This window comes from Eretmochelys imbricata, chromosome 3 (genome assembly GCF_965152235.1).
Source record: "Eretmochelys imbricata isolate rEreImb1 chromosome 3, rEreImb1.hap1, whole genome shotgun sequence".
In the NCBI taxonomy this organism is placed as follows: Eukaryota; Metazoa; Chordata; order Testudines; family Cheloniidae; genus Eretmochelys; species Eretmochelys imbricata.
The window spans coordinates 76,493,880-77,647,312 of record NC_135574.1 but is presented as its reverse complement, the minus strand read 5'-3'; the positions used below and the strand labels follow the sequence as shown (position 1 = coordinate 77,647,312).

The 1,153,433-nt window shown below is 40.7% G+C and overlaps 3 protein-coding genes across 6 annotated transcripts in view; 2 read left to right on the top strand and 1 right to left on the bottom strand.

Annotated features, from left to right (window-relative positions):
* GRIK2 (glutamate ionotropic receptor kainate type subunit 2) overlaps window positions 1-277,974 on the bottom strand; it is a 601,587-nt gene extending 323,613 nt beyond the window's left edge. Inside the window, exons 1-6 of the mRNA XM_077811691.1 lie at window positions 277,860-277,974; window positions 90,961-91,128; window positions 85,128-85,385; window positions 65,706-65,887; window positions 63,402-63,455; window positions 59,350-59,523 (exon numbers count right to left, since the gene is read on the bottom strand). Coding sequence (XP_077667817.1) covers window positions 59,350-59,523; window positions 63,402-63,455; window positions 65,706-65,887; window positions 85,128-85,385; window positions 90,961-91,128; window positions 277,860-277,974 — 951 coding nt within the window. The remainder of the gene's footprint in view (window positions 1-59,349; window positions 59,524-63,401; window positions 63,456-65,705; window positions 65,888-85,127; window positions 85,386-90,960; window positions 91,129-277,859) is intronic.
* Window positions 277,975-533,381: 255,407 nt separating this feature from the next.
* Window positions 533,382-1,057,574, top strand: ASCC3 (activating signal cointegrator 1 complex subunit 3). 4 transcript variants are annotated; one of them, XM_077812867.1, is made up of 42 exons: window positions 533,382-533,408; window positions 556,134-556,284; window positions 562,166-562,316; window positions 568,230-568,810; window positions 614,088-614,208; window positions 619,648-619,855; window positions 620,491-620,632; window positions 621,271-621,396; window positions 675,463-675,663; window positions 676,123-676,263; window positions 737,887-738,051; window positions 776,532-776,708; window positions 785,227-785,298; window positions 833,478-833,612; window positions 894,571-894,762; window positions 895,065-895,289; window positions 909,475-909,594; window positions 913,865-914,029; window positions 914,837-914,923; window positions 915,762-915,938; window positions 919,359-919,584; window positions 927,136-927,290; window positions 929,648-929,746; window positions 931,724-931,892; window positions 938,021-938,241; window positions 941,222-941,307; window positions 943,069-943,235; window positions 943,359-943,504; window positions 943,614-943,734; window positions 949,807-949,949; window positions 962,793-962,930; window positions 963,023-963,143; window positions 970,542-970,674; window positions 973,447-973,572; window positions 986,431-986,542; window positions 986,967-987,101; window positions 1,029,225-1,029,449; window positions 1,048,898-1,049,049; window positions 1,050,124-1,050,274; window positions 1,054,306-1,054,515; window positions 1,056,341-1,056,516; window positions 1,056,612-1,057,574. In XM_077812867.1, the coding sequence occupies exons 2-42, from the start codon at window positions 556,195-556,197 to the stop codon at window positions 1,056,757-1,056,759; spliced, it is 6,636 nt and encodes a 2,211-aa protein (XP_077668993.1). In that variant the 5' UTR covers window positions 533,382-533,408; window positions 556,134-556,194; the 3' UTR covers window positions 1,056,760-1,057,574. The 4 variants fall into 4 exon arrangements, with proteins under 4 accessions (XP_077668993.1, XP_077668992.1, XP_077668994.1 ...); XM_077812866.1 differs by having other exon boundaries at window positions 568,227-568,810; XM_077812868.1 differs by lacking the exons at window positions 894,571-894,762; window positions 895,065-895,289 and having other exon boundaries at window positions 568,227-568,810.
* Window positions 1,057,575-1,095,171: 37,597 nt separating this feature from the next.
* On the top strand, window positions 1,095,172-1,152,727 carry SIM1 (SIM bHLH transcription factor 1). The gene is made up of 11 exons (XM_077811690.1): window positions 1,095,172-1,095,346; window positions 1,107,080-1,107,162; window positions 1,108,329-1,108,418; window positions 1,108,698-1,108,806; window positions 1,108,940-1,109,025; window positions 1,110,259-1,110,458; window positions 1,110,568-1,110,674; window positions 1,111,785-1,111,932; window positions 1,136,444-1,136,609; window positions 1,144,414-1,144,819; window positions 1,151,997-1,152,727. The coding sequence occupies exons 1-11, from the start codon at window positions 1,095,172-1,095,174 to the stop codon at window positions 1,152,725-1,152,727; spliced, it is 2,301 nt and encodes a 766-aa protein (XP_077667816.1).
* Window positions 1,152,728-1,153,433: the final 706 nt, after the last annotated feature.

Genomic DNA, 1,153,433 nt, shown 5'->3' with positions numbered 1-1,153,433 from the left:
TATCTCTGAAAGGTATCTGGCTATTGTGCACTTAATTTTTTAACTACATCTCTAGACTTAACTTCAGTCAACTACGAACACACAGCGAAAACACACAGTGGAGTTTATTCTTTGTCCCAGCCATACAAAAAGACAAGAGGAAACAGATGTGGTTTAATTAGGCCACAACTTTAACAACTTCTGGGAATACCTGGCACTATATTATACAGTGCAGGTCATCATTCTTTCCTTAATAGTTTCTACCTATTTGGGAGGCCCCCTCTCTTCCAAACCTGGTCCTGCTGCCCTCCCCTCATGTGAAGGTTAAGGAGGCCTGGAAGAAGTGGGGTTGCCTCCCTCACTGTTCCAGACATTAGTATCTCCCACCCACCTCCTTCCCCAGCTTCCTTATGGGACACCTTCCCTTAAATTAACTTCCAATTCCAGTTTATCAGGGACCAGTCCCTTTATGGAATAAGTACCTTTACTGACCTCCTGCCACAAGAAGGTGACAAAGTGTTATTTTTCTCAGCAAAAACAAATTATATTAGTGCTAAAGACCAGCTGCAACAAATTTGAAGTCATCTGTAACTATGCACACTGGAAGAAATGCAGGTTTAATAACTGCACTCAGAAGAATTCTATTAGTGGGTTTACAAACAACAATGGGTCTGGGTGAAACAAGAAGTGACCATAATCTTAAAAATAACTTACTTCTTTTAGATACTTACATGAACCTTCGAATGTCTCCATATCATTAGCTTAGAAACAGTTTTGTTATTTATAGTAATATATAAGCTTCAAGTTCACCCTGTGCTCCTTTTTTTAATTTGTTTCTCTCCCTTTAAATACAGCTCACTGTTTAAGTTCACTTTTCAGTAGAAGCATATTTATATCATAAAGCCAAATGATATCACAATTACCAAAACAGAAATAGGATTTGAAGACTGAATAAATTTCCAACCCTTTCAGTCCTCCACCAGAATTCAAGAGTGGATAGGAGACCAAGTCCTTCATGGTAGCTAAACCTACCTGGAAGATCAATAAGAAGCCCTATTCAACAGGCTTAGATCTTTTTGCTTATCAAGTCTCTTGCATTGTCACTATGAGCGGTGCTCACCCACTGGGGGCTCTAAGCAGCAATTTTAAACCCCTCTCCCCTCCGACACACACCCCATAATAAAAAGTGAATATGGGGGTCCCTTGAAATGCTCAGTGTTAGGATATAGATATTCAGGCCTGTCTGTAAAGGCCTGAACTTTAAGAATTTAGGTGTATTCTTATCACTTGGCTAGTTAGAGGTATAAAAGAAAGAATCAAAATCACTGTCTGCCAGTGTAAGGTCCTTCTCTTACTGTGACAGTCTGAGGCCCTGTGCTTAGGCTCAGGCCTTTGGCTAAGCAGCAGAGGCAGCCATAAGCTAGGAAGCGAACAGTCACATCCTCACATTCCACACTAGTCACATTGAAATAAGGTGCTATTGGGCTGTCAGGCACTATCAGGACAGGATTGTATTCCTGTCACCCCCAGAGAAAGGGAAGTGCCTAGAAAATGTAAAAGGAAACTTAGTTTGATAGCATCCTGTCTGGCAAGAACTCACTTATCAATAGCTGGGATGTGAAATCCTCACTTCTGTATTGTCTTGTCATTATAGTTCCCACTTTGCTATTGTTTGTCTGTATAATCTCTGTCTGGTTCTGTGATTGTTTCTGTCTGCTGTATAATTAATTTTGCTGGGTGTAATCTAATTATTGTGGTGGATATAATTGGTTAGCTAATCATGTTACAATATGTTAGGATTGGTTAGTTAAATTTCAGTAGAATGATTGGTGAAGGTATAGCTAAGAATATTACGATATAAATTAGGGGCAAACAGGAAGTAAGTTGGGATTCGAAAATAAGGAAAAAGGAACTTGTATTTAAGCTTGCTGAAAGTTCACCCCAATAAACATCGAATTGTTTGCACCTTCGGACTTCGGGTATCGTTGCTCTCTGTTCATGCGAGAAGGACCAGGGAAGTGGGAGAGTGAAGGAATAAGCTCTCTAACACTCAGTGCCTTAAGCAATTGCTTAGTCTGCTTATGCCTAGTGCTGCCTCTGACTGTGATGAGATTTTTCTTTCTACTCTCTTAAGTACTCTATAGCAAGGTTTGAAAACATGATTCTTGGACCTACATTTCTGCTAGTCCCTTTCTGTAGAAGCTCCATATCTGGAACTTCAAATCAACTTTTGAAGGGAAAAATTATACAACAGATTGCTGTGTTTTGTTTTGTTATCTATGTTTGGTTTGATATGGTTTTATATTGCTACTTTTTCAAGCAACTCAGAAGTTTGAAATGTTAGTAATCATCCCTAGTACAGTAGACAAAATGCATATGAGGTCTTAAAAGGAGCATAATATATAGAAAATATCATAGATATCATCACCATGTACAGAATGTTACAGCAGCATTTGTGACCACCGTGAAAACCCCGCTCTGTTCAGGTGGTTTCTGGCTATACTCGTTGGTGGCTACAGTCTGGACATTATTTTGGAAGCTGAATGCAGATAAGCATGGGAAAAACTGTGCCCTTCACATGCACCGAAAAGAACCTCACTTTTAAGGCTGTGGCACATTTATCCTATAAGCCAGAAGGTTCTGATGGTCCATTTCCAGCACCTAAAGGGACCTATTAGATCCCTATTAGATCTTAGAAGAGCTCCAAGGAAAAATATTGAGATTGTCATGCCAACAAACCACTCCATCTGGTATGATATTAAAATGATCTACTTTCATCTGCCAGTAAGGAAAGGATTTTTAAATGCTGGATTCATTCTCATATATCACTGTATTATCCAGATGACCCATGGCTGATGAAATAGAAAGGAAGATGGCAAGGCTGCCAGTGCCTTAAGTCTCATTTCAAATCAGATTGGCTGCAGCATAAATAAATGTTTTGACCTTGACCTTATACGATGGCTCTGCAAGACCGTAAAGCAAGGCTGTTGTGCCTCCATCACAGCATCTGTTAAGCTGCAGCTGTGACACAGTTCCATGTGATAAACAACTTGATTAAACTGTTACCTGCATCTAGTGAGAAAGTTGAATGTTTCTCACCATAAGTAAGTTTAACACTACTCTGCATATAAGATTTCTCTAACATGAACTGAGATTCGTCCAAGGAAGTGAAATGAGTTATTTTGGGGAGCAGAGGGAAAAGAGTTGCAGACAAAGTTAAGCTCTTTTGGGCTTGGTTTTGGTCCTGTGGTGTCTATTGGAGCTTTGGAGGAGCCAGGGGGTTGTACAGGCTATTACTGGTGAGTTAGAAACATGTTCCCCAGGCTGGTGAAAGCCAATGTTTCTCTAGGAGCAGAATGCCAGCTTCTGTTAAAAACGCAGCTTAGACCATTACTAAAAATCTGGACATTTTTAAATTTTCCATTTTGGAGGGAGATCATCAAAAAGGTTGCGGCAAAACACCAGCAATTCTTGGATTCTTCAGGTCATCAGACCCAGTCAGTTTGGTTTTAAACCTGGATATAATATGGAAATTGCACCATTGGTATTGGGGATTGATATTTTCCTGGTGATAAGTGAAGAACAGGTATCCATTTTGATTCCTCTAGAGACTTTCTTTGATACTTCTAGCCCATAATGTGTCTGTGGACTCCAGAATAGATCAAAAGGGGACTTTCCCAAGTAACTCTGCTCCTTCAGTGTTGAGAGGCGTCAAACATACAGCTAAGGGTATCATAAAATCCCTCCTTACCTGTAAAGGGTTAAGAAGCTCAGGTAACCTGGTTGGCACCTGACCAAAAAGACCAATAAGGAGAGAAGATACTTTCAAATCTGTGGGGGAAGGTTTTTGCTTTGTTCTCTTCGTTGGTTCTCTCCGGGTCAGCAAGGAATCAGGACAGGGAAAATAGGTCTCCCGAAGCCCTACTTGAACTAAGCATCTAGATTACAAAAATTGTAAATAAAGCAAGGAAATGCCTTCATTTATCTTTTGTTTTAGCTTGTGAATTTTCCCTGTGCTAGAGGGAGGTTTATCCCTGATTTTTTTTTTGTAACTTAAGTTTTGTCTAGAGGGAAATCCTCTGTGTTTTGAATCTGACTGTCCTGTAAAATTACCTTCCATCCTGATTTTACAGAGGTGCTTCTTTTACTTTTTTTTCTTTATTAATAAAGTTCTGGTTTTTAAGAATCTGATTGGGTTTTTAGTGTCCGACAAACCCAAGGGCCTCGTTTGTGCTCACCTTGTTTATTTTTCAAGCCTCCCCAGGAAAGGGGGTGTAGACTTGGGGGGATATTTTGTGGGAATAGGAACTCCAAGTGGTCCTTTCCCTGATACTTTGTCTAAATCACTTGGTGGTGGTGGCAGCATACCTCAGTCTAAGGACAAATAGAGATTTGTGTCTTGGGGAAGTTTTTAACCTAAGCTGGTAGAAATAAGCTTAGGGGGTCTTTTATGTGGGTCCCCACATCCGTACCCTAGAGTTCAGAGTGGGGAGGGAACCCTGACATCTCAAAGGACAATTATTCCCCTGATCCAGGACTGTCAAAGGGTTTCAAAGGTTTCAATCCTATTGTCCCACTTCAAAGACTATACGGGGCTCTGGGGGAATTTGGTTAGTTAAAAAGTATAGGTTACAGAGTTTTCAGCATGCTGATAACATTCAACTCTGCATTATATTTCTATCTCTACTGATCCTGAAGGTGAATTGGAGGGATTTATCCAGTGTCTTATAGAGACTGGAATATGGACAAACTGCCAGAGACTATGCCAAGAAGTTTTAAGGATGAGGAAGAAATGACCAGAGGAAATGGTATAAGCTATATCACCACCTTTCTAACAGGATGAGTGCATCCCTTCTTTAGCAGATTGGTAACCTCGGCTCCTGCTATTCCAAGCTGTGTAGTAAACTTCATCATAGGTCTTCCATTCAAGTTTATATTATTGTAGTGCAGCCACCTGGGGCTAAAACTTCAAACCACTTGGGACCAGTAGCTTAGACAGAATGCAAAGGCCCATTTGTTCAGCCATATTTCTGCCTAATTACATCTGTGCTCTGTGATTTGCTCCAGGCTATTGACTGATTCTAGGTGAGACTTATAATGTTGACTTTGACCTCTGAAGCCCCAAACAGTTTGGGATCCAGGCTGAGAGACTGCCTCTTTTCCTCATATTTTCCTGTGACAGTTGAGGTACACAATCATAGAATAGAATCACAGAATATACAGGTTGGAAGAGACTTCAGGAGGTCATCTAATCCAACCCCCGGCTCAAAGCAGGACCAATCCCCAACTAAATCATCCCAGCCAGGGCTTTGTCAAGCCTGACCTTAAAAACCTCTAAAGAAGGAGATTCCACCACCTCCCTAGGTAACCCATTCCAGTGCTTCACCACCCTCCTAGTGAAAAAGTTTTTCGTAATATCCAACTGAAACCTCCCCCACTGCAACTTGAGACCACTATTCATTGTTCCGTCATCTGGTACCACTGAGAACAGTCTCGATACATCCTCTTTGGAACCTCCTTTCAGATAGTTGAAAGCAGCTATCAAATCCCCCCTCATTCTTCTCTTCTGCATACTAAATAATCCCAGTCCCCTTAGCCTCTCCTCATAAAGCATGTGTTCCAGTCCCCTAATCATTTTCGTTGCCCTCCACTGGATGTTTTCCAATCTTTTCACATCCTTCTTGTAGTGTGGGGGCCCAAAACTGGACACAGTACTCCAGATAAGGCCTCACCAATGCCAAGGAGAGGGGAACGATCACGTCCCTTGATCTGCTGGCAAGGCTCCTACTTATACATCCCAAAATGCCATTGGCCTTCTTGGCAACAAGGGCACACTGTTGACTCATATCCAGCTTCTCATCCACTGTAACCCCTAGGTCCTTTTCTGCAGAACTGCTGCCTAGCCACTTGGTCCCTAGTCTGTAGCAGTGCATGGTATTCTTGTGTCCTAAATGCAGGACTCTGCACTTGTCCTTGTTGAACCTCATCAGATTTCTTTTGGCCCAATCCTCTAATCTGTCTAGGTCCCTCTGTATCCTATCCCTACCCTACCCTAGAGGCATATCTACCTCTCCTCCCAGTTTAGTGTCATCTGCAAATTTGCTGAGGGTGCAATCCACACCATCCTCCAGATCATTAATGAAGATATTGAACAAAACCAGCCCCAGGACTGACCCTTGGGGCACTCCGCTTGATACTGGCTGCCAACTAGACATGGAGCCATTGATCACTACCTGTTGAGCCCAATGATCTATCCAGCTTTCTATCCACCTCATAGTCCATTCATCCAGTCCATACTTTTTTAACTTGCTGGAGAGAATACTGTGGGAGACCATATTAAAAGCTTTGCTAAAGTCCAGGAATAACATGTCCAGTGCTTTCCCCTCATCCACAGAGTCAGTTATCTTGTCACAGAAGGCAATTAGGTTAGTCAGGCATGACTTGCCCTTGGTGAATCCATGTTGACTGTTCCTGATCAACTGCCTCTCCTCAAAGTGCTTCAAAATTGATTCCCTGAGGACACACTCCATGATTTTTCCAGGGACTGAGGTGAGGCTGACTGGCCTGTAGTTCCCTGGATCCTTCTTCCCTTTTTAAAAAATGGGCACTACATTAGCCTTTTTCTAGTCATCCAGGACCTCCCCCGATCACCATGAGTTTTCAAAGATAATGGCCAATGGCTCTGCAATCACATCTGCCAACTCCTTTAGCACCCTCAGATGCAGTGCATCTGGCCCCATGGACTTGTGCTCATCCAGCTATTCTAAATAGCCCTGAACCACTTCTTTCTCCACTGAGGGCTGGTCATCTCCTCCCCATACTGTGCTGCCCAGTGCAGTAGTTTGGGTGCTGACCTTTTTCGTGAAGACAAAGGGGAAAAAAAGCATTGAGCACATTAGCTTTTTCCACATCCTCTGTCACTAGGTTGCCCCTCCCATTCAGTAAGGGGCCCACACTTTCCTTGAGGTAATCTGACGTGGTCGAGATATCAGTAAATCCAGTGGTAAAACATTCTTATTAAGAGCTCTTTGGTTCTGCAACTTACTTCTCACTTAGGTTTGATGATCTTCAGGCTTCTCCTGAGAGGAACTGCCTGATAGAGTGGCTCGAGATACTTATTAAGGGAACATTTAAGGGGAAGAGGGAAATTGAGTTTGAGGTTGATATTTTAGATTATGAAGATATAGGAATCCTGTGTGTTTTCTTGTATGGTCTATGGCCTGGTTGTGTATCCTATGTTAATATTTTACTGAAGTATTTTTTTCAATATTCCTAGTACTTAGAATAGTTGTGATAATTGTGGTGAAAAAATAAATGCTAAGAACAACACATACAATACACACACAAGAACTCTGTGTATGCAATGTGTGTATATTTTGTCACACATATGCATATCTACAAACATACACACTATAGATACAGATATATATGTAGACACAAGCCAACTTAAAAGAACATTTAAGCACTCAAAAAGTAAAAAATGAGAAAATTAAGGTTACCTATGCAACCTTAATTAAACCCCCTTGTGCTTATGCATTATGATAGGCCACCTCCCTGCCAAGTTTCAAGTCTCTGCTCCAAGGCAATGGGCACCAGAGCTTCTCAAAGAAAATGCTACCAGAATCTTTTTTTATTTTTTTTATTTTTTGTTGTTTTTTTTTAAACAGGGGTAAAGTTATTTATTTTTCCCCGAGCCTCATTCTCAGAAATGGCTAACTTTTTGGCTAAAATTTTCCAAAGTAAATAAATCATTTTTTTAAAAAAACCTATTCTGAAGCAAATACCCAGAATGGAAAATTTCAGCCCAAACAGTTACGTTCAACAAAACGAGCAATTGAAAATGGGGTCATATAAGGGAAAGTGTTCGGCAACCTTAATATAGACAGCACGACAAAGCCCCATCTATAATGCTAAGGATAAATTACTTCTAAACACGGATAAAATATTTAGGAACGTATTTATCCTTATCCGTTCAAGAAAACCAAATTAACTAAAGGAAAACCACAGTATAGTCAAATTAAAGTCACAAAGGTTCATATTTAACATTCTTGATGGTATTGTCTTCCCGAGACTGGCAATTTGCAAAGAATCATGAACTGGACAGAATTTAATCATGTTAATAATATATCAGGTTATTGCCTTAATAATTTATTTCCTGTGCAGATTTTCAGTGAATGATATACACTCATGAAAAGAAAGATTTCTCTCGGTGTAAACCCACTCTACTAGCTTCTGCCTTGGATAAAGAAATCTTTTTAGAAATCACAGTGTGCAGGAAATGACACAATTGTTTAGGAAAACTTTTCCTGAACAGCCATAAAATGCTTCAAGTGAGCAGCTAGCATACAAGTGAGCTTTGTGAAACAGCTGTTTTCTAATTTTAGCAGAACTATCTATTTTCTCTCACATTTTAACTGAATGACTGAGTGTAAGCAAGCGTGACTCATCACTGCAGCGCCTCCTGCTGGTGTCTTGGGAATTCGCTCTACTTCCAGCCATAGAGCACCCTCTGCAGGCCAGTGTCCCACTTACACCAGGCCCCTGTGTCCCTCCCAGACCTGGTGCCCCTTGTATGCCAGGGTGCTGCCCCCTGGCAGTAACCCTCACTTGCAGGGTCTCCCCACCCAGGGGAACCCCCACCTCCTATCCCCACCTAGCCTCAGTCTTTGGCTACTGCCCAGTTACTATCTAGCCCCCCATTCACTGGGGCTGACTGCAGCATATAAGCCACTCATCTCAGGCAAGGGGGGTTTGGACCTGCTGCTTGTTCCTACCTGCGGGCTGCCCCCTGCAACTCCAGTACCTAACCGGCCTTTGACTAGGCCACAGTCTGGGGGGTTTCTGGGCCGGAGCTCCCCAACTCTACTCTCGGCACTTGGTTAGGCTCCCCAGCAATCAGGCCCTTCTCTCTCTCTCTCTACAGGCAAAGGAGTCTGTTTGGACTCCTGGCTCAAGCCTCTTATAGGGGCCAGCTGGGCCTGATTGGGGTGTGGCCCCAGCTGTTGCTGCCTTGCCCAATCAGCCCAGGCTTCTTGTCCCCAGCCACAGCCCTCTCCGGGACCGTTTTAAGTCCCCCAGGGCAGGAGCGAGTGTCTACCCCGCTACACAGAGGTTCTGAGGAGTTCAAATCTGGAAGCAGAGATTGACCTCTTTTCAGCTTCATAGGTCTTGCTGTCCTTTACCTAAAAAAGAAAATCTTATCTATTGAAAAACTTTTAATTAAAAACCCTTCCCATGCTAAATATCCTCTCAGCAGGGAGAAAGTCTTCACAAGAGACCTCCAGGGTTCTCAAAGGTACAATATTTGCAACATTCAGAGAGGTATGTGGATGAGATTCTTGTCCTTGCAGGTAAAAAAGCCTAAGCAGCATTAAAAAAGACTCTAAAAGCCCCAGGGCCCAGGGAAAATTTCCCCAGCACAGGAACTGAGAAACATGGCTACCGGCTGTCTTGCAAATATTTCATTTCAAGCCCTGGCATAGGGGCATATTGTTGGTGGAAGGGGTGTGTCAGGGACAGGGATGCAACATGGAGCCCTGAGGCTCTTCTGGGCAGTGCACAAACTAGTGGAACATAGGGGACACAACATAGACAGTCCCCCAGAACCATCTAAGTGATTCTAGGGTCTTCAGAGCAATTCACTATCGGGGGACACAAAGAAGTCAAATCCAACATAATCCTCAATTCCCCCTCAGCTGAGAATTCTGTTCTGCATCTGTACGAGGCATAGCACACAAGATCTCACACATAATTTATTGCATGTCATTCTTTAAAACAGACTTCAAAAACATCCCCCATTTTACTTTCTCTTATTAGTATTTGGTGTGAGACTTTGTTTTCCTGGGCCAACTGTGTGTTCTGCCAAATAGGATGATGTGTAATTTGCAAGTTTACGTGAATAAACATTTAGATAAATTAGCATGATTCAAAGGTGTTTAATCCCAACAGACTGGCTTGATGCTTTAAATAAATATTATACATATATCACTTGTTCCCTCTTCTGTCATTTTAAGTCCATTTTTAATTGAGCCAAGGTGAAAATGAAAAGCCTTTGTCTTCATAGGCTTCTTCCCTTATGAATATACTGATTATTTTAATTAATTATATAGAATTTAAATAAATAAATAAATTTATAAAATTTATAAAATAAATTTAAAAAGCTGCATTACCATCCACAGTCTATCAAGAGTGCTATTACATGATAGTAATCAAAATGGAAAACCTGGTGCCAGCTTATATTTAGGTCTCATCATTATGAGTTCATTGAGAGCTCTGCTCAAGACATGGATCTATTTTCTTAAGTAATTCAAAGTGGATGTGATTTCCACCCATGTACATTCTGCTATCAGTTGTGCTAATAACTGCAGCTATTTCACCTCTTTTGTGGCTAAAAAAGTAAAAACAGTGCACCATATTAAAAGTAATTGAAAATGAATCCACCCAGAAACCACAGTGATGAATCCAGTAGACAACCTAGGCACAGGGAATGAATGCACAGCCTGTAGCAGATATAATTGTATTAGAAGGACAGAGGAGAAAGAGTACCAATGCTTCATTTGGTGGTAAATAGTTTATACTGGTTAGCAAGGGGGTGAGTTTGAAGCCTTTCCTGAGATTATGCACATGCACCCAAGTTACACATGAGAATGTTTGCCTTTGGCTCTGGTTGCTAAAAAAACAGTTATCAATCTTTATCATGGTCTTCAGGGGGCTGTTCTTGGTAAGCAATCAATACTGCATTTGCCACAATAGCTCACTTAATGATTTTCATCCTAAATATCCTGTCTGTGGGGGGAAAGTTTTCATGATTTTAATTAATTTTGAAATCATCGATTTTTTGTCTTTTCCTTTCCTAAGGTTATACCTGCAGACACAAATGCACTCCAACACAGAAGCACCATTCTAGCCTATAGGCTGTGCGAATGTATGACAGGTCCTTCTAGAAATTCATGCATATTGTTGTGTATACCTGCATGACATGCAGCTCTATTTTTAAATCCTCAACCATCAACTGTTGCAAACAAGCCTCTGGCTCCAAAAATGTAAATAGGTACAGCAGTAAGGTGAAAACCATGTTTGCTGAGCAATTTTCAATTAAAGAGTACTTAAATCAATAGGCACTTCGAAATCACAGCAACAGGTGTGATATAACTACCCAGAGAGACAGACAGAATACAGAAAGGAGATAACTGTTATATAGCTGTGAACATTATTATAACTAGGGCTGTCAATTAATTACAGTTAACTCACACAATTAACTCAAAAAAATTGAGTTAAGCAATTGAACACTGTTACAGAATACCAATTGAAATTTATTAAATATTTTTGGATGTTTTTTCTACATTTTCAAATATATTGATTTCTATTCCAACACAATACAGAATACAAAGTACACAGTGCTCACTTTATATTATTTTTAATTACAAATATTTGCACTGTAAAATAATAAACAAAAGAAATAGTATTTTTCCATTTTTTCATACAAGTACTATAGTGCAATCTCTTTATTGTGAAAGTGTTACTTACAAATGTAGATGTTTCTGTTACATAACTGAATCAAAAACAAAACAGTGTAAAACTGGTCTTACTTTCAGGTGACGTATATAAGAAGCAGGCAGTAGTATCTCCTGTAAATGTAAACAAACTTGTTTGTCTTAGTGATTGGCTGAACAAGAAGTAGGACTGAGTAGACTCTCAAGTTTTAGAATCATAGAATATCAGGATTGGAAGGGACCTCAGGAGGTCATCTAGTCCAACCCCCCCTGCTCAAAGCAGGACCAATCCCCAATTTTTGCCCCAGATCCCTAAATGACCCCCTCAAGGATTGAACTCACAACCCTGGGTTTAGCAGGCCAATGCTCAAACCACTGAGCTATCCCTCCCCCTGTTAAAATTCTAATGTGGTAACCCTCAGTGACGTTCAGAGTCTACTCAGTCCTACTTCTTGTTCAGCCAATCACTAAGACAAACGAGTTTACAGGAGATACTACTGCCTGCTTCCTATATACAATGTCACCTGAAAGTAAGAACAGGCATTCTCATGGCATTATTGTAGCCAGAGTTGCAAGGTATATAAGTGCCAGATATGCAAAACATTCATATGCCCCTTCATGCTTCAGCCACCATTCCAGAGGACATGTGTCCATGCTGATGATGCTCATTAAAACAAAAATGCTTTAATTAAATTTAAATTAAATTTGTGACTGAACTACTTGGGGGAGAATTGTATGTATCCTGCTCTGTTTCACTTGCATTCTGCTACATATTTCACGTTATAGCAGTCTCAGATGATGACCCAGCACATGTTCGTTTTAAGAATACTTTCACAACAGATCTGAAAAAACACAAAGATGGTACCAATGTGAGATTTCTAAAAATAGCTACAGCACTCAACCCAAGATTTAAGAATCTGACATGCCGTCCAAAATCTGAGAGGGAAGAGGTGTGGAGCATGCTTTCAGAAATCTTAAAAGAGCAACACTCAGATGCAGAAACTACAGAACCCAAACCACCAAAAAAGAAAATCAACCTTCTGTTGGTGGCATTTGACTCAGATGATTAAAATGAACATTTGTTAGTCCACTCTGCTTTGCTTCTTTATCATGCAGAACCCATCATCTGCATGGACACATGCCGTCTGGAATGGTGGTTGAAGCATGAAGGGACATATGAATCTTTAGCCCTTCTGGTACGTAAATATCTTGAGACACTTGCTATAACAGTGCCATGCAAATATCTGTTCTCAATTTCAGGTGACATTGTAAACAAGAAACAGGCAGCATTATCTCCTGCAAATTGTAACCAAACTTGTTTGTCTGAGCGATTGGCTGAAATAGGACTGAGTGGACTTGTAGGCTCTAAAGTTATACATTGTTTTATTTTTGAATGCACTTATTTTTTGTACATAATTCTAGATTGGTAAGTTCAACTTTCACGATAAAATGATTGCACTACAGTACTTGTATTAAGTGAATTAAAAATACTATTTCTTTTGTTTTTACAGTGTAATATTTGTAATAAAAATAAATAAAGTGAGCACTGTACGCTTTGTATTTTGTATTCTGTGTTGTAATTGAAATCAATACATTTGAAAATGTAGAAAACATCAAAATAAATGGTATTCTATTATTGTTTAACAGCACAATTACTCACAATTATTTTTTTAATTACTTGACAGCCCTAATGATAACATATTACATTTTAAAAAAATAAAAAAACTTGGATTGGTGGACATCATATATGCCCAGTATAGAAAAGGGTGGGTATATACAGAAAATACTATAGAAAAATGCATCAGCAACTACAGTGCAATTTTGCAATTATGCCATAACAACTATGCTATAATAAAAACTGGAGAGAAAGAAACAGAACACAGAGTAAAAGAAACAAGTCACTACTCAATAAGGAAGCTGTAAGTTTACTAATTCTAGCCAAACACATGCCAGAAAAGTTAGTTAAAAACATTTACCCTAGATACACTATCTGAATGATGTATTTTGTATAAAAGAAAACCTGCTTCCAGTGTAGTGCAGACCTTGTTCACTCCTGGTTTTTTTACAACCTGTGGAGAGGCTGCTCTGGTCTCTCAAGCAAGAGCATTGGGGAAGCCTCAGAGTGAGGGGTTGTAGTTCATTGTCAGTGTAACAGACCCCAGCCCTCCCCTTGTAGACAATTTGCATTCCTGTCCAAAAAAGGGACAAAATGTGAGGGTCAGTCAAGAAGAATACTTCCAGCCACAAGGCAGGCTACAAATGCTGCTTTTGCTGTGTTGAAAGTTGCCCCTTTTAGGGATATTTATGCATTGAGATTGTGGCCCTTAGAATTTCAAATGGCGCACTGTATATTATATTTGTTAGACAAAATTTCAGATGATTACTAGAATGATCTGTTTAAAAACTCAAGTAAGAAGTCTGAATAATTACTAAATTGTATCATAATTTCATTTTTATCGAGTGCATTAACTGGAGAAAAAAACATTATCTCTTAATCCAACTGGGTTATCTCCCAAATATAATACAAATAAAAATTAGTGAAGGACAAAATAGTATAATTACACTAGAGAGGAAATGCTTAAAAACTGTGTGGGTTGCACAGGTCTTCAGATCTAGACACACTGATGTAGGCGGCATACTGTCTGTAATTAAAAGCAAAAGCAAATTGTATGTGTTTTTTCACCTTCCCAAGAACCGGAATAAATGTGAAATTGCTTAACTCTGTACACTCAGTGTAAGAAATACTGAACCAGCACATTGCCAGGCTCCCTTTTACCAGTGGAAGGAGATCAGTGAGGAGCAGGAGCACAAGGCACATGCTCCATTCAATCCCCACACTATTTGGGAGGCATAGAGCTGGCTAATAACACCCAAGAAGTGGGCTGGTACAGCCCACCAGAAGCAGGGGCACGCCGCTGGGAGATGCACTGATTCAGCACCTCATCAGAGCAGCCTCTAATGGAGGGGATGCTCTGGATTCGTCGACAGAGTTTTTAACCACCTCCCATTAGTAGATTCTCTGGCTTTACACAGTGACAGTACTGCTGCTTGCCTTCTCAAGGGCGAATACCCTTTCTTTCCACCCCAGAGAAGGTACAAATTGCAACCCCGGTACTTATGTGGTGAATCTAGCCGTTAGTTTAACTAACCAGGCAAACAAAGTCTACACTTCCCCAGTAAAACTCTTAACAAGAGTAGCTGATTAAATTTTATAAAAAATGAGCACTTTAAATCATTTTACGTTGTTATAACTTGTAAAAACAATTGACTTGCAGTACTGGTAGGTTACCACAGTTGGATTCTCATCAGTTAAAATGCATCTATTCAAGTAAGTATATATTAAAATGCTGAGAAAGCCACCATTGCAGCTACAATAAATACACTGAGCAGTATATAATACTAGCAAAACAACAGAAACAACCAAGAACAGTATCTTGTTTCTGAAAATAAAAGTGGGGGTGGGGCCAGCAATCAGCTCTGGTGTATTTCAGAGAAAAGGTACAGTACCTTTAACAGTTAGTCCTCAAGGAACAAAACACCACTAGCAAGGCCAAAACAGAAAAGCTCTCTCAGCCACCAAGCAAGATTGTAAAGTACTCTTCCACATGCTAAAATTCCTCTGGGAACTGTTATCCTTGTCAAACAAATCCAACTCAGTAAAATTGACAGTTGTGCACTGTTCTTTTTCTTAAAGGATTAACATTAGGCATAAATATGAAATGAAAGTACTTTTAAAGAGGAAAGTCAAACTGAGAGAATATATAATCACCACTGCTAAAGGTCTGGGTAATTTGCTCTAAAATATGCAGACGCTGCTATTCTTCTTGCTTAAAAACAACATAAGGGTTTTTTTGAGAGGGCATGTTTCGTTCAAACTGTTTTTTGATATAAAAAATGGATCTCTTAAAGAAAATTGAACCACCAAAGTGCCTTCAGAGATTGGTTCTCATGCGGGATATCTCCAAAAGATTTCATGCTTCTTTCCCAGATGTGTTCTTCTGAAAATGTCAGAATTCTGTCATTTGGGGACAGGCACACACACACACACCTTGGAGGTGGCAGCCCCTGAATAATATTTCCCAAATGTATCAATTTACCCACATTAACACAAGTCTCTGGTGGCATTTAGCTTTGTAGAGCTGGAGAGCCATTTCATCACAGAATGGACTACCAAATAGACACTAAGGGCTTGTCTTGAAAGTTAACTTGGATTAAAGTAGGGTTTAAATTTAAAACACAGTGGCTATTCTTGAATAACTCCATGTGTGGACACCTATTCCAGAATAATCCACTTTGTGGATTAAGATAAACACAAACAAAATACTCCTATTCCAGAATACGAGTGTCCACAGTCCATGTGTAGACAAAGCCTTAGCAAGATGTCAACTAAAGCTGCTTGGAAAACTTCAAACATTCCAAAATAACAACAACAACAAAAGAATAGAAAACATTTTTCTGTGGATTTTTTTCCATGACACTGTTCTCATTTTCAACCTCTTCAACAGTTCAGTGGAATATTTTGGAAATGTAGAACCTGATGAAAAGTGTGTGTGTGTGCATGAGTGTGTGTGTGTGTGAGAGAGAGATTACAAAAATAAATCAAATTTCCTATCATGCTGCAATAATACACCATCGCATATTAATGCCACAATGTGAATAAACCTTTATGACATTGATTCTGATCTAGGAAAGCACTTAAACATCTGCTTAACTGTAAACATGAGACCAATCCCACTGAAGTCTACTTTGCTTCTTTTAAAAGTGAGGCAGCATAGTCTAATACAAAGCTAAATGAACTTGGGTAAATCACATCAAATCTCTGTGCCTCAGTTTCCTCATCTGTAAAATTAGGCTAAATATACTTACCTTCCTTTGTAAAATGCATTGAGAGCTATGGATGGAAAACAGGGTTTTTATTACTATTAATATCATTTTGCGATTCTTTGGGATTCCATTAGACAACCTCAGCACTCCTCCCCAACCTCTTCTTTACAACAAGTAAGAACTTGGCTGTTTCTCCTTCATCTTACCTCCTCCCCACCCCCGTGCTCCTAACTGTTTGGCTAGAGAGGAAATTATTCTATTTGCTTTGTACTCTCTGTGCTCCTCCCATGCATCCACACGGAATCCTGTGGCAAGGATCTCCTTCTGCCACTATTCTGACCAAGTCTGTCCCACTTTCTTTCCCTGTTGTGGTCCCTACAGTTCAATTTTCTTTTAACCTCACTTTCAAAGCATTCCATCACTTGCTTTGAAATACTACAGTGATGACTGCAGTATATGAACCTATGTAGAACAGAACCGACATTTTGTTCCTGTTTTCTGATACATCCTTTTGTTAAAGTTCCTCCACTCAGGTAGGATCTCTCTTTTAAATAATGATATATAGGCAGTATACAGTGGATCAGGAGGAGGAGTGCGATAGAAGGACCCAAGCCTGGAGAACTGTCTTTTGGAGAAAAGACTCAAGGAGACTCGCTCTATTTAGCTTAACAAAGAAAGGGTTAAAGGGTGAGTTGATCACAGTTTATAAGCACCTCCATGGGGAACAAATATTTGATAATGGGCTCTTCAGTCTAGCAGGCAAAGATATAACACAGTCCAATGACTGGATGATGAAGCTAGACAAATTCAGACTGGTAATAAGGCATACATTTTTAAACAGTCAGGGTAATTAACCATTGGAACAATTTACAAAGTTGAAGCAGATTCTTCATCGCTGGCAAATTTTAAATCAAAATTGTAAGTTTTTCTAAAAGCTATACTCAAGAGATTATTTTGGGGAAGTGTGTGGTGAAGTAATAGAGGAGGTCAGACTAGATGATCACAGTGGACTCTTCTGGCCTTAGAATCTATAAAATCTGTGAAGAAAGCTAAGTGGATGATTAAAAGCCCTCTCACACACAATAGAGCAGTGGCACTTGTGGCACAACTAATAGTAGAATGGAACTTTCTACCCCAGTAGTAAAGATTGTCTGTGCAGAACACAGCTTTCTTGGGGGCTGGCCTGAGACTGTGGAATGAACTTCCACAGAACAAATGACCATTGCAAAGCTCACCAATGTCTGCTCCAAGTACAAGGTGCAGTTCTTTGACTTTGCCTCCTCTGACACACACATAACAGCGTGTACTCTGAAATAAATAAATAAATAAATAAATACAAACAACAGCCTACCATAACAAAACATTATTCATTTCCTGAGGGAAAGAATGAACCACACAACAGATGTTGTCCCAGACTCTTAAGAAGACAGGCAAGGCCGCAGGAATGTGGCTTAACTAGGCTGCATCTTTATTAAGTAACATCTGGGATCTACCCTGTAATAATTCATCCAGTGCAAACATCCTTTGTAATCTGCACCAGTATGTGGAGGGCTGACATCAGCACTCTACCTCATTCAGCTAGTCCCCCCATGACCCTTTCCACATATAAGGGTTAAGGGTTGCAAAAGAGAGGATTGTCTCCTCCTCCCTGTACCAGACATTAGGACTCTCATTCCCATTCCCCACCTTCTTTAGGACAATGAGGAGAATGGATAATTGAATTATAACATAAATGTCTATTGTTCTGCGGCTGAAAGAGTGTGCTCAACAAGGGTTCTTAATACATTCAATTGCTGGCTATCAGAGGGTTGTCAATCTGACAATGATGAGAAATGGTGACCAGCATGAACCCACAGAAAGACCCTCCCAAGACCCAGTCCTACTCTAAGCCTAAGGGTCAGGAGTGGGGTAGGTTTCTTCCCAGTACAGAATGGTGCCCTCGGCAGCAGGAGGAACTCCCTTGTTTGTGCACAGACAATACATTTATGCTGCACCCTTCTGTCCAACCAATCTCCGACAGACCCCCTCCTCAAGCCCATGAGGAGGGCATGCAATCCTTAACAGGGCCAATAGTTTTCTGTCCCCAGCTGTCCCAAAGCCTTCCCACCTGTGAGGCTGCAGGGACACATTAGTCACATCACTTAATGCACTACCGGAAGGCACTGATATACTATTTTGGCAGTATAGGAGCCTATATAAACAATAGTTTAGTTAAGTGGAGAAAAATTCAGAACGAGATAAACCAGATAAATATGCAACAAATGTGCGGAACATAACAGAATACACTATTGTGGTTAATATTTGGATTGCCAGGTTTTCAGATGAAGGTCACAAATCTAGAGGCACTGTGAAAAAATTAACTCAGCCATTTGAGCTCTTCCAACACAGATCACTTAGAAGAGATTTTACAAACTCTGAGTACAAAGAAAAAAATCACTTTTCTAATTAAATGCATAATCATGGATGCAGATCCATGTTACCAATGCTAAATGGCTTCTACTTTAATGAGCCATTTGAAATGAAATGGTTGCCTGCAATTAGACATCTGCAGTCCAAGAAAAGCAAGCCAGCTATGCAGCTTGGCTGCCAGAATTACAGTTGCATTCCTCAGCAGCACAATGAGGAGAATGGATAATTGTAATTATACATATACATCTTTTAGCGTTCTATGGCTGAAAGAGTGTGCACAACAAGGGCTCTTAATACATTTAATTGCTGACTGCTAATAAAGGGTTGTCAAAAAGATCTGATTTTAAATGTATTCCAATTCCATTAGCAACATCAGAAACTAAGGTCACTATCTACACCTGAGGGACTGGTCTCTGAGGGTGGATAGGAGCAGTTTCTTACTCTGCAAATATCTACACAGGCTTGGAGTTGAGACAGTTGCATGCTGATATGAAAGCAAAACAAAATGCAAGTACTACCAAACGTTTGGACTGATGACACCAAGGGAAATTTTATTTATTATAGGTGGATCAACGCATAACTATTTATGTACTTTGTCAAATCTGAGTTGGATTTCAAGCTTCTTCCAGTGAAGTCTGAACAAAGTATCTAACACTGTATAGCTCATCTGCCCCTGCATATTTCCCTATACATTTGTGTAGTTGAGAGATATTTTTCTCAAAAGTGTTTATTCTACCCAAAATCAGTATGAAGACTGGAGCCTGAGGCAGGTAATCATCCAGAGAGTTCTTCCATCCCATGTTATGCCAGCTCAGTCAATAAGGTGAGGTACTTGTTAGTGACCCTCCAGATTTTATCTTTCAAATGATGAAGCCATTGCAGTCCACTCAGTGAATGTCTTCCAAATACACCATATTTTGAGCTCTCTAGCAATGAACTAGACATTGTTTCTTGATAGCTATGTAGCTAGACCACCCTGGAAATATTTTTCCTGTAAAGTCCAATTGAGTGTGTAAAATAATTGGTTAAAGGTTTTGCCAAAATAGAGAAGTTTGCTATGAATTCCTGAGCCTGTTGTATCAAACCCTTTAGAGGCTTAAGAATCTCTAGTCCAAGGTGGCAACATCTTATTTAATAGATTTGGACTTTCTACACTTTGGTGAGACCCATGACATATTCCAGATATTTCGCTACCTCTTGAAACCAAGCTCATTTCTTTGAATGCACCAGCCAACCAACTTGTTGGATCCTCTTGAATATTTTCTTGAAGATGTTCCAAGCCAGTTCTGTTGTAGATGACATAGTTATCTGAGAAATCCTCATACACCTTAAATACTACATGCTTATCAGCCATGAAACGTAGCCAGTGCACTATGTGACCCAAAAGGCATGACTGCTTAGTGGCTGAGAACCTGTGTGGTGCCTACAGGAGGTGCACCCTGGGGGAAGGTAGGCAAAGGTGGCTTTGAGCCACCTTTTGCCTCTCTGGATTCTAGATTGTTCCTGGTGTAAATTAGAGCAGCCAAAGACTGCTGTATTTTATGATAGCCTCCCAGGGGCTTTTGCGTGGCATCCTCCATAGCCCAGAATATCTATTGTACCATGTGTTATAGGACCAGCAAACTCACCCCCAATCAGGGTACAAAAACAAACCTAAATGTTTTATACACTGCCTACTGTTCTGACTAATATTGTCTCATTGTTTCCTTGCACTCCCCTGTCCGTCTGTACCTACCTTTTGTTTTTTGTGTTATATGTAAATCGTAAGCAATTTAATGCAGGCACCATTTTTTGTTCTGTTTGTCCTGTTCCTAGCACAATCAAGTCCTGGACCATGAAGAGGGCTCCTAAGCAATATGGCAATATTAATAATAAATAAATAATTATAAGTGTTCAATCAAAGCTAACCCAGACAGTCTTATTTCCTTCTTTGTCAGGATTACTGACTCCAGAAGTGATAGATCTTGATTTTAGGAATACTTTTGACGCTGTCCCACCTGACTTTCTCACAAGCAAACTAGGGAAATGTAGTCTAGATGAAATTACTATAAGGGTGGGTGCATAACTGGTTGAAAAAACACAAAGATTTTGCTGTCAAACTGGGAGGACATTTCTAATAGGGTCCTGCAAAGCTCTGTTATGGGTCCCGTACTTTTCAGTATTTTCATTAATGAATTGGATAATGAAGTGAAGAGTATGTTTATAACATTTATGGAAGACACCAGGCTGAGAGGGGTTGCAAGCACTTTGGAGGACAGGATTAGAATTCAAAACAGGATTTGAATTGGTCAGAACAACCCTGAAAAAACTAGAGAATTAGTCTTAAATCAGCAAGATGAAATTCAGTAAAGACAAGTGCAGAGCACTACAATTTGGAAGGAAAAATCCAGTGCTCACCTACAAAATGGGGAACAACTGGATAGGCAGTAGTACTGCTGAAAAGGATCTGGGAGTTATAGTGGATCACAGATTGAATATGAGTCAACGTGATGCAGTTGCAAAAAAGGCTAATATCATTCTGGGGTATAGTAACAGAAGTGTCGTAGGTAAGACACAGGAGGTAATTGTTCCATGCTACTCATCACTGCTGAGGCCTCAGTTGTAGTACTGTGTCCAATTCTTGACACTTTAGGAAAGATGTGGATAAATTGGAAATAGTCCAGAGGAGAGTAACAAAAATGAAAAAAAAAAAAGGTTTAGAAAACCTGACATATGAGAAAAGGTTAAAAGCTGGGCATGTTCAGTCTTGAGAAAAGAAAATTGGGGGGGGACCTGATGAGTCTTTAGATTCAAATATGTTAAAGGCTGTTACAAAAAGCATGGTGAGCAATTGTTCACTGAAGGAGGAAAAGAAATAATGGACTTAATCTGCAGCAAAGGAGATTTAGGTTAGATATTATGAAAAAAAAACCTCACTATAAAGATAGCTAAGTACTGGAATAGACGGAATCCAATCATCAGAGGTGTCTAAGGACACGTTAGACAAACACCTGTCAGGGATCATCTCGATATACTTGATGCTACCTCAGTGAGGGAGACTGGACTTTACCGCCCTACATTCCTATGATTCTGTGAGGTCTTACCAATGTCTTGGTCAATGGCTTTAATGTTCCCTTATCTGTACAGGAAATATCTCTCCTGATACATTCAATGATCACATTTTCCTTTTTCAGATTGCATTACATTGGTGGCTCATAGTCATCCTGTGATTGACTAAGACACAAAGGTCTTTCTCCTCCTCTGTTGTTTCATGTTTATGAGATCAGCTCACATCTCATAGCAGAAATTCTGGTTAGTGGTTCCCTAAGTGTATGACCTTGCACTTTATGCTAAATTGCATGTTGTGTTCCATTTCTATTACTCCAGCCATAAAAGTCATCCTCTTCTGTCTCTGTAATATTCTGATCCTCCTCTGTATGGAGGTTGCCTCCCAACTTTGTGTTATCAAAAAATTTTCTTTAGCACAGTTTTTTGTGCCAAGGTCATTAGTTAAAATATTAAATAAGATCAACCTGAAGACTGATCCTTGAGGAACTCCACTAGTAACCTCCCTCCAGCCCAATAGTTCTCCTTTCAGCATAACATATTCTCCATTTCCCTTTAGCCAGTTCCTTTTCCATCTTACAATTCTTGTACTAAACTCTATTGTCTTCAGTTCAACTAATAATTTCCCAGGGGTTTCTGGATCAAATGCTTTACTGAAGTCCAGATGTGATAGATCTACACATTTCCCTTGGCTAAATACTCGGTTATCTTATCAAAGAAAAGTATCAGGCTAGTCTGGCTACTTTTGGTAAACACACATGGTGCATTTCATCCCATTTTCTGTTTTTCATTTACCTCCATATCCTTAATTATTTTTTCCTCCAAAATTTGTTCGAGAATCGTACATACTATTGAGGGCAGTTTAACGAGTATGTAGTTGCCTCTTCTTCTTTCTTAAACAGCAGTACTGTATTTGCTATTTTCCAGTTATACCACTGCTGATTTGATAGAATTATTAAAAATCTTTGCTATCGGACTTGCAATTTTATGTGCCAGTTTCTTCAGTATTCTGGAATGGAAATTATCTGGTCCCCCAACTTGAGCACATTAAACTCTTTGAGTTTTGCTTCCATTTTGAATGTAGTCATTTCCATTTCTATTCATTCATTCCCATTAGCTCACCTACCTTTGCCCACGTTATCATTCTTATTGAAAACTGAAGCAAAGTGTTTATTTAGATTTTGAACCACACACAGATTATCCTGAATCTCTCTACCCCATCTTGCTGCATAGCAACCACTTTTCTTTTCGTTTTATTTATATGGCTAAAGAACTTTTTTACTATTTGTTTTAATTTTCTTTGCAAAGCCTAACAGCTTGATTTTCAGCAATTTTCACTTCACCCATGTACTTTCTGACCTCCAAGACATGGCTTTCTTTGCTGATCAATCCCTTCTTCCACTCCTCTTAGGCTCCACACTTACTTCTAATATCCTTACTGAGGTTCATACAGTTAGGCCTGGGCCCCTTCCCTCTATGTCCCCCCCCCCCCTTGCTTGGGATGTAAATTCCAGACAGTTTTTGCATCTTTGACATAATCAAAATTCAAGCCTCCTCCACATTTAATTCCCTGAATGGTTCAGTCCAGATTACCTCAATAACTAGCTCCCAGGGGTGAAAGTGAGCCGGTAGGGGCCGGTACTGCATACCGGTAAGAACCCGCACTGGCCCATACCCAGCCCACATTAAAGCGTTGCCGCGGCCATGGCAGCACTTTAACTTCACTGCCCCTTCCCCCTGTCGGCGGCCCTGCCAGTAGGGTCCGTCCCAACCGGGCCGCCGACAGAGGAGGCAAAAGGGTCAGGGACATTAAAGCGCTGCCATGGCAAAGGACCCTGCAGCGCTTTAACGTTCCTGCCCCTTTTGGCGCCCCCAGCCGCCAACGGGAGGGGGTAGGGGGCAAAGGGAGCAGCTGCCCTGGGGCTGGCGATTTAAAAGGGCCTGGGGCTCCAGACGCCACTGCCGCTATGGCAGCAGTGGCGTCTGGAGCTCCAGGCCTTTTAAATCAACACGGGAGCCTTGGGAGGCACGGGCCAGCCAGACTGCAAGGGCTGGCTGGGGGACGCTGACCCCCCGAATCCCGCCCCTTCCACCAGAGGCCATGCCCCTTCTGGGAGCTGGAGCCGCCCCATACCAGTAAGTGGCCTCAGCTACTTTCACCCCTGCTAGCTCCCTTAATTTCTCAGCATCTGTCCTTCTGAAATAAAAAACCTTAGTTACTGACTTGTTTTTTGATTATCCTTCCATATAATTTAAATTGAAGCAATTCATGATCACTCTATCCAAGGTTATTTTCTGTGACTACCTCCTCTGTAATGTTCTCACTACAAAACCAAGTCTAAAATAGCATCATCTGTCAGATATCACATCCAGGAATAACTGTTACCCAACAGTGTTATAAAGCAACTCAAACCCTATGATGTAACTCAGATATAGGTGATCTATTCTTTTCAAGGCCTAATATGAATTAAGCCTAGATACTCCATGGTAAAGGTGAAGCCAAATAAAAACAAATGCTTTTTATGGGACCTAAATTGCAAAACTATACTTTTTTTGCTGATCTGTAGTGAATTTTTAACAATATCAAGCTGATAGTATTAGAAGCCTTTTGGGTGGGAATTTTATTATGTTCTATATTTATTTATTGTTTTAAATTTTAATATACAGACAAAATATGTAGCTCTGTAGACCAGAAGCCAAATATAGGACATAAAACACTGAAAATACTGAGTACTTGCATAATTATATAGTCTCTTTATGTGTATTGTTCAAACATCCTACCACTGCTTCAGCATTTTTGGCAATATGTTACTTTAATATGTGTACTAATTTCTATCAGTTAAAATTTCCATCTTCATTTGAAGGTGTTTCAGTCATCAGTGGAACTGCCTTTAATCCAGTTGCTTTCTAAATAAGCAGTTATGAATGTTTATGCTCTATGCTGTCACACTTGATTCTCTGTTTGTTTGCCCATATGAACTGCATGTTATTATCAAAGCACTACTCTGACCAATTCATGAGGACATTATGCAGTTAGTTCTCTTTAAGCATAAAAGATAAAGCACCAGTTATATTAGCTACATCCTTTTCATTGGCTTCCATTAGCTGCTGGGAAATCACTGGCATATTGCTATGAAGCAACAGACAGTATCTTTCACAGAGTTTTTCTTAGTTTCCTATTAAAAGTGTAATGCAGCCAAGCAGACCTACATTTAATGAGGATTGGATATCTTCTTTGGACATTATTTTCATAAGAGATTATTCGACCAACAAGGTTTACTTATTGAATCTGTCCACGAAGAAGAAAAGCAATGCAGTTAGTAAAACGCTACTCTTTTGATGGCTAAAAGTGAAATAGTTGCTTTCATGCAATAAGTCTAAAATGAATAGCTAGAATAATATTACCTGGCCAGTTTATATCTTTAACCAGCTTCATTAGTCCATATATGCATGATCTTAATGAGGGCAGAATTTGGCCCTTACCTGTCAGTGCGCACAGAGTCAAATTTTGATCTCTGTAACAGTGGTGTAAAACCAGAGTAACTGTACTGAATTCAGCCATAATATTTCCTAGGTTTACATTTATATGAGAACACAATTTGTACATTGTCTACACAGTATTTAGCATATTTGACAATGGTGAAATATATATATTTTAGGGCTATCAAACAATTTAAAAAATTAATCACGAAATTAAAACAAATAATAGTGATTAATTGCAGTTTTATAACACTGTTAATAATAGAATATCATTTAAATTTAAATATTTTGGATGTTTTCTACATTTTCAAATATATTGATTTCAATTACAACACAGAATACAAAGTGTACAGTGCTTACTTTACATAATTTCTATTTCAAATATTTGCACTGTAAAAAACAAACAAAAGAAACAGTATATTTCAATTCACCTAATACAAGTACTATAGTGCAATCTCTTTATCATGAAAGTGCAATTTACAAATATAGAATTTTTTTTTACATAACGGGACTCAAAAATAAAACAATGTAAAATTTTAGAGCCTACAAGTCCATTCAGTCCTACTTCTTGTTCAGCCAATTGCTCAGAAAAAACAAGTTTGTTTACATTTGCAGGAGATAGTGCTGCCCGCTTCTTGTTTACAACGTCACCTGAAAGTGAGAACAGGCGTTTGCATGGCACTGTTGTAGCCGGCGTCGCAAGATATTTATGTGCCAGATGCACTAAAAATTCACATGTCCCTTCATGCTTCAACCACCATTCCAGATTACCTAAATCCATGCTAATGATGGGTTCTGCTTGATAACTATCTAAAGCAGTGAGGACTGATGCATGCTCATTTTCATCATTTGAGTCAGATGCCACCAGCAGAAGGCTGATTTCCTTTTTTGGCGGTTTCCGCATCTAAGTGTTGCTCTTTTAAGACTTCTGACAGCATGTTCCACACCTTGTCCCTCTCAGATTTTGGAAGACACTTCAGATTCTTAAACCTTGAGTTGAGTGCTATAGCTATCTTTAGAAATCTCACATTGGTGCCTTCTCTGTGTTTTGTCAAATCTGCAGTGAAAGTGTTGTTAAATTGAACAACATATGCTTAATCATCATCCGAGACTGCCATAACACAAAATATATGGCAGAATGCGGGTAAAACCACAGACCAGGAGACATACAATTCTCTCCAAGGAATTCAGTCACAAATTTAATTAACACAATATTTTTTGATGGGTTGTCATCAGGATGGAAGCACATCTGCTGGAATGGTGGCCAAAGCATGAAGGAGCATATGCATGTTTAGCATATCTGGCATGTAAATACCTTGCAACACCAACTACAACAGTGCCATGTGAACTCCTGTTCTCACTTTGAGATGACAGCATTATCTTCCATAAATGTAAAAAAAATTGTTTGTCTTAGCAATTGGCTGAACAAGAAGTAGGACTGAGTAGACATACAGACTGTAAAGTTTTACATTGATTGGTTTTTGAGAGCAGGTATGTAACAAAAAAAATCTACATTTGTAAATTGGATTTTCATGAAAAAAAAAAGATTGTACTGCAATACCTGTATGAGGAACTGAAATATACTTTTCTCTTGTTTCCTTTTACAGTGCAAATATTTGTAATAAACATAATAATATAAAGTAAGCACAATACACTATGTGTTCTGTGTTGTAATTGAAATCAATATATTTGAAAATGTAGAAAAACATCCAAAAAATTTGTAATACATTTCAATTGGTATTCTATTATTAACAGTGCAATTAAAACTGTGATTAATCGTGATTAACTTTTTTAATCAAGTTAATTTGTTTTGAGTTAATCACTTCAGTTAACTGTGATTGACAGCCCTAATGTACTTCTGTATTATATAGCCATTTGTCAATACATGGGCAAAGCTTAGACTCACATGAGCCTAATATCCTTAGCTCTAGGGTCAACATTTAGGTTTTGCAAACACAAACAGTAAATTTTTAAACAAAAGGTAACCAAATATTAACCTCACTCATTCAAAGGTGGGGGTTTTTTCCTATTAAAATAGTCCTCCGTGTTTGGATTTAGATGTTACCCTACAGAGTTTGCAATCTGAACACTGCAGTATCATCCTAAAGGCATTTTTACAGATAGCTGGGTGACTGAGTTCCTGTTGAAATGATCACTTCAATGCTGCTAGTTAAAAGTTGAAAATGAATTGCAAGTTCTTAAAAGGAACACAAATCACCACAGTAACAGTCTCCTATTGTGGTGAGACCAGATGATTCATCAACCCCTTTTCCCCCCACAATAAAATGCTGTTTTGATCATCTTTAATTTAGGGTTGTGACAAAAAGATTCTAAGAAAGAACAAGGAGTTCTGAAAACTTAATGTTAACTTCAGTGTGATATGTGCCAAAAAGAGCACACAATTAGAAGAAAATAGTAGAACTGGAAGGTGATAAGAGCATCTAGGATTATGATCCACTGGTTCCTCCCGCTGGACATGTGCCTATGAAGTCAACCGGAGCCTGGGCTGCAAACTCCACCTGACAACATAGTCTGTGCTCTACAAGATAGTTATTGGGCCCATATGCAAAGCTGATTCCAGCAGTAACTCAGACAAGTGTCAAGTGAGGCACTTTTTCAGTGTTAACAACTCTCATGATTTTATCATGAGTCTTCTGTATTTGGCATTTTTTCTTGAAGCCCCAGCTCCTGGAATCATGTTATTTCATGAGACTCTCAGCTTCCTTTTTTTCCCCCTACAATAAATTTTCTGGCTCTCATGGTTGTGGAGAAAAGCTTGAAAACATGAACTTCTGAGGCTCAAAAACCAGAAGACTCCCCAAGTTTATTTTTAAAAATTCAAAAACCCCTCACGATTTTTAAGCCACTACGTATTTATTTATTTCCTTATTTAGTAAGAAATTGACTCATGATTTTTGTGCATTCAGGACTGCCATTCACCTAACTAAGTCTGTGATATCCTTCCTCTGTTCTTTCCCAAATCTGACTCCTCCCATCTCTATTAGCTTATGTAACTCAGAGATGCAATAAGTTATTTATTTAGGAGACAGACCACTTCTGCAGGAGCAGAATTTGACAGGTACATACCCTCTTTCTTCCAATACATGTCTCCTTTAATCTCTGTGTATTCAGAGCTGCTTAACACCTTTGATGTCTATACACAAATGCAAGAAGTATGGGGAATAAATAGGAAGAAGTCGAAGTCTTAGTACATAAACTAAATTATGACTTAACTGGCTTCACAGAGAGTTGGTGGGACAACTCTCATGATTGGAATATCTGTACAGAGATGAGATGAGAGGAGATGAGAGGTAGACCATGAGAGGAGATGAGAGGAGATGAGAGGTAGACCAGTTGAAAGTCTCTGGATAAAGATATAAAGGGGAAAATAGGGGAGATGTCATAGTAAGGGTCTACTAGACACCACCATATCAGGACAAGGAGGAGAATGAGGCAAATAAGAGAAATGTCCAAAACTCAGACTGTGGTAGTAATGGGGGACTTATCTACCCAGATACCTGTTAGAAAAGTAATATGGGAAAACATAAAATTCCCAGTAAGTTCTTGTAATGTATTGGGGACAACTTTTTTTGTTTTAGAAGGTGAAGGAAATAGCCAGGGGGACAGACAATTTAGACTAGATTCTGACCAACAGAGAGGAACTGGTAGTGAATCTGAATAATAGAATCATAGAAATTAGGACTGGAAGGGACCACGAGAGGTCATCTAGTCCAGTCCCCTGCACTCATGGCAGGATACTAAGTATAATTTGGATCAGCCTCAGAGGTTAAGGAGAACAATTTTTCTCCCTCCTCTTTATAACAACCTGTTGTGTACTTGAAGATTCTTATCATGTCCCCCTTCGGTCTTTTCTTCAGACTAAACAAACCCATTTTTTTTCAAATCTTTCCTCATAGGTCATGTTTTCTAGACGTTTAAACATTTGTGTTGCTCTTCTCTGGACTTTCTCCAATTTGCCAACATTTTCCCTGAAGGGTGGTGCCCAGAACTGGACATAATACTCAGTTGAGGCCTTATCAGTGCTCAGTAGAATGGAATATTTTTTTCTTGTGTCTTGTTTACAACTCTCCTGCTAATTCGTTCCAGAACGGTGGTTGCTTTTTTTGCAATATTGTTGATCCACATTTAGTTTGTGATCCACTGTAACCCCCAAATCCTTTTCTGCAGTATTCCTTCCTAGGCAATCATTTTCCCTTTTGTATTTTATACCATTCTTTCCTAAGAGTAGTACTTTGCATTTGGCCTAATTGAATTTCATCCTGTTTAATTCAGAGCATTTCTATAGTTTGTCAAGATCATTCTGAATTTTAATCCAGTCCCCCAAAGCACTTTCAACCCCTCCCAGCTTGGTATCATCCACCCACTTTATAAATGTGCTCTCACTGCACTATCCAAATCATTTATGAAGATATTGGATATTGAATTGGAGATATTGAACTAGATGAGTCCAGCGGAGGGCAACGAAAATGATTGGCACATGACTTATGAGGAGAGGCTGAGGGAACTGTGCTTGTTTAGTCTGCAGAAGAGAAGAGTGAGGTGGGATTTGACAGCAGCCTTCAACTATCTGAAGTGGGGTTCCAAAGAGGATGGAGCTCGACTGTTCTCAGTGGTGGCAGATGACAGAACAAGAAGCAATGGTCTCAAGTTGCAGTGGGGGAGGTCTAGGTTGGATATTAGGAAACACTATTTCACATGGAGGGTGGTGAAGCACTGGAATGGGTTACCTAGGGAGGTGGTGGAATTGCCATCCTTAGAGGTTTTTAAGGCCCGGCTTGACAAAGCCCTGGCTGGGATGATTGAGCTGGTGTTGATCCTGCTTTGAGCAGGGGGTTGGACTAGATGACTTCCTGAGGTCTCTTCCAACCCTAATCTTCTATGATTCTATGATTATAATAGAATTGGACCCATGACAAATGCCCTTCCAGCTCAATTGTGAGCCATTAATAACTACTCTCTGAGTATGGTTTTCCACCAATTGTGCACTCACCTTACTGGAGATTCATCTAGGCAATATTTTTCTATTTTATGTAAGAAAAGGTCATTTCAGACAGTATCAAAAACCTTACTAAAGCAGAGATATATGACATCTACTGTTTTTCCCCTATCCACAAAGCTTGTTACCCTGTCAAAGAAAGATATTAGGGTAGTTTGACATGATTCGTTCTTGACAAATCCATGTTGACTGTTACTTATTGCCTTATTTTCTTTTAGGTGCTTACAAATTGATTATTTCCTCCATTATCTTTCTGGGTGCCAAAGTTAAGATGACTGGTCTATAATTCCCTGGATTGGCCTTATTCTCCTTTTTATATATAGGTACTATATTGTCCTTTCCCAATCCTCAGGTGTCTCTCCAGTCCTGCACAAGTTCTCAAAGACAATCACCAATGGCTCAGAGATCTCTTCAACCAGTTCCTTAAATATTCTAGGATGTATTTCATCAGGCCCTGCTGACTTTAAGATATCTAAATTGTCTAAGTAATTCTTAACTTGTTCTTTTCCTATTTTAGCCTCAGATCCAACCCCATTGTAATGGCTGTCCTCTCTGTTAGTCATCCAATCACTGCTAATTTCCTTTTTGGTGAAAACTAACATAAAAAAGAAATTTAACACTTCATTCATTGCCTGTTATTGTCTTTCCAGATTTAGTAATGGGCCTACCCTGACCTTCATTTTCCTCTTGATTCCCATGTATTTGTTAAATGATTCTTGTTATCCTTTATATCTCCAGCTTATTTAATCTCTTTTTGTGCCTTGGCCTTCCTAATTTTGTCCCCACCCTCTTGTGTTGTTGTTATATATTTATCCTTTGTAATTTGACCGAGTGTCCACTTCTTGTATGACTCTTTTTTGAGTTTCAGGTCATTGAAAATCTCTTGGTTAAACTAGGGTGGCTTCTTACCATACCTCCTATCTTTTCTATGCATTGGTACAGTTTGTCTTGTGCCCTTAATAATGTCTCTTTAAAAAACTGCGAACTGTCCTGAACTTGTTCATCCCTTTTGGGACTTGAATAATGGAGTGGAGAGTATGCGTATAAAATTTGTGGATGACACAAAGCTGGGAGGAGATGCAAGTACTATGGAGGACAGGATTAGAATTCAAAAAAACCTCAACCAATTAGAGAATTGAACTGAAACCATCAAGATGAAATTCAATAAAGACAAGTTCAAAGTACCACAGTTAGGAACAAAAAATACAATGCACACCTACAAAATGGGGAATAACGGGCCAAGCAGTATTACTGCTGAAAAAGATCTGATGGTTATAGTGGATCACAAACTGAATATGAGTCAAAAAAGTGATGCAGCTGTGAAAAAGGCAAATAGTATTTTGGGGTGTATTAACAGAAGTGTCATAAGTAAGACAGAGGAGGTAATTGTCCCATGCTACTCATCACTGGTGAGGCATCAGCTGTAGTACTATGTCCAATTCTGGGCACCACACTTTAGGAAAGATGTGGCTAAATTGGAGAGTCCAGAGAACAGCAACAAAAAAAGGTTTAGAAAACTTGACCCGTGAAGAAAGGTTAAAAAACAGGGCATATTTAGTTTTGAGAAAAGAAGATTGAGTGGGGACCCGATACGTCTTCAAATATGTTAAAGGCTGTTACAAAGAGTATGGTGGTTTTCCATGTCCATTGGAGGTAGGATGAGAAATAATGAGCTTAACGTGCAACAAGGGAGATTTAGGTTAGCTGCAAGGGAAAACTTTTTACCTATAAGGGTAGTTAAGTTCTCACTCGGAAACTTATTCCAGGTTGTGGAATCGCCAGTGTTGGAGGTTTTTAAGAATAGGTTAGACAAACACGTGTCAGGTCTAGGTTTACTTGGTACTGCCTCAACGCAAGGGGCTCAATTTGATGACCTCTCAAGGTTCCATCGAGGCCTATATTTCTATGAAGCCATGTGAGCTGGTCTTGAAGTCAATGGAGCTATATCAGGTTATGCCACAGGAACATGGCCCACAGTCTTTTCAGAGCTAAAATTACTTGTAAGTCTTACTTCAGAGTTTTTCCAGTATTTTAACTATAGCAAATGTCTACATTCTTGTGTTAGCATTGCCTCTCTTTATGTTCTTTTCTTCAATTTTACATTCTTTGATCATGCACTATAAGGGGTTTCCTAGTTTATACAAAATAAGTAATTTGATTGATGCCACACTGGTATTATGAATACAGAAGTTTTGTCTTTTAAGGTCAGGCTTGACAAAGTCCTGGCTGGGATGATTTAGCTGGGGATTGGTCCTGCTTTGAGCAGGGGGTTGGACTACATGACCTCCTGAGGTTCCTTCCAACCCTGAAATTCTATGATTCTATGATGCTATGTCTTATTGGTCCATTAAGTTACACTTGTACATATTTGTTTAACAGATAAAACAAAATGAAAGAAAAAGTTTCCAATTAACCTGTGTGGTGTTTGTGGGTGTTTTTTTTTTTTGTTTGTTTGTTTGTTTGTTTTGTATAAGAAGCTGGACTTTTCATGAGCATTACATTCATTCAAAATTAAAACAAAATGACAAGTAGTAGTTTGTCTTGCCAGGCACAATGTAGATTGTACAAGCTCTCTCACACAACTCTACAGGTACACCTCAATTCCTTTTGGAAACATCCTTGCTATCCCTGCGCCTCTGTTGATCCAAAACTGGCAGTTGTGTCATAATGTTTTCTTTTTAAAAAAGGAGTACTTGTGTTACCTTAGAGACTAACCAATTTATTTGAGCATAAGCTTTCGTGAGCTACAGCTCACTTCATAGGATGCATACTGTAACTGTAGCTCACGAAAGCTTATGCTCAAATAAATTGGTTAGTCTCTAAGGTAACACAAGTACTCCTTTTCTTTTTGTGAATACAGATTAACACGGCTGTTACTCTGAAACCTGTCAATGTTTTTTAAAGTAACTTTGCTGCCAGAATATTTGGAACTCTTTTAAAACAAAAATCTCAAAGAGACTATTTTTGGCATTCTGTTGAGGGTGCAGAATAATGGACTCACTAGCAAAAGAATTTTTAATTGTGTCCTGGACAATAAAGGGGTGGAGGATGTTCTGTTGATTTGTTTCACAAAAGAAGAGGAAGGAGAAATGACAATTTTAGAGTACATATTTTTCACCATATAAGAATAATCAGTGTCTTTTTTCTACATGTCCAATCTCCTTATCAATTCCCCCTCCCCTGTCTTAGAGCAATAGCAATATCCAGAAAATAAACTTTCTCTCTGTTCTAGTCATTAAAATAACATTCATTTTAATATATGATTAGAGACTTCTGTTTTTGTCCTTGATAAACGACTGCCTGCATTAGCCATGTCTGTTTTATTAAGTGGAGTGTACTATACTTCCCCTTCATAACAGAAGAAAGGAAAATGATTATATGTCAATGATCGGAGGAAAGTGTGTGTCACCCACCCCAAGTACTACTGTAAAATGGAAACAATTCTTTCACAGATGAAACAGAATTAAGCTCTGTTATGCAATCACACTCACAGTGCAAGTATCCACAACAACAGGCACATCCATCTGTGTTACTTAGGTGCCAACTGATGCCAACTTGCAATGGCATAATTACCTAAGACAAAGAATACAGTAACATGCTATGTTACTTTTGTGAATCTAAACAGCTGAAAGTAGAGTAGTTCAGAATATGTAAAGTTTGCTGTAGGGTAAAGAAAGTTCAACTCCTGCAGAAATCAAAGTGTGAGATAGATGGATAAATAATTTTCAATCACACACTATTTAGCACTTTTGGTACTGGAGGACACATTTCTCTGTCCAAACTTCCCCTAAGGATTATGTCAACTTAACATGGTTTTAAAACAAAATTTATCTTCGAGTGCAATAAACTTATTTATAGATGACTTGTGTGATGTATAAATTTCAGGGCAGGGAGGGATCCTTTGGGCTGTAGAGATGTGTTCATTTTATTTTTTAATTAAACAAAGTCATTTTCCCCTCAAATAACTTATTAAAAATATCCCTTATGACACTTGTAGATATTCTTTAATACTCAAATAAGTATCTCTAGATAAAATATCTCAAGGGGGAGAAAAAATCCTGATGAAATTAGGAAGTGTTTTAACGTTTCAAAAATTATCATCCTTTCTCAGACTTCTAAGAGATGAAACTGTATTTTTGATTTACTAAATGTTGAATTCTTGTGTGAATTTTTGGTCAGCAGGATGAAAAGAGGCATCACTGATGCATTAGAAGCAACTGGCAGTACCTGTTGATTCTGGTGAAAACCTAGGATCATCCCTGGTGATGTATTTTTCAGATGGAATATTTACTGTGACAGACATACCAATGCTGCCAAGTCTATGAGAGCACTGTAAATCATGCCTACAGCAGAATTCTGTCACTCCCAGCTGCCAATCCATGAGCAAAAAGCATAAAGGTAACTCTCAGATGTGTTTCTTTTTTTATGTTTTCTGTGGCCTCATAAGAAACAACTGTCTTTTGTAGTAATCCCTTCATGTTTACAGGTGATCCGAATCTAAAGAAAAGTCAAGGCAATTATTACCAGCATGAATCCTTAATCTCAAAACCCTGCCAGGAATCAAATTTAGCTCTTCAAGGGGGATAGCACATTTGTAACATCAGTGAAACAGTTTTTAGGTTCACTCCATTTGCTTTCATGTATAAGGTCAGGTTAGTGCTGTGTATTATTATTATTATAACACTGTTAAAGGAATGCCAGCTAGCTAAAGCTTTCAGAAGTGACAAAATGGGAGATTGCTGAGTAGGCGGAAGAGGGAAGACCCTAGCTTCATGACTGTCCCCCTGCTAGATAATCCATAAAATAGCATTAGTGTAGCAGGTCACCTATCATCCCATCAGAAGAAGAATACTTCAAATACATTGGATCAAAAGGCAAACAAATTTTCTTGCTGAATGTTCATGTAAATTATGATAATGTAGATAAATGCTGCTAAGCCACCTTGAAAACATATCTCTTGGTGTCTTCTCTACACCATGGATCCATACTACTAGTATTCTCTGAATCAACTTTATTTTATAATTATTTGAATATTTTTTAAATCTGTCACAATCTAAATACTATATATATAATATGCCTTCCCATCACTCACCCAAAATGTTCACCATCAGAATCACTCCCAATTAAAAAATCACCAATTTTCAAAATGAATCACTGTGGCCATGTGTTCAGCAAAAATGCAACAAATTTAAAACTCTCTCTGGAGATTTGCCTACTGTACAATCTCCTTTGTGAAGGAGGGCCTGGACAGTATACTGCCCAAAGCTATTCCCACTGAATACCCACTGAACAAATGGTGTCAGAGAGCAGAGTAGACATCGCTCAGCAATATGTTACAAGCCTTCAAATGTTAGTAGTCAATAAAGATTGACAAAGTACTAATGCTATCCTTAAATACTGAACTAATGGTGGTGGAGGTGGAGAAAAAAAGGAAAGAAAATAAAAGATATTAACAAAACCTATGACCCCTAAAAGGCCCAAGAGGTACAAACCAGGCCTGGGATTGGCATGGGCATCGCCATCCCAAAGAGAGTTTTCAGAGAGCATGGGAAGCTTGCAAGCAGCACTTTCCTTATTATACCATGTGCTCTCCTCTTCAGCTGGCCAGCTGTACTTGCCAATGCAAACGGGAGTAGTTGGATCCATGACCCAGTCTGTTCCTTTCCCTCTTTAGAGTGGCTTTCACTCCTGGGGACAGTAGAAGGGAGCACTCCTTTCATTTCCCCAAGTGCATTTCTCCAAATGCAGTTGTGCCATGGGAGCAATAAGGTAGAATACACCTTCCATCCTAGCAAGGACCAAGGCCTGGTCTACGCTACAGGGGTAAATCGACCTCAGTTACGCAACTCCAGCTACATCAATAACGAAGCTGGAGTCGACGTAGCTTAGTTTGACTTGCCGCAGTGTCTACACCACACTGGGTCAATGGGAGAAACTCTCCCATCGACTTACCTTACGCTTCTCATTCAGGTGGAATATCGGAGTCAACGGGAGAGTGATCTGCAGTTGCTTTAGTGGGTCTAGTGAAGACACACTAAATTGACCCCCTGGTGCAATGATCACCACAGCGTCGATCCCGGGTAAGTGTAGACATACCCCAAGTACTATCGAGCCCTTACTGTTCAACAGTTTGCACTAGGTACACCCCAGCTATATTGTTTCTTTCTGTTTTACTGTATAATGTGCCATTTTATTTATCCATATAAATAGACAAGTTATTAGTAGAAAGATGCATTTCTTATCCTGAGGAATGCAGACTACTTTAATTCTCATGTTATTCACATAGTGTCACTCAATTTACTTTATCTTCTTCCAGTGGTTGAAACAAATCATCTGGCTCTTCCACCATTTTGAAAGGAGAAATGTAATTAAATAAATTATGCTTTGAAACCCTACAGTATGAAGATTACCTTGATTTTTATATTGAAGCATGGGATATGGAGGTTTAGAACCATGTGGGCTTCCTAAAGTGAGTGATGATGACCCACCTAGGCCCCATTTTGGGGTACAATTATTGGTTGCACAGTCTATGCAGTGATAGTAGCTATATCTTCACTCACCCACTGCAAACAACTTTTATTGAGAGGAAGAGAGGAGAGGCAAGATTTCAAAGGGAGAGGTGGTGATTCCCACTGTGAATGGGGGCAAAAATCCACAGGACCTTTTCTACAGTAGTTTAATCTTGAGGATTACTGTCTAGTCTGATGCCTGAACAAAGGAGAGAGAAACAAAATGTCTAGAACAAAGAAAGCTTTACCAGAATTTCTTGAAATTGTTCATCAGTAGATGCTGTATTTTAACAGCAATATTTTTCATTAGGCGTCAACCATAAAGCCAATAGATTGTGTCTGCTAAAAGCTTAATAATTAATGGCACACAGAATTTATAGAGGCTAAAGAAAATTATCCAGGAAATATTAAGCATTTTCAGACACAAATGGATAGCAGAAGGTATTCGAATTTATGTTAGAGACACTGGTGACATTTATGGAGGGCAAAATTGAATGAAACAAGCTAATGTATTATGCAGCATCTACTCAGAAAATACTCTAGTGAAAACCTTACTGAAATCAGTAACTAAACCTGAGTTGCAAAAGCATAAAATTGTAATGTATGAAACCTTAAAAAAAGAGTCTTCCCAAGCCATATCAAAACAGCTTGAGCTTGATTGTGAAATGAAAATAAAGAGTATTGCCATCGCAGTGGAGGCGATGACTCTAGGAGGAAAGTCAATGGACTATTAAATGGGAAATCATCTGTTTTCAGATTTTACTTCACCACCATTACATTCCTCCAGTGAGCCGTTATCTGGTAGAAGGGGTCTTAATCTTCTCATTTTCTGGCAGAAAATTTCCGTGCGTTTAGCACAGCTATTCATATCATAATGTGCAATCACCCCCTCATAAGAAATTCCAACTAAAATGTGTGCTTTCCCAGCATGGTGCTTCCATTAGTGTATCTAACTGCCCACTGAACTCAAAAGGCTTAATGTTATTCCATTACAGCCTGTTGAAGGCCTCATTATTTAATCTTGGCCTACTTGATGGCTCCTAGTTACTGAGAAAGATTTTTTTTCTCTAATCTTCCCATGGGGTATTATCCCACTGGTGTAAGCCATAAACACAAATAGGTAAATATATATTCTTAATGGTTACAGAGGCCTCCAGGTCTTCTATATTGTTTGATGAGCACTGAAGTATATTTTTTTTAACAAATCCTAGGTTCCCACTGCTGTATAGTTCATTGGGAGAAGACATGTTGAAAGCATAACATCACAACAAATTGGCCTGTGGAGACTTCGTTTGCAAGTTTCAGCCATACAGCTGCTAGCTAATCGGGGAAAGCTGGGAAACCACATACACATTCTAAGAACTTTACACAATTAGGATCTTATCAAAAGAAATGTCTTGCAACTTTATCTCCTTTTCTGATGAACAAAATTGCCTTAAGGGAATTGGAGACAAGCACTTTTCCTCTCTCTTTCTTGGTCTCTCCACCACACAATCATTAAGGTGACTTGATTTTCAAAGTGGAAAAGTGAGGACAACTGGGGAGGGAGGTTAGCACAGGGGGATGGTTTTGGTGGCATTTCTCGGAAATGTGTATAAGAAGGTTTTGGCAGCAAAGAAAATTATTTATTAAATGTGGGAAGTGCGGATGTTCACTCTGAGGCATCCTGGGGAGGGGGAGAAGGCACAGTCATAACATGCTGCTGGCCTTGATGGGGATGGATACCTTCTCTTCTACACTGGCTCAGCTGTCCAACAGCACCTTCAGGTGGCTGCAGTCTGCTGGGATTTACAACTGGGATAAAAATTGTTTCAGAAAAAACTGACAGGGACACGGGGCAAGGCTGGGATGTTCCTGGTTTTCAGGGACATTTGATCTAATCTGAAATCCAAAGTTCTAATTTCCATTATTTATTTATTGTTTCTATTTGGATTTCATTCAAACACACATTTGTTATATTTTAAGTTAATGTCCCCCAGCCCACACCGTTTCCTGCAGCCCCCATTGGCCTGCAGCGGCAAACCGCAACCGGTGGGAGCTGCGATTGGCCAAACCTGTGGACGTGACAGGTAAACAAACCAGCTCGGCCCGCCAGGGGCTTTCCCTGAACAAGCAGCGTCCCAAGCTTGGGAAACACGGGCATAGAGTTTATATAGAGTGTTGCGATTCATCTACATGAAACAGAGGGCTAGCCATGTTAGTCTGGATCTGTAAAAGTGGCAAAGAGTCCTACATAAAAGGTATTGTTGAAAAGGATGTTACTAAAAGTTAAATTAAAAATAGTCTTAGTCACTCCAGCTGTGATTTCTCCATAGAATCATAAAAGTGTAGGACTGGAATGGGCCTCAACAGGTCATCTAGTCCAATCCCCTGCACTGAAGGCACGACTAAATAATAACTCAACCATTCCTGACAGGTTTTTTGCCTAACCTGTTCTTAAAAACTTCTAACCATGGAGATTCCACAAGCTCCCTAAGCAATTTGTTCCAGGCAATTAACTACCCTGACAGTTAGCAAGTTTTTCCTAATGTCCAACCTAAACCTCCCATGCTGCAAGTTAAGCTCATTGCTTCTTGTCCTATCCTCAGAGGTTAACAAGAACAACTTTTCACCCTACTCCTTGTAATAACCTTTTATGTACTTGAAAACTGTTATCAGTCCCCGCTCAGTTTTCTCTTCTCTGGAATAAACAAACCCTACCCTCTACCTCCCCCATCTTCCCTCATAGGTCATGTTTTCTAAACCTTTAATAATTTTTGTTGCTCTTTGTTTCTCTGTTTTTCTTTTTTTCTAAACCTTTAATCATTTTTGTTGTTCTCCAAATTGTCCACATCTTTCCTGAAATGTGGCACCCATGTCAAGTGGTAATGGGTCATAATTTTTTCAGTTGTTAAAGTCATTAAAATAGGGATAACATAAGCCTGAACATCAGAGTTTAAATACTTAGAAACTCCATGGACTTCATAGTGTGCAAAAAACTAAGTCCTGTGAGATGTCGGTCAAGATACCTATTTATGCATTTGATAAAACTTCTGACTAATGAGATTTTTGAAGAGAAAATTATTTGGAATGTTCAGTTCAGCAGAATGGGAATTTGTTAATTTATTGCATCATTGCACCTCCATCTACACAGTTAAAGCTCTTAAATCCAAACTGATGGCAAGATTCAACAATACATTCCAGTACCTCACAGCTATTTCAGGGATGCAAAGTAGCCATAAACATGGTTAACTCAGCCAGAGGGACTTTTATTAAAAGTTCCATGTGTGATTTTTTTTATAACTACATGCGTTCAGGACCTCAGCTTTACATTTTATCTAAAAGACAGCACTTCCAGCAGGAAAATTCTTTCTAGCAGCATCCTGTGGCATTGGATAAGCCACATTTATGGATACCTTTTATTTCCAGAACAGTGCAAAGCGCTTGGAGTGTACTAGTGAATCTAGCCCTGAGGTTTTTTACATTGGCTCTCACAACAGAGGCAAAACTTTAATAGACTGAATATAAGGTATGTACTACCTTATCTAAAATATTGAATGGGGTACTTTTTAATTTAGGCAAGATTTTATTTTTATTTAGTTGTGGACACTTCATCACATAAAGAGACATGTGTTTCAGTGTCAAAGAATTGGGGATTCTCTCAGTGAAAAAAAGAAATAGAGAGCAACTTCACCTAACTATAGTGAAGATCTCAGTTTTGTCTCAGTTTCCTGATAACTAAATGCACCTAAAATTAATTGCAAATGAAGCAACAATTTGGGGAGGGAGAAATGAACAGTTTGCTTCATTTAAAAATATTATAACTTGCAACCACACACACTAATTTACACCAAGCTGGTTATAATTCATGTGAAAAAATCCCTGTCACAAACACCTTACAGTCAAATATCATGAAAGTAAATGTTAATAGTTTTCATAACTTTCATGGGAAAATAATATAAACAGGTTCATTGCATATTGCAGTGTTCAGTACATAGTCCAATCTTCATAAATCTATTTGTAATATGTGCTACTTTTTTAGTATGAATGCCTTTCACTGGATACAAACCAGGAAATGAGGCACTATATTTTGTGGTTTCAGAGAAAGGGAAATATTACACAGTTTAATTTTCCCAGCAGCATGGAAAAGTGGCATGCACTCCAGCAAGTTAGCAAAATAGGAGCTGCAAGAAGGTTACTTCTGACTGATGAAAATACCATAAATCTTTCCAAGCAATAACCTAATCTTTAAAAAAAAAAAAATGACTTCACTAAATCTCTATAAGAACTGGTTGACCGGTTGTTACTGATTTGTGTGCCCAGAGGAGTTCTTAAGTACAAGTATTTCTGTCTAATAACCATGATGTTTGGAGTTCAGATTACTTGAGAAGATTCCCTCCTGATACCTCCCATTGCTCTGCTGACTGACTTCCTCTCTTGATCTTACATGTAAATCAATACAGGTCTCTGACATTCAAATTCTAACCAGCAGCATTAAAGAAACTTCATATAGATGATTTATGACACTTTGATTCACAAGATTGGTATTCAGAGCCACTTCTGGCCAAAACAAAATGACAGTGTACATGAAATTGCATCCCTAGAACAAGAAAGGCAAATGTTAATGCATATAAAAACTTAAAATTTTACTCTGAGGCCAAAATTCTGCCTTCAGATTTACAGTCCCCAACACCCAGAATCCTCCCCGAGACCTGGTTTCCCACATATCTACCATCTTCTTTTTCAAGGGTCTCCCTGAAACACGCTTCTTTCAAAGTGCCAACAACTTTCATGCAAAAGTAAATAAATACATAAAACTCTAACTAAAAAAAAGTCAATCAAAAATCATGGAACTATCAAGATGTATTAAACTTCTCCTTCCAGTCATTCTGACTGGTTGTTTCCCATTTCTCTCCCTTTATTTGTATATTGCCTGTTCTGTAAATTCTTTGGGGCAAGAACCTTGAGTTCTAGTCTGATCTCACTTGCACGAGTGTAAATTGGGAGTAGATTCACTTAAATGGACTGTCACTCAGGTGTAAAATCAGTGTAACCCAACCAATTTCATTGAAACTACTCCTGATTTCTATTGGTGTAAGAGATATCAAATTCAGGCCTCTGGTCTTCATACTTATCCATGAAGTTCCTAACACACTGCTGGCCTATATCAATAGATAATATAAATATTAAGAGACTCATATTTCAGTCAGAATCCCACATCCATGTCAAGGAACAGAAAGATTTTCTTCACTTAAAAGTTTGCTTTTCATACCTTTGTGTATGTTAATAACTGAAATTTGTTGAGAGGAACAAACTGCAACTAAACTAAACTGTGCTGTGTATTCCCTCTGTGTTTTCAAGGCTCCATACACAAATAGGTTCCAGCACAAATGTCATAGGTGCTGGAACTAAGGGTGCTGGGGGTGCTGCCACACCCCATGGCCTGAAGTGGTTGCCATCATATACAGGGTATACAGTTTGGTTCAACGGCTCTCAGCACCCCCAGTATACAAATTGTTCCGGATTGCTCTATATGCTGCCGTTTGAATACTAGCCCTACAGAAGATACTCTTTGAGCAACACAACATTGCTTGAGTCCCTATTAATTATCGTCATTCATTTAGAGCTATAGAGAACTTCAAAATCTTCACATTTAATCTGTCTTAACTATTTAAGGAGTTTTCCTGACATTGTTCATCTATGTATATCTCATAAATCATCTAATGATAAAAATGTTTAGCCCACCAAGGATATAATAGTTCACTTTTATCTTTGCTAAAAGTTTGGATTTGTAAAAAATTTTAAAAAAACCAAAACCCTAAAAGACAGCTCAAGAAAAACAAATATAAATCAAAGTTAAACACTAGACAGTAAAGATGTATGCAATTTTGTTAATCTTAAGTCTAAATGATCTTCCTTTTCTCTATTGAGGATAAATCCAACAAATGGGGTTATCACATACCACAATGTCTCCACAGGATCAACTCACAACAGGAGATACTATACTTGGTATTATGTGTTAACAGAAGAAAGGTTTTAACTCTAAAGAAAAAGTTGTGTTGCTGTTTTTCTTCTGGGTACAAAAAAAAAAGAGACATTCCATCAACTCTGTGCTTTTACTAACACCTGTCACGGTAATGCTTGGGTGTTGTATACAAAGAAAATTAAGATTGTAATGATTCTGTTCAAGAAAAGCAAAACCTCTCTAATCCTTCCTAGGTGCTTCCACAGATCCTGCAATCAGATCTATGAGAGCTGATCCCTGTGCCCATGAGAGAACCGCACTGACTTTAATTCAAGATCCATCAGCATGGAGTCCATTAAAGGGTCAATGTCTTAAATGCATGCCAGTGTATTCTTACACATTTGAAAAAACATAATATGTCAATGTTTACATTTCCATATAAAATACGCATAGCAGAAAAGAAAGTAATTTATCCTCTGTCAACAGTAGCCACTCTTCTCCTCAGAATGTTCTTTTAAAAAAGGAAGAATCTAAGCATGAATGATTCTCAGGCACTGACTAGGGCAAAGTCATTCACAGGTCAGCATATAACTGCTGAAGATCAGAGAGGAATGTTCCATTCAGCTGTGCTGCTCGGAAGCACATTTTATTAAAGGCAAAACCAATCAGAATACCATTGAGTAGTCCGGTCTGAGTTTATGGACTTTTTTTTCTCTATATTGACTATGAATCCATTGATTTTCTCTTTTGATAGTCACTGGCACTTGCTCTCTTGACAGGTAGATACTCTACTTGCTTGAATTTTAGGCATATTCTAACAGTTTATCAATGGACATTATGCTTTGAGACTGATAAATTTACAAGAGAGTATGCTGGTGAGTTGCTTTCCTCTTCCACAATTTAGCAGTTTATCTTCATTATCTTCAATCCTCAATCCCAGTGAGCAACAAGTGTCTACAACTATTAAAGTATCCTGCAAAGAATTCAGCATGCTCCATCAAGAGAAAGTTCACAAATAAGTTATGTGGAAAACTCCTTCAAGATTACCCCAGCAAATGCCTGAAACACATGGATCAGCAGTCTTTATTGTAACAGCCAGAATCTGCTGGTTTCAATTCTAATTCCACAGTAGGCTAGAACAAATGGAACTTTCTGAACCACTACCGGCAGAGGAAGATCTGTTCATATGAATGCATAAGTTGGTGAAGTATGGATCACACTCTGCGTGATGCACCTTTGAGACAAGTAATGCTTATTTTTTCAAGAGCAGAAACCTTTCAGCATTGAGATAATAAAAGGTGTTTCTTTAAAAGTAATCTTCGAGTCAGAAACACTTTAATTAAGCACTTATTTTCTCTTGGGTTCTGATTACATTGGTGCTTATCCTTGACCAGAATTCTAGCAACATACCTACAATAGTCTAATGCTAACGGTTACTATTTACTATTGATTTTAAGGTGTAATTTGATACTTAATAGTATAACAAATGAACACTGAACACTTATTTCTTTCTATTTAGCTGTTATAACAAAACACTTTGAAGATAACACAACAGTTACAGCATAACAGTTGTGGAAAATCAATGTGTCAAATAAGCTTTTATGTTTGTTTTTACAAATGGTATTGACAGCAATTATATGCCCAGAAGAGTACCAGGTGCACCCCAGCATTTTGTGAACTGTGTCCTTTAGTACTAAGAAACTGAAAAAGATATGAAGTGATTCTATAGCATCTCACACTGATAGTTTAAAAACATGTTGCAATGTTGTGAGTTTATCTGAAATGTAATATGTGGGCGCATGAATGTGCAAAGATGTTTTAATAAACTTTTTTAAACTTATAATAAACAGGTACTTTACCTATCTATCTATCTGTCTATCTATATTTTTTATAGATTCCAAGACCAGAAAGGACAATTGTGATCAACTAATCTCACCTGTATAACACAGGCCATAGAACTTCCCCAAAATAATTCCTGGGACACATCTTTTAGAAAAAAGCATCCAATCTTGATTTAAAAATAAATCTCACTGATGGAGAATCCACCATGGCACTTGGTAAATTGTTTGAATGGTTAATTATTCTCAAAAATATGCCTTTCATATGGGGTATCTAAGTAGCCCTGTTGGCTTCAGTAGGATTACTTATATATTTACTATCCATCAAATGCACTGAGTATCTTGCCGAACAGGGACCTTAACCAACAGCTAAATAAAGTAAAACCAACAGTACAGACGTGGTCAAACATAATGAAAAGTTGCTCAGAGATTACTGAAAAGGACTAGATGAAAGTTAATATATACACATTAACAGAACAGCCTATTTCCAAGATATTACATGGCCTCTGATTAAAGTGAACGGGGTAAAGATGTATCGCTGAAAAGTATCTGAAAAATGACATCCCCAGCCTTTATTGGGTTATTGTGGTTGTGTGGACTCCATGGGAAAGATAAAATGCAAGATGGTGAAATTTTTCTCCAATAGACTGGATAAGGGTTGAGTCTCTGGCCTGCATGAGATGGGTGTGTTGATAATCCTTTAGTACGCTGAGTGTGGCTTCGGAGAGTGTTAATTAGAAGCCCATAAAGAAAATAGAGATGAGTATAAAGTTATATATAAGGTTATAAGTATATATAAGTATAAGGTTAAATACAGATGAGTGTAAGTGTGTGTTGCTGTCCTGCAGATGGAGGGATCCAGGTGCAGGAACTTTAGGTGATTTTTTAATATGTTGTGTGTGGGGTGCTGTTGTTTGCCTGCAACCACCCTGTTCCCATTAGCATTGTTTTCAAGGGCAATATGTTCTCAGCCCAGTTCTGTCTTGGAATATAAATTATTAGCTGTACTTCCTACTTCAAACAGACATCAATCAATCAAGTTGCATTTCTACAGTTATAACTTCAGGATGGGGACTGATCCTGCAAACCTTACTCAGACAAAAGTCAAAGTGATTGGAGATTTTGCCTGAATAAGGACTGCATGACTGAATTCGCATTTCGTAGTATAAACACAATAATTTACTTTGACATTTCACAGAACAGAAAGAACACAGGGGCATAGACACAGTGCATGTGGATGTTTTAAAACTTGCCCAAAAATGTCCACCCGGGATAACAACCCCCTGAGTAATCATAGGCAAAATATTTTTACCAAGAGATGATTTACACATTTTTTCCCTCTAATGTAGTATAAACAGAATGTGGGACAATGAACAGTATTTGAACATTATTTAATTCCCTTGGAGTAAACAAACCCATTTTTCAATTCTGTGGCTTACCATTCTTGAGTTAGGTGGTCACCCAGCAAAAGGAAGAATACCCCATATTTAACATACACAAGGGGAAATCTTGGCCCCACTGAAGTCTGTGGGAATTTTGTCATTGACTTTGAGAAGACCAGGATTTCATCTACAATGTCACTCCACTACATAGTAAAATGGGTAGATAACAGCTCTCACTTATAACCAATTGCAAGCCTCCTATTTCTACGTAACACACTCCTAGATACACAGTTTGGTCTGATTTTCATGACATTCTTTTGTTAATGCATTTTTAAAGATGTTCTGTTCCATTCAGATCCTTGAACCATCCTGAAAGTACATTGCTAAGGGTAATCTTGTGTTCAGTGATCACTTTTCTAGAAAGTGAAAGATAATGCCATTGAGGGGCAACATACTTTTTGTGAAAATTATGTGAATTACTACAAACAGCAATAGCACTTATACATTTAAATTATCTCAAATTGTGCTATCTGGCTATCAGCTCAATCTGCATTAGTTCAATTGCTTAATGAGGTCAGCCAAAAAACAGCATTCTGATCAACAAATCCATGGACAAGAACTGCACCTTCGATTTATGTCAAGGTTCCTTCCCCACTCTGAACTCTAGGGTACAGATGTGGGGACCTGCATGAAAGACCCCCTAAGCTTATTCTTACCAGCTTAGGTTAAAAACTTCCTCAAGGTACAAACTTTGCCTTGTCCTTGAACCCTATGCTGCCACCACCAAGCGTGTTAAACAAAGAACAGGGAAAGAGCCCACTTGGAAATGTCTTCCCCCAAAATATCCCCCCAAGCCCTACACCCCTTTCCTGGGGACGGCTTGATAAAAATTCTCACCAATTTGCATAGGTGAACACAGACCCAAACCCTTGGATCTTAAGAACAATGAAAAATCAATCAGGTTCTTAAAAGAAGAATTTTAATTAAAGAAAAGGTAAAACAATTCCCTCTGTAAAATCAGGATGGTAAATACCTTACAGGGTAATCAGATTCAAAATATAGAGAATCCCTCTAGGCAAACCTTAAGCTACAAAAAGACACAAAAACAGGAATATACATTCCATTCAGCACAGCCTATTTTACAAGCCATTAAACAAAAGGAAATCTAATGCATTTCTAGCTAGATTGCTTACTAACTTTTTACAGGAGTTCTGAAGAGCGTTCCTGGCAAAAGCATCACACAGACAGACAGACCCTTTGTGCTCCCCCCCTCCAGCTTTGAAAGTATCTTGTCTCTCATTGGTCATTTTGGTCAGGTGCCAGCGAGGTTATCTTAGCTTCTTAACCCTTTACAGGTGAAAGGGTTTTGCCGCTGGCCAGGAGGGATTTTATAGCACTGTATACAGAAAGTATATATATTTATATATTCCCTCTATATTTTATGACAATTTACATGAGTGGAGGAATATCCCTATTAATGCAGGACAGCTGGCATCCCACCTTTTGATCAGAAATAAAAACTCATTATTTTCATGAACTTGTTATATGATATAATGGGACTTAATGATATTTGAAGAGGAAAAGTAGTTTGGGTCATTACCCAAACAACTTACCATGTATTTCAGAATACTTCAGTTGGAACAACCCCCTGTTGGACCAATAGATTATAACCTGCAGGTTTAAGTTCTTCTCCATACCTTGGGCTCAAATACAATATTGACTCCAGGATGCAATTCTAGAGCTGAGGGACTGTTAGAAAGTGACAACTTTCAAAGGTAGCTTATTAAATAGTTCCCTCCAGCCTGTCTCTGGTGGTTGCCAGCTGGAAGTTAAAGATCCTGGGGCATTATTTGAAAAAAGTAGGGAGCAACAGTATGTTCCAGCTAATGTTCCCTGACTCAGGGAAACCACTTTTAGTTTAATGCTGCATGTGAGCTTTTTGCAGACTTCATAATTTCTGCTGTTTGCCTACTCATTGCTACACTAACATTTTGTATTCATTATTTTGTAAAGCTCTCTTGGACGAACTTCAAGAATGAAAACAGCTATATAATAACAATTTTATCGTATTATATTTTGAAATCCTTACAAGGGTTTCATATTATATATAAAATGAAGAACTTCTACATAACTGATCATTGTACAAAAGATGCAACCATTTATTTTTTGGTATATTACAGTGGTTTAGTGGGCAGGGTTGTGAAGTTCTGACACATATCTTGGCTCCTAAACAATAAGAATGAGATATATGATTCTTGCATCCAGTCTATTAAATTATACATTTCATTCTCAAAACAAATGAGTTACTCTTTCTAAAAATGTATTACAATATGAATGTCATAAGGCAGCCTCACCTGGGGTGCCCTCCAGCATCAAGCTGCTGCATGGCAAGTCTGCCTGCCTCTGTCTCCCCTTCAGCAGTTCCCAGAAATAGTCCAACTCTTGGAGTATAAATAGCCCTTGTGGGGTTAATGTATACAAAACAAATCCCCTTGCATATAAACCATAACCAACCAAGCCCCCAAAGTGCATCAACGTACAGCCCTGGAATTTTACACTATGCTCAGACTCTCTGCAGCTCCACCACACTCACCTCCCAGCTATTGCTCCAGCATCTCTCATCACACCTCTGCTAGCTTCCTGACAATTCCTTCCTTTTCTCCTGGGGAAGACCTACAGTGCTCTCTGTTCTCTGCAGGTTCCACCCAGGCAGCTCTCTGCTGCGCCTTTGATCTCTATCCTGTACTCAGACAGCGATGTCACCTGCCAAAATTCTCATTCCCAGACAGCTCTCACTTTCCCTTTTCCTGATTGACCCCATCTGCACTGTCAGGCAGCTCTGACTCACCAGGTCTCTCCCCACTCCAGGGCCCAAGTGCCTTCTTTTAAGTCCCCAGCTGGGACCTGGCAATCAGCTGACCAGTCACGGGTGAACTGGCCTCATCCCTCTTAACATCACCCTGTTAAAATGATTCCTTGTGTAGTCTCCCAACCTGTGAAGTTAACTGTGCCTAAGGGAGATTTCTAGTCAGCCTGTAATGCAGCAATAAGAAATTGTTTACTTCTCCCTTTGAAGTACAAATTTCAAACTGTATAATTTACTAAATACATCTCATAAGTAGAGCAAGAAACTTCCGGTCAGCCAAACAGATAATGATAAGGCTGCCTACATCATTAACTTCCCTCCTCAAAGCCCATCAGGAGCTACTGGTTTGGGGCCTGCTCCAAAGTTCACTGAAGTCAGTGGCTTTTTCCCCCCATTAACTTCAATGGCTTTTGGATTTAAACTATAACTCCCAGTTAAAAAAGATAATTAAATGCATGTTTAATTTTAAGCTCATGGGTAGTGCTATTGACTTCAATGGGACATCTTATATACATAAAACTAGAAAATGCAATATTTTGCTGAAATAGGGCCACAGAGAACAATAGAAACACTTCCTCCCTTATAGGGAACCTGAGAGCAGGTACCTTTCTGATTCTTCAGGCAAGTCTCACAGCCCTACAGTGGTCACCAGAGAAAAGCCATTCTTAAGCAAAAGTTACCTACCAATAGTATCTGAGATATAAGTTATTTCTTTACGGTATTAGAGTAAAGGTAAGAAACTGTAGTTTCACAGATATCATTTCAACCAAATATATATACACATCTATTCAATAATGCATATAAAGTGTAGAGCTCAGTAAAAGGCAGAGTGTCTGTAGATTCCGTCAACTCCATTCATCGAACCACTAACTCTCATTATAGCACTAATTCAGTTTGCTTAAAAACAACAGGTTTGCAGCAAAGTAGAGGTTTATTTCTTCCTCCATCACCTATAAAGATGGTGTATTCAATTTTTTCTCTGTAGCCATCAGAGCTAGAAACTTACTTGAAAAAAATAATAAAAGCTGACATTCTCCCACAGTCAAGATTTTTAGGAGCTGGACTTTTATGAAAAACACCAATTCTTGTAATATTCAGGATAAAGTTCTCAATGTGTGAAGAAAAATGACCAGGTACTCATAAGGAAGCAGGATGATGGGATTAAGTAAGGGGTTACCATTAAAGTAATTTGAGAGACAAAGAGGGAGATCCGAATGCAACTACAACAAAAAATATCCTAAGAAGGGGAGTAAAAAAATCTTCTTTTATCTGATTTTAGCTCCTGCTACCAAAAGAAAAGATTTCAGAAAAGTTAAGTAGAATTTAATACTAGAAACAATTCTTCTTTATGTAGGCAATTTTTAAATATGAAAACACACATTTTCTGTGATTAGAAGGCTACATAGATTTAGCAAGACAAGTGGAAGAAGAATTAGGCCTGGTCTATACTAGAAAATTAGGGCAGTTTAACTTCATTGGTCAGGCATGTGAAAAATCCACAACCTGAGTGAAGTAGTTAAACCGACCTAAGTCCCTGAGTAGACAGCAGTAGGTCACTTTGGAAGTGAATTACAATAACCCAAATTAAGGCCACTTTAATTCTGAATGAGACGGTTTCCACAGCGGTTCATGTGGTTTAACTACTCCTCTTCAAATACACACCTTTAGTTAATTTGAATGAACTTTCCTGGATGTCCCCATGTAGACAAGCCCTGAAACTACATTTACTGTTACTCCTAAAATAATGTGTTGGCCAAGAATTCAACAAAAATAATTTCCAAGTATTCATACTTGTAAGCCAAAGTATAAATGCCTATGCCAAATTTTAACTGATGACCACTATCTTCCTGGTTCTCGACTAGGGCTTCTAGGAGCTAGAGTTGCAGAAGCAATAACAAAAATATATAATTATAATAATGGTAATAATAATAATAATAACAATAAATCATGAAGCTCTTCATCAGTCCTTATTCATACAGTCAATGGGACTCTATTTGAATCCACTATGATGCCTGAGTAAGTCTTAAATAAACTGAGTTCTCCCTGAGTAAGTCTTGAATAAACACTTACGGAGGACTTCAGGATTTGAACTATAGTAAGTATTTTAATTATTCCTTTTTAGATAATATATATTATCATACGAAGATCAAAGTCTCATTCAGAAAACAGACATTCTAAGTATCTTTTTCTCTAGTTTAATATCCTTCTCAATCAAAAAATGAATTTCTAAATAATGTGTACTCTCTGCCAGCTCTCGATAGATCCTTACACAGTATTGTACAAGACTGATGGTTCCCTGATACAAATAGTAAGAGAGTTGTGTAACTGTGTGTATTAACAAACTGAATACAAACCTAATTTTAAACACATATACACACATTATAACCAACAGAGAAATCCACACAAAAATATTATGACCTGGAATTAGGTAGCACTGGACTTATTAAAATTTAATTCTCCCCTAGATTGGTCTCACTATGAGAACAAATAGCCCAAACATTGGGGTTAATACAGAATCTCCCCAGTCCATGGAGAGACCATACAGCAGCTTCAGGTAAGGAAAGAATCTCTACCTGTTTATAGACAACAACAGTAAGAATGCTTTAGGCCAGAAAAAATCCCACACCCGTTACCACAGCAAAATGTAGAAATATACCTTGCATTATTAGTGCACTAATGTGGGGATCAGAATCCCAGAAATGCAGATGCTATCATTGTTAGTAATTTGTATTACCATAGCACCTGGGATCCCTACTCATGGACCAGGACCCCACTGTGCTAGGCAATGGGAGAAAGATGTGTAGGGAAGAGAAATGGCAAAGGGATTGAGTGCTGCAATAAAGGCAGGGAGAAAGCAATGTACAACTCATCAACCCAAGCTTGGAAAATCTCCTGTCTTTCACACTTTTAACATTAAGTGATACAGCTGCCACTGCCTGAATTGCTTGCAATGTTTTAAGATCCAATGTTCCACAATGCAAACAAGGGAAAGAAAACAGCAAGGTTTCATCAAGGAGATTCTCTTATTTACTCTTCTCTTGGAAGTGGGGTCTTTGTTTTCCTTGTCCATCCCAACAGAAGAAACCAAGCTTTCCATTCCCTTTACCCACAGACCCCAGAGTATCCATGTGATGACTACTGCAGCTCAAACCTACCAGCTCTCATTGGCCCCAGGACAGCAAGAGCTGTTTTACCAGTGCTTCCCAGACCCTGGTTTTCCCAGTCTCAATAAGGTCCTGTCCTGATCGGCAGAAAGGGCATGTTTTCCAGTTGTGTTAGCTCAGTGAAAGGGACTGTGGCATATGCAGTCTTGCCTAGTGGTCACAACTGGACTGGTGTCCACATGTCAAGGACAGCAACGAGGCAGTAGTCAGTGGCAAAAATTGGAGTAATCACTAGAGCCAGGATTAATAAACAAGAGTCAGGGCCAGAGTCGGGCCGGGGTCAGAGACTGGAGACCAGAAAGCAAGGTGTGGTCTTGAGTCACAGAAAGCCAATTGCATGGCTACTTAGACAACTTTCTGGGCTAAACCTCCAGGATTAAATAGTGAGCACGGGCCAATCAGCGGGCCGCTGAGTGCCGTCACTCTGAAAACCTATGGTGGTACTTCCTGTAGCACCTAAACTCCACAGAGCTCCTTGGATAAGGCTTTGCATATCCTTCCAGTAGTGATGTGGGAACATCACCTGGTCCCAGGATCTGTAGACTGGGGTTCTAATCCCACAGATATTTACGCTCAGTTGAGATAGTTTAATACTAAACTAAGTGGAGGGCATGCATTGTATTTTTTTTTTACTTCTGGAGAATGTATAATGGTATTAAAATCCTTAGATAGTTTACTACAAGATTGTCTCTAGTATGAGATCTTCAGTATTAGAATAACTGTCACAAACTAGAATTAAGATGCATTGGCAGAATTGGGGCGGGGGGGGGAGGAGTAGTTGCCTAGCACCTGTCTATGCTATGTGAACAGGACCCCAGCTTTATTAGGTAAGAGATGTCGCCAGTTAAGTTGTCTGAATCATTTATTTTCTAACCAATGACACAAAATATGACATCTGATGGCCTTACAAGTTTTTAATAAATTATTTAACTAAGTTCAGAAACTTGACACTTACCTGTATGAGGTGTTCTCCTTTGCAATGATATATGGTTAAAGTGCACATATTCGATAAGAGAATATTGTTTAAGCTATCAAGAAATGTTACTTTGCTGAAATAAATAATTATTCATTGGGGAGTGGAAAGGCAGAAGCAAATTTGTACAACAAAAGCACATGAAGGATCAGTAAAAGAAAAACTGATTTGGGAGACATATAGCTCCAAAAGTTTTGTTTATATATTCCTCCAGACCTTCAGGTGTTTTTATTAAAACCTCTTTGGTCTGAAAACCAAGTATGAGCAGGACTTCTTGCAAGATTTATTGTACTTTCTGGTTTCACCTGGGAGAGAAATGTTGCCAGAACAAATTTTCTCATTGGATTTGTTTCCTTCATTATTTTTATGCACTGATCGCTCTAGCCTCTGGGCATATGTCTGATTAAATGCAGAAAAGCATTCAAAGGTCCACAACAGACAGCACAAAAGTCCCTTCCTTCAACACCATCACACAACCATAAATAAATCATTGATAATCTACAATCAGACAAAGGATTGACCAAAGAGATGTATATTGGCCCATGCTCTGAAGTTCAGTGAACTCAGGCCCTGCCAGAGGAAGCAAGTTCCACAGCCAAGGGCCCACCACAGAAATACTATGGCTCTACTCTCCACCCTCAACATCCAAATGTGCACTAGGGTGTGTTAGCAAAGGAAATGATCTTAGCTATCATGAAAGTGCATAAACAGACGATGGACCTTTGGGAGCTAGATCTTGAACTGTGATATGCTCTGCAGATTAGCACCTTACCTATCATACATAAAAAGCAACAACAGCATCAGCGAACAGCAAATGGAGGACAGCAGCCATCTGCTACACAGGTTGTTATGAATCACTCGCCAGTGGTGAAACTTCACACAGTTATACTGAGACACGCTTGTCTCTTACAAAATGCGTCACAAACTTTTTAATAACCACACAAATGAGACAGGATTTCAGATAGGGTAAAAAATTTAACAGTGTCTAAATTATTGAAAGGCATTGGTACTTAGACTCTAAAGTGTCACTTTTGAAAAATGTGACTTGGGCTCCTAAGTCACTTAGACACTTTTGAAAATCATTCCCTATGTTTCAAAAATCCATACAGTAAACCAAATGGAACTAATTTTTTATCTACGTTGAGGATGAAAGGTTGGATCCACTCTTTCTAGATTTGATCTGTGGCTCCAGAGAAACTAATATTTCATACCTGGTGTTAAAGCCCCAAGCCATCCCCTCCAATTGAGCATAAAAGCTCTGTTACTACTTTGGTTACTCGATCTTCCATTTGCTTCACTCTGCAGAAAATGCTTCTGCAAAACATCTGGTGTACCAATCCTTCTCATTTCTTCTCAATGCTGAGAAACTCCTGTTCCCACCTCCAGTCTCTGCCCAGGGTTGTAGTGCTAATATGGGGTGGGGGTTGGGGGTGTTCTCCATGGAAAGGAGTGCTCTCAGCTCCTAAGTGTTAATAATGACTATATACAGTGGTTTAGATTTTCTACCTACTGTACAAACATTAGCTAATCTATCTTCTCAGACTTTCTATGAGGTAGGTAAATAAGTATTTATATTTCTATTTTAAAGATTGGTCACAGAGTGGTTACGTGACTTGTCCATGGTCTCATAGCAAATCAGCATCAGAATCCAGGCTACAACCACATTTCTTGAATTCCTGTCTCCTCCTCACCCAATCCACTACACCACTTGTTCCCCAGGCAAGTTACATCTCTTTCTCTGTGTCTCAGTTTTCCCATAACAACCCTAACTTACATGCAACACATTTGTTTCATTATCTGACACCAAGAACTCAAGCAAGATGGAACATCTAGCCACCCCCTAGGTTGTGCAACATAGTATATTCAGTATGAGGTTTTTGGTAACTGTGCACACACAATGTAACTTCTTATTGTGTGTTATCACAATATGGACTTCCCCCCCACACACACACACACTTTCTCCCTACCCTTTATTACAAAATTATTTTACTGTTTTTATTCTCAGAATAAGACAGCCAACAATTGTAGTTTAGTCTAAATTACTTCAGAGTGTTTCATAATGTGCTTCTAAAGATAACATGAATATTTTTGTGAAAAAGTATAGTACATACTAATTTGAGACTGCATGACAGCTCCATGCCTGATATTAAATTTTTGCTGAGAATTGGGTGAGGCTCCCCTTTTTCTTTTTTTTTTCTTTTTTTTTAGTATTATAAAGTGTGGAGACTAGCGAAGTGTGAATTAGCAAGGTTGTACTGCATGGGTGGGTGATTTCTGTTCAGAGTTTCTGAAATAGCGAGGCTACATTCAGATAACGGAAACTGATGTATCATAATCAATGAGAGATGCACAAGAGTCACAAACTCTTTCCTGCTGAAAGGGAAGCAGATTCGATTTGTTGTGGGCCCTCTGGTTAGATTGGATCGCAAATGCTGTTCCTCCACATAAAGGACCCTAATCTACAAGCATCTGAAGAGACCGGGGGAGAATAGGGTCACATTCTGTGGAAAGAGGCAAGACTTCCCCCTGCCTGAATGATTTGAAGGAAACTACACACGGGGACACTGATTTTCCCTCCTTTCAGGCCCCTCCCCATGACTATTTACACTGAAAGGGCAATCTACAGTTCAGATGGTTAAATCCAGGGCAACCACTTCAACCACTGATGACAAACAGAGAATAAATTCAACCGACCTAAACTAGAATTCTTAAGGATTAAAACCAATCATCTGACAAAAGGGTTTGAAATTATACCCTTTCACCAGTGCCATCCACCTCCAGAACAATTCATTACAGTGTGGATGAATGGCTGACTCTGGTGATCGCTTCTAGGGCCAATTAAAGGGGTTAACTGAGCCATGAGAGTTCATAAATGAATCCAGTTCCTTTCCCTCTATTTCTTTCTATAGCTTGAAGATAAAGTAAGGGTGTAATGTGTAAGCTCTGCGGGTTTATATAGTGACAAATGACTATATTACTACTAGCAATATTAGGTCTTTGTCCCAGATACTACAGGCTTTGCTGAGCTTCCTATTTCTCTATAACATCATGAAAAAGAAAGAACATGAGATGTGTAAGCACTGTGGTCCCATGTACTGACAAATGGGAATGGTGCCATTGCCAGTAATAATTCTTTGTCTAGTAACCAGAAGCCCATTATTTCTTTGGTCGCTGTCAAAGGGGACAAAAAGTATAGTCAGAACAGGTGAGAAGAGATTTTAAATCTTAAATTCTCCTTTATGCCTATTTCTAAAGCCACTTTAAGTTTCATTTACAAATATAAGTGGACAAACAATATACTTTTATAGACACCATCATACATGATAATACTTAGAAGTTGCAATACATTCAAAATACATAATAAATGAAATCTAATTAAAAACTTTTTTGAAATCACTGTTTCCAATTAATAAATGTGGTACACTAATGACAAACAAAGTGTAAGTACATGGAAGGATGTAATTTTCCTGTCTCTCTAGCTATCCCAGCTATGTTGATATTTAATACATCATAGCGCTGCTTAAGAGGGACCAGGTTGATATACTTGAAAAATGTTTAACTGTTTACATTATCCATTGATTGTGGTTTAATATTCAGTGTCTGTAAAATCCTTAATATATATTAATAATCTCCACAGGCATTAAAAAAAAGAGTTAAAAAAACTACCTAATTTTTTGTGGCTCATTTAGCACAGTATATATATATATATATATATATATATATAGTTTAAATAACCAGATATGAATATTCAACAAATGATACAAAATTTGATATTTTTCAAATTAAATATTAATGCAGTATCTGATAAAAGCAGAAGAGGTGAAGCTCTGTCAGCACAGTTATATTAAAAGCTCTATTTTTTTTCAAAAATTGTGTATAATATTAGACTGAAGGCATAAAGTAAGGACTCCTGATTTCCAATCAATGTGACAATTGTGGGGTTTTCAACTTTTTTTCCCCAACAAATTGAAACATTAAAACTATTATAATACAATAAATAATAAAAATCAATAGTTGTAGGAGTGAAAGACAACAGGGTTGGTGTGTTTTTTTTAAACAGGAAAACATCTGTTTGGTTATCTGCCATTTAAAATAAGGCCTTTTTTAAAAATTTAAGTATAATTATAATTAGTTATATCATCCTCTTTCACAGCAAAACTTGGGGAGCAGGAACCAGATGAACAAAAACTCTGAGATTCCCCCTGTAATTTCCTGCAATATCTTCTATTTATGGTTCACCCCTACAGGGGAAGAAGCAGAAGATCTGAGGTGAATTGACTTTAGCGGAACCAGGATTTCACTTCTGCTTTCTACTCTGTGTTGATCCACTTTCAGGCTCAGTGCCGAACACTGGAACTATGATACAAGGACCTCCTCTACCATTGTCTGTCCCTGGAACCTCTAATAAAGGGGATTAGACTATGCAAAGGGTTGGAGAGGGAGGGACACAGAAGAAGTAACACAGCCTCGGGATGTATTATCTTATTGATGAAGTTCCTACTAGATGTCCTGGAAAAGAACAATACATGCTCCTGCCCTTGACCTGCCTCACAACATGTGGAACCTCAGAGCTCAGGAGTTTCTTCTGAAATATCTCTGTCAGAAGGAGATGGTGCCAGGAGGTGGCTGACACCATCTTTTGCCTTTTGACCTAGATGTGACAGTTACTCAATACTGTTATTGGGTAAAAGCCACAGTATGTTAAATTTCAGAGTACCAGCCGTGTTAGTCTGTATTCTCAAAAAGAAAAGGAGTACTTGTGGCACCTTAGAGACTTACAAATTTATTTGAGCATAAGCTTTTGTGAACTACAGCGCACTTCATCGGATGCATCCGATGAAGTGAGCTGTAGCTCACAAAAGCTTATGCTCAAATAAATTTGTTAGTCTCTAAGATGCCACAAGTACTCCTTTTCAGTATGTTAAATGTTTCCCATAGGATTAGTGAAGAGACATCTCTCATAAAAGCTCTATACTTTGGATGGGTACCTTATAACTATAAAGCCTGAGCTGACCTCACTCACACCAATGTAAGCCTGGTGCAAGTAAATGTATGCTAATAGAGTAACACCGGTCTAAAACTGGGGTAAGATAAGAATCAGTTCTATAGTTTCCATAGACTTCTAGCAAAACTTCTGAATGAGTAATTACAGTGCATGGAGTTTAAATACACTTCTTAGTATAAAAACTTTTATGATGTAATTAGCTTTAATGGAGACTTTAAATATTACATATTTTTTAAAAACATCTCTAAATACCACTATTGTTAATTTTTAGAGTACCATCAGTGTGTGTGACTCTGGATAAGAACACAATATATGGGTAATATTTTTATACACATGAGGAAAAATCACATAGGCCCAACTGAAGTTAATGGCAAAACTCCCAAGGACTTCAATGGGTGCCAAGATATCATTCATAATATTTCTTTTTCACAAAATAAATGATGTTATCCTACATGCCAGATCAATTGATACCTACTATTAAAGCACAAATGATTATATTCTAAAACATTACCACGCACATGCAAATATACAAGGCTATTTAGAACAAGGAATCAAACTTGCTCCTTAACGTTCCCCATTGGGCAATCCCACACGTTATGCATTCTGTGAGCTCTGCATAAATATGAGTGTGTAACTCTTCAGTATGCATCGGGTGCTGCTCATACATTTGAAAACATGAGTGTTAATTTCAGCCTCACTTTGCCCATCTCTAAAATGGGTATAATAATAATTATAACACAAGGAGAGTGTGAAGAATAAATAATGTTTATAAAATACATGGACATCACTGGAGGAAGGTGCTTACTGTGCACAGGATTAACATCTCCTAGGAATGTTGTTATTGGATTTATCCAATGATTTCCAATAATCAGAGATCTACAGGACAAGAGATTTCTAAAATAGGCTGAAAAACCTTCTCATTTAGTGATATGTTGACTTGACTTGAGAAAACAAAGTATTTTTTTATTATAAAGGAGAAGTTTTTTATGTTAAATTACATAATCACATTTTAAAGAAGTCCATTGTAACACCAGACAAATATTTCTCTGTGTTACGACCAAATGGCTCTGGAATTAGCATAATCCAGAATATCTCCCTTTTTAAATGAAAGTAAGTAAAGAACATAGTTCAAAAGATACAAAAAGAAGCAAAAATGACAGTTACTTTAAAATATTAGGTTGCAAGTAAATATAAATATGGTATTTTGTTTGAGATAAAATTAGTATGGCTGTCCAGTACTAAGTCACATTTTTAGTCTATCAATTGTGAATGCAACTAATGACTAATCTGTAAGCAATAATTAAAATGAGATTTGGTCCTGTGACTTTAGAACAACTGAGTGACTGGATTGCAGGTTACAATTCTAAGGGTTTTGTAATTAGACAGGCATGCACAAACTAATCTATAAATTGGTATTCATACCGTCATAAATCCATCCAGCAAACCTGAATCAGGTTTAGGAGGTGCTTGCAATCGTTCCATGGACCACTTTTCAATGATGGAGGCCACCTGGCTGTTCTCTGTGTTTAAGATTCTGAATCCAGTCATGTTAACGCCACTATACCGGTAAGGTTCCACATCAAGAGCAAAAAGGTCCTGAAAGAGATGTTTGCAACATAAATGCTTTTTATATGTCATTTCTTAATGCAGGCATTTAACCACCTCCGTGGAGATAAGCACTGTAATGTGCCATGACCAACAGTATTGTGCATGCTACTAAGTGCCGTATGTTCCATGTACAGGTCTGGTTGGGGTCTATTCCATCTTATACACACATAACTCCAACTGATGCTAGTGGGAGTTCCCTGTACGTAAAGAGGAAAGAACATATCCCACAGTCATAAACAAAGCACATTAGGAAAAAAATTAAGCCCAGTGGCTGAAATTGCTAGTTACAAATACTCCATAAAATGTAATCAGACTTTAATATTATTTGCTAATTTAACAATCCTTTTTTCTGTAGTTCAGATACTGAATTTAAATGATAAAATAAAATGACAGATTCCCTGCACTTTCCTCAGACTATTTCTCTCTGTTAAGCAGAATACACTCTTCCTGTTTTTATCTTGGTCTATTATCTCTATTATTTTTACCTTATTATTATTTTTACCTTAATGAGCTACAGAACACCTTGTAGAGAATTAGTCTCCATTATCTCAAAAACAGAATAAATGTTAAAAGCTCATTATTAAATTTAGACATTTTCAGTTGGATGTTGTAGAAAAATGCATATCCCGAGTAACAAAATATTCTGGTTTTTATACATCTTTCATACTGATCTATCACTGAATACAATATTTTCCTGTTCTTCGGAACACATAAATGTCTTTAATCAATCTGATCTATTAATTTCTCTATTGTATTACAACATTTTAATTAAGATCTTTTCTAAAAAAGAAAATAGGCATATGTGTAGGGGAGAAAATAAGGTTAGAAAAAAAGAAAAATAAGTAGAAATTTTGGATGGAACAAGTGATTTCAAGAACAAGGTCCCGATCCTTCACTGTGATTCTTCAGTGCAGACCCCAGTACCTCTGGGGAGTCCAGAGATCTTCACTAGAGAATTCTGATGCAGAATTGGAACTTAAATATGAAGTTGGTGAAAAATATAACTTTTATGACTCAGTAAGCAGAGCTTCAACCAGCAGAAAGTGCTTCAGTACTACATAGCAGGCTGCACCAAGACTGTTCTTTTTTCTGATTTCCTTAGTAATATGTCTAGTGAAGGTGATAGAGACCCTTATTTAGCAGTCCTGCACCGAATTATATTTTGATAAACACTGCATCCTCCATACAATTCAACCTACAGTGCTTGTCCTTCATCTCCTTTTTTTAAATTGCCCATTTAATATATTCTAGTTTTCTGTGAAATTGTAATGTTAGGGCTGATATTTATCAGAATGCATTTATTTACCCATTGAAGAGAAAGCAGAGCAATAACAGGGATAGCAGTATATGATGAATTGCTCGTTGTTAACATTAGAACTCAAACCTAATCTCAAAGATAGTTATCCTTCTGGATTCTAATTAGGGCTTATGGTATTATTTTTCATATACAATGTATAGGATATGTACAAGTATCAGGGGGTAGACGTCTTAGTCTGTATCCACAAAAACAACAAGGAGTTTAGTGGCACCTTAAAGACTAACAGATTTATTTGGGCATCAGCTTTTGTGGGTAAAAAAACACTTCTTCAGATGCAGAAGTGGTGTTTTACCCACGAAAGCTAATGCCCAAATAAATCTGTTAGTCTTTAACGTGTCACCGGACTCCTTAGGATACATGCAGTGCTTAATTTGTGCCAAGGCTTAACTTGGCTGAGCCCCGTCATCTATCGGTTTGGCAGTTCATAGCCCCAGCACCGTTGGGCTTGCTGCATGAGTTATGACTGTAAAAAACTTGCTTCAGCTTCAGCACCTAATTGCTTGAGCCCTGACACCTCTTTCATCACAAATTAAGCACTGGCTATGTCGGAATTCAGTGTGTGCCTTCAGTTTGACATCTATTTACAAATTTCCATACTTGCGTCCTTATTCTAAAGATATTGTACATTTTAGCAGAATAGCTAAAAGTAATAAGAACTATGTTGCAGTAATGCTGTACTCTTACAGAATTTCTTTCCCTTCAAATTTCAGATGCTTTCAAACATCTGCACAAAAAAACCCCAACCTCATAACTAATTATTTAATCCAAACACATTCATGTGTACACAAAAGTATAACAAATATACACAACAACTCGGTGTATTAATGAGCTAGTGCATTAGGCCCCTGAATCAGTCACTGGAGAATACAGTTCTGAAGACTGCTTTAAATGCTGTGATTGGAAAATTTATTTGACAGGCTTTCACTGTGCCAGGTAAGAAGCAATTAATAAATCAAAGCAGCTGAAACTCTGTTGCAAGTTACAGAGCTCTACTGCAGCATCAAAATCTATCACCTGCTGGCGTATGCCAAATTATCCTTTTCTGTCACTGATTCAGGCTGGTCCTTCAGGCACCTAAAGAAACTAGTGTTCCAAGAAGCAAATGGAAATATTTAATTACAGCAAAATCCTGATTTTAAAATTTAGTAAAAAGTCCATTCTAGAATATAAAGCAAAGAAACAAATGCAATGAGATAGAAAGCTCAAGTCACTCAAACCAGCAATTCTCACCAATGAGCCAAATTAAAATACAATATACAAAATTAAAACTGAGACGTCTGGAATCATTTGGTCAGTCTGAGAGCTTTGACAAGGTGAATTATAAACTGTGTGCAATTCCAGCATCTCTGAGTTCCACAAAGGCCCAAAGAAAAGTTATGGTTATGTAAAATCTTCTCTGCTTTTACTAACCTAATGAGGTTCATCTTTAAGAGTTATTTCATTAAAGGCCAGTACTCAGGCTGTTCCAGTGCTGCTCTTTTCCATGTTTTGCAATCTCTATACTATGATTCAGTGATGACTGTTCATTGAGTCCACATAAAGGTCTCATTTCAGCAAGGTACTTGAGCACGTCTCATTTTAAACACATTACATAGACCCACTGAAGTGGGACCATCTGCATGCTTAAAATGACACACACGCTCAAGAACCTTGCTGAACTGAGGACTGAATGTGCCCATTTGATCCATAATAGGAGTAAGATAAAATAATGTATATAATTTGAATTTTACTAATGTTTTCCCATTTCTCAGGGTGGAATTTTAAAAACTTCTAAATTCTTCCCTGATAGCCTTCTCATATATAGCTTGGAAGTAATGCAAGAACACATTACTTGAGAGTAGAGTTGAGTGAATTGTGAAAAAGATTGTCACATGAATATTTGTTTAAATTTGAAAACATATTTAGATTCAGCTTTTCCAGTTCTTGAGGTTAGCACCAAATTTTCAGCATGAATGCTCCAATATTCATCAAAGTTGATTTTTATGGTGCATATGTAATTCCAGAGCTCTCCATTCTTCCCAAGTTGGTATTTACATAAAGGAAAAGAAACAATACCACATGACTTATGTAATTAATCACCACACAGGAAATTTTAAATTGTGGTTTGAAATTATTCACAATGAATTATTTAGTACTCATCGGTGGACGAAGAATTGTTTGCCAAAGAAATTAATAACTAACTTGGAATAATGAATATATCTGAGAATTTTACAACTTGTTCATTGAAAAAACAGTAAGGAGAAAAATGACAAGACTCATAGAATAATTATTAATTGTGGATTTATTATGCTCTCAGCTCTACTCAAAAGTGTAAATCTCTAATGCTACAAAATAATTTTCTCAGGTCTATTAGTTACCAGTGTACAGTGTTGAACATTAATTAAAATATCCTCATGAGTTTTCATTGGACATAACAAAACTTGATGGAGAAAACATCCATACCTGAGAGACCATTCCTGAGAGACCTCTTTCACACTGTCAAGTAATATAATTAAGATGGCTAAGGCCTTTGTTCAATGTTATTGGCATGTTTTTATAAGCTACTTACCAATGTGGTAAAGATATAATGATAGTATTCTGTCATCATTCCCATAGCTAAAGCCTAAAAAAATAAACGAAAGATTAATATTTTGAGGTCACATAACATACTTTTTAGTTGCACCTTTACAGCAAATTAAAAAGCAAAAGTGGAACACTATTTGGAACAGACTATAAGGTAGGAATTATACTAAAATTAGGTCAAGCAAATCATTTCTTAATAGTTAGAACAGATTACTGACTATTAAAGGAATTTATGAACCAGATCTTCTGATAAAAAGATTATTATTATAATGTTTAGAGCTGTAATTATGAAAGAGGCTTAGAGTTTTACATATTAATGGGAGCATTAACTTGCCACACAAAATCTGAACTAAGAATATTTTACTTCATTGTATTTATAATGTCTCCACTAACTAATAACCTAATGAAAAACACAATTCTACTTTGATTAACAATATGACTCAATTAAAAACTAGTGTTAGCAAAATAAGTGGGATGTTGATTGATAGACAGACAGACAAATAGATCAACAGATCAAGCTTTGGGCACTTTTACCATATTTCTTTAGCATTAACGGAGCATATCAAATATCGGTACCATTATTCAAAAAGTATAGAAAACTAGCAAGTATGTCTTCCTGCCTTCCTAAAAGCACAACACAGAATAATTTCAGCTCAGTTGTGTATTTTCAATTTCGTATATATTTTTGTTGGCAAAATAAGGGCAAGTATTCTTAAATACAGTTTTAAAGAAGTGGGTTGGGGATCTCTCCTCATTCTAATTCATTATTCTTCTACCTTAAAGGGCAGTTCCAATCCGAAAAGTACTCTGCAGAACAGCCTCCTTTGTGTATTAAGATTTATATCTAATCATTTTAGTAACTAAAACTTTTAGTTACTTTTTTTTAGCACTGAAAAGATAACATAGCTATGGGAGAAGAATTTGGATTCTGTTTCTTTTTGTGCACCAACAGCACTCTTTTATCAATTACATCTGTTCGAACCTACTGATGGCAAGAGGAAGAGTCACTGTGAACACAATTCGGAAACAATTAATTTTTCAGATATATACGTGAGATCCTAGTTTGTCCTCCAGAAGCTTTGCTGCTTGTGACACTGCATGAGAAGGCAAGTCGCAACAAGACTGTAGTTATGGGGGGGAAAAGTTAGGAGTCTACAAGTTTGAATGTTCAGACTCAAGCATTACTTCATTTTCTTGCTAAGTGGTGAAACCTCACCACTGGGTACAGCTAAGGAGTGCCTGTATGCATTGGGAATCCTCATTCACCAAAACTATAGAGCAGCAATGGAGCTACTCAGAGACCACTACTGCACCCTCACGCTGAATGTGCTGCATCACCTTAGACAGGGAAGGAGAATAACTATTACCCACCCCTACCACTTCCCTGTCCCTGTCCCTAAAGAAGTTGGAGGATCCCAGTGGAGTATAACCGTGTAGCATACAGCTGGTGCAGAAAGTTTGGGCAAGCTCTTGTGAATTCTGCCATATGCTCCTTGCATTCCCACAGGCACACAATGGAAATGCAGCAGTTTAACCATGTTTAGGGTCCTCCACAATCATGGCAGGAGGGCAGAGAGAATTTGGCCCCTAAGAAAATACCCAAGGGGAACTGACAGTATGAGTAATTTTCTCAGTGGAACATATTAGTGTGCTCATCTGGTAAGGAAAAGAGAGATTTAATTTACAAACATACTCAAGTGGTTTGTCAATCAACGCAAGGTTGAGTTTTCTATTATTGAAATACACTATTGGAATTCTATTCATTTGATTATGGAATATACTAAAATAAGAAGTCTAAATTAAAATTGTTCATTGTGCAGAATAACACTAAACAAACATTCTAAATTTGCTTTCTGTTCAGAGTGCCAGTCTATGAGTGGTTTCAGAGTAACAGCCATGTTAGTCTGTATTCGCAAAAAGAAAAGGAGTACTTGTGGCACCTTAGAGACTAACCAATTTATTTGAGCATAAGCTTTCGTGAGCTACAGCTCACTTCATCGGATGCATACCCAACAGGACATTCATCATTATAAGATAATATAAAAGATTTTTCCAAGTAACATTTGCCTCCAGAGACTTGTAAATAAAGCTCTTGCTCCATCCCAACCAAATAAAAGAAAAGTGGCTATCATTATAATCTCATATAACATTAGCTCAGGAGGACTTGGTTGATTTTCCAGTAGAAAGAGCTCAGTAAAATTCACACACAATTTTAAAATCAGTTGAGACTAGGTGTTCCTGTTATTTGTTAGGAAATATACTAGGCCATCTGAAGTGATGTAATGATTACCTGTTTTAAAATGCCTGCTGCCATTTCATGACTGCAGTCAAAGATCACATGGAACTCCTTGCCTCTTTTCATCTCCTTTAGTAAAGGCTTAGCATCCTTTGTGTCAGCTGGTAACTGACGGATTTTTAGTCTCAGGTTGTACCGTGATGGAGCTTTAATGAGCTCTTGTAATCGAATAAGGCCTTAAAGAAAATATGAAAGAGACAGGAAAGGAAAATTATTGAAACAAAAATGAAATGACCTGGCAAGAGAAAATAGCTTATTACAAAATATTTGCAATTTCCTGATTCTTTCCCCTTCTTATGAGTACGCTACAGTGTGTATAAATTTGTGCTTAAAGAAATGTCTGGGATCCCATTGCTTTCTTGACACAATTCTTTTTTCTTCATTAATATTAATAGACAGTAAGCAGCCTGAGTTGGGATTACGTCCAGGAATGCAGACAAATCTTCCTTTTTGCATTTTCTTGAAGCTATGATATTCTTCTCTAAATAATATATATATAATTATTATAATTCAATTAAAGCAATAGCCCAGACTAATAGTTTGTAATCAGACTACTCATTCTCATGACTAATCTATCAGGTTTATATACACAGCTGAAGTTCATTACAGTACCATGGAACATTTTCACATAATCCACACCAGGCTACTAAGAGCGTTAATTTATCTTTCTTAATTATACAATTAACAAGCAGCTTCAAAAGCACAGCAAAAAGGGGTACAGAATAAACAGTAGGCTCATGTCACTTAATTCCTCTTTAACATACTACAAAACATTTTGAATTACTTATTCCTCCCCCTCCCCCCCCCCCACCCAAGGAGTTACATATATGGAAATTTCTCAGAAATCTTTTAGTTCAAATCAATGTGACAGTGCAGAGTTGGTTTACAGATCATTGGTCTGTGACCAATACTAAACCTCATGTTGTTTAACTGTATTGAAAATGACAGCGTAAAAGCTGCTCTTCCCTAAAGTAACAGTTCATTTCAGTGTTAGCAAGAACGATGTATTCTTATGGGTAAACTTTCTCCCTGGCATGTGAAGAATTGGGTGTGCATAACTCACTGGCAGTAATGGCTGTTATATGCCATCAGTACTTCATATGTGATGCTTGGGACCAATTTTCCACCTACCTACCAAAGTCAATGAAAGTTCTGTCTTTGACTTCAGCTGGAGTAGGATCAGGCCCTAAAAGATATCTCCAATGTCTGAAATTACCTACTTCCTTTCAAGATAGAGATATTAATGAGGAAGGTTCATGAAATGATGTTAGCTGTCATGCATTATCATCATGTGTAACTTTACACAGAGCAAAAAGCTGAAAATTCACCTTAAAATTCTATTTAGATATTATGCAATAGCAGAAGCTATCTTACATTCATTTGACCTATGGAAAACTTTACAAAATGTTGTCCCTCACCTATAGTTAGTGTGTTTTTACTTTTGTGACACTATGTAATTTATAAAATAAATGTAATTGTTCAAAACACTTTATAACATGTAAGGAGTGACAAAAAATGAATAGAATATGTTAGTATCTCAAAAAGCCTATTCCAAACTAAAGAGGCACGAACACTGACAATACAGAACAGTCTCCTGAATAAGCACGGTCAGTTGTGTTTATAAAGCTCAACTGAATTATGTAGGCCACAAAACATGTTCCACTGTACTAAACGGTTCACTTTGGTAGTCCACTGGGCCATAAGCTACAATAAATATTTGTTCATTCCTGTTTAGACTCATAACATAAATCCATGCTGGCACTAATTCAACAGTTTTCAGCTTGTAAGGCTCCCTGGGGAATGACTTTGAAGAGCAAAAATCTTTCACTAGCAGGAGCGGCTGTCCCTTGCTTAGGATTTCAAGGATTCATCACTTTGTGGAAAATGAACAGTACAGAGAATTGAAGCTAAGTCTGAGGGAGTAGCTCTCATTACAGTTACCCTACAGCTCCTACAACAAAGAAATGCTTCACAAAAGAATGATAATACAGTACTTAGTATCCATTTACCCATTGTTTTTATTTGTACATAACAGCCCAGAGTTGCAAGCTGCTGAGCAACATCAGCTCTCACTAAGATTTTACTGAGAATTCAGGTTGTTCAACGTTTCTCAGGTTTAGGTCAAACTTAGAAAGAACACATGCTTGTGCTCATGCACAGTGAAGGCTGACACTCATTCCTGACACATTGTATCCAGGACTCTCACTGGTGTGATTTCCACACAGGCTGCAGTAGAGCCTTTTTAATTTAACCTCTTTTGGATCCCAACTTTGAGGCTACAGTAAGGCTTGAATATATATGTGCGGCAATATTTAGATTAAACAGAGCAGCGGGTGGAGGGATGCCGATAGAGCTGTAAGGACGAGCTTGCAAATGGAAATCTTTCCAGGTAGCATAATTTTCATTTCCCTAAGGGATGCAGTGCATGAAAGGAACCCTCAGAACAAAGTATATCATTTACACGGTGCAAAAGCCCAGACATTTTTCAAAACTTCCACCCCACCCCGCACCCCAGTGATCATCTGTATACAACTTGGTTGATGGCGAAGGGGATGGATTGTTTGGAGAATACTGTCTTCTGATCATTTCAGTTTTCTAATATTTTTTGTTTTCTTTTCTGGCTAAACACTTGCGTTGTGGCCCATGATTTGGGTACCAACTTCTGATTAACGTTAAAGTCCTGAAAAAGCTCATATAGAAGTTACCTCTCCCTTATGTTCTTTTACAAATGCTGTGGTTTTCTGTGCCTTCTGCTATCAATGCTTGGAGTCTGTTTTTTCAAGACCAGTGATAGCACTTGCCGCCTTTAAGGCTTTCATCTTTATAATTCCCTCCCTCTATCTATGGTCCAACAGACACCTCGTCTGGAGAACTTAAGAGCACATTTTTTTGTATAGACAAACTTCTGAGTGTACATCCCTCTGGAAATCCAAGGCATGGATGAGGAACGTGCCTCTGGTTTACCATCCATTAGGATGATGCAGCATTTACTATTGTATGCTACGATCCACTTCTTCCTCATCCTCACTCTCCTCCTTTGGACTGACTTATGCCTGCAGGAAAGGGTCAGTTCCTGCCATTGCATCCAATGGATATACTTAGGGATGGCTCCTTTCCATCCACCACCTCATACACATGTAAAAGGGACAGGCCTAAAAGGGTCTTTAGTAAAAAAATAAACTATAGGCATTCAAGACTAGGAAGAAAGTTATTTTTGTAAAGTTGCACTAGCTCAGAAGATCCCAAACCCAACACCTTTCAGTTTATTTATAGTCTTTATTACAGCGGCAAAGAGTCCTGTGGCACCTTTTAGACTAACAGACATATTGGAGCCAGGGCCGGCTCCAGGCACCAGCTTTCCAAGCAGGTGCTTGGGGCGGCATTGAGAATGGGGCTGCAGTCCGTGTCCCGAGGCAGTCATTCGGCGGCAGCTCCACCGCTTTTCCCACTGTGGCGGCTTTTGGGCAGCAGCTCCGCCAATCTTCCGGGCGTGGGGGCAATTCGGTGGCAGCCCTGGTTCTGTTGCGGTGCCAGCAATTTGGTGGCAACTGCTTGGGGCGGCAAAATTAGTCGAGCCACCCCTGATTGGAGCATAGGCTTTCATGGGTGAATACCCACCATGTCGGACGCACGGTATTCACCCACGAAAGCTTATGCTCCAATACTGTCTGTTCGTCTATAAGGTGCCACAGGACTCTCTGCCGCTTTTACAGATCCCGACTAACACAGCTACCCCTCTGATACTTGTCTTTATTACAGTATCTCTTACAAATAAATGAAATAGGCAGGCAGGTAGGTGGTGCAATGACACACCTTTGCCTTTGAGGCCTGCAATGGAAGGGGAGGGAACACTATAAAACTGAGAATTCTGTCCAATCTGAAGCATTTTCAGGACTGAGTGCCCTGCATTTCAAAGCAAGTTGCATGCAACAATTTTCAGGAAATAAATTTCCCAGTGTGGGGCCTTCAATTAGGGGAGGAATAAAAGAAGGAAATTGGAGGACAGCAACAAAACAATTGATTATTTTATCATTTTGAATTATATCTTTGTGCTGACTAATTCCAAATTTCAGCCTTGAGCATTTTAATAGAACTGACTTACAATATAACCACATAGAATACAGCCCTGCAGATGAAATTTTGACCACTTATTTTATTGGTACTACAGGACCCTACTATGATGAGAGGAAAACAACTTGGGTAGACAAGCTCTTAAATAGCTTTACAGCAGTGTGGAAGTGAAATAATTGTTGTATTGTGCGGGGAGGGGATATATTTTCTAAAATGACTTGTATCATGGACACCTTTTCTGCCCCTTTGAACTCTTGATTTGCATTTATTTATTTATTTATTTTGGCAGCCACTGTCATGAGCCTTATGTCTGAATGACTGAGAATATAGGCATGAGTCTCCTTTTTCAGAAGCTATAGTTCAGTTTTATGGAGAATCCTGAAGGTGCAGTTTTTGAACACTTTAGCTGACATCCTCCTCCAAAGAGATCAATCCCATCACCTCCTCAACATGCTCAACTTCAACCAACTCCAACAAGCAAGAGTCTCAAGTTTGTTCTGAAAGCCAAGCTCAGCTTTACAAGCCATTGTTATACCAGCTGGCCAGCTTATCAAGCTATTTATCATTCCCATTAATGCTGTCTTTGTGGTGTATAAGAAGATATCAAACCAATATACTTTGCAATGGGCTGTACACAAACACTTTTTCTTGTATAATAGAAAGTTACACATTCTTTATTTAGATGAAAGCCAATCTTGGCTTGTTCTGAGCAGCAGGACACTCACAATGGGCTAAATATAAATATATTACCTTATTTTGCTGTTTGAGAAATTCCTTTATTTTCAATTTTTTGCAACATTTTCTGTCAGAAAATAGGATACGGGGATAGATGGACCTTTGGTCCCTCCCAATATGGCCGTTCTTATATTTTTAAGTTCACAAATCTTGACTATTGGAACAGATTATCTGTGGGCTCTCAGAGTTGGCTCTATTTTCCCCACATCCTCTATTTACAAAAGACCTGTCTTTAATAAAATAATAATAATAATCAATCTTTTGAGAATCTGCACCTGCTGGTAGTATTGCACAGAAAGCGAGGCAACCTCAGTGCCATTCAGAGCCTTCTGGAAATAAAGTCAAAGTAAATGATATTTAAACCCACTTTAATACCCCTCTGTACCGCTTAAGTGGTGTCAAGTGGCCTTAGTGTAAATAAACATCTGGTCCCTGAGATTTTTATTTTAAAAAGACAGAAACCTTGAGGTTAAAGGAATGTGATCTCCGAGTGCAACGCTGAGGCCAAAAGGGCTAACACAATCCTTGGATGCACAAACAGAGGAATCTTGGGTAAGACTACAGAGGTTATTTTTCCTCTTATTTGGCACTGGTGGAACCAGTGGTGGAATACTGTGTCCACAATTCAAGGATGTTGATAAATTGGAGAGAGTTCAGAGAAGAATCTTGAGAATGATTAAGGATTAGAAAATATGTGTTTGTAGTAGACTGAAAGAGACCAATCATTGTGCTTAACAAAGACAATATTAATTGTGACTCAATTACAGCCTATATACACCTACATGGGGAACAATATTTAATAACTGGCTCTTCAACTATTTGGGGGGAGGGATAGCTCAGGGGTTTGAGCATTGGCCTGCTAAACCCAGGATTGTGAGTTCAATCCTTGAGGGGGCCATTTAGGGATCTGGGGCAAAAATTGGGGATTGGTCCTGCTTTCAACAGGGGGTTGGACTAGATGACCTCCTGAGGTCCCTTCCAACCCTGATATTCTATGATTCTATGAATTTAGCAGAGAAAGGTATAACATGATCTAATGGTTGGAAGCTGAAGCTAGACAAATTAAATCTGGAAATAAGGCATACTACATGTTACCAGTTAGAGCAGGGATCAGCAACCTTTGGCACGCGGCCTGTCAGGGAAATCTGCTGGCGGGCCGGGCCGGTTTGTTTACCTGCGGCATCCCAAGGTTCGTCCAATCGCAGCTCCCACTGGATGGGGTTTGCCATTCCAGACCAATGGGGGCTGCGGGAAGTGGCGCAGGCCGAGAGATGTGCTGGCTGCCACTTCCCGCAGCCCCCATTGGCCTGTAACAGCAAACCACGGCCAGTGGGAGCTGCGATCGGCCGAACCTGTGGATGCTGCAGGTAAACAAACTGTCCCGGTTTCCCTGAAGGGCCGCAGGACAAAGGTTGCCGATCCCTGCTCTAAAGTTAGAGTAATTAACCATTGGAACAATTTACCCAGGGTCATGGTGAATTTTCCATCAGTGACAATTTTTAAATCAATTTGGGATGTTTTTCTAAAAGATTTGCACTCGGAAATATTTGGCGGAAGTTCTATGGACTGTATAATACAGGAGGTCAGACTAGATGATCATAATGGTCCTTTATGGTCTTGGGATCCATTCATTTCCTTCTGAAAAATGGCACTGGCTGTATTTAAATTATTTAGGCTAAATCATGCTTTGGCATAAAAACCCAGTTAGGGTTCCTCATGAAGTTTCTTCTAACTTAAACCAATCAGAAGGAAGGGTCTGACCCCTTGAGATAGAAGATGGGGGACACAGCTTCAACCCCAAGAATCTGGAGATTCCTACAGATTCACTAAGATGTTGAGGGGAGTTGATGGAGGCCAGAGTCATCTGTGTGGTGGCACTGTGCCTCCAGGCTACCTATAACTGCTCCATTGGCTCCCTATCTGCTCTGCAACCCACTGCCCCTAGAACTTCCCTCAGATGGGAGTTCCGCACCATGGAGTGACTTCTATTCAGGAGTTAATACACCTTTAGAGGATATTAACTCATGAGTGAATACCTTGCATTACTATGCATGCATCCTCCAGCTCCCCCAACTCCAGACCTCCCCATTTATGGATCCATACACTGGTATTGCAGCAATGAGTACAATGCCTAGGAGACAGCTGATTCTAATATTCCCTCAGAGAAGAGAGATATGCCAAATCGAATCCTTCGGCACAAGGCATGATCGACCCCTTTAATTTTTTTAACAATATATTCTTCCCAAGTATCCTGCTAACAAATGTTTCTGTCTCACTATTTTTTTCTAACAGCAACGCCAAGCCACCATATTTTAGAGTGAAAACAAAAGCCTTATTACTTTCAACCATTTTTCAAGTACTTCTCTCTGTTGGATACAAGCCATGCCAGTACCAGTGAGCACTTTTCAGGTTTTTGTTAGCCTCTTAAAGCACACTTTCTCTTTCTGGCATTTCCTTTTGGAACCCTGTTCTTTTAGAACCCTGTTATAGTTCTTAACCTTCACAACACCTTCTGGCAAGGAGTTTCACACAGCTCTTCAGCACTGAAAGAGCCCACACGCAACACAGTCCCCCGAGAGGGTATTAATCCACTGTGCAGGGCTATAGCAATTCTGACTTTTCTACATTTTCTATGCCCCCACATAAAGCAACTACACTGGTCTAGCTTTAAAGGGCCTCTGTGATCATGGAGCAGGGGCAAGTTTGGTCTTGAAGCATGAGCCATATTGTAAAGACCCCAGAGCAGGGGTAACCAACCTGTGGCTGTGGAGCTACATGTGGCTCTTCAGAAGTTAATATGCAGCTCCTTGTCTAGGCGACAACTCCGGGGCTGGGCTATAGGTGCCAACTTTCCAATGTGCTGAAGGGTGCTCACTGCTCAACCCCGGCTCTGCCCCAGGCCCTGCCCCCACTCTACCCCTTCCCCCAAGGCCCCTTCCCCTGAGCCTGCCATGTCCTTGTTCCTCCTCCGTCTCCCCCACACAGCCTCCTGCATGCCATGAAACAGCTGATCACAGTGGACAGGAGACATGGAGAGGGAAGTGGAGGTGCTAATCGGCGGGGCTGCCAGAGGGTGGGAGGTGCTGTGGGTTGGAGGGGAAGCTGATGCAGGGCTGCTGATGTATTACTGTGGCTCTCTGGCAATGTACACTGGTAAATTCTGGCTCCTTCTCAGGCTCAGGTTGGCCACCCCTGCCCCAGAGGAACCACAATTATTAAAACTGTCCAGTTTTAAAATATGTAGGGGGTGAAAAGGCAACCAAAAATTAACTCAACAATCTTCTTACCAATAATGTTAAACAATAAATCCTGTGTAGTAAGATGAGAAACAAGAAGATGATAACAATATATACAATATGTAATGTTTTTTCCAGACAGGGTCTCTGTCAGTTTATGTATCACTTAGCTGAATATATTTGAATATATTATTGTATCACGGTCTTTGAAGGTATTTTTTTTTAAGTTTGGTTGTTGCCAACTTAAATATGTTATGAAAACTTCTGCCTAAACTGCTGAATACAGAAGAGGACAATGACAACTAAAGTTACTCTGAATTTCAATGAGAAAGTCTCAGGAACAGAATTTAATTGAGGGAACTATGCTCTACAAAATGGCTGACAAATATGAGAGGGAGAGATTAATGAAAGCAGGAGGGAAAAGCATGATCTGCTATGGTACAGGGAGGAAGTCAACGTTTTCTGCATCTCAGCTTTCAGAATTATGCTCAAAGGTTGGAACAAATAAAGCAAACCTTTACCATAAGAGGAACAGAGGCAGCAGTACTGTACCAGTCAAAAAAGGATGCTTACAGGAAATAAATACCTACTAGAAATTCCAGTAGACCTAGTTGGACATGTGATATTGTTGAACATTTTCAACTGGAATTTCCACTAGAGTAATAGGAATACTGGCTAACCACATTTATTTTGGGAGACCAAAACAGTGAAATTTGTGTTGCAAAAGTTGACAGAAGAAGAGAAGAATGATTCTAAAAATGAAGCTAAAAAGATTAAGATGGGAACATTTTATCTGAGGCTGTGCAGTAAAGAACAGTGATTCACACAGTACTAGACATTTTCAGCATCTTTAACGCTCTCTCTAAAACTAGAGGACAAACTCGTGATACTGAAATGTATGTGAAAAATACAAGTAGTATAGTTAATTGTAAATTATTTATATTTATGATGCACTCAGGATGTTATAGCTAGTAGTTTTCCCTTTTCTCCTCCTTTTTTTTTTTTGTCTTTTGTCTTTGTTTATCTATTTTGAATCAGTAACAAAATTTCAATTTGGCACTTATAGCATTCTGTATACTAGAAAGTAAGCTTGTTCGAAGAACCAATTCTAAGTAGTCAATGTTCTACAAGACTTAAAAATTCTTAAGTGTGTGTGTTTTCCTCTGAGTGGCACAGTACAATTTAAACTGTCATCTGGAGTAAGTTCATTTAACGATCCAATATTTTCTGGAAATATTGGCCCCCATCCTGTTCTCATTGAAGTCAAAGGCAAAACTCCATCAAGCCCATTATATTTTTAAAAATAACGTTTTTTTAAAAAATACTTGTATTCTGGTCTTTTTCTGAAAAGCAAATTTAAGTCATGATCAAAAAGTTGACTCTGATTGAAATCAGAGAAGTTCTTTGACCCATGTATGGTATGGGCCTAAGTTGGTTTAATTTTTTTCTGCTCTTTTCAAATGCCCCATTACTTTTGAGTTCTAAAGAAATAATCACAAAGAAGCTTTATAGCATGACTGACCACAAAAGAAAAATTAAACATAACCAAAAGTCTCTCTCATACTATAGGGACTCAATTCTTAATCTGAAAAGGTAAATAATTCTTAATATTGAGACTATATAACCATCAAAAGTAAAATTATGACTACACAAGATACTCTCTCTCTGGTTGGTATTTTTTTTTTTTTTTTTTGTATTTTCATTCTGACATCAGGAAAAATACTTTCAAGTTTTACTGGGCAACTCGTTCAATAACCTTCTTGGAAACGTAATATATCAAACTATGTAATCAACTATATCCAAATACAGTAATTAGGTTTAACACATGATTACTAATTGTATTTGCACTTGGAATTATTGCACACAGCACTTGAAATACTAAGTATTTAGAAGGTACTGCATAATATATAATCAGCCTGAATCTACATTTTCTGACCCTCTAAAAATAGTTCAAAATTATTATTTAATAATAATGAATATTACAGTTCATTCAAAAGCCATATTTATCTAGAACGGGGGGAAACGCCCATGTCCTCAGATGATAATGTCAAAAATATTATGCCTTTAGTGCTAAACTCCCCTATCTTATTATAAGTCATACAAGGCAACACAACTCTTTAAGTAGTCTGCACAACATTACTAATTTAGACATGATCCCTCAGTGAAATTCCCTGTTGCAGATTCTGCGTGTCCTTGTTGTGGAACTTGCAGTGAGGATTCCACAGGAGGAATGAGTGGGAAATAGGTCATGAGAGCCAAGCTGTGGAAAGAGCCAGAGTGCCGATCAGTGGAGTAGAGAATTTGATTCTAAATTAGGAGGGCTGAACGAAGCCTCACAAAAGATTTATGTTGATACCTTAAACAACAAACTTTTGACAAACTTCTATTTCCCAGGGCAGGGATCTTCACATTTCCCCCCTCATTCTCAAGTTAATTTCTTTATTTTAAAATAGTAAATTAAAACAAGACTTTTCACAGTCACAGCCTCATCTCACATACACCAGGTAAGGCTCTGATTCAAGAAACCACTCAAGCAGCTGCTTATGAGAGAGGAAGATGGTCCAGTGGCCAGGCCAGTAACCTAGGACTTAGCTCAATTCCCTGTTCCACCACAGACTTCCTCTTTGACCTCAGGCGAGTCACTTAGCCTCTTCTTGCGTAAAATAGGGACCTCCCTGGTGGTGGTGTGAGGATAAATACACTCAAGATTGTGAAGTGCTTTAAGATATACTGATAGAAAAGCACTAAAAAAGAGTTATGTATTATTAATATTAACTCCACATGTGACCATGTGCTTTCCCAAGTACTAAACTGGGCACTAAGTCAGGAGCAACTCCAGTGAAGTCAAAGGAATAATATCAATTTAAAACAGGTATAAGTGAGATCAGAATCAGGCCCACTAGACTCCGGCGAAGTATTCTGTAATTGTTTCACTTGTCAAAAATTTGATCCTTAATTCTGTATTTATTTATTGTTTCACACTTTTTCTTTGTTATAACTACAATAACCTACCCTGACCTCAGTCTCTTCTAAATAATGAGCACAGGATAGATAGATTAGATATTTTGCTGATTTTATATTGAGGGAAACATAAATTCTGAGTTGTCTCTCTTGACGCCACATGGCTTCTTTGTCCCCCTTCTCTCTCTGAATTACTTATTCTTTGCAGTCTTAAGCCCCACTTCCTGTCTCCAAGCACTGTTTACAAGACATATTTAAAGAGACAACATAGAGCGACGTAGAGTTAACCTCAGTTTCACTTCCAACAATTACTGAAACACATTCACTCTTTTTATCTTTTAGTGATGACTGTTTCCTTCCCCCAATTTTTCCCAGATTACTAAATTACCCCCCAAAAAAGTTAGAACAGCTGCAAATGCAAGGGAAGTACCTTTAATTTATTACAATTATATGCACAAGACAGTGTTATCTTTGGATGCGAGATCATATGAGATATATAATACTACCCAGCACAGGTCCCAAGAAACAAACCCAAACTTTGTTTAAAAATTAGCAAACATCAAATTCACTCTTGTTAAAAATACCAGCAAAATGACACTTCTTTTCTCCTTTTTTCCCACCTCTAAAATGAGCCCCAGTGTATAAAATATTGAAGACCCCCTAACAACAGGTTCGTTTCTGAAGACAATTCCATTCCAACTTTCACGTCGGTTCATCCAAGACCACAACAAAGGCTAATTAAGAAAAAAACTCAGCTCCTGTTTTTATCAAATTGATTTGCGTAAGCCATTTGCACTATGTAATTGAATAGTATTAGCAACTAATGGCTTATGCAAATCAGGAATCAAGCTAGTGTTTTATATGATATCCACAAAGGGTTAAGCTTGTCAGCCTGCTTCACAGCTTTTTGTACCCCTGAATTTCTCTCTAGGACTGATTTGATGTGTTTTCTCCTTCTTAGAGAAGGTTATCTCACGTAGTTGAATTTTTGAGAACTAGGAAGAAAGCTCTGGGACACTTTATTCTCTGTGGAGATATTAGAACTCAGGGGAAAGCCAGCTGGTGTGCATGTCTGCCATTTTTTCCCTTCTTTCTTAAAGCCATCTGACTGCAACAAATCCATAAGCCTGAAGGGGACTTAATTAAAACCAAATGGATAATTTACACATTTCTAACTAATGAGAGGATCAGAAATTACCAAAAATACACTGGATCATATCCTGCCAACAATTCTTATGCAAAGCTCTCATTGAATCAAATATGAAAGATGGTATGACACAGTTAAGGTTTTTAAACCTGTATCAGGACAGCTAGAGAGTTCTAGCACCAGTTTTCATCAATTTAACAGATGGGCTACATCAAGGAGCCACAAGAAAACTGTACTGAGGAACTACAGAGGAAAGCAGGTGCCCAGGTGCCACCTAGCAGCCAAGCAATCAGATACAGAAACATACAGCAATCCCTAAACTTGTTCTTCCCTGAGTATTTTCTCTCCCTCCCATTCCCATGGCTTGATCCATACAATTCTGCCTAAGCAGAAGGCCTTAATATAAAATTAAAAGAATTGAAATCACTCATATAATCTTCATCCATCTCATTTCTTCCTCCATAACATTTGAAAGTTTTGACCCTTTCTCTGTATCCTACAGCAAAATTCCCATCCATTCCATGATCTCCCATCCATTCCAAGATCTTGCATCCTCATTACTGCAATGTCATTCTCTCGGGTACTCACCTCATCTCTCTCCAACTGATTCAAAACATGGCTGCTATAATTTTCTTCTTGTCCCATTAATCTGACTACATCGTCCCCTCCTTTGAATCTTTTCACTGGCTCCCTTTCTCCATTACCTATAACTTAGCCTTTTAGCCTTTCTGTTCAAGCCTGCAAATCTTCTCTCCTGCCTCTTTATCTAACCTTGCCCCTTGTCATGTAGACCCTGCCATCCCCACCACTGACACCCCCTTGGTCTCTTTCTTCCACAAGCCTCTTCATGCCTTTTTCCATGCCACCCCAATGCATGGAATACCCTCCCTTCTATAATCTGCCCAGCTACAACCTTCTATTAATTAAGAGCTCATGCCTGTGAGATGCAGAGCACTCTAGCCCAGACCCAGCAGTGCACTTTAAAGGGGCTTAAGTGAATGCTTAATTGTTTTCTAATATCAGAGCCAGAGCGCTCAGCATTTTGCAAGATAAAGCCCTTAGGTTTTATCTGAAAATTCATCTCTTCATAATAATGAAGTGAGCCAAAAATAATTCACTATCTTCAATCTTTATCTTCCCTATTTTTGTACATTCAACCTCCACCTCAACCGTACCACTATGGTGTGTACATATCTGAAATGAAAATCCAAGTATTTCTGTAGCCTCATATTCCTTTCCCATCCCAACATACTGCTTATCCTCCTCACTTGTTACATACCACACTGGCTGGGAGTAAGAGGGGGAGGGGTCTATCTGGACCAGCATGGGTCCTAACTGGCATGGGGAGGAGTGTCAGTGCCCCCTGACAGCACCCTCTCTTCATACTTCAACAGGTTTGCATGTGGACAGAGCTTGAGGGACCTTAATTCCCACCCTCATAATCTAATTGGCCCATTTGTGGGCCAGGGTAATTTTTTTTTGGTTCCATAACACCCCCTTCAAATGCACGGGGAGGAAAAGGCAATTTGCTACTCCTGGAAATTAGCCATCATTCATGCGCCTCCTTTTTTTGCCTCCGTGCCCATGTCCCCTCTTTCCCTTCCCCCATCCTTCTCTTGGATTGTTTCTTTGTTGTTTTTCTTATTGCTCGATTTCCCCTTTTTCCTCAGAGATTTGCCCAATGATCCTTTAAGAAAGTTCTTTACAACTCTGCAAATTGGTAGCTACAGGTGTCTGGATTTTGCCTTCCACAGAGAACCTATAGGTAGTGCTAGTGACAGGATACTGTAGTACTGATATTTGTGTGGCAGCTGTCTAACGCAGGTTAACTGAGGCAGTGGTGAGGCAGAGTTGCAACGGCAGACATGGGCAGTGGCTGGACTTGTTTCAATGTTTGATGCAGAAAAAGGCCCACCTGGATTAAGCCCACACCCATCACATGAGCAAAGGGCAGGGGCGATCTGATCCCTGGTAGGGGAGTAGGGCTAGCCTCACCTTAGGAATTGTTCTGCCTTTATGGCCATTTGTTTTGGGCAGTGGGTAGTCTGCGTCAGGAAGATCCGCCGAGCAATTCCTTCTCTAGTTCTATGTCACACCTAACAAAAACTGCAACTTTTCCTTCATCCAAACCTCTGTAAAAGGACAGTCTAGTAGTCAGTGCACTAACCTGGATCTCCGAAAACTGGGGTTCAAGTCCCTAGTCTGCCACAGATTTCCTGTGTGACTCTGGGCCAGTCACTTAGCTTCTGTGGAGTCAGGCCTTTAAAATGGAGATAACTATGTAACCTACCTAACAGGGCGTCATGAGAAGAAATACATTAAAAAGTTTGAGGCACTCAGACATTATGTTAATGGGTACCATAGCAGTGTTTTAGGTAGGTGGATATTTGCAGCAGTACCAAAGCCGAGCTCCTTTTTATTTATTTATTTATTATTGTTGTTATTGTTGTGTTTCAGCGAAGCACCTAACACATTTTGGGGCACTACAAAATAAAAAACTACAATGAAGAAGAAAGAAGATGCTAATACAAATTAATCTCACACTTCAAACCCTTAGGATTTTCCCACTGTTGGTTTTACCTTTATTTTTATAGGGTTGACATTGGAGTTGTGTGTGCTTTTACATCTATTTTTGTGATAGTGGAGTTTTGGGAGCTCATATGTACTTTTGGAACATCGAGCCATCATGATGAAATTTCCTATATTGAATGCAACGTCATAAGGCAGTAAATGCCGAAGAGAATGTAGATGATGAAATTTCTGGAATGCTTTTGGGGGAGTGGGTTGGCCCTTTTCATCTAGCAGGGGAATACATTTTTCAGAGCTGCCTCATAATTGCATTACATTTGAGGCCATGAAAATTAAGATATTGAGATAAAATAGTAATCTAAATTTCCCCAGAGTACAAATACAGCCTTCCAGAACCTTGCAACCCCTCGCTTCTCCCCCTTCTCCCTAACCCTCCCGCCCCCGGAGACCTGGCTTTATTTGGAGACTTATCCTTTGAAAACTCTTAAAATCTTTTACATACATTCCTCCCCAACTGCCCCCACCTTTTTTTCTTAATAAGACTCCTCATTTCCAGCAGTTTCCATGTAAATACAGAAGTAATAGAACTACATAAACGTAAACAGATCAAAAAATAATAATGAACCTTCAATTTTAGCAAGAAAAATATGATGCCGCATACCTGCGACAGCATGACAGGTTTCAGAGTAACAGCCGTGTTAGTCTGTATTCGCAAAAAGAAAAGGAGTACTTGTGGCACCTTAGAGACTAGCCAATTTATTTGAGCATGAGCTTTCGTGAGCTACAGCTCACTTCATCAGATGCATACCGTGGAAACTGCAGCAGACTTTATATATACACAGAGAATATGAAACAATACCTCCTCCCACCCCACTGTCCTGCTGGTAATAGCTTATCTAAAGTAATCATCAGGTTAGGCCATTTCCAGCACAAATCCAGGTTTTCTCACCCTCCACCCCCCCACACAAATTCACTCTCCTGCTGGTGATAGCCCATCCAAAGTGACAACTCTTTACACAATGTGCATGATAATCAAGTTAGGCCATTTCCTGCACAAATCCAGGTTCTCTCACTCCCTCACCCCCCTCCAAAAACCCACCCCCATACACACACAGACTCACTCTCCTGCTGGTAATAGCTCATCCAAACTGACCACTCTCCAAGTTTAAATCCAAGTTAAACCAGATTTATGCCATCATGTGCCAGCAATGCCCCTCTGCCATGTACATTGGTCAAACTGGACAGTCTACGTAAAAGAATAAATGGACACAAATCAGATGTCAAGAATTATAACATTCATAAACCAGTTGGAGAACACTTCAATCTCTCTGGTCACGCAATCACAGACATGAAGGTCGCTATCTTAAAACAAAAAAACTTCAAATCCAGACTCCAGCGAGAAACTGCTGAATTGGAATTCATTTGCAAATTGGATACTATTAATTTAGGCTTAATAGAGACTGGGAGTGGCTAAGTCATTATGCAAGGTAGCCTATTTCCTCTTGTTTTTTCCTACCCCCCCCCCCCAGATGTTCTGGTTTAACTTGGATTTAAACTTGGAGAGTGGTCAGTTTGGATGAGCTATTACCAGCAGGAGAGTGCGTCTGTGTGTGTATGGGGGTGGGTTTTTGGAGGGGGGTGAGGGAGTGAGAGAACCTGGATTTGTGCAGGAAATGGCCTAACTTGATTACCATGCACATTGTGTAAAGAGTTGTCACTTTGGATGGGCTATCACCAGCAGGAGAGTGAATTTGTGTGGGGGGGTGGAGGGTGAGAAAACCTGGATTTGTGCTGGAAATGGCCTAACCTGATGATTACTTTAGATAAGCTATTACCAGCAGGACAGTGGGGTGGGAGGAGGTATTGTTTCATATTCTCTGTGTATATATAAAGTCTGCTGCAGTTTCCACGGTATGCATCTGATGAAGTGAGCTGTAGCTCACGAAAGCTCATGCTCAAATAAATTGGTTAGTCTCTAAGGTGCCACAAGTACTCCTTTTCTTTTTGCGACAGCATATTATTGCTATTCCCATGAAAAGTGTCCATTTGGGAAATGTCCATTCAGAAGGAGAAAATCCATTAGTAGAGAACTTTATCATGAAAGTGAGGAGGCATGACTGGCTATCAATCCTAAATAGCTCTTAGAAAGAGGTGAAGGGGAAGGAGTAAATACAGAGAAACAGAGGAAGGGAAATAAGAGTGCACATTGATCCCCACATTTTGGGTGTCTCCTGCCTATGTTAGGAGATTGAGAGGTGCCTACAAGAACGCAAATTCTAATTTTGTTTTTATTTCCTTCATTCATTTGAATGGATTTGAAACTAATCAAAATCTTCATGGTCAAGGGGTCATTATGATACTGAATCTTCCAGTGTCAGTTTAAACTGTCACTGGATGTTTCAGCCCCAGCCTCCACCATTCAATGTTTACATTAGAAGTACCCATGAATTGAACGGAGCCCTTCTTAATCAAGATTAATTACCTTCTTTAACAAATGGTTTTTAAACCTGTTTACAGCTTAGCTTTAAGTTTTAAAGTCTGTTTTTAAGAGAGTTTCTTTTAGCAAAAAGTTGCTCCCATAAGCACTTCAAAAGCAGAAGATGCTGTGGACTTCCCAGCAGCATGCCCTTGGATTTGAAGTCTTTGAAGTAGGGAGATGCTTCCAACAAAGATATTCTGGCAGTTTTTTAAACCGTAGCCTCAAAATTTACTTACAGCCAAGATCATGAAAAGATTAAAAGTTTACTTTTTACAAGTACTGGTTTCTTTTGGGCATGAGCAGCTTTGCAAGGCAGAGGTACTGGGACTGAAAGTTCTCAGCTGACATTGTGAAGGTTTATGGGATCTTTAGAAATTGATTCAAAAATCATTTTAATACACATACTGATTTCTCATTCATAGTTATTTTAAAAGGAGACTAACCACATAGTAAAACACATTTAAATGAACTCAAATTAACATTTCATATAGCTATTTAAAATAGCCATTTTGTATGCAAAATGCTGTATGTATACTGCACAGCAGATGCAAGACACCCAATCTTCATCCTCATTTCTCTTATATGTCCAAGCTGTGTGAATATCTCTCAACTATACGATCACCATATAAAATTCTTTACAAGAGTATTAGAACCGGCCAAGATATTTTCAATGACATTTTTTCTAGTGGAAAATGCCGATTCATGGAAACCAAAACATTTTTTGGGAGTCAGTTTTGACAATTTTTTTTTCTCAAAAATATTTTGAAAAAAGTCTTGAAATTGTCAAAATGTCTCAACAATTCAGAAAACCTGAGACAAAATTGATTACCCAGCCATGAAGCTAGCATACCCCACTTGAGAACCGGTTTCCTTCCATCACCACCAACAGCTATCTCCTCCTCTCAACAAGCCTTGGGAAGGGTAGTGAACCCCACTTACTAGATGAAACCTAAAATAAGGAGGTGGTTCCCATGGTTTGTTTTGAGGATAATGGTTCCTGTCAGAGCAGCCTGGAGGATGTGGAGGGCTATAACATGGCAAGCTATGGGGAATTCCCCATTGGCAGTTTGAGGTTCAATGTTATCAAATCTGAATCAGCAAATCTGAATTTTAGCTATGAAAATGAGCCTTCAAGTTTCATTTGCTTTCACATCCTAGGAGCCAGGCTGCAGGGTTTCTTTTGCAAATCTTAGACTGCAGGCTTTACACAGCCCTATCCACGACTGAAACCAAAATAGTCATCATGGTGTGTTTCCTACCTAGCTGAAACCAGTGAGCAGGGCTGGGCTGGGCTTCAGCAGGCACTCACTAGTATCATGTAGCAGCACCTCTTTCAAGCTGCCTTCCTATTCTTCAGAACCTAAGCTTGTATTTTTTTTAAAAAAACAGCCTCTAGATATTATGGTTGCAGAGACAGATTTGAAAACATGGACCAAGTGTAACTGATGCAGTGATGTCAGCAGAATCTGAAACAATAACTCAAAGAGATATGAACTGCCTTATTTATCTCAGTGGGGCTAACTCAGATGGTCTATGATAACAATGTCAACATTTAAAAGATTAACTATTTCACTACTCAAAGCATATAAAAAAGGAGAGGGAGGATTATATTAAGGAGATCAACACAAACTACTATGAGTTTGTTCAGTTTGGCACCACCAGGTTCTTTAGATGCTTATCTGAACAATATAGGATTTGAGCTTGGGAGAGTTCTTGCTCATTTCACAGCCCCTTAATCAAGAAGGAGTCAATCCAAGACACCACGCAGAGCCCTGAGGGACATCTGAGATCTCCCAAAGATCAGCCAAACTCAAGAAATACAATAGGGCATCTGACTCTACACCGTCCACCCGCCCCCTTCGGGCAATCTGACCCCTGCAAGAAAGTCTGTTTTATGAATTTTTCAGCCCAATTTCTTAATCAAAGATGTTTGTGATAGGTTTGGATAAATATCCAGATCTTTAGATGCTTATCTGAACAAGATAAGATTTACCTATTACTTTTAGATTGATATATGAATAAAAAGGTGTATGTATACGTGTGCATATGAACTATGCACATGCAATAATATAGTTGTGCATATAAAACATACACATGCAGCATAAATGTATGCAAAACTGTTTACGTGTTACACACCATTTTAGACAGAATTACCTATGCTTCACTTAAAACTACATTTAAAAGGAAAAAATACAATAATTAGCAAGCAAAGCACACACATGAATAGTTCTGCACATAGTCCCATGGGTTAGCCTTACCAGTGCTGTCATCATAAACAACAGTGACGGTTTTCCACTTGAAAAACTGCACAAGGTCAAGGATGGCACGACTGAGAGAAGAGAAATCTGGGTAGAGGCTGACATAGAATGAGTCCTTGTTGTCTGAAACTTGATGTTTCCAGCGGGTCTGTATATGTGGAACACCCAGGGCATTGCAGATGGATTGCACGGCGTTAGCTGAAGAGCTATGGGAAGGTCCAAAGATGGCTGCCACCCCAAGGGACAGCTGATCACAGGCTGAAGAGGAGACAGAAGTCTGTCAATTCTGAGAGGAGAGAATGTGCCAGAAAGTATTGTACTATTCCCATTAACTAAATGGCACTTTGTGAAATATATTTTTCCCCTTCCTATTCAAGTTTAACACTTTCATTTGTACTGAGACTTTTCCTTTAAATAATGACCAAGTTGAACTACATCTTTAACTTTTCACTGTGATTTGATGAAGAACAATACTTAGCATGCATACAACACAACTACATTTAGTCAAAACTCCCACTAATGTCAATGGAAGTTGCCAAGGCTCAGCTCTGGCACGCCTTTAGAAAATGTAGGGGGAAGGGAGAAATCAAATGCTAATGCACCTTACAGCAGACGTAGGACCATAGAGGGCTGTATTTTTAAACCCAAGTTTTAGAAATGAATTTCCTCCCCAACCTACCCAGACTACTTCCCCAGAGAACCCAATTACTCAGTGGATTTCAACCTATTAAGATAATGTAACATTAAGCAGATACTGACTTATGTTGAAGTGGACTTTTGGGTGTATTGTTTTGAGAGGTATACATTAACTAGTAGAATGCAGGGAGTCAATATTTCTCTTTAAGGAGATTAATTGTTGGTATTCATTAAAGAATTAAATCAATGTACATTGTTACACACATCCTGACAGAATATTTGGAAATATTCCCATTTTGGCCATATCTCTCTGAAATGGAACAGGTTTGTTCTTTTAAAATAGTATTGGGCTGTTAAGTTATACGGTCAGAAAAAGATCTCTGCCAGGATGAAGGCATTTACATGAGATGTGAATGATTAATATTGTTACAAAGTCAATACTGCTGACTGCCGATAAAGCAAGCAGTAGAAATAAATATATCATCACTCTTTTCACTAATTTAAAATTAATCATTCTCATGTGTTTACATGATGGAGAGTCTACCAAGGTCCTGATTGTGTACTGCGAACTGGGCAAGAACACCCCTGAAGAGCACCAGTGACTTCAATGAGCTTTTATATAGGCACCGGGTCCAACCCACATGGCTGTGAATGCAGGACTAGGGCCTAAGTGACTACATTTTGCTTCAAAACATAATTCAGCATTGCACTCCAATTTCTACTAGTATTGCCCTTCCTAAGTGTAGTCCACAAGCTTTATGCAAATGCAAGTAGATGGGATCTAACACAACAGTGATAGCTACCAGATGGCTTTTCAATGGGCTTTTTATTTTCTGCTTCTGAGATTTTGAGAGTGTGATCATTTTGCACGTGATTTAGTACAGCACTTTTCTATAAGAAGCACACCATTTTTTCTAATGTATTGAGGGAGACTGGGATTGCATTTGCATAATTCTTTATTCAAACATCTTGGGAATATTATGATCTTCCCTGGGGTTATTCTTCTATATGGTACCTTTAAAAACTCATTAATCTCTCATCTGCAATCGACTCCAAGAGGCTATGTGATTAAGAGGTAAACAGACTGTATTTTTGATGCGATGTCTGCTTGCTCACTAATGGGCATAATCATGAACCATGTAAATAGTCAAATGCATAAACCCAGTTGTTAAAAACCTGCTTTGCAGCCATCGTGCTAAGTACACCATTTTATGCTAACCTTTAGCCTTTGATTCCTGACTAAAAAACCTTTCAGCACAAAAGTGGTTGTCAAATGTGTGAAAGTACTTTGGATTCATGAAGCCATGAACTATCAGAGCTGAAAGATTTTACAGAGTTTAATACAGTCTAGTTAACTGCAAATAAAGAGGTACTCTCTCATTTTGATGTACAAAAGGGACATATAAATATACCTCTATGGGTCTGTGAATTGCAGCATAAGAACAACAGGATAGACGGTGTCTTTGGGCATAGCCCATGTAAAGAACACAAATTACTATGCTGCTCTAGGAAAATAATTAAGACTCAGAAAATTACGTTTTCTTTCCTGTTCCCTCCTTGTTTCCTGGGAGGGATAAGGTGGCAGAGTATTTCACTACAGACCCTTGCCCATAGCAAGTTATTTCCCAGGCCCCAACCCACCTGCTAGTTCAATAGGACTGGCTGGTGAATGGGCACCCACTCCATGCCACCCACCTGTTTTCTGAGGGTGGGGAGGGAGCAGCAATGCCCCTGATCCTGCTCTAATCTAGTATCTGGAGTGGTAGTCCAGGGAGACTCTGTCAGAGATCATCTTGCTCCCCCTGCTCAGCCATGTAAGGCTGGGCCACACTCTGGCCCATAACATATTTTAAATGAGGTGTTAAGTAAAATGTAAATTTTGCATACTACCCTACTCTGTACATGTGTATAGTATCAAAATGCACTTGGTACAATTTATTTTAGGGCTGTCAATTAATTGCAGTTAACTCATGCAATAACTCAAAAAAATTGATCGCAATTTAAAAATATAATCACAATTCATCGACATTGTAATCGCACTGTTAATAGAATACCAATTGAAATGTATTAAATATTTTGGATGTTTTTTCTACATTTTCATATAGATTGTATTCTGTGTTGTAAGTGAAATAAAAGTGTATATTATTTTATTACAAATATTTGCACTGTAAAAATGATAAAAGAAATAGTATTATTCAATTCACCTCATACAAGTACTGTAGTGCAATCTCTTTGTCATGAAAGCGTAACTTACAAATGTACATTTTTTTTTGGTTATATAACTTCACTCAAAAACAAAACAATGTAGAACTTCAGAGCCTACAAGTCCACTCAGTCCTACTTCTTGTTCAGCCAATTGCTCAGACAAGCAAGTTTGTTTAAACTTACAGGAGATAATGCTGCCCGCTTCTTATTTACAACGACACCAGATTGTGAGAACAGGGATTTGCATGGCACTTTTGTAGCCAGCATTGCAAGGTATTTATGTGCCAGATATGCTAAACATTTGTATGCCCCTTCATGCTTCGGCCACCATTCCAGAGGACACGCTTCCATGCTGATGACGCTCGTGAAAAAAATAATGTGCTAATTAAATTTGTGACTGAACTCCTTGGGGGAGAATTATATGTCCCCTGCTCTGTTTTACCCGCATTCTACCATATATTTTGTGTTATAGCAGTCTCGAATGATGACCCACACATAGTTGTTCATTTCAAGAACACTTTCACTGCAGATTTGACAAAATGCAAAGAAGCTATCAACGTGAGATTTCTAAAGATAGCTACAGTACTCGACCCAAGATTTAAGAATCTGAAGTGCCTTCTAAAATCTGAGAGGGATGAGGTGTGGAGCATGCTTTCAAAAGTCTTAAAAGAGCAACACTCTGATGTGGAAACTACAGAACCCGAACCACCAAAAAAGAAAATTCGTCTTCATTTGGTGGCATCTGACTCAGATAATGAAAATGAACATGCATTAATCCACATTGCTTTGGATTGTTATCAAACAAAACCCGTCATCAGGATGGACACATGTCCCCTGGAATGGTGGTTGAAGTACAAAGGGACATATGAATGTTTTGCACATCTGGCACGTAAATATCTTGCAACGCCGGCTACAACAGTGCCATGTGAACGCCTGTTCTCACTTTCTGGTGACATTGTAAATAAGAAGTGGGCAGCATTATCTCCTGTAAATGTAAACAAACTTGCTTGTCTGAGCGATTGGCTGAACAAGAAATAGGACTGAGTGGACTTGCAGGCTCTAAAATTTCACATTGTTTTATTTTTGAATGCAGGTTTTTCTGTACATAATTCTACATTTGTAATTTCAACTTTTATGATAAAGAGATTGCACTGTAGTACTTATATTAGGTGATTTTAAAGTACAATTTATAGTGCAAATACTTGTAATCAAAAATTAATATAAAATGAGCACTGTACACTTCATATTCTGTGTTGTAATTGAAATAAATATATTAGAAAATGTAGAAAACATCCCAAAATATTTAAATGGTATTCTATTATTGTTTAACAGTGTGATTAATCGTGTGATTAATTTTTTTAATCACTTGACAGCCCTAATTTCCTCACATCACCCAATGAATTAAACTAGAAACCTCTGATAAAATCTGATTAGCTGACCACTGCGCTTGTGATCTTTCTACCATTCTGATTGTGCTGCTAACAATCAAAAACCTATGTAGTTTCCTCTCTGATGTAGGAAAAAATGCATTTGCATAGAATGTGAGCTAACACAAGCTTGAATCAAACACCTGTGTGTTTTAGAAATAGAAGAACACAAAGACAGATCTCAGAACACAGCAGGACTTCTCTGTTTTACATTACTATGTATGATACCATACTACAGTGTTACAGTATATCTGAGGGATCACAATGAAAAGATACAGAAAGTATAGCAGCAAGGTCTGAAACTACACAGGATTAACAATCATGGGAATCAGTTTTAATTAAAAAATAATCCATTTACTTTTAAGCAAATTTTGGAGGCCCTGATACAGCAGTCCATCCCTATTTGTCAAAATTCTTAAGCACAGGCTTATAACCATTGACTTTAAGGAGCCTTAAGCATGAATTGAATTGGCGCCTGAGTGCACAGGAAGAAGTTATCAGTTACAAATGACGTACTGTCACAAAATTCAGAACTTTAGATTCTGAACAGCCTAAATCAAAGGGTTTGGTTCAGACCTGTCTCTAATTTTAACAGATACTGGAAGCAGCAGCTGGAATCTCAGTGCAGTATGTGTTTACCGCATTGTGATTCATCTAGGTTATAGACCACAACTGGGAAAATGCCTCGCAGCCCAGGTGAACAGACATGTGTTAGCAGGGCTCATGCTAGCATGCTAAAAATAGCAGTGTGGACACTGTGGCATCAACAGAGACTTGAGCTAATGCCCAAGTGAGTTTGAGCTCAGGTGGCTAGTCTGAGTATCCACCAACACTGCAACATCCATGCTGCTGTTGAGCCTTCTAGCATGAGTCTGTCTACTCGGGCTGGGAGGCTCACTTCCAGTTGCAGTGTAGACAGGCCTGTAGCGGCCTCAAATGAACTTTGATTTGTGGTGTCAATTGAAGCAGTTTGTAACACTATTTACAAAACACGCACTTTAGGTGCGCAGGGAAAGCTTAGGTCTGAAACATCATGTTCTGCTAAATAGGTGCACCAGCTACTGGGAGATAGGGCAGAGTTGAGGGCACTCAGTCCCTTGCAGGATCGGGTCCAAAAAGGCTATTCAGTTTCCAAGGTTGCTAGTCTCTGAGGGTATGTCTACCACTGCTATTAGACACCCATGACAACTCAGGCTACAGTTCGAGCCCAGAAGTCAACACTTCAATTAAACAGCCCCACAGCCTGAGTCAGCCGGCACAGGCTAGCCGCGGGTTTTTAATTGCAGTGTAGACATACCCTAAAACCACCCTCATCTCAAAATTGATTCTAAATATATAAGGAAATAATAATCTTTTGATGTGGAAGCAATGCTCACATGTGATTTTTTTTTCAAACTGTTACCTTTAAAGGACCATGTTTAAAACTTTTCTTTGATGTCAGTGGTGCATGCCTTAACCTTGTACAGTATCATTTCTGAATAGTTTACTGACAGGCATTTGTTCAGGTAGGTGAGCCAAGTGAGTTTTAGCTGCTGACATAAAAGTTTAAATATGCAAAACATCACCTTTCTTGGATGCTTCAAAACTGTCATAGAGATTTATCTTTTGGGTATCATATGTTAATGTGGTGTTTGGCAGGAGAGTTCTGTTTCTGTTGATTGTGTTCACAGCAAATCTGAAGGCCAATTCCTCTGCTCCCATTGGGCCGGATTCCACACATTCAAAAATACCCCCTGGTAATGAGAGAAAGAGAGAGAGAACATCCAGTCATCAAAACAACACCCAGCCAATGTTTCAAGATATGAGTTGAGTATTAGAAACTGGAATTAATAGAAATTTCTTGGTATTTGCCCCAATGGGCCTGATCCTAAGCTCACTGAAACCAAAGGAAAGCTGCTTATGACCTCAGTGGGCTTTGGAGCACACTCTAATTGCACAATATTATCACATATTTCTCCAAAGATCACATTCACAACAATTTAAATTGTCAACTTTTCTTAATTTTTCTGCAATCCCTGTATTTATGCGATTGAGACCATGTGAGTATGAGTCTGTGGGGGGGGGGGATATGAATATTCCCACTGGTGACAATTCTGAAGGGATTCCCTATCATTCCTGCAACCTCCACAAATCAGCTGCTGCACAGAAATAAATATAAAGCTCCTGGAGGCCCATTTTCCACTGCACCCTAGGCCCTTTACACAGCTCTGATAGAATAAAGGGCCACAGAGAGGGGCAGAAGCTACCCTAAGAATACTGCCAGTGTAAGAGGGTTCCCCGGGAGAGGGGCAGCTGCTGGAATGGTTCTATGCCACTCTACTTGTGGCCTTAGGCATAAGGAAAGGGAGGGAGGAGGCATGATCAAAGAGCACTATGGTTTAGGTAACGCCATCTAATGACAGCCTGCAAGGGGACACTGCAGACAGAATGTAAGTTACAGCAGCCCCAAGCTGCCTCTTATTTATGCTGTGGGCTAGTGAGAACAAGAATATGGAGGCTGTAAAGGCAACTTAAATGCACCTTTGTTCCTATGCCAGCAACAATCAGGACCATTCTGTCCCTTCCTTCCTTCCTTCCTAAAAGGCACCCCAGTGAGGTTACATATCCACTTTGCACAATTTCAAAACACTTATAACAGGATGTAGTCTATTCCCACTTCCAGATACACACACCAGATAGTCTTAGTATGAGATGACTCTGAGGATCTGAAATCCAACACCTTGAAAAAAAATCCCTTGTGCTCATAACTGAAAGGTTTTTTAAAAGGGGAAGTTTCCAGGGCAGCTACTTGCTATCTGCTAAGGACAGCCAAGGGCCACTCTGCCTGGGATCATTAACTACAAGTCAGGTTTTATTTCAGTGCAGCAGACATTTTGAATTCCCCCTTTTGTAATAGCTTGTGCCTGTTCATTTCTAAACTGACATTGCTACCTGGCTCTATATTATCTAAGAATTTCCCAATTCAACACTTCACTGCTTTTCAGTGGGAAGCCCTTGACAGAACGCAGATGTAGAGGGGCTGAGTCAGACGGAACACTGCTAACTACAACAAACTTATAAACAAGACTGTTGAAGAGCAGAGTAGACAGGCCTGCCCTATAGGAAAAAAGTGGCTCGTTAGCTAGCACCTCACCACTTTCCTCTATCATATATTATAAATACTAAAAGCCTTTTAGTTTTACAACCATCCTACCACTTTCAGCCTGTTTCTCGCCACAGGTTGGAGAATAGGCATTAATTTTTCCTCCTGCAGGTGAGTCTGTAAAATCCTGACCAGATTCCTGGGGATAGATGCTCAAATAATATTAACTTAAAAATAGAAGCACTGCATATTGAGGAGAGAAATGGCAAATGGCTACTTAAATGTTAGCTATTTAAAACTCAAAGGGAGGCATAGGTGGGAGAAGTAGATGTTCCAATTATAGCTAGATATGTACAGAAATGATCAAAACTGACACAGCAATAAAGGCAGCTATATGAGATAAACAATACTACATGAAATAAACAATAATAATGAGATAAACAATACTACAGTAACTACAAACGGGAATAACTTGGATAATATCGAGGTAAAAGTAATTGTAATACAAAATGATTAGGGAACATGAAAAATGATCACCTGAATAATAATACAACTTAAAGATTGGAGACAACCGAATATCGTGGGGAGTAAGGAAGTTATATTTCGCAGAATGTGGCTTGATAGACAGCCCTCTATATTTATGCTGTTTAGAGGCTTACAGCATCTACACATTAAAAGTCAGACTGTGATGTGTAGGAGGATTCTATTTTGATTTCAGGAGACTATGAAAAATACCTTTGCAACAGAAAGCATAAGATTACTCAGTACAATTGTTAAATATTGTTACCAACTGTCAAGAAAGTGAAAGGAGGTTGCTTAAATAAGATCAGGATAAAAATAGAATATATAGACTTTGTTAAGATAACTGAAAAATTGTTACTCAAATATACAGATAGCAGGTAAACTGTAGCATTATTTAATGGAAGATTGTATCCAAAGTGACAGTGCATTCAATATCAACAACAGACAAAGCTAATATAATATCTGGTGGCATTTATTTTTTCTGATTTTTACATTGGAAGATTTTTTTAAAAAAATCTATTTTGATCTTAGGCTTGTTATCGTGTTTTCTCACTCATTCTTATTTATTGCTGTGTTCTCCTTCTGCTGTCTATGTAATATGCAATCTCTTAGTGATACAGCATAAAACTCACCCCAGGAGTGGGGGAGTTAAGATGGATTTTGGCAACATCTATGCACTCCGAATTCAGGGCTGCTGCCAATGCTGGTGAGTGCCCCCTACAGCAAAACTTAGTACTGCCAAAGTTATGGCAGCTCCTCCCCTACCTGCTCTGGGAGGCAGCACCACTACACATAGCTGCAAACAGTGCCATGTAACTGCTCAGTATTATTGTTGTTATGACTACACTTTGTGGCCCTACCCCTCCAACCCCCACATGTTATCTTGCCCAGTCCCTGACATGTCCCCTATCCAGGGGCTTGTAGAGGAGGCTTTGCAGGGCAAAATAAGGCATCTTGCATAAATTGTGCACCAGAGGAAATTCTCTCCTGGGCATCTCCACTTCCAGGGTTCTAATGTCTCTACAGCAGTTTTAATGGGCTCTACCCATTAAACCATTGGCAGCAGGAGGATGCTATGTATTCACAGTTAAACCTGACAGTCATGAGAAGAAGTTGCTTGTTAATAAAACTAGCACTTTGAACTTCTGTAATACCTTCCATCAGAGGATCTCAACGCATATTTAAACACTGATAAATTACGCCCCACAACACACCTCTGAGGAAAGCTTTTTTATTGCAAAAACATGTTTCTTTCTTATTTAACTTTTCTCCTCATGCTACAACATAATTTTGACTATGAACATAATGTTACTTAAACCAAAAGTGAAAACACAAAAGATAATACATAGTAGCATAAACTGAAGGGACTTTAAAAATCAGAAGCTCTGATTCCCAGTCAAACAAGACTCCCTTGGTGTTTTCTGGGACTGCTGATTCCATATTTTTCTGTTAATAAACAAGAAAAGCATGTTCTGTGACCTTAGAGTATTACTTAGCAGCAGTGAACTTTCCCAAAGGAGGCACTCAACATCAGATCTTTAAAGCCATTTTTAGGAAAGCTATGATGATCATGTAGTTAGTGTTCACTGCAAAATGCTGCAAATCAAGGGGAAAAATAAATGTGTTCACCACAGATATGGTGCAAAACCATATAAACATCCGAATAAAATATCAGTCCATGCTTTTTCAGACGACACGTGTTCAACCCAACCTGTTGCTGAATGGTTTTACAGAGCTTATGAAAATGCAATACACCTTCCACCAGGTGCACAGAAATCAAGGAACTGTTTCTGATAAACTTCCAACTGTGGGATAACAATACAGAGTGTTTAGGATAAGGTTGACTGTACACTTGTTGTACCTTTGAGATCTGGAACATTTTGCGTAACAGGTTTTTTTGTTTGTTTGTTTGTATTTTTAAACAACAACTTGTTATCAGGAAGTTAGCTGCAGCTGGAGCTGGAGCTGGGCTGGAAATTGAACTCAGGAATGAAATAGTGCTAGATTAAAGTTCCAATCCTTAAATGAGCTCCATGTGAACACTGTGGTCTGCCCATGCACAGCTCATTGCAGCACTGGGGTCCTCATTTGTAAATAAGTGCTTGAGACATGTGGGGTCGGATCCACAAAGGGACTTAGGCACAGCAACCTTACAAAGCAGACACCACCACCACCTGCTAGATTTTGAAGGGGATCCAGTCGGCTAGGTGCTCTCTGGGTATGGATGGTTGCCAACTTTCTAATCGCACAAAACCAAACACTGTTTCCCTACCCCCCCGACCCCGCCCCTTCTCCAATGTCACACTCCCCCTCACTCCATCCTCCCTCCCTCCGTTGCTTGCTCTCCCCGACCCTCACTCACTTTCACCAGGCTGGGACAGAGGTTTGGGGTGCAGGAGGGGGTGTGGGCTCCGGGGTGGTGCTGGGATGAGGGGTTTGGGAGGAGGTGTGGGGTGCAGACTCCAAGAGGGGGCCCAGGTTTGGGACAGGGGATTGGGGTGAGAGAGGGAGTGAGGGGTGGTGCAGGCCCTGGGAGGGAGTTAGGGTGCAGGAGAGGGTTCCAACCTGGGACAGGCGGTTGGGGAGTGGGAGGGGGATCAGGGCGCGGGCTCCAGCCAGGCTGTGCTTTCCTCAGGCAGCTCCCGGTCAATGGTTCAATGGGGCTAAGGCAGGCTCCCTGCCTGCCCTGCCTCCGCATGGCTCCCAGAAGCAGCGACATGTCCGGCTCCTAGGCGGAGGAGTCAGGGGAGCTCTGGGTACTGCCTGCTCCTGCAGGTGCCCACCCCCACAGCTCCCATTGGCCACAGTTTCCGACCACTCAGACCTGCGAAACCGACACATGGGGCAGGGGCAGAATGTGGAGCTTCCCTGGCAGCCCCTGCGCCTATGGGCCACAGAGACATGTTGCCACCTCCAGGAGCCACATGGAGGCAGGACAAGCAGGGAACCTGTCTTAGCCCCACTGCGCCTCTGACTGGACTGTTAGTGGCCCGATCAGCAGTGCTGACCAGAGTCAACAGGATCCCTTTTCGACCAGGCATTCCAGTTGCAAACCAGGTGCCTGGCAACCCTATGAGTATGCCTACCACACTGGGGCCCCACATGCAAAATAGATGGAGAGCGTGACTATATTTCCCTGTTCATGCATCACACTGGGGATTAGATGGGTGCTAGGTGTTTGAGGAAGGCAGCAGTGCATGCCCAGAGCCAGAAACTTAGGTGCTGAGGGGACTTTTACTGCAACAATGTAGGTGCTAAGTGAGTTTAGGCACTTAACAGGGTTAGGCAGAAGCCAAGGGGAGTTTCATAGATCATAGTGGTGCCTAAGTCTAGGACATAGGCACATATGTCTGGGGTTTAGGTACCAAACTATCTTTGTGGATCTGGGCTTTAGTTGTTGTTCTTCTTGTTGTTATTCTGATCCAATGAATAAATACAAAATAACAAACTTATTAAAGTTAATTTTGAAAAGAGTGGCTCTACTGACTGAATCCTGAGAGATATAACACCAATCATACTACATTACCTGTAAAATGGAAAACAAAAAACAAAATAAGGTTTGACCCCAGTTTTCAGGTGCTCTCGATTATTATAAAGGATATTGGCTTCCAAGGGCTATTACAGCACATTGAGCTATGTTATTCCCTCCCAAGCAGACATTTCTTCTCTACTACTGTTGTGCCTTGTATTCAGGATAGCTTTACTAATAATCAAAGTGACAGCATGCACGTGCTCTTAGATAAGCAGAGGGAAAAGGCATAAATCTTGCCATTGCTATGTGGACAAGCAGCCAAACTACAATACTATAGTATATACTCACTTTATTTCCAAATCTTTCTGAATTGGAAAGTCAAAATATCAAAAAAATTCACAGAATGAAATGTTCCGTATAATTTTGGTTTTGAAACGTCAAAACTAAAAATGTTGCCACTTTCTATCAAAATGAAATGTTCCAAAATGAAATAAATTTCACATTTAAAGTGTCAATTCAGAACAAAAAATGTGTTAATTATTCCAATAGAAAAATTGAATGTGTTAATTATTCTAATAGAAAAATGGAATCTTTGCTGTACAAGAATTAATCTACTTCTGTTTCTCATTTTTCCACTCAGTATCCTGTGTCTGGGTTACCATAATCATCTCAACATTTAATTGTGAAGCTACTGTCAAGGTTCCTTCCCCACTCTGAACTCTGGGATACAGATGTGGGAACCTGCATGAAAACCCCCTAAGCTTATTTTTACCAGCTTATGTTAAAACTTCCCCAAGGTACAAACTATTTTCTTTTTTCCCTTGGACTTTATTGCTGCCACCACCAAGCTTTTAACAGATATATAACCGGGAAAGAGCCCGCTTGGAAACGTCTTTCCCCCCAAAAATCCTCCCCAAGCCCTACACCCCCTTTCCTGGGGAAGGCTTGATAAAAATCCTCACCAATTTCCATACGTGAACACAGACCAAACCCTTGGATCTTAAGAACAACGAAAAGGCAATCAGGCTCTTAAAAGAAGAATTTTAATAGAAGAAAAAGTAAAAGAATCACCCCTGTAAAATCAGGATGGTAAATACCTTACAGGGTAATCAGATTCAAAACACAGAGAATCCCTCTAGGCAAAACCTTACAAAAAGACACAAAAACAGGAATATACATTCCATTCAGCACAGCTTATTTTCTCAGCCATTTAAAGAAAACAGAATCTAACGCATACCTAGCTAGATTACTTACTAAGTTCTAAGACTCCATTGTTGCTCTGTTTCCAGCAAAAGCATCACACAGACAGAGAGAACCTTTGTTTCGCCCTTTCCCCCCCCCCAGCTTTTTAAGTATCTTGTCTCCTCATTGGTCATTTTGGTCAGGTGCCAGCGAGGTTATCCTAGCTTCTTAACCCTTTACAGGTGAAAGGGTTTTTCCTCTGGCCAGGAGGGTTTTTAAAGGAGTTTACCCTTCACTTTTATTTATGACAGCTACAAACATAAAATTATGATTCTGAAAGAAGAATAAAGCTCTCAGAATAGAACTCTTAAACAGGGATCTTCTTTTATGTATAGTAAATAACTTAGATCAGTGGTGGGCAACCTGCACCCCGCAGCCCATCAGGGTAATCCGCTGGCGGGCCAGGAGATAGTTTATTTACATTGACTGTCCACACGCATGGCCCCCCACAGCTCCCAGTAGATGCGGTTCACCGTTCCTAGCCAATGGGAGCTGTGGGAAGTGGCGCAGGCCTTAGGGACGTGCTGGCCACTGCTTCCCGCAGCTCCCATCGGCCGGGAATGGCAAACTGCGGCCCCTGGGAGCTGCAGGAGGCCATGCCTGCAAACAGTCAATGTAAACAAACTGTCTTGCGGCCTGCCAGCGGATTACGCTGACGGGCCACAGGTTGCCCACCACTAACTTAGATGAAGGGGGAAACAGTGAAGTTGAAAGTAATAAACAAGTTATATGCCATACACAAGCAGAAATGTCTCTAAAGAGAGTATCTTTTATAAGTTTTGCAAGAGACACCAGGGGGTCTTCAACCACTTTACTGCCATGAAGCAAGCCCAATAAATACTGTTGCTCTCCTGATTTTAATAACTCACTATTTAAAATCACAGCACAAGATCATCCAGGTGATTCCCAGATCAATGGGATAAAGGTTCAACAGTGAATTATTGATTAACAGACAGTGCAGTGGACAACAGTGCATTATTAATATTCCCAAGGAGAGCGTTTTCTTTCTGCTACAACTTCTTTACATTCCTGCAGCTTAAAGGGACCATAATTCCCCCACTGCAGGAAGAGAGACAGACAGCTGCCAAGGCCTCTTTTGCAAGCTACTGTGTGGGAGCTGGAGGTGGCAGGACCACAGCAGATGCCCTTATGCTACAGTGATGCTGCATGGTGCAGCTGCCCATATGCAGTTTGGCTTAGAATGCCTTAACGTGGGCTATCATAACCCTCAGGCAGACCAGACTCATTCCATTTCAGCCCCAACACAAGTCCAGAACTGGGAGGCTGCAAAGATGGATTAAAGCTGTGCACAAAATCACTCTCTTAATATCCATCTCCCTGTTTAACTGTATGAAATAAATCACTTCTCAGGTAAACCACAGAAGGTATTGCATTAAAGAAAAATGTTCCAACCTTACTGTTGATCTGGATGATCTTGAAGACTGGAGTGAAAGAAATTGGATGAAATTCAATAGTACAAACTGCAAGGTCATGTATTTGAATCTAATCATAAGAGTTACTGCTACAAGCTGGGGGTTCATCATTTGGAAGTGACAAAAGAGAGAGAAAGTTGGGTGTGTGGGTCGATCACAGGAAGACTATGAGCCACGAATGTGATGCAAATGTAATCCTAAGATGCATCAGGCGAGGTATTTCAAGGAACAGAGGTAGATCAGCATTAATAGCATTGTACAAAGCAACACCTCATCTGGAATACTATGTACAGTTCTGGTCGCCCATGTTCAAGAAAAATGAATTCAAACTGGAACAAGAACAGAGAGGAGCTACTAGGATAAGCAGGGAAATGGAGGACCTATCCTTTGAAAGGAGCCTGGAAGAGCCTGGTTTGTTTAATCTAGCAAAAAGAAGGCTAAGAGTGGATATGGTTGCTTTCTATAAATACATACAGAGGTAAACCCCCTGGGAGGGGGAAGAGCTATTTATGCTAAATGGCAATGTTGTGCTATGAACAATACAGACTGGAAATTAGAAGGTTTCTAACATCAGACAGATGATTCTCTGGAACAACCTCCCAGTTGGTTTTAAGAGAGAGCTGGACAAATTTATGAGTGCAGTTGTAGGACAGTGTTCCTTCTGATGGTAGGGGGCAAAGCTCAGGAAGCTCTGGCTTATGTTCCTGAAAGCTCATGCTTCAGGGCTTCATCTAGCCACCTGCAGGCGGTAGGAAGGGAATCCCCCCAATGTAGTCTGTTTTTTTGGATATTGGGTGGGGGTGGTTTTTTTGGGTCTCCTTCCTCTGAAGCATCAGAGATGTTCATGGCTGGAGATGGGTCAGTGAAGAGAGTGGGCCAGTCCTTTGAGGTGACACTGAGCATTCTCTGGTGCGCGACCAGCTGGTTCTTGCTCACATGATCAGAGCCTAACTGATCACTATATGTGGGACCAGGAAGGGATTTTCCCCCCATGTCAGATTGTGTGGGGAGGGATTTTGCCTTCCTCTGCAGTGTTCAGTTGCCAGGATTAACTGGGTATATTTCACTTAATCATTTCCATGCCACTGTAGGTGCACTTGAGTCCCTCCTATTCTCTGCCTGAGGCACATAATAGTCACATAATAGTGGGCTGTAATATTTTGGCCCACTATAATTATAATATATAATTGAAAATATTCACAAACTGAAAATCTAGGGGGAAATTGTGCCGCATCAGTTGAAATATTTTGTTTCACTTATTTTGAAATATTATTTTGACTGACTTTTATTACAATAATTAGCTTAAATTTAGAAATAAAAGTTATTTCAAACTTGACTATTAGAATTATTTGTTTTGAAAATGTCAAAATGAAACATTTTGACAATTTTTGAAACTTTTCTGTGAAAAAGGTTTTGAGTTGAATTTTTTTTCAAAACCAACCCTTTCTCATCCAGTCTCGGTTTTGATGAATCAGTATTTTCTGACAAAAAAAGGATCTGTTGGAAAATTCCCGGTCATCTCTAAATCAATGTGTAAGAGAATTATAATGATAACCCTTATGAATCCAAAAGTAAGTTCTTCATATAAACCATCCAAAAATTGAGTGGAGAAATAAGTAAAATCTTTGCACAGCATGTGGGTGACTTAGTTTAGCATAAGTCATGCAACAGAATATGATATAATTTACTTCAGAATGTAATAGCCAGTATCTCATCATTGGAGAAGTTGGTGGGGAGTCAGGATCCCTGGGTTCTAGACCCAGTGCTACCACAGACAAGGGCAAGTCTAGGGCAAGTCACAACTTATCTGTATCACAAGGATATCTGTTTAACAGATATGGAAAACTTCTCACAGCACTGAACAGACTGAATATTCTGTAATACATCCTAAGCTACCTCAGGTGGCAGATGGGGAAAGCCCATACATGGTATGAGCTGCTCTGAATATGTTGAATAAGGAGCCATGGACCCATGGTTGAGACTCAGGTTGACAACCTGTCCATGTAAATAATAATAATAAAAAAAACAGTTATGGAAGCAACCCAGATAAAAAAATGTCTCTCAATTCGCCATCTTGAAGGAGATCGCTTTTGGGATCATTGAGTTAAAAAAAAAAAAAAGACAGTGGAGACAATTATTCAAGAAAGAAGGTTGAAGTGGTTTGGGCATGTTGAACAGATGTCAAAAAACATATTCGTAGACAAGCACTTCACTGGATACCACTTGGTGGAAGACAGAAAAGAGGAGGACAACAAATAACATAAGAAAAACATTGAGAAAGACATCACTGTCATGGAAACAGACTACAATGGAGCAAGAACCATGGCACTAGACAGATGGAGACAGAAACTATGGGTTGCCTCATGTGTCACAAGGCACAATAGAATCTAATCTAATCTAATCAAGGCTGTAATTTTATAGATTCCTAGATTCCATGGCCAGCAGGACGCATTGTGATAGTCTAGCCCAGTGGTTCTCAAACTTTTCTACTGGTGACCCCTTTCACATAGCAAGCCTCTGAGTGTGCCCCCCCCCCAATAAATTAAAAACTCTTTTTTATATATTTAACAACATTATAAATGCTGGAGGCAAAGCGGGGCCAGGGATGGAGGCTGAAAGCTCATGACCCCCGATGTATTAACCTCACACCCCCCTGAGGGGTCCCGACCCCCAGTTTGAAAACCCCATTCTAGCCTGACCACTTGTATAACACAAGCCACAGAACCAAAACAATTCTTAGAGCGTATCTTTTAGAAAAACATCCAATTTTGATTTAAAAATTGTCAGTGATGACGAATACACCTTGATTCTTGGTAAATTGTTCCAGTGGTTAATTACTTTCACTGTTAAAAACTTATGACCTATTTTATGACCTAAAGGGATCCTAGCTATGGTTTGAAGGCCATGAAGAAAAGAATGTGAACTTGTAACAACACTAGTTTGAAAAATACCATATATGCAAAATACCATGCTGATTTTAACTTTACTTGTGTATATCGTTTATTACAGTCAAGATGCCAATGGTACATGACCACAGATGGCTTATGGAATAAGAACATCTAAACATATGCATCTATATTGTGTAAAATACGTTATTCACAAGCTTCCTTCCCACATTAAATATACTTATAATTATCTCTGCCACACTAAGCAATTTATTAAGCGGCATGTTTGATTATAGTAATTAAATTGCCATCTTTCCTGAATGCCAGCATTCTTCATGACCATTGTATACAAAGGCAAACAAAAGCACTAAATGAAGATTCTTAAAAGCCCAGTTCCACAAGATTTAGCTAAATTTGCTTTTCTTCTTCTTAGCTGTTAAAATGTTACAACAAAGCATATTCCATGGCACCTCTGGTTCCACCTGGAAAACATGCAGCTGAATGAACAGTGAAACTCTGAGAGGAAAATAATCTCAACCTCTGGAAAAAAAACAACACTATTACTATTTGAGGAATATTTTAAGTAAATTTAATTAGTGTGAAGGTACGAGACAAAGCCCTAGAGACTAAGGCAATATCCAATATAAAACCGATACAGTGCACAAGTTTCCCATATTCTTTCCTGCTAATATGCCTTAAAATTAATAAGTTCTGGATGGTTTTATTCAGCTTAGCAAGATCATCATGAGAATGTACTAAAACATGAACAAAAATCTACTTCCCCAGTTTTCCCATCATGATTACTATTAAAAACTAAATTATATTTTATTAGCTTAGCAAAAATAATTGTTCTTTCAGGAAAATGGGTGAATATAATTTTGAAAGGCTAGTTTGAGCTCAGGTCCAGGATTCAAGATCACAGAAAATGAAGAAGCTGTGTACATAGACAATGAAGAAAGAGGAGCTGAAGTGGAATACCCTCTGCTAATAATTTGTTTTAGAAATAAATGGAATTCAGAAATATTATTAATGATTAGCTCACAAAGTAATAATAGTTATAGTTAGCTTGAATTTAGCCTTTACAATAAAATTTCATAATTGTAAAGTCATGTGCTAAAGGAATCAGAGAGGAAAGCTGAAGAAATGGGGCCAGATTCTCATTTACATGAAGGTCCTTTTTCATTGCTTTGACAAGGTATAGATGACTTAGTGGAAATGAGAATCAGGCCATTAAAATAGAAATCAATCTGTAGCTAAGAAACTTGGTAAATCTATATAGCAGATGGCTTGATTTAAAGTAACCCCACCTTTAAATTAGATGACCTGATAGAGCCTACTCCTGCTCCGACGTAAGTCAATGGAAAGTCAATAAATTATTACATGTAACTTTTTATGCTATACTACAGAGATGTAATGAAAATTATTTTGTAAGTGAATAATTTGTAGCAATAAAAAAATCCATCCAGAAACAATAATCTATATTAAAATAACCTCAAATTACTATAATGCATACCATGGAAAGTTTATTCCATTCTTAAGATGAACTTCTTACTATGGTAAGCACCTTCAGTAACACTATGGCTCAGCTTTGGGAGTGAAATTCACTTCAGTGCAGAGAATCAGTGGTAGTCCATCTGCACCCATTTCCATACACAGGAAATCCATTATCCTGTAACTATCCATATCCCGTAACTCAATATGTATGTTGGTCCTCTGTATCTGCACCATGCCCTGCTGAAGACATTGGCCTCCATTACTGTGCGGGAGTCTGTCCCCATGGATCTAGTTGCAAGATCTCACCCAAGAATAGCATGGTTAAGCAACTACCACCAACTTCTAAAAAGCAGTTCTTATACCTCCAATGACATCTCTCTAACTATCTAATTTGCACAAGTTGTTAAAAGCTACTTTAAGCTTGCCTGCTGCATCCTTGCATTCCAAGGAAGGCCGTTCCTGGGATTACTTTGAAGATATACTGCAAGCTACTGCACCAACGAAATATCACAGGTTCTTACTCATGCAGTATGCAAATGCCTCTATGATGAGAATCACAGTTTAAGTGACAGCAACACTTACACAGGGTAACAACTGTGCTTTTCACAAGCTTCCTGGTAACTAAACACTGAAGTATCCTGAAACAATTGTGTTTTCTCAAGAGTTTATATTTTAAAGAAAACAAAAGAAAATAAGAATACCAGAGTATTGTTTACATCTCAAAAGAAGTGCCAAATGAAAAAAGATCCACAGGGCTAGGAGTGTTGTTCTGTGGTTGGGAGAAAAGCAACTATATTTCTGCTTAAAATATCTTTTTTTCTTTTATTAAAATAATCCTTCTAAATAAAAAGAACAATTTAAAATTATATTACCATGAGCCATAATTCTTTGGATTAATAAAATAGTTTTTTACAACCCTGGTGTGCAGGAAGTTGCTATAATTGTTTCTTTATTTCGAGGATTCATCCCTCTGATGTCTGGCAGTGATTTGTTTCTTTCCATAGTCAGACCAGATGGAGAATGGAACATTGTTTGTACACAGCAAAAAAGTGACAACTCAAGGGAAGAACAAAAAATAGGTTTTGGTTTTTTTTAAACAAAGATGGTATTCCAAAGGAAGGTTGAATAGCAAAAGATATTTGGGTACACATTTTGACAGTCACTTAAAATTGGCAATTGCATAAAGAGGTTGATGACCTTTATCCACGTTTCTTGTCTAAAGATGTTTTTCTGTCCAGTTTACTTTGAGCAATAGTCATCAAAGGGCATTTCCTACTAGCATTCCCAAGTAGAGTGCCATTCAGTTTCCTCCACTCCTATTATACTAAAGGTCCAAGCAAAATAATGTATTTAATGCACATCTGAAAATTTAACAAATGTAAATTACAGAAATTGCACTTGATAAAACCATATATATTAAAGAAATATTTTGATTGTGTAACATTTAAACTCTATGGGCCATTAAGAACAACTCTTTGATTTAGCTTAATTTCTAAACTGCAGCATTTCTCTGTAAGGTCAGAAAGTAGTCTTGCGTACCAAATGGTATAATGGAGTTAACCAGCTGAATATATAAAATGTGTCTGCACGCTAGTGTTTGGATGCTTTGTATTTCACCACAGATTTTACAGCTGAGCTGAGCACTCCTCATTTGCTAACACTATATAAAGAAATTGTCTGATATTTAACAATGTGCATATCTTTAAGGAGTGGTTTCCCTTGGTGAATATGGCATAAAATAGGATATTCTTAATTATTTATATCACAGTAGCACTTAGAGGCCTCAAATGAGGCCAGATCCTTGTTGTGCAAGACACTGTATTAACACATATAAGAGACAGCTCCTGGCCTGAAGAGCTTACTATCTGAACACACCACGGTTGGGGATGTGAAACAGAGGCACACAGAGGTGAAGTGACTTAGCAGAAAAGCCTAGATGAGAACCCAGGACACCTGATTCCCAGTCCAGTTCCCTACAAATTAGATGACACTGCCTCTCAACATTAGCTTTATAAAGTTAAAGGCAAAGGAAACAGCCTCCACAATTTATTCAGTTTAAGCCCAAAAGCTTTTAATCTCTTTGCTACTGATGACACTGCACATGCTTGGGGAATGTCCATACCATAAATTTTCACTTGCCATAATCCAATGTCAGTGCCCAAGGAGGCCTAAATTGTGCAGCAGGTTAGAAATGGCATATAGCACCTCTCTCTCCTACGTCATTTTTTTCAATTTCAAACCCATCCAGATCAGTAATGAGCAAGAGGTATCATATAATTGCTGATCAGTGGCCTATATTTGGCTTATGCCATAAAAAAACACTTGGCATGCACAGCAAAGGAGTCTAAGGTTAAATTGGTCATCTAGGTAGAGAGTGAGGAATATCAGTCAGACAATACAGGAAAGACTTGCACTGCCATGGACCACACTGTACCAGTTGTTTGGGTTAGATAACTTCAGTGTCAGGGCTGTCATTATGGTCCGTCTCATGAACACAAAAGAGATGCATTATATATGATACATATATAATGTTGTCATAAATATAAAGGGAAGGGTAAACCCCTTTGAAATCCCTCCTGGCCAGGGGAAAGCTCCTCTCACCTGTAAAGGGTTAAGAAGCTAAAGGTAACCTCGCTGGCACCTGACCAAAATGACCAATGAGGAGACAAGATACTTTCAAAAGCTGGGAGGAGGGAGAGAAACAAAGGGTCTGTGTCTGTCTGTATGCTGGGTCTTGGCCGGGGATAGACCAGGAATGGAGTCTTAGAACTTTTAGTAAGTAATCTAGCTAGGTATGCGTTAGATTATGATTTCTTTAAATGGCTGAGAAAAGAATTGTGCTGAATAGAATAACTATTTCTGTCTGTGTATCTTTTTTGTAACTTAAGGTTTTGCCTAGAGGGGTTCTCTATGTTTTTGAATCTAATTACCCTGTAAGATATCTACCATCCTGATTTTACAGGGGGGATTTCTTTATTTCTATTTACTTCTATTTTTTATTAAAAGTCTTCTTGTAAAAAACTGAATGCTTTTTCATTGTTCTCAGATCCAAGGGTTTGGGTCTGTGGTCACCTATGCAAATTGGTGAGGCTTTTTATCCAACATTTCCCAGGAAAGGGGGGGGTGCCAGTGTTGGGAGGATTGTTCATTGTTCTTAAGATCCAAGGGTCTGGGTCTGTAGTCACCTAGGCAAATTGGTGAGGCTTTTTACCAAACCTTGTCCAGGAAGTGGGGTGCAAGGTTTTGGGAAGTATTTTGGGGGGAAGCACACGTCCAAACAGCTCTTCCCCAGTAACCAGTATTAGTTTGGTGGTGGTAGCGGCCAGTCCAAGGACAACGGGGGGAATATTTTGTACCTTGGGGAAGTTTTGACCTAAGCTGGTAAAGATAAGCTTAGGAGGTTTTTCATGCAGGTCCCCACATCTGTACCCTAGAGTTCAGAGTGGGGGGGGAACCTTGACAAATGTATACGCAGTTTATATCCCAAGAAACCCACAGAAAGTGTACAGAATTATTAAATACCACTAGTTATTCTCTGGCACTAGTGAGTAAAGATATATGAGTGTGGGGAAAAGCTTGTTATTACTCTGGATAAAAAAGAATTCACACAAAAGAGAGAATTTTCTTCTATTTCACCAGCAGAAATGTTAGCAGCAGCTGCTGTTACCAAAGTGAGCAGATTTATAATTAAAAGAAGATTGAAAAAGACATCTATTCAGATTTCTTGCACTCACCCATTACTTAAGTTGCACCACTAACACAGCAGGTTACATTACAAAATGTAATATAATGTGACTTATGCAGCTGAGTGTGACATATGCAAACATGACATGTAAGCCCAAGAAATTTAAAAAAAGACATGTTTCTCTGAAGAAATGCATGAAATGTACTTTACTAAACACCACAAATAATAAGGAAGATAATTATACAATTCAAAGGCTTTTTTGGAAGCTGTTGCTAGATATTTTCTCTAAATATCAAAGGACTAAACAACAGAAGAGTGCTGTCTAGCTTGTCTCTTTCACCAACAGAAGTTGGTCCAATAAAAGATATCACCTTACCCAGCTTGGCTTGCTAATATCCTGGGCTACAACAACACTTCAAACAGAATATCTTTTGAATATTTTCTATTTTAGAGCTATACAATTATTACTCTAACATTAACATTCATAACATTTCATTAATGTGTGTAAAAAAGTGAGTGGTTCTGAATCTGAACTGGAAATGCATTGGAAAATTCATGTTGTAAATAGAGTCTAGTGAGAATTTACATTAATGTAAATAAGCAACAGTATTTAACAAGGCACATGAGGTGCTGTTTTAGTTATAGCAGAATATCAGACATGGTGTTTTGCTTTCTCGGTGACAAAACCAATTGGGTTCAATTCACAGAATATAGAAATAGTATTTAAAGGGGGAAAGTGTTGTACTTAAGCAGGGGAAAGTTGGAAAGTGTAAAATATTTAAGAGTCATGACCCTAAGATTTTACACTTTTGTTCTTATTTGCAGCATTTTCCCTGCTGAATGATTTTCTTGTCAGGATCTGAATTGGATGTGCAAACTGTACCCTTGACGTTTCCATTTTTCTTCTCACCTGCATCGAAGGCCAATGGGGCATGTTGAGAGCTGAGCACCCCCAGAATTCAGGATTGATCAGACCCAGAGTTTTGGTTCAGGCTCATCATTAATTAAAGTGATTTTCTTGCATTGAATCTAAAACCTAATATGTTAGCAGCTAATATGATAATTACACTCTAATAAGATGTTCACTAATATGATAATTAGGTTCTAATTACTCTGCCTCTCAGGGAAAAAGTTAAAATCTCTTTTTGGCAGGAGACTATAGCTATGTACCTCACCTAGTCCTCTGAGAGACGTACTTCTGTGAGTCCCACACAAAATATAAGTGGGGTAAATATTAGCAGGCTGAGATATGTCACAATTCAGGGCAACTGCAGCTGTATTTCCCCCTTGTGGTGCACCAAGGGCTCCCAATATATCCTCCCAGCTCCTCATCCATCACTTATCTTGAGTGAAGAACCACATCTCTCACCCTCCTGACTGAGGTTTTTCCTGTCTGCACAGTTCCCTGCTACTCTGTGATATCCCCAACAAGCCAGATTGCCTAAACAGGCCAGTGTCTGCACTTAGCCTTCCTCTTCTAAGGCTATGAACAATGTAATTGTCTGCAATTATGAGTTACCAGACAGATCTTTTAAGCAAGCACTTAAAGTGAAAGCATTACAGAGAAAACATAATAAAAGCAATAAAAGAAATTTCACACACTAATAAGATTACTGAAGACCACCCTCCACCTCCAGACATGGGCTTTGGTAGGAGTCAGCCTTTTGAATCCCACAAACGAGTATTCCTGTGGTTACAAGTTCATAACATCCTTCGTTCAGAACCAGAACACCACAAATAGTTCAGTCTTTCCTTTCATTCAGCTTGGGCCTTTGATCTTCAGATTCTGGGAACAGGTGATCATCAGCCAATTGTCCTCTCTACAGGGTGTAACTTCAAAGGGTTGGGTTTTTTCATGACTGAGGGGATGAATTTGTATTCACCTTTCCCTAGATATTTCCCAGGAATTCCACTTCATATGTATTATGCCAAAAGATCATTCTTGTCTGCCACTTTGTTCAGTATAGTCCTTTGATCATCCAGAACCAATAGATAACATTTGCATGTAATACAATGGTCGCCAAAATTGCTTAATATTAATTCAATAAGATTTTCAAGGATATTGCAGGAAATTGCCTTATCTGTCACGAAACAGATAACTTGTTTTTCCCTCATTTAAGAAAACTTCCTCTGAAATATATCTGTGATTCTCACCTTTCAGCATCTGTCTCTGGTGCAGGGACTGCCTTGTTGCCTGTTGTCTTCTACAATGTCAGCATAATACTGGGTTTATAGTTAAAGGGACAATGTCAACTTAAATATCACAATTCTGTCTGCAAATTTTTGAACTACTTTGGTTACTGTTTAGACGAAAAATTAAAATAACTAATAGAAGTTAGATAATAAAAACACTTCTTATTTTTCAGAATGCTTACTTCAGGCATTAGATATTCAATTTCACCATTTCCCAATATTATAGTCTGTTTTCCCCTGTCTTTGAGTGACTCTTACACATTGCAAAAAGGGAAATAAAACAACAAAAACTGGACTCATGAATAAGTGTAGAATATGGAACCACTTTTAGTTAATTTTATTGACCAGATTACAAAGAAGAAAATTAATTGGTTTGTAATGTCATGATGGCAACACTTTCAATATGGTAGTTAACATATTTATTTTACATATTTTTCTGCATTTTGACAAGTTTCAATGGCCAATCTGTTTAGTGAGTTTTGACTATTTTGGCCTTTCTTAGGACTTGAGTGGTATTTGAAAAGTAGGACATGGATTGAGATTTTGTATATCCTGATCAGTTTAATTCAAAGCATTTATAATAATCACTTTTCATTGTGGGAGATGGCTTGAAACCATCCGTCTATTTTTTTTTAATATTCTGACTTTTTACTTCAATAGGATCATTCCCAATGCATAAAGCTAAGTATGTGTAGAAGTTTTTACAGGATCAGGGCCTATATTCTTGCCATCTATTCTTATAATATGGAGTTTATTTGGGTACAAAAGGTCAAAGAGAACTGCATCAAATATGAACAACAAGCAATGTTACGTTATGGTCATTTTTATTTATACTGCACTAGTGCCAGTCAAGGGTCAAGGCAAACAGACAGTAATACAGTCTCTCAACCAGACAGCTCACAATTTAGGAATGTGACAAGGTGCACAGGTGGAAGAAACATCCCATGCATAGAAAGCACTTAACTGTGCAATTAGCCAGTGAGGCTTTACATCACAGAGGGCCTGTGCAAAGGGTGAATTTCGCCCTTAGTGAAATAAAAGTGTAATCCACAGCAAGCAACATCCTGTAATGCAAACTGTATCTAATGCATAATTAATCTGTTGCAAGAAAATATCTTCAAAATTGCTACCCAAATCTTCTCCATTTCATGTTCATAGCAGTTTGATAGATTTGTTTTACAGAAAAAGTAGTTTATCTACAGTATTTAAAATATTTCAAGCCTAGCTGAGAGATAGAAGTCCCAATAAATATTGCCTTAGTGACAAAGTATAGAACTGAAATATGTCATTAAAATTTATCAGCAACGGAAAGATCAGAGACAAAAATGCATTGCTGGGATATCAAAAAGACAGCCACATTGTCAGATTGTAGTGCCAAGGCATAACTCAGAGAATGTATTGCTACTTGTGTTATTGACCTTCATTTTCTCCTCTAGTTTAAATGTTTAGGTTAACAAAATTTCTGTTGTATTACAGAATTAAGTGCCTGTTTCTCAGTTTTCATATGAATAAGAGATGAGCCAATATAGCATCTGAATTAACTAAAACCTCAAATTTGAAGGCTTTCAAATATTTTGCCTAGGAAGGGAATCAAATTGAAACACTTTGATCTGAATTTGGCTCTAGGTTTTGGTTCTGAGTGGTATTCAAAACAAGAAGTAGCTTATTTTTCTATTCTGGTTTAAATGCATTATATAAACAGCTGATTTCATGAGGTTTTCACCATTCAAGATGGCCCTCTTAACATCAAAACTTGATGTGTCAGCGCCCTCCAACCCAAACATTAGCTCAAACTTAATGCAAAAGTTGGTTATCGACTTTTGTTGTTGGTAAAGATGCCAACTATTAGACTTGGGCAACATAAAATGCTATCTCCCTAAAAATGCATCTTAGCTTCCATGAATGCCCCACTGTCTTCTCTACAAGCACTGTGAACTGAGGATCAGGTTCACTGCTTATAAACATTAGTTTTACAAACCAGCTGTGGTTCATCAGACTAGTACTTTCAACTGGCATACCAAAGTTGGTTCCCTAAATGAAATGTGAGCTGAGAAGGAGGACTTTTCTGGAGAGACCTACTGTGGTGGTCATGGCCATGATGGAATTACTGTGAAGGGGCCTGGTTATGTAGCAAGTCAGGGGACATTCAGATGGAAAACTAAATTAGGTGACAGCCCACCATTTGTGCTAGTGAGATGCCTCAACACCAGCAGTCAATGACTGAGGCAAGGATAACTGAGACTTAATCATTCATTAACCTCAAAATATCGATGCCATGGCTGGTGTGGAAATGGCAAAAAGGGAGGGAACAAACATTTTTAGCATGGTAAATATATCTAGTGAAGGCCTGAGATGTAAGGATGCAAAATTGTACTTTGCAAGCAGTGCAACTTTTTTGGTGTGACTCTTTTTGATGTATACCTGTAGAATTATATATCAGAGAGAGCAAAAAGTGCAAACTAGCTGAATGCAAGAAAAAATGGATGCTTCAAATAAATTATTCAATGAAAAAATGGCAATTTAATTAAATAAGGATTCTGACAAGAATATTCAATCAGCTGTAATGAGAGAGATAGGGGAACATGTCTGTATTTACGCGCTTTTCTGAAGTGGTACCTAAATGACTGTGGTGTTCTTTGCAAAGAAGAAAGGATCTCTCATCTTCAACCACCATTTTTAAGATGCATAAATGAAATTAAAAAGAGAAACCAAAACCTACTGAGTGGAGCTGCAACCTCCAGCTACCGGGCTGTGGGAAGGTATCAGTGTGCCTGCATCCCAAAATGGATGACAACCTTTTGACTGCATAAGGGACCAACAATATCAATTGTTTAAAAGTAGTCATCTTCTAAAATAACTGGGACAGAATTGTACTCAATGGGCCAGATCCTCAGCTGGTGTAAATCAGTACAGTGCCATCAACCACAACTCCAGCTATATCAATTTATACCAACTGACAATCTGGTCCTTACACTGAGGGATACTTTGAAATGATCTCTTAAGACATGAAGTTACCGACCTAGAGATGTCACTGTATATTTTCTAGACTGTGTATCAGTATATGTATGTGTGAACACACATACCTATAGCAAATAAGAAAAAACACAAGCAAACAGTTAAACAGAATTTAAAGACACTGTTGCAGTAAAAGTTGTTTGTCACAGGGAATACAATATATATTTGTAACTCATTTCATAGTTACAGTCCACTAGGTTTATTTTTATTATTCTTTTCTTTAGCAGTAGGATTTTTTATGATTTTTTCTTTTCTTACAGAGAAGTAAACACCTTCTTTTATATTACAGTCTATGCTGTTTTTATTTGTATGGAACAGGTACATTTATTCAACCATAAAATGTTTCGCTTCTATTAAAAAAATGTTCAAAGAAACATCAAAACAGCATATAAATGTGTTTTATCCTCATACAGGTTTTTCCTTAAAACTGGTCACCTAATGATGACAACAAATGAAAAGAAATGGCATGAACTGGCCTTGCAGTAAAGGAAGAAATATTTTGTAAAATACACTCTCACAAATTATGGTTTTTCCAGCGCTACTTAGCAGCAATGCTTGCTTCAGAACTGACACGGGTGAAAGCAATCACTCCAGTGCAAGGGCAACCGGATTATTTTGTGGTATTTACAGTTATCTATATAATTTAAATTAGATTTAAACAAAGCCTTCTTAAATGACTAGCCAATAACCATTAGTGACTACTCTTAAAAGAGAATCAGGTTTTCTGACGTTTTGTATCGATTTATTTAACCACTACCCCAAGTTTCTGCATAATGTGATTCGAAACAGGAATGAGTCAGAGCTGTGGAAAGGCCTACTCAGAATGAACAGTGACAAGTTAGTTGAAATGCTGCTCATGTCATGGAAACAATGAAGTGTGACATTTCATATGTTAAGTCTGGCAGCAAGTTTGCTGGAAAATAACATAAGACTCTCTCATTTGTTTTATTTTACTGGAGGGTGGTGATATGGGGGGAGAGTTTTTTTTTTTTTTAATGGCTATTGACTTTTCTTACCTTTCTAGAAGATGCTTCTCATTTATGTGGTTACTTTCCTAATATTTTTTGGATGCCTTAGCTATTCTTTTAGTGTCTTTTACTACACAGATATTTACAGGTATCCACATTACACACATCACAGAAATGTAGCATTCTTCTTAAACAGACATCTGATGCACTAGTGTGGATGCAATTAAAGAGAATATATATTTCCCTTTTGTCGTAATTAAGGCCCAACATCTGCAAGTAGTTCTGCACAGGCTAAACCTCACTATATCATCTTACCTCATAGTAAAAAAATAGAACACCTTTTTGAATTGCTTCCACCATACAGAAGAGTGTGTATATATATATATATATATATATAAAGATAATACACACAAATTATTGCTGACAATCAGGCATTTAAACTTTGAAGAACTATACCTGTCTAATGAAGAAGTTAAATGCTAATATGAAGTGAGCAGATCTTTTAAGCCAACACCTTTTGTTCATGCCAGTTTGTCAAAGTGATGTCCATAGATAGGTTACCTTACACATCATCTTTCTAGGAAAAATGGGAAAGACATTCCTTAGAGGATTTTAAGCTTTTTTTCACCTACATTTCCCAAATCTGGTGTAGCAGTCTTTTAGCATTGCCCTCACTTTCATATCAGAGTAGAGAGTCCTTTTTTTGATTGAAAAACTAGAATGACACAAAATTAACATACAACACATTAAAAGGATTAAAAACTAGATGATAGATCTCAAATGTAAGTTTAAACAGGGGAATCATCATTGAGCGGGTGTGTTTCTAATGTGTGCCCATACTACGTAACATTTTTACCAGTGAGTTGGGGGAATACATAAAATCATCACTGAAACAAAGATTAGGGAAATGGTAAATAATGAAGAGGACAGGTGACTGATACAGAATGATACAGACTGCATCACTTAATAAGCTGAGTACATGCAACGTGCTTTAGTATGACTAAATGTATGGTCATATATCCAGGAACAAACATTATGTCCATACATACAGAATGGTAGACTATCCTGGGAAACAGAATAATATCCTTGTTCCAATCCTCTTTTGGGGGAGGCTAATCAATGTTCCCTCTGATTTTTTACATTCATGTGTGGAATGAATTTTGTTATGTGCACTAATATGGAGGTGATGTGTGGCAGGGTGGGGCTGAGGGGTTTGGAGCGCGATGGGGGCTCAGGGTTGGGGCAGAGGGTTGGTATGAAGGGAGGTGAGGGCTCTGGCTGGGGGCACGGTCTCTGGGGTGGGGCCGGTGATGAAGGATTTGGGGTGTGGGAGGGGGCTCAGGACCAGAGGGCTGGGGTGTGGGCGGTGAAGGCTCTGGCTGAGGAGGGCTCTAGGGTGGGGTAGGGGATGAGAGGTTTAGGGTGCAGGCTGCACCAAGCCTGTAGTGGGCAGAGCACCTTTCCCCGGCTGCAGCAACTCCGGGGCTGGGGCCAAGGGGACAGGTGCCTCTCCTGGCTGAGGCAGCTCCGGGGCCGGGGCTGAGGGAGAGACGCCTGTCCCAGTCTGAGCAACCCTTGATAGTCTGCTGCGCAGCTGCACATCATAGAGGGAACTTAGAGGGTAACACTTTTTTGTCCCTTTTCAAGGAACACGATGGGAGTTTTGAAGATTAGATGTTTTTACAACATGATGAAGTATCTTCATGACCTTAATTCTCTACTCTGTTCAAGCTGCATTTGGACAGAATGGGACTCGCAGGGAGGCAGTAGTGGCTCCCTGACCCTGAGCAGCCTGGCCTCAGCACAGAAGTAAACAGCTGACTGGTGCTAGGGAAGGACTGGGTGTAGTGACCTCTCCACTTCCCACACTTGAATGTCCCCTCCCTCCCTTTACCCTAGATCAGTAGTTCCCAAACTTGTTCCGCTGCTTGTGCAGGGAAAGTCCCTGGCGGGCCGGGCCGGTTTGTTTACCTGCCGTGTCCACAGGTTCAGCCGATCACGGCTCCCAGTGGCTGCGGTTCGCTGCTCTAGGCCAATGGGAGCTGCTGGAAGTGGCGCGGGCCAAGGGACGTACTGGCCTCCGCTTCCAGCAGGTCCCATTGGCCTGGAGCAGTGAACCGCGGCCACTGGGAGCTGCAATCGACCAAACCTGCGGACGCGGCAGGTAAACAAACCAGCCCGGCCCGCCAGGGGCTTCCCCTGCACAAGTGGCAGAACAAGTTTGGGAACCACTGCCCTAGAGAGACTTGATGGAGATTAACTATTACAAGAGCTACATAATGGCCTTAACAGACCCCAGAATCTAGCCCACACACCTGATGTATCCTTAACTAGTTAAAACTATATATCTTTTAAACACACAAAATCTATGTTAAAAGAATTAAGGCTACAAAGTGAAGAACTCAGAAATTAGGTACTGTGTGAATAAACATTGCCTGTGCAACCTTAATTCAGCAGCCTTTAATTACATGATCACATAATATTGTTTTCCACAGGACCCCTCTCTCAGTCAGTGTACAGGATGGATGGTAGTTGTTAGAGAAATGAGCAGGCTGACTCAGAGGCAGATTGAGTAGACAGGCTTCTTTATTGCGGGGCTTGTTCCCCTCGACCCAACTGTCGAGTAAGCACTGGATTGGTTACATCACACTCTTTTTATTTAAGTTAGTATGTAAACACCTACATCTGCTACAACACCCCAAAAACCCTTATTAAGTAATAGAAACACCCATACTATGATTATACCCACCCCTATTGACTGATTACAGGATTACGCATATTATACACACATTTTTACCTTGAAAATACATTTCTTTGCAGTGACTGTTGCAACAAGTTCCCTTAATCAGCAGTTCTCAGAGGAGGGAGGAAGGGGCCATGAGCAGTTCTCAGGGGAGGGAGGGGGAGATAACACTTCTTTACGCAAAGGTATCCATTAGACATCCATTCCTTATGCAGCTGCAACATTTATTTATCTCCAACAAGCTGAAAGGGAAGGTGAGGGATGACACTTATCTATCAAGCGATGACTGTGACTGCTTGTGATTCTACTCCCTAATACCATACCAGCACACCAGCGATCTCCCAGGTCTCTACTTAACCCTTACATATCCCAACACTAGTCCCTTAATGAACAGCTATTCAATATTCTGTTTTCTCCTGTTGTTCAGTTTGTGGCTCTGGGCCTTATTTACTGCACACTTTTCAAACCCTGCTCTGAAGGCAGAATTGTTGCTTTCCGCATAGGCTTTTCTATGATGCTTACAACTGTAGCATCTGAGTTCTTCACTAACGTTAATTTGTTTTCAGAATCCCCTTTTGAGATGGGGATATATAGTTTTCCTCATTTTATAGATGGGGAACTGAGGCACAGAGAAGTCGAACAGTTTCCACTAATTTGGGGTGTCCAATTTGAGACACCTAGGACGTGATTTTTCAGAGTATGTGCCATTTTATACATTCAAAGCACAGTTCCCACTGACTTCAATTGCAGCTATGAGTGCTCCGCACTTCTACAAATCAGACTAGGGAGGGAGATGGTTGTCTATAGGGCGCCTGCTTCCTTTGTTGCAGAGGTTGGAAGGAATGTAATGAATGAGGCAGGGGACTGTAGGAAGAGAAAGAACAATCTCATAGTTAACACAGATTAATGCTGCCCTCAAGACCTGGATTCTATCCCTGCCTCTGCCACAGAGCTCCTATGTGATGCTGGGCAAGTCACTTAAACCAAACATTTCAGAGGTGGTCACTAATTGTATGTTCCTCTAATTGTATTTTCTGCGTGCCCAACTTGAGACCCTGGAGTCTTTTTGAGATTGTAGCATTTTTTGCTCAAAGACAAACCACTTTATACTCGGGATTTGGGACTGATGACGATGACAACAAGTGCCACAGCCTGAGCTTGGTGTAGACCACTGGAGTGGAGAAAGATTGCTCTTTCCATAGCAACTTGATTGTTTTGTGGCAGACAGTTTGCTGTGATGCTGCCAATGACAATCTTGTAATAAATGAGTTCTTTGGCAAGAGAAGTCTTGTACCCAGTGCTTTTCAATGGTAGCACGTTCCATGGGGCAACACAGAACATACCATGAAGGTGAGATTTGGACTCCCAGGAAGCTGGGGTCATCAGGGCTGTGCTTTCTTTAAGTGGGGTTTGAGTCACACCCATCCTACGCATGCAAAACACACCCCTCCAGCCAGAGTTGGTTACAGCAGGGGCTTTAAACCTGGAGCTATTGTTGCAGTCTGTCATGACTGGTTGCCCCTTCATTCCACTCTGCCTCCTTAGGACTGGGGACACATACAGAGGTTCTATTTTGTTGGATACTCCACCCCTTTCCCAGAAGCTGTTTTGCCAGATGCTGTTGGTTCCTGAGGGTATGGATGACCTTTACAAAGATCTAGTTTTTCTGCTGCCCTATGCAGTCCACACACCTAAAGTTGTCACCTATCCACCTTCAGCACCATTGGGAACTTGACCATTGTCCACAGGGTCCACTGTTGGCCTTACCTCATTATCCTGAGCAGGAGCCTTTATCATCTATTAGTGACTAGGACCAGTCAGACCCAAGGCTCACCTAGGCAGGGATGACTGTACCCTCAAGTAGAGCTTTGTACACCACTACTTACTCACTGCCAACATCCTTTAGTAAAATATAATGTGGGGTGGACCTTCCCCTATGTCATAATTTTGCTAAACCAAATAAAATATGGCTGTTTTGATAGGTGAAGTGGACACAAATAGAATATTATATTTGAGCTGCAAGTACTAAGTGAACTACAGAAATTGAGATTAACTGAATAGAACAATAATGAAAGTTAGTAATAGCATGCTGATCAGGTAGAGAAACATACAGTTGATCGATGATGATGGTGATAAGATTCCTATTAGAATTTCCATCTACAAAGTGATCAATCAGTACAGTCATCTATTTCAAAGTTATCACAATTTTTTCTTTGCACAAAAAGACTATCAACTGTATCCCTCTTTAGCTTCACCCTGCATTTCTTGCCGGTGGAGTTTTTTAGGGTTGGAACAGACAAAAAGGAAGTATGTAATGCTGGAATGCAGGTATATTTGCTAATGGGTGATTTAGGCACATAACAGCACTTTGCAAGTGCATAGTTGGAATAGATGCTGTTTGAGGATCCAAACCTGGAAAGAGATGTACTGGTACAGACCAGATCTTTGCAAAGTGTCATTGATTAGAATGGGACTTCATACGAGCATAAGTGTTTGTACCCATGCATCTATTTGCATGATCAGTGCCCTAAAAAAGAGTATCTCCACTGCTGCCAAATCTGCATCTGTCCCTCCTGTACTGTTGCCAGGTCTGCATCTGTTCCGCTCTGTAATTCTTGTTATGTAAATCATGTCAATGAATACTTTTCCAGTAGTGCTTTTATTTTTTCTTTGCTTTTAACATAATCTGGCATTAGTTATAGATTGTTAGAAAGGCAATGAACCACGTAATTAAAAGTTCAATTATGTTTTGTTAAAACCTAAGAAACTTACAAGCAACCAATTATTTTCTTGGAATTTATTTAGCATCTGTTTATAGTATATATTCTGTAACCAAGGGTATACAGAGTTCTTTTGAATAAAAGAACGGGGTGCTAACTGTGGGATTTCATGCAGCACCTATAATCAGAAATGCATGTGAATGTTAAATTTGTGAATAATATACATTAACTTTAACACAAATGCACTGTAAAATATTTTACCACAGTCTAATATTAGCACAAAGAGAATTTATACCACATAATTTATTCTATTGCGCATGAATTGTCCATCTGTAGCTTTTAATTTTCTCAAATATAATTTTTATTGAAAATTTCCCAGATTTCTTTGAATAATTCTTGCTCTATAGACTATTTACAAAATGTTCACTGTACTCAGTGTTTGACATTCAAGCTGTATCAGATAGTTTAGTTCAGACAAATAAATACAAATTTGGGCACTACAATTTATGGTTTGGTTTCTATTTCCTGAATAGATGAGATCACCTACAATAAAAAAGAATATTTACACCAGAAATCTCATAAGTCCACTATTCATTTTCCTGAATATTACATTCAATTTAGCTGTTTCCTCAAACATTCTAACAAGTAAATTCATTCACTAGAATATTTTCACAGAAAGTTAACACAGTCCAAGCAAGTTTTTATTCCAGTTAATATTCAAAGTGCTAATGATGCAAACACTTATGCACACGATTAATTTTATTAGCAGGAGTAGAAGTCAGTGGGACTATTCAGGGTAGTAAAGTTAAGGAAGTGCATAATAATTTGCAGCATTTGCACCATCCATAGTAAAGTTGAAGTATTTGTAAGATAAAAATAGCAGAGGAGATTGTGTCATTTCCTATTACCACCCCAGTACACCTCCTACAAAGACCATCAATAAACACAGTCCCAGCACTGAGAGATGAGGCAAGCATGTAGGGCCTGCGGGAGATCCTTTAAGAACCATGCATCTTCACACTCAACTGTGGGCAAAAGGCACAATACAGCCCCATACATCTAACGCTAGACTCAGACCTTAGGTGCTTCACATCTGGGCTGGCAGTTGTGCTATCACAAATCCAGAGGGAGTGGGGAAGGGGGAGAATAAAACAACTGTCCTTCAAGAACTGAAAATGTCAAGCTTAAATTCAGTGTCTTTTTCAAAGCAGGCAAAATTTTGTAAGTGTGATGCATCAGTGGTCATATAGTGCTCACTGGGTATGATCTATGGGAGGTATCTAAAGGGAAGGATGGATTTTCCTCATTAAAATTTGCCAAGACTAGGGAGACTGTGTGCTTGTTTGCAACACACTGCTCCAAGGTGCTTCTTTCACTCATGTCAAACTTTAGTTAATATCATCTAAAATTGTGATATTTAATCCATTTGAAAATGGAATGTCTGTGTACAGCATATAGCCACCTCAACTGGGCTACAGCTGAGTGATTTCAGATACTAAACTCTGGTGTTTTGTATTTCAGATGAGACATGAACAGATGTTTCCCTAATAAATATTTTGAATTGAGACAAAGAAAACATTTGGTGATGTTTCTATTGATAAGTTGCTGTTATTAAGAACAGTGAGATTAAGGAACAAAAAAAATGTATTATTACATCGTATCTGAGCTTTTTTCTCCCTCAGTTTTTTCTACCAGTTTCATGAAACTCCAGCCCCTCCCTCTTTTAGTAGCGTACTTATCTCTCTTTTCCTCATTCACTGATATTGCTTGGTTCGGTGGCGTGGTAATATCTTTCAATATCCTTATTAGCCTATTTGAAAAATTGTTTTGTTTAAACTTTTTATTTGCTCCTGAAGTTTACATGATATTCTCACATTCATGCTAGTAGTGAACAGTTTCTCTGGATACAATATGTCAACTATATTACAGTTTTGAAATCTTAAATGACTGTAGATTACCATAAAACAATCTGTAAGCACCAAGAAGCCAACAGAAGCAGAATATATTTATAAAGAAAAAAAATCATGTCAAAGTTTCCCACTTTTCCTTTAAATATTATTGCAAGTGTGGTAGATGAGAGGAATTCAGGTATACTGAGGGCCCAATTCTGTTCACACTTAGCTAAATCCAGGCTTCTCACCAAAACCAAGTAGCCAAATGCACTAGGTTTTCCACAGACATAGTGTGGAAGAAAGACTCCCACTAAGCCAGGGCACTGCAATGGAACCGTGGCCACTGTTGCAGCCTGGAGGATTCAGTCGCCCCCATCATGCCTACGCACTCTCTCATTGGATGGTTGATACCCCCTGGATGTGCACAGCTGATGGATCCAATCCCACCATTGCATCTCCCCCAGCCTGCCCCTCAACTGCCTCACTTAGGCTCCTTCACATGGATTCCTACCTCCCCATGTAGAGGAGCCATACTATTTATTCTATTCTATGCAGGTTGTTCTACCTTGCCCATCATTTGGAATCTACTGCATCTGGCAACCTCTGTAACCACTGAACTACTGGCATGATTTTCCCCATTGATATCAACGGTGAGCTAGGCCAATAACAAAGCAGAACAAGTGAACGCTCATCATGTATGCATCTGTTAGGAAAATATTTGACAGTGTCTCAAATCTGTGCTTGAAAATTTAATTCAAATTGGCTTGGATCTGAGTACTCTCACTGGATGAAGGACCATCAACAATGGATAATAAAATGCCAATGTGGAGAACTGTCCAGAGGAATACCAGGAGAACTGTTAGGATCAACTGTATTATTTGGAAAAAAAAGTGTAAAAGTGCATTAATTACATTCACAGATAGTCTCAATTAGAAGATGCTGCCAACAGTAGAGAAAATGGGGAAATAATAGGAGTCAACAAGAAAAAATGCAGGATAATAATGCATCTTGGAAAAAATATCCCCAAGCAAAGATATTTGATTTAGGGAGTTGAAGGGGAGGCAGGGAAAGCAATAATGCTGAAAGACCTACAGGGGATAGGGGAGAGCACATCAGAGATGAGCTTGCAATGTGATATGACAGAAGAGGCACCACATCACAGGCCATGGAAGTTACATTCTCTGTGTGGCAGTGGGAAGACTCCACCTGGAATATTGTGTGCTGCCCTCCTGGACACGTAAAGATAGAAAATGAAGAAATCCTGACAAATTGGAGAGGTTTCAGAGAAAAGTATCTAAAATGATTATGTCCTTGGAAGGAGGGACTGATAAAAGGTAAAAATATCTGTGTATCACATGCAGCAGACATAGGGTGGGATTTTCAAAAGCACTCAGTGTTGGCTCTGCTCCCATTGCAGCTAATGACAGTTTTATCATTGACTTTAATGGAAGCAAAGCTAGGCTAATTCTGAGAGCTTTTGAAAAATCCACTCATAATAACCATCTACAAGTATCTGATGGCTGCAATCGCCAAGGGATAGGTCATGCCACTTAGGCACAGGCCAAAGCAAGCAGTGTGCAGAGCCACATTGTGTCAGGGCCAGTGTGTGGGGGGCCTGATCTAAGGGTTATCATCAGGCACAGACCATGGGGCTAGGAGCCAATTAACAGGGATGCCAGGAGATCAGAACCAAGAGACAAACCAGAGGACAGGGATCAAGAGTCTGTTACCAGAAAGTCAGGCTGAGTCAGGATACCAAAAAGAGCAATTTAGGGTGATGGAACCAAGAGGCAGTTACCAAGCAACAGGCCAAGACATGATACCAGGAGGTCAGGATCAGAAGGCAGGAACAAGTAAACAACTGACCAGCAATCCATGGCAGGGTAAGGCCCAGACGTACAACAACTTCCTGTTTCAGTCTCTGGCTTAAATAGGAACTGGAACCCTTTCAGGAGCCTCAGAGCTATCCCAATCAGAGTATGGGGAGGGACTTGTGCCTCAGTTGTGCTTCATGAACCCCAGTCCCAGCTGTTGTCTGTGAGCTGCAGGGTGGAGGATTGGAGTATGACGACTCCCAGGACTGCCACGGATCCAGGGCCTGACACACTGCCACAGGGGACAATACCTCCTTGAGTCCCCATCACATAGGCTTAGCACACCCTCTACCACACCGCTTTACAGTCCCGAGCCATGTCAAGCCACCATGGTTCAGCCATTTATACAGAGGTATTGTATCAGTTCTATAGCTTTGAGAAAGGTAGATTTTCCATTCCCACTTAATAATTGACAGATTTCAGAGTAGCAGCCATGTTAGCCTGTATTCACAAAAAGAAAAGGAGTACTCATGGCACCTTAGAGACTAACAAATTTATTTGAGTCTCTAAGGTGCCACAAGTATTCCTTTTTTTTTTTTTTTTTTTTACTTAATAATTGAACATTCTGAAACTGTAAACAAATAGATCCTTATTCGCAGGAGCAGTTCTATTGAACAACGGTTTGTACTATCAGGCTCTCAATTATCAGAGGGTCCCAATCATGAAGGTGATCTTTGTGAAGTGGGTACATATATAGTAAAATCTCAGTTAATGTAGATTTCCTGAACGGGCATCAAGTGGCAGTGAATTTGGGTGATTACTGACCTGGGTCAGACTCACCCAAGTGTCATACAAGTTAAAAGCTTTGCATCCCATTACTCAGGGGTCTCTTTCTCAGTTTTTTCCATACTTTCTGTAAAGCAAATTAAAACCATCCAGCAGGGTAGCTGAACAACCTATGCTCTGCAAGTTCAGGGCTCAACCCTGTGAGGTGTTTAGCAACTCCTGCAAGGTGTTTTGTACCTTCTTGCTCTCGCTGACACAGGAAGCGCTGAGCAGCTCAAAGCATGGCCATTAGTGAGCCTATCCAAAGACAGCACTTGGGGGGAAAACCTACTAGAGAAACCCTGTTCAATAGCTAGCAAGCAGATAAATGTTTTAAGAGAAATTAAATGCTATTAGTGGGAAAACACAACAATTAGGTACGGGGTCAGAGATTCTCGGGACTCTTATTTGGCTCTTATTGTATGCAAGTGCACTTGACATTCAACCCTGTGAATATCATTCAGTGGATAATTCCTTATTAAATGACCAAAGATTCTCATTTTCCTCATCTAATATTACTGTATTATATGGTGAAAGCTTGCACACTACGCTTACCATAAGGCAATTTCATGTTCCAGTGCATTTATCATTGTTTTGCAAAATACTTTCACAGTTTATTTTCAGGTATTTCTCTGCATAATATCCAATAAAAATAAACCATATAACGTGAAGATTTTTATCATATCCAAAAAACTTTCAGTCTGACTGACTTAGTTTGTATCAAGGAAATATTCGGTAAGAAAGAACGAATGTAAAGTCTCCATGAGAGAGTTTCTCTCCTCTGTACGCACAGCAGCAATTCTGAAAATTAAATGGCTGCTGTCTCTGCACACAGCCACTGTTATTCGAAATGGGAAGGTGCAGCACAGAAAAAAAATAGTCAGTTCTACACCACAAAAAGCTCTCTCTCAAGCTGTCCATTAGTTCTTTCAGTTTCTGGACACCAGCTGACATGTATTATCAGTTGTTACAGTGTGTTTTTAAGATTTGTTTACATAACATTTGTGTCTGGGTACATGATATAGCGAGCAAAAATAGACTATGCAAGGCCAGCTCTTTGTGCAAGATGGTACACCTGATAGCTCATTGCTTTGGCCCATTGCCACATTATTAATAAAGCATCTCCAGAGTATTCCCTATTGATTATACATTAACAGCAATGCCTTATTAAAAACAGAATTCTAAGGTCCGTGTCTGGCTAGGTTTTTAATCAGTGATGCTTGATGCATTTAGAGAAATAAGCTTACAACAGAGTGCTCAGAATGCAACATTATTTATTTCCTCATTGTAATAGCAGTCTGACATTCTAGACTCAGACAGCTGGTATAATTATAGGCACCAAAGCATCCCTGAGGATATTTGAACTGCAGTGATTGGATGCTAAACTGAAATGCACAATAGTATAAAAAAACCTGCTCAATGACATTAGTTTTGGTTCAAAATATTATTGCTGTTGGGCCCTCAATAGCCAGTCTATGAACAACAGAACTAATTAAACAGACCAAAAAAAAAAGACCTAAATTAAACAAACTAAATAGTACCATGATTTTTTTTTTCCTTTTTGCACTTGAGGAGTCCAACACATCACTGTTATTATGTTGAGCAAGACAAAACAGTCTAATGCACAAACAATTACTGAAATAAGTAGGTGCAGTAGAAGCTTAATACTGGACAATGGATTTCTCCTCTGAAGACTAGTAGTCATGGGTGAATACAATTTTCAAGTCATAGGGGAAAATACACAGCTGCCAGAGATCCTATTTAAATACATTTCAATCCAAATGATGCATACAAAGATTTAAGCGCTCCATTCTCAAAGTAGTAGTGAAAGGACAAAGCATGTGGGGATTTTAAAAGTATGCGGGAATTTGGTTTGGTTTGATTTGATTTGATTTTTACTGGCAACTGAGCACCCCGGAAATTCTGATGTCACTTAGTGTATGGTGAATATGTTTCTTCAGATGCATACCATAAAGTACTAGCTTCCATAAAATACAAGATGGCACAGACTTCTCTTTACACTGCTTTATAGTAAAAAGAGTGCGGGAGAGGGGGACAGTGGCGAGGGAAAGGCTGTCATGTTAATACTGATATATAAGGAAGACTCTCCTGGAATTTTACAAGAGATTTGCAAAGAAAGAACCTTGTTCTGAACAAAAACAAAGTCAGATCCTAAAGATAATTTTTTTAAAAAAATCACTTTGAAAGGAGCAAAGTCATTAGATGACATATCTCCAGCAGAAGTATATAGAATATACGTTCACCCACAGTACCAAGTATTCACTCCCCAGGGATTAGATACCGACTGAGGAACATCTAGCATATTGCTTGAGGAATATATTTGAACATCTCTTTTGTTAAAGCCCAAATTATTTCCCTGTATAAACTCAGTGTAATTTCACATACAGCAGAGAACAAAATAGTAATGAATATTTTCTCCTTCTACCACGGTTGCTGCGAGAGGCCCTGTTACATTAATTAAGAAATGAGCATCATACTCCCAAAGTAATAGAAATTTTAAAAGAGCAAAAGGAATGGCTTTGCTCCATGAATTACTCAGTCAGAAAGCTCTGCCAATTTAATCCAGAAGGAAATCTAAATGTAACATGATGTAATGTGAAAATGGATGCCGAATCAATTAAAATAGTATTCTTCGTATTTATTGAGGCAAATATGTTCATACTAAATCTGAAAATATTTGGGTATTAGGAAGGACACAGAGTTCTACTTCTATTCCTTCTATTTCTATATTTTCAGAGTTTAGACCTCAAATTTGATCCACTCTTTCCAGTGAAGAAAGTCTATAGGATAACAGATGTGTGAAACAGCCACTGTTACATAAAAGTGCTGGATGTGGCTGCAGAAACCAAAAGGTCAGACTCCACTTTGGGGAGCAGGCTGCAGGCAAACCAGAGAACAGATTGGTTTACAGCAGGCTCTCATTGCTGTGTTATAGAATGCCAATACATGCCAATTTTGTTGTTAAATACAAACGCTCCACGGCAAAAGAGGCCCACCATGCAATACGTTGGTGATAGCTGGGATGCTCCTAAAATATCCAAAGATCAACATTATCCAAAGATCAACACACTTTTAGAGAAAATGTGTGAACCTCTGAAGGCAGACCACCAGTTTCTCCAACCTCCCACAATACCTGCTTCCACCAGGAAACTCCTACCACTCGATCCCAGAAGTGTCACTGGTTTGGTATCAGACAGAGAGACAACAGAGTTACAACCCAGTCATTTCCAAAATACAACTCTTTTCAGCCTGTTCAGAGATCACACTGTATGTTCCACAACCTTACCCCTTGCACTTCATGGTGTCAACCATTATCAGGCCTCTTAAAGGCACAGCCTATAATACCATCATATCGACAAGGCTCTTGTTATTCCCTTTCCTTCTGACCTTCTTTCTATTTAAACAAGAAGAAATTACTTTATTGCCACTGCTTCTAGTTCCAGCATCTGATGTGGTCCCATTAGCCTAGGGACATACGTATCCCACAACCTTAGGGCCAGCTCTGGCTACGAAATCTCAGTATACTGAGGTTTAATTATATTTAGACTCAATATTAGAGCTGAGAAGTATTTTCCACAACTTGTTTTCAATTTTTTTTTTTTACAGAAATTTTGTGTCAAAATGCAAGGGGAAAAAAGATTTTCTGGGGTCCTCACTTTCTCTCTTTTTGGGTGTGGGGGGGAATCTTTGTTCCACTTGAAAAAAGGGAGAGGGAAACAAACAAAAAACAACCAAGTTTTTCACATTTCAAATTGAAACAGAAGTTTGTTGGGAGTTTTTTGTGAACAGTAAAATATGTTTAAAAAATAATAATCAAATGACAAGGAAATAGTCCACAAAAATGTCCACATGGTTCAAGAAGCCATTTTGCATTTAGCTGACAAACAAACAAAACTTTCCAAAGAACAAATTTGGATCAGCAGCACTCAATATATAAAAATTATAGGTTTTCTTTTACCCCTCGACTAGTCACAGAACACGAAGTGGATCAGTCACACTTATGCATCCTGGAGTGGTTGAGCACCATCACAGGTATACAAATTTGTGTTTGGACTTCATCTTGACTTCACTGTTAGGTAACATAGCCCTAATGCCATCGCCTGCCCTGAACCAATAACTCTACAAAAGGCCTGTGAGATGCACTTTTTTTTTTTACACAAGTAACAGACAAGTGTTCTCCAGATTCCCTTCAATCCTCTACCTACAACCAGAGTTGGCAACTCAGGGATCTTGTTACTCCCCAAAAGTCAGGGCAGGGGGATCACTGTGTGGTAGGTGACTTCTATTTCTCCTTCTCATGAAGTGGAAATACTTCAGATCAAATACTACAGATCTGGGAGGTAAGGAACTTCCTTCCTCTTCCACACATGGGGAGCTGGGCTTTGGGGATCTGCTCCACCTTGTTATCAAGAGCCTGGAGATGCGGGAGGAAGAGCCATCAAGTGGCACTTCCTCCCCTTCTCCAGCATGAAGGTACCAACAGGAGGAGGAGAAGTGAGTTCATAGTACTAAGAACATCAACGTTTTACTGCCCCTTTACCATTTTATTTTCCTTTCTCTATAACACAAGAACTAGTTTTTCATATATTCCAGCTTTGCAAAATGTTGTACAAGAGTTCTGTTTTAAAATATTTGCACTGTCAGTCAGAAATATTTAAACACAGTGCAGCTTAGTTAAATGTGTTGCTTTTGCCAAAAGGTCTCTATAAACATTCTATATGTTCAAAATTTCACACAGTTATGGTGAAAATCCCTATCTTATCAATAACTAACCAGCCCTGCCCTAACTACCTCGAACTTCATCCTCCATGCCAGCCTTTCCGGTACTGGTGTAGACGCCCCCTCGCTGAGTAAAAAAGGATGAACACACACACACATTTGTTCTGCCCTGCTCTCTCTCCTGTGAGGGGCAGCACAAGGTAAGTGACACAGAGAGCTTTGTTTGGGTCCTTATGGAGCAGTGCTTTTGAACTCTGAATTCATATTTGCCTGTATATACCCCTACAGAGAAAGATGTTCAAGGAAAGAAATTGCCTCTTGTACAAGTTCTCTGTAGAAACAATCCCCTGGTTATGTCAACCCGTCTTGCAAACTTGTTCATTATTGATCTGGAAGTATTTATATAGGTCACTTTCCTATGCAATTTATCTTGTGGCCTCAGACTCCAGGTAAGGTTTATTGAGAAGGAAAGGCATTAAATATAAGACTTGAAGCTTAATTTCTAAGGCGAGAGTTGTGGGATGGGCTTCCAGGCCATTGTTTTGCCACTTAGGTAACTGGCAATGATCTTTGCTGTTAGCAACTAAGTTCCAATACATATAATTTTAAGAAATATGGCTGTGAAGAAAATTAATATGATGAAATGCAATAAAAATAATTAATAGCCAAATTCATTTTCCTTATTTATTTGTATTGTGCCAGACCTAAGTAGGGGCAGTGCAGAGCTTCCACTCACCCCAGGAGAAGCTCACTGAAAGACTGTTTTAGTGAGCTCCTCAGTGCAATGAGGTCAGGAGTTTTGAGATGGCAGGGTACCCCTGATTGGCCCACTCTTTAGGGTGAGAGGGCATGCCTATGTCTATACCTCTTGACCCCCCCGCTCTGGGGTAAATTGTTTCCAGAGTGATTGCCACACAAACCAGTATTTGCGCTTCCCTGAGATCTATGAGACTGCGACTGACCTATAGCAGAGACACACATTCTAAGTTCCTGCAGATATGTACGGTTTTTGTTTGCTTTGTTTTTTGCCTGCTCACCGATGTCAGGTAAGGTGGGTCTAAATATGCATGTCTGGTGTGGAAAAGATTGGCTCACACAAAGAAGCTGGACCCAGTGCTGAATGACAGCTGCCCCTACATCACAGGATGTCTAAAACAAACAAACCTGAACAGACTTTATGGGCTTGCTGGAATCACTCTACCAGATATTGGTACAGCCATCACAAATCGAAAGTTTACGACAGGTCAAAGATACCCGACATCCTCTATTTGGCCACACCACAGCAGTTAGCCTCCTTCAATTGCAGAAAAAAACTTTCTAGCTGCAACAGAACCACTTAAAAAATCCCTGGCAGTTACACAACTAGAAATGTGGCACGCCGAGCTCAAAATATGCAATGAGTATGTCAAATGCACAATGACATTTCCAAACACCTTCCTGAGGGTACAGAGAAAGACTGGTCAACATGGAGATGTTTAAATCCTCTCCAAACAAGAGTTGGCAGATCAAAAGTCAGTATGTGGGAGTGAGGTTATTCCGAAGACCCAGATGCATGTGACTGCTGTAAAACACAAATCATGGAACATCTGTTGGTCTGCCTGCTCCTGGGAGGAACCATGCACCATGGAAGATCCTGCCAGGGATATAGACCAGGCCATATCATGTGCTCAACACTGGCAAAATATAGGATTGGGGTGGAAGGACACAAGAAGAAGAAGAAGGTGGTGGTAGATCCTATTAACTACAGTCTAGGAATACAAGAGGGATGAGATGTCCCTCTGAAGCAGAAAGAAGCAGGGAGAGGATGTCTTAAGGAAAACCCATGAATATCCAAGGACTGAAGAAAACTTAGACTGAGGTTTGAGTTGCTTCGATTCGACTGACATTAACATTCAGAAATCAGGCTACTTGCACCTGCCACATACAAGCAAAGGCCAGTCAGAATCTGGACTAAACTAAGTGGGAGGGAAATTAAAACAGGGAAAGATACATACAAGTTGAAATTTAATGTTTCCTAAACCACTGAAGAGGTGTAAACTTGTTCTTTAAAATAAAGTAATAAATAAATAATAATAATAATAATATTCCTTTAGTTCACCATTCATCCCTAAAAGGGATCCTTAAGTGCTTTACAAACCATATAGGTTTACAGGAGGCAACTCACCCATCAATTGTGCTAGAACATTGTTTCACTATTGACTCTGGGCTTGTCTACTCTTGAAATGCTACCGCAGCACTACTGTAGCACTTCTGGGTAGACACTACCTATGTTGATGGGATGGGTTCTCCAATCAGTGTAGTAATCCACCTCCCTGAGAAGTGGTAGATGGGTCGATGGAAGAATTCTGCTGTCAACCTAGCATTGTCCACATGGTGACTTAGGCCAGCTTAAATATGTCGCTTGGGGTATGGATTCTTCAACTAATATTTCACCTAAAATTCACCTAGTATTTCAACCTAATTTTCTAGTGTAGACCAGAAATAAGAGTGCCAGAAAAGCACTTAGCTGTGTGCTTAATTTCACACAAAGTGCCACCAAAGTAATTCAAGCACATGTTTAAATGAAATGCTTTGCTGCATAGGGATAAGATTACTCACTTCTTAAAATTCAACATGTAGTTAAGTGTTTTACTGAAATAGGGCCTGAATTTCCTGAGGTAAACTGTGAATACCTTGGATGACTTCTATGAAACTACTTGTATTTCAGCCCACAGCATTATGAGCTTACTTCTCTTTCTAGTTCTCAGTAACAATAGTATTTTCAGAAAAGAAATATAATTAGTAATAAACAAAATCACTTACCAAATGGGTAGTTTGCAAGCAAATAAAGATGTTCTAGTTTTCTACTTCATTAATGTGTGTGAGTGTAGTGAGTGTAGAACCCCCCCACACCCAGACCCATAAGCCCCCACACCCAGACCCATAAGCTCCCAAGGTATTTGTGTAATAGCTACTCTTGGGGGGATTCTGCGTGACTAGGTGCCTGCAGAAAATGCCCCTCTGCCTCTGCAGAATTCCTGTGCTTCCCTGCAGAAAATGTCAGGGAAGCAAAAGGAAGCCACACAAGGAGGGAAACGACCATGGGCACAGTTTTTTGTGGGGGGATTTTCCCCCTCCAAACAGAGGTGAGATATGGGGGGCACACAGGGTTATGTGCCACAGCCCCCTCCCTCATTTCTACAAGCACAGAACTGCCCAGCAGCAGGAGGCTGAGTCTGGGCTCCCCCGACTCTGCAGCTCAATGCTACCTCCTCGGTCCTAGTGCCAGTTGTAGTCCCCTTCTGTGTGCTGGGAGTCTTCCTATTTTCTGTGCAACAGGGAGTGCCAGTGGCGGGGCCAGGCAATGGGGGGTGGGGGAAATGAGGGAAGAGGGAGTGGTGGGGGAGGAAGAGGCAATGGGGGGAACGTGGGAGTGAGGGGAGGGGGATGGAAAAGAAAAGGGGATAGGGGAATCGAGGGGGGAAGCGGGAGCCTGGCATGCAGTGTGTCCTCGGCAGCAGCTGGGGCTCCCCCATTAAGCTGGACCATTGAACCCTCACCATAAGTCCTACCCCCTACACCCAGACCCCTTTGATGACCCCCCCACACCCAGACCCCCACACCACAGATCCCCAACCAGCTGCACCTGGACCACATCCCATCAAGCTCCACTGTCCCAGCACCCGAGCCCCCACACTGCATCTTCCACACCAAGATCCCCCCACCGAGCCCCATCTCCCCACACCCTAACCCCCACCCTCCCGCTGACCTCTAACCACCTTCACCTGGATCCCTTGCAGAGTCCTATTGCCCCCGCACCCGGAACCCCTCCAATGAGCCCCTGTGCATCCAGATCTCTCACTGAGCTGCCCAGATTGCCCCACCCGGAAACCTCTCACACCACACCTGGATCCCCCCACACTAAGCCCCTCCACACTTGGATACTGCTGGTCTGGGCCTGCCCACCCACTACTGGCGCACCATGTGCAGGGGAGAAGGACTCCAGGATGTTTTTGGGGCAGGCCCAGCCCTTGCACTGTGTCAGGGTCAGATACAGCCTCACTGCCGAGTCCCTGTACTGGGGAGGACGGTCTTCAGGGTGATCTCCCACCTCAATGCAGCCAGTGGTCTGTGCTCCCCACTGCCATGCTGGAGCCATATTTATTTATTGACAAATAAAATTTGCAGGATTTTGAAAAAAATTAAAATATTGTGTGCATAATTTTTTATTTTTTGGCCCAGAATTTTTAATTTTTGCCACAGAATTCCCTCAGGAATCCACAGAATCCATTCTGCTGAACAGTAATAAGAAATCAGTCACCAAAAGCATTTCAACAAGCTATTGCCCTTTTATATCTGGAAAGCATATGGATAATTGTGTGTATGTCATCTCACTCTTTAGATATTTATACAACAATACATGAAGAAAGCACTAGAGAAGCTAACTTCATAACTTTAATATAATTTAAATATATACATAGATTTATACTTTTTTTTAAGTGTATGATCTAATTCCATTACTGTTTAACTATAATTGTAGAATCTAGATTTAAACTTCAGAGAGCTCTCTTTATTATTATTTTTTACCGTTGAACATCGCCAGGGTAGTGATAATGATCTTATCCAAATAATTGCATGGAATCAAAGTCAGTTAATTGTTCCTTAAATGTCTTTCTATTGCTCAAATACTGTATCCATACACTGCTAAATTCATGAAAAGTGAGTCCGTCGTTGCAAGGTCTTTTCTTAGGGATGCGTGAATTGCTTTTCAGATTTTGATAAGTAGTTCCTGATACTGAGTTCTCGGTGAAAATGGACCAATTTATAGTTTTGCATTGAGACCATTCAAAATTCAACTTCTCATCATTTCAATATGAAACCAATAAAAACACATAGATTTTAAAGGTATTTAGGTGCTTACAGATGCAGATAGATAACAAGTGGAATTTTCAAAAGCACATGGGTGCCTAGCCCCCATTGATTTCATTGTATGATAGAATCATAGAATTGTAGGACTGAAAGGGACCTTGAGAGGTCACCTAGTCCAGGCCCCTGCACCCGTGACAGGACTAAGTATTATGTAGACCATCCCTGACAGGTGTTTGTCTAACCTGCTCCTAAAAATCTTCAGTGATGGAGACTTCACTACTTTCCAGGGCAATTTATTCCAGTGCTCAACCACCCTGTCAGGAAGTTTTTCCTAATATCCAACCTAAACCACCCCTTCTGCAATTTAAGCCCATTGCTTCTTGTCCTAGCCTCAGACGTTAAGGAGAACAAGTTTTCTGCCTCCTCTTTGTAACAACCATTTATGTACTTGAAGACTGTTATGTCCCATCCCCCACCCCCCTCAGTCTTCTCTTCTCCAGCCTAAACAAACCCAATTTTTTCAATCTTCCCTCATGAGTCATGTTTTCTAGACCTTTAATCATTTTTGTTGCTCTTACTGGACTGTCTCCAGTTTGTCCACATCTTTCCTGAAACATGGCACCCAGAACTGGACACAGTACTCCAGTTGAGGCCTAATCAGCATGAAGTAAAGTGGACGAATTACTTCTCATGACTTGATTACAATACTCCTGCTAATACATCCCAGAATTAAACAAGTAATCTAAATGAGTACTTGTGGCACTTTAGAGACTAACCAATTTATTTGAGCATAAGCTTTCGTGAGCTACAGCTCGCTTCATCGGATGCATGCTGTAGCTCACGAAAGTTATGCTCAAATAAATTGGTTAGTCTCTAAGGTGCCACAAGTACTCCTTTTCTTTTTGCAAATACAGACTAACACGGCTGTTACTCTGAAACAAGTAATCTAGGCACCAATAATTCTCAATTGCTGCTTTTTGGGACTGTAGTGGCTCAATCAACAACCAAGTGAGATCTGATGGGAAACCAGTTTTACTTGTGTGGCTGTCTTGCTTGTCTTTCACTAGCCTGAACCATGACTGCCTTGAGCATGCTAAAACTGGGCCCCACACAATTCTGAAAATAGGCTGTGGACAGCTATCTATAAGGCCATGTCCACAACCTTACTGATCTGCATGTGCTGCTAATTAATGAATACGTAAGCTCTGCTCTCACCCAGACATTCCCCTTAAATATTCCATGCATATCCAGCTCCAGCTAGCTCCCCCAGTGCATGCTTCTGGGTTTTTGCACATGAGCAAGGTTTTGAAAATTTAGCTTGTGTCTCTGTTTAACACTCTGAAAAATGCGGGTAAATAATACTCCCTGATCTATCATATGGGAGTGCTGTGCTGGTTAGTATATGGTTGTGAAAAACACCGTAGATATACAGGACTATATAAATGCCAGGTTTTATTCACTATTAACATTCATTCAGTGATTTCAGTAACTAAGTAAGATTGACTGAGAATGATCATAAAATTTGCTGCAGTCTTATACTCTCATAGTAACAGCTATGTTACTGTAAGTCGTCATTGTACGTGCCTTTGAAACAGAAATTAATGATGTACTGTATTATACAGGAGGTCACACTAGATCAGGGATCGGCAACCTTTGGCATACGGCCCATCAGGGAAATCCGCTGGTGGGTCAGGATGGTTTGTTTACTGCACCATCTGCAGGTTCTGCCAATCACAGCTTCCACTGGCTGTGGTTCACCGTTCCAGGCCAATGGGGCCTGTGGGAAGTGGCAGCCAGCATATCTCTCAGCCTGCACTGCTTCCCACAGCCCCCGTTGGACTGGAATGGCAAATCACGGTCAGTGGGAGCTGCGATCGGCCGAACCTGTGGACACTGCAGGGAAACAAAACATCCAGGCCTGCCAGTGGATTTCCCTGCCGGGCCCATGTGCCAAAGGTTGCCAGTCCCTGACTGGATGGTCTAATGGTCCCTTTGGGCCTTACACTCTATGAATATAGAGATTTATTTTAATTTATTTTTAACTTAGATAGCCAAATGGTAAAAGAAAGGATGACAAACTTTCCATAACTTACTCCTTCTGAGTTACTCTTTTATTAATACCAAGAATGAGTAACATTGTTTCATAAACTGATAAAGAGAAAGCAGCAGCCCGTGTCCATGGCAAAAAAGGACATAGAGAAGACAACACCACCACAGAAGCGTCTCTCTGACTACTCTAGTAGTAATGACAATAGAGTTAGAAAGAGAAACATGTGGGGATAATGCTATGACTTCATCAGTGCTGTGCTCCTCTGATACAGTCCAGGAGAGTAAGCAGTGTGACTAATCCACTCTAGATAGTTCACAAACCACTGTGGATTTTATCTGTAAAGCTGATTTTTCACAGCTGTTATTTTTTAAAAATTATACAGACGGCATTGGGAACTCTGAATACATTTCTTCTCAGTTATACCTACCCGTGTTGTTGCTGCAAGGTTCTGTTGCTAGGCAAACACAGAATAGAAACCACTGTTCCGGAAAACAGAGTCTTATGTTACTTTACTACAATGGCACTAGCGTGTGTCACTTCACTTTAAAGAGTGTAGAATAGATTTATCCATTACTTAAGGTCAGTGTTTCCCAAACTTAGAACGCCGCTTGTTCAGGGAAAGCCCCTGGCAGGTTGGGCTGGTTTGTTTACCTGGTGCGTCTGCAGGTTCGGACGATCACGGCTCCCAGTGGCTGTGGTTCACCACTGCAGGCCAATGGGGGCTGCAGGAAGCAGTGGCCGATACGTCCCTCAGCCCGCACCACTTCCCGCAGCCCCCATTGGTCTGCAGCGGCGAGCTGCAGCCAATGGGAGCCGCGATTGGCTGATCCTGCGGACGCATCAGGTAAACAAACCAGCCCAACCCGCCAGGGGCTTTCCCTGGACAAGCGGCGACCCAAGTTTGGGAAACACTGCATAAGGTCAACCAACTTTTTTTTTTCCTCTTCAGTGTGGAGACAGAAGTACCTTCAGGATTAGAACAGTTGGTTATTACACCAGCTGTAATGTTTCAGATTAAAAACACATATTCAGCATAGACACACTATGATGACTTACAGATTTCCAAACATCTAAAAACACATGCAGAGGGGGCAAAGGCCAGTTACTCCTTGGAGAGAAGTCTAAAAAAAGGGCAAGGATACAACCTTCTGCCTTTTAGCTAAAGATGAGCCCATGCCACAATGTTCTGCTCCAAACTACTCCAAAGTTAGAGGCTATTCAGATCTATTGTTTTGGTTCGGGTCCAACACCACATTTAGCCATGCACAATTAACATTTCAAAAATCTTGAATATTTCATTGCATTGGAGAGCCACTAGCACTGAAAAAACTAAATGTAATGTGAGAGAGCAAAGAGCGGTACAGAGTGTTCTTCATATGTAGTTGTTCATCTGAGATTAATGGGTGTTACTGGTCTAAGAGCTTCATGGATAGAAAGCTGATTGTTAAAAATAAAATATAAATATTTTATGTTTTGCAGTGCTGAGACAAAAAAATGTGCTTGTGTTTTAAGTAAAACTAGCTACGTTAACGTGTTTTACCAACAAAAAATATGGTTGCTTATTCTGTGTAACATCTTGTGAAAATCTCCTTGTATCCTTGGCAACTAGTAATCATCTATGTGTAGAACAGATAAGTGGCTGCTAATGCAACATCTACATCACTTTTGCACATATTATCTAAAAGTGACGGGGGCAGGTTATTTATAATATTTTACATTTACTCACAAAGCTGTTAAAAAACAAAAGAAAAGGGGCTATTAGGAACAAATAAATAGTATGCTTGCTAGATGTACACTATAAACACTGATCATGCCTTTTTATTCTGCAAGTTAGAGTCCTTCTTAAAAATAAACCACTGACGAATAATTTACATGCTGCATAAAATGTGAATTTTATATATATAGAATAGAATATTCTTGGAGTGTGCGTATATATATATATATACACACACACACACACACACCAAGAATATTGTATTCCCTGTAAAATTTGACATGTACAACTATTTAAAGTGAATTTACCCTTTGTGAATATTTACAATGTTAAGGTGGTCAGTTTTCATAATGGCCCCACATTTATTAATACTGTTTAAAATATATGGACAATATCCTGCCATCTATCCACAAGCAAAATTCCTCTGGACTTCAGTAGTAAGGCTGCTCATAGTAAAATGGTGGGATATGATTTGACATAACAGTACAATACATTTCACCACATAGTTGACAATGGAAAACCATCCAAACACCTGAGAAAAATTACAAGGGTGTTTTGAGTAAATCAGTAACTATGATCCCATAAGTAGTACTTGCCTTCCATGGGCATTGCCACTTTTTTTCCAACTGCTCTCTGAAGTAAAATTTCCATGCAAGCCCACTGTAGTCAATGATAATGAATAAAGATAATGTGATTGCACTGGTGTGACTGAGGGCAACATTCGGACCAGCTATTTGGGGAATGACTTCACAGGTTCACCTGATATTTGTGGGATTTCATGAATATTTTGTTTTCCAGCCACCTGGTATCCAATCAGAACAAAATGTCAGTGAATCATTAAATATTTTGGACGAAATTCCATCCTTGGTGGGATCATTGCCAACACAAAGACTTCAAAAGGTTCTTCAGAGCAAAATGTGGCTCTTTGAAATGAAGGTCTTATGGTTAAGGCCCTAGATCACCTGAGTTCGATTTGAGGCGTGGTCACAAATTTTCCATGTGAACATGGACAAGTCACTGAATCTCTCTTTGCCTCAGGTCCAAATTTTCTATTTTTATATTGTATCTTTTCTTCCACCCTTCATCTGTCTTCTCTATTTAGACTCTAAATCTCCAGGGAAGGGACAATCTCTCACTATATGTTTTTACCTTGCCTAGCACAATGGAGATACAATCTTTGTTAAGGCTTCAAGGCAGTAGCATAGAAAAAACAACAATAGTAACTTCTGCAGATGTAGGGAATGTCTACACTAAAAACACTACAGTGGCACAGCTGCAGCTGCACTGCTGTAGCATTTCAGTGTAGGCACTCAGTATAGCAACAGGAGGGGTTCCCCCATCACTGTAGTTAACCCGCCTCCCCAAGAAGTGGTAGCTAGGCCGACCAAATAATTCTTCCACTGACCTAGCACTGTCTATACCAGGGCTTAGTTGGCTTAGCTCTGTCTCTCAGGGTATGGATTTTTCATAGTTATGCTTGTGTAAATTTGTAGTGTAGACCACCCTTAGCATAAACAGGGTGTTAATCTGATATAGGTGGATATAAAGAAAAAAGCCATAACTAGGATTTTACCATCAGAAAGGTTAAACCATCAGGAAATGCAACAATACACACTGTCACCTGCACAACATGTAACTCAGTGGCAGACAAGTGAGAATGCCAGGAATATGTAAAATAATCCTATTTGTATGACAGCTCATTGACCCAAGGAAGTTATCCAGGAATTGATGCATGCATAAGCCGCAGTCTAGCCCAGTAATTATTTGTTGCAAAAGCTAAAGAGAGATAAGTGGATTAGTCACGAGCCCTCCACTTTATGCCCCTATCCCACCCCTATTCCCAGTGACAATGTAGAACCATGGGCTGAAAAAAAGAGTAAACTATTTCCCCACTAGGCACAGGCAGAAAGCATCTTCATGGGCAGCTTAGGCAGGAGCACATACAAGGAAACGTAGAATACAGGTGCACACATTTTCCTGCAAAAACACCACCGCAAACAATCTCTGATATGTCAAAATAGTGCTACTGCTACACTATTTATACTGACTAAGAGGCTGACTTGTCTTAGGTGGGACTGCTACATACTGGCATGCACATTTTCCCTGCATAGTCACCCACAGTTGATTTTGCAACAGACAGACCCTTTCTTAGCTTGGTCATGATCTCTTTTGGCTTTTGCATGCCATCCTGCGTGTTCATGGCATTTGAAAAAAATAATCACTACTGAAAGGGCTAATGGTATTAGTATTTTTGCCTTGGGTGGGACCAAAGATGCCCTCTTGATTCACTGCTGGATCAAGCTTTTTGTATTCACAGATTTTTTTTATTATTGTCTTGGGTAGATCTGGAACTACCCAAAAGAATGGACTATTTTTTTTCAGTTATCTTTGTATTTTTGATAAGAAATATCACCAATAGCTTCCATCCGGCTCCAAGATTATTGTTTCTCTTTTCACTCATTGCCGTAAGAAACGATGCAGCTAATTCACATTTCAGTTACCAGCATTCCAACTATTATTCAAAAGTAATCAGAGGAAAATATAGCCTTTGCTTATTTTGATAACTATTCATTTTGCTGTACTTCTGATTTTATAGAAACTGTAACTAACATCTCTACAGGAAAATTATACTGTTATGTTTGTGAGAAAAGGATAGATAAAATGCTATTAAAGCATGACAAATTACATCCTGCCCCCCGCACCTCCCTCCCACACATACAAACACCTCAAAATGGTGTTTCCCTGCCACCTAATTAGGAAAAGCAACCTTCTGAATCTTTTCAAAATAAAATTTAAATACCGGCCAACTGACTGATTCAACAAATAGAACATTTGGCTATCAGATATATGGCACATATCTGGACTCAAATATAAAAGCATTTACTTTTGATTAAGGATCCATCCTCTGCAGCTATAATCTAAACAAAGTTAACCCACCTGACTGAGAAACTGAATAATGACTCTTCCTTGGAAAAACTCAAACATAGATGGCTGCTCCAATCCTGAATTTTTAAGCTACATACCTGGTTGGTTTGTTTGATGATTTGTGTAGGTAGTGCCCTGCATGTGGTTGAGAGGATCTCATCAATCATACATAATCACATCCTGCCATCCTTAGGCACGCTAAATAATACTTTACTCAGTGAGTAGCCACAATTAAATCACCAGGACTTCTCCTAGAGGAAAGTACAATTTAAAATGAATAAGGGTGGTAGCATGTAGCCCATAATACATTATTCAAGAACTTGGTGTCTGGCAAAACACAACAATTCATGAGCAAAAAACAAAAACAGCAAGGAAACTGCCAGAGAACCTCATCCCATAAAGCAACCAATTCACGACTGTCTTTATCAGGACATTACAGTAGACAGGCCATAGCAGGACTGCAGTCCAGATGAGATCATTTTCCCTCTATAGACAGTATATGAGAAGAAATGGTACAAATTCCAAATAAATATATGACTTTTAAATGAACTGATGTAAGTAGGGTCTTCAAATGTCTTGCAATAAGCTACTGGTACTCAACTGCCAGATTAATTAAAAGCTGTCCGGAATTTTGGCGCTTCTGGTCCCCCAAACAAAGCCATCTTGTGATGCTGCTGGCTGACTCTTACTTCAGAAAAATACTCACATGTGGACAAGAATGAAATTATGCCTTCATTTTCAGGTAGTGCAACCAGGCAGTTACATTCCTTTATTTGACAAGTTCTGTATTGCTAGCACACTGATATAATCTCAGTTTAAACCTAGTATTTCATGAACGCTGCTCATTTCAAGGCCGGATTTACAGATACCAACAGTAAACATGTTATGCTTTTATTTTTTCCCTCCCTTTTGACGCACAGTTTTTTGGATACATTTTGTTAAATTAATGCAATTCCTACTTTATTGTGCTGCAACAGTACCTATTTTCTTTCAGCAAAATCTACATCAATTTTTTTTCTTGCAGAAAGCATGGGGTATTATGCTTCCAGAGTGAAACCATTTCAGCTTCAGTCATGAGCAATATGTTAATGATGTAGCACAGAGCCCAGCAAAATAATGTCAACATAATCTGCAATCTGCACAGAAAAATGAAATGTCAGCCAATTCCACCAAATGGCAAATGGTTTTACTGTTCAAGGAGATGGCATATAAATCTATTACTTCAGGCAATGCAACACAACAATGGGAAATCAAAGGCTTTGGAAAAAAAATCACTAAAACTACAACTTTTACATTTCCTCAAAGACAACTAGTAGAATTTGGCGGTTGGTGGTATTTTTTCCAGTGGTATGCTTGATTGAACAAACAGGTATAAAGAGAAAAGAATCAATATCATTTTAATGTCCAAACAAAAATTACCCTAAGGAAAGCATTTGTTTATTCTTTGCAGAAGTGCAGCCCTTAAATGGCAGTATATGTGAAGTAAGACCTGTAAATATTTTGTTAAGGTACTATACAAATGGCATGTGCCACTAAGATCTGTGGACCAAATCTTTAAAAGCCTCAGATAGTCATGCAAACTGGCTAAAGTTGGATCAGGGCCAGTTCACTCAGCGAGGGAGGTGAAGAGAGTATGCAGCCATGTTGTGGTTGGTAGTAGCAAAGAGCAGCTTAGGGCAGGCGGAGGTTTTATGTATATGAGCAGTCTATCCCTTGCTATGTTGTACCTTCCTATGAAGACCCTGACTTCTTGTGCCTCCTTTTGGGGATGCACCTGTTAGATTATAACCTTTGGAGTAGGGACTGTCATCAATTGTCTATGTCAGGCACACTGTTGGCACTAAAGAATAAATAATAGTATACTTTTAGTAGGAGATTAGTAGGCAGTGTAGAAACTTTCTAAAATAACCCATATTCAACTCCTGAGGAGGAAGTGGGGAAAAAAAATTGTTCCCCAATGTCAGGTTGAGAAGTTGGGTCACTGAGGGTCTCTCTCCTGATTCCTTGGGGTGGGCAAAGGGAGAAGATGATGAATCTTTAGCCAACTGACCCACCTTCTTTCCCAAAAGAGAGAAGCCAACTACCAGGGGAATGCAGCCTCTTAAAAGTTTTCTGTGGAGGAATGTCAATCAGTTAGAGAAAACATTTCCCCATCATTCCTCACCAAAATCAAGGTGGCCCAGGATAATTTCAATCTCTACCTCAGTCATCATTATCCAGTGCCAACTGCCACATATGGCTAATCTGGAGTTGGGTTCCACCCATGGTTAAAAAGTAGGTTTAAAATAAGAAAAAAGGGAGCTTATTAACCCAGCCAAGGGGAGGGGGAGTTGTGAGGGAGCCCTGCTCCTGAAGTCAGGGAAAGGAGTGGGAGCTCTCCCTTTGCTTTAAGTACTCAGGGTTCTAAGTGGCTACAGTGCTTTTGAAAATTTTACCCAATAACATATAAATGTACAAAATGAATGTGCATATGCATTGAATTATTTTTCCCCGTTTCCTAAGCTACCGAACCATGAAGTGCCAAATTGCATTCTCCTTATGTAGACAAAACAGGGTAAAGACATGGAGGATGGTGCTGTGTTCAACAGGAAATATAAGTCTTAGGCATTATCTTCATTGCTAAAAAAAGAAGTGTTTTTTACCTCAGGATAACAAATGCATGTGAGCGTCTCAAGGTAAAAAAACCCACAAAAAACACACACACTGTGGTTTTACTGCAAGGCAAACTAAGCAAGGTCAGCTGTATTCCCCCACCTGTGTTGACTCTGCCTAATTTCTCTCTCTAGAAACCAGAGTGTTCTCTTCACTGTGTTTTTACCTTGGGATAGCTTATGCATATTAACCACCCTGAGGTGAGAAACATTTTTTTTTTTTTTTTACCAATGAAGACCAGGTTTAAGCCAGCAAACTCTACTTCAGCATTGTTCTTGAACGCTAGAGACTGGTGTTCGAAACAAGAAAACAAAGTAGATTGAAATAAACATATGCTAAACAGAAAAAAATCCCTACCTTAGAGTTCAACTGACTCCGAACCATGGTGTGAAACATGACCTTCCCTAAAGCATTTGCACACCTCTGGCTAGAGTCTCAGCTGCTGTAAATTGACTTCAATACAACAACATTGATTTACGCCAACTGAGAACTGGCTCCTTGCGTCTTCTAAGCAGCCACTATTACAGATCTTCCACTGAACATCTGTGCAAAAAGGAAGGGAAAGCTGAGCTGGAATTAAGTTCCCATTTACCAGACAGTGCATAGAGCCCAATGCATTGTCACAGGGCCAAATATAAGTAACAGATAGCCAAGCCTTTGCTTGGAAAAAGAGGGTTTCTACTGCATTCAGTATGCACTATTTCTATGAACACCAAAGATCAAGTGAAAAAACAGATCTGGGAAACTAAAAGTGCTGTGGAAGGTTAGAGAAAATGGACAGCATCAATTGGCTGGTGAGATGGTAATGATTAATAATCAATTTTAAAGTGTTCAGTGGCTCTATTTTATGTAAATATATTTCCCAATAACATTACCCACAGTTTAAAAGTCATTCCGGAAATAGCAGCAGATGTTAAGCTGTAAGCCTGCATCATTCAACAAAGATTAGATATTTAATAACATAGATATGCTTGGAAAAATCCTGCCCTTATGATACTAAGCTGTCCAGAAAGGGGAGTAGCACCCAAGTGTGAGGTCTACCAGCTATTCTGCCAGAGTTGCACAGGATGGTTCAAGGAGACCAGGGAGTAATACAAACAAATGGGACTCCCAGAAACTGCTGTAAAAGGCAGTAGCATGCACACTTCTGCACCAGCACTTGGTGCCACTGGCAGATTATATATGTGTAAAGGAAGGCTGATCATGACTTCAAGTAGGCTCCCCACCCACCACTCAAAGGTTGGAGTTCTGCCCAATTACTATAGGGTTCTGCTGGGCAGACAGAAGCCCCCGGCAGCCTCTCCCCCTCTAGTGCCTCTGTGCAGGATATTGTGTTTCTCAGTTAAGATCTCTTGGCACTACTGTAATACAAGTTAGTAATCCTAAACAACTGTGATAAGAAATATGTTCAACTGGATAGAAAAATATATTTCAAGATCATAAGAAATCATGTTGCATAGAATTACTATGGTTTTGAATGTGGCCTATTGGCACAGAATTTAAACTTCCTTATGACTCTCAGTTGAAATATTATGTTCCATGTTGGCAATCCAATGAATATAGAAAATATGCACACGTTTACTGATTCAGATATATACATTAAAAGTAGGTACAGGTCAGATGAGGATGCACAGCTAATAGGTGGACAAATTAGAAACCATAGATGCTAGATAAGAAAACAGAGGAGCTAGAGAAACAGATGTCAACTTTTATGGCTTTGACATGGATTTATACCATAGGAATCCAACAATATTTTTAATGAACAGAGGTCCTAGTGAGAAGGCAGTATGCAATGCGTAAAACTGTGTGAAATATTCAAGTTCAGGTTTCATTACATACTTGATACTAGTGGTCAGGTTTGCCAAAGAGTTCTCTGGTGTTCAAGAACCTGGGATTAATTCCAGCAAACCTGGGACAATGCATAACTTCTAGTAGAAACTGTTTGGAACTTGGCGAGTTCATCCCCAAACCAGATAAATTTGGCCACTTCAGCAAACTTATCCTTTGACTTTGGAGATCTGTTCAAGCCTTGAAACTCAAGGAATAATTAAATGGGTTTGAACCCACGTGATCTACAACTGCAAATAAGAATGGAATAAATCTTTATGAATGGAAACAGCACAGTTCTATCAGTTACACTTTTTAAGATAGATATATTTAATGTAAACCAAATAACGTGTGTAATGTTTATAGGTTGGCAGGAATCTACTATTTTAACAATATTCTTTGAATAACAGAGAAACATTCTGTGCATGAGCAGTACCCTGTTATTACACATAATCACATGGCACACCAGCGCCGAAAGCATTAAATGGATAGAGGCAGCAAAGTAAGTGCTGCAAAGCACTGGGTCAAAGTGAGCCAATTACATTAACACCACATTGATGGAGAAATAGTATTGTATTTGTGTAATTTATGCACACACACAGTATGGATTTTAGCCAGGTTTGTGGACTCATGATTCATGGAGAACTCTATTAAATCTTGCCTGTATAGATCAGAAGTAAAGTTAACATGGATCAGGGATTTGTTTGTTAAAACTATTGTCAGGACTAACTCCTATCAGGGTTGAAACATGGTTTAAAGCTGTGCAGTGTGGAATGCATATCATCTTTCTTGCTTTTAAACAGTGATGATTTAAAAGTGGTAACAGAAGGCTTCAGACAGAATGGTGGGTACCTGGTATTTAAGCCTCAGGTGTAGAGGAAGATAAAAGATTCTGATGTCTGCAGTGAAATAGGCAAATTTGTTTTCATTTATATACTCGTCCAAGCCCACTGAATTCCACAGAGTTGTCCTGATGAAAGGAACTAATCCGGCACCTATTGAAATCAATGGTAAAACTCCCATTGCCTTCAAAGGACGCAAGATCAGGCACTAAGTGAAGGCAAGATTTGGTCGCAAGTTTTCGTCCTATCCATAGCTATCTTGATGATTCTAGTATATTAACTCCATTTCTTTCTTCCTCTGTGTTTGCTTGCCAAGATTTTAGAAGAGTTAGAAGTTATTTTAAAATAATTAATCAGATTCTGTGTTTGAACCACTGTTTGGACATCATTTATTTTGTTAAATTATCCTGTCAGAGTGTTTAGTAATTGTCAGATATATTGCAAACAATGAAAGACAAATATATCTATCAACAAATCCCCATAAAGCAATTAGAAAAGCAAATTAATGAATGATAAGCCTAAGAGAATAAAACAATTGGTTTACAATTATTTTTATTTGTATCGTTTCTCAAAATGTCTCCCCACACCAAGCAAAGGTAAATTTATGATTGCAATAATCTGGAGGCATGTTTTGGTATGTCTGAAGCAGTGGGGATGGATTCATTAGAAGGAATTGTTCCTGTATTTTTTTTTTTTAGTTTAATGTATTATAAAATGCAAGTGATTCAAGAGATTTAACTCTTTTGTAGCTGGTGAAAAAATAAATAATTCATCTTATCAGAAGTGCCATTGTGTTCTTTTGTAATCAACAAGAGAGAACTTCCTTACAGGTGCATGATCATAATTATCCAGACTCTGTCTTTTTTATTAATTATTACTATTTAATTAAGTTATTTTATGTGTTATATTGTTTCTTCTTTTTAAGATAGTATTTCATTATTAAATGAAACAGTCAGAGCCTAATTTTTAAAGGGGCCTTAACCTTGTCTCCCTTTAGAGAGGGGGAAAACAATGTGAGCAAATAATCAGATTTAGCCATTTAACTAATTGATTTCAGGGACAATTTGGAAATTAGATGTCTAAATCCTGTCTCTGTCAGAAATTTTACATATAATTACATAAGACTGGTTAACTATCTTTTTGCCTGTGTATAAGAAATATTTTTCATTGCTCCTAAAATGGCATAAATGTTATTTTAAATTAGTATTTAAAATGTGGCAAGAAGGAATAAATAAGAAGGTATTATAGATGGTGGCTGCAATTTTCAAAGAAACCTATGAAATCCCATTAAATTTCAATTGAGTTGAGTTAGACTCCTTTGAAAATCCCAAACCAGGGCTGATATTTTGGTTAATTTAGCTGAGTTTCGTTTTCTACTAAATAGAAATGGATGACCCACTGTGTTAGAGACTCCAGAGATTCCTGAAACCAATAGTAATATTGACACAAACGGTGATGGTGGCCTAAATTTTCAAAATTAACTAGTGAAATTTGGGTGCCTCCATTTGTGTACCAAGCTTAACTCTTCAGAATGTACTGAGTACTTTCCTTCTGGAAATCAGGACTTTTTCCATGACTCTCAAATTAAACAGCCAAAAACTGAGACACCCAAAATCTCTAATTACTTTTGAAAAGTTAAGCCATCATAAAGCTGAACTGTTCTTTCTTTTTTTCCCTGTGACATCACACACAATTTTTTTAAAACAGATTTCATGGATATAACAAAATATTTTCTTGAATCCTTTTCTACGGTTTATCTATGAGAATTTGCATATGAAACACTTGTGGAACTGATCCTTCAGTTTTCAGTTCTTCAGTGGTGTTTTTATATAAGGAAGGACTGCAGAAATCAGGCCTAAAAAATGTAAGTCAATATAATTGAAAAAGATAGTATCCAGGTATAATCAGAGCCATTCCACAAAATCACTACACATTGCTGCTTCCACTATGTTGTTCCATTGATAAGTTGCATGTGGCACTTGAGAGTTGTAATTAGGCAGACAATTAATTATAAAGCTTTATTGTGAAAGTGATAAATGTGTTGAAGAATCAGATGGTGGAAGCATGAACACAAATTAAAATTTGTCTCTGGCTCTGTGAGATTCACTGTAGAATCATTAATATTATGGAAAGGTAGCTGTAATTTTGTTGTTTTCTTTAAAATGAACTAATTTTTCTGTTCTTCCTATTTGAATCATATGAAACTATCTACAACCCATCACACTAGAACCTCTCAATTCAGTTGTCAGGGAGTCAATCATTTCAACTCCTCAAAGCTGAAATTTAGTGTACACTCAGCTTTTGGACTAGTTTCACATGCTGGGGAGATTTTCAAATATACAAATGACAATTAGGCAATCTAGACTGCCAAGTTTAAGACAAGGATTAAATCATAATTAATAATGCCTAGTACATTTCATCAGTAGATCTCAAAGCACTTCACAAAAAATGAAATTAGACAAAGAAAGGTTAAAGAAACTGAGGCACAGAGGGGAGAAGTGACTTGCCCAAGGTCTTCTGAGTCTGATTCTCTCTCTTTCTGTCTTCCTCCCTCACCTCCAAAAGTGTAACCCGAAAGCCAAAGCCCATGTGCCCTTTATTTGAAGGGACACTCAAAATCTGGTGAAAGAGACCTCCAAGGCTTATTTCAGAGCCGTGAAGATGTCTGTCAAGATACTATTGTTGTTAATGTTAAGTGTTCTGTATTAGGGAAAAAAACATAAATGCACAGGTGATTATTATTTGTTCAAACTATGCTGTAAATTTCATTTACAATCATTCAGGACAGATTATTAATTATTGTAATCTAATTATTGTAAATAATTATTTGACCCCAATATTTAAAGTATATTGACATTTTCCTTAATTTCAGTGGGCTTTAGATCTGTCCCCACATAATAGATGGGCTCAATCCTTCCAGGTAAATGCAATGGAACTGCTCACATGCTTCAAGTTAAGAACATGCTTATGTGATTCCTGGATTGGGGCTAGAGTGCTCAGCAACTTGCAGGCTTGACCTCAATAAACTAGTTCTGTATTACTGCAAATATAAAAGAAGAGGTTACTCATCTTGTGTAGTAACTGGGGTTCTTCAAGATGAGTGTTGCTATGGGTGCTCCACTTCAGGTCCTTGATCAGAGCTTTTCCATTAGTGGTGTCTGTTCACCCAGTGCATGTGCTCTATACAACCTCATGCCATTCACTGAGGATGTATAGAGCCACACAGACAAACCACCCTCAGTTCCTTTTCTATCTGAATGTCCAACAAAGAACAGTCTGAAGCAGAGGAGAAACATGGCTGGTAGTGGAGCACCCATAGGGACACACATCTCAAAGAACTACAGTTACTGTAGAATAAGAATAAGAAGTTACTCACCAAGCAGTGTCCCTATGGGTGCTCCAATTAGGTGGCTCCTGAGCAGTTTCCCCAGAGCTTCAGAGTCAAGTCCAAGATTAAAGACAGTACAGCAGATCCAAGTGCCACATCAGAGCTGATGGCATGGACCAAGGCAGAAAAAAGTATGCACTGAGGCCCATGTAGCAGCTCTGCATATTTCAGATACTGGAATATTTTTGAGTAAAGCTGTGGAAGTTGCCCATAATCTGGTAGGGTTTGCTCTTATCATTTGGTGTGGTAAAGCAGCAGCTGTATCATCATAGCAAGCAATAACACATCCAGCGATCCACCTCAGAACTCTCTATGAAGAAATTGTGGATCCCAGGGACCTTTCTGCAATGCAGACAAACTGTCTAGGTGATTTCCAAAATTGCTTGGGTCTATCCAGATAAAAGGCTAATGCCTGTCTCACATCTAGTGCATGAAATCACTCTAAGGTTTATGTGGTTTAGGGGAAAATACCAGTAAATGAATAGACTGCCTCAGATGGAAATCCAACAGTGCCTTAGTTAAGAATTGTGGGTGTGGCCATAAGGAAATCTTGTCCTTGAAAAATACCGTAAATATCATCAAGGCCCCAATCTCCCCAACCATGCAGGCTGACATGATAGCTACTAGGTACCTTCATAGATAAGTGAAGCAAGGAGCAGGTTGCAGTAGGTTCAAACAGACAATCCCATGAGCTCTATAAGTCCCAGGTTGAGATCCCAAGTCAGAATAGGATCCTTAACCCAGGGTTATAGGTTCCCCAAACCCTTAATAAGCGTAGAGGACACAGGAAGAGCAAATATAGAAAACCCCGCTAGTGGGAATGAAATGCTGACATCACTTTTAATGGACCTAATTGATAACCCTGTTTTTTTTTTTAAGTTCAGAAGGTAATCCAAGATGGCTGAGAGCAGAAAATAGTCAAGCACAATGCAGTGAAAATGACACCAGTGGTTTAACCTTTTCCATTTCTGAAGATAAGTAATTTGAGTTGACTTCCTCCTCGTGTTTAGTAATACCCATTGTCCTCTATTCAGCAGGTTGATTCTAATCCCGTGAATCATCTCGAAGCCATTCTTGGAGGCAGAGGAGTCATCTTGGAGCCATGCTTGGGGTCTAGGTTTGGGTGAAACACATGACCTGCATCATGGGAGAGGAGATGTGGGATGATCAGAAGCTTGAATGCCGGTTGGACACATAGGCGAAACAGACAAGGATATCTGCCAGGCACGGGGTTCTAGGTGGTCAGACTTGGTGTTTGGAGCAGTGGTGGAAGCCAGACGTAGAGTCAGGACCAGGCCAAGGAAAGAGTTGAAACTGGGGTCTGTGGATGGCTGTGGGTCAGAACTGGGGTCAGAGTCCATGGACAAGCCAAATCAGGATCACAGTTGGAATCAGGAAGCAGGCTGAAGGTCAAAACCGAGTTGTAGTCACTCCAAAGGTCTGGGGGTCAGGAGGCAGGTGCACGTCTGGCGCAGGTCATGAACAGGGCTGAAGCAGGCTCAGGGAAGGGTACAGACAATGTTGAAGCAAGCTGGAACTAGGCTGACACTGGCTAGAACGAGTCTCAGGCAAGCCTGGGGTCAGGACCAGGAACCAGATTAAGAGCAGGCTAGAAGCCTAGGGAGTCTGTAACACTGTAAGGTGGCAACAGGGTTCCTAGCCTAGTAGTGCTGTTGCACAGACTGACTTGCAGCTCTAGCAGGGCCAGTGAAATACCTGTGCCTGGGGGTCATCTGATCCAGGCCCGTTCAAGGCTGCTGCAGCGTGCCTCAGGGCTAAGTCACTGCAGGCTCTGATGGAGGTACCCCGAGTGAGCAGCCCTAGTCTGGCTGCAGGTTTGCCTCATATAACCAAGCTTGACTCATCCAGGTCAGTACTATAAGGATAACCTGGGTCTTGTCCTGTCTGATCTTGTTCATCACTCTTAGAATTAGTGGTGTGGGAGAGAATGAATGGAATAGGTCCTTCATCATAAGAACAGCCATACTGGGTCAGACCAAAGGTCCACCATCCAGCCCAGTATCCTGTCTACTGACAGTGGCCAATGCCAGGTGCCCCAGAGGGAGTGAACCTAACAGGTAATGATCTAGTGATCTCTCTCCTGCCATCCATCTCCACTTCTGACAAACAGAGGCTACGGACACCATTCCTTACCCATCCTGGCTAATAGCCATTAATGGACTTAACCTCCATGAATTTATCCAGTTCTCTTTTAAACCATGTTATAGTCCTAGCCTTCACAACCTCCTCAGGCAAGGAGTTCCACAGGTTGACTGTGCTCTGAATGAAGAAAAACTTCCTTTTATTTCTTTTAAACTTGCTACCCATTAATTTCATTTGATGGCCCCTAGTTCTTATATTATGGGAACAAGTAAATAACTTTTCCTTATTCACTTTCTCCCACATCACTCATGATTTTATATACCTCTATCATATCCCCCCTTAGTTTCCTCTTTTTCCAAGCTGAAAAGTCCTAGCCTCTTTAATTTCTCTTCATATGGGACCTGTTCCAAACCCCTAATCATTTTAATTGCCCTTCTGTGAACCTTTTCTAATGCCAGTATATCTTTTTTGAGATGAGGGGACCACATCGGTACGCAGTATTCAAGATCTGGGCATACCTTAGATTTATATAAGGGCAATAAAATATTCTCAGTCTTATTCTCTATCCCTTTTTTAATGATTCCTAACATCCTGTTTCCTTTTTTGACTGCCGCTGCACACTGCGTGGATGTCTTCAGAGAACTATCCACAATGACTCCAAGATCTTTCTCCTGATTAGTTGTAGCTAAATTAGCTCCCATCATATTGTATGTACAGTTGGGGTTATTTTTTCCAATGTGCATTACTTTACATTTATTCACATTAAATTTCATTTCCCAATTTGTTGCCAATCACTTAGTTTGGCGAGATCTTTTTGAAGTTCTTCACAGTCTGCTTTGGTTTCTAACTATCTTGAGCAGTTTAGTATCATCTGCAAACTTTGCCACCTCACTGTTTACCCCTTTCTCCAGATCATTTATGAATATGTTTAATAGGATTGGTCCTAGGACTAACCCTTGGGGAACACCACTAGTTACGCCTCTCCATTCTGAAAATTTACCATTTATTCTACCCTTTGTTCCCTGTCTTTTAACCAGTTCTCAATCCATGAAAGGATCTTCCCTCTTATCCCATGACAACTTAATTTGCATAAGAGCCTTTGTTGAGGGACCTTGTCAAAGGCTTTCTGGAAATCTAAGTACACTATGTCCACTGGATCCCCTTTGTCCACGTTTGTTTACCCCCCTTCAAAGAACTCCAATAGACTAGTAAGACATGATCTCCCTTTACAGAAACCATGTTGACTTTTGAGCAACAATTTATGTTCTTCTATGTGTCTGAAAATTTTATTCATTACTATTGTTTCAATTCATTTGCCCGGTACTGATGTTAGACTTACTGGTCTGTAATTGCCAGGATCACCTTTAGAGCCCTTCTTAAATATTGGTATGACATTAGCTATCTTCCAGTCATTGGGTACAGTAGCTGATTTAAAGGACATAGTTGACCATAGTTAATAGTTCCGCAATTTCACATTTGAGTTCTTTCAGAACTCTTGGGTGAATGCCATCTGGTCCTGGTGACTTGTTACTGTTAAGTTTCTCAATTAATTCCAAAACCTCCTCTACTGATACTTCAATCTGTGACAATTCCTCAGATTTGTCACCTACAAAAGACAGCTCAGGTTTGGAAATCTCCCTAACATCCTCAGCCATGAAGACTGAAGCAAAGAATTCATTTAGTTTCTCTGTGATGACTTTATCGTCTTTAAGTACTCCTTTTGTATCTCGATTGTCTAGGGGCCCCACTGGTTATTTAGCAGGCTTCCTGCTTCTTATGTACTTAAAAAACATTGTTATTACCTTTTGCGTTTTTGGCTAGCTGTTCTTCAACCTCCTTGTTGGCTTTTCTTATTACATTTTTACATTTAATTTGGCAGTGTTTATGCTCCTTTCTATTTATCTCACTGGATTTGACTTCCACCTTTTAAAAATATGCCTTTTTATCTCTCACTGCTTCTTTTACATGGTTGTTAAGCCATGGTGGCTCTTTTTTAGTTCTTTTACTGTGTTTTTTAATTTGGTGTATACATTTAAGTTGAGCCTCTATTATGGTGTCTTTGAAAAGTGTCTATGCAGCTTGCAGGGATTTCACTCTAGCTTTTAATTTCTGTTTAACTAACCTCCTCATTTTTGCTTAGTTCCCCTTTCTGAAATTAAATGCCACAGTGTTGGGCTGGTGTGGTGGTCTTCCCACCACAGGAATGTTAAATGTTATTATATTATTTCTATTAACTGTCACTATTTCTAAGCAGTCCTGTGACAGTTACCTCTTGGACAAGATCCTCTGCTCCACTCAGGACTAGATTGAGAGTTGCCTCTCCCCTTGTGGGTTCCTGTACCAGCCAGTCCAAGAAGCAGTCATTTAAAGTATCGAGAAATTTTGTGTCTGCATTTTGTCCTGAGGTGACATGTACCCAGTTAATATGGGGATAATTGAAATCCCCCACTATTATTGAGTTTTTTATTTTGTCAGCCTCTCTAATCTCCCTTAGCATTTCATCATCACTATCACTGCCCTGGTCAGGTGGTTGATAATAGATCCCTACTGTTATATTCTTATTACAGCATGGAATTACTATCCATAGAGATTCTATGGAACATGTGGATTCATTTAAGATTTTTATTTCATTTGATTCTACATTTTTCTTTCACATATAGTGCCACTCCCCCCCGCATAACCTGTTCTGTTCTTCCAATATATTTTGTACGCCGGAATGATAGTGTCCTATTGATTGTCCTCACTCCACCAGGTTTCTGTGATGCCTATTATATGAATATTCTCCTATAACATGAGGCACTCTAGTTCACCCATCTTATTATTTACACTTTAGCATTTGTGTACAAGCACTTAAACTTATCACTGTTTATTTGTCTGCCCTTTTCTGATGTGTCAGAATCTTTATGTGAATGTTTCTCCAGGAAAGGAGAAATGTTTATTCTGGAGAGTGGTGACCTTGGCTTCCTTTTGAGCTAAACAATGGGCACATCTTCTTCCTGGATGTGGTGAACAGGTCCACCTCGGGAAGTCCCCACCTTTGGAATATCCTGGGGAGAATTTGAGCATTGAACCCCCATTCATAGTCCTGCAAGAGGCGCCTGCTCAGCTATGATATTCTTGACTCCAGGATGAGAAAGGGCTGAAATGTGAATCTGATCGGTTATGCACCAGTTCCACAACTTCACAGCTTTGCCACACAGTGGGACGAGGAGGGAGAGGCTAAAAGGAAGTACTCAGTATTAAAAATTATTCTGGCCACCAAGGGTGAAACATTGTTTTTTCTGTGTGGGGGATGTATCACTATATGGAAATAGGCATCCTGTATGGGAAGAGCCAAAAAACAATTTCCTGCTTCTGGAAAAGGGATTAGCTGCCAGTCACCATCCTGAACTTTTGAGACTTTACAAATTTTTTCAGTCATCTTACATCTAAGATCCATCTCCACTCTGCATCTTTCGGTATGAGAAAATCCTTTGAGTTAAATCCTTCCCCCTGTGAGGAGATGGGACTGGTTCAATCACTCTTAAATGAAGGAGAGAGTGTAACCTCTTGTAACCAGTATAGTCTTGTGAGAGGGACAGGGAAGGGAGGTGGGAGGGAGGACTGTAAAGTAGATGAAGTAGTCTGATGTTATAACCTCCATGACCCACTTGTCTGTGCTATACACCATGAGGCCTGTTGGAAATGGGAAAGGTGGTCTCCAAAAATGGGAAGGTGGGGGAGAAGTTGCAGCTTGCAAACTAGAAGTGAGGGAGAAGCTGAACCCTTGACCAAACCATCAGAATTGTTGTTTCAATGATAACTGAGTTCTTGCTGAAGGAGGGTCAGAAGCACTTTTCCTCTGGAATTTTTGTCTCTTTCTAGTGGGTTTGGTGGTGCTGAGAAATCCAGAGAACTGGGTCAGATATGATCTCTGGACAGTTTGAGACCTGCTAAATCTCCTCTTGTTCATAAAGGCGTATGAACCTAGAGACCACAACGTGGCCCTGGAGTCCTTCAGAGTGTGCAGGAACTCATCCCTGGGAAGAGCTTCTGACCATCAATCAGGAGATTGAGCTGGGGCCACAATGCCCTGCGCATAACAACCAAGATCCTGGTCTCCAAATTACCATTGCTTCCCACTACTACAGGATTCTCTGCACTCTTGTGCTGTCCTCCACCTCATGCCTTGGAGGACATTGAGGAGGATGAAGGAGACATTCAGTTATTCTCCCCCCCACCCCCCCATCCACCAACCCACCCCAAGCTCTCATTTTATTTTCACTTACAGACAAGGCAGTCATGCCTCCACCACCACCAATTTTTGCCAGTTCCAGGACCTTGTGAAGAGTGTGGCTGACACCCTCCAGATACCTCATGAGGAGGTTAAAGACTCAGAACACAAGCTCCTGGACATTCCGCAGTTGGCAACACTCACCAGGGTTGCACTAGCCATTAATTAAGTGCTCCTGGATCCAGCAATGACTGTGGCAAACTCCTGCCACCATCACACCAACTTTGTGAATGGGCAAATAAAAAAAAAAAAATCTCCCTCCCTCCCTCCCTGCCCAAGGACTCAGCTTTGTTGTTTTCCCACCACCCACCTAATTTCCTCGTGATGGATGCCATAACTGAAAGGGGTAGACAGAATTACTCAAAGTTGACTCCTTATGATAAAGGCCAAAATAGATTAGAACTTTTTTGGCTGAAAGGCATACTCATCTGTGACCCTCCAACTTCAGATCACAAACTATCAGTCAAAGATGGCCATGCAGGACTTCACAAATTACAACAAGTTTGCAACCTCTATTGAGCATCTTTCACATAAGCATAGAGATCACTTCCAGACCATCAGTAAGGAGCGTCGGTTATTAGCCAGAATCTCCTTAGATGTCATGGACGCTACCACTAGATCCATCTCCACAGCAGTACAGAGAGTCATTCGGTACCCACAGGCAGGGAGGATTCTGACTCATTTAACACTGATAAGTCCCTGAATTCTGGTGGTACCAAGTGGGTTGATACTGAAGTACAAGTTGAGACAGACAGTACTTTTGATCTGGCTGAAGGCCTCTGCCATTTTGATTTTGCTGAATGTGAAGGCACCATTGATAAATCTGATGTAGATGGTGCAGTTCTCAAGGAATGTATATCCTAGGCCTCCCTGTCCTTCACAAACAGTACTGGGGGCTTGCTGGAACCACGCTTCTCCAAAGTGCTCCAGGATCTCGTGGCTTCAATGGTATCAAAGGGAGAGTCCTTCATCTCCATGGTACCAAGCTGAGAGGTTGAGGCCTCCAAAACCATAGATTTACTGGGAGATTGGGCCCTTTTGATAGCGGTTCCTTGTGATGGGATACAAAGTGCCTCTTTTTCAGAGTCTTCCCTGTGTCCTCTAAAGTCTTCCCCTTTGTAGTGGAAACCTTAGCCCAGGTCAAAGGGGTGCTGGATCTGCCCAGAGATACGTGTATGTGGGAGGGGAGGGATATGGGATTTTTCCAAGCAACAGATACACTTAGATGTGGCTGTCACTGACTGAGATAGCCTCCCAACAAGGGAGGCAGTGTTTGAAACCTGGTAAGCCAGGCATGCCTGCCAGGTCAAATAAGCCTCACAGAAAGAAAGGTGGAGGGGAGGGAAAGGGGAAAAAACCCTAAATATTATCTAACTAATTCTATACCACCACCACCAAATACTAACTAAACTAACTACAGAACAACTGTGAAATGGTGAGGCATGCACGAGCCAGACATGCTAGAGCTCCCTCTAAGGCCCAGGCAAGAGAGAAGGAAATGGTTTGCCCACACAGCCCTAATTCCCTCAGTGAGCGGCACAATGTTGTGTAGAGCACGTGCACTGGCTTAACGGACACTGCTAATGGAAAATCTCCAATCAAGGGCTCGAGAGTCACATGTGCACCTGAGGTGGAGCACCCCTAGGGACACTACTCCAAGAAGAATTATTGTTTTCTTTCACTGCCTATAGTAGCCTTTTCTTGATCAATCCTTTTATTTTCTAAATTAATACAGCTAAGCTGACCCCACTGTTTTGAAAACAAAGGAGTCTCTCCATTAAAATTAGCATCCATGGGACTATGAGTAAAGATCCAAAAGTCTGTTACACAGTGAAAATGAAACTGAATTTCACTCTGGTGCAAAGGGTCAGCACAAAGCCCTCCAAAGCATTTAAGCCTCACATAAGAATTGAGTGTGCTAAATGCAAACAGGAAGGATATGCAGGGGTGCCTTCCTACATTCTATATAACGTAAGGAGTGTCCTTACTGGCCCATGGCTTACAATGCCAACCTTAGGGGCAGACAATCAGGACGGACCACCCTAGGCACCACATCTTTTTTAAAATCTTTTTGCTTGCACATTTTGGGGGATAGGGGTGGGGAATGTTTTCCGCACTGGGTGACAAAACACCTTGGGTCAGTCCTGGAGGCATATAAAGCCACAAAGGCATGGGACAGGGAAAGAATCATGGGCTCTATGTGTAAGTCGAGCCAGCAAACCAATATCCAATACAACTAGCGCAGAGGGCCGCAGGTGTTATTCGAGCCTAAAGATAGGAATAGAAGCAGCAACTGGGGAGCTGTGCAGCAGTCCCACTCTTCAGACTTAGTTTGGAGAGTGAGATGGCACAGCTCCAAATCCTCTACTCTCCAGTTATATAGATCTAAATTACACAGCCTCTGTGCAAGCCCAATGGATTTTGCCTTGAAAGAAAAGGTCTAAAATAAGAGTAGATCAAAGACTTAAGGACAGCTCCTTAAAAACATGTACATGATAGAAAAGTAAACCATAGCAATTATTATATATTGCCACAACCACTAGAAACAATACCAAAAAAAAAAAAAATCATGAAATAAATATAGCCAAAAGCTCCTTTCATACTTACACCTTCTAAAAAAGCCAGAGAAAACTATACAAAGGTTTGCTTTTCCAGTGTACGCATGTGACAATTATTTACACAGGAGCAATTTTGTCTGACTTATTAAGAAAGCACATTGACAGAAAGAAAACCTGGCAAAGATGATGAAAAACCTCAGAAGAACAAGAGAGTAGAATATCATTTAACAAAATAAAATGTTAATTAAAATTGGAGAAAATCTTTAGCTCTGATGCCCCACAAGTGCATATCAAGTTCAATGATGATATAATTAGATTTTTTTTGTTAAAAATACTCTAGATGACTACAATAACACTTAGCATCATATTTAACAATGAACACAAGATCAGAGATAATCACTTAAATACATGCAAAATGTAAACAGATCTCACATGCTAATTGCAAATGACTCCATTAGATATCAGAATTTAAGGAAAGGGACTGTCTTTTCCTATCTGTTTATACAGCACCTAGCACAATTGAGCCTTAGTCCTGCTTGGGGCCTTAGGCCCTACTACAGTACTAATAATAATTGCATTATTTATTTTATGTTTACATCAGTGCCATCTATAAAGCTCAGACTGGCATAATTTAGTGGGTATGACAAGGGGGGTAATACAATCTGTTTCCATTTATATTTCTTTCACCCAAAGAATATGTCTCAAAACAAAGTCTTTGTTGTAGTTTAGCTGCACTTCCCCCCCCCCCCCCCCAGGATTAAAGCAGAAATATCCATGCTTTCTCTAAGAATGCTAGTGGATAGCATATTTTCCTTATTCCTTTCATTCCAGATTATGAGTAAACTGTCCCTACATAGAGTATGCTGTACAAACTGAAAAATGTTCCTTCCTATATTCATCATCACACTGACTTGTTTTAGTATTAGGTAAAATCATGAGATTTTGGTAACAGTCAGGTCACTATACGGTAAAATAAAACAACAAATCAATAAATAAATGCCATGCTCTAATATATCATTTTTGAATGCTATGCTATGCTATACAGTTGCAGCTGGCTTCTGTTTAAACAAAAGGCACAATGGCAAACAGTGTGATTGGACTTTTGCTCAAGCACCAAGAAACTAACAGGAAAAGAAGAATGATTGCAAGACAGCATAGGCTGCTTTCTCAACAGCTTTTCTCCTATCTGCAGCAAATCAGCTTTTCACAGTAATGCTGTGTGATAGCTAAATTGTGCATTATTGCTGTCAGGACTGCATACGAAAGGAATGGATGACAAATTGCAGGCTTTTTTACTCGGGGTTGGGGGAATGGTGGTAACTTTTGCATCCAGTCAAAATGTATGGGCTTAAAATTAACATACCAGCAAGAATTTCCATAGACAAAGCCTGTGTTATATTCTGAGTGGCACCCAAAGCTCCAAGTTGCATAGGCAATGTCAAGCACAGACATAATAGAATTCTGAGCACCTCAGGGAATGTATGTTGTCAAGTGACTTTCACAATGAAATAAGACATCCTATTCCACCAATCCCCAGTCAATGAAAGGATAGAATTTCTAATCAATGTTTATGTTTTGATTATTTGTGCATTGCTTTGAGCTATTTCTAAGCTGCTGTTATGGCAACCCTGAGATACGCTGTCCTTGGACTTGGAGAAAGAGATCCCTAATGCATTAGATTCACATTCACATAAACCTGTTTTCTCAACCTTAAATCACATTGCAAACCAACCGGCAAAATTTAGGTCCATGCAGGTTCACTGGTATGCCAGAAGTCAGAGAGGTAACCACACTAGAAAATATCACTGAGTTTTATTTAGGAGATAGTGAGGAGAAAAAAATGTACAAATATTCACATGTTTACAAAGCAAATGTTGAGGAAAGTAAGAAGAGCTTGAAGAAGCATCATGTGAAGGAGGAAGAGGAAGCATGAAGAAGAATAATAAGGGGCTGTAGAGAAGGAAAGCGAAAGTGCAGAGGAGCAGGCAATAGGACTGCAAAAGGAAGGGTAAAATGATCCAGAGATGCAGGTCATGAAGGTAGAATATGATCTGATGCCTGGGATCATTCTGAATCAAGCTATACCAAGCGGTATGTCATTAGCGAGCTGTCATTGGAGAAGCACGTAGGAATCGTGGCTATATGGGAAGTACTCAAAAAATTACATGGAGTTGTTGGAACAGTAGGATGGTCTTGGGTGGCTGGGGCTGAGTTTAAATGGTGCAGAATGTGGCTCCACTGATTGAGTCAGGGACTGCAGTAAGGAACATTATGCAAAATTATAATTCATGAGAGTTAATGAGGCTAAATAATAATGCAGTCGGATTCCACTAACAGAACTAAGAATGACAACGTGCCTACCAGGGCCACTGCCTGCCAGAGTCAGCCAGCTAGAGAGGCTATGATGAAATGTTTTCAAGGGATTTTCTGATTTTTTCCATCTGGATCAGATAGCTCAGCAAGAAAATAATCCATCTCTCACCCTGAGTAAAATAGCTTCTGACGACTTCTTTACTACATAAAGTTTGTTCAGCATATCAGAGGTATGGGGAACTGGGTATTATATACAACAGTGATAAGCATCCTAGATGTTAAAAATAACTTTAAAATTGCATAAAAAGTAGAGCAGGGTAGAAACAGGATTTTTTGTTTCATGGAGAATACCATGAGTTTGAATTTTTTTTCTATTCCAAAACAGAACCAAAGCAAAAAAGTTAGAAATTTCCTGTAGAACAACTCCTCCCCTCAAAAAAAAATCATTATGAGTCAACTGAAACATTTTGTTTCTATTTCAACTTTTTATTTTAATTTTATATCATACAAAATTTTAAAAATTGTAATAGTCATTTTGACATAGCACACCAAAATGTTATGTCCTGAAAAGGTTGAAATAGAATGTTCCATTCTGACTTTATCAAAATGCATTTTTAAAATTTTTCTCTTTAAATGAACTATTGTTGAAACTAACAGATTTAAACAAAATGTTTCTCTTTTGACGATTCGGCATTTTCCAACAGAAATGCATTCCATCAGAAAATTCTCAATCAATTCTAAAAAGTGAGAAACTGCAAGACTTACCTCATGTGGCCTTTCCGGGGAACAGGGTTTGAACTCAAAATGTGTCACTGAACCACGAACTCAGAATGTTCATTGCTAGCAGCTGGAGCAAACGTTCATTGTTCAGTTTTGACAAAGAGTTTGCAAATTCAAGTGCTGATTTATGAACATGGAGTCAAGGCTGATTTTGAGTAAATTCAATGTTTTGAGTTTAAAGTTTCTGACACCTTTAGATAAAACATTTTTTGGAACAAAGGACTGTATCATTACCAGAAAGAGCATTCATGAATCTATCATCTAATATCATGCACAGAAGTCTTTCACTATTTTCCTCACTGTTACAAAATGACAGTTTCACTCCTTTGTTTCTGCAGTGCAACTCCATGAAAATTTTTAAAAAAAGATAGATCTTCATTATAGCATACTGACATACAGGAACTATTTGCTAGGTCAATATATTGCTGGGTCAATATATGGCTTTCAAATAAATATGTAATTTAAGGCAGCAATGAATGAACATCAAAAGAATCAGTAGTTCTGACTCCTGAGGTTTCCCTTAGTCTCTCCCATTTCTTTGCCTCTTATTCTCTCGTTCTGACCCCCCGTTTTATTCCCTTATCTACCCAAATTCCTCAACAACCTCCAAACAGATGTATTCAAACTATTTTTTCTACGCACTCCCCAAAAAGACCTAGCTCTCCCTTACAGAATCCTAGTACTCCCAACACCCAGATGGTCCCACGTCACTCTCTTTGATGACCACCACATCCCGTTCCTAGGTGATAATATGTCAAGGGAGTCTGAGACTTGGCACTTCCTCTCTTGGGTTTTCTTTGATGATACTATTAAAATCCTCCACCATCTGGGGCTTTCCACAGTCAGAGGAACCCCAGAACTCAAATGACTTGAAGACACCAGCCAGCAAGACTAACTCCTGCTAAGACTTCCCCAGTGGTATGTCTGTCTAGGTACTTATATGATTTCAATCAATGCCAAGAGAAACCAGCACCTACTGTGTGGATTCAACCAAAAACCAAAACTCAGTCCAAGTTCACGCAAAATCTTCACGATCCTCTTGGTGAACTTGTGCCAAGGTTCAGGAACTAGGGGAGTCTTGACTAACTAGCAATTTCATTGCAAACATTTTGCAACACTCACACATGAATGCTGTACATATAAGTCAATGATTTAACATAAAATATGCAGCAGAATCATTAAAAATGCCTCATGGATCAACCATTGCGATAGATACTATTCAAATTGCTACAAATATCACTCATTCTAGGTAAAGTGGGGAAATGGTGATACCTTAGATACCACCATGTAAATGTTGACAAATGCTGATGTTTTAGTAGAAATCACTTTATCTTTTCCCCATGTTATAAACTAGGTAGAAACAGTCTATTTTCAATTAACTTATTTTGGTGAACTTTGGCATTAATGAAAATTAGTTATACTCTTCCTCTTTCGTATGGCTAGTGTAGAGCAGCAACTACAGTTTCACTAGAAGTTGATCAAGCCAAATGGCTACATCAGGAGCAGCAGAATTTATTGCAGTAATGCCTCCTTCATATTTATAAATTGGGCAGTAGGTAGTCATATGTTTGATGCCTGTCATGGGGAACATCACTCACATGCCGGGGAGTCCTTGATTTTCCATTTCTGCAGTAGATGTTCGCATCTACCATGGTTGGTTCGGATTCAGATCAGAGTTGACACAGATGACCGTGGAGGGTCAAACCCCTTCTGCCTGGGATCTGGCACAAAGTGACTTTTTTTAAGTCTTGTTTAGCCTAATCTGCTTTCCAAGCCTCCTTCTGATCATAGCCTGACTGCATGAGGCTACATGAATGTTCCCAGAAAGGCCTGCAAGTGTTGTCAAGGTCTTAGTGGATAGGAAGTTATACTCTGAAGTACAGAACAGGCACAGTAGGGCAACTGAATGTCACATGCTATTTAGATCACACACTTGAGCTGACATTGAGAAACAACAGGAGGAAAAATGTGAACATAGGAGATTGAGTGAGTTTGAGTAAAGAAAACAAAACCAAAAATCAATAAAATAAATGAGTACAAAGGAGAAACCATTACAAATGAAGAGATGAGTCAATTAAGAACTTGATCATTTTCCAGCTGAACTCAGTGGCAAAATTCCTATTTACTTCAATGGAACAGGCTCAGTTAAATGGAATGGGGAAAGGGAAGAATAAAACCTCTGATGTTATACCATTAAAGAAATTTCACGTTTAGAGAACTTAGCGTTCTCATGAACTGACTACTTGACATCTGTGTGCTATGGATAAACACCAAAAAAAGTAATGGAGAGTCCTTTAGTATAGGCAGTACAAGTGCTTAGACAGATAGCTTAATGGATATAGTCGCACTGCTCACATGCCTAGCATTGTAAAACGAGAGTTTATTTTTTGAATTTTCTCACCTCCCCTTGCACAGATGCCAGAGAAGATAGAAGTTTAAAATCAATAAAGTCTTACTATATGTTGCCCTAGGCATGATGCATATTGTCATGGGTAGCCTCTTACTAATTTTAGTTGTAGTTGGTTGGTTTTCACTTCAGCTTGAAATGTTCGGTTTCTTTGTGAAAAACGCATTCAGGAAACCCGGTACTTTTGCCAGTACCTTTGTTTCCAGTACTCTGATCAGCTAGACACTCATAACCAGCTGGCTATGGACAAAGAAAAAAATGATGTAATAATACTACCAGCAGTGGTTCTTCTACTAGAAAACACACACAAATAAATAATGGAAAAAATAAAAATCAGAGTGAAATAAATGCATTCTAGCCTTTTGACCACAGTAACTTAGCCACCTGAGTAATTGAGCAACCCACAAATATTCATTCTTGCAAACTCCCCCTGGCAGGGTATGGAAGCATTATTATCCCCATTTTACAGAAAGTGAGAGACAGAGAAGTAAAGGTCTCACAGGAAGTCTTTAGCAGAGCCACGAACAAAACCTAAGTCACCATTCTGTGCTTCAACCACTAGTTCTCCCCAGTTCTATACATTATTCTGCATTATGAAACAGAACAAATATTCAATGAGATGTCCATATGTGGACAATTGCTCTGGTTCCTCAGACCATCTAATTCCTATGCACGCACCAGTAGGGAGCTCCACAGGAGCAGCAAGGAGAGCAACTGCAGCCTGGCATTCACTTAATAGCCTGGCAGCCACAGCAAAAGTCTGAGGGACACTTCACAGCTGCCCTTACTCAACAAAGAGATGTGGAACTAAAGTGAATTTTACAGCCCCAACTAAGGTTTGACCTAGACCTGCTACTGATAACACTACATTCAGATAGCACCTGTCACATTTCATCCCAAAGGATTCCAAAGCACTTTCAATAAAGTAAAACTGGAAACTGGTAGACCAAAAGGCATGTTCCAGAAAAAAGAAAACCTAAAAATCAACCTTTGCCACTAAGTAGACTTATTTTGCTTTGTTTTAGAAACTGTTGGACAAGGGCTACAGAAACTGGGCTCAGAGGAAGAATCTAAAATTAAAAACCAACCATGAAAGCGTGCCTTCCAATGTACAAAAGGGCAAGTAACCATAAAGATCCTGAAAAGTGTTTCTCATGGAAGTGAGTAGGAGTAGCAAGTATTCATCAGGATTTGGCCCAGATGTTGGTGTTTTCTGAAGAGCAGAATGTCTTCAGTTGGGAAAACAGCCTACATGAAATATTGAGGGGCTACACAGAACACTACCTCATGGTTACAGAATTGCTTGTTATGTGGAGATAAACTTTCAGCAGAAATACAAATTAAATCTAGAGCAAACATTTCTCCCTGATTAGATCAATACAGTGAATGGTGATGTCTACTTAGGAGTTTCTTTCTCATTAAAGCTAACCAATCTGAAAGAAAATGACATTTTCTTTCTTGCTTATTTAATAGTATTTCATTTCTAGCAGTCATATCTAGAGTTGGAGTTTTACAACTTTGCAGGCGAAAGCAACGCATCTGAGAGGAATGTGGTTTTGAATGAATGTAAATATTATGTTTAAGTTCTTGCACAGTGTATTCCACTATCATTGGAAAGATATGCAGCTGAACTGACAAAGCATGAAAGACTTGAATCATCATCATCAAGTAGTTTATTCTTAATGGATTTGGCATGTAATTCTATGCAAGGAAACCATGTGTGGTCTGCTGATATTGATCTAATTAATTTCTAATCAGGAGTTAGGCCAATTGTTTGACACAAGTTACGGCCAAAGCCAATTGTTTGTAGGCAAATACTTATTCATCCGCATGTCGACATTTTTTTGTCCCCTCCGGTAGATAAACAGAATGGCAGATCTGTCATGATTTGTGAATGGATGGATGAATAAATGAATGAATACATATTCTTTTTCAGCATTTGCACAGTACAATAAGTTTTAAAAGATTGTATCTACTGTTTGTGCTTGGGTAGAACTACATAATTTTTTTAAATTGCACCTGCCATCCACACAATACTTCTTTTGGCTTTGCATTCGACATGCCAAGGGTAGCAGGACTACCCTCCAAAAGCTCCCTGGTGGAAATATGGAGTAATCAAAATTTGTGTTTCTTATCACTTTTACTAAACTAAGTCTTCTATACCCACAGGGGGTGAGGGGAAGGCATCTCTTCTCATCACTTTAGAAATTATTGTTCTAAAGCTTTTCCATTGTTGCCATAACAGTTAGTTAATCAACCATGTGAGCTGTTCTTTTTACCCCCTCTCTCCTTATTGACTTATTTTGTTAACATTTTGTAAAGGAACATGCAAGCAAGAAAATTAAATGTAATAAAAACTCAAAACATTGAGAGCGTATAAAGATATAACGTTCACAAAGGCATGAATTCCTGAGCAATTTCCATCTTTTTAACTAATGAAAGCACTTTATTCCTTTATAAGACACAGAAGTGACATTAAATGTAACAGTACATTAACAGTGACGGTTTTCTCTCCAAATACAATTAAATAAACACTTGCAGTAGCACTTTTTAACTTTACTGCCAATATATTTGTCTTTACAACAAGACACACTCTGATAAACACTTTATCTTTCAATACTAAGATTGCAAAACTGTTAGGTTTCAGGACTTGCTTAGCATAAAAGTGAGTGTAATAGCTTTCATAGTACTCTTTTCAACAGAGTCTTTTTTTTTTTTTTTAAAAAAAAAGGTTAACTTTTTTATTGGAATACCCAGACAATAAAATGCACATAATTAGATCTGGGACAACAGATACCATTGAGACTATATTTAATTATGGAAGTAGTTAATAAGAAACATAAAATACATACACCTTCAGGGCACTACACCAAAATGCCAGTTGCACAGTATTAATAGTGGCGGGCTACCCACTGTGTAAATATAAACTGCTTAGGGAACAAGTAAGCTCTATGCATAAATAGTACATAACTCCTTTACCAAAAAAAAATCACATAACAGCTAGGAATTCAGTTCAGTAACAGCCTGATTTTGAGAAATTCTTAGTTCTCAGTTCAAGAAAACATTTAATTCAGGACATCACTTAAGAACATATTTAAATTTTCATCACATGCTTGAGATTATAAGTGCTGTCCTGAACATGGACAGACTTAAACATGTGGTTAAGTGGTTTCCTGAATGTAGGCCTTGATAAGGTGATCAGACCTTCTCAGATACCAGAAGAATTAGAAAATGCTGTTGTACTTGTAGCTGTTTATCATTGTGATGATTCTGGAACAAAATGTCTGTGACTGGTTGTTCCATTCCACTACTGTGAAATGACCAAAGAGACCAAAATTAAATTTGGAACATTTTAAATCTCTTTCTTAAAAAACAAAAGTGTTGAACATTTGGCAGAGTTCATTACAATTGCTCTCTCTCTCTCTCTTTAACTGAAATAATGTTTAGTCTCCCAACCATATTGCTGGGTAATGCCTACCTGATTAAATACTTTCAAAATGCATGGATATACTTGGCAGAAACAGGGTACACTTGGCAGGTTCTATTTGCAGATTAATGACACTGAGCACTCAGTGTAACTTCTACACTTACAGAAAGCAAAGAACTCCACCAAATCTGCATATCTGCATTTGTCACAGATTATATCTAAATTTTTCATCTATTTATTTTCAATATCTAGAAAAAATATAATATCCTTATTAAGAATAAGTTTTGGGTTAGCAATTAATTCTCACTTATGAACTCGCAATATAATGTATCTTCAGGGGTTTCTGATTTAGCTATAAAAATGGTTGGGTTGTTTTTAAGTTATCAAAGTGTAGAAATTGAAGTTTACTAGTTGGGAGATTTCTTCTTCTTTAACCTTCACAAAGGATTTTTATTCACAAAGGATTTTCATTTTTCTCTTCAACTTAGCGCTTATAAAAATCTAGGGTTGATAGCCCTGGACAGCAGTGGGAGTTGAGAATGGAGAGTCAGTCAGATAGGTTTATGTTATTAATATGTAAATTATTAATCATGCATGGCAAAGATTGTTTAAGACTAATTGTAAGGAGGACCTTCATTATTGTTCTCTTAGAAAGGGAGCATTGTTAAGGGCTATATGCTGAAATAGCTGCTTTTAGAACAATTTGTCAAGTAGGATTAAGTTTATACTTGCATATTCCATATGTGTGTGTGTGTGTGTGTGTGTGTGTGTGTGTATATATATATATATATATATATATATATTAAATGAAAAGAAATTTGTACTAAAACAACAAAGTGCATCTAGAAGCCAACAAAAAGTATAATGAAGAATACTACTATTGCTTTGTATGGATTGGTGGGTCAAGGACTTGTAGCTTAACTGTCTTCTCCCTTATCCTGGATTTTTAAAACCTTTGTATGAATTTCCTAGATGATTCCGGTTTTAAGCCTTACACTTCATATTACCTTAATATGGGTTGGTTAAGGTAAGACAGGGAAAACACAATCAACTTCAGTTTACAACATGTCATATATATTCCACACTGGCTGAAATTGCCTAACCTTTCATGTCCTTTATATCTGGCTTACAAAAAAAAAAAAAAAAAAGCTGAACCCAGGGGGCAACCAAGTGTAAATAAATTCAGGGCAAGGAGATAAGAGAAGAATATTCAGCCAAGGCCAGTTATAAGGCCCCTTTATTTCTGCTTAAGACATACTACAAATCCTGAATTAAAACTTTCCGGACAAACTTTCATTCTGGCTTCTTTTTAAAAATCACATATGTTTGGTGTCTGCCTAAATTTGGTACAATAGACAGGTTACCAAAAGTTAAATGTTGTAATATTTATGATCCTTGGTGTGAAATAATTGCTCCCTTCCTGCAGTCTGAAATGGAAATTTACAAAACTATTATACTGCACATATGATCACAAAAGCTATCCTGATGCACACCAACAATAAAACTTCTAACATTTACAGCATGGTACATACATCAGCAACTGGTGTTTTTAACTGCCTGTGAGCATGTGTCAAGTCAAATAGCTTTGTTCTGTAATGAACAGCCAGTTTAATGCCAGTAATCATTTCATTCACGGTACTGGAAACAGTTCTCATTCCTTTCTTGAATTAGTAGAGAAACGCCAAATATTCATAGATAGGATTTGAGATATATTTATGTGTAACAGTGATATCCAGAGGACAGGTAATTTAAACACAGGTGGTCTTCCCCTATGGATTTCCAAAAGAACACACATTTTGTCCATTTAAAGGGTGTTGCCAGAATTAAGTAGATATGGAAGTAGTGGCCCTCAAAAGCATCTCACTGCTTCACCAGTTTGCTGCTTATAGTTAGCTGGCTAACTACGTATCTGACCTCTGGCCAACACTTTAAAGAAATCCATTATCTTATCTTATAGTTATAAACAATGGCAGGACTGGCCCATGGATCTGTTGATACATCTCAGAACTAACAAGTAGAATATTCATTGCCTTACTCTATTGCTTCCCAGATCAACAACCTCCGAGAGTGGTTTGAATGCCACTTACTCAGCCTCTATGGGCAAAAAGTGTCCTGTATAATTTGGAAGTGGCCTCTTCTAGTGATTAAATGAGAGGGGATGATTACATACAAAAAGTCCCCATGAACTGAAAGAATTGTAGATGTGGCAGGGAATCCAAAGGTAGGACACTTCAGGGCTCCAGTAAGGAACTTCTAGGAAAACAAAATAGGAAATGTGAAATTATTCGAATTTGAACAAAGATGTTCTTTGCATTTCCAATATACCATATTTTGTTGGAGATGCAAGTGTTGCTTTATTAAGGAAGGATTTAGGGCTTGAGCCTGAAAACTAGTATTTAAGGGGTAGTCCTTACCCCTGGGAGTAGCATAACTAAAGTTATTTCTTCTCAGAATAAGGTAGATAAGATAGTATGTGGAATGAAAACAGAACAATGAAAAGAATGTGAAGAAAAGGGAACATTAAAAGGCTGCTTTACCATTCACTGTAGATATACATTCAGCTTTACAGTGATCTCAAAGTCACAAAGGCAAAGGAAAAAAAGGTGGAATAGCAGCTAGCAGCAGCCTCCACTCCAGACTGCTGGGAGCTGCTGCTCTCCCCCACAAAGGCATGTTATTAGGACAGATATGCATGTTTAATATATCAGCCCACAGAGATTCCGAGAAAGGGGCATGATTTAATTAAAAGTGGATGGTTTTATTCCCATTCACCAGCTGTTTGCATATCCCTGTCTGAAACAGCAGCACATCAGGAATCATGTTTCTAGACTGCAGTATATGCCTTGAATTTGCTGGAGTAAAATACGCACATAAAACTCCTTAGCGGAGCAGTCAGTACGGAGCTGTCTCCTTACATGAGATTTCACATAGCTTTCAAACACCCAAATGCAAAATCTAGCATGTGGATTTATGTCTTGGAAATTTGGGGTTTACAAAAAACTAGTGTAGTCATTACTTTCCATTCATATGTAGATTTTATATCTCTGATGGATATGATATGGCTGATTATTTTTTTTATTTAATGAGTAATCCACATGTGATCCAGTGTGAATAACTAACATTTTTATTTTATTTGAATGGTTCAGAACTGCGTGAGAGAATGCAACATAATGAAAATTGTTCATACAGAACCGTAAGTGGTGATTGCAGAACTATATGACGCAGTATTTTTGTCAGTGAAGTGAAAAACAGTCTTATTTAACTAAAGCACCTGATAGCCAAGGTGGCATGTCACAAACAAAATCCATTTTTGACATGTATCACTTTCACTTCACTGAGAATCATGCTACCTGTCACAAAGTGCTGCAACCCTAAAGCAGGAAGAAAGTTAAAGTACATTCTGCTGAGATATGTAAGTATTTCAAGGCTATATGTAAACTGTGATTTACAACAGTCACAAACAGAATATGAGAAATGGAGACAAAAACTAAAATTCTCTATGCTGTATTTTTGGTTTATACATATGTCAGAAAAGCTTTTTTAGACCTAAGTTTCATATGGACACTATTTCTCAAAATTTCTATAGTTTAGTCCAGGGATTGGCAACCTTTGGCACGTGGCCTCCCAGGGTAAGCCCCCTGGCGGGCTGGGCCAGACCAGTTTGTTTACCTGCCACGTCCACAGGTTCGGTTGATCACAGCTCCCACTGGCCATCGTTCACCACTCCAAGCCAATGGGGGCTGCGGGAAGTGGCGAAGGCCGAGGGATGTGCTAGCCGTTGCTTCCCACAGCCCACATTGGCCTGAAATGGCGAACCACGGCCAGTGGAAGCTGCGATCGGCCGAACCTGCAGATGCGACAGGTAAACAAACCGGCTGGCCCACACGGAGGCTTACCCTGGCAGGCTGCGTGACAAAGGAGGCCGATACCTGGTGTAGTCTGTTGTGTAGATGGTGCTGCCCTTGTAGCATGCAGATATCCAAAGATCAAGGAATTAAACTCTTAGAATTTGTTCAAAAATACAGATGTATCTTTGAATAGTAAATTCTTTAAACAGCACTTTTTAAATATTCACAATTTGGCTTTTTTTTTAAAAAAAACAGAAGATTTAAAATATATTCTCCAGAAACCAAAGGTGCATTTTAATGAACAAATTTTTTAAATCCTTTTTTCCAAAAAACATATCAGGAAGTTCTGACAGGCTAAAGAACCTGGATTTGCAAGCGAGCTCACACAGGAGATCTCAGAATAAGAATTTATGCATGCTCTCTCTTTACCCTCTTCCACACATCATAAAAGGCATGAATCAAGCTGAGCAGTGCTTACACTAGTCCTCCTACACGTAAAGCTTTTTTGCCCTGCAAAGAGTTTATTGTTTTGATTTGTATAATAGGAGCTCATAGAGACTTCCATCAAGAGAGGGGATCGATTACGTTAAGACAACACATGGTCCCAAACAGCTTTCAATCTAGACAAGTGGTAGGAGAATATAAGTATTTTAGTTCAGGAAATGAAACACAAAGTGATTTGCCTAAGGTCACAACAGGAAGCCTGTAGCAAAACCAGGAATGTAACCCAGATCTCAGCAATCCCAATCCAGTTTTGTAATTACAAGGACATTCTCCTACTCCACTTTAGATCAGACTGGCACTGAGAAGGCCTACTACCACCACTCACTGAGATACAAGACAGGCATATGGGGCATGGGAGACATGATTTTTTAGGTGTCAGTGGGCAGAGTTTGTTACCCACTGCAAACAAGAAAGGCTTCCTCCAAGTACTCAATATCCCAGCCATTTCAGGCTGCATCTGACTGGGAGCTTCCTTTGTTCCACCATCTTGGCCACACCATACTTTGACTAGGGCTGCTTCTGAGGGCCCCACTACCCAACTATTTCTCACTGCCAGGAAGGAGTTTCCTCTGGCCTCCAGATCTCCTATGTGCTGCAACCTGCACCTAACTGGAGGCTGCTGAAGGCTGTTGCTTTCTTTCCGCATCCCTGCACACTGTCTCCCACAGGTAGACCATCCCTCTCCTTCTGCCCCCTTTGTTCTCCATCCTGCCAAGTCCTCCAACTTCTTGAGCCCTTTCAGCCTTTCCTAGCTTACAGGACTTATATTCATCATTTTTATAAACTAAAAAACAGATAATTTTAATTATAAGCAGAGGGAAAAGGGGTGAAATATTACAGAGGACAAAGATGCATCCAAGTGGGTCTGAATGAGTTCTCAGGTGTGCTTGAACCAGCTCTGAAACACATTATTCTTATGAATATCTGCTACAAAATCCATCACTTAAGTAAATATCTGAGGTTTCATAAAGAATATACATGGTAAACAGGGAAATATGCAATAAGAAGACTACTTCCACTGAATTCAAGGGCTTTGGATCAGGCTTCAAAATGCCCAAAATATCATAACACAACTTAGTCATTATAGTATATTTGATCACTGAATGCAATATATAAGGATCATGAGTGCAGTACTTCATTGCAGACATGCCAAACCCATGGAAAAATGCAGAAATTGGGCTTGTTTTTGGCTTAATTGGCTTTGAGTTGCTTGTTAGCTAGTTTTTGACTTGTAGCTTGTTTGGCTTCTAGCTTCTATTTTTTTACTGGCTCCCGGCAAGCAGGGGCAAGGGCGGGAGACAGTCAGGGGTGTACAGCGGGCCTACCACAGTCCCAGACTGCATGCCAGGGGGATCTAGTCACATAGAATGTTGGGTTTCTTAGGGATTGACTTGTTTTGGCCTTGTTTTGAAATGGGATTAGTTTGATCTTTGGTTTATTGTAAAAGTTGGGGTGCTTAAATACCGAGTGAATTTTGGCAAGTGTTCTTGATTGCCTTTTTGCTGTTGTAGAATTCCAGAATTGGTCGGTGAAAGGAATATAGAGAAATGTGCTATTTTTATTTTTGTTAGGTATTTGATACTGTGTCTTGCATAATTTTACTTGAAAAATATATTTAAATAGACTGGGATAGTAACTGTCATGTGAAGGGAAAAGTACTTGAATGATGGCAACTCAAGTTGGGGAGAAATTTGTAGGTTGTCACAGAGGATTGGTATTAGATTCATAGGTATTTAGGTCAGAAGGGACCATTATGATCGTCTAGTCTGACCTCCTGCACAACGCAGGCCACAGAATTTCACCCACCACTCCTGCAAAAAACCTCACATGTATATCTGTGCTATTGAAGTCCTCAAATCGAGGTTTAAAGACTTAAAGGAGCAGAGAATCCTCCAGCAAGTGACCTGTGCCCCATGCTACAGAGGAAGGCGAAAAACCTCCAGGGCCTCTTCCAATCTGCCCTGGAGGAAAATTCCTTCCTGACCCCAAATATGGCAATCAGCTAAACCCTGAGCATATGGGCAAGATTCATCAGCCAGATACTACAGAAAATTCTTTCCTGGGTAACTCAGATCCCACCCCATCTAATATCCCATCACAGGCCATTGGGCCTATTTACCATGAATATTTAATTACCAAAATCATGTTATCCCATCATACCATCTCCTCCATAAACTTATCGAGTTTAATCTTAAAGCCAGATATATCTTTTGCCCCCACTGCTTCCCTTGGAAGGCTATTCCAAAACTTCACTCCTCTGATGGTTAGAAACCTTTGTCTAATTTCTAGTCTAAATTTCCTGGTGGACAGTTTATATCCATTTGTTCTTGTGTCCACATTGGTACGGAGCATAAATAATTCCTCTCCCTCTCCGGTATTTATCCCTCTGATATATTTATAAAGAGTAATATATCTCCCCTCAACCTTATTTTAGTTAGGCTAAACAATCCAAGCTCCTTGAGTCTCCTTTCATAAGACAAGTTTTCCATTCCTCGGATCATCCTAGTAGCCCTTCTCTGTACCTGTTCCAGTTTGAATTCATCCTTTTTAAACATGGGAGACCAGAACTGCACACAGTATTCCAGGTGAGGTCTCACCAGTGCCTTGTATAACGGTACTAAAACCTCCTTATCCCTACTGGAAATACCTCTCCTGATGCATCCCAAGACCGCATTAGCTTTTTTCACGGCCATATCACATTGGCCGCTCATAGTCATCCTATGATCAACCAATACTCCAAGGTCCTTTTCCTCCTCCGTTACTTCTAATTGATGCGTCCCTAGCTTATAACTAAAATTCTTGTTATTAATCCCTAAATGCATGACCTTACACTTCTCACTATTAAATTTCATCCTATTACTATTACTCCAGTTTACAAGGTCATCCAGATCCTCCTGCAGGATATCCCTGTCCTTCTCTAAAGTGGCAATAAATCCCAGCTTTGTATCACCCGCAAACTTTATTAGCACACTCCCACTTTTTTTGCCAAAGTCAGTAATAAAAAGATTAAATAAGATTGGTCCCAAAACCGATCCTTGAGGAACTCCACTGGTAACCTCCCTCCAGCCTGACAGTTCACCTTTCAGTAGAACCCGTTGTAGTCTCCCCTTTAACCAATTCCTTATCCACCTTTCAGTTTTCCTATTGATCCGCATCTTATCCAATTTAACTAATAATTCCCCATGTGGCACGGTATCAAATGACTTACTAAAATCTAGGTAAATTAGATCCACTGCGTTTCCTTTGTCTAAAAAATCTGTTACTTTCTCAAAGAAGGAAATCAGGTTGGTTTGGCACAATCTACTTTTTGTAAAACCATGTTGTATTTTGTCCCATTTACCATTGACTTCAATGTCCTTAACTACTTTCTCCTTCAAAATTTTTAACAAGACCTTGCATACTACAGATGTCAGACTAACAGGCCTATAATTACCCGGATCACTTTTTTTCCCTTTCTTAAAAATAGGAACTATGTTAGCAATTCTCCAATCATACGGTACAACCCCTGAGTTTACAGATTCATTAAAAATTCTTGCTAATGGGCTTGCAATTTCATGTGCCAATTTCTTTAATATTCTTGGATGAAGATTATCTGGGCCCCCCGATTTAGTCCCATTAAGCTGTTTGAGTTTTGCTTCTACCTCAAATATGGTAATGTCTACCTCCATATTCTCATTCCCATTTATCATGCTACCATTATCCCTAAGATCCTCTTTAGTCTTATTAAAGACTGAGGCAAAGTATTTGTTTAGATATTGGGCCATGCCTAGAGTATCCTTGACCACCACTCCATCCTCAGTGTTTAGCGGTCCCACTTCTTCTTTGTTTTCTTCTTATTTATATGACTATAGAACCTTTTACTATTGGTCTTAATTCCCTTTGCAAGGTCCAACTCTACTTGACTTTTAGCCTGTCTCACTTTATCCCTACATGTTCTGACCTCAATAAGGTAGCTTTCCTTGCTGATCCCTCCCATCTTCCACTCCCTGTATGCTTTCTGCTTTTTCTTAATCACCTCTCTGAGATGCTTGCTCATCCAGCTTGGTCTACAACTCCTGCCTATGAATTTTTTCCCCTTTCTTGGGATGCAGGCTTCTGATAGCTTCTGCAGCTTTGATTTAAAATAATCCCAGGCTTCCTCTACCTTTAGATCTATAAATTCTTCAGTCCAATCCACTTCCCTAACTAATTGCCTTAATTTTTGAAAGTCAGCCATTTTGAAATCAAAAACTCTAGCTGCAGATTTATTTTTGTTAATCCTTCCGTTCAGTTTGAACTGAATTAGCTCATGATCACGTGAGCCAAGACTAACCCCTACAACCATTTCTTCTATGAGGTCCTCACTACTCACCAAAACCAAATCTAAAATGACATCCCCTCTAGTCGGTTCAGCAACTACTTGCTGAAGGAATCCATCAGTTATCGCATCTAGGAAAATCTGAGCCCTATTATTATTACTAGCACTCGTCCTCATTTTATTTAATATCATGAAAAAGGAAGTAAATAGCATGTTAGCAAAACTCAAGAGATGATACTAAAGCCAGATTCCATCATCCTTCTTCACAATGATAGGCACCTTTATACTGGGAGTAGCACCATTGATGGGGCAGAGACTGGCCTTAAATTGGGAGGAATTGCAAATGCTGGTCAAAGCAAAGAGCTACTACAAAGGGATTTAGAGAGACTAAAGATGGAGATAGAAAATAAAATGAGATTCAGGTTGGAAAACTGCAGGCTAATACGTCTGGGGAAAAACCAGTCTCAGACACACATACTCAAAGAAGGGAGAAATCTAGAAAACTGTGATACTAAGATCTATGGATAACAGCAAACAGCAAATTAGGTGTGAGTTTTCAATTCACTATTGCAGCTAAAATGACCAATACAATTTGCATTGCACACTGTTAAATTTCATATATTTTACAGGAAATAGTTGTGCGGGCGGAAAGCAACAAAAATGCCCACTGTGGCTGGAGGAAGTTATTTATGGGTGGAAATTAAGGGTTAAATTGTGGCATTATGGTAAATCCCTGTGTTAGGAATAATGTGCAGCCTGCAAGTGGGAGTATTGGGAGGCATTATCTCTTAGGGAAGTATTGCAAAATAGCTTCCCAAGAGGAGTGATAGAGCTCACATCACATGGAGCAGCTAAATCTTGAATGGATAAAATAATATGAAATGTACAGTAGGAAAATCCTGCATAGACAGGGAGATAGACTGGATGATCATCTTTCACTTGTACGATTCAGTTCCATTGACTCCCATTAACAGAAGTTTGGCCAGAGTAACAAGGTCCACAATAAGGATGTCTAATTGAGTAAAGGTTTCGGAGTGGTAGCTCTGTTAATCTGTATCAGCAAAAAAAACTCAAAACAAACGAGGAGTACTTGTGGTACCTTAGAGATTAACAAATTTATTTGGGCATAAGCCTTTGTGGGCTAAAAGCCACTTCATCGGATGCATGCAGTGGAAAATACAGTAAAAAGTTTTTTTTTCCTCCTGCTGATAATAGCCCACCTTAATTAATTGGTCTCATTACAGTTGGTATGGCAACACCCATTTTTTTCATGGTCTCTGTGTATATATATCTTCCTACTGTATATTCCACTACATGCATCTGATGAAGTGGGTTTTAGCCCATGAAAACTTGTGCCCAAATAAATTTGTTAGTCTCTAAAGTGCCACAAGTACTCCTCGTTTTTTTTAATTGAGTAAAGATTGCTGGATTTTGCCTGTAGTAACCTATCTTCTGGGTCAGATATAGATTCTCATGGTAACATTTTTTTTAAATGGCCAATAAATGCATATCCAATATTTTGTCATGGCTTGCTGCGGTAGTTTCTTCTTCTTTCTTGTTTTAGTAACGCCTACTGGCTGAATTCTAGCATGTTAGATGAAGAATTCAACTATAATCTTCAGCAGGCCTAGGAGGCATGAGCCAGGCCTTAATGGAGTATTAGTAGGGCCCTATCAAAATCATGGTACATTTTGGTCATAGGATTTTAAAAATCGTAAATTTCATAATTTCAGATTTAAATATCTGAAATTTCATAGTGTTGTAATTGTAGGGGTCCTGACCCAAAAAGGAGTTGGGGGGGTTGCAAAGTTATTGTGGAGGGGGGTTTGTGGAACTGCTACCCCTACTTCTGCGCTGCTGCTGGCAGCAGCACTGCCTTCAGAGCTAAGCAGCTGGAGAGTGGTGGCTACTGGCCAGGAGCCCAGTCCTGAAGGCAAAGCCACCACCAGCAGCATTGTAGAAGTAATGATAGCATGGTATGGTATTGCCACCCTTACTTCTGCGCTGCTGCCTTCAGAACTGAGCCCTTGGTCAGCAGCCACCACTGTCCAGCTTGACAGCTCTAAAGGCAGCAGGCACAGAAATAACAATGGTGTGGTATGGTAATGATAGCATGGTATGGTATTGCCACCCTTTCTTCTGCACTGCTGCTGGCAGGGTACTGCCTTCAGAGCTGGGTACCCGGCCAACAGCCGCCACTCTCTGGCCGCTCAGCTCTGAAGTCAACACAGAAGTAAGGGTAGCAATACTATGACCCCCCTAAAATAACCTTGTAACCCCTCTGCAACTCCTTTTGGGTCAGGACCCCCAATTTGAGAAACCTTGGCTTCCCCCGTGAAATCTCTATTGTATAGGGTAAAAGCACACAAAAGACCAGATTTCATGGTCTATGATGTGTTTTTCATGGCTGTGAATTTGGTAGGGCCCTAAGTATTAGCTCTAACTGAAAGATCAAAACACTATGATCTAATGAGACCACACTGAAGTGGCATAAAAAGTACTTATAATACATTTAAATGAATTATTACTATTTCTGTAAGGTACAAACACAGCTATATATTTTCTACTGACAGTGCAGACAGACATTTGACTTCTACCTGGAAAAAATAAATAAATAAATAAGGACTGTCTAGGTCTTTTGAAATTCATTCATAATTCATCAGTCATTTTACAGCCAAGACAGACCATTTTATTTCTTACATAAGACAAAAGTGAAATTAAAAATACACAAAAGTCCATAATTAATTCATTTTTTCTAGGGCTTTCAAGCAAGTAAAAAATTAATCACAATTAAATGCACAATTTAAAAAATTAATCATGATTAATCACATGATTAATCATGTTAAACAATAGAATACCATTTATTTAAATATTTAGGATATTTTCTACATTTTCAAATATATTGACTTTAATTACAACACAAAATACAAAGTGTAATGTGCTCACTTTATATTTATTTTTTATTACAAACATTTGCAATGTAAAAAACAAAAGAAATACTATTTTTCAATTCACCTAATACAAGTACTGTAGTGCAATATCTTTATCATGAAAGTTGAAGTTACAAATGTAGAATTATGTACAAAAAATAACTGCATTCAAAAATAAAACTATGTAAAACTTTAGAGCCTACAAGTCCACGCAGCCCTGCTTCTTGTTCAGCCAATCTCTCAGACAAACAAGTCTGGTTACAATTTGCAGGAGATAATGCTGCCCGCTTCTTGTTTACAATGTCACCTGAAAGTGAGAACAGGTGTTCACATGGCACTGTTGTAGCTGGTGTCGCAAGATATTTAGGTTTCAGACATGCTGAAGATTCAGGTCCCTTCATGCTTCAACCACCATTCCAGAGGACAGGTGTCCATGCTGATGACAGATTCTGCTCGATAACAATCCAAAGCAGAGTGAACCGACACATGTTCATTTTCATCATCTGAGTCAGATGCCACTAGCAGAAGGTTGATTTTCTTTTTTGGTGGTTCCGTAATTTCCGCATCGGAGTGCTGCTCTTTTAAGACTTCTGGAAGCCTGCTCCATCCCTCACCCCTCTCAGATTTTGGATGGCACTTCAGATGCTTAAACCTTGGGTCCAGTGCTGTAGCTATCTTTAGAAATCTCACATTGGTACCTTCTTTGCATTTGGTCAAATCTGCTGTGAAAGCGTTCTTAAATCAAACATGTACTGGGTCATCATCCAAGACAGCTATAAAATGAAATGCAGATAAAACAGAACAGGAGACTTACAATTCTCCCCCAAAGAGTTCAGTCATAAATTTAATTAATACTATTTTTTAAACGAGGATCATCAGCATGGAAGCATGTTCTCTGGAATAGTGGCAGAAGCAGGAAGGGGCATACGAATCTTTGGCATATCTGGCACATATATACCTTGCAATGCCAGCTACAAAAGTACCATGTGAACGCCTGTTCTCACTTTCCGGTGACATTGTAAATGAGAAGATGGCTGCATTATCTCCTGTAAAATGTAAACAAACTTGTTTCTCTTAATGATTGGTTGAACAAGAAGTAGGACTGAGTGGACTTGTAGACTCTAAAGTTTTATATTGTTTTGTTTTTGAGCGCAGTTATGTAATAAAAAATCTACATTTGTAAGTTACTCTTTCACAATAAAGAGATTGCAGTACAGTACTGGTATCAGATGAACTGAAAAATACTATTTCTTTTGTTTATCATTTTTATAGTGCAAATATTTGTAATAAAAATATAAAGTTAGTACTGTACACGTCATATTCTGTGTTGTAATAGAAATCAATATATTTGAAAATGCAGAAAAACATCCAAAAATATTTAATACATTTTACTTGGTAGTCTATTGTTTAACAGTGTGATTAATCGTGATTAATATTTTAATCACAATTAATTTTTAGTTAATCGCATGAGTTAACTGCAATTAATCGACAGCCCTATTTTTTTCCTAAACAGTCCAATTTCAGTTTTGCTGAAGTCTAATTTGCTTCAACATTCATTGAAAGTTGTAAATAGACTTGCAGTTTCTATATAGTGGTATCTTTGAAAATTTACCCACTTGTCCCCTTCTGCCATTAGAGTTTTCCTTTTATGGCAAGACAAATTGGTCCACTGAACAGATAGCACTACAAAAACAAAATAATAAAAAAGTGTCATCATTTGAGTCCAGTAAGGAACAAATGTCTTAACTGATGGTACAAACTGAACATTGAGTCACTTCTTTGAAAAATTAGGGCCTATTTCTGCTCCCACTGAGGCTGTTGGCAAAACTCCCATTGATTTCAATGGGATCAGGACTGAGCCTTTACCTAATAAATCACTTTCAGCTATTCTGGCACTCAGATACTATGGTGAAAAAGACTTGTATAAGTTCCCATGTAGATAGACAATGTTTTCCTTTGGAAAGACAAAATAGTATCAATTTTTGGCAAAACATTCTTCAAGGTCTTGGTTATGTCACCTGTGTAACAGTATCCTCTGGACTCCATAGATACTGCTCCCTGTAATCAGATGGGAAATGATCATTTATAAACCTGTCATGTGCCTGGGTCCAATAAATAAAGTTTAGTCTCTTACCTGCACTTCATGCCTTCATTACACCAACTCACCTATTCCTGCAATCACTTAAGCATATGAGAATTACTCACATGAATATTCGCATTGTCTTTAATTATGTAAATTAAGAGAAACACCATTGAAACCAATGGAGTCATATCAGTTTAAGAGAGATCATGCACGACTGTTAAAATGTGAGATCGCTGATAAAATATGGTTTTATTTTCCCTAGTGTAATATATTGATGTTTTTGAATTGAACTTCTAAAGGTCAGAAACATAAATAAGGCTCCTGGGATTGAAGATGTTTTCAGTGATAAAAATGAATTGGAAAAATAAATGATGAGCCAGCCAAACACCCTTATAGAAACATCTGAATTTAGGACCAGCTATCTTCTCTTGCTTTGGTCTGGCAGGTACAGAGAAGGATGCGGAGGAAGCATGACCAGCCCCTGGGGAAAGAGCCATCCAAATTTTTATAAATTGGCAACTTCTTACTGACACATGGAATGGCTTTGATGCCTTCACAAGGGAGCAGCATCCCCCCAGAGGGAAGGCCACTGCAGTGTTGGTCTTTGTAGGACAAGCTGATGGGACGTAATGAGGAATCCCAGAGGATCCCTCCTTGAAATAAAAGAAAAGTAAATGGATTTTTTATAAATGAAGGAAAAAGGGAATACATGAAGTCTCATAGAAACTAATATGCTGCTAAATTCATGACTGTATAAGCCATTAGTGAACTGTGCACTGTACTTATAAATGAGCAAGTGCACTGTAATTCTTTGTCTTTCTTACTGAAACTAAACAGGTTGCAAAGAGCCATGTCCTTTTTATTAGCAAAACAAGTACAGCAAAACCGGCTTTAAACAACAACCCAAGGGACTGGCAAATGTCAGTTGGCTAGCAGAGATGATATTTAACTGAAAATCAAACAAAGCTGTACTAAAAACCTTAGGGATTCTTTCAAATGGATTATTACAATAAGGGCTTGTCTACTACAGGTAGTCTTTAGTGGTGGTTTGATTGCAATATGGTATTTGTGTACTTTACATTTATGGTAATATGCAGGCAGCTTTGTAATAGTAATTGCAAATATTCATTGCCCTTTCTCCTCTCCCACCTTTTAAGAACAGAACTCTCCTAAGCATTAAGAGGCACTTTAGACAATGTATCAAGGGAAGGATAAAATCACTGCTTCATAACATTTCTTTTATTGTAATCTGAAAATTCAGGTTTTATTTGGTGATCTACAAATACACCACACTTAACTGCCACTATTTGATTTCTCTAATGTTTTGCCTATCACCAATTATTATTCTTATTAGTATAACGTTATTTAGCATTTAATAAACAGCACAGCACATTTACCCACAGAATATTTTTACTGGATAAATATTAACTAATTAACCGCTCAAACACCCTCTGAGATAAGTACCAGTACCCCAACTTTAGAGAAGAACAATGTATGGCAGAAAAGAATAGTGAATTGTCCAGGGTCACTGAAAGCATCCTTGTCAGACCCAGAATCAGAAATGATGTGGCCCTAGCTCTCTGTCCTGTGCTTAGACCATTAGACCATGCCACTCACTAATGAAAACCTCTAAAAAGTCATTTAAAATTCAAAGCATATGATGTATTATAATAGCTGTCTGTAGCTGTTTCTGAAGGAGATTTGGAGGGACAGTTGTACGGAGGGAAAAAAAGACAATGGTAGAAAACCAAAGCAATAAATTATCCTCAATGTTATCATACATATATACATACATATATATCATTCATGTATATAATGTCTTTCAGTGTGAATGATGCTAAAGCCTTTCACAAACAAAGCGTACACCACAAGGCAAAGGGCTAAGAAAAGTAAAAACATGCAGGGTCACTGCATGTGTGGGAAAAGTGTTTACATAGGATATTCCCTCTCTTTATAACTGCCTTTAACCCCTTTGCAAGAAGTCCTTCCTTGAATCTGGCTATTGTGACAGGGTCAGGCGAGATGGCTACAGAAGAGTGATAGAAGGCAGATATATTAGCCCCAGGTTAAGCAGGTCCCTTTTCCATGGGTAAGTTAACAGGGGCAGTTCCAGAACAATCAGGAACTTTCTGGAACCAATTAAGACAGACTAATTAAGACACCTGGAGCCAATTAAGAAGCTTCTAGACTCAATTAAGACAGGCAGGCTAATCAGGGCACCTGGATTAAAAAGGACCTCACTTCAGTCAGTGGGGGGTGTTCAAGGAGCTGAGACTGAGAGGGCGTGCTGCTGCAGGACTGAGGAGTACAAATGCTATATGGCATCAGGAGGAAGGTCCTGTGGTAAGGATAAAGGTAGTGGGAGGAGGCCATCAGCAAGTAGCCCAGGGAGTTGTAGCTGTCACACAGCTGTTACAAGAAACAGTAGACAGCTGTGATCCACAGGACCCTGGGATGGAACCTGGAGTAGAGGGCAGGCCCGGGTTACCCCTCCCCCATATTGGATATAAGAGGAGTTGACTGGACTGTGGGTCTCACCAGAGGGGAAGGCCCCGGCCTGTCCCCTGACCCACTCGGTGGATCAGCAGAGACAGCGGGGTGTGTTCTCCTTCCTTTTCCCCATGCTGGCCAGTTATGAGGTTAGCTGAGTGAATGGCACATTTGAGCCACTAGCAAAAATGACCAAACTGAGGGCTGCCACGAATCTCTAAGGCAAGCAAATCCACGAATGAGCGCAGGACCCACCATGGCAGAGGAGGAACTTTCTCACACCATGGTTCTGTGCAAGATTTCCTTAGTATTATTCTATTCTTTTTAGACCCTAACAATCTTGAAGGAGTTGGTGAGGAGGGATTGGGGATCGAGATTGTGGCCCTGGGTCCACACAGTCATACCTGCATGAAGTTTTACTGACTTGGTTTTCCTTCCAATTGTTCTCTATACTTATCTGTATAGATTTCTATGCACGTATAAATCATTTTTTCTACTTTTAAAATACTCTGGGGATGAATCTGGTAGCTCTAATAAATCGCTGAATCACTCCATGCCATTTCAAAACATGAAGTGAAGAATACTGTTTTCACATTAAGTCTAAAGCTTACTGCAAAGAGTTACAAAGGGATCTCACCAGACTGGGTGACTGGGCAACAAAATGGCAGATGAAATACAATATCCATAAATACTAAGTAATGCACATTGGAAAACATAATCCCAACTATGCATTGGGGCAGCGTGACCCCAGCATTCCAGGGCTGGGGTCACGCTGCCTGATGCTCCAGCACTAGGGGTGCTCAGGCAGGCTGAGGTGGGGGGACAGTGTCCGCAGTGGGGGGTTCGGGGCAGTGCTGGGGGCTAACCTCCCCAAATGGGAAGATCACAAGTCGCCCATGCCTGCAGGACCCCACTCAATATGCTTTTCCAGCTCAATTGTGAGCCAATGATAACTATTCTCTGAGTATGATTCACAGGAGACAGTATCAAATGCTTTACTAAAGTCAAGGAATATGACACCTACTGCTTCTCCCCATACACAAGTTTTGTTACCCCGTCCAAGAAGGATATTAGGTTGGTTTGATATGATTTGTTCTTGACAAATCCATGTTGAGTGTTAATTAAATTATTTTTGCCTAGGTGCTTACAAATTGATTGTTTGATTATTTGCTCCATTATCTTTCCAAGTACCAAAGTTAAGATGAGTGGTCTATAATTTCCTGGGTTGTCCTTATTCCACTTTTTTATAGATAGGTACTATTTTTACCCTTTTCCCAGTCCTCAGGTATCTCCCCCATCCTCCAAGAGTTCTCATAGAATCCCACAGATAATCGCTAATGGCTCTGAAATCTCTTCAGCCAGTTCCTTAAGTATTGTAGGGTGTATTTCATCAGGACCTGCCAACTTGAAGACATGTAACTTGTCCAAGTAATTCTTAACTTGTTCTTTTCCCATATTAGCCTCAGATCCTACCCCATTTATACTGATGTGCTCTATATGAGTTATCAGATCACTGTAAACATTTTTGGTGAAAAATGAAACAAAAAAGGGCATTTAACACTTCAGCCATTGCTTCATTTTCTGTTGTTTTCTTTCCCTCTTTCTTTAGTAATGGGCTTACCCCATCCCCGGTCTTCCTCTCACTTCCCATGTATTTGTAAAATGCTTTCTTGTTACCCTTTATAGCCCTAGCTAGTTGAATCTCCTTTTGTGCTTTGGCCTTTCTAATTTTGTCCCTACCTGCTTCTATTATTTATATATTCATCCTCTGTAATCTGATCTAGTTTCCACTTGTATAAATCTTTTTTGTTTCAGGTCACTGAAGATCTCTTGCTAAACCAGTGTGGCCGCTTGCCCATACTTTCTATCTTTCCTATGCATTGGGAGAGTTTGCTCTTGTATTCCCAATAATGTCTCTTTAAAAAACTGCAAACTCTTCTAAACAGTTTTTTCTCTTAGACTTGCTTCCCATGCGATCTTACCTACCAATTCTCTGAGTTTTACTAAAGTCCTGCCTTCTTGAAGTCTTTATTTAGCTGTTTTCCCTCCTATCATTCCTTATAATCATGAACTCTGTCATTTCACAATCACTTTCATCCCAGCTGCCTTCCACCTTCAGATGGCCAGCTAGTTCCTCCCTGTTTGTCAGATCAACTCAATAATAGCCTCTCCCCTAGTCACTTCCTTTACCTTCTGTAATAAAAAGTTGTCTCCAATGCATTCCAAGAACTTGTGGGATAATCTGTACCCTGCTGTATTATTTTCCCAACAGATGTCTGGGTAGTAGAAGTTCCCCATCACCACCCAGTCTTGTGTTTTGGATGATTTTGTTAGTTGTTTAAAAAAAAAAACCACACACCTCATCCACCTCTTCTTCCTGGTTAGGTGGTCTATAGTACAGGCCTACCATGACATCACCTTGTTCTTTTAACCCTTTTATCCTTACCCAGAGTCTTTCAACAGCTCTGCCTCCCACTTCTTTCTCAGCCTCAGTGCAAGTATATATCTCTTTGATACACAAGGCCACCAGACTTCTTCCCTTTTTTCTCAGCGTGTTCTTCCAGAAAAAACTGTACCTTTCTATACGAATATTCCAGTCATGGATTATCCCACCAAGTTTCTGTGATGCCACCATTATCGTATTTGTGATTATTCATTAGTATTTCTAGTTCTTCCTGTTTATTTCTTGTATGAGTGTATAGACATCTGAGTTGTTTATTAGATTTCCCTTCTATATTCCCTCTTGTCTTTCCTTTGACCATGCTGCGATTTCCCATGTTCCCCTCAGATTCCAATCCTTCACCCAGGTCTTAAAGTTTTGGACTTACCAGTGGCTTTTGTCTCCTGTCCGCATCAAACATAGTTTAAAGCCTCCCTCACTAAGTGATGTGGCTATGTGAGAATCATCAGAGCACGATGGGTAGAAGCTGTAGGGAGACCATTGGTGGTAAGGAGAAGAGGGATCCATGTGGGATATGTGCTAGAGTAGACAGCAGACGTTACTTTGCACAGGGCCTCATACCCAATATAGTACAGTATATCCTATTATTTTTCTTGTAAATCTGCAACATTAGCTGCTGGAGCCATAGAGGTGTTGCAGAATTCCACCAGGAACACACAGTACCATAGAAATTTAAAGGTACATATTAGACTATCCAAAATATTTAATACTGGAATAGGAATTATGAAGAATTCTTGTTTTCTCATTTTCTAAAGCCTGCTTCTCCTAAACTGCTTTTCATAAGGTCAAGCACACCATCAAGGCAATTGTTCCAAGATACAATTAAATTGTGTCTAGAAATCTGTTGATGGTTGCCATGGTGTTTAGTTTATGCAGAGACATTATCCTTCCTTGATAACTCACAATAGGTCTTTTCCCTAGATATCACACAAATTTGACATACATTTATAACTCAGTATTGTAATATTCAAACAGGCTACCACCCTATTCAGTATCTAAACTATTTTTGGTAAACAAATGATTATTAAGAGGCATGCAATTGTGTCAAATATGCAAGTTTCCTTAATACAAATACCAGCCCTAAAAGACTAGCAATATATTGAAAGGTTTGTTCTTTTAAAGAGCGGTGGAAGAATTTTTTTGTAAGTTTTATCATGAGCAAAAAAGGTGTAATTCTTCAAGGTATTTTAAGTCAATAGGTGCCACACGAGAGCAATACGAGAAGAGCAGAGCAAAATTTTTCAGCAAAACTCTTTCCTGGCAAAAAAAAATTAAGATTCAGCACACCAAAACATGTCATAAATTCATGTTAGTTTTGCCAAATTCTTCATGTTGGGCCCCACCTTTCTCTCCCCCCTCCCCCAAAAATCAAAACATTTTGTTTTGTCATTTTCAAAATGAAACATTTTGATTTTCAGGTTTTGTTTCAAAATTTCTTTCAAGTAACTTTTAAATTTTTTAAATTAAATGTAAAAACCAATCAAACTCTAAGTAATATTTTTGTTCCAGGTCAAATTAAACATTTTGTTTGACCCGAAATTTTTTTTTTCAATTTTTATGGGTTGCCAAAAAAATATTCAAAATTAATTTTCGGTTCAACCCCAAACAATTTTTTTCCTGGGAAGGCCAATGAACCAACTAATCCATTATTTAACCAGCTATACTCCTGGGTCTGCCATAACAATTGCCATAGATTTGTGGGAAAGGGACAACGATGGGTAAAGGATTTGCTACCACAGAGCCATTGTGTCTATCCTTCTACCTCCTTTGGGTACTTTCCACCAGCGAGTTTGTACAGTGCCTAGCACAACATGGTTCTGTTCCTGGTTGTGTCCTGTACTAATGTAATATAAGGAACTAATGTAATAAAAATACCATGGGATAGATTCGTCTTGATAATCAGATGGCGTTAGTGGTGCATTAATCAAAACTCAGATATTTAGAGCTTGCTAAATTCTACTTAGCACCTTCTCAACTCCTTGGATTTTCAGGTGTTCAATCACACTGATGGCGACATTTATTGAGTATTGTGCTGCTCCACTTTTTTTTTTTTTTTTTTTTTTTTTTTTTTTAATACCAGTGCTTTTATATTTGGTTTCTTGATTACACAGCTCTCCAATAATACGATCAGTAAGGTATTTCCCATTTTGTACTGGATTGTAGAACAGCACACTTCAGTGACATCCTTAGCAACAAATACACTTTACTGAGTAAGTAGGGCACATTACAAACTACTTTTCCAAGTATGAACAAATTTAGCTTCAGTAGGTAACTCTGAAAAGCTCTGGATGACAATATTTACTCTATAGCTCAGCTTCTAATATGTGATGCCCCAGTGTGTCGTTGTCATCCTTTTACTTTTGTTTTTTATTATTCCATGTAATCCTGGCCGTTAGACCAGGCTCCCTTCCAAATAGCTTATATATTGGCTATTCATTTTAATGCCTTTGTGATTACTGGACCTGCTACTTTGCTTTGAATCTTTGTTGCTATGACAATAAAATACTCAATGAACAGTAAGAATATATGTGTTTCTAAGACTTGGCACAAAGAAAAATCCTGTATTTAAAAAGTATATGCTGTCTTTGTAATATAATGCTTTCTACAGTAAGTAATCCAGCACAGTAAAAAGTGCATTAAAATTGAAGAGCGAATACACCCAATTCCATCTTTGGTAAAGTGTGTGAACCAAATTCATCCATTGACACTATCCCTTCACAACCAGCAATGAATTTGGTTTGTCCCATGGCATCAATACATTTTGTATAGTCATGGTCTTATGTATTTCTCTCTGAACACTACATGCTTCCATCAGAAACACAAATCCAGCCTATAATCCTGACATCTATACTATACTAAATGACTACGAGGAATCTGTACGACAGAATACTTCATTAAAGAGCATCTCTTGACAACATGTAATTCCAAACCACCCTAGAGTTTCTGAACAGAGAAAAGTAACAATCTACGAAGCATTCTATTTTACTCAGGCACAAATTGTTCAGTCTTTCACTATTGGTCCTCCACCACACCTCCAGTGCTGCTGTCTCCCATTAACGTCAATGGAATGGCAGGGGACATACCTACTAGTACACAAAACAGGAAAGCAAGTGTTCGTGGATCATTCAGGAACAATTGAGTGGTTAAACTAATGAAATTTTATTTAATTCTTGGTTATGTTTGCAATTTTTGTACACAAATTTATAAATTATAGAGCTGAAAAATAGCTGTATTTTTTCCCAATAAGAGGACAAAGGATTTCTCAACACAAAAGACCATTTTGACAATAAAATCAAAGAATTACGCCTGGATACAAGTTCACTATTTCCACTGAAGTAAAATAGGAATTACAGGAGCGTACCAAAGGACAGAGTTTGGCAGAGTTTGACAGAGGTCCACAGTGCATTATTTTAGACCCAGCTACTTTCATAGTCGCTTTATCTTTCATTGTTCTCTCACCCATAATATGGTTTCTCTCTCTTAAAGACAGCTTTGGAGGTGCAAGCCTCTGCTCTAAGTCTGAATTTATTACTGCATTTAATGCTGAGACTTGACCTGTTATGTACAAAAATAGACCATATTCTTCCCCATGTTACAACACTTTGAATACTGAATTAATTTTCTGACAGCTTACAAGTTACTCTGTTGACTAGCTTATGAATTAAATTTTAAATTTAAAATAGATCCTTCAACAAAATTTAGCACATTGTGCCAGGCATATTATTTGCCTGACACAGCAATCATTGTGAAAGAGGACATCTTAACTGACGTCAGCCTCTGGCCATGGTCCTACAGAGAATGGGAAATGGTGGCTATTTTGCAGAAGGAAAGTCTTCATAGATCTCTCTGAAGGAGAAAGTTTTTGTTGCCAGTCTCTATTCACAAATAACTTTCAGTTATAGCATGACAGCATAAAATGATCATTAATACTAATTATTTCTTGTCATAAACTATTTATTGTATCAGATTTACACAAAAGGGAGAGATGGAAGGAAGGAGAAGCTAGGGTTGAGTGTGTGCATGTGTAAGAGAGGGAGGGATGTGAAAGGCCAGAAAGTGGGGGCAGGAAGAAGGGCAAATCTGGGGGGAATGCGGAAGGGAGGGCAAAACCAGGTACGTGTGCAGTAAATTGGTGAATGAGGGAGGGGGCATTTGAGTTGTGTGTGTGCGCAGGGTAATGTGCAGGATAGCAGGGAAACTAGGGTATATCCTATGCTTCTTTGTCCTGTTCTGGCAGTGTAAAGAAACTGTAAACCAAGCTTAACTAACTACTGTGATCTGGCTGCTTTGTGCTGCTCTAGCATGGTATAAAGCAGCCAGAACATACTGGGGAATCTAACCGTACAAATTAAAATGAAGACTTTTTTAAAATGAATGTTTCTATTTCATATTTTCAGATCATTAGAAATATCAAATACTAACATTAATTTTGAGCTTACTGTTTAGTTTTCATGTATGAAGTTTTTAACAATTAACAAACAAACAAAACAACAATGAAAGAAATTCCCAGACTATATTGAGAAGTTAAGGTGGATAGTATAAATGAGATAAACAACTTTGTTAGAGAGCTTATTCCTTCACTCTCCCACTTCCCTGGTCCTTCTCACATGAACAGAGAGCAACAATACCCGAAGTCCGAAGGTGCAAACAATTCGATGTTTATTGGGGTGAACTTCCAGCAAGCTTAAATACAAGTTCCTTTTCCTTATTTCCGAATCCCAACTTACTTCCTGTTTGCCCCTAATTTATATAGTAATATTCTTAGCTATATCTTAACCAATCATTCTACTAAAATTTAACTAACCAATCCTAACATATTGTAACATGATTATGTAACCAATTATATCCCACCACCTTAATTAGTTTACACCCAGCAAAATTAATTATACAACAAACAGGAACAATCACAGAACCAGACAGAGATTATACAGACAAACAATAGCAAAGTGGGAACTATAATGGCAAGACAATACAGAAGTGAGGATTTCACATCCCAGTATTGATAAGTGAGTTCTTGCCAGACAGGATGCTATCAAACTAAGTTTTCTTTTACATTTTCTAGGCACTTCCCTTTCTCTAGAGCTGATAGGCACTATCAGGACAGGACTGTATTCCTAACAGCCCAATAGCACCTTCTTTCCATGTGACTACTTTGGAATGTGAGGATGTGACCGGTCACTTTCCAGTTTATGGCTGCCTCTGTCGCTTAGCCAAAGGCCTTAGCCTAAGAACAGGGCCCCAGACTGTCACAATAAGAGAAGGACCTTACATTGGCAGACAGTGATTTTGATTCTTTCTTTTATACCTCTAACTAGCCAAGTGATAAGAATACACCTAAATTCTTAAAGTACAGGCCTTTACAGACAGGCCTGAATATCTATATCCTAACAAACTTTACTATATTATTGTTTTAATTACCCCAAAATTACACATAACAAACTCAGGAAATTCAAAGTTAAGGATAAACTTAAAAGAAAATCCAAATATATTAAGATACAGAAATGCACAGTTAGGGCACCGACACAACCTTAATTCTGCTATTTTACTCTAAAGTACTCCCAACTTTAATTCCATTTTAATGTACTATTTGTCTGGGAATAATATTTGCCTCAGCAATTTTTGCTTATTGTATGTTACTATCCTTTAAATTACAATAGTTTGTTTTTGTCTTAAATTCCCCATTTACTCGAAATTTCCCAAGTTATCACTTGGTCCTTCTGATTTCTAAGGGTCTTCCCAAAGTGAACAATTAGTCCTTGCACTACATTAATATTATAGTATTTCACTTCGGTCACTTCCAAATCTTCTGCTCTCTGAAGTGACTAAAAGCTCATTCTTCAGCCTTTCAGTTATTGTGCGTATTTCTAAAACCTATAGTTGAAATTCTGGTTCCCCTATATTGGGGAGGCATACCGCTGTGCAAAAATATCCTTTATGAAAAGGTTACCAAAATGGAACACTGTTCTTGATGGTATTCTATCTATGACTTGAAGAGTGCAGTTTTACTTATTTTTGCTTTGTATTCTATGCTTTTGGAATATTTCAGTATCCTGATTCAGCTCTTTTACTGAAACCACATGCTGGGCTGGTGGGTTGGGTTACAAACTCTTTCTACAATAACCCCTAAATATCTTTTCTGGGGAGTAATACTCTGCTCAACTCTTGCATGGTTTCTCATTATATTGGTTTTAGTGCCTTCCTCCCTACACTTATATGGCCTAACTAGAGTTGTGCTGCTTCCAGCTGAATTGAATTTGGTCCATTCACTTACACTGATCTACGTTTAAAATGTACTTTCATTTCTGGACCAAGACTCCTAAGAAGACAAAATTTCTTCATTATTTCATATCCATGGAATTTATATTAACAGATTTTGAGATTTTATATTTGATAGTCTTACCAAAAACATATATACCTACCTCTCACACTCCAGTAAAATTCCCAAACCAGACCTTGGTTGCTAACATTCACATAACCCTATGTGATGGAGCAAAGGGATCCTATTCAGCTTCTGGTTGGGAGGCAATGCTAAAAGTGCTGGGCGGGACGGGTAGGGCAGGGGGTGGAAGGTAACAAGGAGTTGCACAGAACCAAAAAAAAAAATTAAAAGCAAGCTTTGGGTTGCTGAGGGGGATACTTTAAGCATTGTTTAACAAAAGTTCCCGTTCCCAGATTATGATAGATCCTTAACTTTTTTCAGACCACTTAAGCACTGTTGGAAAGGAGCTAAAACGGTTATCCAAACAAAAATGTTGGTAAGAGGGAGGAGTGGGTCTGCAGCAGCTCTGCACAGGAATTCTGATAATCCGCATTGGTAGCAGGTTTCCTCTGTGGCTGTGAAACCAGCAGCCATGAAGGGAAAGAGGTTGAAACTACAGGAAGATTTGGGTACAGTCTCAGCCTGCATGACAGCTGAAGCAAGCCTTTTATTCTGTTACTTCAGGGACTATGGATGAAACAAGCCCTCTGTCTTTTATGTCTGAGCCTTGAAATGGCATCTCTGTTTTGCAATAACTTCAGTTCCAATCACCCACACTTCAAACACCTATGAATCTAACCAGACATGCAGAGTCCATTGATAGACCTACCTCTGCTCCAAACAGCCTGTCACACCACTTTAAAGCTAGAAAAAATAACATTTATAACAGACCCTTAGTTTCCTGGTTTGATGATCCAGTTTTCTCTTTAGCAAGCTCTTTTATCTCCATACCATGACTCCACACTTTGATCAAAAGTTTTTAATGCAAAATCCCATTAAAACCTAAGCAAAAACACCCACAGCATTTCTGTCACCTGTTATGGCATCAGGTATTCAGTGAGCCACTAGTCCACATTAATTTGACTGTTGAAAGAACAGTCTACTGAACTTGCTGTAAGGACAAAATTGACATCACAAATGGAAAATCAGAGCTTTGTCTTGCACATTTAAAATACATGCTGGGTAGAATATAGTCTGCATAAACATTGTGAACTAAAACCTCACCTGTTTTTTATCAGCATAGCTCCATTGACTTCAATGTAGCTGTGCTAATTTACACTAGGTGAAGGATTTGACCCTATGTTTAGTTGTGAAGAGTACTGTTTGCTTATTACATGTAAAATAACTAGCTTATCAACAGCACACATGTGAAAGATGAGCCGCCTTTGAATCCAAGATCTCTGGCAAAATTGTACTGTGATTGTTAGACTGTTATAAACAATCATTTCTTACTTTTCTAAAACAAATCACCACATCTAAAAACTTAAACACACATACCCTGAATGCTAAAATGAGTTCAACTAATCGTGTTCAAATTTAATTCCATAGATTTGTTATTACCATATACTGGTAATGAACACAAACTTTTTCTTTCATTCCATGGAGAAGAAAACTTCTAGCACAAGAAATGAATTAAAGCAGAACTTAGCTTTTGGTGTTTATCCTAAAAGGGAATGTCTTGTATCCACTTATTGTCCTTTGAAAATGTAATGAATTGTACATTACTCATAAATCTTTTCTCAAAGCTGGTGTTTATTTTACTCTTAGGTCTATTTAAATACAGAGAAATAGCCTTAAAGAAATAGCCTTAAATGGTCTCACAATACCCATACCTATCCCCTTGGTCAGGTCAGTAAACCCAAGAAAGTCTGTTTTGATGCCTCAAGCTGCCACCACCACAAAAAAACCTAAGACAATAAAAATGCTCCATTCTTTCATTTTTCCTTCATGAAATCTGTCTGATTAGTGCCTCAACATTGCCAGATCAGCTATGTTCCATATTAGCAGAAGAAAACTGAAAAAAACGTTTAACACACGTCTCACTATTATTAATGAAACTGAATGAAAAATCCCAGAGTAGTAAGTATTCTGTGTAATCCAATTAGCAATATGCTGCAATGGACTGATATTTTGAAACATAATACCAAAACCTCCCCCTTAAGAGCATCCCTACAGACTTGTTTTCTGAAATGCACAATTAATTGATTAGCATGTTCTAAAGTAGAGCAAATCCAGACCAAACTAATCAGTCTTAAGGGAATACTGTACTTAACTCTGGATTCAGGTTACATTCAATTACAAAAATATACTAAAATAAAACAAGTACATTAGCCCTTTTGGACGTAAATAACTATAGATATTTATAAAGATTTTAACATCTGCTATTAAATATTGTGGTGAATAATGTATTCAATGTCAAACTAGCATGATATGGACTTGGCAGTAAAGTCCATATTCCTAAAATTAACTGTCATTTTGGTGCTCTTCCTCTTTCTGATTCCAACCACTATATCCAAGGAATATCTGAAACAAATTAAGGCTATGTTAGCTTCAACCAAAAAGTTATAAAACTCTTCTATTAAAACAAAGGTTACAAGCCAACACTGGTAATTTCCCTGGTGTAAAACATTACAAAATACTGTAGGTGGACCTCAAATCCACATCACAGGTAATTGAAAGTGATTTATTTTTACGTCAACACAGCATTTTTCACAGGTTAGCTGGGCTTCGTTGGGCCTTTATCATCTTATTACACTTCTAGAGTCTATTTTTCATTCATACTAAGGCCTCTTTTCACCACTCTGGCAGTGTGTAAAGGGACCTTAAAGTGGGTAAAAATTTCACCCATTTTAAGGTCCCTTTATGCAGCCATAGAAGTGTAAAGGGACTTTAATATCAATAACAATCAGATCCTGAGAGTCTTGGCTGGGATGCTGAAATGAAAAGATTAGGAACTATAGCTCACCTTTGATTTCTAGATACCAAACTCTGTAGCCCTTACTCAAGTACAGTTCCCATTTGGGGCAAAAAGCTATTTGATAATATGCACATATATTCAGTATGATCCTACCTTTGATCTTATTTGTTTCTAGTGATTATTTAATTGTCCTTTTTAATATTGAGAAATCAATTTTATTAAACTAATTACAATACATCATCATCACTAATTGTTTGTATCACATAGGGACCGCGTTGTCTTCCAGAAAAGCACTTTAGCACATACTTCAGTGCAATGTTCCCTCTAATTTTTGACAGGCCGTGTGCACAAAAAATTTCTTCTGTACAAATTGTTGTGCTTCTGTGCAAATTGTTGTGCGTGCGGTGTTTCGCCGTGTGCGCAGGGTTTAGGATCTGTGTGTGCAGGCACAACTTAGAGGGAACTGTGCTTCAGTGGTCTTCTAAACCAAGGCCATATCTAAAGAGCGAGAGAGTGCGAGCGAGAGCGAGAATGTCCTTGCCCTAAATAAGTTAGGGTCTGAATAGTTTTTTCTTTAAATCTTCTTCAGACGTTCTATGGTTGTTTGTGTTGTCTTGTTTTTTCCGGTGTTTGTGGGGCAGATCCTTGCTTACTTCCCACATCACTTGCAGAAAAATGCAGAGAACTCACCACATATGGGACTTATCATTTTCTTTAGTATCCATCACCATAGTATCTAACCTCACATAGTTTTTGTGATGCATACTATGGTATTAACATGTAACAATTAAACCCTTAAGGAAGAGTTATGTGTTGGTATATTTGTAATGGAAATACCTCCTTAATAGCTGACTCCACTCCTTAATGAGATTCAGATCTGAATGTTTAAAAGAAGCATATAGATTTAAATCTTACCTGCAGGTTTCAAAGATCCTTCCTCAAGTCATAGCACCAATAGCTTACAACTTGTATTATATTTTCCCTAAAGGTGTATTGATGGTAAAAATATTTGCAAAAAGAAAAGGAGTACTTGTGGCACCTTAGAGACTAACCAATTTATTTGAGCATAAGCTTTTGTGAGCTACAGCTCACTTCATCGGATGCATACTGTAGCTCACAAAAGCTTATGCTCAAATAAATTGGTTAGTCTCTAAGGTGCCACAAGTACTCCTTTTCTTTTTTGCAAATACAGACTAACATGGCTGTTGCTCTGAAACCGGTAAAAATATTATCACTGTATGCACAGACTTCAGTAAACCACTCTATGCTTTGGGAGAACAGATAATGATGTGAACTTCAAGAGCAAAGAGATTTCATCCCATCTTCTTGCTAAAGAAAAAGGTTTCTAATTAAAAAGATAATTAAAGATGCGCTCCCTTTACATTTAATGGCTATAATATCCAGATTTCTAGCACTATAAATATTGCTTGCAACTAAGAGGCTCAAAATCCATCTGTTTAAACAGGTACTGTTTTCTAGTTTCCTGTCAGAAATTCACTAGCATGGCTCATACAGGTATGTCAAAATCCAAGGTTCATGTCATAAACAATGTAGTAAAATTACATTAATATACTATTGAACATTTTCTCAGGAAATAAAAGTCTACACTGATGGACAGTGATTTGCACAAGATAGTGTATTCCATGCAACATTAAATGCAATCCCAGGGGCTTTGCTTGAACAGGGCTGGCTGAAACATCTGAGCCTTCTGCACTCATTCCAGATACTGGGTGGGGAAGGGTCAGGAAGTGGAGAGGAACATACCATAGGTGTAAACCTCAGGAGAAGCTCTTGCCTCTTAATATTCTACTGACCGTTTAATATGACTGAAGGGACTTGAATGATTGTTTCAGAGGACCTTTGAAGAAAAAAAAATGCACAAAGATATGGAAGGATATTGTCAAAAGAAATTTTAAAAGGCTAGAAAACAAGAAGAATCTGGAACCAGGCTACAGCATAATTGTAATTGGAAGCATGCAAGTACAGTGATAATAATTTTCTGTCCTCTGATCTTGCTCATGCATTTTCTCTGTTGTATACTGTTGCCCATTTATTTATTTTATTCTTCAACAACAGTTTATTCTTTTGAAGAAAACTGAATACAGCAGGTTTTATTTTTAACTCAGAGGCTATGTCTGAGCAATATATTTGATTTTCTGAAGCCTGCAGTAAACAGACGTAGCACTATCTGATTGTGTTGATTTATACTCTTGAAAGTGACTCTGTACTTTTTATTCAGTAGTCCCTCTTCTGTATTCAGAGTCATCTGCTCACTTGAGCAACAAAACTTTTCTTACTTCTGTTAGCCCTTGTAGTGGGGTGGTCACCCGCTCCTGCCCGTCAGGACTTAAAGCCAGCCCTTGGGGAGGGCTGTGGGCTAGAAGCTGGGCTGACTGGGGAAGTAGCTGCAGCTGGGCCATGGCCCTTATAAACGCTGGGAGCCAGAAGCTTAGGCAGAGTCTTTCCACACCCTGTCCCAAACAACCAGAGTAAGGCAGGGCTGGGGAAAGGCCTCAGGAGCTGGGAAGCCCTAGGCCAGCAACTCCTGAGGCCCATATAGGTATTGGGGTTGCAGATGGGCAGCCTGAGGGTGGGTAAAGGCAGCTAATCCAAACCCCTTGTTGCCTGTCATGATTGGCTTTTACACTGCAGTCCGCCCTAGGGCACGGGGGCTAGATGGTGACTGGCAGTAGCCACGATTGAGGTGATGTGGGGATAGTGGGTGAGGGTTCCCCGGAGTGGGGAGACCCAGGGAGTGGGGGTACTGCCAGGAGGCAGCACCCAAGCCAAGGGCATCGAGTCCAGGAGGGACACGGGGGCCACTGGTAAGGCAGATCACTGGCCTGCAGAGGGTGCTCTGGGCTGGAAATCAAGCTACTTCCCAAGAACGACCAGTAGGAGGTGCCGCAGGGGTGAGTCAAAACCTTTACAACCCTATAGATGCAAGAGAGTTAAGAGTGAGCTGGACTCTACTCCTTCTTGGGTATCATCAACTAAATTGCTTATTCTGTTCCCATCAGTTACATTTGTATAAATCAACTGCTGACATTAGGACTGGATAGGTGTCATTGAGGACAATGGAGATGGAACTCAAAGTATAAATGTAGCCTGCAGTAGCTTTTCCACTTGTGATAATACAAGAGTAAAACACAGCTTCTCAACTGCCAGCCGAGCCTGAGAGCTAATAAAAACTTTTTTAATTTATAAACTAAGTATATTTGACATGGAACTCATTACAGTACAATAAACACAGAACCACACCATTTTGAAAGAGTCACTTTTCATAGCAGAACCACATTATGCTCTGTTCAAATTTTACGTCTCTCGAGACAGAAATCCTTAGCTTGACTAGTACTGACTGGAAGCAGAGCCTAAACTGTGTGTGCTGTCTGTTACAGGAATGCTGCTAGAGCAGGATTTCACTGTAATGCAGGCTTTGTTACTCCTGTGAGCAGCAGCTCAGTGCACCCCAGGTTAGTGCTTGTTGATGACTGTAGTGTACATGCTGGCCAGATGTGGGATTAGCTTATCATGCTTTCCTAGGGTCACGGTGCTCAGGCCTCTCTGTTAGCCAACCTTCCCTTCCAACTCTTTCTTGAGAGCTATGCCTACTCAAGGGGTCCTTTTCCTATGCCTAAGCCCTTTTCACACTTATATCCTACCCATTGTGCACCAGCTCAGGACAGGAAAATATTTAGCCTTTAGCATATACTGTAGGTTTATAAACCTGAACTCTTTTGCAGCTCCACAAACAAGAATTTGAATAATGTAACTGTGACATTGTGAGTCACCAGATGGTGCTATTGCAGATAGTCTCGTTAGTTCTGTTCAACTACATATGAAAGTAACTAGCTTGAGAGAAATCCTGATGGTTAGCAATGATGCACTTCTTTTCAAAGTACATTCTTCCTGAATCATTCTAAGAATGACTCTTAGGTGCATGAAATCAAACAAAAAACATTATATGGTGCCAAAACATGAAACCATTTTAGCATTAAAGAGTTATAGGAGGGACTGCCCACTTTTGGAGAAAGCCTGGACCCTGCCACTGACTCCAGTGATACTACAGTTAATCACTTTGCTGGATCAGGGACTGGGCACAATACCTTTAAAACTTTGGCTTCCCTGGGCTACTGCCTCTGGAGAAGAGAGGCAAAGACACGCTCCGTGAGTGACTCAACTGGCATCCTGTTCACAAAAGCCTGTTTCCCCCTAAACTCCCAGCACTGCTACCAACGGTGCAACTCAGGGATTGTGATAATGTATATGTTTATGTAATGGTGGCTCCAGCTTTTTAACCATCGTGTCTTCTAGACCTGCTCACTTCATTATTTGCTGAATTAATTTGTTATGACATAACTGTGTTTTTAATTTTAGTTTTTTAAACTTGTATTCCAGGGCAAAGTTTTGCAGTAGTAGTCACAAAACCAATGAGCTATTAAATGTCTATTTTGGTTGAGCCATTTGTGTACAGTTGAGAAGGTTTACACAAATATTTTAGGTGTAATTACTATGCCTTTTTCTATTTAGTGTCTTGTGATGGGGGTCATATACCCCATATTAGCGATGAGGAAAGGAATTAAAATGACTCTGTGCACACAAAAGGATTTAAACCAGAATTAAATTATAGCAGTTATAAAAGCATGCCCCTTAGAAGGAGAGAGAGGTTCTTCTGGAGAAGGCTGAAGGGGAGAGATTCTCTGGAGATCAAGGAGGAAGAGACCCTGTCTAGAACAGCTAGCTAGGATTGTAACTATTACAATGCAAGCCTTGGAAAGAGGCTATATGATTAGTGCCTGAGCAGGCCACAGAGACTGGCTAAAGCCCACTGGCTCAGGCACTGATGACCGCTTTAAATAAAGTGGGGCTGGAGTAAAGCTCTTTGTTAGAGGCTTCCTTACTTTGGGCTCATATCAAAACAGCCAGCTTTTTCCTCTTAAAGGAAAAGTACCAATCAGGTAAATGGTCAGGTAATTTGGAACTTCCACTGAATGTAAATCTGTAGTAAATGAAGTTAGAATTACAACTTCTGCAGGACTTTGGCCATCAAACTGGACAAAAAACAAGAAAACCCAGCTACTGACATTTGAGATAAAGAGCACCTGATAAGTCACAAACACCCATTCTGACAAATCAAATCAAACATCAAGACAAAGAGTTAAACAAATTCAAGGTCTTCAACCCATCCAGCAGGTATGGTAATTCTTTTAGGAAAACTGAAAGGGGTTAGTCCTGATAGAGACAAGGAAGTAAGACATTGGGTATGTCTACAGTGTAAATGAAGGTATGATTGTAGCATGGGGAGGCACAGCCGTACTAGCTTTAATGTAGCTATCACAAGCAACAACAATAGTGAAGAAGTGGTGACAGGGCTTGTATTCAAGTTAGCCACCCGCTAGGGATCCTCGCTGAAGTTCATGCGGCCATGTCTCCATACTACTGTACCCATGCTAACTAGATTAAAGCTAGAGTGGATTTCCTTATCTAGGCTACAATCACACCTTCATTTGCAATGCAGACACATCCTTTGTTGAAATATAAATTTAGTGAGATATTACGAGAGCCTAAAAGAGCTGCAATTGCAGGAATGGTGATGCCATTTTAAATATTCCCCTTGATCATAAGATTAGAAGATGGCCAAAAAGTTGAATCCATGTTAGGACACTGGATATCAGTAAACATGGATTTAGAGTTTTGCAGCTATCGGGGTGAAATGAATCTACCTCAACTTTTGGATTCACAAGTATCTGTATCAGTATTACATGAAATTCTTGTTTCTTCTGCTACCAAATCATCAGCACAACAGAGTCTGTATTTTTATTTATTTTGTACTTTGTGACAATAGGAAGCAATTAATGGTATAGCTACTCACCCTACTGAGTGTCTTGAATGCCTTCACCTACCCACACTTCGATTGTCCCATTCTATCTACAGCTGATACATGACATCATCTCCCTGTACTGCTTAAGTCTGATGAATACATGATAAGTTTTATTAAAACTTAGAATTCCATAACTAATAACTGCAGAACAAATGCTTAAATATGATTTTATCATGACCAGAATGTCTGTAGACGAATAAAGAAGTTTTTAAAAAGATATCCAACCATAAGATTCAGGTCTTATTTTGAAAGGCTACGCAACCTTGAATATAATTTTGAAAAAGCAGATGTTACTAAGTGTGTGTGTGTGTGTGTGTGAGAGAGAGCGTGCATGCACGGTCTTCAATTCCTCAGCTGCAACTGCATCTTTTAATCTCCTTCATTAGCGCGCAAACATTCTGGTCATGAATAGGTCATACTCAATCATTCATTCTGCAGTTATTAATTATGTATTGCATATAGTACATGCACTCTGAATAAATAAGCATAAGTGTTCTTTATAACCCACAGGACATGTGTACATTTCTTTGTACTATATTCTGGGGGTGGGGTGGGGGGGAAGGGGAGATCACGATATACCATATCATACTTTGCCACTTGAGAGATACAATTGCCTCTGTCTTCACTAACAAGGTCAGCTCCCAGACTACTGCGCTGGGCATCACAAAATGGGGAAGAGATGGCCAGCCCTCTGTGGAGATAGAGTGGTTAGGGACTATTTAGAAAAGCTGGACGTGCACAAGTCCATGGGGCCGGACGAGTTGCATCCGAGAGTGCTGAAGGAATTGGCGGCTGTGATTGCAGAGCCATTGGCCATTATCTTTGAAAACTCGTGGCGAACTGGGGAAGTCCCGGATGACTGGAAAAAGGCTAATGTAGTGCCAATCTTTAAAAAAGGGAAGAAGGAGGATCCTGGGAACTACAGGCCAGTCAGCCTCACCTCAGTCCCTGGAAAAATCATGGAGCAGGTCCTCAAAGAATCAATCCTGAAGCACTTGCATGAGAGGAAAGTGATCAGGAACAGCCAGCATGGATTCACCAAGGGAAGGTCATGCCTGACTAATCTAATCACCTTTTATGATGAGATTACTGGTTCTGTGGATGAAGGGAAAGCAGTGGATGTATTGTTTCTTGACTTTAGCAAAGCTTTTGACACGGTCTCCCACAGTATTCTTGTCAGCAAGTTAAGGAAGTATGGGCTGGATGAATGCACTATAAGGTGGGTAGAAAGCTGGCTAGATTGTCGGGCTCAACGGGTAGTGATCAATGGCTCCATGTCTAGTTGGCAGCCGGTATCAAGTGGAGTGCCCCAAGGGTCGGTCCTGGGGCCGGTTTTGTTCAATATCTTCATAAATGATCTGGAGGATGGTGTGGATTGCACTCTCAGCAAATTTGCGGATGATACTAAACTGGGAGGAGTGGTAGATACGCTGGAGGGGAGGGATAGGATACAGAGGGACCTAGAGAAATTGGAGGATTGGGCCAAAAGAAATCTGATGAGGTTCAATAAGGATAAGTGCAGGGTCCTGCACTTAGGATGGAAGAATCCAATGCACCGCTACAGACTAGGGACCGAATGGCTAGGCAGCAGTTCTGCGGAAAAGGACCTAGGGGTGACAGTGGACGAGAAGCTGGATAGGAGTCAGCAGTGTGCCCTTGTTGCCAAGAAGGCCAATGGCATTTTGGGATGTATAAGTAGGGGCATAGCGAGCAGATCGAGGGACGTGATCGTTCCCCTCTATTTGACATTGGTGAGGCCTCATCTGGAGTACTGTGTCCAGTTTTGGGCGCCACACTACAAGAAGGATGTGGATAAATTGGAGAGAGTCCAGCGAAGGGCAACAAAAATGATTAGGGGTCTAGAACACATGACTTATGAGGAGAGGCTGAGGGAGCTGGGATTGTTTAGCCTGCAGAAGAGAAGAATGAGGGGGGATTTGATAGCTGCTTTCAACTACCTGAAAGGGGGTTCCAAAGAGGATGGCTCTAGACTGTTCTCAATGGTAGCAGATGACAGAACGAGGAGTAATGGTCTCAAGTTGCAGTGGGGGAGGTTTAGATTGGATATTAGGAAAAACTTTTTCACTAAGAGGGTGGTGAAACACTGGAATGCGTTACCTAGGGAGGTGGTAGAATCTCCTTCCTTAGAGGTTTTTAAGGTCAGGCTTGACAAAGCCCTGGCTGGGATGATTTAACTGGGAATTGGTCCTGCTTCGAGCAGGGGGTTGGACTAGATGACCTTCTGGGGTCCCTTCCAACCCTGATATTCTATGATTCTAATTAAACTGTTATGAGAAAGATTGCAAATTTTAAACAATATTTTTGTTCAAACATTTCAGATCATATTTGTATAGATTAGTTTAAAATAATGGACCAAATCAAACCTGGTATAAGTGCAGCGCCAGTGAACTAAGATATTGAGTTGGCCATTAATTTTGCAAAAATTTTAGGAAGTACTCCTGAATGCTTGTGTATATGGGCATACTATATATAAGCAGATGTTACTAACTGTAACTAAAGGAAGGAAAGAGCACACTGTATTCCTTGCAAACTCATGAAGGCAGTATAAACAAACTGCTGCTTAAATATAGCTATAATTACAGAACAGCAAATCTGTTATGTAATTGAATTCCTGTGATCTGATAGGTGCTGAAATCAATTAGGGGCTTGCCTATTTGAAAGTTCTTTCTGAAAGTGCCTGAGAATGAAAGACACTCTCTTCCTACTGTTGCTTATTTAAAATTGGCATTTCTATGTGGCAGACATGACCTTATCCTTGCAGTTTAGCTAAAATGATTTTTATTAAGCCTAAACAAGTGTGAACAGTACTAATTTCCTGCAGCAACAGAATCTGAATGAGTGTATATAAGTCCTGCCTCATCATATGAAACAGTGTAAATTGTGCCAAGATACTAGACTTCTGGACACAATAGACAGCTTCTAAGGATTTTATCTGAATTTGCATTTAATCATTAGTCACAAAGCTAGAGGACCCATTCATTTTAAGAAATCCTTCTAAGGGTTGCTGAGGGTCATTTGTGGTTAGATCTGGTTCTGAACACTAAACAGGTTATCAAAAAAGAGACAGAGGAAAGCATACATGGGTTCTGGTGACTTGCTGATATACGATGTCCAGTGTGGTGCAAACAGCTGGTTTTCACCAGGAAACAAATCTGTTCTCACTGCTATAATGAATGATTAGACACAATTACTCCTTGGACCAACCACTCCTCCTCAGCTAGTTTGGCAGTACTGTCATTCTGCTCTGACAATATAAAAGCACACACGCGTTCTCCACACAAAGTTACTAGAAGTGATAGCGTACATGCTGACAGGCATCACTACAGTCTTGCATCTTCCGGACATTCGCTGCAAGGGTGAAAGCATCATATGCTCTCCATCAGAGAAATGACTCACTGTAGGGCTCCTGACTCAATCTAATTGATCCTCCAACCAACTACTTCAAAGAAAGAATGGAATTTGGGGACAACTGCTTATGTTTTGAAAATCCTCCCTGCTCTGAAGCAGGTAAATGATTCTTCCCTGTTGAGACATTTATAGAACCTATTCCAAGTCTTACAATATTTATGTGAAGGAAACTTAAATGAATCATGATTACTATAGGTTAGATGCATGGCATTTTTCAATGACCCTAAAAGTAATGAAGTGACGACTGTAATATGAGCCCTTTTCCTGAAAAGAAGAGTGATGAGTTTTATTACTGATACCAAGTGTAATTAAATGTGGTACAAAGATATTTGTTGGAAAGATAATGCTGAAGATTAATTATGCATAATGTTTTCAATTCCTTGGCTTTCAGAACAGCTTAAATCCTCAGCAGGAAGGAGAAGATGGTGCTCAATCTCCTCAAGTCAGAAGCACCTGGGTCACAAACAAAACAAAAAACAAAACATCTCTATGCTAAAAGAAGCCAGATGCTCCTTGGCTCTTCTTATCTCAATTCAGTATGCTGCCTGAGCTGCTTCCATCCATTTAGCAATCTGGTGAGTAGCTAAAGTAAAAAAATGTACTGATGTCAATTGTGCCGTAAATTCTGTCTGGTTGTGACCTCTTGTATGTGACTGTGGCATGTATTTTTTGATGAGGAAGTCAAGGACACTGAAAGAAGTTGTGGATTGAGCATGGGGCTAAAAGTCACCATCAGAATGAGAAAACATCAGTGTGGATGGAATGAAAGTTTCTTCAGGGAAGAGAAAGAAAGAGGCAGTGGTAGAAGGGAAGTGAGAGAAGAGCGGCTGGCCACATTACCCGAGAGACCACTTCACCTTGAGTAGTCATTATTATTATTTTGACTTCCCAAGACATCTACATTACACTGGAACAGTGGAACTCTCAACCTCAGGAGTGAAAGTCCCATTTGCCAGAGACAGAGATCTCTTGTTGACTGACCCACACATCTGAAACTCAGTCCTGGAAGACATCAGCAAGACCATGTGCATCAGCATTTTCAGAGCAAAACTATAAAACCTATATCTTCAGTCACATCAGATTAAAAACAGAGAAACTAAACACCCTCGGTAAACAGTGTCCAATCCGTGCTGACTGGAGGGGGAGGACGAGAGAGAGAAAAAGGTGTGTTTATGTGTACACTTTATAATTTTGGGAGGCATTCAGTTACTACGTGGGGGGGAAGAGGCCACATAAGAACCTAGCTTGATAGACGAATGAAAGAAGGAGAGAGAGAGAGAGAGAGGTGGGCAAGTGGACCAGAGAAGGAAGCCAAGTATGTCTTGATGAATGAGTTTGAGCTCTCCTGTAGGGTTTGAGTTTGAGTCCTCATGTAGTTTGCCAAGGTAACCAAAGGGAAGCACTTTAATACGGGTACATTACTGTAATCAATCAAGGTAACTCTTTTTGAGCAGCAGGGTGAGTACAGCAGCAATCTCTTCCTATAGCTTAGACATGCATAGATGTGCATTTCCTTTAATTAGTGTTATTATCAGAGTAAACATATTATAACAATATGGACAGCTAGCAGCACATATGGGGTTGTACAAACATATTCTCAGCTTATTCTAAAAGGATATCAAAGGACACACTTCATAAACAGTACGCAGCCATATCTGGGTCAGAGGATGGTAGCTAAGCTGTGTACTTCACTTGGGGAAAGGGAATATACTCACTGGCAGTAAGTCAAACCCCACTTGTAAAAAATAGCAATGGGATGCTTAGTGTTCCAAGAATAACTCTTGGCTGTCTTGCTCTCTCACCATTGGGAAGAGAGAAGGGGTAGAAAGTCTCCACAGGTTTTCTTTGCAGCAATTTGTCCCTCAACTAACTGCACAGATCTTAGGAGAGAGGCATGTGAAGTCTCCCGCTGTATGTGCTGGCTCTATGTCCCTTGTTCCCACTCCCCCCACCTCCATAGCACTGCAGCTCTCATGGAACCACATTGCTCAGGCTTCTTCAGACACCAAATGCCTTGAGGACCACCACCATGCAGATTAGCCAACAGAAAGTTAATACAGCTGGGGCTGTTTTAACTTTCAGTGGGAGCTGTATTAACTTCCAGTGGGGAACTCCACCGGGGTCAGAGAGTGGGAAGGAAGAATGGTATGCATCTTCTTTGGTCACAGACTCAGGCCAACAACTCTCCATCCACTCTCCACTTGCTCTTTACCATGCTTCTCCTGATCATGCCTAATAGGCTACCAACAAAACCAGTAGCTTTTTTTAAAAAAAAAAAAAAAGAAAACAGAACAAGCTCCACTAATCCAATGGAAAATTCAGTCTTCTAGTTTAAGACCCAAAGAATTCCTAAAACATAATGAGCGAGATCCTAAACTGATATAAATCAGCATAGCTCTGTTGACATCAGTGGAGTTTCATTGATTTATACCAGATGAGAATCTAGCCCAATAATCTAATTCCAAGCCATATCTAATATAATTACACACACAAAAACTATATAAAAAGAATGTTAAGGTTGTAAAGTCAAGCATTCAAAAGTTATGAAATGCCAGAATTACGGTTGTCTGTGCAACCCTCAGCATATCTATAGACCAGTTGTTAATAGTTAAGTGTCCACTGTCCTTAGCCTGGGAAGGACACACATTCAGGCTTGGAGGACATGGGGATACACATATAGGGGAGTATTCATGATACAGCAGCTTTCATAAGAGCAACTCCATAATATTAACTAGAATTCATAAGTTGTAAAGTCAGATTCCCTCAAAATCACCACTCAGAATTGAATCCAGTTCTCCAGAATGGCATTCAGCTGACTTAACCGTGAGACCATCTCTTCTCCTGAGCCTGCAATCCCTTTCCTCATTCACTACACTCCTTCAAACTTCAGCAACAAATGAGGCAGAGTCCTACAGGCAACAGCCTCTTTTACTACATGTCCCTTATTCATGCCCAGAACAGGTCTGTGCACTGAATGAGGCAACCGCCCTGTGAAATTAAAAACTATTATAATACATATAGTCTGATCAGCATGAAAAGTTATGAGAGGCTCAAGCATGCTCAACAAAGATGGACTCTTCAGAGATTTTAGCTACTGAAATTGAAGTCTCTACTGAGTATGTGAGATCTGTGATTTTTCAAAGGCTTATGAGTTGGCCAAATTTGTGTGGATTTTCATAAGGACAGCAAAAGATACATGACCAACACAAAGGCAACCCCCTGTCACATTTCAAGTTGCTGGTCCAAAGCATGTGAGGCGCTAAAGCGCTTAAAAGTAAAGGTCACCAGAATTTTTCAACATTGGCAAAACAATCTATTTTTCCCCTACTCTCATTTGTGGAAACGGCTGAACAATTTTAGCTAAACTTTTCCAGCCTGACACAGACACCCAGCATGTAAACTTTCAGCCCAAACAACTAAAGTTTGGCAAAGTTATTAGTTAACTGAAAACAGGGTCTTATAATAGGACATGTTGTACAACCTTAATAATAGGCAGCAACACCAGCCTGCCTATTATACAATTTCCCTTTTATCTGTATGCCAACCTTGCCCAAGGCCAAGTAGTGTGTGTCAGGGGAGAAGTGCATGATAAAGTGAATGAGAAGAGTGCACAATGAGCAAGAAAATACTCCAAATGGTACTTTTAAGCACTTTTTAACAAAAGTAAATGAATAAATAAAAGAAACAGAAGCAATCAGAGCGAGAGGAGAGTATAAGAAGAACTGACCTTGAAACAGGACTTCTAATTGCTATTTAAGTAAAGGGGGGAAGAGTAAAGTGAGAGACAGAGGAAAATAGTACTGAGCAATAAACAATTCATTTAAAAAAAACCTCTGCAGCAAAAACATGAATATTTTATATTTAACTGCTGGAGTTTTGTACAGCCCAAAAAGAACTCTTAAAGCCTTTTCATCCCTACACTGACTTTACTTAAGTGCTACTTATGCTCCAATTCCAAGCAAATTCAGGATTCCTTTAAAAAAAAAAAAAAAAAAAACTAAAATGTGACTTACTCACTGAAGGGAGTCCCCCAAGCTTGCCTAGGTATGGAGGTTACAATATTCTAGTCCTTTAAAAATGGCACTGCATCTCCTGAGTATAATACTGCTATCCTAAACATGAGTCAGCTTTGAGGTGCTTTGTTATCAGTCATCAGGAGTAGCCAAGGAAGGCTGATAAAGGTTTCTTTCAGGCGGACTTTTTTTTAGAATGCCACAAAGAAAACTTGCTATTATAGATCAAGGCCAGGGTCACTCCTTTTGGTTATCTGGAAAGGACAAATGGCCCATATAATAAGGCACTCTGCAATCTGTAGTATAGGAGGTAACATTGATTTATCAAGATATCAGGCTAGATGTTCAATCTGGTGACAACCCAGTGTCTTGAACATAAATAGTAACGACAATGCTGGTATAAGCAACGGGACTACACATTGCCTTAAGAATCTTTAAAGAGAAGTGTGATTATTGGCATTTCAATTTTTAAATAAGAAATATAGTGCCCGTTTACAGATTGTTCTCATAGAATAGTACTTTTTAAACAGATCTTGGAGTGTTAATCCTCAAAAAGGAGCTGGTTTGCAAGAACAAAAACTACTTGTTCACTCTGCTGGAAAATTTGCCTTCCTTTTTTCTTCAAAGTGGATATTTTAAGTGTTATGACTATTTACCATAGAATTCTATAAGCCAGTCTCATATTAGCTGTTCGTACGGGACATTGTCTGTGCTAAATTTTCATTATTATTAACTGCTATTGATATAGAAGATTACAAAAGAGGAAGATTAAACAAAATTACATTATAACTTCATCAAGATTTTCACACCAGTAACGGAACTAATTCTTCTGTTTTACAAAAGCAGAGTTGGGCTAACAGTTTGGTGCTCACTCAAAAGATATAGAGCCCAATGCTTCAACACAGGTCTAGAGAAGTAAAATAATCTATCACACAGCTGGAGGGGCAGAAAGGGTTGTGGGAAAGAAAGCCTTTGCTGCATGCTTCCTATGGTTTACATGTAGCTTGTATGATATTTGATTTGTATACTCCACCTTTAAATATACAGAAATCCCTGGAGCTACAGAGACGGCTGCCATTTTGTGTTCAGATGGAGCCTGCTACAGAAAAAAGAACAAAAGTGAAGTGTGTCTCTCTTTTGCTCTTTTTCTCATAACCTATAAAATAATGGTCATCCTAATAGAAAGGTAAATGTTTGTTCTCTGTATATGAAAAAAAACAAATAAACCAAATACCCCTGGATCTAGCAAAGTAGCCCCTCTGTACTTGTACCTTGTTGTCAAGGTTCGGTGAGAATTATTAGATGGAACTGGGGTGCAGCCGCTCTTCATTTGAAAGAGCATTCATACATCCTCAATGCCTGCTAGCTGCTGAGAAGGAACAGTAAGGAAAAAGGGGAATGCGTCATGAAGACTGAGTGACAGCTCAGTAATGTCTTTGATTTCCCTGAAACTAAAATATGCAAACCCTCTTACATTTTTAAAAAGTGGCCATTAGACAGAGGAAATGCCAGCTTAGGAAGTCTGTCTGTCCTATCTCTTTCCTTGGCATAACTTTTACCTGGTTCCATCAAACTGAAGACTGCTGAAAGTAAACAAAAGTGATGTGTAACTACTCTAAAATTTACAGAGATGGATGTTAAAATAAAAATAAGGCAAGCCAACATTGCACCCAAGCAATTTTTGTTCATTTTTGTTTTGTTTTTTAAGAGTATGAAGACTAAACAATTGATTTTCTTTATAGCTGAAGGACTAGAATATAAGATCTTAATTTAACTTTTGGAAAATAAAGCAAAATGGAAGATTTGGTAGCTATTACACCAGGTTTTTGTTTTCAATTTGGTGACTGATCACCAAACTTCCTTTCCTGAAGTCAAAGAACTAAGTGCTTTTCTTTAGAGCAGAGCTGATAAATATTGTATCTAACATATCCAAGGGCACAAAAGGTTCTGTGAACATATCACTAGAACAAAGTGTATACCTGCAACTAATAATAGAATAATAGAGTTTGAGCTGCTTATTTGAGTGCTGCAAGGGCACTGAAAACAATCCAGAAAACCAATCCAAGTTACTTCATGTGTAGGTGACAAGTTATGGCTGAAGTATTACAAAATTAGTCATGGGTATGCTTTAAACGTTTCACTTTTTCTTCTCCTATAGCTCTTGAGAGCGGGGGGTGGACTGACATTTTCTGAAATGCATGGGTGCAGCAACTGCATTATGCTAAAACTGGACTCAGAACTTGAGCAATACTTTGAACCAAATTGTCTGCCACTGTAAATGGACAATGTTCTACTGAAGTCAATGGAGTTGCACCCATTTATATCAGCAGATAATTTGGCCCCTAAAATGTGTATGACTTTTTATTTAGCAATAGAGTAACAGTCAATTAATACACAGTTCTGTACAAAATTAAAAGCAGAAAAACACTTTCCCAAAACGGTCTTCTTCCTCACAAAAAAATGTCAGTTATAAAAAGAAAGAAAGCTCGATCAAGGGGGACGGGGATTTGGCGGATTTTTCAGATCCAAAATGCTGATCGCAAAAAGAACAAGAAAACTAAAGTAGTGATCGGTTTAGTGAAGAAACAGGTTTGTCGTCAATTGCACAACCTGAAGCCTGCAGTCAGGCCATGTCTACGCTTACAGCTGTGACACTCTAAGAGTGCTCTTGTAGCTGTATTATGCTGACAAGAGAGCTCTCCCAAAGACATAATAAAACTAGTTCAACCAGCGGTGATGGCTATGTTGGCGGGAAAGTGTCTCTCACCGACATAGCACTGTGCACATGAGCGCTTATGCCGGCAAAACTTATGTCGCTCAGGAGTGTGAAAAAAAACACATCCCGAGTGACAAAAGTTTTCCCAATATAAGTGCTAGTGTAGACATGGCCTAAATTATACAATCCCCACTTCGAAAGCAGGATTTCCAGGCTTTTGTTTCAATTAAATAAAACTGTACTTTTACATGTCAGATAATATCTCCTTTCTGCTCTCAGCTTTGTAACAGGGAGTCATCCAAATATTGTTCATACACAGAAATGAGATTCAACAGACTGCAAAAATGTGTTCTTTGTAGAAGAAAATCCATTTCTCAGTACACATGGAAACTGCCTGGAATAGGCTGAATAAATGTGCCCAAATAGGACCATTAATAGATGTATTCACAACCTCAGGTGTCAGGCTATTCAGCCTACTCAAAGAACACCATTAAGCTGAAAAACTGGAAAACAATATGGATGGTAACTATCCAACTCCCTAAAGTACAACATTTCTACAGATGAATCACATATTATTTAAAATTAGCAATCATGGAACTTTGAAAAGGAACAGTAGAACAAATTGTATAATGCTTTAAAAATGACCACGATGAAGGGCTGCCAATCAGCTAATTGTATTTACATACTGCGACTCTTAAAAAGAAACCCAAAATAGAAATCTCTCTTCATTCACACATTTTTTCTTCCCTCAACAACTTCATGAATTTTGAATGGATCTGTATGTACCTTTCTATGGTTCTCTCTACAAACAGTCCTTGGCTTTCTATCCTCTAAATACATATATTCAACTTAGGGAAGATAAGATACGTCTCCTAGGATTGTACATTGAATATTAAAGTGAACACAAATAGCTTTGAATGAGTTGAAAAATGACAACAAAAACCTATCCTTGCTATTTTTGTTTTAAAGCAATGGTTTCTCTTCACAGGCAAAAACATTTCAAACAGGAATGTGACACAAGAAGAAGACACCTTTGAGAGGACAAATTCTCAACAGTATTAAAATCTCCAAAGGAAAAAATTCTCAACATGAAGAGTTTTAGAAAAAAAAGTAACCACTTTTATCGTCGAGCTTAACCTGCTGCAAGTGATCAGAGATAATTCATAAATATACATAGTCTCCTCCTTAGCAAGGGATCTCTCCAGGATAAACTTTCCTGATGTTGAGACGATCTCCAAGGAAATCCAGTTCCACATAGATGTTCTCAAGTAGTAAAAAACACATGCAAAATCTGGCAGAAGATAACCCAAAACACTAATGAAGTTTCAGAGGTGCTGAGCCTGTTTAAAATACCACAACGTAAATGGAAGAGGGTTATTTCTTCTGAAACATGAATTCTCAGAGGTTATTAAGACAAGGCAGAAGGAACAACTAAATTTTAGAATAAATTGTAAAAGGATGCCACTGAACTCCTGCTGGGTATCCCAAGGGGAAAAAAATTCCAATGAAGCAGGTCCTTGCTGCTCATCCGCTCAAAATTGGTATCCTCTGCCAAATAATGAGCCAATTAGCAATTGCGGTGCTGCTGCTTTTAATTGTCAACATATTATTGGGCCATTTCTGACATCCTTGTTTCCACAGAGTCATGCCTTCCTCTGGAAGTTGTCTCATAAAAGAGGTATTAGAATCTATCCCTGATGAATTTTCAAAAAGATCCCAAAGGTGTGAAATCAGAGAAACTAGAACTGTACAACTAATGAAAATAAATTAGTGACAGAAGAACAGCCACCTTTTAACACTGTCTATTAGTAGTCTATCATGTAGACTAAAGTTCTTCATAAAACAGGGGTTCTCAAATAAGTGAGGACCATGTTTTAAGAGAAAGATTGTTTCCTGGTTTACTTCCCATCTTATCGGCAATTGCATGGCCCAGCAGCTCTCCCAAGTATTTTGATCTTTTTGAATGAAAAATTAATCACACTGTTGACTTTTGCTTTCATTTCTTATCCTCCTCCTGGTCTGCTCTGTTTTTCTCAGCTGGAAACCAGGAAAAGAACCAGTGTCATGTTACCAATTAGCTCTGAATGGGCTACCAGCAAGTGTCCACAGCCCACAATTTAGGAACCTCTGCTCTAGAGGTTCTTCAAACATAATTTAGAAAACACATTAAACACGTAATGTCTTTCTGTATTGTCCAGCTTTTGTTTCAGAGAGTAATTTTAAGGAAAACAAGAAGCATTGTATTCTCTTCGCTCCAAACCTTCCCCATTCCCCAAATCATAAAATCAAATCACAAGTGTTTATTCAGCTAGTTAGGTAATGAAATCTGGAGAAGTTCGAAAAGGAGAATCTTCAATATATAGGGCCAAATGGGAAGAAATGCCCTCTTGCTGCACAATTCTGGTATGAAAGGGAGAGCAGGAATGGATTGTGTAAGCCCAAGGAATGGGTGTATATGTAACACATCTACTCAACTAGGTACTCTCCATTATTGCACCTCTAGTGGTGGCTGGGCCACAAGTGGGTTGATAAACCTGCTACAGGCTTGACTAACTCTGTACTAAGGAGGCCAGCTTGAACCACAGATGTCTGCAGTGACTCTTTGGAGGTAGGTGGAAAATAGGCTGGATACGTGCTGGCAAATCCACTACTATGTGCAGTCTCTGGTCTTTTCCCCATGTAGGTGGAGGGGGAGGCAAAAGGGCAGAGACTGCTCAAGCCAAGAGGCTGCAATAATGGCTACAGCGCAACTCTGCTGCCACTCCACTGCATGGGGACAGGGAGAAAGGAACCCACTGGAAGAACTCCCCAGTGCCCATCTGTCATCACCTCTTGGTGTGGTCTTTCTGGGGTCTCAGCTTTCCTAATTGGCCCTCTTCAGTTTTTTTTTTGCAATCGGAGCAGCTCATGGATCCCCACTTTAAATGGAAGCTAAACAGCCCTTCAATTCCAGGGCTTGCAGTCTTTTTCTGTCTCCTGGTTGCTTTCTCAGAGGCAACCTGGTGTGGGACTGTAGCCCCTTTGCTATCTCAGGCCCTTCTGTCTTCATCTCTGTTTCCTCCCTTCTACAGAAGGTCTTTTTTTGCTATTGGTCACAGCTGTGGGTGCCTGTCTCCGTGACTGGCTGTTCTGGCAGCTGCACGGGAGCCTGTTCAAGATGCTTCCCTGTAAACAGGAGAGGCTCTCCTTTCCCTTCTGTCTATCGTCAGTAAAGGGTTTGTAAACCCCATTGCACCATCCTGGTTGTTTGTGATGGACAGAAGATTTGGACTAATATGCATAGCACAGAGCCCACGGAGTTCTCTCTGCTGCAAAATGCTTACGTTACCACCACCATTTTGTAACATTTTAAATTGACTGGTTCAAAAACTAGATTTGTTTTTATGCTGCGGACATTAGCATAACATGCGGATCAAGGAAGTACAAACAAACATCTTAATTATTGATTTAACTGCATGTGCTAGTCTACTCTTTACATGTGAATTTTTGAGATGGAAGAAGAGAGCACTACCCCAGTGGACAAGTTTAGAGTCAAACTTCACAGCCAGTTATTTTGGTCTCCTGCCAGCACTTCTTCTAAAGGCTTGACAAGGAGAGTTACTCTGGAACGTGCACATTCAGCACAATGAGAGACAAGAGACTAGGGACATGCATAGATCCTGACATTTAGATTCACATGTGTGGGTGTGACACTGGAATTTATTCTATCCATTACTTGCATTTGGAAATTAAGGAATGAGGAGCACTATTCAAAAGAATACTTATGAATAAGAAGTTAATTAATATTAAATTCATCCTAGAATATGCAAAGCCCAATTTCTATTAGCTGCATCAAGGGCAAGTGCAGGTTTTAACCAGCAAGTTTATTCAGTCAGTGATTGTAGGCAGGGGAAACGCTAGCATAGACATGCATAAGGAGTTCACTTCAGTGCATTCAGCGCTTCAAAGGGGATCTCTTCTCCTCTCTCCTAACGTGCGTGGGTCAGTCATCTTTTCTGTTATTTTTCCTTCCCATTTCTCAACCTCTATTTGGAAACAATGGCCATGCAGGGAATAGAAGTAGGTTATCCAGATTTGCAGGTCTTCCAAGCCCAGAGAGGTCTTTTGATACACATCCCCTACCCTCTTTTCCCCTCACTGTTCTGCTTCTCTTATATCCTAACAATGGAAAAAGTGACAACTCGAAATAAGATCAGGTCTTTTTTAACCCCTTACCCTCAGCTGTCCATTATCACCCTGTCCTAGTCTTGGCCACTACTAGCGATCAGGGGCTTTCGCCATCATATACACACAATTTATTTCTGCAGTTGTAGCAGTAACAATACGTTTTACCCAAACAATGATCTTTTGGTTGTAAACAGGTCTGAACAGCAAGATGTCCATGCAATTTGGTAGTCATTATTCATATTTATGTGCATCCTGACAGACCTGTGAAGAAGTGGTAAATTTACTATATTTGTACCATGTCGACAGCTAGTGAGCCAGAAATTTGTCTCAGGCTTCATCCGGAAACTTCAAATGAATTTAGACAGGTTCAGAGTTCACACTCACACTGTCTTCATAAGGAAGGTGTTGATTTCAGAAGTGCATGTGTGGGCACTTGAGCCACATCAGACATGTGAAAAATAAACAGATATATCTCCTAGTAACGTTCATATTACCGACATTAAACAGACTTTTTAATCAGGGATTGATTCGCCATACAAAGTACACCCTCTTTGCGCTAATGGAACTGATGACGTGAGCTGCACAACAATGGAGCAGGCCCTTTCTAAGTAATGATAACAAAATATATCGGATTGAACCATCTGTTGCTTTAAGATGTGAACAAATCTGGCTCACTTGAAAAGAATTATACATTGTAATCTGATTCCCATGTTCACTAAATCTAGTGTTTAACCTTGTATGTATGGTATTTATGTATTATTTAGCTCTTTTTATTGTATTTATAAAATTACCACTACAATCCAAAACCTCCCTTTCAGTATGTTTTTGCTGACAGACATTAATATAGTTCTAAGATTTTTTGGTCTTTTATTCATATCAAAGATTGAAAGTGTTCCTGAATTTACATACTTAGCCTACTGAATAAAGACCCCCACAGATTATTTTGCATGATTCATTACAAGATGTCACCAGTTTTTCATGCAGAAAGAAAGGCTAAAAATTGTCATTTTGTAAAACAAAATGCTCTTAAGAGAATAAACTAAAATTCCTGCAACTGGTTTGACATGTAAAGGTAATGAAAGACTCAACAATGATTTTAGAGAGAACGTTATCAGGAAATATTGATTCTCCTGTCATTAGTGACACATAAGATTTCTACTGGATATTTTAAACATAAGTATACTATCAGAGTATAAAGTTTGTGAGGCTTGCTGTCCCTATTCTCTTGCTTGAAGGTGTTTTATGGTTCCCTATTTGATACAGAACTTAAGCATTCCAGTCATTAACTTTTCATATAATAATGACTAACAGGTGCACTCACAGAAAAGCATATGCTTCTATAACACAGGATAAAATAAGCAAAGCCAGTATCTTAAGCTGCTTGCTCAGTTGGTTTCCATTTCTCTGTTTGACAGTGGGCTCTTCCATCTAGCAGAGAAAGGTATAACAAGATCCAATGGCTGGAAGTTGAAGCTAGACAAATTCAGACTGGAAATAAGGATAAATTTTGAACAGTGCGGGTAATAAACCATTGAAACAACTTACCAAGGTGGATTCTCCATTACTGAACATTTTAAAGTCAATATTAGATGTTTTTCTAAAAGATAATGCTTTAGTTAAAAGAGGAATTATTTCAGGGGAGTTCTATGGCCTGTGTTATACATGAGTTCAGACCAGATGATCACAATCATCTGGCCTTAGAATCTATGAATCTCTTTAATGTTTTAAGGTGGTTGAATCAACAATGCTACTCAAAATATTCTTCTCCATGTTTTGAGGACACTGCTCGTAAAAAAAAAAAAAGATAGGCACTGATGCACATCTTTTGTTCCATAGCTGAAGTCAATAGCAGTTTGAGTGTTCAAGAAATAAAGCACTGGGCCCTAAATTATGCCAAGTTACTTATGTTCAAGGGCCTAACTCCAAACTGGGATTCTGCAGGGCAGAACATGCAAAATAAGGCTCTGATCCTGCAACCATTACAGCTATTACTAGCTCCACTCAATTCAATGAGTGTACTTATGAATATATGTGTTTACAGGATCAGGGTCTAAGGCTGGTATAGATCAAAGGTATAAGGGGCAGATAATCTGAAAACCACATGGATACAAGCAGCCAAAGAGTACTACACCACTGCTTACATAGGTCAGTTTAGGGGCTGCAGTGAACAGCTTTTCATGTGCAAGGTGCTGAGCATCACCTCAGAGTAAGAGGTCGGTCGGCACCTAACTGGATCAGGCCCTCAGTTAGTAGCTTTGAGTCTACAGTAGGATATTGATACTCTTAGCCTCTCCATCACATTACTGTAGCTCAATCACTTAATATGTCTGGGATTTACACCTGTCTTATTTAATACTATAATGGTGAAATATCTTAATGCACTTACATCAATATTTTAATCCATAGATCTCAAGGTATTTTACAAATGAAAGCAAGTATCTTTATAGCTATTTGACAGATAGGATCACTGGGCTAGAGACCTTAAATGCTTCTGAACTTCAGAATCCCAACTTGGATTTATCCCATTGAAAACAAATTACACTCATGGGGTTCATTTAGGGCAGGGGTCTCAAACTTCAATGACCACGAGGGCCACATGAGGACTAGTACATTGGCAGAGGGCCGGACCACTGACCACCACCCCCTGCTGCCCCAGCCCCACTCCACCCCTTCTGTGAGGCTCCGCCCCTGCCCCACCTCTTCCCACCCCTTCCCTGCCCCCATTCCAACCCCTTCCCTGAAATCCCCACCCCAACTCTGCCCCCTCCCTGCCCCCAGGGGATGCAGGGTGTGGCAGGGGGCTCAGGGCATGGGGTTGGGGTGCAGGAAGGGTGCATGAGGGGGCTCAGGGTGCAGCAGGCAGCTCAGGGCAGGGGGTTCAGCTGCAGGAGGGGTTTGGGAGTTGGTCCAGCCCAGCATGCACAGGGGGCAGGGCAGACTGCCCTGCCCGCCCCTGGTGAGCGCCAGGCCAGAGCCGCTCTAGGTAAATGTGGGGGTGCCATGGGGAGCTGGAAGGCCACAGAAAATAACCCTGCAGGCCTTGTGTTTGAGAACTCAAATATAATGTTCCTGTTGGTATATCCTTAGCTTGTCCTCCTTTTAATTAGCCATACCCCCATTTTTTACAGTGAGCACTCTTCTGATTCATGGTTGTAAGTAGAGTTACACTTCTTTTGACAACTACAGAATTCCAAATTGATGAAACCAGTTGTTCCAAATTGGTGTTTTACTTATAATCAAATTCTCACTAATTCACATCGATGTGCTGGCACGTCCACCCATTTTCTGACTAATTTGCATTCATGTATAGTAATTTATGCCACCATTTTTATTGCCACAAAACTGAGCACAGTAATCTTCATTGAATCAGACTCTGATTGTAGATTTCAATCCTAATGCCAAAATCTGGATCAGGATTTTTTGGAACAGTGCAAAATTCAAGTACCTCACACTGCAGGGTGAGGGGGAAAGGAGAAGACAGTTCCCAAAAGATATTTAAGTCCTGTCCAGGCTTCCCATCCAGCCTGCAATATAACTTGAAAGTAAAGCCTGATAAGGAAGGCAGCCAGCTTAGCAGGTATACTAGAGTATTTTGGAACAACTGCACAATGATAGCAATCAATAGAAAAGTAACAGGAGGCCTCAAGAGGAAAAAATAGTATATAAAAGGTATTTTAAGTACCAGGAATCAGATAAAATAAAAAACTGAATAAATTTATTGTAATGTCAGGGGAAAAAGGAAAAAGCAAGTCAGTGATCTATACCCTTTAGGTTTAAACCATAGAAGTCAAACATTTCAAAAACTGTCAGTTAAGATTTATTGTCATAACTAATAGAACTGACAATCAATGTCCTGGTAACAGAATGAATATTCCTAGGGAGGTACAGAGTATAATTACTATTACAAAGGCTAGTACCATAATTTTATCCCATAACTCTTGTACAGTGTGTATTAAGATCTGTCTAAGGGCTACATTATGTATTGCTCTGAACTCCATGTGACCCATTGAATGCGCATATTTAAGGAGTTTAGTTTGCAGCTCACAGGCATTAGAAAGAACATTTTTGAAATAAATTATGCATTATTTTTAAATCTGCCAAGTGAGGTTGGTGATGGTATCCAATGCCATATTATATAAATCTGAGCATACAATAATGCTGCATAACATTATAATTTATTGCAATTTAAATTGGGTAGGAAAATACATACATATTAGAAATTCAGTTTCATTTCAGTAAGCGTTCAGTCTACATTGTGCACGAGAAACACAAGCTTACACGTGAATCTGTTTTCTCCACACCTGAATTAGTTTGGGCCTGATCTTGCTGTCATTAACTGCGAAGGTAAACTTGCTTTGACTTCAGTGTAGAAGAATAGTGACCTCAATTACTTATGGTCTGATTCTGTTCCTATGGAGGTCAATGACAAAATTCTCCCTTATTTCAATTGAAGAACTGGTCCCTTTACTAGTTAAGTATATCTTCCGGTTTTTTAGAACCCATATATTTGATTTCATTGTGGCTATGTAAGTGCCGAGACCAGCGCTTTCAACTAGTTTATGTGAAGGAGTTCAAACCTATAACACAACCACATTTTAGTGATTACAACATCAATCATACAGATTGGGTTTAGCAGTGCACTAAAACATTAATACAGGCAATTTAAAAGTTGTGAGGATTTAGGCCTCTACGATGATCCTGATGAAAGTATGACAGACTAGACACCTATGTGACCTGAGGCTACAAAGATCAGCATTTCACATAGAAAGCAGCAGTGAAAAGAACTTCAGCACAAAAAAAGAACCTGAATGTGTCTTAATAACAGTGACTAAAATTCTGCCCTCCATCACATCACTGCAATACCACTGAGTGTAAAGGGGGTTACATTGAATGTAATTGATGGCTGAATATGGCACCATGAATTTTCATCTAGTGTCAAGTTGCATAGTGAATGTTCTGTGAAATGGGAGTAAGTCACTCTGAATCCACAAAAAATCCTTTTTAAAAAATAATTTGCTGTATTGTTATGATGTTCTATTGGATGATTTAGAAGACCACAATGTAAATTAATATGCTTTAGAAGGGACATTTGGGAATAAACTGTTCCTCCTGGAAAATTAAAGGGATTAAAACCTAGCCTAAAAGATCGAATAAGATATTACATGAAACAGAGTATTACTAGAGAGATGAGCCAAAGACACTGTTTTGATCTGAATGTGAACTATGTTTAGGTTAGGGTTCAGGATTCAGACTCGAAATCAAATCCTGCAAGTTGTTGTCATGAAATTTCAGCCCCAACTATTTGTTTGTATTGTGGTATAGCACTCAAAGGCCTTGGAAGGCACAAATCTTGTGAGAGCAGTTAATCACATGAGATTCCCATTATCTTAAAATTAAATCTTGCAATTTTTGAATGATCGTGTGAGATTTTCGCATCACCCAAACCAGAACTGGAGCATAGGTACTTTTCAGTTATGGATCTGATGTGGAAACAAAGTTGTAGTTGTATGTCTGAATGAAACAATTCTCATCTAAATCTGAGGACATTTGGATTCATTCAGGTAGGTTGGGACAGTAGACTAAGAAGTACAAAAGGGAGGATAGAACTTGCAAGCTGTATTGTAGAGAAAATATTAATAGCTCATAGTTGGCAAGCAACACAGAAAAGATGGAATTTGACCTGTGTTTCAAAAAAGAATGAGGAATTGTTGAAATGAACAGAATAGGATACAGACTGTCCTATATAGCACAACAGAATTAGGACACTGAGAACAAACAAAGCAGAGGAAGCACAAAGGACCATAGAAAGAGATGCAAGTACAGAAGGTATAGCTACAATAAACCTTGAGTATGAGGATTTTACATAAATGAAGAGCACAGTGAGTGATAAACAATCAACTGAGCAATCAGCTTCTCAGATCTCTGTTATAGTCAATTTAAATATGCATGTTTTCTAACAAGAAAACAACAGAAGAGAAACTATTAACTTAAAAAGTGCAGCTACTTAATTTACAATATTTATAGAATTCACTCAGCTGTCTAAATAGACCCTATAAACATCCCAAAAGCCATTATGCATACCTACTGCTACATCCTAGTTTCAAGTCTTATATGTATAGTAGCTAGGCCAGGATGACTGAACCTTGTAACAGATTTCACTTGATTACTGAATAATTTAAGGGAAAGTATTTTAGCTGTCTTAATGAATCAAGAAAGACCCCTCTTGAAGTGTCTAGTACAATGCAAGAGAAATTCTTTATCCCAACAGCTCACTACCACTAAGTTAAAATATAAACAGGGTTCTTTTTTAGCCACATCAAAATTTGTCTGCAGGAGGATTTGCTTGTTTGTTTTTAAAGATACAAGCACTATAGATGAACAGAATGAATGAATGATGAATCACTTCTATTTTTCAAATTATTATCCTATACAGACCCAAATGTGTAGAGCTGTGTAAGAGTGACCGACCCACCAGGCATGTACCCAGTTGGCAGACAGGTGATCACCTGCAGACGCAGGGCAGCTGAGAATATTCAATAAGCAGTTGTGGACCAACAAGCAACATCTTTCAGCTGGGTGTGGTGAGATAGGTGGTAGCACGGTTACCTCTGTTAAAAGCCATGGAGGCCCTATGACAAGGATGCAGGGTGAATAAAGACCACCTAAAACAAGTTGTGCTGGGGCAGACGGGGTTTGGAAGCCTTGGCAGGTAGTTCATCTAGGAGAAGGAAAACTCTGACTTCAAACCAAATGTGTCAGGCGTGGACAGCTAACCTGTATAGTTTGTTCAGAAGATATGCTCATGTGAACTTATGTCCACGTCAAAGCTAGGGTGTTCCCCATCATGATGTACAACAGCCCTGCCTAACTGTGGTAACTGGGAAATGGCTGTTAACATTAAGCAAAGTTAAACATGGGAGAAAACTACCGAAAAGAATCTTAAAAAGAATCTTACATTTGGAAGGGTCAGTATGGATTCATGCCATATTTGTGCTATGAATCTTCATGGCAAAGTTCAAAGAAAAGAGAAGGTAACTGGATATGATCTTGGTGGACCTGGAGAAGGCATAGGATCATATAAGCAAGAAAACTAGTTTGGTGGAATTTGCAATGGACAGGTATGTCCATCTTATCCAGGATCTGGATGATGGAGTGACTACTCAGAACTAAAAGGGGCTAGAGAAGACAATTTCCAGTAAATACTGGCCCACATCAGGGGTCAGGGTTGAGCTTCCTTTTGTGGGCATTGGTCATGAATGTGATACATGAGAATATACGAAGGGAGCAGCCTTGATATAGTCTGTTTGCTGATGACTTGGTGATGTATGCAGAGGATTGTGAGACCCTGCAAGCAAACTTTGAACAGTAGCAACATAGTTTGAGCAATCTGGGCTTAGAGTGAATGTCGGTAACACACAGGCAATGATAACTGAGGGAGGAAAACTCACCATAAAGGATATGTGATTGTGCCATTCACCTCCTGAGCAACTCCTATCATCTTGGTTTTGTGCAGCAATCTTTTCTTCCCTGCTCTTGGTGCCCCCTGTATGTTGCCAACCTCATTAGGTGGATCTTTAGTCACTCAGCTCACTGGCCAGGTCACACTGTCCAAAAAATTTACCTCTTCCAGGGTAGCTAGCAGTTCAAACTGTCTGCCCTCACCATGGTCTTCATCCCCGTCTCTGGACCATTTGAATCCAGCCATTCACTCAGGCATACAAAAGAGCCTTGTCCCCATCTCAGATCTTTGACCACTTTGCCAGCGACCAGTGAGGGAACCTGGGCCGATCCCAGGGACCCTATAAAGAGCGGCCATATATTGCTCCCTTCAACTAGCTGTTGCTGCATTCCCTGGGCCTCTTACTGCCTGGTCCCTTTACTTTCACCTGTTACCTCAGGGTTACAGTTCTCAGGTCCTCTCGCTCCCAGGGCCAGTAAATGTAGCCCATCAAGCTTCTCTGGCCAGAGTAGAGCACCCTTCCTTGCCCCTCTGGTCCCACCCAGGAACATTTATCTGAGATTGCTGGGCTGTGATTGGCTGCCTTCATGAGGCCTCTCTAGACAGGCCGGTGGACCCCACTCCAGTACTCCTTCCTGGGGTAGGACATAGTAGGGCTACAGGGCTTCCAGCAGGAAGCCACAAAGAGCTAGGTACAACCTATCACAGGATATCACAAGCAAAGAGTTTTGAAGATTGAAAGAAGAGATGTGAAAGGTAACAAGAAGAGTTTCTACAGGTATGTTAGCAACAAGAAAAAGGTCAGGGAAAGTGTGGGATGCTTCATGAATGCAGGAGGCAACCCACTGACAGGTGATGTGGAAAAACCTGAAGTACTCAATTTTTGCCTCAGTTTTCACAGACAAGGTCAGCTTCCACACTGCTGTCCTGGGGGCAACACAACATGGGGAGGAGGTGAGCAGCCCTCAGTGGTGAAAGAACAGGTTAAGGACTATTTAGAAAAGCTGGATGTGCACAAGTCAATGAGTCCAGATCTAATGCATCCGAGGGTGCAGAGGGAATTGGCTGATGTGATTGCAGAGCCATTGGCCATTATCTTTGAAAACGCTTGGCGATCGGGGGAGGTCCCGGACAATTGGAAAAAGGCAAATACAGTGTCCATTTTTAAAAAAGGGAAGAAGGAAAACCCAGGGAACTACAGACCGGTCAGCCTCACTTCAGTCCCTAGAAAAATCATGAAGCAAGTCCTCAAGGAAACCATTTTGAAGCACTTGGAGGAGAGGAAGGTAATTAGGAACAGTCAACATGGATTCATCAAGGGCAAGTCATGCCTAACCAACCTGATTGCCTTCTATGATGAGATAAGTTTTGGGATTGGTGAGTATCCGAGTGCGTGTTTGCTGGGTGAGTATCCGAGTGCGTGTTTGCTGGGTGGGCAGTGTGAGAGCCTGAGCGAGTGCCTGATTGGCTGGTAGCCTGCAGGGGGCGGGCACTGGGGCTGTCTGTTTCAGGGAAGCCTGGCTGTTTAAAAATAGCCAGAGCTTCACGAACCAGCTGAGCAGCGGGGAACAGCAGAAGTTTGCCTGGGAGTTCGCCTGAAGTGAGCCCAGTGAGGCTTACATCTTGCCAACTTCTCTGAGGAAGCTCATAGTAGGAAAGTGATATGGAAGGGGGGGGGGGGTTCAGCTGTTGTGACCTGCACTGGATGTGCCATGTTTGTCTTTCTTCCACAGGACAGAAGCGACTTTGTCTGTACAAAGTACAAGCTGGTCTCCATATTGGAAGAGACGATTGAAGGTCTGGAGCAACAGATAATGACCCTGCGTTGCATACGAGAAACGGAGGATTTTCTGGACAAAAGTCAGGATATGCTTCTACGGGCACAAAGCTCTAAAGATTTAGAGCAGGTTTCACAGCGTAGCCAAGAGGCCAGTGAAGAAGCTTGGCAACATGTGACCTCCAGAAGAAGAAGGGGGAATGTCCGGGTTCCAGCAACGCAGACACAGGTAACTAACCGCTTTCATGTTCTCTCCACAGGTACCATTGCGGAGAGTGGATCAGATGATATGTCTGGGGGGAGAAAGCAGAAGGAGACTCTGCTGGTTGGAAGGCATGAGATGCACTGTCCTGACATGGGGGGTTCCACGACCACCACTCCCAAGAGAAGGAGGCGGGTGGTGGTGGTCGGGGACTCTCTCCTCAGGGGGACTGAGTCATCTATCTACCGCCCTGACCTAGGGAAAACCGAGAAGTCTGCTGCTTGCCGGGGGCTAAGATTCGCGATGTGATGGAGAGACTGCCGAGACTCATCAAGCCCTCGGACCGCTACCCCTTCCTGCTTCTCCACGTGGGCACCAATGATACTGACAAGAATCATAGAATATCATGGTTGGAAGGGACCTCAGGAGGTCATCTAGTCCAACCCCCATAAGGTCAAGAATGACCTTGAGCAGATCACTGCGGACTACGTGGCTCTGGGAAGAAGGATAAAGGAGTTTGAGGTGCAAGTGGCGTTCTCGTCCATCCTCCCCGTGGAAGGAAAAGGTCTGGGTAGGGACCGTCGAATCGTGGAAGTCAACGAATGGCTACGCAGGTGGTGTTGGAGAGAAGGCTTTGGATTCTTTGACTATGGGATGGTGTTCCATGAAGGAGGAGTGCTGGGCAGAGATGGGCTCCACCTTACGAAGAGGGAAGAGCATCTTTACGAGCAGGCTGGCTAACCTAGTGAGGAGGGCTTTAAACTAGGTTCACCGGGGGAGGAAGACCAAAGCCCTGAGGTAAGTGGGAAAGTGGGATACCGGGAGGAAGCACAGGCAGGAATGTCTGTGAGGGGAGGGCTCCTGCCTCATACTGAGAATGAGGGGTGATCAGCGGGTTAACTCAAGTGCTTATATACGAATGCACAAAGCCTTGGAAACAAGCAGGGAGAACTGGAGGTCCTGGTGATGTCAAGGAATTATGACGTGATTGGAATAACAGAGACTTGGTGGGATAACTCACATGACTGGAGTACTGTCATGGATGGGTATAAACTGTTCACGAAGGACAGGCAGGGCAGAAAAGGTGGGGGAGTAGCACTGTATGTAAGGGAGCAGTATGACTGCTCAGAGCTCCGGTACAAAACTGCAGAAAAACCTGAGAGTCTCTGGATTAAGTTTAGAAGTGTGAGCAACAAGAGTGATGTAGTGGTGGGAGTCTGCTATAGACCACCGGACCAGGGGGATGAGGTGGATGAGGCTTTCTTCCGGCAGCTCGCAGAAGCTACTAGATCGCACGCCCTGGTTCTCATGGGTGACTTTAATTTTCCTGATATCTGCTGGGAGAGCAATACAGCGGTGCATAGACAATCCAGGAAGTTTTTGGAAAGCATAGGGGACAATTTCCCGGTGCAAGTGCTAGAGGAGCCAACTGGGGGGGAGCTTTTCTTGACCTGCTGCTCACAAACCGGGAAGAATTAGTGGGGGAAGCAAAAGTGGATGGGAATCTGGGCAGCAGTGACCATGAGTTGGTTGAGTTCAGGATCCTGACACAGGGAAGGAAGGTAAGCAGCAGGATACGGACCCTGGACTTCAGGAAAGCAGACTTCGACTCCCTCAGGGAACGGATGGGTAAGATCCCCTGGGGGACTAACATGAAGGGGAAAAGACAGCCAGCTCTCCTGGACTCATTTCAAGGAATCCCTGTTGAGGTTACAGGGACAAACCATCCCGATGTGTCAAAGAATAGTAAATATGGCAGGCAAGCAGCTTGGCTTAACAGTGAAATCCTAGCAGATCTTAAACATAAAAAAGAAGCTTACAAGAAGTGGAAGGTTGGACATATGACCAGGGAAGAGTATAAAAATATTGCTCGGGCATGTAGGAATGAAATCAGGAGGGCCAAATCGCACCTGGAGCTGCAGCTAGCAAGAGATGTCAAGAGTAACAGGAAGGGTTTCTTCAGGTATGTTGGCAACAAGAAGAAAGCCAAGGAAAGTGTGGGCCCCTTAATGAATGATGGAGGCAACCTAGTGACAGAGGATGTGGAAAAAGCTAATGTACTCAATGCTTATTTTGCCTCTGTCTTCACGAACAAGGTCAGCTCCCAGACTGCTGCGCTGGGCATCATAACATGGGGAATAGATGGCCAGCCCTCTGTGGAGAAAGAGGTGGTTAGGGACTATTTAGAAAAGCTGGACGTGCACAAGTCCATGGGGCCGGACGAGTTGCATCCGAGAGTGCTAAAGGAATTGGCGGCTGCGATTGCAGAGCCATTGGCATTATCTTTGAAAACTTGTGGCGAACGGGGGAAGTCCCGGATGACTGGAAAAAGGCTAATGTAGTGCCAATCTTTAAAAAAGGGAAGAAGGAGGATCCTGGGAACTACAGGCCAGTCAGCCTCACCTCAATCCCTGGAAAAATCATGGAGCAAGTCCTCAAAGAATCAATCCTGAAGCACTTTCATGAGAGGAAAGTGATCAGGAACAGTCAGCATGGATTCACCAAGGGAAGGTCATGCCTGACTAATCTAATCGCCTTCTATGATGAGACTACTGGTTCTGTGGATGAAGGGAAAGCAGTGGATGTATTGTTTCTTGACTTTAGCAAAGCTTTTGACATGGTCTCCCACAGTATTCTTGTCAGCAAGTTAAAGAAGTATGGGCTGGATGAATGCACTATAAGGTGGGTAGAAAATTGGCTAGATTGTCGGGCTCAACGGGTAGTGATCAATGGCTCCATGTCTAGTTGGCACTCCACTTGACACCGGCTGCCCCAGGGGTCAGTCCTGGGGCCGGTTTTGTTCAATATCTTCATAAATGATCTGGAGGATGGTGTGGATTGCACTCAGCAAATTTGCGGATGATACTAAACTGGGAGGAGTGGTAGATAGGCGGGAGGGCAGGGATAGGATACAGAGGGACCTAGACAAATTGGAGGTTTGGGCCAAAAGAAATCTGGTGAGGTTCAATCAAGATAAGTGCAGGCTCCTGCACTTAGGACGGAAGAACCCAATGCACAGCTACAGACTAGGGACCAAATGGCTCGGCAGCAGTTCTGCGGAAAAGGACCTAGGGGTGGCAGTGGATGAGAAGCTGGATATGAGTCAGCCGTGTGCCCTTGTTGCCAATAAGGCCAACGGCATTTTGGGATGTATAAGTAGGGGCATAGCGAGCAGATCGAGGGACGTGATCGTCCCCCTCTATTCGACATTGGTGAGGCCTCATCTGGAGTACTGTGTCCAGTTTTGGGCCCCACACTACAAGAAGGATGTGGATAAATTGGAGAGAGTCCAGCGAAGGGCAACAAAAATGATTAGGGGTCTGGAACACATGACTTATGAGGAGAGGCAGAGGGAACTGGGATTGTTTAGTCTGCAGAAGAGAAGAATGAGGGGGGATTTGATAGCTGCTTTCAACTACCTGAGAGGTGGTTCCAGAGAGGATGGTTCTAGACTATTCTCAGTGGTAGAAGAGGACAGGACAAGGAGTAATGGTCTCAAGTTGCAGTGGGGGAGGTTTAGGTTGGATATTAGGAAAAACTTTTTCACTAGGAGGGTGGTGAAACACTGGAATGCATTACCTAGGGAGGTGGTAGAATCTCCTTCCTTAGAAGTTTTTAAGGTCAGGCTTGGCAAAGTCCTGGCTGGGATGATTTAATTGGGGATTGGTCCTTCTTTGAGCATGGGGTTGAACTAGATGACCTCCTGAGGTCCCTTCCAACCCTGATATTCTATGATTCTTTTCTCCTTTGTCTACTCAGACCAATGAGTTATTAGGATAGCACAAGGAGCAGCTTAGATTTGGCAGGTTTTCCCTCTAGCTTGGAAAGCCTCAGGCAAGCATGGGCAGTCCCAGTTTGCTCAACTCTGCTGCAGTTCATTATGCATTTAACCAGGTTATATCATTGAAAACATTTTCCTCTCTGATCCAGTTCCTAAAATCTGTGTTTCTTACAGCAAGATGTCTACTTATGTTTGGGACATGCACTTCATTATTGGCCTATCTAGTTTACTTCAGCTTCTGGCAGGTTTACAGGCATGACTAAAATATATTCTTAAAGCCTTTCATAAATAAAAAATTAAGTTCGGCTGTACTAAAAAAAGCAAGTCTTTTCCTAGCTTTTCCTCTTGTACAGACTTCAATTATTTATTCTCTTTTTTGCTGGTTCAGTAACAATTATTTTTAAACATATATGTAATTTACATAAAATTTAAAATGGATGATGCTTCCAAAACTACATTACTAAGGATCAGTTGCTGTTATTAGAAAAAGGATCAGTGTAAAGTATCTGGTTTGATGTGAGTTGTTTAGACATCTAACAGTAAACTTTTACGTCACAACTCAAGGGATGGAGGCTTTCAGTAAAATTATCAGCATGTGATTCTAAAAGGAGTGAGTAGGTTTAACAAAGGTTATCTTCAAAAAGAAAAGGAGTACTTGTGGCACCTTAGAGACTAACAAATTTGAGCATAAGCTTTCATGAGCTACAGCTTACTTCATCGGATGCATGTTACTTGTATTCTGAAGCAATAAGCTGAAGTGTTAGTGGTACTTAAGTAAAATATCTGTGTGATGAAAGAACCTCATTTCCATGAGTGTTTTGAAGGTGACAAGTGAATTAGAACTTCATTTAAAATTACTTTCACCCACACACTGCAACCTTAATGAATATAAAACAGGAAAATATATTACAATACAAAGACTTTCTCTTCCTTCATACACACTCAATTTACACGTTTGAGATTTCTCTTTTATGGTGCTTTACTACCCAAACTTGATTAAGTTCTAAATTGCAAAAATACAGCATGTTCACATATGTAAAAAGTGTAACTGGTGAACAATAACCATTCCCAGTTCCTCAGACTTCATGTGTGGTCCCCCAATTTCTGAGTCAAAAACAATTGGACAGAAATAAGCAATACTGTTCCAAAGAGATAGTAATGTCTATAGCTGTTCCAAGGGGTAGAGAGAACCTTAGAATTTTTTTTCATTTTCGCAACCTGCAATTACTGGCATTCAAATTCTCCTGCTAAGGGCAGGAATGTGGATTATAGTATTCTGCACCTTCATCCTCTGCCCTATTATTTATTTTTCATAAACTAAGTGGTTCCAATAGGTCTGAGTCATTGTTTACCCAGATGAAACCTAACTGGTATCAGAATCAACAATGACTTTGCCAACCAAAGCTATCTTTTCAAGTATTCTCAGTTGAGATGGTATTCTTCTACAGCATCATATTATATCATTGCAGTTGGTGATATAAGTAATTATGGTAATATAAAAAGCAAAACATTGCATCTGAACATAGTAACATTTCACAGTCAACTATCTAACAATCCTACTCATCTATTCAGGAAATCAGAGGAGATGATCACAAGGCCCTTCGGGCCTTGCAATCTATGAATTCTATTAGGCAAGGGAAAGGTAATTTTTTGTAATCAGTGCCTCTCAGTGTATTTCCTGCACTTTTATTAAAGGTGATTATATAGAATTAAGCCCAGATCCTGAAAACACTTCTGCTCTTGCTTAATTCTCTGCAAGAGAGTGGTCCCATTGAATTAAAAGGGACTACTCAAACATGACCAGGGCCCTATTCACTCATTACCTTTATTTGCTGTTTTGTAATAGCTGTGATTGGGCCCTATCCTACTCTCACTATTCAGGAAAATGGAAGTTTTGCTTGAGTAAAGAGTGGAGGACTGAATCCTTTAAGCTGTGAAATGTATATTTCTCTTATCTCAACAGATGTCCACTATATATGCCAACAGGAAATTTCATTGCAGGTGATATACATGAGGCACTTAAATCAGTCACCTTTCTTACCTTACTACATGTGACAGAATATACCTGTGTCCACTACTGTAATAATCTTTGTACACAGTATACCTTCTGAGGTATCATTTGAAAACTCATAATTTGCTCGTCATTATTATCCTGGTACTATATGTGTGGCACATTCTGTAAAGTTATAAGATTCCACTGTATGGTGTTACTAATACAAGTTACAAGCTGGAGAGTGGTCAAACCAGATCCTCAGTAACAAAGGGGAAGCTGATGACTCAGCCAGATATAAACTAGGCCAATGGGCCATTACCTGCTAAGTGGCCATTCTTTGGCAAGAAAAAAATCTTAACAAAGAAACAGCATGAGTTGCCTGTTGCACAGAGTCTGCCTGTCACCATGCTCTCAGCTGGAAATGCTTCTCAAAGGGGGTTAGAAGACTATAAAAGGGAAAGGGAGACCCCCAGAGATCTCCTCCTCCTCCTCTTTCTCTGTTCATCAATTCACTGCACCAGAAGAAGCAAAGGAAGCAGCCATTAACTAGAAGAAGGGGTTCTGGCCTAAGAAGTTTGGTCAGTATGACTGTTGAGAGCAAGTGGTGAGAAAAAACTGCTTTGAATTGAGTTTGTTAAATTAGACATTAGTTGTGTTTTATCTTTATTTTTCTTGTAACCATTTCTGACTTATGCCTCATTACTTGTCTTCACTTAAAATTTATTTCTTTGTAGTTAACAAAGATGTTTTATTGTTTTATCTAACTCTTTGTGTTTAAATTGAAGTGATTGGGAAACCCCATTTGGGATAACAAAACGTGTGCATATTATTTCCATTGATGAAATACCAGACCTATATACATTTGTATTGTCCAGCAGAGGGCTGGGCAGTACAGGACGTACATTTCTGAGGAGAAAATCTGGGAGTGTTTTGGGCTCACCCTGCAGTATAACTCAGGCTGTTAAGAGCCAAGGTGCAGCACACACAGAGACATAGCTGGGAGTGACTTACATGCTGGGGCTCTTTGTGGGCAGTCCAGACTGGAGGTTACAGCAACAAACCATTAAAGGGCACCCCAGTTTAGAGGGTAGGGGTGACACAGCTATTCATTAGTGTGGATTGTACCCTTGGTATGTCACACTATAGCAGATGTGAAGCAGATTATTTCAGTACGACATTATTTTAATATGTTCTTGTTCCTATATTAAGAAATTCAATACATTATTTTCCTTCACATAGATTTACTGTTGTCCAGTGGATGATAAAAACTGAACTGAAGAATCTGGATACATTTATAGATCAAAGCCTTTTCCAACAAATAAAGGAGGCCCAACAGGCAATTCTAAGGACTATTATTTGGAGGAATCTGGGCAATAGTTGTCTATAATGCTTGTCACATTTCAGATGAAAAAAGGAAATACTGACTATCATTTCACAATGTCTCATCCCCTCTCCATCAACGCAGGATTTTTCTCAACACAAACTATCTTAATGTTCAACAAGATGAAAGTTAATCACTGACACAAATTAAATTACAAATTAAAAAAAAGAAAAAAAATGAAGTAGGAATCTACAGAGAATGCCATAAAGAATTCAACTTTCTCTATCCTTGATACTTGCAATAACCATTGTGTCTTCCTGTCCTTAAGACAGGAGATACTATCTTACCACACACACAGTTGTTGAGCTCTTTAAGGTATGTACTGAATATAACTTTCTTCAACAGAGTCATGGAACACTGTATAATTTGGATGTCATCTTTCTTGCCCTGAGATTTCAACAAGACAAATGTATTTCTTGTTGGAGAGTCCATTATTAGTTCCTATAGATGATTTCTTTGGAGGAAATTAAGCCATGAACAGTGAAAATTGAAGATTCACTACAGGCGGATAATACCTGCTGTTCATAGACTGCATGCAAATTCAGACAGTAGGAGGTTGCCTTATCTCTCAATATGATATTATCACAAAACATTATATGTTCATCCAGTAGTAGGGACAGAATGTCAAATCAAAAGTTAAGGAGTACTTGTGGCACCTTAGAGACTAACCAGTTTATTTGAGCATAAGCTTTCATTTCCACTGAATGCATCCGATGAAGTGAGCTGTAGCTCACGAAAGCTTATGCTCAAATAAACTGGTTAGTCTCTAAGGTGCCACAAGTACTCCTTTTCTTTTTGCGAATACAGACTAACACGGCTGTTACTCTGAAACCTGTCAAAAAAATCAAAAGTTCATTCTGTTTATTTGCAACACTACCCACAAGTGTTAAAGTTACGTATTGTTATGTGTAATATGTCACACACACAAAAAAAAAAAAAATCTAGTATCAACATGGTATACAACAGACTCAGTATGGAGTTTATTCGCCCATCAATAAGGTGTATAACTGCCTTTGACACTAATGGGAATTGCGCATGTATATCGAAAGAAGAATAGACCAACTTAAGTAAGTAGCAGCACCTGTTCTTTATACAGCTAAGAGTTCTCTGGTGCCAAAGCATCATCAAAGCCTAAACTTATGCTCATGATCTGAGCCGAATAGATACAGGGGTTTTTTTGGTTGTTAAAAAAAAAAAAAAAAAAACCACCTTTGCTATCATCCATATTTTGAAGTATCTTACATGTTAATGTGATACCATAAGTATTTCTACAGTACAATAGTTTGATAGTTTGACGTCCAACTGAAACCAAGTTCATGTAAACCAATACATACAAAATAAATTGAACTGTTAGTATAATAAAATTATTTTCAAGTTCAAAACCTGACATTCCCTGATATTGTAAAGATCATAGATTGACAGATCTCTCTGCAAATGTTTTGGTCTACCATTTTGAAGTACTAATGACATGGCACAAAATCAAAGCAACTGATTCAACATATACACACACTCACCAGACAGGTGATTTAACATTTGCATGCTAAATCAGGTGTATATCTTTATGCTGCTGAACTGGAAAGTATTTCCATATTATTTTCAAAGTGCCAGGTCAGGGTTGAGGAACATTCAGTGAACAGAAACTTGTATGTCGACTGCCTCCGGTAGGCCTGATACATGGAATAACTGAGGCCTTCAGTCTTCAGGGCTGTCACTAAGGTAACTTTCCCTAAGAGTACATTCAATTCACAAAAAAAAAATACCAATAAAAAATAAAGTGTAATTGGATTCCTTTTTAGTTAATTCTTATTTTTATTTTTAACTATTTAGGTGCCATATAAATGTGTATATTATTAATCCATAACAAACAAAATCCAAGTTTAACCTAGCCACAGGCTTTTTGACAAGTCCATATATTACTAAATACAGAAGCTTTACTTCAGGCAGTATACACTCAGCAAGAGATTTGAAATCCTGGGATTCACAACACCCTGTATCCAAACCAGAGTAAGCTCAAAGTGGAAAATATGTCCTACCTGTGAAGGTGTAAAAACATCTCCCACCAAGTTCCCTCCCAGAACTTGTTTTAATGCTGGAAATGTTGATAGATACACTCTAGTACATTCCCAATTATATTTTCTTGGGATTGTACATTATCTGCACTGAGTTTTATTAAATAGGAAAATGGAATCATACCCAGAATATATATACAAAAGTTGGAACAGTGACTTCGAAAAGGTCAAAATAATTCCCCCGCCCCCTGCAAGGTCATTGGCAAATGTATTTAACTCTTAATAATGAAACAATAAATGACTTTTACCACATCAAAAACCATAGAAATGTATGCCTTGTACTTTACTTCTTCCATGGAATGAATCATCAGGAGTCAAAATGAGATACCCCTAAAACCTTTGAATAGTCCCATTGGATTTCATTACTTGTGAAATAAGAAAACAATAAATATAAGTAGACTATCACAATATGGCCTAGAGTTTTAGCCAAGTAGTCCAGTAATGGGAAAAATTCAAAAGGGAAAGATTTTGCATTACATCTTTCTTTCAGGTGAGCAGAAAATGCAACAGCCTTCCTCACAATCAAGCAACACTTTCACTGTTCATCCCCATCCATAATTTAGAAGCACAGAGGAGTATGAAAATGTAGAGTAATCACACAAAAGTTAATTGGACATTAAATGTTTAGTTGGGAACAAAGATGTAATGAAGGCTTGGATGAAATAAGAGGGTCTTATTTTATCCACTTAACCATGGAGTGTACAATATCTTTTATAGTGATCATCATTCATCTAAAGTAATAGTGAAACATCTGCTACTAACATGCACTTTGTTTTTAGCTTACTTCTGCTACTGTTTGATGGATAGCACACCTTCCCACATTAATGCTTTTGTGATAAATAGGGAGGAGGAAGACATTTATTTTATAGCTGTGTAAAAATATCACATATATATTAATTGGGCAATTGCCAAATTAGCTAGAAGGTCTGTGTCTACATTTCATATTCCAAACCCAAGAAATGTTTAGCACATATACTAGAAAGTGGCAATTAAACCGCAGGGCTGTCTTTTCTCACTTTAGCAGCGATATATCAAGCTAGCCTAAATCAGCAAGACTGATGTGATTTTGTGTGCCTTTAAAGAGGCCTGATTTTCAGAAGGCAAAAACTCAGCACTTTCTCGTAAACAGTCCCCCTTTAAGGTGTCCCAAGTTGGAGACTCATAATCACTAGTCACCTTAAAAATGTAGGTCACACATTTATCTCTTTATACCCACATAAAACTAGCCAAGGACATGAGAAATGAGCAAAACAAAAAGTCAAACCTAATGGTAAAGTCATGTCTAATACTTCATTTCTCCCCTCTGAGCCTGAAATTATATATTTACTTACAGATAGCACATCAAATATAGGAAAACAGTGCTCTACAATTAATGGATAATAAATCTTGACTTTCTGTAACTAATGACAGCTGAATCCTCAAAACTTCTTAAGTTCTCTTTGGTTTGGATCCTTCACTAAATTCCCTAAATCTTTAAAGTCAGCAAAATTGGGATATAAATCTCGGCCTCTCTCAAGGTATTCAGATCAAAACACAAACATACCAAAGTACACAGTAAGAAATGGCACTTATAACTGCACACTGCACCATGCCAGGGCACTGGCTGAAAAACGAGTAACAAAGAGCATCAGCTACTCAATCACTAGCCTCACTTCTACCCTATGATTTCTTGGAAGTGTCCCCTTGTGGCTAGATGTGAGCATAGCAGGCATCCCCTGCTGACAGCCACTCTGGACCCACGATGGTCTGCTCGTGACTCAGCCCCTCAGCTAGGTCATGTTTTTATGTCCATCCCTTTCGAGAGATATAAAATTGACTGGCAAAGGATAGGCCTAAAGTCATGTGAAGGGCTCCAAGCCTCTCCTGAGCCAAGGTCTCAGGGTCTTGACCCTTCTGGCTGCAGGATCTTCTCTTACCTAGATTCTCTATGTCAGTGGTAGGCTTTCCATCTTCTGTCTCACCTAGGCATTGGTAGGAGAATCTGGACTCACACTCTCCACCAGTTTCCAATCCAAAATGCCCTGTGGTAGTCAGAGAAGGTCTAAAGCCAAAGCTGCAGTACCACTGCTTCCCTGAATTGCTTACCAGACTCCTTCTACCAAAGGAGAGTAAAAAGGCATTAAACTAAAATAAATCAAAGATAAATCTCAGACGACCTTTTCTCCTCAGCAGATCTGGTCGAGTCCTACTTACCAGAGGTCCAACCATCTGGACCTCACACAATGCTCCCTCCAGTGAGCTAAGAATTCACCTCTATTGACTGGCTCCTCCTGCGTGCTTTGAGGGTGCAGCGGGAAGGGAGCTGCCTGGACACAAAGTAGCTCTTTAACCCCTTCCTTTCCAGTCCAGGGTTTGTACACCCCATCACTGTCTCTCATTTAAGTGCTGAGTAGTCCTGACCCCGCTTTGTTCATAAGATTTGAGAAGAACACAGTACTTTGGAGCAATACAATGCAAATAGAAACTAAAACATCATGCAAACTATCTTCTCCGTGCTTTAGGTAGGTTTTATAGTACTTTTGGGTATCAGAGTAGCCATCTTGTTCACTGACAACAAAAATATGAGTGGTGGTGGGAAGGATTGGATTTGTTTTTTAGTCAGAATTGTTCTTCATGTTTATGAAAAACAGTGTGTCTTTGTCTCCCACTAGCGATTGGTCCACCAAAAAGGATAAGATTACTTCAGTGGCCAGCTAGAGGAATTATTATTTTAGTGCCAGTGGTATAGCTCATCCTTGAATGTCCTGAATACAAATCCTATTGATAACCCAAGCTGAGTAGTTATTACAGAAAGTGGTACCTGAACAGGTATTTGAGAGGCTGGCAGAGGTTCAGGATGACCATCCTCCAAGAGAGTTTAGTGTATAAACCACAGGCAAAGTGTGCATCACTTCCTCTTATAAAGGCTGCTCCACTGAGGATAACTGACTTCTACTACTAACAGATAATACAATTACTCCTTTGATTTAAGTGGTAGATATTTGTGTTGTGGCATCTGGCTTCAAATCATGCTGATAACTCAGGTCAGGGGCCATTAAACAGAAAAGTCAAATTGCCTCTTACCTCATTTGCATATAAAAACCTTTGACAAACTAACACCACAAAAAGGTCTCAAAATTTAGAAATGGCTAAAGAAGGAAAAGCTACTCACAAAAGACCAGTCTGCATTTAAATCTTATTACTTCTACATTTTATCACTCTCAAGTTTGCACAAAGAAAGTGAGATTTTCCCTTTGCTGTAAGATCAGCATTTGGTATTTTCAAGTCTTGTTTCCAATGACATTTTCATTTAAAAATTGTATTTATGTTTTTTAAACAAACAACCGGATAGGCATAATTTTCCTTTAACATTGATGTAACTCCATTGATTTCAATAAAGTCATTCCTGATTCACATCTGTGTAAATGAAAAAATCCAACCATATTATAAGCAGAAACACTATAATATACAACTTCTAATTTTGGTTAGTTCAGAAGATCACTTCTCAGATCCCTTCCAAAAGAAAAAACAAACATCTCTTCTCTCTGAACAACTTGTCATGGATGTTGGGTAGGTGGTTAAGGTGGGCAGGAAATTAGGGTGGAGAAATGCTAATATTACTAAGCAGCCCAAAATTTCCAGTACAAACATTTCAGTGGTAAAGCTTTAGAAATAAATCACTCAAAATAAAATATCAAGAAAGTAATGTTGCAAAATATATTTAAATATTTAATCCCACCTACATATAAAATGTTTATTATTTCACAGTCACTCTGACGACTGATCTAAGATCCTTGAAAAAAGATGCTAATTCTTAACTGGTACTGAGAAATTTAAAAACTATCATGCAATCAGTTTAATATTTGTTTCAGAAGATTAATTGCAGAGGACATGTTCAAGTCCTCTAAGAAACTAAAATTGGAATCTGAACTTGATAATTTTTTTTTCTAGTATTTGCAGATCAGGAATTTCATTTCTGTTTCAAAAAGATCACATAGACCTTTATGTCATTCTGGATTATTGTCAGCCTTAAATGTGTACATTGCAAACAGTATAGCTATTCATTTGTATAGAACATTATAGAATAACCTTGTGGAGAGCAGTAGAAACTTCATGGATACTGGGAGGAAGCTTTTATTGTTAAAGAAATGCATATAATCTGGTCTGGACTGGGCATCAGAAGGATGCTGGAAATTTTATTTCTTTTATAATTACAGGATGTGCAACACAGAACCTTATTGTCCGTAGGTTCCATTTTATATGTTAGTACATATCTAGAATGAAGTGCAAGGTTTCCCAAAACAGCTTTCAAAATGGCAAAAGCAAAGGGAACGTGATACTTTTATCTAAGCATACAATACAGTGCATCTGAGGAGCTGATGTATATTTTACTATTTATTTAGTGTGTGCATAGTCATCTAGCCAAGCGATGGCATCTTGAGTGGCGTGAACCTAGTCAGCGGGCATTCATCGACAATGTGCGTCATTGTCTGTGTTGCACCACAGCTGCACAAAGGGCTGTCACGAAGGCCTCAGCGATACTGGTTGGCTGCACAGAGACCTTTCCCAGACCAGAACCTGTTCAACAGGGACCATTGGCGATGGGGCAGGTCAAAACCAGGCAAGCAAATTGTGGGGTTGGTAACAAGGGGCTGGTTGGGGATTATAACAGATATCCATTCCTCTCGCCAGAGTGTTTTCAACCTAACATCCTGGTGTGGCAGATTTTACTCATCCCTATAATCTAAAATTGGAATTTCTGTCTCCAAACATGGCATGAAATTGATTAGTATATTGTCAATGTTTAGTGTAACAAATCCCTTAAATAATAGTGTCAGAGATTTTATGCTAAGTGGAAATCTTTAAGATTTTCTGAACCCAAATATGAGCAACAACATAATTTTTCCTTAACTCCCTCATACATTTAGATGCTGACCTGAGGAAGAGCTCTGTGTAAGCTTGTGTCTCTCACCAATAGAAGTTGTCCCAATAAAAGATATTACTTCTCCCACCTTCTTGCTCATGTGTTTATAAGTAAGTTTTACACTAGACGTGATTATACTTGTTGCTTCCCGTTTTGGTTCCTCGACTTCTTTTCTTTGGATTTTGTGTTGTGCATAATTTTATAAGGTGTTTTTATGTAGGTCAGATTCAGCTCAGTTGCTGAAAGTCCCCCATGGAAACCAGACATTCCTCGCACCAGTCACCCAAAGAATGGGCAATCTGGGCTAGGCCAGCTCAGTGCATCTCTGATTCTGTACATCTCAGATGGAGTCTCTCCCGTAGACTTATGAAATATGCTTCCCCTAATGGAACCCCCAGTATAGTGGGGTGGCAGCACCACTGACTACTCTCCTCTGGGAATGAATTACATCTCCAATGCAGCTGGCCCATAGTAAAAGAAAGAATTCAACTTGCGCATTCCCACCCTCACTGGCGTGAATCTTGCCCACTATACTAGTAATTTTAGCTACAGGCATTTCATCAAAATTCTGCTGTTGAATATTGAAAGAAACAGAAAGAATTAACATTTGCAATGACAGTCTAATATGTGGGTTTTGTCAAGGATTTCATCATTTTTAAAGACAGCATGATTCTGATTAATCTCTTTTTTACTTTGTGTGCCTATTGTACGGGGTGAAAAGTAGAGGAAAATGTGACTGCAGCTGCAAACATTCATCTTCAAGAAACAAGCTAATGAGACGAAAAGGAGACAAACAAATCATACCACACATACCTAACCCAACAGGAATTTCTTAAAAAAAAAAAAAAAAAAAAAAAGCAGTAAAAACAGTGACTGTGCCATACTTGTGAACCGACACCAGTCATATTCAATTGCTGCCAACATTCTGGCATTCCTTACAGGAACACCACAAGTATAACTCTTCATGCCTGACAGTGACTCAACCATTGCTCAGCAATGCAACAAGAACAGAACCTTGAACTTGGCAATCAGATGAAATTTCAGAGACAGCCTGCATGGAACACAAACCTGCATGAACAGGTCAAAACATCTAACAGAAATACAGATATGACACTAACAGCATGCATGTAATGTTCAATCAACTAACACATCCTGGATCTAATAAATGTAATGTTTTATTTCCTCTCGGTGACCTGTTAAGTTTCAATTTTTAGCACCAACCTATGAGATATGTTCCATGGGAGGCTAGAGAAGTATTTTACAAATACTACAATCCAACTTTAAATACTAAACATTTTATACCTCCTCCACTAACTTCAATCTGCATGTTAATTTTGTAAAGTAGCTTGAAGAAATTGCCAAAACACTGCCTTTAAATAAAGAAATTAAGGAAGAACATGCTTATTTACATTCGATTTATGCTGTAACTTTTTTTTTTTACTTGTTCTTTCAGTTTAAAAGAAAAACCATGCCCTGGATTTTATTTGTTCAGCTTCCAAACACATTCTGTGAAGAATGTCTAGGTACCTAACATAACGGATGTATTCCCAAAGTAGAACCCCTCATTTCCCACCATTACCCTCATGCATCAAAAGTGGCACAGATACAAAATATACGCTTATAAAGTATTTTTAATGCAAGATGAGGAATGTATCTTCTAGGAGGCTAGAAAGCTATTCCAGAGCTATTCAGGAATGAGGAAGGCTTGAAGCAGGTATTTAAGAATTTAGAAGTACCATTTCCATTTAAAAGCAAACTTTCCCTTTAAAGACATAGATACAGCCTAAGTTCTCAGGTGGCTTAAATTTCTGTTGCAAAGCATCTGCCCATAACTTGGTTCTGAGGCTCAGCATGGGGAATCCTGCCAATTGGCTCAGCCTGCATCCTGAAATCATGTGAATTTTGATGTTTTTGAGGAGGAGTCATAATCACAGAGTTTGAGATGCAAGCTGAACACTCGGGGACTGATTATCAGAACCCAAGAAGCCCAAGGGCATATGCAAACATGCGAGTGCAGCTACAAGTTTTATTTGAGCATGCAGTTATTGTGAGTAGACGTAAATCAGGAATTTTCATATACAAATGGTCAGTTACGTACAAATTTGACCATCTGTGCCCATTCATATCTTGCATATCTGATGTTCTGAAAGTCAGGTCCATAGGGACACATCCTGATGTTGACATCAGGGGGGTAGGGATGTTCTGATTAAGTAAGGATGGCAGGATTAAACACTAACAGAAGGGGCGGGGGGGGGGAGTTGAGTTTATAAAGGTAGCTTTCTGATCTGTGCTGGGAGCAAGGATCTCCCAAAATAGATCAGAGACTTGCAGCCAGGGAACTTCCACTGACATCACTGGAAGTGATGCATTCACCTGTCAAGGCAGAAATGGGAGCCTTGCTGGGAGCTGTGTTGGCTGCTAAAAACATTATTTGTCTTATTTCAAAATCAATATAGCTGCATAAATGTTTTAATTGTAAAGAAAAGTAGTTTAAGTCCATTTCTTTTTCATGGATCTGCGGCAAAACTCACTTTCTCTGACCCGCTCTGACTGGCAGGTACAGAGGGCTCTGTGAACTGCAATAGACCCACCACGGCTGTGCGCCACAAAGGGAGACAGAATGTGGATGCGCAGGGGGATGTGTTCCATGGAGCCCTGCTCTGGAGGGCTCAACAAGCGCTGTAGGCATAGTGGAGGGAAAAGGGATTACCAGTGACACACACCACTGCATGGATTTACAGACCTAACAGATTCCTCACACATTAGGGATGCTTTAGTCTATTAAAGTAGTAGTGGCTGCAGAGCTAGCTGCTCATCTGATCCACTCCAAACCATGAGAGTGAGGGAGCGTGGATTTTTTTTTTTCACATTAGTCCTCCTTAGATCTTCAGTATTTATTTGGGCTTAGCATAGCAAGAAAAAGAAGGCAGAATTTAGCATAAAAGAAATAACCCCTACTCTAGGTCCCAGTGCAACCAGCCATTCAGTGCTGAGACAGTAATAGTGCACACTACTTCAACCAGGCTTGATAGCATAAAACACCTAATATGTAGTCGCAGAAAAAGGAAATAAGTGATTTGTCTCCAAAGAGTAGTTAAAGGGAAACATAATATGAATAGCTCAAAGTTTCCATTAAAAGATGCATGGGCCAATTCTGCCCTCATTTCCAGGGGTGCTATTGCCATGTCTTCAATGAGATGGCATCAGCATAAATGAAGACAGAAATTTGACTGACTGAACATATGCATTCATTTCTGACTATAGAAAAGATTAATACTTTTCCTTATTTACTGGTAAATTGTAATTTTTTAATCCGGTGTTACAATTTACTTAGACATAGTGTGGAAAAGATCCACCCTCCCCACTTTGGTGGCTTGGAATGGGTCAAAAAAAATTGCGGTTAGCTCATCCGCAGCCAGTACTACTTTTAATGGAGACCCTCTGTACTGTGAACGTGTAGGGTATGTATGAGGTGAGTGCTTCCAGTCAGCAGTATGTGTCACTGGTAATCTGCTTTCCCTCCACCACAGAATGCACACAAATATTCGTTTAATTGATAATGAAACAAACCATGTTGATTTTAGAACTCTATAACAAAAATTACCTTAGCTCTCAGTCTATGTTCTTTGGTTCTACCTCGTTTCATTATATAATCATTTCAAAGAGGTAATTATAACTAAGTCATTTCCAGGCCTGTTTTCCTAAAAGATATTCATCAATGGTGTAAAGTATTCTTCATTTCTTTTCTCAATGTAGTAACAATGTTTAGAATATTGATTCAGAATATGTGCTTATGTTCCAAAGCTTTTATGCATTAAATTCAATATTTGACTTAATGATTCTAACTAAAACTCATTGGATCATATTATCTCATTTACAGCCATGCAGTACCATTGACAGGGACTTTCTCTATTAGCGTAAATGAAGACAGAATTTGGCCCACTGACCTTAGAAGACAGAGTCTTTTTTAAAAGGGAAACATTGATGTCTAGTTCTAAATGCTGAATACATTAAGGTTAGTGTACTATTTATAAGATTTCAAATCTTATGCTAGACTTCCTTGTGCATTATAAGTAGTGAAATGGTGTCCAACAACTATCAGAATTGGGATATTTTTAAAGATATGCATACTATCAATGTGGTAAGATCAAGAATGTATAAAGTAATTAATGTCATAGGTTAGGAATTACAAGGGACACACACCTTTTATAATAAACACTTCCGATCACTTTTTATTGCAATTAACAGCCACTTTGATTTTATAAAATAAAATCAGGAATTTTATTGTATACAATCAAAACAGCAAAATAAGTTTATCAGATATATGTTTGCAATAATGTATCTCATTTTAACATGCTGTAGACTTCCTATTCTAAACTCTAATTTGCACAGGTGCATTCTTAGCATTCAAATTAAATTTTACTCTCTCAGGATGCATTTATTTTAGTCCAGTATTTGCCATATCTGTAGGACATAGGGCTTGATCCAAAGCTCACTGAAGTCAATATGAGTTTTCCATTGACTTCAGTGAGCATTAGATCAGGATCATAATATGTAGTTATGTATGCCTCTGAATCTATAGATAGACTGATATTTAGATACAAAATAATGGAAATTTATATATAAAATCTAAAATGAAAGGATATTAAGATTCTAGAATAAACAAAAAGTCAAAGATATTTGCATATTATGTTCCTTTTTACACCAGTACAAATCCAGACTAATAACTTCAGTGGAACACTGCATATATAAACCAGTGTAATTGTCAATAGAATGTGTCCCATAGTTATTTCTCCTGTTAACTAGTAACATGCACAATATATTTTGTCCATTACACAGGCATAACAATTACGTATTGCCTCCCCTCAGGGCATGTAATAAATTTTTTTAAGGCAGAGTTTGTATTTTTAAAATAATACAGATCAACTCCAGCCATAGAATTTGGACCCAAGTACCTGGTATTTGGATTACAGTTTGACCCACTATGAACATTTGGCTTGAGGTCCAGAATTCAAACCCCTCCAAATTTGGGTCCATCTTTAATTAATCTGATTTGATTACACAAAGATGGATTATCCCGCAATAGAGGAAAGGAGGGTGAGCTGTAACTCAGTCACACTACCATACATTTTATCATCTTTTGAATCCATATAAACTTTGGTTACCAGTGTTAAGAGGCCTTCTCTTGTTCTTTTGTTTTGTTGTTTAATTCACAGTACATAAATTGGTGTTATTTTATACTGTAACATGATATGATGTCTCAGAAATTTAAGTAAAACCTTGTTCTCCCAAGTGAATACTCACTCTAAGTCAAATTCTGGAGCCTTTATTTAGTTTTTACTATGGTCATAGATTCATAAATTCAGAGGCCATTGTGATCATCTAGTCTGATCTCCTGTATAATACCAGCCATAGAACTTCCCCAAAATAATTCCTAGAATGTATATTTTAGAAAAACATCCAATCTTGATTTTAAAATTGCCCATGATGTAGAATCCATCATGTTAAATTGTTCCAGTGGTTAATTACTCTCACTATTAAAAATGTATATCTTATTTCCAGGCTGAATTTGTCTAGCTTCAACTTCCAGCTATTAGATAGTGTTATACCTTTCTCTTCTAGATTGAAGAGCCTATTATCAAGTATTCATTCCCTATGTAGATACTTACAGACTATAATCAAGTCACCCATTGACTTTATCTTCTTTAATCTAAATACCTTGAGCTCTGGAGTCTGCCACTATAAGGCCAGTTTTCTTATCCTTTAATCACCATTGTTATGGCTCTTCTCTGATCTCTCTCCAATTTAACACCATCTTTCTTAAATTGTACACACTAAAAGTGGACAAAGTATTCCAGCAGCAGTCACACCAGTGACAAATACCAAAGTAAAATAACCTCTGTACTCCTACTTGAGATTTTCCTGTTTAAGCATCCAAGGATCACATTAGCCCTTTTGGCTACGGTGGTGCACTAGAAACTCACATTCTGTTGATTATGCACCCCAGCCCCCAATTTTTTTCAGAATCACTCCTTCCTAGGATAGAGTCCCTCATCCTGTAAGTACAGCCTACATTCGTTGTTCCTAGATTCACATATAGGCATATGAAAACACATTATTTGCTTGAACCCAGCTTACCAAGCGATCCAGATCACTCTGTCACTGACCTCTTCTCTTAATTATTTACCACTCCCCCCCAGTTTTTGGGCCATCTGGAAACTTTATCAGTAATGATTTTTTGTTTTCTTCCAGGTCATTGATAAAAATGGTAAACAACATATGACCAAGAAGTGATCCGTGCAGAAACTCATTAGAAACATACTCACTCAATGACGATTCCGCATTTACGATTACATTTTGCAACTCATCTGTGAGTCATCTTGTAATCCATTTAAAATGTGCCATGTTAATTTTATATTGTTCTAGATTTTTAATCAAAATGCTGTGTGGTACCAAGTCAAATGCCTTACAGAAGTCCAAATATATTACATCAACACTATTACCTTTATCAACCAAACTTGTAATCTCATCTATTTTTCATAAACCCATACTAATTGTCATTAATGATATTAACCTCCTTTAATTCTTTATTAATTGAGTCCCATATCAGTCATTCCATTATCTTGCCCACGATTGATGTCAGACTAACAGGCCTATAATTATCTGGGTCATCCCGTTTACCCTTACTAATATTGGCACAACATTATCTGTCTTCCAGTCTTCTGGAACTTCCCTGGTGTATCAATTATTAAAAATCAACATTAATGATCCAATAAGCACCTCAGTCAGTTCTTTTTAACTCTTGGATGCTGACTTTAAAATGTCTAACTTTTAGTAGCTGCTGTTTAACATCCTCCTGAGATACTACTGGAATTGAAATAGTATTATAGTCAGCATGTGATATTGCTACACCATCTGCTTTCTCCCCGTCCTCTCCCCAATACAGAATACAAATATTTATTGAACACTTCTGCCTTTTCTGCATTATTATCAACAATTCTGCCATTTCTATCTAGTAATGGACCAATACTATTCTTAGGATTCTTTTTGTTCTGAATATATTTTAAAAACTCTTTAGTATTGTCCTTAACTCCACTGGTCATAGATTTCTCCTTATGTCCCCTTGCTTCCCTTACAATTTTCTACATTTCATAGTTTTTTTATTTATATTCATTACTAATTCTACTCTTATCTAAGCAAATTCCTATTGCTTTCAATAGGAGATTATCTATACAACGACTGGGTAAAAACTGAGGCTCTGATCTTAGCAATAGTTACATATACACTGGTTAATCTTCTGCCAAGTCAAATTGACTTTAATTGTAGCATTTACCCATTGGGGAACAGTTACTCATATACATGAGAGGGGCTGGAATAAGAATCTAACTTTCTACAGGTCCATCATAGCCATTTTGTAGGCAATACATATCCTTTTATTACTGACAAATAACATAGTGGCCTTAAACATTTTGTTTTAGAGATAAATGTTTTAAGGCATATGCTTCAGGGCTTCCTCACAAGAGTCTTGAAATGCCTGTGTTTTTTGGTTTCCATTATAGTAAGTGACCCATCTCCAAATCCCCTAAATATTTAGCTATGGCTACTTGAGAAATTTGTAAATATATTGATTTTTTGCTAAACATATTGCTGAATATGAAATTCAAAGCTCTATGCAACAATTGTAATGCATAAAACAGATGTATTTCCCCTTTATCCATAATTATATCTATTCAAAACATAAAAATATGCCTTTTCCCTGCACCATTTTCAATCAAAATGTTTAACTGTACCAATGTAAATAATGTGTTGTGGCAAGTTGCTGGTATGATTATGATAGGTCCCATGCTTCCTCTTCTTGGGGGGATGGTGTTCAGGGCACAGTTTCCTGCCCCTGAACTAGGGTATCTACTATCCCACTAGTAACCCAGAAAAGGGTAGTGGAGAGGAAGGGACCCGGGCCCACCCTCTACTCTGGGTCCCAGCCCAGGGGCCCTAGGGATAGTGGTAAACCACTTGAACTAGTGCTTCCTTCCCCTGGGCTACTTCCCTCTCCTGTTCTTCAGCTTGTGGGGCTTCCTGCCACCCCCATCCCCTACTCTCTCTGCACAAGCCAGTTATCTTTTTACCTAGGGTCTTGGTCTTCTAGCCAGCCACAGCACTTCTCCAAACTCTCCTCTACTTCAACTCCTCTAAACCACCCCTCCCCCTCCAAACAACTCTGCTCTGACTCCTTCCCCTGGAAGATTGAAGCAGGTGTTTTTTTATCAGGTGACTAGCTTCAGGTGCTCTAATTGGCTTCAGGTGCTTTTAATCAATCTTTAGAAACCTTTCTTCCCTCTACAGAGAATAAGGCTTCTCCTCATCCTGGGACTTACATATCTCTCCTATATCACTCTCCTGCTGCCTTCTGGCCATGCTGTATCACAGTGTTTATAGCAGGCCACTGTGTAGCAAATTTCAAATGAATTAGACATTTGAAATGTATCATTGCTAATAAGACAATGAAACCATTTGCTATTAGACAAAGTTAATAGTGACTATCAATTTAGGCTATATGCCTGACAGTTCAAATATATTTTCTGGCCACATAACAGGTTTGCAAGTCATAAATGGTTTCACATTTCTCTAAACCATACTAAGAGCATCACATGAATATTTTAAGCAGCTTAGCTTTGATTTAAATATATTTGCTCAGGATATGCTGGCAGAAACCCAAAATGCAGTGTAATACCCTCAAAGCTGGCAATCCCTGACTCAATTTAAGAAAGCAGATAATATGGACTGGCAGCATTAAAGCAAATAAAGTCAATTAACTTATTTTTTTTTCTTAATTTGTTTTCTCTAGCTTGAAATTGCAAAGGCTGGATAAAGCTGGGGGATTAATGAAGAAAGAAATTAATGGAAAGGGAATAAAAACAAGAACAACAATAAAAAGGAATAAGGAATTCTAACAGCTATTATTTATTACTCAGCTGTTACTAACGAGTTGCATAGTAATACTCATCTATTTAAGGTCACCCCAAGACAGAAAGGAAACAACTCTCATGGAAACTTGTAGATATGTCAGTACCATATTCTAAGAAGCAATATGCTAAACTGAAAATCTTCACTTTCTCTTTAAAAAAAAAAAAAAGAAATACAGTAAACATGTAATGATTCAGAGTAAGTGTTATATTTACTGTAAATACCCAGTCTGCCAAATTATTTCTTCCCCAGCTTCCCCTCATACAAAGCAGTTTAATCCAATTCATTGTTAAATCAATTATGCAGGCTGCTGTATTTTATGTACATTGAGATGTTGGCACTTAGGTGTTCCAAGATGGGATAACAGTGAAACAGCCAAAATGGGTTGCAGAATACTAACACACTTTGCAATGAAAACAAGTGGTTTGCATTATTCAGTTATTGCTGGAAGGTATTTCAATTTTTGATGCCTAGAATTCACTCAGCATAAGAGTTGAAAAAACAAGTACCTTTTATGTTACACTCACCACACTTCCACTGGAGATGTTCATGAAAAAGTACTATTGAGTGGATTTTTTTATTCTATTGGGATCCGGGAAGTGGGTGGGCGAAGTCCACTGCTAAAGGATCCCTCCTCCACCCCAGCCTAAGAGAGGGATCCACAGGACCTGGAAGCCAAATGAGTATGGGGGCCAACTAATGAAATAACAGGGACAGGAGTGTGGTTAGAGGGTCAAATGAAGGGAACCAGACGGGGTAGTAACTTAACAATGTTTATTGATCTCATGTTTTGAAAGTAACCTTTTATTTTTAAATAACAGTAAGTATTACTGAATTCGATAACCTTTAATTTTTCTACCAGAGCATGTTATACTTCACTGTCAGTTACACACTGGGTTTTTTTTTTCATTCTGAAGTATTTTAACATAAGGAGAACCATATATTTTGCTTCAACATCTATATGCTTTGATTTGATGTATATGCTTCAAAATAACATTTATTTTTAGCATAAATATTCATTTTGTAGGAAACAAAAGTCTACACATTATCTATTTTAGTTAACAGGGATTAATTTATATCTTTTTTTTTATAAAATAAATTGTTTCAAACTTGTAATGAAAATTGTAAACTCTTTTCCCTTTCTGAAAGTGGTGAAATACTTTTAATCCATTATTATAGAATTCAAATTTAAAGCAAAATTGTCAAAAACTACAAAGACATTTTGTTAACTGAAGCCATCTCTCATGTGCTGTAGGCCAGGGATCGGCAACCTTTGGCATGCGGCCCATCAGGGAAATCTGCTAGCGGGCCGAGACAGTTTGTTTACTAGTAACATCCACAGGTTCAGCCAATCGCAGCTCCCACTGGCTGTGGTTCGCTGTTCTAGGCCAATGCGGGCTGCGGGAAGCGGCGGCCAGCACATCCCTCAACCCACGTCGCTTCCAGTAGCCCCCCATTGGCCTGGACCAGCAAACCGCAGCCAGTGAGAGCTGCGATCAGCCAAACCTGCAGACACTGCAGATAAACGAACCATCCTGGCCCGCCAGCAGATTTCCCTGACGGGCTGCATGCCAAAGGTTGCCGATCCCTGCTCTAGGCTCTCAGACACTATAGTGATAAGAGCCATATAAGTACTTACATAGCTTGCTAGCTGTCTGGATTTAAGCAGGGATATATAAGTCTTGCATCACAGTTTGATTTACAAGTGGAGTAAGTTCAGGTGACCAGCATAATATTGCAGTGCCGAGAATCTGTTTAAGCCTCAGTATCTGTATTCCTTTTTGCGTTGTGTGGCTGAGCATCGGGAATGTAGTGCTTGCAGTTCTCACAATGGCATGCTTTGCAACAGGAACACTTTCTGTCCATTTAATAGTGTGAGATGATGTACCCTAAGGAAGGCTCATGTCTGGTCTCATGATTGTGGGAATGAACCAGGGGATGCTTATGTTAGAGGATCCGAATATTCTCCTGTTAGGCAACACAACTTCTTGAGAGAGGTTTGGAATAAGAAGCATCAGGTTTATGGTTATCATCCCAGCTGCCACAATTCCAGGACAGCAAACATAGAATAGTTCCATCATATCAAGTCTATCCAGATATTAAAGAGAGACTCCAAAATTAAGGCTAATCCTCAGGGGAAACAGCTACCATTGGGGCTGGAAAAGCACAGAATTAGATAGTTATAGTCACTAAAAGCCAATGAAAATATTAATTACAGTGTATTTAAATGCTGTCAGACCTATGCATTTAGGATTAGATTGTCTCTCTGTGCAACAAAAAGCTAAGTAAGGGAGAGGGTACTGCAACTCCCACTGACTTCCTTTGTAAGGGCGTAAGTTTGACAACCAGCAGAATGCCTAACATCTTTATGCCACTACCAGTAACTGGAATGTCAGTTAATTTGCTCATTGCTAAAAGCAGTTAAGCTAGCCAGTAGGCTGTTGCAGGAACTTTAGCATAATTAAGCAAAAGCCAGAGAGGATGGTGGGGGGGTCACAGAGCAATTGTGAGAAGTGAACATGACCCTGCGTCTTTCCTGATAAGCTCGCTTTTGAAATTTCCAGGATATGTCTTTGAAAAACAGAACGTCTGGCTATATCTTTAGGATTGTTGTTATGGGGAAATGCAGCTGCAAGACTAATGGCTCAGAATTGCTTGCCTAACATTTTTTTTAAGTGACATGAGGTTTTTTGTAACACCTGCTTCTTGCTCAATGGTTGGTTTTCTTTGCTCAGCTATGTAACACTTGTAAGGATAAAAGGGAAAAGGGGTGCTGGGTCAAGTGAACTCTGCTGTGAACCCATCTTAAGGTCCCCACCAGCAGCCGGAAGGCTCACCACTGAAAATATGTCATTGGCCACTCGAGACCACTCCAGACCTTTGGGGTAACTATTGATTGGGGGAGATCAATAACTACTGCATTTGTATCTGCTCAAGATGAAATAAAGTAGAAGCTTTAAGTAAAAGCACTCCTGTGGGGGTGCTGGAGACTAATAAAGTAGAGGCTTTAAGTGAAAGCACTTTTGTTTGTGTCGCCCATCTATCAGACGGACATGCTGTGTCTCCATTGATTTATTTCCTGACACTGCTTCGCAAAGAGTAAAGTTACCAAAAGCTTTGGGTTCAGAAAACCTCAGGTAACAACTTGGGCACTGCAGAGACTTAGCAGCCTTGAAAATCAGGCCAAAGGCACACAATTCAGCAAAACACTTAATCACCTACTTAAGTCCTATTACTTCCTGTGACATCTTGCTCAGGTCACTCAGCACTGTGAGACATTGTGTGACCACTCTGCCTCAGCAAGAGCGAACATTGCTGCTGCTCAGCTCTGTGTCATCTCCCTGTCTTACCAGCGTGTTGCCTGGCCAGCAAACTCTTCAGGACTCTGCCTTCAAGGTAACAATGAGTGAATCCCAATTCCCAAGTTCCCCAGAGTCATCTCTCTTTCACTGGACATTCACAGAAATTATTACATTTGCTGCCTCCAAAGAGACAGAGCACACACCAACCTATGTTAACTGAAGACTCACATTTCATTTTAATATAACAGCACTGAGATGTTTTTGTAACAAAACAAGAATAAGTTTATCAGCAAAGAACAGACATTTAAGTGATTTTGAATAAGTAAAAGAGAAATGAAAGGTTACAAATAAAAAAACCCCACACTTTCTAGTGACTAAAACTTAAGTTCAGCAAGTTATAATCTTTGTCTAAGCAGGTTTCTCACCTACAGTCAGTGCCCAGAGATCTCAACCCCCTTTTCTGAAGGATCCACCTTTCTCAAATTTCAAGAGCTCTGACCTTCTGTGTCCCTCAGGTGATAGATGACAAAATGGCTTTTTGCTTCCACTTATATTTCCCAAAACTCACTGTTTTGTTCCCAGAATCAGGATGGCTACCTGCTATTCTTTGCTTCCTGATGACTTCCTATCCCCCGAGGATAAATAAATGCTTAATTTACATTGGAAATTACCTTCTTTCCTATCTGAGAGAAAACCTGCATCCCCCTTTGGTCACAGACTTTAAAAGCATAATATCACTGCGTATCCATAATTCCCAATGATATTAATCACCAATGTGTAACCAGCTTTCATAAAAGACATTACTCGATACATTTTATAATACATTAATACTGTATACAATCAGTTGATTCAACTGTATACAATTTATTATTTGGGGTTCAGACCCCCTGTTCTCCCCTAGGCATATCTGGACCCTGATTCTCACACCTCTTGTCTCCTGTAACACAATTCTCTCTCTTGTTGGGTGAGATTCAAACCTTATGCACCCCATTGACTTCACTTGAGCTGTACAAAGGATTGATTTGGCCCACTGTGTCTAGTGACTTTAAAGTGAGAGGAATAAGTCTAATTTATGCTCCAGTTTTCATAAAACAGTCATGTTGAGGGAGAACAGAATAAATATAACTGACTCAGAAGGGCTAATTATGCCTATGGGCAAAATTCATTTCTATGGTAAAAGGGAGTAACTATAATTAAATTAATAGAAATAAACACATATACATCAGATCTGAATTTGTCCAGTTCTGATTTTATCCTGGCACCTTTAGGCTGATGTGCATTTCTCTCCCTGTGTACATATAATGCAGCTCATCATACAGACAAGCATTCCAGTGGCAGAATTCTGCACTTGTATTTTTAGGATTAGATATTTAGTGTGCTAATGTAGATAATCTTAGATATTAGTGTGCTAATGTAGATAATCTCAGCTACTTTAACATATTGATTTGCCAAAAGATTATTCATGACACAAACATAGGCTGATTGCTTATTCCTGTTTAAAACTAATTTTTGTTAAATTCCCTTAAAATATTTAGAACTAATATTTACAGATCAAAAAGAATCACAAGAATAAATACTGGAAGGGATTTCAAATTACCCAGTTAAGTAAATCCATGACATCCAAGTAATGCATGTCATTACTTTTCCTGACTCCATAATACAAGGTGAAGAATTAATCCCTAAGCACTTCGGTACATTACTTAAAAGATATAATTGTTGCACAATTAAATCAAAATTCTACTGGCATTGACTCTCGGAGAAGATGTGTGCTGTGTGTTGACCTTTCTGTTTACTGCTACTTACTCAGTTATAAAATCCCCTGAGAGAAGACTGCCTGCCTTTGAGGTAATTCCAGCAAAAATATACTCAGAAGTGTGATAGAAACCTGGTCTACTGCCATTCAAAGATATAATATAATATCATATAAAAAAAGAAAGCATCACAGTAATAGCTTTGTTTCTGGTATGTTGGTGGAATGAGGGGTGCCAGTAAGTCAAAAATTCCAGTTAACTAAGAGAGAGGGAGTTTGGGTGCGGGAGGGGGCTCAGGGCTGTGGGTTGGGGCATGGAAGGGAGTGTGGGGCGTGGGCTCTGGGAGGGAGTTTGGGTGCAGGAGGGGATTCGAGGTGCCGGATCCGAGTGGTGCTCACCGTGGGCAGCTCCCTGAAAGCGGCAACATGTTCCTGCTGCTCCTACATGGAGGAGCGGCAACAGGGCTTTGTGCACTGCCTCCTCCTGCAGGCACCGCCCCCGCAGTTCCCATTGGCTCTAGTTCCCAGCCAATGGGAGCTGTGGAGCCAATGCTCAGGGTGGGGTGGGGGCAGCGCATGGAGCCTCCATGGCCAGTCTTCCATCTAGGAGCAGCAGTGACATATCGCTACTTCCGGAGAGCCACGCGCTGCCAGGTACGTAGCCTACCGGCCCCGGGCCAACTGGATTTTTAATGGATATCAGAAATGCTGGTTTCTAGAGCTTTCTGGTTGGTAAAGTGCCAGATAACACAGCTTTTACTCTATTTGTAACAGTCACTCCAATAACTTTTTCAGACTACTCTAAGACAACAGCAAGTTGGTCTAAATTGTGGCTGTGCCTGGGCAGGAATACTAGAGGCCAGGAAGATGCCTCAAAGAGCCTCCAAGCACATGCTCACAGGAGGGAGACACACAATAGACTCAGTGTTCCCTTCAGGGCTTAGGATATTTGGCCAGCCAATGGTCATGGAGAAGTATGGCCATCGAGGCAGGAGCCACTGCCCCATCCTACCCACCATGTTCCAACTGGAATAGAGCATCATGGGCTGAGGCAGCATTCATTGCTCCTCTTAAAAGCAGAAGTAGTAGAAGACAGGAATGAGGCTGCCTGTGACATTCTACCTGGATTTGTTCTGCTAAGGCAGATTCTGCCAGGTGCCAGCACTCAGTCATAATGATGATAATTCTGATCTCAGCATAAACCAATGAAAATCAGGTAGCTCATTTTAAATCAGTGGCGTAACACTGGTGTAAAGCCACTGAGTTTACTCAGAATCAGGCCCCATCTCTGTACTTTCCTTGGCACACATGGCTGCAAAAGAGAGAAATTAACACATTGCATTTAGTTTCTCTAGACCAAAACAGACAGATATATCAATATTACCAACTTTACTACAATGCAGTAGTTAACACCTAGCTCTTATATAGCACTTGTTATCCATAGAGCCCAAAGCACTTTACGAAGAGGTCAGTATCACCATTTTACAGACATGAAATGGAGGCACAGTGACACAAGTGACTTACCCAGGGTCACGCAGCAAAGCAACAGCAGAGCCAGGAATAGAATGCAGGTTTTCTAGGTCCTGATGCATTGCGCTATACAGAGCCCTCAGTATCACTTTATTGTTTAGGCTCCAAAGCCTCAATCTTGCAAGGTGCTGAGCACCCTCAATTCCTATTGACTTCAAAAGGAAATGAAGGTGCTCAGTACTCCATAGGGTTGAGCCCCAGTTGGTCCAGGTACTTAAGCCTGTGCCTAACCAAGCATGTGCATAGTCCTATTGAAGTCTATATGAGCACTGGAATGGAGTGTGGAGACCTGGGCGCTATTCCTGGTTTTGCCATTGGCCTTCTGGATAACCTTGGCTAAGTCACTTCACCTCCCTATGCCACAGTTTCCCTATCTGTACAATGGAGATAATGATCTCTTTTGTTAAAGTGCTTTGAGATCTACTGGTGAAATATGCTATATAACATTAATACCTATTTTTATATAGTGCTTTTCATCAGTGAGAGTTAGATATTATTATTAATGTGACTATTCATGCTCAGAGTTAGGCATGTGATTAATTACTCTGCAGAATCAAAGTCGGTGCATTACACACAAAATGCTCATGCTACATGCTCTTATCTGATTTATGGAAAATATATATTTATTTCAGCCATGAAGTTTGGAGGGGAAAAAATCTTTAAAGTCAAAATATAACAGCACTGCTTCCCTCCTGAAATGGTAAAGTATTATTTTAACTTTCCATCCTGGTTAAAGGTTAGAAGATTTATACAAGGCACCCAGTTATTACAAGGTAAATAGAATAGAATTAACTTATAAGGTGAAAAGAATAAAAACACAAATTCAATGTGTCAGCTTCTGAAACAAATGACTATTGTTGAATAATGAAAATAAGGAATGGCAGCCATTTCCTTTAAAATGGATGTACGAAGGCAGTAAACATGTTTTCATAATGGATACAGTGAAGCAGCAATTGCACGTGTGATTCAGAAATAAAATTTCAAGATCTCAAAAGATGCCTTGATCATTTGAGCAGGAAGTAGGCAAATGTTCCTTGAATTTGCAAAGCAAATGTAGACTTCACTTGTTATCCAGATGGCTTGATTGTGTGGTAAAAGGCTAAAATGTATTGTGATTCATCAATAATAAATTATAAATACTTTCCATTTTGCTACATTCAGAGAATCTCAGTAAAATGGCTATCCCTCTTTTCTTTAATGTAATCTTTCATTGTGTTATAAATTGTTAATTGGGAAGAGGAAGCAAAGCAAAGGGGGAGAAATACTTCATGACCTTCTTCAAAAGAAAAAATAGTTGAACCTTAAGACCTAGAAGCAATATGCCAGTTTATGAGTAGCTATAGTTTCCTCTTCAAATATTAATATAACTGCATGCAAAAGATAACCCATATTGTCCTATTATGAAGTACAAAGAAATCTGTTTAAACTATTCAAATAAAAAAAGAACAATTCTGCTAAGAACTATTGCCTTCTTACTATGCTTTTAGCTAATCATATTATTTTGAAATTCTGAGCAACAAATGATTAGACTAGATATATATATTCCCATCATGTTATGCAATCTTAATAGCAGGATAGGTTATTTAAAATAGTCACTCTAATCACTGGGCTGATAGACATCTCTCTATTCTCTGACTCTTATGCAGTTAATGGCACACCTTTAACTGATACATAATATCACAAAATATAACTGTTTTTATTACAATTTTACACAATTAGCCTTAGGTCAGGAAGTTTCTTTCCTTCTTGATTTTTACTTTTAAAAATTGTGACAAACATGTTTAAATAAACAATCAAATCTACCTAGCCCTTAGTGTCGAACTCAGACCCTTAGATACTTAGAGATGTAGAAAAGTAATGGTGGAACATGATAATCACAAATTCAGGGTCCCCCAAATTAAGGTTGCTAGCTGGATTTCTACAGTCTGATTAAATACCATTTAACTCTGGTGTGCTTCATGGTTTGATTAAAACACAGAATTACCAGGGAAGAAGTAGGAATGGAATAATTTATTACATTCTTGCAGGTACTGAAGAAAAAGAGACTGGATTTTATTGAAAAGTGGCTTGATGTTACAGAAACCCACCCAAAGCCAATTCCTGGGAACCGCATCCAACAATGAAAGTATTATGGCTTTATAATGGCTGCAAGATGAAGAGAAGATTTTGGACACATCTAAAATAAAAAGAGACAATAAACATCAAGGATAAAAAGATACTGATCTTTCCAGATGCAAATCTTAAGACGCAAAATATAATAGAGGAATCAGTCGAACCTACAAAGTGATCTTGTATCAGCACTATACCCACCAAAGGTGTGAGTGCTTCATGAGAATAAAACATTCTTTGATTTGCTCTCTTGGCGAGATCTAGCAGGGTGTATCTACACAAAAATTAGAATACTGTTCCAGCATTAATTTGGGTTTGGGTATATATAAAAGAGCTACCAATCTTCCCCTCCCGCACTACAAATGATTGACAGACAACAATAGATGATAGTGGAGCACACTGCTAAGATTTTCTCTTTTCTAAATAAACTTCTTGCTCTCTTAGCTCATTACATGTGATATCATTAGACTGTCAAGGGTTAAAATGTGACAATAATCTTCAGCAAAGTGCATTCCTGAACATAAAAAATGACTAATAATTTCTGAAAATTAAACATTGTTTGTTACCTTATGGGTCAGCGCCAAGGCAGGCCTCAGACTGGTTACTAAAATAATCCAAAGCAGTGACTTCTGGTTCTGATGCAGAAATCTTTCCAGTAGTGATCCAACAATGGACTGTGTTGTAAAGGTGCACAAACTTCCTGTTGTAGCCCTTCCTTTACATACTTTTTGCATTTCTTGTACCATTTCTCAACACGTTTTTGATATCCTCAACAAGAGAAATGCTCATATCATTTGTAGATTCCTAGGGGTCAATATTCTTATGATTGTGATGCAGATAAAGAACTTGCTTAAATATGTTGGCCCTCTAAACCTGATATTTTAGAATCGCATTAGCTTCAATTTCTCTATCAACCATTTTACCAATTCTTGTTACATTTCTAGAGGCTTCCATCATGTCAGGTAGGTTTTAATTGTGGTTCCATGATCCAAGAAGTTCCATCTCCAAGAAATTTCAATCTGACAATAGCTAATGCCACAGGATATTTTTACTACACTTCTTGAAATTCACCTGTAATTAATCTTTGTAGAGTTGCATCATTCCGTTCACAAGCAGCTATACAGTCGTCATAAAGTTAATTGTACTTTTCCAGTTTATTAGGTCTGGAGAGAAATATTTCCAGAATTGGCACATGAAGAATTTTGGTATTCTGATAAAAATTATTTATCTTTCTTGCTAATGCAGTGTTTACAATCAGTGACTAAACACACTGTGCGTAATAAGGCACCGGCATCCCCATGAATTCCCCTGTGAAGATGCTAAATGATGAAATCATACTGTTTTACTTTGTGCAACCAGCGAGCCAATTGTCCTTCAGGGCTTTGGGGTTTCAATAGCTGCTGTAGAGCTGTGTGATCATTTTGAGTAATAAACTTTCTCCGATAGAGGTAATGATGAAAGTGATCTATTGATCTTACAATGGCCAGTAGTTCTTTTCTTGTGACACAATAATGTTTCTCAGCAGCAGAGAGAGTTTAATTATAATATAAAACTACTCTCTCTAGCTTCTGTGCTCCTAAAATAGTACTCTTCCCATTCCTAAATCACTAGCATTAGTGTCCAGAAGGAAAGCTGTCTTTTTAGGATGGGTAAGCTAAGATTAGTCCTATTAGTAGTGTCACTTCCAGCTGCTGGAAGCCCTTTTCACATTCTTCAATATAGTTAAATAGATGCCTCTTTTCAGGAAACTGGTGGAAGAAATAGACACTATTTGTGAAATTATGGAACAATTTGTAATGTTAGAAATATTTTGCCCCAATCCATGCAAATCCTTTAGACTGGTAAATGCACCATCGTGGGCTTTAATCTCAGATGATTTATCAAGTGAAATTGATCAGGCCTATTAAGTATTTTAATTGGAAACCTCCATCAAAACACCCAGATTTATTAGGCAACACTCTCCCTTTTGCAAAAACATTGAAATAATGTGCTAGCAAGACATTATGGGTTCACCATGTCCCTAGGGGCTCGCGGATGACATTTAAAACAGAGCTGTTATGTTGACCACTGTGGTCACTGAAGATCTCATGTCAATCTTTTCAAAATTAGGCAGATTAACTCTGGTATCTTGTCCCTGTTCCAGATCTAAGTATCTGGTGCAAGGGAATTTCTTCCTATCCTATTCTTAGCTTGTTATTTTCTACATCTTCCATTGTATAATCAAGATCCCACAGTGGGGTGGGAGGAGGTATTGTTTCATATTCTCTGTGTATATATAAAGTCTGCTGCAGTTTCCACAGTATGCATCTGATGAAGTGAGCTATAGCTCACGAAAGCTCATGCTCAAATAAATTGGTTAGTCTCTAAGGTGCCACAAGTACTCCATTTCTTTTTGCGAATACAGACTAACACGGCTGTTACTCTGAAACAAGATCCCAAGTGCATTCACCTGTGATGTTGGCAACCAAAACCTCTGAGTGCTTTCTGCCATGCCAGCATTTATTTTTGCTTATAGTGGAGCCTATTCACCATTCATTTGTTTCTTGCATTATCTAATAGCATGCACTGCCTCTGGCATTTGACTTTTAAATTCTCTTTTTATATAGCATCTTTCATCCCAAAGGATCCCCAAATACATCACAGACTATACACAAGGATAACATTACATCTACTTCGCCTGCTTTCATAAGTCCCTAGTAAAAGCATAGTAGTTTCCTGACCCATTGGCACCGGGTATCATAGGCTGGAGGAGGCTGAGCCTCCCCAAACAGCCCCACCCATGCTCCAGCCCCAGGCGTGCCTGTGAGTTCCTGCTCTTTCTGGCCCAGGCTGGGGTTGGACATCCTGCCACCAGGACCTGGGGAGGCCAGTGCTGGTGCCCGCCTGGCACGCCGCTCAGGGATGCTACAGCATCGCCGCCCACCCCGCACTCTGGGGCTGGGGAATGCTGCAGTGGCGCCACTCACCTGGTTGGGGTTGAGGGCACTGTGGCCGCGCCAGCCGCCCTGTGTTGGGAATGGGGTAGGGGAGGGAGGCTGTGGATGGGGGCTCTGGCCTGAGGCAGAGGGGCCAGTGGCTGCAGTGGGGCTCTGCTACTCTGGGCTCCTGCAGGGGAGGGGGCAGAAGGCGAGAAAGAATGGGGCCTCAGCGGGGAGGAGAAGGGCCTTGAATGGGAGGGGAGGGGCCTGCGGCAGAAGGGGAGGGGGCTAGACTCCCTCAACTGCCAGTTCACTCGCTGCCCATGCCCTGACCCATGTTTCTGCATTCACTGGTATTTTCTTCTACATACTTTGCTGAATAAAGGTGATGTTTGAACCTGTGCCCAGAACAGTCTCACACAGCATAACTTCTATTTTATAATCCTTTTGATATTTCACCCCTCATATTGTATTTACCATTTCTTATTATGCAAGCTGGGGCTACGTCTAAAGTTGAAACTGTTCAGAACAAGTGTCTCAAAACTGGCTTACTTGATTTCAGCACTTAGGGACAGATCCATGAAGTGATTTAGATCAGTGCTTCTCAAGCTATCTGATGAGGGGGACCGGATTTTTTTTTTCCAATGTTCGCGCAGACCAGCAGCCAATGGCTCGCGGACCAGCACCGGTCCACAGACCACCACTTTGAGTAGCACTGATTTAGATGCCTAAAACACAGGTTTAGGTGCCTATATCCCAGTTTTAGGCACTACTGTGATCCACAAAAACCCTACTCTGCTGCCACCTAACCTGTAGGCACCTAAATTCATTAGGCACCTACATTTTCTGTGTAAAAGTTAAGTTCCCAAGTGACTATGTTTCTGCCTCTGAGCACGTGCACCTCACTCTAGGTGCACAGACAACTAAGCCCCAGTGCAAACCAGAGGAAGATAGGTGGAGAAGCACCTATCTGGACTGTGGGGCCCAATCGGGACGCATGCACAGAGGCCACCTAACTCTATATGAAGTGACCAGAGAATGAAGGGCCTTCTCCTATTTAGGCCAGTGGGTAGATACCCACTTGGGATGTGAGGGACCCCAGTTTAATTCACCTCTCTACCTAATAAGGTGAAAGGATATCCCAGTTCTTGCGTGTGTGTATATATAGACTATAGAGTGAGTCTCACGCTTTCTCTGGCCTGAGTATTTAATTAAGAGGAATGTCTTCAACAAAAGAGACCCACATTGGAATATCCCATAGTCCAGTGGCTAAAGCACACCTGAGCTGTAGGAGAACCCCTGTTCAAATTCCTTCTCATCAAGCAAAAGGGGGAATTGTTCTGGGGTCTATTACTTGCCATGTGAGTAGCCTAACCACGAGGCTAGCATGTTGGCTTACCTAGAACCCATTCTTAGACATCTGACTCTCTCCATTCATTGCACCTAACCCAGGATTTGTGGATCCCACTGATTCTCCAGGCACCTAAAATTGCAAAATGTAAGTCCCTTTGTGGGTCCATGCCTTAGGACCCTAAGTCCTATTTTGTCTATGCGCAAGATCCAGATTTTAAAAGGCATTTCTTCTGCTCAGCATTGCAATGCCTAAGTCTCATTTTCAAAAGTGGCTTAAACACTTAGGAGACTACTGGCCTGATTTGCAAATGTATTTGGGCACCTAACTCCTATTGATTTCAGTAGTAATGCAGTGCCCAGCAGCTTTTGAAAATCCCACTCGATGCTTAAGTGCCTAAATTGCTTTTGAAAATGAGATGTAGGTACTTTCGACAATTTTACCCTCTAGCTCACTCATATCTACCTGTAGTCACTATAGTGCTAGCAAGAATAAGGAGCAGTAAAACCTTCTTTTTATTACTAAAGTGATCAGATACTATTCTGAATACAAACAAGAAACAGCTCAATGGATTAAGGTGGTACCACTTGTGCCATTTTTAGAGTAGAATCACACTTTAAAAGAAATGGAAGCTTGGTTACTGTGAGTTTTCTGCCTTAATCCAATTTTAGTCATCTTTCCCTGGCTGTGAAATACTCTCTGATTTCAGATACTCTTCTTACCTGTTGTGGTAGTGACACCAAATTAACTTTCAAATATCTCAAAAGGTGACAGGCATTTAATTTTCAAGGAATGCAGATTTTTTGGAGGTGAAGGGAGGAGTTCAACTAACTCTTGCAGGAACATCATAATGTGCCTTAAATGTAACTGTCATTAATGATGGCTGCTTATTTATTCCACTTTGAATTTTCTGTCCATCTTATATCATGGAATATTTTCTCTTTTGGAGGGTTTGTTGGACAGGCATTTTTTAATTTCAAAGTTTATGCCAGAGCTACTAAATGATAAAGGTTTATTTACTTTTCTCTTCAGTTTCTAGTTCACAGCAAGTATGTATATGATATTGATATTGAGATAAGACATCTTAGAGCTCTTCTGAGACATCTGGAAATGCATGTAGTAATCTGTCACTGTCTTCAGACAGTTCTGGTAGAGAATCCACATGTTCACTAGCACAATACAGGAACTGCACTTCTAGTGAATTTCCTTTGATGCTCAACTCCAACAGAATTAGTTAATGCAGTGACTAGGCTTAACAGCTTTTTCTATTTTTCTAACAAATTACTTAGGAAAAAAAGTTCAGCTTCCTTTAGACTGGCACCAAGACTGTTATTGAAGGGTTTAATTTGGCTTCTTTCAAAAGCTTCTCAGGATGGATTTTTCTTCAAAACTGAATGGTCTCTAATGCATCGCCTAAACAACTAAATTGTGTAGGCACATTCCTCAGTTCTTATGCTTGAAAACTATTGCACTGATTCTGCAAATGCTTAAAACGTGTGATTACCTAAATTGAATGGTCACAGTGGTCCCGTATGGCCTTGAACCTATGAATCATGTCTATAAAGTTACTTGAGAGTAAGAAGTTGTAGAGTTTTGGCCTAACCCAGTAAGGATATAATGAGACTCCTCTACTTTGTCAGGACCTACCTTCATTTCTCAGTAAAGAATTGTGGGCTTGATTCTCCAGTGAACAAAGTGCAGTGGAGGGAGAAGCGGAGTTCTGGGAGTCAGTTGCAATTCCCTGATTCTGAGCTGCCCAGTGCCAGGACAAGTTAAAGTGGCAGAGGCTTTATGCCTATGGAAGGCGTAGGCCTCAACAGTGATATCTGTCTGCTTTGGATTCCCCTTGTGCCACACATGTAAAGTCAAATTGGCAGACTTGAGAATTTGATCTTGTATATTGTAGCTCAGTCTCAAATCTGTCTCCTAGCTCTTCCCCAACACTGTTGATCCTCAAGATTTGAACGATTTTTTTTTTAAGTGGGCTTTGGCCCTTGATTCATCTCTCCTCTAATCCTGGTGTGTTTTTGACAAGCTCCATCTCCCAAACATTTCTTAATAGTTTTTATGTGTGTTTGTGTGCTTCTTATTAACAGGACAACTATAATTAGCTTTTCTTTCTGTCAACATTTGATTTAGAACTGTTCTCCTTTCTTTGTAATTTGCATTTATTCCCTCACTTGATTTCTGCTGACTTTCATATGACCCTGAATGGTTCTTTATTTCCACCAAGTCTGTGAAAATACTGATGAAGTCCTCACCATGCTGTAGCAGAACAGTTTCTGCTACCTTCACACCATTTTTGTTATCCCATTTTCACACCAGTTGTCATGAAACAGATATATAGCCCATGAGTCCTTTCATGAAGACTAAAAGGTTTAGCCTTGGGCAGTTCTTCCTTTTCTTCCAACTTATATTTTAAAGACTACTCAGACAAAGGGGAGTTCTTTTTTTCCTGCATAAAGGTTGCAGGATCACGCACAAATATGTTCCTACGCATGCACATAGGTATGAGCATATATGACTATTGCCAACTAGTGCCTATCCTCAGGTAATAGAGATGCTATATCAGGGGTGGGTAAACTTTTTGGCCCGAGGGCCACATCTAGGTATGGAGGGGGTGAAGGCTCCCTCTGGGGGTGTGGGCTCTGGAGTGGAGCCAGAAATGAGGAGTTCAGGGTGCTGGAGTGGGGGTGCAGGCTCCGGCTGGGTGATGCGGGCTCTGGGGTGCAGGAGGGTGCTTTGGGCTGGGACTGAGGGGTTCAGAGGGCAGGACAGGGATCAGGGCTGGGGCAGGGGGTTGGGGCGCAGGCTCCAGGGGGTCCTTACCTCAAGCAGCTCCTGGAATTAGCGGCATGTCCCCCCTCTGGCTCCTACACAAAAGGCATGAGCAGGCAGCTCTGCAAGCTGTCCTGTCTGCAGGCGCTGCCCCTGCACTCCCATTGGCTGTGGTTGCCAGACATGCTGCTGCTTCCAGGAGCTGCACGGAGCCACAAGCTCCCGACCCTGCTTCTCAGCTGGAGCACCGGAACGGGGCAAGACCCAGACCCTGCTACCCGGCAGGGGCTCAAGCACTGGATTAAAACATCTGAAGGGCCAGATGCCGCCCCCGGGCTGTAGTTTACCCATCCCTGTGCTATGTTGCTCTGTCGTGGTTGCCTGCAGGCAACATTTAAAATAAAAAGCCCAACTAAAGCAAACACAAACAGTTAACGGAGTGTCTCCTTTATCTCAAGTGGTAGATACCTGTAGTTTTTGAAATAAATAGATCCAGCATTCTATTCATGTTTATAAGTGTACATTTTGTTGTTTAGGTCTATGGTATTTTTACACCAGGCTGAGTAGATGGTCAGAACTGGCAATATCTATGATTCAGATGGTCAACGTAGCTTTTAATTCTTTGTTGTTATAGCTGGTTCTTGCTGGCTATAGTAAAGCAATGAAGCGTATACAGAATAAAGGAGACACAGTGAAGTGATCTACAGTACTTAGCATGAAAACACAGTATATTTTTACCTTAACCTCCAATAAAAACATTTAACTAACAGTAAGGGTCTGCCTGAAGGTCACAAAAACCTAGACATTCATAACTAAGCATCAGATCTCCAGCATCTAGACACAAGAGGTCACAACTGGATGATGCTGGAGATGATATCCTGTTGTGACTAGATAATGTTGGTTTGATCCTTAAATGAGATTTTCCTTGCTTTGGTAGGTTTAAGACAGACCTTTTAATGTCTTTTTAATGCAGTTCTGATGAATTATTTTTTATTATTATCCATAGCACAGACCTGATACTAAATTTGAATGGGCAGACTGAAGTTTACTGCCATGAATGATAGACATTGCCAGGATCTGAAAACAAACTTTATTAAGAGTAATATTTTACATTTTTGTAGTGCTTTTTAACCTCAAGGATCCCAAAGTAATATATAAACTATATGTATATCATTGAATATCATTGAAATCCAGCCACATGCATCTCCCAGAGTTCCCCAGCACACAGGGGTAGCACGTACAGTGCTGCATCCCTTTGTGAGGTGCAGTATACTCTTCTGTACACCAGTCCTGGCTCCTTCCATTCAGGAAATGCAATAATGCCTGTCCCTTACATGGACAAGGGTTAGAAAGACTGTATATGGCCCTAATTATCAGTACTATGTACAATTATGTTCAAACTTTCAAAAGGCAGTTATGAAAAAATCTGACCAGTCGGAAAGATTCCTCCTAACTCCCAAAGGTTGTCCTAGGCTGAATAGCACAATCATTTATATCAACTCCAAAGCTCTCCATGTTTTATTTTTTAAAAGAACAACTCCGGATAGAAATAGAAATATTAAACCAATTTTAAACCCCTGGTCTCAATGATATCTTGTGCCAATGAGTTCCACACTCTAATGTGCATTGTGTATTAAAAGCATTTCCTTTTTATCTGTTTTAAATTTGCCAGTCTTCAGTTTCACTGAATGTTCCCCATTTACCTTCTCTATACCATTCACTATTGTGTACTTTTATCATGTCTCCTCTTATTAATTTTCGTTCTGAGATAAAGCGTTCCCTATCTTTATAATCTCTCTTCATAAAAGATTTTTTTTATTATCACTAATCATTGTCAACCTTTTTATAAGTGATCATCATCATTAAGCTCTAAAAGCTGATCTATATTCTGTTATACCAGCAATGCTCTCAGATCATCATCAAATTGATTCCAGAATTTTTTGAAAACTTTGACCAGAGTGGGGTGACAAGTGGCCATTTTCAGGCACATTTAAGGATCTCAGGGGAAAATCAGGCACCAAAAAGCGTCTCAAATTATGTACCATATAACTGAGGTGTCCAAAATCAGGTCACTTTTTTAAATAGTTACTATTTTTTATTTGTACCAAAGAGAAGTTCCCCACATAATCTATCAGCCAAATTCTAATCTCAGTTACACCAGTGTAAATCAAGCATAATTTTATTGAAGTAGCTGGAATTACTTTGTTTACGTGGTGATATAAACGAAGAACAGAATTTGGCTGTACATGTCAGCTTAATTCAACTTGTAATATACAGTAATTTTTCAGGTGCCAATTTCAGGAGATGTGATACAAAGTATTTGAAGTTTAGTTTGATTTGTTTGAGTGACAGTGACAAGGTGACAGTAACTGACTAGCTTTTGTATTAAACAGGAATGCTTACATTTTTATGTACTTCTTGACAGAAAGACAAATAAAAGGTGTTTATGGGTCTTCCTTGGCATGCCACCAAAAGTGATATGTGTGGAGGGGAAGGGTTTTTTTCAGGCATCACAGAGAAAGGGGGACTTTTGTGAAGATACTAGGTTATGAAAACTCTAAACAACGTAGAACAGATAAAAATGAGAGAAGTAATAATGCTACAAATTAGCTTCCCTAAGGTGCTGAGTCCTGATATTGGTCCTCGTTAAGTGCTGTAACGTGCAGCAAAAAGAATGAATTATTTATATAACACTTAACTTATTCTATGAATTTCTTAAAGACTCCAGGAGAAGAATATGATTATCTTTCTATTGCTGAGATGAGCAGAATGTATCTGATAGCCAGTTGAATATGTGTGTTGCCGTTAAGAAATGCAAAGCCTAAATGTAACAGATATAAAAATGTTAATTACTTTTAAAGAACAAATAATCTTGCTGATTTTAGGTAAATAGATGCTTATATTCTAAAAAAAAAACGTATTTCTTAACATTCTCACATATAGTTTTTGCTTTTCTCCTTGAGTTACAGACAATGTGGAATTCTGGAGCTGTAAAATTTTATGTAGAGATTTCCTGCCCTGTAGAATAAAGGTCATTGAACAACACAGAGTTCTTGCTTAAAAGACACTCTCTTGCTCCAGACAATGTGGAATCTTAAGGCTCCATGACTATATTAGTCACTTTTATTTTACATACTACAGGAAGCGTCTGATTGCATATGAGTTATTGTCAGTAAAACCAGTGGCATTTACTACTACTGAGAGACCAATTCTAAAGCAGCAGGCATAACCTTTCTAGTTAATGTAATAAAGATTCGATCACTAAGAACCAAACCATTACCAACCATTCTCTGAAGCTTTCCCACCCAATATTTTAAGGTCTCGCTGCATGACTTTAATGTTCTTTTTTATGGTATATTAGTTAACAATACCAATGGCTGGAAATTAAAGCCAGACAAATTCAAATTAGAAATCAGGTACTTTTTTTTTAAAAAAAAAAAAGGGAGGAGGATTAACCAATGGGATAAACTACGAAGGGAAGTGATGGATTCCCCATCCCCCAAAATCTTTAGATCCAGACTGGATGCCTTTTTGGAAGAGATGCTTTAGTCAAACAGAAGCTATTGGGCTCAATAGGGGTAACTGTATGAAATTTTATGGCTTGTGTTATACAGGTCACGCTAGATGATCTAATGGTCCCTCTGGCCTTAAAAAAAAAAATCTATAAAACTATTAATAAATTGTCATTTATTACAACAGAAATACTTAATTTTTTTTGGCTAAGTATCTGTTTTGGTTAATGCTCACTGAATGCCATTTACTTTTGTTTCACAAACTTTAGTGCACAAATGAACTACATACTGCTTAGACAGCTTTACAGAAAACATGAAACCAGAATCCAATCTTTTTCATTTTTGTTTCTTCATATATAAATAGGACCCACATTCAGATCTCATGACATTACAAACAAAAAGCCACATCCCTTTAGCCTCACAAACATATAAAATTAAATTCTACCAGTATAAGGTCTCACACTACTTTAAAATTCCATCTGATCCAAAGGGAAACCCCTGATCTGTGCTGGTGTGAGACCAGAATCAGGTCCGTAGTCATCTTCTTTGGCTGTATGGACTAACAAAGATAACTGGCAGAGTTAATTAGCAAATTTTGATCTCAGCTACACTGGCATAAATCCCATGACGCCTAAGGGTTCCCAAATCTGCACAAATATTTTGTTAAATCAGTAAGACAGAGATAAGATGAGAAAGAGACTAATTAAAAGGGATCAAAATTCATGTCCATACCTCCTACAATCTTCAGTGAAATAGTCCCTGTTGTAATACTGTTTCCTGAAAGGAAAGAATGTACCTTAAAGATAGCTGGCAAAGGAAAATGACCAGAGGAAATTGCCAGACTGATGACAGAGGAAATTGACCACATTTGGGGGTATTATTATTTGAAGTGGGAGCTGGGGGAAAGCCCACACATGCCAAAGAACAATCAGGTTGGACAAAGACATCTTTCTGCTTGGGTCGTTGAGAATAGCAAAGTTTCAATCTCTGTATCCAGTAAAAGGTAGGGCAGAAAATACAGTTGAACTGGAGGGACAGACGGATATCACACAGACCTTAATTCTGGAACAGGAATAGGGTATCACAATATGGAATTCAATTAAAAAAATGCCAAAAATAAAAAGTACAATTAAACTAGGATACAGCAAACTTTTTTTTCCAGGAGCTATAGACTTTTTGCACAAGGCCCAGTCTAACTCTTTTTTCACTCAGGCAAAACACTCAGTGAAATTAATGTGAGTTATGCTTTTGCAAAAAAAAAAAGCACAAATCACAAACCAAACTGTTGTTTAATTAGATCAGTAATAATAAGTTTGTATAATTCTTTCAAGATAAAAAGTGCTACATATTATTACATTACAGATGTTGGAAATTCTGAACACAGACACAGAGTTGCAAAGGGAAGCACACAGAAGTACACGCATACTGTTAAACATGTCTAATTATGTATATAAGTAACTGATGAGTAGTTACAAATGAAGTGCTTCTGTGCACACATGACCATTTATATGCCTAACTGGTCATGGAGCAGAGGGAGGCGCACACATATTATGTACATGCAAGCCAGATATTTGTGTTCTAAACTTTGGCCATGCAACTGTATAAATTTGGTTGTACATGCCTACCTTTAAAATTTGGATGTGTGTGCGCTTGCACGCACGTGCATATACTATACATGTATTAAAAAGATATAAATGTACAGGAACAAATTCAGTAAACACAGCTGCTGAGTGGATGCTAAGTCCATGGAAGTCTGTGGACCAAATTCAGCAGTAATGTAGTCAGTGTTATAAATCACGTATCAGGAATAAATTGGTCATAAAACAGTTATAGTGGGGGTAGTGGCAAAGAAGCATAAACTTACACTGACTTAGCATTTAGTGACTGTGTAAAACATGCACAAAGGAGGCAGAAGGAGTATGCAGCAAGATAAACAACTGACAGGAGAATATAAACTAGAGCAACATACTCCCTGCTCCAAACACATACAGAGTCCGATCCTCAGCTGGTGTAAACAAGCATAGCTCCATTGACTTCAAGGGAACTACATCAATCAGTTTACACTTATGCCTACACACTATCCCTAACATTTCTAGGCAAAGTTGAGACCTGGAGTGAACAGATGCAATTTTCATCGACTTTGGTCTCACGGTATAATGTGGTTTCTCACAATCATGAAGTGCCATAGCAGTGAATTTACACTCATTTTAAAACTCTCTTATAATTTGCAGGTCTGATTCCAATTTCATTTACTCTGATGAAAATCAGGAGTAACCACACAAAACTAAATGCAGTTACACTTTTGTAAAAACAGTGAAAGTAAAATCAAAATCAGAGCCTACCTGTAATTTACACTGCAAATTAAGTTACTGCTAAATTTGGTACATAAAATGTAATTGTGAATAATGGCTAAATTAAAAGGTGCATGCAACTGATAGTTACACCTATGGCTATGGCATGAAAAATAAGACACACTAAAGCGACCCCAGCAGCACTGTGCTATCTCACACAGCTAAAGAAAATATATTTCTATAATAATCTAGACAAGGTGCTTGTTGCTGATGGATGATGCAAAGTTAATTATGAATATAAATCAGTACTGTATCCCCCACCAATTAAAATAACCAGTTTTTTAGTTATTCCAATCTGAATAGTTCAGGTAGAAGTTAGAATTATCTTAACAATACGGTTGATTACTTGCAAAAAAAAAAAAAAAAAAAAAAAAAAAAAAAAGATGAAGGCCTTAATAAATATGAACACAGTGGGCTGTGGACCTCACACATTTCTTGTTAAAATAATGTGGATACTTGATTATTTTTATTATGTTATGTTCTATAGCCATACCATAATTGTGTTACTTTAAACTAGCGGTATAAATATAGACATATATCAGTTATAAACTATAGCAGAACCATAAAAGCCCAAATGGATGGCAACTTCAATTATAAGTATATCCTTAATAAATTTACTTGATTTTTTCCCTATTAGAGTGTATATACACATGAATGAATATTTTAACAACAGTATTTTGAATTCACCAGCAGTCAGTTTATTATAAATACAGCTTTAAAGAAAGCATTGTTTTTGTATAAACACAGGATAATATTTTCTTTGAAAATCAAGATTACATGCTGTCCAAACATCATTTTCTCAGTATGAACTTAATCATTGACTTCAGTTGGAGCTTTGCCATAGAGTTAGGCCCCAGTTCATCAAGGCACTTAAATATATGCTTAAGACTATTCTTATTCAGCACTTATGTATGTGTTTAGCTTTAACCACATACATACATCCCATTGAAATCAGTGAAATTTAATTATGCATTTAAAGTTAGGCATATACTTAAGTGCTTTGCTGATTAGAGACAGCTTGCTGAATTGGGGCCTTAACCAAAACAGGACTGCATAGTCGTACTGACTTCAGGGGGACTCTCTTTCTCTGGGCTTCAGAATCAGGTCCTCACCCAGTAATCTCAATTAGTCCAGTAAATGGCAGGTTCTAATTTGCATGTCACTTCAAACATGTTATGTTGAAAGTAATAAACATTTATTACATCACTGGGGAGTAGGGAAGAACAAGTTTATAAATCCAGGGCCTGATCCTGCAATCACTTACTACCAGGTGTAGTGCTTACTGCCATTAGTAGTCCTATTGGTATTTTTGCTACTTAAAGGTCTCAGCTCCAATTTTTTCAAGCCTTTAATTTAAAGACAAGGCTGTTGAATGTTTAAAAAAAATCTTTCTTTAAAATATTTCCCCGCCCTTAGGGAGCTTGAGGTAAGTAGGTGTAACAAAAACAAATAGCTTTAAATAGTCTGATAAAAAAAAAAAAAAAAAAAGAGTCACATTCTCTCATTCTGATTTCACTTTCTCCATATATCTGAGGTCGTAAACTGATTAGTTTTCCAGTCATCCATGGAGTTTCCCCATCAAAGTTAGGAAGTCCAAGACCTTGCAAAAAAGAAGTAACAAATATTTTTATTTTTTTGTAAACAAAGGATAGGGAAAAAAGACAATCCCATTTTTCTTTCCTTTGCAGTTCATCTGTAAAATTATTTTGTGACCATGTAAGACATACTGCTGCTTACTGCTATAATCTGTGTAAAAGTATAAATCAGTCATCTGATCTTTATTCATATACGTTGAAGTCAGTTGCATTATTTGTGTAATAAATGATTGCAGAATGGGCCTAATAAATTGTTTCCATAACAGCAAAAAGGTGGGGGAGGGGGAACATGTCATATTTAATATTTATATTATATAATAAATGACAAACATATATTTGGAAAATGTGTTATGCCCCCGATGTAAAGTGCATGTGTCCCTAAGTTGTTTTAGTAACCATAATAAGTAATAAAATCTTCCTTTAAGCAGGGGTTTTCATCCCAAAAAAATTAAAAACAAGTATGTAGGATTTGCTTCACCTACCTTTTAAATGCAATCACCTCTGTGGTGAAATGTAACAAGTTTAACAGAGTTCGGGAATGAACACGAAGAATATCAAATGTAGCAAACTGGAGGCGAATTGTCATGGGCAGAATGTGGATAACCAAACTAGACAGCTGCTGCTTATAAAAATTTGCAATGTTGTTGACCCAATAAATGAAATGAGCTTCTGTTGTGTGGATGCTGACATGGTGTTTTCTACAAAGATCACAGTATAGTTACATGCTGAACTACCCCTCAACTTACTACAGACATCCAGTTATGGGTCTGACATTATGCAGTGGGAAATGCAGCTACTGTGTATTCATTTAAACAAAACTAACCGGGAAGAAAAAGCTCTGCACCTTTTGAAGAATCTGGAAATTTCTCTCCTAAGCCTATGAGATTCTCTTAGAACGGTCAGAATGGATTCCCAAAAATTACTATAGAAGAGTGAAGGCTCACCCAAGAAGAATTCTTAGGTAATACTTGGATGCAAAACTACCTTGCTATTTACTTGCAGATTTTGATCCAAGTGTGACTTTTGGATGAGATGTAAAAAGTGCCTTTTGGCAACTTTAAGATCCATGAAACACATTGCATGGCAGGCCTGATGTCTTTGTCACGTTCAAATACGTGTATTCCAATTCCGGACTAAATAAAATCTCCCCATTAATTCAAGTGAATAAGATAGTCTTCATTTACTGCCCTGAACTGCTTTAGCATTATTGTATGCTGTTAAAATATCAACTCAGTCAACGCAGGCTGCACTCCAGTGACATACAAAGTGATCACTACATACAATGTAATTTTTAAATACGATTGCAAAATGCTTTGAATCTTTTGAAATTAAAATTTGTTTTACAAACATAACACTATTATTAACATTATTATTACTATACATCATATCACAAAGGATCTAAAACAACAAAATAGTCAAAAAAATAATAAAGTACAAAATAATGGGAATTTGCAAGCACTTTAACATCACGCTGACCTCCGATTCCTCAAGTTTCAGTTCAAATGTGACCTAATGTTATGTTGTGCATTGTTTAATCTAGTCTTCTAACATGCATTACAGCACATGTATAATAAGAATATTCAGCCAACATTAATTTGCCTTGCAGATTGGAGAGTATGAAAATAAGGTACTTACTAACTGAACATATATTAATAGTTTCAGTAGAAGATATTAAGGGAAGGAAAGATTAAAACTATGAAAAACAAGGTATGTAAATCTAAATATGAGACATAAGATTTGCAGTTGTTTGCATTGACTGCAAAACATGTTAGTTTCTGATGGGAGTGGGTTTTCTCCTTGTTAAAAGGAAAATCCTTAGTATTCACGTTTAGAAAAGACAAGTAAATCTTTCTCTGGTTTATCATCTCCAGTAACAGAAATCATTTCACTCTTCAAGCACATTTACATTGAAAGCATTACTTGAACTTTCCATGACTTCCAAAGATCAGTAACAGTCAATAAAAAAGTAAGTTATACTTCTGATCACTTGATTCATAGCACAGTTGTGTGCAAATTCTTGTACAAGTGTGCTTGGTTCTAAATAGTGGGGTAAAGGGATCCAGGAATATTTCAAAAGCTCAACATCGAAGACAGCTTACTTCACCTGCATTCAATCTTGATAATGTAATAATGAGTCCTTTAAAAGGATAATTTTAATTCCCCTATCTACAGCAATAAAGACTGTGTACAGCTAATCTTGTTTGCCCTTTCAATTAAACTTGTTCAGGACATTCTATTTAGTCAGCACCCTGAATGGGTCATTAAAATTCTTGTTCTGTAAGAGTTGTGTGCAGTGCACTGTTGTTTTTAAATTCCATTAAATCCAAATGGTCTTTATCGCCCTGTGACCACTGTGACTTCAGCCAGCCAGTTTAATTACCTTACAAAATTGTCAGCAGAAGCAGCAAAGACAAACAGGAAGGGCTGTGACGTTATCAAATTGAAATCTTCCTCTGTGCTGTTTAATCTGGACCAGTCAATAACAATGCTTCTCACCTCCTTCCTTTCTTCCTGGGGCTCTTAACCTTACTCTTCCTCCAAAGATTGCTGCTGCTGCTGTTGTGTTTCAGACAGATTTTGAATACCTCGCTCTGAGGACTTTAATACACATTGAAAGCTCCTTGCCCTTGGCAAGTAAAATTTTCACTAGCTCCCAATAAGCAAAGAAATACAGCAGTCCTGAATCTTTAAGGGCTGCTGAACCCGACAGCTCTTTTCCAGATTTCACCGTTTCCCTGATCTGAAGGCGGATATCCCCTCTCTTCTCCCTCCCCCTCGCCCCCCACATGTGCACACGCATAGATTAAGTACGTGTAGAAAGATGGGTAAATAGACTAGATCCTTCCACTTAAACTCAGTCTGACTTTACCTTCCCAGTTTGGGGATTGCAATGGCAATGTACAGTCATGTCGGTGGAAAAGGAACCAAATGGAAAGAAACTCCACACTTGAGATGCCTAACACAGAGTACAAAGTAATAAAACACTATTGCCCAAGAGGTATAAATGTATGTCTGGGGAGCCTGCAAACTATATGATCTCAGTGTCCAGAAAGCCAGCTTTCCCTGTATGCTACGTAGAGTCTTTGCTAGTTTTAATGATGGTCTGGCAAAATGGTCAGTAATACATAACTGGCCATCCGTGATGGCATTAGGAGTGCATTCCAGCTGCTGGCCATGTAGTGTCTTACTTATTCAGGCACATGGTAAAAGTTTCTATGAAAAGACTCATTTGGCTCAGTGGGAATGAACACAACAGAGCAACAACAGCGATGAAGCCCAAATGCCAAATCTTCATTGAAGAAGCCCCTGCTGTGCAGTCATTCCTGTCACTGGGAGCCATTAGAAAAGAGACCAAAAATAAGGTGAGTTTTCTTTTTTATTTTTAAGACAATAAAACCACTTTCAGTTGTTTTCTGAACATATTTTCTCCAATTTGATGAAGGGCAAACAGGCATATGTAATACTTGAAGGGGCTGATAAGGGAACGGATCAATATTTCCTACGCTTTCTTTGAGATGGTCTCAGTTTAGTTGCTTTTCAGAGTTCAACCTGAAGTTCTTGCAGTTCTGACAGTTCCACCGCATTCCCCTAGAGAGTTGGAGCTTCCTTTGCTATTGCACCCTCAGGGGAAAGAATCTGTGCAAGTAAGTTTAGAAGAGTAACTAACTCACAATATTCAGCTACATCCCCCCATAGGCTTGAAATCTTTTTTTATTGGAGACATCCACAACATCTGAGCAACAAAAGGTCACTTTCTATAGGGAGTTGTAGTCCTGATTCTCAGCCTTCCTTTCTTTTGTGTATGTTGAAGTGGCATTTTGTGATTTCATTTCCTTGTAGGATTGTTTTTACAGTGACATTGAAAATAAAGAGAAGAGAGGGAGTGACATACGGTCAAGGGACCACTCACAGTTCAGAGCTTTGTGTCTTCAATATACATTCACGGACAACACTTGTAATTAGAGGAAACGTAAATTAATCCCTAGTGACCAAATTCTGTTCTCCTGATTCCAGCCAGTTGTCACGCTGATGATGTCCATGCACTACCAGGACAAAGAGAAAACGGGATCTGTCTGGCCTCAGATTCCTGCTGTTAAATATAGCAAGGGCCTAGCATGAATTAGAAATCCTGAAAGGTGCAATTTAAATAAGATGAGGCATTTTAAAATGCTCAAAACATCTAAAATAGGTTACTTGAAGTAGCCAAATGTTTTTAAATGCTCTATTGTCCCATACCACACTGGAGAGTGATGAATTGTCACTGTTGTTATAAACTGTATGTAGTTGTCATGATTAACCTCTTAGTACTAACAGTACTTACTGGGCGCTGCTTTTACACCAGGATTCCTGCTACCTCCCAGTGCCTTTGTCCAGTTTTGTTTTGTTAGAACCAGAGGACTCCAGTTCTTAAACACTGCTTGCTTCTGATCAGCTTGTGGTGCTCTGAAGAGGAGACTGGGGAGGTGATTATGCACTAGGAAAATATCGTGGACATTTAAAAAAAAAAAATCCAAGAGTCAGTAGTAGGTGCATCTAAACTCAGCATTAGCCAAAGTTGCTTTTCCTGAAATGCTTTGGTCTGGAGCTCTCACTAACACAGTAACCCCACCTTTGCGTGTCATTAGGCTGCTGTGGGCAAACAAAAATATAGTGATGGAAAGACCATCATGAGTGGCGGTGAAGGTGGACTGATTTATGGAGTGGCTTAATGATGTCTACAGAGATGTATTTGTTTCAGGTTATAGGGCCTGCTTTTCTTATAAGTCAACAGTAAATTTAAAAACCACGGACCGACTTACCTATGCATTTCTGCTTTTGTATAACTCCAAGAGCAAAAGTATGGATTTCTGCCAGAGTTTGACTTAACACAGCGGAGACAACAGTGATGCAAATGATAAGACACCATCCTGACCTTTCTTTTTATTCTAAATTTAGACCCTCGTGTTATAATCACAATACTATTTTCAGTGCCTTGCCTTAATTCTCTTTCAAATTCATGACTATCATGGGTGCATGCCTCGTGCCTATTGTTTTCTGGGCTTGTGTATAGGAAAGTATTCAGGAACTGCAACGAGAGATTTGGCTGTATGCCATTTATAAGGGATCGCTTTATTGCGGTGCCAAAATATTAGCTGGTCCTGCTCCAGCAACAGGAGTCAGAAATCCACGCAGGCATTTTTCCTGCAACTGGACTGGATGGGTGAAGGGTAGGTTGACTTAAGGCTACTAGAGAGTTAGTTATCAGCCATTCCTGGGTTCGATCCAAAGCGCGTGGATAAAAGTAAGTCTGCCTATGACAAATAACCCGTGCATTCGGCTTTCCTGTGCTGTTGCTGAAAAGTAGCTTGAAGAGAGAGAGAGAGGCTGTAGGACACGCCGGCTAGTCCCAACAGTGGCACAGCCGTGGGAAGGACAACGTGGGAAGGACAACCCCTATCGTGGGTTCATTTGCACAGGAAGAATGAGGGGGCTGGAGCTTTGGCAAGCTACGAGATCTCCCCTGTTGCCATAGCGCTGCTAGCGAGGAAGGAAACGCGGGGGCTGGCAGGCTGCCTTTTAAAGGGAATCTTCTGCGCTCCCGCCTAGACCCATGGAAAACTCCGATGGGCAACAAGAGACAACCCATCAGTTCAGTAGCAAGGGCATTTCGGAGTGGCATGTAGCACGGTGGGAACGGGGGCCGGGGAGAGGGGGGCGCGATAGGATTACCACTTACAATAATTCAAGATTTTCATTACACAGTTGTTATTTCCAGCTTCCCCCAGCCAAATGATCTGACCCTCCTGGGAACGCACAGCCCTTCTCTTACACATTGGGCATAAGGGCAGTTTTACTCCTGGACGAAATTAAAAGCTAAACTCGATCACAACGACAGACCTGCAACAGGCCACGCTGACAAGCAAAAAGAAGCCCTTTCCCTCACTCCCAGGACTCCACATGAGAAAAAAAATAACTTTGCCGCCCCGCCCCCAACCCGCAGAGACCGAGAGAAAAGGTGACTTTTTGAGCACAGAAAGGCACCAAATGCTTCCAAAGTGACTTTCTAGTTTGTTGCAGCAAACCAATGTGAACACCAGCCACCGGAGTCTAACCCCAAAACCGAGATGTATGTCCGGGAGACAGATTGGGAAAGGAAGTTAGTCTAGAAAAAACACACTATATGCTGCCAAGAGGCAGCCCTTTGGAAAAGGCACCCTATAAAACCCCGCTGTGACCTTAAGATTGTTATTTTTCTAACATAAAAACACAGGTTGATCAATGATATTCTAATAAGTGTTCCAGCCTCACAATTCAACAAGGATGCGGCTACTGACGAGGACAGCTTCAATTACCCCTCAAATCAGCGTTTGCGATGGTGGGGATGGAAGGGTGCTTGTTTTCATAGCTACCTCTGCAAGAAATTCAAACGCACAGATACCAACGCTCAGCAACAATTGTGAACCTGTTTCGGGTACAGACGGATAACTGGGCAGCGCCAGGCGACATTCAGCCCTTGCATGATTGCACTGCAATGCCAACGGAGCCGATTCAATGCAAAATAAACCCCGCGATGATATATGGACCTGTTTAGCCGTGTCCAAAGAAACAAGCATTCCTGAAGATGGTTGCTAAGAGCAACGTGCCTTAAGCACCACCTTTAGACCAGATGAAGGCAAAAGAAAGTACACTAGGAATTCAGCACACGAGATCAATAGCAACCAGTCGCCTTCTTAATCATTACCAGCCTTCCATTCAACACGAAAATGATTTTTTTTTAAAAAAACTGCAAGACATTCTACCCTTCCCAAGCAAACGAGAGCTATTTATGGCTCCTGCAGTTGCTACAGTGTAAAAATGAAGCTACAGAAAAGAAAAAGCAGTATTTTCTTTTGCATACATAACAAGCTGGCACACAGGATGGGCTTGTTTGGCACGGCAACTTTTCCAACGTGTGTACAATCTGAGAGAGTAAGTCACACACAAACACTAAGCTAGTACCACTTAGGCTGGCGATTGCTGAATGGTTCAGTGCTCTTCGCAATTCTCACCACCTTAACTCTTACTTAGCAGAACTTTTCATGCCCAGGTCTGCCCCAATGGCAAGAAACAACATGAGCTTCGAGCTGTTGTTGAACATTCCTCTTGCTTCTGCTCCCCTGAAGCAACCCTATATGTGGGAGGCTTTCTATCAGAAATGTCACTCCCGGTTTCTAATACTAGTTTCCACGAGACGCTGAGTATTTCTTTGATCTGGGACACCGCTACGCTTGCTTTCACTGATCTGCCTGTGACATCTCCCAGTCTCTTTGTCTTACAGGGGAAATAATGACCAAGTCATTTTCCCTGATGAGAGGAGCTTTTCTGAAATGTGTCATAGCCCTGCATCAATGCCTCTTTGGTATCCCACTAATTGTTGATAAAGAATCTGTTCTACTACAGCGGAACCCCCACTAAAGTAAACTAAAAGAACAACAGAACTGAAGGTCTCTTCCAGTGTCACATTAATACTGAATCTGCCCTGACGCTCCAACTCAGAGAGGGCCATGGAAAAGCTGGAGGTCGAAACTCACCAACTAGTTGTCAGATTGTTAACTAATCAACAGCTATTTTAGCCGCGTTTCCTACTGCTATGGAAACAAAAAAGGCACAGCACGAGGAAACCACACAAGCTCTGATCACCCCGCAGAGCTTCCGGGAAGCACGTTTGACAGTCATTTTTTTTCCCTATGATTATTTATTACTATAATCGGCGACACAAAAACCAAACATTAATTTAGCCATGCGGACACAAAATAAAGAGGGTCTTCGGTAACTGACTCCAAAAGCATCCCCCGGAGCCTCGTATCTCTCCCTGCTCCCCACCTATTGACATAATCATGCATATAACTATTCAGCTTGAAATACACAATGTAAAGTGCAGGGGAAATCTTACCAAATCTTAACACATGTGTAGTTCCTTGCGAATATCCAATCCACAAAAAGCAAAGAAGGAGTCTAATGGTGCATCTGAAGACTGGATTAGTTAGAATCGGGGAAATAATCTTCATGGTGTTTCTATGCACACACGCGCTGCCTTACTTCCCCCTTCTAAGCGTCAGGTTCCCCGGTAGGGTAAGAATGAGGATACGTAGACTGTTAGCCCTCAGACACGATCACGGCATGGTCACAGAGAGAGGAGAGAGTCTACGCTTCCCAAACCCATTAGCAATCCCTGCATGTTCTTCATTCACTGCGCCAAGGAGCAACCTTCAACTGCAAGGAATGGTGGGACATCCATGTTAGTCAAGGGAGAATCCTCGCGAAATCCAAACACACACAATGTCCAGCCGGGTAAACCTGGGAAGCAAGAAAGGAGGGAAATCAATAAGTAATCCAGCTCGAGAAATCGCTGAGCTATCGCCACATAACGAGAGTCAGCGAGCTCCAGGCGTTTTAGTAGCGAAGCTTTTGCTGTGCTCCCATTCTACTGCACTGCTGCACAGCTTCTGACGTGAAGCCAAGATTAAGTGAGAAAATTTGAGATAGCTCTTCGCTTCTTACGGCTGCCTGCCAGACAGCCTTCCCAATTTCTGCCATGCAACCGACCTGATCGCCTCGCGTTGTTGAAAAATCAGCTCCGTTTTACTGACGTGCGTACAATTATTATTTTTGTTTATTTTCAACAATAGCTATTTTCCTGCAAAGGGGCAGCTATGGTGTACGTGCGCGCGCGGTTCTATAAAAATCAGTTCATGAATTTTAACAGCTGACTAGCTGGGTGGAAATCACTTAGCCTCAGAGTTCTGCAAGAGGAGGTATTACAAGGGGTGACCGTATGTCATGAAGGGTATCCGGCTAAGGCTTAGGCTAAAAAGGTCCCAATAGTTTAATTCACTTTCTAATACTTATGCACATTTAATGCTATTAATGTAAACGCCATGACTTGTATGCTGACTGTCTTTTGGCAACTTGTAGGGGACTCTGATCATTGAACATCCAAGCTTTAGCAAAGTACAGAACAATTTTGCAGTGTTAAAAAAATAAATAAATCTAATTCTGAATTGAAAGTCCTACATATTCATTTCGCTCAGTTTGCTTAAAACGACAATGCTATTTGAAAGAGAGGATGTGTGGATTTACAGGTTTCATATGCTACAGTCCAAAATGCCTATCTTTGGTACTAAACTCTCTTTCACTGTGATTTTATTAAGGTTCTACTGTTTATACTTGCATAGCGAGACCTATGGTTAAAATGGGAGTGTAGTCTAAATACACATAATATTCCACTATCCTCAGTAAGTATAACAGTGCTTGCTAGTTTGCTTCTGGGACATTTAATTTGCATCTTAAAACAGCTCTGGACTTTTTTTTTTCTTATTGTATTCCATATAAAGGTGCACTCATTTTCAGCAACATTCAGATTTTCCTTGGAAAAACAATTAAGATACTTTGAATTGTGTATTCGCTCCTATGTGCATTCATTAAAAACACATTGGTCGAGAATGGACAGAGATTTAAAAAAAAAAATCTGAAAGTGAAGCTTTCACTGAAGCTATTTTAGGTTTTTATTATAGATATTAAGAGACCATTCCTAGTATCCCATAAGGAAAATGAAGGCAGATTAAACTGTAGTCTGCCTGGGCTCTGCCCTCTCTTTAGTGCTGAAGAAAATCTCAATGAGAGAGATTTTTATCACAGATGAAGACAGCATAGATTTGGCTTTACAGAACGTCAGACTGAAGAAACACATTCTTGAACCTATCAGAAGTGTAACAACACAGACGTGAGTTATGGTTAATTCTTAATAATTCTATGCATACTTTAGACATGCAGAATAAGTGATACTAAAATGAAATTACCTATGTTCTAGAAGCCATGTGTCCCTAAAAGTGTTAACAATTCACAATAACTTTCTACCCTTTCTACCCTGATTTTATCTGCCCATATCTTCTTCATATATTGTAAAAATGCTGATAAAATATTCTGCGAGGGGATTATTAAACATTACTGATTTCTTGTCTTTAAAATGGAGGCATAACTGCAGTGTCAAACATAAGTATCATGAATGGCTAGTTCTGCAGTCTAGCAGGGAATTCAGTCAAATGATTTGACTATTGGAGTACTCTAAAAAGAACACCTAGTGCTAAAAGCAAGGATATCTAGCGACTCCTTCAGTTCCCATTTAGAATAACTCTCAGGAAAATGTAGAGTTTGAGGTATTCTTTCATTTATTTGCTGTTTCATTTACTCTGATCTATCTGTTCATATCTTATCTTGGTCCAAGGAGGAATAAAACCGACCTGGGTGGTATGTATAAAACTGACCTGAGCATTCTTAATTTTGCTACAGTGATGAATTAGCGGAGGTTAGGTATCTTCAAATGCTCATTGTGTTGCGAATTATCAGAATGTAGCACTATTTATAGAATGAACTTTAAAAAAGCATGGGAAATTATAAGATTCATTGTCTTCTTTTGTAAATGCAGCGCATTAATCAAGAAATGAAAACAAACAATTTTAACCATCTGTTATCCAAACTTATTTTCTAAACTACCTGGACAAATAGGCAGCTACCTGATATAAAAAAATCCTAACAAAATTCCCAACTTGCCAAGGATCTTATACAATCACTGAAACTTCAAAACCATCCATTATAAATGGCTTTTAAAATTAGATGTTCAGTATTCTACATTCCAAAACCTGTGCACACGCATGACACTCAAACTAACTTTTCACGCTCAATAACCGTCCAACACTAACCTGACAGCACTCACCACCATGGACAGTGACTGGACCTGTCCTGCTGAAATACGGTGTCGATAGGAGGACTGCATTCCCTTTTCAGCACCACGGAGAGCACCACTCCTTAAGCCTTATTGCTGTTGAGCTATATTACCTAAGCCGTGTGTGATTTTAGGTGTCAAAATACATTTCCCCCCTCCAATAGTTTCCCAATACAGAAAGGGAATTAATGTATTTTATCTACACTTTTAAAGATACACTCTATTCTTTACTATGTTGGCTGGACTGTGTTTTTATTGGTATTTCACAGGGTTGCCTTGAATATCTCCTATGTCCTACCATACATTTCTCTAGTATCTTATGAAAATATCTTTCTCAAGGAAGATTGTGGTTAACTCAGAATTCTTACATGGCGTCCTTACTTTCTGGTAAGGAATGTCTTGCAAGCCACCGAATATTTAAAACTCAGTAAAAAAAAAAAAAACACACATTTGCCTACATTTGGTGGCTAAAACCCATTTATAAAATATATAATTAGCTAAAGCCTCAAACTCCACCACCTCCAGATTCCCATCTGTTAAGAGGATTTCAGTTTCATTTCTCCATTATTAAACACCTTTTAAAAAAACTCTCTCTCTTCTAAACTATTTTTAGTATGGAAACTGAAAAGCCCCATAGCACCCCTCATTGCATTTTCGTTCCCAGTACTGTACACATCTAAAGGATTAACACGGCTAATTATACAGTATTTTACTGAGGGAGCTGGTCTTTTCAATGCTTGTCAACCCCGCTATTCAATCCTTTTCTGATATAGGGCTAGCTGAAGCTGGTGTCCACTGGGATCCTATCCTCCACATACCAATAATCCGCCACAATAGGGTTGAAATATTCAGTTTCTTGTTATAAGTCTTGTTTTGTTCTTCAACTTCACCATACGGAGCCTGGTAGCTACATGTTTTTAGTATCCAGGGCCAGCGCACAGGGAAGCAGATATGAAAATACATGTTTCAGCTACAAAAAAAAAAAAAACTTAAGTAGACATTGCATAAGTTAATTAAAAACTATGCTGGGTATTAAAAGCCTACTAATTGTGTGTGTGTGTGTGTGCCCTGTGTATACAATGATCTTATGTAAATAATGTTTCCTTAGGAAAAGGGGGATTCGTTTAAATTGTGTATTTAAAGAATTACCTTAAGCGATTACATTTAAATGATTAACCTTTTACCTGATTACCAAGGTCTTTCTTCTTCAGAGTATATATTTATGTCCTTTTCTTATACTAAAAGTTAATCTAGTTCCATTTAGCTGCCACCTGCTGGGATATACATTTTTACCACAACAATTTAAGACAATTCTTTCCATTATCAGCTACATAACTAAGAACTGACTACAGAGCTTGTATATCATGGGCCTTACGTCGCTTAACTTCCTGATCGCTTCCCTCACAAGGATAACAGAGAGAAATGTAGAATCGGCATGTGACATATGGTCCCTGACACTTTGTTCCTTGGACATTTTTCGGTGAATCGTTGCTAACGCCTCAGACTTGTCGGCCACCAGAGTCGTCCTGCTGTTGCAATCTGGTGAGAGGAAAGCAGTAGCCTCCTGCAACACCTGACCAACCCCACCAGATCGGTACACAGAAGTATTGCAGATTTGCTGACAAATCAGTAACCCGGTCCACCCCTTTAAACGTTTGCCAAAGTACTAAAATTAATGTTGATGTTATCAGTTAAAGAAAACACAACGCGGCCCACTTGCACTCCACTCCCACAAGCTATAAAAACGGTAGGTCCCCCTTGTCTGTTATTAGCTTAGTCCAGATTTAAAACCAAGTTTCTGCTGCGCCGATGATTAATGACATTTTAAGATGGTAATTAATTTTTTAGCTGCTGGAGAGACGTGCATCCTAATTAACGAACTGAGGATGTAATAGATTTACTTGTTCAGGCACTTTTGGACTTCACAGCAATGCACTCTTAGCATATTTTAAGCAGCAAAAGCAAACATGCATGGCTTTCCCCATACATCAGCTTCCCCCCCCACACACACACACACACCAGTATCTGGAAAAGGTGGGGGAAAGATTTTTTTTTTATTCCACCAACAAGTTTTTAAGAAAAAATGAAGGGAGCGTTTTCATTTGAACGCATTCCTTCATTTTCACTGCACACGCTGTATTAGCAGTCACGACTACATGGAACAGAAAGGAAGGTTTCCCCTTGAATACAGAGAGCCACAGACACTAGCCAGGTTAACAATGGGTGGCTTCTCAAAGAATGTGGAATTTCATCTTTGATCAATAACGACAGGACTGGCTATCATAGAGTAGACGGCTGGTTGTATAAGGTAGTAAATGACTGGACGGAGGAAGGGAGCAGAGAAAGGGGGGGGGGGAGACATCAGATGAAGTACAGACTATTGTCCACCAAGTTAGAGCACGTCTCATCCTTTCTCCTCACATGGCTAGTCTTCTAAGGAAGGCGACTTGATGCATTTTTAAGACAAAATCGTGACCCCGGAGAAGGAAGTAAGCAGGGTCCCAAGGGGAGATTACACCCCTCAAGCTTTTGAAGCTAACTCGGATTCTGCCCTGGCACATCGTGGCGATATAGCGCCGGAGAGCCAAAGCAACAGATATCTCCGGGATACTTTGGGGGAAGCTGGTGTTGCTTTTGTTGCTCTAACCTGGGGGACTGGGTTTGCCAGCTGGATGACTGATATCTAGACAGTCCCTAGGAATCTGGTAGGCAGCGGTGCCCAGCTCAGACAGCTGCAAGCCGGACTGAATTTGTTCAAAGAAACCCCGACAATGCCACTTACAACAAACCACGCCCGGGGCAATCACCAGCCCGGCAGCTCCCGGGTGCCAGCTTGCCCGCCCGCCCCCTTCTTGCCCCCTTCCAAAGAGGGCAGGACAAATAACCACGCACGGCTCTCAAAGAGGCAGCGAGCCCCTCGAGCGGCCGGGGTCCTGCCCCGGAGGGCAGTTCTTACCTTGCGCGGCGAACAGGTGCTCGGCGGGGCTGGCCGCGTGCGCGGGGCAGGCAGAGCCCGGGACGGATGCTGCCCTCAAAGTAGCGCAGCAGTTGGCGGGGCTGTGGGGGCGAGGTGCGGCCGGCGCGCGGAGCGCGAGTGAAAGCAGCAGCGGCGGCGGCAGCTGCAGCCCGGCAAAGAGACACGCCTCCTGCCCGGAGCTCTGCACAGCGCCCTTTAAAGGCACAGAGCTCCTTTTCCCGCTCCACCACCGCCGGGCCCCCAAAGCGCCCCACACACCGCTCACACCCCCAGCCCAGCCTGCCTCAAGCACAAGCCAGGCGGGTGGCTGCTTGTGACCCTGCTCTTTCGGCCCAGTCCCTCCCCCGCAGGCGTGGGCAAGCTCTGCTGCAGACACCTCCTGGCACAGAGCTCGGCTCTCGCAGCTGGGGCCAAAGGCGGCCGCGAGCCGGACGCCACATTTTGGCTTGGGGGCACCGCAGAACCATAAAGCCGACCCCGAGGGAGTCTATGACACACGTCGGGTTTGGAACCTCCCGCTGCCAATTGTATAGCAACGCTGAGTATTATTTTTTTTAAAGGGAGGGAGAAGGAGGGCAGAATCAGGGGTTGAAGAGCTAAGGAACTCAAGCTGTCCTTATGTGCAAAATACCATCAAGGAAGCTGAGTTCCCTATAGCCTGCTGTGGGAACAGGGTCTGCATTTATTCTTCAAGAGCAGCTGTCTTGGGGTTTAGGAAGGTATTAACATGTACAAATCTAGTTCCCTTTGGCTACATCCCCCTATTGCTTCCCCATGAGGGATTCCTCTTGCCCTCCCTGCTTGAATACACAGTTCTAAAAGTGGGAAGGAGCTGAGTTCTGGCACTCTCCCCCCCCCCTCCTCCCGCCCCCACTAGGCAGGAGTGGAGTCCCAGCACTGTGAGAATGTAAGGGGTGGAGGCGAATTGCTGGGGTGGGGGGGACGGACAAAGATGCAGAGGTTAGAAGAGTGAACTGAGATGTTAAAGACCATAGTACTGGAAAGGAAGAAAGAAAAAGAACAGCTAATGGGAAGGTCTGATCAAACATCTACCATCTCCCTCTCTGACTTGCTCCCTAACGCGACCTGATCCGCAACATTACTGGAACTCGCTTCTGATAGGTCTAAGGCTCAGAAATTAACTGTAGAAGCAGAGGAGCCTGTCCCACTTGCCCAGCCAGCAAGCCCGAGCCCTGCCCTGCTTTAAAGCAGCGCTGCAGGAATTCCATGCATTCTGCTCTCCCCTGTTCAGGTCTCTATGCAGCATGACAGGAGTTTCCCATTCTCCCTCTGTTTTCTGCCTCCCACTTGAGACCTACGTGGAAGCATGACAGGAATTCTCCTGCTTTCCTAACTGTAGCTTCCCCCTGCGTTCTTGATTTCCAGCTCAGCTATGCCTGGAAGCTTTAGAGGAATTCCCGGCTCTCCTATCTTCCCCTGGGTTCTGCTTCCTACCTGGGGTACGACCTGCAGTATTACAGATGTTGCCCCTCATGAAGTGCTGTTTACACTCCTCCCCCCCCCCCCCAAAAAAGAGCTGCTTAAAAATTACAGAAACAATCTCCAGCTGCAATCAATGAGCTGGTTTCCAGGGGGCGGTGGGGCGGAGGGACCTCAAAGAGTTAGTTTTTTTGGGAGCTGAAAAGCTCCTGTAATTAAGTAAACAGCAGACTTCTTGTGCAGAGTAAATAAATAGTCAATGATTCCATTGTGCAGCAAAAAGCCGGCAGTACAGACGCGCGACTGACTCTCTGCGATTGGGCTCGGGTTGCTGTGACTTGCAGCTTAATCGGCCCCATAGTACACAGCTTAATTACTTCCGTGGCCGACAGAAAATTCATTAGCCGCTTAATTTGCCCGAGGCTGTAATGGCGATCGCTTGTGCACAGACCAAATACACTCGCATAGGGAAACACTCGTATTAACCATACGAGGTTAAAAGTGGTTGGGGATGGGGGTTGAACAGAAGCGGGGAGATCAGGTTTGGCAGAGCTCCCTTGTGGGGTGGGTTAGCGGAGAAGCTGAACCCATTGGCACCCTGAGGTTAAAGAGAAAGGAATCCTGGGGACATTGACTAAGTCTATTAAAAGATCTCCACGACAATGCAAACTGCAGCAGAAGTGCCTGAGGGTCAAATCAACTTCAAATCAACTGGGGGAGGGGATGTCATGTTAAATCAACTGAAAAATTAATATTTTGATCTCAAATGACTTGATGGTTCAACCTACTTTGGTTTATTATTTATGATTAATTATAATTATGATCCAGACTCTTATCTCAAAATATTGGCATATATAGATGAGACTCTGGTATATGTTTTTAGGAGGAGAAAAGGGGAGAGGGATAAAACTAGTGTGGCATTTCAGTCCTTAAAAGGACATAGCTATTCCAAGTTGACAATGGGTGGCATACGGGTCAGTTTCACCTCTATTGTTTCTTTGGGGAGAAAGCGGTTACTTCACATCTCCCTTTATTGCGCAGGATGAATTAATATGCCCAAGAGATCTATCTCCCGCTCTTTTCACAGCCCAGCAATACCTTTCCCTAAATCTGTCCCCCCATGAGACATGAAATATCAGATTCCCAAAAGCCTAGGTAATATTTTTAGCATTTATCATCCAGAGAACTTAAAGTACTTTACAAAGATTTCATTATCAGCATTTTCCAAATGGAGAAAGTTAAGTGACCTGCACAAAGTCACACATCAAGTCAGCGGCAGACTGGGCAGAGAACCGGGGTCTCCTTAGTTTCAAGTCTTCGCATACTCCTAAGTGGCATACCTTTCCATCTAGTTAAAACTCCAGCAGTTGTATTAGGAAAACAATGGGCACTGACAATATGGAAAGACTCGGAAGGGTCATCAGGAAACTGTAGCTCAAAGTTATCAAAGAAACCTAGGTAATGGCATAAATCAGAGCATATAGAATCATGGGCAACAATTCATTAAGCAGAGCTCATTGAAACTTTTCAGAATTTGACTTCAGAATTTCAAATTCTGACACCGGACCCCCGTCCTCCCAAAAAAACAGGATGACTTTTTCAAACACTAAAATCTGATTTTTTTACTTGCTACAAAGTAGTCAAAATTGAGTTTTTGAAGTTTTGACTAAAATTACAGATTTAAACAAAATGGATGATTATTTGGTAAATATTTTCATAAAAATGTTTTCTATTGTTTGTTCAGTTCTGCTGTTAAGAACTTTGAATGGAATTACATGGACTCCCACATAGCTATGTCCTATTGCATTAATGATAAAATAGTACTGCTCTCCTCACGTAGAAAAGTACTCTTTGGTCACTCAATTACTGACCTAAAAGTGGCAATTCTTCAACAAAAAAACTTCAAAAATAGACTCTAATGAGAGACTGCTGAATTGGAATTAATTTGCAAACTGGACACAATTAACTTAGGCTTGAATAAAGACTGGGAGTGGATGGGTCACTACACAAAGTAAAACTATTTCCCCATGTTTATTCCCGCTGTTTCTCAGAGGTTCTTGTCAACTGCTGGAAATGGCCCACCTTGATTATCACTACAAAAGACCCCTTCCGCTCCTGCACCCCGCCCGCTCTCCTGCTGGTAATAGCTCACCTTACCTGATCACTCTCCTTACAGTGTGTATGGTAACACCCATTGTTTCATGTTCTCTGAGTATATAAATCTCCCCACTGTATTTTCCACTGAAAATCCGATGAAGTGAGCTGTAGCTCACGAAAGCTTATGCTCAAATAAATTTGTTAGTCTCTAAGGTGCCACAAGTCCTCCTTTTCTTTTTGTGGACACAGACTAACACGGCTGCTACTCTAAAACCTATAGAAAAGTACAGTAGTTACTCATCATACAGGACACAATGTATTGTATACCTTTTTATCTGCGATATACATTTTTAAAATATTACAATTCCCACCGACTTCATTTAGAGTTTGAAGGGTGCATTGGAAGCCAATGTGAAGAGTCTTGCTTGGTTGAATATTCAACACACTAATATCATTTTTCTTCTTTCTCCTTTAATGCCAATGTAAACCTTGAAAGGTTCATGATCCCTCAAATCGGTTTTCTTGGAAGTTTGTGGGCAGAGTTTAACCTGGTCAGGGGAAAAGTCACAAGAGACTGACAAGAACAACCATTTTGGTGGAGTTCTGACTGTTCTCAGAGGGCTGACGGGGTGGTGAGGATTATAGATCCAGTGTAATGATTGCTGCATCAAATGCAGGGATTACATTCAGGACTTCTGGATGTAACAGTATAGGCCTCTACTTGAGCTAACGGACCAAGTCCATTAGCTCAGGACCAGTAGCAGACTCAAATCTCCATACTTGGTCTAGCTACTAGAGAGAACAAAGAGACACGCTGTGTTAGTGTCGCTACACACTCCATCTCAACACAGAAATTCCTCCCAAGCTTCAGAGACCTGCAATTGTTCGAGTCACTGTATGAGCCACCACTTGTAATACATGAAATGGCACTCCTGGTCAGGTGGTATACAAGGACTAATCTCTGGGCCTTGGTACAAAATGTGTCTATACAGCTTCAGCTAACAAAGCAGGTCATTTAGCTTAGATTCAGTAGCAGTCTCATAAGTGTCCATACATGAGCTAGCCACTAGAAGGGGACAATAAGCCACATTGTGTTAGCATGGGTTACACCAGGAGGGTAGTAATGCAGAATTTAATTTGTCATTGATTTTGTTTATGTCCATGTGTTACAGGGTACTGTTAATTTAAAAAAAAAAATCTGCCTGACCATCTGATATCTTGCTTCATTTATTGCTATAAATTAATTGTGAGAGATGGCATCAAAAGAGTTTTAGTAAAGCAGTAATATATTTACCATGTCCACAAGAGATTCATATGTTTGGGTCATGATATGATTTAGCTACTGGCTGTCTGGGAACATGCTTCTCATCCTTTGTACTGTCAAGGCAGATAAGTTCATCAGATAAGCTTACACTAAAGTTCCTATGTCTGAATGTCTGGGGCAGGACCTTTCCAGCAGAGGGCCCGTAACTCTAGAAAAAAAGAAACGCTTATTTACCATAACTGTGGTTCTTCTAGATGTGATGCAGATATGTATTCCAAATAGGTGTGGGCACACCCCGCATGCCAAAGTTGGAGACTCTTGCCTAGCAGTACCCACAGAGGGGCGGCACTCACTCCTCATTCCTGTAGCCCCTCCCCTGGCTATAGAAGGCAGTGTCGCCCCGTTCTCTTCAGTTCCTTCGCACTGAATGGCCAGGGGAAGACTCCAATGCAGAGGGGACAAAGGATGGGCTGTGGAATACACATCTGCATCACATTTAGAAGAACCACAGTTACAATAAGTAACCATTTCTTCTTCTTCAAGTAGATGCAGATGTGTATTCCAAGTAGGTGACTCACAAGCAGTACCCCCACCAGAAGCAGAGCTCAGAGTCTACATGAATAAGGATTGCAGGACCAATCTTTCGAGATTAGCATCTGCTCTGAAAGAAGCAGCAATTGCATAATGGCCCATAAATGTATGTATAAACAACCATGTGGCCAGCATACAAATGTCCAATATGGGAATATTGAGGAAGTCTACTGACATTGCCTGTGCTTTCATCAAATGAGACCGTATCTGCTGAGGAGGCATAACTGACACTATCTCATATGTAGTCTTGATACAAGATGTTATCCATCTAGAGATGGTCTGTGCAGAGACTGCTTGTCCCTTCATGGGGTCCACATATGATATGAACAGGTGAGGTGAAGCATAAAATCATTTACCCCTGTTCAGATAAAAGGCTAGACAGTATCTAACAGATGGAGGTGTTGCTCCTCTGGGGAAGAATGTGGCTTGGGGGAAAATAGAGGCTAATACATCGCCTGGTTCAGAGCCTACTTTGGAAACGAACTTCAGGTGTGTCCAGAATGCAATTTTATGAGACAGGAAGGGCAGCAGACAGGAAGCAAGGTGTTGAATGGAGGCCCCATAACAGCTGCTAAAACCGTGTTCAGTTTCCACAGAAGGATCAGCTCTCAGACCAGAGAATGCAGGCAGAGAAGTCCTTTCAGAGATTTCAGCAGCATGGCACTGGAAAAAAACAGTTTCCCTTGGATACAGGGATGAAATGTCAATATTGCTGCCAAGTGCACTTCCAGCAAACTAAGCACCAAGCTCAGTTCCTGAAGTTGTAGCAGGTACTTCAAGGTGTCCTGGATGGAAGTCCAGGGGCCAGCCCCAGGGGCCAAGGACCGCACCAAAAACCTCTTCCACTTTGCCAAGAAGGTTTCCTGCTCTTGAATAGGACCTGTTGGACAGCCTCCAAGCAACGCTCTTCCTCCTTATTTAGCCATGGAGCAGCCACCCCACAAGGTGTGTGCTTTCAACCCAAAGCTCTTGGTAACTCTTGGTGCAAGGTGGTGTCAGAAAATAAATTAGGGGAGACCGATAGATGGCTGGCACAACCAGGACAACACAAGAGTGCTTTCACTTAAAGCTAAACTTTACTTAGTCTCAAGCACTTACACACGTCCACAACAGGTTAGTAAACCACCCCCAATCCTCGATAATTACCGAAGCTGAGTGTGGCTCTCGAGTGGCACAGTGGCAGCCCGTTTGCCGCTGGGGACTGCAAGATGTATCCAAAGGGAGAGTCCAGAAGAGTCCAAGTACCTCAAACTTTCCCCCCTTATTTATACATTAGTAATAGAATGACATGTCCCTTCAAGAAAACTTGTTAAGCAAGCAGTTCCAATGGTCAAGCAAGAGGCTTCCTTCTGATTATTGATTAACCAGGTGTGGGTTTTTTCCCAGAGTTTGCAGTCTTGAGACCCTGTCAGACACATTCCTGAGGGCACATCCTGCTTTTCTAAGATGCATGTATCAGCAACTTCAACACAATTCTTGTCACGAAGGATGTGGGGTCAAGCTCCCATTTCTGTGGCACCCAAAACCCCTTCCCCCCTGCCTTGGTGACACTGAGGCTGCTACATGGTCACTTTATGGCCTGCTGACTTGGCTGCTTTTAGCAATAAGCCATAGTGGTTTCAAGCACTTTACTGGTTTGGTTTGGTTGTACAGGTACAGGGAGCTGATCACCAGATGCAGGGTGTGGTTGCAGTCCTGTGTGAGGAGGCTGAGAAGGAGAAGTGGCATGGAAGGCTGAACCAACAGAACAAGGAGGTCCCAGAAACAGCACTGTCTCGGCCATGCTGGGGTGATCAGGATGATCCTGGCTCAATCCACCTTGAGTTTGGTGATGATCTGGGGAACGACTGGGATTGGAGGGAAGGCATACAGACAAATCAACTGCCAGCTGCAGTGGAAGGGGACAATGAGGAAGAAGAACAACTGGAAAAGTGCTCTGGACCAACAAATCAAAATGGACACTTAGCAGGTGCCAAAGGCGGGCAAACAGATGGTCTGGGCCTCGAGCTCAAATGCTTCCTCTTGTGAGACCTGTCCCTCTTCCAGGGGAAGTGTTATTGTATCAAGGGAAAGGGTTGCACAAAAGGATGCTGTGGCCTGTACAGCTGTTGTTGCTGCACCCCGTAGTGGTACATCCACGTGGGCAGAGTATATGTCCACCAAGACCTTAAGTTAGCCCTCAAATCCTTAAAGGAATGCAAGGTTTTATCAGTCTTGTCTGAAAATAACATTCAGCCATCAAAAGGCAAGTCCTCAATCACTTGCTGGACAACCAGCACGATCCCTGAGTTTTGGATCCAGGAAGCCCCCTTCATAGTAATTGTCAAGGCCACCACACTGGCCAAGGTGTCCTCAACATCAAAGGCATATAGCAAAGTCGTCTTGGCCACCAAGCAGCCCTTGGTGACAAATACCTGAAACTCATCTTGATAGGCCTAGGGCAACTGCTCCTCAAATTTGGCCATAGCCAACCAATTGAGAAAGTCCTATTTGGACAGCAAAGTTTGCTGGGTCACAATCCTCATCTGTAGTGATTAAGAGGTGTATATTTTTCTGCCCAAAAGGTCCAAATGTTTAGATTCTCTTTTGCTGGGGGTGGACTTGAACCTGATCTGCTGGGTTCTGTCATTCACTTCTGTGACCACCAGTGGGTTCAGGACCAGATGGGAATAGAACCCCTTGTATACCTATACAAGCACAAAATAGTGCTTCCCCAAGTGTTTGGCCACTGGCATTACTGAGGCCAGCATACTCCAAAAAGCTCTTGCAGGTTCAAGGTTCATTAATTGGGAGGGCCATTCTCCCTGGGACAGAGATCTGGAAAACGTTCACAAGTTTATGGGTATTCTCCTGGAGAAACTCTGCTTGAAAACTGAGGGATGTGTCCACCCAACATAAAGGATCCTGGTACACATTGAAGTCCTCTGGGATGGAAAGGAAGGATGACTCAGACAGCACTGCATCATCCGGGGACTAGGACAAGGCTGTTGGCTAAGGCTGTTAGCTGAAACATAGATGGGTCCTGTTCCTGCAGTAGCATCTCCAGACAAGGAAACTCCCGCAACTTCATAGGAAGGAGAACCGTGAGTGCCAGGGCTTGCAGCCAATCCACAGCTGCCAGTGCTCCATGAGCAGATGATCTTGCCTTTGACTTGGATGATGAGTAAGGGAGCGAGGAGTTTCCCATTGAGCCCAAGGGGGCCACTGGTATGAGTAAGGCATTAGTGGCAAGAAGGTGCCAGGCCAGGGGCCTCTGTCTCGGCCTCAGGGAACGTGCTTACCTTGGTAGCAATAGTGGTTTGCCAGTGGTCTTTGGACCTCCTCTGGAGAAGTGGAGCAGGAGAAGAAGGATCCCAACTCTGAAAAAGAGGAGGCCGTGACCTCGGAGACATGCGGGGGGAGAGGGCAACCCTAGATGGGGCCAGCAGACGATCCAACTCCCCTGTGGCCCAGAACAAGGTTGGAATCAGCATTCCACATGTAGTCAGAGCCACTGGTGCTCAATATGTTGGTGCCACAGGCAGGATCAGTCCCGGTGCAGAAAGTGGCACCAGAGCACCTGAATGCCTTTACATTGAGGGTGGTGACAACTGCCATGAAAGCATCTGCAGCATCAATTGTGCCAATGCAAAGGAAGGCCCTGGTACCAAAGATCCCCTGTACTCGCTCCAGTGCTGTGTCCATGTCAACTACCAGGAAGGGTGCTTCCTGTTGTGGTGTGGAAGGGCCTGAAATTTTGGTGGTGTGCTCCAACTGGGGGCCACTGCAGATGCCAGCCATGCAAAGTCTTGGATCAGCGGTCAAGATGTAACCAAAAGGCAGATTAGGTCCACTGCAGCCTGATATACTGATGTCACAGACCTCATCAGTACCGGCATTGCTCCAGTTGATACTAGACTCAACAGATGCCCAAACTGGAGTCAACGGTATGGGATTTCTGCCCTCTCTACCCTTTACCAAGGGAGAGTCAGAGGTACCCTCACCATCCCACATGCCCAAACCAGTCCCATGCCAGTCAGCATTCTTCTTAGGGGAGGCAGAACAGCCACCCGGGGACCTGGAGCACTCACAATTTGGCTTGTGAGACCTCTTCTTTGGTGCCAACAATGGAGACTGGCTCCTGTGCCTCTCTGAAGAGGCCCCTGCTCCAGAATGAGAGGCAGCAGCACTTTCTGAGCCTGAGCACGATCTGTGGCTTGGGGAAGGCCTTGGTAACAGGTCAGGCCACGGTACCAGGTCAGGCCACGTGGCCTATTCAAGCAGGTGCTGCTTGAGGCAACGGTCCCCTGCCACCTGAGTCCTCTTCTTGAACAATCTACAAATCAAACAGTGCTTTTAAGATGGGCTTCATCAAGATAGAGTAAGCATCACATGTGGGGGGCACTGTTGGGAATTGCTACTCCACACAAAGGGCAATGCTGGAACCCCAGTGAAGGCATCACCAGAGAGCACTATATAACTTTTTTTAAAACTAACACTAGCTAAGTAAACTAGTTATTATCTATGTTATATTAGCTAGGCTAAGAGAATGAATGCGAGGTTGTGAAACAACCATCACACAGAGCTCCTGCTCCAGTCGATGGGTGATGACAAGAAACTGAGGGGGGGTCAGGGCAGGATCTTGTTTAGACCCACACTTAAGTACCCTATAATCTATTTTTCAAGGAGCCTACATTTTAGTTATTGAATCATGACTATGTTTAATACCCTGGCTCCAATGAGGCTCCCTTCCCAGAAATTATTCTTTTTGAAAGACAGTGAAGAAAATCAGATACTTGGGAACATGGCTCTCTACAGATTTAAAGGATGTGTATTAACATAACTTGGCAACTGGCAAAGGTTAAGGAAGGCAACAACTTCCTGTCATCGTCTGTAATGCCCCAATCCTACAACCAGTCCTTTATGGATGGCCACATAAAGGCCCACTGAAGTGAATGGAGCAGTGAATCAGTGCCAAGATCAGGGCCTAAATTTATACCTGGCCCCAGAGACAACCATGATGGGCATATGTTTAAATTTTTTTTAAAAAATGAAATAAATAAGTCTTAAAAACACAACACTTGCAATCAATAATATAATGACTAGTGGGAACAGAGATTCTGGACATCAGACAAAAAACAGGAAAACTGCCCTTTTACAGGACACTTGACAAAATTTAACAATACGTAGTAAAACATAAAACTGCAACTGGTGAGAAAATTATTTATCAAGTCTAAGGTTTTTCTTGGAATTTAATTTAATAAATTGGCAGTATGTAGATTAAAAATTATCTCCAAAGTAAGATGATGACAAACAGAGGAGGAAATCTGGATCCAAAATATTAGAATGCATTTTTAATAATGAACTGTCCCAAATACAGAATTTTGGCTTTAATTTGCCATTGGCATAGTGTTCCAAAAAATTCAAACTATAATAATAATTAATGTACAATTGTAACAGGTTTCTTGGATCACTGCTCAACTTTTGCCCATCTCACTCAGAATACCAGTACTAAAAGATTAATAAAGCATCAGTGAACTGCATCAATTGTTTATATAGTTGATCAGATTAAATTAGTTGTATATTTAACATAATCTCTCCAGATTTTGGGACTGTAGGTTTGTTGACCACATTTACAATGTGTAAAGTGTTTTTTTTAAGTAGATGGAAGTAATTTATGCTCTGAGAATTTATAGACATTATTTTCAGGGGGAAAAGACACTAGAGAGACAATTTATGTTATATATTGTTCCAGGTGTCTAAACTTGAAGTAATAATATGAGCATGATTGATAGTTGATATGTTTGTGTTTAATGTAGTGGTAAGAATGGCAGTCTATGCCCACATTGTGACATCTTCAATATCCAGCCTTCTCAAGTAAGCCATTTGTTATATTTTCAGATCAATTACCATTCATCCCTCCTCTCTCCCTTGGACTTAGAAATCACCAAGGTGCAGTTGTCAGGATCCAGATATATGGCATCACACATTATATAGTAGTTACAGTGTTCAAAGTCAAGCACTAGATATTAGCTACTCACAAAGCACAACTGTCAAGAACAGGACCTTTCAACTGACTTTTAGTTCTCAAAGTCAAAAGGTGAAATTCACCCTGTGCAGAGAGCTGGCACAAGTTCTATGTACCATTTAAGTCTCATTAAAGATTTTTAATCTAGACTGAAGTGAAATTCAAGTGGTGCACAGACCCTGTGTTGAATCTTTGCACAGGAATGAATTCCACCCAAGTGAGCATAAATTTCTAATCTACTTTGATAATTATTTTACTTAGGCTATATAAAGTAAAATTGGTTCATTTCAGTAGGGCAAGGAAATTGCAGAACTAATTGAACTTAAGCAGTTTATCAGTTATGTAAAGTTATTCCTAGTATGAGAAAATATTTACAAATCATGTTCCTCCTCAAAATGTTTTTTATTTATACAGAAAATCATATAACCTGACATTGCATTTTAAAAAAATAATTACTCTTTTTCTTCGTAAGTGATGCACAAGTAATACGGAAAAATAAAACATTTTAGTTAGGTCATGCAAGCTTCTATTTATCCAATATGTTTTCACATTTTCTTAAGCATTTTTAAGTGCTCCTTGTCTTCCTTCATCTCTCTAATGTCTCACTTATTTGCTGGTTGAAGGCACAGAGAATTCTATTTTATTTGGATTTTTTGGTGCTCCAATAGAAAAGAAAACCCCAAATGTCTGAGCTTCAGGGGAAATATCTACACCACTGAAGTTAGACAACTATATGCTTAAAGTTAAGCGTGTATTTACATGCATTTCAGCTTAAGGCAATGTACGGACATTTTTATATGAAGAGTATTTCAATGCTCTAACAGAGGCTGGATGTGTGGACCACATTTCAAAGACAATGGTTGTCTGCTTATGTACCAGTTTTGGCAAGGCTTGAAAATGACCTAGTTATCTTGATTATTTATGTCCTCATATTGTGAAAGGTTTCATTTTTCAGGATAACTTTCTAAAGCAGAAGCATGGGCGAAGGGCCAAGGAAGACATCTTTTAATGGGTCAGTAGTAATGTAAATACTGCTGAACTTGAAGTTTTATCTTTGACAAAAACTGTTCCATTGTTTTAAACACACACACACACTTAATACTGAGTGGCTTTTGGGCAGCTTGCCGGAAGGAGTTCCCTTCTCCAGCCTGTTTCCTTCTCTAACATCTGCCCACCCCTCTGCTTCCCAGCTCTTTTACCCTCCCTGCTGCTGTGAGACTGCCAATCAGCATTGACTGGCAGTACTTACATTTACCCGTTAGTTGCTGGGTGAGCATGGGATATATACACTCCATGACAGACCTCCCAGCCTTTGGACAGAAGTGGGAACATTCTCTGCAGAAGCAGTGATCCCCCTTTTCTGTATAAGAAATCTGCATTTTTGGGGGGGCTGGGACAGTGTTCTACTGAGAAGGAGTACAGTTGTAGACTGATGTACCACTTCATTGTCCATGCATTTGTTCAGCCATTTTAGTGGAGCACAGTCGGTCACCAACAATAATGTGGTTGCCTAGTAGATAATAGCTTAGTGTCCTGGTAGAGCAGTTCACCACAAGGCACTCCTTTTCAATTATTACATATGTTTTCTGAAGGGGGAGTCATTTACAGCTTAAGTATAATACCACATGTTCTTCACTGTCATGTTCTTGGGATTGTACTGTGTCTATGGTGACTTCACAGGCATCTGTCTGGAGTGTGAAGGGCCTCTCAAAGTGAGGGGTTCATAGTACTGGTTGGCCACACAGATACTCTTTAATCCTTTGGAAGGCGTCCTGGCTTTTGGAAGTCCATTTAACTTTCCAGGGTGCCACCAGCATTACGAACATAGCCTCAAATTTTCTGTAATAGTAGACTAGACCCAAAAAGGACCAGACTTATTTTTTGGTGTCAGGGGTCAGACTGTCCCTCAAAGCTTGTACTTTGTCAACTAGGGGTTTGATTATTCAGCCCCTGTCATAAATATAAAGGGAAGCCCTCCTGGCCAGAGGAAAAACCCTTTCACCTGTAAAGGGTTAAGAAGCTAGGATAACCTCGCTGGCACCTGACCAAAATGACCAATGAGGAGACAAGATACATTCAAAGCTGGAGGGGGGAGAAACAAAGGTTCTCTCTGTCTGTCCGTGTGCTGTTTTTGCCAGGACCGGAGCAGGAATGCAGGACAGAACCCCTGTAAAGGGCTAATAAACAATCTAGTTAGATATTTGTTAGATTCTGTTTTGTTTAAATGGCTGATAAAATGAGTTGTGCTGAATGGAATGTATATTCCTGTTTTTGTGTCTTTTTGTAACTTAAGGTTTTGCCTAGAGGGATTCTCTATGTTTTGAATCTGATTACCCTGTAAGGTATTTACCATCCTGATTTTACAGAGGGGATTCTTTTACTTTTTCCTTCAATTAAAATTCTTCTTTTAAGAACCTGATTGCTTTTCCCTTGTTCTTAAGATCCAAGGGTTTGGGTCTGTGTTCACCTATGCAAATTGGTGAGGATTTTTATCAAGCCTTCTCCAGGAAAGGGGGTGTAGGGTTTGGGGAGGATTTTGGGGGGAAAGACATTTCCAAGTGGGCTCTTTCCCTGTTATATATTTGTTAGCCGCTTGGTGGTGGCAGCAATAAAGTCCAGGGGCAAAAGGTAAAATAGTTTGTACCTTGGAGAAGTTTTAACCTAAGCTAGTAAAAATAAGCTGAGGGGGTTTTTCATGCAGGTTCCCACATCTGTACCCTAGAGTTCAGAGTGGGGAAGGAACCTTGACAGCCCCGCAGCAGGTCCCCTCGGTATCATGTCTCCTTTCTCTCTGATCGCAAACTTGGCAGGGCTTGCTGTTAACCCAGCAGCCTTTAAGGAATGTAGAACAACAATCACCTTCTGTACATGCATCTCCCAGTCCTGACTGAAAATCACCATGACATCTAAATAAGCAGCCACAGGATCTTTCCCATTAGGTATTGAAAGGTGGCCATTGCACCCTGTAAACCGAAGAGCATGGCTCCGAACTCAAAGAGTCCCCACAGTGCAGAGAAAGCGACCTTTTCCCAAGATGCTCTTGTTAGGGGGGCATCTGCCAGTACCCATTGGTCAGATCTAAGGTTGTTATATACTGCACTTGTCCCAGACACTCAAGGAGGTCATCTACTCAAAGCACTGGGTAGGCATCAAACCTTGAGATTTCGTTGACCTTGCACAAAACCTATGCAAAACCTGACTGAGCTATCGGACTTGGGAACCAGGACTATTGGACTACGCCTTGCACTTTGAGACTCTAGAATGACCACTAGCTTCCACATCTTCTAACTCCTTTTTGACTATCGCTTTCATCTTCTTCAATATGGGCCATATGGCCTCTCTCACCACCTTCCCTGGCTCAGTTTTGATGTGGTGGAATATCAGTTTGATGTGGTGGCAATTTGGCCTGGCACTTCCAAGAGGACATCCTTGAACTTATGGATCAGGAAGTTGGCCCATCTCTTTTGCCTGGCGGGTCGAGTGTTCCCTCAGTTGTACTTTTGAATCAACAACTCACAATCCTATCTGTGATCCTAAGTCTGGTTCATAGGGGTATGGTGCTATTAGGAGTCCTTCTTTCGCTGTCCAAGGTTTTAACATGTTGACATAATAGTTCTGTTTTTCCTTTTTTCTGGTCTGACTGATGGACTTCATAATTCACTGGACTGACCCAGTGGATAATCTTGTATGGGCCCTGCCATTTGACCCTGTAGTGGGTAATAATATTAAAATGCAGTCGCCCGGTCCAAACTCTTTTAGTCTGGTCCCCTTATTGTAGTTCCGCTCCTGGGCTGCTTGGAACCTTTGTAGGTTTTGTTTTGTGAACTCTCACAGAGACTCCAGGCAGTCCCCTAGCTGTAGAACACACTGCACCATGCTGGGCATTGTATTGGCTTGCTCTTCCCAGCCCTCCTCAATTGGGTTGAGTATTCCCCTTGGTTGCCATTCATACAGGAGTTTGAAACTTGAGAAGCCTGCCAAGGTTTGTGTGGCTTCTCATATTGCGAATAGAATCAGGGAAGGAGTGCCTCCCAGTGCCAGAGGTCAGTCTTCATGAATCATTTCAGCAATCTCTTCAGGGAACCAAGCTGTCTGTCTGTGGATGATATAAGGAGGTATGCAAGTTCTTGATTTGTAGTAAACTCCACAACTCCTTCATCAGCCTGGAGGTGAATTTTGCACTGTGGTCCATCAGGATCTCCTCGTGTAGTGCTACCCTTGCAAATATTTTTAACAATTCCGGTGCTATCACTGGGGCCATAGTGGTTTGTAGGGGAACCACTCCAGGGTAGTGGATTGCATAGTCAATGACAACCAGTATGTACAGGTAGCTGGCAGAGCTCTTATCTGTGGATCCTATAAGGGCTACTCCTATCTGCTCAAATATAACTTCCACTAGTGGAATGGGAACCAATGGGGCTTTTTGAACTCCTTTTGGGGCTACCCACTGGCAATCAGGGTAGGAAGCACAATAATCTTTCACTTCTTTGTGAATTCCTGGCCAAAAGAAGAAGGGTATCAGACAGCCAAGGGTTTTCTTCCAACCCAGGTGGCCTGCCATCGGTACCTCATGGCCTAGCTTGAGTATTTGCTGTCTGAATATGTGGGGTACAAGGAGATGTGTATATTGTTCCCCCCTCAAGGGTACCTCGCACCTGGCGATAGAGCAGGTCTCCTCATAGCTCAAAATGAGCCTCACCACTTCCTCATCTCTGAGAGATGTGCCTTCTTCATAAACGCTCCAGAAAAAATCCTCCATTTGCTGTTCAACCCGCAAGTTGGATGATCCCAACAGTGTCCCCACATCTACTGGGTCTTGTTCAGGGTTCAAATCACTAGGTGTGCCCATTCCAGTGGAGTTCTCTGATTCACCTAGGCAACAACTTCAGTTTCATTTATGTAAATCCCACCCCTCATGTCCAGTGGCACATGTCTTGTATGGTCCAATGTGCCTTTGTCTGGGATAGAAAGTGGTCTTCATCCTTGAAGGGAATGTTCAGCTTCTTTAGTCATCTGTGTTCAGCTCCTCAACATGGTTTGTAGCAGTGTCTGAAAGTGGGGCCAGTCTCATCCCAACAGAACTGGGTATGCCAGTTTAAGTGGTAGACCTACCATGGGATGGCTTGTTTGTCCACCTGCCATTAGACATACTAATACAGGGGTAATCCCTTATGTCCTTCTGGAGGCATGTCAGTGACACTGTGCCTTCTGAATAGACCTCAGCCGCCCCAGCAGGTCTTCTCTCACTAGGGTCTGCTCATAAGCTGAATCTACCAAGCTTGTGCCTCTAGGTTGTTGATGTGCACCTATAATGGTTAATTTCAGGCTGCCTGGTGTTTGGTCAAGGCCAGGGAAGGCCTAGCTGGCTCCATAATTACACTCCATGGTTGGGCATTCTTGGCCCCATTTAAAACAGATCACCCTCCCTAGTGAACCTTCAAATGGTGGGATACTCAGGGCTTCAGCATGGCATGGCCCCCAAGTTCTGGCCTTCAGAGAATGGGGTGGGGAGTAAGCTAAGACCAGCCTTCAGCATTAGGACTTATCTGTCAGAGGTGAGGCTGGTCTCCATCCTGTGGCCTCGAAACAGCCATTCTCCCTTTGGTTAGCCCTCATTGACTTAGAAGAAGCAAGCTTTGTCCTCCCAGGCTGGGTTGGTGGAGCATCAGCCTCAAAATAGTTTTCGACTAACCTCACTGCTTCTTCCAGAGCCTCTGTTTGGTGTCTCTATACCCATTCACACAAAGGAGCAGGGAGAGGCCAGAGGAACTGCTCAAAGACATTCTACCTGCTCATCCTGGCCTCAGGCCTCATTCACTTCCAGCCAACATCCTTGAGACTCTGAGCCAGAGCTTGAGGCCAAATAGTTGCCCTTTGAAACAGCGATGCTAAATCTCTTCACTTAATTGCAGCTGATCAGATATCACCACCTTCACCATTGGATAGTCAAAGGCAGCCTCTGGGCCCTGTTAGCAGCTTGTGGTTCTCCGGCCAAAAGAGGTGCTAAGCAGATGGTCCATGTCTTGGGGTCCCAGCAGGCATAGGTGGCAAGACATTTGAAGGTCTCCAGAAAAGCTGCTGGGTTATCATCTGGTCCCGTCATGGACAACACAGGGCTTCTGGGCCAACTTGTCTGGTCCACCCTAGCTCCAGGTGGGGATATAGGGTGTGGAGTCATCTAGGTGGGTGACCAAATCAGTATGTCTAGCTGCTGTTGCTGGGTGGCTGTTATGTCCAACATCTGCTGGCTGAATTGTTGAACCATGGCCTAGGCTTCCTGCTGTTGCCACTTGCAGCTTGTTTTGCCATTGCCGTGTCTGTAACAACTGTAGTGTCAAAGTCTCATCTGTGGTTGCTGCTCCTGTGCCACTGCTTGCTAGTCTAAGGCATCAGCCTGCTTTTGAGCTAGCAACTGGAGTCCTTCCTGCATCTTAAACCTCGCATATCTGTGCTATGGTTCTGTGGGAGCAAGGGCACAGCAAGATTCCCACTTCTGGTACCACATGTGACCTTCACTAACAAGGTCAGCTCCCAGACTGCTGCGCTGGGCATCACAACATGGGGAGTAGATGGCCAGCCCTCTGTGGAGAAAGAGGTGGTTAGGGACTATTTAGAAAAGCTGGACGTGCACAAGTCCATGGGGCCGGACGAGTTGCATCCGAGAGTGCTAAAGGAATTGGCGGCTGCGATTGCAGAGCCATTGGCCATTATCTTTGAAAACTTGTGGCGAACAGGGGAAGTCCCAGATGACTGGAAAAAGGCTAATGTAGTGCCAATCTTTAAAAAAGGGAAGAAGGAGGATCCTGGGAACTACAGGCCAGTCAGCCTCACCTCAGTCCCTGGAAAAATCATGGAGCAGGTCCTCAAAGAATCAATCCTGAAGCACTTACATGAGAGGAAAGTGATCAGGAACAGTCAGCATGGATTCACCAAGGGAAGGTCATGCCTGACTAATCTAATCGCCTTCTATAATGAGATTACTGGTTCTGTGGATGAAGGGAAAGCAGTGGATGTATTGTTTCTTGACTTTAGCAAAGCTTTTGACACGGTCTCCCACAGTATTCTTGTCAGCAAGTTAAAGAAGTATGGGCTGGATGAATGCACTATAAGGTGGGTAGAAAGTTGGCTAGATTGTCGGGCTCAGCGGGTAGTGATCAATGGCTCCATGTCTAGTTGGCAGCTGGTGTCAAGTGGAGTGCCCCAGGAGTCGGTCCTGGGGCCGGTTTTGTTCAATATCTTCACAAATGATCTGGAGGATGGTGTGGATTGCACTCTCAGCAAATTTGTGGAAGATACTAACCTGGGAGGAGTGGTAGATACGCTGGAGGGCAGGGATAGGATACAGAGGGACCTAGACAAATTGGAGGATTGGGCCAAAAGAAATCTGATGAGGTTCAACAAGGATAAGTGCAGGGTCCTGCACTTAGGACGGAAGAACCCAATGCACAGCTACAGACTAGGGACCGAATGGCTAGGCAGCAGTTCTGCGGAAAAGGACCTAGGGGTGACAGTGGATGAGAAGGTGGATATGAGTCAGCAGTGTGCCCTTGTTGCCAAGAAGGCCAATGGCATTTTGGGATGTATAAATAGGGGCATAGCGAGCAGATCGAGGGACGTGATCGTTCCCCTCTATTCGACATTGGTGAGGCCTCATCTGGAGTACTGTGTCCAGTTTTGGGCCCCACACTACAAGAAGGATGTGGATAAATTGGAAAGAGTCCAGCGAAGGGCAACAAAAATGATTAGGGGTCTGGAACACATGACTTATGAGCAGAGGCAGAGGGAACTGGGATTGTTTAGTCTGCAGAAGAGAAGAATGAGGGGGGATTTGATAACTGCTTTCAACTACCTGAAAGGGAGTTCCAAAGAGGATGGTTCTAGACTATTCTCAGTGGTAGAACAGGACAGGACAAGGAGTAATGGTCTCAAGTTGCAGTAGGGGAGGTTTAGGTTGGATATTAGGAAAAACTTTTTCACTAGGAGTGTGGTGAAACACTGGAATGCGTTACCTAGGGAGGTGGTAGAATCTCCTTCCTTAGAAGTTTTTAAGGTCAGGCTTGACAAAGCCCTGCCTGGGATGATTTAATTGGGGATTGGTCCTGCTTTGAGCAGGGGGTTGGACTAGATGACCTCCTGAGGTCCCTTCCAACCCTGATATTCTATGATTCTATGGTGTGTTGGTGCAACAGTGCCCCTTCTGGACATATAGAGTGTTGCACCTGAGTTCACTCAACCTGGCAGGTCTGTCAGTCAGTTCCTGGAACCCAGGGGGTCTATAAAAACCCCTCTGTTCTTAAGTCTCTCAGGGGTTGGTAGCGCAACCCAGGCCTGTCCACTCTAATGGCTTCCAGCTCACAGCCCTTAAGCTAGCCAGGCAAAATCAGGATTCAATGACTCCGGCTATGCTCTGAACTCCTTCCTACCTCCCCTGGTTTCTGTAGGGTCTTCAGCCTCTTGATCCGGTCATCCCTTCTTAGGTGCTGTCTCTGAGTGGTTTTTCAGCAGCTTGCTGACAGGAGTTCCCTTCTCCAGCCTGTTCACTTCTCTAGCAGCTGCCCCACCTGTCTGGTTCCTAGCTCTTTTATCCTCCCAGCTGCTGTGAAGCTGCCAATCAGCAATGGCCATCCGGACTTGCATTAACCCCTTGGTTAGTGGGCCATCGTGGGGTATATACACTTCATGACAAGCATTCTATAAGTACAAACTGTTATATTGTTAATTACTATTAATTATTTCTGGTGTCCCACAGGCCACATCACATACATACTCCTTGCTACAAAGTTATTCACCTATCATCTGGGGTGAAGATAAGCAAAGGACATTAGTCAGCCCTTTGCACAATCTTAATTTTCCCAAAGTATTTTACATATCCCTTTCCTTTGTATTTGCTCTGCAGTAAACAGAGAGCAATTCTGCAGGCTTCACATATGTCATAAATATAAAGGGAAGGGTAAACACCTTTAAAATCCCTCCTGGCCATTGGAAAAACCCTTTCACCTGTAAAGGGTTAAGAAGCTAGGATAACCTCGCTGGCACCTGACCAAAATGACCAATGAGGAGACAAGATACTTTCAAAGCTGGAGGGGGGAGAAACAAAGGCTCTCTCTGTCTGTGTGTGATGCTTTTGCCAGGAACAGAACAGGAATGGAGTCTTAGAATTTAGTAAGTAATCTAGCTAGATATGCGTTAGATTCTGTTTGTTTAAATGGCTGAGAAAATAAGCTGTGCTGAATGGAATGTATATTCCTGTTTTTTGTTTTTTGTTTTGTCTTTTTGTAACTTAAGGTTTTGCCTAGAGGGAGTCTCTGTGTTTTGAATCTGATTACCCTGTAAGGTATTTACCATCCTGATTTTACAGAGGGGATTGTTTTTACTTTTTCTTCTATTAAAATTCTTCTTTTAAGAACCTGATTGTTTTTTTCATTGTTCTTGAGATCCAAGGGTTTGGGTCTGTGTTCACCTATGCAAATTGGTTAGGATTTTTATCAAGCCTTCCCCAGTAAAGGGGGTGTAGGGTTTGGGGAGGATTTGGGGGGGAAAGACGTTTCCAAGCGGGCTCTTTCCCGGTTATATATCTGTTAGACGCTTGGTGGTGGCAGCGATAAAGTACAAGGGCAAAAGGTAAAATAGTTTGTACCTTGGGGAAGTTTTAACCTAAGCTAGTAAAAATAAGCTTAGGGGGTTTTCATGCAGGTCCCCACATCTGTACCCTAGAATTCAGAGTGGGGAAGGAACCTTGACAACATATATGTTAAAACAGAAATTAACTAGCAACATGAAATGTATACTTGGAAAAAAACAGTGTAACTTAAAAAAGGTTAACTGAATGTTTCTTTGCTTTTCAAGCACCACTGTTTGCATCAAACTGGGTTTTATAGTTTTGGTTTGGTTTGGTTTGGTTAGGGCTGGGCGGGGGTTGAGGGGGAGACTGATAGGGCTTACTCTTAAATAGAAAAAGAATTTAACAAGATGACCCTGGAATGCCTATGTCCTGATTCACCATTGCACTACACGGTACGTATAGTAATTTATACCAATACAAAGTGCGAGGATAAAATGCTGTTGTGATTTACTAGCATTTTGTACCCACTTTGCACAGCTCTAAATAACTACGCGAAGTGCAAGACAAAGGAGAACCAACCCCCTGGAATCTGAGGACAACCCTCAGAAACAAAGTAATTCTTTATGAGAAACAACTTCCAATCTAGACACATGCTGAAAAGCATGACAGCTTCCCAGATTTACCAGAAGCAACAGAGCATGGCCTCTCTCACATCCATTCTTTCTTCCAATATCCACTTGCTTTGTCTTAGTACCAAATGGCTGCATCTTGTGCTCAGGACTCAACATTCTCTTAAGTCCTTTGATAAGAGCACGCAATTCAGACATATGTAGAAACAAACCTGACAGCATGTATTTATAATAGGGATAGGGGAGGAGCCAGCATATATCCAGACTACTACTTAAAAGTTGGACACTTTCATTTCTGTCCATTCTTTCTTCCTGATCAAGCACACATCCAAGTAGGAAGAAGAGGAAATTATGATGTTCCACTCTTCAGATCTCTTATAATTAAATCTTTTGATTGATTGATTTGATTTATTCTTATGATTAAGATCAAAATGGAAAAGAAAGAGGAAAGAGGATGTACTGAGATGTTATTTGAGAGAGAATCAAGCCAATGCAGAAACAAAGTGGCATGAAAAAATGGCTTATATCTGCAATAATTTCTCAGTGATCACCATACATAAGCATGGCAATCAGTTAAAAAGTAGCAGGGGATCTTTTGAATGTTTATCCTAACTTTTTAGTCGCTTATTTATTTTCATTTGGAAATCTGCAAATTTCCATAAATAATCACAAACTTTCATGTAACTCCCTGCATTTTACAATAGATAACACTTTGAGTCAGATGGTTAGAGAAGGTTCAGGTTTTTAAGAATTCGGTTGTCCCCCAGGTCTTGCATATATAACAATGGAGATAATAGCTTCATGTAGATTTGCCTATGGCAGGGGAAAGCCAGAGGAGCCATTGCCTTATACTGTCTTAAAATGGCTGATCCATAATAAACAGAAAACTGGAACAGGTGGGGAATATATCACCTATATGGTACGGATATGAAACCGTGAGAAGCATCTGCTGAGGTTAATCACATCAAGTTTTTTTCAGTAGAAAAACCTGGTATGCAAAAATGAGATCAATTGCTACTCCCGCACCCTTCTATACAGCCCTTGCAAAGCAGGTAAACTGCAGTGAATATTTGCAAAGACAAAGTATTTATAATCTTTTACTTCAGGCAACTATCAGTTGAAATTTTCCAATTGTGTGTGTCTACAAATATGGAAGCCTCTTATTACATGTAAGTCGCTGGAAGTTTCAAAAGTATCTGATTGACCTGGGAGCATAAGTCCCATGGATCCAACCTATGATCATAAAATCATAGAAATGTAGATCTGGAAGAGATCTCAAGAAGTCATCAGGTCCAGCCACCTACACTGAGGCAGGATCAAGTAACCAAGACCATCCCTAACAGGTGTTTATCCAACCTATTCTTTAAAAAAGTCAATGACAGGAATTCCACAATCTCCCTTGGAAACCTGTTTCAGAGCTTAACCACCATTATAGTTAGAAAGTTTTTCTTAATATTCAACCTAAATCTCCCTTGCTTCAGATTAAGTCCAATACTTCTTGTTCTACCTTTAGTGGATATGGAGCACAACTGATCACTGTCCTTTTTATGACAGCCCTTAACCTATTTGAAGACTTTTATCAGGTCCCCCTCAGTAATCTTTTCTCAAGTCTAAATATGCCCAGGTGTTTAACATAATCTCGTAGGTCATTGTCATTTTTGTTTCTCTCCCCTGGACTCTCTCTAATTTGTCCACATCTTTCCTAAAGTCTGGTGCCCACAATTGGAAACACTACTCCAGGTGAGGCATTATCAGTGCCAAGTAGAGCAGGGCAATTATCGTCCAGGTCTTGTATACAACACTCCTGTTAATATACCCCAGAATGATATTACCCTTTTTGGAAATGCATCATATTGTGGACTCGTATTCAATTTGTGATCCATTATAACCCCCAGATTCTTTTCAGTCGTACTACCACCTAGCCAGTGAGAACCCATTTTGTAGTTGGGCATTTGATTTTTCCTTCCTCAGTGAAGTACTTTACACTTATCTTTATTGAATTTCACCTTGGTGAATTCAGACTAATTCTCCAATTTCCAAGGTCATTTTGAATTCTAATCTTGACTTCCAAAGTGTTAGGAACTTCTTCTATCTATATTGGTGCACATTTTATAAGTATACTCTCCACTCCATTATCCAAGTAGTTTAATGAAAATATTGAATAGTACCTGACCCAGGACTGACTCCTGTGGGTCCCCACTAGATATGCCCTCTCAGTTTGACAGCTGCCATAAGTGCAACAGAGAGTTTGACAGAAGACCATTGATCACTACTCTTTGAATGCAGTCTTTCAATAGTTGTTCACCCACCTTATAGTAATTTCATTAAGACTGCATTTCCCTACTTTTCTTATGAGATTATCATGTGGAACTGCATCAAAAGCCTTACTAAAATCAGGATCTATCAGGTCTACTGCTTCTCCCTATCCACTAAATCAGCACCCCTTCAAAGACAGAAATTTGGTTGGTTTGGCAATATTTGTTCTTAACAAATTCATGTTGATTATTCCTTATCACACCATTATCCTATAAAAGTGGTATGTGACTATTTAAATGAACAAATAAGGATATGTGACAAAGTGTGATATGGCTAAGAAAGTGTGAAAAATTCAGTGTGTGTATCTATGTCATTTCATCTGCTGCTATGCAAAGTTGCTTCTTGATCTCACTTTCACCTCCTAGATTTTGTATGCTTCTTGAAGGATGAATACTTTTGTAACTTCATGTGTTCAGTTATTTTTAGAGCTGTTTGGAACCTTTTTGGCTAAATTAAATTTTGCTGAAGTGTACTTTTTCATGTTTTGCAGAGATGTGTTGGTTTCGACTGAGTTTTGGTCAGGAAGATGTTTTGGGTCCAGTATTCTCTGGAACATTTCTGAACAGAGAGAATATAAGATACCTGAATCAAAAAGCTCAGCTTTTCAATCTTGAAGTGGACATTTTGACACATTCCATTTTGTGAAAACATCCGAAAGGTTTTGATTTTTATTCCAATGCAGAATGAAAACAATTTTCAAAACATCAAAAGTTTCCACATAAAAAGATTGTCATCCTCTGGGCAGCTCTTCGTATTTCTCAGATACTCTTTTATTGGCCACCAAGATTCTACATTCAAGTTATTTCTTTATCTGTGAAAATTTACTCATTGTAAATGCTCTCTTAGGCTGCTTTCTGTTAGCATGTTTAGCATAACAGGTTGAGGTAATTTTCTACTTTTAAAGTTCTGATAAATGAAGGTGGGGTAGCTCCCTTTTATAGACACTCAGCCAGCCAGTTAGCTGTAAAATCCCTCTTGGTGTCTGTTCTCTTCTTGCTTTACCTGTAAAGGATTAGCAAGCCCACAGGTAAAAGAAAATGAGTGGGCACCTGACCAAAAGAGCTAATGGGAAGGCTAGAACTTTTTAAAATGGGGGAAAAAAAACTTCCCCTTTGTCTGTTGTTCTCCAGAGAAGGAGACAAGGAGAAGCAATGCTATAAGTAGGAATGCTGTGTAAGGCTTGAACCAGGTATGAAAATTCATCTTCCATACCTAGAAGAAATTATTGGACAGGGAATTTTTAAACAGATGCGATCAGGTTAATTTCTTTATTTTGGCTTGTGGAACTCCTCTGTGGTAACCCCAGATGCTTTTGTTTGTTTGTAACTTTTAAGCTGAACCCCAAGAAAGCTATTCTTGGTACTTGATTTTTGGAATTGCTCTTTTAAAAATCTAGCAAAAGCCTAAGTTCCAGATGTATTTTCTTCCTTTTTGTTTCTAATAAAATTTGCCTTTCTTAAGAATTTAAGGATTGGATTTTTTGGTGTCCTAAGAGGTTTGTGAATGTTGTTTGATTATCTGGTAGCAACAGCTAATTTCCTTTGTTTCCTTTCTCAGCTTTTTCCCAGAGGGGGATGAAAGTGCTTAAGGGTACCCCACAGGGAGGAATTCCCGAGTGCTCCTTCTTGGATTGAAAGGGTTTTTTGCACATTTGGGTGGTGGCAGCATTTACCAAGCCAAGGTCAGAGAAAAGCTATAACCTTGGGAGTGTAATACAAGCCTGGAGTGGCAAGTATTAGTTTTTAAAATCCTTGCGGGCCTCCACCTTCTGCACTCGAAGTGCCAGAGTGGGGATTCAGCCTTGACAAAAGTGAAGTCAGGGATTTAACTACATAGGCCACATTTGTCAAATTTGGGTGCCTAAAGTTAGATTCCTGAATTCACACTTAGATACCTAAATAAAAGTGGTCTGATTTTCAGTGGTGATGAGCATTTAGAACTCTCAATGACTGCAGTAGGATTAGGAATCCCCAGCACTTCTGAAAATCAGGGCATCTATCTAATCTAATCTATCTATCTAAGGATCTTATATAGCCCCCATTATAGTAGTATCTGAGAACCTCACAATCTTTAATGTATTTACTCTCTCAAAATTCCAGTGAGATAGGAAACTATTATTATTATTATTCCTATTTCCAGATGGGGAACTGAAGCACAGAGAGACTAAGTGACTTGCCTATGGTCACATTGGAAATCAGTGAAAGAGCAGGGAACTGAAACGGGTTTCCTGAATCCCAGGCTTCCACAGAAACCACTAGACTGTCCTTCCTCATATTTGGATGATAAATACAGATTTGTGAACTTATTCGTGTATCTGAAGAACAAGAAAGTTGCTATATTTTTGTCATGATTCTGGTTCATGTAAAACATGAAATATATTTGGAAACTGCAATTACCTAAACATACCAGAAAGTTACATAATGTCAGTTGTTTACACACAATTCAAAACTCTGTGTCATGTTATGGGTGTGATCATTACCCGGATGGGTGGAAGAATAAAGGTCATAACTTCTTCATCTTTCATCCTGCAGGAGGAATTGATGGTTGGGAGAGAAAGAGAAAATCATAATTTTAATAATATAATTGAGGCCTGAGACTCATCAATTGTAAACCAACATAGCTGCCTTGATTTCAGTGATTAGACTCTTGGAATATAATGAAGCTTTATATTGTAATGTCATCTGAGTGTTCTTGAAAATATAATCCTTTACTAAACTTGTTATTTTAAGGAGATTCAGCTGCTTGTATCAATTAATGCTCTTATTTATTCACTCCAGCCATAGCTGAAGTGGAAAACATAAAATATCCTTATTGTTACAACCGTTTGAAAGAGACATCTATCCCCAACTTCTTTTCTGGAGAAGTCCTGGCACTCAATATATTCTCAGAACATTTTGTAAGTTTTTTGGAGAAATGTATACCAGAAAGTTGAACTAAGAATAAGGTCCCATATTGATGATTTTGATATGAACATGATACTCAATATTTTATATAACATGGATATTGGTAATCCATCTCCTCTACCATAAATGGTCTTGGGACTTAAAATATCTGTACTGCACAGCTGAAAAAATTGCCACATCATCAGTGAAAGCAATCCATCTCCCTCCGGTTTTCTCATAAAAATGTTGTTGATCTGCTGAGATGAATATATTGATCAGCTTGATCTGTAGCTCTATCGAATTATGATTGTTAAATGGACAGAACATTTTAAATAAAGTGGTAAAGATATTATCATTTGCTTTAACACCAAGACTAAAATTTTGCACTTCAGCAAAATCTTTCCAAAAAAGTGGTGGTGGTTGGGTGATGAGGGATTTTTTTTAGTTGACATTCAGATGGCTTCAGACAGCTGTAGGCAGCCCATAAAGCAGAAAATGGCATTTTCCCTAATTCTATCATCAAAAGAAAAATGTCTGAACATATTCTCATTACTCTCTCTGCCTCCAATCTAAATTGCTCCAGATGTCAGATAAACATGACTAGAAAAGAAGGAGCAATGGGCTATGAGCATTTTGAAGCCTCTTGTGGTATACAGGTCTTGCGGCTGAGGCTGCACAAGGGCTGAGAGGCAGAACTGGAAGTCTCTCCTCCAGATGTTCTGGATTATGGTCCCTGATTCCACAGCACTTAGACTCACCCACACAAATCCTCCAAGGTAGGGAAGCCTCTTTCTATCTCACCGTTCTGCTCCTTAGTTAGAGATGAGTTATTCAAAATGGCTGTGAAACTGAAACCAATTTTAGCTCAAAGAAGCAAATCTCTGGCTTTGACTGCATCTGCACTTTCAGAGGCCTGTCCCGTACAGACACTGCACATGTAGCTACACAGCACAGTGAAAGGCTCTGACAGTGGGGATGCAGCAGGGAACATGGGCAATTTAGAAAAATTAATCCAAATTAACTAAAGGTGTGAATTGAAAGTGAATTAAACAAAACCAAATTAAGGGCACTTTAATTCTGAATAAGTGTGTCTACACAGGAATTTAATGCAGTTTAACTGATACACTTTAAATTCAAACCTTTAGTTAATTTGGATTAATTTTTCTGAATTCCCTGTGTAGACAAGGCCTAAGAGAAGACTATAATCATCATGAAAATGTGTAGTTTTTGGACAGGTAATCTTGGTGGGGGGGGGGACATTATATATTACACACTAAAAACTATGTTAAAAGAACATTTTTAAAGTTACAAAGTCAAGCTCTCAAAAGTTAGGAAATGCAACACATCTTTGATGCTTATGAATTATGATAGTCTTTAATTACATGATCACAGTTTTTTCCCTTCCAGGATGCCTCCCTCATTCAGAGCACAGGATGGACCTGCTTTAGGGACGAATTACGGCTGTGTAGTAAAAGAGGCTGTGGTCTGTAGGACTGTACCTCATTTGCTGCTGAAGTTGGAAGCATGAGTGAAAGTGTGTCACAAATGAGGCAGGGGTTTGCCAGGAGAGAAGGGATGGTCTCATTGTTGAATGCGACCCTGGAGAACTGGATTCTACCCCTGCCCCAGAGTTCTTGTGTGATGCTGGGCAAGTCATTTAAACCAGACTTTTCACAGATGGCTTCTCTGTCCTCCTCATTTTCTGGGTGCCCAACTTGATACCCTGGGGCAGGGCCGACTTTATGATTTATGGGGCCCACCACCCTATGCAGTATTATTAAACTGGTGCCCCGATAGCATCCCGAGCTTGCATGTTTATTTTAGATAAGGGTGGTCTTTTGAAGGATTTATTTAAAAAAACTATATGTCTGAAGATCCAAGCATTTAAGGCTAAAGATGAATATTCAGCTCGTGTACCTAAAAATCTATGCAAGGATTCTTTAGAGATGTGATTTTATAATCTTCAGCAACATACCAATGACATATTTTTAAAGCAAATTTTAAACTAAGGTCCTGTAGACTAACATGTTCTGAGTAAATATTACAGTAATGCCCAACTGTTTTTGTCATTAAATTCAGAAACTGACAGTATATAGCTGGGGGTTGGCAAATGCCTGTTTAATGGCTTCATTACCACTTGAATGGCTCCTTAACAGTTTCAGTGTTGAGCTAATAGGTCTGGCAGGCTACTTTCACTTTTAAGTACTAGGTCTCCTCCAGAGGAAGACTCACCAGTCTCTAAGGATGAATATTCAGCTCCTGTACCTAAAAATCTATGCAAGGATTCTTTAGAGATGTGATTTTATAATCTTCAGCAACATACCAATGACATATTTTTAAAGCAAATTTTAAACTAAGGTCCTGTAGACTAACATGTTCTGAGTAAATATTACAGTAATGCCCAACTGTTTTTGTCATTAAATTCAGAAACTGACAGTATATAGCTGGGGGTTGGCAAATGACTGTTAAATGGCTTCATTACCACTTGAATGGCTCCTTAACAGTTTCAGTGTTGAGCTAATAGGTCTGGCAGGCTACTTTCACTTTTAAGTACTAGGTCTCCTCCAGAGGAAGACTCACCAGTCTCTAAGGTGCCACAAGTACTCCTTTTCTTTTTGCGAATACAGACTAACACGGCTGCTACTCTGAAACCAGGCTGCAGCAGCCAGCCATAGTGGGAGCCTGCAGGAAGGGTCAGAACAGGGATAGGCGCTAGACCAGAGTGCCCTACTCACTAGGAGTCTTTAAATGATGGAATGGAAGAAGTTTTCTCTCTGGTTTTGTGGTTGGTCATTGCATGGTATACACAGCCTATATAGCAAGAAAACCTACTGTTCTGAGATCCTTGCAATGCCTTCACCTACGTAAGTAAATCAAGGCATCCTGCACTAGGAACCTCTTTGCTTGTATTATTTATAGTCTTTATTTTAAAAGTACAGTGTAATATCTTGTTACAGGGTTATGTCAAATTGTACATTAAAACAGAATGTTGGTGATGTCAGTTTTTATATGAACGTTGCAGTATAGTTAATTCTGTACCACATTTAATCTGTTTATATTCCATGTTTCCATTATCAACATGTCTGCTTGGCGTGTTTTTGTTGTACTGTATTTGTTTTCAGTGTAGTTAAATTGCTAATGACATTTTATTGCCTTGAAATTTATCAGGGTACCAGTGCTGTGACAGCTTTTGAGATAAATTCTGCAAGACTCAATTTATTCAAAAATATCACTAAAAAGTGGTTTATAATTAGAGAAGTGCTTTAAAAATCATAATAATGTAAAAACCCCTGTAAATTAAAAGTATCCTCATGCCTTTACTTGCAATAATTTTGCAATTTGAGGTACCATCACAAAGTATAGTAACTCCAAAACAAAAAAATCTTAAGCGCCCAGTGCTGCCGTCCTATATTAATACAATTGAATGGAAAACAAAATGACCCAAATAAGACTGCTGAAAGTTTTAGAAAATTGATGCTTTGTGTCCATTTAAACCTCTGCCTTATAATAGTGAACTATTGAAAATGTAGTACTGTGATACTCATAATGTGCATTCTTTCTGCAATGGCAGCTATTATGACTACCTATAATCCATGTGATGGGGTAGTAATTAGAACAATACAAAAAAAATAATGGATGTGCTCCAATGCTAGGTCAGAATAAGATATAGATGAATTAGTTTGACCACCAGGCAGTTTGGATCATTACTAGTTATTTGACTTTTACCAGATGAGTTGTTTGCAGACTGCAACATCAGATATGGCAAGTCACTGTATCTTCACACTGAAGTGCTCTACACATTTTCAGAAAATAACACTCAAGAAAATAATCACAACATTTTATAACTTAAGCACAGTGTGTTCTATTTTCAGCTTATGTAGACCTGCCTCTGGGAGGGCTTGCAGGATTAGGTTTTATATTAGCAAACCCATCAGTCATGTTAACTATAGCTTCTATGGGGTATTTAGTTTTTAAAGGGTTGCTTGTAAAATCTTCCACGAGTTCCTGTGCTTTTCATAGGGAAAATCAAGATAAAATGTATTGCAGAGCAGCAGGCTTATGTATAATAAATTGGTGTTTCAGTACTGTTTCTATGGGAGATGTGTCCACATCACAAGAGCACAGTGGGAGAGTTGTGCCTTAGACACCTTTTAGTCGATCTTTAGTGCACCCCTCAGGTGACGGGCCTGGCTTCCTGAACCATGCTCAAATAAACTGGTTAGTCTCTAAGGTGCCACAAGTACTCCTTTTCTTTTTGCGAATACAGACTAACACGGCTGTTACTCTGAAACAAGTCTTAGACTGTTTCTCTGGGCTTCAGCCTCCTGGTTCCCAACCATGGTAACCCAAGAGGCCCACTGGTGTATGGCTCCTGTAAGCTCTTTACCTCTGGAAGCCTGTGACAGTGGCTGACTAGTGACTCAAAAACAGTTTCTTCAAAACAAAGCATTATTTATTCTTTGACCCAAAGGTACATAGCATGCAGAGCAAAGGGCTAACACAACAAAGTCCCATAGACATGTTTCTCCTTACATAGCTCTAAATCTTTCCTTGAAAGCATCTGTAAATTCCTCAGGGGGCAGGGGAATTGGGTTGTCAGACAGAGGTTGACACTCAGATTGACTGAAACACAGAGCCAGAGAGAGCATGCCATGAGCAAGGAAGGCTGCCTACGATGGTGGTTAGCTGGACTGAGAGGAATTTACAAATGCTTTCAAGGAAAGATTAAGATGTAGGTAAGGGGAAATATGTGTACAAGACTCCTATCATGGTGCCTTATCTTTGTCACTGTTTAGTTTCCTGTTGGTTTCTCCCTTATAGCCTCCTTTGATTTAACTCTGTATTCAGGTAGCATAATGTCACATAGGTAACCTGAGTAAAAATACTACACAGCTCTCTCCTGCTCCACATACAATGCATTTGTTAGCAGTCTCCACAGAGAGGCCAAATATTGCTGAGGCAATGGTGCTGGCCTATCTTTTACCCCCAGAAGCAGTTCCTCCACATCAGGAGTAAGGCACACTGAAAGAGCGGTTTGAGGAGTCTTGGACTGCACCTGCCTCCGTTCTACTCTTATGTGCATAAATAGCAGAGAAGGCTCCAAACCAAAATACCAGGTTGAGGTTACATAGGCTTTATTCTTGTCTCATTTATACTAGTGTAATCAGGAGTAACTCCAAGGCAACCAGTGAAGTTTTACACTGATGTAAATTCAATGTGAGAGGAGAACAGGCCTCATCTCTCTGTAATTTACTAAATCCCTTAGATTTATTTTAATAGAGCTTCTCCAAAGCTCAAAGCGCTTGAAAAACAACAAATTATATAACGCTAAAATCAATAGCATAGTACACAAATTTACCCATCTTTTCCCAAACCATCCCCATTTTTCCAATAAAGCATCCATGAAATCCAATCATCATAAAATAACCGCCCCAAACCCAATACCACACCTCAACAGAAAACGTCTGAGAAAATAGACTAGCTTTCTAGCATGTCCCAAATGTCACCAAATCCAGGGTCTGTCAGACCAAGGAAAGAAAGTGAGTTGCAGAAGTAAGGACACCAGAGAGAGGATACATTGCCATCATCCCCCTCTTTCTTAAACTTCTGGAGTGAGTTTGAGCACCTCCACTGAAGATAATTGCACGATACCACATAGGCAGTGAAATGTGGTAGGTCCCAAGCCACTTAGGCTTTTTAAAAGGTCAAAACCAACACCTTAAATTCTTCCAGAAACTAATGGAATCAGGGGTAAGCTATGGCACACTTGTGAAACATGCTCATTGTGTGACTTTTCACAAACAGGCAGCCACATTTTGTATGAGCTTAAATTTTCTAAAACTCCCCAATGGTTTGCCTTCACTGCCAGTTAACTCAGGCTATAATTCAAGTGTTGCCCCTAATTCAAGTCTCGTCCACACATAAAAACCCTTAACTTAAGGTGCTTTTAACTAGAGTTGGTTGGCCCTTTGGGAAACAGGCTACCCTCAAGTTAGTGCAACTCATCAGCTGGTCCCATGATCACTCTGTGCAGTTCCAGTGTTATTTTGCAGTGTGGCCGTTGTCACTTGAGCTAGACTAACTCTTCAAACAGGGCTACATTAATTCAAACTAAGAACTTTTTAGTTCATGCCCACAGCATCCGCACATGGAAGTTACAGTGCAGCACTTTGCTATAAACTGATATTCACATACCCTGGATTCCAAACTGTGGAGAAGTGCAGACAAGCCCATAGTCTATGTAGTGTAGACAAAACCATAGCCTAAAGTATTGCTTTGTGTAGTCTGATCTCAAGAGGTATATCTACACTGCATGGTTGATGCAGGAGCTTACATGGATTTTAGCCTTAACCCCTCTATTGTCCACACAAAAACCACCTGTCACCCAGCTTTGCAGATTGGCTTAGCTTTGTAGGTGTATGGGTTACAGCCTACATTCCACTTTAACTTGCAATGGAACCCACCACTTTGTAGTGAGGATGCAGGCTAAATCATTCAAGTGCTAATAGTCCTCCAAGACCATCCCACAATTCCCACCAAAATACAGACAAGTTCTCCCACATTTGATAGGGAAAGAATCCTAGATGGCTGAGCACAAAAAAAAACATGAGATATGCCTCCAGACACACATTGGCAAGTGCAGAAAAAGTAGGACACAATAGCACGGATAGGGTTTTGAAGTGGGAGTACCTGGTAATCGCTGTAACTTTCCTTAATTCCAGAGGTAGCTGGTCTCTCCATTATACACCCTCATTTCTTGTTTCAGTCTATGAACCTCAGAAGCCACATCCATCTAGTTCCTTTCTAAGTTAAAAACTCCCGTACATATGATGTAAATAAACTCATCGTATCTTGTATTCAGATGATGGTATTTTCTTATTTTATTAGTGTTAAAATCATGGGACCAGATTCTTAGATGGTGCAACTACACTAATCAAACTGCTGGAACTATACTGAACTAACATCAGCTAAAGGACTGACGGATGGCCTTCAAAGTGATCCTTATTTTCTTTAGTTATGTTTTTATCTGAGCTTAATGCAATTTCCTTTTTGCTGTAGTATTATCATGATCTGTGATCCCATTTTTGTCCAAACATATCAGATGACACCTTATATTTCTGTAATAATCCAGAAGGAGCATCAAAAACAGATTTCAAGATGATATCTTTCAGTCCTAACAGTATTATGTTAAATATAGTATGGTACAATGTCACACATAGAAATCAGCATACATGCTGAATATTTTAATTCTAGTAATATATGTATTAATCAATTACCAAAACAACCAAAAAAAAAAACCTCCCCCCAAGCCCCCCCCCATATTTAAAACGTCTGACTTAAACCCACAAAAGGAAGAACATCCAGCATTCAGAGCATTCCAATATTAGCTCATCACACTATGAACTGGAATTGAAGAACAAATGGTACCATATGGGAAAGTATAGACTGTTCTGAGACTTCTGCAATACAATGGGTTTTGTTAAGTTTACAACAGCAAACTTAACCAAAAATGTACTTTCAGTCATCAGTTCACAAAATCAAATAATAGAGATGGAAGGGACCAAACATCATCATCTAGAGTAGACCATCTCTCTGTAAATGCAGAATTGGTCTCTATTGTACTTTTTTTTATAAATGCACATCTGATACGTTATGGAAAGAATAGCTGCAATAACTCATTGCATTTAAATAGCTCTAAAATCTTTGGCTGGAATTTTACTACCTAATTTCCATTAGCTGCAAAACCTGGCTTGAAACCATTAATATATAAAAGATACTATGCAAAGAACTGTGCTGGAACCACTCTGCTGAGCAGTAGAAAATGTCAAGGACCTGCAGGTTGGTTTCCCATTCGAGGAGAAATCAGTGACATAGACGGTAGTATATTCTTAGTGCAAATTTTTCATTTTACATTGTATTTGCTAGTTTTTGAACTGAGGTGGTCACAAATAACATGCAGGTAATCCTCTCTTTCAGGGGTCTCAGCCAAAATATCAATGCCCAGTACCCAAGGAGAAACTGCCTCAAGAATTGACTCTAGTTCGAGAGATTAAGCAGAAAGCAAACTCCCTTGCTGCTTGCCACAGCACGCCCCAAAATAAATTATATTACACAGTGAACAAGACGACAAGCATTTCTTTGAAGAATGAACAATGCTGACATGCTAACAAAAAGAACTTGTAAGACTATATGTCACAGCTCTATCTGGTGATAACTGCAAAACAGTATCAATGGGAAAGGTACTGAAGATAATATGGAAGAGTAATTTGGAGTAAAAGTAATGGAGATCATCAAAATTAACTGGTTCAGATTAAGAATTTAGGAACTAGTTCTGGCCTCAACGCTCCTTCAGACGCACAGCAGATTAAGAGTCAATGTAAAGAGCTACACACTGAAAGACATTTGCAATGCACAATAACTTTTATCGGTCTGACAAAAACTATGAATAATGCTGCATATTATTGAATGCCATCTACTGGAGCATTATCTACTAATTAACTAAAAATATATAGACAGAACACTCTTATTACATAGTTTCTATGTAATAATATGATAGGAAGAAAGAATCCAGATAGGCAAATTGAGGTCCATTTTCGGTAATAAGTCTCTGGAATTCAATGCAGGGCAAACAGAGCATTTTGCAACAATCAATAACAGAGGTTCTGTTGATGTATGTAAGAGAACTCTTTCCCAATAACCTGAATTATCATCAACCATAAGAAGATATACTTGATTTCTCACTATGTATAAATTCTTGCCCACCCTTCTTCCACAGATGATCAGATATTTTGTGCCTCATGAGTTGATTTGTTAGGAATTCATTGCAAGTACTGCAGTGCCTTATAAAATCTTTGACCTCTCTGTTCATGTTTGGCCAGCATTGGACACTTCTGGCCTTGCATAGTCATGTTTCAGTACCAATGACTCTAGCCTATGCAGGCTAGCATGTCTTTGGGTAACATGAACCCATTGTCTTTATAAAGACCACCATTTTGTACTGTCAGTTGTTTCTCTTTATGTCCAGTACTCCTGAATACTAAGTGGCACCTTTTCCTTCCTCTCTGGCCATCCAGTCATAACAACTGTTTTGAGTGCTAGCAGCACAATGTCTGTTTGGGTAGGTCTCTGTATCTGCAAAAGCCACCTATGTGTCACAAAATGGAATTCTGCTTGGTTGATGTGTTCAACATCTTGATGAAGCTTCTTCCCCTTTGGCATATGTTGAGGATTTCATAATCCAGGACCTCAGCAGTCATTTTTATTTATTTGGGCACTACTGCTCTGGACAAAATATCTGCAATAAACGTCAGAGACTCTTTTGTACAATACATCCAAGCAATATTTTTGATTTTTGATTACGATTATTTGGAAATGTTTTGGAGCTGATAAAGACTTTTTGAAGATGGATTCCAGAAGTTTGTGGTCTGTGTCCACATGGATATGTTCCTATCCCAGGAGACGCTGTTCAAACTTGTTGCATGCAAAATCAATGACTAAATATTCTTCCTCTGTTTGAGCATAATTTTGCACTGTTGTACTGTTCTAGAGGCAAAATTCTACAGGCTGATTATGCCGCAATAAAGCTACTCCTAATCCAAATATACTGACATTACATTGAATTATCACAGATCCCTTTCCACTGCAAGGGAATAGAGGTAAGGGGACAAGAGCTACAAGTACTAAGTGCCTGATCCAAATCCCCTTGTAGTCAACAGAAATAGTCTTTTGACTTCAATGGGCTTTGGAGCAGGCACCAGGTGAGGCTGCAATACAAGGCATATCTGCTGGGAGGCTGACCTGGGGGAGGATTCTTTCCCTGAAACCCTTTGAGTAGCACTTTGTGCATGGCCCATATTCTTGGCAGTGTGATGGTTCCAGGATTTACTCCCAAAGGAATTGTCAACATTCATTTAGTTAGTGCTTATGAGGTTTCTGTGCGCTTGGTACATTTCTAAACTGAAAACAACACAGAATAAAATTAATCTATAACAAAAAAAAGTTCAGTTGACAGATTTCATGCTGATAAGATTCAAACAGCTGATTAAACTTCTCAGACGCAGGATTTATGTTGAGTGACACAATCATTTCATACAGAAATGGAATGTACATTCAGTGCAATTTTCCTAACATGACCCAGGAGTGATTCTACCCAAGCTGAGAAGGGAGGCAGTTGGTTTAAGAACAACAGCATGAGTAGGCCAGTATTGGTTTGCTGCTCAGCGTCCTCTGCTAATAAATGTACAAAAGATCCACAGTAGAAAACCTGACTGTCTGGGCCCCCATATACAATGTTCAAGTTATGGTTTTAAAAGAAGGTAGCAGGAGAATTGAATGAAATTTTTTCAGCTAAATTTATTTGTCAAAAAATGCATTTTTTGGTCAGACAAAACTATTTGCAAACTCAGATTGAATTCAGCTAGTCGGTTCAGCTGAATAAAAATGGAGGAAAATAGATTTCTGAAATGCTGCAACTTTTTCAGTTCAATATTTTCAAAATGAAACATACTGACTTTTGGTTGTGAAATGATATTTCATTTTGAAATTTAAGTGATGCTTAAAAAAACTCACCAAAAAAAAGACCATCCCTCCAATCTGAAAATAGTTCATTCTGGGTCAAATGTAACATTTTATTTAACCTATTTCATTTCCTTAAAGAAAAATGACTTTTCATTTTGCCAAGAAAAAAAGAATAGTTGTTTTTTTGGGTCAACCCAAATTTCAATTATTCACCCAGCTCTTAGTTGAACACATCAACCAAGCAGAATTCTTTTGTGTGACACACAGGCAGCTTTTGCAGATACAGAGACCTTCTCAAAGAGACACTGTGCTTATAGCACTCAAAATAGATATGTCTGGATGGCCAGAGAGGAAGGAAAATGTGCCACTCAGTATTAAGAAGGAGTGATAATTATGTCAATCAAATGGTCAAAGAATTAAAATAAAAGAAAGAAGAGGAAGTTATTTATCCTGTGGACTAACTAAGATATGAACAGCTTTTAAGAATCATGCTGAGTTTATCAAACCAAAGAAAATAAGAGTGTGGTAGAGCCGTATATACAGTGGCAGGGTATTAATTCAGATCTTATAATTAAATTCAAAGAACAGCAGATCAAAGAACTGTGTAAACAAATCTGGTAGAGTTCTTCTCCTTCTACTAGGTTTGTCTGGATTAGTTATTGGCAAACCTCAAAGGATTGGAAGTTCAGCTCCAATGTGCCACCTGAATTTGTCCAAACACTTTGAGAACCCATAGTAAAAACAACGTGATATAGAGGTAATGGTAAGTGATTGCTCTTTATTTCCCAGCCCCACTCAAAGCGGACAGGCCTGAGTTACAAAAGGATTTCTCTCACGTAGAAGGAGCTACTGATTCAAATGACTACTGTTTCAGGAAACCTGTCCTTCCATCTCTTATAGTCTTCAGAGGGACCCAACTTCCTCCCTCTGTTGACCTCATCAACATAGGTTTCATTTCCACCTTCCTAACTATCACTATCTCTCCTCTACTTTTCACAAGCTGAGACAAGTAAAAGTCAGCTTCAGTTCTATGATCCATATAGCATCTCTCTGTTCCAGTATCATGAGTCTGTAGAGAGATCAGCTCTCCTATTGCTGTAAGTAGGAATTTCATGCAAATATATAGTGGGATATTGCTGTCAGTATCTAGAATGTGGAGCTTAGAACAAAGTTTTGTTCTAGGAATTCACATTTTGGGCCATATCCTCAGTGGTGTCAATCAGTTTAATTTAAATCAGTTCAATGGTACTATGCCAGTTTACACTAGCTTATGGTCTGGCCTGTCATTTTCAGGACAGCATGCACCTAATGTACATTTGCCAGTAGTTATCACATTTATAACAGTAGTTATTTTAGCATACAAAAGAGGGAGCAATCCTGTAGCACTGTGTACTAACTTCTGGCAAATACTGACTTCTCCATGGCGACCTCAGCAAATAGCAGCAGGGTTTAAATCCCTGACTAGAATAAAACATTCTGAACTTTGAGAAATAATTACATTCCTAGCCAGAAAAAAAAAAGCAAAGCAGGTTTGTTTAATCCAGTGATAAATCTATGGTTGAAAAAAATGGAAAGTTTCAAAGTGTGGCTAACACAGTATGTGGGCAGCCAAATGTGTGATGCTTAAGGCCAATTACAAATATATTCAGTACACTGTCTGTTTGGACTGACAAAAAATTAGATGAAGTAGAAAATGAACTGTTGGAACTGGGTATTTCATTTCTCAAAATTAACACTCTTGGAGGCATATGCATATCTCACTTTCACACTGATGGAATGCACCAGTAGCTTCCAGCAGCAAATGACAGAGTACATATCAAACAAAGGAACTGTATACTTCAGCTATTTCTTTAAAAGAAGAACCCTTTATAAATATTACACTATTGTAAATTTAATTGTTATTGAGACAGCACCAGATGTAGATTTATCCTAGAGGATTTTATGTGTTTTGCAGCAGCATGTCTCATAAAAACTGCAGTAAATATGCTAATTTTTAATGTCTTTATAGTTTAGTTTCATATTTTATCAATGTATAAAACAAAGATTAAATATATATGGTTATTATATTCTTGGATATTGTTTTCCAAAGTGATATAATAAGGAGAATATCCAAATTAATATTTCAGTAAGGGGTGCGCAATTATTTATCATTTGTTATTTAGAATGCCCAAGTCTTTGGCCACTAGATGCTATTATCAAGGGACATTAGTGGAATTGATCTGATATGAGGTTTTCACCTTCACTTTAATCTTTTGGCACCAGTTGTTCTGGCTAATCTGTGAATAGCTTTGCATGAAGGCATTTAGCATTCGTGCTTAGTGCTGGGAAATCCTGAATCAATGTCAGAGGGTTAAGAAGTGACAGAATATTTAACAGAGGTGGAAGGGTGATGTACAGAAGTATTCTGTTTATCTTTCTAATTATTGGCCATCTGAGGAGGCAAATGCAACTTTGACCTTTCCAGTGAACCAAAATACAAAGTATTACCTGGATGTAATTAACACCCACCATGCAATTTCACAAACAGGTGGCAGGAAATGTCATGCACAGTGTGTTTGTAAACCTTACCTACCAAGGCCAGACTTCACCTTTGTAATGCACAAACTTTGTGACAAAGTTCCTAATATGCATAGATATTTACCCATTACGCTAAAAAAGTAAACCTATACAACCATAATATTTGCTTGTCCCTTTATTTGCCTTGATCATTGAATAGAAATCACTTGTTGGATGAGCTCTTCAGTAATAAAATCAAAAGTCGAAGACATTCACATTGCTATTTTACAGAAGTAACAGTCATGAAGCCAAATTCAGGAATCATTATATATGGCAGCATAAATTATTCCTCTCAGTTTTGTTTCACCCCCGCTGGCAAAGGGACATGCATCTCCACACACCAGCAAAGGCTGCTGTGCCCCGCCCTCCTCAGGTGGTTCATAGCCAAGTTGGGAGGAAATTACTTGCACTGCCTTCTTCTCTGGTGATTCAGTCAGCTGAGGGCAGCTTTTAACTGCAGTCAGAACTGCCTGAAATATTGGGGCTGAATTGACCAGTGCAGGGCAGCCTTAACTTGCTGCCAAGGCTTCACACAGCCTTGCCTACAGAGGCTGTCCCAAGTGGGCACTAATCAACACATACCCCAGCCAGCCTAGCTATCTCCCATTCAAAAAACCATCACCCACTTTGGGGCACAGCTGATTAGTTGTAGGCCTTCCCCCACCTCTTTAGAGAAACACAGGTTGTGGGTTCCTTGTATCACCACAAACCCATCCAGGTGAACTTTCTGCTGTCAGGAGCATTAGGCCCTGGGATAACAACTGAACCCTGTCCTGCAGGATAGGCTTAATCCCACCACATATCTAAGGATCACGTACAATTCAGTACTGTGGATAAACCAAGATATGGATAGTCTAGCAAAGCAAAGAGTGTAACCCAGTTGCTGAAATGGGGAAGAAGGGTGTTCACAGGCAAGATTTTGATCAATGGGCATTCTGACCTGCACGTCAGTGTTTTCAGGGCTGGACCAATTTCCGGGATGTATTTTTCTGAGTACTCACATTTGTGTTTGTGATTACAATACACCTGGTTTAGAGGCATAACCCTTCAGCCAGGGGTCATTAGCAGTACTAAGGGCCAGGTTCAAAAAATGCAATTTATTTTAAATGCTAAATTTATTAATTTAAAATAAATAAAATGGTTGGCTCAAGTCCCCATCTAAAACCTTATCTCGTCTCAGGTTTTAGGATCTTTAAATTTTAACTTCCTATCACCTTTAGTGGTAGTTATCTTCCCATTTCACGGGCACCCTTGGAGTCTCATTAACTTGAGAGAACAATCAGATGTTATTTAGAGTACACAAGTAAGCCCATCAACAAACTACTTGGCCAACTGGTTAGTGCCTAACTCCCTTAAAACAGCAGCTCCTGATTAAAACCTACCTAGGTCTCACCTTTCAGTCCAGTCCAAACCCTCCTCTGAAGGGTGGGAAAAGGGGGTTCAACATACCAATAACTTGTGTTTATCTAAAGCATAATTTGTGTTTGGCTAAAGCATAAAGGCATCCAGTCTTGATTTGAAGACATCAACAGATGAAGAATCCACCACTTCCCTTGGTAGTTTGTTCCAATGGATAATCATCCTCATTGGCTTTGTTAAAAATTTGTGTCTAACTTCTAATTTGAATTTGTCTGGCTTCAGCTTCCAGCCACTGGTTCTTGTTTATGCCTTCCTCCACTAGATTAAAGAGCTCTTTAGAACCCAGTATTTTCCCTCCATCAAAGTTTGGTGGGCATCTGCCAAAGTGTAATTCCCTGAGAAATCTGTTGTGGGGGTCATAGACCGAGGAGGGAGTGTGCACATAACTCTAACCCTGACTTTCTGATCTCTACTATCCAGCTGTTATTGCTTTGTTGAGACCAGCCATCAGAAGTCTCAACCTAACATGTATGTGTTAGAAATTCATTTCTCAGCTGTTTGCAAAACTGCTGGACAGAGGCTACTGGATGTGCTGTGACTGCCTGACTCTGCTGCACCAGCCAACCACTGCCTCAAGGTGACAACAAGGCTAAAAAATCCATATTTTGAAGACCATTTCTGCACATTTTACCTCTTTGAGGTTTATCACTCTTGGACACTCTGTGTCTGATGGAGTGGATATGGGCATACAGGAGCTTTGCAGCATTTGGCGTATAATCTCTACCTGATTTATGGCAACAGGAGCAACCGGGTGGCAAACACTGTGTCAGTTTATAGAAGCACTGAATCATTGTTATTTAGACCCTCCCCCTGACATGAAACCTTTGTTTAAGCCACATCCTTTCACCTCCCTCCCTCCTATTTCTGCATTCCACCCTCACTCACCATCCTCATCTAACTCCAGTTACACCTGCTTACACTGGCTCAGAATTCCATGTGGACAGATTTTTTCCCCTTAACCCCAAATACTTCACTTTACCCCTGACACAATATTTCAATAAGAAATACATTCAAGATTGTGACCCACTTTGATACTATAGTAATGGGAGTCATGTATATACAAGGCCTGATCTACATACAAATTTTGTACTGGCAAAAAAAATCACACCCTCAACTTAAGTAGTTATATTGATGCAACTCATAGTATGGATAAATTATAAAAGTACCTTATAGCAGTATAGCTTACTCCCCTTGCCATATGGGAATAAGCTACTCTGGTATAAGCACTTTTACACCCGTATAACTGCATCCACACTGAGAGGGGTGTACTGCTTAAACTATACCAATAGACTTAAAGTAGTTCAACTTTTGTTAGGTAAATAGTTAAAAGACGCTTAACACAAAATTGTGCCCTCTTCTGTGCTGAACCCTGTGTGTCAGTGGAGGTTCCCAATAACAGCATGCTCAATGTGGAGTGGAGAAGATTGCTGCAGCACAAAAGGTGCATATGATGGAAGAAGCTAGGACAGACTCACTATAAATCTGAGCTCATTTTAGCCCTCCAATACCCAACCACAACTGCCTTTGATTGCATTCAATCCCCATGAACCAAAGTTAGAGAGAAAGAGTGTATGTACAAAACACACACACACACAAACCTTGATTCATGGGGATTTAATGCTATGACTATGAAGTTTGGTTGCCAGACAGTAAAAGCTTCTATGTAGGAAGCATCTGTTAACATTTGCTACAAATAAAGCATTTTAAATTCAGGTACATCTACCAATCATGGAACTCCACTTGGAAAAAATAAAAAAAAAACATGGAACCCTACAATGAGATTATTTTTAATCAGTCTCCTTTCAGAGTACAAACACATTTTAAAGGGACAGACATTGTGAGGTAGAATCTTAAAGAAAAAACTAAAAAAATATCTGAAAGAGAGACATATGAAAAGGGATTTGGGGATTTATATTTTTTAACTGACAGCTGATCACTAACTAAAAAAGTTTTAGTGACTCCAGTGTAAGGAGCCTTTTCTTCCCCACCCTCTTCTTGTTGCCATGACATACCCATTACATTAGGATTTAAATGACACTTAAAATTGGTTTATTTTAACAATTCATTAGTTTATTGTGGTAATCGAAGGAATTAATTTTAACTGTTAATTGCTCCCCGGAGATTCCCATCTTAATTTAAATCTGGACCCATGATTAAGTTCTTATTAAGAATAAATATTCATTTAATGTATGTATATGTATGGGAAATAGTTTGAGGAAGAACAGGAGAAAGTTAAGAAAGTTAGGAAAAACCCTTCAACCTCATTTTTAAATTGTTTGGACTTTAAAGAAGCAACTGGTGGCGTTAAGGTGCTAGGCAGTGTTCCCTCTAAGATGCATGCCTGTGAGGCCACACAACAATCCGTCAAGTGCCGCACACTTGATTATTACAGTCGTGCATATCCTCAGCGATGGTGACTTGTGTTCAGGTGCCCCTCCTCCCGATGCTCTGCTGCTGCACTGCTCCTGACCTCTGCCTTGGAGCCCCTGGCCAGCTGGTCCTGGGAGCCTCCTGCTTGCTGTGCAGAGCGGGGAAGACGGGGGGCGCTGATGTCAGGGTGTCCCCCTCTCTCCACGTACCTATGTATCTCTCTCTGCAGAGTGGTGGGGGGGCGGGGAAGAGGGGACAGAGCTCGGGAGTGAGATGGAGCTGCTGGTGGCTGCTGCTATGTCTGAACAAGCTTTCAGACTGGTGAGCGCTGCTCTGCTTAAAGTAACAATGCGCATTCTCTCATACACTTCCCCAGCACAAACACACTCTCTCTCTCTCTCTCTCTCTCACTCTCACACACACACACACACACACACTCTGTCTCTTTCACATTCACTTCCCAACACATACTTCTATTATTGTTGTTCTTGTTACTTCTTGGTACTTCCTGCTATGCACATATATTTTCTGTAATTTTATTCTTTCAACATGCTGTTATTGGAGTTTTTTAACTGGTCTATACATTTCATAATTTTATTTCTCTCTTATGCTTAAATTTATTTTTTGAGTAGTGAGTTCTAAAATGCCTAACCTGTCCTGGCTGGAGTAATTATCCCTATGGCAACTTTTTAAAAATATATATCAGGGATCAGCAACCTTTGGCACATGGCCCTCCAGGATAAGCTCCCTGGTGGGCCAGGCTGGTTTGTTTACCTGCCACATCTGCAAGTTCGGCCGATCGCAGCTCCCACTGGCCGCAGTTCGCCGCTCCAGGCCAATGGGGGCGGTGGGAAGCGGCGGCCAGCACATCCCTCGGCCCACACCGCTTCCCGCAGCCGCCATTGGCCTGGAGCAGTGAACCGTGGCCAGTGGGAGCTGCAATCGGCCGAAACTGCGGACGCGGCAGGTAAACAAACCGGCCCGGCCTGCCAGGGACCTTACCCTGGCGGGCGGTGGCCCAAAGGTTGCTGATCCCTGATATATATTATATCTATGTTTTTTGTTTCTGCTGGTGGTGCACATCCACAAATTACCTCAATATTGGTATACATAACAAAATTCATTCCGCACATGAATCAGAAGGAAAGTAAAATCAATACAAAATGTTTTTTAATCTCATGATTTTTATGTAAATACCATGATTCTTGGGGGCCCAACTACATATGAAGCACACTCGGGTGACCTCTCATTCTCCCTACTGCATACCCAAATACATAGAGCCATGGGGTTAGATTGTCAGAAGGTGTATATCAATGTGGTTCATTGAAGCCAATAAGCAAAACTGATTTACACCAGCTAAGGACAAACCCAGTATCCGAGGACATAAAGAATTATACAGATTACAACTCAGGTGTGTGCTCTCCCATACCATGCACAGCCAAGAATAGCACATGCTTATGCATATGATAGTCAAGCTAACAAATGAGGAAGAGGAGGTAAAAATGGGATATAAAATATTTTAAAGTAAAACTTTAAAACATTTTTATGGCATACAACTAGATTTAATTGCTTTGATTCAACTATTTGCTTCTTTAATTATTACCAGTTACGTATTTATACTCATCACGAGAGTGAAGTGAGCTTTCTTGTGCTATTGACTTAGAAATCAAACCACCTACCTATTACATAATCCTTCTCATCAGCAGATCTCAAAGCGCTTTATGAAGGAGATCATTATCTCCATTTTATAGACGGGGAAACTGTAGTACTAATATTGTACAGCCTCTCAGTATTGTAATATCATTTTATTATTAAATATGTATTCAATATCATTTGACTACTCTGAATATATTGATATCTACAGAAATATGGGCCCAGATTTTCAAAAGAGCTCAGCACTCCAAATGCACTCATCAGGCTGAGCTCTTCCACAAACCTCACCACCTACTTTTGTGCCTAACTGTGAACTGTGCTCTTTTGCAAATCAGGCCATGGAGAACAGATAATAAAGACAATATTTCATATGGACCAGAGAGAACCATCCAGCTTGATGTAATGGTTAGCTTAGCTTTAGAAAACATGCTGTAATTTCTCTTAGTTGCCTATTACCAAGCTTTTTCTCCGAAAATATGTTTTGTTCCTACAAGCGGGAGTATTTCCAACACTAAATTCTCATGCTGATTCTTTTTTAGCTCCCAAAAATCTCCACAATGTTTCAAGTATGAAACTGGCAGGTAAGCCACAACAAGACACCACAAACTGAGAAAAGAACAAACAAATATTTGCGTACAGCATTGTCATTTACCAAATGTTTTAGACCCAGTTACAATGGACTGAATCATCCATTCCTGCAAAACACACACATACAAAACACAGCAAGAAATCTGGCCCTATGCCCCTTTCCAATCCATAGATAATGGCTGTTTATGGGATAAGGAGTTCCTATATAATACTTCATTGTGCACATATCTATAAGATTATTGTTCTTATTTTCATTTTCTTTTTAAAATCACAAAACCATTGATGTAATTGTGTTTCTATTAAATGAAACCTCTGAAAAATAATCTTGTTATCAAATTCACTTTTGGGACACACTCTGCTTCAAGCCAAAGGAACAAAACACCAAGGAGAAGTGTATATTTTAACATGGAGTAATAATTGAATCCCCATGGACTAAAGAATATCACTTAGCAGCCTGCACAATATGAGAGGCTAAAAGCTTTTCATTAGACTCTTACTCAACAGTGGTGAAAATATAATTTAAAAGACCACAGCTAAATCTAAATGGTTAGTTTTAACTTCTAACACAATGAAGTTACAATTAGACTAAATTAGTTTAACTGTTCATTAGCCTTCAATAGAAATGTGGCTGCAAAATGACTCCAGGTTACTGTATTTTCAGCCAGATCTTTAATTAGTGATTGGCAAGATGTTTATCTAGTTCAAAATACAGGCATATACAACAGTTTACATGACCACAGTGTATAAACTTTTGTATAATCTCAATTGGTTCTGCTAGGAAATTAAGTTTTCATGTGATCAGAATACCCAAGCTGTATTAATAGAATTAGCTCTCTTCTATCTTGATCTTCAAAGTTTAACACAACAGTATTGCCACGTTTTTATTTAGATAGATTAGTAATAGCTAACATGTAGTAGAGCTGTATGGACCACCCACTCTCATGAATGTTAGCTATTACAATATTAAGCAAACAACACTGTAATTGTGTGTTTCCACGCATCAAGAGAAATTATGTACTAGTCTAAATTTTCTGTTAGACTAAGACAAACTTCAATAATAAAAGGACAAAAATAAAGTCCCTATGAGAGATGAGTGTGTGGGCCACCACATTACGAGGCTACACTCATAATGAACAAAATCCACCTGCTGTTTTTGCAAGCAGAAAGGGTTCTCCAGAATGTAAAGGTGCAGTATACAGAAAAAAAAAACCACATCACAGTCCCATGACTGTACCTATCACAGAGTCAGATACTTTGGCCTCATTGAATTCAATGGCAAAACTCCCATTAACTTCAAGGGATCCAAGATTTCACTCTGGGTATGCACAAAAGCCTAGTGAGTTCTTCAGTGCTGCTTCCTCCACTGGTTCCACCTACTTAACAGATTTCCTCAAAAATGTGGAAGAGGAGTCTGATCCAGCAAACAGCTGCAGTTCAGACGTAGGTGCAGAACTCAAACTATGAGAAACCACTGGAGGCCTTACCCTGCATTCTTTCAACACCAAAGATCCCCAGTGGGGGCCTGCTCCTGTGACCATTGAATTCAATGGTGTTTGAGGCATGCAAGGAATGCAGCTTTGGGCCACTGATGTTTCTAACTAGTAAGGAAATAAAAGAAAGCAAAAGTAGAAATAAAATCAGAAGCCAAATAGTGCCAAGATATTTTGGAAAAGTTCAGAAGTAAACCTAACCCATCAGGATTGGTTCTTTATGTTGGTGATTATTCAGAGCCAAATCCTGAGGGTTTTACTCAGGCTAAACTCACATTGGGCATCTTACCCGAGTAAGAATTACAGGATTTGGTCCATAGGTAGGTGTTGACTTTTAGCTTCTCTTTGCATATGCAGCCTCTCTCTTCATTTTGAATTGCTTAAGCCCCATCTTTTATTTCAATAGTATGAAGTTAATAAAGCAATAAGCATTTCAGAAATTATGATACACTTTAAAAATACACAAATGGATTTAAGTAATGCATCCTGGGGATAGTGAGTCATACCAAACTACACCGTGATTTACACTAAAATGCTGGCTTGTAGAAAAGAACATATATTGTGTTTTAAAATATGACAAGTTGATTTCTCTTTCACTCATTCTGAAAGTGTTTTTAAGTGCTGGATAGGAGCAATCTCTCACAGAAGAGCCCACAGAGTAATACTGAATGTATCAAAGAAGAAATCAGAATCCAACAGCATTTATTAGCTTCCCTTCCAGCATAGTGAATTAGAACCACCTACCTTGAAGTGTCCATGCAGTCCACAACCATCTCCAATACAACTCTATACCACTGTGCAAACTGCAGGCTTGAGGCCTGATCCAAGGCCTGTTGAGGTCAATGAGAGTTTTCCCACTGACTTTAAAGGGCTCTGTTTCAGGCATTTGATGCACGGTCAGTAGAGAAATTCAGTGACGTATAGCAAATGACGACTGCCAAAATGTATTAAATTATCAGAAAGCTTTAGGTTAAGCAGAAATATGCCCATGGCTCCTGTAATACCAGCTTATTATGGTAGCCTCCAAGGCTATGCTGTAGCAGAAACTGTTCCTTAAATAAAGTATACTTTATTCTTGTTTGATGGTAACCTTAATCTCAGTTATTACCACCACCATATCTGAGCGACTGCCACAGCATTTATTTCTTTGTGCACTAGTTCAGATTCAAAGCTTAACTCACTGCTGCCAAACTTGCCCCCCATTTATGTTCATTCTGTGCAAATATTCAAACAATTGGATTTCACTTGCATAAATACTTACAGGGCATGATGCAGTTGCCATTGAAGTCAGTTGGAATCTTTTACTTGACTTTATAGGAGTTGGATCAGTCCCATAGAGAGCTAATGCAAAGCTTGCTCACTCAAATATTTGCACCAAAAGCGATTTGTGATATGTGGTATAGGACAACGCTTAACACAGCAAGATTCCCCAAAGCGCCAATGAGAGCTATGCTGCAGAGGAAATTAAACAGATGAGGATCTAATACCTTTAGCTGTAGGACTGTGTATGCACATGCAACATTTTTGTGCCCCTGACTTTCATGAAGACAGAAAATTACTAACAGCACATTCAATCCACTTGGCATGTTATTCTATATAGGGTGTTTGAGATACTGTTTAACAAAGCTGGAGGACATTGTTCCCAATACACTCCACCCCAAGACAGAGTCTGAGAAGGATCTGATTGGATACTTCACAACTAAGATTCAACATAAATTAAGTTAAACTGAATTTTAACTTTGCATCCAAGCAATAAATCTTACACCGGTCTAGTTTTCCTAGGAATAATGCCTCAGACAATGCCTGACTAAACCAGCAAGGAAAAAATGTTCTAAAATTCACTAACACTGATTATCAGATACATCTCCCTAAGCAGCTGCCTCTCCCCAAGAAATTCAAAGCTCCAGTATTTTCATCAAGGCCTTCTCCTGATTGTAAGTTACTCTCATCCAATCAAGGTGTGATAGACAAATTTGCCTCTGGAAGATTAATCCTGGGAAAGCCACCATTGAAAGGTTAGCCCAGTAGAATGCACAACCTATAACAATTGCCTTCCCAGTTGTCTTATATGAAGCCCCATACAACAGCTAGAGAAGAAATCACTGCGGGAGGTGAACTGTTCACTTTAGAACTAGAATCACACTTCAATTTAGAACGAGTTTTTTCTATTCTGCGTCCATTGAAGTTACTGTCAAAATGTGGGCATCTTTACCTTAGGAGAGTACAAACTGGGCCTTCTCTTGATCCAGGAGTCCAGAATAAGTCACCAAACATTGCTGAAAGACGCCATCTTGGAATCACCTGTGGGCCTAGGAATGTTGCTGGTTTATAGACTCCTACAGCCCACAAGGTGGCAGAAATGCAGTATTGCAGCTTCCTATGCAGTTGAGTGGGGAAAACGCAAAACATTGACTCATGTCTGTTATTATTTTTCTATCTTTGAATTGCTGGTATTAACTCATGTTGGATAGTGGAGATTAGCTTAATTTGGCTAAAACCAACAATCACATGCACACAAATATGAAAAAACAGGTACTATTAGGGAAGTGAGGCATGGGAAATTGAATGGAAAAGGTAGAGAGGGTAGGCTGGCAAAAACCAAAAGGAGGTGGAGATCTAGTAAGAACTACTATCCATCGGCTATGTAAAGGCATTTGGGCCAGAACTCTCAACCAAACTTGGTCCCTGGAACCTGAACTGATGTGCAGTAGTAAAACTATATCATTTTTCAGATATAAAGGAGTCTCTGTCCTCTTTTCCCTTGCTGCACAAGTGATTCCAAAATCCACAGCTCTGACTTCTTGTGTGATCAATCACAACTAACCAGCACAACTCAAATTGAACATTAATACTAGATATTCAGAGTGAACTGATCACAATGCACAGTAAAAAAAATATTTTAAAGAAAATTTGAATCCACTGGGAGATGAGATTGCGCAGTACCCATCAGAAGATACTCAATACTATGCAGGAGCTAGCTCATACAATCCAACTAAACCTGAAGTTGAATAGATAGAGGTCAACAAAACACACACACACACAGAGGAAAATCTGAAAAGGGAGAGAGAATTTAAGTTAAGGGATGGAAGATGATATTACCTCATTGGACACCTGATGACTGGTCGCTCACTCCTCCCAGCCACAAAATGAATTCTGTGTTCATGCGGATCTTCTCAAGATGAAGAACAGGGTATTACTGAGGGAGAAAAAAAGAACAAAAACCAAAACAAACAGGCTAGAATGAAGCCTCTGGCCCCTACTTAGTTTCTGCTTTTGCATGATATGCACCCTTGTCTTACACCTAGATCAGAATTATAGGGCTTGTCTACACTTACTGTGGGATCAACAAGCGGCGATCGATGCATCAGTGGTCAATTTAGCAGGTCTAGTGAAGACCTTCTAAATCAACAGCAGATCACTCTCCCATCGACTCCTGTACTCCACCGGATCAAGAAGAGTAGGGGGAGTCAACAGCAGAGCATGTCCCGTCAATATCGCATAGTGTGGACCCCAAGGTAAGTAGGTCTAAGCTACATTGATTTGAGATACGCTAGTCAGGTAACTCAAATTGTGTAGCTTAGATCGAATTTCCCCTGTAGTGTAGACAACATCACAGAAAGTGAAAAGATCTGATACCCTGATACAGTGAGCTGCGAACTGCAGAAATAATTGTTGTGAAAGTTGTTGTCTTGTAAATCAGAGGATTATGGAGCTTCATTCATAGGTAACCCAATGTATCTTTCATTTACAACAGATGCATAGGCTAGACAGTCAAATATTTAACATTTTGAGGTCCTGATCTTTTCAAATCTCCTTAGTCCCACTGTTTCTTGAGATATTTTTAATGATTCTGGCAATCGATGAAGAAAAAGAATGTTCTTCCAGAAAATACTTCCTGTTACAAGCAAGAGGCCCAAAGGAAATGAAGTACCTTCCATTTGAAATTAAAATAAAATAATAAAAAATAATAAATAAATAATAATAATACAGTGTTGTGAAATTCCTAGTTTAGGTGAAACTTTTCCAGAAATTATCAAATGTGCTACTCCTGTTATTTACTTCAATATGAATGGTTTAAAAAAATAAAGACGGAAGCAGGAAAAGCAGCAGAAACTCTGACTTAAAATAAATTTTAAGAGTATCAAAATGTATATCTATTCTATTGTTGAAGCCTCCTGTGATGCTGACAGAGCAAGTGCCAGCTCATGCCAAGGCCACTGGGCTTCATTCAACACTTCCAAATGCATGGCTGGAAACCCATCTGGCTGTTAATCTGTTAATATTGTTAAAATAGATGTCATAGTTATAAGAATGTGTTTAGTATTTAGACTTTATGGAATGCTTGTAGGATGCTGCATGTAATAATCTCACTTTTAATCTTTGCAGTCCATGTTATAAGGTAAAGTTTAAGTGTTTTTTCTGTAACTATAAAAATGTTTGCTAACACTTTAAACCCCCACAGTCAGGGAAGAAGCATTACCAAGTGTGAAATACTAGTTTACCACAATAAATGTTATCTCCTCCTAAACAAATGAAGGCCTAGAGACACCAGACAAGCCACTGTGGAACATCAGTAGACAAAAGACTTTGCCCTGGTCTATACTACGCATTTAGGTCGAATTTAGCAGCATTACATCCATTTAACCCTGCACCTGTCCACACGACGAAGCCATTTTTGTCTACTTAAAGGGCTCTTAAAATCAGTTTCTGTACTCCTCCCCTACAAGGGGATTAGCACTGAAATCGACATTGCCAAGTCAAATTTGGGGTAGTATGGACACAATTTGATGGTATTGGCCTCTGGAAGCTATCTCAGAGTGTTCCATTGTGACGCTCTGGAGAGCACTTTCAGCTCAGATGCACTAGCCAGGTACACAGGTAAAGCATCGGGAACTTTTGAATTTCATTTCCTGTTTGGCCAGCATGGCGAGCTCATCAGCAGAGATGACCATGCAGAGCTCATCAGTTCAGGTGACCATGCAGTACCAGAATTGCAAAAGAGCTCCAGCATGGTCCGAATGGGAGGTACTGGATCTGAACGCTGTATGGGGAGACAAATCCGTGCTATCAGAACTCTGTACTAAAAGATGAAATGCCAATATATTTGAAAAAATCTCCAAGGGCATGATGGACAGAGGCTATAACAGTGACCCGCAGCAGTGCCACGTGAAAATTAAGGAGCTCAGGCAAGCCTACCAAAAAACCAAAGAGGCAAACGGCCACTCTGGGTCAGAGCCTCAGACATGCCACTTCTATGATGAGCTGCATACAGTTCTAGGGGGTACCCCTACCACTACCCCACCCTGTCCATGGACACCTGCAAGGGGGGAGTCTCACGCAACAGGAATAAGGATTTTGGGGACGAGGAAGATGAGGAGGAGGAGGATAGCGCACAACAGGCAAGCGGAGAAACCGTTCTCCCCGACAGCCAGGAACTGTTTATCACCCTGGAGCCAATACCCTCCTAACCCTCCCAAGGCAGGCTCCCGGACCATGCAGCTGAAGAAGGCACCTCTGGTGAGTGTACCTTTGTAAATATAATACATGGTTTAAAAGCAAGCGTGTTTAATGATTAATTTGCCCTGAAGACTTGGGATGCATTCACGGCCAGTACAGCTACTGGAAAAGTCTGTTAATGTATCTGGGGAGGAGCAGAAATCCTAAAGGGACATTATGAAGGGGACATTCAGAGGTGGCTGTTCCTGCTGGGCTGTTTGCCTGTGGCTGAAAAGAAATCATCCCCGCTTTTAGCCATGCAGTGGCAGGGAGAGGGGGCCTGTTCACGCTGAGCTGTTCGTGTTTGGCTGGCAGGGATCTTCCCTGATACTAGTCACACAGTGAGGAGAGGTGAAGCGATCATCCCAGAGAATGGGGATTAGTTGAGGGGGGTGTTAGTTGGTTTTGTGCTGTACGTTAACCCAAAAAACCGCAGCCCCTTCTTTTAAATGGCCAACCCAACGGATGCTTGGTATGGGAAAGGAGGGCACTCCTGTTTGAAACCATTCCCACATGTTATGAAGGTTGAAGAAGCTGAAAGAATGTGGCTTACCATGGCTGCCTGCAAGCCGAATTCTGTTGCCTGGCCCTGCGAGTGTGATCTCTCACACCAAACCAGAAGGCCCTCAATATAAGAGGCAAAATGCGACCTTGTACCGAAAGCACATGTGCTATGTTAACAGCTTGGTTCACCGTGAAAGAGTCTACCCATTGTTCTCGAAAATGTGTCTTTTTAAATACTACTTTCCCTTTTTTCCTCCCACAGCTGCATCCCAGAGGCTAGCGCAGATAAGAAGGCGAAAATAACACACTTGTGATGAAATGCCCTCTGAGTTCATGCAGTCGTCCCGCACTGAAAGAGCTCAGCAGAATGCGTGGCAAACAATGGCAGAGTCTAGGAAAGCAGAAAATGAACGTGAGGCCAGGAGGGACAAGCAAGATGAGAGGTTGCAGGAGCAAGAGGAGAGGTGGCAGCAGTGTGATGAAATGAGGCAGGATGCAATGCTGAGGCTACTGGAGGATCAAAATGATATGCTCCGGCGTCTGGTGGAGCTGCAGAAAAGGCAGCAGGAGCACAGACCACTGCTGCAGCCCCTCTGTAACCGCCCCCCCTCCTCCCCAAGTTCCATAGCCTCCTCACCCAGAGGCCGGGAGTGGGGAGAGGCTCCAGGCACCCAACCACTCCACCCCAGAGGACTGCCCAAGCAACAGAAGGCTGGCATTCAATAAGTTTTGAAGTGCAGTGGGGCCTTGTCCTTCCCTCTTCCCCTCATCCACCACCCCACCTGGTGCTTCCATCCTCCCCCACCCCTCCTGGGCTACCTTGGCAGTTATCCCTCTATTTGTGTGATGAATTAATAAAGAATGCATGATTTTGAAACAACAATGACTTTATTGCCTGTCCAAGCAGTGATCGAAGGGGGGAGGGTGGTTGGCTTACACGGAAGTAGAGTGAACCAAGGGGGCAGGTTTTCATCAAGGAGAAACAAACAGAACTGTCACACCATAGCCTGGCCAGTCATGAAACTGGTTTTCAAAGCTTCTTTGATGCACAGCCCACCCTGCTGTGCTCTTCTAACTGCCATGGTGTCTGGCTGCGTGTAATCAGCAGCCAGGCCATTTGCCTTAACCTCCCACCCCACCATAAACGTCTCCCCCTTACTCTCACAGATATTGTGGAGCACACAGCAAGCAGCAATAACAATGGGAATATTGCAAAAAGAAAAGGAGTACTAGTGGCACCTTAGAGACTAACCAATTTATTTGAGCGGTTTCGCTGAGGTCTAACTGAGTCAGTAAACTGCGCCAGAGCGCTTTTAAACATCCAAATGCACATTCTACCACCATTCTGCACTTGCTCAGCCTATACTTGAACAGCTCCTGACTACTGTCCAGGGTGCCTGTGTATGGCTTCATGAGCCATGGCATTAAGGGGTAGGCTGAGTCCCCAAGGATAACTATAGGCATTTCAACATTCCCAATGGTTATTTTCTGGTCTGGGAAGTAAGTCCCTTCCTGCAGCTGTTCAAACAGACCAGAGTTCCTGAAGATGCGAGCGTCATGTATCTTTCCCAGCCATCCCACGTTGATGTCAGTGAAACGTCCCTTGTGATCCACCAGTGCTTGCAGCACCATTGAAAAGTACCCCTTGCAGTTTACGTACTGGCTGCCAAGGTGGTCCGGTCCCAAGATAGGGATATGTGTTCCGTCTATCACCCCACCACATTTAGGGAATCCCATTACAGCAAAGCCATCCACTATGACCTGCACATTTCCCAGAGTCACTACCCTTGACAGCAGCAGCTCAGTGATTGCACTGGATACTTGGATTACAGCAGCCCCCACACTAGATTTGCCCACTCCAAATTGATTCCCAACTGACCGGTAGCTGTCTGGCATTGCAAGCTTCCAGAGGGCTTTCGCCACTCACTTGTGAACTGTGAGGGCTGCTCTCATCTTGGTATTCTTGCGCTTCAGGGCAGGGAAAAGCAAGTCACAACGTTCCATGAAAGTGCCCTTACACATGCAAAAGTTTTGCAGCCACTGGGAATCATCCTAGACCTGCAACACTACATGGTCCCACCAGTCTGTGCTTGTTTCCTGGGCCCAGAATCGGTGTTCCACAGCATGAGCCTGCCCCATTGCCACCAGAATGTCCAAATTGCCGGGGCTCGTACTTTGAGAGAAGACTGTGTCCATGTCCTCATCACTCTCGTCACCGCACTGCCATTGCCTCCTCGCCTGCTTTTGCAGGTTCTGGTTCTGCACATACTGCAGGATAAAGCACAAGGTATTTACAATGCTCATAACTTACATGGTGATCTGAGCAGGCTCCATGCTTGCTGTGGTATGGCGCCTGCAGGAGAGCAGATTTGCAGATGAAGCAGTGGCTGACGACAGATGCCACGAGAATAGATATTTATAGAGAACAACGAGAGGACCTGCGAGGTGGATTCATGAGAGCAGGAAAGCAAAGTTGCAGCGGAAGCAGTGGAGGACGCCAGTTAGCACCACACACATTTCCCAAGGAAGAACACACATACCCGGGAGCCCAAGACAGACAATATGGAGAAATTCGCTATTGAGACAATAGCAGCAGAGTAGAGTTGCAGCGGAAGCAGTGGATGACAATGGTTAGCAGTCTTACTGCACCGTCTGCTGAAAGCAGTATGGCGTCCGCACAGAAAAAAGGGGCAAAACGATTGTTTGCCATTGCTTTCACGGAGGGAGGGGCGACTGACAAGATGTACCCAAAACCACCCGTGACAATGTTTTTGCCCCATCAGGCATTGGGAGCTTAACCCAGAATTCCAATGGGCAGCGGAGACTGTGGGAACTGTGGGTTAGCTACCCACAGTGCACCGCTCTATAAGTCAATGCTAGCCATCGTAGTGAGGATGCACTCGGCTGACTTAATGCGCTTAGTGTGGACATACGCAATCGACTGTATAAAATCGATTTCTAAAAATTGACTTCTATAATATCGACCTAATTTGATAGTGTAGACATACTGATTGCTTCCCCCACACTCGTGAAGAGGGTACCTGCACAAAGTCCTTATCCCATCACAGCTTGAATGCTGGGAGATAGGTGTTAGGATATAAATATTCAGGCCTGTCTGTAAAGGCCTATACTCTAAGAATTTAGGTGTATTCTTATCACTTGGCTAGTTATAGAGGTACAAAAGAAAGAATCAAAATCACTGTCTGCCGGTGTAAGGGCCTTCTCTTACTGTGACAGTTTGTGGCCCTGTGCTTAGGCTAAGGCCTTTGGCTAAGCAGCAGAGGCAGCCATAAGCTGGGAAGCAAACGGTCACATCCTCACATTCCAAACTAGTCACACTGAAATAAGGTGCTATTCGGCTGTTAGGAATACAATCCTGGTCCTGATAGTTCCTATCACCTCCAGAGAAAGGGAAGTGCCTAGAAAATGTAAAAGAAAACTTAGTTTGATAGCATCCTGTCTGGCAAGAACTCACTTATCAATAGCTGGGATGTGAAATCCTCACTTCTGTATTGTTTTGTCATTATAGTTCCCACTTTGCTGTTGTTTGTCTGTATAATCTCTGTCTGGTTCTGTGATTGTTTCTGTCTGCTGTATAATTAATTTTGCTGGGTGTAAACTAATTAAGGTGGTGGGATATAATTGGGTACATAATCATGTTACAATATGTTAGGATTGGTTAGTTAAATTTCAGGAACATGATTGGTTAAGGTATAGCAAAGCAGAATTCAAGTTTTACTATATAGTCTGCAGTCAATCAGGAAGTAGGGGAGTGGGGGTGGGCATGTGGGTGAGGGAAATGGGAACAGGGAATGGGGGGGTGTGGAAATTGGAATCATGTTTTGCTAAAAGGGGAAATGGGAACAGGGAATGGGGCTGGGGAAATTGGAATCATGTTTGGCTAAGGGCAGGAATGGGAACAGGGACACAGGTATAAGGCTCTGTGGTGTCAGAGCTGGGAAGGAGGATACTAAGGAAGGAAACTGGAATCATGCTTGCTGGAAGTTCACCCCAATAAACATCGAATTGTTTGCACCTTTTGACTTCGGGTATTGTTGCTCTCTGTTCATGTGAGAAGGACCAGGGAAGTAAGTGGGTGAAGGAATAAGCCCCCTAACAATAGGAATAAAAATGCCCGTTAAGGAGAAATTGTTATCCCTATGTTGCTTGAGGATTTCTAAGCATAAGGAAAGGGTCTCCCCTGCTGTTGAGCTTGGGTTAGCCCTGAATGACATATAGAACTTGCATATTATAGCAGCTACTATCATCTTTAGGAACCTAAGACGGTATCTATTTTTTGTGTGTATATTTACCTGCTTTAACCTTATGAATAACTCTTATTGCTTTTTCTTAGTTAATAAATCTTTAGTTAGTACTGTAGGTTTTGTTACAGGCATTGTGCTTATTTTGAGATGTGAGGTACACTTGACTGGGGGTAAGTGACTGGTCCTTTGGGGCTCAGAGTAACCTGAATATTGTTGTGATGTTTGGTGTAAGGGACCATCTGTCGCAAAGATAGGTTTGCCTGAGTAGCAAGATAGACCAGAGTTCCCAAAGGGACTGTCTGTGACTCCCTGTTAAGCCTATTATAATGCTTTAGGAGGTCACACTTGTTACTTGATTGGTAAAATCTAATTATAGAACATACAAGAAGTCTGGGGTTTGTGCCCTGTTCCTTGACAATCTACCCTGAGGTTGGCACTCACACCTGTGAGCCACTCAAGACAACTTCACACTCCCCATGAGAAAAAATAAAATAAAGAGGAAAAGCTCAGTCAGTTGGATTCTCCTCTAACACTATCTTTATTCCACTATATGGGTATTGACTTCAGTGAGATTACTACTAATTCACAGCGATGTAATTGAGAGTTGGGAGCAGACTCAAGGCAAGGCTATATAAAAAGTAAGGCAGAGCCGGGGGCTGGTGGTTATGAAAGATAATGCCTAGAAACAGGTACTGGTCTCTGTTTTACATAAAGCAACCTTTAAGTTGCCATAACTACAAATTGAGCTTCCCCAAGAGAAAAGGGCCAATGGCATGCTGACTGCTGATAATCCTTGTCTGCCAAAATGGTCCTTGGGGTCTGATGTACACCAGAGAAAGTTAGAGCAACCTTGAGACTGCTCTAAATTATACTAGGGGACATTTGGCCCTGGTAGCCCTAGGAATCAGGAGATCACAAAGCTGATGTACAGCTGAATAAAACTGGGCCAGGCCCCAGGACAGAGACCATTGTCTTCATTCAGAATATCACTGTGATATGAGTTACATCAACTTTATTTAAAATAATCAGTAAATTGTCTGGAAAGCAAACAGACAACAAAAGTTATTTAGATTACCATGGATAAACAAAGAAGGAAACAACCTAATTAGAGCAAGATATAATGCATTTAAAGTACTATTTTTCCATAGTTTTTATAAGTGAAAAACCCAGAATACTGCTACATGATACCTTTTAGTCATTACTTTGAAGCAATAAAATACAGCATGATTTAAAATATTTTCTGTGTTGTTAACTATAGTTTTACCACAGCCATAAAAATTAAAAGTTAATTGTTTGTATAAATGTAGCACAATTTGCATTTTTCTGAAATGAAATTGCCAGCTACTCACAGCACAGGAACACTGTGAAACTACTGAATGATAACTATACACTGATTTCTTAGTCACACAATCCCCTACACTAACGAGCTCAGGGATCTGATTCGTACAATGACTGCATGATTATTAACCAATAACCAAAGAGAATGCAAAGGTATCTAATCAGAAAATTTGTGGGGGCTATTCTTAACCAATAACCCACTATCATTGTACAAATCCTCCTTCTTGATTGGCTACTGCCCTCAGCACTCCCCATCTACCTGACCACAATAAAAATGGTCACCTCAGCTCTGCCACCCCTACTCCATCGCAGCAGCTGACCCTATGAAATGCACTTTAATTATAAAAAATGATAATTACTTTCTTATGGGGAGGGAGAGGAGCAGAAAGCCTTGTTCTAGAAACAAGGAAGAGTAGGGATTGAAATATTGAGAAGGATGGAAGGTGGGGAAAGAGGGTCAGAAGTTGAAGCATTCGTGTTTGCAGTAGGCATTTGCATGGGTCACTGTAAAAATAGTAGTCAGTCAGAACAGAGGGAATGATAGCAGACAATCAACACTCAGGGAGATGGGGACAGAAATTAAGAATTTAAATATTATAATTATGACAATTTGAAGAGGCTCTGTTAAGTGTAGCTCAGTTTATAGCCCAAGAACTTGTCTAGCTTAATGTAGCTTGTAAACTGGAAATAATCATAAGATACTTATATATTGATATGATTTACCAAGAGGGTATTATCTGAAATGATGGCACATAAGAAACCACTGTTCTCCTTAGTTTCAGTAGTGTGAGAGTAAGAAACTATGTAATTAAAATAAAATTGTAGTTTTTAATCAGTGAAACACAATGATATTGGAAAGTGTACTACAGTTAAAGGGAAGAGATAGAATGAGGAGGGGAGTAAAAGGAGAATCGTAAAAGGCAGTGGAGAAAGTAGCTTTTCCTTTATTGCACTGTGGATTTTCTCCTACGGCATCCCAATGAAAAGCAAGTGGTATATGGCCTGATAGCATGTTGGAATCCTTAAGCAACACGTGACATCTGGCATCTATGTGTTTGATTTTGTATTTGCCAGCTAGCCAGCAGACACATTTTTCTGAAGTGGATTCACAAACTAATTCTTCATCACAAGCTTGTTGCTTTATCTGCTTGGTTCATCATCGCACTTCTACTGTGAGTCATAAACAGATACTATACCCTGCCTTGCAGCTACATATAAGGTTGCTTTTGTTGAAGTTAGCTGACTACTCATCGCTGTGTTTCTCCAAATATAATTCCCTACAGTTTATTTAAGTTTTGCTCATTGAATGATTTATTGAGCAGAGGAGGGCTTTTTGGACTTTTGCACAATAAAGGTTCAAACCTATAGTCAGAGAGATCTTACTCAAGTCCCTATTTTATAACAAATCTCTAAACACTCATAGGATTGCTTAACTTTTACTAAATTCTTGCATACCACAAATATAGGAGGAAAAGGTGGTGATGCTGGTAGTTCAGGTTGCATAAGACTTCGCAACCTGGGGTGAGCCCACTGAGGCTTACACCCTAACGACTTCTCTGAGTAATTACTGCATCTCCTGAGGAAGCTCGTAGTAGGAAGGTAATATGGATGGGGAGTGTTCAGCTGTTGTGACCTGCACTGGATGTGCCATGTTTGTCTTTCTTCCACAGGACAGAAGCGACTCTGTGTCTCCATATTGGAAGAGAAGGTTCAAGGTCTGGAGCAACAGGTATCGTCCCTGTGTTGCATAAGAGAAACTGAAGATTTCCTGGACAGACATCAGGATATGCTTCTACGGGCAAAAGGTTCTGAAGACTCAGAGCAGGCTGCGCAGCGGGGACAGGAGGACGGTGAAGAAATTTGGCAACATGTGACCTCCAGAAGAAGAAGGGGGAACGTCCATGAACCAGCAACGCAGATACAGGTAAGTAACCATTTTCATGTTCTCTCCACAGGTACCATTGCGGGGAGTGGCCCAGATGATATGTCTGGGGGAAGGGAGCAGAAGGAGACTCCACCAGTTGAAAGGCATGAGATGCACTGTCCTAAGGTTGGGGGTTCCACGACCACCACTCCCAAGAGAAGGAGGCGGGTGGTGGTGGTCGGGGACTCTCTCCTCAGGGGGACTGAGTCATCTATCTGCTGTCCTGACCGGGAAAACAGAGAAGTCTGCTGCTTGCCAGGGGCTAAGATTCACGATGTGATGGAGAGTCTGCCGAGACTCATCAAGCCCTCGGACCACTACCCCTTCCTGCTTTTCCATGTGGGCACCAATGATACTGCCAAGAATGACCTGGAGTGGATCACTGCAGACTACGTGGCTCTGGGAAGGAGGATAAAGGAGTATGAGGTGCAAGTGGTGTTCCCGTGAAAGGAAAAGGCCGGGGTAGGGATCGTCGAATTGTGGAAGTCAATGAATGGCTACGCAGATGTTGTCGGAGAGAAGGCTTTGGATTCTTTGACCATGGGATGGTGTTCCAAGAAGGAGGAGTGCTAGGCAGAGACGGGCTCCACTTAACGAAGAGAGGGAAGAGCATCTTCGCGAGCAGGCTGGCTAACCTAGTGAGGAGGGCTTTAAACTAGGTTCACCGGGGGAAGGAGACCAAAGACCTGAGGTAAGTGGGAAAGCGGGATACCGGGAGGAAGCACAGGCAGGAATGTCTGTGAGGGGAGGGCTCCTACCTCATACTGAGAATAAGGGGCGATCAGCAGGTTATCTCAAGTGCTTATATACGAATGCACAAAGCCTTGGAAATAAGCAGGGAGAACTGGAGGTCCTGGTGATGTCAAGGAATTATGACGTGATTGGAATAACAGAGACTTGGTGGGATAACTCACATGACTGGAGTACTGTCATGGATGGGTATAAACTGTTCAGGAAGGACAGGCAGGGCAGAAAAGGTGGGGGAGTTGCACTGTATGTAAGGGAGCAGTATGAGTGCTCAGAGCTCAAGTATGAAACTGCAGAAAAACCTGAGAGTCTCTGAATTAAGTTTAGAAGCGTGAGCAACAAGGGTGATGTCGTAGTGGGAGTCTGCTATAGACCACCGGACCAGGGGGATAAGGTGGACGAGGCTTTCTTCCGGCAAGTTGCAGAAGCTACTAGATCACACGCCCTGGTTCTCATGGGCGACTTCAATCATCCTGATATCTGCTGGGAGAGCAATACAGCGGTGCACAGACAATCCAGGACGTTTTTGGAAACTGTAGGGGTCAATTTCCTGGTGCAAGTGCTGGAGGAACCAACTAGGGGCAGAGCTCTTCTTGACCTGCTGCTCACAAACTGGGAAGAATTAGTAGGGGAAGCAAAAGTGGATGGGAACCTGGGAGGCAGTGACCATGAGATGGTGAAGTTCAGGATCCTGACACAAGGAAGAAAGGAAAACAGCAGAATATGGACCCTGGACTTCAGAAAAGCAGACTTTGACTCCCTCAGGGAACTGATGGGCAAGATCCCCGGCAGAATAACATGAGGGGGAAAGGAGTCCAGGAGAGCTGGCTGTATTTTAAAGAATCCTTATTGAGGTTACAGGGACAAACCATCCCGATGTGTAGAAAGAATAGTAAATATGGCAGGCGACCAGCTTGGCTTAACAGTGAAATCCTTGCTGATCTTAAACACAAAAAAGAAGCTTACACGAAGTGGAAGATTGGACAAATGACCAGGGATGAGTATATAAATATTGCTCGGGCATGTAGGAATGAAATCAGGAAGGCTAAATCACACCTGGAGTTGCAGCTAGCAAGTGATGTTAAGAGTAACAAGAAGGGTTTCGTCAGGTATGTTGGCAACAAGAAGAAAGCCAAGGAAAGTGTGGGCACCTTACTGAATGAGGGAGGCAACCTAGTGACAGAGGATGTGGAAAAAGCTAATGTACTCAATGCTTTTCTTGCCTCTGTCTTCACGAACAAGGTCAGCTCCCAGACTACTGCACTGGGCAGCACAGCATGGGGAGGAGGTGGCCAGCCCTCTGTGAAGGAAGAAGTGGTTCAGGACTATTTAGAAAAACTGGATGTGCACAAGTCCATGGGGCCGGATGCGTTGCATCCGAGAGTGCTAAAGGAATTGGCGGATGTGATTGCAGAGCCATTGGCCATTGTCTTTGAAAACTCATGGCGATAAGGGGAAGTCCCGGACGACTGGAAAAAGGCTAATGTAGTGCCAATCTTTAAAACAGGGAAGAAGGAGGATCCTGGGAACTACAGGCTGATCAGCCTCACCTCAGTCCCTGGAAAAATCATGGAGCATGTCCTCAAGGAATCAATTCTGAAGCACTTAGAGGAGAGGAAAGTGATCAGGAACAGTCAGCATGGATTCACCAAGGGCAAGTCATGCCTGACTAATCTAATTGCCTTCTATGATGAGATAACTGGCTCTGTGGATGAAGGGAAAGCAGTGGACGTGTTATTCCTCGACTTTAGCAAAGCTTTTGACATGGTCTCCCACAGTATTCTTGTCAGCAAGTTAAAGAAGTATGGGCTGGATGGATGCACTACAAGGTGGGTAGAAAGTTGGCTAGATTGTCGGGCTCAACGGGTAGTGATCAATGGCTCCATGTCTAGTTGGCAGCTGGTATCTAGCAGAGTGCCCCAAGGGTTGGTCCTGGGGCCAGTTTTGTTCAATAGCTTCATTAATGATCTGGAGGATGGTGTGGATTGCACCCTCAGCAAGCTTGCAGATGACACTAAACTGGGAGGAGAGGTAGATATGCTGGAGGGTAGGGGATAGGATACAAATTGGAGGATTGGGCCAAAAGAAATCTGATGAGGTTCAACAAGGACAAGTGCAGAGTCCTGTACTTAGGATGGAAGAATCCAATGCACCGCTACAGACTAGGGACCGAATGGCTAGGCAGCAGTTCTGCAGAGAAGGACCTGGGGTGACAGTGGACGAGAAGTTGGATAGGAGTCAACAGTGTGCCCTTGTTGCCAAGAAGGCCAATGGCATTTTGGGATGTATAAGTAGGGGCATTGCCAGCAGATCGAGGGACGTGCTCTTTCCCCTCTATTCGACACTGGTGAGGCCTCATCTGGAGTACTGTGTCCAGTTTTGGGCCCCACACTACAAGAAGGATGTGGATAAATTGGAGAGAGTCCAGCGAAGGGCAACAAAAATGATTAGGGGTCTGGAACACATGACTTATTAGGAGAGGCTGAGGGAACTGGGATTGTTTAGTCTACGGAAGAGAAGAATGAGGGGGGATTTGATAGCTGCTTTTAACTACCTGAAAGGTGGATCCAAAGAGGATGGATCCAGACTATTCTCAGTGATAGCAGATGACAGGACAAGGAGTAATGGTCTCAAATTGCAGTGGGGGAGATTTAGGTTGGATATTAGGTAAAACTTTTTCACTAGGAGGGTGGTGAAGAACTGGAATGCGTTACCTAGGGAAGTGGTGGAATCCCCTTCCTTGGAAGTTTTTAAGGTGAGGATTGACAAAGCCCTGGCTGGGATGATGTAGTTGGGATTGGTCCTGCTCTGGGCAGGGGTTTGGACTAGATGGCCTCCAGAGGTCCCTTCCAACTCTGTTATTCTATGATTCTATGATTCTATGATTCTATGATTCGCATTATAAGACCCTGCCAGAGTTCAATTGTTTGATGGCTTTCATGACCTCTTCAACTGAAGGAGGAATGTCAAGATCCCTCTTTGATGGGTTCCTTGGGTAATTGATCAAGTACACACTAATGGACTGTAGATGGTCTATTAAGTAGACTACTGATGTGTTCAGCCCATCTCTGGATGGTTCCCTCCTTGTATTTGATGAAAGTTATGCCATCTGTTGCTTATAAACTTAGCCAAACTCTAACTGTTTGGGCTGAAATTTTCCCTGGTGAGTGTCTGCTTTAGGATCATTATTATTATAAGTTTCAGCATAAGCAGTTCAGCCATTTTCAAAGCAAGAGTAGGGGAAAATATTGTACTGCCATGTTAAAAAATGTCTTACCACAATCCATTCTGTGCACTGAATGTAGCAGGGGAGTTGTGGAAAAAATAGTATGTGATCATGAAAATAAAGACTGTATCATAATGCATCTATATGTACAAAGGGAACAAATTAAGGCTGCACAGGCAATCTTAATATTGGCATTTCTTAACTTTTGAGTGCTTGAATGTACACGTTTAATGTTCTTTTAACATAGTCCTTTTATATTTTGTTTGCAATGTATTTATAAATCTAAAATTGAAGACCTTAAGTCTGCAGATTCAGTCCCATTAGCATATGGGTGATTTTTTAAAAATGTATGCATATGTTCTGTGAATCTTATTCAGTTTACTCATCTGATAGTGTAGGTGTTAATGTGTTGGCTTCTCCAGTAGAGCCAAGTTAAGTAACTAAGTGTATATCTATACTGCAAATAGATACCTACAGCTGGCCTATGCCAGCTGACTCTGGCTCACAGGGCTTGGACTAAGGGGCTGTTTAATTGCTGTATAGATGTTCAGGCTTTGGCTGGAGCCCGGGCTCTAAGACCCTACAAGATAATAAGGTGATAAGTAACAGCATGGATTTGTCAACAACAAATCCTGTCAAACCAACCTAATAGCTTTCTTTGACAGGGTAAGAAGCCCTGTGAATAGGGGGGGAGTGATAGATTTAATTTATCTCGACTTTAGTAAAGCTTTTGATACTGTCTCACATGACCTTCTCATAAACAAACTAGGGAAATACTACGTAGATGGAGTTACTATAATGTAGGTGCAAAACTGGTTGGAAAACCATTCCCAGAGAGTAGTTATCAGTGGTTCACAGTCAAGCTGGAAGGACATATCAAGTGGGGTCCCACAGGGATCAGTTCTGGGTCTGGTTCCATTCAATATCTTCATTAATGATTTAGATAATGTCAGAGAGAGTACACTTATAAAGTTTACGGATAATGGACAAACTGGAGAAATGGTCTGAAGAAAATATGATCACATTCAATGAAGACAAGTGCAAAGTACTCCAGTTAAGAAGGAACAATCAGTTGCACACATACAAAATGGGAAATGACTGCCTAGAAAGGAGTACTGCAGAAAAGGATCTGGGGGCCATAATGGATCACAAGTTAAATTTGAGTCAACAGTGTAATGATGTTGCAAAAAAAGCAAACATCATTCTGGGATGTATTAGCAGGAGTGTTGTAACCAAGACACGAGAAGTAATTCTTCTTCTCTACTCCACACTGATGAGACTTCAATTAGAGTATTGTGTCCAGTTCCTGGCACCACATTTTAGGAAAGATGTTGACATATTGGAGAAAGTCCAGAGAAGAGCAACAAAAATGATTAAAGGTCTAGAAACCATGACCTATGAGGGAAGATTGAAAAATATGGGTTTGTTTAGTCTGGAGAAGACTGAGAGGGGACATGATAACAGTTTCAAATACATAAAAGGTTGTTCAAAGGAGGAGGGAGAAAAATTGTTCTCCTTAACCTCTGAGGTTAGGACAAGAAGCAATGGGCTTAAATTACAGCTAGGGAGGTTTAGGTTGGACATTAGGAAAAACTTTCTAATTGTCAGGATGATTAAGCATTGGAATAAATTGCCTAGGAATGTTGTGGAATCTCAATTTTTTGAAATTTTTAAGAGCAGGTTAGACAAACACCTGTCAAGGACGGTTTAGATAATACTTAGTCCTGCCATGAGTGTAAGCGACTGGACTAGATGACTTCTCAAGGTCCCTTCCAGTCCTACAATTCTATGATTCTATGATTCTATAAGGTCAGGGGGTCCCAGAGCTTGGGATGCAGCCTGAGGCTGAAAGTCTACACAGCAATTAAAGAGCCTCGTGAGTCCGAGTCATCTGGCATGGGCTAGCCAGGGGTGTCTAATCACAGTGTAAACATAGGCTAATACAATGTCCACAAAGGAATAAAAGGAGTGCCTTCTGAAGCTAGAGGCTGCTTTAAGATCTTTAGAGAGCCTCCCCTGTAGCTGATTCAGATGAATGAGAATAATTAACATGAATCTCCAGTGTCAGAGCAGGAGGCAAGTGGATGGTTAAACAGTTAAAAACTCTGACTTTATGTTACCAAGATTCCCTGTTTGGTTGAATTTGTTTCTATCTTTTTCCCTTGCATTGGGGCACTCTAAAATAGTATAAAGAATCTTACTCACAAAATCAGAACAAGCCAGTGAGCACCATGTTAGCTCTGTCATTACTTCAGTGACTCTATGAATAGTAAGTAAGCTTCAGCCAATCAAATAAAATGCAAAGGGTCAATACCAATCAAGTAAACATAATATACGACCTAATCTACTTCTACTGGATTCGATGGCAAAATTTACATTGACTTCAGTGAGTACGTGACGGGGCAAATAGTGAGCAGTCTGTAATAAATCTCTTCAATCACGTCATGGCAAACTACTTTGAATCTATAAGTATGAACTCAGATATTATCCAGTTACATATCCAAAGGAAATAGTAAGTAAGTCAGAGCCAATAAATAAAAATGTGAGAAATTAACACTTATGTTACAGTTATTACACTGGATGATAAGCGTGTGCATCTCGGACACAGAGTTAAGAAAGAAGGGAGGCAAATGGGAGAATACCAAGTATGACAACAAAATTGGGATGAGGATCTGAGGATCTGAGCCATGAGGAGAGTGTGAAGAGCTACATTTAAAGCATATAGTCATCTAGATAAAAGAAGTGAATTCGAGGAGATGATCTGTATATTAATAATTTCAAAGTAACGGTATATATGAGAAAGGAAAATACGCTTCCTTAGAAAACTGGAAAAGGAGAAATGGCCTGAAGCTAAGTAAAGAAGAATTTAAAGCTAAATAGTCGAGACATTCTTTGCCTGAGAGACAGAATAAACCATACATCACAGATGTTAGTCACATTATTTAATGCCTTACTAGAATGCACCTCAGTGATGAGGGTAGTAACTGAATCTATGCAGAATAGGATAGAATATTAAGATCAAAAAGGTTATAAAACAGAGTCCCAAGGGAGATGGTGGAAACACTATCACTACAGGGATTCAAGAACAGCTTAAAGATAATGCAGGCTATGGTCCTGCAAAATGCTGGGGATTAAAATTGGTGACCCAAGTGGTCTCTTCTGACCCCATTTTCCATTACATGAGTTATTTTTATCCATATGTACTGTGTGGTAAGCAGAGACAGAGAAAATGTTTATATGTCCCTTGACATTTGAGCATATCTAGTCCTCCACACAAAGGTAGCACCGTTGGCCACTTAGTTTTTCTGACTTGATTAGTAACCAAAGATATCATTTGTTTGTTACTACTATACTGCAATGAGTCATAAAAAGTTGCAATCAAATATATAATATCATTCCTCATGCTAAAGGGAATAGTTCAAGAATTATCCAAGAGAGAAAAGCAATTTGTTATGCTCAGGACTGGACAAAATCTTGAAGTTTATGTTCAGTTTTCAGAATGGAGAGAGGTAAATAGTGGTATCCTCCAGTGTACTGGGACCAGTACTATTCAACATATTCACAAATGATCTGGAAAAAGGGGTAAACAGTGAGGTGGCAAAATTTGCAGATGATACAAAACTACTCAAGATAGTTAAGTCACAGGCAGACTGCGAAAAGTTACAAAGGGATCTCACAAAACTGGGTGACGGGGCAACAAAATGGCAGATGAAATTCAGTGTTCAAGGCAAAGTAATGCACACTGGAAAACATAATCCCAATGATACATATAAAATGACGAGATCTAAATTAACTGTTACCACTCAAGAGAGAGATCTTGGAGTCATTGTGGATAATTCTCTGAAAACATCAACTCAATGTGCAGCAGCAGTCAAAAAAAAAATGAAAGGAAAGTTAGGAATCATTAAGAAAGGGATATATAATAAGACAGAAGATGTCATATTGCCTCTATATAAATCCATGGTACACTCACATCTTGAATACTGCATGCCCCATCTCAAAAAAAAAAAGATATATTGGAATTGGGAAAGGTTCAGAAAAGGGCAACAAAAATTATTAGGGATATGAAACAGCTTCCATATGAGGAGTGATTAATCAGACTGGCACTTTTCATCTTGGAAAAGAGATGATTAAGGTGGGATATGATAGAGGTCTATAAAATCATGACTGGTGTGGAGAAAGTAAAAAAGGAAGTGTTATTTACCCCTTCTCATAACACAAGAACTAGGGGTCTCCAAATGAAATTAATAGGCAGTAGGTTTAAAACAAACAAAAGGAAGTATTTCTTCACACAATGTGCAGTCAACCTGTGGAACTCTTTGCCAGACTATGTTGTGAAAACCAAGACTATAACAGAGTTCAAAAAAGAACTAGATAAATTCCTGGAGGAGACCTTTTGTCTGATCCAGCATGGCCATTCTTATGTTCACTTCAAGATAAATGTAAGAAACAATTCAGCTCCTTTATGGAATGAGATAACTGCAAGAGTGGGAACCACTGGCCAAAACACAGACTACATCCAACACCAGTCAAAAACCCAAGCTACGAGAGTGGAGGGGTTTCCCTGTGATCTAAATGCAAATACAGAAGTTCTGGATATTGTTTTCATGAAGTTAGGTGTGTAGGTGAAGAAGAATTAGCTGAAAACACCACAGAAGCTGGCAGAAAAGCAGCAGAAAGGAGAGAGCCAGACCAATCACTGGGATCATGGCCCTAGAGAGAGACCTTTTGGGGTCAGTGCTGACTGAAAGAGGCTTGGAACTGTGAGTAAAGAAACTGTCTCCTGCTGTTTTACTCCTATTGTGTTCAGAGAAAAAGCACTTTATGTACATTCATTGTAAATAAAGAGGATTGCATCAAAGAAATACCTGTCTCCATCATCAATTTCTCTTAACAGAAAAAGCCTGCAAGACCCAGAATACTGGCTAACCCTTTGAGTCAAAAGGGATAACAAAATTTTAGGCACTGTTAGGACTCTTTAATTCTGAACTGCACAGGGAGGGGTAGTGGAATGGCACCATTCACATAAGGGCCTGTGGAGACATTATATCTTTCCATAGATTCACAGATTTTAAGGCCAGGAAGAATCTCTGTGACCATCTAGTCAGACCTCCTGAGCATAGAATTTCATCAAATGATTCTTGCATCAAATCCATGACTTCTGTTGGGGCTACAGCATCTCTTTTGAATCCCTTGATGATTACCTGTTCTGTTCATTCTCTTTGAGGCACCTGGCATTGGCCAGAGTCGGAAGACAGGATACTGAGCTAGATGGACCTATGGTCTAACCCAGTATGGCCGTTCTTATGTTCTTAGGATGTCCAATCTTGATTTTAAGTTCCATCAAGAGATAGAGAATCCACTACATCCTTAGGTAGTTTGTTCCAATACTTAATTACTCTCACTATAAAGAAAAATATGTCTTATTTCTAATTCTAATTTGTCTAACTTCAGTTTCCAGCCACTGGATCTTATTATGTCTTTGTCTGCTAGATTAATAGAATTTTTCCCCCATTTAGGAATATATAGCTCATAATCAATTCACCCATTGCACTCTTAAGTGCTTCGCGGCCAACCCATAGCTGCCTTCTGGGTGAGTGCAATGGGGAGAATGGGGAAGGTGGGCATAACTGCATCCTCTCCCCATTCTAGCACACTCATGTCGTGCAGACATAAATTAGCTCTTGCTAGGTAATTTTTTTAAGGGAGAGATAATCCTAGCCCAATGAAGTTAATACTGGGGTTAAATTAAGAGTGGTGCACCTCTTCGCCCCCCCACCTCCCAACACACACACACTTCTGCTCAAAGCAGAGAATGAGTTTAACTCCTTCAGAGCTCCCTTCCTCCCAGGCTACTGATTTTGAAGTGGGAGCTGCCCAAGAAGCTGGTGTGTGGCTGAAGAGTTTGTGGGGCTCCCACCTTTCTTGCCAGTGGATGAAGCAGCAACAGCATCTAACAGGGAGAAAGGAGGTGGCCCAGCTAAGAGATCCTGTCCTTAAAAGGAGGATCTGTCCCATGCATTGGGTGTCACTTCCCTCCCTGAGGAGAGGGGATTAAGGAGAACAGCAGATGACTAACCATTCCCTCCAATGCGGAAAGGGAAGGATATGTTGGATCATATTAAAGAAGTTGTGTATTACAATCACAAATGAGTTTGATTCCCCATCGTTTAAATTCCAGGGTATTACTAATTAAGAGGTCTCTTGGTTTTTGGTACTGTTTCTCTCCCTCTATGTGTGAAACTTGCAAGCTGCTAATTGTGTTACTACATTCTAAGACAGAGTCTGTTCTCAAAGCAATTCTTTGTAACAACAACTACTCACACAGAGAGAGGCTCAAAGCAATAATCTGTAACAACAGAAACAACACCCAGAGACTCTCCGCCCTTTTGTTGTATTCATCTCTCTTTGTTAACAATTGTGATTAAAATAGAGATAGAGGATGTATGTGGATGGATGCTTGGTGTGGATAATAACTGAACAATCAGGGAGGTGCCAGCCTAAGAATCCAGTGTCCATCGGCTGAAGAAGCGTCAAGTGGAAATAACCAGAGGACCCCCGGAGGGAAGACTGGAATCCACCCAACAGCCTCAAGGATGGGAGAACCAAAGAACAAGATAACATCTAGCAGCATGGAGCCGTCAGGAATGTGCCATCTGCTGATTGATTCAGCAACAGCATGATGAAGCAATTCCCATAGACTGGCATAGGAAGGAATTCCTGTAAAAATGGACTCTAGAAAGTGAGAACTTTGGGGTCTGATTCTGCAAACCAACTTCCAGAAGCATCAGATGAGCATCTGACAATGCCCCACTCCCTCCTCATGTCCAGGCCACCTGGCCAGTGGCTTGGCATGAGCAACTCTAAGGCTGGTAACTATGATAACAACCTTGCAGAAACCTGTGTGTGTGTGTGTGTGTGTGTGTGTATGAATGAATGTGTGAATAAATATGAAATTGAATGGAACGTTATAGCTACAACTAACTGCTTACTATGATTCTTTCTGTATTCACAATAAATATGGCATTTTGCCTTTCCCCCTTTAATAATATCCTGCTGGTTTTTATTTTATTGGTATAACTGACATACTCCACTGTAGCTCCTCTTCACCTCAGGGGAAACAGATAATACATCATACACAGATCCTGCACACAATTTCTCTCTTAAAATTCCTTTAAAACTTATAAAAAGCTGGAAATTGCACCAGGTATTTTAGAATCTTTCAAGGAAGAAGTCCCTGGTCTCCCTATATAGATCTAGATAGATATCAAAAGAAATTCTCTATCCTAAAATCAGAGGGGTAGCTATGTTAGTCTGGATCTGTAAAAGAGGCAAAGAGTCCTGTGGTACCTTATAGACTAGCAGACGTATCAGAGCATAAGCTTTCGTGGGTGAATACTCACTTCGTCGGATTTCTTCTATCCTAAAAGAAATTCTCTATCCTAGTCAAAATTATGGTTGCACATAGTAGGGCTGGGCCCTTGCTCAGAACTGCACACTGCAAGTCCACACTGTAAGTATATAGACACTTTTGCTTGGTTGACTATAAGTCTGCTTGGGGACATGAACTCCTTTTGGCCACATAGCTTTTTCTGTAGTCCCTCAGTCTCTTCCCCTTGCTGTAGCCCAGCACAAGAGGAAGATGCAATTACACATCATCACCACTTAACACTGAGAGCTGTCCAAAATAAGCAATATCTAGCTCTTTAACCACTGAGTCAGTGGCACCTGAGTTATTGATTAATGAGAGCAGGATCAAGGCCAAACACTTTACAGAAGTAGATATCTCAGCCCTAGAGCATTTTTATGTCAAGTACAAGCATGCTAAATTTACAAGACCAGCTATTGCTTTTACTGACAGAAGTGGATAAATGATTTATTTTTTATTCTAAACAGAATAGATGAACTGAAGAAATGCTTACAAAAAAGACTTTGGAAAGTCCCCAAACAGTCATAAAATAAATATTCAAATAATAATCTCCCCAACAATGTTTTCTCTTATAAAGTTAGAATCTTGGTTCAACAGCCCAGCTAAACCATAGAAACCATCTTGCCACCATCCTCCCAAGATAGCATGATGATGCCAGCTCCCCATGTTTCTGCTTCTGAGCATGAGAACTGCTGTCTCAAGCAGGCATCCAGATACCTCTCGTGTATTCTACAAGGAGCCTGGGCTTTGTGGAGTCCAGTGATTTTCAAGTCACTTGAAAGCTGCAATAGTCAGCATCATAACACCTAAATCCCTTTATGGATCTGGGGCTTAAAATTCAATGAAGAAAATGATAGAATCATAGAACTGGAAGGGACCTCAGGAGGTCATCTAGTCCAGTCCCCAGCACTCATGGCAGGACTAATTATCTAGACCAGTGGTTCCCAAACTTGTTCCATCGCTTGTGCAGGGAAAGCCCTTGGCGGGGCAGGCTGATTTGTTTACCGGCCACATCTGCAGGTTTGGCCAATTGCGGCTCCCATTGACCTGGAGCAGCGAACCCCGGCCACTAGGAGCCGCGATAGGCCAAACCTCCAGATGCTCCAGGTAAACAAACTGGCCTGGCCCGCCAGGGGCTTTCCCTGCACAAGTGGCAGAACAAGTTTGGGAACCACTTATCTAGACCATTCCTGACAGGTGTTTGTCTAACCTTCTCTTAAAAATCTCCAATGATGGAGATTCCACAGCCTCCCTAGGCAATTTATTCCAGTGCTTAACCACCCTGACAGTTAGGAAGTTTTTCCTAATGTCCAACCTAAACCTCCCTTGCTGCAATTTAAGCCCATTGCTTCTTGTCCTATCCTCAGAGGTTAAGAAGAACAATTTTTCTTCCTCCTTCTTGTAACAACCTTTTACATACTTGAAAACTGTTATCATGTCCCCTCTCAGTCTTCTCTTTTCCAGACTAGACAAACCCATTTTTTCATAGGTCATCTTTTCTAGACCTTTAATCATTTTTGATGCTTTTTCTGGACTGTCTCCAGTTTGTCCACATCCTTCCTGAAATGTGGCGCCCAGAACTGGACACAATACTCCAGTTGAGGCCTAATCAGAGAGGAGTAGAGCAGAAAAATTACTTCTCATGTCTTGTTTACAACACTCCTGCTAATACATCCCACAAGGATGTTCGCTTTCTTTGCAACAGCGTTACACTGTTGACTCCTATTTAGCTTGTGGTCTACTATGACCCCCAGATTCCTTTACGTAGTACTCCTTCCTAGGCAGTCATTTCCCATTTTTTATGTGTGCAACGGATTGTTCCTTCCTAAGAGGAGTACTTTGCATTTGTCCTTATTGAATTTCATCCTATTTCTTCAGATCATTTCTCCAGTTTGTCCAGATCATTTTGAATTTTAATCCTGTCCTCCAAAGCACTTGCAACCCCTCCTAGCTTGGTATCATCTGCAAACTTTATAAGTGTACTCTGTATGCCATTATCTAAATCATTGATGAAGATATTGAACAGAACCAGTCCCAGAACTCATTCCTGCAGGACCCCACTCATTATGCCCTTCCAGCCTCACTGTGAACCACTGATAACTACTCTCTGGGAACTGTTTTCCAGCAAGTTTTTCACCCACCTTATAGTCGCGCCATCTGGGTTGCATTTCCCTAGTTTGTTTATGAGAAGGTCATGCAAGACAGTATCAAAAGCTTTACTAAAGTCAAGATATACCCGTCTACTGCTCCCCCCCCATCCATAAGCCTTGTTACCCTATCAAAGAAAGCTATCAAGTTGGTTTGACACAATTTGTTTTTGACAAATTTATGCTGTTACTTATCACCTTATTATCTTCTAGATGTTTGCAAATTGATTTCTTAATTGTTTGCTCCATTATCTTTCCAGGTACAGAAGTTAAGCTGCCTGGTCTGTTAATTTCCTGGGTTGTCCTTATTTCCCTTTTTATAGAATGAGATGGTTCTATGAGTAATGGTGGCTTATACCCACCTACGTTGAAACTCTACCAAACAGACTTCAGTAAAAAACCAACAAAGTCATTATGTTAGCCAGATGAAAACCCAGTTCCACCCATGAATTTAACAATATTGTGGCTAATGCCAAATTACCCAGAAACTAACTTGTTAAAAACACTAAAAGGTTTATATTCCACAAGTAAGGTGAAAGTGTGGGAAAACTTGGAAAGAGCTTTTCATCAACTCACTTGTATGATTGTGCCCCCATGAAATTGCATCAGTAGAAATTTTTTACTGAAAAAACCCACCTAATGTAGTCATAGCCTAAGGCCCCAATCTTGCAAAGACTAAAGAAGTGCTTGACTTTGTACACATGAATCATCACATGCATAAAGTTAAACATGTGCCCAAGTCTTTGAATGCACCTCTTAGGCATCTCTTGCCTTAGGCATCTCTTGTATGTTTTGAGCTGAGTCCTAGACTCACTTTGGGATAAGGGGAGATGGTTGCTGTGAGAAGCCCATTTAAATTTATTTACTGGACTCTGGCTACAGCAGACCTTTTGCCTTCATGTATCTCAAGTCGAAAGCTTCTGTTTTGCCTCACCTCTGTTTAAATGACATCCCCTATGCAGTTATACAAATTAGATTTAAATGACAACAATTTATCCTATGGTAATTTGAATAATAAAATATATATGCCATAGGACAATTATGCAAACACTAATCATTTATGGTCATGACGTGATTGAATATTATTAAAGATGTTTTTATATTATTCATGCACTCAGTTAGATGATTACTCAAAACATTTAAAAAAACCAATCTTATAAGCACCAGTTGGTGTTAAATTAAAGGTAGCACAATAGGATGGGAGATTGTAAGACTCTATGTATCTGTTGGCTTATCCAAGGTGCTTAAATCCTGCATTAAGATTCAGGGTAATTACTGAAGAAGCATGCTGAAAGGTGGATCGCTCCAAACAAAAAATAAAGGGATTGGAATTTCTCCAATTAGTCAAAAAAACTCCTGCGAAGAAGACCTAGGAACAACCAGGTTTAGGGAGAAAGCTTAGACTGAGGTTCATGATGTGTTATTGCTTTTGAGTCGCTGAGAAAGCAAAACCTCAGGAAGAGGATGAGTTTGGATATGAACTCAAGGTCTGTGTGCTATGTTAAAGAAAGGGAGACAGCCTGTTCACAGATGGCAAAAAAATATATTCAAGCAATAGAAAAATGTTTTAGACCTAACACTGAAAGAAGATTCAACTTCAAACCCATGAGAGTAATATTCACACAATAAAAGATAATTATAGGTTTGGAAAATAAACTAAATGAACTAAAATACAGACCATACTTCAATCTTTTTGAATGATCATTATTCTTACCTATTTGCATAGACCAATATTTTTTGTTTAGGACCAAAAACTGGGGAAAAGAGGAAGAAAATGAGGTGCACAGGGGCCTCCACCCCAGAAAGGACTAAAGAAGAAATTCTCTGCATTTTAAAACATTGTTTTAGTTGTAGTCTATCATTAATTTCTTGGTTTGATTTCTGTCTTATAGAGAAGGAATATAATACTGAAATATTAACTGTTGATATTTTATCCAAAAATATAAAACAAAAATAAATATTTTACAAAATGAAAGAGGTAACAAAAAGTAGCAGATAAAGGAAATTTTATATTAACACTACTTACAATTCAAACAGTGCTTTTCATCTTCAAAGAGCTCCATTGACATTAACTAATTATTGAAGCTTTTGTTAAAGGCTTTTGATGAAGCACCTTACATTTGCTTATTAAGGAAGCTTGATAAATGCTCAGTGAAAAGCAAAGACTGTTCATGGATCATAGACTGCCTATGAGACAGGACACCAAGATTAGGAATAATGGTCAATTTGCATTGTGGGAAGAGGTTAATAGTGGGATCTGCTAGAGGATGTATAATTAGACCAGCATTGTTCAATACCATCCTGTCTAGAGGAAATCAGTGCATTTTGAGGGATAGGCAAGAAGAAATCCAATACATTATTTTGTAAGAATTCCCAACGTTTTGGGTTATTGGATCACAAGAAGATTTTATTGCTCATGTATGAAGAGGTTAAATAGCAGATGAATGTATCTCCAACAAGACTGCCTTCTAAATACCCATCTTGTGTAAAGAAAAAAGGAGCATTCGTCTCGTGAGATTGAACTAAGAGGGACAGTGCAGATGCCTGCTCCAAGAGTCTGAGTGAACTAAATTGAGAACAGAGAAGTAATATACCTCATGTGGCAGATTCTCATGTTAACTGAGTTTACATTAACAAGGTTTTTAATTGTGTGAAGTATTTCTTTGCTCTGTACAATTGTTTGACTTTGTGAATTATTGTAATATCTGAAGGGAAACATATAGGCTAATGGTCACAAAGCCTGCCTTGCACAGATTAGGAGAGGATGCAATAAAATCCCAGCCATCTCATCTGAAATATTCTCTTGGGTTACTTCTGTGAAGATTATAGATTAGGGAGAAATTTGAAGGCTGTTTATATGACAAATACATTTATTTGGTGGACTGGAGGATACTGAAGTGACAATGAGGTTATTCATGACCTGTGATGAGTCCAAGGAACTCTAGAAATAACGTAACAAGGCAAGAAAAGCAAGCAACACAATGATAGACAAAAGTCAATTTAATGTATGAGCAAAAACAAGGAATCCTTGTGGCACCTTAGAGACTAAAAAATTTATCTGGGCATAAGCTTTCATGGGCTAGAACCCACTTCATTATACTTGTACAAAGAGACATATCCTGAATGTAAATGTAACAAAAGATGTAGGAGTCATTACTATACAACTGTTAAATATGCACTGGGGTCAAAATTTAAACAAAACATTATGGAGACAGAGCATAATATAAATATATTGGTGCCTTTATACAAATCAATTGCATACTCTTCTCTTGAATATCATGTTTTGTTTTTATTACCTTATGTCAAAAGGGAACACAGCAAACATTAAAGATCAAGAGAAATGGAACAAAAATGATTGGCGAGATGAGGGATTACCATTCAGAATATGGTAAAAAAAATAATGAAGGCTTTCAATCTGTATGATTCAAGGCATAATTTCTTCACTGCCTCCACTGAAAGAAATTTCACAGAGGGACAGTTGTGCTCTGCCAATTTTTACTTTCCTCTGAAGCATCTGAATGGTATATACTATGTCAGAAACAGGCTATCAGATGGGATGGACTCCCTTGTTCCACTTTTTGTGCTACAGTATTAATATTGCCAGAACTTACTTCTGGGTTCAACCTTGCCCTTTTCTATGAAAAGAAATGAAGTGTTTGGTACTTAGGACTGGTTGGCCATTGGATTGAAAATAGGATGCTGAGTTTTTCTTGTCTTTGTCATTGGTTCAAATCCAGACCAGCTAACCAATGGCCTATGGGAATTGTATCCTGTGCCTGACTCCAAACCATGCTATCCATTTTTTCTTCAATACTGCTTTCCATATTTAATAGATTAAATATATAATGCAGATTAAAACTGATCTGAACAATAGATAGAAAAATTAATATGAGAAGGGACACTTGGGGCTTGATCTCTCTATTTCCTTTGATTGTGCTGACACTTATAAACTAATGAGTTATTTCTATTCTTCCTCCCTCCACTGAAGACCTTCCATAAATTCCTGTTCATAATATACTTACCATAAAATGATAACTGAGAGAGAAAAGCAACATTAAAAAAAGGTGACTAAAGCCTTCACCTCTATTAGTTTTTGTTTGTTTAATTTTCAGGGAGTGGAAATGAGGGGTAATCAGAAGGCAGTAAAGTTTTCTGAGATGTGAAGACATGGGTTAGAGGAGTTGAAGAAGCAGGTCCAGCTATGGGCAACGGAAAAGAGGCTGCCTTGACCTGGAGCTTCAGGGAAGAACTGAAGCCTCATCAGGAATCAGGCGATGAGGCCACCATCAGGAAGAAATAGGAGAGGCAGATCAATAGAGGAGGAGAAGATTTAGGTCAGGCAGATGATGAGCAGGAGAGAAGATCCAAGGTGGGAGGGTGATACAGAGAGAGGAGAAGAGCTTGACGAATGAGAGAGATTGTGAAATCCAATTGCTGCAGTATGAGAAAGCTGTAACCCTTTCCTTACAGAGCAGAAGTGACATTTCAGGTTTACAGAGCTAATAACTTTGTTTCTGACACACTGTGAAAATCTCTAGCTACAATATTGGTTGTCATATTTAAGTATAATAGCTGTTCACAGAAGTAGGACCAGGTTCACAAGCCTGCTACAGCTGCTCTGCACCATTCCAGAAACACAAAGCAGCCATATATGGTTCAACTCTCCTAGTAAGTGGAGTTTACACATTCTGTGCGTCACTGGAGAAGTGGAAAGCACCTGGATCACACTGGTAAATCTGGTTCTTAGGTTCTCCAACAGTTGTGCTACCTAGCACACTCTAGGCCTGATTTTTCTCTCACCTAAATTGCTGTAAATCAGGAGCAACTCAATTAAAGTCAATGTAGGTAGTCTCATGTAAAACTAATGCAATCAAAAATAATCAAGCCCAAAACCCATCAAAATCACATTTTAATCACTCTCTAGGGAGTAGTAAAATAATATGTATTATAATGGTCTAAGGACTATATATTAGTTTATGGAGATAATAGATTGTTTAAGTTTGGTTATCATATCTGAAGTTAGCTACTATCTATTTTCTCCCCTTTTCTAAGTTTCTGAGTTGTCAAACAGAAATGTCTATTGCTGAGCTTCATTCTTTATTCAGTCGGGTGTTTGGTGAGGAAGGGTTGTTTCTGTCATCTCTGGGCCAGACACTCTGAACAGACTTTTCTAAATAGCCAGACTTAGCCTCCCAGTGCTATCGGCATGTGTGTGACATGTAAACTGCTTCCTTTTGTCTTGGCAATGAGTACACACCACACAAAGTTTGAGAGCTGAGAGGGTGTTTGTCTACTTTTCATCAAGCAGTTTCAATATACAGAGATCCATTATGCAGCATGATGGAGACTGGACTGTGGGGAACTAGAGAAGTAATTTATCTGACTTTTGTAAGACCACATAAATAATGGTTCATTAAATCCTCAGCATGGGCTTAGTGTAGAAGGTCAGAGACACCACCCATACATCCTTCCCCTACTGGGATTTAAATACCATTTTAGCGTGTATTTTTATAAGACAAAAGTTTCTGGGTGGTCGCATAGTAAAGACAAGGATAAATGGCAAATTCTGCGTGCACACACACCAAGGGGCAACATACTAAAGAGAAACAGACTTCTGGTGACTGTTGCTGTGAATTCTGACAGCACAATATTACGGTGCTCGTCTTAAGACTACAAGAATATTTAAATATCTTGTGGAAAAGGGTGGAGCAAGGTGGGTTTGTGGGTGAAAAGCTTTTGCTTCCTTAGCCTTCAGCTCCTAAAAACACCTTTTTGGAAATTGCAATTTTTGATCAATACTGCAACTAACAATGTCTAAAAATAAAAAATCCATCAATGCAAAACTTCTCTAGAAATCAGCAGCCTGGAGGGAAGGGACTATTTTTCATAATTGACGCAGAGGCCTACATACCCCAGCACTCCTCAGACAGTGTCTGGTGATAACGTCCAATATTTGCTAGCAGAATTTAGTATTGGCAGAAAGTCATTATAACCTATTCAGGTGGCCAAAAACTCCCAAAGACGACTCTTAGACTTATTTCCTCAAATGTATTCAGGCACCTAACAGCCATTCAAATCAATTAGGCACCTAAATACCTTGGAGTATCTAAGCCCACATGTCACTACTCTAGAAAATTCCATGGACACATCAAAGCAGACATTAGCACAAGCTGCAAGTGATCTTAAGGAGCAAAGAGGACAAATAATTCAACTCAATGTACTATATCAAAGCATTTGCTTTAGCACTATGTTAGATCAGGGCTCTGGTGAGGGACTTCAGCTTTACGCATGGCTTATGAGATTTGTATCATTCTGTTTCTCTGAGAGCTACTCACTAGAAACTTTGAAAAATGCACGTTTACTGTGTATCATTTGAAGAGAACACAGTCGAAATAATAATTTTTCAGCACACAAAACAAATGCTTATTACAGTATTGCTGCACAACTTGGAAAAGTAAAATTAAAAAGTATTAAAGATTTTCATTTCAAGTTCTGCTTATTATGTCAAAAGCTACTTTACTCACAATAGCCTCTTTTTGAGTTAAATTTATTTTCATTCAGTATTTTTAGTTATGGAAAATCTATTTTACAATATAGTGTTATTATGGTGCAATTTAATAAAATGCTAATGTGATTAAACCAATTACATATATAGTTTGTAATTTTAGAGGACAAAATAATTATGATTATTGTTCTTGGTAATTACAAATGTTAATTATATTTGAAGTTACCATAAAAACTTGAAGCTCATAAATCAACAACAAATAACTATGCAATTCTTCTGCTAGCATGCCAACAAAGTAGTTTCCTTATAGTAGCAGCCAATTTCAAAGCTGTTATTAAGTTCAGTATAGACAATATACTATATTTTACAAAGACATAAATGAGATTACATAGCACTCTTTATAAACCAGAAAAAAATAACTTGCTCAGGTTTGATTTATAAGTCAATTTTACTGTACAATTTCCCGGTTTTCTATGCTTTATATATGCAAAGGAACTAAAGCTTAGTAAATAGTCTCTAACATTGGTAATGTGAACTGAATATAGCATACAGGCAAAAGAAAATATTTTTATTCATTTTATTATAGAATATCACAGGATAAAAATATTTGAATTATGCAGATGATGGTAGAACATCAATTTTTCAGATATCTCACATATATATGATATCTTATTGAACATTTGCTTATGAATGGTGACTGTTGTTCTCAGAGTATTACATCTGCAGTATGTATACTTCAAGAGTTGTCTTGGTAGGAATAACATGTCCTCAAGATGTAGATAATAATAAGATGTCCTCATGTTTGTTGGTAAAATACCAGCTGAAACAGAAAATGTAAATGTTCTTGAAAAAAAATGCATACACAACAGCACGAGAGAAGATTAAGTATTTAACAGATGGCTAGCTCTGTAGAGATGTTTTAACAGATGGTTGGCATGAAGGTCTGAAAAAATAAAGGGCATTAGCTAGAGTTTGGTAGTTAGATTCTTACTGAGCAAGAGTTTTCTATGTTCCCGTGAAACCAGTAGATTGCATGGCTGCTGTACTGTTAGAATTTGAAAGTATGTCATTTGAATGACATAATTCTGGCACTGTGAATCCCAGTGAAAGAGTAAAAATTATCGGCAAAAAGAACAGGAGTACTTGTGGCACCTTACAGACTAGCAAATTTATTTGAGCATAAGCTTTCGTGGGCTACAGCCCACTTCATCAGATGCATCAGATGTAACCCATGAAAGCTTATGCTCAAATAAATTTGTTAGTCTCTAAGGTGCCACAAGTACTCCTGTTCTTTTTGTGGATACAGGCTAACACGGCTGCTACTCTGAAACCAGTAAAAATGATGGTATCCTTTCTGTCTTCTGCTTTTGTGGCCAAAATGGAACCCATATCTGCATCTGCTTGCTGAGGGTGCCACCTCAAGAATATGTTCCTTTCTTCCTCAAGTCTCATAGAAGCTCTCTGTGGGCAAGAAGGAAACAAAATGCTGGAAGCCAAACACAATCCACCCAAACAGACAAATTCCACACTCTTCTGCGATATGTTCCTGGGGCACCATGACTGGGGTTGTTCATAGCAACTATGCTGTCCAAAGCCACATATGGATAGACTTCAGCATGAAAGCCCCTTGCCTCCATAAGATCCTCTATGATCTGAAGGTTTGAGTGGGCCAAATCTTCTGCCACTGCCACAACCCCATCCAAAACACAGAAATGGGAAGAATTAGAGGGAAGCACTGAACAGTTAAAACACAATGAGTTTGTATTCTTCTATTCCTTCTGCAGAGCCTCAGGGAGGTTATTGCTGTGTACAACATAGAGCCCAATCCTTCACTCTTTACTTTGGCAAAATTCCCTCTGAAGTTGATGGAAGTTTTGTCTAAATAAAGTTGGCATATTGTGCCCTTAACAACTGTCGGGTGACATAAGTAGAGTGGTGAGACTATTTCAGCATGGATAAATTTGATGACCAATGTAACAGAAATGGAAAATTTATCCAAAATGTAAAAACACCTATCAGTTAGCACTGAATCCTGCTATGTTGAAGGCAACAAGGGTTTTGCCATTGACTTCAATCAGAGAAGGACCAAGCCTTATTTACAGCTGCAGTTAAGAAGTTCAGTTACTAAACACTTGATCCACATAATTTTGATTACTTGCTGGTCTTGTTAACCAGTTATCCAAGGATATAGTAACAGTAACTTCAGGTAGTAGGTATTTCCAATCTGACCTTGCTCTCTCTAAGAAAAATCTGCATACTGACTTTGCTTCCCGGGGTTTTGAAAGTTATTGCTTTTTCATTTGTGTCTGAGACACAGGAAGTTTTCAGTAATCACTGCTTCATTCTTAAGGAAAATAGAAGCTTTACAGTTGTGGGAGGTTTAAGTAATTTTGACAGACAACTTAACCAAAGGAAAGGTAAAGAAACACTGTGTGGCAGGTGAAAGATTGATGAAGGTGATTAAGGAAAGCTTTTGTATACCTAATGTAATGGGCAAGATAACAAGGGCTCATTTCATTATATGATTTGAGTATGGAGATCCAGGTGGATCCACATGGACAATCCAATTCCAAATGATATTTCTTCATGAATGCTAATGTGTTCTCTCCAATGATTTATTGTTTACAATAGAGTCAGACAGTGAGGATGACATAATTGATGAGATCTTTGATTTTTTTTTAGCCTACAATAAATTACCATTCAAATGGCAGAATGTGGTGACCTAGTAACACATCTTATACTTACACAATGAAATGTAATTATGGACCGTGATAATTAATGAGAGATAGGATCTTGCTATATGAAATATACCAGAAATAGAATTACTGAGTGTTTGCACATACAATAAAATATTTGGTTTTGTTTGTAACATGATTTAAAATTACAGTAATGTATGGAATGTGAAATAAAAAATTATCCTATAATACATGTATTGTTTTTTAAATACATATGAAGAAGGAAGGGCACATTTTCACAACATATAACTTGAAAATGTTGCTTTCTGTTACTCAGGAAAGGACATCCTTTGCATACTTTTTAGTTAGCCATATGTCAAACTATGACAATCAATTTAAAAAACAGTAAAACAACAGACATGCAGTATATGGACAGCACAGAGTGAAAGTATAATGGCACTACAGTGGTTTTACAAATACTAAAGAAGCAGAGATTTGAAAAAGACCTGCAACCATGAGTCTTACACTCCCAGATATTGGTACTGTGGGTATGCAGGCTACAGAGAGAGAGAGAGAGATTACCCACAAAAGACTCAAACAAGAAATCAGAGAATGCTACAATAATATTGCATGTAAGAGATGAGGTTTAAGATGAAGCTCAAAACTACAAGCATGTGAAGAAAGATAAATACAATATTTTCCAAAGAAACTTCTGAGGAGGGTGTTACTCGTCAAATTTTAAAAGTTTAAATCAAGATATTACCATTATTTCAGAACCATTATAATCCAAAATACATAGGACTAGATTCTGCTACCCTTACTCCCATTGATTCCAAGGCCAGAAGGAGAATTGTAATCATTTAGTCTGTATAATACAAGACATAGAACTTCATGAGTACTCCCACTGAAATGAACGCACTCTATGCCCATGCTTATGATTATGCATGTGAGTCGTTCCTTTGACTTCGATGGTTGAACATGTGCATAAGCATTTCCAGAATCATAGTCTAAAACAGTAGTTTCTATGAGTAAGGGTACCAGGATGTGACCCATAGTGATATTTTTTAATACGTTAAATAGTCAAAGGGCTTGTGATCTTTGAGCACATTTTTACAATCAAAATTTAATAGTACCAATGTTAATTATAAAGCACTCCTTGCTGAGGTGCTGAGTACTCTGCTACCAAATAAAAACATTTTAGACAATGATCTCTAAGTGCTTTAGAAATAAGGAATGACGGAAGCCTAAAAAAACCCATGTAAGGAACAGAGGCCACTATCAAAGACTCCGCAAGTTACATACTCAGGTCCTTTTTTACTCACACCCTTCTAGTAAGGGGTATGCACAACGTGCAGAGTACAGAGAAAAAGATATCTTCTGTTTTAGATTCACTACCTTTCCAAGCAAATACACAAAATGGTGTCATGAAAGTTGCAAGCAATGAGTTCTTCAACTCTCCTGAGCTTCTGGCACCATCAATGGATGAATAGCAAGGCATTAATCCCTTCCTCTCCCGCTTCTCTCTCCTGCTAGCTATGGCGCAGAGGCTCCACCTGATGACCCAGCACATGCATTGTGTGTCACTGTTGGTTCCCTCACATGAATCTTTCCAAAGTAGCCCTAATACTTCAGCTTTGTAGTCAATGTGTTTTCTTGGGGTGGGAGGTTGGCATACATGATTTTAGATTTAGAGCCATGGAGAATTTTGACTCTTCAGTGGAAATTCAAATACCAATATATTTTTTTTTGGCCTAAAACTGAAATATTTTTATTTGAAAGTGATGTTGCAGTGCCTCATGGCAGTTGTAATTTAAGTGCCTCGCATTTTCCTCCACAGGCCTGGCTCCCTGGTTGGACTATGTATCCCATGCTGCAGTATAATCTCCCTTTTGGAGAGAAGTGGTGCATCATGGGAGTCCCGGCTATGGTACATCATGGAAAATATAGTTCATTTGTCATTTTGTCAATTAACCCAACTTTCTGTTGGTAAGCAGTTTTGGACAGCCCTATTTTATATCTGAGTGTAAATAGTTAACTAATAAGGTACCAGAAAATGTCACTCAAGAATAGATAGCATGATTCCTGGACTTTGTAGGACCCATGAAACTTGTTGTACACTGCAAATGGTTTCCTTTGTGTAGCCCTTTACATTAAGTTCTTTACCATTTTGTAATTTTGTAACTGGAACTTAAGTAGCCCTTGAAAACTACACGTCCAAAATGGAAAAAACAGTGTTTTCCCAACACATTTCATTGTGTCTATTTCCCTGTCTTAGGAGAAGCTGGATTTGGGGTAGGCAATGGGTCTTAGTGTTTCATAAACAATCTTACTGTTACTTCATTCCACTGAAAATAAAAACAAAACAATATTAATAATATATAATACTTCAACATTTTAAAGCACCTTGAATCTAAGAACCTTAGAGTGCTTTACAAATATTTACTACAAAGAGGGGGCTGAGGTAACAACTTGCCACTGTGATGACAGAGATTGTAAGTGAAGCACACTGAAGCAGGGATTTGTGTTCTTACTTCTTTAGCTAAAGGAAAGATTGCTCAAACAAAACTTTCCCTCTCTTTCTACCTAGGTTTCAAGACCATTAGAGATACTTTGTAATAATATTGAAGCTGAAAAAAATCTCACACACACACACAAAATCAAAGGAATCAATTAAAAAGAATAGAATCATAGAAATGTATGTCTTGAAGGAACCTTGAGAGGTCATCTAGTCCATGCTCCCCCACTCCCAAAGTAGGAGTTGTGACCAACTATGCATTGACTATACCTGACAGCTGTTTATCTAACCAGTTCTTAAAAACCTCCAGTGACAATGACTCCACAACCTCCCTTGGAAGCCTGTTCCATTACTGATCTATCCTTAGTTACAAAGTTATTCCTAATATCTAACCTAAATCTCTTTTGCTTCAGATTAAGCCCATTACTTCTTGTCCTACCTTCATTGGACATGGAGAACAACTGATCACCAATCTCTTTATAATGGTCCATAACATATTCAAAGATTGTTCTCAGATTCCAGTCTCAGTCTTCTTTTCTCAAGGCTAAACATGTGCAGGTTTTTAACCTTTCTTCATAGGTCTGGTTTTCTAAACTTTTACTCTGTTTTTCTATTCTGGGCACTCTCCAAATTTGTCCACATATTTTTTTTAAAGTGCAGCATCCAAAACAGGACACCGTACTCTAGTTGTAAACCTTATCAGTGCTGAGCAGAGCAGAACAATTACCTCCTGTGTCTTACATACAACACTTCTGTTAATACACCCCAGAATTATATTAGCCTTGTTTTCAACAGCATCATATAGTTGGTGCATATTCAATTTGTGATTCACTATAACCCCTAGATCAGTGATTCCCAAACTACAAGCACCGCTTGTTCAGGGAAAGCCCCTGGCAGGCCAGGCCAACTTGTTTACCTGCTGTGTCCGCAGGTTCGTCCGATTGCGGCTCCCACTGGCCACGGTTCACTGTTCTTGGCCAATGGGAGCCGCGAGAAGCAGCACAGGCCAAAGGACGTGCTGGCCGCCCTTTCCGCAGCCCCCATTGGCCTGGAGTGGTGAACCACGGCCAGTGGGATCTGCGATTGGATGAACCTGCGGATGCAGCAGATAAACAAACCAGCCCAGCCCGCCAGGGGCTTTCCCTGAACAAGCAATGCCCCTAGTTTGGGAACCACTGCCCTAGACCCTTTTCTGCAGTCTTAGGACCTAGCCAGTTAGTCCCATTTTGTATTTGTGCATTTCATTTTTTCCTTCTTACATAGAGTATTCTACATTTGTCTTTATTGAATTTCATCTTGCCATTTTCAGACTAATTCTCTAATTTATCAAGGTCATGTTAAATTCTAATCCTGTTCTCCAGAGTGTTTGCAACTCCTCCCAGCTTGGTGTCATCTGCAAATTTTATGAGCATACTGTCCATTCCATAATCCAAGTCATTAATTAAAATATTGAATAGTACTGGACTCAGGACAGACCCCTGTGCGACCCCACTAGATACAAACTCCTAGTCTGACAGTGAACAATTAACTACTCCTGAGTATGGTTTTTCAACCAGTTGAAGCCTATGACCTTCAAAATTAAATTGATCATGCTCAGAAAGGTTGTGGATACACTAGAGAATTTTTAAAAAATTAAAACATTTCCACCCGTTTGAACCAGTTTGAGACACAAGGCACTAGTGGCTTCTAGTAGTTTTATTAGTGATATATGGTCAAACTGGGTCTGGTCACAGGAACCTTGTTTAGCCTAGGGCTCCTACCAGTACTGTTAAGCATGGAGGGTTTTTTTGTTTTGTTTTTTAAAGGATCGGGGTAAAATTTCCTGGTATAGGCTAGACTAAAGAGCAAATGGCCAGTCATAAAATACAGATACATCAATAACAAACAGTAACAGGCACTATTATGATATAGATTTCCCAGTAGAGTCTATAATACCTGTAAGATATAATGCCTGTTGAAACCCGTTGCTCTGTTCATCCTAAATTCAAAAATATTATTAGTCATGAATGAAAAAGTTTACAAGCTTCCCCATTTTGGTCTCTAATTGTCTGATTCAATAAGAATCTGCAAAATCCTCACAAAAAGGGATGGAAGGCCCTAGCTTCTGCTCCCTTTGATTAATTACTATGTGTATATATAACTTCATACTGTATAGTAGGTGATCTTTCTCCTCAGCATGACTACCTACACTTTAGGTAGATTAGGTTTTTAACTGGAGAAAATGGGTTCAAGGCAGTTGGATTCTCTTTGTAAAACTCTCCAGGTCCATTTTCCTGGTCACTGCTGTGCCTCCATAATAAGCCTTATTATGGTCTTGGTTCCCCCCACCCCACATGTGCAGGGTCTCGATATGCAACCCTGAACCGCCTGTGAAGACTGGATCCTCATGTGGATGTGGCTGTCCAGAGGGCAAGGGGCAGGACCTAAGGAGCAGGGCTCAGGAGAGGTGGCAGGCAAATGGGAAGGAAAAATGCCTGGGGGCAGGCCTACAGTGATGAGGTCAGAATTAGAAGTCAGAGGCTGAATTCATCTCCGTATGGTGTAGGGTCCATAACAGATGGATGTGAGTAGAGAGCAGATGGTGCCCTGCTCCTTACACCTAAGCACTGCCAGAGTTGAGGGCTGCCCCAATATGCACCCCAGTTGCCATGGCTCCTATGTGCCTTACCACAAGCAGGTAATGGAAAGACTGTGGCCACATGACTGACACATCCCCTGCCAGACCCCCGGCATGACCCCTGATCGAGCAACTCTGCATCAAGGGAGTCTCATATCACCTCTTTGTGACCACATTGCACAGCCATCCAAGGCACAAAGTGGCCATAGCACAGGCATGAATTCCTTCCTCCCCAGCCTGTAGTCCTGACTTTCAGACTCTGCTCTAAACCATTAGAAAGCACTCCCTCCCTTAATACAACATGACATAGAAACAACTGAAGATGAGGGGGAGTTGTTTTCTGTCCTGCTGCATATGATACTCAATACAATCTATTTTATTCTCTTATCACTACATATGAAGCTCCACGGAGACCCCATTGGCTGTTCTTTACAGTGCTTTACCCATAATTCTGCCAGAGTGCATCTTACTTTGTGTGAAATTGATTATGAAATTTTAGACCATCAATTATTTAAAAATGAAGGAAGAGTAAGTAAAAATATTACTAGCAGGCATAAAGAAACAGTCAACGTTGTAATTAAAAGAGGATACAATTTATTTCCACCAATACAAGCCTCAAAATATACAAATGCAATACAAATTTAGATTGTGACATTTCATAAAATTTACTCGGACAAGATTCCTGTCCAGAGACGTGATATTTTCTAGACACAAGAAAGTAGCCTGTCCCAAACAAAAGGGAAAATGATGAAATAGAAGATGAATGTATCATATTTTTAATTTGAATGTTATGGGCTACATCCACAAAGAGAATTTAGACTTAGCATTGCAGCACCTAATGTGCCCTGCCGCCTACTGGAATCCATGGCCCTGAGTCAGGCATACATGCTCCCTAGGCAATGTATGAAGAAAATTAAGCACCTAAAAGTTAGGCACCACAAAAAGCCAGCAAGCTGATCGGGGCCAACAGCCCCCTCTCAGGCTATGTCTACACTATCCCCCAGTTGCTGCCCATGTTTGGCAGCATGTGGGGTATATGTTTCTACATGCCACCATGAAAAAGAAAGCTGTGTCCACACTGCAGTGCTTTGCTACACTTCATTGAAAGGCATACTCTGAGCAGATAGGGTCCCCAAGCGAAGTAGGCAGGGGAGCACCTAGTCTGAGAATCCCACTGGGGCTTAGGTGGCTAGGGGCTCAGTGATGTCAGGACTTAAGAAGTTTTGTGAATGCCCGCCCCTAGAAATTTAGGCAGCTACAAGGTTAGGTGGTAGATGAGCGGGGAGTTTGAGGATCTAAATTTTGGATGAAGGTGCTTAAAGAGTGGCAGTTAAGACTAGATCCACAAAGGAATTTGGGCACTTATCTTCCTCCATGAAGCAAAGAAAAGGTTGACTTTAAGACTGGAGATTTTATTTTCTAAGTGGTGTTGGATTCTCCTGTCACATTGCCAGATGAGTGTTCAGCTAGTATTGACTTAAGTTCTGGGTTTATTTGTTTTTATGGCTTCTCACATGGAGCAAGTCCAATCCTGAATTTTCAAATGCGGTTGTATGTCTTGCAAGTGTAATTGTTGTTGAGGGGAGGGTTTGAGGCATTAGCCTTATTAAGGGCTCTTTTCTCCTGCTAAGAATGCCACTCCTCATGGGACAGAGCTCTCCATCTGGAACTGTCCAGTGCAACAAGTTCCCAGGTTTTAATGTCTATTTTGCATGCTTTGAGGTTGTCCTTCAAGGTGTCTTTGTATTGGAGGATGGGCTGACCCTCAGAGCAGGTTCCTGTGCTCAGCTGGCTGTAGAAAAATGCTTGTGGTATACAAGAAACCTCCACCTGCACAATGTGTCCGACTCACCCAACTTGAGCCCTGATGAGCATACTCTCAATGCTTTGTCTCTTCTCATGGCCTTCAGTGATAGGGATCTTGTTCTTCCCCTTGATGTTGCAGATAGATCTTAGGCAGCGAAGGTGGAAGCTCTCCAGCTATTTAATGTGGCATTGTTAGAGCATCCATGTCCCACAGCCATAGATGAGTGAGGTGAGTACAACAGTGTAGCAGATTTTTATCTTGGTTCTGATGCAGACTCCATGCTCCCTCCACTGAGTGAGCCTGGCAAATGGGGTCTGTGATGGGGTCAAGACTCACCACTGCTGGCACCTCCTGCTGGTTGCTCCAGGAATTAGCTCTGTCCAGTCATGGAGCACCTTTTGCACATGGTGTCTTGCCCTTCGTCTGCTCTGTTGGTTTGGGGACCCACGTTGCTCCCCACTGGATGGCATCCTCTTCAGGACACTGCTCTCTGGCAATGCCCACTGCTCCGGTCTCACCTCCTTCCAGGGGTTTGGTGTTATCAGCAGTCTTCACTCTACACCTGCCCTAGTGGCCAACTGCAGCCTCAAAGTCTAGCCCCTTTGTCGGAGGGGCCAGCCAAAGCCTGTGTCAGGCCACACTCCTCCTTAGCCAGGTGTAGTACAAGGGGGAAGTGGCGGACACAGGCCCACCTGCTACTCTGGGTCCTGAACCAGGGACCATCTAGCAGCAGCCTCTCTGCCCTCCTTCTCACCCCTCATCTGTCCATCCTCCCTGGGTCACTTCCCCTCTGACCCTGTGCACCCTCTAGACCCTTATGATCAGGGTCCGCAGTCTGACAGGTATCAGGCTGGAGCTCTCCTCTGCTCCTCCAAGCCTGCCCAGCACTGTGCTGTCCGAGATGCTGGTCTCCTTAGCTCAGGAGACAGACCTTCCCCACTGAAGGCCTGGGAGAGACTGCCAGCTTCTCTCCTGGACAGCCTTTATATAGGGCCTAGCCTGGTCTTGATTGGCTGCCCTCTGCTCGGCACTGATTGGCTCCCCCACAGGCCCTCTCTGGCTGCCTTTCTGCGCAGCTACTCTGACCTGTTGTAGCCCAATCTTGCCTAGGGGTGGGGCACTGCCCCGCCACAGGATCCCATCTTGAGTAAGTGTGAGGAACCCCTAAACCTCTCTACCAGAGTCACGGCAAAGTCTGCATCGGCAGACAATGCAGAGAGGAGAGCGATGAAGTATAGGTCTTATGATAGCACATAAGGGCAACCCTCATTATGTATGCAGACATTGGCAAATCACTACACAAATGGGCAGATGAAATGATTTAGCTCAAGTTGGCAGATCATCTAGGAGAAGGACAACTCTGAATACAAATCCTGCACCCAGGTCAGCTGCTCTAGAATCTATTGCACCAACTTGGAAACAGCTGCTTCCGCGAGAGAGTGGGAAAGGCTCTGAACAAACCTCTCTCTAACTAAAATCCATTCATAATGCAGGTTGTTCAGCTAATTCATTGAATTTATATAACCAATCAACTGACCAAAGCCCTATGGTGATGGGGAAGTGGCGATGGGGACGGGCAGAGAATGCTGCTGGCAGTCCTTAGTAACAACTCTGCATACACGCAGCTTCAGAGTGATGGTCGTTCTCCATATGTCAGGGCAGATTTGGAGTTCATATCCTCCAGCTTTTTTAGGCGCAGCACTGCCCTCCCAATCCAGGAAAAGGGGATTGAAAAAGAACACAGCTTGACTTGTACATACCAGTTGGGCTACCACTCCTGGCTGGTCATCAACTCAGCGGCCAAAGTAAAACAAAGATTCACAGACTGTCAGTTAGGTCATGGAACATCAGCATTCTTGACAATAACCAAAGACCAGAACAAAGGGCAGCCCCTACTGCCAAAACATTGAAGAAGTATAATATAAACATTGCTGCTCTCAGTGAAACCAGACTGGCTGATAAGTCCCACTATGAGCAGCTAGGAACAGCCTACACCTATTACTGGATTGGCAAGGCTAAGGATGAGTCAAGACAGTTCACCACATGATCTGACATTGCCTGCAAGCTTTACTTGCTCCCCAAGAGAGTCAGTGACAGACTTATAGTGCTCCACATAAACTTGTCCAGAGACCAGTGTGCCACCATTATCAGCACTTGCACACCAACAATGATTTATTCAGATGAGATCAAGCAGGCTCTTTATGAAGATAGCAGCAGGGTTATCACAGGGATGCCACACCAGGACAAAGTCATTGTCCTTGGAGATTTTAATGCTCATGTAGGAGCTAACTCTGACACGTGGAAGAGGGTACTAAGCTATCACAGCATTGGAAGGTCAAACTCAAATGGCCAGCTGCTTGTCTCCAAGTGTGCTGAGTTCAATCTCACTATTACTAACAAAGTCTTCCAAGCCAGTAAATATATAAAATATTTTCTAAGTACAGTCCTGAAAAATACTAAAGTGAAGAAGATAATTGTTGAAATGTAATATTGAATTTATTGTGCCTATATGTAAAAAGAATGTCTGGTAGAATACATTTCCGGTGCTTGTCCACTGAACCATTCAATCTAGCTCCAAAAACTGTGTTAAACTACATGTTTGAACAATCATTTAAGTTACACAGCCTACAGATCTGAAATATTAAGGCACAAATTATCTGTGGAAATTTGCCCTATCTTATGTTCTTATCAAAGAGTGGACAGTTAATATGGTCAAGCAAGCTTCATTTAGTTATTTCAGAAAAAGAATCAAAGAACAATTTTGGTGATAGGGCACAAACTTTAAAGCAATAGTAGGAGGAGTTTTTTGTTACAAATTACAAAGCAAGCTAGTATCCAGCACATAAAATAAAATAAATAATTTATTAAAGCAGATTCCACTAGTGAGAAGACTTGTTCCAATGGCACTTCAGGACCAAGCTGCTTAGGTGGCACTTCAAAGAGCAGCTGCTGACACAGTGCTTTGGAACTAGCAATAATTTAAAGAGAGTAATGCAACAGGGGCATGGTTTATGATTTCAGAATCCCTTGCCAAAATCAAAATAACAAGCTAGTTTTGAACTATGCTATTATGTCATCTATATATTTGGGAGAAAAAAACATTTCAGATAAGGACATCATCATCCAATATATGTAGTACACATCCACTCACATGTAAAAATCAGAAACATGCACAAAATAGAAGGTGAACGTTTGTTACACTGATTAGTGATCCATATCATTTTCAAAAAGGTAAGAAATTATGTGAGGCAGAAGAGATGCTTAAAAGAGACTGATATAAAAGTGTCAGGGATTTTCCTAATATACCTAAAGATATAAATGTAGACGGCTACCATTTGAATTATTATTCAACTCTGACTAGCAAAATCATGATGAATTACAATGGACCAACTAAAATACTTTTCATACTTTATATGAACCTCTGAATTTATGTGCTATGCATGTGGCTCTCCTCTGTAGTCTCCTCTGTAGCCTGTAAGCTAGCAGGGTTATCACTGTTATAAAAATTCAGAACACTTTAATTACTCTAAAGATTTACAATTAAAGTTCAAGGTTATGAATCTGCTTTGACGTTCCTAGCTGCGAGTTCTGTCTAAATGGCTGCATTATGCTAAAAGGAAAAATTCTACTTCCAGCATTATCAATTTATTTTCTGAAATTTTGGTTAATTTGGATTTCGTCTAGCTACAATTCAACAAATTCTTTGCATAATTAGTAATCTGCCCAGTAGAATTTCTGGAATTACACACTTATACCTCTGCCATAACCATTGTACAGGATAGACGCAATCCTCCTCCCATTGAAACTTTGCCATGAAAGTCAACTGAAACAGGAGTACGTCCTGTTAAAATATATATCCTAAAGCAACAATATGTATACAATGGCAAAATTGAAAATGTTATTGACCAAAAAACCTGAACATCACTTAAAGGCTAAAGCAAGCATGACTAATTCGTGCTCTAAGTAGCAACAAGTGAACCAGCCTGATATAATAAGAACCTATAAACATAACCAGAGGAGTTTCTGAAACCTGAAGTTCAGTCCAGTTTATTCTGGAATGGAAGTGGATATACCGAAAGACTGCTCTTCAGGTATTTCTGGCTTGGGCCATATCAAAACCTTTGAAGATTGAAAAGTCTTGTGAGAACACCTGATCTCGAGAGATTTAAAGGCTAAATTTCCTGATCAAACTGGCTTACATGCTTTTACTTCTCATCCTATGAATTTTCTATACAGAGTGATAAGGGAATTTTTTTTTTAATTCTTTAAACATAATTTCACTGATAAAAAAATAGGATATTTAATAGGATATTAAACTTGCTAGTAAGATAATTAGCCCCTTTTTACATCTTCAGTGTATATTCTCTAATCAGTACTCTGTAATTCACTTTAAAATACAAAGCCAGTTTCTGCTGGCCTTACTTACTAATTGCCACAAATTTTAGTCATATGATGTACTGTCCTCAGAGAAATCTTCAGTCCTGTGGAGGGTTAGCCACTTGGTCCCAATGGCAATATTCACATGAGTAAGTCCAGCAGAATTTGACACAGAATACAAATATTTTCTGTCCACCAAACAAACCAATCAGCTGTAGAATGACGGAAATCTTTAATCTAAAGCATAGTTATTTTAAATTAAGAAGTGAGTAGGATATGACAGTCTGGAAAATCTGTCCATATACAGCTTAGTAATTCTAAATGATTTTATGAATCTGTGTATAACTAACCCTCAGTGTGCACTGAATAAGCCGTTTGCTGACAAGGACCAAGTTACATCTCACACATTCCATCAAAAAAGTCATTAACACAGAATGATTTTTCCTGGTAGAAAAATGAATATGTTAAATAGATTGGCCAAGATGAAGGAAACTAGTTATTCTAGGTCAGGGGTTACCAAACTTTGTTCGTGGCTTGTTCAGGGTAAGCCCCTGGCGGGCCACGAGATGCTTTGTTTACCCGAGAGTCCCCAGGTATGACCACTTGCAGCTCCCAGTGTCCACAGTTTGCCGATCCCAGCCAATGGGAGCTGTGAGAAGCAGCGTGGGCTGGGCCACTCCCTTCCTTCCATCACAGCCATCAGATTCAAGAGGTAGCAGATTCAAGGACTTCTTCTGTTGAGTCATTCTGAAGTCATGTGCTTGAAACCTGTATAGAGAAAGAGAAATTTTTCATGTTCATGTTAGCAGATACAAGTTATCTTCAGCCATGAAGTGAGAAGGGCTGGAGACTCTCTGAGGCAGAGGGAAGTAGGAAGTTGGACATAGGGGTCCTACAACAAAAACTCTATGAATAGCTAAGACTGAGGGAAAATGTTTTGTTATTATTTGAATTACACCGAAGCCAAACCCCAGGAATGGGCTACATTTGGAGCACGATCAGGTTGCCTATCCTTTGTGTGGGTGGGAGTACCCTGCTTACACCCACTTTTTGCTGATATGGAGAGAGTGATATGGTGGATTTATACTTTAAAAAAATAAATCAGTTAACACACACACTCAACAATCATTGCCCAAAAAGAACCTTGAAAATCCATTGAAGCCTGAGTAAACAGAAAGGCCTTCAAGCATGCCCTAACATTTAACAAATCCTGTTAGGCCAACAGGGGAATTAAGTTCTAGCAATGAGAGCCCGTCATCAAGAATGCCTTTACTTCTGTACCCAAACATATACATTTGGGAACCATTAGCTTTGAGCACCACAGATCATTTCAGGTGTCAGTTTAGAACACTAGGCTGTCATGGATGCCTCATCACCTCTCCAGCCCCACCAATCATCTCTTGGGAGGATAGCCAGACTCAAAAGGTGCTGCTGCAAGTGTGAGAACACCCTCACTGTACAGGGGACAACTAGGAATGTAGGGTCTGCCAGCCCCTCACCCATTTGACCAAGCAGAAGTCTAAGAGCACCCTCAGGAGAGATGAGTGCTCACCCAACATGGCCTCTAGGTTCCCCCAATGCAAAACAAATGGAAATTACTCAATCTCTGTCAGGGTTTGGATCCATATCAACAAAAATGAGTGGTCAATAGTACCAAAGGAATTTGACAGACCTAAAAAACCAGCCTGGATAACCTGGAGCCAAATTCATCCTTAATGTATCTCATTTGACTGTAGTGGTTTTGCATCAGTAATAGAGTTGGCCCTTGTCTTGTCTTTTTCCTTTCCAGGAGAAATCATCAACCAATGAAACGTGTGTTGTGGCTGTATCATATACAGCTCTCTGTACTCCATCCAAGTCTAAAACTATTGCTTATTTTTATAGATGTACATAGCACTACATCTTGAGTGAGATGTGTCTAACATAAAAGAGCTCCTGAATGAAAAGCCTACATTAACTCAACTTCTCCAGGTTGTTGGAATCAGAGTATACTTTCCATTCTTAACCAACACAAAGACATGTTGTATACATGCACTTAAGAAAACAAGCATCTTCCAAGAGGGTTTTACACAAAACCTCTTCACATGGATGAGAGAAGAAAAATACATACATATTCTCCTTCCAAGGCTGAGACTGAGATGAATTTATTTTTTACACTAAAGCTGTATCGAACTGCCAGCAACACAACAGTAATTCTTTCTAAATCTCATTCCATTCCAGACTCAGATTCAACACAAAGGGATTGCAGTTTGTACAGCAGTAGCAGGTGAGATATTCACAGAAACATAAGTTTGTCACAATACACAGTAAAAGGGCATGCTGACTTAAGATGCTTTGTCACTCAGAATTTTCCAGGCTGTGGCATGAGAGATGCTAAGGCAACCAAATGGATGATTCAGGCTTAGTTGATCTTGCAGAAAGTGTAGTTCTCAGATGAAAGTAAACAGTGAAGTAATACAGTACAACTATTAAGCTGCTGTACACAGCCCTTTATGAAGATTCTACTGGTCTACTGGATGCGTCACATGTGGTGTTGACCTATACTAATTCTCCAGACTGGTGTTGGACTCTCTAATGGCTGATTCAATCTTTACTGTAGAATGTCAGCTACCCCATCTGCTATATTTCTTCAGTTTCACGTACCCTCTTTTGGTATATAAACAAATTAGTTTTTATAACCACAAAACGGCATATTCTGAGATTCTGACATTAATACTGTCCCAGGCATGTTGATTCTGCTTCCAGGTACAATATATGTGTCAAATGCTTTTTGGTCTTTGTTATAATTTTGTTTTGCATTAGTGCTATACAAGATAATACATTAGCTTTTTGCTCTCAACAATCACAAAGTGATTTAAAAATACTAAATAAATCCAAATCAAAACTCTAAGATAGAGCAAAGTTTGCATGTTTCTTAAACCAGAATAACCACATTAGAAAAGCTTTGTTAGCAAACAAACAGGTATTTGAAAGCCAGGAAATTTGGAGTTAAGATTCCATAAAGCTGTGATTCTATAAGCGGTAAAATATTTGAGACTTAGAACTGAGGCTGGGGAGAGCAGCTTTCTCAGCTCTTTTCTAGGTGGCATGTTTCCCAAAGTCATCTCTCAGGTTCTGTCTTCCTGAGGGTTTGAAAGGAGTAGAAGCAAGATGAAATGTCTCAGACCCTTTCTACATTGGGGTTTGACAACCAGCTATTTGGTGTAATCTGTTTTAAAATACACTAGTGCAGCATGTGTACACTGGGGTGAACTCTGATCCTCTTGAAATCAGTGGTTCCATTGACTTCACTGGAGGCATGATTTCACCCTAGGGCTTTGCACTAATGCAGCCAAATTGGTGGATCAGAGGCTACAGTGCTAGTATAGACAAGGCTTTAGTTACTGCTGTGATTCTAACAATTTTCCCTGGTGTATCTAAACGAAAGTGCAGAGAAGGTGAAGGTTTCTCCAGCTGTCTCCTTGGTGCACGACTGGACGGGGGAGGAGCATTAGTCACAGACTAGAGTGAAGTTTCTGGTCTGAAGGCTGAAGACAAAGGGTTGTAACTCAAATTAACAAGATTGTAACTAATGCAATTGTAAATGCTAGTGTAGTGAATCCATAAACGTGAGTGCTAGGACACAAATATTTGTTCCTGGCCATGGTGAAGAACCACAAATATGGCATATCTAGAGCCTTATGGTGAGCCATAACCAAGAACAAACATTTGTGTTGTGGAACAAATATTTGCAGAGCATCTACATTAACACTTACAATTATGTTAATTGATTCAAGTTAATTTTTTTAATCAATTAACTTGAGTTACAAAACAACTGAAAATTCTCGACGAGACAGGACCCACGATTCTCATCAAAAGAAGCAAGAATTCAGGTTAGTAGGTCTGGTTACCAATGACTGGGACAAAAACAGTGGTCGGAGCTATTTTGCTGACACTCTTGGAAGGAATACAATCCTGGTATTCAGTTTACATTGTGTACAGCACCTTTGCAAAAAAAAAAGGTTTTTTTTTCTTTTTCTTTTTTCAAATGAAGATTTAGTCCTCAGACCTTTGAAAGCATTTATAAACTCTGTTGGGACCTGATGGAGCAGCTGAGCATAGAAAAAACAATAGTAAGTACAAAATTTTGCACCAAAATTTAGCAAACATAGTTCTCTGCACTAGATCTTATTTGAGACTAATATGGGAATAAACCAATTTGAAGTTTCTAGCCTAAACAGTTTCTTATTTTTCCCCCTTTGAAAATTGACAAACACCTCATTTTTCAAAGTCTGATATTTCAAAAAAGCATTATTCAATTACACTGAAACTTTGCTTGAAAAGTCTCTTATCACAGGAAATATTCCATATAAATTTTAGTGAGAATGGATTTTTTGCTTTTAAGGAAATCAAAATCATGTTTTTAATGGAAAATAGCTGAAACAATGGAATCACCACTGATTCTATAAATAAGTTTCACAATATACTTGTAAAGTAATTTAGCATTATTAAACCCAGGCTATGTCTACACTACAGCCAGGATCAACCCTAGGAGATCGATCGACCGGTGGTCGATTTAGCAAGTCTAGTGAAGACCCGACAAATCAACAGCAGATCGTTCTCCAGTTGACCCCTGTACTCTACCCCCAATCAGAACAGTAAGGTAAGTCAACTGGAGATTTTCTCCAATCGACCCTTCCCCCCCCATGGTGTAGGCCCCGTGGTAACTCGACCTAAGGTACATTGACTCCAGCTACCTTATTCACGTAGCTGGAGTTGTGTAGCGTAGGTTGACTTACCGCAGTAGTGTAGACATGGTCCCATTTTACAGATGGATAAATGCAGACACACAAGGAATAGATCTTTAGCTGGTGTAAATGGTATGACTTCATCTGACTCATTTCAATAGAACTATACTGATTTACACCAGCTGAGTATCTGGCCCTAAGGGCCAGTTTTAAGGTAGCTATACACCTAAATATACATATAGATACCTCATGAGACTTGAAACCAATCAAATTTAGAGACACAAGTGTTTGCTCTGTAACTATAAAAATGTCTACACAACCACCTGTGAATATTCTATCCCCCGAGGAACATAGTTACAGTGCACAGCACTATTTCTGCAGGAGAGCTTCTCCTGCCAACATAGCTCATGCCACTCACAGGGGTTGTTGTTTTTATGCTGACGGGAGAGCTCTCTCCTGTCGCCATAGAGTGTCTTCACCAGACACACTGCAGTGGCACAGTTGTATCAGTACAGCTGCACCATTGAAGCACTGTATGTGTAGACATGGCCTATGACTGTAACCCCCTACCGTCAGGGGAGAAGCATTACCAAGTGTGAAATACTAGTTTGCCACAAGAGATGTTATCTTGTCACCCACAAAAGAAGGCCCATAGACACCAGCAAGCCATTGTGGAACATCTGTGGAGAAAAGACTTTGTTGATTTCCCCATGCCCCTGCACATGCCTTTGTCCCATCAAAGCTTGAATGCTGGGGAAAAGGAATAAAAGTGCCTGTTTAGGAGAAATTGTTATCCCTATGCTGTTTGAACTCTGAGGGGAGATTTCTAAGTATAATCAAGGAGTCCACAGCTGCTTAGCTTGGATAAGCCTTAAAGGACATTTAAAGCTTGATAACAGCCACTGTCATCTTTAGGAACCTAAAACTGTATCTCATGTGTATGTGTATGTTTATTTGCTGTAACCTTGAGAAATGACTCATTTCTTTTTCCTACTTAATAATCCTTTAGTTAGTTTATTATAGGATTGGCTACTAGCATTGTCTTTGGTGTGAGATCTAAAGTGCAATTGACCTCCGGTAAGTGATTGGTCCTTTGGGACTGGAAGTAACTTGAAAATTGATGTGATTGTTGGTGTAAGGGACCATCTATCACAAAGGCAAGCTTCCCTGGATGGCAAAATATCCCAGAGTGCCCAAGGGGACTGTCTGTGACTCCATGTTAAGACTGGTATAGTGCTTAAGGAGTTTACACACGATACTTGGTTGGTGAAATCCAGTGATGAGCTGCCAAAATCTTAACAACCGGTTCCCTCCTCACCCCACAAGGGGGTTGTGGCCCACCCCGCCCCCCGGGGATTCCTGCACCATCCAACCCGCTGCATTCCTTGATGCAGCCCCCCCCCGGACCTGTGCCCCATCCACCCCCCTCCCCGTCCCTTGACTTCCCCCAGAACTGGGCAGAAGTGTCTCATGGGCCACCGTAGTGGGTGCCCACCCCGCCCCTAAGAGCCAGAGGGACCTGCCAGGGGGCGAGGTGGGGAGTCCCAGCAGTGCTTACCTGGGGCAGCTCCCAAGAAGCATCCGGCAGGTCCCTCTGGCTCCTAGGGATGGGGGAGAGTAGCTGGGGGGGAGCAGGGGGAGCAGCCACTCCCCCCATTGATCACATCAAAGGTAGCGCCTTAGACACCTACTCCGTGGGTGCTCCGGGGCTGGAGCACACACAGGGAAAATTTGGTGGGTGCAGAGCACCCACCGGCAGCTCCCCACCCCGCGCCCGGCCCCAGCTCATCTCACCTCCGTTCCGCCTCCTCCGCTGAACGCACCACCCTGCTCTGCTTCTCAACTCCTCCGTCCCTCCCCCCCCGGCTTCCCGCGAATCAGCTGTTCACGTGGGAATCCTGGGAGCCTGAGAAGCAGGTGGCAGCTTCTCGCTCAGGCCCAGGGAGGCGGAGGCCAGCTGGGGCGGGGAGCAGTTCCCCTGCGCCCCCCTGTTAGGATATAGATATTCAGGCCTGTCTGTAAAGGCCTATACTCTAATTTAGGTGTATTCTTATCACTGAGCTAGTTATAGAGGTATAAAAGAGAGAATCAAAATCACTGTCTGACTGTATAAGGCCTTTTCTCACTGTGACAGTCTGAGGCCCTGTTCTTAGGCTAAGGCCTCCGGCTAAGCAGCAGAGGCAGCCATAAGCTGGGAAGTGAATGGTCACCTGCTGTGGCACAGGCAGCCCCCGTCACGCCCCCCCGCCCCAGCTCACCTCCGCTCCTCCTCCGCCTCCCTGGGCCTGAGCGCGAAGCCGCCGCTTGCTTCTCAGCCCTCCCAGGCTTCCCGCGCGAACAGCTGATTCGCAGGAAGTGGGGGGGGGGAGTGGGGTGGAGAAGCAGAGCGGGGCGGCGCGTTCAGGGGAGGAGGCAGAGGCAGAGCAGAGGTGAGCTGGGGCCGGGTGCGAGCAGGGCGGGGAGCTGCCAGTGGGTGCTCTGCACCCATCAAATTTTCCCCTTGGGTGCTCCAGCCCCAGAGCACCAACAGAGTCAGTGCCTAAGGCACCACTTTTGGCCAGTTGTTAAATTTAGAAGCCCTTTTAGAACCAGTTGTCCCTCATGGGTTCTAAAAGGGCTTCTAAATTTAAGAACCGGTTCTAGCGAACCTGTGCAAACCAGCTCCAACTCACCACTGGTAAAATCTAAGTATAGAACACACAACCAATTTGGGGGTTGTGCCCTGGTTTGTGGTAGTCTACCCTAAGGTTAGTACCCATGTTCATGAGTCACTCCAGACAGCATGACACTAGTTTTCCTTCAGTAAGAGTGTTATGGCCAGATATGATGGGTCTGTCTGGGTTCCCTCATTTGTGTATTTTGGGAAGCATGTAGAAGGTCCCTGGGGTGGGTTTGTGAGGGACAAAGTTGTTGAGTTTCCCTTGGGGTTGTTTGGAGAAGGATTTGATGATATCCTTAAATTCCTGGGTGAACTGTGGTGTGGGATCATCTTTGAGCTCTTTATAGTAGGTTGTGTTGGAGAATTGTTGGTTGGCCTCACTAATGTTGTTATCGTAGTTGAGGACTACAATGGTTCCCCCTTTGTCTGCTGGTTTGATCACTACCTGGTGGTTGGATTTCAGGGACTGTACAGCTGTCTTCTCAGCAGTGGAGGGATTGTGGTGGATGTGATGTTTGTTAAGGATTTCACAAACAAGACATGAGTGGGCCACTACAAAAATAAAAACTTAAAGCATGAAAAAATACCAATTCATTGCATTGGAGTGAATATTGTCATTTGAAGAGAAGCAAAGTTCTATTGCGTTGTAAATATGGTTAAACACTGCCAGCTCAAGCAAATCACTTGTTAATGGGGCTATTGTCCATTTTGTAAAGTAATGTGGGCAGTTACCACGTGCATCATCAAAGCTATTTACTAACCATTCATCAGCATTAACTGTCATTGTGGTTTTAGAAGCTATATATATAGATATATATAGATATATATATAAATGAAAGGCAGGAATTTCAAGCTCTGATCAGTTCACTTCAGATACTTATTGACTACACAGTTGCAACCACTGTATTGTTGCTTTGGAACTCAATTGAAATAATGGCCTGAAAGATGAACAGGACTATAATGATCCTACCACAGAAATTGAAGATCTTTAAAAGATCTTTGAATAATTATGCCACAAAGAAATATTATGTAGCTGCTACTTGAAACATCTGTACAATTGCGAAGGCCAAGGCCAAAATTCTACTTGAGTCTCAGTAAGGATGCTGTTATGAGAGTGTGTCAGGAGGGAGGAAGGAAGAGAAGAGGTTGAATAGAAGTATGAGGGGAAAAAGAAGCCCTTCTGCTTGTATTTCATTGTGAAACAGAAAAAGGAGAATGTTCAGTATTAGTGAACAAGCTAAAATATTTGCTAAGATGTGCCTTGAAATTTACCTTTGTAAAAATTAAGCTTGAATTGTGAGTAGCAGTACTTGCTGGCCATGCTGAACAGGAATTCCTAGCAAGGACCTTTATTTTGGCTCCCTGTGGGGAGAGACCCCATAGTTTCCATCTGTGGGCTCAGATAATTTGGCAGTTTTCCACATATAGCTGCTTCATGGACCTCTGAAAGATACAGTGAGATCTAATATACACTCCTCACTCTGAAAAGAATTTATTGTGATTTACTAACCAAATACCACCCTACATTATGCACTTAGTTTTGGTCAGTACAAATAATACAGAATTATAAGTGTAATCAGGAGCATTTCCAGTAAGCAGCCATAAGTATTTAATAAGGTTTTAACAGTAAGAAAGACAATCATAATAGCTCCTCATGGTGAAAAGTAGTAAATAGTGACATATTTCATGTAGAGGTGGTCAACAAAGAAAAAAGCATTTTGACAAAAATATCAACAATTTTGAAATAGCTTTAATTCCATAGGTTTTTGAGAAGGCACACTATTCTTTTTCTCCTCATTTATCTTACTTTTCACCATTTTCCCCCCATTTTGTCTGGGAAAAAATGAGAAAGAAAAAAACAAAGGGGTAAAAGGAAAAACTGAAAATTTTGAGTTTCATCAAAAGTGCAAAATATCTTAAAAATTAAGATTTCTGATTTTTTTTCTATTTTCAAAAAGACGCCATTTCTGACCAAAATAATGTCATTAACATTTTTCAATCAGCTTTAGTCTCATCACTTATAAAAATGCTACATTCATAGTTGGAAACATTGTTACCATGACCCCCATGTACTCTCTGGCAAGATAGACATAAATTCACAGCAAGGTCCCAGGATTCTGCATTGCTCTAGCAGAAATTCTGCCTCAGTTGCAAATAGATTTTCAAAACTGAGGTTTCTTTTAATTAAACATGAAAACAGAAACTACAGTCAATAAAGTAGCTCCTGTGTTATTTATTTTAATATTAAATTCAATTTATTGTCAGCTGTGGCACATTCTCAGTTTTCAATATGCCACAGATTTTTGTACTGACGATATCTAAATTGATACCAAGTTTCAGAGTTAGCACAGTACTGAGATGAATGGGTAAGTTCATACCTCCTAGAGCGATTGAAGCTGTCTGCAGATTTGTGCAAATATCATTGTCAGTTGTCAACGTTCTCAAGGTTATCTTTGCAAACATAAGGACTAGAAACATTTTATTTTAAATAAAAGGTTAAATTATGGAGCACGATTTTACAGAAAGAGGTGAATTCTACTGTTGCAGAATCCTGATTATTGCTTACTAGAGTGTTACTATAGTGTTTAGGAACATGACTAAACAATAGTGTGTATTATATGAAGAATGCTAATCAACGGGACCTCTGTTATTTATTAATGTCTAAAAGAAGGAAGTGGATAGGAAGATGCCAAAATTTGCAGGTGACAAACTTATTTTAGTGAACATATGAAGAAAGTTTGAGAAAATCCTGATGACTTTCAACACCATGAGGATTGAGCAGCAAGAGGACAAATTACATTTAACTTTGGTAATGGATAAATGTTTATACGGATGGGCTGTAAAGATAAGCAAAAATGGAGATGATGTGGGATTTGGTTTTGCAAAGCTGCGTTGACCCATGTAGACTGACGTTTCAAATAATTAGTTCTTGGTTTATCCCTTGTAGTCAAAAAATTTTGCAAAAAATTGTTAGTGAGATTTTGTTTTTCAAAACCAAGCATAATGGCAGCCCCAATCAAGATTATAGTTTCCAGGTACTACTACAATGCAAATACATAAAATTATTATTTATCTCCATAATACAGTTCTCATGAGTCTGTAAACAGACAACCTTAAACACTGGGATATTATCTATGATCTAACCAGATAGTTTATAAACTATTTTACCATATTTGATAATGCCCTTTTATTTCATTTGAAAATCTCAATAGGTACCCATCTGCATTTTTAAGCACCTGAATACCTTTAAAAGTCTGGTCCTGTGTCTCTGAAAGTCAAAATAATTTAGGCTCCTAAATCACTTAGGTCCAGGTTGTCAAAGGTATTTAGCTGCCTAAATATGCAGGTAAGGACCTACTAGGATTTTCAAGTATGGTTAAGCAGGTTAGGTGCCTGCACAAAGCTCCTATCTCCATCTTTAAGTTCCTGAATACCTTTGAAAATTTGGCCTTTAGGTGCTTTTGAAAATGTCAACTTGGACAGCTCAGTTAAAACCTCAGGGTAGTGTACAAAAGCATTCTGAAAATCAACACTATATTCATAAGGCAGTAGAAGCAATTGAAAATTCTAAAAACATTATGCTAGTGTTATTCTTACTTTACTGCCACATTGTATCTGAAGTGTGTAAATAGCAAACCAGAACTCCCACAATCAAATGGACTCAATTATCAATGGCACAGCCTTATGTGGAATATTATATACATTTCATTACCCTATGGACAACTTTTTGATTATTATCCACTTCCTTGCACCTACCTCTGAAGCATCTTTCATTGGACACTGTCAGAGATGGAACATTGGACTAGATAAGTTGCTGGTGTGATCCCAAATGATAATTTCTATGTTCTTCAGTATTATAAATTTTGTATAATATAAATATTCTTATTACGCCTGTACTAGGAACTTGCTTCATGTCTCTTCCTAACCTTCTATTTCTCTTATTATTACAAATACATTTAATTTATATTTTTAAACTAATAAATATTTAGCAAGAGCTATACATTTGAGAGACCTATACTGACCAAATATGCTTTAACAGCCCCAGAGAAGCCACTGCTGTTTATCAAGTCACTATATGAACTTAAAGTTTCTAAGTAGGTCATGACACAAGAGACTGTGCTGGGTAAAGAGAGCTGTTATGATTTAATCAGATCTTGACTCCTCTGGAGTTGTTATAACCTATGAGAAGAATCTGAGGTTTTTTTCTAACACATATGTAACACATTTTTAAAAAAAACCCTGAAATTGCAGTTGTTACCCATGAAGGTAATCGTGTATTCACTTGGTAATTTGGAGGAATCAGTATGTGAAGTAAATATAACAAGGCATAGTTTTCAAAAATAAAGTCATATAAAATATTCTTTTTTGAATATTATTCTAGCTCAAATATTGTTGTATGCAATGTTGTTAAAGCAGAGATGGTCTCAGAATATTAGAGAGACAAGGGGGGTGAGGTAATATATTTTATGGGACCAACTTCTGTTGGTGAGAGAGACAAGTTTTTGAAAAAGCTCACCAACAGAAGTTGGTTCCAAAAATTATATTACCTCACCCATCTTGTCTCTCTAGCTCAAATAGACAGTCAGGTACATATAAATAATGCTAGTGGTTTGGTGGAAACTTGTAGGAAGTAAGGAAATTTGGAGCTAAGACAGCAAGAGTCAAGGGTGATACTTAATGCACCTCATTCTCCCCAGATACTGAATCATGCACTCATCTCAGGCAATAAGGCAAGAAAGCCTGATCTTGCATTTCTTACTTAGGCAAAACTCCCATTGACTGTAGGATTGTGGAAGCAAGCCTAGAGAATTGGCCTGCATTTTTAGCCTTGCCTGTGTTTCTTTGTTTTGTGACTTGCATTAGGACAGATCCTTTCTGTTTCCTGACTGCAATTTTTTCAGATTGCTGTACAGCTACTGTTTTCTGACAATCACTATGCCTAGAAGATTCTGTACACAGCTGGGATTAGATGAAGGTATTCTTTAAAACTAACTCTTAATAATAGTTTGGTTCCTTAAAGTGATGGAAGGAAAATCTAATGAACAAATCTGTATGCTGGACTGTATGACAGGTAGAGATAAAGCAAAGCTTTTGGTTATCAAAAAGTGAAGTAAAAAGCCGTAGTGCTTAAGAGAAATGAGCTGAAATTTGCTGTCTGTAGGCGCTACACAAATGCTAAGGTATGGATAACAGGTTCCATTTTCACTTTCTGCTTGCAAAAGATTGATGACAAGTGCTACATGAAAGAAAGAAAAATTGCACCAATCCTAGATATGTGCACAGTGTATCTGGATGGCTCCCTGAAAAAAGGTTTAACTTATTCTCCTGATACCTAACGATGCATTATGACTCTACCAGGTGATCAAAGAGCACAACTCCAATCAGCATTACAAAGGGTAAAAGATATTGAGGACCCAGTGTGACATGGACATCAGAAACAAACACAAGACGGTCAGAAACGACCACGGAATTCAACCTTATATGTTTGGATGTAGGGTGAAAAACTGAAATCACTTCCATTCTACAGCATTTCCAAATTAGAAGGTGACCATATTTTCCATGTACTTTTACGAGTGTAATTGTAATATAATCCATGCAAGTATTCAGCTTTATGAATTCCATATATTTAAAAATCCTAATAAGGCACAGATCCCACCTCCATGTGAGCTCCCGGTGTGGCAGTATGAAGGACTCTGACAGGGGACGGGCCACAGGACCCACCACTCCCTAGAGGAGGGACACTAAGAATGCAGAATAGCTGATCTCAGGCGTTGGAAGGAGGAGTCATACTCCTTAGACACAAATACATGCCCTCCCCTGCCATTGATCCCTAGTGTCCAGCCCAGCTACTTTTATACAACTTAAATAATATAGTTTTCCTATCCCCATACAATTGCTAGTAACTTTAGCTTCAGGAAAATATTCTAATCCCACAATCTTTCCCAACTCCCTTTTGGATTGACTTGACTTTCACATCCAAAGGATTAAAGGTATCACTGGGCCACTTATGAGACCCTTGCACTGTAGAGGAAAAATAAGGAAAGAGCAAAGCTGTTAAACCTAAACTTTACAGTTGGCTGCCCTGTTCTGTAATGGGGCGAACTAAACTCCAGGATCTGAAAGCCCTGGATTTTGGATCCAGATTTTATATATATATTTGCATATATAATTACAGATTTTAATTATTAAACTTCTGGGTGCAACCCTCTGTTCCAGAGAACTATTACTTTACCTGCTTTGCACTCTTGATACTAGAAAGTATTTGAAAATGGCTGAGGCTCAATTTTTGGTCTGATTAATAATTTTAACCCCAAGAAGCCATTTTCTATAGAATCATTTTTTCTTCACTGGAACTACTCTAAAAATATTTTGATGGCATGCATCACCAATGGCTCATCTTATCTCAGTTAAATGTTCTTCTCATTTTAGAGGAACGTAAGAGTATTTTCTCCTGTATAGCTGGTTTACATATATAGCTCATCACAACCTGGCCCAGTGCCCGTCTCTGAACAGACATCAGTGTTCTGTGCTTTGATACATTCACCAAATCCCATGTTCCTCTAAGCCCCCTGAGTCTGGTCACTCTTCCTAACTTTGGATCTCTCCCAAGGTGTCGACATTATGTCTGACGCCATCCTCTGTCAGTGGAATCCTGTAGTCCAGCCACCAGTGCCATATCTGCTCCCACCTCCCAACCCCGAGTTACTTGGACATGTTCTCCCCCAAAGTCCATTTGGCTGAAGGAGATCTGGTTTCCTAGTTACTGCTTTCAGGGACAATGTGGCAGTAAAACAAGGAAAACACAGGCCTAGCAAAGAAATGTCTTAACCACAAACAATTTTACTCTTAAACAAACAGTAGAGTTACAGGTCTATGGAAAACAAAAAATTCCTGTATTCAGCGCAATCTCCTTCAGTGTGTCCTCACCATCCCTGGGAGTCCTGGGTTTGGTTCAAGACGTCAGACCAGGCAGCTCTTCCTGCCTGCTTGACCTGGTCTTCTGCAAATGGTGTTGGACTAGCCTCCTGCTTAGAGAAGCAGCCACCTTTTAAGCCCATCTGTGTCCCTTTTCTGCCTATGTGCTGTTGCTGAGGAACTGCAGACCCTTTCCGCAGCCAGCCTTCTGTACAGAAAGACATTCAAAACCTAGAGCTCTGCTGGTGGAACATTGAATCACTCTTCCATACTGGAACAATGTTGATGGCCCTTAACTGCTTTGTCACAGCACCTCAGACATGTCTGTGCACAAGGTGTCAAGCCACTCCTATAAAAATGGATGCTCTATCCACAATGAAGGTTACAATTATAAATGGCATTCACAAGACAAAATGGAATTCATAATTTGACACAGACATATGCTCCAAACTATCACTGCCCTTTTCCGATCATTTTACCCAAAGTATCATCCGGCCATGGCATTTAAAGAGAGTATCCAATCCCTAAAGCCTCATCGAAATATGGGTTGAACATTTTTCTTGAATATTTGCCATAACTTTGTCATAGGATTCAAAGGTTAGATTTTCAGAGCAATATTTTCACTACATCAGGGTCTTGTGTCATAAATACAAAGGGAAGTGTAACCACCTTTAAATCCCTCCTGGCCAGAGGCAAAACCCTTTCACCTGTAAAGGGTTAAGAAGCTAAGATAACCTCACTGGCACCTGACCAAAATGACCAATTAGGAGACAAGATACTTCCAGAGCTGGAGTGGGGGGAACAAAGAGTCTGTCTGTCTGTGTGATGCTTTTGCCGGGAACAGATCAGGAATGCATCTCAGAACTCCTATAAAAAGTTAGTAAGTAATCTAGCTAGAAATGTGTTAGATTTCCTTTTGTTTAATGGCTGATAAAATAGGCTGTGCTGGATGGAATGTATATTCCTGTTTGTGTGTCTTTTTGTAACTTAAGGTTTTGCCTAGAGGGATTCTCTATGTTTTGAATCTGATTACCCTGTAAGGTATTTACCATCCTGATTTTACAGAGGTGATTCTTTCACCTTTTCTTTAATTAAAATTCTTCTTTTAAGAACCGGATTGCTTTTTCTTTGTTCTTAAGATCCAAGGGTTTAGGTCTCTGTTCACCTATGCAAAATGGTGAGGATTTTTATCAAGCCTTCCCCAGGAAAGTGGGTGTAAGGCTTGGGGGGATTTTTGGGGGAAAGACATTTCCAAGTGGGCTCTTTCCCGGTTATATTTGTTCGACGCTTGGTGGTGGCAGCAATAAAATCCAGGGACAAAAGGTAAAATAGCGAACTATTTTACCTTGGGGAAGTTTTAACCTAAGCTGGTAAAAATAAGCGTAGGGGGGTTTTCATGCAGGTCCCCTCATCTGTACCCTAGAGTTCAGACTGGGGAAGGAACCTTGACATGGTGGCAGAGCGGTGAGATTAACTTGAAATCATTTTGAGATCAATTTGAGATTTTTTGAACCAGAAGCACAGATTTTAAAAAAGGAATTTTTTTTCCTTTGGGCTGCTGGAAAGCAGGTTTTAAACTGAAAGCAGTTAGAGTTTTTTTGTCTCTGCTTGAGGGCCAGAGCAGAGACAAAAGGGAATTGTCTTTTGTGAGCTTGAGTTTTCTCTAAAGTTCATCTGTGCGTGGCTACAGACCATTTCTCTAAATGCAGGGTAGTTAACCTCCTGCAAGGAAATTCACAAGTCTTCACAGACCTGAAGAGGTATTTTTTAGCTAAGAGCAACTAGAGGCTTTTTCTGTCTATTTGCCTGGAGACAAAGGTGTTAGTTTTTGTTTTTGTTTTTTACGGATTTTTCTGTAGGCTGACAATCACTATCAGAGAACATAGGTATCCAGTTACAGCACAACCTATTTTTTTTTGACATTCCAAGCTTTTTTGTTTCTTTGTTTGTTTTCTTTTGTTTTGTTGTTTTCTTTCTAACTCTCGGGCTAGTTAAAAACAGAGAGGCTAATATGACAGAAACCAAGGCACAACACAAATTGGAGTTAACCAGACTGGAGGCAGCGAAAGAGTCAGAAAAAGCCCAAGAGGCTGCCCACAGAAGAGCTATGGAGGCAAGGGAAAAAGAAATGAAGGCAAAGGAAAAAGAGTAGAAGCATGCACTGGAGATGGAGAAAGCAAAGGCTCAGCAGAATATACTGGATAACCCTAACAATCCTTCCCCAACAATCCACAAATGGGAGCAACTATGTCCACAGTATGATGAATCCAGTGATATTGCTGAATATTTTCTCACCTTTGAGAGACTGTGCACACTCCATAAAATTCCTGAAGCTCACAAGATGACCACATTGGTCGCAAAATTGACTGGAAGAGCTCTGGACATATTCAATATTATGCCTATTGATGAGGCTTCTGACTGTAATAAATTCAGGGATTTGGTTTTAAAGCAATTTCAAGTTGCACCTGAAATTTACAGAGTAAAATTTAGAGCCCTTAAGAGAAAACTTGGACTAAGTAATGTGGCTTATGTAAACCAGATGAAGGATCTGTTAGATAAATGGGTCAAAGGAACGGGTGTAACTAGCTTTGAGGGAATGTGTGATTTGATGGCTCAGGAGCAATTCCTGAATATGTCCAAGGAGGAAATAAAACAGTGTTTATGGGATAAGAAAATGGACTCAGCAGAAAGTGTTGATTCTTATGCTGATCAATTCGAGCGGTCACAGACCTCCAAAGAGGTGGGGCAAACTGGAACAAAACGGGTGGAGGGAGGAGAGAGAAACAACCCTGGTTGCAGTTGGAGCGGATATCAGAAGGGACACCCTCAGACCACACCCTACTCTGAGGGCAGCCCAAGGCCCCAACTACACACCAAGGAACACTCCAGACACCTTATCGTCCCGCCACACCATTCTCCAGCAACCCACCTCGCCCCAGTGACCCGTCAGATGGACGATGCTTTAAATGTAAAGAGCTGGGGCATATAAAGGCCAACTGCCCCAGAAACCCCAACAGATTACAGTTCATTGCACCAGAATCACACCAGAGGTCCTCAGGCCCAGATACCTCCCAGATACCATCAGAGTAGAGGGAAACTGTGAGTGTGGGCGGGAAGAAGGTCACCGCATGGAGGGACACTAGAGGACAAGTGTCAGCTATCCATGCTTCCTTAGTGGACCCCAATTTAATCGACCCGGAGATCCAAGTGATGATTCAACCCTTCAAATCAAACTCTTTTGACTTGCCTACAGCCAAGTTGCCTGTCCAGTACAAGGGCTGGTCAGGAACCTGGACCTTTGCAGTCTGTGATGATTATCCTATCCCCATGCTGTTGGGGGAAGATTTGGTCAATCATGTGAAGCTAGCCAAGAGGGTGAGAATGGTCACCTGCAACCAGGCTAAGCAAGCTGTCACACCTTGCTCTGTTCCGGAAACTTCTACCAGGCCCGGTCAGAGGTGATGGAATCGGACCCCATGCCAATGTCTGCAACAGCAGTAGTGGATCCAGTCTGAGAGACCCAGACAGAGCCAGTCCCAGAACCGGAACCAGCGGAACAACCAACACCAGCACCATTGCCAGCACTGAATCCAGTACTTGCAACCCCAACACCAGAGGGCCCCACCGAACCTGCATCAGCAGCAACAGATAACCCTACACAAGAGGCTCAGCCGGAGCCTGAACCCCAACATAGTGCACCAGCAGAGAGCGGTTCACAGTCAATGGAAACAGCCCCATCACCTGCATCGCTTCCAGAGGGACCAAGCCTAGGTCCACAATCCAATGAGGAACTGATGTCTCCAGCATCAAGGGAACAGTTCCAGACCAAACAGAAAGCAGATGAAAGCCTCCAGAGAGCTTTGGCGGCAGCACGGAGCAACCCACCACCTCTCAGCTCTTCTAATCAATCCAGGTTTGTTGTAGAAAGAGGACTTTTATACAAGAAAACTCTTTCTGGGGGACACCAGGAAGACTGGCATCCTCAGAGACAGTTGGTAGTTTCAACTAACTACCAGGTAAAGCTATTAAACTTAGCCCACGATCATCCTAGTGGCCATGCTGAGGTGAACAGAACTAAAGACCATTTGGAATAGTCATTCCACTGGGAGGGAATGGGCAAGGATGTTTCTATCTATGTCTGGTCTTGTGAGGTTTGCCAAAGAGTGGGAAAACCCCAAGACCAGATCAAAGCCCCTCTACAGCCACTTCCCATCATTGTGGTTCTATTTCAGCGAGTAGCTGTGGATATTCTGGGTCCTTTTCCGAAAAAGACACCCAGAGGAAAGCAATACATACTGACTTGCATGGATTTTGCCACCCGATGGCCAGAAGCAGTAGCTCTAAGCAACAGCAGAGCTAAAAGTGTGTGTCAGGCACTAACGGACATTTTTCCAGGGTAGGTTGCCCTCCAACATCCTCACAGATGCAGGACCTAATTTCCTGGCAGGAACTATGGAAAGCCTTTGGGAAGCTCATGGGGTGAATCACTTGGTTGCCACCCCTTACCATCATCAAACAAATGGCCTGGAGGAGAAGTTTAATGGAATTTTGGGGGCCATGCTATGTAAATGCGTAAATGAGCACTCCAATGATTGGGACCTAGTGTTGCAGCAGTTGCTCTTTGCCTACAGAGCTGTACCACATCCCAGTTTAGGGTTTTCACCATTTGATCTTGTATATGGCCGCGAGGTTAAGGGGCCATTACAGTTGGTGAAGCAGCAGTGGGAAGGGTTTACACCTTCTCCAGGAACTAACATTCTGGACTTTGTAACCAACCTACAGAACACCCTCCAAACCTCTTTAGCCCTTGCTAAAGAAAACCTACAGGGTGCTCAAAAAGCGCAAAAAGCCTTTTTGATAAACATGCAAAAACCAATCCCATGAATACATGAATCTCTTTTCAGATGACTTTCCTCTCATTCTTTTCAGATGACTTTTCCCATGAATCTCTTTTCAGATGACTTTCCTTTCCAGAAGAAGGTATAGCCACCTCCATCTTCTCTCAGTTGGCCTTCATCTGCCTGATGGATCTCATTTAGGGCAGCAATATCAATGTCATATCTTGCAAGTTCTCTAGCTATTACTGCACTTCTTCTTTCAGGACAGATTAATGAAGTCTGCCACTTGGAATGTTCACATTTTGCTTCATATGTTCTGACCATGGGTAAAGTGATCCTGCTGGGCATGGCCATCCATCCATCTTCTCTTGTTGAAGACCTCCTTCTGGAATCCCTATGTGGTTTCAGACCATCTCGAGGCACCACTGGCATGATTTTTCTTGCATAACAGATCCAAGAGAAGTATTGAAAAGAACACCAGTCATTGTTTATGGCATATATTGACCTAACTGAGGCCTTTGGTTCTATCAATTCTGAAGCAGTATGAAATGTTCTGTCTAGGTTTGGTTGTCCATTGAAGTTCGTTCGCTTTCTCAGGCTACTTCATGATGGGATGGCCACAACTGTCCTCTGTAATGGGTTGAAGATGGACCTGTTCACCATCCGTACCGGTGTTAAGCAGGGCTGTGTTACTGCCCAACCCTTTTTGCCATCTATCTTGCTGTGATCCTGATTATTATTCGTGACAGCCTCTCTTTTGGAATTGAGATTAAGTATCATGTGGATGGCTAGCTCTTCAACCTACGGTGTCTTCATTCTAAAACTAAGGTCACCAGGACTGCTATTACCAACCTTGAGTATGCTGATGACTGTGACACCCTCATGCACACCGAGGCTGACTTGCAATCCACCCTAGATCTTTTCTCAGTTGCCTATCATAGCCTGGAATTTTCCCTCAACATTGGGAAAACTGCCCTGGGCTGCTTGGGGAAGGATTTGTGCTTCCTAAGGCATTCTGTACACAGCTCAGCTATCTGGACATGCTTTGCCTAGAAGAGCTGGTGAGATTCCTGATCTGTTGTATAAACAACATAGACTTGATACATGATTATCCTCTGCTTGGGTGGTGGGGGGTTGACTCTAATACCCAGGCATAGGAAGACAAAGATCAGAACTTTTGAGGTACCATACCCACCCCACAAATAAGGCAAAGTACCCACAGTGGAAGAGACACACACACACAAAGATTATTTTTATGTGTTTTGTTGCATCCTCATGTATACAGAAGATAAAATGATCCCAAACACAAAACTATGCCTGCCATTAGAAATATGCCATGCATACATAGATTGCAAGGCTAAAAGGGACCATTGATATCCAACTTCAATTTAAAAATAGCCAGTGATGGACAATCCACCACAAACTTTGGTAAATTGTTGCAATAGTTAATTACCCTCACTGCTAAACATTTACATTTTATTTCCAGTCTGAATTTATCTAGTTTCAGCTTCCAGCTATTGCACTGTTATACCTTTCTCTGCTAGATTAAATAGCCCATTATTAAATATTTGTTCCCCAAATATAGACTGTAATCAAGTCACCCTTTAACTTTCCCTTTGTAAAGCTAAATAGATAGGCTCAAGGAGTTCAATCACCATAAGTCATGTTTTCTTGTCCTCATGGCTCTTCTCTGACCCCTCTCCAATTATCAATAATCTTCCTCAATTGTCAACACCAAAACTGGACACCTATTCCAGCAGCAGTCACACCAGCGGCAAATACCAAGGGACCCTCACCCTCACCTCAGTCCCTGGAAAAATCATGGAGCAGGTCCTCAAGGAATCAATTCTGAAGCACTTAGAGGAGAGGAAAGTGATCAGGAACAGTCAGCATGGATTCACCAAGGGCAAGTCATGCCTGACTAATCTAATTGCCTTCTATGATGAGATAACTGGCTCTGTGGATGAAGGGAAAGCAGTGGACGTGTTGTTCCTTGACTTTAGCAAAGCTTTTGACATGGTCTCCCACAGTATTCTTGCCAGCAAGTTAAAGAAGTATGGGCTGGATGAATGGACTATAAGTTGGATAGAAAGCTGGCTAGATTGTCGGGCTCAATGGGTAGTGATCAATGGCTCCATGTCTAGTTGGCAGCTGGTATCAAGTGGAGTGCCCCAAGGGTCAGTCCTGGGGCCGGTTTTGTTCAATATCTTCATAAATGATCTGGAGGATGGTGTGGATTGCACCCTCAGCAAGTTTGCAGATGACACTAAACTGGGAGGAGAGGTAGATATGCTGGAGGGTAGGGATAGGATACAGAGGGACCTAGACAAATTGGAGGATTGGGCCAAAAGAAATCTGATGAAGTTCAACAAGGACAAGTGCATAGTCCTGCACTTAGGACGGAAGAATCCAATGCACCGCTACAGACTAGGGACCGAATGGCTCGGCAGCAGTTCTGCAGAAAAGGACCTAGGGGTTACAGTGGATGAGAATCTGGATAGGAGTCAACAGTGTGCCCTTGTTGCCAAGAAGGCCAATGGCATTTTGGGATGTATAAGTAGGGGCGTTGCCAGCAAATTGAGGGACGTGATCATTCCCCTCTGTTCGACACTGGTGAGGCCTCATCTGGAGTACTGTGTCCAGTTTTGGGCCCCACACTACAAGAAGGATGTGGAAAAATTGGAAAGAGTCCAGCGGACGGCAACAAAAATGATTAGGGGACTGGAACACATGACTTATGAGGAGAGGCTGAGGGAACTGGAGATGTTTAGTCTGCGGAAGAGAAGAATGAGGGGGGATTTGATAGCTGCTTTCAACTACCTGAAAGGGGGTTCCAAAGAGGATGGCTCTAGACTGTTCTCAGTGGTAACAGATGACAGAACAAGGAGTAATGGTCTCAAGTTGCAGTGGGGGAGATTTAGGTTGGATATTAGGAAAAACTTTTTCACTAGGAGGCCGGTGAAACACTGGAATGCGTTACCTAGGGAGGTGGTGGAATGTCCTTCCTTAGAAGTTTTTAAGGTCAGGCTTGACAAAGCCCTGGCTGGGATGATTTAGTTGGGGATCGGTCCTGCTTTGAGCAGGGGGTTGGACTAGATGACCTCCTGAAGTCCCTTCCAACCCAATATTCTATGATTCTATGAAAGCAATTGCTCCATTCTTACTTGAGATTTCCCTCTTTATGCATCCAAGGCTTGCATTAGCCCTTTTAGTTACAGCCTAACACTGAAAACTAAGGTTCAGCTGTTTATCCTCTGTGACCCCATATCTTATTCAGAAACAATACTTCTAGAATCTTGCATCTTATAAATATGTCTTATGGGAACTGCATTTGCATAAGTGTCTTCAATAATTATTTAAGAAAGGGGGTAAGAAGAGAGGAGGCCCAGGGGGCAGGAAATGAATTCTCCATGATTGACTGGGACAGACTCATAGAATGTATTGATCATCTTGTCTAAGGCATGTGTGGAAATAAGGGGATAACATGTTGCATAAAGCAGAACTGGGGTTTGCATAAAGCAGAACTGGGGCCCTTTGCACTCTGCATCTTCTGCAAAAGTGTGAGAAGATAAAGAAGAATTAGCCAACATTTTAATTATAAATGTTTCCCAAAAAAGAGCACCTATTAAATTGATTTTTGTATGTGATTTTTGCATAAAAAAGGCTGTACTAAAAAGAACCAAGTTTTAATGCCTGGTAATTCCAGAACTTCCTATCAAGTTTGGTCAAACATAGATAACAAATAACAGATTTACTTTGCAAATTTGGCTTAAGTCACTACCACAACTCTCAGTACAGGGTCTGCTTAGGCAACACACACCAGACTGTAATAACCTGCTCCAAAGAATGATAAAAATGTGAGTGGGGGTTGGGGGGGGGAGAAATCAGTGAAATTCTGACATTTTAAAACATTTCTTTTAGTGAAAAGAAATTCTCAAACTAGAAACTTTCAGAAATATATTTATGTGATCAGAAGTAACTAAAACAGGAAACTCTAGATATTAATTTAACATGAGAAAAATATTCAAAACTATTTCATAAGGAACTTTGCAGGACAACACCTGGAGAAGTACAGATTATGGATTGCAAAAATGGATTCTGCACGTGATTGTCACGCTTATCTAGCCTTTTGGAGCTATTTGACGATGTTACTGCTAAGAGATAAAGGGAATTTAGTGGACATAATATATGCAGATTTACAAAAGTATTTGACAAGGTTGCACACTAGGGATTAATGGTTAAGGTAAAGAGCCATGGAATAAGGGGTAAAATAGGATACTGGATAAAAAACTAGTTTGAAACTAAAGTTTAAAGTAGAGCTATAGATGGAAACTTTTTTAAGTTGGAAAGGGGTCTGCGATGAGTCAGTTTTAGGACTGTGTGCGTAAATTTAGAACTACACAATTTTCATGTGATTTACAGTACCCTAACTGCCAAGGTTCTAGAGGATACTAAAGGCAGAAACAAAACAAATAATAAGAAAAAATTCACTAAGCTTTGAAAGAGTTGGACCAGAGTAGCAGATAAGCAAATGAAGTTCAATTGCGAAAAAAGCTCAATAATTTAAAAAGGAATCAGAAAGCAACATGAGAATATTCTAAATCATGCAGCACACTCATTGGGAAAAGTTAACAAGGCAAAAGTAATTGAAAATATAAATAGATGCGGGTGGGGGGAGAAAAGCAAACAAGATAATGCTACCACCATCGTAGATTTTATTACCAGTGGAATAGAATACAACATTACAGTGCTTATGTTGTTGCTGTATAAGGTACTTGCCAGTGTCCTTCTGGAGTTCTGTACATTGTCATTATAGTAGAAGAAGGATATCAGTACCTTGTAGGAGTTCATGCTTAAGACAACAACAATTACAGCAGGTCAGGAAAAATATGCAGGAAGGGAATTGGTTTTGTTCTTAGTGAAGAAATAAGGACTTTGAGGCTAATACTTGTTTTCAAAATTCAAGAAAGGATTGACAGAGATGGGGAGGTGAGAAGTACATTTTTACACCACCAAAGAGGTTAATAAACTAGGACCTTTGAGCTTCCAGGATCCCTCACAATTATGTCAGGGAGCCAAGCAGTATATTTGGCTTTGAACATATTAAACTTATGTAGGAGGTGCCCTAAAAGAAATAGAAATATGTCTAGGGCATGACCTATAAAAATATAAAAAATAGCTGCTTAAGGTTTTTTTGTGCTTGTTATTTCACTCATTGGAGCCAATTACAAATGAAGAGAGAACTAAAACCACAAGAAATGAATATGTTTTGCAGATGCATAGGCTATTCTGACTGAAAAGAGCAAAACAAAATCATTGGTTTAAAAACAAAAAAAAGCATTACACAGCTAACCATCATATTGTCTTTATTGTTTAGCAGGCCAAAATATTATGAGTTCTTGTAAGTATGTTAAGTTGGAAGCTTGAATCCTATGTTGTCCAGATCATGAAACATAAGGGTAACGTTGGATGGTGCCAATTATGCAAATAACCGCAAGCTGTAGAAAGAGGTAGACAAGCAGTCTATAAAAACTGTATACTTGTAAACCACTCCAGACCAGTATGAGCTGACGGGCCTGGACCCTAGATTGGTGACTACCAACTTTCTGCATCCTGCAGTTCTATTTTTAGTTAGAGCAATCTGATTTAATAAACCCAATAGAGCTCAGGTAGCTGACGTCTCATTGATTATTAATAATCCTACCTGAACCCATTATTACAGAACAATCTAAAAACTAGGAACCTGAAAGCACATAGGAAAAAGTAGACAGAACAAGTTGATGTTAAAAGGTACTACATGTAAAAAATTAGTCCCAGGGGAAAGTCATTGAAGAAAAAAAAAGCGAGACTTTAAGAAACGCCTAGTTTCTGGAGAAGAAAGGGATTGAAGGGGTATAATGATAGAGGAGAATGGTGATACTAAGGCCTTATGTACACTGGGGATTTTTGCCACTATATGTGTCACCTGGGGTTCTTTCAACCCAAAGCTCTTTGAGTCTCCTTTCATAAGACAGGTTTTCCATTCCTCGGATCATCCTAGTAGCCCTTCTCTGTACCTGTTCCAGTTTGAATTCATCCTTCTTAAACATGGGAGACCAGAACTGCACAAAATATTCCAGATGAGGTCTCACCAGTGCCTTGTGTAATGGTACTAACACCTCCTTATCTCTACTGGAAATACCTCGCCTGATTGATCCCAAGACCGTGTTGCAGGCAAAACGGAGGAATTACCCCCATTCTTTCCTGTGTTTTTGTTCTATAGGCAGGCTAGGTTTCAATGGCTCCTATCTTTTAAGGGTTTAGGGGAAATTATCCCACTGTTCAGTTATTAAATTCATGAGGTGATGTACCTCAGTTTTTCTTCTTATATAGCAGACCAAGTTTGCAATATTCTTTAAGTGTTAAAGAAGCTGTGCTAAGCTTTAAGTGTATTCACAGGTAATAACTGAGAAGTATCATTACCATATGACCTTTTAGGTTTTTTCAAAAATCATACACACTATCCATTGTTACAGGGGTATTTATTAACATTAAATTTATCCTAATGTTTAATATTAACATCAAATCTATTGAAAACTTCAGATTTCAGCACTGCATACACACACAAAAAGAATATTTTTCCTACTTAGGGTTAACCTGTCCCTCTCTTATTTTTAGATTTGACTTCTTTTCCCACCATGCTCTATCAGTAAGGTAATTTGAATTTTCACAGATGCTTTCTGGCTTGCTTTTGGATCCAAAGCCATCAGCAGGTCAGAGACCCTTTCTGAAAAGGGGACACAATCAACTTCCACCTGAGTTTTGATTTCTTTTCATTTTCAACTTCTGCTTCCAAAACACACAGTGATCTGAAAAACAAAATACAACCTATTCTAGCTCCCTTTAGAGCCCTAATAGGATTTTAGTTAAGTAGCATGTTTTGTTTGCATTTCTTTTACTCCTTCTACAATATACACTGCACATGTCCTGGGAAAAATGCACATTCCTTTCATAGTTTAACTTCTATAACACTATATTAGCCATATCAATTTTTACATAAGGTGTAACAGTTTTTTTTGTGCTCACACAGAGTTTTCATGTACCTTTATCAAAGTGACAGTTTGATTACTCAGAGCCACCTTAAGGCTCAGTGTTTCTAACGTTGCTTCTTTTTTTTGTGCACCTCACCCCTGCTGTTGCTCCAGAGGGGCAGTGTCTTCTTTTTAACTTCTTATACTACAACTCTTATCTGCTATTTTGTTACCAAAAAAAAAAAGGATCCAGAATTTCTCCCCATTCTCCTGGGTTTGACTGCCCTGCTGCAGCCAGGACTTTGGTCTTTAAAAGAAATATTGAACTGTATAAAGCATTGAGGCATCTTAAGGGTTAAATGCTAAATACCAAAGCCAAACAACACTAGTCACCTTTGTCTGGCAAACAAGTGTTTCTCAGTTTTGCAACTTTGAATGAAAGATTCAGATGGCTTTTTAGTGGTGTTATTTAAAACCAAACCAAACCAAAAAAACAATTTATCTTAAACCCACAAAACAGAGTTTCATGAGCCAGGAGCACCGGCCTTGGTCCCAAACACTCCACACACTTACACAGTATATCTATACACACACACACACACAGATACAAGCATGCTCTTCTGCTTCACATCCCTTACACTGCTTTAATTTTTACACAGCTGTACATAGATTACATTGGTATATATCTGGGGTCAGGTAAATTCCAGTAGAAACCCCTTTATGTTCTTTTGGCAAATTTGACTAAATTGTTCAGTCAAATGATTCAAAGCAGATTGTCTTTTTGCCTGGCTTATTTACAAACATTCCTTTGGAAAAGGGCCCATTTTTCCTTCAGAATGGCTGCAAAGAAACCAAGAATTCTTTTTCTATAACTCTTTTTCTGTTAACATTTGTACAAGGTTCAACTGCTTAATTCCCTCCAGCCTCTGCAGAGTTAATTTCTCACTCTCTTTATCTGTTGCCTGCCTGCTTGTTTGGGCCTGATCCTGCTTTCCTCCCTGAACCGCCCCTTCCCTTGGGCACAGGCTTTGTCCCACTAACCATTTAGCAAGGAGGGTGGGTTCCTCAACTAGCCCCCACCCCTCCTGGTCCCTTTTCTTTGTTCCCTTTCTCTCTTGTTGCTCTGGGGTGGCCATTCTGCCAGATAGGTAGCGACCCTTTCTGACAGAAGGCACAGGTACTTTGCTATTGTTTACGGTGTTAGACTCTATCAGTTCAGTCCAAAAGCCCTTAGGCTGCCTGCATTCTCTCCACCAAATTCGTTAGCCGCACAAAATTCTCTGTTACTCACACATTCAAGGGCACCCACCTTTTCCCCAGTTCCTAGGGCTCCAGGCAAAAAGCACCTAACCTTACCCTTCCATGGGCTCTGGGCTCTACTCCTCCATGGGCTAAGGGCAAGTACCCTTTCCCTATGGACTCTGAGCAAACTCCCTTTCCCTGTGGACTCAGGGCTTAATCTTTTGTGGGTTTATGGGGTCTTTTAAAAGTGAAAGAGCCTTACACAGTAATATACTATATAAACTCTATTTCTTAACAATCCCTGTCATAAATATAAAGAGAAAGGTAAACCCCTTTAAAATCCCTCCTGGCCAGAGGAAAAATCCTCTCACCTGTAAAGGGTTAAGAATCTAAAGGTAACCTTGCTGGCACCTGACCAAAATGACCAATGAGGAGACAAGATACTTTCAAAAGCTGGGAGGAGGGAGAGAAACAAAGGGTCTGTCTTTATGCTGCCTTTGCCGGGGATAGACCAGGAATGGAGTCTTAGAACTTTTAGTAAGTAATCTAGCTAGGTATGTGTTAGATCATGATTTCTTTAAATGGATGAGAAAAGAATTGTGCTGAATAGAATGACTATTCCTGTCTGTGTGTCTTTTTTGTAACTTAAGGTTTTGCCTAGAGGGATTCTCTATGTTTTGAATCTAATTACCCTGTAAGGTATCTACCATCCTGATTTTACAGAGGGGATTTCTTTACTTCTATTAAAAGTCTTCTTGTAAGAAAATTGAATGCTTTTTCATTGTTCTCAGATCCAAGGGTTTAGGTCTGTGGTCACCTATGCAAATTGGTGAGGATTTTTACCAAACCTTTCCCAGGAAGTGGGGTGCAAGGGTTGGGAGGATTTTGGGGGGAAAGACGTGTCCAAACTACGTTTCCCAATAAACCCAGTTAGAGTTTGGTGGTGGCAGTGGAGATCCAGGGACAAAGGATAAAATTTATTTGTACCTTGGGGAAGTTTTAACCTAAGCTGGTGAAAGTAAGCTTAGGAGGTTTTCATGCAGGTCGCCACATCTGTACCCTAGAGTTCAGAGTGGGGGAGGAACCTTGACAATCCCAAAACAGAATTCACACACATACAGTGCTCACCACTCCCAATAAGACAGATGGACTTTTCCTGATGGCCAGTCAGAATCAGGTCCATCTGGGGGACTCCAGTTTCTGCATGGTGTCATTGGCAGAGGGTTAAGGTCTGGCAGCTCTGATCTTTGGGGCTGTGTCCTGGAGTTGGTTCCCTGTCTCTGGACATAATTTCTCCACTTGAGTAGGCAATCAGCCTGAGTTCTGAGTCCCAGAAATGGAATGTATCTATAAATGAACTCATGAACTGTGACACAGGAACTTATAGGGAGCAACCCCACCCCGCCATCTTTTACCTCCTATTGCAATGGACAAACTACAAACTGTTTGTACCATCTGTCTCCTTCCTCTCTACCAATCCTCGCTGGGGCCTCCAAATTCTGTTACCCAGAGTTCTTTCAACCCAAAACTCTTGGTAACTTTTACTCTGTGCGATGTGGTGTCAGGAAATAAATCAGGGGAAACACGGCAGTCTGACCGATAGACGGCTGGCACAGACAGGACAACACAAGAGTGCTTTCACTTAAAGCTAAACTTTACTTGGTCTCAAGCACTTATACACATATCTGCAACAGGTTAGCAAAACACCCCTTGATAATTACCAAAGCTGAGTGTGGCTCTCGAGTGGCACAGCGGCAGCCCGTCTGCTAGTGGGGAACACAAGATGCATCCAGAGGGAGAGTCCAGTCCTGAAGAGTCCCACCACCTCAAACTTTTCCCCCTTATTTATACATTAGTAATAGAATGACATGTCCCTTAAAGAAAACTTGTTAAGCAAGCAGTTCCCCTGGGCAAGTAAGAGGCTCCTTCTGATTATCGATTAACCAGGTGTGGGATTTTCCAGAGTTTGCAGCCTTGAGGCCCCAATAGACATTCCTGAGGGCACATCCTCCTCTTCTAAGATGCATGTATCAGCAACTTCAACACAATTCTTATCAGGAAGGACACAGGGTCAAGCTACCCTCTCTGTGGCACCCAAAAAACCTGCTCCCCTCCTGCCTTGGTTAAACTGAAACCGCTGAATGGCCAATTTACAGCTGACTTGTCTGCTTTTAGCAATAAGCCATAGTGGTTTCAGGCACTCTACTGGTTTGCCAAAGTCTCCCCGTACATATGCATAGTGTGCATGCAGTGTACCAGAGTAAACTATGACTTACGGGTGAAGCTTCCTCCAAAGTGTCTGAAAACCCAATTGTAGACAAGATAAACACACACACACCACAAGCTGGATCAGTTGGCTTGTAGCTGTTCTTAAATTTCTTGTGTTCCACTGCTTCTGCTTCTTTTTTTCCCTTCTGCATTTGCCAACCATTTCCCTGTTTCAGCTACAAGCTGTGTAAAGAAGCATTGATTGAGTTCTTTGATTCCAGGAGGCACAAGTTCCTGGCACAAATAACTTTACTTGTAATGGGACATGCTGATGCCAAAGTGCTAACTACTGCAGAAAACCTGAAATAATTTTGCAAAAGTTAGGTTATAAATGGAAGGGAATGCTGGCAAATCTCTTCAAATTTTCCTTTGTACACAAAACTTGCATTGTAATTGTAAAATCAAGAATCATTTTGGCTTCCACCTATTGTACTTTTTCAGTTTCTCCTGTATCCTTTCAATGATCAGAATGGTCCAGAAGTATTGCAAATATGGTCGTAGTAGCATTTTATTAGCCAAGAAGTGTAAGCGAAAATAGAATTTATCCACACAACACATACAAAATCATCATTTGCTATTTTTACTTATGTCATAAATTCATTGTATGTTTCTGACTTAGAAGGTTTGAAATTCATTCAGCTCATACTTTGCTTCTATAACTAATATAAATATTGGTTTACACCCCAAATTGTAGAAATAAATGTTATGGCATTCTACACAGTGCATTCAGCTGCTATTTGTATAGAAATGGTTTATAGTCCAAAACACAAATTTTAAGTCAAAGTAAACTCTATGTCATAAAGTGCTTAGAAAAGTGACTCCATGTAAATAACATTTTAGGACTACTTATTTATTTCTCACAATGATTTCTATATCAAAATTTGTTTAGTTAACATGTGAAAGGTTTTTGTCTTTTAAATTGACGGTATAGAAACAACCTAGCATCTGAAAAAAGTCATCCTGTTCTTTCTGTCAGTTACAACATCATTTCCAGCAATAATGATGTTCCAATTAGCATTTAGCTGATGATATATATGTGAGGCACAATAGAATCCAGCTCATTCATCTATAGGTCTGTTGACTAATGTGAACAAACATGCCTTTTCAGGCCACTGTGGCCAAATTGCTGAGTAAAGGGGAGTCATCTTTATACATGGTCACTTTTCTAATCATAACTATAGTTCAGTATTATATCTCCAGTAGAAATTGATGAAATACACATTTTATTTTAACATTAACAGAGAATTTAGCATACTAGATTAGATAATTGTGCTGTCAAAAGTCTGGAATCCTGCAAATAATAGTGATCAATATACAATGCTTCAGAAGAAGAAAACAAATGGGGTGGGCTGTGCTCTGTAAAAGACAGATCTCAATGTCTGCCCATGGTTTGTCACTTGAGCAGGTGCCTGTAGAGTTGGCTGAAAGACAAGATTTGTGGTTGATGGGATATGTTGCCTTTTTTGAAGTTTGGGGTTCTTATGGATAAGAAAAAAATCCACTTTTTTTCCCAAAATTTCCCATAAATTGGAAATCCTAAAGAAAAAGTGTTTCAGAAACACTAACTGTAATGGGGTTAGCACCCACCTCTCACAAGTGCCCCCTTTGGTTGGGCGTGTCTGTAGTCTTCAAACCAGCCCGACCCTGGTATGGGGTTGTATCCCCAGGACTTCCTCCCTGGAGAGACTATCTTCCTATGGTCCTCCCAGGGCTCAGACCCTACTCAGTCCCCGCAGCCAACCAGGTGTCTCTTCATTGCTCCCCCGGTCCCTGCAAGCCAACTGTCTTTGGCTCATTCCTAGAAGGCAGCCAGGAACCTCTCACTCCCCTAGTCCCTGCCAGCAGTCTTAGCTGTCCGTAGTCCTGCTGCTCTTCCACCCAGGCACACAGTCCTTTCTTCTCCAGCTAAACTAATCTATGTGTTACTGAAACCTATGCACCTGAAACCTGAACACACCATTTCCACTAATCCAGCTTCCCATCCCCTTGTGAAGGGCATACTCACAGTTGGTGGAATAGGGGTTGGAGAGTACTGGGGTGACTGCCTGACCATATTTGAATAATTGGGAAAGTACTGACTGGAGTTCCTGCTCTTATATCTTCAAAACTACGCTGGGCAAAACACTAGAAAATATAATAGAAACAATCCTGCATTGATCCCTGGGACAATAGCCTGGATGGGACCTAAAAAGTCTTTTTATATCATTGGCTTTTTTCATGAATACACTTTTTTCTTTTCTTCTTCCATTTGATGGTTGCATATTTTAAATAATGACATTTTGACTAAATTTGGATCTGTAAGGAATCCCATGTCCAACCTAAACCACCCTTGCTGCACTTTAAGCCCATTGCTTCTTGTCCTATCCTTAGAGGTTAAGAAGAACAATATTTCTCCCTCCTCCTTGTAAAAACCTTTTATGTACTTGAAAATTGTTATCATGTCCTCTCTAAGTCTTCTCCAGACTAAACAAACCCAGTTTTTTCAATCTTCCCTCATGGTTTCTAGAACTTTAATCATTTTTGTTGCTCTTCTCTGGACTCTCTCCAATTTGTCCACATCCTTCCTGAAATGTGGCTCCCAGAATAGGACACAATAATCCAGTTGAGGCCTAATCAGCGAGGAGTAGAGCGGGAGAATTACTTTTCGTGTCTTTCTTACAACACTCCTGCTAATACATCCCAGAAGGATGTTTTGTTTTTTTGCAGCAGCATTATACTGTTAACTCATATTTATCTTGTGGTCCGCTATGACCCCCAGATCCCTTTCCGCAGTACTCCTGCCTTGGCAGTCATTTCCCATTTTGTGTATGTGCAACTGATTGTTCCTTCCTAAGTGGAGAACTTTTGCATTTGTCCTTATTGAATTTCATCCAATTTACTTTAGACCATTTCTCCAGATTGTCCAGAGCATTTTGAATTTTAATCCTATCCTCCAAAGCACTTGCAACCCCTCCCAGCTTGGTATTGTCTGCAAACTTTATAAGTGTACTCTTTAGGGTGTGCAAGAACACGCAGCACTTTTCATTGGCTTTATAGAAACAGAAATATTCTTGTTTTTCACTGTAACTGGCTTCTTGTTGCAACTCTTTATATGCAACTGTCATAAATATAAAGGGAAGGGTAACCACCTTTCTGTATACAGAACTATAAAATCCCTCCTGGCCAGAGGCAAAACCCCTTCACCTGTAAAAGGTTAAGAAGCTAAGATAACCTCGCTGGCACCTGACCAAAATGACCAATGAGGAGACAAGATACTTTCAAAGCTGGAGGGGAGGGGAACAAAAGGGTGTGTCTGTCTGTGTGATGCTTTTGCCAGGAACAGAACAGGAATGGAGTATTAGAACTTGTTAGTAAGTAATCTAGCTAGAAATCCGTTAGATTTCCTTTTGTTTAAATGGCTGGTAAATAAGCTGTGCTGAATGGAATGTATATTCCTGTTTTTGTGTCTTTTTGTAACTTAAGGTTTTGCCTAGAGGGATTCTCTATGTTTTGAATCTGATTAACCTGTAAGGTATTTAACATCCTGATTTTACAGCGGTGATTCTTTTACTTTTTCTTTAATTAAAATTCTTCTTTTAAGATCCTGATTGCTTTTTCATTGTTCTTAAGATCCAAGGGTTTGGGTCTGTGTTCACCTATGCAAATTGGTGAGGATTTTAATCAAGCCTTCCCCAGGAAAGGGGGTGTAGGCCTTGGGGGGGATTTTTTGGGGGGAAGACATCTCCAAGTGGGCTCTTTCCCTGTTCTTCGTTTAACATGCTTGGTGGTGGCAGCATAGGGTTCAAGAACAAGGCAAAGTTTGTATCTTGAGGAAGTTTTTCACCTAAGGTGGTAAGAATAAGCTTAGGGGGTCTTTCATGCAGGTCCCCACATCTGTACCCTAGAGTTCAGAGTGGGGAAGGAACCTTGACAGCAGCTCTGAACAAAGAAAAGAGTCTTATTTTCACAACCAGTACATGGGTGTTCTTACCTTGGGATCAGAGTAGGAGTTGGCCTGGGTCAGGTTACCAGGAGATCAGACTCAGGCAGAAGGAGCAAATCATGCAGGGGAGGCAGTCCACCTATCAGATCCCAAGCTAAAGTCCTCTATCAGAGTTTATTTTCTATCCACTGGGTGACAGGTTGGAACTGCTTAGCTCCTAAGAGCCCTGTGGACCAGCATTCAAGACCCACCATCCCTGACACTTATTCTCCAGGTTGCTGAGTGCTTTCAATCCCTAAGGGATGTGAATGGGTCCACTCTTGCAGGAGCAGAAGGTAGAGGCGCTAGACTGTGTAACAGTGAGAAGAGAGCTACATGTGGAGACAGAGAGAGGGGCTACATGTGTGGACAGCCTGTCCCCATGCAGCTGGCATCCCCTACAGGGAACAGTTCTTAAACATTCCTTTAAAAAACCTAAGCCCCCCAACCTGAAGCAAATACTCACCAGCAACCACACACCACACAACAGAACCACTAACCCAGGAACCTATCCTTGCAACAAAGCCCGTTGCCAACTGTGTCCACATATCTATTCAGGGGACACCATCATAGGGCCTAATCACATCAGCCACACTATCAGAGGCTCATTCACCTGCACATCTACCATTATGATATATGCCATCATGTGCCAGCAATGCCCCTCTGCCATGTACATTGGCCAAACAGGACAGTCTCTACGTAAAAGAATAAATGGACACAAATCAGATGTCAAGAATTATAACATTCAAAACCCAGTCGGAGAACACTTCAATCTCTCTGGTCACGCGATTACAGACCAAAAAGTGGCAATTCTTCAACAAAAAAACGTCAAAAACAGACTCCAACGAGAGACTGCTGAATTGGAATTAATTTGCAAACTGGGTACAATTAACTTAGGCTTGAATAAAGACTGGGAGTGGATGGGTCATTACACAAAGTAAAACTATTTCCCCATGTTTATTCTTCGCTCCCCCCGTTGTTCAGACGTTCTTGTCAACTGCCGGAAATGGCCCACCTTGATCATCACTACAAAAGGTTCTCCCCCATCCCCCCCGCAGTCCTGCTGGTAATAGCTCACCTTACCCTATCACTGTCATTACAGTGTGTATGGTAACACCCATTATTTCATGTTCTCTGTGGATATAAATCTCCCCACTGTATTTTCCACTGAATGCATCCGATGAAGAGAGCTGTAGCTCACAAAAGCTTATGCTCAAATAAATTTGTTAGTCTCTAAGGTGCCACAAGTCCTCCTCTTCTTTTTGCGGATACAGACTAACACGGCTGCTACTCTGAAACCTGTCATTGGAATGCATAGTTATCAGCAAAAATCTGTAATTTGGCCCCCATCTCACATGAGAGCAACCAAAAAATTAGACAATCTGGTCCAGGTGGGACACACAGGTTCACTTAATCCAGACTCCAAAACAAACAAACATTTTACTGAACTCCCTTATCTTACCTTTACAAGGCCACAGTTCATAGAAGTGATTTGCTCAGAAAGGAGACTTCTGTCTCTCTTTTTCAGCTGGTTTTGTATTGCAGCTTCTCACCTTGCCACCCTGATCTCACTGCTCTCTGCCTAGGTCCTGGACAGTCTGTCAGAGGTCAATTCTACATCTAATTTAAACTTCCTAAAACTTGAGCCCTAAATAATGACATTTGCATGGTAAGAGTAAAGAGAGTGCGGTGGGCCAGGAACACATTTAGGCCCCAGCCTAAATGTGCATCTCCAAACTCTCCAGTGTTTGGTGGGTATTTTGGTTTTAAGTGGAAACCTCACATTTTGGATTTCCCAGCTTTCCAGCTTTGTGTTCATTTTGCTGTTTAATCTGCTTTGTTTTTTAAACAGCAAAATTATTTTCTGGCATTTTTCAGAGAGGCTAGGGCTATGTCTTAATTTCATTTTAATGGCCTTTCTCTCCCCTCCCCCCCCCACCCCCTCACCCCTTTTGGCCTGTTATATGTACTATTCTGCTCCCAGCCCTTTACAGAAAAGATTTCAGAAAAAAAGTTTTCACTTTGAGCACACAGTTATGCTTCCTGCATTTACCAACAGAGACATTATCATTAGTGCTCAAACAGTGAAGCTTTAAAAGCTATTAAGCCCCTACATGGGGAAAAAAACAACATTTATGAAACTTGCCTGCTGCATTTCAATTCTGCCTGCGCCCACTCAAGGAATGATTCATCTTGGCAGAACGGTTTTTGAGGAACATCAAATAACTGGCTGCAGGTGGTCCCCCAGATAACCTCTTCTTTAAGGGATGTGGATAAGACTGATCATTTTTGTTAATGAAAAAGAAAAATCATTTTTCTTTTGGGAAGATAGAGATCCACACACACCATTCCCTTCAATTATGGGCAACTTCCCTCCTGATTGAAGAAACCTGCTTAGATTTCACTTTAACTGATGGAGAGGTGTTTTGTTGCAGAGTTCTTTAGCTGCTCAGAAACTATTCAACATTTGTTTTGATCTCCCAGAAAAACAATCCTAACAAGTAAATTCTATGGAGCTTTCTCTTCCTGCTCAAAAATGGCTAGTTTTATTCAGTACCAATAGGGAGAACATTTAGGAACTGATTTTCTCTCGAAATTGGTCAGTTTTCAGTAACAGTCTTTTTGAAATAATGTTAAAAGTGTATCGGTTCAGGTGCAATAAAAATAATATTGCAGGCAGTGGCTACGGAAGTAGCTGTTTAAGGACACCACCCTGGTTGTCTTTTTTCGGTACAGAATCTATCTAAATTTCTTTTCTTTTTAATTTCAGCAAAATGATATTCACTTTTTTTTAAATGGAAAGTTCCGTTCCTTATTTTCCGATCTCTCGCATCAATCCTGGTGGCAAAGGCAGAATATTAGCCAATCACTTCATAGTGTTCTGACATCTCTTATGCAGCAGGTGGGGTCGGTTTCAAGTTCAGAGAAAAAAGTACTATGATCATTTTGTACAAAAATGAAAGCCAACAATACTGGAGTTGGTATTTAATTCATTTTCAAGGAATGTCACAGGCTGCATGATGGAAAGAGATCTTCAAAAAGGCAGCTCAGAACAAATTGGGGTGAGATGCATAAATCAGAACAATAATTAGCAAAAATTAAAGAGTAATAAAAGTGGTAAAAATACCAAATGAAACACAGATTTATTGCTATCACTTGTGTTTTAGATAAAACCATAGCCCATAAATGGAGTTAATAGGCACTATAGATGAATCTAGCTTGGCATGGAGTTGGAATAATTGGAAAGGACAAAAGAAATTTTTAAAGGTGATGGGCTGATAACCACAGACACTGAAGCCTTTGATCCTCTTCCTCAACCAAAGACTTGAAAGGGCTTCTTTAAAAAGTGTGCGCGCACGCGCATCCTTCTTATTGTTCCCTATTCTTATACCTATTTGTCTCCTAGTTTCTGATCCCTGAACTCAGTGTTCCAGGTCCACAAATGGCATTCGGAGTATGCAGTTACTCAGGGCCTGCTGCAACATATCTGCCATTTGGATTGTTATTATGTTTTGTTGCTGACTTTACTGGTTCATGATTATTACATGTTTTGTTTGAGCACATACCTGCATGTCTTGCTTCAATTTTTTTGTGTTTTGGGATTGCTGTTTTGGGGAACATCAGAATGTAACATACCCCATATCCCCTGACACAGTACTTAAGGATTTAAGTATTGAAATAAGGAAATTCACCCCCGGCCTGAAGTTGGCCACAGGGGATAACTCTTCAGTTCTATTCTTTGGTTGTTTGTGAGATTTTGGTGGTTCATTATATATTAATGGCTGTAAAGAGCTTGGAGAGATTCTTAGGTTGCCATTAAGTCTTCATCTACACTACAAGTATATCCATATTTCTCCAGTCAGATTATGATACTCTTTTCTGACCCAGTTACAACAAACATAGATGACTTGTGTGCATATGCCAGCTTTTTCACAACACAGTCATGTTGGTGTGTGAATACTACCATGCTGCCTAGCCATGGCTGGGGAAGTCTGGATAGCTATTCCATGATGCCTTAGAGTGCTCAGAGGACTTGAATACAGAACAGCACCAGCAGCTAATGAAGCGATGCACTGTGCGATCTGAGACTCTCAGCAGAAGTTTCCATTGAGTTTCTCCACCTTCTGAAGAAATAAAAAATTGTCTCCAATACATTCCGAGAACTTTTTGGATAATCTGTGCCCTTCTGTATTATTTTCCCAATAGATGTCTGGGTAGTTGAAGTCCCCCATCACCACCAAGTCCTGTGCTTTGGATGATTTTGTTAGTTGTTTAAAAAAAAGCCTCATCGACCAATTCTTCCTGGCTAGGTAGTTTGTAGTAGATCCCTACCATGACATTGCCCTTGTTTTTTACCCCTTTTATCCTTACCCAGAGATTTTCAACAAGTCTGTCTCCTATTTCCATCTTAACCTTGGTCCAAATGCATATATTTTTAATATACAAGGCAACACCACCGCCCTTTTTTCCCCTGCCTGTCCTTCCTGAATAAGCTGTACCCTTCTGTACCAATATGCCACTCATGCATATTATCCCACCAAGTCTGTGATGCCAACAATGTCATAGTTGTGTTTATTAACTAGCATTTCAAGTTCTTCTTGCTTATTCCCCATACTTCTCGCATTAGTTTACAGACCCTTCTCCCAGGTCTTCATGTTTTGGACTTATCTGTAGGCTTTTGTCATCTGCCCTGTAGAACCTAGTTTAAAACCCTCCTCACTAGGTTAGCCAATCTGTATCCAAATATGCTCTTCGCTTTCCTCAATAGGTGAACCCCATCTCTGCTTAGCTGTCCTTCTTCCCAGAACAGCACCCCGTGATCAAGGAAACTGAAGCTGTCCTGGCAACACCATCCTTGCAGCCAGACATTCATCTCCAGGATGCATCTGTCTCTACCTGGGCCCCTACCCTTGACTGGAAGGATCCAAGAGAACACCACTTTCACCCACAATTCCTTCACCCTTACTCCCAGAGCCCTGTAGTAACTTCTGAACTGCTCAGGGTCACACCATTGGTGCCCACATGGATGAGTAGCATGGGGTAGTAGTCAGAGGGCCAGATGATCCTCGACGATTCCTATGTAAGGTCTCAAATACGGGCCCCTGGCAGGCAGCATACCTCCCAGGATACCATACAATACAAATATTAGTGTAAATTTTAATAAACTCATGAAAACTTACAGTCACAGATCCTTGTAGATAAATCATGTATCCATGATGTCCCAGGATATGTCTGCACTGCAGCTGGGACCGTGCATCCCTGCGCAAGTAAACAGACTTGTGCTAGGTTGAGCTAGCATGCTAAAAATAGCAGTGTGGACGTTAAAGCTCTGGTGAAGGTGCAGGCTACTCACCCAAGCTCAGATCCAAAAGATTGGGTGGAGTTGAAACCAACACCACCTGACCTACAATGTTCACAGTGCTATTTTATATATATTTATATTTTTTATTAATTTTTCAAAATACAACATATATAGCAAAATACCAGATTCATCATAATACACAAAGTAAAGAAAAGTGAATTAGGATAAAGGGAAGGGAGAGGAAGCAACATATTTATTTTCAGGATCTACATTAATCATAGGTGTCTAAAAAGTCAGCCCAAATTGCTCTAAAGATTTTGGATGTTCCCCTTCTGTGGAATGCCAGTCATTTGTTAGCTGCAAGTTCAGCCATATCCCTGAGCCAGGCATCAAGGACTGGTGGGGCTCAACACACTGCTATTTTTAGCATGCTAGCTCCAGTCTGTTTACCCAGACTCGAAGGCTCATTCCCAGCTCCAGTGTACACATACCCACAAGTTTTTCAGAGCTGTTTATCTTTTACTAAATTATTTGTATAACCAGCACATATTTCCAATATCTGGGTTGGACTGTGGGTAGAACTTGAAGAACTACAACCTTCTGCACATTGGCAGAATGGAACCAATATCTACCCCAATATATGTGGCTAAAATTAAGGATATTTTGTCATAGAATGGGTTGCATAATTATTTCATTATTGTGCATGGCTTCTCAATGAAAGGGTATTCTCAAAATGAAAGATTCAGTCTACATTTTTAAATTTGTGTACCTACATCCACATTTAAATGCCTAAATCCAAGTGGCCTGATTTTCAGAAGTGCTGAGCCCCCAGAACTCCCACTGAAGTCAGAGGGAAAAAAAATCAATCCCCTTTTATCCAAGTACCTAAGAGTGAATTTAGATGCCAGAGTTTGAAAAAGTTGGCCACACACATTCATATTTAATGCAGAGTTGGGATTGGTTTTTTTTCAAATTACAAGAACGTTTTGATATGGTTATAAACTTGTCCTACTCTGTCATGTATATCACTATGTTGGACTAATAGAAAAGGAGCAACATTTTATTATTTAATTAAATTTATAACAAAGAGGGGAAAGCACCTATGCTGGATGCTAGGTGCCTTTGAGCTCATTTTGAAAAAAATGCAAGATCATAAAAAATAAATACAGAACACCAGCTGCTTCCTTAAAACCAGACATATACCAAACAGATTTCAAATCAAGCAATATTCCAACAATACCCTACCCAGTTATTATGCCTCTTCTTCCCCAAAATCTTGCAAGACAAAAAAAAGACTTTATGGTGTACCCTGAAGCTCAACAGATCTTAGTTATCTTGGAACAAGAAAGGGGACTGAATTTGAGAAGTTGAAGGTCCAAGCAGATCACACTATCTTATATCAAGGAGGGTCCAATTCAAATGACTCCACGGCCCTCGACTTTATAAATATGGCCTAGGGGGACAGATAAACTCTCAAATAGGTGGGCCCCGATCGACTTACAATTTTGTAGGTCAATGCTACCACCTTAAACTCCACCAAGATCAGAGCACTGGTGACATGTACTCCTGGAGAGATATACTGCTTACCAAGTAGGCTATCCCATTCTGCACCAGCTTTTTGAACAAACCAGCCTCATATTGGGAGTCACCCATCCATCCTTTTGGAGCACTGCCAGCTGTAGCACCCCAGACACATGATGTTGTCCTTAAGCACATTTAGAGTTTCTGTAAATTCCTGATTAGTATCACTCAAGTGCTTCAGCCCATTTCCCCAAAGTTAAATGCAAATGGCTGTGGATGTAAACTTTCACACTGTTTTTTGTTTCTAAGTTGAATATTTTATTTAAAACTTGATTATGAGCTACTGCTGAGATGCCAATCAGAAAGGCAATATACCAGGAGGACACACACAACAACCATGAAAACAAAAATGAATACCTACATTCTTTAATACCATTAGTTGGCTGTAAAACCATTTCTTAGATTTTTCCACTTCATTCCGGAGTGCTCATATCACCAGTATTCAGATATGCTATTTTATGACACCAATCCACAATTTTCTTTTTAAGCTTGCTGCTTTTACAGGTACAGTCTACAAACACATTCATAGAATCATAGAATATCAGGGTTGGAAGGGACCTCACGAGATCATCTAGTCTAACTCCCTGCTCAAAGCAGGACCGATCCCAATTAAATCATCCCAACCAGGGCTTTCTCAAGCCTGACCTTAAAAACTTCTAAGGAAGGAGATTCCACCACCTCCCGAGGTAACACATTCCAGTGTTTCACCACCCTCATAGTGAAAAAGTTTTTCCTAATATCCAACCTAAATCTCCCCCACTGCAACTTGAGACCATTACTCCTTGTTCTGTCATCTGCTACCACTGAGAACAGTCTAGAGCCATCCTCTTTGGAACCCCCTTTCAGGTAGTTGAAAGCAGCTATCAAATCCCCTCTCATTCTTCTCTTCCGCAGACTAAACATCCCCAGTTCCCTCAGCCTCTCCTCATAACTCATGTGTTCCAGTCCCCTAATCATTTTTGTTGCCTTCCCCTGGACTCTTCCCAAATTTTCCACATCCTTCTTGTAGTGTGGGGCCCAAAACTGGACACAGTACTCCAGATGAGGCCTCACCAGTGTCGAATAGAGGGGAATGATCACGTCCCTCGATCTGCTGGCAACGCCCCTACTTATACATCCCAAAATGCCATTGGCCTTCTTGGCAACAAGGGCACACTGTTGACTCCTATCCAGCTTCTCGTCCACTGTAACCCCTACTTCCTTTTCTGCAGTACTGTTGCCGAGCCATTCGGTCCCTAGTCTGTAGCGGTGCATTGGATTCTTCCATCCTAAGTGCAGGACTCTGCACTTGTCCTTGTTGAACCTCATCAGATTTCTTTTGGCCCAATCCTCCAATTTGTCTAGGTCCCTCTGTATCCTATCCCTCCCCTCCAGCGTATCTACGTCTCCTCCCAGTTTAGTGTCATTTGCAAACTTGCTGAGGGTGCAATCCACACCATCCTCCAGATCATTTATGAAGATATTGAACAAAACCGGCCCCAGGACCGACCCTTGGGGCACTCCACTTGATACCAGCTGCCAACTAGACATGGAGCCATTGATCACTACCCGTTGAGCCCGACAATCTAACGAGCTTTCTATACACCTTATAGTCCATTCATCCAGCCCATACTTCTTTAACTTGCTGGCAAGAATACTGTGGGAGGCCGTGTCAAAAGCTTTGCTAAAGTCAAGGAACAACATGTCCACTGCTTTCCCTTCATCCACAGAGCCAGTTATCTCATCATAGAAGGCAATTAGATTAGTCAGGCATGACTTGCCTTTGGTGAATCCATGCTGACTGTTCCTGATCACTTTCCTCTCCTCTAAGTGCTTCAGAATTGATTCCTTGAGGACCTGCTCCATGATTTTTCCAGGGACTGAGGTGAGGCTGACTGGCCTGTAGTTCCCAGGATCCTCCTTCATCCCTTTTTTAAAGATGGACACTACATTAGCCTTTTTCCAGTCATCCTGGACTTCCCCCGATCGCCATGAGTTTTCAAAGATAATGGCCAATGGCTCTGCAATCACATCCGCCAACTCCTTTAGCACTCTCAGATACAATGAATCCAGCCCCGTGGACTTGTGCACGTCCAGCTTTTCTAAATAGTCCCGAACCACTTCTTTCTCCACAGAGGGCTGGTCACCTCCCCCCCATGCTGTGCTGCCCAGTGCAGCAGTCTGGGAGCTGACCTTGTTCGTGAAGACAGAGGCAAAAAAAGCATTGAGTACATTAGCTTTTTCCACATCCTCTGTCACTAGGTTGCCTCCCTCATTCAGTAAGGGGCCCACACTTTTCTTGACTTTCTTCTAGTTGCTAACACACCTGAAGAAACCCTTCTTGTTACTCTTAACATCACTTGCTAGCTGCAATTCCAGGTGTGATTTGGCCTTCCTGATTTCACTCCTGCATGCCCAAGCAGTATTTTTATACTCATCCCTCGTCATTTGTCCAATCTTCCACTTCTTGTAAGCTTCTTTTTTGTATTTAAGAGCAGCAAGGATTTCACTGTGAAGCCAAGCTGGTCGCCTGCCATATTTACTATTCTTTCTACACATCGGGATGGTTTGTCCCCATAACCTCAATAAGGATTCTTTTAAATACAGCCAACTCTCCTGTACTCCTTTCCCCCTCATGTTATTCTCCCAGGGGATCCTGCCCATCAGTTCCCGAGGGAGTCAAAGTCTGCTTTTCTGAAGTCCAGGGGCCATATTCTGCTGCTCTCCTTTCCTCCTTGTGTCAGGATCCTGAACTCGACCATCTCATGGTCACTGCCTCCCAGGTTCCCATCCACTTTTGCTTCCCCTACTAATTCTTCCCGGTTTGTGAGCAGCAGGTCAAGAAGAGCTCTGCCCCTAGTTGGTTCCTCCAGCACTTGCACCAGGAAATTGTCCCCTACATTTTCCAAAAACTTCCTGGATTGTCTGTGCACCGCTGTATTGCTCTCCCAGCAGATATTAGGGTGATTGAAGTCTCCCATGAGAACCAGGGCATGCGATCTAGTAACTTCCGCGACTTGCCAGAAGAAAGCCTCATCCACCTCATCCGCCTGGTCCGGTGGTCTATTGTAGACTCCCACCATGACATCACCCTTGTTGCTCACACTTCTAAACTTAATCCAGAGACTCTCAGGTTTTTCTGCAGTTTCATACTTGAGCTCTGAGCAGTCATACTGCTCCCTTACATACAGTGCAACTCCCCCACCTTTTCTGCCCTGCCTGTCCTGCCTGAACAGCTTATATCCATCCATGACAGTACTCCAGTCATGTGAGTTATCCCACCAAGTCTGTTATTCCAATCACATCATAATTCCTTGACTTTGCCAGGACTTCCAGTTCTCCCTGCTTGTTTCCAAGGCTTTGTGCATTTGTGCGTAGGCACTTGAGATAACCCGCTGATCGCCCCTCTTTCTCAGTATGAGGCAGGAGCCCTCCCCTCTCACGCGCTCCTGCTCGTGCTTCCTCCCGCTATCCCACTTCCCCACTTTGGTCTCAGGGCTTTGGTCTCCTTTCCCCCAGTGAACCTAGTTTAAAGCCTTCCTCACTAGGTTAGCCAGTCTGCTTGCGAAGATGCTCTTCCCTCTCTTCGTTAGGTGGAGCCCGTCTCTGCCTACCACTCCTCCTTCTTGGAACACCATCCCATGGTCAAAGAATCCAAAGCTTCTCTCCGACACCACCTGCATAGCCATTCATTGACTTCCACGATTCGATGGTCTCTACCCAGGCCTTTTCCTTCCATGGGGAGGATGGACGAGAACACCACTGTGCTATGGTGGAATAGAATATGTATTAACAAATATTCTTCAATGAATGCTTAAGGAAAAGTACTGTTGTATGCATACAGTTATAGGACTCTGATTTCCCCTTCTTTCTTGAAAATAACATTAATTGCTTTGAGGGAATGGGATCTCTAACTATAGTATTCAGGTTCTATGCAGCCGTCACCACTGATACATCTCAGCACTGTTCCAGAAGTGAATTAAAGCAAGATGCCTAGTACCTATCATGTGTTTGTGTGTGTGGGGGGGGGGGGTGAGTGTCTCTATTTCCCTCTCCAGGGGAAATTTTTTTTGGGGGGGGGTTAATTATTAAAATATTTAATATATGTACATTATGTGATATCCACACACATTATTATACATGTAAATTACACTGAAACAGGGAAACAGACTAGAGCTCAGGTAGTGGAAATTTTGGGGTGAAGCTGATCAACTATACTCTAAAATAAGTGTGGCATTCTTATGATATACCCATGTGGGAGACACAAAAAATACCAATCTTTGATTCCAACGTAGCATCAATAAAATCTTGAACAAAAGATTTATTTTGAGTCATGGCTAGTTTTGGTCATACTGTGAGCAGTGTTGTTCAGTTGATAAAGCACTGGATCAGGACTCAGGATAGGAGATCTGTACTTGGCCCTGACACTGGTCTGCTATGAGATCTTGGGCAAGTCACTTCTCCTTTCAGGCCTCCATTTCCCCTTGTGCACTTCATATGCCTTGTCTATCATGATTATAAGTTCTTTGGGGCAGGAACCATCTCTTACTAAAATTTTGTACAATAGATAGCACAATGAAGCCAGATATCCCATTGGGAACTGTTGGTGCTACAATAATACAAATACTAAATAATAATTACTGGCTGTATCCATTCTGTGGCTGACTAGCTCCTCTTATTGTGAGGAAATTGATCATTTGCAGAGGGGAAAAATCACATGGATTTGACTCAAACTGTCTGCTACCATGGAAGCAAAACAATGATGTATGAGGACAAATGCTAGGTTGTCTCTATTTTTATTTCAGTCAACTGTGCTCTCTGAAATACTGAAGGTGCTGGAAAAGATTCATACCATAAACTGAAAGGTATTCTGTGCCTCCTGTGAGGTGCTGAGTGTTCTCAAGTGCATTTGACTAAAAATCATTTACTGCAATGGGAGCTAAAAGAATTCAGCACCTTACAGGAAGCCATTCAACATCTTGTAGAACTGGACTATAAGATTGTGAAGTGTTTATGGCCAAGGAACATGCATGACACTTTGTAAAGCACCATATACAGTAAGTTTATAGCACTTCCATTAATATTAATCATACTGCATAATGAAATTACTTTAATCTGAAAACTTCATTTTCTTGGTCCAGGAACAGAAGAGAATTACTTTGGAAAGTTTGAAGAAAATTGGCTCAGCCATTTGTGAGGCATAAGGTAATGAAAATGTAACATTTCTGTCTTTCTGCAAAAAGTTAACCTTTTCTGATCACTCATAACTCAAAAAGGGCTGGTTTTGATTTCAGGCTAGACAAATCCAGTTTGTCTACAACAGCTAGGATGACCTTTTTTGCTCCCTCTCATTTAAGGAAAATATTGATTTGTTCAGCAGTGAAAATAGAACAGACATCTACTGCATATTATGCAAAGAATAAAGGACACAGCATGATGATGTCTGCATACAAAACACAGGAATCAAGTAAAAAAGTGCAAGTTCAAAAGAGTAGCAAAGACAACATAATGGTGACATATATCAGTTTCATTAGGGAGTGATCATAAAGTGGAAGAGAAACTTTCAAGTGTTCTCAATTAGCAACTGTAATGGCTGGGGTGTAGGCAGCCAGGCCAATAGTGTCCACTGGGCTGGGGTTGAAAGCAGGAGTGAAGACTAGTTACGAAGGTGAGTCAGGAGACAGGTACCAAGGTCAAACCAGGCTGGGGTCGAAGGCAGGAATCAGATGCAAGATAGGGCAAAAGATGAGGTCTGCAGTAGTAGCAAGCCAGAGTCTACATTGTTGCTCAGATAGCTCTGTGAGGTAACTCCCTGGTTTAAATATTTGGTGTGGAGGGTTCTGTCGCTCTGGTCTGTTCAGACAGTACTTCCTACAGTGCCTAACCCTCCAGCAATAGTTGGATGCTGCTTTGCCAGGTCCATTGGTGTTATGAAGGCATCAATCACCCAAGCTGCCACAACCCTGCATTCTAGACCTGCAGATGCTTACAGTGGCATGCTGTTATCCCATTAACATTTAAGTCAATAGACAGGATGGTTCCCAGCAAAATGTTTCTAAGTTGTTATAATCAGGATTGCTATTAAGCAGAATCTATTGTATTGTTATGGTTTCTTATACAGATAAAGGGTCATGAAGAAATCTTGTGCCAGGCCTTCTCCTTAATGATATTCTTTTTCTAATGAGACTACATTAAGGACATGAAGTAATCCAAGTTTTGAAAGCTGGCCGGTTTGAAAAACTTCCAGTATTTTGTAACATTTCTTCTGGCTGACAATAAAACCAGATGTATAAAGCATGTGTTGTGTAGCAAGCTCATTTATACCTTGAAACAGGCACATGACACAGGGAGGAATGATGGTAGAACTCAGAATCTCCTTGACCAAACGGGCAACAATTTTCAATAGGGGTCCAGTTCTGCTCCCATTAAAGTTATTGAGAATTTGACTGTTGACTTTAATAAGCACAGGAATGGAGCCTAGATGAAGCCATACCACAGCTCGTGAGAAAAGGGCCATTTTAAATTTTGAACATTTGGATGACAACTTATAGTGAAATGAGGTTGTTTTCACTGAATTAAAATATGTGCAGATAATAGTTTATCACATTGTGCCCCACACAGATAGACACATCATTCAATAGCTGAAACAAGTCATCTCATTTCCTGCCTAAAGTGTTTACTGTATATAAGCGCCTCACAATATAGGTCAGGTCCTGTTCAATTACGCAAGTCTCTTTTTTCCTAGGCACTATTTTGATCTGGCAGCTAAGCTTAACCCCCATCCTCTTCTCCACCTACACCCACTTTTGCTACATATGAAGCTACAGAAAAGACTTTTCAAACATTGTCCTATTAGAATTATGTCCAGAGTTACAGCTAGTGTTTTGTCAAAGGTGGTGACCAAAATGTGTCACAATTGGTCATAAAGGGGTAGACACTTTGCAGAAAGACTAATCTTTACTTCCCTGTAAATTATTTGATCTTTGCTCCTTGTTTCATATATTTGCTGTTAAGATGCCAGGGTGAACCTTGAGGGTCACCCAGTCTTCTTTCTTTTGTTAGTTTTTATTACAAGATTCGCCCATCACCCTGTCCCATATTTATACCCTCTCCCCCACAGCCCTTTGTCACCATGATCTAAATCCACCAAGGCAATCTCGGCATTTAATTCCGAGTTATTCCCCTACTTCCAAGACAATCACCTGAAGTTGAAGTGGCCTTGGATTTAGGACCCTCTCTCAGCTCCCCACTACTCCTCTCCCCTCTCCAGCCTGCTGATACCTCTGCACAATAAACCTTCATAATTTCACTCTCCCCTTGTGCTGTAGCTCTGGAGAAGAGAAAAGATTAGCTGGTTTTCCCTGAACTCTGGCTCCAAGGGATAGTGAGACATTAGTGATTAGTTTCATTTTGGAAAATGTGTTGTGTGAAGAGTACAGCAGTGAGGGACACAGACAGATTCAAAGTGGGAAAGAAGTCAAAAAGAAGAGGCAATGGAGGGGCTAGTTACCTTCAGTCTTCTCTCATCTTTCCAGCACTTCAGAAATGCCCTAGTTCTTCACGATAAAACCATGACTGGTGTAATAAAATCATGATTGTAAACTGCTGAAATGGCCCACCTTGATTATCACTACAAAAGGTTTTTTTTCTCTCTTGCTGGTAATAACTCACCTTACCTGATCACTCTCGTTACAGTGTATATGGTAACACCCATTGTTTCATGTTCTCTGTGTATATAAAATCTCCCCACTGTATTTTCCACTGCATGCATCTGATAAAGTGAGCTGTAGCTCACGAAAGCTTATGTTCAAATAAATTTGTTAGTCTCTAAGGCGCCACAAGTACTCCTTTTCTTTTTAAATAAGGAAGTGTTATTTACTCCTTCTCATAACACAAGAACTAAGAGTCACCAAATGAAATTAATAGGCAGCAGGTTTAAAACAAACAAAAGGAAGTATTTTTTCACACAACGCACAGTGAACCTGTGGAACTGCTTGCCAGAGGATGTTGTGAAGGCCAAGACTATAACGGAGCTCAAAAAAGAACTAGATCAGTTCATGAAGGATAAATCCATCAGTGGCTATTAGCCAGGATGGGCAGAGATGGTGTCCCTAGCCTGTTTGCCAGAAGCTGGGAATGGACGACAGGGGATGGATCACTTGATGATTCTTTGTTCTGTTCATTCCCTCTGGGGCACCTGGCATTGGCCACTGTTGGAAGACAGGGTACTGAGCTAGATGGACCTTTGGTCTGACCCAGCATAACCATGCTTATGTTCTTATGTTCATTCACTTCTACCCTCAGTACTCTGCTTTGCCTGAAACATATGGCCAAAGCAAGGAGCCAAGCCCTCAGCAAGGGAGAGCTCTGCCTAACACACACACACACACACACACACACAGAGCTATTTAGCTCTCAATTCTGACCATCTGTTCCAGATGGAGTGGTAAATGCTTATGAGGAGAGGGACTGGGAAAGGAAAGGGAAGGCAGTAAATGGCTCTCCCATAGCATTGTCAGGGTGAGGTGGATGAGGAAAGGGAGATCTGGGCAGGACTGGAAGTGGGAAGCAAAGTAGAAAGCCAAATCCAAACTCTCCAGTATAGAGAAAGTCTCCTTCAGTTCTATGGCTGAAATTTAGGCCCTCTGAATTCCCTCCTGCAAAGGGCTCAGCACATTTTTTTTAAGCAGTGCTCCCATCCCTTGCTGGCCAAGGGACCAAGCCCAGATCCAAATAGCTAAACCCAGATCTGATAAGATGGATCTCCTTTGAGTGTCAAACTTAGGGGCCAGACCTGAACCACTCCCGTCAATGAGAGATTTACTACTGACTTCACTGTGAGCAGGATCTCACATTTACTTTGTATTGAACCCCTCCTTCTGCACTCACTCCATCACATGTAATCTGTCCACTCGTCCTCAATTATCTTCTCCACACAATCTTTCCATCCTGCTTTTTCCTCCCTGGCTCCCATCCTCCCACACTGGTTATCACTTCCATCTCTGCCTCCCCACTCCCACTTGTACATGGATGCTGCCCACCTCCAAGGATACCAATCTACCCCTACTAGCTAAGATTCCTATAGAGCACCTATCAGAGCACATAATCTTTTAGAGTATTTTTCCTCACAGCATCCCTCCTAGAATCATCTCCCGGGTGAGTGCCCTAATCTCTGGGCTACAGTATATTCTGGAAGGGGCCTCCCTCAATCTCTCCTGTTGAAGTCATTCTACTTTGTATTAAATAATTAAATATTAATTGGGCCAGAGACAGAGTGAGAATGACTCTTCAACCCACAGGTTAGAGAACTCTCCTGAGAGTTGGGAGATCTCTGTTCAAATCCCATCTCCTCATCAGACAGAGGGAGGAATTGAGCTGGGGTCTCCCACATCCTAGGTAAGTACCCTAACCCCTGAACTAAAAGTTATAAGAGGGAGGTTGCCGCCACCCCCTCCCTTGGCTGTTTTGTGTGGCTCGGTATGCTCTGACCACACCTACTGGATCAGACCTGTAGGCTAGATAGGTATGGCAACACCTATTTCCAGCTGGTTTGAGGATCACGCTGGGGCTTAGGTGTGAGGTAGGCGTCTGGATGTCTGTCTGAGACAGCAATGCACAGGCCCAGAGGCAGAAATTTAGGTGCCAAGGGACCTTCTTCAGTAAAAGGTTGGGCACCAGCTGAGTGTGTGTGGGGGTCATGGGGGGGCATTGTGGATTTCAGTAACTCCGGCCAGCATTTAGGCATCTAAGTGACTTGCAAGAGGTCACCCAGGAAGTCTGTGGCAGAGCAGACAGCTGAATCCCAGACTAATGTTCTAATCCCAGGACCATTCTTTCTCTCCTCTTTCTCTTTATTACTTAAGCCGGGCTGGACCAACCACCCCCTTTTTCTCCACACAAACCTGGTAGTTAGCATACTCATGGCAGAGACAGCACAGCATGCATCCATGCATGCCTAAAATGTGTCACTCCTGCTGTAGGAGAGTTATTAAGCAAGGGAAGGAGTTCCTTTGGTTTGAAAGGTGGCGTTATTTTATATTTGCTTGCTATTGTACTTGAGGTTTTGATTGTTGGTTGCTGAGGTTCTGTAATTTGCATAAATAAATTTCCTTTAACGTTTGCACAGCAGTTGTTTGATGTAAAATAGTAATAGTCAAAGGGCACGGATTTCCTGAAAGCTATATGTGCTTTCAGAGAATATTGCAGCAAAATTGTTATATTGCTACCTTAGCAGCTGCTGACCATGAAAAATATTTTTAAGATCTGCATTTTAAATAGAGTTATATGTTGTTACCACAATTACTATTTTCCTTTCTTTACATTTATTGTCTTCCAAAAATAAACATTCCCGTCTGATTTTTAGGTGCCATCTCATCAATCTATGTGCAGGAAGAATACCATACATTCTACATTACAGACTAGAAGGATCTCTCTACCTACTGCTTCCCAAATCCTGCTCTATCAGCATGATGCACTGGAATAATCATGCCAAGATGTCACCGTGAAGCAAGGTAAAATCATGGTATGGACATGCACAGCCATCACATGGCTGATAGGATTGAAACGGATAGCAGTGACAACAGAAATTTTCCTGCAATAAGATATAATATTCAGGACACAACTGGAATCTGGGTTATATTTTGTTAACTATGTTCAATTTACTGGTCTTGATGATATGTCCCTTTTACAAATTCCATTTGTATTTTTAAGGATCCTGTGCCACTGTACTTGTTACCGTTGTGTATAACGTAGTGTGTATGATTTACAGGACAGAATATTTATACAATCTCATTGTTGGTATGCAGAGCAGAGTACCAAAAGAAAAGAGGACTGAAGAATGTATGGCATATAAGAGAGACAAACAAAGAAAGGGAAAACACTAGTGACTGCCTGAAAAGAGAAGGTGGATGCTCCTGCACAGTTACTTTGTATTTTCTGATAGTACCAGTACAGACTTGCGTATTTAGCTGTGTTCCTAAAGCAAATCAATTGAACTCCAGCTCTATAAAACTTACCTTGTCTATATAACGATAGTATATTAGTGCCCTATAATCATTACTTACACAGTGTCAGAAAGGTATATGCCCCTTTACTGTCAAATATAAGACACAGTCTCCATCCTGAATAGTTTACAACCGATGGCCCCAGTCCCATAACCTGATGAATGTAAATGAACCCTGCCTCTATGTGGAAACCCGTTAACTTCAGTACAAGTCCACGTGGAAATAAGGTTCCACACACTATATTGCAGGTTCAAGGAAGAGAGTATGAGGGATACAGCAATAGGATCATAAGGCTGCTTCTATTAGTAATGCAGGCATCTTGAGAATTCCATAAGGGGTTAATGCTTTTTTACTGAGGTAAGACTAGGAGTTACAGGTTTCATGGAAAACGTGTTTTAATGAGAGATTAAAGCAGGAAGAAATTGAAGACAGGGAGGGACTGGGTCAGGCAGAGGGTTTTAAGCACAGCAGGTCAGCTAGAAGAAGGCACAGGGCTGGGAATGGGAGAAGGAAACAAAGAGATGGTTGGCTTGAGTGAAACAAAGCAAGTGAGAGGAAGTAGAAATATGTCAGAACACAGAAGCTGGTAAGAGCTATGTTGTAAAGACAAGAATGAAGAATATAAATAAGCATTTATTGAGTGCTGTATCTCTCTAACTTGCTAAATGTATGTTAAATGCACAGCTCTTGCAACTGGTCCAAAGAAGACATGGGGATTCATCTTGACAGTGCTTAAAGGTGACCGCTTCTGCTACAGTCAGAACAACCAGCAACCATTTGCTTCCAGAAAGAGGGGTATACTATAAGACTGAAGATACTGAAACCGTAGGAAAGAAATAAATATCTACAGGATAATACCTCACAGAAAATATTCCAGAAGAGCTTGTTTCCCTTTTAACTATATGCTGTGTGGGACTGTATCCGAAAATTCACCTGATGACATCTCCCATATTCACTATCTGCACGTTACCAGGGACATATATTTTATTCTAAGAAAGAGTTTTACAATTTTTCATTTCATCAGTATTTTCATATATGAATTATATTACATATCCAAATGTTGAATATATTGAAAATGTTGCCAACTGCAGCCCAAGACACGAGGCCAGGGGTCAGAAGAAGATACCCCCTGCCACAACTGTTCCATCTGTCCCCTTATTTGCAATGAAGATTAAAGCTGAAATATTTTTGCGAATCCTCAGGCACACAACGCACAAGTTCTGTTGCATAAGTAGTTTACTTGTGACTAAGCTCTCATGCTCTAATGTTTGATCACTTTCCAAGGATCCTGGGCCTGTTATGATACCCTAGGTTTATACTGCACGAGTACAGCATATCCTCTGGGAAGTCCCAGACCCCATGACTTCAGCACGACCACAGATGTATTTCATGATTATTGGTTAGATGCTATCTGAAATGTCTGTCTAATGGACACACCAATATTTGTTGTACAGCTAGATTAGAGAATATTTATTTCAAGTTTACAAATGCTTGTTTAATCAGAACCCAAAATCATCATCATCTGAAATTTGGCTCAGCTCTATTCTCTTTGATGACTGTAGGCCAGCTGGGGATCAGTGTCAATAAAGCATTTTGCCGTATTAAAATCTCTTTAATAAGGAGGAGGAAGTGATTATTACACCATTCCAAGTGATGTGCCGTTTTGCATCTGTTTCTTCTTGTTCAGATCATTCACCCCACAGTACTTAGTGTCAGTGGTTAAAAGAACAGATAGTTACAAATAGTTCAGTTTTTCTCATGATCTACCAAATGCAGTCTCCCATCATAAATTTTTCTGTTTATTTTAATCTCATACAGTTCTTCTTTAGTCTCTGATTATTCAAGATGACACAAACTCCCCCAGTGGTCTCACATACATGCTGACTAGGAAAGGTGACATGGGTTTAGCCTTAGTGATGAGAACGAGTAGCTGCTTATCTTAACACTTAAAGCTTCACAGTATAACGGGTGTCATTTGCTAGGGGGCAGTTCACCATGGCCAATTTTTCATAGGTCCATATGCTCCATTAAGTCTTCCACTTTTTGTTCCTTACCCCCAGACTTAGCAGGATATAATTGTTGGAATCTCCCATTGTGGTCGATGTATGAGAGTCAATTTGTTTCAATGCATCTTCTTGTGTGAATGTAAATAGATGAGGGATCTGCAGATGCATCCACACGTCAGCAGATGTGGCTGCATGTTTTTGCCACAGCCTGGTTTCTTCGCTCACGCTTCTTGTTGGCTATTTCTCTTCTGCTATTCTTGGTGATTTTAACTGCAGACAAACAGGTCTGCAAAAACCTGATCTGTCAGCAGCAGCAGCTTCCCTTGTGTTCAGGTCAACTTGGCAAGCATTTAGGTGAACTTTAAGAGTGTTTATATCATATTCATTGGCCTCCCTGCATATGTGCTCCCGTTTTCAACTGTCCATAAAATATGGCTTTGGGAGTCACATATCCATACATACAAGGTGACCTGCCCAGAAAAGTTGCACCTGTATGATTAGGGATTCAATGCTAGTCATACAGCACTGGTTCAGGACTTCACTGTGGGATATCCTGTCTGACCATTTGACGTTTCATATGAGATGCAGACAGTGAATGTGAAAATGCTCCAGTTGCTTTAAGCGCCTGCTATAGAGAGTGTCCATGTTTCACAGCTGTAATGAAGAGTGCTTAACACAACTGAACAATAGACACTAATCTTGGTGGGAAGCAAAATGACTCTCACATTCCACAAGCAGTGACAGAGTAGACAATGGGCAGATCTAGCTTTAGAAATGTACTGCATGATTTCATCATCAAACACGGTATTATTAGATAAAGTGCTCTCAAGATAGCAAAATTTTTCTACTGCATTAAGCAGTATGTCATCAACTGTGATTTCAGGGGCAGAATTCACTTTTCCTGGGGAAGGTGGTAAACCATCTTGGTCTTCTTGAGGCTGATAGTTCAAATTACTTTGCAAATCTAGACAAGCAGTCAATTAGATGCTGCATGTCTTAGACAGTATGTGCCTCAAGTGCACATCAAAAAAGAAGATTTGCCTGATGAGCAAGTTGATCACTTGAGTGCAAGTATGAAGATGCTGGAGACTGAAGATGCTGCCATCTGTGCAGAATTGCGTGTAAATACCCCAGTTGCAGCCTTTGAAGGAATCTAACACCATAGCACCAAAAAGAATGGTAAATAGTGTCAGTGCAAGCACACCGCCCTGCTTAACACTATTTGTGACAGAGAATTATGAAGCACAATTTTCTCTAGCCAGCATGACATCATGGAATGGGCACATGATGATGAATTTGTGTGGTCACCCAACTTTGTGCAAGATCTGCCGGAGACCCTCATAACTAGTATCGTTGAAGGCCTTTCTCAGGTCTGCAAACACTATGTAGAGGTCCTGGTTTTGTTCCCAACACTTTTCCTATATTTGGCGAGCAGCAACAGTCATATCCACTGTTCTGTGTTGCACATGAAAGGCACACTGACTCTCTGAGATGTTGCTATCAGTGATGGTAGAGAATCTATTGAGCAAGACATGCCAAAATCTTCTCGGTAATGGAAAGAAGAGAGATACCACAATGATTGCTGGAGACTATTCGGTCACCTTTGCATTTGTATATATGCATAACTGATGGCATCCATCTCCTGCTCCCAGATGATGTTGAACACCCGCATGAGCATTCAAGACATGCAATATCCGCCATATTTACAGACTTCTGGGGTATTCCATGTAAGCCAGGTTGTGCGAGCATTTCAAACATTATATGTGCTTATATTATAGCAGGATATAATATAATCACATATAATATTTGATATGCTCAGACAATTTTCCCTCTCCTCCCCACAATTTTTTTTGAAATTATGCCCCTGCTGGATAAGAATAAGTGGACCCATCTAATAAAACCCTGGTGTAATAGGGTCCCTGGTGGACTGGATATCCTTGGAGTTAACACCCATCCAGTTGTGGGGGAAGTGGTAGGGGAACCCAGGCCCACCCACTCCACCAGGCTCCAAACCAGGGCCCTAGGAAAGTCAGCAGTGTTTGGTCTCCAAGGGGGCCCTCTGACCTACCCTCCTGGGGACACCTCCTTCCACTGCCTTCCTTCCTCAGCATCCAGTCCCAGATAAGTAAAAAATGAAAATGAAAAAGAAACCAAAGTGTCGGCCCCAGTCAGAATCAGCAGACAGTCCTGTTCCCTCAGGGAGGCTTCTCCAGCCCATTTTGTCAGCGGCCTTCAGAGTAGGTCTGTCCTCCTCCCCAGCCTCTGCCTTCTGAGCTAGGTTTTTCCCTTTTCAACCCTGTCTCCAGTTAGCATATGCTCTGCAGCATTGGAGAGGTGGGGCTACCTGGGCCCAGTACTCTTCTTTAATCCTTTCCACTGCAGTGTGGGGCTTGTATACAGCATCACACCTGGACACTCATGCTAAATCATACAGGCAGGCTAGCAGTACCTCACACTGAATGGTTTCAAAGACTGTTGGTACATCCAACAATGCTAGCATGGGCATTTGACCTCCTTCTATACCAATGAGAAGATCGTCCATCAGCATGACAGCCATACTTTCCATGCCAATTCCAGGCCTAAAGTCAGACTGGAAGTGATCCAAGATGTTGTAGGGTGTAAGGTGCTGCTGAAGTTGGCCCAAAGGAATCAGGGTGGAAGACAATGGAAGATTCTAGGATCCTATATGTGGAGTCTGATATTGAACCCTGCTGCATCTGTCCCAGTTGGTTAGAAACAGGAACAGGTTGAATGAGCAGGAACAGTAAAGAGAACCTCACATTCCCATGAGAAGAATCATTCTATTCAGGTTCTGACACCACACCCATCACCATGGCATCTGAGTGTCAAACTATTATTCATTAGCAGATGTCTGACAGGGTTGAAAGAACAAGACCAAGCCCCATATCTTCATCATGGTTGGGGCTACTATAAGGCAATTTAAAGTAAAAAAAAAAATGATACTGAGCAAACACAGTCATGTTCACTATTTGTTCTGTTCACTTCTACTGTCCATACACATCCATTTGATTTTCCACTACACTTCCCCTTTTGTCAAATGATTTGATATATATCAGCTGCTCCAATCACATCACAGTCACTTAATTTCACAATGCAACGCAGCATGATGTAATGGAGCTTAAACAATTCTACTCTGTGTGGCCATACAAAGAAGTTCTATAGTAATTTTGAAAGTGGGGCTGAATGACTTCCAAAGTATCCATCTATCCCTTTTGTTTGTTTCTCTAAAGCCATCCATCAGAGAGATATCCTCCCCATCCCCAGAAGGAGAGGACAAGACACTCTTCTCCCGCCCCAAGCAGCTGTAATAGAGTGAAATAGTAGTGGTTTTCCACTGGACTGAATTATATAGTCATCTGAATCTAAACAAAGAGGTTCTAAAGAGTTTCAAAAATGTGTCTTGAATGACATACAAAGTGTTATTTAGCAAATGTATTTTTAAAATTGTTTTTCCAGACTCATTCCATCAATTGCTGGAGTTAGAGGGAGGGAAAGAGGAAAACAGCTATATTCACAGTACAGGCAGCTGTACAAGGCATGTGAACTAAGACTGTGTAACTGGGCTCAATTCTTTAATTGTTTGCTAGACACTGGACCAAATTCAGACCTGGTGTAAATAGGCAAACTGAAATGGATGGCAGTTTGGATCCTTTTACACACAGGTTGAATTTGACCCATTGTATGCGTTAGGTCTTTGGAGCTGTTCAATTCAAGAATGCTGTCATTGTGTTGAATGTAAATTTGTGGGTGTGTTTTGGATGAAATATTCCATGAGTCAATAGCATTATTCAGACAAAATAGTAATCAATCATGCCTGGGTGAAGGAATTTGAATGGCCAACATGGTCACCCCTTGAGAAGTCTGTCAAAGACAACATTAATATGCAATTGTATTTTCAGTAACATATTCTTTCCTTTCTCTTACCACTGCAAAACTTTTTTATTACAGATCCAAAGCTTAGCATCCCCCATAACATTAACCTAATTTTCTTTAAATGTACTTTTAATGTAATAGTTGCATAATAATTCCCTTCTTTCAGCAAAGCCAGCTTTGTTTTTAGCTAACGCCACCCCTTCTACACATATCACTCTTCAAAACCACAGAAATGAGATTGAAACAGTTGCACATAAAGAGTGAAGGGCTCCTTAGGGAATGTAAGTGTATTCAAATATCACATACAATGGGTGGATTTTGAGTGTAAATGGTGTCTAAATGGTTTGTGAATCAACTCTTACTATATGAAGTCACCATGCTAGCTCTACTAAGGCAAAATTAATGGTTGACTGGTCTAAGCAGGTGTGTGTGTGAATATCTGTGTAGTTTCTGTACTGCTTTGTGCTGTTGTGGTTTCTGTACCGTATTCCACTATTAATTTTATTTGCTTGCATTTTGAATGATACCTTTTTACTCTCCTTTAAAAGCCCAGTTTTTGCTTTCACCTCCTCACTAGCTGGAATAATATAAAAATGTATTTAAGGAAAATAAAACTTTGCAAAAAAGTCACTTTTTGAATTCTTTCCAATCTATTCACTTTTCAAGAGAAATGAAACCCATACATTTAAAGCATTTCCACTAAAATTCTACCCCACAAATTTTATATCACTTTTACAGGACTAAGAATATTTGTGCAGGATATTTCACAATGGTAGGGTTACTTGAACATAAATACATACAAATATATTTATATACGGTCTTGACCCACTGCTAAAACAGTTCAGTAAAATGCAAAAAAATAAAAAAATAAAAAATAAAAATCTAACATTCCAGAGTGAAACCGTGTTGGTTTTTGAATGGGTTCAATAAAGAAAAACATGGAAACTGATTACACTGAGCCCATGAAAAATTAAAGCATTGCAGGTGGGAATGCATAAAAGTTTTATGATGGTTCAGATTAAGGAAATATATGACAACTGCTCTCAGTAAGCTGATCAGAGATAAATGAAATAAAAGGTAAAAATAGGCAAACGTAGTTCTGTCAATGGAAAAAGCTATTTGCTAGCAGGGTACTGGATATGAGGTATTGTAGAAGTAAATGGAACGGTTGGTAGAACATTTGCATCCTCATATGCAGCAGGCTCTCTCACTGATCCATAGTGGTACTTAGAGCCAAATGCCTGGGGGGGAAAAATTACAAAAAAATGGCTATGATTATCTGTGCATTGAAGCAAGAATTGTGGAAGGCTGTCTTTGTTTATAGGGGTAAATTTTGAGGATACATAGGGACTTACGCACAAAATTCCTATTTTCATACACAATACTAAATTGATATGCATCATGCGAATGAATTAAAAACTAGCTGGGTGAGGTAATAACTTTTATTGGACTAATTTCTGGTCATGAAAGAGACAAGCTTTTGAGCTCCTCCAAACTCACTAGATTCCTGATCCGGGTCCTGAAGATGAACTCTGTGGATCTTGAAAGCTTGTCTCTTTCACCAGTAAATGTTGGTCCAATAAAAGATTATCTCATTCACCTTGTCTCTCTCATATCCTGGGACCAAAAGGACTACAACACTTCATACAACAATAAATAAAGAAGTTGGGCAGCTGCTCCTCCCATTTAAAAAAAATGACAATTAGTATTACCTGCCCTCTGACAACCAAATTTGATCCTATCTTCTAAGTCTTTGAAGAGTCCAATTTAGAACAAAGTCAGCAGAAGTAGAGGTGTTGAGCTAGCATCTTCAGCCGAAAGATCACCAAAATAGACAGTAGACCAATCAGACCCACTGGCATAAGGATATGTCACCAAGCTGAAGAAATGCTGATTGAGGATTATGCGAATCAAACAAACAGGTGGAGAACCATCTGACCAGGAGGAGAGACCAAAGAATGTTGGGGAAAAGAAGTTTGTCGGTCAGAGAAAGAGAGAGAGAGAGAGAGAGAGAGAGAGACAAGAAACAAGCGTGTGAGAAGATGAAAGAAAACTAATAGAACAGGAAGGAGGAAAAAAACAAATGGGAAAGTGAAACAAAAAACAGAAGGGTGAAAATGAGGAGAAGGAAACAAATGGGGGCAAATATAAGGAAGATAAAACCCGGAGAAGCCCAGGGGGAAAACAAATGGACTAACCAAGGAAACAACAGTCATAAGAAAAGGGACAGATTACACTAAAGTGGGAGACAGTAAAGTGAGAAAAATACAATAGATCAGGGGGAAGCAATGGAAAAGAAAACAGAGTAGGGAGAGTGTACTGGAGAGACAGCAGATTCAAATGAGGATTTATTAAAAACAGAACCCAACATTTTAATTATATAAACCATGGTAATCATTTCCCAAAATTCTAAACTAATCTAGACCTTTGTACTGTTTAAGGGTCCCCCCCCCTTTTTTTTATGACTGAGACACTGGATACTTATGCTGTTATTAGTGTCCACTGTATTAAAACTTAGATAGTAAAACTATTGCCCAAACAACTACAAAACTCAAAGTCCATGAAACTAGTGCTCAGTTCCTCACAGAATCAGATCCTTAATCTCCTTGAAGGAAGTCTTATGTAGTTAGGTATGTGTAAACCAATCTGCTTTTTTAATTTGATTCACTGACAAGAGTTCAAGCTCGCTAGATTCCCTCACAAAATTATGTTTGATAGTGGAGATTGTTGTCATTGACAACCATCACAATCATAGAATATAACGGTTGGAAGGGACCTCAGGAGGTCATCTAGTCCAAACCCCTGCTCAAAGCAGGACCAATCCCCAACTAAATCATCCAATAATGCAGCAGCAGTAATCTCAAGATTTTATAGCATCCTGTAAATAGTACCTGAAATAGCAGGCCCAAAGTGCTCCATAGCCAGTTGAATAAAAACCTTCTGGTATATTCAATACATGACTAAAACCAATTGGTTTTATATATTCCCTGAAATGTCACTTTAAGTCATGCAGTAATCATTCAGGATGTATCATTTAGACATGAACCATATCAATAGAAACCTAGATTCTTAATATAGGGTAACTTAGATGATGAGGGTCTATCAGACTTCTGTCCATCATGATAAGTATAAAATTCAATACAGAATGGTTGGACTTTTACCTAATTATTTACAGAAGTCCAATAGCACTGTCAATTGTATTTTAAAATAGAACTGTTCTGTGGGTGCTTGTCTGGGATAAAAATCAATTCTACAACCACAAACAGCATTGATATAATTTAGCTTGGTATGTCTGTCCCTCTGGTTAAAAGCAATGAGTCACCTCTTACAGCGTTGTGGATACTTGTTCTTGCTAATGAAGACACGATGCCTTACCAAGGTTTGAATCAACCAGTGTCCAAAGGTGTTCAATCCATGGTTAACAGTTTGTTTTCTCCTCATTCATCACCTTGAAGAATAACCAAAAATGAGGTTAGGACTGTTTCATCTAACCTTGACGTGACAAGGGCAGCACTAACAATTTATCTCCTTAAGAAGCGGAACCACTAATCATTTAGAATTTCCCATATATCAAGCTATCTCAAAGACAAAAAAAACTCAGAGTTTTTATATTTATTGCCAAGTAACACTTTTAAAAAGAGAGCTTTACCTGGTTGAATTAGCCATCCCGTTGGTGGAAAAGCTGGTTAGTCTAAATAAGAGAGTTTAAATTCCTCATAGTAGCTTTTCCTTATTAAAGAGGCATATTCTCCTCAGTTTCTCTATAAAAGAAGCTAATCTCAGACCCACTGAAATCTTTCACAGCTTTTAAGATACAGTAAATTGCAACTGGAATTAATATGTAACAAATCTTTAAGATAGGAAACACAAAGTTAACAGAATGTATAGCTTGGATTTTTCTCTGCATTTAAAGGTTCCTTTGTATGAAAATACCAGGTATTCTTTTCATGATCATCTGTTACTGGGTATTTGATGGACATTTTCCTTAAATTATTATGGTCATGATGTATTTATGAGAGTGAAAAAACAGAACATAACAGATCAGTCATCAATCTGACCAACTTTTTACGCCAGCCTCAACCCCCAACTCTTCCCACAGATATGCTAACACTTTTTTCCAAACCAGACAGGAATGCCGTTCCTGAAACATTCTGAAGGCTACTTCCCACTTCTGCCTCTGAAATCTTTCACAAGATCCATTTCTACCATATGACAGAAGAAATTGGCCAACATTTAACAGCAGCAATGAATCTGGCACAGGTGGCTGAAGGGTCACTAGAGAAACAATATTTGTTTGTTTATGTAATTAATGAAAAACAAAAGTTAAAAATAGTAACTATATACTATGTATACAGGGATTGTATTAGAAGTGGGGCTGATAGCACCACTTAATACAGGTGTCAGCAACCTTCGGCACACAGCCCATCAGGGTAATCCGCAGGCAGACTGCAAGACATTTTGTTTACATTGACCGTCCTCAGGCACGCCTCTCCCCCACAGCTCCCAGTGGCTGTGGTTCACTGTTCCAGCCATTGGGAGCTGCAGTAAGCAGTAGCCAGTACACCCCTGTGGCCCACGCCGCTTCCCACAGCTCCCATTGGCCAGGAACAGCGAACCACAGCCACTGGGAGCTGCGGGGGCCGTGTTGCGGATGGTCCACGTAAACAAAACATCTCACGGCCCACCAGTGGATTAACCTGATGGGCCGTGTGATGAAGGTTGCCGACCCCAACCTAATATGAAAGTTGGCCAATGCTTCCCATTATAAGACCTGTTTCCATATGCTTATAACTTTACCAAACTTTTATTGTTTGAACTCAAATTTTCTAAGCCAGGTGTCTCCCGCAGGCTCATTTTTAATTTTTCTTTTGCAGGGTGGGAGGGATGGGGATAGGAGAGAATTTCAGCCAAAACAATTCAGCCATTTCCAAAAACAAGGCTAAGGAAAATAACATTTTTCAGAGTTAAAAAAAACTTGTAACCTTTTCTTTAGAAAGCTCTAGTGCTCCTGTGCTTTGGAACAGGGACTTGAAATTTAGCAGGAGGGTGGCCTATGTGTCAGGAATGTGCACTTTACTGTCCCCAAAAATCCAACCATATTTGGCCAAGTTATAAGCTGATGAAAAATTGCAATTCAGACATGCTTGATAGAGACTTGCGAGAGTTTAATAGCTAAATTCGCTGAAGATTCTATCCTCACTTAGCATGCTCAAGCCTCTCACAGCTCTAGTGCAGGCCCAACACCATCCCCACAGAGTGAATACTGGGGAGTTGGGGAGACTGGGACTGGTTTGAGACTAGTACTTACTAGGCAGAGAAACTGGGACTGAGGTGAGGAGCCAGTGGTGCAATAGAGACAGGGACAAGTTGGAAGGGCTGGGCTGGTGCAGCTTTGCTACCACCACTACCTCTTGCTGTCAGTGCATTGCTGTGTCCTTGGTCTGGTCAGATCCTGGCCAGTTTCACGGCACCACAACCACCTAACACAGCTATTAGTAATCACTCCATTAGAACTTCCTGCATATGGGATCACCTTTGCTTCTCTCTCTCTCTCACCACACTGCCTTTAGCCACAACACCATGCTCTGAGGTTTCACCACCTAGTGATTTCATTAGGGGGTGGGGAATCTCACTGCAGCTGCTCTCTCTGTGCGGTCTTTCACCACAACACTGTCTCCACATCAGATCTAAGGCTCAGTGCATAGACCAGCTTTATCAGCGAGTCACTTCCAGTAGAAACTGAGAAGAGACTAGGACCCTCAACTGAATCATGTTAGCTGTGTCTTTAAACTCTGGAGGTGACATGTCACAACTGTCTCTCTCTTCTGCCCCGCTCCCCCATTTCACTTGCATTTGGATCACTACCCCATACTTAATTAATGAGGTTTATGTTATGGTGACTCCTCCATTAGGGTACATGAAGTACAGTTCTGTTGATCTTTAGTCATAATAAGGATAACAACATTTCATTATCCCTGCATCCATGACTTAAGTCAATTTTAATCCAAAACAGCCAAAATTGACCACCTGGACAAAGTAGGTGTGTATCTATCCAAATAAGGTCTGCCCATGAGTGCTCAAAAGATGGAAGGCAAGAATCCATTCAAACTACTGGCTTACAAGCATACAAAAAAACCCTAGGACGTTACATACAAAAAGAGCATTATTAAGGTTGTGAAGTCAAGAACTCAAAAGTTAGGAAATGCCCAAAAAAAAGGTTCCCTGTGAAACCTTAATTCATCCCTCTTGTGTGTATGCATTATGATGCAGTCTTTATTACATCATCACATCCTATGCTTTCCACAGGACCCCTGCCTCATTCACTGCATATTAGGATGAGGATTAATGATCAGCCTTTCAATATTTTGTTTTCTCCTCATCTTTCAGTGTTACTGTTCACAATTTAAACCCTGCTCTGAAGACAGAATTCATAATTTCCCCATAGCCTTTTTTATGGAATCCATCATACAACTGTGGCTCCAGGAGGAATCCACAGTTTGCTCTCAACTGGTGCATGTGTGTAGGATTTCCATCTTGTCCTCAATGCCAGGAAGGCTTTCTTAGGGGAAGGTAAATGGGTTGCACTCTAAGACAGTGGTTCTCTACCAGGTGTACATGTACCCCTGTGGGTATGCCGAGGTCTTCAAGGGGGTACATCAATTCATCTAGATATTTGCCTAGCTTTACAACAGGCTACATAAAAAGCACTAGCAAACTAAAATTTCATACAATGACTTATTGATACTGCTCTATATATTATACACTGAAATGTAAGTACAATCTTTATGTTCCAATTGATTTATTTTATAATTTTATTGTAACAATGAGAAATTAAGCCATATTTCAATAATAGTGTGCTGACACTTTTGTATTTTTATGTCTAATTTTGTAAGCAAGTAGTTTTTAAGTGAGGTGAAATTTGGGGTACACAAGACAAATCAGACTCCTGAAAGGGATATAGTAATCTGGAAAGGTTGAGAGCCACTGCTCTAAGAAGTATCAGTGTACCTGTAGCTTGGTTGAGGGAGCATGGGTTACTGTGTAGTCATGCTGGTGTGGGAGATCCCCCAACTACCAGGATCTTTATGAAGTGGCATGCCCTGATTCTAGTAGAGAGGAGGCTAAAGAGCTCTTCTGGGCTCAGCCAGCACTAACCAGGCACACCTCTAAGGCTTGCTCTGCCTGGAAGTGGGGGAGCTTAAAAACGGAAAGCCTGTCTCAGGAAGGGGTGGTGAACAGGAAGAAGACCGCTGTACCTCAGCTGATCACAGACAGATCACCAAAGAGGGAGACAGACACAGGCCTCACCACCCATTTCAGCTTCCATGGAACTGCTGCAACTTTCCAGCAGCTTATGAATAGGATACTTAGCCCACACCATCAGTATGCTGCATCCTACATAGATGACATCCTACTTGGGAAGATCACCTGCAGCACTTAAAGGCAGTGTTAAAGGCCCTCAAAGATGGAGGGCTTATGACCAATCCGGCAAAATGTAGACTAGCTGTGACTGAAGTCACCTATTTCGGGTACTGCATAGGCAGTGGCCTCAGGAAACCAGTGGTCCACAAGTTACAGGCCCTAACATCATGCCCAATTCCCCAGATGAAGAGTCAAATGAGGCATTTTCTCAGCATAGCAGAGTATTACTGAAGGTTTATCCCCAGTTTTGCCTCAATCGCAGCCCCTCCCCTTCAAAGGCCTCATACAAAGTAACAACTTCAAAAAAGATCTGATGAGATGAGAAATGTGGGAAACCTTTAGTGAACTGAAAGCATGACTGTGCCTGATGCCCATGCTCTTCAGCCCCTATTTTGCCTGTGAGTTCATACTTCACGCGGATGCCTCAGAAGTCTGATTCGGTGCCATGTTCTCACAAAACTTCACAGGAGAAAAACTCTGTCCCTGAGTAGGAAGCTATTCCCGAGAGAAAAGGACTACTCAATTATTGAAATGGAGGGACTAGTGAGCAAGTGGGCCGTCAAGTCCCTTGATCACAGATCATGCTCCCCTACACTGGATCCATACCCTGAAAGACATGAACCTATGTATAATGTGATGGTGCCTTGCACGAACAGCCCTATTGTTTCAGAGTGCAACACCGGGTGGGAAAGGACCATACTACTGCCAATTTCTTTTCATGGGAAATCAGAGATGGAGACAACCTGCCCCAGGACTGTCTTGCCAACTTGAGGGTTGGGGTTTGTGAAGGGGCACACCCTGACTCTTGTAGAGAGCAGGCAAATGAGCTCTTCTGGGCTCAGCCAGCATTAACCAAGCCTACTTGTAAGGTTTGCTCTGCCCAGAGGGGAAAAGCTTAAAAAGCTTAAAAAAGAACAGCTTAGAATAGGAAGAAGACTGCTGACCACAGAGAGAGATCAGCCAAGAGAGAGACAGTTGCAGGCCTCACCACCCCTGAGACTGCATAGATGAGGTATAAAGGTGACCCAGGAGGAGAGGGCTAGAGGCAGACCCTAATTAAAGACACTATGCCAGCTCATAAGACAAGTCCCAAAGGGTAACCCTAAAAAGACTGCCTACAAGACAGACCACCTTTGCCTTTCTTTTCTTCTACTCTGATTCCTCCCGCCCTCCCCTCAATGGAAAGAGAGAGAAAAGGACTTTTTTTCCTTTGGCTTGGAGAACCCCTTGTGTGTGACAAACAGAGGAAGGACACTGTAAACAACTTGAATCATGGTCTGGTGGGGACTCAGGAATCCCCCAACACTCCCACAATCCTAAGCCTCCCAATGAAGCCTCCCACCATTTTAATTCTTAACATCAAGGGCTATAAAATGAACCTCCACAGGTGGCAGGTACACTACTACCTTTGGGCAGGATAATACTCCATAATCTTCCTGCAGGAGACTAACTCTGATCTGGCTGCAAAAGCCAGGTGGTGGCTGGAGTAGGGAGGCCAAGGTGTAGTTCAGCCACATCACGATCATCACCCCATCCAATAACTCAGAGTTCCCCCTAAACCTATGGGTCAAGGTGCTGGAGGTTGCCAAGGTCATGACAAATTGCCAGCTGAACTTTTTGGTCCAGGTGGAGGGGCTGATCATCAACTTCATTAACATCTATGGCCCGATACCAGGCCCCCAGTCAGTGGCAGTGTTCATCCTGTGCAGGCCCCCCACCCACCCAAAGCTCAATTCCAAAGACCCTACCAGTGTTGCCAGTGTATTTGAAACACTTCTGAGTGGCAAATCCCAGGGAAGCAGGGGATTGCTCACCAAAGAACCCATCCTGTCCCCTGGCTGTGCCCAGCTCCTGCTCCCAGCCAAGGGCTCCACCATACAGATGACCCCACTACTCAACTCCAGCTCCATCTCTGGGTATACCCCACCCTGGGCTCCAAGCAGCTCCAAACCAGTCCAAGGCTGCAGGGTCCCTGAGATGACCTGCCTCTGTGCACCTTCCCACCCACCCCCCAACCCAGGTCCAGCACCTGTCAGCTTAGAGTTTGCTCTGCAGGAGAGAAAATGGGCCCACTGGGCAGGAGAGCACATGGGCCAGAGGCTATGAAGTTACTGCAAGGACCTTCCATTTTGCCCTCTGGGGCTTCAGCTGTTCCTTCCTGCTCCCTGCTGAGGGGGTCCTGTGACAGGGTGTGCTGGCCCCGCACTGAAGCAGAAGGGTTAAGGCAGCGCTCTTAGCGGCAGAAGCTATGCCTTCCCTCAACCCTGTTGGGCATGGAGCAGCCTAGCTCAGTCTGGGCTGACTGCCCAGGAGGGAAAGATGCAACTTGCTAGCTGAGGAGCAGCCAGGTACCTGAACCGAGGGAGTAGAAGATGCTGGGGCCCAGACAGGCACCCACAGATGCCCTAGAGAGACTACAATTGCCATCTGACGCACCCCCAAAGCACGGTAGGAAGCAACCCAGGGAGGGACTAGCCAGTGTCCCGGCAGCCGGCAGCAAGTTGCGGGTGGATTCCACGCTGGCTTCGTGGTGAACTCCACTGCCACTACCAGGGCCCTGGGCTAGGACCCGGTGGAGCAGGGAGGGCCCAGATCTCCCTAACTAGCGCCCCCCCTTTTTTTGGGGGGGTGACCCACCAAACCCCCCTTCTATTGACTCTGGCCATTGGACTGTGCTTCCCTGCAGACAAGGGGAGTTCTATTGACTCTGGCCATTGGACTACACAGCCCTGTGGCTAAGTGCAACCATATTGATTTAACCACAGTGCTACCTCACCCCTCCCCCAGGGTGATGGGGGAGGGGTTACTGGCCCCACAACAGGTCTGCTGTAAATGCAGCCCCATTACCCAACTCCAGCTGGCACCTGGCAGCTCAGGTCTTTGAGCTCCCTGGTTGCCAGGCATCCCCTTTCCCTCCCAGCCACAGAGGATCATCTGAGCCAGTGAGGGCGGAGAGGGGCACTCAGAGGCAGGTCAGGCTGGAAACACTGCAGCTGGGTCTGGGCGGAGAAGTTGCCAGAGCTGCCGAGATCCCAGGGTGGAGCTGGGTAACACAGCCGTCCTTACAGTGGAGCTCCCAGCAGGGAGCAGGCCAAACAGAAGACCAAGCAGAAGTCCTTCACAGGTCAAATCTGCATTTCAGGGGTCCCCCTCACTGCCCCTTGGAATTGCTTGTGTTGCAAGTGCCTAACATTTCCACTGTGTCACAATCAGGATGTTGGTGGTCTGACCTAGCAGTCGGAACAGGTGTTGGGAGTCAGGCAAGGTCAGATGCCCTGGAGGTCAGCGTCCGAGGCAGGCCAGAGGGCAAACCAAGAGTTAGGCATCAGGAGGCAGGCAAGGTAATGTTTCTCAGACAGATATTCCTAAATATATATTTGTTGCTTTTGTCTGAATCCCTCAAGTTTGTATGTGTCATATAGGGATGGTTTAGTCAGTCTGAAATAGTTAGACTTCCTGAAACCACAATATGACAAGTATATAAAGCTCATTGAAACTGATGCAGTTTAGGCCTTGCCTACACTTATGGACTGATTCTCCTTCACACTAAGGCCTCATCACACTGTTGCCGGCACGCAGTGCCGAGAGGCTGAACAACAGCTTGAGTTGGTTCGTTATCCGGTGTGCTACACCCAATAATCACAATGGGGTGGAGAAGCAGAAGAGTTTATTTGCAGCTGCAAAAAGGTACAGGGAGAATAAAATCTCAAATCCTGCACCCAGAGCAGGAAGTTACACAGGCTTTTATACATCCTTTTTCCCAGCATACTTATCCAATAGCAAGCTGCCCCAATTATCCATATAGCCAGCCAATCCAGTTCCCAGCTAGTTCCCTGATTCTCTGTATCATTTGCTAAACTATACATAAAGCTGCTTTATTCAGCATTGTTCTTCCATATCTGCCCTGTTTGGCCTTGCTTAGTTTCAGGCAGTCTGACTCTGCAACATATTGTTGCAGATCCTCAGCATAACTGCTGTGTGTGCCTCCAGGCGGGGGGGCCAAGGACACTTGGGCCTAGTACGCAGAGCTGCTGCGAGTGCCTCCAGGCGGGAGGGGGGGCCAAGGACACCTGGGCCTAGTGCGAGGGGGCTTCATCGACACTCGTGGTCTTCCATCCCCTCGAGTTACCTAGTGGCCATGCCCCAGTGTCCCCAACAACATCATCTGGCAACATAAAGGGACATTGAAGTGGATATAAATTACATGCCCGTGTGATGTAAAGAGACCTTGGTGTCAGTGAGAGTCAAGATCTGCATTTTTTTAAACTACTAGTTTAGTTGTCCTGGTGCAACCCCCTAGCATAGATGTAGTTTACACCAGTGCAATGCAGTTTGTACTGGTGCAGCTTAGAGCTTGTGCAGACAAGGCCTTGGAATAGTTCAGCAATATTATTTAATATGAAATATACAGCAAGAGGGAAAACTGCTACTAATCGATTACTTATTTGTAAAAATAATGAGGAAACTATAACATACTTTCTTGTTTTAATGAACAGTCATGTCATTCATTCCTTACTACTTATCTTGTTCAGTAATAAACTGATAATAGTTTAGTAAAAAATTAAAACAGAAAACTTAATTAAGGAATTCAGATGAAAAATTGAAAATATCAAAGAGGCTGGAGAATGAAAGAGGAGTAGTGAGTACTGATCAATCAGTTGTTTGTGCAGCACTTTGAAGATGTAATACTGTAAAAGTGCTAATTATTATAGAGAATATAATTAGTTATGTAGTAGTTGCACAGCCAACCATTTTGTACCAACCAGTAGATGTCACACCATTTTGTTAATAGCAGAAGTAGCATGTTGGGGTAATATGTTGCCAACGACCTGCACTTACTGCTGTTAGGATATAGATATTCACGCCTGTCTGTAAAGGCCTATACTCTAAGAATTTAGGTGTATTCTTATCACTTGGCTAGTTATAGAGGTACAAAAGAAAGAATCAAAATCACTGTCTGCCGGTGTAAGGGCCTTCTCTTACTGTGACAGTCTGAGGCCCTGTTCTTAGGCTAAGGCCTTTGGCTAAGCACCAGAGGCAGCCATAAGCTAGGAAGTCAACAGTCACATCCTCACATTCCAAACTAGTCACATTGAAATCAGGTGCTATTGGGCTGTTAGGAATACAATCCTGTCCTGATAGTGCCTATCCCCTCCAGAGAAAGGGAAGTGCCTAGAAAATGTAAAAGGAAACTTAGTTTGATAGCATCATCCTGTCTGGCAAGAACTCACTTATCAATAGCTGGGATGTGAAATCCTCACTTCTATATTGTCTTGTCATTATAGTTCCCACTTTGCTATTGTTAGTCTGTATAATCTCTGTCTGGTTCTGTGATTGTTCCTGTCTGCTGTATAATTAATTTTGCTGGGTGTAAACTAATTAAGGTGGTGGGATATAATTGGTTACATAATCATGTTACAATATGTTAGGATTGGTTAGTTAAATTTCAGGAAAATGATTGGTTAAGGTATACCTAAGCCGAACTCAAGTTTTACTATATAGTCTGCAGTTAATCAGGAAGTGAGGGGGTGGGTGTGGGAGATGGGAACAGGGAATGGGGGTAAGGAAATTGGAATAATGTTTTGCTAAGGGCAGGAATGGGAACAGGGACACAGGTGTAAGGCTCTGTGGTATCAGAGCTGGGCAGGAGGATACTAAGGAAGGAAACTGGAATCATGCTTGCTGGAAGTTCACCCCAATAAACATTGAATTGTTTGCACCTTTAGACTTCGGGTATTGTTGCTCTCTGTTCATGCGAGAAGGACCAGGGAAGTGAGTGGATGAAGGAATAAGCCCCCTAACAACTGCCACCATTCATTTACTGTGAAATATTCTCCAGGGTACAGGAGCTTTTCCTGAACACAAGGTAAAGTTTTGGAAGATGAATTAGCATGTATTGAGTTCCAGTATGTGTTGATATCAGTACTGAAAATCAAACATAACAGTCAACATACAACACAGCTCAGAATTTGTATTATTCAATGTAGCAAGGTGAATACAAGAAGTATTACATATAAAAAGTAATTATTTTAAGTTGTTAGGACTTCATTTTTCCTAGCTATTCACTAAATACATTTATACTGACAAATATAAATGTAGTCATCTTGGATGGAAAACGTATCGACTTCAATTTAACTACATTCTGTCATACCCCACTATCACTATGTAGTTTAAAACCATTTTTCATGGAACTCATTCATTCATAGTGTGTTTGCAGCGTATTATAATATTCACATTGCTCAGCCTTCTTTTAAACCGGCCTTCAACAAGAATTACACTGCTTTAAAGTGTTATTTTTGGAATGTTCTAATCATTAGCTATATCTGTTGCAAAAATATACGACAGTATATGGCACCTTCTACTCACAATGCTCAGCGGAGATGATCATGTAAACATTTATGCATTCATATTTAAATTATAAAGTAAATTTAATTACAGTATGTCAGATGGTATTTTTAAAGTAATAGATTATCTATTATTACAAAGTAATAAATGTCTATATACAAAATTTACAAAATTGCCTGAATTATTAAAAGTCTAATCTAGAAAATGAAACAGTAAATTTTAATAAGGGATTGCTGATATTATAACCACATGAAGTATATGAAAAGATCTAGCATAGCTTCAGTATATACTCAGTACCCATTCACAACCCTGTGCAAACACAATATAAAATAGAGGCTATCTTAGGTTACAATGTTATGAAATATTGCTATATCCTGGAATATCATTGGGCCAAGTTCAGAGGTAATGTAAGATACACATCAGTTAATCAGTGTGAATAAATTTTCAAATTGATGTAATATGTATACGGAGGATGGCAGGGGGTTAATTTGTTGTTCTGTCCGCCCTATCCCCACCTCCTTGCATAATGTAATCTTACAGCAAAAAGCAAGTAGAGCCAGAACCACGGGCCTTGCCAACTCTTTGTGGACAATGAGTAAGGCTAAGATTTTGTCATGGATATTTTTTAATAAAAGTCACAGACAGGTCATGGCCAATAATGAAAAAATCATGGAAGCCCATGACTATCCCTGACTTTTATTAAAAATATCATCACAAAGTGGGGAGCCTGGGCATCTGCCAGTGGGCTGGGAGTTCCAAGCCCCCCCCCCCCCCCCCCGCAATCACCCGTGGGGGCTAGAAGCTCCAGGGTCTCCCTCCACTGGCGACTCCACACAGCGGGGCTCCCCCAGCCACCTGTGGTGGCCAGGAGCTGTGGGCAGTCCACCTGCTGCCCACAGCTGGCCTGGAGCTGCAGGGGTACCCCACAGTGCCCTGCCTCTGCAGGCAGCAGAGGACCCTGTAGCTCCCAGCCAGCTCTGGCTGAAGTCATGGATTCAGTGACCTCCGTGACTAAATTACAGCCTTAATCTTGAGCACATGCTCCACAGGCCACAGATTAGAACCCAATAAATAAAAAAAATCCTCCCAATGACAATTTACTTTATTCTACATACAGTAGTAATTTCTTACATCTTTTGACTGCAAAAGAATGGATAGATGTCCCTGTACTCATCTTGGCAAATGATCATATTATCCCACTCAAGCCCCAAGAAAAGGTTTTCCTCAGTTTGACTGATTCTCAAGTTGCCATAACCGAACAGTCCACATAGTACAGTAAAAGTACTACAATAGGGTTGAGTGTAGTGGGGAGTTACAGTAGAGATGTTTTCCATAGGGCAGGCTTGCAAAGGAAGTAGATTTTTTTAAAGAGACTTTTCACTTGCAGTTTATGCCTCTTCTTCCCATGGCTGGTTTTGTGCAGTGACCTCAACTAGCAAACCACTGGATGGGCGAGAAAAATCTATTCAGCAATCTTGTCGATTTATTATGAACTCTGGTGTGGGGACTTTCTTTTATTGTGTGTATGTACAGTATCTAATACAATGGGGTTCTGATTTCAGGCAGGACTTCTGGGCAGTAATGTAATACAAATAATTGAAGTAAGCATATGGTCTGAATGAACTCTCTGCTGCCATCTGTTGAGGAACTGAAAGAAAAGACCTCATGAACAGAACGTGTTTGTCTTGACATATATGCTCTGCCAAGGTGACCAAGTCTGGCTGTTTTGGGTTAAAATTCACTTAAGTCTTGGATACAGGCATCATGAAATATTGTTATCCTTACTGTATGACTAAAGGGCAACAGAACTGTACTTAATAGGTCCTAATTTAGTGGCCACCATAACATTAGTCTAACTTGCTAAGCATGGGGCAGTGATCCAAATCCAAGTGAAAGCCAAAGGAGGTGGGAGACAAGAGTTTATATCTGGTGGGTAGGGTTGAATGGTAGCGGCTGGCAAAGCAGCAGTGGTAATAGTCTCACTTCCCTGAGAAGATGAAGATGAACCCATCTGATGTTCCCCTGGACTCTGGGACTTGTCTGACCTCCAACAACAAACCATTAGTGATATTCAGCAGAGAGAAAGGGGGCAAGATGTACTGAAGAGACATTTGTCTGTTGGACTTTCATACTGCCAGATGGAAAACCAAGGCAAAGGACACTGCCTAACATACGGTGGGGGAGAGTACGGGGTGGGGCTACTTATTGTTTGCATACTTTTGCATTATTGTTTCTGTTTTCCCAAATTAATGTTGTGCTCCCTTTCCCCTTAATAAAAGTTTTCTTTTTGTTATGTACAGACTCAGTGCTTACTAGCAGGGACATACTGCCTATTAGAGGTGCTCAGGGGAGGTATTCAGGTTTTGCAGGTTTCTGGGTTGAGGCTAGAGCAGGGTCTCTTTTGTAATTTTAAGAGAAACCCCTCGATATTGAATGCAGCCCTTACTGCTGCCAACACCATCTGGCAGAAAGGTTACATTAACAATAACTAGTGTGGATATATTTCTTGGTTCCTCCATTGTAAAATGGAAAACAGTGTTGCTACACAACTCGGGTGCTATCAGTCTATTGGTGAGACAATGAGTTGGCCCCTCATCTCACCTTTCCATAAGATGGGACTAGTATTCAGCAAGAAAGCCAGTTGTTCTCTCCTAGCTGACTACATCCATTCTCAATGTAAAATGTTTAATTAATAGTTTATCTGGATTAATAGTTGTCACTAACTAAGGAAAGAGGGACTGTGAGATGTTAGTGAGTGAGCAAACAAAACGAATTAACATCTTTCAGCAGGCGGGACTAGCTCCAGGCATCCTTACCGATAACCAGAAAAACACTGATCACCACCTCTCTAATTTCAGGATAACCCAAGCCCAGAATCGTGAATACATTTTGGACATGAGGCCCAAACCCCAGACTGATCAGATGGTGGCTATAGAAAAAAGAATTCTTTCCAGAAAACAAACTGCTACTGAATGAGTGGACATATCATTGATGTGCCAAAGCATCCCTTTTCCTGGCACTTGGTCAACCAGTTAAGTAGCCCCTGAGTGCTCAGACCAGGCAGATCAGTGATTTTACTGCTTTTCCCTGGGGTTAGTTTTAAAGCATATAAAGTTGTTCTCCACACACACAAAAATACAATGTGTTTCTTAAATCTGCCCAAAACTCTTACCTGAAATGGTCATGTTCTGCTCTCCACCCCGTACTCCCCAACAAAACAAGAGAAAATCACGCTAAAAGGTAAAATGGAATAGAACTCACTTGAAGCTCAGTGTAGATTCTGACCAATGTCCACATTAGCAAAGGAAACAAGAGTTCATGGCTTATCTGTAATCCAGACATCTACTCCTCATGCCTGCCTTCTTCCATTCTGTGAGTAACAAAGCTTCTCACTGGATAAGAGTGAACAGTAACTGTTATATATTTATGAATTAAACTGACATGGTGTTTTACAGAGTAAGACATGTTCCCTGCCTTGAAGCATTTATAAAAGACAGAGTGAAATGCCACCAGGTAAACTGTAATGGAGAAAGGAAACAAATTGTGTCACCAAAGCCACCACAAAGCTCTGGTTTTGGTCCTCCAGTATCAGCCAAATACACATGCCAATCTTCTCCTGGAAGAAGAGAAATGTATTATTTATTGCATCAGCCACATTCCATTTTCTCTGACCGATGGAATAACCTATCATATATCAGATCATTCATTTACCAAGGTCTCTGTGAAGCCAACAACATCTGCCTCAACCTTATCCTGAAGGTACTAGCAATATACCAATTAATAACAGATCCATGAACTCAGAAACAAATGTACTGTAATAAGCACTGCAGAACAAACATGCATAACAGATGCACAGCCTCTGGGGACTTAGACATGTGATGATAGTCAATATGTACAACATAAGGCTTATCTTTCCTCCCCCTCCCCCGCATTTCTCCCACCAAAAAAATCACTATTTTGTTCTTGAGATTAATGGTCTACACTGTATCATAACCAGAATGGGAAATAATTAAACAAGTATTTCCCATGTTGCTCATAGGATCGCACATGTAGTGATTTCCATTTGTAGCATACTCAGGAAAAACTGACTAGATTGCAGGCCACAGAGGGATAAATTCACTCACCACTAGATAACTCCTCTGATGTCACAGGAGCTACAGCAGGGATGGATTTTGTCCAGAATGTTTAAAATACGTGTTTTTGAAATTATGTGTCCTTTAAAAAAATAAAACAAATACATAAAAAGTGGTGTGATCAAAATTACTTGATAGCTGATTATATCTCATGAATTTACATTATCATTAACAGAAATAATCACAGACAACTAACAACATTTAGGTGATTAACTATATTGCAAAGAAAAATAAAACACTCCACTAATTGCATGCACAATACAGCATGTATTGGATTTCAGTAATTTGGGGTTGTTTTTCTTATTTGTAATTCTTGTGATAAGATACACACATCTTTCATTAGTTATAAGGTCCTTAAAATGCAACATTTGATGAAATACCCTTGCACAACTTTAGCAGGTTTTCTATTAGGAGAATCAAAGATATCAGTGAACTCATCAGGCTCGGAAAAATGAAGATTAAATGCTTATTTTTTGTGGATGAGTTAGACTCAGGGATTATGAACCAAGAGTATTAAAACCTTATGACAAAGAAAATCAAACAAGTCTCAAACCCTTCCTGAATTGTGTAGAATTATGGAAGTATGCATTATAAAAATTAAGATATCAGCATGCCCCTCAGCCTATTTCTGTAAAGCTCAGCATTTAATCATTTATTTTGATAGTGCTTCACCAGCAGAAAACAGTATAGACTCTCTTCTGTTCAGATTCTTATACCAGTGTCATCACTGTAGTATCTGAGCACCTCCCAGGAGCGTATTGAACAACGACTAACATCTGACAAGTGTGGTTCATCCTTTCTTACCTTCTATACCTGACCCTACCCCAGGAAAAATTGTATGAGGTGTTTGTTTTTTTAATTTCCATTTTTTAAAATAGCTCCATATATTATATTTACACTATGCTCTGTGTACGCACCCTCACTTTACAGATACAAACACCCAGATATCACCTGGGTATGTATCACCTCATCAAGAATTTTAAATAGTTAATATCTTCATGGTCCAGGGATGTCCTAACATCTGCATAGGTTGTGAATGGGCTGAGTCCCTACCCTACCCCCAGTACCACACATGCTGTATTAATGTCCAAAGCACACACACAAGCCTGGTCTCCACCTGGGTTTTTCCTGTACTCTTACTTGAACAACTAACACATTTTAGCCTGAGCTTCCTCATAAGCTGGATACTTCTCGGGTTATTCTTTACAAACCCTGCTCTCACACCTCTTACCCTCTCTCTTGTCTTGTACTGTCCACCTTTTATCATCCTGAGTTAGAGCTAATGAGACCCACCTGATCTGGCTGCCAAACAAACAGAAAAGACCTGCACCTCTGTGGAGGGTGCTAGAACCTGACATCCTGTCACAGACCACAATGGGCTTTGGGTGGCAATTCTAATACTCATGAGCACACAGGTACCTAGGTCCCCACTGCATGAGATGGGGCAGAGGAAATGGGAGCCAGATGGGCTTCATAGTGAGGCCTAACTAGATCTCCTCCCTCTGGAACAGGATCTGGACCCCTTCTTTCTCAGCATTAAAAGGGAGACAAAATTAAACCCATGAAGTCTACAAAACCACCATAAAAATGACAGGCGAACTCAAGAAAGAAAAACAGGAACCCAATAAAATATTAAATTTTAAAGAAAATAGAGTAATAGTAACAAACCCTCTATCTCCTTACCTCTTCAGGCACTGCCACCCAAAGATAGCGTTCCTCATTGCAATAGACTCTGGGCTTCCAGGCACAGATTCCATGTGGCACAAGCTTGGGGTGAAGTGGGTGACGCTGCACCATAGCACTTGCAATTTTAATGTGAAGTTACCTCTCTGTTCCTTGTGTAGGACAGAGACATTCACAGCATCCATCAGAACAAAGCAGAAGTGTGAACTAATGCAAACAATAATTAGTTCTTATGCAATCTTTTCATCCTTGGATCTCAAAGCCCTATACAAAGAGAGGGAAGGTGTCACTATTCCTATCCTACCAATGGAAAAAACTGTAGGAACAGAGAGGTAAAGAAACATGCTCAAGATCATAGAGAGGCTAGTATCAGAGCCAAGAACAGAATCCAGATCTATTAATTCCCAGTCCAGTGTCCTAGCCTAGACTAAGGTGGTCTGCCTATATAACAAATATTGTATATTGCAGATGTCATATACTGCTGCAGGAAACTCTACTGAAAATTTTGGGATAGATGCAACAACCTACAGAGCCTGCAAAGCTTTCAGGAAAGATACACAAATGCAATCCCATTAACAAAGTAACTTAATTAGCTTCAACTATAGCAAAGAAACAATTAAATATGTGTGCAGTGAAACATCTTGTTATATACATTTCAGTTTCAAATTTAACACAAAGGAGTTCCTCCCTTGAGTGTCAACTACGTCAAAGATTCTGGACCCGTGTTTTTTATTGAAAGAAATGTGACTTAGGTTTTCTTGGGGTTTTTTGTAAGTATTTTAATAAAATTGATACTATCTCCTATCTTAGCTATTATTAATAAACTAAACTAAGAACAAAGCAATACAACATTCAAATAGCCAAATCAAAATAAAAACAAATTAGTCTCAATATTGAATTGGAATTAAATCAAATTAGTTAAATCACCAAATTTATACCCACAAATAATGAATCCTTATGCATTCTAAAAATGGCAGACTGATCTTTAAATCCCAAAATTTTACCAGTCAGTCCATCAGATCTATAGTTTGAATGGTTAAATATTGAAACCAAATTATTATCTAATGTCTGGACCATAACCTCAGAGCCAATTATAAAACTTCCCTGTTAGATTCTTGTATGGTAGCTAATCCTTCCCTCCCACTCCACATCCAACCCTGCACAGAGATACTGTAATACGGAGTTTTTCAGAAATCTCCTGATAAGTTTAACACCTCTTATTTACCAGAAATTGCAGACGATAATTGCAAGCTTCTTAGGACTTTTTGACATAGAACACATTCTAATGAGTATCTTTATGAGACAATATTTAGAGCTGTTCAAAGCTGGGGAACTTCTTCAGGTGCCTTCCTAACGTGGAGTTGGAGTGTGCTCACATATAGATGCATGCACAAAGCTGCACTTTCACATCCGAAAAGTATCTGGGATATCTCCCACTTAATAAAAAACAAATGACAAAAAATAAACTAGGAGGAAATAAGATACTTACAATACCCAAAGTGTGGCAAACTCCTCACCTCTTGTAGTTTTCTGAACTCTCAGAGTCAGAGCTGGAACTTCAGTCAAAGAGCCTCTTAGTGATGTTCTGCTGCCACACAGCTTCTTGCTAGGGGGCCTCCTTCAGGTGCTGCTGGAAAAGACTGGTCAAAGACTGGAGTGGCCTGGATCCAGATCCTCAAACGTATTTAGACTCCTAACTTTCATTGAAATCAATGGGTGTTAGGTGCCTAAATACTTTTGAGGCGCTCGACCCTGGTGGTTGATGTCATGACTTTCTCTCCCTATGGTGATCAGTCTTGTATATTCTGGAACATGAGTCTTCCCTCAGATGGCTTGTTGACCTGAAAGCCGAGACTTCTCAGCCTTATCCTTGATCCTCATGGTTTAGGAATTTTACTTGCTCCGCCTTACAGCACCTCCCTCCAAGGTCTTTGGACAAATCAGGTGTGAAGTCTGTCTTGGAATTATGCAACTTAGTCCAGTCAGGTTTGAACAATCATCGTTAGCAGGTCAATTTGGAAAAGTCCCATTTAACCCAGAAATGTGAAAAATATCCAGTGTTGTGCATACCACAAAGATTGTTAAGTCTGTGACACCTCTCTACCTCCCCCCAAAATTATCAAAAATCTAGGTACATGAGACCACTTTTGAGGAAGCTGGCATGGTCTTATCTGGGTGAAATGTTTTAAAATGACACTAGGTCAGCAATTTATGGAAAATTCAGCATAAAAATCTTTCTAAAAATAGCTATTAGGAAAAACCTAGCACAACAAAAGCACTCACTCAACATTCATCCATCAGCAAAATTAAAATAAATTCATATTTAAGATACATTTAGTCATCTCCAGTCAACATTCTTATTCTTGTTGCAAACAAGAATTACAGTAATCTTTCTATTTTGGATCTGGACTATAGGTCAGACAGCTTTTCTTCTGCAATCTAAATTGTGATAGAGAAAAATGATTTTACAGCTCAAGATTAAACCCATTTGAAATATAAAATGTAATTGTTATATAAGGTCTATATTTCCATATATGCTGTTCTCCTCACAAGAAACTCAATGGCTTGTGGGGATTTTCCACAAACCCATCAAATTCTCCAGTCATGAATGCACAAAGAAATTGCATGAGGAGAATTATGAAAAGGTCCCATTCCCTATATCTACAGTAAGAGATGGGAGAGTTAAGTGAAACACTGAGCAGGCGGCAAATAGCCATAAGGCCGGTCATATGTTTCTCAAGATGTGGACAACATAAGGTCTGTACTGCAAGGCAGACATGGAACACCTGGTCTTTTTGAAGTCTATAGCAAAATTCCTATTGATTTAATGGCATCAGAATTTTACCCATATTCCCTTGCATTAGCACATAATCAGCTCTGGTTATTATCCAGGGGCTAATGATGGAACTGGACCAGCTTCAATCCCAAAAGAGTCCCCCAGTGGCTTCAAATTGTACTGCACCCCATAGTTTAGCACTCCCACTACACACTAGGTGATGTCTTCTACAGTGTGGTTGACAGCTGGGGCATTATTGGTGGGGTTTAGTTCCACCAGCCCATAGTGACCTGGCACTTCCAATAGTATGGATATCATGTTCACCAGAATAGTGCTGCACTGGTTTGTGCATTTCAGCAATGCAGTGCCACTTTGCTCTGATGCTACCTGTCTCAACCTCAGAAGCAGTCAATCTACTCTCAACCACACCTTTAACTGCATCAAGACTATAACATGAAAACTGAAGCTCAGAAGTGTTCGGGCTTCATAGTGTGGCTTTGCACTGAAACTACTTACCTTAAACTCCAAGAGCTGAGGTGAAGGACTGCCTTTGTGACAGGCTTTAGAGAGCAGTTTTGAAGGGCAGTTCTATGCCACTAGTCCATATCATTAGGCCTTCCACCATCAAATCTTCTCTACTGTAGAGAGATGAAAGGCTGGCATTTGGATACTGGGTCCACAACCTGCTCTGAGGCAGACACCTTCCAAGCACTCCAGACCCAGAATGGCTCAGAATTATTAGTCTCTCTTTTGGAGACCTCAGGGCATAGACCTCTCTGCCCAGGGAGCTTGAAGTGATGCCTCCACGACAGAGTGATACCCCAAAATAATCCCTAAGGGCTCTTCACCTCACCCAATACATCTAGCAGACAAGAGATAAAAGCCATACAAAAATAATCTCCAGACAGTGAGAAAATGAGTCAAAAGTAATTACTTAGCTAGGGAATTCAGCATGTCAAGGGATGTGGCCAGACCACTGATCATCAGCAGAGCACTGAGGCTCCTGAAATGCTGTGCAAAGAAGGAATATCAACAACGAAGGAAAAAAAGGCCAGTGACCCATAATGTGCCAAGCACATCGAAGCATATGATCCGTAGCAGCTGAAAAGTCCTCCCTTTCTTAGGATTCAGAGTAGCAGCTGTGTTAGTCTGTATCCGCAAAAAGAAAAGGAGGACTTGTGGCACCTTAGAGACTAACAAATTTATTTGAGCATAAGCTTTCATGAGCTCTCCTTTCTTAGGAGAGGCACTGACAACACTACTTCAGTTACTCAGTTAAAAGTTATATATATATAAGTTTTATATATATATAAAAGACAATCAGAACTGTGAAGAGCCACTCAAGAGCCCCAGGAAAATAAAGAAGAACAGGAAAAATCAAGAGGATTTAGAAATGGCATCTAAACCTACATAAAAATCCAAGGAGGCAGCAATGACTGGAAGCAGATGTGACAGCCACAACTCCATGTTGTTATCCTCAGAGAGCTCAGTCAGAATGGGGGAAGATCTGATACACTAGCAGTTGATCTCAGGATAGTGCTGAACGAACGATGCCTCATTTGGCCAAAAATCTGAGAACTAGACAAATTCCATCTTGCAACTACACAGCTGATAAAAAAACAGTGGAAATCCAGTCAATATGATTTCTTTAGAGGACACTTAGCAATAATAGCATTTTCTTTTAACTGGACCAAGGCATTTCTGCTGGTCCTTTTTTAAAAAAATAAGAGACTATCTGACTAAAATTACAAAGAAAAATTATACAATGCAGTGAAATATGGTCTAAAACTCTATTGGCCAATGAATACCCAAGAAATTCACTTTTTGCATGTTAACATCTCTATCTGGCATTAGTTCAGTCACTGTGTCTTCCACTTATTCCCCCAAGATAAATAAAATAGTGTGTGTTTAAAAAGAATAGGAAATACTTGGCTTAGCACTAATATCTGTAACTTAAGGATGAGTCAATCTGCATTAGTGCTAAACAGGATGATGCCTGCTAGCAACTTCTCCGATTGTCTTTCATATTTTTGGCTTTTGCATGAAGCTGCACATAACAGGCGCACAACTTCCAATATCCTCTGCCACATCATATTCATTCACATTTTGAGTAATTTCACACATATCAGTGCCTTTAATTGTGACAGGCAGTCCAATAGCACATGCTTCACTGATGTGTGCTAATCCAAGAGGATTGTTTTTAGTCAACACATCCACCACAGAAAATGTCTATCAGCTTTAGTAGTTAATTTTCACTGCTCTCTCTCTCTCTGTTGACAGTTTTTTTTAAGTGTCTTGGCATGTCAAGCTAAGCAGGATAGCTAGTGAGCCCACATCATTGTTTTCTGTAGAGTGTAATTCTCTCTAGTATACTGTGTTGCCATGGCTGTTGATACCCAAATTTCCCTGACCTGGTTTCTATCTTCAAGCATAGAGTTATTTGGGGACACATGAGGTATCTGAGGAGTACCTTGCTGCTCATATTAACATTGCCTCTTTGATCTGAGCGGTTAGCCAATATTTGGGGCTATAACTGGGTGGTCTGCTCCTTTAAGGGTCAAGAGGTGATAAGCCAGTCAGCCCTGTTCAATTAAGCCCTGTCCTGTTACAACTGTGCAGGGTTGGACTTAAGAGGAAGGAAGCCCAGCAGTGAAGGATGGCTGGAGAGGAGAACAGAAGGTTCTGAGAAACCAGAGGAAAGCACAAGGTAGGTGGGTCTGTGGAAGACACCAGGCAGAAAAGCCTGGCATTAGCTGCCTGGGAAGGAGCCCAGAAGGGTCTGAAGGGAGAGACAAAAAGGAGCCTGGGAAGGGTGAAAGCCGAGGCTGGAGGGTGGTCAGAAGAGTGCTTGAATCAGAGGAAAGACGACAGACCTACTTGGGAAGGAGGGGCTCGGCCCAGTTTAAGTCAGGGACAAAGACTTGGTGTTTTGTTTGTTTTGAATGTGGATACATCAGAAGGGGTTGGCTTTTGTTAATGGCTTGGCTGGAGGGCCAAGTCACTGAGGGTAAGCTGAGGCAGAGCTGCTGTAATGCCCCACTATGTCATGAAGGGGCATTCTGGGACAGTGAGATTTGTGACAGGAACCCTGCTGCGTTGTTTCCATTAGAAGGAGAAACTGATTATACAAGTTAGGTATATTTGGTACAATCTTGTTTCATTAAGAAGAATGTAACAGTCCTGTTTCCCTGAGCACATTAGAAACAAATGGGAGGAAGTTTCTTTGCTCACTGTTTCCAAGTCTGCACCTCCGACCCCCCGGTCAGTTTTGTGTCCCAAGAAGCTCTGTCTTGCTGTTCTGTCTCAGGGACGCATTTGTAGCTATTTATCTTGCTGTCTGCTCACTTTGTCCACCCAACACACACATTGAGATTGCCAAACAATTCCCTAGCCCACTCAGAACCCCACAGCTTAGGTTCTGATCAGGCCTTGCCATGCAGCCCAGTGCTTTGGACAGTGGCTTCTACTGTTCCAGCTATCTCACTTAATAAAGAAGCTTAATTTTGCCTTCCATTTAGCCTGAAAGAGTGACACTTAGCACACCCACCAGATTTACCAGGTCTTTAATAGCCTATAGATCAAGAATCTGCAGGATGGCAGCCATTCATTAACTTTTTCCAGCAGAACATTAACTTTAGTCAGTTCTGCCGTGGGGGAGGGGCATTAATATTATTTTCCCCAGAAAAACTGCATTCTTGTCAGAGGTGACAATAACATAACAATCCTGTAGCTTAGTACCTCCTTATGTGTCTTGTGAGGCATCTCTTGCTAATCATCTAAAGGACTGTGAGTTCTTTTGTCAAAGCAAGTATGTTCAAACACTGATGAAATTTTGAATTTACTACAAAATATTTTTAAGATTTAATAATAAAAGGATAAAACCTGCAAGAGTTCAAGTCTAGAACATATGTGATTTTTTTTTTTTTGGCTTTCTTTAAAACCCCCAGTTTAGTCTTATCTTTTCACCTTAGTAATGTGGAATTTCACAGCCATCCATAGCAAGGGTAGGTTTCAGAGCAGCAGCCGTGTTAGTCTGTATCCGCAAAAAGACAAGGAGTACTTGTGGCACCTTTAGAGACTAACGAAAGGGTAGTACCTTCAAATGCAGTTCATTCTATCCTGTGGAACAAAGGACATTTCATTAGTTCCTGGCAACCTCCTCTTCATCCCTTTCACTTTTCATTATTGGTCAGATTACAAAGAATTGTACAACTCCTACTACCACCATGCTACCAGCTGTGCATCCCTTTGAAGTCTTAATCCATCATCCCTACATTTCAAAGTTTCAGCAGGACTTTAGCAGCAGACACTTGGTCAGTTTATCTTGGTCACAGCACAGACATTAGTGGATCTGCATATATAGGGACAACTTCTGGGGTCTTACATTTAATGCAGTCTTGCCAACCTCAAACATTCAAAAAATCATGAGTCTGACTACCCTCCTCATAACATTTACTTAAAACATCTTTGGGGTTCTTTTTATTTATATATGGTGTCAGAGTCTTTACAGTTCATATTTTCAAGCTTTTTTTCCATAACCATCAGGGCTAGAGCCTCATGTAGTTACACGAATCCAGGAACTGGAGATCTAAGAAAAGCACCAAATATTAAGAGACTTGCACAAATAATGAGAGTTGGCAGCACTATTAATAAAGGGGATATAAAGAGAGCACAGGGAGCCTTCTCATCTCTCTCTTTCTCCCCCCTGTTGGTTGTGAGACTGTGTATCTATGGTGCAATCAGAAATGAGATTGCAGCTCACGTAGGCATATATATGCTAGCTTTAACTTAGCCTACACAGCTAAAAATAGTGTAGTAGTGACAGCATAGTGGGTTCTGGGTAGGCTCGTGCAGCCAGAGCTGATGCCCATACTGCCATGTCTTCACTGCTGTTTTTAGCTGCACTAACGAGATTAAAGCTAGCAAAGGTATGCCTACACACGTGCTGCATTCACACCTCTGACTGCTGTGTAAATACACCCTTTGTGTTTGGTTCTCCTCGGGGCCTGTTCAAAGCTTGCTGCCAAAGCATGTGTTCAGAGCATGCTGCAGACGTATGGGGACCCCCACCAATTCAAAGACACTGAAATGTTGGTGTGCCAAGAAGTAGGGTACAAGCTGAGTCAGATCTCCGTGCTGATAATTTGAGCCCCCTGGAGAGTCAGAGGGTCTCCACCGTTAATGAGACTGGTTTGAGGTCAAGGGGAACCCTACGCAGCATTTTGGAGCGAGTCTCCCAACCGGGGTGGACAGACTTGGGCTAGTGGTGCTCACACTACCACTGTGTAGACAGCACTGTGAAATTGCAACTGGGGTTCTGCAGAGCTCCAGCTCCAGCCTGAACTGAAATTTCAAAGTGCTGTCTACACAGCTAGGTTTAGAGCCCTGGCATGAATCCCACTAACCCAAGTCTGTCCACCCAGGCTGGGAGGCTCACTCCAAAATGCTGCGTAGACATACCCAAGAGGTTGGACAATTAGCAAGGGGCCCTTTGTGTCCTAATGTAAACAAAATGTTTGTCCCATTGCAACACTTTCAAAAGCAGAAGCAGCTAGGGAACAGCTCACAAGCTCTGCGTATCCTTCTCTCGCCTTGAACAAGTAGTTCCTATTCCATCCACAAAGAGGCTAGGTAGCAGAGCAGCAGATGAGCAGCTGCAGACCATTGCCTTCATAGTTCTCTTTCTGCTGGTGGTCTAAAACTTTACTCCTCAATCTAGCACTCTCATCCCCTGGGAACAAAACAGGAGGCTGGTACCACAATCCCCAACTTTTTCCACTCTGCTGATACACATGGCACAAAAGAGGCCAGAAGTGACCTGGAAGATTTCTTCTACCCTGCTACCCCACTTATTCTGCCCCTTCTTGAATAAGCAGCTTAGCAGGACAGTACGAAGGAAGCAAAGTCATCTGCAGAGGCTTTGGAGAGAGGGAGAGGTTCTCCAACAGGAGAGAGATGTAACTGAGAGGAGCAATGGGAAGGAGGCACAGGCATTGGTGAGCAGGTATTCCCGAAGGCAGGGAGATGCATTTGAGAATCCTGAAGGCACTTGAAGTAAGAGGTAGAGTCTGCAGCGGGAGTTCCAGGGTCTATCAGATGGAGTGCAAACAGAAGGATTGCTTGAATTGCCCTCAACATTCTCAGAACACTTACAGCTCTGCAGTAAGATATTGATTATAATAAAATCTCATGCTTCATGGCTTCAACCAGTCATCTACAGAGGTCAGAAAGACTTTTTTTCCTCCAGTGTACAAGTGGCTAGAAGTAGTGAGGTGCGGGAAAAGGATGGGGAGGTTCACATTCCTCTGAAGCATCAGATTGGCCACAGTGGGGACAAGACACTGGACAGGGTAGACAGGTGTTCTGAGATGGTACAGAGAAACTTCTTTCTAGATACCTGCCTGAGATGTCTTGTTCACATACACTGGGTCAAACTGATTGTCAGAGTTGGCATCAAGAAAGAATTTTCCCCAAGGTTAGATTGGCTGGGACCTTAGGGGAGCAAGTGTGGGGCAAGTGGGGTTGGCTTCCTCCACAGGATGGGGCATGGTTTGCCTGCTGTGATCAACTGGGTATATCTCACCTAAATCAATTCCCTGCCACAGTGAGGACCTCAGGCTTTGGTGGTGCCTTGGTTTCTCCTATTCTCTCCCTGTGGCACAGTTTACTTTCCTGATTATGGAAATGTTTTAGTCTCACTAAAGTATTTGTCTAAAAATGAATGGCCAGTGTTATACAGGAGGTCAGACTGAATGATCTCATGGTCCCTTCTAGCCTAAAGTTCTATGACACTTTAAGAGAAGGCATCAGCTTTTACCAGCATGAGCTCCTTTGCCTCTCCAGCTCCCTTTTCCTAAACTCCACATTGGTCCTTACCATTAGAACCCTCCAGTTCATTTACCCACTATGGAGTGATTATATAGTTCCAGGTCCTCTACATTTTCCAGAGAGGACCTGGATGTGTTGCCAGGAGAGCTTAATAAACAGAGGGACTTCACACTCGGGGGGGTTTCTAAGACATAGCTCTTTGTGTGTCCTGCTTAAGACATAGCTCTTTTTGTGTGTCCTCACACTACATTGGGTGGTAAGTGAGCGACCCCACTCTTTAAAGAAGGAGTACAGGAAAGAAGGGAGACTCACAGACTGCTAGTTTGGAGAGTGGAGAAAGTGGGAAATCGGGGAAGAGACCTTTGAAAGCTGTAGAAGGACGGATGCAGTGTCCTGTGCCCGTACAGCAACAGAATCCATAGTGCAAATGGTTGAGCTATTCCATTTGATTGTGGAAACTTAAGCAGCTGGTTTTTCTGAATCTGGAGTTTGGGGTGAGTCCAGAAGGCTTCTGGTTAATAGAGAAACACAAGAACACCAACCAGGTAAATGGTCTGATATTTGCCATGGGTGATGATGATGATGACGATATCCTCTGTCCTTATCCTGATGAGAAAAAGAAAAAATACAGAGTGAAAGAGGCTTTTATGCCCATTTCACAGAAAGAATATCTTATACAAGAGGGTCAAATTTAATAGGAGATGCCAGGAACAAGGGGAAACAGCTGAGGCTTTCATCGCTGCAGTTTATAGTCTTGTTGAACATTGCAAATATGGAATGCTAAAAGAAGAATTAATAAGAGACAGGATATTTGGTGGCATGGGCAGTGGCTGGAGCCCCACTTCGGGGAGGCTAGCCCCCGGCTCCACCCCTTCTGTCCCGTCCTCCCTCCCCCCGCAGCCTGAGCTGCCTTGCCCCCCCCATCCCTGTGGCCCAATCCCTAAGCCACCCTGCCTCCCCATGGCCCAAACCCCAAGACCCCAGGCCCACTATGCAGCCAGTGCCCTGAGACCCGCCCTGCGGCCAGAGCCCTAAGACCCTCTTTCCCCCCCAATAGCCTGAGCCCCGCTCCCACCTCTGCAGCTGGAGCCCCGAGACCTCTGTCCCCCGAGGCCAGTGGAGCCCCGGGCCAGCCGGAGCCCTGAGCCCCATCTCAACCTGCTCAGAAGAGCCCCGGGGCTGGCAGAAGGCCCTGCAGCTGCGCTTTTCCTCTCCAGACCCCAAGCCGCCCCACAAAAATTCAAAAGCTCTTCTCTTGTTCTCTCTTCCAGAAGAAGAACCTGAGCTTTTCCTATGCCCCATTCCGGGGCGGCTGAGGAGGTGGTATGTGTTACTCAGCATCCCGGGTTCATCAGAAATCTCCCTGGAGTCCAGGGCCATCACTGATGAACCCAGGAAGCTGAATAGCACATTCTGCCTCCTCAGCCGCCCCAGAAGCTGCATGGGGCATAATAAAAAGCAAACATTTCTCCCGCCAAATCCGCAACTGGGGGGCCTGCAGCAACAGCTGAGCTAGGGGAGGCAGAGCCTCCCCTGGCCTATTATACCTACCACTGATGTTTGGTGGCATACAAGACACCAACTTATCACAGCTTCAGTTACACCCAGATCTCACATTAGCAAAAGCTATAGCAAAAGTGAGAATGGAAGAAACAAGGAACAGCAATGAGACCAAATCACCTTAATAGGGGGAAAGATTGGAAAAGCTGTATGCCAGGTCTACGCTTAAATGTTAGGTTGTCATAGCTACGGGCGCTCAGTGGTGTATGAAATTCACTAGGTTGATGAAAGTATGTTTCCATCAAACTAACTACCATCACTTGTGGATGTGGGTTACATGCAGTAACAGAAAATTCTCATCTATCGCTGTAGGAAACGTTTATACTACAGTGCTGTACGACATAGTAGCTTTACCACTCAAGTGCCTGTATTGCAGACAAGGCTGTAGAAGATGTGGCAAGACACCAAGCCACAGCTGGCAACAATGTCCAGTAAAAGTAGGAGGTACCACAAATTCAGACCTTAGTAGAGGGCTGTGAGGTATGTAACAAGGAAAAAAAAAATCAATCACCGGAGCCATTACTCTCTGCAAAGACCTTGGAAGTGGGTAGCAACAGATTTGCTGTTTCTGGAAAGGATCCACATATTATTGTAGTTGTTTACTTCTCCTGTTATATTGACTTGGCTATACTTACACAGACCTCATTGGCACTGGTCATCCAGAAACTAAAGTCAATATTTCCAAGGCATGGAATTACTGAAGACTTCCTATTAGATAATAGGCCTCAATTTACCTCCAAAACATTCCTAGCATTTGCACAGGATGTACTAGTAGTCCACATTACCCACAGAACAATAGAGAGATGGAGAAGGTACTGCAGACTTTAAAAGTATGTCCGCAAAAATCAGAGGACCTGTATAAAGCACTCTGTCATATCGGTCAACACAGCTTCCATCTGGACTGTCGCCAGAAGAACTTCTGATGGGAAGACGAGTAAGGATGCCTCTACCTGTTATGCCTGCAGATACTGCTTAAACCGAAGTGGCCCATCTTGAAGGAATTTCAAAAATGGGATGCTGAAATAAAAAATTTGCAGCAACAAAACTTCAATATTCAGCACAGAAAAAAAGTGTTACCTGAACTGTGACCGGAGACCTATCTTTGGCTCAAAACATTTGGCTCACAGATATTGGGAACTTAGCAGAAACTCCCAGATCCTACCTAGTAGAGTGTCTGAAAGGACTTCTCTAGAAGAATTGGGTTCACTTTCAATATTCCCTAACACAACATTAGAAAGTGTATTTTTACTTTTGTTTGTTTGTAACCCTTTCTTTTACTTGGCATCCCTTAACCTATATCCTTTTGTTAATAAACTTGTTTTACTTTTAGACTAAACCAACCGTGTCCTGTGTTTGAATGGAAGTGATTGTTAACTCCAGTTACTGTGGCAAGCTGCTGGGTATTATCTCTTTAAAGGAGCAAACAAACCTTATTCCTCTGAAGGGACCATGAAAGGACTGGACATTGCAGAGCACACTATTTTGGAAAGTTTGTGACTGGAGGTTGTTGGTGTCATCTTGCCAGGTGCATCCAAAGCTAGTGGAAACCAGACTGGGGCTGTGGTGTTGTAGGCAGGCTGCTCAGGTCAGAGCATTGAACCAGGGTTGCACAGCACATAGACACTCAGGATACTGAATGCTTGTCTGCTGGCATCTGAGCTGTGAGCCTCAGCAGCAGAGCAGTTAAGGAACCCAGAGTTACAGGGCAAGTGGTGACACAACCCCGCACTGGTCTGGATTGCACCCCAGAATGTTATAGACTGACACCCAGAGTCACACACCCCCAGGGATCTCTGTAATGGGAAGTTAGGAAAAGATCTTCAGGAAGCTCTCCAGGAAACTCACCTTCTGAACATCAGCTGCCATCTCTAGTGAAATCACAGCCAGCAGGGATGGTAGTGTCATCAGCTGTCCCTTTTGAAGAGACATGCTATTTTGTGATTTAGTTTTGGGTCAGCTGATATTTAGAGGTACATTTTTAGTCACTTAAAGGAAACCAGGTTATTTATATGCTGATTATTCAAGGGCAGGATATGCTGTAAAGACCCAGGGCCCACACCTGTTTCTAAATGGCTGCTTTTCATGGGGACCCAGAGCTATGATCTAGGGGAGCCCAAATGCAGCGATGGAAGGGGTTTGGTAGTCTTACTTTCCCCTAATTTCTTTGGTGGCTCTACTAAGGCTTGTGAAAATCCGTAAGTGCAAGTTTTAAGGGCATCCACTGTATAGATACACATTTAAAATCTTCTGTAAGAAATGCTGATTTACAAGAATGTTGAAATCTAATAGATTAATATCTCATGTGGTAAGGATCAAATACAGGGGCCATTTTTCTATTATGTGTTTGTTCAGTACCCAGCACAATGTCACTGATCCTTGACTGGGGTGACCCCTGTGCTATTTCTGGCTTAACTGAAATGATTCAATTTGTCAGTTGTATGGAGTTTTTATATGTTGTACATGGTCCCAAAATGGATGAGTGTGTTTTAAAATAATTAATAAACAAGTTCATCTCAAAGTGCTTTCCAAAGGTCAGCTTTTTACAGATGGGGAAACTGAGGCACAAGGAGTTGACGTGACTTACCCAAAACAGTAGCAGAGCCACGCATACAATCCAGATCTCCTGCCTCCCAGTATCTTGTCCTTGGGCCACGCTGCCTCCTGGTCTGAGAAGATCATTGGTGATTGCATCAAAAGTGTCTCTGGATACCCAAGATTTAACATGTAAAATACTGGAAGGAGTAAACTAGCTGGTTCCTCTGTAAATATTTCAGTTTCAGTAAGTTGTAAAATAAATCATGGTTTGTCAGGTAAAGCACTGAGTAACTTATTGTTATTAGTTTCAGCTCACTGCTTGTAGCCTGCAGAAATAAAGGTACTACACTGTGTGTACACTTTAAAAGCAATTTCATAACCTTAAAATGCCACTGGTTTACCATCCATGTTGCTATAATTATTTCAAATCATTTTATAATTTTCGAGGAAAAACTGACTAAAAAGTAATTATGTTAGGTCCAAGTTCATTTTGCAGGAAACAATTGCCTGACCCTGAAGCTGTTTCTTTTTTATTCAGGCACCTATTTTACACCTCATATTTATTTTTAAAGTAACAGTCTTCCGGCCATTCAGCACAGATTTAGAAATTAAATGTTACCAAAAAGAAATTGCTAATGCAATGAGGGTTACAAATTTCAAAGCAAGCAGGGAATGAGAAGTGAATGTTCTCAGAGTAACCTTAAGCTGTCCATACTGCCCTAAGTAATAGCCATGAATATGAGTTGGACTGTTGAATGTATGTATATAATAGACATGCATGTACCTCCCTCAACAAATTGACTAGATATAAATCTTATTTCTCATTCTATGAGTGATTGGTGGTACACTATGGTACATCCCACTGTGACAGATTTTCATTACCAATCTGCCTGGGGCGTCAATTCGTCAGGCTGATGCCGCAGGATCTTTTGCGGGGAGATGATGTAACACACCAAGTGTCTAAGTATTAAAGCTTTATTGATAAAATAACAGCAGAGTGTGCTGGGAACACTCCCACATCACTCAAGGGAAGAAAGAAAGCGTTAACGTCCCAAACCCTAACCCACTTTCATACTCACACATGCACTACCCAAGACTGGCCAGGCCTCGTTGTAACATCAGAAGAAGAGGTGGGGGGGAGTGGTGTCCTGGGCCCAGGTCGTCCAAGGATCTGTTGATCTCCCAGTTGCTCCAGCTCTCAGGAGGGTTTTAAGTCATGAGCTTCTCGCGGGGGATTCCACTCGGGATCTCTGCTTCTGGTGCTCTTTGTGCCAGTCCAAACTGGCTTGCTGTGGGCGCCTAAGTTTCCCAAAACATCCCGGCTCCGGAGACTTTGTTTTCCCTTCTATTGGCCTTTGCTGTTGCCATCTCATTTGTTCTCACTGTTATCTCTGCAGCTCCGCTCAACTTCGTTCTCATGGCTGGGCAACTGCTGGTTTCTTGTCTAACCCATAACCTTGGGCCGGGGCCAGCGTCTTATCTTCACACGGAGCTAGCTGAAGTGTTGAGTTAACCTGTTCTCTGCTTTTCTTCTTTCTCTCTGCCGCCCCCCTGCGCAGCCTCTCGTATTCTGCAAAGGAACCTTCCATTCTCCACTCACACACCTTTGACCCTTCCCAAAATGCTTTGCAATGTTGCAACCGTGTTAGCCACATACAATGCTGATCTGCCTTCCCCAGAGACTCCCTGAGGGAGGGAGCCATTGGGGTGGGACACCACCCATGGAGTGACCAGCTCATTATTTACTCAGAACCAAAGATCCACTGGAGGCCAGTTCTCTATAAAAAATATCCTGCTGTCTCTATGCCAGCCCTGTGGTCTTCTGTACCTTTTACAACAGAACCAATGTTTTCAGGCCTTCCCCACTAGTGGACGCCCCTAGAAAAACTGCCTCAAGGTTTAGGGCTTCCCCAGAGTGGAGGGATCTCCATGATATATTGCTGGTGTCCATGAGCTGACTGTGTCTTCCTGGACCCTTTCAAATACAAATTGCTAGATCCACAGTGGTTGGTGGAGATGGTAGTGTGGAAGATGCTGAGCCCCCTCTACATGCAAGAGTGGATATCAATTCACACTAACCTCAGGAGGAGCTAAAGTTTTTTAAATGGTGTCTGCAAAAAAAAAAAATACAAGCTGCATTCATGTTGATGAGATTTTATGAGGACACTGTATTGACTAGACTTACAGTTGCAATTAGAGGTTACAAATTGCTATTGTCAGAGAGCCTCTGCCAGAAAAATGACAGACCTTTCAGTTATTGCATTAACATTACACTTTTTCATCAATGACTTTTTAAGAGTAGACCTGCAAATGAAATCAGTAAACCGTACAAACTTCATGAGAGTCCAAAAGTTGCAGAAGTTAAGTAATTCTTTTGGGGCTCTCCAGTCATGTACTGCTGATACTATAATAATTTTATTCTGCTAAATGAGTTAAATTACTATGCCCAATTCTATTCCATTATTAGGGGCTGATAAAGACCCAGACTGTTTTCCCAAGAAGTTGTGTTTATAATTTGATACATCCAGCTACCAGACAACACTAGAAAGAAATGTTGGCCCTTTATGAACAGACATGCTGCAACAAAATAAAAAGTTTCTTTTAAAAAGCCATAGATGTTTCTTTTTCCAAACAATATGGATTACCCTGTAGAACTGTGCACATAACTGATTTTTTTGGTTCACTGGCAGTGCTGGAAAATAAAAATTTTAAAAAGGGTTGACCCAAACAAATTTTTTCAGAACTTTAGGTGAATCACAAAGTCAGAAAAAAATTGTTTCATGTTGCTTTATTCTCGTGTCTGGCTCCAAGTGACTGTGCATAACAAGTGCAGAGTGCCCTGCCCAGACTGTCTGGGAAATTCAGCTTTTAAAGGCAAATATCCTCCTCTACAAAATGATGCAGTTTATCAGTGGTAAATGGCAGACACCAACAAACACTCTCATCAGGAACAAACAAAGACACCTACTAACAACCGAAAAAGAACAAGAAATGCGCTGGACAGAGCATTTCAAAGAATTGCTGAATAGGGAGCCACCTATAGAGGAAGCAAACATCGAGGAGGCAGAAGATCTTGATATCAACCCAGACACCCCAACGAAGGAAGAGATCATTCAAGCCATCAAATCCTTAAAAAATGGGAAAGCTCCTGGTAAGGATAATTTGAATGTAGAATTGTTCAAGATAAATCCTAAATTTAGCAGCATCTATCCTGGCCCTCTATTTACATCAGTCTGGGAAAGGGAAAACGTGCCAGATGAGTGGACCTATGGGGTTATAGTGAAGATATCAAAGAAAGGAACTCTCCGTGATTGTAATAACTGGTGTGGTATCACACTTTTATCTGTGCCAAGCAAAGTATTGTGTAAGATCATAGTCCTGCATATATCAGAGGCAGTTGATAGTATTCTCAGAAAAGAGCAAGTTGAGTTTTGGAAAGGGCATGGATGCACAGACCAGATCTTCACTCTACGAAACATAATAGAACAGTGCTTATGGCAATGGCAACTCTACATAAATTTCATAGATTTTGAATCTTTTGATAGCATTCACAGGACTAGCCCATGAAGCATTCTGTGGGCATATGGAATTCCTTTCCGTATAATCAACGTCATCAAAAGATTCTATTTCAACTTTACATGCAGTGCTGATCACAGTGAGCTCAGTTTTCAAGTCAAAACAGGAGTACTTCGGGGTGTGTCATGTCAGCAATCCTCTTCAACATTGCCATCAACTGGGTAATACGGCATACAACAGAAGACATGCCAAGAGGCATTAAATGGACACTCTTCTCGTCCCTTGAAGACCTGGACTTTGCAGATGATGTCACTTTCCTATCACATACCCAACACCATATACAAGAAAAAATAACTCAACTCAATGCATTCAGCCAGCAAATTGGACTGAAAAATCAATTGCAATAAGATGGATATCGTGACCTTTAATATTGCCTCACCATCACCAATAGGGTTAGAGGATTATGTTCTCACCAATGTAGAAACATTCACTTACTTGGGAGCACCATCAGCCAGGACGGTGGAACAAGCCAGGACCTCCAGAACAAAATCTATAAAGCCAGGAACACTTTCAGGAGCTTAAATACAGTCTGGAAATCATCAAAATACAAAACCAAAATGAAACTCAAGATTTATGAGAGCTGTGTACTTTCAACACTACTTTATAGTGCAGAATGCTGGGGAATGAGAAAGTATGACATGTCCAAACCATCTCCATACAACCCGCCCCAGAAAAATCCTCTGTATCTTTTGGCCCAGAACAATCTCAAACCAAAAATCTATTGACAAAGTGCAGCCAAGAGGAGCTGAGCACCATCATTGCCAGGAGGAGATGGATTGGCCATGTGCTTCAGATGGAAACTGATTCCATCACCAGATTCTATCACGCTGTACCTTCTCCTTGAATTCCCTGGAGTTCTGGAGGGACTGTGCCTCCCTAACACACCATCCCTCCCAACACTCCCTCAGAGCATTGACGCACCACAGCATTGAAGCACCATGCTGTTCCCAATGCAAGGCAGTATGTAAATTGCACACTCTAGCCCAGAGTGTTATTCTGTGCCACAGCAACAGAACCAGTGCCAGTTAGCGATCCCAGCCTCAAATTCTTCACTTCAGCTTTATGCTGGTGTAAATGCATTGATTTCAAGTGGACTTGAAGTGGATGTGAAGCTGGTGTTATGGAGTGGAGAAACAAGCCCAGAATCAGAACGGAATGCTTTTGGCCCAGTGGTTACCTATTGTCCAAATCCAAATAAATAAATAAATATTTACTTCATCTAGATGTGACATTGTCTTTCACCTCCTCTCCTGGTTTTTCTTTTATGTTTTTCTCTTTCTCCTTCGCTGACAGACACTCTGCTCACACACCAGAGCAATGCAAGCTGGGAGAACCTGCTCCTGTTGGTATGCTCCTCCAGGAGCAGGAAAGAGACATTCCAGGCAGTCTCCCAACTTGTCTGACCAAACACCACCATGGGATCATGAAGAAAAGCTGGAACTATTATCTGCTCTCTTCCCAGCTTCATCCCCACCTAGAAAACACTATCCATAGATTCACAGTTTTTAAGCCAGAAGGAAACATTACAGTCATCTTGTCTGACATCCTGTGCATGACCTAGAACTTCACCCAGTAATTCCAGCATTGAACCCAATAACTTGTGGTTGAACTGGAGTATGCATTCTTGATTTAAGATCTTTATGTGATAGAGGATCCCTACATCCCTTACTATTCTGTTCCAACAGTTAATAACAGTAGAGGCAAGAGTGTAGAAGTTTCTTCATTCCCCACTGCTCCCTTTGTCATCATCTCTGTTGACATTTCCTACCACTTTGCCCACCTGCTCTCCCTCTTGTGGGCTACAGAGAGATAGGGGTGGACAAATGGGCCAACACTTGGAGATCCTTTCATTTAACTTTCTCTACTGGTGTTGCAGTCTGAGTGGCACTGATGGTTATGTAGAGATGGACCTGCCACATCACTGAAGTATTCTTATGCCCCATCCCATTCCCCCAGAACCTCTAAAGTTCCCTGAGTCATACTCCTATAACATAGTCCTCCATGAGCTGACCTGTCACCTTGTTCCATTCTCTCCAGCAAAGATCCTGTGCATTGTTCCACTTCTCATTTTAGATATTCCCTACAAGAATGCCGTTGTGCCAAGTAAATTTCTGACTGTCTCATTAAGGCACAGAATTCCCCTAAGATACTCTACTCCATTTTACTGAGACTCCCTTTACACTGCCCCTACCTGAACTCCCAACACGATCTCCAGAAAGAGCACAAGTTCATTTCTCTTGGTTCTTTCCATTGCATGATGGATCTTTCCCCTCTATCAAGAGTGAGCTTCATTTTACTATGAAGTAATGAAAAAAAATTAATTGTGTTTGTTGTAAATAGTAGTACAGTCTTAATTCTGTTGTCTGCTTCCCATTTTCAGGATATGACTAGCTTATGAAAATACTCTTATTGCTTTTTTTAAAAATTCTCCCCAAAGTAAAACACAAAGATAGAAAGGAATGCTCAGATTTACATGGTACAAATAGCTCTAACTGGAAGAAAAATCAAAGCACTTTTTTTCCTATACACAAATGATAATTACCTCTAATAAGCTTACTAGATACAGTAAGTTCATAACACAAACTATCATATGACAGACTATTAAAAGATAAAGCTGACATTTCTTGTATTCTCACATAAGCAGTCCAGAATAAAAATCTGCCAGCCATAAATGCAAGGGGATTAGATTGTCAGGTTATATCACAAACTTGATTTTTTTTGGTGCATTTCTTTTTGTAGCTTATTTAAAAAACACATTTCTTGTGGAAGCCTGTAAAATGCTCCTCAGTCACTTACCCAATACACTAGAATGGCTCCTCTGGTACCTGTAAATATATACTTCAGCAATTTTTAAAAGCAGCTGCTACTCAAATGAAAGAGATCACTCAAAGCTATTTTTTGGTCCACACAGGGAAGCTGTCCCTATGTACATACACACTTTTATATACGTATGTGTATGGATTATATAAAATCATAGATATTTTCTTAAATCATATATGATATTTAGCAATGAAATAGCATTAAGATATTCTAACGTACAAGGTAAGTATTCAATTAATTAGTATTTCTTTTAAACGTAATGTATATTACATATAGTACTGATAGGCTAAAGTCCAATGCCAATTCACTCCTGGGTTCGCACTAGTGGTTCAGAGGGCTAGAGTGGAGCATGGTAATCACAAACTCCCCTGTGCTGGGGGACCCACAACCAGCCAGTACAGAACCCAGTCTGAATGGTGCTACCTGGTGTGGAGTAAGCAATCATGAAATGTTATGATTAAGTACCTCAATGAGAGAAACAGCAAGGGAGAGACAGCAGGGATACTGGAGGAATCCTTCCTGGGGTTGAATTTGCATCTTGCTGTAACAGCTGTGGGTTCTCACAACAAAATTTTTGGTGGCCTCAGAGTGCGGCCACCAACTCTTGCCGGTGGCTGCTCTGACAATTTTTCCTAAAATACTTAATTAACTTTAGGAAGAAGAAATAAATATGCACATAGACATGTGCAAAATATTGTAATTTATTTATGTAGGGTTTTGTTTTGTTTTTGCAGACTCAATAAAAATAATGTACAGTTGTCTCTATTCTTTACAGGACCCAAACAGAACCGAAACACAAATAAGCTGCTTTGTATGTTTTGCTTTTTCGGTTGCTTTTTCCGGGGGTGGGGGAAGGGGGTTAGACTTGTAAGAACTAGTAACTAGTAAGTCTGCTACTGTGAAAATTGATATTTGTTAATATCACTTTTCAAGCAAACTTACTAACTATCTGGAGGATGTGAAAGGTGATATTAACAAACATACAAATATCACAGCAGACTTACTCAGCCCTGGCAAGCTGGGGGACAAATTAAGGATGGGCGGGGAGCGGGGTAAGGTGGTCGGGGGGATCAGGGGTGATGAATAGGGGGCTGAAGGAGGTAGCGAGGCTCGGAGTGACAGGGAGTTGGGGGTGAGCCCAGGGCCCGAGCCTGAAGCCCTGTGGCTGGGGGACAGAGCCTGCCATCTCATAGCCAGAGCCTACTGCCCACCCCCCAGGACTGAAGCCCGAAGCCAAGCCCCACTGCCCCTGGGAACGTGGGGAACTCACACTGGCCACCTGCTCCTACAGCATTTGTGGCTCCAGAATGGGGGAGGGACCACCCTGTGCTGGCAGCCGCCAGAGACGGACCGCTTCTTTGACTCCCCACCCCAATCACCTCCAGGAGGCTGTGGCCGCAAAAAAAGCCCCTGGTTGCCACATGCAGCCACAGTGGCCACGTCTGAAAAACGATGAGCACCTGTCATGAAGTATACATGCACCCAATTACATAGCTAATGGATTTACTCACGAGTAAGGTAAGCAGGACTTAGCCCAATATGAGTGATAAATCATAACCTAAATCCAAATTTTTACATAGATACTATATAGATGGTAAAATTTTGCTGCTCCTGAATTAGTTTTCCTCAATAGTAAGAATAGAAGATAATATAGTGGTACAGGCAAACAGCATTCTGTAAGGTTATACAGAAGAATGAAGAACTTATTCTAAAGGTGCAGAGCACAGTATTTTTATGATACTAGAATTCATTTTTATTCTAGCCTATGTAAATTCTTTCATAAGCTGGAAAAACAAACCACATGAACAGAACTTTAAAGGTGCAAAGGGAAAAAAAGGTCAAAGTTAAGGTTGCCTGTGAACTCATAATTATGTCTTTTGTGTATTTGCATTACGGTGCAATCTTTAAATGCATGACCCTATAAGTTTTGTCCCATGGATCCTTTGCCTCAAAGGCAGCATAAGTTGGGCAGCATGCAGAGAATGAGGCAATATTCAATATTTTTATCCTCATTATTCCATGAATCTTTGGCTCAATCGCTATACACCATCCATCCAGTCCAGTCAGGACATAAATATGCAATCAAAAACACTGATGTAAATCAGTATTTTCTGTACATTTACACTATGGTATTGCAAACAGAATTTCATCCCAATTCTGCAGGATCACTGTGTCATTCACTCTGTAAGCCTGCCTCATTCAACCTATGTAATGAATGAGACAGGAGTCTTGAGGAGAAAAAAACTGCATAAAAACATGTTATGAAACACTGCTGTCAGGCATATGCACAAGAAGGCAGAGCTAACTTTGGGGTGTTTTCTAACTTTGAAGTTCCTCATTTTGCATCTGTATTAGGGCTGTTGATTAATCGCAGTTCATTCACACACTTAACTCAAAAAATTAATCTTGATTAAAAAACTAATCATGATTCATCGCAGTTTTAATCACACTGTTAAACAATAGAATATCAATATAAATTAATTACATATGTTTTATGTTTTGCTATAGTTTCAAATATTTTATTTCAATTTACAACTCAGAATACAGAGTGTACAGTGCTCACTTTATATTTTTATTACAAAAATGACAAACAAAAGAAATCATATTTTTCAGTTCACTACATACAAGTACTGTAGTGCAATCTCTTTATCACGAAAGTGCAATTTACAAATGTAGATTTTTTTGTTACATAACTGCACTCAAAAACAAAACAATGTAAACCTTTACAGCCTACAAGTTCACTCAGTTCAGACAATTGCTAAGACAAACAAGTTTGTTTACATTTGCAGGAGATAATGCTCCCAATTCTTATTTACAATGTCACTTGAAAATGAGAACAGGTGTTCACATGGCACTGTTGTAGCTGACATTGCTAGGTATTTACATGCCAGGTATGCTAAATATTTGTATGCCCCTTCATGCTTCAGCCACCATTCCAGAGGACACGCTTCCATGCTGATACTCTCATTAAAAAAATAATGCATTAATTAAATTTGTGACTGAATTCCTTGGGGGAGAATTGTATGTCTCCTGCTCTGTTTTACCTGCATTTTGCCATATATTTCATGTTATAGCAGTCTCAGATGATGACCCAGCACATGTTGTTCATTTTAAGAACACTTTCACTGCAGATTTGACAAAACACAAAGAAGGTACCAATGTGAGATTTCTAAAGATAGCTACAGCACTGGACCCAAGCTTTAAGAATCTGAAGTGCCTTCCAAAATCTGAGAGGTTCAAGGTGTGCAGCATGTTTTCAGAAGTCTTAAAAGAGGAACACACCAATGCAGAAACTACAGAACCTGAACCACCAAAAAAAAAAAAATCAACCTTTTGTTGGTGGCATCTGACTCAGATGATGAAAATGAACATGCGTCGGCCTGCACTGCTTTGGATAGTTATCTAGCAGAACCCGTCATCAGCACAGACATGTCCTCTGGAATGGCAGGCGAAGCATGAAGGAACATATGAATCTTTAGCACATCTGGCACATAAATATCTTGTGACGCCAGCTACAACAGTGCCATGCAAACGTCTCTTCTCACTTTCAGGTGACATGGTAAATAAGAAGTGGGTAGCTTTATCTTTGCAAATGTAAATAAACTTGTTTGTCTGAGTGATTGGCTGAACAAGAAGTAGGACTGAGTGGACTTGTAGGCTCTAAAGTTTTAGATTATTTTATTTTTGAATACAGGGGGTTTTTTTGTATATAATTTTACCTTTGTAAGTTCAACTTTTATGATAAAGAGATCGCACTACAGTACTTGTATTAGGTACTGAAAAATACTATTTCTTTTGTTTCTTTTTTACAGTGCTAATATTTGTAATAAAAATATAAAGTGAGCACTGTATACTTTATATTCTGAGATATAATTGCAATCAATATATTTGAAAATGTAGAAAACATCCAAAAATATTTAAATAAATGGTATTCTATTAGCAGAGCGACGTTATCGCAATTAATTTTTTAATTGTGCAATTAATCATGATTAATGAAGTGCTGTGCCCTGCAGAAGATGATCACTCAGGGAGGCAACTGGACCTTCAAGCATCAGATGGAATGAGATCTTTGGAATGATCCCCCATTCTGTATACACCTATGAATGCACCATTAAACGCTATAGAGACAAAATGCCATATTCACCTCAATGACTGAAAATCCCATTCCAGTTACACATGCACCCATGCGCAGTATTATCAGAATACTGGGAGATCATTAATGAAAAAACTCATGTGGTTAGTAAAACATGAATGCACTTGCACAAAGTCTGTTCTTTAAACCTTCTGACCTAGTCAAATCAAAGCAGATTTTCACTGGAATACGAAAAGGCACATACTTTTTGAGGCATTAGAACTGTTCAGAAATAGTGAAATACATAATTTTAAAATGACAAAAGTATATTTATTTATAGTCTTTTTTTTTTGCTCAGACTTTTCCTAAAAAAATGTTACCTTGGGCAGAGACCTGGCCTGCAAAATTTCTGACCAAAAGATTAAACTTAGCCAGAAATAAGCAAACAAAAAAGCACTTTACAATGAAAATTAATGAAACCTTCACTACAGGGGTCAGACATTCTGCCTGTAGATACATACATGTGTGTGTATGTAAGAAATAGAAACTGAGCTTTTTTCTTGTTCACTGAAACAAATGGCATCAGTGTTTATCCTGGTTTTAGACTGTATTCCAAACACACAGCTCTCATTTTGAGTTTGCTATGCATTCCTTTGACTCAAATTTATTGGACCCAAGAGAGAACACAAGCTCAGACACAATTGAGCTTTTCCACACACTAGATTGGGAATTCCTCATAACTTGTGTGTGAAGACAGTCAGAGTTGATTAGACAGATCACTATTCAGAGCAGTTCTATAGATCAAGACACAAAAGCTATAGCAGAAAAGGCTCTCATAGACTCTCTCACAACCATTGAACTGGATTGCATTAATTAGTTTAGCTGTACCCGATTGGTTTCAGAACACATTAAATACCTCTAATCCCCTGCATTTGTACATTATCTAATGTTCATCAACAGTAACCCAAGGAAATCTGTAGGGTCCATGCAGAAGGTGGGGGTACTTCAAGGCTACCATACCAGCAGTTTTATATTACAAGTGATTATAGTACCTAACAGGTATATGAATATACTGATCCCATGGTGAGACAGCTTTGTGCTGTAGACTCACTGAATCCATGAATCTTCATGGATAGACCAACACATTCTGTTTCACTACCCATAAATACTACACATATAAAATGATGGGGTCTAAATTAGCTGTTACCACTCAAGAAAGATCTTGGAGTCATTGTGGATAGTTCTCTGAAAACATCCACACAATGTGCAGCAGCAGTCAAAAAAGCTAGCAGAATGTTGGGCATCATTAGGAAAGGGATAGATAACAAGCCAAAAAATATCATATTGTCTCTATATAAATCCATGGTACACCCACATCTTGAATACTATGTGCACATGTGGTCATCCCATCACAAAAAAGATATATTGGAATTGGAAAAGATTCAAAAAAGGGCAACAAAAATAATTAGGGGTATGAAACAGCTTCCATATGAGGAGTGATTAATCAGACTGGGCCTTTTCAGCTTGGAAAAGAGATGACTAAGGGGGGGATATGATAGAGGTCTATAAAATCATGACTGGTATGGAGAAAGTAAATAAGGAAGTGTTATTTACTCCTTCTCATAACTCAAGAACTAGGGGTCACCAAATGAAATTAATAGGCAGCAGTTTAAAACAAACAGAAGGAAGTATTTTTTCCACACAATGCACAGCCAACCTGTGGAACTCCTTGCCAGAGGATGTTGAGAAGACCAAGAGTATAACAGGATTCAAAAAAGAATTAGATGAATTCATGGAAGATAGGTCCATCAATGGCTATTAGCCAGGATAGGCAGGGATGGTGTCCCTAGCCTCTGTTTGCCAGAAGCTGGGAAAGGGAGACAGGGGATGGATCACTTGATGATTACCTGTTCTGTTCATTTCCTCTGGGGCACCTGGATTGGCCCCTGTTGGAAGACAGGGTACTGGGCTAGGTGGACCTTTGGTCTGACCCCGTTTGGCCGGTCTTATATTATGTAGCCATCAGGGAAAGGGGATAGTTGGTTCAGGGCAAAGGCTTACTCCATTCTCCCATACCATACAGAGACACACATTGAGGCCAAAGATTAGATGCAGTGGGTCAGCATTGTGTGCAAGTCTAGAGACAACTTGGAAGAATCACAAGCTAGGCAAGACCACCCTGAGTCCATAAGCCACATGGGTATTGAAGTCTTTCAGGAAATTAATTGAGGAGGCTCCATTACCAAGGTGGAGAGCATCTTTGCTAGTGAAATAGTGCTAAGATTTCCCCAATGATAGACATTCACACGCATCACAATTAAAGCTGGTCTGAAATTTTTCAAAGTATTTTTAATAGAAAATGCTGATTTGTCAAAACCAAAACTTTCACATGAAAGGGTAGTTTTCTATGACCATGGGTGTCACAGGGTGACACTGGCCCTTTAAGAGGGAGCAGACCCAGTGCACCTGTGACTAGGCAGCTGATTCCAACTGAGCTTTAATAGAGGACACCTTGATTTAGAAAGAGAGAGAATGAATGACCTGTTGAGGGGAAGTCAGGCTATGTGCCAGTCAGGAAAGTGATGGAGAGAGTGGGCATGGGGCTGTCACAGTTTGCTCTCTGATAATAGGGTGCTTGGAGAGCTAGGCATTGCTTAATTTGTGCCAAGGCTGATCCCTGGAACTTCTAGGCTTAGCAGTTCATAGCCCTGGCACCTCTGGGCTTGTCACCTCAGTTACGAAAGTATAAAAATTACTTGAGTCCCAGAACCTCTTTCATTACAAATTAAGCACTAGAGCTAAACCAAGTTCTCTGGAAAAGGAGGCAGGAAAGCAGGACTGCTAGTGTCCCCTCAGAGGGGAGGTGGAAAGAATCTAAAGTGGGGAATTTTTGGGAGCTGTAGTCCAGGGCAAGCTGAGGAACTGTGTTTTTGTTGATTTGACCTAACTTTGGATAATAAAATTGCATAAAAGCAACTGTGGGTATGGCAGTGAGCCCTTAGCAAGCTGGGGAGAAGCCCTGCCTTGTTACAATTAGGCAGGAAGATTTCTGTGGTCCAGGATGAAATTTCTGTTCAATACCAGAGAGAGACCAATACCCACCCTAGAATAACAGATAACCTGGTGTTTGGTACACGTCCCTGTGATATGTAAGGCCAAGAGTCAAATTCCTGCTCTGAGTCTCCCACATCCTAGGGGAGTGCCCAAACCATGGCACTATATAGTCACTGTCTCTCATGGCTTCAAGCAATATTTAATTATATGAAGTGAAACTGCAACAACAAGAGAGACAGACTATATAGCCTAGCCTGCCTAATTTGGAGGAGGGACATGAACATGAGTCTTCCATATCCCCGGTGAGTTTCCAAAACACCAGGGGTAGTGCTTGTCTCTGGTTTAGACCAATTCAGAACAGGACACGTTTCGAACACTTGAAAGTTATCCTGGTACAGCAAAACCCTTTCCTAGCCAGCTCTAATCACCACCACAAAAAAAAAAAAAAAAAAAAAAAGAGAGTTGTGGGAGGAATTTAAACATCACTTAAATGACCAGAAGGAAGAAGCCAAGGCTTTCTCTGTGTATAAGTACAGGTTCAACTGACCCAATCATATTCAGATAAATAGTGTTTGTGTCTTTGTATCTCTGTATGCGTTTAGTTAAAATATGTTTGGTAGCTATGAGGGGGGCAGGAGCTCCCTCAAGTCCCCTCTAGACTCTGCTTCCACTCCTGTAGAATATCTTCCTCCCCTCCACCACCACCACACACAGCAGACACCCCACGGCAGGGGAGGGGTTCTTTAAGCGAATAATGATTTTCTTCCTTCCCAGAGGGAAGTCCACAAGAAAACAAAGAGAGGCAAGGGTGACCTGAATCTCAGGCAGTCTTCATGGATCAGCCCTTTGGGCTTAATCTGAAATGGGATCTACCTCCAACCCCTCCTCTTGGGGCATACTGCTCTGAGGCTGGGTCTTACAGCTTGGGGAGCTGTGAGGACCTGCTGCTGTCTCCCTCTCAGTGTACCGGTCTCTGCTATCTGAGGCAAGACAGCCTTCTTCTTGTGGCAGGTTTTCCCTTTTAAGCTCCCCCATCCTCCAGATAAGACAAACCTTGCAGGTGCGCCTCTTTGGTGTTCAACAGGCCCAGAAGAGCTCATTAGTCTCCTCTCTGGCAGAGTGAGGGTGTGTCCCATCACAGTTGGAAAACTTAAAGTAGCCATAAAGCAAATAGTCTTGAGATCCTTTGATCTAAAATAAAATTATTAAAAAGTATAATATATATACAACAAATGTAAAATGACCAAATGTTATTTAAAATCACTGAAGTATTCAAATGGATCAAAATAACATTGACTGATTCCAAAGGTGACTTGGGGTGTGACTTTTATTCCTGCTATGTCTACTCCTCACTCTTGAACATAAGAAATACAAACTCAGAATAATTCCCACTGATTAGCTGGTGAGAGACTGAAGTTTGCATTTGCAAGATTTCTCTGGTTTGAAGTCCAATGTTATCAGCACCTCCAGCCTCTGCATTTATCTTATACTAGAATTGCCTCAGGACTGTATTACAACTGTAGGCATATGCCACACAGGAATAAAGTTAGTAGAGCCCACGTTTGCTTTCAAATCAGAGCCTCCTGCTGTGCAAGCCTTGCAAATCTTAATGCTTTAACTTAGTATCAGCTCACTGCAGAAAGAGCAGGAGGAACAAAGTTGTATATTTCATTCCATCTTAGAGAAAAATCAATCAAGTCACCTATAGGCATTAGAGATCCCGATGTAGAATTTGAGTAATAATTTTGACCCAGGCTCTTGGGAAACTAGTGCATATCTCCAATTCCCAGCAACCAAGCCTGTAGTGACTCCGGTATACAAAGCTGTTAATGAATTGTACGCTGTGAATAATCATTGCCAATATGCAACATGAAACACTCCACCGAAAAGGGTTCAATATAAAGGGTCTAGTCCAAAGGACATAGTGAAAGCTGGCTAGAGCAACTATATCGGAGGAATTGCATGGGTTAAGCATTCTCTTGTATCTAGACGGGCATTAGCAAGTGAACTAGTTTCCATTGACATTTAGCCTTACCCAAGAACCAATGGCAATAACAAGGGCTAGGTTCAATTTGTCAAGGGGGCTATTTTCTGAAATAAATAAAACTATGATCTACCTAGAGCTGAACTCTTATTTCTGGTTGTGAGAAATTAAAACCTCCCTCACTATTTTTGCAGGAGATTCTTCCCCACTCACAAGCATTCAGCTTGGGGAATATGGAATCACAAGTATCTTTTTATTTGGGGAAATGGAAAAACAATCAAAAGACATGAAAACCTAGTATATATTTACATACAGGAAAATGAGCAACCCAAATCAGTGTATTCAGGCATTTGGTCAACTCCATAGTTTCAGATACTTGTCTGGCTGATTGAGATCCAGAATTCTTAGCCCCACCACAGACCCCATATAAGACCCCACTCACAGAACCAGATCAACTCAATGGTAATTAAGTGGCATCAGTCTCCTCCAGTTCAGAATGAACTGCTCTGCCAGGTCCTGCTCCAGTGTTCAGTTACCTGGTCCTTTGGCCACGTGTGCCAGGCAACAGTGAAGGTTGTTGGTATTGTCCACATTTGCTGAAGGTAGTTCCTGCTCACATCTCCCTCCTGTCAAACTGCGTGGAAGACATGGAGCAAGTGAATGATGATGTGATTCTGCTCATGCTCCTTATTGAGGGACAAATGTTTATGGGGTGCAGTAGGTGATTGGCAAGACACTGGATGGAATTGAGGCAGAGCTTACTAACATGGAAGATGACTGACCATGAGAGTGATGACAAGCCATTTTGGTCCCATGGAATAGATACAGTGACTGCCAGTATTGCCATGGTATGTCCATGGATGGACCATCACTTCTGCTGTAGCAGATGGTGTTGTAGGATCATATCATTTTGGAAACAAGCAGTGGCTTCAGAACTTCTGAATGAGGAAATAGACCTTCATGGAGTTGTGAGAGCAGCTCACACCAACCATCCTGCATCATAACACTCAATTCATATCAGTGCAGAAGCAGGTAGCTATTACCTTGTGAAAACTGGCAACACTGGAGCTGTTTACCAGTTGCAAGCCTTTTTGGGGTTTGGAAGTCCACTGCTGGGCTCAGGTTTGCAAGGCAATTAATACGGTGATCTACCCATGGGTGGTTATCATAAGCAAAGGTCCAGAAATAATAGCTGGATGTGAGAGGACGGGGTTTCTGAACTGTGCAGAGGCCACTGATGGCACCCACATCCCAATACTTTGCTCACCAAAAGGGGAAAGTGAGTATGTGAACTGAAAAGATTATTTCCTTGTTCTGTAAGACTTAGCCCTGGTCTGCACTAGGACTTTAGGTTGAATTTAGCAGAATTAAATCGATGTAAACCTGCACCCGTCCACACGATGAAGCCCTTTTTTTCGACTTAAAGGGCTCTTAAAATCGATTTCCTTACTCCACCCCTGACAAGTGGATTAGCGCTTAAATCGGCCTTGCCGGGTCGAATTTGGGGTACTGTGGACACAATTCGACGGTATTGGCCTCCGGGAGATATCCCAGAGTGCTCCATTGTGACCGCTCTGGACAGCACTCTCAACTCAGATGCACTGGCCAGGTAGACAGGAAAAGAACTGCGAACTTTTGAATCTCATTTCCGGAGACTGCGGGAACTGTGGGATAGATACCCACAGTGCAACACTCAAGAAGTTGACGCTTGCCTCGGTACTGTGGAAGCACTCCACCGAGTTAATGCACTTAATGCACTTAGAGCATTTTCTGTGGGGACACACACACTCGAATATATAAAAAACGATTTCTAAAAAACCGACTTCTATAAATTCGACCTAATTTCATAGTGTAGACATACCCTTAATGAACCACAGAATCAGGTTCATAAATACCAATGTTGGAAACACTAGAAAGGTTCATGACTGAGTGCTGAGGAGTTCGGGTTCATATATTCTTTCTCTTCACCACTCACTATCGGGGTCATAAGTGGACTTTGCAGATGTTAAGCATCATGACACCCGAGGCTGAAAATGGTCAAGGTTGGCTGGAGGTGGGGGAGTAGGGACCATTTAATCATTGTTCAGTGGCGGATGTTTTTGATGTTACTTTAATTGTATTTCCTTGTTCCATACATGAACCAAGTCATAAAGATGTTTATGTACCCATTTTCTGTACTGAGACTTCCGCTGCTTTTAAAGCTACCAGTTCTTTCTAAGCACATAACAATATACTTTCCCCATCCTTCTGGTGTATTTTTTGGAATTTGGATATTTATGGACCTAAGGGAGGCAGGGGGAGAAATGGATGTAGGAGGGACAGAAAAATATTTGCAATACGCTGGCACCAGAGTGTTATACTATTCAAAGACATGTGCTTTGAATCATTGGGCCCAATCCCAAACTGGAAAATATTTCATGTTCATCATACTCAAGAAGAATCCACACACAAGTCAAGGAATAAATAACATTTATTAAAAGTGGTACATGGATCCATGTCTAGTTGGCAAACGGTATCAAGCAGAGTGCCCCAAGGGTCGGTCCTGGGGCCGGTTTTGTTCAATATCTTCATAAATGATCTGGAGGATGGCATGTTTGCAGATGACACTAAACCGCAGCAAGTTTGCAGATGACACTAAACTGGGAGGAGTGGTAGTTACGCTAGAGGGTAGGGATAGGATACAGAGGGCCCTAGACAAATTGGAGGATTGGGCCAAAAGAAATGTGATGAGGTTCTACAAGGACAAGTGCAGAGTCCTGCACTTAGGACGGAAGAATCCCATGCACCGCTACAGAGTAGGGACCGAGTGGCTCGGCAGCAGTTCTACAGAAAAGGACCTAGGGGTTACAGTGGATGAGAAGCTAGATATGAGTCAATATGTTGCCAAGAAGGCCAATGGCATTTTGGGCTGTATAAGCAGGAGCATTACCAGAAGATCAAGGGACATGATCGTTCCCCTCTATTCAACATTGGTGAGGCCTCATCTGGAGTACTGTGTCCAGTTTTGGGCCCCACACTACAAGAAGGATTTGGAAAAATTGGAAAACGTCCAGCGGAGGGCAACAAATATGATTAGGGGTCTGGACCACATGATTTATGAAGAGAGGCTGAGGGAACTGGGATTGTTTAGTCTGCGGAAGAGAAGAATGAGGGGGGATTTGATAGCTGCTTTCAACTACCTGAAAGGGAATTCCAAAGAGGATGGCTCTAGACTGTTCTCAGTGGTACCAGATGACAGAATAAGGAGTAATGGTCTCAAGTTGCAGTGGGGGAGGTTTAGGTTGGATATTAGGAAAAACGTTTTCACTCGGAGGGTGGTGAAACACTGGAATGGGTTACCTAGGGAGGTCGTGGAATCTCCTTCCTTGGAGGTTTTTAAGGTCAGGCTTGACAAAGCCCTGGCTGGGATGATTTAGTTGGGGATTGGTCCTGCTTTGAGCAGGGGGTTGGACTAGATGACCTCCTGAGATCTCTTCCAATCCTGATATTTTATGATTCTATGATTTCAGGAATGTGACTGTTAGATTATCCTTGCTTCTTAGACAGCTTTTGCAGCCCCCAGAGAAGGAGTCCAGGCTAATAATGGTAAGTGTAGTGGTCCCTCAGTCTCAAGTGAGGAGGGAGGTCACTCTGCCTCACTGCCACAGTAGTTGGGCTTGGACATCACTGGCCGGGGCCAAGCAACAAGCAGTCTATAGCTTGCAGCCTCCTGGCTGGAGCAGACCTCAATCAACAGTTTAAAGCCCATAGCCTCCTGGCTGGCACAACCAACAATCAAGGCACAGGCCTTCAGGCCAAGGGTGAGTGTGCCACCAATCCCCAGGTGCAGGGTGGCAGCAAAGAGGGTAGAGGGACCCAGGCCCACCCTACTCCACTGGGTCCCAGCCCAGGGCCCTATTACACACTGCCTCGCTTCCCATCACCACAGCCAGACCAAAGTCTGCTTCCCCCGGGCTATTTCCTACCCCACTTAGTTGGTGTTGCCATCAAGCTGGGGCTCTGTCTCTCTGCCTCGCAGTCAGGCATTGGCCACTTCAGCCACTACTCAGAGTCTTCTGTCTCTTCGTTCTGTAGGGCGCTGGTCTGCTCAGAAGGTCCACAGTCCTTCAACAGGCTTGACTCCTTGGTGCAGGTTCAAGTGAGCTGTAGGGCCCTCCCTTTATACTTCCTGCCCCACCCCAGTACTTTCAATGAGGGGGGTGGAGCGGGTTTGGTAGAAAGGTAATAGTCCCTTGCTCTCAAGTCTGGGTGGAGGCCACTCCCCCTCACTACAGTAAGATACATGTAGTAATGTTTTTTAAAAAGTTGTGTTCATAGTGTCTTGGGGGGTTAGTTCTTTCTGGGGGCTATGTTACCAGTTTTCAATTTCTTCTTTAAAGGCTAGCCATCATTTGAGATCATAATGGTTTTCAAGGTACCAGAGAGGGAAAAGAGAGATGGCTTTCTAGTCCCGAGGAGGAGATCTGACAATGTATGCCAGAGAGATGTTTCTGCTAATGGTCACTGTAGAAAGAAGCAAGAAATTGAAGCATGGGGCGTGGAATAAGGCCAAAGGATGGAGATGTTTTGTTGAAGATGTTTTGTTCAAGTAAACAGGTACAAGGTGTAGGATTGGTTACTATCCATGCGAAGATGTAATCTGTAACTTATTTGTATCACTCTATAAAAGAGATGGTATAGGATATAGGGGTCTCTGTCCAGCCTAAGGGGCAGCAGAATGTCCTGCTGCTGACTGAAATGAGTGCTTGCCACTGGACACTCATGTGTTAGTGTACCTGTAGAACATTGATCTGGAAAGCTAGACTATGTCTTGAAGACTATAAACCTGGTCGAGCGCCTTCCCCACCAAACTGAGTCTGTAGTCTTTCTAAGTAATAATATCGAGGTCTGATGAGCCAGCTATCTGCACAGAGCTGGGATGGCACATGGAGAGGTCCCACATGCACACCAACTGAGAACACTGGTGATCCCAACCACTGATTTGGTAAGTGATGAACTATCCACTGTAGGAATCATGATCTAACATGGCAGAAAACTACAAGATAGGGAACCCCCTTCTCCCCTTCCTTCAAATCCCCAGATTTTAATAAAGTTTGGACACACTGAGTAATGAAAAAAAGCAGTCTATATGAGTTTTAAAAACAAAGTGGGGAAGAAATATGGAATGGAATTTGTATGGCTAGAGATGAGACTGTAGCCTTGAAAAATAATAAGGGTAATAAATATACAATATTACAAACTATGGCCATGACTGTTAAATGGTTAAGACATGTCACAAAATTGGTGGGGCAAGTAACAGAAACAAAGAAAATGTCAGAAGAAACAACAGAAGCAACAAAGTACTAGAAAGCACAGGAACAGAATAGAAAATTGGAAACAGCGGTAGAGAATCTCAAACAAGAGAAGTGCTGTCCTCCATTATAAATCTTGTTGGGCAACAACAGACTTCAAGTACTTATATAGTGCCTGAAGAATGGGGACAGAAATGGAAAAAAGTGGCCCTAACAAAATTAAAAAATGGAACATTGGATGATTGGAATGGGTGTTGCAATGGGGACATGTGGAATGACTCAGACCAGCTACCTAACAGCCAAGGGCAAGGGTGACTGTATTGCAACCATCAGTGTACGATAAGAATCAGGTTCTGGTAAAACCTAAACCGAGACCTGGATTGTCAGTACAGGAGAAATCAGTGCAAAGGATGGAGAAGTAGCAAACAATACTTTCACTGGATTGGTAAATCAGATGAAGATAAAAATGGAACAGTTCGCAGACTACGTTAAGAAAGAGAAGCTGTGACTTGATTGCAGGGGAGTGGATAAAAAGAATTTCAAAGTTAAAAATTTAGAGTGAGTGGGTTAACACCTGGAATCGATGCAATAACATATGGAGTTGCCCAGAATCAGTTAACTGCAGCAGGCAAGGGCACTCCTGCAACCCATTTGGCATGCAGAGAAAAACAACAGACACTGGGGGAACAAATTCAGGTTTAGCAAGAGCAGGTAACAACCCCCACTCTCCTCTCAGAGCGAGGATAAAAACCAGGAGTATGGGTTCCCAACCGTTTTAACCCACAGAGCCCCACTCCTTGATCTGACCTAATAATATAACTGTTCTCAAATATTTTTATGTACTAGTTAAGTTTTCCTTTACATCCTCTCTCAGTTTGCTAACCTTGCTGCTGCTGCCTGTACTTTAAGATTAATTAACTCTATAGAGCAGGGATCAGCAACTTTAGCATGCAATCCGCCAGGGTAAGGCCCCTGACGGGCCAAGCCAGTTTGTTTACCTGCTGCGTCCGCAGGTTCAGCTGATCGCAGCTCCCACTGGCTGTGGTTTGCCACTCCAGGCCAATGGGGGCTGTGGGAAGCAACACGGGCTGAGGGATGTGCTGGCTGCTGCTTCCCACAGACCTATTTGGAATGAGAGTACTATGAAAAATTATATATATAATTATATATATAAACAAAACATTAACTATTTTGACCACCAGGCAGCCGAAACTATCTCTGAACTTGTAATTTATGGTGTTAAGGGCCAGCTACTGAAGAAACAGGACACCATTTATAATGTGCATGACATTGCTAAACTGTTTAACCAAACACAAGTAAAAATTAACCAACTAATTGCAGCAAACAGTAAGAAGGCAAGGAAACAACAAATTGGTAAAGAAATTATTTGTACTGCTTATGGAAGTTACATAGTAACTACAAATTGTGTAGACAAATTCCTTGTTAGTACCAATCATAATTTGGGGTCAGTAACCACTACCAATCAAGCTGTATAATATTACCATTATACAAATCAGCTTCCCAGCAAAACACTGGCATATGACATTCAGAAAAAGGCTGAGGGTATTCTGCACCAAAAAAAAAATTCTGTACACAATATTTTAAGATTCTGCAAATTTTATTTGTCAAATCAATGTGGAGTCTCCAGCACAGCAATGGGGAGCAAAAGCCACTGGCTGCACAGAAGTGGGAGATCACTGTGCTGTTCCTCCACCCCAGGACACAAACATGGACTCAGCAGTGAAGATGCACCCAACCCTGATACAGCAGACCGGGCCTGCCCCAGAAACACCCCAGGGCTCTGCTCCTCTGTGCCTGGTGCACAGGCTGTGAGCAGGCAAGCTCAGCAAGGCAGGATCCAAGTGTGGAGGGGCTTTGTGTGGGGGGATCCAGGTGTGGGTTGAGAGGGTTCTGTGTGGGGCGATCTGAGTGCGGGCAGCGCAGTGGAGGATCTAGGTGCCAGGGGATCTGTATTTACAGGGGCTTGTTGGGCTGGGGGGAGCGTAGTGTTCTGGTTGCAACAATAATGGGACTCTGCAGGGAGGTCCAGGTGAAGGTGATTGGGACTCAGCAGGAAGGGCTCTGGGTGTGCAGTGGCCCAGTGGGGGGTCCAGATGCTGGAGGAGTGGTGTGTAGTTGGGTGGGGATCCAGGTGCAGCTAGTTGGGGCTCAGTGGGGTGGAGAACCGGGTGCAGGTGGCTTGTCAGGGTGGTCCAGGTGCAGGGGAAGTGAGGCTTATCGGGGTGGGGGGTTCTAAGTGCGGGGAGGTGAGGCTTGGTGGGAGAGTCTGGATATGAGGGAGTCTGAATGCATGAGGGTTGGGGGAGCAGCTCTCTGTACAGGGATCCCTCCGGCTGCAGCTGAGGAGCGATGGGTGCAGGAAGCACGGGTGGGAGAGTTTGCAGAGCTTCCTGTAGCTGGGGGAGAAATCTAGGGGTGGATCTGACCTAGCCCTGGATGCCGTGCAGGAGAAGAGGAAATCCCATCCTCCCCAGCCGGAACTAGCAACTGAGCCTGGCGCAGGGTAGGAGCCACCAGCCAGGTCTTCATCTTTCCCGACCCTGCCCTACAGTGATTTACCTCTCTGCTGGCTGCTCTGGGCACCTGAAACATACTGCTGGGGAGGGTCACATGACTGCTTTTGTGGCTTCCCTTTGCTCCCCCGTCAGAAAGTCATTTTTCTGGGGGGATGCAAAGAAATCTGTGGGGGACATAAATTCTGCCCATGCACAGTGCTGCAGAATTCCCCCAGGAGTAACAAGGGTACAGCTAAGCTTTAAGCAATAGAGGGGTTGTACTAAAGGAAAAACAGCAAAACTGCACCCTCACTGGACACTTTAATGGTAACGTTATCAACATATTTTCACTATGTTATTACCACCAGTTATGGGGATTAATTATTTGTATCCCTTTCTAAAAATGTCAAAAATATGGCTAGGTATTTTCTATATCTAAAACCAATAAAGACTGCAAATGTGAACAGAACTGAGGGAAAATATATGCACTTTTAAATTATGAATGGTCACATCACTGATAAATCTCACTCATAGATTAAAAGATCCAAATTAATAGTGCATCCCACATCTAGAGTGGCCACATGAACCAGCAGGAACAGCAAGCTGAGCACATGATGAGAAACGGTGCCTTCCTTCCAATAATTCAGCCCATTCACATTAAGAGTCATGAAAACACCAACAGTAAGAAGGATTCTTTTGTGTCTCTGATTATCCCTGCACTTCCAGAATGAGAACAGAGAACATCTAAGACTCCTACTAACTGAATTATCAATACCTCCTGTAGCGGGGTGGTCACCTGCTCCTGCCCTTAACGGCTTGAAATCAGCCCTGGGAGAGGGCTGCTGCTAGGGAAAGCAACAAGCCTCAGCTGATTGGAGAAACAGCCACAGCTGCAGCCACACCCCAATCAGGGCCCAGCTGGCCTTTATAAGAGGGCAGTGGGCCAGGAGGACACAGTCTCTCTCTCGATGTTGAGAGGGAGGGGCTTGACTGCTGGGAGCTGAATAGGGTACCTGTCAGTGGAGCAGGGCTGGGGCAAGGCCAGATGAGCTGGGGAGCTCCAGCCTGAGAAACCCCTAGGCTGCAGGCCTTGTAGAAGGCCTAGGAAAAGGGTACTGGGGTTGCAGAGGGCAGCTCAAGGGTAGGCAGAAGCAGCAGGTCCAGACGCTCCTTGCTGATGATGAGTGGCAATTATACTGCAGTCCACCCCAGGGAGCGGAGGCTAGATGGTGAATGGTAGTAGCCAAAGACTGAGGCGAGGTAGGGATAGCGGGTGGGGATTTCCAGGGGGGGAGACCCAGATCTGTGACGGTATTGCCAGGGAGCAGCACCCCGGCATGAAAGGGGCACCGGGGTCCGGGAGGGACTTGGGACCCACAGCAAGTGGGACACCGGCCTGCAGAGGGAGCTCCGAAGGCTGGAAACACTAATTCCGTGGAGGACCAGCAGGAGGTGCCACAGGGATGAGTCCCGCCCCGCCACACCTCCTTTGACTAATGAAATTGATCATGTATCCTAAAACATGCAATTGTCTGATTAGTACAAAATACATTTTCTCTTGATACTAGAGATTTCATGAGCCACTGCCAGTGTCTCATCTTTTGTAAGCAAGCGAATCAAGAAACTAGTAGAAAGCAGTGCCACTTGTCAACTGCCAGTATTCTGGATCACTATCAGCCAGACTTCAGACCAGGTCACCGTACAGAAGCAGCACTTTTTGCTCTGGTAGATGCCCTCCTTCTGTCCAGAAACAAGGGGAAAAAACGGTTACTCGCCTTCTTGTAACTATCGTTCTTTGGGAGGTATTGTTCATAACTATTCAATTAGAATGGATAATTAGTTTGGAATGGATATGAGCAAAACTTCTCAAAGAACAACACTTATGAGAAGGTGAGTAGCCGTTTTTTCTTCTTCAAGTGATTGCTAATATTGATTCCAATTAGGTGACTCTCAAGGCTTACCTAGGCAGTGGAGTCAGAGTTATGGAATTGCTGACTGGAGCACTGCTCTGCCGAAAGCTGCATCATCTCTGGCATGCTGGATGATGGCGTAATTAGAGGTGAACGTATGTACCGAGGACCAAGTTGCTGCCCTGCAGATTTCTCGTATCGGGATCTGGGCCAGGAAAGCCGCTGATGAAGCCTGAGCCCTCATGGAGTGTGCTGTAAGAGCCAGGGCCGGTATTTTGGCCAGCTCATAGCATGTGCGGATGCATGACGTGATCCAGCAAGATAGTCTTTGAGATGAGACTGGGAGTCCTTTTCATCCAGTCTGCCACCGCTATGCCACCAGTCTGGTTCGACTTCCAGAATGGCTTAGTGCACTCTAAGTAAAAGGCTAGTGCTTGCTGAACATCCAGGGAGCGCAGCCTCTGCTCATGGCTACTGGCATGAGGCTTAGGATAAAAAACAGGCAGGAAAATGTCCTAACTAGTGTGGAAGTGTGACATGACTTTAGGAAGAAAGGCCAGGGGAGGTATGAGTTGCACCTTATCCCTGTGGAAAACCATGTAAGGTGGGTCAGAGGTGAGGGCCTTTAACTCAGACACCCTCCTTGCTGATGTAATGGCGACCAGAAAGGCTACCTTCCACAACAGAGAGAGAAGGGAGCAAGTCGCCAGCAGTTCAAATGTGGGCCCCATTAGCCTGGAGAGGACCCGTTAAGGTTCCACGCAGAGACAGGCTGTCTGATCTGGGGATGTAGGCATTCCAGACCCTTGAGGAACTGACCAACCATAGGGTTGATGAAGACAGAGCATCCAGATGCTCCTGGGTGGAAAGCCAAGATAGCAGCGAGGTCTACCTTTATGGAGGATGCTGCCAGGCCTTCCTGTTTCAGGTGCAGAAGGTACTCTAAGATGAGAGGTACAGGTGCCTGGAGAGGGGGTGTATGACACTGGTCATACCAACAAGTAAATCTTTGCCATATATATGGCTCTAGTAGAGGGCTTCCTGCTGCCAAGTAGGACCTCCCTTACTTGTTCTGAGCACAGAAGCTCCATAGGGTTCAGCCATGAAGTTTCCAAGATGTGATGGGGAGGGATTGCAGGTCAGGGTGATGAAGATGACCATGGTCCTGAGTGATCAGGTCAGGGAGAAGAGGCAATGTGACCAGGACATCCACTGACAGTTCCAGGAGTGTGGTGTACCAATGTTGTCAAGGCCATGCTGGTGCTACCAGAATTGTCTCTGCCCCATCCCTGCGGACCTTGAGTAGGACCTGGTACATGGGAGGGAACGGGGAAAAGGCATAGAGCAGGTGGCCTCCCCAGGGAAGCAGGAATGCATCTGTGATCGAGCCTGGACTGTATCTCTGGAAGGAGCAGAACATTGGGCACTTTCTGTTGCTCCGGGTGGTGAAGAGATCGACCAGGGGAAACCCCCACCTCTGGAAGATGGAATGTATGACATCCGGCCAGATGGACAACTTGTGATTGCGGAAGGACCTGCTGAGGTGGTCCACTAGTGTGTTCTAAACTCCTGGTAGATCGGATGCTTCCAGGTTAATGGAGTGGGCTATGCAGAACTCCCACAGCAGGACGGCTTCCCGACATAGGGGAAGCAGGCTCCACCCTGCTTTTTGATGTAAAACATGGCAGTGGTGGTGTCCATCAGAACTGCTACCACTGACCTTATAGTCAGGCCTGAAAGGTCTGGCATGCTAGTCACACTGCCCTCTGCTCCTTGATATTGATACGGAGGTAGAGCTCATCCTGTGACCAGAGGCCCTGCATTTGGAGGTCTCCCAAATGCGCACTTCACCCCAGAGCTGACGTGTCCCATTACAAGGGACAAGGAGGGCTGGGGGTTGTTGAAGGGGACTCCTTCGCACACTGTGCGAGAGTCGAGCCACCATTGAAGGGACTCGGGCACCTGCCCTTGCACCATGACCACTGAATTTAGGCTGTTGCACCCCAGGTAATAGGCTGAAGCGAGCCACACCTCTAGAGGCCTGAGCCTCAGTTTGGCATGCTGGGTCGCATAAGTTCAGGCTGCCATGTGGCTGAGGAGACTCAGGCATCCCCTTGCTGTAGTAGTCAGGTATTGAGGAGGAGACCCAGTCTCTTGAATGTGGATCTAACCAATCGTACTTCAGACTCCACCTGCCCCCTGGTGCAGCCCCTGAGCAGCCAGTCATCGAGGTTGGGGTATACCTGCACCTGCCTCCAACAGAGAAAAGCCGCCATGACCGACATGTACTTGGTGACATTCAGGGGGCTGGTGAGAGGCTGAATGGAAGGACCATGAATTGATACTGTTTGTAATCAACCATGAAGCTTAGGAATAGCCTTTGTGCAGGCCAAATAGCTATATGGAAGTACACATCTTTCATGGCACGGCACACCAGTCTCCCGGATCCAGAGAGAGAATAATGGTTCCCAGGGAAACCATGCATAAGCTCAACTTTACCATGAATTTGTTGAGTCCTTACAGATCCAGAATAGGTCTAAGACACCCCTTGGCTTTGGGGATTAGGAAGTATTGGGAATAGAATCCCTTGCCCCTGAGCTCCTGAGGAACCTCCTCCACTGCTCCCATGGCGAGAAGCACCCACACCTCCTGGATGAGGAGTTGCTCATGAGAAGGTTCCCTGAAGAGGGACGGGGAAGGGGGGTGGGAGGGAGGGTACGAGCAGAATTGAAGAGAATATCCCACTTCCACCATATGGAGAACCCAGCGGTAGAAGTGGGACAGACGATTCAAGAAAGATGGGAAAAGAGCTGGAATTGAGGCTGGTGTGCCATCCTCGGGTGCATCTTCAAAAGGTCTGCTTTGAACCCGACGATGATTTTGGGCGGGGGGGTTGAAGGCTTTTGACTGCCATTCCTGCCCCTTCTCCTATAAAAGTCCTGCCCTGGCTAGGGAGGATAGGAACGCTGCTGCTGCTAGGGCTTGAATATTTACATTGGGTTGCCGGGGTGGGCATACCCAAGGATTTCATGGTAGCCCTGGAGTCCTTTAGGCTATGCAGCCTAGAGTTAGTCTGCTCCGCAAACAGACCTGCCCCATCAAAAGGCAAGTGCTGCTGGGTCTGTTGAACCTTGGGCAGGAGTCCTGAGACCTGCAGCCATGAGCTACGCCTCATGGTAATACCGGAGGACAAGGTGCACACCGCTGAGTCCGCAGCATCCAGTGAGGCCTGTAAAGAGGTCCATGCCACTGCCTTGTCCTCCTCCACTATCGTTCCAAACTCCTCCCTGAACTCTGTTGGCACCAGCTCATGGGCCTGCTGGTAGACCCATGGAGTCCAAAATGGCCGCTGCGCCGGTCCCTGCCACTGAAGACAGGGACTGTGATGGCCAGGGTGGAACTAAATGCAGCTGAACTGGGGAGCGGCACTGCGAGGAATGGTGTCACGATGCTGGGGAGTGGCGCTGTAAGGCTGGGAGAGGTGCCACGATCTGGAGCAGTACCGAGATCGGGATTTGTGCGGGGACGCTGACCAGTGCCGGGATGACTGGTGCTGAGAGCGGGACTTGCTGCACGACGGGGATTGGCATGAGGATCAGCATCGCAATCAGGAGCACTGGCGCAAGTCCAACTGGTGCTGCGATTGCGAGCAGCACCTGGACTCCGAGTGGCACCAGGACTATGAGCGGCGCCGTGATTCCACAGGCAGCGTGAGGGACAGCACATAGCCAGTTTGCCTTGAGATTGTGCCACACGTTGTGGTACTGGAGGCTTGGCTCGAAGGACTGGGGACCGTGGTGCTGTCATGGCGATGAGGTCCCTTGCAGTCTCAAAGGTGTCTGGGGCGGATGGCAATTCCACCTCCTCAGGGACCTGGCTCGGGGAGTCCAACAGCACCGGACTCAACAGTCCCCCTTGCATGGCCGAAGTCAATGGTACTAGCTCCAAAGTCTTAGGCCCTGGGTGCTCCTCTCTGGGATGTGCCCCATTGGCCGGCTCCAAAAGGGTGGGTCTCTGAGTCAGAGATCCACTCCTCCCTTGCTTCTGTTGCCGCTTCTGTGCAGGGAATGGGACTGGTGCCGGGTTGAGCCCGCTGGTTTCGGCACCAGGGAGCCGCAGTGTCACGGGTCTCTCCCAGAGTTCTTTCTCAGTGCCACTTCTACCACTGCCGCTGGGATGCTGCACACTGATGAGCTCCGTGTCGTGTCTTGCCGTGCTGATGTAGGTTGTGGTCTAAGTCCTGCTTCCATAAGGAGCTGCTTGAGGTGAAAGTCTTGCTCCTTTTTTTTTTCTGGGGCAAAACCCTTTACAAATCCTGCACTTGTCCACTTGGCGTGCTTCCCCCAGACACTTTAAACAAGTGTCGTGGGGGTCGCATGTTGGCATGGGCTTGTTGCAGGGCTTGAACCCCTGGGACTAAGGCACGTAAGTCCACCAAGTAGAACGCAGTTGGGGTGGAAGGTAAACCCCCCCAACCCAACAGCTAATTAATTACTAACTAGAATGGGGTGGCCAACCTGAGCCTGAGAAGAAGCCAGAATTTACCAATGTACATTGCCAAAAAGCCACAGTAATACGTCAGCACCCCCCATCAGTTCCCCGCCCCCACCGTTCCCAGCGCCTCCCACCCACCGGCAGCCCCTCCAATCAGTGCCTTCCTCTCCTTCCCCCACCTCCCCATCAGCTGTTTCATGGCATGCAGGAGGCTCGGGGAGGAGGGGAAGCAAGGGCACAGCAAACTCAGGGGAGGGGATGGGAAGGGATGGAGTGGTAGCAGGGCCTGTGGCAGAGCCAGGGGTTGAGCAGTGAGCACCCCCCTGCACACTGGAAAGTTGGCACCTGTAACTCCAGCCCCAGAGTCGGTGCCTATAAAAGGAGCCGCATATTAACTTCTGAAGAGCCACATGTGGCTCCGGAGCCACAGGTTGGCCACCCCTGAACTAGAACTACAATAACTAAGAACTAACCAGTTTGTACAAACAGTCTGAATAGAAGCTAGGGAAACGTGGAGAGCTTGCAGAGCAAGACACCACAGTTCCAATAACCATCACTGTTAGTAAGAAGGAACTGAGGAGGCGACAGGTTGGCAGGGTCATATATTGAGTGCCATGAAGGTGCCACTCCAGGGGGCTCCACAGCCGACCCGACAGGTGCTGCTAGGGGGAAAACTTTCCAATGACTGTGCACATGGTGAATGCACACCTTCTTGGACTGGATATGAGCAATCACTTGAAGAAGAATTATTCATATTTATTCTGCTGGGACTCTCCACATCATCCAATGCCATTGATCTTGAAGTAATCCTGATCCCACCTCCAAGAAGCTGCAAGGCAGAATGCAGATTCCCTGAAATGGTGTGGATCCTTCCTCTCAGACCTAACTTTATTTACCTATTTACTTAAAAGATAAACATTGCAAATGTTTTAAACACCTCTCTCTTTTCACATTTTATCATTTCTTGTGGTCCTTTATAGTTTCTAAGGGTGGTACTAATTATCCGCCATTGATTTAGGGTTTCCTGACCATACACCAAATGCAACAGGTTTTCCTCCTAGGTAGGAAGAGCCTTTCAGCTGGTCATGGGCGTGTAAGCAGAGGCCAGACATGGTATGGCAAGGCCCAAGAGGGGAGGAAGTTGGGGCTTGGACTGGTATTAAAAGTTATGGTGATTTGGGAGGAGCCAAAGGTGGCATAACTGTTCATGGGTCAAAAGAGGTGGGCTCAAGTGTGGTGATTGAAATCCAGGGACAGAATGGCAATGCCAAAGGTAGGCCAGGTTTCAGAAGGGAATAGATTTATGGGACTGACATCATGAGAACAAGCATAGCTCATCTGATTTGTCAATCTTGATTTGACACTTACTAAAATCAACATACTACTTTAGTTTTTTTCCAGTTAAACTTTAAAATGTTTCATGGGATGGGTCTTCCACCATGAAACTGTTATGAGGGAACATAAGAAAAGACATCCTTTTCAGTTTATAGGTTGTGAGAGACAACTTGGTTATATGTCTGAGAAGAGGACCAACAAACAGAAACTTCCTACTCAGAAGTTTGCAAACAAAAGAATTCAACAGAAACTTAATTATAAATGCTTAGTACTTATGCAGTGAAAATAGATACTGTAAGAAACATCAGGACCATCTACTGAATGAATTGCAAATAGAAATTCGAATCAGAATTAAATAAGAGAAAATTCTTGAAAAGAGTAGATAACTCTATGAGGAAAGAGAGTACATTCTGCACTTTTTCCTGATTGTGACATTGGACTATGGCACATGTGGTATGCATCAGCAGTGTGGAAAGAATTTCTGAGCATCATAATCCAAAGTGAACACTGATTATCAAATTTTGCAGGAAAATGGATATTTACTAATGCAGGCAAGTGCTAAATATTTAAACCACAGATGTGTTGGTGACCCCCATAAGATAAATTGCATATATTAAGCTATATGAATTCCTTATTTGCACTCTACCCACCAATTCATCTATAGCCAAACTACTTCTAACATTACAAGCTTATAAGGCACTATGGTAATACAAATAATAAATCATATTATTAAGCACCTTCAAACCACCATATTTTAAACGCCATAGACATATATCCTGCCTTTTTCCTATATGTAAAATTCTTCTCCCTAAATTACAATGTCCCCGGGCCAAGGCTGGGCAATATTTAACTGTATACTAATGACAGGCTTGAAGCCTTACAAGCTTATATCTCATAGGGCGTACAAGTTTTATCCCATTGGAAAAGTATGATCTCCGACATTCTATTGACACACTAACCACTTCCCTCTAGTCTTTGAGGATTCCATAAGATTAGACCTTAAAATTGTGATATTATTAGGTAGCTGTTTTAGAATCTTTTTAAATATATTTTCTATCATTTTAAAACATATTGCCAATAATTCTTCACTCCCTCACGAGACCGCCTGGTTAGATGCACAGCAACAAAGAGATACTGGTGGAGGGATAAGAAATCCAGTGCCATTTACAGAACTGGCCTTTAAATTCAAGAAGCCTGTGACCACAGTCCCCCAACCCCTGTTTTAGGGAAGTTATAAATGTAAAGAGAATCATAGTTGTCTAACACATATCTAGTCCTGATCCTGGCAAAGAAAATCTGTAAAATGATATAAACCCAAGTAAACAAATTGCTAGTATTAAAAATGCAAGCAGTTGGACGCCAGCAGCAGGCTGGAAGGTACCTGAGGTAAACTCAATTTATTATGAAATTAAATAGTCGAAAGCATAATTTAATGACTTATTATTTATATTTAATTCAATAAAAACCTTCATTTTAATTTTTTTTCCTGAAGTTGTCACAGCATCAGAAGTGTCATGGAATGCCATGTTCTTGCCGAAGAATGTAGGTCATAATTGCCATGGAATGCAAGGAGCTTTCTTTGTGTCTACAATCTGTTATTGATTGTGAAAAAGATATCACTCTACATTTCTAGGCCTTATCCCTCCCTTCACACGCAGCAAAAACTCCTGTCTAAAACAGAGGGCAATTTACTTTATCAAGGACTGCAGAAACAGGCTGTGAAACTTTGGGGATTTACCCAGACTGGTAAAATGTTCTGTTACCACCTGCCTTGTAATCCTGGGAATCTCTGTGCTCCCAGATACCAGCAGCATGCTCACAGCACAATGATTTCACCCAGGCTTCAGCCCAGTTATTCCTTTCAGGGTGACACCAACAACCCTTCTGGTTCCAAGTCTCCCCAAAACCATCTCCGCTGCAGAGTCCAGTCCTTCTTACTGGGCACACACAGAGGTAACACTAAGTTTCTTGCCTCCAAAGAGCCAGTCCATACAACAGCTTGTTAGTTCAGATGGGGTTATACACTCCACTTTAGCACACAAAGGGGGCAACTGAACCTGGTTCCCTACACAATGAATAGGGAGTGGCTTAAGCTCCTAAAATGCTTGTTATGGGCCTGTTTGGCACTTGCTTTACTCCACATGGAGGAGCAGTGGTGATGGCACTGTATACCCTATAATTTGTAGCCCTGTGATTTGAGCACTTGTTCAGGATGTGGGAGACCCAGATTCAATCCCCCTCTCCACTGTAGAGGAAAAAAGAATTTGTAGAGGGTTTTTTTCCCCTCTCAGGAGCATGCACAAACCACTAAACTATATAGAATATTCTGATATCAGGTCTCCCATTGAAGCATCTCCACTGTGGATAAATAAAGACTAATAGGAGCAGGGGGATTGGACGCAGGGTCTTCCAGATGGATGCTATAACCAGTGCAGTTCTAAGTCACTCTCTAAAGACTGTTCCACTGAGTATAAATACTTAAATGGTTTTGTAGTCCAGAGAGGTTCTCCCTCAATGTCTGTCCTCTTTATAATGCTGTGGTAGCCTAAGGGGCTATGAAAGCCCTGTATCCACCCAGGGAACAATTTATCTGGCAGAAGAATTGAGTAAGATAGCCACAGAAGGCCTATGAGGCCTCCTCTGCAAGGCCTGGCACAGGGGTGTGCTGAGGGCAGGGTTATAGTGAAAACTGCTATGGTGATTTTGGGTGGTACTGTAACACAGAAGCAAATGAATTTGGGCTGCAGTAACTTAAGCAGCTGGGTGACATTTCAGTTTTCTCCAAGAGACACAGCACAAAGCCTCACCCATATTGCAAACTCTGCTACTTTAGTACAGTTACATAATCTAGCCACAGAATGCATTATAGGATTAAAATGATGACTCACACAGCACTTATAATGAATAAAGAAAAGGAGTACTTGTGGTACCTTAGAGACGTAAATAGTGACTTTATATGATGAACACAATTTGAAGGCAACACATAGGCTGAATTTTGTTTCCATTAAACACTCAAACATTTACAAAAGGCAAACAAATTAGTAACAATCGAATTCTTTTTTGTAAGCAGGAAATATGGTCATATTAAAAGAATGAATTGTTCACTACAAATAGTCTGCCCAACTATATTCAGTTATATGAATCATATTAACCATTTGAGCAAGAAAACTTCAGAAAGACTTGTAGAGACTTGATTTTGTTGATAATGATGAAACACCTTGAAAAGGCACAGGTAGTAGAAGCAATGGCTTTCCTCAGGTTTATTTAGGCATTCAGATCACAAAAATCACTACACTTATTAAACCGGAAAGAATGTTGCCTGCAGTGTTTATTGTAGCTGTGTTAGTCCCAGGATATTACAGAGATAAGGTGGGTGAGGTAATAATATCTTTTATTGGACCAACTTCTGCTGGTGAAAGAGACAAGGGTTCAAGCTTACACAGAGCTCTTCTTCAGGATTGGGAAAGGTACTCAGAATGTCACAGATAACTACAAGATGGAACATAGCATAAGGAGTTAACATGAAAGAGACCATTCAGGGCAGTGGGCAATTAACACCTCAGCAGTCATAGGCCAAAGAAGGGTTAGTGGGTTATAGGTTGTTGAAATGGGCCATGAATTCAGTGTCTTTATTAAGTCCATGATTGGGGATGTCAAGCAGAGTTATGAATTTAAGCTCCCAGGCCCATCTTTTGAAAGTGTTATGCAGGTTTCCTTTGAGGACAAGAACTGAGAGGTCAGGTATGGAGTGATCATTTTGTGAAAAGTGTTCACCCCTGGGTTATATGGTGTTTCTGTCTTTTATCATTTTTCTGTGAGAGTTCATTCAAGAGCATAGTGATTGTTTGGTTTCACCCATATAGGTGCTATTGGGACATTTAGTGCACTGGATGAGGCACACCACATGTTGTGATAGGCATGTGTAGAACCCAGGGATCTTGAAAGGTGTGTGGTGGGGGCTATTTATCATCGTAGCAGTGTAGATATGTGTGCAGGTTTTGCATCTGTTGTTATGGCAAGGTCTGGTGCCACTTTAAGTTTGTGGGTCCTGGTCTGTGGGGACCAGCTTCTAACAATGACGTTGGCAAGGTCGGAGGGTGATTGCTGGCCAGAAGAGGGGGTTTGGGAAAGATTTATTTCAGGATGAGTACGGGTTGTAATTGTGTAATGATACCCCATAGGGATTCCAGAGTGGAGTGGTAGGAGACAACAAGGGGCGTGAGGTCATAGGGTTTTTGTTTTTCTATATTGAAGCAGGATATTTGGGTGGCCTGCTCCATGATGTGATCTGTTCCTCTGGTTGAGTGTCTTTGGCTGGTGAAGGCAGTTTTAATGTGTTGAGATGTGTATGCCAGATTTTCTCCTCAGAGCATATTCTGTGGTATCTGAGTGTCTGGCTGTAGATACCAGATTTCTTGTTAATGTTGCCTGTATTCTCTCAAAATTGGCGTTAAGTCAGAAGGGATGCTCAGCTTTCTTGTATATATATTGTATCATTTAATTACCTCGTAGTAGCTGGCATGGATGGGTTCAAGCAGTACTTACCTAACACCTAGAGCTTGTTGAAGTATTACTGCTTTGAGAGATAAGAAGTGTTCAGTAACCTCAATACATTTAGTTGTGTTTTGTTTGTTTGAAGCATCTGATAAAAATTTATTCACAATAGAGTTTAATGACTTAAATAGGGTAAATAGTGTGCTGGATAGCTAACCAGCAGAAAACATGCCAATTCCAAATGTGTGTCACCTGGGATATTTGAGTTAAGAGGCAGCCTTATGTCTGGGAAGAGAAACAGATTCCGGCTTCTGGGAGGATGGACCAGGTAGTGCACCCACACTACCTTCTGCTACCAGTAAAGCCTTCCTCACCAAACCAGTTTTCTCAGTGTGACCTGCTTCCCCCTGCTCCCAGGTCATGATATATCTCAGAGATTGGAAAACAGCAAGCTGGTAGGCAGGTCATGTCAGGAGATCAGATTGCAATAAAGAGTGGACATCTTAGGCCTAAATCCACAAAGGCACTTAGGTGCCTAAACCCCAGATTTGGGCACATAAGTGCCAGTTTTAGGCACCACTGAGATCCACAAAATCCCTGCTTGGCTGCTGCATGGCCCTGTAGGTACCTAAAGTTACTCGGCACCAAAATTTTCACTGTACAAGTTCCCTGAGTGCCTAAGTTTCTGTCTCTGGGCATGCGCACTGTTGCTTCACTCTACACATCTGGATGCCTAAGCCCCAACATAATCCTCAAACCAAGGGACAGTCTCCCTTGCCTACGGTACTAGGGCCCATTCAAAATCCAGCTAGAGGAAGTGGTGGTAGTAGTAATATACTTTTCCTTGTAACTTTTAGTCCAGTGGTTAGATCACTCCCTCAGGGTGTGATAGGCCTGGGTTCAATTCCTTCCTCTGCCTGATGAAGCAAAATGATCTGAAGAGATCTCCAACTGCCTCAGCAAGTGTTCTAACCATTGATCTCTGGGATACTGTAATGTAGGGACTCCCTCAAACTCTCTTGTTAAACCTGTTCCACTGACACTTAATAGCTATGTTTGTGAATCTTAGACTGCAAATTGCATAAGGTGTATCTTAGGGTAGATATTTACTCATTATGATTTCCAGACAGTGGGAGCTGCGATTGGCCAAACCTTCGGAAGCGGCTGGTAAACAAACCAGCCCAGCCCGCCAGGGGCTTTCCCTGAACAAGCAGCGTCCCAAGTTTGGGAAACACTGCTGTAGAGAAAGCATCCATGACAGTGTTTTGGAAAATGGATGTGTTGGAAAGAAGCATTCCATCCTGTGAAGGATCGTAGGTTCCATTTCTTCATTTTGGGGATCTTGAAAAACTTGAAATAGAACTTTTGATAAGTTGATTAAATCACCAAAGTTCATTACAAATACAATCCAGAGCCATAGTGGAGCACATGAAGTTATGCACTTTGTATTCAGAACACTGGGAAAATGAGGTCAAATGCATTGCTGGCACAAATAGGAATAATTTCATCCAAGTTAAATTAATGGAGTTGCGCCTGCTTATGTCAATAGTGAATATGCCTGCTGTTTCTAGGTTCATGGCCAAACTTGGCAGCTTGGCTAAACATTGTAGTTATTTTATTTCACTAAATGAATTGCTGAGAGATTTTCTGGTACAGTATGAGGTACTGATGAGAACAACAATCAAAGCAAGCTGGTTTCAGAGTCTACACAGGATTCTACAAAAGCATTTGAGGTTGTTTGGTCTGTGGAGTCAGCAACAAGTGATGCATGTGAGGTAAAGGAAATGGCACCATCTCCAGTGCCTGTGAGGGAAATGCAGTAGCCCACAGGAGCGAAGTATATTGATTGGATGCTACCATTGCAGAGGGAGTCACTGAGTTATTGCATTTTAAAGATTTCAGTGGCTTTCGTTCTTTTACCAAAAAAAATAAAAACTGCTTGTAGGAATGAAGAGAGAGAGAAAAAACAACAACAGCTGCAATGGTAGAAGTAGCCAAAGCTTAACCCTCCTCCCCAAAAATCAAGATGTGCTAACTTAGGTCTGGGAATCTGATGATGCCTATGCCACATGAATGACCTTAAAAACAAAAGCGCACTGAGGCAATTAATCATGTCTTGGATGATTACTGCAAGAGGTACAGATGACTGGATACTGGTGTCTCTCAGACACTGTTAATGAGGCAATTATGAGTAAACAAGAGCATCTCACAAGTAAAAATAAAGCAGCTACAACACTGCTTAACACAGACACTGGGGAAAACATTTCTGATTCAGGGAAAACAGTGTCCAATTTATCAAATTAAAGGGGATTTGTTTAAATTCACTAGTCAGGGCCGGCTTAGTGGAAAAATATTCAGACTTTTAAAGAATGGTAGTTCTCAGCATTTCTCCTGAACTTAAGTATTTTTCTGAGCAGTAAATGAGTCTGAATAAGCCAAGTAAGGGAAACATGCATTTGAGCCAGATCAGTTCTCATTGGCCATACCTATCACATCTATGGTGAAAAAGGAAGGAACTACTTACAGCAGTAGCAATAAAAACTCACAGTGAATAGAATCTGGATACATACCTAATAACAAGAAGAGGCAAGCTTCATTTCTTCATTACCAAATAGCTATATTAGTGAACTTGACAAAAATGATGTATATCAATGATGGTTTCCTGACTAGAACTCCTCATAATATTTATTTACCACAGTCATAGTCACATTTGAGAAAATATGACTATCTCATGCTTTAGATACATGAACAAATTAGGTTTTTTGAAAAAAAAAATACATAGAGATTCAAATTAAACTGATTTTAATTACAACCCTCCCCACCCTTTAAAACTGAGACCTTCTACTCACCCACTAAAAGCTCAGGAAGGTGGACAGGCTTTGCAATTGGAGAGCTGTATAGAACCTTTCCTCCACAGAAAAACTCTTATTGGTTAAAGATGAGGTAGGCATTCATCTCCAAGTTTCCTGGTGCTGGCCCACCTCTCATTGTGAAGGTAGAGTAGCAGCAGGAGATTGGCTACAAACTGCCTAATTCTCAAGAGAGAGGAGGAATGTCACTTCAGGACAAGGACAGGGAATTGGCAGTAGGCCACCTGGTTGGCTCTGGGCCAATCAGCAGACACAGAGTTGGAGCTGGCAAGAATGCTTCTGCGACTCACCCACTAAAAGCTTAGGAAGGTGGACAGGCTTTGCAATTGGAGAGCTGTATAGAGCCTTTCCTCCACAGAAAAACTCTGATTGGTTAAAGATGAGGTAGGCATTCATCTCCAAGTTTCCTGGTGCTGGCTCACCTCTCATTGTGAAGGTAGAGTAGCAGCAGGAGATTGCTACAAACTGCCTAATTCTCATGAGAGAGGAGGAATGTCACTTCAGGACAAGGACAGGGAATTGGCAGTAGGCCACCTGGTTGGCTCTGGGCCAATCAGCAGACACAGAGGTGGAGCTGGCAAGAATGCTTCTGCGACTTCCTGTAGTTTTGGATTGTACTAGACTCTGGTTCCCAAACTTTCACAACCTACGAACCCCTTTCACCAAAATGTCAAGTCTCGCAAACCCCTTCCTAAAAACGAATATTTCCAGGGATTTTCTCCTTTACCTGAGTATAAATTATAAAAGCAGTGATCTTGGAAATATAAATTATGTTTCATGACATGCTTATTACACACTATTTATTATTAATTATTATTTATATTACAGTATTTTTATTACATTATGAAAATGACAACACTCTTCCAAGATCTCACTTTCATAGCTTGTATCACTTTGAATAAGCTTGTTATAAGACAAGGCTCCTATGTTTCATCAAGGAGTATCAGATGTGAAACAGCATGAAGGTATTTAAGAAGCCAACTCAAATCTTTCCTCCTACATGAGCGTTCAGGTCTTGAGCAGTCCAGGCAAACAATGCACATTACAACAAAGCTTAAACTTGTTCTTCATAATAATGTTAAAAACAATACTAACTGCCTATTTAATTTTAAAAACAGCAAAAAATATCCACCTCCCTTTCTATTTCTTATAAGGAGTCTTATAAGTTTAAATCTCCTCAGTGTGATAGATATGCTTGCTTTGATCTGCTTAGCTCTTGGAAGCCCAGGGGCTCCCAACTGCTGGCCCCATGCTGCCCGGGGTCCCTAGGGACAGCTCTGTCTGCATTAGGGAATATTTCCCCAAGAACCCCCGTAACATTTCATGAACCCCCATGGGTTCACGAACCCCAGTTCGGGAACCACTGTACTAGAGGAGAGAATGAAAACATAATATGTGGCAGAGTGGTCTGACCCAGGGAGCAGCTAGAGCTACCTGGGAAGTCCAGCCCAGCAATGATGGAGACAGTCCTGGCAGCAGAAATCAGAACTTGGGACTCTGAGTTCTTATTGCACTCTAGCATACAGTGACAACAGCAAAGGGTTGGTTTGTACTATGTATGGGACAGAACAGGCTGGGCAGTGGATGTTGGGGCTCAATCAGTTGAGAGAGCATCAATTTGTATATTTAGGCTCTGAGGACTGGGCATGTTGTATTATTGCAGTCACTCCTGATACTCACTGAGAGCTTACTGTTCAGATAAATATTGCTTTATTGGGGAGAGCAGAGTCCATTCCTGGGGCCAACTTCTGCCTTTCCATGGGGAGAGGGGAGGCTGGTTCTTAGTCAAGGACAAGGGGGATTTGTCCTAGGCATACAGTCTAGGATTTGAGAGCCACCAAACCCAACCCAGCATACCCCCACTTGACAAAGACATATCTTAATATGCAACAAATTCAGGGTCCCTCAGACAAACAGGGGAAATTATTCCAGAGTCAAGGACCCTTCACTACAGATGTTCTGCCATCAGTCTCTCTTGTTTAAATCTGGGGTGCTGTTTCCTACACTAGAGCAACACTACTGCACAAAAGAAAGGAGGTGATTGCTGAGGTTAAGGACCCAAACAGATTGGAGCTTTAAAAGGTCAAAAACACCTCAAGTTACAATTAAAATCAAACTCAGTGATCACAGAGACATATTTTGTTACAATCAGTTGATGTCTGGGTCTGTTACTTCCGGAATATCCAAATAATTGTAGCCCGCTGACTCAAAGACAGTTCAAAGAAATAGTCTGTTTAGGTGATTAAAAGTCCTGATGATAATTTGAGACAAGTTATTAGAATACAGCACTATTGTTTCTACCACTACAAATCATAAGAACATAAGAATGGCCATAATGGGTCAGACGAATGGTCCAGCTAGCCCAGTATCCTGTCTTCATATAGTAGCCAATGACAGGTGCTTCAGAGGGAATGAACAGAAAAGGTCATCATCAAGTGATCCATCCCCTGTCATCCGTTCCTAGCTTCTGGCAAACAGAGGCAAAAGACACCATCCCTTTCCATCCTGGCTAATAGCCATTGGTGGACCTATCCTCCATGAAATTATCTACCTCTGTTTTTAACCCTGTTATAGTCTTGGCCTTCACAACATCCTCTGGCAAAGAGTTCCACAGGGCGACTGTGTGTTGTGTGAAGAAATACTTCCTTTTGTTTGTTTTAAACATGCTGCATATTAATTTCATTTGGTGACCCCTAGTTCTTGTGTTATGAGAGGGAGTATTTATTTTCTCCTTATTTACTTTCTCCGCACCAGTCATGATTTTATAGACCTCTATCATATCCTCCCTTAGTAGTCTCTTTTCCAAGCTGAAAAGTCCCAATAAAGTCTAATTCTGATGGGGAATTTGTGGTGTGGCTTTGGCAATACCAGCCACTGAATGCCAGTCATTTTATGGGGTTTTGTTGTTTTTTTGTTTTGTTTTGATGGTTAATTATTTATTTGCATACTTACTTATTTACAAAACCAATCAGTCCAATACAATGGATACAAAAAATAAATTTTCCTGGCTGATGTGAAGTGACTAGTTTATGAAAGTACCTGTATATTCATTGAATTGTTACTTAATTCACTGGAATAATATATAATTAGACTTATTCACATAGATCTGGATAGAACTTAAGGAAATTGTTTGAACATCAGCCCTAATATTGAATTGTAATTAACTTGCCTCCTTGAAATTTCAAATACTGTATTTTTCTGTTGTAAAATAAATTCCCCCAATTTTAATGAAAAAGACTGTATAACCTAGTGAATAAAGTTACTACCACATTTTGAAAAGACCATATATAGAAAACTGTGGCTATGCTGTTTTTATGAGAAAAAAAATATCAGATTGCTCATTTTTAAATAGATTGCTACAGTTTCAAAACTTAATTATCTTTACATTCCCCAAATTCTCTGCATTTAATAAAAAAAATAAATATTTCTCTCAGATGAAGAAAACTCTATTAAACTCTAGTTTCAGGATTATTTAAGGCTAGAAAGAACAATCTGATCATCTTGCCAGATCTTCTGAATCTCACAGGCCATTAAATTTCACCCAGCTATACCTGTATTGACCCCAATGAAGAAAACATTACTTCCAGAAAGGCACCCAGTCTTGATCTGAATTCTCCTTCTCTTCATATTTTCATCATTTCTTTTGGTAGTTTGCTTCAATAGATAATCACCTTCACTGTTAAAAAATTGTGCACAATTTCTCATTTGAATTTGTCTGGCTTCAGTTTCCAGCCATTGGTTTTTGTTATGCCTTTTAAAGATATTTTTGGTATCCAGTCTCCCCATGAAGCTGCTTATACACTAATCAAGTAATTTCTCAATCTCATTTTTGATTAACTAAAATGATGGTACTCTTTATGGCACTGCAAGGCATTTTCTCCAGCCCTCAAATCCTTTTTATGGCTCTTTTCTGCCCCTTCTCCAATTTTTCAACATCCTTTTAAAGTGTTGACATTAGAACTGGACTTAGAATGGTATTGTCAGTCTCACCAATGCTGTATACAGAGGTAAAACTCAGCTCCCTACTTTTTCATGCTACTCCCCTCTATATATATCTAAGCATTGCATTAGCTCTCTATATATCTAAAGATAGCACTGTAAATATATCTAAAGATTGCATTTGCTACAGTATTGCACTGGGAACTCATGCTGGGTTGCTTGTCCACTATGGCCCCTAAATCCTTTTTAGATTCACTGTTTTAGAATCATAGAATATCAGGGTTGGAAGAGACCTCAGGAGGTCATCTAGTCCAACCCCCTGCTCAAAGCAGAACCAATCCCCAATATTTGCCCCATCCCTAAATGGCCCCCTCAAGGATTGAACTCACAACCCTGGGTTTAGCAGCCAGTGCTCAAACCACTGAGCTATCCCTCCCTCCACACTGAGCTATCCCTCCCCCAGTATAGAGTCCACATTCTGTTGGTATGGTCTGAGTTCCTTGATCCTATATGTATAACTTTGCATTTGACTGTATCAAAATGCATTTTGTTTGAATGAGCCCAGCTTACCAAGTGACCCAGATCATGCTGCCCTGTCTCCATCATTATTCACAATTTTGCCAGTCTGTGTCATCCACAGATTTTATTAGCAATATGTTTATGTCAAGATCATTGATGAAAATGTTGAATAGCGTCAGGCCTCGTGCCCATCCTTGCAGAACCCACTAGAAACACCCCCTTTCATTGATTACTACTTTTTGACATTGCTTTGATATTTCATAGTGCTAATTTTTAAATTAGAATATTGTATGGTATTAAGCCTTGTTGATTGGCATTAATTATATTCCTATCCTTTCATTCTTTATCGGTTGAATCCCCAAACAGCTTTTTCATTATTTTACCATCCTACAGTTACCCAGGTCTTTCTGCTTGCCCTTTCTAAATATTGGAACAACATTAGCATGCTTCTAGTCTTCTGGAACTTCTCTGGTATACCAATATTTATTACAAATTAAAAATCAGCAGACCAGAAAACTCCTCAGACAGCTCTTTTAGGACTCTTGAGTGGAAGCTATCTTGAACTACTGATATAAAAATGTTTACACCTAGTAGATGTTGATTTATCTCTTCCTTCATTATTAATGGAATGAAAAGTACTTCAGCATCCTCATAGAATCATAGAATCATAGAATATCAGGGTTGGAAGGGACCTCAGGAGGTCATCTAGTCCAACCCCCTGCTCAAAGCAGGACCAATCCCCAACTAAATCATCCTAGCCAGGGCTTTGTCAAGCCTGACCTTAAAAATACCTAAGGAAGGAGATTCCTCCCTAGGTAAAGTTTTTCCTAATATCCAACCTAAATCTCCCCCACTGCAACTTGAGACCATTGCTCCTTGTTCTGTCATCAGCTACCACTGAGAACAGTCTAGGTCCATCCTCTTTGGAACCCCCTTTCAGGTAATTGAAAGCAGCTATCAAATCCCCCCTCATTCTTCTTTTCCACAGATAAAACAATCCCAGTTCCCTCAGCCTCTCCTCATAACTCATGTGTACCAGTCCCCTAATCATTTTTATTGCCCTCCGCTGGACTCTCTCCAATTTTTCCACATCCTTCTTGTAGTGTGGGGCCCAAAACTGGACACAGTACTCCAAATGAGGCCAAACCAATGTCGAATAGAAGGGAATGATCACGTCCCTCGATCTGCTGGCAATGCCACTACATATACATCCCAAAATGCCATTGGCCTTCCTGGCAACAAGGGCACACTGTTGACTCCTATCCAGCTTCTCGTCCACTGTAACCCCTCGGTCTTTTTCTGCAGAACAGCTGCCGAGCCATTCGGTCCCTAGTCTGTAGCGTTGCATGGGATTCTTCCATCCTAAGTGCAGGACTCTGCACTTGTCCTTGTTGAATCTCATCAGATTTCTTTTGGCCCAATCCTCCAATTTGTCTAGGTCCCTCTGTATCCTATCCCTACCCTCCAGCGTATCTACCTCTCCTCCCAGTTTAGTGTCATCTGCAAACTTGCTGAGGGTGCAATCCACGCCATCTTCCAGATTATTAATGAAGATATTCATAGAATCATAGAATCATAGAATATCAGGGTTGGAAGGGACCCCTGAAGGTCATCTAGTCCAACCCCCTGTTCGAAGCAGGACCAATTCCCAGTTAAATCATCCCAGCCAGGGCTTTGTCAAGCCTGACCTTAAAAACCTCTAAGGAAGGAGATTCAACCACCTCCCTAGGTAACGGATTCCAGTGTTTCACCACCCTCTTAGTGAAAAAGTTTTTCCTAATATCCAATCTAAACCTCCCCCACTGCAACTTGAGACCATTACTCCTCGTTCTGTCATCTGCTACCACTGAGAACAGTCTAGAGCCATCCTCTTTGGAACTCCCTTTCAGGTAGTTGAAAGCAGCTATCAAATCCCCCCTCATTCTTCTCTTCTGCAGGCTAAACAATCCCAGCTCCCTCAGCCTCTCCTCATAAGTCATGTGTTCTAGACCCCTAATCATTTTTGTTGCCCTTCGCTGGACTCTCTCCAATTTATCCACATCCTTCTTGTAGTGTGGGGCCCAAAACTGGACACAGTACTCCAGATGAGGCCTCACCAATGTCGAATAGAGGGGAACGATCACGTCCCTCGATCTGCTCGCTATGCCCCTACTTATACATCCCAAAATGCCATTGGCCTTCTTGGCAACAAGGGCACACTGCTGACTCATATCCAGCTTCTCGTCCACTGTCACCCCTAGGTCCTTTTCCGCAGAACTGCTGCCGAGCCATTCGGTCCCTAGTCTGTAGCGGTGCATTGGATTCTTCCATCCTAAGTGCAGGACCCTGCACTTATCCTTATTGAACCTCATCAGATTTCTTTTGGCCCAATCCTCCAATTTGTGTATCCTATCCCTCCCCTCCAGCGTATCTACCACTCCTCCCAGTTTAGTATCATCCGCAAATTTGCTGAGAGTGCAATCCACACCATCCTCCAGATCATTTATGAAGATATTGAACAAAACCGGCCCCAGGACCGACCCTTGGGGCACTCCACTTGACACCGGCTGCCAACTAGACATGGAGCCATTGATCACTACCCGTTGAGCCCGACAATCTAGCCAACTTTCTATCTGCCTTATAGTCCATCCATCCAGCCCATACTTCTTTAACTTGCTGGCAAGAATACTGTGGGAGACCGTGTCAAAAGCTTTGCTAAAGTCAAGTAACAACACGTCCACTGCTTTCCCCTCATCCACAGAGCCAGTTATCTCATCATAGAAGGCAGTTAGATTAGTCAGGCATGACTTGCCCTTGGTGAATCCATGCTGACTGTTCCTGATCACTTTCCTCTCCTCTAAGTGCTTCAGAATTGATTCTTTGAGGACCTGCTGCATGATTTTTCCAGGGACTGAGGTGAGGCTGACCGGCCTGCAGTTCCCAGGATCCTCCTTCTTCCCTCTTTTAAAGATTGGCACTACATTAGCCTTTTTCCAGTCATCTGGGACTTCCCCCAACCGCCATGAGTTTTCAAAGATAATGGCCAATGGCTCTGCAATCACATCCGCCAACTCCTTTAGCACTCTTGGATGCAACGCATCCGGCCCCATGGAGTTGTGCTCGTCCAGCTTTCCTAAATATCCTCATGTGATACCAAAACACCATCTTGCTTTTTCCAAATACCAAAAAGGAATATTTATTGAATACTTATATTTTCTGTATCATTATAAACAATTTTTCCATGTCCATCTAGTAATAAGCTTCTTTCATTGCTAGGTTCTCTTTTGTTCCTAAATATGCTTAGTCCTGTCAGCCATGGCTTTTCCCCGATGTCTATAGCTTCTCTTCTCAATTTTCTGCCTTTCATAACTTCTAGTTTATCTTCATGGCTATTTATTTGCCCCATTTTTCCATTTGTTATATACTGCTGCCTTCACTATACTAGCAAACCAGGATAGGCTGTTAGCCAAAGTTTTCCTCATTCTTGATTGTGGAATTGTGGCTTTTTGTATACCTAATAAAAATCTTCTTAAAGACCTCCCAATTTTCATTCATATTTTTCTGTCTAAATCTGTCTTCCCAGTTTTGCTCATAATTTTCCTCAGCTTTGGGAAATGAGCCATTCTGGAGCACCAAATGTATATTACTGCTTGAGACTGTTCTCTGTTTGCCTGTAATCAGGTTATGGTTAGGGAACCACCAACTTCCAGTCCAGTGATCATAATAGATCAAGATGAATTAATGAGGTCCAAAATAGAGTTACCTCATCCAGGTACAATACCTTTTATATTAAAATTACAGATCATTTTTAGAAACTCTGATGATGTTTTACTACTGGCTGCATGACACCTCCAGCATGTGTCTCTCAAACTGAAGTCCCTTATAACACCACAATTCTTCTTTCCACACATAAGTCAGGCACTTAAGGAGGAACTCATCATGATTCTGGTTTAATTAAGTGGTTTATAATAGACCCCCCACCAGTACCCTCTCCTAGACTTTGTTAGTTAGCATATTGGTCCACATGCATCCAGTGGTTAGGACTTATTCATAATTCTAAAACAGGTAATGGTGTGCTGTGAACCAGGATGTGGACAACCCAGCCTAGTAATCAGAGCAGAGCAGTATGTTCACACCAGGCGGACAGCACCCCCGAAATGAATCCTTTGCTGAATTCTCTGTCCATTCTCCTTAATATGGAGTTGCTGATGATGACTGCTTGCCTTCTTAAGATGGTTGAAGAACCTCTCTTGCTAACTCCTTGCTGAACACCACAAGAACCACCACCAGATATGTCCACTGTTGCTTTGTGTTCCATTCCTCCAGAGACATATTCTTTGTAGTTAACTTGCTGAGTATCTGATAAAGATTTCAAAAAAAGAAAAGGAGTACTTGTGGCACCTTAGAGACTAACAAATTTATTTGAGCATAAGCTTTCGTGAGCTACAGCTCACTTCATCAGATCTGAAAACAATTGATATTATTACGTTCATTGCTATTTTCAAGAGAAACATAGCAAGAAACATAAGAAAACCACATGGTACAAGAGTATACTTTAATTTCATGTTCACCAGTCAAATAAAAATAAGGTCGTAATACGCACATTCTTAAAAAGGAGCATTTTACCAAAGCATCTCTGTTATTCAGTTCACATGGTTATAGTTCTTTTCTTTAGGCTACTAACTGGTTCACTACACAGGCTTCAAATGATGAAAGAATCATGATGATCATACTAAAATTATAAACATGCTTATTTTGTATAGTAAGAAACATCTGAACAATTGTTGAGTACTTTATGGGACACCAAGAAACAGTCTTAGAAATGGACATGATTTATATTTTTGCACTAAAATATTCTTTTAAAAAATGTTTGGCTGGTGTTAGTTTCTAAAACTACACAATTATTGTTTCCAAGCTGATATCTGCAACAGTGTTCGAGGAAGGGCACTCATATTTGGGACCCACGTTCAGGCCATTTCCACTACTAACATATATCGGTATAACTGAAATTCTGTGGCCTGCGTTGTGCAGGAAGTCAGACTAGATGATCATAATGGTCCCTTCTGACCTAAATATCTATGAATCTATAAAACTGCATCGCTTAGGGATGTGAAAAATCCACACCCCTGAGTAAGGTAGTTATACTGACCTAACCCCCTGTGTAGATAGTACTACGTTGAAGGGAGAGCTTCCCCCATCAACAGCTACTGGGAGGTGGATTAACTATGCCGATGAGAGAAACTCTCCTGTCAGCGTAGCAGCGTTTTCACTAAAGCACTCCAGTGACACAGCTGCACTGATGCAGCTGCACCACTGTACTGCTGTGCGTGAGGACAAGCCCTCAAAATCTTGGAGGATTTTTTTAGCTCAGTCAAGGGCTGCTTTAGAAAGACCCAACAGCAGCTGTAGCCAAAAAGAAATTTTGCCGTCTGCGTCTGACTAGAAGAGTCTGACCTTTTCTTTCTGGTACATGCCTTGCTACCATACCATACATACCTTGCTACTGTTTTTGCCACTATAGGACTAAGGTAGGCTAACCTAATGTGCTCTAAAATAAAGACCACTTAAGTGAATACAGAATGCAGCCACCCAGGAAGGCATCACACAGGGAACATATAACACCAATATACTGAGATGGGCAGTGCTAAGGACTATGGCCCTGTTTCTCCAGTGAGCTCCCAATGGTGGACACCTGTGCTTGTTTTCAGCCCCCTGAAGTTACTGGGGATATGAGAGAGGGTCACCCACCTATAGCTCACTGCAGCACTGAACTTTGTATAGTACTGTACTATGGGTAACTGCATTGACACTGACCTAATATGGCAGACCACCTTGCTTTTCAAAAAAAAGTTATGACGTGTAAGTCAAAATCTGAATCTTTTTTTTTTTGGCAACATCATGACCGGTCTCTGAAGATGAGATACTGATACCTGTTTGTGATGAAGCAGAGAAATTGCCAGCCAGCAACAAAGGAATTAAAGAGCCTTGGGGACCAGCTAGCCCCGGCCCGCTATACCTGCACCCAGTGCCAGGCCTGGAAGGGGGAGAAAAGAAGGAAGCCTGGCTTAGTTTGTGGTTAACTGCAAAGAGGCAGGAGCTAGCTGTCTCCATGACTGAGGGGAAGGAGCATTAGCCTGCCAGCCAAGGCAGCCAACAGGAAGCAAGCACTGGCTCCCCAACCAAGGGAGACTGTGAAGGGGATCTAGGAGCTTCCAGCACTGGAGGCAACAGAGTGTGAATCCCAGAGACATTGTGGGGCTTGCCCTCACCAACTTGTGGCTGCCTTGCCCGAAGGAGCCGGGGACTGTGGCAAGGCGCCATCCAAGGGAGGACCCTACGGGAAGCAAGCAACCCAGCAAATTGGACTAGAGGGGCCATGCCAGACTGAACAGAGTGGCAGAAAGTAGTCCAGGGCAGAGGATTTTTACTCCCTGCTAGGAGGGCTTCCCCCGTTAAGGGATTGATGTACACAGAGCCCTCCGCTGGGACCCAGTGAGAGGGAGAACCTGGGTCCCCCGAGCCCACCTGACCTTAAAGACTGAGGCTCCTCAACCAAGCAGTGGGCTGAGAGCTAGGAGCTCTAGTCACTAGGTGGCCTGGCCATCCAAGCTGCCTGTCACACTGTTTCTGTACAGTTTGCATTACTTTGATAAACTTAAGGAAAAATTGCTAACAGTACTGTATGAATTTTGGCAATAACAGACCAGAGATAAAAAAGTAATTCTTGAAGACATACAAAAAGAGAGGAAAGAAACAAAAAGAACATGAAGTGATAGGTGAGGTCTACCCTGCAGGTTGAAAATCTGGTAGTACAACATCAGCAGTCTATATTGTTCACTCCACAAGGATATGAACTTCACCATAGTGACAACAATGAATCAAATGGCTAGATTTCTGGCTCCAAGATTTTTTTATGTATCTCAACTCAATCCTCCTCAAACACAGTGTTGAATATAAGTAAGGCCAGATTGTTATTCATGGAGCAGTCCTGCCAATTGTTTCAAAATTAGAGAGAGTGATAGAAAAAATGAGATGTCTGCAGAAAAGTGTATATTGGTAATGATCGCTACTTTCCAATTTATGTTTGTGAGCTGATGCCATTCTCAACCTATTCTTAAACACAGTCCATGCACTATGCATAGTTCAACCTCAGAAATTAACAGCACAACACTCCAGTTCAAATCTTCTCCCCTGGCTCAGTTCCTACTCAAGAACTCTTCAGCCTATATCTTAGATCCTCTTGCCACAGAGAGCTCCTTGTACAGCACCTGTATATTCAGATAGGGTAAAGAGACACCTACCTCAGTGGATCACCAGACCCCTCTTAACATTCCCCAGAAGGATTCACTTCTGCTAACAAGGGGCGGCATTTCAGGCAAATACTGACAGCTTATTACAAAGTTGTTTACTATCCATTATTAAGCATAGGAGTTGCAAATAGTGATTTTCTTAAAAGAAAATTATTTTTTGTTTTCAAAATGAGATGATGCTCCCATTTGTTTTGCTTTCCTTTTTCATTCCCCTCCGATACAGAAACTGGCAAAACATGTCATTGCAAAGTCAAGAAACATGACAGTGCACTCATCTTGAAAATATGCAAGCATAGTTCAAGCGAGAAACATGACTGAGATACATAAGCACTATGGATCAAGGAAAGCTGTTAAGAATTCAGAGTGGAAGCCAACATTGGAGAAATGCCTTAAAACATTTTCTGGTGTTCACTTAGCCTGGTTTCCTGTTGGATATAACATCTAAGTTCCCATCAGAGGGTGTTGGGTGGGTTATTTTTGTTTTTAGGGGACCAGTTAAAATGTCATGGTTCTGTGACAGAGGAGAGGAAAGAGAATAGGGTAACTATTGATGTGATCATTACATAAGGAAAAATACTCAAATGACATGATATTTTTCCCCATAAAAATAACAGTATAGCAAATAATCGCAGAAAACTTCAGTATTAGTCCTGAATTAAAGAAAATGACAAAGATTTGTCTAACATTGTTTATACTATTTCTGTCGTAGGTACCTAGCACACCGGCACTTTTGAAAAAATGTAAGGAAAGTCAAGGATATTGCACAATCATAAATGGACAATAAAATAATCAGATATATTATTTGTTGTGAGTTATTCACTCTACTCTAGTAACAATGATATTCACCCACTTCACAGGAGTACTGTGATGATTAATTTTTAGATCCTTTGACAAGATATATAATTGCTATGAAGGTGTATTCAAAGAGTTAAAGAGAGTGAGTGAAGAACAGTTAAAGGTAAATCTAAATATAGTTATACTCAGTGGAAGACAATATTAATAGATTGAAACTAGAGATCAATCTAGAGAATTAATAATTGAGATGATATATTATGTTTATTCTATCCAGTATAAGGATGAAAAAGAATCAAGTCCCTAATAACAAATTAGAATTGTGACTTGTTATGCAGTGGTGGATACAGCAATATACTATATCTCACAAGAAGATATTAAGTTTCAAGGCCTGCCAGCCACTTACAATCTCTCTGTGACTTTTCAACAAAATATTAAAATCCATGGGAACAAGAACACTAAAGAATTACAGCTGATTTGAATGACAGCAACTCAGTTAGACACAGGAGCTTTTGCAAGCATTGCAGTTGTTGCCATGATCAGCATGATTGCTTCATAATCATGGGCAATAGATGTTGGATGTTTTCTGAGGAAGTCGTATTATCTCTACATAATAACATTGATTTGGGATTCTTCTCACAATTTCTGTAACAGTGGCATCTGCAGAGAGGAGTTTTGTTTCCGTCACTTGATACTCTCACAACAGAGATCAACAATGAGTCAAGTACGTCTGTCATGTTTAGCCTATAACTGCAGCTGAGGATGAAATTGAGTCTTCTTGACTACAGTGATTTAATAAATAAGTTTGCTGTGATTTAATAAGTTTGCTGCTATCAAAATAAAGAGAAATATTCTAATTAGTAGTCTTTCACTTTTCTGGATCTGAAGTACACTTTAGTTAACTGTAAAATGTATGGTTCGTGTGTTAAACTTACTTTTTTTGTTTATAGTTTTGAAAAAGAAATCAAGGAGTCCATTTAGTACCTTGTTCTACTGTCATGGTACAACTGTCACCAGCTAGCTGTGGTCACAGTGGCTGAAACTAGACAGCAGTACTATTAGGGACCTATTGTTCCCTAACTTTCATGATGCTTTTCACATGAGAACTGTAAAAATCAACTGACTTGTATACGTTTCCTGAATGTGATATTACTTGGATAAATCTACATGGCATATTGCAAACATGTTGATTGCCCCAATGAGTTTCCAATCTAAGGACCTGTTTTTGTTTTCCCTTACTCATATGCATAAGTGAGGACTTCTCACCTGACTAAGTGTTTGTAGACAAGAGGCAGTGCCAGCCCATTGGGGACCGTAAGCAGGACTATTTGAGGGGGTAGTCTCCCCACACACAACACATACTAAAAAAGCAAAAAAGGGGGTTCCTTGAGTTGCTCTGGGCCCTAAGCAATTGCTTAGTCTGGTTATGCCTGGCACTAGTAGTCTTGTAGGCTCAGGCTGTAAGAGCATCCAGAGATAAGATGAGAATTTACAATTCCTTTCGACTTTGTCCTCAGCACCTCTCCGGAACAGGCTCTAAATAAAACACAACAAACACACACAGGACAAGACATGATGGTCAGTAGTTTTAGATAAGGAAGATTATTGATATACAGCTAATGAGGTCACACAAAAGGCAATAAAGGGGGAATGGGATTAAGGATCAACATCATCAGAAAAAACTGAAGGAAATGTTCCTGAGGAACAAGATCCTCATAGGCTTATCTCAGAATGTACATTATTTGGCTGTTTTAGCTTATCACTGCAGTTTCCCTTAATACAGAGTCCCCTTTCTCCTGCTGCTACTTGTCCATAACTACTTTATCCAAACACATTCAAACTTTAAAAAATAAAAACTGAAAAGGTTATATAAATAAATTAACCACTTCTTAAATGACCCAGTGTTCATTTAGGAATCTTTAGTTTTCAATTTGCAGGTTTCTGTACTTAATTTAACAATCATGCTGTTTGAAGCAACAGATTCAATATAACATGGCTCTAATCTGCTTATTCTAGAACATATGAAGAAAATTATTGCTGTTTCTGAAGTACAGATCATAAAATTTACCTATAATACGGAGTCACTGAGAAGCAGCTTCAGCAAAAGTATTTTTTGTGATTACTTTCAGGGTACACTACAATTTTTTTTTTGGAAAGCAAGAAGGTAATTGATCAAACCATTCCTAAATTAGGGATACATAAAAATGACTTTCTTGAAATTTTACTCAGTGTCTAGTGTTTTTGGTTCTACCTGGAGTCTAGCTGAAAAACAGCTTTATTGTAAAACTTGAAATTATACATATAGATGAGTGATAATAATACAATTTAGGGTGTGGGCTAATTAATAAAAAATCAGTTACAAAAATGGGCTTACAATTTGGTAGAGTCAATGCTTCATAAAGTATGTGTGACCTACTGTTCACTTTAGATCTTTGAGTGACAGGGAGAAATGAGAGATCAGTGGCATGCGTCTAAGTTCTGCTGAGCAGTGCAAGGCAGGGGAAACTGAAGACAGAGCTTCAAAGCACAACAAGATAAGAAGCAGGATGAATTAGAGTCTCTGTGAACTCATGACATCCAGAAAGCAGTGTGAGCTCAAGGGGAACAAGGGACATTGCACAGCTCCTAAATCTTTTACATATATACACATGTAATGAGTCATTTATTATTGAATATTCCAAAAATAACCTTAACTCTGTCCCTGTATAGCTGTTTATTATCCCTCTAACAAGAAGAGCATCATATGATAACATAACCACAACTTTAGAAGATTTTTGTATTATTGACTACAAAAGTAGAAAACATTCTGCAGACACATATACTTCCTTCTTTCCTCTATGATAAATAAGCCTCATTTATGGCAATACTGGCCATAATAAGGTTTGATGAGTGACTTACTGAGGCCAGTGACTTGTATGCGCAGAATGGATTGGATGAAAGTAGACATATGGTATCTGTAGGGAGGTCTCTGATTCATAAGGAAAGGATGACATGCGAATGTGTAATGGAATTTCCAATCTAGTTAAGTAGGATAGATGAGGTGGTTTGGTTTTTCTGACTTATAAGCTGTTCATGACAGGAACCATGTTTCTTGTGTGTTTGTGCAAAAGCCTACCATAAGGCCCCAGTCCTGATTAGGTCCTTGGATGCTATCACAATATAAACGAAGAAAAAAATTAACCATAGTGGATGCAGGGGTTATAAGAGCTTGCCTCTGGGCTTTGCATGGAGAATACAATGTAGTCAAGTCTATGATATATATAAAGACGGAAATAAGCAAGATGTTGGTGTTTCTAAAAATGAGTGGGTAAACTAAAGGATGGACTGTAGTTGGGTGTATGGATTGTGTATAATAGTTTGTAGCCCATATTGAAAATATGATTTAGGATGAATGAGGGGTAAGAATTTCAGGTCTATAGGATGAGGCTGGGTGGGGAATACAGGGACGGAGTTAAAATTGGTTTTGGAATAAGCAATATAATTGTCTTCATAACTACATTTTTAAGAGATTGTATAAACTATGATTGTATTTTAATATTTACCTACCTATCCCTAGATGCTCATTCTTTTTCTTGTACAGTTTTATTATTTTTAAAACTGTATAATTTCTTTGCCTTTTTAGGGCTAGTGCAATCCCCAGTAAAACATGCATCAGAAGTCACAATGAAAGGAAAATCTGTTATTTGACAGATTAAACTCATTTTACATTCAGTCAAAATCATATCTTGTTGTATAAATTAAAAAGTGATCATGTCAATATTTACAGCATACACTGTGCTGTAGAAACAGAATAGCTCATAGGAGGATAGTGAATATGCCTTATTTTCCAAGTGTTAGGGATGACATTTTATTTGTGGTTTATTCACACCATACTGTTGATATATAAATTATTCCATTTTTAGAACATACTTTTCTGTCTTGATCATTTGCTTGTTATGAAGTTACATGATAAAAAGTGAAGAGCCAGCTGTGTCCATCAAATGGTTATGGATCACTGATTTTGAGGCTCATTCTGTGCATACTTGGCATACTTTACAGCTACAAATTTTACAGTATGATGGTTGGATATAGGCTCCAAGGGACCATACACAAATTGCGGATTTCTAGTGATTGGTAGCCAGGGCTACAGGATGCGTAGACCAGAGTCAGTATAGCAAGCTCTATGATTATATTTGGCCCTACCAAATTCACGGCCATGAAAAACGTGTCGTGGACCTGAAATTTGGTCTCCCCCAATGAAATCTGGTCTTTTGTATGCTTTTACCCTACACTTTACAGATTTCATGGGAGAGACCAATGTTTCTCAAACTGGGGGTTCTGACCCAAAAGGGAGTTGCAGGGGGCGGGTGTCGCAAGGTTATTTTAGTGGGATCATGGTATTGCCACCCTTGCCCAGCTCTGAAGGCAGTGCCCCATTTGCAGCAGTGCAGAAGTCAGGACAGTAATATCATACCATGCCACCCTTACTGGGCATCCAGAGAGTGGCAGCTGCTGACTGAGGGCCTAGCTCTGCAAGCAACAGTGCAGAAGTAAGGGTGGCAATACCATACCATGCCATCCTTACGCTGCACTGCTGCTGGCGGTGGCTCTGCCTTCAGAGCTGGGCTCCTGGCTAGCAGCCACCATTCTCCAGCTGCTCAGTTCTGAAGGCAGCGCTGTCATTAGGAGCAGCTCAGAAGTAAGGGTAGCAGTACTGCAACCCCCCCTATGATAATCTTGTGACCCCACAGCAAATCCTTTTTGGGTCAACACCCCTGCAATTACAATACTGTGAAATTTCAGATTTAAATAGCTGAAATCATTAAATTTAAGATTTTTTAAATCCTATGACTGTAAAATTAACCAAAATGAACCCTGAATTTGGTAGGGCCCTATCTATGATATTAGGGAATCTCCAGATCGAGATTTGGATGCTTTGGCGCTTTGACTAGGTGTGGTTGTAAAGCTGAATGAAATATGGGAGACACTTTATGATATTGTTAATACCGATATTATAAAATTGCAAGGAATCTGACCAGTTATGCCATGTAAAGTATCTGTGAAAATGTTATGATTTGCCAAGTATGATAATCTTGTTTATATGTTTCTATCACCTTTGTATTGTGAGTTATAAATATGTATGATGTATTTGTATTTCAAAACTTGTACTGTGCATCTGCCTGACACCCCCAGACAGATTGGTATCAGCACTACCTAGCTTGATCGATGGCCCATCAAGAGTCCTCAGCTGTACAAAGAACCCATTGAATGAAGCCAGGGGCTATACCTTATGAGTCAGCAGGGCTTGTAGGGGCATCCCTATGGACAGGGAACTCCAAGACTTTTCCATGCCATGTGCTGTGACGCTTACGTTTGGGACACAGGAAGTACAAGCCACACGGCAAAAGGAACGTAAAGGGCAGCTGCATCATCTCCATTTTGTCTTCATTCCTGCTTCTTACCTCTGGAGTAACTTTTCTACAAACGAAGCTCTGAACAAAGGACTGAATGACCCATCCAAGCTTTGGAGATGTTCCAGAGGGACTTTCAAGCCAGCAACTCACCAACCCTGCTAAGAACCTGATATATGGACTTCTGTATGTATCTGATTGCTTTACCATTTAACCACTCCACTCGCTTCTTGTTCTTTTTTCTTTACAATAAACCTTTAGTTTTAGTCACTAAAGGATTGTTTGGCAGCTATGTATTTTGAGTAAGCTCCAAACTAATATTGACCTGTAACGCGGCTGACACTTTGGGGTCAGAAGAGCATTGTGTATAGTGAGCAGAGTTTCTGAATAACTTCTCACTATGCTGGATTTAGGTGTTGACTGGGAGCCAGAGAACTGGAATGCAATAAAGGGAGCTGTGTGATTTCTTTTTTTAGCTTCTTGATAACCAGTGTGGGGGATCAGAAGCACAGTTTGTGACTGGTTGGTGAGTTTAACTTCAGTGGTAACCACCAGTTTTGGGAATAGCTGCTCCCCCTTTAGCAGCCTGCCCTGACCTTGGCATTTTCAGTGAGGCACACCGGGTCTCAGTGGTGTCACGGGGTTTTTTCTCTCTGTACTCTGGTCATCTAGGTCCACTGGTGGCCAAGTCACCTTGTGACTCCGCCCTCCAGCCAGTCACATTTAGTCTTACTCCTTTTGGGGTAAGCCAGGGTTTTAACTCAATAGTCCTAGGCCCTTACATCAGGTCAGCAGCCTAGGCCCACACCCAGTAGGCCTCCCAACGATTTTTGTCTGGGGTGTTCAAGCTGGTCTGCATACTGGGGCTGTAGAAGAACCTAGTCCATCACTCCCTCTGCCCTGGGTTCCAGCCCAGGGATCCTCATACCAAGCAGTTAAGGCCTATCTTCCCAGACCTCTTGATTCTTTCCCGGGGGCTCATCTCCTCAGAAGAGGTCTGCTCTGAGGTTAAGGCCCTGGTCTCAGTTCCCACATAGCAATGGAAAACAAAATTAATAGAAATAAACAGCAGCACCCGCCCTTCTGTCCTATCAGGATACTTCAGTTATCTGTCCTACTGCTCTGTGCTCACAAACACCTAGGCTGCCTGCTCTGCTCCTCTCTGGGAACTGAGAATGATAAGTCTGTCCACCTCCCTAGGGCTCTCTGAGTTGGGGCTCCCTTTCAGGCTCCTCCTCCAACCCCAAGTACAAAGTAGCCACCTGACCCCAGAGCTGTTCTTTAACCTTTTTGTAGCTGGCACTGCTTTTTAGACTTCAAGACTGTCGATCAGTGTTCACTGACCATGTTGATGGCACTGGTCTTGCTCAAGCACTTACCAGGGAGAACCACATGAAGATTGCCATCTTCCTTCCCCAAAATAAAAAGAAGAGGAACAATATAATCCACAAAATTAGCTAGGGCCAGTTAGGGAGCCAATGCTCACAACTTGAAGACACCCACCTTGGCCCTTGTCTTCTCAGCAGCTGAATACTGTGTGTTAGTATGGGCAGCTAGCATACATATGAAACTTGTTTTAATGCAATTGAACACTGCTATGAGATTTGTCACATGAGTGCTGAAGTCAACTCTGACAGTCTGTCTGCCTGTCCTCACACATATTTTATCACCATTCCTTCAAAGAGATGCAGCAATAATACAAGAATATAACTGCATGATAATGAACCCAAACTTGCCCATCTATGAAGATCTCCAACCCAAGCCTCCCGGCCCCACCAATCCCAAAGATGCCTCCTTAAATCCAGGAACCCCTTCTGCTTAGTGGCCAAAGCTCTCAAAACCTCAGGCCTGTCACCAAAAGACAAAAGTGGTAGAGGCTGTGAGAACATAGCGGGATCAAGAATCAACACTGGATCACAGATCCTGAGGACCAGGCTCCAGGCCTCACCATGCCACTTAAGATATGGATGATGGTGAACTGCATAAAAACCTCACACAGGCATTACAATTATCTGGCTATACAAATGGAAAATGAAGGACAGCCCAATATGTGAATGTGGAGAAAGCATCCAATTCATGGAATGTCTAGTGAACCACTGCCTTCTAAGTTCTTTCTTTGGAAGGATGGTCTTGGTTCATTTCATGTCAGTGGAAGCCACAGAGTCGATGACAAACTTGGACATAGTCCTTTAATGCTGTTTTTCAAGAAGAATCCCTCTTGTCTACTTTGTATAGCCCGTCATAAGCCCCTTGTGCTGATGGTTTGTAGTAGATTCTAGTCCTTTAGATGTGTGCTTGGACTGTCTTTCTATATCTCTCATGTCTGTACAAGCATATACATATAATACATCTGCATTTCAAGAACACAGTAACTGTCATAACAAAACAGACAGAAGATGCATCTTGTCCACTATCCTCTATCTGACAAGGGCAATGCTAAATGCTTCAGAGGATGGTAAAACTGAAAACAGAAGTAACTAGTCTAACTCTGAGTGTTAATATTTATACAGCTAGGAGTTTCTTATAGTAATACGAGTTTTCATGTGTGTATCCAGGGTTCACTTCCTCCACCATAATACATCTAATTGAACATTATTATGGGAGGCAGGGAAGATATTTCTTCTTTACCCTAGCTAGGTTTTTCCCTACAGAATGACGACTGACCATCCTTGTAAATGTATCTGTTCTTTTCCTCCCCCTGTAATCTCTAAAACCCTGACCTACCAGATACCTCCATGCTAACTTCTAAATCAGTATCAGAGGGGTAGTTGTGTTAGTCTGGATCTGTAAAAGCAGCAAAGAGTCCTGTGGCACCTTACAGACTAACAGACGTACTGGAGCATAAGCTTTCGTGGGTGAATACCGACTTCATCGGATAAATGTAGTGGAAATTTCCAGAGGCAGGTATAAATATGCAAGCAAGAATCAGGCTAGGGATAATGAGGTTAGTTCAATCAGGGAGGATGAGGCCCTCTTCTAGCAGTTGAGGTGTGCACACCAAGGAAGGAGAAACTGCTTTTGTAGTTGGCTAGCCATTCACAGTCTTTGTTTAATCCTGAGCTGATGGTGTCAAATTTGCAAATGAACTGAAGCTCAGCAGTTTCTCTTTGAAGTCTGGTCCTGAAGTTTTTTTTGCTGCAGGATGGCTACCTTTAAATCTGCAATTGTTGTCCAGGGAGGTTGAAGTGTTCTCCTACAGGTTTTTGTACATTGCCATTCCTAATATATGATTTGTGTCCATTTATCCTTTTACGTAGGGACTATCCAGTTTGGCCGATGTACATAGCAGAGCGGCATTGCTGGCACATGATGGCGTATATTACATTGGTGGACGTGCAGGTGAATGAACCAGTGATGGTGTGGCTGATCTGGTTAGGTCCTGTGATGGTGTCACTGGTGTAGATATGTAGGCAGAGTTGACATTGAGATTTGTTGCATGGATTGGTTCCTGAGTTAGAGTTACTATGGTGTGGTGTGTAGTCGCTGGGGAGAATATGCTTCAGATTGGTGGGCTGTCTGTGGACGAGGACTGGCCTGCCTCCCAAGGCCTGTGAAAGTGGGGGATCGTTGTCCAGGATGGGTTGTAGATCACTGATGATGCATTGGAAAGGTTTTAGCTGAGGACTGTATGTGATGGCCAGTGGAGTTCTGTTGATTTCTTTCTTGGGCTTCTCTTGCAGCAGGAGGCTTCTGGGTACACGTCTGGCTCTGTTGATCCATTACCCTATTTCCTCATGTGGGTATTGTAGTTTTGAGAATGCTTGATGAAGATCTTGTAGGTGTTGGTCTCTGTCTGAGGGGTTGGAGCAAATGCAGTTGTACCTCAGCGCTTGGCTGTAGAGAATGGATCGTGTGGTGTGTCCGGGATGGAAGCTGGAGGCATGAAGATAGGCATAGCAGTCAGTGGGTTTTCGGTATAGGGTGGTGTTAATGTGACCGACACTTATTTGCACCGTGGTGTCTAGGAAGTGGACCTCCTGCGTAGATTGGTCCAGGCTGAGGTTGATGGTGGGGTGGAAGTTATTGAAATCGTGGTGGAATTCTTCCAGGGTTTCCTTCTCATGGGTCCAGATGATTAAGATGTCATCAATGTAGCGTAGGTAAAGGGGTGTGAGTGGATGAGAACTAAGGAAGCATTGTTCCAGGTCAGCCATAAGAATATTGGCATATTGTGGGCCCATGCGGGTGCCCATAACGGTGCCACTCATCTGGAGGTATATATTGTCACCATATTTGAAATAATTGTGCGTGAGTATAAAGTCACAGAGCTCAGCAACCAGTTGTGCTGTGGCATCATCATATTCTCATCAGCAACTACACACCGCACCATAGTAACTCTAACTCAGGAACCAATCCATGCAACAAACCTCAGTGTCAACTCTGCCTACATATCTACACCAGCAACACCATCACAGGACCTAACCAGATCAGCCACACCATCACTGGTTCATTCACCTGCACGTCCACCAATGTAATATACGCCATCATGTGCCAGCAATGCCCCTCTGCTATGTACATCGGCCAAACTGGACAGTCCCTACGTAAAAGGATAAATGGACATAAATCATATATTAGCAATGGCAATATACAAAAACCTGTAGGAGAACACTTCAACTCCCTGGACACACAATAGCAGATTTAAAGGTAGCCATCCTGCAGCAAAACAACTTCAGGACCAGAATTCAAAGAGAAACTGCTGAGCTTCAGTTCATTTGTAAATTTTACACCATCAGCTCAGGATTAAACAAAGACTGTGAATGGCTCGTCAACTACAAAAGCAGTTTCTCCTCCCTTGGTGTTCACACCTCAACTGCTAGAAGAGGGCCTCATCCTCCCTGATTGAACTAACCTCGTTATCCCTAGCCTGATTCTTGCTTGCATATTTATACCTGCCTCTGGAAATTTCCACTACATTCATTTGACAAAGTGAATATTCACCCACGAAAGCTTATGCTCCAATACATCTGTTAGTCAATAAGGTGCCACAGGACTCTTTGCTGCTTCTAAATCAGGAGTCTCCTGTGCTCAACATCCTTATATCTTTTCTTCTCTACAGTTCCCCACGTTCTCCTAACAATTCCATATATGACTGGAAATAGTGCCTGAATCCACCCACATTCCAATTTTCACTAGCATGTGAAGGGGTATAAAAAGGGGCAGGGAAGTTGTACTGGGTGTATGAGTGAATAACTGAGGCCTGAGGTTGGCTCAGATGTATGTAGATTTAAGTGGAGTAAGGGGAGGAGTAAGTAGGGGAAGTCAGAGTAGGGAGCAGTATATGGAAGAGAGGGACAATATGGGTGGGGCTAGGAAAAACAGTGTGTAGTGGGGACTAGGGGTAGGAATAAGAGGCAATAAATGCTATGTGAAATATGTGGATGAGAACTGTATATGAGTGGGAATGGAGCTGGGGATGGAGCAGCATGAGGGGTGGGACGTATGTGGGTGGAAACAGAGAATGGTATATCAGAGCAGTATGTGGGGTAGTATACATGTGGGTGGGGTGCAGAGAGCAGTCCATAGGATCAATATGCACGCTGAGGTCTGTCTATGCGGGGTAGGGGAATAGCATCGGGTGAGATACACGTGTGTGGCAGTAGGGGATAGCATGAGGGAAAGGGTACATGTCTGGCAGTAGAGGTAGGGCATAGCAGGAGGTAGGGTACTGGTACAGAGGGTCTAGATTAGCACAAGAGTGGCAGTGGGGGTAGCGGATGCCTGGGGTAGGGTACACACATGGCAGTAGGGGTGGGGACAGCAGGGTAGGGGACAGGTGTGGCAGTGGGGATGGGCTAGCGGGGGAAGGGGACAGGTGTGGCAGTGGGAATACAGGATAGCGAGGGGCAGGGGACAGGTGTGGCAGTAGGGATGGGCTAGTGGGGGAAGGGGACAGGTGTGGCAGTGGGGACAGGGGCTAGCAGGGGTTAGGGGACAGGTGTGGCAGTGGGGACAGGGGCTAGCTGGGGGCAGGGGACAGTGTTGCAGTGGGGACAGGGCCTAGCAGGGGGGCAGAGGACAGGTGTGGCCATGGAAAAAGGGGCTAGAAGGGGCAAGGGACAGGTGTGGCCGTGGGGACAGGGGCTAGTGGGGGGCAGGGGACAGGTGTGGCAGTGGGGAAAGGGGCTAGAGGGGGGCAAGGGACAGGTGTGGCAGTGGGGACAGGGGATAGCAGGGGCAAGGGACAGGTGTGGCCGTGGGGACAGGGACTAGCGGGGGGCAGGGGACAGGTGTGGCAGTGGGGACAGGGGCTAGCAGGGGCAAGGGACAGGTGTGGCAGTGGGGACAGGGGCTAGCGGGGAGTAGGGGATAGGTGTGGCAGCGGGACAGGGGCTAGCAGGGGCAAGGGACAGGTGTGGCCATGGGGACAGGGACTAGCGGGGGGTAGGGGATAGGTGTGGCCATGGGGACAGGGGCTAGCGGGGGGGCAGGGGACAGGTGTGGCCGTGGGGACAGGGGCTAGCAGGGGGTAGGGGATAGGTGTGGCAGTGGGGACAGGGGCTAGCAGGGAGTAGGGGATAGGTGTGGCAGTGGGGACAGGGGCTAGCGGGGGGTAGGGGATAGGTGTGGCAGTGGGGACAGGGGCTAGCGGGGGGTAGGGGATAGGTGTGGCAGTGGGGACAGGGGCTAGCGGGGAGTAGGGGATAGGTGTGGCAGCGGGACAGGGGCTAGCAGGGGCAAGGGACAGGTGTGGCCGTGGGGACAGGGGCTAGCGGGGGGTAGGGGATAGGTGTGGCAGTGGGGACAGGGGCTAGCAGGGAGTAGGGGATAGGTGTGGCAGTGGGGACAGGGGCTAGCGGGGGGTAGGGGATAGGTGTGGCAGTGGGGACAGGGGCTAGCGGGGGGTAGGGGATAGGTGTGGCAGTGGGGACAGGGGCTAGCAGGGAGTAGGGGATAGGTGTGGCAGTGGGGACAGGGGCTAGCGGGGGGTAGGGGATAGGTGTGGCCGTGGGGACGGGGCTAGCGGGGGGTAGGGGATAGGTGTGGCAGTGGGGACAGGGGCTAGCGGGGGGTAGGGGATAGGTGTGGCCGTGGGGACGGGGCTAGCGGGGGGTAGGGGATAGGTGTGGCAGTGGGGACGGGGCTAGCGGGGGGTAGGGGATAGGTGTGGCAGTGGGGACGGGGCTAGCGGGGGGCAGGGGACAGGCGTGGCGGCGGCGCAGGGGCTAGCGGGGGGTAGGGGATAGGTGTGGCAGTGGGGACAGGGGCTAGCGGGGAGTAGGGGATAGGTGTGGCAGTGGGGACAGGGGCTAGCAGGGGGTAGGGGATAGGTGTGGCAGCGGGACAGGGGCTAGCAGGGGCAAGGGACAGGTGTGGCCGTGGGGACAGGGGCTAGCGGGGGGTAGGGGATAGGTGTGGCCGTGGGGACGGGGCTAGCGGGGGGTAGGGGATAGGTGTGGCAGTGGGGACGGGGCTAGCGGGGGGTAGGGGATAGGTGTGGCAGTGGGGACGGGGCTAGCGGGGGGCAGGGGACAGGCGTGGCGGCGGCGCAGGGGCTAGCGGGGGGTAGGGGACAGCGGGGCAGTGGGCTTTGGAGAACGCGGCACGGAGCACGGAGTCCGTATCTGCGAGTCGGGATCAGCAAGCAGGGCGCTGCGCGTGGGGCGGGGTCAATACGGGATTAACGTCAGTGCGAAGGGATGAGCCAGACCGTGGGGTGGGGGCGTGGCGTCCATCGGGATCTACTCACCGCTCTCCCGCAACTGGCCCCTCCCGCTCTCCCTCGCTTTACGGCTGTGTCACGCCCGGCGCTGTGCTCTTCGCGGCAGCCGGAAGGCAGGTGAGCGGTCGGGATCTCGTGGGAGGGGGTCGGCGGGCAGTGCCTACGTGGCCTTGGCTGCTGGGCCCCGCCATGGGTCTCCTCAGCTCGGAGCGGAGACGCGCTGGGGCCGGGTGCCCTGTTCTCCCGCGGGGGGGGGCTTTATTCTCCTGCCCAAGGGGGGGCGCGGGGACGCAGCTTTTCCCGGAGCTCGCCCTGCCCTGGGGCCGCCTGGCCGGCGGGGCGCGCTCCCTCCGCAGGGCTGAGTATAACCGGCGTCACCGCCCCTCCCCGTGCCTCAGTTTCCCTAACGGCGCTGTCTCCTCCCCACCCCCCACCGCGGGGGCAGCGGGGATGAGCTTGCCCGGCGTGCGCAGGGTCCGGGGCGCTCTTTGGTGACGCTCCCCGGAGCTTGGGGGCATTGGCATCGGCTCTGTAGCTCCGCAGAGCGGGCAGCGGAGCCCGGCCGCAGTTGTCCCACTGCGTCCGTGTGCCGGGCCACTCCCGGCTGCTCCATGCCCAGCCGCCGGCACCGGGCTGTCAGTTTCATGTAGCCTGTGCTGGGGCCTTTGCTCTGTGTGTAGCCACGGGTGTCTCGACTGGCTGTTTTCTGTGCGCTTCCAGTGCACCTGGCTTCCAGATTGCTTGCTTGCTTCCCCAGCCGGCACATTTGTGGGGGTAGGATGTATTGTAGGGACAGTGTCAACGGACAATCATTTGATAAGTGTCCTTATTAAAATTGTTAACAAGTATGGATTATTGGCCATTAAACATTTTACAAATCCAGTTTATGCTACAGCTCTTACTGTTCTTGTTTCTTTTCTCTTGGCCATGATAAATCAATTAAGTCAGTTTCACTTTCGAAACTGTTGTAACACTTTGGAGTTTTTAGTGTTTTCCTGCTTGGATTTCAAAACACTGCTGAGGAATATGCAGGTGGAATTTAAAACAAAATAAAGATTAAAAAAAACTTGGTCAGGTTTTACCAAAGTTCATAAATAAAATTTGTGTGTAATGGTGCTGAAGTCCTGTTGGTCCCAGGATATGAAAAAGAGAAAGTGAGTTTGATGTTCATGGAAGGGACAAATTTACTCAGAGCTCTTCTTCAGGTGTGGGAAAGGTGTGACACTGAGCACAAGGTGGAACAGATTTTTAAGCATAAAGAGTTAACACATGTTGTTAGAGACTGTTCAAGACCAAGTAGTAATGAGACCTAAAACCAGTGTCTATTGAGTCTGTGATGTTTAGTGTCCAGCAAAGTTTTTTGAAGGTGCTAGGCACATTTCTTTTGAGGCTGAGGACTGAGAGATCAAATATGGAGTGATCATTCTATTAAGTGTTCATCTACAGGTGATACGGTGTATTTTGCCTTGTGTCATTGTTCTGTATGAATTAATTTAAGAATGTATTGTTGTTGGGGCACTTGCTGCACTGGATGAGGTATACCACGTGTTGTGATAGGCATTGGTAGGACCCTTGAAAGATGTGTGGGGGAAGGTATTGGTTATTGCACCAGTGGAGATATGTGTGCAGCTTTCGCATCTATTATGGCAGGGTTTTGTGCTGCTTTGAATTGGTGTATCCTATAATCTTTAAAGACTCATTGATCCTACATGTGACTATCACAACATGTGGTGGAAGTTAACACTTCTGGAGTTGGGCCATTTAAGTTAAGCTATTAACGTATACATGTTTATTACCTTTTGAATATGAGGGACCCTATACTTGTTACTATTGCTTAAGAAGGTAAAACAAAACACATTAAGTTTAATATTTAGGGCTTTTAGCACGTGTTCCTAATTGCTTTGTATGGAATAGAGGTGAGTTTGTAGTTCCTAGCAGATTAAATTGTAGTGGAAATATCACTTCTCTTAAAGCAATATTAGATGCTCTCTTCCTATCTATCTTCTTTGATTAAAGAAGGAGTGGTGACATTCTGGAGGAACCTCATCCAGTTCTCAATCAATAGCAGGAGTGAGTCTGTAACATGGGACTTTAACTGTAGAGAATATAAGACAACTAAAAATGTTAGGAGACCAAGCCAAACAGTTTTCAGGAGGAGATGGAGGGACCTCTTGGAGACATTAAAGCAGGGTACAGGAGACCCTCAAAGATATGAACACCAGAGTTATAGACTTACCGGTCAACTGGACACCATGTGGAACCGGAAGTAATCAAGCAGCTGGGGAGACCGAAAAAAGCAAAACAAAACAGCAAATACTGTACTGCATCGGGGCTTTAGTCCTGGGGTTCAGGGCTGCAGCCATGGGGTTGGAGGGAGGGATTGGGGCTTCTGACCCTTAGGAGCAGTGGGGGATCAGGGCTTTAGACCGGGGCAAGCATCAGGACTCGGGGCTTCAGCCCCCCGGCTCTGTTCCCTGCTTGATCTCTGGTGCACCCTCCACTGGCTGAAACCGGGAGCGAAGCCCTGAGTCCCGGCCCACGCTGTGGGGCAGAAGCTAGGAACAGAGCCGTGGGGCTGAAGCCCTGAGCCCCAGCGCTCCCCGCGAGGCTGAAACCGGGAGTGGAGCCATGGGGCTGAAGCCTCAAGCTCCAGTGTTCCCCCCAGCTCTAAACTCCAGAGCCCTGGTGTTCCCCCGGGGAAGACACCCTGAGGCCCCCACCTGGAGCCGTGGCACCCTGAGGGTCAGAAACTCCACCCACCCACTCAGAGCCTTGACACCCACACACTTTGTGGCTGCAGCCCCAACTCCCTACGTGGCTGAAGTCCGTAACATCTTGTTCCAAGTTAAAGAACGTTTCAGAGTTACGAACAATCTCCATTCCTGAAGTGTCTGTAACTCTGAGGTTCTACTGTACTTGCATCTTTTGGAAAGAATATATGGGTTACTGCCTTCTGTCTGAATCAGTTGAATATTGTCAACTGTACATCATGTTCTAATAATAATATTAAATATCATGGAATTTTCTTTCAAGGCAGACAACAAATGATGCTGCCTATTTGTGTTTTAAAATATCTCTGACTTAAGTGCAGAAAAGGGGAATGGACTTTTTCACAACCAACATTGTAGAGGTAACGGGAAACTACGTGCAGGGCAATTCTGAAGATCTCGTCAGTGGTTTCAGAACAATCACCATTTATGTCAGCCTCTTATAAATTTTAAGGAGTTGTTCTTGGAATATAGATACCAGATTCCATTGTGCATGGAACCCCTTTCTAATTTGCTTTAAGTGCTCTAACTCTTTAAGGTTCATTGTTACATCATAAATTGCTGCCAGAGAAGTGCTTTTTGCGAGTAGGTGAACATTTGAAATAGTACATTTATTGATATTTAATTAAATTCCATGTAATTAGTAAAACATCTGAATTAGCTAAAAGGAATAACAAAGAATGAAGAACACTTATAAACAGCTAAAAAAAAATCCACTTGCACGGAACAAATAGAAGATTTTCCCTGGATGAGTGCCAACAACTGCAGATTTTAAGTTTTCATTTAAAAAAAAATTTTTTTTAACCTTCTGAGGTTAAACTTGTCAACGGTCTTTCCTACACATTTGTACTCTTGAAATGTTAAAATAAGAGCCGCCACTTTTGTTCTTCATACGGTATTGTCTGCTGAATAGTTGCAGTGTAAACTCGCATAAGGTAATCAATATTATTTCAGAGAAATATTGACTTCATTGTTGATGCTAATGCACTGTGCAGAGAGAAGGGCCGAGTAGCATTACGTTTTGACTTCAGTACATGTGTTTTTATTTAAAGAATACGTTGGTTGATTACCATATCAAATTGCTGAGAACAACTTATTTTATTTCACCAATTGGGACTACATTTACCAAGCAATGTGCCCCAAATGTATGGATGTGTAGAAAGTTTCTGAAGTAGTAGTGACGTATTGTTAGAGAAGTACTGAACACAATTTAATGTAAAAACAATGAGGAGTCCTTGTGGCACCTTAGAGACTAACAAATTCCTGTGTAGCTATACAATATGAAAAAAACGGCTTGGACTAACACATCATGGAAAATCCTAAAAATATTATAACCACTTCTTGTTTGGCAGATTGCCAGAAATAATACCGGAAAGAATGTTGTAACTGGAAATTGGTATTCAGTGATATTAATACCAAAGTATTAACTGATAAATGCACTTCTTAATAAGCTTTTTTGGCTAGTAAGCTCCATAGAACTAAAGTTTACATGACATGCATCAAAATGCATTTTAGATTTTGGAATGCATACAATCTATTTCATGTAACACAACAAAAATACACAGTACTCAAATTTAAGAAAATCTTAAATTGCATTTGTAATATTGAGGGACTGCTGTCCTTCTGAGTACAGTTAATTTGTTGATTAATTGTACTTCCTAATATAATTTGAGTAGAAATGGAAATACTTTTTTAAAATTGCTGGAAAACTACATTACACCAAATAATAACATAGACATTCTCCTGGTAAATTGCTTTTGGTAACAATATTTGAGCTTTCTGTTAAACACTTTTTAACCAGCATGTTTTCATTGAACATCAAAATGGCCTTTTAAGTCAGGCAAAGAAAAAAAACCCACTCCATTCCAGAGATATGTATCCTATTACAAAGCAATTTAAGATAACACCTACTAACGTACAGTGCAAGCTGGTTTGAAATGAGCTATTTGTGTAGTCTGATCAGTCCTCTTTGAACTGGTATCTGTCAGTTTGATTCAGCCATTTATTACAGTCTTGCAGGCCAAACCTCCCCATAGCAACCGCCACTGGAGCCACCCAGTCTGGTTGCCTTTCTGCTAGCCCCTGGCGTAGTCTTTCATGTTCTGTGGTGCAGTGTGTGAAACCTGCAATTCTGTCTTTTAGAGTAAATATTCCCTCTTGGTTTTCAGAGGTATAATGCCCTCTTAGGTGTACAGAGTAGAGGAAGGACGGGGTGGTGGTTGGGTGTTAGTTGGAGATGTGGAAGGTTCAATTTCCTGCTCTTCCACAGACTTCCGGTGTGACCTTGGGCAAGTGACTTGGGCCTGGTCTAAGCTATGAAGTTTAGCTGGCATACTCTGGCTAGGAGTGTGGAGAAAACTGCACCCTTAGATGAGGTAGCTCAGCTGGCAGAACCCCTATTGTAGATACACACATGCCAACAAAGAGGTTTCTATTGGCATTGTTAATGTTGTTAAGGGAGATGATGTAGCTATGCAGGCGGAGGAACTTCTGCTGGCTTATGTTGTGTCAACACTAGGGGGCTCTGCCAGCATAGTTATGTTGGCCAAGGCTCTATAGTGTAGACTAGTGGTTCTCATCCTTTCCAGACTACTGTACCCCTTTCAGGAGTCTGCTTTGTCTTGAGTACCCCAAGTTTCACCTCACAAAATCAGACATAAAAATACAAAATTGTCACAGCACACTATATAGCTGAAAAATTGATTACTTTCTCATTTTTACCATATAATTATATACATATTATACTTGCATTTCAATGTGGTACTTGAGTCTCTTTTATTGTGAGCTTTGTCTGAAGCCTGAGTACCAGACCGCTAGGCTGAAACGTGTAACTTAGCTTTTGTGGGGCACCCTGAGCAGTTGTCCTGCTTGCCACTCTTAATGTCAGCCCGGCACTTGCGACTCCCCTAAACCTGTCTTATGCCCCCCCTTGGAGCTGCAACCCCGAAGTTGAGAAACACTGATCTTGAATACCCCCGGAAGACCTCTGAGTACCCCAAGGGGCACGTGTACCCCTGGTTGAGAATTACTGGTGTAGACAAGCCTTTAGTCTTTCTGTGCGCCAGTTCTGCAACTGTAACATGGGGATATTACTTCCCTGCCTCACTGGGGTGTTGTGAAGATAAAGACACAAAAGACTTTGTGGTGGTCTCATACTACAGTAATGGGGGCTGAATAAGTACAGAAGATATTTCCTTGTACTGTGGTGCACTCATAAAAATATACCCCTACCTTTCTGAAAATTATTATATCTCGTATGGAGAGTAGTATTAAATTCTTGCTGGAATTTTTCTAATTGTGAAATAGGTAAGTGTTAAGGAAGGAGCATACATCAGTCAATGCAAAATACACTTTGACACACAGAAATAGCCTTTGGGCTTGAAAGTTGAAAGTACATGCATTCCAAGGGGGCATCAATAAATGTCTAACATGAACTTCAAACATTTACAACTGAAAATTATTGATCTGACTGAGATCCCAAGGGGCCATTTCTTCCTTAGTGTCTCAGCCATTCATAGTAAATCTAGACATTACCCTTTTCCTGGAATGACTTTATTTCCTACATTTAGCAACTGTGATCAAAATATAGTGAAACCTTTTTATATGAGAAATTATACAGGTATCTTTAAAATGTTCTCATGAGCATATTGCCAGTGACACAGGCAAACTGCCCAGGAGGAGAGTGCAACAGCTGGTGGATTTGTTTCCAGTTAGCACACATTGGAATGTTTAAAAGAAAGCTGCACTTCCTTTCAGTACAAAGAACAGTAAATGAGTGCTAATTTTAAGTAGTCTTAAATATAATACAAAATAATGAAATAGGAAGTTGCCATTTTGCCAGTCAGCTGGCATGTTATGTGTTGAAGGTGCTGCTCAGCCTGTCAGTGCCATAAAACAAGAGGAGACAAGGGGACTTTAACTTAGTCTGTTTATAATTTTGGAAATCAGCATATATACAGCATGCTTGCAAATATTGTTTAAACCTATTTCCGATTAACAAGTGCTTCTGGTAAATAATTGCTTCTGGTCTTCAGCCTGTTGCGTGTCCATCTGTTAAGCAGCATTGCTAGTGGTTCCTTTGTCACAAACTGTCAGAATGGATTACTTGGTAGTATGTAACAGTAAAATAACAGTGTTGAGAGATATTAGAATCTCTGGGTCTTAGGGCACATGCACTTGTTACAGCCCTTGGGCTTTTTAACACTGGGAGATGTCGTTTATGCAGGCAGTTGCATATAAGTAGGGCCCTACCAAATTCAGGGTCCATTCTGATCAATTTCGTGGCCATAAAATTTGAAAATTTCATGTTTCAGATGTTTAAACCTGAAATTTCAGTGTGTTGTAACCGTGGTGGCCCTGACCCAAAAGGGGGCACAGAGGGGGTTGCAAACCTATTGTCGGGGGGTCATGGGATTGCCTTCTGTGCTGTCTTCAGAGCTTCCTGTAGCTGCAGGAGGTTTCCGGAGGTGGAGATGAGTCTGATCTCCCCTTTGCTGCTGGGAGTGCCCCAGTCAGGGAATCCTAGCTGCTGGGCCAGCAAGAGACCGGACTTGTCTTTCCCCTGCATGGCTGCTCTCGGGTGGGAGATCAGACCCACCTCCATGTACCTATTTGTGCTGCAGGAAGCTCAGAGGCTGTTCTCCTCCCCGAGAGCAGCCATGCAGGAGAAGAACAAGTCCTGTCGCTCCCCAGCCCAGCAGCTAGGAGCCCCTGTTTGGGGCACACCCAGCAGCAAGGGAGAGATTGGAGCACAAGCCTCCTCTGGCTGCAGGAACTTCTGGGGTTTCTGCCAAGCACCGGATATTCCTGCAGCAGGGGGAGGCACCCGGAGGTGGGTATGATCCTCCTACCCCTTCCGCCACTCAAAGTGGCCGTGCAGGGGAAGGACAAGTAACTCCTAGGAACTTGGGGGAGATAAGATTTCAAGAGCTTATTTCACGTTCCGTGACACGTTTTTCATGGCTGTGAAATTGGTAGGGCCCTAGATATAAGGCTTCCTGTTTCCTGAACAGTGGGTGATACAGGAGAGACACAAGTCAGTGAATGGATCTCTTTAACGTTCTCAGGCCTTCTGCCTGATAGGTATACCTTCCTGGAGCAGCCTGGGGAAGGCTATGCAGCTCTTGAATAAGGGCTGTAGGGATGATGCAGTCCTGGATAAAGGGTGAAAACGAGTCCCTGTGGGTTGGCAAGACTGTGTTCAGTTGCATTTGTTTTGAATCTGTTAGAGCCCTGAAACGGAAACTGGAGAAATGTACTACTGTGTGGACTGTGATTTCACCTCCCCCACCAGATGAAATCGTATTTCTTAACATCTTAAAGATTGTATGTAGATTTGTTACAGTGTGCTAATTCTGAATGGCTTAACAACTTCAGCTAAAGGGAGCTGAAAATCATGCTATATTTAACTGGGAAGGTAAATTTCCCTAGATTTGCAACAAATTCTCTTGAATACCATGTGATCTTGATGACCTAATGTGTTCTTTGAGGGTTTGATCTAACTTTCAGTGAAATCAATGGAAGGAGTTACACTTACTTCAGCATTTGTCTTGATATTTAGGGTATTGGAATCGTCTCTATCTAGCATTGCAAATACAGTTAGTAAGAAAGCTAAAATGAGATTAGTCCTTTCTGAGAAAAGCAACTCCATGCAAAGTCACAGAAAAAAGCGTCTGATCAGCTTTGTTTTCAAACATGCACCTGTGCTGTTATACTGCTTTTAATGTTGGATGATTACTTCCCATTTCCATTTTCTCCCTTTTAAGCATTACAAGACACAAATGTTTTTTTTGCTAATTTAAGACGACGAGTTGAAATACTCAGAAGAACAGTAATTTTGTTTATAATCTATTAAATAAATCATTAAGAGGAGGGATGTATGTTTTTCATTGTTGACATTTTGTCTTCTCACTGGTCATGGGTCAATGCTCAAAAATGTTTCCTAGTCCTGAAAGCATTTGTAATATGCTGTTGAGGTGTTTCTGGTAATAGCAGTTTTTATAAAACATCACATCTTTTAAAAATAACACACCTTTCCTAACATACTTTGCTGCTTTCCCTATTTCAATTCTGACATTATTGTAGCAGCTGGCATATCATGAACTGAGATTACTGTCATATGCCATTCGAAACTGGTGTTTGAAGCGCTTAACAAATTACAGTTACATCATTGTTGTTTTAGCTCTAGCTGCTCTTGTTATGAGAGCCTTTGAAAAATCATTTTGGAATTGCTGGGTCTGGGTCAGGAGAAAGTAAGAGAGCAATCAGGATGTGCCTTTAAGGCCAGGCAACTTGCTGGGTACAGAAACAATTTCTATAAATTACTGTACTGAGAAGCAGAGATTTTATACCTAGTGGACGGAGAGGGCTGCGGTGAATAGAGCTCCAGATCTGGCGTTTTACTTTAGTCATCACCATACTTCGGTGGGGATATACTTGTGAATCTGGTGATTGATTTTAAGATGCCAGAATAAGATCTGGCTAGCTAAAGACTTTTGTTTCCTGTCTTTCAAAAGGTTTGGGGCGGGGCAGTAGACCCCCCGCCCCCAACCACTCAGTTTCCTTTTGGAGAGGTTTCAGAGGGGTAGCCATGTTAGTCTGTATCAGTAAAACCAATGAGGAGTCCCTGGGGCACCTTAGAGACTAACAGATTTATTTGAGCATATTAGACTAAATTTGTTAGTCTCTTAAGGTGCCACAAGGACTCCTTGTTGCTTTTGGAGAGGATTACAGATCTGATTGCAAAGACCAACCACAGCACTGGAGAAAAAGTGCCCTTGAAGACACAAATGCCTAGAGAGGAAGGATGGCCAGTGGATATGGTATTAGCCTAAGACTTTGGAGATCTCTACTCAAGTCTCTGCTCTACCTCAAACTCCTTGTGTGATTTTGAGCAAAACATTTGGACTGTGTCTACACTAAGCACTACAGTGGCACTGCTACAGCGATGCCACTGCAGTGTAGACACTTGCTGCAGTGAAAGAAGGGGTTTTTTCGTTGCTGTAGTAAATCCATCTCTGTGACAGTGGTAGCTAAGTCAACGGACAGATTCTTTTGTCGATCTGGCAGTGTCCTCTGGGGCTTATGTTGGCTTAACTACGTCTTTCAGGGGTTTGCATTTTTCATACTCCTGAGTGAAGTAGCTAGGTCGACCTAAGTTTTAGGCGTAGACCAGGCCTTATCCTTTTTGCGTGCCCATTTCCTCATCTGTAAGAATCGGGTTAATAGTACTTCTGTATTGCACAGGGTGTAGTGAGAATATATAATGTGAGGTGCTTAGATATGACAATGCCAAAGGCTATAAAAGTACCCAAGATAGGTAGAATGTGAACATAGTCGTTAAAATTAAAGGAGCGGATAAAAATTCAGTTGATGAATAATAAAACTTAAAAGAAGTGCAGCTTTGGAAGCTAAATAAAGTTTATTTAGCTGAGCTACCCAACCTCAAGCGTAGGGTGTTGAGTGGGCTTGAGCTCAGGTGGTAAGCCTGAATCTCTGCTGGAGCCACAGCATCCACACAAGATGTTTTTTGTATGCTAGCGTGAGTCTGTCTACCCAGGCTTGGGAGCTGTGCTCCCAGCTGCAGTGTAGACATACTCTAAGTGCTTTTGACACTGCTCCAGAATTGACTAGAGCAAGTCCTGGAACTCAGATCAGTGTAGCTATTTCTCATTCACCCACTTTCATGTTGCAGCACTAGAATTCCATGAAAAGAGGAGGTAATTTATTCTTCCTTTTAAAAAAAAAAAAAAAATGCTGGACTATTTCACTTGAAAATAAACTGGGTTGTGTGTGTTTGTCATGTGAGTTTACTGTTTTTAGATGGGATTGTTTTGGGAATATTGGATTATGAAAGCAAAGATCCTGTATATATTTGTCAGATCTTTCTCTTTTTAGTCCTGAAGGCTTATGGCTATCAGTGTGGAGCATCAATTTGTCTTCCATGTGTGAAGAGAATCTTAAGAGAAGGCTGTAACTCCTTTATCTTGAATTCAGCCATGGGTTTTCCCCATTCCACTCATCCCCATGCCAAATGGCAAGGCTTAGTGAGAGATGTCTTAGAAATATAGTTCTGTTCTGGGACCTCACAATTTTATCAGTTCTTTCCTGGAATCCTATCACAGTGCTCAAAGGACACATATTTGAGCCACTTTAAGTTATTCAGCGCTACTTAAAAATTCATATTCTGGAATAAAGCTTTCTTTTAAACTTAAGTGATTATCTCTTATGGCTTACAGGCCTACATGAGGATGAGACTGTTTTAAAAAATGAAAAAAAATTGAAAGGAGTAGTGAGTTTTGTGTTCGTGTTGTGTTTGTTTTAAAAAGGAGCACACACATAGTGGGAGTATTGTCAGTCATAGGATAGATACAGCCTGGGTAATGAGCACATACTTCCCCTCCCTCCTTTTCAGTGCAGAGCTGGAAATATTGCTGTAGCTTATTATAGTAATATGTTTGTGATATTCAGTGCTGTGATTGCGTTTTTAAAATCTGTGATGCTCTCCAAAAGTTTTAATTAATTCTTGGCTATTCCCATGGTACTGTCACAAAGATGTGTGTTTTGGTGGTGATTTTTTATTATATGAACAACTGTTTACTATGAAGTAGACTGAGAAAACCAGTGTTCTCTTTAAAAAGTGCTTGAGACTTTACAATAACCTGTTTTGATATATATACACAAATAAAATTGTGCCTATTCCATGCCTTGGGCACACCTGAAGATCATCACTCAGAAGAAGTGGACCCAAGACTGAACTCAAGTGGCAAACTGTGGGCACACACCACCTTGTTATCTTTGCCATCTCATCTGGTTGCTTTGTTCAGCCTATCAGTTATTTCAGGTTGTTTTCTGAACTGCCTTCGTTCCATGTATAGTCCAATAGTAGTCACTGGCTGTAATACATAGTTTTGGACAGTGTGTCAAGTTCTGTTTCAGAATATACATATTTGCATAACCTCTTAATAGTGTGAGAAGTGAAATGTCAAGGGCAGCAAGAGGACTGAATAGCTCAGGGTATGGGGGGGAGGGGGGAAATACAAAGTAATTTTTCACTTCAAGGTTACAGGTTTCAGTCTGATTTATGGGAAATGACCAGACATTGCCCCATAAAGCAGGTGTTTGCTAGTTTATGTGAAATGTTTTGAGTGCCTATCATTTAAACAAGCTTATGATTGGCCTAATCTAAAAAACCCCATCGTAGTTAGGATATGTTTCCCACTCTCAGAAAGCCAGGCTGCGGGGGACCATCCAGTGTGGAAGATGCCTGCTGGTGGAATCTCTCAGAAAGCAGGTGGGAAAGCTACAGGAGGAGGTGGCTAGGCTGAGGAGCATCTGTGCCCATAAGGAATTCCTCGAGAGCAGTCACATGGAAACATCCAAGGCCGAGGAAGCTATCCAGCTACAGAGGACTGTTGTCACACCACCAGGGGAGGAGGATATGGCTCTGTCTCAAAGGGGACACTGGCTTCTGGTTACTTCTGGCAGCAGGCAGTGCTCCACCCCTACTCCCAACCCACCCACCATGGTGATGGAAAACAGATGTGCTGCCCTGGCAGCGAGTGATGAGGAATCACCCAGAAAAGTGGAGGAGGAGAAGCCATGTACCCCCACAGCTGGGAGGATTGCAGCCACCACTCCCAGGAGGAAATATAGGGTAGTGGTGTTTGGTGACTCTCTTCTGAGTGGGATGGAGGCACCCATCTGTTGCCCTAATATGGCATCCCGGGAGGTATGTTTCCTGCCAGGGGCCTGTATCTGAGACATTACGGAGAGGTTGTCGAGGATCGTCTGGCCCTCTGAGTACTACCCAATGATACTCATCCATTTGAGCACTAATGATACTGCAAGGTCTGATCCTCAGCAGATCAGAAGTGACTACAGGGCTCTGGGAGTAAGGGTGAAGGAGATGGGAGTGCAGGTGGTGGTCTCTTCAATCCTTCCAGTCAAGGGTAGGGGCCCAGGCAGAGACAGATGTATCCTGGAGGTGAATGCCTGGCTGCGTGGATGGTGTTGCCAGGAGAGGTTTGGCTTTCTTGACCACAGGATGCTGTTCCAAGAAGGACTGCTAAGCAGAGATGGGGTTCACCTATCATGGAAGGGGAAGAATGTATTTGGATACAGACTGGCTAATCTAGTGAGGAGGGCTTTAAAACTAGGTTTGAAGGGGGCAGGTGACCAAAGCCCACAGATAAGCCAAAACATGGAGACCTGGGAGAAGGGTCAGAATTTGGGGGAACATGGGCTGTTATAGCAGGGATAAGGAAGACAGAACTAATGGGGGGAATCAAATCAGTATCTTAGATGTCTCTATACTAATGCAAGATGTATGGGGAATAAGCAGGAAGAATTTGAAATGCCAGTAAACAAACACAACTATGACATAGTTGTCACAGAACTTGATGGGATAATATGCATGATTGGAATATTGGTGTAGAAGGGTACAGCTTTCTCAGGAAGGACAGGCAGGGAAAAAAGGGAGGAGGTGTTGCTTTATATATTAAAAATGTATACACTTGAACTGACGTTGAGATGGAAATAGGAGACCGACTTGTTGAAAGTCTCTGGGTAAGGATAAAAGGGGTGAAAAACAAGGGTGATGTCATGATAGGGGTCTACTACAGATCACCTAACCAGGAAGAAGAGGTGGCTGAGACTTTTTAAAAACAACTAACAAAAGCATCCAGAGCACAGGACTCGATGGTGATGAGGGACTTCAACTACTCAGACATTGGTTGGGAAAATAACATAGCAGGGCACAGGATATCCAACAAGTTCTTGAAATGTATTGGAGACAGTTTGTTTTTATTTCAGAAGGTGGAGAAAGCTACTGGGGAGAGGCTGTACTAGATTTGATTTTGACTAATATGGAGGAACTGGTTGAGAATGTGAAAGTGGAAGGCAGCTTGGGTGAAAGTGATCATGAAATGATCATGATTCTAAGGAATGGTAGGAGGGAGAACAGCAAAATAAAGACAGTGGATTTCAAAAAAGCAGACTTTAGCAAACTCAGGGAGTTGGTAGGTAAGATCCCATGGGAAGCAAGTCTAAGGGAAAAAACAATTGAAGACAGCTGGCAGTTTTTCAAAGAGACATTATTAAGGGCAGAAGAGCAAACTATCCCACTGTGTAGGAAAGATAGGAAGTATGGCAAGAGATCACCCTGGCTTACTAAGAGATCTTCTATGATCTAAAAATCAAGAGTCCTACAAAAAGTGCAAACTAGGTCAAATTACAAAGGATGAATATAAACAAATAACACAAGTATGTAGGGACAAAATTAGAAAGGCCAAGGCACAAAATTAGATTAGCTAGAGACATAAAGGGTAACAAGAAAATATTCTACAAATACATTAGAAGCAAGAGGAAGACCAAGGACAGGGTAGGCTCATTACTCAATGAGAGGGGGAAGACAACAACAGAAAACGTGGAAATAGCAGAAGTGCTTATTTAGGGTTAAATCCTGGCCCCATTGAAATCAGTTTTAAAGCCTCTCTTCCTTAACTTCACTGGAGCCAGGCTTTCACCATTAGGCTAGGTCTACACTACAGACCTACACAGTAAAATTGGAAATTAAATATGTTTAGAATTATCACAAATAAGATAAACAAAAGGCTTGACTTGTAGCATAATCCTTGATTTTCTGTTCTTAACTCAAAATCACTTTAGGGTGCGTCATGTCATGTTTTGCAATAGCTAGGACAGTGGGACTGAGTTGAAGTAGTCTAAACTCTACCTGTGAATTGCCTTGCTTTACACTTAATTTCATCTATTTGTGTTGTAATCTTAATATTTAGGAGTGGCTCATCATTAGCGAGTAAAGAAAGACTTGAATTTACCATAACTTACCTGCAAGTTTTTCACGCACTGAAATATAAATATGCATTTTTAATGTTTAAGAAATTGTTTCAATTTACACTGTATTAATTGTCTATACTGGTCAAATAGTTTGCCTTCTGTGGTTCAGAAATACACAAGAGTCAAAAATACAGTTTTCCATAGACTGAGACACACAAGTAGGGGCAAAGGAGGAAAGTGCTATTTGAGGAAAAGGCAGAAGTGGGAGGGAAATAAAGATAAAAATTTGATCCACTATAATGAAATCTACCTGAATTTCATTTTTCTTTAAGGATAATAGCCTGATAAAATTATGGTCCAGGCTTACCTTTAAATCAGCAAAGCCTGACAGGTTTCCTGCCTGGTGCTGATCGTAGTTAAGATTGTAATCTTCTGTTGTGGCTTCCCCCCTTCTTAAAAATTTTCAAAGGAAAAATCACATGTATTTTAAAAATAAGTATAGTAAAATTTAAAGTACTCAGACTTCATCTGTAGATTTCACAGAGCTTTACAAAGCTCCCTGAATCCCTTTTTTTTTACAGATATAGAAATTCAAGTGTCGAGTAGGTAAGTGACTTTTTTGTGGTAACATAACAAATTAAGGAACAAGTTTCAGTTCTTTGTCATAAAGCATGCTGCCTCCAGTAACATTAAGATTTAAAATGTGTAACAGAATACGTAGTCAACTTCATGTCAAATGGTGACTTTTAAACAAAGTAATTGAAACCAGTTGTTTCTTCACTTAATATTATTATTTGTTACAGTAGCACCCAGAAGCCTCATTCAGCATGGGGTTCTCCGTGCTTGTCACTGTACAAACATAAAATAAGACAGTAACTGTCTGAAAGAGCTTAAAATTTAAAATGCGAATTTTACTCTTGCATCTTTATAAGTGAGTCCTCCAGAATAAGGTTAAATTACTGATACCTGCACAACACCTGACCAGTGACTAACTTGTCAATAAGCTTTGACTTGTTTTGGAGGCTGTCCGGAGGGAAACTTAACTATCCTTATAAGTCTATATGTTAGATGGTGTCAGAGAGACCGTAGAATTAAGACTGTTTCCCAATGTCCTTGGGAGGGGAAGGACAGCATGATGAGGAGAGAGAGAATACATGCATCTATCAGTTGTTCTGCAGAATCTCAGCTTTTATTTATTTATTTTTTTAAGAAAGCTGTTATGGTTGTGTCAGGGTTCCTGCCCCACTCTGGGGTACAGATGTGGGGACCCTCATTAAAGACCCCCTATTCTACCAGCTTAGGTTAAAACATCCCCAAGGTACAATTCCTTTCCTTGTCCTTGGACAGTATTGCTGCCACCACCAAGTGATTGATTTACACAAAAGATTCAGGAAAGGAGTCACTTGGAGTCCCTGTTCCCCCAAAAATATTCCCCCAAGTCCCTTCACCCCCTTTCCTGGGGAGGCTTGAGAATACCAGACCCTTTGTGTCTAGGACACTGAAAATCAAACAGGTTTTTAAAGGAAGAACTTTATTTAAAGACAAAGTAAAATAATCACACCTGCAAAATTAGGATGGAAGGTAACTTTACAGGGTAATAAAAAGATTTAAACACAGAGGATCCCCCTCTAGGCTCAGCTTCAAAGTTACAAAAAACGGGAGTAAAACTCCCTCTTAGCATAGGGAAAATTCAGAAGCTAAAACAAAAGATAATTGAATGTATTTCCTTGCCCTTACTTACAATTTCTGTAATTTTAGATGTATCATTTCAGGTATGTTTTCAGGAGATGTTTTACCTGCCTGGTCTCTCTCTCCATCCAGAGAGGGAACAAACAAAGAGAGCACAAACAAAACCTCACCCCTCCCCCCGACCCCCAGATTTGAAAGTATCTTCTTTTCTTATCGGTCCTTTTGGTCAGGTGCCAAGTTGGTTATTTGAGCTTCTTAACCCTCTCAGTACATCTGGCCAGGAGGGATTTTCTGCTACTGCATACATAAAGGTTGTTACCCTTCCCTTTATATTTATGGCAGGTTGTATAAACCTTCAAAATGTGAGGGTAGTGTGACCAAAGCATCAGAGCTTGCCTGAGTTTTCAGAGATCCTGAAAAGATAGCTCTGAGGTGTGAGCTGCCACATTTATTTCAATGCGTGCTACCTCAGATGCAGAGGTTTGTGATACTTAAAATTGTTAATGTTGACCTTTAACTGTTCATTATAGTATGTAAGAATAAGAAAGGAGAAAGAGCATCATATTGCAAAGATGGACAACTCCATTTTCCAAAGTGCGGAAGTAGTGTGAAGGACTAGTTAAGGATTTGTGTGTGGAAGGTGAAAATGTTAAGATGACATCACCCAACTGTCAAGCTGTCCTGCAGTGGCTCAAGAGCAGGAGTACCATCCAAAGGGCAGACTGTCAAGAACCCTGGCACAAACCCCAAATTGGCTGAGCGCTCTATACTTAGATTTCATTAACCAATTATCAAGTGTAAACTCCTCAGGCACTAACAGCCTAAATAAGGAGTACCCTTGGGTAATCTGTCTTGCCACCCAGGTAAGCTTATGTTTGTGGTAGGTGGTCCCTTATACCAAGTATCACAGTAATATTCAGGTTACTCCCAGTCCCAAAGGACCAGTCACTTCCACAGGTAACAGAGTAGCAGCCGTGTTAGTCTGTATTTGCAAAAAGAAAAGGAATACTTGTGGCACCTTAGAGACTAACAAATTTATTTGAGCATAATTACAACTACAATACCCACCTACTGAAGCGAAGAAACAGATTGACAGAGCCAGAAGAGTACCCAGAAGTCACCTACTACAGGACAGGCCCAACAAAGAAAATAACAGAACGCCACTAGCCATCACCTTCAGCTTCCAACTAAAACCTTTCCAACTCATCATCAAGGATCTACAACCTATCCTGAAGGACGACCCATCATTCTCACAAATCTTGGGAGACAGGCCAGTCCTTGCTTACAGACGCGCCCCCCCCCCCCAACCTGAAGCAAATACTCACCAGCAGCCCCACACCACACAACAGAACCACTAACCCAGGAACCTATCCTTGCAACAAAGCCCGTTGCCAACTGTGTCCACATGTCTATTCAGCGGACACCATCATAGGGCCTAATCACATCAGCCACACTATCAGAGGCTCATTCACCTGCACATTTACCAATGTGATATATGCCATCATGTGCCAGCAATGCCCCCCTGCCATGTACATTGGTGAAACTGGATAGTCTCTACGTAAAAGAATAAATGGACACAAATCAGTCGTCAAGAATTACAACGTCCAAAAACCAGTTGGAGAACTCTTCAATCTCTCTGGTCACTCGATTAGAGACCTAAAAGTTGCAATTCTTCAAAAACTTTGAAAACAGACTCCAAGGAGAGACTGCTGAATTAGAATTAATTTGCAAACTGGATACAATTAACTTAGGCTTGAATAGAGACTGGGAGTGGATGGGTCATTACACAAAGTAAAACTATTTCCCCATGTTTATTCTCTCCTCCCCCCCCCCCCACCCCGTTCTTCAGACATTCTTGTCAACTGCCGGAAATGGCCCACCTTGATTATCACTACATTATTTCCGCCCCCCCCCCCCCCCACTCTCCTGCTGGTAATAGCTCACCTTAAGTGATCACTCTGGTTACAGTGTGTATGGTAACATCCATTGTTTCACGTTCTCTATGTATATAAATCTCCCCACTGTATTTTCCACTGAATGCATCCGATGAAGTGAGCTGTAGCTCACAAAAGCTTATACTCAAATAAATTTGTTAGTCTCTAAGGTGCCATAAGTGCTCCTTTTCTTTTTTCCACAGGTAAGTAGCACTTTAGATCTACAGCAAAGCCAAATCCTATAGCCAATCCTTCAATAAACTATCTAGAGAGTGATTATATAGGAAAAGGAAATGAGTTATTTACAAAGTTCGCAGAGGTACACATACACAAATGAGTTCTAGTCTTAAATTTCAAAAGTAATAGAAACTTCTATAATAAGCAAGCTCTTTGTGTCCTTTAGGGCTAACCCGGGCTAAGCACTGGACATCTTTTGCTTATGCCTAGTGATCCTTGTCCCATAAAGTCCACACAGCATAAAGATCCAGTTCCTCCTGTTATTTCTTTTTCCCCTTCCACTTCAAATTGCAAATTCTGTTGATGGGTAAGTCTCATCACATCTCCATGGAGGTGGGGAGAGTAAACAACAAAGTATTTTGTCCCTTTTAATGTTTCACTCTAGTCCATCTAGTATGGTTGGGCCTTCCTTGTCAGACAGTAGCGTAACAACTTCTGTTGGAGACTAATATTTCACACTAATCATTCTCTCCTGTCTGGTGACTTACACAGTTATAAAGGCTTACAATACAAATGGTTAAATATTACAGTACAGTATGGGATACAGATGTTATATGTGAGATTAATGCATGCAAGAACTTAAAGCATTCAATAAAGTCTAAACACTAAGCACATTTTTATTCCTCTAATACCTATTTTAATAATACTAATACACAGGTGAGTCAGACCGGCTAGGTATTTGTAAGTGTTCAGTGGAGACATGGGGATCTTGGCATGAGTTGGCACCTGGTCTGCCAGTGTCACACTAACACACGGTGAGGATGGGGTGGGAGGCTGAGGGGTACAATGGGTTAATAGAATAATAGAATATCAGGATTGGAAGGGACCTCAGGAGGTCATCTAGTCCAACCCCTGCTCAAAGCAGGACCAATCCCCAATTAAATCATCCCAGCCAGGGCTTTGTCAAGCCTGACCTTAAAAATATCTAAGGAAGGACATTCCACCACCTCCCTAGGTAATGCATTCCAGTGTTTCATACCCCTCCTAGTGAAAAAGTTTTTCCTAATATCCAACCTAAATCTCCCCCACTGCAACTTGAGACCATTACTCCTTATTCTGTCATCTGGTACCACTGAGAACAGTCTAGATCCATCCTCTTTGGAACCCCCTTTCAGGTAGTTGAAAGCAGCTATCAAATCCCCCCTCACTCTTCTCTTCTGCAGACTAAACAATCCCAGTTCCCTCAGCCTCTCCTCATGACTCATGTGTTCCAGACCCCTAATCATTTTTGTTGCCCTCCGCTGGACTCTTTCCAATTTTTCCAAATCCTTCTTGTAGTGTGGGGCCCAAAACTGGACACAGTACTCCAGATGAGGCCTCACCAATGTCGAATAGAGGGGAACGATCACGTCCCTCGATCTGCTGGCAGTGCCCCTACTTATGCATCCCAAAATGCCATTGGCCTTCTTGGCAACAAGGGCACATTGCTGACTCCTATCCAGCTTCTCGTCCACTGTAACCCCTAGGTCCTTTTCTGCAGAACTGCTGCCGAGCCATTCGGTCCCTAGTCTGTGGCGGTGTATGGGATTCTTCTGTCCTAAGTGCAGGACTCTGCACTTGTCCTTGTTGAACTTCATCAGAATTCTTTTGGCCCAATCCTCCAATTTGTCTAGGGCCCTCTGTATCCTATTCCTACCCTCCAGCATATCTACCACTCCTCCCAGTTTAGTGTCATCTGCAAACTTGCTGAGGGTACAATCCACACCATCCTCCAGATCATTTATGAAGATATTGAACAAGACCGGCCCCAGGACCGACCCTTGGGGCACTCCACTTGATACCAGCTGCCAACTAGACATGGAGCCATTGATCGCTATGTGTTGAGCCCGACGATCTAGCCAGCTTTCTATCCACCTTATAGTCCATTCATCCAGCCCATACTTCTTTAACTTGCTGGCAAGAATACTGTGGGAGACCATGTCAAAAGCTTTGCTAAAGTCAAGGAACAACATGTCCACTGCTTTCCCTTCATCCACAGAGCTAGTTATCTCGTCATAGAAGGCAATTAGATGAATCAGGCATGACTTGCCCTTGCTGAATCCATGCTGACTGTTCCTGATCACTTCACTTTCCTCTCGTGTAAGTGCTTCAGAATTGATTCCTTGAGGACCTGCTGCCTGATTTTTCCAGGGACTGAGGTGAGGCTGACTGGCCTGTAGTTCCCAGGATCCTCCTCCTTCCCTCTTTTAAAGATGGGCACTACATTAGCCTTTTTCCAGTCGTCTGGGACTTCCCCCGATCGCCATGAGTTTTCAAAGATAATGGCCAATGGCTCTGCAATCACATCCGCCAGCTCCTTTAGCACTTTCGGATGCAACAGGTTTATTTTTCTGAAGTGGGCACTCAGTTTTTTTTCAAAAGTTTGGGGAAACACTGGTTGTTAGCTAATGTATGGTATTTGTAATGATGGTTTTAGTGATGAGAATACCTTTTCACTAGGAGCTATGTTGAGATGACTAATTTATGTAAGTCACTAAACATCTAACAGATTATATCTTTTGGTGGCCTCGGCCAGGGTTTGAATTAGAGGTGAAAGGCTCTTCCTCATTTCCAGTGTCTTATGCTTTCATTGCTCTTAACTAATTTCATACTTGGAATTTGTGCAAGGTTGATGAGTTAGGGCACATCCCAATATAGTGTTTTTCATCGAACTTGTTTGTTGCCTGAAATACTAGTTGGCCGAGGGAGGAGAGACCTTATAGTGAATTTGATGGCATTTCTCCTTTTGTCTGTAATGTGATAATTTTTGAACGTTACACTTGGATTTACTTTCAGACTGAACTGTAAGACTGATGACAAAAATGTAGATGAAGCTGTAAAACATTGATGAATGTTAAGGAGACTTGGAAAACTACCAGTACCAAAAGAAAAGTACTATTTATTATTGCAAGATAATGCACGACTAATAAAAATAATGCAAATTCACTTTATCACTCTTGCTGCTCTGTTTCTAGACTAGATCCCACTAAATAAAGTTTAAAAAAAATCTGAATGGCTCTTTAAACATGTTTGGAAGGATTGTTGTGTGCAGACTATTAGATCAGTGGTAGCATTAATAGAATTTTAAAAGCAAATCTAAAACAATATCCATCTCTTATGACTAGTAATTGTGGTTGCAGGCATTGGATTGAAGGAGCTTGAAGATGGGATTATAAAATGGGGAATTTAAATATATAGATATGAATCCACACATCACATTGTAAATGCTCCTTCAATCCAATGCCTGCAACCACAATTACTAGTCATAAGAGATGGATATTGTTTTAGATTTGCTTTTAAAATTCTATTAATGCTACCACTGATCTAATATAAAAAATGGTGTTCCTGAGACACTGTGGAGACGGTGCTACAGAAAAACAGAGGTGTGTTTTCATGTGTGTAAGTGAATGTAGCTTGAGGCATTCTTTCTAGTTGTGCAGTAACATTTTGTTTTTCCTTTTTCTTAAGAGTTTGGAAGGGTGAATATTGTGAACCTCAGTTTGAGTAAAAATGACACTTTTTAAAATTACTTTGTGTGATCCCTTGATTGTCTGTTTAAAAATTGTGGAGTCATTTCCAAGGAAGAAGATACAAGAGAGCAACAGTTCAATGGTGAAGCTCTCTTTTACATTGCTGGAAACAGCTGAATGAACTGAAATCTGCCAGAACTTCCTGATTGAAAATGAATTCCTAAATAGATAGTAATTCTTTGTTTGTCACTATGTTAGTCACATAGATTTACTGTAATACCTTTGTGTTGATAGTGATAAAGAAATAATTTATGCTCTTATCCATTACTGGTAACTTTAGTTCATGTAGGTGCGGGGGGGGGGGGGGGGGAGGCAGCCATCCAGAGTAACCCCATCATCTTATTTTATTATGGTCCTTGTAGTTCCCATCCCTTTATCTATGTTCCTGTTTCCTTCTCCATACTTCTTATTTTTGCCTGTTTTGTGTATGTCAAGGAAAGGACCCTATTTTTGCTTGCTTGCATGAAGTCCCTAGCATAGTTTTCAGCGCTCAAAAATAGCGGTTCTCAAACTGTGGGTCAGGACCCTGTTTTAAATGGGTCGCCAGAGGTGGCGTTAAACTTGCTGGGGCCCGGGGTCAAAGTCAGAGCCCCACTGCCTGGTGCCGAAGCCCAAGGGCTTCAACCTTGGGTGGCAGGGCTCAGGTTACAGGCCCCTCACTGGGACTGAAGCCCTTGGGCTTTGGCTCCCCTGCCCGGGGTGGCAGGGCTCGGGCTGTGTCTTCAGTCCCCTCTTGTGGGGTTGTGTAGTAATTTTTGTTGTCAGAACGGGGGTCATGGTACAAAGAAGTTTGAGAACCCCTGCTCAAAAATAATGAATGTCTGTTTCTACCTGTTTGAAAGTAGGCTTATGTTAATTTGTTTTTAAAGTGTCAGCAAAGTTTCATTTGTTCTTTTTGTTCTCTTTTAGGTTTCTACAAGTTGGAGTGTGACTTAATTTCTCATCGTATGGATCACTGAATGAGTAACAGATGGCCTTACCTCGTCTTACGGGAGCTTTACGCTCCTTTTCAAATGTCACTAAACAAGATGATTATAGTGAAGAATTGGGTGACTTAATGGTAAAGATACTAAGTTTTATCCTTTTAGGTTTTTTTGTTTTAAATTCTAGTGGATGTTGTAAGAGTCTATTTATTCTGTTTCCTTAAGGTAAACTGCTATTTTTTTAATGGGAAGATCAGGAAGACTATTTAAGTATAGATTCCGTGTGCATTTCCTGCTTATCCCATTATGTTCATACAAGACTGAATTTACTTTGGCTAGAATGAGGGATGGTTTTGGTGGTGGGGGGTCTTCCCTTTCAGGAAAGCTTACAAATACTGATATTCATGTATTTAGTTGGGAAAAGAGAAGATAGATAGGAAATAGAATTCATAAATAGGTGATGCAGGTAACAACACCTCTAGTGAGGGTTGCCCAATGCTTCCCGTTATAAAGATCCTGTTTTCAGTAGCTTATGAGTGGTGCCAAACTTAAATCATTCAGGTTGAAATTTTTCATGGTGGTTGTCTGCTGGTCACCCTAGCAGCATCCCCAAACAGCAAGAGGCTCACTAATACCTGGTGGTAAGTTTCAGTTGGCCTCACCAGTTCAGTGTGCCCCAACTCACTGATGTATCTAGAAGGTGTCATGTAAGATACCAATAGAAAGCTAATACCATGCTGAAAATTAATATTATTGTGCGGCATATGTACAGAGGACAAATTAAAACATTGAAAATTGTTATCAAATTATGACTGGCAGGCAGGACTAAAGCTATCCCACTCTAGACAAGAATGCCACCTTAAAGGTACTTCCAAAGTACATTAAGAGACAATGGAAATCTAATTTACATAGATGATAAACAGGATCATCAAGCCAACAAGCAGAGGAAATGACCTTTCAGCATCGTTGCGGGGGAAGGAGATTGAAGGAAACAGATCAGTCTGTATTTTAGCAAACTCCATCAGGGGAAGAAACCAGTCTGGAACTTCCTTTGCCACCAGACTCCATGTTGCTTTCCTCACAGCTTGAATGAACTTTACCTCCTCCCCAAAGTAGTCTTCAGAAGAATCCATTTCAGAGGTGCACTGGAGTATAAAAGAGAGGCAAAGAACCCCAAGTGATCTTTTACCTAAGACAAAGGAACCCAGCACTCTTGACAGGGAGATCCTGACCGGAGGGGTGGTCAGCCATTTTGCTGGAAAGTAGATTGCTAAAGAAACTATGTTGAACAAAGGCTGTAGCTTGTTTTTTTAAGTCTTAGCCTCTAGAAAAGGTGTTTAATTATGTCTAGCGCTATCCGTTATACTTAAAACTCCCTTAAAATCTTACCTCTTTTTGAGAATAAACTTGTTTTACTTTCAGTATAAACCAGCCCAGTGCTGTGGTTGAAGAAAAGTGAATGTTGGGTATTGTATCTTTAAAGGAACAAACAAACCTTAATATCTCTGAATGGTCAAGGAGAGGGTTGGACATTGCAGAGCACGTGCTTTTGGGAAAATTTGGGACTACGGGATTTTGGGTAATCAGGCAGTAGTGTAACAAGCAGGCTGCTGAAATTGGAGCGCTGAACGAGGACTGCTTACCAGACAGATACGCAGTGCATTCTTTTATGATGGCTGGAAGTGTCCAGTGAAGAGAGTAGCAGCAAAGAGTTTTGAGGCACTTGGGGTTACAGGACAGGCAGTGACACACCCCCTCACTGGTCTGCATTGCACCCCACAGTGTGACACTGCCTCATGCTGAATTTTTTTTTTGCAAAGTTTTAGCAAAAATGGTTCAGTCCATTTGAAAATTGGGACTAAAGAAAGACATTGATTTGCTCATAATAATAATCTGGTTCGAAGAAGTTATTTTGAGAAGCTCTAACACCTCCAGGCTTTGGAGCAGGCACTTGACATTTGGAAGGGGGTTCGTTATGGTGTCAGGGATTTGCCTTCTACTGTTCTTGTGAAATTTGTCCAAGTTGTGGGCCTTCAAAAAAAATCTTGATTTGCACATGCTTTTTAGAGACTTATTAGAGTTCAGCAACTATATTCTCCGAAGATTACATCTGCACTGAGCATGTTCTAGAGTGGGGCTGTGGGAGCTGAGCAAGGCTTTCCTTGGAATTGCTTCTCTGGGCTGCTGTGGGGCTGATCACAGGGGCTAGAGGGTAGAGGCAAGACAGATTGGATGAGAAGCTGGGTGTGTGAGAGAAGTAGGGGACTGGGACAAGGAGCTAGGGTGGAGAAGGAATGAGGTCAGTTGAGGAGCCTGGGGTTGGGGGACTGGGACTGGATAGGGGTAAGGAGAAGACAGATTGGGAGAGGAACCAGCTTTGTGGAGTGGACTTGACTGACCGGATAAGGAGCTTGTTGTGGAGATTGTGACAATGAACTTAGTGCAGGAGAATGGGGCTGGGAGGAGAGCTTGTGGTGTATGTATGTGTGGGGACAGGGGCAGAGGCTGATGTCTGGAAGGTGAATGAGGGTGCAGTGGGAAGATGGATCAGACAAAAAGCCTTATTTTGGTCCTGTAACAGGGTGGCCTGCCCCTTTAATGAACAGGGCTGGCTGGCTCCAAGCCTCTGGCCCTTAATTGAATGCTATTAAGAAGTGAACAGGTGTTCCTTTATAAAGAACCTGTTCTCATTAAGGAGAGGTGAACAGGAAGCAGGGTCAGTGGAATGGTTTTTGGGAGAGTGTCAAGGTTCCTCCCCCACTCTGAACTCTAGGGTACAGATGTGGGGACCTGCATGAAAACCTCCTCCTAAGCTTACTTTTACCAGCTTAGGTTAAAACTTCCCCAAGGTACAAATTAATTTTATCCTTTGTCCTTGGAATATCCACTGCCACCACCAAACTCTAACTGGGTTTACTGGGAAACGTAGTTTGGACACGTCTTTCCCCCCAAAATCTTCCCACCCCTTGCACCCCACTTCCTGGGAAAGGTTTGGTAAAAATCCTCACCAATTTGCATAGGTGACCACAGACCCAAACCCTTGGATCTGAGAACAATGAAAAAGCATTCAGTTTTCTTACAAGAAGACTTTTAATAGAAATAGAAGTAAATAGAGGTAAAGGAATCACCTCTGTAAAATCAGGGTGGTAGATACCTTACAGGGTAATTAGATTCAAAACATAGAGAATCCCTCTAGGCAAAACCTTAAGTTACAAAAAAGACACACAGACAGAAATAGTCATTCTATTCAGCACAGTTCTTTTCTCAGCCATTTAAAGAAATCATAATCTAACGCATACCTAGCTAGATTACTTACTAAAAGTTCTAAGACTCCATTCCTGTTTTATCCCCGGCAAAAGCAGCATACCGACAGACACAGACCCTTTGTTTCTCTCCCTCCTCCCAGCTTTTGAAAGTATCGTGTCTCCTCATTGGTCATTTTGGTCAGGTGCCAGCGAGGTTACCTTTAGCTTCTTAACCCTTTACAGGTGAGAGGATTTTTCCTCTGGCCAGGAGGGATTTTAAAGGGGTTTACCCTTCCCTTTACATTTATGACAGAGAGGCTGCCAGAGTCCCCTGGGAGGGGAGGCAATGGGAACCTGCTGGCCAAAAGAGGCTCTAGGGAGAAAGCCCTGGAAGGTGGTGCATGGTTAAAACATCAAGTAAGGACTCTGCAGAGCCTGGGAGTATTGGCAAAGAATGTGCAGAAGAGGTGCCCAGAAAGGGGGGCAAATCTATATTTTCTTGTGTTTAGTAAGAACTTACTCTGAACATTATTGAAGGTCAGCATGGGAGAGGAGCCTTGGTGTTGGCAGAGAGCCTACATTTCTGAGTCTGTTGGACATTGTCAGCTTGGACTCTGAGGAGTTTATCTTTGGATTTGGAATATTTTGTGTTTTAATAAATGAGCTCGAACAAAGGTGTTACTGAAACAGAGACTTTGAAGTCCCTCTTCAAGATTCAGAAGAGGGGGAAAACTGAGGCAGAGCAATGCAACGCCAGGTCTCGCTGCGAGAGGGTGTTCCAGGCAGTGCGTTTTGTAACAGGCCCATTTGTGTATTCTGATACAGTCTTTAATTATGTGGTCACATAATCTCTCCCCTGACCCCCCAAGACCCTTGCTTCATTTAATGTAGAGGATGGGTCTGCTCTGGGGGTGAATAAGGGTTGTAATGAAAGAGGCAGTTGTAGGATCCCACCTCATTGGTTGCAGAAGTTGGAAGATGTGTAGCAAATGAGGCAGGGAACTGCAGGAAGAGAAGGGATGGTCTCATGGTTAAGACAATTGAATGCTTCCCCTGAATTCCTATATGAAGCTAGGCAAGTCACTTAAGCCAAACTTTTCACAAGCGGTCACTGTGTTTTCTTCACGTTCTGGTTGGCAAATGTGAGATTCCAAGGATCTGATTTGTGGACGTGTGGAGCACTTACAGGTGCAACTGAAGTCAAAAGCAGCTGTGATTTGATTATATAAAATGCTTTATTATGCTAAGTACTCAGAAAAATCAGGTTCCAGGCATCTCAAATTGGAGACACAAAACTAATAGAAACTTTAGACCTTAATCTCACTGTGCCTCAGTCACCCATCTGTAAAATGGGGATATTAATAGCCCTTCTCATCACAAGAATACTGAGAAACTAAATTCAATAATACTGTGAAGAACTCTCATACTATAGTGATGAGTACTATAGAAGAGCTTATCTGTCTTCCGAGCAGAGTTTGAATAATGTGCATTAAAAAGGTCTTAGCACCACATATTGAACAAAGAGAATTTAAAAAAAAAAAAAGGGGGGCAGCTCATTAGGTGAGCACCATCCATCCTGGGCGCTGAATAAGGAAAGTTCCTTTGGGAAATTATAAATAGTCTTTAATTACATGATCACATACTATCACCATATATGCGCACAAGGAGGCCAAATTAGTTTGGGACTTCCAAACTTTTTGAATGCTTGACTTTGCAACCGTAATGTTCTCTTAACATAGCTTTTTAATCGAAAAATATTAGTGAATGATGTAGAGAGGCTAATCTGGTGTTGCTCGTCATTTTCTCATTTTGTGTGTATGTGAGGGAGTGGGGTTCAGACCCAGTGTTGGTGGCTGGGTAGTAGGAACAACACAGCCAGTTTCTGACATGAGGCTGTTTGGGTTTAGAACAGGTAAGTATCACTCAAATAGGAAGGGAAAGGACTGAATATTTACACTTTGGGCCATTTCAATGGGAATGCGTACCATGGGGAAAGTGGATGTGTTAGGTTGCTTCATGTATGCAGTAAAGAACTGCATCCGCACTAACTGGAAAAATAGTTATAAGAATACAGGAAGAACGGCTAGTATTTACATTCAGAATCCCATCTTGTATCTTAAAATGTCAGATAAAACCTTTATCTACAACATATAATAAACCTTTATCTACAACATATAATAAACCTTTGGAATTTACTGAACTTAGATATTTGAGGCAAATAATGTTAGTAAGATTTTAAAGCTTAGAACACTCTACTGGTATGAAGAAGTCTAAAAACTGCTGTAACAATATGGTCATTGATCCTTCTGCTTCAAGGTATAAACTGACCAGCTGGGGTCAGTAAGGAATTTCCTTTTACGGTATGAAATTGCATGATCAGGAGAATTATTTCATGCCCTCTTGAAGCATTTGGCTTTGGTTATTGTTAGAAATTCAATAGATGAACCGTGGTCTGTTTAGGTGTGTGTGTTCTTATGCCTATCATCCTCTTAAACAGCTTGGGGCTTTTTGGTAACATCTTACTATTCCCCCTTTGTCTGTTCTTTTTAAAAATATGTGGTGTATCAATGTGACTGCTTAATATGTGATGCATTCCATACTCCAGTAAGTACATTTTCAAGGATAAAAGCATAATTCTTGTAGGGAAACTGTATAAAACAAGGACAGGCTCCGCAGCTCCAATTAGCCTTTGTTTTTACGAACTGCATGTTAATTCCAAACAAAATGCACATTTCTAACATTTATTTTCTCTGATTAATCTGTTCTTTTTCAGAATAAAAGATCAAAATTACATAAACAGTTAATGAGCTCCGAGCTTACATGGAAGAAGATAGTAAAATTTGTTGAAGACAGTTTGGACAAGAAAGAACAGCAGTCTGTATCTGGAGATTTAAGAACTATATTACAGGCTGCAAAACAAATAGGTAAGTCTTAATTTGTTAGTAATCTAATACCATCAGCCTGAAAACCAAATTTTAAGTTGATATGTTTTGTACTCTTCAGTTCTTCCCTCAGATATACCCTGGAAACTAAAGCTAGTCTCAGTTACACATGCATATCTAAGGTTGGAATTGGGGCCTCAGGATGTCTTTTAACTTTGATTTAATTTTCCATTTTCTGGAATTGTTGCTTCTCCTATTGTTAGTGCTGTCTCTTACTTCTCTTTAATCAACCTCCAATAATTAAAAGTTGCTACAGTTACTTTTGGCACATCAACAAGTGGAGAAGAGAACAAGTCTGGTGGTATCTACTTCAGTGCAGAAATAGTTGTAATATTAGAGAATGGATTTTTTAACAACTTTGTCATTCTGAAACTAGGTACTTAGGAAACAAGAGACCGAGAAGAAGCCTCTAGCCTCTCCACCCCTTTTACCAGTATAGGGGACGGAGTGGAGTTACTGTTTTTAGTTTTTGTTGTTTTTTTTTGTTTTTTTTTAAAAAGCGGTGGGGTGGGGGAGAGGAATTTCCCAGTCTGTCAAAATGAAAATATTTCAAAAATTTTGAATATTTTTCAATAAACAAAACTTTGTGAGAAAAAATATGTGGGAAAAATTTGTTTTCAACAAAACCCTATTTTTTAAAAAAAACTTTTTGTTGAAAAAATTTCAGTTAGCATTATTAGTGGGGTTGAGCCCCATTAGCTCCTAGTCACCCCTTATCAGCACGAGGGTCAAGGAGATGTTTTTGTAGGTTTGTTTCAGTCATAGTTGATGCTTGGCTAAGGATTATCTCCTTGAGTTTGATGGGGGTAAGCTTAAATTTTCCTGTATTCTTTCCTCGTTACTGTTTCAGAAATCTCAAACAGCAGCCACAGGGTAAATATGACTGGTGGGGCTTAAGCTACGTAAATCTGTTATGTGTAAATATGGCAGCCTATCACCTTGGTAGTCCTATGGGATCCGAGTCGTACATCCTTGCACGTGACTGCCTGAATGACATCTGCAGAAAGAAACTGCTTTTCTGTGGTTTGAGACATTTTGCTCCAAAGAAGAAAACCCTTGGCCAGGCTGACATACAAAGTGACTTTCTGTCTGGGAAGCAATGTCAGTTTTTGCCAGTATCCTCTGAGTCCAGCTATACTGGGCTATTTACTTTATCAGAAATTGATGTCAGGTATCAGTGGCGTAGCGAGGATGGGAACACGGGTCGGCCCCGACTTGGAGTGGGCAGACAATGGTGGGGGTAGGAGTGATCAGGGCCACTTTCCCCTCCTTCAGCCAGCCCTGTGAGGGGAGGAATGACACGCTGGCCAGGGCCCCCAGAAAATTGGGGGGGACCTGTAAAAATGTGCTCCCCCCACCTGGTGCTTAAGGCTTGCTCCGCTTCACCTGCCTGGTGCTCCCGCTGGGGAATGGGGCTTGCCCTGCTCCGCCTGCCTGGTGCACCAGCGGGAGAGTGGGGGGTGGGGCCTTGCAAGCCTCCGCGCCCCGCTCTCTGACAGGAGCGCTTGGCGGGCAGTGGGAGCTGGGCAAGCCCCCGCGCCCCGCTCCGTGGCTGGAGCACTGGAGCTGGGCAAGCCCCCCTGCCACGACCCCGCTCCCCAGCTGGAGCACCGGGTCAGAGGAGTGGGGCGGGAGCAGAGCTGGGGCTGTGGGGTGGGTCTGGATGCTAAGTGGTGGGCTGCAGGTATACCTTTATTAAGCTAAGGGACAGAGCTCGTAGCTATTCCACGGTTCCCGCAGTCTCTGCTGCCCATTGGAATTCGGGGTTCAGCTCCCAATTTCTGATGGGGCAAAAACATTGTCGCGGGTGGTTTTGGGTACATGTAATCAGACCTCTCCCTGCTCCGTGAAAGCAATGGCGGACAATCATTTTGCGCCTTTTTTCCTGGGTTACCCATGCAGACGCCATACCACGATAAGCATGGAGCCCACTCAGCTCACCGTACATCTCCTGGCTGCTGCTGGCGGACGTGGTACTGCATTGCTACACAGCAGCAGCTCCTTGCCTTCACGGCAGACGGTGCAGTAGGACTGATAGCCGTCGTATGTCTCCTGGGTGCTCCTGGCAGACCTCAGTGAGGTAGATTGGGGCTCCTGGACAGACATGGCTATCCTCATCTTCGATGACCGAATGGGAGCCAGAGGTCATTTTCTTCTTTAAGTTTTGTCTCATGGAGATTCAGTCCTTCCTGGAATATCATGCGAGCTGGAGGCTTCTGCCTCAGGCTGCTCTCCCAGCCGGCAGCACCGTGCAGTCGCACCTACCACAGCCTACTCCTTGCTCCCATGGCTCATGAAGCCTGGACAGTAGTAAGGAGCAGTTCAACTATAGGCTGAGCAAGTTCAGAATGGTGGTAGAATGTGCCTTTGGATGTTCAAAAGTTTGCTGGCGCTGTTTGCTGGCTAGGTCAGACCTCAGCGCAACCAACATTCCCATTGTTATTGCTACTTGCTGTGTGCTCCATAATATCTGTGAGAGTAAGGGGGAGACATTTATGGCAGGGTGGGAAGTTGAGGCAAATCGCCTGGCGTCCAATTTTGAGCAGCCAGACACCAGGGCAGTTAGGAGAGCACAGCAAGGTGCGCTGAATATCAGAGAGGCTTTGAAAACCAGTTTCATGACTGGCCAGGCTTCGGTGTGACAGTTGTGTGTGTTTCTCCTTGATGCAAACCCACCCTCTTTGTTGATTTTAATTCCCTGTAAGCCAACCACCCTCCCCCCTTCGAAATAAAGTAACTGTTGTTTTGAAACCTTGCATTCTTTCTGTATTAATTTAAAAAAAAAAAAGAGAGATAAAGGACAAGGTAGCCTGGGTGGGGTGGGGGAGGAGGGAAGGACAAAGCCACATTGCTTATTGTAGCCACGCTAAAAATCAAACTTTTTGAATGACAGCCTTCTGTTGCTTGGGCCATCCTCTGGAGTGGAGTGGCTGGGTGCCTGGAGCCTCCTCAACACCCCCCTACACGTTCTTGTGGATGCAGCGGGGGTCTGTGCTCTTGTTGGCTTTCCTGCAGCTCCAACAGATGCTTCATCATGTCCGTTTGCTCCCCCATTAGCCTCAGCATCGTGTCCTGCCTCTGCTCTTCACGCTCACTTAATTCTTTCCTGGCCTCTGTCACTTAATGTCTCCATGTATTAAGCTGTGCCCTGTCAGTGCTGGAGGACTGCATGAGCTCGGAAAATGTCATCAAGTGCGGTTTTTTTGCCTTCTAATCTGCGATAACCTCAGGGACGGAGATGATAGGGGGAGCATAGAAACATTCTATGCTCTACGATGCTGGGGGGGACTGCATGGTCACCTGTGCTGCTGAGTTTGCCACGCTGACCAAACAGGAAATTAAATTCAAAAGTTCCTGGGGCTTTTCCTGTGTACCTGGCTAGTGCATCAGAGTTCTAAGTGCTACACAGAGTGGTCACAATGGAGCACTCTGGGATAGCTCCTGGAGGCCAATACCGTCGATTTGTGTCCACACTACCCCAAATTTGACCCAGCAAGGTCAATTTTAGGGCTACTCCCCTTGTTGGGAGGAGTACAGAAGTCAATTTTAAGAGCCCTTTTGGTCGACGGAACAGGGTTGGTTGTGTGGACGCTGTCATTTTTAAATCGACCTAACTCAGCTAAATTTGACCTAACCCCGTAGTGTAGACCAGGCCTTAGATAAAATAAATCAGAAACATGTTCCCCAATTTTTGCAACATAAATGAGTAGTGGAACTTGTTAAATCTAGCCATCTTATTGAATTAAATTTACCTTATTAAACAACAAGAATGATTTAAATAACTTTTTAAATTACTTTGAAGTTACTTTGAACATTAGTAATCTTGCTTGTTTTGAATATTCATTACTCAGTTGTGGCCTGATGTTTCCAAAGGCGCCGAGTACCATTGACTTCAAGGTTTCTTAGCATCTTCTAAAACTACTCCGTTAAATCCTTGTGCAGAAAATCAATTTATTTGTAATTACTTTCTTCTTATATTTGATGAAGAATATTTTAAATCCTGGCTATTCGGCTCTATATACACTATAACAATTTCTTTGTGTGAACAGATGGTGACATCACAGAACTAGTTATTGAGTCGTCTTCATCATCCCAATTCTTGAGGTTTTTTGTCTTCATGTCCAGTGCTTTTCTGAGGAGGAAGTGAAGTTAAAAGTTGATGTACTCAGATCTCAGAATTAATATGATTGAAACCTGTTGGAATTCCTAAGGATATTTTCTCAATATTTTGGTGCTGATTAGATTAACTCAGGTTTCATTGCTTAGAGAGCAAAGAGAGATCTAGTTTATTCTATCCTAGGTATAGAAACAAGTTCAGGCTGGCCTGCTACTGTGCTTTAAACTCAACACCAATGTCTTCAGTCAGGCATAGGTGCTATCACTTACAGTTAGCCAATCATCAGCATTCAGAGTTGTCTTAGAAATATTTAATCAGAACTAACTCGCACTGTGACTGACAGCATTATTTGTTCTACTGGGGTACAAAGAAGTAATTGCTCTCTAGCCTATGAACGAAAAACCTGAAACTTTTCAAAGATGTAGAGCAGCATCATATTCTTGGTGACTTTAAGGAATATGATTTGTACTTAAGCATGAATATTTGAGGAGGTGTTGGTGGATGGATTTTTTTTGTCATTGGATTCCTGGGATATCTGTGTCTAGTAATGAAACACTTTAAAAAGGATTAAAAGTAACCAGGGAGCAGCTACATTAGAAACTATGTAATTAAATTCATTGTTTGCCCTTTTGCTTCCCAAAGCGCCAGATATATTAAAGCTAATTTAGTACAAAAGATTTTTTGGGTTTCTTTGTTTTTTGTTTTTATCCCAGAACAGCAGTAAGCAAATAAACAAAACTTAGGGGTATACAGTGTCTGTCAAAATTACATATTTCATAATTTCGCTATAAATGAGTATATTTACGTATTACTTGTAAAAAGAGACAAAACAAGAACAAGGCAAATGAAATAATCATCATCAGAACGAGCAACAACTAAGTTAAAGGTTCTCTTGGCATTTGGTTCCCAAGAAGCTCTTCTTGACTCTGATTTATAAATATAGATGGTAAAATTAATATTCTTTATGCTTTTGTTGATTTGAGCACACTGTAAATTTCTGTTTCTGTCCATAGAAAAATATCTGTATCCAGCATTAACTGATACAGATAAACATGATGTTGCATTAGTTCTAAAACTAGAATGTATGTATTGTACAGTATGCAGTAAATTCCTAATGGCTGAATCGAGCTAGGGTAGCAGAGAAGAGCTTTGTCTTTGTCTTGTGTTCTAAAGTAAATTAGAACATTCAGTCAGGTTACTTGATTTACATTCTCAACACTTCTCCAATTTTTAAAAAACGTTGGTTTGTACAAAGAATATTGATGGTGTGAAAATAGGTTTATTTTTTTTAAGTTCATATAGGACAGTGGTTCTCAAACTAGGGCCGCCGCTTGTTCAGGGAAAGCCCCTGATGGGCCGGGCCGGTTAGTTTACCTGCTGCGTCCTCAGGTTCGGCCGATAGCGGCTCCCACTGGCCACTGTTCGCCGTCGCAGGCCAATGAGGGCTTTCCCTGAACAAGCAGCGGCCCTAGTTCGAGAACCACTGATACAGGGTATCAAAATGATAGACATAGAAATCTTTAATAAATAAAAGTACAACTAAAAAGAGTAAAATCTAGATGCTTTATTATTACAACACCTTTTCTAACTGTAAAACCCTGCAACAACTTACTCTTATTGTTTTATTCTTAGATTAAAGATTCATGTCACTCTAATTGCTCATATGGCACTATTTGGAGCAACAAATTGAATACATTTATGTGATAGGCAGTAAAAGAGAATTATTGTAGTTGTTAGAATTTAGGTAGTGAAGTTTCTTTTGTTTTTGTGCACAGTAGGAACTGAAAATGGACAAGAGGCAATTGAAAGTGGAGCTGTTTTTCTCTTTAAGACGTTTCACATGAAGGAATGCGTTGGTCATGAAGAAACAAAAGCAATCAGGCAGACGTTTGGGCCCTTTCCATCGTCGTCTGCTACTGCCGCCTGTAGTGCCACGTGCCGGATTGCTTCTTACTTCACTGAAGAACAGCTTACTGCACTTATACAGATTGCTGAAGAGCAAAATGGTGATAACAGAGTATTCTTTGGTAAAAATATAGTATTTTCATTTGACATGCATGACCTGGATCACTCTGAAGAACTGCCAATAAATGGTGAGGCTGCTGAACAGAAAACTATAAGCTTAGATTACAACAAATTTCTGAATAACCATTTGGAACACTTCCAGAATTGCTATGGCGATAACTCTGATCACAAGTCCTTGGAAAAAGTGGATGATTCTTTTCTGTGGTATGAGGTTGGGAAGTTTCTAAATGAATCACTAAAAGGAACCCCTGGAGAACCAACAACAGATGATCTCTGCTGCACTTTATATGAGATGCTTGCGTCTAGTAAAAGTGGTGACGAACTTCAGAATGAGGTACAGTAGTTATATTCGTAATACTGTAATAGAATTTATTTAAAGTGACACAGATATCAAACTTTCCTTTTTTACTCATTATTTCAAGTTTTCCACATACAAAAAAAAGATGTCCACTTGGCATTAACGGGCTAGAGACAAGTTTCTTCTTGAAGGTAAAAGGCAGTGACTATTCTGGTAGCTTTCGAGACGTGGCATATTGCTAAAGCTATAGTCACAGCTGTTAAGGGGCAATAGCTGAGTTGAGTGATATCAATGTTTTTGTCTTTGTGCTAATAAAAATGAAATCACAATATCTTAAATCACTATACATGAGTCTGTATAATGGTTTAAGATATTGCAGTGCACTGGGGCAGAAAGAAATCATTGTATAAATGTTTTTTTTTGTTTATATAGGGAGACAGTTTTCTTTTGGTCACTGTTGTATTGACTTCGATGGAATATATGGGCAGATGGCATTAACATAACACAATGTCCAATGTTAAACCGTATTCAGGTCTGTGATTTGGTGTACAGAGACCTCGGACTGCTTAGTACCATGGCAAACACATCACTGAACATCCTTTTTAACTTTTATTAAAGATGAAAAAAAAAGGAAAAAACTTAACACTTTTATTTTAAACATTTGAAATGTTTTATTTAATTATTATAACATCCCTTGTTCCTTTCCCTTTAGCTGGAGAAAATGTTTAGAAGGAAAACCCCCTTGTCCAGTCTCTTAAATGGTACCAAATATGGCAATAACTGTCATTTTTTGGGGAAAAAAGAACCTAGTTAAGAATGGGCTGGAGCTGTTCTTGTAGCTGTTGTTAAAGTCAGATCCCATGTGGTGGCTGAGATTTTAGCTGGAGCTGGTAGCAATGTTACCTGGGCCCCCCTTTTTGGCCCAGTCTGGTCAGGACATCTCAGGATTAGGATGATGTGGGGTTGGGGTCCCAAGAGACAGTGGGGGTGTAATGGTGAAGCTTTCTTCACTAGCCTATGTCTGTTTGTTTTTTATTTTTCCCCAACAGTCTTTTTCTTTAAGGACCTAAAAGAGGAGTGATGGGTGGAATAGCCCATTTTGTCATGTCCAGCAATTGGACCTAATATTCAACAAACCAATTTAGGTTCATTAATTTTTGGACCCACATTTTTTGTTTACAAAACATGATTTTAACTTTGGGTTATATTAACAGGCTTTTTTTTGTTTGGATTAATGTAGAGTTTTTGTCTGGCTTTTTTGCACCTATTCCCTTTACATTTGTTATAGGTTATTGTGACATTTTGTGAACTTGCACTTACTTTTTACAGTTGAACTTACGATTAGGGTAAATCTGTAGGCCCTGTTATATCACCCTGTTTTTTTTATGGCGGATGCCGTACTGTTCCCCGTGGCTGACGTGTCTACTTACACAGTCTTGTTAGGAAGCAACTGTTTGAGATGAGAGGTCGAATTTTTATTATCTTTAAAGATCTTGTTTAACTTCCAAATGTTCATTAATTTTAAAGTGCAGTTATACTTTCTAGCTACACTTTAAAAAAATCATTTAGTACTTTTAAATGTGGAAAAAATTACCTTTTAATTATTTTTCTGCATTAGTGGTCACACTTCCTGTTGCAGACCCTCTTTTTGCTGCTGATGCAGGAGAGAGATCTGCTTTGAGGTGGAAGTAGGGGCAGGTAGCTCTGCAGAAAGACCCATTATAAATCTGCTACCTATTTCCGCCTTTAGAAAGTGGTCCAGGAACTGGTGGAAGCTAGTAGGATGAAGGAGTGACTCTTTCAGAAGTAGGACAGGGGACCAGGGGCGGCCCTAGACTAGCTACTAGCAACTGGCTCTCTAGGCGAACCTTGCAATTGGCGGCCCCACCCCCAAACCTCAAGGGTAGATCTAGGCTGACACGAAATTTTCAGAATAGATTTGTACACGTGTCATAAATATAAAGGGAAGGGTAAACCCCTTTGAAATCCCTCCTGGCCAGGGGAAAGCTCCTCTCACCTGTAAAGGGTTAAGAAGCTAAAGGTAACCTTGCTGGCACCTGACCAAAATGACCAATGAGGAGACAAGATACTTTCAAAAGCTGGGAGGAGGGAGAGAAACAAAGGGTCTTTGTGTCTGTCTATATGCTGGTTTCTGCCAGGGATAGACCAGGAATGGAGTCTTAGAACTTTTAGTAAGTAATCTAGCTAGGTATGTGTTAGATTATGATTTCTTTAAATGGCTGAGAAAAGAATTGTGCTGAATAGAATAACTATTTCTGTCTGTGTATCTTTTTTGTAACTTAAGGTTTTGCCTAGAGGGGTTCTCTATGTTTTTGAATATAATTACCCTGTAAGATATCTACCATCCTGATTTTACAGGGGGGATTTCTTTATTTCTATTTACTTCTATTTTTATTAAAAGTCTTCTTGTAAGAAAACTGAATGCTTTTTCATTGTTCTCAGATCCAAGGGTTTGGGTCTGTGGTCACCTATGCAAATTGGTGAGGCTTTTTATCCAACATTTCCCAGGAAAGGGGGGGGGGGTGCAAGTGTTGGGAGGATTGTTCATTGTTCTTAAGATCCAAGGGTCTGGGTCTGTAGTCACCTAGGCAAATTGGTGAGGCTTTTTACCAAACCTTGTCCAGGAAGTGGGGTGCAAGGTTTTGGGAAGTATTTTGGGGGAAAGGACGCGTCCAAACAGCTCTTCCCCAGTAACCAGTATTAGTTTGGTGGTGGTAGCGGCCAGTCCAAGGACAACGGGGGGAATATTTTGTACCTTGGGGAAGTTTTGACCTAAGCTGGTAAAGATAAGCTTAGGAGGTTTTTCATGCAGGTCCCCACATCTGTACCCTAGAGTTCAGAGTGGGGGAGGAACCTTGACAACATGAGAGCTAGATGATGTATCAGTCAGATTTCAAATAAAAATGCATTAAAAATGTTTATAAATTTTTTTATTACAAATCCCAAATCATCCATTACGCTAGCCTGCTTTAACTGCCATTACCACCACATCCAATATAGAAAGAAATAAGAAAACTCTTCAGTGAATTTTAACCTGTATTTACAAAACATTCAGAATAAAAAACATTTTGTGCTCTTAAAACATGACTTTTCTTGCTTTAAGTTTTGAAAATTCAGTCACTAGTTCTTTTAGATCCAGTTTTCCAGCTATTTCATGGTCTGTTGACATTGTGGCAAGTCCAACAAGTCTCTCTTGCACCATTGTTGAACGCAGATATTTTTTATCAATTTTAACTTTAAGAGGCTACGTTTCCCACTAGCTATGGAAACTGGCAAAGTTAAAAGAATGTGTAGAGCTATAAAAATATTTGGAAAACTGTCAGTTCATTTTCACGAACAAACTTGAGTACTTCTTCAGGAGTGGAATGTTTCTTAAGTCGTCTTGAAAAAACCTGAAGCTCGCTACACAAATCTGTAGCATCAATGTCTTTTGAATTTTCATGAGTCAATGCCGACTCCAGTTTTATACAAAATTCTCTTATCTGTTTTGCTGTTTTCTTTTGCAAGCTGTGGATATTATATAGAAAGCCAAATACTGACTCTAGCTGCTGCATTTGTTGAATTTTTTCATCAACTGAGTGAATAGCAGTATCAACGACTGCAAAGTAGAAATTCACTTTGAACCTTTGTTTTGGGTTCTGAATGGGTGTGTCTGTCCTTCATATGAAAAGTGATGATTCTTTTGCTGAATGCGAACTGGCCCTGGTTCAAATTCTGTTGGAAAGCCTATTTCTTCAGCAAGCCTGAGAAAATCTACCAGTGGTCTTTCAAACCCTTCATCACTTCTGAATTCCTCCAGAATATTTTTAGTTTGCTGTGTTTTTTGAATAGCAGAATATATGTTCAAGTTCTTTTCCTGAAGCTGCTTACTGGTGAGGTTAACCTTGAAAGGGATATTCTACCACAAAATGAGTGAAGTCACAAATTTAAACTTGGAAAGGCCATTTGCAGGAGTTTCTGCATCTGAACGCGCCATATTGCCAGATGATCCAGTAAAGGTAGTATCATCAGAAATTTCAATTCAGGCATCATAAATATTTCCAAATTCATAGCGAAGAGGCTTCAAAGCATCAGTGCGATTCTCCCATCTTGTCTAAGTGGTTTCACAGAGAATTCACGTGGCAAGTCAGAATCTCCCAATGGCATGTTGAGCCTGAGAAAAACACGTTGCACCAGGTCAAAGAAACTGCTTGCCTCCAAACAGCATCTAGCAGCAGCATTGACAACCAAATTCAGAGAATGCGCACTACAAGGAACGAAAAAGGCCCTAGGGTTGATTTCCATTATTCTCCTTTGCACACCATTGTCTTTACTCTTCGTATTACTCTCATTATCATAGCCTTGACCACTTAAGTTTTCAACAGATAATGATGTTGTTTCAAGCTCTTGTAGAATAGTTTGTCATAAATGCTCCAGTCGTCTCCTTCAGCAGTATGAAACCCCAAAAATGTTCCTTTATGAGCACTTCAACATTATCTTCATACTGCAGACTTTTCCATATCCACAAAATGAATGATCGTCATTTGTTCAACATGACTCACGTCTGGTGTACAGTCCAGTATTATTGAGCAGAGAATTTTCTTTTCTTTCCATCCTTAGGGAAGGGAAATTCATGAACTTATTCGGGTCCATGTTCCACGAGAATTTGCCACACACTGTCATCACATCTGGGCCATAAAGCTGGGTCCCCATACTGTAACTTGTTTGTAACTTCCTCATCCTTTCTTCCTTCTACTTCATTTACTTCAATTTCTTCACGTGTCTCTGAAGGTGAATAAATTTTCTCCACTTCCATATCAGTCTGATTCTGTGAGCTGCCTTCATCTAGAAGGAAGTTTCCGTCATCTTGAGTTTCCAAACTGCTTTTCTGTGGATGTGAGCTACCCTCATCTCCAAGTAATATACCTTCATCTTGATGTTCCAAACTGCTTCCATGTGGATGTAAGCTAACCTCCTCTCCAAGTAAAATTCCTTCATCTGAATGCTGTGAACTGCTTCCATCTTTATTTGGATTAAAGAGGAGATATTTCAGGATGGATCCCTGCTGTTTTGCTTGGTCCTTTTCCTTCTCAGCCTTTCATTTACGTTACTCAGCTGCTGATCAACAGTAGACTTCTTTCATAGAATCATAGAATATCAGGGTTGGAAGGGACCTCAGGAGGTCATCTGCTCAAAGCAGGACCAATCCCCCAATTTTTGCCCTAGATCCCTAAATGGCCCCCTCAAGGATTGAAATCACAACCCTTGCTTTATCAGGCCAGTGCTCAAACTGCTGAGCTATCCCTCCCCCCCCAATTAATACTCTTTGAATGTGAGTAGTGGCTACTAACCTGGAAGAGGAAGGAGTGGGACGGGGACTAATAATGTGTCAGAAGAAAGATGAGTAGAGATGGAGAGTGGAAATGTGTCCTGTAATAGGACAGCGTTGGGTTGAGGAGACCTGGACCTGAGAAGGAGTCTGCTGAGCAAGAGAGAGCAGACACTTCAACTGGTGAAGGTGGCTTACCCATCAGAGAACACTGGTGTGGAGTACGGAGTGAATTTTGAAAGGAAAACTACCACCTCTTTTTTCCCTTTTCCAGCATAATTCTTCAGTACTTCGTTCAACTGAACCTTTTAACTTTCTTTTAGAAAATCAACATTTCAAACTACTTAAAGATCCCTCTGTAGCTTTTCTGAAAGGGAGTAGAAACACTGAAGTGGTGCCACAGAGTGTTACCTAATTTATCCATGTTTAATGCTTAAGATATTTAAGTAACGGGTTTAAAAATTCCCTTAAAACTAGCTACAGTGAAAGGGGATTGAGAAGAATAACCACCTTCCATAATAAGTCTTAATGATAATAAAGAAGTCTTGTAAATCAAGTATACAAACCAAAAGCATGCTGCTGATCTGTATGAAAATGCCATCCTCTAACTTGTTTTGCAGGGGAAAATGTTAAATTTCTTTTTCAGGAAATGTTCTTTGTCATTGTGGTTAAACTTGAATTTTGATAAGAAAAAAGACTGCTCCCTCCTCCCCCGCGTCCCCGCTTCCTTCATGAAGGTTGTTGAGCAGGAAAGAGTATCTTTCTTTAGAGTAGCATTTTGGGACTGTCGTCAGGGGGAAAAAATGTGGCATTTCCTTTCATGGATTGCAAGCAATAATCTCAAGGAAGCTTTTAAAATGTTTAATCACCTGTCTTAAAATATTTCTTAACTATTTTTAACTTCTCTCCTTGTTCTGTTCATTTCCTCCCCATTCACTCTCAAAAAACCCTTCCCTGCTTAATACAAATACTGGGTGGTTGGCAGTCACCTTTCATCACAACAGTCCCATTAATTCATTGCCCATTTTGTTGTGTTTATGTGGGGCCATTGGGACAGTTTGTAATTCAGCAGATTTTGCGAAAAGCTGGCTTACTTTGTTATATCCTCCATTAGGGCAATAATGCTTTGAAATTTATTGCTAGTTTTGGGTTGTGCTTTCATGCAGTTTTTTCATTGTAGTTGGTTGTGTTTTGATGTTTGTTTGCTACTGGCATAATCTAGTGTCTTCATGCAAATGAATCTCTGTAACTTAAAATAGTCCTTTTCTAGAACAAAGTGTGCAATAGACTTGTAACTAGCATTATTGAGATGGTGTGACAAGTGGCTGTTTCCATGTGCATGCTCTGAGGATCTTGCATTGAGGTGGGTTGATATTTGTCTGCTGAAGTCGCTGTGCTTTGTAAAATTCTCTCATCATTTATACACTGGGAAATAAGGAGTATTTGTATGAATAGTCTGGAATCCCCCACCTAAGAACAGGTTAGACAAACATCTGTCAGGGATGGTCTAAGTATACTTAATCCTGCCTCAGCACACGGGGCTGGACAAGGTGGCCTTCTGAGGTCCCTTCCAGCCCTACGTTTCTATAATTCTGTGAAATAAAATTGTGCTATTTTCTGGCTAGATTCTAATATGTCCTGTTTTCGGTGTAGTCCCTTAAGTCGCTTACAAATATATCAAATGAAAGGCATGTTTACATATCAGTTTCAACCCATAACAAGGTTTCTCTCAGCTCATAACTGTAAGAAATCTGCTTTCATTAGGTATTGCCTCACTCTTACTCTTCGAATACATACAGCAGTTATTTTCCACTATGAACAAATGTAGTCAAATTAGATTATATACATTACATTGCAGATAAATGATTTTAACATATTTCAGATTGTTGATAAGTTTGATAATGACATAACTGATAGTGACATGTAAGAAGCCAATTACCTGTATATGAGAATAGAGAGCCATTGTTATTGACATGGTACATTTGGAGTTTAGCCATGATAGCTGTGTAAATGATTTTTCTCAAGATTTAGTGTATGGTATTTTATTCTTAATATCCCATTCACACACACAGCAGCCACCATAATGGCTCTTTCAAAACAATTAATTAAATAATAGGAGTGTTTTAACAAACCTAACTTCCTTAGGATAACTGGAGAATGCTTTGCTCCAGTTAGATTTTAAAACAGAAATATTGCAAAATTACTGCATCCGCTCGTGACTTACTGAATGTTATTCCCTCAGAGATTCTTTCTCCAATTAATACTTAGAAGTTATAAGTAAAATACTGATGCTTTTGAGATTTTTTTTTTTTTGTAAATAGTCACTTCTATTGTAACACCATTAACTCGGGGACCATTACAAAATAATCTTAAAATAAAAAGACAACCATTATACTTCCTGCAATTGGTTACATGTTACAGGTACAGAGAGAAATTAAAGTGGACCCTGAAATTCAGGAGAAAAATGTGAAGAAGCAGCTTATATGAAAGTTCATTGTAAATGTTTATTGAATTCTGTTTTCCACGTTATAGCATGAAAAGAAACGTCTGAACAACTAAAACTAAGAAGCTGGAGTGTCATTCAGTATGACAGCAGACTATTCAGCATGTCACATGTATATCTAGACAAAATGTTAAACGTTATATAAAATATGAGTAGAAGGGAATTCAATGATTATGTGAAAATATCTATAATACAAAAGTATATTATCGCCACTTATTCACAATGTGTGATGTTCGTTTGTATCTAGATGAACACATGAAATTCTTACACTTTTGCCAGTCTACTAATTTTTGATTGTATGTGTATGTATAAAAATAGGTAGATACATATTTACAAGCACATAGACTTAGAATCCAAAAACTATATATATCTAATTTGCAACAGGCATATCTGTCATGAATAGACTGATTGGGCAAGTTTTTCAGTGTTATACAATGGAAAAGATAAATACGAAAAAAATGAAATGTCAGAAGAATGAAAGACTTATAAGCGAAACTTATCCTGATGTTACATATCATTAATCAGTAGATAAACAATCCCAAGGTACCTTGGTGTATTGCCTTTGAAGTTTATGGTTTTCTAACAAGATCAAAAGAAGGTTAGAGGATATACACAAGACGTGTTTTTGTTCTGTTTTTTAAAAATAACTTTTCAAGATTGCACTACTTTGTTTGCCACAGAAGACTGAGGACTGATTTATGAGCTATTTGCTGTTAGCAAATGCTTTTTAAAGTAACTTGTGTTTTTTTCCTTTCCCTTTAACACTAATATTAAGTGTATTTTCTCAGAGTCCAGAAAAATTCCATGGAGCAAGTTTACCTGGGTCTGGTGTAGGGGGAAATGTGACCTCCTCTTTGTTTTACTACTTCCCCCCACCTGAGCTCCACCCCAGCCTACATTACCTTTACATTACATTTGCGAATGATACTAAACTGGGAGGAGTGGTAGATACGCTGGAGGGCAGGGATAGGATACAGAGGGACCTAGACAAATTGGAGGATTGGGCCAAAAGAAATCTGATGAGGTTCAATAAGGATAAGTGCAGGGTCCTGCACTTAGGACGGAAGAACCCAATGCACAGCTACAGACTAGGGACCGAATGGCTAGGCAGCAGTTCTGCGGAAAAGGACCTAGAGGTGACAGTGGACGAGAAGCTGGATATGAGTCAGCAGTGTGCCCTTCTCGCCAAGAAGGCCAATGACATTTTGGGATGTATAAGTAGGGGCATAGCGAGCAGATCGAGGGACGTGATCATCCCCCTCTATTTGACATTGGTGAGGCCTCATCTGGAGTACTGTGTCCAGTTTTGGGCCCCACACTACAAGAAGGATGTGGATAAATTGGAGAGAGTCCAGCGGAGGGCAACAAAAATGATTAGGGGCCTGGAACACATGACTTATGAGGAGAGGCTGAGGGAACTGGGATTGTTTAGTCTGCAGAAGAGAAGAATGAGAGGGGATTTGATAGCTGCTTTCAACTACCTGAGAGGTGGTTCCAGAGAGGATGGTTCTAGACTATTCTCAGTGATAGAAGAGGGCAGGACAAGGAGTAATGGTCTCAAGTTGCAGTGGGGGAGGTTTAGGTTGGATATTAGGAAAAACTTTTTCACTAGGAGGGTGGTGAAACACTGGAATGCGTTACCTAGGGAGGTGGTAGAATCTCCTTCCTTAGAAGTTTTTAAGGTCAGGCTTGACAAAGCCCTGACTGGGATGATTTAATTGGGGATTGGCCCTGCTTTGAGCAGGGGGTTGGACTGGATGACCTCCTGAGGTTCCTTCCAACCCTGATGTTCTATGATTCTACCCTTGTTCCCCATTCTTCCACACATAGTGTGTTTTTTTTTTGGTCCCTGCCTGTCAACAAGGCTCTGGACAGTGTTTATTTAGAAAAACACGAACAAACAAAACTCAGTACTCTGATAAACAGACCCAGCAGTTACCCCAGTTCAAATTAAATGAACCACTGACAAAACATTTATAGCCAAAATTAATCAATATTCCCCATTCAATCCCCAATAAACTTCCACAAAACCTCTCCCCATCCCTAGGGAAGCCTTGTAGTATGTTCAAACTTGGACAACTGTGGCCCTGAGGAGGAACTGAATTTCAAAAGCCCATGGTCCTGATGAAGAATGGCCGCCTCCCTTTCTATCTCCCCCCGCCCCTCCCCCCCCCAATCTTATACTGACTGGAGCTTCAGGTAAGATGCTTCTGCTGACAGTTTACACTGAGGTATGTCACGGGGAGAGGCAGGTAGGTCCCAAGTCAGTTAGGACTTTTGAGGTCAAAACTGCTGTCTCAAAATCAAAATGGAAACCACCAGGCAGCCAGTGTCTGTTGTAGAGCAGGTTTAGAATGGACCTATCATTCATTAACTTCAACGTGAAGGTTAAGTATGCTCACAAAAAGAAACACAGCTTAAGAAGCAGGCTGCAGAATTCAGCACCAGCTGCATTTTCTGAATAGCTTTAAGTATTAATTATAGGAGCTACTGGTTGCAGCTTGGTAGTTAAAGTTGTATTCTCAAATAGGCATAAAAAGGGGTCTAAATTACCATTTTTCTCTTCCTGTAGTTGGTCTTCGTGTATGAAATTTCAAATAGTATCAGTTTTAACGTCCTTTGAATTTTCTGTGTAGCAACTGGCTTCCTGACAGCCCTCTTTCCACATAGCTTTCAGACACAACTCACATGTGGTTGAAAATCTGATTGAAGTCTGATTTTTTTTTTTTTTTAATTCCTAAAAAAAGCTTACGATTTTTAAGTCAGTTTGATTTTTGAATGCTTCAGTTTGGCAGTAGTGCTTCTGTTGGCTTCCTGTATTTCTCGTACCACAATCCCAATTTCTTTCTTTTCTTTGTATCCTAGCCCCTAAACTCTACAGAGGTAGGAGCAGAGGGAAACTGATGAGCAGAAACTCTAGACAAGTGGAATTCCAGGCTCCATTATTGAGCTGGGTCTGACAAACATCCTACGGTTAATCACAGGGGAAGCTCTGAGTCTGCTGTCAGCCATTCTGAGAATGGGGAAACAGAACGATGAAGTGAAGCAGAGATTGTGTGGCTTTGCATGTTGGTGCAATATCTCATGCTTTTAAATATTAAAAAAAAAAATTAAATCACCCTAGGAAACTAATATACAAAAGAATAACAAAACTTTGGGGTGAAGCACACAAGCCTGTTAAGAACCCAGTATACCTGACACACAAGCAAGAAAACAAAAAGTTAAGCTAACTAGCAGTACATCTCTCTCTCATTCGGCCCATGCCCCTTACCACTGGTTGGAGGATGCAAGAGATGACTGCGGAAGCATGATATTAGTGTTACAATCTAATGTATTGGTCCAAAGGTTCATCCAATGTCTGCTGATATGAGGAGGCTGGGGAAGAGGGAGCACATGGGGAGTGGGTCCCTGGCCCTGGGAGAGTGGAGGAGGAGACCAGGTGAGGATTGCAGGGGCCAGATGGGGAATGGCCCCTGATCAAAATTAATCCCTTTTTGCTCTGTTAGAGTATGTTTCTCGTAACTAGGCTAGTTTCAGTGGGGCAGTGTAGCTCTTATTTAACATTTTGACAATGGAAAGCCATTATAAAGCTGGTCTAATCAGGCAGTTAAATTGGGTGTATGGAGTGCCCCAAAATAGCTGGAGCGTACCAGAGACTCCTGCCCCAAGTGCGGTAGGATCTAATCCTATCTGAATAGTGTGTAGCTTAAAGGTAATTAAATATTACAGATCTTGGTGCAGGATGGCATTTTATCTAGTCAGGTAACATTTCTATTATATGGAAGCAGATATACCATAAGTGCCTGACTTAAATAGTAATGTAAAATGGACTAAGTATCATGATCTTTGAAAACTGCTGAGGATGTAATTATTTTAATAGTCTAATTGCATGGCAGTATGTATCCTTGTATTTGGTTTCTGTGATATATTTGTGACTGTCAATACTTGTTTGCATTTGGTATTCAGCCACATGATTGGTGAATCCAAAGCAAATACTGTTTGTGATCAATTGCAAGCTTTTCCATGAGCAGAATTGTGGGTTGAGATATAAAGATTTATGGTTTGATTTCCCAGTTACAGCACTCCCCTTTTATGGCACTAACTCATTTAATTCGGTTATAGTAGAGCAGTGATTTTCAACCTTTTCTCATTTGCAAACCCCTAAAAAACTTCAAATGTATGTGCAGACCCCTTTGGAAATCTTAGACACAGTCTGCAGAGGGGTTCCCAGGGGTCCGTGGACCGCAGGTTGAAAACCATTGTTCTGTGGTAATGACAACCTTTCGCGGACCTTTTAAATGTAGTCTGCAGACCCCAGGTTGAAACTGGTGACTCCATCCATTGGGCTTTTGACTTATTACATGGGTGCTTTGGATGTGCGTTGCTATTTAGTTTAAAGTTTGGAATATAAATGCTGAGTTATTTGTTTAAAAATATCAAAACAATTGAATGGACCTGCTAAGCACAAGAAACAAAAGGAGACTAGTGAGCAAATTGTGAAGTTTCCAAAAAATAATTTTTTTCTTAAGACTCTCACTACATCAGATACACCCACAATCTCTTCAGCAACCACTGACAAAATCTCAGAAAATTGGCAGTGTATGTTGAAAATGTTTCAATCCTGGTAGCCCGAAAATATTCAAGCAAGATAATGTTCAAAGAGCAGACTCTGTTCAGAATGGAAATATGAATACCTCTGCAAGAACCAGTAATACCGTACTTGACTGATTCCAGTGACGTTCAAACTGAGTTGGTTAGAGACAATCCCAGTGAAAAGTAAAAATTTAATGTTGAAATTTTAAGTTCAGAACAGAAATATTTTATTGTAAAACACAGCCCTGGTCAAAGTGAGGGACTAGTCCCACAGTACTTGAAGACGAATCAATGCTCTTCGGCATCTTATTATGAAACAGTGTTGAAAGTTGGACTCAAATTTAAACTAACCTGATTGTACTGTGGAGAAAAGTTACTGCCAACCCTTTTGGCTTTTTGGGGATTGGAAAAAAAATTCAGATGACATGGCATGTATAAGTGGAAAGAGAGACTGGCAGTATTTTTCTCAAAATATAGCAATCCTCAAAACAGCTGATCCATTTTGGAGCTTGATTAATATGTGATCAGTGGCATTTGCATAGTATCATTAAAAATCTCAAATTGAAAATAAGGAAAAGAGTACAGTGACTACAGGCAGGTCCTCAATTGTGGTGGTAACAGCATATTCACTTGGGCTATATCTGATCTTGCATTTTGAGGTCATAGAGATTATTGGTGAAGGAAACAGTGGTAATTTTTTTTTTCTATTGAACTATTGGCCAAATATAATCCTATTCTTGAACTCATAGGGAAGCCAAAAGACTCGACAACCTGGTCCAGTAATTGAAAATGATGTCATACAGCTGCTTTCAGGACACATTACAGAAAGTAATGTTAATGACCTTAAGAACATACTTTGCTTTGTCATAATGGACATGATCCAGAACTTATCCAAAGTTGACTAGCTAAGTTTTTTGGTAGGTTACCATAGAAAAAGATGAAAAGGCATCCTTCCAAAAATAAATATTAATTAGTTTTTTAGGATTTCATGAAGTACGTGATCAATCAGGTGCTAATCTTGAAAGCTATAAAAAGCATATCGAAGACAAAGATCTAGAACCATTGAAAGGATGAGGATAGTTGAAAGTAAATTTCCAGTTTATTGATTCTCCCTCTGACCCCCCTAGTTTTAAGTTATATACAAAATCAATCTAGGGAAGTGAGACAAGTATGAGGAAGTTTAGATTAAAAAAATAACTTGAGAAAAGGTTCAGTAATCTTCACTTTCCTTCACTTAGTACAAGAAATTCTGCATAAAAACAAGTTTTGTTGTGTAGATACATCTGCTGCATTAAAATGACTACAAATTAAAGGATATTACCTCACCTGCCTTGTCGCTTAATATCTTGAGACCAACATCTCTACAACAACACTGCATACAAATTAAATGTCCCTCTGATTCACACAAAATCAGCATATGTTCTTTAAGATCAGGAAACTTTTCAGGTTAGTAAGGTCACACAGTAAAGAAAATGTAGAGTTGGGTTTTAAATACACTAAAGTACCTAGATTTAACCTTACTTACAACACATCTAATTAATTATAGTATGCAGAAAATAAATAGTCCTCACATTTCAAGTCATCTTAATTAAGTTGTAAAGTGATCTTGGCTTCAGTTTTGTAAATTGGTCCACTAAAGTAAGTATGTGTAAATAATGGGCATTCGTCATTCAGAGAAGTCATTCATTTAGTTTGCTGCAATAAACAGGAATCTGGCGTGGACACATTTTTTAAGAGAAAATAAGTGCAGTCTTAATTTATATGGCCAAATTGTTAATGCTATTTAAGAATTTAATTTTATAAGTGTGAATATCAAAATTATTCTGTCTGCAAAATTAAGGCTAATGTGAGAAGTGCTGTCTGAGTGACACTGTAGTTTATGAAATTACAATAAAATACTATTCCATGAGAGATGGTTTTAGAATTTATATTTGCAAGTCAATGGTTAAAACCAATTTTAATATTTCGAACACTCTGTACACTTTATGCGCATCTTGTCTGTTTCATATAAAGCAGCACAAATGCAAATTTATTGCATAAAGCAGCATTTTTCCTTCAAAATATAATGGGAGAAAGTATATGTAGATTTTTACTAATTTCTTGTCATTACTGTAATCTGCAGACTCTCTTCTCACCCTAACATGTAGCTTTTCTGCCAGTTAAACTATTTGATTCATGTAGTAGCCACAATATTACTGTGTGGTAGAGTGACCGCTCTTGAATGGTCTGTAATGACGTGGCACCATCTCCCATGAGCACCCGCTTCTGGCCAAGTGTGTCTACAGTCTTTTTAAACATACCTGGCCATGGTATCATAGAATCATAGAATATCAGGGTTGGAAGGGACCCCTGAAGGTCATCTAGTCCAACCCCCTGCTCGAAGCAGGACCAATTCCCAGTTAAATCATCCCAGCCAGGGCTTTGTCAAGCCTGACCTTAAAAACCTCTAAGGAAGGAGATTCTACCACCTCCCTAGGTAACGCATTCCAGTGTTTCGCCACCCTCTTAGTGAAAAAGTTTTTCCTAATATCCAATCTAAACCTCCCCCACTGCAACTTGAGACCATTACTCCTCGTTCTGTCATCTGCTACCATTGAGAACAGTCTAGAGCCATCCTCTTTGGAACCCCCTTTCAGGTAGTTGAAAGCAGCTATCAAATCCCCCCTCATTCTTCTCTTCTGCAGACTAAACAATCCCAGCTCCCTCAGCCTCTCCTCATAAGTCATGTGTTCTAGACCCCTAATCATTTTTGTTGCCCTTCGCTGGACTCTCTCCAATTTATCCACATCCTTCTTGTAGTGTGGGGCCCAAAACTGGACACAGAACTCCAGATGAGGCCTATCGAGCTGTACCTCCAGAGCTTTCTCCCTGGTGGCAGTGGTTTTTTCCCCTCTGCCCTTCTGGCCCAAGCTCTCCAGCTGCACCACTGAGTCATTCAGATCCCCTTCTGGAGGGTTTATTGCTGTCCAATTGTAAGCCACTTCTCCAGTGGCCTATATGGGGGGTTGGGGAACCTGGGCCTGCCCACTACTCTGGGTTCCAACCCAGAGACCCTAAGAATAGCAGCCATGTGCTGCTGTATCCCTTTAATGAAACTGTCTTCAATTCCCTGTGCTACTTCTCCATGGCCTTCACCGATGCTTCACCTTTAGCTCAGGGTTCTTCTATGGTTAGGCCCAGCAGCCAGTCAGGAGCTCTTTTTCACTCCCCATGTCCCTGCCCGCACTGAGCTGTCCGTGGTGCTGCAGGTTCCTTTGGCCAGCCAGGAGTACCACCTGCACTCCTCAGGCAGTTTCTTCCTGAAGCCAGTCTTTGACTATGCGGTTTCATTTTATATGGCTCTCCTAGGCTCTGATTGGCTAGACCTTTGAAGCCTTTCTAGGCTTCTTGGAGGACTTAGCGTCACAGCTCCTTTCTTGGGACAGTTGTGGGCCTCTGGGCCTAGTCCATACCATCACATGGTCCCTTACGATATAAGCTATATGTTCCATCTTGCATTTTTCTGTGAAGCTGCAAGTGCTTTTCCCAGACTTGAAGAAGAGCTCTGTGTGGTCGAAAGCTTATCTCTCTCACCAACAGAAGTTGGTCCAATAAAAGATATTACCTCACCCACCTTGTCTCTCTAATGCCATGGGACGGACATGGCTATAACTACACTGCATGCAACTGTGTGGATTGATGGGTAATATATTTAATTATCATGCCCTTGCATTTAGGGTCTGATTTTTAGAAGTTGATGAGCACTTCCTGAGAAGTTTTAAGTGTTCTTAATTCTCACTGATTTAAGTGTTCAGTTTAGCGCTTAGTTGGCCTTAACTAAGGATTATCATGGACAGTCTGAATGTTCCATTTGTGTTAAGTCTCTCCTATGCCATTGCATTATAATATATAAAGCCCTCCTGGGCCATAGTATTACAGTGTTTGTCACCAAAGAATAGCTATAGCTATTAATATTTTCAACACTAGTACATTCATGGAACGTTCTTTTTCAAATGACATTTGTCATGCTTTCTCTATCCAAGGGTGGATTTTTTTGTAAGAGCTTGAGCAAAATCCTTCTAGCTGCTTTTGAATTAGGCAAAGACGGGTAAAAACATTTTCCCTATGTTTTAATATATATTTTTTAAAAATCTAGCCATACTTTTTCTGATAGGGTTACTTTAGGAAGACTGATCCCTTAAATTCAGTACAGTTTTTTGTCAAAATTACTATTAAAGAAGTGGTTCAAACTATTTAAAATGTACTATAATTATTATTCTGTTTGTAATTTCACTTAGGTCTTTCTTGTTTTTTGGAGGTTTGATTTAGGTTACCAGTTTTCTTTAAAAATTCATTCTTAGTGCACTTTTTCCTTTGTGCTGGCATGGAAGCCTAATATGTTTTTAATTTTCCATATGAATGATATTGAACATCCTTAGTTCTCAAGTTCCCTGTAAGTTTATATCTGAATCAGACACTCTCTCCCTCCAGATAGGTTGAGACACATTTCTGTTCGATAACTCTCAGGTCCATGAAGTTCTTCTTTTAAAGAGGCAGAGTTGAATTTCTGAGAATCATCTATTGTATTAATATTTTACAGATCCAAGTAATGGGAAGAAACCACATTTAAACTGTGTGTGTTATCTAAGTGGTCAGGTTGTGTATCTCTGAAGTATGTAATGTTCAGGGTCTGTCATGTCACAAAGGGATCCAGGTCTGTTCCATGAAGGGAACACATTCTGAACAGAATAGATCTTCAAAGCTACTTTGTTTTTCCCTGTTTGCTGCTCTGCTGGGCTTTATGAAGCAGACTTTTATACTTGCGATGCTTCTTGCTACTTCTAGTCTGTCTTCTTGAATGTCATGTCCCATAATTTATAGAGAGATCTCATCTAACTGAAGATGGATTTTGTGCATACTGACAAAATAATTCTTTCCTGTTAAATAGTATTTACATACAGGACAAAGTCAGTGTAATACTTTGCCCTTACTGTTGTGTTTTTAACAATAGTTAAGATGAAAACTCTGTTTCTGATATCCTGGTTCTGAATTTTGTATCTATTTAGGGAAGTCTTTGCTAGAGTTTGTACTTGATGGATAAGATACCCTTTGAAGTTATGTGAGATTCCTTTAGTTTTCTAACTAGGTGTGTCTCAGCTTCTAGCTTGTAAATCTGTTTGGGTACTCCAAATGCTATTTGTCTCTTTGAGACTTTTTCATAATATGGATCTTAGAGAGAGTCTGTCTTGCAGATTATCTCTCCTTCCATTGATGAATGTGAGGAAAAGTGGACTGTGCATTTGTGACAGAGTGACATCTGTGTGGCAACAGTAGCAACTGCTAATGTGGCAAATTTAATGTTTGGAAAATATTTAATGTCTTTTCTGATGTCTTCGCATGTGATTTAGCAGAACGAAACAAGAAAGAATATAGAACCATATGATCAACTAGCTTTCCGCAGATCACAAGTAATTACAGACCATGCTTTGGAGCTACTGTGCTATAAGATTAGTACAGGGGGAGCTAACCTGAACTTTGAGAAGAACATGGGTGGTGCTAAGAATAAATAAAAATCTGCAATATAATTGGTGTGTCATGCTGACTGCAGTGTGAGTTAAGCAAAGGCTCACCTAAGTTATAGGCTGGCCTTTTCCATAGGAGAAATGCCATGTGCAGAAATGAGTGGGGGTGTTTGTTTTCTTTTACTCTAGATAAAACATCATATAAGACACCAGCACTTCACTGCTCTATGGGATATTTAGTTTGAATTTTGAAGATATTGAGGATTTAAGAATATGGTATTTTGTAATGTTTTGTTTTTGATAGCTTTTATTAGTGCAATCTGTTCCACTAGTACTGGATGCTGGCAGTAATATAATGGACAAAATAAGTTTCCCAAACCAGAGTTGTGGAAAATAGCATGTGCTGTCATTTACATTAGCTAGAAAATCAGTTTTACTCATCACTAACCAGATGCGTCAGAGTCCCTCACACCTTCATCCTCTCCTGGCATGCTGCTCTCTAGCTGAATCCAGGGCTTAGTTTCTCAATATAAGCTGCTGCTGCTCTTTCCATAGTGGAATCCACATCCAAGATGCTTTCCAGCTGCTGCTTTTTTCCCGTTTGAAACAGAACCAAAGGTGCTCTCAGAGGTCCGTGTTCACAGCTGCTTTCCTCCCTGTCCTGCATAAAGCTGCTCATCCATTCTAATCAATCAAGCCATTAAGTGAAAGAAATGTCAGGTTAAAATTGGCCCCAAAATTAGGCTTTGTAAGTCCTAGATTTTTATCATAGTATTATAGAAATGTAGAACTGGAAGGGACCTTGATAGGTCATCTTGTCCAGTCCCCTGCACTCAATGCAAGACTAAGTAATAACTAGATCATTCCTGACAAGTGTTTGTCTAACCTTCACTTAAAACATCAAATGACAGAGATTCCATAACCTCCCTAGGCAACTTATTCCAGGGCTTAACTACCCTGACAGAAAGTTTTTCCTAATGTCCAACCTAAACCTCCCCTGCTGTAGTTTAAGCCCACTGCTTTTTATCCTATCCTCAGAGGTTAATGAGAACAATTTACTTCCCTCCTTCTTGTAGCAACTTTTTATGTACTTGACTTTAATCATTTTTGTTGCTCTCCTCTGCACTTTCTCCAATTTGTCCACATCTTTCCTGAAATGTGGCACCCAGAACTGGACACAATACTGCAGTTGAGGCCTTACCAGCAGAGTAGAGCGGAAGATTTACTTCTCGTGTCTTGTGTACAGCACTCCAGTGAGTACATCCCAGAATGATGTTTGCTTTTTTTTCAACAGTATTACACTGTTCATTCATATTTAGCTTGTGATCCCCTATGATCCACAGATTCCTTTTTGCAGTACTCCTTCCTAGGCAGTCCTTTCCCATTTTGTGTGTGTGCAACTGATTGTTCCTTCCTGAGTGGAGTGCTTTATATTTATGCTTAATGAATTTCATCCTATTTACTTCAGACCATTTCTCCAGTTTGTCCAGATCATTTTGAATTTTAATTCTATCCTCCAAAGCACTTGCAACCCCTCCCTGCTTGATATTGTTTGCAAACTTTGTAAGTGTACTCTCTATGCCATTATCCAAGTAATTCTTGAAGATATTGAACAGAACAAGACTCAGAACTGATTCCTGAAGAACCCCACTCAATGTGCCCTTCCAGCTTGACTGTGAACCACTGATGATTACGCTCTGGGAATGGTTTTCCAACCACTTATGCACCTGCCTTATGGTAACTCCATCTACTTTGTATTTCCCTAATTTGTTTATGAGAAGGTCATAAGAGACATTATCAAAAGCCTTAGTAAAGTCAAGATATACCACATCTACTGCTTCCTCCTTCCACAAGGCTTGTTATCCTGTCAAAGAAAGCAGTTCGGTTGGTTTGACACTATTTGTTCTTGACAAATCCATGCTGACTGTTACTTATCACCTTATTATCTTCTAGGTCTTTGCAAATGGATTATTTGCTCCATTAGGTTTCTGGGTACTGAAATTAAGCTGACTGGTCTGTAAATCTCCAGGTTGTTGTTATCCCCTGTGTTACAGATTGGTACTGTATTTGCCCTTTTCCAGTGCTCTGGAATCTCTTCAGTCTTCTATGGGTTTTCGAAGATAATTGCTAATGGCTCAGATATCTCCCCAGTTAGCTTCCTGAGTATTCAAGGATATATTTCATCAGGCCCTGGCAACTTGAAGACATATAACTTGTCTAAGTAATTTTTAACTTGCTCTTTGCCTATTTTAGCTTCAGATACTACTTCATTTTCACTGATGGTCGCTATGTTAGACATCCAATCATTACTAACCTTTCTGATGTCAACTGAAACAAAGTCATTTAGCACATCTTCCATTTCCACATTTTCTGTTGTCTTTTCCTCCCTCATTGAGTAATGGGCCTACCCTGTCCTTGGTCTTCCTCTTGCTTCTAATATATTTGTAGAATGTATTCTTGTTACTCTTTATAACTCTAGCTAGTTTAATCTCACTTTGTGCCTTGACTTTTCTAATTTTGTACCTATATTCTTGTGGTGTTTTATATTCATCCCTTGGCATTCAATTTAGTTTCCATTTTTGTTGTAGGACTCTTTTTTTGCGTTTCAGATCACTGAAGGTCTCCTGGTTAAACCAGTTTGTCTAACCTGTTCTTAAAAACTTTCAGTGAGAGAGATTCCACAGCCTCCCTAGGTAATTTGTAACATAGTTTAATTACCTTTGAAATCTTTACCTTTAATTAAATTAGGTAAAGGTTTAATTACCTTTGAAACCTTAGAAATCTTTTCCTAATGTCTAAGCTAAATCTCCCTTGCTGCGTTTTAAGCTCACTACTTCTTGTCCTGTCTTCAGCGGTTAAGTACAACAATTCGTTATGTACTTGATGACCGATACCACGTTTTGCAGAATTTGAGGCCAATAAACAGTTTCCATAATCTTTTGAAAAAGTTTGTAGATAAGTTTAAGAAATAAAACCACCTGAAACTTTAAAGCATAATGTTAATGCATGAGAATTAGCAAATTGACTAGAAAACATAAACTGTAGTAAAACTGACTAGTCTTATTGTCCAGAGAAAGACAAATTCAAAAAAGTAATCTGAATACAAAGCAAAAACTAAGTTGGATTTTAAAATTAAGTACAATAAGTAAAGATGACTTGCGTGAAATCCTGGCCCCATTGATATCAATGGGAGTTTTGCCAGTGATTTCAATAGGGCCCTTTTTTTCATTCCTTTATGTATAAAATAAAATGAGTAAATTGACAGTGGCTATGTAACTTGTTCAGCAAATAAGGATTAGCTATCCAGTTGGATGAACTCAAACTCTGAAGATCCAGCCAAATAACTAACACAAGATCAATGTGCAAGGTGATTCTTATTATAAAATAGTTTTTAAAGAAAGTTACACTATTCTTACATTTTTATGAAATCTCACCCATGGGAATACCTATATACCCACCTGGATCAGAAGTCTCACTAGCTAATCAGCCTTTATTTAATCCAGCCAAATTTACAGCGTTAATAAGGTAGTCTTTAAATAGCTGATGTAAACAGCTCTAGTAACTGATGCACTAAATATTTAACAGACAAATTAAATGTTAGTGTTCACTAGTGCAGGGGAATCATGTTTTGGCTATTTTCCTCACTTTGTTAAGGTGGAGAACTGAGTTAGGTTGCGTTCTGGTTGTTCCTTGGTAAAAACTATGAATACCTAAAAAGCTTACTCCAGGTGGGAAAGTTGTGTTCCTGCCTCAAATTGATAAGTTACTAATATTCAGTACCACAATTATTGATCTAATGAGAGTGAGGGGATTATGAAGCAACTTTCTGATTTGCGTGAAGCTAAGCTCAGTGCAAAAAAGAAAATGCTTCTTATTTGATTAAAAACTTACTGGCAGGTATTCTGCATATGTATATGTAGGCCTCTAAACTTATTTTTAATATTATCTTAATATAGTGCCATAGGTGTGCATGCTGTTTTATAGAACAAATAAAGACCATCATAGAATATCAGGGTTGGAAGGGACCCCTGAAGGTCATCTAGTCCAACCCCCTGCTTGAAGCAGGACCAATTCCCAGTTAAATCATCCCAGCCAGGGCTTTGTCAAGCCTGATCTTAAAAACCTCTAAGGAAGGAGATTCTACCACCTCCCTAGGTAACGCATTCCAGTGTTTCACCACCCTCATAGTGAAAAAGTTTTTCCTAATATCCAATCTAAACCTCCCCCACTGCAACTTGAGACCATTACTCCTCGTTCTGTCATCTGCTACCATTGAGAACAGTCTAGAGCCATCCTCTTTGGAACCCCCTTTCAGGTAGTTGAAAGCAGCTATCAAATCCCCCCTCATACTTCTTTTCTGCAGGCTAAACAATCCCAGCTCCCTCAGCCTCTCCTCATAAGTCATGTGTTCTAGACCCCTAATCATTTTTGTTGCCCTTCGCTGGACTCTCTCCAATTTATCCACATCCTTCTTGTAGTGTGGGGCCCAAAACTGGACACAGTACTCCAGATGAGGCCTCACCAATGTCGAATAGAGGGGAACGATCACGTCCCTCGATCTGCTCGCTATGCCCCTACTTATACATCCCAAAATGCCATTGGCCTTCTTGGCAACAAGGGCACACTGCTGACTCATATCCAGCTTCTCGTCCACTGTCACCCCTAGGTCCTTTTCCGCAGAACTGCTGCCTAGCCATTCGGTCCCTAGTCTGTAGCGGTGCATTGGATTCTTCCATCCTAAGTGCAGGACTCTGCACTTATCCTTATTGAACCTCATCAGATTTCTTTTGGCCCAATCCTCCAATTTGTCTAGGTCCTTCTGTATCCTATCCCTCCCCTCCAGCGTATCTACCACTCCTCCCAGTTTAGTATCATCCGCAAATTTGCTGAGTGCAATCCACACCATCCTCCAGATCATTTATGAAGATATTGAACAAAACCGGCCCCAGGACCGACCCTTGGGGCACTCCACTTGATACCGGCTGCCAACTAGACATGGAGCCATTGATCACTACCCGTTGAGCCCGACAATCTAGCCAGCTTTCTACCCACCTTATAGTGCATTCATCCAGCCCATACTTCTTTAACTTGCTGACAAGAATACTGTGGGAGACCGTGTCAAAAGCTTTGCTAAAGTCAAGAAACAATACATCCACTGCTTTCCCTTCATCCACAGAACCAGTAATCTCATCATAAAAGGCGATTAGATTAGTCAGGCATGACCTTCCCTTGGTGAATCCATGCTGGCTGTTCCTGATCACTTCCCGCTCATGCAAGTGCATCAGGATTGATTCTTTGAGGACCTGCTCCATGATTTTTCCAGGGACTGAGGTGAGGCTGACTGGCCTGTAGTTCCCAGGATCCTCCTTCTTCCCTTTTTTAAAGATTGGCACTACATTAGCCTTTTTCCAGTCATCCGGGACTTCCCCCGTTCGCCACGAGTTTTCAAAGATAATGGCCAATGGCTCTGCAATCACAGCCGCCAATTCCTTCAGCACTCTCGGATGCAACTCGTCCGGCCCCATGGACTTGTGCATGTTGAGCTTTTCTAAATAGTCCCTAACCACCTCTTTCTCCACAGAGGGCTGGCCATCTCTTCCCCATTTTGTGATGCCCAGCGCAGCAGTCTGGGAGCTGACCTTGTTCGTGAAGACAGAGGCAAAAAAAGCATTGAGTACATTAGCTTTTTCCACATCCTCTGTCACTAGGTTGCCTCCCTCATTCAGTAAGGGGCCCACACTTTCCTTGGCTTTCTTCTTGTTGCCAACATACCTGAAGAAACCCTTCTTGTTACTCTTGACATCTCTTGCTAGCTGCAGCTCCAGGTGCGATTTGGTCCTCCTGATATCATTCCTACATGCCCGAGCAATATTTTTATACTCTTCCCTGGTCATATGTCCAACCTTACACTTCTTGTAAACTTCTTTTTTATGTTTAAGATCCGCTAGGATTTCACTATTAAGCCAAGCTGGTCGCCTGCCATATTTACTATTCTTTCGACTAATCGGGATGGTTTGTCCCTGTAACCTCAACAGGGATTCCTTGAAATACAGCCAGCTCTCCTGGACTCCTTTCCCCTTCAAGTTAGTCCCCCAGGGTATCCTGGCCATCCGTTCCCTGAGGGAGTCGAAGTCTGCTTTCCTGAAGTCCAGGGTCCGTATCCTGCTGCTTACCTTTCTTCCCTGCGTCAGGATCCTGAACTCAACCAACTCATGGTCACTGCCTCCCAGATTCCCATCCACTTTTGCTTCCCCCACTAATTCTACCTGGTTTGTGAGCAGCAGGTCAAGAAAAGCGGCCCCCCTAGTTGGCTCCTCTAGCACTTGCGCCAGGAAATTGTCCCCTACGCTTTCCAAAAACTTCCTGGATTGTCTATGCACCGCTGTATTGCTCTCCCAGCAGATATCAGGAAAATTAAAGTCACCCATGAGAATCAGGGCATGCGATCTAGTAGCTTCTGTGAGCTGCCGGAAGAAAGCCTCATCTACCTCATCCCCCTGGTCTGGTGGTCTATAGCAGACTCCCACCACTACATCACTCTTGTTGCACACACTTCTAAACTTAATCCAGAGACACTCAGGTTTTTCTACAGTTTCGTACCGGAGCTCTGAGCAGTGATACTGCTCCCTTACATACAGTGCTACTCCCCCACCTTTTCTGCCCTGCCTGTCCTTCCTGATCTCCCTGCCTGACCAATCCGTATCTCAACAATTTTACTTTATTATCTGGATATAATACTATGACAGACTGTACCCCTGTATTCACCCTTTGCACACTATTGTAATAATCTTTATACAAAGTATGCCTTGTGAGGTATCATTTGAAAATTCATAATTTGCTCATCATTATTGTCCTGATACAATGTGTGTGGCACCATTATAATAGAAGTTATAAGATTCCACTGTATGGTGTTGTTTAACACCTATTCCAAACTAAGGCTGACAAACAGATCTTTCTCAAACAAAGGAATGTGTGTTCTGCTCAATTTGCATTTAAACAGTAAACGGAGTCATTAAGCAAGAAGGGAAACAAAGGAAGCTCAAATAGATGACGGAAAAAGCAGCAAGAAACATCTTTCCCCATAGACTTTTTGTCTCCTGGTACCCAGCTGGGAATGTTTTTCAGGAGGAGGACTGACTCTATAAAAAGGAGGGACCAACACCCAAAGGAAGCCCTCTTTCAAAGTTTTCCCCCAGCAGATGGCCTATCACATTCATGGCCTATCACATTCATGGCCCCTGAAATGACAAAGGGAGCATTTCTTGGATTCTGGGGGAAGAGGTCCTGACCTAAGAAGTTTAGTCAGTGAGACAGCTAAAAGCATGTGGTGAGAAAACTTTGCCTTGATTTTAACAGAATTTAAATTCGGCTATGTCTACACTTGCCAGTTTTTGCGTAAAAACCATGCTAGCGTCTTCACTGGGAATCCCCATTTTGCGCTGAAACTCCTAAGTTTCAGCGCAAAAATAAAACCACCGCAACAAGAGTCTTTTTGCTTTTTGCGCTGATGCTTTCGCATTGATGTGCCAGTGAAGACTCTTGATTGCTTTTGTCCTCCGGAGCCATCCCACAATGCAGAGCAGGAGTGGCCACTCTTTGAAACTGAGCAGTCCTGCCTGCAGGTGTGCACCCTTCCCCTTTAGCTCTGTTCTGACAGCCGGTGCTGTCACTGCTCCGGGACATAAAACAAATCATTATTGTGGAATGCTCCTGCTGCCTCCATCAATGCAACAGAATGTGCTGAGCAGAGTCAGGGAGGGAGGCGGGGGATGAGGTGGGGTTTCCCCCTTCCCCACCTCAGGACTGGTTGCTTCTGGTGGCTGTCACACACACGCATCCACCCCTGCCACAATAATGATTTGCTTTGTGTCCTGGAGCAGTGCATAGTGGGATAGTTATCACAGTGTGCTCCTCTCATCTGTGATGCAAGTGCTGCATATGTAAACACACTCTGATGTGTGTGGAAAACAATGTGAACACAAACCAGCGCTTTTAGTGCTTTTCTATCACTGACAAAACTGTCAGTGTAGACATAGCCTTGGGTACCCGTTGTGTTTTATCTGTAATTTTCTTGTAACCATTTCTGACCCTGCTTTCACTCACTTACAGTCTCTCTTTATAGTTAATAAACTTGTTTTATTGTTTTATCTAATCAGTGTATTTAAATAAAGTGTTTGGGAAATGCCATTCAGGGTGGCAAGTTGTGGGCTTATTTCCATTAAAGAAATAACGGACTTTATGTAAACTTGTATTGTCAAGGAGAGGGCTAGGCAGTGCAGGACATACATTTCTGGGGGGAAATTTAAGACTGGAGTGTGTTGGAGTATAACCAAGGCTGGTGAGATCCAGAGTGTAATGAAGGTGTGGCTGGCATGTTGCACAAACATTAAGGGTGTGGCTTACATGCTGGAAGGCTGCTTTTGACAGCACAGGTGGGAACTCCTTCAGCAAGGCATTGTAAAACACCAAGATTGCAGGGCAAGGGGAGCACAGCTGCTCATTAGTCTAGATTGTATCTGGGAATGTCAGATACATATTTAATGAGAGAAGCCCTCAGCTGGTTATTGGGATTAGCTATGTGGAACCTCAAAGTAAGAATGGTAAAAAGAATGAGATACACTTGTGTTACATAAATGTCCTATTTATATTTTTTCTTCTTAATATTAAGAGACTTTTTTAAAGATAAGAATTGAAGGTACCTGAGTCAAGTGGTATTCCCTTAGGAATTTAAAAGTTGAGTTTGAGATAGCAGGAAAGTCAGTGAGCTTCCTTTTATCTTCTAAGGGTGAATCTTAAGAAGCTGCAACATATAAACATGCTATATGATGTGCTAACACATAACCATTTTCAAAACAAAAACATAATATTCCGGGATGCTAGACAAACTGTTGTACTTTAAAGGTTGACGAAATGTTGCTGAAAGCACTTAAAAATGGACATGTACACAGTCATGCAGATACTTTTTTCTTAAATACAGCAACTTCATCTAGGCTGGAAGCAATCCAAAGTTAAATCAACTCTATTTATATCAACATATCCATCTATAAATAGTGGCATAAAGTGGTGACAAGTAATTAGATTATTAAAACCATATGCCAATGAATACTTTTAGCAATGATTATGCTTACAAAATTACATTGGTGTTCCATCAGATGTGAAGAACCTTTTGACACAGGCTGTCTAGTACAGGCAAGCCATTAACAAAAGGAATATTTTAACTCCGCCTTAACCATTCATAATGGTAGAGTGAGCTTTAAAAATTGCTAAAAGGTTTGCTAGGCCTTTGCTGTATAGGGAATAGAATGTAATGGGGATAGAATGTGAAATGAAGGGCAGAAAAACTGAAATAATGCATCAAAGTGCTAGTCTGTCCAGATGTAGAGTATCTGTAGTACAAAATAATAAGCAGTATGTGGCATACTTAGTGTGGGAGTGACACACCAACAGAATACAACTTTGGAAAAAAAGGTACACTAATAGAGGGGAAAATAGCAATAGAGTGTAATACAAACGTTTTGTAAATATTGGCAATTTTTGTTAGCCAAGAAAACATTGTTAACATCTTTCAGATTCTAGGCAATGGTTTTCTAGTTATATCATAGCCTTGCAATAACTGAGTTATTAATTACTAAAGTTAATGGTAATATGTGAAACTTCACTTCCCAGAACCCTAATGCATAGTTCAATTGGTCTGAAAGATCTTCACTATGTGGAAATGTGCTTGTTAGGACCTAAACAAGCGGTCTTCAGCCTTGAGGAGCTGGAAAGCTTATTGCATTAGTGTTAACATTGATTGTAAACATGCCTGAGAAGCATTATAGTCATACAACATCATTATGAACATATTGCAAAATAATTTCAGAATGATATTCTACTTGTCCAGTGGCTATTCTCAGACATGTGGACTCACAGAGCTCAAAAGAGACATTGGGAATCACAGGTGGAGTATCACTGCTGGAGCCAGTCAAGTCAAACTACTTTTATACAATGCATGATTGAAGAGGTTCCCAGTGTTCTCCAGAAGTGGAAATTGGCACATTTTGTATTAGTATGGCTTCTGCATGTCTGTGCAATATATATTCATATACTGCCAAGGATTTTCTTTTGAGATGTTCTGGTTCTGGCTGCAGGGAACGAGATTTGCCATTGAGTCGTTTAATTTAACATCTTTCTTTTAGTAGTGTCTAATGCCTGATGAATCAGGAAAAAAAAAATATTAAAAACTGCACACTGCACTTACAGAGTTGTATATGGTTTAATTCTGATGATGGGGGAGAGGAAAGGACAATACATTTCTGACCCCCTGAAGATGACAAACTCTTTTGCTGCAGCAGAACATTTGATCACGCTTTTAATTTCAGCTTTCATAGCTACAAATTTTAGTGGATGTAAAATTATCCAGCCCTTTATGAAATCTACATTCAGTATTTGTCTCAATGACCAACTATGTCAGTGAATTCCACACTTCAGCTCTACACCGTGTGAGTGTTTCTTTTTTAAAAAAAAATACATGAAAATGTATTTTTAATATTTTTAAGAATTCTTGTTCTTGTAGCTGAGACATGGTAAGGAGGAGGGATTGCTCATATTCATCATTTTAAAACACCTTAAATTCCTTCCAGTGCCTTCTTTTCAGGATAAACTATCTTTCTTTGCAATCTCTTATCTTCCAAAAATCCCATCATTACTACTAATTATCTTCAGAGACCTTTCTAGTGAATAAAATTGGCAAAGAACTCCAGAGACAGTTACATCATTATTCAACATAGTGTCCTAATGTTTTCTGTTTTTTCTATTGTTTTTTTTAGTGCTTATTATTTACTTTTTAAAAATTACTTCTGGCACTGAGTTGACATTCGTATTCACATAATGCACAAATCTTTTCTCTTAGAGGATCTTGATACATGGAGACACTTTAGGGCTTGGGAAATTTAGATAATTTTGCATGTCTCTTACTGTGTTTATTCAAGTTAAATTTTGTCTGCAACCCTATATATTTTAATTTCATTTGTGTTTCTCAAATTCTTGTCTTTCACAATTTTGTCAGCCCACTTCCTGTGTTAACTCATTAATCTTCTCACAACAAATGTTTTCAAGCGCTGATTCCCAGTGGAATATTAATATTTCAAAGTTACCTATTTGCTATACCATATATGACAGTACTTGGAACATTTCTCTACATAACTGGTACATTTGTGAAGCAGTCTAATGACTAGTTAATATTTTAAATATTGTGTCCAGGATTGACATTCCTTGTACTTTTCCTTTCATTTTGAGACTATTTCCTGTTGCTTACCCTATTTTTAATTCATGCCAGACCTTTGCACCTCGTCATTGCTATTTTCTTCAATACTCTTAATACACTGAATGCATCCGATGAAGTGAGCTGTAGCTCACGAAAGCTTATGCTCAGATAAATTTGTTAGTCTCTAGGGTGCCACAAGTACTCCTTTTCTTTTTGCGAATACAGACTAACACGGTTACTACACTGAAACCTATAAACATCAACTGGCAGGACTGTGTGCATGGGATGTGAGAGTGTGTGTGTGTGTGTGTGTGAGAGAGAGAGATTGAAAAGCATATGATAACTGTTGTATTCTCAATAAATACGGAATGCTGCCCTCTCCCCTATAAAGAGCCTGTGTGCTTCTTATAAGTATAACATATGTATCTGTGTTGTTCGTTTTGTCCCCAGTCAGGTTTGGAAACAATTGTTCATGCTCAGAAAAGGAGTCCAGGGAAAAAGGAGTCCAGCGAAATATCAATTATCTATCAACTATCTAGCGTGTCTCAACTCATTCTGGGGAAAAAGCGATAGAGTAAATACAAACTAGTATAAAATTTTGTTAAGTATATCCTGAAGGGGTCAAACTGTTACAACAGTTGTAACTGAAAATAAGCTCTCTCCTTTCTGATATACAATATTAAAATGATGCTGTCATTTGGGAAGAAGAGAAAGCTACCGGAAATAAAAGGAACCTGCTCTCACCACCAGCCCAAGAGCTGTTTAGGTGAACACATTTTCTCTGCTCTCACTGTGGCTTCCTCAGTCCTCGAGTTCTACCCTCAATACCTAGCACTCAAACGCCACTTAATTTGGTTTCTTAGGAGAGATGGAAGGACACTCTTGACGCTTGCAAAGCAAACTATCTGCTTAATAGCATGACTCTGCCAGTCAGTTGCCTAGCATGAGCCCTTCCTCGTACATCTTCAAAACAACACACGCAGCCCATGCCTTCAAATATGAAGAGAGAAGCAGGAAGAGAGAAGAATATATAAAATTAAACAAGTTAAAGTTTTGGTTTTTTTAAAAATTCAGGTTTACTATTTACAGATGTCTGATCATATAAATAGGCATTCTAGAGCCAAAATTAGTGAGACCCATACTTCAAAATGGTAGTTAAGCTTGTCGGTATTGCTTACTTAGACTTTCAAAAAGCCTTTTATAAAATGTCTCTAATAAGAGTTTCAGAGTAGCAGCCGTGTTAGTCTGTATTCGCAAAAAGAAAAGGAATACTTGTGGCACCTTAGAGAATAACCAATTTATTTGAGCATAAGCTTTCGTGAGCTGCATCTCACTTCATCGGATGCATTCAGTTAGTTACCATCCCAGAGTCTGGATCAATCTACTTGCCAGCCAGATTGGTCGCAGAGGGGAGCAGGGCTCTGTCGGTCGCTATCCGATGTTTCTGGAGTGTGGCAGGATGAACCCAAAGTCCCATGGCCAAGCACCCTGTTCTTATAGTCCTTTTTTTTTTCCTCTGTTGATTTGTGACTGGTTACTTCTTAATTGGTGTATCTTTTTGATGTAAACATTCTAATACACCTCCAAGAGGGTCATCCTGTCTTAGTTCCCATTTAATCAATTGTCCTGTCTTTAGGGGTGCCAGCCTTCACCTCAGGGTCCTCAATCTGCCCTTCCTTCATTATGGATGCGTGTTGATGGTTCTCTGATGTCCTTAAGTCTCTTCACTCCTTCTTAACCATCTGGCTATAACAATGGCCTTCACACCTTATCTTTTCCTGATGCGTGCATTCGTCATTCACACAAACAGTGTTCTACAGAGACCTTCAAAGGTATACAGCACTTTTTATGTTGTGCAAGAAAGCCATTGTAAATTAAACCTTCCTCTAATCTCCTTAACAGTCTCTAAGGTGCCACAAGTACTCCTTTTCTTTTTGACAATACAAGACCTTGTCACTTACTAAACCTTAAAACAAAGAAATGTATATTTAACTAGAGTGCCTAATTTGTAATACATATGGGAAGTATTGTAATACATAGTAGATATAACTTATCCTAAAACAAAAGGGTGACCATAATCAGTCATAAGGATTGTTCTGGTCTGTCCCTGCCTTAACATCAGTACAGACACTGTCAGTCTGTCAGTTGCATTTCTACCAATGTCCCAGAGGGTTATTCCTTTCTGTTATTCCAATGGGGTGGCTGATAAAATGAAATCAAGACATACATTAATTCTTATAGTACAAATATAAAATCCTGCTCCTACATATACTTCAATCTTGTGATACCTTCTAGCAGCAAGATTCAAGTAAATATGCTGTAAAAAAAACAAATAAAATTGGACTAAAAAAATCTCTACTTCATCTTATTCCATGATTTAAAAATTCAGTCTATCCATAACTAAAGTCCTATTTTAACCCTGATTTGTCCCCTTTTGCTAAAATCCACAAAGTTACATAAAATCAGTCTCAAAATTGTCAGGCTGCAGGTGGAGTTGTAGAATATGTCTACAAAATTTAAAGTGATTTGGGCAAGAGGTTGTTGAATTAGAAACTTCCCAAATTATATTGGGTGACTACAATTTGATGATAATTAATCCTTATTTAGCACTTTGTATTTATTGAATTTAGCCTGAAAGAGAGGTATATAATGGAAGTTTTTCCATTGACTTCAATAGGTGCCAAGATTTCACCTTACTGCCTTGGATCCTAGTGAGCTGTAGCTCATGAAAGCTTATGCTCAAATAAATTTGTTAGTCTCTAAGGTGCCACAAGTACTCCTTTTCGAGTACTTATTTGTGAATATAGATTAACACGGCTGCTACTCTAAGACCTAATCTATGAAAAGTTATTACATTTGCTTTTTGAGAAAGAGCAAGGGAATATCTTCTCTGTCCATTTTAGGTGTGCTTATTAGGGAACTCCTTGAGTGCAGAGTTTCCAGGTAAACAAAACAAATAAAACCCTCAAATAAAAAAAAAAATCCAAAATGGAAATTTGTAGTCCTTTTCTCTGCAGATAGATATCAAAGTGTAACCTAATATCAAGAAGCTACGATAATGGCAAAAAGAGTGACTAGAACTGAATAGAACAAATTTGAGGCTATGTAATTTTCATTTCTTAGTAGTGTTCAGAGTGGTACAAATTGGGCTCTTTTCAAGGTGCCACATAGTTTATTGTAAGGCAGGAACACTTATTCTTGGTTACCTAGTAACATATTACTGTACAATACAGGGACTCTTTCTTTTTTCTTCATTTTAGAATAACATTCCATTGGTACTTGTAATGTTCAAAATAGCAAATGCTACTGTCAAAGTTTGACTCAGACTCACAATTTATCAGACCACTCTGTTTTATTAGCAAAGCTGCTCTAATACATTTAGAAGTGAGCCCCCCGAGTGGGGCTTGTGTCTTTTAATTTATATAGTTTTTTGTAGAACAAGTTACAGAGAAGTTACAGACAAAAGAAGAAAAAGATTTTAGTCACCACCCTTCGAGATCCCTGAGACCAGTCACGTATCTTCAATTACCTGCCACCCTTAACAATCTCCTTTAACAGCTTCCAGTTAACTTAACTAATTGCCCTTCACACCTTCCATTCTGATGCCTGCTTCTTAGACGTGCTGGCTCTATCAATTGCTTCTCCATTCAAAAGCTAACTGTCCCTAGGTGTGCTCCCTCAGATACTTTGTAACATGTTTTGGCATGCCCTCTCATATACAATGTATCCAGCATGTTCCCTTATACAAGGTTATACTTATACAATGTTATACTTCCACACTACATAGTGAATAATTTTGTAGCATTTAAAGCAAAAAGGAACAATTAGATCATAGTCTGACTGTATATTGCAGGCCATTATATTTCGCCCAGTTTCCCTTCTGTTGAGCCCAATAGCTTGTTTGACCAAAGTGTAATTTGTGTTTTGACAAAAGCATATCTCCCAGAAATGCATCCAGTCTTGATCTGAAGACATGAGGAGATGGAGAAACCACCACTTCTCTTAGTAGTTTGTTCCAATGGGCTCTCACCCTCACTCAGACATGAAAGTAATATAAAATTCTTACTGGTACGGGGTCGCAGAGCGGGCTCCTGGAAGGGGCAGGGCCTCAGGTGGAAGGGGCGGGGTTTGGGGGGTCAGCCTCCCCAAGCCAGCCCAGTCACGCTGGCCTCCTGGGGTTACGGCGGCGATTTTAAAAGGGCCTGGGGCTCTAGGCTGAAGGTACCATGGCAGCCACTGGAGCCCCAGGCCCTTTTAAATTGCTGGCCCCGAGGCAGCTGCCCCTTTTGCCCACCTGCTCCCAGTTGGAGGCCCGGGGGGCAAAAGGGGCAATGATGGTAAAGCACTGCGGCAGCTACCGGCCCACTTTCACCCCTGCCCTCACTGTTAATATGTGCCTAACTTCTGATTTGAATTTGTCTAGTTTCAGTTTCCAGCCATTGATTCTTGTTATGCCTTTTTCTGCTAGATTAAAAAGCCCTTTAGTACCTGTTATTTTCTCCCTGTGAAGGTATTTGTACGCTGTTATCAAGTCATCTCTGTTTTCAGTAAGGAAGGGTTTTCCATTGAAAACCTTTAAAAATAGTTTGTAGCCTTCTGAGAAATTAAGCTTTTTGGCTGAAATCCTAATAATATAGATATTCTTATGCCAGCGGTGATTTTTATATGTATAAATGTTTTATTTTTCTCAGTTTTTGAGTTGAGTGGAGAAAATCTTTTTTTAAAGAAAAGTAACTTTGTGCCTAAGTAACTGAAAGAGAAGTGAAAACTTCAGATGTGGAATATGACCAAGCCTCTGTGAATACTATTTCCCATGCTAAACTTAAGTAAAACAAATATTTGAGTATGCACAATCCATAACTCCTTGTTTTTTGTAGAGAGGAAATGGAACATTGTTCAATCGAAAAACCTGGAAAAAACAAAAGCAATTAAATGAGGGGGGAGGGGAAGCCTCCAAACTTTGCTAAAGTAACAGTAAGGTTGAACATTTAAATACTCAACTCAGGAAGTTCCAAAAGTAGAATTAGGGCCATGTAAATGTGGTCTTTTTAGAGATTTCTTTGCAGAATCAGGATTTGAACTTGTTTTAATTGCAGCTTATAACTTGTCTGACATTCCAAATGTTTGTAATGTAACTAACAGAGCTATCAGTGTTAAAAATTAAGACCACAATCCTACAACTTATTCCATGCAATGGATCCTTGTGCCAGATTCACAGTTCAAAATTAATGCCAAAGGAATATATGTGCCATGTTGTGAGGCCTAGTTCAGCAAAGGCCTAATCACTGAACTGACAAATAAAATTCTACAGAGGAGCCATGGCTCAGTTTGCTGTTACTGATGTCTTCTTTAAAATGTAACTTACGGAATATTTTTCTAATGATAAGTGTCTTTTATGAAGTGTCTTATGTCCTGTTTTTTTTGGTCCTAACCGTGTGTTTATTTGCTATGGCAAATAAAGCAATTTAAAAATAATTTTTAAGCTGTTAAATAAACTCTCCTGTTTTAGAGAGACCACTGATTTTTTTTTTTTTTTTTTTTACTATACACTTCTACCCCGATATAACACGGTCCTCAGGAGCCAAAAAATTTTTACCGTGTTATATGTGAAACAGCGTTATATAGAACTTGCTTTGGCCCCCCTGCTCCTTGTCCCCTGACCGCCCTCTCCAGAGACCCCAACCCCCTGTTCCCTGACTGCCCCGACCCCTATCCACTCCCCTGCCCCCTGACAGGCACTCACCAGAAGCGGAGCATCCCAGCTCCAGCCTGCTCCACTCCGCCAGCTCCCAGCCATGGTGCTCCATTTCCTACCGCTGGTGAGTGCAGGGAGGTTGGGGAAAGGACACCCCGCACACTCACCGGTGGCAGGAAGCGGAGCGCCGTGGCTGGGAGCTGGTGGAGTGGAGTGAGCTCGGGCTGGGCTGCTCCGCTTCTGCCACTGCTGGCCAAAAGTGGCCCCCCATAGCTCCTGCCTCCCAGACCCAGACGAGGGAGGGCCTGCTTTACCGTGTTGTGTGCGAACCTGTGTTATATTGGGTCACGTTATATCGGGGTAGAGCTGTATAAACTTCATTGCTATAGCTAGACTCATAGACTTCAAGGTCAGAAGGGACCATCATGATCATCTAGTCCAGTGGTTCTCAAACTGGGAGTCAGGACTCATCGGGGGGTCGCAAGGTTATTACATGGGGGGTTGCGAGCTGTCAGCCTCCACCCCAAACCCCGCTTTGCATCCAGCATTTATAATGGTGTTAAATATATGAAAAAGTGTTTTTAAGTAAAAAGGGGACTCACTCAGAGGCTTGCTCTGTGAAATGGGTCACCAGTACAAAAGTTTGAGAGCCACTGATCTAGTCTGACCTCCTGCACGTTACAGGCCACAGAACCTCACCCGCTCCTGTAATAGACCCTAACCTCTGGCTGAGTTACTGAAGTCTTCAAATCATGGTTAAAGACTAAGTTAAGAGAATTCACCATTTACACTTGTTTAAACCTGCAAGTGCACTGTGCTGCAGAGGAAGGTGAAACTAGTTAGTTTTAAAACTGAAAGTTGTGTAAGATTGGGAGGAAGGGGAGAGAAGGAGAGGATCTGATTAAAGGAAATTTGATTATGCAGAGACAATTTAACTATATCAGAATTTGATTTGCCAGCTAGTTAGTTTAATGTTCACAAGAGAGCTGATTTGAAAAATGCTAACAAAATGTTTTAATTGTAATGTGCTGATTTGGCAAAATCAAGATGTTTTGCAGAGACAGTTTGATTTTACCAAAGCTCCAGTGGAATCCAGGCAGGTTTCCAGTGGAACTCTGCTTGATTTCCTGCCAGCTCATCTTTCCTAGGTCTGTGGACTACCCTGAGGCCAAGGGACTCCAGGGCTTCTAGAGTCTGCATCTCTGGAGCAGCCTTGGAGTCAGGGAACCCAGGGCTTCCAGGGGTTGTAGCTCTGGAACAACCCACCATGCAGATTGCCCCATTGATGAGATTCAATTCCCTTGAAGAGAGAATTTTGAAATTTGTGTTCCTAATCAGAACAAAACCAAACGTCAAAATATTGCAGCAAAATGCTATTACCTTTCCTCAGCCAGCTCTAATAAGCCGTGTGAATCAGATGCTTGACCTATTTAAATAGTTTTTCTAGGCACTTTCATTTCACCATGGAACAACTAAAATAAGTGTTCCGCTCTAGTCAGCTAAATCTTTCTGTTAAAGTTGTATTTAGTACATAAGAACTGTCATGCTGGGTCAGATCAAAGGTCCATCAAGCCCAGTATCCTGTCCTCTGACAGTGGCCAATGGCAGATGCCCCAAAGGGAATGAAGAGATGGTTATCAAGTGATCCATGCCCTGTCACTCAATCCCAGGTTCTGGCAAACAAAAGCTAGGGACACCATTCCTGCCCTTCCTGGCTAATAGCCATTGATGGACCTATCTTCCATGAATCTATCTAGCTCCCTTTTGAACCCCGTTATAGTATGGCCTTCACAACACCGTCTGGCAAGGAGTTCCACAGGTTGACAGTGCGTTGCTTGAAAAAATACTTTCTTGTGTTTGTTTTAAACCTGCTGCTAATTTCATTTGGTGGCTGTAAGGGACGGCGGAAGACTTTGTTATGGCCTAGCTAGGGAACTTCCGCTTTCTCGGAGCAGACCCGTCACTGTAGGACATGGATAACCAGCTATAACTGGCTTTAGGCCGGTTCTGTCTGCCCTGTATGGCCCTTTGCCAGTTTGCGGGAAGCCCCTTTAGGAAAGTACCTAATTTTATATTCATGAGCTGTGTGTGTGTACTGCTTATTATGGCTTGCTAGTCACTCCTTCTTTGGACTCCGTCCAAGGCAGCGCTCCGGTGCGCTGGGTTCCCCGCCTCCGTGACAGCAATGCTTGGAGTCCCCATTGCGGGTGTGTCACTTACCTTCAATAAAGCCAATAACTTGTTGCTTTGCTGCGTGTGGGCCTCGTTCTTTCGGAGCACTCCTGATAGGCCTGCGGCCTAGCACAGAACAGTGGCCCTTTGTTCTTGTATTATAAGGAGTAAATAACACTTCCTTATTTACTTTCTCTATACCATTCATGATTTTAGAGACCTCTGTCATATCCCCCCTTAGTCATCTCTTTTCCAAGCAGAAAAGTCCCAATCTTATTAATTTCTCCTCATATGGAAACTGCTCTATACCCCTAATAATTTTTGTTGCCCTCTTCTGAACCTTTTCGAATTCCAGTATATTTTTTTTTGAGATGGGGTGACCACATCTGCATGCAGTATTCAAGCTGAGGGCGTACCATGGATTTATATAGAGGCAACAAGATATTTTCTATCTTATTATCTATCCCTTTCTTGATGATTCCCAACATTCTGTTTGCTTTTTTGACTGCCGCTGCACATTGAGTGGGTGATTTCAGAGAACTATCCACAATGATTCCAAGATCTTTTTCTTGAGTGGTAACAGCTAATTTAGACCCTATCATGTATGTATAGTTAGGATTATGTTTTTCCATGTGCATTACTTTGCATTTATCAACATTAAATTTCATCTGCCATTTTGTTGCCCAGTCACCCAGTTTTGTGAGATCCTTTTGGAGGTCTTCGCAGTCTGCCTGGGACTTAACTATCTTGGTAGTTTTGTATCATTCCATATTGTATTATTCCATAGTTGCCAGTGCTGTTAGTTTTGTAATGCTCTTGTCAAGGTGAACATCTGCATTTGTGACTTTCTGGAAAAATTGTTGCTATGCCTACTGTAGCTGTTTATAAATTTACTTATCCCAGGATACTAACAGTTATTATGGATGATTTGATTCTGACCACAGTCAAAAAATTACTTTCACCTTTTAATGGATGTTTTGCAAGAACTGTCACTTGCTTTCTTTTATTTCTAACTAAATATTTGTCCCTGCCACAAGATGAAGTTGGTATTTGTCTCCTAGTAACAAAGTTTTTTGGTATCTCCATTTTTTTTTTTCTTTGTGGGGATCTGGGATTTGTATTGCATAGTACTGATTCAGGCATCTGTGCAGTACCTTTATAGATAATCACTCAGTAGTGCCAAAATAGCCGGCAGCTTACGTTGGAACTGCACCTACTCTCAATGCTGGGAAAAATGGCAATTGTGATGGCACACTAACTTTAGAGGTTTTTCAATGTTTATAATCCGCTGATCCCTAGGATAGTGCTGGGGATACTTCATGGTAGAACGAGTCACATTACTGATAACAGAACAACTTTTCCTCTAGTTTAAGTAGGTCTTTAGGGCTTTCTTTTTAAAAGGTCATTTGCACTTTGGCACTCTGCTTTTTCAGCTGAGTTTGAGAGATTTCTAATTCTGATGGTCTATAGGCTCAACATGCTGCTGGGTTAATCTTGTGCCTATATTATTTCTCGTACACATATATTCAGTACTCCTGGGGGAATTCTGTATCAAAAATTAAATTCTGCTCACAATGTTTTAAAATTCTGCATGTTTTATTTGTCAAAATAACACAATATAATCACTCTGGTTTCAATTATTTCGGTAATTTATTTAAACTACAATACAATGGATGGAGAATGAGTGGGGAGCATTGAAGGAAATCCCCAACCCCCCTTGCCTAATAGTAATGTGGCTAGGTTTGACCCTTTATTCTAGTTATTAATCAACAAATACATGCAGCCATATGCTCAGTGTTACATCACAGGCAACTGAAGAGCAAGTGAGGGCTGGGGAATCAAACTCACAATTTATATTGGCTACTGACCATCTCCAGAAAGGTCAGTAGCAAACTGTTCAATAGAGCACATTTTGATGGGAAATTTTCCAGTCAAAATTTAGACCAGATCTAATCACGAAAGCACCATAAGCATTTATGGGGCCATACTGTCCATTACACCCCTCTGGCAATGTGAAGGAGCTTTAAAACTTTAACACCTGTTTTATACTCCTGGAGGAATTAACAAAAGCAATGGGAACAATTCACTAAGCACGCAGGCTGCTACATTCTGCTCTGCCTGAGGGGATAGAGCCTATTCCATGCCTACCGCCTCAGAAACACCCTGAAGCCCTGCCCCTCCATGCTGAGCATGCTGCAATAGCAAGCAAGAAGGACAGTGTCTGTCTATCTGTGTCTCTCGCTTGCACGACTGCCCAGCGCCCTCCTGCCCCTCTCCCCTCCCCCCCGCCCTGTGGTGACTTACCTCTCTACCAGCTGCTCCGGGCGCCCAAGCCACCCTGCCTGTGCTTCCGGTGAGGGTCACATGATCACTCTTGCAGCTTCCCTTTGCTTTCCTTTCAGAAATAATTTTTCTGCAGGAAAGCAAAGAAATCTGCGGACAACATGAACTCTGCATACGCGCAGTGATGCAGAATTTCCCCAGGAGTGATTCAGATTTCTAATTTGTTTTATTGGTTAGTAGTTAATGTTAGAAGAATGTCTCCCTTTGCTTATCTTCAACAAGAATTCGAAGTATTAGAACTTTCTGTAGACTTTCATGGATCTGTTAGCATCTTATTGTCAAATACAGCAAGATATTTTCTTGTGGATTTGTTGAAGAAGCTGGAGACACCTTTGAAACAAATCTTTTAAAATTGTTCTGAGACACATTATTCCATTGGATGACTGTCAGAAGGACACTGAAAAAGGGTATTTATTGAGAGCAAAAGGTATTAGGAAATAAAATGTGTTACTTCTTTCTACTTATATTGGATAGTATCTCATATAAGTCTTGTACTGTAAGTCAAAACAGTCTGTCCAGTTTTTCTGTAACTGATTAATTTATGGTGGTTTCAGTTAAACTTACATCAATTTAGGGAAAGTTTCATATGCAAGGAAGTCTACAGAATGCAGCTTTGTCTAAATCATCTAAGAAACGTTATCACTGTATTTTTACCGAGGTTGTCATCCATTAAATTGCAAAGTGTTCCTTAAGTTCTTTTTTTATTTAAATTCTGTATTTGAGATAGTGTTAAGTGTGATGAGAGTAAAAGTTATTTGTTACAGGAGTATACCCTTCCCTCCACTTCAAATAACTCCAAAAAGAAAAGGAGTACTTGTGGCACCTTAGAGACTAAAAAATTTATTTGAGCATAAGCTTTCGTGAGTGAGCTGTAGCTCATGAAAGCTTATGCTCAAATTAGTTAGTCTCTAAGGTGCCACAAGTACTCCTTTTCTTTTTGCGTATACAAACTAACACGGCTGCTACTCTGAAACCTTTAAATAACTTGTATTTTTTTGGGGGAAGGCATTATGTGCTTTATAAATTACATAATTACCTATGGATATGGAAACACAGACCAACCAAGGGGCAAAAGCCTCTGTATTGAAGGGGCAATATTAAAAAAGAGAAAGGGGTTCTTAATAGGCTGGGTAAAAGATACTGCAGTCAGTTGATAAAATTTTCATAATCAAGCTCTGGTAGAGAAACCAACATATATTTTTTTGTTCATTTCTTTATTCTGATATTTGTTTTTTAACAAAGTAGTGTTCTTCTACACCTCATCAACCCCAAATTTAGATTAGTTCCAGGTTACAGTCACTTTCCAGACTTAGGAGTAAGTAGGGCTTTCGATTAATGGCAGTTAACTCATGCGATTAACTCAAAAAATTAACTATGATTTAAAAAATTAATCGCGATTAATTGCACTTTTAAACAATAGAATACCAATTGAAATTTATTAAATTTTTTTGATGTTTTTCTACGTTTTCAAATATATTGATTTCTACTACAACACAGAATAAAAAGTGTACAGTGCTCACTTTATATTATTTTTATCACAAATATTTGCACTGTAAAAATAATAAACAAAAGGAATAGTATTTTTCAATTCACCTCATACAAGTATTGTAGTGCAATCTCTTTGTCATGAAAGTGTAACTTAGAATTATAGAATCCTAGAATATCAGGGTTGGAAGGGACTTCAGAAGGTCATCTAGTCCAACCCCCAGCTCAAAGCAGGACCAATGCCCAACTAAATTATCCCAGCCAGGGCTTTGTCAAGCCTCACCTTAAAAACTTCCAAGGAAGGAGATTCCACCACCTCCTTAGGTAATGCATTCCAGTGCTTCACCATCCTCCTAGTGAAATTTTTTTTCCTAATATCCAACCTAAACCTCCCCCACTGCAACTTCAGACCATTACTCCTTGTTCTGTCATCTGCTACCGGGGAGAACTGTCTAGATCCATCCTCTTTGGAACCCCCTTTCAGGTAGTTGAAAGCAGCTATCAAATCCCCCCTCATTCTTCTCTTCCGCAGACTAAACAATCCCAGTTCCCTCAGGCTCTCCTCATAAGTCATGTTTTCCAGTCGCCTAATTATTTTTGTTGCCCTCCACTGGACGTTTTTAATTTTTCCACATCCTTCTTGTAGTGTGGGGCCCAAAACTGGACACAGTACTCCAAATGAGGCCTCACCAATGTCGAATAGAGGGGAGCGATCGCGTCCCTCGATCTGCTGGCAATGCCTCTACTTATACATCCCAAAATGCCATTGGCCTTCTTGGTAACAAGGGCACACTGTTGACTCCTATCCAGCTTCTCATCCACTGTAACCCCTAGGTCCTTTTCTGCAGAACTGCTGCCGAGCCATTCAGTCCCTAGTCTGTAGCGGTGCATGGGATTCTTCCGTCCTAAGTGCAGGACTCTGCACTTGTCCTTGCTGATCCTCTTCAGATTTCTTTTGGCCCAATCCTCTAATTTGTCTAGGGCCCTCTGTATCCTATCCCTACCCTCCAGCGTATCTACCTCTCCTCCCAGTTTAGTGTCATTTGCAAACTTGCTGAGGGTGCAATTCATGCCATCTTCCAGATCCTTAATGAAGATATTGAACAAAACCGGCCTCAGGACCGATCCTTGGGGCACTCCCCTTGATACCAGCTGCCAACTAGACATGGAGCCATTGATCACTACCCGTTGAGCCTGACGATCTAGCCAGCTTTCTATCCACCTTATAGTCCATTCATCCAGCCCATACTTCTTTAACTTGCTGACAAGAATACTGTGGGAGACCGTGTCAAAAGCTTTGCTAAAGTCAAGGAGCAACACGTCCACTGCTTTCCCCTCATCCACAGAGCCAGTTATCTTGTCACAGAAGGCAATTAGATTAGTCAGGCATGACTTGCCCTTCGTGAATCCATGCTGACTGTTCCTGATCACTTTCCTCTCCTCTAAGTGCTTCAGAATTGATTCCTTGAGGACCTGCTGCCTGATTTTTCCAGGGACTGAGGTGAGGCTGACTGGCCTGTAGTTCCCCGGATCCTCCTTCTTCCCTTTTTTAAAGATGGGCACTACATTAGTCTTTTTCCAGTTGTCCGGGACCTTCCCCGATCGCCATGAGTTTTCAAAGATAATGGCCAATGGCTCTGCAATCACATCCGCCAACTCCTTCAGCACTCTCGGATGCAGTGCATCCGGCCCCATGGACTTGTGCTTGTCCAGCTTTTCTAAATATTCCCGAACCACTTCTTTCTCCACAGAGGGCTGGTCACCTCCTCCCCATGCTGTGCTGCTCAGTGCAGCAGTCTGGGAGCTGATCTTGTTCATGAAGACAGAGGCAAAAAAAGCATTGAGTACATTAGCTTTTTCCACATCCTCTGTCGCTAGGTTGCCTCCCTCGTTCAATAAGGGGCCCACACTTCCCTTGACTTTCTTCTTGTTGCTAACATACCTGAAGAAACCCTTCTTGTTACTTTTAACCTCTCTTGCCAGCTGCAACTCCAAGTGTGATTTGACCTTCCTGATTTCACTCCTGCATGCCCGAGCAATATTTTTATACTCCTTCGTGGTCGTTTGTCCAATCTTCCATTTCTTGTAAGCTTCTTTTTTGTGTTTAAGATCAGCAAGGATTTCACTGTGGAGCCAAGCTGGTCACCTGCCATATTTACTATTCTTTCTACACATCAGGATGATTTGTCCCTGTAACCTCAATAAGGATTCTTTAAAATACAGCCAGCTCTCCTGGCCTCCTTTTTCCCCTCATGTTGTTCTCCCAGGGGATTCTGCCCATCCGTTCCTGAGGGAATCAAAGTCCTGCTTTTCTGAAGTCCAGGGTCCGTATTCTGCTGCTCTCCTTTCTTCCTTGTGTCAGGATCCTGAACTCGACCATCTCATGGTCACTGCCTCTCAGGTTCCCTTACAAATGCAGATTTTTTTTTTTGTTACATAACTACACTCAAAAACAAAACAATGTAAAATTTAGTTCCTACAATTCCACTCAGTCCTACTTCTTGTTCAACCAATTGCTAAGACAAACAAGTTTGTTTACATTTACGGGAGTGTCATAAATATAAAGGGAAGGGTAAACCCCTTTGAAATTCCTCCTGGCCAGGGGAAAGCTCCTCTCACCTGTAAAGGGTTAAGAAGCTAAAGGTAACCTCGCTGGCACCTGACCAAAATGACCAATGAGGAGACAAGATACTTTCAAAATCTGGGAGGAGGGAGAGAAACAAAGGGTCTGTGTGTCTGTCTATAGTCTGTCTATATTCTGTCTTGGCCGGGGATAGACCAGGAATGGAGTCTTAGAACTTTTAGTAAGTAATCTAGCTAGGTACATGTTAGCCATTTAAAAAAATCATAATCTGAGAAAAGAACTGTGCTGAATAGAATAACTATTTCTGTCTGTGTGTCTTTTTTGTAACTTAAGGTTTTGCCTAGAGGGGTTCTCTGTGTTTTGAATCTAATTACCCTGTAAGGTATCTACCATCCTGATTTTACAGGGGGGATTTCTTTATTTCTGTTTACTTCTATTTTTATTAAAAGTCTTCTTGTAAGAAAACTGAATGCTTTTTCATTGTTCTCAGATCCAAGGGTTTGGGTCTGTTGTCACCTATGCAAATTGGTGGGGCTTTTTATCCAACATTTCCCAGAAAAGGGGGGGTGCAAGTGTTGGGAGGATTGTTCATTGTTCTTAAGATCCAAGGGTCTGGGTCTGTAGTCACCTAGGCAAATTGGTGAGGCTTTTTACCAAACCTTGTCCAGGAAGTGGGGTGCAAGGTTTTGGGAAGTATTTTGGGGGGAAGGACGTGTCCAAACAGCTCTTCCCCAGTAACCAGTATTAGTTTGGTGGTGGTAGCGGCCAGTCCAAGGACAACGGGGGGGAATATTTTGTACCTTGGGGAAGTTTTGACCTAAGCTGGTAAAGATAAGCTTAGGAGGTTTTTCATGCAGGTCCCCACATCTGTACCCTAGAGTTCAGAGTGGGGGAGGAACCTTGACAGGGAGATACTGCTGACTGGACTTATGACTCATTTTCTTCTTTACACTCCCCAAAAGATCGACGGCAGGTTGTTCCTATCTGGAAACAGGGAGTATCCAGTCTCCATTGAAAGAAAGGGGTAGTCTGATCAAGAAAGGGAGTGATTTTTAATAATTCTTAATAAGTCTGCTAATGGGCAAGTTGATCTCTGTGATATCTTTTAATGCAATATGGAAAAACGTGGATACTTTTCTTGGGCCTGATAGGAAGCCCACTGAAGTAAGATTCTTTTCATTTAGTTCAATGGCATTTGGATCAGACCCAGAAGGCAACATGGCAGACAGCAAAAAAATCTGAGGCATTGCATATAAGACCTAATGACCAAAACAGAGATATGGAGGAGAAACATAGGGCTTTTGCTACATTAGAAAAGTCAACACCAAGTAGAACTTGCTGTGCAGAAAAGAGAATACATAATTCATGACTTACTATTAGGGCCAGATCTGCCACCCTATCTCACATAGAGTAATACAGTACTCCACGTTGTCCCATTGAAGAAAATTGGACAAACTGTGGTGTAAGATACTTCTTAGTGCAAGTGTGGCAGGGTCTAGTGTTCCTTTGATCAGGTGTCCTCTTTCCCCTGTGAATTTAAGTTGGCTCTATTTATCCCTGGCGAGGTAGGGGAATTTTGTGGCCAGAACAATTCCTAATCCTCTCTCCCTCTCTTTGGATTTATATTGCCACTCATCATAAAATGTGAGTGCTTTCTGTTCTAAAATTGACAGAAGTAGTGAAAGCACTGGATGAATACGAGGTGTGACCTATTTTGGACAGAATTACTTTTGTTTAAATCTCCAACAAATACAGTGTTACCCAGGGCAAAATTATTATAGACTCTTAGTTTATAAACTCTTGTTCTAATTTGTGGAAAAATGTTTTAGGAGCATGATCTTTTTGTTTTCTATTTTTCCTTAGTTATTTGAGCTGTTAGGCCCTGAGGGCTTTGAACTCATAGAGAAACTCCTACAGAATAGGACTATGATTGTGGAGAGATCTCTGTCCTGGCCAAATGATTACAAGCTGCAGTCTCTACAAGGTAAGAAACTGTTGAAATCTTTTCAAAATCAATAGAAGTCAGAGTTTTTGTTTTAAACTGTCTGATTAGATAAATCAAACAAGTTTCTTTATCCCATTAAAAAGTTTTCACTATATGAATATATTGAAGAAGGGAGCATGCTTTGCTTGCCTCTAATTTTGAATTAAAATAATAGTCTCTTTCGTTTTACTCTCCAGTGCTCATTTTTTACCATAGACATTGTGTTGGTCCTTCTTCACCAGATTGTCATTCAGCTGAGTCGATGTTTGGTTATTCTTGTTGCTTTCACCGCATGCTCCTATTGCTCAAATACAAGTCACAGGAGAGTAGCACCTTTGCATTATAGCCACCTTTCAAAAGAATGATGTGTGAAGAAAGGTCAAGGTGGCATACAGGGATTTGTTTTTATAAAGTACATTGCCTTGCATTATAAATAATTAATTTTAAATCAGTGTTATAAAGTAAAGAAAAAATGTCTGAGCACTCAGGAAAGGCAATAATCCAGGCTTTGATACTGACTCCACCCAAACTTTCATGGGACAATTATGGTAGAAATGACAGAAAAGCAAGAGACTGAGCCAGCCGGCTCCTGTAGAAGTTCCCCAACTGTATGGAGGTTCCAAGCCACCACCTTATTTATCTTCCTTCAGCTCCTTCCTCACCTTTCACCTCTATTGCAAGGAGTACAGAAAATTGCTATCTGGTAAAGGCTAAGCAGGTGATATGCTTTGATTGTGGCTACTAATTGGCTAAGAACTGTGCACAGTGCTATGCTGTCATAAAACATCTGATTGTTTTTGTTACCCTGTTTTCCCCCATCTTCCCACTTGTTTCTCACCCTCATGTCATATCTTTTTTTTTTAATTGGAAACTATATAGAATGGAAACATTCATTTTGTATATGCCCACACGGTATACAGTAGAATGGGGGCCTAACCTGCTTGAGGCCTTCAGGTCCCCTGGCAATATAAAGTTAATGACTGTGCTGCTCAGTTGAGAACCCACCTAGTGATCTGCTGGTTAAAGACTTGGGAGCAGGAAAAGATATCTCAGCTGAAAAAAAGTAGAGCGATCTGCCAAGACATCAATGGTTTTTCCAATTCCCTGAAGGCATTATAAACTGCACAGACAGTGGAGACACTACTAACTGTCCTGCAGAACCTACATGTAGCAGCTCTCTCAGGCCACCAGGAGAAGCTGATGGTTAGATTGGTGAGAGAGAAGCTGCTTATGCCTGGGCTTCTTGCACACTACCTATATCAGTTCACTTGTTACCGAGTCAGTTACAACAGTCGGAAGCAGTACTTGTTTGACTGTACTGCAGATTATATTAATAAATGTGTGCCCAAAGTGTCCATCCAGAGATCCCAGTATGCCAGGAGTTGCCAAGAAATTTAAACTGAAGGATTTGGCAAGATGACCAGTTGGAGAAGGTGTTTTTACTCCTCTTTTTAGAATGGGAAACCCATGAATAGGATCATTACAATTAACTTAACCAGCGGTAAATTGCTTGTGGTTTCAGTTTTACAAATCCTAAATAGAAAGTTTTGCTAGCCTGTAAAACTTATGGCTGACAGTAGTAGACTGCAGAGCGGTGGTAGTTAGAGAAGAGTGGATTTATGTCACAATGTATGACAGCCTTGTGGAGTTGGTAACCCATGTGGACTCTCAAATGGTCAGGGGATACTGTGTTTTTCCTCAGTGTTCAATCTTTAGGTTGTGTGTTAGATTAAAGCCTGAGTGTGTAGAAAATATTTTTGTGCCAGTTAATTTAATTGTCTCCCAATACACTAATCGCAAATATGAAGGAATTTTTTGGCAATAGGGTGGGCGGCACATAGGGAGTGTGTGCACAGCCTGTGGCAGCAAGCCTCTCAGTCTGGGTTGAGTGACTCGGGCTTGCGGGACTTGCCCTATTGCACTAAAAATAGCTGTGTAGATTTTGCAGCTCAGGCTGGAGATCAGGCTCTGAAGTTTAGGGAGGTGAGTGGGTTCTGAGCCCAAGATCCAGCCTGACCCTTAACTTCAATATGCTGTCTACCCAGCTATTTTTAGCATGGTAGCGCAAGCCCTGGGAGCCTGAGTCTGTCAACCTGAGCTGGGAGAAGGCATCTGCAGACTGGACCTTCTAGATCTTCCCAGAAAAAAGAATGGCAATAGGTGGAGCATGTGAGAAGGGCCCATAAGGGTGGTCTACAGTTTTTCAATGTTAATATTAAATAACAGAATTTTAAACATTGTTTGGTGCAGAGAGCCACTCTGGATAAATATGGCATCACAGTCATGTTTGGAAACAATTTTTTTTTCCCGTCTGCAGTATCCGTTAGAATTCCTTTCTCTGCTTCTGAAACACAGCTATGCGTAGTATGAATAAAGTTTATGGCAATGGAACGTGACAGTGAAGAGTGGGCTGTTCTGGGTTTTGCAAATGCATCGTGGGAATTTGTCTCAGATGAATTCCTAGTCCTGCCCCCAGTTTACCAAAATGCGTTTTTCAAAGGTTGGCCTTAGTTTTATATTTGCAGAATTTAAAATTTGAGGAGTCAGTTGTAAGTTGGAAAAATTGTTGAAAGCAAATATGAGATATGAGGAATTGTAATTGTATTTAATAATTTCAGACCTAATTTACCTAAAATCATTTTCCTTTTGAAAGTTACATTTTAAATGAAAACAACTCTAGCAGAACATTAATTAAAAAATGTATACCACTGTATTAAAAAAGCAACCATCAAAGAAAATAAATCCAATCTGTAGATCACTAAACACCTAACATGGATAAATTTTTTCCAGTCCAGGCATACCTAATATTTCCTGTTGATTAAATCTGTTGATGCCAAAATATTTCTTTACAGAAGAATAACCGTGTTAAATCAAGATGAGTCTATATTTTAACTGTACGTGTCTGATTTTTCTGTCAGAGTGGCATAGTCAATATTGCACTGGACTGTGACCTAGAACAGTGGTTTCCAACCTTTTCTCTGCCATGGCACGCCTTGAGACCTTGAATTATTTTGAGGCACAACACCATATTGTCTCCAAATGAACTCATGAATATTCACGAGCCAATCCAGAACAAGGCTGGCAGATTTAAAATTAAAACAACCATAACAGCTAACGTTAGATCTCAATCTGTCTTTTTTGTGCCAGAATTAACATTTTCAATGGTGGAAACTAACAAACATTAAAACTCAGCCTGTTTTCGTCCAGAGTTCTTATACTCACTGGAGAAAGTGACATCCAACCCCCACTTTCCCAGTTCAACCCCACCCCGACCTCTACTTCTCCTCCTGGGGTTCTTCCCTTCTCCCAACCCTGGGGGACTGCAGCGGAATACCCACTTCCCTTCCAGGCTGTGTGGGAGTGGTGGCTCCAGAGGCTCATGCATAATATTTGAAAGAGGCCTTGTCCCGGAGAGCAAAAGTACAGAATGCAATCTGGTGCCGACACTAATTCAAATACAAGGCAAAGGTTTTTTTGTTCTCATTCTCACATGTAGTTTTTCAAAATATTCTACAGCACGCCTGTTCAGGCCTGGTGGCACACAGGTTGGGAAGTACTGAACTAGGAGACCTGGGTTCTATTCCTGGCTCTGCCATTAACCAGCTGCTTGACTTTGGCCACGTCACATTACCTTTCTTGGATCAGTTTCCCTATTTGTTAAATGGGGATAATAATACTGACCTAATTTATAAAAAAAAAAAAAAAAAAAAAAAAAATCTATAAAAATAAATAATAAAAAAATTATGGTTTTATAGATTGTGGCCAACATTTTCAAACGTGGGTGCCTAAAGTTAAGCTCTTAAACTGATATTTACGCATCGAAATAAAACGGTCTGAATGTTTTTCAGAAGTGGTGAGCACTTGCAAATTTTACTGAAGTCCATGTAAACTGCAGGTGTTTTGGCAGCTTTCATTTACAGCAGGGCCAACGTTTTCAAAAGTGAGGGCCTACAGTTAGGAACCCAAGGCTATATTTAAGAGTTTAAATAGGTAGGTTGATTTTTCAAAAGTAATCACTGCTTAACAGCCTCTGTTCTCTTGAAAGAGAGCTATTAATCTATCTATTCTACAGTCTTTGAAATCAGGTAATTTCTTTAGGTGCTTAAATGTAGACTTAGGAACCTGAATTGTAGGCTCTCACTTTGAAAATAATAGCCCTCATGCCTAAATATGTATTCAGAAGACTAACTGTAGGCACCTAGATTTGAAAACTCTGGCCTGCTTATATCATAAAATAAGTTCCAGACTTCTATGCTAGGAACATCACTAGTTTTCTACCTACTGCTGATCTATATAACCTAATAGCTATGTTGGAAGAATCACCATTTTCCTTAGTGTATATATGTGAACTATGTAAGACTACTTTAAGTATCCCTCCCTTTGACTATACACAGCTAGCTGCCTCCTTTCTAATGTGATGTAAGTGGAGTATTTGAGCATGTTTTAGAGTAAAATGTCTGATATAATGTATTTGCACAGCATCAACATGTGCATGGTGCTTTATAGATAAGTCAAGTAACAGGCTCTGCCCTGAGGATTTCAGTCTGAATTAAACTTAATACAGTGAGAGATGGCAATAGATACAGGAAGGATGAGGATTACAACAGTAAGAGTTTGAGAAGTGATTAATATAATGTGTGTATCTTGACAGTTTCTGTTTAATGAATCATAACATCAGACTTATCTAATATAGATATTGAGAGAAGTTGGGGCTTAGTCTTTTGGATGTCAGCGTAGATGGAAGGTATATGCTGCAAAACTTTTACCCCATCAGAATTTAACTCCTGGGTTTAGTTGTTGAAGCTGAATAATCTTCTGCAGAGCCAGAATTACCCAACCCCCATGCTCGGAGACACAGACTGCTTAGGGAAATAATACATTGTGTTGGGTCTGTAACCAGTAGAACATCTATTATGCAGTGCAGCTACATTGGCTGGTACATTGGGAAGGGGCAGACAAAGGCGCCAACCAGTTTCCACTCCGATCTGCCCACTTCAGGCATTGGGTTGTTGGGGAGGAGTTGTTAGAAATTTTGAGGATCTTGCTTACTCTGATGGCATGGATATATGTCTTAGGGTAACAAGGGAGTAATTTTCAACCCTGTACATCCATTCACCATCATGCTAGGTGTTTCACAATTTGGCCCCAAGTGCTGTTGAATGAAGAATTATGTAGTTGAAGACATGAAGTGAAGCATAATATTTTCCTAATGATAATGTTTAAATTGTTTTCTCTCTGGGGCATGGGCTGTCTTTTTCACTGTGTTTTGAAAGAATCTAGCACATTTGCAAACTAAATAATGCTAAACAATTTTAAGCATTAGTAATCTGTCACAACTTCTGTTATATTTTGAAAAAATTAACACCTTTTTAAAATCATTTAGAAAAATAAGTCAGTCTCTAATGTTCACAGAGAGCCATATCTGTTTCCATGTTGCAGAACAGTGTAAAAAACTCGTAGGGGACAACACTAAACCCAATTATGGTTGTCAAGTCACAATTCAGTCTGAACAAGAAAAGCTGTTAATGAAACAATATCGTCGGGAAGAAAAACGAATTGCCAGACGAGAAAAACGAGCTGGGGAAGATGGAGAAAGTTTTGGAGAAGGACTAATGTGCTTTGATCCCAAGGAGCTGCGGATGCAAAGGTAATAAATGCCAAAAGTTGAAAAATGCTTGTGCTGTAATTGCAACTTTAATGTATCATAATCATTTATTTTCTTTTAGTTCACCTTTGGCGATTAGATGATTCTCACTTCAAGTCACGTCTTATTACAAGTCTAGAATTTTTTTTATATGAAAACCTTATTTTCTGGGATAAGAAGCAGTCATCTGCTTAATTAGAATCTTCTTGGTCTCATCCACATGGGTTAGAGATGTAGATTAGGGAGATAAGCCATCTTCCTTGAGTGCTGTGCGCACACCACTAGCTTAAGATTTATGAAGTCTGTACCAAATGTTTCAAAACTCCTTCTCCCCCATCCCCCAGATTAATGGGTATTGTTTTCCATGTTGTCATGTAAAAGTGGAGTCGGGGGGAGGGAAGGCAAGCAAAAAAGGCATTGCCTTTGGTATTGAGAAAAACAGCAGTTGGAATTTTAAATATGGAGAATCCTAAATTTTGGTGCACATTATGTACCTGGGAGTGAGAAGAACAAAAACATCAATAAGAACATTCTGTTACTATGATATTAACATACTGTATTTGTTTGTTTGTTGTTTTTTTTTGGGCAAGGTAGGCCTATGATTGGCAGAATTACTTCAGTTATTTTTCTCCTTACAGAGAACAATCACTTCTGAATGCTCGAAGTGTGCCGGTCCTAAGCAGGCAGAGAGAGATGAACTTTGAAAAAATTCATTATCCACATGTTTATGATTCCCAGGCTGAAGCTATGAGAACATCAGCATTCATTGGGGGTGCAAAGGTATACCTTTGCTATATGACCTTTTCTCAACAATGCATTTATCCTAGTAAATAATATGCAGCTGGGTTTCTTTTGTTACCTCAGATGTTTTACTGCTAATTGAAGCACTGTACCAAATTTTGCTTCTGCAAATGGTTGAGTATTTTCAAATACTTTATTTTTACTTAGACAATAATCTTCCTCCTGATGGGTTTGTTTTCACTTCCATGGAGACTTACGTCTTTACATATTTTTTTTTCTTCCTTAGTTGTTTTTCAGAAGCTGTTGAATTGATTCTTAAAAAATGTACACTTCCTGAAAATCCAGGCTTTTAATAATTTCCTCTCCTTAAATTTAATTAGACCTATCATTTTTAACAGGAAACAAGTATTGTCTAATTCATCTCAGTTTTATGAACCAACCTCTGGATAGTAAAATGCTTGTGGTTTTTTCCCCCCATTTTTTGATTCTGTTGCCACCTGTACAAGTAATAAACATATAGGGATTTTTCTAACTTCAAGTTCAGTCACGTTAGTTGTTAACTATGTATATGGGAGGACAAGAGATAAATCATTGGTCACTCAATTCATTATTTCTAGCATATTTTAATGCCATTTTTTCTTTCTCCCAGTAACTTTTTTTTTTTCAAATTGTTACAGATGCTTCTACCGGAGGCGATCCAGAGAGAAAACAACAAAATGTATGAAGAAGTAAAGATCCCCCATAGTGAACCAATGCCTGTTGGCACTGAGGAAAAAATAGTTTATATCAAAGACTTAGATGAGGTGAGTAAACCACTTGAAAAGGTAATTAAATGATAGTTTTCTTATTTTTTATAATTACTTGTTTGAAGATACGTTAATACTGAATTTTGCAATGATCTGTGATCCTTTTAAAGTTTTATTTAATAGGTTGTATTTAAATGTTAATATTACAAGGAAGTACTACTGGTGAAAGCACAGGACTCAGTCAGTAATTTAGAGCTGTCATTCCATGCTAAAAAAAGCAACAAAACTACTGAATCAGGAGTACAATATAGTTGGTTACTGATTCAATTAAAATGTGGCTGTCACTTGTAGTGTCAATGGTAACATTAACAATGCTCCTGATTGGATTAAAGTCCTATTGAAATGTCCACTCACAGTTCTATGTGACTGTGAGTAAATCACTTAGCTTCTCTTTGCATCAGGATCCATGTTAGTTTAAAAAAATATTTAATTGAATCACAAGGATGTTGTTGTGAGATGTTCCTCATAAACAGTGGAAGACTGTTCTGGAATCTCAGTGACAATACCTTCAGAATTCAAACTAACTATGAAAACAACAAGGATTCCGCTGGCACCTTAAAGACCAACAGATTTATTTGGGCATAAGCTTTCGTGGGTAAAAAACCACTTCTTCAGATGCATGGAGTGAAAATTACAGATGCAGGCATTATATACCGACACAGGAAGAGAAGGGAGTTATCTCATAAGTGGAGAACCAGTGTCCACAGGGCCAATTTGATCAAGATGGATGTAGTCCACTCCCAATAATTGAGGAGGAGGTGTCAATTCCAGGAGAGGCAAAACTGCTTTTGTAGTGAGTCAGCCACTCCCAGTCCCTATTCAAGCCCAAATTAATGGTGTTAAATTTGCAAATGAATTTTAGTTCTGCAGTTTCTCTTTGAAATCTGTTTCTGCAGTTTTTTTTGTTCAAGTATAGCTACTTTTAAATCTGTTATAGAATGTCCAGGAAGATTGAAGGGTTCTCCTACTGGCTTTTGTATGTTACCATTCCTGATGTCCAATTTCTGTCCATTTATTCTTTTACGTAGGGACTGTCCGGTTTGGCCAATGTACATGGCAGAGGGGCATTGCTGGCACATGGTGGCATATATAACATTAGTAGACATGCTGGTGAATGAGCCCCTGATGGTGTGGCTGATGTGGCTGGGTCCTCTGGTGGTGTCGCTAGAGTAGATATGGGGACAGAGTAGGCAATAAGGTTTGCTACAGGGATTGGTTCCTGGGTTAGTGTTTCTGTGGTGTGATGTGTAGTTGCTGGTGAGTATTTGCTTCAGGTTGGGGGGCTGTCTGTAAGCGAAGACTGGCCTGCCTCCCAAGGTCTGTGAGAGTGAGGGATCATCTTCCAGGTTAGGTTGTAGTTCATTGATAATGTGAAAATATAACTAAAAAGATCTTCTTTGTTAATAGGATGCCAAAAAGTTGACCTTTCTGTATTATCAATTGGTAGAGTATATACAGTATTGGAAGTACTATTGGAAAAGTTACTGAAGTGGCATATTGTATATATCCTTTGGAAATAAAGTACTACAGTTTTTGAAAAGGATAACAAAATTGAGCTAATGGAACATGCAGCTTTATTCCCACTGCTAGCTGAGGGAATGGTGAATTATGTTAAACATAGTGTGAGGACCAAAAAAATGCCACCATGGCTAAACAACAACGTAAAAGAAGTGGTTAGAGGCAAAAAGGCATCCTTAAATCCTATCGAGGAAAATAGAAAGAATCATAAACTCTGGAAAGTCAAGTGTAAAAGTATGATTAGGCAGACCAAAAAAGAATTTGAAGAGAAACTATCTAAAGACTCAAAAACTAATCACAATTTTTTTTGAAGTACATCAGAAGCAGAAAGCCTGCCAAACAATCAGTGAGGCCACTGAATGGTTGAGGTGCTGAAGGAGCACTCAAGGAAGATAAGGCCATTGCAGAGAAGCTAAATTAATTCTCTGCATCAGTCTTAACTGTAGAGGCTGTGAGGGAGATTCGCACACTTGAGACATTCTTTTTAGGTGACAAATCTGAAGAACTGTCCCAGAGTGAGATACTGATAGAGGAGGTTTTGGAACAAATTTATAAATGAGGTCACCAGGACCAGATGGTATTCATCTAAGAGTTCGGAAGGAACTCAGCTATGGAATTGCAGAACTACTGAGTGTGATATGTAAATTGTCACTTAAATCAGCTTCTGTATCAGATGATTGGATGATAGTTAATGTGTCCCCAACTTTTAAGAAGGCTCCAGAAGTGATGATGGCAGTTACAGGTTGGTAAGCATAACTTCAGTACCAGGCCAATTAGTTGAAACTATAGTAAAGAACGGAATTATCAGAGACCGAGATGAACATGATTTATTGGGGAAGAGTCACATGGCTTTTGTAAAGGAAAATCTTGCCTCACCAGTCTATTAGAATTCTTTGAGTGGGTCAACAAGTATGTGGACAAGAGTGATCCAGTGGCTATAGTGTACTTTCAGAAAGCTTTTGACAAGATCCCTTACCAAAGGCTCCTAAGCAATGCAAGCAGTCATGTAATAAGAGGGAAGGTCCTCTGATGGACCAGGAACAAGTTAAAAGACAGAAAACAAAGGGGTCGGAATTAAATGGTCAGTTTTCAGAATGGAGAGAGGAAAATAGTGGTGTTCCCCAAGAGTCTGTACTGGGACCGGTGCTGTTCAACATATTCATAAATAATCTGGAAAAAGGGGTGAACAGTGAGGTGGCAAAATTTGCAGATGATACAAAACTACTTAAGATAGTTAAGTCCAAAGCGGATTGTGAAGAGTCACCATGAGATCTCTCAAAACTGGGTGACTCGGCAACAAAATGGCAGATGAAATTCACTGTTGATAAGTGCAAAGTAATGCACATTGTAAAATGTAATTCCCAACCATACATAAAAAATGATAGATTCTAAATTCGCTGTTACCATTCAAGAAAAATATCTTGAAGTCATTGTGGGTAATTTCTGGCTGTAAAAAGAAAGGTAACAAGGAGAAACACCTAAGTAAACCAAGTATATCTACTTCTCTGAATCCTAGTGCTGATAAATCTCATAAACCTGAGGCAAAGGGAGAGAAAATGATCTTGAGTGCGAATTTAGAAACGGTCCGATTTGTCTCTTGGCAGGAAAGAAATTGTTTTAGGGCACACCCCAGTGTAACAGATGTGGGACCCCCCCCTCTCCCCCCCCAAAAAAGTGCATCATCCCTCTCAATGGACAAACACGTCAAAGTATGTATTGGAAAAGTGGGATATTGTGGCCTTTTGGCTTTTCCTGTTTTTTAAATTGTTCTAGGTTGTACTTTTAATGTTTTGTAAATACGTTTACCTATTCCATGATCTATCTTAAAGTATATTTCAAATCAAATTCATTAAATATGTAGCATTTAAATCTGCCACAATGCATACAGAACACTGCCATCTGATAATGGATGGAGAGGTTGTGAGTGATTAGTTTGCTGTGTATGTATTGTGCATGCAGCTATCTCTGCTAAAACATCCAGTTACTGTTAACTCCATCCTCCCTCCTCTCACTCAACTGTTTTATGTTGTCTCTTTAGACTGTCGCTTAATATATATGTGTACAATGGCTAGATCCCTGTCCTAGTAAGCCTGCTAGGTATTACAATAATAGATGGTAACCTAGACAAGAGGAATTCTTGAGTGTTATTTTTGAGGCACAAGTACTTTAGCTTGAGAAAAAATTCTTTAACCAATCTTATTCTAGGACTAAAAGTGTATGTCCGAAATGGTATAAAGGGGCAAATACTCACACCCTTACTCAGTAGAATATGGGGCTTCTCACAGAGTGAGGTGCTGTTTAACTAGACGAAGGGTCATGAAAAATCTGCTAAAAGTTGGCAAGCAATGCAATGAAAGTTTGATAAAGGGGGATGACTGTTCACAAATTACTCGAATGCTTTTGAAGTTGGACCCTAGAGGATTTTTTTTTAAAACCTATTATAAAACTGGTTGTAGTTAAAAAGCTTTGTTTGATACATTTTGGAATAAATGAGAGAGCATGTATGTGGAAATTTAAATTAGTTCCTTTCTTTATATATAAGGTAGAACTTTAATGTATACTTGAAAATACAAGTTCCCTAAAGATACGCACCTATTAAAAGGAAAAATTAAATGCTCTGAAATATTTGCATAATTGAATAATTTCAAGGCTCATTTATTTTAAGTGTGTTATATGTTCTGAAATCCGGAAACAGTTTTCATTAGATAGTTAATTCTAGTTGAGCTCATTTATCTGAAATATTATGAACATCTCTCAGAATTTTAGAACTTCTATTGGAGGATTACAAATTTGCAGAAAGGGTTTAGCTTTGTGCTTTGGATAAGATTTTTCACTGGAGAAAGTTTTATGCTGAATACTGATATTAAAAATGTCACGTTATGGCTGCAGTAGCTCAATTTTTCTCTCCATTTATGCTGTCAGCCACTTGAAAAATATGGCAGTAGGTAGTATCAGCCAAGATTACAAAATAATATGGTGAGATTCTAATTTTAGCTGGCTTCTCTTGTAAAGAGGTTGTGTGTGTGTATGCATGCAAGAGTTTAAGATATTCCTGAAATGTTCTGAGTAAGAGCACTAGATTAATTCTCTTCTCCTCTTCCTCAGAACAGAGGTGGGCAAACTGCAGCCCACAGGCCACATTCGGCCCGCAGGACCATCCTGTCCCTGAGCTGCTGGCCAGGGAGGCTAGTCCCCAGCCCCTCCCCAGCTCTTCTCTTCCCCCCCATGCCCTGCTGCAGCCACGCTGCCAGCGCTCTGGGTGGCGGGGCTGTGTGCTCATGCAGGGCAGCGCGGCAGCATGTCTGGCTCCGGCCGGGCGGCACAGCTGCGAGACATGCCGCTCTGAGTGGCATGGTAAGGGGGCAGGGGCCGAGGAGTTGGATATGGGGCAGGAGGTTCTGGGGAAGGGGGGCTGTCAGGGGACAGGGAGCAGGGGGTGGTTGGATGGGGGTGAGGTTTGAGGTGGGGGCGGTCAGGGGATGGGGAACAGGGGGTCGTTGGATAGGGCAGAGGTTCTGGTGGGGGGACAGGCGATGGAGAATGGGGAGGTACATAGGGGATGGGGTCCCAGGGGGCGGTTGGGGGGGGTCCTGGGAGGGGGCAGTCGGGACAAGGAGTGGGGGGGGTTGTATGGGTGGGGGGTTTTGAGGGGGGCAGGCAGGGGCTGGGAAGTGGGAGGGGTCAGATAGGGGGCGGGGCCCAGGCTGTTTGGGGAGGCACAACCTTCCCTACCCGGCCCTCTGTAGAGTTTTGCACCCCAGTGTGGCCCTTGGGCCAAAATGTTTGCCCACCCCTGCTTTAGAAGATAACTGTACAATCTTTCCATGGTATACATTGGAGGAAAACCAAAAAAAATTCAAGACTTGCTATCTTCAAGTGTACGTGTGGTTTTCACTCATTATGGTGAATGAGTATTGCTCCTATTGAAGCGAATAGCAAAACTCCATTTATCTCAGTCGTGCAGGATCAGTCTTTCTCTCTCTCTGTGTGTGTGTGTGTGTGTGTGTGTGTGTATGTATTTGATTTTTATTCATTTAAGGAAAAACTCTCTTTTAAGATCACTATCATTTGTTACAGTAGTAATATACAAAATTCAGGACTTTCTATTTTCAAGCACGTATACATGACCACTTTCTATTTTATATATTAAAAAAATAAGTCCTGGATTTAGTTTATTACTGCTGTGATAAACTGTAGTGATCTTAATAAAGTTTTTCCTTAAATAAATAAAAATCAAATTTTAAATAACAAAACCAAACTAAAACAGCTTTCTGTAGGGAAAAAAATGTTTTCACTTTTCCATATTCTCCTAGCAACCATTCAGAATATTCAAATTTACTTTTATTATTTTTTAACCTCTGAATTAGCTATAGTTTTAAGGGGAGATTATCTCTGGTTAAAGGGATAAGAAAGGAAGAAGTTGGCTAGAAGAACCACAGACATAGGCAGTCGATCATACTGTAAATACTAGAAACGTTATGCCCAAATCCCAAAGAGATCATTCAGTTAAGTATGGTTTTTACAGCCTTTATATTTCTCAATTTTCCCTGAAATACAGCATGTAAGAAAACTGAGCTTTGGCAGTTGCATGGCCAGTCAGGAAAGGTCCTGACAAGATCTCTGTTTTTGGATAAGGGAAGGGGAAGTTAGATCTTTTACATATATTTCTGGGACAGTTCACTCTGGGACCATGTCTCTGTGTCTAACTACCTTTTAAATATACTAGCTTGGGTCTTAGGTCTGTGGAAATAAAGCTAATTTTTCCTGACTTAATTACCAGTGATCTACAAAGATCTACAAAACCCAGAATGTTATCCATATCTTGGCTGGGAGACGCCAATTCCAATCCAGTCAATGAGCAAACTTTTGTTTGCCCCAAGTTCCATGATCTTTGAGTTATTGATTTGGTGTGCTTGCCTGGTGTGAAAAGACTGAAATTTATGTGCTGATGTGGGAAATTTGCAGTTGAATTTACTACTGAGCTTCCGTTATAATCTTCTGTAAGCGACTCCTTCCTACAATGGTAGTGACAGAGGAGTTGGAACTTGATGATCAGCACTGCTGCAACCAGACATGGTGGATTACTGGATGAAGTTTAAGATGTTGGGGATAACCTATAAAGTCTAAATGGGCTGGGACTGCCCTGCCAGAGGCATCACCACGCTCCCTATGCTGCACTACTACAGCTGAGCTGGAGCTGAATCTCCTTGTAAAATAATGCCTGCCTGCCAGCCACCCAGAGTGTTCTCTGTGAGCTCTCTAGGACTCTGGAATGTGCTTTCTGTAGCCTTAGACTGGAATTGCCTGAATTTGGTGACCTGGGTGGCACGCTACAGAAGAAATCTGTTTGATAGGATTTTTGGTTAGGGCCCCAAAGAGGTTACAAAGAGGCTGTGTCTGTCTTACAAATAAATAAGACAGACACAGCAGAATGTACAGTGTGCTGGCAGCAAACATTATGTTAGTTCCACAGTTTTATTTGATCATTTTGACTATAGGATAAACTAAACAGAAAAAGGGGGAGGAGTGGAGTGAAACTGGAATGAGGAGACTGAGGAAAAGGGAGGGAAAGGGTTGTAGCAATGGCCAATCGGCACAGAGCAGAGAAAGTCCAGCCAAAACTGTAGAAAGTTCTCTGAATGATTGAAGGTCCTTGCTCTTGTTGCTGGCACCCAGTGCCAGAGGCGAACAACGGGGGGGGGGTTCGTTACCCGGTGTGCTTCACTCAATAATCACAACGGGGTGGAGAAAAGTTTATTTGCAGCTGCAAACAAGGTACAGGGAGAATAGAATCTCAAATCCTGCACATCAGAGCAGGTCATTACACACACTTTTATATTCCTTAATGCTACTGCACTACACATCAGCCAATTAAAACTTTGCACAAATACTCTGCCTTCCTTATATGGGTTACAACAATATTTATTTCCTGCAACCTCTAACAAGCATTCCTAGCAACTTAAACAACCAGCACGTTCTGTCTGGCCTTGTAGCTGTCTCTCCTGTTATCTTTACCTTGGCGTCAGCAAACCTTACACTGTAAGGCATTATCTACAACTGCAACATTGTTTTAAGAGCAAAAGAGCTTACTCAAACCAGCCAGGCCTGAATTCTATTAAGGGGGGTTGAGAAGAAGCCCTTAGGCCTCAGCAGGGAGACCTCCTCGACCCTTATGGCCTTCCATCCCCTCAACTTAACTAGTGGCCATGCCCTGGGGTCTCCAACACTCTGGCTGCTTCTGCCCTACAGATTGAATTTTCTGTCTGGCTCCTCTCTGATTCAAGGCCACATAGCAGGAGGTTCAGCTTCATTGCATTGAAAATTACATTGGTCCCTGTCATATTTTTGGGGGTTGCTCAGGTTCTGTAGTGTAGTTACATCACTGTTTCATATGCATTCTTTTGATATGAAATGTAACCAGATGTCATCAATATGTCACCTGCCTCATCTGTCTGTTAGGCTCCCCATTATTCTGTTCTCTGAACACCTTACAATCTTCAATGTATTTATCTTCCCTACCTCACAGAGGTGTTGTGAAGTGCTGTCATTTCCATTTTACAGGTAAGGATTTGAGGCACAAAGACAATGGGGGACTAAGGTCATACAGGAAGGCCATCTCCCATGGTACACGCACGTTTATGTGATACTCATTCTTTCTGACTATATTTGATGCAACCTTGTGAACAGGTTTAACCCAATCTGCAAGGCTAGTGAATGCTCTGCACCTGGGAGGTGAGTAGCTAATTGGCTCCTGGGCAGAGGGGCAGATCTAAGCAATAATATGTAGACTGGAGGTGCTAAGTTGTTGGAGAGACTCCAGAGGAGACAGATCTCTTTGGCTGAGAAGCCCAGAGTTAAAGTAACAGACAGATATAACAGATTCCTGCCAGGGAAACCCCAAGACAAGGTTTTACAAGGAGAAGACTTCAGGAGCCCAAGGAAACAGGAAAATTATGCAGATTCATTTGGACTGGTTCATGATACCCCAGAAGAGGTTCAACTTTGTGACTTGACTGGAGGGCTGAGCCATAGGAGATTGCCAGCAGTAGGCACTGGAGCCAAGGGTCCTGTCGACATTATGCCTGGACACTAGGTGCTGCTCCAAAGATGACTGTACTCCTTACCTGCCGCCCCTCCCCCCCAAAATAGGAAGCTGCTTGAAGTAGCCTATCCATTTTGGCTCTGCTGATTTATGAAAAGATAAAGCTTCTAGCAGGGAACACGGGAAATATTAAGTCAATTTTTATTGAAAAATTACTTTTTTAAAAAAATTTTATTCCTGTTGTCTGTACACTTAAGGCAGCTTGTACTTTTTTCATCTCGCGGCTCTGGTTGTGTTGGCCCCTTCTTCCGTTTCTGTTGCCCTGGAATCTCAGCTTAATTGGTGCATCTGCTTTGGTTATGGTTTTGAGCCCAGTTCTTCAGCTGTCTCTTAATGGGGTTTACTTTTCTCCATCCTGCCTGCGTGTCACTGAACTGTGGCTTTTCTTTGGCTCCACTGACCTTCTTAGACCCATACCTCTTTCTTCTCCCAGTTTTGTGTTGGCAGTGTGCAGCCTGTTTGGGTTGAGGACAGACCCTTCTCTCTTTACACAGGCACATTGCTTACATTACTCTTCCTGCTCCCTCTGTTTTCTCTTCCTTTTGGAAGTAGGATCCAGCTAGTTTTGGCACCATTTTGTGTTGTGTTGTGCTTTAAGTAGGTCTAATACCGACCGTGGAAACCCCCCCCTTTTTTTTTCCTTCCCCCTTTTGGTCTAACCTTTGCATATTCAGCCAGTCTTTCCCTGGGAAGCATAACCCTATTGTTAGTCTCACGTGCTTTAGGGAGATTTTCCACAGTGTCGCTTAACCTGCGCCCTGGTTAGGGCGATACTAACTGAGAAAGCCCAAGAAGCACAAACTCTGTCCTTTACTGGCTGCCGATAGTGTCCCTAACTTGTCTCATTGTAAACTGCATTCCTTAGTCTGAGGTTAGATAATGTTACTTTCCATATATCAGAGACACAAGGTAGGTCAGGTAGTATCTTTTATTAGACCAACTTCTGTTGGTGAAAGAGAACATTTTTTTTTTCTTTCACTAACAGAATTTGCTGCAGTAAAAGGTATTGCATCACCCACCTTGTCTCTCTAATAACCTGGGACCAATACGGCTACAGCAACACTGCAAACTTATCATATATGGCACATTAGCTAGGTGTGAAACACTGTTTCTAAGAGGACAGGTTAAAATGAGACATGAGTTTGGATTTTTTTGCTTGATATACATTCTGAACATTACTTAAATATAGTTGTGTATTTATAGTAAAAGTGTTGCTTCCCCTTCCCCCGTTTTTTGGCAACTCTTTAACAAATGTATCTTTAAGGTAATGAAAATTATGTAAGAAGATGGAGAAAAAGTGGTTCTGTCTAACAAATCACTGTTGCTGATAAATGGCTCTAGCTTTTCACCTAAAGTGGATGCTCGGGATAGGATTTATTTATTCGTTTCATGCTATTTCCATTTCCTTTTACTTACAGTACTTACTGGTCCAAATAAAAAATAGTTTTTTTGTTGTTGTTGCTTAATGCTTAGGAATTATTACAAAATCAATACTCCCCTTTTCTTGCTGTAATACTCTATTGTTTTTATAATTTTACCAGGTAAGCAAGGTGGGTGAAGGTAGAGGCATTAGTGTATAATTTATACTTCTCACATTATCCTTAACGTTTAGCTATTTATTCCACTGTTGATATGGTGGTATATTTCATTTGTACTTTTTCAACTAATATTTGACAGTAGGGCTGCATTGATTAGTTTTTGAATTATTTTTGTGTTTGGCGGTCTTACCATCATCTAGTCAGTAAAAAATATAGTACAAACTTCTTTAAAAAGTTTACCAAGTACAAAATTGTTAATACAGTCTAAAATTGGAAAAATATGTTGGACTTGAGGTGCATTACCAGCAGCTTAGACTCTTTTACCAGTAATTGCAATTCACTCTTACATTTTATGTGCCAACCATGGAGGATAGGTCCATCAATGGCTATTAGCCAGGATGGTGAGGAACGCAACCCCATGCTTCGGGTGTCCTTAAACATGTTTCTGACTGTCAGAAACTGGGACTGGGGGACAGGTGATTTATCACTCGATAATTTCCCTGTTCTGTTCACTCCCTCTGAAGCATCTGATACCAGCCTGTTGGAAGACTGGATACTAGGCTCGATGGACCACTGGTCTATTACACCAATGCAATGCCAAATTACAAAACAAACAAAAATTAAGTTGGTAAATGGATATCCAAGTTAAAAGAGCATTATGGAATATTGTAGTTATAACAAAAGCAATTTGAAAGTCAAGAAATTCAAAATGGAAATACCTTTGAAAGTTAGGAAACTTGAAAATTGAAGCTCAAAAAACCAAAACATCAACAAATGTGGAAATATTCTGGTTTCCAACTCAAAAGTACATTCTACTCCCTACGATTACTTCTAACTAAACACACACATGCATGACTTCAGTAACTACTTGTGTAGTCCTACACATGTACTGACAAGTTTGTAGGATCATAGCCTAAATTTCATATGTAACAGAACCTCTGCTATTCCAGGCACACACCTACATGGTGTCATGCAAACTATAGAGATACTCACTAATTAGAGGCTCATGTTCAAACCCTCCACCTTTCCAATGAGAGAGGTTTGTTATTCATACCATAGTGCTCCCCCCACCCCCTTTTTTTCCCCCCATACAAACACACATTATCCTGTACCACATCACTATGGGCTGGATATCCAGATCTCGCTATCCATTGCCCCTCCTGATACCTTCTGGAGACTCCATATGCAAGTTAGTTATGAACTTTTCCTGTGTAGATCCTGACCATGTAGGTCACAGATATCCCCCGTTTTGCAATATGGAATGTGCTTTCTACCTGTACTTCACATAGATTATATTAGCATACAGTATAATACCATACTGAGTTCATTATAGTGGATAAATATTATTTATTTCATGTTTCTGGTAGCACCTAGCATGTACTAGAAATTGTACAAACACAAAAGCACATGGCTGTTTCCTGATGAGTTAGACTCTACATAACCATACTTTCTACTATAATTCAATAAGCAATATTAAAATTCCTATGAAGAGGCTGGTAGTTGCATTCTACGAAGACCTGGAGGACAATCAGGGTGAGATAGCAAAATTTAAAATGGAGTGAGAACCCTAACTGTGTGTTTTCTAGCATTTGTGTTTTTGACCTATAATGCATCCTTCTAATTTCTGGACTTTGAAAAATGTGTGATAGCAACAACATTCTAATCTTTTTTTCTTTCTGAAAATAGAATGCATTTATGCATATGTATTTTTCATGTTTATTGATGTTCACTGTGGGAATATTAAAACTGTGATTTATATAGAATGTTTTTTGTACCTATGTTTTATGAAATGTAGATTTAATACTCTTTTCACTGATGTATTCTGATGAAATATTGTAATATGTCTTTTTGTTTTAAAACAGCAATGTAATTGTGTGACTAGACACACTTAGGCCATATAGCTGAAACATTAAATTTTTTTATGTACCTTTGCAATCATGTTCGTTTTAGTAGGCATATCTGCTAATCCAACCTCTGTGGTCATCCCATTAGTTGTTAGTAACCACTAAATTTAGGGTTGAGTAATTGCTTGTTTGTATTATCAACTACTACTTTCATATACCCAGGCTATTTCTGTTTACTTCAATTTCTTTGTAATATATGTGATCGGAAGAGTATTTTGTTTTTACTCATTCAATACTAATGCAATATTTAAAACTTCTTTTTTCTGAAAGATCAAATCCTATGCAAATATTGTCTCGTTCAATTTTGTGCATTTGGATTTTGCACACAGGATAAGAGTCTGAACTGATGAGGATTTGCATGCAAGCATGTACTGTAGATATAAAGTGATATATTTTATCTCAAAACAGGACTTTTAGTGTAAAATTGTTAGTGTTTTCTGCATTAGCTACAAAATTTTCATGAAAGTGCCTCTACAAATGTCATACCAAATAGATCTGTTGCTGTTCTATAAAACCTGTGAATGCAGGTCATTAAACTATCTATACTTCAAAGTGGGAGAAATGGAAATGTGTATTACTGGATCATGAATGCTGAATTCATACAGTCAGCAATATTACAGAAGGCACCAGCTGCCAATACATAATTGGAGTAGGCTTATTGCTCTTTAATGTTTAGAGAACAGAAAGAATTTTCTCTTGTAGAGACTGGAAGTATGCTAGAGATTTCTGGGTTTTCCTGTCAATTTTTTTTTTAAATTGTCTGAGGACAATTTTGATAATCTTACTACCTTCAGCCTATTTTACTTACTATTTTCATGAACTATAATTCTTCATGAAAACTATAACTTTTTGCCAGCTGCTAAACTAATTGTTAAAATCCTGGGTTTGTTGTGATATATGCAAAAAAGACTCCTTCAGCGCTCTGGTCATGGTAAAGTTATGACCTTCACACAGCGTTAGAGAAGGTAAATTCAAATATAGGTTGTGGCTTATTGTTAAACAAAGATAATAAAGACCGTATGGTACAATATAATCTCAGCTAATTATTATTTTAGGGGGTGGCTGGTAATTTTCTGTTCACTGTCATGTTAGAAGACTGGTCATCCCAAGGCCCTTAACCCCGGGCACATGGTCCATAACTGTTTCCTTAGGAAATACTACATCAGAGTCTCCGGGGTTTACATGACTTCATTAGCAGTGCATAATACAACACACGTTACAGTTGTCCTCTCATCGTGTTTGCAGTTGTTTCCTTTTGAAGATTAAGATACTATAGGTACCCGTTCATTAAGCAGTGACCTAATTTTATAAACATGCACCTCGCCTATCTGTGTCTCTTCTGAATTCTCAGCACACCACTAATAATGGTATCCTCAATATGAATAAATGTTCTTCTCAAACAGTCAAGTAAAAAATACTTCTTATTGAGTAGCAATAATTTTGTGCTACTTTCACTTATGAATCAAACCACTAAAAAAAACCCCTTAATTTTTTCTCACAAACTGAAAGTATTTTTTCATCATCGAAAGAAACAATGGAGCCTATAATTTAAATATCATATAGTATATTTACAATTCACAACAACCTTTTTCTAGATGAACTGCCAGTGTGCTTTTTTGCATATAAGAATTTTTCCTATAAATGTTCTTCATTTTGGGAAAGTTAGAGGCCTTTTGTGCAACACCGTTCTATGGCTATTCATTTTGTAGTTTCCCAAAACTGAGAAACAAATATTAATTCAAGTTATCTCTGTAGTGTTTTTAATAGAAACTATATTTAAATAGTTTAGAACAAGGAAAAAAGGTAGATACAAGAACTCATAAAAATACAGCAGAAGCAGTACAGGGTAGACTGGAGCAGAAAGCTTGTAATTCAAAAACAAAATACATTAAAGAGAGAAGGAAAGATTTTGTGAATGGGGTAAGGAAAGTATTTGTGGGAATTAATCAAGAGATGAAGCAATGAAGATTTTCATGTGAGATTCAAAAGGGGTAGTTGAGCGGCTCCTAGGGAAGGAAAGTGTGAAGGAAAGCTAGAGCTGGTGTTCTAGGCAAAGAAATGAAGAGGAAAAGGTAAAATTGGCAATGGAGATTATTCCAAACTTTCTAGCTTTTCTGGCTTGGAACAGCCTTTGTATATTTAAGGAGACTGACAAAAAATGTGAGGAAAAAGTGGGACTGAACAGATTGTACACAGTGGAGGTAGGGTTTTCAGTGCTGAACAAGTATCAGACATTTATTTAAGTTGAGGAGATGTGGCTTGTAGCTGCTGCTTTCTCGTTGAAAAATGTGATTTTTTTTATTAGTGTTTTGAGACATCTATTCTCCTTTGACCTCTTACCCAATATACCAAATTTACTGGTACCCACATTTTGGTTTAGATTTTTACTATCTATTTTTTTTTTTCTGCGTTCAGATTCCATGTATGTGCAGGATCATAGAAACTGGATATGACCGTGCCTTTTTCATACTGTTCATCCCTTTGCCAGTGCACGATTATTTCGTCCAGTGTGAGTGCTTTGTTCAGTCCATTTTTAAATAGCTTTGTAATGCTGGGGCAGCCAGTAGTAAGGACTGTGGCACAAACATGGACTTTGAAGACTACTGTCTTTGTCATGGAGTGAAGAGGATGGGGCTAACACTAATTTAATTACAGGAAACATAAGAATGGCCATACTGGGTCAGACCAATGCTCCATCTAGCCCAGTATCCTGTCCTCTGACAGCAGCCAATCCCAGGAGCTTTAGAGGAAATGAATGGAACAGGCAATTGTTGAATGCTTCAGTCCCTTCTACTTCCAGCTTCTGGCAGTCAGAGACTAGGGACACCCAAAACATGGGGTTGCATCCTTATCCATCCTGGCTAACAGACATTGATGGACCTATCCTAAAGGAAGTTATCTAATGCCTTTTTGAGCCAAGTTATAGTTTTGGCCTTCACAACATCCCTGGCAAGTCCACAGGTTGACTATACATTTGTGTGAAGAAGTATTTCCTTTTGTTTTAAACCTACTGCCTGTTAATTTTATTTGGTGATGCCTAGTTCTTGTGTTATGAGAAGGAGTCAATAATACTTCCTTATTCATTTTCTCCTCACCATTCATGATTTCATGGAACTTTGATATCTGCCCCTTGATCCTCTTTTCCAAGCTGAAAAGTCCCAGTCGTCTTAAACTTTACTCAGATGGAAGCTGTTCCATACCCCTAATATGTTTTGTTACCTTTCTCTGTACCTTTTCCAATTCTAATATATCTTTTTTTGAGCTAGGGCAACCAGAACTGTATGTAGTATTCAAGGTGTAAGCATACCATGGACTTGTATAGTGGCATTATGGTATTTTCTGGCTTATTATCTATCCCTTTCCTAATGGTTCCTAACATTCATGAGGCCTCTATATCTCATTGTAGGGAGCCAGGGTGGCTCCCCTCCGAACCAGAGGGTAAAGAGCCACCCTTTCAGCCTGGGTGGGTGGGGCCAGGCCAAGCTTCCGCCAATCCCTGGTAGGGGAAGGGTGGGACGGGAAGTACAAAGGGCGGGGCCCTCTGCCCAGTGAAGAGAGCGCCAGGAAGGGAGACAGACACAGGCTGCTGGCTGCTCCCTCGCGATCCTGCTGCTGACCCAGGCAAAGCCCTGGGCAAGGAGGAGCCTGACTGGGAGGAAGGCCTGTGGCAACCAGGGCTGCCAGCCGCCGAATACCCAGAGGACCTGGAGGGGCCCGACTGCAGCTCGGGCCAGCGTGAGTCCGATACCGAGGGGGAGCGGGAGTGGCCCGCAGCGGAATATGCGGACGAGATGGAGGGACCAGAGCTGCCCACAGTGGAATACCCGGAGGAGATGGAGGGACCAGAGCGACCCGCCTGAGAGACTGGGTAGGAAGTAGCCCAGGGGCCGAACTGCACCGTGGGGTGGGTGTGTTTGGTCAGCGGGTGCGGATTGCCCTGCTGACCCAGCGGCGGGACCTTTGCCTCCCGCCACTGTCAGGGCCCTGGGCTGGAACGTAGTGGAGTTGGGTGGGCCTGCGTTCTCCTACCCCGGCGCTCCCCTGCCTGAGGGGCGCGCCACTGACTCTTGCCGGCGCTCCCCTGCCTGAGGGGCGCGCCACTGACTCTTGCCGGCACACCTTCCCCGCTAATTCCCTAACGCCCGGAAGGTGTGGCTGAGGCCTGCCACAGAGACCCTAGCTCTCCATCGCCCCTAGGGGCTCGGAGGACCGACCGACACCTGTCACACTCATTTAAAAGGGGCACTATCAATTTGAAACAAAGTCCATTTTAAAATAAAAAGGAATTTAAAAGTAGATTCAGGTATTCCTTGTCCTTGAAGTCCCTGTCCTTCTTTGAGGTTTTAGAGTTGCATGTTCCCAACTTTTGAAATAGGTTTTTTTCTCCAGTGTTGCTGTATAAAAGATCTACCCAAACAGCAGAAATTTGGTTCTTACTAGATTTACAACTAAAACGGTAAGCTAAGCCATATCACTCAGAGTATGATTTCTAAGTTAAAGGTCCCTGTAACATATATTCTCCTAGCAATGACAGGTTTCAGAGTAGCAGCCGTGTTAGTCTGTATTCGCAAAAAGAAAAGGAGTACTTGTGGCACCTTAGAGACTAACCAATTTATTTGAGCATAAGCTTTCGTGAGGTACAGCTCACTTCATCGCTGTAGCTCACGAAAGCTTATGCTCAAATAAATTGGTTAGTCTCTAAGGTGCCACAAGTACTCCTTTTCTCCTAGCAATGGTGAGGGAGAATTGTTTCAAACCATTATTAAAGTAAATTAATTTCTGTTGGAGAAATTTTTGTAGTTAAAGTGGAAATGGATGACAAGGATTGTTAAATGCTCCTAATAGTAAAGTTTTTCACCAGTTGGCTGTTCAAGCAGCAAGGTGAGTCCAACTGCAAGAGTAGAACAATCAGTGATAGATATGGATCTGGAAGAGGTTTAGTGGAAATTATAAACAGGTTGCAGAATTTGTACTAGTTACTCCATCCCTTTAAAGATGTATACAAGTTGATTATATCCTGGCAGCCTGATTCCAAAGATTTTAACAGCTTAGATGTTGGCAGTTGTTTGATCAAACATACCTTCTTGTGTGTGTGTATACTGCAAAGATACAGCCTTTATTGTCAGAATGATTTTGAAGACTGAGTTACGATACAGACTTGCTTGAAAACAAACTGCTCCTACAGGAAGCCAAATACTGTTAAATCTCAAACTCCTACTTGAGAAGGCTGGCTGAAGAACATATCCTTTTTTGGGTGAAGGGTAGGGTATAACACAAAATTGCCATTTTGGAGTTAACTTAGGGTTACAGGGAATACTGATGAAGCGTGTAAGCAGCCCAGTAGTATCCATATTCTCAGGTCACAAATGGACATGTCATAGTCCCTGTCAAAAGACTTTCTAAATGACTTAAACAATCACTGACTCTTATTCCCCTTGCTATTTAGGATTCTGTCAGAACCACCATCATAGATCCATTTTTAAGGGGTTTAACAACAGGATTCTATGTTTGCTTTGAAACTAGACATAGAGGGAATTGCTCTGTTTCGTTTGTTTCTCTTAGAAACAGCTGGAGGGTACATTGCTTTGGTAAAGATCCATTTGTTGTGGATATTCTGAGAGAATTGTGCCACAGTTCTTTGCTAGCTCTTCTTATGGAAATACTACAGATTTCATCTGTTTTGTTTGGTGGTTTGAAATCGCTTTTCCTTCTTTTAAACCCAACTCCTACTCAAATCTTACCTGTTTGTGTAAGTGTAGAATTTGAGCCAGTTTGTTTCTGAGATGTTTTGCTTTGTGGTTCCTTGGATTTTCTGTGGTTCTCCTTGGCTGTGCTATTGAGTTTCAAAGTGTTCTGTATTGTATGGCATTGAAGTGCTCCATAAATGGGTTAATTAAAATGCTAACAAGAATTCTATGGACCCATGAACACATCCAAGCCCTTTGACTTTTTTACAGGCACCAGCCTTTGAACATTCTGAGAAGAGCATATTTGGTTGTATAGGGTAACCATGTGGGTTTCCAGCATAGGCTAATATGTTTGCATACTCTCTGAGCTCCCTATACAGCTGTCTGAGGGGTATAATGTATGCATGAGCTGGATTTAGGACTCTGGAGATCTTGGGAGGTGGAGTGTCTCTGCAAAATTAATAGCTATGTTCTTTGTTGTATCAGCACTATATGTTTCCTCAAGTATATTAAAACAAGTGTTCATATTAATCAAAACAAGTGTTGATGTGTAGTGCTGAGCAGTGTAGTTATAGTAATAGAAAAAACCCCAAATTCAAAGAAAAGGACGTATTATACGTAAATATATTTTTAAAGAACATTTGCTACAGCTTTGCTATTAATTGAAAGTTACTGAACACGATTATTATTTCAGCAATGTGGGACTGTTTTTATCCCTTACTTATGGCACAGATAGTGAACATGTAGAGAAAAGAATAATTATTGTAGTACCGGGGAAATATTTTAATACGTTGCCAACATTTCGTCATGCCGTTAAAAAACTATATGCTGTAGAGGGATGACCATTGAATAATTATGTAAAACCATATTTGTTACTGTATCTTGCATTCTATATGTATTTTTAGACTCATTGAAAGCATGTGTATTGTGTGGCTGAGAATTACATGTTTCACAGATTTCTAGAAAACCTTTTTCAGTGCAAGTCGCAACATGAGATTCACATGTTTTTACTGTTTGGGAGCTTGCTGGTAACTACTGGCCTTGTAATGCAAAATTAATTATGAAAATGAAAGAACAAAACTTTTACCTCGCTTTAACATTAAAATTACATATATCTCACTTGATGCAAAATATTAGCTGTGCTTCTCTTTCTGAACAGCTACTAAGTGTGTCTGTCTGCTGTGTTGTGCTGTGCTTGTGAAATGGTTGACAGTCTGATGGGAACACTTACAAACAGCAAACCAGCAAAGGGCACCAGCTGCTGAAATAGACCTGCTGAGCCACTGTGGGAGGAGATGCATCTTCCTGTAGCTAGAAATAATTTAACCAAGTACCTATTTTACCTGCCAAAAGGATTTTGGTTCCTTGATGGCTCACATGCTTGTAAAACAGAATAAGGGGTATTAAATACTGAAGAAAAAAATATTTTGTGCAAAATGGCAATATATTCAAGTGATAGGATTCAAAATAGCTCGGCATACCTTTGGAGTATTTTTATAAACCTTAAGAAGTTGTGATGGCAAAAGTCTTGGTGACCACAACAAACTGAATATTAATCCTGTAATAAAAACAACAATGTGTAGGACTAGATAAATCTAGAGAGGGCACTCAAAAGCCTCAAGTGCATTATGGGTAGTGACGTATACCGAGAAACTGCAAGACACAGCAAGTATACAATAGATCCTGCTGTTCTAATGGCAGGACATCACATAACTGATTGGTTCCATTTGTTGAGAGATGTTTCTTAGGGTATGTCTACACTATGAAATTAGGTCGAATTTATAGAAGTCGGTTTTTTAGAAATCGGTTTTATATATTCGAGTGTGTGTGTCCCCACAGAAAATGCTCTAAGTGCATTAAGTGAATTAACTCGGTGGAGTGCTTTCACAGTACCAAGGCAAGCGTCAACTTCCGGAGTGTTGCACTGTGGGTAGCTATCCCACAGTTCCCACAGTCTCCGCTGCCCATTGGAATTCTGGGTTGAGATCCCAATGCCTGATGTGGCTAAAACATTGTCGCGGGTGGTTCTGGGTACATATCGTCAGGCCCCCGTTCCCTCCCTCCCTCCATGAAAGCAAGGGCAGACAATCGTTTCGTGCCTTTTTTTCTTGAGTTACCTGTGCAGACGCCATACCACGGCAAGCATGGAGCCCGCTCAGGTAACCGTCACCGTATGTCTCCTGGGTGCTGGCAGACGTGGTACTGCATTGCTCCACAGCAGCATCAACCCATTGCCTTGTGGCAGCAGACGGTACAGTAGGACTGGTACCTGTCATCGTCATGTCCGAGGTGCTCCTGGCCATGTCGGCCAGGAGCGCCTGGGCAGACATGGGCGCAGGGACTAAATTTGGAGTGACTTGACGGGTCAAGCTCTTTACTCCTGCAGTCGGTCGTATTGAACCATCTTATGGTGAGCAGGCAGGTGATACGGATTGTTAGCAGTCCTACTGCACCATCTTCTGCCGAGCAGCCATGAGATGTGGATGGCTTGCAGTCCTTCTGCACCGTCTGCTGCCAGCCAAAGATGTAAAAGATAGATGGAGTGGATCAAAACAAGAAATAGACCAGATTTGTTTTGTACTCATTTGCTTCCCCCCCTCCCCCATCTGGGGACTCATTCCTCTAGGTCACACTGCAGTCACTCACAGAGAAGGTGCAGCAAGGTAAATCTAGCCATGTATCAATCAGAGGCCAGACCAACCTGCTTGTTCCAATAAGAACAATTACTTAGGTGCACCATTTCTTATTGGAACCCTCCGTGAAGTCCTGCCTGAAATACTCATGGATGTAAAGCCACCCCCTTTGTTGATTTTAATTCCCTGTAAGCCAACCCTGTAAGCCATGTCGTCAGTCACCCCTCCCTCCGTCAGAGCAACGGCAGACAATCGTTCCGCGCCTTTTTTCTGTGCGGATGCCACACGCGTTATCCAGCAATATATGCAGCACCAGAACCTGGCAGAGCGATACCGGGCGAGGAGGCGACGTCAGCGCAGTCATGTGAGTGATCAGGACATGGACACAGATTTCTCTGAAAGAATGGGCCCTGGCAATGCATGCATCATGGTGCTAATGGGGCAGGTTCATACTGTTGAACGCCGATTCTGGGCTCGGGAAACAAGCACAGACTGGTGGGACCGCATAGTGTTGTAGGTCTGGGATGATTCCCAGTGGCTGTGAAACTTTCGCATGTTTAAGAGCACTTTCATGGAACTTTGTGACTTGCTTTCCCCTGCCCTGAAGTGCATGAATACCAAGATGAGAGCAGACCTCACAGTTGAGAAGCGATAGCCCTGTGGAAGCTTGCAACGCCAGACAGCTACCGGTCAGTTGGAAATCAATTTGGAGTGGGCAAATCTACTGTGGGGGCTGCTGTGATGCAAGTAGCCCACGCAATCAAAGATCTGCAGATATCAAGGGTAGTGACCCTGGGAAATGTGCAGGTCATAGTGGATGGCTTTGCTGCAATGGGATTCCCTAACTGTGGTGGAGCCATAGACAGAACCCATATCCCTATCTTGGCACCGGAGCACCAAGCCGGTGAGTACATGAACCACAAGGGGTACTTTTCAATAGTGCTGCAAGCTCTGGTGTATCACAAGGGACATTTCACCAACATCAACGTGGGATGGCCGGGAAAGGTACATGAGGCTCGCGTCTTCAGGAACTCTGGTCTGTTTCAAAAGCTGCAGGGAGGGACTTTCTTTCCAGACTGGAAAATTACTGTTGGGGATGTTGAAATGCCTATGGTTATCCTTGGGGACCCAACCTACCCCTTAATGCCATGGCTCATGAAGCCGTACAAAGGCAGCCTGGACAGTAATCAGGAGCTGTTCAACTACAGGCTGAGCAAGTGCAGAATGGTGGTAGAATGTGCATTTGGATGTTTAAAGGCGTGCTGGCGCAGTTTACTGACTCGCTTAGACCTCAGCGAAACCAATATTCCCACTGTTATTACTGCTTGCTGTGCGCTCCACAATATCTGTGAGAGTAAGGGGGAGACATTTATAGAGGGGTGGGAAGTTGAGGCAAATCGCCTGGCTGCTGCTTACGTGCAGCCAGACACCAGGATGGTTAGAAGAGCACAAGAGAGCGCGGTACGCATCTCCCCTCAGCCTTCATTTGTTTAGGATAAACAAACCAAGCTCATTGAATCTCTTATAAGGTACTGTCAAGGTTCCTCCCCCACTCTGAACTCTAGGGTACAGATGTGGGGACCTGCATGAAAAAACCTCCTAAGCTTATCTTTACCAGCTTAGGTCAAAACTTTCCCAAGGTACAAAATATTCCCCCCGTTGTCCTTGGACTGGCCGCTACCACCACCAAACTAATACTGGTTACTGGGGAAGAGCTGTTTGGACGCGTCTTTCCCCCCAAAATACTTCCCAAAACCCTGCACCCCACTTCCTGGACAAGGTTTGGTAAAAAGCCTCACCAATTTGCCTAGGTGACTACAGACCCAGACCCTTGGATCTTAAGAACAATGAACAATCCTCCCAACACTTGCACCCCCCCTTTCCTGGGAAATGTTGGATAAAAAGCCTCACCAATTTGCGTAGGTGACCACAGACCCAAACCCTTGGATCTGAGAACAATGAAAAAGCATTCAGTTTTTTACAAGAAGACTTTTAATAAAAAATAGCAGTAAATAGAAATAAAGAAATCCCCCCTGTAAAATCAGGATGGTAGATATCTTACAGGGTAACTAAATTCAAAAACATAGAGAACCCCTCTAGGCAAAACCTTAAGTTACAAAAAGATACACAGACAGAAATAGTTATTCTATTCAGCACAATTCTTTTCTCAGCCATTTAAAGAAATCATAATCTAACACATACCTAGCTAGATTACTTACTAAAAGTTCTAAGACTCCATTCCTGGTCTATCCCCGGCCAAGCCGACTACAGACAGACACAGACCCTTTGTTTCTCTCCCTCCTCCCAGCTTTTGAAAGTATCTTGTCTCCTCATTGGTCATTTTGGTCAGGTGCCAGCGAGGTTACCTTTAGCTTCTTAACCCTTTACAGGTGAGAGGAGCTTTCCCCTGGCCAGGAGGGATTTCAAAGGGGTTTACCCTTCCCTTTATATTTATGACAGGAACGTTTTCCATTCCTCCGATCATCCTAGTAGACCTTCTCTGCACCTGTTGCAGTTTGAATTAATCTTTGTTAAACATGGGAGACCAGAATTGCACACAATATTCAGTATTCTTCATGAGGTCTCACCAGTGCCTAGTATAATGGTATTAACACTTCTCTGCCTCTACTGGAAATGCCTCGCCGGATGCATCCTAGGACTGCATTAGCCTTTTTCATGGATACATCAGGATGTTTGTTCATCCTGTGATCAACCAGTAGACTCAGGTCTTTCTCCCTGTCACTTCCAACTGATAAGTCCCCAGCTTATAACAAAAATTCTTGTTGCTAGTTCCTAAATGCACGACCTCGCACTTTTCACTATTAAATTCCATCCCCTTTCTGACAGGTTTCAGAGTAGCAGCCATGTTAGTCTGTATTCGCAAAAAGAAAAGGAGTACTTGTGGCAACTTAGAGACTAACAAATTTATTTGAGCATTTCTATTATTCCAGTTTACAAGGTCATTCAGATAATCTTGTGTGATAGTCCAGGCCTCCTCCGTATTGGCTATACCTCCCAACTTTGTGTCATCTGCAAATTTTATTAATACACTCTCATTTTTTTGTGCCAAGGTCAGTACTAAAAATATTAAATAAAATTGGTCCCAAGACCGATCCCTGAGGAACTCCACTAGTAACCTGCATCCAGTGTGACAATTCGCCTTTCGGTATGACCCGTTGTAGTCACCCCTTTAATCAGTTCCTTATCTACCTTTTAATTCTCATATTAATCCCCATCTTCTCCAATTCAATTAATATTTTTCTGTGTGGAACTATATCAAATGCTTTACTGAAATCCAGGTAGATTAGATCTTCTGCATTCCTTTGTGTAAAAAATCAGTTATCTTCTCAAAGAGGTCAGGTTGGTCTGGCACAATCTACCTTTTGTGAAATCATGTTGTGTATTCTCCCAATTACCATTCACCTCTGTCCTTCACTACTTGCTCTTTCAAAATTTGATCCAATGCCTTGCATACAACTGAGGTCAAACTAACAGACTTGTTGTTCCTGGATCACTTTTTTTCCCTTTCTGAAAAATAGGAACTATATTAGCAATTCTCCAGTCATAGGGTACAATCCATGAGTTTACAGATTCATTAAAAATCATTGCTTCTGGGCGTGCAATTTCATGTGCCAGTTCCTTTAATATTCTTGGACGGAGATTATCCCCCCCCCCCCCTTCCCGATTTAGTCTCATTTGTTTGAGTTTGACTTCCACCTCGGATGTGGAAATTTCTACCTCCATATCCTCATTGCCATTAGCCACCTTTCCACTACCCCTTAGCTCTTCATTAGACTCAATAAAAACTGAGGCAAAGTATTGGTTTTGGTGTTGGGCTATGCTTAGATAATCTTTAATCTCCATCCTCAGTGCTTAATGGTTCCCACTTCTTTCCTTTTTTTTCTTATTTATATGGCTATAGAACCTTTTACTCTTGGTTTTAGTTCCCTTTGGAAGGTCCAACTCTGCTTGGCTTTTGGCAGGTCTCAATTTATCCCTACACTTTCTGACCTCTAAGAGGTAGCTTTCCTTGTTGATCCCTACCATCTTGAATTCATGGACTTTGTTTTCTCTTAATCACCTGTTTGAGATGCTTGCTCATCCAGCTTAGTCTGCAACCCTTCCCTATGAATTCTTTCCCCTTGCTTGGGATGTAGGCTTTAGATAGCTTCTGGAACTTTGACTTAATCATTCCAAGCCTCCTCCACATTCAGATCCTTGAGCTCTTCAGTCCAGTCCACTTCCATGACCTGGGACCTTATTGGTCCGGGGGAGAGGGGTGGTGGCATGCAGCTCAGGACTCTGCTGGCTCTTGGGTGCGGGGGTGTGTTGGTGGGGCTGGCAGGCTCCCTCCCGGCTCTGACCGGCATGTCCCTGCAGCTCCTAGGGGGAGAGGCAGCTAGGGGGGCTCCACGTGCTGCTCCTGCCACAAGCGCCAGGAACCATAGCCAATGGGTGCTGCAGGGCCGGTGCCTCCGGGTATGGCAATGCACAGAGCCCCCTGGCACCTCTGCCTAGGAGCTGCAGGGACATGTCAGTGTCAAGAGCAGGGAGCCCCTCTCCGGGGTAAGCGCCGGCTCCCACTCCAACCCCCTGCCTCCATAGCCAGCCACTGCAGAAGTCACGGAGCTCCTGGGGGAATCTTGTGTCAAAAATTAAAAATTCAGCTCACAATATTTTAGAATTCTGCATATTTTATTTGGTTAAAATAACACTGCATAATAATGCCAGTTTCAATTATTTTGGTAATTTATTTCAAAATACCTGTGAACAAGTATGTCTGTAACAATAGACACAACAAAAAAGATTCAGGAAATCTTTTTTGACAAATAGATTCCGTCTTAGGCATATTAATGCATAAATTTGACTAATTCATTTAAACTACAATACAGAAACATTTCTTGCACCCCTCAAAAGCAATGCAAAGGCTTGGGGGAGTCAGGGGTAACGGAGGAGCTGAGGGAGAGAGACATATTTGCTGGGAAGGAGCTTGGGAGTGAACCTGTAGGGTTGTTGGGTGGGACAAGTATGGAACTTTTTTCGGGGGGTGGGCGGGGGAGGGATTACTAGGGAGTTGAGGAGCCTCCCCCATGCAGACGCAGGCTGACCCCTAGCCTCTCCTATTTAGTCAGGCACATCTGCCCCGACCCGATGTGTCCCTGCATCCCCATTTAGCCACTCCCTGCCTCATCCCCATGTCTCTTCAACTCCCTGTCCCCATGTGTCCCCCTGTACCTCCACTAAGCCACCTCTGTCCCCATGTCTCTCTGTGCCTCTACTCCAGTCTGAACCCCACTAGCCCTTTTGAACTCTAGTCTTTGACTGCCCACCCCCCCCCATCCTGTGTCTCCTCACCTGGCCGCACAGGCAGGGTGCTGTGAAGAACGCAGTGTCTGCTGACTGCTACGGCTGGTGAGCCAGTTGCCTCTGTTCTGGTACCACAGCTGCTCCTAGTGAGCAAAAGGCATAACTGCAGAGCCTCTCCAGCAGAATATTTTCTGTGGAGGAAAAAAAACCTGTTGAACACATGAACATGAATTCTGCATGTGCGCAGTGGTGCAGAATTCCCCCAGGAATAATCTGCTAGTTTTAATGCCTTACTGTGCACTGTGACAGGTATTTTGTGGGTAATCCTAAAGCACACACTGCTTCTACAGCAGTCTTGTAGCTGTTAACACCCCATTTTGCTCTTTCCACACTTACACAGGCATAGATAAGATTGAACAGTGTCTTGTGGCTTTTTTTTTTAAATACTTGTGGATTTTGTGGTCTATATTTTGTACTGGTACGCTGGAGACAGCCAGTTAAAAGCTTCATTTACCAGTATGTAACAGTTCCAACATCATTGCACACTTGACCTTGAAAGCACTCCATACCTCATGTATAAGTGTAACTAAGGAATGTGCTTAGGAGGGAAAGAATACTATTTAAAGTCTTGAGGAAAAATACTTGTGAATAGTAGAAGATATTTTAGAAGTCTTTATTAGTGTCCGTACTGTGAGGCTGATTAAAAGAAGAAGCAATGTAGTTGTGTAATAGCATGTGGTCTGGGGATTTAGGTTCATCTAGTTGAACATAAAATTATGCATTTTCTCTTAGAAATATGGATGATCATGCTTGCTCTCTTTTTTTTTAAGTAAAATATGGTTAAATGCATTTTACATCTACCTTCAAAAATCACTTTACTTTCTTCTCTTTTATTTCATTTCATGTTGCTGCTAACCAGAAAGAAAATGAGTCAAAAAATTTCAGAAGATCATGACATCAGTGTTTATTCCTTCAGGAATTTTCTTTCCATTTGCAGATGTCTCATTTTTACTTGATGGGTTAACGTTATTACTACTGTCAGTTATTATTAACTTTAAAGTAGTCTGTTTGTTCTTCCCCCTTTTTGTTAAATAGACATTGTAACACCAAGCTTGAAGAGGTGGTTTATATTTTATATCATGGGATAAAATTTAAATACATACATTAAAAATTACTATTCTTTAGAGATTGAGAGATTTTCAGAGATAAGATTGTTGAAGATGTCTTTAACCATGACTCGTACATGAGCAGTTAGAATTCATGCCATTAGCTGGTGTCCATAAGACAGGATTGGATTCACAAAGTTTTTCAAAACAAATAGAAGTTAAAAGGTTGTGGGTATTTAAATATAGCATTAAAACCACTCAGAGAATTAACCTAAAGTTTAGCCCTATTGCAGCTTAAAAAAAGAGAGCACCACTTTAATTCAAAGTTGTCTTTTAAAGAAAAAAAATGCACATGTTTCAGGCCCACAGTACTGAGAGTCACCATAGTGATTCAATGTAAATTTAGAAAAAGAGCACTGCTGCTATTGTCGCACAAATCAGGGGAAATCTATGTTGGCTTGATAGCAACAGTTAAAGTTTTGTTACACATTTATGTGAAATATAATTTTCACCAAGAAAGATCCCAAAGAGCTTCAGATATACGTATTCTACCACTGAAGTGTACACATTTCTGGCCTAGGGGGCTCCAGCCTCCAGTTTACAGCACTCTGTGATTTTTTTTACACAGCCTTATTCATCTGATATTTTAACAGGTGTCCGAAATGAATCTAGCAATAACTAGGTGACTTTGTTTGAAGCTGTTGTTTATTGGTATTGATAAAAGGAAAATTGTAAGTAAAATATTTTTGAAGATGAGATGCTCTCCTGGAATCCTTATTTTGTATGCTTTTAGAAAAAGTTTGTTTCATGTTACCTAAATGCAGAGTTGCTCTTCGAGCATATACCACATATCGGGGTCTGTAATGCCTTGTGTGTGTGGGGGGGAAACAGCTACCATAATTTTAGGCATCCTGGAAACTAGTAAGCTTCATGATGCTTTAATCAGGACATCATTGTAAAACTTAAAGCCGTGTCCCCGTTGTTTTAATCATTAATATGGCAGTGATAGGAATAGTGTGAAGAGAACCTGTGCATACTCTCCACACACCCTGATTCCTAAAAATCAATGAAGTAAAAACTAGTGGTATTGGAGACCAAGATCGATTTGTAACACAAGTCTTAGCTGCTGTGAGCCAGAATAACAGAAACTGACATCTTAGCTTTGGGCAACAGAATAGCTGGAGAGTTGCTAATTTGCTTCTGTTTCGTCCTGTCATGATCCAGAAGTGCAGCCAGTCAAGGTTTCACAGTGCAAATGTGAGGTTCTGTAGCTGCTAGTACCAATTGTGGAATGAAGAAAACCTCCCAATTCTGCAGGGCATGCCAGGTTGACTTTAATGACAACCCTGCACAATCATTTGAAAGGAGAATTTCGTCCGTCGGAGTGTTTGGTCTTCAATTTAACTAGAAAGGTAGATTGATGTTTTAAATTCTAATTAAAATTCTTCTCAAGGATATAAAATAGTTTGGCCAAGTACCGTATTTTTGTTGGGTTTAATGTCCATGCAGGTGAGAGATTTTAGATGAGGGCAGAGCATACACTAAGTCTTGCACACTACTGCCTTTAAAAGCCTCAATCTTATTAGCAAATCTTATTTAACATTAACTTAAGGGATTGTCCTTAACTAATACAGTTTAAGTGCATTATTTTGGAAACTGAACTTTGCTTTTGGGGCGCTGAGATTTCTTGTTCATTCCAGTGATAGAAATGGGGCTTGTTTTGGTTGCCAGAGCCAAGAGATTAATTTAGAAGTCATCAGGCAGTTTTAATTTTTTTAAAAATTATGTGAGATAAAGAAAGTAAAGAGATGTGACTGGCAAAAAGGAATTGCTATCCACATGAGATTTATGGTCTTCATTCACCCCCAAATTACATAACTGCGAACAGTAGAAATTCTAAATTCTAGAAGATGAATAGTTATAGATTTTACCAAATCACAGAGAAGCATGTAGTACGTAGGCTGAAAGAGAATGGCATGTTGTTGATATCAGTAATTTTGCTTTCTTCTATATTCTGAAACCTTGTTAAACTAATAATCAAAAATGATCCGTCTATATTCATCTGATGATTAAAATGATTGATCAGTGAGTTTCATGAGTATTACAGGATTTACCTACCCTTTCATCCAAAACATATTTGGAATTAAACTAGAATGGGAAATCTATAAACCTTTCCCCAACCCATCAAAGCAAAAATAAAGCAACTTTTATTTATAGTCTATGCTATAAAATAGATACCACAGAACATAAAGTACTTGACATTTCTATACAGTATCTTTCAAGTTTCATTTTCAAATTCCACCACCAGATTTTTGTCTATGTCCTCTGCCGTTGTTTTTCAGTGGATCAAGTAGTGATATTTCTCCACTTCTTAGCAAACAAGTAATTACATAAGGGCCAGCATTTTCCCTTCCTACCTAGTCTTTTGTTGTTGCTGCCTTGCCTGGGAAGTGCAAAACCTGTATCTCAGCCTTCTGCTTTATTTTTCCTTCCCAGAAGCAGTCGCCTCTCTCCGCCGCTCTCCTAGCTGTGCATGGCATAAAATTGTTTACAAATAGGAATTCACAAATTCTGTACTTTCTCCTCCCAGTGGTCTGACTTGAATTAAATGTAAACTTCTTTATTTAAGCCCTATGCATCTTGATTAAATTCTGACTTTTGAAGTTAACTGTTAGGAGCTGCTTCAACTGCCATGCTGTTCCTCCTCACAAACTTGGTAGGTGTGTAATTCAGTGTAATTTTCTTGCATAAATTAGTGGGCTATGCCATAGAGTACAAGGAGCCATAATAACAGGCAATATGCTGATCTCAATTGCACTGATGTGCATCTGAAGTAATTCCACTGATATCTGTGGAGTTATTCTAGATCCACATTGATGCCACTGAGATCCGAACCTTGCCTAGTATGTCAAATTATATACCTAAGCCTATGTGATGCAGTGGCACATAGTAGAAACAACTGATTTATTTTAAAATACTCGTTTTGAAATGCTTTGTTACCCTATTGCTACAAATCCGGTTACTGGGAGACAGTGACAAACCCACCATTTCACTCTGTCTGAAATCTGCTGCCTCAGTGTAGCTAGTATCAGGAGTGCTGAGCCCACTGTCCTTGACTTAACAATATGCCCTTTTATTCATTCAGGGGATGAGACTCTCTAAGCTCCCATTACATATTTCCCATCAAAATTATGGCCATGCATCACTTTTTGGATATTATAGATTAAACTAGAGAATATTGTTTAATAATACTTTAATATTATAAAAAGCAGATAAGAGGTAGAACAGTTCAGAAAGAGAATTATAGAAGTTAACAGTAGTAGACGTGTTATTGTGTTAGAATGTCTAAATCGTAACAAAAGCAAGAAACTGAAATATATAAATATATTTAGCTTTAAATAAACATTTAAATATGAGGGATGAAATCTTGGCCTCACTGAAGTCAATATTAAAACTTTCACTGACTTCAATAGGGCCAAGTTTTTGTCCAATATCATTTGTAGATGATGTGCCAATATGCATCTCATTGGATGACAGAACTCTCCTGTTGAAGTGAGCTGTAGCTCACGAAAGCTTACGCTCAAATAAATTTTAGTCTCTAAGGTGCCACAAGTCCTCCTTTTCTTTTTGCGGATACAGACTAACAGGGCTGCTACTCTGAGAACTCTCCTGAATATTTGCTAACAGCCCTTGCTGCTCATTGAACTTTCTTCCTACCCCTTTTTGTGGAGAAAGCATCAGCCCTAACATTCTTTTGTCTCTTATTGATTTATTACTTTTGATCCTCTTCCTCTGTTTGTGGGGACTATTAGAAACAAAGTGCTATACTCTATACAAACCCAAAAGAAGGCCTGGTCCCTGTCTGGAAAAGCTTGTGTGAAAATAAACAGACAAAGGGTAGGGAAAAGAGGTGCAATATGCAAGTACACTTTGTTGTAATTTATTCTTTAATTAGGCTTCTTTGCATTCCCTCAGGGTGGAGAATGGCTCTATTGTAGTACAAAGTTCCTCTTTCTGGAAGAACACACATTATATGAGCCACTCAGTATTTTTCACTGCTCTGAGAACTGCTTAATTGCTTAGCAAATTGAGTACTTCAGAATTTTAACAATCATGAGTAGTGAGAAACTGGTGAGGACATTGTGAATCAGTATGTAAGAGCAGTGGTCCAAAATGAAGTAAAACCTTGGCTCCTTCTTGAGGGGCAGATTGATTATAGTGATTTCTGATAACTTTTTTTTGTTTTCTGATGGAAGCATAGACTATTCTTCAATATGCCGATCTACTGTAAGGACGCTCATCTTTTCATCTGTTAAGGCCACAATTTCTAGTAAAATGCTCTTTGTAGACTTTTTTTCTTGTAACTATCCCATCAAACTCTAAATGAAGTATACACTGCATGTTTTGATGTTAATGGTTGTAAAATATTACCTGGAAGTAAGGAATATTCCTGAGTTTGTAGTGGATACACTAATTAGTATCCTATTCCAGGACCAGCTTAAATGGTTCTCATTTGCAAGATCAACTATTCTGGCTTCAGCCCAGATAGCTAATTTTGCTCTGAACGCAAGTCTTTGGACTTTTGTTCCTCCTGTTGTTGTTACTTAGCTGCCTTTTTATTCCGTAGTCACTTTGCAGCCAGTAGTTCTTCCAGATGCGCCCCCTCCGACCCCACCAACCAGGGTGGGGCATAATTTGTGGAGCAACTGCAATGCTGACTCTTAAATTTTAATTAACATCCATCCTTATAATTTCTGTATCTGTACGTATCCTGCCAGTCCTCACAAAACAGTTGTCATTCTGTCTGGAGTGGCTCACAACTGTGATTGCCTACCTCAGGCAGACTGTCAGAAAACAGGGCAGAAACCCCAAACTGGTGATGTGTTCTATAATTAGATTTCACCAAGCCGGTAACAAATGGGAACTCCTGAGTCACTATGCCAGTCTAACCATAGAGTCACAGACAGTCCCCTCAGGCTATGTCTACACTACAAAATTAGGTCAAATGTATAGAAGTCGATTTTTTAGAAATTGATTTTTATACAGTCGATAGTGTGTCCCCCCACTTAAGACCATTAAGTCAGCGGAGTGCATCCACGGTACCGATGCTAGCGTCTACTTCCGGAGCGTTGCACTGTGGATAGCTATCCCACAGTTCCTGCATTGAGATCCCAGTGCCTGTTGGGGCAAAAAAACATTGTCGCGGGTGGCTCTGGGTACGTGTTGTCAGGCCCTCCTTCCCTCCCTCCCTCTGTGAAAGCAACAGCAGACAATCGTTCCGCGTCTTTTTTCTGTTCGGACGCCTTACCACGGCAAGCATGGAGCCTGCTCAGCTCACTTTGGCAATTAGGAGCACATTAAACACCACACGCATTATCCAGGTGTATATGCAGCACCAGAACCTGGCAGAGCGATACCGAGCGAGTAGGCGATGTCAGTGTGGTGACGTGAGTGATGAGGACATGGACACAGACTTCTCTCAAAGCATGGGCCCTGCCAATGTGGGCATCATTGTGCTAATGGGGCAGGTTCATGCTGTGGAACGCCAATTCTGGGCCCGGGAAACAAGCACAGACTGGTGGGACCGCATAGTGTTGCAGGTCTGGGACGATTCCCAGTGGCTGCGAAACTTTTGCATGCGTAAGGGCACTTCCATGGAACTATGTGACTTGCTTTCCACTGCCCTGAAGCGCATGAATACCAAGATGAATCATAGAATCATAGAATATCAGGGTTGGAAGGGACCTCAGGAGGTCTTCTAGTCCAACCCCCTGCTCAAAGCAGGACCAATCCTGCTTTGAGAGCTTTGAGAGCTTTGAGAGCTGCCCTAACAGTTGAGAAGTGAGTGGCAATAGCCCTGTGGAAGCTTGCAACGCCCGAGAGCTACCGGTCAGTCGGGAATCAATTTGGAGTGGGCAAATCTACGGTGGGGGCTGCTGTGAAAACAATGGCAGACAATTGTTTCGTGCCTTTTTCCTGGGTTACCCGTGCAGACGCCATACTGTGTCAAGCATGGAGCCCGCTCAGCTCACATCTCCTGGGTGCTCTTGGCTGGCCTTAGTGAGGTTGGTTGGGACGCCTGGGCAGACATGGGTGCTCCGGGCAGACCTCGGTGAGGTCTGTTAGGGGCGCCTGGACATAAATGGGAGTGACTCGGGTCATTCTCTTTAAGTTTTGTCTAATGGAGATTTAGTTCTGCCTGGAATATTGGTAGTGGTTTGAGCATTGGCCTGCGAAACCCAGGGTTGTGAGTTCAATCCTTGAGGAGGCCATTCTGCCTCAGGCTGCTCTCCCAGCCAGGAGCACCGCGAGCACCCAGGAGATGATGACAGCTAGCAGTCATACTGCACTGTCTGCTGCCAGCCTACCCCTTGCTCCCCCCTCCCTCCCTCCCTCTGTGAAAGCAACGGCCAACAATCATTTTGCTCCTTTTTCCGTCCGCGCGCCATATTGCTGTCAGCATCGTCATGCACCTGCTGCTTCCACTGCCGCTCTGCTCTCCTGCAGACGCCATACCACTGCAAGCGTGGAGCCCACTCAGATCACCGCTGCAGTTTGACCATTCTAAACTGAATAGGCTGAGCAAGTGCAGAATGGTGGTAGAATGTGCATTTGAACGTTTAAAAGCATGCTGGCGCAGTTTACTGACTCGGGTACAGCTCAGTGAAACCAGTATTCCCATTGTTATTGCTGCTTGCTGTGTGGTCCACAATATCTTTGAGAGTAGGGGGAGACTTTTATGGAGGGGTGGGAGTTTGAGGCAAATCGCCTGGCCACTGATTACATGCAACCAGACACCAGGGCAGTTAGAAGAGTGCAGGAGGGCATGGTGCGCATCAGAGAAGCTTTGAAAACCAGTTTCATGACTGGCCAGGCTATGGTGTGAAAGTTCTGTTTGTTTTTCCTTGATGAAAACCCCTGCACCTTGGTTCACTCCACTTCCCAGTAAGCTACTACCCTCCCCTCCCCACTTCGATCACCACTTGCAGAGGCAATAAAGTCACTGTTGCTTCAAATTCATGGATTCTTTATTAATTCATCAAACAAATAGGGGGATAACTATCAAGGTAGCCCGGGAGGGGTGGGGGAGGAGGGAAGGACAAGGCCACACTGCACTTCAGAACTTACTGAATGCCAGCTTTCTGGCAGTTGCTTGGGCAGTTCTCTGGGGTGGAGTGGTTGAGTGCCCGGAGACCGCTCCACTGCGTTCTGGGTGTCTGGGTGAGGAGGCTAAGGAACTTGGAGAGGAGGGTGGTTGGTTACACAGAGGCTGTAGCAGGGGTCTGTGCTCCTGCTGCCTTTCCTGCTCCTCAACCATATGCCAGAGCATATCCGTTTGATCCTCCAGTAGCCTCAGCATTGACTCCTGCCTTCTGTCAGCAAGGTAATGGCACCTACCATCTTCAACCCGCCACCTGTCCTCATGTTCATATTGTGCTTTCCTGGACTCTAACATTGTCTGCCTCCATGCATTCTGCTGGGCTCTTTCAGTTTGGGAGGACTGCGTGAGCTCAGAGAACATTTAATTGCAAGTGCATTTTTTTCGTCTTCTAATCTTCGCTAGCCTCTGGGAAGGAGATGATAGTGTGAGCGTTGAAACATTTGCGGCTGCAGGAGGGGAAAAAAAAAAGGGAGAGTAGTAGTTAAAAAGACACATTTTAGAGACCAATGGGTAGACTCTTTCAGGGTGAACCTTCCTATTAACATTACATAGCACATGTGCATTCGGTACAAGGTCTCATTTTGCCTCTTATACTGAGGGTCTGCCGGTTTGGTGTGAGAGATCACAAATGCAGGGCTGGCAGGCAACAGAATTCATGGTAAGCCACAATCTTTTGGCTTCTTTAACCTTCATAACATGTGGGAATGGTTTCAGACAGCAGCACCCTAATTTCACATACCAAGCACCCGTTGGGCTGGCCATTTAAAATGGGTTGGCAATTTAAAAGGGGCTGCGGTTTCCGGGCTAACATGCAACACAAATCCAACTAACCCCCCCGCCCCTAACACACACACACACACACCCAATTCTCTGGGATGATCGCTTCACCCCTCCCCCCCACCGTGTAGCTAACAGCAGGGAAGATTTCTGTTCAGCCACAGGCAAACAGCCCAGCAGGAACGGCCAGTCTAAATGTCCCCTTAATAAAATTCCCCTACTTCAACCAGGTGACCATGAATGATATCACTCTCCTGAGGATAACACAAAGAGATAAAGAACGGATGTTGCTTTAATGCCAGCAAACACCGGGACCATACGCTGCCATGCTTTGTTATGCCATGACTCCAGCCTACATGCTGCTAGCTTGGCGTGGTAAAGTGTTCTACCATGGAGGATAGAATAAGGCTGCCCTCCCCAAAAACCTTTTGCAAAGGCTTTGGGAGTACATCCAGGAGAGCTTTATAGAGATGGCCCTGGAGGATTTCCGCTCCATCCCCAGACATGTTAACAGACTTTTCCAGTAGCTGTACTGGCCGCAAATTAATCATTAAATACACTTGCTTTTAAACCATGTATTCTATTTACAAAGGTACACTCATCAGAGGTCCCTTCTCCTCTGGGCGGGTCCACAGGAGCCCACCTTGGGTGGGTTTGGGGGGTACTGGCTTCAGGTCCAGGGTGAGAAACAGTTCCTGGTTCTCGGGGAAAACCATTTCTCCGCTTGCTTGATGTGCACTATCTTCAACCTCCTCCTCATCATCATCTTCCTTGTCCTCAAAATGTGCATCCCTGTTGCATGATAATCCATTGACGGAGTCAAAGCACAGGGGTGGGGTAGTGGTGGCTGCACCCCTTTCCCCCATCTCCCAATTTGAAAGTATCTTGTCTCCTCATTGGTCATTTTGGTCAGGTGCCAGCGAGGTTACCCCAGCTTCTTAACCCTTTACAGGTGAAAGGGTTTTGCCTCTGGCCAGGAGGGATTTTATAGCACTGTATACAGAAAGGTGGTTACCCTTCCCTTTATTTTTATGACACTAGCACATTTTGGATACTACCACACTAAGTCAAATTATTAGGATACAATTTTAAAGCTAACAGTATAAAACAAAGAGAGAGAATATTGTATATGTGATATTCAAATGAAGCTGTTATAGAAGTAACAGTAGGAAACAATGGTATATTTATAAAGAAATCCTTAGAAAGGTACAGTGTATATTCCATGTGTTTCCCCAACCTGCTCTGAAGCTTACAAATGGTGGGTCTTACAGAGAAAGAAGAAAAGAAGATACTAGTAGTAGAAAATAATATACTGAGGAGAATGGCAGACAGAGCATGCATGGAAGAAAGTAAAGGAAAAATGAACTTAGGACTCAGCGGTAGACAGGCTGGAGAGTCCACATTTGTTGTGAACTGGACATGTGATAAAAATGGAAGAACAGCTGGCAAAATGTGCAAGGAAGAGGCCAGCAAGAAGTAATGTGGAAGACTAAAGATACAATGGAAAAAGGCTGTCAGAAGTTTGCAAAGGACTGAAACTCAAAGACCTATGAGCTGGAAGGAGTGACAAAAAAATGTGGCCACCTCCAACCCAGTGTAAACAGGAAAAGGAGTTGAGAAGTAAAGTGAAATCATTAGAAAGGAGGTGTGTATGTATGAGAGAGAGAGAGAGAGAGAGAGCCATCTCTCAGAACTTGCATGAGAGACAGAAGTTTTGCAACTGCAATGAGATCTTAAAAAAATTTCTGTTCATTATTAAATATTATTTCCATAACAAATCTGGCATTAAAATTTCAATTTTCAAAGAAGCAGGGGATCGTGAGGCAAACAGTCCCCTGTACCATTTTAAAAAGTTTCTTCATATTATCCAAGCTAAATATATCCTTTGTAATCTTTAGCCATTCTGAAGTCCATTACTCCATCTTATATTTTTCTATAATCATGCAAATCTAATGCCTTCAGAGTCCCACAACAGATCATTTTTTCAAGAATTGTATCATTTCAATTGATGCTCTGAACAAGAGTAACCTAACATGAATCCTAAAATTACAACTAAAATATGGAAAAGAATAAAGCACTTAAATGAGAATTACTTACCTGATTATACTGTTTTAAGGAAAACCACCAGCATAGTGGGGACAAAAATTACAACTGTACAAACAAATGTATTGTTCAGTAATTTTATCTTTATCATCTTGTTTCGGTTGAGTGAATGTATTATATGAATTGCATTTTCTACAGATGTATATGCCGCAAACTTCACCTTAAAAAGTTTGATTTTAAAACTTTTTATAGGCATTTTAAGCAATAGATTACAACATGTAAAAGAACTGAACTGAAGGATGGCTGGATCTGTTATTTCTGGTATTACAATCCCATCAGTGAGTTTCTGATAGACTTTAAGGGACCAGGTTTGTGAGGACTGTCAGGATACATGCCAATATAGAAATTATAACAGTGGATGTCAATTAAAATTTAAGAATGACATGACACTGGCAGACGGGGTCATGCTACAGTGTATTCAGGTCAATTCACTTGTGTGTATTGGTATAGATCAAAGCGATTGTTAAATGTTTAAGTGTAGCGGGTGTTTAAACTTCATAAAACTAATGGGATGTTACGTGCACTGTTTTCTCTTATGTATAGCCTGTTATGATGCAGTAGCAAACAGTAACACTGTAAATACCCCTAAAACTAAATAACTCAACAGACATCAAAGAAACCTTGTGAAATGCTAATGAAGGACTTTATCAAAAGAAGTGTTAATTCCAAAGAACATGGCCATGTGTGTGATGAACCAAGGTCAAAGACTCAAAAGTGCTTCCTCACTCATAGTCATCAAAGCAAAAGCCCACATTGGTAGAGACAGTCAGCTTGTTTTCTGTGAGAAGAAGCTATAAAAAAGGATTCAAAGAAAGATCCTTCATATCTGGACTGTTTGGATTCTTACAGGGAAGTGTACCAGATGAAAAAGCAGAAATCCCCAAACAGACAGACAATTTGGGCACCCTGAAAATACTTTTGGGAAACTGGCAGTTTACTACATCACTGCCACCATTTGAAGTTACAAACTGTGATTCACCTGTACATATATTTTACCTGCTTTAACCTCTCAATAACTCTCATTTCCTTTTCTTGGTAAACCTTTAGTTAGTTTACAGTAGAATCGGCTGCCAGCGTTGTCTTTGGTGTAAGGTCTGGAGTAACAGTTGATCTGGAGCAAGTGACCAGTCTTTTGGGATTGGGAGTAACCTGATGTGGTGTGATTTTTGGTTTAAATGACTATGAGCACAAAATCCAGTATGTATGGGTGGCAAGATAGACTTGAGAGTCTGAGCCCTGATCTACACTATGAGTTTAGGTTAAATTTAGCAGCCTTAGATTGATTTAACCTTGCACCCATCCACACGACGAAGCCATTTACTTCGACTTAAAGGGCTCTTAAACATTGATTTCTGTACTCCTCCCCCGAGAGAGAATTAGTACTGAAATTGACCTTGCCGGGTTGAATTTGGGGTAGTGTGGTCGCAATTAGACAGTATTGGCCTCCGGCAGCTATCTCAGAGTGCTCCATTGTGACCGATTTGGACAGCACTCTCAACTCAGATGCACTGGCCAGGTAGACAGGAAAAGGCCCGCGAACTTTTGAATTTCATTTCCTGTTTGGCCAGCATGACAAGCTGCAGGTGAGCGCAGATCTCATCAGCAGAGGTGACCATGATGGAGTCCCAGAATCGCAAAAGAGCTCCAGCATGTACCGAACGGGAGGTACCGAACGGGATCTGATCGCTGTATGGAGAGACGAATCCGTGCTATCAGACCTCTGTTCCAAAAGACGAAATGCCCAAACATTTGAAAAAATCTCCAACGACATGAAGGACAGAGGCTATAACAGGGACCCGCAGAAGTGCCACGTGAAACTTAAGGAGCTCAGGCAAGCCTACCAAAAACCCAGAGAGGCAAACAGCCGCTTGGGGTCAGAGCCCCAGACATGCTGCTTCCAGGTTAGGTTATCCTGAGTGCATACCGAGCTGGTCCAGAGCTTGCTTCAATCAAGACTCTAGCAGGTTGAGAAACTTTGGAGATGGCTAGTACATCAGATAGGAAGATGGAGAGGCAGGAATAACCAGCAACCCGATTTGATTGGCAGTTTTTATTGAGAAATGATTGACTTTAGTGAATCTTCTGTGCAGTCTGGCTTTTTTCTTAAACACTTTTTATTTGAGCTCTTGCCAGTATGCTAACATTGCTAACGATTCATAATGGTAAAAAATCAAATAATCAAATCCCCTTCCCTGAGACCCCACCCTGCTCACTCCATCCTTCCTACCTCTGTTGCTCGCTCTTCCCCACCCTCACTCACTTTCACCGGGCTGGGACAGAGGGAGGGGGTATGGGCTCTGGGCTGGGGCTGAGGGGTTCACAATGTTGGAGGGGGCTTTGGGCTGAGCCTGGGGCAGAGGGTTGGGGTGCAGCAGTGGGTGCATGGTGCAAGCTCTGGGAGGGAGTTTGGGTGCTGATGGGGGATCCGGGCTGGGGTACGGGGTTGGGGTGCAGGAGGGGGTGTGGAGTGCAGGCTCTGGGAAGGAGTATGAGTGCGGGAGGACATTCAGGGCTGGGGCATGTGTTGGGGGTGAGAGGTGCAGGCTCCGGCCAGGAGATGCTTACCTTGGGTGGCTGGCATGTCCATGCGGTCCCTGGAGGGAGGGGGTAGGGGATTCTGCGCTCTGCCTGTGCCTGCAGGAACTGCCCCTGCAGCTCCCTTTGGCTGTAGTTCCTGGCCAATGGGAGCTGCAGAATTGGACCTGGGGTGAGGGCAACGCGCGGAGACCCCCTGCCCCTCCCCAGGGGGGTGCAGGGACATGCCGGCCTCTTCTGGGATCAGTGTAGAGCCAGGACAGATAGGGAGCCTCCCTGTTTGGCCTCAGTAGTCTCCAGGAGATGGAGCCTGATTCCGGAAGGGCTGGCAACGCTAACACATGCGCACACAATGCTTTATCAGAAATATCTATGTATTACCATTTCTGATAAAACATCAGAGGATAGACTTTTTTCCAACACTCATGTCTACTTGCGTATGCTGAATAATGCATGAAGCCCTTACCTGCCTGTGCCCTAGGTAGGTGTAACACCTCTGTTAATGCTTGTCTGCACCCTTTAAGTAATCTAAAACCTGTGACTGTTCAAGTATTAGATTTTTTTTTTTAAGAAGGAGCACGAGCACGTGCGCAGAGCATGTGAGAGTCTCAGGTATGTGCCAATTTTGTATGTGCAAAAGTGGAGTCCAGGTAGAGCACTGACTGAAAATTCCTATTAACCTAGTTTACTTTCATGGATAAACCAACATGGGGGAGGAGGACACCATAGCGTAGAGATTACTTAATTACATGGCTGAGGAATATCCAGATCTTGCTGAGATTCATAGACTTGCTGTAAGACTACATAGGTAAGTCCATGCTATATTAGTGAGATTAATTATCTCCTACCCCAAAATGCAGTAAGACAAGTGAATACAGCATGGGGCTTGTAACATGTAAAAGGTCCATTGAGTATGGCATTTATTCAAATCAAACCAATTAGCAAAAGCTGCATGTTTAAATTTGTGATCTGAGCTAAATGTATAACATTTATGATGTAGGGTGGCTAGGCGCCTGTTTTTTGACAGGAAAGTCTGCTCAAAAAGGGGGCCTGACAATGTCCAGTCAGATCTACTGAGTGGACGCCTAAAGTCCAGTTACTGCAAGCGGGGGAGGCGCCGGGTCATCACATGTGCCATCCCCTACTTCCTTCATCAGGCAGCTGCAGCTCCCAGCCCCGGCTCCGCAGGCCAGTCCCTCTGGACCCAGGTGGGAGGGAGGGCAGGCAGAAGCAGTGAGCAAAGGGTGGGAGAGGGGCAGAGGAGTGGATGGAGGTGGGCCTCAGGGGAAGAGGTGGGGCATAGTTGGGGCTTTCGGGTAGAGGCAAGGCAGGGGAGGTTCCGGCACTCCTGCTGAAGTGTCCAGTTTTTAAATATTACCAGGGTGGCAACTCTATTATGATGAATGAGTAATAAACTCTTTAATTTGTTATATTAAAATAACAGATGTTAGCACTGTAGGACATTTATCTTAATTAAATTATTGTATGCTGTACAATTAAGACACAAGGACTAAATTTTTCATTTAAAATAGGAAATAATCTGAGTCTAGTATTGGTATTCTAGAGAAATGAAATTGATGAATGTCAAATACCTATTTTTAAATTAGAGCTGTTGAGTGTGTGCTATGAATAAATCAAAGTACTCACACATTTCAGAAAAACAGTACTCAAATCATTGGCTCTGGGAGATTAGTAAAGCAAGGGAGAAAGTGAAGAAATTTGGTCTGCCATTGTTGCTTCAGATGGCTGTGTGAAGACATGCTATCTTAACTCTGTGTCTGGAAGCATTAAAACTGTGAGCTGCTGCTAAAGTCCTAGCATAATAGCTTTAAGCAGACTTAGAAGCATACTGAGCCATCTAGTGAAATTTTGTGATATTGGAGTTGACTCTCTGTGACAAATGATTTCTGCTAACTATGGTATTTATGCACTACATGTGGAATTTAGCAAACATGGAGAATGCACACAAGGCTCTCTGCTGCTAATGATTGTAGCAGTGGTGTTCTGCTCTGGGCAGGAAGGGGTCTATGCACAGACCTAAGAGGCCCGCATGAAAGAAGCTGTGCAGGCCTATTGGAACTATGCTTATGTGGATCCAGTAGCCCTGCGAGAAGGGAGGCTCAGGAAGCTTATGGATCCAGTGCCCTAAACCACCTGTGTGGCAGGTACTGAGGAGCTGTGGCTTTTATTGCAATCCGTAGGCAGTAAATACTGACTGGTGGTATAGATGTTTTTCCACCCTGTAACTTGACCATTCACTGGAGGGTGGATTTCTCCAAATCACTGTAGACTTTTCCCATATGCAGCCCAGTTGTTCAGGTGGTTGTGCATGCCTGTGAATTTCACCTTAGATTATTGACTTGAAGAAGATTTTCACACTTAGCAATTTCTGGTTTGTTGTTTATAATTAGCATAACACCAAAGTGAACATCTTTTGTAGTGAATTGACTATCCTGACTATCTTTACCTAATCTGTAACCTGGAAAGCAGTGATTCGTAAAAGGATGTAGGGGTCATAGTGGGCAAGCAACTCAATTTAAACTTCCAATACGACATTGTGGCAAAAATGTGTTCCTTGGATGTATAAACAGGAAGGTGTTTTTACCTTTTATATGGCATTAATGAGAATGATCTTGGAATACTTCATCAAGTTCTGGTGCCCACATTTTAAAACAGATATTGAAAAATTCAAGAGGATGCAGAAAAAAGCCACAAAAATGATTTCGAGTCTGGAGAAAATGCCTTACAGTAATAGACTTAAGGATCTCTGTCTGTTTAGCTTATCAGAAAGAAGATTGAGAGGTGATTTTTATTACAGTGTACGAGTGCCTTCGTGGGGAGAGAGTACTGTGTATTAAAGGGCTCTGTAATGTAACAAAGAAAAAGGCATAATAAAGACCAATGGTTGGAAGTGGAAGCCAGACAAACTCAAATTAGAAATTAGGAACCTTTTTTTTAATTTTTTTTTTTAAACAGTGAAGACGATAGACTGTCAAGGGAAGTGATGTATTTCCGATTTCTTGGCATCTTCAAGTCAAGACCAGATACCTTTCTGAAGGTTATGCTTTAGCCAGACAGTTGTGCTTTAGTTAAACACAAATTATTGGGCTGAATACAGGGATAACTGGGTGAAAGTTCAGGTCCTTGAATATACAGGAGGTTAGACTAGATGATCTAATGAACCCTTCTGGCCTTAAACTCTATGAATACTAGAACCTCAGACCTCATGTTATGAGGAGCTCTTGCTTTATGCCTAAAGTAGAGTGTGTCTGACAGTGTCTGGTCAGATATACTGACTGGACATACAAAAGTCCTAAATGTCCTACAGCATTTGGGGAACACTGGATTCAAAATTGAAGTGGGAGATAGCTAGAGAGTCCCACTCTCTAACTGATTTCAAGCCCGTCTTGAAGATGGCTGTCTCTTGGCTGTGGAGAAAGTAGAAGTCACAGTGGTCTTTTATATTATGGATAATGACTATGTAAAAATTGTCTCTTCTTACAGCAAAGATCTGCTCCCTGTGTGCATTGAGAGTAAATTTTGTCGGATTCAGTGGCAACAATACTTTTTTTTTACCACCCTGTATCTATTGCAGAGACAACACAATTGGACCCAGTTACTTCTCATGCACCTTCAGTCAAGAGCCAAATTTTGTCCGCATATGTCTTTGCAATCCCATTGAGCACAAATGGGTTGCCGAGGTGTAGCTGAGAACAGAATTTTTGGCTTGGAGAATTTTTTGCTGCAGATGATTTGCCGTAAGATAAGCACCCTGTTTGACTTTTAAACCAGTTTAGGTTTGCAGGGCTGGTGTCAGGGTTCCTTCCCCACTCTGAACTCTAGGGTACAGATGTGGGGACCTGCATGAAAAACCCTCTAAGCTTATTTTTACCAGCTTAGGTTAAAACTTCCCTAAGCTACAAACTATTTATTTTACCTTTTGTCCCTGGACTTTATTGCTGCCATCACCAAGCGTCTAACAAATATAACCGGGAAAGAGCCCACTTGGAAATGTCTTTCCCCAAAAAAATCCCCCCAAGCCCTACACCCTCTTTCCTGGGAAAGGCTTGATAAAAAATCCTCACCAATTTACATAGGTGAACACAGACCCAAACCCTTGGCTCTTAAGAACAATGAAAGAGCAATCAGGTTCTTAAAAGAAGAATTTTAATTAAAGAAAAAGTAAAAGACTCACCTCTCTAAAATCAGGATGGTAAATACCTTACAGGGTAATCAGATTCAAAACACAGAAAATCCCTCTAGGCAAAACCGTAAGTTACAAAAAGACACAAAAACAGGATTATACGTTCCATTCAGCACAACTTATTTTATCAGCCATTTAAACAAAACGGAATCTAACACATCTAACTAGATTGCTTATTAACCCTTTATAGGAGTTCTGACCTGCATTCCTGCTCTGGTCCCAGCAAAAGACACACACAGACAGAGAACCCTTTGTTTTCCCCCTGCTCCAGCTTTGAAAGTATCTTGTCTCCTCATTGGTCATTTTGGTCAGGTGCCAGCGAGGTTGTCTTAGCTTCTTAACCCTTTACAGGTGAAAGGGTTTTTCCTCTGGCCAGGAGGGATTTAAAGGTGTTTACCCTTCCCTTTATATTTATGACAGCTGGCAATTAAAATCTAATAAACTGGGCCTATTTTATATAGAAATCATTGACAGTGAGCTTGGAACTCCATAATACTATTTTAGTCACTTATCAGAACCAAACCACATTAACATTTTTCCAATATTCATGCTCATTCTTGTAGTTTAAAAAAAAAATCAAGCTTATTTCTATGCAATTCTCCTACATTTTGTTCAAGCGTAATTTTTTAAACAGTTAGTCAGTTAGAAGACTCTGTGATCTACAGTAAAAAGTACTATTGTATCCTGAGTGTTCAGTATGATTCTGTGATTAAGTATTCCTTAGTGGACGCTGTAACCGGGTTGCCTTCCCAGACCTTCATCAGCTACTCTACTCCCTGAGTTTCCCCCTCCACTCCTTCCTACTGTACTCTTCCAGTTCTCTCTCACAACACAAATAGTGTTTCAAACTAAAGTCTAGTATCTGGTTTATTAATATCATTAAATAAAAAGTATGCCTCCTTTTGCCTCTATATCTGGCTCCTATTTGATCTTCCCCTGTCATCCTTGTGTGAGACTTTGACTGCTCTGTTTAGCAAGGACTTCTGCTAATCTTGCTTCTGGGCTTGTGCCCCAGCTCCCTCTGCGCTTGCTCCACTGGTTGCGTTCTGAACCCTTAGCTTTTGTTCTTTCACAGAGAGTCATCCTTCTACAGTTATCTGTGGAGAGATGCGCAAAAGCTCGCTCCTAGTCCACGATCTTTGTTTCTGCTGGTCCCAGCATCCAAAACAGGAAGCTTTGCATCTTGTTTCCTGTCAGTCACATGCCTGCTTCCAGTCACGTGCCCTGGGTCTACAGCTGCCAGTCTTACAAGGTGCCGGGGTTCCCTCCCCACTCTGAACTCTAGGGTACAGATGTGGGGACCCGCATGAAAGACCCCCTGAGCTTATTTCTACCAGCTTAGGATAAAACTTCCCCAAGGCACAAACTTTTTGCCCTTGGAGTGTACGCTGCCAGCATGAAGTGATTTAACAAAGAATTAGGGAAAGGACCACTTGGAGTTCCTATTCCCCCAAAATATCCCCCCAAGACCTTACACCACCTTTCCTGGGGAGGCTTGAGAATAATATCCTAACCAATTGGTTACAAAGTGATCACAGACCGAAACACCTGGGTCTTAGGACAGTAGAGAAATCAGCCAGGCTCTTAAAAGAAACAGAACTTTATTAGAAACAAAGAAGGTAAAAGAAGCACCTCTGTAAAATTAGAAGGGAAGTTAATCTCACAGGGCAATCAGATTTAAAACACAGAGGATTTCCCTCTGGACCAAAATTTAAAGTTACAAAAAGAAAACCAGGAATGCACCTTCCTCTCAGCACAGAGAAAATCACAAGCCAAAACAAAAATAAGCTAATGCATTTCCTTGCTAGTACTTACTAATTCTAATGGAGTTGGATTGCTTGCTTTCTTGATCTCTCTCTGGCAAGCACACAGAACAGACAGAGAAAAGCCTTCCCTTCTCCCCCCTAGATTTTAAAGTATCTTGTCCCCTTATTGGTCCTTTTGGTCAGGTGCCAGCCAAGTTACCTGAGCTTCTTAACCCTTTACAGGTAAAAGGATATTGTGTCTCTGGCCAGGAGGGATTTTATAGTACTGTATGCAGGAAGTTTGGTACCCTTCCCTTTATATTTATGACACAAAGCCAAAACCCCTAATAGATATGCTGGGTCACACATGCGCCCAAATGACTAACATTCTGTTAGACTCATTTGCCAATAGTTTATTTTCTAAACATCCTATTTAAAACCAGTCTATTTTTTCCCATATACCTCTCAAGGTTGCTAAATATAAACCTAATTTTTCATATAGGTGTCTAAAGTTACTTTTGTTTGTGTGTGCTAGCAAATTCCTATTAAAGGTGTTTTTGTATTTCCATACAGCAGTGACAGTGATCATATACCTATTTAAATGAACCACGCATCGTGTATTAATATATATTATTTTTGTTTATTTGGATTTATAAACACATAAATAAGCACCAACTGCATACTATTGGGGAACCCTTATATATTTCACAATAAAATACATGAATATAAAGAACTGGCCTGCTTACCCTGTTAAGTAAAGGCAACTGAGTATACACCTTTCACAGAAGATATAAAAATCCCTCCCTGATTGCCAGGGGGAAAAAAGATAAACCTTTTGTTGTGTCCTGAATGGTTAACAGACTCAGACTTAATATAGTCTTACAGGCCCCGATTCAGCAAAATAGTAAGCACATACTTAATGTAAGCATGTGAATAGTCCTACTGATAACAGGTGTACTAATACACTTAAATACGTATTTAATTTATTTGCTTAATCAAGGCCATATTCCTTTTTTCACCATACTAAAGGCTATCTCCAGCTGAACTGTTACATTACTTATACCTTTTTAAAAAGACATTCTGGTAAAATCCCATAAGTTACTTGAATATTTTATTCAGCTTTATTATTTATTCATTACCTATGTATATGTTGTTCTCCAGTAATTCCTTCAGTATGACCTCCAAACAGTTTGCACAGAATTAAAAACCTAATTAAATGGAACTTTAAGAAACAAAGAAAAAAATATAACCATTTTCAAAGGTGTTTTAAGAATTCCTAAAATTAAACAGTGCACAAACGGGAAACTCAAGACAAATAAAAAGGCTATAAAATACATTGATCGAACCCTGATATGGCTGTGCAATCATTGCCTCTGTAGGGAGCTCATTAACACTTTATTATAGCCCCATTGATGAAAATGAAGAGACACCGAGTAAATGTACATACGGCAGTAGATGGGAAACAAATGGCTTTCCATCTGCAGTTTTGCAAATAGAATAACCTATAAAAGGATATTACTAGTGAAGATTGCTTCAGTGTTGAAACACAACTTAAAGATATAAGGAGACCTCCTGAAAAGTTCTGAAAATACTTTAAAATAGATCAAGGCAGAAATAAACATTTTTCTGAATCACAAGATTCAGTGAACTATAGCAGACATTCAGATACACTTGGGATATGTATAGAAGCATGAATTCAAATGCTGTAAACAAAAGTACAAACTGAGTTTGAGTAGCACTGCTACTATTGTGCATAAGGGAAAATTAAGAATTTTCATACACAAATTCTTTGCTAATTAATTTGTGTTCTTGTCCCATATCACTACATTTATAAAAGCATATTTTATATTAAGCTTTTGTGCCATGTGATTTTAATTTACGATAGTATTATTGCTTAAATATTTATGGCTTATTGTGATGAAAAGGCCTTTTTGCCCTTTTGATTAATCAGGCACTCCGATACCAAAGAATATATTCTGAGGAGAAAGTCTGGGGTATACATCTTAAAACATTTAAACTGCCTTCACCAAACAAGGACACTCCACCAAAGAAGTAGATTGCATCATGGAATGGGCCACCCAAATACCCTGAGAGAACCAGCTTTCAGTATGGGGGCGGGGGGAATCCACTGACCTCACACCCCTACGAGTCATTTACCACCCCACACAGGAACCCAGTGGGGTATCCAGTGGGGTATCATCAAACAATTATAACCTATATTTCACATCCTGAAAGAAATCTTTCCCAAACCCCCTTGTCTACCTTTCAAACTCCTGCCTCTGCCCCCAGCCTCTCCAAGCTCATCATCAGAAGCAAGCTGCCCACAGACCAGGACACACCAACTCAAAATAGCACTGTACCCTGCGAGAACAGATGGAAAACCTGCAGATATATCCACACAACTACAATGACCTACACCCCCCACAACATGCCTTTCAAGATTCCTGGGTCCTACATATGCAGCATTGGTGTACCTTGTCCAGTTCATCAAATGCCACAATAACTATGTAGGTGAAACCAGATAATCACTACCTTCTCAAATGAACACTCACAGAAAAAAATAAGACAAATTCCTGTTGACAAACACTTTTTTTTACAAAAGGGCTGGGGGAGAGCCGACAGGTGTGGAGGAGCACATGGTTTGGACAGAGACATCCCTTAGGAGAGGATCTATTAATGGAGATTCTCTATGTCCTAATAAGGAGGAGAGGCTGGAAGATGATAAAATATGGGAAGGATCTGATGAGAAACAGTCAAATGAAAGAGTCCCATTCAATTACATCACGTAATGGAATATAGCTAAAAAGTGACAATTTCTTAAAGTGCTCATGTACAAATGTTAGAAGTCTAAATAATGGGTGAACTTGAGTGCCTCGTATTAAATGAGGATATTGATATAATAAGCATTACAGAAATTTGGTGGATTGATGATATTCCATGGGATACAGTAATACCTGGGTACAAAATATGTTGGAAGGACAGAATAGATGGAGTGGCACTATATGTGAAAGGAAGCGTAGAGTCAAATGAAGTAAAAATCTTAAATGAACCAAACTGTATCACAGAATCTCTATGGATAGTAATTCCATGCTTGATTGATAAGAATATAGGAGTAGGGATATATTACCAACCAACTGACCAGGATGATGATAGTGACTCTGAAATGCTCAGGGAGTTTAGAGAGGCTACAAAAATAAAAAACTCAGTAATAACGGGGGATTTCAATTATCTCTATATTGACTGGGTACATTTTACCTCAGGATGGGATGCAGAGATAAAGGGCATGGCTACACTTGCAAGTTAGAGCGCATTAAAGCAGCCCCGGGCTCCCTAACTCATGACCCGTCCACACTGGCAAGGCACTTAGAGTACCTGGACTCTGCAGCTGGAGTGCTCCTGGTAATCCACCTCCACGAGAAGCATAATGCTTGGTGCACCTCAGCTGAAACGCCCCAGGGTCAGTGTGAATAAGGTGTTGCATTACTGTGCTCTGATCGGCCTCTGGAAACATCCCATAATCCCCTTAAGTCAAGTGGCCAATCTTGTCATTGTTTGGAATCGGCTACAGGAATGCGGATATGCCCTTTGAAAGCTCCATTTCTGACATCTGACATGCTTATCTGCTCTGGGACGAAGCAACCATTAGTGTTGAATGTCGCTTGAGAGGCGGGGGAGGGAGGGGTCTGCTGTTGTCTGAACTTACAAGACAGCATGCTGACATGCTCTCATCTCCCCCCCAAACCCTCTCTCTATCCCCACATACACACAACACGCTCCCTGTCACATTCCACCCCACTGAACCCCACTCCATTTGAAAAGCATGTTGCAGCCACTTGCATGCTGGGATAGCTACCACAATGCAGTGCTCTCTGTGGCCGTTGCAAGAGCTGCTAATGTGGCCACGCCAATGTGCTTGAATTTGACAATCTGGACACAGTGCAGCGCTTTCCCTATTGCGCTCTCCGAGGGCTGGTTTAACTTACAGCGCTCTACATCTGCAAGTGTAGCCATGCCCAAAGTTTCTTGACACCTTAAATGACTGCTTCTTCGAGCAGCTAGTCCCGGAACCCACCAGAGGAGAGGCAATTCTTAATTTAGTCCTAAGTGGAGCACAGGATCTGGTCCAAGAGGTGAATATAGCTGAACCGCTTGGTAATAGGGACCATAATATAATTGAATTTAACATCCCTGGGATGGGGAGGGGAGACACCATGGTAGCATTTAATTTCAGAAAGGGGTACTACACACAAAAAAGGAAATTAGTTAAATAGAAATTAAAAGGTACAATCCCAAAAGTGAAATCCCTGCAAGCTGCATGGAAACTTTTTAAAAAACACCGTAATAGAGGCTGAACTTAAATGTATACCCCAAATTAAAAAAACATAAAGAACCAAAAAAGTGCCACTGTGGCTAAACAACAAAATAGAAGAAGCAGTGAGAGACAAAAAGGCATCTTTTTAAAAAGTGGAAGTTAAATCCTAGTGAGGAAAATAGAAAGGAGCATGAACTCCGGCAAATGAAGTGTAAAAATATAATTAGGAAGGCCAAAAAAGAATTTGCAGAACAACTGGCTGAAGACTCAAAAAGTAATAACAATTTTTTTTAAGTATATCAGAAGCAGGAAGTTTGCTAAACAATCAGTGTGGCCGGCCGCTGGACGATTGAGATGCCAGAGGAACACTCATGAAAGTAAATGAATTCTTTGCATCCGTGTTTATGGCTGAGGCTCTGAGGAAGATTTCCAAACTTGAGCCTTTTGAGATGACAATCTGGTGGTTTTGGAACAAATTGATAATCTAAACAGTAATAAGTCACCAGAACAAGATGGTATTCACCCGAGAATTTTGAAGGAACTCAAGGACTGCACTTAGATTTTCAGAAAGCCTTTGACGAAGTCTCTCACCAAAGGCTCTTAAGCAAAGTAAGCTGTCATGGGATAAGAGGGAAAGTCCTCTCATAGATTGATAACTGGTTAAAAGATAGGAAACAAAGGGTAAGAATAAATGGTCAGTTTTTAGAATGGAGAGATGTAAATAATGGTGTCGCCAAGGGGTCTGTACCAATGTTCCCTCTAATTTTTTACATCCATGTGTGGAATGAATTTTGCTATGTGCACCAATATGGAGGTGATGTGGGCTGGGGCGGGGGGGAGTGAGGGGTTTAGAGTGTGGGAGGGACTGTAGGGCTGGGGCAGAGGGTTGCACTGTGGGGGGGTTGGGGGTGAGGCCAGGGATGAGGGGTTTAGAGGGCAGGACGGGGCTCAGGGCTGGGTCAGAGGGTTGGGGTATGCGGAGGTGAGAGCTCTGGCTGGGGATGAGGAGTTTGGGGTGCAGGCTGCCCCTGGGCAGACTACCCCCCCAGCTCTCTCTCGCTGTGACAGCTCCAAGGCTGGGACCAGGGGAGAGGCACCTCTCCTTGCCTGCGTGGCCCTTGATAGTCTGCTGCACGGCCGTGCAGCTTAGAGGGAACTTAGGTCTGACCAGGACCAGTACTGTTCAACATATTCATAATTGATTTGGAAAAAGGGGTAAACAGTGAGGTGGCAAAATTTCCAGATGACACACAACTACTCAAGATAGTTAAATCCAAAGCAGACTGCGAAGAGTTACAAAGGGATGTCACAAAACTGGATGCCTTGGACAACAAAATGTCAGATGAAATTCAATTTCGATAAAAGCAAATTAATGCACATTGGAAAACATAATCCCAGCTATACATATAAAATGATGGTATATAACTATACATATAAAATTAAGTGTTGCCGCTCAAGAAAGAGATCTTTGAGTTATTGTAGATAGTTCTCTGAAAACATCCACTTAATATGCAGTGGCAGTCAAAGTTAACAGAATGTTCGGTATCATTAAGAAAGGGATAGATAATAAGAGGGAAAATATCATATTGCCTCTATGTAAATCCAGGATGCCCATATCTTGAATACTGCGTTCAGATCTGGTTGTCCCATCTCAAAAAAGATGTATTGCAATTGGAAAAGGTACTGAAAAGGACAACAAAAATCATTAAGGGTATGGAACAGCTTCGATATGAGGAGAGATTAATAAGGTTGTGACTTTTCAGCTTGGAAAAGAGACAGCTAAAGGGGGACAAGTTAGAAGTCTAAAAAATCATGACTGGTGTGGAGAAAGTAAATAAGGAAGTGTTGTTTGCTCCTTCTCATAACACAAGAACTAGCGGTCACCATATGAAATTAATAGGCAGCAGGTTTAAAACAAACGAAAGGAAGTATTTCTTCACACAGTGCAGTCAACCTGTGGAACTCTTGCCAGAGGATGTTGTGAAGTCCAAGACTATTAACAGGGTTCAAAAAAGAACTAGATAAATTCGTGGAGGATAGGTCCCTTAATGGCTGTTAGCCAGGATGGACAGAGATGCAAAACCATTCTCTGAAGTGTCCCTAGCCTCTGTTTGCCAGAAGCTGGGAATGGGCAACGGGGGATGGATCAGTTGATGATTACTTGTTCTGTTCATTTCCTCTTAAGCACCTGGCATTGCCCAGTGTTGGAAGACAGGATACTGGGCGAGATGGATCATTGGTTTGATCCAGTATGACCATTCTTAGGAGATCATCCTTTCTCTTCCTGCACTCCTCTGCCTCATTGACTAGGCACCCTCCAACTTCTGCCATATACGAAGCAGGGGTCCTACAGAGTATATCTTTATTGCACTTTAAACCTGCATCTGTAGGGATCTGGGCTTGTGAACGTGGTATTTCCAAATCAGTGCTTAAACATCCACACTGCATCATAAACCTGGGCTTGCAGTTGCTGGACCTGTGTCTCATAGCCGTGCTTACATGTCCATAGTGCACTACACAGACTTTTTAACTCAGATCTGCAGCTTGAGCTGCATCTACGCTGCAAAATGGCAGGGCTTGGACCAGAGTCACAGCAGGGTCCTAGGACCTGAGCTTGCTCACTCAAGTCAAACTGATTTGTATGTCAACAGAAAGGGGTCTTGGGCTCGAACCTGAGTCAGAGTCTGGGTTTAGTGTGCAGTGTATATATACCCACAAACAACCATCTCCACTGCATAACCCTGACTGCTGTGCACTGAATAACACAAAGGTCCTGTGGGAAAAGTAGTAGTACTGTCTGGTTTTTTTAAAAAAAAACCCAAAGACCCAGGTTTTACAAAAAGTTTTGTTCGTTTTTTTTCTAATTTTCACCCTACTTCTGTATCATTCAAATACATAAAAATAATTTGTTTTATTCGGAAAGTAGGAGATATTTCATGAGATATGTTCTGTGATAATACATTAGTGTGGGCATATACGCAAAGCTGTCTGTTGAAGTAAGGCTATGTATTAGTCTAGAACAGTGATACTAAAAGTAGTGGTCTGCGGACTGCTGCTGGTCCGCGAGCCATCGGCTGTTGGTCTGCATGCACATTGGAAAAAAAAATTGCCGGTCCTCCACATCAGATAGCTTGAGAAGCACTGGTCTAGAAGATACACACAATAAACAGGTTCATGCTCAAGCTCTGAAGTCCATGCGCATCTTATTGTACTGATGAATCTCACTCCCACCATGTACATATTTCAAGCTGTTAACAGAGAATGGTTTAAATATCTGACACAGTGGAAAAAACAAACATCTATCAGAATACTTTTCAGAATGCAAGGATGTATTGGAAAGTTTTTAAAAAACAAAACAGGCAAAAAGGATGAAGTTGAGTGTATGCGCTGCGAATGGTGTGGCCCAGTTATTAAATGTAAACATTTATAGGCTAATAGTTCTAAGTCAAAACAGTAAACTGTTTTTATTCAAATGAAAAGTTTTATTTGGGGACTAGAGATGTATTGTTTTCTTAAACTCAGAGTGGCATTTTGTTTTTAGTTCTGCAGCAAACCACATAGAATTCCATTCATCAAAGCATTAATCTACTGAATACTTATTTTCCTTTGTCCTTCCGTCCAACAAAATAAACCCTGATTATTTACCTAGAAAAAGTAATAGTTTTTTCCACCGATTTTCACCTGCTTTTGTTGTTGTTGTTGTAATAAACACCGATAAATTCCTGGGAAAAATTAAATACAATAAAAACAGAAAATGAAGGGCCCTAATCATATTGCATATGCTAAAGGGGGTCAGCATAAGGCAGAAAAGCAACCTTAGTTCTGGCATTTCCTAATTTTTGTGTGATTGACTTTGTAACTTTAATGTTCTCTTAATATTGTTTTTTAATGTAATAGGTTAGTTTATATTTTTGACTTTTCGTTTAGCTATGAAGTCTATATAGGTAGTGGCCTGACAATGGTCTGAAGGTGTCCCTTCCAATCAGAGAGGAGGAGGAGATTGTTTCCTCGTTATGCCTTAAAATGGCTTTAGGATGTCAACTTAGTACATCTTTCCTAATTTATAAAGTGCTATAAAGGTCTCCATTTTTTCACTAATAATTATGTAATTATGTTTAAAATACAAAAAAATCATATAATCTATTAATACTGTTTTTATGCTAATATTCATTAACTCTTAATGAAGTTTGGTCAGTGTGTTTTTGGTAAAAGTGAAAAACGTAACAGTGGTGCAGTTAAGATTAACTGATTATGTTAATGTTTTAAAAGTTATCCTACTTGGAATACATAAGAAAAGAAATTTGAAGTTTCCAGCATAGTAGATTTAGCCTTTGGGATTAAAGACTTGTGACTAATTTCTAAGAGGATCCAAAAATTACTCCTTTATTACTGTCCTTGTATTTTCATTGCAATACTTTGTTTTCTTTCAGATTGGGCAACTTGTTTTTAAAGGCATGAAAAGACTAAACCGAATCCAATCAATAGTTTTTGAGACTGCCTATAGTACAAATGAGAACATGCTGATCTGTGCACCCACCGGAGCTGGGAAAACTAACATTGCCATGCTAACTGTCCTGCATGAAATTCGCCAGCATGTTCAGCAAGGAGTTATCAAAAAGGATGAGTTTAAGGTAGGAATTCAGTGAACCAAAACCGACTTTTTTAACTCATAAGATAAAACCCATTATACAGTTCTACCCATTATATGAAATCAAGAAATTTTCAAGGGTATTATACATCTCCAAGTCTCATAGAAAATGCTGGTGATTTACTTCATTACTATTAAACCAATTCCTATTTGTGCTCTGAAAATCTTATTACCCATGTGAAAAGCTATGAAAATACATTTAGCTTTGATGCAGATCCAATTCTCAAAGTAATGAGGCTGAATAAACAAAATCCATTGTCCTCTAAACAGTGGCACACTTATCTAACAAAGATAACTACTTTTCATATATCGCTATTAAGATTTTTCACTGTAAGTAGCTACAATCATATTTCACAATAAATTGTGATTTGTGTTGGTTGCCATGAAACAAATGACATTGTGCAGTTTGCTCATTTATCAAGCTCGTGTCCTTTTGGTGCAGATTGTGTATGTTGCTCCTATGAAGGCTTTGGCAGCTGAAATGACAAATTACTTCAGCAAGCGTCTGGAGCCACTAGGCATTACTGTGAAAGAGTTGACGGGTGATATGCAGTTGTCAAAAGGTGAAATTCTGCGAACACAGGTATGTTTTGTTTCAGATGAAGAGTGCCTGTGTGCACGCATGTGTGCACACTTTCATTTGTTAAAAAACTTCGTTGTCAAATGTTGTAGTAGTTGGGATGTAACATGCTATTAATTATACTGCGTATGTTTAAAATGGGACCAAAGTTTGGAACGCATTCACAATGGAGAAAACTTTCAGATAGATCTGAAACACAAACCTAAAATGATCTATTTTTTCACTGAAATTTGAGGTTCAATCTACAATCCTATAATACACCCACAACTTTCCCGGTTTTATTAGGTCCCTGGATAGACCCATGGTCTCTTCATTGCTTATAACCATTAGTAGAACCAGGTCCCTTACTTCTGGATTCCAGCTTTTTAATGGATTATTCCTACCTTTGAATGATTATGTCAGGGATTGTGGTACTAGGTATTCCATTTAAAAAAACAACAAGAAAAAACAACCCCATACCCCACATACACCCAAAAGTCAAGGAGCATCAGGTCCTTAAATGGAAAATGCAAAACAAGTTTGAAATATTACGACAATATTGTTGTGTAAATGAATATTTTGTCAGACGTCTTTTTAAAGTATACAGTGGTGTTGTAGCTGTGTTGGCCCCAGGATATTAGAAAGACAAGTTGGGGAGGTCATGTCTCGTATTTGAAGTTGGTTCAATAAAAGATATTACCTCACCCACCTTGTTAATCATCTTTTTAAAGGGTTAATAACCTTGAAGATTCTGCTGATGACTAATCTCAGTATATTTCCTTGGATAAAGAGCGTTTAAGTGATGAAAAACATCAGGCATCATTAATGAAGTTCTTTTTGCCTTTTGAGAAATTCTAGATATTTTAATAACTGAATTTGCATACATGACTTCATCTGCAGGGTTGTGCAGCATACACATTTTTCGTTAGCAGATACGACTATTTCCATATTGCCTTATTTGTTTAGAAAAGAGGCTTTTATCAGGTGTACATTTTGGGCAAGCCGTCTTTCAGCCAGCGATGTAATACTTTTTTCCACAATACAAACAAGCATTTGTGTTTTTATGCTTAAACTCCTTGTTGTTACCCTTTTGACTCCTAATTTCATGAATCCGAATAAGCTTTGGCTGTATTGATTATGTATTATGAACACTTCTGTGTCATTAATCCTGTAGTAATTAACATTGATTCAATTGAGAGATACTTTTTTCTTTTTAGTTTTGATATGCTTTACATCTCCGTTATTAGACTGGAGAGTTCTTTTCCTATGTTAAAAAGAAAATATAGATGTATGGATTGTAAATCCAGAGGCGATGATTGTGATAATCTAGCCTGACCTCCTGTACAGTACAGACCATGGGATTTCCCTGAATTAATTCCTGTTTGAACGAGATTTTTTTAAAAAACATCCAGTCTTGATTTGAAAATTCCTCATGATGGAGGTTTCACCACAGCCCAGGTATGTTGTTCAATGATTAATTACTGTCACTATTAAAAATATACACCTTACTTTTAGTTTGCTTCAAGCTCCAGCAATAAGCTCTTGTTATACCTTTGCTGGACTGAAGAGCCTTCTCATCAAACTTTTATTCCCCATTTTCAGTGCAGACTGTGATTAAGTCACCCGTTAATCTTTTCTTTGTTATACTAAACAGATCGAGCTCCTAGAGTCTTTCACTATATGTAGGGCTCAGTGTCTGTTACGTAGGTCACGGAAAGTCACGGATTCCATGACTTTCCACAACCTCTGTGACTTCTGCAGCAGCCAGTGTGGCTGAATCCAGGCTGCCCAAGCAGCTGGCTCTAGGGCCAGTTGCTCAGGTGGCCCGGGGGACAGCCACACCGGCTGCTGCTGGAGCGGCCCTGCATCTGGCTTCTTGGGCAGATCCATAGCCAGCTGCGCTGGCCACTGCTGAAGCGACCCTGGGACCAGCTACACCAGCTGCTGCTCAGGCGGCCCCGGGCAGCGGTCCTGGGGTAGCAAGAGCAGCTGCTGGCCCCGTCACGCCCCCCTGCAGTGGACCCTGGGCTTTCTCCTCCAGCAGCGGCCCTTCGTGGCGCACCCTCCTTACCCCCCGCAAGATTTATTCAGGGGTATTTATAGTATAAAACATGGACAGGTCATGGGCCATGAATTTTTGTTTATTGCCCATGACCTGTCCATGACTTTTACTAAAAAAATACCCATGGCTAAATCGTAGCCCTAACTATATGGCATGTTTTCCAATCCTTTGTTTATTCTTGTGGCTCTTTTTTGAACCCTCTTCAAATTTTCAGCATCCTTCTTGAATTGTGGACACCAGAACTTGACACAATATTCCAGTAGCAGTCACACTATTGCCAGGTACAGAGGTAATACAACTTATCTGGTCCCCCTAGGTATTCCCTCTTTATACATCCACAGATTGCATTAACCCTTTTGGCCATAACATCACATTGGGAGCTCATGTACAGCTGGTTATCAACAATGGTCAGAAAGTCTTTTCAGAATCATTGCTTCTCAGCTTAGAGCCTCACCATGCTGTACGTATGGACCACATATGTGATTCTTAGATATATGACCTTACATTGACCATATTGAAATATGTTTGCTTGCGTCCAGCTTACTAAGCGATCCAGCTAGCTCTATATCAATGTACTGTCCTATTAATTATTTACTACAGCCCAATCTTTGTCATCTGCAAGCTTGATAAGTCATTTTTGTTTTCTTCCAAGTCATTGACAAAAATGTTAAATATCATAGGCCGATCCCCACCAGATCCCTTTACAAACACACCAGCTTGATGATGATTCCTTATTTACAATTACATTTTGAGAGCTATCGGTTAGCCAGCATTTAATCCATTTAATGTGGACCATGTTGATTTTATATCATTCTAGTTTCTTAATCAAAATATTTAGTGGTACCAAATGAAGTGTTGTATAGAAGCGTCTAAGTATATTACATCAACGCTATTACCTATATCAACCAAACTTGTCTTGTTAAAAAAAAATCAAGTTCGTACAACAAGATCTGTTTTTCATAAACCGATGTTGGATGGCATTAATTATATTACCTCATGGTTTTGCCCAAGGCGATAGAGTGCAGCGGGCTTCTGGTGTCTCCAGTTGTTTTTCACTGCTGCATATTCCCGCCCAGTATCCAGATTTAGATACTGGATTATGCTGAAGTTGAAAATCTGTGCTTCCTGCCCCCCGCTTGTTTTCCATTAGTGACGAGCACAAGCACTGTTTAAACTCCTTGGGGGAATCCCATATTGTGATAAGGTGCAGTATCTGCCTCTCCTTCCATGCCCATGCGTTAGAAAACCAGGTTCTCTGCCTCAAGAAGCACCTCATGGAGGTTGCCATGGGACCAGTGTCAGATCCTGGCCAGGGAACCTCCCCTTATATCAGCCTGAGTAGGCGAAGAGCGCTCCCCCTACTGCAGAGCCTCCATTGGGTTCTGCTGGTACCAGCACTAAGGGCCCTGCTGCGGGGCCTAGCCATGAGGCAAGGGAGCATGCACATAAGCATGGCAATAAATTTTCCTCCACGCCTAAGAAGGATTTGGCACCATCCACAAGATCCGGCCATGGAGGAACCACGCTTTCCAAGACTCACAAGAGCAAGAAAGCCTGCACCGATCACTGGATCCATTGGTACCGACCATGGATCCTGTGACTTCGCCAGCCCCTGGGAACCATTGGTCTCCAGACAAATGTAGTTACCAGTACTGGTCCCTCCAGTGGAACGACTACCATTGACCGCTAGGAGACTCTGAAGTGCTCTGGGTCTCCATGAGTTGTTTGCATTTGAAGGGCTGCTGTCATCATGAGCCCCGACCTGGTCACCTGCTCACAGGGATCCTTCCTCCTGCTATGTTCCTACCACCTCCCATTCTGGTGGTTCCAGCAGCACCACCATTTGGGGAGGTCTCTGACTCCTCTGATTCGGATGATACAGATGTGTACATTGGCCAAACCGGACAGTCTCTACGTAAAAGAATAAATGGACACAAATCAGACGTCAGGAATTATAACATTCAAAAACCAGTTGGAGAACACTTCAATCTCTCTGGTCGCTCGATTACAGACCTAAAAGTTGCAATTCTTCAACAAAAAAAACTTCAAAAACAGACTCCAACGAGAGACTGCTGAATTGGAATTAATTTGCAAATTGGACACCATTACATTAGGTTTGAATAAAGACTGGTAGTGGATGTGTCATTACACAAAGTAAAACTATTTCCCCATGTTTAACACCCCCCGCCGCTATTCCACACACATTGTTGTCAACTGCTGGAAATGGCCCACCTTGATTATCACTAAAAAAAGGTTTTTTTCCTCCCGCTCTCCTGCTGGTAATAGCTCACCTTACCTGATCACTCTCCTTACAGTGTGTATGGGAACATGCATTGTTTCATGTTCTCTGTGTATATAAAATCTCCCCACTGTATTTTCCACTGAATGCGTCCGATGAAGTGAGCTGTAGCTCATGAAAGCTTATGCTCAAATAAATTCGTTAGTCTCTAAGGTGCCACAAGTACTCCTTTTCTTTTTGCGTTTACAGACTAACACTGCTGCTACTCTGAAACCTGAAAAACTAAAGTCACTGTGGCAAAATAAAACACGTGCATGCCCAAAGTATAGGGACAGTTCTGAAGAACTTGAATTTTAAAAAGTGGTGGTCTGCCACTGTTGGCTGTACAGCAGTAATTTACAAACTCATCTTATTTCTAGAGCAGTGTGAATATCAAGCAAGGAAGTAAACAAAAAGTCTTATTAATTTTAAGCTTCATTAGAAATGGAGGGAAGGGGAGAAATCAATGCTTACCAGATGGAAAAGGGAAAAAATGGTCAGTGAAAGACATCTAATTCAGCTCCTTTTAAGGGGTTTACAGAACTGAAAGTCAAGTGTCTTTTTAATAGTAGTGAACAACTGAGAAGTAATGTTTAAAGTGCTCATTTAGAACAATTTAGTAACATAAAATATATGCAATAAGACTTTGATTCTTCTTGGTACCCTTGTTGCTCCAGTAACATTCTTTCTCCTACAAAGTTTGCTATCCAGTTTCTGTGGAAGAGATCAAGAGATAACAAAAATCTGCTAATGATGTATATAAATGGGCAAAGAGGAACAAACTTCATTTGAGACATACTTGTTCTTTTTGTGCAGAGATTGGATTAGGATCCATTTCATCTCTTCATTGAAAGAACAATGAAAATGCAGACTGGTTAGATAGGCAGGCAGATAATGGTCCAATCGAACTATTGTCTAAGGCATCCAATTTCCAAGTAATATAAACATTTAGAATTCAACACGAGGCTTGGTTGCCCAACCGTCACCATACAAAAGCATTCAGCTATTTTTTTGAAGAGAGAAAGTGGTGAGAAAGGATGCCTTTTCTCACCACTAGCCACAATCCTCCCTGTATACATTCCATCTGAATGCTCAGTCTCCAAAGTACTCTGAAGGATGAAATCAGAAAGCACAAAGTAATCCTAAATATCCTAAATTTACTAATAAAACCATGTTATTCAGACCAATTAGAGATTCTGTAGTCCAAACCTGCCTCTACTTCACAGGCTAGATGCTCTGTTTCATGGTCTAGTTCTATATGCAAAATCAGCATACTGTGACGTTGCACTCCATATGCTTTATGAAAGTATGCTTATGAATGTGAATATGATGTAACTGGAATATGCTTTATGCAAAAGGTCTCTTGTAAGGTATCATTATAAAGCTTATAATCTACTGAGTGTGTTCATCCTATTTGTATGCATGTATCATCCTTGTATCTGAAGCTAGAAATATGAGGTATATCTCTGAGGTCCTATTGTAACTATGCAAAGTGTGGGCCGTTAATGGTGGTTTAGAATCTTGATAGCTCCCATTGACTTGGACAGTTGGTTGTAAATGGTTTGTTTACCTGCAAGCCTTCCTGTGTATGTGTGGGCCAGCCCATGGGTAATGAAGAATGAGGTGTCACAGGGACATGTAACCATGTCACCTGATAATGAAATCCATCTTAAATCTGGTACTTTTCCATTCAGAAGGAGGGGTGGTGACCCAGAGAGACAAAAGATTCCAGCCTTGTGCCAAAGCTATAAAAGGGACTTGAGTAGGACAAAGGGGTTCTAGTCATAAGAAAACCCCTGCTTATCACCTAAGATGTCTGCTGGAACTAACAAGGACTGAACCAGGGAAAGGATTGGACCCAGACTAGGAAGGAGTCTAGTCTTTGAAAGAAGCTTATTGGAACATCTCTGAGGGTGAGATTACCTGTAAATCAGTTTCTTAATGTATTAGGTTTCGACTTGCGTGTTTTTCCTTATTTTGCTTGTGACTTACTTTGGTCTGTCTGTTATTACTTGAAACCACTTAAATCCTACTTTTTATACGTAATAAAATCACTTCTGTTTATTAATGAACCCAGAGTAAGTGATTAATACGTGAGGGAGCAAACAGCTGTGCATATCTCTGTCAGTGTTATAGAGGGTAGACAATTTGAGTTTACCCTGTATAAGCTTTATACCGAGTAAAACAGATTTATTTGGGGTTTGGATCTCATTGGGAATTGGGTGTCTGGGTGCTGGAGCCAGGCAACCTGTTGAGCTGTTTTCAGTTAAGTCTGCAGCTTTGGGGGCTGTGTTGCAGCAGGCTAGCATATCTGGCTCAACAAGACAGGGTTCTGGAGTCCCAAGTTGGCAGCGAAAACAGGCTCGGAGGTAATTTAAGCACATCAGGTGACAGTCCCAAGCTGGTCTCTGTGACCAAACCAGTAACAGGTATCTGAATCTGACTGCTTGGATCTAAGGGCTTGTCTACACTGGCACTTTACAGTGCTGCAACTTTCTTGCTTGGTGGTGTGAAACCCTCCCCCTCCCCCCCCCACCCCCCTCAACCGAGTGCTGCAAGTTTCAGTGCTGTAACATGCCAGTATAGACAGTGCACCAGAGCTGGGAGCCGCACCCCTTGTGGAGGTGTTTTTTTTAGAGCTCTGGAAGAGCTCTCTCCCAGTGCTGTGCCGTGGCTACACAAGCCATGTTAAACTGCTGAGGTGGCAGCGCTTTAACGTTGCCAGTGAAGACATGCCCTTAGACAGACAAGGTGGGTGAGGTAATATCTCTTTAGATGAACTTCTGTTGGTGGAAGAGAGAAGCTTTCAAGCCACACAGAGCTCTTTTTCAGGTCTGGGAAAGGAACTGCCAGTGTCGCAGCAAAATGCAAAGTGGAACAGATTGTTTAGCTTAAGTAGTTAGCATGTATTCTAAGGGACCATTCAAGGTAGAATGGCTCGCTTACACCTTTGCAGTCATAGGACAAAAAGAGGGGGTTAGTGAGTTAGTCTGTTGTAATAAGCCATAAATCCTGGTTTCACTACCCACATAGTTGTTGGGGCAGTTCACACACAGCTGATAGGGTGTTTTTGTCTTTTATCATTTCCCTGTGTGAACTCATTTGAGAACAGAGTGATTGTCTGACCCAATAAATATGTGGGTGAAACCAGGATTTATAGTTTTACTACAAACTATGACCCACTAATTCTTCTTTTTTGTCCTATGACTGAAGAGATGTTAACAGGCCACTCTTCCTTGAATAGAATGAATATTCCTGTCTGTGTGTCTTTTTTGTAACTTAAGGTTTTGCCTAGAGGGATTCTCTATGTTTTGAATATAATTACCCTGTAAGGTATTTACCTTATTTATTTACAGAGGTGATTCTTTTTTACTTCTATTAAAAGTCTTCTTGTAAGGAAACTGAATGCTTTTTCATTGTTCTAAGATCCAAGGGTTTGGGTCTGTGGTCACCTATGCAAATTGGTGAGGATTTTTACCAAACCTTCCCCAGGAAGTGGGGTGCAAGGGTTGGGAGGATTTTGGGGGGAAAGACGTTTCCAAACAACGTTTTCTCAGGAACCCGGATAAAGTTTGGTGGTGGCAGTGGAAGTCCAAGGGCAAAGGGTAAAATAGTTTGTACCTTGGCGAAGTTTTAACCTAAGCTGGTAAAAGTAAGCTTAGGAGGTTTTCATGCAGGTCCCCACATCTGTACCCTAGAGTTCAGAGTGGGGATGCATCCGATGAAGTGAGCTGTAGCTCACAAAAGCTTATGCTCAAATAAATTGGTTAGTCTCTAAGGTGCCACAAGTACTCCTTTTCTTCTTCCTTGAATAGTCCTTTATAATATGTGCTAAGTACTTCTGCTAAACCATCTGTTCCACCTTGCATTTTGCTGTGACACTGGGAGTTTCTTTCCTGACCTGAAGAAGAGCTCTGTGTGGCTTGAAAGCTTGTCTCTCTCAGGAACAGAAGTTGGTTCAATAAAGGATATTACCTCCCCCACCTTCTCTCTCTCAGATCTTGGGACTAACACGGCTACAACTTTGCTGCTTGGATCTTGTAAGAGAGTTAATAATAATTGAAGCAGTCTATTTTCAGGAGATGTTCCAAATTCTGTTTGCTTCTAGCAAAAGATCCACCTCACTAGTGTCCTCCAAACAATGGAAAACGTTACAAAGAAAGTATCAAGTTCAAGAACTCTGGGAGTCTGAACATCCTAAAGTTTCTACAGATGCCCTTTCCTTACATTTAATGTAAAGATTCCTAAAGGAACTTGGTACAAAGTCTTTGCATTCAGGGACTTTATCCTTATTCCCCCAAAACTTCACCTGGCTCCCATCCACCTGGAAAACTTCTGGTCTCCCTTCTCCCCAGTATAACTTCTGCAATGCAGTTGTATGCTGTCAATGCAGAAATCTTTGCCACATTGGAAACTGACTGTGATGACTGTGAAAAATAAATAACAAACTACTGTGCTGTTTCTATTCCTCGTTTTTGTAATTATTTCAATTTTAAAAATCAGGGGTTTTAGTTGAAATAGAGCTTTGCAGTTTTTCCATTTTGCTTCTCCAGAGTACAGAATTTAGGGACCTTGCTGCAGAATTTAAGTCCAGATTGCTATGGAGTACAAGTTCCTTTCTTGTGTACAGTTGACTGAGTGTGGCTTTGAGTCTATTCTATTCTTTACAGGTTCCTTTATCACCATAGTATCTGAGTGCCTACCAGTAGTGCATTAAGTGACATAACTAACATCTGCTACATGTGATTTGTTATTTCCTCATCCTCTCTCCAAGGGGAAATGGCAGTGTAGTAGGATTTTTTAACGTGTACATGCTGCTTAATGTTTATATTACAGAATATATACGTAATGATGGTTTTGGGATATCAGCTATCATGGGGTGTTGTTCGTTTGGGCTTTACAGTAGCCTCAAAATGCTTTTATTTTATGTAATTGACAAGAATGTATGCTACAGCTTTGAACAGGGTTTATCAAAACCCTCCGAAGAGAACTATCCTTTTATAGTTCTGCCCAGTGTCTTACAGTAAACAATTACAAATATCTTTGAAACCCCCTGGACCATGGAGAACACAAATGGGTTTGAACTAGTGCAGATTTGTTTGTAAATCACTAGGCTAGGAGATATAACATGTTTTTGTGACGCTGGCGTATGCTGGCATTTTGTATTATAAACAGATGGCTCTGTTAGCATGATGTCTTAGCCTGTGGTAGACAGCTGTAACCTTTAGAGAATCACAGAAATAGCTTCCTGGCCCCCAAGCATATTAATGCCTAGAGGGAGATAGTATTAAATAATATGATTTGATACATGTGTGGGTTCCACTTTAATTGCATTTATGCTGAATTGTGCTTTTATTAAGGATGTTTTATTGCTGTATATGCAAAGGAGCTGGCTGTTTAAAGATAAGTAGGGAGATCTATGACATGGTAATAACAGGAAAACACATTTAAGATGGCTTCATGTTCACACAGTAGAAACATGGAATTTCTTTACTTTTCAAGAACCATCAAGTCATTTTGCTATTTTGAGTGTGAAGGCCACATTTGCCAAGGGAGGTGCAACTAGTGTATTCACAAAAATACACATGCCTCTGCTGGCTTTCCCTTGTATTTATGTATGCTGACAGATTTGGTGATGCATATCAGTGGTGGTGGTGGTTGTTGCAGAAAAAGGCTTGTTAGAGAATGGTATATCAGTCTCTGAGTTGTTGGTGTCATCTTTTTATGGCTGCTGAATTAAAGTGTTAATTGTAGTTTGAGAGTTGTGAGGAAAGGAACTTTTGCTTGGTTATCACAGCCATACTTATAGAATTTATTTTAAACACAACAAAAAACAGAAAAGTAAAACATTTGGGGCTCAAAAGTGGAATGCAATAATTAATTTTGAGAAATTTCCCCTTTTTGTTTAGAATGTCTTTTACTAGTAGCAAAAGTTTCCCTTGGAAGAAGTCATTTTGCTGTTGGATTTCAACTTCAGTTCTTGTTAAGACATTTCTTGCCCCTTAGACACACATGACAAATGTATTCAAGAGGGAGAATGAAATAATAAAAGGAAAGGAAAACTTCTGCCTGGCTCATTCTTGTTCCATATCGTGCCTACAGCACTTGAATGAGACACACAGTTCAGACTAGCACAGATTCAGTTCAGCTGCTTGATCCCATGGTGCTTGCACTTTCTGGGTTGAACTCTGGTGGGCAATGTCTAGTGTCCTTCCAGCACAGGGACTGCTTCATGCTGGGAGAAGGCTGCCTGTGCTTGTTATGTTGGTAAGATCATGCAGTTCAACTAATACAGAATCTGGCCAAGCTTGAAATCGTTTAGACAGAAGACAATAAGGATAGGAAGGAGAGAAAGCGGGGACAAAGTGACAGCAGAAAGCTTAAACCTTGCATCCTAGTTTAGGATTTAACCAATTTGATGGTGATTGACCAGTGTCCATCTGTGGCCTGGATATATAGGAGAATTTCCCCAAAATATTGTCTTAGATGAGATAAGATAGCAAGGTTCCTCAAAACTGTTTGGCTACTTAGCCTCTTGTATGCCATTACTTTTCAGTCACATTTAATCTGAGAAATTAGAACACTCTTAAATTTCATTAAGGACCTGTAAAAAGTGTTTGTTAGCTCCGCATATGGACTTCTGTGCTTTAAATCGTAGAGTTCTCAGACCCATATGTTTCCCAATTTCATTTTAATCCCAAGAAATGGGGTTTCACCTCTTCAAAAGGATAAGACACTGGTGCAGTTGGATTTGTGCTGTTGCTACTGGTGGGAAATCATGGCTCTTAGAATGAGACTTCATATTTTCCAAGGACCTAAATCACCAATGTTTCTCTATGTATTGTTTTTTTTTTTTTTTTTTTAAATTTTATGGCGGGGATCATCAACCTCTGGCACGTAGCCTGTCAGGGAAAGCTGCTGGTGGGCCGAGACGGTTTGTTTACCTGCAGTGTCCACAGGTTGGGCTGATCGCAGCTCCCACTGGCTGTGGTTCGCTGTCCCTGGCCAATGAGGGATGCAGGAAGCGGCGCGGGCTGAGGAATGTGCTGGCCACCGCTTCCCACAGCCCCCATTGGCCTGGAGCGGCGAACCACGGCCAGTGGGAGCTGCGATCAGCTGAACCTGCAGACGCTGCAGGTAAACAAACCGTCCTGGTCTGCCAGCTGCTTTCCCTGACAGGCCGTGTGCCAAAGCTTGCTGATCCCCTGTTCTGTGGTGTGGGAATTTGCCGTGATATTTGCCTTGAACTTCCACTTCATCCTTCCACATCTATAAATGTCAGTAATCTTTCCTTAAAAGTGTGCAAGTGATGTGAAAATGGTCAGAAAAGAGGGAATTTAAATACCTTGATGTCACTGAGCAAGCAGTATTTCAGTTGCTTATAAGTTTACCAGACGTTAACAGGTTTCAGAGTAGCAGCCGTGTTAGTCTGTATCCGCAAAAAGAAAAGGAGTACTTGTGCCACCTTAGAGACTAACCAATTTATTTGAGCATAAGCTTTCGTGAGCTACAGCTCACTTCATTGGATGCATTCAGTGGAAAATACAGTGGAGACATTTATATACACAGAGAACATGAAACAGTGGGTGTTACCATACACACTGTAAGGAGAGTGATCAGGTAAGGTGAGCTATTACCAGCAGGGGGTTGGGGTGGGAGGGGGGAACCTTTTGTAATGATAATCAAGGTGGGCTATTTCCAGCAGTTAACAAGAATGTCACCTTACCTGATCACTCTCCTTACAGTATGTATGGTAACACCCATTGTTTCATGTTCTCTGTGTATATAAATCTCCCCACTGTATTTTTCACTGAATGCATCTGATGAAGTGAGCTGTAGCTCACGAAAGCTTATGCTCAAATAAATTGGTTAGTCTCGAAGGTGCCACAAGTACTCCTTTTCTTTTTGCAAACATTAACAGTTTTAATACAATTTTCTATGCAATACATTAGGCTTGGCTTAATTTAGTTTAGTTTTAGTTTAGTTTCAGCAAAAGTAGTTCAGCCATTTTCTAGGACTAATTATGGAAAAAATACATTTTTGTTCCTGTTTTAAAAAAAAAAAAAACTTACCTCTGTTTCATTCAGCATGCTTTGAAGCAGGGACTCAAAGTTTGTCAGAGTGGGTTGCCCTTTTGTCAGGAATGAGCCTTTTGCTGTACTTTGTAAAATATCAGTTTGCACATGCTGCGTTCCTGTGGCGGGGGGGAGGGAGTCTTTAATTCCATGATCACGTATTATTAGGAAGGTGTTAAACTAATAACAGAAAGGGAGGGTAAAAAGAGGGAAGATATGAGCACTCAGCACAAAATCAAGATACTGAGACAAAATTAATCAAGGAACCAAAGGACATGAGCACAAGAAATTCTTTAATTGCCTGTACACCAATGCTAGGAGCGTGGGTAACAAATAAGAGGAATTGGAATTGCTCACTTATGAACATAGATTCAATTTAGTTGGTATTATTGAAACCTGGTGGGTTGATTATCATATTTGGAATATTAAAATCAATGGTTATAACCTCTTTAGGAAGGGGAAGTGGCACTCTGTCAAAAGAAAAAGGTATTACCTATTTCCAAGTCAATTATAATTCAGGAGAAAATGATTTTAAATATTTATGGATCAGCATCCTAGCAGATAAAGCACAATGTGGGGTACGAGTTGGTGGCCTGTATTATATATAGGAGATCTGACTAAATGATCACAAGGGTCACTTCTGGCCTTGGAATTTATGAATCTATCATAATGCATATACACAAGGGGGACAAATTTATGTTGCGTAATTCTTCCATTTTCTAACTTTGAGTGCTTGACTTCGCAACCTTAATTTTTTTTAATGTAGTTTTTTAATGTATGGTGTTTTCATTGTCTTTTGATCAACAAACAAAGCTTATAAGATGCAAGTTTTTTTATTTAAAATGATCTGTTTTACAGTTCTCTTCAGTGTCCAACACTTTAACTTCTCAGTACTTAAAAACTAACAGCTTTATGTGTTTCATTGTAGGACTAATTGCTTAAGGAGAGTATTGTCACATACCTGATGGGGGAAAAAAACTGCAGATCACAGCCTCCATATTGACTGATAGGCTCTTCTTTCATGGGTAGACAGGGAAGGGACAGAGTGGTGAGTGGGTAAACCTCCCAATGTGCCTACCAGCAGAGCCTTGCTGGCATAGAGGTGGCAATAATTCACTATTGGCATGGATCCAGTAACAGATTAATTCTTTCCTGGGAGTCAGTTCTTTCCTTGTGCTGTCCCATCCCAGGAGTAGAACAGGACTGACATAATTCCCTCTCTTCCTTCCCCCCCAATATAAAAATGCCATTTTTATGGAGTGTATTGGCAAATTTAACAGGGCAACATTGAATGTCATTAATACTTTCATGCTTGATATACAAATAATTTTAAGGATCCCTTACTCTGAAAAATTCCAAGAAATTTCAATACAATCAACTTAAATGTTTTTTTGTTTTGCAGCAGTCTGTGTTATAGGGAAATTCTTTGGTTTTATGCTCCTGCATATTTTGTTTCAGTGCTGAAAAAAAAAAAAATGTCATTTTAATCACTTTCATTGTTGACTAGCACACATAGACAACTGACTATCATGTTTGTTCTCTGCTAGCTTGCCAAAACTAAATGATGATGATACTTCGAGCTGATTTCTTAAATTTCCTAGAGGTATATTGTAAATTTTCCTTTGTGAAGATATTATCCTCAGTGGTTTTATTGCTGGAACAGAGCTGATCATCAGGAAATGCAAGGATAGGACACATTAAAGGATTTTAAAACTTCTTGTGCTTTGCAGCTATCTGTTATAAAATAAAACAAACAAACCAACTCCCCAAGCATTCTACAATATAAAAATCATGTAGTTTCTGAGCATACTCTGCCAAAGCATTTTTTGTAACCCTGTGTTTAAGAAGCTTTCCTTGTGACTAACACCTTAAGGTAAAGTGTCAAGGACTTACATTACATCATTCAAGAATCTTTTTTATGTGCTGTTCTCCAGAGGAATTATAATATGGATGCTGTAACAGCACTGGTTAGTTAAAGTTATCATTTTCACTGAAACTTTGACTTTGGTAGTTTGAAACTGCAGCATACAGTTTGCAATCTTGTCTATATGAATTTAAACTGCTCAAAGTTAAACAAAATGTGTTTAACTTTGAGCAGTGTGGAGCTTGAAAATCTCAGTACATATCATTTTAAAGAAAAGCATTTTCTTTAATTTTTTTTTTTGACTGGGATAAACTGAAATCTATCCTCAGAACAGATGCAGCTGTGTCATTGCAATGCTTACATACAGTGTATACCGCTTCTTTATTTTTCTCAAAATAGTAGAAAAGATGAGAAGGTAAATATTAGGTTTATGTCGAAGTTAGTTTTAAAAGGATTAAGACGTTTTTGGTCTAGCACTTTGCTTTTAAAGTTTTATGGAAAGAGAAATATTTTTGTTGTGCAACTGTAAAATAGCCAAAACACACACAAATGACTTGGATAATTGCCATATTAAAACTATATATGAAAACAATTATGACTGTCAATGTATGCCACAAAGGTCAGTATTGTGTAGTTTGAAATAGAAGGGAGATTCTTCCTGAAAATTAGAAAAGAGAAGAACATTAATCGCCTCCTCGGAAGATCATAGGTAATACGATACTGATATAAACAATTTGTTTTTCAAAAAGCCACTTTGGAAAAATAAAAACAGAATTTATGCAAGTGTGGTTTTTAGGGGCAAAGGTAATTGTCTGGTTATTGGTGCAGAGATGATTTTTCTTGAGCAGAGAAAATAGCTTAGAGGACTGAATAGAGTGACATCTTAAAGGATTAGTTGATTAATTGTACTTGTGATGACAAAGCAGAAGTGAGAAGTGAAGCAGAGACTATGACTGTCAGAGCTGATAGGGTGAGTGGTACTGAGGATGGCAAATGGCATCAGGATCTTTGAGAAATATGGATGATTACCCTGATGGGTTTTGTCAGCTGATGGACTCTAATATTGAGTCATGAAGGCTTTATTCCCCTTTGAAATCTGATTCTAATACAATGGAATAATGCCTTTTTCTTTTTAAATTCTCACCTGCTAAATAAAACTAATCAGCTCCAAAACTACTTGAAGTAACAGAGAGAGCTATAAGTCTGCAGTGTCAGTCTCTTTTGTCTGAGATCTGCAGTGTTTTACATATTACGTACAATTCTCATGATCTTAATAAAACAGATTTAGTAAGAATTTGAAACCTATTGTATTTTTCTTTGTGTAGGAGATGGAAAATGGAGACAGTACATTTGTTTCTGCAATGAGTTATGATGGCAGTGTACTGTGTTGAACACCCATGCTACTAACTACATGAATGGACTTACTATTAAAAGCTGTGTGTGTGTGTGTGTGTGTGTGTGTGTGTGTGTGTGTGGTATATTGATGAGGTAGTGACACTCTAGTCGTTGAAATGGAAATTGCACTTTCTGATTATTTTTTGTCATATAAATTTCTCAAAACATTAACCATTGCATTCAGATTCTTCATGCTTCGTTTCAACCCACAAATAATGGGTTTCTTTAAAAAAAAAAATAAAAATAAAAAACAATTAAAAAAAAATCCAGACTTCAGGAATTATTTGAATTTGAAGTATAGCTTTTAAAAAAATATTTTATTAAACTTCAGAGGTGGCAAAAATTAATGACAGAATTGTTACTAAGCCATTCAACAGAAGGATACCCATTATTGATCTACTTCTGGACCTACTCAACTGTGTAACTACTCAAGCAGTCTCGATTGAGGACTAGTGTCTCTGCTTGATTGACTAATTTGTTTTTAAGTAACTTCTAGAGGTTTGAAAACAATAGTGTGCATTAGTAATACATTATTTTCCTTAACGTCAGAAAGATGTGCTAAACTACGGTACTCAAAATGTATGATTATTCTAGAAAAATTATGCAAGTGATGTGGATTATTTGGGGGTAGGGTGGAGGGTTTATATAGTGCAGTGCTTCCAATATATACTAATTTAGATACAGTACAAAAATAATAGTTTGGAGAATGATACTTTTATTCTGAGAAGGTTTGCTTGCCTTTTGTAGATCAGCTCCATCCTTTTGTAGATCATCTCAGAGCTTTGGTCATATCATGAAGCATGCAGAGGTTTCCTTTGCAGGAATCAAGTAGCAATAATGAGGAGGAGTGCACAGGTTTTCAGAGTTGCTGTATTACCACAGTATTAAGTAGCCCCATATAGTTGGTGTCCTAGGTGAGGTCAGTGAGTGTGAAATTCCACTTCCTGTTGGCCAGTAGGGAAACATCCATATTATAGAACTCAGATTTTTAAAAAGACATTAGATCAGTCATTTCCTTGCTAATGAATTTCCATCTCTGATATGATTCTATGTTTGAGAATACTTGATACACAATTCTTTTCTCAGGGTTTCTTTGTTAGGAATAAAAAGGGGAGAATCAAAATCATGTATTTATCAAATTGTATTCAGGATCTGTCTTGTCCAGGTTCCCTCACTGACTATCATGGTTGGTGGAAGCTTTGTACCCTATATCCTTTTGGCAACTACAGCAATTGTATACATTGAAAATATATTAGGTAAGATGTCATTTGTTGTTCTGTTGGCTCTTTAATACATTGGGTTGTACACTTCCGTTCTCTGTATGCTCCGTTGTGACTAGTCCATTTCTTCCCTACTTTTGCTGCCTAATTGTTAGGTATTTATTTAGCCCTCATCTCTGTGGTGTCGGAGTTTGCTGTTCCCCTTCTCCAATGGACATTCATTTCCTGATGGTGACTCCTTTATCTTCCAGCTGGTAAGTCTCAGGGTTTGTTGAAAGCACTAGTCTTGCTGCTGACACCAGACTCTACGGGTATGTCTACCCTTCAATTCAACAGCTGCTTCTGCCCTGTGTGAATTGACTCAAGCTTGGGCAGCGGGGCTGTAAAATTCCAGTGTAGAAGTCCCATCTCCACTCCCTTACAAGGTCCCAGACCCTGGGCTTCAGCCCAAGCGTCTGACACATTTTTACAGTGCCACAGCCCAAACCCCATGAGCTTGAGTCAGTTGACACGGGTCAGCCATGGGCATTTAATTACAGTGTAGACATACCCTCAGAATGACTCCCTTTTCCCCTTGTTTCCTCCTTATGTTACAGCATCCCCTAAAGGAGACATTTAGATAGGCTCCTCTTCCTTATTTCCCATGCTTTACATTTACTGGGCTCTCTACAGTGAAAACTTTAGACATCTGTAGAAGTAGCTGAAGCTAGGAAGACAATCCATGAGCTGATCCACCAGCTCTCTACAGACTACCAGAAATGGTTCCAGAACCACACAGTGGCTACCCTTCCACAGCTTTGCATTTGAAAAGAAGAGTTAAAGCCAGGTAACACTTCTAATATTTCTTCCATCGTGTCTAACATGAATGCAACTGCACAGCCACAGAGCTCCAGAAGTAGAATCTCCTCTTTTGATCAACATTTGGACTGGGAGATGTAACTTTACCAAAGGGCATCACAGTCTAATGCTAATAAAAGTAGTAAGAATTTTTTCTTCTCCCACAACATTTCTCTGTGGCATAATCCTGCTGAAAGAAAACTTCCTTTATTCTGAATGTTAAAAGATCTTTTTAAAACCAGATTTTTTTCCTCCCTTTAAATGAAGTACTAAAAACTTTTATCTTTCATATGAGACACAGTGTTCCAAAAGATTGATGTGGTGGTCAGAGCTGTGAGATACTTTTTAAAATGTATAGCTGTCCTTAAGAAGATCAAAATCTCTTTATACCATATCGTTTCTGTTATCCAAAGTCTTCCCCATCTCATGCTGTGTCATTTTCTTATGGATTTTGCTTTGTATCAGGTGGATTTACACTCCACAGAACAAAAACTTACTTCCCTGTTATTTCTTCATTCTGCCTTTAGGGCAGAACTATGCATGAGAAAAGCACCCCATCTAGAATATCTTTTGAGACAGGTAAGACTTAAAAATCTACAGATTCTGTATCAAATTCCTTTGCCTCCTTACTTATTAAAGCATCTTTTCTATAAAAAGATAAGGCGACTGCTTGGTCACTCTTGAGATCAGATATTAGGAGCCTGCTGCGCCTCCACCTAGGAGCAGCTGGGACAGGTAGCCGCTTGCAGGGAGCCACGCGAGGTGAGCACCCCCCGGATCTGGCACCCCACACCCCCTCCCATGCCCCAGCCTGCTGCCCTGAGTCTCCTCCCGCACCCAAACTCCCTCCGTGAGCTTGAGCCCTAGCCCCGCATCCCCTTCCACGCCCCAACCCCCTGCTGGCTCTGCGCCCACCGGACTATAAACCAGAATTTCAATGAAGATCAGAAATGCCAGTTTATAGAGCTTTCCGGTTGGTGAAGTGCTGGATAAAGCAGCTTTTACTGTACCGATGCAAGATCAAAAGGCAATAATTTGAATCAGAAGCATTAGTCTCCACATTAGGAATTGGGGATACTTTCTGTGGCCTGTATTAATCTCTAACTTTATAAAAGCATGAATCAAATCCAGTACAAGTAGCTCCCTTGTTTGCTAACTGCTACTAAACATACGTTTGAATTTTATATGTGAATTGATTTCTCTTTCAAACAGTGAGGTCATGGTTTATTAATATTACAGTGTGTGCTGTTTTGCCTAAGACTTCATGGAACATTCATATAGAGTACACAAGTTATCTACTTTGCCTTTAATAATAGATATCCATAGTCTGAGAAAATACACTATTAAAATTGGTATTTAACATTCTGTGTTTGAGCTACTCAGATCTTTCTATCTGGATTTTCTCAATTTTGCTCAGGAAGGGGAGGACAGAGTTAATTTATTGCTTCGTTTCTGAAGAAAAATTCAGTTGAAATGATGCCAAGTAAAATTATAGTAATTTTGTACAGCAACAAACTTCTTCCACTCAATTTCTATAGTTAAATTGTATAGGATTATCTTTAATTGCATACTTTGTTGTGCATTCTTGTTTATTGGAAGTAAATTTGTTCACACCTGACTATTCTTGTTTCCTGAAACTTTTTCTAAACCTGTCTGAAAATGAAGTCTCAATCTAATTTTTATTAATAAATGTCTATAATCTCTGTCATGTATTTTATTTCAACACTAAAATCAAACTATGCATAAGTTCAGTTTGGGTGAATAACCATTGCTCTGAATTATATATATATATTTTCTGAATATATATATATGTGTGTGTGTGTGTATTTTTCGACAGTGTGCACCTTTTTTCATTTATTTTAAACTTTATCTGAATAAATTCAGTTTTTAATATATCTAAACTTGAAGCCTTTATATTAGTCACTGTCTCTGCAGAGGCTGGATATTACCGTGGAACTTTAAAGAACTAATGTACAAATATAAAGAAAATAATTGTGTTTGGGATACATGATCGATCCAGACTGCAGTTGAATATATTGAGAGGAAATATTTACTGCTTGTGGCTTTTTGGTTGTGTGGATAAGCCCAACAGTGTCACCTGCAGGTGAAACAAAGAGCTTTCTTAATCCTTCAAATGGGAAATCTAAGATATACAAGATAAGGTATTTATTGAAAATCAGTGAATAATTTTATAATGCATATTTTAATGATTCTTGCCTTTTATTCTTAGTGTCAACTGTGAACAGATGGTAATTTTCTCAAATTAATTTGCTATAAAAAACTGCAAAATAATTTCTTGAAACAATTTGTTATATTTAACTGGCTTGCAAAGAGTTCATTTTGAATATTCAACGAGCTTAACTGTTAGAGTCCAAGGTCTGATGAGAATATAGGCATTTTTCTATTCATATTCTGCAATATTTCTTTAAAATTCATTTTTAGTGAACACTCCTGTTAATAAATTCATGCTAGGATATTTGCAGAAAGGAAATAAAAATGGAATGCACACCACGAAAGTGTGTTGAATTTGTGTTGAAATTCAAATTAATATTCACACAACTTTTTTTTTAATATTCTCCCAACTGTAGAAATATCTTGGAGAATCAACTTTACTTAAGGAAAAAAAAAATACGTAGAACAGATTTCTTTCAATAAGAACTGGGACAGCTTGCATTTGAATGAAAACTAATATTCATTGTAAGATTTTAGGAAGAAACCTAGTTTGACCAAACTACAATGGGGTGTATTTCGTTTGAGAAGTTATAGTACGTAATGAAGGCCCTTTTTCATTCTAAGAATGTAAAAATATATTGGTATTAGCTTAGTAAATCTGCAGTTTGAATATGACATGGTGTACCATGATTGCATAATGGCTTATACTTTAAATCCTTAATGCTAGGGTTAGAATTATGTTTTTGGTTATCTTTGGAGATTCTCTCAATCCTGAAAGGACTTCCCTTCCCTATTTTCAGATTTTACCTATGTCACAAAAACACTTGTTTAAATGTGTTGTGGGATTTTTTTTTTTTTTTTATTTTTATTTTTTCTTTCCAAAGGTACTCAGCATGGGTAGTGTAGCTAGGAAATATATGTAGGCAAGCGTAAAGCTAAACAACAATAGACTATTCAAAGGCATGTTTAAGACAGGAATACTTGATCAAGGAAGTAGCAAGAGCAGCAAAGCAGTGATGCATTTATCATCAATATGGCTTCAGTATAAAGAAATAAAGTTTAATTTTTTTGGGGGGTGTAATCATCTAAAATTCTTTTCTTGAATAGCAGGTATGTAGTAAAAGGCAGCACTTAAGAAGTTAGTTCGACTCAGCTACGTCGCTCGGGGTGTTTCATGACTGTCTATTTGACCAAGTGTGGCCACACATGGTTCAATCCTGAACTCAAAATTTACATCCATTTATTGTTTTTTATTCGCATTGTGGTAGAAACTAGAGACTGCAACTGCACTGTGCAGACATATAATGCAGAGACTGTCCCTGCCCTGAAGAGCTTACAATCTAACTGTAAGATGAGATAACAGGTGGACACAACAAACAGCGAATAGCACAAAGGTGACCAGTGAGATAAATAACATTCATAACACCTCACCTGCCTAATGAGCAGCGATCCATTATACTGAATACTGGTCTGGTCTATGTTTTATATAGTGTTTCTAAAAGGAGATTATATGTTCTTTAAAAAGTTTAATGCTTTATTGAGAGGACTTGAAGACTGAATAGCCCCCACAAAATAGTGACAGACTAACCAGCTTCCTCACATTGCCCTCCCAGTATGTCCCCACATTTATCTAGAGGGATCATTAAGCTGAGGTAGAAAGAGGGATAGTTAAATGCCTATGACCAACATTATCATCTTTGTCCTCTCATCTAAAACTGCAGGACACAAAGTGATTCCTAGCATGGTGGTGGTTTTCAGGAGGAAAATATTTGTCCATAGTGAGTCAGACTGAGGCGATCAATTCATTTCATATAGCTAATGAATAAGTTTTAAATCACTTTAGATCATTACTGACCTGGATTGTACTTTAGCGTCTTACCAATGGGTACAAAGCTAAATCGTCCATTCAGCCTATTCTTTGAACCTTCCCAAAGTCTGCTAACTTAGGCGACGTCTTCATTAGAAACACTGTAGCAGTACAGCGACAGCACTTCAGTGTATACATTCACTACAGCAAAGGGAGAGATTCTCCCATCAATGTATTTAATCCACCTCCCCGAGAGGTGGTAGTTAGGTTCCATCAATCTAGTGCTGTCCACACCAGGGGTTAGGTTGGCTTAACCACATCATTCGGGTGGTGTGGATTTTTCACACCCTTGAGTGAAGTAGTGGGGTTGACATAACTTCTTAAGGGGAGACCTGGACTTATTTAGTGCTGCTGTTTACTGCATATCTGCTATTCAAGAAGAGAAGAATTTTAGATGATTAACCCCCCCGCCCCAGAATTGAACTTTGTCAGGGGTGGCCAACCTGTGGCTCTTCAGAAGTTAATATGCGGCTCCTCGTATAGGCACCGACTCTGGGGCTGGAGCTGCAGGCGCCAACTTTCCAATGTGCCGGGGGGTGCTCACTGCTCAACCCTGGCTCTGCCACAGGCTTTCCACCACTCCATCCCCTCCCCTGAGTTTTCCGTGTCCTCGCTCTCCTCTTCCCCCTCCCCCTCCTCCCCCCCCCCCCCCCCGAGCCTCCTGCATGCTGCGAAACAGCTGACTGGGAGATGGGGGAGGGAGAGGGAGGCGCTGATCGGTGCGACTGCCAGTGGGTGGGAAGAGCGGGGTGGGGGATTGATGAGGGGCTGCTGACTTATTACTGTGGCTCTTTGGCAATGTACATTGGTAAATTCTGGTTCCTTCTGGAGGCTGGCCACCTCTGCTTTATATTGAAGCTGTACTGATGATAAACGCATCACTGCTTTGCTGCTCTTGCTACTTTCTTGATCAAGTATTCCTATGTGAAACATGCCCTTGGCAATCTATTGTTGTTTGGCTTTACACTTGTTTACATGTATTTCCTAGCTGTGTTGCCCAAGGTGAATATAATTGGGAAATGCAAAAAAACCAAACATACATACATAAAAAAAACACCCACACCAAAAAAAATGGGTTGAACCTTCTCAAGGGAAGAACATTTAAAAAAGAAACCTTTATCATGGTATGGTTTCTAATATAATATTAAAAATTCTTATAACCTTATTGCTTTGTAGTATTTTCAGTAAATGGCTGTTGAGTTTTTAGCATTAGGCCTGTCTCAGCGACTTTCATTACTTTGTTTACTAGAAAATAATAGAAAATTACCCCTTAACCATGTACCTAAACATAAATACCATCGTCCCAATATTACACCTGTAATACTATAGTGTATATTTAAAAGTTTCTGCTGGTAGCTTCCTTAATATATTCCTTTTATGTATATAGAGTGGTTGTTAAAAGAATAGCCCATACCACACTACTTTGTTCAGACATTGGGAATGCCTTACTTGCCGCTTGCTTTGCTTCAGGAAATGACATTTATAAAGCATAAATGTATGTCTATAGCTTCCATGTGAAATAATCTGCAATTTAGTGGCCAGTAGTTCTGAGTCATTGGAAATTTAAACAAGTTACACATTATTTTAAACCAATTGTATTCTAAAGAATGACACAAGAAATATATCCGTATGGAAGGATGTATTTTACATTTCTGCATTTTGTGAAAATCTGCATGGTCAGATTTGTGATTCAGGCATGCATTACTTAGGGCAACTAGAATAAAATACAGTTTTACACCTCACTCTAGTGCTGTCCATATTGCTTCATAAATCAGTGAAGGATGATGTAATGCTAATCAATTCAATTACAGTTTAATACGTCACTTCAATATTGTATTTATTTTAAATCTAGATGGAAAACACCAAAGCTTTTGGGTTTCAAGAAAACTCAACAATTCTGTCAACTATTATTGTTAATCATGTTGTTCAACATTGGTATTTATACCTGTCTTTCCAGTTTTAGATTTTTGCCTTCTCTAGTTAAATTGCATATGGTGTTGACTACTGTGTAGCAATAAATGATGAACAATACAAATTAATTTAGACACTGTCCTGCATGTGGAGAAGTTCCTTAATTTTGGGTCTGTTTTGTGTTTGCAGAAGACACTTTATGAAATACATTAAAAATTCTAGCCAAAACCAGTGATAGTGGAGAGGGTGTGGGGGAAAATACAGCTGTAATTTTATATTTTCTTATTTAAGATCAAGGCTGGAAATCCTAATGTTAAGCTTTTTTAAACGTTAATACAAAGCTACAGTAAGAGAAGTGAATAAGTAGTTCCTGAGTTTCTCAAAAGAAGACGATCTAAAAAGATTTAGAATTCTTATATAAAATGGTAATAGATCGAGGCTTGAATAAGTAGTCTTATGAAATGATGTTGCTCATAGGCATATAGTTAATGAGATCAAGCAACTTATTTAAAGCACCAAATATAACACAGATAGTTTGATGCCAAAGAAAGCTGTTTGTCTGCATAGAAGGCATATTATTAAGAAAACTAATAAGAGAGTCCCCTTTTGAAGAATGTCTCATTACTTTTATTGATCGCTTAGTTAAAAAATAGTTGTAGCACTGTAGATCCCCTGGTGTTGGTTACTGATTATTTTTTACTTTTGCAAGATTTAATGGTCTCTCATAAAATAACTTAAAATGTTCTGGGCAAAGAAGTCCACATATGTCTATAAAACTACTGTATAGCTGTTTTGTGCTTCCTCACATACAAAAAAAGCACTATAAATTTTAAAGGATAAAAAAGCAGTCTTTATAGTTAATGCAAGTGATGCATTAAGCTAGACCCTTTTCTCAGAGTACAATTTAAAGGTACTCACAAGTCCAATTATCCTTGATTTAGCTGTAAAAATTGCAGAATAACATCTGTGCCTGCTGAGTTAGAATATTCCTCTGAAGAAAGGAATTACTTGAATGGGGTGGAGAGGAAACATGTTCTGTTAGTATTTGCTTTTTCTGGCTCTTCACCAGATTTATTTAACATTTTATGACCTGTTATGTGTGTGGCCATCTTTCACAGACTTAAATTAAGAAATAATATTAAAGCAGTTTATAGGTTACATTCTCTAAGTTAGTTTGCTCTTTTCCACGATTAGTGTATTTTTTATTTAGCATTTAATATGATTATTTATGGAAAAGGAATAACTTTACCTAAATAAGACTACAGATAAATGTTTGTACATAATTCCAATTTATTTTGTAGATTATAGATATAAAGTGTATTCTGATTCCACAGCTGCATCACAGTGAAAGTCCTTAAGAATCATTTATAGAAATCACAATATTTACAGGCTAGTTCAGTAATTATATCTATGTAAAAATTTAATCATGCATTAATGTTAATTTATTTCATGTTTGACTGAAATAAGCATGCTTAGAATTTACATTTGAGAGGTTATTAGAAATAGTACCTTATTTTCAGAGAGATTTTAACCCAACCAAACAATAATTTGTGAGCACTCATCAATTAAATGTTTAATTAATTGGTGGTCTTAATTGTGAATACTGCAATTAAATTGCAATTTAAGGTTGCAAAATAAATGTTTGCTATGGTCAGGTAGCAAATCCTGCAGGAATGCAAATTACTAATTCTCTGGTATGCAGTGATGGTGTAGCCGTGTTGGTCTCCGGATACTTTCTAGTAACATTTAGGCTTATAGTCTCCCAGTTATGAGTTGTACTGTACTGTAGGTTCACTATTTCCCATTAGCAAGATGACTTGAATATATAACTTTCTCTAGAGTGCAGATTAATATATAGCTTGTATTGTGGTTTTGTGAATAAGTAGAATGATTAGGTCTCTTAATGTAATGTCTGTTCTTCCCCTTCACTCCACACCTGTTCAACCTATGGGATAACAGCAGCCCTCCTTAGTTATAATTACAATGTGGCATTCCAAAGTAATTGTATTGTGAAACTAACTTAGAAAAACCGATGTTGTAGGATCCTATCCCAGGAGTATGGTTTGAAGGGCAGGACACAAGAGGAACAGCTAGCCAAAAACAGCCCTGTGTTCTAAGAGCAATTCCTGGATAACTGAGGAAAAAGTTGGATACTCCCATTCTAGAGAATGGGATCCCACTATATTTTGGGGTGGCATTGCAGTGTAGTGATGTCCTGAAGCAATTTGAGAGAGATTTTAAGCTTGTTTTAGTACCAACTTGCTCTGACTGAACCCACATTTCTTTCTGTCATAAATTTTAAAAAATGGCAGCTAATTAAGGATGCTTGGACTTAACATTAATGGCTAACTATAGATACTCAGGAACACAGGGTATCTCTATACTTTAGCTGGAAATGAGTCTCCCAGCCTAAGTAGACAGACTCAGACTAGCTGGACTTGAGCTAACATACTAAAAAGAGCAGTGTGGACGTAGAAACGCAAACTCTCAAGCCAACTCAACCTGCTGGGTTTGAGATGAGGTGGCTAGCCCCAGTCTCTGCAGCATCCACACTGGTACTTTTAATGCACTAGCTCAAGCCCTGCTAGCCTGACTCTGTCTACCTGGGATGAGAGGATTGCTCCCAGAAGTAAGTGTAGACATACTCCCAGATGCTATTGTGATGAGTCTTGGAGAGATGCCCGTAAACAAATATTTAAAATTATGTAGCAAACTACATAATCTTCTAGTGGGACTTTTGTTTGTTTATTAAATTACACAGTTGAATAACTATTAGAAGTCATTGTTGGCCATTTTGTATCTTTTGAGACAGTCCCTATTGTCTCAAAAGGTACAAAAATTGCCATTCCACTTATATTCAATTAAGGAAAAAAGGCATTTTCAGAGTGCTTTTTCAGAGTGCTTTTTCTCTTTTGCATTATTGCTAATTAAAACAGCCCGTTATTATTGAATGTATAGGAAAGATAATTATAGGAAGGGAAAAATTACTCATGTGACAGGATTGGGCCAGATGGCTACAGGAGAGTGATAGAAGGCAGATATATTAGCCCCAGGTTAAGTAGGTCCATTTTCCCGGGTAAGGTAACAGGGAAGGTTTTTTTTTTTTTTGAAACAGAAAGAAAGTTTATTGGTAATGCTTACAGAATTACCAAAGGAAACAAAACAACTATGCAACAAAACAACGCAATCAGAAGGTATAACACAGCAGCTTTCAGGAGGGAGAAGTATTCAGGCTAGCCCGGGCCCAGAGCGGGGGGGCTTCCTCGACACTCATGGTCTTCCACCCTCCTGAGTTACCTGGTGGCCTAGAGCGGGGGGGCTTCCTCGACACTCGTGGTCTTCCACCCCCTCGAGTTACCTAGTGCCGCGCCCAGTGTCACCGATCCTCCCTCTCCTGAGAGTGCCCGGTAAGATGGGCACGGCTGCGGGGTGGGCGGTTTAGGGGTGGGGGGGGTAGAAACCCATGTATTATAGGACCCCTCCTAGATGACAGGAATGATGGTATCCACAGCGGCAACGGCTGGGGCTGGCGTCTCTCGCTCTTCCCCTCAATCAAAGGGTCAGATGGAGGGAACCGGACGGGGTCACCGAGCAGAGAACCCCAGACAGCGCCCACCGCTCCTCGAAGGCGTCAAGGGAGTCGGTGGACGCCGCCCAGAGGAACTCCGCCCGGATACGTGAATGTACTGAGGATCGGAAAAAGGCCCCACAATCGCAGGACGCTTCATGGGCCAACCTCCTCTCTCTGGTTTTATAAATGGCTGTTTTAGCCAAGGCTAGGAGGAGGTTGACCAGAAGATCCCGCGACCTTGTGGGGCCACGGATGGGAAGTGTATAGATAAAAAGGTGAGGGGAGAAATGAAGCCAGAAGCGTAATAGAATATTTGTGAGGAGCCGGAAAAGGGGCTGCAATCTGACACACTCTAAATATACGTGCGCCAGGGTTTCCCTCACATTACAGAAAGGACAAGTGTCTGGGATGGGGGTAAACCATGTCAAAAACACACCTGTGCTCACAGCTCCGTGAAGGAGCCGCCAACTGATGTCCCCGACGGGCCTTGGGACCAAGGTGGAATACAGGCTGGCCCACCGAGGTTGCTCACCCTCCAAAGGTGGCAGGAGGTCCCGCCACTTTGTATCGGGGCAGGACACCAGGGTGTGGGCATGAAGGGTGTGAAGTGTAAGTGTATATAAGTATTTCCATGGTGCAATTTGAAAGCTAACCGGCTGCATTTCGTGCAGCCGGCTTGCAGTGAAAGGGTGAGGGGTTTGTTGGGATCTACGGGATAGGGGTCCGATGGAAAGGTCTGGCGGGCCTGGGGTAAGGGATGGGCGGGGTGCGCCCTCGCACAAGGCTCGGCTAACATAAGCCCGAGCAGCGGGGGTCAAGGCGGCCTTCACCTCCTGAAGTACGCGCCGGGGGTACGGAGGCTGGAGAGCCCCATGTGCCGAGCGAGCATCAGGGGATCCAGCCAGTCTCTCCGGTCGTAGTCCAGGAGGTCTCCGACCCTCGTGACTTCCGCCAGGACCAACCTCTGGCGCACCGAGCGGGACTCCGCCACCTGCACACGGAGCTGGGGGTTGTGTAGCAGGGGCTCCGTGAGGAGATCTGCTCCCACGGTGGCCGCCACGGACCTGGTTGTTAGAAACAGTTTCCAGGTCCGGAGGAGGTCCTGGTAGAAGACCGGCAGCCCGGAGAGGTCTCGCGGAAAACCCCTCGGAGAAAGATAAAAGAGCTGCCGGTCGTATCGAAGCCCTTGGAAACGGCGCAGGAAGGCGTGCGCCAGTATGCTCTACGCCGAACTACTTGCACTATAAAAGAGCCTCTGCAGGGCCTGGAGGCGTAAAACGCGGACCTGAGTGTACAGACACTTCAGGCCCTGCCCTCCTTCCTTCAGGGGTAGATGAAGAACTCCAACAGGGGCCCAGTGCATTCCTGACCAGAAGAACTCTAGAATCAATCTCCGGAGGTGGGTCAGGAAACCCGGGGCCAGGGCCAGGGTGTTGAGCCGGTACCAGAGCGTGGACAGGACTAGTTGGTTAAGCACCAGTGCTCTCCCTCGGAGGGAGAGACATCGGAGTAGCCTCGTCCATCTCCGGATCCGCTCTATCATCCCGCCCTCTAAATTTTGCCAGTTCTCCGGCGGGGAAGGATGCGTGGCGGAAAGGTAAACGCCGAGATAGAGCAGTGGACCCGCACTCCACCGGATGGTCTGAAGTGCGGGTGGGAGGGAGCTTACCTGCCGCCATTCCCCCACCGCCAAGCCAGAGCTCTTGACCCAGTTGACGCGGGCGGAGGAGGCTGCCGAATAGATGGCTTGGCATGCCTCCACTCGCGCCAAATCGCCCGGGTCCTGGACCACGAGGAGTACGTCATCGGCATACGCCGACAGGACCAGCCGCAGCTCCGGCTCCCGCAGCACCAACCCTGTCATCCTCCTGCGGAGGAGACAGAGGAAAGGCTCGATCGCCAGAGCGTACAACTGGCCCGAGAGGGGGCACCCCTGCCGCACTCCTCGCCCGAAGCTGACCGGTTCAGTCAGGGTCCAGTTGAGCCTAACCAAACACTCCGCGGAGGCATACAGCACCCGGAGAAAACTCACAAACTGAGGTCCAAATCCAAACGCCTGCAGAGTGCTCAGGAGGTACCCATGGTCTACTCTATCGAATGCCTTCTCCTGATCAAGAGACAGGAGGGCGAACGATAGACCATCTCTCCGCCCGAGTTCCAAAAGGTCCCGGACTAGAAAGAGGTTGTCGAAAATGCTGCGACCCGGGACAGTATAGGTCTGGACTGGGTGGATCACGTCCGCCATCACGGACCCTAGCCGCAGCGAAATTGCTTTCGCTACGATTTTGTAATCCGTGCTAAGGAGTGAGACGGGACGCCAGTTTCGTAGATCGCGGAGGTCCCCCTTCTTCGGCAGCAAAGCGTGCACCGCTCGCCTGCACGACAGAGGGAGGACCCCGCTCTGCAAGGACTCAGCCCAGACGGTGACTAGGTCTGGGCCGAGAATGTCCCAGAACGCGCGGTAAAACTCCACGGTCAGCCCGTCCATGCCCGGAGATTTATTGGTGGGCATGCGATGGAGGGCTTCCGAGAACTCGGCCAGGGTGAGAGGCAGCTCTAGTCGGTCTTGGTCGCCCACGCTGACCGTGGGGAGTTCCTCCCAGAGCACCTCGCAAGCGTCAGGATCGGTCGGGTCCGGGGAGAAAAGGCTTGTGTAGAAGTCACGGGCCCTCCCACACATCTCCTCCGGATCCGTGAGGGGGGTGCCGTCTTCCGCAAGAAGGCAGGTGATGTGTTTCTTGGCCCCCCTCGTTTTCTCCAGGGCATAGAAGAAGTGGGAGCCGCGGTCCATCTCCCGAAGGAGGCAGATGCGGGACCGAACGAAGGCACCTCGGGCCCGGTGGTCCTCAAGGGCCCAGAGCGCCTCCCGCTTCTCCCGGCACGCTCCGCAGAGGGACGGGTCCTCGGGATCGGCAGCCAGGCGCCTCTCCATCTCTAAGACCTCCCGTTCCAACTGCTCTATCGCCGCATTTCGCCGTTGGCTGGTGCCCCGAGTGTAGTCACGGCAGAAGAGCTTGGCGCGCACCTTCCCGAGATCCCACCATCGCCGCACCGAGGGAAAGGCACGCCACTGCTCTCGCCAGGCCAGCCAAAACTCCCGGAAGGACATCACAAAGCTCTCGTCCTCCAACAGGCTGTTATTAAAGTGCCAATAGGCTGGCCCCGGTCTCTCTGCACGGAGGGAGACTGTTACGGTGACTAAATGATGATCGGAGAATGGGGCCGGCCGAATGGCGGAGGAGTGGGCCTGTGAAAGATGGAAACGGGAGAAGTAAATACGGTCCAACCGAGAGTGGTGTGACCGATGGGCCTCCACCCGGACAAAGGTGAACGTGGAGGTGTCATCTGGGTGATGGTCACGCCAGACGTCCACTAGGGAGTGATGGTCAACTATCCCTTGGAGAATATTCGCAGCGGCCGGACTCGGTTCGGCCCCTGAGCGGTCCCGTTCCTTGAGGGTGGTGTTAAAGTCCCCTCCCAGGACCAGGCACTCGTGCGAATCCAGGGTGCCGAGAAAGTCGGACACCTGCTGATAAAATTGTGGCCGCCTGGAGCTCATTTGCGGGGCATAGATGTTAACAAGATTAACCACGAGCCCTTCCATACGGACTCGAAGGTGCAACAGGTGGCCCGGCACGGCCTCGTTGACCCCTAGCACCTCAGGCCGTAGGTTGGGGGAGAACAGGGTCGCCACTCCAGCTTGCCAGGTCGCGAAGTGGCTAAAGTATACCCCGTCCCCCCACTCCAGCCGCCACCTGTCCTCGGCGGCCGGGTCCGTATGGGTCTCCTGCAGGAAAACTACAGAGTACCTCCCTTCCCGAAGGTAAGAGAGCACCTGGGACCTGCGGAGAGCCATCCTACAGCCCCTGGTATTCAGGGTCGCAATAATAAGAGGCGTCATGCGGAGGGCTGGGGGGGTGGGGGCCTCGTATTGGCGGGGGTGTTCAGGGCCCCCGGCGGGTTGCACAGCAACCCGTGACCCATCCCGTGGGTGAGTAGATCGCGTCGGAAGCTGCGGGCTCACTCGTAGGCCGCAGCACCGCGCCTTCCTTGCCCCCTGCCCTCCTTTATAAGGGCCCTTGTGGCCTGGAGGAGTTGATCAAAGTCCCCCCATAGCTGAAGAGCCAGCTGTGCCCTATCGCGGGTGCCACGGGTGTGCTCTAGGAACTTCCGTAGCGCATGCCGCAGCTCATGGGGGGGTGGGGTTACAATTCCCGAGGTGTTCCCTGATGGGCTTCTTAATACAGCCTCGTGGTCCGCTAAGGCGGGTAGACAGGGTGCGGACCACCGACGGGGCGTCTGACAGGCTGGGGTTATTAAATTCATTTCACGCCTTGGGGTGGAGGGGGATGGCAGGGGAAAAATTGCCACTCCTAATGGGTCGCGGCTAGAAAGTGCAAAGACTGCTCCCTGGGGGGAATCTGCGAAAGGCGGAAAGGAAATAACCCCAGGGGCGGCATTAACATTGCAGGAGGAGGGAACTTGGGCAGGGGCAGGGGTGGGGGCAGGGGCAGGGGTAAGGCTCTGGGGTGCAGGAGGCAAGCAGCTAAAGGAAAGTGCCTCCTGAGCAGAGTCAAGGGTTAAGGGGTAAGGGAGGGGGCTCCCAATAATGCTAGGTGCTGGCTCCATGGTGGTCTTAGCGGCCATGGCATCAGGTGGTGGACCACCTTCTGCAGGGTGCTCACCCGGGAAGGCAATTAGGGGGAGGGAGCATGGGGAAAGGGAGGCTGGGGTAAGGCTGCCCAGCTCGAGGCCAGCTGGCAGCAGATCATCCCCTCCCTGGGTGACCGGGGTCAAGTCTAGGGCCTCAATCTCCACGTACATGGGGGAGAGGCCAACTCCTGCCACCCCGGGGGCCTCTCCTCTAGGGCCCGCCTCAACGGTCGCCTCGGGGTCCGCGGGGGGTTCGGGTAGTGTCCAGGCAGAAGGGGCGTCCTCAGAAGTCTTGGAGGGGAGGGTCTCCCATGGAGGGGGGATTCTGCCCTCCAATGCCAGTCCGTCATCCCCTCCCGACACCAGCGGATGGATCTCGCTCGTGGCCGTGGCGGGAGGCTCGATAGCAGTGCCTCCTTTCCTGGTCTTCCGGGGGGCTTCCGCGTCGGGTGGATGCAGCGGAGCTCGAGCCTTCCGCTTGCCTCGCTTCCCCTGGACTAGGGTCCAGCCCTCCATAGCGACATCTGGGGGCTGGTTAGCAGGGGTCGTGTCGGGGGGGCGGAGGCAATGGTTTAGGGGTTCGGGGAGGTAGCGGTGAGGCAACATGAGGGGTGGGGGTTTCTCCTTGGGGAGGGCCCTCTCCTATACCCGATAATATCCTTGCCACACCCTCCTCCATAGGCTCTGTTGGATTGGTACTAGCAAGGGTGGAACTCCCTTGCTCGCCCGGGCGTTGTAGGGAAGGCATCTCTTAGGCCCGGACGGGAGCAGCGATGGGTCGAGTAGGAGGAGGGTTGGTTTCAGGTGCTGGGCAGCCGGGGGTGTCGGCAGCGACGGGGCCGATGTCCTGCCGGGTCCCGGGGTTTTCGGGTGCCCCTCCCCCCCAGGCCAAAGGGCAGTCTCTGCGGATATGCCCCGCTGAACGGCAGAGGTAGCACCGGGCCTCTCCGGTAGAATAAAAGACCCGATAGCGGGCTCCCTGGTAGGGGACTAGAAAGGACCCCTCAAGCGCCTCTTCGTCACGCGCCCCTGCCGGTGGTAGAAGCTGCACTTGCCGGCGGAACGAAAAAATGTGACGGAGGGTGGGGTCCTTGCAGCCCAACGGGAGAGGGCTGATGACAGAGACAAGTTTCCCCAGAGTGGAAAGAGCGGGTAACAGGGCAGCATTGGGTAAGAAGGGAGGAACGGAGGTAAGGACGAGGCGAACGCCCAGGTCTTCTAACGGTTCTAGGGGGACAAACACCCCCCCCACCGTCAGGCCCCTCTCTACCGCCTCCTGGGCGGCATCCTCCGAGGCTAAGAAGAAAACGACCTTCCCATACATCTTGGAGGCCGCCACAATAGCCGTGGGTCCTACCACCTTCGCCAGCGCCTGCACGTACGTCTCCACGTGGGGCGAGGCGGGCACCAGGAGGCAACGGACGCCGTGCTTCCTGGTCAAGGCGGGGAAAGGGCCTCGGCCGCTGGTGATTGGTGGTGGAGGTGGGGGGGGGCGAGATGATGAGGCGGCAGGCAGGGGGGAGCCCGCTGCCGCCCGGGCATACGTCCTGGGGGCCGGGGGAGGGACAATCGCAGAGCTGGTGGAGGGAAACGCAGGGAGGGGCGCCACGGTTGATGACGAGGCTGCAGCGGTGGGGGCAGCCCCTGCCATGGAGGGCTCAGTGGTTTTAGCAGGGCCCTTTCCTTTCCACCCGCCCTGGCCCTTCCGGCGAACCAGGGGGGGTTTCCTAGAATCTGGGTGGGTGGTGGGTGCAGCAGCAGCAGCAATCACCCTGGTGCCTCCTGCTACCGGTGCCCCAGCAGGGGGGGGTAGCAAATATCTTGACAATAGTGGTGGGGGGGGACCTTGGGGGTCGGGCAGGAGTGGTGGTGGGGGAGGGACAACTAATTTTGTTGAAGCAGTCTCGCCCCTCTCGTTCCCCGCCATTGTGAGCAGGGAGAGACAGGAAGACACCGGAAGGAGGAGGGGGGAGGGGAGAAATGGAGTAGCCCCTCCTTCCGCTAGGCTGCGGGCGGGGAGGGGGGGAATGCCGAGGGAATTAAACTGGGGGAGGGGGGGAAAAAACAAAATCGGGGTCCGGTAATAGGGGCAAATTGTGGGATAAGCAATCCGGGGGGGGGGGTGCAGACCCACACACGTTTGTCCAAAGAGTCTCGGTTGGTCGGCTGTTATGTCCGGTCTGGAAGGCAAAGTTCAAAGTGAACAGCTGGATCCGAAGGGAGATGGCAGGTTGCCAGCAGGGACAGACGGCGGGGGGGCCGTGACAGTTGTAATAACGATGGGGGGGTAGGGGCACCGATGGATCGGGGGTGGGGGTCTCCACGCCACACCCCCTGTGCCGCCACAAACGCAAGTAATCACAGTCAAACTCCCCCCCACGAGAGTATAATTCAGAAAATTACTCAGTCTTACGGCCCCCTCACGATGATTTATAGCTCTCCTGAATTATTTCTTCTGTCTGCTGAAATCTTCTTCTCCGGCTGTGTTGGCTGTGTTCCAAGCTTCCGGCATGCTAAGAATGTTGTAAAGTCCGAGCTGCTGGCAAAACGGCTGGGTCTGGGGGTTTCCACTCCCCCGCCGGACAGCAAATCGGCAATCTTCCCCCCCCTCCTCCGGGGGCTCAGCTGAGGCAAGTAGCTGCGCCCAAAAGCAGGCGTGGGGGGGGCGGGTGCTGGCAAGCTAAGGGCCGAAGTACGTAGACGAGAAAAAAAACACAAAAAATGAAAAAAAACCAAAAAAAGCGTCTGGCCCGGTTGCGGGGGGACTAAGGCAGGTGCAAAAAGTAAGAAAAATCCGGGCCGGGGGCTTTAGGAAAGAACAGAAAGCAGATAGCTGAGGAGCAAGCAAAAGACGTTCCGTTTCCCAACAGGGAAGGTTCCAGAACAATCAGGAACCTTCTGGAAACAATTAGGACAGACAGGCTGATGAGAACACCTGCAGCCAATCAAGCAGCTGCTAGAATCAATTAAGGCAGGCTAATCAGGGCTTTAAAAAGGAGCTCACTTCAGTTTGTGGTGCACGTGTGAGGAGCTGGGAGCAAGAGGCACTAGGAGCTGAGTGAGAACGCGTACTGTTGGAGGACTGAGGAGTAGAAGCATTATCAGACACCAGGAGGAAGGTCCTATGGTGAGGATAAAGAAGTTGTTGGGAGGAGGCCATGAGAAGTAGCCCAGGGAGTTGTAGCTGTCGCACAGCTGTTCCAGGAGGCACTCTAGACAGCTGCATTCCACAGGGTCCTGGGCTGGAACCCGGAGTAGAGGGCGGGCCCAGGTTTCCCCCAAACCTCCCAACTCCTGGTCAGACACAGGAGAAGTTGACCTGGACTGTGGGTTCACGAAAACAGCCAAACTGAGGGCTGCTGTGAATCTTCGAGGCGAGCAAATCCGCCAATAAGCGCAAGACCCACCAAGGTAGAGGAGGAACTTTGTCACATCTGAAACAACTTCTTTTTAACATGGTCCGAGATAAAAGGCAAATGATCATATTAGAAGTTTCGCACAAATGCCAGTAGATTTCCCAGCAAATACCCTTGTACTTGAAATCTTTACTGTTAATAGTAAATGCTTATCCAGTAAATGGAAGTTGTCATTCTTGACCCAAATACAATCATGAACATGCTTCAAAGTGCATAATTATGTACATTAACATTTATTTATATATTTGAATGTTACTGCTATTGCAATATACATTTATTCTGTAGAAGAGGGGGCAGCAAAAGGGAGAAAAAAGGAGCATAGGGAAGACATTAAAGTGAACAGGTTGGTTGGTTGTACCCCAAGAGACAGACACTAGCTGAAAGTTGTCAGATCTGATTAAAGGGGTATTGGCATCAATCAGAGCTGACAGTGGTATATCTGAGCTTAGTATAACCATAATTATGAAGCAATTGACAGCAAAAAGAAAAAAAAAAGTAAGGTAGCATTTGGAATTCAAGCTCCTGTTTAAAACATTTAAATCTTTATTTAAACTTACAGGTTGTGTAACTAATTATATATTTTACAATATAAGAGCTGAACTTAATGAAGCATGCAAGCTGTTCTCTTTCATCTGTAGCCCTGGCTGTTAACATGTGATTTGTACTGACTCCAAACAGACTGTTTTTACCCCAGAAAAATATATTGAGCAGGTGTGCTTATGATATTACTTTTCACAACAGTAAATATGACCCTAGTGCCTATTGCTCTGCATAGTTTCTCCTTAGAGTTCATGTAACTAGGTTGTATATACAACATTATGTTCTTCTATTAAGAAGCACAACTTTAATGCTTTCACTGCACGTGAGAAAAGGAATTATCCACCTGATTGCCTGCATTTGATTTAATTCCAGTTTATTATGATTGTCACAGTCCACTATATCAAGTTTTAAATGGAATACCTAGAATTTCTAGGGGAATTTTGTAATCCATTTTATCTGTCTCTTATCAGTATGAAATTGTGAATCCTCCTGTGTAGGATTGTGCTGTACTTTGTAAGTCATACCTTGGTTGTTTTTAATGTTTGACTATCTGAAATGTTAAACATACAATTGACATAAAACATAAATTATCTAAATTAAAAAAATCTGTTGATTCAGAGTTTTGAATTGATCGTGTTATATATCTGTCATCTAGACATCATGGAATTCTTTACACATGGCCTGTACAGAACTGCAATTTATTTCAGTCAAATAGAGAAAATAATTTTATAGCCAGGACTATGGCGTTTTTCTGGTATCAAACAACTTCTCTATACATTCATGTTAATGGGAAATTCTACCCCCTGTGCCAAACTGCGCTAGCAAGGTTTAGTGTAGAGGGGTGGTTCTTCCACTCCCAACTATGAAGTGGTAGTGGAACTGCTCTACAGCTGCTATTACATCTTCATGTGTTCAGTACCTGTGTTTTCCCCTACACAGAGTGGACTGATTGGTGCATCTTCATGTTGATAGATCTACAGTCACATCTCTAATCCATCTGGAACTGGGTACATGAGATCCCTACGTAGCTATTGGGCTTTAGATCAACAGTCCAGGATTCCCAAGTTATGTCTCCTTGTGTAATGGAGCAACACCATTTTTATTATTTGGCAACTTTTCAACTGTAATGGAGGAGGCAGCATAGCCAATGAGAGCACCAGGTTTTCAAGAACAAGAAAACTTCACTCGTTTTTTTATTTTCATTCATTACTTAGAAGAAAGAGGCTATCTTCCTTGTTTTGTCTCTATTACCGGTTGGTTTCTCTGAATAAATGGTCTAGACCGAATAAATGGTCTAGACCAAATAAACATAAAGCTGAAGCCAATTAAGCCAAACGTTTGTTTACCAACTCAAGGAAATGCTGCTTCTAAGTGTCTGGTGACTGTCACTAGTTTGCTGGACTAACTTCCTGGATAATGCAGTTCATCGTTAGCTCTGCTACTGATTATGGTTGGCAGATTTAATGGGTTATTAGTAGATTCCCATGGTATAGTAATATCCATCTCTGTTTGTTAAGGTTCCCTCCCCACTCTGAACTTTAGGGTACAGATGTGGGGACCCGCATGAAAGATCCCTTAAGCTTATTTCTACCATCTTAGGTTAAAACTTCCCCAAGGCACAAATTCTCCCTTGTACCTTGGATTAGGTAAATGCTGCCACCACATAATTTAACAAAGAATCAGGGAAAGGACAACTTGGAGTCCTATTCCCCCCCAAATATCTCCCCAAGCCCTACACCCCCCCTTTCCTGGGGAGGCTTGAGAATAAACAAGATGAGCACAGACCAGCCTTGGTTTTTTTAGGACACTAAAAAAACCCAGTCAGATTCTAAAAATACCCAGAACTTTATTAGAAAGGAAAAAGGTAAAAGAAGCATCTCTGTGAAATTTGAATGGGAGATAATCTCACAGGGCAATTAGACTCAAAACACAGAGAATTTCCCTCTAGGCAAAACCTTAAAGTTACAAAAAGAAAAACCAGGAATATACCTTCCTCTCAGCACAGAGAAAATCACAAGCCAAAACAAAAGATAATCTAACACATTTCCTTGCTAAATACTTACTAAGGAGTTGGAGTGCTTGCTTTCTTGTTCTGTTTCTGGCAAAAGCCACACGGAACAGACAAAGCCTCCCGCCTCCCCCCTCCCCTCTGCCCCCAGATTTGAAAGTGTCTTGTCCCCTTTTTGGTCTTTTTGGTCAGGTGCCTGCCAGGTGACTTGAGCTTCTTAACCCTTTACAGGTAAGAGGTTTTTGTGCCTCTGGCCAGGAGGGATTTTATAGTACTATATACAGACCGGTGGTTACCCTTCCCTTTATTTTTATGACACTGTTACATCAGGAATCTTCACAGTGGGTTGTTTATCCATCACTGAAAGTTAACTACTAACTCTGAGTCCTCAATCTTCCATCTAACTCCTCAGGTTAAGTGTAATATTCTGGTGAGGTGATAATTTAGTCTTGACAGCCTCAAAAGCATATGCCATTAAATCCTCTGTCATTACCATAACCTTGATCTTTACTTTGGCCTCAGTGTCATAAACTGCGGGTTAGCTGTTGATCCAAAATGTACGATTTCATTTCATGTCTCCCTGGTCTGTTTTTCTATATATTGTGAGATTTGCCCATCAATCTCCGTAATGATAGGATTTCACCCCATATATCTTAAAATATAGGACTCGGACCACTCTCTCTTGATTCTGGAAAGCAACACTATATGATTTCAACATCTGTTATGTTAATGCTTTCCTACCTATCGCAAGTTCCTATTCAAAATTGCTGCTGTTTTTAGTCTTCATGTAGTTAATCTGCTCTCCCTCTTTGACTCCTGATCACGTAGAATTCAAAGGCAAACCTTCCATTGGTTTCCGTGGAAGGAAGATCAGGCCATAAATGTATGGCCATCAGTTTTCTCATTAGCCTATTGGCTCTTTCTGTGAATTTTTACCTAGCTGCATGGTTGTAGCTTGCACTTGACTTCTGTTAGGCCTTCCTGTTCATTCTGGCCTTTCAGTTGGCCTCATTAGTGCAATGAGCCTGCAAAATATATTTTTTGGTTAGTTAATTTTTTACATTTCTCCCTTTTCATTTATAGCCTTTGTATATGTCATAAATATAAAGGGAAGGGTAACCTCTTTTCTGTATACAGTGCTATAAAATCCCTCCTGGCCAGAGGCAACATCCTGTAACCTGTAAAGGGTTAAGAAGCTCAGCTAACCTGGCTGGTACCTGACCCAAGGACCAATAAAGGGACAAGATACTTTCAAATCTTGGAATGGGGAAAGGTTTTTGTTTGTGCTCTTTGTTTATGGGGTTGTTCTCTCTTGTGACTGAGAGAGCCCAGACAGAAATCCATCTTCTTCAACCCATCCTAATCCAAGTCTTCAATATTGCAACCAGTATAGGTAAGCCAGGCAAGGCGGATTAGTCTATCTTTTGTTTTATGTGAATTTTCCCTGTGTTAAGAGGGAGGTTTATTCCTGTTTTCTGTAACTTTAAGGTTTTGACCAGAGGGGACTCTTCTGTGGTTTGAATCTGAATACCCTGTAAAGTATTTTCCATCCTGATTTTACAGAGATGATTTTTACCTTTCTTTTAAAAAAAAAAAAAGAAAAGAAAAGAAAAAAGAAAAAATCCTTCTTTTAAGAACCTGACTGATTTTTCCATTGTTCCAAGATCCAGGGGTTTGGGTCTTTTGATTTTGGAACCAATTGGTTAGGATATTATTCTCAAGCCTCCCCAGGAAAGGGGCTGTGTAGGGCTTGAGGGGATATTTTGGGGGAAGACGTCTCCAAGTGGTCTCTTTCCCTGTTCTTTGTTTAACATGCTTGGTGATAGCAGCATACTGTTCAAGGACAAGGCAAAGTTTGTACCCTGGGAAGTTTTTAACCTAAGCTGGTAAGAATAAGTTTAGGGGTGGTCTTTCATGCAGGTCCCCACATCTGTCCCCTAGAGTTCAGAGTGGAGAAGGAACCCTGACAGTATATCATACTGTCCTTTCTGACTGTGATTTTTTTTATTGAACTCAGCTCTGTACAGACTTTTTTGTCGCTATCTTTCCAGGGTATTCAGAGAAGGCATCCCAAAGTTGACAAGTGACCCCCCCCCCCCAAGTCTTTATTCAAGCCTAATTTGCAAACTGGCCCACCTTGATTATCACTACAAAAGATTTTTTGTTGTCTCCCCCCCCCACACTGCATGCATCCGATGAAGTGAGCTGTAGCTCACGAAAACTTATGCTCTAATACATTTGTTAGTCTCTAAGGTGCCACAAGTACTCCTTTTCTTTTTGCGGATACAGACTAACATGGCTGCTACTCTGAAACTTCTCATGTCTTGCTTACAATACTCTTGCTCATGCATCCCAGAATGATGTTTGCTTTTTTTGTAACAATGACTCATATTTAGCTTGTGATCCACTATGACCACCGGATCCCTTTCCGCAGTACTCCTTTCTAGGCAATGATTTCCCATTTTGTATGTGTGCAAATGATTAATCCTTCCTAAGTGGAGTTCTTTGCATTTGTCCTTATTGAATTTCCTCCTGTTTACTTTAGACCATTTCTCCAGATTATTTTGAATTTTAATCCTATCCTCCAAACCACTTGCACCCTCTCCCAGCTTGGTATCATCCGCCAACTTTATAAGTGTACTCTCTATGCTATTATCTAAATCACTGATGAAGATGCTGAACAGAACAGGACCCAGAACCAATCCCTGCGGGACCCCACTCATTATGCCCTTCCAGCATGACTGTGAACCACTGATGATTACTCTCTGAGAATGATTTCACAACCAGTTATGCACCCACCTTGCAGTAGCTCCATCTAGGTTGTATTTCCCTAGTTTGATTATGAGAAGGTCATGTGAGACAGTATCAAAAGCCTCACTAAAGTCAAGATATTCATGTGCCAACTTTAAAGGGCAAAGAAAAGCAGATAGATACTATACCTCTTATGCTTGCACCACTGCCTCTTCTAATACAAGTAAATGAATGAGAAGTCAAAAGATTGTGTCCTGCTACTTTGTAGGAGAGGGCATCTCTGTAATTGAAAATTTATCTATATTTATCTACATTTATGCTTCCCGTGCATCCGTGCTCAACTAACTGGACTGTGGTGGAGTCAAAGACAGGTCCCGACTCTCTGCGTAGCTGGATCCCTCTGTCACCTGTCCCCTGTACTTCTCCTCCTCCTTCCTCATCCACCATCCTTGCTGTTCATTGTAGACGCTTGTTACTTGGGCTCCTCGGTGATATCCAGGGTGCTCTTGGGGGTGGTGGTGGGGTCTCTGCTGAGGATGGCATGCAGCTCTTCGTAAAAACAACAGGTCTGCTGCTTTGCACAGGATCACTTGTGGGCTTCTCTGTCCTTCTGGTATGCCTGCCGCTGCTTGTTCGCTTTCATGTGGTTCTGCTGCTGGTCCCTGTAATACCATTTCCCCTGAGCAATCAGCTCATATGTCGATGTTTTTATGGCTGGTTCGGAGCTGTGCCTGCACAGCTTCTTCTCACCACCAGCCCAGGAGATCCAGTATCTGATGTCCATTCCGGGCAGGTGTGCCTCTGGAGCGTGTCATGGGCATGGTCAGCATGGGCAGGTGCACTCAACAATGGAGAGCAACTTGGTGTGCTCGTCAAGCTGGGTAATCAGGAAAAGAGATTTTAAAAATTTGTGGGGCTTTAAAGGGCCATGGTGGCTTCCAGTCTCCGTGACCACTGGGCAGTGGAGTTCACGACAGCGATCAGTATAGGGCATTATGGGACAACTGCTGGAGGACAGGTAAGGTCAACATAACTAAGATTAAGATTCCGTCATGGTTTTTTTTAATAAAAGCCGTGGACAGGTCACGGACAATAAACAAAAACTCATGGGAGCCCGTGACCTGTCTGTGAGTAAAAATAATTGGAGGGAGGGCTGAGTGGGGTGTGTGTGTGGGGGAGACTGACAGCTGGAACGCCACAGTCACAAGGGGATTGGGCAGGAGACGGTCTCGGCCACAGCTGCTGACAGCTGAAGCCGAAGAAGTCACGGTAAAGTCACAGATTCTGTGACTTCTATGATCTCGTTGACTAAATCCTATCTTTAAGGATAACTGATTCAGTATCTACACTTGCACTGTGTTAACCTAAGTACATTGACTGTTTCTCTGTGCCACTTGGGGAGTTGGTGGTTACTTTTGTGTTGGCGTAGGGGGGTGCTTAGAAAGGTGGGAGACCAGTTGAGACGTAAACATGTGTAAAATTAGGTTGACGTTAGCTGCCTTGCATTGACCTAACTGTGTCATGTACACCAGTCCTAAGTCTTGCTGAAAGTCAAAGGGAGATAAGCTCCTAAATCCCTTTGGCACTCTTAAACATTTTGCTCTGTAATTTTGATATCTGTAAGTTATTTTACAGTATTCCAGATAGTTTCATTAAAGTAAAACTTATTTAATAATCATTTTCAGCAAGTGATGAAATAGTTTCCAATTATCTTATCTGACCAAGATTTTGTTTGTTAAATGTCTACTTTCTAAAATATCTAATGTATATTTTGCACTAGGGCAACTGGATTTTATTTGTTTCTGACCTATGTTTCAGCTGTTGGCATTATCCCCACAACAAACACATATTTAGTTCCAGCTTCAGTATGTTCAGTCATAACTTTTTCCTTCATCAGCAATATGAACAGCCCCGACATCATCGATCATTGCACAGGAGGAGCACACTGGGTTAGCATTTAAAAGGCAGAGGCAGCAGGAGAGCACGTGAGCACATATACAGTATTAAACATGAGGTGCCCCTAAAATTGTTTAAAACACAAATTCTCTGCATTCTCAAGAAAGACGAGACAGTGAAGGCGGTTAAATAATGGAAAAGAGAAAGGAACAAACAAGTAGTGATACAGAATGGAAAAAACAATAGCAATTAATCAAGATAGTTGAAGGAAACAAAGGGAAAGAAAAGGAATAACATGCTGTGGAAAATATCTGTTGATTTAGTACATGTGGTTTTGCAAAATTATTAGTAATAATGTGAGCTTTATGTATAAAAAATATAAACGGAATACTTTTGTTATCAGGTATTCAAATTATTCCATAATGAGTAGGATACAATATTTTTCATATACCTATGTATAGATATGTTATATATGGGATCCCAACCCACATTGTAGATAAGACTTATGACCAGGAGGGTGTTCATGGAGGTCAGTCATGGATCAGAACCTCTAGTTCTGGAGTGAAAATTGCATCTAGAGAAATCCCACAAGGACGATACCTTTTTAACAGTGCCTGGTGGGGCGTGTAATGGTCAGAGTCATGGCCAGCCTGTTTACCTCTTGCTTATTAGTAGACTTCATTAGATTGCTTGGTCCATTTGATGGAGGTCTACTGTTGAAGTGCAGTGTGAAGCTAGTTGCCTAAATAAAAGACATGGTCCTATTTTCCTGACATTTTATTTATTCTGGTTCTGTCTGCTTAAATAGGTTCCGTTTGCCTTATCATTGTAAAAGCAACATAAAGTAGTGGAGCTACAAGATGCATATTTTTATGTTGTAATCACTAAAGTAGTGCTGGACTACTGTGGTAGGATTTTCATAAATGCTCATTGTTGGCCTAATTCTGCCCCTGTTGAAGTTAATCCACCCTTATTCTAGTTTCCCCACTAGCTCTACCGCAAATAACTGAAGTCTTTTGGTGGTGTAAATACAATAATTAGGCCTTAATGTTCAAAAGTTCATATGTGCTCTTGCATGCACCCCAAATTTAAGATATTTTTGTACATGCATATTTGGGTGCGTTTACACAACTGATGTGCAAGTCGGGTGCACACACTCTTTAAGAGCTTGGAGATGGAACAATATGTTCTACAGTTAGTTAAGGTTAACAGAGACATTTGGACTGCTCTTAGAGAAATTTAACAATCCCTACCACTCACAAAATGCCAACTGCCCTCAATGGGTGGTAGTTGGGCTTGATACTCAGGGGAAAAAAACACCTTCCATTCCAAGTTCAAGGCACATTTCTTCAACCTTGCGTTTTCGAATATAAACATATGGAAAAGTATGTATTAGTATTATTTTATAACCAAAAAACCCCAAAACATTCTAGTGCACACATACCTACCCTTGGGAAAAGAATGAGAAAACAAAGACATGACCAATGTTAGTTATGTTGCTTAATGCACTGTTGGAAGGTGCTCAGATACTATAATGATGAGTGTGATGTAAAACCTATATACAGTGCAGGACAATAAAACAGGATGTTAACAGTCTTTCAGGTTACTGATTTGTTTTAAACTTACCCGTTTTAGGGGAGTTTGTCAGGAAAGGTGTGGTAAGGTTGTTCTATCAAAACTTGGAGGCTATATATTTCTAGAGTCCTCCTTCATCTGGTTTCAGACCGGGGTATGGACTAAGTCAGTTACTATTAATAGTGATTTCCTCCAGGTAGTGGAGCAGGATAAGATGTTGATGTTGATTTTATTAATTATTTATTATTTTATTTTTTTTATACCTTTTGATTTATAAAAGATTACCAACCCATCGGTAGAGACTGATACAGTGATCCTTCTGTTGTTTGGGTTTTTTCTTCCTTTGTGAGAGATCCCAGACAGCAGTGTTTTGGCTTACCCTTCATGAGGGATTGTGCATAGTCACACAAGCGTCCATCTGTCACAAATTCTATTCAACATCTATATGAAGCTACTAGGAAAGATGTTTGGGGCTGACATACCACCAATGTGTTCCTGACACTCTGAGGAGTAAGTCAGCAATGACATTGCTTTAGTAGCAAAATGCTGCCCAAATTTACCAATATCCTTAGAAGAATAATGCATTGGCAGGGCTAAAATCTATATTTGCCTGAATAGATAGAACTTCAGAATCTTGATTTATACTGAAGAGCACAAGTTGATAATTTTATTTTCTGCAGAATCAAGCAAAAATGTCTTAGGGAATATTAGTTCATATTCCTTTATTAAGTTAATATATAGCTCTCAAGGCTCTTATAATTCACTTTAGAGCGACCATATCTGAGCCACTTACACCATAATTTCCTTGAAAAAAGAAGAGAAGGAATGCGATGCCTTTGACCCCTAATCAATAAAAGATGCAAGCTATGAATTTTGCAACTGATTCATTAAGAAGACTTGTTGCCAAATATTCCCAGGTTACCAAGAGGCTGGGAAAAATGTAATGTAAAGAACTAATCTTATATCTTGTATTGAGAGTTCACAGTTGCAGAAAAAACATTGGAGATGAGCATTGGCATCAACATGAACAGACGATAAGTAGCTATGCGATTTGTTTATGTTCAGGTGGAGAAGGTTCTCCAAAATGGGTTCCTCTGAATTTTCATCTTGTGTTTCAATCCTCTGGAATTTTCAATACTTGTGGTGTACATACTGCCTTGCTAAACTGTTCCTTTTCTAGCCAGAGCTTTTGTCCAGGCCCTCAGTGTAATCATCTAGACTTATTTTCTTGGGCATTTTCAGTCTGCATGTGGGAATTGTAGCTCTTCTGGGTGTACTTATGATCTCATAGCTGCTTTGACACTGAATCAGTGGCTCCCTAATATCCCCTGCTCATAGTAGTGTTCAGGTGATTTTAATTTTCAGATTGAATGCATATGGTGGAGGTTAGAGCAATGGTGGCAGGAATTGCTCTCTGAATTGGACTGATTGTGGCATAGAAATGTTTTGAAATTCTATGCTCTGGCAACCGTGGGGTAAAGAAGGTATTATTTGCCTCCACAAGGCAATATCTGAAGTCTAACCCTCTTAGCAAATTTAATAAATAAGCATTTACTTTTCAGTCATGCCAGTTTTAATTGAATTCTATTACATTTAAATAAAACATTTGGAATATCTCTAACAAGGAATGGAGTGCATTTTATTCCATTTTATGCATCATCAACAACACTGTTACTAAGTTCCAGTCAGTGATGCCGGTGCAATCCCAATAGGTTACATAGCTGTCACTAAGAGCATAATTTGGCCTGCAGAACTTCTCAACTGGGGATGATGGAAAGAACCCAGCTCAACTCCCAGAACCTAGGCTGTTTTCAGGGCTGTCATCAAAAAGGGGGAAAACATTCTTTTTTGCTTGTAAACTGAGTACATCCTTGTCGTGCTTTGTCCCCCAAGTCATGTGAATTAGGTATATGTTTTGGCTAACTAGCTTACATACCCATTGTTCCAGAAAGGCCTGAGCTGAATGTGAGGTGAGTGATTAGTCCACTTTCTAAATCCAAGTAGATTATAGTTTGAAATTTCATTTTTCAGGATGATCATTGTTTTCCTACTGTCCTAATGATTCACAACCTAAAAAAAGAATATTTCCTTCTTTGTTGTTGTTGTTGCTGGAATGACAGTATTTATTATCAGTACTTTCAAGAGCCAGGCTTTTTATTATACTTTGGGATGGTAGTTACCTGAGCAGGTATCCATTTCCTGCAGTATTGAGGAACATTTCAGCCTGCCTGGGGTGCAGTCCAGCAAGTGGTGTTACACAGTATCATAGAATCATAGAATATTAGGGTTGGAAGAGACCTCAGGAAGTCATTTAGTGCAATCCCCTGCTCAAAGCAGGGCCAACACCAACTAAATCAATTCAGGTGTGTTGGTGTGGTTACATTGCAGCTTTGGAGACATTTGATTCTCAGAGGGGTTCAAGCTTCGGGGCTCTGGCTATAGGAATGCCTTATGCCAACCCTATAATGTGGACGAGCAGGGCAGGGGGAGAATATGAGTTAAATCTTTTGTGCTTACAGTTTTCCGGAAATCTCAAAAACAATGTGGATATCTGGGTTTATAGGCATTAGAGTCTACCAATCCCTCAAAAGGGTAGGAGAACAGCAAGTAGGTCGCCACTCTGCTTCAGGTCTGAAGTTGTCCATCCTCAGGGGTTTGGGAGGAGAGCATCTTGTGGGACCAGTTTAGGCTGGTTCTGTGCCACCTGATGGGTGAATCACATACCTGTATGTAAAAAGAAAAGGAGTACTTGTGGCACCTTAGAGACTAACAAATTTATTTGAGCATAAGCTTTCGTGCGGAAGCTTATGCTCAAATAAATTTGTTAGTCTCTAAGGTGCCACAAGTACTCTTTTTCTTTTTGGGGATGCAGATTAACACGGCTACTACTCTGATACCTGTATGTTGTTCTTTTAGGGGAGAGCAATCTTAGAATTTGTGCTGGAGTGAATTTGAGAGTCAGAATTTAGCAGGAATGTATATTGGATTACAGTTATGCCTGGGTACCAAATGTGCTTTGGTCTCAAATGATTATAAGGTCTTGATTGTGTGGATCAGGCCTGGAAGGTTGTGAACTAAAATGTCACCAGAGTCATCTTAGACACTGGCAGTCTGGTGATCGCATACTGGCAAATCTGGGATGATGATCCTGAGATTTACATGAAAGATGGGCTCATTTGTCAGACATGGGAACTGATACGTGGTTGGGAGACCTTAGAGATGGGATTGATGGGAGGCAGAAATTAGCTACTGAGGTGGAGGTTGTGACCAAGCTGTTTACTGACACCCTGTGTGACTGGTGTCAAAGGGGCCAGCTCCCATAGGTAGACATGAAACTCAGAAGGATAACTGGTTGACCCTAGTAGCCTGGAGGAGGAAGGAGAGTCCCTACATTTTTGCAAAATGAAGTACATTTCATATTTCTCATTCTCTGTCATAAGGGAAGGGTGAGAGGATTCAGAGGTGGGCAGAATATTAGGGATTAGTCTGAAGAGGGTCAGACTATTTGGTATGGAGGCCATCTAACGCTAGACTGAACCAAAATAAAAATAAATGCCTGATTTTTGGCAGGGAGATGGGGGGGAAGTGGGGTGTTAGTCCTTCACCCCCGTTAAATTTAAAAGATCATTAAGTTGTGGTCTTCCACTTAGATATCTATCCCCTTGTCTGTGTTTCATTGTTTTGCATGTCCTGATCAAGTTTCAAACCCAGGTGTCTGAAACAGATAGGGAGCCATGGCACAAAAGATCATTTTGTCCAAAATGACAGTTGTCTGTGTGGTGCTTTTTCTTCTAATCTCTGGCACAACTAGAATCTAGGACCACTGGGATCCTAAGTATTTTCACACCTTCAGGTCTGTGACCATTTTTTCCTCCATGAATTTTATTAGCCCAAGTCTGCCAAAATTCTGAGGTGGTTCCTCTGGTTAGGACAGCAGATGAAAGACAGATGCCTGCCAAGAGGCTACAGTTTGTGGATTGACTATCAGGATATGACTGTTCTGAGTAGTTGTTGCTGTCTTGGAGCATGAACATGTTAGATCTATGAACGCTGAGCTCCATCATCTTGTTTATCCAGAGACAAAAGGCTGATTTGGGTTCTGAGTATTTCATATTTCAGCTTTGCTCCTGAACTAAGTTTAACTGAAAGTTTTAAAACATTTCCATTTTATGATCATTGGTATAAATATCAAATTGCCACACACTCCTCTAAACTTGGTAAGCAAGACCTTTTGTATAATTCTGATATCCATGTGTATCTGCTTTGTATGTTTCCCAGTGGGCAAGGTAAATCTGGAATGGTTCCTAATAATAATTGGAATACTGCTGGGAAAAAAAAAATTACATGGGCAGAGAGAAATGTAAGTTGACAGTAAAAATATTGACAGTTAACCCATTTCTATTCAGCCATGCCCTAATACGAAAGCCAGATTGAAATGTCTTGCATGAGTTCCAATTCATTAAGCAAATGTGACACTTTATTTTCTCGCCATTTCAGTGCTGAGAGAAATTAAGTGGTGAAATAGTGATATAAATGAATGCATTTCTCACTGTGCTGATAACTGAAGTCAAAGGATATCAGAGAATGCACAAGAAAGACATTTTAAGATTCAGTTGTAATTTTTGCAAAGGATAAGTAGCGCAGCTTTCTGATGACTCAAAATTTAGAGTTTATAATTTAATGGATGAAACATGTCATTGTCCCTGAAAGCTAATTATGAGAGAAATGCCGGTGCAGCATTTAAAACTAATTATGAGGTGAATAGTAAGAGTGCTTGTTTATTATTTTAATTGAAAAGAGTAATCTGTAGTTTTAACATTTGCTAGTTGACATTTTTATTTCCGCTTGTATTTTTAATTAGCGTTTAATATTTTTGAATTTAATTTAAAGTTTAGTAGACTTACTGTTTCAGAAACAGGCCACAGAAAGTTTGTTTTTCCAGAGGAATTTTTTTCATAACTCTGCTTGCTACTTTCAAAATAAATCTAAGAAATTATCACAATTGCTGGCAAGATATTTGCCAGAGGTCTCCAGCTTCCTTAAGTATGACTATATCTTATGTAGTTTTTTATTTGGGTCATTATTTAGAGCATCTTGAGCCATTATTTTAAAATAAGATTCAAAGACATAAAAGAGCATTCATTGTAGTGCATGGTGAATGTTTAGACATATTTCTAAAACAGGAAAAGAAAGAATATACATCTGTTTATAATTAAAATTTCTGATAGCAAGACTATGGCTTAAAAAATTAGTGTGATCTCAACAGTACTAATTTAGCTTTAGCAAATTAGTTAAGTAGCTTGCATTTGTAGTATTTCACACTTTAAATTCTTAATATGCATTGCTAAATATATTTCATCACAGTTTGCTAATTAATGTTCTATGTAAATACAGCTGCTAATTTTTGTGGTTGACATGGCTCATTTCAAAGTGATAACAGCTGCATTTGTAGTAGTGTCACAATTTAGTTAATAAATTACAGTGGTACGTTTCTCCACCTTGAATTACCATGGAGGTCCTTAAAGTCCACATTTACCAACTGCTAGCACAAAGTAGTATCTGAATAATAAATAAATAATTCTAACATAATATCTATGCTTAGATATTATTGCATGGTAAATGTTGGGATAGCACAGACTTTCTTGTGATATGAGTCTTCAGAAGCAGTTTTAGAATTACTGGCAATTGATAAAACCTAGTGTATTCCAAAGGCAAATAACACTGCACTGGAACAATATCTGGAGGTGCTCTAGGGATAACTGTCTCTGGGAAACATGACTAAGTAGTATCAGGAGAGAGGGAGGGGAGGAGTGAAGATTTTCAAAAGCGGCTAGTGATTTTGGGTGCCTCAATTTTGGGGTGTCTTACTTGAGAAATCTTAAAGGGGCCTGATTTTCAGAGATGCTGAGTCCTTGCCCTGTTGAAACCCAGGCAACTTTAAAATGGCTCAAGTTAAGCAGTTATGGCAGAGGTGCTTAATGACTTCTTTGTTTCGGTTTTCACCAAGAAGGTTGGTGGCGATTGGATGTCTAACATAGTGAATGCCAGTGAAAATGAGGTAGGAGCAGAGTCTAAAATAGGGAAAGAACAAGTCAAAAATTACTTAGAAAAGTTAAAAGAAAAGGAGTACTTGTGGCACCTTAGAGATTAACAAATTTATTTGAGCATAAGCTTTCGTGAGCTACAGCTCACTTCATCGGATGCATTCCGTGGAAAAGTTAGATGTCTTCAAATCACCAGGGCCTGATGAAATGCATCCTAGAATACTTAAGGAGCTGACTGAGGAGATATCTGAGCCATTAGCAATTATCTTTGAAAAGTCATGGAAGATGGGAGACATTCCAGAAGACTGGAAAAGGGCAAATACAGTGCCCATCTATAAAAAGGGAAATAAAGACAACCCGGGGAATTACAGACCAGTCAGCTTAACTTCTGTATCTGGAAAGATAATGGAACAAATAATTAAGCAATCAATTTGCAAAAACTAATGATTTTTGGTGCCTCGGTTTATCGTAGAATCATAGAACTGGAAGGGACCTTGAAAGGTCATCTAGTCCAGTCCCCTGCACTGAAGGCAGGACTAAGTATTATCTAGACCATCCCTGACAGGTGTTTGTCCAACCTGCTCTTAAAAATCCCTAATGATGGAGATTCCACAACCTCCCTAGGCAACTTATTCCAGTGCTTAACCACTCCGACAGTTAGGAAGTTTTTCCTAAAGTCCAACCTAAACCGCCCTTGCTGCAATTTAAGCCCATTGCTTCTTGTCCTATCCTCAGAGGTTAAGAACAATAATTTTTCTCCCTCCTCCTTGTAACAACCTTTTATGTATTTGAAAACTGTTGTCATGTCCATCTCAGTCTTCTCTTCTCCAGATTAAACAAACCCAATTTGTTTCAATCTTCCATCATAGGTCATGTTTTCTAGACCTTTAATCATTTTTGTTGCTCTTCTCTGGACTCTCTCCAATTTGTCCACATCCTTCCTGAAATGTGGCTCCCAGAATAGGACACAATAGTGCAGTTGAGGCCTAATCAGTGTGGAGTAGAGCGGAAGAATTACTTCTCGTGTCTTTCTTACAACACTCCTGCTAATACATCCCAGAAGGATGTTTGGTTTTTTTTCAGCAGCGTTATTCTGTTAACTCATATTTAGTTGTGGTCTGCTATGAGCCCCAGATCCCTTTCCGCAGTACTCCTGCCTTGGCAGTCATTTCCCATTTTGTGTACGTGCAACTGATTTTTCCTTCCAAAGTGGAGAACTTTTGCATTTGTCCTTATTGAATTTCATCCTATTTACTTTAGACCATTTCTCCAGCTTGTCCAGAGCATTACGAATTTTAATCCTATCCTCCAAAGCACTTGCAATCCCTCCCTGCTTGGTATCATCTGCAAACTTTATAACTGTACTCTCTATGCCATTATCTAAATCATTGATGAAGATATTGAACAGAACCAGACCCACAACTGATCCTTGTGGGACCCCATTCGTTATACACTTCCAGTATGATTGTGAAGCACTGATAACTACTCTCTGGGAACGGTTTTCCAGCCAGTTATGCACCCACCTTGAAGTAGCTCCATCTAGGTTGTATTTCCCTAGTTTGTTTATGAGAAGGTCATGCGAGACAGTATTAAAAGCTTTATTAAAGTCAAGATATACCACGTCCACCGCTTCCTCCCATCCACAAGGCTTTTTACTCTGTTAAAGAAAGCTGTAAAGTTGGTTTGCCATGATTTGTTTTTGACAAACCGATGCTGACTATTACTTACCACGTTATTATCTTCTAGATGTTTTGTTGATTCAAATTAAATTTAATGGAAGGATAATCAAAAACAGGTCAGTAACCAAGGTTTTCAAAAGAGCAGACTTTGAAAATTTTAGGGAACTGGGCAGTGAGATCAGTTGGATTGACTTAAATGTAGAGGAGGCTTGGAATTTCTTTTAAGTTAGCGCTGCAAGGACTATCCATATTTTGCATCCCAAGGAAGTGGGGGAAAAACATTTAGGGAAGGGCTCCTTCAAACTAGAAGAATAACTACTTCAAAAAGGATATTAGGAGTAAGCAGAGGGCCTACAAAAAATAGAAGAAGGTATTTATCTGCAAAGAAAGCTATATCTTGGAGACCAGAAATTGTTGGGATAAAGTGAGAATTGCCAAAAGTCAAGCTGAGTTGCATGTTACAAAGGATATTAAAAAAAAAAAAAAAATGAAGAAAAGAAGTGAGGATACTAAGCAGCAAGGATGGGGTAGAGATTTAGGATAATCTGAGTATGGTTGAGAAAGTAAATAAAGATTTCCCTCAGTTTTCAGTAAGGATGCTAATGTCGAACATGGGGGGTAAAAATAGGAGAGCGTATGAGAATGAGTACATAAAAATGGAAATGGAGTGGAAATAAAATTCAGAGTTTAATGTGCTCAAATTGGGGGTACCAGATAATCTCCATCCCAAAATATTGAAAGAACTGGTACATGAAATTGCAAATATGGTAGAAAGGATTTTTAATATATTTATCAAATTGTGGATGGTACTGTATGATTGGGGAATAGCAAACATAATACTTATATTTAATAAAGGTGAAGGGAAAGGATCCAGGCAACTACAGACCCATAAGTATGACCTCAATAGTATGCAAAACTTTAGAACAATTCTGAAGGAAAGAATAATTAAGGGCATGGAGGTAATTGGAAAATGGGATAAAATGCAACATGGGTTTCCCAAAAACAGAATGTGCAAAACTAACCTGTCTGTCTGTCTTCGAGGGTTTTTTTTATATCCAAAGGACATGGAGTAGATCTATTCTATCTGAACTTTAGTAAAGCATTTGATATAGTACTATGTAGGAAATTATTAGGTAAACGGGAGAAGATGGGGATTAGTACAGGAATTATAAAGTGGATAAGGAACTGAATAATGTGAAGACCATGGGTTGTGCTGAAAGGAGAACTGTTGGGTTGGAGGGAGGTTACTAATGGACTTCCTCAATGATCAGCCTTGAGACTGATATTATTTAATATTTTCATTAACAATCTTGGCAAAAAAAAGGTGTGTGCTAATAAAATATGCTAATGGCTTAAAGAGGCATCATCAATACAAAGAAGAATTGGAGTATAACCAGGAAGAACTGGATGACCTCGTGGACTGGAAAAATAGAAGTGGGATGAAATTTAATAATATAAATGCATTCCTAGCACACCATGGGCTCTTGGTTGTTGATGCAGTTTATGGATCTCCCATAGTCCTACACAATAACCCACGCTTTGAAGTTAACCTTCTCATCTGAAGTTCTAAGGCTTCAGTCCTGATGGGCCATCTAATTAGAGATATACATAATACATTTAGTTACAGGCATCAAGACAATTAGTTTTCATGAACAATGTGACAGCCAGGAACAATACTTCATTAGCTAATATGCAGTTTATACATCAAATAAATTCATATCTAAACTTTAAACATCCTTTGATCTAGGGTCAATAAAGTAGAAAGATAGTAATCACAGGAAACAGGTGAAGACAATAACCTTATGTCACTAGCTTTCATGCATTTAAAGCAAATGTAATTACCTGGCACAAATGAATTGGTACACTTAACCCTTCCTTGAGGTTGTGATCTGAGCTGGCTAGCTGTCAGCACCGCAAGTAGGATGTGCAACAGTTGAGAATGGCCTGTGATTATACTGGAGGTCAGGCTAGATGATTATAATGGTTCCTTCTAGTCTTAAAAGCTATGAATCTGTCATCTCTGTTACACCAATTCAGACAGAATATGACAAGGGAACTGAAGCTACATATACTTTTAGGTTATCACTGAGAGCTCTCTACTTCAGGGAGAAGCTCCACATCCTTTGCAAGGTACATTTGCCCAGCATTGTGGCTCACATTCACGGAGAAGTAAACTTTCAGGTTGACTGGCTCTGCAGAAATAGTGTCCCAGATACTGTGATTTGATACTGTGGATAAACGTTGAGTTTTTTATGGTGTTATTGTGAAGGAAAACGCAATGCACACCAAATAAGAATACTGTATATGCTTTAGAATTCAGGGGATGATCACTTAAAACTCAGACCAGCAAATGAGAGGAATGACTTTTCAAGAGGAATGGTTTTTCACATTCTAAATTTAGGGAAATAGCTCAGTATCCCAGTTACCATTGTCTGTTAACTGTTGGAAGCTGAAATTTATTTTATTATCCGGCAGCTCGCAGAAGCTACTAGATCGCATACCCTGGTTCTCATGGGTGACTTTAATTTTCCTGATTTTCCTGGGAGAGCAATATAGTGGTGCATAGACAATCCAGGAAGTTTTTGGAAAGCGTAGGGGACAATTTCCTGGTGCAAGTGCTAGAGGAGCCAACTAGGGGGGGAGCTTTTCTTGACCTGCTGCTCACAAACCGGGAAGAATTAGTAGGGGAAGCAAAAGTGGATGGGAATCTGGGAGGCAGTGACCATGAGTTGGTTGAGTTCAGGATCCTGACACAGGGAAGAAAGGTAAGCAGCAGGATATGGACCGTGGACTTAGACTTCGACTCCCTCAGGGAACGGATGGGTAGGATCCCCTGGGGGACTAACATGAAGGGGAAAGGAGTCCAGAAGAGCTGGCTGTATTTCAAGGAATCCCTGTTGAGGACAAACCATCCCGATGTATCAAAAGAATAGTAAATATGGCAGGCGACCAGCTTGGCTTAACGGAGAAATCCTAGCGGATCTTAAACATAAAAAAGAAGCTTACAAGAAGAGGAAGGTTGGACATATGACCAGGGAAGAGTATAAAAATATTGCTCGGGCATGTAGGAATGAAATCAGGAGGGCCAAATCGCACCTGGAGCTGCAGCTTGCGAGAGATGTCAAGAGTAACAAGAAGGGTTTCTTCAGGTATGTTGGCAACAAGAAGAAAGCCAAGGAAAGTGTGGGCCCCTTAATGAATGAGGGAGGCAACCTAGTGACAGAGGATGTGGAAAAAGCTAATGTACTCAATGCTTTTTTTGCCTCTGTCTTCACGAACAAGGTCAGCTCCCAGACTGCTGCGCTGGGCATCACAACATGGGGAATAGATGGCCAGCCCTCTGTGGAGAAAGAGGTGGTTAGGGACTATTTAGAAAAGCTGGACGTGCACAAGTCCATGGGGCCGGACGAGTTGCATCCGAGGGTGTTAAAGGAATTGGCGGCTGTGATTGCAGAGCCATTGGCCATCATCTTTGAAAACTCGTGGCGAACGGGGGAAGTCCCGGATGACTGGAAAAAGGCTAATGTAGTGCCCATCTTTAAAAAAGGGAAGAAGGAGGATCCTGGGAACTACAGGCCAGTCAGCCTCACCTCAGTCCCTGGAAAAATCATGGAGCAGGTCCTCAAAGAATCAATCCTGAAGCACTTTCATGAAAGGAAAGTGATTAGGAACAGTCAGCATGGATTCACCAAGGGAAGGTCATGCCTGACTAATCTGATCGCCTTCAATGATGAGATTACTGGTTCTGTGGATGAAGGGAAAGCAGTGGATGTATTGTTTCTTGACTTTAGCAAAGCTTTTGACACGGTCTCTCACAGTATTCTTGTCAGCAAGTTAAAGAAGTATGGGCTGGATGAATGCACTATAAGGTGGGTAGATAGTTGGCTAGATTGTCGGTCTCAACGGGTAGTGATCAATGGCTCCATGTCTAGTTGGCAGCCGGTGTCAAGTGGAGTGCCCCAGGGGTTGGTCCTGGGGCCGGTTTTGTTCACTATCTTCATAAATGATCTGGAGGATGGTGTGGATCGCACTCTCAGCAAATTTGCGGATGATACTAAACTGGGAGGAGTGATAGATACGCTGGAAGGCAGGGATAGGATAGAGAGGGATCTAGACAAATTGGAGGAATGGGCCAAAAGAAATCTGATGAGGTTCAATAAGGGTAAGTGCAGGGTCCTGCACTTAGGACGGAAGAACCCAATGCACAGCTACAGACTAGGGACCGAATGGCTACGCAGCAGCTCTGCGGAAAAGGACCTAGGGGTGACCGTGGACGAGAAGCTGGATATGAGTCAGCAGTGTGCCCTTGTTGCCAAGAAGGCCAATGGCATTTTGGGATGTATAAGTCGGGGCATAGCGAGCAGATCGAGGGACGTGATCGTCTCCCTCTATTCGACATTGGTGAGGCCTCATCTGGAGTACTGTGTCCAGTTTTGGGCCCCACACTGCAAGAAGGATGTGGATAAATTGGAGAGAATCCAGCGAAGGGCAACAAAAATGATTAGGGGTCTGGAACACATGATTTATGAGGAGAGGCTGAGGGAACTGGGATTGTTTAGTCTGCGGAAGAGAAAAATGAGGGGGGATTTGATAGCTGCTTTCAACTACCTGCGAGGTGGTTCCAGAGAGGATGGTTCTAGACTATTCTCAGTGGTGGAAGAGGACAGGACAAGGAGTAATGGTCTCAAGTTGCAGTGGGGGAGGTTTAGATTGGATATTAGGAAAAACTTTTTCACTAGGAGGGTGGTGAAACACTGGAATGCGTTACCTAGGGAGGTGGTAGAATCTCCTTCCTTAGAAGTTTTTAAGGTCAGGCTTGACAAAGCCCTGGCTGGGATGATTTAATTGGGGATTGGTCCTGCTTTGAGCAGGGGGTTGGACTAGATGACCTCCTGAGGTCCCTTCCAACCCTGATATTCTATGATTCTATTAGAACTCACTTAAACAAAGACCAGTCTCTTTAACAAAGCTAACTCCACTTCCTGTAATTGCATGTTCTTCCAGCAATATTATTGATCTAGCTAAGGTTCCTGTGCCAATTATTCTGAAGATGTTTTGTGGTTTGTGAAGATGTTTTAAGGCAGGATCTTTGGAATCTGAGTCTAGTGATCTGAGAAGGCCTAGAAGAGTGAATTGGTGAAAAATCTATAATTTTTGTAGCTTTCCTAGCTGAGTTGAGCGGCTGAAGGAAGAAGTTATTTTGGGAGCTGGGGAAAGATATTCAAGAAGCTATGGAAGAAAGAGGTTGAGGGGAAATTGAGAGGGAATGTCTCAATTTCTGAAGCAGACCCCAACATTTTGGGAAGAGGGAGCAAAATTATTGTGGATCCCAGCCCAATTTAATCTTAATCTACCCTTACAGGTCTTGCTGAAAAAACATTAGCGAATAATGAGAATATTTGGTATATCTTCCTTGTTTGTATCTAGGAAGTGGAGTACTAATTTTTAATCATAGCAAGCAGGCTATTTCTTCTGTTACTGTAGGGTATTTCAATTATTATAAAAATGTGGATAAGACTGAACCTGGCATTCTGTCACAGAATTTAGGAAATATCTTGCAGAAATGGATTGCTTGGAGTCTTACTGTAAAAACTTTTCTTAGATTACAGCAAAATTGTACAGAATGCAAGTAGCTGCTGTGTGAGCTTTTCTAGAGACTTGCTATTCGTACATTCAATCTGCAGACACTGGCATCTGCAGAGATGATTGTCTGTTTACTCTTCATGATGTTTTAGTTCTGAGCTTCTGAAAAGCTGAGATTCAAAATTGCATCCAGTTTTGAAAAGTAGGTTTTTTGTTTTTGTTTTTTTTTTTTTAAAGTTTACAAGAACCTGTAAGGAAATTGCAGAATATTTTTTTCTTGCAAGGCCTTAGGGTTAATTCTAATTTTTGGTGTGAAGCACTGATTGTTTAAACACGAAACATTAAAGTGAATGTGGCTTTTTTTCCTCAGTGCAAAGTTGAGAAGGATTGTTTAGCTATATGTACTGAAAAAAAAAATCATATTTTTTTCATTTAGATGTAAATAAATGAAAGTGTCCTGAAAAGTTCATCTTCTGTTTTTAATATAGCTACATTTTATATCAACACTCAAACTAGAATGACTTGGTATCAACTCTCCAAACATACCTTTGAGAAAACCATTTATTCAAAGAGGATTCAGCTTTGAATCATAGATTGATTTTCATAACTTGCAGATAAATGTTTCACAAACATATGATGTATTCATAATATAGGATACCCGTTTTTATGGCAAACTATTTTGCAAATTCTGGGTAGTCTGAGAATAGCGAAGGGGTATGGATTTTACCTTCTAGATCACTGGCTGAAATCTGGACCACATCAGTAGTAAGCAAAAGCAATCCCCAACTACTCAATGGCATATATAAAATGAATTAGTGGCGTCAGTCCAATTCTTAGATGACAAGTGTATACATTACTAAAAACTCATCAGAAATTGACAATCTTATAAACAGTCATAGCAAAGGGAGCAAATTTTCAAATGCACTGCAGAATGAATTATCCTCTGTTTGAGAGAATCCTTCCTGGTCAAGGGCAATATGGAAAAATGGTCACTTCTATCCATTTTCTATTATTAAATAGAAATACATTCACTAATAAAAAAAAATCCTTAGCCTGTGTTAACACTATCAAGTTAATCAAAGAATCCTTATGCCCCATTGTTCAATAAATAAATAAAACAAGAAGAACAGTATTAATTTTGCTCTATAAATCATAAGAATATTCTGACAGGTTTCAGAGTAACAGCCGTGTTAGTCTGTATTCGCAAAAAGAAAAGGAGTACTTGTGGCACCTTAGAGACTAACCAATTTATTTGAGCATAAGCTTTCGTGAGCTACAGCTCACTTCATCAGATGCATACCGTGGAAACTGCAGCAGACTTTATATATACACAGAGAATATGAAACAATACCTCCTCCCACCCCACTGTCCTGCTGGTAATAGCTTATCTAAAGTAATCGTCAGGTTAGGCCATTTCCAGCACAAATCCAGGTTTTCTCACCCTCCACCCCCCCACACAAATTCACTCTCCTGCTGGTGATAGCCCATATTCTGGTTTCTTAACTCTTGTAATACAGTTTCAATGAACTATCCAGGCCTGAACTGTAATTATTCTCTTTAGTTTACAAGTTGCTTTTCAGATATAATGGTATTACTGTAAGCTTTATTTCAATAGTTAAAAGTTGCTTTTCTACTGAGCCTAAAGAAAAAGAGGCAGGTAAGGTTTCTACATGTCCTTGAAGTCTGAGATTTATGACTATCAGGGCAGTGATTTATCACATTATTTATAAGGATGTAAATAAACAACAAATGACTGTCCTTAACTCTCAGTGGGGTGACCAGGTGTCTGGTTTTCGTCCGGAACACCTGGTTGAAAAGGGACCCTGGTGGCTCCAGTCAGCACAGCTGACCGGGCCGTTAAAAGTCTGGTCGGCGGTGCTGCTCAGCTAAGGCAGGCTAGTGCCTACCTATCTTGAGGCACCGTGCTGTGCCCCAGAAGTGACCAGCAGATCCGGGTACTAGGTGTGGGGGCCAGGAAGCTCCACGTGCTGCCCCTGCCCCGTGAACCAGCTCCGCACTCCCATTGGCAGGGAACCGGCCAATGGGAGCTAGGGGGGCAGTGCTTGCGGGTGAGAACACTCCACGGCACTTCCTGGGCCCCCCGCCTAGGACTCAGACCTGCTGGCTGCTTTTGGGGCACAGTGCGGTGCCCCAGGACAAGCAGGGAGCCTGCCTTAGCCCCCCTGCTGCGCCGCTGAGCATGAGCCCCCCAAGGTAAACCCATGCCCCAACCCTGAGCCCCAACCCCCTGTCCTGACCCCCCTCCAAACCTGGAGCCTCCTCCTGCACCCCCAACCCCTCATCCCTGTCCCCACTCCAGAGCCTGCACCCCCAGCCCAGAGCCCCCTCCCACATCTTGAACCCCTCATCCCCAGTCCCACCCCAGAGTCCTTACCCCTTTGTGCACCCCAACCCCCTACCTCAGCCCACAGCCCCCTCCCACGTTCCGAATCTGACAGCTCCAGCCTGGAGCCCCCTCTTGCACTCTAAACCCCTTATCTCCAGCCCCACCCCAGAGCCCTCACCCCTTCCACAGCCCAGTGAAAGTGAGTGAGGGTGGGGGAGAGTGAGCCACTGAGGGAGAGGAAATGTACTGAGCAGGGACGGGGACTCAAACAAGGGGCAGGGCTAGGGTGTTGAATTTTGTGTGGTAGAAAGCGGTAATCCTAACTCTCAGCCATAAATGCCTGGCAGTAAACACCCAAAAAGTTACCATTTTTTGCCAGTGTTCAGTGTTGAGGGGTATATGAGACATCCATTTGCAGAGTATAGCTATAATATTGTTGGAAAATATCTTTAATGGTGGCCACTGTATCGGCAATTTGCAAATTAAAGATGTTGCTTCTTATAGCATAAAGCTGTAACCCGTAGTGTTCGACAGGGTTATCAGACGGTGTACAGTGCGGGGGAGATACCTGTACTGCTTTTTATGAATGTTATATATACATCCGCTTACCTGCTTGATATTATTCTGTCTGGCTACACAGAGTGAATTTAAAGGGGCAGTTAGGAAGAGCAAGCAGTAAACGAATCAATGGTAGACATAAGACACCTGGGTTAAACAACTTCAAGACAGTGAAGATAACAATAGCTGGGCCATTAATTGGGAAGATGCTGTTTCCAGACACCAGCGAAGTTACTCAGCTTTGGCCAGAGCTTAGAGATCAAAAGAGCCATAAACAATTAAAAGTATACCCTGGGCGAAAGATAGGGTTGGTGAGTCAGCAGCACCTCAGGAGGTGGGGATGGAGAGAGAAACAGGACATTGGCAGACACGCAGTAAGAGGCTGAGAATGCTGCAGGGCTGTCTCTCTCCCATCCCAAAGATTGAGGTATCTAGGCCAAGTAGAAATCACCAAAACTTGTAAGGAAAGGATAAGGTTTAGGTAAGATGGAGGAGAGGGGGGAGGATATGTGTGGAGAGAGAGAGAGAGAGACACGTACTACACTTCCATAATTTTAACTCGGGGTTTTTTTGCTTATTATGTACCTTTGTATGAATAAACAATAAGCTGGTTTTGGAAAAACTGTCGTTAGCCACTGGTCACAGCTCCTGAAGGAAAATCTCCTGCAGGGGCCAAGATCAACTGGATCTGCTAGAGGAGCCACAGTTGGTGAATGATACTGGTGAATAGGGGAGCTGCAACCCAGAGATCAACCACTCAGACTGGAACAGTGGGGCTCTACTTTGGAGAGAAGTAAAGGAAGAAAATCTTGTCACCTGAGGAGTACCCTCAAGAGGGGCTGCAAAGGGGTCTGAAGTGCCCTGTAACTGACAGGTGGTGAAAATTGGAAACATGCTATTATTTTATTTATCACTGGTATCATTCAGTAAGACTTAGTGTATGTTTACAGTGCAGTTAGATGCCTGTGCTAGCTGACTTGGGCTTGTGCGGCTCAGGCGAAAGGGCTGGTTAATTGCAGTATAGATATTTGGGCTGGGACTGGAGCCTGGGCTCTGGGACCCTGTGAAAGGGGAGGGTCTTAGAGCTCGGGCTTCAGCCCGAGCCTGAACATTTGCACCCCAATTAAACAGCCCATTAGCCCAAGCCCCGCAAACCTGAGTCAGCTGGCACAGGCCAGCCCCGGGTTCTTAATTGCAGTGTATGTCTACTCTTCGTCTCCTAAGTCACTTAAATGCTTTTGAAAATTTCACCTGTAGTGTTAGATTGATAGAATTGTTGTTTTTTGATGTAGCTGGCACGAATTTTCCTTTGTGGATGCTTAGGATTCTTTTTCCTGTTTGACAGATGCTCGTGACCACTCCAGAGAAATGGGATGTAGTGACAAGAAAGAGTGTTGGGGATGTAGCACTTTCTCAACTTGTAAAGCTCCTGATTCTTGATGAAGTGCATCTGTTGCATGAAGACAGAGGACCAGTGCTAGAGAGTTTAGTGGCACGCACCTTACGTCAGGTAAGAGTAAAAATGTTGACATTGACTTTCAGAAATAATTCAAGAATAAATAGAATTTAGAGGTAAAAAATCAAGTATTTTAAAATATTACCTCATGGTACTTTGGCAGCATGTAATTCTTTTAGTTGTATAAGTGCTACAATACACCTCCTTCCTTTGTATTTTTGTCTACCAATTTTTGTCTACCAATTTTTGTCCATTTTTGTCTACCAATCGGACTTCCCTTATCGTATCATATTAAATGACTGGGAAGGGATGTCAAAAATTATATAATGCAAATTTTATTTGTGCTACTTTTGGCTACCAGTCTAAGGGGAAAATCAAAGTGTTTTTCATCGTTAAATGAATATTATATGTGAATAATTTTTTTAGGATTAATGCTTCATTAATGAGTTATTAGTGTCTTAGGCAAAACTATGAATGGGAACTTACATTTTACTAGGATTTTTCAATACAAAGTGAAATCTGCTGATATGATACTGTTTGACAAAGCATGAATGCAGAGTAGTAGATTGAAACTAAGGAAGATTTATAGTGCTGCTGGAAAAGTATTATGTAAAGGAGTAGTAGAAGCATAATCTTGTTATGTGATACTCTGACTGGTATTTTCTAAATACCAGAGGGGTGTGTAGCAGAGGGGGGAAAGAGGGAATGGAGAGCATAGAAGAATACCAGATTCTCGTGATCCAGTACAAATAGAAGAAGTTCAGAGATCGACAATGAATATGATTAGAGCCATGGTGCAGGCTTCCATATGAAGAGAGATTTTAAGTGCAGGACTGTTCAAGTTAGAGAGGAAGTGAATAAGAAGGGACATGATAAAGTAATGAATGATATAAAGAAGATAAATGGAGTTCCTATTTATCCTTTTCATAATATAAGAACAAGGGTACCTACAATGAAATTAACTGGCAAAACAACTGAAATAGATAAAAGGAAATATTGTTGTGATCAACACATTGATCTGTGGGGTCAAAAAAGGGTTAGACATTTCTTTGAACAATTAGCGCACCCACAAGTACACAGTATAGGACAACTGTTTTAGAAGGACTTATAAACTCTCACGCTTTGTGGCTGAAGCCAACCATTAACAAGCAAGGGCTAAAAATAAACTTCCTTATAGGCAGGCTATTCCATAAGAGCCAACTGAAGGTTGCTTGCATGACAGGATACTGAACAAAATGGACCACTGGTTAGATCTACTATGATAATACTGATGTCCCTGTGTAAGTGCAATATAGGTGATAATTATTACCATTGCTACTGTTGCTTCAAAATGTTGGAAAACTCTACTTTGTGCTAAGATCCCTTGTCTTAGAATAAAGCTTTAAACCTTCCAGATCAGTGGATTTTTGGTGAGTTCTGTGCAATTTTGTGTACAGTGTTTTTTTTTTTTTTCTTTTGTGGGAGGTATTGTTTGTTATCCCAGATGTCTTATAAAAAAGACCTGGTATTCTAGTGTTGATTTCTCTATTTCTAATATAGAAGAGTAGCATCTACATACTCTTTTGTTCCTATGAGACTTGCAGCATCATTTTTTCATAGCACAAAGATATTTTGTTTCAAATTGATATCACTGGAATTTTAAGACAATAAAAACTGAACTCTTGAATCACTGTTGGACTTCAGCTAATTTTGTGTCCAGTAAATATGTAATTAAATAACCCCTCCCTCACCCAAAAAACAAACAGGAAAAATCTTAAACCAAAAACAAACAGAAAAACACACTACCACCAACCATAGTTAAGCAGAAATTGTAGCATCAGAAATTGAGCCCTCATGAATTGCCACTTGCTTTCATAATGGCAAGAAGAAGAAGAAGTGGAGAGTACTGCATATCTTCATAACAGAATTTGCAAAATTGTGGGGAACGGAAGAGAAATGAATATAAAAATACTGAGATAGAAGAAAACCTCACTATGATAGACACACATTCTAGAAGAGAAGGCTAATCAACAGAGAAAACAAAACTGTGTAAACAGAACTTTTTGTAAAAGATTAGAAGGTAAGCGGTAGAAACAAAAAAAGATCAAAATGTTTTAGAATAATGAGCCCTCCAGAGGTGAAGGACAAACAAGATGCATCTATTTTGAACAACAGCTGCCTAATATTCTTAAAATGGAAGCAAAAAATTTGTGAGTCTGCAATCTGCTTTTTATAAAATTAGAGTTCATTGCTGCATGAGGCGCTACAAAGGAAGAAATGCCTATTGTTTCCATTTATATTTTGCTTTAGACAGATTAAAGCAGGTTACTGCCATTGACTTCCTTTTGGACAGGATTTCACCCTAAAAAATGTAGAATAGTTCTCTCAATACAATCATATATCTTATGCCAAAACTCTGTTTTATTTCAAACAAACATTAAAAGTCTAGCCTTTTAAGACAGAGAGACTGTTATGGACTTGAAAACAATGAGACAAGAATGCCAATATGGAACGTGCAACTTTATTAACTAACAGGGACTTTTCTCCTCCCCACAACACATGCACAAACACACACACTCTGTCGCTGTCTCTCTCAAATTACCAGCAGGGCCATTTCAGTGCAGGGCTCTACAAACTTGAGGATGATATGAGGGCACTGCCTTCTGTACATCTCCAGACCTGGGACCCAGAGTACCAATCCTACTTTCCTTCACTCAGGAAGTAAGAGAGATGAGAAGACAGGAGCCATGTGCTGTGTGACAGATGGATGCATGCCTCCTCACCATGTGATGTCATGCTCTGGACCCGTACCCACACAGCATATTGGAGAAATATAGTCTAGACAAACTGTAAACAGGGTTCTCGAGACAGCAGGGAGCGAAGATGGCAGGAGACCAAGAAAATTTTCATTTCGTCAAACACAGGTGAGAAGAATGAACATGGAGCCTCCTTCTCTACCAGACTCCATTTCACCTTCTCTACTGTTGGAATAAACTTTGCTTTGAGCTGTAATTCTCTGAAGAATCCACTTCCAAATTAACTGGACTGTTGTTAAAAAAAAAAAAAAAAAAAAAAAAAAGGGGGGGGGGAGGAGAAAATCCCAAATTCATGCTCTCTCTCTTTGACGTTAGAAGAAAAGGGAACCAGCCCTTTGACTTCAGCGGGAGATCCTGACCTGAGAATTTGGTCAACCATGTTGTTGGGTACATGTGGTAAGGATTTTACCTTGAACCAAATCTATCTTGTTAAGTTTTAGCTACTAGAAAACATTTTATCTTCTTTTCTCATGTAATCATTTCTGACTTTAATTCTGATACTTGAATTCGCTTAAAATCCTATCTTCTTTTGTTATTAAAGTTGTGGCTCACAATTGAGCGGGAAGGGCACATCAAGTGGGGTCCTTCCGAGATCTGTCTTGGGTCCAGTTCTATTTGATATCCTCATGGATTATGAGATAGAGAATATGCTTATGAAGTTTGCAGATGATACCAAGGTGAGAGGGATTTCAAGTGTTTACAGGATTAAAATTTAATATGATCTTGACAAAACAGACAAATGGTCTGACAAATCCTAAGCACTACACTTAGGAAGAAATAATCAGTTGCACAAATACAAAATGGGAAATGACTGCCTAGGAAGGAGTACTGCAGAAAAGGACCTCGGGGTTATGATGGATTACAAACTAAATATGGGTCAACAGTATAATATTGTTTGGGGGAAGAACGCAAACATCATTCTGGGATGTATTAGCAATACACAAGAAGTAATTCCTTCACTCTACTCACCACTGGAGTATTGTGTCCAGTTCTGGGTAGTACACTTCAGGAAAGATATGGACAAATTGGAGAAAGCTCAGAAGAGAGTAATAAAAAAAAATGATTAAAGATCTAGCAAACATGACCTAAGAGGAAAGATTGAAAAAACTGGGTTTGTTTAGTCTGGAGAAGAGAAGACTAAGGTGGGACATAACAGTCTTCAAGTACATAAAAGTTTGTTATAAAGAAAAGGGTGATAAATTGTTCTCTTTAACCAATGGGGACAGGACAAGAAGTAATGGAATTAAATTGCAGCAAGGGAGATTTAGGTTAGAAAAAAATCCTAAATGTAAGGGTAATTAAGCACAGAAACAAATTACCTAGGGAGGCTGTGGAATCTCCATCAGTGGAGGTTTAAAAAAACAGGTTAGACAAACACCAGTCAGGATCTCCTAGATAATATTTAGTCCCACCTCAGAGCAGGGGACTGGGCTAGATAACCTACTGAGGTTCCTTCCAGTCCTACATTTGAATGGTTACAGGGCCCTCCAATTGGTTCCTTGCAACTGCACTGAAACCTGCCATAGAGGAGACAGTAATCAGCTTACACATCTACCTGAATCCTGCCAGGCAGCTAGAAAGGCATCCACCTGCTGCCTGAGGTCCTTTTTTAAAAAAAAAAAAAAACCCTCTCACCCCATGTTGGATAGCTGTACTCCATCCTGTCAAAACAGTTCATCTTCATCACTCAAGGTTTGCAAGCATGACAAACCATTCTGTGCTAATCTCTGTGAGTGAATTGTCCTTTTGATCCACCCAGGGTACCACATCATCCATCCATGATCTTCTTTTTCTGCCTCATGTTCTTCCATCAGTTTTCCCTTCTAGTGCTTGTGTTTAGGGGTTGCCTGCTGAACCTCTTAAATTGTATCCTATAAATAGTGTCTTGCATGTAATAAAATCTTTGACTAGTGTTTGAAGAGTTCCAGTCATTTCCAATACTTTTTCATTGAGAATATGACCTATCCATGATACTTTCGGAACTCCTCTCTATCACCATAATTTGAAGGGTTGTAATTTATTGATTGTTTGAATGTCCTTGTTTCACAGCCATCATTTAACACAGACCAAATCTAGGTTTTTAAGAGCTGGACTTTATTCTTCAGATTTACATCTCTTCTCATCAGATTTTTATTTTTTCAGACTGTCTCTTCAGCTCTTTCTGTTCTGGTGCAGACTTCAGTATTTGATCTTCCATCTTCTGTAATGATGCTTCCTGAGTAGCAGTAGTTTGTCACTTGATGTATGGCTGTGTCACTCACTGGAATCTTGCATGCCATCATAATTTGTCTTGTCCGCATTCAACTCTAGACCATATTCTTTGCCATATTCATGTATAATTTTCCACTAACTTCATTAGATTATCTTCTGAATCAGCCAACCACACTGTCATCTGCATAGTGAATGTTAATCTGTTTTCCATTTATCTTAATATCTTCTTCTGTTTCTTCAATTAATTTAATCAAACTATAAATGTTGAATAAAGTCGGTGGCAATATACAACCTTGTCTCACTCCTCTCTTGATCTCTTAGATTTTCGCTTCCATCTTTCATTTATAATTGCCTTCTGATTCCAGTATAACTGTGTTATTATTGGGAGTTTATAATAGCGTTTATCTTGACTTTCCACATTTGAAACCATATTGTTCTTCGCATATTTCCTTCTCAAACTTTCCTTGTATTTGGTCTTGAACAACTCGCAAAACTACCTTAGAGGCCTGTGACACTAGGCTGAGTGTTCTGTAGTTGTTACAATCCATGACATTGTCTTTTGGAAAAATGTAGATACCCAATTAAGTTGTAAAGTTGTCTGGTGATTTGCTTGTCTCAAACATAATCTTTGTTACCTCTGATGGGCCTTTCAAGCCTTCATCCCCTATGGTTTTTAACAGTTCAGCTGGTATTCCAATGCAGCCTAGTACTTTTTCATTCAGAAGTCTTTTTTTTATTGTTGCCATGACTTCATCCATTATTGGAAGGCTTACTTTATTAATCTTTGGTTGAGAATTTTTCAGGGCTATCACCATAGTTCTTCGATGTTGTCTCACCATCTCTCATTCTTACCTTTCAGGGTCTTTAAAATACTGTCAGTTTTTGTCCTAATGTGTCATATGGTCACCTTTCTTCTGTAATTGAAAGCTCTTATCTTTTGATTCATCTCACTTGATTTGTTCTTTGTCCAGCTGTTCAACTTCTTTGCATTTCTAGTTCAACCATTCAGACTTCACAAATCTCCAGTTATTCTTAATCATTTTATTAACCTTTAGTATTCCTCTTTTTCTGTTCTCAATCTGTGCTTTTACTTTGTGTTATATCCATAAGAGCAATGATTTCATTTGTCATCCATAGGCTTTTCTTAGTTATTTATTTCTTCCTTACATATTTATCTGAAGTTTCTTTGGTAGCATCTTTCAGACGTTTCAAAGTCAATTTATCTTTATTGTCATTAATGATCCACAACACTTCTTGTGAGTGAGTTTGTATCTCATGATTCCTCAGAGCTTTAGTGTTCCATCTGAGTAGCATTTGGCTTTCTGTAACTTTGTCAGTTTGATATTCAGTCTTATTAATACCAGTCTATTTTCTGATCCACAATGTGCACTTGGCATAACTTTAAGTTTCCTAACACCTTTTCTGTACCCATGGTAGATTGATTTACAAAAAAATTTTTGCTTTTTACATCCATCTTGCTGATTTTCATGTATGCCTGTTGCTTTTTTATTGAAAATAAATATTGCAAATAATGCAGTTGTATTTCTTACGAAATTATATGAATATTTCTCCTCTGTCATTTCTTTCACCAAGGCCAAATGGGCCAATTGCCACAGTTAGTTTTTACCTTTCTACTTTTGTGTTCCAGTCTCCCATAAGGTTTACCACTCTTTCTTTTCACCACTGGTTTCCATTACTACTTCAATGTTTTCATAGAATTTGTCAGCAGTTCTGGGGAGATAAGTTTACTCTCCGTATGGGAAACCACTGTATCCCCTTCTGTTGTAATATACTTAGCAGTTTCCCAGTTCACTTCCAATCTTGCCTGGTTGATCTTGGCAGGTCTGGCAATTCCTCACCAAACCTATCTTGGAAACATCTCTAAACAAAGACAGATCCAGGGAAAAGAGCTGAAATGAGGCTGACATCTCTCTTTATTCTGATGATCAAATTAACCCTTTTCCTGTGTCTAAATCATTCTCCCCCAGGTGAATAACAATAGTTTGTGAGGAGTGGGTGAGTTCCTGATGGGCAGGATCCCCTGGGAGAATAGCATGAGGGGGAAAGGAGTCCAGGAGAGCTGGGTGTATTTTAAAGAATCCTTATTGAGGTTACAGGAAGAAACCATCCCGATGTGTAGAAAGAATAGTAAATATGGCAGGCGACCAGCTTGGCTTCACAGTGAAATCCTTGCTGATCTTAAATACAAAAAAGAAGCTTATAAGAAGTGGAAGATTGGACAAATGACAAGGGAGGAATATAAAAATATTGCTCAGGTATGCAGGAGTGAAATCAGGAAGGCCAAATCACACTTGGAGTTGCAGCTAGCAAGAGATGTTAAGAGTAACAAGAAAGATTTCTTCAGGTATGCTAGCAACAAGAAGAAAGTCAAGGAAAGTGTGGGCCCCTTACTGAATGAGGAAGGCAACCTAGTGACAGAGGATGTGGAAAAAGCAAATGTACTCAATGCTTTTTTTGCCTCGGTCTTCACGAACAAGGTCAGCTCCCAGACTCCTGCACTGGGCAGCCCAGCATGGGGAGGAGATGACCAGCCCTCTCTGGAGAAAGAAGTGGTTCGGGACTATGTAGAAAAGCTGGACGAGCACAAGACCATGGGGCCGGATGCGTTGCATCCGAGAGTGCTAAAGGAGTTGGCGGCTGTGATTGCAGAGCCATTGGCCATTATCATTGAAAACTCATGGCGATTGGGGGAGGTCCCGGATGACTAGAAAAAGGCTAATATATTGCCCATCTTTAGAAAAGGGAAGAAGGAGGATCCGGGGAACTACAGGCTAGTCAGTCTCAGCTCAGTCCCTGGAAAAATCATGGAGCAGGTCCTCAAGGAATCAATTCTGAAGCACTTAGAGGAGAGGAAAGTGATTAGGAACAGTCAGTATGGATTCACCAAAGGCAAGTAATGCCTGACTAATCTGATTGCCTTCTATGATGAGATAACTTGCTCTGTGGTTGAGGGGAAAGCAGTGAATGCGTTATTCCTTGACTTTAGCAAAGCTTTTGATACGGTCTCCCACAGTATTCTTGCCAGCAAGTTAAAGAAGTATGGGCTGGATGAATGGACTATACGGTGGATAGAAAGCTGGCTAGATCGTCGGGCTCAGTGGGTAGTGATCAATGGCTTCATGTCTAGTTGGCAGCTGGTATCAAGTGGAGTGCCCCAAGGGTCGGTCCTGGGGCCAGTTTTGTTCAATATCTTCATTAATGATCTGGAGAATGGCGCTGACTGCACCCTCAGCAAATTTGCAGATGACACTAAACTGAGAGGAGTGGTAGATATGCTGGAGGGTAGGGTTAGGAAACAGAGGGACCTAGACAAATTAGAGGATTGGCCAAAAGAAATCTGATGAAGTTCAACAAGGACAAGAGCACTTAGGATGGAAGAATCCCATGCACCGCTACAGACTAAGGGCCGAATGACTAGGCAGCAGTTCTGCAGAAAAGGACCTAGGGGTTACAGTGGACGAGAAGCTGGATATGAGTCAACAGTGTGCCCTTGTTCCCAATAAGGCCAACAGCATTTTGGGCCGTGTATGTAGGGGCATTGCCAGCATATCGAGGGACGTGATCGTTCCCATCTATTTGACACTGGTGAGGCCTCATCTGGAGTACTGTGTCCAGTTTTGGGCCCTACACAACAAGAAGAATGTGGAAAAATTGGAAAGAGTCCAGCGGAAGGCAACAAAAATGATTAGGGGCCTAGAACACGTGACTTATGAGGAGTGGCTGAGGGAACTGGGTTTGTTTAGTCTGCAGAAGAGAATGAGGGGGGATTTGATAGCTGCTTTCAACTACCTGAAAGGGGGTTCCAAAGAGGATGGATCTAGACTGTTCTCCCTGGTAGCAGATGACGGCACAAGGAGTAATGGTCTCAAGTTGCAGTGGGGGAGGTTAGGTTGGATATTAGGAAAAACGTTTTCACTAGGAGGGTGGTGAAGCACTGGAATGAATTACCTGGGGAGGTGGTAGAATCTCCTTCCTTAGAGGTTTTTAAGGTCAGGCTTGACAAAGCCCTGGCTGGGATGATTTAGTTGGGGATTGGTCCTGCTTTGAGCAGGGGGTTGGACTAGATGAGGTCCCTTCCAGCCCTGATATTCTGTGAGTGAGAACAGCCTGCCATAGAGTTAATGAAGGTTCACTCACTTTTTCCATAGTGTCCCTCCTTCTCTGTCCTCTCAGGCAGCCAAATTGGGGAAGCCTAGCTGGAGGTGAAATGCCCTTTTGTGAACCCAATGAATAATAATAAGCCCACATATACAGATAGCTATAGGTCAGGCTTTGCTGCTGGATTCTGAAGAAGAACAAACAATAGCATGTTCAGCCGTGAAAGTTCCAGTTCAAATATTATTACCTTGAGGAGGCTGAATCTGAGACCTAAAGACTTGTGATTGCAAGTGTCCAATATTATGTATCTCATCTGCTGCCTTTCATAACATTTCAGAGAATGTAGCTGACCTGGTTCTAAATGAATAGGAGTCAAAGTCTTTTGAAGGCAAACTGAGAAACTTGACTTTTCTTCATCACTGCTGTGAACTGAAACATGTTTTTTTAAAAAAAAAAAAAAAATCTCATCTTTGTGGATGAACAAAGGTCCTGGACCCAAAGGCTGAATTGTGATGAATGCTTTTAATGTCTGCACAGGGCAAACTTCTACTTTGCTCCTCTCATTCAGCACAATCTTGATATCTCAACCAAGCTGACCTGTTTTTGGGTGATGTGAAGTTGAGCTGACTTCTTCCTTGCTTCAGTTGAAAATCAATCCTTGCTAGTACCCTGTCTGACTCGTTGTTCTTTAATTAAGAACTAGAGGCCCTACACTAAAATCTTCCCAGAAGACAACTGGGAATAATGCCTTAAAGAAGAGAGCCTTGCTGTCACTCCTATAAATCTAAATAGTGACTGGTTCTTCTTTAAGTGCTGGTCCTCATGTGTGTTCCACATGTGGGTATGCATGGGCACCATGCACCTAAGATTGGATATTTCTATAAAGTAGTGTCTGTTCCATGCCTATGCAGATACTTTCCTTTTGCTCCAAACTGAGGCTATAAGGGGCAGTAGACCACCTGCAATTCTGCCTTAAGCAGAACTGCTTTGCTGCCACTACTACGAATTTGAATAGTGACTGGTATTCTGGAATCTACTGTAAGGCCTTTTGAACATGACCAGTCTTACAGTAACACATGAACTAAAACCCTAAAGCCTGAATCAAGGAATGCCACCACCCTTGCACAAAAATAAATGTTTGCTTGTCTACCTGCAGTTGCTGATGTCAAACTTAATTAAGCCTATCATAAATTGGACTACTTGAGATTCTAGGATAGACCATATGTGGGAAGGACCAACATTTCTTCGACAAAAATTACTGACAAAAACCTCTTTTTGGGACTTAACGTTGTTCACTTGATATATCGAAGGATTTTTTTTTAAGATTATGCTTCGTTAAAAAAAAGATATTTTAGCAATCATCTCATTTATCTTTATAAACAAGTTACATTATAAAATAACTGGATGGAATGTGTTTGTCCATTATCATATACTAATTTAAAGGTGGCAGAATCTGGCCCTTTATGTCATGTTGTCTCATTGAGTAAGATGCTGCTCAACATGAGTAAAGATGGTAGACTGAAATGAATATATAGGATACATAAATTTTTAGACTGCATACATGATAAAACATATTGGTTAGATGGCTTGTGATAAAATAAAAACTAGGGTTTATTACTTAATAATAGCTAACATTTATGCCTTTAATGTGTATCAAAAGCACTATGAAGCATAGCAATATGATGGCAGCTGGTGAGTTTAATTATTAACTAAGTGGGCGGACAGACCATCTCTTCCTCGGCTAACTCCAAGGAATTGAAAGATACCTTAAAATGTTTTAATTGGAGTAACGTATTTAGGGATCCCCCAACATATAAAGATCGAGTTTCATTCCAGCCCTTCTCAAACTAATTCTGAAATGGATATTTCTTTTCATCTTAGACTGTTCAAACAATGTAATCTCTACAAACATAGCATTCATAATCATATCTAATCATGCACCAGTGTTTTGAGGGATTAATAGCAATGCTACTCATACAAGATAAGAATGGAAAGTTCAACACTGTTATTAAAATATATTCATTTTACACATGAAGTTAAAAAATCTGCAATCCATACTGTTGAACAATAACTACCCATGGAACAAATCACATATTGCTTCCTAGAAAATAAGGAAACTCTTGCAGATAAATAGCCCAGAATATTGCTTACCATTTACCAATTCCTGTTTTAAATATTTAATAATATTGTTATATATATATATTTTCCTTGTTAGTGATTTTACATTGAGGTCTGAAGGGAGAAAATGTGTATTCTAGAATTTCCTGCCTAGTCATACTGCGATATGTATTACCTATTTTACATACTACTTTTGTAGCTATAACCAAGTTTCAAAAATAGGTGGGGGTTTTGCAGGGGGAGGAGACATTCTTGGTGCATAGGCATCAAGGAAGAAGTTGTCAAAAGTGTTCACTGATTTTGTTGCCAAACGAGGCAACTTGTACCTAAGGTTCAGAGACAGCTTCCATTGACTTAACTTGGAAATGTAAGTGATTAAGTACTTATTGTCTGAAGTTGGATACCCAGGAATTGAGGTCATGTTTGGGGGCCCCTCCTTACCAGGTGTGCTGGGTACCAAACCTGTGACATTGAAACACCTGAAAAAAGATATGTATAATAGAATTGCTGACATAATCTTAGCTCTAGTAGAATGAACAGCTCATTAATGCATTTTTCATTTGCACGTTTCAATTTTTGAAGAATGTTTTTGCAAGTGATTTAAATTGACTTTACTAAACTCTTTTTAGTGGAAAAAATTGCTTTGAGCTCTGTTGATATACTGTGGATATAACATCAAAAGAGTTCTTTGAAACTATTTTGTAGCTTTGATGTTTAAAGTTTTATGTAGTCTTGAGCATAACACAGATGTAAAATCAAAATGTTTAAACCTTTTTAATCAAAATTTCTACAGCTCTGTAATATCTATTTAGCATATTGGTTTAAAAGACCAGTTGAACTGTTTTCTGAATTGGTGATACATATTCTGAAGAATCTGGTCATCATTATCCAGAGATGTTGATGGCTTCTTGACACTTTTGCTACTTAGGGAGGTAGCTCCCTCACAAAAGACATACTGGATATTACACTAATTCTTAGCTGAACAGTGGGAATAGCATTTGAGTTTTTGTGATTCTCCCTCTTTCCCAAATGAATCACAGATTAAACAACTAAAATGAAAATAAATTATAAAATCCTGTCAATAATTGAATAAAACTGAACACAGAGTACCTAGAATTGGTCAAAACATTTTGGTGAAACAAACTTGTCCCCATTTTTGACAAAAAAAAAAAGAAAAAAATTAGAAATTTTTCAGCCAGCTTCAAGACAACTGAAGACAGATACAAATCTCTTTAGGCAGTTTACTCTATCACATTGAAATTGTAGAATTAATAATAATCCTAGTCAATATAATACACAATATTGTAAGGCTTGCAAAAAATAATCCTAATATGTACCTTGTATGTAAAAATCCTACTATGTACATCCTCATCTTAATACAGGTCTTTTGGCCAAAGGAGCAAAATCAATAAAATGAGCTTTGAGGTAATTTTAAAAATGAGGGAGAACACAGTTGTTGGTGTTCTCATTCACCTTTCTTGCTGTAAGTTATTTTTTATCAAAAACACTTGAGACCTGTAATATGATTCAGGATGTTTAGGTAGTCATTCAGAATATCAGTTGCTCAGAATAATTTTCTGCTTAGTGCCTCTCAAATCCTTTGAGTAGGAGTTTTAAAAAACTGGTTTGTACTAAAAATCTCCAATGTATATCTCTTTAATAATAATAATAAATCTGTCTGTGTTCCTGCAACATTAAGCACTTCTTTTGATATTTCTTTCATCCAAACATATGCTCAGCATAAATATGCTAGATCAACTTCTTGTTATCTACACTTGGAACAACTAAATTAGGTCATAATCATTGGTTGAGACAACTGGAATAGACAGTGTTTATGATTTTAGTTGTAGTAAAGGAAAATGTCAAAGATGATGCTTTTGGGTGAACGTTATTCTACCCTGATATCACATCTGTATTGTATTCAAAACATTTAGAAAATTTATTTTCTAACGTTTGTTAGGAGTGTACTTATAACAGGCAGGCAGGCTCCCTGTTTGACTCCCTTGACTCTCAGGAGCACCTGTGATTTTTAGATGTTAGGCTGTATTTGCTATGCTTTTCCCCCACAGAAAAAAGGGAAATAAGCATTCTCAAATCCTCCAGAGTGAGCATATCCTTAAAATATAAATTTCCTAGGTTTCTAATAAAGCCAACTGAACCCTCCCACTAAAATTCCATTATGTGGCATCATATTTACACCCACATGGGCTATCAGCAAGGCTGGAACCTTGAGATTCACCACTCAGAACACTGCTATTTGAGTTAATGAAGTAACTGATAGCAGTGTTCAGAGTAGGAGCAGTGTTAGTCTGTATCCGCAAAAAGAACAGCTCACAAAATCTTATGCTCAAATAAATGTGTTAGTCTCTAAGGTGCCACAAGTACTCCTTTTCTGATAGCAGTAGTAAGTTATGTTTGTGTGGACCATCGTTAAAGTGGGATGAGATACATTGCCTATGGGTTTCATAAATATTTGCTGAGAGTAGAAGAACAGTGGTTCACAGCAATCTCTGGTTCTGGAGGGGAGTGTGTTGTAGTGGTCACAGACCTTTCTGCCTGTATCCCATAAGTTTGACCCATTCTGCCCCATCTTCTCCAACCTGTCCTTGCCCCAGTCTCTCTCCTCCACCACTAGCTCACCTTATCTCAGTTACCCCTTCTCCCCATGGCATTTTTTTATCCCAAACAGGGTCTCTTTGCCTACAATTAATATAAGGCCACCAAGCCTGGGTAATCCTCCTTTCCCTTTCTGAATATTGGCCCATTAGCAATCTTCCAGTCTTCTGGAATATTCCTGCTATTCTAAGGAAAGAAGGAACACAAACTAGAATGGGAAAGAATAGATTAAAAAATGTTTAGATAAATTAGAGGTATTCAAGTCAGCAGGGTGTAATGACATTTACCATAGGGTATTTAAGGAGCTAGCTGAAGCAATCATGAAACAGTTAGCAATTATCTTTGGGAACTCATGGAGGACAAGTGAAGCTGTTGAGGAATGAATAAGGACAAGCATGACACCTGCCTTTAAAAAGGGGAGCAAAGAGGACTCGGAATTATGGACCGGTCAGTCCAACTTTGATACCAGGAAAAATACTGGAACAAAAGATTAAACAATCAGTTTGTAAGCACCTAGAGGATAATAGGGTATTATGGAATAGCTAACATGGATTTGTCAAGAGACAAATCATGCAAAACCAACCTAATTTCTTTCTTTCTTTCACAGGGTACAAACTTAGTGCAAGGGGGCAATCTATAGATATAATATATATTTATTTTAGTAAGGCTGTTGACAAAGTCCCATGTGACATTCTCATAAGCAAATGAGGGAAATGTGGCCTAGATGAAATTACTGTAATGTGGGTGCACTACTGGATGAAAAACGATACTCAGAATAATTATAACTGGTTCACTGTCAAACTGGAAAGGTGTATCTAATGGGGTCCTGTGGGAGTCTGTCCTGGGTCTGTTAGTAGTCAATATTTTCATTAATGACTTGAATAATGGTGTAGGAAAGCATGCTTATAAAATATGTGGATGACACGAAGGTGGGTGGGGTTGCTGGCTGTTTGAAGGACAGGATTAGAATTCAAAATGACCTTGAGAAACTGGAGAATTGGTCTGAAATCAGCAAGATGAAGACAATAAAGTCAATAAAGACAAGTGAGAAGTACTATACTTAGTGGATCACAAATTGAATATTTGCCAACAGTATGATGCACTTGCAAAAAAAAAAAAAGGCTAATATCACTCTTAGGTAAGTAAGTCACTTACTCTTAGTAAGTCACTGGAAGTAATTGTCCCACTCTAGTTGGTATTGGGGGGGCTTCAGCTGGAGTACTGTGTCCAGTTCTGGATGCCACATTTTAAGAAAGATGTAGTTAAAAAAAAAAAACCCAACATGTGTATTCTTGAGAAAAGAAGACTGAGTGCGGTCCTGTTTATAGTCTTCAGATATGTTAAAGGATGTTATAAAGTGATCAACTGTTCTCCAACTCCGCTGACGGGGGGACAAGAAGTAATGCGCTTAATCTGCAGCAAGGTAGGTGACAGGAAAATCTTTCCAACTGTAAGGAAAGTTAAAACACTGGAACAGGCTTCCAGGAAGGTTGTGGAATCCCTGTCCTTGGAAGCTTTTAAGAACAGGTTAGAAAAACACCTGTCAGAGATTGTCTAGGTGTACTCAGTTCTGCTCAGTGCAGGGGGCTGGACTTTATGACCTCTCAAGGTCTCTTTCAGCCCTACATTCCTCTGAATCTAAGATGAATTAAAAATTAAAATCCAGATCCTGATTAGGTTATGTGCTTTTTGAGAAGACCAATACATTAGACAGTATTTTGCTACTTATAAAAATGAGTCTGAGACCTACTGCGGTTGCATTGCATCACAGAGTCCATCTTTCCTTTTTGTTCACAAGTTAAGGAACATACTCCTTCTGGTAGGGGAAGAAGCAGCTAAAACGGGAACTGCTATAGTGGGCAGGATCCAGCCAGGCCGCGCCCCTCGCCACTTTCCAGCACCACTCAGATCCAGAATTTTGCAGAAGAGATACCCTCAACGCTCGGGGTACTAGGATCAGTTGGTAGCCAGAAAGCAACCAGACAGAGCTTTTACTTACATGGTTGTCTAATGCTCTCTTCGGGGGTACAATTTCTAAGAGCATTAATATGCTGCACATTAATTGGTCTGAGCTATGTTAAAGCATGCTAGGGAACGCTTTAATGTGCACCAGCAAGGTCTACACAGATTAATTCATGTACAGCCTGTAAGTGCACTTCAGAAATCACACCCCTGAGAGCATATTACCTCACTGTGAAGACAAGCCCAGAAACTGCAGCCAGTAGGGGCAGAAGCAGCAAAGGAAATTATTTTTGGAAAATTAGAGAATTTTCCAGTTTGACTAGACGTTCTCTCTCCTCTGCTGCTGGTGAGGGGTCCAAACCTCCTGCTCCCTCTTCCTGACTGGGCTTATTTACATGAACATTTAGTTTGTGGCAAGCTGGGGTGTAAATCTACCCTTCACTAGCCTGCTGCACATTGAGTGTCTGTGTGGATCCTGCTGATGCGCGCCCCAACAGTTCGTAATGTGCTTTGATCTACCCCACTTTGAAAACAGGAGTTAATCTAAATGCAGTAGGGCGGTAGTTCTCAAATGTATTTAACCCCCGCCCCCCCGTTCTTTGTGCCTGTAGTCATTTAATCCCGCCTTCCCAAGTACATATACCGCCACCCAGCTCTGAAGGCAACGCTGCACCAGCAGCAGTACAGAAGTAAGAGTGGGAGTGTGAAAAGTGAGATTTAGCACCTCATTGCCACCCTTCCTTCTCGGCTGTTGCTGCCACTCTATCGCTAACTGCTGGAGCCCTGCCGCCTCCAGGTGCAGGATGGGGGTTGGGGGAAGGAGAGCCCTTCTGGTGAGGGATTGGATGTGGGAGAAGAGTCTGAGTCTGGGCTGCCTTCTGGTGAGGGATTGGGGTAGGAGGAGGAGAACCCAGATGGCGGTGCTCCAGCTGTCACTTCCAGTTCGGTGGGGCTCCAGTTGTCTCCTTTTCCCCTGCCTCCTGGATGTGCATGGCCCTTCTGCATGAGCCCCAGCCACCTGAGCTTTTAAAAAAAAAAACACACAGCTCACATCTTCCTTGACACTTTCCCGTGCCTCCCTTGGGAGGCTCGTCCCACAGTTTGAGAACCGCTGCATTAGAGAACTGTTAGTGTTGTCAGCATGGTCCAAGTGCATGGTAGATTAGTGCTGGGTAGATTTACACCCTAGCTTGCCAGGAACTAAGTGTTTGTGTAGACAAGCCCACAGTCTCTTCACCTTAACTTCACTCTACACCTGACTCTCTTTTCTACTCCCTCCCCCAATACCCTTCCCTTTTCTTTCCATTAACTGATCCCTCCTAAGTAAACCCATCCAAAAACCAAAACAATGTGGAACTAACGTGACATTTGCTGCCATAGTGTTGTTCACTGTGTATGTGTGTGTTGTACCTCTTCCCCATCTTGTGTTCGTCATGTCTATTTAGATTATAATATCTTCGGGGTAGGTATCTGAACAATGCCTAGCATAATGGGGCCCTCACGTCTGGTCGGCCCATAGGCATGTCCACAATAAACATGTTAAATATTAAGGAACAACAATAGGCTTACCATGTGTTTTGCAACTTTGTCATTCATGAGTATTAACATGGGGTTGCACAGGACTGTGGTACTTCTCTAATTAACTTTCAAGATTTAAGCCTTTGAGAGGCAACATAACACATACTTAGCATGCTGGCTGAGGGAAAATGATCATGGCTCCTAAGCCATGGCAAGATAGTATGAAAACATTGTTCTTCATTTTTTTTTTTCAGCATACTTCTTGATTTTTGTAAAAGTGCTGTAAGTGGAGAATGGTGAGATCAGAGTATTTTAAGCCCTTGGAGTCAGTGGTGGCAGAATTAATCTCATTTATAAAATTACACAACCAGGTGGTTGCCTAGTAACAAATGCATTCTGTTCCAAATACTTAAGGGGCATAGATTTTTAAACTGAATCCTATATGACTGATTTTTTTTAAAAAAACTTTTTATAGTAATATGCTTTTTGATTTTGCAGTTGTAACATTTTCTTTTTGCTCTCCCATTTACCATTTTTGTTTATTAAAGACAAGAAATTATATTCATTCATTGTAATGTTACTAACCTTTAATGGAACCATAGTATTTCCTATTGTTTAGTAATGGTGAAAAGGAAACTGTTGCTAATAAAATGGAAGCTTTGTACTGAAACTCTTAACTCCTTTAATGTATGGCTTGGGGTGTTTTGTTAAAAATCATTCCTAAAAGATTTTCATGACTCAACAGTTAAGGTTTTTTTAAAAAAGTTTCCATTATAAACCTACTGTTGATCTCCTCCCCACCCATCTTTAAAAACAAACAAAACCAAAGCAGCAACAACGAAAATTAATGACTATTCTTAGCTAGGTTTCAAGGGAATTGTTTTTTATACGAGATTGATGTTAATTAGATGATATGCTTTGAGACAAGAATTAGGGGGAAAAGTTAAATTATTTTTTGAAAAATTTCCACCCTTTTCTGTAATATCATGGGGGAGGAGGGCAGGGAGCAGCTTAGTCTTAAAAACTCCAAAACTGTTTTTCTCAGTGAGAAATAATTAAAAATATTTTTTGCAAGTTACGGTGATTAATTTGTGAGTTTTGAATTTCATAGTGAATAACTATTGATAGGTCTTTGAGGAGTAGATATACATTAAGGTAGGTCTTGCAGAATTACAAACTTGATCTGTGAAGTTTCTAAACTCCTTTGAAATTTTCCTTTTTACTGGAGGGGATTTAAAAAAAAAAGTGTGTGTGTTCATGAATTGGGATTGATGCTTTTACCTGGTGATCAAGGTAAAATAAGGACTGACCAAGAGAGAGCACTAATGTTGTTACTCTCTTTTCTGTTCATGTCTATTACCATGTGAACAGTATAAACCAGTGTAAATAGCCAATAAGCAGTAAGGCGTGGAAAAGGAGAAACATGTTTAGTACAGTCACTGTATAGGGAAGTACAGAAATACTGCCCATCACAGTGACCAACTCAGCGGAGCTGGTGTTTCATGACCTGTGCTTCTACATTGCTGCTGATGGCTGCAGAGAGAAAGCTGATGTTAGTACTTCACTGCCTGGTTTGGTTCCTGTGTTTCTTTGCATTCAATTAGAGTTTCATTGGGCCTGTGTCAGTGTTTCTGGTACTCTCAACACCAGCTGGATTATTCTCCCCCCCCCCCCTTCTTTTTTTTGGCATCTGGGACCCCTGCTTGAATCTTGAGGTCTGTGTCTGCAGCAGTTCTGATGATTCACCTCAGCACTTAGTGTTTATAGGATGCCAAACTGATCAACACCTAAGAAGGATGGAGAACTGTTTTGTAGCTTACAAACCATGTCCTTGTGGCTGGTTTATGTTGGTGGCAGACAACCATCTCTGTTGCATCATTTGCCTTGGAGTTGGCTGAAAACTCAAGGAAGGCTAAAGTTACTTGCAGATGTCACTCACGACTCTAAGAAAACATTGGGAATGGCTCTCAAGTCATCCTTCAGGCATGCTGGCTTATCTGATGAAACAGAATCTCTGCAGAAGGTGTTGAGCCATTGAAAGAGAGCCAGCAACTCATTGTCACAATTCCCAGCCAGTATAGTTACAAAAGTCCCAGATTTATCCCTTCTGCGTTCATGTTTTTGTGGCAGAGATAAAGACAGTGATTTGAGTATATACTGGGTGACCTGCTCATCACAGTGTCCTCTCTGAGGCTTCCATTAAGCCGGAGTGGGAAAACTTTTTGGCCCGAGGGCCATATATGGGTACGGAAATTGTGTGGCGGGTCATGAATGCTCACAAAATTCGGGGTTGGGGTGCGGGAGGGGGTGAGGGTTCTGCCTGGGGGTGCGGGCTCTGGGCTAGGGCTGGGGATAAGGGGTTGGGGGTGCAGGAGAGCTCTCTGGGATGGTACCGAGGGGTTCGGAGGGCAGGAGGGGGATCAGGCCTGGGGCAGGGGGTTCGGGTACGGGAGGGGGTCAGGGGTGGAGGCTCCAGGCGGCGCTTACCTCAAGCAGCTCCCAGAACCAGCAGCATGTTCCCCCTCCGGCTCCTACGCGGAGGCCCGGCCAGACAGTGTGTGCTGCCCCATTGCTTGGGGTGGGAGCACAGTGCAGAGCCCCCTGGCTGCCCCTACATGTCGGAGCCGGAGCGGGGACATGCTGCTGCTTCCAGGAATTGCACAGAACTCAAGGGTAGGATTAAAACGTCTGGAGGGCCGGATGCAGCTCCCGTGCTGTAGTTTGCCCACCCCTGTATTAAGTCGTCAGTGCTAAATTTGAAGCATTCATCTAACTCTGAATGAGGAGTGGTTGGAGGGTTTTTTTGCACAGAAACTAGCACTCACATCTAGGTAGTGGTGATAAAGGCAACAATGGCTCAAAGGAACAGTTGCTGCTCACATGGTAATGATCTGTAGTGTTGTGTTTCTTTTGTGCATTGTGTTACCAATCTGCAATTGCCACCTTTAATAATAGATTATTAGGCTTTCATGGCCAAACGGATTAAATTATTTTAAAGAAGAAGACCTAACTTGGTCAAATCTCTATCCAACAAAAAATACCAGGAACTTAGAAACTTGGTGGACAAAGGTGTAGGTCTGGTCTGGTCTGGTATCAGATGTAGATAGGTTTTGGTGCAGATGATACAGCAGCAAAAGCTAGTGCCTTGGGATTAGGCTCCCATAGGTCTGCTTGGTTTCAGCTTTCCTTATTCTGCTGTCTGACCCAGAGAGAGCTTAGAGCTTCCTTACACAAGAAACATCTTGTTTGGGAAGCAGGTGAAGGCTCCATTGTGAAAGGCTAAGTCCATGCTGAGTTCTCCTGGGCCAGTATGTCATCACTTGGACCCTTTCCACAAAGGGAGGCTTTCACATCAGCCACTGGCTTTAAGGTGACAGTGCACATGACTGAATGGTCTGAAATTCTGTTGCTCTGAAGAACTTAAGACATTCATCCACACCTCCTTTCAGTGTCTGGATGTTACTTTTTGTGATGTTTGATTTTTGGCACATGAATTTTTTTGGCATATGTTAAATACTTTCTATTTAAATTATTTTCTATTTAATTTTTTTGGCATATGTTAAATACTTTCTATTTAAATTATTTTCTATTTAAATTACTTACTACTTTTGGAATCATTGCCTTTTGTGCAATCCATATTTAACTGGAAGTCCAGCAGTTAATTTGAGCAGATAGCATATGATTGGTAATGGGGGAGGGTCAGGCTTGTGTTCCATTCTGCTGCTGCCACCTTTTGGGGTATACATTTTCAAAAGCACGTGGTGTTCTCAATGTTTTCATGTGAGGGAGCTGACATCTGGGACTGAGAGTCCCATCAGAATGATAACAGGTCAGTCATTTCTCCATACCTCTGCTACATTTACAATTTACTGATATGCCAACATGCCTCTCACGAGATGGGGATTCATTTATTCAGACATTGATAAAGATGATCGTTGCTCAGTACATTGTTGTGTAGTAGGTCAAGCTAACTGGTGTCACATGTATTAAACCTTTCATTTTCTGTCTTTTTTTTTTTTTAACCTGTAGAATCAAAAATTGAACTCTGCAAAATTTTAGTCTTAAATTTGCTTCTAATAAAAATTTGCATCTGGCCTATAATGGTTAAAAGTACTGTTGCAGTGTGCACTGTGGTAAAACTGAAGCACAGTGTCAGAATATCTATAACTTAAAACATGTCTGGAGAAAACAACTCATGAGTAAAATCATGTCTGCAAAGCTAATTTTTAAACTTTAAATCAAAATCCCGCCCAAAAGAATTTAAATCAGAAAGATAATCAAGGAATCATTAAACCAGTGATGACTAGATGGGCTAGATTCACAAAAGGACTTAGCTGCCTACATCCCATTGGGATTCAGAAAACTGCTGTTCATTGACCCCCAAACCCTGAGGTGCCTAAACCTGCCCAATGCCTAAATTTTTGCAGCAAAAGTTCCCTAAGTGCCTGTTTCTACCTCTAAGCCGGTGCACTGCAGCCCCTTGTCAGGCAGCTAGACTCCTAAGCCTCAGTTCAATGCACAAACAAGAGGAAGATAGGCAATCCTTTGCCTAACTTGCCTGTGAGGCCTGATCCAGTAAGGGTGTTCAGACCTCACTTGCTGGATCGAGCCCATATATAGAAGCTTACGTGAAATGCTAGAAATATAGTGGGGGGTGCGAGAACTTCCTCCATAACTTTTAGCCAAGTAGTTAAGGTACTCACCTGGGATCTACCTGAGGGGGGGAAGGGATTTGAACTGGGATCTGCCACCCCTCAGGTGAGTGCCCTAACCACTTGGCAATAGGTATTCTGATGTAGGGCTCCTTTAGTTTCTCCTGTTGAAGCTGTTCCGTGGTGGTTAAATTATTTTTAAAAGTAACTGGAATAGCGGGACTTGATTCTGGGCCTTCCACCTTCCTGTTGAGTGCTCTAACCATCAGGCTACAGAGTCATTCTAATGTTTGCCCTCTGGCCTAATGATTCTTTTATTATTTATCCAGGGTGCAACAGTTTAACACTGGGCCAGAGTGAGCGAGCAAGCCCCATCCTCCACCTTTGCCTGCACTTCTCTCTAACATGGTTTAGGGTAAGCTTAGGATCTACCCCTCAATTTGGCACCTCCTCTTGGCTTTCTGTAGTCTGGCATCTCCTATGGTTCTGGACATCTGGGCTGCTCTCCTCTCTGCAGCTCATGGATGCGGAATAGTGTTTTCGCATCCATGGTCCCTTCTGCTCCTGTTTCTTTGTCTCCACAGCAGCAAATAGTAACAGTTTTCTTTTTCTTTTTTCTTTTTGTCCTGCTTGGGAAGAGGTTTAAGCTACACCAGAAAAAGACATACTTATACTTGAATAAGATAGGGGGAATTATACCTGTATAACGATATCGATATAACCGGTAAAACTGTCCCATGTAGACAAGCCCTATATCTAATCTAGGCATTTCTATGGACCATATTACTGCATTGTCAGAGTGCCATAAACATGAGCTGGAACGAACAAGAGTGTGTTTTGGTTACAGCATTAATACCTATAGGACTCCTTTCAGGTAGCAGTCAAACTAAAGATTTTCCACCTGTGCGCTTTGTATCTTGGGTGTTCATTAATATCTTCAATTTCCATGGTAAGATAATGCTTTATAGATGCATAACTGATCTGCCCAGGACAGAAACCTGTATGAGGAATGACAATCGGAGGCATTTAAATCCAGATTAGGTGTGTCTAGCAAGGCTCAATTACTGTAGTGTCTGAGCAGTTCATAAGTTTTAATGTATTTATTTTCACAACTCCCCTGGTAGGAAAGTACCATTCCCATTTTACAGACAGGGAACTGAGGCACAGAGAAACTAAGTAAGTGGCAGCAGGGAGATGAACCCAGCTCTCCTAAGTCCCAGGCTAGCATCCTAACCATACATCAAAGATTAATTTGTATAAAGTGTAGTGATGTCTGCCTTGTTTAATTCAATGACAAAATTAAATGATGCATGAGAGATGCATTCTGTTTTTATCAATCTTAATTCTAGGAATACAGTGTCTTAATAGGTGAAAACGGGAAACTTGCTAAGAATATGAAATTTAGTGAGAAGTATGGAAGGCAGATAAAATGAGTCTTCCCGTAGACTTTCCATAGTCTCACAGGATGTTGTCTGTCTACTTAAATTGTAAGCTTCTTGGGGCAATCTTAAATTGTAAGCTTCTTAAGGGTTCAAAAAAGAACTAGATAAGTTCATGGAAGATAGGTTCATCAATGGCTATTAGCCACGATGGGCAGGAATGGTGTCCCCAGCCTCTGTTTGCCAGAAGCTGGGAATGGGTGACGGGATGAATCCCTTGATGATTACCTGTTCTTCTTCATTCCCTCTGGGGCACCTGGCATTGGCCACTTTCAGAAGACAGGGTACTGGGCTAGATGGACCTTTTTGTCAGTCTGGCCGTTCTTATGTTCAGGGACCTTCTTTTTATTCTGTGTTTGCACAGTGTCTAGCACAGTGGAGTTCTGGTCCATGAATAGAACTCTTAGGCACTATCGGAATACAAATAATAATATAATGTGATGTTGATTTAACGACACAATAAGAAAGAAAGACCTATCTACTCTGAGCAATCTACACTATAAAGTACATATCAGTTATAAAGGATCAAGTGTGAGCATAAGAGCAGATAGTGCTGGAGAAGGGTGTTCAGCAACGGGTGGCTAATATTTACATCTCTTTTTATATAAGTATAGTGTGTCATACACTTATAAAAAGATATGGTGTCGGAATCTGGGGAGAGCATTGGCCATTATAGCAGGGATAAAGGAAAGACAAGAGAGACTAGAAAGTGGGGGGTGGGGAATCAAATCAGTATCTTAGATGTCCGTATATCAATGCAAGAAATGTAGGGAATAAACAGGAGGAACTTGAAATACCAATAAATAAACATAACTATGACACAGATGGCAAACAGAACTTGGTGGGACAATAAGCATGGAATTTGAATATGTGTATAGATGGGTACAGCTTGGTCAGGAAGGACAGGTAGGGAAAAAAGGGAGGAGGTGTTGCCTTATATTAAAAATGTATGTACTTGTACCAAGATTAAGATGGAAATAAGAGACACACTTGTTTAAAGTGTCTGGGTAAGGATAAAAGGGGTAAAAAACAAAACAAAAACAAACCCAAGGGTGATGTCATGGTAGGGGTCTACTACAGATCACCAACCAGGAAGAATAGGTGGATGAGGCTTTTTTTAAACAACTAACAATATCATCCAAAGCACACGACTTGGTGGTGTTGCGGGGGGACTCCAACTACTCAGACATCTGTTGGGAAAATAATACAGCAGGGCACAGATTATCTAAAAAGTTCTTGAAATGTATTGGAGACATTTTTTTAGTTCAGTAGGTGGAGAAAGATACTAGGGGAGATGCTCTTCTAGATTTGATTTTGACAAATAGGAAGGAACTGGTTGAGAATTTGAAAGTGGAGGGCAATTTGGGTGAAAGTGATCATGAAATGGTAGAGTTCATGATTCTAAGGAATGGTAGAAGGGAAAATAACACAATAAAAATCATAGGTTTCAGAGTAACAGCCGTGTTAGTCTGTATTCGCAAAAAGAAAAGGAGTACTCGTGGCACCTTAGAGACTAATCAATAAAAATCATGTATTTCAAGAAGGCAGACTTTAACAAACTCAAGGAGTTGGTAGATAAGATCCAATAGGAAGCAAGTCTAAGGGGAATAAAACAGTTTGAGAGAGTTGGCAGTTTTTCAGAGAGACATAATTAAGGGCATAAGAGCAAGATATCCCACTGCATAAGAAATATAGGAAGTATGGCAAGAGACCACTCTGGCTTAACCAGGAGATCTTCAATGATCTGAAACTCAAAAAAGAGTCTCACAGGAAGTGGAAACTCGGTCAGATTACAAAGGATGAATATAAAAAGACCCCCACAAATATATAAGGACAAAATTAAAAAAGGCCAAGGCACGAAATGAGATTAAACTAGCTAGAGATATAAAGGGTAACAAGAAAAGATTCTGTAAATATATTAGAAGCAAGAGTAAGACAAAAGACAGAGTAGGCCATTACTCTGCGAGGTGGGGGAAACAATAATAGAAAATGTGGAAATGGAAAAAGTGTTAAATGGCTTTTTTTTTTTTTTTCCAAAAAGGTTAGTAGCAATTGGATATCTAACTCAGAGAATGCCAGTAAAAATGAAAATAGGGATGGAACAAGTTAAAAATTATTTAGGCAAGTTAGATGTTTTCACGTCACCAGGGCCTGATGAAATACATCCTAGTATACTCAAGGAGCGGACTGAGGAGGTATCTGAGCTATTATTGATTATCTTCGAAAGCTCATGGAAGACAGAAGAGATTTCAGAGGACTGGAATAAGGAAAATATAGTGCCAATCTATGAAAAGGGGAATAAGGATAACCCAGGGAATTACAGACCAGTCAGCTTAGCTTCAGTACCAGGAAAGATAATGGAACAAATAAGCAATCAGTTTGCAAATACCTAGAAGATAATAAGGTGATAAGTAACAGCATGACTTTGTCAAGAACAAATCATGTCAAACCAACATAATAGCTTTCTTTGACAGGATAACAAACTTTGTGGATAGTGGGGAAGCAGTACATTTGGTATATTTTGGCTTTTGATTGAATGACCTTCTCATAAACAAACAAGGGAAATATAACCTAGATGGAGTTACTATAAAGTGTGTGCATAACTGGTTGGAAAACCATGCCCAGAGAGTAGTTATCAGTGGTTAACAGTCAAGCTGGAAGTGCACATAGAATGGGGTCCCGCGGGGATCAGTTCTGGGTCCAGTTTTGTTTAACATCTTCTTCAATGATTTAGATAATGGCATACAGCATACACTTATAAACTTTGTGGACAATACCAAGATGGGAGGGGTTGCAAGTGCTTTGGAGGTTAGGATTAAAATTCAAAATTATCTGGACAAACTGGAGAAATGGTCTGAAGAAAATAAGATGAAATTCAATAAAGACAAATGCAAAGTACTCCACTTAAGAAGGAGCAATCAGTTGCACACATACAAAATGGGAAATAGAAAGGAGTACTGCAGAAGGGAATCTGGGGGTTACAGTGAGTAAACAGTGTAACACTTGCAACAAAAGCAAACATTCTGAGATATATAAGCAGGAGTGTTTTAAACAAGAAATGAGAAGTAATTGTTCTGTTCTACTCTGCACTGATCGGGCCTCAACTGGAGTACTGTGTCCTGTTTTGGGAGCCACATTTCAGGAAAGATGTGGACAAATTGGAGAAAGTCCAGAGAAGAGCAACAAAAAAGTTAAGTCTATAAAACATTACCTGTGAGGGAAAATTGAAAAAAAAAATTGATTTGTTTAGTCTGGAGAAGAGAAGACTGAGAGGGGACCTGATAACAGTTTTCAAGTACATAAATGGTTTTTACAAGGAGGAGGGAGAAAAATTGTTCACCTTAATCTCTGAGGATAGGACAAGAAGCAGTTGTCTTAAATTGCAGCAAAGGGTGTGTGATGTTCCCCTGGTGTTATCTGGACTGGTGATCTGCTAGGTCACTGCAATCCTTGACTCTGGGAGCCAGTCTTGTCCTGCTCTGCTGTGAGAACCCCCACTCCTGGGCTATTCACACACAGCCTCTAGCATGTAAGTTGCTCCCAGCTACATGAGTGAGCACTTTCGTCCGGCTGCTGCTTGGATTGCTGAATGACACTAGCCAATATCTCTGGTCCCAGACACAACCATAGGAATCTCCATCTTGCAGTGTACAGTTATGCCCACTGGACACTGCAAGCTTATATTAGTTCGTCAGTTTAACAAAGACATTTATATGCACCGGGCTTGTAATCCCAAGGGGAGTCTGTGACATACTTAAAACCAAACACACTGCTTCAAGTAGAATAAACAAACAAGTTTATTAACTAGAAAGCTAGATTTTAAGTGATTATAAGTCAAAGCACAAGAAGTCAGATTTGGTCAAATGAAATAAAAGCAAAACACAGTCTAAGCTGATCTTAACACTTTCAGTGCCCTTACAAACTTAGATGCTTCTCACCATAGGCTGGCTGGTTGCCCTTCAGCCAGGCTCTCCCCTTTGATCAGCTCTTCAGTTGCTTGGTGGTGGCGTCTGTAGTTGGAGGTGGAAGAGCGAGAGCATGACAAATGTCTCTCCCTTTTATCATGTTCTTTCTTCCATCTTGGCTTTGCCCCTCCCTTCAGAGTAAGGTGAGCATTACCTCATCGTAGTCATAAACTAACCAAGGGAACGGGGAGGGGGTAACTCATTCAAGAGTCCAACAGATCCTTTGTTGCTGTCTAGGACAGTGTCCTTTGTTCCTGTGAGGTTGGGCTAGGTTTCTCCCATACAAGCCCTGATGCGGTGTGAACTGCCCCTCTGCTCCTAGGGTGTTTTGCCTGGGCTTATTTTAAGCCATGAGGACACATTTTCAGCCTCATAACTACTTATGTGAAATTGCAACCTATAACATTACTATAACAATGCTTCGTGCATCATGAGCCTTCAAAAGACAACCAATATGACAAACTTTGCATTGGATACCACACAATCATATTATAAGGATGAGTGTTCCCTCGAGGTACAGTGTGTCACAGGATGCTTTAGGTTGGACATTAGGAAAAAATTCTTAAGTGTCAGGTTAGTTAAGCACTGGAATAAATTGCCTAGGGAGGTTGTGGAATCTCCATCATTGGAGATTTTTAAGAGCAGGTTAAACAAACACCTGTCAAGGATGGTCTAGATAAAGTGCAGGGGACTGGACTAGATGACCTCTTGAGGTACCTTCCATTTCTGTGGTTCTATGATTCTATGACAGTATTGACTAAACGAAGAGAAGATGTGCTGTCACTTTCCCCAACAGAATTGTAGTTTCCTTTGAATTAGATACATATATAAAACAGCTTTATTCCTTGACCTAATCCTGTTTCTGAAGTGTTATAACAGCCTGTTTATCAAACTGATAAGGCACAGTGAATCCTTTAAAGAACTGGACACACAAACAAGATTGCTATTTATTCCTCAAAAGGAAATCTTGTAACTGTTGAGGTTTTATTGCAGATTTTTCTTATGTGAGATCTTTAGCTCAAGATCATTGAAGACATCCTCCATCTAAACCCTAAGAATAAATTCTTCAAGGACATGTTTCGGTAGAATGAAGAACACATTTAAAGTGAATACCAAGGTCAACTGGTTTAGATTCTAAATTACATTTCTAAAAATAACTGTTTCATTATTTTAGAAATGTTTAGATTTGGGACACTCAAGCAATTTTAGTAGTAAAGGTGTGCCCAGTGCTTAGTACGATGGGGTCAGAGACTTTCTAGGCACAACTGTAATAAAAACAATGAATGACACAGGAACACCAAAATATGAATTTTTATGCAGCGTATGTATATAAAATATGCAAATGGGCGTTAAGGCAGACTTTTAAAAACATACACGGGCAAACATAAACACAAATTAACACGTTCAGAGATTACAAATGAAGACACAGTACACAAAATATACAATCAGTTTTGATTCCCACATTCTAAAAAAAATCTGTAAATCATTAGAAAAAAATAAAGTTCACATCTGGATATAAATCACTGAAAGGATAAAGCTATAATTACAGCAGAAAGAGGAGGAGGAGAAAAGGATATACAGTTAACTTTTTTCCTCTGGCCTTTTACAATTACCACAACAGCATTAGGTTGGCCACGCTGTATCTCCTGGGTAGTAGTAGTGTATTGTATTTATAAAGAACTATAAGCATGCATGATACTTTACAGATAGCTTATGACCCAAATAGCCTTCAATTCAGATTACATATACAAGCACAAAGTAGTTGAGCAAGGAGAGTGATGACTGTCAAGGAATTTGGCTTGTTTAGGTTGAGCACACTTCTTGTTGCTCCCTGGTTCTTTACTTATTAAAAAAAAAGTTTGTAGTATTTTGTATGAATAGAAGGGCAGAGTGGTGGAAAGCTAGTGGTGGAAGGCAAGTGGATCAAAGTGAGTTTTTAGGAAAGAGTTGGATGTGAGCAAAGAATCTTGGTACATGATCAAAGAGGGATTCCAAGGCACAGGGAAAGGGCACGATGAAAGGAAACAATGAGTCATATTTTATTGTATTGCTGATTTTATATGAAAGTTTTGGTACAGTGGCTGTTACTAAAAAGTCAAAATTTTCCATCAGTTGCCACACATTTTCTGAGATTCCTATGGCTGACAAATATTGACTTTTCTAATTACTTTTATTATACTGTAGAGCAACTGGTTCCATAATTAAGGTATTTTTAATTAATAAGTCTTATGTTGATAAACTCTACATTTATTTCAGTAGAGGAAGGATTAGTTTCTGTTGAAGAGCTCACATGCAGATCTCTTTGCACATGGGACTGTTTTGTGTAAATTTGATGTTAATCTGCCAAGATGTTTTTTTGAGATATTTTGTACTCCAACCTCCACCCCAACCTCCTGCTTCCCTTTTATTTTTAAAAGCAGTTCTAGTTCTGGTCCTAACCTTGAGTGCTGAGAACACTTTTGGGGGAGGAATCTGGTGTGGTGTGGTTTTGTTTTTGTTTTTTTTGACCCAGTGCTTAAATGGTTCTCTCTTTCCTGTTTTCCTTCTTTTAGATCAGGATTTAGGTTGCTTGCTCTTGGGGATGCCCAATAGTGATTAACTTTAATGTAACAGTCCATACAATGTACCACATCATTGACAATAACAAAGATGTGAACTGACCCACCCCAACCCTGAAAAATAATCTTGATAACCTAACAAACTTCATGAAGCCAATGAAATTCCTAGTCGAGGCTCCTACTCTATCTACTTTAAATACTGTTGACAATACAGAAAAATCAGAGAAATCTGATTGAACATACTGTGATGTGTGTATTGGAGAACACTGACATACTGAGGGATGATTTTAAAAAGCATCTGATTTAATGTTGAATATTCTGTCACTTGTGGCTTTAAACTAGATTATTAACAGTATTTCAATGAGTATTTTGTTTATATCTTCATATTTAAGCAAAATAAACCCCCAGAATTTACCTGTGGATTTATTTCAGAACTTTCCAATATTTTTATGGGTTAATGTACATGAAACAGAAGAATCATCGCGCTAAAAACTTTAACTTTCAGATATTTTAAGCATTCTTTTATGTAGAAAAGGAAATTCCATTAATGATGTTTGATACTTTGAATTATGCTTGCATCAATGTTAACCCTCCCATTTGAGTTTCATATGGAGTTAGAATTCAGGACAGATTTTTTCCTATCTTCTAATTAGAGATCAAACTAACATATTTGCCAGATGATAAATTTTAACTGAAATGTTAAATTTACAATGGTGTCACCAGTGAAGCCTTGCAGATTACAACTGGTATTTTCAAGCTAAAATGGTATAGTTTGAAGACATGGGTTTATTGGTTTGCTCAGAAACCATGGTCTATATAGCACAGAACTATATTTGATGTGCAAGACAGTACGTTGTTCCAGAGTTAACATGAAGTGTTTTTGTTAAATGCTTGATGTAGTTTTACTGTGTGTTGAATTAAAGGAACCCACAAGTGCATTTTGAAGCTAATATTTTCTTACTTTAAGGGCCTTAAGCAAATTAATATATAGTATTAACTTGTCTAGATCTCAGTTTCTTTATGGATTAGAAGAAAAGAATGCAAGTAGACTTCCAGATTAACATGATGTCATCTTGCTGGTGCCTGTGAACAAGCAGCAGAACTAGTATATCAGCAAGTGCCTACTGGTCTTATTTCAAGACCGAAAGAGTTGTTTAAATAGAGAAAAATGGAATTGATTTGAAATCAGTTCACACTTTATGCTTCTGAAGAGTTATTAGCATCAGGCATATCCAGCACAGGTTTTTAAACTATAATTTGTTCCCTGTGATGGGTCACTCACCTCTCATGAGCTCCTTCTGTCAGCTAGGTACAATGCTGCAATCTTTCTTGGGTCTGGCACCTCCTGTCGGCTGCTGTTCTCACTAGGCAGGTTTTCAGTGGCTCAGCTGTCCAGCCAAGTCACGCACAGTTAATATGCATGAATGAACCCCTTCCTGGGTAAAAAAAGATCCAACGAGGACTGTCATTGTGCCCTTGTTAGTGTCTTCATTCCTGTCTCTGGGCTCAGTTCTCAGCCTCTTCCGGGCTAACTTTAGGTCCTTCAGCTGTCCTGCTATAGAGCACTGCCCCTAGGGCTTTCTCCCTGGAGACTCTTGTCTTCACTGGTTCTCACTGCCCCAGCCGTCCAGCTAGGTCCTCTCTCAAGGTCAGTCCCCTTCCAGGGGAGAGGGGTAACCAAGGGTTCACCAGACTGTCTAGCTGCTGTTACCAGGGTCTTCAGCCCCTCCCCGAGTCCTTTAAATTCCAGCCCTTTCTTGTCCTCTTCTCAGGGCTGAGGCCACTTCCTGGGTGAAACTGGGCCTGTTCACTACTCCAGGTCCCTACCCAGGGACCCCATGAACAGTGGTTATATACAGCTCCCTTTAACTCCCTCCATTAGCTGATACTATTTTTCCTGGTCTTCTTCCCACCAGATCTCTGCCCTGTCACCCATTCCCTTGGAGTTACAGTTCTCAGATCCACTCTATCCTTGCAGAAAGCAAAATGTAACCAGAACTCAATTTCTGGTTCTCTTGAGCTTCTGTGGCCAGAGTGGAGCACCCTTCCTTACTGCACCAGTCCCAGCCAGGAACTGAACTACTTATGCCCCTGCAGTGCTTTTAATTAAGACTGCTGGGCTTTTATTGTCTACTTCATATGAAGCCTCTCCAGAAAGGCATGGAAGACCCACATGTGCTGCAGTAGAGTCATGGGGCCTCCAGCAGGGGGCCTTAAAGGCCTGGTACATGCTTTCATATACCTCTTCCTGCAGAAAGGATGGGACGGGGGCTCTATTGAGGATAACATCTCCTCCTATGCAGTCTTTACCATGCTTGCTCAGGGTCTCTTCTCCGAGGCCTCTCTTGGTGCAAGACTTTTGAATGTAAAATCTCCCTTTTCACAAGGCGACTAGCCCTTGAGGAGGAAATGGGTCCAGCCTCAGGTGTGACACAATTAGCTCTACTCCCCAGGTGCAGAAAATAAGCAGTGTCACATGACAGGCAGGTGTGTGTCTAAATGAGGCATGGAGTGTAGATAAGAGAGACACCGTACAGTCAAAGGGGAGAGAGGGAATCTCTGGCTACAAAGTCCTGGAAGTTGAGAGATTCCAGGGAGCAGGAGGACTGAATGAGATATTCTACAGAGTGATTCTTCCTGGCTCTTAGACAGAGGGCTGGGGATGCAAGTCTGCACGGAGCAGGAGCCAGCTAGGAAGACTGTAGTGTGAAGAGTAAATCTGCTAGAGGAAAGCAGCAGGGATGGGACTAAGAACGCTGCATAAAGGGTTGTGAATCAGCTTGGAAGGCTGGGTGGGAGTTCTTGCGTTGCCTTTTAAACTTTAATAAACCTAGACCCCCCAAGGAGAGGTGTTACTCAACACATGAAAGTCTGTCAAAGTTATTGAGGTTCCTAAGAACGGGGACCCGAGGCAGTGGGTGGGCGATGCTGCTATAGGTCTGAACTGCTGCTTATTCTGGAGATTTTTTGTGTGACCTCAAATAAAGGACTAAGTGTGAGTTCTCCCTGTGCACATCTGTTCTTCGTGCTTTATTGTGTTCTATGAGAACCAATCAGTTAGCTAATGTTACTGTATTCCTATGCTATTGAGTGGATCACATCCACTGCCTAATCATCCAAGTTGTGATCACATTGCACCACACCACTTTATAAGTACACTTTGACCACTTGACAGCTATTTTTCCTTATGCATGTTTGTATTTTTGATGATCAATTACTGTGCTTGTTGTAACGGTCTCTGTACACAGGTTTTCAAGTTTGGGCTCTCTCTGCATCAGGAATCTTTCCTCTTCATGTCCCCTGAGAAGCGTGTCCTCTCTTTTTTCTCAAGAATATTTAATCCTTCCACATTAATCAAGACATCACACTTTCTTTGCTTTGTCTTTATGTAAAACACCCTACGACTGAGTCCTTTGCTGCCCTGATATTCAAGACATACTTGATGCTTCTTTGAATAGGACATAATCAGGCAGAAAATCAGGCGCTTTGTTCATCCTTCATGCATTTCAGAGAGACTAATTAGGTATCTAGTGTGAAACTTCCACTCTACCGCACCAATATCCTTAGATTAAATCTATGTCCGTTATTTGGAATTAAAGCCACACTAGCAAAGCAGTTATGGTTCAGACCACAATAATGGTGGTCTAAACCATTATCCATGGTTTACAACTTTTTAAATTGGGATGAAATCTCTCAGATGTTGGGATGAAATCTCCTTCATATTTCCAGGTCCCAAGTACTGCGTTGTGGGTGTGTGTTTGGAAATTTGAAGGAAACCTAATGAGCTATTATGCAGTAGGGAGTGTTTTTCAGTTGGTGGGCAGGTAGGACCAAAACAAAACCTCTTCTGCAGTTGAACATTTATAAGGTGGTCAGATAACTTTAAAAATACAATTTGTTTAAGATATCACATTTGGCATAGTACAAAGACTTCAGGAAACAAATTTGTTTGAGAAATAAAAACGACTGAGTGAAAACAATATGCTGCATGAGTAATGTTGTTTTTTCTTTGACTTAAATGCACACAAAATGAACTATCCAAATATACTGTATACATTCTGTAAAATAAGCCGCTTAAACTGGACCATATGGGCAATAGAGGCCGTTTTGGAGAAATAAATTAAAGTGCAATGAAAGCATCTTACTGTACACAAATAATTGTTTTTAATATGTTCATTGTTCTTGTGATTTTATCATACTTTTCATAATATTTTTAACAAATTGTGCTTCCATACATTTGCACGGTGATTGTGTTAATAAAAAAGGACTCATTTCCTGGGAAGCTGAAAAAAATGTCTTGCTTAAAGGCAGTCTGGCCTGTATATTATTTCTTTTTTAGTACTCTTGTTTTTTTTACTAGAAACCAGACTGTGGTTTTTGTCATTTCATATGTTTCTACTAATTAATCCCTGCCTGGATGTACAATCCTGTTTTCTGACACTGTCATCATCTCTACACCAATGCATTTGATTTAATGAACAGGTATGATCCCATTTAAGGCATAAGCAACAGGACCAAATTAGCTCATTAGAGACAAAAGTCTAGTTTTCATATAAGGTGCCCCAAGTAGTTTGGAACATGGGAATTTGAGATAAACCCCAGGGGTCCATCGCTTACGGTGTGATGTCCTTGACAGTGGCTAATGTCCAGGAGCTTCGGGGAGGATGGGGGTGAAGGAAATCCTATTAAGGACAATGAAAGGACAACCTGAATATAAGAAATTTTCTTCTTAACCCCATTTTAGTGATTGGATTATGCCCTGAAGTATAAGGGATTTAGATTACTTAGGGGACAGGTCCTGTGTGTGTGGAATTTTCCATAAACAATCATTTTATGTATGTGTATGTATATATGTATGTACATATACATGCATATTGTGTGTATAGATACACACGTGTATATACACATGTCTAATATTTATGGGAAATTTGTGTGTGCGCGCATGTGCACATATATATTCGCAATCTGTGTCTGTACACACACACACACATACACACACACACATGCATAAAGTATTTGTGTGTATAGTTTTCCATAAACAGCTTTATTCAAAAGGACTTAAGGTTGTGTGTGTGACATCTCACCCACGCAAACTCTAAAAAATAAGGAAATACCAAGTTATGGGACATCTCTTCATTGACTCTTAATGCTCACACAGTATATTTTCACTGTCAGTGACAGACTCCACGCATTTTCACAAAGTACTTTCTTTTTCGTCCAACAAATAGAGAAACATGCTTCATCCAACAAATTAATCTCCTTCATACTATAATGCAAAACTCTGAGTGCAGCCTGAGCTACGTTGTAGGTAGTAAAAATGGTAAAGGACAAAATGAAAACTTGGCAAAGCACTAGATAGAGCATCTGCCAGTTTAACCGTTTGTGGTCCTGAGAGTCGGAGCAGAGTTTAAGTTAAAACCTGGGATGGGTGCAGATGAAGACAGTCACCTGGCACACATTGAAAGCTTGTGATGATGAGACCACTGATTAAAAGTACTGAACTTTTCAATAAAGTATGGGACCAAGAAAAGTCTCCAGAAAAATGGCACTGTGATCAAACTACCAAAAGAAAGGTGATCTGAGTAATTATATTAAATTGAAAGGTGTTACATTCCTTTCACTGATAGACAAAGTCTTCTACCGTATCATCTTTTGTAGAATAAAGGAAGCAGTTGTAGCAAAGCTAAGGGAAGAGCAGGCTGAGTTTAGAATGAAAATAACGGTACAAGAAACCAAATAACTAAGTCAGCAAGTCTCAGAGGCCAGGTTAAGTGATTTGGGCTCACGCTCCAGGGCTAAAAGTAGCCCTTTATATGCTCGGGCTGGAGCCTGGGCTCTGAGACCCTCCCTCCTCACCAGGTTTCAGAGCCTGGCGTCCAGCCCAAGCCTGAACATCTACACAATTATTTTTAACCCTACAGGTCGTCTTTTGCTGCATAGACTTATCTAATATCTGTCATGGCAAGTGTGCCATTGGGCAGCTGGAAGAAGACCTAAAAGATACCGACTGAAAGAATCCCTCCATGAAGTGATACTTAGGGTATGTGTACGCTACAGTGGCTATAGCAGCACAGCTATGGTGCTGCCGCTGTGCCCCAGTAGTGCCATAATGTCGATGCGTCCTATATCGACCAAAGGGTTTTTTCCATCAATGTATTTAGTCCACCTCTCCAAGAAGCAGTAGCTAGGTAATGGAAGAATTATTCTGTTGACCTGGGTCTATAGTGGTGTTAGGTCAACCTAACTAGGTTGCACAGGGTGTGAAATTTTTCCCCACCCTGACCCATGTAGCTAGGTCGATCTAATTTTTAGGTGTAGACCAGGCCAAAGAGGGGGAAAGGTTTTGAGACTTACAGCACTGAGGACATGCAAAGAGTGTCCCAAGATAGACAAGTATGACAGAGCCTTTTTCGTGCCCTAAGTGACATCTGACAGTGCGGAAAGGATCAGATTCTGTCAGAACGAATAGCAGAGTTGACAAAAGAGATAGAAAAGGAAAGGTGTGAAGTTCACTTTTGAAGAGTGAGTGTTTCAAATGGAGACTGGACACCCAAAAATAGATGATGGGAGAGTACGTTCAGATGAAAGATTCGATGTGGAGAGGTATTATTATTATTTTTATTTATTTATTTAACTCCCCAGAAGTGTGCTATGTGCTTTAGAGACATGCAAATGACAAGTGGCATGTTTTGAAGAGTTTGTGTTATGTTTAATTACAACATGATTGATAGCAAACAAGTTGGAATGGGAAGATGCCAATAATATTAGCATTACGTTTGCCAAGTTCATATCTATATTTAGGAACACAGGAATTACCATACTTAATCAATGTCCATTTGTACCAATATATTCTGTTTCTGATAGTTCCAGAACCAGATACTTCAGAGGAAGATGTAAGAACCTAGCAGAAGGGAGACATGGGATAACCTGCCCCCTGCATAGGTCTCATTATAGACTTTAGTAGTTAGAGATTGACCTATGCTCCAAAACACAGAATTTTTGTCATGAATTATAACTCCTGGATATTCTTGATATCCATATAAATATCCAATTCCTATTTGAATACTGTTAAGTTCTCGTCTTCAATGACTTCCTATAGCAACAAGGTCTGCATTTTAATCACGTGTTGTGTGGAAAAAATATTTCCTTTATTGGTTTTGAATTTCCCACCTTTTAATTTCAGAGTAATGTTCCTTTATTCTTGTGTTAAAAAACTGGGAACTTCCATTCTGCCTGTCAACCTTTTCTGTCTCATTCTTTATTTTATACACTTTTATCATGTTCCAGTCTTAGATGTCGTCTTTCTATTTATTAGTATACTTTTTTAAAAAAATCAGGTTAATTTCTTAAATATCTTTTTTTATTATGGAGAAACTGGAGTGTAAAGGAGAATAGCTGGAATGTGACAGCATGAATGTGAACAGATGAAGGGGAAAGGTGAGGAGGTAGGAGGGATGAGGAGAGGAAGATGACGGAGAATGCTGAAAATTTTCTCTCACTCTGGTTTCTCAGAGGCTCTGTTTTCTTGAATGCACTCTCTCATGAGAGGAACTTTAACATGCCTTGTCTTTGAAAAATGGAAGTCGTCATGTGTCTGCTGCATTAAATCTCTGGCAAATTTGTCTCAATTTGCCATGGAAGGTAGAATCAGAGATTTCTCCTTAGCTTGGATTTCCTCAACAGAATAATGCATGTAATTTGTATTTTTCTGCATCAGTTTTACTCTTCTTACAAAAATCATAAAATCTGCACTGTTTACAGGGAAGAAAATAAATTTATGTATCAAAAAGCAATCATAATGCAAAGGAGATGATACAAATTGCACAATTAAAAAGTGATTATTTTATGATGGTTTGTTACTTTAAAGATTGTTTGAGGTTTATGCAGACTAAACTAGAATAGTAAAAAATATATATATATTTGAAAATGGTTTCTCTCTACAAGTACAGGTAACATATAAACTCTTATGTGAAAAGAAATATCTCATGCAACAAAAGCTTATGTGAGTGTATCTGATCAAGACATTTCAAACATAATGTCGTTACATTAAAAAAGTTGTTATATAGTTATAAGTAGACATTTTTTTCCAATAGAGACTGTATATCAATTCAGAGGGCAGACAGCAGTGTTAGAATGAATTAACCTAATTATACCATTTAAACAGCTATCTTGGTATTGTCTTCCGGTTCATAAACCTCACATTTGTGGTCTGAATTGGAGTGAGGGAGCCTAATTATCTTTTCCTTAACTAAACCCTGTATTGACCTTTTAAATGTGGCAGTTATTACAGATACAACTTTTTTATGGCAGTACAAAACTATTAACTTTATTGGGTGAAGTAAAATGTTTTAATGAGAAGAGGTATTAGAATGTTTTAATGGAGATGTGGTGTATAGAATAGACAGGAACCACCAGCTTGTGTTCTGTTCTCCTCCTTTATGATTAAACTATTAGCTGTTTGCAAGAAAAAATAGTGCGACTCACTTATTTTATAAGATATGTTTTAATCCTTTTCTGTATCTGATTTATAAAACTCAGATTATTTACTCATATCTAAGTCATTTGTTTAATTTTTTGATAGGTTGAATCTACACAGAGCATGATCAGGATTTTGGGCCTTTCGGCTACATTACCTAATTACCTCGATGTTGCCACATTTCTACATGTTAATCCCTACATCGGACTATTCTATTTTGATGGCCGTTTTCGACCTGTACCACTTGGGCAGACATTTATAGGAATTAAGACAACAAATAAGGTAAATGACTATGGAAAATCTGGAAGATGTTTTTTGGACATTTATACAGAATTATGGAGTCCAGCATGTGTGCTTATAAATGCCTTCCTACCTATCTGGGTAGTGGTTGAATACTCCAGATTATATTATTCTTTTAGTGCAGGAGCCTCATGCATTGTAAGTAGATCTCTTCACAAACACCCGGGCTCAGAAGTTACTTCCAAATTTTCAGAATAGTACCATCTTGCATAACTTAGACTGGAACTTAGAATTTTCACTGTGGTTAAGCACCATTTATCTCCTTTGTACTCTCCCCGTTAAGCAGAGTGGTTGATAACAAAGCTCTATCCTGATTAAACAGCAGTTATTATGATCAGTTGGTGAGTTTCCTTACCAAAATCTTGTTGTGAAGTGTGTTTTCAAAGCAGATTGTTCTGTCTAGTTCTCCCATTTCAGTCCCTATCTTTGGTGGAAATTATGGAATTCGGTTTGTTTTGCTGTTAGGATACATAAGAAGTGACAGCACTCAACTCAGTGGAAAGTACTCAAGTAGTTTGGACATAAACGTTAAAAATATGATTTGATGTACTAAATGCCATATGAGTAATTTATGATCAAAACCTGTCATAGGAAAAGCTATCAGCTTTGATACATGCAGTTTTGATAGCGAGACATGAAAGTAGTCTTTAACCCAGTCTTTTATATTCTTTTCCAAAATGAGAAAAAGAGAGAAAATATAACCAAGGTATACAGATCATGTAAAGGTAACTATATTTGTATTAGAATTCATTACTGCATATTAAATCAGTCTGAGATAAATGTACTTGACGCTTAAAACAAAAATACAAATTCTGCAGTTAAATACAAGTTAAATATACATCTTTTCGTGATTTGGCTTGGAAATAATTCCCCTATATTTTACTCTCTGATTGCTAAAGCAAAGTAAGATAAGAAATCATGTTATTTTGTAGCCAAACTTGTCACACTACCTTAGAATATCCTGCTAGACTGTAGGTTGCCTATTTTTTTAAAATTACGTTTTCAACCAAAAGTTAGTGTCAGAGCTCCATCGATAATATGGTAGGTTTTTAAAAGCGTGAAAAATGACTTTCTCATTAGGTTCTTTAAATAATTCACTCCATCCACAATGCAGACAAGCAAGGTGCCTTAAAACCATAAGGGAGCCATTTCACGTATGTCCACACAAGGATAAGTTTACCATATGGTACTTATTATGATGTGCATATTTTAACCTTCATTAATTGTTTCAAGTACCTTCAGTAATATTTGCTGTTGCCTTTCTTTAATCACTTCTTAATACTTCATTTGAATGTTTAGTTTATTCATACTGTATCATTAGAAAAAGGCAAAGATGTAGTATCCTAATAGCAACTTTGGAATAAGCTTTATAGCTTTAAAATGAAAGGAGACGACTGTTTCAAGTACTTCACAAAGTATTGTTGAAATGACCGTGAAATAACTAGTTCCCCTTTCCCTGCCAAAAAAAAGGTAACAAGGAAGTGAAATTATCAATGAAAAAGATATGATGTTTCCGTTAATATCACAAGCCAAGAAAAAGTCCTTGTATTGCTCAGAAGAATGTCATCAGACATTTGAGGTAGAAAAAACATTGTGGAGTCAATTGAATGTGCCTTACAGCAGCTGGCATCCTCAATGAGGAATGCAGAGTATTGAATCTCCATGTCAGAATATTTCTCCCAGGACAATATAGGAACTGAACCTACCCAAACAGAGTGTGAGACCTTGCAGAACCAGGTCTCTGTCTGCACTCTTCCAACCCTCCCATGACCAAGGAGAAGGCACAAACGTGTTTGTGGGGCCAACAAGCAACTCTTGACACAATCCACTAAAGCAGCTGTTAGGTCTAATAATATTAGTATGGACTTTTAATCGTTATCCCTTGTTAGGAGGAGATCATCAGCCAACACAATAGATGCAGTGTTTGTAGCTAGTCTGGCAAATATCAAGGAGCTATGAGGCTGGCAAATATCAAGGAGCTATGAGGCAGCTAAATATTATGAGAGTTGCCTTGCCACAACCTTCCCAGTAACCTTATCCGAAAAAGTGAAGATTGGCCAATTAGCAATCTGTTTCCAGATTGTGTGTATAGACTGCTCACAAGGCCCCTTCAAAACAGACTGCATCCTCCTCACTTTAGTAGAAGCAGCTATAATATGAAGCCTGTCATTTCCCCACATACTTTCAGCAGCTAGGAGGCAATGGGTCTAAGGCAGTGGGGGCCAACCTGGGCCTGAGAAGGAGCCAGAATCTACCAATGTACATTGCCAAAGAGCCACAGTAATACATCAGCAGCCCCACATCAGCTCCCTGCCCCCGCCGATCAGCGCCTCCCCCTCCCGGCCGGCACCTCCTGACCAGCTGTGTTGTGGCTTGCAGGAGGCTCGGGGGACGGGGGAGCGAGGGCACGGCAGGCTCAGGGGAGGGAGTGTAGTCGGGGCAGGGCCTGTGGCAGAGCCAGGGGTTGAGCAGTGAGCACCCCCTGGCACATTGGAAAGTTGGCGCCTGTAGCTCCAGCCCAGGAGCCAGTGCCTAGACAAGGAGCCGCATATTAACTTCTGAAGAGCCGCATGTGGCTCCGGAGCCACAGGTTGGCCACCCCCGGTCTAAGGCATTAGTCTGATGTTTTTCAAACACCTTTCCTACCTCAGTGAGTAACAAATGCCAAAACTTAAACAGAAAAGACCTTTGCATTTGTCCCTCTCTGGTTATTGTTCTGGTCAAAAGGGCAGATACATCTCAGCCCAGATTGGGAAAAATACCTAATAGTTGGATTGGAAAACAAACTGGTTTTGGGTCCCTAGTGTAGAAGGTGGATAAAACTCTTAGGTACATGAGTTAATGCGTATTTGCTTCTTTGTTGTTAAGTCCAGACACTAGACAATGACAGTGCTTTTTTCCCTCTGTATTATTTGATATGGTTAGAAAACAATTAGCTACAGTGTACAACCTGGCCTGCACAAAATTAAAACTGGCCAAAGAAAGTACAAAATAATTCTCTTTCCAAATGATGCTCTTCTGTTTAAGTGAAAACAGAACACATGGTTTCAAAACTTACTGTTATTTGTACAAAAGTTTGGTTCCATACCAGTGTTAAACATCAATTAGGCAAAAATTCCAGTCAGAGATTCTTTCGATCTCCTAACATGTCCTGAAGCACAGTTTTGCTTGATAGGACTTTAAATGTAGTGTATGGTTAAAAGAAAGATTGAGACCCCATAATAAAATCAATTTATGTGAACAAATGACTTTTCAACAAATTTCTGAGGTAAAAATAATAAGATTGATTGAATGTTGTGAATTTACCGTATGGTTTGAGCTCACTAGCTAAAGAGTCCTGTTCAGTTACATCACATGATGGCAGACAGCTAAAAAGTGACAAACTTTATGAATGCTTGTATGCAAAAGATAGAAATCTAAATACTAAGATGGGTGAACTTGAATGCTTGGTATTAAATGAGGATATTGATATAATAGGCTCCACTGAAACTTGGTGGAAAAAATAATAATTAATGGGACACAGTAATACTAGAGTACAAAATACAGTAGAACCTCAGAGTTAAGAACACCTCAGGAATGGCAGCTGTTTGTAACTGAATAAAATATTATTTTTTCAAAAGTTTACAGCTGAACCTTGACTTAATGCATCTTTGAAACTTTACTGTGCAAATGAAAAATGCTGCTATTTTCCATCTTAATTTAAATGAAACAAGCACAGAAACAGTTTCCTTACCATGTCAAATCTTTTTTTAACTTCCCCCCCCTTTTTTTTGTAGTTTATGTTTAACACAGTACTCTACTGTATTTGCTTTTTTTGTCCCTGCTGCTGCCTGATTGCATACTTCTGGTTCTAAATGTGGTGTGTGCTGACCAGTCAGTTCGTAACTCTTGTGTTCATAACTGTGAGGTTCTACTGTATATAGGAATGACAGAGTAGGCTGTGCTAGGGGGAGAGTGGCACTATATGTGAAAGAAATCATAGAGTCAAAGAGAGGAAAAATCATAAATGAATCAAACAATACCATAGAATCTCTATCATAGAATCATAGAATATCAGGGTTAGAAGGGACCCCAGAAGGTCATCTAGTCCAACCCCCTGCTCGAAGCAGGACCAATTCCCAGTTAAATCATCCCAGCCAGGGCTTTGTCAAGCCTGACCTTAAAAACCTCTAAGGAAGGAGATTCTACCACCTCCCTAGGCAACGCATTCCAGTGTTTCACCACCCTCATAGTGAAAAAGTTTTTCCTAATATCCAATCTAAACCTCCCCCACTGCAACTTGAGACCATTACTCCTCGTTCTGTCATCTGCTACCATTGAGAACAGTCTAGAGCCATCCTCTTTGGAACCCCCTTTCAGGTAGTTGAAAGCAGCTATCAAATCCCCCCTCATTCTTCTCTTCTGCAGACTAAACAATCCCAGCTCCCTCAGCCTCTCCTCATAAGTCATGTGTTCTAGACCCCTAATCATTTTTGTTGCCCTTCGCTGGACTCTCTCCAATTTATCCACATCCTTCTTGTAGTGTGGGGCCCAAAACTGGACACAGTACTCCAAATGAGGCCAAACCAATGTCAAATAGAGGGGAACGATCACGTCCCTCGATCTGCTCGCTATGCCCCTACTTATACATCTCAAAATGCCATTGGCCTTCTTGGCAACAAGGGCACACTGCTGACTCATATCCAGCTTCTCATCCTCTGTCACCCCTAGGTCCTTTTCCGCAGAACTGCTGCCTAGCCATTCGGTCCCTAGTCTGTAGCGGTGCATTGGATTCTTCCGCCCTAAGTGCAGGACCCTGCACTTATCCTTATTGAACCTCATCAGATTTCTTTTGGCCCAATCCTCCAATTTGTGTAGGTCCTTCTGTATCCTATCCCTCCCCTCCAGCGTATCTACCACTCCTCCCAGTTTAGTATCTATCTATAAATAGATATTTCTATCTATAGATAGAAATTCCGTACTTGAATAATAAGAATATAGCAGTAGGAATATACTATCAACCACCTGAGCAGGATGGTGATTGTGAAATGTTCTGGGAGATTAGGAAGGCTATAAAAATAGAAAACTCAACAATAATGGGGGATTTCATCTGTCCCCATATTGACTGGGAGCATGTCACCTCAGGACAGGATGCAGAGAGAGTTTCTTGTCACCATAAATGACTGCTTCTTGGAGCAGCTAGTCCTGGAACCCACAACGAGAGAGGCAATTCCCTTAAGAGATCTGAGGAAGGGGGTTGGGGGCTCCTATTTCTGGAACAGTGGGGAGCTGATCCCCCCCACACACACTTTTATGACCCCCCTTTCACCTCATATGAGGGGAGTGTGGCAGGATCCCAGGTCAGGGATGGCTGGGATCAGTCTGGGGATTATGTGGACATGAATAATGAAATGATGCTGACTCTGTACTGTATAATTTGTTGCTGGGTACTTCCAGATATTTTAAGTGAATAAAGTTGTGGCCTAATTAAAGCACATCCATGGCCTCCTGCCTTTCTTCCAGCATTGCCAGACAAAAATTTATTTTCCTTTTATTTGTATTTCTGTTCTTGTTTTTCTGATGGTAAGCACATCCCTTTCTAAGTAGTGATGCTAAACAGCAACAGTGTGCTCAAAACATGAACTAAAGGGCAGTCCCTATTCCAAGAAGTGTATAACTTAAACAGAGTCTGTTCTGTCGATGCTGAGAATGGAACCTTTTACATGCACCATCCTTCAGCTCGGACAGACAAATGGGGCTCTTTCTTTTCGTTTCACCAAAATTCAGATACTACCTGTTAGGATATAGATATTCAGGCCTGTCTGTAAAGGCCTATACTCTAAGAATTTAGGTGTATTCTTATCACTTGGCTAGTGATAGAGGTATAAAAGAAAGAATCAAAACCACTGTCTGCCAGTGTAAGGGCCTTCTCTTACTGTGACAGTTTGTGGCCCTGTGCTTAGGCTCAGGCCTTTGGCTAAGCAGCAGAGGCAGCCATAAGCTGGGAAGCGAACGGTCACCTCCTCACATCCCAAACTAGTCACATTGAAAGAAGGTGCTATTGGGCTGTTAGGCACTATCAGGACAGGATTGTATTCCAATCACCTCCAGAGAAAGGGAAGTGCCTAGAAAATGTAAAAGGAAACTTAGTTTGATAGCATCCTGTCTGGCAAGAACTCACTTATCAATAGCTGGGATGTGAAATCCTCACTTCTGTATTGTTTTGTCATTATAGTTCCCACTTTGCTGTTGTTTGTCTGTATAATCTCTGTCTGGTTCTGTGATTGTTCCTGTCTGCTGTATAATTAATTTTGCTGGGTGTAAACTAATTGAGGTGGTGGGATATAATTGGTTACATAATCATGTTACAATATGTTAGGATTGGTTAGTTAAATTTCAGGAAAATGATTGGTTAAGGTATAGCTAAGCAGAACTCAAGTTTTACTATATAATCTGTAGTCAATGAGGAAGTGACTGGGTGTGGGTGTGGGTGGGGGTGGGCATGTGGGTGTGTGAGATGGGAACAGGGAATGGGGGTAAGAAAATTGGAATCATGTTTTGCTAAAGGGGGAAATGGGAACAGGGAATGGGAGTAAGGAAGTTGGAATCATGTTTAGCTAAGGGTAGGAATGGGAACAGGGACACAGGTGTAAGGCTCTGTGGTGTCAGAGCTGGGAAGGAGGATACTAAGGAAGGAAACTGGAATCATGCTTGCTGGAAGTTCACCCCAATAAACATCGAATTGTTTGCACCTTTGGACTTCGGGTATTGTTGCTCTCTGTTCATGCGAGAAGGACCAGGGAAGTAAGTGGGTGAAGGAATAAGCCCTCTAACACTACCTACCAGAGTGACCATATTTTCATGTGTGTTTTATAAAGCGCCCGGGTATGTTTATGAAACTATAAGAAAAGTAAATAATTTAATTTCTTCTAATCCTAAATAGGTCATCATTATCTAAGCTCAGCATTGCTATTAGCATTCACTTATCCTTTATTTTATCTTTTTGATCTACTTCTCACAATTTGTTCATTTCACTTTTCTTTCCTTTCCTTTCTTAGTATTGTCAGCCCCCTCAAAAAGTTTTTTCTTTTCCTTTTTATTAAGTAGTGTGTAAACCTAAATTGGGATAGTACAGTGGAAATTCTCATTAGCTATGACAATTTGAATGGAAAAGAGAAGAGTGGGCCAGGTAAATGTGTGATGCTCTGTTTATAGAGGATTTGAATGCCATACTGTGCTTTATGCTTTTAACTCATTTTATCTTTTAGAAAGTTTTCATTCAGACAGGAAAGACCTAACACTATATCATGAAATTAGTCTATAGAATATGAAATGTAATCTATAAAATGTTGCTCTTAGTAATAATGCCATGTTTGAAAGACACATGTTGCATTCTTATTCTCATGGCATTCATGTGACACCATATATGGATATATTTATTTCACCCATGTAAAGTTATTTTTTTCCATTAAATCCATGTTTAACAATTATTTCAATCATTCTGAATATACCGGAGAGAGGTTACATTTCCATTTTCTGAATATTGCATGTTTTTCTACTGGAAGATTCAACTCATTTATCAAATGTCTTTTTTTTCCCCCCTTAAATGAACAAAATGAGCTAGAGACTGAGTGTCAGCTCTGACTTTGAATTCCCTTGTTTCATTTTGTCACAACCTTAATGTTGTATAAACTTTGTTTGAATGTAAGCAGTGATATTGAGAGAGTCACACAAATATGTGCATGTTTATCTAAATTGCATAGATCTTAAGTTTGCAGTGATTATATTCAAATGAACTACTCATCCTCATTAGATTGTAATACCTTCCTAAGAGAGCTTAATAAGATATGGACAAAGTTATTGGCATAATACCTTAAATGTTTTTAACTAAAGCCACGTTTAGTGATTGATTGTGAGTCACTGGATAATCTTATTTTAATGTTACTCTTGACATCCTTGAACAGCACTATCTTCTCTCACTTGCATCATGTCAGAAAGTTTGATAGTAAGTTCTTGGTACAGAATTACTGATAAATAATAATGTGATGGATTCATAGAACTCTGTGTAAAGAGGATCTGCTACTCTGCAAAATTCTTTCCACTTCACATGACACTACGTACACCTATAGAGAATCCTTTTAATACTAGCTGGAATTATCTGAATTATGTGGGAGAAATGAACAATGACTTGGAGAGCTGATCTTATATCTGTGAATGTTACTATATGGATAGCAAATACATTTTGCTTTATTAATCAATTCTTAGATGTGGTTGATATTCAAACACTTGTGTTTGATTTTGATAGACCTACTGTGCTATGTGCATATGCTAGTAGGACTTCAGTATGACAGGAAAAAAGCTAAGTGTTTTTATATTGTATTTTTTATTAGACGTTAATATTTGTTTCTAATAAGTATTTGGGTGAATTCTTTTTAATTGATTTAATATAAAGTATGTTTCAACTAGAATGAAACATTGCCTTTTACTTTCAGTTGGTAATGTGTCACTTATTACTATCCAGGTGCAGCAGATGAATAATATGGACGAAGTATGTTATGAAAATGTTTTGAAGCAAATAACAGCTGGACACCAGGTATATATATATATATATATTTTTTTTTACTCAGAATCTGTTTCTTGAAAAAAATCTGAACAAGAATTTTCATGCACAAAAACTTAGACTAAATGTTAACTTTTAACTAAGAAGCATAAGGCTGAAAATGTCTAGTATTTTGGTATAGCGCTTTAAAACAACTGATATTACTATATCAAGTGATTATAATTAATTTTGAATCATAATGCATGGTAGGTCTGGATTTTAGACTTATTACATTTTATAATAAAAATAAACTATATGTTATAGAACTACATCACAGAATCCCAGGGTTGGAGGGGACCTCAGGAGGTCATCTAGTCCAACCCCCTGCTCAAAGCAGGACCAATCCCCAATTTTTGCCCCAGATCCCAAACGGTCCCCTCAAGGATTGAACTCACAACCCTGGGTTTAGCAGGCCAATGCTCAAAACACTGAGCTATCCCTCCCCTCCCTCAAAAGTGCTTCTGAAGAGATTCCCCATACCAGCTGAACAACCTGCTTTTATTAGGGTTTGATGTATCAATAAATCAGCCATTGACAATTGGGGGATGTGTAAATATATTTCCTCTTATAATGACGGTAATAATGTTCATTACTGAGAAGTCCATCTCTTTAACAGATATCATTTCTTCCTTTCCACTTACATAAGAGGTCATTAAACCATTCATCTCTCATTTGATTCTGTTCAAAGTTTGCTGTAAATAGTTTCTCTCTTTCCTGAGTGACAATTCTAAAGTATAGTTTTAAATGTAGCTAAATGTAACTTTAGTGATCAGAATTTCTTTCAGCCTCTGGCCTACTTCCTAATCCCACCTATGTTTTAAGAGGTGTACTATCCAAGATTAATATGTACATCACAGGCAAAGAATTCCATTGTTTTTTAAATGTTTAGCAGAGCATCTCCTATCTCTTGCTCTTTGAAATGTCCCATATAAAAATCACAATTAATCCTCCACTTCAGTCTGCAATGGAGGTTTCTAAAGTGCGTTTTTAGGTTTCAGACTGATGTCCAATCAAGAAGCAATTTGGCGGGGGGGTGGGGTGGGGGTGGTTATTATCCACATGTCTGAATAGCTTATCACTCTTTTATTTCCTGCTTCTGGATCACCAGCTTGGTGCATCTAAGACAAATGGCCATGGTCCTTATGGTGCATGGCCAGTGCAGCAACAGATGCTAACACGTGCTCAATCCCTGCATAGTAACTCCAGTAAAAGATCTAGAGGTAAAAGAGATTTCAGTAACCTTCCCAAAAACATCTAAGAATAAACACTTTTTGGGAGGGATTTCAAAATATGTTCTCTTTCTCAGAAGAAATATTTGGTCAGGACTAGAGGAAGTGGATGTTGAAATTGAGAGAAATTACTTCAAAGGTCCTCAATCTTCAAGGTCCCCAAATTAGTCAGTGTCAACCTCTTATTCTCCTCCTTCTGATGATGTGTTGTCAAGAAATGTCACCACGGTCCATCTGGCCTAAGCACTAGAGAAATGACTTTGTCACAAATAATGCACACAGAATCTCATCGAAGTTAAAGTAAAGGAGAGGAGCTCATTTTGTTGTTACAAGCAAGATGGATTTAGCTGATTCTTCTTACAGTACTATTTGTAAATAAAAAAACAAGCATGCTCACTAAGTGCCCAAGCAATTAGGTGAGTTTTATTTATCATCTTTCGGTTCTCTCCTGGTTTGCTAGTATTGTCTCTGGCTATGCATAGACCTAATGGTAGCAATCTCTTTAAATCCGTAAGATTTAAATATGTACAATTTCTGGTATTGCCACAGAAAAATATATATTTTTACAACATAATATTAAAAAATCTCTATTTTGTGATTATAGTAGACTATAATAGATGGCAATAATCCATCTCCAAAGACAATGGTGTAAGCGCCAAAGCAGTTCAGTTCAGTAATACAGCATCACAAGTGGTTAAGAAGTCCACTTCTCAAGTGGCAGTCCTTGACACAGATAGTGCAAGTGTAAGGCACAGGGCCGGAAGATGAAATGGCACGCTATTGGCACTTGACGCCTGCTGTGTTTTCCTCTTTGCTCTCTTTTTCTCCACAACCTCTCTTAGGCTTCTTTGACTCCTTGGTGCTGCACAGCCCTCCAACGTAGCCTATCACTAGCTGCCTTTTCCCAGCTTTCAGTGTCAGTGTTGAAAGTTTTCAAATCCTGCTTGCGATCATTCTTGAACCTGAGCCCAGGTCAGCTCAGTGGCCATGGAGAATCCACAAGTTCTCCATAAAGAGGTCATTTGGACTGTGTCCATCATCCAGCTGATGTAGATGACTGAGCCAACAAAGACATTTGTGTTTAAGAATAGTGATTGTTTAGCAATTTTCTGTTTTCAAGTATTTCAGTATCAGGAACTTTGGATTCTGACTTGATATTTAAGTCAGTGGATGTGGAAGGTGTTTAGCTTTCTCCTACTACAGGACAGGTGGAAGGTGTTTAGCTTTTTCCTACTACAGGACAGGCCCAACAAAGAAAATAACAGAATGCCACTAGCCATCACCTTCAGCCCCCAACTAAAACCTCTCCAAGGCATCATCAAGGATCTACAACCTATCCTGAAGGACGACCCATCACTCTCAGATCTTGGGAGACAGGCCAGTCCTTGCTTACAGACAGCCCCCCAACCTGAAACAAATACTCAACAGCAACCATACAACAGAACCACTAACCCAGGAACCTTGCAACAAAGCCCATTGCCAACTGTGTCCACATATCTATTCAGGGGACACCATCATAGGTCCTAATAACATCAGCCACACTATCAGAGGCTCATTCACTTGCTCATCTACCAATGTGATATATGCCATCATGTGCCAGCAATGCTCCTCTGCCATGTACATTGATCAAACTGGACAGTCTCTACGTAAAAGAATTAAATGCACCCAAATCAGACGTCAAGATTTAGAACATTCAAAAACCAGTTGGAGAACACTTCAATCTCTTTGGTCACTCGATTACAGACCTAAAAGTTGCCATTCTTCGACAAAAAACTTCCAAAACAGACTCCAACAAGAGACTGCTGAATTGGAATTAATTTGCAAACTGGATACAATTAACTTAGGGTTGAATAGAGACTGGGAGTGGATGGGTCATTACACAAAGTAAAACTATTTCCCCATGTTTATTTCCCACCCTCCCCTCCCCCTCCCCCCCCCCACTGTTCCTCAGATGTTCTTGTCAACTGCTGGAAATGGCCCACCTTGATTATCACTACAAAAGGTGTCCTCCCCCCCCCCCCCCCCGCTGGTAATAGCTCATCTTAAGTGATCACTCTGGTTACAGTGTGTATGGTAACACCCATTGTTTCATGTTCTCTGTGTATATATATCTCCTCACTGTATTTTCCACTGAATGCATCCGATGAAGTGAGCTGTAGCTCACGAAAGCTTATGCTCAATAAATTTGTTAGTCTCTAAGGTGCCACAAGTACTCCTTTTCTTTTTGCGAATACAGACTAACACGGCTGCTACTCTGAAACCTGTCACTATAGAGAGTGATTCCCCTGTAGTTGTTGTAATCACTCTGGTATCCTTTATTTTTATACAACATTATGTTGTTGTCATCCTTTATGTCTTGTGCTATCACTCCTTCCCCCCAACAAGCAAGGATATTGTACAGATATTTAAGCACAATCTGTCCTCCTCCTTTCAGTACTTTAGCTGGAATTCCGTCTTTTCCTTTGGGCTTTCCAATGCTAGGGAGGTGATCACCTTTTCAAGATCACTTATAGATGGTTCTAAATTAAGCTCTTTGATAATCTGAAGCCTGGGGATCCCATTTAGTGCCGCCTCAGAAACAGTGGTTTCACATGAGTAAAATTTGTGATAGTGTCCGCCCAGCATTGCATCTGTCAGTGATGCCTCCATTAGGAGATTTGAGTGGAACAGTCTTCTTGGCTAAAGGACAAATTGCTCTCTTGATTTGATTGTGCTACAAACTACAATAACCTTTATATTATTATAGAGGAAATTCAAATAAAATTTTGTAAGCAGTGTAATCTCCTTGGGAGAAATTTTTTTGTTTGTATAACTTTACTTGAAAATCATTTTGAGGTTCAATACAAATAAAAATATGACTGTGGGTTTGCATTTTACTTTGAGGTCTATACTATGGCTGAGAGAGGTAAAATGAAGTTTGTCGTCTTAATGTAACAATTTCAATAGCTGACACAATCACTGAACTCAATTTTTGAATAATATATTTCAAACTAACAGCTCAATAAACAGTACATTTTCACTCTCAGCAGAATTATTGTTTTCTTTGCTATCTAAATCTCAATTTGGTTCCACGTTGAGATCCAGATTGCTGTCGATAGTTTATAAGTTTGAGCACTTTCTTGTTTAAAAGTTTAATGTATTGATGTTATATAATGGTTTTAACTAGTGAGTGACAAAAATGCTGTTTAGTGCACAGAGTTGTTTAGCTTACTGACCTTAAAATTTCAGGATAAATATGGTTGCTTGACATTTTCTACTTCAAACCATTTGCAGATGTGTTTTCTTGTCAGTACGTTGAATATCCGGAAGACAAAATTAAATACTGCATGCATGTAAAATTACAACAAATCAGTTTATTGTATTTTAATTCAGTGATGCCCACAGTGTATCAGATGTAAGTAGCTTGAGGGATATCTTAAAAAAAACAGATATAATTGAGAAAACAATCTTACAGAAAATGGTAAAATGCATATTGAAATTACCAACATTTTTCTTTTTAATTTGAAGTTTTAAAATATGTGTGTTTCTATGTTAAGTACTAAAGAAACATAGGATTTACCATCCTGGAACGGGCTGATTGTCTGTGTAGTCTGGCATCCTGCCCCTGACAATGTAGAATGCTTCAAAAGAAGCATAAACCTACCCATAATCCACATGACGTTGCAATAGAGTATTATAGTTTGAAGATGAAGGAATATTTTAGTGACTCTAGCTGGTGATTGGTGTTTCTTTCTTTTTATCCTAGCTATTGTAACTGCAGAGTCTATTCTCTGAATATGTGGTCTTTTTTTTTTAATTCCCACTAATCCATTTGCCGTCATACTACTCTGCAGCAGAGAGTGTTGTAGATTAATATGAACCATGTAGGGCAAATTGGTTGCTTTTTTTTCCTACTACCAAAATAGCTTCTATAGTCACTCTTGCTATCTAACATTATATCAAAATTTGTAGTAAAAATGTAGACATGAATGTGTCTCTGGATCCTCTCTCCTCTCCCCAGGTGGGAGGACAGATAGCACCCCTGGAAGGAATTTTTGAATCCTTTGAGAGTAGCATTTGTTTTTCTAGGATTGTCATTGTGTGACACTTACTCCTTGTTTTACAAATAAACTTTTTTGCATCCAGTTTGGGCATGAGTGTGTTTCTTTAATATTGCCTATTATGTTTTGCCATTCTATATTTTTATATATGCCTCAAGCTACTTACTTCCTGAGAGTATGAATTGTGTGTACATGGTATCTGCAAATCATTTCCTCTCCTTTACATGTAAATCTCCTTCTTTGTAAGATATTTTAGAGGATTATTTCACCCAGCTAAGGTTAATGCTCTTTGGAATCTTTCTTTGCATCCTTTAGGCTGTCTGTGTGCAGTTTAGTAACTAGCTGGAAGGTTCTAGGTGCTGAGGAGGTAGTGTATAACTGTCAGAAGAGGGATATCTCATGTTAGTCTCTACTATCACTACCTCAGATGACCAAAAAGCTGTATGCTCTGTCTCACGCTGAAACAGAAGATGCAATAGTGAGAATCCTGTGTGACAGAAACAGAATTAGAGGGAAATAACTATCCTTTTTTTAAATCCAGGATTGGAATTAGTACTTCCCTTCTGTGGTTATCAAGTTTCCTCTGTATGCTCTTGTGAGAGTCTTTACCAAAAACAAAAGGAGGACTTGTGGCACCTTAGAGACTAACAAATGTATTAGAGCATAAGTTTTTGTGAGCTACAGCTCACTTCATCGGATGCATACAGTGGGGAGATTTTATATACACAGAGAACATGAAACAATGGGTGTTACCATACACACTGTAATAAGAGTGATCAGGGAAGGTGAGCTATTACCAGCGGGGGTGGAGGGGGGAACCTTTTGTAGTGATAATCAAGGTGGGCATTTCTAGCACTTTACAAGAACAGTAGGAGGGGAAATAAACAAGGGGAAATAGTTTTACTTTGTGCAATGACCCATCCACTCCCAGTCTTTATTCAAGCCTAAGTTAATTGTATGCAGTTTGCAAATTAATTCCAATTCAGCAGTCTCTCATTGGAGTCTGTTTTTGAAGTTTATTTGTTGAAGAATTGCCACTTTTAGGTCTGTAATCGAGTGACCAAAGAGATTGAAGTGTTCTCCAACTGGTTTTTGAATGTTCTAATTCTTGACGTCTGATTTGTGTGCATTTATTCTTTTACGTAGAGACTGTTCAGTTTGGCAGAAGGGCGTTGCTGGCACATGATGGCATATATCTCACTGGTAGATGTGCAGGTGAATGAGCCTCTGATAATGTGGCTGATGTGATTAGGCCCTATGATGGTGTCCCCTGAAAAGATATGTGGACACAGTTGGCAACGGGCTTTGTTGCAAGGATAGGTTCCTGGGTTAGTGTTTTTGTTCTTACCAAAAATGTTGCTAGTTGGAAAGTCTTAGGGCTGGTATACGCTACCGCGGTAAATAGATCTAACTTATGCAACTTCAGCTACGTGAATAACGTAACTGAAGTCGAAGTAGTTAGATCCATTTATTGTGGTGTCTACACTGCGCTGTGTTGACAGGAGACCTAATTTACTCAGACTAAAGTCATGTTGGTTTGTTCGTATCACATTATTATACTACAGATTGCAGTGAGATATTCAGCTGAAGTTGTATGTTCCTGTGTTTAATGGATGTAATGTGCATTTTCATTTTTAAAGAGTAAGGACAGTAGGAGGTAGTTGTATTCTACATAGGCATGTGTTATGACAGATGGAGAAAATCTTTTCATGTTGATTTTTTAACAGTCATACTCTGCAAGACTCAAACTCTTCCTGGCTACTGGGAAATTAAAAGTTGGTGATTCAGCCTTTAATTTTGATCCATCTGCTCAAACTAATGAGACGTCTCATTTGTGGGCTTCACTTTGAATTACCAAATGCAAGTGGAGCTATATAATTTCTCTGAGTGAACCCCCTCCCCCCATGGATAATAATGGATGACTTAGCCCAACTGAATTTTGTTTCTGTTTTATAAACTTTCTTACAGCTACAATACTAAGAAAACAGAGATTAGAAAATGGCTCAAAGGTTTCCATGTGCTTTTTAATTTAAACGGCTCTTTCTGTAGTGTCGACTAAAGATGTAGATTTCCATCACAAGATTTTTTTTATCAAAATACCGCCTTAAGTCTTCAAGTGACAACTCTTGAAGCCATTAAAATTGAAAGATAATAAAGTTTTTCTGAAAACTTTGATATGTGCCTAGCATCAGCTGTTGTATCTTTGTTCCCCATTCACACACCAAACTTACTGTGTTCTCGTTTTTGTATTGTTTTTCTCATACCCACCTGTTGGTTAGATCTTCCTGACTGATTTTCTTTGTTTTTAATAAATGATTTTTTCTTTTAAGAAAAACATTTGATAATTACACAGTGATAGAGAAGAGGCTGTAGCAGCAGAGAGGGAAACGGCAGTCCTACTAACAGGATTACCTTCTCAGCCAGTATTGGTGGCATTTCATAGAATGGCATGCAGTTGCTTTGTTCCCAAAATGTAAACCAGGCACAAATGATCCTAAAATTGGATGAAATAATTGAATAGAAGTACAGGGGTGTTACGGTCTTAATATGTGTTATAACTGAAGTGAGAAACCACGTACATTTGTTTTTTCTAGTTTACTTCTCAACACAAACTCTGCTTTTCTTATCTTTGCAACTTAGCAAATCTTTCTTTTTCAAAACAAGTTTTATGTTTCTCAGTGTTTCATCCGGAAGCTTCTAGTTACTTTACGCATGCCATTACTACGTCTGCTGTACACACTATCAGTCCCACACACTATCAATCATCTGCCTTTGCAGAAATCTCTCAGCTGCTCGAGCAATCAAACTGGTGTTTTACCATACCTTCCCTCCTTCCCTTTGCCCTTCCTGTGCCAAAGTGCTGATCATTTCTGAAGTCCCTGCGTGACGGCATAGGAAGCCATTTTAGTGCTGCTGTTATAGACTTTTTAATGACAGGTTTCAGAGTAGCAGCCGTGTTAGTCTGTAGTCGCAAAAAGAAAAGGAGTACTTGTGGCACCTTAGAGACTAACCAATTTATTTGAGCATAAGCTTTCATGAGCGTTTAATGTATTACCAGTTGAATGGACAAGAAGGTTGCTTTCACATTTCTTTTTTCTTTGTTCTCTTTGTAGTCACAATTTTTCACCATTAACTACATTTTCTGTTTCATAACTCCACAAGCAGTGCATGGTTGCATACTAAACAGAACCAAATAAATAACTAGGAGGACTTGTTGCACCATATCCTTAAATTTTGTACATATTTTGGAGAGATGTCAGTCTCTGTCATTATTGCATGGATTTTGTTGTAATGAAGGTATTCTGCTACATCTCCGTTCTCCTGCAAATGATCTTTCTGAATCAATTTCTTCATGTGCATATGTCAGTGAAAAGGTTTGGGAGGTGGCTGGGGATGAGGGATAGTCTGTTTTTTGGAAATACTGGCATTTTTAAGAAATCTTTGAATTGCGGTTTTCAAAAAGTTTAACAGTTTTATGCAGTGACAACTCAACATTTGGGTCGAAGACAAATTTGAAGTTTGTTTCCGCCATGATATATTTACAAGATGCAATGAACAGGACAGTTTTTGTGAAGTTACACAGGAGATATTAAAACAGGCTGAGTGTCATATCGGGCTGCATGACATCCTTAAGACTGTGACAGATGTTGCAACTCCTTGCAGTATCTTTGGGAGAACATACTGTATTAAGTTTTTAAATGGTTTTTATGGGCCAGGGAGTATATACAACTCTGGGGGGGGGGAGGGGGTGGGTTGCCACAGCTCCTCTAGAAACTAAAAACAATGAGGCTAGGGGGTGATTAAGGTGATCACTCAGGTTGTAGATACCTCCAGAGAGAGAGCACCTCTTGGAAGGCTTGAATATACTGGTTCAAAGTGAGTTGTCAGAGACAATTGAAAAAGAAAGGCTTTTCACATAAAAAGGCTGGACTTAAACAGAGTGAGGGCCTTCTTTCTGATGCAGCCAATGGACAGGATTGTATGTCCGAGGGGGGCACCAACCCTTCCAAATGGGTCAGACAGATTTTAGTCTACTAGGGCCCCATAAGATTGATGGGAGACCTCTGGTAAGCTTTTAACATGTATGTAGGAATGCTTATTTTTTTGATATATGTTTTCTGTAATGCTTTTACCTTAAGAATAAAAGTGCTTGCTTAGAAAGAGCTGAATGATAACTTGTAATTGGTGGCAATGCAATATACTGTTCATAGCTCTTGGAGAGAAAGCAAACTGCAGGTGCTGGCCTTCAGGCAGACTGGCTTGCTGGGGGTATCTCCGTGTAAGGCAGGGAGTTGTGAAACCTTAAAACCCCTGGTCAGAAGGGAATGGGACAAGGGTCACTGTCCAGAGACAGATACTGTTGAAGACCTGACTGGGCACTCTGGGAGTGGACCACAGAGGGGAGATACAGGTGCAGTTAACCTGAAACTGTGACAAACACATCTGTAGAAAGAGATGCTCAGTCTAACGCGCTTCATTAGATTGTTTAGTAAGGATTTTATTTTCTCTCTCTCTCCTTTCACATAAAGAATCCTCACAGAGCAGAGGTAGCGAAACTTACTGACCCTCGAAACCACATACAACAATGTTCAGAAGTTCGGGAACCGGGAGGCACCTTCTAGGGTTTGGGGCTCACGTGCCTCTGCCCCAGATTTTTGCCAGGGTTTGCTGGCTCTGCTCAGTTACATGGTGCCGCAGGTCCCCCTCCCTGAATGGCAGCTGCTGGAGCCAGCGCATGGGAAGAGGCAGTGGCAAACATCTGGGAGCTGCAGGGACAGCTGCTGCTTTTGCTGCTGCCTCTCCCTGGGGAGCTAACACCTGGGAGCTGCGGGGTAAAGGGGGCATGCCAAGGGTGTGTGACTCAAGCTGTTGGAGGACAGCAAACCTTTAAATCGTGCTCCCTGTCTCAGCAGGTACCAGTTATCTCTGGCAAAAGGCCCTAGCCCCACCACCCCGCCACATGGTAGAAGCCCCGAGCTTCCCCTCTATCCCCAATCTGATAGGCGGAGAGTGGGGGCAGAGGCAGGGAAAGGCTCTGCGAGCCACACTTTAATTGTAAAAGAGCTATGTGCCGCTCATGAGCCACTGTCATAGAGGATGGACAATGCACAGGTTTATAATGCAACACAGTTGCAGAGTTAAAGTTGTTTGGGGCACCTTAACTCTTCAATTCTTTGCTTATCTAATTTCTGTCAATTTGAATCTTACACACACATTTTACTACAGGTATAAATGTTCTCTCTCTCACATACTGACATGCGTACAAAAAAAATATGTAACACACACACAAATACGTATTATAGAGAGTTTGTAGTCAATCTATAGATAAGGCTATAACCAGTTCTCCTTTATAGTCCTGATATTTTCCTCCCTCTAAATACTCAGAAAAGGTAATTTCTGTTTCAAATGTTATACATGCGGATCAGAGGAGACTTCTTGGTCAAATTCGAATTAAACAAGGTAAACCATTTGTAAAAGATCGGAAAAAGAAAAATGAGGTTTAAATCAACTTTTGGAACAACTCAGTTTTGTCATGAGTTGAAGGAATGGTATTAGAAATGTTTATAGGTGTGCATATGTGCATCTATAAAGTTACTGGAAGCTCCCAGTGAATTCAGCTGAAGAATGACAATACAAGGCCATAATATATTGTTGTTGTCAGCGATGGTTCTCAAAATCTGTAACATATTGTCTAGAGGTGAATGTTATTCCAGTCTTTATCTGCCAACAAAGTGCTAAATTAAAATAATGCATGGTCTGCACTGTGTTTTAAAGACCTAGAAGGAGCACTGCAAGGGAAATTTTTGTCACTTCATGAGGTTGTGGAAGCTATATTTGCCTATTGGCTTGCTACTTTAAATAGGAATGCTGTCCTGATTAGTAAGGAAAAGAAGAGGCAGAGCTGAATGGGATGAGGGGTTATAAATCCCTCATCTGACATTGTTGAGTTTATTGGGAAGGGCAGTACGTTATGAAGTGAGAGCCTTTTAAGAATTGGAGGGATGGATTATTTTGTATGCTAATGTCTTAAAACCTGTAACATTTTGGATGCAAAGATCGTTTCTGACCCAAACTAAAGAGAGAAAGTAAATTAACAACAGCGGAGCGAGTGCTGCTAGTTACTGACCTGTCTTAAAGATCTTTCAGAATATTTCAAATACTGTTGTTTGTATTAAATATAAATATTTTCATACTAAGCAATTGTGTGATTTTTTTTTCCCTCTGAATATGACTGAGAGGTCTTAAGAGCTAAATTCAGGGTTTTAAATACTGTAGCCTTTGGTTTGATTTTGTATAATGCTTGCTTTCTTGTCTCTGTTTCAGTAAAGATTTAAATTAAGTTGCAGAAAAGGCAATGTACAAGTAGTTGTATATAATTTGCCTGCAATAATCCCAGTTACATATGCTCCCCATCTGTGGCTTGATTCTCCTGCTTCAAGGGTAACTTGGTCTTCTGCCAGATGCTTTACTTTCTGGTTTTTGCTGTCCTCTTTCCTGTAGGTGTTACAACAAAGTGCAGTTCCCTTAAGCCTATCTATTAAAGTTGGTCAAAATTTTTCCATCTGTCTTTCAGACAGAAGATTGGGTATTCAACTAAACAAAACCTTTTGTGAAAAGTGTTTGCTTTCCTAAAGAATCTTTGATATATTTTTTTTCCTGTTGTCAATTTTCAATTGTCAAAACTGGGTTGAGGGGTATCAGTTTTCAGCTTTTCAATGAAAAGTTGAAAGTTTCTGCCAAAAAAAAATAACACTTTCTGACCAGCTCTGTCTCTGTGTTGCACTGGACGATGATGTGAGAATGTGTGGCATAACTGGGCATGGAATATGTGGAAACTTACAGTCTGTGGAGAGCTGGCTGGTCTTACTGTATTGGCCAAATTACATTTAAAGATAAAGTAAAGCCCACTAAATACTTATCTATTATTATTTTTCTTTGTAAGCAGCTGTAAGCGGGGGGAGGGAAGTGAATAACGAATGGGAGGGCAGGTGGGACATGGAACAATCTCTGGATTAAATTGTGGACCACACTGTGAAAACATTTGCCCATGCATTAGGAGTTGTCGATTTCCAGGGTAGTGTGAAGATACCATGGCAGAAATGATGCTGATTAACTTTACATTTCTGTATTTTTATTTATTTTTGTAGACGTAATGACTTGCTTAGCTTGCAGGGTTTTATTGATTTGGTTTTTAAAGATAACATGGTTTATTAAAGACTCTTTCCTGTAGGCAATTAGTACATATTTGCAACCATAACACCAATTTAAGTTCTTTTGCCTGGAAAAATGTGTTCTTGCACTCTGATCAGGTTCGGATGTCTGAGTAACTTGGTCCCAAACTCCTTTCCACTCAGATCCCATTTATTTTTTGTGTGGTTCTTTTCTGTCTCATGCCATTGTTGGCCTCTTGCTATTTTATCTCCTTGTCTCTGTACTGAGCAAGATCTGATCTCATTCAGGTCTTGAGCTGCTCTCAGATTATCCCCATCAGCTCTGAAAAGGCTTGCTGCTGAGAATTTGAGTCTTATTGTCACTTAAATACATAGGTGTTTTATGGCTGACAGGACTTCCTTTGCAAAGATAGTATACAAAAAACTAACAGAACATTTACGTTTCCTTCACCAAAACATTACCTATAAATAGTTTGTAAAATATGAAATAATGGCATCATTGATGGTTTTTATCAAGGCCTTTTGTGAAAATAATGCTTTCCTCAAGCTGTTCTTGTGACCCTTTCTGGCTTTTTTCTGAAGTTCCCCTGACAGCTTGAAGGCCCCCTCTGTTCCTGCAGCCTTTTTTGTTGCCCAGATGACTTTTTCTTACGTTACTTAAGCCTTCAAAACCAGTCCTTTGTTCCCCAGGCCTCCTATGCTGTTTCAACAGGCCTCTGAGATCTACTTCTCTGCATTGTATTTTTATACCCCTCTATTATTTTCTGACTCTTACTGAACTTTGTAATGTTTTCTATTGCTTCCCAACCATAGGGATTCTGTTGCTGGCTTCTCTGTTCCTTAGCCACCACTGTTTAATCCTTTGCCATTTGGACTGTTTCTTAGCTCCTAACCTGGGCAATTCTGCCTTAGGTGCTCTTTTCTCAAGTTCTTCCCCTCTTTTGATAAACTTTTAAGAAACATCCTGTCCCAGTTCCTGCCCACAACCTTGTGAATGTTTTTCATGCAGTTCTGAAGCTGCTGAGTCTGCTGCTCTTTTGTATTACAGCTTTTCTCCCCCAAGCTCTGCTACCTATGGGCACCATTGGCCTTTCCTACAGTATAGAGTTGCACTTACAATTCTACTGAAGTGCTATAATTTCTGATAGTGCAGTTTCTCCTCGCTAACTTTGGCTAGTATAAAATTACACAGGATATCTACACATAGCACCCACTGTCGGGTTACAATACTGGTATATTATGGGTACACATCCCACAGTTCACAGGATAGGCCCGCAAAAAGGAGTGTCAATTCCTAGGTGGAGAGGTGCTGTACCAACATTTGTTTTAAGTGTGAACTGTATAAATTACGAGGAGTCCAGTGGCACCTTAAAGACTAACAGATTTATTTTGGCATAGCTTTCATGGGTAAAAAACCCCACTTCTTCAGATGCATGGAGTGAAAATTACAGATAAAGGCATAAATATACTGGCACATGAAGATAAGAGAACCTTACAACACTGGAGAACCAGTGTTGACAAGGCCAATTCAGTCAGGGTGGATGTGGTCCTCTCCCAATAGCTGATGAGGAGGTGTCAATACCAAGAGAGGGAAAATTGCTTTTGTAGTTCGCCAGCCACTCCCAGTCCCTATTCAAGCCCAAATTAATGGTGTTAAATTTGCAAATGAATTGTAGCTCTGCAGTTTCTCTTTGAAGTCTGTTTTTAAAGGTTTTTTTTTTGTTGTTGTTGTTGAAGGATGTCCATTTATTCTTTTACATAGAGACTGTCCAGTTTGGCCAATGTACATGGCAGAGGGGCATTGCTGGCACATGATGGCATATATCACATGTGCAGATGAATGAGCCCCTGATGGTGTGGCTGATGTGGTTGGCTCCTTTGATGGTGTCGCTAGAGTAAATATGGGGACAGAGTAGGCAACGGGGTTTGTTACAAAGATTGGTCCTGGGTTAGTGTTTCTGCGGAGTGCAGTTGCTGGTGAGTATTTGCTTCAGGTTGGGGGGCTGTCTGTAAGCGAGGACTGGCCTGCCTTCCAAGGTCTGTGAGAGTGAGGGATCGTTTTCCAGGGTAGGTTGTATATCCTACAGGGCTTGCATTAGTGCTCAAGCAATTGTACATGTTCAGGAGAAAGTTCACCATTGCCACATCCAGCAAGGGATCACTCTGCACACTGAGTGCTACTGCAGACAAAAATAGATGGCATTGCAGTTCTGTGCAATGTCTCCTCTACTACTGATAACTTTTGCTGCTACAGTTTAGGTAATTTCATACATGTGCATTTCTAAGATCCAGTGCGTGCAATCTTCAGGCTTTAGATTTTTCCCAAAAAAACCCCAAAAGAATATTTTTATGCACCACTTTAATACACCACTAAACAGCCACCTGATGCTAGCACTGCATATTCAGTTAAAATCAGCAAGAGCGTGGACTTTCAAACCCCCTCCTCTTTCACCTTCACTCAGTGGTCCTATTGCTTTTATGACTCACCTGTGCAGGCTGAAAAACTTGTGATGATATGAGAAGGAGCCTCAAAGCATTTTCTGCTCAGCACATTTGGAGGCTTCAGTATGCTTTTCAACTAACATAAAGCAGATTACTTGTTCGCATGTTTTTAACAGCCTTCTGTGTGTTAGCAAGTGCCCACATCAACATGTGTGTCTACTGGGAAATATGCTGTCTGTAGTGCCCTCTGGTGCTTCATAAATTCTCTCTTCCTGGCACTTGCAATCATGTCTTCTGTACTGTTATTTGAGCCTTCCATTTTGCTTTTTTAAGGCCGTTCATAGGCTGTTTCTCTAATTGTTATCAGCTGTTGATTTAGTAATCTTCACTTCTTTTTCCTGTCTCCACTGTACTTTTTCAGCATTTTCTTCCCCTCCCACTGGTTCTATTCAGAGTCTTTCAAATATTTCCAGTAAATTATTAAAATAATTCCTTACCTTCAGTACCAAAATACACCCTCTTCACCCAAGAAATCTGAGATCATGATCCTGCCTTAACCTATCCTGTGATGGAATTCCACACTTATCCCACTTTTTGACTGGATCCTGGTCTATAGCTCCTTGAGTATCTACAGGGCTTACTCAGCAGGTCCAGCTGGATTTGGCACCTGTATTTCTTTCTTTCCTTATGGGAACTATGGTGAATATAGTGACTTGAACATGGGTTGATGGTTGAAAAAGATTTTGGCAAAGATTTTTATTTATTTGTGACTGATAATACTGGGCAGGGTCAAGTGTAATTGAATAACTGGAAGGGAATAGAGGGAACAGGTTTTGAAATGACTGAAGACTCATTGGCAAGCATAGCCTTTTAAAATTATTTATTTGGAATTTTAAGTGCAGAAGATCAGGATGAATAGTTGGGTTCTGGCATATGGAATTGAAGGAGAGATTGGTTATCTGTTCATGTTATTCACATTTTTGTTTGGATGCAGGTATCATGAGAACACTAATATTAGAAAAGAAGTATATTTCTGGGTTGGGCGTGAAACTGAGTGCAATTAAATATCTAACAAAGCTTTCCATTTACTGTTTAGCATTAGACTTCTTTTTCACTGCTATGCATGTGGTCTCCTGCTTGTTAAACATTACGTTGACATTATTTCTGTACCCTTCAAAATTAATGACACTTACCAAAAAATGATAACTTCCGTCACTGTCTTTCGTCTTTATTGGTAACAATTTATGGGGTAATATTTCTACCTTCTATTTCATATTGCTGACTAGTCATCATTCAGGGAGATGAGAATGATCTAAAAGTGAGATAGGGCACAAGAGAGGGGATCAGAAAATGGGGTAAGAATCTCCTTTTGCAGTAGATTGTTTTAGGCACCTTCTTGTATCCCATTTTTACTGTGAGTGTCTGCAGAATAAGGAAAACTCTCATCAACAGTAAACAGCTGCAACCACTGAAGAGTTCATCAGAAATAAATTACTTCATTTTTCATGATTTTTCCCTTCTAGTGATAAAAATGTATGTATAGCTCACCCTGCATTTCACAATACTAGGAGATGCTTGCAAACTTATTTTTATTTAATATGTAGGCATTGCACTTTGAATCTGACATTGTTTCTACATTATTGCTTTTATAAAAGTAATCCATATTTGGGTTACTTAATAAAAAATGTTGAGATTTTTATAGCAGAGCTGGAGGCTAGAGCACTGAAACCTGACTTTACAGAGGTTAGATCTCTTGGGAAAGTAGATGTCAATGGGACTTTGGTTCTTATGTAAATCCCACTGCACACTTATCTATGTTTTAATGTGCCTAAATACCTTTTAAAATCTTTCCCTACATATCTAACAGCAATGGAATATCATCTTTTCTGCCATTGGTAGCTAGTTAATAATGTTTTGTGTCAGTCTTTCACATACAATATGAAACTCAACATTCTTAAGTCTAAATATCTTGAGAATCCATGCAGGACAGACCTTTCCCTATCAGAGTGAGTGCAGCATTATGAATACACTTAACTGCAGAGCCAATTATTCCAATGACTATATTGGCTCATGGTGTTGTGACCTGATAGGTCACTGTGGTATCTGCAGTCATCACTGAACTCAAGCAAAACTGTGCAAGATCTTGAAATGAGATTAACTGGAAGAAATGAGGCATTATTTTAAATCATTTAAAACAAATTGACACCAGTGACCCCCTAACGTAACAGCAGAGATGCTGCTAAAAATACATATATTGCTGCACGAACACAACTCTAATAAACAAAAAATATGTGAGCAGAGTTAACATAAAAGGAAACAGTGAATAAATGCATGAAGGTGCACTTTGAAAGTTTCAAATGTACAAACAAGAGTTAAGTGTAGAGTTAAGATTTGTTCTAAAGTCTGATGTAGAAGAGCTTTAAAATGATGCCCAGAAAAAAAGGCACATTCCTGTATACAGTATTTATCTAATTGTTTTTAATTTGTGTATTTTAGCGTGCCTGGTGCAAGTGGCAGCAAATACAACCTTAAGTTTCATCATTACAGTATCAAGACCATATTTTCTACCCCTTAGTGCACTTCTGTGCTGTAGGGCTCTTTTCTTTCAGGAGTGATATCCATTGAGAAGAGGACTCACCAATCAATATTGCTAGTTTGTGGGGTATTTGACTGGTCCAAAAATAATTGGTCAGTTGACCAGTCAAATATTGTCAAATAATAATAAAAATTGTCAAATATTTTAAAGTACTAATTTATTTGAACAGGAACAAAAGAAAAGTAATACTCTGTGGTCTCCAATGGGCTTAGCCTTTGGCAACATCTACACTGCACATGACTGAGGGTAGTGAGTAGGGTATGGATAGCTACACGCTGCAGTGAAAAGAAAGCTGTGTCCACACTGGTGTGTGTAGCTACATGTGTCAATGAAAGGCTGTGGGACGGGAGGGGAGGGGAGGGGAGAGACAACAGGAAAAGTCTCTGGAGGATGGGAACTGCCGAAGACTTTCCCTGCTGCCTCCCCCCGCCAGAACCTTTCTCTGCTGCTGGAGTCTTTCACTGAAGCAGGGAAAGGCTCCAGCAGTGGGGAGCTATTGATTCCCATGCTTGATCCTTCTCAGTGTTAATACCGCTCTAAAGGTTAAACTGTCCAGTACAGTTGGAGCTCCTGAAAACATTGTGTCTCAGGGCTTATCTAGACAGCATGGAAATGCGTGCCAGTGGCGTGTGAATTTTAAAGCACACCGACATGTTGCACACTGACCTGTATAGACCCTGCTGGCATACACCGAAAGTTCCCTAGTGTGCATGTTGGTGCACTTTATAATTCAATACCCTCCCCAAGTGAATTACTGTACTGTATAGACAAGCCCTCAGTAAAGCACAAGGCCTCCAAAAGCAGAGTACGATAATCACCACTATGCTGTCCTTTGACTTGGTGCAGCGTGCATGCCTGCCCCCAGGGTAACTTCTGAAGTTCTGATTTTTTAAAATGCATTTATATGTACTACCTTTTTCAGTTATTTTCTACATTGAGTCAACAGTATGCAGTTTGCTTGCTGGATTATTTCATCAGAATTTACATACTTAATTACAATTTGCTACATTTCTATGCTGTTCTGCATGCAGACTTTATATTGAAATGCTACAAATTAGTTTAATAATGCATTAGAAGAGGCTGAGGATTTATTTAAATTATCACCTGGCACTGATTTTAGTCCTTTATTCTGTCCTCAATCCTCAGGTTATCAGTGTCATGGACCAGGCCTACTTATCATAAGAGGTTATATTTTTAATTCAGATATACAGAGCTGCTGTTTGTGTTACATATATTGTACATCCCTTGGATTAACTTAGTATCTATAATAGTTTCCTGTTTACGATAATTAACTTGAATTTGGCAGTACTTAGAAATTACGTCTTGTTTTTCTTACAACAGCTACCTTAGACCAGAAAAAGAAATCTAAGCAGCTATTTTAAACCCATTATATTAAATTGTCAGAAGTGAATTTGACAGATATTAATTTCATCTATAAGAATGATGGATTGAATTTCTTTATTATCTGGTTTCCAGCTGTTGTTTGGGCATAGAAGCCATGGGATGATAGAAGTTTAATAAGCTTAGTTACCACAAGCAACTGTTGACAACATTTATGTAGCTGTGTCATTAGATAAGATTTAATAAACAATATTTTCCTTGGAGGTCTCTCTAGAATTTGGTGCCTTGAGGATTAAACTTATTTAAGGCTTCTTTCAGGGAAGACTACTCTACTTTATACTCACACTTGTGACTACTTAATACTGAAAGATTACCTGATTAGTCAAATTTATATTTTCTGTTCAGGAGTTTTTATCAAGTCTCTAATTCCATAACCATGGCGAGAGGGCTCGTATCAATCTGTCCCTCTTCTTGCTTTCTTGTCCTCTTAATTACTTCTACATTGCTTCAGCTTATTTTACAAATAATTTGTGACATTCTGCTGGGGTTACCAGAATTGGGTTACTGTGTTATCCCTTTCAGCATCAACAAGTGAGAAGTGCTGCTAAGCTATGTGTTAGCTCCCTGACACACCAGCTTATCTTCCTTGCCAGCCATCTTTTCAGGACTCTGCTAGTCCCACCTTGCCTAGCAGGTACAATCAGTTGAAACCCATTTGCTCCTAGAGACAGCACACGGCAGCTTATTACCTTAACTGGGGTTAACAAACAGTCTACTTTCAGCTAATGGTGGCTGAGTACACAAATGGCTGAGGTTATGTCAAGTACAGTTTTCTTGTAACAACCTGAGGATCTGTACTGAGACCTATGCTGTTCAACATATTCAGAAAGAGTTTGAAAAAGGGGTGGTAAAGTTTGAAGACAAGACTAAATTACTCAGGATAGTTAAGTCCAAAGCTGACTGTGAAGAGTTACAAGGGGATTTCACAAAACTGGATGGCTGGGCAACAAAATGACAGATGAAATTCATTGTTAAGTGCAAAGCAATTCATGTTGGAAAAAATAACCCCAACTATATATACAAAATGAAGGGGTCTAAATTAGCTGTTATCACTCAAGACAGAGATCTTTAAGTCATTCTGGATAGTTCTCTGAAAACATCTGTTCAATGTGCGGTGGCAGTCAAAAAGGTTAACAATGTTAGGAACCATTAGGAAAAGGGTAGATTAAAAAGACAGAAAATATCAGAATGCCATGACATAAATCCATGGTACTCCAGCACATTGTATACTCGGTGCAGTTCTGGTCTCCCCATCTCAAAAAAGATATATTTGAATTGGAAAAGGTACCGAGAAGGGTAACCAAAATGATTAAGGGTATGGAACAGTTTCCGTACAAGGAGAGGTTAAAAAGACTGGGACTGTTCAGCTTAGAAAAGAGACGACTATGGGAGGGATGCTGGTGGGCCGCGGGCCAAAGGTTGCCAATCCCTGACTTAGGGGTTTGCTCTCCCTCTCTTTATAGTCCAGTGATCCTTTGAAAGTGTATCCCCAGATAAAGTTCCTTTCCCCTGCTGGGTGGGACACCATGCTGTCTGGTGTAGACTCCATGCTGGTTCCTCCCAGCTGGTGATTCTTTTCAATGTAAATGATCTCTTCCTGTAACCTCTGATACAAATGAATAGCCCATTGAATTTCACCCCACCTGGTTTAAGGTGTTGGCTTCTTTTCTTTGTCTGGAGAAAACCGGTGGATCAACTCCCCCTCCCATGCCTGCTTTAAACACATTTGTCACATATTTCCAGCACGTGTAAAATTCTTTATGGGTTAACTGTACATACATTGCACAAGAATATTAATAATCAGTGAGTTACTGTTTTCCAGTGATAGTTTACATGCCACCTTTTGGGTAAATACAATGACAACAGTGGTCCATCTGGCCTTGGGATGCTCTTAGGATCATAGTATTATTGCAGTTTAGAAGTAAATACAAAACTGAGTAAAAGCAGCTTGTAGCCAGCACTAGGTTATAGTGGAGGGCAGGCCACATCCCCAGAATGGCATTGCAGTGCCTGCTGGCTAATTACAGCTGCTCTTACTATGAACTGCTATTGGTAAGTTTGGCTATTTTCAATAATTTGTAGAGAAATTAAGAAAAGGAGTACTTGTGGCACCTTAGAGACTAACCAATTTATTTGAGCATGAGCTTTCGTGAGCTATTAAGTAGTCATTCAGACACACATATTTTTATTTCAATTTTTAAACATGGTATTCTCACCAAACTCTAGATAATATTATCTAATTATGATATAGGGCTCCTAATTATCCCTAATAGATCCTTGATACAATTTTAAATATAGTTATGGTAGGTAACAGAATTTTCTGTCTAAAATAACCCAAGGTTTATATCTGCCTTAGAAGAGATATTTATTGTAATTTTTAAAAAATCCCATACCAATATATCAACTCTGTAGTCAATATCATTCAGAAACTATATTTAATATATATTAATAATTCAAAGAAGCTACAGGGTAGGGGTAATGCTATACAAATACTATTTTTCACTAGCTCTCCTGTTCAAATCTAGTATACGTTCGTGCTGACTGAGTCAGGGACGATTCATGCCTGCTGAGAGTGGGCAGGCGGAATGAGGGCAGCCTGCTTCAGCAGTATTATTGAGTATGCTCAGTACAAGCCAAGCAGCAAATCTGGGGTCGTGGGGGCATGTGACCCAGCATATTACCTCTGCTGAGAGTTATTATGATCTGAGAGGTGGTTTCGTTTTCTTAATACAGAGTTGTAGCATGTTGGTGGAAAAGTTCATTCTGAACTTAAAAATACCAGGACTATAAATTTTAAACATTAAAATAATTTATTGTGGTGGTGTTCCTATGGTCTTATTTAGGTATGCAATAATTTCTTTATTCTTCGTGGGAAATGCTAGTGCTTGAAAGAGTAGTTTCACACAGTAGGAACTGTTCTGCTGTTATGCATGCCACACAGAAATCTTTTTAAATCCTCATCATTAATTTAATTAGGTTCAGAATTAACAGTCACTGTCATCTTCCTCTATGTGCACATTTGTGAAATATCAGAAATATTTGCTCTGTGGTTGGCTAATAGGTTACCTCTAGACATATTTAAATTTTCAAATGTAGAAAAACTGGCTCTAGACCAGTGGTTCTCAACCTTTTCCATAAGGGGGTACCCCCCCAAAACAGCCCTCCCACTTTTCCAGGACTTCCTCACATTTAGCCATAGGGTAGGGGAAGGATAGCATGGCCCCAGTCTTCCTTCCTGACCTTTGAGATTTTGCAACCTCCAGATTAAGAACCTATGCTCTAGACCATGTTCCAAAGCTCCTGTAGCCATGGACGAAATTGAAATTGTTCATTTAGATATTGGTGAATATTGGTGCATCAGCAGATAAGTGTGTAGGACCATTATCAAACCTCATGCAAACTTTTAAAAGTAGTCAATCTTCCATTTTGAAGGAACAGATGGTGGTGTCTTCCAAAACCCTATCCTCAAATAAGTATAATCAAATGATCCAGATACGATGATGGTTTTGAACTGAAAACTATACAACTTGACAGACTTTTGTGAAAACAGCAGAGTCTGTCTGGAGAAACCAGTGAGGCTGAGGAAGAACGGATCCCTTTTGGGATGCAAGAATGTATCAAGAGTGCCTTAGCACATTTTTTTGCATGGCTAGAGAACACTGAACTGAATAATGTCTATGTATCTGCAGGCAGTCTAAGCATCTATTTGTGTAGAAGCAGACCACACTCTGTGTCCGTTAGAGGCAGGTCCAGCTTCATATGTGTATAGGATATGTACATTTTACCATGAGCGTGCATGTAGGATAGGAAGACAGCCTCTTTTCTGGAGTGGGTACTGTAGGAGGCAGTCATCCCCTATTTATCCCCTTTTCTGTGATTACAGGGTGAGTTGTTCGCTTCTCAGATGGGATATGGGGCATGCTTTCATCCTATAAAATTCAGACTTCCTCCACTTCTAGTTGAGGAAACCTCCCTCCCACAAATTTCTCACAATTTCTAGCAGTCCTCTCAGTTACTAGGACAAGCTATTGATCGCTGATTATCAGCTGCTGAAATCTTCCTAATGTTCATCACTTTCAGTGGCCAAGTGCCTCACTATATAATCATTTTATATAGTCCAGTGTGTTGTTATGACTTCCATAGAATGCATACATGTTTGCAACTTTCCAGCTTGGGAAGATAGTCCAGAGTTAAAGGAACAGTCTCTTGTATACCTGGTGGAGTCTCAGGTTTGTCAGGGTTTTTTTAATGGAAAATGTAGTAAAGATGAGCCAAGAAATACACCAAAAACTGATCTTTTACTAATTAGCTGTATAGTAACTTAAAAGACTGACTCCCTGTGCTCAGTGAAGAGGGGCTGGCCCCACAACTGTGATGCCTTTTTCTGCTTATTGGAAGGTAAAGGGCAGAGGAGGGAAGTGGTATCAGGATGGCTCGCAGTTCCACCTCTTTCCTTTCCAATGAGGTAAAGGTGGTAGTGTATTTGAGGCCAGCCTCTCTCCCTATATGGCATAGCAAACCAGTACCTATGTTTACAGGTTCCCTAGAGCTGAGCAAGGGAACTTCGGGGGCCACAGCATGGGGCTGCAGATCCCGTTTTTTGAATTCTCACTCTAGAATGAAGACTGTCAAATACAACATGGTGATTTTACTGTAGTTAGTCAGAACGGCTAATGTCAGAAGAAAAGAAACACTTGAAACAAATTCTTGCATGTTCTTGTTTTTCAGAAATTAGATTCAGTCCACAGCTTCTTATAATGTTGAATAATAACTGTCCTTCAAGTCCATTGGCATCTGCAGAGATGCAATTGTTAGTTGTCTAATGACTTATACTTGCATAATAATAGAGTAGCTGCTCTTGCGTAATTTTCTGTACAAGAACAGACACCATTATTTCTGTGCTGTCAGTAACAATTCAGAGTAATTTCTACTACCCCTAGGAGTCAGTCAAGTATTAAGTATTTGTGTTCATTCTAGTAAGGAAGCTCTCTTCCTTGTTGACCTTCATTCTGTTTATACTACCTTTCAGTTCAATAAGGACAGTGCCTCATATTATTTTAGATTAGTACCTTGTAAAACAACCTTTGGTGGGTTCTTTTGAGTTTTTATTTTTCCTCGTGCAGTTTTCTTAATCTACAATGAATGCTCTGACCTTTCCCTCTTAACGAGTTTCATCAGGAATATATATAATATCTCATGTACTGCTTATGTCTTTTTTGGGAGTAAAATCAATCATAGAATCATAGACTATCAGGGTTGGAAGGGACCTCAGGAGGTCATGATCATGTACATCTAATAAAGTTACAACAAGATGTCAAAAACTATAACTCAGCATGGAAATAGTATTTGAATTTTATATTAATTTGTTTACAATTTAAATGTGGCTTACTGATGCATCAAATTGAAAATAGCTAGCGCATATCTGCTTACCCTTTACTTAAGAAATAACTCCATTACAGTTACAGGTGCACAGAAGAATAACTATAAGGGACTTGGGGGGCAGGCAGTCTCGCCTACCAGTCACAGCTGGGCTGGGGTCTGTACGTCAGGGGTGGTAGTCACTAAATGGGAGTTGGAGGAATCGCAAAGAGCCAGGTTCAGTAAACAAGAGTCGAAGTCAGTCAGGCCGGGGTCGGAGATTGGAGAATAGTACCAGGGCGGAGTCTGGAAGCAAGAGTCAGGGTCAGAGTCAGGCTGGGATTGGAGACTGGTGATCAGGAGACAAGGCAAAGTCTTGAGTGGCAGCAGGCCAAAGTCTGTGTGATTGCCCAGACAACCTCCCCAGGGCAACCTCCAGGGTAAAATAGGGTGTTTGGCCAATCAGAGGGCTGCAGGGTCCTGTCACTCTGGCCCCCTGGGGTGGTACTTCCTGCAGCACCTAATCTCCACAGTGTTCCCTGGTTGTGGCTCTCATGGCCGCCTGGTGGCACTGTGGGAACATAAGGCTCTGCAGACCCAGGTTCTAGGCCGTAGATACTTACAATAACTGTAGCCCACACTCATGCATTAGTTTATTTTACAGTTCATCCAGTTTCCCTGTTGGGGTTATTTAAATTATAATAAAACAAGAAAATAGGCATCAATGATTGTAAACATGAATTATTTTAATACCAATTAGAACTAGATGGCATAAATGTTATCACGTAAGCCAGTCAACAAATGAATAGTAAAAAGTATGTTAAGTATTTCTATTAGACAGTAAAAAGGAGAAGTCATGGGGCTAATCATTCAAAATTTTAAATAAATAATAATTAGTCATTTGAGATTTCCTATTGATTTTATTGCAACTACCTGTGTGGGTATGGGCTACATTCCTGAGTAAGGGTTTGTAGGCTAAGTTGTATAATAGTAGTTCTGCATTCTTACAGGCAAAAATTTCACTTTTAGTAAAATTGTTTTATCTGTAGAAATTTAGAGTACATCTACACTGTAATTAGACACCCGCAGCTGGCCTGTGTCAGCTCACTGGGGCTAAGGGGCTGTTTAATTGTGGTGTAGATACTTGGGCTAGAGCCTTAACTCTGGGACTCTGAGGGCTCCAGCCCAAGGCCAAATGTCTATACCACAATTAAACAGCTCCTTAGCCTGAGCCCTTTAGCGTGACACAGGCCAGCTGTGGGTATCTAAGTACAGTGTAGATACATCCTGAAATGCTATCTTGGGCCCCAGTCCTGAGAGGGACTGAGCACTTTCTGGAAGCTGTGGTACACCTTCACAGTTAAAGGTGTTCAGCACTTCATAGCGATTGTGGGAGAAATCTTGGCTCCACTGAACTCAAAGGGACTTTTGTTATTGACTTTAATGGGCCAGGATTTAACCACAAGCTCCCTGGGTTCTAAACATTTATTTTCCTTTATTCCATGTACTTATGTAATTTTTCACATACAGTGAATGCAATATGCCTGTAATACTGTTTTATTTATTTATGAAGACAGTAGCTGCAAAAGTAATATTTCTGTAGTACTTAAAACATGCTTTTTTTTTTCTTTTCTTTTTCTTTTTTTGAGAATGGACATTAAGATAAATAAGACACTGACAAAAGTGACAGAGAGTAAAAGCCTGTTCTGCTCACATTTAAAGTTTACCAGAATATGACGTATGCAGATCCTTCCTTATGGCTCACTTCCTCCGCAGGAAGTACTGTAAGAAAAGAGAAGTAAGAAAATAAACTTACAGCAAAGCTATGCTCTTTGCACCTCATTTCAAGTGTAAGATACTTCTTGATCCCAAACAAAATCTGTGTTTGTGCATCTTGTATGTGGGAGGTGGAGGGGTTAAAACAAGATTAGTTTTGGTGTACAGGTTGACCTGATGTATAGTGGAGACATAGTCATGGGTGTGAATCAGCTAGCTGAGGCTCAATACATATAGGTAAAGCCCTACCAATTTCACGGTCCATGAAAAATATCTTTCCCCCGTGAAATCTGATCTCTCCCAGGCTCTGGGCTTCAGCCCCCCACTTTGTGGCTCCTGCCACAGCTCCAGGCATCAAGCTCGAGGCATCCTCCCATGGTGGCTCTTGCTGGGGCTTGGGGCTTCCGCCCCTCCCTCCACTCCAGCCGGGGCTCGGGGCTTCAGCCCCTGCTGCTCCAGCTGGGTTCAGGGCAGTCCTGGTTCGGGGCTTCTGCCTCCCCAGCTGGGACAGCCTGGGCTTAGGGCTTGCCCCCAAGCTGGGGCTTGGGGAAGTCCAGGCTCGAGGCTGCCTGGGCTCGAGACTTCTTCCCCCAGGGCTCCTGCCGGGGCTCGGGTGACCCAGTCAGGGCTTCCACCCTTGGGTGGCTTCTGGGGCTGGGGCCCCAAGTTTGGCTGAGGGGCCTTTCCTTAATCTGTCACTGGCCAGGAGTAGCAGCTAGAAGCCCCCAGCAGCAGCATGGAGATCTTTGCCACCCTCACTCCGAGCTTCCTGCAGTTAGAGGAGGTTGGTGGAGGTGGATATCTTGGAATCCCCCCTGCAACACGTTTGCAACCCCCCCACCCCTCCCCTGATCCCATTTTGGTTCAAGACCCCAACAGTTACAACATCCTGAAATGACCAATTTTAAAACCCTCTGTGAAATTGACCAGAATGGACCGTGATTTTGGTAGGGCCCTACAGATAGGACTGAGGTGGTGCTGTTAGGTTAGCGGAAAGAGCATGAAGATATGGCACAAATTATATCCACTACTTGAGTCCGGGAATGTGACTGTCATTTTTCACTGAAGTCCATAAACTATGTTTTATTAGATGCACAACTGCTTATAGATGATTAGTTAACAGTGGTGACCAGGACATTTTCCCTTTGTGTCTGGTTGGAAGGCTGAGTGAGGCTTTTTCTTTCACATATTGACCATAAAAAGAAAAGGAGTACTTGTGGCACCTTAGAGACTAACACATTTATATACATTTAAATACATTTTAGTCTCTACGGTGCCACAAGTACTCCTTTTCTTTTTGCAGATACAGACTAACACGGCTGCTACTCTGAAACCTGAATATTGACCATGTTATCTATGTCAAGAGAATATTATACCAGAGCTAAATAGTCTGCATTAGCTTCCTTTTGGTTTTCTCATGGAATTTGTGGTGTTGGTTTTAACCTGTAACATGTTAGTCTCTAAGGTGCCACAAGTATTCCTTTTCTTTTTGCAAATACAGACTAACATGGCTGTTACTCTGAAACATGATAAATTATGTGAGACCTGTCTTTGTGAATACCACCTCTTAATATGCCATACTTCTGCACTTGTAATCAGTGAAGGAATCTGAATTGGAACCACTTTGATTTGGGAGAAGGCTGATGAGCGTATTTTCAGGGAAGGAATTCCCTGAATTCCTTTGAAATTCATTTCTTCTCTGTTTTTCCCATCACCAGTTTAGTCTGAAATAGTCCAAATTTGTTGATCTACAGGGTCCATTCACTTTCTTTGTAACAATTCATAATAAATAACACAAAAATATTTTTAAAAATCTTGATGGTATCTTCTAGTAATTCATATACCAAACCAAATTGTGTATTCTTATTTGTTGTTCTTTACTTCATCTCCTCTTTAGTGTTTTACCCATGCTCAGCATGTAATGTCTAAAACAAGACAAGATTTTTAGGGCAAGGGGTTTGGCAAATATTTTCGAAAGTGACTACTGTTTTTTTCAATGCTTCAGTTGTATTGGTGTTTAACTTGACACAATTTAATGGGGCCTAGTTTTCAGAGGGTGCATGCTCAGCACTGTCTGGAAATCAGACATCTTTAAGTTGACTCAGGTTGAGAACTCAGAAATTGAGGCACTCAAAATTACTAGCCGCTTTTGAAAAACTTGCCCAAGGCTTGTCTTTCTGTTTGTTCTGTCAAGGGCTGTGGCTTGTTTTGTTGCTGTATAATAATAATAGTTATTTTAATTGCTTTTGACGCAGAAGGCAGGATTCAGTCTGGCTTTCACCAGCGAAGCACAGACTGTGAGTGCCTTGTGGTAGATGATCTGACTGGAATAGGGCACAAGTTGACCACTAACCTTGCTCTAGGTAGCGACCATGCGTCAGCCAGCCCAGACTGCAAAGAGGGAAGGGACAGGGACTGGGCTGTCCGTTAATGTACTGATTTACAACCCAACCTGGGCAGCCGGCAGATCTGAGTTGAAAGCTGCCCTCTTCTGTCAGAAGATGGTGGTAAAACTGCCATCTATTCAGTCTGCTGTGGGTGAGTCCTCACTAGGAATCGGGAATGCAACTGCTTCCATGAGACCGAATCAAGCCCAGTATGTTTAAATATGCGTTATTACTGTTAAATATTTGATTTTCTCTTGACAGATAATATGAGAATTTAAATGAGCAGAAATTAGGTTAGTTGCTTGGTGCAATAGAACTGTTGCTTTGACGGGCTTTGCTTTCAAAATGTGTAAGAGCAGTTTGTCTCTAAAAGAAGTAAAATGTCAGATGAAATCACATGACATGAGCAAAGAAGAAAGAGGAATTTAAAACTTGTCAAAAAATAAAAGCTTTATGTTTGTGGAGAGATTATTGTCCAAAGCATGAAACTGTGGTAAATAAAACATACTTTTCAGCTATTGTACTTTTATATAAGAACCTAATTATCAACCTAAGGCTGAAATGCCTTATTTATTGTACACTGTTCGGCTCTGAAGACAGACTTACTAATTTTCTCAGGGGCTTTTCTGTGGTACTCATCACTATAGTATCTGAGTGACTTTGCAGATATTATTGAATTTACCTTCACAACACCCCTGTGATGTGAGGAGGTATTACCCTGTTTCACAGATGGGGAACTGAGGCACAGAGGAATTAAATTTGAAAGTTTCCACCATGTTTGGGTGGAGTAATTTCCCCACACACATTATTAAAGCTTGTTTTCTCTTTTTGTTTTTGCTTCCCCTCACCCCCCTTCCTGCTGTTTATCAGGTATTGGACCAAACGCTTTGCTATGCTAACATCCGTCCTCTATGCCTCTTATACCCCTAGAGTGTCCTTGGAGGATGTGCTAGGGAAAGCCAAACCTCATTTTCCAAAGAAGGAAGCTCAGGAGGTGAAAGGGGATCCCGTAGCACAGGGGCTTTTCAAACTGGGGCCCCTCAGGGGGTCATGAGGCTATTACATAGGGGGTCGTGAGCTGTCAGCCTCCACCCCAAACCCCACTTTGCCTCCAGCATTTATAATGGCATTAAATATATTAAAACATGTATTTAATTTATAAGGGGGGTCACACTCAGAGGCTTGCTATGTGAGAGGGGTCACCAGTAAAAAAATTTGAGAACCACTGCCTTAGCAGACTGGGAGAGCAGGCTCTGAAAGAGGAAGCCTGCTATCTGGTCAGGTTACCCTGAGGATGTGGCAGCCAAAGGAGAAAGAGCCAAAAATAGCTGTATTCAGGTGAGATACCCAGGCCTGTGACTGCTACCCTGGAAATGTCAGACCCACCACTTCAGGAAACTCTTAAGTCACTTGAATCCCCAGGGCAAGGAATGGACATCAGCTCTGACCAAGAGACCATCTGGCCTTGAGAAGAAAAGGGATCACATTACTTTCTACCTCTAAGAAGGGGCTGGTGGAAGCAGGAGCTCCGTGATACAGCTGTTCAACCCATGGGTAGCCCAAGTCACAAAGTTCTGCTTGGCTTGTTGCTGGACTTGGAACTGCTGCTGCCGAGAGTTCCCCCAGAGTGTAGGACTCCGAGAATAACTGGTAATAATAGGTAACTGAGCATAGTAAACCAGCTCTTGGAGAGCCCAAACCTGAAGAAGAGCTCTGTATAGCTTAAAAGCTTGTCTCTTTCACCAACAGAAGTTGGTCTAATGAAAGAAATTACCTCAACCACCTTGTCTCTCTAAGAACCCATTGGCTAATTTTTCCCAATAAATTATTTGTATTACAGTTGCACCTAGGAGCCATGATAAAGGCTCCAGTAGTGTGCAAAGCACTATACAGATGCTTAACAGAAAGACAGTCCCTGTTCCAAAGAATTTACAATCTGTGTATAAAGTGAAACACAACAGCTAGATACAAGAAACAGATGGGGGGAACACAAGGTAACAATGAGACAATCAAGGAGAGCTTAATAAGCAACAGTTGCAGCACCTCAGTTGCCAAGCCAAATAAGACCTTTTTGCAAAGATGTATTTGCATTATTGAAGTGGGGACAGTCTGATATCTCCCATCTGCACCTCTGGGAGAGGAAAGTGAAGTGTTCTAGATAAGTGGCACTCAACCTTTCCAGACTACTCTACCCCTTTCAGGAGTCTTTGTCTTGCATATCCCCAAGTTTACACCTCACTTAAAAATTACTTACTTACAAAATCAGACATTAAAAAAGTGTCATAGCACACTGTTACTGAATTGCTTACTTCATCATTTTTACCATATAACCACAAAAAAAAATTGGAATATAAATATTGTACTTACATATCTGTGTATAGTATATAGAGCAGTATAAACAAGTGATTGTATGTATGAAATTTTACTGTGTACTGACTTCGTAAGTGCTTTTTATGTAGCCTGTTGTAAAACTGGGCAAATATCTAAATGAGTTGATGTACCCCCCTGGAAAACCCCTGTGTACTCCCTGGGGTACTCTCACCCCTGATTGAGAACCACTGTTATAGATTTTTTTAAAATATTCGTTATAGCATATAGCTGTGAATTGGGGCAAGCTTCTATATGACATGTAAATTGTATGTTACAGGCAATTTCAGCCATATTTTCTAACTAACAGCCATTTCAAAATGTATGGCAGGAGGAGGTGTCAAGGATATAAATCATGTAATATTGAGATGCTTGTCATTGACAGGGAGTCTGCTAGCTTACTTCTTGTCAATAGCATCAGTTAGCCTTTGGTACATGTGGCATGATCAAAGAATATACGTAATACAAACCCCACTGTTCTCATACTCCTCTAATCAGTACTGGACCATCATATTCTGGTCCTATTACATTGCAGAAGAGTCCAGCACACCTTATGAAATATTTAAACTGTATTATATTTTTATCTCATTTGACTAAAAGCATTTGGGCAATTTTAAATCTTGACCAATGTTATAGATTCAGTTTGTACTCCAAGTGTTCCTTTTTTCCTCTTAAGCTTTTAAATTGCTTCCAAAGAGTAATTTACTTTTTGGTAGATCTGTGTATAGTTTTGAAACTAGATTTGATTGTTTCAGAATTCATTATGAAATTTACCATCTTGAAGCTTTAAGTTGGTAAATGGAGCATCAGGGTAAGAGAGTTAGGTATCTGTTTACAATTAGGTTCCAAAGCACAGGGTAAGTTACATATTTCTTCTAAGTTTTTGAAAGACCATGATTCAGCATCACTGTACAATATGGGTCCTCTCTAATAAGGTCTTCTAAGTCTGCATTTATATTAACACTTCATAGAATCATAGAATATCAGGGTTGGAAGGGACCCCAGAAGGTCATCAAGTCCAACCCCTTCCTCGAAGCAGGACCAATTCCCAGTTAAATCATCCCAACCAGGGCTTTGTCAAGCCTGACCTTAAAAACCTCTAAGGAAGGAGATTCTACCACCTCCCTAGGTAACACATTCCAGTGTTTCACCACCCTCATAGTGAAAAAGTTTTTCCTAATATCCAATCTAAACCTCCCCCACTGCAACTTGAGACCATTACTCCTCGTTCTGTCATCTGCTACCATTGAGAACAGTCTAGAGCCATCCTCTTTGGAACCCCCTTTCAGGTAGTTGAAAGCAGCTATCAAATCCCCCCTCATTCCTCTCTTCTGCAGACTAAACAATCCCAACTCCCTCAGCCTCTCCTCATAAGTCATGTGTTGTAGACCCCTAATCATTTTTGTTGCCCTTCGCTGGACTCTCTCCAATTTCTCCACATCCTTCTTGTAGTGTGGGGCCCAAAACTGGACACAGTACTCCAGATGAGGCCTCACCAATGTTGAATAGAGGGGAACGATCACGTCCCTCGATCTGCTCGCTATGCCCCTACTTATACATCCCAAAATGCCATTGGCCTTCTTGGCAACAAGGGCACACTGCTGACTCATATCCAGCTTCTCATCCACTGTCATCCCTAGGTCCTTTTCCGCAGAACTGCTGCCTAGCCATTCGGCCCCTAGTCTGTAGCGGTGTATTGGATAAAATTCTTCTTCTTCTTTTTATCTTCTCCAGATAAAAAATGAACTAGACAATTGGCATGTTTTGCGGTGCAACTCAGACCAGTGAGAGATTGTCACCGCTTGTTCTGTCACCCTGTATGCCTTAAAATGCTCTGTGGTGTAGATCCCTGACTGGATTCTCCCAGCCAGCGTACAAGCATGCACTGAGTGTCTGTATGGATAAACAGACCTAATTCAGCAACTTTTACTCCAGCATGCTGTTCGTTACACCATGGCCACTTTGGTTTCCATCATCCTTGGTTACTACTAGCCAAGTGGCCACAACACACCTCCAGTCCTAAATTTCCCCAAATCCATCTGTCCTGAAATGTCCAGCCGTATCCTGGAACATAAGGTCGGATGCTCTTTTAAAGGGATAAAAACACAGCAGTTTTGTTGCTTTAACTGGAGTTAACAATGACTTCAAATAGAGCACTGGATTGGTTTAGATTAAAGGTGAAACAAGTTTATTAACAAAAAGGGAGAGGATTTTAAATGAATTCAAGTGTAAGGTGTAAAGTCAGAAATGGTTACAAGCAAAGAAAAGTGAACAGCGCTTTCTAGTGACTAACACTTAACAAAACTACAGTCTTGGTTCAAGGTAAGTTTCTTACCATATCTCCTTCCAGAAAGGTGACTGACCTCCCGCAAAATCCAGAGTGCTTGGTTCCTCTGTCATCGTAAGTGAAAGATAACTTGGGGTTCTTTGCCCCCTCTCTTTTACAGTCCAATGAACATTGAAATGCATTCATTTGAAGGGTACTCCCAGATAAAGTTAATTAGTTCATGATGAGTAAAAGGAGCCATGAAGTCTGGAAGATAAGGGTCCCTTGTTGTTCCCTCCTTACTGGTGGTTTCTACTGTGCAAATTCTCTCTCCCTGCTGTAATCTCCTATACAAATTAATAGTCCATTGAATTTGGGCCATGCCTGGTTTGAGGTGTCAGCCTCTCTTCTTTGTCTGGAGAAACCCTGTTTATCAACTCCTCATGAGACACCTGGTTTAAATGTCTTTAGTCACAGATTTTAAAGCATGAAATTAGTGAGTATCCATAATTTGGCGTACAGCATGGATACATGTATTTTAAATTATTGATCAGTGTGTTACTAGTCTTCAAATAATACCTCATGAGGCATATTTTGTATAAAAATTATTGCAGTAGTGTGTAGGGTGTGAATACAGAGCTACCTAGGGTGGTAGCAATTCTAGTATGTTTTTTGGATATTGGATTTGAGTCCACATTATTTTATTGTATTTAAGAAATGAATTTTTCAGTCTGTTCACTGGGGCAAAGCTAACCTGTGTATTAGGCAAATAGCAAGTCATAGCTAATTTATTAATACATGCTTTTTCTACTGTTTCCTCATCCTTCCTCGGTTTTTTTGTTCAGGTGTTGTGTTCTGTAGTTAAATGGATCATAAGTTCTTTGGGGGCAGAGGCAGGCTTTTCATAAGTGTTTTTTGTACAGTGCTTAACACAATGAAATTCTACTCCTGAAAGAGGTCTTTATGAATTACAGTAATACAAATAGTTAATCATAATGCATGCTGTTTTCAAACTCAAGGGTGTACAAATATAAATTACATCAGGACAATATAAAAGCTCTCCTTGGATTAGTAACTATGAAAATAAATGAATTCCACTACTTACTGTATTTCAGACTTTTTTGTTAATACTTCAGTTGTTGATGTTAACAGATTTTTTTAATTTATTTTTCCTTTGGATGATTAAAATTCTATATGCTGTACATGCACAATAACTTTACCCCTTCCCTAATCGTACGTATATATTAACTAGAAATTTCCTACCCAATGGATATGTTGCTACTCTTTCTAGAGGCTGTTTTAACTGATGAGGAATTATAAATGAAAGAGAAATTTAAAATGTATCAAATATCAACAGAAATAGGATTAAATAAATATGCATTATGCTAACGATGAAGTGTGTTCAGTCGGTTCCCCTGTGGATGGGCACACACTCAGAAATCTCAGTTCATTTTGTTTAAGCAGGAATGATCAGCAGTGGATTTTTTTTTTTTAAAACTATTGAGTCAACATTTGCAGGAGACACCAGTGAATGGTGATATATAAGAATTAAAAATGGATTATAACATATCTGATGGGGCATTGTGGATTACTTCACTATTATTGATGGGTAATCTTTTCCTTTAAAATAGGACTGTGATTGCGTACCTCTGTTCTATTTCAGCAAATCTTGGAGACAGTTTTTCTTTAATTTACATATGTATGTAAAGAGAGCTGTTGAGTGATCAGCAAACTAAAAAACATAAGTCAGTAAGACCGTTTGAAGGAAGATTTCCATCTTTTAATTGGACACGAAGAGTAAGTGTAGCCTGCTTTCTAATTTGCCAAGATTTTATGCTCTAAAGACCAAAAAAGTTGTATGGAATATATGCCATTACCTCTAGCTTGTATGCTCGTTTGTCAATTCATCAGTTTTCTAGATGCCTTTTAAAAATAGGAGCTTAATTCAAATTTAGTTTACAAGAAATATTCCCTGAAATCTGAGGTAGTTTAATTGTTAATAAAATGGTTGGAAAATATATTTGTATTTTGGAATTTTCTTCTTGCTTAGATAAGATATAGAGCCTACTTCGCTTCCACCCCACCTCCATATTCTTCTGTGTTTAAAGGGTTAAGACTTGACATTGAGTTCTATAAGTAAAAGACTGAGAGTCAAATAGAAAATGAGGATTAAGAAATAAATTCAAAAAGAGAAAGCTGCAGCACACATTACAGATGGAATGAGAGTGTGATGTGTTTCTATTCCTTTAATAAATCTTTCCGTTCTAATCAGACCTTCATAAGTTACTAAATTTTAGTAAGGGTAAGAGAGGAAAGAGGAAGCCCCATTTTCTTTCCACTTTCCCACCAGCTTCCCTTATCCTTCATCAAAACCTTCCCTGTTACAGCCCCACCCACATTTCCCAGTTTTTCACTTTGAAAACATGATCAGCTTGTGGGCTAGGGAAGTGGGAATGTATACTGTACTTGCAGCTCCGCACCACCTTTTTCAGCTCACCTAGTTATGCCCAACAATAGAAGGCTGAAAATAAAGTTTCTTATTGGATAAAGTATGTGAATATATATAATATAGGATTTTAGCATTTCATGGAAACTTCCTCCAATCATCTTTGTTTCTGTCATTACTATCAACAGGTATCAGTTACACTATATAGTTTGAGATATTTATAAAATGCATTTATTATGCTTATAATTTTAGTTTAATGACTGAAATATAGTAACCAGTCCTGCAAACTTGCTTGTGTGAGTAGTCCCATGCTTAGTGTTAATGATGTTCACTGTGTTATTTCTCACATACCGTGAATAATACTGTCATAAATATAAAGGGAAGGGTAACAACCTTCCTGTATACAGTACTATAAAATCCCTCCTGGCCAGAGGAACAAAATCCTTTTACCTATAAAGGGTTAAGAAGGTCAGGTAACCTGGCTGGCACCTGAGCAAAAGGACCAATAAGGGCACAGGATACTTTCAAATCTGGGGTGGGTCGGTGGGAAGGTTTTGATCGGTCTGTTCTGTGTGCTTGCAGGACACAGATCAAGAAAGCAAGCAATCCAACTCCATTAGAATTAGTAAGTACTAGCAAAGGAATGCATTAGCTTATTTTTGTTTTGGCTTGTGATTTTCTCTGTGCTGAGAGGAAGGGTGTATTCCTGGTTTTTCTTTTTGTAACTTTAAATTTTGGCGCAGATGGAAATCCTCTGTGTTTTTGAATCAGATTGCCCTATAAGATTATCTTCCATTCTAATTTTACAGAGATGCTTCTTTTACCCTTTTTCTTTCTAGTAATCAAAAATCCTGTGTGTGTCCTAAAAAAACTCAAGGTTGGTCTGTGCTCATCTTGTTTATTCTCAAGCCTCCCCAGAAAAGGGGGTGCAGGATCTTAGGGGGATATTAGGGGGGAGTAGGAACTCCAAGTGGTTCTTTCCCTGAGTTTGTCTAAATCACTTGGTGGTGGCAGCGTTACCTAATCCAAGGTATAAGGGAAAATTTGTGTCTTGGGGAGTTTTTAACCTAAGCTGGTAGAAATAAGCTTAGGGGGTCTGTCATGCAGTCCCCACACCTGTACCCTAGAGTTCAGAGTGGGGAGGGAACCCTGACAAATACACTTTTCAGTACTTTGGTAAAGTACTGCTACTTGTTATAGGGAAACTACAACATGTACAATATAAGGTTTTTGAGGCTTAAGCATACATAATTGTGAAGCTTAAGCAATCTTCAGTAAAAGTGTTTTTTTTTTTTCACATACTCGGTACAAAATTTTGCAGTATTAACCTAGGGACATTAGCTTTGTGCTTACTTGGCGTATTTTGTCATTGAAAGCCTAGGTTTCATGAGAAGAGCTACACGGACTCTCAGCACTAGACGCCAGAGCTAGCTTTGTACTGCAGAGTACAGATCTAATTACACAGCTTGTAGCTGTGGAACCACTTCTCTATTCTAAATTACTTTCCCTAACTTATTTGCATAATTTAATGCACAGAGGTTAGCCAATGAAATATAACATTCTCTGACATAGCTAGGACTATGTTGCTATTTCCACAAAATAGCTGGCAAATGCTTACCCTGTTTGTTGAAGAAATACACATATTTTGTGAGGACTTTGTATAGTGACAGTTAATCAAAGCTGATTTTTACAATCACATTTGATAATGTACAAGGATTAAAAGTAATCAGTTGTCAGCTCTAGCATTAATCATAGTACTGTGAGCCTGTAGTTAGCTAATAAAGCTGTCCTATTTTTATTGCTCAAATTTGATGCCCATTCTACAGAAAAAGAATGCAGAGATCTTATGTTCACTTTCAGCAATTGCACCAGCATTTTAAATTGCTTAAGAGTCTGGTCGTAGAATAGGCCATCATAAAACTCAAATGTGAATTATTTGGTGAGCATGCCTGGGATTGAATTTCATACAGAAAAGGTGATTCTTAAAAGTTAAATACATAAGTATTGTAGAAAGATTTCCAAACAAAGGGTAATTCTGCACATACTTGCTTTCCTTTTATTACAGTTTGACTGAACAAGGTCTCTTGAGTTGAACGTTTGCTGTAATATGATATCTCATATGATGATGCTTCTAATAGAAACTGTACAACAGCTATATAAAAATAGTTTCAAATATGTTTCCAAGATAATGAATGTGGTATGTTTTCCACAGGGCCACTGCCTCATTCAGTGCATAAGATGGACAGTGCTCACATAATGAAACAAATAAAAGGAAGTATTTCTTCACACACCACACAGACAACCTGTGGCACTCCTTGCTGGAGGATGTTGTGAAGGCCAAGACCATAACAGGATTCAAAAAAGAACTAGATAAATTCATGGAGGATAGGTCCATCAATGGCTAGTAGCCAGGATGGGCAGGAATGGTGTCCCTAGCCTCTGTTTGCCAGAAGCTGGGAATGAGCGACAGGGGATGGATCACTTGATGATTACCTTTTCTGTTCATTCCCTCAGGGGCACCTGGCACTGGCCACTGTCGAAAGACGGGATATTGGGTTAGATGGACCTTTGGTCTGACCCAGTAGAGCCATTCTTATGTTAGCTATTGAACCTTTTGTTTTTGCCTCGTTCAATGTATGGCCCAGTGCATTATTTACTCCACACTATTCAAACCTTGATCTGAAGGCAGAATTACTAATTTCCTCATGGGCTTTTCTAGGATGCTCATCAGAAGAGTACCTCAGTGCTTCACAAATATACATTAATTTATTTTTGCAATATCCTGTGAAATGATAGAGGATTACTGGCAGCATTTTATAGATGGGGAACCTGAAACACAGAGAGATTAGGGTCAAAAGTTTCCACAAATTTTGGATACCCTAGTTGGAGAATTCCTAACATTATACAGCTGCTCAGAGTACAGCTCCCATTGACTTCAGTTGCAGCTTTGAATACTCAGTACTTCTGCAAATCAGACACCAGAGTCTCAAGTCAGGCACCCACAAAATGAGGAACTCACAATTAGTGACTACTTGTGAAAAGTTTGGTTTAATCCAGTGGGAATCCAGTTCTCCAGGGCCCCATTTAACTGCCTTAACTTTCTCTCTTTGAAATCCCCTGCCTTGTTCCTCAACAAATGAGGCGGAATTCCTATGGAAAATACTTAACTCTGATTCATCTGGTCTTTCATTCCAGGTTCTGGAGAGGCGTGCTCTAGTTGTCAGACCCCAACCTTAATCCCTACTGCCCCATCCCCTTTAACCTGTTTTTGTCCCAGTCCTGTCTCTTTTCCAACCTTGGTTCCTCATCCCAGTCTCCTTCCCAGCAAATCCTACTATCGCCTTCCTAGTCCCTCCATCCTAGCCTATCCCCACTTACTCATGGTCCCAGTCCTGCATACATCCGGTTTCTTCTCCTCAGCCTCCTTATTCTCTCTGCCCCCCAGCTCTTTGTCCCATCTCAGGAGGTATGCCTTCCGCTCCTTGTCTCCAGCCAGTCCTAATTCTCCCTCCACAACTTGGCTTCTCATCAGATGTCTCCCCTTCCCTCCTACCACCTTCTTGTCATCCCTTGTCTGCCACTCTAATTGCTCAGACAGTCTCAGTCATGCACTTAAGCTCCCAACCCCAGTTTCCCTTTCTCTACCCTGTCAGCCTCAAGTTCCAGTCTCCCCCCCACAAGTTCCTTTTCCCAATCTTACTCCATGCTTTTCCCCTCCATCTCACCCCAGTCCATCTTTTCTCCCCTCTGTGTTCAAATCAAGCAGCCTCTTCTTCCATGCTGCCTGGGCCCAGCGAATGGGGGAAGGTGGGGTATCATCCGAGAGTCGAGGAGAGATGGGATTGCTGCAGTCAGTTCCAGTGCCCATCCTGTAGCATCCTAGAGATCCTGCTAAGCTCCAGACTGGATCATGCGCAGTACAGATGGAATCTTCTGGTGGTTAGCTGTGAAGCTCTAGCTCAGTGGTTTTCAGTCTGTGGTCTGTGGACCCTGGGGGATCCGCAGACTATGTCTAAGATTTCCAAAGGGGTCCACATCTCCATTTGAAATTGGTTAGAGGTCCACAAATGAAGAAAGTAGAAAACCACTGGTCTAGAAAGTCTCTACTGAGACTGTTTACACCACATTTTTTCTGGTTTTATTACTTGGCCAAATCTGGATAGATTTTCATGGCGATGGCGAAAGCCCACACCCCTGCCAAATTTCAGTTCCCTGCTCCAAAGAATGTTAGCACTAGAGCTTCACAAAGAAAATGCCACCAGAAATGTTTTTTTTTTTTTTTTTTTAACATAGGCAAAGCAACAGATTTTTCCCTAGCTTCATTTTTGGAAATGGCTAAACAGTTTTGGCTGAAGTTCTGAAAAAAATTAAGCCTGTGGCAGACATCCAGCATGGAGAATTTCAGCCCAAGTGGTTAAAGTTTGGTGAGGTTATAAGCGACTGAAAACAGGATCATATAGTGGAAGTAGCAGGTACCCTTAAAAATATACAATACTATCAATTGCACCTGTAATAAGGGTTAAACTCCAAAAGCGTAAATTAGATTAATTTTACTAACCATAGCTATATATATATGAATGTATTTTAGTGTAATGATAAAAACATTTGCAACTTTAATAATCAGAACTGGTATACGCAAAAAGTAGGGAAAAAAAAAGAAAAGAAAAGAAAATTGATTCAAGGCCATGAGAATATTGTATGTTACTATAAGAGTAAGGAACACATGGATCCTGGCTTCTGCATCTTCCCAATATGAGCATGGGGTGTACATTTGTAATATTTCCTTGTTAATAGTCAGTACTTTCCTTCCAATTTACATACTGTTAAACTATTTATCATTTGAGTTAACCTTAAAATGAAAACATAAGCAAGAAATGTTCAGAGTCATTTCTTGATCGCAAGCTGCTTAGAATTTGTTTGAGATGTGGAAGAGGAATTAATATCAGGGAACAGTGAATAACAAAAGCCAATGTCACAATAGGTAAGTTTTTTATTTTTATGGGATTGTTTTGCCAAATTGTGAATTTCCATAATAACCCAGCTGAGATTCTGGGTAACATACACATGAGCCCATGAAGCATAGGTATTAAAGTACTGTATTGTCCATAAAGAGCCAGAAATAACTAGAGCAGTACAGGAAATAAGACCGCTAAAGAAGTTAAATTGAAATTTCCTAGTTAGACATAAACTTTGATAGGGTTGACAAAGGTCCTTGCAAAAGAGTCTAATTGGTAAAATAAAGATATATAGTCTGATGTGTTGGCCAGTCTGGTGGGTGCCCTGATGCCAGAAGTGCTGGAGATTGAATGTCATTGGCAGGAATTGGAAGACTTTAAACCTGATGGGAATCCAGGATTGGCTTCTGTATTAGTGCACAGAAAATTAAGGTAGTAATCACTGGGAGAGGATTAGAGTCTAGATTTGATCATAAATCTTTTGAAGTCCATGGAGACATGCTGCTTTAAAATTAGAATCATACAGTGGGGAATCAGGGCCTTGGTTTAAAAGATCTTTGAGTCAGAACTTTTTTTTAATCTGTCACTTCTAATTTTGTGTACTCTATTTGATTTATTTATGGTATTTTTAAAGTTCCTCTCACCTTGGTACCGAACAAACTCTATAACAGTCAGTGGTTCTAGTGTCCATAACAAAAATGGTGGTTTTACTTTGCATGTATTCTATGAATTGAGGTGTGTATATTTAAGTGCCTTTTAAGTGCCATCTGCATTTATTATTCTATATAAATAACAGTGTCATAAATATAAAGGGAAGGGTAAACACCTTTAAATCCCTCCTGGCCAGAGGAAAAACCCTTTCACCTGTAAAGGGTTAAGAAGCTAAGATAACCTCGCTGGCACCTGACCAAAATTTCCAATGAGGAGACAAGATACTTTCAAAGCTGGAGGGGGGGAAAACAAAGGGTTCTCTCAGTCTGTGTTGTTTTTGCCAGGACCAGAGCAGGAATGCAGGTCAGAACTCCTGTAAAAAGTCAGTAAGCGATCTAGTTAGATATGCGTTAGATTCTGTTTTGTTTAAATGGCTGATAAAATAAGCTGTGCTGAATGGAATGTATATTCCTGTTTTTGTGTCTTTTTGTAACTTAAGGTTTTGCCTAGAGGGTTTCTCTATGTTTTGAATCTGATTAAGGTATTTACCATCCTGATTTTACAGAGGTGATTCTTTTACTTTTTCTTTAATTAAAATTCTTCTTTTAAGAACCTGATTGCTTTTTCGTTGTTCTTAAGATCCCAGGGTTTGGGTCTGTGTTCTCTGATGCAAATTGGTGAGGATTTTTATCAAGCCTTCCCCAGGAAAGGGGGTGTAGGGCTTGGGGGGATTTTGGGTGGAACGACGTTTCCAAGTGGGCTCTTTCCTGGTTATATTTGCTTGGTTGTTGCAGCAATAAAGTCCAGGGACAAAAGGTAAAATAGTTTGTACCTTGGGGAAGTTTTAACCTAAGCTGGTAAAAATAAGCTTAGGGGGTTTTTCATGCAGGTCCCCACATCTGTACCCTAGAGTTCAGAGTGGGGAAGGAACCTTAACAAACAGTAAGTAGGAATCCTCACTTAACAGTCTATTTTCCTCTACCCTCTTGCCTTTATCGAAGTAATTGAGGTGGGGTCCACATTTGGGCAAGAGGTTCTCTGCTCTTCATCCTCAAGTCTCAAAGCTACCCAGGTATAAACCAGGTCAAGATATGTTCAGTGTTTTGGACTGATGGTCCCAGTTTTCACACAAAGGAATAAGCCAATCGTAATGTTTGTGGATATAAGAGAGTTTTCTCCTTGTGGCGTATACTGCTGTGTTTTTTCCAGCTTCCTCTCATACCTTATGCATAGATTAGTAATAGACAACTGTTTGCACAGTCATGGTGCAATGGGTTTTTTTATGTGATTGCTGTCAGCTGCTATGTTTTATTACAAATGCTCTCGCACATGTTGGGGGTGCTGATGAGTGGTAATTTGACATTTGCTAATTTACAATTTTCAATCAATTAGGCTGTATGATCAGCTTTTGTCTACTCTTACTTTGCCATCTATAGTCTTACACTACACCCACCGCTTACGTTTAAGAGTGGATGGGACTTCCACCTTAGTACAATTAGAGTAGATGAAGCTAAAACACATACTGAGGTCATGTGTCTTTCATTCTTATTTTAACTCTTTTCGGCGTCAGGTTAATTTTTATACTTAGGTTTTCTCATACAACTAAGCCTGCTAATAACTGGGCAATCTACTCTGACCTAATCAATAATTGTACTTTCAGTTGAGGCTAGAGAGTACAATTTTTCAAAGTATTTTCTTTAGTTTAAACAGATGTGCTACAGGAAAGATCATACCAGTCTACAACGTCTTACCTATTTATTTTATTTAATCATGAATATAAATTGACTAATAAAATAATGGAAAGAGGGTAAAACATTTTCCCAAATTAAACAAACATGTCAATTCTTTAAAATACACCAGAGAATGAATATATACATATAATATTTAATTTTTAATGTCCTATTTCTAAATAATTAAATACCAAAAGAACTTGTAAACAACAGTGGGCATGGTGTACCAGGTCCCCTAGTTCTGCACCATCCCTCACTTATTTGTTACTGGCTTATGGCTACATCCAACTTGATTTCCTGCTGCTGCTTTGATGTGTGAAGGTTACCACAGTATTATACCCAAATCATATTTGGGAAAGTGTGGTTTGTGTAGTTTGGTTTTGCTTCCTAAGATCCCTCTCTCTTCTTACTTCATTAAAACTAGCACAAATGGCAGGTCCTGGTTAATTACAGGGTCTATTGGATTTAAATATATACTTGCTTACAGACTTGAGCTTTTTTATATGTATATTCTTATCCAGGTGATGTCCCTTCCAAACTTTAAAGATTTCTTTCTTGAGCTTTCTCTTTGTCCTTTTCCTCAACAAAATCATTTTTGTCCTAAACTTTTGTGTCACAAAGCTTGTAGCAATTTTAGGGAGGAGGGGAAAACAAAGTCACAACACACTTTGCTTGTTATTGGATAATGAGTTTACTAAAAATGAGAAGAACAAACTCCGTGTTTATCAATATGATGCCAAAATATGCAGAAATATTTATTTTAATACACTTCAACTAAATAAATTCTAATGCTATACAAATGTCATGTGGGACACAACCTTTTTGGAGCTAGAAATAGGCCATTCCAAAATTGCTGCAAGAATGAACATGAAAATTGAGTCTGAAACAGATTAAATTGTATGTAAAACTAGTGAACAAACCCATTTGGTGGTTAAATCATAAAACAAAAATATAGCTAAAGTATCTGTGACACTTTTTAAGCAACCAACATTAAAATGTCAAATACGACTATATTTTCTTTTAATTTTAAAGCTTCCTCCCCTCTCTCCGACACACACCTTTTCCAACAAAAAATTACTTGGCTTGAAGCTACAGTTCCTGTCCTGAATTAAGTCCTTATACCTACTTCACTTGAACTACTTGTCAGCTTTCAATGCTATCTTATCGAGATTATTTGCAGGTATTTTTGTCAGATCAAATTGGGTTGTTTCATTGTATAGATTCAAATGTTCATATCGCTTCTTTTAAATAAGGAAACAAATCAACAAATGATAAAATCAAGTACATTTTTAGATGCTCAAAACCTTGCAGGTCTTAAGTGAAGCCTGTCAACACACAAGCCTATGATATGAGAACTTAGTGTTTGTGGTGGGAGTGATGGGGAGTTGTAGGAAATGGATCCTTTTATAAAAGGAAATTGTTGTTGTCTAGCTATGCTGGAAGGACAGGAGACACTGGATGGTGTTTAATTAGGTCACAACTTAATTCTTAAATGGTTGGGAATACCTGGCAGATAAAAGTGTACAGTGAAAGGTAATTCATAATAATTTCAATATGTACCTGGGAGGCTTCCATGAGTCTTCACATCAACCATCCTGGTCCCCAGACAACCCGCTGCTGGGACCTCACAACCCCCTGCCCTCAAATGCAGGTGAGGGATTGGCCCTTGCCTTACCAGTCATAAGAACCCTGTTTCTGCTCCTCAACTAAGCCTCTCCTCCCCCCCCCCCCCACCCCACTGTGGGGAAGATGGGGGGAAACACTTCCCCTTGGCCAATCTGGCAGTGAGGGAAAAATTCCTTTCCAGCCCCCTGAGAAAGGTGCAATTAGCACAATGCCCACAGTGGAGCCTGAGAGAACCTGCAGTTTCACCACTTCAGTGGGTAGGAGGATGGGTGCTGCTCTACCTAGTCCAGGTAAAAGATTGTTTTTTTCTGCCCTGGCATTAGACCTACCTAGTCCTCCCTCTCTTCCAGTCACCTGGAAGTGGGGATGGGTCAGCTGCAGCAGAAAATCACTCCCTGGCTCTCCAGTCTTTAAAAAGACACACACCTTTTCCAACAAACCAGACAAGGGCCCCCACCACTTAGTGTGCAGTGAGATCACTTTAAGTTCTAACTTAGGTTTATCCAAGCTGTTCTAGAAAATAAGTCACAAAATGATAAATTGACAAGTCAAACTGAAATGGTTAATGAATATTTAGGGTCATAATCTACTCTTCCTTACAGCTCTGCATGACTCCGATTTTGGAGAAATTTAAACAAGATTATGCCATTATGTGGCATGTGAACAACAGGAAATTGGTATGCAGCCATCAGTGGTATTTACCCCATCCAACAGTGTTTGAAGTTAAATGAAGGGGTCTAATTGCAAGAGCCATAATGCTATGAAGGATTATTATCGAATCATAAAATAATTAACTAATGAAGCATGCATGACCAACCAAAGAAACCACAATGTTATGCATGTCATCCCATCTCCTTATTGACCCTATGGTCTGACTTCACTTGTCCAATCTTAAATTGTAAACTCTTGGAGACAGGGACTGTGAATTTCAATATGTATAGTGTTGAATGAATCTTTAATAATAATACTTCCTTCAAGAGAAATTAATAATGTTTTGAAGTTTGGTCTTAAAGAATTAGGATGAAAGTTGTTCTCAAAGAATAAAGTTAAACTTAATCTCCTTATTTTCAAGTACAATTGAAACATTCTTCCTCCAAGTAAAGGAGGTAGTACAGTGGGGCAAAAGAAAAGCAGTATTGTTAGCTTTAAGGGAGAATGGTCTGAAAGTACATAGGCAAAATACTGTTTTTCTAGTATTTGACCTACTGAGTATAACACAAAATAAACCTCAAACCGTAAGAAGGAATTGTGTACTGTGTTGAGTAGTATAACAATATTTTTGCTTTGGATGTTGTCCTCTAGCTATCAGTTTGCAAGTATTTTGAGAGGAAAGATGTGATTTTTAGTTATTTAGCTATTTGAGGGAGGTGTTTGGATTTTTTGCAGAACAATCTGTTTGAGACTCAGAAGGAGTTAGTCTCTTACCCATATAACTTTTTTCGACATGTTTGAATCACATCGGTAGAATATTTTCACAAATTGGCTCACTTTGTACATTTGGAGCCCATGAGTTTGCCATATAGATGGGTACATTATTGAGTATTCCCTATACTATTAGGTACCATCTTGAAAAGCAGGGACTTGGGGATCATCATAAATAATCATTCACATGAGCTTTCTTTGCAATGCCATGGTTAAAAATGGTTTATGCAATCCTTGAATATATAAAAAGTGGACTATCTAGAAGAAGTAGGGACTTGATCTTGCCTCTGTATGCAGCAATGGTAAGAGAGCTACTAAAATACTGTATCCAGATCTGGTGTCCACAGTTCAAGAAGGACATGGAAATATTAGGGTTCAGAGAACGGCTACAAAACAGATTCAGGGGCTGGAAAACAAGCCTTACAATGTGGGTTGGCTTTACAATGTACGGAGCTCAATTTATTCAGCTTATTGAACAGAAGATTGAGAGTTGACTTGATCACTGTGTATAGGTCCTTACACAGCAGAAGATAACTGACAATGGAGAGTTATACCTTGCTGACAAAGGTATAACTCAATCCCATGGCTGGAAATTGAACTTAGACAAGTTCAACCTTGAAACAAGATTCATTTTTGCAGCTGTGAGGGTAACTAAACACTGGAACATACGGATGGTGGACTCCCCATCACTTGGAGTCGAAAATGAGATTAAATCACTAAAACATATGCTTAAATCTAGGCTCTGGGCAAACTTCTGCAGCCTGTGTGTGCGTGTGCGTGTGTGTGTGTCTTGGATGAGGAGGTTCCGCTGGCCTGTCAGGGTGGTCGCGTCTGGTCTTGGAATCTGTGACTCTATTAATTCTCCTGTTCATTCCCTACCTTCATGGGGATAACATATAACAGTTGAGGGGGAGGATTTCAAAGATATAAACTCAGTATAGAGTGTAATGGTCTCTGATATACAAGAGATCAGACTAGATGAACGAATGGTCCCTTCTGGCCTTAAACTCTGTGAAACTATGAAACATACATCTTTCTAGTTGTTGTTGCAAGTTTGGAATTTGCATACTGATAGGTAAAGTTACTCAACTGTATTGTAGTATTATATATTCTCACACTAATTTTGCTTCATTTTAAAATGCCCCCTTTCTACCTAATGTCTCTTTTGTATATATTACCTGAGTTGTTTTTGTAAAGATATATATGTTGTTGTCTTCACCCTTTTAGCAATGTAATCTTTCAGTACATGAACACACAACGTATATATGGTAGTACAAAATCCTACATGACTATATTAAGGTTATAGAAGATAATGAAGTTCTTTGTAATAAAGCTGTATATGTTCTTCCCTGCCTATTGAGGTCATTTTCCTTAGTGCATGATAGTGAAATGTGTATACCAATTATGTTTCCATATTCTTCTTAATTTAGAATTTCCTGATAGCATGATTAAAATTTCAGATTTGCTATTATGTGAATGTAGATGTTTGTGTATCTGTCTCTTGAAATTATGGTAAAGAAATTGCCATTAATTTACCAGTTTATTTAGTAATTTAATACAAAATATGCAGACAGTGCATTTCACAGATCTAGGGTCTGAAAGATATTCTAAATTGTGATGGCACTGCAGCAACATCTTCTAAAGGACTGTTTTGGCAACAGTTGACTCAGAGTGCAAGCAAGCATTTTGGCTACCCAGTTTCCTCACAAGAGGTCTTCCTATGTTGAGGGATGTTTAAAGCTTCTCTTCTCACTTGGGATTCCTCTACTCCAAAGCTATTCTCAGTTAGCGAGTTAAGGCTACATGTAAGGCTGTTTTGTGCAATGCAAAGTAGCCTTTAGTAGAGGTCAGGATTTGCTCCAGAAATGAGGATTTTTTTTTTTTTTTTTTTTTTGCTACATGTAACAGTTGAGGAGGAGGTTTTCAAAGGTATAAAGGACTATTAAGCACCCAGTTTACACTGGAAGTCAATGGGAGTTGGGCATCTAAACTCTCATCTCCTTCTTAAACTTTTAGAGAAACACTTCCTCTCTGTTTTTTAGGTATGCTGCTTAAAATAGGTAAACATTGCACTTTGTTGCTGTTTGAAATTGTTTTTGTATTTTTGAAGGCTAATAAAGAAGGGTTAGTATAAATTTAAATGGTTTTGCAGAAGTATATGAGGTGAAGCATTTCTAATCTTTTTGTATTTCTCAATAAAAGAGAGGTGCAGTTATTTCAGCAGAAATAACTCCATTACCACATGGGGAGTTTAGTTATTTTATTAAGCGTTTTGTTATTTATCAACAACTCTTTCCTTGTATCTTAAGGTGATGGTGTTTGTTCATGCTAGAAATGCCACTGTACGAACTGCCATGGCTCTTCGAGAGAAAGCAAAAAACAATGGTCATATTTGCTACTTTTTGCCAACCCAAGGACCTGATTATGGACAAGCTGAAAAACAAGTAAGTGATACATTAATTTATGGTTGATAATCTTTAAAGCCCTGATTGTCTTGGGCCTGGTCTACACTGGGGGGGGGGGGGGAGAGTGGGGGGTGGATCGATCTAAGTTACACAACTTCAGCTATGTGAATAATGTAGCTGAAGTCGATGTACTTAGATCTACTTACTGCGGTGTTTTCACTGTGGTAAGTCGACGGCTGACGCTCCCCCATCAACTCTGCCTATGCTTCTTGCTCCGGTGGAGTACCAGAGTCAACGGGAGAGCGCTTGGCAGTCAATTTATCATGTCTAAACTAGACGCGATAAATTGACACACACACCCTCACTGGATCGATCGCTGCCCGTCAATCCAGAGCATAATCTAGACATGCCTTGGGACTCAGCAACCTGACAGATTGTTTCTCTAACCCAACAGTTCAGACAGACTTGGATTTTTCTAGCTATAGACTTAGATAGATTTAGTTTCAGTAGTCTAGCATAGCAGGCTTTCAGTATCAAGGGATATTGCTCCATTTGCAGTTCACCAGAGCCCAAATATGTCTGCTATCAGAGTGAAATGTAAGGTGTAATAATTTATTGTAGCATGCTATTTTGATGATTCCTGACGTAATGGCTTACAGAGTTAGCTGTGACTTCAGTGCTCTCTATTTTGGGTACTGTTGTATTTGCATCCTTTTTATATTTTGTTTGTTTGGATGCCAGGTCTATTGAGGTCTGTGTGTTCATATACCATATATGTGGAATATATTTTCTCATGATAGTATGTGATTTTAATGTAAGAATGTACATAATTATAAAATTTTCATTTTCAAGTTTGAGACAGCTTGAGCTAACAGATGCTTGTTTTCTGTAGCATAGGTGAGATTTTCAAGAGAGCTCATTTTACAGATTTATATTGTCATTATTTGACATGTTTTTCTTAAGTAAAGTTGCATTTGAAGAGTTCAACAGTGGCATATGTGTTATAATATCCTACGGTTATTTATTCTGTGTTGATTGCACTTCTCTAAATATGGCAAATGCATCATCACTTTTGTCAGTGCTGGCATAATCTCAGTTTAATCCAGGTTGTTGTTAAAACAGTATTTCAGATTGTTTTTAAAGAGATAGTTTTTACATTTCCTGAATGCTTATCTTTTTGAATATGTGAGGTTGAAATGATTAGCTCATTAATATTTTTTGGCTTCAGATAGGCTGCCGTTTAAGGTTTACTTTTAATAAAAACTAGGACAACAATGCTAGGTAATACTTCCACAATAAACGTTTATTTAGTATAAATGTCCCATACAATCTGTCATCAGTAGATATTGAAACCCTTGTGGCCTATTTTTATATTGAACTGTTTCCTAATGAAGGCATATCCTTTTGGAATTTGATGTATATTACAAACACCAGTTAACTTCAAACTTCACCAACACCACTATTGTTGACCAATGCAGTTAAAGGGAGACCAGTGAATGGATTAAAGAACCAAGGAGCAGGCAAGGCCAGGGAAAGGTATATGCAATATTCTTCATCCATTAATTAAAAACATTCCATAGATCTGGCACTCTTTAAACCTAGAATATGGCTATTCTCTAAGTACTTGTAGGGCATTGTCCAAACCATAATACACTCAAAAGGTATTGGCCCAGTCTACTCTAAACATTTAGATAGACATAGCTATGTCACTCAGGGGTGTGAAAAATTCACACCTCTGAGAACATTAGCTATGCCAACCCAACCCCTGGCTTGGTCTATGAAAGAATGCTTCTGCTTTCTTAGGTCTGGTCTACACTTAAAAATTAGATCAACCTATGTCACACAGGGCTGAGGAAAAAATTGTGCTCTGAGCGCCTTAGTTAATTACCTACCCTCCAGTTTAGATGCAGCTAGGTCAATAAAAGAATTTTTCCATCCATCTAGCTACCACCTTTGAGAGAAGTGGATAAACTATGTTGATAGAAAAACTCTTTCCAGCAACATAGCGTCTACACTACACATCTACATTGTGCCGCGATGGCCTTGGAAGTGTAGACATAGGTGTAGCGACTGCTGCTCAGGGAGGTGGGGTTCCTATATTAATGGAAAAATTTATTCCAGCACATGTGACGCATCTACACTAAGGTTGTTACAGCTATGCCCCTGTAGCCCCCTTAGTGTAGACAAGCCCATTGTGTTTGTATGAGTAGGAACTTGTCCATCATACTTTCTTTGTGACCATTACATTTGTAGATAATAGGCAGTGGACACGACTATTACAGCAAAACTTTTGGAGGAGAAATGAGTTCATAGTAATGATTAATACATTTAAAATGGCTGGGAGTTTGGTTCATCTTGTCTAGACATCAAAGATTTAGATGTGTGTCTTATTCATTCATCTTAACTTCCAAAACTGTGGAGGTTCCTCACAGCCACTCAAAATGTAAAACTTCTCCAGCCTATACATCTGCACCCATTCATACTGCATGACTTTCCCTCTAGGTCCCTGTTGGTGACCCGCCAAACAGTGGCTGACTTGAGAGTCTGTGATGGGAAAACAATTTGAATCCTACAAGAGCAGTCTGTCTCTCAACCCAGCTTGATGTTAGCTGTACCATAAAACTATAGATGAGCACTGGTCAGGTTTCAGAAGTATGCATATGGCTCACAGGACAATAGTACTTTCAACAGTAGTTGAATATTGACTAACTGTATACAGTACGTTAAAAACTGACAGTAACTCAATACTCTGTAATAATAATTGGTGCTTGTGTCTCAATCCCAAAGAAATCTTTGAAAAAAAGCAAAACGTTTCCTAAAATATAAGAAATAAAACTTAGGCAAAAGACTTAAAAGTTTTTGTAAACTTTCTCATGCATTTAAATAATGACCTTGTATCTATGTCAAGACAGTGTTATCCTAAATGACTGTTAATTTATTGTATTATATATATGACACTTACATTTTTGGTGATAAATTCTTAATCTAGTTGTTAGAATAATATTTAAGTTGTGTGAGTTTTTTCTTAGGAATAACTTCCCTCTGCTACCCAAAGTTAAATATCTGAAAATGAGGGACGTGTTCATTAATTATCGTTGTACATGTTTGATATACATATAAGTTAACTTCCTGCCACTGAGGATATTCATAGCCCGCCTGTGGAGTAGGAATTTTGTGTTTTAGGCTCTATGCCATAGCTCCATTTAAATAACTATGTTGTCTTTGAAGTGTCCTTTGACAATTACTTTATATTGTGTTGAAGGATATATGGAGAGTTTTATTCCAACCCAGTAATTTTTAATGGTACTAAGGTTTTGTGGGTGTTCAGTTCATATTTCTGAACTGCCAAGAATGTCTTTACAAAGAATATGTACTGGATTTTTTTTAGTATGTTGTTTACAGCCAGATTTGTAAGCAAGAACTATTCTATCCATAAAAGTTGACAGCATTATAAACAGACATGCTGAACATATTTCACTTTGTAACACACTGCAAAATTTAAATTCTCTTCCTAATGGTTTGCTAATGTGCACAGAAGTTTAGAAATTAGTCCCAAATTTGAACAGATAATTTGTTTCCTGAACTATTTAAACTGGAAAATTGTTCACTTGAAATTCCTTAAGCCAAAAATATATTTATAATGTATATATTGCTAGAAATTTATATTAGTAGGCAGATTTATACTTTCATAATTTCCTGTCTGTGACAGGTTTTCTCTGTAACATCCAAAACTAATCTTGTGCTTTCTGTGGTTAGATTTGTACAGCAAAAGTCTTTTAGGAAATATGAGGGGATAACTAGAATGGTTATTTTTATGATATTTTTTTAAAATACATTTAATAGATTATTTGCCCATGAAAGGTGACAGATTGACAGCATTTGAAAATGGAGTTTATCAAACTAGACAGGCAACAGATTAAAATTATAATGTATAGTGTTTAATCTACAAATTTTATATATATATATATATATATATATATATATATATAGCAAAAAATACATTAAAAAAACATTATTAAGGTTGCAAAGTCAAGCAAGCACTTAGAAGTTAAGAAATTCCAAAATTAAGGAATAAGCTTGCCTGTGCAACCTTGCTTTTCCCCCTTGTGCATCTGTATTTTGATACAGTCTTTAATTACATAATCACATTCTATTGTTTCCACAGGACTCCCTGCTTTTCCTCATCACGTCTCATCTCCTTGTCAGATCTCTCTTCCCTCTCCACAGACTAATCCCTAGTCCCATTTTCCTTGCCCAAACAGTTCCAGCCTCCCCTTCCCACTTTAGGTCTCAGTTCCAGTCTCTTCAACCCACTGTTCTCCTGTTTCTCTCCCCCTCCAGGCTCCCCACAGCCCTTGGTCACCACTAGTAGGATTGCCAGGGGTCCGGTTTTCAACTGGAATGCCTGGTTGAAAAGGGACCCTGGTGGCTCCGGTCAGCACAGCTGACTGGGTCCCTAAAACTCTGGTTGGCCTCAGCAGGGCAGGCAGGCTCCATGACCGGCTCCGCAGGGCTCCCAAAAGTGGCGGCATGTTCATCTGGCTCTTAGGCAGAAGCGTGGCCAGGGGGTCTTTGCGTGCTGTCCCTGCCACCCTGAGCACCAGCTCTGCATCTCCCATTGGCCGGGAACTGAAGCCAATGGGAGATGTGGGGGTGGTTCCTGCAGGCAGGGGCAGCGCGCAGAGCCACCTGGTCGCCCCTCCACCTAGGAGCCAGAGGGACATGGCAATCACTTTCTGGGAGCTCCCTGAGGTCAGCACCACCACCAAGAGCCCATACCCCAAACCCGCTCCTGAGCCCCAACCCCCTGCCCCAGTTCAAAACCCCCTCCCACACTCAAACTCCTTCCCAGAGCCCACACCCCCCCACACACACTCCAACCTCATGTCCCAGCCCAGAGTCCCCTCCCACACCCTGAACCCCTCATTTCTTGCCCCACCCCAGAGCTCGCACAACCAGCCAGAGCCCTCACCTCTCTCTCACCCCAACCGCCTGTCCCAGCCTGGTTAAAATGAGGGAGTGAGTGACAGAGGAAGGGGAGAAGGCGTGAGCGGGGGGTGAGGGCCTCGCAGAAGCGGGGGCCTCAGGAAAGGGGTGGGGCAAGGATGTTCAGTTTTCTGCAATTAGAAAGGTTGGGAACTCTACTCACCAGATTCCTTATCCCAATTTACTTCTCCCACCCCCATCCAGTCTGGCTTTTGCCCCCTCTGCATTCAGATCAGATGGCTTCTTCCTCCTCCTCCACATTGCCTGGGGCACAAGCAGAAGGGTCACTGAAAGCACAGGAGAGACAGGTCCCTTCTCTCAGTTCCAGTCCCAGCCCAGTTTGGAGCAGCCATTACAGGAAAAGTCCAGCTTTTCTCCCCTCTAGGCCTATGCCAGAGGGATCACGTTCAGTTGCTCTGTTAGGATGGCACGTATGCAGTCTGGTCTGCACTAGGGACTTAGAGGAGCTGAAGTTTGTGTGATTCCGGTCCTCTTGGCCAACACACTAAGGTTTGAACGAGGGACCTCCAGAGCCAAACGGATGAGCTGCTACAACTTGAGCTAACGAGACAAGATTCTGTAGCTTGGGGCTGTAACAACTCATATTCTATGTGGATCAGCACATGCACACCAGTGATTACACACTCATTTGGTCTCTGGGGATGGTATATGCACAGTCTGATCAGCACTAGGAATTACAAGAGGTACGAGCATGCTCAGTGAGGACAGAATCATCAGAAATCTTAGCTAATATTGAAGTCTCTACTGAGAATATGCGAACTGTGATTTTTTCAAAGGCTTATAACTGGGCCAAATTTTGGCAGGTTTTCACAGGGACAACAACAGGCACATGCCTTACACAAAAGCCACGCACTCTGCCAAATTTCTGGTCCCTGCTCCAAAGCATGGAGGTGCTAAAGTTGTTCAGACAAAAGATTTTTTTTTAATATATACAAAACATATTTTCCCCTGGTACAACAGAGTATAGCTTGTATAGTTCAAGACATGCAACTTTATTGCGAATGGAAGTTGGAAGATAATTTGCCAGGTTGAGGCATGCTCTATGTGATTCATTTGGTTGAGAATGCTCACTTGTGCACCCAATTCTGTCGCAACTTTTTCAGTGAAAATCATTGTGCTGTATTAGACCTCCCTCTAACTCTTCATTGTATAACCTGCTTCTTTTTTCAGTGATAGTATAGGAAAGTTAGAGACTATACAGATTTTTTTTTTATTTATTATTTGGAATGTATAGTAATGCCGAGGGAGTCAGTTGAGCTTGTACAGACTGTTAAGGTGACCCCTATGATATAAATTAACAGTGGTACATTTAGATCAAAACATTTGTGAATGCTGATTAGGGTTAGGTGGTTGGTGTAGTGTCTGAAACAGCTCCTTCTGTTCTCTTAGTGTATTTATCCATCATGTTTAAATACAGAAGACACTGAAATAATTTGTGATAGCGAGTCCTCCTGCTGTTTCGCTGTTTAGGTGTTCAATATCCATTTGTTTGGACTGAATCCAAACATCTGTTTTAAATCAAAATTTGAATTGTTTGAGGATTGCAGGCCCAAATGTTTATCTGCCCAAAAAGATTGTAAATAAGCTGATTTATATGAACGTCCTTGTACATACCTTCTTTAATTTTTGTAATAAAGCAAAAAAAAAAAATGTTCTTCATAGTGATTAAAAATCTGGGAAGTCCTTCTGTGATGTTTCATATAACCTTCTTATTTAATTGACTCTAAGGTAGCATTATTGTAGTAGGGAAAATATTTCTTACTTTTCTCTTTTCTCTGAAGGCTTATAGAAACTGTACAATATGAAAAGTAATTGGTAAAATATATGAGTCATATGAAGATTAATTTTACATACTGTAGTTTAACAAGACACTATGGGTTTCATTTTACTACCTCAGCTTTTTGAGAAGGGAAATTAATAAAACAAATACCAAAATAAGAAAGGAACTTTATCAAAATTCTACTATTTTATTCTGTTGCTCAATAAATTTCAATGGACAGGGCTGGGAATTCTTGGAAGTCTGTAAAAACCTGTCACACAGCGACTATCATATTAAAAATATTATTAATCATTCTTGGAAATGTTTGAATATTTGCATACAGTATTTCATTTTAAAGCTGTGTGATGAATACAGATTGAGACAGGAAGTGTCTAAACATGTAGAATAATGTAAATGGTCTAACAATATCAGGTAGATAGTATTTTAGATAGTATCTTAGATAATTTAGATAGTATTATGTACTATAAAAGATGAGTAGCATATTTGAAATATTTAGGTTTTACTATTAAGTTTATTATTGTATGATAAACAGCACTGTTAAATTTAAAATACATGAAGGAATTAATTTGTGAATTCATACAAATATACAGTTGCTCTTCAACTGTATGAATATATCAAGGGCCATTCTGCAACCATTACTCATGTAAGTAATCCTTTGTCACATAAGTGTTTCCACTGAATTCATGTGAATAAGACCAGGGACTTAATGCGGATGTGGGCTGGAGTTGGTATGTTTCCAGATTAAGAATATAGTAAACAATATCTGAAAAATGCAATGCATTACTTCTGCCATGTTTTTGTGTTTGGCATTTACTGTAAAACATAAAGCAAAACTTATTTATTTATTTAAGAAAACATACTGTAATTAGATAAATAGTTTAATAAAATATTCACAAACTTTATAATGTCTGTAGCTAATAATGAAATTAGTGAACACATTTTATGCTGTCCTAGATTCAAGTGCATTTCCATAATAGCTCTTCTCTCTACTTATGCATATTAGTTTTTATTAATAGACGAACAAGAATAGTATATATTTTTAATCTACTTTTAGAAACTAAAATGTAAATCTTATGCAGATTTTTAGGTATAGGTGTTTCAGCTCATTGCCTTCATCTCCTTGGAATGGTCATTTCTATTGTTTTTAAATTTGATGTACAACTTGTGGAAGATTTTGGGAATATATGTTAGTGAAACCATGTATGTATTCCTTTCTCCAGTTGCTAAAAGAGGTGTTTTCAGAACCCCGACAACAGGTTTTACTTCCCTGTCATATTTGTTTTTCAGTAAATATAACTTGGATGTAGACGTAGCCATAGAATACAGTATAAATCACTGGTGTCAGCATGTAGGGTATGTGTAGCAACACACCACAGTGAAAAGCAAGCTGTGTCCATACTGTGGTGTGTAGCTACATGACAGTGAAAGGCTTCAGCAGCTCCCCACTGTCAAGTTTTCCCTGACGCAAGGAAAGTCTCCAGCAACAGGGAGTTGGTGGAGACTTTTCTCATTGCTGAAGTCTTTCCCTGCAGCAGGAAGGGCTCTAGCTACAAGGAGTCAGCGGGATACTACACTGCTAAAAATAGCAGTATAGACAGGGACTCACTGCATGGGTGAGTTAAGAGCCATGTAGGGCATGTACTCTGGTACATAACCACATACTTCAGGCATGTCTTTGCCATCCTAAGTTGTACCACGTGGATGTATGCTGCTATTTAAACCCATGTTAGGACGGCTACCTCTGTTTATATCTACATGCTGCTGGAAGAGGCATGCAGTGTAAAAAAAACATAAGAACAGCCATACTGAGTCAGACCAATGGTCCATCTAGTTTAGTATCCTGTCTTCCGACAGTGGCAAATGCCAGGTGCCCCAGAGGGAATGAACAGAACAGGTAATCATCAAGTGATCCATACCCTGTCACCCATTCCCAGCGTCTTTTTTTTTTAATTTAAAAAAAAAAGCGTCATATTAGCTATCCTCCAGTCATTTGGAACAGAAGCTGATTTAAATGATAGGTTACAAACCACACAGTTACTAGTTCTGCAATTTCACATTTGAGTTCTTTCAGAACTCTTGGGTGAATACCATCTTGTTTTGGTAAGTTATTACTGTTTAATTTATCAATTTGTTCCAAAACCTCCTCGAATGACACCTCAATCTGGGACTGTTTCTCAGATTTGTCACCTAAAAAAAAAGATTCAGGTTTGGGAATCTCCCTCACATCCTCAGTAGAGAAGACCGATGCAAAGAATTCATTTAGTTTTTCCGCAATGGCCTTATCGTCTTTGAGTGCTCCTTTAACATCTCAATCGTCCTGTGGCCCCACTGGTTGTTTAGCAGGCTTCCCGCTTCTGATGTACTTTAAAAAAAAAAAAAGAAAATGTGATTACTTTTTGAGTCTTTAGACTCAAATTCTTCAAATTTGTTCTTCAAATGTTCTTCAAATTCATTTTTGGCCTTCCTGATTATATTTTACACTTTGTTTGCCAGTGTTTATGCTCCTTTCTATAAACTTCAACTTTTTAAAGGATGCCTTTTTGCTTCTCACTGCTACTTTTACTGTGTTGCTTAGCCACGGTGGTTCTTTTTTGGTTCTCTTACTATGGTTTTTTTGGGGGGGAATTACTGCATACATTTTACCCACAGCAATGAATAACTAATAAAGCAGATTCCTCCAGACATATCAAGTCTTCAAATGTCTCTGTGCATTTGACCTAGATGGTGCTGTGTGTTTTGACAGATTTCTGTTAATCTTGAATAGCATTATACAAATCCATTGCTAACTGTACGTTAATCCGTTTGTTACGCCATGGTGTGCACATTTAATTGTTAGCATTGACAACAATTGCAGTTTTGCTTTTGCTCTTATTACAATGGATTGTTGGCCCTGTTTGAATCAATGCCTTACTGTTTTTAATATTTAGTGAAAGTTGCATGTTGATTATTTTGTATCTGTATGTGTGCTCGTGTGGCAGAAGTGGTGCGTAAACCACCACAGAGACGGGGAGCGTCTGTGATTAAGTAAGTTTGAAAACCACTGATTCATAGGATTCAGCTTGTTAGAGAAATGGGAACGAAGAAGATGGAGAGGAAAATAATAGATTTTCTTCTTAAACCTCATTTGAATTTAAAGAGCTCTCAGAGAGAAAAAATTTCAAGAAATCATAAACACTCAGTTTTCAGTGTAACTTAAAACAGAAGTAATACCTACATCATTCATCTTCCAGCCTGGACCAAATAGGCATAGGTGAACTTTACTAAAGGATACCACCGAGCTGAAATAAGTACAGTCCATAGCATTTTGTAGCCTTTGCCCTCCCCCTGCCCTTTAAAACTCAAAAGCAGTCCCACTAATTCACTTAATTGTCTCTCAAATGTTTTAAAATGATTAGGAAATGAATTTTTAGAGACCATCAAATATTTGCTATATGCCCATTTGTTTGACATGTAATTATTTCCATGCAAATTCTCATTTTATTTTTATTTTATTAATAACATCCAGTATTTGATGTGTTGTTAAAAACAATAAAATGGATTTGTATCCAAATACATTAGGCTGCATTAAATTTCAAATGTACAATGAATATTTGAAATTCCATATTTGTTTTATAATTATTACAATTTTCTTTTTAGTTTAGAAATTAAGGTATTTTTAAAGTTCTTGCAGTCAATATGGAAGTTAAGAGTATTTAACTTAAACATAACCCAGTAAAGACCGATGTTATGTAATTAAGAAGGGCAAACACTTTGAGGAACTTTTCAACACTCTGACTTCATCAGTGATCTGAAGCACGAAGCCACAGATCATCAAGTTGGAGGGAAGTTCTGGAGTCATGGTGAAATCTTTTCTAGTTTTAAGTATACAGTACCACAATAGCAAGGAATTCTTCTTCGAGTGCTGGTCCCAATGGATATTCATTCCGGGTGCCCAACTTTGGAAATTCTTCAGTATCCTTAAGTAGATTAGTGAAGATCAGTATACTATCCCAAAAGAAAGGAGATTTCTGTCAATAAAGCTGTCAGATGAATAAAAGAATATGCTTTTTAGAGACTTTCTGATGAGAGTATACCATGAGAGGAAATCCCATTTGAAAACTTAGCATTAGCCATTCTGTTTTATGAAACGAAATTACTACTCTTACCACACGATCCAAATATTTCCATCTTCTTTTCTGGGTAATTTTAGAGATAAGGGGCTGTTGAACTTTGTTGAATCTTGGCATTTGTTATAAATATACTCCATTTAATACCTAGTATTTTTCTAAGGCATTTGTTTTTGTATGTATTTAGACACCTGTGTGTACCTTCGGTGGGTTTCCAGCTTTCTCATCCATACGTTAAAAATAAAATAACATTCAGTTGAAGATTCATAGTTTAGTCTTTAAATTGTAGATTTTCATTGACCAAATCTTATTTAAGATGGTAAATACAGCTGCTGCCATGCCAGTTCGTGACATTGTGCTCACCGCAACTGAATGTGGTTGGTCTTTCTAGATGGCAGAAAAAAAGGAGTTGGGACTCTTTTAGGGGGTCTCTACTGCATTTGGGTTATGAGGGAAGGGAATGGGGTACTTACCAGAGTGGAGTCGAGGGGGGAACAGGAAGTGGCTGGACCAGGTGGGTGGGGCACTGACCCAGAATGTACACCGGGGGAGAGGGGAGCAGGTATTTATAACCATTCCAATGCTATGCCCCTCTCTCATTTGTCATGGCTCAGCAGCAACCACCCTTCCAGCAATGCAGCCAGAGTAGGACCTGGCTTTTATAATCTGTGGTGAGCCTAGTACTAGTTGCCTGTTTTCTTGTTGATCTGGGAAGGAATTTTTCCCGACTGTCAGATTGTCAGAGGTGGGGTGTTTTTTTGGCCTTCTCCATCACAGTGTAGGGACCAAGTGGGTTAACCTGGAGGATAGGTTGTAAATACCAGGTGTCCTTTCTGGGTACTCATTACTGATATGGTTCCCTGATAAACAGGAGTTGGAGGTGGATTTAGGGGGAGGCAGCCCATAAGGAAGTCAGGAAAAGGGAGATGGGTTTGGCCTCCTAACATCTGGGATAGGATGGAGGGAAAAAAAACTTTTATTCCAGCCTGTTAATCCTCATACAAAAGAAGAGCGGCAGAGTCCCGGGTTAGGAAGGTGGATGGCTGATGGCAGCCCTCCCAAATAGGTGAAAACTATTTAGGAGAGAATGATGACCTGATCCCTAAAACTTATTGCTGGGCATTTCCAGGTATGTTAATAAAATTGTGGCCTAATTAAACCACATCCCCTGCATCTTGTGTTTCCTTCTGCATGGCCAGGACACTATTTCCTTCTGGATAGCCTCATTGGTTTACCTGTTACCCTCAAGGTGGGTAAATTGGCAGATACCAGATTAGATATTGGAAATAGTTTGGGACCAAAATCTCTTCTGAGGGAAATTGGCAGACCTCATTTGCCTTCCATAGAGCTGTGCAAATTTATACTGTTAGAGAAGTTGGCTTTATATGGTCACATTGCTTAACAAGGTCTGCAGTTGGTTAATGCTAAATTAGGAGATGTTGTGGTAAGGCTCTCACCCTTGGAGTGTTCGCTTGCGTTGGTGCTGGATGTTGCTGCTATCTCCATCTTCAGTGCTTCCTGCTAGCTGCCTGCCTGCCTCTGACTCTAGGTCTTCTGAAGCTCAGTTCTCCAGCCAAGCCACCAAGTTCAAACCTCTTCTGGGGTATCACAAACAAGACAAGATGAATCTGGATACTTCTCCTGCCCCCTGGGCTACTGAAGTCCTCTCTGCATACTTACGCCAGCCCTATCTTGGGGCTTCCCCTGCGGGAGCCTACAGTCCCCCTGTAGTGTGCTGCCCACATTAACCCAAGCTGTTACGCTAACACTAGGCTTCTCTGAGCCAGAGAGACCTGTCTCTTCTGGAGAATCTCCCTCAACTGAGCTTCTTAAGGCTTAGTTCCGCCGCCTCCGGTAGGGAGCCAGTTAGCTCCTCATTCTCCCAGGTGCAAAGTATGATTAACAGGGTGCATTGGCTATCTTTCCAGGTAGTAGGGAATCACAGATGTTTATATTCCAACAAATTCCAATTTAGTACATTAAAGATGTTCATCTAATTACTACCTGATAGCAGCAGTGTGCTGTATAAGTTAGAACCAAGCTGTTAACAAACAGCAAGTCTTTACTAAGAGGAAATAATGTTTTCCTCTGAAGGTACCCAGTTGTTCCTTCATTAGTGAAAATGTAATGACATTTTCAATGCCATGGGAGACAAAGGAGGAGGAAAAGAAGCTCTGGTGTGCTGGAGTATAGGGAAAAGTTTTATTTTTGCTCTTGTATTCAAAGTTTTAACTATCGCTTAAGAAAATAATAAAAATATATATGCAATACAATGTGTCAAAGACTTCACTCAAATGTAACCTTGTTCCGAAGTGCAAGAGTTTAATGCTTCTATTAGCCTTAGTACATTTTCCCCTCTGCACTTTGGTATTTAAATGCCAAGTTTTAGCTGGATATGAAGTTGTAATGAATTCTGCCATTTCATAGTGTTTTTTTTTTTTAAAGTGTTCTCTCTCATGATGAGTGAAAATGAAAAATAAGGATTTTCTTTATAACCTTTTCACTTTGCTGAGTGAGAAAGTGTTAGCAACATACTTTTGCAAACTTAGAATTGTTTAATTTGAGGCTGAGTGAACAGATCAGCAAAGAAAAGCTCCAGCTAAACATATTGATAACAATATATTTGTTTGTTTTAAGAAGGATTGCTTTTATTTTGCTTCATAGTTACTTACCTAATTTTGTTACTATATATTCTATAATGTTGTGCTATTGAAAAAAACATTTCAAAGCTGAATAAAAATCAAATACTTGCTGTGACAGAATATACCTGTGTCCTCTATTATAGTTATCTTTGTATAAAGTTTGACTGGTGAGGTATACTTTGAAAACTCATAATTTGGTACTCATTATTGTCCTAGTAAAATAAATGTGGCAACATTGTAAGTAAAGTTATAAGATTCCACTGTATGGTGTTACTAAAATATGTTCTAAGTCTGGGGAGTGATCAAACCACTTCCTCAGAGACAAAGAGCAAGCTGATGCCTCAGCCAGTTGTAAACAAGGCTAAAGCGCCATTACCTGTTAAGTGGCCATTTTGAGGGGCAGGAAAGGGGGTGTGCATGACAAATCTACATTTTAGAGACTGCCTATTGCCATGCTCCAAGCTGGGGATGCTTCTTAAATTGAGAAAGGACTATAAAAGGAAGGGGCAGACACCCCAAGGGCCCCCCTCCTCCTCGCTCTCTGTCCATTGTTTCACTGCACCAAAAGGAACAAAGGAAGCAGCCATTAAACAGAAGAGGTCCTGGCCTAAGAAGTGTGGCCAGTAAGCCTGTTTGAGAGACTGTGGTGAGAAAAACTTTACTTTGAACTTGACATAGTTTAAGTTAGTCATTAGTTGCATTTTATCTTTATTTTTCTTGTAATCATTTCTGATATTTATGCCTCATGACTTCTATTCACTTAAAATCTATTCTTCTCTAATCTAGTATAAACTGGTTTTATCTGATCCAGCGTGTTTGAAATGAAGTGTTTGAGATGCTCCATATGGGGTGGCAAGTTATGTGCATATCATTTCTATTAATTAAATGATGGACTTTATATAAGCTTGTATTGTACGAAGAGGGCAAAGGCAGCACAGGACACACATTTCTCGGAGGAAATCTGGGACAGGGGATGTGTTGGTGTCACCCTGCGGTATAACCAAGTCTGGTGAGAGTCAGACTGTAACCCAAGTGTGGCTGGAAGGCTGCATTTACACACAGGCACTCAGGGTGTGGCTTGCATGCTGGAAGGCTATTTGAGTGACCCAGGTGGGAGCTCCTTCAGCAGGCATTGTAAGGCAACAGGGTGTGGCTTGCATGCGGGAAGGCTATTTGAGTGACCCAGGTGGGAGCTCCTTCAGCAGGCATTGTAAGGCACCTAAGGTTGCAGCGCAAAGGTGACACAAATATTCATTAGTCTGTTTTGTATCCTGGGTATGTCAAAGTTGCTCATTGGTCCTTTGTACCCCAATGCAATTTTATCCCTGTAGACTTTTTTTATAGTAGTGCCTCTTTTGAATTAGTATTTTCTCTGCTTGTCCAGGGTCCTTAGTGACTAGGAATAATTAGGGTGCACATTTGCACTTTTTAGGGGATATAATGTGTGCTTATTAAAGTCCTTTGCGCATAAAACCATGTATGTTTAAAATAAACAAAGGATATGCTTAGCTTTTTAATAAAGGAATAATCACATTTATGAGAAACGTTTGTCATCTTAAATGCAGTCTGTTACATATAGGAATTAAATAATTCTGTATAGACAAAACATTACAGCTACCATTTATTTGTTTTTTAGTTGAAACCAAGGGTATGTTTTTCACACCATTGTTTTCCTTTTCCAAAGAGAGAGGTACACAAAAGCTCCTTATCCTTTACATCTGCATGGGTGATCTTATAAGGTGTCCTATCCTGCTAAGCAATGTGTTTCTTCATCACATTAAAATAACAAAGCGTGTCTGTTTTAAAAATCTAATTCAAAACTCAAGTATGCCAATTTCAAAGTGGCTTTTTGGGGAACTGCTTTTCCAGCTACATTCGAATCAATTTATAGAGCGATAATACAGTATTTTAAATGTAAATTGCCCTGAGTATTAATGTCCTAAATTTATATTTTGTGTAAGATTTTAGTATATAAAATACTATATAAATTTTCAGGGAGATGATCCAAAACATGTATGTTCTAAGAATCACATACAAACAGTTTGGGATATTCAGAACAAACCCATTGTTCTTTTTAACATATTATATTATTGCTCTATAAATTAAGACACCGCAAGGAGCTGCCCAAATAAGTAGCTTGGTTTTTAGAGTTTCCGAGCATCCCCAACACTCATTGATTACCGTGAGAATTATGATGCTCAATATCTCTGCTAATCAAGCTCCCCATTTAGTTGTGTGCATGATGATTTAGGTGCCCAATTTAAGCACAAAAGTTAGACCTTAGTAGTCTTAGCTCACAACATATGGCACATACTTTTTTTCCCCCTAAGTCTTTTTTCCTATGCTCAGGATTTTTGCAATTAGGGAAAGAAATATTTCTTAAATATATACAATTGACTAATTGGGTGATTAAAAATGTAGATAAAATGTATATCTTATACTAGTATATATATATGTGTATATCTTATACTAGTATATATATATGTATATATCTTATACTAGTCTGTCTTGTTTTCTTCATTCATTAATATTAAGATGTTATTGTATCCAGTTTTAATAGTCTACAGAAGTCAAACAAATATGGATTCTGTTATGATCATCTACTCTGACCGTCTACATACTACTGAGTATAAAATTTCATTCAGTAATTCTGTATCAAGCCCAAAAATTACTGGTTGAACTAGACCACATTTGTTAGGAAGACATCCTGACTTGATTTAAAGACTTCAAGTAATGGAGAATCCACCACTTCCCTTGGTGAATTGTTTCAATGAGTAATTAACATCACTGTTAAAAAAAAAAAAAAATTACCTAACATCCAGTTTGAATTTAACTGCTTTAATTTTCAGCCATTGGCTCTTGTTATGCCTTTTTCTGATACTTTAAAGAGAATTCTGTTTTCAGAAATCTTGTCCCCAGATATATGATCTCTTTTTTAACCTTATCTTTGCTATATTAATTGAGATGCTTAAGTCTCTCATGTAAGGCACATTTTCCAGAACCCAAATCATTCGTGTGGCTCTTGGCTGAACCCTTCCTAATTATTCACCATCCTTTTAAAATGGACAGAGTATATGTTACTGCAACTGCTAGTCAATAATCTACTCCTAGGAGGGATGTTTAATTAGTTAAGTTGCTTCTTAATTCTTGTAGAAATCATATTTCAAAATTTGAATTCTTGAATATGGAGATTAAAAAAAACCCCAGATTCAGAGACAAAAGGGGCAGATTGTATACCAGTACCTAAAAATCTTCTGTCTACTCAAGTGTATCAAAATGATACTATATATGTAGTAAAGAGGGTGATTCCAAATAGTTCCTACTGTCAGCATCCTTTTAACTGACATGAATACATAAATAATTTTTTAAAATATGTTGTTTCTTTATAAAAATCTCTCCCCTCAGTGTTTTGGTAATGAGTTGACAAGGATAAGAGCGGATAGCATACATACTGAACTCTGTTGTCAACTGCAGGTGCTTAGCATCTCTGAAAATCAGACCATTTATTTAATTCTTAATTAAATAAAAATTAAAAATTGTGGCCCAAGTATGTCTGGGCCACAGGGATGTCTGGGAGCTCTGACTTCCACAGCACTATGGCAAGTGAATATCTTTTCTACAATATGATTTGAAAGTTAGAAGGGAGGAATTGTTTTGTCATAGTCAGGTATCCTAGAAATCTATTTGCCATGGAAAAACACAAAATTTGCATTTTTACAGAGAATCTTTAGTTTTTACATTTTGTGAAAAAATAAAAACATTAGTTAATATAAATGTTCTGAAAGCACCAGTGTCACTTACTCAGTGTGTGCAACCTCCCCCTCTTGTGGTTGATTTTTGAATGTTCTTTAAATGTACGTAGCTAAACATACTCCAATAAACTGCTTCTGGCGTATAGAGGTTCATGTTTTAATGCATCTCAAATTTCACTTCAGCCTCCAGACATGAGTAATTAAAGTTATGAAAAGATGCCGAAAACTGTAAAAATCACCCCCTAAAGACTGTCACTGAGTTTGATGAGGACAAATTTCATGTTGATGGTATTGTACTGTACTGTACGCAGCAAGGCTATAGATTACAAATTGAAATTCTATTCATTTTATTTTATTGTAATAATTGATAAGCTTGGTAAGCTTAATTGTAAATCTATCCATAAAACATTGTGTTCAACTGATACCTATATATATTGTGGCTAGGGAAACTAAAGTTCAGCATTTCATTTTAATCATGTTTTTTTTTTAATCTGATAATTTCTTTTTAATTATGGAAAACTAGGATCCCTGTTTATAATCTATGGGCCTGATCATATATTCAATTTTACCTATCATAAGCTACTGTAGATTGCCATGCACACATTCATTGCTGGGAACCTGTCCCATGAATATCTGTTCTAATTCTAAAAACTGCGGGATTGCAAATCTGTTTCTAGAATGCTTTTCCAGACTACAACTACGTCTGTTTGATAGCAGTACTGATGTTTGAGTTCAGGGAACAAACCAGAAAACTGGTTTATGCTTTTGTGTGCAGTTTTTCAGCAAGATGCTGTTCAGGCTAAAATCAGTATCAATTCTCTACACTACGATTGGACATTAGGATGATTTTACAGTCTTTTCTTATAAATCCTCAACAGAAATATTCTGTTCAAGTATACGATAATTTGTGGCTTATAGCATCCCGTTTCGTTGTTCACAAAAATTCTCATTAAATCCTAAACACAGAATAGGCTATGGAGCTTTGTAAAACTGTTAGAATCAGTTGTCATCTTTATGATATGATTAAGTTTCTTCCCTTAAATTGCACCTACCACAACCCCCTCAGGATATCTAAAGGATATTGTGTTTACCAGTCTTTCTGTGATTGCCCATTTTGTAGTAAACATGTTACTAAAATATGCACTTTATTTAGTGTGATTGGAAGTATAGATGTTGAAATCCAACGATATGTTTTTAATAGAATGTGATTAGCCTCCAAATTTATAAACAGTAAATCTCTTTTAAAACTATACTAAACTTCACTTCCTCCCTCCCTCACATTCATGCAATTTCTCTCTGGTCTGGACTGGTCAATGGTTGATGTATTACCATGCCTGTACCATGCCAGTCAGTTCCAAAAAAAGAGGGGTTTTCTGTGATGAGGAGACACATTTGTGTTAAAATCAAAGTACTTATTACTATAAAATCTACAAAATATTGCAATTCTAATCAAGAGGAATTAAGTGTTGGTGAGATTTTTATTAGTTACTGAAACTATTTTCAGGAGTTCCTAGATGCATCATTTCTGTGATGCAAAGTCTTGCATATACAGATGCAGATGGCTGTCTCTGTGTACTGGCAATTTTAATTTACAATTTCAGAGTAACAGCCGTGTTAGTCTGTATTCGCAAAAAGAAAATGAGTACTTGTGGCACCTTAGAGACTAACCAATTTATTTGAGCATAAGCTTTCGTGAGCTACAGCTCACTTCATCGGATGCATACTGTGGAAAGTTTAGAAGATCTTATTATATACATACAAAGCATAAAAAAAATACCTCCTCCCACCCCACTCTCCTGCTGGTAATAGCTTATCTAAAGTGATCACTTGAGGTGACAGGGGTTCAAAATCTGGTGATACCTGGCAGTTGAGAATCCACCCAGGTGGTGGAGTTCTTGGCTGATATAAAGGCAGCGTAGCCGTTTCCTGCACTTGCCCCCTCCTAGCCCCAGCAAAGAGGTTGTTTTGGGAGCAGGCTCAAGCTCAGCTGTACTCTGGCTGTTATCAACTGGTGCAGACTGTACCTTTGGAACTGTTGACAGCTGTTGTAGGTTTACAGCAGCCCTGAGGGACCTCTAACCAGAGTCAGATCTGGGGCTGAGCCAGACAGGTTCAGAGAATCATAATTGGCTCATTTATGGCCTTCGGGTCTTATAAACACATATATGCTCCATGCTGTGCCAAGCAGATCTTGGCTGCAGCAGAGATCGTGGTGCTATATGTTTCACAATCAGATTGTATACAGTAGCCAAATACTCAGACCTTTCTTTTTGTGACACACCAGACCACAGTGGCAAATGTCTCTTGTTGTCTGCCAACTGAGTTTAAAGTTGAAATTCATATTTTAAAGAGACACCATCTACTTGAAATTCACATTTGTCGGAAAATGTAGCTACCATAATTTAAAGTAATAAAGATTATAACTGAAAACTTATCAGGAACAGTGGGGGTTTTTTTCTGTTTTTCCTGTTTGCTTACTTTGTGCATATGACAGCCCTTAGTGTATAGTTGATTCACTGATCTGTTAATGATCAGCTGGATTTCTAATCTCATGGATGATTATATTGCTCACATCCAGACTTGCTACTGCACACTGATTGTTTGGGATATCTATTAGCAATTCTGTTACCCTTCTCAAGCTTATGCTCTTGGTGACCAGAAGCAGGTAGTACTCTTTTGGAACCTGCTGAGTCACGCTAGATTTGAGTTTTATTCAGCTTACTGTTTGATTGATGAAGAAGCGTTGCAGAAGTGTCAAGTCTGGTAAGATTACTGAAATGGGCTGTATAATTAAGTAGGTTTCAGAGTAACAGCCGTGTTAGTCTGTATTCGCAAAAAGAAATGGAGTACTTGTGGCACCTTAGAGACTAACCAATTTATTTGAGCATGAGCTTTCGTGAGCTACAGCTCACTTCATCAGATGCATGATGAAGTGAGCTGTAGCTCACGAAAGCTCATGCTCAAATAAATTGGTTAGTCTCTAAGGTGCCACAAGTACTCCATTTCTTTTTGCATAATTAAGTAGATTATACATTTTAAGGTTGATTGGGGGGTGCAGGCCATCAATTCAGTGATGCAAGTTACCACAGAATAATACTTGCTTCAGCTGGGGATTGGAGTGTGGGGCATTCCCATGCCCCACCCGCCTGGCCCTTCTGCCAGGGCTTCTGCTGCCCAGAGTGGATTTCTGCTGGGGGTGGGGTGCCCATTTTTCCGGGGGTTCCCAGTTGGTCATGGCACGGGCACCATCAGCCCATTGGATAATCCACTACTCATCATTTCAGTTCTTTTAATCTTTTATTTTCATTGTCTGTTTTTTAAATGGTACTGGTGAGAACTAGAGTGCTAGAAACATCCTAGGGAAGAATCTGAAAGCTGAAATTTTACTAAACACTGACACTTTGTAGTTGCTTTCATTTGATTCTATTTTTAGTCATCTTATTTTCCCAGCACATTTCACCAAGCCTCATTGCGTATTCCTTAAGCAGGTGCCATGATATGCAATGCAATTTCTTCATAATAATTTTGTTCCACAGATGAAATTTACTGTATATTGGTAATTTCAAATTACCTGGACATCAGAATCACAAGACAGTCTTCAATTATGTTAAAACTTAAATTCATAATGAAACCTGTACCACACTGTTTAGGCACCCTTGTACACCCAAATATAGTGAGTACAGTTCTGTTTAATCTTTATCTCAGGACATCACCTACATTCAGTGACTATTTTTCCTCAGTCCTTTGGGACACTTGAGACAGTTTTCATTGTGTGTGCTTAAGTAAAAGAAATAGACATATTCTTATAGGCTGTTAGCTCCTGTGGAAGTGAAGTATTCTACCACTGATTATTTCAAATGGTGCATTTTCATAGATATCCAACTTGATGGTTATCTTCCTTTGTTGTATTTAATGTTATTTTCTATTTAAAGGCATTATTAAAGTAAATACAATAAACAAATGTATACTGTGACATGAAATAATATATTAGGCTGATAACAGAACAAAGTATTTTATCCCCCTGCTTAGCACAGACTGTGTAATACATTTGATTTTTTTTCCAAAATACTTTTAGATTCATTTTTGGTTTAGAATACATAGTTTCCATAACAGTTGAAATAAAAACACTAAATTTCAGATACCTTTTGTTCTTAAGATCAGAAATCTTCTCAAAATATAATGTAATTGGATAATCATAGAATCACAGAATCATAGGACTGGAAGGGACCTCGAGAGGTCATCTAGTCTAGTCCCCTGCATTCATGGCAGGACTAAGTATTATCTAGACCAGTGCTTCTCAAGCTATCTGATGCAGGGGACAGGCAATTTTTTCTTCCAGTGTGCGCGCAGACTGGCACTGGTCCGCAGACCAGCACTTTGAGTAGCACTGATCTAGACCATCCCTGATAGGTACTTGTCTAACCTACTCTTAATGGTTTGACAGAATTGTTTAACTGTTTGTATTCAGTGACTTTGATTTTAATTGTCTTTCCATCTCCTCCTTACCTCCCAGAAAAGCAGTAATGTAAGCAAAGCTGAGTGGTTTTTTAATTTATTTTTTTTATTGTTACTTTCTTTAGTTTATCTACACAATATTCAGAGTAAATCATACCATCCATCAATGCTTATTGGTACAGATCTTGGCATGTGGTTAAAATGAATATACTGCAAATATGGGTAAAATGAATGTTTTACATAAAGAACTGAGTCCTGCTCAGCTTGCTTATGAAAGTGGGTGAGCTGGATTTGCCCCATATTCTATAAATAGTGTGTGCTGTGTGCCAATATTGTCTGTTTTGGGGAAAAAAATGAGGCTAACCCCAACAAAAAAGAGTGGGAGGGAAGAGAGATGTTGTGCTCTTACTATTTCATCCCTTTAAAAAACAATTTACTGATTTTTACCAATTAATTACCAATAACTTCCTGGATTTTTAAACTGAATTTAGCAATTTGGGGGGTGAAGGGTAGGTAGGAGTGTAATTTTGGTATTTAACAGGGATTTTATATTTTTGCCATAAGCAAGATGGGAAAAGAAAACTTCCCTATGGTGGTGAAGCATAAGCTTTGGAAGGTGTTTTGGTGTTTGTGTCTTTCGGTGTTCTTTTCTGTTTGTGCTAAATTCATCTTACTATCCATGGGCCAAACTATTATGGGCCAAACTGCACAAAATTAGAAGAGAAGCTCATCTTGAGTAGAATCTCTGCTTCTTGGGCATCAAAGTGCTCTGAAAAAAAAGTTTCTTCTTGTAGCTTAAGCACAAGCAAATGTTATTTTTATTCCTTTTTATTTACCTGCTCAAACTTTTGGCACTTCAGAACTTTTCAAACAATAATATTAAATACATTTTAGAAAGCCAGACCAAATTTATTGACTTACCAATACATAAAACAGATCTGAACTACAGGTTTTACATGGACCATTTTATTTAATAAAAGTGAATCTATGAAACAGTATCACAATATCTTTTGTAGTTGATAGAGATCTTAACAAAATTGTATATATCATATTGTTTAGTCTTAATGGGATAAAAGAAGTGGATCAGAAAGTTCAGTGGACTGTTGAGACTGTTCCACTGGACTACCTAGTGACATCTGTGATCAAGTAAGTGCATTGAGTGCTTCAACATTTCATTTTAACAGTTTGAACATTTCAGAAGTCACATATTGGTCACAAACATAAGCCAATGAACAATTATGTTCAAAGAAAGTCATATTTGTTGTTTAAAAAATAAAATCTCAAATTGATAGTATGGCAGGTGACTCCCCCCTTCTGGAATGCCACGTGATGTCCTGGGATTTCACTGAGGCAGCCTGCTCCACTAGCCTGGGCTCCCTCTCCCTGTTTTGTTGAATCAGTTTTTCCGGCCTGTGGCAGCACACACATACAGGTAGGGAACTCCAGCTGTAGAATCACACAGAGGCTGTAAACAGTTCTCTATGGGAAGGTTCAGCTAGGAAGTTGCCCAACACTCAAGTGCAGCTTCCCTCTGGAAAGTACACCCAAGATGATAATGTCTTGTGCTGTATAGAAAGAACTGCACAGCGCAAGCTCATAAAAATTTGCCCTCTCCCACAATGTGAAGAGAGAGATGCACAACTTCTTGCCCCTTCCCTAGTTATAAATTGCACAAACTGGGTTATGTTATAAACAAGAAATAAGCTTATTAGCTATAAAACTTAAATTTTAAGTGATTATAAGAGATAGCAAGCAGAACAAACCAGATTACTAACCAAATAAAACAAAACACACAAATTAAGCTTGATTCACTAAAGAAATAGGTTAGAAATTGTAATTTTTTACCCTGAATGTTGAATTAGGCAGGATGCAGAGTTTCTGTAGCTCAGAGCTCCAGTTATTTCTCTTTTACTAGACTAGACTCCTCTGTCTGTCTGGACTCAGCTCTACCTTTCCCCCGGCTCTGTTCCTTTTTCTTTAGGGGAATTTCAGCAGTCTTTCTTCTTGAGCAAGAAGGCAATGGAGAAGAGTCCTGTTTGCCTTACTCCCCAGCCTTAAATAAGATTTACATAAGGTGGGAATCTTTTGTTTCCCAGTCTTGATCTCCCCCTCCTTTTAGTAGAAAATTACTAGAAGTCCAAGGTAATATTTAGTACTAGGTGATAGAACCACCTGACTTAGTAGTGTCATTGATATGTCCTAGTACGCCTCTCAGGAAGAAAAGAGATTCATATCTTTAAAGTCTTATTGTTTCTTCCTAATGGCCTATCAAAGCTGATGGCTTCTTGTCTGGTTGGGTGTCTCCCAAATACACACACAGTTATAATAGTTACATAATCAATATTTGTAACTTTAGATATGGAAATGATACATGCATACAAATTGGATAATCACATTCAGTAAATCATAACCTTTCCAATGATACCTTACAAGACCCATCTTGCATAAAATATATCTTATGCCATATTCATGTCATAACCATATTTTTATGAAAAATATGGGGTGAAACATGACAGATAATGGTAAAGGCAATGAGAAAATGGAAGATTAAGAAGTTTTGCAGTTTTGGATTCAAGGACACATACAAAAGAAAGATGATGAGCATCTGAAATGTAGCCCCAACATGAGATATATGACCTTGCTGAGAGCCCTAAAATTATATAATTCAGTTCATACATACGTTGTTTTTTGCAGGGCATTTACTTTCTTTGTGGATGACTGCAGGGAACAAAGGTAAAAAAAAATCCAGTTAATCATCCAGAAAGTTATCAAAGAGAGGGTAATCAGCAAAATAATTTAAAATATTTATTTAACACTTTACTTTTCAAAAGTGCTATACATACATTAATTTTCACAATTCTTCTGTGAAGTAAGTATTATACCCGTTTTGCAAAGATGTAGAAGTCAGTGAGAGCCAAGATTAGAAATCAGCAATTCCTGGCTTCTGGTCCTGTACTCAGACCATTAGATGATGCTATCCCTCAGAATATGTAAATGTAAATGATATAAGCATTTGGAAACAAGATTACGGAGTGCTGGTGAATTAACATGGTATCCAGCTTAGTTTCTGATGAATCAGCACATGCTCAATATCACTCAGGATGTGCATTTGTTGTTCATTTTTGGTTTTCCTTGTCCTGAAGTCAGGTTTGATTTCTGTAATCGTGTATGTAATACCTGCATTAACTGAGACCATGTATGCTTGTACAGAAATAATGATGTCTGTGTATTGTCTTTCCTGGGATGTTATCTCATCAAGCCTAATTATGGCAAAATATGTAAAATCAAGTTGAATTAGGAAACTAGATGTGCTAAAAGAAAAGGAGAACTTGTGGCACCTTAGAGACTAACAAATTTATTTGAGCATAAGCTTTTGTGAGCTACTGCTCACTTCATTGGATGCATTCAGTGGAAAATAAATTTGTTAGTCTCTAAGGTGCCACAAGTACTCCTTTTCTTTTTGCTAATACAGACTAACACGGCTGCTACTCTGAAACCTGTCATAGATGTGCTAAAATTGACTTGTCTTGTCCATTTCATATATATGTCATTACACCAACCCTTGTAAGAAACTATTTTAGTCTTCCAAGCTGTATTGATACATGTCAGCAGGAACACTACATAGTTCCAGGAAATGAAAGAGAGAGCCTAAGTTCTTTAACACAGTTCCTACGACTCTGCCATGTACTATAGATAGACGTGGAAGCATTAGCTTTTTATTGGTAAATGTAAGTAAACATCAATTTCACTTACACATAGACTCAGGAAAAAATATTTCCATCGATAGCTGAATTTTGCAGATGGGCAAAGCATGGAAAGTGCTGTTTGAGAACTTATTATAGTTTTATTTAAGGATATTTGTTTTGTATGTTTTGACTTGTGAATTTTACAATTTGTGTTTTAAGGTTTAGAAAACTTTAACTTTTTGACTCTCAACATCTACGGTCGTCAAATAATTGTCTGACCGCCCCACCACATAATTTCCTGCAATTGTGAAAATGTAAATAGATAATTATTTTAAAAAATGCTTTAAAACCATAATGTTGCACAAAATTGAAATAGATAATCTACAAAAAAAAAATAAACAAAACATTGATATTATCTGTCAAAATTATATTTTAAAAAATCCAGTTCTACCAAGCCTAATTGTTGATGGGAAAACCATTCAGGTTGGATGTAAAGGAGAGTTCTAATGCACTCAGAACATGAGGTAGATGCTAAGAACAAAGGTGATAAGCCTAGAAGAACATTTGGAGACAAAGGAAGCAATTGGAATCCTCAAGTCCCAACAGAGGTTCTCAAATACAGAAGTTTTCAGTCTTTTGTCAGCTAACATCTCTGTCAACCTGTAAGCTAAATTAGAAAAACAATATTATGAAAGTAAAAATTATTTATTTTTGACATAGTAATAGAAGATGATATGCATATGGCTTGGAAGTTTTTCCAAGAATTTTATACAACACTTAATGTGAAAGTACTTTAATCTCAAAATGCACATCATGCTATGATTCATTTTAGAATACCATTCTAACAGAAGATTGTGCCTATAAGATGACCTTTTTGGCCTCATACTAATAGTATCAAAAAGTACTTAAGTCCTTTGCTACTTTACAAGAGTTAGAAAACCCCAGAGAAGAATTTTTTGCATATAAATCTCCCATGTTTGAAAGTGACATTTTTAATCTGATTGTAGAATGTTCAATTTTAAAATACTCCTTTGTCTTAAGCACATTGCCCTCAGAATTCAGTGGGTTTTAAAAAAATATATTATAGCCATTCTTTTTTTTTTGCATAAAAGGTTCTATTTATAAATGGTTTGTAGATGTGAAATTATAGACATGAGTACCATCTATTATAGATGGTTATAAGCATTGAAGGTGTTATAGGTGTTTATAAACCACTGCTATAAACAATCCATTGGTCTGTTGATTAATCATTTAATAAAACATATGTTACTGATTTTGCACTCAAGAAGTATGTATTGAAGAACAGTAGAGTAGAGATTCAGGTTAGAACTGTGACATTTACTCCATGCCACCAATCTGGCACAAGCATCAGAAAACATAGTTTCCCATGTTAGTCTTGTACTACCCACTGCAACAGAGATCAAAGGACCCATGTTGTCCTAACCATTCCAACTATGCAGGTGATGTCTAACCCTCTAAATCCCCTAAAGGGCCTCATGAAAGAGCCACAGCTGGTTGACCAAGTAAGGGCCTCCAGAGTTAGAAAAGGCTATCTATCTGTAATGTATCTGTTACCCGCATACTGCACCCTTATCCTCCCTCGTGGGTACTCAGGGTGTAATATAGGACTCTCACCCCACCTGTCCTTGTGGATACTCAGGGTGTAAGGAACCCAGTTGTACCCCTCTGTGGGCTTAGTCCTCTACCCCTCCGTGGGCTCAGGGCAAACACCCGTTCCCGGTGGACTCAGGGATTTACGGGTCTGTGAGGCCTTTTCCCAGTGAAAGAGCCTTCACACAGTGAATATCCTTAAACATGTGTGCGTATTTATTAGCAAATTACAATCAATCAATAGAATACACACATCAAGCATCTAATGCTTACCACTCCCAGTAAAGCAGACAGACCTCTGCCAATGGCCAGTCAGGATCTTATCTCGTCCAGGGCACCGGCTTCTACACAGTCTAGTCATGCAGGGGTTAAAAATCCTAGCAGCTTTGGTTTTAATCTGTACCCCAGAGTTAAGTTCCAGCGAGCTTATTTTCTGACCCTCATTATATAGTCAAAATGAGGATTTCTCTTATCTGTGCCTTAGCCAATTATTTTACTTAAAATGGTTAGTGTTTTTTGCATAGCTACAATCATTTTTACTATACAGGGGTTCACATGCCTACGGCTGCCTACTCATTAGCTTTTGCATTTTTCAAAGTTAGTAAAACTTCTCAAGGTCTACTTATCTTTGTGCTTTGTTAGGGGGATATACTTGCAACAGCAAAATCTCATACTATTTATTGTCAGGAAGAAGCTGCAGAAACTCAAGATTAGCTTGTCCATTTGCTCCCCATTCTCGTGACTTTGTGAATATATATCTATCCCTGTTAGTAATGCTGCCGCTGATATTTTTCTATCTGTATGCCTACTTCAAGGCCTAATTCTCCTGACTCTTTAGTTTTGTTTCCAACTTGTGGTTGTGCATACAAGATGGCTGAGGTTATGCTAAGTCCGTACAGAAGATGGCTGTGAGTCATGTCAAGTCCAGGTCTCTCGTTACATACCCTCCTGTAAATCTTAGGAAAAAGTGAGAGATGAACCAAATCAACACAGAATATGAAAGTCTTGCAAAATGCTCAAAGTGGTCAAATGGCATTCTGTAATTATGGAATTTGTTGAGGCCAATATATCTAATAGGATCAAGACAGTGAACTGAAATTTACTCCGTGCAGGAGTAAATCATTACAAACTCTGATAAAAGCTGTGTGTGTATTATGGTTTGGCCTAAAACTGAACTGATAATTTCTGGAGTAGCTGACTATCTGATGAGGTTCAACAAGGACAAGTGCAGAGTACTGCACTTAAGACGGAAGAATCCCATGCACCGCTACAGACTAGGGACCGAATGGCTAGGCAGCAGTTCTGCAGAAAAGGACCTAGGGGTTACAATGGACGAGAAGCTGGATAGGAGTCAACAGTGTGCCCTTGTTGCCAAGAAGGCTAATGGCATTTTGGGATGTATAAGTAGGGGCACTGCCAGCAGATCGAGGGACTTGATTGTTCCCCTCTATTCGACATTGGTGAGGCCTCATCTGGAGTACTGTGTCCAGTTTTGGGCCCCACACTACAAGAAGGATGTGGAAAAATTGGAAAGAGTCCAGCGGAGGGCAACAAAAATGATTAGGGGTCTGGAACACATGAGTTATGAGGAGAGGCTGAGGGAACTGGATATGTTTAGGCTACGGAAGAGAAGAATGAGGGGGGATTTGATAGCTGCTTTCAACTACCTGAAAGGGGGTTCCAAAGAGGATGGCTCTAGACTGTTCTCAGTGGTAGCAGATGACAGAACAAGGAGTAATGGTCTCAAGTTGCAGTGGGGGAGATTTAGGTTGGATATTAGGAAAAACTTTTTCACTAGCAGGGTGGTGAAACACTGGAATGTGTTACCTCGGGAGGTGGTGGAATCTCCTTCTTTAGAAGTTTTTAAGGTCAGGCCTGACAAAGCCCTGGCTGGGATGATTTAATTGGGGATCGGCCCTGCTTTGCAGGGGGTTGGACTAGACCTCCTGAGGTCCCTTCCAACCCTGATATTCTATGATTCTATGATCAGTAAGATGATACAGAAGTTATAGTACAGCAGTCTTCTCTAGTATCTTTGTCGATAAATGGAAAATCTCTAAATTTTTACACTAACTGTTGTCTACATATTTTTATAGAGTGATAGAACATTTCTGCCTAAAGATGGATTTTTAATAGATTTTTCCAAAAAAAAGAGAGAAATATTAGCGATCTTAGAAGTTATTTGAATGGTGACCTAAAGGAGGCACATTGGACAAGGTCCTAAAGAACATGTTGCTGGATGTATTCTACTAACCACAAGGACAGCTAGGTCCATTACCCTTCTGAAGGTGTTAAAGTGTGATCAGAGAAAGATGCAATATAGGGGGAAAAAATGTAGGAAGACAGCTTGGCTATAGATGATTAATTTGGGATTTCTAAAATATTAGAGAACTGCTGACATAATTCTAAAAACCTATTAGTGGATGGGAAACCCATAAGACCCGACGTTTTAGAATGTCAATAGTTTGAAAAAAAGGCTTGCCTTTCTTTGCCCTTTATAATAATACTTGAAAAGTAATTATCTCTGGAATCTGCAGGGGATTTCCAATAGCATTACATGTGTGATTACTAAATTTATTAATGTTTATTGAACCCCAAATTCCTCCATAGATGGTAAAACTTCCAACTTTTTAACTTTGGTGCATTTATTATTTTACACAGTTTTACCATAGGGAGTGATCAGAAACTGAAGTCTGACTGGGGTGGAGCCATTATTATTACTGATACGGTTCCATATATGTACATGGCTTTGTTTGAAGTGTAAAGATTTTGTATAAATGAGTGAACCTCGGCCAGAGCTTACAGCTGAAGGATCTAGTTGAAAAACGCATTGAAATCCATGGGAAAGGTTCCCATTGACTTTGGTAGGCTTTGGCCCTGGCCCTAACATTACAGCTTGGTGCAATACAAATTAGTGTATATATCTATCCCTGTTAGTAATGCTGCCGCTGATACTTTTCACACAGTGTGGAGTTTGAATGGTTCCCAGAACAGGTGGGTTTTCAAGGGATTTTTGTAGAAGGTGAAGGAAGGGCAATTGGAAAATGTTGATTTGGAGGCTGTTCCAACCTTCGGGAGTCAATAATTCCTGTATAAATGGAATAATATTTTCCATAGTATCTTTAATCACTTTGTAAAATTTGGGGATGAGATCATCACCATGTAAAAGTGCACGGATTAGGATTTTCTTCATGGTTTAAATCTTGTTAAACTCTTTGAAATTTTAAATTTCAGAGATGCAAACACCCTAGTGAGTACGCGGAGTGCCAACGCAAGCAGCCAAGTATGCACTGGGCTGTACAACAACATAACTTGCGTCGACCAACGTCTGTAGAGTAGGTGTGGCCTGGGTCAGAGTAATCAGGGAAAGAGACAGTTGAGGGAAAAAAGGTTATGGTGCAAAATACAAATTATATTTCTGCAGTGAAACCTAAAACTGTGAGGATTTCTGGTTCCATCAGGTGCAGTTTCTAAGGAGTCACACACAGTTATTGGAGTTGGTCCTCAGATTGATTGAGTTCTTTAAAAAGTGGCCACAGGATTACTCATCTGAGGAACAAATACAAGATGATGTTGTGGTAGGTTTCTTTGGTCCCACAGAGTCCTACAGAGGTTTCTAGAACTTTTCATTGATGCTGTCTGTCTGTCTGTCTCTCTCTCTCTCTCTCAATATGGATTTTTGTTATTTTCAGTGATCAGGTTAATGGCATAAAGTGGTGGCTAGTGTGTGTAGTCTTCATTGTTTGTGTGAGATGGGTCTTACTGTCACTAGTAGGGAAAACTCATCTTCTGCTTATTGAACACATTGTTTTGATTTATATATTAGTATAATAACAGAGTAGCTTTACACCTGTTAGGGATTCTTCCTTTTTTTTAATTAGGTGGAAGTTGAAGATCTCACTAAGGACCATTTGCTATATCGCATAGTTAACAAAGAGAATGTTCTTTTTGTTGCTTGAAATATTCTATGTCTAATGAGTTAAACAGGTGTTATTTGTATTTCTATTTAGAAGTTATAACTAACAAAATTCAGTAGTTTGTCACTCATGAAATAGATCCCTCAGTAGACCCAGACTCTTCCTTACTTTTAATTGTCTGTCCTCCTGTCTATAACATTAGGATATATTCAAGGGACATACTGCTAGTTTCCTCCACCCTCCTGTTTTAGAGGACTCAGCCAGACTTACTCCCATTTCTGCCCACCACCATATTTTCTTTCCCCAAGATCAGAATCTACTTGAAAGGCGGCACTGGAGTGAGCCAAACAACATTCCCAACCCCAACCATTCAAAAGTCATGAGTCATGCTCAGAAACTCGTGAGATTGGCTTAAAAATCATTAGATTTTAAAAATGTTTACTGTTTTTTTTTATATTTGCTATCTAGTTTTTGAGCCTTTAAGATTGATGTTTTCGAGCTTATATGAGCATTAGATACTTTAAATGAAAGCAGAGATCCTCACATAAATGACTCTAGAAAGCTGGGGTGTGAAGGAAACCATCAAATACCACAAGACTCGTGAAAAAAACCCACAATATTTGGTAACACTACGGAAAACTCTTGAAATTAGACACATTTAGCTTCAGAAGTGTCACACAGGAAAATTTGGGAGGACACTAGTGGCAGACACTTACTTTTATACCCATCTAATAAGGAAGATAAGAAGCTGGCTAGCCAGTGCCTCATAAAAATTTGGGGCATTAGAAAGGGGCCTTCTAGTGACCCATCAAAAGACACACACAAAAAAGACCAGATGACAAAGGTAAGGAATATAGTTTGAGCATATTGGAAAAAGGCAGGATGTGTGAGTTAGGAAGAGTTCCAAGCTGCCCCTTCTTTTCTTCAAAGTATATGGTTTGATGTGAATGTTTCACCATGTTGAATTATGATATAGAACTAACTCTCGTAAATAGTTGTAAATTCAACAGAATAATTGACTTTGCTCTTATTTTGTACATATAAAATCCAACTAACAGTAAGAGTGTTAGCATTCTTTTGTGCAGTTTTCTTTTATGAAGATGGTGATACAGCTAAGATGCAATCTGCAAAGGCTCCATCTACATCTTTTACAAAAAGGTTTGATAATATTTTAAATTTATTTTGTTACATGATTTTCTAAAACATTTTTCTATCATGGGAATGAGAGGGGAAGCTTTCAAAAATAATTGAGAAATGCTTTTACTGTGTTTCAACTTATTACAACATTTTTTAAAGTTCAGTTGTTAATAGAAATTTTAAATACTGAAAATAAAATTCAGATTAGAATATTATTTTTTATTCAGCTTCAAACTGATCAACTGTATTTTTCAATGTTGAGCTTTGAGAGCCACCTTGTGGATCTCTCATTATTGCACAGATACTGTGATCACTGTGTTTGTAGCTTAAATGTTCACAAAAGTGTGGGTAACCTCAAGGCAGTCTTGAGATGTTTTGCAATTAGAGCATAAGTACTTGTGTTTTCAGAAGTTGTTTTCACTGTTCAGCAAGTTACAGTACTGTTTTTGGTGTACTCATATGGTACTATATTGAAATATAATGAAAAGAGACAGGGAAAATGGAAATCCTTGCAAGATTTTAGCAATATCTGCAGGGATTTTATTCCTGAAGTCTATGAAAATCTGCTGGGAATTGGGGACAGGATTCTCTGAAATAGAAGAGAGAAAGAAGCTCATAACAGAAATTTCACAATATTTGTCACCTGTTCTTACGTGTGAATAGCAAATGGAACTGTAAAATACAAGGATTATATATATATGTTTTGTATTTTAAAATGGGCGACTGAAACAAGTTATATGCAACTTCTCAGTGTCTAACAAAGTACAGCACAAGAGCCTATCAGTTTTTAGCTAACAACAGTTTAAATAATCGATATTTAACATAATTCCAGGAGAAAATGTTCTGATTATCTGAATAAAAGAAAATTTTCATTAGAATAGTTGACTATTTTTGTATTTCAAACTCAGTTTTTTTTTTTTCTCTGAATTAAATGAGCTTCAGCCATCTGATCAGAGGAAGTTGGAGGGATGAGAATACCACCTGTCCCTGTGTAGTAGCTACTTGTCTGGGAAAATTACCTATCAAGGTTTAAATGTGACCCAAAAACAGACCTTGGGTAAGAAACATAAGCCAGTGGTAAGGCCAATAGCCTATAACTTGAGACTTGGGTTAAATGCCCTGCTTTGCAGAGGTGATGTGGCGGGAGCACATCATGTCACATGCCTGTCCCCAGATTTCTGGAAGCACCAAGCTGCCCTTGCAGGGCTCAGAGCAAACTGATTCCAGGGCCCCACAATGGCCAGGCACTGTGTGACATTGCATGGGCCCAATGTGCCCAGTGCTGTTCCCTCGCCAGCTCCTGTCCCTTCAGCACAACTCAGCGGCTGCTCCTGGGCTTGCTCCGGTGGGCTTGCTCTGGTTGGCCTGCCGGGGGGGGGGGGCGCTATCCCCATGCTGCTTTCCTCCCTGTCACATTTCTGATTTGCTTAGCCCCTCCTCCCAGCAGCTGGGCCCGGGCGGAGCTGATTCTCCTACCAGCTGAGGTGAGCTACTTCAAGTCGCTGTCTCTGTGCAGCATGGTAGCTGCCTGCTAGAACCCAGCTGGCGGTGGTAGCCCAAGCGGCAGGTAACCCTGGCAGGACAGGCAGAGCACGGTGGCCCTGGGCCAGGTACAGGGTGGGAGGTCACTGGGGAAGGCGCCAGGAGCAGGTTCCATGTGCTCAGCCTGAGTTAGGGGCATTGCCCGCACACCTCCCCCGCTAAAGTGTCCATGAGGGTGTAGGAACTCTGAGGGAAAACTTCGTTGCTGTGAGTTCCCCACACGGGGCCAGGGCTGACCCAGCAGCATGTATTCCACATTCCTATGGCCCCAGATCCCCAGGAGCTAGTGGGATTGGTTGCTCTAGGCCCAGGGAGGTGGCGTTCCTGCACCCAGAGGCGATGCGGAGGGCAGTCACGTCCCCTGCCCCCCACCCGAACCTTTAATTTGTGCTCCCCTACTATAAACAATTATGTGTCATGTCTGCTGCTCTATGACAGACTTCCTGTGTGGTCTTGGGTCTACACAGGAAGCAGGATCCCATGGCAGCAAGTCTCCGAGCCAGGGTCTACAAAATCAAGCTTGCTCTACAGCACTAAAAATAGCTTTGTAGATGTTTGGTCTTGGGCCAGAGCTCAGTCCCCTCTCTAGGCTTCAGAGTCTGAGCTTCACCTCAGGCCTGACAGCTGTTTTTAGTGCCATAGTACGAGCCCCTCAAGCCTGAGTCTGAAAACTGGGGCTCTTACACACACTGTCCAGGATCCTATTTGTTGTGTACACATACACTCAGTCTCTCAGTGTTTCTCTCAGTGGTGATAGTATTTCCCTACTTCAAAGTAGGTGTTGGGGAATAAATATATTAATGATTGTGAGGTGCTCAGATGCTACAGTAACAGGATCATGTAAGTACTTACAACACACAGTTGTACTGCACTGCAATTCGATACCTGTCGCTGGCCCTTTGCCAGCTGACTCAGGCTAAGCAGCTGTTTAATGGCAGTGTAGACATTCAGGGTTCGTCCAGAGCTCTGGGATCCTCCCATTTTCAGGGTCCTAGACCCCAAGCTCCAGCTCAAGCCGGAACATCTACATTGCAGTTAAACAGCCCCTTAGCTCGAGCCCCATGAGCCTGAGTCAGCTGGCACGGATCAGCCACGGGTTTCTAACTGAAGTGTAGACATACCCCTAGATAGCATTTAGGATTAAACATTCAGTTCCTTGAAGGTTATGTTTGTACTTCAACCACTGGAAATAACTAAGGGTTTCACACATTAGAGTTTGTCAGCTAGCTGGCAGAAGCTACTTACTGGTGGCAAGATACAGTTCATGTGAGAAGACTTCATATTCTTTTAGCCTGAGAACCTGTTGCATATGAATGAGGTTTGAAGGTGTCAGAAGTGAAAATTGCAGGTATTAAAGTTCTGAATATTATGTGGATTAAACCACTTTGCTAATTAATCAAGGTAAGGACTTCTGCCACTGTTCTCTAATTCATGGGTGTTGTTTTCATTTGACTCTGTCTTCATGGAGCTCTTTCATAGAAGATAGATCCATCAGTGTCTATTAGCCAAGATGGTCAGGGATGCAACCCCATGCTCTGAGTGACCCATGCCTCTGTCTGCCAGAAGCTGGGAGTGGACATCAGGGGATGGATCACTCCATGATTGCCTGTTCTGTCCATTCCTTCTAAAACACCTGTCATTGGCCACTGTCGGGAAGACAGGATACTAGCCTAGATGGACCACTGCACTGAGCAAATATAGTTCTTATGTTCTGTGGTGTTTGAATCAACAGGTATGTCCTTCCTCATTAGAGGAATATCTCAGCTAGATATTTATAGTAAAAGCATCATTAGTAAAATTGTTAGTGCTGGCATTTAAAATTCATAATTAGGCTTCAAAATTAACGTTCTACTCAAGTAAATGGGAAACTGTTCACATCTCTTTGCTGTTGGTACAGTCTGTTTTTTCTGAATTTTTTGAGCAGCTTTTACTACTGTAGCTCCACAGGCACTAGCATTGTAGGCTGTCTGCCAGAGTTTCTAGCCCTGCACAAAGCAGATCTAGATAACTAAATAAAATAAAAATAAAGTAAAAATAAAGATGGAGAATTTACACTTTTCCCTTGGAACTATTCTGGAGGTAAAGCAATGGTGGGAGAATTCAGAAAATCCTCAATATTCAATAAATAAAATCACTGGCTCTTCACTGCCTCTCTGCAGTTGGCTCAAGATGAGAGAGTATCTCAGTGTTGGATTTCACTATAAAAAGCCCTTCCAGATTTTTTAAAATGTATTCGGAGCAAAACGTACATTATATTTAGGTTTTCATTTGTTTGTTCAGTTTCTGCATGAGGGGAGGTATTAAATGCTCAAGAAGCATCAAAATAAGCAGGGATCAGTATGAGGGCTAATCTTAAGAACATAAGAATGGCATACTGGCATACCAATGGTCCATCTAGCCCAGCATCCTGTTATCTGACAATGGCTAGTGCCAGATGTTTCAGAGGGAATGAACAGAACAGGGCAATTATCAAATGATCCATCCCCTGTTGTCCACTCCCAACTTCTGGCAGTCAGAATTTTATGGACACTCAGAATATGCGGTTGCATCCCTGACCATCTTGGCTAATAGTCATTGATGAACCTATCCTCCATGAACTTATCTAATTCTTTTTTGAACCTAGTTTATTTTTGGCCATCACAACGTCCCCTGGCAACGAGTTCCACAGATTGACTGTGAATTTTGTGAAGTGCTTCCTTATGTTAGTTTTAAACCTGCATTCCAGTGCAAAATATCAGTGTTATTATCCAGCTGCTCTTCTCATCCCCAATCTGCACATTGTTTTGGAAGTGCTGTTTATATCACTGAGGTTGTATTTATATCTTCAAAGGAACAACCATCAAACCCTCCTCAGAGAGAGATTGCTCACGCAGGGCCATGGGGGGGATGAATTTTTTCACTGGGGATCTTTATTATCTCGTACTTGAATGAATTGAACCTACCCGCAGTTGTTTTTTATGACTGATAAGAGAACCAAGCTACCAAATGATGTTGTTAATAAACTATGAAAGCAGGGCTCTTGTCATCTTTGTGGTTAAGAAATTGGAAGACTTACTGTCAAGATTAATAATTGCAGAGAGAAAGTTTAAGATATGGAAATAACTGTTGATGAACATAGAGCTATTTTAACAAAGAATAGTATACTTTAAATCCATATGCATTCAAACTGATGACCTGAAAAATGAGTGATGATAAAGTAATAATAGGTTGGCTGTACTGAAACCAAGCTATCTGAGTGAGCCATAATGGAAACTTGTAGAGCACTAGCGATTTCTGGAGTCAAAACTAACTTTTTTTAAAATACTTCATGAAGGTCAGTATTACTACTAAGGTAATGGAACCTTTCACCTCTAGGTCACTGGTCTGAATCAGGAGCATGTTAGCCCTGACCAGCTTATTGCTATCTGATAGCTGTTTGACCTATCTGAAATTGTGAGTTGATTATCTTAGATCCAAGTTGACATGTGTTGACATCACAGAAAGCACTCCAGCAGGGTTGTTTTTTTTAAAACTATATAAGGGGGGAAAAGGATTCTGACAATGGTATTTGTCCACCATTAGATAGAAATGGTAGAATTATCAATAATACAGAAAAGGCAGCAGTGTTCAATAAATACTTCTGCTCTATATTTGGGAGGGGGCAAAAACAGATGATATAGTTTCCTCATATTGTTATGACACTCTTTCGATTTCTCTAGTATCTCTGGAGGATGTTAAAAAGAAGCTGCTAAATTAGACATTTTTAAATTAGCCAGTCCAGATAGCTTGCATCCAAGAATTTTAAGAGCTGGCTGAGGAGCTCCTTGGAGTGTTAATGTTGATTTTTAATAAGTCTTAGACTACTAGGATGTTCCAGAAGACAGGAAGAAAGTTAATATTCATGTCTATTCCACAATAGGTGTGCATGCTCGCCACGTGCACCGGTGCCGGAGGTTTTTCCCCTAGCAGTGCCCATAGTGGGGGAGCGCCCCCTGTGACCCATGGAGTGGCGCCTGCCTAGCGCGGTATAAGGGGAGCTGCGCGCTCCCCCCCACCCCCAGTTCCTTATTGCCACCAGCAAAGGTGTGTCAGAACTACTCTGCTCCAGCTTTGCTGTAGCTCGTCCCCAGAACTGTTCGTTCAGTGTTAGTAACTGTAGTTAGTTAGCTGTTTAGTTAATTTAGTTAGTCAGTGAGCCCAGGCCGGGCCATGCCCCGCGCCCCAGGGTTTAAGTCCTGCGGCTCTTGTAGGCGTTCTGTACCAAGAAGTGACCCGCACGCAGACTGTTTGCGCAGTTTGGGAGAAACCCATATCAGCAAAAGGTGCAAGATTTGCATGTTGTTTAAGCCTCAGACCAAAAGAGAAAGGGACATTAGTCTCCGAGCCATCCTGATGGAGTCAGCGCTGACCCCAACTCCGGCACGCCGTTCCGAACCGGTACCTAGCACCACGGTGTCGGTACACGGCCACCGTCTGGTGCCATCGACCAGTTGGCACCGCTCCCCATCCACGGGCCATGCCAAGAGGGCCAGAAAGATTCCTTCTTCTTAGCGGCACCAAGGGAAGTCTGGGACAGAGGTTAGGCCCATGTTGGGCAGCCCTCGATCTCCACTGGGCCCCAGGCCTCCGACTCACGTTGAGCGGAGTAGCCCGGCCCCTTCAGAACAAGTCTGTCCAGATGCCGTCCACACCTGAAGCTCTCCAGGTGGCCCGGGACATTATGTCCATGCTGGTGCCCAGGGAACTGCCAATGTTGGTCCTACGCTCCAGAGGCAAGCTGCCACTGAGATCTCCGCAGTCGCCACCAGCCCGGTACTGGTCTCGGTCGAGGGAACGTTCCGGACACCATTCACTGCCCAGCGACCGTTCGGGTCGGAATCCATGTGGATCGCCCTCAACGCTGACCAGACTGTCTGGCTGGGACTCTCGGCACTGCTCGACCTCAAGGAGCGAATATTGACGGGACCATAGCAGGTGTCGCCAACAGTCCTCATCTCGGAGGGGGTACCGCAGTCGGTCGATGCCGTTCCCGCTCCAAGTCTCCGCCAAGACATCAAGGCTGTTCGCGGAGCAGCTGTTACCGTCAGTACCAGTCCTCCACGTTGAGATCGCAGTTCCATGGCCGACGTAGATCCTGGTACCGCCACGCCTCCTGGTCCAGAGACAGCAGCAGATCTTACTCCAGCCCGGCCTCCATTTGTAGCCATCGTTCGATGAGCCAGGCCAGGACAGCAACCCGAACAGCCGGCCCTGCCCTGGTGGGAGCTCACTCGGTGGCCGGAGCTTCGGAAGCACCGTCGGCCTCCCTCTCCAGACCCCCAAGAAAGGAGTCAGTGGGACATACGTCCTCGGCACCGTGCCCAGAGTCCGACCAGGTGGTGGACCCCCCTGGTGCAGGCTGATATCCAGAGCACCCCACTGGCCTCCTTGCCCCGCCCGGAGGAGGCGATTGCAGCCCCGCCTGCCTCCACCCTGCAGAAGGACTTCAGGGCCCATCAAGAACTCTTAAAGAGGGTGGCAGCAAACCTCCACCTCCAGGCAGAAGAGATGGAGGAGCCCTCAGACTCCCTGTTTAAAGTGCTATCCCCGTCGGCACTGGGTAGGGTGGCCTTGTCTCTCCATGAAGCAGTGGCTAAGGTTTCAAATGCCCTGTGGCAAACGCTGGCCTCGTTGGCCCCCATCTCTAAGAAGGTGGAACGCAAGTACTTTGTACCCACTAAGGGGCATGAGTACTTGTATACCCACCCTGTGCCCAGCTCCCTGGTGGTCGAGTCGGTCAACCATAGGGAACGGCAAGATCAGCCAGCCCCAACCCCAAAGAACAAAGACTCTCGGAGACTGGACTATTTCAGAAGGAAAACGTATTCATCTTTGAGCTTCCAGTTACGTGTGGCAAGCAATCAGGCTCTCCTGCGCCGGTACAAATTCAGTCTGTGGGGCTCCCTGCCCAAGTTTGAGGACTCCCTCCAGGAGCACGATAGGTAGGAGTTCAAGGTGCTAGGGAAGGACAGGGCAGCGGCCACTAGGGCGTCCCTGCAGGCAGCCTCGGATGCTGCAGTCACGGCCGCATGATCCATGGCCTCCGCGGTATACATGAGACGGTGTCATGGCTCCTGCTCTCTGGGCTGTCCAGGAAGGTGCAGTCTTCCAAGCAGGATCTCCCATTTGATGGGAAAGCTCTGTTTGCGGCAGAAACAGATACAAGGCTGCATGGCATGAAAGATTCCCGCACGACCTTACAGACTCTGGGCCTCTATGTTCCAGGTCTGACAAAACCTAAGTTCAAGCCCCAGCAGACTCCCTCCCAAGCCGCCCTCCCGAAGTATGAGGCCACCAATAAGAAGCAGTGGGACTATAAGAGACTCCTTCAGAGGCAGTCTCGGCCTGCCCCCCAGCCTGGATCCTCCAAGGGCAAGGAGGCGGGGGAAAGGCACTTTTGACAGAACGCTCGGGGGCACCCTGCCAGTCCTCATTAGGGATCCATCCCAATAAAGCTCCCCTTCTCCAACCAGTTGTGTGCTTTCCTCCCGGAATGGTTGCGGCTAACCTCGGACCGATGGGTCCTCAACACTATCTCCCGGGGTTACATCCTCCAATTTACCTCCTCCCCTCCCAACCACCCCCCTCTCCGTCCCTCTTGGGGGACCCTTCGCACGAAGCTGTGCTCAAGCAGGAGGTGGGGCGACTCCTAGGACTAGGAGCGATAGAGGCGGTGCCTGAGGAGTTCATGGGGAAGGGGTATTATGCCCGTTATTTCCTTATCCCAAAGGCCAAAGGGGAGCTCAGGCCCATCCTGGAGCTGCGAGGTCTGAACCAGTACATGGTGAAACTCAAGTTCCACATCGTTTCCCTGGCCTCCATCATCCCCTCCCTGGATCCCGGGGACTGGTACACTGTCCTCAATCTACAGGATGCATACGTCCACATCCACATATTCAAGGGGCACAGGTGCTTCCTCCATTTCGTGGTGGGACAGTTCACTACCAATTCACGGTCCTCCCATTTGGTCTGTCCACTGCCCCCAAGGTGTTTACAAAATGCATGTGGTAGTAGCAGCCTACCTCAGATGGTGGGGAGTCCAGATATTTTTCCTATCTGGACAATTGGCCTGTCAAGGGCACCTCCTGGTTGCAGGTGAGGGATCACGTGGCACTCCTCCTGTCCACGTGCACTGCCTTGGGCCTTTTGGTAAACAACACAAAGTCCATGTTAGTCCCAGTCTAATGCATAGAGTTTATCAGGGCGCTCCTGTACGCAGCGTCGTCAAGGGCCTCTCTCCCGCCAGACAGCTTCGAGACCTGAAAGGTCTCATCAACTCAGTCACAAGATTCCCGGTGACAACAGCCAGGGTTTGCCTGCAGCTCTTGGGTCACATGTGCACATATATGGTCTGTCATGCCAGACTCAGGATGAGGCCCCTCTAGTTCTGGTTGGCCTTGAAGTTCTCTCAGGCCACGGACAGTGTGGACAAGGTCCTCACCGTGCCAGACTCTGTGATCACCTCCCTACAGTGGTGGTCCGCCCCAAACAACATGCTCTAAGGGGTCCTGTTCAGGGACAGGGCCCTGTCATTGAAGCTGGTGTCTGATGCGTCGGACCTGGGTTGGGGGGTCCATGTGGGGAACTTTCAGCCACAGGGCCTGTGGTTGGCTCAAGACCTGACCCTACATATAAACGTCAAGGAGCTCAGGGCTGTGCGGTTGGCATGTATGGCCTTCCACTCACACCTGGAGGGCAAGGTAATCAAAATTTCCCTTAAAATGACGAAAACAGTATTATAGAATTTTGATTACTTTAAGTGTTTAGTTTTTGCCACCCTGTGCCCCCAACAATCCTTTGAACAGACATGATATTATAGAAGCCCAGATTCTGGTTTTAGACGGGAGTGCAAGTGGGGGGTACACACTAGTACACAGCACCAACAAGAGATTTTTAGCAAGTATAGGGTACCTGAAAGACTTGGGACTAGCCCCGCCCTCTTCCAGAGGGGGGTGGGGTGGGGCGGGGCTGCGCTCTGCTCCTTAAAGGAACAGAACGTGGCTAGGGAGGGCATTCATTCTTTATATGGCTTTAACAGCACAATACATACGCTAACAAACTTAAACAAAGGTTTCGTTTAAGTTCTGTTTGTGCTGCATTGTATTGTATTGTGCTGTTACTTTGGTCGGGAGTCCTCAGGAGGGGAGGATTTGGGGGGGACGGAAGATGTTTAAACAGTGTTTTTGATTCTGTTTCTCCCCATTGGTCTGAATTATCCATAACATTCATACTGCATCACATCAAGTCCAAATCACTAGAGGAATGTCTCTGCTTGCACTGACCAGAGGATGTTTGGATTCTGATGTCAGCCCAGTTCCTCAGCCTGACAGGAATCAGGTGTTGTCCCCAGTGTACATAGAATTCTTCTTTGTAGGCAAATTAGTCTAACATGCATTTTGTTAACTGGAACTGGAGCAGCAAAACTAAGAAAACAAATGCCTCATTTTCCAGCGTCGTGGGTGAGAGAACTATAAGTGAAGATTATAATGCCAGACACTGATGGCCTTAAACCTGCTGCCTCAGGAATCTGCCAAGAACTTTGCTGAAAATATGTTCTTCATCTTAGTAACGGAGCTAAGACTTATCACACATCTGCCCACCTTTATTTGAATAAAGCTCCTTCTGATCTGACAGCTCAGGCATTGTCAGTTTCATCCAGAACAATTTAGAAAGTAGGAACCTAATCCTGTAAACCCTTAATCATTTGATCAATCCCACTGAAGACAATGGGACTATTTGTGGGACTATGGACCACTCTTGTGGACTGGTAAGAGTTTCAGGAGTCTGCATCTGATGAAGTGAGCTGTAGCTCACGAAAGCTTATGCTCAAATAAATTGGTTAGTCTCTAAGGTGCCACAAGTACTCCTTTTCTTTTTGCAAATACAGACTAACACGGCTGTTACTCTGAAACATTGTTCCTATAAAGGAAGTTGAATTTCCCATTGAAAAGCAATGTTTGGGTACAATACCATAAAGCAGTTTAGGATACAGTTCTACTTAAAATTTGTCTTTTAATAAGTCATACATATGCTGAAATGGCTCCTCACCCAACTCCCATATTCCATATAAACAGACTGAATACTACATATGTGGGGGGAACGTGAGTAGTTAAGCATGTTGATGTTTGTATATACAAAGTGGGGTGTCAGAGGGGACCGGGAGAGCTTGGGGGCCCTGGGTTGGGGGCAGGGCGGGGAGGAGTCACATGGAGGGTCACTGGGGGGGGGGGCGGGTCATGTGCCCCCCTTTGTGTCCCTCCCATGAATGCAGCACCGGCAAGAACTGATTTCTACTTGCACCACTGGTTTTAGTTGACAGAATTGTGCAGAGCCTGTTGGGGAAAATGTGCTGCACCCAAAAAGTATATTATTTGGGAGTGAGGGATTGAAGATGAAAATATTCCTTGAGCAAAGATACCAGATAAAAGTTGTATGCGCAACACTTTCAAAAGACTAACCTGGGAGCTTAAATTCATTACTCTGCAAGAAACTAAAAATCATGGACTGAACAGAGACATTGATTTTTTGGCTTATTACAACAATCTGTAACCCACTAACCGGCTTTTTGTCCCGTGTCTACAGAGGTGTTAACAGGCCACTCTACCTAGAATCGTTCCTTATATGTGCTAACTACTTATGCTAAACAATCTGTTCCATCTTGCAGTTAACTGTGATGCTGGGTGTACCTTTCCCACACCTGAAGAGGAGCTCTGTGTGGCTCGCAATCTTGTCTCTCTCACCAACAGAAGTTGGTTGAATAAAAGATATTATCATCCACCATGTCTCTCTTGAAAAAGTTAGCCTATTCATCATTAAGGGGCAAAGTTGTTAATATAATTGCAAGATTTAAATAATTTAAATTCATGGTGTCATAACCATACAGCTAAGGGTAGCCTAGAATTCATCCTTATCTATAAGGGGTTAAGAAGCTCAAATAAGCTGGTTGGCACCTGACCGAAAGGACCAATGGGGAAAGAGGATACTTTCAAATCTTGGCGGCCGGGGGGGGCTTTGTTGTGTGTGTTCTCTTGGGAAGCAGAGAAGCATCAGGTCAGAAAACTCCTCCTATAAACCATCCTAAAAGTCTCTCATATTACAAAAATTGTAAGTAAAAGCCAGGCCAGGCATGTTAGATTATCTTTTGTTCTGCTTGTGAATTCTTCCTTTGCTGGAGGGAGGTTTATTCCTGTTTTTTGTGACTTTGAAACTAAGCCTAGAGGAAGTTCTGCTGTGTTTTTGAATCTTTTGTTACCCTGTAAAGTTATTTTCCATCCTGATTTTACAGAGGAGATTTTTACCTTTAAAAAAAAATCTTTCTTTTAAGAACCTGACTGATTTCTCTATTGTCCTAAGACCCAGGGTTTTGGGTCTGTGATCACTTTGTAACCAATTGGTTAGGATATTATTCTCAAGCCTCCCCAGGAAAGGGGGTATAAGGGCTTGGGGGGATATTTTGGGGGACTAAGAACTCCAAGTGGTCCTTTCCCTGATTCTTTGTTAAATCACTTGGTGGTGGCAGCGTACCCTCCAAGGGCAAAGAATTTGTGCCGTGGGGAAGTTTAACCTAAACTGGTAGAAATACGCTTAGGGGGTCTTTCATGTGAGTCCTCACATCTGTATCCTGGAGTTCAGAGTGGGGAGGGAACCCTGACACAAGGTATGGCATCTTGTGCTTTCCTTTAACCATCATCACATAATGTGTGTGCTGGTAAATAAAGATAATATTCAGAGACTAACATGTACTTGAGCCAGATGTGACACTTCCTTAGTTTTCCATAATTTCTATGTGCTATTTGGAAAGGAAATCTGAAATTAATTCATTTGATTACTAAAGTATCTGTTTAACCTCCTTTTACAATCATAATGTATGGATTATGATGTGTTGACAACAGTGAGCTCCTTAGTTTTGATAGGGAATTTTGGCAAAAAAAGGACCAAGCTTACAAACTTCAGACAAGCAGATTATATATCGGTTATGAATTAAACATTGAGACAGTGTTTTTTTTACCAAACACTGTTTAAATATATAATACAAAAATTAATTTGCACAAGAAAAGAAAATGCCCTGTGCCAAAAAATCAGTCTTAAAAGAGAGCATCATGTATATTCACAAGAAAAGTGCTTACAGAATTACAGATGTAGAAAAGCATCCTTCAAAGGCAAGAGTAATTATGCACAATTGTTTTAGTCATTGTGCCATCTCTTGAATTTTCTAACCAGATATTTTATTGGCTATATTAAATATAAACCAAATAACACTAGTACTGTACTCTCCAGTTAAAATACTGGAGACTTAAGATTTTCTTTTTAAATACAATAATTAAGGAAAGTGGATTTAATAGGTAAGAAACCTGTGATTCTCTTCCCTTCCAGGATATAAAACTGGTGGGCATATCTTATTTCAGGCCAGATCAGTGGTGAGGAAATTCCCGAAATCTGAATTGAGCCAGCTGCAAGGAGTGTTCAATCAGCTCTCAAGAGGTGCCACTGAAGAGTTCCTCTTCCCCTTCTTGAATCAGCTGAATTCCTCTTCATTCTGGCAGTGGGTCTAGCACAGCTGCCTCATGCTAAGTGACATCCTGACCCCAGCCTCCCATCCAAACAGTGTGAACTAGAGTCATAGATGCCCAGGTCAGAAGGAATCATTATGATCATCTGGTCTGAGCTTCTGTCCAACTTTCCCCAAAATAATTCCTAAAATATATCTTTTACATGAGGGGAGGAGCGGTACTGTAAATATCCTTGACTCCATGTTTCATTCACTGCTGGGCATGGATGCATGTGGAGAGATAATGCTCCCTTATGTGCCCACAGGGATCATGTCACCATTTAGACTGACTTTGTGCCCAGTACTTGACAATCCACAAATATCACTGGTCTACGCTTGGGCTCCCGCACCCATGAGAGGGGTCTGCCAGTAATGTACTACTTTATAGTGTGAGGGCCACGGCACTTTATTTCCAGTCCATACACATCCACTTCTCTGTGAACTATAGCCTGCTCTTTCTAGTGGGGGGGAAAAGGTGCAAAAGTAAACACAGTATTAAAGGTATTGCTGGTGGTTGAAATGCAATGCTAGTGATCAAAATGAATCCAACAGGTGTCAAGTCCAAGAAATATTTCTATCCAGCTCAGAAACTAAATGCCTAGGATATCTTTTATGATTCTTTTTTTATCAGACCAAATCGTATGTATTTGCATTTTATATCATAGGCTGTACTTTAATGCATCATACATATTTGGATTTTGACATACAACTCAGCATTAACAATTACAATTGTAACACTAAATTTCCTTTTAATAGAACATGTATTTTTTTCTGACGCAACCAATTTTTGTTACAAGTAGAGTTGTACCACCATAAAAAATGTTAGAATCGGTTTATACCTGCACACACAAAGTACAACTGATAATTAATTCACTTTATCAGATGAGACTATATGCAGTATGTCACATAGAAACACAGTGACATATCTAGTAATGTTTGCCCTAAGGACTAGACATTCTGTGACATCTTGTGAACTGCAAAAATAAGAATTGTTGAGGAACTTCTTTTAAATACTGCCATAGAGTAGCAGTAACATAGTATTTTTTTGTATAATTCTGTTCATTTTTTGTTTAAAATAAAGAGTTTGAGTTATTTTTTGGCATTTCCAAAGAAATATACAAATTGTATAACTTAACGGAGTTGTCATTCATGTGTAGATCATTGGAATAGAACTGGCTCACCTGCAAAATAAAATAAGGACCTCTGGGTTGTGCTTATTTAGTACACGTCCTAAACAGCCTCCACTCCCGGAGCTCCTGTGGAGTCCAAGCATCTCTATTCTCTTCTGTCCTTTATAGGACCATGTACAGCACTCATTGCCTTATTATCTATGCACCTTCCAGTAGTGCATGAAGCAATGTGCCTAGCATCTGTCATATGTTGTTCTTTCTTTTCCCCTCCTAGGGAGAGGATGAATGTTCAGTGGAGTGTTTTGTTTTGGATTTTTTATTTTGTTTTTAGATATATATTTGTGCATATTTATACACGTTTTAGAGAAGGCAGAGACAAATAAATACACCTTTCACTTAGAGCAGAAGATGGTGAGGCCTGTGATAATCCTTATTATCTGGGGGAGTTCATTCTGTAGGCTTGGGCTGGCCTCCAAGAAAGTATTGTCTCTTGCACAGAGCTTTACCATTATTGTAGAAAGTGACATTGTGCTAGAGGAGCAAAGTTGGGAAATAAAATTCCCATCATCCAGGAACAAAACTTGAGAGAAAGTAGTAGCATCATCTTCGTGTCCTTCCTCGGGGTAAATCTTCCCTGAGGGTCAGGAGAAGTAGCTTGTGCAAGGAGGTATAAATTATACCCCCACAGAGCACCATCCTCTGTAAATATGGGCAACTAATTTAATTTTTGCAAAAAGAAAAGGAGTACTTGTGGCACCTTAGAGACTAACCAATTTATTTGAGCATAAGCTTTCGTGAGCTACAGCTCGAAGCGAGCTGTAGCTCACGAAAGCTTATGCTCAAATAAATTGGTTAGTCTCTAAGGTGCCACAAGTACTCCTTTTCTTTTTGCGAATACAGACTAACATGGCTGTTACTCTGAAACCTGTCATTAATTTTTGCAGTTACTTTGCTTCACTTGAATCTTCAAATAATATTAATTAGTATATGAAGAGGAACTTGCAGGTATGAGCCTAAAATGGAATTTTATATTATTAAGGCTTTTTATTTGGCACTTTATTCAATTTTAATGTGTGTCCTTGGATTAGAATCATAGAATCATAGAATATCAGGGTTGGAAGGGACCCCTGAAGGTCATCTAGTCCAACCCCCTGCTCGAAGCAGGACCAATTCCCAGTTAAATCATCCCAGCCAGGGCTTTGTCAAGCCTGACCTTAAAAACTTCCAAGGAAGGAGATTCCACCACCTCCCTAGGTAACGCATTCCAGTGTTTCACCACCCTCTTAGTGAAAAAGTTTTTCCTAATATCCAATCTAAACCTCCCCCACTGCAACTTGAGGCCATTACTCCTCGTTCTGTCATCTGCTACCATTGAGAACAGTCTAGAGCCATCCTCTTTGGAACCCCCTTTCAGGTAGTTGAAAGCAGCTATCAAATCCCCCCTCATTCTTCTCTTCTGCAGGCTAAACAATCCCAGCTCCCTCAGCCTCTCCTCATAAGTCATGTGTTCTAGACCCCTAATCATTTTTGTTGCCCTTCGCTGGACTCTCTCCAATTTATCCACATCCTTCTTGTAGTGTGGGGCCCAAAACTGGACACAGTACTCCAGATGAGGCCTCACCAATGTCGAATAGAGGGGGACGATCACGTCCCTCGATCTGCTCGCTATGCCCCTACGTATACATCCCAAAATGCCATTGGCCTTCTTGGCAACAAGGGCACACTGCTGACTCATATCCAGCTTCTCGTCCACTGTCACCCCTAGGTCCTTTTCCGCAGAACTGCTGCCTAGCCATTCGGTCCCTAGTCTGTAGCGGTGCATTGGATTCTTCCGTCCTAAGTGCAGGACCCTGCACTTATCCTTATTGAACCTCATCAGATTTCTTTTGGCCCAATCCTCCAATTTGTCTAGGTCCTTCTGTATCCTATCCCTCCCCTCCAGCGTATCTACCACTCCTCCCAGTTTAGTATCGTCCGCAAATTTGCTGAGAGTGCAATCCACACCATCCTCCAGATCATTTATGAAGATATTGAACAAAACCGGTCCCAGGACCGACCCCTGGGGCACTCCACTTGACACCGGCTGCCAACTAGACATGGAGCCATTGATCACTACCCGTTGAGCCCGACAATCTAGCCAGCTTTCTACCCACCCTATAGTGCATTCATCCAGCCCATACTTCCTTAACTTGCTGACAAGAATACTGTGGGAGACCGTGTCAAAAGCTTTGCTAAAGTCAAGAAACAATACATCCACTGCTTTCCCTTCATCCACAGAACCAGTAATCTCATGATAAAAGGCGATTAGATTAGTCAGGCATGACCTTCCCTTGGTGAATCCATGCTGGCTGTTCCTGATCACTTTCCTCTCATGCAAGTACTTCAAGATTGATTCTTTGAGGACCTGCTCCATGATTTTTCCAGGGACTGAGGTGAGGCTGACTGGCCTGTAGTTCCCAGGATCCTCCAGGATTACTGTCTTGGGGCTTGGTTTTATACTCACAAAATTCAGTGGCAAAGCTCCTATTGGCTTGAATGATGCAGGATTGTGGCAGAGTATTTGGTGTTTTGGTTAGAATAGTTTGTGTTAGTATATTAATGTCACCTATTGTGAGTCACTAAAATAATTCTGGTTGGCACCTTAGCTTAGAAACATATGTAACTTTTATTTCATTTACTTGTGTTTATCTTTTGTAATCACTGCTTAGTCTGAAGATTTTTCTTTCATCTATAAAATTCAGGAAAAATTCTAAAACCAGAAAAATACTAAAATCAAATTCCAAAATCAAAAGACATTTAATCCCAATATTTTATATCCCTAAAAGGAAACAATTATTTTTTGTTTACGCCTGTCAGAGCTTTGATAACATCCAGTATCTGTCTTTTCCTGATCATACATAGTTATGCCAATCTAAAACTATACAAGGCCTAAAGCCTGTTGATTTATATACCATGCAATTACCTTCACCAATAAAGTAACCTTGCATGGCTGTTTTTCTCATGCAGGATGAATAAAGTTTGTGTGTCAGTTAGTACTCCTGGGGGTATTCTGTGCCAAAAAAATTAAAATTATGCACCAAGAAAATTAAAAATTCCTATGACAACCCAGTTCCTGTTTCTCTGTCCCCTCCCCACCTCCAGAGCCCAGCCTTTAGGGCCTGTCACCCACAGAGCCCAGCCACAGCCCCCCCACACACACCCCCAAACCAATACACCCAAACCCCCTCCTCCTCCAGAGTATAGCCACCACCAGCCCAGATACCTGCACCCCTCTTCCCCAGACCCCATCCATGGGCCACCCCTAGCTCAGACACCCATCCCCTTCCCCCTCAGAGCCCAGCTGCAGGGTTCCCTGCAGCCCAGACAACTACCCTTCTGCCCCTCAGAGCCCAGGAATCCAGAGGGAGAAACAGCCTGAGGCTCAAAGTCCCAGGCTTGCATGGAGTTTCCTGCGTGCACACTGCCCTCTCCTTCCCTCAGGGGATGTGGGGAACTGCAGTTGCTGGGAACCCTCTAGCCCTCCTCCCCCCATCAGTGTCTTCTATGTGCAAGCTGGGCTCTGTTGGGTCTAGCGCCCCCTACTGGTGGCCAGGAGCACTGCAGCCCAATTCTGTGGGGGAAAAGAAATTCTGCATGCACAACATTAATTTCTGCAAAATTCTATGTTGCACAGTGGTGTAGAATTCCCCATGGAGTAGAACATATCTGCTTTGCCTTTGCACTAAAAAAACACTATGGCACACTCAGAGCCAGCTTTAACATTATTGGGCAGAACTGCAAAACAATTTTTGCCTTCCTCACACCAAACTTAAATCACACCTGTCAACCATATTCACACAACTAAGTAAAGTGATAGTTTTAGGATATTTTGGAAGTGAAGGAAATGATTCTCACATATAATTGATATATTTATTCAAATGAAAAAAGGGTATATTCATGCAAACACCAGCCTTCAGTTGCAACAGAAGTGGTTTCCTAGCTCTAGTGCTAAAGTCTGTGCATAGTTGCCAACAATTAGAAAAGGTTCTGAATCCCAAAAGTATTTTGGTGAATTTAAATGTACACTTCTTTATTGTCACAAACAACCGGCAGAACTGAGATCAGAACACAGCTGTCCCTTGCTCTTAGTCCAGTGCTTCTTCTATTGGGTCATACTGCCCTCACGTATCATTGAGCCACATCATCTATGTGGCTGTTTCTTCCTTTTCATGGAATAGTTTCCCTACTGTCACATTCATACTTAAAACATCACTAGTAGCCACAGTGAGCAGGGTGAATGAGAGAGGATTCTTGACTTTCCCTCAAAAGCAGAGACTCCATATGTTGTAAATTGTTTTAACAAAACTAATGATCAGATTTCTTTTCACGGAGGGGGATGAACATGATTAATTAGCCTTCTATATATCTTCATAATGTAGGAATCTTTTCATTCCAACTTGAGAAGAGAGAATATGTAGGCTCTGTGTGATTTTTACATATAAACTTATTCAAATCCTTTATAAAAACACAGTGTTATGATGGTAATTCCTTGGTCTTGAGTAATGTACATTTTCATGGCTTAACTAAAATGAATATATTGACTGTTTTCGTCAAGGCTTGAGGCGTTTAATAAGGCTTGATACATGCTTTTCTGTTCGGTGTGCATGTCTGGATTTCCATCTTACTGAAACAATGCAAAACAATATTTTTAAAAAATATATTACTGTTAGATCTTCTATAAAACACTGGAAAGACCCATTTCATTGTTTATACAATGTGTGGGAAATATCTTTTTAAATTGAGGAACACTTATAATTCAAAATAATCACATTTGCTTTCCTCCTTTAGAGAATTTTTTAGACCACTTTGTGAAATTTACTGACATGATTTCAGTAAATTGATAGGGATGATGGGTCATCAGTTTCAAGACATTCTAACTCTACTGGAGAACCCTATACCAGCTGTGAGAGACATTGGGATTATTGATGCTCTTGTAGAAGAAATTCAAACTGACTCATATCTGTGTGCTAGAAATACTACAAATACATCCTTTAATTATAACCAAGTAAAAGAACTTGTGTTGGATAAAGACATTACTGCAGTTAAAAAGTTAATATAGAATGGCTACCGACACTACAGAAGTAGTGGTGAAGATTTAGATAATGACCATGCAGACTCTTTCAAAAAGAGCACATTGGCAAGCCTGCCTCCATTAAAAATGACCTGCTAGGTCATCTCTGTTCAAAATAGTTCTCCATCTTTTAACTTGCCACAGGGTCCATCCACAATATAAATAGAGAGCAGAGTCCCCACTCCATGCTAGCAACACTGCTAGCCTCCCCCACAAGGACTAAGTGAGTCAAGGTGAAAGGCCCTCACCTCACGCATGCGCACAGGCACCCCAAAGATTGTAGATGATAATTACGTTAAATCATTACATATTACGAAGACACTAGCAATACTATGGAAAGGTATTAATCCAAGCTATAAAATGTGACTTAGTCTCTTTTTCCTGCGAGGTATTCCACATTTTCATTGTGGTTTTCCATCATTATATTTCTATATTTATCTGTTATTCCAAATTAGTCAAAGATCAGAATTTTCTATGTCTAGTTGAATGAACACTCTCTCCAATTTTACACTCTTTAAAGCAACTCCTGAGAAAGCAGTACCCTTAGAGTGATCTTCATTTATCATTTTCTGCTTCAAGTCATAGCTTACCATGCAATCATACTGCACAAGCTGTCTGAAAGGGAATTAAGAAATTTAAATCAGGCTGTAAATTGAGTATAGTACTTCATCTTAGGGTTTGGCTTGTACTGAGGTCACTAACAGAGGAACCTCTCTTCTGAGTCTTTGAAATCTATGGACTTAATATCTATTTTGGAAAATAACCTTCCTACTGGTTATAACCTCAGTAAAGTGGGAGAGCTGTAATTTCTAATGATAAATGGGGCCTTTATAAGTTTCACTAAACAAGCATCCTGAAAGAGAGAAACTGCATCGTCTGGTAGATGGCACTGCTTTGTTTTTGGCTAGAATGCACTCTTACACATTTGTTTGTCTCTCCAGCATATTAGATGTAATAGTATCCATTACAAAACATACCTTACTGAAATAAACACTCTCACATATTAGAGGTTTACAAAGTTAAAAGTAAGTACTTTTCTTCACTTCTTCATGCTATTCCACAAAAGGGTTAGTAGTGGTTTGGTGTCTTAAAGTAATCTTTAGGACCGCTTCCAGGAAATCTAGTAAAACCTCTTCCTCCCATCCTAAATGTTCCTTTTCCTAGTTCACTGTTCTCTTCATTTTGCTTCCATCATATGACACTCCCAGTTCATCCTTGTCCTAGGAACAATTGCTTGACAAATTTACTCATTGTGCAAGTAAGGAGGAATACAGGGAATAGCATTAATCCATGTAAGAAGAGTTCTCACTTATAGCCAGCTCAGAAACGTTGCTTTCTTGGTTTCATCCCTTTATCTCTTAATATTACCCTATTTTTCTGGGTTTTCACTAGCATTCATAAGTTGATGTATAGTGTCATAGCTGAGGACACTATTAGACAACTTTCTCTTGACATGTAGTTTCTTAAATTTTTGTTAGATAAAAATGACTATGCATGTTGAGTAAATATTTTTTACATGAAACATCATAATACATTGAGTTGAAACTGCACCTATCAATTGCTGTGATTTTAGTGTGTTTGTTCTACTTGTTCTCCAATACTTCAGTGGAACAGAGGTTTCAATTAACTCAGTGCTCTCTAGCTGCCCCTTTAAAACAGCAACTGTAAATTGAATATAAATAGTCTTGGCAGAAATTGATTTGTGTTTTATAATTTTGACAGATAATACCGATGTTTGTTTTTTTCTATTTTTATCAATTTAAATTTTCACAGTTGCACAAAATCATGGGTATAAGATTCAGTTTTTACAGTTGTGGGAAATTAAGGGGGTCAGACAATAATTATTTAGGGACAGTAGACATTGAGATTTAAAAAGTTAAAGCTTTATAACCATTAAAACAAAATTATCAATATCATATATCTAAATATACAATGTAAATAGCCTTAAATCAAACAGTAATAAGTTTTCAAGCAACATTAAATCCAATTCAAGGAATTCTTTTTCTTTCTTTGCCTATATGTAAATTGTTTATTGTCAATGGAAATATTTGTCATCAGTTTGTGTGTTTATTGTGAAATTGACATTTATCAATATTTACTCATACAAATCTAACCCGTCCAAGCCTAAATAGAAAATAAATGGGTAGAAATATTATGTCAAAGGTGTCATAAGCCAATAGAGACAATATTACATTGATTAATGTACTTCTCTCAACCTCTCAGTATTACACTGTGAAAAACAGAAGCCTGTAGAGAAAAAAATAAAATGTTGAATCTTCATATGTGGGTCAGGTTTTCCTCACTTTGGGTCCAGTCTCATTTGCTTTAGTGAGAGCAGGAATGAGACCATTGGCTGTCTTCTTCCCTGTCCTTTTTCCACATCTCTTCCCCTTCAGTCTTTCTGTGTTGCTCTATCCTTCCTGAATGGCTCTCTGTCCCTTTCCTCTGATATATAGTGTCATCGCTATATATCTAAAAGTAGCAATCTCAGCAGGCCACTTAAGAGTTACTATTCACACATGTTTAGAAAAGTTATTACATAATTATTTTAAAAATACTGAATTTGCCAGCACTTCAATTTCAAGGGATATGTTAAGAAAGATATAGATGATGGAAGCATTTACACTTATTAAATCTATTACTAATAGCATATTAAACTTCCTTTATTGGAGTCTGCAGCAGGATTAGTTTGTTTTGGTGGTTGGTTCATTTGGGACTTTTTAATTATATTTTGTAATTGGTTCAAAAAGGCCTGTGGTATATGAACACACATACTCATCAGGATGGAGCTTAAGTAGACCTCAAAAAACAGTGGCCAAAACTGTTGAGGTCTTTCAGCTAATGAAGAGTGAATTAGAGAATGAGAAGGGTGGACTTAAATTGCTCACAGTTGCTCAAACCAATGAAGAAATATGATGCTGCTCTCTACAAAAACTAAAGCTGATGCCCTGTTGTGAACCTGCAAGGAGGAAATTACAATAATTCAGCCTTGTGGTCTCAAGGACAAAGTTTTGCTGTAGCACGGTAACTATGAGATAAGTAGGGGAGCAGCCAATGCCATTTATGTAGCTGGAAGAAAATACTTACATGTCAATCAGAAACATGGCTTTCTGTAGGAAAGACAACAAAATTCTTGACCTGACTTAGTAGCTGCAAACAAATCCAAACAACTAACCTTGTCCTCGCCAAAAAAATCGGTCATCGCAGAGTTAAGACAAGGCAATGATGATGTACCCAGCCTGTCCTGAACCAGTCTAGAGAAGGAAGATTGTAGAAATCATTGTTTTATGTCATTTCACTTTTAATTCTTGATAGGTTGGCCTATGCTTCTTTTTATCAATCCCTATCTGAACATCCAAGTGAAAAAGGTGCTAAAGTAAGACAAATATAACCATAAGCCTGTTTTGTTCAAACAAAAAGCAGGTAGTTTGTATTCTTCCATGAATGTACTATCAGATGAAAGGGGAAGGTAGGGAAGAGTGTCATGTTATGTTTTTTTATCTCTGTAGTTGAAAAACACCAATGCATGATTAAATCTTTTTTTCATTTTGTACGCCTCACTTCTCATTAAAATTAAGTGGCACATTTTTCTCTGAGTCACTGTAGACAACTCACTGTACTGTTTGTAACACTGCCATTTTTAATGCGCCCTCATAGAAAGCATCGTGAAATTCAAGACTCTGAAAGGAGAAATATAGACATTGCCATGGCTATCTTAGCTGTGAAGTTTATTAAATATGTTCTATCAAGTATTTATTTAATACATACTCTTATTGATGCAGACACACGTGAAGCAAAAGGTCATAAATTTGCAGCTAGTTGAGCAATGGGGGTGAAAAATCAATTGTAATTAGGACACTGGAAACAGACTTCGTAATAAGGTACTTCCCCATCCACCTTGAAGCATTTACCATTTCAGATAAATTGTAACATAAACTCCTTAAAACAGTGATAAAAAACAAAATGAAGGTAACACATCATTTCATGTTTTACAGCTTCACTTTTCATATATATTAACCACTGGTTTTGTTGCTTCTGGAATAATGTAAATCAGGGTTTAATAGAACAGTGCTGTAATTAATGGAGATGGTGCTTAGGTTTGTCTGCAAAGGTGCTGTCTTTAAAGACTACACACTGGCTAAGAACATAAGAACAGCCATACCAGGTCAGACCAAAGGTCCATCTAGCACACCTCTTCCGACAGTGGCCCATGCCAGGTACCCTAGAGGGAATGAACAGAATAGGTAATCATCAAGTGATCCATTCCCTGTCACCTATTCCCAACTTCTGGCAAAATAACCTTCCTTAGGATGATTTAGGAATTTCCCCACTTCATTTCTCTTTGAAAATGAGGACAACTTGAGAAATGCATGATATTTCTTACTCTAAAGTGTGTAATTCATAGGGATTAAATGTAGAATTCAGCTGTTCACTTAATCTGTAGCATTTTATCATAAGAATGGCCATACTGGATCAGACCAAAGGTCCATCCAGCCCAGTATCCTGTCTACCGACAGTGGCCAATGCCAGGTGTCCCAGAGGGAGTGACCCTAACAGGTAATGATCAAGTGATCTCTCTCCTGACATCCATCTCCACCCTCTGACAAACGGAGGCTAGGGGCACCATTCCTTGCCCATCCTGGCTAATAGCCATTAATGGACTTAACCTCCATGAATTTATCCAGTTCTCTTTTAAACCCTGTTATAGTCCTGGCCTTCACAACCTCCTCAGGCAAGCAGTTCCACAAGTTGACTGTGCACTCTGTGAAGAACTACTTCCTTTTATTTGTTTTAAACCTGCTGCCCATTAATTTCATTTGGTGGCCCCTAGTTCTTATATTATAGGAATAAGTAAATAACTTTTCCTTATTCACTTGCTCCACACCACTCGTGATTTTATATACCTCTATCATATCCCCCCTTAGTCTCCTCTTTTCCAAGCTGAAAAGTCCTAGCCTCTTTAATCTCTCCTCATATGGGACCCGTTCCAAACCCCTAATCATTTTAGTTGCCCTTCTCTGAACCTTTTCTAATGCCAGTATATCTTTTTTGAGATGAGGAGACCACAAATGTATGCAGTATTCAAGATGTGGGCATACCATGGATTTATATAAGGGCAATAAGATAGTCTCTGTCTTATTCCCTATCCCTTTTTTAATGATTCCTAACATCCTGTTTGCTTTTTTAACTGTCTTTTTTAACTGTCTTCAGAGAATTGTCCATGATGACTCCAAGATCTTTCTCCTGATTAGTTGTAGATAAATTAGTCCCCATCATATTTTATGTATAGTTGGGGTTATTTTTTCCAATGTGCATTACTTTACATTTATCCATATTAAATTCCATTTGCCATTTTGTTGCCCAATCACTTAGTTTTGTGAGACCTTTTTGAAGTTCTTCACGGTCTGCTTTGGTCTTAACTATCTTGAGCAGTTTGGTATCATCTGCAAACTTTGCCACCTCACTGATTACCCCTTTCTCCAGATCATTTATGAATAAGTTGAATAGGATTGGTCCTAGGACTGACCCTTGGGGAACACCACTAGTTACCCCTCTCCATTCTGAAAATTTACCATTTATTCCTACACTTTGTTCCCTGTTTTTTAACTAGTTCTCAATTCATGAAAGGATCTTCCCTCTTATCCCATGACAACTTAATTTATGTAAGAGCCTTTGGTGAGGGACTTGTCAAAGGCTTTCTGGAAATCTAAGTACACTATGTCCACTGGATCCCCCTTGTCCTTATGTTTGCTGACCCCTTCAAAGAACTCTAATAGATTAGTAAAACATGATTTCTCTTTACAGAAACCATTATTTTTTATATTAAAAGTGATCATGATCTTATAATGGGAAAATATTGAACTTCTATGTGTAATAGTTCAATAGTAATCAAAAACCAGAAGCTAAAATGACTAGAGCAGTTATCTTTAAATGAAGTTTGAATATTATGGAAAAGTGAAATTCAGATTGCAAACTAAAATCAAAAGAAGGCACCTGTGAACTGGAGCGTGATTTCATTTACAGTGTATGTATTAGTAATATGTTCCGATTGATACCGGAATCTAAATCATGTTAGAACCTTTCTGTAGAACTCTGCAAAGCCTAATGTTAATCCTCTAAGCTTCTGAGTGAGTCTTAGGATGTGCTGAGCATGTACAAGTTCAACCATACTTGCCAACATTTAAAAAAAATTCTGTGCATATTTTTTTTTTATAAAAGCTGGCTATCGCTAAGGGTCAGAAAATTTGTCTTTATTCTGGTGAATTTCATATTATTTTTACTATGACTGTGTTAATTATCAGGACCTCAACAAGTTGGAAGTTCAGATCAGTCATTGTCCCCAGCGTGTTTTCTTGTTTGGTTGGTTTTATTTTCTTTGTTTGTTTGTATGGTGGTTTTATTTTGTAAAAGCTAATAGCAATCATTCAAGTCCCAGAAACAAAAGTGATAATTCAGTTGTGTCACTCATTTAATGACTGGAACATTTTCTTTCTGTTTGGCTCTGCTTTTTTCTTTTAGCTGTTTATATTTAAGAATCTCTTTGGCCTTGATAGAGCAATGTGCAATCCTTCAAACAGAGATTTTGCATATGTTACAGCCGCTGAATATTTTTGCATATTACATGTGTTTTTTCTCTTTGATGCCTATTTGCAGTTGTTGTTTTTAACACCACTTGTTTGATTTGATTCTTTTATGTACAACAGAACTCTTTGCACTGGTAGTTCCAAACCACCAGTGCTTTACATATCACTTAATTTTTTCAGTGCCGTAGACAGTCTGAGTCTAGCCATCATTATTGTTTTTCACAATATCAAATGTGTATTGTGAACTCTGTAGCATACTATTGATAATCTTGCAGTAAAATACAGTTAATCTCTTAAGTACCTGTTAAAAAAATATTGTTTAATGTTGCACTAAGATAGCCAGCATTGTAAATCTGATAAACAAAACTGAGAACTAATTTCTTCAAGAACTTTATTTTAAGGCATTTGGTATATTTTGGATGCAAATAAATATTTAAATATATTATAAAATACTCAAGAATGCTCAGCTATTTGGAATACTGGAATGATTAAACCTTTTCTCTTAATTTTTGTTTTTCCTCACAAACACACTTCCCATGCTCCTCCTTTGGTCTCCATGAAGAGCCTCTCTCTTCTCTTAATCTAATCTAAAAGAACTGCATGTCAGCACCTGGTCTTATTAATAGATTGTTTTCCCAATATTAATTTGACTGCATCTCACCTGGAGTGGGGGAGATGTTATCCAGGCTTTCCAGAGGAAGGGTAGCCGTGCTTTACGGGTGAGGGGAGGCAGGAGGTCAGAAGCTGCTGCAGGAGGTCAGAAGCTGCTGCTGCTTTACAGGTGAGGGGAGCCTGGGGGTCAGCGTGGGCAACACTGACTCATCCACTGGGAACATAAGTGCAAAAGACTTTAAAAGGGGCAGGTTTGGGCATTAAAAGCCCTTTCTCCATGCAGTTAGCAAGGCAGCACCCATCCTTCCTCCCCTCAAGATGGTGAATATCAGATTGGATAGGACCTGCTGTGGGCTTTGCACTAGTCACTCCTTTTTAGAGCGGTTAGGAAGGTATTTTCCCTCACCACTATGTTCATTTAGGTGGAGTGGGGGTTTTCACCTTCCCTACAGCTGGTTTTAGGGAGGGCTTACTATGGTGAGGAGGAAAAGGGGTTAGTTATTATGTTGCAACTCATTTGTAAGTGTTGAGTGGATATTCAGTGCAGGTACTGCATAGAGAAGGCATCCAATGACTGGATAAATGGCCTGGTAAAGGACTTAAAAAGGAGGTGCTGGTTAAAGGAATGGAATGGGGGAGTCCTATGATTGGTATGGTAGGGAGCCACCCCACCCCCCATTACTTATAGCCCATCTTACCCCTCCTATGGGGAAGAAGGGGGTGGATGGTAAGATCCCAGTCATGGGCTGGCTGTGGGAGCTGGATGGAAAATGAAGGGCGGGAGAGGAAGGGCGCGGGTGGAAGCCCCGAATAGTTATTTGAATAAACATGAATTTACCTGCATTATACATTTTTATCTGCTGGGTAGTCCCAAATATCTAATAATAAAGTTCCGGACTGATTAAATCCATATCAAGAGTCTCCTGTCCTCCTTTCGGTATAGCTGGACAATGATTTTTCTGAAACTTGTTGGGCAACTGTTTTAATATCAACAGCTGCTCTTGTTCACTATACCTTGTATGGTTGCAAAAGTGTCTCAAGTTTTGACTAGAGATTGGAAGTTCCTTGGTTCTAGTATTCTCAACTTTGACAGTGAAGCAAATTCACATTTTGCCTACATTAAGACAACAGGCAGATGAAGAGATTTTCTTTTGGGGAGGTTGATTTGCTACATACAATGGCCTTTTTCACATTTGTGTATTTTATAAAATATTTTGTTTTCCTTTTCTAACTTTCAAAGAATAGTTCCCATGAAATGCATTGCTTCATATTTATTCATTCTCAGTTTCATATTTATACATTCTTAATCAATGCAGCAGTCAAGTTAAATAACATAATGTGATTTTTCTACTGACTTACATAAAAATCCTCGTGAACACTTCACCAATTTGAAGCTTAGTTTGGTTCCCTTCAAATGAATAAATAAAAACTATTGAGACAGTATAGCTCAGGTATTGAGAAGCTTTGTCACCCTTTCAGTCTCTCATTAGCCCCAATATATTTTCCCGACAAGTTCTCAGAACCCAGAATTATTAACTCTGAAAAAAGTAGATGTGCTGAATTGCTTTTATTAAGTATTCATTTTTCTCTCCTCCCATCATAATTGCACTCCTTCCCATCTCCCTATTTATTTCTGTGCATGCGGAGACTTATTGTGTGTGTTTGGCAACATGCCAATGTAATGATCCAAATTCTGCTCTGCTTTACCTACTGTGCAACTCTATGGGCTCTTGGTAGATATATGGTGCGTGTGAGACAGCAGAATTGGGACTAATATATCTAATGATAAAGCAGAAATTGACATTTGCCACAACTGAACATAAAATAAATTAGTTATACAGTATGTAGTGCTGAAAAAACTGTAGTTTCAGGTGCTCTAGAAATCCACAGATAAACATAAAGAGTCTCAGTTGGTAATGAAGTGTAATAAGATGCTTATAATAGCAGGAAAGTAACAATCATTCTTGCCAATAGAAAGAGTTTATGTTAAAAAGGAAAGAGAAATTCAGGATTTCAAATATTTTTTTATATTGTGAATCGGTAAATCTGAGCCATCTGAGCTTAAATGAAGCCAGTGTAGTATAATGCTCATCTGGCTTCTCTGGGTCCCCAGTAAGTAAATTCTTTTGCAAGTAATTATGGGAAACAATTTGATTCACTTACAGTATATAAACAGGTGTGTGTATGTACTTAAATTTCCCCATTAGTGGAAAGGGTTCGTTTTTATATAGTTCATAATAGTAGACTAATCTTTTTTTTTCTTCTTCTTGAAATAGTGATAATTCGAATCCTTTTTTAAGTATGGTGCTTCCTGTACTGTAGTTCTCATTGAATTAATGTGTTTCCTTTGCCCATTGTAGGTACAAAGGTCCAGAAACAAGCAGTTACGTGAATTGTTTCCAGATGGATTTAGTATTCATCATGCAGGAATGCTGCGGCAAGACAGAAGTTTGGTTGAGAACTTGTTTTCTCATGGACATATCAAAGTCCTCGTTTGTACAGCCACATTAGCCTGGGGTGTCAATCTTCCTGCTCATGCTGTTATTATTAAGGTAAGAGCTTATCCTGCTCTGCAAGTGAATGTGTATTAAAACAAACCTGTAAAAATGCATGCAAGATCTTTGTTGTGGGGGGTCTGATTGACTTGAAATGTTATTTATATCTCGTTAAACTGATTCTCTCCAGTCAGAATCCAGTTTGTATAGTACAGATTTAAATATATCGCAGATTATAAAAGGATTAGTTAAGGTACACTTTTGAGATCATGCTATATTTGCGTAATTTCAGTATTCAGCTCATCAGGATTATATTCGTGTGTGTTTATGGTAATTTTTATTAACTTTTCCTCAACCAGGGAACACAAATATATGCTGCAAAAAGAGGCTCGTTTGTTGACCTTGGAATTTTAGATGTCATGCAGATATTTGGTCGAGCTGGACGGCCTCAGTTTGACAAATTTGGAGAAGGCATCATTATTACAACACATGATAAACTCAGCCATTACCTGACTCTGCTTACTCAGCAGAACCCAATTGAGAGCCAGTTTCTTGAAAGCCTTGCTGACAACTTAAATGCAGAGGTAACATTTGATAAGTTGTTAAGAGAAACTATCTTAAGATGACAAATTTTAATCACAAAAAATGCAATATTCATATATTCAAAATATCTATAAAGTAATAGAAACTCCACCCAATAAAGGGATTTTACAGGTGTATATTTTGATTTAAGAGAAATTAACAATAAGTAACACTTTGCACAGGCGTGGTGAGTATCACAAGGCACTACAAGCACAGAAGAAAGTAATTAAAGATATTACAAGTCAAAATATGGAGAGTCAACATAGCAGATATAAGCCCCGGCTACAGAAGAATCTATAATCTTTTTTTATATTTTTACACAGAATTATTTTAGGAGAATCTGAATTTAATTAACATAATTGGATTGTTCCAATGCTCTGTATAAAGTGTATTAATTAAGGTAAAGTATAAAAGTAAAATGAAATAAATATATATATATACATATACACACACACACACAGAAAACAAACTAACAAGAAATTTTCTAAAAAATAATAGATTTTTGTAAAAGTTATCCTTTATTTGTGAAAACTCTAATATTTAATTTATTGAACCGGAGCTAGGAAGTGTAACACACATTCTGGTTTGACCTGTTCTTTCTCTTTGATATTAGTTTTACAGTAGTAATTGAAACAGATTTGATACAAATGGCAAGTCATCAGTTTGCTTAAATTAATATCTCAAATGAAAATATATTTTCTTTTGAAAATATCATAGTTATTTGCAGACTGCATTTTGCTTTAATCATACTAAAATATAATTTTTCAAAGGCTAGTCATAGTAACCAATTAAAAATATTTTTTTCTGGGACATTCAGAAATCTATTCCAAATCAAGAAGGGTAAATCAGTTTTCAAAAGCACTTATTAGACTTTTTTCTCCCCAATAAAAGTAAAGAAATTCACAGTTATATTTAACTTAAATGCCCTTCAGTAACTTATTGAAACTCTGAAAGCCTTAATGACTTTGTTAATGGATCACATTATGTCTTGATGTTTGGGTATTTAAGATATGTTTCACTCTTTTATCCATGTATTTTTTTGCTTTATTATTTGTCATTATGTTAGTCTTTTTTTTTTTGGTAATTGTCGTTTTGTGATTGGAGGGCCAAGTTATATAAAAAAGAAAAAAAATGAGTAATACTTAAAAACCAAACATAAAGCTAAAACAGATGTAATGGTTTCTGAAAAGTGCAGGTCTAGTCCTTGGTACCACTTTTCATAGAAGTGTGACGGTCAGGGTGAACAAATGGCCAGATTTGGTGTCTCTTAGTTTTTGATGGGTTTGGATTTCTTGTTTGAGACTCTTTTCAATCCCTGTTTGCAGGAAGAATCCCTGCCCAAGTAGATTTATACATCAGTACAGCCCAGGATATAGTTAGGGCTTCAGCACCTGCCTGAAAAGGTTTCAGCTACTTCAAAGAGCATTAGCCATAAAATACTATGGAAGGGTGGAAATGTTCACATGTACTTCCCATCCCTCTCCCACACCACCATACAGTTACAAAAATATCTGGAGGTTTTGGAGTGTAGAAAGGGTTCTGGACAGGAGCACCTCTTAGTGGTGCCCCTCAAGGAACCTGGTACAGGCTGGGGAGCAAAAGGAGAGAGAACCCCCTCCTGCCACACACCCCAGAATAGGAGAGAGAGACATGAGCGTTAGAAAAAGAAGCACCTGTGACCAATTGCTATCCCTCTTTCCCCCAAAGTGAGGTGGCGCAAAGGGAGAACAGCACTGGAGGGAGCTTGGTGGATCAACTACTGTTCTGAGCACTGAGTTCCGTGCATTTGCTGCTATAGAGCTGACAGCAGTCCTGCTGTGCTCCTCTACTAATACACCTTTGATCTGCTTGTGGGAAGAAGAGGAGATGGGGCCTGTGAATCTCCCACCATTTTCCCCCGACCAAGATTTCATACAAACATAGAAGATTTGGGTAAGAAGAGACCTCAGGAGGTCATCTAGTCCAACCCCCTGCTCAAGGCAGGACCAATCCCAACTAAATCATCCCAGCCAGGGCTTTGTCAAGTCGGGCCTTTAAAACCTCTAAGGATGGAGATTCCACCACCTCCCTAGGTAATCCATTCCAGTGCTTTCTCTTGCTCGCTCGCTCTCTCTCTCGATTGAAAGACCAAGGTTAGTCATTAATATACTTTAATAAAAATTGAGGGTCAGGGAAAGAAAAGGGGGAAGTGAAGCTATAAATCTAATAGCTGTGGTAAAATAGAAATGAAACTCTGAAAAGAACATACTGTAGAATCCATCAAGTCTTTCTGTTGCGTAGGTAGATCAAGCATTTTTATTGATACTTTCTAACCCAGGCTTAAAGAGTAAGTCAATACTCTATCCATGCAAAAGAATGTAAACAATATGTCTAACAGAGTAATTTGTGCCTCAGCTAACTTACGTTCCAATAAATTGGGAAGGTAACACAATATCCAAAATAAAAAATTCAAGCAATACTGTACCTGCAAATAGCAGACTTGAAGTAAACTGAGCCATTTTGTCAAGCACTTTGAACCAGAAATAGCCCCTTGATTGATTTCTAACATATGTCACATTGTGTTATTACCACATTTGTATATATTTGGCATAACTAGGTTTGTTGTCTTGAACACATCCTGTATGCATGTCTGGAGGGACCTGTGCACAGTGAAGCAAAAATTCCAAAACTTAATGTGAATGGAGATCTTGTCTATTCAGGATCTACTGGAAATCTGTCACCTCAGCACAAGTTGCAGTGGAGTTTTTTCTTGACACCAGTTCATGAGTTGAGGAAACAGTACCTAACAATTTGAGTTCTGAGTGAATAGATTTTCTCTATTTCTTTTGTATTCTGGGGTAAAAATTTCAAATAAGTGAAGCTGCTAGGCTCCACTTTAAAACCTCAGTTACTAGAGTGATAGGGTGTATACCATAAAGTGATTTAGCTAATGTTGAAATTTTCAAAGCCAACTAGGCCATAACAAAGTTATTAAGATAGTCAAGTCCAGAAAATACTATGAGGAACTTCAGAAGGACTTAATCAAGGTAGCAGAATGGTCTACATGATAGCAGATGAAATCCAATGTTGATAAATACAACGTATTGCAAAGTGGAGGGGAAATTTTGTAGTAATCATAAACCTTACAGGGTTCTAAATTAACTGTACTAACACAGGAAAGCGATCTGGGCATCATTGTGATCCACTCCGTTAATACCTAAGCTCAATGTGCAGGTTTGGTTAAAAAGAGTATCCAGGATGCAATACAGAAAAAAATGGAGAACAATATAGAGAAAAAAAGTATAGTGTAGTACAGTATTATAAAAATATATCAAAGATGCAGACTCATATGGAATATTGTGCACAATACTGATCACCCCATCTCAAAAAGGATATTGCAGAAATAAAGTGGGATTCAGAGGAGGGAAGGAATATGATTAAGTGGGGAAAAACTCTCATATGATGGCTGGAAAGATTGGGATTGTTTACCTTAGAAAGGAGATGAGTAAGAGGAAACATGATAAAAATATATATCAGATGTTCTCCCTGTTTCATAATGCAAGAAAAAGGAGTTATTCAATTAAATTAAAAGATGGCAAATTAAAAACTTATAAAGGAAATACTTTTACACAGAACATGTATTTAGACTGTGGAATTCATTGTTGTATGATGTCATTGAGGCCAAGAACTTATAAAGCTTCAAAGAGGAATTGGACATGTTATACATCCAATAACAAAACTTGCAGTTAATGCTAATGAAAAGAATAATGGAAGGATGATAAAATCTCATGTTTCAGGGTTTAAACCAATCTCTAACAATTGGATCAGAATGAGATCTTCATCAATGGCAGGTTACCACATATCTGCTTCTTCTACAGTTTCTTGTGCCTTCCTGTGAAGCATCTGGTACTATCCAGTGTCAGAGACATGATAGTCAACTAAATGGACCATACGTCTTACCCAGTATGGTAATTCTTATATCTCTGTGCATTTTGATACACAATTTCCATTAAAATATACCCTCACTTGGCTTTGAAAACCACAGTCTAAACCTATACCTTAATCTTTGATTTAATTTAGACAATATGGAGATATGGAATGCTTCATATCCATAAGTTAAGGGGTTTTGAGTGTTCCACAGCACACTAAGGTTTCAGTGATCAAGCTAATTGGTTGTTGTGCAGAAAAGGCAAAAAATCCATGAAAGGAGACAACCCTGTTTTGTGTCTCTGTCAGAAAGAAAACAGTGCAAAATTAAATAGCTGTAATATGTAACAGAAGATTGATCCAACTAATAAAGGGCTTGAAAGTTTCCAACTCTCATACCCAGCTGTTGTCTGACTACTGTCCTTTGAACAAAAGGCGAGGTAACTCCTTTTTGAGTTGAAGAAATCCTATCAAGCAGCTGTCTTACCTTATAATATCTGAATACTACATGCCAATAAAAAGTTCAATTGAGTAGGTATGGATAATCCTATGACTGAAAAACTAGGATTTTAGCCAAGATTTTTATATCTGTTAAGCATTTATTCATCTATTTAACTATAAAAAGTATTTTTAATAATTAATTAGGCTACCTACGATCTTTTCTGGGGTAGAGATAATATTAAAATAATAAAACATAAATTACATATGATTGAGAGGTTAGAAAGAGAACTTGGAGAAATTTCTGACAAAAGTTTTTGGCCAAGAGTCTTCTGATTTCTAGAGGAGTGATGGGTTCCCCCTAAGTGCTCTGTTTTCCTAGAAATTGTGGTAAATTACAAAATCAGAGTTACTGCAATTTTTAATCATGAATGGCCTAAGAGCGGAGAAGTGTCCGTCTTTATAGAGCTGTTTTAACACCAACATTGGGGCATAATGGTTATTGCCACAAGTTATTGCCAAAACCACTTCAAGTTTTCTAATGTAAGTAATAGTAATTTTCTATCTTTGTGATTTTAAAGAAACAGACAATTGTATTGCCTGTTTTTAAGCAAGTTTTCTGGTATGAACTTACCATAAAAGTGTAGCTGGTTGTGCATTTGTCTTTCTAGAATCTACCTTTTTAACGTATGGGGAGCTATGTTAATGTATTTTTCCTGTCTTGAAGCATTATGCAAAGACTTTATTAATGAAGCTTTGCCTTTTTTGCACAACCAGCAATGGATGTAGTTTAATTAGGCCTCAACTCTCCTCATTTAACTTATCTGGGAATACTCGAGAAGAAATTGTACATGGCTTTTCTCAATCATTTCCACTTATTTGTGAGGGCTGCTGTCAACTCTCCTCTTTTCTAACCTGCTCCAAGCCTGTTGCTGGGACCCCTCCACCTTCCTCTCATGGGAGGGTTAAGAGAAACGGGAAAAAAGGAGGGTGGGTTGTCTGACTTTAGGAGCTCCAACCCTCCTTTTCCCAGCTTCTTTAGTGGATGACTTCTCCTAAATCTCCATCCAACTGCTGTTTGTTAGGGAACTGTATCATCTCTGTTAACAAGTACTGCACTGGACACCTGGTACCTGCTAAATTGTGGCATCTTGGCTTAACCTCCTTACCTACCCCACTGGATCCCTGACCTGTGGGCAAAGTGAAAAGCTCACCCCATTTCAGCCAATTTGGCAGTGAGGGAAAAATTCTTTCCCAGCCCTGAAAGAAAAATGATGACTAGTGCAATGCCCACAACAGATCATAAAAACGCAGTCTTACTCTGATTCCATGGTTGGAGGGTGGGTGTTGGTGATCTATGATTAATGAGAGAGAGGGTTCCTTCCAGAGTGCATGGGTATAAATTCTCTCCTCTTGACCAGTGCACGTGGTGGCTCACTGCCTCCACCTGATCCAGCCACTTCCTGTTCCACCTTTGGTTCCACTCAGGTAAGTCCCATGTAACCCTAATTTAGAAGAGATGCTTAAAGGAGCCCCAAACTTTTTTCTTCCTCCTTGCCAGACAAGACTTTCAGTTTCAATGAGCAACTCTGGAAAATTTAGTTGTGGAATTGGTGTTTTCAAAAGCCTATATGAGAAGTGATTTGTGAGTTCTTTTGCCCCTGGAAAAGTTCACAAAACTGTTACTTGGAGTAGCACAACATATAGGATATGCCAGTTTAGCTGCTAATGCCAGTGTTAATGTGACTGATGTCATGATTCATATATTCTAGTAGAGATAGTAATTACTGGTGGAGGTGAGGAAGAAGGTAGAAGATTGTAAATCACATTGACAGATGCACAGTTCTTCCAGGACAATCACTAATTAATGTATTGTACAGCTATGATATAAATCTTTAACTGTGATGGATGTAGGAGGACCCTTTTGATGGAATCGAATGAAGGTAATTGATAACACCATTTAAGTCTCTCCCCATCTTATTTTCTAGAGATACTATTTTTAGTTGATATAATTTTATAAGATTATATAGGAATGTTTATTTAAATACATAACACACTATTGCTAATTAGCATTTATGGAACAGAGCAATGTTAATTATAGTTAGTTTTTTTCCCTATTAAATCAAATGATGATGATTATTATTTTTTAAAATATAAAGCAGGCAGAACTTGTCCAGCTGAACTTTAAAATCTTAGATACGTGCTGGCAATTGGGACTGTTGCAAAATGAATGAGTGCCCTCCTACCCAGACTCCACACACACACGTTATATATTTATTTATCAAAACATACAAATTAGGGCTCTGGATGATGATAAAGATTTTTGAATGCATGCAACCACCTCCAAAAAACATATCCAGACATGGTAACTGAAATAATTCTTAGGCCGGTCAATGGTTCTGATCCAGCGGTTCTCAAACTGTGGGTCGTGACCCCATTTTAATGGGGTTGCCAGGGCTGGCGTTAGACTTGCTGGGGCCAAGGCCAAAGCCAAAGCCCGACCCCCACTGCCAAGGGCTGAAGTTGAAGGTGCTTCAGCCTGGGGCGGCAGGGCTTGGGCTTAGCCCCCCACCTGGGGTTGTGTAGTATTTTTTGCTGTAAGAAAGGGGCACGGTGCAATGAAGTTTGAGAACCCCGGTTCTGATCCAATGAAAATCCATAATATCCTGAAAACATGTGCTGAAGTTATGTAAAACTATATAAAGATCTTGATTCAAAGGAAGGTGAGCTAATAAATCAGAACAATAACATATCAACTGGTGCCTGCTAGTGCCTACAACAGTAGAAGTTGCAAAATGATCTCTTACAATGCTGTTTTCACATTCATAACTTCCTAACTATTGGCTTTTTTAGATGAAATTGTACATGTTTAGTTTGTGCTGCAATTGATTTTCCTTTTTAATTCATCCATGGATGAGTTAAATAATACATGTTTAATTCAAAAAAAATCTAGCTGTACTCTAGTAAATAGAGCTAATGAAGAAACAGTGTGGGCCAGATCATCAACTGGTGTAAAGAGAGCTTTAGTGTCACCAATTGTCCCTTTAAGTTTGAAACTTTGCTTCAACATAGTGTTCACTGGGGATTAGTGATTTTGCTTGGCATGGGAAAACTGTTTTTAACTATAATCTTTTTAATTGGAAAAACAATTACTTCTGAGCATCGCTGTTTGCCATCTGTTAAGATTTTTAGAAGAGCCTAGCCCTGTTGTGACTTCTCCATGTTCTTGGGCTGCTCAGAGGGCTTGGATTAACATAGGAGATAATGCTCACAACTCTGCTAGGACAATTTGTGTTAGGGATAGTGTACGTATTTTCATTGGAAAAACATACAGCAAAATCCTGAAAGATTTCATCGGAAAATATTGGGTTTATGCCTTTTATTTGTTTCTTATGATTTATGAAGAAGGCCTGAAAGGGTGATATTATTTTTTTACTATTTTTTCCCCTTCCCAAAAAGTATTTATTTTTCCACTTTATTTTTACATTATAAATTCAGGTTTTCTCTGTCCTAGGGCGAGTGGTGAACGAGTCAAATGATAGCATCACAAGCATTTAGAATAATTCAGGAGGAACGGGACCTTCAGTTAGAATGTCTAAAATTCTGGGTTTTATTTCTTTTTCTTAATGTCTATTTAATTCCAGTGACTGACTAATATTTTGGAGAAAGAGGAGTTTTATTAGAGAATCAACACCTTAGCTCTTCAATTAAGGTATAATATCACAAGATACTTTTGCTTTTTCAGCAAAAAGAAAAACCATACCTGACGTTGTCAGAGCAAGCAGAAATCATATCTCTTTTTGAGGGAGAGGAAGATTAATTTTTGCAGGCCTTCTTTATAGGGTAAAGAAAAGAAGGGCAAAAGTCCAATTTTTTTTAATTAATTTGCACTTTTAAAATCAGACCTAGGTAAACATCTAGCTTCATGTCAAGGATAGGTAAACATCATTTTAGGGACATTCTCATTTTTGTTTGCTGTTTTGCTGTATTCTAGAATATTCTGAAAATTCAGTTTACATTTTAAATGTTTGTTTTGTTCATTGCAAAGACGAAGCTAGTACCTACCATTTATTATGATTTATTATATTCTAGTGTAACATCCAAAGGCTCTAGTTAAATCAGAACTTCATTGTGCTAGGCATTATACAAACACATAACAAATCAATGTACCAAGCTTCTGCTAACCCAGACTTGCTGCAGCTGTCTGTTATCAAACAAATGTGCCGTTAGCATTGTTTTGGAACCCTAACTTTTGCATTTTCTGGCTTTGTGATTTTAACTGTGATGCTTTAATGTAGCATTATTATTTGTTTTTCTTCCATTTAATAATAAATTATCTACATTTCATTAGCTTAGACACCATCAAACAAAACTAATTACAGAAGACTTGGAAAGGTAAATATCATTCCATAGTACCAGCTGAGCTGGTATGTATCCAAATGGGCACTTAATCCTCATGCAGAAGAGTCCTAAGGAAAAGGAGTATTTAAAAGCAAGACAGATGAGGGAGAAAGTGCTCTGTAATGTTGGAATAGTACTCATCTGGAGTAACTGCTAGGCATCAACATACTTAAATTTTAAAAAATGGAGTGCAAGTATTTCATTTTCCTAGTAAGACTAACATCCATAACAAAGTTAGCCTGTTTATGAAGAATTGTAAGTAATCTATAATATTGTGGCTGCAGATATATAACATAGAGGAATATGATAATATTTTACTAAATAGGCATGTATTTCACAAGTGTTCAGTAGCATAATTTAACGTCCTCAAACATGAATGAAATGCATCCTTGGCCCAAAGGTGGACGCAATGGAAATTGAAATGATCCTTAACAGTAACTGAATACTCAAATGGTATTCTATAAAAACGCTACGGCTTTTTTATCCATAGCAAAGACAATATCATAGATCACACAGTTACCTTCAGTATGAAATGTAAAGCAATGCATTATAAAGTCAGAGATGTTAACAACACGAGCAGGATCACGTAATACATCTGAATCACATAATACATATACTTTAGTAGTCAGTAAGGCTGACCAGATCATAAAAAAATTTAGAGAATATGCAATATGCTGAAATATAGTAATTTTTATTGTACTAAGTTAAAAACTGAGAGTGAGAGGGGAGAAAGAAAACTGGCAAACTAGTGGAGAAAGGAATATTTTGTATGCAAAATTCCCAAAATAATAAACATGCATGACTACCTTTTTGTTCTGTGTTTGTACAGCACCTAGCGCAATGGGATCCTGGTCCAAGGCGGAGGCTCTTGGGTGCTACAATAATAAAAATAATAATGAATAATAAATATGATGTGACTTAAACGGTTAAAAAAACTAAGAAGTTGTGATATGCTGCAACACTAAATTAGAGAATCTCTTAATTATTGGTCCACCACATAAATAAGCAAAGGAGTAGAATGAAATTTTTAAAGTCTGATTATTTTTTTAAAAGTCCAAATGTATTGTAATGTAATTGTAATATTGTACTTTAAGGGCCAGATCCCCAGCTGGTGCATGCTAATGAAATTCCACTGGCTTCAGTGCAGCTAAACCAGCTAGGAATCTATTGAGAAGTATGCTAATGATTGTTTATGAACATTTTAGTGCAAGTAGCAATTCTGTAGGTTAACTGAAAATGCTGAAAAGCCAAAGTAAGGCATTGACAAGACCATGAAACAACCATTTTTTTATGGCCTCTGATATGCAAGACATGATTTATCCTACTATAATGACAAGGCAGGAAAGGTTGGTGTTCACGTGATTACAGAAAATCAATAGTAAGTCAAACCAGTTACACTAGTCTATTGTTTTTCTAGATGGCAACCTGATCGTTTCTCTCTTTGAGTTCAGCAATAGTCTTATACTGATTAGCTCTTTGCATATATACTGATTAGATATAAGCTTGCAGAGTTGTAGGAATCATCATAAGTAGCAGAAGATGTCTCCAATAGGCCAAAAACACTTCAGAGGAAAAAATAAAATAAAATGCAAATGGGAGACCATTACACTGAACAGTGGCACACCATCATCTGAGGTAGTGTGTTCAGTTTTGATCACCTCAAATAGGCTGTATCTACTCTGGCTTTTTTCCCCCAGAATCTCCCAGCTATTGACTGTGGCAGAAACAATGGGAGTGGTTTTGTAGAGCGGTCACCAGCATGGTACCACAAGTTGTCTAATTCCTTTTAGAGTGAGTCTAGAAGATATGGTGGCTTGAAGAGTTGATGGCCACCGGCACCTTCTCTATACAAGAGTCTCTCCCTCCCTCTGCCCCATTGCTAACTCTGTAAAGCTGCACCAGTGCTAGCAAGATTCACAGGTTTTTTTAGGGACAATGAGATGAGTATAGACAAGCTATTTAGGAAGAATCTAACTGAGATAGAATAGGTCCAGAAAAGTTCAGCAGTAGTGGATCTTACATTTCAGAGGAAATGATCAAGCCTGAGATTATTTAGCATGGAAAAGTGAAGAATTAAAGAGAATTTGATTCTGATAGGATTTATTGAGCTTTTGTTTTTTAGCTCTAGCAAAGAGACTATGTTTAAAAGATAGCAAATTGATAGGTTGACTTTATTTGATCTTTGTATAGGGGATTCAAAGAAATGATAAGAAAAATAGTTCTTACCGTATTTACAAAATAAAAATCTACTATATTCCTGAACTTAAATATAATGCTTCTATAGTTCAGATTTATTCAGTCAAATTAGCCCTCTTCTATGTGTCTTTACCTTTTACTCAAGTTCTTTACCTTTACTGAAGAATGATACAGCTTCCTTCTCTTTATTGGGGTAGGACAGTTTCTCCTTTCAAATCTCAAAGTATTTCTGATTGTGCCATATTTATAAAGAGAAATCAGCCTCAGGGTCAATCTGCTGAGTCCTGCGAAAGATCACTTCTGTAAAAATGTTTTTACATAATTAAATGAAATATACATAATTATGTAAAAACATTTTTACAGATGATGTACTGTTAAGAATATTGACTTGTTTAAACTAAAACTGGAAATTAAACTGTATTCTGAATTGCTGCTCACCTCGCTAAGCTCTTTGCATAGGGCTTTTTAAAATTAAAACTATTTATTATTGCTGTTATAATTTTTTTTCAAAGTCACAGTTGTACTGGCATAAGCCCTTGACTGATTAGTTGAAAAATTCTTACACTGACTACTTAAATAACCTCCATTTTCACTCTAATACACATTGTGAGCTGAATTTTTAAAACTCAGCCTTTCATTTTTCAGGCACAGTTTGCAGTCACAATTATTTATGTGAGCAATGTAATTATTAGTTGTCTATCCATCAGATATAAAGGTGCAATCAGGCAGTTCAGTTTCAACATGATATGTATTTTGTAAGGCCCAGTGTTTTTTCTTATAACAGCCAAGTAACTGTTAAGGAGTTAAAAAATTAAAACTGCTGTACTAAGACTATGTTAAATACAACAATTTAGAATTTTGTTTCTGACTTTGTTAAAGATGAAAACACCTTTATTAGTCTTTTCACTCCACTTACCAGTCCTAAATTTCCAAACCTATCAGAAGCTGCCTTCTCATTTTATAGACCATTTGTTTCATAATTACTCTTAAGTTTGCAGTAGAAAGTACTTTGTTGTTAGCCTTTATTGACCTTATCCAACAATCCACAAGAACTTTAGGTGGTCACTAGATGGCAGCAAATATTCAGAAGTAGCTTTCACTGTTTTCTCCATATGGCACTTAGTGAGTACAGTCCTTAAAAGAATGATGAGCATTAGTAGGTTTTGAAGCCTTACAAACATTTATAGATTTCATCTGCAACCCATCTACACTACACATTCTTACTATCTTCCTCCTTAGCTTTGCTTTTAACTATGGAAATATTTAATTTTGAACAAATCTAAATGCAAAATGAGTAATTAAAATGAATGAGGTAGAAACAGTGGTTTGTTTTTGACTCGTGTAAGACTTTGCTATCTTCCAGGATAGGACCTTTATGCCTTGATGTTTCAAAATTAGATATTTTCAGGAGGGGTTTTGTATTATTGAAAGATGTCAATATGCTACTTCAGGGTATGTACCAGAAAGGGGTTTATTGAGTCATGGGGAGAAATCAAATGAACAAATAAGTTTGGGCAGCAAATTGAGAATAAGCTTATGCACGAGATAAGATGTCTTCCCTCCCTTTCAACTGAGTTAAAGTAGCTTAGGATAAGTGTGCATTCTTAACCCATTCAGTGTCCCATGAGTATATGCACTTATCAAAATATTACTTATTTGGTGTCCATTTCTATCCTATTGGGAAACAATCCAATCTTATGAAGCATAGCCCTAGCTGAGATTTAAGTATGAAGATTCGTTATTGAAATCAAAAGGGGTTACTCCAGATTAAAACTGGTTTAACTAACAGTAGTTTTGGGATTTCAGTAATATTTTTAGTGTAAGGTTGGGGTTTTTGTTTGTTTCATATTTCATAATAATGAATTTCCCTATTATTAACATATAGATCTGTAGATCTGAGAATTTGAAATTGCTTACCATTGTGTTTGCTTTTTTTCAAGTAAATTTAAAGGATTTATGTGAGAGACAGACTGTAAAAGCAAATTGATGTTTTAACATTAGTCATTGTTAAGGAGTTTGCCAAACAATATGGAGAGAAACAAAGCAAAAGAGTATATTTTGTTTGAGTAGTATAATGGAAATCTTGAATTCTCACAGCAAAGTTAGAATAAAAACAAAAATAATTGTTGCCTTTTGCGACTAGAACTGATAGAGAATAGAACTGAAGTCGCCTTTTTTAAAAAAGTAAATACGTAATGTGTCAATCAATTTGATGATGAAATACCACTAACTTACAAAAAGATTCCTGAGTGAAATATTGTTTCAATATGGTTGCATTAATAGTCTACAGAAATAAATCACCCACTCAAATTTCAGTTACATTCTGATACCACAGCTGTGTGCTAAAGTCAGGGGCAGCCCTAGCCATTTTGCTGGCTGGGACGAAAAACGTTTTTGCAATCCCTCTTCCCTCCACACTGGTGACCGGGCCAAATAAATAAATAAATAAGCTGGCCAATCAGCGGAGCAAAAAATAACAATAATTAAAAAAAAAAAAAAAAAAGGCTGTCCAGTCATAGCAAAGCAAAACAAAACACCCAGCGGTATGGCACCCCCGGAAGTTGCCACCCAGGGTGAGTGCCTTGCTCTGGCTAGTGACCATGTGTATGTGAATCTTCAAAGATAAAAGGCAGGTGAAACCTATTTTTAATGTGATGACAATATATGAAGACATGGTAAAAAGCCTGGTGTGCCAATGTTGTTTGATTTGAAAAATATTTATATTAATCTTATTTCCACAATTTCAGGACATTTTCCCTTATAATATGGCTTCTTAAACACATATGAGGATATAATTGAAAAATTATCAATTTTAGTCAGGTTGCAAACATCTCACTTAAACTCAGACAGGAAAGTAAGTTTACATGGCTTAAAAAGTTTAAAATATGAATTTCACATGAGTCTTGTTCATAGAAGAATTACAGATTCCTTGTAGTAGAAGCCTGTATTGCGTGATCTTTTCTACTGTTTATAATTTTTACATTAAAAGATCATTTAGGTGCTCAGATATCAGAAACCTACTGTGAAAAAAGGTACCATGATGATTCATGCTTTAGAAATGCAGATATATAGGTGGTTCAGAAGAGATTGTTATATGATTATTATTTTTAGTATATTTTAAATGGAAAGCTACAGACACTTTCTCTAATCTACTGCTAATGGTCTGAATTCAGTATATTATGAACTTAATGCTTGTGTTTTCCTCTAATATGTAAGTTCAATTTTTGTCTCTCTTCCTACTTACAGGTTGCTCTTGGAACAGTAACTAATGTGGAGGAAGCAGTAAAGTGGATAAGTTACACTTATCTTTATGTACGGATGAGAGCAAATCCATTAGTATATGGCATCAGTCACAAGGCTTATCAGGTAGAAAATGCATTTAAAAAAAAATCTAACCTGCTTTCTGGTTCTGTAAACCTTTCCTGATGTGAGGATAAATATTTGCTATTTCTGCTTTACCTGATATCAGCAATTCTTTAAGTGTATGAAAGGAAGAAGATATTTTCTATAGCAGAGAGTTATTTTTCAGAAAAATAGTAAGTTAAAAGGTCCCTTCTGAGTTGTCCTGTCTAACACTTTTACCCACTATCATACAAAATACGTTTTCAATGGCCAAATTAGCCATCAACGCGTAGCACTCATTCTTATCAAAACAACTATCATGCTTTAGTCACTATCAGCATTTCAGTAGTGAAAGTCAGATATGAATTATACAGTCAAGTCTTCTTGAAGCCATAGCTCTGCTCTACACATAGTATTTCCTCTGTCAAGTATTTGTTTTAGAAGATCTCACCACTGGCAGTATCATAAATTATTAGACAGAATATTTGTTAATTTAATAGATTAATAAAATTAATCATTCAATCATATTTGAAGTCTCTTTCTTCTCGGGATCCAGTCATTTAAAGAGTTTTACTCCTTTGTTTTTATGTTGTTTTTAGATATTATTTTGTGTATTGGAATAAATCAGAACACAGATATATTTTTTTCATAGTGGAATTCTTTATTTTTACTTTTTGGTGTGTTTCATAGTTTGCAGGAAATGTAAACACCTATCTTTCTTTAACACAGCTGTATATGCTCTACTAGAGCCTTCAACAATAGTAGTTCGATAGGTAGGAGAAGAACATAAACTGGTAGGAGGAAAAAACGAAGGAATTATTTCTCTGGAAGATCTATTTATTTATTATTTATTAATAGCAAGTGTTCGAAGCTGCTTAGAGGTTTTGCAGGTAGGAGTAGTCCTGTTGGATGTAGTTTAGTGGTCAGAGTGCAGATGAGATGGTCAGAGGTTCATGATAAATATAATTTATTTCACATCTCCACAATTTGTTGCATGGCTGCATAGTTTTTCAAATGATTATCAACACCCCAGTTTTGAGTATGTACAACATTCATAGCAGTATGCCAGTGTCATGTTTCAGGTCCAAAATCTTTGTCCTTGTGGCTGGAAGTGGGATTTAAACGATAGGGAAAGTGGGTAAGAATTCCATAGTTCTCAATACATTATAGTGAGGTGTAATTTAAATATTTTATGGGTTCTCATTTAGAATGGCTTTCTGAGTGCAGTCATCCCAAATGCATATTAATAAAACTCTTATACTACATTATAGTGTATTTGTATATGGTTAGCCAAACTCACGTAGCCAGGGAAATGAAACGTATAATATAACATGTTATCAAATACTATATCTAACTGGGGCTCAACAGTGGGAGTTTTGACATATCCTACCTTTGTAGAATTCCTTCACACTCATGTCTCTGGCAAGCAGTACTGAGTTCTGTGGCAAATTATTAATTGATTTGAGCATATTGGATAATTAATGTAAATCTGTTTGGTAACACCAAATAATAACATTAAAACACAATTAACAGGAATAATTTTTAAAACAAAACTGACAAAAAATGTTTGTGACATTCTTCAGCCAAACAAGCAAGTTCCAATCCTGAAGGTCCACCAGTGCTCTGCCATTCCTGCAGCTGTCTCCTTCACTGCCACATCCTGTACTTAAGTGGCCTTTGCTCTTTTGTGTTAAGATAGAAACAGGCTATGCCTATTAGAGGTGGTGTTGATTTGAATAGCAGAGAGCAAGTAGGCCTTCAGACCTAGATATTCTCTTCTTTCTTGGAAGCATCTGATTTATGGTTTTACATTGCCGTGTTATGTTATACAGAGTGCAGGGCAGTTGTGCAGTTTCAGGTGCAGCATAACTATAGTTTTACCAGTTATGCAATTCCTTTTCCTCCCTATCCAGTTGTGGGTGTTTAATTTTCATAATCGGTATACAGTTATTTCTTAATAATCTTGATAATCTTGTGATTTGCAATTTATATATCCATATTGGCCCGCCATTATTAGCCAGTCTAGCTATTCAAAGTGCATTGATTTGCATAATCACTTCTGGTCAGATTGTCCCCAGATGTATAGTGGGGGTTGGAGCGTGCAACGAACCTTCTCTCTTCCCCCCTGCCCTTTATGTCCTGTGTAAGAGCTACACAGTATTTCAGTCCTTGCTCCCATGAGGTCTCTCAGTACCACAAAAGGTGCAGTAAGGGGGCAAGGCAAGGCCAGGCTGCACACCGCCCCACCACTCCAAGGACCATGCTTTGCTCCCCAAAGGGCTGTAGCAGCTCTAGGACCTCGGAGTATTGGTTGATCACAGGATGACTATGAGCCGCCAATGTGGTATGGCTGAGAAAAAAGCTAATGCGGTCTTGGGATGCATCAGGCGAGGTATTTCCAGTAGAGATAAGGAGGTGTTAGTACTGTTATACAAGGCACTGGTGAGCCCTCATCTGCAATATTGTGTGCAGTTCTGGTCTCCCATGTTTAAGAAGGATCGAATTCAAACTCGAACAGGTACAAAGAAAGGCTACTAGGATGATCCCAGAAATGGAAAACCTGTCTTATGAAAGGAGACTCAAAGAGCTTGGCTTGTTTAGCCTAACCAAAAGAAACTGAAGGGAGATATGATTGCTCTCTATAAATATATCGGAGGGATAAATACAAGGGAGGGAGAGGAATTATTTAAGCTCAGTACCAATGTGGACACAAGAACAAATGGATATAAACTGGCCATCAAGAGGTTTAGATTTGAAATTAGACAACGGTTTCTAACCATCAGAAGAGTGAAGTTCTGGAGTAGCCTTCCAAAGGGAGCAGTGGGGGCAAAAGACATATCTGGCTTCAAGACTAAGCTTGATAAGTTTATGGAGGGGATGGTATGATAGCCTAATTTTGGCAATGAATTGATCTTTGACTATTAGTGGTAAATATGCCCAGTGGCCTGTGATGGAATGCTAGATGGGGTGGGATCTGAGTTACTACAGAGAATTTTTTCCTGGGTGTGTGGCTGGTGAGTCTTGCCCACATGCTTAGGGGGTTTATGATCGCCATATTTGGGGTTGGGAAGGAATTTTCCTCCAGGGCACATTGGCAGAGGCCCTGGGGGTTTTTCACCTTCCTCTGCAGCATGGGGCACGGGTCACTTGCTGTAGGATTCTCTGCATCTTGAAGTCTTTAAACCACAATTTGAGGACTTCAGTAGCTCAGACATAGGTCAGGGGGTTGTTACAGCAATGGGTGGGTGAGATTCCGTGGCCTGCATTGTGCAGGTCATCAGGCTAGATGATCATAATGGTCCCTTCTGACCTTAAAGTCTATGATTCTTCTAACTGTTGGAGAATCCCTGTCTCTTTCCTTTTGAGTCAGCTTAGGAAAACTGTAAATAAAAATGTATATCAGTTATTCTGAAGGAAAGACCTTGCTACTTAGGAATATGGGGAAATAAAGAAGAGGATGAATTATATAACGGATTAAAGAATTTCTAAAATAATGTCCTTTTAAACAGTTTGTCGACAGCCCATATTTGGACTTTGTGATTTTTTTTTCTCTTCCATTTCAGTTTTGAATATTTCATTAAAAATATCAACATAAGAAAAAACTGAGCTTTCTTCTGATTAGGGCATTGATCCTGCAGACGCGTGCTTAACTTTATGCACATGAGTAGTCCAGACCTGTTCAGTCTCTTGTAGTGGCCAGGAGGCTACTGTTTTTAGCGGCATCTGAGCTGCTGTTGAAGTTGCAGGTGCTTGGGAGCTGAAATTGTCTTATTTGGTAAGAGCCATTCTAGGCAGGATCTCTATTGTCGAAGTCCTTCAGCATTCCTAACTATAGAGATGCAGCCATGAGGACTCTAACTACAGAGACACAGCAGGCAGGGGCAACCAGTGCTGGACACCCAGCTATGGGCTAGCAAGTCAGCCAGAACTATATTTTAGTAATAAATACAGCAACACCACCATTAGTCTTTCAGTGCTATAACTATCCAGGGTCAAGTAACTTCCCTGTTGTTGTTTTTTTGTTGTTGTTGAAATATAGTATAATTTTGATGATGGACCAGTATATCGGCTGCATTTTCTCATTTTTATTCATGTTTGGTATGTGTAGCAGCTTTTTCTGAACTTATCGTCAGTATAACTGGTATTAATAAGGACTGAACTAATTCTTGGTGTGATAGTCATGGCCTTATTTTATTTGTTTTGCAACTGTATTTTGTTTCTGGCTTTTAGAAAAGCTGAATTATCTCGTGAAATGCCTCATTTGTCACTTTTGTATTTTGTTCATGGTCTCTAGATGGATCCAGGGCTAGAGAAGCACAGAGAACAACTGGTGATTGAAGTTGGCAGAAAGCTAGACAAAGCCCGCATGATTCGTTTTGAAGAGAGAACTGGATTTTTTTCTTCAACAGATTTAGGCAGAATTGCCAGCCACTATTATATTAAGTATAATACTATTGAGGTACAACAACTTGTTCTACTTCTGGTATACTTCTCTCTTTTTAACCCTTTATATAAAATGGTCATGAGAAGATTTTATAGGTCATGTAGCCAATTTAACACTGATATCTTTTTCAAATCATGGTTACAAAAGAAACTGTCTGAGCATATGGCAATAGGGAAAGCTCAGCAGCATTGATTTGGTCAGATTTGGTTTTGGGTGATGATTTCTACATTCTCTGCCCCTTCCTAAGACTTAGATATCTTATCACCTGTATGTCCATTTGCAGGAAATAAGATTTGCATGCACAGAGCCTACTAACAGAAATGTTTCTGTGGGGTGAAAATGCTATCACCTTGTCATTCATGTGATAGAATTTATCAGTGCCATACAGGCAAGTGTTAGTGCACTGAAGCTTGTATAAACTGTTCCTGCTCCATTGGAGCCTGGGAGTTGAAAATGTGTTGTATCGTTCTTTAGTTAGGCATTTATCATACACATTCGAACATAGTGTGGACAAGATTTTCAAAAGTGACTATGGATTTTGGTTGCCTCCATTTTTGGGTCTCCAACTCGAGACAACTTAAAAGCAACTGTTTTTTTAGGAAAGTGCAGAGAAGGCCCTCTGAACATTTGGTCCTCTTTAAGTAGTCTGAAGCTGGGTATCCAATAACCAAGACACCTACTTACTTTTAAAAATCTTAGAGACTCTCTTCTTTGAGTTGTTACTGAAAGCAGAATTGTCTTTAATTTTAAGTTGGTAGGTCAAAATCATTGTTTTTGCATTTTTATTTTTAACAGTAAATGAAATCATTTTATTTTTGATAGACTTTCAATGAACATTTTGATGCTCACAAAACAGAAGGTGATATTCTTGCTATAGTATCTAAGGCAGAAGAATTTGAACAGATCAAGGTAAGATTGCATCACTTCATCCAGAAGGACACTTCTAATGGAAGTAGACCCTAATCCACAGTATCAGGTCCATAAAATGCATAACCAGTGGTTGGAGAATGAGTGCGGCTTTTAACCCTACTCTCTGAGTCCTCTGGATGTCAGGTAGTCAGGGCCTGATGGAAATGGCCCCCAACTGGTTCCCTGTAGGGGCCAAACATTTACTGTCTTTAAATAAATTTTAGACTGAGACTGTCAGTCTCAGTAGATTTATGGTGTGTTTTGCATTCTCATCAGTGAGAATGTAAAATGCTATGCATTATTCAAACTGTAGATATGAATATTTCTTTACTTGTATTAAGACTTAATCTTATTAACAGTGAAAACTGTAATATCATGAATCATAGTACTTTACAGTTTTGAGCTAAGAACATATTATGCTACATACACATTATATGACTATAATGAATGCATTTAATGTTAATTCAAATTTTCCCTAATCCAGATGGACAGAGGTTTTACTCTGGTCAAATAAAAAATGAAATCTCATCAGATGGAGGATGGTAGGGTCAGAAGATTCAATTTTTGTGGCATATCAAATTTCTGTGTGTCAATGGCAACCTTAATTGATGGTGATGAATAATAAAATGTAATTGTGTCACTATTAAGATAGTTTCAATTAAGTTCTATTAGCTACAGTCTGGAAGACTTGTTGGGTTTTTTTTTGGGTGGGGGGGTTTGTATGTAAAACTAGACTCTGTTTAAAATAATGTTTCTAAGAGATAATGGAAATTTAATTTAGTGTGAAAGTTTTCACCAAGTTACTCCAACCTCTTCAAACTTATTTATTGTGTTTTAGGTAAGAGAAGAAGAAATAGAGGAACTGGATGCCTTACTGAACAATTTCTGTGAACTTTCTGCTCCCGGAGGTGTAGAGAACAGTTATGGAAAGATAAATATCCTCCTTCAAACATATATTAGCCGAGGAGAGATTGATAGTTTCTCCCTTATTTCAGACTCTGCATATGTTGCACAGGTAAAAAAAAAATAATAAAATCTCTTCATTTGTCTTTCTTCACATCTTTCATTTACCCAGCTATATGGATAGCTATGTGGGCCCAGATTTTCAAACGTATATGCACATATGATTTGAAAATCTGAGCACTAGCTTTTGAGATTTCAACACAGAATATGTTTGATTTAGTGGAAAATAATTGCTAAGTGCTAATTTAGGAGGCCAAGTTGTACTTTTTTAGTTGAGTTTGAATTAGTTTTCCAGTATAGTAGCCATTAACTGTTGTTTGTTATCTTTCATAGTTTAAATTGCAATTGCATACAAGATGTTAGCCTTAAACCTCAGTGTTTCCTAAATTTACCAAAAAGTGTAAATCCATTTAACTTTCTTGCATTCTAATTTTATATGTTTGTTTTGCAAAGCATTATAAAATTGGTTTACTCCAGAATATGTTCTATTAATATTGGTTTTACAAATCTTAAGTAGGTTGCATACACACTTGTCAGAATTGGCTTTAAGTTCACACCACATACCATTAAACGGCTAGATTGACCCTAGAAGTTCACCAGTCATACACAGATTGGCATTTGCTTAATTTGAACATACACTTATTTGAAAGGGACTAGCCTGAATGATCTTGCAGAGTGGCAAAACATAACTTCAAGCTGATTGTGCTGATTGTGTCTGGTAGTGTTTAGACTTGAAATTTAAAAAACCTGAAAGGGGATACCAAACATTATGGAAGACCTCTCCACAGTTGGGGGAACTACACTATGTTGACACCCACACAGTAATAGCAGACCAGTCCATGCTCTTGCTTGATAGCTCAGTTTAACACCACAAGTGGTCATCAACTTGATGGGTTGTTTGGTCATCACATGGATACAACAGCACTGGAAATCTGTGGAATATTGCTGCTTCTTCACAAGTCTAGGATCCATCCCAGGAAGTCAGTGAGCCACTTGAAATTTGTCTTAAAAGGGCATCTGTTAACTGGCTTGAGGACTCTAAAAGAGGCAAATGACACCGCTCATAAACAATTCCGTATGTCAACCAATAGTAAATGTATATAGTGGGTTATAAGGTTGTGGCTTTTGGGACAATTAGGAGTATTTCTGTCTCTTCATTAAGCAGCAGCAGCATAGTATGTTCTGACATTGTGCTGTCAGATCTTGCCAAACCATTTTAAGAAGAAATAATAAAAATTGTATTTAAATTATATTAAGGATGAGAGTTAAACACTTAAAAGCATAAATATTCTGAGTTAAGGTCGTCATGCCATCTTCGCTTGTTTCCTTGTGTTCAGGTTTTATAGCACACATGGGCTTGCTGAGATCATTATACATATCATAAAGATTGTGATACATGCACAACAAGATCATTTTAAGAGAGGTCTCTCAATTTCAGTTTATAGCTTTTATTTGTCTCTTTCAACTGTAGCATTTTAAAGCAGGTGGTGTGGTCCCATACGCAGGTGCTCAATTTATGAATTGTGTAATAATTTACGTGAGGACATGAGTGGTAGTGCTTAGAATCACAATTTTTAAATTGCAGTTCTACTCCAAGCAGTGACTACAGTAACGCCTCACTTAACATTGTAGTTATGTTCCTGAAAAATGCGACTTTAAGCGAAACAATGTTAAGCAAATCCAATTTCCCCATAAGAATTAATGTAAATAGTGGGGTGTTAGTTTCCAGGGAAATTTTTTTTGCCAGACAAAAGACATTATATACATTTTAAACAATTTTAAACAAGCAATTGAATACAGGTATACGTTTTAAGCAATTGTAAAGAAACAATTTAATACTACAATCCCCATTGCTGAGTATGAAGCAATGGGATATGCAGGCACAGGCACTGCCCACTGGCACTGCAGACAATGAGGCAGGCAAGGAGTCTGAAGGTGCCGTAGGCTAGGAGAAGCATGTTGTGCAGCAGCAGCTTCCCCTATTGTGTAAGCACCAGGGGCGGGGGACTCAACCCTCAGCCCGCCCACTCCACCCCTTCCCCCAAGCCCCCAGCCTTAGCCCGCCTCTTCTCCCTCCCCCCCACCTGCTCCCCCTTTACTCTGCACGCCACGTCCTCGCTCCTCCCTGCTCCCTCCCCGCCTCCTGCCCGTGGCAATCAGCTGGTTTGCGGCATTCAGGAGGGATGGGAGAGGAGCAAGGACTCGGCACGCAGGCTCCCCCTCCCTCTCCTGCCCACGGCAGTCTGCTGGTTTGTAGCATTCAGGAGGTGGGGAGGGAGGGGGAGCCTGTGCGCCTAGTCTTCGCTCCTGCCTCCTGAATGCCGCAAACCAGCTGATTGCCATGGGCAGGAGGCGTGGGGAGCAGGGGGCAAGGCGCTGATCTGCGGGATCTGCTGGTGGGACAAAGCAGGCAGCCAAACAACACTATAGCAGAGCATTGCACAACTTTAAACAAGCATGTTCTGTAATGGATCAGGGACATAAGATCGAAACAATGTTAAGCAAGAGGACATTAAGTAGGGAGTTACTGTATTTTAAAAAAATTGTTCCTTCTACCTCAGTAGAAGAGTAGTAACTGCGTGCTTTAGTGACAAAATATTTCAGTACCTGGGTTTTTTTAAACTCCTGTTAGCACTGCAGAGCCAGCACAAAGTGAATGTTATTCTGCTCAGTGAGTCATCAACAGAACTACTAGCTCATTTCTCACTGTAAAGTCAGATTCTTCCCTCAGTTACGCATAGGCAATCCCACTGAAAACAATGGGCTTGCATGGGTGTGTAATTGGGCAGAAATGGGCGGCAAAATATTTGTCATTGCCATGTTAGATGAGTATGGATGGATAGATTATTTTTTATATACAGTCTATGAAGAATTAATCTTGATGTTGAGATTCTAAGTTAAGTTTGCAGGGAATGCAAATAAAAGAAGAAAGCAAACATTTTTATAAACTAAGTAAAAGTGATTGAGAAGTCATTGAGACACAGTGAGCAAAACCCCTGAGTGCTGGTGTAACTATGATCAAAACCAAGGACAGGAATCCTGCGGCAGACCTAGCAATTGAACCTACTACTTCTGACTACCAGACTTGGGCTTTAACCACAAGACCACGTTCCCCCTCAGCATGAATATCCAATTTTAAATTTTTGAGCACGGTCAGGGTTATTGTAACAAAAAAAAAGTATTACTATCAACAATTGTTTCTATAACAGTATAACTTTAATAATTGTTTAATTGTATGTATTTACTGTCATCATCCCATTAAGTAATGATGAAGCACTTTTAAGAGATGCAATTAATCATTAGGTAGAAACTGAAAAATAAATTTTTCAAGAATTTTTAGCTAAAACTTAACAATAAAAGTATGTTGTTTTGGGAGTCTGATAGGAAAAAACATAGTATAGATGCTGTATCCAATGAAAAATGTTTGATCTGAATCTAATATTTTTCTTTGTCTCTATGTTTCATTCTGTAGAATGCAGCTCGGATTGTTCGAGCCCTTTTTGAGGTTGCTCTTAGGAAACGATGGCCTGCAATGACATACCGGCTACTGAACCTCAGCAAAGTCATTGACAAGCGGCTGTGGGGCTGGGCCAACCCTTTGCGACAGTTCTCAGTGTTGCCACCATCAGTCCTCGCAAAGCTGGAGGAAAAGAATCTCTCTGTAGATAAGATGAAGGACATGAGGAAAGATGAAATAGGTAAAAAACATAATAAGTAATGTTCTGTTTAAAAATTGGACTCTATGTTCTCCTCTTTGAGTAGGAACTTACTATTAATCCCATTGATTTCTGACAGTTGATAAACCAGGTCCTTCATTACTTACAACTTGAATACTTGAATTTATGTGAAAAAGAGTGAAAGTGGGGAATTATAACAAAGGACACTACCAATAAGTGGTTCATGCCTGCTTCTGAATGATCGCATTCATTTTCATTTAACCTGAGGAGTTCATTGCCACAAGATTATCATTCCAGCCAAGAGTTTAGTGGAGTTTAGTAAAGGATTTGCTATATATCAGTAATGAGGACATCCACAATTACATTTATAGGAATAAAAACAATATTAGAAGGTGTATATAAACGCTTATGCATTAGCTAGCCACCAACTGATGGGGTCGGAGGGAGAGAGTTAAGAAGAATTTTTCTCTATTTTAAATACTTTTTAACTTGTTACCCTTACTTTGGAGGGATATTTTAGATCCTGGCCTTCAGTCTGCATTTCCAGGCCTCTGGTCCAAGGTGATACTTTTAACAGTGTTTTTGTTATAGAATAATCAGGGTTGGGGCACTTTCAACTCTGTCTGTTACAAAAAAGTAGACTGGAATTTTCAAATAGTTCCCAAATGTACAGTGAAAATAGACATTTGGCATCTTTTCAGTCTTGGACTGGCTTGACTCAGCAACCACAGATGACCTTTGTTTGCAGTCTGCAAGTGTTCAGATCACTTCCAAGATAAGGCCCCAATCCCACAAACACTTATGGTACTTAATTCATATGAGTAGTCCCAAAGTTAAGCACCATGCATAAGTGTGTGCAGGATATGGGCCTATGTTTTTATTTTCAAAGTTAAATCGGGTGCTTAAAAGAAATCTCCAAAGGTTTTATATCATCACTAAATATAGTATCTATGTATGTGTGTGTATTCTGTGGCTTTTCAGATCAGCTTCTGTACCTTATGTATTATAATAAATCTATTTGTACTTTCACAGTATTATTTCAATGCTTAATACTAGTATAATATGGCAGTGAATATGGCCCTGCTCTTTTTTTTAAAGAAAACTGCCCTATGATTTTTCTGGAACACAAGATGCTTGATTAAAAGACATGGAAAGAGTTTCACTCTCCTAAATTTCAGTGTGAATGGCACTTAGCATTGAATTATGAGTTTAGGTATGTTTCTACATGTATATAGAATATACATAGTTATATTTTAAATGGACTACTTTTCGTGTGTAAGCAGATGGAGTCTAGTATTTTAACATGGGAATAGATTATTAGTGATTAGATACTGTGGTAATGGGTGTCCTATAGTCCTATAAATGCCTAGGAAAAATACAAAGTGCATCCCTGAGAGCTGTTACTTATTTAATGTCCTTCTCCCTATCTGCTTTCTAACTCTGTCCCTCCCTCCCTCCCTCCCTCCCTCCACTCCCTCCAAGACATTGGAGAGAGAGGGAAAGCATTTGCTGACCTGCCAGCCATCCTTTTTCTTAATTTAGAATTCAGTGCCACATTGAAATATGGAAAGAGAGCATTTTCAGGCTGGTAGCTTGTTTGCAGCACCTCTCCGTATTAGTTTCAATATGAGCCCCCACACCGCTTCTAAGTAGCAGGGTGACTTAAGTAAAAAGAGAGGAGTTGGCTGGCAGGGAAACCCTTCCAGCATCCCTATGTAACGATGCTGGTTCTAGCTGGACCCAAATGAGAGTGCCAATTCAGGACAAATTGCTTCAAGCAGGGCAGTTACAGCCCAAGGCTGGGGTTTCTGTGCACACCAAGGCAAACCAAATCAGCCAAACAGAGAAGACTTTGGTTTTACCCCACTGGCTAACCACAAGTCACACAAGCAAATCCCTTAGGCACTCCAGTTTCCCAGTATCACTCGTTATGGGGACAAATGGTTATGAAAACCAATACCCCAGTAAAAGAAAAAAGGTTCTCTCAATCCCAAAGGACCAAGCCCCAGACCCAGGTCAATATACAAATCAGATCCTACCCACAAATCACGCTGTTGCCAGTCCTTTAGAATCTAAAATCTAAAGGTTTATTCATAAAAGGAAAAAGATATAGAAGAGAGCTAGAATTGGTTCAATGAAATCAATTACATACAGTAATGGCAAAGTTCTTGGTTCAGGCTTGCAGCAGTGATAGAATAAACTGCAGGTTAAAATCAAGTCTCTGGAGTACATCCACAGCTGGGATGGGTCTTTCAGTCCTTGGTTCAAAGCTTCAGTGTAGCAAAGTTTCTCCAGAGGCAAGAAGCAGGATTGAAGACAAGATGGAGGAGCTGCAGCAGCTTTTTATATTCTCTTGCCATGTGGTCTTCCTTTCTTTGTTTCAAAGACAAGCTGTCCATCACATGGCCTGGAAAAACCTCAGAGTTCTGTCCATAGGCATGTCCCTGCATACCTTGCTGAGTCATAAGGCGAGTCTGCCTTCTCTCAATGGGTCACTTGTATAGCTGATGGTCCTTAATGGGCCATCAAGCAGGCTAGGCAGAGCTGACACCAACTTGTCTGGAGTGTTCCGCAGAAGCATAGCACAAGTTTGAAATACAGACAGTTTAGAGACAATATTCATAACTTTAACTATAAAAATGATACACACATATAGACAGCATAATCATAACCAGCAAACCATAACCTTGTCTTAGACACCTCATTTGACCCCCTTTATACAAGATTTGGTGCCACTACAGGACTTTGGTTGCAACAATGATCTATACAGTCCCAGCTTATGTCAATAACGTCACATCCTATTCTAATGGGAGATAGAGAAAGACTTCAGGATAATAGGGTAATAAGAGAGAGCCAGCATAGATTTGTCAAGAACAAATCATGACAATCCAACCTTATTTCCTTTGACAGGATTATTGGTCTAGTGGATGGGGGGAAGCCATAGACATAATGGATTTTGATTTTAGAAAGTCTTCTGGTACAGAGTAACAAGGCATTCTCATAAGCAAACTAAGGAAATGTGGTCTAGATTAAATTACTTCAAGGTGGATGCACAACTGGTTGAAAGACCATACTCAAAGAATAGTTTCCTACGGTCAAACTAGGTGGATGTATCTAGTGGGGTCCTGCAGGGTTCTTGTCTGGGTCAGGTACTATTCAATATTTTCATTAATGGCATGGATAATGCAGTGGAGAATATGCTTATAAAATTTGCAAATGACACCAAACTGGGAGGGGTTGCAAGCACTTTGGAGTATTGGAAGACAAGATTAGAATTCAAAATGATCTTGATAAATTGGAGAATTGGTCTGAAATCAACAAGATGAAATTCAGATAAGACAAGTGCAAATTACTACACTTAGAAAGGAAAAACCAAATATACAACTACAAAATGGGGGAGGAACTGGGTAGGCTGTAGGAGTAGTAGTATTGCTGCTGAATGCAATCAGGTTTATAGTGGGTCACAAATCGAATGAGAGTCAGCAATGTGATGCAGTTGCAAAAAAGGCTAATATTCTGGGCTATATTAACAGAAGCGTATGCAAGACATGGGAGATAATTATTCTTTGAAAACTCATGGCGATCAGGGGAGGTCCCGGACGACTGGAAAAAGGCTAATGTCATGCCCATCTTTAAAAAGGGAAGAAGGAGGATCCTGGGAACTACAGGCCAGTCAGCCTCACCTCAGTTCCTGCAAAATCATGGAGCAGGTCCTCAAGGAGTCAATTCTGAAGCACTTAAAGGGGAGGAAAGTGATCAGGAACAGTCAGCATGGATTCACCAAGGGCAAGTCATGCCTGACTAATCTAATTGCCTTCTATGACAAGATAACTGGCTCTGTGGACGAGGGGAAAGCAGTGGATGTGTTGTACCTTGACTTTAGCAAAGCTTTTGACACGGCCTCCCACAGTATTCTTGCCAGCAAGTTAAAGAAGTATGGGCAGGATGAATGGACTATAAGTTGGATAGAAAGCTGGCTAGATTGTCAGGCTCAACGGGTAGTGATCAATGGCTCCATGTCTAGTTGGCAGCCGGTATCAAGCGGAGTGCCCCAAGGGTCGGTCCTGGGGTTGGTTTTGTTCAATATCTTCATTAAGGATCTGGAGGATGGTGTGGATTGCACCCTCAGCAAATTTGCAGATGGCACTAAACTGGGAGGAGAGGTAGATACGCTGGAGGGTAGGGATAGGATACAGAGGGACCTAGAGAAATTAGAGGATTGGGCCAAAAGAAATATGATGAGGTTCAACAAGGACAAGTGCAGAGTCCTGCACTTAGGATGGAAGAATCCCATGCACGGCTACAGACTAGGGACCGAATGGCTGGGCAGCAATTCTGCAGGAAAGGACCTAGCGGTTACAGTGGACGAGAAGATGGATATGAGTCAACAGTGTGCCTTTATTGCCAAGAAGGCCAATGGCATTTTGGCCTGTATAAGTAGGGGCATTGCCAGCAGATCGAGGGACGTGATCATTCCCTTCTATTCGACATTGGTGAGGCCTCATCTGGAGTACTCGCAAAAAGAAAAGGAGTAATTGTGGCACCTTAGACACTAACCAATTTATTTGAGCATAAGCTTTTGTGAGCTACAGCTCACTTCATCGGATGCATACTGTGAAAAATAGAGAAGATGTTTTTATACACACAAACCATGAAAAAATGGGTATTTATCACTACAAAAGGTTTTCTCTCCCCCCACCCTACTCTCCTGCTGGTAATAGCTTATCTAAAGTGATCACTCTCCTTACAATGTGTATGATAATCAAGATGGGCCATTTCCAGCACAAATCCAGGTTCTTCTCTCCCCCCCCCCCCCACCCGCCCCAAAACAAACCCACTCTCCTGGGTTTTTTTGGGTTTTTTTGGGGGGGGGGGAGAAAATCTGGATTTGTGCTGGAAATGGCCCACCTTGATTATCATACACATTGTAAGGAGAGTGATCACTTTAGATAAGCTATTACCAGCAGGATAGTAGGGTGGAGGGAGAGAAAACCTTTTGTAGTGATAAACACCCATTTTTTCATGGTTTGTGTGTATAAAAACATCTTCTGTATTTTCCACAGTATGCATCCGATGAAGTGAGCTGTAGCTCATGAAAGCTTATGCTCAAATAAATTGGTTAGTCTCTAAGGTGCCACAAGTACTCCTTTTCTTTTTGCTAATACAGACTAACACGGCTGTTAACTCTGTAATCTAGAGTACTGTGCCCACACTACAAGAAGGATGTGGAAAAATTGGAAAGGGTCCAGCGGAGGGCAACAAAAATGATTAGGGGACTGGAACATATGACTTATGAGGAGAGGCTGAGGGAACTGGGATTGTTTAGTCTGCGGAAGAGAAGAATGAGGGGTGATTTGATAGCTGCTTTCAACTACCTGAAAGGGGGTTCCAAAGAGGATGGCTCTAGACTGTTCTCAGTGGTAGCAGATGACAGAACAAGGAGTAATGGTCTCAAGTTGCAGTGGGGGAGGTTTAGGTTGGATATTAGGAAAAACTTTTTCACTAGAAGGGTGGTGAAACACTGGAATGGGTTACCTAGGGAGGTAGTGGAATCTCCTTCCTTAGAAGTTTTTAAGGTCAGGCTTGACAAAGCCCTGGCTTGGATGATTTAGTTGGGGATTGGTCCTGCTTTGAGCAGGGGGTTGGACTAGAAGACCTCCTGAGGTCCCTTCCAACCAAGATATTCTATGATTCTCTGTTTGGCCCTGGTAAAGCCTCAGCTGGAGTACTATGTCCAGGTCTGGGTGCCACATTTCAGGAAAGCTGCGGTAAATTTGGAGAGAATCCAGAGAAGAGCAACAAAAATGATTTAAAAAAAAAATTAGAAAACCTAATCTGTGAGGAAAGGTTAAAAAAAACTGCCCATATTTAGTGTTGTGAAAACAAAATTAATTGGGGACCTGATAAGTCTTGAAATATGTTAAGATCTACTATAAAGAGGACAGTGATCAATTGTTCTTTATGTCTACTGAAGGTAGGAAAGGTAGGAAGTAATAGGGTCAAGGGAGATTTTGGTTAGATAATAGGAAAAACTTTCCAACTATAAGGGTAGTTAAGTACTGGTGCAGGTTTCAAAGGGAGATAATGGAATTTCCATAATTGGACATTTTTAAGAATAGGATAGATAAACTCCTGTCAATATGGTCTAGATGTACTTGATCCTGCTTCATTGCAGGGGCCTGGACTTAATGAACTTTTGAGGTCCTTTCTAGCCTTACATTTCTATGATTCAGTGGGAATAAATGCTGCACTTTATGTGCAGATCCTGGATCCAGTCTGCCTAAAAATTAAACAAAAACAAGTTCATTTAAAAAAATAAAAAGCCTTCACATTGAAACAAAAGAGGTAATGAAAATCAAGCGTCTTCCCCTGGAAATTGACGGGAAGGTTTTTTTTACAGTTTAATTGATTGTCGTATTCTCTGAAAAAGTATTTTAAGTCTTTGTTGAATCAAGTAAGTTTTATACTTCCTTTAGTTAAAAATGCCTATTTTTAAGCAGCCAATTCCTTGGGTTAGCAGATTGTATGATTCTGAAATTTTGAGAAGTCACAGAAGTCACAGATTTTTCTTCTAACATTCTCTTGCTGTAACTCTAAAATACCACCACCACCATCACAGCAGATGGGCCCTAATTCTGCAATACCGTGTGCAGGCAGATCACTGTATAGACCCGCATGGGGTCTTCACACAGACTCAAGGGTTCACCGACATGCATCACATTGTAGAACTGATCTGCCTGTATAGTCTTATTGAGCTAACTGAACTGTAGGAACATCAATATTTTATATGCCTTCGGAAGTTTTGCTTTTGCCTGTAAAAAAAAAAAAAAAATTGACATTATAAGTAGAATAAGGGCAGTTCGGGACTGGAAAAGTTGCACCCATTTAAAGAAATTGATTTAAAATCAATCTAGTTAAAATGGTGCACACTCTTAATGTAGATGCGCTTAATTTACAGATGTGAGCTAACTGATTTAAGCAAGGGTTAAACCTGCTTGTGTCTACATGAGGAGTTTGCCTTGCTTTAACTAGATCAATTTTAATTTGAGTAAGGCCTAGTCTACGTGATAACGTTATACAGTTTTAACTAAATCCATTTACATATCAATTTAGTTAAATCCGTGCAACCCCCATGCATAGCTATCAGTTTAAGTGCCTCATATTGATGCAACTTAAGTAGTCAAGAATCAACTTAAACAAAATCGTATTACCTCATGGGTTAGTATTTATGTGTATAGAAGAGACTATATGTTTTTCTAACTAGCAGTCAAAAAGTCATAGAAGAAAAAGGAAACTATCTTGAAATAGCAAATTATGCAGCATGAATTCTTAATAGTTATTTTGACCCATTGGTAAAAGCCAGCAGGGGAGTTAATAATGTCTTTTTCTGAGCTGTAAATTGCTAATTCAAATTAAGTATTACAAAATATTCCAACATACCAGATCAAGAGAGTCATTTACACACAAAACAAGCAAGCAATAACATCCCTCTCTAAAACCCTATTTAAAAGTCTGATTTGTATTATTTTTCCTGTAAATCTACATTTGTTTCACCTTGTGTTTTCTTTGCAGGTCACATGCTGCGTCATGTGCATATTGGGTTAAAGGTCAAACAATGTGTCCATCAAATTCCCTCCATTACAATGGAAGCAGCTATTCAGCCAATTACACGTACTGTACTCCGTGTTAGGCTGAACATCACTCCTGACTTCAAGTGGAATGATCAGGTAAAAATTAAGAAGGGAGTGGGGAAAAGCGCTCTTCCATTTTTCAGTAATTAAGGTGAAGATTATAGTGAGAATTTAGCTATTTGGATAACGTAAAAAGGTCATTTTAACTATTTATAAAGACAATGTGATCTACAGAGACGAATTAATTTTGAGATGCTTATGGAAGAATATATCTAAAGAAAGTATCCTTTTCTCATTCAAGTTAACTTAAATAAGACTACGCTCTTTTGTAACTTCATAAAAGATTGTTTAAAGAACAGATGTTAATAGTGGGAAAATTTGTACATTTACATTTGTAAACTGCTCCAATGTGTAAGGACTTGTCTACATAGGAAAATTATATGGATATAAGCTGGAACTTATATTCACAGGCAATATAACAAGGTGAGAATTTAAACTAATATTGTTATACCTGTATGATACCACCATCGTCCCCCAAGTGGACACTTTTATTCTATTTAGCTTATGTCACTTGGGAAGGAGTTTAAGCTAAACCAGAAAAGACAGTCTTATAATGGAATAATAGTGCCCACATGGAGCTGTTATATGGGCATAAGGTAAAACTCTTCCATGAAGATAAGGCCTTGGGCACAAACAGGCTTTTCTTCTTTGTTAGGCACATATATCTCATTCTCTTCCACCATGAAATTGGAGAAGTTGTACTTCTGAAAACTAGCAACTAAACACCTGTTCTTGGATTAAGGTTCAGGTTCTAGAATTCCATTTTCAAAGCCTACCCCTTTTGTTAAGCAAAAAAGTGCACGTATCAAATTGATCTTGACCACAAAGTGAATATAGTAGACTTTTGTTCTAAAAATAGATTTACACCCTTTTTTAAAAATTGTTTTCCCTGGTCATAAGGGCTTTTACTTTTTCTTTTGGAAAGCTTTTCTGTCTTAGATTGTGAATAGAAGGAGTGGTGATCAAAATAACATGCAGTTTCTTTCTATTCACTTCCTTGACTGATTACAAAAATATCTTCGAATGAATTCCTAACCTAATCTTGCACCAACTAATTTTGGTGACTTAATTTTGTACATGTACTGTTTTATATTACAAAAGGAGATAATTTGAAACATTTAGCTGAGTCTCTATCTTGCGTCAGTATTACCAATACAAAGTTCAGTACTGATGAGCCAATATATCATTAAGGACAAAACAGTTTAACGCTTGTTCTTTAACTTGAATCCATTTACAGCGGTTCCTTCCCAAAGCAAACCATAAAGTATACCAAAGAGGTCTATACTTGGAAAGAGGAAGCATTAGGGAAAATAGATTTTTGCCCAAGCTTATTGCTGTGACCTTTGACACAATATCTCTTAATGGTTGCTTTGGAAACATTACAAACATTGTGTCAGTTTGTACTATGGAGCTCTTAAAATGTAAATACATATATTTGTATTAATCAAATCCTGAAAATGTTACTGCCTTTTTTGCTTTGCTGTGACTCTGTTTGTATCCAGGGAGCTTATCATTAATTACGAAAGAAACTTTATTATAGTAAATAACTACAATGATTTAAATTAATTATCATTAAAAATTAATCATTATAATTTTAAATTTAACAGTTGACAAACTATTAAAGAATTGCTTTCCCATCAGCATACTACTACTATGCTGGTAAGCTGCCCAGAAGATGACAGTGGCAGCTGTCATCAGCACAAAAACTGACTGCAAGGGAAGCCCACCCGTAATAAAACTAAAAATGCACCAGCAAAATCAGAATTGTAAATATCCAAGTACTTAATTGAAATGCAGTCACTGATGGCTTATGAACCCATCAACTATACGTTTTCTGCCCTGGATGAGTGTGTGTAAGACAACACACCATCTAATGCAAGGCTCAAAGAGGATGGTAGTCATAGATGTTCTTGCCTGAAAGATTAGAGGGGTCCAATAAAAACAATTTCCGCTGTAGCAGCCTGTAGGGAACTTGGAGGGAGGATCACAAGTTGCTGGAGGAAAGAGTTTTTGGAAAAGTCTGTCTGTGTGCACATGGCTTGAATGCTAGCTGCAGTAGCAGCGCCTGAAAATAGTTCTCTTAATAAAAATACAAGTTAGTTTTAGAAACATGGAGTTTTCTTATGTTATTACCCAGTATTTGAAAAACCCACAGAGACAGAACATTAACTCCTGCTTATATTATATATAATGTATCAAACCGGTACAATTATAGATGACTAATTTCAAATGGAAGGGTTTCATCAAAAGTTTTACATTGCTCCCCTGATTTTGTCATATTTTCTATGTAAAAAGTAAACCCACGCCTTACTGAAATATATCCCCAAATATCCAGTGTATTCTGAGAGGTCTATGGAGTACTTGTAACCAGGGAGCCTTTTCTCTTCTTTTAGGTGCATGGCACAGTTGGAGAGCCCTGGTGGATCTGGGTGGAAGACCCCACTAATGATCACATTTATCATTCAGAGTATTTTGTCATTCAAAAAAAGCAGGTAACTGTGTCCTTATGCAGAATTTCAAAGCATGTAAGAAAAAAAAGCTGGCAGGTAGTTTGGGAATAATTATTATAAACCTCTGTGTTGTCCCAAACCTGAAATTTATACAATAACGTTGCCAAATTTTCAAAATCTGTTGTCTGCCTTTCAGTTCTTGATGCATCTGCTAAAATTGGTCTTTGACATGGGTGTTCACTAGTATTGTTACAAAAATAAAATCCATTAAAGGATTTGCCTCTTTCTCTGGCTTCTCTGATGGACAGTTATTTGCAGATGAAAAATCAAATCTGTAATGCTTTTTTTTATTAGGATTGTAAATACACATTACTCATTGCTGTTCCATCCCAACAGATACATAAAATAACTTAATGGCCAAGAGCCTGCCCCTTTTGAAGCCAATGGAAGTAGAATCTTCTCCTAAAGTTGAAAAGGGAGGGATCATCTACCTGTTATCTATGCTTTCTACACACATGCATGAACATACTGTACTTCATGTTGTGCATGTACTTTATTTCCTTGTGGTGCCTGTGCTTGTGAAAGTATGGCAAACTGTTTTAGCTGTTGTGACAGGGTCGGGCCAGATGGCTACAGGAGAGTAATAGAAAGCAGATATATTAGCCCCAGGCTAAGCATGTCCCTCTTCCCTGGGTAAGGTAACAGAGAAGGTTCCAGAACAATCAGGAACCTTCTAGAGACAATTAAGACAGACAGGCTGATTAGAACATCTGCAGCCAATCAAGATATGGTTGCTCTCTATAAATATATCAGAGGGATAAATACCGGAGAGGGAGAGGAATTATTTAAGCTCAGTACCAATGTGGACACAAGAACAAATGGATATAAACTGGCCACCGGGAAGTTTAGACTTGAAATTAGATGAAGGTTTCTAACCATCAGAGGAGTGAAGTTTTGGAATAGCCTTCCAAGGGAAGCAGTGGGGGCAAAAGATCTATCTGGCTTTAAGACTAAACTCGATAAGTTTATGGAGGAGATGGTATGATGGGATAACATGGTTTTGGTAATTAAATATTCATGGTAAATAGGCCTAATGGCCTGTGATGGGATGTTAGATGGGGTGGGATCTGAGTTACCCAGGAAAGAATTTTCTGTGGTATCTGGCTGGTGAATCTTGCCCATATGCTCAGTGTTTAGCTGATCACCATATTTGGGGTCGGGAAGGAATTTTCCTCCAGGGCAGATTGGAAGAGGCCCTGGAGGTTTTTCGCCTTCCTCTGTAGTATGGGGCACAGGTCACTTGCTGGAGGATTCTCTTCTCCTTGAAGTCTTTAAACCACGATTTGAGTACTTCAATAGCTCAGACATAGGTGAGAGGTTTCTCGCAGGAGTGGGTGGGTGAAATTCTGTGGCCTGCATTGTGCAGGAGGTCAGACTAGATGATCATAATGTTCCCTTCGGACCTTAGTAACTATGAATCTATAAGAAGCTGCTAGAATCAATTAAGGCTGGCTAATCAGGGCACCTGGGTTTTAAAAAGGAGCTCACTTCAGTTTGTGGTGTGCATGTGAGGAGGTGGGAGCAAGAGGCACTAGGAGCTGAGAGTGAGAACATGGACTGTTGGAGGACTAAGGTGTAAAAGCATTATCAGACACCAGGAGGAAGGTCCTATGGTGAGGATAAAGAAGGTGTTGGGAGGAGGCCATGGGGAAGTAGCCCAGGGAGTTGTAGCTGTCTCACAGCTGTTCCAGGAGGCACTCTAGACAGCTGCATTGCACAGGGCCCTGGGCTGGAACCCGGAGTAGGGGGCGGGCCCGGGTTCCCCCCAAATCCTCCCAACTCCTGCTCAGACACAGGAGGAGTCGACTTGGACTGTGGGTTCAGAAAAACGGCCAAGCTGAGGGCTGCCGTGAAGCTCCAAGGTGAGCAAATCCGCCAATAAGCGCAAGACCCACCAAGGTAGAGGAGGAACTTTGTCACACTTTTAAAAAATGATTATCTATTCTTTGTTTACATCAGGTCATTCCTAAAGAAGTTCAGCAGCTGGTGTTCACAATCCCTATTTTTGAACCTTTGCCTTCCCAATATTACATTCGAGCTGTATCTGATAGATGGTTAGGAGCAGAGGCTGTTTGTATCATAAATTTTCAGCATCTGATTCTACCAGAGAGACATCCACCTCACACAGGTAAAGTTATAACTAGAAACCTTATTGTTTTGTTTCCTTAAAGATTTGTTTGAACTAGTCTTGCTAATATAAATTTTCATTATTTCCATGCAATAGTGGAAATCCAACTCTCTTAGTTTTAGTGAAAAAAGTGTGTGTAGGGAGGGGTTCATTTTTTGTCATGGATTTGTTTGTATTTTTGAGGCTAACAACAACCCTATTACTAACTTTAAATATGTTTGTCTTCACTTCCAAAAAGCTTAATTCTTCTTAACATATTCCTGCTTTTTAGTGACTCCATGCTCAACATCAAGAGCAGGAGAAGTATTATTGTATCATAAAAAATAAGCCAAATTGTGCTTTCTCATTTTTCTTAAATTGAAGTTATATTTTTCGTATGTGACTGCAAAATCATAATCGTATGTCTTAATGTTTCTCTAAAATTATGGATCCCCCATTCCTCTAACATTTGGCAGAGGAGAGCAGTTTATGCTGAACTTCTGTATAAATTAATTTCATTAGGCATACTATGCATGTCTCAAGGTTTATTTATAGGCCCACCTGTTCACTCAGCCAACAGTTCCTTTTCTCCTTGACTGTCTGTGGAGCTGAACTATCTGTTGCTTTAGATATTAGCTAGTCAGCTCTTCCATTTTATTTCGCATCATAGATAATGGTTTTAAATGGTAGCTTAAACTTTCTTACAAGGCTTAACAAACATTTTGTAAAGTATTGGATTATTTATTTTTCAATTTTTCTTGTGCTCATTTAGTACAGTAGATCTCTGAAATATTTTAGCATTGTCACAAGATTATCATTATTATATTGATGCATATTTTCAGGTAGCATGGTTTCATCAGACATATTATATAGTCACACCTCATATATTCTGTGTTCATTCCATGGCTACGTCTACATTTACGGCGACACATAGAAGTATGGACACTGCACACCCTAGCATGGGTATAAATAGCAGTGTACATAGTGAGGCACTGCTTAGTGAGTAAAGAAAATACACACCTGAACCTTAGGGTATATATCCTACACGGCTGTCTACATGCCCAAGCAGTACTTTTCACATCTACTGTACTATTTTTAGCAGTGTAGTGTCCCACTGCCTTCCTGCTGCCAGAGTCTTTCCCACCGCAGGGAAAGTCTCCAGCAGTGGGGAAAGGCTCTAGCAGGAGGAAGGTCCTCACTGCCTGTCTTTCCTTGCTGCAGGGAGTTGCCGCAGCTTTTCCCCACTGCCTCACCACTGCCAGTGCATTTCACGCCACACATAGCTATACACCGCAGTGTAGATGCCACCCTACTTTTCATTTCAGCGAGTATCTACGCATACCCTACACACCGCCACAAGCATAGAAAATGCATATAACCAATTATCTGGAAGAGGGAGTACACAGTGCCTTAGTGAATGATTCATACTAAAGTGGATGTAATTACAAACTCCAGAGAGGACAGGAACCTGAATATAAGCATAAGTACTATATACGATATGATTTATTCTGGAAAAATTAAAGGTTAATATCTCCAAGGGAAATTAATTTAAAACACAATGGGGAAGAGTAAGCTGAAAAACAATATTAGTGAAAGAAACTTAGGGTATGTCTATACAGCAGTGTAAACTTCGGGTTAGTGCAACTCGAGTCAGCTAATCCACGTCAGGAAATTCTGGGCTTCAGCATCTACACTGCATTTTAACCCTAGGTTAAGGATTTTCTGACCCATAATTGAACCTAGGGCTCTGGCATCCACAATGCAGTGCACAGACCTGAGAGTCTATCTCAGAGTGCATAGCGCCCCACTCCCATGTTGACACTGTAGCCCTCTGAATGTGTTGCACTGTGGGAAAACTCTACTGCCCACCTTGTTTCCTAACTGTGACAGTGCAATTGGTGGGACTTGGGTGCCCATAAGGAGCACATGATACATAAACTGCATAATTAGCTTCTTTGATGGTTGTCTCAGTAGAATGACAGCAATTTGAGAAGTCTTTAAACTGAACTACCATCTCATCTGTGAATCAGGCTCTCCACCTCTCGGATGAGTCACCCTGGCAGGAAAATGCCCAGGTGGACCTGTTCTGAGCTAATTAGGACATCAGTCTCTAGGGCTGTCAAACCAGTAAAATGAATCATTGCAATTCTTAATTTTTGAAATGGGCTATTTAATAAAGGTGGTTTGGGTTTTTTGTTTATTTTTGTCTGTCTAATTTGAAGTTTGACATAAAATGTAGGTTTCAGCAGAAAAACACACATACCCCAACCTGGCTGCTGCCATCTGTGAAGTGCATCCCCAGGTTCTAGCACCTCCCGGGAATCCCCAGGAGGCTCTGGGGAAGTTTTGGGGCTGGTGCCCACTCACTGCCTGCATAGTGCGTGTTGCGCGGGCGCTTCTACACAGCAGCCCCAAGGAGGGGGGGCAGCCGGGAGCAAGGGACAGAGAGCTGAGCGGTATCAAGCGGCTGCCCGGCAGGGAGGGGGAGCGGCTGGGGTATTGAGGGTTATCCTCTCCCAGCCATGTTGAGCCAGGAGCTCTGCCGCTCCCCCTTCTTGCAGGGTAGCTGCTTAGTCCGTACTCCGCTCTCTAGCCATCGCTCCTGACCCCTCCACCCTGCCCTCCCTGGGGCTGCGTGTGCCACCCCAGTCAGCTCTCTTTGCTAAAAGCTTCTTCTGTTTGGTCTCTGTTGAGAACCCTCCAGGCTCTCTGATAATGTGCTTGCCAGACCAGTGTGCAGCAGGCAAGGGGTTAATGTTGACCACAGCTGCTGCTGTCTTCAAAGGGAGGTGTGGCTTCCGTTTGGAATAGAGTGCAATTGACTGCCCCACAGATTGTCAGTATAGAGAGAACTAAGAAAGTTACCCCCAAGGAATTCTGGGATACATCCGGAAGACTTCTGGGACTCGAGTCACGTTGGGACCATGTGTGCACAGGAAAATAATAGGGTTCAGGCCCTAGGTCCTTAACACAGAGTTGGACCCTCCAGCCCTGCAGGGACCCGAGATTCGAGCCTTGCGTTAACACAGTTGGTATGTAGACACAAGGGGGGGTTAGGCTTGAGCTCAGGCTTACACTGCTGTGTAGAAATACCCTGAATAGCGAGAGTGGGCAGTAAATTAGACATGAACTTATACTGTGATATTGCAACAAAGGAGGACACTGCAATTTTAGGCTGCATAACCAAAGACATCACATCTGTGTGTCTCTGTTGTGGTCATTTTTTAATGTTCAGTTCTAGCCTCCTCAATTTGGAGTGAGGAGAGAGAAAAATAACAAAAAAAGATCAGGAGGCTTGAAGAATTTGAAGAAGCAGATTCTGCCAACCTTACTCAAGCTCAGTGTGGGGTAGAAAGGAATAATTATAAATTATTGGGTGCCAAGTAATTTTATGTTAAAAATTACTTTAAATATTTTATTTAGAGAAGCAAATGGCAGGCCAACTGTTATTAATCATTTCTCTTACTTCCAACAAAGGAGTGTGACTCCTACTGTTTTAGCTAGAGGGGTTCTAGAGGGGTTGATAGGAGTAAGAATCTATCTCTTAATCTTGCCTCATCTATTCCAAAATTGCACTGACATATTGAATAGTACCTTCCTGTGTGAGTTGTCCAACTGAAAGATATGGAAGTATTCACAAATTAAAGTGCTACTGGGTGTGAATAAGAGTCAGAATGTGGCTCTAAGAAAGTTAAATGTGGCAAGGAAGTGATTACAGAGGCAAGATAATATTTTACCTTCTGATGAGAAGTTTAGAAACGAAAGAAGTAAAGGATTATTTAGAGAGATGCTATACAAAAAGATTTAGCTATGAATAATTAAATGAAATTAAGAAACAGACAATTGAAGATGACAAACAGGAAAAATGTACTCACAAGAGTTGTCAGGTGGTGAAATGGTAACCTTAGGGAAGCAGTGGAAGTCCCATTGCTTGGGACATGAAAACTAGATTTGACAAAATATTGCTAAATGAGCAACAATCCTGTGTTGCCATAAAAAGGGCAACCTTTTATGTCTTTTTTCTAACTCTGACTTATGAGATTCTTTATTTCTGAGGAGACCTTTAGGGGGACATTTACGTATGAATGAAATTATTTATTTGCTTGTTACCTTGATCAAAGAAGTTCAGTTGTTTACAACAGAAATCCAGTCCGTTTCGAGGCATTTATTCCTGAGCATAGAAAGCATGGCAATATGCCTTGGAAACTAGGTTTTCGGTCCTCAGCTTCATCAAAACCTAATTCCTATAAGCAAAGTATAGGTGTAAACAAGTTGAGGGCATGTAGGCTTGATCACGTTTTTCAGAGAATACCTTTGGGACTTAAAATATTTTTAGTCTTTCACAGCTGGAAATTTAACCTGGCTGTAAAACTTTTTTTTTTTCAAAAAAAACCTCCAAAAACCAAATAAATAAATGTAATTGATTTTTTTTTCTTGAAAAATATCTTGTTGAAAATTGGAAACGTTTTGACCAGCTCTACTAAAAGTATATATATTATAGCAGAGAGATCTCATACAGCATCATGCATCCAGTTTCAACCTCAGCATTGATTACCATGCACATTGTAGGGAGAGTGGTCACTTTGGATGAGCTATTACCAGCAGGAGAGTGAGTTTGTGTGTGTATGGGGATGGGGGGGTGAGAAAACCTGAATTTGTGCTGGAAATGGCCCACCTTGATTATCATGCACATTGTAGGGAGAGTGGTCACTTTGGATGAGCTATTACCAGCAGGATAGTGAGTGTGTGTGTGTGTTTTTTGGAGGGGGGTGAGGGGGTGAGAGAACCTGTATTTGTGCAGGAAATGGCCCAACTTGATTATCATGCACATTGTGTAGAGAGTTGTCACTTTGGATGGGCTATTACCAGCAGGAGAGTGAATTTGTGTGTGGGGGGGTGGAGGGTGAGAAAACCTGGATTTGTGCTGGAAATTGCCCAACTTGATGATCACTTTAGATAAGCTATTACCAGCAGGACAGTGGGGTGGGAGGAGGTATTGTTTCATATTCTCTGTGTGTATATAAAGTCTGCTGCAGTTTCCACGATATGCATCCGATGAAGTGAGCTGTAGCTCACGAAAGCTCATGCTCAAATAAATTGGTTAGTCTCTAAGGTGCCACAAGTACTCCTTTTCTTTTTGCAAACCTCAGCATTAGTGATTGAGTCATGTTTTTTGGCACAGAAGCATATGTTTGTTTTTTTTCTGGATACTTAAAATGCCTTATACATTCAATGTGCCTGATGTCATTGTAAAGCCCTTCCACTGTAATCACATTTGGCTCATTTAGAAGTCTGTTAAATGGGAGCATTCAGAAATATTCACTTCCAGTATAGTGTTTTCTTTCGGCATACATAAACTCACATGTGTTTGTGAAGTGTTCGGCTATTGTTATGCGGTACCTGTGCTGTCTGGAAAGGCATGTGTAACCTTTTTACCTAATTGACCATTGACTGCTATTCAGAAAAAATAGTAAGATATTTACACATCACCTGTTATGGAGCCCTTAGGATTTATGGTAATTGATTTCAATTCTCATCTGGTTCCCACTCAGCAGTGAAGTACTTAGAGGCCCTGTTGGGGGGGGAACCTTCTCTCCTCTCAACAGACCCCAAGAAATCACAGATATAGTGGGAATGATAAAACAGACATAAGGTATCAGTGAAAAGCATGTGAAGAATATTAGGCATCACAACCTCAGCAGATTTTATTACTCCTATGGCTTACCTTAATGTGGGGCACCCTGAAAAGACAATGAGATCTCCAGCCACAAAAAAAAAACTTCAAAGAAAGCATGTGCATAACAGAATCATTGCAAGTCTCTTTAATTTGATAGGAATCTAAATCTAATCTGGTTATATGTATCAGCTTCCAAATTCCACAGTCTCTAATTGTTTGGGTAGCGGATATCTCCAAGATATGTCAAGAGTCATATAATGAGGGGATGTTTGGGTTTTGTATGTGTATTTGTATCTCTTTATTTATCTCTCTATCATATCATATAAGAAATTACCTATAAAGAGTTCAAAAATAAGTTGTTTCCCATCAAAGCACAAGTTCATACCTAACCAACATCTGATTACTTTAGTCTTACAATATTTTACAAGGCTGCATATTTTGACATGTACTAATGATTGCTTCATAATTTTAGAACTACTGGATCTTCAGCCTTTGCCTATCAGAGCTTTGGGATGTCGAGAGTATGAAACCCTTTACAAATTCACCCATTTCAACCCTATCCAGACGCAGATATTTCATACGCTCTATCATACAGACTGTAATGTTCTTCTTGGAGCCCCCACAGGTTCTGGAAAGACTGTTGCAGCTGAGTTAGCTATCTTCAGAATTTTCAACAAGTATCCCACATCTAAGGTTTGTGAAATGTTTACTAGAAATATGCAATGTCTGTATACTTTTTTCAGCAATCCAAAACTTCACAAAAATTAGGAGTATTACTATGCTATATAAAAAGTATATTTTATCATGCTTTAAATGCATATTGAGATTCTTTTTCCAGGGAGTCCTCTGCATCCATGATGAATTTCTTTGTACGGTTTTGTTCAATATCTGCATCAGTGATTTAGATAATTGCATAGAGAGTACACTTATAAAGTTTGTGGACAATACCAAGAAGGGAGGGGTTGCAAGTGTTTTGGAGGATAAGATTAATATTCAAAATGATCTGTACAAACTGGAGAAATGATCTGAAGTAAATAGGATGAAATTCAATAAGAGGAAATGTAAAGTACTCCACTTAAGAAGGAACAGTCAGTTGCACACATACAAAATGGGAAATGACTGCATAGTAAGGCATACTGCAGAAAAGGGATTTGGGGGTGTCATAAAAATAAAGGGAAGGGTAAACCCCTTTAAAATCCCTCCTGGCCAGAGGAAAAATCCTCTCACCTGTAAAGGGTTAAGAAGCTAAAGGTAACCTCGCTGACACCTGACCAAAATGACCAATGAGGAGACAAGATACTTTCAAAAGCTGGGAGGAGGGAGAGAAACAAAGAGTCTGTGTCTGTTGGTATGCTGCTTTGCCGGCGATAGAACAGGAATGGAGTCTTAGAACTTTTAGTAAGTAATCTAGCTAGGTATGCGTGAGATTATGATTTCTTTAAATGGCTGAGAAAAGAATTGTGCTGAATAGAATGACTATTTCTGTCTGTGTGTCTTTTTTGTAACTTAAGGTTTTGCCTAGAGGGATTCTCTATGTTTTGAATCTAATTACCCTGTAAGGTACCTACCATCCTGATTTTACAGGGGTGATTCCTTTACTCCTGTTTACTTCTATTTCTATTAAAAGTCTTCTTGAAAGAAAACTGAATGCTTTTTCACTGTTCTCAGATCCAAGGGTTTGGGTCTGTGGTCACCTATGCAAATTGGTGAGGATTTTTACCAAACCTTTCCCAGGAAGTGGGGTGCAAGGATTGGGAGGATTTTGGGGGGAAAGACGTGTCCAAACTACGTTTCCCAGTAAACCCAGTTAGAGTTTGGTGGTGGCAGTGGTTATTCCAAGGACAAAAGATAAAATTAATTTGTACCTTGGGGAAGTTTTAACCTAAGCTGGTAAAACTAAGCTTAGGAGGTTTTCATGCAGGTCCCCACATCTGTACCCTAGAGTTCAGAGTGGGGGAGGAACCTTGACAGGGGGCCATAGTTGATCACAAGCTAAATATGAGTGAACAGCGTAACACTGTTGCAAAAAAAGCGAACATCTTTCTGGGATGTTTTAGCAGGAGTATTGTAAGTAAGACAGGAGAAGTAATTCTTCCACTCTACTCCGCACTGATTGGGCCTCATCTGGAGTATTGCGTCCAGTTCTTGATGCCACATTCAGAAAAGAGGTGGATAAATTGGAGAAAGTCCAGAGAAGAGCAACAAAAATGATTAAAGGTCTAGAAAACATGACCTATGAGGAAAGATTGAAAAAAAAAAATTGGTTTGTTTAGTTTAGATAAGAGATAACCGAGGGGGGATATAACAGTTTTCAAGTACAAAGTCGTCACAAGGAGGAGGGAGAAAAAAAATTTTTGTTAACCTCGGAGCAATGGGCTTAAATTGCAGCAAGGGCAATTTAGGTTGGATATTAGGAAAAACTTCCTGTCAGAGTGGTTAAACACTGCAATAAATTGCTAGGGAAGTTGTGGAATCTCCATCATTGGAGGTTTGTAAGAGCAGGTTAGACAAACACCTGTCAGGGATGGCCTACTAGATAATACTTAGTCCTCCCTTGAGTTCAGGGGACTGGACTAGAAGACCTCTTGAGGTCCCTTCTAGTCCTCTTATTCTATGAAAGTCAATTAGATGATTTAGCCACAAAACTCCCACTGAAATTTGCTTTGGAAATCTCAGTCTGTATGTGTAAACTTGTTAGTAATAGTTGAGGTGGACCAAGAGAGAATTGTAAAATACTGATAAAATATAAGTTTTGAGTGAATCCATAGTTTTTCATATTGGACCTTCATACCACAATAAACAGCTATTAAAGGAATATTAAGAAATCTTGCTTAATAAATCAGTCTTCAAAATGTATAGGCCAGATTATCAAAAGTGCATCTGAACTTTTCACACACTCAGTACATGTGTATCAGTTTTCGCATGTTCAAACGTACACTCATGCTTTAAAAAACCTGACCCTAAATTTTTAAATGAACAGGTGAGCGGGTTTTTCACAGGAGTGGGTGGGTGAGATTCTGTGGCCTGCGTTGTGCAGGAGTCGGACTAGATGATCATAATGGTCCCTTCTGACCTTAGTATCTATGAATCCTGTAAAAACTATGCCAGTGTACTTCAGCACACAGAAAATACTTCTCTGGGGAAGTCTTGTGAGGTTTCTTTAAAAGTAGAAAATTTTAAAATGAATTTTAAATGATTTTAGTGATAAAACTAAAGAGATAGAAATCATGTAAGATGATGATATACTAGGAATTCTAGTTATTTTTGTTTGGATTTGGTGCATTAATTTCAGAATCTCAGTTTTCAGGTTTTATGTTCTCAGCAATAAATGGCAATACTTTATGTAGGTCATTTTATAATGAGACATTTGTTTGCTTTTTAAAGGTGTAATGATAGTATCACAGTTTTATAAATTACTCTTTTTATTTATTAATATATATGAATGAATGTTATTGGCTCAAGGAGCAAAAGAATTTTTGAAAGTATTAAGTCTATCTTCATTAGAATCCTGTTGTAAATTACTAAATGTAATTTTAAGAATTATGCCTTAATCATGTATACTTAATAAGTTAAGTCCTTAGAGGCATAAAAGAAAATAATGCTTTGTAAATTAAAATTTTACACAGCTTTTTCTTGTTTAATTCTGCTTTTGTGTGTGTGTGTGTGTTCGCAGGCAGTATACATTGCTCCCTTAAAAGCACTGGTACGAGAGAGAATTGAAGATTGGAAAGTCAGGATTGAAGAAAAACTTGGTAAAAAGTATGTTTCTCCCAGAACAGTCATGCAAGAGTGGAGAAACTCTGTTGAATATTTTTTAGTATCTTTCTGTTTAGTCAAATATATTTTATCTTTCAAACTGTACCAATGCTCCCTATAAAAAGTCTGAATGTATCATAGCAAACACACACTACATAGAAAAAAAAATAAGTGACACAAAAATGGATGTATGTATGTATTCAATGTAGTTGAATACGTTGCCAGTTTTCCTTGTTTTCTCTAGATGGGCAAGCTAACAAGTTCAATTTCCCTTTCTATTATCTTTGTCTTTTTTGAAGTTGCAGTTCAGAATTACCCTTCCTTCAAAGATTTATTTACAAGATCTCTTGTAAGTTGTGTAACCTGTCTACAGCAATGTTCATGTATGATCGTCCATTCTTGCATTCCTCCATTCTTGCATTTTTTGTGCACCTATAATTACCATTGGCTTCATCAGGAGTTTGGTATACTCAAGAAGTGCAGGATTGCCCTTTGACACAAAGGGTATATGAATAGTTTTAGCCCTTTCTAAAATTGTCCATAATTATCAACAATTTCCAAGTGTGGATTATTTATGGCCAGATTTTGCAATCCTTACTCATGCTGATTAATAATATACTCCTCAAGTAGTTTAATGGATTTAAATAGAACTGCTCCTTGGAGAAGGTACCGCTCTGAGTGTAAATATGTCAGAATCTGGCCTTTACTAAAAGGCAGTTATTTCATTATATTTTCTGTGATTTGTTTTAATGGGGTATGTGAATAAATTAATTGTCCTGATGATTTCGAAAGCTTTTTTTTTTTTTGAATGATTTTCTTTGTGAAATTAGCCCCATAGCTGGTGATGTAAACATTGATTTGGGGAGATAAATTTTACTACATGGAATTTTTAGGAAGTGTGAAATTAGGCAGTAGAACTGGCAAAGAAGTTGCCATAAAAAATGTCAAATAAAAGGATAACATTCAGTCTAAAAGAACCAAGTATCTCAAGGTTAGCCTGACCTAAGTCAGTAAATTGGCATAGAAGAAATGGGATAGGTGTCAAACCAATGAAAAGACAAGCTAGCCCCCAACAGCAAGAATTAACTCCAAGCTAGTGCCAAAAATGCAGAAAAAGAAAACGAGTGGCAGATTTCAGAAAAAAGAGGAGGGGACCAAAACTTGGTTAAGAATAGAGAAATAAATAAATGGCATTTTCAATGGTAGCCATCAAAAAAGGGTGAGTTTAAGAGCCAAGGACTGTCAGGACTACCTTGACTGTCCCTGCTGCAGAGTTCTAATAGAACCTAGAGAGCAGAGGTGCTGCTACCTAACCACTCACAGATAGTCATCACTGCTAGGCAGGTTGTACAGGGCAATATACAGCCACTAGAAGATATATAGGAAGGGCTTAACATACAGGTTCTGAAAGGCTGTTTTGACTTGCAATTAATATCCATAGTAATATTCATTTATCTTTTTTGCATCAGTCTCTACCTTACAAAGCTATGAATAGTTTTGACATCCAAGTAAACTTTTCTTTCTCTATGATATTGCTAAGAAAAGTAAAATAATTTGAAAGTGAAGAAGTTTAAGGACATATTTTCTTAGAATTTTTTTAATTTGTTTTTGTTTGCCAGGGCCATTCAGCCAAGAACATCAGTTTTATTTTTTATTTTGTTTAAGAGTTAATATTTGGACACACCTAACCCAAGAGATTAGAAAGCTTCATTGGTTTAAAAATAGAGTTTTATCCAGTCACAATGACCATTTCACTCATTACAGGATAGTAGAATTGACAGGGGATGTGACGCCTGATATGAGAGCTATTGCCCAAGCTGACCTTATTGTGACTACACCAGAGAAGTGGGATGGGGTCAGTAGAAGTTGGCAAAACAGGAGCTATGTTCAGAAAGTTGCCATTCTCATCATAGATGAGATCCATCTGCTAGGTAAGCATCGTTTCTTATCACAATTGTTGCTGAATTTGAAAGTGTGTTCTTACAATAGACTTGCATGGAGTTCTAAACATTTGGATTTATTAAATTTTAATACACATTTCTCTTCTTGCCCAGGGGATGAGAGAGGCCCAGTATTGGAAGTTATTGTGTCTCGAACTAACTTCATCTCATCTCACACAGAAAAGCCTGTAAGAGTAGTTGGTTTATCCACAGCATTAGCGAATGCTAGAGACCTTGCTGACTGGCTAAATATTAATCAGGTATGTGGAAAATTTCTGAAGAAGACATTTGTACATATCTGTGCTGTGCATAGTAATATTTCCAAAATAATTTAAGCTTCAACTGAAAGTGTTTATATTTCCAATTTAGATGGGTCTGTTCAACTTCCGACCATCTGTACGTCCAGTTCCATTGGAAGTACACATTCAGGGCTTCCCTGGCCAGCATTATTGTCCTCGCATGGCTAGTATGAATAAACCTGCATTTCAGGGTAAGCTGCCAAAACCAGGACATTTCATACATTCAGTTAAAAAAAGGAGGGGAGGCGGGGGAGGGATTTTAGCCATTTTGCATAGGCCATTGAGACACATTTACAACACGTTTGTATGTTTTCTTGGGGTGTTTAGGGAGATCTGTTTCTCTTGATGACCCAAAAACTATTTATCTCAAACATCAGGTATGGTGTTAATTCAGCATACATCAGAGGAATTGAAACACATTTGGACCAGAATCAGTAAACTTTGTGATTATGAAGAGAGATGTTCTAAAATGAAAATGTATTTTCTTAGGGTTCAGCACTGTAAAAACACATTTTTGTAAAAGTATTTGAGATTTAGAAAGTAATAAAACCATTCACAGTATTTATCTGATTAGGTATTTTCTTACAGATCACTGTAAATAAGATTTACTGTACGTGGCATTTAATTTCAGAAAGGGGAACTATGGAAAAATGAGGAGGTTAGTTAAACAGAAATTAAAAGCTACAGTGACTAGAGTGAAATCCCTGCAAGCTGCATGGACACTTTTCAAAGACACCATAATAGAGGCTCAACTTAAATGTATACCCCAAATTAAAAAACACAGTAAAAGAACTAAAAAAGAACCACTGTGGCTTAACAACCATGTAAAAGAAGCAGTGAGAGATAAAAAGTGGAAGTCAAATCCTAGTGAGATAAATAGAAAGGAGCATAAACACTGCCAAATTAAATGTAAAAATATAATAAGAAAAGCCAAAAAGGAGTTTGAAGAACAGCTAGCCAAAAACTCAAAAGGTAATAACAAAATGTTTTTTAAGTACATCAGAAGCAGAAAGCCTGCTAAACAACCAGTGGGGCCCTTGGACGATCGAGATACAAAAGGAGCACTTGAAGAAGATAAAGTCATCACAGAGAAACTAAATGAAATCTTTGCTTCAGTGTTCACAGCTGAGGATGTTAGGGAGATTCCCAAACCTGAGCCATCTTTTTCTAGGTTACAAATCTGAGGAATTGTCACAGATTGAAGTGTCACTAGAGGAGGTTTTGGAATTAATTGAGAAACATAACTGTAACAAGTCACCGGGACCAGATGGCATTCACCCAAGAGTTCTGAAAGAACTCAAGTGTGAAATTGCAGAACTATTAACTATGGTTTGTAAACTGTCCTTTAATCAGCTACTGTACCCAATGACTGGAAGATAGCTAATGTAACTCCAATATTTAAGAAGGGCTCTAGAGGTGATCCTGGCAATTACAGACCAGTAAGTCTAACATCAGTACCAGGCAAATTCATTGAAACAATAGTAAAGAATAAAATTGTCAGACCCATATAAGAACATAAATTGTTGTGCAAAAGTCAACAAGGTTTCTGTAAAGGGAGATCATGTCTTCCTAATCTATTAGAGTTCTTTGAGGGGGTCAACAAATGTGGAAAAGGGGGATCCAGTGGACATAGGGTACTTAAATTTCCAGAAAGCCTTTGACAAGGACCCTTACCAAAGGCTCTTATGTAAATTAAGTTGTCATGGAATAAGAGGGAAGATCCTTTCATGGGTTGAGAACTAGTTAAAATACAGGGAACAAAGGGTAGGAATAAATGGTAAATTTTCAGAATGGAGAGGGGTAACTAGTGTGTTCCCCAAGGGTCAGTCCTAAGACCAATCCTATTCAACATATTCATAAATGATCTGGAGAAAGGGGTAAACAGTGAGGTAGCAAAGTTTGCAGATGATACTAAACTGGTCAAGATAGTTAAGATCAAAGCAGACTGTGAAGAACTTCAAAAAGATCTCACCAAATTAAGTGATTGGGCAATAAAATGGCAAATGAAATTTAATGTGGATAAATGTAAAGTAATGCACATTGGAAAAAATAACCCCAACTATACATACAATATGATGGGGGCTAATTTATCTACAACTAATCAGGAGAAAGATCTTGGAGTCATCGTGGATAGCTCTCTGAAGACGTCCATGCAGTGTGCAGCCGCAGTCAAAAAAGCAAACAGGATGTTAGGAATCATTTAAAAAGGGGTAGCGAATAAGACAGAGAATATCTTATTACCCTTATATAAATCCATGGTACTCCCACATCTTGAATACTGCCTACAGGTGTGGTCTCCTCATCTCAAAAAAGATATACTGGCATTAGAAAAGGTTCAGAGAAGGGCAACTAAAATTATTAGGGGTTTGGAACGGGTCCAATATGAGAAGAGATTAAAGAGGCTAGGACTTTTCAGCTTGAAAAAGAGGAGACTAAGGGGGGATATGATAGAGGTATATAAAATCATGAGTGCTGTGGAGCAAGTGAATAAGGAAAGCCTCTGTCAGAGGGTGGAAATGGTTGGCAGGAGAGAGATGTCTTGATCATTACCTGTTAGGTTCACTCCCTCTGGGGCACCTGGCATTGGCCACTGTCGGTAGACTGGGTACTGGGCTGGATGGACCTTTGGTCTGACCCAGTCTGGCCATTCTTATGTTCTTACGTTTTTATTTTAAAAAAATTATGAACAGAAGTTACAAGTCAAGCTAACCTCACATAATTGTAATTTCAAGGCTATAACCATAAAATTCAGAACCTTCCATTCGTCTAGATTTGCTTCTGTTTTCAATTTTTTATTCTTAACAAAGGTGGCAGGCAGGACAGATTTAAGAAAAACTCTCATATTTTATTGAAATGTTTTGTTTTGGTTACATAAAGAATATTTATTATATCAATTAAAAATAACCTCCAAAATAAATTTTGTAATGTGAACTGCTGTTGATTGTGAGGTGACAGTTGTGAGGTGACTTTTTAACTGCTCTAATTAGACTTATGACAGAAGCAAAGTATTGATTGTGGACCAGAGACCAATTTTGGCAGTTCGTATTATTTACACCTCCACAGGAGTATTGTACAAAAACACTAATGAACAATAAATCTGTCTTGGGCTTTTCAGCCACACCTGTTCCTGAAGCAACAAAAATCCATTAGATGTCAAGCTTTAAAAAAAAAAAAAAAAAAAAGATAGATATATCGGCATCTATAATTGTAAGACATACAAGTTATACTATGTATTTATATAATTTTACAAGGATATACATAGATTTCTGTAAGATTCATATACATACACACACACAGAGTATTACCAGCAAATTGAGAGACAATATGTTATGGTGGGTAGTATAGCGCATTTGTTTTTCATATATTAGGGATGAATGTGTAGTACTAATTGGTAGACTGAAGCATAAACATCTCAAACATATGTATAACATCATAGAGATAGTATCTGAAGTTATATATATAAGCTGTTTGTTTACTTCTAGCAGCTCATGTTATTAGAAGACCTATAGCAATTTGATTTATTGAGGATTTGCTTTTCCAACTTGTTTAACAGAGTAGTGTCATGGCTGTATCAGCATTTCCCCATTTCTGAGGTCATAAAAATTTACTGTAATCTGAAAATTTTCAAGTGTAAATAATGCTTTAAAAAAAAAAAAAGAAAACAAACTGTCATTGGTTTAAGTAATTCCAACTAGTTATTCAAGTGCAAAAATAATGCTCTTTTACCCCACTGTGTCTAGGCTTTGTAGCAACTATGCAAAGGTCACTTTCTGGTGTAGAATTATTGTCAGTGCATAATGACAGGTTTCAGAGTAACAGCCGTGTTAGTCTGTATTCGCAAAAAGAAAAGGAGTACTTGTGGCACCTTAGAGACTAACCAATTTATTTGAGCATGAGCTTTCGTGAGCTACAGCTCACTTCATCGGATGCATACTGTGGAAACTGCAGAAGACATTATATACACAGAGACCATGAAACAATACCTCCTCCCACCCCACTCTCCTGCTGGTAATAGCTTATCTAAAGTGTTCATCAAGTTGGGCCATTTCCAGCACAAATCCAGGTTTTCTCACCCTCCGCCCCCCCCACACACAAACTCACTCTCCTGCTGGTAATAGCCCATCCAAAGTGACCACTCTCTTTAAAATGTGTATGATAATCAAGGTGGGCCATTTCCAGCACAAATCCAGGTTTTCTCACCCCCTCACCCCCCTCCAAAAACCACACACACAAACTCACTCTCCTGCTGGTAATAGCTCATCCAAAGTGACCACCCTTTTTAAAATGTGTATGATAATCAAGGTTGGCCATTTCCAGCACAAATCCAGGTTTTCTCACACACACCCCCACACACACACACAAACTCACTCTCCTGCTGGCAATAGCTCATCCAAACTGACCACTCTCCTTACAATGTGCATGATAATCAAGGTGGGCCATTTCCAGCATAAATCCAAGTTTAACCAGAACATCGGCGGGAGGGAGGGGGTAGAAAAAAACAAGCTGAAATAGGCTACCTTGCATAATGACTTAGCCACTCCCAGTCTCTATTTAAGCCTAAATTAATAGTATCCAATTTGCAAATGAATTCCAATTCAGCAGTTTCTCGCTGGAGTCTGGATTTGAAGTTTTTTTGTTGTAAGATCGCGACCTTCATGTCTGTGATTGCGTGACCAGAGAGATTGAAGTGTTCTCCGACTGGTTTATGAATGTTATAATTCTTGACATCTGATTTGTGTCCATTTATTCTTTTACGTAGAGATTGTCCAGTTTGACCAATGTACATGGCAGAGGGGCATTGCTGGCACATGATGGCATATATCACATTGGTGGATGTGCAGGTGAACAAGCCTCTGATAGTGTGGCTGATGTTATTAGGCCCTTTGATGGTGTCCCCCGAATAGATATGTGGGCACAGTTGGCAACGGGCTTTGTTGCAAGGATAGGTTCCTGGGTTAGTGGTTTTGTTGTGGGGTATGTGGTTGTTGGTGAGTATTTGCTTCAGGTTGGAGGGCTGTCTGTAGGCAAGGACTGGCCTGTCTCCCAAGATTTGTGAGAGTGTTGGGTCATCCTTCAGGATAGGTTGTAGATCCTTAATAAAGCGTTGGAGGGGTTTTAGTTGGGGGCTGAAGGTGACGGCTAGTGGCGTTCTGTTATTTTCTTTGTTAGGCCTGTCCTGTAGTAGGTGACTTCTGGGAACTCTTCTGGCTCTATCAATCTGTTTCTTCACTTCCGCAGGTGGGTATTGTAGTTGTAAGAATGCTTGATAGACATCTTGTAGGTGTTTGTCTCTGTCTGAGGGGTTGGAGCAAATGCGGTTGTATCGCAGAGCTTGGCTGTAGACGATGGATCGTGTGGTGTGGTCAGGGTGAAAGTTGGAGGCATGTAGGTAGGAATAGTGGTCAGTAGGTTTCCGGTATAGGGTGGTGTTTATGTGACCATTGTTTATTAGCACTGTAGTGTCCAGGAAGTGGATCTCTTGTGTGGACAGGACCAGGCTGAGGTTGATGGTGGGATGGAAATTGTTGAAATCATGGTGGAATTCCTCAAGGGCTTCTTTTCCATGGGTCCAGATGATGAAGATGTCATCAATATAGCAAGAAGCCCTTGAGGAATTCCACCATGATTTCAACAATTTCCTACCTACATGCCCACCTTGATTATCATGCACATTGTAAGGAGAGTGGTCAGTTTGGATGAGCTATTGCCAGCAGGAGAGTGAGTTTGTGTGTGTGTGGGGGGGGGTGTGTGAGAAAACCTGGATTTGTGCTGGAAATGGCCCACCTTGATTATCATACACATTTTAAAGAGAGTGGTCACTTTGGATGGGCTATTACCAGCAGGAGAGTGAGTTTGTGTGGGGGGGGGGGCGGAGGGTGAGAAAACCTGGATTTGTGCTGGAAATGGCCCAACTTGATGAACACTTTAGATAAGCTATTACCAGCAGGAGAGTGGGGTGGGAGGAGGTATTGTTTCATGGTCTCTGTGTATATAATGTCTTCTGCAGTTTCCACAGTATGCATCCGATGAAGTGAGCTGTAGCTCACGAAAGCTCATGCTCAAATAAATTGGTTAGTCTCTAAGGTGCCACAAGTACTCCTTTTCTTTTGTCAGTGCATAGGCACAAAATGTAAGTGAAGGATGGAGTTAAATCCTCAACACATTTAGTTGCAATGCATCCATTGCTAGCAATATATGCTGAATTGGGAAATTCTGGTATCCGGCAGGGATGGATTCGCTCTGAATTTTTTCTTTTCTGACAGCTATTAGGAGCCATTCTCCAGCCAAGCCTGTTCTTGTGTTTGTTTCATCCAGACGTCAGACTAGACTCACTGCCCTAGAGTTGATTGCTTTCCTGGCTACTGAGGATGATCCAAAGCAATGGCTGAAAATGGATGAAAGAGAGGTACATAAATATAATGTGTTTTAGTTGTGTGTTTTTATTTCATTTTTCAATATCAATTTGAAAAGAAAGTAAACCTAGAACACAGTAGTTTTCCTTGACTATTTTTTTTTTGGGGGGGCGGGGCAGGTAGGGCCAAATCTTGAAAACAATTCCACATATGCTTAATTTTAAGCATGTGAGCATCCCACTGACTTCAGCGTTAAGCACATGCATAAATCTTTGCAGGATCAGGGGCTTATGTAAGCTCTTTTATTTTTATTTATTTTATGTTAGTAGTAGCAGTAGTACAGTTGAGATCAGGACCACATCGTACTAGGCATTGTACATACAAATGAATTTAATTCCATCCTTGAAATTGAGTATGCTCGTGAAATTCATTCAAAGCAAACTCTGTGAAATTCAATATTTTGCCATTTACGCTGTTGTGAATTTTCTATAAATAAATAAATAAATAAAATAGTGATTTACATAATGCCTTAATTATTATCTTTAATTTTAATTATTATCCTTAGTTACATGTTCCACTGGACCCCTACCTCATTCAGTTCACAGGATGGATGATGATCAGTTAATGAGTAGCCATTCAATATTTTGTTTTATTCTCATTGTTCAGTAAATGGCCCCACACCTTAATTACTACACACTATTCAAATCCAGTTCTGAAAGCAGAATTATTAATTTCCTCGTGGGCTTTTCTATGGCACTTCTCACTATAGTATCCAAGTGCTTCACAAGCAAACATTAATTTAATTTATCTTCACAACACACGTGTGAAACAAGGGAGTGGTATTATCTCCATTTTACAAATGGGAACTGAGGCAGAGAGAAATTAATTTTGAGTGCCCAATTTGAGAGCCTAGGACCTGATTTTTCAGGGTACTTAGCATTATATAGTATTTTTTATATTCAAAGCACAGTTCCCATTGGCTTAAGTTGTATCTGTGAGTGCTCAGCATTTCTGCAAATCAGACCCGGGGTCTCAATGTGGGCACCCAGAAAATGAGGAACATACAATTAGTTGTGCCACTTGTGAAAAATTTTATTTAAGTCACTTACCTAGTATCACATAGGAACTCTTTGACAGAGACAGGGATCGAATCCCATTCTCCAGGGCAGCATTCAACAGCCTTAGCCCTGAGACAATTCTCTCTCTTCCTGAATCCCCTCCCTACTTCATTCATTACACATCTGCCAACTTTTACAACAAATGAGGCAGGGTCCTATAGACAACTGCCTCCTTCAGTACATAGACGTGATTCATTCCCCTGAGGAATAGTATGTGATCATGTAATGAAAAACTATCATAATGCAGATGCACAGTTAGGGAGGTCAACTTAAGGCGCTTGACCGAGCAACCTGAATGTTCTTTAAATATTTTTGTGTGTGTAGTTTCTCTGGTTTTTAAAAAACAGAAATTTCATCACATGACATCATATGGACACCTGCATCATCCGCAGGATTGGAACCTTTCGGTACACCACTCAGACCTCTGCCAGTTGAGCTAACAGAGTAAATGATAGCACTAATAGGCTGACACCTTCTTTGTGCACCTGCACTAGAAGGGATCAGACATACACTGATCCAGTGGGTTTCACAGATATTTGCTGACAGCAGAGGAATGATGAGATTCAGGTATCTGATTTCCATTCCAGACTATGGAGAAGAGTGTGCTCTAGTTGGCCCAGACCCCTGTGCTTGTTCCATTCAAGCTTGACCCTCTTCTGTCTTATCCCACCAACCTGTCGCAGTCTCAGTGCTCCTCCTCCCAACTCCTTGTCCCAGTGTCACTCTCCTGGCCTATCCTGTCTCCATTCCTAAGGCTTCTCATCCCAGTCCTGGTTTCTTTGCCTCACCAGTCCTAGTGTTCCCCAGTCCCAATCTCCATGCCCAGCCAATCCTGATTCCCTCCTCCTGTCTCCTTGTCCAATCTGCCTGTCCCCTCCTCTCCCAGCCACCAGTTGTCCCCCACACATACCATTTTCCTTCCCCAGTGACTCCCAGACCCAGGCCCCTCACACAGTCTGTCTCCCCTCCCTCTTTGGCTTCTTGTTTGAATTTCCTTATCCAGCCAGTTCCCTGTCCTTATCCAGCCAGTTCCCACCACCAACTCTTCATCTGAATGTTCCTTCCCCTGCCAGCTGGCTCCCTGTCACTCTCCCTCCCCACCATTCCCTCAGTATGGCTCCCAGTGCCTGTCTCTCACCTCAGCTCTCAGTCCCAGTTTTTTGCCCAACTGGTTCAAGTCTCCCCCACTCTCCAAATTCCAAGTCACAGTTTCTGTCTTCTACCACTCCCTTCCACCTAGGCTTCTTGTCCCACGCTACTTCTTTACCTTTCCCCAGTCTGCCTCTAGTCCTCTTTGTATCAGACTCAGGTGGCTTCTTCCGCCATGCTGCTTGGGTGCCACCGCGGAGGTCACTAATAGCACAGGACGGACTCCCTCCTCTCAGTTCCAGTGCCAGGAGTCCGCCCTGGCCCGGTGTAGCTGGGAACATGGTTAGTTTCTCTGTGGTGATGACAGATGCACAGTCTGTTTAGCACGAGGAGCTGTGAAGGGGTGGAGGATGCTCAGTGAGGACAAAAACTTTGAAGATTATACCTGCTGAACTCAAAGCATGTCTCTATTCAGCAAAAGCTCTGCATGGGCTAGACTACCCAAGCTAGTCTGAATCTAGCTAGTGTGGATAACAGCAGCAGTGAAGACAGTGCAGCACAGACTTCAGTGTGGACTAGCAAGCCAAATAGTTCCTAGGGTCTATGTCAGTCTTGTACTGCGTGCACTTCTCTGTCTTCACTGCTGTTGCCCTAGCTGGATTCAAGCTAGCTGGGGTAGCCCATGTGCAGCTTTTGCAGTGCAGACTTACTCACAGTCTACTGAGCATGTGCAAACTGAGATTTTTTTCAAAGGTTTATAACATCCAAATCTGGACAGATTTTCACTGGAACAGCGAAAGGCACCACCCTGACACAAAGGCCCCTCCTTCCCTTTCAAATTGCAGGTCACTGCCCAAACTGCAGGAATGCTAGAGCGTCTCGAGGAAAATGGCTCCAGAATTTTTTAGCATGGGAAAGACAGTATATTTTAATAACATTATTCTTTGAGGTGGCTGAACTTTGTTGGCTGAAACATTCCAAAAATTTTCAGCCTTTGGCAAACACCTGACATGGAAAATTTTAGTCCATATTTTTAATGTTTGGCAAAGTTATAAGCAACTGAACACAGGGTCTTATAGTGGTGAGTGTTGGACAACCTTTATAGAATGTTATATCAGCCTCACCCATCATAATTTAATACTGATTTAACAGTTGAGAAATTGACTACCGTAAGGGATTGGTAACAAAACATGAAGCATTACACTTCTAGGTCACCAACTCAAATTCAGCCCATGTTAATGGTGACAAAGAGTTATTAGTATCTGGTAGCAGCTCTGTACAAAATTGTCTCCATGTCAGAAAAGCTACCAGAACTGGCATTTTCATCCGTGTAAAACAGTCTTTGCAGTGAGGCCAAGGATTGTGAATGCAGGTGATCTCTCTGTATTCACTTTGAAACCCATTTAATTCAGCCATTTGCTGGGGAACCTTGTGGACTGGCACTTCCCACACAGTACCTGTTGTCCAGGAGGAATAAAGAGCTATCATTCTGGCTCATTTCAGTGGTACTACATCCGTGTTGTTGAAGCTCTGCACAGCTGAAGAGGTTAGAGCAGGCGACTGACCATTCTCCATTATACCATCCCTGCTGACCCCATAAATATCCAATCAGGCATTCAAATGGGTATTCATGCTGTTTAAAACAGTATTTAATTTACCCCGAGACCTCCATGGTTACCATTGATCAGCCACAGCAGAACTCTGCTTGTGGCAGCACAGGGATAGGGGGAATAAATGAGGCAGACATTCTTGTGGAATGGCTTCTGCCACCACAAACCAATAGGGTACTCCTCTCATGGTTCTTGGAGATTCATGGGGTTAGGAGATCACACCATCCAGAAGCTCTGTACAACCTCAAACTCCTAGCCCTTAAAGGAGCACTAAGCAGGAGACTCAACAATGAGAGCCATAAGAAGATTTCCTAGTTCTCTGGCTTCTCTTATTGTATTTTTTTTTCCTTTGGAAAGGAGCAATGTGGCCATTGTAACTACCTGAATTACCGTTTGTCCTGGATGCTGGGAAATTTCCATCCAAATAGTTATCTACAAATCCCTATTGTATCTGCTTCTATTCTTTGCAACAAACTAGACATAAATCACAGGCAAATACTAATAACTTAGACAATATCTATTTCTTATTATTTTGTGTTTAGGCTAAAACAACTTCAAAAATTACCAAAAGGTCAGGTTTGCTAATCCAGTAAATTTAAATGACTAATGAGAGAGCCCCATCAGATAAGAGTTCACGCCATAATCCCTGGAATCAAGTTCTGCCAATCTTGACCAGTTGCTCAAAATGTAATTTGGACAGAAAAGTGTCATTTCCTGCATGTGGGAATAATTTGGTTCTGCCTGTACTGGTCAGAAATTATGAGATAGCGGGTGCCATCTACATTTCACTCCTTGGTTATAATGGGAAATAGGAATCTTAACTGCCTCCTAATAAAGTAATATCTAAAACACATCTACATTTGATCCTGCTTTTCTGCACCTGATGATTAACTCACTGAACTGCAACTTTTGTATGGTTTGTGTTACAACCTTAACTTTAGTTTAGATCAGCATAACAATTCCATTTCACTAGAAGACAGTAAGCAAGACAGCAACACAAAAGGCTTAGCTCAGTGCTCCTGCACTATTTGTGCCAGCTTCCTGCTCTTTGAGGAAGCAGTGAGATTACCTGCAGTTTACACAAGAGAAAGAAGAACAAAGACGAAATTCACTCACAAGTAGAACATGTTATTGGCCCTAAATGGTTTGTATCCGATTACCTTGATATACTCCCTCTGAGTGCAGTTGGAGTCACTGAAGGCACTTGAATTAAAACATCATCTTTCATAAACAAGAGGGACCTAGTTGGAGAATTATCTAAATATCTTTGACTTTGAAACTTGCTCCTGACCCGCTGGCCTATCAGGGCCAAAATTTCTCTGCATGCTCTGAACCCATCTCCTTGGCTTTTAAATAAGGGGTGGACGGGAGATTGGCAGAGTTTGGGTCTAGCGTATTATCCTCCTATTCACTGTTGGACATTTATTTGCATTTTAGTTTATGCAGTGGGTGCTTGGAGCACAGAATAGTCATTTATCTATATTTTGTTTTTAATTTAAGTATATAAATATTGTCAGTGACTGTGGGCTTGCCCTATATTTTTACATCTAACCACCAGAACACAGAAGGCAAACGTTGTGTTATATGTTACAAAGAAAGTTTCGCAAAGTGGCTTGAGATTGGTGGTGGTCTTAAATGAGAGCAAAAATGCAAACAAGCTCTATTGTGATTTATTTTTTATAAATTTGGATCAACAGATTTTTTTGAAATTGAGCAAGATTAATCTGTAGTTTTGGTCTGGTATAAAGACATGCTGGGTTAGTCTAAAACTAATGCTTAGAGCAAAACAAATCCATCTTGTAACATTTTTGTGGATTTAGGTTTTTTTACTTGAGAATTCTAACAACTTCAAATTTAGACTGAAAGCAAACCCAGATTAGTGGAATTAGGCAAAATACTATCCAAACTGCCATAACTTTTTTCTGAGTATTAAACAAAGCTAGAACTGGCAGATGAGCTGGCAAACACTAAGCCTTACTCAGCTGTTTTTCATAATTCCATCTATAAGAACAGACTACATAAAAAAAGAAATTGTTGTCCACTGGCTGAAAGACTGTCAGTTTTTTGTGTTTATACATAGGCTTGGAAGGATTAGGGTTTTTTTGGTAATGGTTGGTAAATATCAATTTCGCTTCACGCCCACAAACTGCCCAAAAAAAGTTTTCATCAATAATAATCAACATTTATAGATAGGCAAAGTAAGAAAAATGCTGCATGAAAACTTATTACAGTTTGATTCAAGAATATTTACTTTGTATATTTTGACATGTGATATTGACAGTTTGCCTTTTCATGATTGTAAAGCTTTAACTTTTTGAATCTCAAAGTCTATTGTCATTAAGTAATTATTGTATAACCTGCCCTAATTTCCAACTACTGTGAAAACTTAAATTGATAAAGTAAATAATGCTTTAGATACATCATTTTGCACAACTGTGAAAATTTAAATTGATCGAAATAGAGAAAATGCTTTAAAATAAACCTTGATATTCTCTGCCAATTTTTTTTTTTAAATTGAATTCCACCAAGCCTATTTATGCATTGCCAAACTGTTGTTTCTGTAGTAGCTGCTTGCCATCTAATAGCTTTATTTTCAATGAATTTGCAGTTGGTGCAAGTGAAGTATCTTGTGAGATTTAACAGGAGAGTATTAAGTGGGGGAAATATAAACTACCCATTTATGTAAACAATTGACATCTTCAAGCTTTACCCTAGACTTTAGTGGTTTTCTTTTGTCTTCAGCTGGATAGAAAATCTTATTTGTATAATATTTACTTTAAAAAATACAAGAGCACTCTCAGAAAACTCCTGGATTAGTTTTGTTTACTGATGTCATTGGTGCTCATACATCAGAGCTAAATACTGGGTTCCATTTGCCAGTCAATAAACCCCATAAGACTGCTTAAACTGGCTCCACACCAGTCTGATCAGTTGCAGGGCTCTCTTGCCTGGAATGCAAGGGAGACTGAGAATCTGTGCCTGTTCCATAGACAGGAAGCAGTGAGAGCCTCACCTCCGTTACCAGCTGGTGCCCCTCTGTATACTTAACAATGGGTCCACAGAAATTGGCTGCACTCACTCTGGCATAGCTTCTTTTGAATGGAGAAGGTGCGGGGGTGGGGGTTCTTCATCTTTGTGAGGCTGAGAAAAATACAGATTTGTTTTCTGGATCTATGGCTGCAATACGCTGTGTGAGAGCTAGGTATTTTAATTCCTGGTGATGAGGGGGCGTCCAGAATGGGCCACTGGGAGATCAAAGCCTCCTTCTCACTCTGCCCTCCTTGGATAGCCATGAGGTGATACACTGCCTCGCTAACAGCTCTGCTTTGTACCTGTCAGCCAGGAGTGAATTGTTCAAGCTGATGTCCCATTCACTCCTTTTAACTACATAGGAAGCAACCCCACCTTTGAGATTTTAAAAGAGATGCTGCCACCTCAAGGTCCCAGTTTACCATATACAGCACTAGGACTGGGTGGCACCATGGATTGTGACCCAAGGAGGAAGTGGGATTAGGTAACTGCTTGGGGGATGGAGGGAAGGCATGGGGAAGGAACCAACCCTTTCCCCCTCTTCCAAATTGTGCTCACTTCTGTGGATGTGTGGCTGTGGAGTGGAGCAGTGCTGCTGTTTCCATACTGCAGAAATTATTAGAACCAATTTGTATCCCTTAATTTTGTTAGCTCTTCTTTTCTTTTCCTTTTCTGTCATGTTTGTATTGCTTTTTGTCTTAAGGACAAAATAGAAAATTAAAACTAATTAAGAAAGTGCTACATATTATTATTGAGCTACAATATAATTAGATAGTGCTTACCTAGCAAAAAAGAGTGAATTTAATACTTTCTAGGATTTAATCTGGCCCTCCCTTGCCAGACTTTTGAATTTCTTCTCATATTTAAACGTAATGGGGAAACAAATCAACTACCAATGTACACCATTTGAACTACAACCACAATAATTTTCGCATAATATATTCATCATTTTAGTGTCTTGCATTTTGTTAAGATTATTCATTATGAAACCTTTGGATACTACTAAGTTACCAAACACAAACATACCTTCTGTAAATTATGATCTTTAATAATATTCATACAGGGCCACATCCAACTCCCACTTAGGTCAGTAGAAAGACTCCTCCTATTGATTTCAATGGGAATTTGATCAGGCCCACAATGACCTCTGAATTCAGAAAGAGAGAAACTGTGTGTGAGAGAGATAATTGTATGGTTATGTATATGGCATCTGTGTGAGAAAATTATGTGTATGTATATTGGGGGGGGCAATATGTATACATATATATGAAAAAAAATAGGAGACCTAAAAGGACATTTGGCTTTTCTACCTCTCACCCTTAAATCAAAAAACCCATTGCCTTCTCATAGATTTTAAGGTCAGAAGGGACCATCATAATCATCTAGTCTGACCTCCTGCACATTGCAGGCCCCAGAACTTCATCCACCCACTCCTGTGACAGACCCCTAAACTCTGGCTGAGTTATTGAAGCCCTCAAATCATGGTTGGGGGGGGGGGGAACAGCATATTTTTGTTTTGGAATACTATCACATATGAATACCTGGTCCTAAATAATAATAAGGGAACTTGATTGTATGTCTTTAGCAATTATCAAGAATGATCTCCAAATGTTTTTCGTTATTGAAGTTTAACTTCCTTCTACAAGATGTTGTTTTTATGACACAAAAGTGTGTCATAAAAAATTAACATTTAGGTATAACAAGGAGATGTTTTTTATTTCATTTAACATCTGTAGCAGATGTGAAATATGTAATTATTTTTGTAAAAGACTTCATAACTTTCATGATTCTTTTGTTTGGCACATCTTTCTTTTATTGGGCATTTTAGACAATTGATAAGCATTATTCAGTGGCATATGGTCTGAGTCTGACGTGCTTTGAAAAGTGTACAGAGTACTAATAATGAGGATTCTGTGAAAATGGGAAAACCAGCACAACAGATATGCTTTGAGAAAGTATGGGGTTTTAGCATCTTGAAACAATATATCACACTCAAAGGGACAGAATTGGGCTGCACAATCTGTTAGCTCATTCTTGTCCAATCTGGTCTCCTCCTTTCTTTTGGAGCCAGCATTGTCATCAACTTGCTGAATTATACTCTGACTGGAATGTATTTCAGGCACAGAGTAATGTATCTACTTAAATGGAATCCTATCTTTCTACAAAAGCTTTTTAAGTATAATAAATTTTAAAATATAAAAAACAGTTCTATTAACTTAAAGTAAATGGTTCAACAGTTTACATATGTGCAGGAACAGAAAATGACTACTTACTAGTTTCAAAAAAATCTAGCATGTCTCGAGAAAAGTTTATTTCTGCCATTTATAATCTTCCTTTTTTTTTCTTTTTTTTTTTTTTGATAATTAATATTTTGCAATGATTACAGACTCCACTTCAGATTTCAGAGGTGTTTATTAACAGCTAGCTTCTTAATCAAGCGATATTATGGGGAAGAATGGGAGGGGTTTTGTTCATATTTCAGAAATCTATGCAAGTTAGCCCAGGTTACCCAGCATGAGCCCAATTCTGTTCTCATTGGAATCCAGAGAAAAATTCCCCTTGACTTCAATTGGGGCAGGTTTGAGCCCTAAATTAGTTTAATATTAACATATGTTAATATGTGTACATATACACATACCCCAATTTCAATGAAATTTACATTTCCTTATAGCCATGTTTCTGTATTTAGAATGTTCTTTTTTCTATATCAAGAGTTTAAAAAGATATGTATTACTTTTTTAAACTTTAAGAAGGATGATTACATTTATATTCAAATATATTAAAATATATAGTAACATGTAGAATGATGTGGAAACTTTGATGCGTCTTACAGTATGTTATGTTGGTGTTAGTATATTTTTTCTGATTGAGTAAAAACTATTAAATGTAATATTTACCTTATTATGTAGAGATATTTAATACTTATGCAATAAATAGGCATAGGGAAAGTATGCTTTAAAATAAATTGTCATCAGAATTTTAAGCCCTGAATTGTGCTATGGGTAGAAATAGTTTTGTTTATTATATTGATTTATGTAAAAGTAAGGGGGTCAGCTAGCAGTGACTAGGATTCTCTGCTGCTAGAATGACAGGATAGTAATGCATGTGCCAGCTCTCCTATAAGGGTTCTTTAGTTTTTCTGCAGTAAATTACACTGCTTTGCATGTATGAGTAACATCACCACAGGACGCTGCTGTAATACAAGTCAGGAGAAGAAAAAAGTAACCACCGCAGATTGCAAAAAGCAAGAACAACAACTCTGAATAAATTCCCGGCAGTGTGAATTTGGGATATTTTATGCTGGGAAGTACATGACCAGGAATAGTACAGGTTCTCAGCTGAAAATAACTACATTGTAAAACTGTTATTGCTGAAGAAATATTCTGATTGGGTGTAGACCAGGGGTCTCAAACTCAAATGACCCTGAGGGCTGCATCACTGACACCCCACCCTTGCTGCCCCGTCCCCGCCCCCACCCCTTCCATGAGGCCCTGCCCCGCCTCTTCCCTCCCCTTCCCCGAAGTCCCCACCCCAACACCGCCCCTTCCCTGCCCCCAGGAGGAGCAGGAGGGGTGTGGGGTGTGACGGGGGCTCAGGGCAAGGACTTGAGGTGCAGGAGGGGTGCAGGGTGCAGCAGAGGGCTCAGGGCAGGGAATGCAGGAGGTGCGCAGGGTGCAGCAGGAGGCTCAGGGCAGGGAATTGGGGTGTGGGGTGCAGGAAGGGTGAGGCATTCAGGGTGTGGTGGGGGCTCTGGGCAGGGAGTTGGGGTGCAGGAGGGGTGTGGGGTGTGGCAGGGGGTGGACAGGGAGTTGGGGTGCGGGGTGCAGGAGGGGTTCAGGGGTGGGCTCCGGCCCAGCACCACTTACCTAGAGTGGCTCCGGGGTGGCAGCGGCGTGCGCCAGGGCAGACTCATTCCCTGGCCCTTCGCTGCTCTACTCTGCTCCAGGAAGCAGCCGGAACCACGTCCCTGGGGGCTGGGGGGAGCACACTGCTCCGTGTGCTGCTCTTGCTGCTCCTACAGATACCTCCCCCGAAGCTCCCATTGGCCACGGTTCCCCATTCCCAGCCAATGGGAGCTGCTGGGGGCAGTGCCTGGAAGCAAGAGTAACGCACAGAGCCCTCTTCCCCCGCCACTGGGGACACAAGGGTATGGTTCCAGCTGCCATGGGGTAGGCAGAGGGGCGTGTGGGGGCCGGGGGAGGGGGTATGGGGAGCTTGGCGGGCCGCGTGTTTGAGACCTCTGGTATAGACATTATAATCAGCCAATTTAATCCCTGTTCTTCATGGAAGAAAAAGATGCCCAGATTCTGTGTTAACCTGGTATCATAATATAATGTTCATATTAACTAAGAAATAAATGTCATTCGATTAATAAAAGAAAATAAATCAGTCCAAAGCACATAGTTATCATGAGATAATTGTACTAGGAGCCAAAACTTTAATGATATTTTAGGAAATTGGAATCTCTATTACTTCCATCATTGCTAAAGTAACTAACACTTCAACTAAAACTCCTTTTAAAATTATTTGAAATGCATTGCTGTGCTGGCCAAACTAGATTGTCTAAGTAGGTCAAATATATCAATATTCTATAAAGTGTATTTTTATTCTCAGACCTTTGTAGAACTTATTTTTTAAAAGTGATGTGTTTTCTATCACGTTAGGAGGAGTCTGTGGAACTACATTATATGTGTTTGCTAGATATCCAAATCATTTTATTTGCCTTAAGAATATAATAAAGATTAAATCCCAGAAAACAGTTTTCAAAAAAATTAATGTTCTGAGCATCAGAAACAGAACATTTGAAAGGCTTTGAAGCAGTGATTATTAATATAACTAATGGACGGCTGCAATTGTCAGAATTTCACCACAATATTTTAAATGATGTAGGTTTTTTTTATTAATTTTCTCAATATGATGTATATATTCACCAGATGTTGTATTGTATTGTTTCACTTGTCCTTTGTTTTGTTTTATTTGTTTGTAGAGATAGACACTAAGTGACTATGTCATCTAGTGTTTACAATTAACAATGTTACAATAATCTGTGGTATAATATTGTTGATGGTACTCATGGTGGCATCAAGAAACCATTGACTAGTGACTAGGTTTAAAAGCCACTGGCTATAATTGTATTAAAACAACACGAAACAATAAATAGCATTAGCAATAAAATAATGGAACAAATATTTAGGGACAAATCAATAAGCATTTTGGACCAGAATGTGAAGCCTGTGCTTATATTGATGAGCTGTTACTCATAAGAGTAATCCCAGTGAAGTAAGTAGGCTCATTCATGTATTTAATTAATCATCTAGGCAAGTAAGGGGTTCACAATCTAGCCCTAGAGGTTAATGGAATCGTGAGCAGTAAGCAGCGTGAATTTGTATACAATAAATCTGTCCAGAGAAACCTGATCGATTTTTTTTTTTGGCTAAAATTGCAAAATCGTTGAATAAAAGAAAAGTAGTAGCTGCAGTGTGCTTGGATTTACTGTAGGATTTGGTACCATAAATCACAAAATCTCATTTGAAATATTAGTTGAATTGGACTGGATAGGAACATACGAATTGGAAACTGACCATTGAAAATGGCTAATATAGCGAAATAAATGGTGTAAATGACAATTTATTGAGTTGAGGGAGCATGTCTAAGTGGGTTACTTAGGATCTGAGTTAGACCCAGTTTTATTTTCATCATAATTAATAATTATGTTCTGAATTTGTTCTGAATAATAATAATAATTCGTTCTGAAATAATTAGTTCTGAAAGACGAAGTAAGCAGCACCCCTGAGTACAGGGCTTGAAAGGGTTGTCTTTCTGATACTGGCACTTATAATTGAAAACTGTGCCAGGCAGACAGGGCACATACCAGACAGACCAGGATTCTTTCAGCATTCTCTCTGGGAATATAGACAATGCATAGCAAATTGTGGTTGCTGATAGAAAACAGGTAATTTATCAATAACAAGAAAGCTAAAATGTTAAAAACTTCTCAGAAGAATATTTAGTACTGTTCTAAATCACGTAACCATCCTCTATGTTTCAGATGAATGATGTTATAGTGACAGTAAGAGATTCTAATCTGAAGCTGACTCTTGCATTTGGAATAGGCATGCACCATGCTGGCCTACATGAAAGAGACAGAAAAACTGTGGAAGAACTATTTGTGAATTGCAAAATTCAGGTAAATTTGTGTTTTTAATAATACCAAAATGAGATTTATATGCAATTTTAAAAGTTGTGTCTTTGTTACATTAATCTTTCTTTCTGTTTTAGGTTCTTATTGCCACAAGCACATTAGCCTGGGGTGTAAATTTTCCAGCTCATTTAGTAATTGTTAAGGGAACAGAATTTTATGATGGAAAAACAAGGCGTTATGTGGATTATCCCATTACAGGTATTCACGTTAATCATACAGATTCTTAGTTGCTGAAATGCATTTCAAGCATATGCAAATATGAACTTGAATAATTTATAGTTTTAGGAACTGAACCTATAAAAATCTATAATGGACACATGTTGGGATAGATTATTCGTTGTGTTTTTGTTGTATAACTGTGACTCATGAGAGAACTTGTTAAAGGTTTTTCATATATTCGTTTTTCCTTTTGTGGAAACCTTTCTCTTGCAAAACTACTGAGTTGGTATCCTCCTAAGAGGCCATTTTAAAAAAAAAAAACTAAAAGCAAAGGACAGTTTTAACATGTACAGTACACTTTAAAGGAACACTGTAAAATCAAATTTGGCCTGCAAATAAATTATATAAGATATGTTCTTAAAAAAAATGTGAAAAGTAAATTGCTTCCATGAGTTTATTTTGTTAATATCCACTCGAAAAAGGTTTTTAAACAACTATGCATTCCTCTGCAGTGTTTGCGGTCGAAACATTGCAGCACTCTTAATGCATGAGAATCTGAAATTCCAATTGACTAATCTTGACTATAAACAAACTAATATAATTTTATTGGCCAAACTCAGTGAAGCTAAAAAGTAAACAAAAGCATAAATAGTGAAAGCTAAATAAACTGTATTGCAACCATTTTAGAAAGCTCCAGAGAAGTAAGACAGGAACAACTTTGAAAAGTTCAGACAAGGGAGAACATTAATTTGAATGGTGCTAAGCTTGGAGAGCCAGGACTAGCTAAAATTATTACAGGTTTCCTAGTCCATTTTATCTGTTATACTAAAGAAAGATAGTTTGATTTTAAACTATCTGAAGCTTGGCCAGAAAAATGTATTCCTGGGAATAATCTAAATGTTATTTGTAACATAGGTGGAGATTGGTTTCTTTTAACCAAGCAGTGTCACTTTGATAGAAGACAGTTGGAACTCAATACATTATAGAGGATGCCCATCCAACTAGTCCATCATAGAGCTTAATTTAGTGTTAATGCTCTACACTCTTATGCAGGAAACTTTGGATCAATTTCCAGGCCAAGTCTCTTGCTTCTGAGTTCTGGCATGACCTGGGAGTACAGCTATAGCAGCATGCTTAACACTTTTGAGAGTCCTTTGTATCATTCTTTGGCTGCTCTAACAAAAGTACTAACAGTCTAACGGATAAGAACATATCTAGCCCTCCTCAGCTGTAAGAATAGTGATACCTCTCTTTAATACTAGTTGTGAAGAATGAGCAAGAAAGAACCCAATTTGTCTTTCGGATCCCTAGCTGAGTCTGAAGGACTGGAAGTTAGAAAACCCTTTTTTTTAAGTAAATAAATAAATTAAACAAAATCAATATGGAATCAGTGAGGCACAATAAACACAGAGCCCCATTATGCTTTTTTTATAGACTTGCCTTTCAGAGTATAGCTGCACACTTAAGTTTATTGTGAGTGGATTCTCGAATAGGCTTTGGGTATTGTGGGTCTGTTGATTCTTGAATGAGCTTTCAAGGGAAATGCCACATTCTGTACCAGTAGCATTTTCCCCCTTTTTTGATAGATTTAATTTTCCTGTCTGTAATTTCACAGAAAATTATGGTATGGGAAAAGGCTAGTTTTAAAAAGATCTAATAATGCTTTCATGTGGTCTGGTTTGAAAAGGTATTTTTTGTTGCTGTTTTAACTTTCTATAAAATAGTGTTCTGGGTATTTGTGAATTGTGGGGAAAGGGATTGATGAGCAGTGTGATGAGCAGTGTGTTCTTTGCACTTAACACAAATTATCATATGTCCCTGGTCTTGTCTGCGATACAGGGTTTGTCTACACTACAAAGAAGAATCTGCATGACCAAGTCTCAGAGCCCAGGTTAATTGACTCGGGCTCACGGGACTTAGGCTGCAGGGCTAAAAATAACAGTGTAGATGTTTGGAATCGGATTGGAGCCTGGAGTCTATGAACCTCCTCCCTTGCTGGGTTTCAGAGCATGGGCTCCCACACAAGCCTGAACGTCTGCACTACTATTTTTAGCCCCATGAGCCCAATTTGGTTGATCTTTGCTTTGAGACTTGGTGCAGTGTGTTTTTTCTTTTCATTGTAGACATATCCACAGAGCCTTTGCTGGCATAGCTTTGCCAGCAGAGCCCCCTAAGGAGATTGAACATATTCTATCAGAAGGAGGTTTTTTCTACCAGCATAGCAATACCACGTCCATCAATGACATTAGTTATGCTGACAAAAGCACTCTTATGTCTGCATAGTTGCATCTACACCAGCAGCTCTGTCCGCTGAGTCCATGCTCCTAGCCAGCCGCTATAGTTACGCCAGGAAAACTTTGTAATGTAGACCAACCCCCTGTCTCGCTTTCAGTTCTGCCCTTAGGATTGCCTGTTTGACTTCTGTTTAACATCTCATAGGAGCATGGCACAAATTCAGATGTGGTATAAACTGATTCATCTCCATTAAAGTTACCTGCCTATTCTAGGACTTAATTTGGTGCCTAGTGTACAATTCAGAGCAGAATGAGGTCCCCCAATTTTACTTACTCATAGGTCCATAGTTTGAAAATAATAGCAGTGCCTAAGTTCACATCTGAATTTAAGCATGGCTGGAAAGAGTACAAATCAGAGGTTATGAGGTGGGCCAATCTCTGATACAAGACGTTCACTCAGCCAGTTGGATTGCTTTTGACATTTCAATAGTTTAATCCAGTAGTTAAGAACAGTCCAGGCAGTGTATAGTCAGTAAAGAAAATGTTGGGTTTGGCTAGCTCTCCAGTGGATATTGGCAAAAATCATTTCCTGACGCCTTTTGGTAAATTTCATATGCACTATCGTACACTATTTTAATGCACTATCAAATAGCAGGAAATATTTCATCATTCTCCCTTGTAGGCATCTATTCATAAATACCATTGGGAATCTATTTCTTTTTATAGTTGAACATCAGTCTTTAACAATGAACAAACTGCGTAAAGATTATTGTTGTCATTTATATAGCTCATAGAGACTACAGAACAGAAAATATAGAAAAGGTAAACAGTAATTCATGCTTGAAAATTATTTTCTGGTTTCATTTATATTATTCATATCGAGGTAAAAGCTAGAGGCCCCAAACAAAGCTCATGGCTCTATTGGATGTGATGTAATACAACTCAATAAAATAAAATCAGTGTTTGCTCTTGAGAACTCGCAATCTTAGCTAGTACGGAGACCCAAACAAATGGATAAACAAACATAGAGAGTGGGGTGGGGTAGGGGACAAGGTAACAACAAAGACAGGTGTGTTTGTATAATTTGGTAACCTTAGTGCTCATAGCAGTCACAACTGGGCACCAGCCCAACCTGTATCCATCAGTGTGTTTTATAGACATCACAACAGAAGTGGATTTTAAGGACGTATTTGAGTCTTTTCATTTGAATGTTACTGTACCTGCTTGAATTCTTATCATAGGGGGAGCTAGTTGTGACCCCTGTATTTAGGTTGTCTAATACTTTCCAGTATGAAGGATTCTTGTGACCTTTTCTTTAAGAAACAGCAACATCTCTATTGTTTGCAGTTCTTTGATAGTCCACAGGGAGAAATGCCTCAGATGATAGAAGATGCCTTTTCTTTTCCTGTGAAATTCCATTCAGATCTAGCTGAGTTGTAAAGTGTTAAAAATCACAATGTCCCTTCTCTCACTTGCATTCCTCACCACATTTTTGGCAGCCTGACAAAACTACTGAATGTTCTAAAAACCCCACTGCTTGCCAGCACCAACTCACCAGCGGTAGAAGAAGACAGGAGGAGCTACCAAGCAGCTGTAGTCGGAGCATGGGGAGGGGGAAAGCCAGAAAGCACCCCCCACCCCCCGCCCCAACCTAGCATATGCCCCCAGTGTTCTATTTCCCGGCATGAGGTCAGATATTCCTCCAACTTCCAGGATGAAGACACAGAGAGAGTGAGCATTGAACTGGGCTCCCCTGTAAGACCCAGGGATCCACCGTCACAGCGCCCTTCCCACCTTTGGGCGTGGAGCAAGAGCACCCTCCACTCCTAGGGAGATGGGGGAAGCAACAGAGAGAACAAAATCAGGCTCTCTTCCATAATGTCCCCCACCATGCCTAGTATTTCACCCCAGCACCCCATCTATTCTGTGGGGACCCCACAAGAGGCAGGAGCTACCACCTCCTGGCAGGGGAAGAGACAGCTCTACCCAGGTACTTATCTGGCCCTATACATTATCATAATATCATAGGGCTTCGCAATCTTTAATGTGTTTATCCAAACAACACTGTCACACGCCCACGGCCCCCACTCAGGGGGTTCCCTGGGAAGGTAAATCAGCACTGTATGTTGCTAACGCTGTTGTAGGCATTGCAACATATTCTGGGAAGGGTTAAAGGTGTGAGTGTGGGTGAAAAGTTCCTTTGCAGGTTGCAGAAAGGCCGAAGAGGGAGGGAAAGAAAGCAAAGAACAGGTTAACTCGACACCTCAGCTAGCGCCATCTGAAGATAAGACGCTGGCCCCGGTCCAAGGTCATGGCCTCGACAAGAAAATGGCAGTTACATTCACATCTAACCCAACCCCCCCCGCCAGCCGTAAAAAGAGTAGAACTAAGCGGAGCAGAGCTGTAAAAATTACAGTAAAAATAAATAAAAGGATAAAGGCCAACAGGAGGGAAAACAAAGTCTCTGGAGCCGGTGTGTTTTGGGAAAGCCGAGGAGGCCACAGCGAGCCGGTTTTGGACTAGTACAAAGAGCACCAAAAACGGAAGACACCAAACAAGTACATCCCTGAGAGAACCCAAGACTTAAAAACCCTCCCGAGAACCACAACAAGTTATAAATCAACAGTGGACCCTAAACATCCTGTGCTCACAGGACAAAAACTCCTGTTCACCCCTCCCCCTCTTCTTCTTATGTTACGCCCAGGCTTGACCAGCCTTGAATAGTGCGGGTGTGAGTATGAAAGTGGGTTAAGGCTTGGGCCACTAATGCTTTCTTCCTTCCTCTGAGTGACACTCCCCCCACCTGCCTAGCACTCTCCCCCCCGCCCAGCACTCTGTTATTTTATTATTTTATCAATAAAGCTTTAAAACTCAGTTATGTGGTGTGCTCCATCATCTCCTCCCTAAAAATCCTGCGGCCTCAACCGAATCACCTGACGCCCCGGGCAGATTGGTAACATAAATCTGTCACAACACCCCTGTGAGGTCGGGAAGTGCTTTTATCTCTGTCTTACAGATGGGTAACTGAGGCACAGAGAAGCTAAGTGACGTGGCCCGGGTGTCACAGAGAGACTGCAGCAGAGCAGGGAATTAAACCCAGATGTCCCAAGGCCCAGGCTAGTACCCTAGCCACTGACCATCCTTTTTCACTATGTGTGGGAGGCTCCTCTGAGCACCCTTTAGATCAGTATGTGGTAACATTCCCCTATTCTGGCATGCTAATGTAGCTAGTCCTGAAGCTCAAATGATAGAAGTCTGTAGTTGTTCCCACAACTCTGGGAAATTACGTTAAAAAAATGTTAACATAGATTTCATAGAATATCAGGGTTGGAAGGGACCTCAGGAGGTCATCTAGTCCAACCCCCGGCTCAAAGCAGGGTCAAGCCCCTAACTAAATCATCCCAGCCAGGGATTTGTCAAGCCTGACCTTAAAAACCTCTAAGGAAGGATAAAGAAAAGGAGTACTAGTGGCACCTTAGAGACTAACCAATTTATTTGAGCATAAGCTTTCGTGAGCTACAGCTCACTTCATCGGATGCATCCAATGAAATGAGCTGTAGCTCACGAAAGCTTATGCTCAAATAAATTGGTTACGCATCTGATGAAGTGAGCTGTAGCTCATGAAAGCTTATGCTCTTATAAATTGGTTAGTCTCTAAGGTGCCACTAGTACTCCTTTTCTTTTTGTGAATACAGGCTAACATGGCTGCTACTCTGAAACCTGTCATTAAGGAAGGAGAATCCACCACCTCCCTAGGTAACCCATTCCAGTGCTTCACCATCCTCCCAGTGAAAACGTTTTTCCTAATAGCCAACGTAAACCTCCTCCACTGCAACTTGAGACCGTTACTCCTTGTTCTGTCATCTGGTACCACTGAGAACAGTCTAGCGCCATCCTCTTTGGACCCCCTTTCAGGTAGTTGAAAGCAGCAATCAAATCCCCCCTCATTCTTCTCTTCCACAGACTAAACAGTCCCAATTCCCTCAGCCTCTCTTCATAAGTCATGTGCTCCAGCCCCCTAAGCATTTTTATTGCCGTCTGCAGGACTCTTTCCAATTTTTCCACATCCTTCTTGTTGTGTGGGGCCCAAAACTGGACACGGTACTCCAGATGAGCCCTCACCATTGTCGAATAGAGGGGAACGATCACGTCCCTCGATATGCTGGCAATGCCCCTACTTTACAGCCCAAAATGCCGTGAGCCGTCTTGGCAACAACGGCAGACTGTTAACCCATATCCAGCTTCTCCTCCACTGAAACTGCTAGGTCCTTTTCTGCAGAACTGCTGCCTAGCCGCTTGGTCCCTAGTCTGCAGCAGTGCATGGGATTCTTCCATCCTAAATGCAGGACTCTGCACTTGTCCTTGTTGAACCGCCTCGGATTTCTTTTGGCCCAATCCTCTAATTTGTCTAGGTCCCTCTGTATCCTACTCCTTCCAGTTTAGTGTCATCCCACTCCTTCCAGTTTAGTGTCATCTGCAAACTTGCAGAGGTTGCAATCCATGCCATCCTCCAGATCATTAATGAAGATATTGAACAAAACCAGCCCCAGGACCGACCCTTGGGGCACTCCGCTTGATACCAGCTGCCAGCTAGACATGGAGCCATTGATCACTACGCTTTGAGCCTGACAATGTAGCCAGCTTTTTGTCCATCTTATAGTCCATTCATCCAGCTCATACTTCTTTAACTTGCTGGCAAGAATACTGTGGGAGCATTTGCAAAGTCATTTGCAATGTCAAATGCTGGAAAATTAGGAGCTGCTAAATCTGTGGATGCCTGTGAGTCCTTAAATGAGCCCTCTTGTGCAAATTCATTATGGTCTTTAATTACATAAACACATAACTGTTTTTTCCCCCAGGACCTCTACCTCAGTCAGTGCACAGGTTGGATACACAAGCAGGCCAAATTACTATTGCACAGGCACCGTAAATCTAGCATTTTGTAACTTTGAAGTGCTTGTCTTTGCAACCCAAATAACATTCGTTACCATAGTTTTTCATGTGTAATTATTATTTGTATTTGAGGCCTCAGTAAGATTTCCATTGTGGTTGGTCCCTGCCACAAAGAATTTTCAATATGATTTTAGTCAAGATTTAGCCAGTGGGAGTAACAAACAAGGATGGGTAAATGGGTTATAGAGAAACAATATATCCTATACTGTAAATTATATTGAAATAAATGTATTTATTATCTGTTTTGTAGATGTACTTCAGATGATGGGACGTGCTGGTAGACCACAGTTTGATGACCAAGGCAAAGCTGTGATTTTAGTCCATGATATTAAGAAAGACTTCTACAAAAAGTTTCTTTATGAACCTTTTCCAGTTGAATCAAGGTGAAGTTTGACAGGGGAAAAAAAACAGATAAAAGTGCATACAGCAGTTGTGAAGTAGATGAAATGGGACATAGATGCATCAAAATATTGGGACTCTAAAGACAGTAGTCCTTCCAAGTGTTTAGTGCATCCCTAGATCAATGTTACTCTGCTTCTGAGTGCTTTCTCACATGAGGGAGAGGCTGTTTTGAAAGAGAATGTAGAATAATAATTTATGCTCTCGACAACTCCAACAGAAAATATGGTCACAAAAGTGTTTAGTAGGAAGAAAAATCAGATAAAGCTTAATACTTTTCACATGGCATTTTCATACCATTCTAGACCTGTTAAAAGATACAGAGACATCAAGCTCAAAGGGAAATGTATCTTGTAAACAATTGCTAATACTTCTTTCAAAGTGGGAGCTACAAGATTTTTGAAAAATAGGAAAACAAAGCAATATTTTGGATTCTCTCCAAACCTCACTAGTTAATCCATGAGCTATCATTTGTTAGTCAATTCAATGTAAGTAAATATAATGGTAGCTAGTATAATCCCCTCTATCACAGACAATCATGTACCCTTTTTTTCTTAAGAAACAGCTAGGGTTTATAAACCTTTAATCAATCAAACATTACCCTCAGATGTGCTTTGTTTCAAATACTTATGCTCAGTGTTTGGCACACTAGGAAAAATGCATAGAAAAGTATATCAGTAGAAACAAAAAAAAAAACTGAAGGAAATGTTCAGTATGATATAATTCTAGACAAAAAGGGTATTAAAATGCAAATTTTTTACCCAGACCATATGATTTTGGCAATAAATGAGGAAGCCTTTCTGCGTGATTCCCAAGTAGTATCTCTAAAAATAGAAACATTCTCTTAATCAAATACACAAATGATGATCCTAATTTTTTCATTGAAATATTATAAATGTTCTTCATGGTGCTATTTAATATAAACAGATAATATGCTGATAAATTTCCAGACAGAGACTTAGATGTTGACCTTAATCTTATAAATCTCTGATTAGTTGAGACACATCTTGGTCTCTGGTAATGATCATCAAAGGCTTTTGAGTAAGAGGCTCTCTGGTTTAAAAGAGAGGTTGCCATTGGCATGTTGTTGTTTTTTTTCCTGAAGCTTCCTTAGCTTTGGAACTCCTTCCCTCCTTCTCTATACCAAAAACAAGATTTATTAACCTTATATGTTATTCCCTTTTGGTTGCATTTACCATTACATTTTCAGTAAACATTTTAAAAATAAATTGATATTTCCATGTCATGATTACAGGAATAGCTGCACTTTTGTCCCCTGCCTGGTCTCTCTGAGCACTCCTCCTCAGGTGTCAGGCCTCATGTCTTTACCTCTCCCAAGGTGGAATTGCAAGCCAGCTTTCCCTATCTTAGATCGGGCCTTTTCCTACAATAGTCCATAGGAGTGTCTACGCTGCATTGTAAACCTGGGCCTGTTGAATTCCGGCATGTGGATTTGGTGTTCCCAAACCCATGATTGAGCATCCATACTGCACTGTACACTTGGATTTACAGTTGCTGGACCTGGGTTTCACAGTTTTGCTAACATGTCCATACAGCACTATGCAGACCTTCTGACTCGGGGCTGCAGCTTGACCTGCATCCACATGCAAAATAACAGGGCTTAAGCCCAAGTGACAGCAGGACTCTGGCTCTTATCTGTCTCCTTAGCAGGGTCCTAGGATCTGGGCCTGAGTTCTTGCTGACCTAATTCAGACTGATCTTTATGTGTGTACAGAAGGGGGACTTGGGCTCAACCGGAGTGAGAGCTTGGGCTTAGTGTGCAGTGTAGACATACACTGGGTATCAACCATGTTTATCCAGCAGGTCCAACTGAGTTCAGACATCTGTGGTTCTTCCCTTTGGGAGTCTATAGTCAGTGATGTACAGTTACAAAACAGCCTTTATAAAACCAAAGTATTGTTTATTTTAACAGTAGGAACAAAATATTTAGAGGAAAAGAATTTTAAAGCAATAAACAGATTACAAACATCTCTCACCTAAAGGTTTATTATCCCCCGATGGTAATCTAGGCAGGCCTAACTTCTTCAGACCCCGGAACCAGGTGCCTGTGTTTCTGGCTGGCTACCCCAAACAACTCCTCCTTCACTTAAGAGAGAGAGAGATCCTTTTTAAACTGTGAACACTCTTTTCTTCTGCTAAATTCCTGGGCTTTACCCCTTCCAGCCAAAACTAGTTTTGCAGTTTGGCTCCAGAGAAAGTAAAATCTTCAAACCTTAACATTTGGGCATTGTCTCTTAACAATCCTCAAGTGTTTGCTTCAGGGATTGCTTATCTTGAGCCATTATTTCCATGCCCACTTGGGTTTCCTTACTGCCTGCTATTAAACTAAACCAATATATTCATACAGTAAACATCCCAACAACAAGGTAAACATGCAGTATCCATAAATTATTCCAGACGGCTACAATTCCATCCCATTCCAAACATGTCCGAAGAGTACTGCGTTTTGGATTTAATTGGCAACTATTTGAGTTACAGCCCTTTGGGATGCACAAGTTGCATCCCATTCGCATGAGATGGTTGCTCTAACCTGTAATGATGATTGTGACATTACAAGAGCATTTCCCACCCCACCCCTATGGGAAAAAATATTTTTAGATTAAAAATGTTAAACTCTTTTTAAAAAGGTATTTTTGTTTTTTATAGACAAGGGCTGTGTGTGTTGGTTATGTACAACTCCACAAAATACAATTTTTATAAAGTTAACTGATGCCTTTTTCCATCATGTCCTTTAGTTTGTTGGAAGTGCTCTCTGATCACTTGAATGCTGAAATTGCTGCTGGAACTATTACTTCCAAGCAGGATGCGATGGATTACATCACCTGGACTTACTTCTTCCGTCGTCTTATCATGAACCCTAGGTGAGTGTAAAATGAAAAAGTAATGTAACTGAGTTTCCATTGTTTATAATTAGAGTCCAGAATACTCAGCATGTCTGACAATCAGGCTAATACAGACTCAGTCCTAGGAAAGAAAGGCACATGCAAATGGTTCACAACATTTCTCTAAATATGAAAACATCTGTTGGTAGATAACTTAGACTTTAAGTTTCAGAAACAATTAAAAAGTCATATTATTAAGATGGCCTAATCAAAATTGCTAACTCAGTATCCCTAAATTAAAAGCCCAGATGGTCAAATTGCTTTATATATTTCTCTTTAGTGTTTTAATAATGTTTTTTAGTGATCACAGTGACATGTTATGTACGGCTTCCATAGGCAATCTATCACCAGCTGATTTTCTTAGTCATTGTTGGAATAGCTATCAGCTGTTTCTATGTGATGTTTACCTTCTTTAGAGGAGATTGGGAAAGATGTATTTGACCATTATTGTCATCTTTCCTTGCTCTAGCTGTTATGCCATCCATTGTGAGTTGTTCTAACCATGTATCTCCACCTTTGCTTCAACATTGTTTTGAGTATAATATGTTCACCAACCAAAATATTGTAGAGAACAAAGGATTAGTTCTTATACTATTGCCATTTCATAAATACCATCTGACATACGCAGGATCATAATACTTGTGGAACCACATAACAAACGCCATAGTACGTGGCAGCATTTTTAATTTGAGTTCCTTATAAGCAGTGGGGACTGCTATGTTCGAAGTGGAAATAGTCAAATAACAAGTTGCCTTAACTCCAAGTTTAGTTCTTTATTAGTTCTATATTCTCCATCTAGGCCTTCAGCCTGAATCTTTCTTAAGTAACCTTTGCAAGTGCATTTTGAAAATGGAAAATACAGAAAGTCTTTTCTCGTATGAGTTTGTTTTTGTGCTTATTAAGGCTACTGAGAGAAACCAGGTTGTGGATTTGCACGCACGAATGCTAATTTGGTGTAGTGAGTAAACATAGGAGAACTTTATAAAGAAATGAATTCTAATACTGGATTTTGATGTTTAAATGATTTAATTAGTGGATCTAATTTGGCAAGTTTTCTATCCAGCAGTATCAAGCTCCAACATAAGTCTCCTTTATAGAGAGGTTTCTTGGATACAAAATAGATTACATAGGTTGATATAGATATAATACAGTTATTATTTGACTAATGTGCAAGATGTCTAGATTATACAAAACATTTCTTACCTGAGGTCAACAGTTACTGATACGCCTTACTTCTGAAGCATTTCTCTAATGATGGGACATAATATGAAAACTTACATTTCAAGTTATAACTCAACATTAATTTTGAAGGACAAATTGCTGCTTTGAGCCAGGATCCCTGAATAATCTTGGCCAGGAGAGCAGCGCATGTGATAAATGGAATGCAGAGTTTTCTCTAACAGGTGCTGAGGGAGAAGGGCCAAATCTGACCTGGAGTTCTCTGTGCATAGTGGTGGTGTGGGTGGGGAATAGTCAAGTGGATGCAGAAGTGGAAGGGATAGGGATACTTACAGAATGGTTTTGTGGGGGAGATTAGGATCTAATTGTATGGGGAACACAGAATAATGTGGAGATGTGAGTCAGATAGTCCAGAGTCTTAACAGGGTAGATTCGCTGAGCTGGTGGGGGCCACTTCAGAGTGGAGTCTGGTAGGCATTGCTAATGTGGTTGAGGGAACAGCAGACCAGACTGAAAGGCAATTATGAAACAGGAGTCCTGCATCAGCTTGTGAGTGCCACACATGGAACACTACAGATGCAAGTTGAAGCTATCAACAGCCTGCTCTTATTCCCTCCCTCCTCCACCTGCATTTATGCACACAGTTTTCAGAGTAACAGCCGTGTTAGTCTGTATTCGCAAAAAGAAAAGGAGTACTTGTGGCACCTTAGAGACTAACCAATTTATTTGAGCATGAGCTTTCGTGAGCTACAGCTCACTTCATCAGATACATACCGTGGAAACTGCAGCAGACTTTATATATACACAGAGAATATGAAACAATACCTCCTCCCACCCCACTGTCCTGCTGGTAATAGCTTATCTAAAGTAATCGTCAGGTTAGGCCATTTCCAGCACAAATCCAGGTTTTCTCACCCTCCACCCCCCCACACAAATTCACTCTCCTGCTGGTAATAGCCCATCCAAAGTGACCACTCTCTTTAAAATGTGTATGATAATCAAGGTGGGCCATTTCCAGCACAAATCCAGGTTTTCTCACCCCCTCACCCCCCTCCAAAAACCACACACACAAACTCACTCTCCTGCTGGTAATAGCTCGTCCAAACTGACCACTCTCCAAGTTTAAATCCAAGTTAAACCAGAACATCTGGGGGGGGGGGGGGGAAGGAAAAAACAAGAGGAAATAGGCTACCTTGCATAATGACTTAGCCACTCCCAGTCTCTATTTAAGCCTAAATTAATAGTATCCAATTTGCAAATGAATTCCAATTCAGCAGTTTCTCGCTGGAGTCTGGATTTGAAGTTTTTTTGTTTTAAGATAGCGACCTTCATGTCTGTGATTGCGTGACCAGAGAGATTGAATTGTTCTCCGACTGGTTTATGAATGTTATAATTCTTGACATCTGATTTGTGTCCATTTATTCTTTTACGTAGAGACTGTCCAGTTTGACCAATGTACATGGCAGAGGGGCATTGCTGGCACATGATGGCATAAATCACATTGGTGGATGTGCAGGTGAACGAGCCTCTGATAGTGTGGCTGATGTTATTAGGCCCTGTGATGGTGTCCCCTGAATAGATATGTGGGCACAATTGGCAACGGGCTTTGTTGCAAGGATAAGTTCCTGGGTTAGTGGTTCTGTTGTGTGGTATGTGGTTGTTGGTGAGTATTTGCTTCAGGTTGCGGGGCTGTCTGTAGGCAAGGACTGGCCTGTCTCCCAAGATTTGTGAGAGTGTTGGGTCATCCTTTAGGATAGGTTGTAGATCCTTAATAATGCGTTGGAGGGGTTTTAGTTGGGGGCTGAAGGTGACGGCTAGTGGCGTTCTGTTATTTTCTTTGTTAGGCCTGTCCTGTAGTAGGTAACTTCTGGGAACTCTTCTGGCTCTATCAATCTGTTTCTTTACTTCCGCAGGTGGGTATTGTAGTTGTAAGAAAGCTTGACAGAGATCTTGTAGGTGTTTGTCTCTGTCTGAGGGGTTGGAGCAAATGCGGTTGTATCGCAGAGCTTGGCTGTAGACGATGGATCGTGTGGTGTGGTCAGGGTGAAAGCTGGAGGCATGCAGGTAGGAATAGCGGTCAGTAGGTTTCCGGTATAGGGTGGTGTTTATGTGACCATTGTTTATTAGCACTGTAGTGTCCAGGAAGTGGATCTCTTGTGTGGACTGGACCAGGCTGAGGTTGATGGTGGGATGGAAATTGTTGAAATCATGGTGGAATTCCTCAAGGGCTTCTTTTCCATGGGTCCAGATGATGAAGATGTCATCAATATAGCGCAAGTAGAGTAGGGGAGAGGCCTCAGAGAAGTGGCAGGACTGGGCTAGGGTGTTTGATTTTGTGCAATTAGAAAGTTAGCAACCCTAGTCAGGCCTGGTCAGTATTTCATTGAGAAGCACCTAAGGAAAACCCAGGTGCTTCAGGAGGAGGACTCCAGATTCATGCAAAACCATGCTTTTCCTTCTAAGCTAATTCCCACTATAGTAATGGAGAGTACTGTGCCATAGAGGAGCTTCATTTTTTGAATGACATAAAATCAAGGTCCTAACCACTTGTGGTCCTTAAGGATCTCATGTCACTTTTCACACTAGGAGAAATGTTCTGGATATACTCCAGTTTCGATGCTTACAGTTTGTCCACAGTGTCTGAATTCCCCCTGCAGTTGCAGTTGGCGATATTCTTCTTCTTCACTTCTGGTCCTGAGCTGTTTTGTAGCCTTCCTCTCCACTGTGAAACAGCTAATGCTTTTCATCCAACAGGTGTTTGCAGGGTGATGAGTGAAGTAATTCCTGCATGCGTGATTTGTAGAGTGCTTTGGGATTCTTTGGGATGAAAGGCATTATATAAATGCACACTGATGTCATGTTTCCAAATGAACAGGCTTCGATAGTATGTAATAGACTTAAATTCTCATTTATTTTATTGCCTATTATGTGCTACTGCTGTGTAAACAAATTTAGAATCCGTCAAACTACACCTGCGAAGTCCAATAATAAAAAGTCATTAGTCTTATTGAAAACTCATGACTATTTAAACCATATTAATTTGATTTTTACCTTTTCTGAGAGAGAAATTAAGATCAAAACACATTTTCATTTTAAGTATCCAGGTATCTGATATAGTTTAACCTCTCTCTTTCCATTGCTGAATAGCAATAAAAAGTTTGCCACAATATTCAAAATGTTGAAATAAATCCCCAAAAATGAACTAAGAACTTTTCATTCTTCTAATTTTGTGGGGCACCATATCAGACTTTAACATCTCAATACTTTAGCATGCATAAAATAGATATTAAGAAAATGTTTCTGCAACAAATTTTAAATAATCTATCATACCTGATATAGTAATATGTTTGGTATAGCATTGGAAATATGTAAATATTACATTATTTATTTTAGTTTCCCTGGTCTGTTGAATTGTTGAATCCATCTCTCCTGTTATCTGTAAGATGGGTTCCTAATTTTATTGATAAAAAGCATAATTGAGCCCATGATTAGAAGGGTGGGGATGTTAGCAGCTGGTATTGTTCAGGGAATGCTGAATAGTAGCCACTTTGTTAAATAGCTCATGAATAGGCCTGGATATACAAATGAGAGGGGCAGTCCAAATGAATATATCACAACATGCCAAGTTTCCAGTCCATTGTTTATTTTACTAAGAGCCAGTCATTTCTAAATATTCTGGGGATTTGAAATTTGTGTTTTGAGTTAGTTTTTGTGTTGATTGCAAGCAGGTACTGTACCATGCCACAAGGTGCTTCCACGTCAATCTTTATTTATAGGGCTGTGGCCAGAGAGATTGGCCAAGAGTTCTGTTCTGTGAAAAAAATAATAATGTGAGATTAACTTATCACAGCTGGCAGGTAGGAGACCTCGATAAAGACCACATCTCATCAGCAAGGAAAGGAGATCCTTGGCTTTGGGTGAAATTAATGGACTCTGTCCATTCTATTAACCTTGTGAAAGGATAGACTTCATTAGTCCAATTTTTTCTTCACGCATTTGAAACATTTTTGAAAATCAAACTCCAATATTTTATGCTATACACTTAATCAGAAAAAGAGGGATAGAAACCTAGTACATATGTGGACCTAAACAGAATCAACTTTGCAGTTGGAACATTAATATGATGATAAACTTTCTCTCCATACAGCTACAAATTGAAGTGAGGAATTTAAATCACTTCTCTTTATGTAAATTGAATGTTCAGTAATGACAGATTTTATTGTTGATTCATTCAAAGATTGTCCTTAAAAGATTTTCCATTTTGTGACAACCTTGGAGAATTTACCACAATGAAAGTACAGAATAGTATAAATTATAGTAAAATGGAATTGTCTCAGTCAATTAGATATTCTTATTAGCACACAATTTTACATTATATCTCACATATGCAGTTTCTTGCACATTGATTGGCTAAGTGTGTCTAATTTGCATATTATGGTTATTTCTCCTTCAAAGTGCAGATTCTATTACTAGACTAGACTAGAGGGCTATTATTAACCATTCAAAATAGCATAATTTGCATAATCAATCCATAGTTATTTCTCAATGACCAAATAGCAATTATGCAAAACCCTCAGCTTTCAATGACTAATGCCTTCATGCTACCCATCTATTTGCCCACAAGTTGCAAGGGCACGTAAATTTCTGACACGCCTATCAATCCTGTCGCTGCAGGTAACTCTAGAAATTAAATACAATGAGAATATAATACTCACATTTATGATACATATAGTCCAGTGATTTATGACATTGGCCAAAAACAGATTCTTTGGAGAAAGGTGTAAGAAATCTAATAATGGACAATTATTAAATGACCCATACATAGAAATTTTCTTCACCACCATTTAGTTATTGGCATGTATTCTTTAAATAGGAAGGTTTGTTTTCTTTACAAATGTAGTGTAACAGTGAATTTTCTTACTATTCACATAACTTTCTGATATTTTTAAAATCCTGCTAAACTCTTTCCCTCAATAATATCTTGTGGTCATGAGTTCCACTGGATAATTTTTATTTGTGTGACTAAACATTTCCTTCCATCAGTTTTTAAATGTGTTGCCTTTTAATTTCATTGGATGTTACTTTGTATTAAGAGAAAAGGTAACTAGGAGGACCAGAACAGCCTTCTCTATACCATTCATTGCTTTATGCAGCTCTTTCATGGCTCCTCTTATTCATCTCTTCTCTAAACCATGTAGTATTAGGGCTTGTCTACACTTGGGATTTTTCCACTGATGTAGTTGCACTAGTGTAACTCCCTAATATTGGTATATTTCAAAAAGATAGGTGACTTTCACCAGGATGATTTATGCAGGTGTCAATCTGGGGTTAAGCTGTGCTGGCAAAAGTCATTTTTTTACACCCATATAGTAAACCTATATCTATAGAGGGTTGCAATAGTACAAAAATTCCCAGAGTAGACAAGCCCCTAGACTTTTCCACCTTTCTCTCTCATTTTACTTTAAAAAGAAATTGTTCTTAATAGTTGAAGAGGAGCTAAGCCTTCTTCAAAGGAAAAAGGTATCAGAAGGTTAGGTGAAATGAGAAGAACAGAAGGGAAGAAGACTCAAAAGTTTATGAATGGGGAAGTATAGAGGCTGTAGCCAATCAGAATAGAGGGATTTATATTAATCAAAGTCCAGAGGTAAAAGGATGGGACTACATTGCAGCATGATAACTTATTAATACCCCTAACCAGGACTAATAGACCATGCTGATAAACACCTATTTATCTACTTGGGGCTTTTGGCCTCTGAGTTTTAGTTCAGGATATTGTTTTTTACGTCATAAATATGAAACACACTTATGTTACTATTTAAGTAGTGTAACAAGACTTTTTTCTTCCCAATTACCTTGGGAAGCACAGAAATATGATGCGACTCATACTTATCTGGGATTGTATATGGAAATGTAGTACTTTTTATTGACAGATTAACAGCATGTTTTGAGATTGTGAAGTTGGTTCATTTCATTACCAAGCAAAAATTGTACTGTATGTCAGTTTCACAAAACATTAGTTTCAGTTCAGTGAGTAGAGAAGGGTCATGAAGTTGATAGGATTAGTCAGAAACCTAGATGATGAGGAATTTCTGCAGTACAGCCTTGTCTGTACTGCTCATAAATCTTGGCGTGCTGGGCGTTTGCACAAGCATGACCTTACTTCTCCTCCTTAATCTATTGTGAATGGTGAGTTCTTCAGACCCCGGAACCAGGTGCCTGTGTTTCTGGCTGGCTACCCCAAACAACTCCTCCCTCACTTGAGAGAGATCCTTTTTAAACTGTCAACATTCTTTTCTTCTGCTGCATTCCTGGGCTTTACCCCTTCCAGCCAAAACTAGTTTTGCAGTTTGGCTCCAGAGAAAGTAAAATCTTTAAACCTTAACATTTGGGCATTGTCTCTTAACAATCCTCAAGTGTTTGCTTCAGGGATTGCTTATTGTGAGCCATTATTTCCATGCCCGCTTGGGTTTCCTTACTGCCCGCTATTAAACTAAACCAATATATTCATACAGTAAACATCCCAACAACAAGGTAAACATGCAGTATCCATAAATTATTCCAGACGGCTACAATTCCATTCCATTCCAAATATGTCCGAAGAGGACTGCGTTTTGGATTTAATTGTCAACTAATTGAGTTACAACCCTTTAGCATGCACAAGTTGCATCCCATTCACATGTGATGGTTGCTCTAACCTGTAATGATGATTGTGACATTACAAGAACATTTCCCACCCCACCCCATGGGAAAAAAATATTCCTCTGAGAATGTTGTTAGACCCCAGAACTTGCACACTGAGAAGCCAAATTACGTGATCCAGCTGCTCTTCTGGATCATGCTTTGTCCAAATAGACTATGAATCTGGGCATACAACAGGAAAAGTATCTAAGCAACATGCAAGCCATGCCTCAAATTTACAGGTGCCCGGTATTTCTGAATTTGTGGTTAAAAACTCCCTTGTGTAGAAAAACTACTTGTGAAGGTCTAAATTAAGGCAGTAAACCCACTGGCAAATTCCTTTCTGACCACCGAGAAAGTGGGATCTGATGTCTTGGAGTCCTCTGATAAACATAATCCAAATCAAGAAAGTGAGACGTAGCAGAGTTCTTGCTACCATGGTGCTATTTAAAGGAATACAATAAAATAAGTATATAACCTGCCAAAAGTTATTTTTATTAGTTTTCAGTCATAGAACAAGTAAGCAAATACGAGACAGTAATAAGTAGACAAATGTACTCATAAAGATTATAACCTACACATACAATGGTAACACATCAGCTCTGTAGTAACAGGCTCAAATGAGGCCGGGCAGTTCCCTTCCCAATCAAACATTGAATCTCAGCCACTTCAAGAGGATGTCCCCAACACAATAAACACCCACAGACACTGCTGGGACTTGCATACTGTGCTTCCCCTAACAGTGATGTGCTCAATAACATGGATTCACCACAGACATCTAAGATCACTGCCAGGGATGTGATCAGAAGGTGCCGCTTCCAATGAATTCCTCTGGCTGCCTAGGGCCACAAGCCAAGGGAAAGAACATATGAAGATGACTTTGAATGTGTATCCCATATTAAAGCTTGTACTTAAAGGATATTGTGTTTTCAGAGTTGTAAGTCTCAAGAAGCGTACATTGAGGTTGGTATTGAGTTTAGTAGATTTTGCTTAAAAAAAAAAAGAAAAGAAAACCTTCACAGTAGTAAGATTATTTGTGTAATATTTTCAGCTGTCTTTGCAACCCACTTACATTATGTGTGTCATTATTACTACCGTATAACCTGAACACAAAAAACATGGGTCTGTAACAAATGACTTCACAGCATTGACAGTTATAGCAGGACCATTTCAAGCCTGATGAAAAATTTCCCAGAGAGATCTCAGGTCAGGTTTATATAAGCTAAACAGGAAACGATTGCCACTGTCCACATTAAATCCAAAATGTTTTGTGTAACTTCATCTACATTTTATGTTGCTACACATGTCTCTATCATTCTCAACTGATGAAATTCCACACTTGCTTAGATTAGATAAATAAGTTCATGTTTCATGGTTTATTATTCTTGCTAAACTCTACTAGGTTTGCAGGGAGGGGGTTAAATATATTATTTTAAAGGACAATAAAAAGTTAGTTCCTTCAGTTTTTCATTGTTTAAATTTTATGTACTTTGTACATTTTTATGTTACTTAGGGGTTTGTTATTGCTGTTTCCCAGTGGACTACTAATGGAAGTTAGCCTGTCTAGTCCATGTGCTAGATGGTGTTAGTATAAAACTGCCTTTGACTTTCACACCTCTCAGGGGACGAGTAATTGTTGTGTTCAAACAGCCTGTAATTGTGATCCCGCTGGCTTTCTCAGTACGCTTCTGGCTATTAGAATCATTAAACAACTCAGCACCTGTTAACAGCATTGTAAATATTCAACCCTGCTTGTGTGCAGGTTGAGCCCAATATAGGAAAAGGCTTACAGAGCCCAGCCTCATAAATTAGAGCTTCTGACAAGTCAATTATTGTGAAACTGGGTTTCACAGTGAAATAAATGAAATGGTGTGCTGATAAAAAGGTAGGCTGACTGTTTATAGCAAAGGGAAAATAATGACTAGATGGTTCAATGCAGTGAGCATGAAACGGCATTGTTTTTATTCTTTATCTGTAATTAAATAGTTAGGTAATATAGCTTCATAGCAGAACTGATGTAAAGTACAGTTTATATACTTTGAACATACTAGCATGCAAACAGATCTGCATTTATCAAAATTCTATATAATCTCATTCATAAAATCATTATTGAAAACAAAGTAATATAGTCTTTACAATTGAATGGCTACACTATTTATTGGGACAAAGGTACACTGAATGACTGAGAAGCTCCCTTGGGTGTGGTTAATATTATATTTACCCTATTACAGATACTAGTTAATATACGCTGACAGTACTTCACTCAAGATCACAAATAACTGTAAAATTCTTCTTTTCATAGTCAGATTTGCATTGGGAACTTGGAAAATTTTTCCCTACAAAATTGCCAAAAGTGTAGATATCAGCAATTTTAGAAAACATCTGAAAAGGTCTGCAAAAATATTACGTTTTGTAGGGTTCTAAGAAGAAATTTGCCTATCATGATTTCTTGTTAAGCTGTAAAGAACAGCAAATTAGGCAAAGAACATGTAATACAACAATAGTGACAAAGCTATTTTCAAGAATTTGATAAGATTAAATTACTAATACAGGTCCTGATCCTGAAAAATTCATTACTTAGTGCTGTACGTATCTCATTTTTAAAATAACAGCATTACTAAATTGTCACTTCAAGAGGACTGCACACAGCAGTACTAAAAATATTCTAGTTTTTGGTCTGAGCTTTCGAACACTACGTACTAGTCTGCACCCAGAAATGAGCATTAGCAGGATGAGGCCCTAAACTGAGATCATTTTAGTATTGCTGTGTGCAATCCGAAAGAGGAATTTTAAAAAAGTCATGACAATGAAAATAAAAGATAAAGAGAAATAAACTGCTTTCCATTTTTATCAATATAACGTTGTTTCAAAAATTCTGAAGATTAACTGAGATAAGTTAATGATGTGTTGCTGAAAGGAATACAGGAATAACTTTCTTACAAATTAGCTTTTCTTCGGACAGGTCAGTGGCTCTGAATGCATTATCATCTATGATACACAAGTTTTTATCTAAACACATTAAAGGTGGTTTGTTTGTTTGTTAGTTGGGCAGCACTCTTGCTTTAAATCTATATGATGAATACTTGCTTTGAACACAGTGTAAAATGAGTATACCGAAAAAATTAGGGTCTTGTAGTCATTTACACTTGTGCAAAATTAGTTGTAATATGCTACCAGATCAGAATTTTTCACTCACTGACACTGGGTTTTATACCCACTTTGCCCAGGAGTAATTAAATATGCAAGGCAGCAGAGAATCGTGCCCCTATTTTGTGTCTGTGTATGATTACTAGAAAAGAAATCAGAAGATGCTTGTGTAGCTATTTAACACGCTGTTTCTCTCAGGTAAGCTGCTTGAAGTAAAAACGTGATTAGATAAAGAGGCTGCTAAAAATTCAGTGTTACAGAAAATATTTTAAAAAATCAGTTGAACTTCTAGTCTCTGTTGCTAATGCTAGATTAAAGGAAACCTGTAGCAACTAACTAAAGAGTGTGTGGAATGAGACTTATTTTTCCTTATAAATTTTCCCACCTATGCTAACACCAGTGCATCAGCAATAGTCAGAGCAGTAGTGGAGATGGGGCTCTAGTCTGCTGGTGCCATCGGAAGAGATGTTCAAAACGCTGGCAGCAGCGGCCGCTGGACTACTCTAGAACTTTCCCTTGTTACCGGTGGCGGAGCTGAAGGGGTGGCAGCAATGCTGGGATATTTTCGGAAGAGCTCTAAAGTAACTGAAGCAAAAGTGTGAATGAAGGAGCATCTCATATAAGCATTTCGTATTTAACTGTAGGATCCATTTCAATGTGCTATTTTTGAATGACGTAAAAAAAAAATCAACTATTTACAGATTTAAGAGGCATAAGTTCACAGCAGCTCAGTGTCCTCTTTTTTTTAATTGTGCTTTTGAATTGTTGACCTTTTCTATATTAAAAATGTTTGAATTATACTTTAAAATAGTGTTTTAATTGCACTGCTTGATTTCATAATTTATTTTTAAAGGTTTGAAACTAAAATTTAAGACTATACTCATTTCCTTTTACCAATTGTAGAGCCAATTCCTCACTTTCTTTCTTGAGTGGTCATATGGGGCCAAATTCATATGTCGTTACTCCAGTTTTATTCAGGCAAAATTCCCATTGAAATCATATTAATTTTGTCTGAATAAGAACCTGAGGTTTTGGCCCACAGGCTTCAGTTCTGCTAATAAGGAGTGCAGGAGTTGGTCCAAAACGTCAATGAGTCTTCTATTATTATGCATAGCTATAGTCAAATGTTCTGGCTCATTTAGAAATATCTTTCTTTAGTTCAGATAGTTAAGAAATATTATTACTGTACAGTGTGATAAATGTACATAAATAGAAGAACCAGGAGACTATACACTACAGTGTATACTAAATACTCCTAATGTAAAATGCCTTTTTTGATTAATTTCAGTTTTGTGAAAAGTTAGGCTGAAAAATATTAGTGTTTAATAAATCAAAACTTGGGTGTTCTGTGTGTTTTCAAAATATATCAATACAGCTAGCTTTATTATTGTCACTTCCAAAATACAAAAACATTTCTTTCTCCATCACTTCGCTGGTTAAAGGAAATATAGCCTTACCTGAGAACTATTGCTTATTTAAGCTTGGAGCCAAACAAGCTGGAAAACACTCCAGTTTACAGAATAAACTGTTTCATATTGTTTGATTTATCCTCAGCTATTTAATACTTAAAATGTTATCTTTTCATGTATAGATCCTAGTATTGTTTTGGCTACTCCCAGAGTCCATTTAAGAGTCAGCAAAAAGAAGCATGGATTTCTCTTTAGACTCGAAAGGGGAAAAATTCTATGTTTACTTGCATGACCGGTGTGGATTCTTGTTTCATCCACGCTGCTTGTGCATGTTTGTAGAATGGCAGTCTAATTACATTCATAGTCTTTTGAGAAGATGTCTTTACTGTTAAATATTGACAGTGTGCTTATGTAATTTATCTAGTTACTATAATTTAGATGATGTGAGCCATGACACCATGAACAAGTTCCTTTCAAACCTTGTTGAGAAATCCCTCATTGACCTGGAATGTTCCTACTGTATTGAAATCGGGGAGGTAAGACTAATTTATACTTCCTTAAGAATCCGTGAGTAAAAATACAGTAGAGGTAATCTTTAATGTCAATTTGTTATTTTTTTCAGCAAAGTTTTGTTTGTTCTTGTGTTGCTCTAATTATCTAATTATTACACAATTTAATAGATTTGCCCTGCATTAATCCAAAACTCCTGCAATAAGGAGACAATGGGAATCCCCAGTTCCTGCTCTTAGATCTTGAAATTTCATGTCTGACTTCAGAAATAGAGCCTCTCACAAGTTTGTTAATGCTGAAAACTGGGTTTTTCCAATCAGTTTGGCAACTGGACTAGTGTGAGGCTGTTGAACCATTTTGCAATCTCATTTTCATCGCTGTCTATTTTAAAATACAATCTTTTCACGTGTTTTTATACATTTCATGGTATATTTTCTTCCCTTCTAACAGGATAATCGTTGCATTGAACCTCTAACATACGGCCGCATTGCTTCTTACTACTATTTGAAGCATCAAACTGTTAGGATGTTCAAGGATCGGTTGAAACCTGAATGCAGTGTTGAAGAATTGCTCTCAGTTCTGTCAGTAAGTGATAACTTTTTCTTCATCTTAATATATATAGCTTAATTTTAAAAGGCACAAATAACTTAGTGAATCTGTGCACGTGCATGCACATACACAAACATGATTAAATAGCATTTCTACCCTGTCCTTGAAGTAGTTAATGACCTACATTGTCTCCAAAGTTTGGTAGTTTTCCATTGCCTCACGTTGAACTCTGTCACCTACCTTGTTAGCTGAATGTCAGACCGAAATATGCAAGGCACCATAGCTGGGTGTCTATCTTATCGATGATAAAGACAGGTCCCAGACTAGGAGTATATTGGAGACATCTGAATTGTCGTCTTGTTTCTCTAAGATTTTACTGGTGTAGATTGTGAACAGCAAAATCTAGTCATCCAAGAGTTGAACTGTCTGAGGATTTCTGGGCTCCTCCAAGTGAGCCATGAGCTTTATTAATAGAGGTGCTCCCTCCTCCTTACTCAGAAAGGGGAAAATATCCATGAATGACTCCTCCGTACAGAAACATAGACATTGTCACATTAGATATGATCAGTTGTCTGTATTTTAGAAGAAGATGTGAAATCCTCATAATGAACAATAATCCAAGGGAGAATTTTCCCCATAATGTGAGAAAGTTAGTGAATCTCTTCTTTAACGAAAAATGTGGTTTGATAGTCGTTATATAAATATGTATATAAGTATTATTTTGGCTATTGTAACCGAGGATGTTATAGCCCATATATTGTAAACATCTAATCCTTTACTGGATGCTGTGCTCTTTGCCACTTGGGTGGGGGGAAAGTATTTTTATCAGTTTTATGTTTATTATCTTTTAATTTTATTGGAATGTTCCCTTGTTCTTGTGCAATGAGGGGGAGATTAAAAAAAAAAAAAGCCTGACTGACCTCCTCTTTAGTATTTACTGTACCTCTACCGTATACCCCCAGCAGCTATGTTTACACTGCACACCAATGGCAGCAGCATGTAGGATATGTGTAGCTACACTCTGCTGAGAAAAGCAGGCTATGTCCACACTGCAGCATATAATTACACACACCAGTGAAAGGCTCTGGCAGGGGGAAGGCAGCAGGGAGCTGCTGGAGCTTTTGTCTTCTGCCTTTCCTTGCCAGACCCTATCCCTCCAGCCAGAGAAGGAGAAATTTTTCCTTCTCCTTTCCCTGCAGTAAGGAAGAGCTCCGGCGGCAAGGAGGCAGCAGGACATTATACTGCTATTTTTAGCAGTATAGACGGGGAAGACATTGCTTGAGCGTGTCGAGAACCGTGTAGGGTTCAGGCATGTCTTTGCTCACCTAAGCAATGCCTCACTGTCTACAATGCTATTTATACTTGTGCTAGCAAGGTGTGTAGTATATGTGCCTTTAGTTAGCTTCTCTCTCAACGAGGTAAACTTTTAAAGTCTCTCTTCATGTGGAAGACTTTTCGTGTCTCTAATCATAGAATCATAGAATATCAGGGTTGGAAGGGACCCCTGAAGGTCATCTAGTCCAACCCCCTGCTCGAAGCAGGACCAATTCCCAGTTAAATCATCCCAGCCAGGGCTTTGTCAAGCCTGACCTTAAAAACCTCTAAGGAAGGAGATTCTACCACCTCCCTAGGTAACGCATTCCAGTGTTTCACCACCCTCTTAGTGAAAAAGTTTTTCCTAATATCCAATCTAAACCTCCCCCACTGCAACTTGAGACCATTACTCCTCATTCTGTCATCTGCTACCATTGAGAACAGTCTAGAGCCATCCTCTTTGGAACCCTCTTTCAGGTAGTTGAAAGCAGCTATCAAATCCCCCCTCATTCTTCTCTTCTGCAGGCTAAACAATCCCAGCTCCCTCAGCCTCTCCTCATAAGTCATGTGTTCTAGACCCCTAATCATTTTTGTTGCCCTTCGCTGGACTCTCTCCAATTTATCCACATCCTTCTTGTAGTGTGGGGCCCAAAACTGGACACAGTACTCCAGATGAGGCCTCACCAATGTCGAATAGAGGGGAACGATCACGTCCTTCGATCTGCTTGCTATGCCCCTACTTATACAACCCAAAATGCCATTGGCCTTCTTGGCAACAAGGGCACACTGCTGACTCATATCCAGCTTCTCGTCCACTGTCACCCCTAGGTCCTTTTCCGCAGAACTGCTGCCTAGCCATTCGGTCCCTAGTCTGTAGCGGTGCATTGGATTCTTCCATCCTAAGTGCAGGACCCTGCACTTATCCTTATTGAACCTCATCAGATTTCTTTTGGCCCAATCCTCCAATTTGTCTAGGTCCTTCTGTATCCTGTCCCTCCCCTCCAGCGTATCTACCACTCCTCCCAGTTTAGTATCATCCGCAAATTTGCTGAGAGTGCAATCCACACCATCCTCCAGATCATTTATGAAGATATTGAACAAAACCGGCCCCAGGACCGACCCTTGGGGCACTCCACTTGATACCGGCTGCCAACTAGACATGGAGCCATTGATCACTACCCGTTGAGCCCGACAATCTAGCCAGCTTTCTACCCACCTTATAGTGCATTCATCCAGCCCATACTTCCTTAACTTGCTGACAAGAATACTGTGGGAGACAGTGTCAAAAGCTTTGCTTTTAATCATTGTCATTGTCCTTCTGTAGGCCTTTTGTTTCTGAGAGATAGACTGTATTTACTAGGGAACCCAAGAGAACAGTGTTCCAGATGAGGGCATACCATAGATTTACCTAACAGCATTATAATATTTATTATTATTAGTCTCTATCCCTTTATTAATGCAGGCTGACCTTTTGTTTGTTTTTTTCCACTGTTGGGCACAGAGCTGTCTATAGTGTTGCCCATGTGTTTTTTCCTAGTGATTACAATTAATGTAGAGCAGTGGTTTCCAAATTAGGGGTGCCCCTTGTTCAGAGAGAGCCCCTGGCAGGCCAGGCCAGTTTGTTTACTTGCTGTGTCCACAGATTCGGCCAATCACAGCTCCCAGTAGCCATGGTTCGCCGTTCTCAGCCAATGGGGGCTGCGGAAAGCAGCGCGGACCACGGAACGTGGTGGCCACCGCTTCCCGCAGCCCCCATTGGCCTGGAGCAGCGAACCGCGGCCAGTGGGAGCCGCGATCAGCCGAACCTGTGAACACAGCAGGTAAACAAACCAGCCTGGCCCACCAGGGGCTCTCCCTGAACAAGCGGTGCCCCTAGTTTGGGAACCACTGATGTACAGATCCATCAGTATTTAAATTTTTCCTTCTCTGTGCATCACCTAGTACTTATCTATATTGAATTTCATTTAATATGTTAAATAATGCTGGTCCCACTACATATCCTTATTTGCCAAGGTGCTGGTAAAAAGGGAAGTTTCTTCCTAACCCCAGGTAGTTAGTGATCGATCCAATTTCAAACACCTTCAAACTCTGGGGAATTTCAGAACCAAACTTTGTGACTGAGGCCCATTCCTACATAAAAGTTTTGCTAAAAATCCAAGAGACTGCTGCAACTTATAAAATGTTTGTTTACATTCTTAAAACTAATTAGACAAAATAAAATCAATGAAGGTCCAAATTCTTTGATATGGAAACTTGAAAAGGTAAAACAGAGCAAGGGAAGTATGGAATCCTTATTATGTTGATGGTGAATAACTTTTATAGCCTACAGTTTTACTTATTTTTATGCAGATGTTGGTTTTCATAATTGCTAGTTAAATTATTATTCCATCTTTCTTTATTAAAGGTGTAAAATGAGTTTTTCACAATCGGATGCTGTCTTGAAAAGATTAGGCATTTTAACAGAATTATCGCCAAGTTTTTTCTCAAAACTGAATTAATGAGCTCTATAATTAAGGCAGTTGCTTCACACCACTATTATTAACCAATAACATTACATCTGTCTTGCTCCATTGATGCCCTCTTCCTACTTATTGAAACATTTAGCAGTTTTGGCAACAGGGAATTGCATGGCATGGGGTAAGTAGTCTAATTAGATGTAAGTGAAAATCCTAGGAGAAAAGGATATTTAAAAAGTAATTTGAAAAATCTCTTAATGATGCTGGCACTGAAAGCTGTAGCCTATAGTAGAAAAGGCATGTCAACATTGCAAAACATGATTATAATTTTAATCATTTTGCTGATGTGACTTACTTTTAAAGTTTTGACTTTCTTTGAATACATTAATTAAAATAACTTCCTTAAACTCTTCTAAAATGTGTCTGCAAAAGTCTGTAGCATTGAATTATAGGTGTCTTTTTTTAATTCATTGTCTTTCAGAACTACAGACTTTACAAAAATTAATTCTATTGTGCGAAATTCAGCAGTGACATATGTGGTGGTATAATGTAGACATCAAGGAGCATTGTTGTAATTTGCAGGCTGTGAAAGCAGAAGTGTGAGATTGTAAGAGGGAAAGTAATCAACATGAGGGTTTAGGATGGAAGTTACACTGATTCATGACAAATTACCAACATGTAATTTACACAGCCTCTTGTCACCTGAATGCAGAAATTACTGGGTGAGGTGCTTTGGTCTGTTTTATTCAGGAGGTCAAACTCAGTGACCACATTGGTCCCTTCTCGCCTTAAAATCTGTGAATTCCACCAATTCTATTTAAGAGCTCCAGGGGCATATTTTCCCTTAATCCAGTATTGCATACAAATGATAATTCCAAATTATGCACCAGACAGCTACCACTGGGAACCTGCAGTTTATCTCATGGTAAACTGGTTCGTATTCACTCAATCCATAGCACTGACAGTGTCCCCTCTCTCAAAACGAAAAGTCATTGGAAAAAGCAAGATTTCCTTCAACTTTCTTCCCAGTGACCAAGACAGTTGCTTTCATGCGAGCCCTGCATCCCACTCTCATAATCTGTTTTTTGGGTTTCATAAGAATGGCCATATTGGGTCAAATCAGTGATCCATCTGTCCCAGTATCCTGTCATCCAACAGTGGCTACTGGGCATGCTTCAGAGGGAATGAACAGAACGGCAATTATCTAGCGATCCATTCCCTGTCATCCAATCCCAGCTTCTGGTTGCCAGAGATATAGGGACATCCAGAGCATGGGGTTGTGGCACTGACCATCTTGGCTAATAGCCGTTGATGGACCTATTCTCCATGAACTGTTCTATTTCTTTTTTTGAAGCCAGTTATACTTTTGGCCTTCACAACATCCCAAGACAGTGAGTTCCACTGATTAACTGTGCGTTGTGTGACGAGATAATTTATGATGAGATAACTGGCTCTGTGAATGAGGGGAAAGCAGTGGATGTGTTGTTCCTTGACTTTAGCAAAGCTTTTGATATGGTCTCCCACAGTATTCTTGCCAGCAAGTTAAAGAAGTATGGGCTGGATGAATGGACTATAAGGTGGATAGAAAGCTGGCTAGATCGTTGGACTCAGTGGGTAGTGATCAATGGCTCCATGTCTAGTTGGCAGCCGGTATCATGCAGAGTGCCTCAAGGGTTGGTCCTGGGGCCTGTTTTGTTCAATGTCTTCATTAATGATCTGGAGGATGGCATGGACTGCACCCTCAGCAAGTTTGCAGATGACACTAAACTGAGAGGAGTGGTAGATACGCTGGAGGGTAGGGATAGGATTCAGAGGGACCTAGACAAATTAGAGGATTGGCCAAAAGAAATCTGATGAAGTTCAACTAGGACAAGAGCACTTAGGACGGAAGAATCCCATGCACCGCTACAGACTAAGGGCCGAATGGCTGGGCAGCAGTTCTGCAGAAAAGGACCTAGGGGTTACAGTGGACGAGAAGCTGGATATGAGTCAACAGCGTGCCCTTGTTCCCAAGAAGGCTAACGGCATTTTGGGCTGTATAAGTAGGGGCATTACCAGCAGATTGAGGGACGTGATCGTTCCCCTCTATTCGACATTGGTGAGGCCTCATCTGGAGTACCGTGTCCAGTTTTGGGTCCCACACAACAAGAAGGATGTGGAAAAATTGGAAAGAGTCCAGCAGAGGGCAACAAAAATGCTTAGGGGGCTGGAGCACATGACTTATGAGGAGAGGCTGAGGGAATTGGGATTGTTTAGTCTGCGGAAGAGAAGAATGAGGGGGGATTTGATAGCTGCTTTCAACTACCTGAAAGGGGGTCCAAAGAGGGTGGATCTAGACTGTTCTCAGTGGTAGCAGATGACAGAACAAGGAGCAATGGTCTCAAGTTGCAATGGGGGAGGTCTAGGTTGGCTATTAGAAAAAACGTTTTCACTAGGAGGATGGTGGAGCACTGGAATGGGTTACCTAGGGAGGTAGTGGAATCTCCTTCCTTAGAAGTTTTCAAGGTCAGGCTTGACAAAGCCCTAGCTGGGATGATTTAGTTGGGGATTGGTCCTGCTTTGAGCAGGGGGTTGGACTAGATGACCTCCTGAGCCTTAAACACCCCTAAGGATGGAGATTCCACCACCTCCCTAGGTAACCCATTCCAGTTCCTCACCACCCTTTTAGTGAAATAGTGTTTCCTAATATCCAACCTAGATCCCCCACTGCAACTTGAGATCATTGTTCCTTGTTCTGTCATCTGCCACCACCTTGAACAGCCTAGCTCCATCCTCTTTGGAACCCCCCTTCACGTAGTTGAAGGCTGCTATCAAATCCCCCCTCATTCTTCTCTTCTGCAGACTAAATAAGCCCAGTTCCCTCAGCTTCTCCTCGTAAGCCATGTGCCCCAGCCGCCTAATCATTTTTGTTGCCCTCCGCTGGACTCTCTCCAATTTGTCCACATCCTTTCTGTAGTGGAGGGCCCAAAACTCCAGGTGTGGCCTCACCAATGCTGAATAGAGGGGAATAATCACTTTCCTCGATCTGCAGGTAATGCTCCTACCAGGGGCGGCAGGTTTGTATAATTTTTGGTGGTGCCCAGAACGGGTCCAAGTCCTGTCCCCCAACCCCGTCTAAGGCTCTGGGAGGGAGTTTGGGTGTGAGCTCTCAGCTGGGGTAGGCGGTTAAGGTGCGGGAGATGGGCTCTGGGAGGGAGTTTGGGTGCGGGGTCTGGGCTGGGGCAGGTGGTTGGGGTGCGGGATAGGGTGAGGGGTGTAGCACTTACCTTGGGTGGCTCCCAAAAGTGACCCGCACCCCCCTCTGGCAACAGCTCCTCGGTGGGGGACCAGAGGGATCTCCATGCACTGCTGCCCACAGGCACTGTCCCCGCAGCTCCCATTGGCTGCAGCTCATGCAGCATGCGGACATGTGCCCCACCCCCAGGGGCTGCAGGAACATGCTGGCTGCTTCTGGAAGCAGAGCAAGCAAGCAAGTGGGCAGGCAGCCACCTTAGCCCTGTTTCACTGCCGGTGGTGGCAGCAGGGACCCCTGGCCCTTCTAAATTGCACAGGGGCAGCGGGAGGGGCCAGGGGTGACACTCTGGGGGAGGTGCACAGGGGCAGTTGACGAAGCCAGGGAAGAGACCCGGCTCCGAACTTTGATGCAGCTGGGACCCTGTGCTCTCATATTGGTGGAGCACAAGCACCACGAACCCATAAAACTCGCCACCCCTGGCTCCTACTAATGCAGCCCAATATGCCATTAGCCTTCTTGGCAACAAGGTCACACTGTTGACTCATATCTAGCTTCTTGTCCACTGCAATCCCCAGGTCCTTTTCTGCAGAACTGCCACTTAGCCAGTCGTCCCCAGCCTGTAGCAGTGCATGGGATTCTTCCGTCCTACATGCAGGACTCTGCGCTTGTCCTTGTTGAACCTCAACCAGATTTCTTTAAGCCCAATCCTCCAATTTGTCTAAATCACTCTGGATCCTATCCCTATCCTCCAGTGTATCTACCTCTCCCCACCCAGCTTAGTGTCATCCGCAAACTTGCTGAGGGTGCAATACATCCCATCATCCAAATGAAGATGTTGAACAAAACTGGCCCCAGGACCGACCCCTGGGGCACTCCGCTTGATACCGGCTGCCAACTAGGCATCAAGCCATTGATAACTACCTGTTGAGCCTGAAGATCTAGCCAGCTTTCTAACGACCTTATAATCTTCTTGGAGAGTAGGGATCTGGGCGTAGTGGAGATGGGGCTGTGCTGGGATGAAACAGGCCAGCCCTGGGGAGCTGCCACAGGGCAGAAGAGCCTGCGGCAGGTGTGGGGAGGTGGTAGTTCTCTCAGGGAGAGATGGAGGCCAAAGGGGAGGCAAGGAAGTTGTGCAGCTGCTAAGAGGATCCAGACTGGACGTTGTGCCGGGGGAGGGGGCAAGGCAGGGGGCGGTCCCTGTGGTTGGATCTGGCTGCCCACTGAAGGGCCCAGATGCTGGATTTGCCTCGTCCAGCCACCCTGGACTTCCACAGATCTGTGAGGCTGAGGAGCTGCCCCTGCCCTAAGGACCCCTTGCCCAGAGCCGAACCTATGGGATCCATGCACATGTCGCCACAGGCCCCTCTGCTCTAGCAGCTCCCCTCCTCCGCAGGGGAGGAGCCCTGAAGCTCTCTTGTCACATGGGGATTTATCTCTTCTTTCCCACCCCCATCCCACTCCCTAGCATGGACTTCAAACTCAGCACCTTGAAGGGTTCCCCTCTTTCCCCTGTGCTGAGTGAGGTGCTCAAGGGACATGAATCTCCAAAAGAGGGCGCAGCAAAAATAAAAAGGTTGGGAATCTCTGACTTACATGAATAGTTCCAACAGCTGCAGGATGGTGCTTAGTTATCTGACTTAATGTGATTATGTGGCTGGGCAAATGGACACAGGTTTTACCTTTTTGTAAAGACCTCAGATTAGTTTACACTACTTTTTCTTTTTTCTTGCCATCTTCTAGCTCCTTTGCTTAGCTGCCTGTCATTTTGCTCTTTCATTTCTGTTTTTCTGTGTTTTCCCCACAAGAGGGAGCTCATCTGTGCTTATTCCTATACCTTAAATGTAGGCGTGGAAGGATTAGATTTTTATTGGTAAATGTTAGTGAATGTCAATTTCAGGATGCACACACAAACCGAAAAAAAAAAAAAAATTCCATTGGCGGTAATCAAAATTTATAGATAGGCAAAGTAAGAAAAATGCCAATTGATAACTTATTAGAGTTTGATTTAAGGATATTTACTTCATATATTTTGGCATCTGATGTTGACAATTTTTGTTTTAACAGTTACAACATTTTAACTTTTTGAATCTTGGCATCAACTATCATTAAATAATTGTCTAGCCTCCCCCAACTGTCTGACTCCCCCATAATTTCCTGCAACAGTGAAAATTTAAATAGATAAAGCTTAAAAATAAATATTGATATTTGTCAAAAGTATAAAAAATATAAAAATTAAAATCTACCAAACAAATGCAAATTTTGTGCAGGGCAGGCTTTTTTTTCTTCTACTTTAAATCCTGGAGGTTTATAATCCTAAAAGACCACAGCAATGAGTAGGAACTCTGCTGTAAATGTGGGGTTATAGCCCTTCTTTCTGTGATTTAAGCATCAGTTCATCCTCCAAGTGCCCACATATCCAACAACTATCTCTCTGCCTGAAGTTGGCAATATGCTGTTGCAGTAGCTTGTACTGGGTTATACCTCTTGGAATTAGGCAGAAAACTTGGCACTGGCTGTGGTACTAGATTGGGTGGGCTAGTGAGACAGCTATTGTACTTCCTGGTATGTAAGTACCAATAATAGGTGGGAAGTCAGTTAAAACAGAAAAGGTCTATGATCACCTCCCCCTGTTTCAACAACTGCTATGACTTTCTGTTTTTAGGGTTTATTTCTCTGGTTTTTTACCGCCACTCTTTATATTCTGTATGTCACTATTAGTGCATGTCCTTGGCAATCTTATTCTAGTCATAATTAAGCATTTGTGAGTGTTTGCAGGACTGTATTAGAACAGAGTAAGTTTTCATTGTAGAACTGGAACCCTACTCTGTATCAATATGTAAGTTATTACTGCCCATGTCCAGTTTTTAGCAAGAACCTTTTGAGGCTGGTTTCACTTAGTTGGGAGGAAAGAAATTAATGATTTGTGAAATAATTTTCTACAAAAAAGTGGACAATTTTGCATTTTACTTTCTCCACAAGATGCCATAAAAACATTATTGGTCCCGCCCTGTTGTTAACAAGTAAAAATGTATAAGGCATTAAGGATTTAAGGCAATAAGCCATAATTTTATTAAATTATTTTTGCTTCTGTTCTCTGAATCTATTCATGAAAAATCAGATCACTTCTACAAAACAAGTCAGGTTCTAAGAGATGCTTATTGATGTATTGATCAGTTTCAAAAGAGGTAAAGGTACTATTGTGAATTTCTTATGGATATACATCTAAAACTGACTATTTCCAGCATGTTGTTGTTTTTAGGAATGGATTTCGGTGTAGGGAACCGTTGGTTACATATATTTTACCACTCAAACTTCATTTCACATGAAAGAGCAATCAGTCCCTAGTCCTGTAAAGGTTTATGCATATGCTTGATTTCATATACTGGGAGTTAATTCTAATGACTTCAATGAACTACTCACAGCACATAAAGTTAAGCACATGCATAAGCTTTTGCAGGATCAGGGCCTTAGTTTGTATACCTCATGTTCTCTCCATATCCTTTCATTAGGTGTTCACATACGCAGATCCATGTGTAGGCTCAGAGCTTTAATTTGTAATCATAATTTTTTCCAAAGAGCATGACAATAAACGATTAATAATTAAGGCTGCAGTTTTGTCATGGACGTCTGTGGTGGTGTATGCACACCCTGTCCTCCTTCGGGGTGGATTGTGGATGTGCTGACACCGTGGTTACAGTCTGCCAGACTGTCTTGGGCCTCCCAACATTGCAACCCAAAGGCCAGAGTCAAAGCAGCAGCCCTTGGGTTCTGGCATGGCCTGAGACAATATGGCCACCAATGAGCACAGGGCAGTGTGGCCTAATGGCCGGAATCAATACAGCGGTCCTTGAGTGCAGGATAGCACAGGCCTAATAGCCACATCCGAGGGCCATCACCAAAGTGGGTGGCACCCGGGGTAGGTGAACCCAGGCCCACCCAGCTCCACCGGGTCCTAACCCAGGGCCTTAACAGTGGCGAAGTGGTCTGGTGGGAATCCAATCGCAACATGCTGACCTTACACGGGTGGGAGATACTCCACTTCCCTGGGTCACTTCAGGAAACCCAATAGGAAGTTGCAGTCCATATGACGTCTGGCTCTCCAGGCTCCTCAGTGCAGGTAATTCCCTTAGACTCTGACTCTAGCCAGTCAACTGTAGGCAAGAGGTCTCTGGCGCACATGGCTGTAATGGCTCCTGGGCTGGAGCCTCCACTGAGCATCCTTCCTCCTTGGTGGTCAGCCCAGACTGAGCTGGGCTGTTCTCTTTTATACTAGCACAGCAGTTGGAGCATGCCCAGTGCGGTCTGAGGGGCAGGACTTCCTCCACCCATAGTGTGGAATTTACTCTTTCCTGCCTAGAGCAAGGTATGCATACCCTGTCACAGAAGCCATGAATTTGAATAAATTCCATGAAATGGCCCCAAACTGAATGGTGTTGTGAGCTAGTGCATGGGGTTGCAATGCCACTCAAATCTGGCCCTCTGGCCTTCCATCTCCACCTACAGGGGGGAGGACATGCCAAACCTAAGTGACACTGCAAACCCCTTTCCTAGGTCACAATGCCTGGATTGGGAAACTGGGCCCAGCTCCACAGGACAGAAACCCCCATTGTAAGGTGAGCATGGTGTGGGCTTGCTCTCCAAACATCCTCTCCTGGCTCCCTGCTCCCCCTTTCCATTACAAGTTTGTTGTTTTCCCACACCTCTGCTGTAAAATTTATTTAAAATTTCTGTGGCAAAATCAAAGGCCCAATAATAATATGTAGCAAATGGGGGAGGTAATCCAAATAAGGGATTTATGGGAAGGGATAGCTCAAAATAGACATGGAATTGTTATATATAAGAATCTTTGCAACAATATTGACTTGTTTTATGCCAAACTTTATGCACTTCTTTCATTTCCTGTGCTATAATAATAAAACATAATAGAATTCAGATGACTAAAAGTTAAAAATGTTAAACATGGGAACTAGCAAATAACAAATTTTCAATATTAGTAATAGACAATGATATGCAGACAAGCTGTATATTTTCACAAAATTTCACAAAAATCTTTACAATTTTGTTGGAGGCCATTTGAATAAGCAAAAAAATTGTCTTGTGCAATATTGAAAAGAAATGACTGCTTTTTGCATTGAATCATATAGCATGTTATACTGCATGTTCCCATGTGAAATGTGATGTTCTTCAAAATGAAATTTTGCAGTACAAAATTGTTTTAAAAATCCAGGTGTTTATTCATAAATAGGACCATTTTTAATGTAGTTTGGCCATCTGTGACTATTTTGACCATTTGAACTGCTTACTTATGCAAAAATACCTATCTTCACTATTATCTTGTCCATTGTTTGTCTGCCCTTCCATCTGTTGCATATCGTCATCGTCCTAGACAGTGAACTCTCTGAGGCTGGTCTTGTTTTACTCAGTTGTGCAGTGCCTAGTGTAGTGGAGACCTGATCCCTGGTTGGAGTCTATAGGTCACTACCCCAATTATATCTATATTAATTACTTAATGAGTCCATTTTCACTATAAAAAAAAATGTCCTATTCTCAAGTAGAAATAAATTTAATCACTCTCATGAAAGGAAAACAAAATACTACAATTTCTGTATTTCATGATTTTCATATCTCAATGGCGATCTCTAGCTCAGCCCTAGTAACATATACTTTTTAACAGAAAACAGGGAGTTAATTCATAAATGAGAATTACCTTGTTTTTCTCTAGTCCCAGTAGATGGTGCAGCTTGGAACACAGCTCATTCTGTAGTACTTGAACATAGTCATTTTTCCAAACAAGATGGCATAGTGAATTTTTCACTGCAGGCATTCTAGTCTGATGACCTCAATTTTGAGTGTCTCCCAGACATAAGTAATACCATCATTGTTTGATTTTTAGTTCTGGAGCTAACTTTAAACTAAAAACACCTGGTGCTGCTTGCCTTCCCAGCAAAGCACAATCAGTAGGTAAATCAAAATGACAATGCCCACCACTCATGGCTGGCTGACTGTGGCATATTGTATTTTTTCTTAGCTCTTCCCTCCTTGTGCTATAAGTTAAAAAGCAGAAGAAGAAATCTGGCATTTGTGAAATAAAATGTGAGCCCCATTAGTCCTATAGTCATTCACTCTTTCACCTATGATAAACAAACTTTTTTTCTTCTGTTAAAATTATGTAATTCCATATCTGTTTCTCCTTGTCAGTTTAAAAAAACTAGAAAGAATGCTCAAGCAAAGTTAAAATTAAACGTACAGAATCAATTAAATTATTTGTTTATAGTGAAAGGTTTGTACTATAGGCTTCCTAGTGCCTAGACAGAAGGCTGTAAAATGGATAAATGCTCCCCATTACTATAGCATAATTTAATTTAATTTAATTTTTTGTTTTTATTGTATTTAAGGGAAAAAAATCTTATGAAAGAGAATATCACATCACTTTGTTAAATTGCTATACAGTCTTATTGTTGATATGTGAAAATCACTGTTAAATTTCAGTTTGTTCATTAATTGTATACATACAATCTCAGTGGACATAACATACAGTATGTTTTATTATATGGCTCTGAGGGTTAATCTTCCAGGTTATCCAGCTCAATCATTTTACTTCAGTAGCTTGTGATAATGAAGTATTTTCTTTCTGTCTTTCTTTATTTCAAATCAAGTATTTTAATGTCGTGCACCTGTGTGCACAAATCAGGCAGTGGTCAGACTTGATGGGGCAGCCATTGCTGTTTTCCTGGCTCTCTTTCTGAAAGTGATCCCATAATCCTGAGCGTGCTACACTTGTCTTGCAGGTATCTATTCGGTTTCAGGGAAGGTATTTCTTCCCATTTCAGTGGTTAGGCCTGTAGCAATGCTCTTAAATGGAGGGAGAATTAAGCTGAGATGAGAGTTGGTCCTTTGTGAGTGGCAGCTGTCAGTCTGGAAGCCAACCGGGGGGCTAGTTTAAATGGCCAGGGATGTCCCTTGCAGAACTACTGAAAGGGACCTTACTAGATTAAACAAACTTCTTTCCTGCTCTCGTCACCTGGGAATTTTTCCTATACTTGTTCTCACATCTGTTGTGTTTTCCTTCATGGTCGTGTGTGCTCACCAGTGGGTAATTTTGGTGGTTTTAAAAAAAGGAGCTTTGCTTTCCCTCCCTGGCTCATTTTCTTTGTGTTGTGTTTCCCTCAAATTCCCTCCTGGTATTAGATTCCAGCCATCTCTGAGGTCAGGAAGGAATTTCTCACTGTCTGCTATCCTCATTTGGCAGATTTTGGATCGTTTGCCTCATGAACAAGTTTTCACTTTCCTGAGGGAGTTCCAGAGACACACTGCACCTTTATACCTGCGTCACTGTTTTCATGCTGTTGTGTATGAGCTTTTTTATGCCCAGACAGATTGTCCTTGTTGAGGAAACATGATCCAGAAGAGCAGCTGAATCAAATGGCTCACCATCGCAAGTAGCATATGCTCAGTGGATTTGTATGTACCAGCATTTGCAGGGGGCCACACCATTTGCAACAGATTGGAGGAGTCTATCTGTACAAATACTCATGAAGGCTCAGCTTACCAAACTGTGCCATTGCCTGGCCACAGATACCCAGTGTATTACTTTAGACATCAACCTTCTTTCATTTATTTACTTCACCTTAGACTTTACCAGTAGCTGCCAGCCATGACAGATCATTGCAGGGAAAGGTCATCAACTCAAATGTTCTTGAGGCAAGCTCAGCAAGGACTGGTTTGGTTTTGGTTGATTTGGTTCAACTGTCTTCTTAAAATTGCAGACAATTTGACCCTGTGCAGGTTTGTGTTTGTATTGCGTATGTCTTCAGTTACAGTCTAGCACTTGGCATGGCAGTTAGTCATAATTAAGGTATCAGTGTAGGTACAACGGTCTCTTGTCAAAGCATTTCGATCTAATTATTAAAAATGGAATCCAGGTCACTTAGAGTTAGTTGTGTGAACTCTGCATTGCTGACAGGAGTGAAAAGAAAAATATATTTTTTGCTTTGTGAAGTAAGCCGCTATTAGTCTGAATAGATACAAGAAAGAAGGTGCCATTTTTACAGTCACTTTTCAGAGCAGAACCTCAGTTTTGGTGACAAAGAAGCTAAACTAATTTTGCTCAAATAATTACAACTAACATTTATACAAAACTGATATCCTGTATGTGATGATGTAAATCAGTAGTTTAAAAGGTATTCAGCAAAGAAGGATTTTATAAGAAATGTTGATTGGCCCTTAATTAAAATGACCCTAATATTGTCTTTATTTAACATTCATACTTCTCACTCTCATTCATTCGTTATCTTTTCTTATTCAGCCTTTCTGGCTGCTGGGTTGTTTAGTATCAGAGACAAAATTTTGAGAAAGCAATCTTTGATTCACATCGGGCCTGGTACTGGGAGGTGTCCTCAGTTCCCCAGAATTCCTAATTATTACAACACTTTTCACCATTCATAATGTTAAAATAAAATGTAGACCATTTCCTGCAACCAAAACGCAAAAATTGTGCTTACGGTTGTTAAAAAATATATATATATAGTTTGTGTATGTACCTGTGAGAAGCACATTATAGTAAAAGTGCTTTTAGTGAACAAACAGATCCAGATTTTGCTTCATCTCAGCAGCCTTTCCACCCACCTGAAATGTTTGTTCTTTTATGTCTGTCAAAGTAATTTTTTTAAAAGAAGTGCATTATTATTTCATAATTTGATGTGTCTTTAAGGCCGTAACAGACATTGGTACTGTGGATAAATCTGGCACTCCCTGCTAGAAGAATTGGTTTGGATGAATAGATATGGGTACCCAAATTTCCTGTGCAGTCATTTCATCTTACTGATCAAACAGATTATGATAATAAATTAGAAAAATCTTTACTAGACAGGTGCCATCATCTGTTAACAGACAGGCAAATATGTCTGTGCATTCTCATATTAGGGACCCTGGTTTGGGTTGTAAGCACCTCACTTCTTGGAGCAGTGGTGACTTGAACAAATACAGAGAAGAAAGACTGGTTAGCCAATAGACTGAGTATTCTGTGAGTACAGTAAACACAAAGAAGGAGGAATTACTATTTGGAAAAAATCGTGTCTTAGGAGAAAGGAGTATGGAAAAAAAACAAGGTCATTGCTCAGATTGACCCAATTTATGTACAAGTCCATTTGCTGAGGAATTCAGAACCAGTTGGCATGTACCCAGCAAAGTTAAGCAGGCTTGGAAGAGACAAGTCTTTGATGCCTTAGGCCCCTTCCAAAAAAATAACAAACTGTGGGCCTGATTTTCAGTTCTTAGTGTCTAAATATTTCTTTGATATGAAACAAGGTAACTTGTGCATACAGCTAGATAATTTTGCCTGCAAATGGGTATTTGTGAGCATATTTCTTGGAGTGGGAGCAGATTACCACCCATTCCACCTGGCAGAGACACACCAACTGTCAAAGGAGCAGATCCAACAGGCCCTACTGGATATGGATTCATTGTGGCTGCCCTTCTCTTGCTTCCCCTCAGGGGAGCAGGACTGGAAACAAGGCAAGAATCAGGAAGGATTCTCTACCTCCCACCACTGTGGATACCTCTGCCTGCGCCAACATGAATCTTGCAACCATCTGAGGCCAGTCACTCCTCAAAAGGCCGCCTGCAAGACACCACTAGACTGAGCCAGCGCCCTACCAGGTTGGCCAACATGGGATGTGGCAGGGAATTGCCTGAGCCAGTTGCTATGGCTCTGGCCAACTCCATCCTATATTTGCTGCTTGCAACATCACAAAGGGTTATAAACAAGAGCTTAGGAGTAAAATACGTTCTTGCCCAAGTGGGAAAAGGTGGGGAGCCAATGGAGAGACACAATCTTCAAATTTGTCAACCTTCAGGGGGAAAAAAATATCCCATCAAGCCTCTCTCTCTCCCTCTTCCCCCAGAAGGGTGGAGGAATAGCTAAATTCCCTCCCACAGTAGGTCTTACCCAGCCCTTTTCCTGTTGAGGTGAGGCATTTGTACTTGCATGTATTTATTTAATGTGTGTGTATGTGAGTACACTCAGTGGGAGCGCACATACATTTGCAGGTATAACTGAAATACAAAGTCTTGAGACATTTCCTTTTATGTCTTAAATCCCTTAATTTATGATACACTATAGGTTACTAACATGACATTCAAGCTATGTTTGTCATTGTTAAAAGTACTAAAGAAAATGTAAACAAATTTAGGTGTAGGTAGTGGATTAATTTATTCTCTTGTATATGATTATCTTAATATTTACTATTCATGGTGCTATAAGATGTTAATGGTGAAAGCTACTTTAGCTATAAGAATGCATGTTTGCTTTCTCTTGATTCACACAGAGCAGATGGATGCTTGACTGTCTACTAATCCACAGCTGGAATGGTATCAGCAGTTTCCACGTTGCTGGGTTAGAGTGGCTTTTCTAGTGGACTGAGAGGGCAGCAAGAGAGGGATATCATTATTCATCAGTATCCCAGTGGGATTGCTGCCAGCAGAGATTAATTTTTTCTGTTATGCTTGTAAAACAAGCTCAGGTGGAGTCTCTAATCCTCAGGGCACGGGTGGCAGATCAAGGAAGATGCTACAAAGCTAGTTAATTTTCAGATTCTAGGGGAAACAGAAGCTCTGTTAGATGTATAAATACATGATTGCAAATTTAAGTAGCTCAAATCCAAATGGGATCTTCCCAGACATCTGGTATGGAACAATCTCTCTTTTCTTTCTCTTTTTAATAGAAGTTCTTGAAACTTTACACCAGTGCCAACATATTTGTAACTCTTTTAATTCTTAGTTATCTTTCCTTGTCAGTTTTGGCAGATGATACCCTTACAATTTAACTCTGTTTCTTCATATATTTACAGGCTGAGAGAAAGACAAGATAGAACAGTCTTCCCCTGACAGTTACCCCACTGCCAGCTTCAGTCTCTCCTGCCTCAGCATTAGTTTGCATCTCATGAGTTCTTCAGAACATTGGGCCAGATCCTCAGCTGGTGCAAATTTACAAAGCTCCATCGAAGTCAGTAGAGATATGCCAGTTTTAATCAGCTAAGGTTCTGGCCTAATAAATTTAGCTACAGCAGCTGTCACTTCCTCTTACAGCTTTTGGTGTGTTTCTTCTTACTGTGTTTTTTTTTTTTTAAACTATTTTTGGGTAAATTTTGTGCGCCTGCAAATGAGAGCAGTAGCACTGACTTGCTAATCAGACACTATGTAAGTAAGTACCTTCCAAGTTTTCCATATATTTCTCCCAATTTACATTGTTCTTCTGTTATTCCAGGCATGAGCCTCTCTTGAACAGAGGCTGCTAGTCATTTTACCACATGATGACAGGTATTCATGCTTTTGTTCCCTTTCTTCTCTGATCACGTAGTTGTCTTGATCCAGAGAGTTTAATCTTGTGGAAAAATGCACCAATGTGAATCTATGGTTTCCTAATCTGGAAGCTGCCACAGGTCAGCAACTCTGAAATCTATTTTTCAACACATAGAGCTTTTACTGATTAACATTAGTGTATAGAGGGTGTAAGGCCCCAATCCTGCATCAAGATATCTAATGAAGATCCCTTCCTCTGAGCAGAGTCCCACTGGCTCAGGAATCTGCACTGAAGGATCCCAGTGCAGAATCAAAGCCTAAAACAGAAAATGATTGATCTCTTTTTTGGAGACAGCTGCTAGGAACGGTCTCTTCTGCAGTTCTGCTATTATGACTTATTACTAGCATCATCTCAGTCAGCAGCTTAGCTAAACCTGAGCCAACACAGTCAATTCAGCCAAATTCATCTTCAAAATGTAGACAAATCTCAGTGGAACTAGGGAAATTTACTTGTCTCATGACAATCATATTTCAATGTATACTCAGAGATTTTCTTAATTGTGTATTATCACATTGTCAATGTCATGCACTGAAATACTTTTGAATATTAAGGCTGATATTTCAAAGCTACTTGAACTTCTCAGCCTTTTTCATGTTGCAAGACCTCATGTTACAAGAGGAGAGTTTCAGGTCCCCATCCTAGCTGACCATAAAAAGGGAAGGGTGGGTGCGACATCCCTGGTTTTATTTACCACGCCAAAGTTGAGAAACCATGGAAAAGGTTTTGATGTTCATTTTCCATGGAAGTAATGGGAATTAGTGGCTAGATCCCTTAAGCAACTTTGAAATTTTCATCCTAAATTTGCAATGACAAATGTAATGCCTTGCAATAGAAAGTTCTCTTCTTACATCAGCATTTTTAAAGTGCCACAAATATACATTCACGACTATATAAATGCTTCCTGGCTGATTTTGGAGAGGAGTCACTTTATCAAAGTTGGCTGTCAATTTATACCATGTTGTATTGTCCTCAGTAACTGTGATCGTATTTATTTTCCACGATTTGAATAAGTGTAACTAATTAAGGGCATACATACATGCTGTATCATTTTGATGTTTGCTTTCATGGTTTTGTCTTAATTTTTTTAATTTAAATCATTACAGATACTTGCTCATAAACTTACTGATACACAATAATGCAACTTCAAGTTTTTAAGTTGAATTACAGCTTATCTTTAACAAAGGCATACCATCTCAGTCCTGTGACTGGCATTGCTGAAAGGGGCAATGTATGGGGAACAGAAAGGGAATTTTAAGGTCACACCACCACCATAATATTCTAGTTCTTCTTTGAGTGATGGTCCCTATATGTATTCCAAATGTGGGGGGTGCCCATGCATACTGTGTGCCAGAGCTGGAAATTTTCAGCAGCACTGTCCAGTGACCTGCACGGGCATCTTATGTTGCCATGTGCTCCAAGCAAAGTTATAAGAGTCCGTGTGGGGTGATGCATACTCAGTTGCCTCTTACCACCACATGGTCAGAGTCAGAATCTTCTCTCCTCACGCTTGTAGCTTCTACAAGAGACCCATCCATTATATACAGTTAGTTGTCTTCATCGTACACTGTAGTTAGTGTAGAGAGTTGCCCCTTTTGGGGCTCACCCCAATTTTGTCAGGGGCTATGTCCCATGTCCCGGGATTTAAGAACTGTGCTTCATGCCCTCACTTATTCTCAGCAACAAGCACAGCCACTGCCTCTACTTCCTGGGGGAAGCACATCCAGCAGACTGTTGTGACACCTGCAGGTCTTTTCCACTATGGACCGGTGAGGCTCATCTCTTGTGCCTCTGCAAATTCCTCGTGGAGGAAGTGCTCTGATCCCCTGCTGCATCAAATCCTGGACTGGCGGAACCAGCAGTACAATGCCCTTCACCAGCAGTGAGCACCCCACTCTCTACCTGCCACCCTGATCCGGCGGCACCGCCAAAACACAGCGAAGGCAAGAAGGAGAGCCGCAAGCATCCAGGTCCCCGTCAAGGACTGCTGCGACGTACAGCATTTCCTCCCTGAGCTGTACCCGGTTGAGTGAGATGTCATGTGCAGAACCCACCTCACCACTCCCCTGAACACCACACATGGGCAAGGCCAAGCAGAAGAAGGAGGCTCCAGCACCATTGACCCCCACGCCGGCCATGCAATGTGGCAGCCCTCTGAGGCATGCTTCTCCATCTCAGTGGGAGTCCCCATACTCTGCTCCGTACACCCTCCCTCCTGCTTTCCCTCCTCCACCCTGGACATCCAGATGGGCTTGAACCATTGATGGCACACCTCGATCTGCTCTACCCATCTTCCCCACTTCTCTTGGCTCCATGACCACCTACACCTGCAGATGCACCACTTCTCTTAGGCCAAGATCTTCACCCAGCCGTCGCTGGACTGCCTGCACCAATGGCCCCGCCACTGCTGAAGGCCTCTTTGGACTCAGAAGACTTTTCGATGGAGCAGCTCGGACTCCCAGGTGCATCCACTGTACCAGATGGGCTACCCCACAGTCCTGCCTCAGTGGTACCCTTGTTCCTGTGGTCTGCAGTATCCACAGGACCCTACCCCATGGCCATGTGGGATACATACCACTGCCTGTACCCATCTCCGCCAACCTCGCACCATTCCATCCATGCCCCTCCACCAGAACAGTTAAGAGGAGGACCTGGAGCATGCCCTGGTCCCAACAGCAGCATCCTCCTCTCCAGGCAAAACTCAGATTTCCCCTCCCATCCCCGAACCTTCTCGCCTCCTGATGGTCATCGCCAGTACCAGGATCTGCTGCAGGGGGTGGCCCTTGATCTTGGTATTCCCTTGGAGGAATATCCAGGACCAACCGCATCAGCTACTGGACATTCTCCAGCCTTGTGGGGCCAGGACACATGTCTCTGCCCATTAACGAGGCCATGCTTCACCCCCATGGGAGGTCTGGCACACGCTGGCATCCTGTGCCCCAACCCCTAACAGGGCAGAACGCCATTATTTTGTGCAATCGAAGGGAGCTGACTTTCTTTTCTCCCACCCTGCCCCAGCCTCACTGGTGGTGCATGTGGCAACAGAAAGAGCAAGACAGCACTCCTCCAACTCCACCCTGCCGGATAAGGTGGTGAAATGCCTGGACCTGCTTGGCCATAAACTCTACTCCTCCGCAGCCCTGCCATTCCACATCTCAAACTACCAGGCTCTGCTGGCAAAAGTACGATTTTAATAATTATGCCAAGCTGGCAGTGTTCTTGGAGGACCTCCCGCAGGACAAGCAGCACAGGTTCCAGGCCCCGGTGGGGGAAGGCTGCCTGATGGCCAAAGTGTGCCCACAAGCAGCAGTGGATGCGGTTGACACACCCTCCCGCTCCCTGGCCAGGGCATGGTTATTGTTATATGCTGAGAGGCCTGGCTACAATCCTCAAACTTTCCTAGGGTGGTCCAGTCCACCATCCAGGATCTCCCATTCGAAGAGGACAAACTGTTCTCTTCCAGGACACTGAAGGACTCAAGGGTGACCCTCCAGTCTCAGCGGATCTACAGTCTGGTCCTCCATCACCAGCAACCTAATCTGCCATTCTGCCCAAGCCTCTACCCCCCGCCCCATACCTGCCCACCTACACCCAGGTCCCAACGGCGCCCAGATTCCAGCACATGCGCCCATTGGCCACCGCTACCTCCTCCACCATGCCCCAGCACCACATGAAGGCCTAATTTTGACACATCAGTCAAGAGCTACAAACTCCCTGCATCATCACCTCAGCCCCCCCTTACCACCTTTGGGGGCCATCTTACCCTGTTCGCCCGCCATTGAGGCAAGATCATCATGGACCGTTGGGTCCTGCAGATCGTATGACACCGCTACTCTGAATTTCTTACCTTCTCCTCCCACCAGAGGCCCCCCCTCCCTCCAATGCCTCCAGGGAGTCTCACCCATTACACCCTCCTCCAACACAAGGCGGACACCCTCCTAACGAGGGGTGCAATCAACCCTCACTGAGACAGCGGCTTCCGTCGCTGCTCTCTGCTCACTCCTCACCTCACTGGGTGTCTGTGTCAATGAGGAGAAATTCATTCTTCTCCTGATGCAGACGGTCCATTTCATTGGAGCATGGCTGGATTCTGTAGCAGCGCGAGCCTTTCCCCCAGCAGACCGCTTTGCCACTCTCATGGCTCTTGTGGTAGCCCTGCGCTGCAATCTGTGCACAACAGTATACTGCTGTCTCTGCCTCCTAGAACTCAGGGCAGCCTGTACCCATGTGAAGCTGCACGCTCACCTCCACATGCGCTGTCTGCAGCTGTGGCTCCTTTCAGTCTGCAGGCCCCACATCAGGCACCTGGACTCGCCCTTGAGTGTTCCAAGTTGGGTCCATGCCTCCCTCACCGGGTGGATCAATCCCACCAAAGTGCGCCACTGCATCCCATTCACCACTCCTGTCCCTATGGCCACCCTTGCCATGGACACCTCCCTAGCAAGAAGGGGCACACACCTAGATGGCCATGCCACGCAAGGGACGTGGACACCCCAAGAAGCACATGCACATCAACATCTTGGAGTTGCACACAGTCTATCTGACTTGCCACATGTTCCTGCCTCTTGTCTGCTTCCACGCCGCACCACCCAGCGGGATCATGGCCCACTCCGCAAAAGCGCATGCAACCATCTCTGCTTCCCTGGCGGATGTCCCCTGGTATAAGATCTGCCACGTGGCGACCTGGTGCTCCATCCACACCTTCACAGTGTTTGACCAGTTGACCAGTGGGTGGCTGCAGACTTGACTGTGGGACATGCCATCCTGCAGCAGGCATTTTCTATTGTACCCAAGCTGATCACTGCTTCATACTCACCCATGCTTGGAATTTGTATAGTGACCATCACTCAAGAAGAATAGAAGGTTATTTACCTGTAACTGGAAGTTCTTTGAGGTGTGTGGTCCCTATTTGTATTCCAGTACCCATCCTCCATCCCTTCTGCTGCAGACTCTGAGGGTGACCGTGTTGCTCCTCACAGCCTCTTGAAACCTCACCTGGAGCATATGGCAACATAAGATACACATGCAGCTCAATGGACGCTGCTGCTGAAACACTGCAGCGCATAGCGCACATGTGCACCCCCTGCATTTGGAATACATATATGAACCCCACATTTTGAATAACCTCCAGTTGCAGCTAAGTAACCTCCTCTTATGCACCCAATGGCCTCTTCTGGGTTCTATTTTATTTAAAGATTCAGTTTACTTATGTGAGAAATTTATTTTACTTATTTTTAGCTGATATTAGAGAATACATTTAGGAAAAATATTTCCTAAAAACTTACCGGGATCTCCTAAAGAAGCAGCATTGAACTGTCTTTTTCCCCTCACTTTTCATGGTGATCATTCCCAAATTTCTGTGAGAAACATTGTAGACTGTGAGAACCAAAAGTCAGTAAGCTATCAATAGTTCATTCTTCATTTTTAATATATTTTATCAGTGTGTGCATTTTACACTAAGAAAATCTTTTTAAAATGCAAGTAATTATTTTTAATCAGTATTCTATTTACCCAGCTGTAAAACAAGTACAATAATTACAATACTTACTGTATTTCACTGGTGCTGTGAAACTTAGTGTTTGTAATGTGCTTTGAGGGCTTTAAAATAAATTCAATTTCTTATTGCAGATGTCACTAATATGTGCTAAACACATCTTTTTTCAGATATCAGATCATTGTTTTGGACGCCAATTTCTTTCCACGGTGTTAACACTTTTTCTCCTAGCATCTCCCATGCTGAAGCAAATGTCTGTAATTTAACTTTACACTTTAGATGTATTCCAAGCTGTTGAGTCATTCCCCAGTACTGGTAGCTAAGATAGCTGACCTTCTATTGCTCTGTGCACAGTGGCAAAGGTCTTTTAGACTCCTGACCTCTGGTCATCAGAAATGCCATTAGTAGTTTGTAGCTTGAACATTTAGGTAAGAGGTGAACTTGTGAAATCTAAACCCTTCATGCAGTTTTAAGCAATCACTGAACTGTTTCACTGCTCCAGCTTGTGCTTCACATGAGATTTCCCTTATTATTTTTATGGCGTTTGTAATTGTACAATGAATGGTGTTTATCAGATGCAGCCATTTAAAAAAAAATCAAACTGTGCTGTGTGCTCTTCTTTCTTCACTGTAATTCATTTAAGTAAGAAGCCTTGGAATTCAAATATAGACTATTTCTCCTGGCCATTGATATATGTGGTGTTCTCAACAAACTGCTGAAATTTGTGATGCTTTAGATCCCAACACTTAGTTACAAATTAAACTTTAAATATTTCTTTTCAGAAAAAAAATTAAGGCAAAGATTTGCATGACTTACAAAAGATAGATGTGTTCCATAGCTTCAGGTGTTCCTTAGAGGTCTCCCATCCTATCCCTGTTCAGTTTTTAAAATCAGGTCAGATGAAAAATATTCAGACCAGCACTGCCTCACTCAGGGACATGCACAAGGGGGAGCAAGCCGGGGCACAGCCCCACTGACAATCGGTGGGGACACAGAACTGCCCTGGCGCTGCGGCAGGGAGAGTGAGCTCCTCCGACCCCGGGGCCATGGCAGTGGTAGCTGACAGCTCCTCCACTGCCACAGCAGGGACAGCGCGCTCCTCCTGGACCGCGGCCGGGGGCACATTACATGCCCCTCCAAAAGCTGGCCCCTGGCCCCCTTGTTCAGCCACTCTGCTACTGCCTTTTAAATTGTGATGTATTTTGACTCCCACAAGATATGTTTCTATCATTTATTTTTTGGCTATAAAAATGTATAAACCACTACTCAGATGGCAAATAGAAAAGATACAGGAGAACATTTGTTTCACAGGAAGGGCATTGAGCTGTGCTTGTTCCTCTATTAAAGGTCCAAACACATGAGAAGATTAATACAACAAGCTGTGTTGCCAGTAGCATATCTGAAGGACTCTCTTCACCCCTCATCACTATCCCTGGGGACACCAGAACACCTGAGGAAAATTAGACACCCATTGTGCTTACCCTGAGGGCATTAAACTTAGATGCATGTTTAAAACTGTGAAGAACCTTTACAGTACTGTGTATGCAGGGCCATCCTTACCCATATGCATCCTACGCAGCTGCGTAGGGCACCAGGAAATTTGGGACATCAAATTGCACCAAATTTCCTGGTGCCCTCCGCAGCTGCATGCTGCTCCAGCAGCCAGCCCGATCCGCCAGCCGGCTGAGCCGGCCGGGAAAGCTGCATCTGCCTCTTCCCCAAAGCCTCTGCTCCACCCCCGCCCCTCCCCCACTCCGCCCGTTCCCCTGAGCTACATCCTGGGGGACTGCAGCAGAAGTCAGGCACGTCCTGCACTCACTGGGCAGCGGGAAGTGGAGCAACCCAGCCCCAACCCGCTCCGCCAGGTCGTGCTGGGGGGCGGTTTTCCCCTTGCCCCCCAAGCCTGTTCCTGCACCCCCACGGAGGTTTGGGACCAGTCGTCCCCACCATGTGGGGGCTGCTTAGGGCATGAAAATGTCTAGGGACGGCCCTGTGTGTATGCACATCGCTGTAAGACACAGCGATCAGTTAACTTTATTTCAAACCAAATATTTTCAATTATAGCAAAGCAACTCTTCACTCTTTCCCCTTTAAAACACCACTAAAATATATCCCTTCCTCTGCATCTCTAACACTAAAGCTGTTGTCCATTCTTTTGTCATCTCTCAGCTTGATTCCTTCAACTGCTTCCTTTGCAGCCTCCCTGCTTCCATCCCTCATCTCCATTCAAATGCTGCAACTAAAACCATCTTCCTGACCTACTGGTCAGACCATGTCAGTCCTCTGCTGGAATCCGTTCTCTAACTTCTCCTCACTTTTCAGATCTCGTTCACGCTTTTTATGCTCACAGTCAGTGAGTCTGCACTCATTTCCTTCTCTGTCTCGCTCCATCCAATCCTTCCTCCTTGATCACTCCCTTTGTATGTATTATCTAAGGCAGGGATCTCAAACTCAAATCACCACGAGGGCCGCATAAGGACTAGTACATTGGCCCAAGAGCAGCATTACTGATACCTTTTCATACAAAGTTACAAAAGCCCCTCCCTCTGCCCCTGGCCCCGCCCCCACTTCACCCCTTCCATGAGGCCCTGCCCCTGTCCTGCCTCTTCCCATCCCCTCCCTGCCCCCATTCCAACCCCTTCCCCAAAGTCCCTGCCCCAACTCCGCCCCCTCCCTTTCCCTATTCCAACCCCTTCCCCAAATCCCCGCCCCAGCCACACCTCTTCTCTGCCTCCTCCCCTGAGTGTGCCGCGTCCCTGCTCCCTCCTGGAAAGTCCTAAGCACTGTTTGGCGGCAGGAAGCGCTGGGAGGTAGGCAGAGGAGTGGGGATGGAGGCGGAGGGGCAGGGGGTGAGGGGAGCTATGGCGGGCCGCGTGAAATGTGGCCTGCGGGCCGCGTGTTTGAGACCCCTGATCTAAGGTATGTATATGATACCATGACTGTAGCACCTGAATGTCTCACAAATGTATTTATCTTCACAACACACCAGTGAGGAAGGAAGGAAGTACTTTTTACAGATTTTACAGATTGTGATTTGCCCAAGGTCACCCAGGAAGTGTGTTGCAGAGCAGGGAATTTGAACCTAGGCCTCCAGAGCCCCAGGCTAGCACCATAACTATGTTTACTTTCCTGTTTTCATTCCTTCTTCACTGTTCTCTATTCTTGGAATAGAGTCCACCTTCTTGTGCACCAAGGGATCATACTGTGTTCATTTAAATTCATCCTCAGGACTAGCTTTTTCTGCACAGCCTTTCCACAAAAGGAAATTCTGCAGTGATTTCAAGGATGACCTTCCTGACTCTAGCGATCCTGTGGCCTTAGTAGCACAAAGCTATAATAGGCGAATAAAGCATGTATGCTGTGCATGTGAACAATCATATATTGTACATATACGGAGGTGATATCCATGTGATAAATGTATCTTGCACCTTTCCTAAACTTGCCTACCTACCAGTCTATTTCCTGTGGTAGTTAATCTTACATTCCAAGCCTGCACCAAGCTGCTATTTAATAACTTCCCCACAAATGTAGAGCTTTGCCCCTCAAAAATTACCCTTTGAAGTCAATGCAGTTATACTGAGATTGAATAACTATAACAGAGTGAAGACGGTCTCTATCCCAAAGGTTTAGTCTAATTAAGAGTTTCCATTCTAAATACAAATGTGTAATGCAGGGACTTCAGCAGTCTGACAGAAATCTCTTTTCTTTTGCCTAGAATGGGAAGCTGGAAAACGTGCACGATATTTCTCCCTAAAACAGCTCAGAATTAATAGTGCCCATTTATTACTCTTTTTAACTGGGATACTGTCCTAGACCTTTATATCTGTAAGAATGAAGAAACATCTAAATGGATTTTTTAAAACTTTAAAAACATAAATTACATCTTGTGAAACTGAAACCAAAGAGCAAACTTTTATGGGCCAGCAATAAACTCCTTAAAAATGGAATTTATAATGGAGTCACTAATGCTGATATAATTTTAGCTACAGTGATGCTAGCGGGTACTTCTCTAATCAAATTTTTTGATATAATCTAATTTTAAGGATACTCCTGAAATCCAGCTGTTAACCATGTGGTCAGTTTTGGCATGGGTGTAAAGAGGTGTTTCTTCATGCATATATTAGATTTCTGCACATAAATCTGCTTCACTGAATTCCAGCTGCTTGCACATCTGTGTAAGTTTGATGTTTTCCCTTATAAATCTGTTTTACACTTGAACAAAACAAAGATATGAAGATAAAATATACTAGTATTGGTCATATGGATATATTTTTCATAAATTAGTCCCGAGGTGTGAGATGTTTTAACTGTCTGCATGTAACAATGGCCTGGACTTTGGGAAAAGCCTGGACAGTGAAAGAAAGCGTGGCCAAGGAACTTGTGGTGTTTGTGTTACTTTGTATTATTTTGTATTGTTTTAATTATAATTTAGGCAACAGTAGAGGATTAAAAAACATATGCTTGAGATTTTTAAAGCAAAATAATGGGAAATATGTGTCTAAACTCCCCTAGACTGCTTTGAAAATCAACTTATGTATATATCTATTGGTAAGCTAAACAGAGGTATAAACAAACAGGAAATGTGCAGAGAAATAATACATTCTAAACATTGGAAATTAGCAGAAGAATAAATAAAACAGAAGAAAGCAGAGGTTTAAAAACAAACAAAAACATGCTGTAAACTAGCATAATTTATTAAAACTAATTGTTGGAAATAGACAGAGGTTTAACAATAGTAATAATCTCTTGTAACTGATTAGGAAATCAAGGTGTGTGCTCCAGCTTCCTATGTAATTTCATATTATCACTGTTACTCTTGTTCTTTCTCTCCTGCCCCCCTCCCCATTGCTGGGTAAACCTTCTTGTTCCATCTTGTTTTAAATTGGGCCCCTGATCCTGCGCTGAATCTGTGTGAGTGGAGCTCTGTGCCTTTGTGGAGCCCTAGGGACTACTCACATGAGATAAGTTGCACACAAACGCTTAAGGCCTTGTCTACACTGGCAGTGGCATGTAGGATGCGTGTAACTACATGCCTGAAGGAAAAGCAGGCTTGGTCCTCGCTGCTGTGTGAGCTTCTGGAGTCTTTCCCCACTGCTGGAGCCTTTCTCTGCAGCGGCCAAAAATAGCAGCGTAGAGGAGGGAGGCATTGCCTGGGCATGTAGAGTATATACCCTAAGGTTCAGGCGTGTCTTGATTTGCCTAAGCAATGCCTCACCATCTATACTGCTATTTATACCCGTGCTGGGTGGGGAGGGGTATATGTTCTCTATATGCTGCTGTAGGAACAGACATAGCCTGTGTGTTTGAAGACCACAATCCTCAATTTACTTACACAGGCAGACTGCAGCATCCACATGGAGCCCCACTGATAGGACAGGGCCTTATACTGAAAGTCTTTGTGGTAGGAGCAGTCTTTGCACAATCGAACCCCAGTCTTGACTGGGGCCTCCAGGTGTTGTTACATATAAATAATATAAATAATATAATATATATATATATATTATATAATATATATAATAATATAGATAATATATATTTATAATTTATATACAAATATAAATAATAATAGTACCACAGTGAATGTTAATTTGTTACCCCCATTTCTAAAATGTACAGGAATTGATTTGAGGATAAAAAATGAAACTAAAACACTTAGGTATTTTCACCTGGAAAAATCTTCCTGAAATTCAATATTGGCTTACCTTTGAACCTTAAGTTACATGGAAACAAATGTATAATGTAGTGTATATAAGTGATGATTGCAGAATACTGTACAATATATGACAATCTCTATGAAAAAATTAGTTAAAGTTGTAGCAAGTTTTATTTTTCTGATTCCATGCAGATTTGTATAATTTGTGCAATTAATTAGAAATTAATACCTTTATTGGGCTAACTAATGGATTATGTAAAATAATGTAAAAACTCCTCTATCTTTTTCATTTTACATAATAGCGAACATAATGTACTTAAATGTAACGTCCCTCTAGGCGGGGAAATACCAAAGAAATCCATCACAGTATCCTTTAACTTCAAAAAGGGAAACTACACAAAAATAAGGAAGTTAGTTAAATGGAAATTAAAAGGAATAGTCATAAGAATGAAATGCCTGCAAGCTGCCTGGGAACTATTTAAAAATAGTAATAGAGGCTCGTACTAAAGATTCAGAATCTATTCAAGCCATATCCTCTCCATACTGCTGTACGGCTGCAAAACATGTACGCTATGCTGCTCAGACTGGACAAAGGTGGAGGTTTTCTACACAAAATGTCAACGTCCTATATGGGGCATAAAGTGTAACAACTTCATTCGTAATGCAGACTTGAACGGTCGCTCCAGTCTACAGACTCCTGGGGCCATTGTCCACAGATAGCATCTTACGCTTTTTGGACATGTCACCAGAACGCCACAAGATTTTCCGGCAAACACCATTCTCTGGGTGGCTTGTAACGTCTGGGATAAAATTCCACCAACTGAAGGGTGTAGGTAGCCCAACGGCAGACCCCGTATTACATGGGTGCATCAAGTCTGTTCCGACATTGTACTCTTGGCCTGTCAAGCCCTTGCAGCCCCACAGGAATGGACCAAATGTCAAATTATCTCTGTGGCCGACTGTTGGCTAAGCATTGAAGAAGAAGAAGAATTAAATGTATACCCCCAATCGAAAAGGAAATTAAGAGAATCAAAAAAATGCTATCATGACTAAACAGAATAAAAGAGGCAGTTAGAGGCAAAGAGACATCCTTTAAAAATTGGAAATCTAATTCTATCAATGAAAATAGAAAGGAGCATAAACTCTGGCAAGTTGAGTGCAAAAGTTTAATTAGTCAGGCCAAAGAAGAATTTGAAGAGCAACTAGCAAAAGACCAAAAAAACTATCAGCAAAAAAAAAAAATTCTAAATACATCAGAAGCAGAAAGCCTGCCAAGCAATCAGCAGAGCCATTGGACAATCAAGGTGTTAGAAGAGCACTCAAGGAAGACAAAGCAGTTGTGGAGAAACTAAATTAATCCTTTGCATCAGTCTTCATTGCAAATGATCTGAGGGAGTTTGCCACATCTGAACCACTCTTTTTAGGGGACCAATCTGAGGAACGGTCCCAAATTGAGGTGTCTCAATAAAGGAGGTTTTGCAACAAATTGATATGTTGAACAGTAATAAGGCACCAGGACCAGATGCTATCCACCCGAGAGTTCTGCTGGAGCTCCAATATGAAACTACAGAACTACTAACTAGGGTATGTAACCCACCGCTTAAATCAGCCTTGGTGCCAGATAACTGGAGGATAGTGAATGTAACTCTGATTTTTTTTTTAAAAGGCTCCAGAGGAGATCCTGGCAATTACAGGCTGGTAAACCTAGCTTCAGTACCAGCCAAATTGGTTGAAACTGTAGTAAAGTACAGAATTATCAGACAGACAGATGAATACAATATGTTGTTTTTTGTAAAGGGAAATCATGCCTCACTAATCTATTAGAATTCTTTGAGGGTGTGAAAAAGCATGTGGACAAGGGTAATGTAGTGTACTTGGACTTTCAGAAAGTCTTTGATAAGGTCCCTCACCAAAGGCTCTTAAGCAAAGCTAACAGTCCTGAGATAAGAGAGAAGGTCCTCTCATAGCTCAGTAACTGGTTAAAAGATAGGAAACAAAGGGTGTTCAACATATTCATAAATGATCTGGAAAAGGGATTGAGCAGTGAGGTATCAAAGTTTGAGGACGATACTAAATTATTCAAGATAAGTTCACAGCTAGAGTTGCAAAGGGATGTCACAAAATTGGGTCACTGGGCAACAAAATGGTAGATGAAATTCATTGTTGATAAATTCAAAGTACTGCACATGATCCCAACTATACATACAAAGTGATGGGGTCTAAATTGGCTGTTCCCATTCAAGAAAGAGATCTTGGAGTCATTGTGGATAGTTGGTGAAAAACGCCTGCTCATTGTGCAGCAGCAGCCAGAAAAGCTAACAACATTAGGAACTATTAGGAAAGGGTAGATAATAAGACAGGAAATATCACAATGCCATTATATAAATGCATGGTGCTCCCACACCTTGAATACTGCATGCAGTTCTGGTCACACCATCTCAAAAAAGATATATTAGAATTGGAAAAGTACAGATGAGGACAACAAAAATGATTACGAGTATAGAACAGCTTGCATATGAGGAGAGACTAAGAAGACTGGGACTAAGGGGTGATATTATAAGAGGTCTATAAAATCATGAATGGTGTGGAGAAAGTGGATAAGGAAGTATTATTCACCCCTTTACATAACACAAGAACAAGGGGTCACCCAATGAAATTAATAGGTAGCAGGATTAAAACAAGCAAAAGGAAGTACTGTGTCACACAATGTTCCGTCAACTTGTGGAACTCATTGCCAGGGGAAGCTGTGAAGGACAAAACTATAATTGGGTTCAAAAAGGAATTAGATAAGTTCATGGAGGATAGGTCCATCAATGGCTATTAGCCAAAATGGTCAGGGTTGCAACCCTGTGCTCAGAATGTCCATAACTTCTGACTGCCAGAAGCTGGGACTGGATGACAGAGAATGAATCACTCGAAAATTACCTTCTTCTGTTCGTTCCCTCTGAAGCATCTGGCACCGGCCGCTGTCAGAAGACAGAATACTGAGCTACATGGACCATTTGTCTGGCCCAGTATTAATTAACACTTAATTAGTTAATTAAGATAGCTTGATTGACATATGACATTAAAAACTTTCCCCATCTTTTTTCTCATCATAACAGTTACTCCTTTATTAGTTTGCTTTAAAATTTTAATATTGGATAATTCATGGCAATTAATAAATAGTTATAGGTAGCAGATTTTTTTTTCTTTAATATTGGCTTGCTTAGACACAAATGTGTGTCAGGATATTTTTAAAAAATATTAAAGATATGTAATATTTGTGTTCACTTGATCAACCCAAAGAAAATAAACACAAATTCAGTTAGTCAATTCCATGGTGTTTACCAATATACTATTGCTTAAAAATAAATAAATAAAGACTACAACTTCAGTCCTGAAATGTGAGAAACTAATTTTGGGTTTTTTTAGAGCCTCATTGTTACAAATTAATCAACTGCTACTTAAAGTCTAGAACTCATTAACTTTTTAAGTTTTACTGTTCCATGACTGAATTTAAATTGAAACATAAAGCTTCTTTTTTTGTTCCTATTGATCCTGTAATTGTCTACACTGCACAAGCATCCTCTTGTGTCTTAGTTAAATGTAGATGGCAGCGTGTGCTAGCTGCTTAAAAATAAAAAACTTCAATTTTACGGAAGATGTACTAGCAGTGTAAATCCACATTTCATCATTCATTTTATATGATGTGATTGAAATAACAGAGACTTGGTGGGATAACTCACATGACTGGAGTACTGTCATGGATGGATATAAACTGTTCAGGAAGGATAGGCAGGGCAGAAAAGATGGGGGAGTTGCATTGTATGTAAGAGAGCAGTATGACTGCTCAGAGCTCCAGTATGAAACTGCAGAAAAACCTGAGAGTCTCTGGATTAAGTTTAGAAGTGTGAGCAACAAGTATGATGTTGTGGTGGGAGTCTGCTATAGACCACGGACCAGGGGGATGAGGTGAATGAGGCTTTCTTCAGGCAACTAACGGAAGTTACTAGGTTGCAGGCCCTGGTTCTCCTGGGAGACTTCAGTCACTCTGATATCTGCTGGGAGAGCAATACAGCAGTGCACAGACAATCCAAGAAGTTTTTGGAAAGTGTAGGGGACAATTTCCTGGTGCAAGTGCTGGAGGAACCAACTGGGGCAGAGCTCTTCTTGACCTGCTGCTCACAAACCGGGAAGAATTAGTAGGGGAAGCAAAAGTGGATGGGAACCTGGGAGGCAGTGACCATGAGATGGTCGAGTTCAGGATCCTGACACAAGGAAGAAAGGAGAGCAGCAGAATACGGACCCTGGACTTCAGAAAAGCAGACTTTGACTCCCTCAGGAACTGATGGGCAGGATCCCATGGGAGAATAACATGAGGGGGAAAGGAGTCCAGGAGAGCTGGTTGTATTTTAAAGAATCCTTATTGAGGTTACAGGGACGAACCATCCCGATGTGTAGAAAGAATACTAAATATGGCAGGTGACCAGCTTGGCCTCACAGAGAAATCCTTGCTGATCTTAAACACAAAAAAGAATCTTATAAGAAGTGGAAGATTGGACAAATGACAAGGGAGGAGTATAAAAATATTGCTCAGGCATGCAGGAGTGAAATCAGGAAGGCCGAATCACACTTGGAGTTGCAGCTAGCAAGAGAAGTTAAGAGTAACAAGAAAGGTTTCTTCAGGTATGTTAGCAACAAGAAGAAAAGTCAGGGAAAGTGTGGGCCCCTTACTGAATGAGGAAGGCAACCTAGTGACAAAGGATGTGGAAAAAGCTAATGTACTCAATGCTTTTTTTGCCTCTGTCTTCACGAAGAAGGTCAGCTCCCAGACTCCTGCACTGGGCAGCCCAGCATGGGGAGGAGGTGACCAGCCCTTTGTGGAGAAAGAAGTGGTTCGGGACTATGTAGAAAAGCTGGACAAGCACAAGTCTATGGGGCCGGATGCGCTGCATCCAAGAGTGCTAAAGGAATTGGCAGATGTGATTGCAGAGCCATTGGCCATTATCTTTGAAACCTCATGGCGATCGGGGGAGGAACTGGATGACTGGAAAAAGGCTAATGTAGTCCCATCTTTAAAAATGGGTAGGAGGAGGATCCGGAGAACTACAGGCTAGTCAGTCTCAGCTCAGTCCCTGGAAAAATCATGGAACAGGTCCTCAAGGAATCAATTCTGAAGCACTTAGAGGAGAGGAAAGTGATCAGGACATGTCAGCATGGATTCACCAAGGGCAAGTCATGCCTGACTAATCTAATTGCCTTCTGTGACAAAATAACTGGCTCTGTGGATGAGGGGAAAGCAGTGGATGTGTTATTCCTTTACTTTAGCAAAGCTTTTGATACGGTCTCCCACAGTATTCTTGTCAGCAAGTTAAAGAAGTATGGGCTGGATGAATGGACTGTAAGGTGGATAGAAAGCTGGATAGATCGTCGGGCTCAACAGGTAGCGATCAGTGACTTCATGTCTAGTTGGCAGCCGGTATCAAGCGGAGTGCCTCAAGGGTCAGTCCTGGGGCCGGCTTTGTTCAATATCTTCATTAAGGATCTGGAGAATGGCGTGGACTGCACCCTTAGCAAGTTTGCAGACGACGCTAAACTGGGAGGAGTGGTAGATATGCTGTAGGATAGGGATAGGATATAAAGGGACCTAGACAAATTAGAGGATTGGACCAAAAGAAATCTGAGGAGGTTCAACAAGGACAAGTGCAGAGTCCTGCACTTAGGACGGAAGAATCTCATGCATTGCTACAGACTAGGGACCAAATGGCTAGGCAGCAGTTCTGCAGAAAAGGACCTAGGGGTTACAGTGGACAAGAAGCTGGATATGAGTCAAAAGTGTGCCCTTGTTGCCAAGACGTATAAGTAGGGGCATTGTCAGCGTATCGAGGGACGTGATCGTTCCCCTCTATTCGACATTGATGAGGCCTCATCTGGAGTACTGTGTCCAGTTTTGGGCCCCACACAACAAGAAGAATGTGGAAAAATTGGAAAGAGTCCAGCGGAGGGCAACAAAAATGATTAGGGGTCTGGAACACATGACTTATGAGAAGAGGCTGAGGGAACTGGGATTGTTTAGTCTGCAGAAGAGAAGAATGAGGGGGGATTTGATAGCTGCTTTCAACTACCTGAAAGGGGGTCCAAAGAGGATGGATCTAGACTGTTCTCAGTGGTAGCAGATAACAGAACAAGGAATAATAGTCTCAAGTTGCAGTGGGGGAGGTTTAGGTTGGATATTAGGAAAAATGTTTTCACTAGGAGGATGGTGAAGCACTGGAATCTCCTTCCTTAGAGGTTTTCAAGGTCAGGCTTGACAAAGCCCTGGCTGGGATGATTTAGTTGGGGATTGGTCCTGCTTTGAGCAGGAGGTTCGACTAGATGACCTCCTGAGGTCCCTTCCAACCCTGATATTCTATGATTTAAGCAAAATATGTTAGTAATTCTTGTGGGTTGAAGAAGAATCTGAAAAAATAAATAAGGGCCCAGTCCTATAAACACTACTAAGCTTGGTACTTCTTATCTTGAGTATCTACCATAAAGCTTAACGGGGCCACTCAAGAGCCTATAGGTGATGATGTGTGTTTGTAGGATCAGGGTCTAACTCAGTAGCAAATGCTTGCAGGATCAGGCCCTAATTTGGGAATTGGCTGAGACTTTGATTTAAATGGGCCTTAGGTCTGGCCTTTAATAATTACACAACTATCAAAAGGATAAACTGGCTGAGAAACTCTCTGGCCCATTAATGTTGATTTTCAATACTACTTGGAACGCTGGGGAAGTTTCAGAGGACTGAAAGAAAGCTGCTGATGTTCTAATATTTAAAAAGGGTACACAGCATGACCGCAGTAATTATAGATCTGTCAGCCTGATATTGATCTTGGGCAAAATAATAGAATGGTTGATAGGGGACTTGATTAATAAAGAATTAAAGGAGGGTGATATAACTAACACCAATCAACATGGGTTTATGGAAAACAGAGTTGATCAAACTAACTTAATATCTTTTTTTGATGAGATTACAAGTTTCATTGATGAAGATAATTGTGTTGACATAATATACTTAGAGTTTTGTAAGGCATTCTCTTGGTACCACATGAAATTTTGATTAAGAAACTAGCTTGAAACAAAATCAACATGGCACACATCAAGTGGATTAAAATCTGGCTAACAGGTCTCAAAAGGTCGTTGAAAATTGGGAATCGTCATTGAGTGGATGTGTTTCTAATGGGGTTCCCCAATGCTTAGTTCTTGGCAATATGCTATTTAACGTGTTTATCAATGACTTGGAATAAAACATAAAATCATTACCAATCAAGTTTGCACATGGTACAAAGATTGGGGGAGTGATGATTAATGAAGAGGACGGATCACCAGTACAGAGTGATACGGATCACGAGGTAAACTGGGCGAAAGCAAGCAATATGCTTTCAGTATGGCCAAATGTAAGATCATACAACTAGGGGAACAAAATGTAGACAATACTTACAGGATTAGTGACTCTATCCTGGGAAGCAGTGACTGTGAAAAGGAATGGGCAATCTTGGTTGATAATCAGCTGATCATGAACTCCCAATGTAATACTGTGGCCAAAAAGGCTAATGGGATGTTTGGATGTATAAACAGGAGAATCTGAAGTAAGGAGGTTATATTATCTCTGGTACTGGTTAAACTATTACTGGAATACTAGTATTCAATTCTGGTGTTGAGTTTTTCAACATTCTTCCTGAGCTGTGGAGAGGATTCAGAGAAGAGCCACAAGAAAGATTAAAGGTTTGGAAAACATGCCTTAGAGTGGGAAATTCAAGGAGCTCAGTCTTGAATCAGAGAGAAGGTTAAGGAGTGATTTGATTGTAGTCTGTAATCCTCTACGTGGGGAAGAGAAATTTGTTAAAAGAGGGCTCTTACATGTAGCAGAAAAAGGTATAACAAGTGAATGGCTGGAAGTTAAAGCTAGACATATTTAGACTGGAAATAAGGGGCACATTTTTAACAGTAAGGGTAATTAACCATTGGAACAATTTACTAAGGGCTTTGGTGGATTCTCAATCACTGGAAATTTTTTTATAAAGATTAGATGTTTTTTCTAAAGGACATGCTCTGGCTCAAAGAGGAATTAATTCAAGGAAGTCCTATAGGCCATGTTATGCAGGAGGTCAAATTAGATTATCACAGTGGTGCCTTTTGGCTTTATAGTCTATGGGTATAACATGGCTGTGAAGTTTTGTGCAGTTTCAGATGTGACATTTCCCACTAGTGAGAACAAGCCACTATTTGTAATCCCTCAGAAGCAAGCATGGAGTTGCAGGAACCAGGACCATTGGTCCATAGAGGTGATGTGGGGGAGGGGTTTAGGAGAGTCCCAGGCAGGTATTGGGAAGCTAGAGGAAGTGTTGAAGTAGCCTGAAGTTGGTAATGATGTTGGGGGTGTTTCTGATGTGAGCCTGGGGTTTATGGGTTCAGGGAGCAGTTAGGCGATCTTGGGCCATCCTCGGTAAGGGATCTTGGAGCAGCCTTCCCTCTTTTCTGCCCCTTTCAAATTGTTCCATGCCTTCTGTGTTGCCTTTTCGGGCCCTGATCTAAACTGTCCTCCCCATGCTGTCCCTTCAGCCCCTCCCACACCTCCTGCCCCTTGCTGTCTAACCCATCTGTTCCTGCCACCTTCCCATCTCCCCAGTATCCCCTCCTTTTGATTGTGGGCTGCAGCTGCCGCCTTAACCTCCTGGCTGATACCTTGTGTGGGTCCCACAAGGGGACCAGTAAGAGCAGAGGAAGAGAGGGAGGCAGCTTGGCTGCTTGAAATTCTTTGCCATCTCCGGGGCCAGAGGAAGATATTGTGGGTGAATCCCATAACATTCCAGCAGGGCTGTGGGAGGTGCAACAGGGCTACAAATGTATGATTGTAATGTACACAATTAAAATCTGTAGTCAACTGCTGGTTATCATCCAAGCAGGTTATGCTTTACAACAGGTGTTCATATAGATAGAGATTATATGGCATGTGAGCTGTAAGCTACAATAGTACTGATTTAACGCAACGTCAGAGAAAAACAAGGAAAGGAAAAAAATGTATAGCAATGCTTTTTGGTCTAATTGTAAAGTTTGAACTAAGAAGTGTCATAACATTAAATTGTTATGCAACTTAATCCATTTCATCAGACCTTGAATTATGTACAGTATTCAAATAAAATGTAGTAAAATATATATATATATTGTACATTGCTTGGAATAGTTGAGTCTATAGCATTTGCAGAACAGATTGAGGTTTGTAATGAAAAGGGAAACGAAAATGGAAAATACTGAGTGAATAGCAGGACACATTTGAGGTGATTATGAAGGATGTTTCTTTATTCTGTTCTTTCTTGTGCTATCTGAAAACAGTAGCAGAGGGTTACAAGCAGAGTTCATCATAGGGTTGTCAATCACTGTCATTTAACATTTGCAATGGAAGATGTCTTTATTCAAGGACAGCTGGGCAAATCAGAGAAACAGATTTGCAGTTAGTAGTCTGTCCAGCCTACACTAAACAAACAAGGACAGGGCAGACATACCGGCCTCTCACATAAAAATATAATGGACTCTGCTGACCTTGGTGCCCTCCATTCAGCTTTATTCCCAGTTGCATAAAAGCTTCGCTACCCATTCTCAATTTCCTTTAATTACCTACATGATGCAGATAAGAAAATGAACCTCACTTACTTACAGTCAGCAATCACACACAGGAAATTAAGTGGGCAAGTTGTTTGAAATAAGATGACTGTTTTGGAAGTAAATAAAACACATCGTACTGGGGAAAAACCAGTGAGAACGTATTTTTAGGAATACCAGTCAGTCTGGAATCGCCCAGCTGATCCTGCTCCTGTCTCCTGCTGCTGCTTGAAACTGCTAGGCAAAACTAAGTAAAAAATCTCCTTGGTAAATATTCTTTAAAATATCTTTGAAGGGGATGTGAGCTAAATAAAAGAGCCGAGCAAACATGCAACGTTCTATAGGGCTTTAAAAGATTGTGACCTTAGGTTTAGAGAATAAATGACCGCAGTTTTCACAAGAGATCTGGCAGAGACATCAAGGATTAAGCAGCAGTTGTCTTTGGTCAGTCTTCACTTTTAATCTGTTCTCAAAGTATGAAATAAATTAATAACACTGCTTTTATTTCTGATTATTCTTAAACTTTCTAGACTCAGTCAGTCTTTCACATTTACGTTACAGTATGTAAGTGTAATTTCAGTGTGCCATAAATGTAACTTGAAAATAATGTTAGTGGTGTTTATTATTAAACAGGCTAACAGTAGAACGTTTATCATAGAAGTTCCAAAGGTGTCCTATAAACTGGGACATAAATCAGGTGTTAAGCTACTACGAATTATGGTAGTCCACCAAGGTATACTAAAAAGAGCATTTTTTTTTCCTATATCTCACTCTGAATTATTTACTGTTGTGAACATTTAATTAGTATGGATTTGCAGGAAGTCTGATTGGAGACTAAAGCCCATAGTATCAAATCTGTAGTGCAAGATAGATACAAAACCCTGAATATTTTATCTTCAGTTTCAGTCTCTTTGCTGAATCCACAGTTATGAAGGCATTCTCCTTTTATTACAGCATTGTCTTTCAGACTACCAAAATGTTCCTTGACCCAGTTGCTAAAAGGAATCTGTTTGCTTTAATTACAGGCACAAAAGACATCACATATTTATTTGATTTGCAAAATTTCATACTTTTAGGAAATTATGAAATCCTTCCCATACCTAACAGAGTAGATGCGCTTGGTGCATGTGAACAGTGAAGAAAAGGAATCCTCCCCAATTCTAAGTCCTAGAACTACAGTAGAGCCACGCAGTGGCCAAAGCTTCAATTTGGAGGATGCAGTATTCCTGCTGCTGGATTCCCAGTCCACTTGGGACAGTTGATTAGTACGCTACAAGATTCACCAGCCCTGCCGTTGCTACTAGCCCCGCCTGTCCCTAGCTCATCCCCAAAAGCTTGCATGCAGACACACAGGGAACTCCTGTTGTTACTCAGGCCCCCTGTGCAGGTTCCAGAAAGCCCTTGCACACACATCAGTTGCAAAGCATAGCCAGCATGTGTGCCCCTCTACAAGGCACAGAAGAGAGGTAGTGTTTAACCCCTAGTAATTAGTTTGCAGTTTTAAGAATCTTTTAGACATTGATCATCTATTGCTTGGACATTAAATATTTGTAATATTTAAAATAAACAGACTAGAGTTGTTAGACTGATTTCAAACCCACTGTGTGTCTTGAATGTGTAAAGAAAAGCAGAAACATTTGGATATTCTTTGAAAAATGAAAATGTGCATTACTGACTGTTTGCTTTAAGTCTAAGATGGGCTTCATTACATCACTTTATGGGCCATGTAGGGTGATAGATGACCTCTATTAGGTTATGTAGTAGATCTCAAATACTGTATTTGACTAATGGGCATATTTCAGTACTTACTGTGAAATCTGCCCTATTCTGCTGTAACATAAAGATCAGATATATAAAGAGTATTTCAAACACTTGAATGGTTCCTGAATATTTTAACAAACTTTTTTTCTTACTAGCATCTTTTTTTTATTTTATAAAGGAATAAGCAAAAGGATGTTTAAACATCACTAGCCAAAATGGTGGTTTTTAGCAAAATCTCAGCTATATACTCTGTCAAGGCTGAATCCCCACTCTGGTACTTGGAGTGCAGAAGGTGGGGGCCCACAAGGATTCTAAAAATTAATACTTGCTGCTCCAGGCTTGTATTAAACTCCCAAGGTTACAGCTTCTCTCTGACCTTGGCTTGGTAAATGCTGCCACCACCCAGGAAGGAGCACTTGGGAATTTTTCTCTGTCAGGTACCCTCAAGCCCTTTCACCCCACCCACTACCCCCACCTGAGAAAGAAAACAAAGGAAATTAGCTGTGGCTACCAGCTAATCAAACAACATATGCACAAACCTCTTAGGGACACACAAATCCAATCCTGTTCTTTAAAAAGGTAAAATTTATTAAAAACAAAAAGAAAGGAAATACATTTTGAATTTAGGCTTTTTGCTCGATCTTAAAAGAAACAATTACAAAAATTAAGTATCAAGATATCTTTCTTGAGGTTCAGCTTAAAGGTTACAAGCAAAACAAAAGCATCTGGGGTTAGCACAGAGGAGATCCACAAGCCAAAATAAGAAATAAACCTGATAGCATCTAACTAAACATTCCCTATCCAAATTATTTCTTCTAGGTATGGAAGATACTTTTTCATACCTGGTTCAAACCTTACAAAGCATTTTTGCTTATGGCATTGCTGCTACATTTTCCTGCAGCCCAGAGAACAACAGACAAAGGAAAAGTTTCTTTCCCAATTTTAAAAAGTTCTACCTTCCCATTGGCTCTTTTGGTCAGGTGCCTTCCTTTTCTTTTCCTGGGGGACTTCTTTAACCCTTTACAGGTAAAGCAAGCAGAGAAAAGCTACCAAGAAGGATTTTGTAGCTAACTGGCTGGCTGGGTGTCCATCAAAGGGAGCTACCCCACCACTTTATTTATTACATACTTTGATTTCCATGTAGTTTGTTATAAATGTCCTAAAAGAAGCACAGTGCAAAATAGTTCTACTGAATTGCAATTGCTTTCTTGCATTTTATGTACTAAAAAACCTATTTTGCCTCCTTTTTAATTTTTTTTTGTTAAGGATGCTGAAGAGTATGCAGATCTTCCAGTGAGACACAATGAAGATCAGATGAACAATGAGTTGGCAAAACATCTTCCCATTGAAGTCAATCCTCATTCATTTGACAGTTCCCACACAAAAACACATCTTCTGCTGCAAGCCCATTTTAGTCGTGCCATGCTGCCTTGCCCAGACTATGCTACTGATACCAAGACAGTGTTGGACCAATCTATAAGAATATGTCAGGTACAGTAATCCATTTCGTACTTTATCTGATGCTTAATTCTTTGGCATTAATGTGTTAGAATATTTTTTTGGTCCAGGAAAAATCCACATTGTTTTCTGGAGATGTATTGCAATATGATTTTGTTGAGGACTGGAACCACCTCAGACACATATTTATTTAGAAAGTGACCAAATGCCCACAACATTACAGAACTGAACGTAAATAAAGATAAAACTGAATGGCAATAGATATTGGTACTGGTTTGAAAGAGACAGTTGTTGCCACTGGTTTCACTACTTCCACCAACACTAACTTTCAGTACTGTTAATGCCGAGTACATAGGTGCTGACTCTGTGGGTGTTAACAATCTAATTTTAGATGAGATTTTCAGTTGCTATATTCTCCAGTTGTCAACTACAACAGGGCTGGAAGAGCAGGTTGCCACTATCCAAACTGATTTTAAACCACTCTCCAGGTTTGTGACTTTTGCAGTTCCACAAAAAGCCCATACTCCCAGGCATTCTAATTTGACCATAAAGAAAACCCATAACACACAACCATATGCACAACTGTCCCCATCAAGGACATTTTAGAGCATCAGTATAAATCTGGAATAGAGTAAAAGGAATATTTACACAGTTCTGTGGGGCAGGTAAAGTGCAGCTGTAGTTTGAAGCAGAAATAGGCCAGCTTCTACCTGCTACTTCTAAAGAGGAAGAAAAGTATTGTGGTTAAAATACAGGACTCGGACTCAGGAGATTGGCATTCAGTTCTTGTGTGACCTTGGACAAACCTCTTAATCTGTCTCTGGCTCAGTTCCCCATCTGCGAAACATAGGGATAGCAATATTTCTCTTGTCTTGTCTACTTAGATTATAAGATCCTGAGGGTGGTCTTACTATTTGTATGTACAGCATATAGCACTGGTAATCTGATTGCAGGCCGCGAGACATTTTGCTAACGTTGACCGTCCGCAGGCATGGCCTCCCGCTGCTCCCATTGGCCAGGAATGGCAAACCGCAGCCATTGGGAGCTACGGGGAGGCCATGCCTGCGGATGGTCAATGTCAGCAAAATGTCTCGCAGCCCATAATCCGATTACCCTAATGGGCCGCAGGTTGCCCGCCACTGATCTAGCATAAGTAGGTCCAGATCTTCATTGTGCCTTTAGGCACTGTTCTAATACAAATAAGTAATAAGAGTCATTTTATTGGCTGTGCCAAGCTGCCAAAATGTAAAACCAGTTCATGAGAGAGGTCCCATGGCAACACTCCTCCCAAAGAAGGTGTGCCATTGTCTGATAAGGGTAATAAGCAAATCATATCACAGATATTTTTATTTCTGTAACCAGAAACTTGGCAAACAGGTTTTGAAAGGAACCCCACTCCCTATATTTCTAATTACTAAAACAAAGGTGATGAAGATTTATTTTAAAGAGAAATTCTTTTTCTTTAAACTTTGATTATGAACGGAGTCCACAGGATAGACATCATTAGTTAGGTCAGAAATTTCACTTCAATTTCATATAAAGCACGTAATCCATTTAAATAATATTTTGTCATATCCATGAGTTTTTACTACATAGAAATAGTTAGGAAAAAAAGTGAACTAAAGATCTTTTTAGTTATTTTTAGTACAAATATTTGTACTAATGTGCTAATTCCTATCACAGGATAGGGATTTTTTAAAACTGTTGTCACTTTTTAAAAATGAAGTATTCAGGAGTTACATTCAGCAGAAAAAAAAGTTCCTGAACAATATCTTACTATAACAGAACCTGTTTGTGCCTTTGTCCTCTACCCATAGATATTGATATATACACAGCCATATGAGGCAGGAAAGAAAGAGCGAGAAAAAAGGGAGAAAAACATTTTCGTGTTTTGAAACTGTCACATGGTTTACCTCTCTTGGGAGAATATTTGCTTCATCTTATTAGTCATGGTTTCCAAACGAAGGTTAAAGTTCCTAAAGCTTAAACAATAGACAGAGTTACACTTTCCGTACTGGTTGTTACCTTTTTCCCTAGCATTGACCTGTTGATGAACTCTGGGTCAACGGGGGTGGAGAAAAAAGATCTTAGTTGTGAGAAAGGAACTGATCGGAGAAGGATCAGTTGATAATTTGTGTGTGTGTGTATAGTTCTTTCTTTCTCTCTCTCTGTGTGTGTGTGTGTGTGTGTGTGTAAACCACTGTGGGGAGGGGCAGAGGCGACATCAGGAGTCAAACTGGTCAGATTGTGACAGCTCAGTGAGCCATTATTTTTTCCTAGAGGCTTTCTTCTTGTGTTCAAGATGCTAAGCTTTTATTTATTTACTTATTTTTAAAAAGACTCCAGCTGTCAAGTTTGTGCAGATAACCTTCAAGATGTGAACAAAATGTAAACTGATGCAGTGAAGCCTGCCATTGGGCACATCATAGAATATCACGGTTGGAGGGGACCTCAGGAGGTCATCTAGTCCAACCCCCTGCTCAAAGCAGGACCAATCCCCAATTTTTGCCCCAGATCCCTAAATGGCCCCCTCAAGGATTGAACTCACAACCCTGGGTTTAGCAGGCCAGTGCTCAAACTGCTGAGCTATAGTGGGCTCCCCACAGCAGTGCTGCATTGGTGCTCCAGGGAGCGAATGAAGCACCATTGGAGGAGAATTTCAAATGCTTATGTCTCAGCAGAGAGGCCCTGAACTCCCACCCCATCTCATGCCCACTGCAGAATGGAAGATCCCTAGTTTCCACCCCCACATACAAGCCTCTTTAAACTCAAGTCTCCCACATGTTTCTCACCCACTCCATCATTCCTTCTGTCTCTGAGCCTACCCCTTAGTTCTTAGGCCTTGTCTACACTACCGCTTAAGTCAATGTAAGTTACGTTGCTCAGGGGTGTGAAAAAACCACCCCCCGAGTGACGTAATTTACATCGACTTAACACAGTGTCTGCACCACGCTATGGAAGTGGGGGAGACACTCTCGCCAACATAGCTTCCATCTCTCATTGAGGTGGATTAATTACGTCAACTGGAGAGCATGCTTTCATCAACGTAGCGTGTCTTCACCAAACGCACTAAATCGATTTAGCTCGGTAGTGAAGACAAGTGATCTATCGGGGATCGATTTATCGCATCTAATCTAGACGTGATAAATCGATCCCGGAACGCGCTCCCCGTCGACTCCGGAACTCCAGCTCGGAAGAGGCGGAAGCAGAGTCGACGGGGGAGTGGCAGCAGTCAATTCACTGCCATCCTCACGGCCAGGTAAATCAAGCTAAAATACGCCGACTTTAGCTATGCTGTTTGCATAGCTGAAGTTGCGTATCTGAGGTTTACCCCCTCTTCCCCCGCTAGTGTAGACCAGGGCTAAGTTTTCCTTCTCCTCTTTCAAGACAGGTGTCTTTAAACAAAGGTATCTTATTTAGTGGTCATGATATAGACCCATAGATTCTAAAGCCAGAAGGAACCACTGTGATCATCTAGTCTGACCTTCTGTATACCAAAGGCAATGGAACTTCCCCCAAAAATATATATTGCAATTCCCATGAGTCTGCTGTTTTCCTGGATCCTTCAGGGACCAACAAATGTTCACTTCCATCTTGGAATAATTTCTTTTAAGACTGAATGTCCCCTGATCTCTTTTAAAGTTTAATTTCTGTTACAAAAGCCTCTTTCAGAGTAAGCAACGGTAAATATGTTCAAACAAGCTTATTTTCATTTAGGTACAGGTCTAAAACCCTTCACTTTCCCAATCCAAAGTGCTTGCAGCCTTTATCATAAAATTGCTTTTCTTGAAACAGAGATTTCCTCTGCCCCTTTAAACGTTTTGTTTTTTATATTACAGCTCTATGTTGAAATATGCTCAAGATGGAAAACAAATTCATAAGCTCAAATGTCAGTTAAAGAGCTTATTCCCCACCAAAAATAATCTGGTTCCAGCAGTCTTACTGCTGTCCCAGTAAAGAAATACAATTGTTGCCGTAGAAAGGGGGACAAACATGTTTCACTATAGCCTTGCTATGATTGATATCATTTAGACATTGGGTTTAGTTCATTGTAACAAGGTGTTTGTTACAGTGAAATTTGTCATATACTTACCTGGGACTGGGCGAGGGGCATGTGGTGTCCATTCCTATTTGCTGCACAAATCCCGGGAATGTTGTTGTGTGGTCTTCCTGGCAGCTGAATGACAGCTTTGGCAGTTAATGGCTTTGGGGTCATTGATGGGGCTGCAGGAATTTTCTGTATGAAAGGCTGTGCCCCACATTTAAAAGTAAGAGACGAGGACTAATGAAGGCACTTCCAGTGAGAGGAAGGATGGATTTAGGCTTGAGGCATAGGACTGAGGCCTGGGAGATCTGGGTTCAGTTTCCAGCACTGCTACAGACGTCTTGTTTGATCTTGAGTAAATCACCTCATCGCTCTCTGTCTCAGTGTCCCAGATGTAAAAAGGGGATATTACTCCATTTTTCCTACTCTTTGTCTGCCTTTTCTATTTAAATTGTTCCTGACCCAAAGAACTCAGTCTTTTGCTAAGTGTAATGTACAGCATCTAGTACAATAGTAATTAATTTCAGCTAAGTCTCTGGACATTACCATAACACAAATAATTGTTTTTAAAATTATCTCTGCATGGTCTTCATATGTCCCATACTCCACTCCCATCCTGCTTCACTAAAAGAGGACATATGGCTCTGTGGAATAGTGCTGAACATGCCAACAGTTGCATGATAACTTGATATTTCTTCAGAAAGACAATGGTGAGGGTAATATCAACTATTGGACCAACTTCTCTTGGTGAGAGAGACAAGCTTTTGAGCTTACACCGAGCTCTTCTTCAGGTTCTGTGCCTGCCAGGTCCTGAAGAAGAGCTCTGTATAAGCTCATAAGCTTGTCTTTCTCACCACAGAAGTTGGTCCACTATATTACCTCACCCACCTTGTCACTAATATCCTGGGACACCGACATGACTACAACTACACTGCCTACAACAAAGGATTGTGATGAAGACCATTATAGTAGAAGACAAAATTTGTGTTTATTCTAACTAAATGATTCATCTAATATTTTGATAGTGTAGTAGTATTGCTTATTATTTTAAAAGCAATGCCCCATCTTTGTTCCTGTTCCTGATTTAATAATATGTGAAATAGAATAAATCTAATCTCTTTTTTGCTTCTCTTATCAAGCCCTATACTTTCTGGCTGTGTATTCGGTGATCAGCTCTTACTCTCCTGTTCTGAAACTACCTACTATATTTGTATTAATTGAAATGGATAATTGAGATAGTAATACAATCCATCTTATATTCAGCAGGGCAGTCACTTTCACTGAGAAATAATATGACAGCAGCTGGCTTTGCATTTGGATTGGCTACGAGCCTCCACTTGTAGTGTAATCGTTGATAAAACATTTTAGTATTTCCAGGGAGTAGGACTGCCATGGAGCTCAGCCTTAACCTTTGAAGAGTGTTTGCCTATGGATGTGTTAAGCACATCTCAGTAGGATACCTGTACATTGAGAGAAGACAGAAGAGAAGTCAGATTTGGAATTGTAGACAGAAGTACAGTTTGCAGTGAGAAATATGCACATCCCTTAACTGAGTAACCATGGGATTGTAGTACCGTAACCCAAACTGTTTATCGCTGTTTTGTTATCCCTTTGCTATCTCGTGTCCAAACTTAGAGTATAAGATCTTCAGGGCAGGGACCTTAATTCCTTGTTTGAACTGTGAGGCCTAGCACACTTTGGGGTACTGTAAAATAATGAATAATAATAAGTTTATGGTAATTGCCTTGGATCTTTTGCATTAGCTGTCTCAGAAAGCACCTTAAAAACATGACAGAAACAAGTATTCTGCCCCATTTAACTAAATTTAACATATACACTACCTTTGTACACACAAGTATCTTGACAGGTTTCAGAGTAACAGCCGTGTTAGTCTGTATTCGCAAAAAGAAAAGGAGGACTTGTGGCACCTTAGAGACTAACCAATTTATTTGAGCATGAGCTTTCGTGAGCTACATCCGATGACGTGAGCTGTAGCTCACAAAAGCTTATGCTCAAATAAATTGGTTAGTCTCTAAGGTGCCACAAGTCCTCCTTTTCTTTTCACAAGTATCTTGTGACTCACCGGATTCAGTGGCGTGCTTTAGAGGGAGCTATGTCTAGCACTCCTCAGCTGGAAGATAGGTTGCTGTCATGTCAGCACATTTGTGATCAGCAGAGGTGCCTGAACCATAGTCCTGCACATATAAGACAGAGACTGTGCCCCTCCACTTTAGAGCTTGCTTACCCCATTACCTTCATCATTAAGAGCCCTAGTTTTAAAGCATGTTCCAAAGTCCATTTGTTTTCCTTAGTTGTGGAGAAGTGGGAAGGCTCTGATGGGAGATCTTAAAGATCTTAAGTATGTTTATAGCTGCTGTGTTATTGCTGGTTGCTGTAGATAATGTGATTAGTGGATGAAGAGAGGCAGCTACAGGAGCGGTCTATTTTATGGTTGTATATTTAAGAATTGTTGAGAAGTGCCTGGAGCAAGGGATAGTCGCTCCATTTTAATGGATGTGTGTATTACTAAAAATAAATAGGGCCTTTGAAGGAGGGAAAGGAGGAGAAAAATTAAATAAACTTTAAAATATAGACAAAATTTCTGAAACACATTCATTTAGCCAGTACATATACTGTGTATGAATGTGTGTAGCACACCGATGGTGGTAGCTGAATTCAGTCATCATTGTAATACTAGCTGCTTCCACGTTTGGACTGATATTATCCTAGCTCAGAAGGGCAGAAGCAACAGAGTAATGAAAACCCTTCACCTAGGATGTGTGCTGCACTGATCGTGTTCATTTACAGATAATAAACACACATGTGTAGTGCTGTAGAGGGAGTACCTCTGCATACAAGATGTTCAGGGGAACTTACATGCCAGCTCTCTTTAGAGAGGTAATTTATTTTGTATGCCTATGATATTTTTTTTACCTGTTTTTTTGTTTTTGGTTTGGGGGGAAGGGGAGCACACCATAGATAAACTTGTAAACTGTTGTATGGCAGCACTTGGTGACAGTTTAATGATGATATGGTGCTGCTTATGTACAATCCCTCCCCCACCCATAACAAACCTTTTCCCAGTTGGGGCTGGAGGAAATGACTAATGCTTAACCCATTTGTGTGATCAATTCACTTAAGCAGCTACTGTGAAATGTTAATCACAACTTTAATTTGTACTGCATTAGCATTTTGATTAACTTGTAGGCTTGCTAGCACACTTGAAGCACTTTTACTCATACTTACTGCTCGGAAATGACTTTTTGATTAATTAAGTTTGTTAGACAGCAGCTGAGCTTCCTGAATGCTAACCTTATGGGGCCAAAAGTTCAGGAGAAAGTTACTGTGAACAACTGCTGCTGTTGAAAAAAAATTCTTGTAAATGCACTTAAAATATTTTAATTATTGACAAAATATTGTACTATTACTTGGAAATTGACCTTAACCTTTAAAAAGGGCATATTTATCTTGAGAAAATGACTGTAGCTTTTTGCTGCACTCAGTATGCTGGTGTAAGCTCTGAAATTGGATATAATGGTATCTTTAAGAACTTGGAGCTTGTTTATATTGGTGAGAGTGGGTTTTCATTGCCATGGGAATTTTTCAAAAGTACTTTATTGTGCTGTTGGGTTGATCAGCATAGTACAGTATATCAATTTATAAATTAATAACAATTTAAGAATAAATTGGATTTCTGGAACTTAACAAATTTTTGACCAATTGGATAAAATATTGTAATGTTCATGTTCCCAGTATCACAATCCATGGCTGGATCTATCTCTGTAAAACTGTTTAAAGCAAAACCAGTAAGAAACTTAGAATGTTGTGGTCAACCAAATATATACAATAGATCAGTGGTTCCCAAACTTGTTCCGCTGCTTGTGCAGGGGAACCCCCTGGCGGGCCAGGCCAGTTTGTTTACCTGCTGCATCCACAGGTTCAGCCGATCGCGGCTCCCAGTGGCCGTGGTTCGCTGGTCCAGGCCAATGGGAGCTGCTGGAAGCGGTGCAGGCCGAGGGACTTTCCCTGCACAAGCGGCGGAACAAGTTTGGGAACCACTGCAATAGATGATCAATGCCTTCCATAGTTCAGATCACATTGATAATATTACTTTAGAGACTGAAGTAGCAAGATAGAGGGTCTTATAAAGCATCTGGGAAGGTCTTAGTTGGCATGCATCAGAGAGACTTTCAAGGAGGTGGGGGATGGAAAAGAGCGTGTGTAGTAATGGGTGGCAAAGCAGGTGGAGGAGGGAGGCGAAAATGTGTGAAAGAGATGGGTTACAGAGAATAATGTAAGAGGAGTGCCATCTGCCCTACTGGCTGCATTCCTATTAACTGCAAATAAGGTAAGCCATCTTTTCCTCTGAGACTATAGCTATACAGGTATACAATTCCAAAACTGCATTTGAAAAAAAAATGTATTTAACTTTTGCAGAGCAAAAGTTATTACATTTTTTCTCAAAAGTTATCTTCTTAGGCCCAGTACTCTGAAGTAGAGCTGGCCGAAAAAAGAGAATCCCTTTCCGTGAAAATTTTCATGCTTGAGAAAGTTTTGTCCTGAAACAGGGCAAAACATCAAAAACTATGAAAATTTTCACAGGAAAAATTCTATTTCAGGAAAACTGAAACAGAATTTTTCAGTTTCCAGGGAAGGCTCTTGCCAATTGCACAAAGCCTTCCAGCCCACCTGCTGGAGAGAAAGAGAGCCCACCACTCTGCCTCCCTGCCAGCTCCAGAAGCCAGGGAAACATTGCCCATCTCCCAGACTGGGGATGGTGAATGCAGGAAAGTAGCGCATCTCAGTGCTCTCTCCATCTCCCAGAGTTGGCAGATGAGGTGGTGGCTGTGTGCCTTAGTGCTGCTTCAATAAAAGTTTAGTCAAATGTGCAAATGTGGTCACCCCACCTCAAAAAAGATATATTGGAAAAGGGCCACAAAAATTAGGGGCATGCAACAGTTTCCAAATGAGGAAAGAGTAATAAGACTAGGAATTTTCAGCTTGGAAAATGCAGAGATAAAGGAAGAAGGAGGCATGCCTCGGGGCCCTAATTTACCCTGGGGTGTTAGCTACTTCCCACCACCCAACACAGATGTAATGAAGTTCATATAAAATAAGTAAGAACTACTAATTATTTTTTAAGATAGGCTTTTAATGATTTTTGACTGTAATAACAGCATAGACAAAACAAAAAAAGGAAGACCAAAGACCAGCACTGAATAAGAATTAATACAAAGGCAGATTATATTGAGGACAAGCGCAAGTACATGTAATATTGTGGACCATTTTGCGAGTTTCTGAACAGTGACTTTACATATGCTGGTTCTGGCAGGTCATAATAAAAGCCCAGAAGACAAGCATAAGTAAAGCTTTTATTTACCAGTTTTATATTTCTGTTGACAAAATACTGTAAGGCAAACACAACTATACGTATAAGGAGCTAATGAACAACAGCATTATATGCATTCTCTCAGCCTACTTGAAAGACCAACATAAATACATGCAAAGCTATTATGCATCAGCCACCTACTATTGATTTTATGCTACAGTATTGATACAACTATGATCAATTTGGCTTGAGCAACCAGACTTTTTTACTTTGTAGACTTACCCTGCATTCATCTGAAAATACATTACCCTTTAGTTGGCCACTTTTCTCACTGTCCAGGTACAGACAGTTGAGAAGTGCACATTCCTTCGGTTTAGGGGGTGTGGGTTAGGTTTTCTTATGACCGAAACACACACACACACACAGTCCTGTGCCTTCGTCCTTTTTGTCTGATTTGACGGCCGTGTTTTAGAACAGACCAACCAATTAGGGTGGGCCACATTGTTTATGTGGTTGCCCTAGTTGTGTAATTGATGCGTATTTAATTTTTATGTCCAGTTGTTAGTTGTTTGTATAACTTAGGCCTATTTATTTTTTTTGTAGCCAATTGGATCTTGAATGTGGGTAATTTGGGGTTGATAAGTACATAGGAATCAGCATAAAATGTTATTTGGTTGCAGCGCGTCCTCACCACAAGCTTAAGCGTTATTTTTGCAAGGCTGGCATTTTGAAGTATACGAAAGTTTAAGGCCTAACATTTGCAATACCTTGATTCCGTTCAAGCTTAACAAAATATTTGTTCAATTTATTCACAGAAAAGAGACTATTAAGGGGGCATATGATCAAGGTCTATGAAATCATGACTGGTGCTGAGAAAGTAAATAAGGAAGTGTTATTTACTCCTTCTCATAACACAAGGGGTCACCAAATGAAATTAATAGGCAGCAGGTTTAAAACAAAGAAAAGAAAGTATTTCTTCACACAACCCAGAGTCAACCCATGGAACTCTTTGCCAGAGGATGTTGTGAAGGCCAAGATTATAACAGGGTTCAAAAAAGAACTAGATGAATTCTTGGAGGATAGGTCCATCAATGGCTATTAGCCAGGATTGGTACGGATAGTGTCCCTAGCCTCTGTTTGCCAGAAGCTGGGAATGGGCAACAGGGCATACCCGTTCTATTCATTCCCTCTGGGGCACCTGGCATTGGCCACTGTTGGAAGACAGGATACTGCGCTAGATGGACCTTTGGTCTGACACAGTATGGCTGTTCTTATGTTCCAACACTGATGTAGTAATAAATAATCGTTATTAAAAATAATCAAATGCTTATTAATGTTTTAAAAGCAAATGTTTGTACTTATACAGTTTGTAAGGGCTGTTAAACATCTGTATTCTTAAATACTTGGTGAGGTGTGTTAAACCAAATGTGTCCTATAAAAAAAGTTTAAGGTACAAACATATATACATATGCATATTATTACATATGCATTTACATATATTTATGCATACCAATATTACCCATATATTATCATTTATCACAAGTTCTATAAAAATATAGCTGGTATTTAATTATTCAAACAAATCATGTAATCCCTCATATATATTAGTATATATACCCATAATATTCTGTAAGGTATAAGCACAATACACTTATAATCCTAACCAAAGCCCATCTCATTGACCACCAACTAAGCATAAAGGTCTGTTTATGTCACCCACATGTTATCAAAGCACAACTCTACACCTCACACCTCAGTCATGGTCCCAGGCCTAACATTCCCAGGTTCACTATGAAAAACTAAAAACAATTAAAAAATAAAATCTGTCCATCAGTCATATGAGGGAATGTGTAAAATAAGGAACAAATGGGGCATAAATGTGTAAATAAAAAACTAAGGTGGCTACATAACAGTGTTTAAGCCCACTGGGCCATCTTCAGTCTATGCATTATGCTTTTCCGGGACTATGGGTAAACATCCTCCCCATAAAAAGACAAAAATGAGGGGAATAAGTAGGAAGAGAGCCTGAAACGTAAGCCATTGTATCAGAGGCCTGGTTTGAGGCCTGGGCTAAAGTGGTAGTCAGAGCTTTTCTAATACAAAGCAAAGACTAGCTGTGAGCAAAAGGCAGGACCTGCTCACAAAATCTGGCAAAAACAGAGCTAATATTGCAAAAAAACACATTTCTAAGAAGTGCTAGGCACAGAGTACTCACACAGACACATCCCAATATCAAGTAGTACCAAAACATCCCAATATCAAAAATGGTACAAAAACATTCCCCAAGAATAACAGAAACCACTAACCCCTCCTAAAAGATAAGGTCAGAATAACAGTACATAATAAAATGTTTTACTCAAACCAACATGTACAAGGTGATACGTGATAACTAGCAATGTCAGGGGGTAGTAACTAACTATGTCAGTGGGGCGGTACGTAACTTGTTTGTATCAGGATATAAAAATGTATCTCAAGGGAATTGTCTTTGTCTAGCCTAAAAAGGAACAGAAAGTCCCACCATTCACTGAGCTGGTCCATTGTTAAGGGCAAACATGTATTAGTGGTCTGGAAAAGTCTGTAGGATACTAATACCGTGCTTCGCTGACAATAAACCTGGCCTGGTGCCTTCGTACCTTGACGAATCTTTTGCCATTTGCAGTTCACTCATAAAGTAATTAACTGATTTACTTGTTTGTAAGTGCTGTACTTTTTCAGCGGATACGCTGTATTCTTCCTACTAAGCTAAGAGGTTGAATCTCTGCTTTAAGTGCAAAACAGAACTCAACCTTAATTATGGAGTCACAACCAGTACCTCACAGTCACAGTATTATAAAGTTTAACCATGGCGAAAATAAGAGATTCCCAAAATTCATTTGAGAAGTAGGCCTTGCCCTCTAAGGTCCAAGATATTGGACCCTAATACTTCAATGGCACATGTAAAAACATTTAAGTCATTTTAGAGCTCCTAAACTTGTATTAATTATGCAGTTTGTCTTCCACCTAAGCCTGTACAGTTGGACTTGAATTACAAGTGGCAAGATATGAAAACTAGTACCACAAAAAAATTTAAAACTCTCCAGAACATTTCTAAAATGACAGATTTCAAAGTAATTGTAATAGCTCCTATGACTGGATCAGTTTTACAAGGGTGCGTATGTTTTCAGTATGTAAATGACATTCTTTATTTGAACATATGTTCTAAAACTGTCTCGAAAGCGCATGGGTAGAAGCTTCTGCCACTGCTATTTCTTCCCATGTCACATTACTTCCTCTTTTGAATATATGTATTAAAATAGTGTCAGGAGGAGTTCTATATCTCTCTATATATAAAAACTACTAAGGAAAGAAGACTATATATATTTTAGACCAAATTCCCAGGGGTAGACGATAACATCCACTTTGACCACTGAAAGGTGCCAGACCCTGTGGAACAGTTCCTGTTTCCTATTTGAGCAGGAAGCCATCAGTCCATTTGAGGAAACCACTATTCATGGCACATACGAAGAGAAGCTGACACTTTCAGTTCCCATCCCCCAGATTAGAACTGACTGTGAATCAGCCAGTTGGTGCTAGAGTTCAGAATCCCTAGTATGAGCGGCTGAGAGAAACAAATGTATCCATTCACATCAGGACCCAGCAGACTTTGAAGGCACAATAGGGCAGCTTGTTGTGTCCTCTTGATGATTGACCTAAACCTCTGTGATGGAAGATTCTATTTAGATTCTCACTGCCTTTCCCTTCAGATCTTGCTGGAAGTGACAGCTAGCTTGTCAAATTTCTCTGATGTTTGAGACTGATAATTAGCTTAACTTTCAATGTGAGAGACAAGAGTCCCTGTCACCTGCATAGACTCCATTCTACAAGAGATTTCTATCTATCTTTACTACCATTAAGCATAGAGGAGCCAGGGGAGCCCTGTGGGAAACATAGGACATCACTGGTCTCTGATGTAGCATAGTGAGGAGGAGCAGCTGAAAGAGTTGGCAGAGAGCCAGGAAGAGAAGAGACAACTCCCTGTTGCCTTGCACCATCTGCCTTCAACATCAGTAGACCAAGCTGGAGAAGGGGGCATCTGGGACATAGGAGGCACCACAAAATAAAGATACGTATGAGAGAAAGGGAGGAAGCCGCACTTGGTCAGAGAGGAAAAGAGGAACTTAAGGAGGGAGGGAAAATGAAGACCCCCAGTGATGACAACAGAGTGGACCCTATCAAAAAAAAAATCGGTATTAGAAGACAGAATCTATATATGGCTCCCCCCCACCAACTACTGACTGAGAAGCAGCCACCCACTGCCCCTTGAAAATTCCTTAGCGGGAGCAGAGTCACCTGAAGTGGGCACTGAGGCTCTCATACAGGAGACGTTCTTGGGGAAAAGCGAAATAGTCAAAATCAATATCAGAATCAAAATATCACTCAAATATTTGGACTCTGAAATCTGAATATCAACCTAATACAAATATTTGCTCATCCCTAATGACTGATACTATCTTACTCTGCACCTGCTTCATTACAGAGTGAGCCAGAATTCCCATTTATCCAACGCCTACAGTTGATCTTTATAGCAAATGAACTTTCAGTCCCTTTGATGTTTTCTAGTCAAGCTGTGTGACATGAAGGCCAAAACAGTGCTTTAGTACACCTCCTTAACTGTTACTGTGATTATTTATATAGCATCATTGGAGCACATGGCACTTTAAGACAAGAAGCACTTAAAAGGCTTACAAGCTAAGGCCTTAATCCTGCATTAAGAGCCATGTGAGTGCCCATATCAGTGTCAGATTGGGGCCAAAATAGTGTAGGATTGGGGCCAATATATGATTATGCACATTTTCTACTTTCTTCCTTTATTTCTCTGTCATTCTTTATAACAAAATCAAGAATAATACATATTCTCTGTGCTCCCAGGTCCCTCCATTCAGCTCATCTTCTCTTCCATATTAAAAAAAACAAAAGATGCTTTCATGTACTTATTAGTTTACTTTAAACCTTTTGTTTTACTCTACTACAAGAAAATTTCTTGCATGATCTGTGTCACTTTCATCTCATGCTAATCTTTTTTTAAAATCTCATAAATTTAATTAACATATCCAGCTTCATCATGAAATCTTTGTGAAGTTCAAATGAGATGCTATAGCAAACAGATTTATCCATGTGCAATTTTTCACTCTGGAACAACATTCTTAAAGTAGCCTAACCTGTTATCAGCTGTAAGATATTTATAAAATTACTTACTTAAAGGTTTGGCTTACAAGAATTAAAATTATAACGTACCATGTATTTCGGCAGGCTGTTACAATATTTTAAATGACTTATGGGACAAAAGACCAGGTCAATGAGAAGAATTGTTTTCTGGAGCACATAAACAACCATTTATCTCTGCAAAATATTAATAACTCATAATGAGTTGGTGTTGAGTGAGGTGAAAAGAAAAGAGAAAATGATGGGAAACGAGAGAAGGAATAAACCTTATTCATACGATACAGGCGATCTGATTACACAAATAATAAGTAGTAGTAATAATTATTATACTTGGAAATAAATCTGTTGAATTTTTTTCTAATGTTTAGCTACTAGGTTTTATATATGGCCAATTTGGAGGAAACTGAATGACTCAATTTGTTATCTTGAGTATTCACAGGAATTACAATTTCCATTGAGTATCAAGCATGTGTATGTTTTACACTAGCTACAAATGAAAATGTATGTAGGTTTCCAAAATAGCAAATAAAACAAGCAAACTTTACCATTGTCCCTACTCCTTCACAATGTCACTGTCTTGTATTTCACTTCAAGACCGAGATGCTGTGAATAAATTGTATAGGTGAAGGAGAAAAATATTAAAGAGGAAAAGAGGACTTGCTATGTGGGTTCCTAGTAATAATCTGGAACATACAGTCCCCCACACACAGGTTTTTGGTACCCCATAGGGGATATCTGTAAGTTGGCCTCTGTCCATTTCTATGAGATATTCTATAAAAAGGATCCTTCCATTCATTCTGTGAACTCTTTCTCTCTTTACCCATCTTCCCCTCCCCCCAACCCTCAACAAAAATCTAGTTTATTTTAGGTAAAAACAAATGTTTACAATTTTCAACAAAAGTAGATTACAAAAAGAAAACCAACTCAACATACTGGAAGCATAAAGAAAGTCATGCTCATATAAGCAAAAGAATAACTTCTATTCACACAGTTGGTGGCTATCCTTCGATACGAGCATGATGTCTGCCATGGGGAAAAGTTATTGTTGAGACTTAAGATGGCTGAGGAGTCCAATCTTTGCTCGACAGGATTTTCCACATGTGTGTCAGATGGTTGCTTAGAGAGAGCACAACTGCTGGCCAGGATGCTGTATTCTTTCCTTTTCCCTCTGCCATTTCTCAGTATCTTGAGCAAGGCGATTCTCTTCAAAATGTGCTAAGGCTTAATGTATGATGCAACGCCACTGCAGTCTATTGCCAGCCAGCTCCTCCCAGTTCGTGAGGTCAATGCCTCCATTCTTAAAATATATTCTCAGTGTGTCCTTTTAGTGTTTCCTCTGTCCCCCACAGGTCCTCTTACAATGACTAAGAAAAGATAACTTGCTTCAAAAAATGAGTATCAGCCATCTGCACACAATGGCTAGCCCAGCGAAGCTGATATTTCATAATCTTTGCCTCAACAGTGGTGGTGTTAGCTACAAAGAGAACACTGGCATTGATGTGACAATCTTCCCATCTGATATGGAGAATCTTCATAAGGCAGCGCTGTTAGTATCACTCCAGACGATTAAGATGGCTTTGCTATGTCACCCATGTCTCGCACCCATAAAGAAGAGTGGGGATGATTACTGCATTGAATACTAGCATCTTTGTTTCCATCCGCGGATCTCTGTCAATAAAGTCATGACAAAGCAATTTTCCAAAGGATGCACTGGCACAACGGATCCTATGTTCGATCTCCACAGCAGGATTGGCTGTCTGGGAGAGGTGGTTACCAAGTTAAGGGAAATACTCAACATTTTTCAGGGGTTCACCACCAATGACAATTTGGGGGTAAAGGGGTGCAGCTTGTGCTGGGGCAGGCTGGTAAAGCACCTTAGTCTTCCCAATGTTAAGGAAATGATAAGCATCTGAGAAAAGATCTACGGTGAATTGCAAGTCAGCCTCAATGTGCGTGAGGGTGGCACAGTCATCAGCATACTCAAGGTTGGTAATAACAGTCCTGATTATCTTAGTTTTAGAATGAAGACGCCGCGTGCTAAAGAGCTGCCAAATTATGCATCTGTCTCACAAGTCCAAGTACAAGAAGACCAACACACAGCCTCCGCTTCCATGCAGATTTGTGACTAGGGACTCCCAGAGATTACTACTCCTGTCCCCATCACCACAGGACTTTTAGTGTGAGATGTTAACACCCTTGGCAGAGGCCTGCATATGAAATCTTTTAACGTGAGTGAACTGGTGTGCCCGTGGCAGCCTTATGAAACTTAGCAGGAATGAGGTCTGGACCCGGTAGAAAGGAAGTCTGTGAAACCAGAGGTCTCCGTCCTGCTGCAGCCCTCATTCACCTTCACAACCGCAGAGAATTGACAGGTCCTCGAATACACCTGTTCCGCCGTTGGGGTCTGTTGACACAATAGACAAGGTAATTAGGTATCACATTGTTGCCCATGTATGTTAGTTATTGCAAATTGCGGGATGAGGCAAGTGCATAGGTAAAGATTAAGTAAGAGTAGCAACAAGAAGAAAGGAGAGAAGGGAACGAAGGAAGAAGAGTGGGAAAAGAGAAGTGGCCATTAGAGGTATGGCTGTCTGGGGAGAGCGTTTGATGTAGCTACTCTTTGGTAAGTGAGATTTACGGGCTAAGACATACCTTGTACAATCTACAAGCAGAAAAATAATTAATTTACCAGTAAGTTGATTTTTGAAATGGCAGTCTTCTCCTTGATAAATACTGAGGGTATCTCCTCCTTCCATATGTCTAGAAATCTGTGTGTGAACAAACACACAAGCTCTTAGGCTGTCTGGTTGCTCCTTTCAAATTTGGTTTCCAGCATCATCAGACTTTCTATAGCAAAAGAATGCAAAGCAGCTTGGAGGTTCTTATGAGAAGATCATAACAGTGTCAACATTGATAGTTTTGCCTTTACAGGTTTATTTATAGGGCAAATGGAAACATTTCAGATTTACTCCCCAAAAAGATTCCTTGCATGCAGAATATTATTAACTGCAGGACACTTTCCCACTTTCTTTCATGAGAAATGGGGCAAAACCTATGCAATTCAGGACAACATTTTAAATATTTTTCTATATGTCGGTGATTCTATCACGCTGGTCTGGAACAAAACCTGTTGAAATTGCAGTGTAATCTACTAATGTAAGATGTGTGTCTGACCATGACTGAAACCAACTTGTGTGTTTTTAAAGTCAGCATTTCTCCGGAATCAGAGTAATTTAATTGAAATAGCTCAGCATGTGTAAACAACTCCTTTGTTTAAAGAAGATTTCACTGTTTAGTTTGCCTTAAGTAAATGCTGTCTTTTGTTTGTCTGTAAAACATTTGATTAAATGTACAGGCTAATATACACAGCTCCTCATTATTCCACTAGTGGGCTGTAAAATGAGCTAGAAGTATTGTAAGTTTGTACATTCTTGAGGAAGCATCAAACAATGTCATTTGTCTTGAAAAAAACACAAATACGTCTTAAGCATGTTCTTTAAAAGGAGACTACAGGATTCTAGTACCAAAACTAAGAACCTAAATTAAAAAAATGTATGGAGACTGTCCAGTACTCCCAAACATTCCAGACTGAAATGATACTGAACATTCCTACTCTTGCTTCTTTTTTTTTAACAATTTTCCAAAATTTTAATGAAATTTCAAATTTCTTACCTAATTATTGCTTTTGAAAATACATCTTTACATGAAATTAGTACAAAGAATCTGATTTTATTGTTGTTTTAAGTGTTTCTGCAGTTTGCAAACCAATAAATGTATTTTAGCAGAATCCCTTACCAACTGAAATGTCCCAGTAAATTCTAATAATTGTTGTAATGTACTGTGCACAGTGTGAAACCTGTATTATATATTTAAATATTTGTATTCACTATAAAAGTGTTATATTGAAACTAAACATGTCCTTTTGAAAAGTTCTCAGATTCTCTTTTGGTTCAACAAGAAAAAACTTAGGCACACTGTTACAAAGACTTACACATACACTTAATTTACATGTTGTGAGCAGTTTCATTGAAGTGAGTGGGGCTCCTCACTGTGCATAAAGTTAAGCACAAGTACCCATCTTTGCCAAATTGGTCCTCAGTCATGCTACGTAGCATACATTTTGATTTCCAGTTTCTATTTAAAAAAAATCAACTGAATAAAAATTAGAAATGGGCCTGGAAAGTGTAATGGCCCATTTATAGTGTTGAGAGTCAATGTTGTCTGAATGAATAGGAGGTTAGGAGTCAGGAACCTTCTAAGCTTAAATCCCAGTTCTGATACTGACTTGCTCTGTTTGCCTTAGCAAGTCATTTTACCTCTGGTCTTCAGTTTCGTCATCCATAAAATGGAACTAATATTAGTAGCTAATGCGATGAACTATCATTAAATATTCATTTTGGGGACAAACTTTTAATATTCATTTAATTTATTTGAATTCGAAGTGTTTTCAATGATTCTGAAAGTATGCAAACTCTTTCTTATACAGAAACCTTCAAAAACAATTTTGAATTTAGCTGTAACTTTTCATCCCTTTAAAGCAAATCCTTAGATGTGCACCTTACAGGCAGTGCTTGGACTGTACTCTAAGTCACATTTTATGGTGCTATAGTGTCCCAAACCAGTGATTTGTTTTTAAAGGCAAACTCTGAAATGGACCACTGCTGTTACATTTTGGGATACGTTTTAGTGATGATTTAGGACCTAATCCAACTCTCATTAAGGTCAGTAGAAAGACTTCAATTGACTTCAATAGGAGCTGAGTTAGACCCACAGTCAAACTCCCATTTTATGTGCAGTAAGTCCCTGTACATTTAACATTAAAGAAATGTTGTTAGTTTGTATCTGGAACACAAAAGGAGAGGTAGTTGCAACTGTATTCCTGTATTTAATGTCTTGTTTGTTTAGGCAATGTTGGATGTTGCAGCAAACCAGGGTTGGTTAGTGACTGCTCTGAATATAACCAGTCTGGTGCAGATGGTTATCCAAGGCCGGTGGAAACACGACTCTTCCCTGCTTACTTTGCCCAATGTAGAACAACACCATCTTCACCTTTTTAGGTATGTAATTATTCAAAATGTTTATAGTTCTTTCCAACTCTTCATTTTCTCATATTGATTGTCATTGTGTCCTGGAATGTGTTAATATAGCAGAAGCTAAGCCCATCCCACTTTTGCTATTTCTCTCCCAACAATTTGTTTGTTTTAATTATTTCTAAGTTCACCCACCTCTGCAGAGTTCATTAAATATTTCAGGCAACCCGGGATGGTATTTTAAAGGAGTGTGATTTAAGACAGTGGAATAAGGGATGAATTTCTGGAAGGATTCCCAATTCCACCAAATCTAACTCTGTCTCTGAAATCTGTTTATATATTGCATCTTTACTTTGGTCCACTGTAAAATTATACCCATACATTGGCCTATCTCAACTTGGCCATGCAGCACTGTATATCAAACTGATGTAATGCACAGGTAATGTAGTAATTAACACAATGCAAAAAGAAATTACTGGTATTTAGTATCAGAGGTCAGTGTTGAGTCTTAATATCAAAATACGGAAAACAAATATTCAGTATCTCCAAAGAATATTCTTTGTAGAAAAAAAATTTCTAAATACCTATAAGAATGAGAATTTGAGTCTTCTGTACCAGTTGAGACTGCTTATCATACTGATAAGACTGCTGCTCCTGTTTTACTCAGATTGGGGATTTCCTCTATGTAAAGTGTAAACTGAAATTATTAACGTTAAAGATTTTATTGAATGGGGAATATCTCTTTTCGGATTATTAAACTGGTTTTAAAGAAGAATGGCAACTGCTTAGTGCTCTTTGACCCTAAACTACTACACAATTAGTGTCACAGTTGATGCCATTTTTAAATATTGTGTCCAGCGGCAGCTCCAACAGTCTTAATCAGACTTTCAGATTCTAGTATTTATAACTAATGAAGAAGAAAGATGCTTCATTCTCATCATGGAAACTTTCAAGACAATAATCTGAGCAAAGGGGGTCAAGCACTTTTATGTAATTTCTACCTTCTCTTTCTTTCTTTCCTTCTTACCACCCGTTACAAATCTCTCTCTGTATAATAATTTTTTAATCCTCACTGGAAATACGTTTTGTTGTCTTTATCAGGAAGTGGAACCAAGGAAAAAGGAAGCGCTTGTGTGGAGGTTACCAAGGACCTATTGAGTGTCTTCCTGAATTGATCGCTGTCTCTGAAGGAAAAGAAAACGTTTTTGCTTCCATTGTAGACCGTGACTTGCAAGCTGTACACATTACACAGGTAATGCTTCCTGTAGTGATTTCAGAGTTCATTGTAAATGTGATTGGGAAGGAAAAGTAGAAGGGAGAAAGAGTCTTTTTATATCCTTTCAGCAAATATCACATTATTTTCTGCAGAAAGTATGTAAAAACTGCAACACATTGTTACTCTAATTCAAAGAAAGACCTACTTTTACAAGGGTTTCTCCCCCCCGCTTTCTTTTCTAGTTATTTTCCCCCCTTCCCTATTATCCAGCAACACCAATAAGGTTCATAGCTGATGTTAATGCTGCTCCTTAGCCTGTTTGAGGTATTTGCCTAGAATATTCAATCTGAGAGTTATCCACCTTTTTTGTAGTCAGCTATGCACTAAGATTACATGCATTACAAATATCATTGTAGCTGGTTCCTAAAATATTCTTTCAAACAGAATATTTTTGGGGAATATAGTTGGTAGAAGATCCAATGTTCAGTTTCTGTTTGGAAGAGAAAAAGCATATCAGTTTTCCCCTCTTCTCAGAGGAAAAAAAACTATAGTCTCAAAGTATTTAAGATATTATTGCCTTTTATTTGACTGTAATCTTTTTAAGCTGTTTCCAGTCTAAAGCATAGCAGTATACCATAGTATTCATCACATGAGTGTATGATTGCAAATACACATAGAAAGGAAGAAAACATCAAAAATTAGTTTTCTGGATTTTTTTAAAAAATTCTTCATAATTGAAAGTGAAATACTGAACTTGACTGTTCAGATTTTGTTAAATCTAACACTGGCATGCAAACAAAAAGGAAAGTATTTAAATATCCATAACAGACATCTGCATTTCTAACTAAATTACCATCAAAATTTTGAATAAAGGAAAGTTATTTAAATCAAAACAAGGCCTCTTTTAACAACAACAGATTTCTAACATAATACACATTGATTTCAGTCCAAGTTTTAGATGTGATGAAAAATTAGAACATTGTCATAATTAGTTCAGGGAGAACTCAGAAGTAAACTTACTTAATTTATTTGCATAAATTGCCATTCTGTTATCTTTAAAAGCAAATGCAAATTGGCTCTGTCTGATATGATGATGGTTATTTGGCTCAAAAGTGCTTCAATTTGCGTAGCAATCTGGTGTCGTCTCTGCAGTGAGGCGATCCCAGGTAACATACAAATCCTGAATTATTCCAGAAATTAGTATGTTTAAAGCATCAATTTAAGTGCTAATTGCAGTAGTAATGAGAAAAAGCAGTACTACTGTGAGATTTGCATCTACTGCCCCATCAGTATGCCTGGAACGGCTGCTGACTGGCAGAGGATTTGGCTGCTAATTAAATAATTGTATGCATGGCAGTGTTCTCATCTGATTCAATAGATGAAGATTAATCCTCAGATAAATATGTTTGGCTGGTATTGAAATGTCTTAGCAGTTTCTTCAAAAATAGCGTGTGTGTATGTGATGTATACACACCGAGTGTGTGGGGAAGGCGATGTAAATGTAGATACATGTAGAGAGGGGATATATATGATGTATTACAGTGCAAAGGAAAAGTTTCAATCACCTGAGTTTGGTGATCATTATGTATTCTGTACATGCTACACATCTTTCACAAAGCAACTATTTCAGAAATGGTTTAGAGATTTTGGGGGTTTCTTAATTCTATTGGGATTATTTTTGGCACTCCATCTGTAAAGTCAAGTGTCCTAGTTATGCATGGGGCCAAAGAAAAGAAAAAATATTAAATATACAACACTTCTTAAAAAGACCAAAAAATTGTTTTCTGTACATAAAAATATGACAAATGTAAAGGCTGATATCTTGGAACCATCCAGGGTTCAAAGCAAGTGATAAGTGTCCCATGGGGAAGCCTAGAATATTCCCTTTCCAATGGTACAAAGCTCTTGCTTCTAGCCATGACAGATTGTGAGTTCAGAATAGCACTTGAACCTGCCATTAATGCAGAACCAAATAGTGACCAGCCTGAGCTTAGATGAGTGAAATTTTGGGGGGAGGGAAGAGGAAGAAAACCCTACATCTGGGGAAAAGATTGATAATTTTTAAATGGCAGCTCTTGAAGCTGGATTTGAAATGCTAGAATAAATCCTAGAGATAAGGATTATTAGTAAAAGTGCCAGTGATGACATCAAAGATTCATGAAAAAATGCTGTACAATTTTTTATGTGGTTATCACTATCCTATATGGGGTAAGTCCATGTGTTAGTGGGTGCAGGTACTGTACATGTATATATACCCACACAAATATACACGTTCTTCATATGTATATATAATATATGTGTAAAAGTGTGTGTAATTTTGTACAGCAAAAGACAGAGTACAATTTTCAAAAGCATATGAGTAATTTAGGAGCCTAAGTTCCATTTTGAAAAGTGATTTACACCCTTAAGATCCTGAGTTCCACTGAAAGTCCTAAGTGCCTAAATCTCTTTTGAAAATGGGACTTACATTTCAGTTAGACGCTTTTGAAAATGGGACCTATTAGCTGTACAGAATAAGTCTGAATGTTAGCTAATGCCCAAAATATTTTTTCTAATGAAAAATGAAAGTCCACCAGACAAAAGAGTTGCCATATTAACACCATATGAGAGAGATAGAAAAGCAAGTGATTTCTCAATTCATATCAAAAGTATCTGCTCCACAACCTAGTATTAGCTACCTTCACTCTGGAATTTATTTTATTATGGCCCTGTCCCCACTTTTTAGCAACCACCACTTGATATTTTTCTTGAGCATTATTTAATGAAGAGCATTATTTGAATCTCTCCACATCACATGACTGAAACAGATGGCATGCCACAGTTGTTATCTCAAGATCTAGTTGCTAATCTTGACTAGAAGATAGAATTTTCAAAACCATACCACAGGTCAAAACTTCAGAAAGCAAAATCGGTCTTTAGGCCTGGAGATGGATTGTACTAAATCTACATTGTAGTTAGTTCAGTTTTTCACTCAGTGCTGCTTTGTTACACTCTGCTCCCATCTGCACAGTAAAAACTGTGGAACTAGATTACCATACAGTAGCCTCTGACACAATCAAAAACATGGTCGGGTCACACAATCAATCTATGTTCTTGAACCATAATACAGCTCTGCAAAGTTTCAGGCAGTAACACAGTTAAAACAAGGTTTCTGCAGAATCATTTGGATTGAGCTGGAAACCTTTTTTTAACCATATTGTAATGAGGTCCTTGGACACAGTTGTTTTAACATGTAAATGAGACTTCATGTGTAATTAAATGGTCAGATGCTCAGTTAGTATGTGTCAGCATATCTTCACTGAAGACAATGGAGCTATGCTGATTTACCCCAGCTGAGGATCTAGCTCAGTAGGTATAAAATGTTTCTACAAATAAAAAAAAAAGCAGAAAGCCATCACATGTGGGGCTGAAGGAGCACTTTGTTCACCCACACAATTTGCATGTCCCTAGTACCAGTTCAAAGTAGTGGGATGCTGGGGGAGAGAAAACTGAGAGACTGTTGCAGATTCATAAAGTGATAAGAGGAAGACTTGAGTGTCTTTAGGATGATTGTAAGGACAAGGAAGCTTCATGGGGATGGATGCAAGAAAACCTTAAGTATGGCTAAGTTTGGATAAGCATTTGAACTTTTGAATAATTATCTGAACTGATCCTCTGAACTCTCTGAGGTTTGCCTGTCACTAATTAGCACTGCACTGACTCACTCATTATGGATTATGTTGAGGAAGTTTAATTCAGACCTTAATTATACTAGTTTTTAGTAGCTTATAGAAAAAAATAATCAGCAGTAGCAAGGATTTTTCCTTTTGTTCAGGAATACCATAATCTTGGTGAAGCATGTATAGTACACTTGAGGGAGAAAGCATTTTCTAGGAATGATCTTGAGTTATATCATGTAAATACATCAGACTTGTTAAGAACATAATAATAATAAGTTCAAAATGTACATGAATGTGTAGAATACATCATGACATTTTTACGGTTATGACAGCAGAATGCATTTTAGAGGTTTGTGTTGTAGCTGAAACTGAACTTTGTCATTTTGTGCATGATCTCTTCTGCCACAGGCTTGGAATTTCTTGTCCCATTTGCCAGTTATAGATGTTAGTTTGAGCATTAAAGGATCATGGGATGACTCATCTCAGGAGCAGAATGAACTTCCTATCCCTACTTTGGCAACAGATATGTGGGATGACAAAAAGTGGATCAAGTTACATGCTGATCACGAATATGTCCTCCAGATAAATTTGCAGAGAGTCCAGATGAGGCATCACAAGGTAGGGTATTCATAATTTTCATTCTGTAATACACCAGATTCTGATACTCAGTTACTGAAGTGTAGTGTGCCATACAGTAAGTTTCTGTTGGACTATTAATGCTTTCATATAAATCATTAGTTCTGTGGTAGTTTCTTTGGCAGACTGGCTCAAAGACAGGAAATGCTAGTAGTGAGGCTGGTAATTTTTCCAGTACTGTAGGATAATGGCTTGAATATTTCATTTATTTGTTTTTGCCTTGCTAATTGGTTGAAAATCCTAAATGAATCAATATTTTCTACTTTTTTCTGACATTTGGATTAGTAACTTGATTTCCTAGGGTCATAATAACAGTATTTAGTTGCGTTTTTAAAGCATTATGATCCTCTGCTAAGTACTTCACTGTTTTTCTGTAACATGCTCAATAAAAATTTAACTTTCTTTCCATTTTAGTCCCTACCTTGTATTCTCCTTGTGATCTTCCTCTGTCCATAACATACAATGATGTCATTAGGCTTTGCCCCTTCCTTTTTACTCTCTTACTCATACATTCTGCATTTACTAAAGCGTTCCGCATTCTTTGAAAATCAGGTCCTTTTAACTACTCTGAAGTTTAACACACAGCAATTGAGGTATCAAAATCATTCATCACTTTTGAAAATACAAGCCATTTTCTTTTGGCTTTAGATCTCATACCCAAAAGCACAGCAGAAGATTAAGTGGTGCTGTAGCCCTTTCATCATGATTCACTTCTCAGTTGTAGAATATCTGCATTCATCCATGTACGATCAGTGAGTTCAACATCTAGGAGAGCCTGAACCTTCAGACTATCAAGGAATTTCTTAAGTAAATGCCAAATAGTTGGACACCAGGGACGAAATCCTAGCGCCACTGAAGTTGATGGCAAAACTCCCGTTGACTTAAATGGGGCCAGGATTTCATTCTAGTTTTCTTTTGCTAATTATTTTTGGGGGGAAATAATGCCATTGTAAGTTAAAATTATCAGCAAAATTATTGTTCACAGTGTATGAGCAAAATAGTCCTTAATTCCTCCTTTAGGAAAATTTGAGACAACTTTGTTCTTGTAACCTTAAGTGTAAAACAAGAATAACAGAGGCTGGACTTATAATAGTATTAGAAGTTAACTTTCATTCATGCAAGAACGACATCCAAAAAATACCTTTCTTTTCCAAACAATAACCCTGACTGCAATGGCAACACGATCAGACTCTGCATGAAGCTTCATTGCTCTGTTAGTGCTTTTTTTTTTTTTTTCTCCTGTGGATCTTTAGTAAAACCTTTCTATCTACAGTACACTAAATGAATTCTGATTGAGTGTGCCTCATTATTAGTACATGCAACTTTCAGCAATAAAGTCACTGTTTTAAAGAATCACTGAAATATTCTTCCATTTTGCTACATCAACGTAAAATAAAGACTTCAAGTACTGTCATTGTCTTTATATTAATCTGGAACAATGTTGATTAATATTATTTAAAGATACTAGGAATACAATTAGCCATTCTTGAGAAAATAGCGTTCACTGTGTTTTAGATTAAATTATCAAAAGGAACAGATTTTTCATTCATGATTTGATTTGCTTAGAAAACAGAGAGCTACCTATGCAACAATATTTGGAATAATATATTGTTTTCTGTTCTGGCTCACATTTTTTTCAAAAGGCTTTCTCTAGAAAAATGATAAAAATGTTCTAGTTCTAATTCAGTTCTAGTTTTCTGTAAAAATGTATCATCTTGTCCTTTATGGTGTGGTTACCCTACAAAGACAAATGATGGTTTGACTGGGAGATTCCCAGTTGTGTTAACTTGTATTTTCTGCCTAACAGGGAAGGCAAGACAGTAAAGCAGTTGCTCCTCGATTCCCCAAAGCCAAAGATGAAGGGTGGTTTTTGATATTGGGGGAAGTGGATAAAAAAGAACTCATTGCCCTGAAAAGAGTTGGATATGTCAGATATCGAAATGCTGTCTCAGTTGCTTTTTATACTCCGGAAACTCCTGGAAAGTAAGATGAGCTTTGACTTAAAATTATCCAGATGTTTAAAATTAAATGTTGACGTCTTTGAAAAAGAAACTGATGCTGCTGCTATTATGTTTTAGGTATATCTACACATTGTATCTCATGAGTGACAGTTATCTTGGCATGGACCAACAGTATGACATTTATCTGAATATCAAACCACCCAGCATCTCAGCACAGATCAGCACTGAGGTCTCTGAAGCTGTGAGTCACTTGACTCTGAAGTAACGTTACCTGAACAATCCATTTGAAGGAAGTGGTCTTGAAACCTGGATGTTCAGTCATTCTGGACAAGAGAGAAATTATGTTTGCCTTAGTCGAATCAACTTCTAACCTCAAGACACCTAGGAAATTGAAAGTGACTGCTGTATTGACTCTAGTAACACAGAGTTAGCCACAGTGGCCTTAGTCTTTTACAAAGTGCTACCTTTTATTGTTTCAGCTTTGTACGATTCTTGAAATGTAAAACGGATCTGTAAATGCCATAATTGTATGTTGGCAGATCAAAATAAGAAAATAGTAGCTATTTTAATTTGTATACATTTAGTGCTATAGTCTTCATTTGAAAATGATTAATCTGTGGCCACTCTGTTGGTATTGTTTAAATGGTCTTTTTTTCTTAATTTATGAAGAGAATTCAAAACATGAGCTGAGAACAGAGAGAAAGCATTGCTGATATATAATAGTGTATAATAAGACATATCTGTACGAAATTTGCTACACTAGATTTTTCAATGTAAAATGTATAAGATATATCAGGGGGGTCAGCAGTCTTTGGTACACGGCATATCAGGGTAATCCACCGGTGGGCCGCAAGACATTTTGTTTACGTTGATCATCCACAGCTGATGGCCCCCCACAGCTCCCAGTGGCCGTGGTTTGCTGTTCCTGGCCAATGGGAGCTGCAGGAAGCGGTGACCAGCACATCCCTGCATCCCACGCCGCTTCCCTCAGCACCCATTGGCCAGGAACAGTGAACCCCAGCCACCGGGAGCTCTGGGAGGGCCAGGCCTGTGGATTGTTAACATAAACAAAATGTCTTGCAGCCCGTCAGCGGATTACCCTGATGGGCCTTGTGCCAAAGGCTGTCGACCCCTGGGATATGTAGTGATAAAACTCAACTCTTAAGCATACCCTGTGTTTTGCGGCGATGAACATTTTCAAAAACTTATGTTCATTGTACATTTAATAAATCTGGTTGTAAAATCATGCCAAATAATCAAGCTGTTGATTTCAAAATGAACAAATATACAAATACAGTGCTTATAGACACAAATTTCTCTTTTCACATTAGTATACCAATTTCCTAAATGTTAATGTTTTTCTGAATGAAGAATGAGTCGCTGAGCTGCTCATTAGTTACTTTATTTTGCCAATCTAGTGTAAAGCAGTCAATGCAGCTCACAAAAATAAATTAAGGACACAATAGCCCCAAAAGTGAATAGAATCTTATATAGGTTTGTAAACAAAATACTTTTAAAAAGCGTTAAGACTGAGAGTGGCTCAAGAAAGCCTAGCTAACACACAAAAGCCAATATTAGACTTTTGTTACAAAAATTCTATACCTTTAAAAACACGTGCACGTGAATGTCTGAACACTCACACAATATACCTACCTTTGATGTTTTGCTTAGACATTGTCTGAATGGTACTTTGTCTTGTATTTAGATTGTAAGCTCTTTGGACCAGAGACTGTCCTGTGTGTTTGTATTACACCTTGCATATTGGAGGGTGCTGCAATACAACTGATATGTAATCCTTCCTTGTTTCTCTTTTGGTTTGCTTGTCACCTTGAATGAAGAGTTTTGCTGTTTCACTCTTCATTAGGAACTTTGCTGCACTGGTTTTATAAATATTTGGGAGCTGTAATGCCTCTTCTTTTTCTAATGTTTTGTATGTGTTATAGCACAATCCATTTAACTAAACCTCGTGGCCAAAATTTTCAAACCTGTGTCCCTGAGGTTAGGGTTCTAAATCCCATATTTATTAGAAGTAGCCTGATTTTCAAAGATATTGAGCTACCCCCACTTGGAGTCAACACCTTTAAAACATCACACCCACTTCTATTTAGGCGCCTGAATATAGATGGGGGAGCCTAACGTTAGGCACTCAAGTTTGAAAATGTCAGCCCTCCCTTTTAGCGAAAAGTAAGTGGTATCCCCTGTGGATTTGCTGTCACCTTCATTGTATTTCACATGCCCAAAATGCAGTGAATGCAATGCAGGGGAAAGCTGCTGCCTGCCAGCTTCCTGCAGAAAATGATGCAGGCTGTGCTTTAGGCATGAGGCCGTGCTTTAGGCATGAGACTGTGCCTGCAGTGCACTAAAGAGAAGGCCAGCTGTTCTTGCAAAGCCAAATGGCATCCTCCAAAATTTAACGGAGTGGGGGTGGAAAAAAGATTCATATCCAGTGGTTCAAAGACCTTCAGATAAATGGGCCTCTTCTATATTCAGGTTACAACTAAACATTAAATTTAAATTGTTCAAGAAAGCATGACTATTTCCGTTTATATTTGAGTATTTTTAGGTATGATGTTAAATGAAATGTAACTGTATGTTTCACTCATCCAATGCAACTTTATTGCATAAGACCTCAATCAGAGCGATGGCGACATCATTATGACAGGAAATCCAGTAATGCAATGAGGAGTTTGTCAGCATCTGTTCTAGCCTGCTTCACCTTTAAGGTAAGACTACATCCTGTGTAATTTTGGGAAAATGAAATACTTAGGCAAAGCTTCACTCATTCACCAAATACTTTAGAAAAATGTATTTCCATGAAAACCACATTACTCTGCATGTGACTTTCAGAGGAACTGAGACACAGTTCTTAAAGGAAATCCTTGGATTACAGCAAACAACATTTTCCGTCAACAGTTCTAGTTAATTAGAAGAAGTACAGCTCTGCCATAATCACATAATATACCATGGTGATGATCTTGGATCTTGCAAACTTTGTAAACTGCATGTCACAAAAGTGTGTTCTGCACCTGTGTTATATGTCTTTTTCATAAGATCTTCAATCTTCTGTCTGAACTGATTGGAGTTTTTCATGCTGGAATTCAGTTGTACAATTTGGATTTCAGTTTCATCCTTTAGTTGTGATTGCCTACTCTGTTTGTTTATGGATAGTTCAGTCTGTCTCTAAATACTATATTTGAAACACTCTTGAGAATTCATTGGAAAAATATTGGATTTGTAAGGACAAGAGTCTGAAGTAATGCAATATGAACTGAAGCAAATTGATTGGAATCAGCTTTTATCTAAAAAATCTACTAGAGGAAATTATGCAGTATTTAAAACAGGTGCTCAGAAGGAACAATCAATATAGTCAAGCCAATGATATCTAAGAGTGAAAAGTGAGAGCAGCAGTGACTTGTTTTAACAAGAATGTGAAAATCAGACAAAAAGGAACAGAAAACAAATACAAATTACCTATACTGTTCTGTGATGTGGCTGCCACTACTGTGAGTTGTCCTAGGCAGGCAGGCAGGTGATCACCAATCCAGATGCAAGATTTTAATGCCCAGTTTCTTGTTCCAATTTGTAGGCAGGCTTCCCAATTGTTGTTCTTTTCTGAAAATAGCTGCAGTTGGTGCCTCTCTGCTGAAGTTCCGTCTTTCTTCCTGGCCCCAGAATGACATAGGACAGAAAAGGACAAAGAGAATTTCCTCCCAGAAAAAGCCAGGGAACAACCACCAAAAATTACCACCAATTGGGCCAGTCCTTCCCATCTTGCTCTGCTGTAGCCTTGTGTGGCACCATTGTAACCAGGCCTGTGTAGGGATAGGAGAGGCTCTGAACCAACTCTGCTTCAGCAGCCTCAGAGGGTATGTCTCCACAGCAAAAGCCAACAGCTGGCCTGTGACAACCAACTCGGGCTTGTAGGGCTCAGGCTGCATGGTTGTGTCATTGCTGTATAGACTTCCAGGTTTGGGCTGGAACCCAGTCTCTAGGACTCAGTGGAGTGGGAGGGTCCCAGAGCTCAGGCTAAGCCTGAGCCCAGAAGTCAACACAACAATGAAATAGTTCAGGCCCTGTGAGCTTAAGTTAGCTGGCACGGACTAGCCGTGGGTTTTTCTTTGCTGTGTAGACATACCCTAAGTGCCTTCAGAGGCCCCACAGGAGTTCCCATCTCTTCTTAACCAGTTTCCTTAAGGCAGTCTCATATCTTAGGTTCTTTAGTAAATCTCTTGTTCCAACTTGGAACCTGTGCCTGCTGATAAATGCAGTCTACTTTGAGATGACCTTTGCTGTTCCAGTCTTTTCCTGCATTGAATGTAGTCTTTTCAGGCCCACCACCTCTGCCAAGAGAACTGAGGCACTTGCACCCCTGATTTGCAATCCCCTGTACCTCATTTTCCATAAAATAGTTCTGAATGTACCTTAGTTTTCTCACAGAGATGGTCTCTGCCCTTCCATCTTAATCAGGAGATCTTGTTCCATAAGTTCTGTCCCAATCCCAAGGCCAGACTTGAGGTCCCTGGACGTGCATCAAATGCCATGAGTCTTCCTTCCCTGACATGAATCTTTCTACAATTCCAGGTTTCTGTACTGTCTGAAGGGCCTGTTTGATGGAGTACACAAACCCCACACTGAGATGGAAGAGGTTAAAGGACAGTACTCAGCCCAGCTAGCCATGCCCCTCCAAACCTGCAGAGCATGCTCCAACTGGAGACAGGATTTAAAAGGGAGCAACTCAGCTCAGAAGGCTGGAGGCTGGGGAAGAGTAGAGACCTACCCTGAAGGCTCCTGCCAAAAGGGGCTAGAGAGACTTTCTTGAAGTACCAAGACTGTATGCTAAGCCCAATTGGGGCTGATGATTTGGGTTTCCTTTTCCTTTTTCCTTATCTGGGACTGGAAGCAATGGAAGAAAGTGACCCAAGGACGGTAACTCAGAGGATCCTCCCCAGAGGTCAAGTGTTGCCAACCCCTCTAGGGCCCTGGGTCCGAGCTGGTGGAGTCGGTAGGCCCGGTCTTCCCTACAACTGCTCCACGACTGAGTGGAGCTAGGCCTCGCAGCCCATTGAGGATCCTATTACAGCCTCACAAAAAGGAGAATGTATCCAGGTACATCTCTTCCTACAGCATCTGTGGCTAAATCCTGCACTCTCATACCCTTACAGGCCTCCCCATGCCCAGAGAAATTTCAAAGACACTTTACCGAACCAGTGACCACAATACCCAAGTGTGGGAAAGTCTTAGTGGACAAGCTGTGCTACACTGCTAATTGGTGCTCAGTTCCTACCATGGCAAAACTGCTGGCTGAATTCACTCGTGGGAAGCTACTGCTTTGGGAAGAGGTCCACTTGCTGCAACAGGCTCAGACATCGCCTTTCCCTAGTTTCTTCCCTACTGTCACTTTAGCTGAACTCCCACTTAGGTTTCCCGCAGTTACTCTGTCCCTGCCTGGGTATGGTCACTCCTGGTTAGACAAATTCATCATACTGGTGACAGCCACATCACAGAAAAATAAAACAAATCTTTACCTCACTAATTGTTTTCCATGATATGGCAAAACCAGTGCAGCCACTGTTCAAGGATGCCCAGTGGGTCACTGGACTCAGGCAAAGCATCCAGGGTAGTGTAAGCAAACATAATTTGTTTCCAGCTTTGGAAAGTCTTGGTGGGGGGAAACCTGAAAGCAGGCTGCAAGGAGGAAGAACTTGGCATGACAATCCTGCATCCAACCTGGCTGCCTAACTGACCTGAAGAGAATTTACCCATTCATGCATATTGGTATTGCACCTCACCTATCGCACTTAATGAGGTTGTGTAAGAAAATTGGACAGGTAGTTTAAAACTACATCATTTTAATCAAATAATTGACAAGCTAAAAAGGAAAGGGGGACTCTGAGAACACCCCAAAGAGCTGCAGTAATAGTAGTAATCCACAAGCTGGGCAGCCAGAGCAGATAAGGGATAAAAGGATTATTCCCACTAAGAAGAAAAGTGAGGGACATAGAGACAAAGGGAAGAAAATGTCAGTTATAATTGCATCCATTTTTATAAAATGATGGGGAAGGGGAGTTTGTCTAAACAAAGCTTGGATGTCTTGGGATAGAAGATGAGGATCAGGAGCATGTGCAAATGACACCAAGGATGGTAATTAGGTTGGAAGGTCAGAAGTTCCTAAAAATGACAACCTATCCATTGCGGATGACATAGAGCCAAGACTCCACAAGGATAGACGCAAAGAGAGAAATTATAAATTCTTTATTAAACAGGAAATCCCAGGGTACTGCCAAGTGTCATTATTTTAAAGTACTGTCATTTAAATGCAGTGTAGAAAGAAGGCAAATTAATTTCTATCCATTCTTTAGAAATTCCTAGGAATGACTACTTATATAAAAAGCTTACCTAAAACTTCAAACTTGGTTTCATTGGGGGATCATCATTTTATACCTAACTGGCATTCTACTGCCAGATTAAACCAAAATTGAAGAGGACATATATTATAAAGCTTTCCAAAAAAATTATCAGCACCCTGCAGTGGAGAGGAAGCCTTCAAAATATGAACTCTGATTGAAAGAAACTCACTCTGAGGTGGAAAGGTGGTATATGGCCCACTACATCACTTAAACCCTGCATTGGGGCTGTACAGAAAGATCACAAGTGCTTCAGCACCTCCTCCGTGCTGTAGAAGGGAATCCTGTGCCAGCTCTGAATATACCAGTGAGCAGGGGCAATTTGGAGATGGAGCCAGGGAATATGCACCTACATGAATCAAGTGGGCCAAAACTCCCATATGGAGTGATGAGAAACTGCACCTCTACCACTAGACCCTTCGCTTGCCTTCGCTTGTGTAGTTCCAGAAGGATTAATTCTCTTTCCAGTCCTTTTCAACATCTACATGCAACCATGAGGTGAACTGGTCAGATGACATGGACTCTGGTGCCAGCAATATGCAGCTTATACACAGCTCTACCTATCCTTCTCCATGTACAACCACACCACTACCACCAAGATAGTCCAGTGCTTAAATGAGATCAGTTCTTGGATGAACCCAAACAAGACAGAGGTTATGCTGATGGGTAGAAGAAAGTATGCTGAAGAGCCTGCAACCACCGTGCAGTCTCCATTGGTTGAAGATACACTCCCATAATTGGTCAGTTCAGTGCATAGTCGAGTGTGCTTGGATTTCTTGCTGATGCTGAGTTCTCACATAGCAGTATCTGCTAGTAACAGTTTATACCATCTCTGTTTGGCTAGGAGTCTCCATCCTAGCCTATCAGACACAGATCTTATGCATGCTTTTGTCATCTCTCAACTGGATTACAGCAATGCAATATATCTGGGCATGAAGCCTTCAGCAACACAGGCTACCACAATCACAACACATCTGTCCTCTTCTCTCTGCACTGGTTTCCCATAGAATTTCGAAACAAAGTCAAGGCCTTAGTCCTTATGTTCAAATCCTTCATGGCAGGGGCCCAGGGTGTGTCAGTTCAGGATAATACACCTATATTTCCCCTTTACGGTCCAGCAAGGGCACCCACTCTAAGCTCCTCAGCTGTCACCTCTCTTGAATGGAGATACATATCTCCCTCCGGACAGGATTTTTTCCAGGCTTTACAGTTCCCTGACTATACTGATATTCCCAGCCAGCCAGACTAGCCAGCATCTGCACTTTGCTTTTTCTCCAGCTGTAGTTGCCAGCAGTCACAGTTACAACACAGCTCTTTCTATGCAAGCCCATTTATATCTAGGGTGAAAGCATTATGGAGTATACATATTAAAAACAATAAAAGTACCTACGCATATATTAATAAGCGTACCAGAAATCACCCCCTAACTCCTAATGCTCTGTTGGGTGATTAGTCCTTCATACCCCACACAAAGGTTTTTCTTGGTGTCACCAGTTCAGAACATCTGTTGTTCAGAACTAGCCCTCAGTGGGGCCAGGGAATATGAGGAACTATGGGGCCTCAGTGGGCCAAAAACCTTCCAACCCTTCCCTAAGTATTGGGGCCTCCTTTGGACTGGAGGCCCTGTCTGTTTGCTGGATCAGAAAGAAGGCCCTGAATCAGTTTCAATGCAGGCTATTTAACCAAAAATCTTTTATTTGTCTGTTGGTGCCTGGAAAATCTAGTTTGAACCAGTATATATTTAACCTGTCTCCAAATGGTGGTAGCTCTCTAAAGATGTTACAACCTGAGTGAATTTGCCTAAATACACCTGTCAAGGTTCCTCCCCCACTCTGAACTCTAGGGTACAGATGTGGGGACCTGCATGAAAAACCTCCTAAGCTTATCTTTACCAGCTTAGGTCAAAACTTCCCCAAGGTACAAAATATTCCACCCGTTGTCCTTGGACTGGCCGCTACCACCACCAAACTAATACTGGTTACTGGGGAAGAGCTGTTTGGACGCGTCTTTCCCCCCAAAATACTTCCCAAAACCCTGCACCCCACTTCCTGGACAAGGTTTGGTAAAAAGCCTCACCAATTTGCCTAGGTGACTACAGACCCAGACCCTTGGATCTTAAGAACAATGAACAATCCTCCCAACACTTGCACCCCCCCTTTCCTGGGAAATGTTGGATAAAAAGCCTCACCAATTTGCATAGGTGACCACAGACCCAAACCCTTGGATCTGAGAACAATGAAAAAGCATTCAGTTTTTTACAAGAAGACTTTTAATAAAAATAGAAGTAAATAGAAATAAAGAAATCCCCCCTGTAAAATCAGGATGGTAGATATCTTACAGGGTAATTAGATTCAAAAACATAGAGAACCCCTCTAGGCAAAACCTTAAGTTACAAAAAAGATACACAGACAGAAATAGTTATTCTATTCAGCACAATTCTTTTCTCAGACATTTAAAGAAATCATAATCTAACACATACCTAGCTGGATTACTTACTAAAAGTTCTAAGACTCCATTCCTGGTCTATCCCTGGCAAAGACCAGCATACAGACCCACAGACCCTTTGTTTCTCTCCCTCCTCCCAGCTTTTGAAAGTATCTTGTCTCCTCATTGGTCATTTTGCTCAGGTGCCAGCGAGGTTACCTTTAGCTTCTTAACCCTTTACAGGTGAGAGGAGCTTTCCCCTGGCCAGGAGGGATTTCAAAGGGGTTTACCCTTCCCTTTATATTTATGACAACACCCTACTGTTCTTAGTTCCTGGAAGGCTGCGTTTCCCCTCCACCATGGAAATATAAACAATCCCTCAATTGTACATAAGCATTTGCATTTTTATTACAATGAAAACTCCTAAAATATGTAAACTTAATTCAACAAGGTTTATCTAGGATATTGTCATAGCTGTCACACGGGGTATCTGAAAGACCATCCAAAGCTCCAAGACAAAGACCATGATTGACAACTATGCTCCTTTGGCACAATAAAACTCTCAATAATAGTAGTACAGCTTGTCTGTGTGGGAGACAGAACCTTCTCCAGGGCAGTCCAAGAGGATGGAATGAACTCCCCCAAGAAGTAAGGATGTCCATAAACCTCTCCACTTTCTGCTCCAAGTGCAAAGCACATTTCTTTGATCTTGCCTTCGTGAACGTAAACACAGAGCAACAGGTATATTTATATAACAGCAAAACTACTAACAAAACAAGACACCGCACATGCTTCTCCCTCGGGTGAGAGGAGGAGAGAACAAGCAACATGTGACAGCTCAGTAGTCATATTGCGTTATGTATTACTGGAAGGTCATTCAGATATTACAGTGATGAGTGTGGTATAATAACCTAGATAGAATAGAGTCCCAGCGAGAGGCAGCAGCTGACTATTCCAGCCAATAGGTACTAAGTAAGAATTTGCAAGGGTATGGGGGGAGGAAAGAAAGCTTATGACTAGGTAAGTGATTGGATAATTTGTGGTATATTGGGCAAAATATCTCTCCTGTTGAATGGTGGATGACAAAGCAAGATGATAAACTAATGTAATGGAGGGGAAAGATAAATTGGCTTGAATGCCGATAGGTTGCACAGAAAGGCTTTTTGTGCTGCAGTAGTAGGCTAAGCAGCACCTTTACTGAGACTAGCCCTCATGACATTCATCTTCCAGTCCTGCACACTAATGTCCAGTCTGTCAGCTACCTATGACTCTGCTCCTGTCTGTCTAATATTCAGGTTTAATAAGTTAATGTATCTTTTTTTAAAGATCTGATCTTACTCATAGTCCTTAGCCCAGAGACTATTGGATTGCATGGGTGCTGCACAGATATAGCACCAAATTCTCTACTGCTGTAATAATGCCTTTGACATCAGTAAAGTTACACAAACAGAGACTTTGGCCCCACAGTTTGGTGAAGTACTTTGGGACATTTGGGGATGAAAGATGCATTATTATTATTAATGTCACATACGGGTGGCAGTGTGAAGTTAAACATCTGTGTCTTTGAACTTTTATTCCAAGAACAACTTTTGGAAGAAACTGTAGTGTTTTCTACCAGTTAAATCTCTGTGTAAATATTTCCTATAGAGGATTCAATCTAGAGAGAAGTAACAATCTCTATAGAGGAAGGATTCTCCATCGTGATTATATCTCACAGCAATTAAATATGTTTACAAGAGTCTTGCCCTCAAATCTCATAATGAGTTCCATAGTTCCTCAATGTAATTTGAATCCAGTACTCTCAAAGTTAATGAGTCTGCCTAATAAACCCTTTCTTCTGATTTTATAGAGCTGGAAAACCACAATCTTCCCTGCTCTGGCTGTTTTAAAACTGAGATCAACCCTTTTCCTACAATCTTATATTGTCTAATCATTTTTCTATTTAAGAAATCAAATTATCTCCTACCCACAAACTAAATATAGACCAGAAGTATGAATAAATTATTTTGTCAAGATTCTACTCTGTTATGCACTCAGAAAGAAGAGCTAAATAAAATTTCTCTTAATAAACCTAGAATACACTGATGGCGTTTAAACCCTAATTGAGAGTATGCAGCAGACTTCGCTACTCTGATATTTTTATACCCTCACAATTTCTTGTCTCTCCTTAGCTCAAAGCTTGTTCTATGGAAAGATTTGGAATATAAAATACTGAATAAAATGTAAGGCCCACTTCTTCCCTCGGTTAGGGCCACGTCCATCCCTGCTTTCAGTGTGGTGGAAGCTCCCTAGGCAGCAGAACTGGTGAGGTTCCACTGCACAGTGGGAGCGCTGGATGGGGAGGAGTGCAGAATGTGCGCAAGTGAAGGTTTTGGATACAGGAGGCTGGGCTTTGGTGGGGAATGGAAATCATCGCTGTCTCAACTGGGCCATCACTGTGTGGATTCTCTTATTGCTCCCCAACACCTGATAGGCCACTTCAGCCAAAGGGTGGCCACATTTAGTTGAAAAACCTGTGCAGGTATTCTTTTGCTGAGTCACTACCAGAGCTTCATTAAAATATTCAAGCTGTCTGACTCTGGAAGGCGTATAAGGCCAGGAAGGGGAGAAGCCTAACTCTTCATTGTAGTTGATTACAAGGTACAGCTTCCATTTTCACACTCAGGTTGATTTCTCTCCAGCTCAGACTTGTTCTTGCTGTTCATTAGTTATATTACTGAAATGCTGAATCATGAAAGTGAGACAATGGAATGTGTTAAAGAAATGAAACTTGCTTGAGTTCCGGTATGTGCTTTCCATGTGTGTTAGTCTTTGGGGCCATCTTCAGACATTTTGTGCTTGGCAGGTTAGGAGTTATGAGAGAAAGCAGATGGGTATGGATTGAAGAGTCAAGGCCACTCTACAACAGCATATTTAAGCATGTGCATAAGTTTAAGCATGTGAACTTCTATGGGCATGTCTACACTACTGTGCTACATTGGAGCTGCTGTACCAACGCAGCTGCACTGCTGTAGCATGTCTGGTCAAGACGCACTACGCTGATGGGAGAGCATCTCTCGCTGACATAGCACCGTGTGGACAGTGCTTTAAGTCGATGTCACTTACGGTGCTCAGGGGGTTGTTGTTTTCACACCCCTGAGCGATGTAAGTTATGTTGACTTAAGCAGTACTGTAGGCCAGCCCTACCAGACTTCTTTCAAGTATAAGTGCCCAGATCAGGGCCCAGATTCTATGAGATGAAGCCAGTGAAAGGAGGAAAGTTCTCAGCCCCACACAGGATCAGTCCCTCTAAGACAAACTGAGAGAAAGGAGAACAGAAAAGAAGAGCAAGTCGTGACTGGGTCTGTGTGTCCTGCACTGGAGAGGAAGGGGTTAAGCCAGCACTCTTGGCAGTGGAAGCATGTCCCTTCGCCCCTGCTGGGCATGCTCTAACTACTGCAGTATAAAAGGGAGTGTCACAGCTCAGTCTGGGCTGACCGCCGAGGAGGAAGGACACATCTGTCCAGCGCTAGCTGAGGAGCAGCCAGAATCCCAGGCGATGGGACTGGAGTGGAAGATGCTGAGACCCAGGTACCTGCAGGCCCACCCCCCCACCCCACCCCCGGGAGATTGTAATTGCCAGAAGCAGGGCTGCCCAAGGGGCCTGGAGACTTGGAGGATGCCCAGACTTCAACTGCAGGAGTCACAGTAGGAAGTAGCCCAGGGAAGGACTAGTCCCTGCAGCAGTCAGCATGTTTCGGGCAAATTCCCTGCCGACTTAGTGGTGAACCCATTCACCACTACCAGAGCCTCGGACTGAGACCTGGTAGAGCAGGGAGAACCTAGGTCCCCCTACACAGCTGCCCCCCTTTGGGCGGGTGACCCACCAAGCCCCCTCCTATTGACTCTGGTCTTTGGGCTGCACTCCCCTGCAGGCAAGGGGAGTCCTCTTGACTCTGGCCATTGGGCCGCACTTCCCTGCCACCAAGAGGAGCCCTATTGACTTTGGTTCACACCGCACTGCAGCTGAGGGTAGTCCTATTGACTCCAGCCATGAGGCCTCACTGCCCTGCAGCTTGGGGTAGTCCTATATTGATTCTGGTCATAAGACCACGCAGCTCTGAGGCTAAGGGCAGCCATATTGACTTAACCACGGGGCTACCATGCCCTTGCCCCAGCCCAAGACACAAGAGAATAAGAGACTACAAAAAAAAAAGGAGGATGCCTAGAAAGGGGAGATGAGAGCAGGCTTGGATAATGGGGAGAATTTTCTCGTACCCTTAACGGGAAGGATTGCAAATGTTTTTAAAAGTAAAAATAACAAAGGAGGTCAGCTTGAGAGATGCAGAACAGCTACCATTAGATTCAATAGGAGCTGGGGGGCATAGCACCCCAGCATTTCACCAGCAGTGCAGTTTATTTGCGAAGTGTCAATAACAGCAATCCTTTTAAACTCAGTGGCAGTCTGATGCTTTCTGCCAGTCGCTGGCTAAAACCTGAAATGGGAACTGGACAGAGCTGTCTGAACCTGTAAGATTCTTTTTGAAGACTCTGAGTGACGCACAGGTATACTGGCCACTGTATGCACAATGTTGTCAAAGGGAGCAGTCCCCACAAGTGACATTTTTTTGCTATTGAAGCCACTTTTCCAAATAGCCACTTTCCAAAGCCGCCGGATTCTTCGATAAACCCCAAGTGCTGGGCAACCCCCAGTTTTTGTGTCAATGTAACTCTACTGGTTTATATATTAGAAACGGACATAGCCAGCTGTGTGGACATAGTTATACCAATATAAAGCGCTTATATCAGTGTCGTTTTTTCAGAAACTCCGTATTGGTAGAAAAACTGTGTGCAGATCAGCCCAAAGCCAGTGAGGCTGCATACAGAAAACCTGGTTGATATTAATGCTATAAATCAGCAGTGTACGTACCTACCCTTTGTTTTTAATGGTGCTCATGATATACTCGGCACTGTGAAACTACTAAAGAAAATCCAGCCCCTGCCCTGAAGGGTTTATGTTCTGCAAAAAGAGAGCTGAAGAGCAGGAGGGAGGGGAACAGCAAATAAGTGCATTGGTCAGAGAGGGACTTATCTCTGTTTTCTCAGAATGTGGTCAAAGTTTTGGGTTTGTTGTTTGTACATTTTATGGTGGGATTTTCAAAAGCACTCGGCAATGTTGTAGCTGCTTCCACAGAAGTAATGGCAAAACTCCCATTGACTTTAATAGCAACACAGTTAGGCTGATACGGAGCTCTTTTGAGAATCCCATGGTCTGCCCCTCTCTCTCTCTCTCTCTCTCTCTCTCTCTCTCTATATATATATATATATATATATGTATGGAGAGAGAGAGAGATGGAGACTATGATCCTAAGTTATCTTACAGCCATGCCATTATAGTTACTTGTAGGTGGCACAGTAGAGAGGTGGGTCTTCAACAGGGTAACATGAAGCACTGAATTTTTTTTTTCCTAACCACATTTTAAGCCATAGTTTTAAACAGCATTCTTCACCCACTAGCAATTTAGGACCTTGGAATTGAAATAACTCATTAGCTGGCATATCTTGCTAAGGTGGGGAGAATTGTGTGCTTTCTCATTTAGTTCCCAGAGATGCTTTCCCCCAGTTCACGGGTTCAACTTGTTTCTGATGCCAATAACACATGGCAAGTTCCCTTCACACAACTCAGTTTATCTGACAGCAAATCCAGCTCATTAGGGCCTAATTATATGTAATATTGCAGCAAAATCAGACTCTGATAAATTTTCATCTTTGTCATTGTGAGGATTCCACAATTAAGCCTTATTTTATTTTCGTAAATGATTTTGAAGTAGGAACTTGGAGAACAGTGAGAGGACCCTGACGTCTAGAGAAAGAAAAGACCTTCGTATTCATCAAGCCGAAGGCAGGATATTTTCCTAATGTACATTTTGTAATGCTTTGTCCTATCAATTGTAAAGTGCCCTTTACCATAGGTTTCCACCCCAACCATTGGAGACTTCGACAGTCTAAAAGAGCTTACCATCACGCAGTTTTTCCAAACAGTCATTGTAATTTGATCCCATTGCATCTAGATATACCCCTTTCACCACCTGAAATACTGCTTTTCACCCTGATATTTACCCTCTTCAAGTGTTTGTAGAGGCTTATCATTCCCCCAAACATGCACACTGTACAGGCCCTGCTCCAAAGCACTGAACTCAATGGAAAAACCCCCATTACTTCAATGGACTTTGGATCACGCCTTGATTCGTTGCTTAGCCGAGCTACACTGTACATCCTCATTAATTAATCAGTCCCTCCAGCCTCCAAATCACTGTGTGTCACTCTTCTCTGAATTCCTTCTCTGATACTAAAGTGCCCAGAATTGAACAATGTATTAAAACTGCAGCCAGTGGTGGATTAACACTAAAGGTATCTCTACACTACAAAATTAGGTCGATTTTATAGAAGTCAATTTTTAGAAATCGATTTTATACAGTCGATTGTGTATGTCCCCACTAAGCACATTAAGTTGGCGGAGTGTGTCCTCAATACCGTGGCTAGCATCGACTTACGGAGCGGTGCACTCTGGGTAGCTATCCCACAGTTCCCGCAGTCTCCGCTGCCCATTGGAATTCTGGGTTAAGCTCCCAATGCCTGATGGGGCAAAAACATTGTCGAGGGTGGTTTTGGGTACATGTCGTCAGTCGCCCCTCCCTCCGTGAAAGCAATGTTTCACTCCATTTTTCCTGGGTTAACCGTGCAGACGCCAAACCACGGCAAGCATGGAGCCTGCTCAGCTTGCTGCTGCTATTGTGAGCATTGTAAACACCTTGTGCATTATCCTGGAGTATGTGCAGAACCGGGCTTAGAGATGCCAGCATGAGGATGATTGTGGTGAGGACATGGACACAGACATTCCTGAAAGCATGGGCTGTAGCAGTGGGGCTGGTTGATACAGTGGAACACTGATTCTGGGCCCGGAAAACAAGCACAAACTGGTGGGACCACATAGCGTACCAGGTATGGGATGATTCACAGTGACTGCGAAACTTTCGCATGTGTGAGGCCACTTTCCTGGAACTCTGTGAGTTGCTTTCCCCTGCCCTGAAGCTCAGGAATACCAAGATGAGAGCTGCCCTGACAGTTGAGAAGTGAGTGGCAATAGCCCTGTGGAAGCTTGCAACGCCAGACAGCTACCAGTCAGTCGGGAATCAATTTGGAGTGGGCAAGTCTACTGTGGGGACTGCTGTGATCCAAGTAGCCAATGCAATCACTGACATTCTGCTATCAAGGGTAGTGACTCTGGGAAATGTGCAGATCATAGTGGATGGCTTTGCTGCAGTGGGGTTCCCTAACTGTGGTGGGGTAATAGACGGAATGCATATCCCTATCTTCGCACCGGACCACCTTGGCAGCCAGTACATAAACCGCAAGGGGTACTTCTCAATGGTGCTGCAAGTACTGGTGGATCACAAGGGACGGTTCACCGACATCAACATGGAATGGCCGGGAAAGGTGCATGACGCTCGCATCTTTAGGAACTCCAGGCTGTTCAAGCAGTTGCAAGAAGGGACTTACTTCCGAGACCAGAAAATTACCTTAGGGGATGTTGAAATGCTGATAGTTATCCTTGGGGACCCAGCCTACCCCTTGCTCCCATGACTCATGAAGTTGTACACAGGCAGCCTTCAAGTAAGGAGCAGTTCAACTATAGGCTGAGCAAGTGCAGAATGGTGGTAGAATGTGCCTTTGGACATTTAAAAGCTCGCCAGTGCTGTTTGCTGACTAGGTTAGACCTCAGTGCAACCAACATTCCCATTGTTATTGCTGCTTGCTGTGTGCTCCATAATATCTGTGAGTAAGGGGGAGACGTTTATGGCGGGGTGGGAGGTTGAGACAAATCGCCTGGCATCCGATTTTGAGCAGCCAGACACCAGGGCATTTAGAAGAGCACAGCTAGGCATGCTGCGCATCAGAGAGGCTTTGAAAACCAGTTTCATGACTGGCCAGGCTACAGTGCGACAGTTGTGTGTGTTTCTCCTTGATGCAAACCCGCCACCTTTGTTGATTTTAATTCCCTGTAAGCCAACCACCCTCCCCACTTCTACCACAGCTGGCAAAGGAAATAAAGTGACTATTGTTTTGAAACCATGCATTCTTTCTGTATTAATTAAAAATAAAAGTGAGATAACTGACAAGGTAGCCCGGGTGGGGTGGCATGTGGGAGGAGGGAAGGACAAGGCCACATTGCTTATTGTAGCCACACTACAAATCAGAACTGTTTGAATGACAGCCTTCTGTTGCTTGGGCCATCCTCTGGAGTGGAGTGGCTGGGTGCCCAGAGCCTCGCCTTGCCTCCCCCCACCCCCGCATTCTTGGGTGTCTGGGTGAGGTGGATATGGAACTTGGGGAGGAGGGCAGGCGGTCATACAAGGGATGAAGCGGGGGTCTGTGCTCTTGTTGGCTTTCCTGAAGCTCCATCAGACGCCTCATCATGTCCATTTGCTCCCCCCATTAGCCTCAGCATCGTGTCCTGCCTCCGCTCTTTGTGCTCACTTCATGCTTTCCTAGCCTCTAACACTGAATGCCTCCATGCATTCAGCTGTGCCCTGTCAGTGCAGGAGGACTGCATGAGCTCGGAAAACATGTCATCACAAGTGCCTTTTTCGCCTTCTAATCTGCGATAACCTCAGGGATGGAGATGATAGGGGGAGCCTAGAAACACTTTCACCTGGGGGGGATAAAAAGGGAGAGTAAAATTTAAGATGATACATTTCTGAGAACAAAAGGGAGACTCTTTCACAGTGAAGCAAGCAATTCACAGCAGACAGCACATGTGCTTTAGGTACAAGGTCGCATTTTGTCTTTTATACTGAGTGCCTGCCAGTATGGTGACACATCACACATGGCTGGGCAACAGAATTTGGTTTCCGGGCAGCCATGGTAAGCCTTTTGGTACACGGGGTTGGCTTCTTCCACCTTTATAACATATGGGAATAGTTTCAAACTGCAGTGCCATACTTTCCCATAGCAAGCAATGCCTGTTGGGTTTCACATTTAAAAGGAGGGGCTGCGGTTTTCGGGTGGGCGTGCAGCACACACCTCCCCCACACCACCGCATGGCTATTCTCTGGGATGACCCCTTTGCCCCTCCCCACACCACACAGCTACTCTCCAGAATGATCCCTTCTAGCCAAGCGCAAACAACCCAACATGAACAGGGTCCTTTTACTGTTCCCTTACAAAAATTCCCCTATTTCAACCAGGTGACCATGAATGATATCACTCTCCTGAGGATAACACAGAAAGATAAAGACTGAATGTTGCATGAATGTGACCGAAACCCAGGACCATTCGCTGCCATGCTTTGTGCTGCAATGATTCCAGACCACTTGCTACTGGCTTGGCATGGTAAAGTGTCCTACCATGGAGGATGAAATAAGGCAGCCCTCCCCAGAAACCTTCTGCAAAGGCTTTCAGAGTACCTCCAGGAGAGCTTCATGGCAATGTCCCTGCAGGATTCCCGCTCCATCCCCAGACACGTTAACAGACTTTTCCAGTAGCTGTACTGGCTGCGAATGCATCCCAATTCTTCAGGGCAAATCAAACATTAAACATGATTGCTTTTAAACCCTGTACTGTAGTAACAAATGGGCACTCACCAGACCTGCCTTCTCCAGCTTCAGGGTCGGGGATCCCGCCTTGGGAGGGAATTGGCTCCAGGGGGACAAAAAGGACCTGGCTGCAGGGGAGAACAGATTCGCTGCTTGCCTGCTGCGCACTCTGCTCCTCTTCCTCTTCCTCATCCACAAAATCCTCCTCCCTGTTGCGTGAGACTCCCCCCTTGCAGGTGTCCATGGACAGTGGTGGGGTAGTGGCAGAGTCCCCTCCTGGAATGCCATGCAGCTGAACACAGAAGCGGCATGTATGGGGCTCTGACCCGGAGCAGCCGTTTGCCTTCTTTGTCTTTTGGTAGGCTTGCCTCAGCTCCTTAATGTTCACCCGGCACTGTTGTGTGTCCCTGTTGTAGCCTCTCTTCCAATGCCCTGTGCGATTTTGGCATATATATTAGCATTTCTTTTGAATCGGAGTTTGGCCTGCACAGATTCTTCTCCCCATGCAGCAATCCGATCCAGTGTCTCTCGTCTGCGATTCTGGGGGGACTGCATGGTCACCTGTGCTGCTGAGCTTGCCACGCTGACCAAACAGGAAATGAAATTCAAAAGTTCCCGGGGCTTTTCCTGTGTACCTGGCTCGTGCATCGGAGTTCAAAGCGCTGTCCAGAGCGGTCACATTGGAGCACTCTGGGATAGCTCCCGGAAGCCAATACCGTCGAATTGCGTCTGCACTACCCCAAATTCGACCCAGCAAGGTCGATTTTAGCACTACTCCCCTCGCGGGGTGCAGTAGAGAAGTTGATTTTAAGAGCCCTTTAGGTCGACAGAACGGGGTTGGTTGTGTAGACGCGTTCATTTTAAAATCAACCTAACACGGCTAAATTCGACCTAACCCTGTAGTGTAGACCAGGGTTAAATGGGGCACCACAGATTCAGTCTCACCAAAGCCCCACCCACAGTAATTGTAGCTCATGCATTTCTAGCTGATTCATGTACAAACCTCCTCTTTCAGAACACAGCTCTAATCCCTGCAGAAATGGAAACAACACAGCCGCCTACGCAAAGCAGAACCTCATTAATCTGCACACTATCCAATTTGTACCAAAAAAGTCAGTCTCTCCCCACTTCTCAAAAGTTTATTAGCAGCGGGTTTGTAGTGCCCTCATGTATTATTTTTGCAAGGCACATTACAGTCTATAGAGGGCTATATTCTGAAATGTTATCCAATAATTAAAAATAAATTACACTTGGGTGAGGGTGTACAGAACGGTTTGCTTATTGTGTTAGCCTTCTATTAAGGATTATTTTTCAGAGCGGAATGATAAGTTGCTTAACCCTACGCCTCTGCACACCCTCCCACTCGCTCATGAATCACTCAGCTTTCATAACGTTTTTTTTTCTTTAAATTGAGCCGCACTCTAATAGCAATAACTTACACCTGAGGGTGCATTAGCACATGATTGTTGCACGTCTGAGGTGGTTGTAGGCACTCTGGCTTTGGCATCATACTGCCTGATGTACCTGATACATGCGGTAATAGCTTTCTAACGTGCACCCCATTGAGGCTTATTGCTACACTGGTCATGAACTTAAAACTTGAAGGAAAAATGAGAGAGCTTGCTCAACAGGTGGGTTTTTCTAGGCTCTCTCAGCTGTATTCATTAGCTGATTACTGCATTCTCATACTATAATCCAAGGACCTCTGAGAATTGGTGAGAGTTTGCTTTTACAACGCATTTTCTGGTCCTATCACACTGTCTCTGTGAGGGGGAAGCAGGAGGTAAAAGAAGAAATATCAGAGGAACCTTGAAGACTTGACTTAGAGATTCAATTTGCAGAGCACTTAATTTTCCAGTGGGTATCATTTTACAGCAGCTACCCACAGAGGAAGAGAAAGAGGTAATGACGCTGGCAGTTTAAAGTTGGAGAAAAGGAGGAAAAATATATTCTAGGTTGTACGCTGAGACAACTGTTTAAATTGAACAAAGGCTTGTGTAGGATGAACATTGCATGTCCTTTGGGGAAAGTTGACTGGGTTAGAGTGGCATCATCCAGCCATCTGGATGAAATTCCTTGACTTTCCTGTTCAAAGCATCTCTAGAATTAACCAATCCGCACTATAAACCATCCATCTCATGGTATGCCAAATGAATATATGAATTTATTATCCTTATTTAAAACCCATGGTTCAGGTAAGAGAAAGCTCTAGTGAGTCATTTTAAAAAAGTAAATGATGATTGAAAGAATTTTTGTTTGAGAAAGGACCTGAAATATTAGTGAACTACAATAAATCAATAATTCCCTTAATCCAGCCCCAAAGAGGCAAGAAATGTTACAGATTTCTTGGGATTAGGTTTGTCCATTCAATAAAGAAATGAGATATAAAACAATGATATTCAAAAGTGCTTACAGTAGTAAGAGAAAATATTTGTGGTTATGCAAGCTGAATGCAATGTGACTGTAACATCACTTTAGAAAATCATTAGCAAACTCAAATTAATTCTGATGTGGAGAAAATTGTCTTTACATATATTCAGTTTGTGATGGAAATGGCAGACTTCCATGATATCCTTGGCATTAAGACAGAGCTGGTTGAAAAATGGGAGAATTGTCACAAAAACGTTCCAAGAATAGCTCATCCTTTTATTAATTATTAATGTTGAAAAATGTAAATGGATCTTTTGCACAAGGATTCCACTCCTAGGGCCTGCTCCAAAGCCCAGGGAAGCCAACGGAAAAGCAAAATTTCCCAAGGATTGATACTTAAGCCCTGATCCTGGGAACACTCGTGCACATGCTTAACTGTGCTGTTGTGAGCAGTCCCAGTGATTTCAGTGGGACCACACAAGTTAGTAAAGTTAAGTGTGTGCATAAATGTATGCAGGAGCAGGACCTTAGTCATTAGTCTTCTATTTCTGTAGTTTTACTTTAAAGGGTGTGGGGAAGGTATTTGTATTCAGGAGCATCCTGTTCTTGTTGTAAGTACATTGCCTATTGGTTTCCTTCATGACAAGCTGCTGTTGCCACCAGACAACTTTTGCTTGTTGTCTGAAAAAAGCTGCAAGACCAGCTTTAATGAGGAACTATGCCTGTGACTCACAAATAGGATAGATGGATGTTGAAAGCCTTGACCATTCTGGCCGTGTATTGCTGGGTTTGAGATGACAGACCGCAGGCAGTGGGATAGCAAAGTGGCTGTACAATATTAGAAAATCTGGGCAACAATCCTCTACATAAAACCCTGAACAGTTTAATTCTAAAAATAGGGCAGGGGGTTTCACCTTGTATAAAATGTTTTCTTTTTTGCACTTCATTCCAAAATAACTAACTAACTAAATAAGAAACCAGACCAACTGCCCCCCACTCTGCCCGTGACTAATCTTTTTTAACATGTTTGTTAAGTTCTTTAGCAGGAGGTCTACTCTCCAATGGTCTGAGCCAAAGCCTATTGGTGTCAATGGAAAGATTCACCCATTAGCGTCACTGGGCTTTGGATCAGGCCCTATGCACCAAATCCTGGGAGATGTAAAAAGCCGCAGCGGCTCAGAGGAGACCCTCAGAATCCCGGGATGGGATAGAGCTGCTCCAAATATTTCATATTGAAGTGTTTCCACACCAACAAAAGGGATGAGCTACTTTGAAAAGTCTTGTGGCAATTCTTCCATTTTCCTGCCACGTTAAACTTTAAAGAAAAAGGAGTTTGTTTTAGTCTTCCCGAGAAATAATGGAAGGGTCCAAATGGGGTACTTCAGAAATCAGTTCAGTACAGCTGAACAAATGAAAAGAAAGCTCACTTGCCAAGCAGACACTAAAGGGCAATCCAAATACTTTGTTTTTTAATTAAAAAAACAACAGTACAGTACCAAGCCATGTATGGGAAAGTCTTAAGGGACAGCTGCAGTAATTTAGTGAGTGAGTCAATGGGGCTCCATCTAGAAGTATGAGTCCATGTATACAAAGCAGTTTGCAGGATCTGGCTCTAAAATTTTCTCTCCATCACCACCTACCGAAAAGTAATTTAAAGAATATGGCAAAGCTCATTTTGATGCATTACCCTTTGCTAAAACTTGAGGGGCCAGAAGATGAAATGCATTCTCAACACATGTTGTTGGTGGATCAAATTCAGTTTCTAATATCACTTTCAAAGGATTTGGCTAATAGACAACATCATTAATCTAAACATCGCATTACTCGCTCAGACCAACCACTCAGATTAAAAGCTGCAGATTTATTTTCTAATATGTCTTATTTATGATCAATAAGATTTTCTTAAATTAGACAGCTTGCTAATGTTTTAAAATTATTTCATACCTGACAATCATTGCCGTTAAAGGAAAATTGCCACCAGGAAAGTCAGGCCAAGAAAAAACTGCTTTACAAAAATAAGTTTATAAACCAAGTGGATGCAAAAACCCCCTCTGTTAACAATAGAACAAGCACCAAAAGGGCGGAAGTTTGGATTCAACCCAAGAATGCTGTAGGGCAATGGCCCCTTTAAAAGGAGTCCTGGCTGCTTTCATTGCAGCAGGGATGATGTTCTTAACAGTTGTTTGGGGGTTGGACCCATTGTAATCATCACAAGTGGCTGCTCCTGATTCTTAGGAATCCTGAATATTATTATTTATTGTATTGTTTTATTATTGATTTGTAAATGGAGATGCCTAGAGGCCGTCAATTAACTTAGGGCCCTATTATACAAAGCAGGGGACAGTTCTTTGCTCCCAAACAGCTTACCAATGAATAGACAAAACAGGCTGAGAGTAGAAGAAAGGAAGTATTATCACGTCCTTTTTACACATGAAGTGCTAACGTACAGGGAGAACAAGTGACTTGCCCAAGGTCACACAGGAAGCCACTGGCAGAGACAAGCATTGAATCTGGTCTCCTGAGTGCCAGTCCACTGCCTTAACCATCAGACCATCCTTCCTTTCTTACAACCCTGGGGGGAGTGACGACTTCAGGAAAATATTGTGCTTGGACCAGCATAACAGAAATTGGGGGCAGCCAACTTTGGTGGTGGTTGTTTTTTTTTTTAGGGTAATGTTAATCTGGGGGGCAGTCATAGTACTCCAGTCTGGAAGATGAAAAAAACAAAATTCTGGCCTCTGGTGAGAAAGAAGTCTGGGCACAGAAGATGGACTGAGAGGTTCTTTACTTGGAGCACTGGATTCAGTGTATAGAGCAAAAAGTCCCAAGAGATGCTGACACTTTGCTAGCTGGGTCAGTGAAACACACAGGGGATCATTCTGAGTGACTGAAGGTGACTAAGATTTAGTCAAAAGAGGGCAGCCAGCTGGAAGGCTTTGAAAAGCCTGGGTCCCCACTCCACCTGCACCAGGAGGAGTTAGCCACTGTTGTGATATTAACAAATTTACCCTAACTGGGAGTTCAGCTATAAAAAGTGAATGAATGTTTATAAAGTGTCTCAATAATCTATAACAACAAAAGTTGATGGGAAAAGGTGCAAACACGAGGCAGTCTGAAACTGTCCAAACAAAAAGTCTGACTGATAGAATTCAAGGACTCTATTAAGATCAAGCTTGATAAGTGTGGAACTGGAAATCAGAGAACCAAAATCGGTGCGTCAGAAACTAGGTCTAATTGGTGGGCAAAATGATGAGGATTGGCCGCTCCGCCCATCACACCCCTCTTGGGATCCTCTGAAAGAGACGCTGAGGGGGAAGCTGGTTTCCGAGATGCTCGTTGACTGAAAGGAGAAGGAGCGAGCTGCGCCAATGGTTGCCCCATCCACCATTTCCTGGCACCCTGAGCTTCCTTGTCCTCATCCTAAGAGGTGCCCTGGCCAGACCAGGCCAAAGAGAGGGACCTAGATGACACCACTGGCTCCAGCTGAATCCTGAATACCACTGGGGATGTGAGACATTGTGTCTCTGTACCCCACATGAGTCCTTTTCCTTCCCAACTTATTTCTTCTCTTTCCTCTCTCTCTCACCTGTTTCCTTCTGTCTGATAAGAATCGGGGTTCGCCGGCCAAGATGGTATATACTCTTCAACACCACTGGGAGCCTTTGACCAGAGAGGTAGTGAAAAGCAGGGCCCTAAGCAGCTCAATGCTGGAACGAGTTTGCCAAGTCTCAGAGTGACTTTATGAGACCATGTGCAATACCTGATTTTTTTCACACAGTGAGGTTGGAAGTGGGAGTCAAACCGGAATGAGCTGCTACATTTCCTCTCTTTGCTGCTTTTTCCTCTTTCCTTTCGCGCGTGTGTGTGTGTGGGTGGGGGCGGGTGTTTATCTTCTAAGAAATGGCATCAGACTTAGTAGTGATAGGTACAGTTCATCTTAACTAACTTATCTTTTCCCAAAAAGGACAGTTATTTCCATCTTTAATCCATTTTACCTGGCTGTAAAGGGGTTTATTTCTTTTAAAAACTCTCTCCAGCTGAAGAGAAAGGGAACAAGGGTTGTTGTGGCAACGAACACATCACTTTACACGGTCACTGTTTTCCTTTCTTTTAATTAAAGGTTATAAGGATTTTGAATGGGGTTCGCCATGGAACTAAGCAGGCTGAGGTCTCTGTACACCAAGCCCCGGATCCTGTTTAATACTGTTTAAAGTTGAGCAAGGACTTGGTTATGTTAACACCTTTAGCACTTTGGGCCCATTTATTTCATCTAAATTAATACACCACAACAATCCCATGCACACCTGTTGAGGAGACAACCCCACTCTGCAGTGACTAGTGGGTTCAAAGGTTCTGCACTGCAATTAGTGCAGCCTATTTAAAGACAGCAATCAGTAATGTTGACCAGCACTACCTTTTGGGCTGGGAAATGCTGAGAAGACTGGGCAATTCCCAAGGGATATAACCGAACTTTGCTCCAACAGGAGCGTTAGTAAATCAGGTTAGTGCCATATATCATTAGCATAGCATGTAAAAGAGCTTTTCTCATTGAGAAACCAGAGCCCCATATGTGAGGAAGGAAGTGTGATCTTTAGTGCTAGGCTGAATCCAGGAGTCTGGACTGACCTTCAGCTTAGAGACTCTCTGATAGAGGCAGAAGAAGAAAGGTTTGATCTTGAGAGAACCAGACCTTTATAGCCTGCAGGTTCTATCACTCTGCTAGAACCTGGCACCTTGTGGTTTTATTCCTGGTCACCTGTAATGACCTCCTCATGCAGCCAGAAAGCAGAAAGGCCAAGTGGACCCAACTGGCATGACATGAAGCAGGAGCCCCCCTCCTACCATCTTCTGGATAAGTGGGCACTTAGCCCTGCAAGGGAATTTTAGTGAGTTAGTGGGAGTAGAGGAGGATTTTGTAAATAATGGAGAATATGTTTTTATAACAAGATTATGTGACCTTTAGCTTGTAAATTCCATCTGTCCATGCTTCTGTTTTCCCTACCAAAGGTTGTAGCTCTTGTGTGTTGCATCATGCCTTCTGGTAGCATATGAACTATCCAAGCCAAGGACAGTGTCTTCCTATGTGGTTGGGAATAATGTGGTATACCTATAGTGTGGTACAGCAATATAAACACTGTCAATATTTCTCAGGGGAGGAAGAAGCAATGGGATAATGTCAAACAGCTTCAGAGGGGAAATAGCAAGGGTGCAATGATGTGACTGCAGGAAGTCTCTTCATGGAACCTCTGCTGTTGTATAGGCTTAATTTCAACTATATCTTTTTGTCCAAAGTTAAAACAGTACTGCAGAAATTATTGAGTACAAAGATTGCTCAGCTCATACCTATGTAAGGTAGGGTGATACAATTGCCTTTTCATTTGTTTATAAACAAGAGCACGTATTCCCCCCTTGAAATACAGTAGTGGCTAGCTCAGGTTGATCTGTATGGAATCACAAAGGGATTAGACAATCAGATGGCTAAGGAGGAAGTCCACAGTCACACTAGGTAGGATAAAAATATATAAGAATATACCCTCATGCTTCAGGTCATGCCTGATGGGGATTAGGATATAACTCCCCGATGGGCAAATTGGTTTATTATTGATCATTCCAAGGCATCTCTGATGTATTTGCTACTGTTGGAGTCATGACACTGGTCTGATTTGATATGGTTATTCCTGTATTGTAACTGCGTCAAATAGAGCTGAAGGTAACTGTGTAAACCAGTCGGAACCTGTGCCTCTTTTCTGTCTTCTACCATGCCTATATACAATACCAGGGTTTTGATCCAATGCAGTACTTTTCCAGACAAGTCAGTACATTTCTCAGTAAATATTTCATCTTTGAGATGGATCCAAAAATATGAACCAGACCCACCTGAAAATAGCTTGCCTGGGCACATGTTTAAAGTAGACACACACACCTTCATTTGTGCATAATCATGAATTTATACTATAGATAAAAGCTCAATTTCTGTGATTTAAAATGAGGAAAACCCCATATAAAGAACTGAAGATAACACAGACAATCTCTAACATAAATGCTAGTTATTAGGTGTCATGAAGAGTCAGGAGTTGCCATGGAATCCATTTGTTTCTAAACCAGCTCCTCCTGCTGGAATACTTTCTCATTATTATTTCTTTCTGTAGCACAAAAGGAGCTGTCTGCACAAGACATGTTACTTTAGGGGGAAACTTGCTATGCTCAGACAGTTTCCTCAGACAGGAAATTAAAATCTAAATATAAAACTATGTTTCAGCTCTGGTTTAGAGTGATCAGAAGAATGAACTTGTGGTCAAGGAGTCTTTTCAGAAACACCTGCTAATACAGAAAGAATAAATGATGACTCAGGTCTGATACAACATTTATCTTCACAAATGAGTTTTCAGATATCTTTTTGTCAGTGACAATAAATGTCATATCAGATGCCTGCCTATTAGGTACATTTCTCCTCTACATTCTCCTGTATATTTTTATTTTGCTTAACTTAGTATTAAATACTTAAGTATTTTAATACTAATTATGTGCAACACTAGCCTAATTACCATATGTCCTCTTTTCTTGATCTCATGGTGAATGGGATGTTTATGTTCATGCCAAACTATGATTGGTTAGACTAAGGCCCTCATGTTGTTAGTTAAGATTCAATGTTTTGACTAGTGGATTTTAGAAATAGGTGTCGTCACCTCTGTAAACTCCCAATATGATAATCACTAGGTTTCAGTTTACTTGGAGAAAATAACGTCAACGAAATTAATCATGATGAGACGAAAGAAAATATCGGAAAGTAATTGATTTTACTGTAGTGTTGTCTGGGGTGCTAACATTATTTGTTTACATTATTGCTTATTATTTAACATGTTTACTATGATAGTGCCAAGAAGCCCTAATCAGGACCAGAGTCCCATTATGCCAAGTACTGTATAGAGGTAGACAGAGTCCCTGATTCAATGAGATTCTATTCTGTGTCGTTTTCTGTACTGCACTGATCACTGTAGTATCTGAGCACCTTCCAGCAGTGTATTACACAATGTGACTACACATCTGTCACAGCACTCCAAGGCACCATTCCTGCAAATGGATCTGTGTAAGTAGACATCTGTACTTGAGCAGAGTTCCATTGTCTACCCACATGAACCCAGTTTCCTATGAAATCCTCAGATTCAAGGAGAAGGGACCACAAAGTTCCTATGAAACCTGCAGCTGTCTGGGGTAGATATTTCCTTTCCTCGTTGCTCTGGTACTCTTCAGCCCCCGGCAGCAGGTCTCCTACAATAACCTTCCCACAAGTGACTGGCCCTCGTGCAGCTGCTCAGCAGCAGTCCCTCCACTAAATAAGGCATAAAGCCACACGCTGAATGATGCGAATGAACAGAAGTATTGAACAGCTGCCTCATTGCCTGAGCACCAGCCATCCTGGGTACTGAATGGGGCAGGGGTCCTGTGGGGGGCAAAAAAGGTAGTATGTTATCATGTAGTTACACACTGTAGCCTACTGCATAATTGCATGAGCAAGCTTAATACTGGATATTTCCTTATTTGGCTGTGCAACCCAAATAACATTGTTTTAGTGTGTGTGTGCGTTGGGGGGGGGGCAGTTAAGTGTAATTTCCATGGCGGGGTTTAAAGGAAAGATCAATTATATTCTGTGCAATTGTAATATACCCCTCTACCCTAATAATGTATCCTCAACAGGGTCAGAATCCTGAACCCTCAGCACCACACGCTATCACTTGAGCTACTGGATTAACTACATTAGCTGGCTGTAGAGTAAGCTGTTGCCCCTGTGAACCAGACTTTAGCAGAGAATGCATAACACATTGAAACAGTGGGCTACCTATAAAATGGGGCTACTCAGTCACAAACAGCACAGCCAAAGACAAAGTGGCTGCTCTCTATAGTACTTAGCACATGGGGACTCTGATCTTAATTAGGTCTTAGAACTGTGCCTCAGTGGGTCAAAACTGAGAATGCCAAACTCAGGACAAACTGCTGAGAAAGGGGGCAAACAAAACCCAAAACTGGTGGTTATTCTTCCGTAAGATATACCAAACCAGCAACAAAAGTAAATGTCTGTTTTACCACACTGCCTAACAAGAAGAAGTCATAAAAGCAGTTTCCTTGGGCATTCCAGTCCTCGTATTACCACTGAAAACACTGGATTTAAAAGTGAGTGGTTTTTTACAACCAGTCTCATCAAACAAAAGTTCTTCTGATCCCAAAGGACCATCCACACACCCAAGTCAATATATAACTTAGATCTTACCCAAAAATCACTCTGATGCCAATCCTTTAGTATCTAAAATCTAAAGGTTTGTTCATAGAGAGAAAGAGAAAGGTGAGAGAGAAAATACATACAGTAATTGCAAAGTTCTTGGTTCAGGCTTGTAGCAGTGATGGAATAAACTGCTGGCTTGATAAGTCTCTGGTTGCTTCTAAATCATTAGAAGGTCCTCAATAGGAAACACTATTTCACTGGGAGGGTGATGAAGCACTGGAATGGGTTATCTAGGGAGGTGGTGGAATCTCCATCCTTCTAAGTTTTTAAGGCTCACCTTGACAAAGCCCCCTGGCTGGGATGATTTAGTTGGTGTTGGTCCTACTTTGAGCAGGAGGTTGGACTAGGTGACCTCCTAAGGTCTCTTCCAACCCTAATCTTCTATGATTCTATTACTTCCTTGGTTAGAATGCTCCCATTAGTATAAGTTCATAGTCCAGAGGCTTGGGCAAAAAAAAGGCTGGAACAGGATAGAGGCAAAATGGAGGGGTTTCCAGGGCCTTTTATATCCTCTGCCATGTGGAGGGAAACCCATTGTTTCAAACAAAAACCTCAACAGTGGAGAATCACAGGCGACCAGATAGTGTTTGGAGTCACATAGGCAAGTCACATGTTCATGGTCAATTTCACTCAGTCACAGCAGGAAATTCCATTAAGTGTACATGGGCATCTCCCATGGTCCATTGTGAATTAAATGTTCTTTTGATGGGCCACTCAGTTTGAATAGTCCCTCCAAGATGTGCTGACTAATTACTTCATGGGCGTTACCCCAGGAGCAAACATTTGAAATCCAGGTATAGAGCCAATATTCATAACTTCGAATACAAAAATGATACATGCATACAGATAGCATAATCATAACCAGCAAATCATAACCTTTTCATAGACACCTCACTTGACAACCTTTTGTACAAGATTTGTTTTTCTGAGGTGGTGATTTTGGAAGAAGGGATTTTCTGGGGCAGGGTGGGGGAGAAGGTGTACTTGGTGTTACTGAATTAATCTAAAATGGCATGTGTTTATACTTGCCCCCATTCCATGTAGACTGCTCTTATTTGTTGGAATATGGAAATACTCTAGCATAATGTAACTATTGGTGAACTCTAATTATCGGCTGTATCACAAGAACCGCCTCTGGAGCTGTGTCTGCTTTTACACATTACTCTTTGGGGTGCTGAAATTTACACAGACTTCTGCTGACTGATTCCCTCCCTCCAGAGTCCCCAGCTAATGTAATCATTTATTTGCTAATGAGAGTCAGGCCCTGGGAAAGGAGATTTCAGTGATAGGGAAAGGCCAGGCCCAGGAGCAAAGCTGATGTATGGCCGCAGTTGTACTGATACATATGAATGAAAGGAGCTTGCTCTAGAGGGCAATTGGATCTGGATCAGAGCTTGGTAAGGAGCCAAGGCCTGGAGGGAAACACTTTCCCCAGCAAAGTGACTTGTTCCTTCTCCCTGTAATGTTCATGGGCAATAAGTGAGACGAGTCAGGTCTCTGAAGCTAGCAGCTGTATTCATTCAGTTTGGGCATGTGCCAAACAGCAAGGCCCAGCCCCGAAGTGGTCATGTGATCTGGGTTGTCTCCTCTTCTTGAGAGGACAGCTACAAACAGCTGTGCTGCCCTGCCTAAAGGCCAGTGCCCTCTGTCCTACCAGCATGGCCACCTTGAGGGCAGCCAAATGAGGCCTCCAGTAGAATTTGGCTTGGGATGAAAGTAGGGGCCTTCCCAAGAGAACTGAGATGAGAAGGCAGCTACAAGGAAAGATTGGCAGCAGGGATTGTATATGGAAATGGAGCCTCTAGCCTAGGGGTGGCCAACCTGAGCCTGAGAAGGAGCCAGAATTTACCAATACACATTGCCAAAGAGCCACAGTAATACATCAGCTGCCCGCCCCCCCAGCCCTCAGCACCTTCCCCCTCCCCCCTATGCCTCTGGCCTGCTATGATCAGCTATTTTGCATGAGCAGAAGGCTCTGGGGGCTAGGGGGAGGAGGGCACAGGACCTTCAGGGAAGGGGCAGGGGCTTTGGGGGAAGGCGTGGAGTGGGGGCAGGGCCTGTGGCAGAGCTGGGGGTGAGCAGTGAGCACCCCCTGGCACATTGGAAAGTTGGTGTCTACAGCTCCAGCCCCAGAGTCAGCACCTATGCAAGGAGCTGCATATTAACCTCTGAAGACACACAGGTCGGCCACTTCTGCTCTAGACAGAGTCCAGTGGCAAGGAAGGGAAAAAGGTCCTGTTCCTCGCAGGGGTATCCCTTTTCTGGCTATATATCCCCCCCCAACACCCCAAAAACCCAGTCCCGCCCTCCTTGCCAGTAGTATCATTTTGTAAGCGCTGTAACAGTATCTGTCCCCAATCACAAATTGATTCTAATATCTGCTCCCCAAGAAAACAGCAGCCACAGCTGGGTTTTGGGGGGCACTTGTCACGCGGCAGCTCCCTTGCAGCTTTGACCCTGTCGCATGTGATTAAAATATTTTGCTTCCAAGTGGCTCAAAATTACACGCTATTAACATCAATCAGGCGTCGCCAGAGGAGTAATTATCCTATTTACTCCGCGTTCATTTTGTTCCCCTTTCTCCATTTAGTTGACTCTCTCTCTCCGTGGAAATGTGGAGTCCAGTCTTCCGGCAAGCGCTGCTCCCCCCACCAGATCTGATTTCTCCTGGTCCTCCCTTGGCTGCCGGCTAATTAGCACCAAAATCCCATTTTACCAAAAGTGAAAGCAGTGCAGGCCACTCTTCCCACCTCGTTAGCGTCCTCCCAGCCGCTCTCCAGGTGAGAGGAGCGCTAGCTGGGACCGCAACCCGGAGTTTATGAAAGTGACGCGTTTGTGTGTGTGCAGGGAGCGGTCGCTGTCACTGTTGGAGAGAAGCTCGCGGCACAAAAGGCACCTGTGTGTCCTTTATCTGCTCTGCGCTTCAGTCGAGGGAACACAGTGCAGGGAAATCATATACATCGTATCTATGTGTTTACAATGTAAAAATAAGGGTATGCGCGTGGCTCGGCCGGTACTAACTTTGGGGAATTTTGCATGCTCAGAAAAAGTATACAGCCCCTGGATTTCTGCACGTGCCTTTAAATGTCGCTTCTCCCAACCACTCCCTCTAAATACTTCAGGGGATCCGTCAACTGTTCTCTATAGCAGCTTTGGGGAATCGTGTTTTCTTTACATGTAGAGTACGCTGTGCAGACAGCACATGGTATAGGAATTCGGCATCATGCTCATTGGAAGGCTCTGGAACGGGATCTCGAAATGTTCATGAAGAATAATCGCAAGGCAGTCTTTGTTTGTTTGTTTTAATTTTAAAGGAGAGAGAGCGAACTGGTCATCAGACCCGTTGCTCAGCATCCCGGGCTAGTTCATTTTTAGGAAGAGGGACATAAATCGCAAAGAAGGACACAAGCCATTGGCCATCCGGAAATAAACACCTCTACAAGGAGAGCTAAATAGCGCCAGGAAGGGCTAAAGGGGAGAGGTCATTGGTAATCTAAATAAAGGGAATGTACACTGAAGAGAGGTGGATTTCTCACGTGTGTGTATCTATACATATAACTTGGTTTAATTCCTAAAATCCACCCACGCAAGAATTATCTAGTATTTAACTGAAGAATCTCACTCTATGTAAGGAAGACAAGAACTCTCGGGACCAAACAATCACCTCCGGCTACAGACTTTCTCTGAGTGTACACACAAGAATCTGACTGCAGTATTAGGCAGTGAAACATTACTTTAAATGTCCTCACCTTCTAGTTTGGGCATCTGTTCGACAGAGAGAGAGAGAATGTCCACAAATTGGTACAAAACGCAGAAGTGTATGTAATGCAACAAAATGTCTGGAGTGTGAGATAGAGAGGGGAAGGGGATACTGTCTAGAAGGTTTGTAGCAGTAACTTTATTCAAGTACTCTCTACTAGGAGTGTTTCAGCTTCTGCCTTGGTCTTAGAGTCAAACAGACAGAGATGTAAGTGTAAACACGGAGAGATGAAAGTGCGTGTAATTTGTACTAACATAAAATAGATTTTCTGTTACCGCCCTTACCCAGTACAACAATCAAATGTATAGAATTTGATTACCAATAGTGGATTAAACAGATTAGCGCTAAGAATAATTGACTCGGGGGAAACATGAATGTAAACAATCTTGTTACGTTGATGCTAAAGAAGAAACAAAAGCCAGGGGCTTAACACGGTTAAGAGAAATACCCCATAAAGGCGTAGCGGGAGTTTTTGTTTGGTTGATTGTTTTTTTGAAGGGCATATATAGCCTAAATGTTATTTAATAAGGTGACAAAAATGCCGGACCATGTTTATAGTAGTTAATCTAATTCCACAATAGTCCTGTAATTATTTTAAGTGATACTTGCAGAATCACCTAGCGCTACAGGCTAGCTTTCTAGTGTCTATCAACTGTTACCTGTGTTGTTAAAGAGAATCCGCTTTCTCGCTTTCCTACTTGGCTGGACAAGCTACCAGCAGCTGAAAAGGAGGGATAAGTACCTAGACCAGAAGGGGAAAAAAGCCCAGATCGGTTAAAGACGTTAATTGCTACTGAGCGGATCAAAGTGCATTCACTAGGTATATTTATTTCAGTACAGTCTTGAATGAGACATGTATGAAAACACACATAATATAAGGCGTTCCTAAGGGTATCTGTTAGTTCTGGAGCATGCATCGTGTGTAAATTATGGGTCTCATAAAACTGGACTTTCCATTGCCATATGTGCCGAGGTTTTCAGACAAGCGCACTTGTACAAGGGTCCCTGAGGTGATGCCGCTCAGAGAAAGGAAACGTGTCCTTATCTCATTAAAAACAGCGTCGATGCAGGGCAATGCTTTCAATGCTCTAGGACCAGGCAAGGGCGAGTTCCGCATTCCTTGACCAGCGTTTTGGGAGCTCAGAATTCGGCCACAGGTACCAGAGGCTATTTCTTTAAGCAACCCTGGGACTGGCCAGAGCGGTTCCCTCAAAATCCCTATGCCTGTGAGTCGCCAGAAACAAACAAAACATACCAGCCATTTCAGAACGTTTAAAAGACTTTTTCTTTGCATTAAAAAGTGCCTTCTTGGTCCTTTTGGCGCTGCAACACGCTTCCCTAATTCACAAACCAATCCAAGCACTAGAGAAGCGGCTGGTTATGGAACAGTCCTGCCCTACAGGCTCACGTCCAGCTCTGATTTCTGTGGCATTGTATCTACGGTGATGCAGGGTACACTGCGCGTTGTGATGCCTGGGTGCACAAGTTTTTGCCTGCATACGCGTAAAAGCCTGATTGGGAAACGAGCCTGTTCGTTTCCCGCAAGCCCCTCTTAAAATGTTCCCTTTCACAGCGACCGCCGCATTGACCCGCAAACTAGGACCCACAACCTGCTCGTTCAACTTTCCCCTCGCTGGCTAATTTCCCAGGGTAGGCTCCGCTGTGGAGTTTGCCCAGCAATCATTTTACCCCCTGGTGTCTGCGCAGGAACTGACGGCAAGAGCAGGCTGTACCGGAGCCCCGCTTTTACAACTGCCCATGACCACGCTTGCTGCCAATGTACAGCGCGCCTGCCCTCCCAGGGCAGTACACAGGGATGGGTGGCGAGGCTGCCGGGGAACCGGAAAGACCGCTGGATGTGTTTAATAACCTGTCTCTTTCCCTTTTCTCGGGCTTCGAAACTTAGGCTCACAGGTGTGTCTTCAAGTGTTCATGCCCTCTCCCTTTTGCAAACTGTGTCCCAAGGAGTTGCATGCTGAGGATTTACTATGGCACAGCGATGCATTCACTCTGTTTATGAAACAAAATAACCCGCTCCCTTCTTGGACAAATCAGCTTCACTGGGACACTAGAACCGCCTTGCTTAGCCCACCATGATGACATCGGGCTTTCGATTGATTTGCAGACCTACATGCTAATTTTGTAATTGTAGACGAAGTATTGGATTTCTCTGTCTACCACCCCTACAGGCACTGGTGTCAACAGAAAAAAGTCACTTAGGGCACAGCTTATTTTTAATCAAAATATTTATGTAAAAATAGCCCAAATTTTTTCAAACAATTAGGTGACTGACTGAAATCTGTTAGAAAAAATTATTAGAAATGTTGTTCTTGTCTACTGCGGGTCCTGTTACTGTACTCTGACAGCTGAATAAATATCCTTTATATGCTGCTCCTTTTTCTAACTTATACTTTATCTACCATAGCATTTATTTTTTAAAAGATTTTTTAAAAAGAAACAAGAATGAGCAGGTTTAGGACTCATCTACTCTCAGTACTTGGGCTTTTATCAAATTCCCCCCCACACACACACCCACACACCCACATCGACAGCCATTGTAAATAAGAGACTGGGTCCTGTGTACTTTGGTAAACTAATGTATGTGTACGTTACTGTAAACGCTGATGCTATCTGCAATTGTCTAGGATGGGTTTCCCGTGATTTCCCCGTTTAAATCTGCAAAACTGTGACCAACAGAATCTTTTTCAGAACCAGAGGTGGCATGAAAGGAGCTTTATGCTGTTCAAGCTGACATAACTCACGGGATACCTGGCAATGCTAATCCAGTTGTTGCCCAGATGTCTAAATAGCCTCCAAGAAATGTCAGTGTCATTCTGCAAGTTTATTGCCCTCAAATGGAAACCTGGAGGCAGATGTCAGTATTTTTTAACAAACATTTGAACGCTCGGTCATAGCAACAGGGGAGGTAAATGTTTAAAATCTGGCATTTTCTCCCTCCTCCCACCCCCCAGCAGCTAGCCCTTTAAAACGTGCGTCTGTTTGTCAGATCTCAACCTGCACTGGGCGTATTGAGTTTGTGTTCGTTTAGCAATGTGTTGCTGTAATAGACCCCCCCCCTCCAAAAAAATTTTTTTTTTCAAAAGAAAAATGGAAACTAAGAGGGTACATTTCTTTGATGGAAGAAAACGTCTAGCTACTCAAATGAGAGTCTGTTCTTTTTCTTTCTGCTATTATGTCCACTTTATTTACCAAAATGGATAGAGGGAAAGCTTTTCGTCAAAGGGAGGTTTAATGCGTTCAGCAGCGAGCAGTAGTCAGCACCTAGAAGACGAAAAGGCACTGTGCAGACTTGAAGTGGTTTATGTATTCTGGGGGGTATTTTGCAAACACTTTCGTTCGTTCGAAAACATAATCGTTTCTTTTTGGAAATGGTTTGCGTAAACAGCAAATTGTTCGCTGTAATTTAATTTAAAAGAAATAATTGTCTTCATTAAATTCCTTGACTGATCTTTAGCGTTTATTTTTTGTTTTAAAGAGTTTTCACATGCGTGTGGTTTGAACGAACGATATCCAAATCCCCCATGACTCTCCCCTCCCCCAGGAATGAACAGCGAGAGCTGCCCGGCTTTTTCAAAGAAGTTACCAAGTTCTCCCAGTTTTCACTCACTAGGAGGGGACGCCCCCATGATGTGAATTCACTTTCAGGTAGTTTTAAAGTGTCTCATCCTCGTGATGAGGGATTCTGCAGGGGGTGTATCGAGGAGCCCTCCCTCAGCGGTGCTTCTCCCCCAGCCTCAGTGCATGGTGCCACCGAGCCTGACAGCTCTGGGCTCTACTGGGTCTCATTTTGGGCGGTGAAAAGATAACATGACCGCTGCACTTATTTCCCTCTCCCACCAAACACGGCTGCTCGCGAGAAGCAAAGTGGTTTGAAACACTGATCCGCATCATACACAATAGGAACCAAGCCGCTGGAGCCGGTGTGCTCCTTTCCTACGGGCTGCTGCTGAGAGAGCTCCAGCTTGCCGTGGAGGTGGCCAGCGGTGACTGCTCCAGCCCTAGGACTGGAGCATCGCCTCGCCCCGGGCTGGACCGCACAGGCTGGGAGCCGCAGCGAAACATCCTGTCCCGAGCACGCCGTCCCCGCCGCCGGCCGGTGTCTCAGCCTTTCCCAGCACCCGCTCCTTAGGGGCGCCAGGAGCCGGGAGGTCAGAGGGCGGACGCTGCAGACCCAGCCCGGCACAAGGGGAAAGGGGGGTGTGTCCGGAACGCGGCGGCGTCACCCTGCCTCTCAGCCAGTGGGAGACCGACCTTTGGGAGACTGGGACCAATAGGAGGCGAGGTGGGCCGATGAGTGGCACTCGGGGTGGGCTCGGCCGAGGCAAGGAGAGAAATGAAGTTGTGCTAAAAGCCGTTTAGCCATAAAGAAGTTATTAGGCATTTCCCAGCCTCAAATTAGGGCTTCTTCATTAATATCAGCTTCAGAGCCATGACTGGAAAGGGAGAGTCTGAAACCACATAAAGGGGACGGGAAGGAAGCAGTATCTGTCTACCCATCGGCGTGAGAAGCCGTGAGAGAAGCCAACTTTCCCTCTGCTGCTATTAATGATTTCAATTAAAGAGTTGGGCTCCTCACCGTGAGAGAGCTTTCCGCAGACTGCCGGGTGCAGGGACTGAAGGTAGGTAAAAGAAGATCAGCCTCACAGACCACTGGCAATGTTACCTGTGCAAGGGAGAAATCATTCGGGTCTGTCTAATTTTGCTTTGCTTCCCCCTTGTGTGATTGCTTTTTGGCTAGTTCTGACTGTGCGCCGGGTTTCGTTGGACACTGTGTCGCTCTTTGTTTAATATGCTGTTGTTACCTCAATTCCTAGGCAGGACGGGGGGATAGCAGGCGTCCAGAAAATCTAAAAATGTAACTTTAATTCACTGGTTATAGGGTTGATTTAGAAATTAGACTCCGGCTCATACAAAGATGAATTGAGAGAACACATGGAAAAAGTACAAATGCGTTGGGATTTGAACTGTTTACTACACTCATTGAAACGTGCAATGTATTAAGGGCTTCTGTTCTGCATTCCGGACACTAACATTTAAAGAGGAAGAAGGAAACAATCTAGTTTAGTTTGCCATGAAAAGTGGGCAGAATTTCCCTATTCTTTAAATAAAAACCTGTAACTTCATTTTGGTCATAAAATGTTTGTCCGTGCAGCCGAAATGTGGGTGGAGAATAGACGAACATTTATTTTTTTCTACTCATTCTCAGCCGCCACTCACCCAGAGATGCAAAAATACACTTTCCATTGTGGGCCCAGTTGAGAAAATGGTGCAACTCGTAAGAGGCTGGTTCTTGATGATTTATTTAAGGTGTAATAACATGATTACGTGTGGCATTGTGTAACAGATCTCTCATCCCAGGAATGCTGTTGTCTTCACAGTGGCACGAGGGAAGTAACCGGTACCTGTTACCCACTGAAGGAGCCGCAGGCCAATCATTTCGGGCACCGGATTGACAGCAGGGAAAAAAAGAGAGGATTATGTCTCTTTTTCGAGAAGCTATGTTTGCAGCATTGAGTAGAAGAAAAGGACAGAATACCTTGATTTGCTTGCTGTGTGGTGCAGGCATTTAGTTCTCTCCGCAGTTACTGGGATTCTCTGAGCTGCATTGGACCTTTTTCTATCCATTTGCATTGTTAATGTTATTTTTAAGTGAATATTTTTTTAAAATTATCACTCCTGGTCTTGAATCTTTTTTGATAACATTTAAAGATTTAGAAGAATAACCCGCTGCATTCAAAAACAATGTTTGATGCTTCTGGAAGATGAATTGTAATTGAAAGCTTTCCCCCTCTTTGGATGAATCTGGGGAGCTTAAATTGTAAGAAAGAAGGGGGGAAAAAACACAATGAAAGAGAAGTCCAAAAATGCTGCCCGGACTAGACGGGAGAAAGAAAACAGTGAATTTTATGAACTGGCTAAATTACTGCCCTTGCCCTCCGCTATCACCTCTCAGCTGGATAAAGCCTCAATAATCAGACTCACCACCAGCTATTTAAAAATGAGGGTGGTTTTTCCTGAAGGTAGGTGACTTTACTGAAAATGAATATTTGCCTCCATTCTAATACCTGTCCAGATGATCGTTTACTCTTATGTTAATTTCATCTGGCAGTGTATAATTCCTGAAGGAAGGTGTCCTGTGTTGTCCCTTTTCTCTGCCGTAAATACTTTCACTTCACTTCAGTACATATGGGACATGTTTGGTTGGGACCAGCAGTGCTTTTGTCAACACTTCAAGATACTGAGCTCAGCTGCGTATTCTACTAAAACAAACATGACTTTTTCTTTTCTACTATGTAAGATCTGCATCCCTTGCGAAGCACGTGTATAACAAAAAAGGGCAATCTACCCATATTTTATAGCTATATGAAGGGGAGTTAATATATGGGTAAATATTTACATAAGTCTATGCTAAATCCTAAAGCCTTAGTTCAAGAACTGAACCACAGTTTACAGGTACAACGCTATACAAATAAATAACAAATCCAAACAAACCTTGATTGCATTATGAATGTGGTGTCTCCTGGTCTGAAAGTCATTAGGACGGTTTGGGTGAGGTTAAATGGTCTCCGAAATGTTTAATAGAAGTTCTACCCTCAGTAGAATTGAAAATCCCTGTAACACTATCAAAATAGGGTCCAAGTTTGGGCCTGATCCTATTCCCATTGAAGTCAATGGCAAACTTTACGTTGATATCAATGGAAGAAGGATCTGTCTAGTAAAAACAGGGTTCGGAATTCTTATATACTTTTAAAAGTCTTGCCGTTAACCAAATCTAGGATTTAAAGTTAACGTTGAAAATGTCAAGATCCACTGCCAAGCAAAACAAACACCAGGGAAAGTTAAGAGGGACTATTCATCGGTAAAGAGGGACTATACAAAGTTCCCTTGTATCTTGAATCTATTTCTTTTAATGTGAGAGAAAAATAAGTGCAAAAGCCTGTAAGAATATTTTATGTGGAGTCGCCTGAATGGAGTATCCTGTATGTGGAAGAGAAAACTATGAAACGGGAAATTCTTCCAATCGAATAAATAACATGAATCCCATATACAGCTTGAACAGCTCCCAGGATATTGTGTTTTACAAAGGAAGACTAGCTATTTGATCGAGTCTATGTTTCTATCAGATGATGGGAAAAGTAGGGCAATAGATTAGTCTTTGCATTTTTAAAAGTCTGATTGAAGTAGTGAGTTATTAAATTTATACTTTTAGTATAAATACGTGACGGGTGATATCTATATTTGGATACGGGAAGATTTTAAAAGGTTTTTCTTTCTGTCAGATTGTTTATAACTGCTTTTTTGAAGGGGGCGGGGAGGTGGGAGAACAGCCTTGACAGTAACTTCTAATCTATTGCATCTTGAAGTAATTTCCTTAAACAATAAAATCCATCTCCTAATAACTTGAAAGCAAGCGAGGAGATGAATCAAAGCTGTAGCACCTGAAAGGTAACAAAATAAATGAAACTGCACATTCCTATTGTGGCTGTGATTTGCCGGCTTGCATATCATTAGACGAGGCTGCCTTCTGTTTAAAAAGTGATCGAGTTGTCCTTTATACTGTCAACGCGTACTTTATAAAAACAAAGCTATTGCAAACTCTGATGGCCGTGATGTTCCTAAAAGGATTATTAGCAATGATTTGTCAACTCCTGCAGTCTCAGTAGGCTACCTTTCTGCGTGATTTCGAGCAGGTCTCGTCAATTATTGGTGCCTCTGTAGCTGGTTGTTTGATCAGAAGAAGCATATGGTGTTTCTTGTAGGCTGTGAGTAATCATGGGAAGAGAAGAATAGCTGATCCCAGTCCCTCAGTGCCAAAGCCGAATGTTTGAATGCACTAGGGAATTGTGTGGCAAAGTGCACCAGAGCCAGAGCTGCTGCTGTCCAACACATATGCCAATTTGTGCAGAGAGACCAGGGAGGAGGCTAAATGAGGCTTTTAAGGTAGCAAACCCCTCGGAGCCTAATTAAAGGCAAACTGCAAGTTAAAATTACAATAAGGAAGCAGGGACCGAAGTTCTTTCCAGCGCAGTTCTCGAAGAGCGCGGATATTGTGTGGGAGAGACAGAAACGAGCACACGCCCGTTGCGAGGGCTTGATTGTTGTAGACGGAGCCACAAGGCATATGTTCCCCCCCCCCGCCCCTCTCTATTTGCCCCTCTGTCCGCGTGGGGCAGACACAAAGCCACCGAAACAGCAGCACAAACGCGCGCGTCGTCGTAGCGGTGCTTGTTTCTGCAGCCAGAGCCACGCAGGATATATTGCCCTGCCTGCGCATTTTCTCCTGGCTCTGTGCGAGGGAGCGAGAAGGGCAGGCACGCAGTCACACCCAGGCACTGTGGCACTGAACGCTGCTGGTTTCTGGCGAGATGAATACGGAATCGAGTCTGCTCCTACCTCCAACTCCACGCGTCTCTACGTGTGTTTATGCAGGTGTAGAAGCGGGGCCCTGACTCCGGGTACATCGTTTATGTCCCAATTTATTGATGACCTCGAAACTCACCGGCCCTTGGGCAGAGCGAAGCCACTGGTGAGTTCTGCCAGGCCATCAGTGAGGAGCGGTGGGTCCACCCTTCCCAGCCTGAAAGGGTCCGTCTAAATTCGGAGCGGAGCGGAGGGACTATTTTAGGACATTTTCTATGTTTAGGGGGAAATCTGGGGGTCGCCAGCAAAGACAAGAGTGTGAAATTAACGATGGGATGTGGGTAGAGGGAGGCAAATAAAGTATGTATCAGAAGCAAAGGAGTTCCTGAAGGAGGTGGAAAGGTACAGAGAGGGGGTATATTTAAAGGTGGGAACCTTCTCGTCATATTTTCCCCGGAAAGGGAAAGCATACAAACCTTTGGGAGCGAGACAGGTTACTGACTAACGTCTACGGATAAGAGGCTCAGGAAGATTGCGAAATAACGTGTCATCTCAAGGCTTTCTACGTCACAAACCTATTATTTAAGTGTCTGGTTGGAATAACTTTACCTGTATCTAACTAACAGCTCTTGTGCAACTACTAAAACAATTTCCCTCTTAAAACAATGAATTCAAATCTATCTGGGCCGTGATAATATGTGAACGGAGTAAAGTGGTTAGATGAGGAAAGATATAGATACTATTTGCTCAGGCACAGAGCTGTGCATAGACAGACAAATAGTGTGTGAACGCCTTTCTGGGTATAATTCCTTTTAAACAGCTTTTATATAATCAGTATGCAGAGACATTTTGGATTCATTATTTTAAGAAGGAAATTGTGTTTTACGACTAAAATAAAGGGAGTGGGTGGATGGATAAGGATAGAGTGATCCTGGTGCAGTCTGAAAAATATTTGAAAAATAGGAATAATTGTATATTGAATACAACTCAACATCCCTAATGTAAGAAAGAAAGCGAACGTTCCATTTCAGTAAGCAAAGATTTTTAGATGAATTGTATAATTATCCTCCTTGGTTCATGTTTAAGATCCAAGTGAATTCTTCAGTACCAGTGGAAAAAAAGCTCGGTTAAAATACTTAACATTTCCCATTTTCCCCTTCACAAGTCTGCTGTAAATTAAACCTCTCAAGGGGGAACTCTGTTATAGTTGAAAACAGCGGTTTGGTCAACTTGCATCCTTTTGGTCCAGGGAGTTAAACCTCCATGGAGAAGACAAACAGGAGCTTTCAGTGGCCAGCTAACTTTTGGAAGGCCTGCACTTCTGGTAAATCACTAAGGGGCCGTACCGTGCCATCAATTTTTGAGCATAACTCCATGTTGAATTCAGTAGGGAGTTCTGCTTTTAAAAACAAATCAACGACAAGATATGGCCCTGAAATCGCGATTTACCATTAAAGAGTTGAAACGCCGAGTCTAATACAGCTTCAGAAAATTGTAAGGAGCAAACACCCGCCGTGTGGCAAATAACTCAAAAAATTTCCTTGATTTTTTTCCCCCCTGGTGTATGTAGCTACATATATATTGCGTAGAAAGACAACTAGTAGCTTAACATATTTTGATAAGCCCATGCTAATGTCTCGTTGCGAAAACAGTTTAGGAAAACGATCACGAAAATTGCTATACATTTGTAGATAGCCTATACGGAAAGGCGCTTAAATTCCCAGACTCAAGCAAAGGGCACTGTTTAAATCAAGCTTTGCAGAATAATAATGGCTAGCATTTCAATACTGAAATCCTTACTCTTGTTTTATTTTAGGGGCTAAAAGACTAACCGAAAAAAAATCCGTTTCCCACGTGGATAGGTGATTTAATGCTGTTTTTCTTGCTGCTAGGGGAAATGATTGAGCATTAGGTTTCAGTGTTTATTTTCTTACAGAAGTTTTTCTCATTTAAAAGCCTTTAAGCTGCAGTTTACTCTCCACGCTGCCTGTCTGTGTTTAATTCTAGTTTTGATGTGGACTTAAAATGTGAGGTGCAGAACTAAACTTCTTGCATAACAGTTGCAAAAGCAGATTTATGTGCCAGAAAGCGCATATCAGATCAATGGTGAAATCATATTTTCTTCAGCAACAGCCCCGCTCTTTTGCTAATAAAAATTGGTTTGAAATAAAACTTGGCGGATGCTTTTCAGTATTCATATGTGAAATAGTGACTTGGTACAATCGTGGTCAGGATAGTTACCTGTGGGGGGAGAGGAGGAAATTTTGATTTGGATTATTTTATAATGCCGATCTTCATGAAATTCGAAAATTGTGGCTGCCGTTTTAGTTTGGCATTGCAGAGTCTGGATTACATTGCCTTGTGTGTGTTAGAAGCAAAATGCTGGTATTTTGTTGTGTAGTGAAGCAGCGCCGGCAGCATTTCTCTGTCGTTCCCGTAGCAGTGATGCGTATGTAGGCAATATTTCTTTAGGGAATAAACATGGATATTAACTACATCTTTCAGAGTAGCAGCCGTGTTAGTCTGTATCCGCAAAAAGAACAGGAGGACTTGTGGCACCTTATAGACTAACACATTTATTTGAGCATAAGGTTTTGTGAGCTGCAGCTCACTCCATCCAATGCATCTGATGAAGTGGGTTTTAGCCCACAAAAGCTTATGCTCAAATAAATGTGTTTAGTCTCTAAGGTGCCACAAGTACTCCTTTTTCTTTTAACTAAATCTTTGTTTCAAATGAATGCATTTGGTTTACCGGGCTAATAAATTTTTAGAAATCTTTGGTAATGGCATCCGCAGACACTCTGAAATGAGCAGTAATTTTTTTTTTTAAAAAAAAATACTTTATTTCATTTCATCTGGACCCTCCAAGGAGGAATTGATGCTTCCTCGCAGTCTCAAAGGTCTGGGATTTTATTTACCGTTGATTAGTGGCTGTAGGATTAACTAAGAAATCATCCATGGCAGGGCTATGTGCTAGGAGGTAGCAAAACAGGCCACGGATAGTAAACCAATTAAACGGTTAATAGACTCGGGTTGATTCCCGCATGCAACACCCTGTGCCTTTTTTGTTTCGCAGTGACAAGGGCGGGTGGGGTTTGATCTTTGAGAGTGGAAGAAATGACCCTCTGGTTAGCTGGTCTTCCCCCAAAGAAACTGCAGTAAGAGAGAGAAGAAAGTAACCACCTGCGCGTGGGGCGATCAGGAAGGACGAAAGGTGCTGCTTTAGGAGCGGAGTACGGACGATGGGGTGAGATGCCTGTGCACTCATACAGCTTTGTGAGGGGCTTCACCTGGCCGGCTGCACGGAGGCAACATATGGGGAAAGGCAGGTGCTGCTGCTGCTGCTTACAGGGGTGGGCCACGCACTTTGCTCAGTCCCTGGGCTTCCGGGCCCCTAGCGCAGCCTTCTTCCTCCTCCCTGGTGCCTCTTCGCACACAGGCTTTCGCAGCCATTTGTAGGGTCCCACTGCAAAGACGCTGAGACTCCGTCTGCCAAGCAGCAGACAACTGGGAATACCCTCGAACTAGAGCTTCACTTATAATGGCTGCCTGTGTCATTTCATTCCTCTGGGTACGTGAGTGCGTGTGCCCGTCAGGTTTGCAGAGGGAAACAAATCCGAAGCAAGAACATTAGGTGTCCAAAGAGAACAGCACAAATCGAATTCAGGTGTGCTGTGCTCTCCTCCCTATTAAAATGTTCATTTAATTACATCATATCGCTTTGTTGGGCTTGCTTTGCAGTCCTTCCCCAGGCAAAAATGACCTATTGAGGTCCCTTCCAGTCCTACACTTCTATGAAAAAAGCAATCCTTTTGAGGTCGGGGCGAGTCCATTGATTTTATATATTTTACCGGAGTAAGGACCACAAGATAGATGGGTCCTATTCTGTAGCCTTTACTTAGGCAAAACTCCCTATTTAACTCCATGAGACGTTTGTTGGGTAGGCGGTGCAAGATCTGGTCCAGGGTTGGAGGGGTAGATGGATATATTTTATTCAGTAGACAGTACAGAGCACCAGAATCAAGACCTGACTGAGGCAAAAGCGCCTGCTGATTTCAAGAAAAGTTTTGCCTGACTAAAGATAGCAGAATCGGGGCCCAAGGCTATAAAATAATCTGATGTTATTTCTATTCGAATTGTAATTTTGGTCGTATTTTAAATAGGTTTAACATATCGCTGCTTTATTTATCTGGCTGTAGGCCCCCACACCTCACTAAACATATATTTAGTGCACTTTTTTTTTTTTCATGAGGACGGTTGTGCTGGCATTGCTTAATTTTGTATTCAACGTTATAGACTTCTAGAGGGCAGCCTGGAAATGCATTCCCCACCAAAGGCCAAACACTCTTACAAAGTTTAGTGTAAACGAGGATAAAGTGCATAGCAAAAAGGCGTCTAATTTTTCCGGTAGCGACCAGCACCACTCCTCTGAAAACAAAACTCCTTTCAGGTGTCTGAGAATGGGAACTTTCAAAACTGAAGCATTCACAACCCCTAGTCACATCTTAACCATTGTATTTACTGCACTTCTGAGAGTGATTCCGAACTGGAGCGCGAAGTTTGTTGTTGTTTTGTTTTCTCTCCGCTGAATACGGATTGTCTGACCCAGAGTTTATTGGGGAAATGATTATTTCCAAAGCCAGCAAGTGAAAACAAAGCAGATAAGGACTTGCATCTCCAGCCAGCCCCTCGTCACTACTCCCAAACAAAGGAAGGGGAAGAGGGTAGTGGGTGCTTCAGAGCTGCAGATGCTCAGAGCTTCCCGGCCTAGCAGATCTTCCAGAGCAAAAGAGATGGATGTGCCTTTTGGAATCTCATTCTTCCTTCCCCTCTCCCGGTTTAATTAGTTGATTTTATTTTTTCCTAGATCAAATTAGAAACAATTGGAAGGGATATCTTCTTCCATTCCTTTGCCACCGTTGCCTGGGGGCTTCGCCCTTGGATGGCAAATAAGCGCTCGGGTATGGCAGCCAAAATGCCATTGGGCAGAAACTATCTATCAGCCCAGTTTTGCCCCTGGTTGCTAGCAGTAAGGACTGAATCAATCGAATGGCGGGCATGAATATAGTTAGATCAAAGCTGTTGTTTCTTAAAGCGTTGAGGAAGGAGGTGTCCGTGTGAACTCCAGAGGTCTGGGGGATGGGAATGAAACCTCTTAAAGCCCAGAAAGGTCCCTTATGATTCATCTGATGTGGCTAATACACTGACACCAGGAAAGGCAGAGAAACGTTTTCTGTGGCCTTTAATGTGTGAAAGTTAAATGCATTTCCACAGAGAAGTTATTAAAATAAAGAATGAATCAGCGTCCTCAGTCCCAAATATGGTAGCGTCCTATGATATATGCCTGCAAAGCGCTGAAACTGGTTTAATAGCCGAAGCAACATTCCCGGCTGGCTAGAATGCCTTCTGCTCTCTCCTAAAGATGGACACTTCCTTGTAGCCTAAATTGTTTATATTCTTATAAGAAATAACCTCGAGTGGAGGAGGCTGTTATGTAGGGGATATAATCTATATTTTGTCAAGAGTAGAAAATTCATTCCGAAGGAAAAGCTCGATCAATTTATTTTTGCTGCTTGCAATAACACAGCTGGATGATGCCTTGAGCCCACGCTAGACTGTGGCTCATCATTCATTCGCCAAGAACTGGCTTAAATGGTGCCTGTGGGATTAGGTCAATTTTAGTGGATCTACTTCGCCTCATTTGGTTACTAATTGGTTTCTTGTTTTATAAATCGAAATCTCATTTTCAGGAAATTACAAAGCCCATGCAGCCAGTCCATTGAGGTAATCCACGGGTCAGGGGGTATTTTAATACAATGCATCAGGTATAAAGCAACAGTAAAACTTCGCCTAGATTTTTCAAATGAAATGTGAGCCAGCTAGCGCCTTAGATCCATAATAGATACATCCCTTCTAAGGCTACTTATGCAAATATGATAAACCAGACTTTGACAAAGGTGGGGGGCTCGGGGAGGAAAGCAAATTTTATCTACTAAGGTTAATGTGGCATATCTTGGAAATCGTCCAAAATAGATTATGCTTTGCTTTGTTTTCGGCCACTTTAGCTGGGAAAATCCTTTGCCTAAAAACGCTTTAGTTATCCGTCCCCTCACAAAGCTGCTTGTTTCTATTCCAAACCTATTATTCTGTTCGCCTCTCCAGATTACAAGAGAATCTTTAGATCTTGTTTCCAGTGTAATCCTGAAGCAAAAGGGAAACTGATTTCCTTGTTTTGTTTTAAATAGACAATCAAAGGATTTGTAAAATTTTCTGCGGTAGGTCAAGTGCAAGAAATCACAGTTTACCCCCCTCGCTAAAAGGAAATTGGGTGTTAAAACGAATAGAGAGTCAGATTATTTTTTTTTAAAAAAGTTACATCAATGAAGATTTTTTTCTGCGCAACCCTTTTAGAAACAGAATTTTAAAGGGCATCAGGATAGCGATGGGGGGGGGGGGGGGGGGGGACTGACGGGAAGGATTTGTCAGTGAATAAAAAAAGTCTCTAACTTGAAAGCACTGAAACATCTGGAAAATACAAAGAGCTGTCTCATGTGGTAGGGTTTCGAAAAGCCGATTCAGGTAGACGAGTGAAAACATTTAATTATAAAACATTAACTTAGACACAGCTGAACAGCGAAAGGTTTCCACCTGACACATAAAAAAAGGAGTGCAATGCTCCGTGGAAAAAAAAAAAAGTGTCCTGAAAAAAAGTTAACCTGTAATGTAGATGGGCTATTCATTAACCCGCAAGGATAGGGATATTTTCCCTTTTAGGACCAGAATAATTAGATCCGTTAACTCGGCTTAATAAACAACTTAGAACTTTAGGCAAGGAGTTCAGCCGCTGTATTAAATACAGAAATTAGTCTTCCTGGTTCTCCGGGTAGGGCATTTTATGTGGAGTGGTGCTTTTTGTCTCACTTTAATGGGCTTTATTGTTAAGCACAACCACACCAAACCTCCTGAACATGTACTGAATCAGAATTTCATAGAGGAATTTTCGGTCTTTCTCTGGAAACGATGCAGCCTTTGCAGGGTTTGATGTTAGTGCTTGCTAATTTCAAGAGGGAATGTGGTGCCTGTTAATTTGATCACACGCTTTCCGCAGTTTGTATGCTCTCAAACAGTATCTTCCCCGCCACCGTCTCATGAATGAAATCGTGTACTACGGCATTTGGGGAGTCACAAAGGTTAGAAGTTAAGTTGTGTCTGTGGCTCGCTTGCTGTCTAACGGGGAGAGGGGATGATTGCATTCGGGGGCAGCACAATTGTCAGTTATTACAGAAGCGCTCAAGGTGCGGACTTCTCCCATAGCCCTTTACCCCGGGGCTGTGGAAAGTCACTGGGTACCTGCTGTTGAGCAGGAGGAACTAATCCCAGGGACTCTGCTGCCGGCCGGCATTTGGCGAGATGAAGGATCAAGGGATAGAGACAGAGATGTACGTATTGGAGGGAGGGGGGAAGGCAGTCTATTGAGGCCCCTGGCCTAGGGAGAATTGAGGAGAGGAGAGGAGAGGTAGTACCCCGTTTGCAGAGGAGGAGAGAATAGCGTAGAGGCAGAAAGGAGAAGAGAGATGCTGGCATGCTGAAGAGGGGAGGGATGTAAACAGAAGAGGAAGAAGCAGGAATTTAAGGAGAGAGACCCTTGTGGAGAACTGAGAAAGGGGTAGGAGAGAGATGGTGAGCGAGGAGGGGCTGGGGCTGCTAATAGCTCTGGCCCGTTGAAGCAGGGATGGAGAGGAGAAATGGAGGAAGGGATGGCTGGAGAGAGAGAGAGAGAGAGAGACCGAGAATGCACGGCCTTAGAGTGGGCGCTTCAGTGTTTGAATAGCGGCGGTGAAATCGTTAGCTTTATTTAGACGTGTAAACACCCAAGTGAGCCCGGTCAATACGGAGGGGGAGTTATCTGCTCCACATCGCCTCCGTTCCCATCCCTTGTTTGTGTGCATCTGAATAAACGAAAAACAAGCCACGAGGAGTTTGTGAAGGGCTAATTTTGCGGGAGGCTGTCCCTGCTTGGACCCCGTGTTCGCCTCGTGGCGATTTGCTCTGCGTTGCCATCAATCACTTTTTTGGGGGGGTCACGCTAAGCCTTGTTTAATGGTGTAAGCATAAAAGGCTTTAATCACCAAGTTGAAATTATTTCAGCAACAGCATTGTTAAACTGTTTATGGGTAATGCCTTTTAACTCCGGCACAGTCCGTTCCATCCGGCCCTTTGCATATAGGAAAACCAGCACAAATTGAAACATTAGCCACGTCCGGGGAGATTCCTTGTCGAATCCAACTAGAGTATTTGGAAGCAGATCATTCACGGTGAAGAGAGGTCATTCCTTCAGTGGGAGAGAGAGGGCCTTGTATGTTGTGGGGAAGAGGGTTTGATTGGGAAGAGAGAGCTGGTACCTTGGTTAGTGAGTAACTCCGACCGCTTCGGAAGTACATTTATGCACTGCCTGGCGTGTCTTAGTGCTGTCGTGACACTGCAGCTGCGGAAAGACGTCGGGAAAGGTAGATTACTTTTCGTGGGCTTGGCATATGCTAAGGTGGAAATACTTTTTAATAAAATGCACTGCAGGGGTCCGATCTTGCATTCTCGGCGCACCCAAAAGCTCCTATTGAAGTCGATAAATAGGTGAGGAATGAAGGATCGGGGCCTTCTTCGGGATTTACACCGGATCGCTGATCAAATCAGAAAGTGATCTTGATGGCCAGGGTTACATTTTAAAGCCCTCTCAATATATAGCCTGGTTTACATATTCAGTTTGTTAATTTCTTGGGAGGTTGTGCGCAAACAATACAAAGCATTCGTTTCTGGGAGAGTCGGCAAACACACTAAATAAAATACTCACAGACCTGAGTTATCCTTTTGTCTAATCGAATAATACTGAATAACATCAATGCTGTATTTCATTGGCTTTATAACATTTAAATCATTCTGAAGTGTATTCACGTCCGGTTAATCGCATCATTCTGTTGAAATTAAATACTTCTGTTTTGGTCTCATTTTGGTACCTGGCAGTGTTGTTCTGTCATTTTTCAGTGAGGTCAGAAGCAAAGATATTGTACTACCTTTTGTTCCAGGAAGCAACTTTCTAGAAGCCATTGTCCAGGTCGAATAATGTTTTTATCTGGAGCGGTTCCTGGCTTAGTTGAATTCACTCAGTTCTTATTAATGAACTTTACTGGTAATTCCAGCATAGATATCCCCCCAAACAGGAAATAACATTTTAAAACAATCAACAAGGGAATTATTTGCGCTTATTCAGCTATTAGAAAACGCTTTAAAGTGTTTGAAACTAAAACAAAGAAAACCAAATCAACCAGCCCTGTCAGGCCAATGAGAATTTGTATCTTGTCGTCTCACCTTAATTTTTGTGTGTCTTAAATAAACAGGACTTGGCGAAGCCTGGGGCCACACTAGTCGAACCAGCCCTTTGGATAATGTTGGACGGGAACTGGGATCCCATCTTTTGCAGGTACTGGCCTGGAAACGCAAGCCATTTGGTATTAATGATTAAAGAGATCGTACCATATTCTGAGCTTTTAATTATTCCCTTGTCTAATCTTTAACTGTTCACGTGCTTCACAAAAGGAGAGTCCAGAACTGTGGCGGAATTTATCTGTCACGATCCTTAGCTTCTCACACGGTACAGTGGGTTACGCAGCGCGGCTCAACTTGCTGGTGGCCATTCTACGTGTCCGAAGTAGAAAGTGGTAGGTTGATTTGGTCCCTAATCTCAACAGCCTTGTCAGTCAGCAGGTTGACGAGATTTGTGAATGTAGTTTTCTTGTTCTGAGCAATCTGGTGAGCGCAAAGACGCGTCTTTAAAGTGGTGCAAGGTGAAAAGAAAAGTGGGAGAAACCGTAGAGGGGATTCAGGGGGCTATTTTGAGGAGCACATATAAAAGTTTAGAAAGCCTTGATCCCATGGTAGTTAGAATAAACATTGATTAATTGAAGACACAGAAAACCTTAATTCAGCTAGGACACAATTGAAAACTCGCTGTGGCCTAAAGGATTAACAAAGGAATATTAGTGTTTATAATCTTAGCTATTCAGGCATGTGGTACTGTGGGGTCTTGTAGCATTTTATACCAGCCTCTAATAAACAGAGGCCTGTTCTTCTCACAGTGCATACAAATAACACTTATTAACATCTATCTATCTAATCTTAACAGGCCTTTTAAATAGTTCTGTCCGTTTCAAACTTTATTTACATTGTGGAGAGTTTTAGATCGCCCCTTGCTCGCTGAAGTCTCTTAATCAAATATGTAAGAATTAAAATCTCTACTGAAATCGTAAGTGGGGGGTGCAAGTGTTCAGTATTTCTCCAGGGGGAACGGTCAGCAAAGCCGAGGCTGGGAGCCCTAGAGGCTGGGAGCTTCTATTCTTGCTGCTTTGGAGTCTTAGGTTGATTCATTGTCACACTTCGTTACAGAGCCATTTCAAACAGGTCCCCTGTTTTGAGGTGCGTTATGTTCATATCCTGCCCCTTTTAAGCGGATCTACTGAAAGGATGTTCCAGCTTCCTCCCATCCTCCAACTCTTTTAGTAATGAAAGCCAGGCTGGAATCCCCGATCTGCTAAATCAGTCCCAGGTACACGTAGTTCATAGATATCTGGTGTCTTCTTTCCCTTGTAGACCTTGGATGGTTTCATATTTGTTGTGGCTCCAGACGGCAAGATCATGTACATTTCAGAGACGGCCTCCGTTCATCTGGGTTTATCACAGGTAAGTGGACAGGTTACCCACTAGCGGCTTATGCGTGCGTGTGATAGGGCATAATGCCCCTGTCTATATCCCTGTATTTTCCATAGGAGATGTACAGCTGCCTCTAAGCTATTTGCCTCAACCAGAGGTGGTGTGAACCCAGACAAAGCCAGGACACTGTAATTGTCTGTGTGTTTATAGAGCTGTACCACGGCAGCAGATGGCCCCACATCCAGCGCCGGCTACACACGCACGCTATGTCGATGGCGAGAAAGTTGAAACCCTCCTCTTCCTTCACAGGTAGAGCTGACTGGAAATAGCATTTACGAATACATCCACCCTGCTGATCACGACGAGATGACCGCGGTGCTCACAGCTCACCAGCCCTACCACTCTCACTTCGTGCAGGGTAAAGTACATTCCCCCTCTCGGCTTGGCCTCCGCGCTTGTGCGGGTGTGAGCTCTGCGGGGGAAGCGAAGCCATCAGGTGCCACCAGGCCCCCCTGCCCTTTTCTCACCGGTGCCTCTGCCTTTTCCCTTAGAATACGAGATCGAGCGCTCCTTTTTCCTAAGGATGAAGTGCGTCTTGGCTAAAAGGAACGCGGGGCTGACCTGCGGGGGCTACAAGGTGCGTGGACATGGACAGGAGTCACCAGCGGTTCCTGCTCAGAAGGATGGGAAGTGCATGCTAGAGAATCCCTGACTATGTGGATGTGTCTGTGCTTGGCTAGGCTGCTGGGTCTTTGCGGTGTGAAAGCAGGGGACCAGCAGTCAGAATGAGACCTCAGCCCATTTGAGCGGTTTCAGCTGGCAGGACGTTTTTTGAAGTGTGGGTTTCCTGTTCAGGCCCAGAAGTTTCTCTTCGGGTTGCAAATAAATGAGCACAGGCCACAAAGCCAAACTCAGCCGAATCCCCCCAAGTTTTGCCAGAGTTTGTAGTAGAAACCAAGCAAAAACCACGGAAGTTCCCGTGTTGCTGTGGAAACGGTAAGCTGACCCATTGCAAACCTTGGGGCGAACTTGACCGGACTTTTAGAAAAGTTTGTAAAGACTCTTCAAATTCGGTGAAGTTCTCCTAGACTAAGGCCCTGTTACATAGCTCCTCCTAGTCTTAGTTTTATATACTCTGCTCAGGACTCCTGGGTTCTGTGTCTCACAGACATCTTATGTGACGTTTGCCTCCCAGCATCTTTCTTTGCGTCAGCCTTCTTGTCCGCAAAATGGGGAAGAATAATGATTGTGAGACTAAATTCATTAATGCACATACACCGCTTTGAGTTCCTGCAGAAAAAAGGCGTTATAATAAAGCATGATTATAACATCAAAATATAGGTAATAGTACATACATATCCATAACATATATGCTGTCTAATACACATCTATGTAATGAACGCCGTACACATATTTATATACCTATATACACGCCCCTAATCTGCACTCACATACATCTTGTGTGTATAAAATTACCAATATCAGTTGTGAACAACCTGACACTTCTCCGTCCTTCTGACTGTTGCAATGTTTAGAGGGATGATAAAAGCATAGCTAGGCCTTGATCCCAATCCCCATTTAAATCCCTGGAACACCCCCCTCGTCCCCCCGACGTGGATGGGCTTTGAACCAGGTGCTGAACGCTGAATTGTTCTGTAGAGAAAAGAACGTCTCTCTGTCCAGTTCCTCCACCAGGGCCAGGGTAACAGGCAAATTCCCGTGACCCAGCGCTACTCTCCAGCAGGCGGTAGATATTCCGGCTGCCTTTAAGGTGCCCACCCGCTCCCGTGTGTCCTAGGTGTGTTTTCAAAGGCGAGCTATTGCCTTGGTGCACGCAGGGCGTGACGTGTCCCTGTCTTGTGCCTGGCAGGTCATTCATTGCAGCGGCTACCTGAAGATCCGCCAGTACAGCCTGGACATGTCCCCCTTCGATGGCTGCTACCAGAACGTCGGCTTGGTCGCTGTTGGCCACTCGCTGCCGCCCAGCGCGGTGACGGAAATCAAGCTGCACAGCAATATGTTCATGTTCCGGGCCAGCCTGGACATGAAGCTCATCTTCTTAGACTCCAGGTAGCCGGTCTGCTTTTGAAACTCCGCCTCCAGCCCCGCGCTTTCCTGTCAGGCTTCGCCCTCCGCCCGGGCACTTACTGGCGCCTGCCTCTGGCTCTCTCTCCCACAGGGTGGCCGAGCTGACGGGTTACGAGCCGCAGGACCTGATAGAGAAGACCCTTTACCACCACGTCCACGGCTGTGACACCTTCCACTTGCGCTGCGCTCACCATTTGCGTAAGGAGTCCCGCTCCCTAAAGCACCAGGGAGTAACCCTCCCCCCCCCGCCCCGGCAGCCCCTCTGAGGCCCGATGTTCGCCTCCTCCCTCCAGACCGGGACTTACTAGATTTGCACCTAGGACGAAATCGGGGCTGACTGGGGGGCGGGGGCGGGAGTGTAATACACAAGGAGTCCTTGCAGCGGGTCTCTAACTCACCGCTGCTTTCCCCCAGCAACCCGTTATGAGGAAAGAACTCAAACGATCAAATCTTTTCTTTTGGCGGATACAGACTAACACGGCTGCTACTCTGAAACCGATCAAATCTCAGATATTTCAGTCGGGAATCTTTTTTCAGCTCCAAACCGGCGTGCCAGTAAAAGCCAGACTCCCTTTCTCCGGCCCCACACTGTCACACGACTCCTATGTACCATTTCTTTGGAACTGTGGTATTCCGATTCGTAGATCCGACTTTTATTTCAATATCACGCTGACATGAATACCCAGGGGGAAATGAAAAAGATATTAGTTTCCTGTAAGATTTCTTCCAATTTACAGAAAATGTAACGGGCACAGGTAGAGGCAAAACCCATTTTAAATAATCTTTTAAAAACCTTGATGACCGAGAGATCAGAAAAAATATTCCTCCCCCCTCCCCTCCCCCCCGTAGTGGACCGTGCATTATTATTCATTATTGTGAAACAGTTAGTGGCATGTAGCTTCCTTTAGACTCCGTGAACGTTGCGTTTTTGTAACTGTGCTGACATGAATTGATTAGGCCGGAGACACATAAGTGATGGGATCCGTTATCCGGAAATTTCCGGACGTGAATTTATCTGCACTAAGCCTGCACCTTTGATGTCAGTGGGAGCTGCCTCATTAGCTTCAGTGGGCGCAGGATCTCTCTCTCTCTTCGGATCTGTATTTTTGCCTTTACTAAAGCACCCGTTTGCCCTGAGCCAGCCTCCTTGAGAAGGAGCTGTAGCCCTTTATCTGAGCTCTGGCTAACAAAAGCAACGGGGGCTTTTTCAGTGAGTGGGTAACCCTTCTCCGGGGGGAGGATTGCAAGGGGCAGCAGTACTCCGCTGAGGTCCTTTCCCTCCCTTCCCTTCTTTTGTATCTTCCGCAGTGCTGGTGAAAGGGCAGGTGACCACCAAATACTACCGCTTCCTGGCCAAGCACGGCGGCTGGGTGTGGGTGCAGAGCTACGCCACCATCGTGCACAACAGCAGGTCCTCGCGGCCGCACTGCATAGTCAGCGTCAACTACGTCCTCACGTAAGTGAGCCCAGGGGCTGCTCTAAACTGTGCAGAGCTAGGCGCGAGGGAGGGGAAAGGCCTTGTGGAAACGCATGGATAAAAAGGGGCCCTGCCCCACCACAGGGAAGCTCGTTGCTTGGAACAGACCTAGCTCCATAGTCTCTCCCTGCCTCTTGGTCTAGGTCTGCTAAATCCGCTCAGTGCTGCAACTGACCAGGGCGCGCACACCGGGCTGGCGAGGAAACCCAGGGAGCACTTTCATCTCGATGAAAGGTTCCTGTCTGATTTTTCTCCCCCCCCCCTTTCGCTAGGGAAAAGATTTAGTGGTTTGTCACCCACATATTCGGCTCCCTCTCGCTCTCTTTTTACAGTTTAAATGTACCCAGCTTTAAATAAAATTTAATGCAGCGTCAGAAAAAAAAAAGAGGGGGGGGGGAGGTTGAATGTACGGAGTTATTTATACTTAACAAACAGGACATCTGTTTTTCTTTTCAAAAATCTGGGGTTTGAAGTTCTTAATATCATCCAGAGTCTCTATCAAAGCTCAGAGATTTCGTTTTTGTTCTGAGAGAGTGAGCCTTATATTGAACCACAAAGTGACCAGAAGGTTCTCAGTTTAACCTACCCCCATTACCCCTCCCCCAAGGCAAAAAGGTTCAGAGTTAATGCTGAAAATCTTGGCTGTACTTCTTAATTCATCCCATCGTACTTGGGTATTGCAGGAGTATCAGACTTGTATGGTACCTGCTGCATAAACTGCAATACCTAGGTCCAATGAATGAGTTCTAATTCCCTCCGGCAGGTTGGCTGGACTTATTTATTATGATGATATTAATACTATTTTCATTGAAATAGTGATTGCTGCTGGCAGAAGTGATATGTCATTCGAATCCGTGGCCTGTTGTGTTTGTTTTGGTAGTGAAGAAAACGTTCGTGGTTACTCAAAGTGCAGTGTACCTGCACGTGTACATACTTGTAGTCCAACGCGGATTTTTTCATTCTTCTATCAAATGTAACTATTGAAAATGGATAAGCTAAATCTTCCTCCCCCCCCCACCCCCAATGGATGAACATTCTGCCGAGATTTTCAGCCTTAAAGCAGAATTATCTTACTTTGGGGGGTGGGGGGGCTTAATGTACACACAGTAACTTTATCGTTTTGGCAGTTAGTGTTTTAAGGCAAACATAAAAAGGAAGTTGTTTATTTGGAAACAGTGACTATGGTCTTGCGAATGGTACTTTTCTAAGGAGCGTGCACTTAATTGGATGGGGGAGGCTCCTTTATAAATAAGAGTGCCAATATTGCAGAGTTAAATCTCTGGTCATTCGCAATTGTACTCGACAATAAAAGTATGTATTCTGTGCTTGATTCGATTTGGAGAGTTCCGTGTTCATGGAGGAATAATTACGAATTCGGTTTGGGTGAGCTTTCCTGTGTGTGGGGAAAACCCTTGTTTTCCTTCGTAGATGGACTCCTACACTCACAGCTGGTAGTTAGGAAAATCCTCTTGATTCGCCTTAAAAACAACAACAAAGCAAAGTAGGGGTAAACACTCTTACCCGGCAGTGGCAAGACTGGAGAAGGAGGAGACTGACCCAGCACACGCATTACAGCCTTTCCATACATTTCCATCTCTACACTCCCAAAGCCGAAGTCCCATCAATGCCTGTATTTCGCAAATGTTAGACTTTTCAGCTAAACACAAGGTGAGAGGCCCAAATGTATGTCGCAGATTAAAACACTCGTAAAACCTGAAGGTTGAGCAGCGAAGAAATGTGTCTGCGTATTGTAACCATTTTTCAAAGAAAAAGAAAATAACATACTAAGGTGCTTTGTATGTCAGAGGCTTCACAAGTACTAGGCTTGTTTTCCTGTGGGGGGCCAGTGGTTGGCAGTCATATTTTATCCAAAACCAGAGCCCCGCCCTACCTTAAATGACCTGCATGGAAATGAAACCTCCCACTGGATAATTAATTTCTGCTTTTGGTCATTTTGAAAAGGCTGTTTTGTTTGCTTGGGAATAACTGGACAGCCTTTTCCTATTGATTGTCACTTGTTCGCTCTGCCTAACAACTATTCCAGTGTGCAGGGTAAACAGGACAGCGATTGTGAAGGAAAGCATTTAATCACCAGAATAGTTACTTGCTTTACCGGGGAAGAGAGGAAAAAAGAGGCTTCAAAAATGGTGTAAATCACATTGGGACCGATCTTGCCGTCCTTTCTCAGGCAAAATTCCCAGTGATTTAATGGGCATAATTGCCTGCTGCGTAAGAACAGCAAGATTGGACCTACTGTTAAATCCATATGCAATTCCAGTATCTTTAGCCGTATACAAATACTTCGATCACTAACAATGTGCCTAAGGCGGTGGGTAATATACCATAGAGTGGTTCAGGGTCTGTTTTTCACAGTCAAAGGTTGCAGTTTGTTTGCTGTGGACATCCTACATCTGGTTGCAAAGAGCTGATTTACATTGCTTTAGCCAATTAAGTAGATTTGTATTGATTCTTCATGGTAGCAGCGAATCTGAGCATAGATGTATTCTGTATGCCCCTTCTTTCTAAGGTGATAGAGTGATAAGTGAGTTCTGTTCAAATACACACCTTTAAATACAGAGGCACAAAGGGAGAACACCCAACCGTGGTTTAAGCAGACCTCGAAGCAGAGGCTTAAAATATTCCAAAACTGTCAGACTGTTGGAGAACACTAGGGGGCCGATCTTGCTCCTTTTGAACTCAGTGGAAAAACTTCAGTTGTCTTCAGTAGAAATAGATCGGGCCCCCTGAGTACGGGGTGTGTGTGTGTTATGAAAATAGCGATACCATTTCTTTAGCTTCAATTAATGTTTCGGTATTTTTTATGAGGCGGTGTCTTCCTTTTCACTCAATATACAATATATATTTTAAGTACATTTCTATTTTGATATATTTTTAGCCAGGCTGCCATTTATTGGAAAATTATTTATTAAAAATCCCTCAGATGTTTCCCCTAAAACAATGGATTATGTAACAACTTTACGATGTATCGAGCTATTTAAGACTCTCTCCCTGCTCTTTAATTAATTGTCTCAAGTGCAGAAATAGAAAGAAAAACCAGCTTATGTCAAAGGCAGATGGTAAATGCTGTGATGTCTGTTACTGGCTACTACAACTGCCATGTGCTGTAGAAGGCTGAAATTCACAATGCAAAGATACTATGACTACATTAAAACCTTGTTTTGGTATGTCTAGGTCCCCGAGTTTCAGTCAAGTCTGACCACCTCTTCATTAGTGCTCTGTCGAACAAGAAATCATGTAATATTTTTCTGCAGTAAAGTTACCACAATAATAATAACCACAACAGATTCCCAAGACACGCGCATCGTTTATTGCCCTTTTTAGTCTACTGATAGCCAGCAGTTTGGAAACTAAGTGATAAGAACAGACAATATTCTGTTTCATAGTACTTTGCAGGTAGATAAGTGGGTGGCTTTTTAGAAATGAGATACAGCCAGCCTCAGAAACAGTAGATAACACTGTGACTATCAGACAGAAGTGGATGAAAGCTATTGTAGAAGAAAGTTCACATTTAGAAGAGTCAGGGGGGTTTGCTGAACTCACCTTATGTAGCGTTCAGTTAATTGTCTCTATTAGCTATTCATAGTTACTCCTGCCTGTCAGGGTTTTATCACTCTAATGTGGAACACAGGACTGAAAATAGAGGGGAAAGAGAACCAGACTTCTATTGACTTCAATGGACTTTGGATCTGATCCATATTATAGATCTTGTTTTCAGGAAATCAGAATAAAGGTTCTTCCGTTGCTCTCAAAGTATGGATTTTTTCATATTATTTATTCTAATATAAATTCTGTAGCTACTAAATTTCCTTAAGGATGACACTAGATTATTCCACTAAACCAAGAACAGCTGTGAGCTATGTGTGTTTGGTGTGGGTTCTTTTCATGCTTTTGTTATATAGCATTTGATATATGGAAAATCACTTGTACAGATGCAGTTCTTGGCAGAGACATACCGCACACAAGATGCAGTTGAATAATGGTGTAAAATCAGTTAGGAGAGATCTGCTTAGAGGCGAAATAGGAACGTTTCTTGACTTGTTCTTTGCAAATAAATTGGTGTACATTTAACTCAAAAATATAATGAGAAATGCAAACCAATTGATTTTTTGGCTCGAAATAATAACGCACCATGGTTAGGACTACAGAGTGATATGTTAATTTCAAGCGTAGAGGTTACTTTGGAAATACTCTAGCCGCTCTTTCTCACTGCATTTTGATAAAAAGTAATCAAAGAGGGATCGCAGCTTTACAGAAAGGTAATTCACACTATTTTGTCCTTACACTTTGAATAATACTTTATGCCTGCAATGGACCAACTGGTTTCAATGGGAATGTTGAGTGAGTAAGGTACTACTATTGAGCACAAATAAAAGTATCACAGTCTGGCCCTACTGTTTTTAGGCTAAGGGTCATTGACCTGCAGAAGTGTTATCCTTGTGAAAACCAAAGCAGTGTCAAAATCAAGCAGTGTAATAAAAGGTAGAACAAATATAGACAATTTGTTTCACTAACCAGTACTTGCTGTGGCTGAATACCTAAGGTGGTGTAAAAATGAGAGAAGAAGAAAGCTAGAGGTAGGGATCATGGAGATTGGAGTTCTCAAACTTCACTGCACCGCAACCCCCTTTTAACAACAAAAATTACTTCACGATCCCAGGACGAGGGATCGAAGTCTGAGTCTGCCCAAGCCCCACTGCCCCAGGTGGGGGTGGGGGCAAAGCCTGAACCCCACCACTCTGGGTGTGTGTGTGTGTGTATGTGGGGGGGGGCAAAGCTGAACTCCAAGGGCTTCAGCCCTGGGCAGGGAACTTGCCACCTTAGCCCTGCCACCCAGAGCTGAAGCCCTCGGGCTTTGGCTTCATCCCTGGGCAGTGGGGCTCAGGCTTCAGCCCTGGGCCCCAGCAAGTCTAAGCCAGCCCTGGTGACCCCCATTTAAAGTGGGTTGCGACCCACTTTGGGGTACTGACCCACAGTTTGAGAACCACTGATGGAGATGATAAAGAACAGTTTGCTCCATTTAAAAAAAAAAAAATCCAAAATTGCTATGGTCCATAAATGTCTAGCTTTGAAAGAGTGCATTCTAGGATTAAGAACAACTATTTTTAATAAGTGTAAATACAGAACTATTTACAAAGGATACTACAATCAGGACCATTTAAACAAGACTTTTTTTAATGACTATATCAAAAATAAATAGGGCACTTGAGATTTATTTTAAAATATACAGATTTACTGTTCTTTTGTATTTCAGTTGACATAGTAAGATCTAATCTAGACATATTTGTTTCTTTTCTTATTTGTTCTGTGTATGTAGTTTTCATATTCTTATCAGCTGTGCGTGTTTAGCTTAAAGACAATTCAAGTATGTTTCAATTAATATAGACTGCAACTGCTGAAGTTTTAGTTTATATTTAAATTGAAACAATCCCTTTTTAAACAAATGGGTAATTTAAAGTGCAGATCTTTTAGCTTTTTGAGCAGCAAATATAATAATTTATCCCTAGAGAATGTTGGAGAGCTTTTGCTGTATATGTTTAATTTTTTCTTTATCATTTAAAATAGCAGCTGTAACACTAACATATACAGATAAATTGGATTAGACGCTTAATTGCACATAATCTCTGTTATGATAATACAGTACATAAAAGTCCCACTTGCCACCTTCAAATTATCTTGTATTATGTAACAGACTGATTAGAAGCACAAATTGAAGTATGCAATTTGTATAAAAGATCATTTCAAAAATAACATATAAACAAAAAAAAATAGTTCATGATAGATTAAATGAAGTTTAGGATAAATTAACTGTTAATTGCATCTATAAAATATGCCTTTTAACTTTAGTGCATAGTACATTTTATAGTTGTGTGTCTTATCAGATTTTTAAAAAATAATTACATAATCAAATAAGTTATCACTTTGCATGACCGGTGAAATTAATGAAATCCATAAAAAGCCAGAATAAGTGGGCTTTAAGTGTTAGTGGGTGACAAATCCGTTTCTACAACTCTGGGGGCAGACAGCTCCCCATGACCTTTACTTTAGCCTCTTCCTATTTGGGATTTCCCATCAGTTGGATTTACATTACCACAGGCCCAGTGGTTGCTCACCATCCTGCTTCAATGTTCCCATCTCTACTAAAGTATTAGAAGCTGGTGCAATGTCCATCTCCCCACCATACATGTATATTCCCCATAACACGGTGTACTCCCTATAGCGATCAAGTGTCCATGTGAAAGAGTATATGGCATAGGGAATATATAAAGACTTTTAAAATACAGTTTAAAATTTTCTGGGAATTTCAGTGTTTATTACAAAACCAGAAAACAGTGAAAATCTGTGCAAAAATTAATTTCACGGTTTAGGTAAATATAGGGGTTAACACTGGAGAATGGGAGAACAGGAAAAAAAACAGATAATGAAAAGTAAGAGATTGAAAGTAAAAGCAATTTAATTCTGTAGTTTATTTCATTAATTGTGTATTAACTGTTTGTACACACGCACACACACATACATATGTGTGTATATCTTTAGTATTTTCAGGTAAAAAAATAAGTAAAAACTGAAAATGGAGGGCCTTAGGAACACAATAGTAATGTTAATTACTTGCAGATAACAGGCTTAACTCCTTCACTTACACATATGAACTACTTTATTTATGAATAATACCACTGAGTTATGGAATTACTGATGTGAGTAAGTGTTTGCAGTGTAGGCTCACAGTTACATAGATTTAACTGTGGCCACTGTATTTGCCCCCCAAATATGTACAAACGGTAAGCTGAGCATAAAAACTGTTGCTTTACCTTACTATTCCTTAGTAGGAATGGCCCAAACCTGTTCTCCAATAAAGTCATTGGAAGTTTTGCTATTCTCACATTCCCTACCCATTTTATTTACTCTTATTATTTGATAGATGTAAAAAGATCCCATTATCATTCAACGGATGATTTGATTAGAAGTATAAAGAAATCACGTAACTGGATACTGGTCTTTACTCAACCACAGCAGTTTACAGGTACATACTGCAGAGAAAAAAATAAAAATATTAAATCTAATAAGGGTATTGTTGAGCTTCTCTCTTCAGTATTTTGTTTGTCCACCATTAGCTTCCCAATGTCCACAACATGCTACTTCAGTTCTTTGTGCATGCAGGTTTTCTTAGCTACTGTTTTCTTTAATTCACTCCAAATTACTTCTTGGGCTTTAAACCAGGTGACATTAATGGCCAAGACACTAAAAACTATGGGCTAAGTCCTGAAACTCTTACTCATACAAAACTCCCATTTACTTCTGAGGATTTTTTCTCTTTCTTTCGTTTTTTGTGAGCTTTTGACCATTGTCATATGCAAAATAAATCCACTCCCAGGCTTTCTTCCCAAGGGAATCTTTTTTTGATGCTAATAATAATATCCCCTAAGCACTTCTGTCAATTCGACCATCACGGAAACACAGATTGCCAAGAGGTTCAGAAAAGATTCAGTCATGCTTCATGATAATACTTCCACCAGCTGTATAATAAGGGACCAGAGTGGTGGTCTTTTGGAATTTCTCCTTCATGCTTCCATGTACAGTATAAGCCTTGTCCTCAGTGCAGTTTGTTAGCTTGTATTTCATCAAATGATAAAACTTGAACCTTCCATCCAAGTTGTCTGGAGAAGGCTGCAACTGCTTTGCATTGTGCTGCCATGTCAGGCAAGGTTTCTTACTTGTTACTCTTCCATTCAGATCCTTACTCCTTATCACTCCTCTTTCTGGGCCAAATGGTATAATCCCCCCATGTCTCTGCAGGCAGGTAGGAATAGAAAACCCTAAGGAGCATGTCAGTGGTCCTGCTGCCTGGGTGGAACAGGAAAGGACATAATGTACAAACTCTGAATGTCTCAGAGCTATGTGTAATGGACCCTCTCTCTGTGGCAATGCAGCAAGGGCTTGATGGTGGCCGCAGGCCAGGTGGAGGAGCAGCCAGTGGATTTGCCACTATCCATATACTATCCATATATCTTCCCCACCACATGCTGGGCTCCAACTGCTGCTACATTCTATGGCTTGCATTAGTGGCTGTGCAGCATCTTTATGCCAATCGATTGAGTTGAGTGCTGGAAGACTCCTTCCAGACCAACCTCTTCTTGATCTCTTGTGCAAGGTTTGTTGGGGTTTGTGCAGAAGTGGCAGGAGGAAGGCAATTGGTCCATAGCTCCTTCATGGATACCTGCAACACTGTATTCCTGAAGCAATTTTACTAGTTTGGGTTCTCCCATTTCCTTAGTCTCCTTCATGCTTCACTCTGCTGTGTATCTTGGTTCAGTAGATTTCCCACTTCTTTGTTTTGTATGTAGTTTCACTGTAATTTCCATGGGTCACTTTTGGGTATTCAAAACTAGTGGCTTATTTATTTTCAAAGACAAACTATTATTCTGCTTCTGATTTCAGGCCTCAGCTCTTCTGTCTCCCTCAGGGCATGCACTGTCTCTCTGTGTAATATATATATATATATATAAATAAACATTGTCAGTGACTGAGATATGGGCGGTTGTGCCTCGTGGTTGGAGCAGGAGTCAGTAGTCAGGAATTGGAGCCCAGGGTCAGAGTCAGAAGCCAGGCCCGGAGCCAAGGGTCAGAAGTCAAGTATTGAAATCAAGGGTCAGGATTGGGTTACCTGGAGAAAGGCAAGGCAGGCACTCACACAGCCCTGGGTAAATCGTCGTATAAGCAGCCATCAAACTGCTGCTGCTGGGCTTAAGAGCCAGTTTACTAACTCTTCCCCAAAATCAGGCAGTGTAGCAGCCATCAGGCAGCTTATTAGGCTATGTCTACAAAGCAAAGAAAACTCTGCGGCTGGCCAGTGCCAGCCAGCTCAGGCTTGCAGGGCTGTGGCTACAGGGCTGTTTCACTGCCAGGTAGAATTCCACTTCACAGGGTTAGAACCCGGGCTCCAGCCAAGCCCAGAAGTCTACACAGCAATGAAACCGCCCCACAGCTCGAGCCCCACGAGCCTGAGCTGGCTGGCATGGGTCAGCCATGGGTTTTTCTTTGCTGCGCAGATGTACCCTTACAGGCCAGCTGCACACATTAAATTGCCTGGAGATTGGCTCTGCTGCAGGCCCTGCTTCCTGACAAACATGCCCTAAATTAAGTGCTAAGTAACTAGTCTCTTTTCTCCTTTCACCCATGGCAAGTACGTGCTTCAAATGCGATCTGTTTTAACTTTTCAGCACGAACCAGATTCTGGCACCAGTACTCACACTGAATAAACTACTCCAGAAGTAGCTTCATTCACTTCAGGGTACTAAACTGCTTAAGATAGTTAAGAACAAAGCAGACTGTGAAGAACTTCAAAAAGATCTCACAAAACTAAGTGACTGGGCAACAAAATGCCAAATGAAATTTAATGTGGATAAATGTAAAGTAATGCACATTGGAAAAAATAACCCCAACTATACATACAATATGATGGGGGCTAATTTAGCTACAACTAATCAGGAGAAAGATCTTGAAGTCATCGTGGATAGTTCTCTGAAGACATCCACTCAGTGTGCAGCGGCAGTCAAAAAAGCAAACGGGATGTTCAGAACCATTAAAAAAGGGATAGAGAATAAGACAGAGAATATCTTGTTGCCCTTATATAAATCCATGGTACACCCACATCTTGAATACTGTGTACAGATGTGGTCCCCTCATCTCAAAAAAGATATACTGGCATTAGAAAAGGTTCAGAAAAGGGCAACTAAAATTAACAGGGATTTGGAACGGGTTCCATAGGAGGAGAGATTAAAGAGGCTAGGACTTTTCAGCTTGGAAAAGAGGAGACTAAGGGGGGATGTGATAGAGGTATATAAAATCATGAGTGCTGTGGAGAAAGTGAATAAGGAAAAGTTATTTACTTGTTCCCATAATATGAGAACTAGGGGCCACCAAATGAAATTAATGGGTAGCAGGTTTAAAAGAAATAAAAGGAAGTTCTTCTTCACTCAGCACCCAGTCAACCTGTGGAACTCCTTGTCTGAGGAGGTTGTGAAGGCTAGGACTATAACAGGGTTTAAAAAAGAACTGGATAAATTCATGGAGGTTAAGTCCATTAGTGGCTATTAGCCAGGATGGGTAAGGAATGGTGTCCCTAGCCTCTGTTTGTCAGAGGTTGGAGATGGGTGGCAGGAGAGAGATCACTAGATCATTACCTGTTAGGTTCACTTCCTCTGGGGCAGCTGGCATTGGCCACTGTCGGTAGACAGGATACTGGGCTGGACGGACCTTTGGTCTGACCCAGTATGGCCGTTCTTATGTGGAAGCTGTGTGAACAAGGATACAGCGTCTGGCTTTTCTGAAAACTTTTGTGGTGACTATAGTCAGATGTCAATCACATGATTTTAAAATTGGTTAAATGCCTAATTAATTGCTCTTGGTATCCTTTTGATATCAGCCATTTAGCACAATTAAGTAACATGAGTAAAATAACACAGTATATAGTGTTCAGGCCTCAATTTGGCAAAGCACTTGAGCATATAATCAGCTCTTAACATATTTAAGCTTAACTTTAATTTAAGCATGTGCTTAAATTCCAATGATGTCAATTTTGCAATCAATGAAACTTAAGCACATGCTTAAAGATAAGCACATTCTTAGGAGTGTTGCTGAATAGGGGTAAATTTAAGAATGGTCTTGCTTTGTTGAAGCCTAACAAAGAACAGCCATAGTTTTTATCTTCAGCCCACTGTGTGTAAATCTTTGGGGCAACTTTACCAGCAATATTGAAATTGTATTGCTGAAGTTTCAGTACAGCTCTGGTAATTGAAGTGTCTAGTTAATCAATGTTCAGCTTTTTCCCTTAGCCTTATGTGGACACTTTGAGTTAACCCAGAGTGAAGTTCTTTAAAGCCACCCATCATTTTTGTATCTGTGCTGTGCCCAGAGTTGCAGCCCTTTCACAACTAGCGTCTGGTAGGGGACTTTCTATCCTCTCTTTACTGTGCTCTGGGGTTGGGGGCCTGCAGTGCTTCTATTTCAAAACTCTCAGACTGGTTCTCTCCTCCATCTAGAGCAGTGGTTCTCAAACTTTTGTACTGGTGACCCCTTTTTCACAGCAAGCCTCTGAGTGCGATCCTCCCCTATAAATTAAAAACACTTTTTTTTTTATAGTTAGCACTATTGTAAATGCTGGAGGTGAAGTGGCGTTTGGGTTGGAGGCTGACAGCTTGAGATGCCCCATGTAATAACCTCGTGACCCCCTGAGGGGTCACATCCCCAGTTTGAGAACCCCTGATCTAGAGCCCTATTTATCCAAAATCCAGCCACAAGCTTTGCACAGACAATGTTGTACTCTATTTCCAATTACTGTTGTATATACAGAACAAAATAATATAGTCCTTATTCAGTCCTTCCTTGGGTAGTTCTCAGATGTTTTGAGCGAGTAAGGACTAATAAGTTGATCCAGCTCTCCTTATTCAGGGAAAAGTGCCATTAAAATCAGGGAGATCTTTTGCCTGAGTAAAGCATGCAGGATCAGGAGCTGGGTAAGGCTTCAGGACTGAGTCTCTGCATTTGAAATAATACCAGCTACTAATAAAGTTTGAAATAATGCTCGTAGAGGGCTAGATCATAGAGTTGCAGTAATAGAACATTCCACCATGCAGCCTGACATATACACTTCTGAATCCTAGAGCTACAATTTGTATTGTATGTGTCAGTCAGACTCTTCAAAGACTGTTCATCCAACTTGGGTTATAATATTCCCAGTATTATTCTGTTGATATTAAATCAGGTTAGAGGAGTTAAAGAAAAAGTTGCAAACTATGAAGTGGTGTTCGAGAAGGACTTGATCCTGCCAGGTGCTTAGCACTCTCGACTCCCTTGTAAGATTGGGCCTTTAGCATTCTAACTAGAAAACTGGAACTGAATTGAAAAGGACAGAATGTAGCTTGACATTATCATGATTTTTTAAATTGTATTTATTTGCTTGGAAAAGTGCACTGGATAGCCCCTATACCTATTATCTTGTAAACTTTTTATTACCCAGTATCTGTACCTTTTCACCTGTTTAGCTTCCAGAAGACTTACTTTTGGTGTCTCAACATAAGTTTTAAGTGCTGTGTATGTTGGCGAAGCTATATAAATTCTTGGTATTATTTTTAATACTAATTTTATTAGGTGAATTGTAAAATAACCATTGCTGGCAAAAAAAATTGTGTTTTTCTGTGTTTGGCTGTAGGCATAAAGAGCCCGCTTCAGTGGTGATATATTCAGTGGTGAAAGTTACACTGTGGATCATAAAAGTGAGTGGGTGCAAATAATAAAGCCAAGTATCTTGCACCAATTTTGACATTCAGTGGGTGTGCAAAAATAATGTAACTTATAGTCCGAGTATGGCTGGTTTAAAAACAAGAATTCCATTTAGCAAAAATTGTTGGGGTTTAAACATTTATTTCTGTTCCAATGCAGAACAAAACCAAAACCTTGAACGAGATAGACTGAATCAGAGAGAGTGGGGACTTGACATTGGTTTTTCACATCCTGTATGAGTGCCCTAACTACTGAGCTGTTGACTATTCTGGGATCAGGGTATCTCTCTCAGGGGTTGACCAGAAATTGCATTCTGGCCCAGAGAAACTTTTCAGATGAAAAAAAATTTAGTTAGAAAATTCCCAACCAGCTCTAAGTCTGAGGAGACAGAAAAGGTGTATAACAGGAACAGCAATTAGTAGGAGGATGTAAATAAAACAGGAGACCCTGCTTTATTTCACAGGCTACATTACATTTTTTGCCACATCTCTCTTCTGTTCCCTTAGCATGTATGTTACACTCATTTTGCATGCCCATTGAAGGTCCAGTCAAAATCAGCGCAAGTTACATGATTTTACCACTTACGCCTGACCAATCTGCATATGCTGTGTAACCTACAACACTGTTTATGCCACATCTGAATTTGGTTCGTAGACTTCTGTGGGAGCTGCATCCGCTTATACCAGGCCCAGAATTTATTATCAGTGACCTCAATGCCATGTGGTGGCTCTTAATTTCTGGAGACTGCTCTGTGGTGAATGCAGAAACTATAAACGATAGCATTTCTCTCTTGGATAGGGGCCAAAGGTCAAGAGTTTCAAAAATAGGAGCCTGAAGTTAGACTCTTCAGTCCGTATTTAGGTGCATAGGATGAGAGTCTGTACTGTCCTCTAAGAAATGCAGCACAAAACTCACAGCCCAATGGTGGGGGGCTAGCATGGCTTTAAGCCATTCTGGTGCCCTCCCAATCTTTGGCTGCTTCTGGTGCTGAAGAAGCCCCTGGAGTAACTTAGATAGCTCTGGGGGACTGTTAAAGTTACAGCAACCTCCCCAGGCTGCAATGTGGGCTACAGTGCTTTGAGGGTCTTCTGCAGCGATGTGGCCCTGCCCCTGGCCACATCCCCAGCCTCACCCTTATCCAGGGCTTTCAAAGAGGTCCTGGGAAGGCACTACCTGTGGTAGGTGAATCCTCCTGCAGCCCGAACTGGGGCTTTTAGCACTTTTTACGCTGCTTCTGCCCAGGGGTAAAGGAGCCAGAGTTGGGGGGTGAGTATCTCACCTCTGAATAATTGAGTTGATTTTAAAATAGAAAGCACTGAGCATGCAGCATCTCCTATTGAAGCCAACGGAGGCTTCTGGTTGCTCAGCACTTTTGAAAATCAGACCAATTTATTTAAGTTCCTAGCTGTGGACTTAAGAGCATAAATTTAGCCTCCTATTTCTGGGAATCTTTACCAAAAAGTCTAAAGCAACCACTCTGAAGCCTTTTTTTTGCATAAGCATCGCAAGTGCTTATCTATTGAGTTATTTTTAATAATTTCTGCTCAGGTAGGTACATAATAACAGTGGTAATACATGTGTTCAATCAAGTACTTTTATTCATAGAATACATCTCAAATTTATTTTAGCAGTTTAAATAGGAGAGTTTAATGTATATTTAGTCAAGCATTACAGTAGTGAGGGCTTAAGCAGATTAGAAATAAATGAATCCAATTAAAGAACATGTCTCTGAAATTTGATATGTCATAGGTGTGAATGAACTGTTTGCACAGCAACTGTAAATAAATCATTAATGATTAACTATCTAGAAAAGGTTTAATCAAGGATAAACGGTATAGGACAGAATCAAAAACATTTAGGTTAAATATATGGAGATGCTCAAATAATAAGGAACACTTGGCATCAATAGTGGCTTTGGTACTGTTTTCTGTAAATACACTTACTAATAATAATACAATAATTTGCATTACTATAGCACCAACGAGCCCTGGGTTCTGGACCAGGATCCCATTGTGCTAAAGACTGTACAAAGACAGAACAAAAAGATAGTCCCTGCCCCATAAGACTTATTATTTGTGCTACAGCAGCAAATAGAGGCCACAAATGAGATCAGGGCTCTGTTTTGCTATATGTTATTCATACTGATAGTAAGAGACAACCTCTGCCCTGCAGAGCTCATATTTTAAATAGACAAGAGAGACAGAGGATGAGAGAAAGGAAATATTATCCCCATTTTCACAGATGGGGAGCTGAGACAGAAAGATTACAGGTGGGATGTTCCAGAGCTCCCAAGGCTCTTAACTTTGTTTCCATTGAACTAATCGGTAAAACTCCCATTGACTTCAGTGGGGGCAGAGTTAGGCCCATGCTGGGTGCTTTTGAAAAATTTCCCACTTTGAGACTTGGTAAAGGTCACACAGGGAGTCTATGGGAGAGCTGGGGCTTGAACCCAGATTTCAAGGGTCCCAGTCCAGTGTCTTAAAAGTGTCAGTGGTACTAAAACAAAATAATTTCAGCATATAAAAATGTCATTGATAACGATTGAGGTGAGAGGTGTAGCCTGTGCAACAGTAAAATGCCTGTAGTAATGGGAATATTCTCATACTGAGAATTTATATCTGTGTGCCAGTGTGCCATTAATACTAATAGGAATTACTGCGCATGCATAAATCATGACACACTGAAGTGAGAATGTAGCCAAAGATCAATTTCCAAAGGAAGCATTTTTTAAAGAGAAGAAAATTCCATTTTACCCCTCATTTAGCAGGGTTTTAGTTCGTTCTAGAATGTGTTTTAAAAAAAATTACAAATTTAAAGTAATGGAAAACAATGTTAAAAAAGTCAGTCAATCCAACAACATATCCAGTGCTGACTTTGTAGGGGTGTGCTGTGAGGTTCTTCACTGTTAGAGTTGCTGTCAAATGAAATGTGGAACTAAGCTCCTTTCTTTATGTATTTGGTGACTGTCCAAGTAGACGTTAGAGTTCTCATGGCACTTTTCAAAAAGTATAGCAGACAGCTTTTCCCTTAGCCAACTTTATCATTATCAAGCAGGTTCTAACATCCAAAAGCCTTTGAGAGCTCTACACAAATACATATTGCTCCATTTACTTACACAATCACTGGATATATACCAGATGTGATTTTGGCCCACTGTGTTCTGAGACACCTTACATTTGAAAGATATACTTTTTATAGACTCACATCACAGAATGAAATTAGTGTCATATTTTGTTACATTTATTTTATGAATTCTACATTTTTTCCAAGTTACATGTGAGTACAGACGTAAATGATCTTTGTATCCTAAGCTATCATAAGCATTTTATTTATAAAACAATTACAGATCTTTGACACACATTTTCACTTGGGCAAAACCTTGTGAATTCAAGCATACAAAGTGTTGCGGTTTGGCTGACAATCATACTACTTCTGTGTATACATGTAGCTGGGAATGACAAGCTGCATCTCCTAATTGTTGGAAATGCAGCTGTACTATGATGATCTAGAGGCCAGAATTCTCTTTTATTTAACTGTCAGACCAATCTGACAGCAGGAGTGACTAACAATCTGGGAGAAGACACCATGCAGGAAAAATACAAAACTTGCCCAGCAGTAGCTTTTTGAAAACATCTGCAGGCATCTAAATGTTTCTTTATATGAAACATCATGCCTGAGTTTTCCTGAAAATACCATTTATTTGATACAGCCCCTTTGGGCTTGTTAACGGGGTGTGGTAGTATGCATCTGTGTGTGTGTGTGTGGAGGAATTCTAATGCACACCAATGTGTTGCACAGTAACTGGCCCAGGTAGACCCTGCTGACCTGTTTCAAACAGCACTACATCAACGCACAGTAAAGAGTTTGTAGTGTGCAAAGCAGGGTCCACATGGGCCAGCTAGTGTATGATACATTGGTGTGCACTAGAATTCACACTCTTCTAATGCACACTACCGCACCGTGTAGATAGGCCCTTAGTTTGCAGATTGTTCAGTGTTTGAAGGTTTGATGTGATTTGCAGTGTGGGACTCTTATGATGGGAGAAGATATGTCTGTGACTCCACAAGCTGTATGCTACCAATGCAATTGTTTGAATGCCACTTGTGAAGAAAGAAGTGCCTGGAACTCAGAACTATAGCTGCCCAAACTAGTCTTATTATTAACAATAATAGTAAGTAATCTCTTGAAGGGCCTAATGATCCAAAGCCCACTGAGTCAGCGGGAGCCTTTTCATTGACTTCAATGGACTTTGGATCAGGCCTGTGTGGTGCTTTTCATCTAAAAAGTGTTTTAAAAAGGAGGGTAAGTATCATTATCCCAATTTACAGATGAGGAAACTGAGGCACAGAGAGGTGAGGTGATTAGCCCAAGGTCACACAACAGAACACCAATGAAGTCTGGTAACAGGTGATGAGGGAACTGCAAAAGGTTCAGAGGTTCTTTTCAGTTCAGGTAAGCACTGTAAAGTTTGGATACTTATTCAAATTAAACAAACTCCTTGAGTATCCAAAACGAAAGTCTGCTCTTGATCTCATTGATTTTTGCCATTGGCATAAATGGGTTCAGGACTGGGCCCTTAGCTTGGAAATCTGACAAGAGCTGAGCTCTTGCAAGATGTTTGATACTTCCTGCTTCTGGTTAGGTGAGAAATGACAGAGAGCAGCCTTTCTCATTGTATATTGGCACTTCTGCTTCTGGTCCTGGCTTGAACTTGGAAGTTCAGAGGTGTATTAAACTGAAAACTAAAGGGAAGGTGGATAGGAAACATCACAAAATGTTTTTGAATTTCAAAAAGAGTTTGCTTTACATTTAAAATGAAGGGAGTAGAGAGTGGAAAAGTGTTTATTTTATCTCCAGTGGTTCACCAATCACTACTAACAGCATTAAGGAAGGTTACATGAATCCCCCTCCTGACGTATCTCGTAAGCAGACTGTGGCTTTTTTCAGCACCTATACTGCTGATATACTCTGTACCAGGCATAACAGATGAGAAAATTGTCCAGTCTGTTGTGCCGCCTGCTGCTTCGGAAAGTAATGGAGACAACAAAGAGCGAGAATCTGTTTGGCTTTTATTCATCAGCTGAATGAGGCTTTGTCAACACTGAGAGGGGGGTAGAAAGCAGCAATGATACAAGTGGACATTTTTTCAAAAGTAGAAAAATGATTTATTATAGAACTGTGCTCGGACACAAAGAAAAGTTAGACTTTCTTTCTCGATCCTGGCGTAATTAAACTAAATGGCAGGAACTCAGTGAAACAGACTGAGTATGGATTACAGTGAACTTCCAGCAGTATGGGTTTCCTTTCTTATTTCAGTTTAACATTCCCATTTCTATGCCATTTTCTGTCAGATTGGCAGAAATAGCTCTTTATTATCACTAACCAACATAAATGCCAGTTGCAGAAATATGTTATTTTTAAAACAACAATACAATACCTGTGTATACGCACAGGGAATGATGACTATATGTAATTAGTGGATCCAACCCATAGCTCAATAGCTTGAACAATTAAAACTACAACACGCTTTCTGCTGTGGGGACAGATGCTTGCTATGTCTCTTCAGTAACATTACATAACCACATTTACAGTGCATAACCCTATTGTATAAATAGCCCCTTACACTCACATTTATGTTCAGATAATACCAAAGTCACATTGTACTGAGTCAACGTGTGTTAGTGGATTAACACTAATTCAAGGCATTGCTCTTAGAATATGATTGTGTAAAAGGGCATACTGACCCTTTAACATAAACTACGGGCTCTTTTCTTACTTTGTCTTAGGATAGAGAAATTCTGGGAGTTGTAGTTCCCAGGACTAATGGGAATTAGAAGCTGTTACAGGAGGAAGTGCTAGATGATATAAACATCTCCCTTTCCTGAAGAACAAGAAGAGGCTGTAGAAGGAGAAAAATTCTGGGCCTTTCTAGTAAGGGGCCTGGAAGTAGTAAAGAGGTGTAGAGGGCATAGAATTTGGGCCTGGTCACTCTGGTGACCACCTTCAGGGACTCAATGCCAGAACTTCTAGCAGAAGGTGAAGAAAGTTCTTCCTCCAGTTCTCTGTGGCAAAGGTGAGAAGACTTGCTGTTGTATTACAGAATGGGTGGAGTATGGGTTGAGCAGGATGGATAAATTACCCAGTGAAGGAAACTGAGCCAGCAGCCACAGTACCACAATAGAGAGGTAAGCCACTGCCACAGATTGGCAAGTACTGATATGACAATTTGCTCCTATCACCGGTGTGGTGTTACTGCTGTTAAGTTAGACTCCCATGCTCTATGGTATAGGGTTATGATGCATCAATACAGATGTGTATCTGGTGGTAAGAGTTGATGAGTTAGAACCTTTTTAACTTTTGTGAGCAAGAGTTTGTTCCAATACTTTTATATGTCTTCTGCATAAATTATTAGGCTATATTCTGTTTCTGACAGAGCACTCATGGTCCCCAGAGATGCTTTCATCACCATGGTGAAACACATTCAAATGAGGCAAAAGGAGGGCCAATCATGAAAGAGTCCAGCAAAAGGCTGGGTTTTGAGGATCCACTGAACTCTTTTATTTCATAGGCAATAATTTTTCTGCATGAATCTCCCTTTTCTTATGTCACTGCAGGTTGCAGCACACTGCCTATCTACCATGCCATGGTCTCTTACTTCCCAGTGGTGTGTGTAATCCCCAGCTCCAGCCTTTTTCCTTGCACAGGCTCAGTAATTCAGAGCCTCAGCTGGGGAGTAAGGAGGCTTCCTGTCTCATTCTCAGAGTCCAGTTGCTCCCTCTGGTCAGGGAGAAGGGGAAAAAGGAGCAGGGTCAAAACCCAGCCTAGTCTTACTCGCAGGTTCAGTCCTTCCCCTGTAGATCACTCTGCTTCAGCACCTACCGTCTGTCTGCCTTCTTGCAGCCAGTCTCCCCCTGCTTGCCTGCTAGAGCTCGCTTTTAAGCAAGTCCTCCATAGGGAGCATGCCTGGCAACTGCTCAGTGACAGGGCCTTCTTGGTCCAGTACAGTTCCACCACCTTTAATCTTAGTTGGGGGTCGGTGAGCCCCATCACAGGGGATTAATAGCACCTTGTGGTCCACTCTGTCAAAGGCTGCAAAGAGGTCCAACAGCATGACCATGAAGGTCTAACTTGTGTCCAGGGCCAGGAGGAGATTGTCTTTTGGTGCCACTAGAGCCATTTCTGTGTTGTGCCCTGGTCTGACCCCTGATTGTGAGGTATCCTGGATGTTGGCTGATGTCACATGTTAGCATTTGGTGATTATTACATTCTCACTTATTTTGCCCAGGAATGGGAGGTTGGAGACAGGACACTAGCTGGAGAGATCTTCCAGGTGTTGGATTCTTGAGGACTGGGATAACTATTGCATTTTACAAGGAGTTTGGTAGTTGTGCTTCTCGAAAGGAGACATTGACTACTTCTGTTAGTTGCAGGCATAGTTCTTCACTGGCTATTACCAGCCAGGAGGGGAATGGATTTTTTTCACAGGAGCGTGGAGCATTTTCATCTGTAGCTCTGGTATTTTTCAGAGCTTCCTGAGCTTTGGCATGTGTGATGGGACCAAAATTAGTTGGGGTAATGGGATGGATAATACAACCTGGTTGGGGTGGAGTTTTTCCCCAGTTAGCTCAATATGTGTTTGGTTGATCTTATCAGTGGAGACAGCTCTTCACAACAGTCAATGCTTGGTCTGGTGTCGGGGCTATGCAGTCTGGGCTGACTAGCCAGCTCACTATGCAAAATAACTTGCCTGGCCATGATTCTGCAGTGCTAATTGGGGAGGGGTAGAAGGCTGGTTGTGCCTCCGTTATAGTAGTGGAGTTGTCCTGTGGGTGTTTGTGCTGCAGGTGGAGGGAGTCAGAATGTATTTTTGCACCACTGCCATTCTAACTTTGTGCCCGTGTGCTTAATCTGCTGTAGTTCATCTGTGAACCACTGTGATCTTCTTGATCACTGTGGGTGAGTGGCTAGCTTGGGGCCAAGGCATCAATAGTAGTGGAGAAAAGTGACTGTGTATTGTACTAACTCATTGGTGCATTGGCCTTGTATTTGGGTGGCTTGTTCAAATGGGGTGAGTTGGAAATTGAGGAAGCTCTGGAGTTTTTCAGGAGCAGATCCGCTTTGGTTGCTCACTACCCTAGTGGGAGGGAGGGAAAGCCCTGACCTCTGCCTGGATAGATGGTGACCAGACCAGGACAGTGGTATGTTGTTGATATCTTCAGCCTAGCACTGGATACTGGATCTAACATAATGTCTGGCTGCATGTGTAGGTTGGAGACTGACTGGGAGAATCCTATGGTTTTCATATTGGCCATGAGATCAAGTGCTACTGTATCACTGAGACAGTCTATCTGAAGGTTGAGGTAATTGAAGACAAGGCATCTGGGGGATTCCAATGCCATGGAGGGCAGCAGCTCTGTACGTTCGTCCATGAAGATGACAGAGTTTTCAGCTGCAGTTACGTACCTTACTATCAGTCTGATGTTCCTTTTATCGTTTGCCTCACAGATCATATGGATTCAATCAGATGTTGTTGTGTCTTAGATGAACTGTCTTTTGCATCTGAGATTGGAGGGGAGCAGAACTGCTACTCAATGTCTTGTCTTTTTTCTGTTGCATTCTGAAATCTGTCTTGAGTTGTGATGTAGAGTATCCTGTGGGGATTAGTGGGGTAGGGTTGCAGGTGGCATTGAACCATGTCTTAATGATGTAAGCAGGGCCATGTGCTCCATCCAAAATGAGATGATAGACGGTGACCACTGACTTTGCATTCAGCTGCAGGAGCTTCAGGCTCTTATTTTCTTCTTCGCCTCTGTTTACTGAGGTTACTGACTGAGCAGTTAGCTTTAGGATTTATCCTAGTGTATGGTGTTCTTGTGGGACATCTTCTCAACCCAGTGATAAGTGGAGATTAGGGAAGGGATGGGGTATTGCAATTCAAGGTCATTTTAAGGTGCTGGTGTTACAGTTCCCCAGATCCTGAGGGCCTGGCAGTGTTGTCCTGCATTGTAGCTTGGAAGATTTAAATGTTGGTCCTTAAACAGGCACAGCTGTCAGAGGATGGTATTGGAGTAGTGGATTGTGATGCAAGTAGTGATGGGGGGCCATTTCATCCCATCTCCTTTTATCTTCTTCTTTGTTATAATGAAGGGGTACTTCGCATTCCTGTGAAGGCTTCTGTTCCAGGGTGGACATGGAACTAAGAGGGCTAGGTTGTAGTAGGAGGAGTGGATAGCCAACAAAGTTGTATTAGCCATTTAAATCATATAGATACTGGGGGAGCAGAAGACAGAGACACTAAGAAAACAACCCTGGTGCTTACCAGTAAAGTTGTGAACATCTTGTCTCCTTAGTTTTGTCCTAATATTAATTTTCCCTGCTGTCCTGTTGCCACTGGAAAGGTGTTCGGTCATAGTTGGAAGTTATGAACATTTTTTGAAGACCACTGATAATACATTGGGATGTTTTAATAATTAAACGTAAAGACTAGCTACAGAATGTTAGCATCCTTCATTTTAATATTGCATTTGACCTTTCATGCAATTGAAGAGAAAATTGGTAGTACTCAACTGTGCAGAAACAGATGCCTTGTGCGTAGAGATAGGCTTGCACCACAACCCTGAATCCAAACACTCCCAAAATTAATGAGGATAAAAAACAGAGCTCCAAATTTTGTTTCTGGGGTTTACTTCTCTAATAAGACAAACCAAAATCCTGGATCCAAACACTCTCAATATTTGGGGTATTTGAAACACAGATCCAAATATGGCACAGTTTGGAGACATGAATTCCTCAAAGAAGTAGCTAAGCATTACAAAAAGTTAATTATACACTGTGGAAACATCTGTCTGTTGTAAACGGGAGATACTGTACCCAGCTACTGCTCTAATTACAGTGGCTTATTTATACTGTACGGTATGTTTCTTGTCAGAGAGACAAGGCCTTCAATAGGAAATCTGTTCTACTAACAGGTTTGTTGATTACCTGGTACAAACAAGTTTTAGTCTGGAAACAGATGTATTGACCATAAATTAATTTGTCTGTTCAGCAGGTTTATTTGTGTAGCTATTCAGAGATTCATTATATTTAATCATTTGAATATATGGAAGCTTTCAGTCATTTATCAGGTTTGTCCCTGCAGCCATGGTATTTATTTGAAAGAGTTTCATTGTACTAAGCAGAGAGATGCAGAGGCTGGGGCACAGTTCGTGTATATTTTTAACTGGCATGGCTTACATCAATGTATGTATGATTATGGTTCAGGATACGGTAGGTAGAGATTGTTGAATGATTTGTTGTTAATAGTTTTCATTAAGGGCTAGACTGAACCTTTAGATTCAGTTCTGAGTATGAGGCAATGTGCAATTGCATTGCCCCAGAAAAGAATTGTGAGTCACAATTCCTCCCCTGTCCTACTCTTGCTCTGTTGACTGGCACAAAGGAGAGGCTGAGCCATGGCTCCTCCCACTTCCCTGCTGGTTTGTGGGAGGCAGGATGAGGAATGCAGCTTCTTACTTTCTTCCTTCTCCACAGACATGATCAGAGTAGGTTCTACGTGATCATGCAGAAAGATGGGGGCTGCTCACTTCCTATTCTCCTCACAGAGTCACATAGATCAAGGACATAATTCTATCCTAAGAATTTATCCCCGTTTTGGTGAGCAAATCCGATGAGGTGAGCTGTAGCTCACGAAAGCTTATGCTCAAATAAATTGGTTAGTCTCTAAGGTGCCACAAGTACTCCTTTTTCTTTTTTCAGTATGAACTATTGCTGATTTTCTTAGAATGTATTTGTATACACTATTCACTAAAAAGTTGGAGTAAATAACCTTCTGACTTTGTGAACTGGTATTTTTGGCTACTCAGTGATTCGTCATTTAAGTTTTATGGTATTTTTTTTTAATTCTCCCTGATTGTATTATTGAAGATCTTTAAACGGGGGAATAATGAATAGTAAATTTTTGGGTGGATATTTTGTGAAAGTTTCACGATTTGCAAACATATTCACAAATATTCATCAATATTCATGATCTCACAAATCACAGCAGTCTGAATTCAGAGATTGCCAAAATAATATTCACAAATCCCTTGATTTACTGTTCTGTCACTGGTAGTTGTATATATGTCAGTTTTAAAAAAAAAAACAAAATCCACCATCCACACCCCTTTAACTGCATAGCTACAAACTCACTGCCTTGTAATATTTTCAAAAGTCCCCATCATCACTGCTTTGTATTACTGAAGAAAGTGGAGCTCCAAGATGGGGAGAATGCAGTGTATAAGGTAACCATATTTTCAAAATAAAAAAACTGGGACACTTTTTTTTGTGTAGACATTTTTTAGAGTCATGAAATAATCATAGGAAAGTCATTTTTTAAATGTGTGCCACCATAGCTACTGCCAGCTTCTACCTAGACCGTGAAATATGCATATTTTTTGGAGTGGAGGATTCCTCTCCCCTCCCTCCCAGTAACATAGTGTTCTGAATGATTTTATCATGAAACATTAAACAAGTGTATTTTAACATTCACTTTGAGCAAAGAAACAGCTTTGACAGTGTGTACGTGCGATCATTCAACTTTGGAGAATCTGGCCCCTTCTTTTATTCTTTTATTCTCTGATAACTGCATAGCAGAGCGTTTGTTACTTGTCTGCACATCTTTTGAGTAATGCTGTGCGAAAGACAGGAGTTCCGTTTTGTGAAGATTTTTTTGGCTCTGAATCTGAGTGAAACCTGAAATTTTTGAAATGCTCTGTGAAGGAAAATTCCAGAAAAAAAATTCATTTTGGGGTGATTGAAATATTTTGTTTAAAAAATGTCATAACAGTCTGTTTTGACACTGGCAAAACTTTTATCCTGTTTTCCTTCCAAAATGAAATTCTGGGACCAACCAACCAATCTTATGAAGCATTTTGATTTCAAAGGAACCATATATTCCAATGGAATATGGTTATGTCAAAGTTTCTCTGACCAGCTCTACTTCTGAGTCCACTATTTCTCTGTATAATAGAATGAGACATTAGTTTCATTTTTAGGCTTTTCTAATTATACATATTGTAGAGAAAAACTAAAGCTATACAGTTGTCCTGGATGTCCCCACCCCAGATACTAATTGTTTCCATCCCCCATCAAACAAGAAAACGGGTCTGACTAAGATATTGAGTGAGTTTATGTCTTCTACTTCTGCCTTTAATAGGGATACCGAATATAAAGGACTACAACTCTCCCTGGATCAAGTGACAGCAACCAAGCCATCATTCTCATACGCAAATTCAACTCCAACCATAACGGACAATAGAAAGGGAAGCAAATCACGGCTCTCAAGCACAAAGTCAAAATCAAGGACATCACCGTATCCACAGGTAGCTGTCTTTGAACAACATATTTATATTACAAAGCTTTCTTTACTGCATAACTTGATTTTGACTGACTTTCAAGCAGGAAATTAGAAAGGGCTGAGGAAAGTACTCCTCAATATGAGTAAAGGGTGGCAGAATTGGGTCCTTAGACTATAAGATCTTGAGGGTAGGGATGTGTTGTTAATTGTCTGTAAAATACCATGTACAGTATGATGCAGCATCAATAAATCATCATCATCAATAATATATGGTGGGGATTTCATAGGTGAGTGACAACTGGAGAGTTGAAAAAGCTCTTGGTGTAGCATTTTTGTTGTTTGGTATCTGGGGACTTTGAATTGTGCCCATTTGAATGATCCAGTTATGGTATGATCCTATTTTTTCATAAGCTATTTTTCTAGCCCTATAATTATCAGGAGAAGGAAAGGCAGTAGGAAGCACGTGAGTGGAGACTAGTGGTGAAATGTTTGCTAAAAGAAGTGAGTTTCTTGGAAGGGTCAGGATGATGCTTGGTGCACTGGAGGAAGAAGGTTCCTCCAGGCACAAAGTTGTGAATGGAAAAAGGAAACACAGGCAGATGGTGTTAGGTTTCAATAGACATTAATTCCCTTTTTTTCATATTCAGGCTTACATTTAAAAAAAATCTCCTGACTATTGTGTGGGGTCAATTTTCCAATGGCTCTCCAAAGACACGTTTGCAAAAATCTGTTCATACAACTCTTTGGCTGCACAGAACTCCATATTTGATCAGGAAGGTATGGTTTGTTGAGCATACAAACTGTTGTGGCTACCAAATATTGAGCCCAGTCCTGTGGGCCTTACTCAAGTGCCCCAAGTGGAGATACTTGCATGAATACGCGGTGCACAGTCAGATAACTGTGGATGCCTGTAAGGAATCCAGTTGAATATTTGGCTCATAGTGTTACCTCTTGATATGATTCCCCTGCAAGACAAATATTTGCAAAACTGGGTTCTTAAAGTGAGTATCTCGAGTTCATACTGTGGTGCTTAAATAAGTGGCCTGTTTTTCGAAAGTTCAAAAGGACCCAGCAGTTTTAACTTACTGCAGTGAGAGCTGCTGGGTATCAAGCAATTTTGATAATGGGGATACTTATTTGGGCACCTCAGGGTGAACTCAGATTCCTAACTTTGTGAAGCCAGTTTTGAAAATGGCCATTATAGTTACTGTTACTTCATATTTTGATCACATTACACTTGTGTGTGTTACTCAGGACTTGTTCCAGAAGAGCCTTTCCTCTTGAATGCTCCACAATGAACAGTTCTAATAAAATGTGTTTACAATTTTGAGAAATTGTATCTACAAAATATTCCCAATGAGATATTCAACTGTTTTATCTTTTGGACATCTGAACTCATCCATTGTTTGGCACTGTCCCTTGATAGTGTTCACTACTCTTAGTTTCATCTCTCTTACGTGAGATTAGTATCCATACAGATTCCTCTTCCTTGCCACCAACATTTTTCGTTAGTTAGCACCTTTAGCAACCCTCATGCATTTGGGCCTTAATTTAGTAGTGGTTATTGCCTGAATGGCTAGTCTCCAATTCAATTTACATCCTTATCACTAGTTAAACTGGTAGTAAAGCCAGAGGTTTTGTCATACATAAAGCGGCAACAGTGCTGGTTGTCAATTTATTGAAAAACAGTCATACTGTATATTATAGCACCCCGCCACAAGCAATGCTGGCAGCTTGTCTGTACCTCATCCCTTCCAGTCACTGAATAAACTGTTGAAAGACCAACCAAAGCTGTTGTAAAGAACTTGCAGCAGGTGGTATTGCCTGTGCCCATCAGTTTCCAGCCCACATAATCTGTCACTCAGTTGTGGAGAATTGGAGAGTGACTCAAAAGCATGGTTATAAAATGACGGTAAGGGTTTTGGCTCACATACAGAGCCTGTTGTTTTTTTTTTGGAGGGGGGAGATTCTTACTAAAATTAGTGCCATTGGACATGGAGATCCCTTGGGGTTACCCAGCTGTCAGTGGGTATTTTTGATGGTTTTTAAATGTGTGTACTTTTCTTTTTTTTGCCTTGCTTCCTTACTCTTAGAAGAAAAACGGGGAAAAATATGCTTTACTGAGTGATGCCTGAGAATCTACTCCTTTGCCAGCTGTGTACCACTAGGACAGCTACGTGAGATGGGGACTGTAAGAAAAACAGATTTTAATAAGTCTCAGTTGCATGGTCATTACTTGGGCAGGAGGAGAGGAGCTCGGCTCACTTAACACAGTGTTAAAATTTTTCTCAAACCTCACGTTATCGCTGAATAAGGTGGACTAGGGTATTTGCAGAGCAGAATCCTTCTACTAGACTCTCTTTCACTAAAAGTGACTTTGTCGAATTTCAATTCTTGTCAGAATTTGTTTAATTCAAATTGACTATAGCAGAACAGGGACCTGCAAAGCCTGCCTCAGGATGGGAGAAGGGCAGACCAATATTCATTATGTGATTGTGGGGTTTGCTGCTGTCTGAATGCATTGATCAGTACTCTGCTTGTGAAGCCTGATTAAATATAGGAGAAGGGATAAGAGACTGATGGGGTTATTAGAGAAAAGAATGACTGAGTTGGCTAAAGGATGTCCCTTTCCTCCTCCTCTGCCCTATTACTATAAATCTATTTGGGTTCTCCCAAAATCTAGCTCTGGACCTCCATTTATTCTATATCCCAAAGAGCTAGCCCTAGGCCTCATTTATTCTGTACACAGGAAATAGCAACAAGATTGGCAAAACATTTTAATTGTGATCGTCTGAACCATTGCTTTGGAGTTTAATCTTCCATTAGTAATGATCATTTAAAGGAAAAGTTGAAAGTTCTCAGCCTCTGATAGAAACATTTTATGGTCAGATTTTGATCAACCTTTATTGTTTCATCTAAACCTCTTCCTTAGTTCTCTTTGGCGAAGATATATTCAATAGCTGTTGGGTTTTTAGTAATTATTAGACCATATACTTTTTTTACTGTAGCAATAACAATACCCTATAAGTGCACATTAATTATTGCTAAGTTGCCATGCAATTGATGTTGATGCCAATTTTGCTCTACTTCCACTAAAAAGGAATGGTCGGGATTCATTCTGCAGCCCTTACTCATTCTCACTCAGCCAAATCACCCACTGTTTTAAAGGGCTATGTAAGGACATTTGGATTGGGCCCCTGCTGGACAGCCTCTTATTTGTTTACTGTTTCTTGCTGTAGCCTAAAGCTTTGGCAACTATCAATGTATTCCAAACAGCAAAGCAAAACCCTTTTTTATAGTAAACATAACTCCTGATCTGGTGAAGACTTACCAGCAGTGGGGGTTATTTTAATGGACATGCTGTATTACTTTAATCTAAGCCTTTCACCATCTGTTCTGCCTATAATAGTGAATACAAAAAGAACATATTTTACATTTCAGGGTTACATTAGTAAAAAGTAAGATAAAAGTGATTTAAAAGCATGCATATGTTCTTAGTACAATGCAGCCCGCATCTGTGATGTTTTTTCTCATGGCTAAGACACAAATCAAGAGGAAAAGCTGCTAATGCCGCATCTAGTGAAAGTTTTTCATGGAAAAGAGGACTCCACTCTGAGAGGATTTCACTATATATTTAACAGTTTATAATGATAAAAACCTGAGCAGGCTGCCAGGAAATTAGGTAACTGTAACATCCATTGCATGAACATCTGGCATTGTGTGTGAAGCTGGCTGCTGTTGCTATCTATGGAAGGATGGGGGCTGATGCCAGAGAGACACTTGTATTCGGTATTATGGCATGAGAGATCAGGTATGTGTCTGATGGGGGAAAGTGACAAAAATATTGTAGCCTACTACATTTTTATGGCCTCTCTTAAACTAAGCTTTAGATAGCCATGGGAGGATTGATTTCTTCCTCTTTCTATCCCCCAAAATAAAACCCTCCCGAAAATTCTCCTGGGATAAAAGGAGCATCAGTGAGTCCAAAAGATCCCTTGCTGGGTCGATGCAAATCCTCTGATCACTTCTCATCAGGCTGGCACACTGAACTAGTGCTTTGGAAGACAGCTCCAGTGTCTGGAAGTGCCAGGTCAGTCTATCAGGAGCTGGCAGCCCAGCAGGAAGCCGTTGGAGGACTGGAAGTGGTCTGAAATAGATCATTTGAATTTGTAGTTGTTCCTTTTCTGCCAACTATATTTTTAGCTTTGGAAGGTGTGATTGATTTCAGGTGTTGCCTCAGGCCAAAGAAGTCCTTCATCTTGTCCCAACCTTTATCTCCTAATTTGATTAGACAAGCCACATGTCTAAAAAGTACTGCCTGAGAGCAGACACGGAGAAAAATGAGCAAAGCAGCACACTTTCAATTATGCAGGAGCAGTTTCTTTACAGAAAACAATGGTTTCAGTGCTTCTGATTGGCCAGATTGCTATTGAAACCAAATTCAGTTTTCTGTGCCCTTTCATCACTTGGGCTAATTGAGCCTAATTTTAATTTGAGAGGTGCCATTTTCATTTCTGTTTCAGCAGAGCTTGGAGCTGCTGCTTTACAACCCTACTCCAACTACCACTGAGGAAAGTCACCCTTACCCACCTAAGTGATCCCCACCTGTGAACATCATGTTCCCAGAAGACATAAGGGTGGGAAGGCAGCAGTAGAGACAGCCTGACAATGCCAAGTGGAGAAGCTTTAAAAGAAAATGTTTTAGGTTATGTCTGCCTGTGCTGTGGACTGAGGATATGCTGTCATATACAGGCAGGCTTTCTAGACCATGTGGGCCACAAAAACTCATTGTGTTAATTTAATTTGGCCCAGGGCCTAGCAGCTGCACCAGATCAGATCTCAGATAACAACCCTTTACATCAAGTACAAAGTCTTGCTGTTTTTGGTTACATGGCTATATCGCCCATTACCTGGTGCATTTCTCACACATTGGATATGTGCCCTTTGGAATAGTTCCCTGCTCTGTGAGATAAATGTGTAAGACCTGTTGAATTCACTCTTATTTTTACCTATGTGAAGAAGATCCCCACAGAAGTCAAACAAATTGTCACTGCAACCTAAATATATATATTAGTGACAAAAACTCTTTCCATGTTGGTAGCAATATAGCTGCATAATAGAGCCAGGAGAAAAAAATACCCATGAAAGCTGAGCAAAATTTGGAATTTTCCTGTGAGAAATTCTAACATTTCAACATTTTGTTGTTATTCCAAATTGGAATGAAAAGTTGAAATTTCAAAAACTTTTTTAGAACTGAAATTCTGAAAAATTGCTATTCGGAAATATTGAAATGTAACATTTTGACATTTTTGATTGAAATTAAACATTCTGATCTGGGAATGTCAAAACACTTCATTTCTAGTCAGTACATCATTAAACTGCATTTTCCCCATTGTGGAGCATTGCCTCATGGGAGTAGTGGTTTGGAAACCTGGTGCCCCTACTGCCCCTTTCTATGGAAAATTTCAGTTTTCCATTGGAAATTCATTTTGACAAAAAATTCCCAACCAGTTTAATGCCAGTTATTTTTCATGTGAAATCTTACTTTTTTTGGGAAAAAAAAAAAACATCTTTTTTTAAAATAAAACACTGAAACCATTCTATTTTTGGTAAAAAATTTCAGTTTTTGAAAACTGCAATCTAAAAACTGAACCAAAAAGCATTTTTTATTTTTAGTGAAAACTTTTACTGGAGCATTTTCATTTTTTTGGTTTCCATTTTTGTGTGGAAAATTTTTTAAAAAAAGTGACCAAAATAAATTTTTGTGTTTTAAAACTTTTGTTTTAGTTGAAAAGCCGTATTTTTGCCAATTAATTTTTTTATGAAAAAATTTCAAAACAAACTCTATGTCCTTGTCACAGAAAAGTTTGAGGACGTTTGTGCTAGGAAGAGCAGAGAAGAGTTTATTTACTAGTTTGGCACACAATGCTACACCAATTAACAAAAATTCACAGCTAACTGAAGTCCATTTATGTGAGCTAAGCTAGAGTAAGATATAATATCATGATATTATATCCCAGCTAAGGGCAGCCAACAAAGGCCGAGAAGCCTATATCCCAGGCTCAGAATGTTGGATGGTTTTCCAGACTGGTTTTAAAGAGACTAATTTGTTGCCTCTTGTTCCCTCACCTTCATCTAAAACCCTATATATCTGAAAGGGTCTGGTGTCCCCTAAGACTGAGAGATAAATAGGGTTGTACTGGACTGTTAGTCTTTACTCTACCCCGCATATCTTCTGCCCGTAAGTCTGTATGTAGGTCTTTTTGCATTGAATTTTCTTTTGTGAACAAATAACAAAACATGATTGGCCTATGCAAAGCTGCTACCATTTCTCGGTTAGACTCATATTAGCCTTTTTTGTCAGCAAACAAAGTTCACAACTCAAAATGCTGCAGAAATAAGCAATTAAAAACACACACACAACCCTGCCCCCCTTCCTACCCAAATAGTTCCACTGCTGGAGTTGCACAGATGGTTTAACTTTCCTGAAGTTAAACATATGGTCAGTAGTTTTGATTGGTAAGTGCATTGACCTTGATTCTGTTTGATAATGAAGAGTTTCATAGCAACTCAGTTTAATGAAAGAGATGGTAGCTTATGTTTTTAGGAAAGAGATTTGATTTGTACCAAAAGAAAAGGTTACTGGGTATTTACCGGGGGAGTGAGAGGAGTTGAGAATTACAGGTTCTTTTAAGCATATTGAATAAGAACTAACCCAAACTTTTATCCAGAACCAAACCTAAATTTAATATGTTTTGTAGTTTGAAAAAAATTGGAGATCTTTTTTTCCCTCTTTTTTTTTCTTTTTAAACTTACAATTTGTGGCATTGATATGCAGTACTAGAGAGATGAGAGTTGCATGTTTGGTCCCATCCCACTCCATGATCTTGGGTATAGCTGATGTAAGAAAATGATCCATATATTTTGATGGCACAAATTAATAGAAATATTCATAAGCTATAATAAGCATTACTTTTTCAGAAAAGCATCCAGAAATTCATATGCTTATCTTAAATGTAGCATTACCTTTAATTCTCGCTAAGCACAAGCCTTGCTCCAACTGGCCCCATATATCTTGCTCCTCCTTGACAGGTCCTGATTCTGTCTGCCTTTTGTGCTCTCCTCCCCCACGATTCAGTACTATTCTCAAGTGGGGGTGACCAGATAACCCTCTTCCCCTGTTCTGGTAAATAGTCTCCGCTTCTGGTAAATAGTCTCCAGTAGTTTGTTTCCTTGCTTTCATGCAGGAGGGCAGTGTAACCCTTTGGGGTCCTGCTGATCCACTGCTTTAAAATTTAGGAGCACTCTGGAGCTTTTCTCCACAGTATTTTGAAATCCCTGAGTGCCCCGGAACCTTCCTTTCCATCAGCAGTGGGTGAGAAAGGAAACTCTGAGAAGACCTGCCACCACAGGTGAGAAAGCGAGATATGTGGAAGGGATAGGGATCATGAAATAGGAATTTCAAAACAGGTTCAATTTTGGTTTGGAGATGAGCGCATGTCCAGGGCAAGAGGTTATTTCAATCCATTTTAAAACTGCTTTTGAATGCAAGAAGGGAGCTGAAGTATTGAACTATTGAACATCAGTGTTGAATTTGGTGAGCTAGACTTTACAAGTCATAAGAGGGCTTTTTAAAGGGGAGAGGGGAATGTTTTCAGACTTTTCTAATGTCTGCCTTGTTGGGTATGGGCTCATCACAGAATGCTGTACAGGAAAAGACTGTGAGATGTGTCCCCATCAGAAGAAGAGCAACCTTTTCCCCCAGTCTAGTTGCTTATGTTGTCTTGTTCTGGTTTAGTTATGCCTCTGCCTTTCCTTTTGTGTTACAGTATTCTGGATTTCACACAGAAAGATCTGAATCTGACCATGAGAGCCAATGGGGTGGAAGTCCACTAACTGATACTGCCTCTCCACAATTAATGGAACCTGCTGAAAGGCCAAGCTCTCAACACCATGACGTCTCCTGTGCCTATAGACAGTACTCAGACCGCAGCTCTCTCTGCTATGGTTTTGCACTTGACCATTCCAGGTTGACCGATGATAGACATTTCCATACTCAGGCCTGTGAAGGAGGCAGGTGTGAGGCTGGTAGATATTTCCTGGGCACACCACAGCCTGGAAGGGATACTTGGTGGGGTTCTCGTTCAGCATTGCCCCTGACAAAAACTTCCCCTGAAAGCAGAGAAGCATATGAAAACAGCATGCCCCACATCACTTCAGTTCACAGAATACATGGTAAGAGATAATTGCTGAAATGATGGTATTGCAGTATAGAGGCAGAATTTCAAACGACTGACTTGAACATGCCCGACTTGTATACATGTGATTCCTGATGTGTGTGCTCATGTCAGGGTCCATGTGTATGAACTCGGAGTTGTAAAGGTGCAAGTCTGGCTTTTGATGATCTCGCCTAAATAATAAAATATTCTATTTGTTCCATATTTTTTTAAATGTGAAATTTAGTTAGGAACACATAATAAGTGAAATCATAGCAAACATGTGAAGAAGTGCTCTTAGCATATGTATTTTATTACCTTGAGTGAAGGCTGTGCAAGTTTGGATAGAATAAGAACTAACCCAAACTTTTATCCAGAACCAAACCTAAATTTAATATGTTTTGAAGTTTGAAAAAAATTGGAGATATTTTTTCCCCCTCTTTTTTTTACTTTTTAAAGTTTTGATCCTTTCCACTGGTCCTGTCTTGGACTAGAAGTAAATATGCTGGATAAAAAACCCAAGGAAGAGTTTCTTCCAAGTAATTCCAGCCAGAGTAAGGGCAAGGAGTATTGGAAACTTCAAAAGAAACCCTGATCTTGATTTGATAGAGTCAAGAGGTTTAGATAAAATTCACATAAACACTCAGAATACCAGGTGCTTATCCAAACCAAATTGTACTTCCAAACTTTTTGAGGGTTATCCATCACAACCTACCTTGTGCTGCAGATGTTTCATATACAAATTAGCGAAAAAAAAAAAAAGCCATGAGAAGCATAGAGATAATTATAGACTATTTGTGGCAGTCCATTGTTGCAGTAATTGTGCATATTGAAAAAAGAACTGGATTGCACCACTAGGTATTACCTAAAGAACCCATCATAGCACTTTATATAGGGCCAAATCTTCAGCTTTTGTAAATTGGCATAGCTCCATTGACTTTTAGCATCTGGCATTATAAGTTCAGAAAGAAAAGGTACTGTTTCATTCCAATAAGAAAAAAATTATGCGGAGAGAGAAAATGAAATAGCAGATTCAAGGAAATACAGTCTGAAAGAAAGAGAAGGAAGAATAGAGGTCTCTAATTTGCTTTGGTTAGTACTGTTCTGCAGCTTTCTCTTTGTGATAAGCTATGGCACTTCCTTGTATTCTGCTCCCTAATGCTGATATTCATGAGTTCAGCTAGCTTTTTCTTCCTAATATGAGAACAGAGATGTGTGAGTTGATTTCACAGTAGCTACAGACATATATATATATATATATAAAATCAATTTCTCATGTTATAATTGTTGGTGATCATGCTCATGGTGTAATGTAAAATATTATTTATGGATATAGTGTAGTTCTTACAGATATGATAAAAATATATTTATCACTTTTTTACCACAGACAATCAAAAAAAGCTGAAAATAGAGCTTGGTTTTGATTTGTTTGTTAGTTTAACTTTTATTCCAGATGCTTCAGATAATTCATAGAATCATAGAATATCAGGGTTGGAAGGGACCTCAGGAGGTCATCTAGTCCAACCCCCTGCTCAAAAGCAGGACCCATCCCCAATTAAATCATCCCAGTCAGGGCTTTGTCAAGCCTGACCTTAAAAACTTCTAAGGAAGGAGATTCCACCACCTCCCTAGGCAACGCATTCCAGTGTTTCACCACCCTCCTAGTGAAAAAGTTTTTCCTAATATCCAACCTAAACCTCCCCCACTGCAACTTGAGACCATTACTCCTTGTCCTGTCCTCTTCCATCACCGAGAATAGTCTAGAACCATCCTCTCTGGAATCACCTCTCAGGTAGTTGAAAGCAGCTATCAAATCCCCCCTCATTCTTCTCTTCCGCAGACTAAACAATCCCAGTTCCCTCAGCCTCTCCTCATAAGTCATGTGTTCCAGACCCCTAATCATTTTTGTTGCCCTTCGCTGGACTCTTTCCAATTTATCCACATCCTTCTTGTAGTGTGGGGCCCAAAACTGGACACAGTACTCCAGATGAGGCCTCACCAATGTCGAATAGGGGGGACAATCACGTCCCTCGATCTGCTCGCTATGCCCCTACTTATACATCCCAAAATGTCATTGGCCTTCTTGGCAACAAGGGCACACTGCTGACTCATATCCAGCTTCTTGTCCACTGTCACCCCTAGGTCCTTTTCCGCAGAACTGCTGCCTAGCCATTCGGTCCCTAGTCTGTAGCTGTGCATTGGGTTCTTCCGTCCTAAGTGCAGGACCCTGCACTTACCCTTATTGAACCTCATCCGATTTCTTTTGGCCCAATCCTCCAATTTGTCTAGGTCCCTCTGTATCCTATCCCTGCCCTCCAGCGTATCTACCACTCCTCCCAGTTTAGTATCATCCGCAAATTTGCTGAGAGTGCAATCCACACCATCCTCCAGATCATTTATGAAGATATTGAACAAAACCGGCCCCAGGACCGACCCCTGGGGCACTCCACTTGACACCGGCTGCCAACTAGACATGGAGCCAATTCCTCATTGTATGAAGCTCCACAGATCTATTACAGTGGATCTTCAGCCTGCATGTAGCTTTGGGGGCAGAACCAGACCTCTCCGTCACTATCAGGAAGGGAATGCCCCATGTTCTGAAGAACCTACCAGTTTCATTCTGCCTCCACAGTTGCAGACAGGCAGTTCCAAACCACACTACTACAGAGCATCAGTCTTTCCCCAAACAACCCCCCTTTGAACTGACTGGACTTAAAACATTTGAACTTTGCTTCCAGAGCTGCTTCTTTGGGTAAGAATGTGATTTTTCTCTTCTCTCTTTCTGAGGTGTACTTGAGTGGTGACAGTGCATTGTCACCCATAACAAGCTAATAATGGTGGTCAAAGCAAGAAGGGGAAAGCAAAATTAATGTGCCTTCTACACTTCTCCCCTCTTTTTGTGGGCAGGCCCCTCAGTAATGGTTCATTCCAGGCAGGAGTCACCTAGGCCTCTTGTGCCAGGGCAGGCCATGCTGGAGAAATAGCAAGTGGCAACTCCACATCTTTTCCCCACAAAGATCAGCATCAGAAGATCAGAGCACGGAAGGAGTCAAGGAAAGATACTTCCAAACTACTGGAATCAACCTCTTGTATCTCCTCAGAAAAGACTACACAATATTTCTCATCTGGATCTAAACTGGAACCATACATCCCTCTTCATGAAGCCCTGGAGGATGTCACTAAGGAGAAATGGGTGTCTCCTCCAAAGCCAAGAAAGGTTAAAACAAACAAGACAAAAGGTTCTAAAAAGTACCTTTGTCTACATAAAATGTGGTGTTTCTCCCCCAAATGAACTCAGCTCTTTTCTTTCTTGTAAAGGACACAGCGATCCCCACAAAGGGGGATTTTCTTCCAAGGGTTCTGTGGACTGGACAGTTGATTCATGCCTTAGAAGAAATTATGAGGCCAGTTTGGCCAACCTTGAGGGCTTCAACTGCCTCCAAATATTTTGCCTGCTCTACCTTTTCATGGACAGATGTTTTAGCATCTCATTCTCCTCAAGACCAACGAAACTTGTGGTCTAGGGCCCTTTGTCTGAAAAATCTTCTTGGTGACAGAATTGGTTTTAGATGCATCACTTGATGCACTACATTTCTCAGCAAGAACAATAGGTTACAATACAATGTTCTGCTTCTGGTTTCCCTTGTAGAAAGCACAAGTGCAAGAGAACATCTCTCATGTGTTTCAAAATACTCTCTCAGAATGCATTTTGGAGAACTGACAAACTCCCGGGGTGGGGTGGGGTGGGGGAGTAGAGTATTTGGAGAAGACAAAAGAACATTAGCCTTTGGCAGGCAGTAAAGAAGAGAGAAAAAGCCACATTTCAAATATTAAAAAGCCTTTCTTTGTACAACTAGAGGGAAAACCAGTACAGTAGAGAGAGAAAGAACAGATTGGAGGAAGTTGTAGTTTATCAGACAATATCCAGCCTCCTTAATATCATATCCTTTCCAGTGTGCAGAACAATGGCCACTGTTCATATTGGATAAACATGTCCTGGACCTCTCCAGAAGAGATACTCATTAGAATTTCATAAGAGACCTAGACACCGATTCATTTTCTACTCTAACTCAACCTTTCCAGGAAAGAAATGGGAGAGGAAAAAGCTATTTACACCTTCTCCGTATAGATAAGGGGCTATAGAATCAGTCTCCTCTTACGAGGAGGGCAAAGACCTATGCTCCATCCTGTTCACAAAGAGTTATAAAGAGATTGGGCAGAAGCAGCGAAGTGCTGGATTTTAAACATTTGAACACATTTAAAAATAATGGAAATTCAAGATGGAGACTCTGAAATTCATCCTAGCAATAATCAGCAATAATTTTCTGTTGCTTGTAGCCGAAAGGTATATAAGTCCATATTCTACCATTACCATCCCACAGAAAGTTATCATGCTATGTCAAAGGATAACATCACTTCCAACACAAGTCCTTACCTTTTGGATAGTGTGCAAAGACACTAATGGTCCTAATAATAGCTCTCAAACAAGAAGGGAACCATATTTATCCCTTCCTCACGGTCCCATCCAGAGCTAAAGTGATCCTAGATGCTCAGTGTAAGATTTGGATTCCAAATAAGCATAGGGTGATATTCTTGGAGGAGTGGCAAGACAAACTGTAAACACTCATACTGGAAGTCAGTTGTACTACAGTGCCTCTAGTACAGTCATTCATGTTCCTCCTGGGCATGATAGCATTGTGCATAGATACACTACAGTGGACCACAGACAAACTGAGAACTCTCCAGAATTTTCTTCAGTCCCTTCCATATTCCAAATTATCCCACCCATCAGTGAAAGTGGGAAAAGTGCTTCATAAATCAGACACAATTATGACAATGCTGCCAGCCTGGAAGAATAGGGCACTTCTTTGAGGGGTCACAGACAATCCAGGGAACATGGCCCTGACAGAAGATGTACAGCATGAGAGCTCAGAACTATTTGTTATGGACATAGGCAACTGATTCTCTCCATGAACAATGGGCGTATATTGGCCATGACAGATAGTATATCCACCAAGTCTTTTCTAAACAAGTAAGAACCAGAAAAGGCAAAGGTACTGTCGTCTTGGGCAGAGAAAAACTCTCAGACATCTTGTGTGACTTCGGGCAAGTTACTTAGGGCTAGATTTTGAGCCACTTACCCTTGAGGATGAACACTTACACAAATAATCCGTTTGGGACAAATTCTGATACCTTCACTCACATTGAAGGCTTTCTCCATAAGCATCCACGTGAAGCCAATGGGCCCATTTGGGAGATAAGGGGCTGCTCAGAATCTGGTCGGTAATTTTGCTAAATTTCAGTTCCCCATCTATAAAATGGGGATATTAATGTTAAGAACTTTGAGATAGGACTATCTTCTCTTTATTCTTTGTACAGTGACCAGCATAATGGAGTCCTAATCCTGACTGGGTCCTCTGAGTGCTGCTGCAGTACAGATAAATAATAATTCCCTGTTTCAGAAGTGTATATTAAGGATAAATTAATATTTGTGAGGTGCTTGGATACTATGGTGATGGGCATACAGCTAACTGATGTTGCCTTCAGCAGTGCTCCACAGCACAGTATCCCAGCTATGCGCTGAGAGTGGAGTGTATATAATATTTGCCCACAGTTATTAACTTTATCACCCATGCTAGAGGCACACTGGTGATGACATCCCATTCTTACAGATATGTGGACCTTAATACAAAGAAGAATAGAAAAATTTATCTGTGTTTACCTGAAAATTTTCTTTCTTTGAGTAATAAAGGTCCACAGATCCTGCCCTCCCAACCAGACAATATTGTTTATATAAGCTGAGGCAAAACATAGCATTCAGTAATTTGCAGAAGTCCTCCTTGGGCTCTGCAATGGACATGCATATTAGCAGGTGTTTTACCAGTTCCATTATTATATTGTCTCTGTAGTTGGGTATTATCCTCCGTGGCTATGGAAATTCTTTCAGTTGTTAGGTTCTTCAGGGGTAGGGTTACTCCCCTCCTGCCAGTGATGGATGGGTCTGGTTCCACCCACTCTATTGCATGCTGACTTGAATGCTCCCTGTAGCAGATCTGTGGGCCTTATTACTTGAAGAAAGGGAAACTTCAGGTAAGCACTGTTAAATTTCCTATTCTAAAGGTTTGAGACAACAAATATTCTTGCATTACAAAACTAAGTACAGCGTTAACTGCTATATCTATGAACACAAAGGCAACTGTTTTGTTGTTTCTCTTTTTTATTGCCAGGCAGCATGTATAATGTGGTATGTAAGACCACACAAAAACCCAGTGTCTGGATTCATAATATACTTTACCGACATCTTAAAGCACAGAAGGGGTTAAAAGGGAAAAGTCTAATAATAATAAGAAGAAGAATAAAAATGTATATAGCCTTTTGTGGGCCTGATTTTCAGATGAGCCTCAATCCACTTTCTGATTTTCACGATGCAAAGAGGTACTTAGACAGCCAAGTGCTGCCAGCTGTACTTGTCATTCACTGGAGGTGCTAATTACACCCCAAAATTACAGACCATCATTGAAAATCAGGCCTTTAGGTTCAAAATCTGATCAAACAGACTTTCTCCTCAGATCACCCCTCTGAAGAAGTAGCATTACCTGCATATTACAGGTGAAGGTGGTAAATGTACATTGGGCAAATCAAGGCTAGTGGCGTTAGACCCAGGACTAGAACTCAGAAAGTCTGAATTGCAGTTTTGTGCCCAACTGATTTTTTATATCCTTTGCAGAAGAAATATTGCATTAAGAGCTCAAGCACATATATTTGGGTCAATTAGCTCAATTGGCCTATTTTGAGAACAACACTTATGTGGTAGGAAGAATGGTCTTGAGGTTAAAGCACTTGACTGGGTTTCAGGGACCTGTTTTGAATTCCTGGCTCTTCTCTGGGCTTCTTTTGTGACCTCGGGGAAGCCACTTAACCTTTGCTTCTGTTCCCCATCTGAAAAATGGAGATAATAGTACTTACATTGACTCTTGTCTATTTTTTGTGTCAGGGACTGACTGTCTTTTATACACAATGGGGCACTTATCTCAGTTTGGGTCTCCAGGTGATACTGTAAAGCAAACAATAACCAGAAAGACCAACACAATCCATCATTGCATTAAAAAGAGGACTTTAGATTGTTTACCTTCTTTCTGAGATCCACATACAAACCAAAACTGATGACTTGTTCCCTTTCTTTATCTGTTCTGCAGGGAGAGGACACTGGGATGAGGACAGTGTTGTTAGCTCCCCAGATCCTGGTTCTGCTAGTGAATCAGGAGACCGATACCGTACTGAGCAGTATCAAAGTAGTCCACATGAGCCCAGCAAAATTGAAACGCTAATAAGAGCTACCCAACAAATGATTAAAGAGGAAGAAAACAGGCTTCAGTTACAGAAAACAACCCCTGATCAGCTGGTCTCCATTAATGGAGCAGGGAAAAAGCACTCTATTTGTTTTGCAAACTACCAGCCACAACAGTTGACAGGGGATGTCTGCCGTGTTCCTACAGTTGCCAACACCTCTCCTTGTGAACACGTCCAGCAACGAGATGGAAAGCTTATGAGCCCACATGAAAATGACTATGACAACAGCCCCACAACATTGTCTAGGATAAGCAGCCCAAATTCCGACCGCATTTCTAAATCTAGTTTGATACTAGCTAAAGACTACCTGCATTCAGACATGTCCCCTCATCAAGCCACAGGGGACCATCCAGCAGCTTCTCCAAATTATTACACCTCACACAGGCAGTACTTTGACAAGCATGCTTATACGTTAACTGGATATGCTCTGGAGCATCTATATGACAGTGAAACCATTAGAAACTATTCCTTGGGCTGTAATGGATCACACTTTGATGTGACTTCTCACTTAAGGATGCAGCAAGATCCAGCACAAGGACACAAAGGGACATCTGTTATAATAACCAATGGAAGCTGATGTTTTTTCTAAAATATTTTGTGCTCTAAAAAAATCTTTGAAATATAATTGGAAGATATATAAGTTTTAATGCCCTTGTTGTTACCAGCATTTGATATACCACACTGCACTAGAGAGAATAACCTAAAGTACTGGGGATGAGTGAGTTACTGTAAAAAAAAAAAAAAAAAAAAGGAATTGGCATTCAGGGTTATAGTGAATGGAGCTAAAGTCAAAGTTGCTGCCACATTATACAGAAAAGAAGATAGAGGAGGTCTGTGTTGGGAGCACATTGTGGCAGGCCGGCTGAGCAATTCATGCATATTGTGTTGGAGTCAGTTGATGAAAATACTGCCAAGGGCCGACTCTCTGAATTGCATGTGCCCCACAGGTCTTAGTCACCAAAACAGCTATGCATTCTTTACATGCAAAAATGTGGATCATATATCTTTTCAAAATACACATAAAATGGGTACATTAACTGATTTGTTTATTCGTTAAACTCTAGCCATGTTATGTTGATTAGTGATGTAAAGTGTCCAGGACTAGCCAAAAGGAAAAGAGAGAGAGAGATCTTCAGAATTATTACTTTCTTGAATAGCCACACGCATACTTACACACTTGCTGGACTTGAACGACATAAATTGAGCAACATAGTTATGACTGGCCACTGGACTGCTTGCTCATGCAATATTTAAAAGAAGGAATCAGAAAGGGAGGATTTCTC

Excerpts from the sequence above, each read along its gene's own strand:
- ASCC3 (XM_077812866.1), top strand. The coding sequence starts at position 556,195 with ATGGCCTTACCTCGTCTTACGGGAGCTTTACGCTCCTTTTCAAATGTC. Across the intron at positions 568,811-614,087 it reads GTGACGAACTTCAGAATGAG|TTATTTGAGCTGTTAGGCCC; the intron begins GTACAGTAGTTA and ends ATTTTTCCTTAG. Across the intron at positions 895,290-909,474 it reads CTGACAACTTAAATGCAGAG|GTTGCTCTTGGAACAGTAAC; the intron begins GTAACATTTGAT and ends TCCTACTTACAG.
- SIM1 (XM_077811690.1), top strand. The coding sequence starts at position 1,095,172 with ATGAAAGAGAAGTCCAAAAATGCTGCCCGGACTAGACGGGAGAAAGAA. Across the intron at positions 1,095,347-1,107,079 it reads GAGGGTGGTTTTTCCTGAAG|GACTTGGCGAAGCCTGGGGC; the intron begins GTAGGTGACTTT and ends TTAAATAAACAG. Across the intron at positions 1,136,610-1,144,413 it reads GGACATCACCGTATCCACAG|TATTCTGGATTTCACACAGA; the intron begins GTAGCTGTCTTT and ends TTTGTGTTACAG.